The sequence below is a fragment of the Schistocerca serialis genome, chromosome 6, assembly GCF_023864345.2.
Source record: "Schistocerca serialis cubense isolate TAMUIC-IGC-003099 chromosome 6, iqSchSeri2.2, whole genome shotgun sequence".
In the NCBI taxonomy this organism is placed as follows: domain Eukaryota; kingdom Metazoa; phylum Arthropoda; class Insecta; order Orthoptera; family Acrididae; genus Schistocerca; species Schistocerca serialis.
The window spans coordinates 621,615,008-622,768,440 of NC_064643.1; the positions used below are offsets into that span (position 1 = coordinate 621,615,008).

Consider the following 1,153,433-nt stretch of genomic DNA (forward strand, 5'->3'; position numbering starts at 1 on the left):
TTAGTGATATTTGGATCTGTATTTACAATTGATGTAAATAGCGGAACAATTCAGAAGATTATTGTTGGAGACGTGTTTGTCACTCAGTAGTTGGAAGTAGTGAGACACTCTCTTACAGCATCATGCTGCCTTGATACAAAGACAAGAGGAATAATTTCTCACAGGACAGTGGTATTGAGTGGCCAGACTACAAGTACAGAACTAAAAGGCGGCCGTATTGGAAGAAGAACAATCAAAGATAGCTTAGACGACATCACACTGACAGATCTGCTACACAGTGTTCCCTATTCATGGTGTCGCTAAGTCGCCGCTCTCGCACACGACGAAATGCAGCACTGCCCCGTTCCTGTCGCTGGTTGTGCATTGTTAATAGTAAGTTCACTGAGGTTATGTTCGAGGAGATGACACAGAAACAGAAACTGGGATTTGTCGTGGCTGTTATGGTGGTAACACGGCCAAGAAAAGCCGAGAGAAAGCTGAGGCCAAAGAAGTGGCTAATGCAAAGAAATAAATTCACCCACACTCTGTTACCTAGGGCGCTGGGAGCCAACGATTTTTTTAATTGTGTAAGAATGGATGAAACATGCTTTTCGCTTTTCGGAGCTGCTGAACATCATGAGAGCATTCTTAATGGAAAAGAACACAGTTATGAGAGAGGCTAGGAGGAGAAGCTGTTAGCTACATTACGATTTCTTACCACTGGCAAAAGTGCAGCTGGAGTCCCACAGTTATTATCTAAAATGGTTCCTGAAACATTCAACGTGACTTATATTTACCAAAGGAAATACATCACAGTAGAGTGAAAGAAATAAAACAAATGATGTTCTTGTAAACTTTGTTAATTTATTTTGTGTGGATTATGACAGATGTCTCCTATAAGATTAAGAAACCCACTCCAAATTATAGGGAGAAAGGTTGCAAATGGAGGTAGCACATCATCAAATTAAACATTTAGCGATTGTTACAACTGTAGAAAAGTCCCACACTTCACTCTTTATAACAGATGGTGTGGCAATATGCTGGATTTTTTTTCGAACACTTCTAACAATGTAGCAAGTATATTTTATAAATAAAAGTACTTTGGCTGTCTGTATGTTTTTATTTCCGATGTACATCGTAACTGAAGTCTAGAATCTAATCTGTCCGTATTTCCGTTTTTAATTTCTGAGAAAATTTAAAATCTAATGCGGCTCTCTTTAGGCTTTTAGATATCATTTCCGAAAAGTATCGGAAATAAAACCTAAGAACTAAGATAAAGAAGGTCAACGAACTTTTATCCATAAAGAATGTGTGTATCTTTTACTCTATCTATGTGCCACATGCAACCATTACAGATTTGTTAAAAAATGGAACAAGTGCTTCATTTCTTGTAGCCATATATCATGTGCTCCACAAACATCTGAAATCTTTAAAGTTCTCCAGGAGCTCTATCATCAAAATTTCGTCCACCTGGCTCTGTGTCATGTTAGCGGTATTTGAACAGGATTTAATCACACATGCAGTGACAGAATATGAACTTTTGTCAGATAGTTGGCACCACAGCGCTACACTTGCCAGAATTTATTGTGTGAGGTAGTAGTTGGCATTGGATGAAGCGGCGAGGGGAAGGGGTCGTCTGCTAGGTGGTCATAACCAACTGACAGCCTGAAAAAAAAAAAAAAAAAACTTGTTTGGTCTCTTGGCCAAAGCGACTACACATGTCCAATTATCAGTCAGTCAGTCTGTCAGCCAGTGTGTGTGTGTCAGGCCTTTCACCTAAGTGAATGGACATCATCTTTTATTGTATAGGTACCTTGTCATCACTAGTTATTAATTTTATGTGGCAATTAATAACAGGCACGTCATTGGCTATGAGCACATGTTTTCATCCTTTGCTGTGCGTGATATGATTGAAAGCTGACAGTGAAAGACCCGATTGTCTTCAAATTAAATGGTCTGAAGTACTTAGAAAAAGGAAAGGGAGCTTGCAAACAACTTTCACCTGAAAAGTCTTTCCAAGGCGAGGGTCCAAACACACCCTTGCACTACATCTACGAGAAAATTGTTATTGGTATTAAGATTACATAAAAGGAGCTTATGAAGTTCGGGACTGGAATAGAAAAAAGAAAAACCATTTCATATATGTCCATACGGACTTTTGTATGGCATATGTATGATGGATCTTTTTCGTTAAATTCATAATATTTGTTCACAATAATTATTCACATATAGGAGACCATCTGCTCAGTAACTGAGTCACTCCTTAGTTTCTGCCTGTTGTACAGTGACCCGATCTTGAAAAAAGTGTTCGCAGCTTATGTGTTTTTAAAGCAGCTTTGCCTATGGGACGAAATACTTCTTCATTTCACATATTTTTGTTGTAACCAAATGTTGCTCAAGACCTCACCACTGTAATAAAAACTTTTCCGAAAGTATCACAATGAAGGAAAAATACTATTCATGCCATTGACTGCCTGGTGATGGATTCCACCTGCTCAGTTGATCGAGAGAGCAGAATGAGAGTATGGAACTCGTTCGAGTCTCGGTTCGGCACAGTTTTAATCCGGCAGTAAGTTCTATGTAAGCGCAGTTTTCAACACCTTTGAGTTCGCGGCGTGAGATATCTTTTAACGAAATACTTAGGAAATAGAGGACAGTTTGAACAGTGTTTTGGTTGAAAAGCGAATGGAATATAGAGTTGGGCTCAATGGACAGTGTAATTATTTTTAAGTTTTGTTACTTAAGTTCTGTTGTTTAAACTTTCAGTAATTCCACTACTTTCATGTTTTTTCTGTCACATGTGTTGTATAAAGTAAAGCTATATATATTGGTTGATGTTATTTGATACTTCTGATTTGTATTTACTCGTCGATATGTTATACCAGAATTTCACTGATTTGACAACGGTTTGTGACATAAATCCACCACGTAACTGTTTCTTTATTATTTAAAGTATGTGACACTCAAGTGATGTTAAAATATGTATTTTGCACTTCACAGAGAGATGATGTGTAGATTCGGCCCATTGTTATACAACAAGTTTTTTTCCCATTGTTATACAAAAGCAATTATGACTTGTCGTGATAGATGGTTAACAGTTTCTGTTTGAGAATGCTGCGATAGTGCGCCTACTGGCTTGGTGTAAATAATTAGTGTGTTATTTTGTAGGTACAAGCAAGCTTACGCAATAAAATGTTTTTCTTTTTTACTACATTATTCATAGTTTACATTTTGCATGGTACTGTCTTATCACAATTTTTTGTATGTTTTTGTATTGGACCATAACAAAGTTTACAAGATGTATCCCAAAAATACCAAGCAAATAAGAATTTTAATGATATGGGATTTTATTGCAGACTGTAAAAAGAAACAACTAAAAATCTTGAGGAACTCTGTTGAAATTAAACTTCAGTGTGTTTTCATAGAAAAATATGCCTGTGTCACAGCTGATCTATAATGTAAATGGATCCCTTGCAGATGTGGAAGGATATTATACTTAACATGTGATACAAGGCAACAGTGGACTGATCAAATATTTGAATGTTAATTTTAAAGATGGAAGGCAGATGGCCTCGCGATCCTCTAAATCTTTCAGTAATCTATACTTTCAAACCACTATGCAAGGAACATTTTGTGTTGTCCCGAGTTGAAATTATTAATGCCTGTCCTTACAGTGGAGACACTTGGATGACAAATATATGCATTTGCATATTTCTGTTGGTTTTATAGATCTTTCCCATTAAAAAATTGTTGTGAAGTATCAACAAGCAGCATTTCAATAATGCGCAGCATAAGGACATAATGGTCTAAAACCATATTTTATATGGAGAGAAATGCTGCTAATTTTTACATTGTGTTATAAAGGTGTTACTTTGTTAAAAATTCCTTATCAAGCTCCAAGACCATTCCACAAGGTGCTTTATGGATGATTGGTGGTGCGGAGTGTAGCTGTCTCTTTCTATGCTGGCATACGGTTTCCTTTTTACTGTAATAATTTTAACACCAAATTAGGTATCCATTTTTTCTGTTTTTACGAAAGTGATACATTACAGGTAGCAGCTAAAAATAATAACCACCGGTTTTTTAAAACTTTTTAAATGTGTGTTGCTACATTCCTCTTTGCCAGATCCAAGGTATGGATGGACTGATAACCTCAGAATTGTGTGACTTTAAATTGTCTTATCAATAGAGAGCAAACTGTATCAAGATTATTGATATAGCCGACAATGCAGAACTTTGGTGAGGAGTTTGTGTTCCTGGATGGGCTTGTCATATGCAGCTGCAATAAGTCAACCAAGAAGGATGTCAAATAGTTATTAAATTGCTGAGTTGTAAGAACTCAGATGGATATGATGTAGGCCTAGTATGAAGTTATGGCACAAATTCAGCAGAATATATACAGTAACCGTTATTTTTGTCCAAATTGCTGTGAACCAAGTGTAAGATTTGTCTCCAATTAGGCTACTACTAAAAAAAATGTTTTCAGGTGTTGCAGATGACAAGACATAAATTGAATGTCATCTCATTTTTCGGTGTACACCATATGACCATCAAAGAGTTCATTTCTGAGTACATTACAGTGGCTTCAACTCTAGATGTGTGTTCAAAAGAATTGTAAGGGCAATATATGTAGATCTGACACAAGCAGTGAGTGGAGAAGCAGATATTCCTTTGTAACTCGAGTGTAATGTAGTTTTTAATACAAAAGCAAATTTCTGTATATGCCTGATTTAGTGCCAAATGTGGGTTTCGATTTTCACAAATGAATTTGCAAATGAAACAAGTTATTAAAATAGCATTCTAGAAAGTGAGATGTATCAGTTCATGAGAATAATTCTCCAACAACTTCTTATGGTTTTGTGAATGCTGTGACCACTGTGTAACTGTTAAAAATCATGTAAAAGTGTCAAGAAATAAACGTGAAAAGTCCCATACATCCCAATTTGGTTTCAGAAGAGATGGTGTATTGCTTGCAGGGAGAAGCTTTGTTCTCTTTCTCTTATTTGGTAATGTTTTTTTTGTTATGTTATCCTCTTCAAGTACTTTATTTGTAGAATGAACAGAGTTGCTCTTAAAGTTCTTAAATGAGAATTCAGTAGTGAAGTAAAGGGGCAAAGTCCTTGTGTCTGTATTTAAGAGCTCATGTCTAAATCTCCATCCAACCAGTTGGAAGTAAGTTTTCTTTAGTTTTTGTAAGTTGTGATAATGTCACCCTTCATTCAGGAAGGCCTGGCCTTCAGAAACTGAATTCCATGTCGTACTAGGAAGACCCTAATGGTGAAGGCAAATTGAACACATTATTTCCTCGTGTACTGACTAAAGAATTCTATAGCTTTGTTATGTAACAGTACCTATCTTGTTTTGATTTTTCTGATCTCACGAGAACAGATTCTCCAAGCTTTTATGACATTGGTAAAGCTGCTCATATTCAATAAAAATTTTGTCATAATTTAGCAGTATGTGTGGTATTCTTCACAGCATTTAAAGTGAGACATTCATTGGGCAACTGAAGACAGGTACTCTTAAACTCTGATCCTGCAGGGTTTTTGCGTAGATAGTGCCAGGAAAAACACATTTGTCAAGGCTTTTGATACAACCCTTCAGCAGGTGTTAATATTGCCCACTAGCCATCAGAACCAATTCATTCAGTGTAAACACTGAGGCTCAGAGCAGCCACTTGCTATTTGGCAGCTCAACCCAATGGAAACTTGTACTGTTCTGCATCTATTTGGTAACTGTGTCTATATCGTAGCATTGCCCATCCACTCGCCCGACAACTCCTCACTAGTTATTAATGAGCAACAATAGATCTTAAAATTCAGGCAAAGTACATGCTTGTGATGATGGCCATACTACAAATTTCAAACTTCAGCTAGTATCGAAAGTGAGTCTACCACTATTGTTTCACAATAGACAGAGGTCAGAGTTAAGTTTAACATCTTTTATGTTACCTTACTCTGCTCCAATATTAGTCACAGAATGGGCAGAGTTACTTTTAAAGTAACTAAAGGAGAATCCGGAAGTGAAGTGACCAAGTCATAAATGAGACATTGGTAACAAGCCTGTGTAGTGTTGCAAACCTATTAAACAAGTACTTTGTTTCTGTTAGTAATGGCTTGGGGTTATCAGTTTTGGTAAACTTTGCAATGGAGCATCTGAGATCATGAGACCAGTCTTTATAAATAACTTCAGTAAAATGGAAATGACACTCACGTCTCCCAAATAAGTAGCATCCATCATAAAATCCTTAAAATCAAAATATTGTAGTGGTTATGATAACATATCAATGGAGTTAATCAAAGAGTGCTCATCAAGTTGAGTTCTATCTTAAGTTATTTGTGTAACCAATCTCTTGCCAGTGGAATATTTCCAGACTGGCGATAATATGCCGAAGTCAAGGCTCTTTACAAGAAGGGGGATGAAGAGAGACAATCAAACTATTGACCAATTTAACTTTGTTGGCTTTTTCAAAAATATTTGAAAAGGTTGTGTTCAAGTGTCTGACTGCAAATAATATATTGTCCAATTCAGTTTAGGTTTCTTAAGGGTTCTGATATAGAGAAAACTATTTACATGTACAGTGAGAATGTACTCAATTCATTAGATAACATATTAGAGGCTACTGGCATTTTTTGTGACCTGTCAAAAGCCTTTTTGTGAATCACAACATTCTCTCAAGTAAATTAGAATATTATACTTTCACCGGCAGTGCTGCGAAATGGCTTGAGTCTTAGCTAGGTAACAAAACAAAGTGTGTTGTTGTGAAATACCAGTGCAGTAAGCGGTCAGTCTTCATCTGATTGGGAATTAATTACATGTGGTGTTCCTCAGGGTTCCATATTGGGTCCTCTACGTTTTCATGTGTGCATTAATGATGTCTCGTCTGTTACATTGCCAGATGCTAAGTTTGTTTTGTTTGCAGATGATACAAACAGTACAATAAATAGTAAGTCAAGTACGGATTTAGAAATGGCCACTAATCAAATTTTCACTGACATTAATAAATGGTTTAAAGCTAATTCAATGTCATTAAACTTAGAAAAAACCTGCTGTATGCAGATCAGAAGCTGTAAGAAGTTTCCTTCCAGCATGCGTATAACATATGAAGACATGCAGGTCAAAGAGAAACTGTTGAAAGAGCTTGGTATTCTAACCACTGCTTCTCAGTATATTTATTCCTTAATGAAATTTGTTGCAAGTAGTATGTCTGAATTTCCAACCAATAGCTCAATACAAGGTATCAGTTCTAGGAATAAGAACATTCTACATAAAGCCCTAAAATCACTTACCTTTGTCCAAAAAGGGTCCAGTATTGAGGAGCACACATTTTCAACAAATCGTCAGCAACTATTAAATATTTGGTTTCAGGTAAAACACAGTTTGAAAGACTTTTTGATAGGCAACTCCTTCTACTCTATAGATGAATATCTTAACAGGGACTCTTAGACCAGCTTAAGTAAAAATGTCTGTTAGATTTCAATTTTGACAGCATTTGACCACAAGTGAAGATTAGGTATTTTGTGTATGATAAATTTATTGAAAGTGCATATTTATGTTTCATTCTGACAGTGTATTAATTCTGTAAATATTAGTGGTTCCAGTTTATTGTAATGTAATCACCTATTTTGACAATCTCCCGACAAATGATCAGGATAGTGAGTATTGTATTCAAATTTTATGTTATAATTTCTGACATGTTTGTTCTGCACCCAAGAGAATCATCTATTTATGGGCCTATGGAATGAAAACTGAATCTAATCTAATGTAATGTTTGAAAATCATTCTACTGACATATTTTTTTCAGCAGTTAACCCATTGGACTCGCATTTAAGAGCAGTCAGGTTCACATTCTTTTTTGGTCATCCTGATTTAGGTTTTTTGAGACTCCAAATTATGTACAGTAAACACTGTGATGCACATTTCCATCTGAAAGATTTCTGTCTGTCTAATGACCTCACCGTTGATAATACACAAAATCCTAAATAACTTCCTTAGAGACCAAGTGAGATAGTGCAGTGGCTAGCACAATGGGCTCGCATTCAGGAAGATGACGGTTCAATCCCACGTCCAGCCATCATTTAGGTTTTCCGTGATTTCCCTAAATCGCTCCAGGCAAATGCCGGGATGGTTCCTTTGGAAGGGCACTGCTGACTTCCTTCCCCGCCCTTCCCTAATCCGATGAGACCGATGGCCTTCGAGGATTTCACTTTGGTAGTGTTGAAGCAGATAGGAGATTGTCATTCTGTCAATGAAGTCCAACATTCTAGAGTGACAGTATCAACAGTACTGGTCTCTTGCTGCGAGAAATGTGTTGATCGCCAGGGTGACTATGTTGAGAAATAAATATGTAGACACGAAGGATACAGATGTAGAATGTTAATAACATTTGTTTTATTTAAAAAGCTTTAAGGGTTGTGTAAAAAATTAGGAGGCATTACTTTTCAGCACGCCTCCATAATATTCTGTGGCAACAGATTACATCCTAGTATAATACTAGTCTTCAAGCATAACTTGAGTTGGGATGGTGATTACCCCTGTTGAGCAGCTTGTGGTAGATAATGGGGAAATTCAGTTCCAGCAGTCTTCATTATGACTACCAGGTGGGCTTGTACATTCAGCATACCTGACTGGGTGTAAAAATATCTACATTGATACATTGCAAGCCACTATACAGTGTGTGGCGGAGGGTACCATGCACCACTACTAGTCATTTCCTTCCCTGTGCCACTCGCAAATGGAGTAAAGGGAAAACAACTGCCCTAATTTCTCATATCTTATCTTCGCGGTTCTTACACGCAAAATATGTTGACAACAATAGAATTGTTCGGCAGTCAGCTTCAAATGACAATTCTTCAAATTTTTTCAGTAGTGTTCCTCGAAAAGGATGTCACCTTCCCCCCAGGGATTCCTATTTGAGTTTCCAAAGCACCTCTGTAACACTTAACATTGTTTGAACCTGTTGGTAACAAATGTAGCAGCTCGCCTCTGAACTGCCTCGATGTCGTCCCTCAATCTGACCTACTACGGATCCCAAACACTTAAGCAGTATTCAAGAATAGGTTGCACCAATGTCCTATTTGCAGTTCCTTTACATGTGAACCACGCTTTCCTAAAATTCCTCCAATAAACTGTACTCGACTCTCTTCCTCCCCTACCACAGTTCTCACATGTTCATTCTATTTCATATTGCTTTGCAACATTATACCCAGATATTTGAACAACTTCACTATGTCAAGCAGGACACTACTATTACTATATCCAAATATTAGAAGTTTGTTCTACCGACCCATCCACATTTTTCCACACTTAGAGCTAGCTGCCACTCATTACACCAACTAGAAATTTTGTCTAGGTTGTCTTGTATCTTCCTATATTCACTCAATTTCGACACCTTCAGCAAACAACCGCAGATTGAAACCCACCCTGTCCACCAAATGATTTATGTATGTAGAGAACAACAGTTGTCCTATAACACTTCCCTGAGGCACTCATTATGATATCTTGTCTCTGATGAACACTCACCGTTGAGGACAACATACAGAGTTTGCAGTATATCATGTGAGAAAAGGGCAAGCTGAATTTCACACGAGTGATACTTTCTAAAAGCATGCTGATTTGTGAACATAAGCTTCTGTGTCTCAAGAAAGTTTATTACATACTAACTGAGAATATGTTCAAGGATTCTGCAGCAGACCAAAGGTAGGTATATTGGTCTGTAATTTTGTGGGGGAGACTTAAAGCTGAATGACAGTTATTGGCCATTATCAGATTTCTAAGATAATGTATCCAATAAGTGCGTGGAATATAATCTAGTATCCCAAATTTTGTCATTGTGAACTGTAAAAAGAAATTAAAAAAATGCTCCATTTTCATTCAGCGAACAGTTAACTGCTCGCAGCTATGTAGTACAAGCAGTAGCTTTTGTGGTGAGTTGTTACATCATCTCTCTTCTTCTTTTTCTTTTTTTGTGGTTGGCTCATGTACAAGACTTGGCCCATATGCCCCCCTCACCACCACCGTCTGACACAATCTAGTCCCCGGCTTTACCTGTTGTATAAGAGCAGAGGGTATAAATGTGAAAGTAGTCACACCATATACCATCTGTGCAGCAATTATTGTGAAGTGTTCTATTGCAAATGATATCTAGCTAGCTGTCAATGCACATACATGGCCAGTGTGAGACTGTGGCCCATTGCAAACTCAGCCATGTAGCTGCTGAAGATGATGCACAGCGCAACACCAGTGATTTCAGTAGCTAATCCAGTATGTGCGTCATGTGGGTACCCTCCAAAAGTAACAATTTCTCTGAAGTATGTTAGTGGGAACTGTCCCTCCAGCAAAATATGCAGGAACTGCTGAAGTATGCTCAAGATTATTTTGTGTTAGAGAAGATTATTGTGGGTTGTTAAGAAAATGGATTAAATGAAATAGTAAAGCGTGTTACTATCGCTACCTGGTTATGGCTAACCTCTTTCTATTGACAAGTGGTAAATACTAATACTTAAAATTGTTAAAGATATGTAGAATATATGCAGAACTGTGAAGGCTGCACTCAGTATGCAGAAGGCAGCACCTAATCAAGTTTTTGATTGGTCTGAGAGAACTAGCTCATCAAATTAGCTGAAGGTAGTAACCATGTTCATGGGTTTTCTGGTCCATACATTGCTTTCATTCTGGAACATTATTTGCAGTACAGTAGCAGGACTTTTCCACTGTTCAAGCCATTTGGCTACTTCTTTGCAGCTCTAGTTAGTTACTTACTTTCATGTTCCATGGATGATTTCACACGATAAATCGTCATGATGTGGAACAAGTCATTTAACATTCATGTTGCAAATTTATTTGTACTTCTATTTCTACTCTAAACATCACCATATAGTTTTTTTCCCCTGAAATTAAAATGAGATATGCAGATTGAGCTAGCAATTCCTACCCACCACCTTACAAACATAGAAAGGATTCTACGGAATAGAAGGAGTTGTCAAGGAGAAGCTTTTTCAATTTATTTTCAAATTTTTTCTTGCTGTCGGACATTTTACGTTGCTGGGTAAGTGGTCAAAATTTTTTGTTGCAGCATTGTGCACTCCTTTCTGTGCTAAAGACAACCTTAATGTTGAGTAATGAATGCCATTTTTTCTTCTAGTTTTGTAATTATGTACCTCATTGTTCCTTTTGAACTGTAGTGGATTATTTACATCGAACTTCATGAGGGTATAAATATACTGTGAAGCAGTAGTCAGAATGCCCAACTCCTTAAACAGATGTCTACAAGATGATCACAGGTGAGCACCACGTATTATTCTTATAGCAGGTTTTTGGGCAATGAAGACCTTCTTTCTTAAAGATGAGTTACCCCAGAACATTATTCCATCTCTGAATGAAATAAGCAAAATATGTCAACTTACTGATTTCTCTCTCCCCAAAACTTGCTATGATTCTATGTGCAAATATGGATCTTAATAGATGGGGCATACTTTCCGTCAAACACATTCCTGACCACATTTTTCGCATCCATTTGAAACTGCCACCTTACCTGGTACTAGGTTCTTTTCCATTGTCTCATCAGTTGTCATTTCCTTACCTTTCTGCGTTAGTTTGCATGTATCTCTTGCTGGGCTGGCAGCTTCAGCTTTTATAACTAATTCTGACAATTTGGTGTCATCGTTTTGTGATTTACCTATCTCGTCCCCCCTCCCCTCCCCTCTCCCCCCCCCCCCCCCCCTCTCTCTCTCTTTCTCTCTCAAACACACATACTTTAATAATTTAGAAAGTATATACATATCAGCTACAGGGGCTAGAGAAATTACTTACAGTGTTGTCATGATCTCACCACTTAATGCAAATCTTCAGTGTCTGTTTAATTGATGCAAGACTGATAGCAGTTACAAATATAGGGGTATCTACAGCTGCTACGTTACTGTCATGACAGTGTACAGAGTATGTGAGAATACTTCGTCTACTACACATAATAGTAGAAGTTAAAGTAAACTTACTGATGGAGACAAAAGGATATTAAAGTGGATAGTTACATCTAATAAGCAGACCACTTTCCTAGACATGAGCGATTAGATCAATGTGACAAGGGAGAAAGAGCTTCAGTGAAGAAAGTACAACAGGATCTGCATAAATGAAACTTCTATGGTAGAGCTCTTGTATACCAAGTGGATGGAAAGGCGAGGTTTTAGTGTTATACGCATCCCAAACCGGGTCTAAACACCAGTGCTAATGTGGTTACATCTGTGACATTAGCATCATTGCACTAGATTTTCCGAGAGTAGTTGAAATAAATAGCCAAATGTCTCAAACGTGGATATTGGGAAACGGAGTAGACCACTTAGCAATCAAATAGGTTATGTATTGCTTATGTTGTGTGAGAACTTTTATTTGCGTGGTATGAGAGACTTTCATAAATTTATGCACCCTCGCGGAGGAAACAAATGACAATGTAACTTCCTTAGAGTAAGCTACAGAAACACATGCATAATAAAACAGTAAACCCCATTCTGTGTAATTATGTCCAAATGAAAATAACTGCTCTGACTTGGAAATTAGAGGTCCTTGGATGATGATGAAAAGTGAAGATCTGCTTTTATGATAGTGCCTTGAATCCAGAACAGCTAATTCAGATCATGCATGTATAATCAATTTTTCTTCACACTCACCTGAAATATCCCCAGACAGTGCCCCAGTCCTCATCAGTAAGCAACAGTCGTGGTGATCTGTGGACAATATAATGACAGAATACACTGCTGGTGCTCGAACAGATGTTTCAGTCCACACATTGTAACAAACATTGTTGAACATGGGGCTTGACAGCAGATGACCCATGTGTGTTCCCATATTGACCCAATGACAACATCTATTATAATTGCAGTGGACAGTGTTGCCTGTTCAGAAGAATCACGTTTTTTGATACACAGACAATGTTTGTCATGTCTGGGTATGCCATCATCCATGCTTACAGTTTTGCGGGACATTAACGTGGACTTTCATGGCATCTTTGACAGTAATCAAAACCTGTGGACAATATGCAGACTGCCTACATTCCTGCAAACTCGATGTCTTCCCCAAGTAGGATAACTGTTAGTGCCACTAGGTCAGAATCATGCTGCAGTGTTTTGAGGTCCTGCTAGTGAACTCATTTGGATGTCTTGCTCACTAAATTTGCCTAATCTGAACGCAATGGAACTCATCTGAATGCTGTTTGCTGTCAGCTCCAAGTACACGAACCACTGGCCTGTAATTTACAGGAATTGCAGAACCTGTGCATAGACAATTGGTACCTCATGAGAAACCTACCATGGGTTTTTTGAATCCATGTTCCACAGAATTGCTGCTGTATTGGTTTCAAGTGTGGACCAATGCACCGTTAAGCAGATGATCATAATGTTCTCGCTCATTGTATTTAATAATGGAACCTGCTCAGGGACTGTACTTGTGAATGGATGATGGGAGAATTGGCCATGTTGTACTGACAGTGAGAAACTGCATTGACTGGCCAGTGCTGTGAAGTGTGATAGGATCTCTGAGACAGGAAATCTCATTTTATCGTCATTGTCCGGAAATAGTAACACCTTTGTGACTTTCACTGTACATGATTTGCTGATTTATTCTTGCTTGAGGAAGAGAGGCAAACAGCAGCTGGGACATGGATCATTAGATAGAGGACAGATGTGGATGTTGCCTTTATGGCTGTACCTTTGCACCCTAACAATGAATTGGCAGAAATACAACTAATCCAGTTAAGAACCACTTTCCTATTGGGTCTAGGGCTGAGCTTCCTGCAGTTTTGGACATGTGGAGAGGGACATCTTGTTTGTTATTAGGAGTTACAAAGTATGACGTGTAAGGGAGCCCCTCAGGGAAATGGCAGCTGGGTCAGGATGGACTCTGTGTGCACTGTTTGCAACTGGCTGGAATGGGAGCTGATTGAAGTGGTGAAAGATGGTAGGGCTGGTCTCGTGGGGAAAACACTGTGCTTTGCAGCATCATACCTAGGACTGACAGTGGTCCTATTGCTTGGAGCTAGGTGGAAGGTGTAAACCTGTGGCTCCATTGATTCGTCGATGATTTTTGGCATGGAGTTCTTGATCTGTACTGTGAGACAGAGAAATCTGGAGTTTCCGTTAATGAGTCAGGTGTGCACTACAGTGTAGAGGCTGAAGAGTGCATAGGGCATGTACATGAGGATTTTTTTGGTTAAAGAAACCTCTCTGAATACCAGGTGTGCAGTTAGATGTAATTCAGCAAGGAATATCTGCTCAAACCAGAAATAAATTCCACTGAAATTTTTAAACTCAGGATGAAATATATTCCAAAAGGCTCAGGCAGACCCTAGTAGTGATGGAGTACTTGTTGCCAGAAAGAAATCGATAATCTCAAATGTAATAAGTACTGAATTAGATTCAAAAATAATATGAGTGAAAATAAACAATAAAGGTGGCCTAAATTATGGTAATGGAAACGGAAAGTGTTACAGCATGAAGCATCAATCCAATATTTATCAAACTATGAGAAGATGTTCATCACATAACAGGTATTAAATGGTTAAACTGCCATTCCACTCTGAATGGATTTACATTGTAAATATCAATATGAGTTGTGATCCCTGTGGGCAAGGATACATTCTTGTATTCATTGTGGCAAGGAAGCAAAGAGACTCTGAATGTTATACTAGGGAATTTCTTGCCTTTCTTTAAACACAAGCTGTGTCAATTCAGGAAGATTAATGGCTTGAAGCTGTTATGAAGGTATCATGTCTTCCCATCACACTGCAGACATGTTCTGGAGTGGAGACTGAGCAGGTTAATTGAAGATCTGAACATTTCTCAAGTCATCTGTGGTGTAAATTACAGTGTGTGAACTTGCAGTATCCTGCTGGAATGTGCCATTTGATATTCAGGCCATGAGGGGTGTGGTAATGGGGTTTACCATTCTTGCCATGTGTTAGTGAGCATTCAGCCTCTATTTGACAACTACCAAATTAGTCCTGTTGCCACATATTATAGCTTCTTCCCATACCATGATTACAAGAGTTACAATTGTATGGATCTCAAGAATTGCTGCGTCCTGTGGCTTCTGTCCACACACTGTTGTTGGTCTGATAGCCACAGCCAGAAATGAGCTAATCACTGGCTTGACACCATGCACTTCCCTGTTTTTTGTAGTGTGGTGTCAGTGGTAAACAATGCATGGCAACTCGAGATCTCAACTCAGTTTCCAGTAATGTTCCTGATGGTTCCTGGGGACATCTTGCCTTCCTATGGTCCTCTCACCCATGTGGTCCTTCTGGAAAGACATATGCTTATCGTCATCTATTGTCCTGAGTCCAAATCATCATCACTCATTCTGCAGTCATTTTACTACAGCCAGTTGTCTGTGCAATCTATTGGTATTATGCTCTGATGTCAATGGTTCAACTTTTTGTAGGGTCCAAAAGACTGTGAAAAGCTGCATGTGCTTGTCCTCTGGGCATTCTGTGTCTCCACCTTAAGAGTTCCAGTAACATTAGATGCATTCAGTAGCCGTGATATACTCACACCAATCTTAATCTGTAGCAATTACTCTTCAGTGTAATGAAATTATGCTATTATAAGGATTAAATTTTGATCAGTATATCCCACAGGCATAGAAATACTGGAACATGTTTGGTAGCATTTGGTCAAGGTGTTCTTGACGAAACACCTTCCATTCCATCATAGTAGTAAGCAGATGTTGCTTCTGTCCATCCACACTAAGTTATGAGGAGATGGAGTATATCTCAGAGAATATTTGGAAAATATCACTTGTATATTCTCTGAGCATGCCATAGTAATAGGAGGATATTTAAACCTGCTATCTATAGACTGGGGAACATAAATTTTAATTGGGACTTGGCAACTGAGAATAAGGTGACACTGTGCCTGACATATTTTCCTAAAATTGTTTAGAGTACTGTAACTGCTTGATTGGTAAGAGGGAAACACATTGAATAAGGCGGGAATTCCTGAGTATTACTCATCAGTGTGGAACTCATACTGTGTTGGAGTAATGGAACAGATAGAAAAAATTAAAGAAAAAGTGCATGTTTCATTATAGTTAAGTTTAACAGCATGAGAGTGTTGCTGAAATTCCCAATAAACTATAGGGAGAGACATTACAAAAAAAGATATGTGCATTTCAATCAGCCTGACTCACTAAATTCCGAGAGCCTGCGTTCCAAAATGGGTGAAGGGATGTACAATATCCTGCAACAACTTGCATAATCACCATGACATTAAAATAAGAAAAATTCAAGCTCTTACTGAGTGGTGTTACAGTCTTTGTTGCCCTGTACTGTCTGTGAATGGAAAGAGAATGTGGTACATTAGACACCCATCACCACACTCCACATTGTGGTTTGAGGATTAGAGGTAGATTTAGATCTCCTTGGCAGTGCAAATAATTGAGAGGATTGCAGCCAAGTATAATAATTGAAAACATGTTATTTTGACAGGTAACCTCCCTATAATTCTCAAGTCAAGACTGCAACTTTGCTGTTCTTGCTTTGAGATTAATGCAGAGTTTGCTTGTCATCTGTTTTCGATGATATGACCCAGTTGTATTTCTATGAAAAATTAGCCCAATGTGCAGTACGTGAAAAATTTAGGGTTCCCATCTATATTACTAATTAATTTATAGGAAAGTATGTGAATGATGGGAGAAACAATTGCTTAGTCCTTTCCAGAAGAGAATGTGAAAGGAGTACTTAGCTGATCTTGTATCACTATGGATTATATAAAGATTGTTGAATGATATATTTTCCTGAGCAGTATCTCATAAAATTGATAAGATGAAATGAGTTCAGTATTATTATATAATTTGTGTGTCTTTTCCTTTATTCGAGTAGCTTGATGGTGATGTCTTATGTGTGTTCTACACTGAACCAATATGAAGACATCTGAGAATCATCTACTTGTCACTGTCAAATGTTTCTTAATAATATAAGTAAAATATGTTATCACAGTAGTGTTTTTAAATAACATTTTGTCATTTACAGCAAATACAAGCTCAGACCATAATCGTCATTCATCCTGGTTCCTTGTTTATACGTGTGGGGAGGGCTTCAGATTTAAACCCCCACACTGTTCTTCACGCTGTTGCAAGGAGGAGGTTACCTGGTGGAGCAGCATATCAAGACTACTTTCTACCAAAGCAAGTCTCACTGGTAAATTTCTACCTATAATATTGGAAAGAGTTCATTTTGTATAAAGTGAGGGACAGGTGAATATTAATATATTCATATGAGGATTATGGTGAAAGTTTTTAGCGCAACTTCAGAAAAAAAAAATTGTTTTAGATATAACTGTTACAACTTTTCAAAATTCTCTCCATGAACACACACATATTTTTCCATCCTATGAAATCACCGCAAAAATGTCTCAGTCCAAGCTTCTCTAGGGAAGTCATTAGAGCACTGGGAGTATGCTGTGATAGCCTCTTCATCGAATGAAAAACTCTGCCCATGAATTTTTTCCATTCTCTTAAGGAACAGTAAGGAGTCTCACAGGGCCAAGTTATGTGAATAGTGTGGGCGGGGTAACACTCACACTGTTTCCTTCTCCAAGAAATCGATTGTTCTGGCAGCTGTGTGTGCTGAGGCATTGTCATGATGCAGAACAAGGTGCCTACCCTGCAACATTGAGTGTTTGACCTCCATGTGGCGATGACTTTTGGCAGACATTCAGTCACGTACCACTCAGCATTGATTATGTGACATGAATCCAAGCTCACAGAGTTGAGACAACCAATCTTGATGAATAAAGTGGTCACTGTCTTCATTCCAGACATCCTACTTCTCCTAACTTCTGTGGGTTGTTCCTCACCTGATGACTGCCTCTTCATTTTGGAGTCTTAATGGTGACACTCATGTTTTGTCACATTTGACAATATTGTAAGAGTCTTTGGGCTGCCCTATGTCAAATTTTTCAAGCATAAATTGACACCGATCCATTCTTGTTTGTTTTTGGCTTTCTGTCAGGGAATGTGGCACACAGTGGACACATCTCTTGGTTAGGCCTAAATGATCAGGCACAATGGTTTGTGCTGCAGTCAGTCCAATGTTTAAGGTCTTTTCACTGTCACAAAATGTGAGATGAGGACCATATTTGATCATTTTCCTCACAGCATCAATGTTTTTTTTGGGTCACTGCCATTGTTGGGCAACTGAGACGAGGTTCATCTTCAAGAGTCTCCCAATCTCTTTAAAATTCTCAAAACCAATTTCCAATGATGGGCCTAGAAGCGGCAGACTCTACTAGAAAGAGTTTTTTCTTCTGCATTTAATTTTTTTTAAATATATCATTACATGAAAATGTACTGTGTCTGACACTGCAATGTCTGCTTCTTCACTCACCATTCTCAACATGGTTTGAAATTAAGTGATGGGGGAACTGCTGCGTGCATGCTTCAGGGTAAAAAAAAAACACACATTGAAATTGAAATACTTCCTTTGTCATCAGATTTACATTTTAAGAGCTACTAAGAACTTTCAGCACAGCCCTCATAGTTGTGATATTGAAAACTCTAATGAGGCTTACAGAAATTCATTTTAATTTTACTTGCTTAATATCGAATTATATAGAATAGTCATACTGTCAGATGCCTGTCAAAGTAAAGGAAACAGAGATATTCCAGAACACAACCTCTTTGTGAAATAGTAAAATTGCTCAATTTGGCACTGGAACTATTGTTTGGTATTGCAAAGAAGAAAACCAAACTTGTACCATTCTAAGAAATTTATCAAATATTTATCAGTGTAATAGATAAGAAGTAGGTGACATAAAATGAGAGATGTTTTTGGCTTTTAATGGATAATTGTTGTTAAAAGTTCAGTTATTGAACCAAGATCAAAGACTGCTAGATATGTTGTTGTTGTGGTCTTCAGTCCAGAGAGTGTTTTGATGCAGCTCTCCATGCTAGTCCATGCTGTGCAACCTACATCCGTATGGGCCCACTCACTGTATTTTATCCTTGGTCTCCCTTTAAAATTTTATCCCCACATTTCCCTCCATTACCAGAATGGTGGTACCTTGATGCCTTAGAATGTTTCCTATCAACTGATGCCTTATTGTAGTCAAACTGTGTTATAATTTTTTTCTCCATAATTTAATTCAGTAGCTCTTCAGCAGTTATCCAGTCTACCCATCTAATCTTCAGCTTTTTCTGTGGCACTACATTTAAAAAGCTTCATTTTCTTCTTGTTTGAACTGTTTATTGTGTATGTTTCTCTTCTATAAAAAGCTAAGCTCCAGGCAAATACCTCCGGAAAAGACTTCCTAAAACTAACATTTGTATTCAGCGTTAGCAGTTTCTCTTTTTCAAAAATACTTTGCCAACTCTAGTCTGCATTTTATATTGTGTCTACTTTGACTATTTTCAGTTGTTTTACTGAGCGGGTTAGTGCAGTGGTTAGCGCACTGGCCTCGTTTTCGGGAGGATGGCGACTCAAATCTGCATCCGGCCCTCCTTATTTAGGCCTTCCGTGATTTCCCTAAATTGCTTAAGGCTGACCACCTGCTTAACTGGGTGCTAGCATGCTCGCCTCCTATGCAAGCAGGTCTAGGTTCAATTCCCAGCCAGGTTGGACTGGGTGTTGTGTTGTCCTCATCATTTCATCCTCATCACCAGCAAGCAAGTCGCCCAATGTGATGTCGACTGACGGCGGCCGAATTTCCCTGGATGGGGCCTCCCGGCCAACAATGCCATATGCTGATTTCCATTTTCTGCTTAAGGCAAATGCCAAGATGGTTTCTTCGAAAGGGTACGGCTATTTTCCATCCCTAATCCGAGCATGTGCTCTGTCTCTAATGAACTAGTTGTCGATGGGACATTAAACAGTTATTTCCTGCTCCTCCTTCAGCTGTTTTTCTGCCCAAATAGCAAAGCTCATCTACTACTTTTAGTGTCATATTTCCTAATTTAGTCCCCTCAGCATTGCCTTCTTTAATTCAATTACATACCGTTACTGTTGTTTTGTTTATTGACATAGCCCTTTTTCAAGACATTATCCATTCCGTTCAACTGCCCGTCCAAGTCCTTGTTGTTACTGACAGAATTGCAGCGTCACCGTCAGACTTTAAAGTTTTTATTTCTTCTCTCTGAATTTTAATTCCTTTTCCAAGTTTCTCCTTTTTTTATTGTCTGTTTGATGTACAGATTGAATGATGTGGGGATAGGCTCCAACCCTGCCTCACTTCCTTCTCAAATACTGCCTCCATTTCATGTCCTTCTATTCTTAAAATAGCATATTGTTTCATGCAAGTTGTAGATAATATTTTGTTTCCTATATTTTATCCCTGCTATCTCCAGAACTTCAAAGAATGTATCCATCCAACATTGTCAAAAGCATTCTCTAAACCTACCATTGTTGTACGTGGAGGTTTGCCTTTCTTCAGTCTGTCTTCTAAGATAAATAATTCTGTCAGTATTGTCTTTTGTGTTGCTACATTTCCCCGTAATCTAAACTGATCTTTCCCGAGATTGGCTTCTGCCAGTCTTTTTACTTGGCAGTAAATGGTTTATATTAGTATTTTGCAGCCATGATTTACTAAACTGATCATTCTATAATATTCACATCTGTCAGCACCTGCCATCTTTGGAACTGAGAGTGTTACATTATTCCTGAAGTCTGATGGTATTTAAGACATCTATCACATTTTTGTGATTGTTTGCTGTCAGTTTTAGGACCACATAAATAACATCTTCGTCGTTTTCGTGGATTGCAAGGTGAATTTTCTAGTCGTAGGTCATTTTGTGGTTCATCAGCTGCCCCTAGAAAATTATCAATTCTACTCTTCAAATCTACTGAAAATGAAGACTACTCCATCTTCCTTTCTGTGATAAATGGCCTTATCAATTCCAATCCAATTTCTTTTATGTGATGATTACGTTTCATATGTTTTCCACTATTTGATGCCTTCCATAATACAAATCCATTTGCACTCAAAATATTCAATATTTGCTGAAAAAATGGCACATGGCCATCGTTGAGTTCTTCTAGAGACTGAATAATTGGCGCATTTTTGATCTAATGTATCAACATCACCTTTTGTTCTGTTGTAAAATTCAATTATCTCAGGTTTTCCACTGTTTTCATTGACTGAATTGTCATGGTTCATTGATGAGATTACCACTACACTTCGATTCTTTTTTGGGACATAAGATGCCAATGTTTTAGCCTTCACAAAACCAAGTAACGTAGATCCTACTACCCGTCATTTATTGGCTAATGTTCTGTTGTAAAATTCAATTATCTCAGGTTTTCCACTGTTTTCATTGACTGAATTGTCATGGTTCATTGATGAGATTACCACTACATTTCAATTCTTTTTTGGGACATAAGATGCCAATGTTTTATCATTCACAAAACCAAGTAACGTAGATCCTACTACCCGTCGTTTATTGGCTAAAAATTCTGGTGGTATTTCCCTTTTATTTTTGCGCATCGTTCCAACATAGGTCAGACCATTTTCAATCAGTTTGTCAACCAACTCCACAGAAGAGAACCAGTTGTCAGCAGTTATATTTCTGTTTGTTACAAATAAAGGTTCTGCAAGCTGCATTACATTCTGTGTTGGAACTGAGAGTTGGCTTGTTTTATTAGTGATAGCTTTGCCTGTATAGATAAAAGCATTGTATAAATAGTGTGTTTTAGTGTCGCAAATTCACATAATCTTGATGCCATATTTAGCAGGCTTCATATAAACCCTGAAAAAACATTTCCCTCTAAAAGGGCAAAGCATTTCATCAACTGTCAAATATTCTGAGCAGCTATAGTTTTTCTGACAGTTCTGAATGAAATTTCCAAATATTTCTGAGATGAGACCAGCACGATCAGTAGTTCTTCTTTCTTCCCTAGAATTCACATCATCAAATCTCAAAGCAGATAACAGAAACATAAATCGCTTTACCGACATCGTTATTCTGAATATATCTCAGCAATTTCCATCAGTTGCCCATAAACTTTCTATATGTTCATGGCCAGATTTGAATACACCTGATAATAGCAACAACCCAAAGAATGCTTTCATTTCCATAATACTCACATGGTAAGTGTAAGTAGCATTAGTTTTATACTTTTCTGAATATTCTGTTATTTTCTGATTAGTGTGAGTGCAAATAATTGCGATCATTTCATCTGATACTAGCAACTGCCATGATTCAATTGGTGACATGTTCCGTTTTTCACGAGCTGTACTGATGAGACCAGGCGGGTAAGTGATGATGTTGTGGCTTCTGACTCTGGGCCTAGCTGGTGGATGAGTAGACCACTTGAATTGATTTTTGCCACGAAAATATGCACTACTTGACAGCCAGATATCTCTTTCTACTGAATCATCAGGTGATGAATTACTTGAATCAGAAGAAATTTCTTGTTGTGTATTTTCATCGTCACTTATGTTCTCTTCAACACAAGGCTGAAAATCACTTAAAGATTCTGTGTCTGAATAATTTTCGTCTAATAATAGTTCACTGATTTCTTTTTCAGTGAGGCCCCACTGCATTGTGGCAATAAAGTGCCTGAAACACCACAAAATAAATCAGTATATACTAACTTCAAAAATCCCGTATCTGGAATCGCGGGTCATATTGGACCCAACGATGGCACGTACCTCCACTTCTAGTAAATTTCAAGTAGCGAGCTCCCGGCCCCTGGTGCACCTCACAATGTACTGAGATTACACTGGCGTGCGAAACAGAAACTCCGCGTGTTTCCATTGTTAGACAGTTTTATTGTTGTCGGTGGGTCCGAAATGACCCACGATGCTGGTTAAGGGTTAAGAGCAATAATTCACATGGTCCAGAATGAAATCTTTCAACCTGCAGCTGAGTGTTCACTGTTCCAAATCTTGCAGGCAAATTAAAACTGTGCATCAAACTGGTAATTGGAGCATTAGCCCAGCAAGGTATGCAGGAGAGCTTCTAAGAAGCATAGAAAGTAGCAGAAATGAAACTGGAGCAGGTAATGGGTCATATCTTGGTAGCTTATTTTATTAGAGCGTTGCACACAGATTGGAACTCGTTTCAAGTCGTGGAGCGTTGCACATAGATTGGAACTCATTTCAAGTTGTGGTGCTGTTAAGTGCTATAATCAGTCAAGAATATTCTGTAACCTAGATGATGGTAACAGACATGGGATCCATGAAGATGCAATCAGCAAAAGGACAGATCTGTAATGTATTAAGCAGCATTATCGACTAGTGATGTGGAAGTCCCTGGTTTGATTCCTGGTGATCATCCTGTATTTTTCCTGGTTGGGAAGGTTAGGGATGGAGTCAGTTCAACCTTGTGTGGCTAAATTAGAAACTACCTAACTACATAAACTGTGTTATTGACACACAAGCCACCAATGTGTTACACAGTCAAATGGCTTGAACCAGCAGTGAGCCATGTTAAATTTGTTTGTGTGAGTGAAAGGTAATCATTTATACAAATCAATCATCAGTGTTCATACGTGCAAAGTTGAAGAGGATTATCACAAACAATTGTAAAATCAGTGTGGTGCAAGTAACATCAGATCATTTGCTGTTATAGTTTTATGTAAGGTACACACTTTAAACATTTATAACAATTGATAACCCCCCCCCCATGAACCATGGACCTTGACGTTGGTGGGGAGGCTTGCGTGCCTCAACGATACAGATAGCCGTACTGTAGGTGCAACCACAATGGAGGGGTATCTGTTGAGAGGCCAGACAAACGTGTGGTTCCTGAAGAGGGGCAGCAGCCTTTTCTGTAGTTGCAGGGGCAACAGTCTGGATGATTGACTGATCTGGCCTTGTAACACTAACCAAAATAGCCTTGCTGTTCTGGTACTGCGAATGGCTGAAAGCAAGGGGAAACTACAGCCGCAATTTTTCCCGAGGGCATGCAGCTTTAGTGTATGATTAAACGATGATGGCGGGGACTACTCAAGAGGACTTTGTTATCAGGAGAAAGAAAACTGGCGTTCTACGGATCGGAGCATGGAATGTCAGATCCCTTAATCGGGCAGTTAGGTTAGAAAATTTAAAAAGGGAAATGGATAGGTTAAAGTTAGACATATAGATATAGTGGGAATTAGTGAAGTTCGGTGGCAGGAGGAACAAGACTTTTGGTCAGGTGAATACAGGGTTATAAATACAAAATCAAATAGGGGTAATGCAGGAGTAGGTTTAATAATGAATAAAAAAATAGGGGTACGGGTAAGCTACTACAAACGGCATAGTGAACGCATTATTGTGGCCAAGATAGACATGAAGCCCATGCCCACTACAGTAGTACAAGTTTATATGCCAACTAGCTCTGCAGATGACGAAGAAATTGATGAAATTTATGATGAGATAAAAGAAATTATTCAGGTGGTGAAGGGAGACGAAAATTTAAGTCATGGGTGACTGGAATTCAACAGTAGGAAAAGGGAGAAAAGGAAACTTAGTAGGTGAATATGGATTGGGGCTAAGAAATGAAAGAGGAAGCCGCCTGGTAGAATTTTGCGCAGAGCATAACTTAATCATAGCTAACACTTGGTTTAAGAATCATGAAAGAAGGTAGTATACATGGAAGAACCCTGGAGATACTAAAAGGTATCAGATAGATTATATAATGGTAAGACAGAGATTTAGGAACCAGGTTTTAAATTGTAAGACATTTCCAGGGGCAGATGTGGACTCTGACCACAATCTATTGGTTATGAACTGTAGATTAAAACTGAAGAAACTGCAAAAAAGTGGGAATTTAAGGAGATGGGACGTGGATAAACTGAAAGATCCAGAGGTTGTAGAGAGTTTCAGGGAGAGCATAAGGGAACAATTGACAGAAATGGGGGAAAGAAATACAGTAGAAGAAGAATGGCTAGCTTTGAGGGATGAAATAGTGAAGGCAGCAGAGGATCAAATAGGTAAAAAGACGAGGGCTGGTAGAAACCCTTGGGTAACAGAAGAAATATTGAATTTAATTGATGAAAGGAGAAAATATAAAAATGCAGTAAATGAAGCAGGCAAAAAGGAATACAAACGTCTCAAAAATGAGTTTGACAGAAACTGCAAAATGGCTAAGCAGGGATGGCTAGAGGACAAATGTAAGGATGTAGAGGCTTATCTCACTAGGGGTAAGATAGATACTGCCTACAGGAAAATTAAGAGACCTTTGGAGAAAGGAGAACCACTTGCATGAATATCAAGAACTTTGATGGAAACCCAGTTCTAAACAAAGAAGGGAAAGCAGAAAGGTGGGAGGAGTATATAGAGGGTCTATACAAGGGCGATGCACTTGAGGACAATATTATGGAAATGGAAGAGGATGTAGATGAAGATGAAATGGGGGATATGATATTGCGTGAAGAGTTTGACAGAGCACTGAAAGACCTGAGTCGAAACAAGGCCCCCGGAGTAGACAACATTCCATTAGAACTACTGACAGCCTTGGTATTGCCAGTCCTGACAAAACTCTACCATCTGGTGAGCAAGATGTATGAGACAGGTGAAATAGCCTCAGACTTCAAGAAGAATATAATGATCCCAATCCCAAAGAAAGCAGGTGTTGACAGATGTGAAAATTACCGAACTATCAGTTTAATAAGTCACAGCTGCAAAATACTAACGCAAATTCTCTACAGACGAGTGGAAAAACTGATAGAAGCCGACCTCGGGGAAGATCAGTTTGGATTCGGTAGAAATGTTGGAACACGTGACCCTATGTCTTATCTTAGAAGAAAGATTAAGGAAAGGCAAACCTACATTTCTAGCATTTGTAGACTTAGAGAAAGCTTTTGACAATGTTGATTGGAATACTCTCTTTCAAATTCTGAAGGTGGAAGGGGTAAAATACAGAGAGCGAAAGGCTATTTACAATTTGTTCAGAAAGCAGATGGCAGTCATAAGAGTCGAGTGGCATGAAAGGGAAGCAGTGGTTGGGAAGGGAGTGAGACAGGGTTGTAGCCTATCCCCGATGTTATTCAATCTGTATATTGAGTAAGCAATAAAGGAAACAAAAGAAAAGTTCGGAATAGGTATTAAAATCCATGGAGAAGAAATAAAAACTTTGAGGTTCGCTGATGACATTGTAATTCTGTCAGAGACAGCAAAGGACTTGGAAGAGCAGTTGAACGGAATGGACAGTATCTTGAAAGGAGGGTATGAGATGAACATCAACAAAAGCAAAACGAGGTTAATGGAATGTAGTCGAATTAAGTCAGGTGATGTTCGGGGGATTAGGTTAGGAAATGAGACACTTAAAGCAGTAAAGGAGTTTTGCTATTTGGGGAGCAAAATAACTGACGATGGTCGAAGTAGAGAAGATATAAAATGTAGACTGGCAATGGCAAGGAAAGCATTTCTGAAGAAGAAAAATTTGTTAACATCGAGTATAGATTTAAATGTCAGGAAGTCATTTCTGAAAGTATTTGTATGGAGTGTAGCCATGTATGGAAGTGAAACGTGGACGATAAATAGCTTGGACAAGCCGAGAATAGAAGCTTTCGAAATGTGGTGCTACAGAAGAATGCTGAAGATTAGATGGGTAGATCACATAACTAATGAGGAGGTATTGAATAGAATTGGGGAGAAGAGGAGCTTGTGGCACAACTTGACTAGAAGAAGGGATCGGTTGGTAGGACATGTTCTGAGACATTGAGGGATCACCAATTTAGTATTGGAGGACAGCGTGGAGGGTAAAAATCGTAGAGGGAAACCAAGAGATGAATACACTAAGCAGATTCAGAAGGATGTAGGCTGCAGTAGGTACTGGGAGATGAAGAAGCTTGCACAGGATAGAGTAGCATGGAGAGCTGCATCAAACCAGTCTCAGGACTGAAGACCACAACAACAACAACCTAGAACATGTCACAATATGAGTGCTGCTAAAACTGTGCAGTATACACCAAGAATTATTGTAAACTTGAAACATGATCAATTGTGTCATCTTTTCCCATTTACAGCGACTAGTCAGTTTTACATATGATGGAAATGCGATATTCTTATAGTGCCTACTTCATAGTGCAAATTGTGGAGGTGATTCTGTTGTTTCGTTGTATTTGTAAGTTGTGCTGGTGTTAATCTTGAAGGATTACTTTTGGCCAACGATTTTGTGGACATATTAGGTGAACAAATGCGTTTTAATGGCATAGATCCACTTGTCCCTCAGTGCTAGTGCCTTACAATGTGACAACATCCCAACACCCACACTATTCCATGGGGTTTTATGAGAAGCAACTGGATAAAATGCATCGTCCCCTCTATTCACCTAACATTATTGTCTGTGCTTGATGTAAGAAAGGAGACCATAGTGTGTACTTCTCTTCCCAACATCACTAACTGAAATATATGCTGCAACCCATGCGTAGTTGTAACACAGAACTCATGTGAAAACTATTCACAAGCTGTATGCATCCAATTCTTGCTTATTGGCAGCCCTACACAGAAGGTCCATAACACTGTTAATCATGCCGGTTTCAGGGTTTGCACTTTTTTATAAACACATGAAAATGTCATTTACAAATAAGAAATGAGCTACGTGAATTTTAATAAACAGCTCTAGTAAAATTAATTTCATACAGATGTAGATGAAAAATATTTTTTCATAATTTCAATGCTTGTAACAGTAATTTTGGAATTACAACTGGGACTGTGCGTAATGTGTGGATTAATGTAGTTGAGACATTCCTGAAGGAACCTTTTTTTTTTTTCTTTAAAAGTAAATATATCTTAAATTGCCTATTTGAAGTAATTATGACTGATAAAGATACATGGAGATCAGCACTGTTACGGAAAAATCTAAGATTTTAGCCTTGTAATACTCTCAAAGATAAAACTTGTGTTCTGTTATCTATAGGCAATATCTCTAGTGCATTTTCTTGACTCACAGCAACATCTTTGTTGCTGTTGATCTTCTAGTTCACTCATAGCTTGAAATATAGTTGCAGTGCAGCGGCTATTTGACCACTTGATACGGCTGGAATCTCAAGAAGATTTCATTAGTTTATATCACTGTGAGACCCTGCTTTCATACTGATACCACTTTTATCTAAACGCTTGTGTTATGTGAACCTTTTTTGGATAAATTATATAGATTAATTGTCAGATAAGCCTATTATGCTTGATATGTATGATGTGGACTTACGTCTTTTTTTTTATACGTAATTTCCTGTATTGTTCATTATCACAATGAGTGGATGATAGCAATTGAAGGCATTGGAGCAGTAATCAGATATCCCCATGTTTGGACGAAAAGGAGACTTTATAACCATTGCATAGTATTAAAATTGCTCTATTGTGTGGTACAAGAATGAGACCTGTCCAAGGAACCAACTTAGAGTAACATAGAGAACGGACTTGTCGATGTAGGGTGTTTTAGGCAAGAACCAGACATGTCTAGGGCTTGCTTTGTCATTGCACCAAACAGTAGTCAGAATCTGACATGTAAAATACATCCACAAATTTCACTGTGGTTGATGTTACAGAAGATCTATTTTTAGACTTCTTGCTTCATCCAAGAAAGCTGTTTTTGTCAAACTTTAACATTAATGATAATGAAAAGTTTACTGTTTCAAAATACAGATTCTTTGAGTACCCCACTGCAGACAAGCATATAGTTCACTGTAGTGCATCATTATCACAAGTTATCTATCATGATTTCATCATTCAGAAAGCCTCAACTAAACTTTTCCTGAGGAAAAACTTTATAAAGTGCATCCGCCTGTTAAAAGTTAGTAATGTAAAGGTGTTAGGAAGCTTGCCAAGAAGTTTGTGCCAACCTCAGGCATGGACTTTTATAAAAAGGTGGACTGTGACAGAAATGTTCTGGATGCTACACACAGTTCATCAGAAGACGAAGTACAATTAACTTCTTATTTACCATATATTATGGTATCCATTTCTTGTGTAATTTTCAGAGTCTTTATCATGTTCAGTAATTTTTAAAGTGTTGATAGTTGTTGTTTCATTATTTATTTGTTTGTTTTTTGACATCATCTCAGAAAGCAAAGTTGTTTGGTGCTAGTGCAATGCAAACCAGTTTTTTTTTTTAATTCAATAAATATCATAATAAATCTCTTGTTTGGTTACATAATAAAGTATTACAGTATGTTGGTGGCCTAAATATAGATTGGGAAAAGGCAAGACTGATTAATAAATTTTTCCAATTTCTGGACAGTTTTTTGTTTTTTACTCGAAAGTTTGTAACTTTGACTTATCTTGTTATTGCAGCAGTGCCTTCAGTTTTGCTACTTTATAAACTATTGTGAATATTACTTTCTGTCTCGCATAGAAGTTTATGAACAGTTTTCTGTCTAACTTAATTAATAGACAATTTACAGAAAATTATTTAATAATTTTATTGGACTTCACACTCTTTTTGATGCTGCCCAACCACTGTTTATATAATTATGATGCTCCCAGTGCTGACATATACGAATAATTTCCACTTTATTTCTCTATGATTGGATATTATTTCTATAGAAAAAAGATAGGAGTGAGCCAAACATTAAAACTTGTGGCATGCCATTAATGGGTTGTCCGTGATTTAGCCAAACTGAAGGAATGGTCTCACTTGATTTATAATTGTTCATGTTATTTTTGTTTACTAGTATAACATTTACTGTCATCTTATTTTTAATTTTTATAGTCAAAGGAAATTCTTCATGAAATGGAAGAATGCAGACTGCAGATATCACACACTCTCCAGTCATGCCTTCAGTCAGACGGCCGTAGGCGCTATGCTACACCGCCACAACAAATAGCTGCTTTTAACAGACAGTCCAGTGCAGAAGAATTACCTAACTCAGAGCCACCAGTATGGACAGTGCCTGATACAGATGTTGTTGTTGGTGATGAGGTAAGAATATTAAACTCAGAAATATTAATAATTAAACACATTAGTATAGTACTCTCATGAACAATTCACAATATTATGAAAGCGTAGAATGCTATTCACCATATGAACAACTGAATTAGATATAGTTGCTGTGTTCGAGAGAGAGAGTGAACTCTGGCACCGTGGTGAATGGGATATGTCTTATGACTGGAATGTCTTCAGATCTTGTGCTAACCATTGACATGCCAGTTTAGTGCAAGATAGCATATTTCATTGTGGCCTAATTATGGATGCTGAGCACATGGGAGACACTGCCTCCAAGTTTGTGCTGGCATTGGACTTTTTCTATGTCACTGTGTCAAGAGTTTACTGTCAGTACCTCTGTTCGGCAGGTGGCCACCATCTAAGTCAGAGGGGTCCAGAATTAATCCTGCGGGTTCTGCCTAGGAACGAGTGCGATAGAGCTCATTCATGCTGGCACATTTCCCCTACCGCCATACTGCACCGTCTGAGCTCGAGGAGGGGCAACTGTAGCTGCAACATATTTAAATGGCAGTGGAGTCAGATTGCTTAAGATTTGGTTTTATATTTCACATTTTTCAATAACATACATAAAAAACAAAACAAATTTTCAGTACTATTTAATTATTTTTGGCACACTGAAGACATAATTTTTATCTAGTACCAACTGTTGGTATACAGACAGACAGACAAAGACAGTTTCACAGATTTTTGCCCTCGGGTTGCCACAATATTGTGACTTACTTAGTTTCCTGATCTAAAAAACGTCTTCCACGCACATATATTGATCAATAGAACTTTCATTATGAAGATAAGGAAACTCTACCCAAGGAAAGCAATGTAGACACCCTGGATGGTGTTACCATTAGTGTGTCATGTCTTTAAAATGGGACTAACTTGCAGATCAGTCAGTTACATCTGCATGTGCATAGGGCCACTTTCAACTGAAATGCCAAATGGTCTCAAAACAGATGTGAGATTGGACTCAACTGAAATGCCAAATGGTCTCAAAACAGATGTGAGATTGGCAATGTCCTCAAGATGAGTAGGAAACTAAACTTGTAATTTTTTCACGGCCACAAAAATTTTTCAAACCTCGTGTTTTATTTAACACCTGTGGGATTAGGGAACTGGACTGTTTTTGTCAGAATGTGCCTCTTCTACAACGTGATTTTCTCTTTGAATGCATCCGAACAAATCAGAAACATGCTATTTCTCTTCTTGCAATGTCCTACTGTGGGAAATGTGTATTCAAGTCCACTTGAAATGTTAGGTCTGCAATCCTTTCAGGAGGTTCTTATTTTCATTACTAGACTCCTTCTGTCTTCATAAATTCAACAATGGTGAGTTTTAAATTGAAAAATCGTTGCAGGCAAGCCCCTTGACGTGACCAATGTATTTCACAGTACTCTTTGTTCAGTTCCATCAAAAACTGTAGCAGCCGTCAGTGGAATGATGTGTGTGACTTCAGAAATTTTCTGTTCATACCACCAATTTCTTCATGTGTTCCATGCCTGCAAATTTAGCACAGAGTGCCTCTCGATGTAGAGAACAATGAATCCTGTCTATCGATTGTTGTAAATTTTGGCTCTTTCATTGCCAACTAAATCTTTAAATTCCTTCTGTGTGGTGTTGTAATGTCATTTCATAGCAAATGTGCAGTACCTGTCACTTTTTCAACTGCATGATATATAATGAGAATTGTCATCCCTCCTATCATTCCCATTAATTTGTAAAGGCTTGTGACAATAGATTACTTGACTGCCTATTTTGTGCAAATAGCCACTGGACCTGTGAACATCCTTCATAGCACGAACAAATAGCGAAGGATAAACAGCACTGACATCACGATTCTGCCGAAGTAAAGAGTGTCATACCGACCAAAAAATGCCACACTGCAACATGAAACATTGTGATGTCCTGGGTACTTCTGAGAAAGACAGAGCAAAGCCCAGACGGGCTGTCCCGCAGCCCGCACACCCTGCCTTGGCCGGCCCTGGTGTAAGTCAACCACCTCGGACAACAACATGTTGTGAGGGTTTTCTGTCAACTATTATATATTGGAGCAATGGTGGAAAGGCCACAGTGCACCAAACCACTCTCCATGTCAGTGCTGCCCCACAACGTGGGTGGGCATCCATAACATCGAGAATTACCACTCCCTATGGGAGCCAGAAGCCATTGCTCCACATGTGTACCTCTCATCAGTGCATATAACAGATCATATTCATTGATTCATTCATTCGAAGAATTAGTTTGGGCATAGGCACAACACCATCGGACTCTCAAAATATGGAAAAGGTCACCTGGGGTGATGAGATGCTTTACGTTTGGTACGCACTGCCAGTGGCAAGATATGCACAGCAGAAAACCACATTAAGTAATGCATATTGCTTGCAATGAGACACCATCCAAGTAGGTGTAGAAGATATCTTCTGTGGGGTACGTTTTCTTTGAATAAAAAGAGGCCATTGTTATGTTTGCCATTGGCTTACACAGGCAAAATACACAGGAACCTACTGCCAGACCAAGTGCATCTGTTTGTTTGGCGGCTCAGTTTCTTGTAACATCCATGCCATTAGAATGGCTCTTATTCTTCAAGTTGGAATCTTTTCTTTCTGGTAACACCCCCTCCTGCCCTACAGATTGGTTCCATTGCACAAAAAGTTAACTGTTTGTAATTTTGGCTCTGTAGGAAAAGGTGTAGGGTTGCTCTTGACCCCTAGGTCTAGAAAAAATGTGAGCCCCTAAAAATCTCATTTTCTTTGTATCTATAATAAGTACTTATTATATTAATTATTGGAATCCTCCATGAGCTTGATGCCCCTCAGTCAGACTGTTCAAAACTTTTAGTTTGAAACTAGGTGTAGAGCACTGATAAATCCTTCATTTTTGTGCCACTACAGCACTGGTTGAAAGGAAAGTGTCGATCAGATATGATAAGCTATACTCTCAGTGTATTAGAAACAAGCTCCTCAACCCCGTTATTGATAATTTATGTAATGTGATCAAATCCTACTTGAGCCCTTATAATATTTTAGTCTGACTGTTCTGCTTCATAATTCAATGCACTGACCATTTTAACTTTTGATTGAGAAAACTAATCAGGATCAAAGACACCCAAAACGACAGAACAAGAAATGGGTACCATGAGTGATTTTTGTAAAGTTACAACAGGGATATCATGATCAACAACCTGTTATTTAACTTAGAAAGAATACTGAAATCCAAATATAGAGAGGGACAAAATACCACACTTTGTCATATGCAGTGATGAGGAACATACAGGTTCTGTTTTTGTGGTTGTTATTCAAATTACCATTAAATCATCACTTCCTTCACAGCTGGTGTGGCAGTTTGATGCACAATTAATTTACGCACCTGCAAATTGCAAAAGAAAACTATTAATGAGTGCATGACCGTTGGCAATTTACTTCATCATTTCATATAAGTAATACCTGAGCAAACATTTGCCATAAACAAATTGAAGATAGAGACATTGTACTTCCTACATGTGCTACTATCTCTCAAAAGCGAAGATTACCGGAAGTTGTCCAGATTGGGTCGTGAACAGAAAGGCTTGACTTGCTCTGCCCTCTTTCTACCTGCCTTGGGGCCACTGACCTGTCACACCACCTGATCAGTTTTATTCAAATGAGAACACTTTTGGTTAAGGAAACTGAAGTAAACAACCTGTAACTAGATGATAAATGGCTTCATGCAGGTCTCGTGAACTGACATACAGCCAGGACAGCGGTGCGCTGACCACAAGCCCCTCCATATCCTCATCTGGTGATGGTTGTGGGCTGAGGATGATGCGGAGGCTGGCCGGTACCGTTGGTCCTCCATGGCCTGTTCGCATGGAGTTTAGTTTTTTTAGGAGTAATATTTTGCAAAGTTGCTGACTTTTTTTCAAGATTTTTCTGATTATGAAGTCCAAGGAATCCCCTTCCATTTATGTGAATGGCAGTTAAATGAAAATGAGACAGATGGAAAAAGTTAATAAACCGTTTATTATTTCAGATGCTATCACCATAACTGTCAATACATTTATCCCACTATGCGACAAGATAGACAGTGCCTTCATGTGTGCAGTTGCCAGTGAAACCACAATTGTACCCAAACATGCACCTCCATCCGAAGCAAATCAACAACCACAGATGACCGTCTTGAGGGCTTCAAAAACATGGAAACCGTACAGGAAGAGATCGGGACTGTATGGAGGATGTGAAAGGGCTTCCCAGCAAAACTTCTGCAGTGTACATGGGCCTGCATGTTGCCAAGGTTGTTTCTAGTATCTTGCAGAAGTTTTGTTGGTAAGCACTTACACATCCTCCATACAGTCCCAATCTCTCTCCATGCAATTTCCTTATTTTTGGAGCCCTGAAGAAAGGAATTCATGGCTGTCGATTTGCTTTGGACGAGAAGGTGGTATGCCTGGGTACAGTCAAGGTTCCAAGGGCAGTTGAAAACATTTTTCTGTAAAGGAATTTTCTGTCTTGTCTCACAGTGGGATAACAGTTATGGAGTTTACTTTTGGAATAATAAACAGTCTGCTTACATTTTTCCATCTGTCTTATTTTCATTTGACTGCCCCTGGTACTATGAAGCTTAAATTTTATGCACATGGAATGAGACCTGACTGGATGCATTGAGGGAACCCTATCATGCCAACATTAGGGTGAAAACAGCTACTAACTAGGCACTCCTAATTCAGTGGAGTTCAGTTGCTCATGATTGTTGTGTAATTATAAGAGCTTCATTGTTGGTGTTGTCAAGAATGCCATATTATCAGTACTGTGCAACACTTTGTGGATATGGTTTTGTCCACTTTACAGTTAATTAAGCACTCCAGTTACAGAGAGTTTTTTGTGTTCTTAACACCATTTTCCCATCTCTGAAATACACCAAGTGAGCTGGGTTTGAAAGTCTGCTGTTGATGCCTGGAGTAGAAGAATATGTTCCAGTGGACATGATTTCATCGATTAAGTGTACGAAGTGATGCTGGACCCAAATTCCACATTATCTGGGTATATAATATTTTGTTACGCTGAAAATTGCTACTGATGAACATTCTGAATTCCTGGAGTTCTTTGTGGTTTGCTGTGCCGGTAAAGATAGATAGTTCTGTATCAGTAAATATTAATAAATAATAATCTGTACTGGCCTTAGCAGCCAGAGACGGTGGCTGTGTGTGTGTGTGTGTGTGTGTGTGTGTGTGTGTGTGTGAGAGAGAGAGAGAGAGAGAGAGAGAGAGAGAGAGTTGTGCTTGTGTGTGTGTGTGTGTGTTTTCTCTATTTTGGAAGAAGGCCTTTTGGTCAAAAGCTTCAGTGTGTAGCATTCTTTTCATTGTGCCTGTCTGCAACCCAATATCTCCTCTGTATGAGTGAGTAGCAATCTTACCCTTTTTGTATTATTGTTGTTATTTCATCCTGTTCTTTCCATTGATGTAGCCTTCACCAGACCTAGCAATGCTCATGCACTAAATGAAAGACAGTATAAAATTTCTTGTGGCTCTAGTTGAATAGCACACTAAAATGGAGTCAGTACATAGATAAATTTATCAAGAGACTCAGTTCAGCAGGTTTTTCTTTAGAAGCATCTCTCATTGTGTTGATCTAAAAACGGGGCTGTTTGATTGTTTTGCATATTTCCCTCTTATTGTCTTACAGAATTATCTTCTGGGGCAGTGCACGTAAATGTTTTTCGAGCGGACATGATCAACAGAAATACTGTATAAAGCAGATAACCATATAGGTAGCAGATGCCATTTTGGGGATCTTGGAATTATTACTCTCACTTCATAATACATTAATCATTAATGCCTTTTGTTGCTGACAATAAATATTAGTTTCTTCTGCATTGTGATGTTCACAGATGCAGTACAGTTCAAAAAATTATTCTCCTTTTAGATTTTGCCTCTTTGTGTAGTGTACAGACTGCAGTTCTGTACTCTGATGGGAAAATATTCACGTTCCCATCTAACATACAGTATGAAATTGTAAATCCCTACCTTTTCAGAAGAAAATTAAAAACATATTCATTAGCCACTTTTTGATTCAATTGTCTGAATATAAAGATGCAAGGATGAAAAATTATGTTTTCTGTGTGGCAACTCGCAGTGTTTGTTGTAAATCTACATGACAAATACTAACGTACTGCAAGTAGGACTGAGTATTTATGGATGTTGTCGAGTATTACTCAGGGAAGTTATGATTTCAATCAAGTAAATATTAAGCTAACAGCAGCAACATAGAGTAAATATTAAGTGTAACTGAATAGGCGGCAGCTCTTTCAAAAGTAGTATCTTCTTTTCTAATTTACTTGATTAAATTTAGCTGACATAAACATGAATAGTATTGGTGATAGTTTGTTGTTAATACAGTATACAATAACGTTTCTACCATTTCCTTGTATTTTGTTACTTACTTTGACTTGTTCAACACCCTAAAGGTTCTCCTTTTTAATGGTCTCTACGGAACACAATGAATGAATAAATGATGATAGCACAGTGCTCAAACAACAAAATAGACCACCATATCAGAGCATAAAACACTTCTTTGATGAACTAGATGACTGTCATTTAATTCAAGAACAATAATTGATAGTTAATGCAAATGCCCATTGTCTATGTAGGGGGAATCCTTTGTATTTCTAATATTTCATAGAGATTATTTAATTGTATTTTTACACTGCTGGCTTTTGTTAGGCATTTATTGTGGTCAGTAGAGGTGGAATTATGTGAATAAACTGCTGCCAGTTGCTAGTTAAAATATGTAAAACACTGTTTCAAGAATGTATTAAAGTTACTTCCCTGTTGCAGAGACCATGGAATTGAAGAAAGTTAAGTGCAGAACTATTGTGTATATTATTGAAAAGAACGTAGTTCAGCACTGTTGCTGATGACAGTTAATATTACAGACTTTCTATCTCTGTTATCAGTAGCTCATCAGTGTATGAGAAGTCCTCATTCCTCGTACTTGGTCTACCTGCTAATTTTTGTACAAGACACATTCCCACATAGCTGCGAACACTCCTGCTTCACAGATTAAGATGTGTTGGAACTTGTAATCTCCCCCTCCCTCCTTTGTTGTTGTCACTACTATTGTCGATGGTAAAGTCTTTTAAAAAAATGCGAGAGGAGTAAGATTTACATTAAAACTGTGAGCCAGACCGAGACTCGAACTCGGGACCTTTGCCTTTCGCGGGCAAGTGCTACCATCTTAGCTACCCAAGCATGATTCACGCCCCGTCCTCACAGCTTTATTTCTGCCAGTATCTCGTCTCCTACCTTCCAAACTTTACAGGAGCTCTCCTGCGAACCTTGCAGAACTAGCACTTCTGAAAGAAGGGATATTGTGGAGACATGGCTTAGCCACAGCCTGGGGGATGTTTCTGCAGAAAATTGTTCAATAGGTTTCTGATAATAGTCACTTTTTTAGCTCTGCAACAGTTTTATACTTTTGTTACAGATTAAAATTGTGGTGTCTAGGAAGCCTGCTTACTTGGTTTGCTAGACAAACATTCAAACAAATTGTAATAATGAGTTTTATTAGAAAAAGAAGAGATACATTACTTAATTTTGCAATTACACAGATGTGTCACAAGCAAAGGGTGACATATGAAATAATAAATCTTCTTCAGTATTAAAAATTTCATGTCTGTGGTACATAGAGGGTACAAACGAAGTGAATAGAGTTGACACTGCTATACAAGTGTCTAATCTTGAAGCTGCTCTTGAACTGGGGCCCTGCCAGTCGATTGCAGTGCTTATGTCCACTTCACAGGGGCTGCTGCTGTCGCATTGTTGTCCTCGAGGGAGGTCCAGTCAGCATGCGATTGGCTGACTTCTTCTCACAGCCATCTCCTCTCTTTCTTTCCTGACTGGTGTGCTGACGCTTGACTTTATGCCGTAACAAAAATGACCAATAAGCATGTTTATTTCCCATTTTTGAAACTGGTTGTTTGAAGCATCTATTGTATATATGGCACATTAGTTGGTTATATTCGTGTGATAGGTATATTTTGTGGATCCAGATACGTGTTTCTTGGTATGGTGCTCCTCATGAGTATCTGGATTAGTTTTCAGTGTGGCATTTAAAAAATGATAGATTTATAGTTGTCAGCTTTTCTTGGCTGTGTTAGTAAACATATATTTTAACCTGCCTGTAATGCATAATTTACATACCACAACATGAATAATAGGGCATTTAATATGTGACAGTTGTTTTTGTTATCTTTTGTAATTACTTTCTATTGGCAACAAGACAAGAAAGACAATAGAAGACGATGTTAACCCACAAAAAGGAAGATTGAGAAGAGAAGCTGATGAAAAGGGAGTACCAGTTGTAAAGAAAATATACTCCATTATCCACTTCCCTTCAAATTATCTGTTTGTTTAGATTCTGGTTCACTACATGAAAAGTGCAAAAAGTATAGAAACAAAAAAGTTTTGTGTAGAGAAACATATAGAAGCATGTGCCTGTGAGCTTAAATTAAATAAAGGCACATTTATAATTGTAACTGTATATAGGTCCCTATCAGGAAATTTTCATCTATTTCTGAAAAATTTGGGCTCCTTGTTGTGCTATCTGTCAGACAGGGGGAAGCAAATTATTATTTGTGGGGACTTCAATGTAGATTCTCTGAAAGAGGGTAATAGGAAAAATGACCTTGAAGTATTACTCGGTTCTTTCAATTTGACACCCGTTATTGATTTTCCTACTCGGGTGGTAAAGGATAGCAGCTCACTGATAGATAACTTCTTTATAGGCCAAGATAAGTTTAACCAGATAAATGCTCAGCCTGTTGAGAATGGTCTTTCTGATCATGGTGCACAGCTAGTTACAATATATGACATAGCTCCCTTCAGCAATACTAAACAGTCCTCCAAAGTAGTACGTTCAGTCAACGATTTAACAATTGCAAATTTCAGGGAAAGCCTACAGCAGTTAGACTGGGATGAGGTGTACTGTGAACCTGATGCCAATTTAAAACATAACTTATTTCATGACATTTTTGTAAATGCATTTGAAAACTGCTTCCCCAAGAAAATAGTTAAATATACTCGTAAGAAACCTTGTAACAAACCATGGCTTACTAAGGGTATAAAAATATCTTGTAACCGGAAAAGCGAAATGTATCTGACAGCAAGAAAGAGTAGTGACCCAGAAACTATCAAACATTATAAAAACTACTGTGTTATATTAAGAAAAGTTATTAAAAATCCAGAAGTATATGTATCATGTCTGAAATCAGCAACTCTGATAATAAAATTAAAACAATTTGGAATATTATTAAAAGAGAAACAGGTCAACCAAGAGCACAGGAAGACAGTATTACCATCAAATTGAATGAAAACTTTATGAACAAAAAGTCAGAAGTTGAAAATATTTTTAATAATCATTTTCTAAATGTTGTGGATATATTAGGATCCAGGTGTTCATTAGAAGATGCTAGGCTGTTAATGGAAGAGGCCATACCTATGCAATTTGATACAATTGAAATCTCACCCACTTCTCCCTCTGAAATTAGGAAAATAATAAACTTGCTTAAAAGCAAAAACTCACATGGAATTGATGGCATTTCCAGCAAAATACTAAAAGTTTGTTCTCAACAGATAAGTAAGATTCTCAGCCACCTGTGTAATAGCTCTCTGGAACAGGGCATTTTCCCTGATAGACTGAAATATGCTATTGTTATACCTTTGCATAAAAAGGGGGATGGATCTGATGTCAACAATTACTGTCCAATCTCCCTTCTAACAGCTTTATCCAAAATTTTTGAGAAAGTAATGTATTCAAGAGTAGCTTCACATATCTGTAAAAATGAAGTACTAACAAAATGTCAGTTTGGTTTCCAGAAAGGTTTTTCAACAGAAAATGCCATATATGCTTTCACCAATCAAATTTTGAATGATCTGAATAACCAAACACCACCCATTGGGATTTTTTGTGATCTCTAAAAGGCTTTTGATTGTGTAATCATGAAATTCTGTTAGACAAGCTCAAATATTGTGGCATGAGTGGGACAGTGCACAAATGGTTCAATTCGTACCTAACTGGACGAGTGCAGAAAGTTGAAATAAGCAGTTGTCATAATATGCAAAGATCAGCACATTCCTCAAACTGGGGAACTATCAAGAATGGGGTTCCACAAGGGTCGGTCTTGGGTCCTTTGTTGTTCTTAGTATATATTAATGACTTGCCATTGTATATTCATGAAGAGGCAAAGTTAGTTCTCTTTGCTGATGATACAAGTATAGTAATCACACCTTACGAACAAGAATTAACTGATGAAATTGTCAATACTGTCTTTCAGAAAATTACTAAGTGGTTCCTTGTAAACGGACTCTCACTGAATTTTGATAAGACACAGTACATACATTTCCGTACAGTGAATGGTATGACGCCATTAATAAATATAGACCTTAATCAGAAGCATATAGCTAAGGTAGAATATTCCAAATTTTTAGGTGTGTCCATTGATGAGAGATTAAATTGGAAGAAACACATTGATGATCTGCTGAAACGTTTGAGTTCAGCTACTTATGCAATAAGAGTCATTGCAAATTTTGGTGATAAACACCTTAGTAAATTAGCTTACTACGCCTATTTTCACTCATTGCTTTCATATGGCATCATATTTTGGGGTAATTCATCACTGAGGAATAAAGTATTTATTGCACAAAAGCGTGTAATCAGAATAATAGCTGGAGTCCACCCAGGATCATCCTGCAGACGTTTATTTAAGGATCTAGGGATATTCACAGTAGCTTCTCAGTATATATTCTCTCTTATGAAATTTGTTATTAACAACCAAACCCAATTCAAAAGTAATAGCAGTGTGCATAACTACAATACTAGGAGAAAGGATGATCTTCACTGTTCAAGATTAAATCTAACTTTGGCACAGAAAGGAGTGAATTATACTGCCACTAAAGTCTTTGGTCACTTACCAAATAGTATCAAAAGTCTGGCAGATAACCAACAAGTATTTAAGAAGAAATTAAAAGAATTTCTGAATGACAACTGCTTCCACTCCATAGAGGAATTTTTAGATATAAATTAAGAAAAAAAACACAAAAAAATAAAAGAAGTTGTTATATTAAATTAATATGTTGTTTAATTAACTTAATTATGTCATGTATTGGAAAATTTGACTCGTTCCACATCATTCCGAAGTATCGTAATCATGATCCATGGAACTAGTATTAATCTAATCTAATCTAAGCAGAAGTATTCATTGTACAGCTACATGACACGTAATAATGTTGTGTAAACAGGCTTCTGTTGTTACAAATCTAGATAATATTTCTTTGTAAAATACCAATGTTAATCAAGTGAATATTAAGTTACAACTTTAAGATAAAGAGCAGTTGCTTAATGCACCTGAGGAAGCAGCAACTTCTTTTAAAACAACGTATTTCTCTCTAATCTACTTACATTTAGCTGATACAACCATAAACTGCATTAAGTTGAATAGTGGTAGTTTATTGTTTATGTATTGTACAGTTTGAGATTGTATGATTTGATTGTCTTTTGTTAATGCATACTTTGATTTGTTCCACATCCATGAAGGTCATCCTTCTTGGTGGTATCTGTGAAACACAATGAATAAATGAGTGAATGAATGGAAAACAGAAGGCGTTAAAAAAACAAACAGTGTGAGGACAGTAGCACAATGCACTTCTGTAACCATGACAGGTACAAGTTTTCTTTGCACATAATGAATGTGTGTTTTGTTGTGTCTTCAGTAGTAGACAACCAGAATTATGTCCAAATCAGATTTTTAAAACATTTTTACATCTTCTACAAAAGTAAATGTACAGTACTTTTACATCTGTGTTGTTTGTGACCTCTGTTTATGGATAGTTTAATTTTGTTGCAGTTGTACTGGCTTGAAAATATTTGATAGAATAGACAAACTTTTAATGCCTGTTTCACTGTGTTTTATTGCTGCCTGTTTAATTGATAATAATTTTCGTTTCCATTAGTTAAGTTCTGACATTTTAAATATATTTGAATTTAATTTTGTAGAGATTTTTGCTTTATTAAACAAGCTTATGTGCTGTCAGCTTTTTTGATTCCTTTCCACGTATTTTTATAAGTAGATTTACATTGTTTTCAGGTAATGCACATAAATCCAAATTTGGATTACAATATTCACTTCCCCTACAGACGTGGGGATCTAAATATTCATGCTGGTCCTGGTGGTTCAATGAGTGGTGTCTTAGCTGACCTGGAGACAATTTGGAGTTGGATAATTAAAAACAGATTAGATATCCCACTTAAGGATTTACGAGTAAGTGAGATGATGATATTTTCCATTACATTGCAAACATATCTGTGTATTATTTACTGTAATTGATACTCCACACCCACCATCATGGGCCTTTAGTGGGGTGCCTTGTGTGCCTCAGTGATACAGATAGCTATACTGTAGATGCAACCACAACAGAGGGGTATCTATTGAGAGACCAGACAAACATGTGATTCGTGAAGAGGGACAGCAGCCTTTTCAATAGTTGCAAAGGCAGCACTCTTAATGATTGACTGAGCTGGCCTTGTAGCATTAACCAAAACAGCCTCGCTGTGTACTGGTACTGCAAATGGCTGAAAGTCTTAATGACTGACTGACATATCCTTGTATCACTAACAAAAACTGCCATGCTGTGTGCTGGTACTGCAAATGGGTGAAGGCAAGGGGAAACTACAGCTTTAATTTTTCCTGAGGGCAAGCAGCTCTGCTGTGTGGTTAAATGATGATGACATCTTCTTGGGTAAAAAATTGCAGAGGTGAAGTGTCCCCTATTTGGATATCTGCATGGGGACTGCTCAGCAGGATGATGTCACTGGGAGAAACAAAACTGCCGTTCTGTGGATCAGAGCATGGAGTGTTAGATCCCTTAATTGGGCAGATAGATCAGAAAATTTAAAAAGGGCAACAGTTAGCTTGAGGTTAGATGTAATCGAAATTAGTGAAATTTGGTGCCAGGAGGAACAGGATTTTTGATCAAACCATGGAAAATCCAGGATAGAAAGTAACAATATTATGAAAAGGAAAGTTGACACTCACCGTTTAGTGGAGATGCTGAGTCGCAGATAGGCACAACAAGGAGATTCTCACAAATAAATCTTTCGGCCAAAATCCCCTTGTCAAAAATAGACCACACACACACACACAAACAAACCCAAACATAACTCACATACATATGACTGCAGTCTCAGGCAACTGAAGCCACACTTCTAATCAAGTGAATACAAGGTTGTAGATACAAATTCACATAGGGGCAATGCTGGAGTAGGTTTAATAATGAATAAGGAAACAGGAATGCAGGTACGTTGCTATGAACAGCATAGTGGACGCATTATCGTAGCCAAGATAGACATGAAGCCTACACCTACCACAGTAGTACAAGTTTATATGCCAACAAGCTCCACAGGCAGTGAAGAGATTAAGGGAGACTGAAATTTAATTGCAATGTTGTTGTTGTTGTGGTCTTCAGTCCTGAGACTGGTTTGATGCAGCTCTCCATGCTACTCTATCCTGTGCAAGCTTTTTCATCTCCCAGTACCTACTGCAACCTACATCCTTCTGAATCTGCTTAGTGTATTCATCTCTTGGTCTCCCTCTACGATTTTTACCCTCCCCGCTGCCCTCCAATACTAAATTGGTGATCCCTTGATGCCTCAGAACGTGTCCTACCAACCGATCCCTTCTTCTGGTCAAGTTGTGCCACAAACTTCTCTTCTCCCCAATCCTATTCAATACTTCCTCATTAGTTATGTAATCTACCCATCTAATCTTCAGCATTCTTCTGTAGCACCACATTTTGAAAGCTTCTATTCTCTTCTTGTCCAAACTATTTATCGTCCATGTTTCACTTCCATACATGGCTACACTCCATACAAATACTTTCAGAAATGACTTCCTGACACTTAAATCGATACTGGATGTTAACAAATTTCTCTTCTTCAGAAACGCTTTCCTTGCCATTGCCAGCCTACATTTTATATCCTCTCTACTTCGACCATCATCAGTTATTTTGCTCCCCAAACAGCAAAACTCCTTTACTACTTTAAGTGCCTCATTTCCTAATCTAATTCCCTCAGCATCACCCGACTTAATTAGACTACATTCCATTATCCTTGTTTTGCTTTTGTTGATGTTCATCTTAAATCCTCCTTTCAAGACACTGTCCATTCCATTCAACTGTTCTTCCAAGTCCTTTGCTGTCTCTGACAGAATTACAATGTCATCGGCGAACCTCAAAGTTTTTATTTCTTCTCCATGAATTTTAATACCTGCTCCTAATTTTTCTTTTGTTTCCTTTACTGCTTGCTCAATATACAGATTGAACAACATCGGGGAGAGGCTACAACCCTGTCTTACTCCCTTCCCAACCACTGCTTCCCTTTCATGTCCCTCGACTCTTATAACTGCCATCTGGTTTCTGTACAAATTGTAAATAGCCTTTCGCTCCCTGTATTTTACCCCTGCCACCTTTAGAATTTGAAAGAGAGTATTCCAGTCAACATTGTCAAAAGCTTTCTCTAAGTCTACAAATGCTAGAAACGTAGGTTTGCCTTTCCTTAATCTTTCTTCTAAGATAAGTCGTAAGGTCAGTATTGCCTCACGTGTTCCAGTGTTTCTATGGAATCCAAACTGATCTTCCCCGAGGTTGGCTTCTACTAGTTTTTCCATTCGTCTGTAAAGAATTCGTGTTAGTATTTTGCAGCTGTGACTTATTAAGCTGATAGTTCGGTAATTTTCACATCTGTCAACACCTGCTTTCTTTGGGATTGGAATTATTATATTCTTCTTGAAGTCTGAGGGTATTTCACCTGTCTCATACATCTTGCTCACCAGATGGTAGAGTTTTGTCAGGACTGGCTCTCCCACGGCCGTCAGTAGTTCCAATGGAATATTGTCTACTCCGGGGGCCTTGTTTCGACTCAGGTCTTTCAGTACTTTGTCAAACTCTTCATGCAGTATCATATCTCCCATTTCATCTTCATCTACATCCTCTTCCATTTCCATAATATTGTCCTCAAGTACATCGCCCTTGTATAGACCCTCTATATACTCCTTCCACCTTTCTGCTTTCCCTTCTTTGCTTAGAACTGGGTTTCCATCTGAGCTCTTGATATTCCTACAAGTCGTTCTCTTATCTCCAAAGGTCTCTTTAATTTTCCTGTAGGTGGTATCTATCTTACCCCTAGTGAGATAGGCCTCTACATCCTTACATTTGTCCTCTAGCCATCCCTGCTTAGCCATTTTGCACTTCCTGTCGATCTCATTTTTGAGACGTTTGTATTCCTTTTTGCCTGCTTCATTTACTGCATTTTTATATTTTCTCCTTTCATCAATTAAATTCAGTATTTCTTCTGTTACCCAAGGATTTCTACTAGCCCTCGTCTTTTTACCTACTTGATCCTCTGCTGCCTTCACTACTTCATCCCTCAAAGCTACCCATTCTTCTTCTACTGTATTTCTTTCCCCCATTCCTGTCAATTGCTCCCTTATGCTCTCCCTGAATCTCTGTACAACCTCTGGTTCTTTTAGTTTATCCAGGTCCCATCTCCTTAAATTCCCAGTTTCTTCAGTTTTAATCTACAGGTCATAACCAATAGATTGTGGTCAGAGTCCACATCTGCCCCTGGAAATGTCTTACAATTTAAAACCCGGTTCCTAAATCTCTGTCTTACCATTATATAATCTATCTGATACCTTTTAGTATCTCCAGGGTTCTTCCATGTATACAACCTTCTTTCATGATTCTTAAACCAAGTGTTAGCTATGATTATGTTGTGCTCTGTGCAAAATTCTACCAGGCGGCTTCCTCTTTCATTTCTGTCCCCCAATCCATATTCACCTACTATGTTTCCTTCTCTCCCTTTTCCTACACTCGAATTCCAGTCACCCATGACTATTAAATTTTCGTCTCCCTTCACAATCTGAATAATTTCTTTTATTTCATCATACATTTCTTCAATTTCTTCGTCATCTGCAGAGCTAGTTGGCATATAAACTTGTACTACTGTAGTAAGTGTGGGCTTCGTGTCTATCTTGGCCACAATAATGCGTTCACTATGCTGTTTGTAGTAGCTTACCCGCATTCCTATTTTCCTATTCATTATTAAACCTACTCCTGCATTACCCCTATTTGATTTTGTGTTTATAACCCTGTAGTCACCTGACCAGAAGTCTTGTTCCTCCTGCCACCGAACTTCACTAATTCCCACTATATCTAACTTCAACCTATCCATTTCCCTTTTTAAATTTTCTAACCTACCTGCCCGATTAAGGGATCTGACATTCCACGCTCCGATCCGTAGAACGCCAGTTTTCTTTCTCCTGATAACGACATCCTCTTGAGTAGTCCCCGCCCGGAGATCCGAATGGGGGACTATTTTACCTCCGGAATATTTTACCCAAGAGGACGCCATCATCATGTAATCATACAGTAAAGCTGCATGCCCTCGGGAAAAATTACGGCTGTAGTTTCCCCTTGCTTTCAGCCGTTCGCAGTACCAGCACAGCAAGGCCGTTTTGGTTATTGTTACAAGGCCAGATCAGTCAATCATCCAGACTGTTGCCCTTGCAACTACTGAAAAGGCTGCTGCCCCTCTTCAGGAACCACAGGTTTGTCTGGCCTCTCAACAGATACCCCTCCGTTGTGGTTGCACCTACGGTACGGCTATCTGTATCGCTGAGGCACGCAAGCCTCCCCACCAACGGCAAGGTCCATGGTTCATGGGGGGGGAGACTAGAATTCAATAGTAGGAAAAGGAAGATAAGGAAAAATGGTAGATAGTTATGGACTGGGGGTAGGGAATGAAAGAGGAAGCCACTTGGTAGAATTTTGCATTGAGCATAATTTTCTCATTGTTAACACTTGGTTTAACTTTTAACGATGGGAGATGCGGCTGGCTGGCTAAGCACCCTGGATGGACGATTCTCGACTGCATACTGCTCAAGTGATTGTTGTGCCAAAGCACTTGCTTATGGTAATGAATCAGTCAGATTCATTTTCACTGCTGACCTCAAAATCACTGTCTAGTAGCAATTTCAAGGCTTTTTTGGCTGAGTGTAACTGTTTGCTCATTTTCAAAATAAAATCTTACATGAAAGTAGTATTTCAACAACAGAGAAAGGAGGCAATACAGATGTGCCTCCATGCACACTACACTACTAACTAAATGCCCAAAATCATTTGCATGTACCATAGTGCTAAGTGAATGCCCACAATACCTAGTAGCAATACATTGCTGTACAAAAAATGTTCATAAAGCCCATTAGATAACACTAAGGACATTGCTTGCACAACAATTTACACTACTGGCCATTAAAATTGCTTCACCATAAGAAATGCAGATGATAAACGGGTATTCATTGGCCAAATATACAGGGTGATTCAAAAAGAATACCACAACTTTAAAAATGTGTATTTAATGAAAGAAACATAATATAACCTTCTGTTATACATCATTACAAAGAGTATTTAAAAAGGTTTTTTTTCACTCAAAAACAAGTTCAGAGGTGTTCAATATGGCCCCCTCCAGACACTCGAGCAATATCAACCCGATACTCCAACTCGTTCCACACTCTCTGTAGCATATCAGGCGTAACAGTTTGGATAGCTGCTGTTATTTCTCGTTTCAAATCATCAATGGTGGCTGGGAAAGGTGGCCGAAACACCATATCCTTAACATACCCCCATAAGAAAAAATCGCAGGGGGTAAGATCAGGGCTTCTTGGAGGCCAGTGATGAAGTGCTCTGTCACGGGCTGCCTGGCGGCCGATCCATCGCCTCGGGTAGTTGACGTTCAGGTAGTTACGGACAGATAAGTGCCAATGTGGTGGCGCTCCATCCTGCTGAAATATGAATTGTTGTGCTTCTTGTTCGAGCTGAGGGAACAGCCAATTCTCTAACATCTCCAGATACTGTAGTCCAGTTACAGTAGCACCTTTGAAGAAAAAGGGACCAAAAACTTTATTGGCTGAAATGGCTCAGAAAACGTTCACCTTAGGCGAGTCACGTTCATACTGAGTTGTTTCCCGCGGATTCTCAGTGCCCCATATACAGACATTGTGACGGTTGACTTTCCCGTTAGTGTGGAAAGTTGCTTCATCACTAAACACAATCTTTGAAACGAAAGATTCATCTGTTTCCATTTGAGCAAGGATAAAATCACAGAAATCGATTCTTTTAATCTTATCAGCTGCAGACTGTGCTTGAACCAATTTCAGACGATAAGGTTTCATAACTAACCTTTTTCGTAGGACTCTCCATACAGTTGATTGTGGAATTTGCAGCTCTCTGCTAGCTCTGTGAGTCGATTTTCCTGGGCTGCGAACAAATGCTTGCTGGATGCGTGCTACATTTTCATCACTCGTTCTCGGCCGTCCAGAACTTTTCCCTTTGCACAAACACCCATTCTCTGTAAACTGTTTATACCAACATTTAATACACCACCTATCAGGAGGTTTAACACCATACTTAGTTCGAAATGCACGCCGAACAACTGTCGTCGATTCACTTCTGCCGTACTCAATAACACAAAAAGATTTCTGTTGAGTGGTCGCCATCTTAGCATCAACTGACGCTGACGCCTAGTCAACAGCGCCTCAAGCGAACAAATGTACAACTAAATGAAACTTTATAGCTCCCTTAATTCGCTGACAGATAGTGCTTAGCTCTGCCTTTTGTCGTTGCAGAGTTTTAAATTCCTAAAGTTGTGGTATTCTTTTTGAATCACCCTGTATTATACTAGAACTGACATGTGATTACATTTTCATGCAATTTGGGTGCATAGATCCTGAGAAATCAGTACCCAGAACCACCACCTCTGGCTGTAATAACAGCCTTGATATGCCTGGGCATTGAGTCAAACAGAGCTTGGATGGCGTATACAGGTAGAGCTGCCCGTGCAGCTTCAACACGACACCACAGTTCATCAAGAGTAGTGACTGGCGTATTGTGACGAGCCAATTGCTCGGCCACCATTGACCAGACGTTTTCAATTGGTGAAAGATCTGGAGAATGTGCTGGCCAGGGCAGCAGTCGAACATTTTCTGTATCCGAAAGGCCCATACAGTACCTGCAACATGTGGTCGTGCATTATCCTACTGAAATGTAGGGTTTCGCAGGGATCAAATGAAGGGCAGAGCCAAGGGTCGTAACACATCTGAAATGTAACATCCACTGTTCAAAGTGCTGTCAATGTGAACAAGAGGTGACTGAGACATGTAACCAATGGCACACCATACCATCACGCAGGGTGATATGCCAGTATGCCGGTGGCGAATACACGCTTCCAGTGTGCGTTAACCGCGATGTCGCCAAACATGGATGTGACCATCATGATGCTGTAAACAGAACCAGGATTCATCCGAAAAAATGACGTTTTGCCATTCGTGCACCCAGGTTCATCATTGAGTACACCATCGCAGGCACTCCTGTCTGTAATGCAGCGTCAAGGGTAACCGCAGCCGCAGTCTCCGAGCTGATAGTCCATGCTGCTGCAAACGTTGTCAAACTGTTTGTGCAGATGGTTGTTGTCTTGCAAACGTCCCCATATGTTGACTCAGGGATTGAGACGTGGATGCACGATCCTTTACAGCCATGCGGATAAGATGCCTGTCATCTCGACCACTAGTGATACAAGAGCACTGGGATCCGGCACGGCATTCCGTATTGCCCTCCTGAACCCACCGATTCCATATTCTGCTAACAGTCATTGGATCTCGACCAACGCGAGCAGCAATGTCGCGATACGATAAACTGCAATCGCTATAAGCTACAGTCCGACCTTTATCAAAGTCGGAAACATGATGGTACGCATTTCTCCTTCTTACACGAGCCATCACAACAACATTTCACCAGGCAACACCGGTCAACTGCTGTTTGTGTATGAGAAATCGGTTGGAAACTTTCCTCATGTTAGCACGTTGTATGTGTCGCCACCGGCGCCAAACTTGTGTGAATGCTCTGAAAAGCTAATCATTTGCATATCACAGCATCTTCTTCCTGTCTGTTAAATTTCGCGTCTGTAGCACATCATCTTCGTGGTGTAGCAATTTTAATGGCCAGTAGTGTAGTTTAGCAAAATGGTAAATACACAGAGCAGGCTTTACTGCGACAGCAGTCCGCCAGAAGGAACGTCTCTTTCCCAGGCAACCTACAGCAGTCCACTATCTGCAAGGTCCAATTACAGTGGACTTCTGCAGAAGTCAACTGCAATTAAAGGTTTACGAATCATGAAAGAAGACTCTGACCACAATTTATTGGTTATGGACTGTAGATTAAAACTGAAGAAATTTCATAAAGATAGGAAGTAAGGAGATAGGACCTGGATGAGTTGAAAATACCAGAGGTTGTTGAGAGTTTCAGAGGGAGCATTAGGCAATGGTTGTCTAGAAGAGGGGAAAGAAATACTGTAGAGGACAAATGGGTAGTTTAAGATATGAAATAGTGAAGACAACGGAGGATGAAATAGGTAAAAGGACAAGGCCTAGGAGAAATCCTTTGATAACACAGGATGTACTGAGTTTAATTGATGAAAGAAGAAAATATGAAAATGGAGCAAATAAAACCAGCAAAAGGGAAAATAAATGTCTAAAAAATGAGATTGACAGGAAGTCAAAATGGCTAAGCTGGAATGGCTAGAGGGCAAATGTAAGGATTTGGAAGCATATTTCACTGTGGGAAAGGTAGATGCCACCTACAGGAATATTAAAGAGACTTTTGGAGAAAGAAAAGAGAATCAGCTGTACCTGTGTGAATATCAAGAACTCAGATGGTAACCCAGTACTAAGCAAAGAAGGGAAAGCTGAAATGTGGAAGGAGTATGTAGAGGGTCTCTGCTAGGGAGATGAACTTGAAGGTAGTTTTATAAAAATGGAAGAGGACATAGATGAAGATGAAATGGGAGATATGGTACTGCGAGAAGAATGTGACAGAGCACTGAAAGCCTTAAGTTGAAAGTAGATTTACAAATTGCCTTGGGACGGCCAGTCATGACAAACCTCTTACATCTGGTGTGCAAGATGTATGAGACAGGCAAAATACCTTCAGACTCCAAGAAGAGTATAACAATTCCAATTTGAAAGAAAACAGTTGCTGACAGATGTGAAAATTACTGAACTATTAGTTCAATAAGTCATGGTTGGAAAACACTGACACAAGTTCTTTACAGAAGAATGGAAAACCTGGTAGAAGCTGATGTTGGGGAAGATCAACGTGGATTTCAGAGAAATGTAGGAGCATGCAAGGTAATACTAACCCTATGACTTATCTTAGAAGAAAGGTCAAGGGAAGGCAAACCTACTTTTATAGCAGTTTTAGACTCAGAGAAAGTTTTTGACAACATTGACTGTAATACTCTCTTTGAAATTCTGAAGATAGTAGGGCTAAAAAAAGGAGCAAAAGGCTATTACAACTTGTATAGAAACCAGATGGCAGTTATGGGAGTCGAGGGACATGGAAGGGAAGCAGTAGTTTAGAAGGCAGAGTCCCTAATGTTATTCAGTCTGTATATTGGGCAAGCAGTAAGGGAAACCAAAGAAAAATTTGGAGGAGGCATTGAAGTTCAGGGAGAAGAAATAAAAACCTTGAGGTCTGACAGTGACATTGTAATTCTGTCAGACAGCAAAAGACTTGGAAGAGCAGTTGAACAGAATGGACATTGTCTTGCAAGGGGAATGTAATGTGGACATCAGCAAAAGCAAGACAAGGATAATGGAATGAAGTCAAATTAAATCAGATGAGGCTGAGGGAATTAGATTAGCAACAAGGCACTTAAAGTAGTAGATAGGTTTTGCTATTTGTCAGCAAAATAATTGATGATGCTCAAATTAGGGAGGATATAAAATGTAGACTGGCAATGGAAAGATAAGCGTTTCTGAAGAAGAGAAATTTGTTAACATCAAATATAGACTTAAGTGTTAAGCAGGCTTTTCTGAAGGTATTTGTCTGGAGTGTAGTGATGTATGGAAGTGAAACGTGGATGATAAACAGTTTGGACAAGAAGAGAGTAGAAGCTTTTGAAATGTGGTGCTACAGAAGAATGCTGAAGATTAGATGGGTAGATCATGTAACTGATGAGGAGGTACTGAATAGAATTGAGGGGACGAGAAATTTATGCCCAACTTGACTAAAAGAAGAGATTGATTGATAGGACACTACATCAAGTGGTCATCAATTTAGCATTGTAGGAAAGTGTGTGTGTTTGGGGGGGGGGGGGGGGGAGGTAAAAATTGTAGAGGGAGACCAGGGTGTGAATACAGTAAGCAGATTGAGAAGGATGTAGATTGCAGTAGTTATTGAGAGATGAGGCTTGCATGGCATAGAGTAGCAGGGGGAGCAGCATCAAACCAGTCTTTGAACTGTAGACCATGACAACAACAGTTGATACTTTGTATCTTTCTAATACTGCCTGTGAATAGTATATTCCTTAATTATATCAGTGGTGATAATTTCACAGTTGCTGTTTGAATATACTTCTAAATAACACCTGCCATACAATAATAAAATTGGTGTTGATAAGTCGACTATGTTCTGGTAAGATAATAAATAATTTGAAACTGAAACATTTTAATGCCTGCTCTTGTTACAGTTCTCACAATTCCATTATGGCAACCCTTCAGTGAAATTAGATGTAGAATGAACAAGTGAAGGAGAAAGCATGATATAGCATTGGTCATAATAATATTCCATGTTTACATTGTACGACAGTTGTGTTGATTCCTGGCTGGGTCTGAGATTTTCTCTGTTCAGGGACTGGGTGTTGTGTTGTCCTAATCATCATCATTTCATCTTCATCGACGCGCAAGTTCCGAAGTGGCGTCAAATCGAAAGACTTGCACCCAGCGAACGGTCTACCCAACAGGAGGCCCTAGTCACACGACATTTACATGTTTTTATTTGTACATTTTCGCTTAGTGAGAAAAATATATACTTAATAAATTTACTTTTACGCTTTTGCTAAATGAACCTGTCAGATTACACTGAAGAAAGTGGAAAGGGTTACATTGTGAACACCTTGAATGAACACTATCAAACTAATTCTCCAGTATTTCCATGCCTATGGAACATGTTGAATGAAATTTTGTTCTTATGCGAGTATAGTACAGAAAAAAACCGTTCCTACAGATGAAGAATGGTGTGGGTAAATGATAGCTGTTGGGTGTGTTTAATATAACTGGAACTTTCCAAGTAGAGGGCACAACAGTGGGTTCCGATAGGATGTGCCGTACAGCTTAACACAATCTTTCGGGCTTTGAGAAAGGTCAGATCCATAGCCTGAGAGACACGGTAACATCATACTGATAGACCACACAGACAAGTGGCACTAGGGAAATGACTGCAGAATGAGTGAAGATGAGATGCATTCAGGACAACAGTGTGACATAAAGAGTAAGCATGGGTTCTTCCAGAAGGACCACATCATGAGAAAATTGTAGGACCATTCAACTGGGCCATGACAGTTAGATGGATGACAAGTGAGATCCAAGCAGAGGTTACACAGTGTCACAGTGAATCATCGGCAACAGATTACGGGAATATGGATTGAGATCTCGAATTGCTGTGTGTTGTTTTGCTGCTGACACAGTACCGCAGACATCAAAGGTAGAGTAGAGTACTGGAATATGGAGTGATATTCTATGATATTCAGCAGTGGGTTTTGATTGTGTTTGTTGCTGTCAAATTGGGCCAATTCATCAAAGATTTTCTGGTGAAAAGGGTCAAGAAGTGGCAGTTCCTGAGACTGTACACCTGCAACTCCTGGAATTTGGGGTGCGTGAGGACTGATACAGTAATTGGTGAAGGGAGGCTGAACACTTGACAATATGTGGCAAGAATGGTAAACCCAGTTGTAATTTTCTTCATGATTAGGGTACCAAATGGCATAATACAGTGTGAATGCCATGAGAAATGTGTGGGTCCTAGACTGGCTTGTCCGATCTCCTGATTTACCTCCTATAGGGCCTCTGTGGGATGCTGCGGGAAGACATATGCTTTAATACTTTCAGGCATCAGTCTTCAAGAACTGACACAGCATGTGTTTCAGGCATAGCTAAAAATTCTTTAAGATGACATTTGGAGACTATTTGCTTCCATACCACAACAAATATAAGCAAGTATTTGTACCTTTAGGAGGGGAAGTTCACGCCAAATACTGGTGTTGGTTGGTGATAGACATCAGTTCCAATGGAATGAAAGTTGAATAATTTAATACATGTTATGTGATGAATATTTCCACAAATTCTGATTAATATCTGATAGGTGCTTCATCTTGTAACACTTTACATTTTTTTTCATGTGTACTGTTTCTTTTGTAAAGTTTGTTGTCTTAATAGTCTCAATCATAGTGTCATAAAAATCACTAAATTTCTATTACCCTTGCAGTGCTATACCTCTACTAATTATTATACTTTTCCGTAGTAAATAGGCACACACCACCTCCCTCTGTGTGTTGAATTCATGCAAGGTAGTGTATATGAACTAATGAAGCTAATCAAATTTCACACAGACTTTGAAGGTCTGTGTTGTCCTCTTGTCCTTAAAGCTGATAGCTGGAGTGGGCAGCTTATATCAGACAATTACCCATGTGAAAATGTATACCCGTCATCAGCTGTACCTTTTCTAACTTCAGTTTACCATCTGTGACATGCTCCAGCTGTGATACTATTTCCAAACAAAACGCTTGGAGCCATAAAAAGAGATTACATTAATATCTTCATATTTAGTATTTATTTTTTCTTGTTGAGTTGTTCTACTTAAGGGATTTGGGGCCTTGTGAGTGAAGTTGACAGGAGACAACCCCTCCTCCCCTCCCTTTTAATTTTTCTTCGGCAGTCAAAAGATTGCAGTGTTCTACAGTGGCTGCCTTGGCTACCTGGGGTCTAAGTGATTCTCTTCAACTCTTGCAACATTATAAATACTTTTGAATTAGCACTAATTGTTATTAAACAAATTATTGCCTTGGCAGGCTTTTTTGTATCCTACCCATGTAGGCTCATTAGTGGAAGAACAAAATAACATGAAAAGGATTCCAAATAGATCTACCATATATTGTAAATTTAAAACTTCTAAAACTTTCCTTATTCAACATCACGTTCTACAAACTGTTGTGTCATAATTTTGTCATGTCAGTTAGCTATTCATTTAAGCTCTTAATAAGAATCACTTAACTCTCTTCTTTTAACTTACTATTTTTCCCAGTTTTAAAAAGCATTTCAAAAATAGCTGTATTGTTGATCAATTACTGAACTTGTGTAATTTGCCTCAGTGTGAAAGTCGTCAGTGACTAACTGGATGAAGACATATGTTAGTAATGTATCAGAAAGAATATCATGTTTCATTGGGGCAATGAAAAATGCATTGGCAGTAGGATCTGAGGGATCTGAAATATAGAGTTTTGGAACATCACAACTATTGTTTAGATTTGGCCCTTTCAGACTTTCCCTACCTCCACATCTAAAACAATGTGAGAGGAGAAAAATATAAGTGTAATGAAGTAGTTAACAGCAGCAGTAAATGAATATTTTGTAGATTTTCAGGAATCATACCTTGAGGATGGAATTTATTCACTGTAAAAAAGGTGCATTTTGACCTAAAAACACATATCTCTGCCACATCCAGAACTTCACATACAACTGTCATACTACTTTGACATAGGGGCAGAAGTTGTGAACCGAATCACAATCCTTAATTAGAATCGTTCCTTACCGTGATCGATAAGGAATCTTTTTTTTTAAGGTAGACGAAAAGCTGTTCACTGTTCCCCCCTCACCCTAACCATTTGCTATAAAGGAAAATACAAGGTGATAGAAAGTAATTATATGAAGGGAGCAGGAGAAGCCTGCTGGGGAGAACACTGTGAAAGCTCAGTGTGGGAATAGCAGTTGGAATGATATGGGAACAGAAGGTTAGGGGAGGGTGAGTAGGAGTCCAGAACCAGCAGAGATTGAGACCAGGTGGGTTATAGGAACAAAGAATGTCATGACTTACCATTTACACAACTCAGGAAAGCTGTTATTCAAGGGTAGAAACCAAGTGGTGCAGATTGTGAAGAAACTGTTAAAGTCAATCATGTTTTGTTGTGCAACATCCTCAACAACAGGATGGCCTAGTTGGTCTTTGACCACAATTTGGCAGTGCCATACATGAGAATTGATAGTTTGTGGTAATACTTATGTAGAATACTGTGCACTAGTTGCAATACGGTTGATATATAATGTAGCTGCTTTTACACATGGCTGTGCCTTTCATGGGGTAACAAATGCCAGTAGGTGGAAAACAGTTGTCACTCGGTGTTAATTAGAACTGGGACAACTAAATGTGTTAATTAGAACTGGGACAACTAAATTACATTTTATTTTTTATTTGTCTTTGAGCCATATTTACTATAGTATTGGCCTTACACAGCATATTTACATTTAAAATTAACAAAGCAAGCGTATGCTCTGACTAAAAATAGAGTGGGGTGGAAACATTGGAAAGTTGGCTGCCAGGACCCCAGTCACATTGTAAATGAAGAATATCCCCCCTACAATCCCCACAACCCTATGGAAGTATCATCAAAATACATGTAGAACTATTTTGTTTTCAAATGCAAGATTTTCATTGCTGTTTCCTCAAAGTCCTCCACTCTGAACCTAAAGGAGATCTCATAGCGACTCTGCCTGTTTGTATATAGAATATAATCTCCACATTGAAATTAAGTGATGGTATATGTGTGTGTTGACAGTTTGTTTGAATGTGTTGTTGAAGTGGGTGTCAAGCACTACAGTGGAGTTTTCTAGTGACGTCTGTGTTAAGAGAGACGTGACATTGAAACTGACTAGGAAATTGCTCTTATCTAGATACATCCCTTGGAACACTTTCATAAGCTCTGCTGAGTTCTTAACGTGCTGATGAAAATGGATCATTAGAAAGTTCAGCTGCATTGCTAGATATTTGGTTATACCATCTGTCAGTGAATTTATTGTTTTGCAAGCGGCTTTATGACTACATTATTATAGTATTAGAAACAATTTCACCAATAAAACTCATGTTTACTTTGAAGTTATCAATTTATCACTCATATTTTTTTATTTCTTCCCAGCACTATAGAGCTGTTCTTGTAATACCAGATATATACAACCGACAACACCTAAAGGAGCTAACAACATTACTGCTGTGCAAAATTGGTTTTGGAGGATGTTTTCTGTTGCAGGTTAGTGTTCCTAGGATAAGGTAGTTTTGTATTCAAATACTCTCAGTATTTAAATCGTGTTTGTATATAATTTTAAGAACTTAAAACACTACTTTTTGTATTATTTAAAAGGTGGTTAGAATAACAATCACAAATTAGAAAGCAAGTCATCCTGTATCCCACAGTCATTCAACTATTGATATCTTCCCATGTACATCAGCAAACAGTCACAGACTGCTGCTCACCCAATCTGTCAGATCATTTATGTACATTGAGAATAAGAGCAGCCCCACCACACTTGCCTGGGGCACTCCCGACAGTACTCTTGTCCAATGAACACTCGTCATCAAGGACAGTGTACTGGGTTCTATTACTTAAGAAGTCTTTGAGCCTCTCATGTTTCTGGGAACCTGTTCCATGTGCTCAGACCTTTGTTAACAGTCTGCATTGGGGCACCATGGCAAACACATTCTAGAAATCTGGGAGTATGGAATCTACCTGTTGCACTTCACACATGGTTCACAGGAGATCGTGCAATAAAAGGCCAAGCTGAGTTCCACACAAGTGATGCTTTCTATGTCTGTGTTAATACGTGGGTGGAAGCTTTTCTGTGTGAAGGAAAGTTATTATATCTGAAGTTAGAATAAGTTCAAGAACTCTGCAGCATACCAATGATGAGGATGTGGATCTGTAATTTTATGGATCTGTTCTTTTACTCTTCTTGTAGAAAGGAGTCACTGCTGCTTTGTTCTAGTCACTTGGGATTTTGCACTGAGTGAGAGATTCATGAGAAGTGCAAGCTAAATAAACGGCCAGTGCTGTAGAGTACTCTTCGTAAAACTGGACCTGGTCACTTATTTGTTTTCAACTCTTTGAGTTGTTTCTCAACACCAGGAATGCCAATTTCAGTGTCCGTATAGGAGTGCAGTGGTCAAACAATGTATGATCCTCCTGCATGAATGATTTCTTGAATGAGAGATTTAAGACCTCGGGCTTCACTCGTGTTCCCACCCAAGACTGGTCGATGATTGACAGGACAGAAGCCTTTGACCCCCTTGGTGATTTTATGTAAGACCAAAATTTTCTCTGGTTCTCAGCAAGATATGTGGCTAAGGAATGGCATTGAAAGTTCTCTTATGCTTTGTGCATCGATCTTTTTGTAGACCCACAAATTTTTCCACATTTTTTTGCCCTTTCTCTTGATGAAAATGGCAGTTTTTGCTGAGGTGTGTGTTAGAAACAGTACAAACTGAGTGCTACTGTGATTTACCATCATTTTATTTTCTGCAAGTAATGAATTTATGTCTTGAACTACACTATTTGGCACGTATCCTGTGTTTTGCTTAATGTCCTTCACTATCAAGGTAGTGTCAACAGCAAGCAGAAGTATTTTAGAATCTCTTGTTGTATTAGAAGGCAAATCTTTTATAGATACTACATCAGTCCAAAAAGTTTCAAGGCAGGATTAATAAAAAAAGGTGGTGGTTTTAATGCATCATGTATTCAACGTTGTCTCTCCATCAAATGAGTATGATGCACAGATGTTCAGACAACCTCGTCAAACTGTCAGAAAACTCCTTCTTTGGCATGTTGTTTAATCTGTGCGTCACATTGGCTTGAATCAAACAATGGAAAATCCAGGATGGAATGCAACAATATTATGAAAAAGATAGCTGCTACTCACCATGCAATGGAGGTGCTGAGTTACAGATAGGCACAACAGAAAGACTGTGAGGAAGTGAGCATTCAGCGAAAATAGATAACATACACACACACTCAAACAAATACAACTCGCACACATGACCACAGTCTCTGGCTGCTGAGGCCAGACTTCGAGCAGGAGCGCATGATGGGAGAGGCAACTGGGTGATGGTGGTAAGGAGTAGGCTGGTGCGGGAAGGGGAAGGGATAGCAGGGTAGGTTCCCCCCCCCCTCCTCCTCTGAAGGAGGAAGGCTGTTTGAGGGCATGCTGGCGTCCCTTTTCAGCCGTAGGGTTTTTACATATTTATTTTTATTCGATACAGTTTATTTTTCCTGCAAGTGCGTTGTTATATATGGGTGACAATTTCGTTACTGCAGGTTTTTAGCAAAAAAACAAAAACAGTTACAATAACATAATAAAATTTAAGTATGTAAAAGAAGAAAAAGTATAAAGTACACAATGTATGTAATGATGAAAGAGAAGACACATATAGAATACAAAAACAGGTTAACATTATAGGAATTAATTGGGTAATTAACTTAAATATATGCAATGTATATATGTTTATGTATGTGGTTGATAATATTGGTGTGAGAAAATTAATCTGTTGTGTATTTCGGATTCTGAGCGTAGCTGGCTTTACAATTTTTTTTATATTAATTTAAAATATATACAAATAAATATATATATATGTATTGCATATATCTAAAAACAAAGATTATGTAACTTACCAAACGAAAGTGTTGGCATGTTGATAGACACACAATCAAACACAAACACACACACAAAATTCAAGCTTTCACAACCAATGGTTGCTTCATCAGGAAAGAGGGAAGGAGAGGGAAAGACAAAAGGATGTGGGTTTTAAGGGAGAGGGTAAGGAGTCATTCCAATCCCGGGAGCGGAAAGACTTACCTTAGGGGGAAAAAAAGGACAGGTATACACTCACACACACACACATATCCATCTGCACATATACAGACACAAGCAGACATTTGTAAAGGCAAAGAGTTTGGGCAGAGATGTCAGTCGAGGCGGAAGTACAGAGGCAGAGATGTTGTTGAATGACAGGTGAGGTATGAGCGGCGGTAACTTGAAATTAGCGGAGGTTGAGGCCTGGTGGGTAACAGGAAGAGAGGATATACTGAAGGGCAAGTTCCCATCTCCAGAGTTCTGACAGGTTGGTGTTAGTAGGAAATATCCAGATAACCTGGATGGTGTAACACTGTGCCAAGATGTGCTGGCCGTGCACCAAGGCGTGTTTAGCCACAGGGTGATCCTCATTACCAACAAACACTGTCTACCTGTGTCCATTCATGTGAATGGACAGTTTGTTGCTGGTCATTCCCACATAGAAAGCTTCACAGTGTAGGCAGGTCAGTTGGTAAATCACGTGGGTGCTTTCACACGTGGCTCTGCCTTTGATCGTGTACACCTTCCGGGTTACACTACTGGAGTAGGTGGTGGTGGGAAGGTGCATGGGACAGGTTTTACATCGGGTGCGGTTACAAGGGTAGGAGCCAGAGGGTAGGGAAGGTGGTTTGGGGATTTCATAGGGATGAACCAAGAGGTTACGAAGGTTAGGTGGACGGCGGAAAGACACTCTTGGTGGAGTGGGGAGGATTTCATGAAAGATGGATCTCATTTCAGGGCAGGATTTGAGGAAGTCGTATCCCTGTTCAGAGATTCCGGACTGGAGCAGATTCGTTTGCCACGAAGACCTAGGCTGTAGGGAAGGACCGTTTGATGTGGAATGGGTGGCAGCTGTCATAATGGAGGTACTGTTGCTTGTTGGTGGGTTTGATGTGGATGGATGTGTGAAGCTGGCCATTGGACAGATGGGGGTCAACGTCAAGGAAAGTGGCGTGGGATTTGGAGTAGGACCAGGTGAATCTGATGGAACCAAAGGAGTTGAGGTTGGAGAGGAAATTCTGGAGTTGTTCTTCACTGTGAGTCCAGATCATGAAGATGTCATCAATAAATCTGTACCAAACTTTGGGTTGGCAGATCTGGGTAACCAAGAAGGCCTTCTCTAAGTGACCCATGAATAGGTTGGCGTATGACGGGGCCATCCTGGTACCCATGGCTGTTCCCTTTAATTGTTGGTATGTCTGGCCTTCGAAAGTGAAGAAGTTGTGAGTCAGGATGAAGCTGGCTAAGGTAATGAGGAAGAGGTTTTAGGTAGGGTGGCAGGTGATCGGCGTGAAAGGAAGTGCTCCATCGTAGCGAGGCCCTGGATGCGCAGAATATTTGTGTATAAGGAAGTGGCATCAATGGTTACAAGGATGGTTTCCAGGGGTAACAGATTGGGTAAGGATTCCAGGCGTTCGAGAAAGTGGTTGGTGTCTTTGATGAAGGATGGGAGACTGCATGTCATGGTTTGAAGGTGTTGACCTACGTAGGCAGAGATACGTTCTGTGGGGGCTTGGTAACCATCTACAATGGGGCGGCCGGGATGATTGGGTTTGTGAATTTTAGGAAGAAGGTAGGGGTGCGGGGTGTTGGTGGGGTTAGGAGGTTGATGGAGTCAGGTGAAAGGTTTTGTAGGGAGCCTAAGGTTCTGAGGATTCCTTGAAGCTCCGCCTGGACATCAGGAATGGGATTACCTTGGCAAACTTTGTATGTAGTGTTGTCTGAAAGCTGACGCAGTCCCTCAGCCACATACTCCCGACGATCAGGTACCACGGTTGTGGAATCCCTGTCCGCCAGAAGAATGACGATGGATCGGTCAGCCTTCAGATCACGGATAGCCTGGGCTTCAGCAGTGGTGATGTTGGGAGTAGGATTAAGGTTTTTTAAGAAGGACTGAGAGGCAAGGCTGGAAGTGAGAAATTCCTGGAAGGTTTGGAGATGGTGATTTTGAGGAAGAGGAGGTGGGTCCTGCTGTGATGGAGGACGGAAGTGTTCCAGGCAGGGTTCAATTTGGATAGTGTCTTGGGGAGTTGGATCATTAGGATTAGGATTATTTTTCTTCATGGCAAAGTGATATTTCCAGCAGAGAGTACGAGTGTAGGACAGTAAATCTTTGACGAGGGCTGTTTGGTTTAATCTGGGAGTAGGGCTGAAGGTGAGGCCTTTGGATACGACAGAGGTTTCAGATTGGGAGAGAGCTTTGGAGGAAAGGTTTTACCTTAGCCAGCTTCATCTTGATTCACAACTTCTTCACTTTCGAAGGCCAGACATACCAGCAATTAGAGGCAACAGCCATGGGTACCAGGATAGCACCCTCGTATGCCAAACTATTTATGGGTCGCTTAGAGGAAGCCTTCTTGGTTACCCAGATCTGCCAACCCAAACTTTGGTACAGATTTATTGATGAAATCTTCATGATCTGGACTCACAGTGAAGAAGAACTCCAGAATTTCCTCTCCAATCTCAACTCCTTTGGTTCCATCAGATTCACCTGTTCCTACTCCAAATCCCACGCCACTTTCCTTGACGTTGACCCCCATCTGTCCAATGGCCAGCTTCACACATCCGTCCACATCAAACCCACCAACAAGCAACAGTACCTCCATTATGACAGCTGCCACCCATTCCACATCAAACGGTCCCTTCCCTACAGCCTAGGTCTTCGTGGCAAACGAATCTGCTCCAGTCCGGAATCTCTGAACCATTACACCAACAACCTGAAAACAGCTTTCGCATCTCGCAACTACCCTCCCGACCAGGTACAGAAGCAAATTACCAAAGCCACTTCCTCATCCCCTCAAACCCAGAACCTCCCACAGAAGAACCCCAAAAGTGCCCCACTTTTGACAGGATACTTTCCGGGACTGGATCAGACTCTGAAGGTGGCTCTCCAGCAGGGATATGACTTCCTCAAATCCTGCCCTGAAATGAGATCCATCCTTCATGAAATCCTCCCTACTCCACCAAGAGTGTCTTTCCGCCGTCCACCTAACCTTCGTAACCTCTTGGTTCGTCCCTATGAAATCCCCAAACCACCTTCCCTACCCTCTGGCTCCTATGCTTGTAACCGCCCCCGGTGTAAAACCTGTCCCATGCACCCTCCCACCACCACCTACTCCAGTAGTGTAACTCGGAAGGTGTACACGATCAAAGGCAGAGCCACGTGTGAAAGCACCCACGTGATTTACCAACTGACCTGCCTACACTGTGAAGCGTTCTATGTGGAAATGACCATCAACAAACTGTCCACTCGCATGAATGGACACAGGTAGACAGTGTTTGTTGGTAATGAGGATCACCCTGTGGCTAAACATGCCTTGGTGCACGGCCAGCACATCTTGGCACAGTGTTACACCGTCCGGGTTATCTGGATACTTCCCACTAACACCAACCTGTCAGAACTTTGGAGATGGGAACTTGCCCTTCAGTATATCCTATCTTCTCGTTATCCACCAGGCCTGAACCTCTGCTAATTTCAAGTTACCGCCACTCATACCTCACCTGTCTTTCAACAACATCTTTGCCTCTTTACTTCCACCTCGACTGACATCTCTGCCCAAACTCTTTGCCTTTACAAATGTCTGCTTGTGTCTGTATATGTGCGGATGGATATGTTTGTGTGTGCGAGTGTATACCTGTCCTTTTTTCCCCCTAAGGTAAGTCTTTCCGCTCCCGGGATTGGTATGACTCCTTACCCTCTCCCTTAAAACCCACATCCTTTCGTCTTTCCCTCTCCTTCCCTCTTTCCTGATGAAGCAACCATTGGTTGTGAAAGCTTGAATTTTGTGTGTGTGTTTGTGTTTGTTTGTGTGTCTATCAACATGCCAACGCTTTCATTTGGTAAGTTGCATCATCTTTGTTTTTAGTTATATTTTTCCCATGTGGAATGTTTCCATCTATTATATTCATATCATCGATATATGTATTACAGTATTTATCCTGTTTTATCCTGAGAGGGGGTGAGCAGTGTTTGGTGTTGTTTAGATTCTTGTGGTGGTTTGTGTGTGTGTGTGTGTGTGTGTGTGTGTGTGTGTGTGTGTGTGTGTGTGTGTATGTGTGTGTGTGGTTAATCTGTTAGTCTTTCGTCAAGGTTTTTTGGTGTTGTTGGTTTGCAATTAGGGTTGCAGGATTGGGATGAGGTCAGGGAATGTTTTGGCTATGTTTGGGCTATTGTGCGTGATGGTGGAATGTGTTTGTACTTAGGTTTTCTGTATTCTCTTCCATTTATGGTGAGAATATCCTCCATGTCTGGTCTGGTGTGGAGTATGTGTTTTCCATATCTTGCCCTAAGTTTGACCATTCCAGTTTGTAGTGGTTCTGTGCCTGAGCTTGTGTATACTTCATTGCTGGGAGTTGTTGGGAAATGGTAAAGTTCTGTTACCCTGCTACCCCTCCCCCTCGCACCAGCCTCCTCCTTACCCCCAACACCTGGTTTCCTCTCCCATCACGTGCTGCTGCTTGCAGTCTGGCCTCAGTAGCCAGACACTGCGGTTGCGTGTGTGAGTTGCATTTGCGCTCGCGCGCGTCTGTGTGTGTGTGTGTTTTGTTTATTTTCGATGAAGCGTTGTTGACCGAAAGCTCACTTTCTGACTGTCGTTTTGTTGTGCCTGTCTGCAACCCAGCATCTCTGCTATAGGGTGAGTAGCAACAATCCTTTTCATAATATTCTTACACTGGCTTGAATTTCAGTTATGTTATCAAAGTGTTGACCCTTCTTGTGAATTTCTGTACTTCATCGTTTTGTGGTAGGTACACAAGTTTCATCACCTGTGATGATTTTTTACAGAAAAGGATCATCCATGTTTTGTATTTTAATCAAGTCCTGGTTTGCATCCATGTGTCTATGTTATTGTTCAGCAGTGAAAGTGTGTGGGACAAAGTTTGCACACACTTTTGTCTTCTTCAGAACATTCTGTAGAACTCTTTTTGGAGGTGTTCCATTCCGATTTATGACATAATAATGACAACACCTACGGCTGCACATCCACTACGTAACACTGCCTTCTCACAACAGGCTTGTCAAATGCACATCTGTCCTTTACAGTTGTTAGATCAAGCTGCTACTGTAGTTACTGTGCTGATGTAGCTTATATGCCAGAAATGAAATCAGTCTTGGATTATTTTAAACAGGGGGCTGTATAAAGAGACAGTAGTGGTCCCAGCACTGACCCCTGATGCATTTTCCACCTAACTGTGCTGTAATCAGACACCACATCACAGCTGTTCTCATAGCTGTGGAGAATGACCTTTTTCTGTCTGTTCTTAAAGTATGAAAGGACCCAATTGTGAGCTATTTCTCTTATTTCATAATTATCCAAAATCTGCAGTAAAGTTTTGTGATTGGCACACTCAAACATGGTGCCTAATGTTTGCAACTTTTTGTTTAATCAGCCCAATGCCTCACAGAGAAAAGAGAATATATCATTTTCAGTTGTTAAACCACTTTTACAACCAAACTCTACAGTTGGTAACAAATTATGTAAACTGAAACGATCATGTTCCCTTATATGTACAGTCTTTTCACTAGGTTTTGCTAACACTGATGGTTTAAAAATAGGCCTAAAATTGCCTACATAATCCCTTCCTCATTTTATATAAAGCAGCTACACTATTCAGTATTATGAAAAGGAAAGTTGCTACTCACCATATAGCAGAGATGCTGAGTCACAGAGAGGCACTACAGAAAGACTGTCACAAATAAGTTTCGGCCAGCAAGGTCTTTGTCAAAAATAGATGGCGCATGAGCTCGCCCACACACACACACACACACACACACACACACACGACTGCAGTCTCTAGCAGCTGAAGCCATGAGTGTGGCTTCAGCTGCCAGAGACTGCAGTCATATGTGTGTGAGATGCATTTGTGTGTGTGTGTGTGTGTGTGTGTGTGTGTGTGTGTGTGTGTGTGTGTGTGTGTGTGTGTGTCGTCTATTTTTGACAAAGGCCATGTTGGCCAAAAGGTTATTTGTGACTTGTCATGCCTATGCATCTCTGCTTTATGATCAGTAGCAACTTTACTTTTCATAATAGTGTTACATTCCGTCCTGGATTTTCCATTGTTTGAGCTACACTATTCAGTACTTTAATTGTTTAGAAAACTGACCATTCGTAAAGAAAAATTATAAATGTGGCTAAGTGCAGGGCTGACATATGCAATGCAGTGCTTTATTATTCTACTAAATACTCCACCATGTACATGAGAATCTATAGTCTTTAGTAATTTAACTAGGGACTCAATCTCTCCCTTGTCATATCACAGAGGTGTATTTCAGGTAGCAGTCATAGAAAGTCATTTTGTAAGAAATTTGTGCTATTTCTTGTAGAAACTTAAGTTTTTACTAAATTTGCAAGATAAATTCAGAAAGTAGTTATTAAATAATTACTCACATCTGACTTATTAGTAAGAAAAATTCTGACTTTATTTCCTCAACCTTACATTGATGGCCAGAAACTTCCTTCACAACTGACAATATTATTTTAATTTTACCGTGAGAATTCAGTATTCTGTTTGTGTTTCATATGCCTTTTGCCTTTGTAATGCCATTTTAAGCACCTTACAGTATTGTTTGTAATGGTCTATTTGAAACTCAGTTGTGACTATTTCTAGGTCTGTTCAAAAAATTCTGGAACTTGGTCCACAAAATTTTTCTATGCTTACCTTTTACCTAATTTGCATGGTATCCTTTAAAATACTCTCCTTCACAATTGATATACCGCACCCAACGCCATTTCCACTTCCGAAAGCAGTCTTGGTATGCCTCTTGCTGGATTGTGCGAAGCGTCACCTGTGAATTTTCTTTTATCTTGTCTATCATTGCAAATATTTGTCCTTTCAGTGGGATTTTCATCTTTAGAAATAATAATAATAATAATAATAATAATAAACCTGAATGGGACAGGACTGGTGAGTACGGAGGATGAGGCAGCGCGGTGATTTCATTTTTTGTACAGTACTCGTGCACCAACAAGGGTAAATATGCAGGTGCTTTATCATGATGCAAGAGCCATGAATTGTCTCAGCGCATTTCGGACCGTTTCCTCCTCACATTTTCTTGCAGGCATCACACCAAATAGTACCGTTGATTAACATTTTGTCCCTGTGGCATGAATTCATGACGAACTAAACCTTCAAACTTGAAGAAAACTAAAAGCATGGCATGACATTTGTCCTGACCTGATGAGCTTTTTTTGGTCTTGGAGAATCTTTTCCGACCCATTGTGAAGACTGAACCTTGGTCTCATCACCACTTATGAGTTTCTTAAGAAACATCTCGTTCTCACTTGTGCAATCCGGAAGCTCTTCACAGATTGAGAAGCAAAGGTCTTTCTGGTCTTGACTCATGAGCCGTGGGACGAACTTGGCAGCAACAGGATGCATTCCAAGATGCTGTGTCAGGATTTTATGACATGATCCAACTGAAATGTTTCATCCATCTGCAATGTCTCAGACAGTCAGTATTCAATTGGCATGCACAATTTTGTTGACGTTTATGACTTGAGCATTGTCGGTAGAGGTCGAAGGGGGTCCTGAACAAGGGTCATCTGTAACTTCTGTCCAGCCATTTTTAAACCATGTAAACCATTCATAACACTGAGTATGGCTTGAGCACTCATCACTGTAGGCTTCCTGCATCTTTTGGTGTATGTCTATAAAGGTTTCCTTGAGTTTCACATAAAATTTGATGCAGACACATTGGTCCTCCAACTCTGCCATCTCGAAATTCGCAAACTGCGTGACACAATGTTCTACTCAGTGTAGCACTGAACAGTAACTAATAGATATACAACAGGGAAACTTCCTGCGAAATTACGAATGTGTGCTTTAAATATACTGTCACTCTTGTTCTTTAGTGAGGTTCAAAAAAAGTCTCTCTTGCCACTGTGTGAACATTTCTAGATAGTTTCTAATTATGTTTCTTAGGCAGGGGATGAGTTGGTTGTTGTTTGTAAGTGACTAGAAATTGATTGTTGTCAAGCAAATAGAACCTGCTGCAAATGGGTGCATTGAAAGAGCTATTGAGAGTCATATACCAGAGATACCAGTAGGAACTTCATGTACTCTTGTGGATACTGTCTCTTCTGCAGCAAATACAGGTCCATCATTACTTGTCCACTTGACTGTGAGTGGCACATCAATGGTAGCTCTAGGCATGCTATATGGAGGAGATAGGGACCAGCGAGAACTCAGAATGACACACCCATCCACCTAACAAACAACTTCAAGATGCTGTCTTCCACTGAAACTGAAACTGAGCCTGTGAGACTCACTTCACCTGTTAGGATACCTGATGTGTTTTGTATCTGTGGGAGGCTAATGCAAGTGAGTAGGGATCAGGTAATCATCAGCAGTTCAATGGCCCCCCTTTGGAAAATGGCAAGAAGAAATGGGAAGCAGCACAGGGTGCACTGGCTGTGTATATCTGGGGACCTCATTCAGCATGTTGAAGAGGCTCTGAGTCATACTTGGATCATTCCAGCGACTAGCAGAGAAGGTTAAGAATACCAGACTTGCTCATGGAGTTTCAATGAAGTTTATGATATGCAGCATTGTCCTCACAACAGATCATGACCTCCTTATTCCGAGTCAAATGGAAGACTTGAACCAGAGTCTCTGCTGGTTTTGTGACAAGCTGGGCTGTGACTTACTAGACTTGCACCAAAGGGTACAGAACAGTAGGGTCCCCTTAAATAGGTCAGGTGTGTTCTACACATCAGAGGTAGCTACCCAGGTAGCTGATGGTGTGTAGGGTGCACACAAGGCTCTGTAGAGAAAAACAGCACAGGTGGTCACAGGTTTGTTTGATCCATGGTAGAGTGTCACAGAGATGTTAAAAGAACTGAACTGGCAGACACTGGAAAATAGAAGTAAACTTTGTTGAAAGAACTGAACTGGCAGACACTTGAAGACAGGTGTAAACTATTCAGAGAAAGCCCACTTACAAAGTTTCAAGAAATAGCTTTAAATGATGAGTCTAAGAATACAACACAACTCCATATATATTGCTCCCATAGAGATCTTGAAGACAGGATTAGATTAATTACAGCACATACACACATTTAAACAGTCATTCTTCTGAGGCTCTATACAAGTATGGAATGGGGAAAAAAGCCCTAATAACTGATACAATGAGATTACCCTCTTCCATGCACTTCACAGTGATTTGCAGAGTATAGATGTGAACATAGATGTAGATCAAGGTCTGAAAGGCCATTCACCCATTTACTAACGGAATGCCGCTCTAGTAATGAAGAAAGAACCAAAATGTTGTCTGTAGTATGCTGATACTCCCCTGCACTCTAGTTTGAATGAATGTAGTCTGCATCAGGTGATATGAATTTCAATCTTTCAACATTCTTTCCCTTGCACAATTACTTAGAAAATTAATATTAAAGTCACCATTTACAGCTAACTTTTGGTGTTTAAATTGAACTTCACTAAATTCAACTACTCCTGTGCAACATACAGTAACCTGTTCAGTGTAGTGCTTTGATACATCAGTAGATTCAAATGGATACCATTTTTCAGATAAATGGCTGCTCCCCCACTTTGCAATGATCTCCTTGAAACAAGCCAGCTGGTCGGTTTCCATAAAGATATTGGGTGACCCCACTACAATTCCAATGATATTTTTTCTGAATTGTATTTATTATTATTATTATTATTATTATTATTGTTATTATTGTTAAATATGCAGTCCTGTTAAAGTGCATTACTATTTGATAGTCAGCCGCTCATGGCCTCGCGGTAGCGTTCTCGCTTCCCCAAGCACAGGGTCCCGGGTTCGATTCCCGGCAGGTTCAGGGATTTTCACCTGACCCCCAAGATGATGGGGTGTTGTTGTGTCATCTTCACCATCATTCATTCCCATTACGGTCGGAGGAAGGCAGTGGCAAACTACCTCCATTAGGACCTTGCCTATCACGGTGGTGCGGGTCTCCTGCATTATTCCCCTATGCTCTGTCAAGAAGCATGGGACTTCATTTCCATTTCCACTATTTGATATACAGCTTTATGACAAACAATGCTATTTACCATGTAGTTTTCAGTCCCTGAATGTAGATTAATTTGTACAGAGAGTGGCTGATAAACCATGTTTTTTAATTTATTTTGAATTTGTGAGGATTTCCAATTTCTTACTTTATATTACATGGGAGCTTGTTGAATACCTTCTCACCAGAGTGAATAACTACTTTCTGTGCACTATACAAAATGCAAAGTATACGTTATTTTTGTCTTGTATTGTAACTGCTTAAATCACAATTCAGTTGAAACTGTATTACACAATATTCTCACTTCTGCTGAATAAACGCTTTATTTACATTAAGTGCACTGTCCCAGAAGGTAATTTGGGAAGACAAGAGGGAGTGAAAATATGCAAAATAAGCTAACACTCTTGTCATTAGGTCAACACAGTGGGAGACGTTTCTAGGGGCCTAATGACACTAAACTGAGTTAATTTATCTATGTGATGACCCCATTATTCAACTGGACCCCAATAAATTTCAGACAATATGTTTCATTTAGTTTATGACCATTAATGTCTACTTCTGGTGCTAACAGTGAGTTATTGCTGGTGTCAAACTTCATATTATGAGTCTTCATGAGATTAAACAGTTAGCTGTGAACAACTTGCAGGTGTCTTGAGGAGTCATTTGAGTTGTTTCTGCTAAGGTTGAATTTGAATCCTTAATTACTAAACTTGTGTTGCCAGCAAACATTATGGTTTTTGAACTGCCTTTAAAAGTAATTGAAAGATCATTTATGTAGGTTGTAAATGACATTGGGCCCAGTACTGATCCCCATGCCACTCTATATGATATGTTCCCCTATTCTGAGGTTATTATTGTGCCTGTGACATAGTTTGTTAATGAGGCCTACTGCTTTCTGTTATGAAAGTAAGACTCCTTCCATGGTTAGACACTGGACTCGCATTCGGGAGGACGACGGTTCAATCCCGCGTCCGGCCATCCTGATTTAGGTTTTCCGTGATTTCCCTAAATCGCTCCAGGCAAATGCCGGGATGGTTCCTCTGAAAGGGCACGGCCGACTTCCTTCCCCATCCTTCCCTAATCCGATGAGACCGATGACCACGCTGTCTGGTCTCCTTCCCCAAAAAACCAACCAACTCCTTCCATGCAATACAGATGCTATTAATGCAATAACACTTTACTTTGTCACATAAAATTTTGTGATGCATATGATCAAAGGCTTCTGCAAGGAAGTAGTAATTGAATTTGGTGAACAATGATGTTAAAGTGTCACCAGTTCTGCCAAAGGACTCAGGGGCTAAGTTTCTTTTGGGTCTCTGTTTTTGCTTGTTTCTTGTTCCTTGATTTTCCAAAATGTTTTTGCCTCAGTCTTGGTGTGTGATGTTTTTGAGCATAGTACATTAGTTTTGCTTTTTTTTTTAGTGACAGACTGGAGGATTTTTCAATACCGATGGTAATGGAGTTTCATATCTGGACTGCAGCTTGTACTCTGAATGGAGTAGAGCTCTTTCTTCCTAGAACAAGGTAGTTTAATCTCAGAAATTATTCACTACTTTTCTCACTATTCTTCAGTTTCATCGTATTTGATTTAGAGGAAAACAAGACTCAATGAGCTGTAAGGGTATTTTTAAGAATAAATTAAATTTTGTGTCATTATTGTCTGATATATAAATTTCTCCCCAGTGTCCTTCCTGTAATTTATCTCTAAATACTGTGATCAAGGCATTGTTTGTGATTCTGAAATCCAGTAGATTTCTTCCATTATCTGTACCTAACTTACAGTAATATTACCAGATGGTAGGTCTCCCCTGACCTGGTGTTTTGGGTGACTTTTCTGAATTGTACCTCTTTCCCTAAGTGTCTCCAGTTCTTTTCCTTCTCTCCTCTTCCTTCTCCTTCAGCTCTTCTGCCAGAAGAAGCAGCCACTGGCACTGAAAGCTTGTAAAAGTTAAACCTTTTTCTGTGTGTAATCTCCCGCCACCGCTTGGTGAGTAGAATTTTTATCTATCCACTTACATTACACTGTCAGTAATTGATAATTTTCATTAGTATATTTTTCTTGTAAACATTCGATCATTATGGTCTGATAAACTGTTGGTTATTAGTTTTGTAGCTAAATATTGCAAGTTATTGGCTCTAAACATGAGTTGTCAATAACAGTTGCATTATGTCCCTTCAGTCCTAGTAGGGAATCTCATTGTGGAAAATAATCCACAACTGGACATAAACAATCCTAAATCTTAAGTGTCATCAGTTACTATTATGTGACAGAAAATTAACATTAAAGTTTCCACAAACACTGGTTTTCCAGTTAATCATGCATAACTTAGTTAAAAGTGTTTCTAGTTGCTTTATGAAGTGTAATATAGTTCCTGCTGGTATTCTGTGCACAGTCAGTACTACAAGTTTGTATGCTGCCTGATCAACTATTGTGGCACAGCCACTCCACCTTTCTTCTTATTGGTTCTATCGTAATGTGATATTAACTCGTTTCCATCAAAATGAATCTATTCACTTTCAATAATTTCCATGTGAAAATGTATAACAAGTTTGCTGAAATTCTGTCTACCCTTTTGTTTTCCTGCATTATTATTAGAAGTTCATCTTTTCTATTTATGACTCTTCTGGTGTTTTCATGGAAGACACTAAATGGATTTTCTTAAATATTCTTGTCTTTGTCCAAGCTGCAGTATTTGGTTGTACTAATAGTGTTTCCTCTACAGCTCTGTCTTTTGGGTGAGTTTACCACAAAAAAAGCTTAGAGAACACATCGGAAATCGTTGGAAGGGGAAGGATAGTCATTTGGAAAGATAAGCAATATATTTAGCAGTTGAAACTATAACAACAAGCTTCACCTTTGTGTCAGCTACAAATTTCTGTACAGTATTTCCAATTAGCATCATCCGTCCTACAAATTTACTTCAAACTTTGTAATTTTATGGCTTCCTATACTGTATGATTTCTTGAATATACATCTCCATTAGTAACAGTATGTGTGTCTCATATGCAGCTCTAAATCTTTTGAGTAGTTTTTCTTTTATGTTTTTCCAAGTCTCATTTTGGTTTATGTTCCGTTTTCCACTTAATTATTTTTGCCATTGCACATTTCATTTTCACATTTTATAAAATTGCCTTTGCACACTGCCCTGCATCATTTAAAGCGATTCTCCCTCCTTTGTTTTTAGCCTCTTCAGTGTCTGTCAAATCTATTGCAGTACACAGTCTCTTTGGGCTAGGATGACAGTCTTCTTCCAGACTCTTACTTGTGCAACCCGTAATCGGTTGAACCACAAATCCATGAACTGTCAGAGTTATTTCCTATTTCTTCTAATATATCCACAGTTACTGTTGAAAGATCAACACAACTGGAATGATTTTCCAAGAAATTAACCACCAAATGACACTTAAGATATGCCTTCAGAAGAATTAGGTGATGCTGGTTGCATATCACATTCTTCATACTTCATACTTGCAAGATTGAGAAAGTTACTATGAAACTATGGAACCTGAGCAAAGACAGATTCTGTTAGCAGGCATATATGAAGGAAATACAATGTATATAAATTGCGTCTTATCTCAAAAATTAACACTTTCAGATGCTACAAAATGAACTTGTATCTATTGTTGTTTATATATACATCCACTTCCACTCTCTGTAAAACACTGTGAAACACACGGCAGAGGGTTGTTCCAGGTATTATGGTTTCTTTACATTCCATTTGCACATGGAGTGTGGGAAGAATGACTTCTTAAATGCCAAATGCCTCTGTGAGTATGGCAAATGGTCTAATCTGGGTTTATTGTCTCTACAGGATCACTTTTGAAAAATGTGTGCAGTGTGTCTTAGCAGCTAAAACTTTGATACTGCGTTCCTTCGATTATATTCCTCACATGGAAAAAAAAATGCAGGGCAGCTTTTGATGTGTCAGATTGGACTATCCCCTTGTTATTCTATGGTGTTTGTAACAGTTGTAGCAGAAACAACTGCCTCTTCAACACTTACCATATGCTGAGGTTATGCTGGTGTCAGAACAAGATTCGTGATACTGGGTAGTTTGAATAACGTAATTTTGAGACAAAGGCCTATTATTCCTTGCCTCTATGGCAGACATATTATTCTGCAATGCTGTTAAGTGACAGGCACATAATGTAAGCTAAATGATATATGCAATGCTACATGCCACTCAGAAAATGTTTGGATGGTTGTTCCATTGACTTTGAGACATGGGGTCATTTGAAATGAGATTTGAGTATCATGATACATTTCCCATGGTTTTCGTGTTGCATCTGATGGACTGAGTTTCATAATGAATAGATCACACTGGAAAAAAGTATCAAGAATTGCAACTACCATGGGCATCAACAATGTTGTTTTGTAGTTCTTTCTTTTTTTGACCCATATCAGGTACAACATATACTAGCTCTCAGGCCATAAGACAACATGCTACATTACAGTTTTATCATTGATTTCTAGAGATGCACAGTTTAAGCTTACTTGCATTTTATTTACTTGTGATGTGGGATTTTTACAGATTGGAATAATAAATTGCCACAATAACCAACTCTTGTCAGATGAAAATCCTCTAGTGATAATGGAAGCATGTCATTATTTTTTCCTTGGTGTCACTGTATATATTTGAAATGTAGTTGGCAGATTCATAATGCTGTAATCCACTGGACACATTATCAGATGCTGTTTTTCAGCAGTTTCTGTGAAACAGATTACCTATGCTATTAAAGAAGATTACTCTTACAGAAAGATAGTGTATGTAGATCACACACAATATGTGGCACAGTCTGAATTTGTATTATAGTATGTAATCCAAAAGGTCTAGTGAGTAATGGATCAGTTGGGGAAGCGTTGTGTCTCTGTTCACCTGGATTCTATGGATACCTGACTATCTGGCTATTTAAGGTATCGTTTTTGCCACACACATTGACTGTGTACAGACATTAGTGAAGTATGTATCACCTGAATTAATGTGACCAATTTTGAAGACAGTTCAGTGAGTTTGCATGTGTGCATTATTTTTTGAGAAGGTGCCATACCATACCATATAACCCTTAAAAAGGCTCAGTGCCACATGTCTTTAACAAGCTCAAATGTATCCCATCTCCACAGCTAGTTGAAATTAGAAAGAACCTCTGCAACATGGTAATCTTTTTGAATAGTCCTCTGATATTCAGTCGGATGGTGTCGTTCAAAGGTGCAATATTTTGGCAAGCCAACTTCTTGCCATCTTCATGATGACTGGGTGATGTATGCTAGGTGCCACTTTTATACCCTCTCTCATTCACCCACCCCTCCTGTCACCTCCAGCAGGCACGACCGGATGTGGACATGGTGTGATGAGGGGGAAGCATGGCGTCGACTCTTGATCCACAGCTGATCTGGCTGCAGCCGGCGGATCTCTGTTGGCGTGGCAACAGCTCTTCTCTGCACTGTTCAGTTGTTGTGATGGAAGCAGACCTCCTAGTAGACTACTGCTGTGCTTTTGTCGCGCTCAACGCTAGTTCCCAGGGCTTGCTTAATTGAAAACATCTGTCCTTATTTATTAATCCGTCATGCAGTCAGATCTCTACAGCCTGTTTGTGAATACAATCCTAGAAGTTGTTGGATTGTTGCAACAATTTGGGCTTGTCATTATTCATGGTATTTCTGTGGGAGATGCAGCGCTCTGCCACAGTGGATTTTGTCAGCTGAAAGTTTCCTACATGGTGTTTGTGCGCATTGCGTCTCTTTTGTACTGTCTGAATAGTCTGGCCTACGTACATTTTCTCACACTGACAAAGGATGTGATAGACTTCCAGTTTCTCAAGTCCTATATCATCCTTGACTGATCCCAATAAGGTTTTTGTCTTGGCTGGTGGGCAGAACACACACTTGACATTGTGTTTAAGGCATATTCTTCTGATTTTTGCTGAGGTTTTCCTGCCATGTGGAGTAATTGGTGTCAATTTTAGGGCACATTGTATCTGGTGATTACTGTAACCATTCATGCAAAACATGCCCTGTAAATGCTGCAATTCATCTGCTAGACTGTCACAGTCCAAGATTTTGAGGGCTCTTTGCACTAGTGTGCATAGGAAACTTTCTATTTGTGAAAGAGCATGGCAGTTGGATGCATACGAGTAAAAATCTCTGTGTGTAGATTTATGGTAGATGCTGTTTCCTACAAAGCTGACTGGTCTTCATTTCACGTCCAGAAATGGAAGTTGATGATAGGTTTCCTCTATCTCCATCGTGAAATTGATGTTTTGGTGCAGCGAATTACGGTGTTGCAGACAGTCTTGTTGGTGACATTGTCAGTGTGGCCAGATTATGAACATGTCTTCTACACATCAATAAAAGCACAAGAACTTGTTGACTGCTGACTCCAGAGCTTGTTCTTCAAATGCCTCCATAAACATATTGGCCACCACTGGTGATAGTGGTGGGCAGCCCATTGCTATTCTCTCTGTTTGTTCGTAGTAATTTACATTGAACAGCAAGTAGTTTGACACAACTATAAATTCGAACAGCTTTGTTAGCGCTGTCCCAAACGTTTCTCCTATGAGACTTAGGGAGTCTCTTAGAGCACCCATGTGAAGAGAGATATCACGTCGAAGCTCACCACGAGGTCTTCTCGGCCCAATTGGAAGTTTTGGAGCTTCTGAATGAAATGTGCTGAATTTCGTATGTGGTGCTGGCATTTGCTCACAGAGGGGCTGAGCATCACTGTCAGGTGTTTTGCTAATTCATATGTTGGTGTGCCAATGTTGCTAACGTTTGGATGAAGAGGCATTTCTTGTGTGTGTACTTTAGGTAGTCCATAAAGTCCAGGTGACACAGCTTCTGGACAAAATTTCTTCTTTATCTTCTTGTCTGGGAATGTGTGTTGGAGAAGCTCAATGGTCTTCCTCTTCACTGAGTTGGTAAGGTTATCTTCAGCTCTCCTGTATGTGTCATCCTCTATTAGGTCGTATGACTTTTGTTTGTAAATGTGACGTGGTACCAGAACCATACAATTCCCTCTGTCTTTTAAGAGGATGACACTCAGAATCTTCTCATAGATGCTTAAGTGCTTTTCTCTCTCCTGTGGAGATTTTTGGCCTTGGTGGAACTGCCCTGGTAAGTGTACAGCATGTTTCACATCATATTTCATCTGCAGCGTCCTGTGGGAGTGCAAGAGCAACCTGTTCCACAGAACTGATTAATTCTGCTGTTGGTATAGTTGTTATTGTTGGTGCAAAATTCAGCCCTTTCCTAGTACAGACAAAGTAACATCATCAGTTACTTTCTCTGTACAGTTAAAGACAATTCTCTGAGGTTCTTCTCCCAGTCCTATCTAAAATATTTTAAAAATTTGCTGTTCCACAAATCCAAAACTTCATTACAAAATATTCTATTATTCTAAACAATCAGTTTGGTTTTCAGCAGGGGAAAAACACCATAGATGTAGTAAACAGCTTCATTGAGAAAATAAGTACATCATTAGACAAGAGAAATAAGGTGTCAGGAATTTTCTGTGACCTCACAAAGATGTTTGATTCTGTAAACCATGCATTGCTTGTTTACAAACTTGAATAGTGTGGCATTAGCGACAGTACCCTACAATGGCTTAAATCCTTCTTATCCAAGAGAAAGCAAAGAGTTAGCATTTCTTCAAATGGCGCATATTATTTTTCTGACGAAAAAAAATATCTCAGGGTGTTCCACAAGGCCCCGTATTGGGACCAGTCCTATCTCTCTTCTATGTTAATGACTTACCATTAAATATCAGCTCCCCATCAGTTCTGTTCACAGGTGATACTCCTGTCTTATTTGAACATCAGGATTTGGAAAAAAATCCCAAATCTGTGATCAGTACCCGCAGTACCTTACAAACTTGGTTTCAGCTAAATGGATTGAATCTAAACATATCTAAGACTCACGTGATGCAGTTCAAAACCAAACAGTCGCAATGTGAGGAGATTAAAATTGTTCACAACAATCAAGATATAGAAGAAGTTGACTCAGTCAGATTCTTAGGTTTAAATGTAGATAAAAATTTGAGCTGGCCGGCACACATTGAATATCTGGAAAAGAAACTGAGCAGCTTTGCATTTGCAATGCAAATATTATCAACTGCAAGGTATTGTTTTTTGGAGTAACTCGACTAACATAGTGTGGGTACTAAAAATACAGAAAAAAATCATTCGAAATATGTGCACTGTAAATCAAAAAGATCCATGTTGACCATTATTTAGAAAACTTAAAATGATAACTCTGCTGTCCTTATACATGTATGAGATTATTATATTTTTGTACACCAGACATGAATTATTCGAGGGAAACCATTTTGTCCATTTACATGATATTAGAAACAAAGAAAATTTTATGCTCCTCACCCACCCAGAGACCTCAATACATGGGAATCAAAATTTGTAATAAATTAAAAGGGAAAAAGTTGATGCAAATGAATTTAGTTCACTTATAAGAAAGCAATATGAGGTACTGACACTGAAGTGTTACTACTCAGTGGATTAACTCATGCGGGACAAACTCGAATTTGAGCTGGTTACAATGTGTTACACCTTCCAAGAAATATCCTTATAGTGTTATTATTTATTATAGTGCTATTATTTACTTAATGAAAAAATCATTGTAACTGTTTTATAAATTTTTGACATGTCTCCTGTATGCAAACCAAATGGATTGCAAATGTATGTCATGAGATGAATAAAACACAATTCACAATTCTTGCAGTGATTTAGCCGCAAGGCATTCAGTTTGTCTGCAGGCGGCTGATTGTCATGCTTTTTTGACTTGAGACCAGCTAACTGCATCTATCCACTCCCACGAGTCAGATGTGTACATCAATGCCAACTGCAGGTGGAGTGGAAAGAGTTCTCTTGAGGTTTCATCGAGCCTGTATCAAGTGTTCCTGATCCTCTCTCTGACTAGGGCCAGGCTGAGTTCTGGTTGGTAGATGGAGTTCTGGGCGGATGAATGACCTTCTCAAAAGATGGTATTCTTGGGAGCTCAGTAGACACACAATTGCGGCGAAGAGGTGCTCCTCCCTGTTATGAAGCTTGTCGAGCTTCTTAATTTTGCTGGGCAACTCCTCCCCGTAGAGATACTTGATATGTGATTTTAGGTTTTCCTGGCATAGGAAAATCTTGAATAATTCTCTGGTACACCCGAGAACCAGTCAATATTTTCCAGTGCCAGGTAAACTTAAAATTGTTGTCATTGAACAGACGGAGGAACCAACAGAGTAGTACTCAAGAATTTCATAGTCCTTAACATCAAATCAAATTATATCTAGGCAATGTTCACATGATGGAAATCTGCTGTACATTTTTGAATCACGCATTCAGACATGTAATATTCAACCTGCAATCAATCACATGAACATGCGTTAACACAAAATGTTTCTAGATGCAGACAAACCTGTGTTGATGGGCAGCTAGAAAGGTAGGTGGTGCCCGTATGCTGTTCAGTTGACTGCATGTTCCGTTGTGAGTAGATGTATCTTCTGTTATTTTTGTTTGTTTGACATTGTGAAAAACGAATGAAACCAAAGGTGAGAATATTGGCATTGAGTTACTAACTGGCAAAACAGAGAAAAGGCCAGCAATTTGGAGTATAGGATTGGAATTTTGTAAAAATAAAATTTTGAGACAACAAGCTTGGAAAGAATTGGTTTTGATCTTCTGTGAGGGAAATGACTTACGGAAAAAAAGAAGAATATAGGTTGTAGAAACTTCTCATGAAATTTCAATCACCAACTTTCTCCTCTGAATGAAAAAATATTTTGTTGACACCGATCTACATAGGGAGAAATGATCACCATAATAAAATAATGGAAATTAAAGCTCACACTGAAAGATAGGTGTTCGTTTTTTCCATGTGCTGTACAAGATTAGAATAATAGAGAATTATTGTGAAGGTGGTTCATTGAATCCTCTGCCAGGCACTTAAATGTGATTTGAGGAGTATCCATGTAGACGTAGATGCAGATAGGTAAGAAAAACTTTGCTGTTGTCAAGTACACTTGTGTGCATGTCATACGATCTGCATGTTCAAGTTTACCTTCATTAACAAAGAAGTAGGTAAATTTAGCCTGGGCATTATCCCATGATTGAAGTGGGTCATCCATTGTGAGTAGCAGTTACATTTGTGAGATTTCCCTCTAAGATGTCTTTGTGTTTCACTCCAACTCTCATTGGAACATAGTTGTGAAGAATTGTAATTGCTTTTACAATGTGTTCTACACAATCCATACTGACATCTAACAGGCGATGTAGTATTCTTCACTTACTACACATTATACCAACGTACCTACGTGCTAAAGTTAGCCAATGGTTAACTATCTTTTTTTCATGAATCAGCAGCTTTCCATTGTTCAGTGTCATTAAATTTTCCATCAGTCCAAATGCTTCATCACCTATGATCATGTAAGAAAGCGTCATCTTGTTTTTCTGATAAAGGTCTTGGTTTTGGTATATCCAAAGATTTTTCTGTGTTGATAGAACATGGAATCCCTGAAAATTCCTGATTCACTCTCTTTCCCATAAGCACCTATGTTTACCCACATAGTCAGAATCACAAAGTACGTTCTACGCGTAGACATGTTTGAAGTACCAGGTAGATGGACTGGTGGCGTGCGTAAACACTTTCAGAGCACACAGGGACAGGTACAAAGGCATGCGTGGTAACACGTCCAGAGCAGTTAAAGGGTTAAAAGATTAGAAAGGAGTCTAGAACAGAGACATTTTGAATTCACCGAATTAATGAAGAACAAAGATGATGTGACAGATGAAGACAAATTATTTTCCTTGCCTCTGGTGAACAAAATAAAGAAAATAGCTGCCTCAGAGCTGAGATAGCACATACAATGTAACAGCTCAGCACCAAAGCACGTGCAATGACTACAGCTTTCCATCAACTTCAACATCACATTATTCACAAGAAAACAATTGGTCTACACAACAATATTCTTCTGGTTATGGTTACACAAGTGGACAGAATTTAGCACCAGGTACATTTTCTTCAGCTGCCTCTAGAAATGGATCACAACTTCAGTTGTTTCCCAAGTGCTAAATTGTTATGTTGTTAAATGTTAGCATGGATAAAATTAAATAAAAACTTACTTTAAAATAATTATTAGTTTTTGTTTTGGTGAAATGCAGTAACTGATGGCCTTCTGGTCTGCTTTATATCCTCTTGGAAGAGGCGGAGCAAGTCATCAAATGATTTTCTATACATTCTGAAGTAATTGAAAAATTTAGATTCATTGTCCCACAGTTGCAGATGCAATGTGGTAAATAAACTCATAGAGAGCATGTTCAAAACTGGATGAACTCAGTATCTTAATTTTTGCTTTTTCTTACGATACTCCCACAAAATTATAGCTTCCTCAACATCCATTTTCTGGGCTCCACTGAGACACACTGCAAGAGAGTGACTGGGAGAGAGTAATTACAGCAGCTAACATGCTTTAATGCTCATCATCAGAACGTTTCTGAAATTCAATTGTGTGTCAACATGCACTTACTTCTGAACTTAGCTACATGTGGGCTACATGCCAGTTTGGCAGTATGAACTCAGTCATCACTCAAACATGCACTTCATTCATCTGCATGCCATCATGAAGAGAGGTTTCGGGATGTGGAATGAGTAAAATTATTCATTAAGACTAGTATTCCTGGAAGAAAAATTTGCAGTGACATGACTTAGCCACAGCCTGGGAGATGTTACAGAATGAAATTTTCACTCTGTAGTGGAGTGTGTGCTGATATGAAACTTCCTGGCAGATTAAAACTGTATGCCAGACTCAGACTTGAACTCGGGCCCTTTGGCTATTGTGGTAAAGTCCTCTACCAACTGAGCTACTCAAGCATGACTCGCAACCCATCCTCACAGTTTTACCTCCACCAGTACGTCAGTTCCTACCTTTCAGACTTACCCCTGAAAGGCAAAGGTCCCAAGTTCGAGTCTCGGTCCTCCACACAGTCTTAATCTGCCAGGAAGTTTCACATCAGCCGAAACTGTGCTACAGAGTGAAAATTCCATTCTGGAAGCATCCTCCTGCTGTGGCTAAGCCATGACATCATAATCTCCTTTCTTCCAGGACTGCTAGTCTTGCAAGTTTCACAGCAGAGCTTCTGTACAGTTTGGAAGATGGAAATGAGGTACTGGTGGAAGTAAAGCTGTGATGATGGGCTGAGAGGTGTGCTTGGGTAGCTAAGTTGGTAGACCACAGCATAACGTGGGCAAATTTTTATGCCTGCATTCCAATGATAAATCTCTCTGAATTGGTAGACCGCTTGCCCATGAAAGGCAAAGGTCCCTAGTCTGAGGTGAAGATTACTCCAGTGGATGACTTTGAATAAAGATATGCAATGTTCCAGCAACCCCATTGCATTTCACTTCATGAGAGAGATTTATCATTGCAATGCAGGCAGAAAAATTTGTCCACTTTATGGTGCCACCTCAATTTATTATCTATTTGGCCGTACTGGAGTATCACACCTGAAGTTTCACAATGCAGATTTGTTCTTTAGTTTTGTCTTACTCCACAATAAAATCCTCCATTATCATGGAATAGGATTTGCATCATTTACGAGTTTCTGTAACTTTAGATGGATGTCTTCTATCTCATCAGAATGTGTGTATGGTGATGCATAAACTTGAATGAGAGCCATGAATTATTTTTGTTTAGTTTTAAAACAAGTTTTGCTTATTTTGAGGCTTCTCCACATTGGTTCTTGTAATGTCTGTAACATTGTTTTTAATTTCTTTGTTTACAGATAATTTTGCACCTGAATTCCCCATCTGCTCTTTTCTACTGTAGTAAAAAAAAGTGTTTTGGTTTCAATTTTTTATTTGATCTTTAGTTTGCAACCACACTTACGATAGCCCTACTGCATACCATTTGATATTATGGAACTCCTCTTCCAACTCCACCAAGCCATCTTCCGATCATAAAGTCCTTCAATTTATTGTCTTTAAATAAAAAAGTAGTAGAAACAATTGAGCTTCTGAGGTCTATATTATTGTTTCTTTAGCCAAGCTGTGGAAGCAGCTGGGTGTGCCCTGTAGTCTAAAGCCATTCATTGTCTGAATTCCATTTGCCCATTACCCCTATAACTTGTACATGGATGTGCAGCAATACTATATAGTTAACACTAGTCATGCCATTGCTGCTGCTAAGTGGTATTTCTTTGTGTTATCTGTAATATGTTTTATCCAGAACAGAAACAAGACTAACTCACCATGTGATCTGATGTGTGGGTATTTGAGCAGCCCATATATATTTTTTCTGTGTAAAACAATCTGTCAAATTTGTTACTTTATGGATTCTACCAGCTGCATGGCATGAACGCGTGGACTGGATGTTGGGATCAGTCCTCTGATGTAATTGAGGGCTCTTGTTCCAACTCTTAGTGAAGTCACATTTTGCAGCCTGGTGTCACATATAACTGTAAAGGTGTTGCAACAGCAAAGTATAATAATGTGAAATTAGACTCTTAATGAACAATAGGCCTAATCCAAATCCATGAATGTTCTCCTCCATGTACCTAAAAAAACAAAATATGTATATGTAGGTCAACATTTAATCCTCTTTGCAGTTTTACAGGTTTAATTTTTTAGATAGTTTCTATAGTTTATATTATAATATCATACTTTTTATTATTTATATATCTTAATAATTTAGGAGTATAGGAGACCACTCACTAAACAGTGTTGAGTCACTGGCAAGCACACAGAAAGATTGAAAACATACTAGATTTTGGACAAATTATGTAAAAGTCTAGAGAACATGCACAGGAATCTCTGTAGCTAAAATGTGGTGCCTGAACTCACAGTACTGGGATTGCAGTTCAGTGGTGGACTGGGGTGAGGGGTTGTGTCGAGTGGGATGGGTAAAGGGAGTAAGAAGCTGCGGGAAGGTTGGGGAGGGGCAGCTAGTGGCTTGGAGGGAGGCAGCTAGTGGGTGGGATAAGATGCGGGAGGGGTAGAGGCAGCAGGTGTATGATATAGGGATGCAACATGTGAATGCTGGAACTGGTGAGTTGTGTGGCATACAATGACTGTGACATGATGGTGTGGATTGTTAGGGAGTCGGTTAGTGGACTCCTTTACTCTTAAATTATTTACATTCTACCAGAACTTTCCTTACCATATTCATTCATATCTTATTATAGTGAAGTCTTTATATGTATCATGTACTTTTTTAAATATAGGATCATGTAGCAGCTACATTTGGTGCTGGCCTTGGTTATGCCTGTGTTGTGGATGTTGGCGACCAAAAGTCATCAGTATCCTGTGTTGAAGATGGAATTTCCCACAAAAATACGAGGGTGAGTTATAGGCGACACTCTACACAGTTGTTTCTGTGAGTGATGAACACTAAAAGGTTATCAGGGGAGCTATGAATAATATTGACACATCTGCTCAAGCAAGATTACTAAAATTTGGTTTTGAGTAGAAATTGAAATTAATCACTGGAAAGAAAAATGTTAAAATTGTTGGTGGTGGATGCATTTTTGTTAGTGACCGATCTGATTTCTAGAAAAATTCTGAAAATTTTGAGATTACCACCATCAATTTTGCAGGGTCTTTACCTGTTATTTAGGGGCAAAATGGAATGGTAGCTTGGAGACTGTGGCCAGACCATTTAAGGTTCCATGCTTGCATTCAAGTTTGCAAAACACTTTGTGATGATCAGCAGCCACAGGGATGCTGTAGCAAGTTGTAAATGAATAAATGGTGGAATACTAATTGTATTCAGCCTTTATGTTTCCATGCCATGATCCATTAAGCTCTTATTGGTCATTGGCTGTAACAATAAAGCATTTCATGTATCTTATATATCTATTAGGAGAACTGTTAAAATGAGAACTCATGAGACTTAACTAATTTACACTAATTTAATTTCAAATAGTTCTAAAGGCACACTTACATCAGATGTGTCTACAGAAAAGAAAGATTAGTTACTGATATCCAAGGAACACAGCTATAGTATGTCCTATCAGTACAAAGGCTAACAGACGAGAGAGAGAGATGAGCAGGAATGCTCTTCATTTACTTTCTAAAACAAAAAATATATTACAATCAATCACAACCAGCCACAGGCTGACTGCTGCTTTATCTCTGAAATATTATTTAGGAAATAATAATTACATTTCACAAAATTAATTTACATAAGTTTTTTGGATTTGAAGTTATTTAATAGAAAAGTGTACATTTTTATGCTGTTTGTCATTTTTGCGATGTTAAATTTATGTAAAATTACTTGGGTCTGTTATATACAGAAAAAAATCATATATAGGATAATGATGACAATGCAGATTCAATTTCTAAAGTGCTTAGTATAGTGCTGAGTGCTGATTTCTTTGAAAGGATGCATAGAATGGAATAGTATTTGTAAGTCAGAAATCAAACCTACATACACTTCAGGACGTATATTTAGCAGGCCTGCAGTTGGAAGTAACAGCTCTAAAGAAAAACGAAACTCAAAATCAGTTCTCTTCGAAGGAATAAACAATGCACTTCACTAGTTAGTCTCTTATTCCCACATAATATTTGAATTTTGAGCATACACAGTGTTCATTTTCTGGGTAATTTTGTGTTGTGTGCAAATCGATACTATCAGAAGTATTATATTCTGCATATTTGGCATCCTGCTGAATGACTCACGCTCACATTTGTATGAAGTCGTTCTTAACATCAAACTCAGTTCAAGTTCACACTACAGAAAAGTTGACATATTTTTTTGTGTTCCTGTAGTAAGTATAAGTGGTGACTCTGTCATACTCTGTTAAAAAGTGTCTACAATAATTGCATAAAACAGCTTTTTTTCTCATGAAGTTTATTTAAAAGCATTGTTATGCCATAGTCTGTTGTCTTCCTTCTAGAATGTCAACACAAACTCCCAGCTACATATCACTTTGGTCCTTCGTAACTCAGTAGTCCATGGACAGTGAGCTGTTCCTTTTTGACTCTACAAAAATCTGTGTATATCAAAGCCATGAATGTTATCATCATTTTGAGAGCTGCCACCCATTCCACATCATTAGTGTTCCCCCCTATAGCTTTAGCACTTGTGGGTACACCTGTTGTGGATGATAAGAATTATCCAAATAGGCTGATAACATTGCTAGGTTGTTTACAGACAATATCCTGTGCAGTTAACCCATAAACAGACTTGCACTATTTTTTCCAGTAAGCCTATTAAGAAAAACAACCAGTAAATCTTTTTCAGCCATCATAACCAGACCCTGATGAACTCAGTCATGTTGCTCACTAGAGCCATAATTACCAAAAATATTGCCTTTAATACTCCATCCATCTCTTCCAAAGTCACTTTGAGTTGCTGAACTTATATCTTAGTCTATCCATAGGCCTCTCTAACTCATAATGCCACAGCTTGTGAGTCACCTCCTCCTGTTGCATCAACTGTAATCCCACAGATCTGAAGTTATGCTAACCCTCATCTGAAGACACCAGATTACCACTACCTTACACCTTTTCACTCGATTCTCCCCGATACCAGCATCATAATCTACTTTCCCTGTCTTAATTTCTTCTACTTGCATTCCATTTGTTTTGTGATTGGGACTAACTTTAATCCTTATTGCATCACTGCTACTGAGTACTGTCTTGTATCTTTCTCTCTGACCTCCCGATACAAATACTTCCGTACCTCCTGTGTACCCCACATATCTTCTCCTTTCCTATTACCTCACACCTTTCCTCTGATTCCCAGCCCCTCCCTAGTCAGTCATGGAAGGAAACTCTATGAGAACGGTAGGTTACCATTGTTTCTTTTGTTGAGTGCTTAATACTTAGCATGAAACACGGATGTAGTGGCTGGTCTTTTGGGGAAGTTGCAGCTCACTTTCTTCCACTCAGTTTCGTTACATACTGAATTCTTTGTCATGGATGGAATTTGCTTCCTTCACTTCCCACACCCCCAAGAAACCTTTTATAGAGAGTATGCAACAAGTTCAGACTGAGACATAGACAAGATGATTATATACTCCTATGTAAAGTAAGTCTTTGTTTTTATGATTATGTAGTTGAATAGTGGAATCACTCTCCCATATCTATTGCACCAAGGAGAGATAATTACATTGACTTAATCACATCAGTAATTATCTGTTATTGTGAGTGTTAAAGGCCTAGTGATTGTAAGTAAATAAAAAGGATTAATTTTTCAGTTTTAGGATGTATTGAACATCATACAAAGGTAAACATTAATACGAAATAAAACACTAACTCATTATGGATTAAATTTTTTCTCAAATGAACGGAGGGGAATATATGTAGCATGAGGTAATGTGAATGTAGCCAGGAATTTTATCAAAAATGCAGTAATACTTAGGGCTTGCATAGAAAAATGTGAAGAGTAATGTTGCAGTAGTAAACTGAAAGTGAAGGAAGACATGCAATGAAGTAACTGCAAGACAGCTTTGAATGGTTTAAGTGTGGATTGAAGCAGAACAGCTGGAGAGAGTAAATTGTGAAATTGATGTGTAGGGTGACATAAGCATGCTGCCCTTCTGTATTTACATTCACTATCCCTTGTTAGTCCTATTTATGCCTTGCATGAGTTTTTTGTAGTCTCCTCTGTAGACCGATTGCATTTCACTAATAATCTACCAATGAACAAAAGTCTACCACTTGCTTTAGCAACAGCTGAGCCTGTGTGATCATTCCATTTCATATCCCTACAAATTGTTACCCATAATTATTTCAGTTGACTGATTCCAGTTGTGGCTCATTGATATTGTAGTTATAGACTATGTTTGTTTATTATATGAAGTGCACGATTTTACATTTCTGAACATTTAAAGCAAGTTGCCAGTCTTTGTGCTTCTTTGAAATCTTATCGAGTTCTGAATATTTGTGTATTTTCTTTCACCCTGTACATCAGTATAGATAACAACATCATCTGTGAAAAGTCTGTCGTCATTATTGATGATGTCTGCAAGATCATTAATGTACAGTTTGTACAACAAGACTCCAACACACTTTCCTGGGACACACCTAAAGTTACTTCTACATGTATTGATGACTTTCCATCCAAGGTAATATGCTGTGCCCTCCCTACAAAGAAATCCTCAATCCAGTTATAAATTTTGCTTGATAGTTCGCATGATTGTGCTTTTGATAATACATATAACTGTGGTACTGAGTCAGATGTTTTTTGGAAGTCAAGAAATACTGTATCTACCTGACTGCTTTGTTCCATGGTGTTCTTTATGTCATGTGAGAAAAGTGTGAGTTGGGTTTCACGTGATCGATATTTTCTAAATCCGGGCTGGTTGGCATTGAGGAGGTCATTTCGTTCATGACGCCTTATTTTGTTTGAGCTCAGAATATGTTCTAAGACTCTGTAAGAAATGGATATCAATGATAATGGGCAGTAGTTTTATGGGTCATTTCTTCTACCTTTCTTGTAAACAGGTGTGAGCCATGCTCTCTTCCAGCCTTTGGGCACAGTTTTTTGTACAAGATGTGTATGGTATATTATGCTTAAAAGAGGTACTAACTCAGCCTCAAATTTTACATAGGATCTGATAGGAATTCCATTAGGGCCTGGAGCTTTGTTCAGTTTTAATGACGTCAGCTGTGTCTTGACACCACTGATAATTATATTTACTTCACTCATCTGTGCAGTGGTACCAGAATTAAACTGTGACAGTAATCCTTGATTTTCATTTGTAAATGAGCATTTGAAAATGGAGTTCAGAATTTCTGCCTTTGCTTTCGCATACTCAATGTCAGTCCCTGTCTTGTCCTTGAGTGTCTGGACACTGACTCTAGTACCTCTATCAGCCTTTACATATGTTCAAAATTACTTTGGGATTTGTAGAGATCTTTTGGTAATATTCTGTTATAATAGTTAATGAAGGTTTTGTGCACTGCCCACCTGACAGCCATTCATATTTGAATCAGCAGCTCTCTATCAACAGCCCTAGGCTTCGTGTTACACCTATTATACAGAAGTCATTGTTTCCTTAGTCATTTCTTCACAATGAGTGTATACCTTGGAAGGTCTCTCCAGCCATAATCTGTTGTCCTAGGTACAATCCAGTGCATGATCAGCTATTCTTTTAAACATGAGCCTTAGTTCGCCTACGTGCTTCTGTCCACAGCTAAATTTTTGAAATTTCTCATTTTGATAGACATTAGTGTCTCTTTACCTAGTTTACCGAATGTACAAATCTTGCTACTTGTTTTAGTTGCCCTTTGTACTTTAATACCCATTGTTTCTACAACTGGCTCATCGTCACTGATACCAGTTTCTCTGTGGACATCTTCAAAGATATGAGATGTATTTGTTGCTATTATATCCAATACATTTCCATCATGAGTGTGATTTTAAACTATCTGTTCTAGGTAGTTTTTGGAGACGATGTGTAGTAATGTTCTGGAGAATGGCTTCTCATGCCCACTGCTAATTTGTTGCTATTAGATTCAATATATTTCTGTCTAGCTTATGATTCTAAATTATCTGTTCTAGGTAGTTTTTGGAGAAGACAAGTAGTAATGTTTCACAGGATGACCTGTCACACCCACCACCAACAACACTGTAATCATCCCACTCTATTAACATACAAACAAAATGAGGTTTTCTAAAGTTTTTGGTTACATCAGAGGGTGAGTCTGGTGGTTGATAGAAGGATCGATTTATGATTCTATGCACACCCTTGATAGTGAGTCTTGCCTGCACAATCTTGCATTTGGCTTTGATTTCTGTCTTGATTGATTTGAGTTTTCTGTCTACTGTGACAAATGCAACATCTTCATTTCCCATCAGCCTATCCTGTTGACATACACCTAAATTTTTCCTAAATCTGATTGCTTTCAGTTTTGGTTTATAATCAGATTTCTGTACCTTATACATTCCAAACATTGTCAGCCTGGGGGACGATCTGCAATCTATGATAACAGAAGAAAACTTTACAATCCAGGATCACGAAGAAAGCATTTTATTGGATGACCAGTTTTTACAGAGCTATGCTGTTATCATCAGAACTTATGCTCTAAAATTTTGACAACATATTGTCCGTTAGTGCAGCAAGTTGCCTCACACGGCACATACACTTCCCACTACCATGATGATCACTGCACATAGGCATGTCAAGTATTTGTATAAAAGTGTTGTGTACATATGTAAACATAACCGTATTGCACCGAGTACAAGTGTCATGTTCACCACGAGCTGGCAACTCAACTCAACTCAGCTGCCACCTGGTTGTGAACATGAACACTTTTAATTGATGAATACAGCTATGCTTGTGTTTTTACATAATGCTTTTATACTTGACATGCTGATGTGTAGTGATCTTCGTGGTAGTGGGAAATGCATATGCAGTGTGAAGCAACTTGCTACAGTAATAGACAGTGTGGTGTCAAAATTTTAATGCATAAGTTCTGATGATGACAGCAGAGTTCTGTCGAAACCAGTCATCCAATAAAATGCCTTTTTATTGATCTTGACTCATGAAGCTCTCTTCAGTTATCAATTTTGTACCTAGTGCTACATTAGCTCCACTGTTTTTTGGAGCACTTCAAACACTGGTGCTTGATTGTGAATGCTTTGATGGTTAACTGCTAACATTTCAATATTCTAACTTTAGGGAGGGAGGGAGGGCGGGCATTTCTTTGACCCTTCTTCTGATACATGTGGGTCTCATACAGCTATCATTATCTGGACTGGATTAAAAGCCATGTAATCTAAAAAAATCCTTTTGTGCATCCCGCCTGTATATAAGAAGGGTAGAAGGACGGATCCTCAAAATTATAGACCAATATCCTTAACATCGGCTTGTTGCAGGATTCTCGAATATATTCTCAGTTCTAATATAATGAATCTCCTTGAGACAGAGAAGTTGCTGTCCATGCATCAGCACGGCTTTAGAAATCATCACTCCTGTGAAACACAACTCGCCCTATTTTCACATGATATCTTGCGAACCACGGATGAAGGGTATCAGACGGATGCCATATTCCTTGAATTCCAGAAAGCATTTGACTCGGTGCCCCACTGCAGACTCCTAACTAAGGTACAAGCATATGGGATTGGTTCCCAAGTATGTGAGTGGCTCAAAGACTTCTTTGACATAAACTCATTATTCACAATATTTTGTCTGTCTCTCAGAGTTTAAATTGAATAATTTTTGTGTATTCTATGTTAATTGTTGAGTTGTCTATTTCAAAGTGATCATTTGCCTTTTCAGTAAAGTTCTGTACCACTTCTAAAAGGCTAGGCTGACTGACTGCACGACAGGTGGAAAGGTCAGTCAAACATGTTGTTTTTGAAGAAGGGTAGCAGTCTTTTCAGTAGTTACAGGGACAAAAGTCTGGGTCATTGACTGCTCTGGTCTTGTAACATTAACCACATGGCCTTGGTATTGGTACTGTGAGTGGCCTAAGGCAAGGAGAAGCTAAAGCCATTATATTTCCTGAGAACATGCATCGTTACTGTGTGGTTTAATGATGACAGCCTCACAGGTTAAATATTCCCCAGGTAAAATAGTCCCCATTCATTTCTTTAGGTGGGGACTACTGAGGAAGATGTTCCCATTAGCAAACAATACTGGCATTCTATGCATCAGGGCGAGGACCTTTAGATCCCTTCATCGGATAGACAGGTTAAAGAAAAGAAAAAGGCAAATGTATAGATTTAAGTTATATGTAGTGGGAATGGGTGAAGTGTGGTGGCAGTAAATGGTTATTAACACAAAATAAAGTAATGGCAATGCAGGAGTAGACCTAATAATGAATAAGAAAAGAAGAAGGCTGGTGAGCCACTACGAGTGCCATAATAGCCAAGATAGACATTAAGCCTACACCCACCGTCCTGATAGAAGTTTACATGCCTATTAGCACCACAGATGATGAAGAAATGCAAAGAATGTACGATGAGATAAAAGAAATTACTTGAATAATTAAGGGAGACAAAAATTTAACTGTCAGAGGAAACTGGAAGGTACATCTACATCTATGTGATTATTCTGCCATTCTGCCATTCACAATTAACTAATTGGCAGATGGTTCAATGAACTACCTTCAAGCTGTCTCTACCGTTCCACTCTAGAATGGCGTGCAGAAAAAACGAGCTCTTAAATTTTTCTATGCAAGCCCTGATTTCTCTTATTTTATCGTGATGATCATTTCTCCCTATGTAGGTAGGTGCCAACAGAATGTTTTTGCAATTGGAGGAGAAAACTAGTTAGTGAAATTTCATGAGAAGATCCCATCATAACGAAAAACGCCTTTGTTTTAATGATTGCCACTCCAATTCACGTATTATGTCTGTGGCACTATCTCCCCTATTTCGCAATAATACAAAACAAGCCACCCTTCTTTCAATGTTTTCGATGTCATCCATCAGTCCCACCTGTTGCGGATCCCACGCTGTACAGCAGTAATCCAGAATAGGGCAGACAAGTGTGGTGTAAGCAGTCTCTTTAGTAGATCTGTTGCACCTTCTAAGTGTTCTGCCAGTGAATCACATTCTTTGATTTGCAGTACCCACAACATTATCTATGTGATCGTTCCAATTTAGGTTATTTGTAATTCTAAACCCAAAGTGTTTAGTTGAATTTCCAGCCTTCAGATTTGAGTGACACACCACGTAATCAAAATTTAGCAGATTTCTTTTAGTACTTACGTGAATAACTTCACACTTTTCTTCATTCAGGGTCAATTGCTGCTTTAGCACCACACGGATATCTTATCTAAATCATTTTGCAGTTCGTTTTGATCATCTGATGACTTTACAAGACGGTAAATGACCGCATCATCTGCATATAATCTAAGAGGGCTACTCAGATTGTCTTCTATGCCATTAATATAGATCAGGAACAACAGAGGACCTATAACTCTTCCTTGGGGAATGCCGGATATTTCTTCTGTTTTGCTCGATGACTTTCTGTCTATTACTACGAACTGTGACCTTTCTGATAGGAAATCATGAATCCAGTTGCACAACTGAGGTGATATTCCATAGACACACATTTTGGTTAGAAGATGCTTGTGAGGAATGGTGTCGAAAGCCTTCTGGAAATCTAAAAATTTGGAGTCAGTTTGACATCCCCTGTCGATAGCACGCATTACTTCATGAGTGTAAAGAGCTAGATGTGTTTCACAAGAACAACGTTTCCTGAATCCGTGCTATGTGTCAATAAATTGTTTTCTTTGAGGTAATTCATAATGTTCGGATACAGTATATGTGCCAAAACCCTACTGCAAATTGACATTAGTGATATGGGCCTATAATTCATTGAATTACTCATATTTCCCTTTTTGGGTATTGGTATGACTTGAGCAATTTTCCAGTCTTTAGGTATGGAGCTTTCTGTGAGCAAGCGGTTGTACATAATTGCTAAATATGGAGCTATCGTCTCAGCATACTGTGAAAAGAACCTGACTGGTATACAGTCTGGTCCAGAGGCGTTGCCTTAATTAAGAGATTTAAACTGCATTGCTACACCGAGGATATCTACTTCTATATTTTTCATCTTCGCAGTTGTTCTTGATTGGAATTCAGAAATATTTACTTCGTCTTCTTTGGTGAAGGAGTTTTGGAAAACCATGTTTAATAACTCTGCTGTAGTGGCACTGTCATCAGTGACTTCACCATTGTTATCACGCAGTGAAGGTATTGATTGCGTCTTGCCACTGGTGTGCTTTATGTATGACCAGAATCTCTTTAGGTTTTCTGCCAGATTCTGAGACAGTTTTGTTGTGGAAATTATTAAAAGCATCTCACATTGAAGTGCATGCTATATTTCGAACTTCTGCAAAACTTCGTCAGTCTTGGGGATTTTGCATTCTTTTAAATTTGGCATGCTTTTTACGTTGCTTCTGCAACAGCGATCTGACCCGTTTTGTGTACCATGGGGGATCAGTACAATCACTTACTAGTTTATATGGTATATATCTCCTAACTGTCGTCAATACTATCTCTTTGAAATCATTCCACATCTTTTCTGCGCTTACATGATCAGATCGGAAGGCATTAAGAGCATTTTTATCAGCTTTTTTAAATAGATGTACTTTGCGTTTCTTTTTGATGGTATTGGGTGTTACGGTATTCAGCCTAGTAGCAACTGTCTTGTGGTCGCTAATCCCTGTATTTGTCATGGTACTCCCAATTTGTCCAGGATTATCTGTTGCTAAGTGTTCAAGTATGCTTTTGCAACCATTTATGCTTCGAGTGGGCTCATGAACTGATTGTTAAAAATAATTTTCTAAAAAAACATTCAGTACTATTTTAGATGATGTTTTATGCCTGCCGCCAGCTTTAAAAGTATAATTTTTCCAGCATATTGAGTGTAGATTGAAGTCACCACCGACTATAATTGTATGAGTGGAGTACCTATTTGAAATGAGACTCAAGTTTTCTTTGAACCGTTGAGCAACTGTATCTTCAGAGTCGAGGGGTCAGTAAAACGATCCAATTAATAGTATAGTCTGATTGTCAAGTATAACCTCTACCCATACTATTTCGCAGGAACTATCTAATTCAATTTCACTGCAAGGTAATCTACTTCTGACAGCAATAAATACTCTACCACCAACTGTTTTTAATCTGTCCTTTCTGAACACTGTTAGGTCATTTGAAAGAATTTCAGGTGAACTTATTTCTGGTTTTAGTCAGGTTTCCGTACCTATAACTATTTGAGCTTCAGTGCTTTCTATTAGGGCTTGAAGCTCTGGTTCTTTCACAACTCAGCTATGACAATTTACAACTACAATACTGATCGTTTCCACTACTACCTTACTGTATTTTACCTGCCCCCTTTTAGACGGAAACCCTTTCTGTGGTTTCCTGAGACCTTCTAACCTAAAAAACAGCCCAGTCCATTCCACTCAGCCCCCGCTACCTGTGTAGCCACTTCCTATGTGTAATGGACTCCTGACCTATTAAGCAGAACCCGGAAACCCACCACCCGATAGTGCAAGTAAAGGAATCTGCAGCCTCCATGGTCACAGAACTGCTGCCTGAGCCTCTGATTCAGACTCTCCACTTGGCTCTGCACCAAAGGACCACATTCGGTTCTGTTGACGATGCTGCACTGATGAGCTCCGCCTTAATCTCACAAGCAAGACTGGCAGTCTTTACCATTTCCGCTAGCCGCCTGAAACCAGAGAGAATCTCCTACAATCAAAAGTGACACGCGTCATTGATACCAACATGGACCACCATCTGCAGTTGGCTACACCCCATACTCTTCATGGCATCCTGAAGCCCCCTTTCCACATCCGGAATGACTTTCCTCGGTATGCCCACGGAGTGCACACTGGCTTCCTTCCCCTCCTTGGCAGCCATGTTCATAAGGGGCCTCATTATGCACCTAACATTAGAGCTCCCAACTACCAGCAAACCCACCCTCTGTGGATGCCCAGACCTTAAGCTTCCTCTGGAACAGGGTGGACAACTGCATCCAGCTCAGAGACTTCATCAGCTACAGATAATGCCCGAAACGTGTTCGTCAAACGAACCGGAGAGGCACTAAAATCAACCCCTTGGAAAGTCTTTCGCTGCCTGCCAGACTTTGAAATGATTTCCCACTTGACCGTGGGTGAGGGGTCAGCCTCAGTGCAGGTAGTATCCGGGGCGGTCACAGCAGTGGACCGAGCAGGGGACATGTGGGTCGTGCTTGGCATCCCTTGCATCCCCGCATTTGAACCCCCGTAGTGATGCCCCTTGGCAGCAGCCTCAAGCTGTGTGATGGAAGCCAACACTGCCTGGAGCTGTGAGCGAAGGGTCACCAACTCAGCTCACATCTGTACACAGCAATCACAGTGCCTATCCATTACTGAAGTCGCTCTTGTTTGAAACTCATAAAAATATGTAATAAACAGATGGTGTACTTGCCTTATTAGCAGCAGGAACTCGAGCGGCTCTGTCACTGACGGTCTAACCGACACTGAACTGTTCTAAGCAAAACTAACAAAGCCTGTACGATATGAAGGTCGATACAGGCATCGGTAGCAACGGTGGTACTGTACGCTACACTGGTTTTAAAATAAGAGGTTGTTCCTAGTAAGCACTAAAACACGCAAAAAATTACAAAAGTATACTAGTAACTACACAGGTAACTGAAAATAAGTCGCTCCTGTTTGAAGCTTTTAAAAATATGTAATAAAAAAATGGTGCATTCACCTTATTTGGCAGCAGGAGCTCGAGCGGCTCTGTCACTGACGGTCTAATCGTGGTAGAAGAAGGGAAGAGGAATGAAAGGGGTAGCCACCGAGTACAATTTTGCACAGAGCACAATTCAGTCATTGCTGATACTTGATTTAAAAATCATGAAACAAGGTTGTATACATGGAAAAGACCCAGATGCAACAGAAGTTTTCAAACAGATTAATGTAATGAATGTAATTTATTTTATTTATTTATCCATCTGTAGACAATAAATATTGTACGGATGTTGCCCAAAATAACATGTAAATTTATGGGAAACAGTCTGCGCAAAGGAACATACAAAATTTTGCATTAAATAGTACAAGGAATAATACATACAAAACTGTACAAAAGAATGTACAAAGGATAGGATACTTGGTCAATCAAGACACAGTAATACAACTTTTTATACATGTATATGAACAGTATTGTAACTGCATAGTCTGTTTGCCCTAAGGCTTTTCTTTTGCCTTCCCTAAACAGGAAGCCCTTATATTCAGTATAATAATTCAGTAAAGATTTTACCACACTCAACAACTGTCCATCAGATTTAAAAAATTAACAGAAACTTTAGGGGATGAAAGACAGTGTTTTCAGTTTTGCCTTAACATAAACAACATCAGAATTATTTATTGGCCTAAATAGTCATTTACCGAGTAGAAACATTGTTCAAGTTGAAATTCTTTAAATTCTATTTTAAATTTGTTTTCATCTTCTAACTTTCTGATGTTGGCTGGCAGTATGTTGTAGTTTTGTACCCTTTGCTCACATGCCTTTGTGTGTGTGTGTTCTTTTTGTTCATTGAGTATGGAGTGCTGTGCTATTTCGAGTATTGTAGTTATGCGAGTCGGCATTTGTCTGAAAATCTGCAAGGTGTGCCCTAACATGTAAACCCATTTGTATATATATAAGTAAGGTATTTTTAGAACTTTAAGCTTGTTGAATAAGGGTTTGCATTGTGTAGGTAGATGACTGTGTTATTATTCAGATAGCCCTCTTCTGTAACAGAAAGATTTGTTTTAGACAGTAGGTGGTGGAACCCCAAAATATTATTCCATATGTTGCAAGAGACTGAAAATAGCCAAAAAATGCCATCCTGGCACCCTCTGCTGTACAAACATTGCAATAATTCTAAGAGTAAAACAAGTTGAGTTAAGTTTCTGCACAAGTGTCATTACATAACCATTAAAATTAAGATTTTCATCTACATGAATCCCCAGCAATTTTATTGATGCCACTCTGTCTATGGCCTTGTCACCCAACAACAGATCAAGATTTACATTTTGACATATTTTCCCAAACTGCATATAATTTATTTTATTAGCATTTAATGTCAACCAGTTTGCATTGAATCAAGAGTGGACATTCTTTATTACTTAATCAGTAGTTGTTTGCAGCATTTGCTTTGGTGCACCTGTTATCACACTAGTGTCATCTGCGAATAGTATGGCCTTTGCTGCTCCATCTGAGGTGTGAAAGTCATTTATGTAGACAAGGAACAATGAGGGACCTAGAATACTGCCTTGTGGCACTCCTATGTCCACTTTTTTTGCATCTGATAATAAATTTATTTTGTGGTTGGAGTAATCTGACTTCAGTCCTACAATCTGTGTTCTGTTTTGTAGGTATGATTCAAACCACTTTTTCCACATCCCATGAATACCTAATGCTTCCTGTTTTTCTAAATGAATGCCATGATTGACAGTGTCAAATGCTTTGGAGAGATCTAAATGTATTCCTACTATGCTGTTGTCTTTTTCCAGATTTTTGATTATTTGTTCATTGTAGCACATTTTTTTCTGTATTTTTACCTGCCTGGAAGCAATGCTGATTTCTATTTAGTAAGTTCTGGTCATTTAGATATTTGTTGATTCTGTGCTTCATTAATTTTTCTACTATTTTGGAAAATGCTGGAAGGAGGGATATTGGCCAATAGTTTTCTACTTTATGCTTGTCACCATTTTTGATTAATGGCTTCACATTTGACATTTTCATCTTTTCTGGAAACACTCCTTCACTAAATTATAAGTTGGCAATGTATGCCAAGGGCCTTGTGATTTGTGCAGCTGTCATTGTTATGATATAAACAGGCACCTCATCTACTCCTGCTGAAATTTTAGGTTTCAAGCTTTTTATTACTTTGGACACTTTGTGTTCATCTGTTGGATCTAGCTTCATGCTACAAGCAGCTTTTGGAAAGTCAGGTTTTTATTTTTTTTTTTTTTTTTTTTTGTAAAATTCGAGCTTAATGAATTTGTTGCATTTATAAAATAAATGTTGATGTAATTTGGCAAATTTTGTTTTTTAATGTTGACATTTTCTGTGTGTTTGAGTATAGTAGGAATACATTTAGATCTCTCCAAAGCATTTGACACTGTCAATTGGCTTTTGACATGTTATCAGACTGTCTTATTAAGTAGTCATTACTCATAAATTTTGCCCTGGCAATTACTTTTTGATACATCCTCTTGTAATTCTTGACATATTCTATGAACTGTGGATCTGTAGATGGCTTCCATTTTGAATTTTGTCTCTTTAGAGTTCCACTAGAAGTTTTGATGCCATCTGTGATCCAAGAACTTGGCATTGTATTGTGATGCGATGTGATTGTTGACAGCTTCTTTGGAAAGCACATTTCAAAATATCCCATGATAATTGAAGAAGAAGTGTTATATGCATCATTTGTATTTGTTAGGGACTGCACTTCTGCCCAGGACACACTAATTAGGATATTTGTAAATTCTACACAGTTTTCAGTGGAAAATTTTCTTTTATATATGAAGTACACTTTTTTCTCTTGAAGGAATTTTGAGGACAAGAGCATTATGGTGTGATAATCCCAAATCAGTATTTGTTACGTCTATTTCTGTGGATTGTACATTTGAAAATATATTATCTATAAGACTGTTTGTATTATATGTTATTCTTGTGGGTTCATGTTTGTGCGGAAACAGATTGAAACTACGTAACACATTTAGGAATTGATTTTTTGGTCTACTTTCATTCATAAGATTTATGTTGAAATCCCTACAGACAACTACAGAGGCTTTTTAGTATAAAGAATGTTAAGCAGTCTTTCTAATTTATTAATGAATATGTCTGTGTCCCCAGTAGGTGGTCTGTATATTGCTATTACTATCACTTTTCCCTGTATTTCATACAACTGTATAACTGCTGCTTCAGAATGATTTTCCACGCTCAATAATTCAGCTTCACACCTTCTTTTGTACCTGATAATTGATTTAGTAAAGACACATACACTTTCATTTTTGGCATTTTTTTTACAATACTGACTTGCCAACTTATATGAATGAATATTAATGATACTTAGTTCAAAAGTCCTGCACCAATGCTCCATGATGCACATGCAGTCAATGTTTGCAATTGCACCATTCATCGCTATCTCGAGTTCTTGTGATTTATTTCTAACCCACTGAATATTTTTACTTAAAATCTGCAGGTGACTAGGGCGAGAACTGTTTACAGTTTTATTTACATTTTGTGCTGTCATATTCAGTCCCGTGTCCTGATGAGATACCAAAAAACCTTGAGAAGGCCAGGTTTCCTGAACCTCTCGCGACGTACCTGTACATTGGGCTGTGGTGAGTTGCTTGTTGCTGCAATTTGTGCTGCTGCTAATGTACTTAATACTGCCATTTCTGTTGTTGTTGATGATGGTGATGCTGTTTCTGACACTTCAAATGTTGATTCTGCCACTACTGCTGTGTTTTCTTGTGAATATGGAGTCTTCTCATTTTTCTTGTTTTCATCTAAAATAATATTTGGATAATGAGGAACTGTAGTTCTCATAATTGAAACTGCTGTCCACTATTCTTTCTGTTAACACTTCATCTTTTTTTACATGCTTTGCTGGTGCTGGTGATGATTCTAATGCTTTTAACCTTTTTTGAAGTGTTTACACTGTGGAGTCTGACGATGGCAATGCAATTATCATTTTGTTCTTGAATTTATTTTGGTGGTTTTTTATTTCCTTGTTTATCAGGTTTTGCCAGATTTTCTTTCCCCAAGTCATTCAGGTGAAGTCCGTTTTGTGTGTGGAATCTAGGTCCAGTATTGCTTATATCAACACATTTCACATTTTTAAAATGTCTGCAGAATTTTTCAAACTGATTGTTGGCACTTTTTATTTCTGTATTAACACATGACCATCTTACAAGATCATAGCAATGCGGAATATTGACCATTACTATGTTTGTGTGAGTGAGGTTTCTCAGACACTGTTGCAGTCACTGTTTCATTTTTGTAGACCCATTTGCGCCTCCCAGAAGTACAACAAAGTCTTTATCGTGCAGATTTTTATCTCTACGGATGCAGTCATTTTTTTAATTTCGCCAAGTGGGGCTATAGTGCACGAATATGTTTTAGTTGTTTCTTTTAGCTTACCCACAAGTCCATGACCATGGCTGTCTGAAAGCACAAACAGTTTGCTGTTATTGGAGTTCACAATATGGGAATCGTTTTGTATTGTTTTACTAAACACTTCAGCACAATTTTTGGTCAGCGCGTTTACTTTGACCTCATTCACGCTTGTTCGCATCAATAAATTTTTTTCATAGTGCCTTTTTGTGTTCCCCATCATTCATGCAAACTTGATGTTGCATTTTCACTATTGGCGGTTGAAAGTACTTGAAATGTGTTTTCGTGCACAAAGCTTGCGTAACTTTCACAGGTTTTCCGATTTTGCACTTTGCTCTTGCTGTTATTGGACTTCACATTTGACCACTTTTCCATAATGGACAAACGATGTTGCACAAGTTTTAGCATGTTCAGCTCACTATTTTCTTGTTGTATTTTCGAAATATCCATTTTCAAACTACCAATTATGAACTGTAAGCTCGTTATGCATTCATTCAGTTTCTTAATTTTGTCCTTACAATTTTCACATGATTAATGGTAAGACAGAGAGAATTATTTACAGAAAAATGGACAAAGTGGTAGAAGCCAGCCTCAGTAAGGATGAGTTTGGGTCCCAAGATCACAGAAGCCACACTGACCCTATGACTTACTTTTGAAGGGAGACTGAAGAAAAGCAAACATATATTAATGGTATTTGTGAATTTTAAAGAAAGCTTTTGACAGTGTTTATTGGAATACACTCTTTGAAATTCTGAAGGAAGCAGGGGTAAAATAAAAGGAGCAAAAAGTTATCTACAACTTACATCGATACCAGATTATAGTTATAAGAGTCAAAGGGCATGAAAGGGAAGCAGTGGTTGAGAAGGGAATTAAACAGCTGTGTGGCCTCTGGCCAATGTTATTCAATCTATATACTGAGCAAGCAGTAAAGGAAATCAAGAAGAAATTTGGGAAGTGAATTAAAGGTCAAGGAGAAGAAATCAAACCTTTTGAGGTTTGTTGATGACATTGTAATTCTATCAGAGACACCAAAGGATTTGGAGGAGCAGTTCAACAGAATGGGTTGTTTCTTGAAACGAGGTTGCAAGATGTATATCAACAAAAGTAAAATGGGTGTAATAAAATGCAGTTGAATTAAAACAGAAGATGTTGATAAAATTAGATTAGTTTTGCTATTTGAGCAGTAAAATAACAAAATGGTCAATGTAGAAAGGGTATAAAATGCAGACTGACAATAGCAAGAAATGTGTTTCTAAACAAGATAACTTTTTTAAAATCTAATGTAAAGTGCTAGGAAGTATTTTCTGAAGATTTTTTGTATGGATTGTAGTTTTATATGGAAGTAAAACCTAGACAATAATCAGTCCAGAGGAGAAGAGATTAGAAGCTCCTTAAATGTGATGCACAGAAGAATGTTGAAGATTAGGTGCTTAGGTAGAATAATAAATGAGGAGGGACTTGTGGCTTAGCTTGACTAAAAGTGGGATTGTTTGATAGGACAAATCCTAGGGTATCAGTGAACTGAGTATTTGGTAATGGAAGGAGAGAGAGAGAGAGAGAGAGAGAGAGAGAGAGAGAGAGAGAGAGTGAGAGTGATATGCGGGAGGTGTAAAATTGTTGAGGGAGATAACATTGCAAACCATGACATTCACGTATGACTCTTTTTGACTTGTCCATGTGACAAAATGGCATTTGTGACCAAGGCCGTGGAGATCACAGCCCAGGCATGATAAGGGTGATGGGGCTCCTTCTTGCATTGCTAAAATTCAACCCTAGTGGTCACAACGTGCATATGGCAGTGGTAATAGGAAGACAACAATGAACATAAAGTGTCAAACAACAACAAGGAAGGCTCCTGCAGTGGGGCCAACTGCTGCAACATATGATATAAAGTGGGGGAAATCCATGTCAAAAACAGTGCACGACCTATCTCCTTACCTGTAACATAGAAGGCATGAAAATGCCACCATAGGTGATGATCATATGTCTCCCAATCGTTCACCATCTTGTCAAATGGCAGGAATTGAGGAAATGGAGCCAGAGACAAGCCTGTTACGTGAGTGCACCGATGTTTGAGTCAGAGACTCCATGCCATGACAAAATGTGAAAAGTAACTGCACAACAAAAAACATGTGAAGAGACGACCCTACTCATCATTAATGAGCTCTAATCCCACAAGAGAACACCACACAATGACTGACACAATACACTTTATTAGTCTAGAAAATAACTTATTATAATGCATAAATGAGCCTTGACAATAACAGTGCAATAACGAATATGCAGAGGCAAACGTGTGAGTGAGTCAGAGCTCGCCGGGCCCATCTCTAAAAAACCTGTTGGCGAGCCAGTGGAGAGTGTTTACGAGAGGCTGCTTGCGCATTCACAAGTGGCAGCCTGCAACGGTTGTTGAACTTTAAGTTGCATCTGCTGACATGTGGAGCACCATACGAGTGCGCACCTGGATCCCGAGAGTGGATCTATATGGGTCACTACATTGGCCATCAAAGAACATGTTGAAAACTTTGGACATTGTGGCTGCAAGATCAGTTGTGTGTGCTGGTCTGGGAATTGTGTGTGCTGGTCTGGCAGACCCTTTGACAATGTTATATTGGGGACGACAAGTCACTGGGGCCACTGAACTTGTCCAATTTTTCCCTGATTTTGCAATGAACTCATCTCCTTCTTTGGAATCCCCATCAGAATCTTCACTGGCAATGTCACTTTTTTTCTGAATCCTGTACAAGGTTATCTTCTGAGTCTGATGCATGTTGTTCTGGAATAAAGTTCTCATCAGGTTTGCTCAATACATCTTCCAAGTCACTGAGCTCACATTCGCAGCATCTGAAGAATGTCGTCATCTGAGATTTGCTTGCAGGCCATTTTTTAAAACTTACAGTTTTCACATTATGAAAAATAACAAAAAAAAAAAAAAAAAAAAAAAAAAAAAAAAAAATACGTCCATCTAAAATGTAACATTGCATACCAAGTGGGGTCTTGCCAGGACCCCAAGTAACGTTTTATTTTTTATATTTTTTAACTAATGCATCATAGATATAATTATGTAATAAAACAGAAGCAAAGCACATAAAAATCAACAATAAATGTATTCTTACAGTTGCAGCAGTATTACACGCTCTGGGGTCCCTAGATGGCTAACAGTGGCGGTGATGCCATTATATTTGGGAGCATGAGAGAGACAGTAACAAACAGTGACCCTCATCTCTACCCCTTCCCCTACTCATAATCGAACCCTTTATCTGCCCCTGTTGTTAGCGGTCTCATATATATGCTGTGCATCCTTTTTTATGCAAATATCACTTTCAGCAGTTTCTATAATGTAATCATTAAAAATCAGGTAGAATAGTGAATGACTACACAGCAGAAGTTTTTAAGGGGACCTAACTCATGCTTTGTTATGTCAATTTTGTTGTTTAGTTCATATTTCAATTCACTGTTTGAAATATTGATATTGTTGTTTGTTTCCCTTTTTGATTCTGTAATCAACTTTTTTTTTTTTTTTAACCCCTCCACATTCGTTCAAATGTTAAATTTCTCCCTGTAGATGAGATGCTGAAGTTTTGTTCAAACCCTAAGTATCCTCATATTCCACTGTCAAAGAACAGTTGTTCTTTAATCATTCACCGCACAGTGCTAACTACATTTATATAATTTTTAACAATACTTACCTTTTTGCAGTATGTGCCATTGTTGTCCCAGGTTAATTTGCCAGTAATCACTTTGTCCACTTTCCTTTTCATTTGCTTCTATGCCCAAATTTTACCCTTGTTACTTTCTCATCAGTTCCACTCTTTAGATTAAAGCAAAGGTGGTGCAAAATGTCAGAATTCGGTTTTTAATGTCGTGATATTAATAGTTACATATATATTCCAGATCCATACACCATCTCTGACGTACTATTCAATCAAAAGTAGAAGTTTCAAATTTTGCAAGTAGCATAAAAATTGTTATATGCAGGTAATCTGATTGGAAGAAGCTGATATACACTGCTTGTGAGAGTTAATAGCACTGGGTGGTAACATAGCATTGAAATTGATTTTTTAGTGGAATTTACTTATATTTTTGTCATTTTTCACAAAACTAAGTAACACTAAACTTTCTATCAAAGTTAGTACCAAACTACTGCCTGGGTGGTCTCTGTCACACAGCCCCACACAATGTTTTAACTATCAAAATTTTACAAAGCATTTTTAGGTCAATTACATAAAAGAAGTTACAACTGGAAGTTAATGTCTCAGGAAATTTTGCTATAGCATACTATTTTACAAGACAAAGAAAACAAAGGTTGATTAGATTGCATATTTAGTGTGAAAATGAGTGAATTAACATTCTACAGTGTCCTTTAGAAATAAATTTGTGTCAGGATTAATGAATTCAACACTGAAATTGTGCCTGCTTGACTCTAAAGTAGATATAAAGTTTATATCCAGGTGGCAACAGGAGTGAACAAATCAGCAGTTACTTGCAGCATACTTCTACAACAAGGTTATGAAAAAAATAGATCACTACTCATCATATTGAGGAGACATTGAGTCACAGACAGGTGCAACAAAGAGTCTGCTATACATTTAAACTATCGACCAAAGACCTTCTTCGAAAGTAGAAAACACACACACACTCACACGCGGACACACACACACACACACACACACACACACACAAAAGTACAACTAACACGCACATGACCACTGTCTCCGGCTTGGCTGTTAAAACTGGACTGCACACAGCAACTGAACCTTGTGGGAGAACCAATCTGTGGGTGGTGGGGTAAGGAAGATGCTGGGGTGCGGAAAGGTGTAGACTGCACATAGCAGCTCCACCCTGTTCCCAACATGTTCCTGCATGCTCACACAATTAGCACTACACGTTACTCTCCAGCAGGGGTCCCACTCCCTGCCCCAGTCTCCTCATTACCCATGCGACCCCCCCAATTTGTTCTTCCATCAGGTGCAATTGCTGTTTACTGTCCCGCCTCAGTGGCAGAGACAGCGGTCGTGTGTGTGTGTGTGTGTGTGTGTGTGTGTGTGTGTGTGTGTGTGTGTGTGTGTGTGTGTGTGTGTGTGTGTGTGTGTGTGTGTGTCGGACTTGTGTGAATGTGTGTGCATTTTCTACATTAGAAGAATGTCTTTTGGCCAAAATTTTAAATGTATAGCTGTCTTCTTGCTGTGCATGCCAGTCTGCGGCTCAGTGTCTCCTCTGTATGGTGAGTAGTAATGTATCCTTTCATAATACTGCTGTTATTTCATCTTGGATTTCCAATTGTTTGATACTTCCACAGTATATTACTACTGGATAGTGTTGATCCTTAGTCCCAGTACCAGTAATTGCAAATGTTGTTTCCCAATCTGCCACTTTACGGTACATTGGTGCAGTGTCATCATGCTCACTGATTGCTGTCTCTATATTGACACTATTGATAAGATCAAGTCTGTATGTAGCTACAAGGTCTAAAATATTTCCTTGTGTTTGTTGTCGCACCAGCTGCTCGAGACAGTTTTCAGAATATGTGTCCAGAACTACATCGCAAAACTTCTGTCCATACCACTTTCAGTGAATGCATTGACATTCAGCCCATACTCTGTAGTTTAAAGTGTCCTCTAATTATTATTGGATAATCCCATACCTTAACTGAACAATTAAACACTGTGTATACTTCCCTACATTATATTTCCCACGCCTACCACAGTAGTATAAGTTTATATGGCAACTAGTTCCGTAGATGATGAAGAGATTGAAGAAATGTATGATGAGATAAAAGAAATTATTCAGACAGTGAAGGGAGACAAAAATTTGATGGTTGTGGGGGACTGGAAGTTGATAGAAGGAAAAGGAAGAGAAGGAAAAGTAGTAGGTGAATATGGAGGCGGGTAAGGAATGAAAGAGGAAACCGCCTGGTAGAATTTTGCACAGAGAAAAACTTAATCATAGCTAACACCTGGTTTACGAATCATGAAAGAAGGTTGTATATGGGGAAGAGGCCTGAAGACAATGGAAGGTTTTAGATAGATTGTGTGATGGTGAGACAGAGATTTAGGAACCAGGTTTTAAATTGTAAGACATTTCCAGGGGCAGATGTGGACTCTGACCACAATCTATGGGTTATGAACTGTAGGTTAAAACAGGAGAAACTGCATAAAGGTGGGAATTTAAAGAGGTGGGACCAGGATAAACTGAAAGAACCAGAGGTTGTAGAGAGTTTCAGAGAGCGCATTAGGGAATGATTGACAAGAACGGGGGAAAGAAATACAGTAGAAGAAGAATGGATAGCTTTGAGAGACGAAATAGTGAAGGCAGCGGAGGATCAAGTAGTAAAAAGACAGGGGGTAGTAGAAATCCTTGAGTAACAGAAGATATATTGAATTTAATTGATGAAAGGAGAAAATATAAAAATGCAGTAAATGAAGCAGGCAAAAAGGAATACAAACATCTCAAAAATGGGATCAACAGGAAGTGCAAAATGGCTAAGCAGGGATGGCTAGAGGACAAATGTAAGGATGTAGAAGCATATATCACTAGGGGTAAGATAGATACTACCCAAAGGAAAATTAAGAGACCTTTGCAGAAAAGAGGAACACTTGCATGAATATCAAGAGCTCAGACGGAAAACCTGTTCTAAGCAAAGAACGGAAACCAGAAAGGTGGAAGGTGTATATAGAGGGTCTATACAAGGACGATGTACCTGAGGGCAGTAATATAGAAATGGAAGAGGACGTAGATGAAGATGAAATGGGAGATATGATACTGCATGAAGAGTTTGACAGAACATTGAAATACCCAGAAGTAGACAACATTCCATTAGAACTACTGATAGTCTTGGGAGAGACAGCCCAGGCAAAACTTTACCATCTGGTGAGCAAGATGTATGAGACAGATGGAATACCCTCAGACTTCAAGGAGAATATAATAAATCCAATCCCAATGAAAGCAGGTGTTGACAGGTGTGAAAATCACCGTCCTGTCATGGCTGCAAAATACTAACATGAATTCTTTACAGATGAATGGAAAAACTGGTAGAAGCCAACCTTGGGGAAGATCAGTTTGGATTCCATAGAAGGAACACGTGAGGCAATACTGATGCTACGGATGTCTTAGATGATAGATTAGGGAAAGACACACTTATGTTTCTAACATTTGTATACTTAGAGAAAGCTTTCGATAATGTTGACTGGAATACTCTCTGTCAAATTCAAATGCAAGGGGTCAAAAACAGGGAGCGAAAGGCTATTTACAATTTGTACAGAAACCAGACGGCAGTTATAAGAGTCGAGGGATATGAAAGGGAAGCAGTGGTTGGGAAGTGAGTGAGACAGGGTTGTAGCCTATCCCTGATGTTATTAAAGTAGTAGATGAGTTTTACTGTCGGGAGCAAAATTACTGATGATGGTTGAAGTAGAGAGGACATAAAATGTAGACTAGCAATGGCAAGGAAAGCGTTTCTGAAGAAGAGAAATTTGTTAACATTGAGTATAGATTTAAGTGTCAGGAAGTCTTTTCAGAAAGTATTTGTATGGAGTGTAGCCATGTATGGAAGTGGAGCATGGATGATAAATAGTTTGGACAAGAAGAAAATAGATGCTTTTGAAATGTGATGCTACAGAAGAATGCTTAAGATTAGATGGGTAGATCACGTGACTAATGAGGAGGTACTGAATAGAATTGGGGAGAAGAGGAATTTGTGGCACAACTTGACGAGAAGAAAGGATCAGTTGGTAAGGCATGTTGTGAGGCACAAAGGGATCTCCAATTTAGTATTGAAGGGCAGCGTGGAGGGTAAAAATCATAGAGGAAGACCAAGAGATGACTACAATAAGCAGATTCAGAAGGATATAGATTGCAGTAATTACTTGGAGATGAAGAAGCTTGCGCAGAATAGAGTAGCATGGAGAGCTGCAGCAAACCAGTCTCTGGACTGAAGACCAGAACAACAACAATGGATGTTTGAGCAATATGGTTATATAGAAAGGACGAATCTCTATGCTTACCTTACAATGTGAAACACCATTAAATATTAACAGCTGCATTGTGTAGTACAAAATGTAAAATGAAGCATAATGTAAGCTTTATTCATTCATTTCAGAAAGCACTATAAAAATAAAAAGGAGAAAGAAAGCACTGAAATGTGATCTAAACCAGAACAAATAAAGTTTTGTAATTAGTGGGCTGCCAGGCTGGTGAACCTTAGTACTTATTTTATTTTGTAAGTACTCTTCTGTTGCCCGACTTGTTTTATGCAAATAAAACTAGTGAAGAAGAACTTAACATTGTCAATGTCATGTCATGTCCATTAAGGGCAAGCAATAAACACAGTGAGGTAACAAAGCTGTGGGGGAGAAGGATCACACATCTTCGTTTCATCAGCAGGTTACAATGTTAATTTACAATTAAATCCTTACTTTTGTACTAAATTTGATTTTTTTTTTTAAAAAAAGGTATATATCTATGAGCAGCATATTAACAGTCAGTATCATTTTTGATTTTTACATATACTGAATAATTTGTAATTGATTTTATCTTTTTCTCAGGTTCGTATGGACTATGGTGGAGGAGACATCACTCAGGCATTTTTATGGCTTCTACAGAAATGTGCTTTTCCATACAGAACATGCAACCCAGACAGTAAACTTGATGCTATGCTTCTTCGTCAACTGAAGGAAAATTTTTGTCATGTGAATTTGGTAGGTCTGTTTTTATTTTTTCTTGAATCATATCAGCTAAGACCTGGATGGAACTTTTTACTGTATGTTGGAAACACCGTCTGCTGATTCCACGCCACTGAACACATTATCTCTGATTCCACGACCACAGAACGCATTATCGTATTTGATGCTTGGAGGGTTACTGTATGTAACAAGAGGTACAAAGATGAGATACTACAACCTCAATGTCAGCTTTTTGGAGATGCAGTTTGTGCAGAATTCTTTTTCATGGACGATAATACTTGTTCACCCTGAGCCGCAAATTTCCCACTCGTGAAGATATCCACCTCATGGGTTAGTCGATGTGGACTTCATATCAGACTGCTAAAGCAACATCTGACATGAACTGGGGAGCCAAACTCCACCTCATGGGTTAGTGGTTGTGAACTTCATATCAGACTGCTAAAGCAACGTCTGACATGAACTGGGGAGACAAACTATAGCTCTTCAACAGCTGCCATAGTCTCATTAATTCTTTCATACAACTCTTTCTCAGAAATGAGGTTTATTGCAGATAGGATTCCAGAACTACATTGCAGAGAGCATATCAATGCCTAGCATATGTAGCCACTATTATCTGTTTGATTGTTGTGGAAGATTTATACTAGAACTGTTATTTTTCTCTTTGTAATATTTATCTTCAGCTAAAGAATTTTTCAAATTGCGTTTTTAGATGGTCATTTGTGCTGGATCTCTTGTGATTAACTTCTACTGATTCTCATACACCAGTTACATTATACAGGGTGGCTATCGATCCTTGAAAACTGGGAATTAGCCGTGAATGTTACATAACCTTGAAAAACTGGGAAATTCAAATGAAGTCCTTGAATTTAAAACATTCTACTCTATTGTTACTGTTATATAATAAATAATAATGTCAATATTTTCTTTTCCTGTTAACATTTAGCTTGCAGCTGACATACTGTTACAGCACTTGTGGGAGAAGGGAATGTGCAGGTGGACATTATATTATATCAAGCCAGCTACTGTAATAGCGAAAACAATCAGTTATTGACAAAATTATTTAATTGGATGTATAAAAAATCTACTCACTAAGCTGTGCAGAACACACACATAAAAGACTGTTGTAATTGGCAAGCTTTTGGAGCCAGTGGCTCCGTCTTCATCCTCTGTATTCTTTGTTTCATGCTGTCACCCAAATACAACTTTTTCATTATGGTCTAGACCTTGCACTTTTGTTTGTAGTACCATGTCATGTGATTCACCCTGTCAGAAGCTGGGGGGGGGGGGGGGGGGGGGGGGGGGGTCAGTGGCTACAAAATCAAACTATCCTCTCCTGTAATCACTTCTGAAAACCAGCTAGCTGTGTCTCTTTTCAAAACTCAGTTCTGAACCCAGGCTGCCTCCTACACTATGACCCACCTTCTTGCAAACATTCCTTTATATATTTATTAACAATCTCTTCAAATATTTTTACAATATAGTTAAGATTAATTGGTCCTTTTTTATATTGTCTCTTGCTCCTTTTCCTTTTATATAGATATAACTGCCACTTCTTTCCAACCATCTGGGAGCTCGAATAGGAATCTTAGATAAATGGCACAGTGCCTCTCCCCATGATATTTAGAATTTCTCCACTTAGTCTGTCCACCTGTGTGCATTCCTGTTATTTCTTACTTTGGTGGCAATACACATTATAATCACCTACCTAATAGCCAGTATATCAACATTTGGCACAGATGACAGCTGCGACACATCATGGCATGGAAGCAGTGAGGCCTTAGCAGGTTGCTGTAGGGTATTGGTACCACATCTACACACACAATTCACCAAATTCCCATAAATTTCAGAGGGGCAGGGAGGGTGGTGGTTGGAGGCGATGAGCTGTGACTCCTGTTCAATCACATCCCAGATGTGTTCGATCAAGTTCAGCACATCGATTGGAACTTGCCACAGTGTTCCTCGAACCACTCCATCATAGTTCTGGCCTTGTGACATTGCACATTATTGTGTTGAAAAATTCCACTACCGTCGGGAAAAATGATCATCATGAGGGGCTGTACATGGTCTGCAACCAGTGTACAAGACTCCTTGGCTGTCATGGTACCTTGCATGAGCTCCACGGAACCCAGAGCATAATATAGCCGCTGCCAGCTTGTCTCCATCCTGCAGTACAGGTGTCAAGAAGCTGTTACCCTGTAAGACAATGGATTCGCGTCCTCCCATCAGCATGATTAAAAAGGTATCGGGATTCATCAGAGCATGTGGTCTACCATTGTGCCAGTGTCCAGTTCCAATGATCACTTGTTCATTTCAGTCATAGTTGTTGATGTCGTCGTGTGAACACTGGCACATGCACGGATCGTTGGCTACGGAGGCCCATCGTTAGGGGTGTTCAGTGCACTGTCTTCAGGCACACTTGTACTCTGAATAGCATTAAAAGTTGATATTAGTTCCACCACAGTTTGCTGCCTGTCCTGTTTTACCAGTCTGCCCAACCTACAATGTCCGACACGTGTAATGAGGAATGGTTGCCCAACCCCATGATGTCTGAAAATGGTTTCACCTTGGTTTCATCACTTGTTGAAGACACTCACCACAGCACTCCTCGAACACCCAACAAGCTGTGCAGTTTTCAAAATGCTTGAGCCAAGCCTCTGTGCCATCATAATCTGCCCTTAGTTTAAACTCAGATAGATCATTCACCTTCTCCATTCTACACACGGACAGCACGCTGACTGATACTACATGCACCATGTGCGTGTCTGACTAGTGGGTAATGCTGCTATCATGTGTATGCGTTTACATTGATAGTAGGTCAGTAGTGATGATGTTCTGGTTGATAAATGTATGTTTCCCTGTTATTAAATGTGGACTCTTTGATGAATGGCTGCACCACGGTTGCATGTCAGATGTGCAAAGTGGTTGCATTGTTAATTTTTTTTATGTGGTCCTTTGTATTTTAATTAGAGAATCCTGAATGGGCATCCCAGGCTAGTGGAACTGGATTAAAAGTAAGTAAAACAATAATGAAAGGTAAGTGTAGAGAAGTTGAGGAAGCTTTATATCTGTGGCATAAACATTTAAGAGGAAAGGTTTACTGTTACTGGGCTGATACTGCAGGAAAAAGCATTGCAAACTTCAGTGCTAAAAAGGAGGAGAAGATTCAGAATTTACTGCTAGTGATGAATAATTGAATCGGTGAAAAAAATCGTTTGGTATTCACAAGATTACCATTCATGGAGAGGCTTTATCTTCTGACAAACAGGCTGTGCCATTATTTAAAGACTATGTTTTGAAGTTAATTGAATAACAAGGGAATTTCTGGTGAAGAGTTACACAATTGCAATGAGAATGGTATACATTACAAGATGCTCCCTTTGAAAAGGCTTGCTTCAAAAAAGAAAGCTGCAGTGCACGGGTAGAAGAAAAGTAAGGGACAATTTACCATTTTGGCTTGAAGAAATGGAACTGGTAATCACAAGCTTAGGCTTACATAAAGAGGGAAATCATGGAAACCTAGAGCTTTCAAAAATGTGCAGAATGAGGAATCTGCCCCTACCTTACAGTCCTCAAAAGAAAACATATGTGAATCCAGAAATCTTTAAAACCTGGCTCCAAAATTAATTGATACCAGCTGTAGAGAAATATTTGAAAGGCAATAATATACCAAGGAAAGCTTTACTGCTTCTTGATAATGCACCTTCACATCGTGCCAGTGATGAACTCTCAGATTGAGGTATCGAAGCATTATTTTTCCACCAAATGTGACTGCTCTTTGTCAGCCGAAGGATCAGAGCATCCTTGAAATGCTAAAGAAGTAGTATTTTCTCAATTTGTTAATATCAGCATTTGATAATAATGCAGACTGTGTAACCATTCTAAAAATATCTGACTTGCTAGATGTCATAAGGTGGTTGGCTGAAGCATGGGAAGAGATTCCAAACATATCACTTCTAAGGTTTTGGAAAATTATTTTAGATCATGGAGAACATTTTAACTTTTCTGGTACTGCGCACCGCGAATTTGAATCTGCGCCAGACGGCATGGAGGTCGAAGACCCCTAGAGGTCTGTGCACCATAGCGCTGTAAGCCGTGGCGGCGCGCGTCTCCTGGCCCACGTTTAGTGTGAGGGCGCCACAGTGGAATACGTGGTCCTAGCGGCCAATAGCAGCGTCCCTGATCATGTATTTAAGCGCCTGCCTCTCTCTCAGCCAGCCAGTCAAATCTTGTGTGTGTCTCTGGACTTATCGCCTTGCCTTAGACAGCATCTTTACTTTCTTGTTTTGTGTACGAGTGGACGTGGTTTTCTTGTGGTTCTGTTGTTTTGACCTTGTTGTTGTTTGTTTGGTCCTTCGTTGGTCGTGTCCACCCTCTCCTGTTTTTGTTGTCGTTCGTGGGCCGCTCTGTGAGTCCCGCCGCGCTTTCTGTCATGTCAACCTCTCGACCGTTCCGGTCGCAGTTACAACAACTTTGAATCCATGTGTGAAACCAAAGTCAAAGATGGAAATGACAATATTGTTTCATTGCCTAAAATTGTACCGGGCTGTAAAGATGTCAAATGTGGAGGACATTGCAGAATGGATGGCAAATGATGATGTTGATAAACTAACTGACAGTGATGTTATGGAAATGGTGATGCTTGGTGAAGTAACACAATAGGAGAAAGCAAACTAAAATGAGAGGATAAATATTAATCCACATTCGGAAGGGTTCAGAATGCTTGAGACAATGCTGCAGTAAGAGGAAGTAGTGCCAACTGATATCATTTGTCTGCGGGAGTGGAGGGATACTGCAGCAAGGAGGAGAGCTAAAGGATGGAAACAGTCGTCTATCAAAGACTTTTTTAACACCTCAGGCCTGTAGGTTTCATCCTTTTTATTATGCGTAGTTTTCACATGTGTGTAAATCATACATTTATACTTTACAATGCAGATTGTTTTATGTTTCCTGTTGTAATTTTTGAAGGGTGGAGTATGTACGTTTACATAACAAACACTTATAACTAGCTTGTTTCAGTAAGAAATCAGAAAATATTAGTGAAATTGAGTTTTGGTATAAAACAGAGGTGTTTTGAATGGTACTGTTGGGGTTGGAAGAGAGAATTAATAGAACTTCGATCTATCCAGCGTTTTGTTATCGGCTTGATGTTCCAACATGTTAGGCTAGACAGTTGAGAGTCTACTGCACTTGTGACTGAATAACTGCAAAAACATTTTTTGGGTACTCTTCAGCAGCAATTTAATCCTGCCCATCGCAGAGAAAAACCTGCTTGATCACTTCTGAGTTGATTACTATGTTAGTTGCCGCGTGGGATTAGCCAAGCGGCCTAAGGCGCTGCAGTCATGGACTGTGTGGCTGGTCCCGGCGGAGGTTCGAGTCCTCCTTCGGGCATGGGTGTGTGTTTGTCCTTAGGATAATTTAGGTAAAGTGGTGTGTAAGCTTAGGGACTGATGACCGTAGCAGTTAAGTCCCATAAGATTTCACACACTACTATGTTAGCTATCAGTAGCCACTGTTCAGTTTTGTATATCGGGATTACTAACTGGATTCTTCTTTTGCTACAGATGCTTCTGAAACTTTTCATGTTGGGAACTTTCTCTTACTGCTTAAATTTACAGTTATCTCTCCTATTGTTTCATACTGTTTTAAGTCATGTATATTGGTGTCCTCCAACCTATTGTGTTTCTTTTCCTTCACATTCACTTCTTTATTTTTGGTTTTCTTCTTTTTACCAGAGTTTGGGTTTACTTATGCTATCCCACATATATGTTACCTTACCTTTATGTTACCTTTTCTTTCTTTTGGTTGCTTCTCCAAAGTTTGTTGGTTCTTTCCTTTTATTTTGCATTATATTATTCTTTTCTCATTTGTGTTATCATTTCTGTCTGTTATTTACTCATCTCCAACTTGTAGAGTGATCTCTCTGCCACTTCATATGTCTCAGACTTGAAAATCTCATTTGTACTAGCATTATTCAGGTTCATCTTGTCCTGTTCTGTGTAGTCTCTTATTGAATAGTGCCTTGGATGACTTACATTTTACCCTGAACTGTCCAATTTCCTCTGGCTCTTGTATGTTTACATATGAACTTGCTTCAGTCTGGCATGCAGATTTTTTTCCATTTATTTATTTGATCACTTTCTCATTTTGGAGATACTTGAAGTGAATTAATAGTTCGTGAAGTATTCTTGCTGGTGAAAGGAGTTCTTAGTTACATATAAAATTCAGTGCAACAATAACACAACTGCTCCTTCTCACAGAATTTAATGAGAAAATAAATTCTATGTGACTCAGCAGTGATACGAAATAGAAACAGGTGAGCAAATAGAAGTATGTACTTCAAAGTTGCTTATTAGTCAGTTACTGGAAATTTATTTTTGTTAATTAATTACACTCATTTTTCTAAATATGAGAAGATACCAAGTGACTCGTAAAGAACTAATAGCTTTAGTGGAAAAGGGGGGGGGGGGGGGCGTGTGTTATGTCCATTTCTGCTTTTTGCACGTGGTCAGCTCTGGGTTGCCAGTTTCATGTATAAGCACATACACTGCTATTTAACTTCCAACAGTTCTTTATTGAAAGCTTTTTTTTTTGTCTTTTTTACATGCAGTTGGTTCAAATTTCTTATAAGACACTTTTGCAGGATATTTGTGGTTCACAAGAAAAGTCATTTGTTCTGAAGCAGCCAAACCGACCAACAAGAAAATACACATTGCAGGTAAGATGCCTATGACCAGAAATTAACTGTTTTGATTGATAAAGTCACAGACATATTTTATTTCATAAGTGTGTAAAATGTTGAGATCTTGCTTGTATGGCAGTGATAAAGTGACTCTCCATACTATTGAAAGCAGTTTTTAACTGTACATTCTTAAACAAAGACCAGTATTCAAGCTCTTTAGCTCAGCAGTTATTATTCCACTGAAAAAAAAAAGTTAGAGATAGGCAGAGAGTAGTAAATATTTTAATTGAGACATGATGCTGGAATGTAGCTATGAAGAATACATTATTGAAAGTGAGAAGAAAAGGGGGGGTGGGGGGAGTGGGGAGAGAGCGTGTATAATGGGAGGCTAACAGTTGGGGAGAAAGTACCCTACATTTCAAACAGAGCAATTGAAACACATTGCTGCATGTCATAGATATTTCAGGAATTATGTATTTAAATTGCAGAGCAAATCACTTCTCAATATTTTATGGTTACAGAAGCTCTGTTTCCAGCATTCAGTTGCCATAAAAAAAAGTCATTCTACTTTTTCTAATATTGATTCTATGGAATGATCTGTTTCAACTATTATTCTACAGCTGCTCTCTTCCATTTTGTACCACAGTATAAATTGAGCCTAATTGTTTGTAGGCATTGTACTTCATCAAAAAAAGCTAAGCTCAGACTGCTAGCTAAAAGCTATTGTTGTACATTTGTTTCCTATTTATATTCTTGTCTTGGATACACCTGAATGGAGTACTCTGAGATCCCCCTTGGCTCTCTGCACAGCATTGCTACCTCTGTTCAGCACTTGCTCTGATTTCTTTATTTCTGTTAATGAACTCTATCCACTGCATATCAGCTAAGGAGTAGCATAAACAAAATGATACTAAACACAAAACAAGTATATAAAACACATTCATTGCACATACAAGTGACTTTGATTCGCAGGTTACTTGCACATATTCATCCTCCTTTGCTATTTCTGACTCAGACAATACAATCACTTTAACACATGCTTACTCATTTTTAGATATCTAGGGTACAAAAATTTGTACACATTTAATGCATACAAGAAAAAAACTCCGAACTCAGTCCAAACAGGTCCCAGAAGGCTCAACAATACTGACTGACCAGAATGTAGTCTTAGATATTCTCTACATGTTTCTCCAGCTGTTGAACATCCTGAACTGATTACAAATGTTTGTGTGTAATTTCATGTTTAGGTTGGGGATGAATGCATAGTGGCACCTCTGAGTTTGTTCCAACCTGAATTGCTTGCAGTCACTGGGCCAAAACAAGTACACATTCAGAAACGATCTACTGGAGACCCCGAGGACCCTCATGATGATAATTATTTGCGGGAAACAAGTGTAAGTATCAAGATTTTGAAAATGGCATGGGTTTCCTAAATTTATCAGTGTACATTGTTTTGTACATGTTACATTTTTTGTGTTTTTTATGTTTATATGAAAAAATGCATGTTACATTTTTTGTGTTTTTTATGTTTATATGAAAAAATGCATGAGACTCATGCTATGAAGAAAGATTGAATCTGTTTCAGTTTGATTGTGATTCTTTAAAAAATATCATGTTTTTCATTTTTAGAATATTAGAAAAATATTTATGAGGGTTGAATGAAAAGTAATGCTTCCACCTGCATTAATTGGGTTTGGATGGGAATATTTTAATAAATCAAACGCAGAAATAATCCTTAGAATGATCTTTAATAATCAATATTCACTTTCCCACATAATCACCAGCCAATTGGACACATTTCTGCCAACAATGAACAAGTTTTCTGGAGCCATCAGGGAAGAAGTTGACACTCTGTTTCTGCAACTACAGTCTCACAGTTCTCTCAACATCTTCATCAGAAGCATAATGATGTCACCGCAGATCGTTTTTCACTATCAGGAACAGATGGAAGTCAGATGGTGCTAAATGTGGACTGTGTGGAGGATGCCGTATGGTGGTGAGAGTCAGTCTCTGAAGTTCTGCTATGGTGGCACGTGAAATGTGTGGTTTGGCATTGTCATGCTGCAGGAAAACATTTCCCTTTTTCTTTTGGACCCTTGTTAGCCTTAATTTCAGAGCTTGCAGCGTGTTGTTGTTCCACGATCAAGGAAATCAACCTGGACAACACCATCTGCATCCCAGAACACTGTGGCCATAATTTTTCCAGCTGAGGGCTGTGTCTTGAATTTCTTTTTCTGGGGCAATCCCTTGTGTCAATATTCCATAAACTGACGTTCCACTCCAGTTCGTAATGGTGTAACCATGTTTCGTCACCTGTCACAATTGAATGGGAAGGCCGTCACCTTCATTCTCGTAATGTGAGAGGAGTTCCTGGCAAATTTCAAGTCTGTACACTTTCATTTCAGGAATCAGCATCCAGGGTACCCATCGTGCACAGATCTTCTGATAGCCAAGCAAAGCAATAATGTGACCCACACATTCTTGTGAAATACCGATTGTACTTGCAGTTTCTCTCTGAGTGATACGACAATCGTCCTGAATCAATCTGTCAACATTTCACTTGTGAAACTCGGTGGTTGCTGTCACAGGACGTCTAACTCATTGTTTGTCACGCAGGTCAGATGTTCCTGCCTCAACATCTTTAAACTTACTCACCCAATGACAAACAGTACTCACATCAACATAACCACCATAAACTGTCTTCATTCTCTGGTGAATCTCTTTTGGGGTGTCACCTTCTGCTGTCAAAAATTCAAAGACTACAAGTTGCTTAAATCACATTGATAGACCATCTGCGCAGGGCATTGACCAACCGTCTGCGCGGGGTTCCACACTTTATGCTGCAACAAAACAACCGTTCAATGCTAAGGCTTCCCGTGAACTGGAGCTATAGAGAAGAGGCTACGGAACAAGCATACCCATGCTGCCAACTGTTTAAGAGTTATGAAGGTGGAGGCATTGCTTTTCAGTGAATCCTTGTATAAGCAATTTGCTTTCCAAAAGTCATTTATAGTTAATATTTTTATATCTTTGGTGAAAGCGAAAAAAGTGTAAATTTTTCACAGGCTGTATTGCAAAGACAACCACCTAACCTTTGTTTAAAAGTCAGTTGTAGTAGTAAAATTTTGCATGACTGAATCTGGATGTACCAGCAAAACAAATCAGCAGTCAAAAACTATTGGGCTTGCGAAGACAAACACAGTTGTAACTGGTTTATTCGACAAGCAATGCTTATTCTGATATAGAACCTTGGCTTTGGGCATGACTAAATACAAAATTATGAAAGCAGGAAATGTATTTGCCCCTGGGAAGATACAAAGTAATACATGGTCCAGTAATATCAGTATGACCACCACCTAAGTGAGACATCAATATGCAATAACCACTCACAGGCGGCAGGTGGCAGCACGAACAGTAAAGTGGAAAATGTGTGATTTATGTGACATCCAAAAGGGGATGATCATTTGTTTTCTAACTGAGCAAGGAAGCATTTTTGAAACAGCTAAGTTTGTAGACTGTATACCGTGCATGGCAAAATGTTGCCATCCAAAACCAGTGCCTAGGTAACTGTGGTGCACCATGGGCAATAGAAGACGGGGGTGGACTACGGCTGAGGAGATGTGTGGCATGGCTGTTGGCATGTGTGTTGTGGAACATCTGAAAGAAAACACCCTGCAACAATCATTGGAAGGATCCGAGCCAGAGGAGGGAGCATTATGGCAAGGAGAATGTTTTTGTGTCTTTCCTTAGGTAATCTCGTCATTCTGGAAAGCACAATGGATCAACACAAATGGATGCATCTTTCCTTGGAAACCATTTTTCCTTGGCATGATGGCATCTACCAGCAGGACAGTGCAATGTTTCTCACTGTTGTTAGTGTACATGCATGATTTGAGGAGTGCCAGGATGAGTTCGCCCCTATTTCCCTGGCCACCAAACTTCTTGGAGTTAAACCCAATTGAGAATCTATGGGACCACCTCGATCGGTCTGCTTGCAGCATGGTTCCTTAACTGAGAAACGTAGCACAATTGGCCATAGCGCTGGAGTCAACATGACTCCACATCCCTTTTGGAACTTCCGGAACCTTATAGACTTTCTTCCTGGACACTTCACAGTGGTTCACATTGCAAAATGTGGTTATTCAGGCTTCTGACAGATGGTCACATTATTGTGACTGGACAGTGTTTATCAAAACCTCATGTGGTTTCATAGGTTTTGTTTATGGCTGCTTTTGCAACCTGGCAGGCTTTTGTACTATATTTGTTGTGCCACATTTTACAGTATGTTACTGATACTTTTTAATGATCAGGAATGCTCATAAATTTAGATAGAGAATCTCAAGTGGCCACGAGCTGAAATTATTTGACACAAATGTGCCTTGTGTTTTTGTCACTATTTTGCTTTTAACACATAATCAGGAATGATAAAGGGTAGCCACCATTTACAGTAAATTGTTAGCAATTTCACTTTGATTCTGGCAGATAAATGAATGTTTAACAACTTTTTCAAGAACAGTGCTGGACCACACCCTTTCTTTCTTGCTAGCTGCTATAATAAGACTCATATAGCCAGTCATCACATTTCATGTAAACATTCACCAAAGTTATTTTGCACTTTATTAATGTATGTTCTTCAAAATACTAATAACAGTCTAATTCCCAAAGGTACACTCTTTGGCTAGGAGCGTCTAAACTTACCATCCCTCACTACAAAATACAAACACTCACTCTTACTCTTTGCCCTTCACTTGATCAATCTCTATATATCAATCCCTTTTTATATAAGGGGCATTCAAATAGAAACGAGCCGGAGGCATAATTACAGAAACCAACACCTGTATGTTAGAAGTATTGACCCTGGCTGTTGAGACACTTGACCCACTGTGACCCTAGGCGGTGAATGGCTGTCTCATAAAATTCCCGGGACTGCGATGTTAACCAGTTCTGCACGTACAGCTGGACGGCGTTGTCGGAGGTGAACCGTTTACCCCTCAGAGCCTTTTTAAGGCGACCAGAAATGGCGTAATCACAGGGAGAGAGGTCCGGACTGTATGGAGGGTGGCTGAGAACCTCCCATTTGAATTTCTGCAGGAGTGCTGCGACTGTGTTGGCCATATGAGACTTTGTATTGGCATGGAGCAGAATGACCCCATGGGTGGGATTGCCTGGTTGTTTTGATTTGATTGCTTGGCGATGGGTGGTCAAGGTTTGTGAGTAATGCTGGACATTCACTGTTGTCCCGTGCTGCAGGAAGTCATCAGAAGTGGGCCATCTTGGTCAAAGAAGAACGTCAGCATAGGGGCAAACGATTCACCTCGGATGACGATGTCCAGCTGTACGTGTAGAACCCAGGAATTTTATGAGACAGTCATTCACTGCCTTGTGTCACAGTGGGACAAGTGTCTCAACAGCCAGAGTCAGTACTTCTAACATACAGATATTGTTTTCTGTAATTATGCCTCTGACTCGTTTCTCTTTGAATATCAATTATCAACCCTTTGTCTCATCCAAGGCAGATCCACAGCACAGCATGCATCACTGCTAATGAAATCAGTCTTCTATCGAATACACTGTAAAGTGTCCTTGCATTACCGTGGTATGTTTACCTGCTTAACATTTGGGTAGCTAAGCTGAGTGATGGCCAGAGTGCCACAGAGGGTTCCATGCCTAGTAAAGTGTTACATGTATGTGAATGATGAAAAGTAGGCTGAGGGCCAAATTGGTTCAATTTCAAGCAGACTAACAGAAAGCAAGTGTGCACGCTGTGATACTATGATCAGAGTTAGTTGGCACGTGGCTTTCAGGACCAGTAGCCGTAGAATTTGCTGTTATTGTCTGATGTTTAACAAGAGAATAACTATGGCGCATGTATTAGGAAAGAATGCATACATGTTGACTTATATTGTGGAAAAGAGTCAGTTTCAGTACAATAAATAGTGTTTTGGTATAACTGTTGTGTGTGAAGAATTACGTATTTCTTTTTGAAGAGAGACATAGTGTATGATTTTATATTTGATTATTCGTCATTTACTACTCCCCCCATCCTGGTCCCTTCCGCAAATCAACCAACCAACTTTACATGTAACTACCATGACAGGACAATCCTAAGTGAAGGAGTACTTGGTAGAGGCTAAATTGAGGACAATATTAAAAGTAAAACAGTGATCACCAAAGAACCGGAGGCATGTGTCTACAGTAAGTGAACCACACAGCCAGAGTGGAATTTTTGAACAGTGAATCGAACAAATGAAATATACTTCGCAAAAGTGATATGCTAGAAGGAACTACAATAGCACAAGGGAACAGCCTCCAGAGTTGCAGGATATTCCACACCGCATGACAATAGCAGTGGAAGAGAATGAAATGTTAATTTGCAAGAAACAAAATTGTATTTTGGCCAAGAAGTGGCGCAGCAGAACCGTTGAGTGACAGAGTTGTACTTTTGGTGTATGGAATAGCATGTGATGATCTAGAGTGAGCTGTGTTAGAACCATAGACCTTGCCGTTAGTGGGGAGGCTTGCGTGCCTCAGTGATACAGATGGCCGTATCGTAGGTGCAACCACAATGGAGGGGTATCTGTTGAGAGGCCAGACAAACACGTGGTTCCTGAAGAGGGGTAGCAGCCTTTTCAGTAGTTGCAGGGGCAACAGTCTGGATGATTGACTGAGCTGGCCTTGTAACACTAACCAAAACGGCCTTGCTGTGCTGGTACTGCAAACAGCTGAAAGCAAGGGGAAACTACAGCCATAATTTTTCCTGAGGGCATGCAGCTTTACTGTATGGTTAAATGGTGATGGTGTCCTCTTGGGTAAAATACTCCGGAGGTAAAATAGTCCCCCATTCGGATTTCCGGGCAGGGAATACTCAAGAGGATGTCGTTATCAGGAGAAAGAAAACTGGCGTTCTATGGATTGGAGCGTGGAATGTCACATCCCTTAATCGGGCAGGTAGGTTAGAAAATTTAAAAAGGGTAATGGATAGGTTAAAGTTAGACATAGTGGGAATTAGTGAAGTTCGGTGGCAGGAGGAACAAGACTTTTGGTCAGGTGAATACAGGGTTATAAATACAAAATCATATAGGAGTAATGCAGGAGTAGGTTTAATAATGAATAAAAAAATAGGAGTGCGGGTAAGCTACTACAAACAGCGTAGTGAACGCATTATTGTGCCCAAGATAGACACGAAGCCCACACCTACTACAGTAGTACAAGTTTATATGCCAACTATCTCTGCAGATGATGAAGAAATTGATGAAATGTATGATGAGATAAAAGAAATTATCCAGGTAGTGAAGGGAGACAAAAATTTAATAGTCATGGATGACTGGAATTTGGTAGTAGGAAAAGGGAGAGAAGAAAACGTAGTAGGTGAATATGGATTGGGGGTAAGAAATGAAAGAGGAACCCGCCTGGTAGAATTTTGCACAGAGCACAACTTAATCATAGCTAACACTTGGTCCAAGAATCATAAAAGAAGGTTGTACTCATAGAAGAATCCTGGAGATACTAGAAGGTATCAGATAGATTATATATTGGTAAGACAGAGATTTAGGAACCAGGTATTAAATTGTAAGACATTTCCAGGGGCAGATGTGGACTCTGGCCACATTCTATTGGTTATGAACTGTAGATTAAAACTGAAGAAACTGCAAAAGGGTGAGAATTTAAGGAGATGGGACCTGGATAAACTGACTAAACCAGTGGTTGTACAGAGTTTTAGGGAGAGCATAAGGGAATAATTGTCACGAATGGGGGAAAGAGTTACAATAGAAGAAGAATGGGTAGCTCTGAGGGATGAAGTAATGAAGGCAACAGAGGATCAAGTAGGTAAAAAGATGAGGGCTAGGAAAAATCCTTGGGTAACAGAAGAAATATTGAATTTAATTGCAGTAAATGAAGCAGACAAAAAGGAATACAAACATCTCAAAAATGAGATCAACAGGAAGTGCAAAATGGCTGAGCACGGATGGCTAGAGGACAAATGTAAGGATGTAGAGGTTTGTCTCATTAGGGATAAGATAGATACTGCCTACAGGAAAATTAAAGAGACCTTTGAAGAAAAGAGAACCACTTGTATGAATATCAAGAGTTAAGATGGAAACCCAGTTCTAAGCAGAAAGGTGGAAAGAGTATATAGAGGGTCTATACAAGGGCGATGTACTTGAGGACAATATTATGGAAATGGAAGAGGATGTAGATGAAGATGAAATGGGAGATACAATACTGCGTGAAGAGTCTGACACAACACTGAAAGACCTGAGTGGAAACAAGGCCCCAGGAGTAGACAACATTCCTTTAGAACTACTGACCACCGTAGGAGAGCCACTCCTGACAAAACTCTACCATCTGGTGAGCAAGATGTATGAGACAGGCGAAATACCCTCAGACTTCAAGAAGAATATAATAATTCCAATCCCAAAGAAATCAGGTGTCGACAGATGTGAAAATTACCGAAGTATCAGTTTAATAAGTCACAGCTACAAAATACTAACGCGAATTCTTTACAGACGTATGGAAAAACTGATAGAACCCGACCTCGGAGTAGATCAGTTTGGATTCCGTAGAAATATTGGAACATGTGAGGCAATACTGACTCTAAGACTTATCTTAGAAGAATGATTAAGGAAAGGCAAACCTACATTTCTAGCATTTGTAGACTTAGAGAAAGCTTTTGACAATGTTGACTGGAATACTCTCTTTCAAATTCTAAAGGTGGCAAGGGTAAAATACAGGGAGTGAAAGGCTATTTACAATTTGTACAGAAATCAGATGGCAGTTATTAGAGTCGAGGGACATGAAAAGGAAGTAGTGGTTGGGAAGGGAGTGAGACAGGGCTGTAGCCTCTCCTCGATGTTATTCAATCTGTATATTGAGCAAGCAGTAAAGGAAACAAAAGAAAAATTCAGAGTAGGTATTAAAATCCATGGAGAAGAAATAAAAATTTTAAGGTTCGCTGATGACATTGTAATTCTGGAAGAGACAGCAAAGGACTTGGAAGAGCAGTTGAACGGAATGTACAGTGTCTTGAAAGGAGAATTTGAGATGAACATCAACAAAATCAAAACTAGGATAATGGAATGTAGTCGAATTAAGTCGGGTGATGCTGAGGGAATTAGATTTGGAAATGAGACATTTAAAACAGTAACGGAGTTTTGCTATTTGGGGAGCAAAATAACTGATGATGGTCGAAGTAGAGAGGATATAAAATGTATACTGGCAATGACAAGGAAAGCGTTTCTGAAGAAGAGAAATTTGTTAACATCAAGTATAGATTTAAGTGTCAGGAAGTCTTTTCTAAAAGTATTTGTATGGAGTGTAGCCATGTATGGAAGTGAAACATGGACGATAAATAGTTTGGACAAGAAGAGAATAGAAGCTTTCGAAATGTGGTGCTACAGAAGAATGCTGAAGATTAGATGGGTAGATCGCATAACTACTGAGGAGGTATTGAATAGAATTGGGGAGAAGAGGAGTTTGTGGCACAACTTGACAAGAAGAAGGGACCAGTTGGTAGGACATGTTCTGAGGCATCAAGGGATCACAAATTTAGCATTGGAGGGCAGCGTGGAGAGTAAAAATCGTAGAGGGAGACCAAGAGATGAATACACTAAGCAGATTCTGAAGGATGTAGACTGCAGTACGTACTGGGAGATGAAGAAGCTTGCACAGGACAGAGTAGCATGGAGAACTGCATCAAACCAGTCTCAGGACTGAAGACCACAACAACAACAACAACAACAACAACAACAACTGTGTTAGAACTGTACTCTAAATATGTATTCAAACTGTTGAGACTGAACTATTACAAATGTTCATATTATGACTGAAAGAAGTGAGAACTGCAATGAACTCAGTTTCAAAGAACAACTGCGGAAATTTTCGTGAGAAAGGGAGGCGCAGTGGTTATAGGAGAAGGAGGGGCAGTAGATAAGTCAAGAATTTATAAACTACAGAAAGCACCATGGTTAAGACAAAGGGAGAAAGAGAATGAAGAATGAATGAGAAAAATGTGGTAAAAACGGGAGAAAAGAAAGACACAATGGTGGGAAGAATTAAAAAATAATTTTAAGCAAATGTTGCACAAGCCAGAAGAAGATGTAGCAAAATCAGAAAATTTAGAAGCTGAACATTAAGTAGAAATGCCATAAGTGGACATGGGGGTATGGAAAACAGACAAACTGGAAACAGTTGACGATATGAATGAATAAGTCTGTGTGAATACAAATTTAGGTCAGATAGATTAAGCAAAAGAAAAAAAGCAATATGTAAGCAGTGGATCATAGTGTAATGAAATAGAGGAAGAATTGTGTAAATTGGAGACTTAAGTTGTGGCAAATTTGTGTGTTGATGGTGTATTGAAAGCAGACCAGATGAGTGGACATCAACTGGAGTTTAATTTTGATGACAATGGATGAAGATTCAGAAGGACAAAAGTGAGCAAATGGTATATCTAAAGAGAAGACGACTACAGAAGATACCAAGGCATTTACAATGATTTACTGTGCTACAATAGCAGAAGACTGTGAGAAGCGGGCACAAATGGATCAGGTAAAATACAGCAGTTTGAACAGCATCTAGAAGAGGAAGAAAGCACCATTGAAGAAGAAAAAATTACCCATAATATCATTGAGAACCATACTGTAGCACCACCACTATTTTTCAGCGCTACAAGGGTGCAGGCAAGTGTGGAATTTACCAGACGATTGTTCTGACAGATGCAGATGCATCGCTTCCCAGCCAGTGGGCCACCTTGGGGCTCGCTTCAGCTGCAGCTGACCTTCTGCCCTAGGCACACACCGAGGGGGACATTACCACAACAGAGTGTTGCTTTCCTCAATAAAATGTATGACTAATAATGAAGCTTCTCTGAGCCACTATAAATCATGTTCCTGACAACAACCGACTGTGTCAGTCCAACCCTGCCTCTGTAAAGGTTGTCCACGACAGGTCTCTTGATTTCGGTGTCGCGTATGGGATCAACATCTCAGGCTGTACCAGGAACCTCATCTGCAGCCACAACTTGCAGTGCCAACATGCAATGGGGTGAGTGCAGTTTATGTTTATTTTTGTTGTCATCCATCTCAGGCTTCTATAATACAAAAACTGAAGAGAGCAGACCAAATGCAATAAAAGGAAAGTGAGCAGAAGAAATGTGTGGCAAAGAAAGGAGAGGGAAGAGAGGGTGAAAGGGAAAATCAAATGAGATGGAGAACTGGAAACTATTTTGAAAACATCGACATCACACTTGTGCCCCGGGAAAAAACATAGAACTTGTTTTACAGCAGCAGACAGACTGAAGCCTTTTTACGCTATAATAACAAGTGGAATAGAATTCTGTTCATAAAAAAAACTTTATGAGTGTAAATGACTTCACAGTATTCAAAATATTATCTGCAAGTGGACACTTAGGTGGTATTTGTTAAGCATTGAGTTTACAACATGTCCTGAACTGACAGCAGTAGCCTATGTAACTATGAGTAATAGCTTATGAAGATTCAGGGGTGGGGGGTGGAATGCCTCATCCCACCAAGCAGCGAGCTGAGCCAAGTCCACATGTCAACACTGCAAAGGCACGGAACTTAACCAACACAGCTGCCGTCTTTGGGTTCACTGGGTATGAGTCTGTGCATGCACAGGACTTACCAATGGCTGCTGGTGCCAGAGTGGGAGCATTGACCTACAGCTGTGCATGCCAAGCCAACAGCTAAAGTTTACAAACAGGGCCATGTGTACTATAGCATGAGTGCATAAAGTACCCTTCCATGATGAACCACAAGTGGCCTATCATCATACCCGCTAATTAACTGTGCTTATGTGTATAGTGCAAGTGTGAGGAAAAGTGTATTTCATATTATGTTTGGTTTGCCAATTTACATACTGTTTTCTTTCAGCTGATGGATTCAAACTAAAGACATAAGGTGACTAATGACATGGATGTTGTTTAGCTGAATTGTTAAGTGATTGACATCTCATTTCTAATTGTGTGTTTTGATGGTTAATCTTATTTTGTGTTTTTCTATTCGTTACGTTTAAAAATCAGAGTATACTGAATCACTTGAGTAAAAGAAGTTTGGTCAGCACCGGTATGTGTATATCTGTTAGTAGTAAGCAATTAATGAATTATCTGTGACTATACTGATGTGAAACACTTACAAAGTAAGCTAGTTTGTGGTACTAGTTATGCAATTCTAATTTCATTAACTTCAAGTTTTGCCTATTCTTGTTTTTGTAATTTTTTAAATTTTTTGCCAAATTTTAAAGAGAAGTTGGTGGGAGAATTTAATGCATCTTTGCCTTACAGTGATACCTTTGCCTTAATCTAATCTTTGAGTGGCAGCCAGAGTGCGGAGCAGTTGTTAGGGTTGCATGTCCACTTTTATTAGAATGATACATGCAGGCTGAGTGCTGAGCAAATAAGAATATTGAGCAGAATAGCTGGAAGTATAAGAATGCATGAATAATTTTATATCAAAGTAGCAAATAGTTGGTGCATTGCTGTCAGAACTAGCAGTCATATAATTTGCTATTTTTGTCTTTTATTGAACAAGAAAATTGGCACTGTGCTTGTAATAGGAAAGAGTACATACGTGTGTACTTATCTTGTGAAAAAGAGCAAGTTCCAGTTTAACAAGTAGTGTTCTGACATAACTCCCTCACTCTATCTGCGAGAGTAACAGGAAAGGAAATGACTAGTAGCGGTACAGGGTAATCTCCACCACACACTCTACTGTGACTTGCGGAGTATTTATGGCGATGTACATGTAGCTGAACTGCTGTGTGTGTAGAATTATTTCTTTCTTTTTAATGTTCGACATATTGTGTGATTTAGTACTTGCACTTTCGATATTTACTTTTCCCCTACACTGATAGAGCCTTACAATATTTATACTACTACTAAAACACGTGGCAGTTTTCACTAAATTTTTCAGTTCTTTCTTAAAAATTCATGTTTCTTAGGGGAATATGTTGATTTTGTTGTTTTTATTACATTTTGACAGAGACGGGGAGCGAAAGAGGCCCTGGAACCTTTGTCAGGTGGTTTTGCTGGAAGTGAACTGGATGGCATGAATGCAGGTCTAGACTGCAGTGGTGTTGGGGGACAGACAGGTGAAGAAGATATAGTAGTGGATGCTATGGATGCAACAGTTCCAACTACTGTTCGAGATGCTGATACAAAAGAATTTGTTGTTGGGCCAGAACAGGTTCTTGGTCTTGATCAGGCTATTCTACAAAGTATTGATCGTTGCCGTAAGTCCAGATTGTTACTAATGAATCACACATTTGTTATAACTGTCTAGTTTTTTCCATGTCCTGATTTTCAGTATTTTTAATCAAGATGTTGCTGTTGCAATGCATATTTTATAGTATTTCGTGTGTTATTGTTACAGGGAACAGTTTCTTAAGGAAATTTTTGTAGCAGAAGTTGTGTAATAGTAATTTACAATCACTTGACTATTTATTCTGAAAGTATCTAAGATTTAAAAGAAATAAATTTCGAAATGGTTATTACAGTGTAACTGCAGACATAATTTGCCACTGACTCATTGACAGATAGAAACATAATTTACCAGATTATAACTGAAGTTGTTATGGTCCATTTACCTGTAGTTTGATGTTGCACTCAGTTTTGATGAAATTTGAAGTCTCGTATCTTGCTGTACTTAAAAAAAATCATGGAAACATATGCTGTTAAGGATAGTGCTAAATGGTGTAGACCACATAAGAAATGAATTTTAAAAGGGTTTCCTTTCACTTTATTTTCACTATAATGTAAGTCGATAGCCAGTTCCAAGTTTACAATTTATAGTTTATATAGGTAAAGGGATGCACGTCTCTTCCTTTGTAAACACATATGGAAGAAGAATTACCCAATCATTAAACACACTCACAAACTTTGTTAAGTACACAGTGGCATAAACTAGCTTGCCTAAGATTGTTAAGACTCCAAATATTACTCGTTTCATATTCCTTGCAGACATATGTATTGTGCGTATCACACTTTTCAAAAGAATTAAGGGAACATGATGTTGGGCATCTGCCATACTCCACTGAGCACTAATTGAGGACTGGGTATGTTACCAAATTGTAATGTTATCTTTCACAAATTAAATACACAACAGAACATCACTAGATCCTCAATAATTTACATAAAAAGAACTGATATGTCTGACAAGTGTCAAAAACAAAGTGGAAACAGTCATTGATCCCATCATCCTGGGTGCTTTTCATTGGATTTTCAGACAATACAGTAAAGTGTATGCTCTAGGTGAGCATTTATCACTGTCTGACACCTATGTACCATTCTCTGTATAAGTCTGTGGAGGTCACCTTGTGGCATCTATTCCCATTCTGCAATGAGAGTCCACGAGAGTTCCTGGAGAGTCTGGGGACAATGGTGAACACTTCTGTCAAGCGTGTCCCCACATATGCATGATGAGGTTTAGGTTGAGACTCACTGCCAGCCATTCCATTACTTCAGAACACATCCCTGCGAACACCTGCCACATAGGGCCTGGCATTAGAAAGAATTCAGGGTCACCACCATATGCAGCAGTCACCACATAATCCAACAGGATCTGTTTGATGTGCTGCCTGGCAGTAAGGCAACTGTGGACAGTGACAAGATCCAAATGGCTGTCAATACTGAAACCTCCCCACAACATCACAGAACCTTGGAAATCTGTCAATTTTCTGGACAGCATTTGGCAGGCACTACTCACCATTGGTCTCCACATATGAACAAGGCCATTGTCGTGTGTCAGAGGATATCTGGACTCATCTGTGAATAGCACGTTTGCCAGTGACGAAGTTGACTGTTGACATGAGAATGGCAGAATTGAGGGTGAGCTGCAAGATGTTTTCGTGTCAAGTGTGTGCTCAAACAGGACTTCTAGGACATAAGGTTCTTTTGCATAACTTGTTCATTATAGTCTGATCGGATACAGCGACTCCAGTGGCTCTTCTGAAATCCTCATGCTATTCTGTTGCGGTATCCGTATGTCACTGAAATGCTGAGATGGTCAGATATGGGTCTTCACATGGGGTTTTAATGCTTCGGCGACCTTGTCCAATCCCCTTGTGCACTGGCCAGTCTCTCTGTACTGTGTCCACAACATATGGATTACATGTGGAGAGGCATTGGCTTCTGCAGTAAAATGACTGAAAGTCCATTCTTTTTGGATCAAACAGAACTGCCCTTGCAGATTGTACTGCATTAAAATGTCACATTGCATGTGCTTGGTCGAATACCATGTCCACAACTGCCATTTGTGTACCTTACTAAAAAACACTGTGACATTGATACACACTTCCTTCTGAAGGGCCACTGGACACTGTAATGTGTAACACAACCATTAGATGATGAATTATTTTAATTGTTGCCTTCAGTGAAAGTGAAGATCCCAAGCCATGCAGTGAGACCACAGTTGCTGCCTGTATCAAAATAGATTTAACATGACGGATGCTGATACATGTGTTCCCCTAATTATTTTGAACAGTGTATACTGGAGTGCAGAAATTTCTCTTTAACTGAAAAAGAGGTGTTATCCAGCTGCTGGCGAGACACAGATTGTAACATGATCTGACTTATAGATGTTGTCGATGTACTGGTTGGTCACAGACTTTAAACTCCATATATGTTTAGCATTTCCTTACTAGCCACACACTTTCATAGGTATATGTACATGATGTGAATTCTGAAAAAAAACATTATACTTTGAAATTCAGTTAGGTTAGTTTTTATTACTTTGCATGGATTTGTTTGATTTATGAAAAATATTTCAGGTTATTAATTCACATAGCGTCATCTGGAGTACCCTTCTGATGAGTATAACATCTCTCTTGAAATAAATATTATATGATTGTAAATCAGTCAAAACCTTAATTACCAACTGAATTAATTAGTGAGAGGTATTGTCTGAGTCAGAAAAAAATGCAGCAGTAAAATTATATTGTTAAAATCCAGAATCTTGCAGTCCTAGTAAACAGGCGATTGGGATTTTGAGGGTTCATACTTTTTATGTCAGTTAGTTTGTAAGTACTTAATTTCAGGTAATTATAAATATGTTCTTGGAAAGTTGGAAATGTCTGCTTTTGAGTGACCGGTAACAATACTTCCTCTGCTGCTTCTTGGCTCACACTGTTCTGCAGTTGTATTACGATATTGTAACTTCAATTAGCTGTAATTTTTAATTACTCAGGCTTCCATTAAGATCACTTACATTATTGTGATCAGGAAGGTAAATATAAACAGTTGAAATATAAGTGTAACAGAGACTTTACATAAATAGTGATTTTATGTATTCCTGTACAGATTACTTATATGTGTGCAACTACTTAGATGTAGAATAAAAGAATGAAAAATGGTACCGTATTTACTCGAATTTAAGCCGCACTCGAATCTAAGCTGCACCTGAAAAATGAGACTCGAAATCGAGGGAAAAATTTTTTTCCAAATCTAAGCCGCACCTGAAATCTGAGACTTGAAATTCAAGGTGAGAGAAAAGTTTTAGGCCGCACCTCCAAATCAAAACAAAGTTGGTCCATTGTAATATGAGACACAATTTGGTCGAATGAATGACGATACAGCTACATTAGTTTGGTTCGAGTCGTAAGCTTAGCAGTTAAGCTTTACCAGGTAGCCGTTGCTATGCATCAGGCGCTCCGTCTGTATTTATACGGTTACCCTTCCTTTTTCACGTGCTTCGTCTGGCTTGAATTTATTGTTAATTTTTCTTTGATCTGATAAGTGCCGTTCTCTTTGTTATATGTGTTTACATCCCTCCTAGCTGAAAATGCATTACTGTACTGTGTCATGCATTGTTTGTCACATTCTGATAATGAGTGTTTATGACCTGTCGCCGCTCACAGCATGGCTTGCTTCTTTTGTGCGCGCTACCGCCGCTTACAATGTATATATATATAAAAAAAATAATAATAATAATAATAAACTGTGTATGATAGAAGATGTTCTGAACGAGAGTTTAGCGAAAATTTTTCTCCGTTTGACAATCTTTGCAGACCCCTCTTTAGTACATTACATTCTGCACAGAAATTAGAGTCATCTTAGATTTAAAAATCTAATCAATTGCCGTGCTTCATTTCTGACTGTATCATTATTCGGCATAAGAATAATACGAATATAAACATGACATGATATGTATATTCTTCCGCGTTTGTTGTTGTCTCACTCTAGTTTCATAGTTCATTAGGCAGACAGGATTTCAATGAGATAGCAGCAAACGCGAAAGAATACATGGCAAAATGTTTATATTATTATTATTATTATTATTATTATTATTATTATTATTATTATTATTATTATGGTGAAGAGAATACTGCATGTGATTCACAATTCATAAAAGTTCCTATTAGCAACCATCTCTTCTCACAGGTAGGAAAAAATTCAGAACGCAGAGTTGGCCATATGACAAACATCCCAAACAGTCTTGCCAGTCGGATTTTCGTAGTACATTGAAATGCTGTTACATTCGAAGATGAACAATACGGAATTTGTATTTACTTCGTTGGATAATGTGTGAAAATGCAGTGGTCCAAACTCAGGGCGGAGAAAAAAAAGCTCGTCTTCCACCCTTTTTTTTAAATTTTATATATCTTTGTGCCTGCGAAGCGCTACATATATTCGACGACAGAAGTTAGTTGTGGCGGCACCTACCAACATTTTTCAGAACTTCCGCTTTGCATTCGATTCTAAGTCGCAGGCGGTTTTTTGGATTACAAAAACCGGAAAAATAGTGCGGCTTGGATTCGAGTAAATACGGTAGTTATTCTTGGAAGCAGAAAATATAACAGATGAACTGGATTCCAACTTGCTACCTTTCAAAGTGTATGCTAGTTACATTTTATGAGAAAATGAAATTACACATTAACACAGGAATGCTGTTGTAGAAATATTGTTAAAAATAATATTGGAGGTGTTAAACTGATTATATTACACAGAGTGAACAATAAGAAGTAAATGTATGGCATGACTTTAATAAGAATGCTACGAGATATGCAGCTTTTTAGAGGCATATTAGCTACAGAACATCTCTTTGTATAAATCTGCGATATTGGTGACACTTCTATGAGAGCTTGGATGGTATTAGATTGCTTGAGAAATATGAAATGTTATATGAATCAAGCTTGTGGAGACTTTTTTGGTGCAAAAGACCCTTTTATTTTCATTTATGTTTTCTGTCCGTACCACAGAATCAGTACTAAATTACACTCTAGCACATCTAATGAATACAATGGTTTTTCTTAATACATATATAGCACATAGTAGATGATAATCTGATGTGTAAGCTACAGATTCGTAAAATGTCAGTGAATATTTTGTGTTTTGCATTTTATGATGCAAGGACAGCACATAAATTGCTGACCGCCATACCACTCATGTAAAAAGTAGATGTGATGTAAACTGTATTCTGATATTAAGCAACTCTAATAAGTTGATGAGTCACTCATGTGTAGCCTTTCTAAGTGACTGGGGTAGTTTCTATCATTGAAAGGCATTCTACATTCACATAGGTGTTAGTTGCTGCATGTCTAATCTGTGAATCACAATCTCCTAAGAGAACAGGTTGCATATTATAGTACTGGTGGCCTTCCTGACATGTTTCTTCCCACACTTCTTTCCCTGTGTTTCAGACATGTGGCCAGGTACACTGAAATCGATAGTACGTAAGTGCCTGTTATGTATAGCAACCATAGAGATGTGGTTCATATAATCATTCTATTGGCAGTCTTGATAATGAAACTGAAGTTCCCTACTGCTGCATCGCAATCACCTTCTGTATTATATTCAAAAGATGACTGATGTTGCTGGGTTGCTGACAAGGGAAACTCTCCATCACACCGCTCTCAGCTTTGGTGGTAAGATGCGCCAGTGGATAGCTCATCAAAACTGTACACAGATCAAGCATGAAAACAGGAAAAAGTTTTACTGAATTGTAAAAGTAGAAGTAAAGTAGAAACAGTGAACAGTCTGAGCTCAAGATGTGCAACAAAGAGCGAAATGCAAGAACCACGGTGTCATGGTTGTGTGGTCACAGTGTTGGACAACAAAGTGGGAGATCTGTGTTCAAACTCCCCCCCTCCCCCTTCTCCAACACCTCCCCCCCCCCCCTCCCCCACACACACACTAAATTATGAACTTCCCATCGGCTGTTGACATGTCTGTTCTCCTTGCGCACCGTTGGCAATTGTCACACAGTACATTGGTTATAGAACATGAGTTATGTAGTGAGAATATATTACCATCACAAGTAAATGTGATGACTAATGAGAGCAGGCTAGATGCTACATAGACCTCTCACAGAAATGAAAACAAGAAATAAACGGGTGTGAACTATGCTATAACAAATGAATTCAAGAGTCAGAACTTCAAAAACGGAATGCAAGAGTCATAACATCTGTTACTTGTGTAGAACAAATAGAATGTTTGTATGACTGGAGGTCCCTTCCTTACACTTTGCTGTTACAAACTGATGTTACACCACAACACTGACTCAAATTTGAATACAGCTAACAGACACATCAATGACTGGATGGACAGGCCATAATTTTGTGGTAAAAAAAGAAAAGGGGTGGGGGTGCAGGAAGGAGATTTGAACACAGATCTCCCCCTTCGCAGTCCAACAGTGTGACCACATAACCATGATGCTGTGGATATTCATATTTGCTTGATGTTGCACATCTTGAGCTTGGACCATTCACTGTTTGTATTTTACTTATTTTTTTACACTTCAGTACACCTTCTTCATATATTAATGTTCAATCAGTGTTCAGTTTTTGCTTGACTACCCACTGGGCCACCTCACCACTAAATCTGAGGGAGCTGTGATTGGGAGTTGTCCTTGTGAGAACTGACAATACATATATGGGCCAGATACGATAAAGATTTTGTTCATTCGACGTGAGTTGACAAGCTTTGTGCTTGTATGATGGCTACTACCTCTGAGGTAGACAATAATATGTACCTAGGTACTGATTGTGACCAATTTGGTTGGAAATCAGGGCAGAAGGTGCTTAACCTCATAAGGTTAATCAGTTGTTTTCAACACATTATTAAATATTTTGATTGCATCTTCATTAGTGGTCAACAAGCCATCTTAACAGAGGGTGTGTCTAATTTCGTTATGTCCCTTCCTGTCCCCCCTTTCCTATTACATTCATGAATGGTGTGTAGAAAGAAATACTATTGGTAAGCCTCAGTGTGAGCACCGCATTTCTCTGATTTTTGTGTCATCATCAGTACATGAGACAGATGTGGGAGGATCTGGCCACTGAATTTCTGTTAGTCTCTTGAATATATTGTTAATCAGAATGAGATTTTCACTCTGCAGTGGAGTGTGCACTGATATGAAACTTCCTGGCAGATAAAACTGTTTGCCCGACCGAGACTCGAACTCGGGACCTTTGCCTTTCGCGGGCAGGTGCTCTACCATCTGAGCTACCGAAGCATGACTCACGCCTGGTACTCACAGCTTTACTTCTGCCAGTACCTCGTCTCCTACCTTCTAAACTTTACAGAAGCTCTCCTGCGAACCTTGCAGAACTAGCACTCCTGAAAGAAAGGATATTGCGGAGACATGGCTTAGCCACAGCCTGGGGGATGTTTCCAGAATGAGATTTTCACTCTGCGGCGGAGTGTGCGCTGATATGAAACTTCCTGGCAGATTAAAACTGTGTGCTCGACCGAGACTCGAACTCGGGAACTTTGCCTTTCGCGGGCAAGTGCTCTACCATCTGAGCTACCGAAGCACGACTCACGCCCGGTACTCACAGCTTTACTTCTGCCAGTACCTCGTCTCCTACCTTCCAAACTTTACAGAAGCTCTCCTGCGAACCTTGCAGAACTAGCACTCCTGAAAGAAAGGATATTGCGTAGACATGGCTTAGCCACAGCCTGGGGAATGTTTCCAGAATGAGATTTTCACTCTGCAGCTTCTTTCAGGAGTGCTAGTTCTGCAAGTTTCGCAGGAGAGCTTCTGTAAAGTTTGGAAGGTAGGAGACGAGGTACTGGCAGAAGTAAAGCTGTGAGTACCGGGCGTGAGTCGTGCTTCGGTAGCTCAGATGGTAGAGCACTTGCCCGCGAAAGGCAAAGGTCCCGTGTTCGAGTCTCGGTCGGGCACACAGTTTTAATCTGCCAGGAAGTTTTATATTGTTAATGTTTGATGTTTTGGATTTGGGGAGCAGATAAATAGTACACAAACCAAGTAACTGAAGGTTGGGGGGGGGGGGGGGGGGAGGGGGGGATTTTGAAGTTCTTATTAATCTGATGAACTGTGTAGTAAGGAAGTGTTTGTGCTAAATAGCAATTACTTTTCTACAGCACATTTTCCTTTTCAAAACAAATTATATTTGATGCAGATAAGTCCTTGTGGCTCAGTGTAATTTATGTACAATGGAGGTGCCATAAATTGGATTATTGGATTCTCTACAACATAACATATACGAGGACAATTTTTTTGCCAATAAATTAAAACCACAGTGAAAACCCGAAGAAGTCTTGCACAAATGTGTTTTATAGTGTCTCTTGTATGCCCGTTGATTGTGTCACATCACATTCTTCAATTCTGAACACGCAGTGAGCATGTATATGTACCTAGAACAACAGTATCCCCCCCCCCTCCCCCCCTCCCCTCCACGTGTGAAGAGCATGCTATCATTTGATTTCTTCATGCTGAGGGGTTCTTCCTGATTTCATGCATCCCACATAATTAAATGTCATGTGTGACAGGAAATTGTAGCAGTGGTGCAGGAACTTTGAAATAGGACGTACAGACATTCATGATACAGGGAAGAAAGCAAGTGTCAACTGTTGATGATGTTCCGCGAGCAGGTTGGATGATTCAAGAAAGTCTATGAAGGCCAATTCAGGACAAGTGAAGAGGAATGTTGTCATCAGGCATCGTCCTTCTTTATGACAATGCTTGGGTGCACTCTGTAGCTGTGACAAAGACACTCTTGCCGCTGTATCAGTGAAAAGAGTTTGATTATCCCCCACACAGCCTGAACTTGGCTACCTCTAATTTTCTTTGTTCACATGAACTGCTGTATTTGGGGACAGCATTTTGGCACAGACAGTTAGCTGCAGACCAGCATAGAGAATTGGCAAAAAGCACAGGCAGACCTCCTCTGATGAGGGAATTAGATAGTTGTCAACATGCTATGACAAAAGTCTTAAGTTAGTAGTCAGAGTGTATAGAGAATTACTGGAAGGTGTAGCTAAATGTTGCAAATAAAATGTTTTTGTTTTTCCCTGTGGTTTCCTTTTCTTGGCCTGTTAGACAGTTATACAAAGAGGCATCTCTGCAGCTTCCTAGTTGTAATCCAGTGGGTTTATCTGATTTGTTGGGTGCTAACTTGATAAAACTTCGGTAGAAGATCACACTGTAACCTGGTTGATGATGCACCAGCAGTCGGTACAGGATGAACATTGCAGAGAGATGTGCATTTTCTTCAACTATTGGGCAATACACAGACAAAATTTATGGGTTGATCTAGTCTTTGAAGCAGCTTTCTGATGTGGGCGCACCATTCCAGTTGTGAGTCATTGATTAGCCCTACAAAGTGTGCTGTTGGAGTTATGTTAGTATATAGTCTCCATGAGAGCAAATGAAATTGCTCAAGGGCTAACAGATGGTGGAGTGATTATGTCCACAAAGTCTTCCATCCACACTGAGGCTGTATCTGCAATGTTTATAAAACTCTAGACTTTCTACAATAACATTATTTTCATCATGGCAGCGACAACAGCAATCAAAATTGTCTTGAATGAAAAACAGCCCACAGTTGCACTAAATTATGTTTATTTTAAACCTTGACCAGGGTTGTGCTATAATAATACAGCCTTCTTCAGAAGTCCTAAAAATGATCAAAATAACATCTAGACCAGTGATACAATCTACACATAAACTTCAAATTTACGTAAGTGATAACATATTACTTACATACACAATAATAAATGAAAAATGTCTTAGCCCAGTGGCCACGTCAAGACCAATAAAATAACTTCAACAGACATAAACCTGTTTCGAACATAAGTAAAGTTACATATGGCACCATATGTCCTCCGCCACTACCTCTGTTATACTGGGTGCACGGTCGTCGAGTGTGCCGCACCCCGCGCACCGTAGGTGGCACTCACCACGGTGAGCTACATCGCAGCGTTTATCTGGCAACTAGTCAATAAATACAATAATAAATTAATAACAAGCCTACATGTGCAAGTGAAGGACCATATACTTATTAATACAAATGTCCAACAGATGAAATATTGTTGCATACGATCATTAGAGTGGTAGAACATTAACAGTTATAACGAAGTTGGTCGTATCACAATTTGATGCATGATTCAGAAACGAGACTATCATAGGCAAATATAACTTCAGCTTACATTATATGCTGTAATAGTTTATAAGGCAAATTCTACCAGCCGACCGTAGTCGTTGTACATAGCCACACTACCAATGATTGACATTAGCTCTATGACTAGCAAGCACCCTAGTGCACGAGTGCGGTAACATGGTACAAGATAACAAAGGGCACATTAACATATCTGTCTGAAACACAAATGTCCAACAGATGAAATATTGTTGCATATGATCACTAGAGTGGTAGGACATTAACAGTTATAACAAAGTTGGTCGTATCATAATTTGAGGCATGATTCAGAAACAAGACTACCATAGGCAAATATAACTTCAGCTTACATTATATGCTGTAATAGTTTATAAGGCAAATTCTACCAGCTGACCGTAGTCGTTGTACATAGCCACACTACCAATGATTGACATCAGCTCTGTGACTAGCAAGCACCCTAGCGCATGAGTGCAGTAACATGGTACAAGATAACAAAGGGCACATTAACATATCTGTCTCAAACACAAATCACTGTTGACATAAAAGCAGCTCATGACACTTTATGACAAATTCCTACTGGAGCATTGTCCTAAAACATTAGTTTATCTCTAAAGATAATCATACCATCATATGGTGCAGTCGAGTAGCTACTAGTGCCTATCTGCTACACCCAATACAGGCTGAAAACCTTCAAGGAAGCTGGTACTTTTCAAATAACACTGATCATTCAGTAAATTCCTATTGTCAAACTTTTTGTGCTTGTATATCTGGAATATAGATGGAATATAGTCAAACGTGAGCTGGGGCAGCCTGACAGTGCACAGCATACCATAGCAATAAAGCTAAATGATGATGTTGTGAGTGATAATTCACAATTTGCAAGTATTTTTAACAATCACTTTCTGAATGCAACAGCAAAAATAGGGTTAAAGGGTTCAGTTGAAGAAGCAAAAAAATATGTTAAAAATGTCATTCCCGGGACTTTAGCCCTTTAGAAATAGCACCAACATCCCCCACTGAAATTAAGGGAATTATAAATACACTCCTGGAAATTGAAATAAGAACACCGTGAATTCATTGTCCCAGGAAGGGGAAACTTTATTGACACATTCCTGGGGTCAGATACATCACATGATCACACTGACAGAACCACAGGCACATAGACACATGCAACAGAGCATGCACAATGTCGACACTAGTACAGTGTATATCCACCTTTCGCAGCAATGCAGGCTGCTATTCTCCCATGGAGACGATCGTAGAGATGCTGGATGTAGTCCTGTGGAACGGCTTGCCATGCCATTTCCACCTGGCGCCTCAGTTGGACCAGCGTTCGTGCTGGACGTGCAGACCGCGTGAGACGACGCTTCATCCAGTCCCAAACATGCTCAATGGGGGACAGATCCGGAGATCTTGCTGGCCAGGGTAGTTGACTTACACCTTCTAGAGCACGTTGGGTGGCACGGGATACATGCGGACGTGCATTGTCCTGTTGGAACAGCAAGTTCCCTTGCCAGTCTAGGAATGGTAGAATGATGGGTTCGATGACGGTTTTGATGTACCGTGCACTATTCAGTGTCCCCTCGATGATCACCAGTGGTGTACGGCCAGTGTAGGAGATCGCTCCCCACACCATGATGTCGGGTGTTGGCCCTGTGTGCCTCGGTCGTATGCAGTCCGGATTGTGGCGCTCACCTGCACGGCGCCAAACACGCATACGACCATCATTGGCACCAAGGCAGAAGCGACTCTCATCGCTGAAGACGACACGTCTCCATTCGTCCCTCCATTCACGCCTGTCGCGACACCACTGGAGGCGGGCTGCACGATGTTGGGGCGTGAGCGGAAGACGGCCTAACGGTGTGCGGGACCGTAGCCCAGCTTCATGGAGACGGTTGCGAATGGTCCTCACCGATACCCCAGGAGCAACAGTGTCCCTAATTTGCTGGGAAGTGGCGGTGTGGTCCCCTACGGCACTGCGTAGGATCCTACGGTCTTGGCGTGCATCCGTGCGTCGCTGCGGTCCGGTCCCAGGTCGACGGGCACGTGCACCTTCCGCCGACCACTGGTGACAACATCGATGTACTGTGGAGACCTCACGCCCCACGTGTTGAGCAATTCGGCGGTATGTCCACCCAGCCTCCCGCATGCCCACTATACGCCCTCGCTCAAAGTCCGTCAACTGCACATATGGTTCACGTCCACGCTGTCGCGGCATGCTACCAGTGTTAAAGACTGCGATGGAGCTCCGTATGCCACGGCAAACTGGCTGACACTGACGGCGGCGGTGCACAAATGCTGCGCAGCTAGCGCCATTCGACGGCCAACACCGCGGTTCCTGGTGTGTCCGCTGTGCCGTGCGTGTGATCATTGCTTGTACAGCCCTCTCGCAGTGTCCGGAGCAAGTATGGTGGGTCTGACACACCGGTGTCAATGTGTTCTTTTTTCCATTTCCAGGAGTGTATACTGAAAAACAACAGCTCATGTCATGTTGATGGTGTCTCTAACAAAATTTTGAAGTGTTCTAATTTAATAAGTGGAGTGCTTAGCGATATATGTAATGCTTCGCTGGCACAGGGAATTTTTACAGACAGATTGAAATATGCGATTGTCAAACCTCTTCATGAGAAAGGGGACAAGAGTGACTTAAATAATTAGAGACCAATCTCATTGCTTACTTCATTTTCTAAAATATTCGAAACACTTATGTATTCAAGAGTAGTCTCACATTAAAGTGAAAATAAGTTACTCAGCATGTCGCAGTTCGGATTCTGGAAGGATTACTTGACTGAGAATGCTATTTACGCACTTACCCATCAAATAGTACAAGCCCTAAATAACAAATTATATCCAGTTGGTATTTTTTGTGATCTCTCAAAGGCATTTGACTGTGTGGATCATGTCACACTCTTAGAAAAACTGAGGTTTCATGGAATTGAAGGCTATACACACAGCTGGTTTGAATCATACTTAATGAACAGAAAGCAAAAAGTTGTGCTGAACAGCACAAATAATGTTGGGAGGGTGGTAAATTCTAGTGAATGGGGAGTTATCACAAAGGGAGTCCCACAGGGTTCAATTTCAGGTCCTCTCCTGTTCCTTATTCATGTGAATGACCTCCCACTTAACATTCAGCAAGCTGAACTAGTACTTTTTGCAGATGACATGAGTGTTATAATAAATCCCATTCCAGAAAAATCAGCTGAAGATATTGTTAAGGATGTCTTTCAAAGAATTATTAAGTGCTTCTCAGAAAATGGACTCTCCCTTGGTTTTGAAAAAACTCACTATATCCAGTTCGGTACACCGAATAGAGTCATACCGACAATTGATGTAGCATATGAACAGGGCTCAGTTAACAGGGTAGATTTCTCCAAATTTTTAGGTGGTCACGTTGATGACAACTTGAACTCAAAGAAGCATATTACTGAGCTTCTCAAATAACTAAGTTCAGCTTTTTTTGCTCTTCGTATAATAGCTAGTCTTGGTAATAAACAGATCAGCCTCCTAACATACTTTGAATGTTTCCACTCAATAATGTCTTATGGAATAGTTTTTTGGGGTACCTCACCACTTAGACATAAAGTATTGATTGCACAAAAGAGAGCAGTGAGAATAATTAGTGGTGTTCGCCCAGGGACGTCATGTAGGCACCTTTTCAAGGAGATAGGTATTTTAACTGCACCACCAGAGTACATATGTTCACCAATGAAATTCATTACAAATAATCCATCTCAATTCGCGAAGAACAGTGATGTTCATGCGTACAACACTAGAGGGAAAAATGACCTGTCCTATCTGTTATTGAGGCTGTCAGTTGCTCAAAAAGGAGTACATTATTCAGCAACAAAAATCTTTGATAATTTGCCCAACAACATAAAGTGTCTGGCAGGTAGCAGATCATGTTTTAAATCTAGCTTAAAATCATTTCTTTTGGACAACTCCTCCTACTCCATGGACAAGTTTCTGTTTCAGAAAAGAAGGTACCTCTAAATGTAGTTGCATGTGTAGAACTAAAAATTTCAGTAATATTAATATTAGCACTATTCATGTGTGTATATATATATCTTGTAATCTGACTTGTTCCACAACACATTGATAAAATAATTGGGAAATTGATCTATGGAACATGACATAACTAAAACAAAAAACTGTTATTAATTTATTGTCATATGTATTGACTAGTTGCCTGATAAACAGTGCAATGTAGCTCACTGTGGTGAGCGCCACCTATGTTGCACGGGGTGCGGCACACTTGACGACCCTGCACCCAGTATAACAGAGGTAGAGGTGGAGGACATATGGTGCCATATGTTATTTTACTTATGTTCGAAACAGGTTTATGTCTGTTGAAGTTATTTTATTGGTCTTGACGCGGCCACTGGGCTAAGACATTTTTCATTTATTAGTGTGTATGTAAGTAATATGTTATCACTTACGTAATTTTGAAGTTTATGTGTAGATTGTATCACTGGTTTAGAAAAATAAGACTTATGAAGAAGGCTATATTATTATATTAGAAACCATGGTCAAAGTTTAAAATAAACATAATTTAGTGCAACTGTGGGCTGTTTTTCAATCGAGACAATTTCTACAATAAGTGTGTCATGTTAGTATCACACTTATGTGAGGTACAGAATGATTTCAAAATGTCAGATTTGCATTGTTTCAAGAATTTTTCCTCTGATATTGACAGATTGCATTTTAGGTACACCATGTGCTGTTTAAATTTTCTTAAAGAAATAGCCTGAGAGCATTTCAGGTTCCAGTGTATTGTAGACTGTTTATTCGAGTAGTAGTGAATGGTTTCTGTGAAGTAGTTGCAGAAGCTGCTTTCTCGAGTTCTTCCATGGATCACTAATACCATGAATAGATAATCTTTCCTCTCAGCTTTGTTACAATGCAATTTAGCTCACCTAGGAATCTGAAGTGTAGGAGGCAAATTTGCTGTCAAAGTAAGGTGGAAGGTGGATGGGACAGTGATCTGCAGTCTTTCAAGAGTTCCCACTCCCAAGTCATTAAACTTCCTGGCAGATTAAAAGTATTTGCCAAACCGAGACTTAAACTTTGGACATTTGCCTTCTGTAGCCAAGTTCATGACTGACTGAGCTACCCAAGCATGACCTGTCCTCGTGGCTTTACCTCTGCCAGTACCTGATCTCCTACATTCCAGGCTTCACTGCAGTTTTCCTGTGAAACTTGCAGGGCTAGCACTCCCGGAAGGAAGACTATTGCAGAGATATGTTTTAGCCACAGCATGGGGGATGCTTCCAGAATGAATTTTCACTGTGCAATGGAGTGTGCACACACTTCACTGAAGACACCAAAAACACAACATGTTTCCATACCTAATACGGTGTAGAAAAATGCTAGCATTCAAAACAGTTTCCAATCATCTTGGAATGGATAAATACAGTTCCTGTATAGTTTTCAAGGGAATCTTCCTGAAAAATAGTGGCAAGTTCAGGTAACAATGATCTCTAAACTTGACCACAAAGGTTCAATAATATTGAGATCTCATGACTGGGGTGGCTAGGGAACATGTGACAATTCATCTTCGTGCCCATAGAACCAATCCTGGACGATGTGAGTTGTGTGAACAGTGGCCCTGTGATCCTGGAACACAGCTTCACTATTGGGGAATCAACATTTTACCATGGGATTGAACTGATCAGCCCAATTGGTCAGATAATCATTGGCTGTAATGTGACCCTGCATGGTAGCCATGGACCCATAGAATACCATGATATGGCTGCGAAATTCATTACTGAACACCTGCCACATTTTGCTCTTGGGACATAAACTTGGTCAGAAGCTGGAAACAGTGTGAAACCAGACTCATCTGAATAAACTACTTTCTCCTATTGCACCATAGTCCAGGTTTTATGGCTTCGGCCCTATGTTTTCCTGTTACAGGCATTAGCACCGGTGATGAGTGATTTTAGAATTCGAGCTCGCCCTGCAATTCCCTGCTTATAGGGACCCCTTCATGTTGGTTTGGTGCTGACAGGGCTCACATGTGTGATGTTCAATAGTGCAGTGGCTTTTGCAGCTGTCATCATCTTATTTTTCATCACAGTCCTATTCAGCGACCATCTGTCATGATCATGCAACACAAACTTTTGTAAGAATTGTGAGTTAGTGGATGATTTTGTTCTGTTTTCACTGTATGCAATGTAAATCTTCAGTACAGTGCCTCTTGAAATACCAAACAATTCAGTTCCCTTGGTACATCAGATGTTTTAATTTTATATGCAAAACAGGCCATTTTCCCATCTCGTGAAGAGAGGTAATTTTGATACCTCACCTCAAGGACCATCATCTTAACGAGCTGTGTAGAAAATATCCTGGAGCAAATGGTTAGCCATCATCTAGCCTGGATGTTAGAGACCAAGAAACTCCTTAGTCATTCTCAGTATGGATTCAGGAGATTTCGATCTACTGTTGACGACCTGACTGTGCTAGAGGCAGCTGTCCAGCAGGCTTTCCTGCATAAAGATCACTGTCTCAGTATATTGTTCAAAACCAGTATGGCATATGCCACTTCTTGGAGACACAGTATTCCATGGCAGCTCCATCAATGGGTCTTTCATGACCATATGCCTTTCTTCATATGGTCCTTCTGTCTAAGCATTTTTTTCAGTCCCGAGTTGGTGACGTGCTATCGGATCATTTTGAGCAAGAGAAATGTGAAATTTATTTTATTTATCTCACAACATACAGAATTTCAGAATGTAAGTCTGATGTACAGGAGACGTGTAAGGGCTACAATTTACTTATTTAAAAATTTTGTCAAACTTACAATATTAATTGTTGTAGAACTTACTTATTTAAAATTTGTCAAACTTACAATATTACTTACTGGAAAATTTACACAAGGTTCTTTCTAGTACTATTTTAGACTTTGCATCTGCTATAACTAGCATAAATTTTTATTTCATTTTAAGGATCCAGCTCAAAGTATCACTTTGAGCTTCATGAATTCTTCCACTGAGTAGTAGCACCTTCCAGTTAGAAATATTTAGCTTCGTATTCATTATGTCACACCCTTTTCTTTTCTTGTGAAGTTTCATGGCTATATATCCAGATTGGTCAGAGCATACAATTTTAAGTAATGTTTCTCAGGGCAGCATTTTAAGTGTTACTCTCTTTTCCATAACCATAAGCAGTATCATGTTTATGATAAAGACTCTTGTAACATGCCCCTTATTTGTGAATGATTTTGCAGTTTTCTATTCCTCCTCCAGTACTGCAACTGCGATTCGTCAGTTGCAACTTAAAGTGCAGAGGTTAGCGGATTGGGCTGCAAAGACAGGTTTTCAGTTTTGTGCTGATAAGTATGTGTGCATGTTCATTTTAATCATTTTTGTCTTTTTAATTTGCCTGACTTGCATCACCATTCTACATTTTAAAGACTGTGAAGTTTGTGGGCCTCATTTGGGACTCCAAATTGTCATGGTTACCACACCTTATTGACCCGAAAGACAGGATCCAAAAGGCATTGAATATCTTGAAGTACCTTAGCTGCAGGTCTTGGGGAGCAGCGGGACGCGTCTGCTCCCATTTTATATGGCTTTTTTTATCACAGCTAGATTGTGGGTGCACAGTGTATGGACCAGTGAGGTCTTCTTATGAGAAGATCATTGTCGTTGTCCATCATGAGGGGATTAGGCTGGCCATGTGTTCTTACAGGACCAGACCCGCACCCAGTCTCTGTGCTGAGGCTAGGGAACCACCACTCACCATCCAGCAGCAGCTCAGTATGGTGCATCAGGCACGTAAGTTCCTCACTGCTCTAAATGCACTTGCATAGTGTTGCTCGTACATCTCTGGATCAGCTTTTCTCCAGTCATCCACAAGTAATAAGACTGCTTGGGATCCACTTGCAGCATGTGCTGAAGTTTCTTGGTGAGGAGCAAGTACAACCCCAAGTCCAGCGTTTTAACCATTTGCCACACTGATTACTGCAGATGCCTAGAGTAATTGTAGATCAAGGGCAGTACAGCGAGATTGTGGTACTGCGTATCATTTTATACATTATTTTATGACATTTTAACCAATCACCATGACCCTATAGCTGTATTTATAGATTGGTGTAAACAGCAGGTCCTGTTGGATGCTCTGTTGGTTTCCCTGATCGTTTCCTCGAGATCCGACTGCCTCAAGGCTTTATGTTTCCTCAAGATCAAGATCTAACTGCCTCAAGACTTTGCTGTCTTCAGCTCAGAATTATTCGCAATTGTGTGGGTGCCGGAGCAGATAAGATGTGTTTCGAGTGCTAAGTCCTTGTCTGTTACCATTCCTCTTAGTGTTCTTCACTCACCACAACTTGAGGTTGGTGAGGCTGACAAGGAAAATACTGCATTTATAACTGCTGACACCCTCTTTGAGTTTAAAGTAATGCTGTTTGGGCTGCTTAATAGTCCAGCCACCTCCGAGCATATGATGGACAGTTTGCCTGAACACCTTGTTAATGATGTTTCTTTCTTATCTGGATGGCATTGTCATCTTTTCTGAGACATTTGAAGAACATCTAAGCAGTCTGACAACTGTGTTGAAGTGTGTTCAGACTGCAGACCTTGGCTGGAATCCAAAAAAATGCCTCTTTGCAGCCCAAGAAGTAAAGGTCTTGGGGCGTCTACTGAATGATGATGGAGACTGTCCTGATCCATAGAAAATAAGAACAGTCACAAATTTTCTGAGTCATTGGCATGTTAATGATGTGAAGTTTTTTCAGAATGTGCTCAAACTACCAGCAACTGATAAAGGACTTCTGCACCAAGGCATGTCCATTGCAAGAATTACCTGCAGGAAGACACCAAATTTTCATGAAACTATGTGCAAGAAAGGTCTTTTCCTGCCCTTCAGCAGGTGCTAATGTCTTCTCCAGTCCTAGCATTATATGGCTAAAATGTCAAGACAGAACTTCACACTGACACTGGCGATTATGGGATAGATGCAGTTCTTGTGCAAATTTGGAAAGATGCTGAGAAGGTGATAGCTTACTCTTCCAGAGTACTCTACAAGTCCGAGATGAACTACTCTACAACTAAGAAAGAGTACCTTGCAGTTGTTTGTGTCATGAACAACTTCTTGCTATACTTATTTGGCAAATGATGTGCCATTGTGATTCTGTATGCTAGCTGACAAGCCTGAAGGATCTGTCAGGTTAACTGGCAAGATGGCCATTTAGGCTTCAGGAGTATGATGTCACAGTGGTGTACAGAAGTGGAAACAAACACCATATCTGCCTTTCAGGGAATCATTTTCCAAAACACAGCAACAGAGATGAGATCTTAGCCATCGCTGCATTAAATGATATTGCTGCTGAACAGAGGAATATCCAGCAATGATGAAAATCATAGAAACGGCGAAGGAGGAGAAATCAACTGGAGGAGAATTCCAGTTAATAAACAGAGCACTGTGTAACAGGAACTATGATTCGTTGAGGCAGAGTGATTGCTCATGATCCCAGGTCATCTGCGACCAGCTATCCTGAAGTATTTCCATGCTGTTCCTGGTCACCTGGAATTAATAAGGATTTTAAACAGAATCAGGCACAAGTATCACAGGCCAGGTGTCTACCAGTTCCACACACACTTTGTGAGTCACTTTAAGGAATTCCAATTATGGAAATACATGCCACAATTACCTGCGGGGCATTTGGTATGAATGCTGCCTGCAGCAACGCCATTCCACTGGATTGGAATTGACTTCTTGAGGTGGTTCCCAAAATTTACAAATGGGAATTGATGGGTAATAGTCTGCACTGAGTACCTCACTGTCTATCCTGTCACCAATGCTGTGCCAACTACTGAAGGTCCAGCATTGCAAAGTTCCTTGTAGACAATGTCTTTTTTAAGCACAGAGCATCCTGCACAATGATATTTGATTATGGAAGAGTTTTGCAGTCGAGACTACTGTCAGAGGTAATTTCACATTGCAACATCACCACAGGATGCCAACTGCCTACCATCTGCAGATGAATCACCTCACTGAACATTTTAATAAGACACTGGTAATTATGCTCTTGATGTATGTTGATGTTGAACAGAGAGGTTCAGTTACAATATTGCCCTCAGTGATATTCACATGCAACTCATGAAGCAAGACGCTACAGGCTTCACACCATTCTTCCTGCTCCACAGCCATGAGGCTGAAATGGCAATGGATACAATGCTAATTTCAACCAGAAAACACCCTGAAGGACTATGTGAATGTCACAAAGGATCAAAGTAGCAAGAAAGCTGGGCTCACGTAGGAACTTTGGACACACAGAAGAAAGACCAAGAGTGCTATAACACCAGGCACTGCCCAGTATGATACAACCTGGGAGACTTGGTATGGATTTTTATTCCTGTGTGGAAAGTTAGACTATTGGAAAAGTTACTAGAGCACTATTTTAGGCCATATGGTGTATCCTTTACATATGTAGTCAAGGATTATGACCTTTCATCAAGAAGACAGCAGTCCAAAAAGTTGTCCACGATCACAAAGTTTTGGAGTGGGGGGGGGGGGGGGGGTCTACCTTTGATGTTCATCTTAGTGAAGACAATGTAACAAGACAATCAGAATTCAAGAACCCAGCATTGCTGCCATACAGAGGGCCAGTGACCAGATCAAGATGGTGAGGAAGTGTTATAGGCTCTCCACTGTTCCTAATCCGTACAAATGATTTGAGGAGTCAATTTGAGCAGTCCTCTTAGATTGTTTGCACATGAAGCTGTGATTTACCATCAAGTAAAGATCAAAACCAATTGCAAAATGATTTAGACAAGATGTCAGTATGATGTGAAAAGTAGCAATTGATCATAAATAATGAAAAGTGTGTGGTTGTCCACATGAGTACTAAAAGGAATCCATTAAATTTCGGTTACACAATGAATCACACAAATCTAAAGGCAGCCAATTCAACTAAGAAGCTAGAGATTACAATTAAGAATATAAATTGGAATTATCACATAGTTAATGTTGTGAGGAAGATGAACTGAAGCCTGTGCTTTATTGGCGGAACACACAGAAGATGCAGCAAATACACTAAAGAGACTGCCTACACTACACTTGTCCATCCTTTGCTAGAGTATTGCTGTGTGATACTGGCTTCTTATGTGATGGGATTGACAGAGGACATCATAAAAGTTCTAGAAAGAGCGGCTCATTTTGCATTGTCATGAAATAGGAGAGAAAGTGTCACAGATATGATAAGTGAGCTGGGGTGGGGATCATTAAAACATAGCTGTTCTTCATTGCAGTGAGATCTTTACACAAAATTTTAATCACCAGCTTTCTGCCCTCAATGTGAAAATATTTTATTGATGCCTACCTACATGGGAGATATGATTATAGTAATAAAATAAGAGAAATCACAGCCTGCATGGAAAGATTTAAGAGTTTGCCTTTCATGCAGTGTGCAGGAGTGGAACAGTAAAGAAACAGTGTGAAATGGTTCAAAGAACCTTCTGCCAAACATCAAAGTGTGAATTGCAGAATAATCTAGTAGAAGTAGGGTGCTGTAATCTGCTCCAGTGAGAATGTCTAAAATAGTTGGTCATCATGTCCCCAGGAGAGGGAAATGCCATGAGCTATGGTGCATGCAGTGAAGCATCGTGGGTGGCATCACTGGCTGGCATGTTGTGAGTTGCCAGTTCACACCAAACCACACGCAATTATTTGTTGTCTAGTATTTATTACTCCTGAAAGGCTCTGGAGATATTTTTGCAATGCTTGTATATTGTGGAATACTGTATGAATGTATAAATACCAGTATTCTGGAGTATTCAGTGCTTGTGTAAATAGCTGCAATCTCCGTCCAGGAGTTCAGTTCTGCTTTGGCTGCATGTTGGTGTTCTTAATGTATGTGCCAATCAGTATGGGCTTGAGTGTCATTGAGGTGACAGTATAAATATTAATTCAGTAGTAGATGGCTTCTCTGGCTATGCAACAGTTACAACAAGCTTCACTAAACAATTTATCTGATTACTGTTAAATAATATAATGGAAAACAGATTAATTAATAAACAGTAAACAGGAAGTTTTAAGGCAGCTTTACAGGGAGATGACTGGAGGATGTGTATAATGTGACAGATGTCAGTTCCAAATGTAATTTATTGACTTGTGAAAAATCAACTCATTTCAGGATGAAATCAATGACTGTGGTATTATTTTGATACAGAGGTAACAGCAGATGAATTCAATTCTGTAACTTGCTTCGTGTAGGAAACTGGCTATAAAACTGTGTAGATAGTATATATAAAAACAAAGATGATGTGACTTACCAAACAAAAGTGCTGGCAGGTCAATAGACACACAAACAAATACAAACATGCACACAAAATTCAAGCTTTCGTAACCAACGGTTGCTTCATCAGGAAAGAGGGAAGGAGAGGGAAAGATGAAAGGATGTGGGTTTTAAGGGAGAGGGTAAGGAGTCATTCCAATCCCGGGAGCGGAAAGACTTACCTTAGGGGGAAAAAAGGACAGGTATACGCTCGCACACACACACATATCCATCCACACATACACAGACACAAGCATGTGTAGATAGTATGTGTCATTGAAACAAAAAATCCTGTTTGAAAAGATATTATTGTAACTTGAGTGAAATTCCTGGTGTCCTAACATGCAACTTGAAGAAAAATGTAACAGTGCATTTTCAAGTGTACCACATTTTTTAATTTAGTGAATAATAACTTTTGATTCACGGTATACAACAGACAGGTTGGACAATTGTAACCAAGTCTGTCACTAAAAATTGCTCACATCAGATAGGAATGAAATGAAATTATGTCCTATGCAGTCACTAATTCATCTCAGTGTCAGAGCAGAAAATTTCAAAAGAATGTGTCTAATTACACAGCTGTTTTCAAATACCGCAGCTGAAGATGCAAAATACCTGAAGCCCTTGTAAAGGAAACTGCAGTTTTTCCTCAACTTGAAAATGAATCATTTGACACTGCCAAAACACATAACGGTAAGAACATCATAGTGTCTGATAATTTTTGGCAGCATGTCTGTTTTTTGCTGTCATCAGTTATACAGTGAAATCCTGCTTTTACAGTTTTCAAGGGACTTAAAAAATGGTGTAAGATGGGGGGAAATGTAAAATGTGGGAAATAACATTTTAAGCTGTAAAAATTACGTATGGGATAGCCCCCTTGCACTTAATGTATGATGTATGTACATAACAAGCATCAAAAGACTTGCCAGGGATTTTTATACAATCTAGTGAAGGTTTATTATCCAATAAAAACCACTGATGTAACTGGAACTGATAACTGTCTGGGAAGTCGGAACATTCGACTCTGTTTCATATGTCATAATCGATGTTTTGGAAAGCCTGCAGCTGTCATTCATTATTAAAATAATGAAATACTGTACTAGTTGCATGTTTTTTCATGCATAGCATGATACGTTTTGAGAATTTTTTCTCGTTGTCAAGTGCAAATACGTAAATAAGTATTTTGTGTGGTGTTTGAATATGTGTTATTCTGCGTCTCTTGCACTGTAGTCATCTTTTATATGTTATCAGGTACCTTGCTTCATCAGTTATGTAGAAAAACACACACACACACACACACACACACACACACACACACACACACACACACACATTGTTTGTTTGTGTAACATCACAAAAAATTCATACATAAGTACTGCACTTGACAATGAGAATAAATTCTGGAATCACGTTTTGCTCAGCATGAATACAATATGTAACTGGTGCCGTGTTTAAACTAAAAACATTGAGCAACGCAAAGTGAATGACGATATCAACTAGCACTCCAAATGCCCATACGCAGAAACAGACTACATATGGTTCGACAAAGTTGTCACAATGATCACAACACTCATGAAACTGCGTTTGCACACTAGAGACAGTTTGGAAATGATTGTGATTGGTCATGATATCTTCAGTCGAATGAACCTAGTTACTCACATCAGCCACTACGCCAAGTAGAGCTTGGCAGTGACGGGAAACACAGCACGAATTGTTCCAACTTTTAGACATTTACCAGTTCAAATTCGCTGAATAGAGTGTCCTGGTGTCACGAAACTTAACCACGTAACATTTGTAAAAGCTACTGGATGCCCAACATCATTTTTTTTCTTCACAAAGATTTTTTAGTGATGTGTTAATCGCAGGAAAATTACAAATATGTTGATGCAAAATCAGGTGCAAATTAACATTGTGGGCATAGGAAATTTAACAGGACTGATAAAAAAATGATGTTATAAACAACAAGAAAACGTTAATCCTGGAAATGTAAAAGTGGGGCTATACTGTATCTACAAATTGCAAACTGCACAAGACCCACTTTGCTACTGCTCCTACAGTGACATCATTTCAGCAGTCAAACACACATTTTTTTCTTTTTTGGTTCAATCTTTATTTTACAATAGCTTTAGTTATATATTATCAGACATAAAACCCCGGTTGGAGACAAGCATCCACTAAGTGCATCCTAATACTGTCCTGTTACAGGTGTATCCACCTATGAAAACAACCAACTCCAGTTGCAGTCTTTTATGTGAACATGAAATAGCTCTCTGCCTGGATAACTGGCCAGTGCCAAACTGTGACCAAGGGGAAGGTTGGCAACCCATGGTCACATTCAGTGACTAATTTACAACTTATGACAGTGTGATTTTCCCTTCAGTATTAGCTTTTCTGAATTCTTAAAGAGGAACTGGCCCATCAATATATCATAGATTCTGTAGTCCCTGATCTCAGTTTCTGTTCTTCACCCACTTCCACCTCTGTTTCCACCCCATTCTCTTACCTGCTGCCATGCTCCCAAATATCCAATCTCCATGTTACTCCTCATTGCAAAGCTTCGTTAGGCTCTTCACTTTAGCTTGATTCATAAGTCTGAGTCTATAACAGCTTCACATATACCAGTGTGCTAAGACAGTATAACTGTGTGTGTGTGTGTGTGTGTGTGTGTGTGTGTGTCTTTGCTTTGAAAAGGAATGAAAATTTGCTTTGAAAAGGAATGAAAATTTGTAAGCTACAGAACTATGCTACAGTGATTATTTGTGTGCCCATTTGTCATTCAACTATTCCACTATAAGATGAGCGGTTGTCTGTACTTGTTCTGTTACCAAATTAGAATTTGTGATTTCTATTTGTCTCATTGATGAAAACGTAGTATTCTTATTGTATTACATAACATTTTGAATGTTACTATTGCCCCATTGCTCATTTCTGTTTTGTATTTTGGCTGTGGAGTAATTTGTAAATGACTTAAACTTTCAACAACTCTTTTACTGTATAAGTTATGAAACTCTTTTATGCTGCATCCTATGTTAAATTTTTAGTGTTATTGCCAACAAGGAACATTTGATAAAGACATTATCATATAGTTTTGTAGCTTTATTAGCTGTGATCTAGTGCTGTGTCTCATAAAACACAATATACATTATTCAGAAAAACTGTTGTAAGTTGTAGGCTGTGAACAACACTTGTATAAACTTTTATCACATTGAATTAAAAAAGATGCTGAAAAATTATCTAATGGATTTATACTTATGGATTAAAGGAGACCACTGACCAAAAAGCAGAATCAGTATGTCATTGCAAGGCACACACAAACACAACAAAAGCTTGCTGGCTTACGGAGTGATCCTTTTTAAAGCCAAATACACACACAAATTTTGAGCTTTCGGAACCCAAGGTTGCTTCATCAGGAAAGAGGGAAGGAGAGGGAAAGACGAAAGGATGTGGGTTTTAAGGGAGAGGGTAAGGAGTCATTCCAATCCCGGGAGTGGAAAGACTTACCTTAGGGGGGAAAAAGGACAGGTATACACTCGCGCGCGCGCCCACACACACATATATATATATATATAGATGATGTGACTTACCAAATGAAAGTGCTGGCAGGTCGACAGACACACAAACAAACAAACGACCTGCCAGCACTTTCATTTGGTAAGTCACATCATCTTTGTTTTTAGATATATATTTCCTACGTGGAATGTTTCCCTCTATTATAACTATATATATATATATATATATATATATATATATATATATATATCCGCACATATACAGACACATCATAAGTCATTCCCACGTGGAATGTTTCCCTATATTTTTATATATGTCTGTGCCCCCTACATGCTGCTGCATTTCGGCAGGTGGACTTGATTGTGGGACAGATTATGTTGAGTGGGATGGAGAGGCTGAGAAGGGGGAGCGGTCAGGGACATGGGTTGGGGGTGTGAGTGGGTCGCAGGTGCACAAGCTAGACATTTGATGTATGATTGTTGGAGCCAGTGGGGAACAGAGCATGCTGAAAGTGAGATTAGGACGTGAATTTAGGAGGGGGTACAGGATGGAGGAAGGGAAACTGTTGGGTAGTGGGTGTGGGGACAGTGGGTTACGGACATTGAGGCCAGGATGATTATGGAAGCAAAGGATGTGTTGCAAGGATAACTACCATCTGTTTAATTCATAGAGGCTGGTGTTGGAGGGAAGGATCCAGATGACCTAAGTTGTGTGCATCCAACTGGTACCATGTAGGGGCATAGGGTGTGTGTGTGTGTGTGTGTGTGTGTGTGTGTGTGTGTGTGTGTACTCGAGCTCAAGGATCACTCTGAAAGTATCAATCTTTCTTTCCTTTAGTGTGCGCCTGTCAACAACTCAATGCTTCTGCTTTGTGGGTGAGTAATCCAAAAGTATTTAAATTGTACCAGAACTTTCCTACAAAGTTATCTAATGAGTCTGTAATTTAAATTTTTGCTTGTATTTTTGTTGTGCAGTTCAGGATTTATCAGAATCTTGAAATTGCTGTTTCTTTTTGTGTTGTACATTATTATTCACATAAGCATGCACGTTGCTGTAATATTTGTCTTATGTTTTTATAGCTACCGACGATCTCAAGAGAAAAATGTATGGTTGTATCTTGATAGTGGGAGGTGGCATGAAGTTCCCTGGAATAGGAACATGGCTGCAGAATCGAATCTGTCTTCAGATTCCGTACATGTATAGAGCCGGTAAGACAAATTTAAACAAAGTAGTCATGCTTGCAGCACTGTTCACAAGTTGTAAATAAGTAATGTTAAATTCGTGAAAACACTTCCAGTTCAAAAGCCAAACATTAATATGTAGTGCATAATACAGGATACACACATTCTTTACATTAGATTAAATTCGACTTCCTCAAAGATGTCATAAAAGCCAAACTAAATGATACATATTGATAGAAGAACTGATATCATAATGTTCCTTCTATAAATCCCAGGTGATACGGTCCTCAAGATTGTAGACAGGGTGAAAATTTATAACATTTTCATTTACATAATAATGCAGGAGAACATGAACTGGGGGAAAGGAAAGAAAGGGGGAGCCTGCTGGTACAATTTTGCACAGAGCATAATTTAATTATCACTAACACTTTGTTTGATAATCATGACAGAATGCTATATATGTGAAAGGTGCATGGGGACACTGAAAGGTCTCAGATTGATTATATAATTCTAAGACAGAGATTTAAAAAACCAGATTTTAAACTGTATGATGTTTCCAGGGGCAGATATGAACTCTGGTCTTAATTTATTGGTTATGAACTGCAGATTAAAACTGAAGAAATTGTGAAAAAAAATAAAGGAGTTGGGACCTTTATAAATTGAAGAAATCAGAGATTAATGAGAGTATCAAAAGGAACATTAGGCAGTAGGGTAATGGAATGCAATAGAAAATGAATTGGTAGCTTTCAGATATGAATAAAGGCAGCAGAGGATCACGTAGGTAAAATGACAAGGCCTACTAGAAATCGCTGAATAACTTAGGAGAGATTGAATGTTGTTGATGAAAAGAGAAATTTTAAACATGTAGCAAATGGAACCTGCAAAAGGGAATATAGGCATCAAACAATAACACTGCTGGAAAATGCAAAATGGCTAACCAGGAATGGCTAGAAGACAAGTGTAAGGTTGTAGAAGCATGTGTAACTAGGGAAAGATAGATTTCCTACACAGAAAAATTAGAGTGACCACTGGAGAAAAGAGCAGCAGTTGTGTGAATATCAAAAGCTGAGATGGTAAGCAAATACTAAGCAAAGAAGAGAAGCTAGAAGTTATAGATATGTATAGTGGGCTTAAATAAGAGGAACAAGCCTGAGGACATTATTATGGGAAGAGAAGAGGAAGTAGGTGAAGATTAGGTGGGAGATAAAATTCTGTGAGAAGAATCCGACACAGCCTCAAAAGACCTAAGTGCAGTAGATGACATTTGCTCAGAGTTGTTGATATCCTGGAGATTACTATTCCATCTGGTGTCTGATATATACTAGACTGGTGAAATTTGCTCAGGCTTCAGGAAGACTGTCATAATTCTAATTCCAAAGAAAGCAGTTGCTGACAGGTGTGAATATTACCCAACTATCAGTTTAGTAAGTCGTGGCTGCAAAATATTGACACAAATTATTTACAGAATGGAAAAACTGGTAGAAGTCAGTGTTGGAGAAGATCAGTTTGGGTTCCAGAGAAATGTAGAAATAATAACACAAGGCAATACTAGCCCTATGACTCGTCTTAGATGACATGTCAAAGAAAGTCAAATCTACATTTTGTAGCATTTGTAGATTTACAGAAAGCTTTTAACAATGTGGGCTGGACTACAGTCTTTGAAATTTTGAAGATAGCAGGGATAAATACTGGGAACAAAGGGCTACTTACAACTTGTACAGAAACCAGACTGCAGTTATGAAAATTAAAGGACATGAAAGGGAAGCAATGATTTATGAGTCAGTAGGACAGGATTGTAGCCTATCCCTGATGTTATTCAGTCTGTTCTTTCAGCAAGCTGTAAAGGAAACCAAGTAGAAATTTGAAAAGGGGATTAAAGTTCAGGTAGAAAAAATAAAAATTTTGCTCTTTGTTGATGACATAGTAATTCATCTACATCTACATGGATACTCTGCAATCACATTTAAGGGCCTGGCAGAGGGTTCATCGAACCACCTTCACAATTCTCTATTATTCCAATCTCATATAGCACACGGAAAGAATGGACACCTATATCTTTCTGTACAAGCTCTGATTTCCCATATTTTATCGTGGTGCTTGTTCCTCCCTATGTAGATCGGTGTCAACAAAATATTTTCGCATTTAGAGGAGAAAGTTGGTGATTTGTGAGAAGATTCCGTCACAATGATAAACGCCTTTCTTTTAATGATGTCCAGCCCAAATCCTGTATCATTTCTGTGACACTCTCTCCCATATTTCACGATAATACAAAACATGCTGCCTTTCTCTGAACTTTTTCGATGTACTCCCTCAGTCCTATCTGGTAAGGATCCCACACCGCGCAGTAGTATTCTAAGAGAGAACGGACAAGCGTAGTGTAGGCAGTCTCCTTAAAACGCAGTCTTTGGTTAGCCCTCCCCACAACATTTTCTATGTGTTCCTTCCAATTTATTTGTTGATAATTGTAAAACCTAGGTATTTAGTTGAATTTATGGGTTTTAGATTAGACTGATTTATTCTGTAACTGAAGTTTAACGAGTTCGTTTTAGCACTCATGTGGATGACCTCACACTTTTCGTTATTCAGGGTCAACTGCCACTTTTTGCACCATTCAGATATCTTTTCTAATTCATTTTGCAGTTTTGATCTGATATTCCATAAGCACGCAATTTCACTACAAGCCGCTTGTGTGGTACAGTGTCAAAAGCCTTCCGGAAATCCAGAAATACAGAATCGATCTGAAATCCCTTGTCAATAGCACTTCACGTGAATAAAGAGCTAGTTGTGTTTCACAGGAATGATATTTTCTAAACCTATGTTGACTGTGTGTCAATAGACCATTTTCTTCAAGGTATTTCATAATGTTTTAACACAATATCTGTTCCAAAATCATGCTGCGTATCAACATTAACAATACGGGCCTGTAATTTAGTGGATTACTCCTACTACCTTTCTTGAATATTGGTGTGACCTGTGCAACTTTCCAGTCTTTGGGTATGGATCTTTCGTTGAGCAATCAGTTGTATATGATTGTTAGATATGGAGCTAATGCATCAGCATACTCCGAAAGGAACCTAATTGGTATACAGTCTGGACCAGAAGATTTGCTTTTATTAAGTGATTTAAGTTGCTTTACTACTCCGAGGATATTTACTTCTACGTTACTCATGTTGGCAGCTGTTCTCGATTCAAATTCTGGAATATTTACTTCGTCTTCTTTTGTGAAGGCATTTCAGAAGGCTGTGTTTAGTAACTCTGCTTTGGCAGCACTGTCTTCAACAGTATCTCCATTGCTATCGCGCAGAGAAGGCATTGATTGTTTCTTGCCGCTAACGTACTTCACATACGACCAGAATCTCTTTGGATTTTCTGCCTGGTTTCAAGACAAAGTTTCATTGTGGAAACTGTTATAAGCATCTCCCATTGAAGTCCGCGCTAAATTTCGAGCTTCTGTAAAAGATCGCCAATCTTGGGGATTTTGCGTCTGTGTAAATTTGACTTGTTTGTTTCATTGTTTCTGCAACAGTGTTCTAACCCATTTTGTGTATCAAGGAGGATCAACTCTGTCACTTGTTAATTTATTTGGTATAAATCTCTCAATTGCTGCCAATACTATTTCTTTGAATTTAAGCCACATCTGGTCTAGACTTACATTATTAATTTGGAATGAGTGGTGTCTCTCAGGAAGGCGGCAAGTGAATTGGGGATTACAGTATTCAATCCCGCTACAACAACCCTGTGTTCACTAATCCCTGGATTGCTTTTGATGCTCATTATTAACTCAGGATTATTTGTTGCTAAGAGGTCAAGTGTGTTTTCACAACCATTTACTATTCGCTTGGGCGCATGAACTAACTGCTCGAAATAATTTACAGAGACTGCATTTAGCACAATATTGGATGATATTTTATGCATACCTCTGGAATTAAACATGTATTTTCACCAACATATTGAGGGTGAATTAAAGTCACCACCAACTATTATCATATGAGTCGCGTACCTATTTGAAATCAAACTCAAGTTTTCTTTGAACCTTTCAACAGCTGTATCATCTGAATTGGGAGGTCAGTAAAAGGATCCAATTATTATTTTATTCCGGTTGCGAACAATGACCTCTGCCCATACTAACTCACAGGAAATATCTGCTTCAATTTTGCGGCAAGTTAAACTGCTTCTGACAGCAACAAACACGCCACCGCGAACCATGTTTAGCCTACCCTTTTGGAACAACGTTAGGTTCTTTGCATAAATTTCGGCTGAGCTTATATCTGGCTTTAGCCAGCTTTCAGTGCCTATAACAATTTGAGCATCAGTGCTTTCTATTAGCGCTTGGAGCTCTGGTACTTTGCCAACACAGCTACGACAATTTACAACTGTTATACCAATGGTTCCTGTACCTATGTTCTTCCTGTGTTCAGCCTGCACCCTTTGTGCCTGAAGCCCTTCTTGTGTTTACCTGAGACCCTCTAACCTAAAAAACTGCCCAGTCCACACCACACAGTCCCTGCTACCCGTGTAGTGGCCTCCTGTGTATAGTGGACACCTGACCTATTCAGTGGAACCCAAAACCCAACCACCTTTTGGCGCAAGTCGAGGAATCTGCAGCCTATATGGTCACAGAACCATCTGAGCCTCTGATTCAGACCCTCCACTCGGCTCTGTACCAGAGGTCCGCAATCGGTCCTGTCGACTATGCTGCAAATGGTCAGCTCTGCTTTCATCTTGCAAGCAAGACTGGTAGCCTTTACCACTTCTGTTAGCCACTCGAAACCATAGAGAACCTCTTCTGATCCAAAGTGACACGCATCATTGATACCAACGTGAGCAACCACCTGCAGTTGGCTGCACCCTGTGCTCTTCATGGCATCCGGGAGAACCCTTTCCACGTCTGGAATGACTTCACCCGGTACACACATGGATTGCACATTGGTTTTCTTACCCTTCTTGTCAGCCAAGACCCTAAGAGGCCCCATAACTCGCCTAACGTTGGAGCTCCCAACTTCCAATAATCTCACCCTCTGTGATTGCCCAGATCTTGCAGGCTGAGTGGTTTCCTCTGAAAAAGGACAGGCGACAGCATCTGGCTCAGTGACAGTGTTGGCCACAGACAGCACCTGGAACTTGTTTGTCAGACAAACCGGGGAGACCTTATGTGCGGCCGCCTGGGAAGTCTTTCACCGCCTACTTCGCCCTGGGGCAACCTATCACTCGACTGCAGGTGAGGGGTCAGTCTCAGTGTGAGCAGTAACTGGGTTGGCCACCAGTGGGGACTGATCGGAGGACTCTGACGTGCTGGACGTCCATTGGATCCCCACGGCCTGCCCACAACAGTGGTGCCCATCCACTGCAGCCTCAAGCTGTGTAACCGACGCCATCACAGCCTGAAGCTGAGAGCGAAGTGTCGCCAACTCGGCTCACATCTACACACAACAATCGCAGTCCCTGTCCATACAAAAGACCGTGGAAAACAAAAGTATGCTGATAAACGGACTATCGGCACATGCTGCGCAACTCTACTGTAGACCCTGACGAAAACGAACGAACTGTGTCTAGTAATACACAGATATTCAAAAACCTAACTACTGAAGCACTGAGGTGAAACTAAGTAACTTGCTCCTGATTAGGAACTTGTAATATGTCACAAAATCGGTTTACTTTCTGACACAAATGAAAATGCGAGAACCATGGCTATTTGTTGTTAAATTTACACACAGAAACTCAAGAAACTAAACTAAACATAGATGATACAATAAAATTCGCTCCTGGTTAGGAACTCGTAAGTCTCACAAAAGCGGTTACTTCCCTGTTGCTGCATCTGTCTCGTTTGGCTGTTACTAATTCTGTTAGAGACAGCTAAAGACTCTGAAGAACAATTGAATGGCGTGGATAAGGTCTTGAAAAGAGATCATAAGATAAACATCAATAAAAGTACAGTGAGGGTAATGGAATCCAATTTAATTAAATCAGATGATGCTGAGGGAATTAGACTAGGGAATGGGTCACTAAATGTAGTAGAGGAGTTATACTATGTGAACAGCAAAATAACTAACTGATGATGGTGAAAGTAAGGAAGACATGAATTCAGAATGACAATAGCAAGAAAAACATTTGTGAAAAAGAGGAATTTGCTTTTGAAATATGGCACTATGGAAGAATGCTGATGATTAGATTGGTAGATCAAATAAGAAATGAGGCGATGCTGAATCAAATTGGAGAAAAAAGAAAATTATGGCACAACTTGACCAAGAGAAGTGATTGAGTGATGACACATTCTGGGCATCTGAGAAATTGTTTATTTGCTAATAGAGGGAAAAGGGGGGGGGGGGAGGGATGAAAATTGTACAAGTAGACCAAGGCCTCTATACAGTATACAGTAAGCAGGATGAAATAGATGGAGGTTGCAGTAGTTATTTGGAGATGAAGAGACTTGCTCAGAATAGACTAGCATGAAGAGCTGCATCACACCAATCTTCTGACTGAAGGCTATAACAAAAACTTTTATTGATCACATTATTGCATTAAAGCTATGTTGAAGTCAGTTATTGCATAGTATTCATATTAAATGACATAGCTAATAATATATACATTAATTGATTGTGGTGCGAAATTCATCAGTGGACTAGACAGGGCTTTCAACCGTTCGATCCTTTAGGCTCCTCTTAGCTATACTTTATTAATAGTTAAACTTATTATGGCTAAGGGCGCACTATTAAAATTATGTTTTCCTTAATAGTGGACACATTTATGGACCAAAATGAGTGACTCAGTCTTTGTGAAGATTGTTCTTATTCCTTGCGGTGATGACGTTAACTAAGTTGTTGGTTTGAAAGAAACCTATACAAGGTGGGGCAAATAAAAATGGATCAGAGAACAGAGTTCCAGGGTAAAAAGAAACACAGCAGAGGAAAGGAAAAACAGTGCTAACCCCACTATAGCATATGTTGAAAGTGATCACAGTCATCTTTTGACAGTTTTGGGCCTCAGTCAGCAAGTTGCTGGAGCTGGATCGAAGCTGGACTGCTGGAATTGCTGCAGTCTCATCCAAAATGTTCTGCTGCAATTCTTGAAGACTATTAGGGTTGTTGCGGTACACTTAGACTTGAGGGCTCCCCACACAAAGTAATCGCACACTGACAGATCAGGTGACCAGGGCAGCCAGCTAGGGCCGTAACCAGACTGCAGGTCCAGGTAGATTATTTGTCTACATGATCGAGGTTATATGCCAGTCTCTTGCAACAGGTGTTGGGTCAATTTGTTGGGACTTTGAAGCATTTTCTGGTTAACTGCAGGCACATTTTTCTGGTGTGTGGTCACGTTTGTTGACTTGTTCAAAACATCCTGTCCGATGCCTTTTTTGGACTAAGCGTTGCACGGCACTATTTGCTGGCGCTTTGACACCATTAAACTTTACAGCAAATGACTGATCACACTGTTTCCACAACTCTGTCATCACGTAACTTTCTACAATGAGCACGCTGCTCCACTGTGAGTACTGTTGCCCCCTCTGCACTGCTCCACTCACACTGACACAGTCTGCAGTACGCCCTGAACTGGCTTGGCTCATGTGGCTGGCATACAAGTGGTGTGTACATCAACCAAACGGTGTTTGGTTATATGCATAGTCATGTCCAATTGTATCAACTCATCCAGGCCACTTTTGCTTGCCTCACCCTGTACTGTGTTACTAATGACAAATTTCATCAAGTAATAAGTGTACTGAGATGCTGTAGTTCATATATCCAGCATTCTGCAAGTAGCTCTTGAATTTACACCATAAATTATTCGTATTACATGACTATGGACCAGGAAAACTTAAGCTTGATTTTACAAGTTAACCCAAAATTTGATACTGTATGGAATTACAGAATCAAAGTAAGAAAAGTACGCCCAATGTTCTTTATTTTCATATCATCTTTGTCTGACAATTTTTGCAGTGCAAATAATGATTTGATTAGGTGTTTCAGCAGTTCCTCCCAACTGAATTTGGTGTCAAGTTTTAATCCCAAGAATTTAACACTGTCAGACTTTTCTATCTTCAAGTCATCATACTTTATACAGGTCAGGTGGAAACCTCTTTCTGATTCTGAATTGCATACGGTAATTGGCTGGGAACTATTCATTAAATTTAATTAAAACTTTTTTCCAAAACAGCATTTCATTTGCTATGTTTTACAGTATTTGTATTATCTAGAAACAACACAATTTAGCTGCTGATAATGTTACTGTGTTATTAATCTGGTATCCTGGTCCGACAATTTTGACAGCCCGCCAGAAGGCATGGACGTAGACAACAGCCACTAGGTGACACTCCTATAATCTGCGAGTGCTGCTATTGCCACCACAGTGCTACGTGTGGGCCATGCCCACCGCGCCAACCTATCGACACTCACAGTGGTTCTGTAAAGCCAGCAGCACAGGGGCTCAGACCGCAGTCATGCTCCACCTGGGCTTGTGATCGTTTATGTATTCGTTATTGCTCTGGTCACTGATAGTTGCTGTGTCTTGGTATCCGACTTGGCTTTGCTCTCTGGTCGTGGTATTTAGCCATGTGGTTTATGTTGTCAGTCTTCCCTGCCTGTGATGTGTCTCTGCATTGTACTGGGAATTCCTTGTTGTGAAGCCGTTGGCAGGTGCACTCCAGTCTTACTCGATTCCGGATACTATAATCAATATACACAAAAAAGCAAAAGCCCTAAAATGAAATCTCACAGAACACAATGCATAGTTAATTTTAGTTCCTGTGTTATATGACTTGAACCATTTCAGAGAATTTCCTCTGATACCATAATATTTTAATTTGTGTAAAAAAGTTTTATGATTTTCACAGTTGAATGCCTTTGAAAAATCACAGAATATTTTGGAAGCCTATAATTTGTTGCCTAATGAATTAAGAACTTTCTTGCCTCTCATATAGAGTGTCAGAACCCTTTAAAAATCCTACCTGTGGCTTCAACAATATGTTGTTTGTTGTTGTAGCTTATATATTAACTTTTGTAAAATTGAGAAGGTTGACAAAAATGAAATTGGCCAGAAGTTTTGATGGTATTTTGTCATCTCCATTCTTACACAATGGCTTAACTTCAGGATGTTTCACTGAATCAGGAAGTTTTTCTGCTCATAGGTGACTGGTTACAAAAATTACTTGAGATTTTGCTAAACTCGAACAACACTCTTTAATTAATTTTCGTGATATTGTATCATAAACATTAAATTTTTCGTTTAGTGAAGAGATTGGATATGAAGGAATGTGTCAGGACCAAAATGTTTTAAGTTACTGTATTTTACATCCTGTTGGGCCCGCAGCATAGTATACTTCGAGATAAGATATTATGGAAATGATTTCTCCAAATCAGCTGCAATAAGGTAGTATGATTTTTAATATTTTACACGACAGGCCTGTTTCGGCTTATTGCCATTATCGAGTGACGACTAGATGGAAGAGACAACCATATTGCTTAGACAGTAAAGTCCTTCTGTCACGTCTTGGTAAGTATAGTGGTTCTTGTAGTTATCGAAATGTAAAAATATGTTATCTTTTTTTCTCCAGATATTTTGACAGTTCAGATTTGACATTTTGATAACTACAAGAGCGATTATACTTACCGAGACATGACAGATAGACTTTACTATAGATGCAATATGGTTGTCACTTCCAACTAGACACCACTTAATAGTGGCAATAAGCCAAAACAGGCCTGTTGAGAAAAATATTAAAAAACATTTTACCATATTGCAATTGGTTTGGAGCATTCATTTCCATAATACTGTATTTTAGTTGCCAGGGGATCCACAGCAGAAATAAACTTTTTGGAGTAACAGTAATACTCTTTTATTTTGTCTCTTTCATTATTGCACAAGGCACCCATCAAATGGACCTATTAGAGTAACAGTCAAAACATATTTTGGTTATACATTGTTAAAATGCAGTTCGATGACCACATTTTAAAATAAAACACCAGATGCCAAATGTTTTTTGCACAGCAGTGATGTAACATGATGTTATAGGCGAGAGAGAGAGAGAGAGAGAGACAGTGACACAGACAGTGGACAGATGAGTGATGCATGTGATGTTTGGTGAAAGAAGATTTGTGAGAGTTGCAGTGGACTTGGCGCAGATGCTTTGCATGTTTACCTTAGTCATTCACGTGTTGAAAGCTTGTATATGTCTCTATGACAACACTTTAGTGTTGTTGCAGCTCTGCAGACAACTAATGTTTTCACCTACAGCCATTTGTGCTTCACAGTTGAAAGCTGTCAACAGTGTTGTCAGCTATCTTCTTTTGCCAACTGTACATCAGTAGCAGGTACTGGATGTGCATTGTGACCACACCATGAGGTGACTGCCATTGTTGTTTCTTATTTATTGAGGCCATTTAAGGCAGGAATTGTTCTGGTATTATTTTTTAATCCCAAAGTACTGGTCCATTTTTTAGATATCTCCACTTCCTGTACTTCAGCAGGCAATAGTCAACAATATGTGCCCAAGAAAAACAAATGGATGCCATTACTTTTATGGTCTGCTTATTTACCTAAACAGTTACCCATCAGATAAGTCTCTGGAGCATAGCAGGGGCATCTCAGTTGACGTTTTGTGGACTTCTCACATACCTTGTGAATCGAGATTCTACAGAAAACATCGTCTTGGCAAAGTACATTGTTGTGGCACTGCAGCTTGACTGCTGCGAGTGGTTTTATCAGGTGGAGTAAGTGAGAGAAGAAAGCAAGTAAGGGATGGTTGGGAAGGTTTAAGGGTTGGGTGGCTGGTGCTGTACAGTGAGAGGGAGCAAGCATATGAGATATGAATATGCCATGGGTAGCTCACTCTGGCACAGACAGGAAAAATGTGGTGCCCAGTGATGTGGATGAACAGATTGGGAGGGCAAGATAGAGCAGGGGACGAGGGAGGGAACGAGTGTAGAATAAGATAAGTGGGGGACAGGGATGGAGGTTGGTGTGCGACAGGATACAGCAGGACCGCAACATTGAAGAGCCTGTTGTAAGGACAGTTACCCTCTACATAATTTGGAGAAGCTGGTGATGAGTGAGGGGGAAAGAGGGATCCAGGTGACAGGGTTCACAGGTTCTGAAACAGCCATTGAAGTCCAGCACACGCTTCTCAGCATTACATTCCACAACTGGGTGTTCAAGTCTCCACTTGGGCACAGTTTGACATTGGAGTTCGTTCAGGTGGTCATGTCTGCATAAAATGCTGTGCTGAAGTTACAGCACAATTGGTGTGTAATATGGCTGCTTTTATGGGTGGCTGTGATTCTGATAGGATAGAATAGGATGTACCATTGACAGAACCAAAATGTGATGCCTTATGTGAGTCCATTCGACTGGTGTTGCACAGGGGTCTTCCACAGATAGCTGGCCCATATGGCGAGAGAGTTGAAATGAAATGTGTTTAATCCAACATGCTGCAGGCACCACTTTTTCTTTTTATCACAAATATAGAATTGTGAATGCTCCACAAGTGTGCTTTATCAACTTTTGCAGTTGGCATTCTCCCACTCTTTTCACTTAAAGTTGATTAATTCAGGAATATGAGAATTTAAAAATATTGCATTTTCACTATGGTCTAATGTACAAATACATGTGTCAAAATTGAAACTTAATAACCAGTGATCTAGTTGCCTTTGGAGACCAGTTTTTTGCAATTCTGAGAAAGTGATTTGTTTAGACTAAATTTCTGTAATTCAGAAGTTATTAATTTACTAAGATGTGATTTCAACACACCATCCATTTTTATACCCCATAATATTTCAAAAAATTCTGTTCTGATAATATTGAAGCTCGGAATTTCCTGAACATGGTTGTTGAACATGAAATTATGGTACCATTATGATATGAGAATGTAGTGCCTTGTGTTTCTGTAAACTACAAGGACACAAAATATTTGGTTCATAAAGTAAATGGTCCTAGAAACTCAGGCCAGTTACCTTATTTTTCTTTCTCTTATATCATTAATTAATATAGCATTCTCCTGTAAATAACTAAAAATTATGAAGTGACACATAACTGCTAAAATGTGAGCCTATGAATAGCCAGACACGAGCCCGGAGTGGGGAGTCTGTTTGTGAATTCACGAGAGCACATACAATTTAGTAGTAATGTTGAAAGCATATAGGAATGCATTTCACAGGAATACTATCTCAGTTGTTGAGAACTGTGTTAATGTAATGACAGTAGTGGAAGAACAAAAATAAGTACTGTGTTCTTACATGTAAACAAACAGTAGACAATGTACTTCAGGAATAGAATCTGGCATCATCAATATTATGTGTTGTGAGAATGAACTGTCAATAAATATCAGTGCATGTGTTGGTGTTTTTTAATTAACATGCCTACAACCTCATACTCCAGTGCACTTCCACTATTGAGAATTTTATAAATTCACAGTTCACAGAGACAAATGGTTTAGCATAGTAAGGAACATACACCAGAAACATTTGAGGTTGGGAGTAGATATTGCATAAGGATGGACTAGATTAGGTGGGTGGGTGGAGGAATATTGCCCTGTAAGGGGTTGGCAGTGTTGTTGGTAAGATGTTCCTAATTTCAGAAAATAATGGTAAGTAGCCGAAGGCCCGGCAAAGGATGTTTTTCCAGTCAGGAGTGACGTTGATTGATTAGGGTGTGTTCCTTTGGCTCTGATTCATGGGGGTGGTTGGAGGATTAGGTGCATTGAGAATATGTTACAGGAAATATGTTGCAGGTTATGTTTTTGGTTTTGAGGGTAATACCTTATAATTTGTCATAATGCCTGCATTTATAGAGCAATTCCTTGCTCTATAATCAGTGCCTCATTAAGGCTGTTACAGACAGGCATTACCTTGCTTTACAACCTGTGCCATCTGAGTACTTCCTCCCCAGCCCCTCCTCTTCCATTATCAGCTTCTCAGTATGTAGTTGGGAATTATTCTTACAACAAGTACTGCAATCCTTTTTGTCCACAACCACCCCCACACTTTTTTTCCTGTGCCTTCAATTTGACTCATTCTACACTCACAGCCTCATCTCCACAGTTTTCCTCTTACTCTTCCTCTGTCCTTTCATCCCCTCCCAAACCAGTCTAACCCTCACTCACACTACCCACCTCATTTCTTCCCTTTGAGGTTCACCTTATGATGTTAATCTGTGATATAAACACCTTAAAGTTTCTATATGCACCACATTAATCAGCTACAGGTAAGTTGTTGCCTGTTCACATTTTTGTTTGTGGCATTTTAAGGGAGCTTATATGTTGTGTGTTAATTATTGTGTTTCATATCGACACAACTACTATGACAGTTTTTGGAAATTTTTATTGTACTTACCTGAAACACTGGAAGAATACTCATGCATAAAAATACCTGTCCTTTACCTGTAAATTAAGGTGTTTTTATTTCTCTTTCTCAGTATCCTGTTTTATGTCATTCCTTTTCAGCATTAAGAGTTAGCAGTGCCCTTCTGTAAATCTTTTTGTAACTGTGATAAAAAAAATTAAAAGTTCTGGCCCTTTTTTTAAGGAACTAGATTGTGGAAAATATTTTTAATAGCTTCTTTTATCAACTTGAGAGAGGAACAATATGTAAGAAAATTACATTTGATAGTGTTTGCTCAAACTTTCCAGGCCACTTCCAGCTTCTAATTTCACTTCTGTTTTGGCTGCTCAGTATTGTCTAATGTCTCTTTTTTCATCTGTCATTATTGTTACTTGCTAGGTAGGTTTTTTACAATCCCACCGTACTATGTGGAAAGAAAATTTGCAGTTTAGTCTAATCTTTGTTTTGTACTTTACCTTTGCAGAACAGTTGGACATCATCACAAATCCAAAAGAAATGGATCCCCAGATAACTACTTGGAAGGGTGCAGCCATAATGTCCTGTTTAGAATCAGCACAAGAGCTTTGGTTGTACCCAAATGAGTGGCAAAAAATTGGAGTAAAACTTTTGAGAGAGAGGGCACCATTTATGTGGTAAAAGATTTTATTCCAGTCCATCATCTCAGATACTGTTATAAAACAGTATGCAATTTTGTGTAAAAGAAGAAGACTGCTATCTTCGGTGGAGAGAGAGAGAGAGAGAGAGAGAGAGAGAGAGAGAGAGAGAATTTGTGTGTTGAGAAAACATATAATCTTTTATTTAAAAGTTTAAGAACACTACCAAAACAAATTATACACGACAGATTTTCAGGGTCAGTGTTAACATTCTAGGTGATAAAATTTTGGTCATATTACTTTCACAGATTTTTTTCTGTTCATGCGCGAATATCTGTTGCTGATGTAATAGAAGGTGGAATTTCAACTATAGTAACTATGAAATTCTCTAATACTAAAGAACTTTGTTACTGAAGCTATAATTTTATTCTAAAAATATAATTAATACCTGATAACTTAAGGGAAAAAATGATGCAGTGACCAATGGAAAAGTGTTGCGATTCAATTAAAATGTAATTCCATATAGATTTGACTGATTATGAAGATGTGTCACCACTATAAAGTAAATTGATGCGTAGTTAAGTATAGAAATGCAGCATTATCCATGTGCTCTCTCTCTCTCTCTCTCTCTCTCTCTCTCTCTCTCTCTCTCTCTCTCTCTCTCTCTCTCGCTCTCTGCCTCTCAAAAAAAACATAGCCTGTGCTGTCATCATAAGATAGTAGTAAGGCTTCTTTAATTGTGTGGATAGCAAGTTTCATCACATAATGATTCAATTATCATGCAGACTTTTGAAACTGACAGTGTAAAGTATTAGTTTTTATTACTGTGAGTGGTATCTGCTGTCACTGAAGTAAATAAAATAAAAAGAAATTAGGTATTTTCTGATCTTGATCACTTGTTATTGTGTTAGAAAGTGTAATATAGTCATCTACGACAATGTACTGAAACCTGTAATTGTGATAGTGTATATGAGTTCAAGACTGGAAAAATAAAAGAGTTGTTGAACATATTGATCATTGCTTATCCAACAAGTGATTGTATCATGTTTTATGAAGAAAGCTGCTTCTACAATAGCACTTATGTTATACCTGTAGGTAACCTGAAACAACCATTTCCTACTATTGAGTCTGTTAATGTTGTAGGATTCTTCTATGATACATGCAGTAGTAATTCACTAATATATTCCCATAACTAGGTAAACTGATTTTATTTTCAGGATTCAAAAATACCTTTGACAACAGTACATAAACATGAACATCATCAAAGTTAGTTCAGCAGACCAAGGAAACAAAATATAAACTTTTACTTGTTGTAAATCAATGCTTCCCACACACTCACTCCCTTCATGGTAGACAGGAACTCCCAGACTGTGCAGGTATTTGTTAATGCACCTGCCAGCTTGCTCTAGTACACTCCTGGAAATTGAAATAAGAACACTGTGAATTCATTGTCCCAGGAAGGGGAAACTTTATTGACACATTCCTGGGGTCAGATACATCACATGATCACACTGACAGAACCACAGGCACATAGACACAGGCAACAGAGCGTGCACAATGTCGGCACTAGTACAGTGTATATCCACCTTTCGCAGCAATGCAGGCTGCTATTCTCCCATGGAGACGATCGTAGAGATGCTGGATATAGTCCTGTGGAACGGCTTGCCATGCCATTTCCACCTGGCGCCTCAGTTGGACCAGCGTTCGTGCTGGACGTGCAGACTGCGTGAGACGACGCTTCATCCAGTCCCAAACATGCTCAATGGGGGACAGATCCGGAGATCTTGCTGGCCAGGGTAGTTGACTTACACCTTCTAGAGCACGTTGGGTGGCACGGGATACATGCGGACGTGCATTGTCCTGTTGGAACAGCAAGTTCCCTTGCCAGTCTAGGAATGGTAGAATGATGGGTTCGATGACAGTTTTGATGTACCGTGCACTATTCAGTGTCCCCTCGACGATCACCAGTGGTGTACGGCCAGTGTAGGAGATCGCTCCCCATGATGCCGGGTGTTGGCCCTGTGTGCCTCGGTCGTATGCAGTCCTGATTGTGGCGCTCACCTGCACGGCGCCAAACACGCATACGACCATCATTGGCACCAAGGCAGAAGCAACTCTCATCGCTGAAGACGACATGTCTCCATTCGTCCCTCCATTCACGCCTGTCGCGACACCACTGGAGGCGGGCTGCACGATGTTGGGGCGTGAGCGGAAGACGGCCTAACGGTGTGCGGGACCGTAGCCCAGCTTCATGGAGACGGTTGCGAATGGTCCTCGCCGATACCCCAGGAGCAACAGTGTCCCTAATTTGCTGGGAAGTGGCGGTGCGGTCCCCTACGGCACTGCGTAGGATCCCACGGTCTTGGCGTGCATCCGTGCGTCGCTGCGGTCCGGTCCCAGGTCGACGGGCACGTGCACCTTCCGCCGACCACTGGCGACAACATCGATGTACTGTGGAGACCTCACGCCCCACGTGTTGAGCAATTCGGCGGTATGTCCACCCGGCCTCCCGCATGCCCACTATACGCCCTCGCTCAAAGTCCGTCAACTGCACATACGGTTCACGTCCACGCTGTCGCGGCATGCTACCAGTGTTAAAGACTGCGATGGAGCTCCGTATGCCACGGCAAAGTGGCTGACACTGACGGCGGCGGTGCACAAATGCTGCGCAGCTAGCGCCATTCGACGGCCAACACCGCGGTTCCTGGTGTGTCCGCTGTGCCGTGCGTGTGATCATTGCTTGTACAGCCCTCTCACAGTGTCCGGAGCAAGTATGGTGGGTCTGACACACCGGTGTCAATGTGTTCTTTTTTCCATTTCCAGGAGTGTATAAACTACTGATGTGTCTGGTGATTCTTGTGGACTTGTTTGCTGAGGTGAGGGTTACTCAGGTGTGTGTGACTAGGTTAACTGATGGGATGCTTTGAAGTCATTGATATGGAGTCACAGGGATTCTGTCATTTTGTAGTGGCAGCTGGTGTCAGCAAATATGCTGGTTTGACTCCTTCCAGTGAACCCGTTAGTACTCTGCCATTTAAATTGTTTGCAACGTATGTTCATCACATTTGATTACTTGGAATGGTCCAGAGAATAGCATTTGTAATGGTGGGTGCACGTGCAAGCTTATTTTAAAATCTTCATGAACAATAACTTTCTAGTCTCCATAGTGGGATAGCGGTGAAGGGCATAGCTTTAGAGACTTGGATCTTGACTTGTTGCAGTAAAAATTTCAGCTCTGGTTCAACTGACAGCTGTTGTGCGAAAAAGAAAAAGAAAACCTCCAATGGCAGTCAAAATGTTTCCCCATAAACCATTTACACTATTGATGCTCCAGTGTGTCTGATTTGAAAGCTGTGCAGAGGCCCAATATGGCCAGTTTAGTGTGGGGGTCCAGTTGTTTTCTTGGCTTTTAAGTGTGACTTTTATCATCTTACTTGCACAATGATAGCTGTTTGTATGGCAGTGCTGGAACCCACACAAATCGAACAGTTTGAGGAACATGTCAATTCAAATTGAAGTCCTTAATCAGTAATGTCATGAACTGGACAGCTGAAATGGGAAATCCACATTGATAAAAGGTTCTTGCTGTTGTTTCTGCTGGGATATCAGTATCTGACATCACTTAAGCCCAACAAGGTTATCTGTTAAAAGCCATAAATAAATATTGATACCCCTGTGATGGTCGGACCATAAGATCTACACTGATCAGCCAGAAAATTATAACCACCTACCTAATTTTCAGTATGTCCACCTTCGGCGCTTCTAACAGTGGCAACACGTCATGGCGTGGAAGCAATGAGGCCTTAGTAAGTCAGTGGAGGGAGTTGGCACCACATCTTCACACATAAGCCACTTAAATTCCCATAAATTCCAGGAAATCGGGTGCCACTGCCAAGGGGTGCATGTGATCTGCAACCAACATCCTTGGCCGTCGTGGTGCCTTGCATGAGCTCCACTGGACCCATGGGTGCCCAAGTGAATGTTCTCCAGAGCATAATGGAGCTGCTGCCAGCTTGCCTCCATCCTGCAGTACAGGTGTCACAGAACTGTTCCCTTGGAAGACAACGGATTGGCACCCTCCCTTCAGCTTCATGAAAATGGTATTGAGATTCACCAGTTCATGCAATGCTGTGCCACTCACCAATGTCCAGTGCTGATGGTCATGTGCGCATTTCAGTCATAGTTGCTGATGTCCTGGTGTTAACATTACGTGCACAGGTTGTCAGCTGCAGAGACCCATCGTTAGGAGTGTTTGGTGCACTGTGTGTTCAGAAACACTTGTACTTTGCCTAGCATTAAAATCTGATGCTAGTTCTCTGTTTTACCATCTGTACGGTCTGCGATGTCCGATGTCTGTAATAAGGAGTGGCTGCCCAACCCCTGATGTCTGGACATTGTTTTACCTTAGTTTTGTCACTTGTTGAAGACACTCACCACAGCACTTCTTCAATACCCAACAAGTCTTGCACTTTTCGGAATGCTTGAGCTGAGTGTCCAGGCCATCGCAATCTCAGACAGATTCAGACAGATCGCACACTTTCACCATCCTGCACATGGACAGCACAATTACTGATACTAAATGCACCGTGCTTGTGTCCGATTTGCAGTCATTCCTCACCAGGTGATGATGCTATCATCTGAACATGTTTATATCGATACTAGGTCAGTGGTGATAAGGTTATTGCTGATAAATGTGTATGTGTGTGTGTGAGAGAGAAACAGCCTGTTGGTCCTGGAAATTATCTCACCAGGGGTAAGGTAGATACAGCCTACAGGAAAATTAAAGAGACCTTTGGAGAAAAGAGAATCACTTGTATGAATATCAAGAGCTCAGATGGAAACCCAGTTCTAAGCAAAGAAGGGAAAGCAGAAAGGTGGAAGGAGTATATAGAGGGTCTATACAAGGCGACGTACTTGAGGACAATATTCTGGAAATGGAAGAGAATGTAGATGAAGACAAAATGGGAGATACAATACTGCGTGAAGAGTTTGACAGAGCACTGAAAGACCTGAGTCGAAACAAGGCCCCGGGAGTAGACAACATTCAATTAGAACTACTGACGGCCTTAGGAGAGCCAGTCCTGACAAAACTCTACCATCTGGTGAGCAAGATGTATGAGACAGGTGAAATACCCTCAGACTTCAAGAAGAGTATAATAATTCCAATCCCAAAGAAAGCAGGTGTTGACAGATGTGAAAATCGCCGAACAATCAGTTTAATAAGTCACAGCTGCAAAATACTAACGTGAATTCTTTACAGACGAATGGAAAAACTAGTAGAAGCCGACCTAGGGGAACATCAGTTTGGGTTCCGTAGAAATATTGGAACACGTGAGGCAATACTGACCTTATGACTTATCTTAGAAGAAAGATTAAGGAAAGGCAAACCTACTTTTCTAGCATTTGTAGACTTAGAGAAATCTTTTGACAATGTTGACTGGAATACCCTCTTTCAAATTCTAAAGGTGGCAGAGGTAAAATACAGGGAGCGAAAGGCTATTTACAATTTGTACAGAAACCAGATGGCAGTTATAAGAGTCGAGGGACATGAAAGGGAAGCAGTGGTTGGGAAGGGAGTGAGACAGGGTTGTAGCCTCTCCCTGATGTTATTCAATCTGTATATTGACCAAGCAGTAAAGAAAACAAAAGAAAAATTCTGAGTAGGTATTAAAATCCATGGAGAAGAAATAAAAACTTTGAGGTTTGCCGATGACATTGTAATTCTGTCAGAGACAGCAAAAGACTTGGAAGAACAGTTGAATGGAATGGATAGTGTCTTGAAAGGAGGATATAAGATGAACATCAACTAAAGCAAAACGAGGATAATGGAATGTAGTCTAATTAAGTCGGGTGATGCTGAGGGAATTAGATTAGGAAATGAGACACTTAAAGTAGTAAAGGAGTTTTGCTATTTAGGGAGCAATATAACTGATGATGGTCGGAGTAGATAGGATATAAAATGTAGACTGGCAATGGCAAGGAAAGCATTTCTGAAGAATAGAAATTTGTTAACATCGAGTATAGATTTAACTGTCAGGAAGTCGTTTCTGAAAGTATTTGTATGGAGTGTAGCCATGTATGGAAGTGAAACATCGACGATAAATAGTTTGGACAAGAAGAGAATAGAAGCTTTCAAAATGTGGTGCTACAGAAGAAAGCTGAAGATTAGATGGGTAGATCACATAACTAAAGAGGAGGAATTGAATAGAATTGGGGAGAAAAGGAGTTTATGGCACAACTTAACAAGAAGAAGGGACCGGTTGGTAGGACATGTTCTGAGGCATCAAGGGATCACAAATTTAGCATTGGGAGGCAGCTTGGAGGGTAAAAATCTTAGAGAGAGACCAAGAGATGAATACACAAAGCAGATTCAGAAGGATGTAGGTTGCAGTAAGTACTGGGAGATGAAGAAGCTTGCACAGGATAGAGTACCATGGAGAGCTGCATCAAACCAGTCTCAGGATGTAGAATTTCAGGCACAAATGGTCTGGGTGAGGGTCGAGACACATCACAGTAAATAAGATGTTTAGCACTATTAACTGTATTTGTTTGAGATGGAGTGTTGAATTGCTTTTTAAATATTCCTGTAGCTGCTGCACTGCACTGAGATAATTATAATTTATTTTACACGAGATGGTACCGTGCATGAGGAAAAAATCAGCAATTTCGTAGCCCTCCTATGTGTCTTATCAGGGTGTCTATGTGGACAAGGAAAAAAAAATCCCGGTTAAAACCACACTTTCTCCCGGGTGACAGTATATTTTCCCCTATCACTCCTTTGAATGGTTATGGTTTTGTTCACGGGCGTACAATTTCCCGGCACTTTAGAAAACGAAACTCAGAGAAAAAGACACGTTTTGTAAATATCTTTGATGTGCAGCAACATGTATGTTGCTGCACATCAAAGATATTTACGCAGTATACATGCTGCGTATTTTCGTATTACGAAAACATACATTGGAATTCCACCAAACACCGCATGTTACTTTCCAAACCATTGAAATCGAGATTTCGATGCGCTTTTGTAAGCCGTTCGTAACTCATGTCACGTGATCTCGCCAGCCGATGATAGCGGATATTCAGAGCATAGGACACCTGATGTAGTCAGCCAATAGCAACATCAGTGTTAAGTACCGCGCCAAACAGGGAAAGTTAATAGTTTAAATTAATATACATAGTGTTGTTACAAGAAAAGAAAAGCTTTCACATAAAATATTGGTCTCAAGCTGCAAGAGAAGCTAAGCTTTCGCATATACTGTTTATTTTTTTGTGCGTGTTACACTTTAGGAGATATCATACAAATGTGCCTGTAAAATTTTTATTAATGACATAAATGTATGATCTTCAGGGTTCGAGGGTTCGAAATGCTTCTAAATGGCTCGTCATCAGACAGCTGATTTTTAAATGAGAGTCAAACGCTTTGTGATTTAATAAATTCACGGTCCATTCTTGTGCGTAGTTCAACTTCGTAAAAGGATATTTACTTTGAAAGTAACGCTTTTCAAACTACCAATCGTAAGATTTTCCCGCAACCTGTTACAAATAGGTTCGTTTCAGCAGTTGCCAGAGAGCTCAGGTAACAGGCGACACCGCACTTGGGTAGATATCATGACGTAGGAAGCCCGTATGTACGTACGTGTAAAAGATCATCAATGAAAGATGATACTGCAAGAGCATCGGAATTTCGTGAACCATATTAAAATGTGCACATTTAAAGTGCATACTTAAAGGCACACGCATATGTCCAGATTCCCAGTGAAGTACCGTAGACCCCGACCTGATATTAAGCTTTTAAGTGTGGTTTTCAGGATGTAAATTTTCTTGGAGCACCAGTACTGTATTATATCATGTTTGGTTCTTTATTATGGCATAATGCCATACGTGCTAGAAAATGAAAACGTGCACTTGAAATGCAGCGAACAGTTGAAACTACCCAGTACTGTGGAATTAAACATTTTGTTTCAAATACATTGACTGCCTCTGCGGAAAAGATTAGCAAAAGTCAAATTCCTTTAGCAAACAGACAAAAATAACTTCATTGTTCCGCAAGGCGATGAATGCTTGACTGTCAGAAAGGTGGAAATAAAATAAAACCAGAAACTAATGACATATTTCAGCCTTTAATAATTATGTGAATGTGTTTCAATTCACTTGATAGCTCCCGGCCACGGATATCCGTTTTGTTTTCATTTGACGTGAGAGTAAACGAAGGGGAAACAGCAAAATCACTGAACGTAAACAGGGGTCACGTGAAGACTACCCACTATAGCTCAGATTGCTCTGCGCATCAGCCCCGGATCTACGACATTTGCGAACCAGGTCAATACTCAAAAAAATCGAATTTTCAAAATATGTTCATCTTGTAGCGCACATCTTTCTGAAAAATCTGAAACATAAAACGTATGTATTCGAGGAAATGTAAGACATTATTTGGTCTTAAGTATGTCCAAGTGCAGTTCCATGCCTCTTCATAAAGCATTTTTCTACCGCACGTCCAAACTATATTCAGGAGAGTGGAAATCGAAATGTCCCGTGGTGCCTCTCCTGCTCCCGGTTTGACAGCCTGCCTCTCTTTAAAAAAATCTCGCAATTAATAGCGGATGGGATTATTTGTAATCGAGAGAACAAGAACACTTCGGAAAATCTGAACTCTTCATTGCCCATTAGTTAATAACTTGCTGTTTTGTGTGACATAAAATTAAATATAGGATATATAAAACCAGCACTGACAAGAGATAAGCAAGAAATTACACATTTCTTCAAACCTTAGCTCCTAGCATTTTTTCTCTCTAATCTTGCTACAGCTTTACATGGCGTGTTTTCTTTTCTGTGAAAGAATCTTTTACCTCATCAAAGTTTGTCAAACGTTTAGCTACATGGAAAATCGAAATGTAGTTATCTAATACTGAAAAATCTGTTAATACAAACAATACCCAAGACTGGTGTGGTTTCTCGATCTGATTACGTCTATTTTATCTCTGTCTGCTAGATAAAACAAAATAGGCCTTTCTAATACGGCAGCAATTTTATAACACACCAAATAAACGAGACTGTTTTGGCACAAATGGTCATTTTTATAACACGACAGAATATAATCCAATAAATATCAATATCAAATGCCTATTAGGCCTACTACAAGCAAAAAGCTTTATGTTAGGAAATAGTTTCACGTTTCATTCATATGCACCAGCTTCTCTAGCATGAGATCGAAAATTAGTATTACGAAATTTTTATATAAATTTGGAATCGTCTTATTCTTCCATAATTTGTGTGATGTCCTCGTTTCTTCTTCGTCCTCGTTCTAACAAACAATCCTGTCATCATCAATTCTGTAGCTATTGCTGCAACTGTCAAAATTTGTTCGCCGATTAACTTCACTAACCCTGCCAGAATCACAGGTTTACTTCTTCCGCAATTATTCTCCGGTTAGGCGTTGTTACGTGTTCGTACAACATGTTTTCCGCGTTACTTCCATAATAGAACTTAAGCAGCTGGTAGCCAAGGACTGTACTACTGGTCCTTACTAGTGCAGCGATCTAGCCAAACATTTTCTGTCAAAACTTCATTTTCTTGGACACACCGAGAAGATAATACATAATCTTTCTCACCTGTTATTCCTGTCAGTCGTTTATTTCTATTCTGATAGTATGAATCTACGGATTTCGCTAGTAATTATAACAACGCTGATCATTCGCACATCCAATCAGCCACATAATCAGACAGCGATTGCCATTCATCCATTCGGCTTTACTCCACTCAGCTCGTATAGCTCCGTCTCCTTTTGTCTGTAGAAAGTTTATTTCTAGATGCGACGAGGATTCTCCTGACAGAGACATCACGTACACTACGCATGCATTCAAAAGTCAGCTTATGATTCATTCAGAAATCAACTTAAAATGTGTGCAAAAATGTTCAAAAACCAACAGAGAAGCGTTTCAAAATCATATGACTAATTGATAGGCAAACGTGCGCTGGATGCTAGGTGCTTTGTGAAACAAGTTTTTTTTCCTCAAGAATATGAATTTGGCGTCCCCTTTTCCCGGTAGTATCTAGCTGCTTGCTGCGACTGCTTGCACAGCCAACAGCCACAATCCTGTTGACTGAAGCGGGAGAATCTACTACTCAAACGTGACTCTACTGCGTACGCGCATGAGCCCGCGCGTTAACTGCTAAAACAAATCGAATGTAAACAGTTGGGACTTCACGCTCATTGGAGGCAATTTGTTGTTATGAAGCACTGCATAGTCTTCCTAACGCCTTTGACACATTTTCAATTGGCACACGTTTGCATGAGCACTTGTGTCGTCGTTGTATATGGCGCATTTCCATTGCAATTTGTCCGCAGCTCGTGGTCGTGCGGTAGCGTTCTCGCTTCCGACGCCCGGGTTCGATTCCCGGCGGGGTCAGGGATTTTCTCTGCCTCGTGATGACTGGGTGTTGTGTGCTGTCCTTAGGTTAGTTAGGTTTAGGTAGTCCTAAGTTCTAGGGGACTGATGACCATAGCTGTTAAGTCCCATAGTGCTCAGAACCATTTGAACCATCTTTGCAATTTAAGTTATTTTCGTTTTTTTCTCTCGTTTATGTTTTATTGTTGAAGTATTAATCTGCAGTAGCGGGATACAGTAATATCCTTTGATAGTGTGTCGGTTCTTACTAGTCAAAATTACAAAAATTTAACTGAAAACTAAAACAATGAAAAATTCCCGGAATTCTAAAAATATCCCGGGTTTTTCCCGGTTTTCTCCCGGATGAAAAAAATCCCGGGTTTTTCCCGGATCTCCCGGTTGTCCCGGGTCGTAGACACCCTTCTTATATATGTCAGTTGTAAATTGTTCGACAAATTCTAGCTGGTGAAATTATCAGGGAGAATGACCCTCCTTAAGTTTCTTAGAAGTGAACATATGAGGGCCATTCAATAATTAGAGACAAATTGGACCCGGGGAAAAACTGTTAGTAGTGTCCGCCTGCTTAGCTGGGTGGTAACGTGCTTGCTTCCCACACACTGGGCCCGGGTTTGATTCCTGGCCGGGTTGGAGATTTTCTCCACTCGGGGACTGGGTGTTGTGTTGTCCTCATCATTATTTCATCCTCATCATCTGCCGCAAGTTGCCCAATGAGGTGCCGACTGAAATAAGACACGCACTTGGCGGCCGAACCTGACTGGGTCATCCCGGCTGACAATGCCATACAATCATTTCATTTTCACTGTTAGTAGGGCAAGTTTGGTACTTTTTTTTCAAGATGGCAAGTCCGTGTGTGATCACTAGTTACATTATTTACTTGAACGTCAACTCTAACATTGGAACCACCGTTCTGGTTTCTCAGGTAGGAATTTCAGAATTTGTACTTTTATTCATGGAGTGGACTTGTTTTGGCAGGTGTATTGTTTGTCATATTTACAATCAGTGTTGTCGTATACGGGAATAATTTAATGTCACTGTGTGTTGCAGTATGAGTTTGGAGATCACTAATGTACTTCTGGACATCATCTTCTTTTTGTAATAGTTGTATTTCTGTTTGAACCAGTTTGAAGTTATGATGCAGAGTCATTCTTGAGCTTCGTCATTTTACTGGGATTTCTATGTTCCTTTGTAATCCAGGTATCACCAATTTAAGAATTCTTCCTAATACTCCATAACCAAATAAACTGATTTTATTTTCAGAATTCAAAAATACCCTTCAGTATCAGTAAGTAACTGTCTGAAAACTAAGAGAAAACATAAACTCCATCAAAGTTAGGTCATAAGACCAAAGAACAACTTGTACACTTTTAATCATTGTCACAAGTTGTGCTTCCCACAACATGCATCACATTAGATTTTGAATATAATAGAGGGAAACATTCCACGTAGGAATAATATATCTAGCTGGTTACCAAGCCCCCACAGAACGTATCTCTGCCTACGTAGATCAACACCTTCAACCTATTACATGCAGTCTCCCATCCTTCATCAAAGACACCAAGCACTTTCTCGAATGACTGGAATCCTTACCCAGTCTCTTACCCCCGGAAACCATCCTTGTAACCATTGATGGCACTTCCTTATACACAAATATTCCGCATGTCCAGGGCCTCGCTGCGATGGAGCACTTCCTTTCACGGCGATCACCTGCCACCCTACCTAAAACCTCTTTCCTCATTACCTTAGCCAGCTTCATCCTGACCCACAACTTCTTCACTTTTGAAGGCCAGACATACCAACAATTAAAGGGAACAGCCATGGGCACCAGGATGGCCCCCCGTACGCCAACCTATTCATGGGTCGCTTAGAGGAAGCCTTCTTGGTTACCCAGGCCTGCAAACCCAAAGTTTGGTACAGATTTATTGATGACATCTTCATGATCTGGACTCACAGTGAAGAAGAACTCCAGAATTTCCTCTCCAACCTCAACTCCTTTGGTTCCATCAGATTCACCTGGTCCTACTCTAAATCCCATGCCCCTTTCCTTGACGTTGACCTCCATCTGTCCAATGGCCAGCTTCACACGTCCGTCCACATCAAACCCACCAACAAGCAACAGTACCTCCATTATGACAGCTGCCACCCATTCGACATCAAACGGTCCCTTCCCTACAGCCTAGGTCTTCGTGGCAAACGAATCTGCTCCAGTCCGGAATCCCTGAACCATTATACCAACAACCTGAAAACAGCTTTCGCATCCCGCAACTACACTCCCAACCTGGTACAGAAGCAAATAACCAGAGCCACTTCCTCATCGCTTCAAACCCAGAACCTCCCACAGAAGAACCCCAAAAGTGCCCCACTTGTGACAGGATACTTTCCGGGACTGGATCAGACTCTGAATGTGGCTCTCCAGCAGGGATACGACTTCCTCAAATCCTGCCCTGAAATGAGATCCATCCTTCATGAAATCCTCCCCACTCCACCAAGAGTGTCTTTCCGCTGTTCACCTAACCTTCGTAACCTCTTAGTTCATCCCTATGAAATCCCCAAACCACCTTCCCTACCCTCAGGCCCCTACCCTTGTAACCGCCCCCGGTGTAAAACCTGTCCCATGCACCCTCCCACCACCACCTACTCCAGTCCTGTAACCCGGAAGGTGTACACGATCAAAGGCAGAGTTACGTGTGAAAGCACCCACATGATTTACCAACTGACCTGCCTACACTGTGAAGCTTTCTATGTGGGAATGACCAGCAACAAACTGTCCATTCACATGAATGGACACAGGCAGACAGTGTTTGTTGGTAATGAGGATCACCCTGTGGCTAAACATGCCTTGGTGCACGGCCAGCACATCTTGGCACAGTGTTACACCGTCCGGATTATCTGGATACTTCCCACTAACACCAACCTGTCAGAACTCCGGAGATGGGAACTTGCCCTTCAGTATATCCTCTCTTCTCGTTATCCACCAGGCCTCAACCTCCGCTAATTTCAAGTTGCCGCCACTCATACCTCACCTGTCTTTCAACAACATCCTTGCCTCTTTACTTCCGCCTCGACTGACATCTCTGCCCAAACTCTTTGCCTTTACAAATGTCTGCTTGTGTCTGTGTATGTGCGGATGGATATATATGTGTGTGTGTGTGTGTGTGTGTGTGTGTGTGTGTGTGTGTGTGTGTGTGTGTGTGTGTGCGCGCGCGCGTGTGTGTGTGCGAGTGTATACCTGTCCTTTTTTCCCCCTAAGGCAAGTCTTTCCGCTCCCGGGATTGGAATGACTCCTTACCCTCTCCCTTAAAACCCACATCCTTTCGTCTTTCCCTCTCCTTCCCTCTTTCTTGATGACGCAACTGTTTATTGCGAAAGCTTGAATTTTGTGTGTATGTTTGTGTGTCTATCGACCTGCCAGCGCTTTTGTTTGGTAAGTCTCATCATCTTTGTTTTTAGATACATTAGATTTTGAGCATGAAATGATAGAGCACAGAATTTCTTACCCACAGAAAGAAAAGTATTGCAGAGGAGATCACTAAATATTAATTCATCCCATCTTATGTGGATCGTGCTGTCTGCGGTAGGCAGGCATTTATCGAACAGAGTTGTGAATAGAACTCTGAGGATGGTACAGCATGGTATGGACGTGGTCTGAAGTAACTTTGAACACAAAGCCAAAATCCAGCAAATGCATAATAAGAGTTCAAGTACAGCAAAAGTCATCTTGGAAGAATTCCATGTGAAATGTTTTATGGGTAATGTCAACATTGTAGTGGAATGGAAGTGTGTTGCCCCTTATGCCATTGCCATATGTAGAGGCACAAGCCATTTGATTTGCTGCAAGATTGGTGGTTGCAACAGGCATGTGGCAACACTGCCCTCTATCGTTGTACTGATGTCATCTTCCAATTCTGACATCATCTTCTTCATCTTTGTCTCCCCTTGTCCTCACAACAAGGGGCCTGAGTGACCTACCCTTCTTTATTAACTTTTCCCAACCCATCCCTCTCTCTTATGCGAGGAAGGAATTAATATTTAAAAAACCAGAATAGTGTCATGCATTTTTATATGTGTCTATTGGCAGTGCGAAATATTTGGTCCCTGAAGGCATAAGCACTGTTCTGCAGTTCTGTCTCGTAATTTTAAGATCCTCTCAACTAAATTTAGTTTCTTACAATTAACTGTCTTTTATCCTTTTTTTTTCCTTTCCTTGCTGAAGTTTCCCTGTATTTTGGTGTGGAAATATGGTAACTTAGCTAATACTTCAATCATTTTGGTGTTGTTTGTTGAAAACTTAAAAGTTTCTGTTACATTTAGTAAATGACTTTAGTGAACTGATATTCGAGTTCAGTATTACCTAGCTTTGGTGCAAAATGTTAAAATGTGCTCAGGGCTAGTAATCTATCACTCAGTGAGGATTATGGAAGGTGTAAATTGAAGAATGTCTTAAAAGTTTAGTATATTTATTTGAAGGAATAAACACAAAGTTAAAAGAAATCTCAACATAGCTTATTAATAATAAGAACATACCCAGGCAACTATTAATTCTACCCCCAAAGATAAGTAAGGTTAATTAAAAATTCTATATTGCCATTGAATGCTATTAACTCTCAGAGACATATATGGGCCTGTTCTCATAATATCACCTACAAATATCAAATTTTGCTGCTTGCAAAATTTGAATCTTTCACTAGACTCATCACTGTGTAAAGACATTAAAGAGAGATTGGGACCAAAGTGACACTTTTTAAAAGCCCCCTCAGAGATAGTGTGTGGGAGGGGATAATGCATTTTGATGAAGGTAGCAATACTGTTAGTTCTGTAATAGCAGAACACTCTAAAAAGAAAGTAGCGGAGGAGGAGGAGGAGATTAGTGTTTAACGTCCCGTCGACAACGAGGTCATTAGAGACGGAGCGCAAGCTCGGGTGAGGGAAGGATGGGGAAGGAAATCGTCCATGCCCTTTCAAAGGAACCATCCTGGCATTTGCCTGAAGCGATTTAGGGAAATCACGGAAAACCTAAATCAGGATGGCCGGAGACGGGATTGAACCGTCGTCCTCCCGAATGTGAGTCCAGTGTGCTAACCACTGCACCACCTCGCTCGGTAAAGAAAGTAGTATTTGCTGAGATACATGACATAATTTTTAGTAAAGGTAAGTGCCTTACTCCCTACTAATAAATCTACAAATCTGGCATTAGTTCTCATTAGAAGATATTTTTTAAGCTTTTAATAGCGTATTTACAAAGTTTGTTACTGTATTGTGGATTGGATTAGGAGATGTAAGCTGAAATAACACACACTCACGTGCACGGCAGCCATTACTTTCCATTAGAAGACTGAGTGATTAAAAGCATTGCTGTATACTGTAATTTTTATAATCTTATCTCCACAGCCCCTAAGGGAATGGTATATTCTAGGGATGGGCAAACTCGTTCATCCTTGGAAACTAGTTCACTGGTGATCGCTATTTTTTGGGAACCGTTCATTTTAACTTGTTCACCATTCATTTGTACTTGGTACCCGGTTCTTATGAAAAACTGAAAATTAGTAGCAAAGGTGACTGAAGTTGGAAGCATAGGTGTCTGAAGATGGAAGGCACCAAGAGGGGGTACTTACCTCTGCCCTGGAGTACAGAGTTTTTATTCATAACAGAATTCTCACACACTTGTAATTTTTGTGATTCTGCAAAACCTCTCATTTAGTCAACTGTAGCGTTATGTGGCTGATTGCAGTGATATAATATGAGGTGGTGCACGGAAAACCGGCCCCGAGTACAGACTGCTCACCAAATACACAGAATTTATTGACCGCTACGAGCAGAATACATAAACATGTAGTAATTAGGCAGTGAAGAAATAACAAATAAGTCAATGCAAGCAACAACTTCGAATCAATAGATGATGATTGATAGGTGACAATGAGCAGTCTAGTACTCGGGGCCAATGTTTCGTTTGCCAGCCTGTATCACTTAAATAATATTGTACATGTTATCATATTCTCTTTACAAAATGTGACACCAGACACTCAATTATAGAATGCGGACTTCATTCGGTTGTAAGTCTGTCTGCTTCCAATAATAATGAACATGCTCTTTTACCTTGGATCAAAACGACAGAAAATGGCCGTTCGTGTGTGCCATGCCGACTTCCTTTGCGTGTGTAATTTAAAAAAAAAAAAAAAAGAGTTGCTTTTTTACAAGTATTTCTTCTCCTGTTTATCGAAATAGTGAAGTAAGCTGATATGCCGTTTTGTTAACTGAAAAGATGTATGTATTACATACCACATAATTTTATGTAATTTACGTAATTATAAAATACATTTTAATTATCAGTCATGGACACCAAATAGAATACAAAAAGAGCCAAAAGTTCAGAGTTCAAAAAAGTCTGAAACAGATTTAGAATGGGCGTGCACAGTGAGCGAAACGAACAACTCTATACTGAACTATCTATGAGCAGACTGCAGTGGAACTGCGACGAGTGGCCACGCGAAGAAGGACGAGTCCAGCCAAGCGAGACCGAGACAGATGGGAATGGAACCGAGGCTGGAACAAGACCGGCCGACGTGGCATTGTGGGAATGAGACCGACTGTTTCCTGTTTCCGGGAACTATAAGTAGAAAGCTGCGACCGATACCAACGGGAACAGAACTGAGGCTGGAACGTGACTGGCCGATGTGCCGTTGTGGGAACGAGGCCAAACGTTTCCCGTTCCCAGGAACTATAAGTAGAAAGTCGCGACCAAAGTGAAATATGAAAGACTGTTCCTTAGAATCCGTTCATCGCTCGTTCCATTCATCTTGATGAACCGTTCCTTTGGACCCGTTAGTTCGCTAATGACCCATCTCTGGTATATTTCTAGATACCTCACATAATACTGGTTTTTGCAAGGCTGTAAGAGGTTCCTGTAGGATAGTCGGCATTTTTCTTCAGCTGTTTGCTGGTTCAGATTTAACAACATTTCCTTGATACTGTTCTGTAAGTCAAACCAACTTGTGATCATTCATGCTAACCTTCTATGTACATTTTCAGTATTCCCTGTGAGTCTGAGTTGGTATGGATACCACACTTTATTTGTGTTCTAGGATGGGCTGCACAAGTGTTTTGTAAACAGTCTCCTTTGTATTATTATTATTATTATTATTATTATTATTATTATTATGCCACTGAGCCAAGGGGTACGCCACCTGTTTTACCTATTATTGAACCTATGTGACCATTCCATTTGATATCCCCCAAAATTCTTACACCCATGCATTTGAATGAGTTCACTGGTTGCAGTTGTGATTCATTGTTATTGTAGTCGTAGGATACTATGTTTCTGCATTTTGTGAGATACACAATTTTGCATTTCTGAACATGCAAGTAAAATTGCCATTCCTTGTACCACTATGAAATTGTATCCAAGATCTCCTTGATATTTGTGCTTTTCCTTTCATATACTGAGGGGTGTTTAAAAAAAGATTTGTAGAAGTTCACTAGACTATGTCTTCCATACAAATGAGGACAGAAACTGTTGATAAATTTTAAGTTATGCTTGGGACTAATAGTTTTTATTTTATAAGGGTATATCTTTTACATGCATGTGTATATGGCCTTGGGGTACATTTTACAATTACACTTAGAGTGAAAGTTTTTGTTTATCTTTCAAAAATATTCAATATGCCCTCCACTGGCCACATAACAAACATCTAGACAATAGTCACACTCATCCCATAATTTTGTAAGAATGTATGGAGTTCTGCATTTGTTGCTGTTGCTATACAGCTTCACAGTTCATCTAAAGTTGTTAGAAGGGGAGGCACATGGACAGAGTCTTTCAGAAACTCTCACGGCCAACTGTACAATGTAGGATCTGTACAAACTGTTTATGGCCAATCCATCACTGAGGCATTGAGGAGATGCAGTATCATATCAGGTTTTTAACGTCATTATGTCCTGTACTTTGTTATACACAACTGCATCATATGTGACAAAGTGAGGTCACTGTTAATATTGTCTGCCAGGTCATAAATAAAGGACGTTAACAGCAAGGGTCCCAGAAGACTTCTCTGAGGCATACCAGAAGATACTTCTACTTCCATTGTGTCTCTCCATCTAAGATGACATTTTTTCCCCTCTGTAACAATACAGTCACAAGCTTTGATTGTATCCTCTGTGATCATATTTTAGTCGATAAGCATCAGTGTGGTACTGAGTGAAAAGCTTTTTGAAAATGTATATTCCATTTCATTTCTTTGTGGTTATAGGACAGATTTGATTTGTTGAAAGTATTTGCACCAGTCTCATATTTTATATAAATCACAGATCACTTAGCCAAGCATTCATTTTCCGATTATACAGTACCTGGAATGTAACATCAGTTACCTTAAAAACGTTATCTGTACAAAATATCTGAGTCATTTATTATTATGAAGGGGACCTTACGGATTGGTCCTCTTCAATTTCCTTTATAATTTATAGGATATCAGTTTCCCAAAGCAGTGCAATGCAATTCTCAAGTAAACATAACTTATTATTGAATATTTGGAAATTTTAAATCCATTAACTAAGGGCATAGCATAGGAGTCCTGCAACGGTGACTTGAATTTGGTGTTTATTTTTAAATATTAAATCATATTTTTTTAAAATAACATACTTTCATGCAATGAGTATTAAAAGTAAAAAATATGTTAAAATGTGATACAGAAGTGCAAAATACCTGACTGTTAAATGAAAAATTATTGTTCAATCATTATAAATAGAAATGTTTCACACTTTTTTATTAGCAAATTTGAATGTATTGTGAATACTCGTGTCTTCATGTGATTAGTAATTAAAACTGAAGAGAGAGTGATAATGAATATAGAAGTAAAATACAACTAAAAAACGGTTGCTCAAAACATGTGGACGGTTGTTCCCCCAACCTAATGACTAAGCTGTGTCGTATTTGTTAACAGTATGTTGCAGGAGTTACATCTGTGAGAGCCTTAATAGAATAAGTGCACAGTTGCCATACAAGTCATTTAAAATGGGTGGGAACATTCTAAATGGGACAGTGTTAGGAAAGGAGAGATAAAAACAAAAGTGAGTGAGAACATTCTGACTGGGACAGTATTAGGAAAGGAAAGATAAAAACCAATGTAGTTACCAGATGAAATTCAAATATATTTGTTAAATTAACACAAAATGCTTACAGTGAGTTAAAAAAAAGTTAGTCTTCAGATCTGATAGTCATACATGACAAATTAGAGTGATATTTTTTGTTTTGTTTTAATTTTGCTACTTACTCTTATAAAGAAAAATTTTATTATTAAGACACTATTAAGTGACAGAAGAACTTCTGTCTGAACTGTTTGCAGCAAAAGAACAATATAAATTACAGAATTCATTCACACAACTTTAGACATTGCAATAATAATCAACTCTAATGATTATTTTATCAATCATTCTGTAATTCTTAGTTTCTTGACTATGGAAAAGATCATTTCAAAGCTTGTGACATATCACTGCTAACTTAAGTGAAACAAGATTCAGCTGTCACAGAATTAAAATAAGTAATTTTACGGCTATAAACTTTTAAAGTGCCTGTTGGAGGTAGCAAATTTTTTTGCATTGCCTGAAATGCAAAAACATCTCTAACTGGAATAATACATTCCACAAAAAAATTGGATATTTTTTACAAAGTAATGGAATAATCACTTCAGTACAACAATGAGGTACGAGTTACCACCATGAAGTATTAACAGTTCTCATGAGGAACTAAGGATGAGTAGCTTTTGATTCCCAGACTGTAGCTATTTTGGTTGTGGTTGTGATATTATTCTTTCACTTAAGCCACATTATTGCAAAATTTTGTTGATAATCATATTTTGTTTGATTGAATTACACATCCTATTGTTGTTATTGCTATATTTATGCCCATGGTAAACCATAAATATCACTTAGCTGCAAGAATAATCATTTTAGTTTATCCTGAATAGACAGGACCTATAACTGGAAACAAATGTGAACAGTTATTTCTCTCTACTTACTGGAAACCGTTTCGACCTTTAAATGAAAAGTGAGTAATTAAGCTGGGTTTCTTGTAACAACAAACATCTTTTGAAAGACCTTAATTTAACTGGACACATAACAAATGTCACTGTTGAAGAAGAATACTGCCGGAAGGCCAGAAAATCCTTCATATTAATGGCATCATTTTACTAAAAGTCCAAGTGTTGGGACAAATTACATGCTTCATAATTAGATCATTTTGCATACTCAAATTGAAATCAATTATCACATCACACTTTTTAAATATTACGTAACAGGAGAGACAAGACACACTTATTACCTGTATGTATGTGAGCAAGCATTTAGCTCTATGCTATTTTGTCTAAAACTAACATGGTGAGGCTGTGGCTGTGTACAATTAATGTAGGTTGACTCTTTTTAAGAATCAACCTACATTAAGCATTTAGCCGTTATTGTCTGGGGACCCTTCAACAGATTCCCTTTTTTTTATCTTTTCTTTCCTTTTTTTTCCTAAGTTGAGACTCATATGTTGGTTGGAACATACACCACAAACATATCTTGCTGCATGCCGAGAAGTAAATAAATGCAAGGATCTACATACTATGCAAGTGATGGTCTTCTCTTTCCTGTTAGATGTAGTTTAATAACTAAATTACCATATACTGCAGTTACTGGCTTGAATTGTGATGTGATTTTCAATACAGAAGAATCCGTTTCTCAACCTGTTTACGGCAAATTGGACATTCTGACATGCGGTCACCACACATTTGACATGTACCATGACCACAGAGGAATATCATGTTTTTTAAACGATCCAAGCATACTGGACACATGGTCTGAAATTTGAAACAAAAGTTTATCCAGAATTAGTCATAAATATCCTTTGCAGGTACTTACGTCAGCTAACACAGTATCAGAAAGCATGGAGTACAAAACAGATCACAGTATATAAAATTACAGGACTAGCATGCAAATAGTGTATGTGAACTGTTAAGAAAGTCTGTTATTTGTTTCAAGACATTTCTGTATTAATTGATCCTTCTCCCCAGGGGAGGGGAGGGGGAGAGGGAGAGGGGCATATCAAAAAGTACTAAATTACAATGTGTTCTCATTTTTGCAGACTCTACATTTTACTGATGATATTAAAAAAACTGAAATTCTTCCACCTTCCCTACTCGCATCAAAATTTATTGGTGATTCAGAGGTGGAAAATGCAATACCTGCTTTGTTCTACGATTGGTTTCGTAGCATAAAACTTTGGTCAGTGTCATTGTTTTTATCAGGCCTAGATTATTTCTGGAGGTGTAAATCTCATTTGTAGTGTATAAGTGCAGATGTTTTCACTTTTTGGACAGTTACTGTGTAGCGGTCAGCAGCAGACAAGGCAGTCAAGTTCAGTTTCCACATTATTTGTAGAATGTAAATAAAGAAGAATGAAAGTTTCTGATGTGAAATGAAGGCAACGTTAATGTTTTATTACTTTACCAATAGTAAAATTTTAAAAATTATGAATGATGTTTAATAGGTGCCATATATGGAAGTTATACATTGATGTGACATTAACTTAAAGTTTACTGCCACGCAATATGCATCAAAACAAGGAATTTCACTAATAGCTCAATTATAGTATTTGTAACATCTCAACCCAAAAATATGAGAATAGCAATACTCATATTGCATAGTAAAACCTTACACTGCAATTTAATTTATTAAGTAAGTCATAAATAATTCTTGATCTTGTTAATAGCTATTCAATTACAAATAACCTACAACAAGATGTATGCCAATCAGGCTTTTGTAAACATTGTACCATAATACCTGCTCTAACAAAATTTTCATAGATGACAGTGTCATGGAAATGAAATCAGCTGTGTCCTTTTTTAAGAGATCATGGAAAACCTAAATTGAATGGCAGGATATGAATCCCCCCCCCCCAATGAACCATGGGCCTTGCAGCTAGTGGGGAGGCTTGCGTGCCTCAGCAATACAGATAGCCGTACCGTAGGTGCAACCACAACTGAGGGGTATCTGTTGAGAGGCCAGACAAACGTGTGGTTCCTGAAAAGGGGCAGCAACCTTTTCAGTAGTTGCAGGGGCAACAGTCTGGATGATTGACTGATCTGGCCTTGTAACACTAACCAAAACAGCCTTGGTGTGCTGGTACTGCGAACGGTTGAAAGCAAGGGGAAACTACAGCCGTAATTTTTCCCGAGGGCATGCAGCTTTACTGTATGGTTAATGATGATGGTGTACTCTTGGGTAAAATATTCCTGAGGTAAAATAGTCCCCCATTCGGATCTCCGGGTGGGGACTATTCAAGAGGACGTCGTTATCAGGAGAAAGAAAACTGGCATTCTACGCATCGGAGCGTGGAATGTCAGATCCCTTAATCGAGAAGGTAGGTTAGAAAATTTAAAAAGGGTAATGGATAGGTTAAAGTTAGATATAGTGGGAATTAGTGAAGTTCGGTGGCAGGAGGAACAAGACTTTCGGTCAGGCAAATACAGGGTTATAAATACAAAGTCAAATAGGGGTAATGCAGGAGTAGGTTTAATAATGAATAAAAAAAATAGCAATGCAGGTAAGCTACTACAAACAGCATAGTGAACGCATTATTGTGGCCAAGATAGACACGAAGCCCACGCCTACTACAGTAGTACAAGTTTATATGCCAACTAGCTCTGCAGATGACGAAGAAATTGAAGAAATGTATGGCGAAATAAAAGAAATTATTCAGATAGTGAAGGGAGACGAAAATTTAATAGTCATGGGTGACTGGAATTCGGTAGTAGGAAAAGGGAGAGAAGAAAACATAGTAGGTGAATATGGATTGGGGGTAAGAAATGAAAGAGGAACCCGCCTGGTAGAATTTTGCACAGAGCACAACTTAATCATAGCTAACACTTGGTTCAAGAATCATAAAAGAAGGTTGTATACATGGAAGAAGCCTGGAGCTACTGACAGATTTCAGATAGATTATATAATGGTAAGACAGAGATTTAGGAACCAGGTTTTAAATTGTAAGACATTTCCAGGGACAGATGTGGACTCTGACCACAATCTATTGGTTATGAACTGTAGATTAAAACTGAAGAAACTGCAAAAAGGTGGGAATTTAAGGAGGTGGGATCTGGATAAACTGACTAAACCAGAGGTTGTACAGAGTTTCAGGGAGAGCGTAAGGGAACAAATGGCAGGAATGGGGGAAAGAAATACAGTAGAAGAAGAATGGGTACCTTTGAGGGATGAAGTAGTGAAGGCAGCAGAGGATCAAGTAGGTAAAAAGACAAGGGCTACTACAAATCCTTGGGTAACAGAAGAAATATTGAATTTAATTGATGAAAGGAGAAAATATAAAAATGCAGTAAATGAAGCAGGCAAAAAGGAATACAAACGTCTCAAATATGAGATCGACAGGAAGTGCAAAATGGCTAAGCAGGGATGGCTAGAGGGCAAATGTAAGGAAGTAGAAGCTTATCTCACTAGAGGTAAGATAAGATACTGCCTACAGGAAAATTAAAGAGACCTTTGGAGAAAAGAGAACCAATTGCATGAATATCAAGAGCTCAGATGGAAACCCAGTTCTAAGCAAAGAAGGGAAAGCAGAAAGATGGAAGGAGTATATAGAGGGTCTATACAAGGGCGATGTACTTGAGGACAATATTCCGGAAATGGAAGAGGATGTAGATGAAGATGAAATGGGAGATATGCTACTGCATGAAGAGTTTGACAGAGCACTGGAAGACCGGAGTCGAAACAAGGCCCCGGGAGTAGACAACATTCCATTAGAACTACTGACGGCCTTGGGAGAGCCAGTCCTGACAAAACTCTACCATCTGGTGAGCAAGATGTATGAGACAGGCGAAACACCCTCAGACTTCAAGAAGAATATAATAATTACAATCCCAAAGAAAGCAGGTGTTGACAGATGTGAAAATTACCGAACTATCAGTTTAATAAGTCACGGCTGCAAAATACTGACGCGAATTCTTTACAGACGAATGGAAAAACTAGTAGAAGCCGACCTAGGGGAAGATCAGTTTGAATTCGGTAGAAATATTGGAACACGTGAGGCAATACTGACCCTACGACTTATCTTAGAAGCTAGAGTAAGGAAAGGCAAACCTACGTTTCTAGCATTTGTAGACTTAGAGAAAGCTTTTGACAATGTTGACTGGAATACTCTCTTTCAAATCCTGAAGGTGGCAGGGATAAAATATAGGGAGCAAAAGGCTATTTACAATTTGTATAGAAACCAAATAGCAGTTATAAGAGTTGAGGGGCATGAAATGGAAGCAGTGGTTGGGAAGGGAGTGAGACAGGATTGTAGCCTCTCCCCCATGTTATTCAATCTGTATATTGAGCAAGCAGTGAAGGAAACCAAAGAAAAATTCTGAGTAGGTATTAAAATCCATGGAGAAGAAATAAAAACTTTGAGGTTCGCTGATGACATTGTAATTCTGTCAGAGACAGCAAAGGACTTGGAAGAACAGTTGAATGGAATGGATAGTGTCTTGAAAGGACACCAACATCAATGAACATCAACAAAAGCAAAGCGAGGATAATAGAATGTAGTCGAATTAAGTCGGGTGATGCTGAGGGAATTAGATTAGGAAATGAGACACTTAAAGTAGTAAAGGAGTTTTGCTATTTAGGGAGCAAAATAACTGATGATGGTCGAAGTAGAGAGGATATAAAATGTAGACTGGCAATGGGAAGGAAAACGTTTCTGAAGAAGAGAAATTTGTTAACATCGAGTATAGATTTAAGTGTCAGGAAGTCATTTCTGAAAGTATTTGTATGGAGTGTAGCCATGTATGGAAGTGAAACATGGACGATAAATAGTTTGGACAAGAAGAGAATAGAAGCTTTCGAAATGTGGTGCTACAGAAGAATGCTAAAAATTATATCGGTAGGTCACATAACTAATGAGGAGGTATTGAATAGAACTGGGGAGAAGAGAAATTTGTGGCACAACTTGACTAGAAGAAGGGATCGGTTGGTAGGACATGATCTGAGGCATCAAGGGATCACAATTTAGTATTGGAGGGCAGTGTGGAGGGTAAAAATCATAGAGGGAGACCAAGAGATGAATACACCAAGCAGATTCAGAAGGATGTAGGTTGCAGTAGGTACTGGGAGATGAAGAAGCTGTCCTCAATAAAGCCATACTCATGCCTATTGCACAACAGTTAAATATGTCCTGGAAAAGAATGGTCTTTTAAAAGTCTCGTGTGCTTTTAACCAAGCTGTATATTTTGTCAATATAGGATATACTTACAATTTGACAAAATTTACAAAAGATTTTTCTGTACTTTACAATTCTCGACATCATGTAATTAAATGAATTCTAGGAGGTGACACGGGGGTGGGTGCAAAGAAATTTTTATTATTCACATAATTTTCACTTATATTACCTTTTTTCCTTCTTCCTTTCCTGTTTGCCTTACCTTCACTGCCTATATCCTGCCTTATCTTGAATTATCACTTTTAAGTTTTAGTTCATCTCTAGGGCATGATAAGAATTGACTTTTGCTGTATCTGTACATCTTTCCTTTATTATTATATTTTGTTTAGGACTATGGTGGGCCAGGTAGTTCTCAATTGTGGTGAGCTTTCCTCTTAGCCCATTACTCTCTGCTCCTTGAGCTGTGGGTGTTTTTCTGTTCTTGAGTAAATTTCACTTCAGATCCCAGACACACTATTATTGCTGTGAGTGAATGGAGAGACTCTGATGTTCTGATGAGCATCTGTACTTATCTCTGTTGTGAATGTCATTGTGGTCAATTTCTAGGTGCCCAAAGTATTTGCTTACTAACCTTGTCCACATGGCATTTGTCACTTTCTCTGTATACAAAGACACCTATGACATGATTCTCCATTTGTCCTGCAACACAGTATGTCTGTATTAACCTCTTTCTCATTGTTGTTTTAATGCACTCTAGATGTTGGTAGAATTCCTTAGTGTGCTTGATAAATGTAGCATCATCTTCATTGATGAGGGACTGATGACCCTGTAGTTCAGACCCTTTATTCTCCAAACCAACCAACTGCCCTTCATTGATGGGGGGGTCATTACTTTTGTCAGAATCTTTCTATCCTTTAGTTCTCATTTCCTGCATTATCTCTTTCTTACCATGTTCAGTCATTCTGAGGCATGCATGCTGAAGGACTCACTATGGTGTTATAGTGTTGGAGTTTTAGGTTGAGGAAAAGGGATTTAGATCTGTTAATCTCTCTAGTTTGGTGTGCCTACAGTCAATACGCAAATCCTCATTTATTTTCAGGATTATCCATTCTCTGGTGCATCTATGTGTTGGCCAATGGGATCACATTGGGTACATCTCTGATGTTGGTAAAGAACACTGTCTTGTTGATGGAAATCTTCAATTCTACTTAGCTGCTATGTGGTTGAGTGAAGAGAGTTGGTAAGCAGCTTGTTCTATGCTGGATGCTGAAAGTGAGGTCATCTGTCGAGGTTAGGCAGTGGGCTACCAATTGGCCCTATTTGCAATAGATTCTCAATACAGGGTGCTCTGTAGTGTTTCATCTATTTACGAATAAGTTTGTGCAGTAAACAGTTGAAGAGTAACAGGCCATCTCTTTGTCTAACACCAATTCTTCCCTTGTACACAGTTCCTCTCTAAACTTTATTTTATATCTTGTTGTCTAGGCTCAGTTCAGTTAGCATCTGGAAGAGGAACTTTTGTTTACTAAGTCAGAGCTTTTGGAGGTTGGCAAACATTGTTACTTAAGATGAGTCTTCCTAAGTTACTGTAAGTGAAAATGGTTTTGAAGTTCAGGACCTTTTCTGCACATCATCTTGACTTCCTGCATCCAGCTTACTGGCCTCCTACGCAGGAGTCTAGTTGACCCTCCATTCTAGTAAGTAATGCCTTGGAGAAGATTCTGTATGGCGATATAAAGAGGCACATCTCTTTATAAATGTTAAGGTCTGACAAGTGTCCCTGCTTGTGTAGTGGACAGTTGACAGCAGAGATCCAGTCCTATGGAAGTCTTCCTGTTGCACAGGTATTGGCTATGAAATGAATAATCAGGGCTCGATCCCCATCTGTGTATTTCCACAGTTCCTGATGGTACCATTATCCCTTGCTTCTCTGTTGGATTCAAGTTAAAAATTATCATCTATATCTTGTCTTTAATTGGTGTGAGACTATCTGCCTTAGTAACAGGCCTAGATTCAATGTGCAGTTTCTCTTCTGGTTCCTCCAAGTTGGCGAGTTCGTTGAAATATTCTGCTTATGTTGCCAAGCGATTTTGTCTTCATTTCTTGGAAGTGAAGTGTCTTGGCTAAATAGGAAGTTACCTGCAATCTGATAGCTTGGTACAGGTCTCTGGTATTGTTCCTCTGGAACTCCCTCTCACTCTCCCAAGAATGTGCTTCTGCACTTCCTCTCTTTGTTTCCAATGATCCTGTTGGATTTGTTATCTGCCCTCTTCTTCTCATGAAGGGATCACTTAAAAAGTTATCAACTACTGTCACAAAAAACATAAATCTTATGTGTAACTCTTTGCAGATGTGCCTTGCTTTGGGCTGGTACCCGCAGCTGAGTTACCCACCTGGCCTTTATCGCCATGTGCCGAATATTTTTTGGAGGGCACAATGGCGATTCTATTTGTCACTCTCGAATCTATGCAGTAGTGGTAAAATGTAAATACAATGAGCAAATAAGTTATTTGACACTTAAAGCTTCACAGCTTCTCTTCTGCTGAATTACTCAACATACTTTCAAGGTCATTAAGTGTTGTCTCAACTATTGTTCCAGTAGTTTTTGACACAATTTATTAGCCTATGAGAAACCATAAGGGGGGGGGGGGGGGGCACCAACAACACAATACCTGTAAAATAATGGGCATAAAACAGTGGGTAATAACCAACAATTACGAACGTAGTACAACCAACATTTTTGTGGCAGTGACCTATACTGTTGGCTTACACAACTCTTACCTTTCTTATACAATTCTTTCAAGAGACCTACTTTTTCTGAGGTTATTTCTGAAATAAGTGCAAAGGTATTTCAAATCTACCTTGTGACTCCAAGGAAATGCGTATTTTTGTCACAAGATGTGTTTCGTTTTATTGAAATAAAATATCAACGGTGGTCTTAATAAAACACATATACCATTTTGGCTTGCTTTCTCCATAAAAAAGAGAGAGATGTTGATGTTAGTACTTAAGATTTTTGCTCACACAGGGGACAAATATAGAAGTCCTTACATTTTTTTCTCAACTTATGTCTTTACTTTCTCTTGAGATCTCATTATTTGTCAGGGAAAAAATGCTAAAACTTGTCTGAAAATCAGGGAAATATCAGAGAATCTCACTTGGGGAAACTTGTGGAAACTCTGTAGAGAAAAACGAGTGCTCCATCGCAGACAGACAGATGGTCTACCTGTTATAAGTACACCGTATAAAGAGTGTTAGTAAGGCACAGACACTGTCTTGTCTAGTAGATAACCAAAAGGTTGCTTTAATTTTAGATCACTTTCTGCAACACTGAAATGGTTGGTTGTCTCCAGTTAAGCTTCCTTTGGTGTAAACTTTTTTTGACTGTAACTTCTGAAGTGTTTAACCATTCCTGTTCATCTGTACCACAAAAAAAACTCCACTACAAACAGCTGGGAAGGGATGACATCTGTATGCCACAAAACTCTTTGCAAGCTTACCATTATTTCTTGAGCACAAACCCAAAAAATGTCTCCAGGCAATCTTCAATACCAAATCATCAAGAGTTGTATTACTTTTTGTTGGTCTCCCAATAATATTTGTGGTTTGTAAATAGACATTTAAGTATATCCTTGTTTCACTGAAACATTGTAAGTTGTGTTTTTAATTTTTGTACTCCACACACAAAATAGATATTCCAGCACCTGAAATCTGTGAAGTTTTTGTGTATGTCAATGCAGTAATTCACCTGGAGAGAGTTTTAAAAGTTGGGAACTCTTTAAGTGAATACATTTTATACCTACTATTTATATTTTTCCATCCTTTTTTCCCCAGGCTTTGGATTGGCAAAGCTAAAACTATCTATATTTTTATTTGTATCATAAGCTTCGAAACATAGCACAATGTAGTGATACAGTGCACGTTCTGTAGTAATATGTGCGTGTTCTGTATTTGTAACTGGTTTCTCAGCCCACTTTGTTTTTAGTGGACTGTACATCTATCCCCTGGTGGCATACCTTTCTTTGAGTCTGGAAAATTTCTCCCAGTAAGTAGTAGAGGATCACTATCATCAGAGCGTCTTTCTTTGCCTTCACCATTGTGTGAAATAAGCTTCAACCAGTTCACTTACCAGAGACAGATGGAACTCAACATTTTTTGTGCTGTTACTACTATGTGGAGAGCAAGAGCATTTTAAATGTACAGGCCCAAGAAAAAAAATTGATGTTCTTGGAAAAATCCTAACATCAATGTAAATTTTATTTTTTGTATAAAAATAGTCATAATTTAAGGTTCATTAGAAACACATTTAGATCCACAGTGAGCTAATACATGTTTCTGGCTAAATTGGTACAGTTCACTTCAATGCCCTCATTCTCCCCCACAAGTATTTGCTTCCTCCCCCTCCCATGCTCAAAACACTTTCTGTTTAAAACAATTACTCATAACCAAAGTTCTAGTGTTCTAGAATGTTCCAGTCTTAACTTGTGACTATATCCACAATTCAGTCTCATAGTTCTCTAGCTCTGATTTTCAAAAATGCCCACTTCTATTAGAACACCTTGTAAGTTTGCTAAGTATTTGGTTTGGAAAATTTCATGGTTTAATAATTTATAGCAGGGCCTTGGAATAATCTACAGAAATATAAATTATTTATATGAAACAGTAAAAATTTGTCTTGTTTCTGGCAATAAAAGTTATGGTTCAAGTTGAACCAACATTCTCTTGCTTGTTATGATATTGTGTTATCTTTTGCTCTTTTTCATGTTCTTAATTAATAAGTAAAACCAAATTCTGATTTTGAGTTTTTTGCTCATCTATAAGTAACTGTGTAGCACAATGCTTCAGGAAGTTGGTAATAGTCATCTGCAATGTCTACATCTTTGTTTTACTATCAACGTCAGCCCTGGGTTAGTTATCCAAAAATTCATCTCATGTTACAATCCCTGTTTAACTATTAAAATGTTTACACCTCTGTCAGTCCATGGTTACCTCTCTTGTGAATCTGTTGCAAATTTACAACATGTACTTGGTCTGTGGGTATCAAACATTACATTAACATCATTTGGGATGTCAGTACTCTAATCTCCACCAGTGAAATGTGAGACTTTGTTAACAAGTGTAATTGGCCTACCTGGTTTAAGTATTAAGACCCTTGACTGTTAAAAAGCAGATCACCATAAAAATATAATTGTGTTCCAATAAATATGAGGGAATTGAAAAGTATGTGCTACAGTGTAGTGTATGTACTTTGTCAAATGTCAGTAAACCCATTAATTACATGAGAGTAATTTAAAACAACAGATTATGGGATCATTTAAGGTGAATTTACAGATCAGGTAAGTTACACACTTCACTGTATTCCACATTGATTTCACTAATCTCAATAGCACATCAGTATGGTTGAATGCACCTGTACTTAACTTGTAACCTGCAAGACATTGTGGTTTCATCAGTCTTTGTCAGTTTTTTTTCCCCCAAACATTTCTGTGGTGTCACAGGTTGTCGACACTTCTCTTTCATTGCACAATTTCATGACAAATGGTATACCAGTGTAAATAAATTTGATTTTGCATTGTTTTAGTTTGTCCTGTAGTTTTGGCATGTTGCCCCTTGCTCCTAGTTTTTCAGCACTGCAGGATTGTGAAAGTAGAGAAAAGGCCGGTCTCGAATACCAATTTGTATCATAAAGATGTTCAAATATGACTTTATGAGTTTTGCCCCTTTTCCCCAAATTCCCACAAGCAGACAACAAATGACTACAGTTCCACATATCCCAATTCTTTCCATCTTGACAATTGAAACTGCACTGATTCTGTCTTATGTCTATAAATAAAATCTATTGGTCTAATCTGCTATAGGTGACATCAGACCTTCGATTACAAATACCAGAAAAAATTACAAATACCAGGAAAAATGACAGAAGACTGGTATCTTGTCCTAATACACACTTCATAGCTGAATCATCAATTGATGCACTACAAGATGAAAATTACTTCCTTTCATCTAATGAGTTGCTGAAGTGTGTTATTCTCATTTTCTTACAATCTCCTGTAGAAACAGACATGGATCTGGACTGCTGTGCTGTGGTTCTGTTGAAGAGTCATCACTATCACACAATCAAAGAGTCCATTTCCACTGGCACTTCTAATGAGAATCTCCATTATACAAGGAGTAGGCAAAAATATAGAAACACTGGTAGACAAAAATATGGGAACACCAAAAACACAACACTTTATCCTGCCTAATACGATATAGGAAAAGTATTTGCATCCAAAACAGCTTCCAGTTGTTTCGAAGTTTCGAAATGGATAAATCCAGGTCCTGTTTGGTTTTCAAGGGAATCTTATATCATTCTTTCGGCAAAATAGTGGCAAGTTCAGGTAATGATGATGGAAGTGAATAGTGATCATGCATCCTTCTCTCCAAAGTAGACCGCAAATATTCAGATGTGGTGAATGTGGTGGTCAGGAAAGATGTGACAATTCACCTCTGCGCCCACGAAACCAGTCTTTCACTATGCAAGCTGTGTGAACAGGTGCACTGTCATCTTTGAACACAGCATAACTATTTGGAAACAAGCATTGCACCACGGAATTGACCTGATAGCCACAATGGTCACATAATCCTTGGAAGTATTGTGAGCTTACTGAGTAACCATGGGGCCTATAGGATACACTGATATGGCTGGCCAAATCATCATCAAACCCCCATCGTGTTTCACTTTTGGAAAATAAACTTGGCCAGAAGTTGGAAACACTGTGAAACGGGACTCATCCAACAAATGCTCCAGAGTCCAGGTTTTATGGCTTCAGCATCATGTTTTCCTGTTATGGGCATTTGCATCACTGATGAGTGGTTTTGGAATTCCAGCTCGCCGGCCGGTGTGGCTGAGTGGTTCTGGGCGCTACAGTCTGGAACCGCGCGACCACTACGGTCGCAGGTTCGAATCCTGCCTCGGGCATGGATGTGTGTGATGTCCTTAGGTTAGTTAGGTTTAAGTAGTTCTAAGTTCTAGGGGACTGACGACCTCAGATGTTAAGTCCCATAGTGCTCAGAGCCATTTTTGAATTCCAGCTCACCCTGCATTTCCCTGCTTATGGAGCTCCCTTTGTGTTGTTTTGGTTCTCACATGGTTTGCAAGTGTGACATTCAGTTTTACAGTGATTTTTGTAGCTGTTGTTCGCTTATTTTTCATCACAATCCTCTTCAATGATTGTCCATCACAGCCACTCAATACAGACTTTCATTCATGTCGTGACTTAATGGATGATGTTTTTCCCACTTTCTCTGAATGCGATATAAATCTTCGATATGATGCCTCTTGAAACACTGAACAGTTTCGCTACCTGGTTATGAAAGCATCCATAATGCAGTCACAATTACACAGAACACTGGCTTACCATGACTGACACTTGCAATGAATTGAGAACATTATAAAAGTGTCATGTGTGATCAGATACAATGGCACAACCTGCAGGCTTGACTACCATCTGCATTTATGTTCAAGTATGCATTTCTCACTGTGCTTCCATATTTTTGTCCACTCCCTGTATCTTCCTCTGTAAACCCACAGTGGAGTGGATCTTGGACTAACTGAGAAGGCCTAACAGAAAAGCTAGGAATCATTCAGGAAAATAATACAGCTTAGCATGTTAACACCTCCAGAGCACACCGCAGCCCTTGTCAACAAATTGGGAACATATAGGGGGACGGTCAAGGTGGTGTGCCTTAACATGTCTAGAGCAGTCAGAGGATTGAGAAGTGGTAGTTATCAGCAATGCAAAAACAAAGCATCAGTGCAGTATTTCTGACAACAGTACAAAGTTTGAAATGATACTGGATTAGATCAGATTTTCTTAGAAAGATGTGAATGACTATCGTGAATTCCTTTTGCAGGCAGTAGAATATGTAATGGGCAAAAAATTTTATGGTTAAAATATTGTCACATATCACCATATTCATCATTCTGATTGATGTAGGTGACTAGGTATAGCTGTCATTTTGTGATCTAATAAGAATTATGAATGTAATCCCCCTACACCGAGCGAGGTGGCGCAGTGATTAGCACACTGGACTTGCATTCGGGAGGACGACGGTTCAATCCCGCGTCCGGCCATCCTGATTTAGGTTTTCCGTGATTTCCCTAATTCGATCCAGGCAAATGCCGGGATGGTTCCTTTGAAAGGGCACGGCCGACTTCCTTCCCTGATCCGATGAGACCGATGACCTCGCTGTTTGGTCTCTTCCCCCAAACAACCCAACCCAACCCAACCCCCCTACACTTTCACCTCCAAACCCTTAGTGCATTCAAAGTAATGTTTAACATAACACGGTTGGAAGTACAATAGATGAACAGATGTCAGGTTACCTGTTCCTTGATATCCTGAAGCTGCTGTTGAAGTTTCTGTATGTCTGAGTTGGATGTATCACGGATACCATTGTTCATGAGTGCTCCTGTCAGCGAAACTGGCTCTATAACTGTAGCTGAAACATTACATATATAATTTTATGTATTTTTATAAACTGTAAAACTAGGATGTGTGTGAGATACATATTTACAAAGACAAAATATTTTAGATGATATGATACCTAAAGTGGCATTTTGAGTCTCCTCACATTCAGGTTGCACATCAGATATGGTTCCTGAAACATATGAAGAAAACAAGCACTCTTTTACTAAAATTTAAAGAAGATAGCTTCATTTCTGTTTTAAGCAGTTAGTTGTTAGTTAATGAATGAGAAACACTAAGTTTTAACAAGAGGAAAGATATTCAGTTGTATGTTGTCAGTTTTTGTTGTCTATATAAATACTCTACTGATGCTAGCTGATAGGTGAAGTACGCAAATTATAGTAACACCTTGCCATGAATGTCTAGACACTGAGATATACTTGCACATACAAACTGGACTGAAATTTTTTTTCTTTTTGCGGTAAGCTTCCTAAAGTTTTGTCCATGTTGACACCAGAGTTTCATCTAGATGTTTCTATTCCTAGGGCCTGCAAATTATTGTTTTTTGTAAGAAAATAAGTTCAGGAATTTGCTTTGAAACACTTATTAGGCTGTTAACGTATTATATTAGATGTGTGCTGTATGGTTTAAATGGTGTCCTTCATTAATATATTTGCCTCACCAGCAAAAACCGCAATATTAGAACATGTTTTTGAGGCTCATGTGAGTCATTTATCAAAATAAAAAATGGCAGCAGGCCATGTACACCTGAGGAATGTCACATTTTACTTTGCTTTTATGGTAGAGCTTGTAAATATAATATTCTGCTTTCCATTATGGGGGTAGAAAAACCAATCATGTAATGAGACACATTGAAACCATAAGATTTAAGTTTTCAAACTAAATATTATTATGTGGACAATCAAAGCCCTTATTAAACTTTGGGACAATTTTTGTATCTTAACTATGTCACACCTTCATTTCTGAGATCAAAAAAATAAATCTGTGTGAAGAAATCTTTAATGAAGACAAACTGAGAGGTCTTTAACAACTTATTGCAAGGTCAGTAAGCACTCTGTCATAACATACGTTTGAGAAAACAGGTAGGTGTGAGATTGATCTGCAGTTAGAAATTAATTGCTTGTCAAAATCAGTACTACTATTGCACTCTTCAGTCCCATTATAAACTATAGCTTGAGACACTGACTGGTTTCAGAAATAGCTTGAAGCAGGTGCTATGATGATGACGATGATGATGATATTTGGGTTGGGCACTAAACTGCGCAGTCATCAGTGCCTGTAGAAAGTCTCAATTTTGACACATTCCAATGTTCACACAATCGAATCTAGCCACCGTCACAAATGATGATGATGATGATGATGATGAAATGACGAGGACAACAAAAACACCCAGTCCCTGGGCAGAGAAAATCCACAACCGGGTTGGGAATCTAACCCAGGACCCCTTGATCCAGAGGCAACAATGCTAGCCACTAGACCATGAGCTGCGGACAAGAGACAGGTGCTATCAAATCAGCAAGGATTTATGTGTTTTATTACCCACACAAACAGGACTTTTTTAATGTATTGTTGAATTCTGGAATCCAGAAGTGGTGTCTGCAATGCTTACTTGATAAATCCAGTACATCTGTAACTGCTTGTTTAATTTATTTCTGATGGCTTCCCTGTTGCAGCCAGAAAAAAATTTCATATTTTCATTTCATATTTCATAATTATTGCAAAACGAGGATAATGGAATGTAGTTGAATTAAGTCGGGTGATGCTGAGGGAATTAGATTAGGAAATGAGACACTTAAAGTAGTAAAGGAGTTTTGCTCTTTGGGGAGCAAAATAACTGATGATGGTCGAAGTAGAAAGGATATAAAATGTAGACTGGCAACGGCAAGGAAAGCATTTCTTAAGAAGAGAAATTTGTTAACATTGAGTATTGATTTAAGTGTCAGGAAGTCGTTTCTCAAAGTATTTGTATGGAGTGTAGCCATGTACGGAAGTGAAACATGGACGATAAATAGCTTAGACAAGAAGAGAATAGAAGCTTTCGAAATGTGGTGCTACAGAAGAATGCTGAAGATTAGATGGGTTGATCACATAACTAATGAGGAGGTATTGAATAGAATTGGGGAGAGGAGGAGCTTGTGGCACAACTTGACTAGAAGAAGGGATCGGTTGGTAGGACATGTTCTGAGACATCGAGGGATCACCAATTTAGTATTGGAGGGCAGTGTGGAGGGTAAAAATCATAGAGGGAGACCAAGAGATGAATACACTAAGCAGATTCAGAAGGATGTAGGTTGCAGTAGGTACTGGGAGACGAAGAAGCTTGCACAGGATAGAGTAGCATGGAGAGCTGCATCAAACCAATCTCAGGACTGAAGACCACAACAACAACAATTATTGCATATTTTCTGTTAAATTATGTGATTAGATATACAGGTAGAATGTATATAGAAGGAAATTATGAAATATGATACCCTTTTTTGTTTTAAAAAATTTGCAAGTATAATACAAACTGTGTGATCTTTTGCAACACTGTGTAAAAAAAACAATGAATTACATTTAATTAAATTAGTATTTTGTTTATGCACTTACAGTGGGGAAATAAGAATGAAAGAAATAAGGGGGATAAATAATTAATTTGTCATGGTTTTTTTAATAGTGTTCTAGTTGAGTAACAGTACGGAGGAATTTTAAGGATACAGAAATCATATGTCGAGCATGTCAGCTCATGAACTGAAGCCGCAATCTTATGCTTCAATACTCTTTTCAAGAGTTATTTTTGCACATACATCATGAAACATGGATTTCAGCAGCTGCAACTACCTTTACCTACTCCTCCACACACTCCAAGAAAACATTTGACAAGGTAGCAGATAGTAGTTAAACTGACAGAATTCACACTAGTGGCCAAAACTGTGTGTAACATGCCAATAAATTAGACTAACATGCCAATAAATTAGATGATTAGAAACTCAGTTACACATGATATTTGCATAATTGTTAATTCAATGTATCACTTCTGTTTTCATGGATGTATATGCATTACACAAAGTATTATCTGTTAGCTGAAGTTGGCAGGGCTTTTGAGTCTGCGTATAATATTACACCCGTTGTTTCTCAAAAACCTTTTTTTTACTTTGAAAACTCATACCTGCAAGTAAACAATGCCTTGAAAATGAAAAGATGTCTTACTTATTACTGTTGTCATAAAATTAGGGCTTCCACATAAATAATCGTAGAAACAGAAGCTCATATAAAACTCCTCCAACTCATTGCACATAAGTGCAAAAAATGTGCAAACAAATCATAAGAGAAGAAAAGAATGCTATAGTGTATAGCTGAATTAATATCATTGCAATGCTTCTTACCAATACCTCCACAGCATATGACAAAAGGCACAATGTGATCTATCTGTGCTCGACATTGAACACATTTCTTCATAAGTGCTGCGCAACCTTCACAAGCACACATGTGGCAACAAGGCTTGAAGAGCACGGATGCCTTCTTGTCTGAACAAACTACACACTCTTCAATCTAGAACAAAACCAATAAGAAACCATACTCATATAATGAAAGAGTAGCAAGTAAGACACTTAATTCAATTATTTTTCAAATCTAATATTTATTTATTACATTATGTGTGTGTGTGCGTGTGTGTGTGTGTGTAGTGAATATTGTTCTTTACTGTACCTACTCCTACAGAGGAATGGGAAGTTTATTTTAAAAAATTACTGGAGGGCTAAAATAATAATACAGCGGGCTTGGATGGCATGTCAAAAACTGGTAAAACACTGTGCTAGATATCTTGCAAAGCCTCTCTTGGTAACTTTAGACGTGAAGAAAGGATTATTTCTAAAATGTTTAAAAAAGAGCAAGGTAGTGCCAATATTTAAAAGAGATTCAGGAAATTATAGACCCATAACTGTTCTGTCCAAAATAGTGATTAAAGATAGACTTGTAAACTTCGTAGAGAAACAAAAGATCTTAAATGAAACGCAACATTGGTTCAGAAATGAAAGATCCATAAAGACTGCAGTGTGAGGCCCAGGATGACCAAAGGAAAGTGTCTGCTATACAGTCAGACCTTTCTGAAGCTTCTGATTATGTCTGTCAAAGAATTCTTCTAGAGAAACTGCACTGCTATGGTGTAACAGGAATAGCTGCATATTTTACAAAAAACTTTATTGAAAACAGGCAACTGTGTCGAAATAAAACATACATACATACAGAGAAAAAGTCTACTACGAATTTCTGTATGGTATGGAGCACAGTAACTTGGAGTTCAGTATTAAGACCTCTGCTCTTTATCTTGCATATAATTGGCACGTGCACTGCAGTATATAAAAAAGTGATTAAGTATACTGATGATACAACTTAACTAGTATGTGGCGACTCAGTAAAGGTTATGGAAGGGAGAGCCAATGAGAACATGCAAATGGCAGAAAGATATTTTAAAGAAAATAATCAAACAGAACTGATGCCTCAGGGGATTTTATCGTGAGCATTGGGGATGCAGACATAGTAGAAGTGGACTATACTAGGTTTCTGGGAATAGAGCGACAAATTTATGACATGGGGAAACCTATATGATGGACACAGAAACCATGGGCTAATCTTCCCATGCATATTGTGTGCTGTATACCAGAAGAGTGAGGAGCAGCAGATTTACACATTCAGATAATTATAAAACATTAAGAGAAAGCCATCTGATGCATATGGAAAATAACACCACGGGAATCTGGCAAAAATAAATTTAAAATATTAACTGTACCAAGTTTGTACTTGTATCAGACAAGACTTCTTTTAATACTAAATTGTACAGCACTTTTAAACAGTTTTTCATGATCATAACATAAGAACTAGAGAAAATTACAATAATTAGTTTGTTACTTGTTCCTTAGATTAAATGATCAATTGTGGTGTCACAGTGGTTAGCACACTGAACTTGCAGTCTGGAGGATGATGGTTCAAATCCACATCTGGGCATCGAGATTTAGGTTTTCTGTGATTTCCCTAAAGTGCTCCACACAAAATACAGAATGTTTCCTCTGAAAGAGGAAGGCTGATTTCCTTGCACATCCTTGAACTATTATGATCTAGTGCTCCATCTCTAACACCTTGATATCAGTAAGACATTAATCCCTCATCTATCTATCTACCTATCTATCTTCCTTCCTTCCTGCAGTCATTCATTCATTCATTTGTAGATCAAATTCATGATAAATGTTATGATGTGGAACATGTCAATAATATATCAGCAGCAAAATGATGAAAATGACATATTGGCATCCTAGAAATGAAGCGACATTATTTCATCACTGTTACTTAGTGTAAAGGGCATAAAGGAACTTTCAAGAGAAAATTGAAGTAACACCTCATCTCAGGATGTTGGTATAAGATGAAGCAATACTTGCAGACAGCTTCATAGAACAAAAGGTAAATTTAAAATTCTCCATGTGTAAATCAACTTCCTGAGGAGGGAAAAAGATGAAGACTAAGTGAAATGCTGAAAGTAAAGAAGAAAAGAACAGATAGACTAAGTGGAAAATTGGTTCATGATTCTGTGTGTTAGTGCAAATATGATGTAAACAACAGTTTTTCAGTTTGTATAAATGTCTTAATATTTTCTGAATTATGGTATACACATATTATTTAAAAAATACTTTTTCAGTTTATATAAATATCTTAGTATTGTTTGGCAGCATGGCATACATATAGCGGGTTATTCAAAATTCGTATTACAAGCTTCTAAGGTTCGTAGAGGAGAATTAGTACATGTAGTTTTGATAGTACCATTTGGATGTAAAATCAGTTTGAGGATCAGATCACTTTCAAATCTCCCACTTCATGGTATGCAGACATCAAAGACAATGACCTGTGACCTGTGTGCTGTACAAGCACATGGTAGGGGTGACATTTCGAGTACTCATCCTTGGGTTCTCTTCTACATGACAAAGGATTCCTCCTCACAGTCAAGTGTGCCGCGTGACCGTAGACCACTACAGTGCCACTGTTGTAGTCGGATGAACGTGTTCCGTAATGTCATAATTACAACGAGAACTGAAGATGGCTTCCTCTTCTCAGCTTGCTTGCATACAGTGAAGTGGGAAATTTACACTCTAAAGGTATATTTCCAGACATGAGATCCTCATCAAAATGTCTACTAAGTGCCCTCTGCAGCCCCTAGAAGCCGGTAAGAGGAATTTTGAATCAGCCTGTACAACTTTGTCTGCTTTCCTTATATCTACAAAATTATTGTGTAAATTAATGGAGGCTACTAATATTACTACTAAAAAATTTTATTCTCTTAGTGTTTTTTGCTGAACCTACAGTATGTAGGTGATATTGATCATCTGTTACTTAATTTTTTTCTGTATCAATGATGAATTTGTGAGAAATTTTGTGTATTCTATATAAAACTTGCAAAATCACATGTCTGATATTATCGTGAAATATGATCCATGTATAAAAACTAAATTAAACACCAGAACATTAAAGATGGTGGAGCTAAAGAATTATGAACCAACTGTTCGATATCCATTCTAAATCTAAGGGACACATGTTAACTGATAACAACAATAACAACAACCAGATTAGTCTTTCTGTCAACAAATTGTCATATCATATATATACTTTTAGTCAGACAAATTAAACAGATGCGAGTTTGCTTCGCTATATCATTATTGCCAATGCACGATGCATTTCAAGCACTGTGGATCTTTCTTCAGGTGTCAGTTTCAATACAAAGATACTTCTTGATCATTTCGGTGCCTATTATAAAAGTTCGTTACATTAACACTGACAGCCTAAATTTACATTAGCTATCCAAAACCAAAGAACTGGATCTTTTATCACAATATGGCTCCAGTTCATAATTAAAAATCTGCAACAGGCCATAAAGTTTTTAAGAGTACCCTCCAACCCTAACACTACAGAATGACAAAAGTGCACAACTGTCAGTAGAAAGAGATGATTACGTTTGAAGAGTGAGAAATACCAGTTAGTTTGGACATGGGAAATGAATGGTGATGATTAGTACCCTCTCAACATCAAGTATTGTAGGGGATATTTGTACATTGTTTTGCTTGATACCATTAAGTGTGGCCTGAGAGCTCAACACGGTGGGTCAGTCATGCTGAAAGGTACTATATTATGGTTGGCATCCAAGAATGTGTTTCCTTGAATCATACAATCACACTCCTCATATGATATAATGCCAGGGTGATAATGTGTGAACGCAAAATAAGAACCAAAGAAATCCTAATAAGTAGTGAACTCAAGTCAGTGGGCCACCAAATTTGATATGACATACAGCCATTTGTCTGGTATCTCTGCTTGCATATCAGTCTGATAACTAAGTACAAATTAACAACAAATTACTATTCCTATGAGAATTGCCTGGGTATAAATAAAATAAAGAACAAGTGTTTGTCAGAAGCTACAGAGATGAATGCCACCTTCCACAGTACATGGAATTTCAGTGCAACTCATCCGAATTCATAAGACTATATCTTCCACATAAGTGAAGACGAACCCATATATTGAAATTAAAAGTTTACCTCAGCACCAGTTTTAACTTTCTGATTCACATGATTGTCGGTATGGGTACCCAGATGCAGATAGCTTGCTCAATTTCTCTGTGTCACTGATTTATGCTGAGAGTATGGAACTGCTCTTTTCTGCAGCTCAAAGCATTTGATGGACATGCCAAGATATTGGTTGTTTACATAATGGGAAATCCACAGGTCCTTCTCCATATGCTTGTTCAAGATGTAGAGTGCTTTCAATTGAGTTTTGCACAGGGTCCACAAAAATCTATTTATTGTGACAGCTGAGAGTTAGCCATTGTTCACATGTCTGTCTGGCGTGTTTTGCAGTGACTTTTGTGTTTCAAAACATATAGTATTTAATTACTAAAATGCCCTTCATGATGCTGATAAACAATAATTTGCAGAGTCATGTGAATTGCACCTTTCCTTTAAAAATGATTTAGGGTCAATTCTTTTTTGTGGAAAAGACAACAGCAGGTATTGTGAACCTGCATATGTTGGAAATCTTGCTTTTCCACAATTGTGAGAACAAACCAAAAATGTCATTTTTCAACAGAATGAAGTGCTACTGTACTTGCACCTGCATGTAAGAGCATTTTTGACAATGAATTACCTCTGCGATGGAGCACATATGGTGAACACACTAAATTCACTTCATCCAATTCCTTTGTAGATTTGGAGTTTTTATTGAGATAGGAAATTGATTGTCCTTTTTTATTTGACACCCATACCTGCAGATGTCATACACTCAGATTGGTGCCAAATGTTGCATGTTGATAGAGTATCAACCAAAACACCAATTTAGTTCATGCTGTGTGTTGTAATCCAGTGAAACATGTGTAAATACGAATTTTGCTTTGCACCACTTGCCTCCAAGGTTGCTTGATCTCACAGTTTGTGAGTTGTTTTTTGTGTATTTTTGTGAAAGCCTTCACTTCCCACAACTATGGGTGAAATGGGATGCCACATGGTGACAGCAGTGACTGCAGTATGTCCAGACATACTCACAAAAGTATGGGATGATTTTGACTATTGTCTGAACATGTTGTGACTTCGATTGAAGGCACACTGATTATTTGTGAAAGATAAATGAAAACTTTGATTCTAAATGTAATTGGACAAAGTAGCCCAAAGTCACATAAGCATGCTTGTAAAACACATGCCCTTGTAAAACGGTTCTTTTGAAAATTAAAACCTAATAGTTCTGTGTTTAAGTAAGATTTATCCTCTGTTTCTACCTTCATTCACACAGAAGATATCCCTTGTAATATCAAATGATTATTTTTGAAACACTATATATAATTTCCAGCAGTATACTGATCAAATGTCTTGGGTGATGTTGTTCACCATTGACATGGGTTATCACTGCAGCCCCAAATGCCAAATACATCCAACCGGAACCACTACATCAGAAAACATTCAGTGGCTCAGTCACATATAATATTGTTTTACTACTCTGTAGCTTTCCATGTTCTACAAAGCACATATGGTGAACACACTAAATTCATTTCCTCCAATTCCTTTGTAGACTTGGAGTTTTTATTGAGACAGGAAATTGATCATCCTTTTTTATTTAACACCCAAACCTCCAGATGTCATACACTCAGACTGGTGCCAAATGTTGTATGTTGATAGAGTATCAACCAAAACACCAATTTAGTTCATGCTGTGTGTTGTAATCCAGTGAAACATGTGTAAATGGTAATTAAAATTAACACTAGAACTACGGAGCACAGGAAAATCGTTTCTGTGAGCAGTTGCTCTAAAGATCGCACATAGGTGAGTTGGTAAAGTGTGAGGTTGGCGTACCATAGGTCCTGCATTCACATACCATTTATGACAATCTTTTTTAACTGTTTACATGTGAAACTGTTATACTCCTGTATAACTGTTATACGTATAACAGTTTCTGACACGTAAAAGGACTTTTTGGAGTTTTTAGCAATGTTTGGCTCTCACTTTGTTTGTTGAAAGTAGTACACCTATAGACTATTTGTATAGATAAGTGTGGTGTTCTGCTGGACATGTGCCACAGAACACCACACTTATCTATAAAAATGTACTCTATATGGATCCTTCCCACCAACACCAGCTTTTCTGAATTGCGCAGGTGGGAACTTTCCCTGCAATACATCCTATGTTCCCATAACTCTTCTGGCCTCAACCTTCGTTAGTCACTGTCATCACTCGTCACTACACCGCCACACCCAGTCTTTTAATTTCTTTTTATTTCTCTCTTTTCCGCAACTTACTCCCCTCCGCCCCCTTTCTCCACATTCTCTCTTGCCCTCCATCTAACTGCAGCACTTCACTGTTCAGCACCCCCACCATACTTTCCCTCCCCCTCTCGCCCCACCCTCCTCCTTACTCCCCACCCAGTCATCACTCCCATCATGCACTGGTGCTGCTGCTCACAGGGTGGTTTCAGTTGTCTGAGACTGCAGACGTGTGTGTGTGTGTGTGTGTGTGTGTGTGTGTGTGTGTGTGTGTGTGTGTGTGTGTGTGTGTGTTGTTGACAAAGGCCTTAATGGGCGAAAGCTATAATTGTATGAATCTTTTAGTTGTGCCTATCGCAAGTCAGCATCTCTACTATATGGTGAGTAGCAACTTTCCTTCTCTAATATTGTTACTCTATAGGTTTGCTACTTTCAACTAACAATGCGAAAGCAGACTGTCAAAAGAACATTGCTACAAACTCCAAAAAGTTCTTCTACGTGGCAGGAAAAATGTTCTCTCATATAACAGTTTCACGCGTAAACAGTTTTAAAAAATTGACTGCAGTGGGGTTTGAAAGTAGGACCTCTGATACAACAAACTCATGCTCAACTTACTCACATAGGCTGGATCTTCGAAACAATTGCTCACAGACATGCTTTTCCTGTGCTCTGTAGGTATGGTGTTATTTTTAAATACAGTTTATGCAAGTTTTACTGGACAATAGCACACAGCATGAACTAAATTGGTGTTTTGGTTGATACTCTATCAACATACAACATTTGGTATCAATTTGAGTGTCTGACATCTGGAGGTTTGGGTGTAAGATAAAACCATATGTTAATTATTAATATGGAATTACATAGTGGCCAGCATATATTCCTTTCTCATGGCCTGATGAGGCTGGATCTAAAATTTTATTGGTTATTTATTTGTTACTAAGCTACAAGGCACTACAGTGAGAAAATTTACAGTAGTAGTAGTATTAGTAGTAGTAGTAGTAGTATAATGAAAGCTCAAAGATCTTTTTATTCTGTATATGCTAACAGTACCTTAATGCGGGCAATGACAGGTTCCCGACACACGAGGCATTTTTTGACTCTTGGGGAGCAAACTGAGCAACATGCAACATGACCACATGGCTTAAAGAGTGTATCTCTCTTCAGATCAGAACAGACCAAGCATTCATCCAGTGTTACGCAGTCATCACCGTTGCTTCCATCAGAAGGGCGTGGTTCAATCTGGTCCCTAAAGGAAAAAAAATTAATTAATGCTATATGTGACAAACAGAATGAACTATGACAAAATTATTTATTGCTTTGTAAATGAAAAGTATTATTATCATTACTATGTATACGAACCTAGCAATCTGTTTTCTATATCCTATACATTGTTCTGGCAGGGAGTCATAAATATGTGTAAGATGAAAGGATGTTACAGTTTCCTAGACTGCTTCCACAGCATATAACTTGTTGATGATGGAAAAATTTGTGCTTCAAGTTAAGTTTAAGGCTAAAAAAATGACATACTTACTACAAGCTATAAGACAAATGTTGTAATGAAACACTATATTATTTTCAAAATATCTTCATTTTGTAACAGAACCAAGTGCACTATTTCTATCATATACCGCATGGCAGAGAGTACTTCTTACCTACATTCTTGATCTGGTGTAATACTCCATTCACTTAAGAACTGAAGGAAAAATTATTGTCTATATATCTCAATGTGTCCCCTAAACCCTTTTCTCTTTTTTTGTGATCCCTGTACTGGATTTATGATGGTGGCAGTAAAATTGCTGCAGTGTGTCCCCAAAAACAATTTCTCTAAATATGCAAAGTTTGTGTGAACATAATGTTTCTTTCCGAGATTCCTATGTAAAAGAAAGCTACCATTCAGCACACCAAGTAGAAATTCTCTCCATTTATTTACATTATTCCAGTGACTATGCTTCACTGTAGACAACATCATCACCATGGAACTATCTGAAAGTGCTGCTGACTTATCTGATTAACTGTTCGTGATACTGAGGACATTAATGGTTCTATTATACTTCCTACTGGCACACCTTGTGTTACTTTCATTTCTGTTAAACATTAATTATCCAGTATAATATACTGGACTAAGAGTTAAAAATTCTATGAAGCAATCACATATTTGAGGAGGCATTGGAATGATGGTGTCTTTATTATCAGCCAACAATGATGAATGGATTTCAGAAATCTAAGATGAAATAAGCTACATGTTCATTTGTATCAACCACTTACAAGACAACATGTACGTAGAAAATGAGGCATTGTTATAAACCCAGGCTGATTATTTGAGAAATGGTTCTTCTCTGCAAGTGAACAAATTGTTGTGTTGAAGATACTCATCATCTTGCAATTGACTGATGCTAGGATAATTGATGTGTAATTCTGTGCTTCTATTATTTTGACTTTCTTGTAGAGAAGCATGACCTACACCAGACATTTCCTGTAAAGTGTGAAAATTTAATGAATAATTTCAACAATCTCGTGCTTTGCCATTACCTCGGTTCCATTAAAATTGAACAGCTTCTAGAAATTATTCTGGGTACTATGAATTTAATGGGGCTGCATGTACCTCATGATAAGAGAAATCTGTTATGGGCAGGGGATTAAAGTAGCAAAAGGTCAGTGATCCATACAGGATTTTAACAGGCAAAAATCACTGGGCAAAATATCTTTCTTCGGAGTTAATGCTCTGTCAGATACACCTTGTCTCCTATAAAATTTATACTGTTTATGAGAAAGCTAGAACTAATAATACTATAAAGGAAAACCGAGCGAGGTGGCGCAATGGTTAGCACACTGGACTCGCATTCGGGAGGACGACGGTTCAATCCCGTCTCCGGCCATCCTGATTTAGGTTTTCTGTGATTTTCCTAAATCGTTTCAGGCAAATGCCGGGATGGTTCCTTTGAAAGGGCACGGCCGATTTCCTTCCCAATCCTTCCCTAACGCGAGCTTGCGCTCCGTCTCTAATGACCTTGTTGTCGACGGGAAGTTGAACACTAACCACCACCACCACTATAAAGGAAAGGTAATCTTCAAAAATGGTGATGGACATGACCATCAAATCCATGAAGTTGAAGTTGATAAAACTGCATAGAGTTGCTACATTTATCTTAAAACATAACATACATGCTTGCATATTACTTATACTTACGTATCCTTATCCTTATGACACTTGGCAAGAGCTTTACAAAGATTTGGGTCTGGACAGAGATCCAGTGGGGTCTGTCCTTTCTTATTCTTGATTGTCAAATCAGCTCCATTGCCAGCAAGGAAGCATGCTATTGACGCAGATGATTTTTTGTCAGCTCCTTGACTGCCAAGCCCCATCAACAACTGCAAATGTCAGAACTTAATAACTACATTTAAAATGTATATATATATATATATATATATATATATATATATATATATATATATATATATATATGAATATAATAGAGGGAAACATTCCATGTGGGAAAAATATATCTAAAAACACAGATGATGTGACTTACCGAACGAAAGTGCTGGCAGGTCGATAGACACACAAACATACACATGAAATTCAAGCTTTCGCAACAAACTGTTGCCTCATCAGGAAAGAAGGAAGGAGAGGGAAAGACGAAAGGATGTGGGTTTTAAGGGAGAGGGTAAGGAGTCATTCCAGTTCCGGGAGCGGAAAGATTTACCTTAGGGGGAAAAAAGGGGTATACACTCGCGCGCGCGCACACACACACACACGCACACACACACACACACACACACACACACACACACACACACAAAAAGACACAAGTGAATTAAGGGGGTTGTCCTCTTTGAAAATTTCAATCAATCAATTTATTTATTTAAGCAAAGGAAAATCAATGGAATGAAAACAATATTATGAAAAGGATAGATTGCTACTCACCATATAGTGGAGATGCTGAGTCGTAGACAGGCACAACAAAAGGACTACTAAACAAGTAAGCTCTTGATCAAAAGACCTCCTTCTGAATTATAAAATACACACACACATTCACTGAAATGCAATTCACATGCACAAGACCACTGCCTTTGGCTGTCGAGTCCATATTCTGGAATCCAGAGGCAGTGATCTTGTGTGTACGAGTTTAGTTTGCATGAATATGTGTGTGTATGTTGTCCAAGTCAGAAGAAGGCCTTTTCGCTGCTGAAACCTTACTTTTTTAGAAATCTTTTTGTTATGCCTGTCTATGATGCAATTTATTTATTTATTTTGGATAGACAAAAAAATCCACTCACCAAGGGGCAGCAGGGTGATACACACACAAAAGAATTTAACTTTTACAAGCTTTCAGAGCTAGTGGCTCCTTCTTCTGGATGAAGAGTTGAAGGGGAAGCAAGAGGGTTGAAGGAAAAGGATTGGAGAGGTTTAGGGAAAGGGGTACAGTTGTGATGGGATGAGAAGGAAAGACTGATTGTCAGGGACTGCACTGGATGAAATTTGAAAACCTGAGAGCTTAAAGGTGGAAGACAAGGATAATGCACAAGTTAATAAGAGTGAAAAACTAAGTGCATTGCATGTAACAGAGGTGGGAGGGGGGACGGTGAAAAATAGATAAGTTACGAAATGAAAGATGTAGAAAACTGAAACGTAGTGAAGAAAGAATATTTCCACCTCTGTTACAGGCAATGCACTCAGTTTTTCACTCTTATTAACTCGTGCACAATGTTTTAGTAGTAATCTCTGTCTAGCCTATTACCCTGCCTTCCACCTTTAAGCCCTTAGTTTTCAAATCTAGTCCAGTGCAGTCCTCAACAATCAGTCTTTCCTTCTCATCCCGTCCGGTAGATTCATCCGTGGTCTTGGGGTAGCGTCTTTGACTCATGTCTTTGGTCCCGGGTTCGAATCGCACCATCCAGTATTAGAATCAGAATTTAAAAGAGCTTTGGAGGACTTAAGATCAAATAAGGCAGAAGGCATACATAACACTCCATCAGAATTTCTAAAATCATTGGGGGAAATGGCAACAAGATGACTATTCATTTGGTGTGTAGAATGTATGAGTCTGGTGCCATACCATCCGACTTTTGGAAAAGCATCACCCACACAATTCCGAAGATGGCAAGAGCTGACAAGTGCAAGAATTATTGCACAATCAGCATAACAGCTCATGCATCCAAGTTGCTTGCAAGAATAATATACAGAAGAATGGAAAAGAAAATTGAGGACGTGCCAGATGATGATCAGTTTGGCTTTAGGAAAGGTAAAGGCACAAGAGAGGCAATGCTGACATTGTGGTTAATAATGGAAGCAAGACTAAAGAAAAATCAAGACATGTTAATAGGCTTTGTCGACCTCGAAACAGCGTTTGACAATGTAAAAAGATGCAAGATGTTCAAAATTCTGAAAACATAGGGATAAGTTGTAGGGAGAGACGGGTCATATACAATATGTACAACAGCCAATCAAGGTGAAAGGATGTCAATGATATGATTCGCTGATGACATTGCTACCTTGAGTGAAAGTGAAGAAGAATTACATGATCTTCAGAATGGAATGAACAGTCTAATGAGTACAGAGTATGGGTTGAGAGTAAATCGAAGAAAGACAAAGGTAATGAGAAGTAGTAGAAATGAGAACAGCAAGAAACTTAACATCAGGATTGATGGTCATGAAGTAGATGAAGTTAAGGAATTCTGCTACTTAGGCAGTAAAATAACCATTGACGTATGGAGCAAGGAGGACATCAAAAGCAGACCAGTGCTGGCAAAAAGAGCATTTCTGGCTACTAATATCAAATATTGGCCTTAATTTGAGGCTGAAATTTCTGAGAATGTACGTCTGGGGTACAGCATTGCATGGTAGTGAAACATGGATTGTGGGAAAACCAGAACAGAAGAGAATCAAAGCATTTTAGTCATGGTGCAACAGAAAAATGTTGAAAAATCGGAGGAACGATAAGGTAAGGAATGAGGAGGTTCTGAGCAGAATCGAAGTGGAGAGGAATACATGGAAATCACTGATAAGTAGAAGGGACAGGATGCTAGGACATCTGTTACGACATGAGGGAATGACTTCCATGGTATTTGAGGGAGCTGTAGATGGCAAAAATTGTAGAGGAAGACAGAGATTGGAATACATCCAGCAAATAATTGAGGACGTAGGTTGCAACTGCTACTCTGAGATGAAGAGATAAGCGCAGGAGAGGAATTCATGGCAGGCCACATGAAACCAGTCAGAAGACTGATGAAAAAAAAAGGAGTCTCCTCTGAGCTGGGGTTCTGGCTGACTTTTCTAAACTATACCCCTTTCACTAAACCTCTCCAGCCCCTTTCCTTGTCTTGCGGGATTAGCCAAGCGATCTAACGTGCTGCAGTCATGGACTCTGCAGCTGGTCCCGGCAGAGGTTCGAGTCCTCCCTCAGGCATGGGTGTGTGTGTTTGTCCTTAGGATAATTTAGGTTAAGTAGTGTGTAAGCTTAGGGACTGATGACCTTAGCAGTAAAGTCCCATAACATTTCACACACATTTGAACATCCTTTTCCTTCATCCCTCCTGCTCCCCCTTCAACTCTTCTGCCAGAAGGAGGAACCACTGGCTCCAGATTCCTGTAAAAGTTAAATCCTTTTGTGTGTGTGTCACCCTGCTGCCGCTTGGTGAGTAGATTTTTTTATCTATCCATTTACAGTATATTATCAATATTTGATTATTTTTGTTGTTATATTTATTTATTTTGATTAAAATGTTCTCTAGGATGTCTACTTTTTTGTGGTCTTCCTCTCAAGTTTGCCAGAAACCCCATTATAGAGTAACATGGTGAATTGTGAAAAAATGTCTCCGCAAGCTTTTCACAGCAGGAAGAAAATAGTTGACATTGCAGCCGATGTGGCAGCAAGTAATTTCAACAACAGCCTAACAGGCATTACAGTAATGGTGAACATGCTCAAACTTGAGATTGGACCAAGCTGTTACAGCTTCTGCCCAAAACCTGATGAAAAGCATATCAAATGAGCAGAGGAGCAGAGCAGAAGATAACAGAAAGCTGCCAGAGTGACAGAACCACCATGGCCATGAAGAAGATGGAGGAGGACCCCTTTTTGGATATGGAAGGATTGCTGTATGGCCCAAGGATTACTGATTGGAAGTATTTTTAACTTAACTACAAAAAATGTAACCCAAACCTTTAAATGCATTTTTCTGGCACTACCTGCTAAAACTGGAATATCAACGAACAGAAGATATGATGGGAGATGTACTGATGTTGGCTCTTCCTGCTCAAAAGTACAAGAAATGTTTTGAAGGACTTGAACTTCAATTCTAGAGTGACAAACTTAAGATTCAGTTCTTAATTTAGAACTGTCTGTGAAAATTGAGGTGGTGTGTTGAGATACAAATTTTACCTCCATTTACTATCTTGGTGTCAGCAGATAGCACTATGCATCGTACTGTTTTATGTCTTTCTTAGTTCTGTGCTATTCTCCGTACTGTTAGATACAAATACAGTTGTTCGTTAATTACGTGTCAAGCCTTCATTTTCAAATCACATCCCAACAAAACAAACTGATATTTTGCTTTGATGATTGCTTTAGAATCTGCATTTACCCATCCATGGTTGTGTGTTAATATCACACTCTTGCTGCATTTTTGCTTACGAAGTATTTATTCCTGGACATATGTTTACCAGGAGCTTTTTTCTTTCTAGTTTTGAGCAATACGGTCTCTTGTATGAGTAAGGGACACGCTTCTTTAAAACTCTGTGCACATTGCTGAAAATGCTACTTTACCCGCATACCATATATTTGAACAAATTTCCTTTGTTAAATGTATAAATTATGAGATCTTAAAGTTGAAATACATTTTATTGGCAGAACAAGACAGTTTATGTATGTCATGGTTCACACATCAGTATGGAACAATAGATACTTACCAAAGAGTAATCATTTATTTATTCTCTACTGATAGCTGACTTAGGAAATACATTTCTTACTTTTCCAACATCTTGAACATCCTGCAGCTGTCGCAGTTGTGACAGCGTGTGGTGTCGCAGAGCTTCATGTAAAGGTGTGTCCCCATCTTTATCTGGTATATTTAGGTTTGAACCTTCACGCACCAACAGCTAAAAAATAAAACATGTTATATGCAGTTTGAAATGTTTTTGTGTAAACTGCAACTCACTCTCTCTCTCTCTCTCTCTCTCTTTCTCTCTCTCTCTCTCTCTCTCTCTCTCTCCCTCTCCCTCTCAAAATTGCTGTCCCATTGTGAGTTGAATGCACTATGGAGGGCTCCTGCAGTCAATCTCAGCTTTCCCGACCTTGGAGCCACTGCTTGTCAATAAAGTGACTCCTCATGATGTTGTATGTGCCCTGTTCCAGTCCTCCCACCAAGAAAAAATCCTTGGCAATACTGGGAATCGGACTGAGATCCTTCATATGGCAGTCAGACATGCTGACCACTTCGCTACAGAGCAAATGCTTATTGGATATGTGCCTCAAGTTTTACAGCATGGGAGTAATTGTAAGGTTGTGATATTTAGCTGTGGCCACGTGGAAACATCATGCAAGCATACAATTATAAAAACAATTACTTGATATAACTGGGCAGGCAGCCCCGTTCTTCAAAGTACAACTTTTTTTTACTAACTATATTATGGTCATTATAGCCTTTTGAAGTACAAATAGGTCATAGTAAATTGTAACTATATTCCACATAAGTAGTTTCCAGCTACTAAACTCCATAAATTTATACACTGATTTGTTTCTTATCTCTGAAAACCCATTCCTGAATGCATTCATGGACCACAGAATATGAAGGAATGAATATAATCTACCATTTGATAATTTAACTCATGTGAAAACTAACATTAAGGAACCAGTTAAAAATACAATTGATAATCTATATTGTTTAAAAATATTTCATCAAAATACAAAAAGGCTTTTGAATAAAAAAGAAGAGCTGCTGGTTTCTCTGTAAGAAACAGCTGACACAGACGTAATTATTCCTGATGTGCTCTGCTTAAATGAACATCACTTGGAAGCTACAGAAATTAATCAGCTACATTTAAATAGTTATAAAATTGGTTCTTCCTACTGTTGGAGCAACTTAAGACAAGGCGGAGTGGCAATTTACCCACACAATACTATTAGGTCACAAGTTATAGACGTATCTAAATACTGTGTTGAACAGCAATTTGAATGTTGTGCAGTCAAATTTAGAGCTTGAAACACAGTTCCTGATGATAGTAACAGTTTACAGGACACCTATCGGAAACATTCAAAAATTTCTCTCTCAGCTAGAAACAGTTCTTACTAAACTTTATAGAAACAATAGTAATGTCATCATATGTGGTGACTTTAACATAAACTTACTCACAAAAAATAACAATCAGAAACTATTAGAATCACTACTGTTAACCTTCAATCTCATTCCCAACAAGAGTATATGGGCACAGCAAGACCCAGAGTGATAATCTGTTCCTATATCCCACAAATTACAATGAAGTGGTGACAAGGGCAGTAACAAATGGTCTGTCTGAGTCAAATGACAACCCTAAAACTTGCCAGCAGAAAAACAGCACATGGCCATTGTAGCCAAGTTAAACTAGTTAGAACAATAAATGCTGAATCTACTTGCTTATTCAGAAATAGTTTATGCCATAAACAATTTGAGGAAGTATACCAGGCTGCCACAGTGAATGAGAAGTTCAACTCTTTCCTGAACTTATTCCTTAAACATTTTGAAGCTTCTTTCCCCCAAAGACAGATTAAAATCAAACCAAGCCTGTAGTAAAAGGAAAGAGTGGCTAACTAGTGGCATAAAAATATCATGTAACAAAAAGAGAGATCTGTATGTACAACAGAGGACTAGTACAGACCCAGCAGTAAAGTTACATTACAAGAAATACTGTAAAATTCTAACAAATGTAATCAAGAAGGCCAAACAGTTGCACTGTGCACAAAAAATTAGCAACTCAAACAATAAAATAAAAACCATGTGACACATCATAAAAAGCGAGACTAACACGAACATAAAACCTGACAATAATAACCACAAAGTTGCAGCCTCAGATTTCAACAATTTTTTTTCTCACTATAGCTGAAAAAACAGTGCACCCTAATTAACAGTCTCACACAGAAGCTATTGAACTACTTAACCACATGCAAACAACATCTAAAGTAGCACTTCATTTCAGAAGTAAAACTCCTAAAGAAGTTGAAAAAACCATAAAATTACTCAAAAACTCAGATTTCTATGGATTCGATGGCATATCAAGTACGATTTTAAAATCATGTGCAGACTTAATCAGTTATATATTGTGCTATTTGTGCAACCAATCTATGGAAACTGGTGTGTTCCCAGATAGGTGAAAACATGCAGTAGTGATGGCAATCCACAAAACTGGAGCAAGGGATGAAATATCCAACTATCGGCTCATCTCTCTGCTGCCAGTGTTCTCAAAGGTATTTGAGAGAATAGCGTATGATAGGATTTATGGTCACGCTACACAAAATGGCTTACTGGCTCTTACACATTTCTGCTTTCACAAGGGTTCCTCCACAGACAGAGCTATATTTAACCTAACAGATGAAATTCATAACACACTCTTAAAAAAGCTTCCACATTATGGCATTAAAGACAAATCTTTGACTTGGATAGAATCATACTTACAGAACAGGAAGCAAAGGGTTGTCTTAAGGAGGACAGGTACAGCATTAAAATCAGACTGGGGAAATATAAAGTATGGAGTCCAACAGGGCTCAGTTCTTGGGCCACTAATTTTCCTGATCTACATTAATGATCTACCAATCACATTAATAACATAGCAAAAACAGTAATGTTTGCCGATGATACAAGTATCCTTGTAAAAGGACCTAACTCCACAATGTAGAATACAGCCATACTCAATTACACAAATGGTTCACTGCAAATAGCCTAACCTTAAATCTTTCAAAAACCAATATGGTACAGTTTCTGAAAAAAAAAGTCCCTGTTAACAATCACAAAATTATTGAAACCATACATACAAAATTCCTAGGTATCCAGACAGACAGTCACCTAAGATGCAAAGAACAAGTTGATCAGCTGGTCAAGAAACTTAGCTCATCGTGCTATACATTAAGAGCTCTCCATCAGTTAGTGGACAGAGAAATAATGTTGTTGTCATATTTTGCGTATTTACATTCTGTTCTCTCCTATGGCATTGTCTTCTGGGGAAATGCTGCAGGTGTTGGAAAAGTCTTCAGAATACAAAAACGAGCAGTGAGACTAATGTGTGGGGTCCCTAATGGGGCATCTTACAGAGGTCTCTTCAAATCTCTCAGGATACTATCCATCACAGGTCATTATATATACTCACTGATGTTATTTGCAGCCAACAACAGGGAATTGTTTTAGAAAAATTTTGACATCCAAAACCACAACACAAGACAGGTGAAAAATTTTCACCGAGGCTCTGCAACTCTCACTAAAGTACATAAGAGAATTACTGAGTCAGGTATAAAGGTCTTCAATAAGCTCCCTGTCAATATAAAAAAGGAAATAAATAAGGTACAGGTTTTCAAAAGGAAAATAAAATTATTCCTCATTGAACAAACTTTCTATAAAATGAATGAATACTTAGAGTTACAAGGTATAAGAGTGGGGGATACTACCTAAGAAAAGCACTCACTTAAAGATGAAGTGTGATGCTGTTACTTGTAGTTTAACTGAAACTGTGGTGATAAAATGTAAATTTATCTACGTCATTAAGAGAAAATGTGAACTCCCATGTATCCCATACTTCTCAAGGAATGCAGTTAAAATTTCTATTCAATCCAAACCATGACCATGAAGCAAATTTACCTGCTTATACATGTAGTAGCATAAAAATATGCACTATCACTTATTCTCCTATTGTAAACAGTTACTTAAACTGTTTTCGGCATAATGCAGGCTTTAATACTGCATACAAGTAATTGTTCTTGGTAAATAAACAAATGTCTGTGCAATGTGATGTATAAATATTTATGTACTACTGTATTGTATCAATTGACTTGTCCTACATTGCTTGTACGCTGGTTGTATAATATGTAATCAACAGGACGAAATAAATGAAATTGACGACATCCATACAATATATATTGTTCCATGGATGAATAAATAAATAAATAAATGTGTGCTTCTCAGGAAGATGAGAACCAAGTTGGTTATATCCATAATTCAGCATAAGATTTATGGCCACTAAGGTACAAGTCATAAAAGAAAACAGTAATAATAACAATAATAACAATAATAATAATAAATTCATAAAAACTATGTATGAAAGGAATTTAGAGTATTAGAGCATGATATCTAATTGATTAGTGCCATTATAAATACTGTATCACTTCTATTGGACATGAATGTGGCAGATGTGGCCTACTGAGGGAACTATTCGCTTATAGTGATTTAAAGAAAACCTAAATTAGGGTAGTTAAACAGAAACCCTACACTATTTTGGTTTATGTGTATGGTTACACGATCCAGAATGGAGAAATATCTTTAGACTCCATTCGTATTGTACATAACACAAACTAAACACAATACAGATCACAACACAAAAGTATTCTCCACCATAGTACCTGTTACATGGTCTCATAAACCAACTTGAATAATTTAACAGTGTCTTTTCAGAAGTGCCAAATATTTATTACTACATAAATATTAGAAATATATGAAGTGAGAGGGAATATCTCAGATTAAGAATCACTAACATACAACTTTCATTAAAAGATTTATGTTCGCTTTCTTAATAGCACTGAAAGGTAAGGCTCTGAAGTACTGTGGCATTACTTCGCTGTTGGTCAGAACGTATATTAATAAGGAACAACAGGCCAATTTTTAAACACATTCATTGCTTAAGTAATGATTACCGCATATATGAAAGAAATCATGTTTTGAACTACTCAACCGAATTCTATATGCCCACTAAATGTGATATACTTATGATAGCTATCAAACTGTTCAAAATATTCCTCATCCCTAAAACAGGGTAGAAGGAAATAAACAACTAAGTAAGAGGTCTAAAATAACTATCTTTAGTATGTACTGCCTGATGCAAGAATGAACATTCAATATCCGCGAATGAACAAAAGATTTGTAAAGTTTTGCTGTTTGACACTACGCATAAGGTTTGTTGGAAGTCACTAAGTGCTCTCAATCTCAAATATTGGATGACTGTAATCTAACTGACACATCACAAGTTATCCTGCCTAAAGATATACATACAGTTTCTAACTGTAATACTTGTCTTACTTTATTAAACTTTTAACACAAGGTTATGACAGCCTTTTAAATTTGGTCAGTAAATGTATGAAAGACTGAAAATCAAATTTTTTGATGCCCCTGGAAGCCGTTAGATAGGCTACCTGCAGCTGGAACCATGAACTGTCATAGTCACTTAGTAATATAGGTCCTGGGTGGACAGATGGTTGGTTGGTTTGGAGATCAAAGGGAAAACTGCAAGGTTCTCACTCTCTTTCTGGGTGGTCAGAGAGGATCCCCTAGACGACTCATAACGTTGTTGGTATAGTAAGACTGACTGACTAGCTCTATCATGCATTTTTTCTTCAGTTCTGTTTTTTGAATAAGAAGTAGTTATGAGTAAGTATATAGTCAGTTATCAATACAAGAAAGGCATTCACCTAGATGAAAATCTAAGATGGGTAAACCATATCAAATTTTTATGCAATAAAATCAGCAGTTCATTACATCTAATCAGCCAGTTATCAAAAGTAGTCCCACATCAGACATTAAAAACAATTTATTATGGAACCATTTTTGCACAGATTAATTACGGGATAGAGATATGGGTTGTGTAAAAGCTGAATATTTGTAGTAGGTACAATGTAACACCCAATATTGGGCCCTATTAGGTACAATGGTACATTTGTATCATGTATACATAATCACATATGTATATATGACTGTACTAAACTTGTAAAAAAATGCTATGACGTTTGCAAAAGACACCAGTTGGTGTCTCCATGCAAAAAAAAAAAAAAAAAAAAAAAAAATAATAATAATAATAATAATTTACAATAAATACAATAAAATAAATGCAGTGAATTTTGAGTAAGCCGGTTATTCAAAGAAATGTGTTCAGTGATGGCAATGTCACGGTCAGTGGGGTGTCGAGGCAGAGGAAGCTGTCATCGACAAAGACAAGCAGAGTGATTTGCCAAAGAGATGCAAACTGTTGAGTGTCAGTGGAGGAAGTGATTTATTACTTTGATTTAAGAAAGCTGACTAAAATCTCAAAGGTAAACTAATGCTCATGACCATTACAGCATGTGTTTAATGTAAACCTGATCTGCATCCTTATAATAATGCTACTAGCAACACTTTTATGCGATTGGCACAAAATCTGAACAGACATCATGTTTCAGATGTAGAAACATGCGTACTAATCAACAGTTGCTGAAAAACAATAGATATGAATAAGATAATTAAACATGGATGTTATTTAAACATCTATATTATTAAATGACTGAAATATTCACTCCATCCCAGTTTCAGGCTGCCTATCTGACGGCTTCCAGGGGCAACGGAAATTTTATTTTCGGTACTTCATGTAATTAATGACTGAATTTAAGAATTTAAAATGCTGTCAGAATCTACTTATTAAGAGGTACAATATTATGTTATACATAGGTCATATTTTAAAGTTAGAAACTGTATGTATGTCTTGAGGCAGCATAACTCACAGATGCAAATTACCCAGAATATGTTCATCCAGTATTTCAGTATGAGAGCTGATAATAATTTCCAATAAACTCTACACATCATTTCACACAATTTCAAAACTTTTTCTTGTTCACTCCCCACCGTGGGAGTTTGATTCTTTAAAAAATTGCGGTCTGTCATGTTACTAGTAGTACTGCAACACCTTAAATGAAATGTTCTTACCCGGACTATTTGGGTATGTTGACGTTCGACAGCAAGATGCAGTGCTGTCTGGAGATTTACATTTTGTAAGTCCATATTAGCACGTCCTTGGTGGACCAAGAGTTCTGCAACTTCCACATGGTTGTTGAGAGCTGCGAGATGTAGTGCTGTGTATCCATCATCTTTCTTTTCATCCACTATCCAAGGTCTCGGAAGTTTCATTAACAAGATGCGCATTGCACTGTTACAAAAGAAAGGAAATTGAGTAATGAAATGGTAAACACTGTTTTTAATAATAATTATTTATCTTAATAAAATGTATTAGAATGCCCTTGCCCTTTTTCTGTTAGAAAAAAGTTAGGTCAGCTTCTCTTTTATCATTAATTTACTTCAGTCATGATACATATTTATGGAGACAATAGCCTTTTTAGCAATTTTAATTAACATAATAGCTGTTATCCAGAATTTTATGACACCAGTTTTGACACGTCATACTGTAATCAAAATTATGCATCATAAATATATACATTATTCAAAATGTTAAACTGTGGTAGCAAAAATACTAAAATACACTAGTTTTAAAAAAGTTATTCGTTTTAATGTGAAAACAGGAATTGTTATAAGAGAAGGTAAATGAATAAATTCAAAGTTTGAATTTGAGAGAAGCTCCATACATCATTTTGAACCAAAATAAAGCAGTGGCCAAAGGAATAAGGATACATGTGAACTTTCGTTCAACATTGGATTGAGAGATGGTTGGTGATATCGAAAATGGATGAAGCCGATCTGGTAATTGGTTATAGCCAAATGGTCGGTGACAACAAACATAAGCCTCATTCCTAAACGCAGCAAAGGAACTTGGTACAGTCATCTCAAAATAAAAAGCCTTAACGTATACATGAGAATCAGAAGTGCAAGTATTCAATCATGTAATTTTATGTTAATCTTTTTTATGATTACCTTGAAAGAAGGAAAAGTATCTCCCTTAAAAGCAAAGTTTTTTTCGTGGGATTGATAACATTTCATTTATTTTAAAAAAAATTGTAGACAACGATGGTTCTGGTGGAATTATAACAACACATAAATAAAAATTCTACCGACGTAAAGAAAGAAGCTTTTAGTTTCGTAAGACTAGAGAGTTGTCATTTTCAATTAGGAGTGAATTGTCAAGTACCATACAGAATTATAGATCTCTAAATGTCCTACATTAAATCTTGGCTAAATTGTAATGCAAATTATTATAACTGTTACCTGTATGTCACTGATTCAAACAGCAGAGCTGGAAGTGTGTGTGTGTGTGTGTGTGTGTGTGTGTGTGTGTGTGTGCGTTTTCCGCTTTATGGGCGCTCAACGCTGTCGGCGCCCTCGATGGTTTGTCCTGCGACTGTTCGTCGCGTGTGGTACATCATACATGCTTCTGTAATGTTCTTCGTAATACATGTCAGCTCTGTCATGAATTTACAAGTAACGTAATGTTCGGCTTCTTGCGACTGTGATGTTTCTCTTTTTCGTGCGGGTAGGTCTTTGTCCAAATTTTTACTTTGACCGTAGCGGTTTAAGGGAAACTTCCATTTGTGTGAAATCAGAAAATACGCAGTACTTTTTTTTCCTTTTTTATTGAAAGACTTTGTAACTGCGGATATACAGTCTACAATGTGTAAGGGGAAACAGCTCAGTGCACCCCGGAAGCGGCGAAGAGCCGGCAGGAGCGCAGGGTAACGTGATGCTGCGCGCCCTAGTCAGCCGGCGGCAGGCGACGGGACTAAATTCGTCACACTTGGCTCGCAGCCATACTAGGCCCGGCCAGCGCCGCCTGTATTTTCTGAGGCGGTATTTCGGTGCCCGCCGCCTGTGCTAAATAAGGGGCGCGCCCAGCTGGGCCACCGGCCTTGACTCGCCACCGGCACAGTCCACTGTCACTGCTTGCCGTAAAGAGCAGTGTCTGCAGTTCATGCCATCCGTGTTACTCACATCGCTCATTATTATTATTCTTTAGCTTAACGCATTGGCACGATGAGAGTTGGTACAATAAGATAGTAGATGCACACGAGGAAAATAATCGGCAGTGAGTTTGTCAGATAACACGTCAAAATTTATAACGTGTGGCTGCGCCACTTCTCTCTGTGGAGTGCGTGCTTGCTTGTCAGCCTGTGGGACGCGCCTATTAGAATACCTCTAGACCAAGATACCTTGCTTCCCTGTGAGCTACGGCCGCACAGAAGACGTGCGCAATGAATCCAGCACTCTCCGTGTAGGCCTACTGTTGCTGTTTTTGTTGTGGTCATCAGTCCAAAGACTGGTCTGATGCAGCTGTCCATGCTACTCTATCTCGTACAAGCCTCCGAATAACTGCTGCAATCTACATCCTTCTGTACCTGTTTACTGTAGTCACCTCTTGGTCTCCCTCTACGATTTCTAGCCCTCCCTCCCCCCCTACTCCCAACCCCTACTTACCTCCAATACCAGATAGATGACCTTTGATGTCTCAGAATGTGCCCGGCTAACCAATCCCTTCTTTTAGTCATGCTGTGCCAAAAATTTCTTTTCTCCCCAGTTCTGTTCACTACATCCTCATTACTCATGGTTATGCGATCTACCTATCTAATCTTCAGCATTTTTCTGTTGGAATTATTACTTTCTTCTTGAACCGTAAGAGTATTTCGTCTGTCTCACACATATTACACGCCAGATCTACCAGTGGTTCGGCTGCATGTCGTCTACTCCAGCGGTCTTTTTTTCGACTTAGGTCTTTCAATGTTCTGTCGAATCGTTCTCTTTCAATGCTCTGTCGAATCGTTCTCGCAGTGTCATATTTCCCTCATCTCATCTCCATCTACGCCCTCTTCTCTTTCTATAATATTCCTCTCAAGTTATTTCCCTTGTATAAACTCTCTATATAGTCCTTCCACCTTTTAGCTTGGAAATTCTTTGCTTAAGGCTGGTTTTATATCTGAGCTCTTGGTATCCCATAACTGCTTCTCTTTCCCCCAAGGGCCTCTTTAATTTTCCTGCAGGCGACATCTATCTTTCCCCTATGAAATATGTTCCTATATTCTTATATTTGTCCTATATTCTGCCTGCTTAGCCGTCAATCTCATTTTTTAAACGTTTGCATTCCCTTTCGCCTACTTCATTCGCTGCATTTTTATATTTTCTTCTTTGATCAAATAAATTTAATATCTCATGTGGTATCCAAGGATTACTGCTAGGCCTTATTTTTAAAATTGAGGGTGAGACCACATGCAGAGAACCAGTCAATGATACTTTTAAGAACTCTGTTTACATTTCTTCTGTTTCTGTTTGTATACTTGAATTGATTAGAATACTAGTGTCATCTGCAAAAAGAACTAATTCTGCTAGTTGTATACTAGATGGAAGATCGTTTACATATGCGAGGAACAGTAGTGTACCTAAGATTGAACCTTGTGGTACCCCATATGTGATTTCTCCCCAGTCAGAATTATGTGCCTGGATTATATTGCTTGAATCACTAAGTACAACTTTCTGTGATCTTTTTGTCAAATATGACATTATCCATTGGTTGGCCATACCATCAGTGCCATAAAGTGAAATTTATCTGGGAGCATACTGTGATTCACACATTCAAATGCCTTAGAGAGGACGCAGAAAACACCAATCGGTGCTATTTTATTACTTAATGCTTTTAAAATCTGGTTAGTGAATACATAAATGGCATTCTCAGTCGAGCAACACTTCTGAAACCCTAACTGTGATTGCTAAGGATACTATTGTTAAGGTGAGATACTATTCAAGAACACATCACCTTCTCAAAAATTTTGGAGAGTGATGTCAGCTGTGAAAGAGGTCAGTAATTATTGACATCTCTCTTATCACCTTTCTTAAAGAGGGGCTTAACAACGGCATATTTCAGTCACTCTGGAAAAATGCCTTGAGCTAGTGATGCATTACATATTTCAGATAAGACTAGGCTTATTATATGGCACAAAATTTTTAGTACTCTCTTGAAAACACCCTCAAAGCCACATGAGATATTTTTGAGAGAATGCATAATTTCCTTAATCTCTGAAGCAGAACTTGGTAATACACTCATATGATTGAATTTCATGGCTGTTACATTTCAACGTAATGCCGTGATTTTGCTCTTGAGCTGATTGTCCCTATACTTTCTACTATATTTAAGAAATGATTGTTAAATGTACCTTCCATTCAGTTCAATAGTGCTGTTGTCTTGTTCTGTGGCTGGTTCTCCTGTCTCTCGCTTCACTACATTCCATATCGCCTTCAGTCTGTTGTCGGAAGTACTGGTTTCTGACATTAGGTGTAAGTTCTATGATTTTTTAATAACCTTTCTTAGTAATTTTAAGTATTTTTTGTAGTGTGCAAGTACTGCAGGATCCCTGCTTGTTCTTGCCAAAAGATAAATTTCCCTTTTCCTTTCACAAGATACTTTAAACCCTCCAGTGATCCATGGTTTTTTAAATGGTAGTTTAGTGTCCTTTCTGACTAGCTTATGCGGAAATCTTTTTTCAAATAATGAAATGAATTTATCATGGAGTAGATTAAATTTTTTGTTAGCATTTGGTTCATTGTAAACTACATCCCATGTCATCGCTTGTAAAGTATTCCTAAAAACATTTGTCCTGGAGTCATTAATTATTCTAACTGATTTCCACTAAGAAGTATCCATACTGTAGGGATGCTACGTTATTTATCTTAACTAACTGTGCCTGATTATCAGAGAGACCATTTGTTACTGGTTCAACAGTTATTTTCTTACTTTGAGCTTCATCAAAGAAAACATTATCAATTAGAGTCCAACTGTCTTTATCCACCCGTTTTGGAAAGTTATTTACTGAGACCAAATTGTAGGATCCAAATAAGGTTTCCATATCATTTTTGCTATCAGAATTCTTTAGAAAATCTACACTGTAGTCATCACAGACTATGAAATACTTGCTGCTGTCTGACAGATAGCACAGTAAGGAATCAAGATTACTCATAAACAGCTCAAAATTTCCCAGTGGGGTGTATATACAGTTACCGTTAAAAGTGAACTGTTTTTCAGCATGCACACACTTCTATGTGCTGATCACTTGTCCCATTGTTTTCGAACTTGTGTTCTGTCTTAATGTATGCAACAACTCCTCCTTTTCCTATGTTATTTCTGTGTAAGTAAGCTGCAACAGTGTAATGCAGTTTATCTAACCCTGTAGTTATGTGGTGCTCAGGCAGACACGATATGTCTATCTTTTCAGAGCTCTCTAAATTTCCCAAACAGACAAGAAGCACTTCTACCTTACAAGTCAATCCTCTAATACTTTGATGAAATGAGCTAACGATACTTTTCTGTGCATTATTAAGAATTTTGTCAGGCTCTTCTGTTATTTTCAGTTCTTTCGAAACAGGGTGCCTGAATCCTGATTCTAACCTAAAATAGATGCTCTCGTATATTACCTCCAAGGAGCTCAGCCAACATATCTTTCCCTCTCCTATTCAGGTGTAGGCCATGTCTAGTATATCCCCATGTCCTAATTGTAACAACAGGCGCTGCACTCATATGAGATTTTGTTTCAGTTAACAGCATCCTGCTCACTCTGTGTTCACACGGCTCAGAGCAGCATTTACCCAGGGCCGGTCATGGGGCTGCAGGACCTTCACATTTGTGTGTGCTGTTGCTGTTGCTATCGCTATTTCATCCGTGCCACCCCTAATGTAGTAATTACTAGTATTAGCCAGGCTGTTCCCTGCTTCACCAACTATAAGAACCTCATCCCCCTCGCCAAAACCTTTACACAAATTCCCACACCCTCTGTCACCTGGCTAAGGCTAGCACTGTGCTTCGCAATACTTGTGGCCTGGTGGCCTGTCCCTAATTTGTCCTGCACCAACTGGCCTACACCCTTCCCATGGCTGCTACCTAGCAGCAAGACCCTTTTCTTCCTACTCTTCTTCGATACCGACCTATATTGACTTTCTTTGCTAGAAGCCTGTTGCACGCTACTGTCACCTATAGCTGGAAGAGGCTATTTCCCTCTTACTTCAGGTAACAAGTCAAATTTATCGGATACTGTTAGCCCAAGTGCAGATGAAGTTGAAAAGCTGCTCCTCTTTTGCCCATTGCTTGTTACCTTTACCCACTTCCCGAGATCTTTTTCCTCCTTCAGTTCATCTATTTCAAATTTCGCGTGATCTAATTCTGCCTGAATGGCACAAATCTTTGCCTCCTGCTCAACGATTCTCTTGTCTTTTTACAAAGCCTACAGTCCCATGGGAGAGCCTTGTTGAGTTCCCCATTTAGTTCTCCACTACTACGTCCTACGGCAACATCCACACTTATCACGAACTGCAACACAGATTACACGCTTAAAAATAGAAATAAATCACTTAACACACCTTACATTACACGAATTGTCGTTACTTATGAGCAGCAAATATTAGGCCTACAGGTTAGCGCTTCGGATGTATGATAAAACGTAAAAAGTTATTTATTTCCGCTTACTATAAGAACCTAGCATTCACTCAACTGCAGTTCCCGGTGAATTATCTTAATCACAAAAGAATGTAACTTTATTGTACCAAAACAGTACGTAAAGAACCGACAGGTCCGAAAGAATCAAACAAATTAAGATTTATGCTACTTTCCGCAAATACGAACTTAACAGTGAATGGACACACTCAAATTAAAGTGTTTGAAAGGAAAACAGAACAATTAAACGGGATTCTCTAACTTAATTGTGCCACAACGTAAACAAATATGCTATTAAAGTCCGACCTCGCGCTCTTTTAGCGTTTTCTGGACTAATATGTACAGGACAGTGATATCTTTAATCGTAACCTTGAAAAAGCACTCATACTCGTATTCAATGAGTAATTTGTAATAAACTAATAGTCATTACAATCTAAACTTATCTTTACGAGAGCGCAAAAACTCTGAAGTCTCGCCTGGTGCATGGCTGCCAACCTGTTCCATCGTATTCAGATTAGGCGAACTTTGTTGTGGCAAAGACATCAACGTGAGCTCAGTCTCATGCTCCAGAAACCACAGCAGCCCGATTGTGGCCTTACGACTCACAAGACATTTATCCTACTGGAAGGTCCCAACGGCCTCGGAGAAGAAATGAAGGGATTCAGGTGATCAATAATGTTCTGTTGTTCACAGCCGTCATCGTCCCTTTGACTGCTACCACAGATCCCACGGAAGGCCAGGTGAATATCCCCCACAGCGTAATACTGCCTCCACCGACCTGCGTCTGTGCAGCAGTGTATTATTCCAGAGCCGTTCGCCAGTTGTCGACCTGGTGTAACAAGAAATGTGTTTTATCCGACCAACTGACACGTTTTTTCGAATGATTCACGATCCAATCTCAATGATCTGGGATCCACTGCAATCGTAACTGACGATGTTGTTGGACCAAATGGTAACACGCATGGGACGTCTGCTGCAGAAACCCATGTTTAACACCCATGTTTAATAATGTGCACTGGACGGTGTGCTCTGAAACACTTGTGTTGCACCAGAATCGTATTCCGTTGTCAGAGTTGCCATGTACCCTGGTTCACAGAGAGAGCAAGTGCTCCAGCCTTCATGTTCTGTGAGTCCAACACCTTGACGTCTACTCGTGGCTGCATCGCCCTCCTTCCATTGTCTTCCCTCCGCTTCCCATATATGCTCACGGCAGTAGGGCGCCGTTTCCGAGCTGCTCGTTCTCAGGCGTTGAGCTATAATAATCTGACATTCGCCAGAGTCGCTTATGTCAGCATATCGTCGCTTGAATAATTCTCCAAATGTTTCTGCCCGCTTCTATACTGACCGCATCATGTAGTCGCAACGCCACAAGGTAGCATTCAATCACGCGCTGGGCAGTGTGCACAATGTTTTGGTCCATCATTGTGTCATATGAAACAGGAACCCCTATTCGATATGGCAAGCTAAGCTGACTCAGTACATTGTACGGTGTCTGTTCCGTTAACTGAATCTGACGATAATGTTTTCGAAACGCGTCATTAAAAAGAGTAGTCACAAAAATACCGGTGGCTATTTTACTATTATCATAGCGTCCAGAACAGCTATTCCAATACTCCTATCTAGCCTCCAGCGACTTTCTGAAGCGCACTCTGCAACATGGATCCAGACAAAGATAAGTTTTTGCCCACGTACTTATAAATTATTCCCACACTATCTCGTTAGTTTCTTCATTTCGCGTCTTCTTCGACTTTCTTTTCATTTGACCACTCCCTTTCATCCACTCATCCCGTATCCTAGCCTTGTTTCTCAAAGTTTCATTTATTTGTGTTTTACCGCATTTCAGACGCAACATCATTTTGCACACAGAGTGTTTGTTAATCTTCTCGATTATATTAATCTTTTCGATAACTGTTAGCGACAAGTACTACAAGTCAACTGAAACATATATATATATATATATATATATATATATATATATATATATATGTATGTGTGTGTGTGTGTTTGTGTGTGTGTGTGTGTGTGTGCGTGCGTGTGTGTGTATGTGTGTGTGTGTGTGTGTGTGTGTGTGTGTGAATAAATAGTGTTTACTTTAATACAGTAGTACTGTATAAGCTTTTATTCCGCGTTATATAATGAATTATTAATTAATCTTAAAATCTGCATTCCGTTTGCACTTCAGGCACACTCCGCTTTACACAAAAATTAGCATACAGAAGTGTATTGACTGCGTCGGAACTGAAATATTTGTACAGTTTGGACAGATCTCCTAATTATACACGTTCAGCTTTGATCAAGCTTTACTATAATTTCATTCTTGCGTCTCCACCTGTATTTTAGAAGATTTTAACGAGTACAATTTCATTTCATGTGAAGATTTTTCAATCATATATGAAGATATTCACTCATATTACATTTTTGATAGCGTTAGTTACTGTGTAGTAGATTTTGACTTCGTTTCTCTTATACATGGATAGGACTAGTCGAGTGTGATCTAGAGACACAAGGATAATTTCTAGCCACGAGGAATCAATGGAATCGTATGAAGTCATTTGGAATTCTATGATGGGGAAGTCGCCGCAGCAATAGTGTTGCCCGAAACCCAGCCACACTGACAAACTGCACAGAGTGAAACCATCGCGACTTGTGAAATGAAGTCGACCTTGGCACGGATCGCCAAATTCCGGGTTATGGCGTGGACATTCCGATGTAGATAGGAACCAAGCAGAAACTGAGAGGAAAGAAATGCAGGAGAGAGACAGGAAAGCCGAGGCAGGTAGGAAAGAAGCACAGAAGAGAGCAAGAAAGGCCAAAGTAGATAGGAAACGAGCAGAGGAGAGAGATAGGAAGAGACGTCAGTGCCACACAAAAAATTCGTTTCCCGATTGAAATCAATGGATGAAAAGCTGGACGAGGTTTCAATAGAAGTACAAACCAACGTCTCCAGGTTGGCCGAGGCTGAGTCGAATTTATGAAGGGAGAGTAACATTAACACCTCAGTTTCTCAAAGAATGCAGATTATAGAAGAAACAAATACCTCAGTATCCCAGAGAATGAAGAGACTGGAGGAGCGAACGGAATCTGACGCTGTGGAGGACGTTCAATTCTTGGAAACTGAGTAATTTGCCTCGCTCAAACGAGATCTAGAGAAGAAAGAGAAAGACTAAGCGACCGTGAGTCGTAGAGCCAGTAATGCCCCTAGCAGAGAGTAGGCTAAGGGTCAATAATGAGTGGCATAACTGGCAGCGTCGGAGCCTAGTGGCTTGCCGTCAGTGATGCAAAATAGAGCTACTGCGAAGGAGTCGTGCGGCGTCTAGGTCTGCGTCTGCCAACGGACAGGACTTCGATGACAAGGACTACTCATCCCTAAGGAAATTTATCACTTATGCCGCAGGCGGAGACCTGCATGTTGAAACGTGGCTTGGTCTGTCTGCCAATCTGAAGAGAGTGTTCATGCGTAGCCACATAAGTGGAGATATAATAATGAAAATTCTATCAGCCACAGGAAACCGGACAACCTTCGTAAATTCTGTATCCGAAATTAAGAAGCTGTACTGGTCCACTGTGGAACGAAATAGGGTGCGACTAGGTATCATAAAAACTCTACCAGTGGCAGGTACGCGCTTTCAGTCACACTCAAAGTATTTCGACGAGATCCTAAAATGGAATCAGCATGTCGACGATCCACACAGTGGTGATGAGATGATTCAATTGTCCACCAAGCCTTTGACTGCTACAGACGCGCTCGCTGTGGTGAGCGCAGCTTTGTCGTCGCCCTAAACCGCTATTCTGTGCACTGGCTTTATTGTACGGTCCAGCTCGCCTGCGCTGAATATTTCTGGAGCGCTGGGCGTGACGATTTCATCTGCTGCTCTGGGTTTCGCCGCTCTCAGTACAAAATAAATACAGTTACTCTAACAACTTAAGCTTTTCACTTTGAAACTCCTCTAGGAATAAATGACTGCATAGACAGACACAAGAATTGCATCTTTCCTGTTGATTTTAATAGGATGTTAGAAGCCTATGACGAAAGAGACATGTCACTTTGGATCCATCTCAGTAAATTAGTATTCTTTAACAATTACTTTTTCATAAACCTGCTCTCTCATATATATTCAAAACTGTAAGAGACTCAAAAGAAAGAATGGATATATAAGTAATATCGCTCTAATACAGTGGAACCACAGTAATAACTTTTTTGGCAGAGGTTGAAAATACCGCTTCAGTTGTAAATCTTTTTATTTTCACACGACCGGTTTCGGACTGTTATAAGCCCATCTTCAGGTATCGTAGCTGTTCTGTGGTCCCCGAGCGCCGCATGTACCAGGCAGCACACCGCGCCTGGTATACGCGGCGCTCGGGGACCACAGCACAGCTACGATACCTGAAGATGGGCTTATAACAGTCCGAAACAGGTCGTGTGAAAATAAAGAGATTTACAACCGAAGCGGTATTTTCAACCTCTGCTATAATACTCAGTTACGGATATTCTCCCAACAGGACTGCTTGTAATAACTTTTTTGGTTCCACGTTTGTTGATTCCGTTCACGAACTGTCAGCGACTCAGTTGAGCGGACATGAGGGCTGCTAATGGAATACCTGTCACACGATTTTAAGAAAATTATTTAGTGAAAAAATTGGATTCTTTCACATCTTACAATATATCTTCTGTCGATAAAGGACCGAATTTCTTTTCGTTATTCATCTTAGTTACTGTGCTCGAGTTGCATACAACACTTCACGAAATTTTAAGATTTTTGCAACGCTAAAAGCACAGTGCTTACACTTTGTGTACGGTTCGTTTTAGGGCGTTGATTGCTGCGTATGAAATGTAGTCAACATTTCGAAATTGTATTTAAATATATAGCAGAACGATGTCTATCACCTTTTTTGAGATACTAGTTTTTTACAGCTACAGGGGGGCTACGTGAATTGGCGGCAATACCCTTGAGTGAACATGCCGGCCACTACAAAATACATATCATCCAATTCTAAGGAAACTATTTGGCAAGGAAATTTGATTCTTTCACATCTTACACTATGATACCTTCGCTCGATAAACGACACAATTTATTTTCGTTATTTGTCTTAATTACTGCACTGCATCCAGTTAAATAAACCTTTGCACGAAATTTTAAGATTTTTGAAGAGATAAAAACGCATTGTGTATGGTTCATTTTAGGCCACTGGTCGCTGAGAACAAAATGTAGGCAACCTATCGAAATTTTATTTAACGCTAAGAGGATAATGATATGTATCGCTATTCTCGCCATCAATATATTTCCTACGGGAGGGTTGCATTTATTACGCCCAGTGTTACGTCCATGCGCAACGTGAATCATATGGTTATAACACATACCGTATTTCATAAATGGTTCAAGATATAGAAAAGAGGTTTTTGTAATTGACAGCATGCAAAGAGATGTGTATACTGCCATATGATTAACATTTGAATCTTTTTTTTTGTCTATCAAGATACAGAAGTACCTATAATTTTTTTCGATGGAATGATGTACTTCTTTTAACAGCATTTAATATCTCATCAAAAAAGAATGCTGTGGCACTATACACATTATTATTTACGATATTCTATGTGGGATACTCAACTTTAATCGAAACCTGTTTGTTGTTACGCCACAAGAAGTAATCGCTAAGTAACTAAATGTTTAATTATCTCTGTTTCCATAGAGGCCTTTAGAATGCACTATAGCTTCATGTAATGAGATCAACTTGCCAACTATTTTTTTCCAGCAATACTACTGCAATGGCCTATAAATGGAGGCGTTTGATACTCTACTTCAGTTTCTTTTATCATATGATGCCAAGTACCAGGTGTAATTGCCTATCGCCATCTTCATGATTTCTTGATCTGTACAACCACAATAGCATGCCATTACAGTCCAAGATGAAGATGAAAACACAAATACTTTCACAGCAGCAAACACACAAAGGTCGCTGACCACTCTGGGCAGAACTGCAGCTGCTTGAGCGCTCTACCTGCCCGGTAAGTGGCTTGCGCGTTAAAACGTCCAGAGCAGTCCGGCCTTGTTAATACGTCGGGAGCACAATGGCGTCAGCAAGGGGGCGCATAGAGCAAAAAAAAAATGTTCAAATGTGTATTAAATCTTATGGGACTTAACTGCTAGTGTCATCAGTCCCTAAGCTTACACACTACTTAACCTAAATTACCCTAAGGACAAACACACACACCCATGCCCGAGGGAGGACTCGAACTTTTGCCGGGACCAGCCTCACAGTCCATGACTGCAGCGCCCATGACCGCTCGCCTAATCCCACGCGGCGCATAGAGCACCTGATGGAAGGATCAAAGGCACATGTAACGCGTACAGAGCAGTCAAATGGCTAATACTATGCCATCAAAATGCAAGACATCTCTCCCCTGTTTTTAAAAGAGTAATCTGAAGACATTTAGATTAATCTTAATAGACCTCGATGAGTACGACGGGAAGATAGGAAAGTGAGTTCTGTAACTGTATGAACCAGTTTGGAAATTCATAGCAGAATGAGTGTACAAGTGGCAACGCAAGTGAGAGCAGCAATGGCAGCCAGTCTCAAAATCAGGGGAATAATTGGAGACGTCAGAGATTCAGACATTATGAGGAGAGACCCTGTCCATGAAATGGCATGCAAGGACAGCCGAGGGAGCGGGTAAACGGAGCAGTGGGAATAGTTGAAATATGGAACCCAGCTCCGGACTGCAGTCAACAGCCTTCACATCCTGAAGTATGATTAGGTCGGAGACGACCTGTTGACCAAAATGGGTAACACCAAAGAAGCAGGGTGTTCCGCATAGCCCATGAAACTGGTTGTGATATTTTTTGGTATTTAGCAATAAGATTTCATATAATTTCTGTTTCGAGATTATTTTGATGTTCTTACAGTTTGCACATGTTTGCATCTTTTGAGCGTGAGTCTGGGGTAGAATGTTACGTAGAGCGCTGGAGCTAGATCCGCCTTGCAAATCATATTTTTGTTGTTGAAAATGAGTGTCTGCTATGAAACTTCTCTGCAGAGTGAAAATCTCATTCTGGAGTGTCTGCTAGTCCAAGTTTGCTGGTCTCTCGATCATATGGCGCGACAATCGCTTATTACATGAGCGTACTGCGTGTTTCGCAAATGTTTCAGATACTGAAGTGCAGCTATGATCAGCATGAAGCGCCAGTGGATCCTGACGATACGTATTATCTGTTCTCTTCAGAGCGTCAAGGACATGTAAGGTAGCAAAATGTGATGTGTCATTCATTTGAACGTGTATTATTTTCCAGTGCCTCACCTCAGTTTCTTTGAACATCCGGCCATGTGGTGTATGTTATGAGATCGTAAATGCTTCTTTGGGGAAACCATTAGTTTCTATCACTTAAATTAAGAGTTTGGAAGGGTGTAGCCAATCGTATTGTGATGTGAGAGGTGACTTTCCTGTATGGCAAGGGGAATATTTATCGTTTTTATCTTTCGTGAGGTCACAGAGCGCCCTGTTGAGGTTATTACGAGATTTTTTCCTACCGCCTACTGCGAATTATGCCCTGGGGTACTTTCCAGGATGTTTTGAAGATCTGTCTGACTCCAGCTTTTGTCAATAAAACGTAAAGTGACCCTAGCCATCTTTATGTTAGGATTTATGTCATTCTAATAAGTTCACCAGCCAGTGTTACTGGAGTGGTGTCTAATTTAGATTATGCCGCCCTCTCTGAATCTGCTACGTACAGAGCACACACCACACTTAAACCATCACACAAACAGACCTATGGTAGGGCACCAGTATCTTGTTAAGATTTCTGGGGTAATGAGATTTGTAAATGAAGCAGGCAAAGAGGAATACAAACGTCTCAAAAATGAGATCGACAGGAAGTGCAAAATGGCTAAGCAGAGATGGCTAGAGGACAAATGTAAGGAAGTAGAGGCATATCTCAATAGGGGTAAGATAGATACTGCCTACAGGGAAATTAAAGAGAACTTTGGAGAAAAGAGAACCACTTGTATGAATATTAAGAGCTCAGATGGAAACCCAGTTCTACGCAAAGAAGGGAAAGCAGAAAGGTGGAGTAGTATATAGAGGGTCTATACAAGGGCGATGTATTTGAGGACAATATTATGGAAATGGAAGAGCGTGTACATGAAGATGAAATGGGAGATACGATACTGTGTGAAGATTTTGACAGAGCACTGAAAGACCTGAGTCAAAACAAGGCCCCGGGAGTAGACAACATTCCATTAGAACTACTGATAGCCTTGGGAGAGACAGCCCTGACAAAACTCTACCATCTGGTGAGCAAGATGTATGAGACAGGCAAAATACCCTCAGACTTCAAGAAGAATATAGTAATTCCAATCCCTAAGAAAGCAGGTGTTGACAGATGTGACAATTACGAAACTATCAGCTTAATAAGTCACGGCTGCAAAATACTAACGCGAATTCTTTACAGACGAATGGAAAAACTGGTAGAAGCCGACCTCGCGGAAGATCAGTTTGGATTCCGTAGAAATATTGGAACACGGTGAGGCAATACTGACCATACGACTTATATTAGAAGATAGATTAAGGAATGGCAAACGTACTTTCTAGCATTTGTAGACTTAGAGAAAGTTTTTGACAATGTTGACTGGAATACTCTCTTTCAAATTCGGAAGGTGGCAGGTGTAACATACAGGGAGCCAAAGGCTATTTACAATTTGTACAGAAACCAGATGGCAGTTATAAGAGTCGAGGGGCATGAAAGGGAAGCAGTGGCTGAGAAGGGAGTGAGACAGGGTTGTAGCCTACCCCCGATATGTTATTCAATCTGTATATTGAGCAAGCAGTAAAGGAAACAAAAGAAAAAATCGTAGTAGGAATTAAAATCCATGTAGAAGAATTAAAACTTTGAGGTTCGCCGATGATATTGCTCTACCCGTCTCCATGCTGCCTCCACGGGTCGCAATAATACACTACTGGCCATTAAAATTGCTACACCACGAAGATGACGTGCTACAGACGCGAAATTTAACCGACAGGAAGAAGATACTGTGATATGCAAATGATTAGCTTTTCAGAGCATTCACACAAGGTTGGCGCCGATGGCGACACCTACAACTTGCTGACATGAGGAAAGTTTCCAACCGATTTCTCATACACAAACAGCAGTTGACCGGCGTTGCCTGGTGAAACGTTGTTGTGATGCCTCGCGTAAGGAGGAGAAGTGCGTACCATCACGTTTCCGACTTTGATAAAGGTCGGATTGTAGCCTATCGCGAATGCGGTTTCCAACCGATTTCTCATACACAAACAGCAGTTGACCGGCGTCGCCTGGTGAAACGTTGTTGTGAGGACTAGTGTAAGGAGGAGAAATGCGTACCATCATGTTTCCGACTTTGATAAAGGTCGGATTGTAGCCTATCGCGATTGCGGTTTATCGTATCGCGACATTGCTCCTCGCATTGGTCGAGATCCAATGACTGTTAGCAGAATATGGAATCGGTGGGTTCAGCCACGACTCGATCCCTGAGTCAGCAGATGGGGACGTTTGCAAGACAACAACCATCTGTACGGACAGTTCGACGACGTTTGCAGCAGCATGGACCATCAGCTCAGAGACCATGGCTGCCTTTACCCTTGACGCTGCATCACAGACAGGAGCGCCTGCGATGGTGTACTCAACGACGAACCTGGGTGCACGAATGGCAAAACGTCATTTTTTTCGGATGAATCCAGGTTCTGTTTACAGCATCATGATGGTCGCATCCGTGTTTGGCGACATCGCGGTGAACGCACATTGGAAGCGTGTATTCGTCATCGCCGTACTGGCGTATCACCCGGCGTGATGGTATGCGGTGCCATTGGTTACATGTCTCGGTCACCTCTTGTTCGCACCGACGACACTTTGAACAGTGGACGTTACATTTCAGATGTGTTACGACCCCTGGCTCTACCCTTCATTCGACCCCTGCGAAACCCTACATTTCAGCAGGATAATGAACGGCCGCATGTTGCAGGTCCTGTACGGGCCTTTCTGGATACAGAAAATGTTCGATTGCTGCCCTGGTCACCTCATTCTCCAGATCTTTCACCAACTGAAAACGTCTGGTCAATGGTGGTCGAGCAAGTGGTGCGTCACAATACGCCAGTCACTGCTCTTGATGAACTGTGGTATCGTGCTGAAGCTGCATGGGCAGCTGTACCTATACACGCCGTCCAAGCTCTGTTTGACTCTATGCCCAGGCGTATCAAGGCTGTTATTACGGCCAGAGGTGGTTGTTCTTGGTACTGATTTCTCAGGATCTATGCACCAAAATTGCGTGAAAATGTAATCACATGTCAGTTCTAGTATAATATATTTGTGCAATGAATACCCGTTTATCATCTGCATTTCTTCTTGGTATAGCAATTTTAATGGCCAGTAGTGTATTAAGCACTGTTTGTAATTCTATTACGAAACTATGCAGTGCGGTGTGGGGCATCAAGTGGGACTGACGGATGACATCGAAAAAGTACAAAGAAGGGTAGCTCGTTTTGTATTATCACAAAATAGGGGAGATAGTGTCATGGACATGATACGTGAATTGGAGTGGCAATCATTAAAACAAAGGTGTTTTTCGTTGCGACGGGATCTTCTTATGAAATTTCAATCGCCAGTTTTTTCCTCCGATTGCGAAAACATTCTGTTGGCACCCACCTACATAGGGAGAAATGATCATCACAATAAGATAAAATAAATCAGGGCTCGCACAGAAAAATTTAAGTGCTCGTTTTTCCTGCGTGCCGTTCGAGAGTGGAACAGTAGAGAGACAGCTTGAAGGTGGTTCACCCGCTGCCAGGCACTTTATTGTGAACAGCAGAATAATCACGTAGATGTAGCTGTAAAAACTGTTTTGAAATACCAGTGGCAGCTGGTGGGACTTGAAATTGGTGTTCCACCAAAGTTTTCAATATCCCATTTTTATTGAGTTGGCGCGTAAGTTCGTAGAATTTTTCCTTACGTTTAATAAACACAACAGCTGCACATAACAGAGACTTCAGTCATCAGTAACATATTCTACTTCACTACTTACAAGAGTCTGCCAACGCTGGGGGAACTTTTCCGTTCCGCGACTGTATAACGCAGATGGTTTTGAGGCGAAGAGCTGGTCGAGCCATGATCGGAGCATATGTTCATCCGGAAGTTTCAAACAACTTCGGCCGGAGTGAAAAATTCGGTCTCCTTCGCAGATAGGAAACAATGAAAAAAAATGTATAGCCTGATTATGAAGGTATTAACTGCAATGAGTTCAAATGGCTCTGAGCACTATGGGACTTAACATCTACGGTCATCAGTCCCCTAGAACTTAGAACTACTTAAACCTAACTAACCTAAGGACATCACACAACACCCAGTCATCACGAGGCAGAGAAAATCCCTGACCCCGCCGGGAATCGAACCCGGGATCCCGGGCGTGGGAAGCGAGAACGCTACCGCACGACCACGAGCTGCGGTCCTGCAATGAGTGGTAGGCTAAAATACCACAAAAGAAAGTGCATGGAAGTTAAAAAGGTTCTTCTGCTAGTCTTGAATTGTTCGTTTGGGTCTGTACGTACCAATCGCAACAGCCTTATTTCATTGCAGGCGAACCTCTAAGAACGAACTGAATGACATACAGTACCTCACATTGCCTGGAATGTGCTGTACAAGGAAGGAAGCGAAGTCAGCTTCAGTACATAACTAGTAAGTTGAACATAGTTCTTAGCCGAATCGATAACACTGTCAACGAAATAAATAATGTACATCAGAACGTCTGTAAAACAACAGATGTACTTAAAAAACTTTTTTAATGTTCTAGTGAGGAAAAACTGTTCCCTGAATTTCCTATTACTGCCATTTTAGCAATATATATAAGTAACATGTTTGTCCACTTTCATCATCTACGTCTACATTCATACTCCGTAAATCACTGTGAAATGCATGGCATAGAGTACGTATCTTTGCACTAGTTATCACGGTCTCCTCTATTCCATTTACGTACGGAGCACGGAAAGACTGATTGTTTAAATGTCTTTGTGCATGCTATAATCAGTCTCATCTTGTTTTCGCGATATCTCTGAAAACGATCCGGAGGAAGCTGTAATATATTCCCAGATTCACCAGTTAAATTTTCCAAGTAGGTTTTCACAGGATAGCCTGCGTCTGTCTTCAACCTTCCGCCAGTTCAGTAAGCAGCATCTCCGTGACGCCTTCCCATGGGCCGAACAAACCAGTGACCATTCGTGCTTGTCTTCTTTGTGTCCGTTCAACATCCAGTGTTAGTCGTATATGGTACGGATCCTACACACTTGAACAATATTCTAGGCTCGGTCGCACGAGTGTTTTGTATGCTGTCCCCTCAGTAGACGAGTTGCATTTCCCTAGAATTCCACTAATGAACCGCGGTCTCCCACCTACTTTACCTACATGTGAGACCGTGATCGTTCCATTTCACGTCCCTACATACTGTTACACCCAGGTATTTGCACGTGTTTACAGATTAAAACAGTGACTCATAGTTATTACAGATACAACACTACGTGGTTTCGTTTTGTGAGTCCATTATTTTATATTTGTGAACATTTAAAACAAGCTGTCAATCTTTGCACCGCGTAGAAATGTTATCAAGATCTTACTGAATATTTGTGCAGCAGCTTCTGTTAGACGGTCCTTCATTACAGATAACTGCATCATCTGCAAACAGTTTAAGATTACTATTAATGTTGTCCGCAAGGTCATTAATATATGTTCAGTATCAGCAAAGGTCCCACCACACTTCCTTGGAGCACACTGGAAGTTGCTTTGACATATTTCACATATTTCGATGACTCTTCATCCAAGATAACTTGCTGCCTCCTCAATCCCATCACAATTTTCGCTTGATATCCCATCTTGTGACCGTACTTTTGATAACAAGCGTAGACGTGATACTGAGTCAAATGCTTTTAGGAAATTGAGAAATACTGCATCTACCTCACTGCCTTCATCCACGATTTTTGTATGTCATGTCTTGAAAAATGCGAGTTGAATTTCATATGTTCTGTGTCTTCGGAATCCCCATTCTGTTCCAGGTACCTCATTACGTTTGAGATCAGAGTATCTACTGTCTACTATCTAACGGCTTCCATGGGCAACAAAAATTTGATTTTCAATATTTCTATATACATGGTGATCGAATTTAAAAACTTTAAAATACTGACGTAATACACTCATATACAGATAGTACCCAGTCAACGGAGAACAAAAAAGATCAACTAGGTGAAGAAATTCATGTAGTGGCAAATTTTTACACAGCGGTATGGGGGAATGCCATGGATAATACAGTATACTGAAATCCTGACAGGTGGGGTGTGGGTGCATCTGTAAGTCACCCTGCACGATAGTTGTAGCATTCTTCCTCGAAAGGTAACATCCTCCACCACGAGCGCTGCTGGTTTTTCAGTTTGCAGGCTATGTCTCCCCAGATTTCCTATCCAGTTCTCTACTTTTCTTACGTGGGTAGCCAAAACGACTTCACTGAACCCGTGTTTATATAGTGGAATTATTTTAAGATTATTAAGTGAGTACTTATTTGCAGTTGTTAAGTGAGTTACCTAACAAAGCTCAATTGCTGGACCCGTCAACTGTCTATCACACTGAAGAGGTTGCTGCCAATATGTATTATCAATAGCTGGAATACTTTTCACAGAATGAGGAATACAAAATACTTCACCCCACCCTCAGCTCTTCCAGCATCTGAAGAGTGTCAGAAACTTAAACTGAAGCCCTCTGCAACAGAACTTGAGATATTTCAACATAAGCAATACATTACAGCAGATTACTGTTCTTGACATGAGCATGATCAGTTATATTTCGTCCGGAATATTCACATCCACTTTCCACGATATACTACTTGCAGTAGTATTGTTAGTAACTTGTATCTGTATAAACACACCTCAGGGCATGTCTGTGCACTGCTTGTCCAGGTATTCAAGCAGAGGGTCGGTATATTATTGCGAAACAGCCTTTAGTTGCTTCTTGCCTGTAGTAGAGAATGTGGGGAATCGCCTGCTCGCTGTTCTGTTTGTGACATACGAATGAGGGAATCTAACTTCGAACTCCTCCTCCTCCCCCCCCCCCCCCTTCCCTCTCTCCACCATCACCTCCAGCCCATCACACCCACAGAACACAGTTTATCCCTGAATACGGGGTTTTACTGCACTTCGAAGTGGTACACATGTTTGTTATTAACCCATTTCATTCAACAGTAACTTTTCTTCGTTCATTGAACTACAAGATCCTAAATGCTGCCCGCATCTCGTGGTCGTGCGGTAGCGTTCTCGCTTCCCACGCCCGGGTTCCCGGGTTCGATTCCCGGCGGGGTCAGGGATTTTCTCTGCCTCGTGATGGCTGGGTGTTGTGTGATGTCCTTAGGTTAGTTAGGTTTAAGTAGTTCTAAGTTCTAGGGGACTGATGACCATAGATGTTAAGTCCCATAGTGCTCAGAGCCATTTGAACCATTTTTTTTCCTAAATGCTGTGACGGATTCAGTACAGTAAGGAAAGTGTTAACAGTTACTAGCTGACTGTAAGTCATGTGGTAGCGTAACTCCCCGCGTGCAAGTATCCAGACTATATTCACCCAGTATTTGAGAATGAGAAAGCACTTAGTGACTTGCAGCCAACTTTATACATAATTGCAAGCCTTGCTGAAACATTTTTGCTTTCAGAGGCTGCTATCCAGATGGCTGATTGTATGTGGGGTGCAGACAAAGGTTTTTTAGATTAGCGACGATCTATCCAATGCAGAAAATAGCTGCAGTAGACCCAAAGATCCAAAGAATTGCCCCCCACCCCACATACGAGAGTATTAAAATCCTAGCGGTTAACTGCTGAAGCATTCGCTACAAATTAGCAGAGTTTGAAGCACTCCTAAAAATCAGTGAAGCACTCATAATAGCAGTACGTAAAAAAAAAAAACAAAAAAAAACCATCTGATTGAATTCCGAAACCGACAGCAGTGAGATTTTGGGGCAAAACTGAAGACAGGTTAATGGGAAATGGAGGTGGTTTATGTGTCGCAGTAGATAAAAAACTGACATCTACCGAGATATAAATTGAAGCTTCACGTGAAATTGTCTGGGCAAGAAACAGTATTCCGGCATATGACTACAATTAGACCCTTTCTATCTGCTGCTGCCAGTCTTACATCTTGATGCAACCGAAAACGTGAGAGAAAAACTCATTTCGCTAGTATGTAAGTTTCCTATTCACAGTGTAATCATTGGAAGAAACTTAAATCGTCCAACAACTAATTAGGATAATTACATTTTTGTCAGTGGTGGGAGGGACAACACATCCTGTGAGACATTCCTCAATATCTTCTCTGAAAACTACCTAGAACACACAGTTCGGAACCCCACTCACGATGGAAATATATTGGGTCTAATCGAAACAAACAGACCTGGTCTCTTTGCGGATGTCCACATCGAAATTAATATCAGTGACTATTTGGCAGTTGTAGCAACAATGATTAACAAAGTAAAAAGGGCAACTAAAACAAATGGAAAGATTCATATACTCAATATAATAGATAGACAAGAAGTAGTGTCATATCTCAATGAGGAACTTTATAACTCCCAAACTTTTACACGAAATTTACCCAAAGTAATGTAACTATGTCAGGCACCTCTGAATAATATATCGATAAGCATACAAAGATCATGATGTGTAATTAGTATAAATACTTGTGAAACGAGGGCACCACCCTTTTTTCTTTTATGTTTTGCTCTTTTCTTTTTGCCATTGTGTTTCGGTTAGCGTGATTCATGTTACGCAATTAATTCTGCGATTCGATGAAATTGTCATAGGAGATCTTTCTTGGACTGTTACTTAACTATTTGCAACTGTAACTGTTATTATAAATCAGACTACCAAGTGCATGCATTTGAATATCGCGCGTTTAATGTAGAGGATCTTTTGTTTTGCATATTAAGCTGTGTGGAATAGTGTAAGTTGAATTTTATTTCTTTAAAATACACTTTTAAAGTTTAACTATATTTCATTTACAAACCTGTTCCTCCTTTACAGAGTCATCATTTTGTGTGCTTTCTTAAATACGGAAGCATTTCTTTTGATTATATAGTTTGTGTGCACCATTTCATGAGCCGTAGTATTTTATTTGTGAAATACGATAGAATCTGCAATTATTTTAATGTTACGAAATCCGATAATCAGTTTAATACTAACTTCCGCATGGAAACACTTAAATTCACAGTCAGTAACGAATTTTACCAAAAGATTTGCTCTCCAAGCCACAACTGTGGGCCGCTGCTACGTTCAGAAGAAATTGCATTAACTTTCGTAAAAGTTCTGAATTAATCAGTCATTTAAGTGAAAGAGGCTCCAATCTCTTTTAACGTAGCCGCCACTGCTTTTCATTTTAATATAAAAATAGTTCACAACCCGTTATTGCCTTTCACATTAATTACAAGTAAAATAGTTATATGCTAATTAAAGGGTGGTGACGTTAGAACTAGAAACTCTTAGCGCATGACAGGAGCGTTATAGGAACTTCCGGCCGCGCGGGATAGCCGCGCGGTCTTAGGCGCCTTGTCACGGCCCTCGCGGCTCCCCACATCGGAGGTTCGCGTCCTCCCTCGGGCATGGGAGTGTGTGTGTTGTCCTTAGCGTAAATTAGTTTAAGTTAGATTAAGTAGTGCGTAAGCTTTGGGACCGATGACCGCATCAGTTTAGTCCCATAAGACCTTACCACAAATCTGCAAAAAAAATAGGAACTTTGGCTCAAGTTTAAAAGAATAGTTGACCTTACACTGGATACATGTGTGCGCAATAGGTAGTTCGTGATGGGAGGAGCCTCCATGGTGTACAGTCAGGGTAAGGAAATTCCTAAAGAAACAGAGACTACTGCATAATAAGTGTGAAACAAATACAGTGTTGTAGACTGACAGATGTTGGATGAGACGTATCTGGTGGTCAAGAGAGCAATGCGCAAAGGCTTCAGCGACTGCCGTAGCGGAAGATCTTCTGCTAAAATTCTGGACGTATGTAAAGGCTGTTGCGGCACCGAAGCTGGTGTCCAGACACGCACGGAAGAGAAAGGCAACTGAAAGTGATGGTAGCAAAGCAAAAGCGGAAACGCTTAAATCCATTTTCAAATTTTCTTTCACAAAGGGCGAGCCAGGAGTATTGCGCCAGTTACCAATGAAAAGGTGTGTAAAGTTAAAGTCAGTGCCATTGAGAAATAGCTAAAATATTTAAAACTGAACAAAGTTCAAGGGCCCGACTGAATCATTATCAGATTGTTTACTGAATTTGCGGCTGAGTTAGCCCCTTTTAACAATAATCTAACGCCCCAGTAGTTGTAAGACAGTACAAATCACACCCGTGTACAAGAAGGGTAGCAGCAGTGGGCTACAACGCTACCTTCCAATATTCTTGACAACATCAGTAGACACCCGATTCTTTGATGACTAGAACTCCCATGTATGAATCAGCTTCAACCTTCTGATTACTTTACAAATGAGTTAATGCGTTAAATATTTGACGTTAAGCATGTAAGCGAGAAAAAAATTATAAAATATTCGAAATTACGTTTAAAGTTTGTTTTAAGTCGCTGAGTGCTCTCACTATCGAACACTGCCTGAGTATACTCTACGTAATTCGCGCACCGTTTTAAGCAATAGGTAGCTTTAACGCATCTCAATGTTTATAACGTCGTATCTCCTAAATATGTGCCGCAGAATGATAAATTTTGCAGGTACATTCATTGGTATACGTTGCGAATACAGTTAGTAGTGAAGAAGCAATACATTAAAACGCCATACCTGATGTGGCAGTTTTACTGCGAGAACAACGAAAATGTAGTAATCGATACACTTTTTTCCTGATGTGTAGTGAACACCTGACCCATTTAGGGGGACGCGACAGTTTTTGGCTTAAGCCCTAGAAGTCACGGCCGAGTTTTTCAGAGAACCTTCGCAGTCTCTGTACAAGCGTCCTACTCGACTAAGAACCAGGGGGGCACAATCTGTTCTGCTGCAGATGGTGCGTTTCGTCGAAACTCCGTGAACGAAGCTGGTGTTCTCAACCTTTCCTGCCAGTCTCTGGAATGATGTACCAGACCTGAGAGGCTAGATGACAAGCATAGTTTGTTCCAACGCGTCCCACAATCGGCAGGGGATTACACCAGTGCCGGCCGAAGTGGCCGAGCGGTTCTAGGCGCTACAGTCTGGAGCCGCGCGACCGCTACGGTCGCAGGTTCGAATCCTGCCTCGGGCATGGATGTGTGTGATGTTCTTAGGTTAGTTAGGTTTAAGTAGTTCTAAGTTCTGGGGGACTGATGACCCCAGATGTTAAGTTCCATAGTGCTCAGAGCCATTTGAACCATTTTTGATTACACCAGTTTCCTCAATAACTGCCGGAATCCACCTCATCTTATGATATCGGCAGGGATGTCATCACAATATCTGCTCGAGCAATTTTTTTAAGAGTACAATAAACTCCCGTTTATCCGAAATCCGCTTAATCCGAACAAATGTTTCCGATTTTCGCGGCTCACATTGGAGCTGTCTGACGTACCGCGCAGCTACGATTTTGGGTAGCTAGATACTTGACAACTTGAAACTTGTCTGCGCCTAGAGCCACGCATTCGCTGGTCTTTTTCGGCAGTCTACTGCTAATCAGTGCACTGGCGCGGTCAGAAGTCAGAGTGTCGTCAACTTGTGCGTGTGTTGGTTGAAGTTTTAGCATTTTTCTTGTTCGTATTGCGTGCTTTCATGCCACTGCTATCTATTGGAACTCCTCGAAAGAACAGAACGTTCAGTATTGCTCTATGCAGCGCGACTCAGCCCTGTCGAAACCGACAATGGGAGTGCGGCGCTACTTTCCGCCTGTTGTCGGTACATCAGACGAAGCAATTTAACAGTAAACGTACAACGTACTGTCGTGTTGCCGAGGGGGCTTGGGTAGGACAGGGGAGGCGGGATAGATGTGTCGAATGTTTTCATTCGATGGCTGTGACAGCCTGGTTTCAAAAGTCAAAACCTTTGTCTAGTGCGTCTATGTGTTTTCGATTAAACGCTTCGTTTTTGCGCTACCTGCTTTAAAATGTCCAGAGATAAAAGTGGCGAAAAGCCAAAAAAGAATCAGTTCAGTGTCGGTACAAAAAGCGCTGAACGTGACTACGGAGGCGAAACGAAAAAAAGAGTGTAATCTCGATGGAGCAAAAGCTTCGCGCTTTGCAGAGCCACCCGCGAAAGTTGTTGCGGATTTGAACGTCGGTAGGAGTACGATTAAATATTGGGAGACAAATAGATCAGAAATTGAAAAATGTCGTTCCATCCCCCCAAGCGTCAGGCAGCGCAGTGAAATCTCGAAAAACAATGAGAAAAGGTGCATATCCTCAGTTAGAAGAGGCTTTACTTTTGTGGCACGAACAAATAAGAGCCAAAGGTGTGCCAGTTTCAGATCCTCTACTTCGTCAAAAAGCGATGACTTTTTATGAGCTGATTGAAGGAAAGGAGCAAGAATTTCTCGGAAGTGATGGCGGGCAGGGTCGGTTCAATAAGCGGCACGGCATTCGTGAAATCGCCATCAGCGACGAATCATTATCCGGGGATGAAGCCGCTATCGCCGCTGATTTTAAGGAGAAACTGCACACAATCATCGACGCGTGCCCACTGCAATCGCAAATGGCGATATCGTTGGGTCACCACGGTAAATGTCGTCTGCTGCGGAACCCCTTGTTCTACAATGTGCGCCGAACGGCGAGCTGGTGCTTCACCAATACCTGCACTAGCTGTCACCATATCTGCCACGGATCGCCCCTCTGGCTAGCTGTTTAGAGTAGGCAACCCTCCGACTTGAGGCGCAGTCTTCCATCATCTCGTTGCCTCTTCGTGGGTTCACCGTCCCTCGACCACTTTCCACTGATGCTCACAACAGTAGCAAGCGAACACCAGATCAGCTTTGCCGTTTTCTAGATGCGCCGGACCGTGATAAATTACCCTTGGTCAGTAAATTTCTCCATTTGTGGCCCGTATCGTCGCTCGAATGATTCTCCATTCGCCTCTGCTCCGCTTTTACAGGGTGATTCACCTAAAACTTGCACCGCAAACATTGCGGTGCCACTGATGTAAGGTATTCACATAATTTTCATATATGAACATTTCATTATTAGAAAAAAAAAAAAATGTGATCCATAAGTTAGAAGTCAACAGTGGTAAAAATACATTTAACTGCATTTTATAACAGACAGCCGCGCGCGCGCGCGCGCGCGTGTGTGTGTGTGTGTGTGTGTGTGTGTGTGTGGTAATGAAAACTGTGTGAAAACCGCATATCAATAGCACTTTCGATTTCCGCAATGTTTGCGGTGCAAGTTTTAAGTGAATCACGCTGTATACTTTCTTTACCGCGTGACGTCGCCGCAACACCACCGAGCGGCATACATTCTGGCGGTAGGCAAAGGTCACGATGTTTTAGTGTATCAGTGTACGTATATGCTGGAGTATACAGTGCTACGCGGACTTCTCGGACCAACTGGATAATCCGTGCGGACCCCTAGTGAGGGCCAGAGCTGAATGTTGCGCCTACGGGCAGAACGTGTCAGCACGTACCGGCGCGGCGGCGTTGCCTGGGAGGCGAGCCAAGGCGGTGGCGTTGCCCGGAAGCGGCGGCGGCGGCTTTTTGTGCGGCACATGTGGGCCGGGCCGGCGCGGTGGTGGGGGGAGGCGGGGCCAGCGGCGCCACGCGGCCGCCGCCAGCGCCGCCATTCCCCGCGGGCGGCCGCCGGCGACGCAGCGGCAACCGCGACGCCGACGCCGACGCACGCGCGGTGAGTACCTGCAGCCACTTCCGGAAGCGGCGAGCGACAGTCGCCCTTCCCGACACTCACCGTCAACAACAGGTGTCGTGCGTGTTTTTAGAGGTGCATTCACGACCCACATTTCCGACTGCCAGCAGCAAAAGCGTCACCGTCCGTATGCTTCGTTTTAAATACGAATCACATTCACTTAATCAGTACATTGCGATGCAAACAGCCGAGAAGTTTGCTTTGTTCGAGATTCTTCCCGAGGGCAACCAAATTTTAGTCAGTAGCTCTTTTTACTAAAGGCTCAAACTACCCAGAATTTAAAAGAAATTCGACGTTTTGCGTACCGCGAAGGATCGATCACGCACGGTTGGTAGAAGCGAAACGTGTAGACAAATTTCCGTCCGTCGGTTGGAGACATAAACTACTCGGTCCATACTAGGATACCGTTCGAGCGCGGTGGAGCCTGTATCAGGCTATGTTTGTTTGCACGACCATTTCCCCGCAGCAGCTGTTAAAATCAGTCGTTATTGGTTTTTCCGTCTTACGCTTACAGCAATTCAACTGAAGAAAATTTTACACTATACGCGTTACGCTTTTATTTACAAAGCACCTTCCGTGGTTATACTACAAATTGGATACGTATGTTTCTCCTTTTGCAGAATAACCACGGAAGCCGCTTAATAAATAAAAGCGAAACGACGTCCGATGCAAAATTCTCTTCAATTAAATTGCAGTAAGCTTAGGACGGAAAAGCCAATAATAAATGACGGTACCAGGCTGGTTGAACAGCAGACACTACGCGTATGTGAATAAGTGTGGTGTGAAATGTCGCAAGTTTCTTTACTTGTGGGAGTAACAGAAATGCCGAAAGTATCAATCGACAGGCGCTTACTCTGCGAAATCGAATTGCTGGAATCAGTATCTAGCGAGGGCTCCGGAAACAATACATAATATTTTACATTTTAAAGACGGCATAAATAATATTAGGCGAATTACTTCTCGTACTTGTTACCAAGCGTCACCCGGGAAATGAGCGATAAAAACTTCGTAGTATACGGTATGGTGGAAAGAGGCTATTGCAACGCACATTACAGTAATCTGTAAAGTTTAAATGCAATATCGACGTGAGTAAACACAGAGCAAAAACTGATTTAGACAAGGAGGGGTCTTACTGTAACAACCATCTCGGCTTTCCCTAGACGACAATTGCGGAGTGATCAAAGAGGATATCTCCCGGATACGAATTGACAACGCTAAAGAAATTGGAAACACGCACTGGCGAAGGCAGCACGGCAGAGGAAGTTCGGCTTTAAGGCGTGAGCCGGCGGACGTCGGCAGGTAGCCGGTCAGTGTAAACATGGCGACACGCGCCTACGCTGACGTCAGCGCCCGCGCCCACGGCGTCACGTGGCCAGCGGGCTAAAAGCGTAGCCGACACACTGCGCCTTGGGTTACTTGGCACTCCGCGTTTGTAAACACGCCCTCCGCAATCGCGACTGCCATCCCACAGATCTCGAAGCGCATTCTGCTAAAACACTACCCGTCATTCCTAGTACCGATAATACTTCCCGTCCGATGTGGCACGAAAGAAAGCTCCGCCGACGGTAAGGCATGCAACCGTCGTGGGAGTCTGACAAGTGGAACCATTGTTCCGTAGGTAACGCTCAACGTCTGCAGTAACTTTTCATATAAAAAAACCATTGTACCATGTATTTAAATCTTCTCCACTTTATTCAACGATGGGCCGTGGGAAGAACTGCTCGTGCATATGGGCCGTGGGAAGAACTGCTCGTGTATCTTTCTGCAAGCTTCCATTAATCTCACTTTTCGTCGTGCTACAGTCCGCTCCAACTGTGAGAAGTTTACAAAACCTTTAAGATTTTATCCCCAAAACAATTCCTGGGTTTCTATACGCAGCTTTTCGCAAAATAGTAGCCGTCCCTCTTCATATTTTTGTCATTTCAGAATTTTCAGTACTTCTATTACACGCCGCTCTCAGTCAAACTTGGGACTTTCATGTTTTTCATCTCAATGTCCCTATTAGTCCAACCTGGCACACATTCAGGCAGTTTAGCTTTGTTCTGAGTAAATATTTGATATGCGATCTCTCTCGTAGACAACAGAGTTCCAAAATACTGTCAAAGTTGTAAGCCTAATGTTTTACAAATAGCTCGGCATTTATTATCGCTCACTGTCAGGGTATTTATATGAAATAACTGATTCCAGCTGCGATTTAACAGTTGGTTAGTTGAAGAAAACTATTTCAACGCTTCAGAATATACACTGTTTTACATTTCTTTATATTAATAGCTACTTTCCAGTCTTTACACTTGTTTAGCACTTTTTGTTGTCTTACTGGAGAGTACTACAATTTTCATTAGATAACACTTCCTCATGGATAACCGCATCATCTGTGAATCGTCTGTTAGTGCACTGTACCCATGGAAATTCTTGGACAAACTGAAAGTGGTCGTACTTCGCTATTTTTCCGTGTTATACACTGTCACAAATTAAGCCGCACGTACTTTTTCTCATGTAAACTCTCTCCTGATTTCTTCGACTCAGTAACCGTTTTGTTTTAGCTCTCTTGTGAATGATGACTAAGGCTGTAAATTCAAAATGGTTTAAATGGCTCTGAGCACTATGGGACTTAACTTCTGAGGTCATCAGTCCCCTAAAACTTAGAACTACTTAAACCTAACTAACCTAAGGACATCACACACATCCATGCCCGAGGCAGGATTCGAACCTGCCACCGTCGCGGTTGCGCGGTTCCAAACTGTAGGGCCTAGAACCGCTCGGCCACCCTGGCCGGCGGCTGTAAATTCCCAGTAGACGATGTACAATTATTCTGAAGTTACATATAACTAGGTATAGCTGTTCATGCTGTTACACTCAAACTAACGTTGATTTGACATCATTCTGCGAACAATTACGAGCAAGACAAGAGGGATCGCTGACTGTCTTGTGAAATGCAAAGACGCACAGTTCTCCCGACTGTTATAATTTGAGTTTATTTCTGATGACGGGGTAAACTCAAAACGCTACTCAGTCAAGGCGTCTGTTATCGCTGGAAAGATGTCTACCACTATTCTGAAAGTGTTCTGTTCATAATTGACGTTATTGCATGTTCCAATACAGGACTATATATGACTAAATGTGACACATTTTTCCTCATCAATATCCTACATAACATACTGATAAGCCTACACAATTTATGCTTTGCTAGATATTTGTTCCCTAATTAATCAAGTAGAGAAACTATTCCTCACACAGTTAGCAGACTACATATTTTTCAGTATCACGCAACACTATATTAGGTCTGTGCTTGTACAGCTGATGGCGTGAATAAACATGCAGAGCTGTCTGTGATTCGAATTGAGAATTAGAACATCAATCATGTGGTTGTCTCAACTGCTGTTTTAACAAGTCGTAACAAATGGCTCTGAGCACTATGGGACTTAACATATGTCATCAGTCCCCTAGAACTTAGAACTACTTAAACCTAACTAACCTAAGGACATAACACACATCCATGCCCGAGGCAGGAATCGAACCTGCGACCGTAGCAGTCGCGTGATTCCGGACTGAAGCGCCTAAGGCCGGCCGGAGCGGACGAGCGGTTCTAGGCGCTTCAGTCTGGAACCGCGCGACCGCTACGGTCGCAGGTTCGAATCCTACCTCGGGCATGGATGTGTGATGTCCTTAGGTTAGTTAGGTTTAAGTAGTTCTAAGTTCTAGGGGCCTTATGACCTCAGAAGTTAAGTCCCATAGTGCTCAGAGCCATTTGAACCATTTGAAGCGCCTAGAACCGCTCGGCCACCATGGTCGGCAAGTCGTCACTCTTAATACACACCGCAGTAGGTGTGGCAGGTTGTAACGCCACAAGAATAATTTTTTACATGCCTCCACATGGACGGTAATTCTACTCGCCACAATTCCTCGTTTGGTACGAAACTGGTATATATGAGGCGGTAAGGGACTTGAAAATAAATTTTATGCAACTAATAAGAAGGTTCCTTGCGTGTTACCCAGTTCAAATCATCCACATTTCTGTAACATTCCCACATGAAATGGAAAGACTAATATCCATTATATGACCTAACAAGTACACATGCCACACGACGCAGAAATACTTCAGTATAGGTGACAAGGAGCAGTTTGTAAGAAGTCTGCCAAAGCGCAGTGTGGAGCTTAATCTCCCGTCGACACGGAGTCGTTAGGCCCAGTACACACACAAATGGGGTGGCGTGACGCAGACGAGGCAGGGACGTGAACAACGCACGCGGGGGCGCAGCTGCAGTAGGGACACAGCAGCACCGTCGCGCTACCACTGTCCAACCACAAAATTCTTTGTTTTGAGTGGAAGGGCAATAAACGCAGACACCGAGGGACAGTGCATGTCTTTATATATCGAGGGGAAATAGTCCCGATGCTGCAAAATTGTCACTTGACGGTGTGAATGAAACAACTCTGTAACTGCAACTTGCAACGAAATAAACTTCTCTCATCATTCGCTTAGCCAAAAAGTTGTAGCTGTATATTAAATATCTGAGAGTTGTGATGCAGTAGTGTAACATCTAGTCGTAACTGACCAAAAATTCCTCGTTACAGGACACATTTTCCTACAACGTGTAACAGATTTTGCCGTTATAGTGAGGAACAAGAGATCCTTTCACGCACGACTACATTCCATTATTTACCTTGTCGCACAACAAATGAAATGTACTGTAGTTTCAAATTGCTATAAAATATGATTTCGTGTGTGTGTGTGTGTGTAATTTCTTAACGTTCTTACATGTTTTAACACGTTCGTCTCACTAAACTACAGTGTGAGTGCTGAAGTTCGATGTCGTGCGCCCAGAAGATTGTACAATGCATCTAAAAAGTCTGGCAAATTTCTGTTTATGGTAAGCAATACGGAGGCGTGCTGAAAAGTAGCGCCTCAGATTTTTTTATACTGTTCCCATTATCGGTTGGGGTATTATGTGTCATGTATATTATTCGGTAGACTTCCAACTTCGCTGATGCAAGTTGCAACCCTATACTGCTACAGGGCAACGAATTATAGACAGCAACATGGGTGTTATGTAAAATAATTATGTTGGTCCGTCACAGACAGCTTGCTCCAATCGAGCTAGCACAACGTGAATAGTGAATTTGGACGTCTGTCTGGCAAAACCAATTGACTGAGCACAGAAAATGGAATACTGACTGCCGGTCGATGTGGCCGAGCGTTCTAGGCGCTTCGTCCGGAACCGCGCTGCTGCTACGATCGCAGGTTCGAATCCTGCCTCGGGCATGGATGTGTGTGATGTCCTTAGGTTAGTTAGGTTTAAGTAGTTCTAAGTTTAGGGGCGTGGAATGTCAGATCCCTTAATCGCGCAGGTAGATTAGAAAATTTAAAAAGGGAAATGGATAGGTTAAAGTTAGATATAGTGGGATTAGCGAAGTTCGGTGGCAGGAGGAACAAGACTTTTGGTCAGGTGATTACAGGGTTATAAATACAAAATCAAATAGGGGTAATGCAGGAGTAGGTTTAATAATGAATAAAAAAATAGGAGTTCGGGTAAGCTACTACAAACAACATAGTGAACGCACTATTGTGGCCAAGATAGACAAGAAGCCCACGCCTACAACAGTAGTACAAGTTTATATGCCAGCTAGCTCTGCAAATGATGAAGAAATTGAAGAAATGTATGATGAGATAAAAGAAATTAGTCAGATAGTGAAGGGAGATGAAAATTTAATAGTCATGGGTGACTGGAATTCGATAGTAGGAAAAGGAAGAAAAGGAAACGTAGTAGGTGAACATGCATTGGGGGTAAAAAATGAAAGAGGAAGCCGCCTGGTAGAATTTTGCACAGAGCACAACTTAATCATAGTTAACACTTGGTTCAAGAATCACAAAAGGAAGTTGTATACATGGAAGAAGCCTGGAGATACTAGAAGGTTTCAGATAGGTTATATAATGGTAAAACAGAGATTTAGGTCCCAGGTTTTACATTGTAAGACATTTCCAGGGGCAGATGTGGACTATGACCACAATCTATTGGTTATGAACTGTAGATTAAAACTGAAGAAACTGCAAAAAGGTGGGAATTTGAGGAGATGGGACCTGGATAAACTGAAAGAACCAGAGGTGGTAGAGAGTTTCAGGAAGAGCATAAAGGAACAATTGGCAAGAATGGGGGGAAAGAAATACAGTAGAAGAAGAATGGATAGCTTTGAGGGATGAAGTGGTGAAGGCAGCAGAGGATCAAGTAGGTAAAAAGACGAGGGCTAGTAGAAATCCTTGGGTGACAGAAGAAATACTGAATTTAATTGATGAAAGGATAAAATATAAAAATGCAATAAATGAAGCAGGCGAAAAGGAATACAAACGTCTCAAAAATGAGATCGACAGGAAGTGCAAAATGGCTAAGCAGGGATGGCTAGAGGACAAATGTAAGGATGTAGAGGCTTTTTTCACTAGGGGTAAGATAGATACTGCCTACAGGAAATTTAAAGAGACCTTTGGAGGAAAGAGAACCACTTGTATGAATATCAAGGGCTCAGATGGAAACCCAGTTCTAAACAAAGAAGGGAAAGCAGGAAGGTGGAAGGAGTATATAGAGGGGGCGATGTTCTTGAGGACAATATTATGGAAATGGAAGAGGATTTAGACGAAGATGAAATGGGAGATATGATACTGCGTGAAGAATTTGATAGAGCACTGAAAGGCCTAAGTCGAAACAAGGCCCCAGGAGTAGACAACATTCCATTAGAACTACTGACAGCCTTGGGAGAGCCAGTCCTGACAAAACTCTAACATCTGGTGAGCAAGATGTATGAGACAGGCGAAATAAGAATATAATAATTCCAATCCCAAAGAAAGCAGGCATTAACAGATGTGAAAATTACCGAATTATCAGTTTAATAAGTCACGGCTGCAAAATACTAACGCGAATTCTGTACAGACGAATGGAAAAACTGGTAGAATCCGACCTCGGGGAAGATCAGTTTGGATTCCGTAGAAATATGGGAACACGTGAGGCATTACTGACCCTACGACTTATCTTAGAAGCTAGAATAAGAAAAGGCAAACCTACGTTTCTAGCATTTGTAGACTTGGAGAAAGCTTTTGACAATGTTGACTGGAATAATCTCTTTCAAATTCTTAAGGTGGCAGGGCTAAAATACAGGGAGCGAAAGGCTATTTACAATTTTTACAGAAACCAGATGGCAGTTATAAGAGTTGAGGGGCATGAAAGGGAAGCAGTGGTTGGTAAGGGAGTGAGACAGGGTTGTAGCCTCTCCCCGATGTTATTCAGTCTGTATATTGAGCAAGCAGTAAAGGAAACAAAACAAAAATTCTGAGTAGGTATTAAAATCCCTGGAGAAGAAATAAAAACTTTGAGGTTCGCCGATGACATCGTAATTCTGTCAGAGATAGCAGATGACTTGCAAGAGCAGTTGAACGGAATGCACAGTGTCTTGAAGGGAGGATATAAGATGAACATCAAGGAAAGCAAAACGAGGATAATGGAATTAAGTCGGATGCTGGGGGAATTAGATTAGGAAATGAGACACTTAAAGTAGTAAAGGAATTTTGCTATTTGGGGAGCAAAGTAACTGATGATGGTCGAAGTAGAGAGGATATAAAATGTAGACTGGCAATGGCAAGGAAAGCGTTTCTGAAGAAGAGAAATTTGTTAACATCGAGTATAGATTTAAATGTCAGGAAGTGGTTTCTGAACGTATTTGTATGGAGTGTAGCCATGTATGGGAGTGAGACTTGGACGATAAATAGTTTGGATAAGAAGAGAATAGACGCCTTTGAAATGTGGTGCTACAGAAGAATGCTGAAGATTAGATGGGTAGATCACGTAACTAATGAGGAAGTATTGAATAGGATTGGGGAGAAGAGGAGTTTGTGGCACAACTTGACAAGAAGAAGGGATCGGTTGGTAGGACATGTTCTGAGGAATCAATGGATCACCAATTTAGTATTAGAGGGCTGCGTGGAGGGTAAAAATCGTAGAGGGAGACCAAGAGCTGCAGTACGTATTGGAAGATGAAGAAGCTTGCACAGGATAGAGTAGCTTGGAGAGCTGCAGCAAACCAGTCTCAGGACTGAAGACCACAACAACAACAAGTTTAGGGGACTGATGACCTCCGATGTTAAGTCCCGTAGTGCTTAGAGCCATTTGAATTATTTTTTTGGAATTCTGACTGTACGTGTTTAGCCTAATTGCAAGAGGAATAGTGTTAAATTCGATCGTATCCTCTGCTGCTGCTGCTGCTGCCTGTGCACATTTGTATTGCAGTAAATGTTTTCACCTCCTTAAAATAATTTCTGCAAAAAATAACACAGGAAAACCAGAGCGTTCAACAGCATAACTTTGTCCGCCCTGGAAAGTGAAAAAGACAGTGCCATTTTTTGAAAGTAACATCCGTAATTGTGTAATAACCGTTGCAAAAATATGCAAAATGGTGTTTTACACCACATACAATGTCTACATCAAGGAAGCGCAAATGTATAAGCATTAATAAAATAGGTAAGCATAAAACATCCAGAACACAGAATGCTTCAGTTATACAGAGAGCAAGATCCCATTTCTCATTCATTACTCGCTGTTAACACACGCCATTTGTACGACAATACGTGAACGAAAACAGTTATTCAGTGTTTGCTGAACAAAACTTTTAGTGCAGACAAGATAAATTTGTGTATACAGTATATAGCTAACTCTGCCGTTAGATCTGCGGTTGTCTGCCTGTAGTTTTAAAATGAGAATAGATATTAACGCAATGTAAATTTAAAATGTCATTGTAACTGTCTTCATAAATCACAATCGAATAAACTCGGCCATAAAGTCGACCAAACATCAGAGTTTGTCACTTATTTACTCGGGACAGGGAAGGGGTATCGTTTTCCTTCCACCGTTAAAAATAATTTTAATATGTTAGCTATATTTCATATGTAGCAATCTATGTCCTCAAAGCCACCAAACGTAAACTGGCCAGCGACTACATTCTTCACAGCAAACTTTTTAAAATATGTCCGGAGTTTTACTTATTTGGGAAGTATCACAGTAAAGAAGACAAAAGTAGTTCATTATCAAGCTGTAATATCAGACTATAAGATGCGGAAAACAATTTTTTCAGCGAATTGTTTCCTAAAAACCGAATGACAAAAGACTGCATAGCTGAGCACATGCGTGGATCCGAAAAACAGTGGTTTGTAATTAATTACGCGAATTATAGTGTTAATGAGTAAATAAAACACTTTTTGAGGCACATCGGATGACTCCAAATCGATGATGGCAGCAGTCCCTTCGGTGCGCCACTCATGATGACAAACGGAATTGTCGCGGACCACGGAGCGACGCGTCCCAGCGACGCAGTCTCTGTGTGAATCGCTTCATTTGTTAACCCTTTCGGTCACGAATTATTTTTTTCTTTAAAAAATTCAAGCCTTTGCTATACAGTTATTCGAATTAAATTATGACTTTTCAGATGTATAAAATATTCCGAGGTGCCTCCAAGGGGAGATACAACGCATCCCCAAATGAGAACATTGTGTTCAAGTGGGTGCAGAATAAGTCTAAAAGCCAAAGTATTTTATTTGATTTTATTTCACCGAAATACTTAAATTACACAAATGAAGCATTTGCATATCGATTGGAATTCACGATATCCAGTGTTTTATGGCGCTATACGATGTTACTTTATTTGGATAAAAACGTATGGGGCCTGAAGATGGCAAAATGAATTGTCAAAACTGGTTGCTTTCAAAATAAAATAAAATAAAATATCTTAAAGTGTACGGCTGTTGGTGAAGTTTATTGACATAGAAAAATTCATTTTATGTCGATTTCGAGGTGGGCTCACGGCCGTATGGGTTTTTTCAGCGCTTACATGGTGGAATATGTTTCAGGTTGCAAAACCGGCTATAAACCGTCGAAAATGGTCGTCGTAAACCGTGTTTGGTTTCAAAAGGAGCTAACTGCATATTGTCTTCGGGTGCAAAGCCCGCTAAATGCCCAATAGACGTGGCTGTCGCCCTGCCACGTCCTGCCACGCACGTGAACAGACATCAGACTTACCAATCTGGACATTCAAAGCTATCTTTCAGTCTGTTACTATTAGAATAGATATTTTTCTTATTGAGCTTTAGGTTGGCTGCGCTGTAACAAATTCGTACGCAACACTAACATTCTCGCTGCCAGTGCATTGTCGTTTGAATGGGACGAGTGTTTCGTGATTATCTCACTGTCACTCATCATGTAACTGACGGTCTTGCGTGTCGGTTACTCACCTTACAATAAATCGTATGATATAAAACGTCTAATATTACCTCCATCATTATCCTCTTGTTCAAAATTGTCGCCAGGATCATCTGGTAGCTCGTGAATTTCTGATGAATTAAGGAGCTCTATAACTTCTTCTGTAGGTGGCCTTCGTCTATCTTGGACTGGGGCAATGTGAAATCACCGCAAGATGACTAAAAAGACAGCGAAATAATGTCCTAAATTTCTACGCTATTACAGCCTTTCAATCATTATGTTCTCATTTGGAGACATGTATAAAGTTATAAATATACCACTTGCGTTTCGTTCTGAAAGACACGTTTAGTTTTCACCTTCAAGAATGCATCTTTCTACGCACAAATAATTTTGTTTAACGTAAACTCAGAAGATATTAACAGGCTGATGGGAGGTACAAAGATTATTGGGAAGCATCCATGTGACTGTGCACATTCAGTTTTGTTTTGTGCTACCACAGATTGACTGGAGATGTCGACACAGTTATCAAATAAACTCTCTGCTTGTGACAATATAAGGACAAAAATCACAAATGGTAAAATTTAACGAATTTTAATATACTAAGCATTTCTTTAGTATGTCCTTATAATGAGGACACCATGACCGAAAGGGTTAGTAGCGCCAAGCACCGCCACGTGCCCGCATGACGTTCGCGCCACGTCATTGGTGTGTGAACTGGGCCTTTCCGCGTAAAAAATTAAAAACCACTGTTTTAGGGTTTTAGGAACCGCGCATGTTGCGCTCTACAGCCTTCCTCATTCGGTTTGGAGGAAACTATTCGGCAGAAAAAAATGAAAAAGGAAAAAGATCTTCCACATGTTATAGTTGACATGGCAGCTTGATAACATTACACAATTAATGAGAATGTTGAATCTGTGCAGTTACAACGTTGTGCTGCTGAAAATCTCTGGTTTTTATATGCTACTAACTGCAGAAAAAGAAACCTTATTTTGAAGAAGTACAATAAAAAAGGTCAAAATCTGTGCAAGCAACAGCAGAGGAAAGGGAAAAACGTAACACTGTTCCTGTTGCAGCTACACTAAACATGTATATTCTCCATCATCAATCAATGAGTTTTGTCAGACAAGACGTGCAAATCCTGTGTTCACTTGGTTCTTGTTCACAGAAATTCCGTTTTTCCGCTGGGAGCACTGCCACATATCAAGTAAGGGTTTCTTCTTAACACATATTCTGCAGAATATGAAAAACTGTAATGTTATCTGACTGCAGGTTTCTTTTCCCAGTACCTCTCGGCTTCGCTGCAATGTTTTGACAAATTCACAGTTGCTGGATGTTTTCCTTCCCCTTAGTGTAGTACGGTCGTCAGATGAAATCTGTAACCAGACATACTCAGTTATTATGAATGAGTCTCTGTGCAACCGTGGTCTAGTGCGCTAACATCCCTGAAATTCTCTGGTTCCATCTGCGCAAACGACATCCGTTGTTTTTGGCGTTGACAGTGACTGGAATCCTGGCGTGTGAATGAAAGAATATTTTGTTTCTCTCTATAAGGGCAAAATCTCTTTCATATGGTCGGAAACTATGCCCTGTAATGACGAACATCTGGTCTTCCGCAGTACATATTTACGGATTATGAAATTTTGGAATAGTATCCTATTTTGAACACATCTCACAAAATCAGCATTGTTTAGGCTTACGTTCAAATGGAAATCATATGAAAAATAAGGATTATGATCAAAACATTCCAGTTTCGTTGTTTTTTTCTCTAAATACTGTCCTTCACTTTGTGTCAGAAGTACTTCCATATTATGTTAGTCAATCTGGAAACGTTCAGAATATATGTTCAGTTCTTTTAATACACCTAAGATGCCATATCTTTCCTCTTTTTTCAATAATAACGGATGTGCACAATAGGCTTATGTTTTTCGCTGCTCAACATTTATGAGTTACAAAATCTCCAGCGCATCATTTTCTAATCCATTCGCAGCACGACCGGTCCGCGCCTCTGTGGCAGCGCCACTTCACTGTGAACTGCTCACGCCCCGCCCACACCACGTCCCTGACTCACCGCCGCCAGGCGTCCGCGCAACGACATTTCTGTGAAAATTAGAGCGAGCCTTAGAGCGAGCGAGTTGGCGCAGTATTTGCAGCTGCGATCAGTCAGAGCTTGTTACTTCGTTTATCTCTTTAGTTGTTTTATTATCTACCTTAAATTCAGCTACCGAGCGAGTTGGCGCAGCGGGTAGTCCACCAGACTCGCATTCGTGAGGAGGACGGTTGAAATCCCCGTCCGGCCTTGCTGATTTAGGTTTTCCGTGATTTCCCTAAATCGCTTCACGCAAATACCGGGATGCTTCCTTCAAAAAGGGTGCGGCTCGTTTCCTTCCCATTCCTTTCCTAATCCGAGCTTGTGCTCCGTCTCTAATGACCAATCCTGTCGACGGGACGTTAAACCCTAATCTTCCTTCTTTTCTTTTTTTTCTCAAGCACAGTCACTTTCAAGTATCTCGCTGGTAAGAGTCGTTCTCGTCTCCCTTGTCCCATTCAAGGCAGTCAGGCTCATCAGTCTAGCCATCCTCGAGCCCGGCTGCTAACAACTTTGCAATTACTGATATACAACAGCGAGTGAACGGTGATGTGTGAAGCGAAAATAACAACGTTCTTCAGAAAGCAATTAATAAAGATCAGGCTTGTGAATGTATTATTACAGTCATCAACAAGACGGCGAACACGGCGAGAAACTTTCTATAAAAAGTGCTGCAGTGAACTTGACAGTATCCTGCGTGGGATCGCACTGCGTCATGTATGAAATAGCTGGCATACCACAATAGGCGTGAATCACGGGCAATACGACCAGCGTCCGTGCATCACTGTAGGGAGTCTACTGTGTTCTTGGAACTCGTCTGCTTCTGACAGCCTTGCATCATGAATGCCCAAACCACTGCTTGTAACTAATTTCTTCGTTACTGTGACTTCGGTACTGCAAGGGGACTTCAGAATACAAAAGATTTAATATACCGGACGTGTTTAATCGTGGGCTGTTGCTAAGAATTGTGTTCAGCAGAAATAATCTAGGAGGAAATTTCAGACACGACAGAGGAGCACTTCATTATAGCCCCTTAATATGTACAAATGCAACTTTCTTTTCAATGGACCTTACAGGGAGTGACTTTGAACACAATTGCTACACACAGAGAGTGGTTGCCAACTGAGACTACATTTCTAGGTGGTAGCCAAATGAAAACGAGACAGAAGGGGAAAAGTAAGAAATAGGTTTATTATTCCAAAAGTAATTGCCATAACTGTTTATACGTTTATCCCTCTGTGAGATAAGACGGCCATAGCCTTCATGGAAAAATATTTACGGTTGTCTACGGAACAATGATTGTATCTTGGCGTGCACCTCTTCGTCCAAATCAATTCGAAGGCCACGAATGTCCTTCTCCAGGGCACCAAAAATATGGAAATCTCATGGGGAGGGATCGGAACTGTACGGAGAATGTGTTAAGGGCTTCTCATCGAAATTTCTACAGCTTAGTCGAAACTCTTAGCAACATTTGGGACCCCGTTGTGAAAACTATTCAAAGTACCTCGCGTTGAAGTCCGCACTAAATTTCGAACTTCAGTAAAAATATCGACATCTTGGAGTTTTGTCCTCTTTTACGTTTGGCATCCTTTTTTTCTTGCTTTTGCAACAGCGTTCTGTTTTGTGTACCATGGGGCATCAGTTCTGCCTCTTATTAATTTATTTGGTATAAATCTCCCAATTACCGTAAAAACTATTTCTTCGAATTCAAGCCACACCTGCTTTACGCTTACATAATTAGTTTGTAAGGACTGGAGACTGCCTCTTAAGAAGGCGTGAAGCGAATTTAACTCTGCTTTTCTAAATATATACATTTACTGCGTTCGGTTGATACGGTATTCAGTCTGCCTAAAACGACCATGCAGCCCTTATGTACATCCCAACTTGCTCATTAGTTTTTGCTAACAGGTCAAGTATGCTTTCGTTGTCATTTACACTTCGAGTGGGCTCTTAGGCTAACTGCTGAAAATAATTTTCAGAGAAAGCATTTCGTACGATTTCGAACGATATTTTATGCCTACCAATGACTTTAAACATGTATTTTCGCCAATATGTCGAGGAAAGACTGAAGTCGCCGCCAACTATAATTTTATGAGACACAAGTTTTCTTTGTACTGTTTAGCAACTGTATCACCTGAGTCGGGGATCGGAAAAAGGAACCAATTATTAATTTATTTCGGTTGTCCTGTCAGGAATCTGCAGCATACGCGGTCGCAGAACCGTCTGAGCTTCTGATTCAGTCCGTCCCCCAGCTCTCTACCAAAAGTCCGTAATCGGTCCTGTCCATGGTGAGCTCTGCCTTCATCCCGCAAGAAAATCGTCTTTACCAGTTCTCACAGTAGCCAGAAATCAGGGAGAATCTCTTCTGGTCCAGGGAGAAACACGCCATTAGTGCCGACATGATGCCTGTAGCTGGCTGCTGCCTGTGCTCTTCGTGGCTTCCGGAAGGACCCGTCCCTCATCCGGGATGACTCTCACCGGTACGCACACAGAGAACACACACCGAACTTCTTCTCCTCGTTGGCACCTGTATCCCTAAGGGGACTCATTATGCGCAGGATGTGCCATTTAGATCTGATACTCTGAAACGTAAGATCTACTAATACTCCTTGAATCAAGATAATGCGATGCACCCCCCCCCCCCCCCCCCCATCTATCCGGAATACGAAATGCGGGTGGCAGTTTCCGAACTACCACCTGTCCTCCTCATCTTAAAAAACAGCCTTGACAACGCACCCTGCAATTACTAACTCTCCCGTCATCAAATGAAATTGTTTATCTTTCTGCAGATGTTTTAAATAGTGAAATGTTGAAAAAACTTCGACTGCGTGTTATGCTAAGGCGAGTTTGGGCTGTCACTCGCTTTCAGTTAGCGTAATACATATGTAAATTCGTTAGTATGCATCAATGAACCTAGAAGTATTTGCGATCGCACACAGTGGAGGGAAAAGGAATTAAAAAGCAGCTGCAGTGTTCAAAATATGGTCGATAAAGACATTACACAGACGAACACATAAATGTGTTAGCCGGACAGAGTGGCCGAGCGGTTCTAGCGCTTCAGTCTGGAACCGAGCAACCGCTACGGTCGCAGGTTCGAATCCTGCATCGGGCATGGATGTGTGTGATGTCCTTAGGTTAGTTAGGTTTAAGTAGTTTTAAGATCTAGGGGACTGATGGCCTCAGATGTTAAGGCCCATAGTGCTACGAGCCATTTGAAGCATTTCAAATATGTTACGCCAACTGAAGAAGAGTGAAAGCCCGAAACGCGTCTTGGCATAACTAAAGCCATATAAAAAGTGTCTGGTTGCTGTATTTCTCCAAGTATTCTTATCAGTTAACAGACAGTTACTGTGCAAAAAACATCCTGAGGCGTTGTATTTTAAGGCAAGTAGTTGATGTACGTAGTTGCTTACTTACTGGCGACTTATTAACTTTTACGTTGGTTGCATGGCAGGAGAGATTTACGCCAGGGGGCAGCCTACCGCAATGAGTACAGCACACGCTGAGTCGCGTCGGTGCCGAACCACACGCCGAGATGCAGATGGGCACAGAGTCTGGCGGCATGCGTGGGCGGCAGCTGGGGAGGGGAGAGGAGGGGCGGCCCGCCTCGCTCGACTTTTTCTGGCCCGGCCTCCGCGTCGACTCAATTGCCAGACGGCACGGCCGCAGCCACCACCCTACCCTGCCGCCGTGCCGTGCATGCCGCGGCAGCCGAAAACGTGTCACGCCACACTGCGTCCTACCGGTCGTCTCAGTTCCGTATGCATGCGACAAGCTTTCGTCAATGATACTGACTTTCTCGAGCTCCACAGCTGATTCTTGTTAATATTAATAAGAAACCACTACAGCTGCATTCACACACATTTAAAGTGTCACGATCAGTTTCATTCAGAAGAACATCATCAGGTTAAGCTGCCAAGGGTCCTCATCGAGTTGTGCTAATATCCTGACTTAAGAAGTCTAGTGTAAGTTAAGTGAAAAATTACTAAGGGTCTTTATGTCATGATTTTTCAAAAGAGGTTCGTGCAGGGATAGTGGATGAAGCGGGAAACACTTTGGACAGGGATAGGGCATATAGGTGGTGACCTGGACAAAATAGCTTCCCTGAGTCGTGGCACTGATATACACTTTGTCGTGCTGTTCCGACGTCATAATTGGCCATGCTTTAATGACCCTGTGATGCGGGTTCGTCTGGGGATACAGATGGTGCTGATGGCAGCCGACTTTGCGCATGTCTCTCTGCCACCAGTCGAGTCTATTCATAGATGGTACCTCTATAGGTATGTCTTACACCTGATTAGTATTGGAAAGGGATGAGTAGTACAGCTAATTCGTGGAAGTACAGGGGATGGGTCTTTTCTAGAATAAATCCACACAATAGGTTCCCCTACCTAAACATTATCTCTAGAAGATTTAAAAATACGGCAATAATCACTCACAAGACAGATTCTAATACACCACGTGACACACGTATTACACGTTATAAAGTAAAAGAAACCACTGAACAATCCTTCACCAAAATATGTAGCCAATAAAAAATTAAATTCAGCAATCTGAAGCTGAGCTCCAATCTTTAAACTGCACAATAGTTCGTATCACAGAGCAATGGCACAGACACACAGATGGTGTATGAAACGACAGACTTTTACTGTAGGACTACCTCAAAGGGTGGAGGATCATGCATTTATATCATAAGAGGAGCACAATTCAGATCAAAACATGAACTTAGCACAGTAAGTGAGGACAAACACCCTGAAATATCAGCTACTGAATTAATATGGCTTGACATCATCAAGAAACTAGTCATTTTGTGTGCATCGATCACCTACTGGCAGTGTGGACACTTTTTTCATTAAATTAGCGGGAGTTCTATATAAAGCCTCGAGCACAAAAGGCAACATAATTGTGTATGGAGATATAAACACAAATATCACACATGAAAGTAGTAGCATCCTCATAAATATTCTTCAGAGTTTTGGCATGTCCCTGTCGTCAATAGTGCAACTAGGGTTACTACAATGACTCCATCAATAATCGACCAAGTGGCCACAAATATGAACAGGAAAGGTGTGATGTGACTGTTTAAAGATCTTGGACTCTCAGGCTATTTCTGATAAATAATAACAGTAAAACTGGGTAAGTAAAAAATGCCTAAACTGCAGTCCTACAAAGATTTATCAAAAATGAAAAATTAAAATATTTTTAAAGAAAACTAGCACAATATAGCTGGAATGAAATGTGAAGAGAAATCCTTGAATATGAGAAATTCTCTGAATTCATAACATTATATAAATTAAATTTTGAAAAGACATTTACAAAAGCAACCACATCAGTATCGATGTTTCACAAAAATAGGAATTAAGAAGTCCGCTAAAGCGTCTGACTTCCATGAAAAACAGTCATATTGAACCACAGTTCTCAAATTTCTATCATAGGTAGAAAAAGATTTATAGAAAGGTGCTCATTACCACAAAAAGTCATTTAATGACAAAATAAGGTACAAGGCAGAGAGTAAAAGTAAAGCAGACAGGGATGTCGTTAAAAAGGATACAGGGAGAGACAAACAAGAGCATAATTACATGATCATAAGGGGAAGGGATACAGTAATAAATGATCAACACCACCTAGCAAACTATGCAAATGAGGATTTTTTCAAGCACTGCAGAGAAATTACAAAAAAAAGAAATCCCAAAAACAAATATAAAAATATGCACTAATTACAATGATGTTGCTACCAACCGCAGAGCATGACGTCAGTAAAAAATAAAAAGGGAGTACGTCTAGATGAGGTACCAATGTGTGTGCTGAAACAATGCATAAAGAGTCAGTCACATCATGGAAAATTCGATAGAGTTGTACCTCTGCCAAAGAAAGGTAAGGCAGAAGACAGAGAAAAAGCTGGAGGCGTTGAGGCGTTTGCAATAAGAGGAACAACTAAATAACTGGTCCCTAGCGGACAGGGCACAAAGATTAGAGATGACACATACCTCAATAAATCTAAAATTTTAGTAAAAAACTTACCAGAACTAAAATACATTAAACAGGATTTTTTCAGGGTGGTATATTAGGACCAATACTGTTCTGATATACATCGGTGACTTTGCCAATAGTATTAGTCATGGGGAAAAAATCCTCTTTGCTAATGGCAGCAGTATTATAGTCACTGAGAAAACAAGAGAACTCCTCGAAGAGAAAGTAAATTAAGCCCTCAAGGAAGCACACAGCTGGTAAATATGCATTAAAACGACACTGAACAAAGAAATCAAATACTATGTATTTTAATTTGAAGAGGGACAGTGACAGTGTTAAATTAAATATAGATAGCATCTTTATAGACTGTGTACGAAATACAAATTTTGTAGGAATCAGTATTGATTCTCAGTTGAACATCATCAGCACGTCATGCTGTTAGTCCTGTTATCAGCGTGTAACAGCCAGTGTCACTTCATTACATACCATTCATTTGTACACTCAGTTCTTAGCTATGGAATTCTTTCCTAGGGAAGAAAAGCACAGTTTTCCAACTAAAGAAAAGGGCCATAAGAAAAATAACCAAAAACAGCAGTCGCTCCCATTACAAAGAGCTGTTCAAAACACTGACGATTTTAATTACACCATGTGAGTATATTTACCAGTTAGTTGTACACATAAAAAAATAACATTGATAATTATTCACAAACAGCTCTGTCCGTGGCCGTGGAACATGATCTAGGCTGAACTTACATTTAGCAAGAAAGAATAAACATGTAACACAAAACGGTATTTTCTACCAAGCAATAACATTGCACAATAAACTTCCCAAAGAGAGTAAAGAAACTGCTAGAACAAACTTATTTAAAAAGGCAGTTAGAAAATATATGTTAACTCAAACATTCTGTACATTGAATGATTATTTAGATACCACAGAGTTGGTGTTTGATAAAAATGTTAACTCAAATAAATAATAAAACACTTGTCCTTCCACATCACTCTTTCACGTCATATTTTTTTCCTCCATTTTCTTATTTTCTCTAAAAACTTACGGCCCAAGATACGTAATGTATAATACTAGCACCTTTTCGTCTTTCTGAACTCAACATCTCGCTCACTAAAGATGGATGGTGAGTCAGTTTCTCACGCTAGCAGATGGGAAGATGAGGCGCACAAAATGGAAACAAAACAAGGTCACTATCGTTCTGACGTCAGCTGACAGTGTGCGTAGGGTTACATTATCAAACAATGTGTGCAATGAGTGGAGTAGTGGGTGTGAGAAATGAATTAACAGACTAGCACTAGCCTTTCACATTATTAAATAATTTCTTTGCAAAGCGGTATAGTACACTACGGATAAGTCGAATGAGGTAACACTGTCTTAAAGACAGACCCCGGTCTTCAGCCATAGTTATTTAGGTTTCCTGTGGTTTCCCTAAATTACGTGAAGCAAATGCCGTGATGAATCCTACTGTATGGCCACGGTCGACTACCTGCCCCATCCTTGTCAAATTACACCTGGAAGTATGTACATGTCTGCACATATGAATTGCATTATTTTTGTTGTTCTCGAATTGTAAATCCCTGGCATGTCCAATATCCTTGTATAAGTGATCTACGGATAAATAAAACTATATACTACAACCACTACTACTGTTTTTACTACTAAGCAACAACAGACATTTGACATTGTCTAAATTGGCGTATTATATATTATATAATACGGAACCAGTGGTTCTCTTTTTTAAATTTTGCTAAGAATTATTTTCTGCACTGTTAATTAGATCTGAAGCCATTGCTGCCTCATCATCAGATGGAGATGTTACAGGAACATTATCTGGACCATGTGCACGGATACCACGAGGCAATGCAAAGTAGGTACCCTAAAATGCAACCATGTTTTCGTTTCAAAAAATTTTCTTTAATTAAGTATCCGCTATTTAAGACAGCACTCCGATCCTAGGGACCAGGTAATGTTCCTGTAACATCTTCATCTGATGGCCAGCCTGCAGTGACTTGAAAACTTAGTTAACACAACAATAAGAAACAACTGGTTGTACATTACAGCCACATAAACTGCCAATTTAAACGGCAGTTGCAATAGCCCATCCCTGTGGGTATAGTGAATGTCTACATTGCCTGCTGGCATGGAGAAGTTGCTTTTCCACTGAATCATGAAGGGATTGGTACTCCTTCAGAATATCTACACGGCTGCCGCAGGTATACATAACAATATAACTCGTCAGTATTAATAGAGTTCATCATCATTATCATCATCAACAACAACATTCTCCTGTTAAGGTTGAAACATTTCCCTTTCGTATATCTCAAAAGCTTGGTGGCTTTCATCACCAGAAGTTCCTATTCCCTCAATAACGAAGTACCCTTCAAACTTTTTAAACAGAAGTAACAGTTTTATCCGTCGACGTCACAATTCACCACATTTTAGGCAACAATTTTTACCAGTATCGACGTGTTTTTAAAGCGATGCATCACTTAAATAGCATACTTTTGTTTACGCAATTACAAATACGAAAACAACTCACCTCGGCACTTAAGCGTTATTAACACGTCTGTACGGTTTGCTTTTATCGGCCAGTCACAGGACAAGGCACCCGCCATCAGACAAATGAATTCCTGGTTGTCAAACAGAACACTGTGATTGAGTGATGGAAAGAAACTGAGAGACGCCATGTTGATTTAGGTGTTTCCAAAGCTAAGGTGCATTATTTGGTGGCTTTCACACTTATGAACTACAAAACATGGACTTGTGCAAAAGTGTAGGAAGAAGAACCGTCGGCGACTAAAATCGTTCCAAGGATAGACGTCGTTGAAAGTAAGGTATTTTCGTTCGACTTCACATCTAGAACCATAGCTTTTTAGGCGGAGAATGAACTAACATTTTTAGATTATTTAGGAAAAAGTCAAAATCCAGTTTCAACATTCAATAGCTATCAGTTAACAACACCAGAAAACTGCTATTCTCAGATTTAAGACACGGGCACAGCGGAAATACCAAAATTACGCCACATTTCGTAAAAACCGTCATTTTGCCTTATGTTGTCGAACTGCCGATTTTGCGATACGTCGACAAAACCGCCGCTTTTGCGCTGTCGTTGCTACCCTTTAGGAATCTCGCTTTTTGCGGTAATGAAAGTTGCTGACAATCGTTGGTGCTTGAGAGAACAAGACAACAATATAAATTAGTGGTACTCTGCAAAATATCATTTTGAAAATTATTATTTAAGTATTTTGTCAGTTGTGACCCGACGATGGCCTAATAACATGAAGGCATTCATGACCAAATAAATAATATTTCGGAGAACATTAGAACTATACGCCGGATAGGTAACTCTCCCTTCTCCGGGAATTAACGGTCTTACCAAAGTAAGAATCTGGGTTTCCCGACTTGAAGGTCACTTGTGAAACAACAGGCCATGTTATACGGTACTGGTAATCTGTGCTTGATACGCAGCAGCAAACACACCTTTACAGATGTTAAATAGAGGACCAGATGCCTCAAGACACCCATTATTTCAAGGGATACACCAGACGGAGCGATAATGTGGGTGAGATGATGCGCTCACATTCTACAGGAATGGGGTTCGAGCCCTGTCAGTAGTATTCCTATACAATTTGAGACAAACGCCAAGATGGTTCCTTAAATAATGCCACAGCCGGTAACTTTCCTAATTATTGTGTAATCCTTCTAGTCTCGACAGCAAGTGGTATTTCAGACCTTGTATTCCTTAGGAACACTAAGAATTAAAGTGAACACATTTATGGCTGGTTTAAACAACGATTTTTCTATTTTACTACAGACTCAAAACATAGGGTCGATGCTTCTTGCACAATTTAAAGCAAAGCTCCGCGTTCTGGCGTCATTCGAATGCGTTATGGAGGGGCGTAGGATCAGCAAACATTTCTTCCGGCCTTGTCGGCTTTGTATACATTGCAGCCGCTACTGGTCACTCAAGTAGTTCTTCTGCTGGCACCGTACCTGTCATGCCATCATTCAAAAAACCCTGGCAGTAAGTACTACGTCCTGTGCGTAGCAGCCACATCACAGACTGTGACCGTAACAGGTTTTCTTTAATTGTCAAGCTGACTATCAGAGTTGCCAAACCATTAGCAAAGTGTCCAAGCAAGTCACATTGGACTGTGAGGCGTATTAGGAAGGTTAATTGATAAGACTTTGTCTCCGAAAGGCAAGAATCCGGTTGAAGCCTGGCTAAGAAGTCTGTTGTCACGGAATTTCATTACGTTATACGCACTACAGTGAAGAGTGAAAGCTTCAATCAAAACATATCCTTTGTTTGATGAGAATCGTTTATTCTCCGTCTGATTTTGATAGATGATATTCTAGCCAGATGATAATTAGGTCCTCGCTAGTCCGTCACCTACGGGACCGGAAGCATGGTCGGTATGCAAAAAAGGTCGGACTATCAGAGGAGCTCTTTTATTGACCCATAACATGAGAACACTACTATGGCTACCATTAGCGTCACTACAGACAGCAACAGTTATTCTATCTTTGGCAGTGGGATGGTTGGACTAAGCGGGGAGTCGGACCATTCGAGATCGGGTTAGCGAGAACCAAATGGTAGGCTCATTACATATACCATACAATATCAAGTACCTATCTTTCGTTTCCCTAGCGTTTATCCCGCATCTAGAATGCTGATACCTGTCATCAGCCTTTTGCCATCCCTTCCCCTCCCCTCCCCTTGAGAAGGAATTTGTGTACCCCAACTGTCTGCGTCCATTGTTATCCCATCTAAAGAAGTGCGTTCATTTTCGAAATGTTTGCGAATCGTGTAACAGAGGCAGGAAGTGGGTACCAGCCCGGCTTTCACCTAGTCGGATGTGGGAAACCGCATGAAATCCTCATCCAGGCTGTCTGGCACACCGGCCCTCGTCGTTAATACGCTGGGCGGATTCCATCTGGGCCTGGCTCCCCACCCTCCATCTGGGCCTGGCTCCCCTCCCTATCTCGCAAGTTTAGGCCGCTGTGCAGCACCCTATACGAGAGGGTCTACAGATGAACTAATACACTCCTGGAAATTGAAATAAGAACACAGTGATTTCATTGTCCCAGGAAGGGGAAACTTTATTGACACATTCCTGGGGTCAGATACATCACATGATCACACTGACAGAACCACAGGCACATAGACACAGGCAACAGAGCATGCACAATGTCGGCACTAGTACAGTGTATATCCACCTTTCGCAGCAATGCAGGCTGCTATTCTCCCATGGAGACGATCGTAGAGATGCTGGATGTAGTCCTGTGGAACGGCTTGCCATGCCATTTCCACCTGGCGCCTCAGTTGGACCAGCGTTCGTGCTGGACGTGCAGACCGCGTGAGACGACGCTTCATCCAGTCCCAAACATGCTCAATGGGGGACAGATCCGGAGATCTCGCTGGCCAGCGTAGTTGACTTACACCTTCTAGAGCACGTTGGGTGGCACGGGATACATGCGGACGTGCATTGTCCTGTTGGAACAGCAAGTTCCCTTGCCGGTCTAGGAATGGTAGAACGATGGGTTCGATGACGGTTTGGATGTACCGTGCACTATTCAGTGTCCCCTCGACGAGCACCAGTGGTGTACGGCCAGTGTAGGAGATCGCTCCCCACACCATGATGCCGGGTGTTGGCCCTGTGTGCCTCGGTCGTATGCAGTCCTGATTGTGGCGCTCACCTGCACGGCGCCAAACACGCATACGACCATCATTGGCACCAAGGCAGAAGCGACTCTCATCGCTGAAGACGACACGTCTCCATTCGTCCCTCCATTCACGCCTGTCGCGACACCACTGGAGGCGGGCTGCACGATGTTGGGGCGTGAGCGGAAGACGGCCTAACGGTGTGCGGGACCGTAGCCCAGCTTCATGGAGACGGTTGCGAATGGTCCTCGCCGATACCCCAGGAGCAACAGTGTCCCTAATTTGCTGGGAAGTGGCGGTGCGGTCCCCTACGGCACTGCGTAGGATCCTACGGTCTTGGCGTGCATCCGTGCGTCGCTGCGGTCTGGTCCCAGGTCGACGGGCACGTGCACCTTCCGCCGACCACTGGCGACAACATCGATGTACTGTGGAGACCTCACGCCCCACGTGTTGAGCAATTCGGCGGTACGTCCACCCGGCCTCCCGCATGCCCACTATACGCCCTCGCTCAAAGTCCGTCAACTGCACATACGGTTCACGTCCACGCTGTCGCGGCATGCTACGAGTGTTAAAGACTGCGATGGAGCTCCGTATGCCACGGCAAACTGGCTGACACTGACGGCGGCGGTGCACAAATGCTGCGCAGCTAGCGCCATTCGACGGCCAACACCGCGGTTCCTGGTGTGTCCGCTGTGCCGTGCGTGTGATCATTGCTTGTACAGCCCTCTCGCAGTGTCCGGAGCAAGTATGGTGGGTCTGACACACCGGTGTCAATGTGTTCTTTTTTCCATTTCCAGGAGTGTACTTTCTTCTTCTTTGTCCTCTAATCCACACATCTATCGCATTTATTTTGAAGCCATCTTTTTATCTACAGCTAAATCTACGCAATTACTATGAAAGATATACTTACGTGCTTGGCAGAGGGTGCAAAATACCACTTTCAAACGGCGTGATCAGTCTTCTTATCTCATCTTCATAGCTTTCCGTGTTACAGACAGTTGATCTGAAATGGGTGAAAGACTGTACGATTTCCAGTTCCTTTAATCGAAATATGAGTTGAACTAGTACTCCTCCCTTAATTATCATGAATTTGGACTTACTGAGATTGAGGTCCAATCCATATGGTAGACTGATGTCTTTTACTTTTGTTTACAACTCATAAAGATCACCTCCGCTGCTGGCTAAAAGCACGGTGTCATCAGCAAATCGGAGGTTCTTAATAGTTCCATCACTAACTGAGACGCCTTTAGTCCAAACATCAAGAACGGTACTGTATGACATGTACTGTATAGATGGGAGGATAGAACACAACCCTGTCTGTCATCTTTTGATACATCAGAGGTGCCAGCACTTGTCGCCATAGCTGCGAGGTAATTACTGTATAGAAACTTCCTGGCAGATTAAAACTGTGTGCCCGACCGAGACTCGAACTCGGGACCTTTGCCTTTCGCGGGCAAGTGCTCTACCATCTGAGCTACCGAAGCACGACTCACATCCGGTACTCACAGCTTTACTTCTGCCAGTATCTCGTCTCCTACCTTCCAAACTTTACAGAAGCTCTCCTGCGAACCTTGCCCGCGAAAGGCAAAGGTCCCGAGTTCGAGTCTCGGTCGGGCACACAGTTTTAATCTGCCAGGAAGTTTCATATCAGCGCACACTCCGCTGCAGAGTGAAAATCTCATTCTGGAAACATCCCCCAGGCTGTGGCTAAGCCATGTCTCCGCTATATCCTTTCTTTCAGGAGTGCTAGTTCTGCAAGGTTCGCAGGAGAGCTTCTGTAAAGTTTGGAAGGTAGGAGACGAGATACTGGCAGAAGTAAAGCTGTGAGTACCGGGCGTGAGTCGTGCTTCGGTAACTCAGTTGGTAGAGCACTTGCCCGCGAAAGGCAAAGGTCCCGAGTTCGAGTCTCGGTCGGGCACACAGTTTTAATCTGCCAGGAAGTTTCATATCAGCGCACTCTCCGCTGCAGAGTGAAAATCTCATTCTGGAAACATCCCCCAGGCTGTGGCTAAGCCATGTCTCCGCTATATCCTTTCTTTCAGGAGTGCTAGTTCTGCAAGGTTCGCAGGAGAGCTTCTGTAAAGTTTGGAAGGTAGGAGACGAGATACTGGCAGAAGTAAAGCTGTGAGTACCGGGCGTGAGTCGTGCTTCGGTAGCTCAGTTGGTAGAGCACTTGCCCGCGAAAGGCAAAGGTCCCGAGTTCGAGTCTCGGTCGGGCACATAGTTTTAATCTGCCAGGAAGTTTCATATCAGCGCACACTCCGCTGCAGAGTGAAAATCTCATTCTGGAAATTACTGTATAGACTTCCGATCAGTGCTGTTAAGTTTGGTGGGACACCAAACTCTGGAAACAACTACCGCAACATTTTCCAGACAACACAGCCAAAGCCTTTTCTATAGTCAAGGAACACAGAACTCTCGCGATTTCTCGATTACTTGTCGTATGTTCAGTACCTTTTCCTGTGGATGTGTGAGACAGAGTATGGCTGCAGACGGTGGTTCAAGACGTACAACAAAATTTTGGTTGCTTGTGGTATGAGAGCAACACTCTCATACACGGCGGACAAGCATAGTGTAAGTAACTTGTTTATTGCTTTTGTTCCACATTCTAAGAGTTCTGCCAACGAAACACAGTCTTTGGCTCGCCTTTTCTACCACATCTTCTACGTAGTCTTTCCAATGTAGTTGTTCGTAACTGTAACGCATATACTCTATTTACTTCACTCGACAACCTCTAAATCTGTGTTATTTATCATGTAACTGATATTTAATGGAATTTTCTTAGTACTTGAGTGGAAGATCGCACGTTTTTTCGTTGTTCAAAATCTAGTGCCACTTCTTAAAACACTCACATATCTCGTCTGAATCATTCTCTAATTTTTTGTTTTTGTTTCCTGTTGGACACCGCTAGAAAGAAGGCAAACAACGGCATCATTTGCCAATAATCCACGAGAACTGCTCAGATTGTTTATTGCAGCAATTTACTCCACAGTGTGACCTTTTTGACAGCACATCACGAATCCATTCACATAACTGATACTTCATTTAACAGGCACACGATTTAGTTAGCATGCCTTGCTCCAATTAAAGAATGCTTTCTAAAATTTTGATTAGAAGCAGCTGGTGGGTAACAGTGTCAGAGGCCTCCTGAGAATCTAAGAATGCGCAGTCGACTCAGGATCCCCAGTCGACAAAACTCTGACCTCCACTCATATTTACACGTCGCACAGTAATTTTAAATGATATCAAAGCATTTTTCTTATTTATTTTCCATTCATCACTTATGTTCGCGTCCCTGCAGCTACAGATTACGCATAAAGTAACGGAGCATTTAAAACCCACACCTCTGCCGAGGCGAAATTCGAACCCGCGACCTCGCTTTACCAGCCAGCGGCACTATCCAGAGATCACGTGACCTTTAAAATAAACTTACGTAACGGAAACGAGCCGTACTACAGCTGATACTGTTGTTGTTGTTACTGTCTTCAGTCCGAAGACTGGCTTAATACAGCTCTTCATGCTACTCTATTATGTGCAAGCCTCTTCATCTCCGAAAAACTACTGCATCCGACATCCGTTGAAACATGCTTACTATATTCATCTCTTGGTCTCGATCTACAGTGTTTATCCCACACACTTCCCTCCAAAACTAAACTGATGGTTCCTTGACGTCTCAGGATGTCTCCTATCAACCGATCCCTTTCTTTCCTATTCTGTTCAGTACCACCTCATTACTTACGCGATCTACCCATCTAATCTTCAGTATCCTTCTGTAGCGCCACATTTCAAAACTTGCGTTCTCTTTTTGTTTGAACTTGCTTACCGTCCACATTTCACCACTCTACTTCTTTTCAGAAACGCTTTTCTAGCCAATGCTAGTGTGAATTTTATATCCTCTCTCTCTGCTTCGGCCATAATCAGTTATTTTTTGCTCAAATAGCAAAACTGATCTACTAGTTTTAATGTCACATTTTATAATATAATTCCCTCACTTTCGGCTGATTTAATTTGACTACATTTCCTTGTTTTGTTTTTGTTGGTGTTCATCTTATATCCTCCTTCCAAAACACAGTCCATTCTATTCAAATGCTTAACAAAGTCCTTTGCCGTTACTAAAAAGGCTGAAAACTAAAACGTTTCGTGTCGTCTCCGCACTGTGGAGATTGGTCGAGTGCTCTACAAGGCGTGTGGCTACATTACGGTTGCGACAAAAAGTACTTCGCCCACCGTGGCAGCGGAAACGAATGGGAAGGCCAATTACTTGGATCGTTGAGGCAGTGTGTGTCATCAGAGCGAGGACGGCCGTTTGGTAGCGTGCTTTTATCTGCTGAGCTAACGGGGGCTGTGTCCGTATCATCGCGTTTCCGGTCATTGAACTCGAGGCAGTCACGAAGCGCTATTATGCCACACCCATCGTCGTGAAGACGAGAGCAAAAGCTCTGCAACGGTTGAAGAGCAGCGCAGTAACGACCTCGTGTGGGGTCCAAACGAACGACGCAACCAAAACGTAGTACGATACCTGCGAGTGACAATGTACAGAAAATGTTTTCTTTGTGTTGTGGACTCGTACAACGAGTAACAAAAATGTCTTAAAATACATCAAAACACTCCACAGATGTATGTTAATGTCTTAAACTTTTCAGTTATGTTTGTAGTTGGGTCATCTGAGTTGAATTATAATGCTGGGGGTTCAAAACCGTGGCCACAGTCACTATCTACAACAGGACATACAACTAATTTGAAGTTCAGGTGCACTTACAGTTCAACCATACAACAGGAACTTCAAACGTTTGCCGGCCATACTGTTCTCCTCCATGTAAAAGGAATACAAAAGAAAAATAAACTCACACTCCCAGGATTTGCAATACCTCCAATATGCAGTCATACATACTTCTCTGGGTGTAAACGGACTGCAGCAGTTATCAAACACGATTCTCGTTCGGCACGGTGTGACATCGAGCTTCCTCCGATGTGTAGTTTTCATGGTACTTCGAGAGGCAAATTTTACAATTTTCTGTATGTTACATAACTGGAGAAATAAATATGTTGGTGTAAATACTATGACGCTGGGCAGCTCAGCGACGTAGAACTCATATTTGCCGAAATGTACACCACTTGTCAGGCACACACTTCTTTTCACTTTAGAATACTGGTACTGGTTTCAAGTCGCGTACCTAATGAAATTTGCTTGTTTTTCTCTTATTGGCGAACGTGGTTTCTCAACCAGCCCATACATCAGAATAGTGACTCTAACAGGGAACAGAACTGTTACTGACAAAATCTGACTTCAAGCAGCTGACTTAATTTTTCAGTTAATCTCAGGAATTACGTACTTGTGTCACTGAGTTACGGGTATCTTTCACGAAAATTAAAAAAAATAAACAAAGCGAAATGCACGAAAACGACAACTCATCGTTCACTCTGGAACGCCAGAGGAATCCAAACAATGTGACCAAAAGCTATTCGGATGTTTCAAAATAATGTCTGAGAGTCACTATTTTGTGGTTGACGAATGGATTAACTTACATTTAGACAAGACAAGGTATTTCCTTTTAGAGGTAAGTAAAAACACGAAAAACATACATTCCATCAACGATTTTTTTACTAATATTTAATAAGTACTCGGATAAAGACTAAAATACACTGAAGCGCCAAAGAAACTGGTATAGGTATGCGTATTTCAATACAGAAATATGTAAACAGGCAGAATACGGCGCTACGGTCGGCAACGCCTATAAAGACAACAAGTGTGTGGCGCAGTTGTTAGATCGGTTATTGCTGCTACAATGGCAGGTTATCACGATTTAAGTGAGTTTGAACATGGTGTTATAGTCGGCGCATGAGCGATGGGACACAGCATCTCCAAGGTAGCGATGAAGTGGGGCTTTTCCCGTGTAACCATTTCACAAATGCACCGTCAATATCAGGAATCCGGTAAAACATCAAATCTCCGACTTCGCTGCGACTGGAAAAAGATCCTGAAAGAACGGGACCAATGACGACTGAAGAGAATTGTCCAACGTGACAGAAGTGCAAATTGCTGCAGATTTCAATGCTGGGCCATCAACAAGTGTCAGCGTGCGATCCATTCCACGAAACATCATCGGTATGGGCTTTCGTAGCCGAAGGCCCACTCTACCCTTGATGATTGCACGACACAAAATTTTAGGCCTCGTCTGAGCTCGTCAACACCGGCAATGAACTGTTGATGAATGGAAACATATTGCCTGGTCGGAGGAGTCTCGTTTCAAATTGCATCGACCGGATGGACGTGTACGGTTATGAAGATAACCTCATGAATCCATGGACCCTGCATGTCAGCAGGGCATTTTCAAGCTGGTGGAGGCGGTTTAATGACGGGTGCCGTGTGCAGTTGGAGTGATATGGGATCCTTGATCCGTATAGATACGGCTCTGCCAGTTGACACGTAGGTAAGCATCCTATCTGATCACCTGCATCCATTCATTCCACTGTGCACTCCGATGGACTTCGGCAATTCCAGCACGACAATGCGACACCCCACACGTCCAGAATTGCAACAGAGCGGCTCCAGGAACACTCCTGAGTTAAACACTTCCGCTGGCCATCAAACTCCCCAGATGTGAACATTACTGAGAATATTTTTGATGCCTTGCAAAGTGTTCTTCAGAAGAGATCTCCACGCCCTCGTACTCTCACGGATTTATGGGCACCCCAGCAGGATTCATGGTATCAATTCCCTCCAACACTACGTTAGTCGAGTCCATGCCACGTCGTGTTGCGGCACTTCTGCGTGCTCGCGGGGGCCGTACACAATATTAGGCAGATGTACCAGTTTCTTTCGCTCTTCAATGTAAATACAGTATTATTGATTTGCTGAATTTCCTTTACTATAAGAAAATAAAATACAGGATTTCGGGAGAATAGAAGTGTATTGCAGTGATTTCACAAATTGTAGGCAGTCAACTACATAACGTATATCTCCTGCAAAAACAACTGTATAGAGCATTGTGGAGTACACTGCGTCCTTCGTTCCTATTCCATTTGTGTGTGATGCGAGGGAAAAACAACTACGTTCCTCAGGAGAAGTGCTAACCTTACTTATATCATTCTCATTATTTCTATCTCACGTGTCTCATAAAGATGGCAGAACTGTTGCACAGACGTATATCAAAAAGCGGCAGAACTGTTGTTCATGAAGAAGAAAAGAAGATTCTGTTTGAATGACGGAAGAAAATGTAAAATTTGGCTCTACAAACAGTCCGATAGAAAATGAATAGGTAGCAGGCCGTCACAGTTAACTCCGGGATGTAGGAGCAAAGTACCATTAATGGAACATAAAGATAATGACTGTGATGGCACTGCTATAGTTAAGTGGAGGAAATTCATGGTCGAACATAAATTTTAAAAGATTCGAAAACAATGACAAAAATGTATCATTGTATTGTACAGGCCTACTCGCTTATATTACTTTTTGGCTTCTTAACGCATCACGATTTAACTATTTTGACTACACCAATATAAATATTTTGTGTCAGAAATGGCTGCATATGTGTGATGAATACGACTGTATGTGCCTTTTAAATTATAACATATCATGTATTAGAGGGTGGCTGAGTGGATAATGTCCAAAGACCCCCATCCCCCTCACCCTTCCCACAAAAAAAGCTGAAGATTCAGTAAAGAAAGGTCTACTGCGTCTTTCTTCACAACTGCCCAAGACTTACGGAGATACGTTATTATCAACTGATTTAGGAGTAATCAGAATTTTCTGGATTATTTAAGAGCTCCAAAAGATCGATTCCAATTAACAAACGAACGAAAAGAGCCACTTTAAGATGAATGGGGAAACATATTTTCTACCATGATACCGATATGCGCAGAAAGCAGGAAGGTTAGAGTTTAACGTCTCGTCGATTTCAAGGCACTAATGACGGATCTGTGGCCCGGACGGAGAAGGGTGAGAGCAAGGAAGTAGCCGCTATCTGTTTAAGGAATAATCCCGGCATTCGTAGACTGTCGAATGAGGATTTCAATCTTGCTTGTCGCATATGCAATCCAGTGTTTTACTCGCTGTACAATTTCGGATGGATGAAACTCTTGTTAGAGTTAATGACTGAACGGTTACAACTCGGGTGTGACTAGCATGAAGAGTCGTGCAACTCTTTAAAAATATTGTGAATCTATATCTGCACCTAATTCATGTGTATCGTTAGTTACACTAAAAGTAGACGTTATTTGTAATTGAATTTTATTTGAGGAAACTGTTGTTTTGGATTCGTTTTACGAATAAATAATTGTACACTACAAATTCTTTTTTTCCCTTTTATTCATCTTTAGTAATAGATAATTAAAACACTACAAGAAATCTTCACTCCGCAGCTCCTAACAAATGTATGATTCGTCTTCCAAGAATTAATGAATCAAAATTATTTAACTAGCTAAATGCTTTCCACAATCAGTGTACAGTAAAAAAGATAACGTTTCTAGCTCTACAGCATTATCTTTGTTCAAAATTACTTGTCTTACTCAAAATTTGGTTTGTGAAATATCTCTCTACAGGTAGCACGTCACTAGCGTCTAATGTGAAGAATGGTTCAAATGGCTCTGAGCACTATGGGACTCAACTTCTGAGGTCATTAGTCCCCTAGAAATTAGAACTAGTTAAAGCTAACTAACCTAAGGACATCACAAACATCCATGCCCGAGGCAGGATTCGAACCTGCGACCGTAGCGATCTTGCGGTTCCAGACTGCAGCGCCTTTAACCGCACGGCCACTTCGGCCGGCTCTAATGTGAAGAAACGAAGCTGTCATCGACATTGCAGTAATGTAGCAGTATTGTCTTCTCCTTAATAATGTGATTCCGGCTTGGTTCATCGTGGAAATACTGTGGATAAAACGGTAACAACAACTCTTCGGAACACCCATAAGCACACTTTTAATCAACCGCGCCGCGAGAACCTCTTCTCCTCTTTGCTAGCAGCGCACAGTCCCAAAAATAAAAAAAAAGAGCACTCTCGCGCTTTCCAGCCCTTTACGACACGTAGAACTCTGCTATGTGACGAAATTGCACCACTGTTGCCCAAGGAACTTAAACCAGCGGACCCCAATCACTTCTCTACGCTGCTGAAGCAGCCATCATTTCCTTAACCAGCGAGACAAGCTTAAAATTGCACAACTTCTACAAAACGTATCACTGCCCTGTGGCAACGTGTCGGCCCTCAGATAAATTCCGATATCTGACCACTCGGAAAATAGCGCTAACAATCTCCATTCAATCTCCAACACTACCACCTCGCCAAATCCTCGACAATCTCAGAAAAGAGGAGTTTCGGAATATACTCCGAAGATGCCAAGATCACAAAGAGTCACACCAGAAAAAAGTTTACTTTTGTTTAATAAACCTAATCGAATTTGTTTGGTCGTCCAGTACATCTCCAGCTAACTGCAAACTCCCTGATCTACATACAGCTCTCAGCGAACAACAACAGATACATCACCGTAAACTCGACTTTGATAATCACAAGTGCCCATCCACTACTACCGACAGAAAAGTTGCTGCTCCTAAAACTAGTGCCTGTGCTAAAACGGTTTTAGACGGTCTGCGAAACTCAGGAGCGCCTTTCATACTTTTTGTTGAGGTCATGTTTGACCTGCTTTATTAGTCCACTAGGGACCGCGTCAGCCTCTTCTATTTCGCGAGGTCAGAGCAATTCCCGATATAAGATAAACATTTAGGCTTTTGAGTCAATCAGCACCATCCTTGCACAGTGCTCGGACTGTCTCGTTCAGGGGCTTTATCACTTGTTCAGCTCTCTCTAAGCTATTAACATTAAATTCGTAACCATATTTGGGAACTTATCGATCAGGAAAGTTCCCGCTACGTCAAGAGAACCACTCTGTGCAGTGAAAGCATTCCGAGGTGTCACATTATTCTCGGATTTGGTGAAAATCCCTCTGCCCTCCTCCCCTTGCCCGAAAGCCCTAAGGCTGCCTACACACGCAGAATTCCAGCTTCCATGCAGCTGGCAACGTCTTCCTAAAGCCCCGCCGAAGCTCTTCCGTCTCAAAGATCGCAGTAGTCTGAGGACTGCAATTATAGCACCTAAAATTACTCTCTGGGCTACAAGCCGGGTCGAATAATTATCCCTCAAGAGTCAGATAGTGATAAGTAGCACGTCATTTAGTGACGGCTTTGTCGTAATGCATACAGAGAAGACTTTTCAGCTTATTGAACCAGAGGTGAGAAGGGAGGGCAGGAATGGCACAGCGAGTGAATGGAGGCGCAGGCCGGCTAGGCGGACGCGGCTGCTGAGGCCGAGGCTGACGAATGTTAAACTCCGTCAATTACAGCGGCGGCGGCGGGCAGCGCTGCGCCGCGGGCGATCTGGCAAGCCAGCGGCCAGCGCCCCGCGCCCTGCGCCCGCCGTCGGTTCGCGTGTCCCGTGGCGCCCATTATTAGCGAAGCTCCGACTACTCCGCACTCCGCCGTGCTGCGCCACGCCACGGTCTTCCCGTGCCTTTCTCAAACGTAGTCTTCCCCCTACTTTTATCAATGGAATCGATCTTCTTTTGGGGAAAAATTAACCAGTACCGCAAATGTTTTTACGGACGATCTGCTTCTAAACGCCTTAAAACCAGCGCGATGTGCATGGCAGACGAAACTTCCCACCAGCCCACCCATTACAGCTGGGTTTGCAGAAACAACTAAAGCGACACCTCTCGACCGCCACTCGAGTGGCGCCACGGAAGTTGCATCTGGAAATACGCATATTCCTGTGGCGTTATCCATTAGCACTAAAGGTTAAAGTCGTTTTACTAACGTCACTTTCCTTCATCCGCCACCGATTAGTCTCATTCTATTCCTATCTCGTAGTCGAATTTCGAAGCAGCATAACTGTATTCTTGTTTCCGTGTCAGTTTAACACCCGTCAAGCCAATTTTAGAAAGGAAGTAGCATTGTTACTGGTGGCAGTATAATTTCAGCTAGACTGTACATTTTACAAAAAGCACATCAATATCCAATCACCGACTGCATTACAGTGCCTTTTACTGCACTTGCACAAAGCGTAGATCCAAAACTTAGTATACGGCATAATAATACAATACTGTGGTATCTTATTTAATTAACTGATGAAGGGTGCAAGAGTGAAAATACTAGTTTTCTAATGAGTCCTCAGGTCATCGTAACTAACATCCAGTACATCACACAAGAACTTTCAAACTTTACTTTTGGGGACGTGGTATATAAACTTGAAAGATGACGTGATCGCCAAATGTCAAATACCAAGGTGTCACTTAATGTTTCACTCAAGCCAGTACTGCATCTCTAATGCACAGAGCTAGATACGTAGCTCAATCTGTACTCAAAATTTGCTTTTGTTATCCGAAAGTGGTTCACGAATAGGTCTTCGTTTACCAGTACTACTTCAAGTGTGTTTGATGCCCCCGTGTTATTGTTGCGCAAAATCCACTTTTAAATCCAAGATTTAGGCTTTCTTCTTATTCGACTGCTGGATCAATTCTAACGCCATAACCTGAATGATAACACCAATAACTGAATAACCTCATTTGACGCTATACTGAGAACGGCGCCACTAGAAGTTCACAAAATGTGTGTGAAATCCTATGGGACTTTACTGCTAAGGTCATCAGTCCCTAAGCTTACACACTACTTAACCTAAATTATCCTAAGAACAAACACACACACCCATGCCCGAGGGATGACTCGAACCTCCGCCGGGACCAGCCGCACAGTCCATGACTGCAGCGCCCGAGACCGATCGGCTAATCCCGCGCGGCCCACTAGAAGTTTCACAGGAGTGCGTGGAGACACCAGCGCGCGATACCACTGCCGACAGCCGTTAGGCCACTTTAGATGCATGTCAAAATCCGGCTTTAACGTTTCTTCCCGTTCAATTCGCGTGGAAAGAATGACTGTTAAAAATGTAGTGGCGTAACTAAAGTACGGCAGCAGGGCGCATCCTCTGGGAACGGTTTCCCTGTGGGCGAAAAAAAGAAGAGGAAGGACAAACGGAGGGCGAAGCAAGAAGAAGAAGAAGAAGAAGAAGAAGAAGACGACGACGACGACGCGAAAGGACTCGAGGGGCAGTAAAATGAGGAAGGGTTGGAAAAGAACGAAAGGAAATCATTATGCGCTAAGACTATATTTTGCTTGCCTGTGTTTTTTTTGCAGCGCCTTTCCATTGATCGGCAATGAAACAACGAAGACGGAATCTTGCTGTTGTCGCAAGTACTGTGACGATGTATCGTGTTTTTTCCACGATTTGAATTTGAATCATACAAAAAAAGAATTACTTCACTGTAAAGTTCTGTTGATCTCAATAAACTAAGGAACACGCTAAGCAGCGACGAGGATGAAACAAAACGTGGGCAGCTGTCGGTAGGGAAGGGGTAGGGGAGAGACAAGAGGTGCAAATTCAACGTTTGCCCTGGGCTCTAGTTACCGTCGCACTGCTCAAATACCTCTGTGAGCGCTGTAACTGATCTGATCTGGTGTTCGCAGCGATACTAGGGGGGCTACAGTGTGTTGCTAGGTTTCTCACTTAATGCCTGGTAAGTAAGCATTAGCGGGATTTTCGGCGTCTCCTTTAAGCGCTTGCTACTTTAGGACTTTCCTCACTTGCGTGACGCCCTCCCGTCAGTCAAACAAATCTCTGACCATTTGTGCTGTCCTTCTCTTCAATATCCCCTGTCGGTTCTGTCTTGTACGGGTACCAGACAATTGATCAGTGTTGTAGAACGGATTGCACGAATGGTTTGTAAGCAATCCACTTTATAGACTGCGTGTTTTTTCCAAGTATATTACAGTGATATTGTAGTCCGAGGATTTTATGTTTTTGCATTTTGTGACGTGCACAATTTCACATTTTTTAATATTTGAAGCAAATTGCTAATCCTTGACCTACTTGAAAATGTTATCAAAATCTGAATGGACACTTAGCTAACTTTTTTCAGATAATTCTTCATTATAGATAACGGCGACACTTAAAAAAGTAAGTAGTGTTTTCTGGGTCACTAATGTGTAGTACCAACAATAAGGGTCTTAAACCACTTCCCTGTGGCACCCTTGATGATTCTCCAACCAAGATAATGTGCTGCGTCCTTCCAAGAAACCATAAATCTAGTCACAAATTTCGTATGATACCGCGTATTATCTTGCTATTGTTAGTAAGATTTGATGTGGCAATGAGTCAAGAGCTTTTCGAAAACCAAGAAATACTGCACCCACTTACTTGTCTCGATCCATAGCTTTCAAATTGTGATGTATGATCACCCTTGCGCAAAATGTCTGTCTTGGTATTCCTCCTGATTGAGGCCTTTTATTTGGCATGATTCGGCCAGAAATGTGCTCAATGGCCGGCCGCGGTGGCCGTGCGGTTCTAGGCGCTCCAGTCCGGAGCCGCGCTGCTGCTACGGTCGCAGGTTCGAATCCTGCCTCGGGCATGGGTGTGTGTGATGTCCTTAGGTTAGTTAGGTTTAAGTAGTTCTAAGTTCTAGGGGACTGATGACCACAGCAGTTGAGTCCCATAGTACTCAGAGCCATTTGAACCATTTTGTGCTCAATGGCGAAAAATTTTGTAGTGGTCGGGCACTTACAATGATTCATCATCCAGAAACAGTTGCCCGAATGAAACCAAACAGTAAGTTTGTGTAGAGCAGCATACAAACATTAAGTGGTTAAGACTGCAAACACATGACGTTAACGTTACTTGTAAGTTCTTTGAAGTCCATGCAATGACAAGGACATTCAATGAACAACCGTCGAGTGTGAAAGCAAATACCGGTAGGCTCGGTGTCAACACGTCAGTGAGTTCAAACGGAGGTGAAATGATCGGTCTCCAGGAAACGGTCTGTCATACAAAAATATTTCAGCTCGTGCTGCTACGGCAGTGATGAAGTGTGTGCAGTCAGTGAACACACGAGGGTGGTACAAAATTACTGGAGGGTACTGGCCAGTGTACTGTGGCCACACCATGGATCACATCCGCGTGGCCGCAACGGACTGCACAATTCGTCCACAGCCTGGGCTGGACGAAGCGACGCTCTGCAACAAATGTGAACGTGGCAGCGCGTCGACACTTCGGCGCCACCTTCCACGGACGGCACAAGTGACATGTATGCCACTGCCTCCGCTCTCCGTATCCTGAAACCCAAAACGCACGAGACTGCATTGACGCAAGAGACTGCATTGAACACTTAAAAGTCATCCGCGGCGTGCTGAGTAGATGAACCCCGGCTCAGCGCGTCCTACTCAGCTGCATGTGTGTCTGACCCTACTGTTGTCTGGCAGCCGGCATTCTGGAATGGTATCGTGGGCGAACATAAAGTGTGGTGTTTGGAAGTATCGCTGGATACAACAGACAATCTCGACTCATTCGTTAGAGGCCAAACTGTACAGCAGCCAAACAAGCATGCATAAAATGACCTCGGCAGTTTCCTAAGGCAAATGGCGGGCTGATTGCTTCGAAAAGGGCGCCGCTGCATGGGGAAGGCTTTCAGACAACTGCGCATACCATACTCCAGCAGCCAAATCGAGCCCCTTGTGACGTGAAACGTAAAAGATTTCTTGGAGGAAATATGTGTACTATTTGTTTCGCTCGCCTACACTTTCGTTAGCCATCCGTTGAACATGCCAGAAATGCAGTAACTCGATCGCTACGACCTTGCAACATACACAAATGCTGCTCTGTGGAGTCGTGTACAAACAGTATGGAGGGAGACTCCCTAGGAACATATTCAGGCCGGCTTTGATTGCACGTTACGCCGATTCGGCGCTTTATTGAGGCATGTGCGTATGACACCATTATAAATTTTTAAAGTCAGAGATCTATATAGTTCTTTATAGCAAACGTTTTGCGTATAGGTATGTACCTCACCTTGCATTTCCACAATAGGTGGACAATTTTTCACGATTCTTTACTTAACAAGGGAATGTGAGTCAACTGATGGCCAGCCTATGTATTTGGAATTTCTTGATAGCATTCCTACGAAATTAAAGTAGGAAGATTGAATGTTCTGCCTACGTCGACGTCATTAGAGATAGGGTGCCAGAACAGACTGGGCAGGATTGACTGGACCTTCACTCTCAGTATTATCGGTACAGCGCATCACTTGCTGCAGAGAGTGAGAGAGAGAGAGAGAGAGAGAGAGAGAGAGAGAGAGAGAGAGAGAGAGAAGAAATAATAAAGGACTATGCAGTCCTCAATTGTTCCGCAGAAAACTGATCGATGTATACGGTATTTTGCAGATACCAGAATCAAGTAGTTTCACTGAAGTGCTATTCACTACGTAGTCGTCGCTCAGGCTGTAGTATGCTTCTTTTCTTCCAGTTCGTACACGGGTAAAAATGTACTGTGCCCTCACAAAGCTAAAATTGACAGTTATGAGCGTATATCGGCAATGTGTAATGGAATTTGGTACAGCTGGAAAGTATATGACCCTTAAAGTGTTGGTGCAGTATTAGTTCTAATTTTGGTAAGAATCGTCTTCCCGGACTCCTCGTATCCACGAGCTTTGTTCGTGTGTAACAGTTACTAACAGCAGATATGATACAAACTAGGACGCTCAATATGCCCGTTACAGTGGAGCAACAACCAGGCAGTTTAACCTCCAGGTACGAATCCTTCTTGGTGGATCATTCAAAGAACTGTGCGAAATAATTGCTAGATGTGGAACATCTCTCGGTTGTCGTACGTATTTTGTCGTGCTATTCATATAAACCCAACAACACTACATCAGATACAAAATTTACTTGTTTATTTGTTTATTAAAGGCAGGAGTGAGCGTTATGTGGGCGGCGATTTCATTTCAAACGAAGCACTGGCAGTGCTTTGGTGGGGTCTTACTGAAGAAATCGTCTCCGCAACCGCTTTTAGTCATTTCTGGAGACCTCGACTATCCAATGTTTAAAATCTGTCCCCCGCAATATTTCTCTACTGCATCACCAGTCACTCATACAGCAGCATGAAATGCATCAGAGGCTAAGTCTCGATAGTATTTGTTTCAATAGCTGAGATAGAATGTAAAGTTAACAGTACGGTGAGCATGAAGAATCAAAACCACTGCGGCACCTCACTGTCAGTGATAATGTCCGGAAGTACTTTCAAAGTACGTCAGCAACAAGGAAAAAAATACAAGGCAAAAAGGAACAGTTTTGCTAGCAAAATAACCATGGAAGGATTCTGAAATACGTCACAAAGCACTAGCCAAGAGATCAAGACGATGTAGATCGAAAATAAAAGCCGCAAGAGGCAACTTCGCATACTGCACATCGACACGTTACACATCACTGAATGATGATATGCTCACATGAGAGTGTGTTTATGTCTAGCTCTGTTTAATGTAGTCTTTATACGGAAATATAATGATAACCTACTTTTCATACAATTACAGCATCTAGCAATAAAACAGTTCCACGGTGGTCTCTTGTCAAACATAATTTTGTGGTTCCAAGCAATTTTGAAATTACATTCCTATTAGTCTTTAACAGGCGCAGTCATTTAAGTTTACTTTCCAACGAGAAGACGGAGTTCGTAAATTTGTTAAGAGACCGCAGTTTCGTAATCGAGTGGGCATCGATGATGTCAGCAAACTGAGTTAGCTGTCTGTTCGTGGACGGTGGCCAACTCACGAATGGCGAAGTCTTCTGTTACCACGCTCTTGTCTCCCGTTTAGGAGTCAGTGACTTTGTAAGCAACGCGCATCTGCAACAGAACTTAGATCAGTTTACCGTAAATTTACGATGCATTACAATTGGATTTGACGAAATGTGGGCCCGAGGGCATAAAACAGAAGTTATGCTATATGTCATTTTCATGCAGAAAGTGAACTAGCTACGGTCTTTGGAATATACGCTATGTCAGTTACTAACATTTCGTGGTCTGAAATACAATTCAGCAGATATTTGATACCAATTAAAACGACGTAAGTTAGGGTTCGTAGGCAACCTTTCGCATTAAGCGCTTTGTTGTTGTTTATTTTTTCTGTGGGCACACAAAAATCCAACCTCATACGACAGTAATTTGCAACTGCCCCTTGGTCGACAAAATAATGAATTCTTCCAGACGTTCCCGGAATAAAAACCCTTAGCACCACCTTAGGCTTGCTACAACAGGTATCGTCTGTTAATCGCAAGTAGATTTTCAGACCTCTTGACAGAGAGGAAGGAGTCAAATTTCATCTCCACCAACACTTTCGCTCGTCTGGACGACACATAACACAGAGTTTCTGGTGCAATTTACCAACTGAGGAAACTGATTGCGAACGGGGTGTCACAGTTGTTAAGGCTCTAAACACGTCACCCCTAAGAGTGCCGTTCAAGTCACCCACCTCTTCAACATTTCCAATGTTTAATTACAGAACAGTTCTTTTAAAAATGAAATGGCCGATCGTTGGTTCATATTTCTTCGAACTTAATTACCTGTATTTCTGCGAAACGTTATACTATAATCTATAGCTCTTCCACAAGTTGGAAGGCCAACAGCACACGTGTTCTTTATTTAATCCGTACTTCATCAAACCTCGTGTTAACAGCCCTTGAGAGCAGATAAGAGTTATTGTTGGTTGGTTGTTCTCGCGAAAGTTATCGGTAGTCGGCCATGTATTTGTTGCCGTTTGCGGTAGAATGTTTAATTTCGGAGCTTCGTAATAACTATGGCCATAACGAAAGTATAGCCAGCGGTGATTTCATACGGTAATAAGTGAAATAATAGTTCCTTAAAATTAGGATACATGAAAAGCAAACAAAACACTCTAATCCAAAAACAGAGTACCTTTTAATCCTTATGCAAAAAGTAAAATTTCATCTGGCAAACTGACTTCAGAAACGTATGCAGCTTCGTTTGATTCAAGCAAAATTAATTTCTCAGATCCGCAAGACATGATTTTACATACTGATTTATGGACACAGGCACAGGAACTCTGCGGATACAGGAGGCTGTGTTAATGAAGGTTACGGTGCCCCAGGCAGCTAGGCCGTACCTCGTAAAAGTTACCGGTTGTAGGAGGTGCATTCGATTCCTCTGGGTGTCGTGAACAATGTTAGCGATTTCTTGTCCTCCATTCTGTCCATCACCAGTCCTCCGACCAACCCAAGACAAACTCAGCAATGTACAGTCCCAAAAAAAGGGTGGCCCGGTAAGATTAAGGAGGGAACCTAAAACAAAAATATGAACTCTCTGTCACGTTGTCTTCGCCGGGGAAAAGTGGAAAAAGTCCTGCCAAGAGGCGGACATCACACCATTGTAGCACCACGGCGCAAGTTGTCCATACGCGCCAGTCAAAGCATCGTTAACCGCCAGAACAGAAATGGTACGATCGTGCTTCGGATTTGACACGCAAGCCAGTGTGTCACCTCTCCGTAACATATAAGAGGTCTGACTTGTAGCTGCATTCCTGGCCTCCCCTGCGGCCAGCTGGAGAATATCCGATGTGAATTAGCTGCGGCGGTGTGCGGCGTGGGCGGAGGGCGGCAGCCGCGGGAGGTGGCGCTATTTACGCGCCTGCCATATGCGGCGCAGAAATAGACCGGCCAACGCCGCGGTGGGGAGGGGTGGGGGTTGGGGAGAGGGAGAGGAGGAGCGGAGGAGGAGGAGGAGGAAGAGAGGGCGTCGGGCAGGCAGCTGGCGAATCCACGGGCACCCCGCCGCGGATCGCGTTTCCTGCCCCCTCGCGCCTCCTATCTGGCACCTGTCTCCCACCAATCACCGCTCCAGCCCTCCTGCGTCGCAATGCTCTGCTCCAGCGTTCCTTATGAATTCCACAAAGAACGTCCGTCCGGAACCAGCCTATTCGCTCGACTATAACGTTACAATACTCGAGCTGAAGAACAGGGCCAAAAGTACTGTCCTGTTCAGTATCAGGGCACGGATACCCTGCAACTAGTCCAAAGTTTGCGGACAATGTCTTCCAGAGTGAAGAATGAAAATAGAACGACTGCTACCTTCTGTGGTCTGCTTCCCTTTCTTTCCAGTTCAGTTCAGACAGACAAAAAATACCTAGCGTTCCGAAATTCTCGTTATTGACTTCTAGGACTTTTGAAAAGGAACACATGTGCGGAAACGTCATCCAACGATGCGACAGAGCGTCGAAGTTACAGACACCGGCGTCTGTAAATGTGTGTATATACAAGATGATAAATGTATAAACTAGAAGTAAGGGTCCCTGGTTCAGTGGCCGGTCGGTGTAGCCAAGCGGTTCTAGGCGCTTCAGTCTGGTACCGCGCAACCGCTACGATCGCAGGTTCGAATCCTGCCTCGGGCATGGATGTGTGTGATGTCCTTAGGTTAGTTAGGTTTAAGTAGTTCTAAGTTCTAGGGGACTAATGACCACAGCAGTTAAGTCACATAGTGCTCAGAGCCATTTTTTAAAACAAGGGTTCCAAAATGCATACCTGAGGAGCTGTGAGCACTTCCTCATCTTCGCTAGTGTGAAACACACCTCCTCTATTGAACAAGGACTCATAGCTCCTCAGGTATGCATTTTAGAGCTCTTGTTTACTAGACATTTTTCTTGTTTTGGTCCATACTACCGTCTCTGAAAGTTGCATACCCTACATTCTTAGCAACAACAGTACCGGTACATGTATTCCACTGTCAGATGTTTCAGGATAATTATCGCTTGTAACTTTCGACTCGTTCGTTACCGAACCACGGATACTTACGTTTAATTGATACATCTATCCTTCTCCATCATTAGAGAAAATTTGTAACATCATCACGAAATCACCCTGTATATACATACATTTACAGGCGCCGGCGCCTGCAACTTAGGCACTCTTCAACATCGTTGGGTGACGTTTCAGGACATACGTTCATATTCAAAATATTATTCACTCACTCCCCTCTACAATCCTAGACGTTTCTAACGGTAATTTCCGAACACCCTGTATAGTAGACGCTACAACCGTAATCTGCGGCACACACTTCAGCCTCCTGTAGACAATAATTTACGCAAATACGCATATTAACAACAGGTTCACGACACAATTATTAATTTTCTATTCAGCAACCTCCAATATCTGAAAACAATTATGTTCTTACACTGACAAAACTTATGATCTCCGTTGTTTGCTATTTAACCTGAGCCCGGCAAAGAAAAAATGAATTTACGCAGCGATAAAAATACCTAACCATCTTTCATGTCTGACAGTGACAGTGATAGTAGTTTTCCGATCGGTCGTCCATGTCTACAAATTTTAGCTAGTCTTGTGGGGCCCATCCTTTCGACAGGATCCTTTCAGTTTCTTTTTCTTGTCTTCATCCTTTTATTTATATCTCGTATTCCACACTATTACCTTATCATACATTTTTTGTCCCACAGGGTTACAGATCTGTCTTGATACCTTCATTCCCATTGCCGTAACTTTCATTTTATCTTTACCGTTTGTGCTGCGTATGCCCTAATAGAACGCATCTACATCTACATGAATACTCTGCAATTCACACTTAAGCGCCTGGCAGAGGGTTCATCGAACCAATTTGACGCTATTTCTCTATCGCTCCACGCCCAAAAGGCACACAGGAAAAACGAACACTTACATTTTTCCATACGAGCTCCGATTTCTCTTATCACAACGATCATTTCTTCCTGTATAGGTTGCTGTTAACAAAATATCTTCATATTTGGAGGAAGAAGTTGGAGACTGAAATTTCACCGCAATAAAAAGCCCATTGCTTTAATGACTGCCACGCCAACTTGACATCGTTCTCTCCTGTGTGGCAATAACACAAATCGAGCTGCACTTCTCTGAACTTTATTTAAGTCCTCTGTCAATTTTATCTGGTAAGGATTCCATACCATGCAGCAATATTCCAGAAGAGGATGGCCAAGCACAGTTTCCGAATTCCCTCTAATAAGTCTGTTCTAAGTGCTCTCTTAATAAAACACAGTCTTTGGTTCGTCTTCCCCCACAACATTACCTATGTGATCGTCTCATAAGCTGTCATAAGATGTTCATAATGGCAATCCCTCGATATTTTGTTGTATTTAAAGCCTTTAAGTTTGTATGATTTATCATGCATCCAAAATTTAAAGCATTCCTTTTAGTACTCATGTGGATGACTTCCCACTTTTTAGTTTTTAGAGTCAATTGCCACTTCTTGTACCATACAGATATCGTGTCGAAATCATTTTGCAACTAGCTTTGATCTTCTGATAACTTTACAAGACAGCAGACGGCAGCATCATCTGCCATCTACGAGGGGTGCTCAGATTGTCTCCTAAACGGTTTAAGTAGACGCACCATCGTTTTATATATTTTCATTTTCCTCTCATCTGTTATAAACAGTTATTTTGCAGGCACGCGGCTACCTTTACTGCCTTGTCCCTTAATTTTTAACTTCCATAGTTAAATCTTTATAGCTACTGATAAAAGAGTCTCTAGATAATTAAAGCTCATTACTTGTTCAACTGATACACCATCTACTTCTCATTAACATCGTACAAGTGTTTTTGATGTTAGCATATTCTTAGTCTTTTTAGATGAGGTTCCCATGTTGTACTGCTTAGCTGTTTTATTAAATTGATGAAGTGATCTATGTAAATGATCCACATTATTTGATATCAATACAGCAACATCTTTCAACAGTTAATATTAATATTCGCGTACGCTACTGTCTGCCTCTCTCTCTCTCTCTCTCTCTCTCTCTCTCTCTCTCTGTGTGTGTGTGTGTGTGTGTGTGTGTGTGTGTGAGGATTTTTGAACTATAAACATGAAAGTAATTGCCCGGTTGCAAAAGATCTTCAATCTTCAAGAGCATAGCTCACGCATTTGTAACCGCTTTTGTCGTACAGTGTATGCTGCTGGATTTTGCTCATTCACCTAAAAGTAATCTGTTAACTTCAATTACCTCTCCCCAGCAACATTACATTATTTTATTTATCAGCTACTCATTTGGAGATATGAAAGGATGAAAGGAGTCATTAGAGGCGACAACAAGCTCGGGCTGGGGAATAACAGAGAAGGAAACCGTTCGTGTGCTTTTCAAAGGAACCATTCTTGCCCTAAACAATTTATCGTAAAATCTAAATGCCCAGACTGGGATTTTGTAGTGCAGTATTCCCGCGTGCGGGTCCATTGTGCTATAAGCACTGCGTCACTGTGGCGATGTCCATCGAGGGAGAGTTGACGAGGTGATTGAGGCAAGGGATCCATCGGGTGGAGCGGCGTTCCTATTCGCTTCAGACTATCCAAATTTCGAAATTTTGTACTTTTTCTAAGCCACTTAGTCGAATTCCTTAAAAAGGCTACGGTCAACACCTTCATTAATTCTGGTCTAATCCAGGTTCCCGGTCAGTCTCTAATGAAGCTATGAACGACAATACGGAAAACCCTAACCTCTCTTCCTATTTTTCTGACTGGCGTCTCGGTACGAAGCTATTCACTGATTTACATTTATCAACTTAAAAAAAGAGTAAAATAAGAGAACTCGTTTCTGCTTTTGGCGTTTATGTGAAGTTCTGCGCAAATCTTTTTTGCAGTTGTCTATGTCGCCTACCTAGAAAGGAACACGGGATCTGTTATCATGCCCACGTATGGCAGGAGGAACCTTTTATTAGTGCCCATTCCAAAGATTGCTCTAGTGATTCAATTTGTCTGGTGCTTTTTTTAGACACTGTCCTCTTCTTCAAGACCAAATCTGCCTCACTTTCTTTTCATCACATATCTGCACATTTGTCCTTTGAAATAAATTACACTCAACTACTAGTACGTGGCAGAAGTGACGATCTACACAGGAACGCTTCGAGCCGCACTGGCACAACAGCTTAGTTTTTCCTGTGGACCTACGCCTCTGAGCTGCACGACACCTCAAGCAAACCAGTTTCGTGTAAGAACTTACCAAACAAGTGGCATTAAAGCAAATAACACAGCAGTACAATCAGAAATGATCACAGCTCATTCGAATCAAAGGTAACCATTTTAAGTAGCACTCGGTTTCTCAAAACGCAAGAGAAACACGCAGAATGTCGTAACGGCAGCTCAACTTCTGCATCCTTGACAAGGAGACGCTCACAGATCTATTACAACTGTTCTAGTGTATATGCTTCGTGATTTTCCCTCTAGGCACTTTGATAAATGCTCAAAGGATTTCACACAAAGGTCAAGGCCGGTTCTATAACTCAGCCTTGTCAAGACTAGGTAGACGTCCCAATTTTGAAGACTTCACTGTTGGCAAAAAGTTGACTTTCCATTATTACTCGCTGGATGGTTTCGTCTCAGATGCTAACGAACACTGGGCAATAAATGTCCACCAGAGCACACTGATTAACCTCGAATTTCTGATTTTGCAATTGGTACGGGAATCGTCTACAATAATGAGCAACCCTAAATGTAAGCTTACCGAAGCACAACAATGTCTGAGTGACCATTAAATCTGTGGCCAAAGGGAGATGGATAGGTGGCGGGGGGGGGGGGGGGGGGGGCGCAGCTGGCCGATGGCCGCCATACTTGCCAACGCGTGATACATGCTGGGCCACTGTTACGACAAGGTAAAAATCGCAGCATCGAGATCTCGCGCAGTATCCGCAAGTAATTGTAGGCTCCAATAGTGAGAAGGCGCAGTTAGCTCGAATGTTGGAGGTGGGAGGATATTCTTGGAAGTATCTTGGGTGGTGGTATACTGTTCGAAACGACAACATGTTTGTCATTGTCACCCTGAGTTGCGATTTACCTATTACCACTACGGCCTAACGTCCTCACATAAACTATCAAGCACAGTTAAAATTTCAAAATACAGTTACAGGTCGTATGTCCTTTGTGACATAGAAGATACGAAGCGGACACTCGTGTTCCAACCTATACATTTCGCTTTTACTACTGTTGTGACTCCATACCGTCCGACGGGAGGTTGTATCCTGCAGAACTGTTAACATTCATTAGACTGTCAGGATTAACGCCACATAAACTTATACTAAACAAAAATACTATTGTCATGTTCATAAGAAACCTGAATTCTAAACAGTAATCAGTCAATGGAGCACGCATGGTTGTAACAAAACTCAATGAATTTACAATTAATCCTCAGCTCATCGTCACCAGTAACACTGTTGTAATATCACGGATAAACTTAACACCATCTGACCCAAGCAAGCCTTTTCAATTGACAAGAAGACAATTCCCTATTAAAATTGCATTACCGATCGCTGTAAACAACTCGCAAAGACCAACGCCTCAAAGAGCAGGACTGTGTTTACCAAATCCCGTTTTTACTCACGGACAATTGTATTAATCTACTGAAGGATAATTAACGCAACTGACATATTTGTATCCCTTAAAGAAAATGAAAAACAAAAAGTACACGAAAATTACATTTTTGTGTCAAATATCGGTTACACCGAGGTACTGTAATGCTCTTTAAAGAATTTGTTCAAAGTTATGTGCATGGAAATGTATATACAAGTACCATAAATTGATTTTTAAAGATGTTTTCTCGTCATTCCAGCAACTGCCTTTATGCCAACGACTACACCTATTCCAAATGCATGACATTTTTAAAACAATAGAACTGCGAAAGTTTCGCACGGTTCCCGTGATTGTAAGTAGTAAAGGATTACAAAAGGCACAATACACTAAGTGCAAAGATGCGTATGAAACAGTCATTCTTGTATCTATCCACCAACAGCATACGAAGTTTGCACATACGAACGAGGAAGGGTGGTGACAATAGTCAATAGCTTCAGATCTTAGTCACATGGAGGATCGACTTCAGTTTATTGGTATACTTCATAAAAGTGTTATGCTTTTAAAGAAGATATACCGACTTGTTTTTGTATAGTTTTGAGTTTTTGGAACCCCTATCAAATCAAACTGAAACACTGATAGGGAGGACGCTGCTAGCAAGTGACTGATTTGTGGATACTCAGGAATATCCACTGGACTTACGTAAGAATGCCCTGAACAAAAGAGGGCTTCCCTCTCGCTAACGACATTACGGTAAATTTCGAGAAAATGTGTTCTACACAGATTGCAAAACGATTAAATTGCCTCTTACAATATCGTTGCAAGGATGATACTCCTATTGCGTGCATATGAAATATGGACTATGATTTCTCCCTGCAGACTATACGCGGACGCATAATAAATCGAGCGACGCATTAAGCCTAAAATAACCGTCGAAGTATTAGAAAAGAAGCAAAGCTGTTCAGAAGAGTTAGACATACTGGCGGTGGACTAATGGATAGGTGCCATAGATACGGCCACTGCCTTCAGGTACAGGGTGGGAAGAATAAAGTTAGCCCGTAAAATACTAAAAGACTGACGCGGAACTGACCCCTGTTAATGAAGGGGAACACTGCTCATGACATATGTCATATACAATAGATACTATAAAGGCTAAAGTGAATTCAGCCTGTCAGGGCTCATGAACACTAAGAACACGCGCCATTATGCATCAGAAGATCCCCGTTAGTACTTCGAAGAGTCGTTGCGTAATCTCAAGACTGATTTTCTCGCCGTAACACTATCTTGTCGCCACATTGCTCACGCCAACCCGTTTGCTCAGAAACTGTTTAATCCATATGTGGATGGACGTCTGTACTGATATTTTTTAGCACTCACCACCTTGGCAGCCTTGTCACGAGTGCGTGAGTGTTCGGCGAGGAGAGAACCACCACCAGAGGCAGTGCCACTCCTTGGCCACCGCAACCGCCTGTGGGGAAGGGAACCAAAGCTTGCGTTTCGTTGGCAGGACACTTAGAAGATGCAACAAGTCCACTAAAGAGACAGCTTACACTACACTCGTTCGTCCTCTGTTAGAATATTGCTGCGCGGTGTGGGATCCTTACCAGGTGGGATTGACGGAGGACATCGAAAGGGTGCAAAAAAGGGCAGCTCGTTTTGTATTATCACGTAATAGGGGAGAGAATGTGGCAGATATGACACGCGAGTTGGGATGGAAGTCATTAAAGCAAAGACGTTTTTCGTCGCGGCTAGATCTATTTACGAAATTCCAGTCACCAACTTTCTCTTCCGAATGCGAAAATATTTTGTTGAGCCCAACCTACATAGGTAGGAATGATCATCAGAATAAAATAAGAGAAATCAGAGCTCGAACAGAAAGGTTTAGGTGTTCGTTTTTCCCGCGCGCTGTTCGGGAGTGGAATGGTAGAGAGATAGTATGATTGTGGTTCGATGAACCCTCTGCCAAGCACTTAAATGTGAATTGCAGAGTAATCATGTAAATTTAGATGTAAATCTCTCCCCCGAATTTTGCCTGCGGAGCAAACTGAAGAGTTGGTTGAACTCAAATCATCCTCACACACTGGATGAGCAGAGCGTTGTACACGCTATTGCGGTATGTTCGTCAACATTTAATTTCCGCCCGGTTTTATTTGGTTAATCCTTGTACACTACGTGATCAAAAGTACCCGGACACCTATTAGTGGAGATTAACATGGGGTGGGTCCACCCTTCGCCTCTATGACGGCTTCAGCTCTCCTCGGGACACATCCAGTGAGGTGTCTGAAAGTCTGTGCAAGAATGGCGGTCCGTTCTTCCTCAAGAGCATAAACGAGAAAAGGTCGTGGTGTTGAAAGCTGGGGTCGGGAGCGAAGCTGACGCTGTAACTCATTCCAAAGGTTTTCATTAAGGTTCAGGTCGGAACTATTGGCCGGCCAGTCCATTTGAGGAATGTTGTTGTCCGCAAACCACGGCCTCATAGATACTGCTGTATGACAGGTTGCATTACCAGACTGATACAACAATCATCATCTCCGAACTGCTCCTACAGCGTACCCAATACACAAAGCTGTGAAGCGCATTCATATCCTTTTGCATCTAGGGCTTCCTTAAGCGCAATGACTGGACCACGCCCTAACCACGGAAAACACTCCCACACCCCAACACCAGCTTCAATGCTGACACCACGCATGACCACACGTAACGTTCTCCACGCATTCACCAAATCCAAACTCTCCCATCGGATTGTCACAGGGTACAGCGGGACTCCTCACCCGTGGCGTCGTTCTTTACGGCTCCTCGAGCATCGCTCAGCACTGACGAAGGAAAAGTGTGCGTTGTGAGGAGCTGCTCGGTCGTTGTGCCCCATTCTTTTTTTACTCCCGAAGCACAGTCACTGCGCTAGCTGGACTACTAGTACACGAGACCCGCACGGTCTTAGATTAGCGGTGGTTGGTCCTTCGCGTTTCCATTTCACCATGTTGTTGTTGTTGTGGTCTTCAGTCCTGAGACTGGTTTGATGCAGCTCTCCATGCTACTCTATCCTGTGCAAGCTTTTTCATCTCCCAGTACCTACTGCAACCTACATCCTTCTGAATCTGCTTAGTGTATTCATCTCTTGGTCTCCCTCTACGATTTTTACCCTCCACGCTGCCCTCCAATACTAAATTGGTGATCCCTTGATGCCTCAGAACATGTCCTACCAACCGATCCCTTCTTCTGGTCAAGTTGTGCCACAAACTTCTCTTCTCCCCAATCCTATTCAAAACTTCCTCATTAGTTATGTGATCTACCCATCTAATCTTCTGTATTCTTCTGTAGCACCACATTTCGAAAGCTTCTATTCTCTTCTTGTCCAAACTATTTATCGTCCATGTTTCACTTCCATACATGGCTACACTCCATACGAATACTTTCAGAAATGACTTCCTGACACTTAAATCAATACAGGATGTTAACAAATTTCTCTTCTTCAGAAACGCTTTCCATGCCATTGCCAGCCTACATTTTATATCCTCTCTACTTCGACCATCATCAGTTATTTTGCTCCCCAAATAGCAAAACTCCTTTACTACTTTAAGTGCCTCATCTCCTAATCTAATTCCCTCAGCATCACCCGACTTAATTAGACTACATTCCATTATCCTTGTTTTGCTTTTGTTGATGTTCATCTTATATCCTCCTTTCAAGACACTGTCCATTCCATTCAACTGCTCTTCCAAGTCCTTTGCTGTCTCTGACAGAATTACAATGTCATCAGCGAACCTCAAAGTTTTTATTTCTTCTCCATGGATTTTAATATCTACTCCGAATTTTTCTTTTGTTTCCTTTACTGCTTGCTCAATATACAGATTGAACAACATCGGGGAGAGGCTACAACCCTGTCTTACTCCCTTCCCAACCACTGCTTCCCTTTCATGTCCCTCGACTCTTATAACTGCCATCTGGTTTCTGTACAAATTGTAAATAGCCTTTCGCTCCCTGTATTTTACCCCTGCCACCTTTAGAATTTGAAAGAGAGTATTCCAGTCAACATTGTCAAAAGCTTTCTCTAAGTCTACAAATGTAGAAACGTAGGTTTGCCTTTCCTTAATCTTTCTTCTCAGATAAGTCGTAAGGTCAGTATTGCCTCACGTGTTCCAGTGTTTCTCCTAGTTTTTCCATTCGTCTGTAAAGAATTCATGTTAGTATTTTGCAGCTGTGACTTATTAAACTGATAGTTCGGTAATTTTCACATCTGTCAACACCTGCTTTCTTTGGGATTGGAATTATTATATTCTTCTTGAAGTCTGAGGGTACAAAAGCTGACTCGGGCAGCTTTAGAAGGCTAGAAGTGTCCCTGATGGACTTGTTACTCAGATGACATCCAGTAACCAGTCAACGTTCGTAGTGACTGAGGTCTCCTGGCCGATCCATTCTGCTGTTGCAGCTTCTCTACTAACAACACAATACTCCCCGCCTCTTTTAATCAATTCCGCATAACGTAAGGGAATGCCGTATACTGCTGATCACACAGTGCACATCAGTCACTTAGAGGATAGAGACAACTGCACTCTCAACGCATTGCAGATCACGAAATTATCTCATGGAACTGTTATTCGAGGAAAAAGTGGTGGTACAGTATTGTCAGGGTTAGACAAAATATCAGTCTTGTACAAAAACTGGCGACTCTCTCTAGGTATGAAGATTTATAATACAGACTAATTGGTGAAACGTAAGAATTATAGACTAACTGGTGAAACGAAAGAATTATTGCGTCCAAAAGCAAAATTAATTAGTTCCTACACCAGAATCAATCATGCCAAATAACAACGTTGAAGAGCCAAAGTATGCTGATATGAAGCGGATGTTGCACAGTATCGGCTACATGTAAATCAAATGGTACGATTTAATTCGGCGCGAACAGTCAGAGGCTTGTTCAACAGGAGAGAGTATAACGGAAATGGCAGCAAATATTCGAAGTACCGATGCCTACATCCAGCGGAAACCTAACTCCCAAGAAAAGGTTTCCACGGCGGGATCTATAAGTGCCACATCATCCTAACAATACAAAATTATGATTTTTATTTGGCACAAAACTGTGCAAGAAATAAGTTAAGGACAGATCCAATCACTCGCTTTCAGGAGGTTCCCTTGGTTGTAAAGCATATGCCGGGAGTGATAACTCCCCCCTCTCCACCGCCCTTCTCTCCAATTACTCCCCAACGGGAACTCTCTGCTCCACTACCAGCGTGCAGTTCTACAACGGGCTGGATATTAGACAGCCTGCTCCACTCCTGGGAGTAGAACGAAAAGTGAAAATAAAGCAATTCGTCTGTCCATGTTTCTTCCGAAAATAGAACAGAAAGAGATATGAATATATATCATGCCTCAGCAGTGCACTTTACGATGACTTGCAGAGTACAATGAGTACTGAAAATTATTCGTTTCAGTTACTTAGAACGGTAGATAACACGAAGGTAAAAGCTTATGGAATACAAAGGATCGCTGTAGTTAATTACATAAGTCAACACCCTAGTTCATTCTACGGCACAGCTGGCAAAAATAGGTACTCTACTTATTCCTCGAAAGTGTCTTTTATTAGAATTTCCGGAAGATGTACTCGAGGGCATTAGACGAAAAATGTATTTACAATACAATGACAGCAGCCCACTTTTGCGCTTTTGTGGGCGATTATCGCGATGTTGGGGATCGCCACTGAGGTCATATGGCTTCACGTGTGCGGATTTCTTCTTCTACTGTAGCATCATCTCGTGTGTGGAACCATAATTCAATCAGAGAGACCCAGGTATCAAGAACTGCTGCCGCCGTTCGTATTATCATAAACATACAAAACGTCTTCGGACGAACAAGGCAATTTAGTGTTCCCATGTTGTGCTGCGTGCACAGAAGGTGGCAGGTGTGCATCCCAGCACCTGGCGTGAATTACACAACTGTCGAAACTTCCGAACATATTTGTAAATCTTCCAAAGGGCCACAAGCAGATGTCATCGACAATATGTTACTATTCCATATTCAAAGACTGTGAAAATATATGGAAATTTTAAGATGAGAATCTGCCTGGATTGTCAAGACATACTTCAGCTTTGGTGACGTATGCTGAGTGAAAGCTCACCAGAAATTTGCCAAAGAAATCAATGCGAGCAGTTTCTGCGTCAGTGTATACAGGAGTGACACTCTAGTCCGTCAAGTGTGGTAACACTGGGTTATACACTACACTATATTTTGCGGTGCTGCTTTTCTACAAGCAAATTCACGTAATTTCCAATAAAATTATGCGTATAGTTAATGTATGCTTCCAGTCAACTTCTATCCAACAAGAAGAGGGTGATTTCCGCAAAGGTACAACGGAAGTACCTAATCACAGATCCAGTGTCGCTTTCGTAGGGGAATCAACCACTGTCCTCAAGACTCCGTTCGCATCACAGCTTCTTTAGCAAAGACGCTTTTCGTTAAGTAGCTAAAATACTTTGAAAATAAAGAGCCGAGAGCCAGTGCCCCATCGTCCCACTAAAGGAAGAACTGTCGCCGAGTTACCACCAGACTTTTTATGTCTGAAACCTCTGAACCGACTTCGCACAAGATTCTCGAGGCGCAAGGTGAGTACTGAACGATGGCAAACGCCACGGAAAGAGAAAAAGCTGCGTCTTCACGTGAAGGAATACTTAACCTCGAACACCTGCCCATATTTAGGAAAATCGAACACCGAACAAATGTTTAGCTGCTAATAATAAACGAGGCGATTACTAATGCCGCCAAAAACTGGAAGGATACTGTGTCATACGACAACGGAAAATAAATAATGTTAAGCGGGGAAATTTCAGTATTAGTAACTATAACCTGTGGAGTTCAAGACAATCGAAAATACGGAAACAACTACAACTATTGTTTCAGAGTTGCTGCTGAACGTAACAGGCTGTATGTGAGATGAAGCGCGGGCTGTCAACCAAACGGCTTACGAACTGGTGAATGACTAATACAGTGTAACATTACTGGGAGCATTACACTGCCGTATCTTTCTACATCTACATATACATGGTGTAATGGGTATAAGTCGTCTTATTTTTATTGGTGACTGAGGTTAGTGTACTGAATAACATTACATCAGTATTTACTTCATTTGTAGACTAAGAATTGCAGCTAATATATTTTTATATTGGTTAGTACGTCCAAGTACACGCGGTAAGAGCAGCAGGAAAGGTGCTGAAGTGCGAATGCGTGGATGCAAAACTGTTAGCCTATACTGAGAAGTGTAGTGCACTTAGTGGTCAGTTGCATCCATGCAGAAATCGTCATGTCGTAAAGTTTGTGACGAGTTTGTGGGAAAACCATTCAACAGAGAGAAAAAACAATCAACAAACTGGTGTATGTACATATTAAGCTAACATATATAAAAATAAACCCGTTACATCCGGCATATCCCGCAAGTCACTGTAGAGCCAAGGGTACCTCGTATTATCGATCTTCTGCCCTCTTCGATGTGGATACTGAGGAAGGGAGAAATGACGGTCTATATGCCCCTGTACAGACTCTAATCTCACTTATCTTATTCTCACGATCCCTACACGAGGTACAGAATGGTGGAAAAATAATGGTCACATAGTCTGTCCCGAATACAGGTTCTCTAACTTTACGCACCTGGGTTTAGGGAAAACTATGTCGTCTTACTTCCCAAGGATTCGCATTTAAGTTTCCCGAATATTTCTGTTCCAGCTTTGTATGGGCTATACCGACCCATTATGATGCTAGCAGCGCTTCTCTGAATTCGTTCCATGGATACTGTGGTATTGTACAGAGATCGCGTGCCACATCAAAGTTGGCAACGTGAATCCATAGCACAGACATCAGTGAGTGCTTGCTCCAACCCGCAATAATGTATAGTAGGCGCTCCTGAAGACCACGCCTCCCTCCAAGCAACAGCAGCGTCCTCACGTTGAGGTCAATATAATGTTGAGTATGCAATAGGTCAAGATCTGAAGGAGTCAACATCATACTATAGTACCAACATGATAGTTAAAGTTTCTGATGGACTTGTTCATTTAAATCTGGAATACTGTACTGCATCAGAACAGTTTGTAAATCTGTGCATCAGGTGAGGCTTCAATAGCCAATAACAGTTGTAACTTATCAAGCAATCCTGTATCAAAAGCACTCCGTCATCAGGCCACATGTGTCCCACCGGAGCCATCCGACCGCCGTATCATCCTCAGCTGAGGATGCGGATAGGAGGAGCATGTGGTCAGCACACCGCTCTCCCGGTCGTTATGATGGTTTTCTTTGACCGGAGCCGCTACTATTCGGTCGAGTCGCTCCTCAATTGGCATCACGAGGCTGAGCGCACCCCGAAAAATGGCAACAGCGCATGGCGGCGCGCATGGTCACCCATCCAAGTGCTGGCCACGCCCGACAGCGCTTAACTTCGGTGATCTGACGGGAACCGGTGTATCCACCGCGGCAAGGCCTTGCCAAAGAACTGTATCAGAGTTAACTAAATCTTCTATTCGTTTATGTAATAAAGTGTGTTCTGGTATGGTGAGCCTTCTCCCAGGGCAATGAAAGGACCCACAGTTGTGATCGGACGAAAGTGGTTTCGTCTAGTGACAACAGATATTTGGTGCGTATCAGATGGGCTCTAACCACTTCGACAGCACTCTATAAATGGTCGCACTAGCATCTTATACGCAATTTCCTTTATAGATGCATTGCAGTTTCCGAGATCCCTAACGACAAATTTAAGTTAGCCACTCACCTTCCCTAATACCGATGTGCTTTAAGGCCACTTGGTCGTCCCATTTCGGATCGGTTTTTAGTATTACCCCTGTGAATACTTGTACGATGTGACATGCTCGAGACGTTCGCGACTACTCTTGTACTGCGATACTTCCGAGTTCTTTCTCTCTGTTGTAGGCTTCATCCATATTTAAGAAATTTTTAACAAGTCTTTCTGGAATTTCTTACGATCGTACAATGAAGATACTTTCTTTTGTACACAACAGCATTATCAGCGAACAAACAGTGCTGCTGGTCCTATTAGTCGGCCGTGGTAGCTGAGCGGTTCGAATCCTGTCTCGGGCACGGATGTGTGTGATGTCCTCAGGGTTAGGTTAGGTTTAAGTAGTTCTAAGTTCTAGGGGACTGATGACCTCAGAAGTTAAGTGCCATAGTGCTCAGAGCCGTTTGAACCGTTTTTTTATCCTATTATACGACTTAGCATTAGTAGGCAATTACCGTGGAGGTAAGACACCGCTTGCACTCCTGTTTGTGGTGATAGGAGTGGTGACATGTAAGCATATCGCTGGAACTGCGGGAGGAAAACCGTGCAAACGTGGTACGCATATGACGTGTCTAAATTTTTCCTTAGCTTCCTTCCAGACAGTCCATACGTTTTTCATACCGTTTTCTACCGCGCGTATCTGTGTCAGCAAACAGTTTTGCGACTACTGTGTAGATGTAGAAAGGAGCAGTGGCTGCGCCGTCGTCTGCACCCCCGCGGCGGGGAAAAGACGGCGTCGTCGCCCGTTCGACTAAATATAGGAGGGTGGCGGGGGCGGGGAGGGTACGGTTGCGACCATATGTGAGGCTCTGCTGTCTGGGAGGGGTCGCGGCGTGGGAGGGGGGGGGGGTGGAGGATGCAACGGGACGGGGAAAGCTGGCCCGCGGAGCGAGTTTTAAAAACAATTAAGAAGGAGAGCCCGAGCCGGCAGTGGCGGCAGCGCGGTCGCGCCGGCAACACGCGGGCCGCAGCGGCGCGGTCACAGCCACGGCCTCCGCCCCCGGAGGCGGCGGCGGCGGCGGCTGCTGGAGCGGCGCTACCTAGCATGCGGCCCCCACGCGTATTTTGGGAAATGACAAATTTGGAGGGGTAAGCTTACACCGGGCGGTGGCTTGCGGCCAACGGGCCGGCGCCGGGTCCATTTTTAGCGTCCCAGGGCCCGGCGGCGGCGGCCGCGCTCGCCAGTCTCAGAAGGCTGCGGGACGGCCCGGAGGGAGCACAGCGGCGGCGGCGGCGACGACGACAGCCTGGCGCCAGTTCCGTACTTCCTTACTTCTCATATTGATTTTTGAAATTTATGGAATGTAAAGAAGTATGGAGCGATCGCGGGCAGCAACATCGCGACTGCGCCGGGGAACCAGTGCGACGCTGCGGAGGGCACCCGCCGCCGTGGTAACAGTACAAATGTGCGCCTGCTTTGTGTGTTCCAGGACGAGCGGCAGTCTTCCCGCGGCAGACCGCGTCGCCTCCGGCCCTTCCCGCTCCTCCTCCTGCTCCCCCCGCGAGATTTCGGCGCGGACGGACGGCGCCGGCGTCCGGACGAAGTTCCGTGCCACAAAAGCGGAAAACCTTCGCGAGTGACATGTGGGATACCGTCGCTGGACTTCTGCGCTTGGAACATGTTGTGCCGCACATCAGTGAAACAGTCCACTACGAAGTGGAAAACAGTGCCGCGTGGAAATCGCCGAAAATGTATCTCGTCGAGTGCGCTAGACGACCTCCGGCTGTGAAAGCAACATTTATCTTCGTTTTCAAGTCGCATCAGTACAGTACGTAGTCATCACTTACAGCCAGCGAATCGTGTCATTAAACTTCACCGAAGCTTCAGGAGGGCTATCGCGGCGATCACTGGCGCACGTACACGAGTCCTCCAAAACAAAGTGACACTGGTGGGAAACTTAATTACAAAACTGGTCTACTATCTTTTCAATAGCGTTCTCACATATAGAGGCGCTTTCCTTGCGTCTTGACGTCACAGTGAAGGTGTTCGCGTAGGAACTGAAGCCCTGCTGGTTAAGCTGTGATTTCTAAATGTAAACGGCACAGTAAAAATGTTATTCAAGAGGGACTGGTTTTATAAGATTTCCGTTTGGTTGACAGTTTCCCTTTTTCGAAGAATAGACACTACGGCTATCACAAAACTGGTTAGGTTTTTACAAGAACAGTTCAATTGTAACTAGGTAGAAGTTAACTGAAGCCAGTTACTGTACCTGTATTTTGAATGACGAAACCCAATGATCGGTTACAGAATCGGTCTCCAGCGCATGCAACGGCGGCTACTTGAAAATTTTTCAGTTACCCACCACGTCGTAGTGAACTGGGTCTTTTCCCAGGCGATATAAAACAGTGGGTAAGTGCGTCAGATTAGACACACCAGAGCGTCGCAGCAGTGGCTGGAGTAATTTACTGTGAAGTGAATAGTTACCCGAGACAACTTCATGTCCACAGAGAAGCGACTTCCTGAAGTCAAAAGCTGCAAGGCTGCCTGTGCTATCTTAACTCGTGACACGGTCTAATGGCGTGCGTCTATCTCGGTACTTGCCAATGTCACAGTAGTTCCATTTGTCGATAGGACCTCTCTATTGGCTCAAAACTACATCAATTAACGAAAATGCCAAGCTGTACTTAACGGAAAACATACGTCTGCATCTGTGTCAATGAGGACAAACAAGCATTTTCTGGTGCTCCTAAACATTCGGCAGGAACGTTTCTATTACAGTACAGTACTAGGGTCACAAAACCGCCCGTCTCATTTCACAGTAGATGCGATGGACAGTGAAACAGTTAAGCGATAAGCGACGTGCGACGTGTAGTGATGCGCGGTGAGCTGCATTGAGTGCGTTGAGTTGTGCCGCAGTTTGTGCTCGCTCATACTAGACCATTATTAATTGTTTGTGTGCGTGCGCAGTCGAGTGCTGGCGTGCTGTGCGCTGCAAGCCGTAAATTTGCTACGCCGCAACCGCTGCCATTTAAAGAGCCGCTGTAACGTGAAGCAGCAAACGTCGCTGGCACATCCGTCACAAATCAGTAAACCACTGAAACAGCCCCGTGACAAAGATGTGAGGCTCACTTCCGTTCAGGAAAGCGGCCAGATGCGTTCTCTCTCTCTGTCTGTCGCTCTCTCTCTCTCTCTCTCTCTCTCTCTCTCTCGCTCTCTCGCTCTCTCTCTCTCACTCACTCACTCACTCACACACACACACACACACACACACACACACACACACACAGTGCCGAGTCAACATAGCTGCGACATCAGTACCGTCACTGCGCGCTATATCCAGAGATTAGTCGCCGTTCCACATTAGCTATTAATACTTCTACAAATGGGAAATTTCCAGCCGGAAGTCACATGCTTGGAATGCCGATAAAATCGGCGTTGCTGTCAGTCAATACTGTCAGAACAATCGTGCTGAGGGCCTAGTGTGAAATGTAGCTCTTTAAATGAAGCAAAAAAGGAAATCTTTGTGTCCTTTTCGCGTGTGACAGACTGTCGTCAATCGACAATCGCAGTGCTTTTTACGTCTGGCATTTTGCTTCCGCTTTAAATATCCTTGTTACGCAAATCGAACACAATGTTCCAACGAATTGTATTACTCGCATCTGCCGACGTTACGCGTCCGTGACGGTATGTCACGCCGCTGCGACCTGGGTCGCCGACCAGCAAAAACAAATCGACGAACAATAAAAGGACTTCCGTTCAGCATCCACTAACTTACACGGGTAAAATACCAGGGACCTGGTGTTAGCACAATACCCCAGTCAGCTGTCCGCTGTATGAGCGGAACAATGCCAAAGCTCCTGCATAAACCAAGACACTTTCTGTGTTAATTTCTCATCAAATGGCTAACTATTACTGGGAAGCGGTGGCTGCTGCCGAAGAATGGAGAACGATATGGCACTTCTTGTAACTTTATTGAAATAACTGTTATTAACAGCTCTTCGTATAAAGAATTAATTAGCGATAAGTGACGAATCACTTCCGGTGTATGACAGGTTTCGATATGGGGTTCGCTGGTCGTCTTGGTATATGTGAATAATCTATGTTATGTTGATAGAGCGGAAATGATCAAGTAGTTGTATACGTGTTACTGTAACACAATATGAGAGATATAAATAAAACTAATTATTTTTTTTGGAAATTTGTGGTAAGGTCTTATCGGACCAAACTGCTGAGGTCATCGGTCCCTAAGCTTACACACTACCTAATCTAACTTAAACTAACTTACCCATGTCCGGGGGAGGACTCGAACCTCCGACGGGGGGAGTCGCGCGGACAGTGACAAGGCGCCCAGACCGCGCGGCTAATTGGCTAATTACTTGTCTTATATGGTACCGCAGAGTGTAATTTGTTGCCCGATGAAAGTTGTGTTGTCATTTGTAAATAAGGTTCGTACGTGTCACGCGATGACTTTACTTAAAACTGAAACCTTTCCCGGAATAAGGTCAATTTATTGCCCTCATTTCATGATAAGCTTCAGTTGTAAGTTGGTAAAGTTATTCAAGCGGCACATAACAACAGCGTTGCATAATTTTCACTACAGTGAAGTTTGCTAACTAAAACTATTAATTTTTCTCAAGCGTGGTGGTAAATTTGGTGCTAAGTAACTGTTCCTGCTGACAATGTGATAAAAGTTACTGGAGAAGCGATAAGTAAAGATTCGCTTAGTCAAAATAATTTTCACAACACTCAAACTATAAGGGTGTTGAGAATTAAGTCTGCGCCAGTCCGCCGTTTTCGGTGTGTTATACCCAGTTTACCATCAACGAGCACTAATGTTTTAATTTTTTTCAGTACTATAGGAGCTGTTCCCTTCCCCGGTTATGACTTGGAGAGTAAATGCCTGAATGCAACTTCATTGCATTCAGGCATAGTGTACTACTGCTCAAGCATTAAAGATTATTAGAGACGTTCTTTCCGCGCCCTCTTCCTAGTCAGTCTGCGCGTCGCCGCGCTATAGTGGTGACGTGCGGTGCGCACGCCTGCCGGCAGCTCGCAGCATCAGCGGAAGACGGAAAGCTGAATGAATCGATGTGGCCAGCGGCCTCTTCAGGGCTCCGTGGCTCGGCGCTAGTGCGCGCGGCCGCCTACAGATGGCAGGGCGCGGCCCAGAGGTCGGTGTCGGGTTTCCCCGCGGGCTACGCTACGCTCAGCTCGGCTCCGCTCAGCTACGCTCGCTATTTCGGGCGGGCGCACGTGCTCCCTTTGCCTCCCACCACGACCTGCGGCCGCACGCGCCACCGCCTGCCTAGGACTCTCACCGAGATCGGAATTTATCGTCTGTTCCCACCACACGCGTCCCGTGAACTCTACCTTTTCCTTAGCCGCTGATCCCGTGGTAGGAACGTGTATACCCGGCGCAGAAGGTGTGGCGAGAGGGAGAATATACAGATATGTCAATGAAGTATTATACGAATTCCAATATACTGTGCGATATCCGAAGTACCATTTGTCACAGATTGATCGTGCAGTTTGCGCCCAAGGCCCACCTGGTAATATTTTTCATCGGCGGTTTTTTTGGTAGTTGAACGAGTCGGTGGCGGTATGCGAAATTATTGAGCTAAGGAAGCTTTTGTATACACTTGACGTATATATATGTACCAAAAATTAACGCGCGAACAAGTTAAGGTTGTAGGCGTGTCCATGTTCCCGTGTGTGTGTGTGTGTGTGTGTGTGTGTGTGTGTGTGTGTGAGGAGAAGAGCTTCTGGATCCATCTCTTCTCTTTTGTACAATATCATGGATAGAAGCGATTATCTCGGGTCTTGCTCTCGCGCTTATAAGTAATTAGTTTAAGCTGTGCTTAATTCGTGGAGATATATTAATGAACCTAAATTTCTTAGATACAGTCGTAACAAAACTCCTTACGGACTATGTATCAGTTCAGACGTTAATGGTCTAATTATCGCATCAGATGAGTTATATATATTGCTCTCCGGTATACAGCACATTAATTCTTAAGTAAGGCGACTAGGAATGGGGGAACGTTGCAGCAATACCGATCCTACTAGGACAAATAAATATAGCTGATTTAAAAGAAGAACGTACTGTACATTGAACAGAATACTTCACAATCACCTTCTACAACAAACTACAACTATTGCTATTTTATACATCAGGAAAAGCATCATAGGCAAAAGTATTCGTGTGAAAAGACCTTTGATCATGGAAGGCTAAAGTAGAGTGGAGGTGCTCACCAAGTTAAGTTACAAAGCATTCATTCACATATAATTTCCAAACGTAGCTTCTGAAACACCGACATCTAATTTTGTTAGACAAAGATCTAAAATCACTTACTTTGTTCCAAAAATGTGTGAAGTATTCTCATCTGAGAATGAAATATTTGAAATTGTTACTTCTGTTCACAAATATACATCTAACTGGAGATACATTCGCTGATGTCTCCATCTTTAGAACGAAATAAAGACCCGAACGAACGCTGTTAATAAAAAACTACTGTTTACATTAATCAGTGTTGAGACGACACAGCGTCTCGTACAAAAGCTTTTTCTCCCGGGGTTGCCAGATTGCGATTATCGAAATAATGTAAACTCTCGTTTTTATAGTACAAGTGAAGTCTAACTGCAGCCCTCTGAAAGCTTGCAGAGGTGTATAGAGGATGGAACGTACAGTTACGTATTCAGTGACAGCGGTGGGTTGCTGCTCAGTCGCCTGAGTCATAGCACATGCCGCATTCGTACACTAGTGCACAATTTGTACTTTTCACTTTGAAATACCTGTGTACTTAAATCTATATTTGTTGTTTACCTATTTGTCTGTTTCAAAACTGCTTTTCATTCTTCTGCCAGGCTACACTTTACAAAACCAAATACAATACACGTCATTTTTCTAGAATTTTGTCGAACGTATTTACTTACATATAAATCTACGTACCTACAAGGTTTCGTGATTTCGTGCACTGGATACTTCTTTTTCACAATGGATGCCAATATCGTTCGCTTAACTTACAGGTAGTGCTGCAAACTGAAACTACCGTGCTATGTCAGTACTTTCAAGTGACTATATTAATAAAATTAAAATACTTTTAATACTTACTCTGCCAGTAACTACTTTGGACTCGTGGTCGAGACGACGACGGTTCAAATCCCCGACCACCCATTCAGATTTAGGTTTACCGTGACTTACCTCAATCGCTTCAGGAAAATACCAGGATGGCTCCTCTGAAAACGACTCAGCCGATTTCATTCCCCATCGTTTCGTAATCCGAGCTTGCACTCCGGCGAATCACTGCGCTCTGGACGAGACGTTAGACTTTAATAATCATTCGTTCCCAGGAAGGTACGTCATACAGGACTTTTTCTTCAATAGTGTTGTGTAGCACAGACGTGTAATCTAAATAACAATGTGCTGCAACGGTTCTGAGACATGGGCTGAACAACAGTGAATCTGTAGGGCGACTGTTTCTAGGCTACCCAGAGGTATGTAAGGCAAACGACCTACATAGTCGTCCGTAGAACCGTACGCGGATCCTATAAAGGGTCAAGCTGTCGAAAATCAATCTATGACACCTGTAGCGAAGTCACGGTATATACCAGATTTCTGGCAATGAGCGGTGGGACATTTTGGCGGTCCCGGTTTATGATATTGGTCCAAGTCCTACTAGTTGAGATGCCTTGCTGTTGCCTTCTACCGGCATCTGTTAGGAAGCGTCAAGTGTGTATAACTGGATGACTATGGTAACAGCTTCCGCAAGTGTAGTCTGCATCTACGACTATATTCGCAGATCAGCTGACGATGTGTGGTGACAGAGGGCATTCGACGTAGCGTTATCATCCCCCTCTCTTTCTATTTTAAGAAGAGCATCAGTAAGCCTCCGTATGAGATTGCATTCCTGTGATTTTACCGCGGTGGTCTTTTCGTGAGGCACTGGTGACAGGAAGTGATATATTCCTTGAATTTTCTTGGAACGTATGTTCTGCGAATTTTAACAATGTCTTTGATAACAAGATTTAAAATCAGCTACTTTGTTCTAAAACGATTCCGTTACACAGGAACACGAACTGCCAATGACCAGCCTCGCATATTATTAATAATATCAAGTAACGTTAGTGTTACGTAAAACCTGACTTCTGCATATCTTCAGTGCAGTAAAGTGTTCGATGTAAATAATTGTTGTGAATGGATTTTCTGTTCTATTATCTTCTTCCTTTTGAGCCTTTTCCCGCTTCTTCTACTGGGTGGGTACCGTTATGTGTGTTTTGGCAGTGTTCGTGGGGCAGCTGGTGGCCGGATACCCTTCACCACTTCACCCCCTCCCCTCCCCCCCTCCGGGCGAAACATGTGAAGTGTACCCTATCTGTTTGCACCGAAAGTAGTTAACCTACGTTCAAGTGTGAGAACGTTTTCTGACTGTTTGCATACCGTGTATCTGAGGCGAGACGTGGGTAAAAGACGAATGGGGAACCGCCAGAGCCACATCCAGGCTGGCCAGCTCGCCAGCGGTCATCATTTATCTGCTGAGGTGATTCGATCCACGGCAGCCTCCCCTCCCGGAGGCGACGCTTTAACGTGCTCGGCTGTCCGGGTGGATTTTCTGTTTGATGATGCATGGCTATAACAGACTATGTATAATTAAATTTTGTGCCTAGTTTGTTGTTATCTCTCAAACGAAAATATGTTTCAGACTTTTTTATTTATTCCATATTCCGGAGGAGCATTTAACTTAGGAAGTAACACTGTGGAATAAACATTAATATACCTGGAAACGTGTATTACGTATTTCACTTTCACGACACGTTCTACATCATCGGCGATCACCTCGCTATGCGCCCAGGGAACAAAAGCAATATCTGATCTGATCTTTGAAGCCGTCTGACTGTTTCCTATGCACTCTCCTAGAAGAGACGCAATTAATTTTAATATGAACATTCTTGTAAGATGGTATATTTGATAACGACACTGAATGTCTCCACAACCACTCACATCCATAGATATTAGAGAAGGAGGAGATTGGTGTTTAACGTCCCGTCGACAACGAGGTCATTAGAGACGGAGCGCAAGCTCGGGTGAGGGAAGGATGGGGAAGGAAATCGGCCGTGCCCTTTCAAAGGAATCATCCCGGCATTTGCCTGAAGCGATTTAGGGAAATCACGGAAAACCTAAATCAGGATGGCCGGAGACGGGATTGAACCGTCGTCCTCCCGAATGCGAGTCCAGTGTGCTCACTGCGCCACCTCGCTCAGTCATAGATATTAGACAAGCGATATACATATATGTGTATGTTTCACATCATCTCCTAAACCACTGGATCGATTTCAATCACATTTTGTACACATATCTCTTACTGTCAGGCAACAATCCACGTGCGTGTAAGAACCACCCACCTATCACAGTTCAGGAGATCTGATGTCGTAAACAATGCGATGCGTGAAAAACTACCGCATCATGCATGACGTACAAATTTATTACTTGTTTGATACTAACTCTATTCGTAACACTTTTTGAAGACAGCATCCACATATGCCGCTGAATGTACCTACAAAATTATATTGTATGACGCACAGATAAGGAGATATGACATCATAAACAATCACATACGCGAAAAACTGCAGCATCATGAATGGCGTTTAAATTCATTAGTTCTTTGCTATTAACTGTAAAGCAACATATTTCGCAGACAATCCACATACACTATGTGATCAAAAGTATCAGGACACCTCGGAAAACATATGTTTTTCATATTAGGTGAATTGTGCTGCCACCTACTGCCAGGTACTCCATATCAGCGACCTCAGTAGCCAGTAGACATCGTGAGAGAGCAGAATGAGACGCTCCGCGGAACTCACGGACTTCAAACGTGGTCAGGTGATTAGGTGTCACTTGTGTCCTACGTCTGCACGCGAGATTTCCACACTCCTAAACATCCCTAGGTCCACTGTTTCCGATGTGACAGTGAAGTGGCAACGTGAAGGGACACGTACAGCACAAAAGTGTACAGGCCGACCTCGTCTGTTGACTGACAGAGACCGACGACAGTCGAAGAGTGTCGTAATGTGTAATAGGCAGACATCTATCCAGACCATCACACAGGAATTCCAAACTGCATCAGGATCCACTGCAAATACTATGAAAATTAGGCGGGAGGTGAAAAGACTTGGATTTCATGGTCGAGCGGCTGTTCGTAAGTCACACATCACACCGGTAAATGCCAAACGACGCCTCTTGGTGTAAGGAACGTAAAAACTGGACGATTGAACAGTGGAAAAACGTTGTGGGGTGACGAATCACGGTATACTATGTGGCGATTCGATGGCAGGGTGTGGGTATGGCAAATGCCCGGTGAACGTCATCTGCCAGCATGTGTAGTGTCAACAGTAAAATTCGGAGGCCGTGGTGTTATGGTGTCATCGTGCTTTTCACGGAGTAGGCTTTTACCCCTTGTTGTTTTGCGTGGCACTACACAGCACAGGCCTACATTGATTTTTTAAGCACCTTCTTGCTTCCCACTGTTGAAAAGCAATTCGGGGATGGCGATTGCACCTTTCAACACGATCGAGGCTCTGTTCATAATGCACGACCAGTGGCGGAGTGGTTACACGAGAATAAAATTCCTGTAATGGACTGGTCTGCACAGAGTCCCAACCTGAATCCTATAAAACACCTTTGGGATGTTTGGAACGCTGACTTCGTGCCAGGCCTCACCGACCGACATTGATACCTCTCCTCAGTGCAGCACTCTGTGAAGAATAGGCTGTCATTCCCCAAGAAATCATCCAGCAGCTGACTGAACGTATGCCTACGAGACTGGAAGCTATCATCAGGACTAATGGTGAGCCAACACCATATTGAATTCCAGCATTACCGATGGAGGGCGCCAGGAGTTTGTGAGTCATTTTCAGCCAGGTGTCCGGATATATCTGATCACATAGTGTATGTCACTAAATGTAGCTACTCAAACATATCACTGTACGACACATAGTTCAAGGGATATGACGTCACAAACATTGATATGTGTGAAAAAATGCGCATTATGTATGAAGTTCTGGTACATTTATTCTTTCCTGGTAAGACAGTACGACAGTCAAGTCAACTGAAGGAAATCCCTGACATGTGGCAGCGCTTTTTATACCTTTCAACTGCGAAACGCAAACGACTGTAGGCAACAACAGTAGCCGCCTATAAGAGCTATGAAGAGGCGCTGCCATAGAGACGTTTACAAAATTCCGTTGTAGACACGCGAGGCAGCTGCGTCCAGCGAACGGAAACTGTCGGATACTTTACTTACTGTTTCATAATTTCAAAGGTGTTTTCAAGAATATATGAAAATAATTTTTTTCTATGTTAAACTACAAACAGTCGTTACCGACGGAAAGTGGTCGAAATGAATACGCGGGCAATACCGGATTAGTCAGCTACTAAGTATATATAAACTAGAATGTCGTGGATAAATTTACTCAGAATACGCCAAATTTTAAAATATGATTTAATTACTCTACAGATCTCAGATCTGACTACTGAGGCAAGAAGCACTAGCGATTTGTCTACAGTTACTCCAAATGCAGAAATCTGTTTCCAGCATTGCGACGTCACTTGGACTACATGGGACCTGCGTTTCTCAGTCCCTGCTGCGAAATCGGAGACATCAAAACCGCAGCCGCGCCCGCCAGAAGTGGCACCTGACGAGCGGCCACGCCGCAGGAAAAAGCGCGCCCGCCAGCCTTCCGCGAACCGATCCATCACCGCCGCCCGTCAGCGCGCTCCATTCTCTGCGGGAGCGACAGCGGCGCGCGCTAAACAAAAGCTTGCAGACGAGGAAGGCGGTGGAGCGCAAATATCAAATCAGGTGCTTGTGCCTGACGGCTCGTCGTGCGCACTGGAAGCGACCTCCGCCCTCTGTCGATATTTATTACTGGAGTGATAGTTTCATTCAGACCGTGTTTGGTGACGGAAACGTATATCATACGTGAAGTGCCAACATACTAGTAAGATCTGAGCTACAGCACAGGTATTCAGTCACGCCTCTCCCCAGCATGCGACACATCTGCAGATATACCCCACAAGCCACTCTCCAGTGTGTGACACTGAATAGCTTTATGGGCGAACGGATGGATCTGCACCGCTTACAAAGCAGACCCGACGGTTCGCAACTATAAGGTGTTCTCAACACTCTTGGTGTCATCTGATCTGATGTTTCCATATCAGGGGTAGTTTTCCGTTCCGAAAGTGTCGTATTGGCACACTAGCGCGATACCAGTACCAGAAATCGATCCCGCACGAAGATTTGGGCCATAAGTCTGTCAGACCACAGCTATGACCTTAACACTCCGATGCTGGCGCACCGAAACTGACACGGATCCTGACGCCGGATCTGTGAGATCCACTCACTCAAATTAACAATACTTTAAAAATATCACGTATGGATGAGCTCCAGGTCGTCTAAGGTACTGTATTTATTTTTAATAATTATTTTATTAGAGAATTATTTCACGAACATACAACATAGAAATAAGGAACTACGCTTGGAAAAATATAATGTTCAGGAAATGTTTTACATAGTATGTATGGCATACGAAGTCCTGAAAAGCAACTTACAACTAAAAATATAACAAATAAGAGACGTTTTCGTGTTTCTTCTGGAGGAGCACCGATTTCACATCCTTCACGGCAAACAAAATTACAGCACTGAAGAGACAGATATTGTCCGCACGATTAAACACGAGTATTTCGTCAGTCGTCTTGTACTAGCTGTGAGGCAGGGTTCAAAATGGTTCAAATGGCTCTAAGCACTATGGGACTTAACAGCTGAGGTCATCAGTCCCCTAGAACTTAGAACTACTTAAAGCTAACTAACCTAAGGACATCACACATACACATGCCCGGGGCAGGATTCGAACCTGCGAGCGTAGGGGTCGCGCGGTTCCAGACTGAAGCGCCTAGAACCGCTCGGCCACTCTGCCCTGCTGTAGATATTTCATTTTTTGTCATATATTTAAACTAAACGACTCTACAAATATAGTAAACCAGCTACACAGATAAGAAAAAAGTTTTGCATCACCTCGGTTCCGAGAGTTCCGGAACCTGTACAGAAAATGGGAATAGAGATCAACATAAACATCATTTCCGACCTTTTTATTGCTAATGAAAATCACACATTGCATGTTGTACCACCATACAGCGAGACCTTCAGAGGTGGTGGTCCAGACCGCTCTAGACACCGGTACATCTAATACCCAGTAGCATGTCCTCTTGCATTGATGCATGCCTACATTTGTCGTGGCATACTATCCACATTTTTAAAACAGCGATTTTTTTACTTTTCCTAATGAGAAGTAACTGTAATCTTTCAGATACACATATATTGTATCCTGCGACCACCGAAAATCATTCCTTGGAGATTTTCCCCCTTAAACACGATTCTTTCTCAAACAATAAAGTCTGATTGGCAAAATAAGTTAATTTCGTCGGCATTAAGACATCTTTTCTTTCAAGTGGTCGTGTATTAGGGGCAACGTAGACTGCAACCAATCTGTGATCATAGTCGGTAAATGTAAATGTAAATGCCGTGTGGCTAGAGCCTCCCGTCGGGCAGACCGTTCGCCGGGTGCAAGTCTTTCGATTTGACGCCACTTCGGCGACTTGCGCGTCGATGAAGATGAAATGATGATGATTAGGACAACACAACACCCAGTCCCGGAGCGAAGAAAATCTCCGACCCAGCCAGGAATCGAACCCGGGCCCCTTCGAGTGACAACCCGCAGCGCTAACCACTCAACTATCGGGGCGGACCTATTTGGTAGGTGACCAAAGATTTTTGTGGCAGCATAATTCACTCCTTTCTCTGCCAAACTTGGCTTTAACCCCAAGTAGTGAAGGTCAGCCTTTCTCCTAGTGTTGAAGCTTTGCACATTGCTATTGCTCTTGAACTGGGATGGGTTATTAACAACAAATTTCGCAAGTGAATATTTATATATTGCGAAGCTACTCGGAATATCCCTAGTTCCTTAAATAAATGTCTGCAAGATGATCATCTTGGCTAGCCTCCAGCTATTATTCTGATTACACGCTTTTGTGCAATGAATACTTTTTTCCTTAATCATGAATTGCCCCAAAATATTATACCATACGAAAGCATTGAATGAAAATAGGCGTCGAAAGCTAATTTACTTAGATGTATGTTTATCGCCAAAATCTGCAATAACTCTAACAGCATAAGTAGCTGAACTCAAAACGTTTCTTCCAGTACAATCTCTCATTAATACACACACCAAAAATTTGGAATGTTCTGCCTCAGCTATAGACTTCTGCTCAAACTATAATTATTAACGATGTGCCATTTACACCCCCCCCCCCTCCCCGTGAACCATGGACCTTGACGTTGGTGGGGAGGCTTGCGTGCCTCAACGATACAGATAGCCGTAAGCCGTATCGTAGGTGCAACCACAACAGAGGGGTATCTGTTGACAGGCCAGACAAACGCGTGGTTCCTGAAGAGGGGCAGCAGCCTTTTCAGTAGTTGCAGGGGCAACAGTCTAGATGATTGACTGATCTGGCCTTGTAACACTAACCAAAACGGCCTTGCTGTGCTGGTACTGCGGACGGTTGAAAGCAAGAGGAAACTACAGCCGTAATTTTTCCCGACGGAATGCAGCTTTACTGTATGGTTAAATGATGATGGCATCCTCTTGGGTAAAATATTCCGGAGGTAAAATAGTCCCCCATTCGAATCTCCGGGCGGGGACTACTCAAGAGGACGTCGTTATGAGGAGAAAGAAAACTGGCGTTCTACGGATCGGAGTGTGGAATGTCAGATCCCTTAATCGGGCAGGTAGGTTAGAAAATTTAAAAAGGGAAATGGATAGGTTAAAGTTAGATATAGTGGGAATTAGTGAAGTTCGGTGGCAGGAGGAACAAGACTTTTGGTCAGGCGAATAGATGATTATAAATACAAAATCAAATAGGGGTAATGTAGGAGTAGGTTTAATAATGAATAAAGAAATAGGAGTGCGGGTAAGCTACTATAAACAGCATAGTGAACGCATTATTGTAGCCAAGATAGACACAAAGCCCACGCCTACTACAGTAGTACAAGTTTATATGCCAACTAGCTATGCAGATGACGAAGAAATTGAAGAAATGTATGATGAAATCAAAGAAATTATTCAGATGGTGAAGGGAGACGAAAATTTAATAGACATGGGTGACTGAAATTCGGTAGTAGGAAAGGGGAGTGAAGGAAACGTAGTAGGTGAATATGGATTGGGGCTAAGAAATGAAAGAGGAACCCGCCTGGTAGAATTTTGCACAGAGCACAACTTAATCATAGCTAACACTTGGTTCAAGAATCATGAAAGAAGGCTGTATACATGGAAGAAGCCTGGAGATACTGACAGGTTTCAGATGGATTATATAATGGTAAGACAGAGATTTAGGAATCAGGTTTTAAGTTGTAAGACATTTCCAGGGGCAGATGTGGACTCTGACCACAATCTATTGGTTATGAACTGTAGATTAAAACTGAAGAAACTGCAAAAAGGTGGGAATTTAAGGAGATGGGACCTGGATAAACTGAAAGAACCAGAGGTTGTACAAAGTTTCAGGGAGAGCATAAGGGAACGATTGACAGGAATGGAGGAAAGAAATACAGTAGAAGAAGAATGGGTAGCTTAGAGGAATGAAATAGTTAAGGCAGCAGAGGATCAAGAGGTAAAAAGACGAGGGCTAGTAGAAATCCTTGGGTAACAGAAGAGATACTGAATTTAATTGATGAAATGAGAAAATACAAAAATGCAATAAGTGAAGCAGGCAAAAAGGAATACAAACGTCTCAAAAATGAGATTGACAGGAAGTGCAAAATGGCTAAGCAGGGATGGCTAGAGGACAAATGTAAGGATGTAGAGGCTTATCTCACTAGGGGTAAGATAGATACTGCCTACAGAAAAATTAAAGAGACCTTTGGAGAAAAGAGAACCACTTGCATGAATATCAAGAGCTCAGATGGAAACCCAGTTCTAAGCAAAGAAGGGAAAGCAGAATGGTGGAAGGAGTATACAGAGGGTCTATACAAGGGCGATGTACTTGAGGACAATATTATGGAAATGGAAGAGGAGGTAGATGAAGATGAAATGGGAGATGTGATACTGTGTGAAGAGTTTGACAGAGCACTGAAAGACCTGAGACGAAACAAGGCGCCGGGAGTAGACAACATTCCATTAGAACTACTGAAGGCTTTGGGAGAGCCAGTCCTGACAAAACTCTACCATTTGGTGAGCAAGATGTATGAGACAGGCGAAATACCCTCAGACTTCAAGAAGAATATAATAATTCCAATCCCAAAGAAAGCAGGTGTTGACAGATGTGAAAATTACCGAACGATCAGTTTAATAAGCCACAGCTGCAAAATACTAACGCGAATCTTTACAGACGAATGGAAAAACTAGTAGAAGTCGACCTCGGGGAAGATCAGTTTGAATTCCGTAGAAATATTGGAACACGTGAGGCAATACTGACCCTACGACTTATCTTAGAAGCTAGATTAAGGAAAGGCAAACCTACGTTACTAGCATTTGTAGACTTAGAGAAAGCTTTTGACAATGTTGAGTGGAATAATAGTTCAAATGGCTCTGAGCACTATGGGACTTAACTTCTGAGGTCATCAGTCCCCTAGAACTTAGAACTACTCAAACCTAACTGACCTAAGGACATCACACACATCCACGCCCGAGGAAGGATTTGAACCCGCGACCGCAGCGGTCGCGCGTTTCCAGACTGTAGCGCCTAGAACCGCTCGGCCACTCCGGCCGGCTTGAGTGGAATACTCTCTTTCAAATTCTGAAGGTGGCAGGGGTAAAATACAGGGAGCGAAAGGCTATTTACAATTTGTACAGCAACCAGATCGCAGTTATAAGAGTCGAGGGACATAAAGGGAAGCAGTGTTTGGGAAGGGAGTGAGACAGGGTTGTAGCCTATCCCCGATGTTATTCAATATGTATATTGAGCAAGCAGTGAAGGAAACAAAAAGAGAAATTCAGTGTAGGTATTAAAATCCATGGAGAAGAAATAAAAACTTTGAGGTTTGCCGATGACATTGTAATTCTGTCAGAGACAGCAAAGGACTTGGAAGAGCAGTTGAACGGAATGGAGAGTGTCTTGAAAGGAGGGTATAAGATGAACATCAACAAAAGCAAAACGAGGATAATGGAATATAGTCGAATTAAGTCGGGTGATGCTGAGGGAATAGGATAGGAAATGAGATACTTAAAGTAGTAAAGAAGTTTTGCTTCTTGGGGAGCAAAATAACTGATGATGGTCGAAGTAGAGAGGATATAAAATGTAGACTGGCAATGGCAAGGAAAGCGTGTCTGAAGAAGAGAAATTTGTTAACATCGAGTATAGATTTAAGCGTCAGGAAGTCATTTCTGAAAGTATTTGTATGGAGTGTAGCCATGTATGGAAATGAAACATGGACGATAAATAGTTTGGATAAGAAGAGAATAGAAGCTTTCTAAATGTGGTGCTACAGAAGAATGCTGAAGATTACATGGGTAGATCACATAACTAATGAGGAGGTATTGAATAGGATTGGGGAGAAGAGAAGTTTGTGGCACAATTTGACTAGAAGAAAGGATCGGTTGGTAGGACATGTTCTAAGGCATCAAGGGATCACCAGTTTAGTATTGGAGGGCAGCGTGGAGGATAAAAATCGTAGAGGGAGATTCAAAAATGGCTCTGAGCACTATGGGACTTAACATCTGTGGTCATCAGTCCCCTAGAACTTAGAACTACTTAAACCTAACTAACCTAAGGACATCACACACATCCATGCCCGAGGCAGGATTCGAACCTGCGACCGTAGCAGTCGCGCGGTTCCGGACTGAGCGCCGAGAACCGCTAGACCACCGCGGCCGGCGTAGAGGGAGACCAAGAGATGAATACACCAAGCAGATTCAGAAGGATGTAGGCTGCAGTAGGTACTGGGAGATGAAGAAGCTTGCAAAGGATAGAGTAGCATGGAGAACTGCTTCAAACCAGTCTCGGGACTGAAGACCACAACAACAACAACAACAACGTGCCATTTACTGTACAGAACTGTATATATTGTGTTTTATCAAAATACAAAGAGAGTCCATTTGCAGAGAATCAGTCAATAATTTTCTGAAAGACGATATTTACAATTTCCTCAGCTAATTCTTATTTGTTGGGTGTAATTGCTATACTAGTATGATAAGCAAAAAGAACTAGTTTCGCATCTTCATGAATATAGAGTGGCATGTCATTTATACATACTAAGAACGAGATGATACCCAAGATAGAACCTTGTGGGACCCCATTCTTGACGCCTCCCCAGTTTGTGGAATATGCTGATTTCTGCGCATTTGGTGAACTTTTTATCTCAATCTTCTGTACTCTTCCAGTTAAATATGAATTACACCATCTGTGCACTGTCCCACTTATTTTTTTTAAATTTATTTATCGTATGATGATACAGAGCTTGGATCAAATACATAATTTTTAGAGTATACGGTGTAAGAAATGACAAGCAAAATACAGGTACAGAATCAAATGTCCAAAGTATTTTACTAAATTAAGTACACATTACACGAGTTCTTAGGTGTCTAAGTCCAATCTGTTGATCCAGCTGAGCCCTTCAGGTGATGCATGGTGGATGTCCTCCAAAGGCTCGATTCGGGCATTCACCAACAATGTGATTTATTGTTTGCAGGGCAGCTCCACAGGCACAATCTGGAGATATTGCCCAGCCCCATTTGTGCTTTAGATATCCGCAGTTCCCTTGTCCTGTTCGGATGCGGTTGATGGTCCTCCACTGGGGTCTGGGGAGTGTGAAAACTGGAACTCGCATGGAAGGCTTTTCAACCAGATGACCGTTGAACACTGACGATTCTTCCCATTGACTTCTCCATACATCGTTTGATAATATACCGCTGTGTACGGGTAGCTGGGGGCTCTTCTGACTGTTTCTCCAGATCTTCAGGAGAGCATCTGATCTTCGTAGAGCTGGAGGTTGGATGTTACTTAAAACTGGTAGCCATGCAGTTTGAGTGCTGCGTATGCAGCCTGTGATAAGTCGCATTGTCTGGTTGAGTTGCACATCTATCTTGCAACATTGAGCACTGTTCATCCAAGTTGGGCGACACTATTCAGCGACAGAGTATAATAGTGCCAAAGTAGTTGATCTTAGGGTTTGAGCACTGCAACCCCAGGAGGTACCAGCAAGCTTCTGAATGATATTATTACGGGTCTTCACTTTTGCGGCCACGTTGGAGAGATGTCGGAAAGTTAGGGACCAATCGAGTGTTATTCCGAGGTATTTCGGAGTGCTGCAGTACAGTAAGGTTTGTCCTCGGAGTTTAACTTCTGGTTTATAGTCAGTCTGTTCCGTAGGTGGAATGCTGAAGTAACAGTTTTCTGAGGGTTTAGGCGGAGGCACTGTTTCCTCAAGTATGTGTCCAGGATTTCCATGCTGGCAGTTAATGTGCTTTCAGCAATGGTGAAACTGGAGCTCTGGGTTACCAAACAGATGTCATCAGCATATATAAATTTCCTTGAGGTTGTGGCTGGCAGGTCATAAATGTATAAGTTGAATAGGAGAGGGGCCAATACAGAGCCTTGAGATAGTCCGTCACTGAATTTGAAGACTTTGCTTCTGTCGTTATCAGAGTAAATCTGGAAAAGCCTGTTGCCTAAAATGTTGCTAAGTAGGTTTGTGAGTTTCCGACACAAAATGATGGTCACAAATTTTAAGAGAAGGCCTTCTCGCCATACGGTGTCGTAGGCGGCGGATAGATCCAAGAAAGCAGCTATGCTCACGCATTTCTTCTCATATCCATTTTCAATATGGGTTGTTAATGCAAACACTTGGTCATTAAAGCTTCTACCAGGCCTGAATATAGCTTGTTCTATGGGTATTTGTATATTAATTGTTTCATAGATCCTGTTGTAGATGAGTCGTTCAAGTATTTTGTAAGTAACACTCAACAAGGTTATTAGGGGGTAACTTTCTACTTTTATTGGGTCTTTGTTCGGTTTAAGGATTGCTGTTAGCTTGGTTTTCTTGAATAATGGTGGGAGATTTCCAGTGGAGAGAATGTCTGAGAAGAAGTTAGAAAGCCATTTGATAGTTGCTGGTCCACAGTATGTGGGAAATTCAGGGTACATCCCATCGAATCCAGCTGCCTTCCCAACTTTCATGTTTCTGATGTCATCCCTTACTTCCTCTTCATTGAATGGATTGGAAAATTTAGAGGAATTTGGGGCTGCTCGTTTCTTGGCGTTGAGCTGGGTTTTGAGTTCCCTTCTTGTCTGCTTATCCTTTGGGCTCTTGGAATTTGAGGTTACCGTAGATGTTTGGCAAAATCATTCAGCTTGATGGCAGTTTTAGGTCTCACCGGCGCTGAGTTTATTGCATCCAGTTTTATGATAACAGACCAAGCTTTACGACTTGAATTTGTGTGGTTGAATGATTTACAGTTCCATGCCAGAACTTCTTCCTATCCTCATCAAGGGACTGGAGAAGATTCGTAGCTTTACTAACAGTTGGATTTTCTTGATATTCTTCAAGCAATTTTTCACTGTCCTCATTCCAGCCAAGTGTATATTCTTTACGATAGCCTCTACGGATAAATCGTCTGGCTGATCCTTTAATTATGCCTATAAACCGATTGTAGTTACTGTGTATTGGCTTGATCCATCTGATACTGTTATCTGTTTGTTTTCTGAATTCAGTCCAGTTAGCTTTTTTGTAATTCCACCTTGGTTTCGGATGCGACTGCACAAAGTATACACATATTCCAGTCTCTGTCCCACTCAAAACAAACAACGCAGTTTTTATGTATTCATTTTTAACCAGTCTCGTGCGTTTTTATTTTGTGGACCAAACAAAGTGTGCAGAAATGCGGTCGTAATTTGAACTCCACTTCTAATTACTACAGACAATGTGGAAATAACATTGGCAACGTCAAACTACTGACAGATTTTCATTTTCGACCTCTGAATGTCAATAATTTTGTTAGGATGTCGCTCTCTGCAGAGGTCCTCGCCTTAGTACCTTAATAAAAGCAAAGTACAGACGATGCGGTTTTCAATCAAGGACTCCCTTTACTGTACACATACGAGGTGTGGCTAGAAAAAAACCGGACTAGTACTGGTGAAACAATAAAACGAATGCAATAAGGCTGAAAGTCGCGTGGCCTGTCACGTGACTCTCGCTCCGCCTACTGCTCGAGTTTCATCTGCCTCCTGCACTCAGACTGCCCGTGGCGTCTGTTTTAAGTAGTTGACGTTTTGTCTGTGCGTCGGAAAATGTTGAGTGTACAGAAAGAACAGCGTGTTAACATCAAATTTTGTTTCAAACGAGGAAAATCTGCAAGTGAAACGTTTGTAATGTTACAACAAGTGTACGGCGATGATTGTTTATCGCGAACACAAGTGTTTGAGTGGTTTAAACGATTTAAAGATGGCCGCGAAGACACCAGTGATGACACTCGCACTGGCAGACCATTGTCAGCAAAAAATGATGCAAACATTGAAAAAATCGGCAAACTTGTTCGACAAGATCGCCGTTTAACAATCAGAGCAGTGTCTGAGTTAAGAGGAGTTGACAAGGAAAGTGTTAGGCAGATTCTTCATGAAAGTTTCAACATGAACAAAGTGTGTTCAAAAATGGTTCCAAAGTGTCTCACAATTGAACAGAAGGAACGCCGAAGAATGATTTGTTCTGACATCCTGGAAAACATTGAAAGTGATCCCACCTTCTTACAAAATGTTATTACTTGCGATGAATCGTGGTTTTTTACTTACGATCCCGAAACTAAACGCCAATCGATGCATTGGAAAACTCCTGGTTCTCCACGACAAAAAAAAAAAAACAAAAAAAAAACACGAATGTCAAAATCGAAATTCAAGGCAATGATGATTGTATTTTTTTGACATCAAAGGGATTGTGCACATTGATTGGGTACCAGAGGGACAAACAGTGAATCAGCATTACTACATTAGCGTCCTGGCTACCCTAGGTGAGCGAGTACGGAGAAAACGGAACGATTTGTGGAGAAAAAAGTCATGGATCCTTCACCAAGACAATGCCCCAGCTCACAGTGCGTTGTCAGTGAAGACGTTTTTGGCAAAACACAACATTCCCATCTCAGATCATCCACCCTACTCACCTGATTTGGCCCCCTGTGACTTTTTTCTTTTCCCTAAAGTCAAGTCAGCTTTGAAAGGAACTAGATTTGAGACTGTTGAAGCAGTAAAAGAAAAAGCGACGGAAGTAGTGTATGGACTTACCGAAAATGATCTGCAGCATTGCTATGAACAGTGGAAAATTCGTATGGAGCGGTGTAGAGACCGAGGAGGAGAGTACATTGAAGGAGATAACATGAAATTGTAAATAAATGTTTTTTCCAGCATCAGTCCGGTTTTTTTCTAGCCGCACCTCGTATATCGTTTGAAAGTACTTCTGTGCTGTACTACCTATTACTGTATTGTAACTAAGAGAACATTCTTTCAGTTACCCTTCTGGAAACTTATACTCTCCATAGATGAGTAGTATTTCTACCTTCCCTTAATTTTTGGTGAGAATTGTACTCACAAAAATCTTCAACTGAAGACGGCCGACTAAATGACCGGTGTCCATTTCCCTTGTTTCCATTCGTTCACCCGAAACTCCGCTATGTGGGCGACTACGTTACCCAAGGTCCCTGCTCTACCTGCTAGTACTAATACAGGAGAATCAAAGTCTCTTTTATTTTACGTTTTTAATACCGTCGTGTTTACGTAAATGTTTCACACTGATACGGTTTGAGCCAGCTATTGAGGAGAATGAGTGGATTACAGAAAGAAAAACACTGGGTTCCATTTCAAAAACAACTACTTCCGTTCATAGTTTCGTAACAAGAAAGACAATCACGCTGGTGAATGTCCTCTGGTACCTAAACAACATTTTCTTGATGCATTTTTTATTTAGTTTCTGAACAAAAAGGTATTTGGGATGATCAGGGTAACTTGGACACGCTATATACGTATACAATGGGGTGACAAACGCCATGGAATACCTCCTAATATCGTGTCAGACTTCGTTTTGCCCAGTGGAGTGCATACTAGACGTGGCATGGGTTCAACAAGTCGCTGGACGCCCCTTACGGCAAAACTGAGCCACGCTGCCTCCGTAGCCGTCCGTAATTGTGAAAGTGTTACCGGTGAAGTATTTTGTGCACGAACTGACCTTTCGATTACAACCCATAAATGTTCCGTGGGATTCATGTCGGGCGATCTGGGTGGCCAAATAATTTGCTCGGATTGTCCAGAATGTTCTTAGAAACGAATCGCCAACAATTGTGGCCCGATGACTTGACTTCGTTATTTGGGCACATGAAGTGTATAAAAGCTGTAAATGGTATCCAAGCAGCCGAACATAACCATTTCCAGTCAATGATGGGTTCAGATGGTCCAGAACACCAGTCGATTCCATGTACACACAGCAAACACCAATGAGGAAACACGAGCAGCTTGCAGTGCCTTGCACAGCTTGGGTCAATGGATCCGTGACGGCTGCGCCGCACTCGGACCCTACCGTCACCTCTTACCAACTGAAATCGGGACTCATCTGACCAGGTCAGAATACTCCAGTCGTCTAAGGTCCAACCAATACGTTCATGAAACCAGGAAAGGCCTGCGATGTCGTGCTCTTAGGAAAGTTACTCGCGTCGGTCGTATGCTGCAGTAGTTCATTAACGCCAAATTTCGCCGCACTCTCCTAACTGATATATTCGCCGCACGTTGATCTCTGCGGTTACTTCACGCATTGCTGCTTGTCTGTTAGCAGTGACAACTCTAAGCAAAGGCCGCTGCTCTCGGTCATCAAGTGAAGACTGTCGGCCACTGCGTTGTCCGTGGTAAAAGGCAATGGCTGACAGCTGGTATCCTCGGCACACTATTGGCATTGTGGATCTCGGAATGCTGAATTCCTTAACTTTTTCCGAAATGCCGGCCGGGGTGGCCGAGCGGTTCTAGGCGCTATAGTCTGGAACAGCGCGACCGCTACGGTCGCAGGTTCGAATCCCGCCTCGGGCGTGGTTGTGTGTGATGTCCTTAGGTTAGTTAGGTTTAAGCAGTTCTAAGTTCTAGGGGACTGATGACCTCAGAAGTTAAGTCCCATAGTGCTCAGAGCCATTTGAACCATTTTTCCGAAATGGAATGTCCTATCCGTCTGCCTCCACCTACTATTCCGCGTTCAGGTTCCGTTATTCCCGTCGTGCGACCATAGTACCGCCGGAAGTCTTTTCACATGAATCACCTGAGTACAAATGAAAGCTCTGCCTTTTATACCTTGGCGTATACGGTACTGCCGCCATCTGTATATTTGCTATCCCACACATGACCTTTTTTTTTTTGGTCAAGAGTCTTCTGACTGGTTAGATGCGGCCCGCCAAGAATTCCTCTCCTGTGCTAACCTCTTTATCTCAGAGTAGCACTTGCAAGCTACGTCCTCAATTATTTGTTGGATGTATTCCACTCTCTGTCTTCCTCTACAGCTTTTGCCCTCTACAGCTCCCTATAGTACCATGAAAGTAATTGGCTCATGTTTTAAAAGGTGTCCTATCATTGTGTCCCTTCTCCTTATTAGTGTTTTCCACATGTTCCTTTTCGCTCCGATTCTGCGCAGTACCTCCTCATTCCTTAAATGCTTCAATTCTCTTCTGTTCCTGTTTTCACACAGTCCATGTTTCACTACCATACAATGCTGTACTACAGACGCACATTCACAGAAATTTTTTCCTCAAATTAAGGCCGATATTTGATATTAGTAGACTTGTCTTGGCCAGGAAACCCTTTTTTCCCAGTGCTAGTCTCCTTTCGATGTCCTCCTTGCTCCGTCCGTCACTGGTTATTTTACTGCCTAGGTAGCAGAATTACTTAACTTCATCTACTTCGTGACCATCAATCCTCATGGTAAGTTTCTCGCTGTTCCCAATTTCTACTACTTCTCATTACCATCGTCTTTCTTCGATTTACTCTCAAACCATACTGTGTACTCATTAGACTGTTCATATCGTTCAGCAGATCATTTAATTCTTCTTCACTTTCACTCAGGATAGCAATGTCATCAGCGAATCGTATCATTGATATCCTTTCACCTTGAATTTTAATTCCACTCCTGAATCTTTCTTTTATTGACATTACTGCTTCCTCGATGTACAGATTTAACAGTATGGGCGAAAGGCTACATCCTTATCTTACACCCTTTTTAATATGAGCACTTCGTTCTTGGTCATCCACTCTTATTATTCCGTCTTGTCTGCTCTGCATATTGTATATGACTCGTCTCTCCCTATAGCTTACCCCTACTTTTTTCAGAATTTCGAACATCTCGCACCATTTTACATTATTGAACGCTTTATCCATGTCGACAAAGCCTATGAACATGTCTTGATTTTTCTTCAGTCTTGCTCCCATTATTAACCGCAATGTTAGAATTGCCTCTCTCGTGCTTTTACCTTTCCTACAGCCAAACTGATCGAGATCTAGCGCATCCTCAATTTTCTTTTCCATTCTTCTGTATATTATTCTTGTGAGCAACTTGGATGCCCGAGCTGTTAAGCTGATTGTGCGATAATTCTCGCACTTGTCAGCTCTTGCCGTCTTCGGAATTGTGTGGATGATGCTTCTCCGAAAGTAAGATGGTATGTCGCCAGACTCACACATTCTACACACCAACGCGAACAGTCGTTTTCTTGCCATTTCCCCTAATGATTTTAGAAATTCTGATGGAATGTTACCTATCCCTTCTGGCTTATTTGATCTTAAGTCCTCCAAAGCGCTTTTCAATTCTGATTCTAATACTTGATCCCCTATCTCTTCTAAATCGACTCCTGTTTCTTCTTCTATCACATCAGACAAATCTTCCCCCTCATGGAGGCTTTCAATGTATTCTTTCCACCTATCCACTCTCTCCTCTGCATTTAACAGTGGAATTCCCGTTGCTTTTAATGTCACCGAAGGTCTGTCCTTCCAATAATCATTTCTCTTTCGATGTGTATATGACGTGCACCACCATTTAAGGGCGTAGATGTCTTGGCTGGGAGATAATGACAATAATGTGACTCACCGGTGCAGTTCTACTAGGCGCCGGTTAAAATACTGGGAACAAGCGGTATTTGTAGCGACCGCGCGCGATGACGGTAGCAGCGGCGGCGAGATGGCGGTCTTGTAAGAACATTTCGTGCCGTTATTAGAGGCTGCGGCAGCGCCAGCGCCGGGCTTTTAACATGATTACAACGGCCGCGGAAGTCGCGCCAAATCAGATTTAGTACTGGCTGCGAAAGGGGCGTTGGCGCGCCGCACTCGTCCGGCCTCTGATTTACAGGGCGGCCACGCCGTAACGGACTAGCGAAGCTCAGCTGTCTGGAACCGGTTTCGCATTTGCCGTCCAGAGACGATGCACGTGCAAGGAAGACAAAAATTTTACTCGCAAAATTTCGAACCCTCAAACAGCCCGAAAGCAGAGATTCTTGCTATGTCACATTACGTCATCTCCGATATCGTTCCTATGATTTCACACGTAATTTATACGGGTTACGAGGCACGTTCAAAAAGCAAGTGTACTGTGATCACAACGGGCTGTGGTTTTGCTTCTTTTTTGAAGGTTGCCAACCAGAACGAGCATCAAGTATGTAAAGTCACCTTGCAGTGCCCATTTGCGTGAAAGATATCTGTAAGAAATCCCGCCGTATGCGAGCGACTTGCTGTTTTCCGCTTAGTACTCGCGGAAGGAATAACACCTATCGATTTTTTTTTTTCGTCAATCGGAACGGTTTTCGGCGAATGCGTTATGAACAGAACGATTGTGTTTAATAGATGTAGGGAGTTTAGTGGAGGCAAACAAATCTTCATGACGAACAAAAGTGTGAAAGATTTTCCATTTTCACTGATAAGTAGATGCAAAAAAATTGGAGAAACTGTTCATTAAGACCGCCGATTGACAATGGCTGATATTTCTGTGATGTTTCCACTACTCTCCAGAACTCTCTTACACGAGACACTCACAGAAACGCTGAACACCGGAAATGGTGCACAAGACGTGTCTCAGAAAAGCGGACAGAGCAGCAGAAGAAAAACCGGGTCAATAGCGCCCGCGAGTTTCTTGAGCGACTTTATTTGGAAGGTGACGCATTTTAGCTGTATTGTGCCTGGAGAAGAAACGCGGGTAGCTTATTACTAGCCTGAGACACAAAGCGTGACACCGATTGTCAATCTGCCAAAAATTCAAAACCACATCTTCGGGCAAATAAATCACGGCCTCAATGTTTTGCGACAAAAAAGGCTTCATGGTGGTCGGATTTCTGCCTCACTGAGAGACCATCAATATTGTGAGACCCTAAAAAAAATCAAAAGGAGCATTCAAAACAAAACGTGTTGCGGGGGGGGGGGGGGGGGGAGGGGGTGTTGACGAGAGGAGTGTGCCTGTTGCACGACGAGACCCGTCCTCACACACAGCCTTAGCCACAAACGCACTCTTGGGCTAATTTTGTTGGGATGTTTTGAAGCACCCACATCCCCCGTTCTCGCCTGACTTGGCGCCTTCAGATTAACATCTATCACCTCCCTGAAGGCACACGAGTGGAATTAAATCATCGGCCGGCGAGCAGGTGCAGAAAGAGGTTCTGAAGTAGGAGAAGGAGCTGGCGGTAGAGTTATTCGAGGAGGGCACAAGGAAGCTTGTGCGAAGGATCGGCACATATACTGAACGGGATGGCGATTATGTGGAAAAATAGGCAACAAGTCTGCCAACAACATCGTGTAATTTTTTCAAATACAGCTTTTCTCTAAAAAATGTATAAATCTACTATATTTATTTTCTGAAAATGCCTGTTCTTCAAGACCCCCGACTGAACTTAAGAACGAGGCAGATAAAGTAACATAACATAATAAAAACTCGGCGGAAATGAATGGAAGTCCCTTGTTTCCAGAGTTCACCCAGTCGAGCACAGAAAGGTGGACGCCACATGGCACGAGGTGCAGCGTGAAACGTACCACCGAATGGGGCTGCTTCCGCTACACAAGTCAACTGACGGAAAGGCTAAATGCAATGTGTGTCACTCAACAAGGAGTTACGGTGCACTGTACTCGTGCTCTTCATTACAACCTGGTCCGGAGACAACGTCTGGGTGCCTACACAAGGGGAACAATCGTTGGGAAACTAAAAGAAGGACGAAATGTGACTAGTGTAGATCAGTAATTTCGTATTGCTCACAGCATTTTTTTCACATGCATGGGGAGCATTCCGAACGACAGGCACTGCTGTCCATGGGAAAAGAGGTGGTCGATCACAGTCAGCTACACTAGCAGATGACCGCTAAATCGTGAAACAGGTAAGAAGCAACCCACGTAAACGTGCGAGTGCAACTGCAACGACATTTAACAGGACTGAGGACTACAAAGTTTGCAATCTTACGCTCCACTATGGCTCTGTGACTGCATAGGAAGGGGGGGGGGGGGGCGGCCTGTTTACCCCCCGACCAGTACGTTCTGTTCCGTTGACACCCGCACATTGGCGAGCACACGTGCGATGGTGCCAAGAGCATAGAGACTGGACCCTACAAGGAGGGGTGTCGCGTGCTCTGCTCGGATGAGAGCACATTCAGTCGAGGTAATGATTCTTGTGGTACCGTTATATGGTGATAGGTGGGAACACGTACTGCACCGAAGAATATTGTGGAACGTGATCCTTTGGTGGTTCAGGTGTTATTAGTGTCGGAATGCACAATGTTGCATGGGCGTAAAGACCTTCAAATCTTTGAACAGAGTACACTAACCGTTCAAAGTTATTGTGACACTGTACTGCCTCCTCGTGTGCGTTGTTTCCCTTTCAACAAACTGCCTTCATCTCCAAATTTTCTCGTTAATCGGGGAACTGTTCCTTGATGAAGCCCAACGTAGCGCTAACTGCGACACTAGGAACTGGCGATGTTGCTGCAACACGACCTCTATCGACATTTCCACGAAACGAAATACGTTGGAGCGAAGTTTGAATAAAATATAACTAGAGATCCAATTTTTATTCAATGTTAAAAAAAGTATCTACTATTCGTGTGCCATCCTGTATGTTACTTAGCAGTTGGAGGTTATGCGAAAATTAATTTTGTTCGTAAGTTTTGGACACCAGTGTATTTTTGTTCTGAAAGAAAGCAGTAAACAATTCCCACTATGTCCACGGAAATTGGAGGCGAGCGTGTAAGGGGACCGGGGTGTTGGGCGCTTCTGTATGATCATTATCGTAACTAGTAACATAGGTTTTTTTATTTTTTTTACATCGTATCGACAGGATCCACAAATCCGAGGACCGTCCTCCAAGCAGGAATCATCTCAATGACATAGACGGGCCCAGGGCTTGTTCCCTTCTCCAGATAAACCTCCTCTCTCTCATGGAGAACGCGATCGCTCAAGGGCTCTTCAAGTCAGAAAGGGAACCCGCAGGGGTTGGCAGCCACTCAAAGGCGATCGTCGGAAGCGAATCTGCAATGCACCCTTATGTGCCTCAGTACTGTTACGTGTAGAGTACGCAGACGTTAAACAGGAGGTGGTTCGATTTCTTGTACAACCAACGTAATTGCGTATAGTGTTAATATTTCCAACCACTGTTCCTCACCTGCTACTAGTGGGTTTTTAACGTAGATGAGAATAAACATTGTCCATCTTCCGCATATGAATTTTTATCATTCTTTTTACCAAAAATGCTTAGCTATACGTGTCAGGCATCCTCAGTGGTCATAAAAAAGTAAAAGAGATAACTATTAGACTATAAATCTTTTGTTGCGAGGTATATAGTGTTTCCTGACGGCACATGAAGGTTACGTTATAAGTTACAATTACAGGATTGCGACTTAGCACTTACTTTAGGGTGCCTCCCGGTTTTTCTGTACGACCATTGTCTCTTGTGTAAGGACTAGATAAAAAAAAATACATCATTGCTGTTGCAGTTGATACAAATGCTTGTGCAATCTTCGAACTTCACAGACTGTTATAATATTCTAGAGGATGCCCATTAAAAGTAGCTGTAACAGCAACTATTTACCAACTTTCCCTACCAGAGTTTAACTGAAAGAAAACGCCAACAAATTTAGTAATCAGGTTGTAGCTGCCACAACAGTAAAGTTTAAACAGTACTGCTGGAGCTTAACTAGAACCTTTGCCTTTGGAGGAGTATGTTCTATCAACGTATGTAACTGAACCCGCCTTATAGTTTGTATGAGATAAGTACAACTGTAAGTGCAGTTTAATAAATCTTCTCCGATGCACCTGTTGCAAGAGCTCCTACTAGAGCTCTTAGCAAGCTAATACTGAAAATTTCAATCAGTAGGGGACAATTCCCTGTTAACGATCTAGCCGACAGATTGAAAGTGACTGCTGGTCAGTAACTGGAACACAAATCTTTGTCTAGCTTCACTGCTCCAGCATTTGAGTGTCAAGCTTTTGCAAGACGAGTCCTGTTCCGGAAAACAGTTTAATCTGCAAGGTGTATCAGTAGCGACACTTTTCCCACGAGTTTATATATCGCAACATAGTCAATAATGGATGAAGCCCCACGAAGTTCGACGTAAAGCTACCTGCCTTTGTGCCGTGGAACATGTGATTGGTCTAAATTAAATCTTAACTGACAGCATCGTTAAAGAACCGTCACCGAGATGTTAGATGGTCAATTTGTAACACTAGGGAACAAGCTGTACTATGATTTCAGTTGAGTTCGAAATTTGAGCTGTTTCAGAGTTAAACAGGCATGTAGTTAGTTTTCTTCTACTACGTGAAGTTTTTTCTCTACGACTTACGCGACTGTGGCTACTCTCTAAGTGACTGAGCATGGACCATAGAAATCACTATTGCTCTATTACTGACATAAGCGTTCTCCAACCAGCGAGGGAAGGGGTGAATGACGCCGTAGCAGACCAGCAACGGGTTCATATTGTCTAGACAAGTCAATTTACGCTTGAGATACTGTAGTGAGACATTGTGTGTCGCTCTGATATTGTGAAGCGCGTTTCGACGTGAAGACCGAGTTCTTGTCTGTATACACGACTTGCAGCTTTTAGTTTTTATTTTTGTAAGGACTGAAACGTTTCCTTGTGTCTGCCTCTGATAGTTACCATCGTAAGCGCTTAAACAGACCCGGTTAATTTTGTTATACGAGTACATGTGGCTGTTTTACCATTTCCATTCACAGGACAAAGACAACTGCATATGTCATGAAAGCCTAACTTGCCTATTTCACACTGAAAATTGGTGATCAAAATAAATAATACAAAGTACGCAAGCAGTGTGTTGAAAGATGGCCGATGTGGACCAAAGGAACATGTGATAAACTTCCATTTGATGTAGCTATGATTTGGCGAGAACGCAGAAATCACTCAACTTATAGTCACTTTTATATAGTGAAAACGTAAAGGATAAAACAAGAAAAACAAATGTAAAATAGAACATCCTAGTTTAACGTCAAGCTATACGCCCAGTACCTCATTCAGCTGAGATCCGAGCGCTAATTTTCAAAGAATTACCCTCTTTGTATACAAATTACAGGAAAACGTGTCTGATGGAAGATCTAAGTGACCCCAACGATGAAAATTTTGGTGCTGAAGATGATTCCGTTCGTAAGGGAAGTGAGCAGCATGAGTTTAATGATTTGGCTTGAGATTTAGGACTATCCATCAAGCTTTAGAACAACATCACGACTGCATGAGAAAATCTCGCCTGCAAAAGAAGCTAAGGTATCCGACTTTAGATCAAGAGAAAGTGCGTTTCTGCAATCCATTCGAAGTGATACTGACTGAGCTTCTAGCGTGTCCCACTCCACAATGGATATTAATTTGGTCCAGTCACATAGGCCACTCAGCTTGTGAAGAACATGAAGAAATAGAGACACTGATTCGCTGCAATATCACATGCACCAGTGGATTATCTGTGTTGACCTTAAAATGGTTTGATTCCTCTTTGGCCAGAAACACGGATATACGCTGCTGTTAGTGTATGTGGGACAGCAGAGTCCGTGAGAAGCAACAGGTCTGTCGAATTGGCCGAGAATATCTGATCGGAAACCTGGTGATAAAAACACTCCACATCAGCCACTTGTCGACATAAGGACGTTACATTCCCACCTCTGCATATAAAACTGAGTCTCATAAAGCAATCTGCTAGAACTTTGTCAGCTGAAGGAGACTGTTTCAAGCATTTCACTTCAACATGTTCTAGCCTGTCATACGAACAGATAAAGGCCGGAACAATGACAGAACTTGAAATCAGCGCTTGGCTGACATTCAAATATATCGTCTAAGACTTTCCTGGAAATACACGAGCACAGAGTTACACCGAAATTGTCCAGCAATTCATTTTTTTACGCAGCCATTTTGCTGACTTCCCGGAAAATCTTGATGCAGGGAGTGATAAGCAAGGTGGGCGATTCCACCAAGATCTGAACGTCGTGGATATACGTCATCGACGCAGATGGCATGTACATATGACAGCTGACTGCTGTCGAAGCATCAAGCGAAAATGTCCACAGATTACACAAACCGGAAGAAGCTATAAGCGAAGGATTCTACCTCAGCATGTGCGTTTACCGTTTGATTAAGAGACTTTACCACTTCTATGAACACAAATGAACTTGCAGAAACTATATAGAGGGAGACTCATCTATAACTTGTACAGAAAATATTGCGGAAATGGAAAGTGCCATTGATGTGCGCTTTTCACAGAATGGATTGGTAGTCAGAGGCTCGTATTGTCAGCCGATGAACAGACTGTAATAATAATTAGAAAGCGTATTTTTTGTGCAAACATACACTTTTTTACATGGAACAGTGCATATAGACATTAACAGTGTAAAAGTAGGGTACATTAGAATGTCAGGGATGTTTGTTGTAGGATTAAGTGCGTGTCGTTTACGAGATGTTGTATTATTTGAAAGTTCCCACACCGACACGACATTGCGCCATTCACCCTGCGTGGCTGCTAGGTACGACGTCGTTATGTTTGCTTGCAATATGCTTACCTGTTCCTTCAGTGTATTGCGACTTGCTACACAGTTAGTGTATGACAGTCCAAGCAGCAGATCGAGAGTAAACGATGGTATTTACCAATGCAGAAAAAGTAGACATGCTCATGGGTTATGGAGCGAGGAAGAAGAAAGCAGTTCATTATTTTGCGGTGTATGCGGCAAGATATCCCAACAGACGTTAACCATATGGGCAACTATTCCTCACCCTCTTCAATTAATTGCGTGAAAGTAGTAGTGTAGCACTAGACAATGTAATAGAAGGAAACAAATGCCAACAGAAGAGGGGGAAAATAGTGTTCGTGCTGCTGCTGCAGTTGAGCCACTCATTCGCCCCCGCGCAACCGCACAAGGAAGTGGCGTGTGTCAGGCTCGTGTCCTACACACCCTCCATCGACATAAGTTCTGAGATCCAAGTTAACTTCTGTACATGGGTATAAGACAGAATACTTCAGATGTATCATTTATCTTGTTTGGTCATGAAATCACATTTACCGACCATAGCCAGATAACCCGCCGAAGCTTGCACTATTGGTCTGTCGACGATCCCCGTTGGCTCGGCAGCTGGAACTCGAACGTCCGTGGAGTGTACACGTGTGGTGTGGAATAGTCATAGGACAGTTTTTCATAGACGGAACGCTGAAAGCGCACAAGTATCGCAGTCTTCTAACAGACCACCTACCATGGATGGTAAAGACGTTCCTCTGCAGACTACGACAGACCTGCGGCACCAACATGATGGCCGTCCAGCCCACAGTGCACGAAGTACTACAGATGACTTCACGAACTGTTTCCAGATCTTTGGACTGGACGCAGAGGATCCTTACTTTGGCCAGCCCGACCCCCGATTTGACGCCTGTAGACATTTTCTGTCGCTGCATACCAGACTGGAAACGTGTATGGCTGCTGTCGTTGGTCAGTTTGAACCTGTGACGGTCAGTTGTCTCGTTACTGGTCGGAATTCATGTAACAAGTGTATGCGCTTGTGTTGTTCTTTAGTGTGTGCTGCCACAGGTATTGTACAAGTGTCGGTGTGGGAACTTTTAAAAAAATACGATGTCTCGTAAACGACTCGAACTAGAGTCCTGCAACAAACACCACTGACATTTTAATTTACTCTACTTTTTGTTCGTTAATGTCATAGGAAATTTAAAAAGTGTATGTCTGCACAAAAAGTACACTTTACAAGTGTTATTACAATCTACTGATTCGCTAACAATACGAACCTCTGACTGCTAATCCATTCTGTGAAAACCGCACATCAATAGCACTTTCCATTTCCGAAATATCTGCGGGGCATATTTTAGGTGATTCACATCGTATAGTTTGGTATGAATAAAATTATGCTTTGTGAACTGTGTATTCGGTAACGTTTACCTATTCCTTCTTTTATATGGCTATTTTGTATGACTTTTGAGACAAACACAAAGAGACGCTTTCCTGGAACTTAAAATGTTGACGTGACAGACAACAATAGTGGTAATTTTTGGATTCAGGGGGCGACATTTAGTCAAAAACGTCAGAGATCTAGGACAGCCAAAGTGTTGTTCTCCAGTATAATCGAGAGAAGTGTTTAAGTGTTTCTCGCTTCCTTTTCGGCCACCTCGCCGTTGGTGTTAACGTTTCGTCAGCACTTCAGTTCTGTGACGATTTCTTAATCAAACAATTTGCCAGCATCTTCCGCCATTCTTATTTCATCTCAAAAATATATGCCACAGACAGTCACCAGTCACAGAAAGAAAAATAATAAACAGACGCAAATACACTTTTCGGGTTTGTCGACGGATCATATTGTGCAAATTCCAGAATATGTCATCGATGCATCTTCAGGTGCTGGTAGATGTCGCAGTCATTGCTCCAAGACGCGACTGATGATAATCGCGCGGCTTTACCTGAAGATAACGAACAGTTGTACCGACGAAATACACTGAGGTGACAAAAGAAATCGATAGCGATGTGCAAATGTACAAATGGCGGTAGTACCGCGTGCACAAGGTGTAAAAGGCTGTTGCATTGGCGGAGCAGTCATTTGTATTCTGGTGATTTTCGACGTGATTAGCGCCGCACAACGGGACTTATCAGACTTTAAACGCGGAATGGTACTTGGGGCTAGATGCGTGGGGCAGTCCATTTCGGAAATCGTTAGGAATTCAATTTTCCCAGACCCACAGTGTCAATAGTGTGCCCAGAATACCAAATTTCAGGCATTATTTCTCACCAAGGACAACACAGACGCCGACGGCCTTTACTTAACAACGGAGAGCAGTGGCGTTTGCGTAGAGTTGTCAGTGTTAGCAGACAAGCAACACTGTTTGAAATAACCGCAGGAATCAATGTGGGACCTACGACGAACGTATCCGTTAGGACGGTGCGGCGAAATTTCGCGTTAACGGGCTATAACAGCAGACGATCGACGAGGGTGCCTTTGCTAACAGCTTTTCATCGCCTTCAGCGTCTCTCCTGGGCTCGTGACTATACAGGTTGGACCTCAGACTACTGGGAAACCGTGGCCTAGTCAGGCGAGTCCCGATTTCAGTTGGTAAGAGCTGATGGTACGGTTCGAGTGTGGCGCAGACCCAATGAAGCCTTGAACCAAAGTTGACAACAAGGCACTGTACGAACTAGTGATGGATCCATAATGGTGTGAACTGTGTTTACATGGAATGGAGTCGATCGTCTGGTCCAACTGAACCGATCATTGGAAATGGTTATGTCTTGCTGCCAAGCAACGATGGAATTTTGATTGATGACGCGCGCCATTTCATCGGGTCACGATTGATCATGATTGGTTTAAAGAACATTCTGGACAATTCCAGCGGCTGATCTGGTCACGCAGATTGCTCGACACGAATGTCATCGAACATTTATGGGACATAATGGAGAGATCAGTTCGTGCACGAAATTCTGCAACTATGGACGGCCACAGAGGCAGCACGGCTCAGTATTTTTGCAGGGGACCTGACAACGACTTTTTGAGTCCGTGCCACGTCGAGTTGCTGCACTATACCGGGCAAAAGGAGTCCGACACAATATTAGGAGGTACCCCACGACTTCTGTCGCGTCAGTGTATAGGTGGAGTTGAAACGAGGCATATGCTCGTGGAGCGCGTAACGGGCTGAGCTGCGAGTGTGTCTGGCTGGGGGGCTGCGGTCTCCCAGAGAGCGAGGGCGGCTACGCGCGTTTTTACTGCAGGCGCGCCGCGGTGGCGCCAAACCGCGCGCCACTCGGCGGCTGCCAGGTGGCGTCGTAAATACGGGCGCGCAACACGCGCGCCGCCGGCCACAGGCCTAGCTCCGTAACCGCGCGCTGCATCGCCCGGTTAACCCGCTCCCTCCAGCCGCTGAGCCGCACCTGCAGGTCAATCAGTCGCTTCTCACATACTCTCCTCTCTCCTGCTCCTCTTACCACTCTCTCTATTGTTCGTCCTCTTCACTTGATCCTGAACATTTAACATTCTTTTCACTACATGTCAGTTGGAAGAAAAGCCGTCAGTTTTATTAGCGTTCCGTACCTCCATCGGTGAAAACGGAACCGTAAAGCCCGTTCTACACGGGGCGTGCGAGATTACAAGATTACCCACGATGCACCATTTCCGCCGGCGCCTACGTGTAGATGGGGCTCGCATGCACGAGATGCACGCGTACGGTCGCTAGAAGGCGGAATAAGATGGATGCTATTCTCATGTGTATGCATGGTGGAAATGAATGTAAAAGAGTGATCCGGATCTATCTGGAACTGCTCTTAAGAAATATGTTCTTATCCCTCGCATATGCACTCGCACATGAGCTATAAAGTATCTTCTCACGAAAGGAAAAACGTGAGTTAATATAGTAAGGTAATATTGGCAACAGAAAAGCAACATTTCTATTAAAAAGATGGTAGACCACTTGCCCGCGAAAGGCAAAGGTCCCGAGTTCGAGTCACGGTACAGCACACAGTTTTAATCTCCCAGGAACTTTCATATCAGAGCATACACCGCTGCAGAGTGAAAAATCTCATTCTGGAAACATTTCTATTGGTTTGTCCATGTTTTCCAGCTTTTATAATGAGGTCATTTACACATGTAACTGACTTTTAGTTTCACATAAACTGCACGAAAACAACTAAATACAGCGTCAGTGTCCGTCTAAAACACTGTTAAATATAGAATCATTACAAAAGAACATAAAATACTTGATGGTTACGAAAAGTAAATTCGAACCGTCGATTCAGTTGCTGGAAGCTGACAAGAAAAACAGCAGATTTGTAGAGCAGACGACTAGAAAGGCACGTACCTTGTAAACGCTATTTTGTAGTTGAACCGTCTGTCGCGTCGAGCGCTGCAGTATATGGCGACTTTCTTGTTCGTGTCGTACGTCCCGTGTAAAATGGGCTTTACAGGATCACTTAGTACCGTCTGTTTGTCTCTCCGACTGTTAAAACTTGTTTTCGTCACGAACGGGGAGGAGTTCAAATGGTTCAAAATGGCTCCGAGTACTATGGGACTTAACATCTGAGGTCATTAGGCCACTAGACTTAGAACTACTTAAACCCAACTATCCTAAGGACATCCCACACATCCATGCCCGAGGCAGGATTCGAACCTGCGACCGTAGCAGCAGCGCAGTTCCGTACTGAAGCGACTAGAACCGCTCGCCCACAGCGGCCGGCCGGGGAGGCAAAGTTGAAATTTATGTCACATACTAAAGCCCACGGTCACTTGGCGGTGTAAAAAATTGAAGCTTCTAAGTCAATGTAGTTTTGATCTCGCAAACTCACTCGTAAAAACCCATAGGGTACTTACCGTTGAATACGGTCATGAAACTTAGCAAGAAGCGAGCTTTCACACGAAAAAATGTATCTTTTGCCATTGTTTTATACGACGTCAAACTTGAAATTAAAACAATCAGAATTCAGGCTCACTGGATCGTAATGGTAAAACTCACACATCAGGCAAGGAATGACTTTACTGCTCGTATGACGCGTTTCAGAATTTACCCATCAGATATCCAGGAGCGATTGCTCGTAGATGAGGTCAAACGTGCAGCAATGGTATCCGATGACGGAGAATTCCGAAACGTGTCATACGAGCAGTAAAGTCATTCCTTGCCTGGTGTTCGACTTTTGCCATTGCGATGCAGTCAGCCTGAACGCAAAACTATTATTTTTTATAATAATGGTCGCCTGCCTCCTGCATTACTTTGTCACATTCATATTACTGAAATCAAAACATTCTCGAAAATCCTGGAACCCCGGCGACCGAGATCTTGCCAGTACTAACGTCGATAACGGTCAAAAACGGTCGAGATCCTCGATTACCGGAGTGGAAGAACTGTCTGTACACGTAATCAGGTTCGTGTGGGGCCCTCAGTGCACGCGTCCCACTCGCACCTGCCATTTTTCTTTTTTAACTTGGCATCTGAGCACGAGTCAAAGAGCCACCATCGTACATGCGTATATAAGGCTACATATTCTCAAGTCTTTGAAGCGTAGCAGTACCGTTACACATGTCGGCAGACAGCAAACAAAAGACGTCGTAATATGTGACTTATAACGTGTCTGGAGGCGACCAAAAATACCTGTCATTGCCTTCGTATTCTTTACGGCAGTCGCACTATGCGGATGTGACCAGGCCAATACGATGTTGATCGTTGCTGTGAAAGCTACGGTTGAAGGCGTAGTGTTGTTATACCTTTTGAAGCATTGACATTTCTCGTGCCAGAAGGTAATAATCAGCACTCGGCTCACTTTGGCACAATCTTTGCCTTTGTATTTGAAGTTCTCTTGCAACACTGTATAACACTATATTAATCTGATAACGTTTAAAAGGTCTAAAGCTGGTAATTCCATGTGTCCGCTTTGCCCGTCATTGATGGCTGCTTGGGCTGGCTTGTCTGCTGTTTCATGGCTAGGAATGTCACAGCGAACTTTTATCCGGATTCCCAGTCATGATCGTAATATCAGAGTCACGACGACACACGCTACTTGAAGACTGGATCATTCAGTGTGTAGATGTCGTAGGCCTAGTTGTTCTTTAGCTGATCTCTCAACCTTCAGTTCATTTGTCCGACTGTGTAACAATACACTGTAATTTTCTGTTTGCCGTTAGCTAAAGCTGTAAAAATGACTTCATTCTGAACATATTCGGTATAGTCGAGCCAGAAATTTGCTTACGTTGTTATGTATCGTCCGCCGGCTCATCCTGTTCGCTACTGTGGGCACCGGAGTTGGTTTCCGGAACCCGGGGAAAGCTGCTTCACTCAGCCACAGATGATAGATACGTATTTCCGTACTCTTTGTTAACGGGTTGTGGTTGGAGCCTATTAGGCTGGTTTAGGGACTTGTTACTTTCCACGAGGGCCGGTGTTTCCACTTGAGTTTGGAAAGAAACTTCTGAAAAGCGCAGTTAAGGGCCTCGGTGTAAAACAGTTTCGTGGAGTGCTCTCGGACCTCTTGAAATCGGTGTCGGCCGGCAGTCCTCTAGAGGGTAAAGGGAAACATGTGGGGCGGTGTGCTTTAAAGGAAGATCGCGACTACGTGATCCTCCAGGATCAACCAAGTTGTTTTTCAAATACAGAAAGACTACCAGAGTCCAAAGTCCCTTGCCCGGACGTGGACTTAACGTTCGTCAATCTTCGGTTTCCTCGGCCTGTTGCGGTTTAATGAACGTGGAGCCATTAGCTACCTGCAGTGGTGCTCGATAGAAGTACGGACTTGAGAGGTTTAATTGTGGCCAATAATTTCTATTTGTTTTTTGGGAAATTTGAAGGCCGGCCGGTGTGGCCGAGTGGTGCTAGGCGCTTCAGTCTGGAACCGCGCGACCGCTACGGTCGCAGGTTCGAATCCTGCCTCGGGCATGGATGTGTGTGATGTCCTTAGGTTAGTTAGGTTTAAGTAGTTCTAAGTTCTAGGGGACTGATGACCTCAGATGTTAAGTCCCATAGTGCTCAGAGCCATTTGAAATTTGAAGTGTAGCGTATTTGTAACTTGTGGACTGCTGTACTCGTTATCACTGTATCGGAAAAGGCTTTCAAATGCAATAAATTGCTTGTGCTAAAACATTTGCTAATTCTGTTCACACGTACCTGTACTCATTCGGAAGTCTTCTACTCATCTGAGTCTTCAAACTATCGGAGTACAACAACATTCCACCAGTGATCACATCGCACTTTTTTCTTCCACAACGCGCATGATCTACGTGGGTATAATAAAACAGTTTCGTACTATTTTACTGTCGTGGATAAGAATTTTGAACATCTCTTCTCGAACATCTCCTGTTCCTGCTCCTCCTACGAGTTCACTGGCACCCATTAAGAAATCGCATTATCTGTTCCAGTAAAAAATGGCATGAACGAAAATCCGCCTTCGGAATTCGGCAACTTCAGTTTGTGGAGACGCACTGATTAAACACCGCAACCTTTAACGTAGGGAGTTTTTACGAATACACCGCATCACTGCGTTACTGACACTGCTTGAAATGTCGGCTTACCCGTCGTAGGCTTGCAAATAGCTACAGTCAATGTATTACTTATTGGCACTCGCTATGGCTGAACAGTGCACAAGGTAAGTAAACAGCTGAGCTACTCTTGTATTAAACTGTATGGTCCGGCCTGACGAGCCCGCTAGCGCTCTCGCTCCGGGCACATGGCTCCCGCTGCTAGCTGCTAGCTGCTACCGCTAAATATAACAGCCACACATTAACCCACATCACCTCCTCTGCGCTCGACGGCCTGGCGCGCGCACACTGTGAATAATTTCACGGGAATAGCGAAACTTTATAAAGGTACTGTAACTATTTACAGCCATAAGATATTCGACGTAAAGCATGTTCAGCCTTCAACTGTACATGTGCAACCTTATTTCTCAATCAGTTTCACTTATGACAAGCATCATCACTGGAGGGAAGGCCTGGAGGGAAGGCTGTACGGTGAACAACCATACAGGCAGTGTAATCATGTACATGTATGACTCTCACTGAAGCAAGTTTTACTGTTTGTATGCACTTCATCATGCCATTTATTTATATAGAACATGTGGTCATACCCTACTTTATCTTAAAGTCGTTTTGATTTTTCACCGTGCAGCTTTTCCTCCAGTGATGCTGATTGTACTAAGTGAATCCTCTTGAGAAATAAAGTTGTACATATACAGCTGAAGGCTCAACATGCTTTACTCCAAATAATTACAGGTATCCGATGGTAACGAGAACGAATTCGAGAACTATCGACTTGGTCCATTCGGGCAGCTTGCCAGTAACGAAACTTATTACGGGCATCTTATCGAAACTTCAAGTACCTTGCAGTACCCGCTGACCAACCAACACACACTACTTGCGACTGCTCTGCTGTCAGCTCTCACCTCCGTCCAGTCACGTTTCGTTGTCTCAAGAGAACAACACTTCGTCTCGTGGTTCAAATGGCTCTGAGCACTATGGGACTTAACATCTATGGTCATCAGTCCCCTAGAACTTAGAACTACTTAAACCTAACTAACCTAAGGACATCACACAACACTCAGTCATCACGAGGCAGAGAAAATCCTTGACCCCGCCGGGAATCGAACCCGGGATCCGTCTCGTGCGCGTCGCAAAGTGTGTGCAACGAAGGATAACTGTGAAACTGCTTATCGTGCATTGCACCTTGCGAATGTTTGTTCCTTATGCTTCTCATTTTACTTTCAGTGTGATTTGTCTTGTTGGAAACGCTCTCAGCGTCTCCCTACGAAGGCCAATATAAAATAATTGAACAGGTCTGCAGTTAGTGTAGTCCACGTCAAAGTATTTTTTCACTCGACGTTTATCAGAAAAAGTCTATTACGAAAACGGGAGAGCTCCTGTCTTTGCGTCCGCTCAGTACATCATCCACCACACGAAGACAAAATTATGTCTGTCTCTTTCTTCATACATTTTAAGGCAACTGAAAATGAGATGGCAGCAGAGGTAAAATTCGTCACGTGAGCTCCTAGTTTATAGTAAAAGATCTCTCTCTCTCTCTCTATTCGTTTAGTCGGTTCCGACTCTTCGTAAAAGATACTTAACCAGAAAAATAAAGATGAAAACGCCACACAAAACCACGACGTCATGTGACTAGAGCCTCCCGTCGGGGTGGCCGAGCGGTTCTAGGCGCTTCAGTCTGGAACCGCGCGACCGCTACGGTCGCAGGTTCGAATCCTGCCTCGGGCATGGATGTGTGTGATATCCTTAGGTTAGTTAGCTTTAAGTAGTTCTAAGTTCTAGCGGACTGATGACCTCAGATGTTAAGTCCCATAGTGCTCAGAGCCATTTGAGAGGCTCCCGTCGGGCAGACCGTTCGCCGGGTGCAAGTCTTTCGATTTAACGCCACTTCGGCGACTTGGGCGTCGATGGGGATGAAATGATGATGATTAGGACAACACAATACCCAGTCCCTGAGTGGAGAAAATCTCCGACCCAGCCGGGAATCGAACCCTCGCCCTTAGGATTAAAATTCTGTCGCGCTGACCACTTTTTTTTTCCTGTGCCTTTCGCGGGCAAGAGCTCTACCAACTTTTTTTTTACTTTTTTATTTTTTTGTATTTTTTTTTCTTTTAGAAAAATGTCAGGCTTACCACCTTTGCTGACATACTTTTGTTGTACTACCGCATAAATAGTGTATACAATGTCCATATGTTGACAAATAGTGGCTAATTAGAAAATTAATTAATTATGCAAATAAATAAAACTGAAAATGCCCAAATGAAAGTCATGAAGACATTGCGGATAGTACAAATACACTCCTGGAAATGGAAAAAAGAACACATTGACACTGGTGTGTCAGACCCACCATACTTGCTCCGGACACTGCGAGAGGGCTGTACAAGCAATGATCACACGCACGGCACAGCGGACACACCAGGAACCGCGGTGTTGGCCGTCGAATGGCGCTAGCTGCGCAGCATTTGTGCACCGCCGCCGTCAGTGTCAGCCAGTTTGCCGTGGCATACGGAGCTCCATCGCAGTCTTTAACACTGGTAGCATGCCGCGACAGCGTGGACGTGAACGGTATGTGCAGTTGACGGACTTTGAGCGAGGGCGTATAGTGGGCATGCGGGAGGCCGGGTGGACGTACCGCCGAATTGCTCAACGCGTGGGGCGTGAGGTCTCCACAGTACATCGATGTCGTCGCCAGTGGTCGGCGGAAGGTGCACGTGCCCGTCGACCTGGGACCAGACCGCAGCGACGCACGGATGCACGCCAAGACCGTAGGATCCTACGCAGTGCCGTAGGGGACCGCACCGCCACTTCCCAGCAAATTAGGGACACTGTTGCTCCTGGGGTATCGGCGAGGACCATTCGCAACCGTCTCCATGAAGCTGGGCTACGGTCCCGCACACCGTTAGGCCGTCTTCCGCTCACGCCCCAACATCGTGCAGCCCGCCTCCAGTGGTGTCGCGACAGGCGTGAATGGAGGGACGAATGGAGACGTGTCGTCTTCAGTGATGAGAGTCGGTTCTGCCTTGGTGCCAATGATGGTCGTATGCGTGTTTGGCGCCGTGCAGGTGAGCGCCACAATCAGGACTGCATACGACCGAGGCACACAGGGCCAACACCCGGCATCATGGTGTGGGGAGCGATCTCCTACACTGGCGGTACACCACTGGTGATCGTCGAGGGGACACTGAATAGTGCACGGTACATCCAAACCGTCATCAAACCCATCGTTCTACCATTCCTAGACCGGCAAGGGAACTTGCTGTTCCAACAGGACAATGCACGTCCGCATGTATCCCGTGCCACCCAACGTGCTCTAGAAGGTGTAAGTCAACTACCCTGTCCAGCAAGATATCCGGATCTGTCCCCCATTGAGCATGTTTGGGACTGGATGAAGCGTCGTCTCACGCGGTCTGCACGTCCAGCACGAACGCTGGTCCAACTGAGGCGCCAGGTGGAAATGGCATGGCAAGCCGTTCCACAGGACTACATCCAGCATCTCTACGATCGTCTCCATGGGAGAATAGCAGCCTGCATTGCTGCGAAAGGTGGATATACAGTGTACTAGTGCCGACATTGTGCATGCTCTGTTGCCTGTGTCTATGTGCCTGTGGTTCTGTCAGTGTGATCATGTGATGTATCTGACCCCAGGAATGTGTCAATAAAGTTTCCCCTTCCTGAGACAATGAATTCACGGTGTTCTTATTTCAATTTCCAGGAGTGTACAAAAGAAACATGCTCCTGTTGCAATGAAATGAAATTCGTGTCGGGGGCGACACCTGCTCACGACCCGACGTTCGATAGTGCAAGAGAGCCATCTATCGACTCGTTCTCCAGACGTTGGTGTAAGGCTGTGTCGTCTTCTCGAAATTAACTAAGGGTCCGTAAGTGTGATCGATGTCTATCTCGGCTTCTTCGTCTATCTCATCTCTCACCCGTCACACCCCATCTGGCCGGCGGGTCGGTAAATGTAAATCGCAAGTAATTAGCGAAGTCTTGCCCATATTTCTTATGCTGTTGCAGCTTCGTGTGTCCACCCAGGAGAAAATGCCGAAAATCAATTTTGCCCTTTTCCGATTCGTTATACACGTAGCCCACCACCATTCCCCGTACCCATGTCACTGCATTGGTTTTTTGGATCGGAAAATAATATTCTTGGGGGAAAAGAAGTGTGTCTGATGAAATTGTGTGAGGGGCGGAGCGTAACAGGAACGCCAATATCTGTTGTGCCAAGTGCCACACTGGAGCCGTCCCACTACATGCTAAACGATGTTCACCAGTGTCCACTGTCGCGCAGCCTAAACATAGTGGAGTGTCTGCCAAATGAATCGCGTGCCGGCGTTGATTCGTTGCGAACTTCCTATTTACCACCACATACCATGTAGAGCGTACCGACGTTGAGAGGTAAACGTTCCGTATAACGCGCCATATCTGTCGCCAGTTCTTGTCTGGGTACTTCTTTTCCAGGGTATTCCTGGGGCACCGGCGCAGTAAGTGTTGCTATACGAGGTGTGGCTAGAAAAAAACCGGACTAGTACTGGCGAAACAATAAAACGAATGCAATAAGGCTGAAAGTCGCGTGGCCTGTCACGTGACTCTCGCTCCGTCTACTGCTCGAGTTTCATCTGCCTCCTGCACTCAGTTTCCCCGTGGCGTCTGTTTTAATTAGTGGACGTTTTGTCTGTGCGTCGGAAAATGTTGAGTGTACAGAAAGAACAGCGTGTTAACATCAAATTTTGTTTCAAACTAGGAAAATCTGCAAGTGAAACGTTTGTAATGTTACAACAAGTGTACGGCGATGATTGTTTATCACGAACACAAGTGATTGAGTGGTTTAAACGATTTAAAGATGGCCGCGAAGACACCAGTGATGACACTCGCACTGGCAGACCATTGTCAGCAAAAAATGATGCAAACATTGAAAAAATCGGTAAACTTGTTCGACAAGATCGCCGTTTAACAATCAGAGCAGTGTCTGAGTTAACAGGAGTTGACAAGGAAAGTGTTAGGCAGATTCTTCATGAAAGTTTCAACATGAACAAAGTGTGTTCAAAAATGGTTCCAAAGTGTCTCACAATTGAACAGAAGGAACGCCGAAGAATAATTTGTTCTGACATCCTGGAAAACATTGAAAGTGATCCCACCTTCTTACAAAATGTTATTAATTGCGATGAATCGTGGTTTTTTACTTACGATCCCGAAACTAAACGCCAATCGATGCATTGGAAAACTTCTGGTTCTCCACGACAAAAAAAGCACGAATGTCAAAATCGAAATTCAAGGCAATGATGATTTTTTTTGACATCAAAGGGATTGTGCACATTGATTGGGTACCAGAAGGACAAACAGTGAATCAGCATTACTACATTAGCGTCCTGGCTACCCTACGTGAGCGAGTACGGAGAAAACGGAACGATTTGTGGAGAAAAAAGTCATGGATCCTTCAACAAGACAATGCCCCAGCTCACAGTGCGTTGTCAGTGAAGACGTTTTTGGCAAAACACAACATTCCCATCTTAGATCATCCACCCTACTCACCTGATTTGGCCCCCTGTGACTTTTTTCTTTTCCCTAAAGTCAAGTCAGCTTTGAAAGGAACTAGATTTGAGACTGTTGAAGCAGTAAAAGAAAAAGCGACGGAAGTAATGTATGGACTTACCGAAAATGATCTGCAGCATTGCTATGAACAGTGTAAAATTCGTATGGAGCGGTGTAGAGACCGAGGAGGAGAGTACATTGAAGGAGATAACATGAAATTGTAAATAAATGTTTTTTCCAGCATCAGTCCGGTTTTTTTCTAGCCGCACCTCGTACATCTCGCGTCGTCGGTAGTCGTGTTGTTGGGAAGGAATCTCTGACATAGCTAAAAAAGACTTTAAATGAACCACTCAGTTACCGGGGACGGACAAAACCACAACACTATACGGAAAGAGTTTATGTCGCAGTCAGGGGAGGTGTGATGTACTTTGTTACACATTTCCGTATTCATTCTCCAGAGAAGAAGGTAATACAGATTCTGAAGTTTCAGCTACTTAATCAGTTCTATATTAAGTACCAAGTTTTCTGTTTTCCGTCGAAGTGTGACACCATCTTTGTTTCAAGGTGCGCAGTTTTATCGATCGAGCGATAATGGAACAACAGGGAACGCCCCATTATAAATATTTAGAAGTAACATGAAAAACCGCACAACCGAAAATGATGGTGTGGGTACCTGAATCCAGCTTCAGGGACACAAGATTTCTTCGGAGAACAATTTACATTCAGAATGAGATTTTCACTCTGCAGCGGAGTGTGCGCTGATATGAAACTTCCTGGCAGATTAAAACTGATTGCCCGACCGAGGCTCGAACTCTGGACCTTTGCCTTTCGCGGGCTCTACCATCTGAGCTACCGAAGCACGACTCACGCCCGGTCCTCACAGCTTTACTTCTGCCAGTATCTCGTCTCCTACCTTCCAAACTTTACAGAAGCTCTCCTGCGAAACTTGCAGAACTAGCACTCCTGAAAGAAGCTGCAGAGTGAAAATCTCATTCTGGAAACATCCCCCAGGCTGTGGCTATGCCATGTCTCCGCAGTATCCTTTCTTTCAGGAGTGCTAGTTCTGCAGGTTTCGCAGGAGAGATTCTGTAAAGTTTGGAAGGTAGGAGACGAGATACTGGCAGAAGTAAAGCTGTGAGGACCGGGCGTGAGTCTGCTTCGGTAGCTCAGATGGTAGAGCACTTGCCCGCGAAAGGCAAAGGTCCCGAGTTCGAGTCTCGGTCGGGCACACAGTTTTAATCCGCCAGGAAGTTTCAACTTACATTCAGCTTATGCCTATCACATCCGTATCAGTCATGGAATGCAGATCTTATTTCCACCAAATTCTTCGATTGTTCCTGTTCGCTTTACCATAAATATTAGGAAAGTGACACGTAAGGCGTTAAATAGAAAGTTTACCCCTGGAATGTTGCAGCCTAATTTAAGTAAAACCGTTTGTTACATGCGGTGATCATCTGGAAGGCTAACATCGCATAGATTCAGTATGTAACGCGGTTGACATTCTTCAACAGTGGACTTCAATACATTGAGTTGTCAGCGAGCGAGTGGATTTGTTTCTAAATCTTACGGGGTATAACTACATATTAAGGGTAGAAATGCCAGACCTTGTAGGTGCCAATTTTATGTGCCAGGAGAATCAATAAACAATGTAGCTCTTTTTGTACGTGACTCATCTGTAAACAAAAACTGAGAAGGTATTCCGATATCGCAGAAACATGCTGCCCACAGCATCATGGCATAAAACAATGAGGCAAATTAGAAAATAAATAATTTATTTAAAACGTCGAAGGTGCCACGTCAGGGGAATGACTGGTTCTCAGCGCCAATGGGAAAGCTTTTGATACAAGAGCCATTAATGCAGAGGCACTACGTTTTATTTGTGATAATACAAGTACAGAAATAATGTTTTAACTCGCAGAAATGTAATCAACAGAAAGCATTTCCCAAATCTTCTAAATTTATTACAAGAGAGCAAAATTCAATGCAAGAAAAGAATCTCTTAGTACTGACTTCTACGTCTTACACAACTCCATTCTTCGGATCAGATGTTGCAAAGCTTATTGTAGAGCTCCCTGTGCTGTTGAAGAAGAAATGTCAACATCGTCCAAGGCATTTCTGTTCTGCAACTAACAGACATGGCTAGCCTATCAGATGAAATACGGCATGGTATGCATCAGTATTTCCTCATTTGAATACATTGACATTTTTCCATTAGTCTGTTTCAGGGATAGAATTTTTAATAGCTGTTTGAGATAGATGAGTATGACACAGTTTGATTATATTGCGTTTGGAGATCTTACACACGCCTGCATTGACAACAAAGTTTCTGCAGTGTTTTAAATCAAATAATTCACTTGTATGAACTGGAATCACATGGGATGCGTTCATAGCTTTGGTTTTTGTAACATTTTCCAGACACACGAAGTTCCAACTTTTCTTACAATTTTCGAAACCCAAATTACCTCCTTCTATTACAATGATGTTTCACTGACGTAAACGAAAGCTTACATGCACTCTGCTTACCACACAAACTGTGCATCAACTAAGTGAAGGTGACTTTGATGCATGGAACTTAGAACTCTTATGGAAAACGCTGCTTGTCAAAAAGACCATGCGCTACCTAGTGATCAGTGTTTGAAACATTTTCTCCATGAATTAGCACATGGAACATGTATAGGAACATGCAGCAGAGTACCGAGAACACAACAGCACTGAAGACACTTTTTGTAAAAAGAATAGAGCTTGGAACGTTTGACATTTTCCCTCTTCAAATGTCCATAACATCGTGGCTTATGAAAGTGTGAGAGTTTTGTCGCGTAGATTCAAGATTTGTATGAGGAAACTACTAGCTCTTAAAAAAAAAAAAATGGCTCTGAGCACTATGGGACTCAACATCTGAGGTCATCAGTCCCCTAGAACTTAGAACTACTTAAACCTAACTAACCTAAGGACATCACACACATCCATGCCCGAGGCAGGATTCGAACCTGCGACTGTAGTGGTCACGCGGTTCCAGACTGAAGCGCCTAGAACCGCACGGCCACACCGGCCGGCCTACTAGTTCTGCCGTAGGATATTGATGAGAGAGGTTGCGTGCTGTACCATAATCAGTTCGCCGTTTTATTATTTATTTGTATGACAGATCAAAAGCTGCATCCAAAATGCAAGCAAAAATTTAATACGGAAACTTCGATCACTGCTCCAGCAGTTCTACGTGTGGCACGTCTTATTCGCTACTTTAGATTTCACATTAAACTCCTCTACTTGAACTAATCTGTGATGTTATAGCTATTAATTTGGCTCACGTCTCTATTGGAACAATTCTTCCTTGGTATTTCAGTCGTCTCTGTTATCTTGATATGCTGGGTTTTAGGCCGCGAGCCTATGCAATTGGAAACCGTGTAGATGTGTAAGGTGATGGATGGTTTTCAGTAAATGCTGCATGATTTGCAGACCTAAGGTATTGCTGGTGGTATGCAGTCATGGGACCCTCTACCAGCTGGTATCTGCTAAATCCTTGTGGACGGAAAACACATCGCTCAATGCATGTCTCTAATCAACTGAAGTGAGAAGTTACATTTCATGTTATAGTAGCGAGAATGGGACTACAGTGCTTCAATGATACAGAGAATAAAAAACATTTTGAGTTGTACTTCATAAATGCTAACAGATAAGAAAAACTCATCATTACAATTATTCGGCCAGAACTCATACGAGAATAAAAAAACACTAATTTTAGGATCACAAAAAGAAAATGAAAAAAATAAGGAAAAAGGAAAGGACTATAGCGAAGAAGGTATTAGGAAACAGAACAACAGTAGAAACATTTAAATTAAGAAGTATTCAATCAAGTAGGCAAAAAAAATTAGGACGAAATTTGTTCTATGGGCACATCTAAAGAGCGAGTCGTAGCAGAAAAATTGTAGAGCTTTTTGAATAATTAAAACACAGGCCAAATGACTTAGGAACGTGTACGAAGACCAAGAACTTGCAATAAATAAGCAAGAATTTAGGACAGAACAAAATATAAAGGTTTCTACACTGAGGCGACAAAAATTACGGGATACCTCCTAATATCATGTCAGACCTACTTTTACCCGGCGTAGTGCAGTAACTAGACGTGGCATGGACTCAACAAGTCCTTGGAAGTCAAAATGGTTCAAATGGCTCTGAGCGCTATGGGACTTAACTGCTGAGGTCATCAGTCCCCTAGAACTTAGAACTACTTAAACCTAACTAACCTAAGGACATCACACACATCCATGCCCGAGGCAGGATTCGAACCTGCGACCGTAGCGGTCGTGCGGTTCCAGACAGTAGCGCCTAGAACCGCTCGGCCACTCCGGCCGGCCCTTGGAAGTCTTCTGTAAAAATACTGAGCCATGCTGCCTCTATAGCCGTCCGTAATTGCAAAAGTGTTGCCGACCTCTCGATTATGAGCTACAAATGTTCGATAGGATTCAAGTCGGGCGTTCTGAGTGGCCAAATCATTCACTCGAATTGCCCAAAATGTTCTGACACGGCTCACTGTCAGCCCACGAGAGGCGCCGCAGGCGATGTCGTGCTGTTAGCAAACGTACTCGCGTCGGCCCTTAACGTCAAATGTCGACGCACTGTCCTAGCGGATACATTAGTCGTACGTCCCAGTTTGATTTCTGAAGTTATTTCACGAAGTGTTGCCTGTCTACTAGCACTGACAACTCTACGCAAACGTCGCTGCTCTCGGTCGTTAAGTGACGGCCGTCGGCCACTGCGTTGTCTGTAGTGAGAGGTAATGCCTGAAATTTGGTATTCTCGGCACGTGCTTGACACTGTGGCTCTCGGAATAATGAATTCCCTAACGATTACCGAAATGGAATGTCCCATGCGTCTAGCTCCAATCACCATTCCGCGTTCAGAGTCTGTTAATTCTATTCGTGCGGCCATAATCATGTCGGAAACCTTTTCATGTGACCCACCTGAGAACAAATGACAGATCCGCCAATGCATTTCCCTTTTATATCTTGTGTACGCCGTACTACAGCCATCTGTATATGTGATTATCGCTATCTCATGACTTTTGTCACCTCAGTGTAAGACAAAACAGTCTGAAACAGACAGGGAAGAAAATGGTCAGCGCAGGAGACGAAAAAAAAAGAAGAAAAGGTCAACAGATGCAGGAATATTGGGGAAAGCTTGAGGCAAACTTAGGGGCTTAAGCGTGGTCCTTCTGACAAGAGAGGAAGAAATCCCCACAGCACGCTAGTTGTAGAAGTCTGGTCCATTTTTATCAATCCATTCCCGCACGCCCTGTGCATAAATACGCGAAAATGAATTCAGGGCACTTGTTCCTCGAATAACTTGGGTTATTTAGAGAAATGGGAGAAAGATGAACATGCAGGGTAGCAACTCGGTGAGCGCCCTTTATCAGTACCGACAGCTGGGCCTGAGGCGTTAGCGATTTGCCCGGTTGGGAAGGAGAGCGCAGAACTTCTGCTCCCAGGGCCGGGCTCGTATTTTCGGCCATCGGATGCGCATTAAGCAGGAAGGCACACGCGCGTGGCTGGCCACGCCCTCGTCCGGCTCGTATATCAACGGCTGGGAACCCAATCACACGGCAATTAGCAATTACAAAATAAATCGCCATAACGCGCTGCAGACAGCCCGTTGATTGCGCGGAGCATCCGCAAAAAAAAAAAAAAAAAAGGACTGTTGCGCACCGAGATTTCGGAACAGGAAAAAAGAGAACGAAGGACAGAAATTGTACAGATACAATTACGCAACCATCGATATAAAATTTATAGTCGGCTCCGTTTCCCACGAGTATTCTCGCAGCCAAATTAATTTCTGGGGCATCAATTGTGGTGGAAAGAGGACGGGTGTAATTGTGCAAGCAGCATCGCGGTCGGTTCGCGGCGGCGTTTGTTGTCAGAACACTGTCGCTGAGACCGCCTCTTAACGTTTTTTAACACTCCTTTTTGCGATGCGCCACATTACGCAGTGGGAGTCGAGGTCTCCGCGAAATTAAGTCGAGCGAGAAAGGAGAGAGGGAGGGAGGGAGGGAGGGAGGGAGAGAGAGAGACAGACAGAGAGAGAAAGAGGAGGGCGAGATGGGTGCGACTTGGAGAAATTTTAATTGGAAAGCGCGGGCGGCAGATGGGCGAACACGGCCGGCGGAGGAACTTGGCGTGCAGTCAAATTAGCGCGAGGCGTGCCGGCACTTCAGCGGCGCGTGCAGGCGTCGCCGCTGGCCGAGCCCCTCCCCACCCGGCACTAAACCCCTCCCGTCGTCGGTCGCTCACGTGACCTCTCCTCTCATTACTGGCCAAACGTTCGGAAAAAGTGGCGCTTGCCCATCGTACTACACCCGAAAAGTGCGGTGTCACTGGTATTCGTATAGCAGAAATTTGAACCTCGTACATCCCTATTTCACTGATTCCGAGATGCATTTCAAACCCGAAGGCAATTTTTGCCTGCCTCTCTCATTTAATATGAGACTGGTTGTGTAATGAAAACGGCGGAGACTGTATTGACAAAGGTTTTACTGAAGATCTTGGATCCCAGTGACTCGCAGTACGGTGGTCTACGTAGCTTCATTTCCGTTCTTTAAATGATGATGACTCACTGGTTTCTGAACGCTTTTTACACGCGTGAGAAGACGCAGTGCGTTGGAGTTGAGACGGAGCGAACAGAGAGTGCTACGGAGAACGGCATTTGGCCGGGAGCGGAGACCTAAGGCTTCGTCGAACTGGGGCTGCCGAAGCGTCCCAGGGGGTGGCAAACCACCGTCCAGCTTCACTGCCTTGGTGCGGAGACGCCCAACGAACAGTAGGCGGGAGCCGCTTCCTCATCTCACACACAGAGATATGCTATTCTGTGCTTATGTTTGTAAGTAGTCTGTTTAGGTTTTTATGTTGGTAACGCCACGAAGCGCTCTGTATGAAAATCACTGGCTGTGCTGTGTGCAGTCTGTGGCTGGTTTGCATTGTTGGAATATTTGTTATCGTAGTGTTGGGCAGTTGGATGTGAACAGCGCGTAGCGTTGCGCACTTGGAGGTGAGCCGCCAGCAGTGGTGGCTGTGGGGAGAGAGATGGCAGAATTTTGAGAGAAGACGATCTGGGGGGGGGGGGGGGGGTTGTTTGGGGGAGGAGACCAGACAACGAGGTCATCGGTCTCATCAGATTATGGAAGGATGGGGAAGGATGTCGGCCGTGCTCTTTCAAAGGAACCATCCCGGTATTTGCCTGGAGCGATTTAGGGAAATCACGGAAAACCTAAATCAGGATGGCCGGACGCGGGATTGAACCGTCGTCCTCCCGAATGCGAGTCCAGTGTGGGACGATCTGGACGATTGTCCATCAGAAAGAGTAAATTTGTAATACTGCATATCATGAATTGAGATTATATATAATGACTTTTGAACATTATTAAGGTAAATACATTGTTTGTTCTCTATCAAAATCTTTCATTTGCTAACTATGCCTATCAGTAGTTAGTGCCTTCAGTAGTTAGAATCTTTTATTTAGCTGGCAGTATTGGCGCTCGCTGTACTGCAGTAGTTCGACTAACGAAGATTTTTGTGAGGTAAATGATTCATGAAAGGTATAGGTTATTGTCAGTCAGGGCCCTTCTTTTGTAGGGATTATTGAAAGTCAGACTGCGTTGCGCTAAAAATATTGTGTGTCAGTTTAGTGTTGATCAGAATAAGTAAAGAGAGAAATGTCTGAGTACATTCAGTTCTGCTCAGCTGTTTGAAAATCAAATAACGCAAGAGGTTTATCAGCACAGTAATTCATTAATTTTTCTAACGGGATGTTTCATGTTTAGCGAACCGCCTTTGTAGGTAGCCACCGGCGCTTTAGTAAACAGAGGCTGCAGAAAAAAATCTGCTAGCCCCGTGAGCTGTCGTTATTAATTCTAGAAGCCCTCTCGTGCGAGGCTAGTGCCACAGGCGCGAAAACGTGCTGTTGGTATATCAGAGTCTGACGTCACGAGCACAGATCTGCAGCATATGCTTTTTAGTAGTAGGGGAGAGTTTTGCTATACGATTGGCGTCGATCGCGATGCACCGTTTTGGGGACATTCTCTATACTGGAGAGAAACCTCGCTAGTAGGTCGCAGCGTTTTGTATTTTCGCTTTTGGCGACTGACACTGTTTGGCGGGGAAAGAGAGTAGGGCTTGAGAGAGAGAGAGAGAGAGAGAGAGAGAGAGAGAGAGAGAGAGAGAGAGAGATAGAGAGCCAGAAGTATGCTAGTGAGGGTGAGACGCGGTGGAGGTGGCGTCGACTTCGATTGAGACGTGGTGCTGACCACAGATACTTCCGAGTTTGGAGATGTCCAGTGGGCGGTGTTGCAGCTGTAACAACACACCCTCGTCTTCTCGAGCGAGCCTGCACAACAGCGGCGTTCATCAGGGCTCAAGGCAATTAAATTATGGTGAGCATCCATAGTACAATCGGGAAACTAGGTCATTCCTATTCAGCAACTGCAGGATTCTACAGGTTCAACGTAGATGTGTTGAATGTATGAACCTTTCAGTCTGTCACTAAGCTTTCAGTCACTGTTTTCATCCAGGAAATAATGAGTTCTGTAACTGAGTTCCACACAGTCATTTTTGAGTAAACACTGCTATCCATGTAATCACTAATCAGAATTTTGATACAGATAAGTTTAGTCAACTGTTTTATTGTCTCTCTTTCATGAGTTGCGATAATCTACACTCCTGGAAATTGAAATAAGAACACCGTGAATTCATTGTCCCAGGAAGGGGAAACTTTATTGACACATTCCTGGGGTCAGATACATCACATGATCACACTGACAGAACCACAGGCACATAGACACAGGCAACAGAGCATGCACAATGTCGGCACTAGTACACTGTATATCCACCTTTCGCAGCAATGCAGGCTGCTATTCTCCCATGGAGACGATCGTAGAGATGCTGGATGTAGTCCTGTGGAACGGCTTGCCATGCCATTTCCACCTGGCACCTCAGTTGAACCAGCGTTCGTGCTGGACGTGCAGACCGCGTGAGACGACGCTTCATCCAGTCCCAAACATGCTCAATGGGGGACAGATCCGGAGATCTTGCTGACCAGGGTAGTTGACTTACACCTTCTAGAGCACGTTGGGTGGCACGGGATACATGCGGACGTGCATTGTCCTGTTGGAACAGCAAGTTCCCTTGCCGGTCTACGAATGGTAGAACGATGGGTTCGATGACGGTTTGGATGTACCGTGCACTATTCAGTGTCCCCTCGACGATCACCAGTGGTGTACGGCCAGTGTAGGAGATCGCTCCCCACACCATGAAGCCGGGTGTTGGCCCTGTGTGCCTCGGTCGTATGCAGTCCTGATTGTGGCGCTCACCTGCACGGCGCCAAACACGCATACGACCATCACTGGCACCAAGGCAGAAGCGACTCTCATCGCTGAAGACGACACGTCTCCATTCGTCCCTCCATTCACGCCTGTCGCGACACACTGGAGGCGGGCTGCACGATGTTGGGGCGTGAGCGGAAGACGGCCTAACGGTGTGCGGGACCGTAGCCCAGCTTCATGGAGACGGTTGCGAATGGTCCTCGCCGATACCCCAGGAGCAACAGTGTCCCTAATTTGCTGGGAAGTGGCGGTGTGGTCCCCTACGGCACTGCGTAGGATCCTACGGTCTTGGCGTGCATCCGTGCGTCGCTGCGGTCCGGTCCCAGGTCGACGGGCACGTGCACCTTCCGCCGACCACTGGCGACAACATCGATGTACTGTGGAGACCTCACGCCCCACGCGTTGAGCAATTCGGCGGTACGTCCACCCGGCCTCCCGCATGGCCACTATAAGCCCTCGCTCGAAGTCCGTCAACTGCACATACGGTTCACGTCCACGCTGTCGCGGCATGCTACCAGTGTTAAAGACTGCGATGGAGCTCCGTATGCCACGGCAAACTGGCTGACACTGACGGCGGCGGTGCACAAATGCTGCGCAGCTAGCGCCATTCGACGGCCAACACCGCGGTTCCTGGTGTGTCCGCTGAGCCGTGCGTGTGATCATTGCTTGTACAGCCCTCTCGCAGTGTCCGGAGCAAGTATGGTGGGCCTGACACACAGGTGTCAATGTGTTCTTTTTTCCATTTCCAGGAGTGTATGTTTTAATGAATAAATTAGAGTATTTAAATGAAAGATTGTTTTTGTGAGATACCTTCCTGTCACATTAAATTACTGTGTAAGTCCCCCACTTCATGATCTATGCCTAGAGCCAAAAAAATGCTTTCTGTATTAGAAGTGCACTTTAAATCGGTAGGAAGGATTTTAAAGGAGTGACCTACCCGTAATTAGTCTCCTGGGTTAGTGAAATTCTCAACAGTAGCAGGCGATCTCCGAAAAATACCCTACATTTCTGCTCAACGTGTAGAAAAAATTTGTGCGGCAAAAAGACTCGAGGAGGGGGAAATTACTTATTATTTTTATTTGTACAGTCGGTTCATATAATGTCCCATCCTCTAGAAGAACCACTCAAAAATGCCCTAGATGCTGATAATCGCCGGAAAGCGTACAGTTGAAGTCCCACAGTAGACTTCAATAAAGTTATCATCAAACTGGCACTTTGAGGATTTTCCTCTCAAATTGCTACAAACTTAAAAAAAAAGAAGAGTGTGCTACAGACCAATACATTATTCAATATTCCTTGCTGTCAATAGTCACAAGGGATAAAAAGAGAATAGATCACAAAGCGACAATAAAACAAATTTTAAAGAAAAAACACTCGCGAGTGGGCTCCCATTGACAATTTGTCAAAGAAAATATAACAGTCATAAAAATCAGTAAGTTCAATATCCGCAGAGTGTTATGACATATGCGATTTGTGATCAGATTGAATGGCGCAAGACCCCATACGTACAAAACGAAGAGGGCCCAAAGACTGGAGGTTGTGACAGAGCATTTCAAAAAGGACGAGGCAAACCAGAGCAAAATAATACAGTCCGACGAAACTACAACATTTTCGGGAATGATGGCAGTCATCGTGTGTGTTGAGAAGTCCACGAAGTGGCATGCACATTCTCGACAGTGAACCGTGGGAAGTGCGTCGATAGAGCAGATGCAGGGAAATAATATTGGGCTTTTGCCTACTTATGCGTTTCGCGCGTTGTATCTGCTATTCAGTTCTGATGTTCTTTTTCTATAAAAGTTAACTAACCAAAAGTCTTTCCTCAATTGCACAAATCAGTAACCGTTATTGTTAAAAGAAAGTAATCGATCGAGCTTTACGTCCGTGGAGGATATACAACAAAACATAAAATTCTGCAATTAACCTATAATAAATCTAAATCTGTGCTGTACAAGCCAGCTTACAATGTGCGGCGGAGGATGCAGAGTGCCGCTGTGAATCAACCGCCGCCGCCCCGTCCTCCGCCCCCCTCTGACTACCTGTTCCATTCGGGAATGGAGCGCGGGAGGAATGTCTGCTGGACCAACACATGGTTGCTAAGCTTCTGTATACGCATACTCGAATTTTTATGACATTACCCGTCTAGATCTTTCTGTCAGACATATGTTATACCTCGTCGGTTGGCTCTTCTAGAGGCGCACGTACGGTTCTGAGAATTCTAATAGCAAACCTGTCTGACGCACAACGCTTCTCTTGTAGCGCCTGCCGCTATACGAGCATCTGCGTAACGGTCTTGCCATAACCATCCCTGCCTGCGAGGAAACGCACAAGTCTTTGCACCTCTTTCCTCCCTCTTATATTAATCATATCTCGTAAGAATCTAAGGCTGACGATAAAGGTGTAAGATCGCAACAAACTGCGAAACAAACCTTATAAGGATGGTGTACGATGTCAACAAGAGTCTGTATTAATTTAGTTGGTAACTGGCAACTATTCTACATCTGTGAAGTCCAGCCAGGCTGAGATCGTATGTCCCACAGATAATGAGCGACTTTAAATTCTAGGTAATCAGATGCGGGCACGATGTTAATCTTGGAGACGCATTTATTTACTTGGTTATTGTGCACATTGTTTCAAATATCGTAGCGTAAAGGGAAACGATTACCGTTAAACTGCGAAACACCAGTCTGCTAGGAGGAAGACAAAGGCAGGAAGCTTGTACTTTAATTTCCTGCTAACGACGCGATCGCTGGAGACTCACAAGCACGGATTGGGCAAGGAAACTGGTTGAGTCCTTTCCAAGTGCATCACGCGTTAAGAGATTCAGGGACGACCCTCCGTTAAAGTTTCAATACAGAAAAATCGGCGAAAAGACTGGATGCATTTGATACGTGGCGCTACGGTGAATACTAGAAATCAGACGGACGTATGAAGTTTGAAAGAAGAGGAAAGGTAAGTAAAAGGGAGAGACGACTCACATGTGTAAAGAAAACAATTCGTCCTTCGTTGCTTTCTGCATATTGACGGAAAGGGGAAGCAATGATTCCGTCAACTTTGTACATCTTGTTTGACGGAATGGAGTGCACATATGTAGCGGGAAACATGAGAAGCCTAGATGTCATTCCTGTGTCTCACAGCAGTCTTGGTTTTACAGAGGGCTTACAGACCTCACAGCATCCTGTAACAGAGATGCATACCTAAATCGGAAGCGCTTGGTGGGAGCTGAGCCGGTGAGCGGACAGGCGACCGCTCTGTAAATGCCTTTTTCTGTGGTGCAGGTAAGGTGGGAAACATTCAATGGCCTAATCCACAGAACACAAGCCAATGATCCACAACACCTGCAAGTTGTTGACTTATTGTGATTTTTTTCCTTTACCTTCGACTTTTGTCTAATACTAGTGATTTAAGATCATGATTCTGCAGTCCTTCTTCGTAAACTTTTCCATTACAGAAAGATCAATTATCTTGTTGTCCCACAGTCCGCAGGGGTGGCAAACTACATATCAGAATTAGGATAGTTAGGACTTAATGAGCTTCCGAGGTTAGAAATTATACTAATTAATTTTTACTATTCTTTGATTATTGGTTTTAAGTGTGTTGCGAGGGCGAATTCTTTGATTATTGGTTTTAAGTGTGTTGCGAGGGCGAATGAGAGATGATAGGCAGTAATGGTGTCCCAGTGTAGAAGGACGGTCCATAACTTTTGCTGGTCTTATTTGCAATTATTTCGAAAGTTGGTAATTTTCGGCAAGATGGCGTATTCCGTTGTAAGGCAGCGCTCTGTGCAAAGTTTGTGAATGTGGGCGGCTAGGTAGGCTATGAAAAGTGATGCCCTCTCCGCTGTCAGCTTTTTTCTCCGAAACACGTGGTGTTAAATAATTCCAACAGACAAATCTCCCTGTGACGCCGAGACGTATACCTTCAATCTGTCGAGTTTCGTATACAAGTACCTTTTCTTTCTCACTTACAATATTTTTTTGTGTAGTTACCGTAATTATATATCGTGAACTGCATTGTTCCCATCTTAGAAAATTAGTGTCTTCATAAAAAGAATGCATGCAAGTTATAAGTTTGGAAGTAGAATCTTCATCTTACTGTAAATAACGTAAGTGTAAGGCGAAAAATAAAAACAAAGGTAACAATAAATCACCTTAATAACAGTTGTTGAACAAGAACGTTCTGTAATATGCACCTACTTTTTCTTCAAGTAACGCTAGACAGACAGAAGCATGTTTTCAAATTACACAAAAGATAATGATGGAATAGGATAATAGTCACCTACAGGAATTTCCGGCAAAATATGGAACCATATATGATGAACAACACAATGTTAGTAAACGCCCGTACGCCAGTCGCGGGAAGTTTATTAACTTGATCCATATTTGCATGGTTCTCATGCAGTGGCGACTCTATCTTCTAGCCTTACGAATGCAAGTGAAAATCTACTTTGAACGAGCATTAGTTGTTATGGATTCGAAATACGGCACTACAGCCGAAGGAACAGTTTTTGCTGGATACCTGACCCAGAAATATTACCAGCCATAGACCTCCTAGGCGGAGGAAGCAGCGGCACTCGGTCGTCTCAGATGGGCTAGAGAGTCTCGTATATAAGTTTTACGCAGAAATAGAATAGCTGAGGTGCAAACATAGGATTAGATGTTAACAAGGAAAGAAAAACGCGACAGGTGTAAATGAATGAGATTGAGAGAAAAAGCAATTGCAGACAGTGGCTGCATGTGGGCATTGATTGTAATCAACGGGGAAAGTTGAAAATTTGTGCCGGAGCGGGATTCGAACCCCGTCTCCTGCTTACTAGGCAGATGCTCTGACCACTACGCCATCTGACACAGTGGTTATTGAAACTGCACGGATTACTTTAGCACGTGTCTCGTCATATCCAAATTCTCAACTTCACACACTACTAATGTAGTGCACATTGCCCATTATCTTCATTACTCGCAGCATTTCGCCGATTCCTGTAAGAGTTCGAGCGTCGTGTGCGTCTGCACTGAAGTGATCATTGGCCGTATAGAGAGCCTGTTCTTTCAGACATGTCCGAAAGAACAGACGCCACTTATAATCGGAATAACTTCCCCGAATGGGGGACTCCCGGCCCACAATGCCGTACGCTCATTTCCATTTGCATAATCGGAATAAGAGATTATCATCTGCAACACGAACAGAGGGTGTGAATATCAGCTGGCCGTCGACTGCAGCAACCTCTGGGGCGCTGCAGGTGTCGGAGGTTGCGTTGTCTGGCAACAGCGGCAAGCGGACCGCGCGCCGACACGCAGGGTAAGTGCTCGCTGATCGAATAAGGGCGCGTCGCCGAGCGATGGGAAATGATTGCGTTACGAAACAATTTGGAAAAGAGGCTTAACCCGGTAAGGGGCGCCAGCCGGGGCCACGTCGCTCCCGACGATGCTAATAACATCGCGCGCCGGAGCCTCGCTCTCTGCCGGCGCGCGCGGGCAATGGCGTTACCTGCGTCAGTTAACTCCGCGATAATGAAGGAGAACGTATCCTCGCGCAAAGTTTGGCGATGTTTATCAGAAAGTGACTGAATGCGGGAAGTAAATGCAGCTCAGGGAGGTATCTGAAGAATTTCCAGCGGCCTAGATAGCACTGACACGAGGACTGTGCACACATTGGCACAGATGGTGATGACTATCAGGTTCGATCCACGGAAGAACCGGAAAATAAAAGGAGTTGTAGGAAAGTTTTCTTGGAAACTGCTCCGTATTTCAACGAGGAAGCTGCCTGACACCTTCAAGAGCTACTGCAGGAAGCTCCACCAGTGGGCAAATGGAGCAAATGTATATGACCTCTGGGGTTCAAGACGACTGCTCAAAACCTCAAGAAAAATTGCACATATCAGTGTCTACAGCATCTCTTCAAATACAATTCGAAACGGGCGCCGTGGCTTAGTTGCAGAGCGCAGTAATGTCAGAACATCCAAACAAAAACATCATGTGCACCACGCTATTTTGTCGAAAGTCGACATGTTGAGAAACGTGGCTGTTGTACTTAAGGTTTATAATTTATACGAGTATATAAAAAACAGCTACCAGCCACATGTATGGTTTAAAAAGGTTTATTCTCTTCAGACCATGACCGGTTTCGGATTTTTCTTTACAAATCCATCTTCAGATGGCAGATTACAAGCATTCTTGGTTGGACCTAGTTTTGTTTGTGTTATTCGTTTGCTGCAGAGCTGTGTAGTTCTGTCTGACGAAATATTCGTGCGTTTATGTTTTCGATCGCCAGCTTAATACACTTTTCAATATGCACTATGTAAGTGCTAATCCAGTCAATGGACGTCACTTTAAACCTCATCATCTTAATTACTGGAAAGCTGAACTACAATTTTTAAAGACAGTAGATAAACCCACACGAAAAGACTGAACTCCAATCAGAAGAACAGGGGACCTCTATATCCTGATAGGAAAGGTTATTGTGGAGGTGCGTAAAAACAGTTGAAATTCTATGGACTAATAACATTCTTAAAGTCGGTTTATTCAAAGAAGCTCAAGACTAATTGATTGGAAGGAAGTTGTTAAGATTTAAGAGAAAATGAAATAAAAGACACCCTAATAAGTCATACGCCTTTGCAACACTGGTAACGAAGCAACGCTCACGGAGAAGAATGGAACAAATACATGGTGATTTCGTGAAGAAAAAGTATGGGAAAAATATCAGGCCAGCCAGTTAATTACGCACGCTCTCTGAAAGAGCAAAATGAAGATAGAGTGCACCCATAATTCTTTTTACATTTGCACAAAATAACATCTAGTTTCTTACTCAAAAGAACTGCAACTTTCTATAACTTTGGTGGAGAATATTAATTAATGCCTTCCGTTAGCAGACAATTTTAACCAAGTTATTTTTTCCACAAATCCCAAAGAAAAAATATGAAACTGAGAACTCCGGTTGCGTTACACACAGGAAGCTATTTATATTCTAATCAACAGTTACTACAATACTTAATCCAGTGTGCACGTGTTACAAACGCAAGGTCGAAAATATCATAATGACGACATTGATACACAAAGTGAGGTCCACTCCATAGAGAACAACGTAATTCTGGCGTGTGCCACTTACAAAACTGCTGATTGCTGTTTGGTGTTGGTGGGTAAGAGTGTAGGTGGTTTCGTCAAAATTTAGTACACACCGAGTGTCTACAGGAGGTTTGCTCAGATCCGATTACAATTATCCAATTTCTATTCCCACAGTGGCACTAAAGTCCCAACACAGTGACATTATACACGAATTACCTGGATGCACAAGACATTTTCACCCCGTTGTGAATGAACCCATGATAATTCGGTGAATTCACTTTATTTCTACATATTAAAGAATTCGGCCTTCCTCTTAAATGTTACAAATCACTTACTTGAAATTCGTTATTGCTGCTACCGCAAATCGTTCGCATCGCCCACAAAAAAAAAAAAAAAAAAAAAAAAAAAAAAAAAAAAAAAAAAAAAAAAAAAAAAATATTTTGCTTTGTTCAAAGATTACCTATAAATACCGTATACTGTGGAGCAAACAGATTTTTGTTGCAGTGTCTTGTGTGCCACTCAGGAAACTTTTTTCAAATACAGCCCACACATTCAGTTGTGGATTTCAATATTCACTTTGTCAAGAGCCCTGGATTATTTTATATTACCGTGAATTTACTTTATGCAATTGTGGATCTCAATAAATTATGAGTCCCAACTAAATTAAAGGTTTACATACTTTCCCATTAGGTAAAAAAATTATTTTGTTCTCTTTTCTGTTTCAAAATATTGTTTTATTTACGTAAAGCAGGAAATAAGCGCTAATCCATTTGGGCAGTCATTTCCTCTGTAAATTGATTGGCCCTAGGAGAAATTCCAAAAACAAAATCCCTGCATAAAGGGCAGTATACTTTTCATGAGAAGCTTCCCATGATTAGCCTACAGTGCCGAACACGTCCCCTGTCGGTAACAGTGAAAATATCTTCACTTCAGTTAAATTTGCACTTTCGATAAATTCCATGTGATCATAGACGTACCTGTGGAGAGTAATGCCTCTGATATGAGTGGTACTGGAGAAAACAAGGAACTTCAAAATAACTTTTCACGACAATGAGCACAAGAGGATCTCGACATAACGATCAGAATGAGACGCTGAAGCTTTATTATTTTGGTTTTTCTAGAAAATTTATTTTGTTTTGTGTGAATTACTGTTATTCAGTTTTGCGTAATAGACATTTCTGTATGGGTTCGAAGTATATCATGGACAGCTACACAGCTCGTCGTAATCAGGCTTTGGAAAGACATCCAGCAATAACAAGTCTGTTCTACGCCATTCACCGTAATTTTCTTTTCATTTTGATCTTTTACGGCTTCATATTCAATTCCTGAGCTCTTATTAGACTTAAAGGACCTGCCGCTCTTACCGAGAGCGACAATTCTTGCCATGACAATTTGTAACTGCCACTGTAGGAACGTTAAAAATCAGTGCCCTACCTGAGTGGAGCATCTCCTGATGTACGTGCTTCTTGATACAGGGATGCCATTGCGGAAGTGACAGTTGCGCCGCACATCGCATGAAGGACAAGGTAAAGTTACTGACAGTGTAATTATTTTTGATTAAAACTGCAGAAAATAGTTACAATACTGCTGTTAAAAGTTAATGCTTCGTTAAAAATATTACAACCGGGACTAAATTAGCTCATCTTCTGCCTGTTCTATAAGGGACACAGGAGTTCTATAGACATTAGCCACACATTCGTCAGATCGCTGCTTTCTAAGTCTCTGTGAAGAGGCAGCAGCGAGCGTGGTAAATGATACGCAGAACATTCTACGTACAGCAAAAATGGCTCTGAGCACTATGGGACTTAACATCTGTGGCGATCAGTCCCCTAGAACTTAGAACTACTTAAACCTAACTAACCTAAGGACATCACACACATCCATGCCCGAGGCAGGATTCGAACCTGCGACCGCAGCAGTCGCGCGGTTCCGGACTGAGCGCCTAGAACCGCGAGACCACCGTGGCCGGCTGCGTACAGCAAGAACCACTGTAATGACAAGTTTGACGTTGAAGATACCACTGGATTACAGGTAAAACCAGTTGAGTGTGCGTCGGACAAACACAGCTCCAGGAAAAGAATGGTCAGTTTTCCGATGGCAGAAAGAACATCGAACCACGACCGAGATTAATTAAGTACTTAAAACGTATAATCTTCCTTGGTGTCCCACATGACAGCAAAATAGTCTTACGATAAATACTTACGACACAATGAAATGTTTTCCTGGAGGTAAGGATAGAAATTATCGTAAGCCAACAGCCTCGAAGAGCTTTCTGTGTTATTCACAAGATGATTTAAATGTGTCGTGAACAGTACCGATCTTTTTACAGAGGTAATGTTACTGTTTATTTCAAATCGCTTCCCTGGATCTAACCGTGGCTTTCACGTCGTTCGCCGGCCGAAGTGGCCGCGCTGTTCTAGGCGCTGCAGTCTGGAATCGCGAGACCGCTACGGTCGCAGGTTCGAATCCTGCCTTGGGCATGGATGTGTGTGATGTCCTTAGGTTCGTTAGGTTTAACTAGTTCTAAGTTCTAGGGGACTGATGACCTCAGAAGTTGAGTCCCATAGTGCTCAGAGCCATTTGAACCATTTTTCACGTCGTTCATCCACGTTGGCCAAAATAAAGTATCTTATTAACATCGACTCGAAGCAGAAACAAGAAGTGGCATTCGTCAGAATTTCCGAGATCTTATTGCTTACTGGCGTTTTATTGGACTTGCCTGAGCGGATAGCATCGATGAACAACTCACCTTTTACTGCACGGAAATCAGAAAATCATCCGAAGTGACTCACCTGAAACAAGTAAAACCGCTTTTGTCAGTAATTTATTTATTTATTGAACCTGGCAAGATTGGGGCCATCAGGCCCTCTCTTACATGTAACCAGGCGTTATACATGTTTTACACTGCATATATTACCGTAAGCTTGTTAATCCAAATTTAGAAAATTTAAATTTACAATAATAGAAATAAAAAACATACACACACTGTTTATATTCGTATATGGTAAGTACAACAATAATTAGTGATTACAATGCGGTAGGGTTTTAATTATGAGTGCTAGCGGCAATGGGCATGGAGAAAGGAATGGACAGGCAAGGGAAAGGTGAATGTCATAACACATATGGATGAGAAGGTGTGACTCATAGAGAAAGGAGAGGAGAACCGTAACTCGGAGAAGATAGGAGTACTGGATTTGCTTTTCAACAGAAGGGAATTTGGCCATATACGTTAATTTTGGGGAAAAGCTACGACGATGACAGGAGGCATTTCTTCAACTTTTTCTTAAAAGGTAAGACTTTGCATTTATGTAATGATTGCACGAAAGATGTTTAAGCTCTGAGGCTTGGGACACTGAGGAGCCGGTGAAGTAGACACGGGGTGTGTTAGTCCCGTAACTTGTCTGGCTGCAACAATCCTAACGGAGTGTGTGAAGCGCTGGCATTTCATATCGACTAACGTTGCAGATGTAGCGCACATGGTTAGTCCTAACAGTCTTGTTGTTACTACTTGTACTTTATTGAATTACTTCACAATAGTGGAGGTTCGGTAGAACGAGTGATTGCACGAGTTTGCGCTTCAAATCCTGTGGAAGTACGTTCCGAAACTTTTTGAGGACACAGAGGCAAGCGGAAGTCTTCCAGCTCATGGTGATAGTATTCTCTGCCCAATTCATACGCCCGTCCAAAATTACGCCCAAGTTCTTCACTGCATTCCGATATGGTACTGGGACGTCGTCAACTTGAAGGGATGGAAATGATCGCTGAATTCTGAACTTATTAATTTCTGATAGGATACTACGATTACTTGCGACTTTTTTGAATTGAGTTTAAGCTCCAAGTTTTTTCGCCCGTATTAGCACTGAAGACAAATCATCAATCATCTGGGCAATCGCAGTATTTATATCTTCAGGTCTGGCACTTAGGTAGAGTTGAGGGTCGTCGGCATAGAATTGATATTCACAGGAAGACATAACCGATGAAACGTCATTGACCTAACAAGGACAAATTTCCGGACGATTTTTCGTTCCCACAAACAACACTCTGCTGTTTGTTTTTCAAGCAGCTTTCAAACCACTTCATGGCACTATCAGAGAAATAATAACACTTCACACAAGCTACAGCTGACAATACATTTAAAATAGCAAAATCAGACGGCGTTCTTAAAAAAGAGAGACGGGTTATATATAGCACCAATGGAAGCTTGCTTGAAGGACGTAGCTGTGAATTAGAAATAACTGAGATTAGAAAAGGACAGAAAAATGTTACCACACATGCCTCTTTTCGAAAGCGTCTTCCAGTGGAGTTAGATGAGCATCTCCAACCGCTTTTGGTTTTCCTAAGAGAACCCCTGATGAAAGGCGCTGCTCTTCGGATATTTCCTATTTCCTACCTGGCGAGAGACCCAGACTGAACAACAACATTCCAGTATCGGCCGAACGGGTGTTTCGAATGATACCTCCTTCTAATGATTTTCAGTATAGCACCTGTCTTTCCTGTGATTAGTTTTATGTGGTACGCTCTGCACGTACATTCTCAAATAAGTAATGTGTGTGATTGTTTCCAATGATTGTTTGGCAACTGAGCAATCAACAATAAAGGGTCCTTGCAACGTATAAGGGCAATACGTCACATTTGTTTCTGTTAAGTGTCCACTGCAAATCCCTGCACCAAGCACCGTTCTTCTACAGGTTTCCCTGCATTTTGCTACAATCTTCTGCGTTGGGACTTCACTATATACGACAGGTGTCATCAGCGAACACTCCTACAGAGCTCCCAGAAAAATTTCCCTAGTATCCGCAAGTTGGAAATCCAATGTTGTGATGCTATGGCCGGATAACGACAGCCAATCAGCGGCAAGCGCGCTGAAGTTTTTCGGACTAAGCTGCTGCTGTGTTCGAGAGGATGAGATACTTGTTTCTTCGACGATGTCAACTTTTTAGCGATGTTACGAGGCACGGCTTTTTGAGCATTTGCTGTAAAAGATGTGGAATAAAAGTATGTAATTTAGCTTGTTTTCTTTTTCAGCACCGACTCAACGATCTGCTGTACCTCTTCCAATAAAAGTTCATTCATATTCTTTGTACATTAGCGAAAATTAAAATATGCGGCGTTTGTTGCACTACTCAATACCGCATGTTGACTGTCTTACTACTGTTCAGTTTCTGAAGCACAGCTTGCCGTCTGAAGAAACTAATGGCATTAGAGTACTTTCAGCTTAGTTGGTTCAATAATCAAGCTTCGCCCAGTAAACATCTCAGAAAATTTGAATCTAACGTTACCAGTCACGACAGGAATTCAAAGTTTTCCTAGCTTTGACTGTCCAGCTGAAAACATTAGCTGACTTTAAAAATGGATTAAAAACTGTCTTGACCTCAATGAAATATTTATTTGCAATGATTACCGGTTTCGGTTAGAATGTGGCCATCTTCAGACCGTTTACACCACGATGCTAGGCGGTGGTGGGAACGGAGTAGCTGCTGTAACCCCACGAACGTCGACTGCAGCTGGAGTCTCACCTGCTACGTTCACCGCCACCACCTACCATCATGGTGTAAATATGGTCACATTCTGAACGAAACCGGTAACCATTGCAAATAAATATTTTATTGAGGGCAATATTATTTTTAGTCCATTTTTAAAGTGTTTTAGCGAGACCGCGTTTTTCTCCACGAGAAATGTTCTCAAAAATTTCATTATCCTACGCTAGTAAAATTAGTAACTGAGCTTTTTAGGATAATAGGTAGTAGCTGGCACAAATTGGTTTAAATGCACACACTTACGCCCCCAAGTCGCTGATTGGTTGTCGTTGGCGTAGCTCCCGATACTATTCCGACCTGCGATTTACGGAAAATTTTGGTCTACGCGACGTCGGCTATCGTGCTTTTTTTTGTTTTCTTTTCTTTCTGGTCCTGTATATTGTGAACACTAATGGTCCTATAGCAGCCACTCGGGGGTACGCGAGAAGCAACTTCTACGTTTGAAGGTCTCTCTCCGTTAATTACGAATTTGCGAAATATTGTAAACTAAACAAATTACATCTCGTTCCTTTCGTAATCCGCTGTTTTGGCTACGCTAGTGGAACTGAGCAGCAGGACACGGGAAGATGAGCTGCACACGCGAAACGAGGAAAAAAAGAGAGATGGTAACGAAGCGGCGCGCTTCCGCCTTGGCCGGCTGCGTTATGCGCGTCACGCCCCGCTGTCTCAACAGGCCAATTCTCGCCCTGGGCGGGGCCGACGTGCGCCGACTCGCGAGGCCCAGGCCCAGGCCCGGCACCGCCGCCGCCGCCTCAGCACAGCGCGCTGCGGCCGCCGTGACCTCGAGGCGGCGCCGCGCGTAACGCGACTGCCGTCCGAAATCCATTACCGCCAGCTGTGTATCGCGCCGAACCGCTATCCTGCCAATTTCAGCTCTCCTACTGCGGTACGAGGCTCTCTAGCCTCGAGTGTTTCAGTCAGAACACGAAGAAAGATCGGACTGCCCTAGGGCGTGTCGACCCGCAAAGTTGTCCTGACCTCGTGACGACGGCTAAGAAACTCGTGGAATCGTTGTACCGAGGCTATCTGCTTTACCAGTGAAATGCAACATGGTAGTCTACATCGTCACGCACTTCACAATATGAAAACTGGACTGTTCACATTACTGTGAAACTACTTCTCATGGGACATCAGTAACTAGGAAGGAAGATCAGGGTTGAACGTCCCATTAGCTACTACGTTGTTACGGACGAGACTCAAACTCTAATGGGACGAGTTTGAGAATGGAAATTGGCCACGTTCTGCTCAACGAACCATACTGGGATCGCCTACATAAATTTAAGAAACCCTAAACATGGATTTTATTTCATTAATTTATTTACCACGTTCCACGGGACCAAGTGAACCAAAGTTATTTGGCCTTGGAGCGAGCGGCGGCATATTTGACCGGGCGCTGGTAAGAAAATTTATAAACAAAAGAATGTGACTTGGCGGCTCAAAGGGTTAGTGCCTGTGACGTTACGAGTATGTAGGCGAGTTCTTCAGCTGCCTAGGATTGGTTGGTACTGAGGAGAGACGAATTTCCTTGTTTGGCTGGGTGCGAATTGGTGGGATGTGGATGTCGCGTGGCCACTCCAGGGGAGCTCCGGTGTAGGGACGAGGAGTTTATGGCCAGAACTGGGTAAATTCCATGACGGGGAATTTGGTCGGCAGTTGCTCAGACGTTGGGTGCAGGGTATGTACCAGAAATGGCGGAGTGTAAGCCTGTCTGAAATATGGCTTCTTACAACTCTTAGAAATTCGATAATAAATCACAGTTAAATAATAAAGAAAATCTGAATACGTTGGCCATCTCAGAAACATGAGGCACATCAAATGAAACAATAATACGTTCAATATTTTATAATCTACGGAAGTCAATATTTTACAGTGACTAAACATTTTCACAATGAACCTTCGAACTAACAACAATTAAACACTTGATGTAATTTCATCTCAGATGATAGCTTGCTGCACAGCTATCATTCCTGAAAGAACTAATATGTATGTAATTTACTTATTGATTTATTACGTTTTATATCATTTCTTTATGCAGATGTCTGTCAGAAAATTATATTTTCCACAATAACAGAGCAACTGAATGCAGCATGAATACCTCATATCTTGTCAAGCTTGTCTATTTATTTACTGAATATGTTTCTATTGTTGCCAGATGTTTATTTGACTACTGATCATTTGATATAAAAAACATTGTAATTTAAAAGTGATCAGTTGCATGTATTATCTTTTAAGACCATTATAACGACGGTCAAGAGAGACTTCTACCAAGCAGAAATATACAGTTGTTTAAACAATATTTAACGGCATTTCGTTATCTTTTACTGCAAGTGCACTGGTGCAAGAATACTAGCTTATTTATTTATCTTTTTCGCCGACCGATGTGGCCGTGCCGTTCTAGGCGCTTCAGTCTGGAACCGCGCGCCCGCTACGGTCGCACGTTCGAATTCTGCCGCGGGCATGGATGTGCGTGATGTCCTTAGGTTAGTTCGGTTTAAGTGGTTCTAAGTTCTAGGGGACTGATGACCTCAGATGTTAAGACCCACAGTGCTCAGAGCCATTTGAACCATTTTATATTTATCGTTAACAGACTGTGTGTGACACAATGTGTATAACATTTTTTAAAATTAAATACTGTTATATTATGCCAGTTTAGCACATAAAGAGGTCAAATTGAGTCAAATCATGTCTGCAGAGCTTATGAACGATGTTTTTTCGGTGGAGACGGCCTTCAGCCAATGGAGAAGCAGACAGTGGTGGAATACTGCTGGAGTCATCAGGAGATGGACACTGTTTGAGTGGTGGGCTCAAGGGAGCGATTCTGGAAGATGGCAGACCTGTCTATGGTAATATGGGCTATTTGATCATGTGGGTCAGATTCTGGGTTTTGAACGACCACAAAAATACTCTTATTTCTGAAGGGACTCTGGCGAGATCTGAATGTCTTCCAATGCAGAACTTTAACTTTTTTTGATTGCATTATGCAACTGCGAATAGACACAGTATGAAATTCTACTGATTATCTTGCATGTGTTAATATGTAAATCGTCATGCTGAACTCAGAAGCCGGCCGCGGTGGTCGTGCGGTTCTGGCGCTGCAGTCCAGAACCGCGGGACTGCTACGGTCGCAGGTTCGAATCCTGCCTCGGGCATGGATGTGTGTGATGTCCTTAGGTTAGTTCGGTTTAAGTGGTTCTAAGTTCTAGGGGACTGATGACCTAAGATGTTAAGTCCCATAGTGCTCAGATCCATTTTTTTTTAACTCTGAACTATTTTGAATTGATGAATATTTCGTGTATTTTGGTCATGAAATGGTCTTTGTAACTCCTGGATAACTATTTAATTTGAGGATTCTGCTATCATTCTCATAACACACTCAACACAACTTTACTGCATTTAATAAGATTATTTCTCTATCTATTATACTTAGTTATCGCAGGACCACTTTCTGTTCATCTGAGCGTTACTTTCTGGAATAAATATTATACAAGATAATTTTCTGTCGTCTACATCAATTGCAAACGTCCGAATAGAACCTCTTTTTATTAATTATTTATTTCAAATGTTCAAATGTGTGTGAAATCTTATGGGACTTAACTGCTAAGGTCATCAGTCCCTAAGCTTACACACTACTTAACCTAAATTATTCTAATGACATACACACACACCCATCCCCGTGGGTGGACTCGAACCTCCGCCGGGACCAGCCGAGTTATTTATTTGATATGTCTGCTTATTTTATTAATTCGCAATTCTAGCCAATGCATAGACTATTAGGCTGCAAGATGACAGCTACAGGTTATTATTTGCAGCGAGTTAGGTGCTGAGCATGAAAGGAGGCGTACGCGGCTCCACCGTACGACATTAGTGAGATATTCTTTTTAAACAGAGCCATGCATAGCCCATTTGACTACTGTATGACAAAGTAAAGCAAAGCCCAAGATAGGAGGAAAGGCAGGTCGCAACTGATTTGCTCGTATGGAATGCTGGTTAGAGAGCAATTACTAATCAGAATAACCATCAGGTAACGTCGCGTGCCAGAGTACGGATCTGAAAGTATTTACTTCGATAGCCGACCAGTCTTTGGGTTTTTATCTGTCACTTACACTTCTTCCGCCTCTGTCAAATTTTGTTAATGCGTAAAGCGCAAAGTTACCCAGCAGTTCGGAGCCCATATTAAACTGAGGGTCCTCCTGCAACTGGCTGGGTGATTCGGTTCAAAGGTCGGGGGAAGGCAGCGGCATACCAACTCCAGTAAAAGCACTGTCTTAAAACCAACCTTCGGGGTTGGTGACCGATTTACCGTTATTGCTTTAAGCAAAGTAACTAAAAAAGGATTAAAATACGAAATAATTGCAACTGAGTTTACGTATAAATAACATTACAGAGAAAAGTTCCCAATTACTGCGCTAAAAAAAAAAATTGTAAAGAACGGAACCATTGTGCCACTACGAAGCCCTTCTTTCTCGGTTCTGCTGGAAGACTACTGAAAAAGAAACTTCCTGAATTGCATAGAGTTTTATGTACAATGTATAAGGAAGCGTTATCCACGTGCAACCAGTTTTTCCGTCTGGTGCTAACTCAATGAATGTTGTTTCCTCTCAATGAACACGGAATAAATTTTTGACTGTCAAGATCGCTGCAATATTTATTCATATAGTTACCGGTTTCGGCATTTCTCTGTTGTCATCTTCGGATCTGCAAAAGACGGAGCCAAAAATGCTAGGATACGGCAACTAACATAACAGCACACATTAATATCGCCAAGATATGCAATACATGGAAAAACAATATAACTATGTTTTTTTCTGATATTCATGAGAGAATTTAGCATATCCTTTACCAGCACTACCTTCCTTCAGTGACGTGTTTCGATGCATGGTTTTTGGAAAGAGCTCTTGGTATACCAAGGGCGCAATATTCGTATCAAAGGAAACGTAGTTTAACTGTATGGAGTCATAATATAAAAAATGAGTATATTTGTGATATGTATGGTGTGTGCTGCACGTTGTTGGTTTTTTTCTGTTACATGGGTTCGAGAACGATGGAGCAACGCCGGCGGACTTGCGGCAACAAGGTACGGCGGCCCTGAAAGTTGGTGACCATACGAGTGAGGCCGACGGCAGTGCCACGCCGGAAGTAGTCGTCGGTGGGACAGCGGCCTATAGATATTATATTGCAATGTATTGTAGAAAGAAAAAAAGAGAGGAAAGCCTTTGTACGATCTTAATTCGTGTATCAGTTATAGCCTGATTGTCTTCACAGCATCAAGTCGCACGCATACGTGTGAGCAACCAGAGTTTCCGTCACTACATTGACGAAACAAATGTGTTCTGAAGAACGAATAAAAACTGAACAGAAGAAGGTTATTAATGGAAATCGCAGCTATGAACACATATCTGTGAGCTAACGTTACGTCAGTGTCCAAAATTGTGGCGTCTTTTCACTTTTGAAAACTGTACATCACTTAAAGAGGATGTAATAGCCTTTCAAAATTGATCGTGGATGTTAATACTGCCTTCAACACCCAGAGTCACTTAATCGAAAATCATCAGTCTCGAAGATAGTCCACTTCCTTTTCTTCAGTCTCACTCAACTACTGATTCAGCTTCTGTTCAGTAACAGGGTCTGGATAAGATTTAACACGATGAGCATTTGGCACACATACTGTTGCGACAAATAACTTCTTAACACAGGTTTTTTAATTTCCATTAATAACCTTCTTCTGTTCAGTTTTTATTCGTTCTTCAGAACACATTTGTCAATGTAGTGACGGAAACTCTGGTTGCTCACACGTATGAGTGCGACTTGATGCTGTGAAGACAACCAGGCTATAACTGATACACGAATTAAGATCGTACAAAGGCTTTCCTAGCGTCGAGGTCCGGTGTGCCGGCCAGCCTGTGGATGGTTTTTAAGGCGGTTTTCAATCTGCCTCGGCGAATGCGGGCTGGTTCCCCTTATTCCGCCTCAGTTACACTATTTCGGCGATTGCTGCCCAAACACCATCTCCACGTACGCGTACCGCGTACACCATAATTACTCTACCACGCAAACATTAGGGCTTACACTCGTCTGGTATCAGTTGTACCCGGGGGGGGGGGAGTCATAATATAAAAAATGAGTATATTTGTGATATGTATGGTGTGTGCTGCACGTTGTTGGTTTTTTCTGTTACATGGGTTCGAGAACGGTAAATCGGTAGGGGTGGATGGCCAGCTGTGGCCTGTTGTGGGGTTGTAAACCACTGAGGGCTATGGCGAGACGAAGCCTCTCCGTCGTTTCTAGGTCCCCGGTTCCATACATACATACACACACACACACACACACACACACACACACACACACACACACACATACACACATTATTGAACAAATCATTATTGTCAATATCAGACCCTTTGATGGAGTAGACGAATGTGTACAGAGATATCAGTCAGAATTACGATACACGTGAACAACGGCCTGCGCGAAGTTCGCGAAATTACACAATAAAGCAGTGGTTCCGTACCTTTCTGACACTATCTGGCACCACTACCCCTGAGTGCAATAAGATACTAGCTACAACCTCCCCTTCCAAAAATATTAACATTAACGCCTAACTAAAACTTTATAGTGAAAAAAAATTATTTGAGCGCTTTTGTTCTTAAAACGATGTAAGATACATATTTCGTTTTTGTAGGTATTGTATTAAATCACGAACAAGTCAGTCAGAGAGACGACCAATATTGCTTATTAACACCAATTTTTTTTGAATAGACTGGTGAAGCAATTACAAGAACATTGCGAGTGCTACCTACAACTCCTCCTCAGAAAAGAAAGCCAAGTACCCAAATTTGGGGCAGTCACTTGTAACAAAATATGCTTCCTCTGCGTCACTCCTCTCCCTAGCGACACTTGCTACTGCCACTATTCAACCAAGGTAATATGTGTGCACGACATTTACTGTTCGTAAGTCACTTCGTTGCTGGAATCGATACTTCTGATTTAGACCACTTCAAGCTGCTTATGGATTGTGTTTGACCACTGCCACTAATAATAATAATAATAATAATAAAACTGTGTAGGCGCTACAGCAGTGTGCTAGCCATTACACAGTTACTGTTGTGATGTACTATCAGTGACTTTGCTTATTGTTGCGAATCGAGTTATGGCGCAATTTCTGGTCTAGTGCTGGAACTACAGTACCTACAACTCATTGACATGAGATATTTATGCATATGCGATATATGTATATTTTATTATCGTATTGTCAGTTTCACTGTCTTACTGAGAATGATGTTCATACTTTCGTTCCACAAGCTGTGGCTTTCACCACATCGTGTCCCGCATTAAAGCTAGTATTAGAAAAATGTAATTATTGGTAATTCATGTAATTACTTTTATAGTCTTACGAAATATTAGGTTGGTGCATAAGTTCGTAAAGTTTTTGCTTTGTTGGTATTCCGGTTTCTATGCATTTATAGATTTTCACTTCTTTCTGTAGTTCACTGTTGCTAGTTGAGTTTACATATTGTCATTTCGTCATTTAGAGAGTGTGTGTAGAGCTGTGGACGCTAGAAAACGGAGTGTCAACAGGAGAAATAGAAACATTTCCGACATATTCTTCTGTTTGCGTCCAGTAGAGGGGTGACAGCAGCGCAGGCAGCCAGAAACATCTGCGCCGTGTATGAGGATAATGCTATTGGACGGAGTACGGCAAGAAAATGGTTTCCTCCTTTTAAGGAGGATCGTTTTGACATTAGTGACTCTCAAATGGTTCAAATGGCTCTGAGCACTATGGGACTTAACATCTGTGGTCATCAGTCCCCTAGAACTTAGAACTACTTAAACCTAACTAACCTAAGGACATCACACAACACCCAGCCATCACGAGGCAGAGAAAATCCCTGACCCCGCCGGGAATCGAACCCGGGAACCATTTGTGACTCTCCACGTTCAGGGAGACCATCAGGGTTTGATGAAGATCGTTTACATGCATTAACCCATAATGATATATGTCATTGTACTCGGGAACTGGCAAATGTGATGAACTGTAATCATACACCATCATGCGACATTTGCATGCAGTGGGGAAAGTTCAAAGATCGGGTGTGTGAGTACAGCATTCTCTAAGCCAAAATCAAAATCAGCGGATGATCATGTGTCCATTTCTGCTCGCTCGTCATCAACTGGTTCGTGAACAACAGCAGCCATTCCTATCCTGTGTCGCTACTGGTGACGAGAAATGGAGTCTTTATCCTAACACAAGGAAAATAAGGGAATGGTTGAGCCCAAACAAAGCAGCAATTCCCCGTACAAAGACTTGCGCGCACTCACAAAGGATCATGTTTTGCCCCTGGTGGGAGAGCGATGTTGCGGTGTAGTATGGATTACTCCCCCGAGGTGTTATCATCACCGCTGGCATTTACTGTCAACAACTGAGACGTCTTGCAGACGGAATACAAGGACGACGGCCAGGAAGATGTCGTGGTGTGATTGTAACCCACGATAATGTCCGCCCGCATTCTGCCGGACTGAGAAAACGTACTATACAGGAGTTGGATTTGGAAGTCACGCTGCAGCCACCTTATTCACCTGATCTTGCGCCCTCAGATTTTCATCTTTTCCGGCCTCTGTCGAACAACCTTTAACGAACTTCCTTCACGGATTAAAATGCGCTCCGAAGGTGGTTGGACGAGTTCTTCCTCACAAAACCAAGTGATTTCTATACTAGCGAAGTCGAGAGGTTACCAGAGTGTTGGCAGACCGTTGTAAATATCGAAGGACAATATATTATTGATGACTAAAGTCTCTGTTATGTGTCTGATGTGTTTATTAAACTTATGGAAAAACGCTACCAACTTATGCACCAACCTAAGAATTATAACAGTAATGATATTTTAAAAATAATTTAGTTTCCTGACGGAAGCACAATTGAACTCTTCTGTTTTTACGCCTCAGAAAATTTCAGTTTACTCCTTAGGGGGTATTTACCCATGAGTTGAGAAGCGGTGCCTTACAGCATCGAATGCACAGAATTGCCGCAAAAATGTGACACTATGGGAGACTGCCGGTGCCTTGCGCACTGCATCATCTCGCCCATTGTGGCACATAAGTGTTGTGACTATCGCAAAAGAGTTTTGGAATGCAGTGAGCAGAGCACTAACAGTACGCTGAGCCTTTCGTCACTGTCTGAAGCAAAATACTCTGAGAACCCTGTGGTGAGTTGTGCGACAGATGAGATACCGTCAAAAGCCGGTTCTGGAGAACTATTTCCTCAATTTGCTGCACCATTTAGTTGCCGACTGCAGACGGGTGAGAACTTCAGCCATGATTACGAACATCCGCCTATCCACTCCTAAACAAACAACACCAATGACGCACGCTATCTTCACTCGTCACTTTCGATGTGTATACAGCGCAAGTTTCGCGATGTTAAGTCCACCGCTTGTCCAATATTATTTCCTGGACGCGCCTGTGTGGAAGCGAGAGTGATAGCTCCCTTTGCTAGCGGCCTGGAGATGATGGACCGGTGCGTCCGTAATCGTCCTAAATGGGCAGTGGGGTAGTGCTTAGGCCGACTAGGCTCGTTTCAAGGGCAAGTGTTTTCCAGCTCCTGGGGGAAACAGACTCCTCTCCTAGAGAAGTTCCAGTAACGGGACCAGGAAGTACCCAACGGAAATTTCCGAGGCTGACTGGCAAGAAAGCGAGGGTGTAAAATAACTTTGTGGAGGAGAGTTTTTGGAGTTCGCGACATAGGGAGTCGCGGGCTGGAGGTGAGACGTCGTGGGCCTCGCAGGACGGAGTCCGTGTGCTGAAGTGTGGGCAGCTGGTGGTCCTTCGTCATTAACAACGCTACATTTCAAATACAGAACGATTACAAGAATTTCAAGCGCATTCCAGTGCGCGTGCATGAAATTCTGTTTAGTCTCTTTCTTGTCTTGTAGGTGCGTTGACTTTCAGTGCAAGTGCTCGACGCGAAAAGACATCTTATGTCTGAAGCTAGCTGGGGGCAGTGTCCACTGAGTGAAGATGACTTGCGAAGCTTAACTGAAACAGATAAATCCCATTTGTTTCTACATAAAATTAACTGCGTGCCTTTGGATGTATTCTGACCTACTGACATGTAACAGAATTCCTGTTCTGGGTATGTTGACGATATTACCCCGGCGGAAGTTGGTAGAAGCCAGTCGGTGTACACATTCTAGCCCAGTGGTCGCATTTTGAAATCATCCCGCGGGTAGCTGCACAGCTTCTTTACTTTTAATAACTGCATTTCGTGTAGTAAGAAGTTTTAACCCTGTCTCGCGGGTCAAAACGTAGTTGGCGAAATTCAGGTGAACTGCTTTCACAGGTGATGTTAGTGCAGAGAATTAATCTGGATCCGACAACAAACATTTCCGATCAACCCTTTGAGCCCAATTGGTTTCTGCCTGAAACCACCAATTTATTAATTTTGTTTTGAAGTAACAGAGCCGTCAACATGAAACCACATAAGCTGTTGCACGAATGATGCATCTAATGGTACACTGAGGTACTTGCATTGTAGCACTCACTTATTAGCGGCCAAGGCAAAAGTCGACAAGGAGACTGTGCTAATGTTTGTAGGACACTGTGACTCCCAGTTTTGTTTTTTATGGCGACGTTGAGGAGATTACTGACAGTGAAAATAAGTATATCCAAAATTACCGTAACGCAAATCTGAGTTTACACTATTGCTTTCATGAGGTTTCGAAATGAAAGCACTGGGGCAGTTTGCAGTTTTGACGCAACATTCATTGCATTTTAGGTCAGTGCGTCGGGTGGTTATTTGCGACGCGGTGCGCAGTGCGAGAACTGCGACCGCGAGCGGCACTTGGCACGGCGTTTCCATATTTCTTAGCCAGAAACACCGAATTACAATAGGGTTTCACGTTTGGTAGAATTTTCAATTCTACACTGATTTCCAATGGTTAATGTAGATTAACAGAAGCAACGTACCATGCTGTATTAAACGGAGGTAACTATCCAGATAGCTCTGGTACCTTTTGTGACAAGAGCGTGGTTGACCATTTTAAGGCCGGTGGAAGCGGACCCGGGAAGTGTGCTGGCGGCACCTGGGGAGTGCAGGGCTGGTTTCTGCTTAACTGTCCAGGAGGAGGAAGCGTGGCGGACGCGCAGGTAACTCGCGGCAGCAATCTTTGGACGGGCGGCCCCCGCGGGGCGGCGCTCCTTCTGCTGAATTCCGGACGAGGGCCGCAGAGCTGCTCTAAAATATCACCTCCCGGCGCTGCCACAAATGCGAAACGAGTTACCTTCTTTCCATCGCCACGCGCCGTCTCCGGAGATGAAGAACGCCGCTGAAATACCGCAGCGAGCGAACGTTCGCCGAGTTCCTTCCCTTTTGCCGTCTGGTATCGCTTTACGGCTGGTGACAGCTGGGAGCTGGGGAGAGCGGCAAACGTTGCCCTGACATTCCACAGGCGCTTTCCAATTCCACCTGTCCCGGGAACCGGGAATAACTTCCATAGTCTGCGGCTCACAGCAGCAAAAGATACGATACGTTTGGGGCAAACACGAGCTAACACTTTACTATATGTAAGAGCAAAATAAGTCCACCAGAACGTAATGGAAATTCTCCACGGCTAACAAACCTGCTAAAGGTCTTCAACATCGCTGTTGCCCCACCATCAACAATTTTTTTGAGTACACACCAATCAGGTTATTAAAGACTGACAAGAACAGGTGTTCAGGAAAAGGATTGGCTGTAGTTAGGACTTTTTGTACAAGCCAAATTACCGATACTTCCTGACTAACGAGATACTGAGGAAATATTTGCGGGAGTTTGTAGCTAGTGCGTCCGCACCAGGTCTGTTGTTGGGCTGCCGGTTATTATATTGGGAGGGGGGGGGGGGGGAGAAAGGGGCGTTGCTATCGATGGACCACCTAAAGAATGTGTGTGATAAGATCTTCGGATATTATAATAAATATTTTATTTTCAGTGTAACTTCAACATTAGCTTTTGCGTTTCACCACAGTACGCACAGAAATCATAAACAACAAATTTAAAGAATATATCTGAAAAATAGACACGAGTGTCATCTGGCCAATCAAGGGGACTGGTTACCCTCATTCAGTCAGACAGTTTTCGTGTCTGGGCTACAGCTTAATAACTGATAAATATAACTGATAAATACCACACACATCTAAATACGTGTCAATACATTCCATTTTTTTTTAATTTTTGGGAGTTTTTTGCTTAGATATGAAACCGAACAGCATGTCTTCGGAATCATGGAGGCTAAAAGTAGAAATGTCACCTTAGAAGGTAAAAAAACACACATATGACTGATTACTAAAACACTTAAAAAGTATCAAAAAGTGTATAATGAAAACTATTACTTAAATTTTATTCATTGTGGCCTACTCATGCCTAAGATTACAAGAAAATCGAGGTGCGTCATTTGAAGCAGCTCGCACTGCATCGCTTAATACCTAGCCTCCGACCACTGCACATAACTTTACATTACGAATATGACAAAATCGTACGAATTGCTTGTTCTTTCCAGTAATTGCAAAAATTTAATCACTATTATCATATCACTACGACGTTACAGCGATTAATGCTAGCCAATTACAAGAATATAGTGCAAATCTTACATTTCTTCACTGTTTCTCTGTGACTTCGTTGAACAACTCACCATTAAGATGGCGAACCTTTGGCAGCAGGGGCCACACTTAATGACCGCTAGAAAGAGGCTATTGTCAATATCCACAGAGAATTCGAGCCGGCGCATCGATAGCAACTTCGCTGTACATAAACAGGGTATTTCATAATTCCTCTTACAGGCTTCTCGGTGTTTTAGAGTGAACTTACTAGATAAAATTTTATAAGGAACCCTTGTCCACAAATGTTACACGATTTCGTTACACAATAAATCACACAAATGTAAATACTGTCAATTCAACTACATGCAAAGGGATTAAAATTACCTACGAACAACTTATATTGGAACGATCACATAAAAATTATGTGGTTGGTTGTTGGTTGGTTTAAAAGAAGGGGGAAGGGACCAAACTGCGAGGTCATCGGTCCCTTGTTCCCGGTAAAATAAGTACACAAGGGAAAGAAGAAAAGAAAGGAGACGTACAGCACAATAACAGGAGAAAGGAACAACCAAAAGAAGACAGAAGGGCGATCAACACTACTATGGACAAAACAGTAAAAGAAAACCACAGAGAGAAGCAAGAAACAGGTAGGAGCGATAAAAACAAGCGAGCAGATGACCGTGGCTGGCCGAGCACGAGAATAAAAGGAAAAGCCAGCCACTCTGCGACATATTAAAACATCAAGCGTAAAAGCATTAGAGTGTAGAACAAAAAGGGACAAAGGACATGCGCTAAAACTTGCACAGAATGATAAAACCCGCCGTCACGTATAAAAGGCAAAACTAAATTAGCCGATGAGGTGTTGTCAGCTAAAATTAATGGCAGCGAGTCCGGTAAATGAAGAGTCGGCCGCAGGGCAGCCAAAGAAGGACAGCTCACCAAGATATGGGCCACTGTCAGCCAGGCGCCGCACCGACACTGAGGCGGATCATCACTGCGCAGGAAGTAGCCGTGTGTCACCCAAACGTGGCCAATGCGGAGCCGACAGAGAACCACAGAGTCCCTGCGAGAGGCCCGCGTGGAGGTCCCGCACACATTCGTAGTCTCCTTAATGGCACGCAGTTTGCTGTGTGTACCGAGGTTATGGCATTCCGTCACCCAAAGCCGCAAAACCTTACGGCGTAGTCAGTTACAGAGAAGCCTATCTCCATAAGCGGTTTTCGCGTAGCCTGTTTGGCCAGCCTGTCGGCAAATTCGTTGCCTGGGATGCCGACGTGACCTGGGGCCCAGACAAACACCACTGAACGACTGGACCGTTCCAGGACATAAATGGACCCCTGGATTGTCATACCAAGGGATGACAAGGCTAGCACAGGTCGATAGCTTGTAGGCTGCTCAGGGAGTCAGTACACGGAAGAAACGACTCCCCAGGGCATGAACGGATGTGCTCAAGAACACGGAATACAGCACCAGCTCGGCTGTGAAAACACTGCAGCCATCGGGCAAGGAATGCTGATCAATATGTCCTCCATGGACATACGCGAAGCCGACGAGTTCATCAGCTATCGAGCCGTCGGTGTGAACCACTTCGTGGCCTCGGTACATGTGAAGAATCGAGGAAGTGGCAGCGGAGAGCCGCGGGGCTAACTGAGTCCTTAGGACCACGTGAAAGATCCAGGCGAAGTCGTGGCCTAGGTGTATGTGAATGGACCTCAAGTACAGGTGGTGAAGGCAAGGACTCCAGTTTGAAAAGAAGGGATCGGACACGAACCGCAATTGGAAGCCCCGACCTGCGCCGCCGATGAGGGAGATGAACCGCCATGGGTGGGAAAAGGAGACGGTAATTCGGATGCGCAGGAGAACTACGAACGTGGGCAACGTAACTGGGCAGCAGCTGTGCATGTCTAACCTGCAATGGAGAGACTCCGGCCTCCACCAGAACGCTGGTCACCGGACTCGTCCTATAATAGCTCCTGTCGCTACGCGAACGCCACAGTGGTGCACTGGGTCGACTAGACGCAACGCTGAGGGCGCCGCCGAACCATAAAGCAGACTCACATAGTCGAGGCGGGATTGAACAATAGCTCTGTAGAGCTGCAGCAGCGTAGAGCGATCTGCACCCCAGTTGGTGTTGCTCAGGCAGCGAAGGGCATTGAAGTGCTGCCAGCACTTCCGCTTAAGCTGACGAAAGTGAGGAAGCCAAGTCAATCGGGCGTCGAAAACCAGTCCTAAGAATCGATATGTCTCCACTACAGTGAGTGAATCGTCATTAAGGTAAAGTTCTGCTTCCGGATGAACGGTACGACGCCGACAGAAGTGCATAACACATGATACTGCGGCCGAAAACTGGAAACCGTGGGCTAGAGACCATGGCTGCGCCTTGTGGATGGCTCTCTGTAGGCGCCGCTCAGCAGCACCCGTACTGGTGGAGCAGTACGAAATGCAGAAGTCGTCTGCATACAGAAAAGGTGAGACGGCCCTACAGCTGCTGCTGGACCATTAATGGCCACTAAAAATAGAGATACACTCAATACAGAGCCCTGTGAGACACCATTCTCCTGGATATGGGGTGAACTATGGGAGGCACCAGCTTGGACACGGAAAGTACGAAGCGACAGGAAATTTTGGATAAAAATAGGGAGCGAGCCTCGGAGACCCCACTCGTGTAATGTGGCAAGGATATGATGTCACCAGGTGGTGTCATACGCTTTTCGTAAATAAAAAAAGACGGCAACCAGGTATTGACGTCTGGAAAAGGCTGTTCGGATGGCAGACTCGAGGGACACAAGATTATCAGTGGTAGAGCGACCCTGGCGTAAGCTGCCCTGACATGGAGCCAGTAGGCCACGTGACTCCAGGACCCAACCCAACCGCCGACACACCATACGTTGCAGCAGCTTCCAAAGAACGTTGGTGAGGCTGATGGGACGATAGCTATCCACATCAAGCTGGTTTTTGCCGAGCTTGAACAATGGAAAGATGGTGCTCTCCCGCCATTACGATGGAAAGACGCCATCGCAACAGATCCGGTTGAAGATGACGAGGAGATGTCGCCTGTAGTCAGATGAGAGATGTTTAATCATCTGACTGTGGATCCGGTCTGGCCCAGGAGCTGCATCGGGGCAATGTGCAAGGGCACTGAGGAGCTCCCACTCCGTAAATGGGGCGTTATAGGATTCACTGCGGCGTGAAGTGAACGAGAGGACTTTCGCTTCCAGCCGCCGTTTGAGGGTGCGAAAGGCTGGGGGTTATTCTCTGACGCAGGGGCTCGAGCATAGTGTTCAGCAAAGTGCTCGGCAATCGCGTTTGCGTCGGTAGATAACACGCCATTTATGTTAACACCGGGAACACCTGTTGGGGTCTGGTACCCGAAAACACCTTTGGTCTTTGCCCAGACTTGGGAAAGTAATGTATGGCACCCACTGGTCGAGCGGTATCTCTTCCAACACTCCTGCTTCCGTCGTTTGATAATTTGGCGAACGCGGGCACGGAGCCGTTTAAAGGCTACATCTATATGTTTACTCTGCAATTCACACTTAAGTGCCTGGTAGAGGGTTCATCGAGCCATTTTCATACTACATCTCTACCATTACACTCGCGAATGGCGTATGGGGAAAAAGAACACCTAAATCTTTCCGTTCGAGTTCTGATTTCTCTTATTATATAATGATGATCATTTCTCCATACGTAGGTGGGTGTCAACAAAATATTTTTGCATTCGGAAGAGAAAGCTGGTGATTGAAATTTCGTAAATAGATCTCGCCGCAAAGAAATCAGCCCTTGTTTCAGTGAATGCCACCCCAACTCGCGTATCATATCAGTGACACTCTCACCCCTATTGTGCGATAACACGAAACGAGCTGCCCTTCTTTGCACGTTTTCGATGTCCTCCGTCAATCCTAACTGGTAAGGAGCCCATACCGCGCAGCAATAGTCCAGCAGAGGGCGGACAAGTGTAATGTAGGCTGTCTCTTTAGTGCGTTTGTCGCATATTCTGTGTGTTCTACCAACAAAGAGCAGTCTTTTTTCGCGTTCCCCACTATATTATCTATGTGGCCTTTCCAATTTAAGTTGCTCGTAATTTTAATCCCTAGGTATTTAGTCGAATTGACAGCCCTTAGATTTATCGGATTTCTTTTAGTACCCATTGGATGACCTCGCACTTTTCTTTGTTCAGTGCCAATTGCCACTTTTCGCACCATACAGAAATTCTCTCTAGATCATTTTGTAATTGGAATTGATCGTCTGGTGATTTTACTAGACGGTAAATTACAGCATCATCTGCAAATAATCTACGGGGGCTGCTCAGATTATCACCTAGATCATTTATGTAAATCAGGAATAGCAGAGAGCCTATGACACCACCTTGCGGAACGCCAGGTATCACTTCTATTCTACTCGATGATTTACCGTCTATCACTACGAACTGTGACCTCTCTGAGAGGAAATCACGAATCCCATCACACAACTGAGACGATACTCCATATGCACGCAATCTGATTAATAGTCGCTTGTGAGGAGCGGTATCAAAAGCCTTCTGGAAATCTAGGAATATGGAATCGATATGAGATTCCTTGTCGACAGCACTCATTACTTCATGGGAATAAAGAGCTAGCTGTGTTGCACAAGAACTATATTTTCTGAATCCATGTTGGTTATGTATCAGTAAATCTCCAGGAAAGGCTGCCGTTTATGCCACTGCAGAGCTTGCCGACGCTCCTAAATTACTTTAGCGACTTCCGGCGACCACCAAGGGATTGCCTTTCGCCGGGGGCATCCTAAAGAGCGACGGATCGCGTTTTCTGCCGCAGAAACGATTGTTGTAGCCACCTGCTCAACCATCACATCGATGGTACCGAGTGGGGGAGTTTCAACGGTGAGAGCAGAGGTGAAAGTGTCCCAGTCCGTCTTGTTTAAAGCCCATCTGGGCAGGTGTCTGTGGGCCTAACGCCGGGGCGATGACAGGAAGATGGGGAAGTGTTCACTACCACACAGGTCGTCATGTGCTCTCCAGTGGATAAATGCGAAAAGTCCTGGGCTGCAAATTTATAAATCAATGGCCGAGTAACTACCATGAGTCACACTGAAATGTGTGGCGGCCCCAGTATTTAAGAGGCAGAGGTCGAACTGAGACAGTAAAATTTCGACATCTTTGCCTCGACCAGTATGCACAGTGCCACCCCACAAGGGGTTATGGGCGTTAAAATCTCCCAGAAGTAGGAAAGGTTTAGAGAGTTGATCAATCAGTGCAGCTAATACATTCAGGGGTACTGCACCATCTGGAGGAAGATATACATTGCAGTAATTTCCTGCCTCGTCCTTATAGTCGCTACGGTTCCTGTAATATTCCTTATAACTGTGGAGGACTGGGGTCCGCATTGCCGGGAACCAGATTTCCTGGAGGGCAATGCAGAAAGCAAGTGTAAAGCTTAACAGTTGCCGTAGCTCAGCCAGGCGGTGGAAAAAAACCGCCGCAATTTCACTGGAGGATGACGTCTTCTTGAGACTGGGAAGGCATGGAACATCCAATGGGGCAGGTTACGCCTCAGGGTCACCTGCTGCCACCGAATTATTGCCTGTGCAGGCTATATCTATTGTGCCAGAAGGTCCGGCGAGATCTATGTCCTCAGCGGACGCTGGGATCTCCACCATATCCTCAGACGCAGAGCTTGTAGGTATCGGTGGTGTGGGTGCCACCGCAAATTGGTGAGGATCTTCTTTTTAGATTTTTTCTCGCTGTTGCTTGGATTTCCTTGGCTGGGAGGACATCACTGATTCAGGCTCCGGAACTGAGGATGAGCGCGAAGCCCTATGACCAGCTGCTTTTGGGCTCTTCAGCCACTGGCGGGTGTCATCTTTCCCACCAGCAGAAACCTGGGAAGGGAGTGACCCAAGGGACCCCTTCCTAGCGAGAGGAGCCCAAGGAGACTTACGCTTCTCTGGTCAGAAGTAGGGACTGATATCCCCGATAGTTGGGGGGGGGGGGGGGGGAAGTGTTGCTCCCGAAGTAGGTGGTACGGGAGCAAAAGAGAGGGAAGTGCCGCCCGCCGCCCCCCCCCCCCCCCCCCCCACTATCAAGGGGGCAGGTGTAGTCTTCTGGTTCTGAGAGGCGACAGGAATGTGAGGAACTGATGAGGCGACAACTGTTCTCGTAGCGGCGGCGCAAGAGGAGGTCATAGCCATATGATGTAGGCGTTCAAATTTCCTCTTACCCTCAGTGTAGGACAGTCGGTCCTGGGTCTTATATTCCACGATTTTCCTCTCTTTCTGTAAAATCCTGCAGTCTGGCGGGACAGGCGAATGATGCTCTCCGCTGTTGACACAGATGGGAGGAGGGGCACGTGGAGCATTGGGATGTGATGGACGTCAACAATCTCGACATGTGACGCTGGAAGTACAGCGGGAAGACATATGGCCGATCTTCCAGCACTTGAAGCAACGCATTGGGGAAGATATATATGGCTGGACGTCACAGCGGTAGACCATCGCCGCTCTAATTTGGCGCGCAGCTCGTCGTCAGACTGCAAAAGAAGGTCCCTGTGGAATGTAATACCCTGGATCATATTTAAGCTCTTATGGGGCCTGATGGTAACAGAAACATCCCCCAACTTGTCACAAGCGAGTAATGCCCGTGACGGGCACAGGATGTTGTTTTTATCAAGACTGACCCAGAGCGCCTTTTGGATAAGCCCTTCACCTCCCCAAACTTGTTTTCCAAATGCTCCACAAAAAACTGAGGCTTCATGGACATGAAATGTTCCCCATCACCTCTCGTACATACGGGGTACTGGAGGAATAGGCTTCACTGCCATTCTTAGCCTGGCGTTCCTCCCATGGTGTGGCCAGGGAGGGGAACGATTTGGGGTCGTATGACTTAGCATTAAAGTTAGACTTTGTCCGATTAGACCACCAGCAAGAGATGGCATACTACGCTTCATGGCGTGTCATCAGCCCTGATGCCACCCACTCCGAAGAGAGGCCCTTCCCACGGGTGCCACCCAGCCTCAGCAAGGGCCACCTGACAGGATGGCCATTGCCAGGAGTCCCGATGCTCCAGGGAGATGGGCATCTGCCCCATGGCATAAGTAGGGAGTTAACAGCGCAGGCATCAGCAGAGCGATCTCTGTGTGGTCAGGGGGCTATAACCAACAGGGTACATGGCGGCCCCACCACAATGGACTGACGACTGTGCTGGATATGAAGTGCTAAGAAATCCATGGTCATCGTCGGCGCAGAAAGCGACACTGCACAGTGGACGGTGGAAAACGCACTGAGGAAGGTGTCCTCGACCAAGAGATGGAGAATGCAATGCGACGACGAGAAAGTGGGCTGAAGATCTCAGAGCACGATGGACACGATGCACCATGTAAGGCGCCCTTCCCCAGTTGGCTCGCTCTTCGGGAAAATTTAGAAAGATGGAGGTAAAATCCGACAGGGGACTATCACATAAAGGCCCAAACGTGTGAGACTCCTTTTAGTCTCCTCTTACGACAGGCAGGAATACCTCGGGCCTATTCTAACCCCAGACTCGCAGGGGGGAATTATGTGGGTAAGGCGAACCCAAACCTACGTTTTAATGGCAGAACACTTGGTACAGGCAATCATTCTACTGAAGAGACTGCCTACACTACCCTTCTCCGTCCTCTGCTTTAAGCATTGCTATACTGTATGTGATCTTTACCGCTCAGTAATAGACGAGTTAGGGTGGCAATCATTAAAACAAAGGAGTTTTTCGTTGCGGCGATACCTTTTAACGAAATTTTAATCACCAACTTTTTCCTCCGAATTCGAAAATATTTGTTGACACAAATCTACACAGTGAGATATGATCAGCATAATAAAATAAATCAGAGATCGCACGGAAAGATTTAATTGTTCATTTTTCCTGCGCGCCGTTCAAGAGTGGAACGGTAGAGGTTAGTCTCAAGTTGGTTCGATGAACCCTCTAACTAGGAATTAAGTGTGAATCTCAGAGCAGTCATGTAGATGTAGATGCAGATATGGGATTGAACGGTTTAGATATAAAATATGTTTGATCACTGGATCATTTTCAAATATCCCGCTTCACTGTACGCACGCAGACTGAGAAGAGGGCGACATCGCAGACCTGTTTAGTCGACTACAACGACTGCGAGAAACTGGAAAGTTTGTAATTAGGAGGGCTGACTCTGGTGCTCCACGCTCGACTTAGAGGAGGACTTCCTTCGACACGTAGAAGAGCATCCAACGAGAAGTACGTTAACACTGCCCGTGTCATTGGCCCCTGTAGGGAACACAGGCCACAGCTCATTCCCTCGTGAAAGACACGTCTGTTGGTGAGTGGTGAATGTAAATACACGTAGACGAGCTGTGTTCGATCGTCTATGCTGGAAGGTAATATTCTTTCATAGATGATGAAATACGAGCACTCGCTATTTGTAAATTTCAGTAAACGAGGCCAACTGAGGTATACAGCAAATATGAGGGGCGTTAATAAGTAATTCTACACATTTTTTTCCTCGGCCAATAAGTTAAAAAAATGCGGAATTTTTTGTGGAACATCGCTCCAGCTCCTAGTTTCATGAAGCTCCGATAGGTGGCGACGCTATACGTAGTCTTCAAACTGGCGCCTGTAGCGGAGGTGAGCTCCAATCAGAGAGCTGTCATTGAGTATCTTTTTGTGGAAAACCAGAGCGTTTTAGATAATCATAGGCGCTTGCAGAATGTCGACGGAGACCTGGCAGTCATCAAAAGCACGGCGAGTCGCCGGGCGAGGCGGCCGTCATCATCGGGACATAAACCAGTCAATTAGAGATGGGCAAACTGAAACACGTAACTGTTTCGAAACAAGTGAAACAGTACAATGTAATGTTTCGATACGCTGTTTTGGTGTTCTGTAATCTAATAAACCTACACATTTTATCATCTTGAATGTCTACTGTATAAGTATGTCCATATAAACAAAAATGAGGTGCGAGAGCGATAATCATAGCGCAGAAAGTATGAAACTATCACTTAGGCGTCTTGGCAGTTTCGTATTTCCTGCAGCAAATGCGTTGCTTTCGTGTCGTGTGACTTTCATACTTTGGCTGAGGACAATCATAGCTGAAGACAGAAGAACCACCATGAACAGAACTGGAGGTGGGAGCAAACTTGCAGAAACAACGGATATGCTACTGGGATTCCCACATTCCGTTTGTATGGGTAATATACCCATCCTGATAATTTCCATGCACACAAATGGAATCATTGTGGATAATAGATACAGTGACTATAGACTCACAAATAACGCCAAATAATTCGAATAAATAACAAAATATAACAGAAAAAATTTTGTCTTTCAAGGTGTTTCGAACCGTTACTATAAATTCACCATGCTTCCCAGCCCTTTCCGTTCATCATTACACTATCAGTGATATGTCAAACAGATTGCTTGCAATTATACCTACATCAAATTTATGTATATGTCTAATAACTGTCACTCTACGCCTTTTTTTATTCAAAATGTTGTAGGCTTACTTGCGTTGCTTAATATGATTACTGTACATGAACAGAGAAGCGTGTGTTATAAAAAAAGGGTAATTTAACCGAATGATTTTCACATATTTATTATTTTGAATGTGAATAGTATGCGTTGTTTTATTGTTTGGTTAGTGTTTATAAAGCAGATGTTACGCCATTTCGAAATAGGACAGTCAGCTAGAGACGAAGCTTTATTTTCGAATATCTTAAGCTTCATGCTATTGCTTGTCAAAAAGATTTCGACGTTCTTGAAAGTGTTTCATGAAGTGGTATGTTGTGTTTCAGTACCTGTGCCGAGCCCGAATCTCGTCCGACACAGAGCAGAATGAAACATCATTGTTTCGATACAATTAGTCCGTTCCAAGCACAGGTGGACTGAAACAGCCTTATTTTGAAACAACGATACAGTTTCTGTGGCTGGCTCGAGATCGAATCCGGTCCGGTTATCTGAGACGGGGACGGAATGAAACGCCACAATTTCGAAACAGTGAACCACAGCCGTTCCGAAACACTGAAACAGTTCCACGTATCGATACACTGTATCGAAACGTAGAAACAGTGGCCAAGTCTACAGTCAATCTCCCGAGTGCCGGCAGGCCTCACACAGCTGTGGCGCCGGTTCTCATTTGAGCAAACGAAATTCTCCTTCTGCATGAGAACACAAGGCCTCACACAAGTCTGTGCACCCGAGAGGGGTTCACAAAACTCGAGTGGACTGTTCTTCAAATGGTTCAAATGGCTCTGAGCACTATGGGACTTAACAGCTGTGGTCATCAGTCCCCTAGAACTTACAAGGGAACATTCCCATCGCACCCCCCTCAGATTTAGTTATACGTTGGCACAGTGGATAGGCCTTGAAAAACTGAACACAGATCAATCGATAAAACAGGAAGAAGTTGTGTGGAACTATGAAAAAATAAGCAAAATATACAAACTGTGTAGTCCATGCGCAAGATAGGCAAAAATCAAGAATATTCTGAGTTCACGAGCGCCGTGGTCTCGTGGTTAGCGTGAGTAGCTGCGGAACGTGGGATCCTTGGTTCAAGTCTTCCCTTGAGTGAAAATTTTACTTTCTTTATTTTCGCAAAGTTATGATCTGTCCGTTCGTTCATTGACGTCTCTGTTCACTGTAATAAGTTTAGTGTCTATGGTTTGCGACCGCACCGCAAAACCGTGCGATTATTAGACGAAAGGACGTGCCTCTCCAATGGAAACCGGAAACATTTGATCGCAAGGTCATAAGTCAACCGATTCCTCCACAGGAAAACACGTCTGATATATTCTATACGACACTGGTGACGGCATGTGCGTCACATGACAGGAATATGTTGTCGACCCACTTAACTTGTACACTTGGCGAATGGGTAAAAAGATTCTTCTAGCTTGCCAGATTTAGTTTTTTTGTGGATGTGATACTCATTCCCAAGAAAGTGATGAAAACATAAGACTTTGTCACATAAACTGAAAATAAAAAATTAAACTTTTCACTCGAGGGAATACTTGAACCAAAGTCCTCGCGTTCGACAGATGCCCACGCTAACCTCGAGACCACTGCACTCCTTCGTTCTCACTTTCCTTGATGTTGCCTATGTTACGCATGGACTATTCAGTTTGAATATTTTGCTTATTTTTTTTTATAGTTCCACACAACTTCTTCCTGTTTTCTAGACTGGTCTGTGTTCAGTTTTTCAAGGCCTATCCATTGTGCCAACTTATAACTAAATCTGAGGAGGGTGCGATGGGGAGGTTCCCTTGTTAGAACTACTTAAACCTAACTAACCTAAGGACATCACACACATCCATGCCCGAGGCAGGATTCGAACCTGCGACCGCAGCAGTCGCACGGTTCCGGATTGCGCGCCTAGAACCGTGAGACCACCGCGGCCGGCGGACTGTTCTTCCTCATCCACATTACAGCTCGGATTTCGCATCTTCCGACTTCCAAATGTCTGGCTCAATGAAGTATACACTTCGTGGAAAGCACTACGTGGACGATGGTGAGGTTATTCATGCGCGAGACTGCGGTTCCGAAATGCACTAGTAGAGTGGTATCGCGCGGGCATTGAGGCGCTCGCAGTAAAGTGGCGTGGGGCCGTCGCACTGACCGGAGATTACGTTGAAAAATATGGTTTTGTAGCCAAAAGAGTGGGAAATAATACGGAGTATTGACACCCTGAATAAAATTGACCTCTTTTCAAACAAAAATGTGTTGGATTACTTACTGAACGCCGTTCGTTGTACTGTGTCACTGTTCCGGGATTGAAACTCAATGAATACAATTTCGATGAAGAATAGTATGCTGCAGTAAGGATAGCATCTGGTAAGTAAACAAGTGAAGTAAGATATATTGAGGGGGCACGTACATTTCCATTACAGTCAACGAGAGCCACGAGTACAGTGTCGCAGTGGAGTAAGAAATGGCCGTGTTTCGGCGGCAGGGCAGCAGGTGGCCGCCGGTAGTGCCCTGGCAGGGCCACGGCCCGCTGGAGGGCACTCGTCTCGCGCCGGCGCGCGCGCAAATGGCGCAGAAGAGAATGCCGCCGCCGCCGCCGCTGCTGCTGCACATCAGCATTCAGCCGTCCAAATCTGTTTTCCACCCCATTCGCTAGATGGCAGCGCACGCCGGCGGACATCCTTCTGCGTCAGCCGCCAGCTCCAGGGTAATTAACAAGGCAGCTGCCGCCGGGCCAGATCCCTCTGCACCAGTTTCCGGGAAATACAGACCACCTCCCCCTTCTCTTCCTCCCTCTCTCAATGGGCTGAACTTGTCCGGTACATTTTGTTCTTTAACAGTACGAAATACGCGATGTCGCAAGTACTTAGAAACTCACTGAAGATAGGGGCGTACTTGCTTACCCTTTACACTACCAATGGGACGTACAGAGAGAGACAGAAATAAAAGATTTCGATTGTTTATTATAAACTATAAAAAATATAAATATAATGCGCGAGTCACTGGATAGAGGAAGTTTCACAAGTTTTATGCTGGTACAGACACAACGCAATACATTCGCCATGAGCACCGCACGTTGCTCGAGAAACAACTAAACGGTGGTGCATTTCATTACATACACGAATCAATAAGTCCATTTTTGTTGAATCGACAACTTCAACAATTTGATTTGTCAGCTCTTGAAGACTGGCTGCCATAGGTGCGTCAAAGTCTCTGTCTTTTGTATACCAGCACAGAAAAAAATTGCAAGGTGTGAGGTGTGGTGGCCTGGGAGGCCAAAAGCAACAAACAACATCTTATTGTCCGCGTGTTGCAATCAAACGCTGTAGGATGGGATGGTGTTGTTAAGACAACGCCGCACCTCGAGGTGAAGGTGAGGCGGAGCGCCGTCACGCATAAAAATGAAAACACTGGTAACATCGTGAAGCTGAGGAAACAACCAATTTTGTAGCATGTCCGGGGATAACATTTCTGTCATAGTTTCCTGTGACAAGAAATGTCTATCGACTCTGTGAATAGAAACGGAAAAAAACACATTGAGTTTCGGTGAGTCTCTTTCATATAAGACGACGCCACGATTTTGTGATCCCCAATATCTTACATTATTCCGGCTTACTTTACTCTACAGATCTAACATCGATTCGTCTGAAAAGATGAGTTTTTCGAAAAATGTGTCCTCTGGCATATCCTGGAGAACTGAAATGCAAAATTCAAATCTTCTATTACGGTCGCAGGGGCACAATTGCTGCAGTAGCTCTGACTTCTAAGAGGCGTCGTTTCGTAACACGCCACGCAGATGTTTGACGGAGTTGAAGTTCTTGGCCCGCCCTTCTTGTGGACTTGTGAGGGCTCCGTGTGAACACATCTCGGATACGCTCGAGATTTTCAAACAGACGTACGTCGCCCTTTGCATATGCAGCCAACTTCCAAGAATCTGTTACGCCAGCCATAATGCTTCTTGATGAATCGACGGCGAAAAGCGAGTTGCATTCGCCAGTCCATTGATTTAGCGCATATTACAACACACAAAATGGTTTCTGTTGTGAAGAGAAATCAAGGATCCAGTTGCACAACTGAGACGATACTCCATGCAATACGATTAAAAGCCTTTTGTGACGAACGGTATCAAAAACCTACCGGAAATCAAGAAATGTGGAATCAATTTGAGATTTCTTGTCGATAGCACTCATTACTTCACGAGAATAATTGTGTTGCAGAAGAACGATATTTTCGGAATCCGTCCTGGCTGTGTGTCGCGTTTTCTTCGAGGTAATCCACAATGTTCGAAGACAGAATATGTTGCAAAACCCTGCAGCAAAGCGACGACAGCGATATGGGTCTGTAATTCATCAGATTTTTCCTATACCCTGTGGCCTGTGCAGCTTCGCAGTTTTTAAGTAGAGTAACATTGCTGCTGGGAATATGAGTAAATATAACTACTCAAAATTGCTAATTAACGCTGGTCTCCGTCGCCGAGCGGTTCTAGGCGCTTCATTCCGGGACCGCGCTGTTGCTATGGTCCCAGGTTCGAATCCTGCCTTGGTCATGGATGTGTGTGATGTCCTTAGTTTAGTTAGGTTTAAGTAGTTCTAAGTCTAGGGAACTGATGACGTCAGATGTTAAGTCCCATAGTGCTTAGAGCCATTTTTTTTCTAATTTAAAATTTTCACTTTGAAATCTCATTGAGTAGTCTCACCAAAAATGAATAATAAAAAAGGTTTCTCCAACAGATACAGAACACGATGTACTTGTACCAAAATTTTAGACTGAAACTAATAAGAATGAGAACATCAACAAAATTCTAGAGTGATGTAAACCCGACGGTAAAATTTAATCCTCAAGTTTTAGAGCTTCATTTCTACTTTGTTCCTAGTAGACTGTTGTCCGTAATATGTTGCTATAAGAAACTGTAGCAATCTTGCCACATCGTGGAAATCATCAATGAAAGTCCAGGAGTTGCAAATGAATTCTTTTATTATTGCGTAGGTCGTGTGCAGCAATGAACAATTGACGTTACAAACTGAGTACATCCAGACGCTCTGAAAACTGGCTACAATCTGCGTAATGAAAGTGCTGTTGCACGTCTATTTAAGCTTTTAGTAACAATCAACAGTACTGTTCAAAATGCAAAAAATTACAAAATCACAATAGAAAATTAACACACACTTACAAACAGCTGACAGTGCAATTTAGGTACATTGTTTCCTGATGAGTGAATACAGGTAGTTTGTGAAATAAACTATTTATAAGCAAAATATAAGTTGCGTTGTTTTCCTAACATAAACTGGAGCTGCAAATTGAATATGCTTTCATTTAATAGTAACCACATAGTTCAAAATTATCGCTACGGCTGAAAACTAGTATACATTTACATTTGTAATGAAGGACTGCATAATTTCTCTTTAATTACAAACGATGTTGCACATTGCTGACTTATCATACTACAAACTTTGATGAAATAATGTACACAAGGCGAACAGAATACGAGGCAAATATAAATTCTACAAAGCATTGGTAGTCAGTAAAGAATTTAGTTAATTATTCGCTTCAATGTTTACACAAAATATTCCTACCAATTACAGAGTCTTCATATTAAATATACTTGAATTTGATGTAGTCATGAGCTTTCTATTCGGCTTCTAACCACGTTTCTTATAAACTGCTGTGTAATTCACATGGTTATTAATATCAAATTGAAATATCAGAATGTTTGACACTATTTTATATTCGTATCTGAGGCTTCAATGGCCCTTCGGTGAGTATTCTGTAACAGTATGTATCTTTCGAAGAGACTGCTAAGCATGGAGCTATTGTATCATCATATCCTGAAAGGAACTTGTATACAATCTGGACCGGAAGCCTTGCCTTTAGTAAGTGATTTAAGCTTCGTTACACCGATAATATCCACTTCTAAGTTAATTATCTCGGCAGCTTTTCTTTCTTTTCTATTGTCTTTCGGGGCATGTCCATTCAGTAATCTCAATAGTAATGTCAGTTATGACAATACGAATGTAAGGACAACACAACACCGAGTCCGCGAGCGGAGAAAATTGCCGACCTGACTGGGAACCAAATCCGGACCCCTTCGCTTAGCAATCCGCCGCGCTAATTCAACAGCTACCGAGGAGGAAGACAGCTGTTCTTGATTCGAATTCTGGAATATTCTCTTCGCCTTTTTGGTGAAGGAATTCAGGAAATCCGTATTTATTAACTCGGCATTTGTGGCGCTGTCATCGGTAACTTTACTATCGCTATCGCGCAGTGAAGGTATTGATTGTTCCTTGCAGTTGGTACTTTACAGAATCCCTCCTCATTGGAAAATCGCCTCTTCTCACTGGTGAGGTGCATGAACATACGCCACTACGATGATGATGATGTTTGGTTTGTGGGGCGCTCAACTGAGCGGTTATCAGCGCCCGAACAAATTCCCAACCGTTGCTCAGCCCAATCTCGTCACTTTCTTGAATGATGATGAAATGATGAGGACAACACAAACAACCAGTCATCTAAAGGCAGGTGAAAATCCCTGACGCCACTACGATTAAGTAGGTATGTTTAACTACACACCACTCTATTCCTACACGTTTCTGAACAGTACTTGAATATTTAACGCTAAGTCGTCGGTCTACGGTGGGAAGGGGAGTACTGGCTACAGCACGTAAGAAAGGCTATTGTCGTGTAGCAATGGCTAATGAGTGACGGTAATATTAACCTTAGTAAGAAAACCAATGTGCGTAGCAGTGTTTGTCTATCAAAGTGAACTATCCGCAAAACAAGCCCGTATAACTACTAGCACCATTAAGCTGTTTTCGTACAAATGGCGTCTGAGTTATATCGCCCTCTAACTGACCTGTATACGTGTAACAGCTTCAGTGAAAACTAGAACCTACTAACAGTGACTAAATACTGAAGTTAATCACTCGAAGGAGATCCTTCAGGGCTCGACGTGAATCAAGCATCATAAATAAAATGACGATTTATGACCTAAGAGCCGTTATTTTTCCTTGCGTATTTTTCGGAAGCGATACAGCCACGGCGGCTAACATCAGTCGCGACGAATAAAAGTGGGTCAGATACAGCTGTTACTGGATCATTGTTTTGTGAAGCTCGACCTGTTGTCCCCGTGCCGCCTGCAGCTAGCCGTTGCGAGTGTCACACGGGAATACGGTAGGGACCCGTGAACAGGAATCGTCGACTGGTGCCACGGCAGTGAAGTGCAGGCGCAGCGGCCGGTTTTGGCCGGCGGGCGGCCACGTGCTGCGGCCGTGTGACTGGCGAGGAGCCGCCGCCAGCTGGCGCGCGCTGCCGCGGGGCCGAAATACCTGTCCGCCCGCAACCTCGACTTTCCCTTCGGTCGGCGCACGTGGATTCAGTTACGCCGTCCGCGGCACACCTGTGCGCCTAAGAATGTAACTTAAGTCGACAACACTTCGCAGTTACAATATATTATACGGGTGCACTGGCAGCGGCAGCGCTCCGGTGACATAATGGCACAGGTGCCCAGTATTTAGCGGCTGCTCACTGATGCCAACTGTCTGTTATTGTACAATGTCTCAAATTTAGTGTTTGAAATAACCTGCTTTAAAAATGTTGCAACAGATTTGTACAGTATTCACGCAGTAAACACGACGCAGTAAACAACTACGATTAAAGATAGTTCACCACTGATAAACCATTCCTGTATATGTGCAACAGGTTCAGTGAAAACTAGGCCCTACTAACGGTTTTTATTGCAACGAATGGTTGCTCTCATTCTCGGTGTTCGCTGTCAACTTACCAACGTGATGCGGCTCTGGACAAAATTTTTATCACTAGAACTTTATCAGCGAGGAGAGCAAGTGTGCTGATAAAGTGATTCACTATCTTCTGTTGGGGCTACTTCAGAAAACGCATTATGATCGTCGCTTTGAAGACAGTGAGACCCTGTAGATTTCAAAGGAATTCATATTTCTGTTTATTTCATATTTTACAAAATGCATCTTAACTTTGCTCTATTGAGTTTTACACATTTATTCCGACCAGTTTCGGTTGTTAACCATCATTCAGAGGCTGTACCATATAGACAGAAATGCACAATGCCTATTACTGACGAACAATAAACAATCCCTCGTAGTTAAATACTGAACGGTATACTTAAAAATAATCGAAAAGAAGTACTTACAAAGAAAAAATATTATGCAATGGACATGTTTATAATGACCGATTTAAATCATGTTTGTTTCTTGGCTTGTAATATCTTAGATTTTTACACTCTTTGGTGTTTCACCAGATGTTTCCTGTGGTTCTACAAGTATCCTTGATGCTCAGTTTCTGTATCTCAGTTGAATGCGGCACAATATTATACTGATAGCTGTTGTGTATCATAATATGGTCCCTACTATGGCATTCATACGTAGCAAGATATATGAAATGTGAAAGTCGTATTGTGTTTTGGTTTGTAAGTACCTCTCTTCGATTATTTTTATGTATGATGTTCAGTGCTTGACGACTAAGCATTGTGTATTTTTCGTCAGTAACACGTATTGTTCATTTCTATCTATTTGGCATAGTCCCACCGACACCGGTCGGAATAAATGTATAAAATGCAATACAGTAAACGTAACCTGCGTTTTCCAACATTTTATGTTTGTCTTTTGTTTTTATTTTGATTGTGGAGGGTGGAGGTGGAGTTGGGAGCGGCTGACGGATTGTCCGAGTCGGTTATTCCGTAAGGTGACGGCGTAAAATCCCAGCAAACATGTCTAGCGATACAGATACTTCGTGATGAGATCCCGATTTGTGGTCACCCGCGGTTTCCACAACCGAAAGCCAGTCCAATGCTGGTGGCTCCACATGTAAAACCCCAGGGCAAACAAATCTGCACTGTCCTTTTTCCGACACAGACCGCGTTTAATTAAAAAACAGGACAAAGCACAGAGGACGCTTCACAAGCGACCAATGTGTCATTTATACACCATATGTTTTGCAAATGCATATACGATGTTTCATCACCTTCGCGGAAACAAAAAGGTTTCCGGCATTGCTGTATTACAATGTGCGGAAGAGGCAACATATCTATCGCTTCACACGAATGCAGGTATTTATTCGCACGGAATAAAGCTGAAAAATCGCGTTCCAAGTGGTGGAAATCCGCAGCAGCGGAAAATTACCGATTCGGCTGGTCTGACGCCATGCCGAGCCGTAAAAACGAATGGGCGCTCAGCGATTCGTGGCTGCGAGCAACAGACGGAAGAGCCCGGCCGCGGACGATATCTCAATTAAAAAGCGAGGTGTTAATGCAGATTTAAAATAAGGCCCACCCGGTGAAATACGTCCCGTATCGACGTCAGGTTTATCCGGCTACCACGCTTTTATTTAAAATAACGGTTATGAGTGCTCTACGGATGGCCTGCGGTCATATTTTGGCACGAGTTTATAGCGCTAACAGCACACAAGAACGACAATATTGTGCTAACTAATGGAACGAGGAAAGGCTGGCAGGCCCATCTCGCCAGGAAATCTGAGGTTCGATACGCGTGGATCTGCACGGCTCATACGAATCTTCCATCAAGAGGCGAGACGCAGTTTTGCGGAATATTAACTTCACATTAATTTCCTCTTTCAGCTCGAATGCTAAATCAATGTACATCATTCCAAAGAAAAAATATTTCAGCCTGACTTAAGTGCTGACTGTCCGCTATTTTTTAAATATAAGGGAGACAACAAAAACCGGTCGATTTAGAAAAACCTTTGCTCTCCCGAAAATAAGATTATGTTTTGATTCGTTTTTCTAAAAACCCCATGTGGCAAAAAAATTAGTAACTTTTTATACACTGAGACACATTTTGATCCTAGTCAGCTATTTACACATCGAGACCCTATGCGTCCCCATTGTGTATTTCGGCGTAGCATTTGTTCTGTGCCCAGCTGTTGGCAGTAAAAGTGAGGAGAAAATCCAACTGTACTTTCCGTTTACGAAGTTTCGTAGGGTGACTCGTTTCTTGGCTGCTTCTTGTGTTAACAGAGTGAGGTGGCGTACAGATTGAAGAAACTGGACACGTACTAGGAAGAAGAGAAGTTCAAATACCATCCCGACCTAAGTTTTCCACGGCTGCACTGGATCACATCAGGCAACTTCGGGCTGGTCCCTTATCGAGGTCACGCAGACTTCCTGCGCCAGTTGACATGCTGGCCTCACTCGAATGGTCTCGACGAAGAGACGCTACACACTGCTAAATGAGGCTGCGCAGAGGTTGTGGATCGCGACTCGAATTCCGGGAAGAGGATGGGGGTTGAGGAGAGGAGATTAAATACCTCTTGTATCACCCTGCACTATGCCTCCCAAGATTCCACAAATCAAAGCTGCTTTCACGGCCACGAACTACTACTTCACACAACGTTTCTCTTCTGAGTTAATGATTCACCCCGAGCGTCCTTCCTCACTAGTATTGAGTAAAGACCGAATGTCCACCCTAGCAACCAAAAAAATAGTGGGATTAAAACTTTAAAAAGTTTACGGTATAACAACAATAGTAGAAACAGTGCAAAAAAGGTTTAACAATTCTGAAAAGCTTTCGTAATATTTGGTGCGGTGTGTTCTATGCTGCGTTGTAACACATTAACATAGATGACTGAGATTTCCAGAACACGAAAAATATTTGAAAATCATTTCATTTTTTTTCTCTCTCGCTATTTTATCAACGACAGGTTTCTTAAAGACTAACCGCGAAATTAGTATCGACAAGGCGGGAGATGCTATCACATATATGAAGATTATGATTTTGAAACGATGAGCGAAAAAAGATTTGCGATCTTTGAGCGCAAACAAGAAACTGTTGTGGCATTCTGTTGATGTGGTTACAGGGAGATCAAGTAAGCCATTAATTAAGATAGGCACACGTGAACATGAAACCGCTGTTTTCTACTAAGACTCCGATTTTTGACACTGCACCACGTCACTACCTAAAGAAAGCATTTTATCGAAAGAAGCCTCAGAATCCTCGTGTCTAACCAACTCTCATCCGTAAGGAAACAACGAAATTTAGGATAGAGAAAAACCAAGCGATACCGAGACATTACCGTTCTCGTACTGGAAGACGGAAAGAGCAATAATTGTGTACGAAAGACGTATATCTCTGCGTACACTGTACAAGACACTTAATGTTGTGTGTTGGGGAACTGTTTCTGATACCACTATCTGCTGTCCTCTTTCCTGTTCGAATCGCGAATGACGTGTGGGAACGACTAAGTTTTCATATAAAACGAATAACCGGTTTAATCATTTCACGAAGTTTATATGGGAGGAAGTAGTCTGTTGCTTGCCTCTTTCCGCAGTAAACTTTCCCGCAATTTTAATAGGAAACTTCTGCCTGGGCAACGCCTCTTTTTGTAGTCAGCCAATAGAGTTCAATGGGCATCCCCACACTCTGTCGCGTTAACAAGAAAAACTAGCGACGAAACGCGCCGTTCTTCTTTCGATCTTCTGTATCTCCTCCACTAATCCTGCGTGCTAAGGGTATCAGAACAGTCTACATACGGAATCGGTCGAATGAGAGTTTTGTACGCCATCTCCTTCACTGATTAATTAAAATCCCTTAGATTTCACAGGAATCTCAGACTGGCATTCACCCTTTAAGAAACTAGTTTTACCCGGTCGTTCCACTTCAAATCGATTAGCAGATGTACTCGTAGATATTTTACAGTGTTTACTGCTTCCATTAATTTATCAACAGTAGTGTACTATGCGCAGCGAGATTACACTGGCTTAGGTTAAGAGCCAATTGCCAGTTCCTGCACGAAGCGTCTATGCTCTAGAGGTCTTCCTGCAGTTCGCTGAGACGTTCTGGGTTAACAGTTTCCCTATACAGGACAGCACTATCCGCAAATAGTGTCGTGGCACATCCTACGTGAAAGAACATCAAGAAAATAGTTAACTGAAACGCTAGCTCGTTGCTTAACGGAGGCCCCATGTGGATGCGATCGGGTGTGTAGGCACCTCGGATGGGAGATACGAGTTTTCCATTATCCGGACAGAGCGATTACAAAGGGTGCGAGAGGAGTCGTGGGCAGTGGAAACGGAACTTGAGCCACAATGAGCAAGTCGTACCGTCTTTTCTCTCTTCTCCAATCAAGCATTTTACCACAAGACCCACAGCAAATGTGTCTGAGAAGAGCGGATGCGATCACAATAGTGGCAAAAACGAATCACACCTGTTCAGTGTCCAATATATTTTCTAAAAACACATTTTCTACAAGCTACTGATCCGCAAATGCAGTTATGAGTTCTCTGTTAGTTATCACCGTGTCACGGAATTACACAGTGTAACGTGAGTGAAATTCTGAAAAAATTAGAAGTGCAGGCCGATTTTCAACTGTCTCGGAGTGCTAACCCTGCCGTCCGAGTAAGTATTCTGCCTCACTGGAATTGTGATTAATACGACCACAAGGAACTGCAACATTCGCGCGATACACACTAAAAAGAATCGTTTTGGACTGGGATACCGTTTCTTCAAACACTGTATACAAAGGCGTGCACTATTTAGCAATTTCATTTTCAATAGCCCTGCAAAAGAAAAGAAAAATTTTGAGTGACAAAAATTAAATTTGCTGATCTCACTTAAACGGCATTCTTTTCGCCCACTTCTTTTATTTAGCACTAGAGTTAATCGCAGTAGCCTACAACTTTCGCTCTGTTACCTATTACTTAATTGTATACAATAAAGCAAACCTTTTGGACATCGTGTATCTTTATTTTCTTACGTTGCACTTTATTTTATTGTGTACAGACTCGCTATATGACCGAGCAGTTTTGTCTCACATATATGCGATTGCAGTCTCCTCGGCGCATTCCAATGATGAATTCTTCTTGGGTTGTCGGCCGGGTGGTGGCGTCGTCTTGTCGCAACGTTTAGATGAGTTTCGTACCCATCATCTTCGCCACCACCCGGAAGATAACCCGAGAAGAATTCATCATTATCTCACATAGTTCCACTGAACCTCAGCATAAACGAATAGTTAAGAAGTCATCGGAATCAAGTCATTTGAAAAGTAGGATGTCCACACAAATCAAACTGCGATTCAGTGCACTGACGCACATCATCAGAAACTCTTCTTTTGGATTCCGTCGTTGGGTGTTTCACGGTTCACTTAAGACAATGACGTAGTTGATGAAAGCAAATAGTAAAGAGAGCGAAGGGAAAGAACCAATCAATATGACCGACGGCTTTCATCAACACGATCGCTTAATGCCGGTGAATATAAAGTTGCAGCAACAATGAGACAGCAAATACGTGGTCACTGAGGGAAATGGTATTGCAGCAAAACAGTGTAAATGCAAGGATATAAGTAGAATTACTAGCGTAAGCAAAATTTTGAATTCACTCGGAAAGTCTGAAGATATAACAGCGAGAGCTCAGGCCCAAGAACTTATATCGTATACGTCAGTTCGATACTAATGAAGGGAGCAAAGGTGAGAGGACACAAACTAATCAACGGCCTTCAGTAGGGCTCGATTAGAAGCCCCCACTGTGCTGAGTCGAAAGTATCCCGTAGATACAGATGCTCGGCTTAACGAAACTCGGTATTAGCTACTCGCAAGCAATGGTGACGCCCACGAAGTACTTAGTATAGCAGAGCAATATACTGAAGTCGCAATAGTCATGAAATACCTCCTCATATCGTGTCGGACCTTGTTTTCACCGGCGTTGTGCATCAGCTCAACGTGGCATGAACATAGAAAGTCCCCTGCAGAAATATTGAGCCATGCTGCCTCTATATGCGTCCATAAGTGCGAAAGTGATGCCGGTTCTTTACCATAAATGGGATTCATGTCTGGGTAGCCAAATCATTTGCTCGAATCGTCCAGAACGTTCTCCAAACCAATCGCGTACAACTGTGGCATGGAATACAGTCATCCATAAACATTCTATCGTTGAATGGCTGTAAATGGTCTCCAAAAAGCAGAACATAACTATTCCCCGTCAATAGCCAAGACCGTGGGCCTCTGTGTTGTCCGTGGAGAAAGGTAATGCCTGAAATTTGGTACACTCAGCACACTCTTGACACTGTGAATGTCGGAATACTGAATTTCCAAACTATTTCCGAAATGGAATATCCCATGCGTCCCGCTCCAACCACCATTTCATGTTCAGTCTGTTAATTCCCGTCGAACGGCCATAATCACACGGGAAACCTTTTCATATGAATCACCTGAGTACAAATGACAGCTCCATCAGTGCACTTCCCTTTTATACTTTCCGTCCGCGATACTACGGCTATCTGTATACGTGGATATCGCTGCCCCAACGCTTTTGTCACCTCATAAGATTAGCTGCTTGCGTAGCTATCTAGGTAACGTTAAACCCCATCGGAAAACAAAGAAGACCCAGTGACGATCTGACAGCGAGTGAAATCGACCTGCCCGAGTCTCTAAGATGTCCTTTTTCGACACAGGTGCCAGCGAGCGCCTGGCGCAGACAGCTTCTGCGGCGTCGAACGTTAAGTTATAGGAGTTTGTTCAAGATACGTCTGCCAGCGAGCGGCGCCTTTATCTTGACGCCGGTGAATTCCTCGCTGGAAGTTGTGCATTCTTTGCGGCGACATTAATTAGCGGATTGCATGAGGCAAGACGGCACGCCAAGCGGCGATAGCGTCCCAGGGCGGGCTGGAGGGCGAGGGGAGAAACCGTCTATTTCTGGCTGCGCAGCGCAGCGCAGTCCCGTCTGCAAAGAGAGCGCCGTTGCCTTCGCGCTAGCAGGCGACCAACTCTCTGACGGTCAGTTACTTACATGTTCCATTCATCGTCTGAACGATTCTTTTATCGAAATTATGCGGAACGAGTCAGTTTACAGGATATGTAACATGATTAATGTTAACATTGACGAACACATTCTTTTTTAGTCCTGCACTACAGTACGCTTAAAATCACAAGGCCTTTTTTTTTACGAGCTACTAATTTGGACCCCCCCATGAACCATGGACCTTGCCTTTGGTGGGGAGGCTTGCGTGCCTCAGCGATACAGATAGCCGTACCGTAGGTGCAACCACAACGGAGGGGTATCTGTTGAGAGGCCAGACAAACGTGTGGTTCCTGAAGAGGGGCAGCAGCCTTTTCAGTAGTTGCAAGGGCAACAGTCTGGATGATTGACTGATCTGGCCTTGTAACAATAACCAAAACGGCATTGCCGTGCCGGTACTGCGAACGGCTGAAAGCAAGGGGAAACTACAGCCGTAATTTTTCCCGAGGGCATGCAGCTTTACTGTATGATTACATGATGATGGCGTCCTCTTGGGTAAAATATTCCGGAGGTAAAATAGTCCCCCATTCGGATCTCCGGGCGGGGACTACTCAAGAGGATGTCGTTATCAGGAGAAAGAAAACTGGCGTTCTACGGATCGGAGCGTGGAATGTCAGATCCCTTAATCGGGCAGGTAGGTTAGAAAATTTAAAAAGGGAAATGGATAGGTTGAAGTTAGATATAGTGGGAATTAGTGAAGTTCGGTGGCAGGAGGAACAAGACTTCTGGTCAGGTGACTACAGGGTTATAAACACAAAATCAAATAGGGGTAATGCAGGAGTAGGTTTAATAATGAATAGGAAAATAGGAATGCGGGTAAGCTACTACAAACAGCATAGTGAACGCATTATTGTGGCCAAGATAGATACGAAGCCCACACCTACTACAGTAGTACAAGTTTATATGCCAACTAGCTCTGCAGATGACGAAGAAATTGAAGAAATGTATGATGAAATAAAAGAAATTATTCAGATTGTGAAGGGAGACGAAAATTTAATAGTCATGGGTGACTGGAATTCGAGTGTAGGAAAAGGGAGAGAAGGAAACATAGTAGGTGAATATGGATTGGGGGACAGAAATGAAAGAGGAAGCCGCCTGGTAGAATTTTGCACAGAGCACAACATAATCATAACTAACACTTGGTTTAAGAATCATGAAAGAAGGTTGTATACATGGAAGAACCCTGGAGATACTAAAAGGTATCAGATAGATTATATAATGGTAAGACAGAGATTTAGGAACCAGGTTTTAAATTGTAAGACATTTCCAGGGGCAGATGTGGACTCTGACCACAATCTATTGGTTATGACCTGTAGATTGAAACTGAAGAAACTGCAAAAAGGTGGGAATTTAAGGAGATGGGACCTGGATAAACTAAAAGAACCAGAGGTTGTACAGAGATTCAGGGAGAGCATAAGGGAGCAATTCACAGGAATGGGGGAAATAAATACAGTAGAAGAAGAATGGGTAGCTTTGAGGGATGAAGTAGTGAAGGCAGCAGAGGATCAAGTAGGTAAAAAGACGAGGGCTAGTAGAAATTCTTGGGTAACAGAAGAAATATTGAATTTAATTGATGAAAGGAGAAAATATAAAAATGCAGTAAGTGAAACAGGCAAAAAGGAATACAAACGTCTCAAAAATGAGATCGACAGGAAGTGCAAAATGGCTAAGCAGGGATGGCTAGAGGACAAATGTAAGGATGTAGAGGCCTATCTCACTAGGGGTAAGATAGATACCGCCTACAGGAAAATTAAAGAGACCTTTGGAGATAAGAGAACGACTTGTATGAATATCAAGAGCTCAGATGGAAACCCAGTTCTAAGCAAAGAAGGGAAAGCAGAAAGGTGGAAGGAGTATATAGAGGGTCTATACAAAGGCGATGTACTTGAGGACAATATTATGGAAATGGAAGAGGATGTCGATGAAGATGAAATGGGAGATATGATACTGCGTGAAGAGTTTGACAGAGCACTGAAAGACCTGAGTCGAAACAAAGCCCCCGGAGTAGACAATATTCCATTGGAACTACTGACGGCCGTGGGAGAGCCAGTCCTGACAAAACTCTACCATCTGGTGAGGAAGATGTATGAGACAGGCGAAATACCCTCAGACTTCAAGAAGAATATAATAATTCCAATCCCAAAGAAAGCAGGTGCTGACAGATGTGAAAATTACCGAACTATCAGCTTAATAAGTCACAGCTGCAAAGTACTAACACGAATTCTTTACAGACGAATGGAAAAACTAGTAGAAGCCAACCTCGGGGAAGATCAGTTTGGATTCCGTAGAAACACTGGAACACGTGAGGCAATTCTGACCTTACGACTTATCTTAGAAGAAAGATTAAGGAAAGGCAAACCTACGTTTCTAGCATTTGTAGACTTAGAGAAAGCTTTTGACAATGTTGACTGGAATACTCTCTTTCAAATTCTAAAGGTGGCAGGGGTAAAATACAGAGAGCGAAAGGCTATTTACAATTTGTACAGAAACCAGATGGCAGTTATAAGAGTCGAGGGACATGAAAGGGAAGCAGTGGTTGGGAAGGGAGTAAGACAGGGTTGTAGCCTCTCCCCGATGTTGTTCAATCTGTATATTGAGCAAGCAGTAAAGGAAACAAAAGAAAAATTCGGAGTAGGTATTAAAATTCATGGAGAAGAAATAAAAACTTTGAGGTTCGCCGATGACATTGTAATTCTGTCAGAGACAGCAAAGTATTTGGAAGAGCAGTTGAATGGAATGGACAGTGTCTTGAAAGGAGGATATAAGATGAACATCAACAAAAGCAAAACAAGGATAATGGAAAGTAGTCTAATTAAGTCGGGTGATGCTGAGGGAATTAGATTAGGAAATGAGGCACTTAAAGTAGTAAAGGAGTTTTGCTATTTGGGGAGCAAAATAACTGATGATGGTCGAAGTAGAGAGGATATAAAATGTAGGCTGGCAATGGCAAGGAAAGCGTTTCTGAAGAAGAGAAATTTGTTAACATCCAGTATTGATTTAAGTGTCAGGAAGTCATTTCTGAAAGTATTCGTATGGAGTGTAGCCATGTATGGAAGTGAAACATGGACGATAAATAGTTTGGACAAGAAGAGAATAGAAGCTTTCGAAATGTGGTGCTACAGAAGAATGCTGAAGATTAGATGGGTAGATCACATAACTAATGAGGAAGTATTGAATAGGATTGGGGAGAAGAGAAGTTTGTGGCGCAACTTGACCAGAAGAAGGGATCGGTTGGTAGGACATGTTCTGAGGCATCAAGGGATCACCAATTTAGTATTGGAGGGCAGTGTGGAGGGTATAAATCGTAGAGGGAGACCAAGAGATGAATACACTAAGCAGATTCAGAAGGATGTAGGTTGCAGTAGGTACTGGGAGATGAAAAAGCTTGCACAGGATAGAGTAGCATGGAGAGCTGCATCAAACCAGTCTCAGGCCTGAAGACCACAACAACAACAAACTAATTTGGAAATAGAAATTCGTCCATCGAATAGAAGGAGTCGTCTAGGAGAAAACATTTTTGGGCAGATTTATAACTTATTTGCTACCTGTCAACACTTTATGTTATTGACAAAATGATAAAAATTATTGTTGCTGCATATTTAACTACTTTCTGAGCCACTGACATGGAGAATAATGGGGAATAAAGGTCTTCTTTTCCCTGTAGTATTGTAGATATGGATATCACTGTTCTTCTCAAATTGTCACTGATTATTTATGACGACTTTCATTACCGAATATATGTACTGTGACGGAGCAGTTAAAATGCCTAACTCTTTCAAGAAATACCCATGTGACGACCGCAAGTGAGCACCACATATTATCTTAGTCCTCGCTTTTATACAAGCAACACTTTCTTTCTAAGTGGTGACTTGTCCCGCTGTAGGGCTACATACCTCCAACCTCAGTCTCGGAAATTTTCTCCCTGCTGCAGTTGTTGTAATAGATTAAGCAGAACGATGACACAAACTTTCTGTGAACTCAGCCCCCTCGCTGTTCCACATCCCTGTTCTTCAAAGGTTGGCGCCGTTGCATTTTGTGAGGAAAACGGTTAAGTTTCCTTTGCATTGTCCTGTGGAGAGATCGTCGTGAGATACTGAGTTGCTGTGCTGCATGTGTTGTTGCTGCAGTGGACTCCTTCCTCAATAAGGCTCGTACTCGTTCCACATTCTTCAGGCTTACAAATGATCCCGGTTGTCCTCACAGGTCCTTTATGGAATCATGAACGGATATGGTCTTTTTAAAACAATTCATCAAGCCGTAAAAAACAAAACACGGAAATTTTGTTACCACAACTGGACTTCAATACTGTATTGTAACCTCACCGAGAAGTGGTCATTCCGGATGGTGCTGTTGTATCAGATGTGCTGTTGAATGTGCATCTCATCACAACGATACGTCCAGAATTTGCGTAAAATTTCTTTACGAACAACAAACGCTGTTACACTGTGAGTGTTTCCATTGTGAAATATGAACTGAGACAGCGGTGAGCGCGCAACAGAATTTTCAGAGCTATAATACGACAATATCACAAAGAGAATCATTTACGGTACACAATTAAAACATAGCAGACAAATACCCTCTAACACCTATTTAGTTCCACACTGTGTTATGTGCAACAAGCATCACTGTTTCACGGAGAGAGAGAGAGAGAGAGAGAGAGAGAGAGAGAGAGAGAGAGAGAGAGAGAGAGAGTTCTAACCAAAATGTAATTGCTAACATAGTTTTCAACGTAATATATTTATATCTTTCCTTCGTTACAAAACGTGGTCTTAAGGAGCACGAACAGCTTTAAAGGGTGAGTTTCAGCAGTATTAGTTATGGCGGGAACACTGCAATTCTCACACTAAATCTTGAATTTCGCCTTTCTTTGTGGAATACTCGATTTGCCTTGACTGTTTTTTTTTTTCCCTTCTCATCTGACTAATTTGATGGGGCCGAACAGATCTTCCTCTCCTGAACCAGCCTCTTCATCTCAGAGTAGCATTTACACATAACTTTCGTAATTATTAGCTACATATAGTCAAATCTCTATCTTCCCCTGCAGTTTTTGACCTTTAATACTTCGTCTAGTAGCATGGGAGCCGTTCTCTAAGTCTTAAGGCCGCATCCTATGTGATCAGCAAAAGCGACCGACAACGCGCGACGCCTTCAGGAGACAAAACACACCTGCAGATATACAGGGTGTTACAAAAAGGTATGGCCAAATTTTCAGGAAACATTCCTCACACACAAAGAAAGAAAATATGTTATGTGGACATGTATCCGGAAACGCTTACTTTCCATGTTACAGCTCATTTTATTACTTCTCTTCAAATCACATTAATCATGGAATGGAAACACACAGCAACAGAACGTACCAGCGTGACTTCAAACACTTTGTTACAGGAAATGTTCAAAATGTCCTCCGTCAGCGAGGACACATGCATCCATCCACCGTCACATGGAATCCCTGATGCGCTGATGCAGCCCTGGAGAATGGCGTATTGTATCACAGCCGTCCACAATACGAGCACGAAGAGTCTCTAAATTTGGTATCGGGGTTGCGTAGACAAGAGCTTTCAAATGCCCCCATAAATGAAAGTCAACAGGGTTGAGGTCAGGAGAGCTTGGAGGCCATGGAATTGGTCCGCCTCTACCAATCCATCGGTCACCGAATCTGTTGTTGAGAAGCGTACGAACACTTCGACTGAAATCTGCAGGAGCTCCATCGTGCATGAACCACATGTTGTGTCGTACTTGTAAAGGCACATGTTCTAGCAGCACAGGTCGAGTATCCCGTATTAAATCATGATAACGTGCTCCATTGAGCGTAGGTGGAAGAACATGGGGCCCAATCAATACATTACCGACAATGACTGCCCAAACGTTCACAGAAAATTTGTGTTGATGACGTGATTGCACAATTGCGTGCGGATTCTCGTCAGCCCACACATGTTGATTGTGAAAAGTTACAATTTGATCATCAGAATCGAGGAAGTACAGTACATGCTGACGAAACTAAAATGAGCTCTAACATGGAAATTAAGCGTTTCCGGACACATGTCCATATAATGTCTTTTCTTTATTTGCGTGTGAGGAATGTTTCCTGAAAGTTTGGCCGTAGCTTTTTGTAACACCCAGTAGATACGGGACTGTCCTAGGTTAGCGACGTCCGTGGCGCTGTCTGTCTTCCGCTAGAACTGGCGACGTTTAAATTCAGACACGTTTAAATCTTATCGCTGTAGCACAGTGTGTTGCTAGATAGTGAGCAGTATGGCGCCCGATCTCGACGAGACATTAACGTCGGAAGTATGCAAGTGGGTTCTTTGTGGGTCGCACGAGAAAAGAAGTACCGCAACAGATATCTGTCTGGCTAAGATTGGACGGTTGTGACCAAGGCAATGTGCTCTACAAGTGGGTACTGGTTTTATTTATTGCTTCGGAAGTACTAAAGTTGTAATTTATGTTATTATTACACGCGATGAAACTAGGTTTTACTGTTTACGCTCATCTGTCAATTCCGCGTCCAACTCATCTACATCTACATCTACATTGATACTCCGCAAGCCACCCAACGGTGTGTGGCGGAGGGCACTTTACGTGCCACTGTCATTACCTCCCTTTTCTGTTCCAGTCGCGTATGGTTCGCGGGAAGAACGACTGTCTGAAAGCCTCCGTGCGCGCTCTAATCTCTCTAATTTTACATTCGTGATCTCCTCGGGAGGTATAAGTAGGGGGAAGCAATATATTCGATACCTCATCCAGAAACGCACCCTCTCGAAACCTGGCGAGCAAGCTACACCGCGATGCAGAGCGCCTCTCTTGCAGAGTCTGCCACTTGAGTTTATTAAACATCTCCGTAACGCTATCACGGTTACCAAATAACCCGGTGACGAAACGCGCCGCTCTTCTTTGGATCTTTTCTATCTCCTCCGTCAACCCGACCTGGTACGGATCCCACACTGATGAGCAATACTCAAGTATAGGTCGAACGAGTGTTTTGTAAGCCACCTCCTTTGTTGATGGACTACATTTTCTAAGCACTCTCCCAATGAATCTCAACCTGGTACCCGCCTTACCAACAATTAATTTTATATGATCATTCCACTTCAAATCGATCCGTACGCATACTCCCAGATATTTTACAGAAGTAACTGCTACCAGTGTTTGTTCCGCTATCATATAATCATACAATAAAGGATCCTTCTTTCTATGTATTCGCAATACATTACATTTGTCTATGTTAAGGGTCAGTTGCCACTCCCTGCACCAAGTGCCTATCCGCTGCAGATCTTCCTGTATTTCGCTACAATTTTCTAATGCAGCAACTTCTCTGTATACTACAGCATCATCCGCGAAAAGCCGCATGGAACTTCCGACACTATCTACTAAGTCATTTATATATATTGTGAAAAGCAATGGTCCCATAACACTCCCCTGTGGCACGCCAGAGGTTACTTTAACGTCTGTAGACGTCTCTCCATTGATAACAACATGCTGTGTTCTGTTTGCTAAAAACTCTTCAATCCAGCCACACAGCTGGTCTGATATTCCGTAGGCTCTTACTTTGTTTATCAGGCGACAGTGCGGAACTGTATCGAACGCCTTCCGGAAGTCAAGAAAAATAGCATCTACCTGGGAGCCTGTATCTAATATTTTCTGGGTCTCATGAACAAATAAGGCGAGTTGGGTCTCACACGATCGCTGTTTCCGGAATCCATGTTGATTCCTACATAGTAGATTCTGGGTTTCCAGAAATGACATGATACGCGAGTAAAAAACATGTTCTAAAATTCTACAAGAGATCGACGTAAGAGATATAGGTCTATTGGAGACTATTTCTTTGATAATTGGATTTTACTGTTGACGAAAGGAACTGATTAAATAATGTTACCAGTTTTTTGGCGCTTATTCTAAGATTTCCTTTACTAAGCACAATAATGTAAAATATCTGTGGCTGTGTCGAAGGTAAAAATTCCGTTGATCTGCAGAGAGAGCACCAAGTAGTGGTGTGTTCAACAAAGTTGTAACACTGTACATGATCAGGGTGACAGAAAACTGATTGGGCTGAAAGACTATATGCGTTAACTGAAACAATTTATTAAATACTTACATTGATTGCTGATGAATTATGTTCACGACAACTGAATATCAACAAAATGTCTTATTATGAATGTAATGTGGTTGATACGCCGGCATATATACGGAGTGGCCAAATACATGGAAACATAAAAAAACACAACACATTGTAGTTCTTGCAGCGGGAGTTAGTCGCTCGCACGCAGGACACCCGAGCATGTCGGTTGATGCTGGTGCTTGCAGTTCGCAGATTCAAATGTTGGCACTGTTGGTTGCTTTTGTTGCTCACGTTGGCCGAGGCCTTACATTTCCTATCATTAACCCCTTTCTTGTTGTAGGCGTTTGAATTTTCACCAACTAAAATAAATAAATGAATAAAATTCCGTAATAATTTTTTGTTTGCGTGTAGGTACAAAAAAATGGTTCAAATAGCTCTGAGCACTATGGGACTTAACGTCTGAGGTCATCAGTTCCCTAGAACTTAGAACTACTTAAACCTAACTAACCTAAGGACATCACACACATCCATGCCCGAAGCAGGATTCGAACCGGCGACCGTAGCGGTATGCACTAATGCTGAGTTAATGTTCTGAATGTTTACAGCACAATATGTCCGTAACGTTGCTGTTTGCTTTCTGCTGCAAACGATGATGCTGTCTGTGTATTGTTTTTCAGCTCAAACAATGATACATACTATACCAGACTAATTCTGAATAGCAACAGTCAAATTTATGAGGCATTTATTTTCTTTACCATCCGCTGCCGTCTGTTGCTCCAAACGTTTCTTTTCTCCCCTTAATTTCTTTGTTTTACATTGACAGAATTGTTAGGGGCAAACAAGAACAGTTACTGTATGTGTGTATGTATGTGACTGTAGTGTGACAGTTCAGGGAAGCCGGAGACCAATAAGGAGTGGCTCAGTTTCTCCCAACCCTCGGCAGGTTCGGTGGCAGATGATCAGCTTATTGGCGTCGTTCTGTGCATAGCTGCAAGTTCTCGCTTCCAGGTGTCACGAACGCGCTGTCATGCACAGTGGAAAATAAAGAACTAAAGGTCAGGGTTTAACGACCAGTCGAAGCCGCAGACTCAAAAATGAAGCACAAACTTGCAAAAGGGCAATCACGTTGAAGGAAACAGGTTATGTAGGAAGTCCGTTGTGTATTTCACAAAGGAACCATATCGGCTTTCACTTTTATCGATTTAGGGACACCTAAATTAGGATAGGCCGAAAGGCGTTTGAACCCTGCTCTTCCCGAAAGCGATTACAGTAGTACAAGTACCGCGTTGCAACACTCGATCCCAAACGCGTTGTGACAGTGCCTAAGACAGTTGCCGTGTAATTCCGAACATGGTGGCGCACTTGTTATGTTAACGATCGCTTAAGAGGGGCCCACTACTGGAATATGCTACACATCCGTCACACCGTTGCATATCCTTACACCTCCACCCCTCAGAGCAAACTGGTCGAGGTGTGAGTGGGCTTGCATCGATTATCGGTATCTAATCCATCGAGTGGGAGTAGTAAATGCGATTTCTACGTTTTCCTCAATTTAAGAACAAGTTTCTGCACCGCCAAATGTGCTGCTGTCCACCAGCAAAATGCCATATGCCTCGTGGCTAGCCATTTCGTGTCCTGCAACCAATTCTGTGACCTGAAATTCACCCCTGCTCAGTGTCGCTTCGGTTTACAGAGATGTCGTGAGAAGGGCAGATTGCACGCCATTCTAATGGACACCGGCGCGCAGCTGACTTCCTCTGCGGAAAGTCAAGTAAACCTGTAACACCGGATGGTTCAAATGGTTCAAATGGCTTTGAGCACTATGGGACTTAACATCTGGGCTCATCAGTCCCCTAGAACTTAGAACTACTTAAACCTAAACCTAACATCACACACATCCAAGCCCGAGGCAGGATTCGAACCTGCGACCGTAGCAGTCGCTCGGTTCTGGACTGAAGCGCCAAGAACCGCTCGGTCACCGCGGCCAGCCAACACCGGAAGGCGCGACGAAAAGTTTTACTGCTACATCTACTGTTCGTAAGCGCCATACGGTCTGAGGCCCTTTCAAATGAATAACACCGACATTCGCGGTAAATAATTTAGGGAAAATTCGGATAACCTACGGTACCGTGGCGGGGTAATGATTTGTAGACTGTTGGTAACTTCTTAGCGTCCAGTGTCTCGACGGTTGTATCACCTCTGTTAGTGCTACATCAGAATATAGGAGGAAGATTTTGTTTGCGAGATGTATCTCTGCTCCGTCTACAGCTGAGAGCAGTGACGTGTAAACTGGTGGCTCGTATCGCTTCGCGCCGCCGTCAGACAGCCACTGAGGCGGAGGAGTGAGGCGGGCAGTAGGCAAACACTGGCCGCCTCGCCGCATTTTGTTTTCCCGGGGCGTCGCGGCGATATTGCGGCGCGCTGTCGCTGTCTGCCCCGCGACAAGCGGCAGCGGGCCACGGGCGGCCGGCCTCTCAGGCGTTATTGCCCGCCTGCTCTCCGCGGCCGCCGAGGGGACTGCTCTCGCCGGCAGCGGCGAACACGCTCGCTCCCCGTTGACGTACGGTCGCAATTCTGGGTGTTTCTCCAGAGTTCCAGCATCGACTGTACACTGTCAGAGCAGCAAGAAATTCAGAAAGTTGAGTGTTTACACAGTGGCGGAAGTGAAAAGTGTTACACCGCGAAGCTCCAATCGAGTAGTTTATCAAACTTTGTAGAGATGTTAATCGCGTAACGGTCCGCCTCCGCAGGTGAGTGGTCAGCGTAGACGGCTGCCATGCGGATGACCTAGTTTCGATTCCCAGTAATACCGTGTATTTTTCCTTGGTGGGAGGACTGCTAAAGGGTGCACTGAGCCTCGTGACAATTATTGAGGAGCTGCTTGATCGAATAGTAGCGGCTCCGTGGTCTTTCGTATGCAAACTGGCCGGGGCGGTGCCGACCACGCGCCCCTCCATGATGCCGTAAGGCTGAGGACGACACAGCGGCCGGTGGACATCCCTTGGGGCCTTCACGGCCTGGCGAAGAGCTCGTTTTTAATAACGTAATGGGTATTAAATGATTGAACTTTCGTTCCAGTCGGAAGTGGTGTACATCATTAACATCAGCAAGAGGTGCTGAACGTCCTGGCGGATTAAAACTGTGTGCCAGACAGCTATCATAGCACAGCTCACTACCCCCTGTCAGAAGGTTCACTTTCGCCAGCAACGCTCTCCCACTTTCCAAACTTCACAAAAGTTCTATTGTTTGCCTTGCGCGAACAGCACTCCTGGAAGAAAAGAATATAGCGTAGAAGATGGCTTAGCCATAGCGTAGAGGAACTTCTGTGAAGTTCGGAAGGCAGAAAAAGAGGTACGGGCGGAAATGAAACTCTGAGAGGGGGTCGTGTACTGTGCTTGGAGAGCAAGCCAGTGAGCCACACAGAGCCCAGGAAGGGACCAGCGAAGAGCAGGTCAATGGGGTCCAGGGGTGACGTGGGGTGGGCCAGAGGGTGATAGACTGGGAAGGAGCAGACGGGTTCCGGGCACAGGCAGATCAGCTGTGCACCATGATCTCCACATCTTTGTTCAGTCCTGGCCACTACGCATGCCACCATGTATTGTGTAAAAGTTTTGAAAGCTTCGTGAGGCGTAAGATATACAAAATAAAAACTTATTACATATCTTCATTTTCTGTTCTTGCTGTTGGCTCTTGTTCTTGCGTTTAGGGGTACATTCTTGCGGCTGAAATTTTGACTTACTGGGTTCCACATGACTAAATAACTGATAAAGTACTATATGTTGCTATGATTTTTCTTTCATTCTATCTCATTCTCCTATATCACACTGACTTCACAATCTCCATTTTCATAAAACCATCAACTACGTTGTTGTAGACAAAATTAAAAAACACGTGCGTTTCCGTCAAAGGCATGCCCACTACTCCGTACATTCTGCAGTGCTTACAATATTCCAAAGAGTTTACAAAACGAAAGAGTTTACAAACATTCGTGACAAAAGAAGAATCTTTGCTAAAATACATCATTATTTTATAAACGAATCAAGAAATAAATTTAATAATTAGCGTTAGATTGTGCAATTAATAATGACCTCTAAATATGCCAGATATTTAGTAATTCCAAATATTTCAAAAAACAAGAGTAATTTTAACCGTATAAACAAATTAGTACGTAATGACTGTAACAAATGAATTTCTTTTTATACAGTTTAGTCTGCAATATAATACATCGTACACAAAATCATATAAGTTTATTCAATTATAAAGCTAATGTTCACCTACACCTATAGTATACAATGTTAGAAAAGGGTGTCCCATTACAATTGGCTTTCATCCGAACATACCACAATGCCCACAATGGATGACCTGCAAAACTTGAGGGTGCAGGGTAGACAGGATGATGACTAGATATGTATCCGCTTCAGCGTCAAGCAGGAGGACACTAGAGACGATCGACAAACACTGGGAGAGGCAAGCCCAGGCTTGGAGTTCCTGATCGACAGACTTCGAAAAATAAGGGGGCGACCAATGGAGCACACAGCACATATTGCGCCATAAGCCAGGGTTGTGGTGAGTGTCTGCAGCGACGTGAGTAGCTGTAATGGGAAACCCGACCAAGGCATGCTGTTGTTCCATGTTAATGTGGAAACAGGAGATTTGCTGTTGGCCATATGCTGGGTCAAGTCCTGAGGGGAGACGACAGAAGGCATCTGATTTGTATGTTGTGCCGTGGGCTGCTATTTAATGGTATAATTACAGGAGCTGAGGAAGAGCGTCCAAAGCTGGAGTTGTTTGCCATTCGCTCCGGCGGAGAGTGGGTCCCAAAGAATACGATCTGTATTAGGGTGAATTTGGTGCCAAATAGCAAACATGGAACTTCTCAAAGGCAAATATAATGACCAAAGCTGCTTTTTCGATCCACCAACAGTTCTTTTGAGCAGCTTTCAAAGTCCTTGATGCACAGGCAATGGGTTGCTCAGTAACATCATTGTTCCCATGTGCTAGCACTGCACCAGTGCCATAGGGAGAAGCATCAGCGGCCAAAACGAGTGGACGCGTTGGAGAAAAGGGTGCTAAGCGTCGCAGATGCTTCAGCTGGGTGAAAGCATGTTCTTTGCCAGCCGTCCAACTCTATTGAACGCCCTTCTTTCGCGATTGACTAGAGCGGGTGCATAATGTGGGCCGCATACAGAAGGAAGTTAGAATAATAACTCACCTTTCCCAAAAAAGTTTGCAGCTCCTACAAGTTTCGCGGGTGAGGTAGATAGTCAATGGCAGAAATCGTGAGGACAGGATCCCTTATTTGTTGAGCAACTGTCCAAGGTCTTCCATTTGCTCACGAAAAACTGGCATTTGTGTAAGGGGCATCTGAGCCCTGCACCACACAATGTAGTAAAGAGGATGCGAAGGTTCCGCAGGTGCCAAGACGCATAGCGTCCGTGGCAGTAAAGTCGTTCAAATAGTTGGTACAAACAGTTCCAGGTATCTCTGGAAGATTCCCAGAGCGGAAGAGATCCCAAAGGGCAAGTGCAAGTATTTTTGTAGGCCAACGGGAGTGTTGATGAGCATAACGTGTTGTGATTCTTCGTCCAATGGGGTCTATAAACATGCGCTAGCAAGGTTATATATTCATCTCTGATAAGATTCGTGAGGAAGCCCTCTGCATATGGTAAAGGATAGGTTTCCAACTGTGCCTGGATATTGACAGTCGATTTAAAGTCTCCTCATATCCGAAGGGAGCCACTGGTTTCTACCAGAGGTGTGGCCCAAGCATCAGTTTTAAAAGGTTCAATGACCTCAGCTTCATGGAGGTAATGGAGTTCTTGTTTAACGGACACCCTTAAGGAGACAGGAATAGGCCGTTCTCGGTAGAAATGGGGCACTATGTCTAGACTTAAGGAGATATGAGCCTGGAAATCCGTGGCGCATCTCAGGCCAAGCTTGAATTCTCAGGCCAGACTCGAATAGAGGCGCGAAGGCGGTACACAGGTCGTCGATCTACTGGAAGCGAACCACGACTGAGACGGCCGGCAAATCACCAGTGATGGAGAATCCAAACAGCGAGAAAGCATCCACCAGGCCGAAAATGTTGCCAGCTGACACACTATCGACAACCAACATAGTTATCAACTGAACGACCTTTTTGAATGCAACGCATATGTGAAATGACATCACAGGAGAAATGAACCGACACCGCACGCGACCAGCGTATGGGAAGAAAGGGCAAAGAAAGGGGAAGCACCTGTGTCCACCGGGAAACGGACGTTCTGGTTTGCAATCGTGAGGTTGATAAACAACTTGGGGTGGAAGGATCGCCCTGAGAACCAACTGGTTGGAGTTAGTACACAATCCCTTGAAACATGTGAGGAGTAGCACCGGCTGTCCCTAAGAATGACGACAGACAGTGCGGAGAGGTCCATCCGTCCCACAATGTGTGTGCCCAGTGACACAGACAGCTGGCACGTGAGTGTGTCACGAAGCAGTCAGGATGTGACAGGAGACCCTACTGCTTATGACGACGGGGCATGACAGGCTGTTCAGAGGACATTGGCATGTTAGTAATCAACGAATCACGACACAGCCGTTGGGAAAAGTATTTACGAGAATTCCGCCCCTGAGGCCGTGACTGGACAGCCGTTACTTGTGGTCGAGCCACGAGGTCCTCATTTGCTGGCTGTGTGATTCGTGCAAGTGAAATCTTCGACTCGACCCTTGCAGATCCATCATCCACGAGCGGTAAGCCTGAACTGGTTACCTGTGGTATTGATAGACGACCACGTGGAATCGTTGCAAATAATAACTGGACAGCGAGGACCACGTCTCCTCGAACCTGAGCGCGACAGGATTCGAGAGTGGAGCCGACTGCCTCAGTAAGAGGAACGTCTCCGGGGAAGTCCAAGAAAGGAAGAGTGACCATTGGAGAGCATCATCCGAAACCTGGAAAGCAGCGAAGCGCTGTTTCAACCGCTGCAAATACGTGTTCCAGTCCTCTCTGGCGTCGTTAAACGGTGGGAAGCCAACTCCGCACTTGGCAAGCGGCCGGAGCCTGGATGGGGTGGGAACCATGAACCTGCAAGTAATCCAACAAAAGCTGAATTTCCTGACGGAGCAATTCAGTCTGTTGTCGAAACTGGTGTTACAACTGCTGCTGCAGGAGCCGCTGTTGCACGAGATGTACGAGGTTTGCGTCCATGGGACGCTGGTACCCTTTCGTCTCGTAGCCAGTTATAGTGACCGGAAATCGGACAAGACCGGGAAGATTCGAAAACCAAGACAACGATGTATAGCGAGACCAATGAAACAGCGCAGAGAAATCACGACTGACAGGGGAGCTGCTGCGCTGCTGGCTGTAGAGGACCGCCGCGGGCGCTGAAAGGCCGGCGAGGCCGGCGCGCCCTCGAGGTGGCGATCGCGGCGGCGACACTACCACCCGCAGTCGTAGCCGCGCCGTCTAGCCGCCGCCGCCGTCGAGCTCCATACCCTCCGGCAGGCCTTCAAAGTCGCCGCGCCGGGATACCAGGCAAAGAGCCTCTGAATGTCATCTTCAGAAATTTCTTAACATGTCTGAAAGACACATTGTGTGAAATCATAATGACAGATGGGTGGAATGTGATATGAGGGTACAAGTCTTCCCGTCGCACTCCCAATCTCTACGAGTGGCATGTTCCATGATGATAAATCAAGGGACTGGGCAGGCTGGTCAAGGATCTGTATACTTCTCAAGTCTTTTTCGGATCAACCCGAATGTGGCACCTTGTATCATTCTGCGGGAATATGCCATTTGGTACTTTGATTAAGTAGGGTGTGACAACAGGTCTTTCCACTCTTGCCACATCCTGGTAAGCGTTCACTCTACCTCCAACAATTACCAAATCAGTCTTTATGCCATTACCAATAGCGCCGAACACTGTCAGTCCTGGAATGAGAGACGTATCAGTCTCAAGAACTTATGCTTCCTTTCATTTCTGGTGAGGTCGTCTATGGACACTTCCACATCAATCTGACCACCAAAACTCGAGGTGAGACTCATCACTGAACACCACAGAGTACAACTCAACGTCGCAGTTGACTCTCGCTGTACACCAAGCAACTCTACTCTCAGTGGTTTGGCGTCAGTGGTAAACGATGCATGGCAAATCCAGATCTCAACACAGCTTGCAGTACTCTGCTTCCAACAGCTCGTGGTGACACTCTGCTTGTAGCTTCTGTCCGGATGTCACCTGGTGTCGGCAGTCTATTCGTCAGAGCCAGTACAACGATCCTTCTGTGTTCACGTGGTGTTTTCCTTCTGAAACGTCTCTCCTCTTCTCGACACGCAGTTGTCTTGAGTCCTTTCGTTATGCAGTCATTGCACTACGGCCACTTGTCTGTGTGGTCTGTCGTTATGATTTTGATATGTCTCTCACGCCAATGATGTGTCCTTTTTGAAAAATCCGAAAGATACGGGTAAGCACCTGCACGTGCATGTCCTCACGGCATTCTCATACAGACAATGGTAACCAGGGTCTGTGAAATTTTATAAATAATCGGATGTTTCTGCCCACCACCAAAGTCAGTCACATCGGTTGTAAACACATTCAAAGATCTCCCACAGTCGATAACAGACGATAGTAGCAGGCAGTGATTGTGATTTGTAAAATGTCGATGAGGAAATTTGTAACGTTCCATAGTCTCTTTTTATCAATATCTGTAGATGAAGAAGGAACGAAACAAAGACGATGTATGTAAACTGCATGACAAAAAAGCGAAGCAACCAGAAGGGTAGGAGAAAACGAAATGAAGCTTCACGGTTTCAGAGAGTATGTGATATTACTTCAGTGATTACAAAATCGAATCAAATTTACAAAGAATTTGGTATTGTGACCCCAATCGTCAGTATGTTGTTTTTGTGTTGATACATGCACTGATTTCGTTGAGAAGTGTGTCATAGTGCCGTTGTATTCTCTCCTGAGGGCAAGCCATCCCAAAACTGTTGTAACTGGTTTTTGAAATCGTGGATAGTGGCACTGGGATGGACTTTACATATGAGCTGGTCCCACATGTGTTCTATCGGGGACAGATAGTTCAAAAAAACTCATGCCTAGTGTGGACGATCATTATCCTGCTGACAATGGAACCACGATACTGTCTCATGACAGGTAAGATATGAGGAGCAGGATGTCCAGGACGTACCGTTGTGCCATCAGAATTCCCCCAATCGCTACCAGTTGTGACGTTAAGTCTCATCCGACGGCTATCCACACCATGATGAGAGAAGTAACACCAAGACATTGACTGGAAGAATGGAACATCTCCCCAGGAAGCCGCCATATTCGCCCATTGCACCAGTTATTAGGATCTTTTCCCGTTCCATTAGCTTGTGGAGCGCGGGAACAATGATTGTTTACATTCCTCCACGAGCGCTGTAGTTAATTTTGTCCTCACGATTTGGAGATGGTCATGTGGAGTTGAGCAGAACCGAGATTCATTGTTAAACGCAACGCGACGCCACTGATCAGCAGCCCATGCTTTCCAGTCACGGCACCACTCCGCTGTGGTTGTGGTGTCAGCGGCAGCCTAAACAGAGGCTGGTAGTTTCACAGTGCGGCTGCTGCCTGCCTCCGACCAATGGTGTAGATGACAAAGAATATTTCAGGGGTCCATTACTTCTTGTCAGATGGCACGCACAGATGTGAAGGTGTTATGATTTGCGTGTGACAGAATGTGGCGATCCTTCCGTGTCGTAGTCGGACCTGGTTGAGCGGAGCTTGGCAATGAGTAGCCTATGCGTGTCCTCATCTTCCCAATGTAATGCAGCTGATCTGTGATCCTATTTTCATTGCGTTTTGTAATTGCCGATATATATTGAGGATCAGACCACCCAATATATAAGGATTTTCTGAAACTGATTCAGTTTGAGTTTCAGAAACCTCAATCAGTAAATTATTTCTTTTATATCAAAACATAAATATTTATGTACAAACAATGGATCAAAGGTAAGTACTACGAATGTAATTATTTTTTAAGTTAGGCAGTTCTTTTTATAGCCCCAATTTAACAGCCTTAGCGCAGTGGTAACACCGGTTCCCGTCAGATTACCGAAGTTAAGCGCTGTCGGGCTTCGCTAGCATTTGGATGGCTGACCGTCCGGTCTGCCGAGCGCTGTTGGCAAGCATGGTGCAAACAGCCCTTGTGGGGCCAATTCAGGAGCTACTTGATGGGGATGTAGCGGCTCCGGTCTCGTAAACCGACATACGGCCGCGAGAGCAGTGTGCTGAGCACATGCACCTCCATGTCCGCATCCAGTGACGCCGTTGTCTGAGGATTTTTTGTCAGGTGTATTTAAGAAAAAAAAAACGGGTATGGGGCCGCGCCCAGTGTGTAAGTTTATGCTCAAATTTAAGTTCTTCCTGCACAAAAATCCCCGCTCACTGACTGTGTGTGATTTTAGGCGCCTTCGGCTGTCACGTCAGCGCGACGGCGGGGGGTCCGGCAGAGTGTCGACAGTCGACTGCCGCGGCACACAATGGCAATGCTGCTGCGCGCACTCAGAAAGCTCCCCTGGCGTGGCGACGGTTCCGCAACATATCGCAGGCAGATGCAGTTTGCCTCCCACTAAACCCTGAAAAGAACGCGCCTGTCAACAGCTTTGTTTTTATGACGTATAATCGCTCCGATAAGCGGCTTAGTTTCTAATCTGCTCTACCAGTCGAGCGGTATTTCAGCATAAATCTCGTAACAAATGTCAGTTTTTTCTGCGGGTATCGAGTTGCCAGTTTCAGGCACTTAAATCTGTTTTCGTGTCACTTCTGCGATATACTGCAACAGCAACTGAAGTTTTACTCAGGATATACTCTACTGAAAAATAAGACGCGCAACGAAGGAATTATTCGGATGGGACGGAAATCGGTAGATGTGATGTGCATGTACAGGCGAACGACTGCTAAAGATTTCAGTGAACTGGATGATTTATTCAAGGGAAAGAGCTTCACAAATTGAACAAGTTAATAACGACTTGGTGACCTCCGGCCCTTATGCAAGAAGTTATTCGGTTTGGCATTGATTGATAGTGTTGTTGGATGTCCTGAGATGCGTCGTGGCTCAGTTCGAAACGAGTCATCATTGAAGACAATTCTAGTCCAATCAACGGGATTCGAAGGCGAAGACGTGTCTGGAGATGACTCGGACAGTGGTGCGATACCAGCTCCACTGTCGCCCACCACGTGGCCCAACAACCGGAGTGATTGTCTGGGGTGCCGTATCATTCACAGCAGGCCCCGTCATCCTTACAGCACAGCGGAACGTCGATGATATCCTATGCCCTGTTTCGTTGTCCTTCATGGCTAGCCATCCTGGGATTACATTTCAGCAAGTTAATGCTCGTCCGCATACGTCGACAGTGTCTACCGCTTGTCTTCGTTCTTGCAAAATCCAACCTTGGCCTGCAAGATCGCCAGATCTGTCCCCTGGTGAGAACCTTTGGAGCAATATGGGCAGGGACCTCCAGTCATCTCATGATTTCGACGATTTAACGCGCCAATTGGACAGAATTTGGTATGATCTCCCTCAGGAGGACATCCAACAATTCTATCGATCAATGCCAAGCCGAATAACTCCGTGCATAATGGCCGGAGGTGACCAAGTCGTTATTAACTTGCTCAATTTGTGGAGCTCTTCCGCTCGAACAATTTTTCTGTACTCGTAATTATTTGTTTGTCTGTGAATGTACCTTGTATCTACTGATTTCCGACCCATTCGGATAATTCTTTCGTGGTGCGTCGTTTTCTTCGGATTATTCTGTGTGTTTCTTTGCAACCGAAAATAAATACTCTCGAACTAAATGCCACACCGGACTAATTCCGCGGTTACTTTATAGATAGAGTTCCGCGCGTTGATCGTAGACGGCCACTCGACACAATCTGTAATTTGAATGCTGTACAGGGGGGGATCAGTACCTTGCTGTCCCGGTCGTTGTTAGGTTACTTGACCCTGAAGCCGCTCCTTTGTTGGGCTCACAAGTCTGAGCGTACCCCGTACCAGTCTTCACACCCGCATGGCAGGGGATCCGGGATTTCTAAATGCTCGATCCAACCTCTCTTCTACCAATGACTATTCGTTTCACTTCCGTGTAATTGTCACATCCTACCCTCTTCTGGATATCTTCCCAATACTTCATCCTAGGCAGTCCTCTTCATTTCTCTCCCAGCATTTTCCCTTCACAAATATTACTAGAAAAGGTGAGGTATCCGATGACATGTTCAAGAAATGTTATTTTTCTCTTTACGATTTCCTTTAATAATCTTCTCTCTTCGTCTCCTTCCCTTAGGACCTGCAGGTTGGCTTTCTTTGCGTACAGCTGTTTCTTGTCATTTTCCACCATATCCACATTTCAGCAGTTTTAAGTCAGATTCCTTTCCAGTTTAGGTAATAATAAAAATCCACAGTCAAACAGCGGTAGTGTTATCATTTGAAATGTTTTAAACAAAGCAAGCTGTTGTCTCTCAGCTCCTCTGTTTTTTTTCTTTACTTACTTTTCAATTTACATACATTTTCTAAGTAATATGCATGTGGTAAGTGTTCTTATTTCTAAACGTTAACTACGCTTTTCCCCCTCTGGAACCATTACTCAAGGTGGTATTATCAGTGTCATAATTGCTATAATGTATCTAGTTTTACTGGAACCCTAGTTAATTAAAAGATATGAACCATCGAATAATTTAGTACAGTACGACTTTGCAATTCTCGTGTGAAATAATATGTATTTATGGATATAGTGACACCACTCATGACTAAGACAGGCATTCCGACTTTTCAGTAACGTACTTCCATTATTGTGGAACGAATTAACTTACGAGACAATTAATATTAAAATTTGTAACCAATTACGTTTTCCTTTGCAGATTTTGCCTCTGTGCTTGTTAGATTCCGCCATTTGCTGTTATACCTTTATACCTTTGTTGGTCTGGATTTTGTACGTCAGCTGACACACTTTATTAATTGAGTAAGCTATCAATTAAGATTTTTGCATAATATACGGCAACTCTGAATATGGAGCTGGGCCCCATAAATGGGGTATTCCCAATGCGGATGCAAAACCTTGTTTCATAAAGTGTTCTAATTTCCTAAACGACCACATTTATTATAAACCGACTTACTGTTAATATTTACAGTCCACATCAACCAGAAAAATCTAACCTAGCAAACTAACCTAGCCAGTTTTCAAATGATTATATACACTCCTGGAAATGGAAAAAAGAACACATTGACACCGGTGTGTCAGACCCACCATACTTGCTCCGGACACTGCGAGAGGGCTGTACAAGCAATGATCACACGCACGGCACAGCGGACACACCAGGAACCGCGGTGTTGGCCGTCGAATGGCGCTAGCTGCGCAGCATTTGTGCACCGCCGCCGTCAGTGTCAGCCAGTTTGCCGTGGCATACGGAGCTCCATCGCAGTCTTTAACACTGGTAGCATGCCGCGACAGCGTGGACGTGAACCGTATGTGCAGTTGACGGACTTTGAGCGAGGGCGTATAGTGGGCATGCGGGAGGCCGGGTGGACGTACCGCCGAATTGCTCAACACGTGGGGCGTGAGGTCTCCACAGTACATCGATGTTGTCGCCAGTGGTCGGCGGAAGCTGCACGTGCCCGTCGACCTGGGACCGGACCGCAGCGACGCACGGATGCACGCCAAGACCGTAGGATCCTACGCAGTGCCGTAGGGGACCGCACCGCCACTTCCCAGCAAATTAGGGACACTGTTGCTCCTGGGGTATCGGCGAGGACCATTCGCAACCGTCTCCATGAAGCTGGGCTACGGTCCCGCACACCGTTAGGCCGTCTTCCGCTCACGCCCCAACATCGTGCAGCCCGCCTCCAGTGGTGTCGCGACAGGCGTGAATGGAGGGACGAATGGAGACGTGTCGTCTTCAGCGATGAGAGTCGCTTCTGCCTTGGTGCCAATGATGGTCGTATGCGTGTTTGGCGCCGTGCAGGTGAGCGCCACAATCAGGACTGCATACGACCGAGGCACACAGGGCCAACACCCGGCATCATGGTGTGGGGAGCGATCTCCTACACTGGCCGTACACCACTGGTGATCGTCGAGGGGACACTGAATAGTGCACGGTGCATCCAAACCGTCATCGAACCCATCGTTCTACCATTCCTAGACCGGCAAGGGAACTTGCTGTTCCAACAGGACAATGCACGTCCGCATGTATCCCGTGCCACCCAACGTGCTCTAGAAGGTGTAAGTCAACTACCCTGTCCAGCAAGATCTCCGGATCTGTCCCCCATTGAGCATGTTTGGGACTGGATGAAGCGTCGTCTCACGCGGTCTGCACGTCCAGCACGAACGCTGGTCCAACTGAGGCGCCAGGTGGAAATGGCATGGCAAGCCGTTCCACAGGACTACATCCAGCATCTCTACGATCGTCTCCATGGAAGAATAGCAGCCTGCATTGCTGCGAAAGGTGGATATACACTGTACTAGTGCCGACATTGTGCATGCTCTGTTGCCTGTGTCTATGTGCCTGTGGTTCTGTCAGTGTGATCATGTGATGTATCTGACCCCAGGAATGTGTCAAAAAAGTTTCCCCTTCCTGGGACAATGAATTCACGGTGTTCTTATTTCAATTTCCAGGAGTGTAGTTTCTGAGACGGCAGTATGTTCAATTGCCACTCTTTACGTAGTCAGACGCCAACGAAAATTTTCAGTCTTGCACCAGCTAGCACTAACACAACACCTAAGCGGTGTATCTTGAGAAAACGCGAATAGTTGTGCATTTCTGTGGAAATATTTTGACTGTAGGACGTTCTTTTCTCAAGTAGCGACTGTATCAATTCTTTTAAACTGATGGATGGTGTTAACTTCGAACTAGTGATGCGTTATGCAACTGGTGTTTAATCAACCGCCGGCCGGAGTGGCCGAGCGGTTCTAGGCGCTACAGTCTGGAACCGCGAGACCGCTACGGTCGCAGGTTCGAATCCTGCCTCGGGCATGGATGTGTATGATGCCCTTAGGTTAGTTAGGTTTAAGCAGTTCTAAGTTCTAGGGGACTGATGAGCCATTTGAACCATTTTTTAATCAACCCGGTGACTGTGTGGAAAACTCGAATGCGGTTACTGTTTACATAATATACAGCAAGTGTGTTCTGCAAACATTGTGTTTAAAAAGGATCGCATCTTCAAACAGTGATTATGATGTTAATGCCACGCCTCTGTATAGTGAAGTGCAGAGGCGGAGGTATCCACTTGAATAAAAACATTCGGTGTGAGACAGAATCTGGTCAACACAGTGTTTGTGGTGCTAATAGTTGTGGAAAAAAAGCCACGTCACTTGGAAATCTGTGTAGTGTACATGATTTGCGTTGTTCTATAAATCAATTTATAGCTGTTCTACAAGAATTTTATCTTCGAGACTCCGAGGGCTTGATGAGCAATGCAGGAAAGCGCCATTGCGTGTTGTAGCTTTCACTGTGCTGGAGAACGAGGAGACGTCGACTACTAAAACTGTCACATCGGAAAATAAATACTGTTTATTCCCTTCTTATTTCTACACTCCTGGAAATGGAAAAAAGAACACATTGACACCGGTGTGTTAGACCCACCATACTTGCTCCGGACACTGCGAGAGGGCTGTACAAGCAATGATCACACGCACGGCACAGCGGACACACCAGGAACCGCGGTGTTGGCCGTCGAATGGCGCTAGCTGCGCAGCATTTGTGCACCGCCGCCGTCAGTGTCAGCCAGTTTGCCGTGGCATACGGAGCTCCATCGCAGTCTTTAACACTGGTAGCATGCCGCGACAGCGTGGACGTGAACCGTATGTGCAGTTGACGGACTTTGAGCGAGGGCGTATAGTGGGCATGCGGGAGGCCGGGTGGACGTACCGCCGAATTGCTCAACACGTGGGGCGTGAGGTCTCCACAGTACATCGATGTTGTCGCCAGTGGTCGGCGGAAGGTGCACGTGCCCGTCGACCTGGGACCGGACCGCAGCGACGCACGGATGCACGCCAAGACCGTAGGATCCTACGCAGTGCCGTAGGGGACCGCACCGCCACTTCCCAGCAAATTAGGGACACTGTTGCTCCTGGGGTATCGGCGAGGACCATTCGCAACCGTCTCCATGAAGCTGGGCTACGGTCCTGCACACCGTTAGGCCGTCTTCCGCTCACGCCCCAACATCGTGCAGCCCGCCTCCAGTGGTGTCGCGACAGGCGTGAATGGAGGGACGAATGGAGACGTGTCGTCTTCAGCGATGAGAGTCGCTTCTGCCTTGGTGCCAATGATGGTCGTATGCGTGTTTGGCGCCGTGCAGGTGAGCGCCACAATCAGGACTGCATACGACCGAGGCACACAGGGCCAACACCCGGCATCATGGTGTGGGGAGCGATCTCCTACACTGGCCGTACACCACTGGTGATCGTCGAGGGGACACTGAATAGTGCACGGTACATCCAAACCGTCATCGAACCCATCGTTCTACCATTCCTAGACCGGCAAGGGAACTTGCTGTTCCAACAGGACAATGCACGTCCGCATGTATCCCGTGCCACCCAACGTGCTCTAGAAGGTGTAAGTCAACTACCCTGGCCAGCAAGATCTCCGGATCTGTCCCCCATTGAGCATGTTTGGGACTGGATGAAGCGTCGTCTCACGCGGTCTGCACGTCCAGCACGAACGCTGGTCCAACTGAGGCGCCAGGTGGAAATGGCATGGCAAGCCGTTACACAGGACTACATCCAGCATCTCTACGATCGTCTCCATGGGAGAATAGCAGCCTGCATTGCTGCGAAAGGTGGATATACACTGTACTAGTGCCGACATTGTGCATGCTCTGTTGCCTGTGTCTATGTGCCTGTGGTTCTGTCAGTGTGATCATGTGATGTATCTGACCCCAGGACTGTGTCAATAAAGTTTCCCCTTCCTGGGACAATGAATTCACGGTGTTCTTATTTCAATTTCCAGGAGTGTATATAAAACGACTGTACTTTTTCCTACCGATTTCAAGGCTAGAGGCTCTACCCCCATGCTCAAAATGGGGGAATCAACGTACATCCTCAACATATCAGCTCATCCATCCATCGATCCATCCATCAAGATGTGTCAAAACATCTCGAGTTCCTCTAAACTCGGTAGCGCGCTAATGATAATGAAGGCAGTGGCTCATTCCGTGACAGAACTTAAATATTCTATCGACGTCCCAGCGAGAAGCTACAGGACGGAAAACCATCTGTGTAGGGAGAAGAGCGCGCGCAGATTGGCCTCCGCACAACAGTGTAATCGAACAGTCAGGTTTTATCGGCGGGCGACAGAAATCGCTGCCACTTCCCCCGATATGACGACTTGCGGCTTAATGGCGCCGTAACACGGAGATGTTACGGCTGCTGACGCGGCGAACACGTTTCCACGGTCCCGCTCCTCCGTAATGTGTCCAGGTTGCAGTCACATTACAGTTATTCAAAAAATAAAAAATGGGGGGGGGGGGGGTGTAAAATTAAAGTTCACCGTTTCGTGGAAGACTCGGAGCACATGCCACGGAAAACGAAATCGGCCGTGTCTTCTGTAAAGGATTCATTCCAGCAATCAATTTTTAAGACAATAAAACAGTGGAAAACTTAGATCTGTATAGCCAGTCGAGGAATCAGCCCACGAATTCTCTCGAAAGCGAGTCCAGTGTCTTAACCAAAGCAGTTCTTCACTCGGTTTCAGGAAAATAGAAAACAATCATTCCCGCAATGAACAATACGTGAAAACTGCAGGCCTTTTACACAATGAACTTGGGTATCGCACATGAGGAATCATAGTTAAGAGATAAGATAGTAAAAATTTCTCCAAGTTTGGCGCTTTTGCCACTTTCGCCTCCGGCTGTTCGGACCAAGTAGCCGAGACGTATTTGAATTTCGACTCGGCGCTTTGGTGTGTACTCGTGCCTCGTGTCTCCACTACATTTTCCCCCCTATTTCTCCGTCACTGTCTCAGTTACAAAGTGCTGGAAGTGCACGCCTCGTCACAGAACTTGGAGGTGCGAGGCTTGACCCCTCTATAAGGTGGGGATAGGAGGCGATCTGCGGCAGATGTGGCAAGAGATTACAACACTGGTGCGTACACACGTGTTTCGTAGCTGTTCAGCTCACTCAGTTGCTCGGCGGCAGACGACCCCTGTGTTTTTTCATGTTGACACAACGACGTTGTCATTTACTGTTACAGCGGGCACGCCATCATCGAGACTGGACCGTGCTTCAATGGAATCATGTCGTCTGGTCGGATGAATCACGTTCCTCTTCAGACCAGATCGACGGCGGTTTGCGGACACGACGCCATGAAGGTGAACGGCTGTTCGGAACACGCACCGCGCCACTAACGACAGACGGTGGGAGCACTATAGAGCTATGGGGTACACTCACCTGTTCTTCCTTGGAACCTATGGTAGTAACCGAAGGTACCATAACAGCTGTGAACTATGTGAACATTGTTGCGTACCACCTGCATCCCCTCACGCTTGATTACTTCTCGGACGGCGGCGGCATCTTTCAGCAGGATAACAGTCCGTGTTACAGGGCCATAATTTTTGCGCCAGAGTGGTTTGCGGAACACGATAGTTAACTCATCTCGATCTCTTGACCACAAAATTCACCTGTCTTGAGCCCGGTGGAACACATCTCGCAGGCTATAGAGCGACACCTCCGCGTCCACAAACAATCGGTCAGTAATTTACGGGAATTGAGCGGTCTGCGCGTAGGCGTCTGGTGCCACATACCTCTGGAAATCTGGCAACAGCTTGTCCAATCCATACTGCTATATTGGTTCCAAATGTTGGACGCTATTAAGCAGGGTCATATGGTTTTTGCCCATCAGCGTGTAATCTTTTACGTTTCACGCCAGGTTCAGCAGTTGGGGTTGAAGATCTGTTGCATACGTTTACTGAAACGTATAAATCAAGAAGAGAATATCTCGTCATGTTAACTGATATACTAGCAGAATTTTCTCTCTTAATAGTTTTAAATAAAAGATACAACAGTTTGAAAAAGCGGCTCTACGCAGCGTTAGTAAAGCAGCTTATAGTACAAGCGACTACAGTAGTGTGGGAGCCACACATCCAGAAACTTGTTACACTTTTCGAGAAAGTGCAGGGCTTTCTTTGGCAGTATTACAGGCTGGAGATATACGAAAGTATTAAACAGTGTGGGCATGTCAATACCACGTCGCTACAACAATCGCATTTATCGTAAAGGTACACAGGAATAGAATGTATGTGGAATACCTAGAAACGTGGGATCAGTGAACAGTTTCAAGAGCGACATCCTCAGTCGTACACACTTTGCCACCCTGGTGCGATCTGAATATTATTAGATTCTGTAGAGACAGAAGCTACTCGTCATGTCACACAAACAAGAAGAATTTTCATACTTAAGTGGTCTGAAAAGGAGTAACCGTATAAAAAGCCTTATTCTAGCCTTAAATTGTACGGAAATACGCCAAAACCAGTTTAGGGAAAACGTATAACATTTCTCTCCATTTTCAGTTTCCAAACGGCGTGTTCCTCAATGAGAATAGTGATTTATCACCGTTGTTCTGTTATCTCATCGATAGCATCTTTAACTGTGAAAGTTTTCATCAGCTGGCTGAGACATACGAGAACATGTTTTCTACAACCTGCAACACTAAATAAATATGGTCCGGATAAAACGCATCGAAGTTCTGGAACTTTAAAGCACTTAGCTACTTCTTTTTAGTAAAGAAAGGGAACTTGCGTGATGTGAATAAATAGTCATTTCTGAATGACTACATACTTGTACAACGGGTAACTTCCCAAAACTTGTTAACTACTGTCTTGCACTATTATGGAAGCTCTCAGTTAAATCTTGAAGGAAATACGATTATTGTGATTCAATATTTTCCCAACGTGACTGTTTTCGTATGTCCAGCTAGGTTTATAATTCACTTTTTTATTAAAATTATTATTAGAATTTGGAGAAAGAATGGCTAATGATTCCAGAATGAGATTTTCACTCTGCAGCGGAGTGTACGCTGATATGAAACTCCCTGGCAGATTAAAACTGTGTGCCGGACCGAGACTCGAACTCGGGACCTTTGCCTTTCGCGGGCAAGTGCTCTACCAACTGAACTACCCAAGCACGACTCACGCCCCGTCCTCGCAGCTTTAATTCTGTCAGTACCTCGTCTCCTACCTTCCAAACTTTACAGAAGCTCTCCTGCGAACCTTCCAGAACTAGCACTCCTGAAAGAAAGGATATTGCGGAGACATGGCTTAGCCACAGCCTGAGGGATGTTTACAGAATGAGATTTTCACTCTGCAGCGGAGTGTGCGCTGATATGAAACGGGGCGTGGGTCGTGCTCGGGTAGCTCAGTTGGTAGAGCACTTGCCCGAGAAAGGCAAAGGTCCCGAGTTCGAGTCTCGGTCCGGCACACAGTTTCAATCTGCCAGGAAGTTTCAATGGCTAATGATGTTGGCTACCAAGGAACAATTTGTAAAATGTACGGTTGCTGCGGATACTAAACACTTTGCTGGAAACTTCTGGCGTGGGATGCATGTCATTACATTGTTGAGTGCTTTGGACAAAGCTGGAAGTGCTTGGGCAATTCTTTGTACAGGGAGTCTCGTGTGGTCGGCTTTCTGGAAAGCTCACGCGTCAAGTGCGTTGCCTCGAGGAGACGTTTAAAACCATCGGGTTTGTGAATACCGAATTAAATGACTTTTTGAAAATGAAATTTAATGCCTCCGAGGCCAGAGATGTAAGTTACAGACGCCGTGGGTGTGGAATTTGTTCGTTTCATTACAACACTCAAGTTCAGAGAGTAAATGGTTAAACGTAGTCAGTATCTTGATAGCGCGAATAGAAATTGAAGTATTATTTTGTAAATTACGATCTGTCATCGTGGCTTATACCACGATTAAAGGGAAACTGGGATAAAGATTAAGCAGGGTGAGTGCATATCAAATATATTATGACTGAATTGAGTTGTGAATTAATGCAGTACGGCAGTATGGCAGAAACTGCTTCCATTTGAGAGAACCCATCACCGTCGAACAGGTTCATACCGTGTTCTTTCACTTTTGGAAGGTGTTCGACAGAGTTACGCACTGCCGCCTAATGAACAAAATACGAGCTTACGGAATATCAGACCAACTGTGTCACTCGACTGAAGAGTTTCTAGCAAATAGAATACAGCACTCCATACCTCAACGGAGATAAATCTTCAGGCGAAAAGGACCTTCGGGTGTACCCCAAGGGAGTCTTATAGCACCAATTGCTTTTCAAAATACAATACATAAAATGACCTTGTGGATATCGTCTGAAGTTCCATGAGGCATTTCGCAGATGCTGCTGCTATATACAGACGAGTGGCATCGCTAGAAAATTGTAGCGAAATGCAGGAAGACCTGCAAAGGATCGACGTTTGGTGCAGGTATTGGCTGTTGACCCTCAACATAAACACACGTAGCGTACTTCGCATAAATAGGGAGAAAGACCCATTATTGTGTTATTACACGATTGCAGAACAATCACTGGAAGCACTCACACCCGTAAAATCTCTAGAACTATGCGTACGAGGCAGTTTAAAGTGGAACGAACCACATAAAACTACTCTCTGATAAGGCAGGTTCATTGGAAGAATGCTCAAGAAGTAGCTTATAAAACACTTGTTCGACCAATACTTAAACACTGCTCGCCAGTTTGGAATCCGTACCAGATAGGATTGATAGAGGAAACAGAGAAGATCCAAAGAAGAGCAGCTCGTTTCGTTGTAGGTTCATTCAGAAAGCGCAAAAGCGTCAGAGAGATGTTCAGCCAGTTCCAGTTGCAGACGCTGCGAGAGAGGCGTTCTGCACCATGGTGATACTTACCGTCAAACTTCTGAGAGCGCACGTTCCCGGAAGATTCAACCAATATATTGCTTCCTCCTATATGTATCTCTCGAAGAGACCCTGGATGTAAAATTCGAGATGACACGGAGGTTTACCAAGAACGTTCTCCTCGCGAACCTTTCGCGACTGGAACACGAAAGGGAAAGGGCGGGAGGGGAGGGGGTGGAGGGGTGAAAGTGACACTGGTACATCTCCGTCACACACTGCAAGATGGCTTGCAGAGTATAGATGTAGAGGTTAAATAATAATAGGAAGCGTTAAAAACAGCAGGCATGTCGTGGTGAACGACAACATGTCACTCGAGATCCTCCATCTAGTCAGTATTAATCCCATTTTGCGATCGTATAAACAATTAATCCGATGGTAGATATACAAGCTCAGTTGTAAATCGATTTTCATTGAGATATCATGCCCACCAGTTGGTATTCTTTGTTGTCGGTAATTCCCGAAATATATTTAGGCGGTGTGTCGGCTAGATTCTTAAACTGATTTCTTGAAACGATCTGCAGCGAAGTTTTTAGCACTGAGAAAGTTACTAGTTTATGTTGACCTCGCTGCAAGCAGGATATTAACGTAGTCATTAGTTGTTACCCGAGTGCTGTGATCCATTCCCATCTGCACTCAAACGACATACTGATATACTCAGTTAACAACCCTGTTGTTCGAGGAGCGTAGTGAGGCAGTGTGCATCAATTTCGTATGCGTGAGTATCAAGGGCGTCTCTATCGAAGGGCAGGGGACGACAGATGACCCTGCGCGTCCTCTTCCTCCCCCCTCTATCACATCGTGAAGAGAAAATCTTTGCACACTTAATTTACATCCTGCATCACCAGACACAAGTATTCTGTAATAATTACAAGGAAGTGAGAACAAGTCATGGAAATTGAATAGTAGCAGCTGTCATGAAATCTCAAAATTATACTGTAAGTAATCGCGAAAACTAGCAGAGCAGATCAGAGGTACGCTCTTGATGACTATGATGACAGCTTACAACATGTAGTGTCTGTGTAGTTACAGATGTGTACAAAACCAAAGGAACAGAAACTATAAAAAGCTACTCGGGTGCACAGCCAACTACTTCACAATCAAGATCGGTGTTAAACGTCCCGTCCACGACGAGGTAATTAGAGTTGCATCACAAGCTTTTAATACTGAATGACGCAGAAGGAAATTCGCTGTGTTCTAAGTACCAAACAATTTAGGGAAATCGAAAATAAATCTAAATGTTTACGGAAAGAACGACATTTCTGTGAAGTTATAGACCACGTGATGGAATGTTTTGAAAATAACTTATTTTCTAGCGCAATGACATTTGTTTCTGAGAAAATGGCCGGTTTCGGGAGGCACCGGCGATCATCAGATCACAAATACATGCTGTGATTCAATCCCACCACTGCGGAAACCACGCTACCGTTTCTGCAGTGTCGGTGTTAAGCCACAGGCTGTATTTTATGATGCGGGGGTCATACTTGTAGAGGAGAGTGAGTGAATAATATTTTGAGCAGCAATCGATGTCCTGAAACGTCATCGAACGACGCTACAGAGGGCGAAAGTTATAGGGGCCACCGCCCGTAAATGTATGCATATACAGGATGATTCCGTGTTGACGTTGCAAACTTTCTAACATGATGAAGAAGGGTAAATGTGTCAGTTGGAGGTAAGGGGCTCTGTAGCGGAAACGACAGAGTCGAAAGTTATAAACGAAAACCTTTCTGATACCTCGGCCTGTGGAACGCATGTACTGGTACTGTTGTTGCTAAGAGTGGAGCATAGGAAACTATAAGAGGTGGGAACATGCACCACAACAAGGAAAAAAAGTTTACTGAACACGGGCTCTGAAATACCTACCTGAAGAGCTATGAGCACTTGTTCATCTTCGCTAGAGTGAAACACATCTCCTCTACTGAACAAGTGCTCATACCTCTAATGATATGCATTTTACAACCCACGTTTATTACACCTTTTTCTTTTTTGGTGCATCGGGTGATGCTGAGGGAATTAGATTACGAAATGAGACACTTAAAGTAGTAAAGGAGCAAAATAACTGATGATGGTCGAAGTAGAGAGGATATCAAATGTAGACTGGCAATGGCAAGGAAAGCGTTTCTGAAGAAGAGAAATTTGTTAACATCGAGTATAGATTTAAGTGTCATGAAGTCGTTTCTGAAAGTATTTGTATGGAGTGTGGCCATGTATGGAAGTGAAACATGGACGATAAATAGTTTAGACAAGAAGAGAATAGAAGCTTTCCAAATGTGGTGCTGCAGAAGAATGCTGAAGATTAGATGGGTAGATCACATAACTAATGAGGAGGTATTGAATAGAATTGGGGAGGAGTTTGTGGCACAACTTGACAAGAAGAAGGGACCGGTTAGTAGGACATTTTCTGAGGCATCAAGGGATCAATTTAGTATTGGAGGGCAGCGTGGAGGGTAAAAGTCGTAGAGGGAGACCAAGAGATGAATACACTAAGCAGATTCAGAAGGATGTAGGCTGCAGCAGGTACTGGGAGATGAAGAAGCTTGCACAGGATAGAGTAGCATGGAGAGCTGCATCAAACCAGTCTCAGGACTGAAGACCACAACAACAACAACAACAACAACAACAACGACCATCTTTGAAAGTTGCCTACCTTACAATCTTAGGAACAACGGTACCAGTATATGTATTTAAATCAGAGGTCTCAAATCGGTTTCCGTTTATAACTTTCGACTCGCTCGTTTCCGGTGCAGGGAGCCTTACCTTCAATTGATACATTTATGCTTCTCTATCATGCTAAAAGGTTTGTAACAACATCTCGGAATTAACCTGTCTATACATACATTTACAGGTGCCGGTGCCTCTAAATTTAACGCTCTGTAGCGTAGTTGGATGAAATTTCCGGACAAGGGTTCCTTTTCAAAATATTATGTACTCACTCGCCTCTACAAGTCTAGACGTTTATAACGGGAATTTCCGGACAATTTGTATTTGTGGGTGGATTCCGGTTCAAGCCGCGCTCCTGCCGATTGAAAATCCAGCGCTTTAACTGCAGCAGCGCCTCCCTTCGAGAAATTCTCAGATGCCCTCCTTCCCCATCCAATGGACGACACACGCAAAGGCCTCGCTCCTCGAAACATGACGAACAGGTTTACACGTCTGAGCCAAGTCATTCAGGAATACTGATGAGTTTTCCCACCGTGTCGATTCGAATTTGGCAACTCTGGTTCTTGTGCAACCACACTAAAGTGTGTTACGTCTTTTTTTTATTTGACTTAACATCTACGGTCATCAGTCCCCGTTACGTCTTCAACTACGAAATATGATGTGAAACGAGGTGAAAAACGTTAGATTTCGGGACGCGTCGCTGCTGCCTGCACTTGCGGCCAGCTAGGAGGCGAGGTGTCGGGCCGGGCCGGGCGCCGAGGCGCCACCTGCCATGGTGGGGCCCCCCCTCCTCCCGCCGGCCGCGCTTTTAATTAGCGGCCCAGGGCCACGCTGGACTGCGGTCCGCAGCCCGCGGCTCGCAGCCTGCAGCCTCCGGCCCATGAATAATAGATGCGCGCTCGCCGCAGATTGCTGGCCACAGCTGTGCAGCCCCGGCCCTGCCCGGGTGGCCCCGCTGTCCGCGCTCTTTGACCGCCACTCGCACCCTTAAGTGTTCCGCAAACACGTCACGGCTGTACTGCTTACGCAACGGCTGATGCCACGGAAGGGAGTGTACGTCTCCCTGATAATGAATGTACCGTACAATGTCCTATCTATTTTTCTAGTAAGTCTTCCGCGTGGTTCGAAGCTGATTTCACGATTTCGTCTCCTGTGCCAATCTCTTACCATAAGACGCACTTACACTGACTTTAGAAACTAGGAAACACACATTTCTGCGTGTGTATTCGCATCGTCTGCTACGCTGAACGGGTAGCAAACATTTCATATCATGTATTCGCATCAAGAGCTACGTTATGACAAGTGAAGAGGAAAAATTAATGATATGTCGTGCTGCGTTAATAATATTCGACGAAATAAGCAGACGTAGAAAACGACGCAGTCGTTGTTGCTGCACAAAAACATGCTATAGAAGAAATGTCAAGAATGACATGCTGTGCGAGTTGGTTTTCCTGACTTCAGAATGTCGCCCTCTGATCTTGTTTTTTTCCTTTTTTTTTGGCAACATTGGATTCCTATCAGAGCCTCGGATATTTATCCCACATTTCAAAGCCTGTCATCTGTCAAGCACTTCCTGCAGTTTGTGAGGCTTTGATTGAAGGACTGAAGGGTTATTTAAACGCAATTCAGTTACGTTAATAGCACTCGAGCATATATTTAACTGAACATAAATTTATTTTTATTTTCATATTAAAATTAATCGAAATTGTCATTTTCAATAATAAAAATTTCTTCAGCCCCAATGTCACTCATACTCTGAATGTGACAGAGGAACCTGCAGTTGATGAACCCCCTGCGACATCCCACATACCTTCATTCCTGCGTCATAGAAACCGTCGTAAACTTTTGTCACTGTCGTTTCGCTGGGCGGCAGCTCACGTATCTTGCTGATGATACGTTATTCCAAAGTCAGATAACGAATCCTCCTGTTATTCCTCTTAGTATTGTTGCGGTACTGAGAAATGACAGACTTAATTGTTTATGTACGTTACTACTGCTGATCTCAAGTAACGCAGCAGTTATATGCAGGGAGTCACTTTTCTGTTTAAGATTTTTATAACTACAACTTCCAACATACCAGAGGTACTTCTCTGCCTCATAGAATGAGATACGATAGTAAAATTTGCTTTTTGTCCACCACTGCATATCGTAATAAACACACGGCAAGAAAACAAGCAACAGTATCCCTGCGTAGCTGCTTTTAGTGGTAGCAGGCCACAAGAGTGTTCCTTTGAACTGTACCGACAAGGCCGTGGAACACTGCTTTTGTGTTGGCAACATGTTGCGAATATCGATAGTCCAGTACTAGCCCCGAACAGTGTCGCAGAACATGTTTCGAACTCAGTATAAACGCGCCTTTAGAGTATAACCTCCACCAAACATCTACAACTATTTCTTGTATGTATTCCAATTTCTGTTTCATCCTATAATTTTTACCTTCTACGACAACTCCTCTTCTCTCTTAACCAATCAATACACATTATAAATAAAAGCCCCTTCCACGTTTTTCTGTCTGTATGTGAAAGTAAATCTCTGGAACTACTATAAGAATTTTCACACAATTTTCACTAACTGATCGACTGATTCCCTAGGAAGGACTGTGTACAGGGACTGTACAAAAATGTGGAAACATCAAAAACACAACAGGTTACCATGGCTAATACGGAGTAGGGAAGCTGATGACATTCAAAACAACTTATAGCCGTCTCACAATGGATAATACAGACACTGTATGTTTTCCAAAGGAACCTTATACCATTCTTCCTGCAAAATAGTGGTAGTCTCAGGTAACGATGATGGAAGTGGATAGCGATCACGCACCATTTTCTCCCAACTAGACCACAAAGACTCAATAATATTGACATCTGGTGATTGTGGTGGGCCGGGGAGACGCGACAATTCATCCTCATCCTCACAAAAGCAGTACTGAACAATGCGAGCTGTGTGAACATGGGCCCTGTCGTACTGGAACACAGCATCACCGTTTGGGATGTACACGATCAGCCAAACTCGTCACATAATTCTTGGCAGTAATGCGACCTTGCAGAGTAACCACAGGGCCCATGGAATGTCACGATATGGCTGTCCAAATCGTCACCGAACTTCTTCAATTTTTCACTTTAGGACGTAAACTAGGCGAGAAGCCGGATGCAGTATGAAACAAAAAGCTCATCCGACCAAGTTACTTTCATACGTAGCTCCGTAGACCACGTCCTATGACTTGGGCACCACTATTCCCTGTTAAAGACATTTGCGTCACTGACCAGTGGTTTTTTAATACTAGCTCGTCCTGCAGTTCCCAGCTTATGGAGCCCCCTTCATGTTGTTTTGATGCTGGCAGGGTTCGCGAGTGCGACATTCAGTTTTGCAGTAACTTTTGCAGCTATTGTTCTCTTACCTTCCGTCGCAATCATCTTCAATGAGCGTCTACCACGATCACACAACACACAGCTGCTGCTAAACCTTTCGGGATGTGAATCGTGGACAAAGAAACTTTTCTGTTCCTGACATTTCGTCCAGGACAGCGCTGTACATTCTCAGAGGTGCTCCTCCACTAAACCTTGTCGACTGACCGGTTGGACGTTTGAGAGCCACATATATACCGTAGGAAAGGGGGCGTCGTCGAAGTAACACGTGATGAGCCGTGTATTTACGGTCCTCTTCGTAGTTCCAATATAAACTTCACTACACGTACACGGAATTTTGTATGCGCCACATGTCGACAGAGGAGGGCGTTTATCCTTCACAGGTAGGAGTCGAGATGTGGCATATACAAAATTCGGTGTACGTGTAGTGATGTTTATATTGTAACTAAGAAGAGGACCTAAACGGCTAAAAGGGCACAAAAGTCTTTGCCGACTAGGAAAAATAGAGAAATCAGATGTAGCAGAGCATCCTCTTCAATCAGGAAACAATGAAGTGAAGTTAATTTTAATGGGAAAGAGGAGGCAATGAAACTTCGCGACATATGAACAGAGCTCTGCAGAATCGCTAGACGATTTTATCTTAGACAAGGATTATCTTTGCTCATCACGCGTTACTTCGACCACGCCACCTTTCCTATAGTATACATGTCGCTCTCGGACGTCCGACCGGTCAGTCGGCAAGACTCGGCGGAGGAGCGCCTCTGAGGATGTCCAGCGCAGTCCTGGTCGAAACCTCAGGAACAGAAGAGTTTCTTGGACCACGACCTCAGACTCCGAAAGGTTTACCAGCAGCTATATCAGCCGGTCGTGGAAGCCTTCATTCTATGAACACAACACGTAGTGGGTGGTGTTTTCCCGCCGGCCGCAGTGGCCGTGCGGTTAAAGGCGCTGCAGTCTGGAACCGCAAGACCGCTACGGTCGCAGGTTCGAATCCTGCCTCGGGCATGGATGTTTGTGATGTCCTTAGGTTAGTTAGGTTTAACTAGTTCTAAGTTCTAGGGGGCTAATGACCTCAGCAGTTGAGTCCCATAGTGCTCACAGCCATTTGAACCATTTTTTTGATGTTTTCCCGATGCCTCTTTGAAACACAAAACACTTCGGCTTCCATTGTTACAGAAGCATCCTCCGTATGAGCGCAAACAATTTTCCGCTTAGCTCCTACATAATCCACTCGCAGCTTAGCAGCACTCTGTTCTGATCACGGCTGGCACTGCACAGCTGCTGTTCGTGGTATAATACAACAGCGCAACCTGGAGGCTTAGCTAGCATCTGGGCTTACTCGTATGTTCAATCATGCATTTGTCGCGGTGTTTCATTTATCACTGCTTCACAAGACAAGTCGTCCGGCCGTACGTACTTAACTGCCACCCTTGCGAAGCCGCGGCAGGTCGCTAGTACTGCCCACTGTTTTGCTCTAAAATGACCACAAGAGCGTCTCAGAATCACATATTGTCACTTAACTATTTCTTTTTAACAATTTTAAATTCAAATTTATTCGTCTTTTAACTATCACATTTTATCACTGTAATAACGTGTACGTCTGGCAAGCCCGCTACAGACTTGATCTATTGTACACTTTTTTTATTGCATTCAGTACAATTTTATAATAGGCTATTTTCCCACGTTAAAATGGTTCGAATTGTTGTTATGCTGATTGATTACAACATTTAAATAGCATTAACGGTCAATATTCTCACGAAACGTCTGTTACCTAATCAAAGCTTGAAAATAATTAAATATCAAGCTCCGGTCACGTGATCGAAAACGCTCTGTTACTGGCTGATGCTCCGGTGACGTCAGAGGCTAGGAGCAAGACGAAGCTGTACTTGTGTTATAGTAGCGTTAGCCGAAGTTACGAAGTTCTTGTGTACTTTTACTGCAAACAGTTTAGTTGTTTAGCGAACAAGAACTGATTGTAGCAGTTGTTTCGATCCTGGGCTGTCTTATACATAGCTTCACATTAGTCTTAGTAGCGGACAACAGAGGGTCAAATGCATTTACTTTGCAAACAAACAATTCACTTTTTTGGAAAGCATTGCTAGTAGCGAAAATATAACCATACGTCCACATTACAACTAGATGTACGACGATGAGGTTATACGGAGAGATATAAAGCATGTACAACATTGACGTGACACAAAGGTAAGGGCTGCGATGTTTGTGAGTGCAAACTAACGTCAGCATCTGAAACAGACTTGCTTCATCTTTATGTAAGATGATGTAACTGCAAAAATTAAAACATTAAGGATCCTAGCTAGACAGTACGAAAATTAAAAAAAATAGTTTCTACAGTAGTAAAAAGTGTGTGGTTACATTAACTAGAAAATATCTTTCTGAACGTGAGAGTGTGAACAACGATTGCAAACGTAAGCGCATGTAAACGGCAAGGAAAACACAATAATATTCTGTTTCTGATCGGTGTGGTGAAGTTTTTTTAAATGTGATTTGATTTTCACATGAGGTGAGTCTTGAGTCGTTTTACACTTAAGTTAAAATGTTCTTTCGGGTTAGATTCGAAACAGCGATATATGGACATCGTCTTACGAAATTCGACGGTCTACCGCTCCAGCATCTGAGCTCCCGAATAACTGAGATGCAGTTAGGTACAACGATAGTTTTCACTAGGTGCTTAACTTTGTTGAATGACGCTATCCTTCGTTATAATAGTGGGAGAGCATATCTCGGAGATAAGTTAATATTAACTTCACAGTATAGCACGTTCTTAATTAAGTTAGTGAACTTGTCCGACGTGCCGGCAATTTGCTGGTACAGTGCAACCACATTTTACGCATCTTATCATTCTCTGGAACACTCAAAAACTACTTTTTAGGAGTTTTTGTAGATGTATTTGTACAATATGGTACTACACACCATTTGTAACTCATTTTCCTAAACGTTAATTCCAAAACAAGACATCACTGTGAATTAGCATTATGACAGCAGGAGTAGCGAGCTAGCCAGTGACGTCACAGGCATCACATGACTCGAATGGAGCGTTTTAGCGAGCGTTCAAATTATTTGAACTTAATTTTCGAATTATAAAATGAAATTAAAGACGAAAAAAAGCATGTTAGGAGCATAAAGTGACATAATCAATCATTTAAGACTATTTCCAGAAAACAATCAAATATCCTATTGACGAATAAGTCTATAATTACACCAGTGACATATAAGAACTTACGACACAAACATATGGAGTGGCTACTGTATCGCAGTTTGTTAGGAACAGTAGCGATATTGACGGCAGACCTACTTCGGCACTGTCGCCTCGTTTACACCATATATAAATATGTGCCACGATGCTAAGCTAATTTTGTGTATATTTTGTGACGATGCCATATTGGCTTTATTATATTAGGACATGTTATGAAACGGGTGTGTCACGTCATATTTTAAGCGCAAGTTTCCACATACGCGAGAGTAATAATTTTTCAGAAATAATTCAAAAGCCAAGATCGCTTAAATACTGTTTACTCGTTATATCCAAATGGTTTATAAATTTTAAGCTATATTCAGATCCGATGATGGCACCTTTAGTCTGTTGAAACCGGTCATCCAGTAAACAGTATTTAAGCGATCTTGGCTCTTGAATTATTTCTACAACAGAGTGATCGCCCCACAACACACTATGTGTTCACTGCATAATAATTTTTCATTATGGGATATTTTATTGTTTTAATTTGCAGTCTGTCACCTAATTGTATTTCATGTCCCACGCTTCACTGAAAACCTGAAAATGGCCACTGCTGACCGAAACCTATAGTCTACAGACCAAACGTTTTCTGACCACTGACAAAAACAAAAGATACTTGTTCTGGTTATTGTTTTCCACATACACGTCAGTTACGAGCCCACCTCATTTTGAGCCTCCTTTTGTGACAGCACATCTCAGACGCTTAGATCTATTCTTTTCTTTTCCGACATTACACGATTCACTTCCATATGTAACGATACGAACTGCGATAGCAGGCCGGTGCTGCATTCAGGGCGCTGGTTGCAGCCTGCCGACGCAGTATTTTGCCATTACGGCAGCTTCCTCAATGACCGGTGCTATAGAATCAATGAATCAATGAGCTGTTTCGTCAATCACTGCCTGCCTACATCCTCTCCACCTCCTCCAGGGAATCACTCGCCACTCCCATCCACCCCTTTTACACATTCAATGCTGTGCTCCACATGTACATGGTGAGGCACCAATTTTTCAAATGCAGATCTATATCTTATACTATACTAAGTACGGCGAGAGGAGACCCCCTGACGTGAGCTGTTCGCCTCTTTCAGCCACCAACTGCAAACGGCTTCCGCATCGCTAAGACGTTACCACAGAGGCGTGAACAAAATCGCCTTGAGTGATTGGTTGTGGCAGGCGCCCGAAGCTACCGCGCAGAGGTAACTCTGCGATCTCGCCGTGCGAACTGTACTAGACTTATTCTGGCCAGCGATGCACTCTTTACTCATACATAAGCTGGTCTACTACTTAGATTATCCGTGCTTCGTATGTCATGCATGTTGCATCCAAGGTAGGAGAAAACCACTACTTAAAATCAGAATTGGAGACCATGCACTACACTACGTGGTGCTAATTTCATTTCTGTTGCTCCTTAATGCTATCGTCTTTCTTTGAATTTCATATTCTGAGCTATGAAGACTGGGCATTACATTCAATATTGTCTGTAATTCTTTCTCACGGCAAGTAAGAACAGCAACGTCATCAGCAAATCGTATCATCGATCTCTTTTCACCCTGAATTGTAATCCCTCTCTCGAACATTTCTTTTATTTCCTCTATTACTTCTTCGTTGAACAACAGATGATAAAGCTTGCATCCATGTCTTACGCCCTTTCCAATCCGTGAACTTTGTTCTTGGTCTTTTTGTTGCTCCCTCTTGGCCCTTCGATATATTGTACAAAGGGCGTTCAATAACTAATACAACACATTTTTTCCTCGATCAGTTTCCGTAGGAAAAAAAATAATTTTTTGTGGGACATCGTGGAATATTCCTGCTTCAGTCCCTGTAGTTTCATGAAGTTCCGATGGATGGCAACTTCAGTTAACTTTCTTTTGGCGGAAAACGAGAGCATCGCCGATATTCATGGCCGCTTGCAGCATGTCTACAGTGACCTGGCAGTGAACAAAAGCACGGTGACTCGTTGGGCGAGGCGTCTGTTTTTAGCGCAACAAAGTCACCCTAACTTGTTCGATCTCCCGTGTGCCGGCCGACCGCACACAGCAGTCCTGGAACGTGCGGATACGCTCATCTGACTCACTCGTTCACCAGCTGGGTTAGTCAAAGGTGTGTGCCGGCTGGTTTCTTCGCCACCTAACAGAATAACATACAGAGCGACGAAGAACCATCTGTGCAAAATTGCTTGTGCGTTATGAAGCTGATCGTGACAATTTTTTTAACCATCGTCAGGGGCGTTCATCAGTTAGAATTAGAAATAAAACAACAATGCGTGGAGTGGCGTCACATCAGCTCTCCTCTGAAGAATAAGTTCAAAGCAGCATTCTCAGCCGGCAAAGTCATGGCGACAGTCTTCTGGGACTCTGAAGCGCTTATTCTGTTTGAGGTCCTCCCTCATGGTGCAACCATCAACTCTGTAGTGTATCGTGTTAACCTCAAGGAATTGAAGAAACGACTTTAGCGTGTTCGTCGCTACCAACACCTTCTCCATGACAACACAAGGACTCTCACAAGGGTGCGCCCCGAGAGGGGCTCACAAAACTTCATTGGACTGTTCCTCCTCAACCACCCTACAGCCCAGATCACGCACTTTCCGACTTCCATCTGTTTGGCCCAATGGGGATGCAATCGGCGGGAAGCAGTGCGTGGATGACTGGGAGGTTATTGACGCAGCAAGGCTCTGGCTCCGACGTCGACCACTATAGTGGTAGCACATGGGCACACGGGCCTCCCCAGTAAGGTGGCGTAAGGCCGTGGCATTTAACGGAGATTATTTTGAAAAGCAGGGTTTTGTAGCCAAAGGAATAGGGAGTAATGTGGTGTATTGGAACCCTGAAAAACACCAACTTGCTTTCCTAAAAAAAAAATGTGTTGCATTACTTATTGAACGCCTATCGTATATTACCCGTCTTTCTGTACAGTTCACACGTATGGGTTGGGTTGTTTTGGGGAAGGAGGCCAGACAGCGTGGTCGTCGGTCTCATCGGATTAGGGAAGGATGGGGAAGGAAGTCGGCCGTGCCCTTTCAGAGGAACCATCCCGGCATTTGCCTGGAGTGATTTAGGGAAATCACGGAAAACCTAAATCAGGATGGCCGGACGCGGGATTGAACCGTCGTCCTCCCGAATGCGGTTCACACGTATGTTTGACTATTGTAATGTCTTGCAACATTTAATAGTGTGGAACACTTTCTGTAGCTTGACTAACATTATGTCTTCTTTTTTCTTAACTCTAGCACGCGTTATCAAGTTTAATGTCGGACCCGGCACTCTGGTTCCTTAATCTTTCCTACAGCCAAACTAATAGTCATCTAACAGTCCTTCCGTTTTCTTACCCATTCTTCTGTATATTATTCTCGTCAGCAATTTTAATCAGATGGCAAGAGGGTTGTGCGGTGGTTCTCGCCTTTGCCTACGTTCTTTCACTAAAAAAGATGAACTGCGGGTACAGAACAATAAGACGAGTACCGAGACTTCAAGCAAATTATTTCTATCTTATGTTGTGCGCGATTACTATTGAAGGAGGAAGGTAAGCAAATTATTTCAATCTTGGGTTGTGTGCGATTGCTACTAAAGGAGGAAGGGGCTACTATCCGCGCGATTTCTCTTTGCCACCTCCAGAGAAACGAGCGAGTAAGAAATGGAGCAATACTATTTCGACGAGGAGGCGTGCAAAGCACACGTGGCAAGCCCCTCCTCACATTTATGGCGCTCCCCAAAACAAGGCGCCATGTACATCGTACGTAGACTAGTAGTGGTTCAGTAGTGGCTCTTTATCATACTTAATTCGAACCTGACAGTTATGAGTTGTTTCCTTCATTATTTGAAGGACACATTTCGTTTTGTCTCCGTAGTATATCTGTGTGTTACTCGGTTACATGAATCACTGTCATAAGAGGATGTACAACGAAGAGTTCCAAGTTCAAGAAACCCGACAACGACTGAGAGAGTGATGTGCTGACCACATACCGTTACATGCCGCATCCGATGACGCCATTGGCAGAGGATGACACGGCGGTCGGTCGGACCCAACTGGCTAGTGTAGGGCCTTTACTTTTCAAACGAACCATCCCGGCGTTTGCCGGAAGCGTTTCAGGGAAACCACGGAAAACTTAAATCTGGATGGTCAGACGCGGATTTCAACCGTCGTACGTACATTATAAGCCAAAAAATGGACAACACTCGCAGAAATGGAAATAATATTAAGGGTCAGTTGCGTATTCTCGGAACACCTCTGTTGTGACTGGATAGAATAATAGTGGAGATGTTACGGTGAAACATATTTTATGTACTTCTTCTTCTTCCGTGTCCGGATGCACCAATTATATCTTCCCTTCCCAGAAATTAGCAACGTAGATTGCTTTGTCATTGACTTTCAAAATATCATCTTTAGTGCATGTCATAGACATATCTGGGCAGATCAGTAGGTGGTCCAAGTCCTGCATTGCTCCGCATTCACACCTGTCGCCATCACTGTAACCCCATTTAAATAGGTTTGATTTGCACCCAGTTACTCCAGTGCGCAGCCGATTTAATGACCTCCAAGTTGTAAAAGGTAGTTGAAATCCTGCAGATCCCTCCTCAAGTAGATCCATTGTGGAGTGTGGCACCATTTCTTCCCAAAGAGATAGCCGCCTTGCGGTGGGTTTGGTGACGAGCTCTTCAGTAGTTTCAATGAAACTCCTGCGGGATTTCAGCCGGACACGTTGTTTTCGGGGCATATGCATCGGGTGTCAAGGATCATTCTTTTGTTTTGATCTTTCGATCTCGGCGGCTACTTGTCTGCGGATAGTGGGTGGTGCTATGCCTGTACTGTAAGACCCGAAAAGTTTCAATTTATTATGAGGTATTCTCTGTTACGCAGTTCTGTATTCCACTGGAATTGAGATGAATATTTCATCTAGTACTAATTATCATAAGAATTTACGAAATGAAACTGCGTCTCTGATGTAGGATACTACCTTTACTGGTGCATGTTCCATACATTCATTATTGGAGGGGGGGAGAGATTTTCTTCGTATCTTACTGCTTGTTAACAGAATAAAGAGGCGCCGAAGACGCGAAAGTCAGCGAATCATGCTACACATATCCTGCTGTCCTGCGGCACGACAGAATAACATTTCAGAGAAGCTTAAACGGCGCTGTATTCTCATTACCGGGGTTCCCCATGCGTGCAACACGGTTATAATTACGCTGTGTAGCAACGCACACGGCTGTCGTTGGCAAACTACCATCACAGCCAGGAGATGTTTACTCGCACGCAGTAAACTATTCATTCTCGTATAATTTTTCTTCGCTGCTGTTCCTTGTCTTGAGGCAGTGTTTGGTCATTAGCTTTCAAGTTAAAATAATAAGCTGCATGAAATGAGAAAAACTTAAAAACATTGTATGAATGTAAGGATTGAGAAATATATATGAGTTAATTACATCACTCACGGAATCCTCGAACTTCCACACCAGTAATAGACGTGCAAATTCACAGTCAGTGTGTATTACTTTTTCGCTTCATAGATGCTTTGGACACAACAGAGCCTTTTGTAACTTCAGCTGGAAATAAACCACGCGCTACTGAGACTCCTGGAAAAGAACCGCGTGTGGTGTGGGTTTCAGTCGACCGCAGCAGTCGGCTGAGTGCCTTATGGATGCTCGCAACACAGGTTACCAGTGCGCTCCGTTAGATCTAGCAGTCACTGACCGCCCGTCTACGCGTCTCTCGTTGCCGCAAGGGGTGTGGCCGGTGCCTGGACACTCCCAGCCACAATCGATAATCGAGCAAGGCACCGCCAGCACCAAGGTCGCCGCCATAATCGATTGCATTACTTGGATTCGAGCTCGAGATGTTTAATTCTGCACTATTATTCACTTACGGTCCGTACAAAATGGAGCAAAGACAAAGACGTCTTATATCAGAGCATCCCTATAGGTAATGAATCCAATAGGTATGGAGACGTCTCGACTGAAAAGTCAAACAATCGAGAACTTATGTATTCATCAGCTTCGCAGACAGCAGGTTTAAAAGAAAATGATTGCCTGTCGGTAATGGTCCCTACTTGCAGAAATATCCTACAAATATTAAATTATCATTTATTAAATCGAAGACTCGGAGCGTGCAGCAGAACTATGGTTTCAACGTAAACCTCTGGATTACATGGAAAACAACAGCGTCCAATTAGAATTTATGAACGGAAGAGTCCACAGGATAAAAAATAGTAGTTCTGAAATTGGGGTGAATTAAGAAGTCCGAAGAAGTTGTTTTTTTGAGCATTTATTTATTGTTACCGCCAGGATCAACGTAATAGTAGGAAGAAACTTTAGGTTCGTCAATCGATAGTGTATTTCGCTGTCTACATAATCGCTTAAGCAGAAGTAGTTGTAAATACTTTAGCGCAGCCTTTGCTTCAGCGTAGACAGACGTAACTGACGCACGCGCACACACACACACACACACACACACACACACACACACACACACACACACAGAGAGAGAGAGAGAGAGAGAGAGAGAGAGACAGACAGAGAGAGAGAAAAGAACGAAAGGATAGGTTTAAAGGTCTCAACGACGATGAGCTCAAAAGACACACAGAAAAAGCTCAGACTGCGTAAGTATGGGGCATAAAATCTGACATTTCTTTCTCCAAGTAAAAATCGCGACATTTGTCTTAAGGGATTTGGGAAAACTACGGGGATTCATGACGCTCCTCCAGAATATCAATCCAACGTGATGCAAATGGTGAGGAACGAAAAGCTACAATCTCATAAAACGGTTTAGCATCAACTTGTAAAGACGCTACAGTCTGGAACCGCACGACCGCTACGGTCGCAGGTTCGAATCCTGTCTCGGGCATGGATGTGTGTGATGTCCTTAGGTTAGTTAGGTTTAAGTAATTCTAAATTCTAGGGGACTTATGACCACAGCAGTTGAGTCCCATAGTGCTCAGAGCCATTTGAACCATCAACTTGTAAATACTATAACAATAATGTCGTTTGTACGTAACAAATACTTGCACTTAAAATTGGAAGGATCGTAGACAATACGCAAATCACTGTAGTTTGATTAACAAGGCACGAAACTTGCCACGAGCTGAGTCACTTGCACAAGTCATCAGTTCTCGCCCAGTACCCGCGACCTACGCGTTGTACCGTTCTGCGACGCGATCGCGGTGAATATGTCGTATGCCGGATTGAGCGGTGTGCGTTCTCTGGCAATCCAGAGTGATGGACCAGACGTGTGTGGTGCGTCCGCCAGCCGTTACCTAGCAATTTTTAATGCGAGTTAGTGCTGGCTGGGTAATGGTCGACCTCAGGATTAGACCTATCTTCACATCAAGGGCGGCGCCCAAAACGAGGGGTACAAAGGGCCCAAGGGCAGTTCGTCTCCAGAGGTCACACTCGCGAGGCCACTTTGTGGAGTATCTGCGTTCAGCGCTTGAAGACTATTCGCAGGAGGAGCTACTCACACACAGTTGTGACCTGACACATTGTTAGTTGATATGGATTTAAATATTTTCCGAGAGAAGGTGGTGGTGCACACTGTAGAACCACCACTGCCCAGGTTTCTTGTGAGCATCTTCAGCGGAGCAGCTTACATTTTGAGAGATCACAGGAGATTTTCAGATTAATTGTTTCGCTCTTCATCAGGCGCTGGATTATAGGTGCCACATTCCAGAGATTCTTATTCATTTGACACAACATTGGAGATTGAAATATATATCGTTTACGACTACCAGCGCTGTGAGGTCGCTGAAAATGTACTCAGACAACTATCGCAAGCAGTTTTCGTGACAGGACCTTTCTCCAAAAGAAGCTACCCGCTATACATGCTCAAGGATTCAAGATTACAAAACTTTTAGAAAATGGCGGTTGTGATGGATTCCACTCGTGAACTTAAGTAGTACAAATAACACAAATTGTTTTATCAGCTTTTTTTGCGGCTGTGTCTTTGCGTTAATTGCTACGAAGAATGAATGAAAGTAGCAGTAGAAAGTTGAAGAGTTTCGTTGTCTCGCGAAAATGTCTAGGTTTTGCTAATTTTGTAACGCTTCATTGAACAGCGCTTGATGCTGCTTCTGTTTTACACTTCCATCTACAACGACATCAGTGTAATTAGTTAAACAATGGTGGGTAGCAGCATACCGGCCTTTGGTACCTCCAAGAAGTCGGCACAGTACAAGCGATGAAACACGGTTGACTTACAATATAAGTGTGAGAGAGAGTGAGGAAGGGAGGGGGGGGGGGGGGAGTGAGAAATGGTTGTATTGTTTCTGGAGTGAGCATTCCCGGTTGAGGTTCAGGATTTGTCCGCTGGAGAGTAAGATCTCTTATTTTTTTTATAATTACACAGACCTGTTTATTTCTACAATGGTTTATATCAGTTTACAGGTTCAACATTTAGCTATTTTGCAAAATAATCACCATTTCTGTCGATGCATTTTTGTAGACGCTGTGGCAGTTTTTGTATGCCCATGTCATACCAGTTCGCCGCCATGCTGTTCAGAAAGTTATGAACCTGTTCTTTCGCCTCGTCGTCGGAGTTGAATCGCTGGGACCAGAATTAACGCTGACAGGTACTGTGAGACTATGAAAAAACTCAAACGGGCAATTCGGAACCGGAGAAGAGGAATGTTGAGCAAGGGCGTACACATTCTCCATGACAACGCTCGCCCACACATCGCTCGGCAAACCGTTGCTCTCCTCCAACAGTTTAAGGGAACATAATCACCCACGCTCAGTGACTATCACCTGTTCCCTAGGTTAAAAGAACATTTGGCCAGAAAGCGATTCAGCTGTGACGATGAGGTGAACGAAGAGGTTCATAACTTTCTGAACAGCATGTCGGCGAGCTGGTATGACATGGGCATACAAAAAGTACCACAGCGTCTACAAAAATGCATCGACAGAAATGATGATTTTGTCGAAAAATAGCTACATGTTCAAGCTGTAAACGATGTAAACCATTGTAGAAATAAACAGGTCTATGTACTTATAAAAAAATAGGAGACCTAACTTTTGGGATTACCCTCGTATGAAAACAGTGACAAACTGTAACATGCCTAAAAGTCAGGAAAAACTCTAACAGAAAATGTAGTGGGCTCGTGTTGCAGGACGGAGTTGTTCGTTAACAGGATCATGACGCATATCAGTGTAGGTGGATTAGTTTTTTCGGAGAACGAGTGTATTCGTTAATGGACTCCTTCCCGTGGGTCACCTTAAGAGAATTCAATTTCGTATGACAGCGCCCAGCTGCCCCGTCGCTGCCAGGGACGAAATTAAATGCCTCTACAAAGCCCCGAGGTCCCAAATGCTATTATCCTCCACACAGCGTCGGCTCTCTTTCGCGCCGATGCGATAACGTGCATGTTGAAAAAATGAGTACGAAAGCTCATAAAGATAAACGCAAGTAAAATTGCAAAAACAGCAAATCCCTGAGACATGCAGTCAGTCGCGCATCGTTACATATTCTATAAATACAGTCATGTCACAAACATGCAAAAGGGTTGAAACGTGTTTCAGACCCCTACAAATATAAATAAACTGATTATGTTAAAAATAATTAGCCAAATCTTTACCATACATTTAATAAATTTGATCTCTCTCTCTCTCTCTCTCTCTCTCTCTCTCTCTCTCTCTCTCTCTCTCTCTTAATATCTTTGAAGCAATCAGTGTACCTACTTGTAGAGAATTATCTCATGCTAAGGCGATGACCGAACACCTGTCCTTGCCTCGCTAAAAACTTCTGTATATGTTTCTATCCCTGTATATATGTCTTACTTGGTTTTCTTGTACTAAACTGACAATTCCAATATCATTGCAAAAGCCATTCCTGAGAGAATAAAGTTCTATACTACACTATCTTTCAGTGAAGCGCGAACAAATGGAGCTGCATTAACGGCAACTTAATCCTGAAAGGCGTTTGTCTTGCTAACATACAAGTGTACGACACGTAATGACGGAATGACAAGGTGCCCAATGTACGTATTACGGAAACTATTCAAGATACTGATGCAACACTTTCGGCGACTAGTTTATATGTGGCAAAAACGCGTATCTTTTTTTATATAACGTGCCATTTAAGCAAATATGGTTTTTTAACTCCAATAGTTTGTTGTGACAACATTCAACAAGTCTCAAAAGATACGTTCCTCATTCTTCAGAGTGGGTAACACACAGTTTTCTGGAACTAATGAACGCTTGTCAGCATCCTCGGATGGAAGCAAAAACTGAATACACCTTGATATTTCTGGAAATACACTTACAGCTGTAGCAGGTGGTGTTTAAAACACGAGAAAATAAATAACAGCAAAAAATTATTTTTTAGTTAATAGTGGCTTAAACATGCTTACGCATTCAAGGACGGGGCAGGTCAAATGAAAGCAGCAAATGACAGCGAAAATAGTGCGACTTTACGACATAACACTCGCTACTCATCTCCAGCTAGTCACTACCGTCTTTTCAGGTGCCTACTTGTCAGACAATAGTTACTAGTGTCAGGCGACTACCTTTGTTCCCAAGAGCTGTCTCCCAGACGCGTTGTCATTAGCTGCTGGCATTCTGAATGGAAACTGGACACTTAAGTACACGAGAACGCCGGAAACAACGAGTGAGCAACGTTTCTCTCCCTACGCAGCGGCCAGCACGGACAGAGGTTCTCCCGCCAGCTGTCACAGAGAAGTGAGGCCTTCCGCGAACCCAGACACCGGTGGGGCAAGGGAGGGCCGACCGAGTGTGTGACCAGCGGATGCGGAAAACTGTTTGCGTTCGCCTTATCGTCTCGGTCCAGCCGCCGCCCCACGTTTGAGTTCTTCTTATATATACCCTTGCTGCCATTCGTCTTCGTTTCCGCACAAATCCAAGTTTGTTTTGCCGAGTTCCTATCTGCAACGAGTATCTTATTTACTGGGCCATTCACCAGTCTCAGTTCTCTGGACAGCACAAACCCATCTCTTCTGTGTGTTAACCCCGGTACTCGATTCTAAGATTCCGGTATAGGTGTTGTAATCTAACTGTGCAATACACAAACGTTTCGCATGACGTGAACTAACGACCAGAACCAATGAGACCAGACAGAATTCAAAGTGATATACACTGATCAGCCAGAACATTACGACTGCCTACCTAATAGCCGGAATGTCCACCTTTGGCACGGAAAACAGCGGCGGCGCAATGAGGGCTCGGGAGTTCAAAATGGTTCAAATGGCTCTGAGCACTATGGGACTTAACTACTGTGGTCATCAGTCCCCTAGAAGTTAGAACTACTTAAACCTAACTAACCTAAGGACATCACACACATCCATTCCCGAGGCAGGATTCGAACCTGCGACCGTAGCGGTCGCGCGGTTCCAGACTGTAGCGCCTAGAACCGCTCGGCCACTCCGGCCGGCTGGCTCGGGCGTTCGCTGGAGGGAGTTGGGATCACATCTGCACACACAAATTGATGTGTTGGCAAATGTGCCAACACCTTGTAGATAGAGGAGGCCGAAATGCACGCTATCTAACGCAGACGGGCGTGAATTCTGGAACAGGATAAGTATTGAATGCTATTAAGAAAAGTATGCAGCTCCTCGAATACTTAACTTTTATTCATCCTTGTTGTGAATACAGCATTCTGGATGAGACATTTCATACGATAACTATCAAACTACGTAAGGCTAATGGCGCCATGCTAGGTCGTAGCCATGGACTTAGCTGAAGGCTATTCTAACTGTCTCTCGGCAAATGAGAGAAAGGCTTCGTCAGTGTAGTCGCTAGCAAAGTCGTCATACAACTGGGGCGAGTGCTATTCCGTATCTCGAGACCTGCCTTGTGGTGGCGCTCGGTCTGCGATCACACAGTGGCGACACGCGGGTCCGACATGTACTAAATGGACCGCGGCCGATTTAAGCTACCACCTAGCAAGTGTGGTGTCTGGCGGTGACACCACACAAATCACCTGATTCCCGCAAATTCTGGGGAAGGGGGCGATGAGCTCGGACGCTACGTTCAGTCACATCCCAGATGATTTCGATCTAATTCAGATCTGGCGAGACGAGGGGCCAATACGTCAATTGGAACTCGCCAATGAGTTTATTGAAACAGTTCGTCACACTACTGGCCTTGTCACATGGCACATTATCTTGATGAAAAATGCTACTGCAGACGGGAAACATGATCGCCATGAAAGTGTGTACGTAATCTGCAACCAGTGTACGATACTTCTTGGTCGTTATGGGTGCCTAGCACGAGCTCCACTGGGCCTATGGATGCCCACGTGAATGTTCCCCAGAGCATAATGGAACCGCCGACAGCTTATCTCCGTCCCGCAGTACAGGTGTCAAGGAGCTGTTATCCTAGAAGGCGACGAATTCGTGCCCTCCCATCGGGATGATGAAGAAGGTACCGGGATTCGTAAGACCACGCAACTCTCTGCTACTGCGCCATCGTCCAGTCCCGACGATCACGTGCCGACTTGAGTCGTAGTAGCAGATGACCTGGTGTTAACATTGGTACATATATGCGTCGTCGGCTGCGAAGGCCCGTCGTTAGAGTGTTCGGTGCACTGTGTGCGCGGACACACTTGTACTCTGCCCAGCATTTATGTCTGACGTTAGTTCTGCCACAGTTCGCCGCCTGTCCTGCTTTACCGATCTGCCCAGCCTACGACGTCCGACATCTGTAACGAGGAGCGGCCGCCCAAACCCACGACGCCTGGACGTGGCTTTACCTTGGTTTCGCCACGTGTTGGAGACACTGACCACAGCATTTCTCGAACACCCGACAAGTCGTGCAGTTTCCGAAATGCTCATGCCAAGCCTCCGGGCCATCACAATCTGTCCTCGGTCAAACTCAGATAGATCGTGCGCCTTCCCCATTCTACACACCGACAGCACTCCCCGCCAGGTAAAGCTGCTATCACATGGACGCTTTTATATCGATAGCAGGTCAGTGACCATAATGTTCTGGCTAATCAGTATATGTGGGCCTCTGTTTAAAGCCATACGCAGTCTTCACTTGGCGTCATAGTGCTTCTTTAGTTCTACTGTTGCAGCGCTCCAGAGAAAGTAGTTCAGTATACAATAGTTATATACTTGACGGCGACAAGGGTTCTTATTCGGGCAAATATCTGAAGGCAGATAGAAAGATCGCTGATCAGCAAAACAAAACCATCGTTAAAAAGCACTACGGTACTGTATTACTTGGAAAGCAACACGTATTGTAAATAAGAAAACATTGCTGCAGTTACCGTTCTGATAACTTACATTCTCCATAGATGAGTAGGATTTCTACTTTCTCTTCGTTAGCCGCTGTACTCACACTAACCTTCATCTGAACAGTTGACTGAATGGTCTCTGCGCATTTATTTTGTGTTTTCATTTGTTTACTGCTAATTCCCGCAGGTTGACGAATAAAGTTATCCAGGGGACCTACACTGTGTGCCAGGACGGGAGAGTCAAAGTCAAATTTGCGTTTTACTTTTTATGGATTTTCAGCAACTTGTGATACTGTTTTGGTATGACAAACAGCCAAAGTTGCAAAATAGTTCTTTTCACTACTCGATGATGACTAGCTGCGGGTTTCTGTCCATAACCCATTCTCAAATCATCTACATTTACATCTGCATAAACACTCCGCAATCCACAGTACGGTGCGTGGCGGAGGGTACCCCATTCCACTACTAGCCATTTCCTTTCTTGTTCCACTCGCAAACAGGGCGAGGAAAAACGACTGTCTATATACTTCCGTGTGGGCCCTAATTTCACATATCTTATCTTTGTGGTCGTTACGCGCATTGTATGTTATAGGCAGCAGAATCGTTCTGCAGTCACCTTCAAATGGCGGTTCTCTAAATATTCTGAATAGGGTAGTGTTACTCGAAAAGATTGTCGCCTTAACTCCAGGAATTTCCATTTGAGTTCCTAAAGCATGTCCTTAACACTTGCGTGTTGTTAGAACCTACCAGTAACAAGTCTGGCAGACCGCTTTTTAATTGTTGCGATGTCTTCCTTTAATCCGACCTGATAACAAACATTCGAGCAGGACTCAAGAATATGTCGCACTAGCGTCCCATATGCGGTCTCCTTTACAGATTCTGCCAGTAAAACGAAGTCGTCCATTCGCCTTCCCTACCACAATCCTCACAAGCTCGTTCCATTTCACATCATTTTGCAACGTGTCGCCCAGATATTTAAAAGACCTAACTGTGTCAAACAGGACACTACTAATGCTGTATCCGAATATTACGGGTTTGTTTTTCCTACTCATCCGCATTAACTTACATTTTGCTACATTTAGAGCTAGCTGCAATTCATCACACCAACTGGAAATTTTGTTTAATTCATCTTGTATCTTCCTACAGTCACTCAACTTTGACACCGTACTGTGCACCACAGCACCATCAGCAAACAACCGCACACTGCTGTCCACCCTGTCCGCCAAATCATTTATATACACAGAGAATTATACCGGTCCTATCACTGGGGTATTCCTGACGATACACTTGTTTCTGGTGAACCTTCTTCAACAGCCTGGAAAGTGTCACCGTATCAAACGCTTTCCAGAAATCTAGAAATAAGGAATCTGCCTGTTGCCCTTTGCAATATACCATGTGAGAAATGGGCAAGCTGAGTTGCGCTCGAGCGATGCTTTCTAAAACAGTGCTGGCTCGTGGCCATAAGATTCTCAATCTGAAGAAAATTTATTACATTCTAACTGAGAAAGTGTTCAAGGACTCTGCAGCAAACCGATGTTACGGAAATTGCCCTGTAGCTTTGCGGGTCCGTTCTTTTGACCTTCTTATATGCAGGAAACACCTGAGCATATTTCCAGTCGCTTGGGACTTTCCGCTGGGCGAGAGATTCGCGATAAATGTAAGCTAGGAACTGGGCTAATGCTGTAGAGTACTCTTTGAAAAACCGATCTGGAATTCTATCCGGACCTGGTGACTTATTTGTTTTTAACTCTTTCAGTTGCTTCTCTACGCCAGGGATACTTATTACTATGTCGTCCATACAGGATTCTGCGCCATGGTCAAACGACGGCATGATTGTACAACTCTCCTGCGTGCCATATTTCTTAAATGTCTAAATTAAAACTTCGGCTTTCCTTCTGCTGTCTTCAACTGCCAACCAGACTGAACAACAAGTGTCTGGATGGAAACCTTAGACCCACTTAGCGATTTTATATAGGACAAGAATTTTCTCGGGTTCTGCGGGGTTCTGCGCCAGATCTTTTGCTAAGGTATGACGGTGGTAATTCTTGTATGCTTCGTGCATAGATCTTTTCACGGACGCACAAATTCTACTAACCACTGCTTGTCATTTGCATGTTCTCTTTTGAACCAGGAGTGCAATCGCCTCTGCTTTCTCAGCAATTTACGAATTTCGTTGTTACACCATTATGGGTCTTTTCCGTCCGTAATACACTTACTAGGCAGATCATTTTTCAGACCACGAGTTACAATAAACTTAAACTTTGCCCATAATTACTCTACGTCCACTTTACTGAAACTAAGTGATGTCGGTTCACTGTCTAAGTGAGATGCTAACAACAGGTTACCTGCTCTTTCTAATAGGAACATTGTTCTAGCCTTCTTCACTGATTTATTAACATTCGTAACGATAGTTGCTATAATGATATCATGACTCACATTGTCGATAAGGTCCGGTCTACTTGTAGCTACAAAGTCTAACGTATTTCCATTGCCTATGGGTTGCCGAACTAAATGCTCAAGACAGTTTATCGTGCTCAAAAGTACTTCCCAAGTGACAATGAAACCGGATATGTAGAGAAACTGTTCGTATCCGGTTTCACGATCACTTGCATTGGGGGTAGAATACTCGCTGCTCGCAGGCGTGCGTTCAAAGACTGCTCGACGAGCATGTTCCCTGTGAAACAATGGTCTAGGTTGTAGAGGTCCTGTAATTCTATATGCCTTGTTGGTTTTTGCATTCAGAATCTTTGATTGATGGATTCAAAGAGCTATAAAACATAACTTGCAGCGTTAGATGGAGAAAGTCTCATGAGAATGGATTCAGCTACTTTACCAAAAGCTTGTGGTAACGAAAATCCAATCTGGTGTTAAGAACTACAATCCCTCTACTATTTCAAGGTCGATTTGTGTTGGACGAACCACGTGAACTTGAGATTTCAATGTTTTGGCTAATGTGGACTTCTCTATTTTTAACATTTCACCAGCACGCCAAAAATGAGCTGGTGGTATTCGTGCTAGCGTAAATGTCAAACAGTGTTTACTTTTCTTCCATGGCTGATTGCGAGTAGCCGACTAGTCTCGTTCCATTTTCAGTGCTGCATATTTATCTTTATTCACCTGAACTTTAGATGGGCACTGTAAAGCGAAATTAAGGATTTTGTTTCATGATATCTATTTATCACATCTTCCTGTAACAGATTTGCATTCTGAAATAAAAGTTAACTCTTGTTGCTGTCCCACGTACTCACCAGTAAGCAGGAAATAAATAACATCTGATGATGCTGTTTTACCTATTGAAATGTTAAATAATACATTTTTATCAATACTATCATTAAATAGATTGGCGGTGTTTTTAACCTTGTTAATAATACTGTGAGGAAACTGCAATTTCAGAACCGGACGGCTATACGGCTCCGCCGTCGTCGGAGCACAAACAAATTCGTCGCAATCGTTAAAGATATGTGTACTTTTCCTACATACATCATCGTGTACACAATAAAATTACCTACGTTTTATACATACTTATGTACTTGACGACGGTAATTTACTCATCACGGTTTCCTTTTCCCGCTAAAAAACATTCATTATTGCTTGGAAAAGAATAAGCAACCATACTTAATCGTTTTATTTACATCTTTTACCCTTGATTGGTGATAATTCTTTTTAAGAAACTGCGTAGCAGAAACTATCGAAAAATATTTATTAAATAATTTTTATTTAAAAATACCTGTTCAAGTATGTGGGATGGCAACCCCGACACGCTTTGTTCATACAGGGTGTTACAAAAAGGTACGGCCAAACTTTCAGGAAACATTCCTCACACACAAATAAAGAAAAGATGTTATGTGGACGTGTGTCCAGAAACGCTTAATTTCCATGTTAGAGCTAATTTTAGTTTCGTCAGTATGTACCGTACTTCCTCGATTCACCGCCATGATTTCATACGGGATACTCTACCTGTGCTGCTAGAACATGTGCCTTTACAAGTACGACACAACATGTGGTTCATGCACGATGGAGCTCCTGCACATTTCAGTCGAAGTGTTCGTACGCTTCTCAACAACAGATTCGGTGACCGATGGATTGGTAGAGGCGGACCAATTCCATGGCCTCCACGCTCTCCTGACCTCAACCCTTTTGACTTTCATTTATGAGGGCATTTGAAAGCTCTTGTCTACGCAACCCCGGTACCAAATGTAGAGACTCTTCGTGCTCGTATTGTGGACGGCTGTGATACAATACGCCATTCTCCAGGGCTGCATCAGCGCATCAGGGATTCCATGCGACGGAGGGTGGATGCATGTATCCTCGCTAACGGAGGACATTTTGAACATTTCATGTAACAAAGTGTTTGAAGTCACGCTGGTACGTTCTGTTGCTGTGTGTTTCCATTCCATGATTAATGTGATTTGAAGAGAAGTAATAAAATGAGCTCTAACATGGAAAGTAAGCGTTTCCGGACACATGTCCACATAACATATTTTCTTTCTGTGTGTGTGAGGAATGTTTCCTGAAAGTTTGGCCGTACCTTTTTGTAACACCCTGTATATACGTTGCATTGTACAACACACACATTTCAGTCAGAAACTCGATGAGGGAAAGTAGATTTAAGCCGGGATCTTAGACAGTTACGAACACCTGATGTCAAACTTTAAAATTGCGGTCATACAGAGGTGTCATTTTTGTGCTCCGTAGAATTCTACAAACATTTCTGTTTCTCTACATTCACAAACATACTGGACGTTAGCCACAGCATGATCTCAAAAATACTTAGATCCCGTTGCACACAAAAGCTCTATTGCAATAAAACGTCACTTGCTGAAGAGAGGACGGAGAGGCACGCTTACTCCTGTCTTTATTACTACAAGAATAGCAAATGAAAGTGACACCCAACATGCGAATTAACGATAAAGACACGGAGGAGAAGAGATCCTCCATTCTCTTCAGTCACTGGTCCACCAGTTCGCATCTCATGTACGAGGGTAATCCCAAAAGTTAGGTCTCCTATTTTTTTATAAGTACATAGACCTGTTTATTTCTACAATGGTTTACATCGTTTACAGCTTGAACATGTAGCTATTTTTCGACATAATCACCATTTCTGTCGATGCATTTTTGTAGACGCTGTGGTACTTTTTGTATGCCCATGTCATACCAGCTCGCCGACATGCTGTTCAGAAAGTTATGAACCTCTTCGTTCACCTCGTCGTCACAGCTGAATCGCTTTCTGGCCAAATGTTCTTTTAACCTAGGGAACAGGTGATAGTCACTGAGCGTGGGTGATTATGTTCCCTTAAACTGTTGGAGGAGAGCAACGGTTTGCCGAGCGATGTGTGGGCGAGCGTTGTCATGGAGAATATGTACGCCCTTGCTCAACATTCCTCTTCTCCGGTTCCGAATTGCCCGTTTGAGTTTTTTCAGAGTCTCACAGTACCTGTCAGCGTTAATTCTGGTCCCAGCGATTCAACTCCGACGACGAGGCGAAAGAACAGGTTCATAACTTTCTGAACAGCATGGCGGCGAACTGGTATGACATGGGCATACAAAAACTGCCACAGCGTCTACAAAAATGCATCGACAGAAATGGTGATTATTTTGCAAAATAGCTAAATGTTGAACCTGTAAACTGATATAAACCATTGTAGAAATAAACAGGTCTGTGTAATTATAAAAAAAATAAGAGATCTTACTCTCCAGCGGACAAATCCTGAACCTCAACCGGGAATGCTCACTCCAGAAACAATACAACCATTTCTCACTCCCCCCCCCCCCCTTCCTCACTCTCTCTCACACTTATATTGTAAGTCAACCGTGTTTCATCGCTTGTACTGTGCCGACTTCTTGGAGGTACCAAAGGCCGGTATGCTGCTACCCACCATTGTTTAACTAATTACACTGATGTCGTTGTAGATGGAAGTGTAAAACAGAAGCAGCATCAAGCGCTGTTCAATGAAGCGTTACAAAATTAGCAAAACCTAGACATTTTCGCGAGACAACGAAACTCTTCAACTTTCTACTGCTACTTTCATTCATTCTTCGTAGCAATTAACGCAAAGACACAGCCGCAAAAAAAGCTGATAAAACAATTTGTGTTATTTGTACTACTTAAGTTCACGAGTGGAATCCATCACAACCGCCATTTTCTAAAAGTTTTGTAATCTTGAATCCTTGAGCATGTATAGCGGGTAGCTTCTTTTGGAGAAAGGTCCTGTCACGAAAACTGCTTGCGATAGTTGTCTGAGTACATTTTCAGCGACCTCACAGCGCTGGTAGTCGTAAACGATATATATTTCAATCTCCAATGTTGTGTCAAATGAATAAGAATCTCTGGAATGTGGCACCTATAATCCAGCGCCTGATGAAGAGCGAAACAATTAATCTGAAAATCTCCTGTGATCTCTCAAAATGTAAGCTGCTCCGCTGAAGATGCCCACAAGAAACCTGGGCAGTGGTGGTTCTACAGTGTGCACCACCACCTTCTCTCGGAAAATATTTAAATCCATATCAACTAACAATGTGTCAGGTCACAACTGTGTGTGAGTAGCTCCTCCTGCGAATAGTCTTCAAGCGCTGAACGCAGATACTCCACAAAGTGGCCTCGCGAGTGTGACCTCTGGAGACGAACTGCCCTTGGGCCCTTTGTACCCCTCGTTTTGGGCGCCGCCCTTAATGTGAAGATAGGTCTAATCCTGAGGTCGACCACTACCCAGCCAGCACTAACTCGCATTAAAAATTGCTAGGTAACGGCTGGCGGACGCACCACACACGTCTGGTCCATCACACTGGATTGCCAGAGAACGCACACCGCTCAATCCGGCATACGACATATTCACCGCGATCGCGTCGCAGAACGGTACAACGCGTAGGTCGCGGGTACTGGGCGAGAACTGATGACTTGTGCAAGCGACTCAGCTCGTGGCAAGTTTCGTGCCTTGTTAATCAAACTACAGTGATTTGCGTATTGTCTACGATCCTTCCAATTTTAAGTGCAAGTATTTGTTACGTACAAACGACATTATTGTTATAGTATTTACAAGTTGATGGTTCAAATGGCTCTGAGCACTATGGGACTCAACTGCTGTGGTCATAAGTCCCCTAGAACTTAGAACTACTTAAACCTAACTAATCTAAGGACATCACACACATGCATGCCCGAGGCAGGATTCGAACCTGCGACCTTAACGGTCGCGCGGTTCCAGGCTGTTGCGCCTAGAACCGCTCGGCCACTCCGGCCGGCCCAATGCAGTCTCCTTGTAGATTAATGCACTTGGTCCAACGATGTTCCAGTGCCTTGATCCCATCTCGAAAATGAGTTTCCTCCAGGCCTTACAATTGTTGTCAACTCCAGCTATCAATTTTTCGTTTGAAGTGAATCTTCGTTCATCAAGAAAAATTTTCAGTTTTGGGAAGATGTGGAAGTCTGACGGAGTCAAATCAGGTGAATGAGTGGGATGTGGCAACAATTCATGCCTTAGTTCGTGTAATTTTGCCATGGCGACGGCACATGTAAGCGGGCGCGCATTGTCTCGTTGGAAGATGACTTTCTCCCTTGCTAAACCTGGCCTTTTTTCGCTTATCTTTTGTTGCAAATTGCCCAGGAGGTTAGCGTAGTATTCTCCAGTAACTGTTTGCCTAGTGGGGATATAATCTACAAACAGAATACCCTTCGCACCCCAGAACACTGATGCCATGACATTTCCCGCCGGAGGAATTGTGTTTGCTTTCTTTGGTGGCCGAGAATCAACATGTTTCCACTGCTTTGACTGTTGTTTTGTGTCTCAGGTATAGTAGTGCATCCAAGTTACATCTGTGGTCACAAACCGGCGCAAAATATCTTGTTCGTTTCTCCTAAAAAGGGCCAAACATTGTTCCGATATGTCCATTCTCACGCGTTTTCGACCCAGCGTCAAGAGTCGTGGCACCCATCTTGCAATTAATTTGATATACCCTTTCAGATGACATGGCAAGCGTGAGCAATTTCACGCATTTTTAATCGGTGATCCTCCATGGCAATTTTGTACACTTTTGCAATGCTTGATTGATTAGCGACCCATCTTGGCCGACCACTGCATGGATCATCATCTAAGCTCTTCCGACCAAATTTAAATTCATTTGTTCAGTTGGAAACAGCTGAATATGAAGGAGCAAAGACCCCCAGTGTATTCTGGGAATCGGCATGAATGTCCTTTGTTTTCATACCTTTCTTTACGAAGTATTTAATCACAGTTCGAATCTCGATTTTTTTCCATCTTCGCACAGCACTACGCGGGAACAACAGAGTCACGTTATCCCCACAACTCTCTTCCAAGAGCACTGACGTCGCACGTGTTTACAGGCAACAGTCCAATGAATATCACGTGAACAACTCGCTGCGCTAGTGATGACCTCTCGAGGTGATTCCGAGCAAGTGATGACCTCTCGAGGTGATTCCGAGAACTTTTCAAACCCCCCTCGTACTATCTATCTCTTGAGTAAATAGGGATATTTATACTAAGGGAGCTGGGAGGGGAGTACAGTTGTGCATGACGTCCTGGGACGCCAGAGAAAGTTACTGACATATATACTGACCCAATAACCAACACGAAATCTGGAATAGTCCTATCTAACAGCACCATCAGGAACATTTCAGTAATCGGAGAATCTGCGCAGCGCAGACGTGTATCATTCAGACTAAACAAATAAATTTCTTTTCAGAAATGCATGAAAAATATTTTTAATACTCACAGACATATCTCCAAACCTGACATAATAATTCTTAATATACTATTGCTGTTTTAGAGTTCTGTCGAAAAAGTAATCAAAAAAGAATTTCAAAACCATACGGTAACAATGAACCAATAATGTGTAAGGCGATACCACGTACCGAACTACTCACTTAATACGCAACTGGGCAACAAACAAATGTAGGTCAAGTGTTAAACTTGGTTAATAGGGTAGCCCATCGCTTGAATCTTTTTCATATTCCCTGAATCTGCGCAGTGGTTGATTACTACTAACAGCTGGCGCAAGTATGGCCCACAAAGAAACTAAGAAAGATGACGAAAGTGTCTCACAGTGTGTTTTATCAGGTAACAAACACTACGTACTTTAGTTTCGGCTGGAAAAACTCACAACGTAAGCATTATGCTCGTAGTAATTTATACGCCAGACCAGTTTCAGTTGACGGTGTGCGCTTAATTGTTCCAGAGAACAAATAAAGTGCTCCCGAGCAAATTTCCACAGACGTAATTAAGACAGAGATTAAACCAACGTGCTGTTTGTAATTCATTACTGAGGTCGTGGACGGATACCTACAAAAATATTAAGAGGACCGCGTTAAGAATTGATGAGAATTTACGCAGGTACTCATTTTGATGAAACACTCCAATGACAGATCAGGGTTGTGTAGCATGTCTTGTCGACGGACTAACTACTTAAAAGCAAAGGACGGGCTCGTAACCTGCTTCAGAGTCGCTCTCCGACACTAAAGGGGGGCTGAATCAGGACGACGACACAAAGCTGGAGCCGTTACACGAAGTGCTTAAAGACTGCGCTGTCTCGGTCACTGAGTCTCACCTCTGACATAAATAAGATACTGACACAGTGGCTGACTGCGGAAGAATTCAAATACAGGGTGGTCAAAAAGTTTGCATCAATTTCTACGAAATACGAGTAACTGATGCATTTATATAACACACGTGTATGTATATTTTCAGTCAATGCATACATTTTCATCGCACTTCAGCATGGCATCTGTCCACTTCGAAGCATTCCTCCCGTCGTTGAGTAGCAGGCCTAAATACACTGGTGATCAAAATTATTAGCAACAAACGGAAATTTTGCAATGTTGCGTTTATTTTGCCACAAAACAATATAAACACGTGATGGTGAAGTAGAAACAATACAAAGAATACAGAACGTAATCAACTGCAACGTGCATAACAGTAGACAAAAATGTTTATCGTTTTATCCAACTTAACGGATTTGCACAAAGCTGGTTAATGTGCTCAGTGTAGGGTGTTACCAATACAGAGCTAACAACGACGGGGGCATACTGTGAGTGCGTCATCAATCTCATATTGATACAATAACGTCCATTCTTCCTGTAGAGCTGCTCACATGTCTTGGAGAGTACTTGGTGGATGCTGACGTGATGCCACCCGTCTCTACCTAGTGCATCGCAGACATGCTCTAGTCTACGGGACTCAAACCGGGAGAGCGAGCAGGCTACGCCGTGCGTGCAATATCTTCCATTTCCAAATAAAAAAATAAAACTAAAAAAACAGGCCGGCCGCTGTGGCTGAGCGGTTCTAGGCGCTTCAATCCGGAACCACGCTGCCGCTACGGTCGCAGGTTCGAATCCTGTCTCGGGCATGGATGTGTGTGATGTCCTTAGGTTAGTTAGGTTTAAGTAATTCTAAGTTCTAGGGGACTGATGACCTCAGATGTTAAGTCCCATAGTGCTCGGAGCCATTTTAAACCAAAAAAACATCAACTATCCGTGCTCTATGAGGTCGAGCATTATCGTCCATCAACACGAATTCTGGCCGCACAGCACCTCGCAACAAACGCACACGAGATTCCAAGATCTCCTCACGATACCTGACAGCAATTAAATCTTGCTGATTTACCCGTACAATTTCATGAAGAAGTGTTCGAGTGGTCAACATAATCCCTGCCAACACCATTAGTGATCCTCCTCGATACCGGTCTCTTTCCACAATGTTTGGGTCCCCAAATCGTGTTCTACGTGCACTACAGATGCGAATCCGCCCAGAATCACTCTCCAGACTAAATCGGGATTGATCTGTGAAAAGGACATTGGCCCACCGTTCGACCATAAAGGTGGCATGTTGACGGCTCCCCTCTAGACTTTCCCTTCTGTGAACACTCGCCAGAGACAAATACACAGCAGGTCTGCAACGATAAAGGCCATTCTGCTGAAGCCTTCTCTACACCGTTTGCCTCGATACAACACGTCCAGGGTATGCTGCGAGGTCAGATGCCAGTTGCAGTGCAGTACTAAGGCGCTACCGTCGGCCCCTTACAGCCAAGTAACGGTATACTATTTCCGATGTCACACGAAGTCGGCCATGCCCTGGTCTTCGGGAAACAGTTTCGGTCTCTATAAACTGATACCACATCCGAGAAACAACAGAACGACTCACATTTAGCCATCGGGCCATATCAGTTTGCGACTGTCCTGCTTCCATTCTTCCATGGCCCTCCACAGCAGAGTGTTTGTACGCGTCTTCTCTGTGGCATGCAGTACCACCTGTGACTGTGTACACAGCGATTTTGGATGTGGGACTACCCTGTGAACACTACCACGCTTGATAGGTGCCCTGATGTCATTGCTGGCGTGGCTGTCCGTTGATCGGAATACCATCTTCCGTGCAGAACACGATCGTAACGACATCTATTGACAGTTTGTGTGATTATATCGTGAATTATACTCAGGACGGGGAAATAGCAGACTGTTGCTTTAATTTTAGACACCAGTGTATATTCTGAATCATATCTTGTGAAGCAGCCGATGTCGTATCCCGGATTTGATCTCTTACATCCCGGATGTGCCTTACATTTGTTTTGTCCACCACTGACTTTACGCACCCCCTGTCTATCCGCCTGCTGGCAGGTCTTCGACTTGGGTACTCCCTTCCTACGAGAGCAAAAGAAGTGGGCGTTCCATCATGTTAGAACACAATAGTGACAGAAATGCCATCTTGTGACAGAAATGTCCTTTTTGCAGAAGGTGTGCTTCTAGGAATTGCTCCTCTATATCAAGGTAAATGGTTCCTGTAGACATTTCTTCTACAAAGATAAACAGTGTATAAACTGCGGCACTTGCAGAGTCCAGCCAGGCATGCACGTTTGATGCGTCTGTCTGCCATTCAATGGCAATGTGAGGTGGCGCGTTACACCGTATGCGGCAGTTACGTTTGTTAACTTTTCCGCAGATGTGGTCTCATTATTTACAAAATGTGATCTGTAAGGTGTTCGTTGCGTTCTATTAAATCGATCTCCATTATATTTCTGGTGTAAGTTGTGAAGTACCTGAATGACGTACTTTTTTATTTGACGTGAAGTGTAAAACTTTTTCATAGTCGTTGATTTTTCACGAGTAACTCGTTGCTTGGAAGTCTAGCTGATGCTTTGGGACTTCTCTGAAACGCTGAAGAGTCTCTTGTGGCACAGGATGTCTCCCGGAGCGTCATTCATCGACAGCGTTTCCAGTTCTTTGGAACTTATTCACAAGTACCCGTACGTTTGCTCTTGCTGATGCTGGATTGTGAAATTTCCGAGTGAATTAATGCAGCACCGCCAGATAAGACAAATCGCGGGCTAACACGAGCCACACGTTCTCCTATCGTAAGCATCCTTCTTGATTGCACTGAAAGAAAAATATCACCAGGTTCCCGTTATCGCAGATGGGTTATAATTATGCATTATGAAAATGCATCCATTAAATCTTAGAAATGGACTGAGACTTCATGGCCACCCGGCATATCTGCTGAGCATTCACGTAATAGCGGCACGTGGCTCCGGTTGACTTCGGCTTACTTCTTGGTAACGGTATGTCATCTTCGTTTCATCACACGCTTCATCTGTTGCATAATACACATGCAGTAGGGCACCCGCTTAAGTGCTTCAGCCTGTGTAAGGAGCAACTGAAAAGGTACCGTGCATTGATAATGAAGTACTTAAGATGCGCTTCAACGTCCCTAAATTGTAAGAAACCGTCTGGTCGGCTAGCCACCGCGAGCTGCCAACGCAGACGCTCACGGCAGTGGCACGCCAACAACCGACCAGCTTCGCTGTTTCCGTATCTCCTTCCCAGGCGCCTGATCGTAAGAGCATTCATTACTTTAGTTACCGCATTACGTGACAACCGACGTATTCAATCTGCTGGCAAGTAGCGGTCCTAACGTTTTTGCTCATCACTGCGCGTAGGGTGAAGCGCTTTTCTGCTATTATTCGGACATCCGTTGTACTGCAGAATGGCACCAACCCCAGTCAGGAAATACTTTTACAAAGTGACGTAGCGATAGAGCACAATACTTCATTTGCTTTAAAACATTGGAAGATTTGTCTGCCATTTCTTTGAAATAATAAAAGAGAAAGGAAATTATGATAACAGGTAATAAATTAAAAGCTTAACAACAGTTCATTCATAGCACAATAGAAACAGAAAGTAACTGATCTGCTGACAGTGTCCACATAATTAGGCTTTATCTGCATGTAATCCTTGAAAAAGGACAAATTAACACGAAAAACAGAGTTCTTCAACCTCAGTTCAGCCTTTAGAACTGACTACTCGTAATGCCCAAATAATGGTATGAGCCCCGATTGCAACATGATTTTTGAGCAGAGTTTCAAAAAACAGGAGCATACACGTAATTTTTGTAGTAGTCAACCACTTATCGTTCTTCGAGAACAGCAACGAACGGTAGACGGACTAAGTTTTTTTTGGTTTACTTAATCAATTTAATATTTTGAGTCCGTGTGTCTTGGAACTGAGAAACTCAAAATTTTTCAATCTTTGTTCGATTTCTACGTTTATTACAGAAAATAATAGGAATAAAAAACCGAAAATCGGTTATTTTGAGCGATTTTAACATTCAGATCAAATTGGCGTGAAAAACAATCGATGTCCCGAAAACCGATTGTTTAGCGATAACCGCCATCCCAAATTCAATAGCGATATGAGAATAAACGACTTATCTACTTTGTACGGGACTCACGTCTGATGAGGTTAGAAGGAGAAAGAAGCCATTTTAACAAAGGACTGTAAGAGATTTCGACTTGATAGATGCCATCAACGGAAAATGTGAATAACTTCAGTGAGAATGGAAATCATAACACTGGAAAGTAGTCGCATCCCAGGATGGACACTGGAAGAACTGTGTAATATGTACACCGTCACAAGACCAAAACCGCAGGCGTGGACCGTGTGAACCACGCAGGCTGGATCCCACATAGCCACGACTCGCACGTCACACACACAGTGCTCATCTCCCTTCAAACGACCAGGCCAAAACCCGTTAGCCGTTAGGCCAACAGATGTTTTACAGTCGTTAGTCGTCAATCTCATCAATTAGATCACACACGCCTAAGTTCATAGAAGGTTCGGCCATCGTGTGAGAGGCTCCGCGGCTCCATAATTCTGCAAGTAACATTTTCTCTTCTACAGTTGCGCTGAAACTTCTTCACTGACAACGGCTGCCAGGCATCATCTCAGAGATGAACCTCTTGACGAAATGAACGTAAAAATCTCACATACACGTGCTATTCGTTTCCCCTTCACGCGAATTCTGTTTGAGTATTTAATATAATTACATCTACAGAATAATTTTGTTCCAGCTAGATGAGAATTACTTATCAAAGTTGTTCAGAAGGAGATTTTGATTTTGATTTTATTTGCTGCCATTGAAAAATTACCTGCTACATTGTTACTACGACAGGTCGTATTTACACAATATGGAATTGTACGTATACAGAGTGTGAAATTTAGTTGATTTATTCTTCTTCTCAATAAGGCTTAAAATGTTGCAGCTTTAAATACTTATACATTTAAAAGTTATCGAGAAACGGCAATAATTAAAATTAACAGTGTCTATACAGCAGACAGGAATGTAGGAAGACAGGAAAGAGGTTATAATGCATTAACTTTATGACATATTATAATTCGAAAAATTTTCTAAAATAACAAGATTCAGAAGACTAGAAATTGGAAGAAATTCGAGATGACCATCTTAACTAGTGCTGAATGATCGCATAAATAAAACAAAGATGGGGAGAACCTATTACGAGTTAGCTGAAGACCTTATGGCGCTGTTTGTAGTGCTGCAGCAATTCTGACACGTCTTTCACAATTCACTGGCTTAACTTGATACATTGCTATAAAATGACAACGGAGACGTAATCGACAGGAACAAGTTTGAGCCCACATCAAGTGCAGCAAAGGAGACGTAACAATCACCGACAAGTTTCGCAAAAACACATTTACTTTTGCGGCTTGGAAAGATACGATCTATCGTTTCCGTTGTGTGTTATGCGAGGGAAGAAAATACATCTTTCTCCTCACGGCAAATGTTTCGTGAACGTTGGATACACGAAACGGTATGTTGCAGGAACTGTTGGCAAAATCTATACAAAAGAAAAATAGCTGTATGGGGGTACACAGTGCAGAATTCGCAATACAGAAATGCTAACAGAGAAAACACGAAGTGGAACTTCCAAAGGTCACAAACAAATCTATACGTTTTCTTATGCGCAGGCGTCACGCGGTTCTGAAAAATGTTGCCCAGAAGAGGCCGTCTCACTGCTCACATTAACTCAGGTAATACATTCAACAGCGGCAAGAGAGAAAACCTAAAGTATTAGGCCGGCGGCAGTTCGCGGAATTGCTTTCTGCAGGCTGCGGACACAATTTATACAACACCGATTGTGTTGAATTACGTAACTGCCAAATATTTCAAAAGGATTCACGGTGCTGGCGCGGACGCCCACACATACCGGATTGCTGCGCCCTTAGGGAGAACGACCCTGGGGGTGCTACAATAAAAAAAGGGCTGAGCCGGCGATAAAAAGGGAAGGCCCCGTGCCCGGGGAACAAATCATAGGGGCCGCATTCCACGCATAGCGGCCGCGCGGAACTCTGTGACGCAGAGGGCGCTAGGAAGGCTTGGGGTGTGGTTAGGGAGGAGGGGGAGGGTGGCGCTTTCCGTTCGCGAGGTGTAGGGGGGTTGCCGGGAGGGGAGGGGGGAGAATGCTGCTCGTGGAGGCTTAAACACTAAGCGGCGCGGGCGACTGGCGTCACAGAAATTGGCCCAGTGATACTGCACGGTACACGAGAAAGAGTAGGAAGAAAATTAGGCAATGGAGCGGGAGGGGTGGGAACACGACAAACCGATGCTCAAGGGGACGTCCAGAAACTTCATGACTGGGTTAAAACTCGGCCGCTTGGGCCTTGCGATTGTGGTGTTTCTGACCCTTTTGCAGATGCCGCTGCTACGTGGGCCTTCGGAACAAGCGCTTCTGCACCGTGGATTCCCCGACGAGGGTCTCCCCCGCTGTTGATTTACGGCAGTCGTTCACCAGCAGCGGGTGTGTTGTCACCGTCAGTCAGTCAGACAGTGGCCTAGCCGAACGCCTTCGTTTCCATGTAGTCTCGTAATAAAGTCAGAAGAAAAACATCAAAAAGTCAAGATCGCTAGTAAAGCACGTATTTCGATAACTGGTGTCGATAAGACTACGTTACCACCTTAGGATATTATGCTCTACAAATGGAGGACATCTTGTGAATTTTCAGAGCTTAAGAAGCGAAGATGGTAACGTTTTCTTATGGAAACCGATTATCGAAATATATGCTTCCGTAGCGATCTTTGCTGTTTGAAGTCTTACTTCTCAGTTTATTACGCTGCAGATCACCCCCATTGTGGCATAATGTCAAGAATATATAATAGTTTTGTAGCCTTTTGTGACTTGAGTCTTCGGTTTGTGACTGTGGGGCAGACAATCAAGCACATTAGAGATGAATACCCACTTGCGCTCCTACCAGGGGAGTTGGAGCGACCTAACGAAAGCTCATGATACGGCTCTTATATGGTTTAGAAAACTAGATACTGACATTCAGTTAATTTTGTATTGTATTTTCATACTCCTGTATTACTAATGTTATATGCCTGTAATTTTAAACTGCATGTGAGCCATACGAATAAATAAATAAATAAATAAACAAACTTGACTTTTATACACTGTGATGAAAGGGAAGCCATGTACTCTCAAGGATGGTCATCGTTACCGGCTGTACAGAATATATGGTGAGTATACGAACTGATTGTGCACGAATTCCGATTGCTGTAAGCGCCGAAGCCGTTTAAAAATTGCAAATGGCGCAATCAACGCTGAACAGCAACATTCTTGCCTACCTGGCAAAGCAGATGTGCAGATTAGGAAACGGATGTATAACTGCAGAAAAGAATCCATAAAATAAAATACAGTATCTGTTCTACAAGCTTTTACTGAGAAATTTCAACACTTGAAGGATAAAGGTTTGGATTTCGTCGGAAATATGCCGAATTACGAGAACTGCAAGACTACCCTGTCTAAAGCAAGATGTGTAGTTACTGGGACGATCCAATATCTGGCAGAGTTCGGCTACTCAACTGAGAGAAGACATTTTGAAATTAACTGAAGGTAATAGTTGTTTGAAAATGAACGATGGGTCCTTCCTGACAAAAGAATTCTGGTGTGTGGTTGTGAATAAGAAAAAGATACACAGACCCTGACAAAAGATTAAAAGTCATATATAAATATACAATGATCCGCGGGATTTACGCAGATATTTATACTTTCTTCCGTACCAAAAATTGAGAGAGAAATTACAATTAATGAAATAAGACAATACGTTTAATCATTTGCTGCAGTTATGCTAAGGACGAAAAAGTGTAAAAGTAAAAATGCAAAAATAAGAAAAAAACATTTAAACGTGCCTATGTACTATGTGCATAGCCAGAGCTAGGACGTTCGGCGGAGCGGTCCTGCTGTTGCGGCTTCTCTGAGTCGCAAAATCCACGTCCAAAATGTGTGTGGTCGGGAACACCACGTTGACGTCACGGTCGCAAAGCTCTCGGTCTGAAACCACAAGACACCAAAACGGAGTTCCGCGTCACAACCTAACCCGGCCAAGAATTATTCATGCTGCGAGACCACTGAAGTGTGGAGGAGAACCTCTGTGGAGTTTGGAAAGTACGAGAGGTTATCACCTCTAAAAAATAACGCTATGTAATTAATTTTTCGTTCTTCTGCAGGTGCATGGGGCTTGGCAACACATTTTACCATAGTACGTCACGCCGGTAGAGGAACCAAAACCAAAGTGCGCAGCCCACTGATGAAGTTGCAGCACGGTGCGACATTTCGTTTTCAGTAGCAGAAAGATGTCGCAGCTGTGTCGGGCCAACACTGACGGCTAAAGAAGTCAGCGGGATAGGTCTGGTGCAGCTGAAACATTTCCGCTGCGGCTGAAAACGAATTCCGCACGGTACTCCAACGTTATCAGTGGGCTGCGCACTTTGGTTTTGGTTTCTCTAGCAGCATGATACTTTACTGCAGCGCAGGGATTTCAATGTGTTCCCCGCCAGCAGTCATGCATCTGCAAAAAGTAAAGATTACTCAGGTAAACGTCGTAGGAAATAGCTACTGGCATACTGAAGCTTTGAGTTGGTCTGTCAGGCGCGGCTGGTTTGTTCAGTAGCTAAGAGAATTAGACACTCAAAGAAAACGTCCAGGCTGAAGTTCCACCTTTATGGATGTTTCACTCCATTCCTGAGAGATGTCGCTGTTATGCTTTTGTTTCTCTGTGTTTTTTGCTTCTTAAATTCTGCTGTTTAACCACACATTACTTAAATTATAACTTGAATCATTAAACAACAATCACCAACTGCAAAACCCATAACAGAGTAATTTTTGACAACTGGCAATTGCACTGACATGGATTAGTATAAATGTTGATTTCGAAGTAAAAACGAGACTTCCCAAATACCAGGATGATGATGATGTTTCGTTTGTGCAGCGCTCAACTACATGGTCATTAGCGGCCATACAAAGATTCAGTTTTTTACACAGTCCAATTTTTTACACGGTGCAATCTAGCCACTGTCGCGAATGATTATGATGATGAAATGATGAGCAAAACACAAACACCCAGTCCCCGGGCAGAGAAAATCTCCAACCAGGCCGGGAATCGCACCCGGGACCCCATGATCCAGTGGCAGCAACGCTAGCCACTAGACCACGAGCTGCGGACAAAATATCAGGGAGTGAGTGGCCCACGAAGTACGGCTATTCTCTCTTCGTGTTTCTGCACGTGCATAAGCTGACTTTTCCTTGGAGTTAAGATGAGTGGATATGCAGCTTCCCAACCCCTACTGTTAACAGACTGCGTTCTAAATTCTGCAACCACTTACGCACGATGCGTTGTTACGTTATGCAGAAGAAAAATAGCTGTTTTGGGACAAGCAATCGTCCCTACATGATGTGGTTTTGACACTAAATGTCCTGCATCCCTTAACTCTCAATATTTTGCACCGTGCGAGTCATATAGACGAAAAGTCTACAGACTGACATTTTTTGAAACCCAAAATATTTTTGTGTTGGAATAACTGACTTGGCTTCGTATTTTCGCGACCGCGAAAGTTTGAAACGTTTCCAGTACGCTAATTATATTCGAATTGGGCTACTGGACTTTTTAATTAAATGATATGCAGGTTATACGCAATTACTACAATTCTTAGTTATGTCGGTGAGACGGCCGCAATGGGGGCTAAACAGATGTAGCACAATCCGGTCTTTTCCGTTCATACAACAAGACTCACACACATTTCCACTTTGGAACCTGTCAATAACGTGTTAAAGTGATTAGTGGTAGTAAATAATAAGACATGAGCCAATGCCTGAACGAAAATAAGTAATTACTCTCAATTGTAGGAACTGACAATGGTGCATACATCTTAACGGACTAAGGTGAGGAGGGAGAAAGTTAACGAAGGAAGTAACAAAAGAAGAATGTCCGACTTCTTTACAAAGCTATCGTAATTGCGACTTATTCTTCCAAATTTTGAAACACTATAGATTCATGTTTTACATATAAGACACTCTCCTTTATCACCATTGGCAAAGTGCACAATTAGTTCACTATAATTTTCCTTAGAAAAAAAAGTAGTTTTGCTAAAATAGGAAAAACAAGAAAAGTCGTTAAAACGCGAACGAACTGGCCGTGCAGATATACACCTCTGAAATTTAGAAGCTGGCAGAGATGGATTATGGGATGTATTTTAGCCTGGAATACTGGTCAGGTCTGATGGAGCAGTAGTAAGACGTCTGGTACGGCACTGCCATGACTGCCTGCAAAAAATGCAACTATCTGCGTTCAGGCAGTTTAAAAACTATTTACCGCTATGTGGGAACTGAGACTTGTTCGCATCACGTGCGGCACACATCGTCGTACAAGTGGCCCGCTGCTGAGAAACTTGCGCGACAGTGGTCTCCGTAGACTCCGGCGCCGCTTCTCGGGGTGACTACATGTGGCGCTGGCTGCCTACCCACTGGGAGCGCCGATTTAACGAACGGTGTTCCCACGGACGAGCGTGCATGACGGTATAGTGTACACCGCGGCAACATCATTGCTGAAAAGATGTTACGAGCACTGTCCCAGTGTCTCTTTCCTCTCACATCAACTGGGAAATATAAAATTCAATACGAAACAAAAACTTTGTCGCGGATGTGTTACTTAAACAGACGCCTCTTAAGCTAAATTAATGTTTTTCACTAAATCTTCATTACAACTGTTTTTCTTGTCATTTCCATTTTATGCGAATACCCTATCATATAATACAAAGTGATTCAAGTATTATTTACTTGCATCTTGTAACAATCAACAAAAAACAAAACATTAAAAATTTTGTACCTTTGCGTCACCAGTGTTTAGCGTTTTAAGAGTAATACTGAAGCAAACACGAGACCCGCCAGGTTAGCCGAGAGCGCTAATGCGCCGGCCCCGGATCGAATCCGCCCGGCGGATTAACGATGAGGGCTGGTGTACTGGCCAGCCTGCATGTGGTTTTTAGGCGGTTTTCCACATCCCACTAGGTGAATACTGGAACACGTGAGGCAATACTGACCTTACGACTTATCTTAGAAGAAAGATTAAGGAAAGGCAAACCTACGTTTCTAGCATTTGTAGACTTAGAGAAAGCTTTTGACAATGTTGACTGGAATACTCTCTTTCAAATTCTAAAGGTGGCAGGGGTAAAATACAGGGAGCGAAAGGCTATTTACAATTTGTACAGAAACCAGATGGCAGTTATAAGAGTCGAGGGACATGAAAGGGAAGCAGTGGTTGGGAAGGGAGTAAGACAGGGTTGTAGCCTGTCCCCGATGTTGTTCAATCTGTATATTGAGCAAGCAGTAAAGGAAACAAAAGAAAAATTCGGAGTAGGTATTAAAATTCATGGAGAAGAAATAAAAACTTTGAGGTTCGCCGATGACATTGTAATTCTGTCAGAGACAGCAAAGGACTTGGAAGAGCAGTTGAATGGAATGGACAGTGTCTTGAAAGGAGGATATAAGATGAACATCAACAAAAGCAAAACAAGGATAATGGAATGTAGTCTAATTAAGTCGGGTGATGCTGAGGGAATTAGATTAGGAAATGAGGCACTTAAAGTAGTAAAGGAGTTTTGCTATTTGGGGAGCAAAATAACTGATGATGGTCGAAGTAGAGAGGATATAAAATGTAGGCTGGCAATGGCAAGGAAAGCGTTTCTGAAGAAGAGAAATTTGTTAACATCCAGTATTGATTTAAGTGTCAGGAAGTCATTTCTGAAAGTATTCGTATGGAGTGTAGCCATGTATGGAAGTGAAACATGGACGATAAATAGTTTGGACAAGAAGAGAATAGAAGCTTTCGAAATGTGGTGCTACAGAAGAATGCTGAAGATTAGATGGGTAGATCACATAACTAATGAGGAAGTATTGAATAGGATTGGGGAGAAGAGAAGTTTGTGGCACAACTTGACCAGAAGAAGGGATCGGTTGGTAGGACATGTTCTGAGGCATCAAGGGATCACCAATTTAGTATTGGAGGGCAGCGTGGAGGGTAAAAATCGTAGGGGGAGACCAAGAGATGAACACACTAAGCAGATTCAGAAGGATGTAGGTTGCAGTAGGTACTGGGAGATGAAAAAGCTTGCACAGGATAGAGTAGCATGGAGAGCTGCATCAAACCAGTCTCAGGACTGAAGACCACAACAACAACAACAACATAGGTGAATACTGGGCTGGTCCCCACGTCCCGCCTCAGTTACACGACTCACAGACATCCGAACACGTTCACACTATTCCATGATTTACACTAGATGCACACAGCTGTGGTACACTAATTCCGTCCTGGGGGTACAGGGTGGCAGGAAGGGCATCCGGCCACTCCTTAACATTAAACTCGACAAATCCGTTCCTAACCATGCCGACCCTGCCACTGCGGGATAAAGGTATCAGAAGAAGAAGAAGAAGAAGACTTTTTGTTCATATTACATACAAGTGCAGTAAAGTTTAGCCATCTTATACTTAAGGCGAAACACAATGCATTCTTTGGAGGGATATCTTTCGTAACGGCATCCAACAAGCAACACCTTCGTCCTGAGCCCTTAAACAGAGCAGACCGCGTGAAGCGACTCTCTGTCCAAGCCTCGGAGCTTCCGTGGCGTCTCCGAAGTCATACACGCAGCCGGGCCGCAATCCTTGCACTCTTGGCTACCTGCAGAGAGTGGACAAAAACATGAAAATCAAAAAACACATCACAATATCATGCCTAATACGGAGTAGGAAAATCGTTGGCATTCAAAACAACTTCCAGTCGTCTCGGAATGGATACATACAGGTTCTGCATCGTTTTCAAAGGAATCTTATACCATTCTTCCTCAAAAATATTGGCTAGTTCATGTAACGAAGGAGGATAGCGATCACACACTGTTCTCTCCAAAGTAGACCGCAATAGCTGAATAACATGAAGGACTGGCGACTGTACGACCAGGGAAAATGCGACAGTTCATCCTCGTGCTCTCAAAACAAGTCCTACACTATGTCAGTCATGTGAACAGATGCCTTGTCGTTGGGGAACTCACCGTGGCCAGCGGCGAACAAACATAGTACCGTGCGGTCAACCTGATCAGCCAGAATGGTCACATAATCTTTGGCAGTAATGCGACCTTGCAGAGTAACCTACGGCCTCAAATCATCACCGAACACCTGCCTTCTATCACTCTTGGGATGTTAACTCGGCCAGAGGTTGGGAACAGTGTGAAACAAGACTCATCCGACCAAATGGCTTTCTTGCATTGCTCCATAGTTAAGGTTTTACGACTTCGGCACTACGTTCTTCTTTTACGATCATTTGTACCACTGACGAGTTGTTTTGGAATTCCATCTCACTCTGCAATTCCTTGCGTCTGGAGTTCCTTTCGTGTTGTCTTGTGTTCACAGGGTTCGCGAGGGCGAAATTTTTGCATCTGTAGTCACAACTCTCTTCAATGACCTCTGTCACGACCACTCAACACACACTTTTCCGCTTTCCCTGAAGGTGATGATGATGAGCGTTTGGCGTCATTGGCCGGGAGGCCCCTCGCGGGGCAGGTCCGGCCGCCATATCGCAGGTCTTATTACATTCGGCGCCACATTGGGCGACCTGCACGCCGGATGGGGATGAAATGATGATGAACACAACACAACACCCAGTCCCTGAGCGGAGAAAATCTCCGACCCAGCCGGGAATCGAACCCGGGCCCATAGGACGGCAATCCGTCACGCTGACCACTCAGCTACTGGGGCGGACTTCCCTGAAGGTATAAATCTTCGATACGATGCCTCTTGAAACACCAAACACTTCGGCAGCATTGGTTACGGAAGCACCCACTGTACGGACACCAATATTTTGCCCATGTTCGAATTCTCTTACCTCCGACATAATGCAGTCAAAACTACACAGAGCACCATTGTGACCACGACTCACACATGCAACGTACTGAGGACGTTGCACGGGCGCAGTTCGTGGTCAAATACAGTAGGCTACATTCATGCTTGGCATGTTAACGCTGCATCTCTCGCGGTGTTGCCATATTTTTGTCCAATCCTGTACGGCGCGCAAGACCAAGGACTGCTACATGGATTCAAACGGAAACGTTTTTGGCGGACCCGGATTAACAATCTATTGAGCCACACAGTACAGTCAGATCGAATAATGGTCGCCAGCCTCGCTTTAATCTGCGACACAGGGTTAAACTTCACAACTCAAAAGTCAGTTACGAAAAGCCCTGTTGCTACTAAACAGCTTTCAGGTAGGATTTCTAAATCGACTATTGGGCTGGAAAGATTAATCGCCAAAAGTTCAATAAATCACCTTCAATTGTCTGTTAACAAGTCTCCATGATAATCAGCACAACAAAATAGGAATACAGTTACGTCAATAAGAAAGAAGAACATAAAAATCATCACTCTCAATTTTTCGTGGAAAACAGTGGAATTTACTGACGTAAATTAACCCCAGCCAAATCCCCCTCGTTCACTAGAGCCTATCGCCTACGTAGCTACCGGCTCCATGCTATGCTCCGAGGTCTGTCTTTAGCAAACAAGTCCATACTCGCTAATAAGAAACACTCGCCTTGAAGGTGGCTAAGCAGAATAGCACGCCCGCGCCCAGGACCTTACACTGGATTCTCGCAGTCTTCTGTACTGCACTCACTAACTTGATTGATCACGAACTTCAGAAGCGCATAACTTCCGCCTCAGAAGGCACAAGACTTCCACATACCACGAGTTCTGTCGTCCGGCTCCTCCACTTCGCTAGCTCCTCACAGCCCCACGAAACTGTTTAAAAATAATCCTTTCAGACAGTCAGGTATCAGGAGCAAAACGTAGGCATGGTCATTGAACATTCCCTCATTCCTGCTCACAGTGCTCTTCTCAGGTGCTGCTTCCAAACAGGACGGACCCATCCTGCGGCGGCTTTAATGGGAAAATACTCTTCCGGTTGGTCCGCCAAGTAGGCTCAGGCCTACCAATTTAGTAGCATTAGGAGAAAAAAAAAAATAGCCCCTCCCTCTGCAGCAGGAAGCTGGCTGGGGCGACTACAGGGGCGAACACGTCAGCATATACTGGCGGCCAAAAAACCATATGTTACAAATGTAACGTTGGTTTTGTAGATAAGTAAAGCGCTTGTGCTGCCTTGAAAGTGGAAATGCACAATTACTAATTGTTGACTCAAAGGACATGTCCTCGGTGCAGCCAAGTCAGGAACACTGCACATTGCGAATAAGTAGTGGCTCTGAGCACTATGGGACTTAACCTCTGAGGTCATCAGTCCCCTAGAACTTGGAACTACCTAAACCTAACTAACCTAAGGACATCACACACATCCATGCCCGAGGCAGGATTCGAACCTGCGACCGTAGCGGTCGCGCGGTTCCAGACTGTAGCGCCTAGAACCGGTCGGCCACCCCGGTCAGCTGAATAGGTAGTCTACTGGTAAACGAAATCAGACGTAACATGCGGATACAAATGGCAACGTTTCACATACCACAAGTTTGTATGGCGAAATTCTCGAGCAATTTTGTTAGTGTGAAACATGCTGGAACTACATGCCGAAGAACTGTCCCATATTGACGCTGCGAATGATCGCAGTACGAAACGCTGATCTTTACACTACTAAAAATGTATCACTAGCAGCTGTTACACTTCGCACACCTCCCCCGTCTTGCGCTTCTCTCTTTAGTTCCGTGCAGTTATCGCTTCCTCCATGACTCTGTCCGTCAGTTCTTCCTCTCCTTCTCTTTACCTTTACCAGCCGTTCAATTCCTTAATTGAATCATTACTATCCTCTCTCTCAAGATACGGACTAGACAATTTTTCTTCCTTTTTTATAATCGTGTGTAAGAGGTACCTGTTCTATCCAATTGCTCTCAACAGCTCCATATTCCTCACCCTGCTTTCCAACTCACACTCTCTATTTTCCTCCACATCAACATCCGCTGTGCCTCTAGCTTTCTTTCTCTTTTCGTAATGTCCAGGTTTCTTGCCCGTACAAGGCTGTGGCTCATACATACCACTTGGTCAATATTTTCCTCAGGATACCGCACAGTACTTTTCTCTTGCAGCCATACAACTTCTTGGCTATCGCAGTTTCGATTTTGTGTCGTATTTCAGACCATTCGTGGTAATTAGTCAAGTAGTTGCACTTTGCCAACTGCTCTAGTTGTTATCCGCCACTGCCGGCTTTAGCCTTCTCTGCTTTACCTCCAAGCATCTTGCTGTTGATATTTTTGTAATTCATTGTCAATCTGAATTCTTTGTCACCGCTATTTAGGTCTTCCACCATTTTATTAAGCACTTTCTTGGAATCTGCCAACATCACCATGTCGTCAGCAAACCTCATTAGCTCCACTCTTTTGTCTCCTACACACACTCGTCTCGTTATATCCATGCCGCCTCCTGTGACTTCCTTCAGGTAGATGTTAAGCAATTAGGTGAAAGCCAAAATCTCTGCCTGACTGTCTTCCTATTCCTACTCCCTTTGTTAGATCTCCACAACTCTGTAGCTCCTCAACTCGCTACTCAGTGTTCTTTCCCTCCCGTCGCTGGCATATATATATATATATATATATATATATATATATATATATATATATATATATATATATAATTAGGATCTACACGCCTATACACCGCCTCACTGTTAAAATGTAATGAATCACAATTAGCTCCCTTTGAGCGACTCTCGAGGTACCTCTGTTGTCTAATGTAGTAGGTCACTAACTGATCTAGTAACGGTGATCTATCGTCTGATATTTCTGGTGCGGGAACGCCCGGAACTGCGCGCTCTCAGCTTCACAGGGCCACTTCAAATACTATTTGGGTAACTACTGACACACAGGCCTTGAATGTAGGCCAGACTGAAAGGCTTGCGCCTCAATGGCAACGACACAAAGTTAATTTATGCCTTGCAGTTTGTAAGCGAACGCTGTGTGACTTACAGGTTTATGCTGTGTGAATAGCAAGCACAGAGGTAAATTTGTTCACCGTCACACTGTGCTATGTTCCAACTGCAGGTAAAGCTCCAAACTCATCCTTAACTGTAGAAATGGCCCCCCAAATGCGCTTAGCTGCAGGCTCTGCAGCACGTCGCCCGCAAAGAAGCTAGCGAAGTAAAGCGTGCTATCGACAAATGATATGAAATATGAGTCCATATTTTTAGCTTTCCCGAAGGCTTTTGCTACCGTTCCTCACAAGTGGCTTCTAATCAGATTGCGTGCCTACGGAGTATCGTGTCAGTTGTGTGACTGGATTCGTGATCTCCTGTTAGAAAAGTCACTGTTCCTAGTAACTGACGGAAAGTCATCGAGTGCTACAGAAGTTATATCTGGCGTTTCTCAAGGAAGTGTTATGGACCCTCTGCTGTTCCTGATCTACATAACGATGAACCATTCGCCAGACACTTCTACATAAGACCAGAATTTTCACGGGTTCTCTGGCAGATCTTTTTGGAAGGTGTGACGTTTGTAGTTGTATGCTTCGCGCATAGATCTTTTCACAGACGCGCGAATCTCTAATAACCTTTACTTGTCGTCGATTGTGCGTCACCTTTTGAACCTAGAATGCAACGGCCTCTGTTTCGTTAGCATTGTAGAGTAGTAAAGTATATATGGATCTAGTGGAGTTCGCGGTCTCTCATCTCGGCGCTCAGCCTCGTCAGTAAGACACACCTAGTTTGTAGAGCTTACACGGTTGGCACTTTATATAGTTTTCACAGAATAATTCACTCGTCTCGAGTGGTAAGGGACGATGTGTAATAATTACTTGAGACAGCGTGAACTTCTTAGCCAAGAGTGGTTGTAAACAACCTTTCCTGTGCATTACTGATTTCGATAAGCAAGGTTACCATCTTCAGATTTCGATCAAAGCTTATTACATATCTCATATACAAGCTGTACAATTACTCCTTCTAAAAACATTGCTACGCATGTGAAGGACGAAATGAATGATGCATCAGCAAATCAGGGTTGAAACAAGAATATACAGAGTAATTCACCAAATGCTCGTGTCCAGTAACATACGTTAATGTGTACTTCATTGCAGCCAGGGCACCGCTAGACACTGGCTGCAATGAAGTACACAGTATTTACGGAATACGAGCGAATTACTCTGTATATTGTGGTTTCAACCCTGATAGTAGCACATGTCGGAACGAATGACGCCTGCCGCTTGGGTTCTGAGGCCATCCTTGGTTCCTTCCGGCGGCTGGCTGATTTGGTGAAGACAACCAGCATCGCGCGCGGAGTGCAAGCTGAGCTTAATATCTGCAGCATAGTGCCCAGAGTCGATCGCGGTCCTCTGGTTTGGAGCCGTGTGGAGGGTCTAAACCAGAGGCTCAGACGACTCTGCGACTATAATGGTTGCAAATTCATCGACCTCCGTTATTGGGTGGAGAACTGTAGGGCCCCCCTAGACAGGTCAGGCGTGCACTACACACCGGAAGCAGCTACTAGGGTAGCAGAGTACGTGTGGCGTGCACACGGGGGTTTTTTAGGTTAGAGGGACCCCCCCTTGGGCGAAACGATAAAATACCTGACGGCTTACCAGAGAGGACATTATCATCGTTGATAAAGAACGTCCGTCTCAGAGACCAAAAACAGGAAAAGTTAACGTAATATTGGGTAAACTGCAGGAGTATCCAGGGCAAGGTTCCTGAATTAGTATCTCTTATTGAAGGAAATAGTGCGCATATAGTATTAGGAACGGAAAGTTGGTTAAAACCGGAAGTGAACAGTAACGAAATCCTAGACACAGAATGGAATACATAGCGCAAGGATAGGATAAACGCCAATGGTGGAGGAGTATTTATAGCAGTAAAGAATTCAATAATATCCAGTGAAGTTATTAGCGAATGCGAATGTGAAATAATCTGGGTTAAGTTAAGTATCAAAGGTGGGTCAGATATGATAGTCGGATGCTTCTATAGACCACCTGCATCAGCAACCGTAGTAGTTGAGCGCCTCAGAGAGAACCTGCAGAACGTCGTGAAGAAGTTTCGTGATCATACTATTGTAATAGGGGGAGACTTCAATCTACCAGGTATAGAATGGGATAGTCACACACAATCAGAACTGGAGCCAGGGACAGAGACTCTTGTGACATTATCCTGACTGCCTTGTCCGAGAATTACTTCGAGCAGATAGTTAGAGAACCAACTCGTGAAGCTAACGTTTTAGACCTCATAGCAACAATAGACCGGAAATTTCGACTCCGTGAATGTAGAAGAGGGTATCAGTGATCATAAGTCAGTGGTTGCATCAATGACTACAAGTGTAATAAGAAATGCCAAGAAAGGAAGGAAAATATATTTGCTTAACAAGAGTGATAGGGCACAAATCGCAGAATATCTGAGTGACCACCATCAAACGTTCATTTCTGAGGAAGAGGATGTGGAACAAAAATGTGAAAAAATTCAGAAACATCGTCCAGTACGCCTTAGATAAGTTCGTACCGACTAAGGTCCAAAGCGATGGGAAAGATCCACCGTGGTATAACAATCATGTACGAAAGGTACTACGGAAACAAAGAAAGCTTCATCATAGGTTTAAGAGTAGTCGAATCATAGCTGATAAGGAAAAGCCTGAACGAAGCGAAAAAGAGCGTAAAGAGAGCAATGAGAGAAGCATTCAACGAATTCGACATAAAACATTGGCAAACAATCTAAACAAGAACCCTAAAAAGTTTTGGTCATATGTAAAATCGGTAAGCGGATCTAAATTCCCTATTCAGTCACTCGTTGACACGATGGCACCGAAACAGAGGACGACCGAAGAAAGGCAGAAATACTGAATTCAGTGTTCCGAAACTGTTTCACTGCGGAAAATCGTAACACGGTCCCTGACTTCAGCCGTCGCACGGACGCCAAAATGGAAAATATTGAAATAAACGATATCGGAATTGAAAAACAACTGCTATCACTTAGTAGCGGAAAAGCATCCGGACCAGACGAGATACCTTAAGATCTACAGTGATTATGCTAAAGAACTTGCCCCCTTTCTATCAGCAATTTATCGTAGATCGCTGGAAGAACGTAAAGTACCTAGCGACTGGAAGAAAGCGCAGGTCGTTCCCATTTTCAAGAAGGGTCATAAATCAGATGCGAATAATTATAGGCCTATTTTCGCTTACGTCAATCTGTTGTAGAATAATGGAACATGTTTTGTGTTCTCGTATTATGATGTTCTTAGATAATACAAATCTCCTTCATCATAACCAACATGGATTCCGCAAACAGAGATCATGTGAAACTCAGCTCGCCCTATTTGCCCAAGAAATTCACAGTGCCGTAGACACTGGCGAGCAGATTGATGCCGTATTCCTGGACTTCAGGAAGGCATTTGATACGGTTCCGCACTTCCGTTTAGTGAAAAAAATACGAGCTTACGGAATATCGGACCAGGTTTGTGATTGGATTCAGGATTTCCTAGAAGAAAGAACACAACATGTCATTCTTAACGGTTCAAAATCTGCAGATGTAGAGGTAATTTCGAGAGTACCGCAGGGAAGCGTGATAGGACCTTTATTGTTTACAATATACATAAATGACTTAGTTGACAACATCGGTAGCTCCGTGAGGCTATTTGCAGATGACACGGTTGTCTACAAGAAAGTAGCAACATCAGAAGACTCGTACGTACTCCAGGAGGACCTGCAGAGGATTAATGCATGGTGCGACAGCTGGCAGCTTTCCCTAAACGTAGATAAATGTTATATAATGCGCATACATAGGGGCAGAAATCCATTCCAGTACGATTATGCCATAGGTGGTAAATCATTGGAAGCGGTAACGACCGTAAAATACTTAGGAGTTACTATCCGGAGCGATCTGAAGTGGAATGATCACATAAAACAAATAGTGGGAAAAGCAGGCGCCAGGTTGAGATTCATAGGAAGAATTCTAAGAAAATGTGACTCATCGACGAAAGAAGTAGCTTACAAAACGCTTGTTCGTCCGATTCTTGAGTATTGCTCATCAGTATGGGACCCTTACCAGGTTGGATTAATAGAAGAGATAGACATGATCCAGCGAAAAGCAGCGCGATTCGTCATGGGGACATTTAGTCAGCGCGAGAGCGTTACGGAGATGCTGAACAAGCTCCAGTGGCGGACACTTCAAGAAAGGCGTTACGCAATACGGAGAGGTTTATTATCGAAATTACGAGAGAGCACATTCCGGGAAGAGATGGGCAACATATTACTACCGCCCACATATATCTCGCGTAATGATCACAACGAAAAGATCCGAGAAATTAGAGCAAATACGGAGACTTACAAGCAGTCGTTCTTCCCATGCACAATTCGTGAAGGGAACAGGGAAGGGGGGATCAGATAGTGGTACAATAAGTACCCTCCGCCACACACCGTAAGGTGGCTCGCGGAGTATAGATGTAGATGTAGATGTAGATGTAGATTTGCCGATGCATCATTCGTCTCGTCGCTCACATTCCTGGAAATGTTTTAGAAAGAGTACTTGTGCAGCTGGTGTGTGAGATATGTAATAAGACTTCAGCGAGATCTGAAGATGGTAAGCGTGTTTACCGTAACCGGTACAAGCGATCTTGGCTAAGATGGCCATCCTCTCTCAAATAAGTTTTAATAGGGTTTCACTGTTTTTTTTTTTTTTTATTTAGACTGCACGACTTCCTCCCTGACTTAAGGGAACGGTTAAGAATGAAACATATCGATCCGAGCCGCGGTATGGTACATTTCTTAACCTGACGCGGACCTTATCCCAGGCACTGAAACCGCGTGAGTCAGAGGCAGACACCTACATGCACATGCGGGGAAGAAGGTTCCCCAGAACACACTGTCTTTTTCTGCGGGTAATACGCGAACAATAGACATACACTACACTTAGATTACACAGGTACAGCCGTAGATATATCCACAGCAGTAAGAGACGAAGAACAATGGGCACAAATAAACGTATTTCGAAAACAACACATGAAGAGTACATGAGGACACGACATAATAGATATGGCTATGTGCAACGTAACAACGATCTCCAGAGGGTGGACAGCGATACACACAGTGACAGCAAAAACAATGACAATGAGGAGGAGGAAGCCGAGATGTGACAGTAAATAAGCATAAGGTGCTGGCGATCTAAACAAGAAATCACCAAATGCTGTACACGGATGGGCACCTAAAGTTAGTACATAGGATTAGTAATAAATAGGATAAGCAATACTAATTTTCTACTAATAAGCATTTGTGTGGTGTGGTGTGTGTGTGTGTGTGTGTGTGTGTGTGTGTGTGTGTGTGTGTCTGTGTGAGAGAGAGAGAGAGAGAGAGAGAGAGAGAGAGAATTCACCGCTTGTCACATTCGGTGATGGTACTAACAAATCTCTCGTCTGTCCTATCATGTTTTTAATTATTCTTAAAAACAACAAAATTTTATTTATATTTCAACCTTAAATTATTGTTATTTTGAAAAGTATTATTCCTTGTAGATAAAACAAAAGAAACGAAAACTGCAAAAAGATGAAAAACGAAAATTGTAGGATGTACGACCTGTTTTAAAAACATCACGTAACAGGTCTATAATTTGGCAATAAATAAATAAAGTTTCACTGTTACTGAACTCGTCTGGCTGCAATGTTCACGTACAGAAAATAAAAATGGAAGACAACATAAACAAGTTCCTTTACTGTCCCAAGCGGCCACACGCTATTTCAGCTCCTGTTCTCTTGTCAACCCAAGCAGTGCTTTCCCGTCCACACTGACACTCCCAGAGGTTTTGTTCTCTCGAAACCTCGATTCGCTGGGTGCGGAAAGTATCGATTAAGGATGCTTAAAAGTTGGTTGAAGTAGGCAGTGGAAAAGTGGGGAGATTGCAAAAGACACGAGCTGTCGGTAAGCGATTTTCGTAATGGTGGTGGTTGGGTGGGTGGGTGACAGCGCGTGCAGGGTACCGCCGGCTGGCCGGCGGGCGGAAGCACTTGTGCGGGCGGCGCTGCTGCTGCTGCTGCCGCACTGCGGCACCGTCCCGCGCATCCCTGGGGATCCCGGCGCGGCCCGGCGCGGCCTGCCCTGCCCCCGGCCTGCCCGCCTGCCGGCGCCGCCCGCGCCCCGCTATTTGGGAGCCTGTGCCTACTGTTTACGGCCCCTCACCTCGGCGCGCCTCCACACTGCCCAATGTACGGCGACGACAATCAGCCGCGCGGCACCAAATTGGATGGCACTCGCGAGGAGGCGCAGGCCTCTCCTCTGTGAAGGCGGGACGTGAGCAGAAAGAAGCGGAGGCGCTCGCCACTACCTGCCGGCTGATCGCCGGCCGCCGCTGACGGCGCCGCTCCCCGAGTGGAGTGGAGTGGAGTGCTCTGACCGGCGCGGTGCACTGTGCAGAACACCGCGCACGGGACGCGCGCCGGCCTCTCCGCTCACCGCGTTCTCGCAGAATACCACCCGACGCGAACACGAAAGAAACAGCACTGTTTTCATCCCGTTGTCAGGTCCTCTACGACTGCTATAATCTGCTTCGACTCTTTTTCCTCTGCTGTGCTGCTTGCTGCTGCTACTACTACGCGTTAACAGGTATTAAATTTGTAAATGGTCTCAAAATAACTTAGTCAGCGAAAATAAGGTAACAAATTAGATTTACTCGGTACGAATTAGTTACAAAAACGAGCGCTCTCCTCAATTTGTGTCTGCTCTAGCAGACTGACACATAACAACAGAGAAACTCGTATTTATTGCATATCGTGGGAGACTAATGAAAATGACTCTGCAGCGGAGAAATATTTTGCTCCAGTGGCGCTTAATCGATTAAAAAAAATACGAAACGAAAAAATTAAAAGTACAGCAATACTTTAAGCAATGGAACCAAAAGGAACTCCGTTATGTCGCAGCCGGATAGGTGCGTGATATGACAACAAGCGAACGTAAATGGCATAGTCAAAAAAAGAGGCAATATTAAACCAGAGGTTAATTAAAATAGCAAGGCAGAAAATAAGTATGCGCTAAGAAGGGGACCATACGAACTTCCCTTCACCGATTTTATTCATGCTGACAGAATTTGGAGGGCACGACCACGACTTCATCATATATACGGGAAGATGCAACTCTTAACCGTTTTCGAGAAAATCGAGTTCGAAAATTTTACGCTCGTATTTTATATGGTCGCTAGCAGCCGAGCGTGTTAAGTGGTTAGTTTCAGGAGCGCGAGGCCTATAGACCGCATATCCCTGCCTGCCTTTCTTTTTTTTCTTCTCACGTAATCATTATGACTGAGTAAACTGTCATTATTGAATGATTCATTTATTTTCATAATTTTTATCCTGAAAATGAGGAAAACATTTCTCGTAATGAGACTGAAAAAATGGGTATACAAGAACTTTCAATCAAATCAGTATACTTATGTTCTTTATATTATTTTATCTACGTGTCTGGCAAATATAATGTGGAAACTATGGAGCACTGCACGATTCGGGATAATACTGATCCTGGAAACATGGGAAACAATAAACGCGGAATTTTAGCATGTTGTTCTTGTGGTCTTCAGTCCAGAGACTGGTTTGATGCAGCTCTCCATGCTACTCTAGCCAGTACAAGCTTCTTCATCTCCCGGTACCTACGGCAACCTACATCCTTCTGAATCTGTTTAGTGTATTTATCTCTTGGTCTCCCTCTACGATTTTTACCCTCCACGCTGCCCTCCAATACTAAATTGGTGATCCCTTGATGGCTCAGAATATGCCCTACCAACCGATCTCTTCTCCTAGTCACGTTTGCCACAAATTTCTTACAATTCTATTCAATACCTCCTCATTAGTTATGTGATCTACCCATCTAATCTCCAGCATTCTTCTGTAGCACCACATTTCGAAAGCTTCTATTGTCTTCTTGTCCAAACTATTTATCGTCCACGTTTCACTTCCATACATGGCTACACTCCATACAAATACTTTCAGAAACGACTTCCTGACACTTAAATCTAAACTCGATGTTAACAAATTTCTCCTCTTCAGAATCGCTTTCGTTGCCATTGCCAGTCCCCGTTTTATATCTTCTCTACTTCGACCATCATCAGTTATTTTGCTCCCCAAATAGCAAAATTCCTTTACTACTTTAAGTGTCTCATTTCTTAACCTAATTCCCTCAGCATACCCGACTTAGACTACATTCCATTATCCTCGTTTTGCTTTTGTTGATGTTCATCTTATATCCTCCATTCAAGACACTGTCCATTCCGTTCAACTGCTCTTCCAGGGCTTTTGCTGTCTCTGGCAGAATTACAGTGTCATCGGCTAACCTCAAAGTTTTTATTTCTTCTCCATGGATTTTAATTCCTACTCCGAATTTTTCTTTTGTTTCCGTTACTGCTTGCTCAATATACAGATTGAATAACATCGGGGATAGGCTACAACCCTATCTCACTCCCTTCCCAACCACTGCTTCCCTTTCATGCCCCTCGGCTCTTATAACTGCCATCTGGTTTCTGTACAAATTGTAAATAGCCTCTCGCTCCCTGTATTTTACCCCTGCCACCTTCAGAATTCGAAAGAGAGTATTCCAGTCAACATTGTCAAAAGCTTTCTCCAAGTCTACAAATGCTAGAAACGTAGGTTTACCTTTCCTTAATCTATTTTCTAAGATAAGTCGTAGGGTCAGTGTTGCCTCAGGCGTTCAAACATTTCTACGGAATTCAAACTGATCTTCCCCGGAGGTCGGCTTCTACTAGTTTTTCCATTCGTCTGTAAAGAATTCGTGTTAGTATTTTGCTGCCGTGGCTTATTAAATTGAAAGTTCGGTAATTTTCACATCTGTCAGCACCTGCTTTCTTTGGCAATGGAATTATTATATCCTTCTTAAAGTCTGAGGGTATTTCGCCTGTCTCATACATCTTGCTCACTAGATGGTAGAGTTTTGTCATGACTGGCTCTCCCAAGGCCGTCAGTAGTTCTAATGGAATTTTGTCTACTACCGGGGCCTTGTTTCGACTTAGGTCTTTCAGTGCTCTGTCAAACTCTTCACGCAGTATCATATCTCCCATTTCATCTTCATCTACCCCCTCTTCTATTTCCATAATATTCTCCTCAAGAACATCACCATTGTATAGACCCTCTATATACTCCTTCCACCTTTCTGCTTTCCCTTCTTTGCTTAGAACTGGGTTTCCATCTGAGCTCTTGATATTCATACAAGTGGATCTTTTTCCTCCAAAGGTCTCTTTAATTTTCCTGTAGTCTATATCTATCTTACCCCTAGTGATATATGCCTCTACATCCTTGCATTTGTCCTCTAGCCACCCCTGCTTAGCCATTTTGCACTTCCTATCGATCTCAATTTTTGAGGCGTTTGTATTCCTTTTTGCCTGCTTCATTTCCTGCAAGCGCATACATGTGACTGGTTCAAAAATGGTTAAAATGGCTCTGAGCACTTTGGGACTTAACATCTGAGGTCATCAGTCCCCTAGAACGTAGAACTACTTAAATCTAACCTAACCTAAGGACATCACACACATCCATGCCCGAGGCAGGATTCGAACCTGCGACCGTAGCGGTCGCGCGGTTCCAGACTGAAGCATCTAGAACTGCTCGGCCACACCGGCCGGTCATGTGATTGGTGCATTGAAAGCGCGGTTTCCACCATTTTCTGTGACAGGCAGTCCTCCTGTTCATTAAAAAGGGTCAGTTCGGCGCCAGTCTTATTATATTTTCTGGGCCAGTTTTATTTTGACCACCCTGAGGTCTTAACGATTTCCGAGATGCAACTGTTTGAATCTACCAACAACTGCGAATGACCATAAATTAAAAGCCTTATTTGTTGCAGGCCTATTTTAACATGGTCGTTGTTGAATGGCCGCTAAGGAAACTGGAATTTTGTCCTGGTCATCTCCAGGACACACATTCTGTACATGGCGTTAAAAGAAGAACCTAGGCATAAAAGATCACTAACAAAAAAATTGTACATGAGTTGCAAAAGACACTGCCACTGCCGATATGAGTACCTACGTACCTTCACTTACTGCCAAATAATTCTTCCCACTGATATTTTTAAAAATAGTTGTGTTATGTGAGTTTCACCCGTATTAGACCCAAAATCATTTGATGGAACAACATTCATCTTCATCTCAGTTTTTATTATAATACATTTAATAATTTTATACGATTATTGCCATACATCTGAACCAGAAGTAGAAATTTAGCATTAACAGGCGCAATCGCCTTACAGAGAGATCATAATCTGGAATACCGTGCCTTTGTTAATTTCTTCGTTTTGGCTGGTTTATTGAGATCAGAAATTCATTCAAAACTGGATATGTCGGCATGGAATCGCCCTCTTTCTCTTCACTTGTTAAAAATGAGAGATCGAGCGAAATTGGAGCTTGAGAATGATCCACATGAAGTAGATTCCAAAACGACGAACACAGATGGAATCGACGAGAAAGTACGCAACGTGGTCTCGAACGGTCGACAATTAATGGTTAGTGAAACAGTTGCACCGCAAGTGTACCAGAAAACCAGTGCGGTACATTTTACACGATAAATTACAGATAATTATGATGGAGCTCTACCAAGAAATGATGCTACATTTGTTGAACTGTGACCACCAGCACATAGGAAAACTAATTTCTCTGCAGTGTTAGCACCATTTTAAAAAGGATACAACAGATTGTCCGTGTAAATTGGTAACTGTGAATGAATCGTTTTCTGAGACGCAAAGGGAATTATTCTTACTGATTAACTAGTAAAACATTAACTCGCGAAAACTGGACGCAGGGTTCTTGACTAAGTGGATGAAAAAATAATTGAGATCTTTGCGTTTCAAAAGAAATTCTACTTTCGTCAAAACTATGAACCTGCCCAGAAGAGATTGTAGCTACGGGAAAATTAACCAATGGGAAGTACACTATAGGTTCTGATGAGTTTGCGAGTATAAAAACATGTGACATAAATGGCCGCCGTATCTTTTGACTGCATTGACATACGCTTACATTTGTTACACCGCCAATGAACCGTAGATCTTAATATGTGACATTAACTTGAACTTGATATGTCTACCCCTTCCTGAGGAAATGGGTTTTTAACAGTTGGACAGACAGATAGACAGTCACTGGAATCGCAGTGACCCGTGTGTCGCCACACAGCGAACTCATTCAGAACATCAAGGATACGTAAGCCTAGCGACCGCAACTGACATACGTACCACAATCAACAACATCACATGCCCTCACGACACGAGGCGCTCCTGAGAGAGCAAGTATCGGGGCAGTAAAAACGGCTTACAGTTTCGAGACAACAAGGTTGACTGCCTTCGCCTACTCTTGCCTTGCTGACGTAACTGGCACTGAATTTCACTTCCGGTGCCATAATTCGAAACTACCACCAACAAGTCAAGTGTCGCCGATCGAGAGACAAAGGATGCAGGTTAAAAGACGGGAGACTGATCACGGTTTAACGTTCCGCCGACGGCAACGTTCATCACTTACAGAGTGTAAGCGATACATGTGGAGTCTGTAATGAAACTATATACTGACAAATGCTTCAAATCTACACAAAAAACTCATCTTCGCCTGAACAGTTTCATGAAGGCCAAACGGTACCGACCGGCCGCCATGTTATCCTCAACCACAGGCGTCACTGAATGCGGATATGGAGGAGCATGTGGTCAGCACACCGCTCTCCCGGCCGTATGCCAGTTTACGAGACCGGAGCTACTACTTCTCAATCAAGCAGCTCCTCAGTTTGCCTCACAAGGGCTGAGTGTAGCTCGCTTGCCAACCACGGGAACCGGTGTTACCACTGCGGCAAGGCCGTTGGCTCGGAACTAATTTTAAAATTGTGTAGAAGAAATAATTCCATACAATTCAATCTCTTGGAACAAGCACGCAGTAAAGCAGGTTTAAGACTCCTTGCATGGAAAACAAATTTTCCTTTTATTATATACAAAACAACAGCAACATTACATTCGCAAAATTGAAAAGGTTAAATAGTTGAAGGAACCAGAAGAGATAGTTGAAGAAAATATATTAAAAATATACCATACATGAAAAGATACACAAAATCGAAATAGTACAGGTAATAACGAAGAATAAAGGGTGCACATCCAGAACTGAGAAAATAAAATTACAACACAATTATGAAACCAGAATGCCTCTACACAAACTAATACACAGCACTGAATTATAAATTAGACAATGCTAGACAATGCAGAACTGTTACAGAGGAGAACATGAGAAAAATTTTAGGTCCACTAAGAGGCAATAAAGTCTAGAAATTAAGAAACAAAGGTGAAATATATCGAAACATAAACAATACCAGAACGAATAAGTAAAATGAGGGTAACATTTCAGGGCATTTAGACAGAATAACCAATAACAGGCTAACGAAAGACAGTTCCATGAATTTCTGGGTCCAAGCTAAAAAAGGTGTTGTACAAAACATGATGACGAAGAAGCAGAAGTAAGTATTTGTAGGTGGCATTTGTTAAAATTACAAGGATTCAAGGTAAAAGCAAATAGAAAGAGAAGTGAACTTAAAGAAAGGAAAACGACACAGGAAGAAGGTGAACAAATACCGGAGAAGAAGCAAACAGCAAATGAGAAGGAAATGAAGTTGCTGCTTGGTCCTTAGACGTCCACAACGAAAGAAAAAGAACGCGAAACTATGTCACGCCTGCCCAGCTCTTTTTCTGACATTATACTCGCTCAATGCGTAAAGTAGGCACGGACTAAATGGTTCAAATGGCTCTGAGCACTATGGGACTTAACATCTGTGTCATCAGTCCCCCAGAACGTAGAACTACTTAAACCTAACTAACCTAAGGACATCACACACATCCATGCCTGAGGCAGGATTCGAACCTGCGACCGTAGCAGTCGCGCGGTTCCGGACTGAGCGCCTAGAACCGCTAGACCACCGCGGACGGCAGGCACCGACTGAAACAGAACTAAAAAAATTTCCAGTTTCCTCAACAGGAACTAAAATGTATGAGCACCAATCAAATGGAGGAAGTGATTAACGCAGTGGCAGTGGACTAGCATTCCGGACTAGCAGATGTTATATATATGACCGTCCAACCAAATTTAGATTTTCGGTGGTTATCTTAAGTCGTTCACGACAGATGCCCTTATAGTTTCCTCAACAAAGTCGCAAAAGATTTCTTTAAGCACTCCGACCTGCGAGTGCTACGTATTTAGTGATCTTGCTCAACGAAATTTTAATTTTTGTCTGAGACAATTGACGACAGTGTCCCACAAATTATTCTCCATAGCCTGGTTCCGACCGAGGTTGCCGGGAAGTTTATCTCGGTTATCAGGCGAATGCCAGAACTAGAAGTCACCTGCCAAACATTCCAATTGAGAGCCCCTTTGACGAACACTATACGTTACCGTTTCCACTAAGAGATAGAAGGAGCCACGAAGAAAGTTTGTTTATACAAATGATTACCGCTACAGCGGACGAGACGTCCAGCTGTAGGACGCAGGCTCCAAATTAAATTAAAAAAGGTCTCTTATTGTTTTCCCCATTACAAAAAATGGTTTAAAAATGGTTCAAATGGCTCTGAGCACTATGGGACTTAACATCTGTGGTCATCAGTCCCCTAGAACTTAGAACTACTTAAACCTAACTAACCTAAGGACATCACACACATCCATGCCCGAGGCAGGATTCGAACCTGCGACCGTAGCAGCCTCGCGGTTCCGGACTGAGCGCCTAGAACCGCTAGACCACCGCGGCCGGCCTCCCCTTTACACTTCTGGCAACAACGAAATCCTTACCTGGCGTATTATCATCTCAGGGAAGTTTCTAGACATATTACGCTACTGCTGAAACACAAGTCTCAGGCGAATGAAGAAGGATCAGGAGGTGCGTTCCATCCAATACCGTCTCTCAGTAAAATTGTGAGATAAGGTCACCTAAAATGATTAGCAGATTGCACTGAAATGCAGCCTGCACCACGCAAGTAACGAGCAGCCCTTAGTAGCTCGCCACCACAGTTTTCTTTATCTTTAATATCTTTGTAACTAATGCCCTGTTGGCATATTTAATATTTTATAAATGACATATAAGTACTGTCAGTCTTTCACGATGATTCCGTACTTATACCCTATCAACGTTTTTAGTCATAATTCTGTGACCATGTTATAGAATAAAGACCATTCTTTGATCTAAATTCTGAGGAAGACACTCTTAGCACTGTTGAAACCAGGTTAATTTGTTAAAAATAGTGACCGAGGGCTGTTTTTCTTTCAATTGTAACTATTCACGGTCTCTGAACGTGCAGCCATGTACAAAATTTTGGTAATCTTGAGCATTCTTCTGTAGCACATTTCAAAAGTTTGCATTCTCTAATTTAAATATCTTCCACTCCATCAGGGCGGCTGTTACAGCAACGTGTGTAGAATATTTGAATTGAAAACAGCGTTGGTTGGAACTTATTCTTTTATTAACAATGCGTTTCACCTTCGTGGGGCATATTGAGATTATCTCAAAATTTTCCTTCGACAAGATATCAAAAAGCGTAAAATGGCTCTATGATAGATTGAAGCACGCCTCGTATCAGATGAATCGCAGAGACCTTAATAAAATGGTACCAACAGGCCAGAACGGTATAGTTGTAGGAACGCACTCACAGAGAAGTGTAACATTGAAACATGATACACAGATGTGCCGCCGTAACCTTACGGTAAGAGCGTAAAGTCTGTATTTTATCTCTTCTTTACTTCGGCAATCGTCCGTTATTTTGCTGCTCAAATGATGAAACTCATCTTATACTTTTACTGTCTCACTGACTTATAAACCCTCAGCATCGCCCGACGTCATTCGGCTACATTTCATTACCCTCGTTTTACTTTTGTCGATATTCATCTTATACCCTGTTTTGAAGACGCTTTCCGTCCCGCTGGACTGCGGTTTCAGGTTGTTTGCCGTTTCTGACGAACTACACCACCGTCGGCAAACCTGAAAGTTTTAATTACTGCGTTTTCCAGATTTCTGCTAAGTTGCCTGCACAGTTTGCACAGTGGGTGAGATGCACGGTTTGAGGCAGCGGGGCGGCGCCAGTGACGGCAGGTGGGGCCAGGCCGGACCGTGGCGTCTTCATAGCGCCGTTGGCCGCCCGGTGATAAATCTGCGCCGCTAAGCGCCCGCCGGCCATTCTTCTCGCGCGAGCACGCACGGCCAGCCCCGATAAGCACGGCCGGTCCGAGCCGCGCCGCCCACATCCCAGCGTCGCCCAAGTACGTGGCACGTGCGGCACTGCGCTGGCGCCTCCGCTTTAAACCAAGTACGGCGGTGACGCCGATGGGATGACCTAATCGGTGGTTGTGTAAGAATGCAGAGTCTCACGGCGGTAAAGTTGAATAAAATGTTCTCAGCTTCCAGTAACGTCAAATGACTAAAATTACACGAGCTTTCGGCCAAGCACTCCTTGGCCATTGTCAAGGGGTATGAGAGAGTTCAAGCGAGAATTACAGTAAGACCACCGACGAGGAGCAGGACAAGAAACTTGGTATCTTGCCCTTCTGTGGCTCCGTGTCGGGCGAGATAAGTCGCCCGCTGAAAAGACACAAGATCACATCGATCTTCAGGGCTCCAACAAAAATCAGTCAATTACTGGGACCAGTTAAAGATGCAGCAGGTCTCTGAAAATTGTGGAACGACGCAAGGAGGAGCATGGGAGGTTTTATCGCCTACGCAACCCGGAGAAATAAGCCTTGGATGAGCATGCTGTAGACTACGGTTACCGGATAAAATTTGGCGAAACCTCTGTCGTGCCTTGCACTAACGCCTTCTGAGTAATTACAAAGCCATTGACATAAAATCACCAACAACACCCTTAACAGGGACGGCAGCCTGCAGCTCATCGCGGCGTGGGATACAGCGATGGTGAAGTTAAAGCGGGCACACCGAACACCGAGTCAAGGTGTGCCTACATACGGCGATGGCGCGAGCGCTAGGCCCACGAGAAAGTCAGGCCGCGGCGCGTACGTCACAAAGGTATGCCTGACTCTCTCTCTCTCTCTCTCTCTCTCTCTCTCTCTCTCTCTCTCTCTCTCTCGCTCACCTCAGCTCAGCAGACCAACTACCCTTCTGCATCTGTTTACTTGTAATTGCGTGTTTACGTACAAATGACAACTACATCTTGTACAGTGAATCCGCTATTAAAGAGTCTTATTGTTTATTAGTCCTACAACGATCGAAAGTCCATATGCGTACTAATAATTTGTTTCGACTGTACTGGATGCAATAAAATCTTATCGGTAGGATGAAACATTCCATCTTATATGAAATGAGGATTGATATAAACGAGCCGTTATACCATTTATGCAGAGCACAGCTCTTTAAATCACAGCTACTGCAATGTTGTGTATCTTGTTGTAGTACTAGTAATCGGTAAGACTCTATAAAAGCAGATTTCAGTAGAATATGCAATTCTCGTTAATACGTAAACACCCACTTACGAGTTAACACCATCAGAAATGCTTTTCGTCTGCTGAGCTGAGCGAACGAGCGAGCTAGTTAAGGCCTATCCTCGCCACGTACGCGCCGCGGCCTGTCTTTCTGGTCACAGCCGACAGCTGTTGCATATAATGGCGTACCAGAAGCGCACTGGCAATCGTATCATTTGACTATAGTCGGTAAGTTCTTGATCGAAAGCTTGTGTAATTTTAATCACTTGGCGCGGATCGAAACCCGAGAACTTTTTTATATAATCGGTAGTTGTTTAGCGCCGCTGCTATTCACGATGTACACGAATAACTTGTCAACAATACACCAAGATATTTGTCGATGAATGTACTGCTAATGACATTAGCATTATCATCCATCCAAAAGTACATACAACAATAGAAGAAATGGTAAATAATGCTTTTAAAAGTATTATTGAGTGATTTTCTTAAAATGTTTCATTGGCAGGACACTTAGAAAATGTAACAGACCTACTAAGGAGACTGCCTACACTATGCTTGTCTGTCCTCTTTTAGAATACTGTTGCGCGGTGTGGGATCCTTACCAGATATAACTGACTGAGTACATCGAAAAAGTTCAAAGAAAGGCAGCACGTTTTGTATTATCGCGAAATATGGGAGACAGTGTCACGGAAATGATACAGGATTTGGGATGGACATAATTAAAAGAAATGCATTTTTCGTTGCGACGGAATCTTCTCACGAAATTTCGATCACCAACTTTCTCCTCCGAATGTGAAATTTATTTGTTGACACCGACTTACATTGGGAGGAACGATCACAAAGATAAAATAAGGGAAATCAGAGCTCGTACGAAAAGATATAGGTGTTCATTCTTCCCGCACGCTATACGAAATTGGAAAAATAGAGAATTGTGAAGGTGGTTCGATGAACCCTCTGTCAGGCACTTAAATGTCATTTGCAGAGTATCCATGTAGATGTAGATGTAAAACGGCTTCAATCTCAATTTTCAAAAGACACACCATATTCAGTTCTGCGCATCTTGAGGTTTAACACCAATGATAAATGCAACACATTTCAAAGAAATAAAAATTGGTGTTGAAAATTAAAAAAAGAAATTGTGGGTCTATATCGATAAGAATTTAAACTGGAAAAAACACATTTTTGAACTTCTAAACCAACTGAATTCAGCTACATTTCCACTTCGAATCATTGGAAATCTCCGGCAGAGACAAATCAATACGTTAAAATATTTTGCATACAGGCGGTTGCCTGTTCTAAGACAGTTTTTCTATTTTTTTTTTTCAGATACTCCGGTAATCATGGCCGGTAATTTAAGCAACGACCAACGATAGTGGATAACTAAACAACACTGGAAGACGGAGAATGGTGAACACGTTAGACAGAAATGGACAGAAGAATTCACTACGTCTCCGCCAAGTAGGCTACCACCTTACGCGTTGAGTGACAAATTTGACTGAGCTGAGTCTACTGCGGCTATCTGAAATGCGCGAAAGAGTGGTAGACCACTGAGTGTTAACTAACCACGGTAGTTGTGCAGGCATTTGTCCAAAGTCCAAAGAAATCCAAAAGGAGAGCCTGTGTTGAGTTGGACATTTCCCACAGATCCTTAGGTTGTGTAAGGCAACGTTTAGCTCAGCAAGTGTACAATCACTTCTTGGATTACTTCAGGATGATTCAGATCGCCGTATATAATTCTGGAAGATTCTTTCGAATGCAGAAATGCAAGTTGATGGAGCAATGCGACAACGTCGTTGGTCTCACGAGGCGAATTTTAGGCCGTCAGGAGCTGCTAACAAGCAAAACTGAGTGTACTACGCCACATGAAAAACACCATGCTGTAACTGATTAACAACTGAATCAACCTGGGGATCGTCTGATCTGTTTTTTCCATACAACTGTTACTCACAACGCATATCTTAACATGCTGCGGGATATGGTATTCCACAATTACGTCTACAGCACGGTAATGAAGAGTTTTACACTCAGTAAGGTGGAGATTCTTCCCACTATGCTTTAACAGTGCGTTGGTTTCTTGACAACGAATTGTCCAATAGATGGATAGTGCGACCATATGGGTTGCATGGGAATGTGCAGGTGGTGTGGGTGACGAAATAAAATACAATCTCTCTCATCACCTCGCCGAAAATCAGAGTTCTAAATTGTTCACAAGTTATATATCAGCTCGGAGCCCCCACGTGCTACTGCATGAAAAGATTTACCTACACATTACACAGCAAAAACACTTCAGTGGGCCCACATAGATGTGGTTGGACGTATAAGTCTGGCTACGTTTCGTCTATGGGGCGCCAACGCACATTCCTCGCAATATGCCCAATGTTACGCAAATGTATTTAATATAAATGCAGGCAGGATTTTCTATGCAAAAATCGCATACACGCTGACGTATTTTTTAAAGTTTCACAAATTCGAGTTTATTTCCAATAAGAACATAGAAAAATTGAAAGTCACAGTTCATAATAAATTAATTTCAGAGACTGGTCGAGTTTCTTAAAATCTTGGAGGTGGTTGAATAAACCACGATTAATTGCGTGACTTACCTTTAGAAAACCGTTAAAGTTCCACAGTATATTAAATTATAAATTCCACAATGGGTATACACTGAAACCTTTAAGTGTGGCTCTTATCGTTCGCAACGGAGAAAGTAACAAGCTCATCAAATGCCGAAAAATATCTACGTCCGAAAGTAGGAACTTCGAATAATTCACACGCGAACTAGCAGCTATTTCACAGCTCATTAGATAAAACTTTCTTCTAACGCCGACTAACACAGCCTGAACGGCGTCTAAACATAGAGTACCCACCAAAATGCCGTCGTTCTCCCAGGAAACCTCAGCCAAGCACCACAGAAGTCAGCTAAACTACCGAACATGAAAACTGCTGAAAGTTTTAATTTTAACTTTTTATACACGTATGATACATCAAATCACACAGAAATTTTTTACCGAGAAATATTATGGTGCTATCAGTTTTCTTTTTCTGTCGTAATTTATTTTTAAACAATAATTTCTATGGTTTTCCTCCGTTTTCGGATTTACTGGAGCAAATGTTAACAAACAATTTAAATTATACATTAAATTATTTGCTGTATATATATCTAAAGTTTACAGTACTGCCACCACTTTTAATGTTTCTCTATTTATTTATTACGAAAAGCTGTTTTTAATTGTGCGAAATTCACTTTTCGGCCTCTCATTTAAATATGTAAAAAATTTCGGTAAATCTACTATCACAGTGCGACACCAGTTCGACGAGATGTCTCCGTTGCCCCCCCCCCCCTCCCCCCCCCCCCGTCTGTTGCAATCGCATAATGCGCTGCCGAGATATTCACTTTTATAGTGCAGGAATTATTTATTTTTAACATTTAACTTACAATAACTTACAAACTAATGAGTATATCGAAAGCTCGTCTTCATATGCGTAATCTTTCTCACACTGAAACACACGGTTTTTTATATTTATTAATTTTGGGGTAAGCTTTAATTTTGGACGCGAAATGCGGTCACGAGGAACGAGCAGCCATTGTGCTGCCCAACGGTAGGGCTTTCCCGGTCACCTGGACATTTTAGTTGCCTGTGTGTAACTGGCCCTCCATGTGCTCCTGTCAAGCTGGTTTCAGCTGCCAACGCAAATATGACCCGATCTTAGCCGCTGCCTGTGCGTCCGTCGCGTAAATAGACAGCACGTAGCCATATTTACATTAGAATGTGTGATGTGCATGTAAAATGACTCACTTCACGCCATTACGATTAATCGTACGAATGATGCATGGAACATGAAATTAACTAACTACTAACTACGGTCAGGTAATATGTCGAAAACACTACTGATGAAATTAATGCCAGCCAACTCCAATTATATGATAACACAACGTTCACGAAGAACCCTGCACTTATTAAACACGAGATCCCTTAGAGAAGGCCTCTTCCTCGATTCTACCTCATTACCTTCTGAATTATCTTCTTCCTCTCATGTGTTCCGCCAACGGTCTTGCCGCACTGGTAACATCGGATCCCGTCAAATCACCAATGTTAAGCGCTGTCGGGCTTGGCTAGCACTTGGATGGGTGACCACCCAGGTCTGCTGACCGCTGTTGGCAAGCGGGGTCCCATCAGCCCTTGTGAGGCCAGCTGAGGAGCTATTTGTTTGACAAGTAGAGGCTGTGGTCACGAAAACTGACAATGGTCGGGAGAGCGGTGTGCTGACCGCGTGCCTCCCCATATCCGAATCCAGTGACGTTTATCGGCCGATGATGACACGGCCGTCGGTCGGTAGCGCTGGGCCTTCAGAGCCCCCACGGTGTATCCGCGTGCGTGGGCTCGAGAAGGCCAACTTTGCCTTGGGGCCGCCGCTCGGCCAGACGAGACGAGACGAGACGAGACGAGACCAGGCCACTTCCCGCTGGGGTGGAGGAGCCGGGGCGCGGCCCGCGAGCCGCCCGCCCCCAGTAATGAAGTTTGCCGGCCTCTGGCCCGCCGCCGCCTGATTGCGTTTTGTGCGCCGCTCTCGGGCCTCCGAAATCGAGTTGTCCGCGCGTCACGCGATCCGCCGCCGCCGCCGCCAAAGAGCCCACCCGTCACGCAGTCGCACCGTCGGCGCTGGGCACTGCGACACAGTTTTGAGCATCTCTGTGCAGGTAAGCTGCAGCATTCCCGAAACTGTTATTCCCACCAGGTGCAAATGTTGTCGGCACACTTACCATATCTGATCTTTGCTTCCCTTGTGAGACCAACAAAATTCGAGGAACAAGACGCCGACAGGATAATTAGTTCACAGGGTTCAAATGGCTTTGAGCACTATGGGACTTAACTTCTAAGATCATCAGTCCCCTAGAACTTAGAACTACTTAAACATAACTAACCTAAGGACATCACACACATCCATGTCCGAGGCAGGATTCGAACCTGCGACCGTAGCGGTCACGAGATTCCAGACTGTAGCGCCTAGAACCGTTCGGCCACACCGGCCGGCAAAGTATTAGTCATCTTCTTAACAGAATCCACTGGTCGCTTTGGAGCTGTGTTTGTAGCGGCGTTGGCCGGCGCGAGCCATCGCTGCCGTAACCGTGCTGATTCCATTGAGCAGCCGCCGCAGCACTCCGCGACCACGGCCGGCATCAGTACGTCGGTACCACCACGCGGTCGGCAATCGGCAGTGTTACCGAAATCCAGGCCGCTCCTGCAGCATAGCGACACGGGAACTCGGTGACGCCTGTGCCATGTGCACCTCGACACACCTGACCCTGGCGGCGTGTAAGTATTGGTTCGCCGAGAGGCAACGCCACCAAGGACCACGGTTTCGACGGCCAATCCCCGCCTGATGGATACGGGCAATGAGTATCTGATATACGATGTACAAGCGAAATAAATCAAATAATTCTAACCTGAGCGTGGCTCGATTGATTCCCACTTCTCACTAGAGAACAAGTACGTCTGGGGTGACGGTGTCGAACCGACCACCCTGACTGGTCTACTCCTGATCTCCCGCCTTCGAAATGGGTCGCGCTACCCAGTACTGTCGAAGGCGTCACTTTGTATATGCCAGTCGGTTTTAGAGAATCAGTGTAGTTACATACGTCACAGAGTGGCAACATGGTTTAAGTGGCTCTCAGCACTATGGGACTCAACATCTGAGGTCATCAGTCCCCTAGAACTTAGAACTACTTAAACCTAACTAACCTAAGGACATCACACACACCCATGCCCGAGGCAGGATTCGAACCTGCGACCGTAGCAGTCGCGCGGTTCCGGACTGAAGCGCCCAGAACCGCTCAGCCACCGCGGCCGGCAGAGTGGCAAAAAACAGATATCAAATTGTGTTTTGCCCACTACCGCAGCTAGAAACAGGTTGTCCCGTATGATCGTTTATCAACACGAACTGTTCAACATGTCAACAAGAAACGGAGTACCACCTGCAACATGTAACACATCGTAAGAAGTATAGGAGCCAGCACGCCCGGCTGGTGCCCCTCTGTTCTCAGGATCGTCGCGGTAGGTTTCTGGACGCATCGGCAGATGCAGTAATAGAAGAGTCAATTACGGCAGGCAGAGCGCAATAATATCATGGTCGGATAGTAAGTTCGCCAGACAAGATCTTATTCACCGCCTCGAAAGAGCACACTGGTCGCCTTGGAGCGCTGGAACCAGGTGGTAATTTCAGGTGACCGCTGACGCAAGTGAGTCGTCGATGTGGTGTGTATGTGGCAGTCGTTTTATGGAATCAGCGCAGTAAGATGTGTCGATGTGGGGACGAGACAGAATGAAGCTATCAATCATGTTGGGAAGTGCCCAGGAACACGCCGTGAACGAAGTTGCCCAATCTGTTGGTGTATCAACACGGATCTTCTAATATGTCTACAACGAATTCTACGCCACAGGCAGTCATTTTTCAAGGCGTAAAATCAGTGGTCGTAGAAAGATCCTAACTGACAGGGGCTAGAGTCAAGTGTCACGCCTTGTCAATGACATTCGGCTTCAAACCCGACAGGAAATAGTTAATGCAGGTTCATCTCAATCAGTATTGGAGCAAAACTTGCCAAGGGATGCAAGGGATGCTTTGTCGAAATCGGACACGGTGAGACGGTAGCTGTGTGAAAATGCAGGTTAATTCTTACAAAGAAGTAAAAACAATAACCAGTCACTGTTAGCAATGCTACTTATTAGGAATATATAACACCGTTATGGGTTTCGAACCGGCAGGTTCATCCTCAGATAACTATTCACATTTAAAATTGGATTATGCTCTACACGCGAGGTTATCAAGTTTAAACTCTACTGCGTATGGAATTGCACTAAATGAACATCTGGAGCTATGTACCTCGCAAAAGACCATTGCTGACAGCGACACATAGGTGCATGTCTTCAATGGACCACACAAGGTGGACAATAGCTGACTGGAGCATATATTGTGGTCCGAGAGGCGTGACTTTGCCTCTTTTCACACGATGCGAGGCATAGAGGGAACCGACAGCCCAGAAGTAGTTCTGTAAGCTCGATTAACCCCCTGAATCAACTCACTGGCGAACGCGTAGAAAAAGTATGGTACAATGGAACAGCGCCGGAAACGTAGAAATCAAAATCCCACAATTTGATAGCTCTACAGGAGGTAATCTTCAGTGAGTGGCTTCAGCTAGATATGGTGTAGCGGAACAAACTTGCCGACTCTCTTCGCTCGCAGAATTGCGGACATTTTCAAGTATAGAGGCCAAGGCAACTAGAAACAATCGGTTAGAGGCGGCGTTGCACCTACTAGCGTGATATTTACTAGGTGTCAAGATGTTTGTCCGGCTCGCTTATTATTTTGACGGATACACACTCTCTTAATTGGATAATACGTCTCCATTTTTTAATTATTTTTTCACCTTTTACATACCTGATTACTCAACTATTTTACACGTCGGTACCCTTAACAGACAACCAGTTCAAGCCTTAAGGTCTTTTTTTCTGTACATTTGTAAGAATGTCGCACAGTTAGCATGTGTGTGCAAAGAACACAACCAGTGATAAAATGGCCAATCAGTAGGTGCTACTGAGACGCTTTTGCAGGTGGGGGGCGGCAGTCAGGAGAGCCGGTGGTGTGGGGCCTGTGTGTGCAGAGTGTGGGCTGGGGGCTGGGGGCAGGCGCGCCCTGGGGTTTCGTTATCTGCGCCGGACGATAAGGGCGCGCGGCCAGCGGGCCAGCTCGCGTAATTGCCCGGAGCCGCGCGCCGCCGTTCGTTCACATAAAATGTAACAACCCTGCAGCGGCGCTGGCCACATCCCTCCGCCCCATCGCCCCATTACTGTCGCTTCCTGGGTGTGCGCCGCCGGACACCGGCCCCGAATCCGACTACAACGAGTCTTCTCGCCAGTGACACACACACACACCACTCGGCCTACGACGCCCCACAACAATCGAGTGGCGCTTTCTGAGGTGTCTCTGGACCTCCGAGCTGTCGAGTGACGGCAGTGCTCGCTAACGTTTGTTTTCCGTTGCATTTGCGGGGAAGCCAACTCGCGTGACACTCTTCCTTTATTCTTGCACGACATCTCGGAAAATGTAGATGCGGGTGAACGGATAGATTCCGTCTTCTTAGATTTTCGGAAAGTGGTCGACACTATACCAAACGGTCCACAACAAACAGAGACACGATTACGCGGTGTACCTGCCCCTGATATGTGAATTACTCGAACAACGTCTGATTGACAGAACCCACAACGGCATCTGGACGACAAATGTTCAACACAAACGAAAGTCACTTCGCGGGCGTGCCAAGGAAACGTAACTGGAACTCTAGTGTTCTCTATGTGCGCGAATGATTTTTTTTCCTGATAGCATCAGCAACAACACCGTATTGTTCGCTGACGATTCTGTTGCCGACAGCTAAGTATCCTCGCAGGACGAGCGTAGGGAAATGCAGAGAAACTAGTTAAAAATTTATATTTCCTACAGTGAATCTCAGTTCTCATTAAATGTGAATAAATGCGCCCATAACAAAGAGGAAAGAAACCGATAGTTACCGATTACAAAGTTAGTGGTGAGTATATTCTGTAACGTCCCGCCGTACAAGCACTTCGCGATTAACGCTATGAAGCGATACGAAATGAGACGTACGCGAAAAAATAGTGTTAGGCAATGCACAAGGAAACTTTAGTTCGTTGGAAAACGCCTGGGGAAGTACAGCGCACCTGTAAAGGAAATCGCACACACAAGACGCTAGTGTGATCAACTGTAGAATATTGCCCCAAACTTTGGAGTCCTTATCAAACAGCCTAGGGATGGCAATACAAGTCTGACAAATTAAGAGACGCGCAAGTTGGCAAAGTCCGCACGAAAGCGTAACAGCCATGCTTAGTTAGCTTAAAACGCAATCTCTGAAAGAAACACGACATGTTTCCGGCGAAACTTTGTTAGGTAACTTTAGAGACCCTGTAGTCACGGACGACCGTGTGACCACACTCCTGCTGCGGTCCAGCATCTCACCTAGGAATGATGGAAAAAAGATGCAATATGCGAATCGAGAATGACAGAAAATCAGTCCAACAAGTTTCGAGACAGAATTAATAAAAAGCAGAGAAAGTTTAGACGGTGGTTTTAACGCTTCAGGTGTTCTACATTATCTCCTCCCATTTGATTAATACGCATCTCAAACTGTCGGAAATGCCCTTCTTTGGGATTTCCTTGAACTCGTGAGTCACATTCACATCTTCTTCGGTCTTGGCGAACCGTAAGAGACCCCTTTTGCATTTCTTGTTTTGCGGTAAGTTCGTACTGACAACATGAAATCTAGTTATCCGTTATAATTTTTCACCATTTTGCATTTCAATCAAGTTGCTACACACGTCAATGCATTGTTATTTTCGTTCCGGAGTCAAGATGTGCGGCACAAACTTCGCACACTTTTTCCTCCTCTTCAAAACATTCTGGAGAATGTCTTGGACACTTGATTTAGACGTGTTGGCTCTGAGCACAATGGGACTTAACATCTATGGTCATCAGTCCCCTAGAACTTAGAACTACTTAAACCTAGCTAACCTAAGGACATCACACAACACCCAGTCATCACGAGGCAGAGAAAATCCCTGACCCCGCCGGGAATCGAACCCGGGAACCCGGGCGTGGGAAGCGAGAACGCTATTTAGACTTGTTGCTCCATTGAGATTCGTCACCCACCAACGTCGACACTCTAACCGCACAGGCACTACTTAACACTGTCTGTTCACAACTGGCTGGTCTAATGCTAATTTGCAGTTTACAGTTGTTACTTCAAGCTGCCACTGTTCTTACGGCACTGACGTCGCTTATGTGCCACTTATGTAGGTGTAATTCAACGTTTCCTAACGCGCAAACTGAAATGTGAAATGCAAGAACTGTCTAGCGTGTGAAGTGTCTATTTTGTAAAATGGTACCGAGCGAGGTGACTTACTCATTAACACACTTGACTCACATTACAGAACTCTACGGTTTAAACCCGTATCGGAACATGTATATGTCGATATCTGTGATTTCCCTAAATTACTAAGTACCGGGTTGGTTAAGCAAGCATCCGACATCCTTCTCCAAACCAAAATTGTTCTCCCTCTCATAATGACCACGTCGTCGACTCGACTTCAAAACCAAGCGAGATTCCGCAATGCAAGACACTAGAATCGCATTCAGGAAGACGACGTTTCGAATTCCACTCCGGCTATCCTGATTCAGGTTCACCACTGTTTCCTTAAATCACTTAAGGCAAGTTCCGACATGATTCCTCTGAAAAGGACGTTGGCTTTCCCCAGTACGAGCATTTTACTCGTCGTTTCCGAGGTCCTAGTATCCGATCGAACGTTAAACTCTAATCTCCTTTTGTTGCTTTAAACACCCACCCTCCTTTCTATAGAGGTGAGCCGCAGCTCTTCCTTTTTGTATACTTTCTATAAACGCCCGGCGGAATTCTACATAGCCCAGGTGACTACATTCTAAGGTTTTCCGTCCCAATCAAGTGAATGTTGAGTGCTTAAATATGCGGTTGAAACCCGCGTCCTGCCATCCAGATTTACGTTTTCCTTTATTTCCCTAAAACTCTATGGGCGAATGCCGGGATGGCTTCTTTGAATGGGCACGGCCGATTTCCTTCCCCATCCCTGACACAATGCGACTTGCGCTCGTCTCTAATGACCGCTATGTCGACGGGACTTTAAACTCAATCTTCTTTCCTTATACGTTTGAAAGACACATGTAGCATGGACCTTACTTGGATACCAAATGTCTCATCCGATTTAATTATTCTGTGTATTTATGAGATCTTCTAAATCTACATACATAGGCCTTACTCCGCACGCACCGTATGGTTGGCGTGGCCGAGGGTACCCTGCACCGCTACTAGTCATTTCCTTTCCTCTTCCACTGTCAAATAGAGCGATGGAAGAACGTCTCTCTACATGCCTCCGTACGAGTCCTAACGCTCCTGGCGATACCCCTATCTCTGATGAACACTCGCCGCCGAGGAAAACATACTAGGTTCTGTTTTCTAAGAAGTCTTGGAGCCACTCACTTATCTGGGAACCTATTCCGTATGCTTCTACCTTCGTTAACAGTCGCAATGTGGCACCGTGTCAAGTGCTTTATGGAATTCTAGGAGTATGGAATCCGCCTGCTGTTCTTCATCCGTGGTTCCACACGTTACATCTGGTCCTTGTTTTCTAATTGTGCCGCATAACTACTTGTTTGGACTTCCCGACTAGTATGAGGACACTTTAACCTGGAAGTTTTAGGTACTGTGTATTTTGAACTATGGTTGCGAAAGACTCGGAAAGAGGTCGGGCTTAAGAACACCGCCAACGTAAGAAAGGAACTGCTCGGTAACCGTTGTGCAATGTTTTTTCACTCCACTTTCCTTGTTGTTCATTGCTCGTAGTTTTCTGTTCTTGTTCTGAAATGAGTGAAGAGAGAAATCCTGGTGCATCTTGGGATTCGAGAACGACTGCCACGACACCGGAAAATATCGGCGATCTCTTGGCCATGTGTTACTTGTGCTTTCGCAGAAGCACAGAGAGCCGTGCGGTTAAAGGCGCTGCAGTCTGGAACCGCAAGACCGCTACGGTCGCAGGTTCGAATCCTGCCTTGGGCATGGATGTTTGTGATGTCCTTAGGTTAGTTATGTTTAACTAGTTCTAAGTTCTAGGGGACTGACGACCTCAGCAGTTGAGTCCCATAGTGCTCAGAGCCATTAAGCACAGAGAACCAGAGTAGAGTGAGAGGGAGGCGGGGCTTGTTACCCCGCACCTCACCCCTGGCCAAGGCCAGTCCCAAGTTCTAGCTCGGTTGTAGTTGCGGCCACTGCCACGTTACATGGTCAGCCTTGTATCGGAAATCCGCATGTTTCGAGATAAAGCAGGGTTACGAATTCTACTGGCGCAGTATGCATCGTGAGTGCTGTTGTAACACGCCGAACGACTATTTTGTTGGTTTGTTATATGCATTTGTGCAATGCTAACTACCACTGATCACTCTACATTAAAGAACGCGAAAGTGTCATATGCGCCATGACACCCTGTTGGACGATTATGACAAATGATGTTTCAGTTTCTCTTTACGTTATTTTCTACGTAGTTTATGGGGAAAGATAGTACATTAGATGATATGAGAATTGCACAAATGAACAGATTTATATTTTCACCCGTTATCACAACCCAGTTCCCAAGTCTATTAGGACGCTCCTGAAACATGTAAGAAGGAAAATGGGTACGGAACAATTACGTTACGAACTATGAACTGCATTGAGCTTCGTAATAAACAGTAGAATCATTACGATGTATTAACAGCTGCTATCAGAACAGACTATGTATATCAGGGTGGCAGTCCTTTATTAACTACAAGTATCATCCGCTATCTGGATGTTTGTCATTTCAGTTTTAACCATCACAAATGATGTTTATGCTTTCGAAGATAAGAGGAAAATTATTTCGTGGGGAATATGAAGAGAGAAAGTTTATGCACAATGAGCTATTGTAAAATCCTACCTTTCTCTCTCTTGCGCCAGAGACGTTTGTTTGCGCCAATAATACAGCAATAGTTCTGTTACTATTGAAGCAAGATATAAAATTTGCAAATACGGCTAATTCATACCCATAACTAACCCTTATTCCACCTGGGGAACTCGTTTTTAAAATAGTATTTCCTGCTTCACAAATTTGTAAATATGTCTGTTCTAGATATCAGACTTAGATAACATGTAACTAAAAATATTTGTGAGAATAGTCCAAATTTGCAAAACACAACTGTGTTTAATACGATATTCACAAAACGACAGACAACCGTTAATCTGAAAAAAAAATTAGGGGCTAGACGTAAGTCACTCCAGATGTTACTCTCGTTAAGTTTAAGCAATGGTGCTCAAGCTGAGGAAAGCACGAATATAAAAGCATTCGTTTGTGTTAATGAAACAGACGGCATCCTTTCAGGACCATATTCTGTTAGCATTTAGAATACTGGTCAGCATGTTATTAATGGGAGACATCAGTGCGTTGTTGGATCGGCACCATCTAATAAATATGCTGTAAAAATAAAATCTTAATTTTATTATGGATACCGTTGTTGTGCTGTTTCGGGTGTCTGCACAACTTAAGCTTTAGGTGATAAAGCCGTATATTAATCTTTTCCGCAAGACAACAATCGATTACATGGAAACACACTGCTCTCCCTATTAAAGAAGCGTAAGTTATACGGCATTAATTAGGAATGCCTTAGTCTCCTTTGTTTTCTGCTCATCCCACTGAAAGAAGCAAAGTGCAGGTATAAGTTTTCCTTTTATAGAAAACCGTTAAAAATTATCGACACTTCTCTTTTATATTAAGAAAAGATGCCTTAACGTAACAACACTGTGACCATTTGTGAAAGTGAAGGATTTTCTTACAGAGGTAAGAGGTTTTTGTTGCGGTGCGATCACAAAATACAAAAAAGGAAGGTAACGGTGCACGTCTTCTTACCTCTGTAAAGCCAGAGCACTCAAACAGATTTTAAATGGGATCAAAAAGCCATATTTAAAAGCCTTAATCTGCCGCAGATGACAGCGACTACACATTATAGAAGTATACGGCCATAAAAATTCGCGTTAATGTTTCGAGAAGGGGCAAAACAGTTTCGAGGAGGCCACGGCTGAGGATTCTCATGAATGTAAAGGAAAATGTACAGCCCGTCCTTTTAAAACTATTTATGAGCCCATAAAGATATTTCAGAGCGGCGAGCGCCGTTAGAAGCCTGGCTATCGGGACCTGAACATAATGCCTCCCACATAGATCAGGGCCGCCCTAATGGAGTAAGAATGGCACAGTTTCTCCTTCCGCAACTTCCTTCCGCTCATCGAGCGACAAAAAATACGAGAAAATCCAAGCAATGATCGAAATGGAAAATACTAAAATTCATCACTTAAGCTAGCGGTCGCTCAGGGCTCCCACCGCACGTAACAACTGTTAGTTACGTAAATACAAACAGCTATTTCCAAATTATTACAACAAATAAGAAAATAACTTACGCATAATATTTTAAAAATAAGATGCATGAAGTCAAAATGGAAATCCGTCAACATATTTACTTAAAAAGAAAGACTGCCGGCAAATGACAAACTTGATAGTGCTCTCTGATTGTAATTACGTTGTCTTCGTATCACACATGTGATTCCGTGGTAAATATACACACTTTTGCTCCAAAGGTCGCGGGATGGATCCTCAGTCTGTCCTCGGGTTTTTATCTGTGACCTATCACTTCTGCCGAGTTGCAATGTAGTTTGTGGCCGAGCGGTTCTAGGCGCTACAGTCTGGAACCGCGCGACCGCTACGGCCGCAGGTTCGCATCCTGCCTCGGGCATGGATGTGTGTGATGTCCTTAGGTTAGTTAGGTTTAAGTAGTTCTAAGTTCTAGGGGACTGATGACCTCAGCAGTTAAGTCCCATAGTGCTCAGAGCCATTTTTTTGCAATGTAGTTTGGACTCCGCATTAAAGTGTGGGTCCCCCAATAACTGGATAGCTGCGTCAGTTCAAAGGTCGGGGAGAGGCAACGGCGTACCAGCTTCACCAGGACCATCCAAAATAAAGCAGTGTCGTGTTCAAACCATACTTCGGATCAATGAGAGCTTCATTTCACTATTTCAGAACACTTAATTTGTACACTGGAGTCCAAAATTAAAGCAACAAACGGAAAAACTGAGGTTGCGTTTATTTTGCCACAAAACAGCATCAAGAGGTGACAATAAAGTATAAACAATGTAAAGAATACAGAACGTAATCAACTGCAACACGCATGTTGTTGTTGTGTTGTTGTGGTCTTCAGTCCTGAGACTGATTTGATGCAGCTCTCCATGCTACTCTATCCTGCGCAAGCTTCTTCATCTCCCAGTACCTACCGCAACCTACATCCTTCTGAATCTGCTTAGCGTATTGATCTCTTGGTCTCCCTCTACAATTTTTACCCTCCACGCTGCCCTCCAATGCTAAATTTGTGATCCCTTGATGCCTCAAAACATGTCCTATCAACCGATCCCTTCTTCTAGTCAAGTTGTGCCACAAACTTCTCTTCTCCCCAATCCTATTCAATACCTCCTCATTAGTTACGTGATCTACCCACCTTATCTTCAGCATTCTTCTGTAGCACCACATTTCGAAAGCTTCTATTCTCTTCTTGTCCAAACTGGTTATCGTCCATGTTCCACTTCCATACATGGATACACTCCATACAAATACTTTCAGAAACGACTTCCTGACACTTAAATCTATACTCGATGTTAACAAATTTCTCTTCTTCAGAAACGATTTCCTTGCCATTGCCAGTCTACATTTTATATCCTCTCTACTTCGACCATCATCAGTTATTTTACTCCCTAAATAGCAAAACTGCTTTACTACTTTAAGTGTCTCATTTCCTAATCTAATCCCCTCAGCATCACCCGATTTAATTTGACTACATTCCATTATCCAACACGCATAACAGTAGACAAAAATGTTCTTCGTTTTTCTCCAACCTAACGGGTTTGCACACACATTCTGAAAACTTGTTAATGTCCTCAGCATGGGGTGTGACCACCTCTGGCACCAATGCAGGCCTCACAACGACGGGGCATGCTGTGAATGATGCCATCAATCTCATGTTGAGGCAATAACGTCCACTCTTCCTGCAGAGCTCTTCACAAGTTTTGGAGAGTGGTTGGTGGATGCTGCCGTGATGCAACCCGTCTGCCTTGTGATTCCAGGATATGCTCTATGAGATTCAAATGAGGATTTTTTTTGTTATGGTTTTAGGGCGCAAAACTGTTTCGGTCATTAGCGCCCGGTCTGTGACTTAGGAAAAGCTAAAAAAAAAAAAACTGGAAACCAGCAGCAATGGGAGCAAAACTCAAAAAAGTGGGGAAACCAAAAACAGAAGGAAAGCTTAAAAAACCGCTATAGAAGGGGGGGGGGGGGGGGGAAGGTTGTCCCCGAAAAGAGCTTCAAATGACTGACGTCATCTCACTGGCACTAATGAACTCGAGAACACGATCGGCTGATCGCGTGTCATCTGCTAAAATGGAGGATATATCAGGCGACAGCTGTAGACGGGCGCGTAATGGAGTAAAATAGGGGCACTCAAGTAAAAGGTGTCTCACCGTCCACAGTTGAGAGTAGTGCAGACAGAGTGGGGGGGATCGCCGCTTAAAAGATGTCGATGGCTAAAGGGAAGCACAGGGAAGAGCTTTCACGTCCCGCAATTTATTATTGGGAAGCGTCGACCAATGTGCGTGCCATAAAAGAGCAACACGACAACATAAAACATTCCGTAGATCGGCGAAGGGAATCATGCGAATAGCTGGCCGAAGAAGAGAGACTGCAGCCTTGGCCGCCTCATTTCCACAGATACCAACATGTCCTGGGATCCAGAGGAACGCCACAGAGACGCCCCCCAAGTGGAGCAAGTGGAGGCAGCCCTGAATCCGGTGGACCAGAGGGTGGACAGGGTAGAGAGCTTGGAGACTGAGGAGAGAGCTGAGAGAGTCTGAACAGATAACATACTGTATCCGCTGATGGCGACGGATGTATTGGACAGCCTGGAGAACAGCGTAAAGCTCCGCAGTATAAACTGAACACTGGTCGGGAAGCCGAAATCGATTTGGGGTTCGCCAACAATACAGGCATTCCCAACACCAAACGATGTTTTTGAGCCATCAGTGTAAATAAATGTGGCATCCTTCATTTGTGCGCAGAGAGCAGCAAATGCCCGACGATAAACAAGAGAAGGGGTACCATCCTTGGGAAACTGACAAAGGTCCGGAGCCAAGGCGGTGCTGTACCCCAAGTTGTCAAGAAAGTTTCTGAAAGTGGAAGGAAAGAGAATGTAGCAGTTGACGGAAGCGGACTCCCGGTGGTAGTAGGGAGGAAGGGCGGCCAGCATACCCTAAATCCAAGGAGGCGTCGAAGAAAATGTCATGGGCCGGATTTGCAGGCATGGAAGACAGATGGCTAGCATAACGACTCAGAAGGACAGCTCGCCGATTGGACAGCGGAGGCTCAGCAGTCTCAGCGTAAAGGCTTTCCACGGGGCTGGTGTAAAAAGCTCCAGACACTAAACGTAATCCACGGTGGTGGATAGAGTCGAGACGCCGAAGAATAGACGGTCGAGCAGAGGAGTAAACTATGCTGCCATAGTCCAATTTCGAGCGCACTAAGGCGCGATAGAGGCGGAGAAGGACCACTCTGTCCGCTCCCCAGGAGGTGCCATTCAGGACACGGAGGGTGTTGAGGGATCGCAGACAGCGAGCCGAAAGATAGGAAACGTGGGAGGACCAGCACAGTTTTCTGTCAAAAGACCCAAGAATTTAGCGACGTCCGCGAACGGAAGGTTGACAGGGCCTACATGTAAGGAAGGCGGAAGAAACTCTGTACGACGCCAAAAATTAACACAAACGGTCTTACCGGGAGAAAAGCGGAAGCCGCTTTCGATGCTCCAAGAGTGGAGGCGATCGAGACATCCTTGAAGACGTCGTTCAAGAAGGCTGGTCCGTTGAGAGCTGTAGTAGATCGCAAAATCGTCCACAAAGAGGGAGCCCGAGACATCAGGAAGGAGACAATCCATTCTTCAAATGAGGAGAGCGAGCAGGCCACGCCATGCGTGCAACATCTTCCGTTTCGCAAAAAAAAAAAAAAAAAAAAAAAAAAAAGAAAGCTCAACTACCCGTATTCTATGAGCCAAGCATTATCGTCCATAAATATGGAGTCTTTGGCCTCTCAGCATCTCGCAACAAACGCACACGAGATTCCAAGATCTCCTCATGATACCTGACAGCAATTAAATGGAAATCCGTCAACATATTTACTTAAAAAGAAAGACTGCCGGCAAATGACAAACTTGATAGTGCTCTCTGATTGTAATTACGTTGTCTTCGTATCACACATGTGATTCCGTGGTAAATACACACACTTTTGCTCCAAAGGTCGCGGGATGGATCCTCAGTCTGTCCTCGGGTTTTTATCTGTCACCTATCGCTTCTCACACCTATGGCTGTGTTTGCTGATGTGAAAGATGCCGAGTTGCAATGTAGTTTGTGGCCGAGCGGTTCTAGGCGCTACAGTCTGGAACCGCGCGACCGCTACGGCCGCAGGTTCGAATCCTGTCTCGGGCATGGATGTGTGTGATGTCCTTAGGTTAGTTAGGTTTAAGTAGTTCTAAGTTCTAGGGGACTGATGACCTCAGATGTTCAGTCCCATAGTGCGCAGAGCCATTTTACACCATTCAGTTTTTAAAATGGACTGCATGTTACTTTTAGCCTTCTTTTTATTTCTTTAAATCCCTCCACTTGTTTTCAGTTGTCCTATGTAAACAAAGTAGTTTCTTCTCAAAAAATTTCAAAAGCATGTGTCTTCTGCTCCTGTTATTTTATCCGAAGTTCGCCACTGAAGACCACTTTTCCAACTTTGCGCCACTGTAGTGCAGAAGCCGCGCATTCCTAACCTACAGTGCGAATTTCTTTTGTTGAACAGGTTTTGTTACTTCTCTAAAGACCTGCAGTTTCGTCATATGGTTGCGACGGTGTTGAGACGTAAACTCCTACTATCTCCAATGAGTACCTTTCATTTATTTGTAAAAAGGAATACATAAAGTGCAACTTTTTCTTTTCGACCTGGGAAGAACCTCGTTTGCCACGTCTGCAGATTAGTAGGAACTAGTGAAGTTACAGTCCAACTCTTTAGCGATTTAATCCCGTGAGTCGAACAGATGCAAAAAGGAGCTGTCGATATTTCAGTGAATCAAGTGTACCTGGTGCCGATTCTTTTAATCAACGCAAAGAACTGCAGGGCAGTTAATGACTCTTCACGTGAAGCCTCTCAAGAAAGAAAGCGGACCATACAGTTCGCAGCGTAGAAACCAGCGAAAATATAGAGATGAGGGAAAGAGCCACAAAAACCTATGTATTCCAGTCCAAGCCTCATCTACATTCGAGCAAATTAATGTCAAAAATGTTAACTTAAAGGCTCATTTCCTTCGCTGGAATAACAAATTGCAGAAACTTATACAAAATACTATGTATATTCTTAGAAATTGTAATTCTGAACGAATGAACTTGGAAAGAAAATAATGAAGACAAGGTCAAAGTGAAAAAAATGGCTCTTAGCACTATGGGACTTAACATCTAAGGTCATCAGTCTAACTACTTAAACCTAACTAACCTCAGGACAGCACACACATCCATGGCCGAGGCAGGATTCTAACCTGCGACCGTAGCAGTCGCGCGGTTCCGGACTGAAGCGCCTAGAACCGCTTGGTCACAACAACCGGCCAAAGTAAAAATGTTATGAAATGAAGAAGTGCCTGCTTTGATCCAGCAATGATTGTTTCTTCAGCATACTCTGTACGGTACAATATTGTTGGAAAAGTTTCCCGCAAATATGTTACGGCTTCCTTTCGCGAACATTAAGAATTTGTGTTTCATCTTGAATGAACTATGCGTTAGTTACTCATAAAAACAATAGCCATAAAAACGAAGCCACAACGACAACACTTCAGAAGATGACTGTACCGTTAAATAATTAATAACGTGGGGGAAATTTTTATGCGCAACGAATTTGAGTATCATTAGACACAGGATAGTAAAATTGTCGCGAAACGCGTGTGTCTCTGTATTTATTGTCTCTCTGTAATATTCGAATGCATTTTTGTATGACTTAAATACTAAGATCCGTATCTGGACTCCAACTGTGTAAAGCACATATTTATCACAACTGTTCAGTAGCTGCATTTAAAACGCAGCTGTATACCGAAATGTGGCGAGAAAGTAGTGACTTCAGTCACGGTAACAACTGAATTACGTTCTACACAATTGTTATTTCTGAAAGAGGCAAAACAATGAACACAAAGAGTAACCACAAACAATCGAGACGAGAAAGTGAGACGAGGAATCTCTTAAGCATCCCGTTGAATGTACAAAATCCGGGTTCCGCTCTTACAGGCAAGATGAACTGACGAAACGCTGGACAGAAGTGTGCCTCCTCTCGGCACAAAGTCTGTGCAGAAGAATTACATACTTAATGGTATAACTTTGTTGTTCCAATAATTCAAAGAGGAGGAAGAGGAAAAGCGAAGAACACAACTCTTTGTTCCCAAAGGTTGTGAATACTTCGCCGAACAATTAGCGAGAACTTTCAACATACCAGTGTTTTTGCTGGGAACTTTCCTTTGAATAAATTGTTTGTTGATCTCGAGGTCTGAAGAAGGGGCGGCTCCCTCTGTTATTCCAGCGAACTTGTTACTCGGCACTTGCGCGAATAACGGCGAGCACTCCTATCTCGCCGAGGGTTACCGCGACGTTCCAGTAAAAAGCAACGGCTTACTACTCCCCTTCTCTTCCAGCCCTTTTCCCGATCCTTCACTGCTTCTGGGGGGGCGTGCTTGCATTAACAATCTCTCCCGGAATGCTGAGCTCAACGACTTTAAGTAAATAAGCTGTGGTTCCGAGCGAAAATATGAGTAGTTCATTACACGACGCAAACGAAACGAAAAATGGAGTAGCGGCGTATCTCTCTCTCTCTCTCTCTGGATGAAAAAACACTGGAATCGATGCCTTAGTTTACGGATAAACAAGAAATTTTGTTGTAAAAACAGCTGCGTGTCGCTGCAACCGTGAACTGCGTAATACAGAAAAGATATTAAAAACAAATCCCATATTTTGTACTTTCGTTCCCGTCGTCCTATCTAAACACACGACGTGCAAAATGTGAAAAAATCAAGTAGCACTGTTTTTACGACGAAAATTAATGTTACTGCCGGCTGCTGTGGCCGAGCGGTTCTAGGCGGTTCGTCCGGAACCGCGCTGCTGCTATGGTCGCGGGTTCGAATCCTGCCTCGGGCATATATGTGTGTGATGTCCTCAGGTTAGTTAGGTTTAAGTAATTTTAAGTCTAGGGGACTGATGACCTTAGACGTTGAGTCTCATAGTGCTTAGAGCCATTTTTTAATGTTATTCCTGTTCCAAATTCTGCAGGAGAGATTACTTACATGTCTCGCGATAACTTTCGTCAAAACAGTGCGAAATTAGCCAGACTGTTCTCTTGGATTATTTCCGACAACACAGTGGATTTACATGTGGAAGGGTATCTCATAAAACTTGTGGAGCGGACTTCGTAATTTTTCGGTAAGTATATGGTTTTTTTTGTTCAGTAGTCTGGTGATACACATTTAGTCCTACGATTGCACATAAATCAAGACTCACAACAAATGGATACTTATACCCGTCAGATGGCATATGTGTCCTACGTTCAGACGTTGTCCGCAAAGGAATGTTTAAAATGACTGGACGCTACCGAACACAGACAAAATTATTCACTGAAAATCACAATGAAGGATGTTACAATATATTTCACGTATTACCTGCACTAAACCGCTAGAATATTAGCTCCTGCATCAGTTCAATAACTAAAGGATTTTTGTACGCTTCACGAAGAATCGTAATATCAACAAGAAAACGACTATATAATATTCAAAGTTTATACAAATCTTGGAGACGAAAGTAAGCTGTGTCAAGTACAAGGTATATCTCCAAACACTTGTTAAGAATAAAACGTGTACTATACATATAGATACGCCAGTCACCAGTCTCCTTAATTTGATGTCAATAGGTTAATGAAATCACACCTGCTATCATTTTATAACAAAGAAACAAACACATAACTCCGAAATTAAATATTTCTGGCACTGACAACATGTTCTAAAACTGTGCCTTGAGCAGTCGTTTAACATGCGACTCAACGAATTCATGTGTCTATATAACATTGTCCAACAATAGTGAGTGCAAGATGTGTCAAGTCACCTAAAAAATTTTGCGTAATGCATCGCGCCATTTTACATGTAATTATTCTGGTTACTTATGGCCGCGTGTTGAGGCGAACATGTTCTCAGATTCCTCCTGCGTCAGCTTCGTTTCAGCACTTTTTCTTTTTTGTCTTCGCCTTGTTAATCTTGTCAGTACCAGCCAAAATTCCATCCTGTTCCCCTTCATGACACTGTTTTCCTTTTCTTTTTTTCGAAACTGTTCTTGGTATCATGGACACAACAACGAAAGAGCTCCATCGAATGAATAGCGGCACTGCATTTACATGATCAGAAGGCAATTTATGTTCCACGTGCTATCGCAGGCACAGCTGGCATCATTTATTTTGTCTGGAGCCCCATGCAATCTAACTACGGCACTAAGTCTCCTCCCAAGAACAATGCAATAAAACGATCTTTTTCCCTCTCTCTCGACTCTGCGTGTCACTGTCGAAAAACCTTTTTATCCTGCAGTTTCTCTTTCGACGTTTCTTTGTTTTGTCACATATTAAGGCCCATAATGCTCCTTAAAAATGATTTTGTTGTTGTCTGTATCTATGTTGCTAATATTAATAAAAAACTTATAAAAAAGACAAAACTGAAAACGCGTTTGGAAGGAGAAAACATATTAAGGTTTAACATCCTACCTACGACAAGATCATTATAATCGGAGCACAAGCTCGTATTGGGGAAGGAAGGGACAGGAAATAGACCACGTCCTTCTTAAAACGTTGGAGACCAATAACGAGCATAGCTAGGGCCACATCGCTGTGTTCAAAAAGCCGCGCCCGCGTATACCTCAGGCAATGGTTTTCTCAATACACGAGCGACCTATCGCTCGAAAACTGGACTCATTTTGTATGAAAACAATATACGGACGTGCCGGTACCTGTCCCTTGAGAGCTGGTGCCTTCTGTTAACAATTTCTAAAATTATTTCGAAATAAGCATCAGCGAAAGTAACATCTGCTGTAGCGAATGGATGATGCAATCTGCGATAGCCCTGACGTAATTTCGCGCATGTAATCGTTAGATTTCGCAGTGTGCTGTAATTCTGCTAGAAATACGTCACGTCTGTTGAGTGAGTAATAAATTTTGGAAGTTTAAGGACAATTACAATTTCTGTAATCATTGTTTCAAAGTAAATATGGAAAAGAAATTTTGAAGCTTGGTCCTTTTTTAGTATGTGTGATTCTTGAAGATATGTCAATTACACAGGTGTCAGTAGCGCTTTAAATGACTGCATAAATGGCCGGTCTTCTAGTCTCGAGTCAGCCTACTTATCTGAGTAGTCAGTGCATCTGAGAGCCATGGAGCGGGCGTGGGTTCGATTCCCAGCCAAGTCGGAGATTTTCTCCACTCGGGGAGCGGGTATTGTGCTGTCCTCATCACCATTTCATCATCATAGACGCCTAAGTCGTCCAGTGTGGCGTCACCTGCAAAGACTTACAACTCGGCGGTCGAACTACCCCAGGTGGGGTCTCCCGGCCATCAATGCCATACAATCATTTCATTTTCATTTTCATTTTGGCCCGACATTCCTCTAAGTGGCTGGTCTTCCATACCGGAATTTGCGCTCTGATTTACGGAAACCACCGAAAACATAAATCTAGATGGCTGGACGGTTATGTGAACGGTGTACTCCCGAATGCGAGTCAGGAGTCTCAATCAGTTCACCACCTCGTTTCGTTGCCTAAGGACGCTGTGTCATGGAGCGACAAGCTTCCTCAACGTGCTGTTTGAGATCACCTGTTGTTGTGGGTTCAGTGGCGTGAACACAACTTTTTTTTCATACCCCCACAAAATCGGGCGACCGTGTGTCCTAACCATCCTCAGCAACGTTTCCACGTACTTTTAGGATGTTTATCCCATTTTTATTTCACTTCAGAATACCTGAAAGTCAGAACCTCATTTCTTTGCACATTCCGACCTGCCTTCTTTATAGCAGTGTAAGGATAGATGCTACAATCTAAACGAGAATGAAATGCAGACAGTGCATGGTAGCAGTTTGTTGCTCCAATGACACCATCAACTGTACATTTCGTCAGCAGGTCACTAAGATGGCGTACTGAGTTGTACACTCAGGAAAACAGGCATTCGTTTGAACGCTTCAGCACCAGAACATCCTTCCAGCATTAGAACATCGTTCAGAACACAGCCAATTATGTAGAGCATGTTGCATCGACCCATAAAACTTTGAATAGATAACTAGAATAGATAGAAATTTGAACAAATTGATTTGCACACAGCTTACTTAAGTACATTAGGTACACGACAGAAAATATAATGCTCTATTACAGGGGAGCCGAGTGGTGACACCTGTGCGTGAAGTCAGAATAACTGTTGGGAACCTGTCAAGCATCTACGACGCTAACAAAACACAACGTTTACAAGTCGTCGTCTTCTCACCAGACTCGGCTGTTGCTCGTTCAGCTGCGTGTTGCATTCTAGCTGTCGTCTTTACAGTCACCTCAGCGGTTGCACGCGCAGGAGAGATGTCAGCGACCGGCGGGTTGCCGGCGAGCAGGGGCGGCCGTTGTCTAGCATCGCGTGATCTCGCGCTGGTTACTGGTGTCCTCGGTTCCACTCCGAATTCTACGATGACCCTTGATGACGCGTCGACAACGTACTTGGAGTCGGCAGTCGTGTGGTAGGTTGATCTCCCAACCAGCCTGGTAGGTTTCAGCAACCGGGAAGTGTCTGGATGTCGAACAGGAACGTGACCCCAGCAGGTTGCGTTGCTGGTTTCCACGTTGAAGTTTAGGCTGGCAGCACTCTGCAGCACTGTTGTGTTGTCGGAAGACACCCTGTTTCCCCATCAGTAGACGGTAGGTAGTGAGCAGTGTGAAGCTCATCAAGTGAGGACCATCATCCCGAGTACAGTTTCAGCTAGTTCACAGTCTGTGCTGGAACACCTTGGACACAGGTTCGTTACTGTAATCATGGAATCGGGTGCTATTACTGTAGTGCCATCAGTCCCACTGACCAACTCATGACGAGATCTGGAAGGCTGGAATATTTCAAGGGAGCTAGCGTGAGGTTACGACAGCATGTGTCCTCCTCATTCTGCTTTATTTACTTATCAGGCTGTTAACTGCTGTGTAGGTTCGTCATTATGTGCTCTTGTGTAAGAGATAAAGTTTCTTGCACTAAGTCTTACAGGCTGACGAATATGCTTGTCTCGCTTCCTTTAGTTTTCTGTCACAGACTCCTTTCCGTTGAATGCATATCTTTAGTCAGGTCCCAATGTGTCGGCGACCTGACCCACTTGCAAGATACTACTTTCACCTCTGATTTTGCCTGTACCAATGTTAACGAGTTTTAATAAAAATTTCTAATTTGCTACCCCATGTATTGTATGTTAACCGGGGGCCTGGAAACGACGGAGAGGCTCCGTCCCCGCTTGCTACCATTTACTTTTCTAACACTATTAAGAAAATTTTAATTCGTTGCTGTAACTCTCTGGTAAATAAAATATGTTACTAAATCCGCAGGAAGAGTACAGTGTTAGAGAGAAGAAGCACCTGATCTGAAACTGAAAGTGCGCATGCATTTTAGTCGTGCCAACGGCAAATTAACAGTTAATTGTTTAAATGCGTGTTACCTGAAGTAACAGGGGTGCGAAAATATTTATAAACCTTACTTCCAGCGTTGAAACAGCAAACAGCAAGTCAAATAAGCGCGTGCAAGATTAGAAACTAGACTGGCAAGTATAGCGAACGGCGAGGGAGCGGAGGAAGGTAGCTGTTGTTTGCGACCTCGCCCGCGCCGCTGCCTGGCCTGGCGAGATATTGGCCTGCGGCACGGCAGGGCACGGCGGGTCGAAGCAGATTAGAATACCAAATTAAAACTGGTAAATAACCCAGATACCTGTGGAGCATGTATTACCATTAGGATCGCACTGAGGCTGCTATCAGCAACACCGCCGCTGAATGCAGATAGGCCGCAATTATTTGTCGCCTACTCTCTCTCTCTCGTGCACACACACATACAGGAGCTTGAGGAGGTAAATGCCGGGCTATACGGCCATCTACGGCGGGGAAACAGTAATCAGGCGCTATTCCGTTTCAACAGACTTCGCGCGTTCGAAACAGCATTCGCCTATGGAGGTTATTACCGCTTCTGCGCTAAAGATTACTTCAAAGGAAACAGAGCTGCAGAATGCAACGCATTTTATGCTCGTTATACCATCAATAGGTGCGAAGCAGTGTGTGTGTGTGTGTGTGTGTGTGTGTGTGTGTGTGTGTGTGAGAGAGAGAGAGAGAGAGAGAGAGAGAGAGAGAGAGAGAGAGAGAGAGAGAGAGAGAGAAGAGATTCACTGTAGATTCACCAAGTTTAACTAACTCCACGATTGTAATGAGCGCACGCGAAATGTGGAATTGCGTTTATGTTGATCAGCAAGCGAGGGGAACAAATGCGCAGTTGGTTGCATGCCCATAGCCTACTCCTCTCACCGAGATCATTGTCCCATCCCGTCAACAGTTGACCCACGAAACACGGAATCGGAGATCCACGTGACGACCTTTACTTATCGCATCAACCGCGTTAACACGCATCCGAAGCTTCAACTCACCACGCATGGCCCAGGTTCCGTAATCAGCTAAGGATTACCGCATCCGTCTCTCTGCAGAGATGCTATTTATGCAAGTATCCTGCATATACAACGCGTCGACAAAAATATGGAAACATCAAAAACACAACTCATTACCATGCCTCATATGGTTAACTACAGGTGCTGTACGGTTTTCAAGGTGATCTTCTACCATTTTTCCTGGAAAATAGCGACAAGATCCAGTTACGATGATAGAGGTGAATAGCGATCATGCACCTTTCTCTCCACAGCAGATCACAAAAGCTCAATCATACTAAGATCTGATGACTGTGCTGACCATGGGAGATGCGACAATTCGTCCGGTGTGCTGACAAAACCAACCCTGGACGGTGCGAGCTGTGTGGAGAGGGGTCCTGTCGTCTTGGAACTCAGCCCCACCACTGGAGATTAAGCACTATAACATTGGAAGGACCTGAGAAGCCAAAATCGTCACATAATCCTTTGCAGTAATGCGACCTTGCAAAGTAAGCACGGAGCCCATGGAATACCATGATATGGCTGCCCAAATACTTACCGCATCAAGGCCGTTTGCAACACTGATGAGAGGTTTTGGAATTCCAGCTCGCCCTGGAGCTCCCTTCTTGTTGTTTTGGTGCGGAAACGGATCGTGATTGGGGCACTCAGATCTACAGTGACTTTTGCACCCGTCATCCTCTTAAATTTCGTCACAGTCCTCTTCAGTGATTTTTGCACTCGTCATCCTCTTACATTTCGTCACAAATATCTTCAATGGCCGTCTGTCGCGATCACACAACACACATTTTCGTCCACGCTGTGACTTGGTGAATGATGTTTTGCCGCTTTCCCTGTATGCGGTGTAAATCTTCGATACGATGCCTCTTGAAACACCAAACACAATGGCTACCTCTGCACCCAGGATACGAGCACAAACAATGGAATTCACTTAACTCCGCCACAACACACTACACAGAACAATGTTCTGACCACGACTGACAACTGCAATGTGATGTAAACAATGCACTGGTGCCGTTCGTGGTCAAGTACAACAGAGCAACCTGCAGGCATGACTAGCATCTGCAATTATGGTCAAATATGCGTTTCTCGCGGTGTTTCCATGTTGTTATTTAATCCCTAAACGAAATAAACTTGAGTGACAGAGAATTTGTGTCGGACCAGGAGTCGTGTTTGGAAAGCCTAAAGAAGCTCGTGAGAAGCAGGAAATCCAGGTTCGCGCCCTCATCCTGGCACGGTCTGTTATTACTCGCTTAAGAAGACAGTCAGCTGTCTCTTTTGCCTTCAGTGCTTAGGGTCCTGTCCAGAGGCCTGCAATTTAGTCTACGACACTTGCGTAGTACAGGAACTCCCATTGTGCCGCCTAAACACTATGCTGACAACACCGCTTCGTCCAACAGGATTCGATAAGCCGCACATCGCATTAGCGAATTCTGCTTAGTAAGGCGGGTGGGGAGCGACAAACGTCGACACAGAACCTACAATTAAACTTTGTCATCTGCTGATGTGTCGCTTATAATTCTAAAACTGTCTTCGGTTATTCACGTTGCTCATTAATGTACTGTTAACAATTACACAATGTAATTACTAGGTATCTTCGACTAATTTGTACAGACCAGCTTCATTGATCGCCAACGGTCTTGCTGCGGCGCAACAATGGTTTCCGTCAGATTACCGAAGTTACGCGCTGCTGGGTTTGGAAAGTACTTGGACAAGTCACCGCCCGGGTACGCCGAGCGCTGTTGGCAAGCAGGCTGCACTCTGCCCTTTTGAGGCCAACTGAGGAGCTACTCGACTGAAAAATAGCGGCTCTGGTCACGAAAGCTCACAACGGCCGGGAGGGCGGTGAGCTGACGACATGCTCCTCCATATCCACAATCAATTACGCTACACGCCGATGATGACGTACCTTCGGACCTTTCGACACTTGTTCGAACGGGGGTTAGTTTTAGTTTTTGCTTCATTGATCGCACTTGAGACTAGACGAGATTTAGAAACATGACTGCATTTATGAATGGGGGATTCATCAGCAAACGTTATTTAACGATTAGAAAGATCATTAATTCGGCGGCTACACTGTAATCTTGAACAGGTAGGATATACTATTCTCATGATACAAGAATGTAAAACATAGTTACACTATTTCTATGTCCCATTTTCACTGCTCGATGTCGATGAGCAAATGACGTAGTTAAAGCACGTCGATTCCTCATCTCAGTTAGGTGCAAACTAATGAACGCGGCAGAGAGACTGATTGTGTTTGAGATTTAATGCGAACCACCGCACTATTCGGAAAAAAGCGGACGTTTTTCCTGTAAAGGTTAATCTTATCACACCAGTGAGGTCACTGATAAAGGAGAACGGACTCACAGTTGTGCGAGAGAAATTCCGTACGTGTTCGATCAAAGTCTCAGAATTCACCGGCGCGTAATTAGAGCAAATTAATTCCGTATCCGTCTGCAGGCTGTCCCCCAGGTTGTGCACTATATCAGAGGCAATACCAGCAACACAACTTTCGCCTTCCCATTCACTTCGTGTATAAACTGGTGCAACCCTGCGTCCCATTTCTTGAAACTTTCTTGTAAATGAGCAAGAAAACACGCCAGAATCATGTAATAATTACAGAGGAAAGACATCATCAAATGTGCACATAGTTCAAATGTTTGCCTGTACATAGAACTGAAAGTAATTAATGTCATTTGTGCTGAACGAAGATCACTAGGCTGTTTGGAATAACGTCTCTGTGAACTGAGGAAGATTGTCCGGAGCGTCACTGTTGGATCAAAGATATATGGGACATATCTTTTCCGAAGTTATGCAGACGTTTTCACAGTACTACAGACGCGCTGTCACGTGCATACTACGAATAACGTACTGAATCTGTTCTCCCTGCCTTAGTGAACCACATATTATCGAGATCAAAGACGTTTTGCAACAATTTTCTGAGGCACTGGACGAGTCACGTTGGCTAACGTGACATTAGAAAGTAATACAGCCGTTAGCAGACACGTGTCCGCAAGTGTCTGCCACGCACTTATATTTACGTCCGACAGTAAATAGACGGAGCAAAAACAGAAAATACTCCACGCTATATCGTGTGTTTATATAGTCGATAGAGATCTTCAAACAAAATGGTTCAAATGGCTCTAAGCACTATGGGATTTAACATCTGAGGTCATCAGTCCCATAGACTTACAACTACTTAAACCTAACTAATCTAAGGACATCACACACATCCATACCGAGGCAGGATTCGAACCTGCGACCGCAGCAGCAACGCGATTCCGGGCTGAAGCTCTTAGAACCGCTCGGCCACAGCGGACGGCAGAGATCTTCAAACCTCCTCAATTTTACCACTACAGAATAAACTGCAATTCGATCCATGAGTTAGAAACGTGCGAAGCAAGTGCTTACAGGTTATTTGGAAAATGTATTGGTGGTGTTGAGCATCGACAACTTCCATCTTCCACAAAGTCGCTGAACGAATTTTCACATAAATCTGTATAGCACATAAGTCACTCGTATTGCGATGCGAAATAATTGTAAGACTCACAATTTCATTCCTCACTATTTCAGAAACTGAAAGATGTTTTGCCATAAGAATGCAGTGATAAACAGCCAACAATCAGGGAAACATCTTTAGGATTCTCCGAGTATTCCCTGTCATAAAGTTTCAAGGAGTGAGATAGGAAATTCTCTAAATTCTAAATTCCCCGCGTGATAATTAAAAGGACACATCATTTATGGAAGAAAAGTGTTTTGAGTAGAATGCTCATGTGACATGTAAATGGTTTTGTCTTCCTCGTCAAAACTATAGCAACAGTTACATAGGAGGAAATCTTCGAACCCTCAAATTGAACTGGATTATGTGGATCGCTCCATTCGGTATTTCCGACAGGAGATGTGATTACGCATTTCACACTGCTCTGAGTGTAACTCCCACCCTTCTGGGTGACTGTTGTACTGGCCACAGAACTTAAGCTGTGCGACAAAATCAGGTTATTTGTATCGAAAGTGCCAGAGAGGGAGAGCTTACGCAAGGAAATCGCGAAGCATGTACGGTGCCATATCCAACGCTCTCAGTGACAATGACGAAGGCAGGACACTTCTGAAAATTTTGGATAAATGTTCTATCGAAAAATAGGCCACGGCCGCTCCATTCAATAGCGGAAGCATACTGAACTTTTGGCACAAAGGAATACTCGATGTTGGGAATTTAGGCATTTTTACGTGGAAAAGTGCTGTGTATCAAGAGTGGTCTTCATTTTAAAATTACAGGTAAGACCCACGTAATTAATCCAATGAAGGCAGAGATGCGACTGCAGTACTGGGGACGTCGTGCGGCGACAGTGACTATGCCAGCGACTGCTCTCGTACCCGGACCGACGAAGCCCGGGTAACTCTCAGTCGCCTTTCGTTTTCATTCCTCTGAGCTCTCCAACTGTCCTTATGATTTTGACTGGAGTTCTTCTCAAGACTTCGTTCCTACGACGTCCACAACTTCAGTCAAAGAGCCGAGCGTTTTTGAAACCTGTGTTTCTAGGGAGACTAATAATCGTCCTCTCTTTAGAGGTACAATAAAGATACTGGCGAGAAAGTTAGCCTTGACAGATACAGTACTGTTATTTGTCTCCCTCTGTCTGATTTACCACTGTTTAACGACGAAGTTAACATGAGGAAGCAGTTGGAATACTGGGACAGCAGAGACAATTACTGACTATAATAAAAAGATGGAAAAGAAAATGGGTTGGACACATATTAAGGAACTAGGACGGGCTTATAAAACCATCTTAGAGGGATATGTAGAAGGACAGAAGAGGTGAGGGAAGAAGAGATTTCAGATCCTGTGACATTTGCTGAACAGTAGCGCTGAGACAGAATTGATGGACCGCAAACTGGAAACGCAAAGGACCTGCTAAAATTGCAGAAAACTGATGGTGAATGACGACATCTGTATGAATGAGACCTCCTTCGGTCAGCGTAGAATTACGTTTCAGTGCCGTACCGTATTTCTGCATCGCGAATCGAAGTAAATCTCGGTCACCAATACTTATTTCCGTTACCTGTCGGCTGCAAATCAGATTTCAGTGATAAACTTTGTGAAGTGGTGGTAAACCTACTGGGATGGGCATTCCAGAACAAGGCACGATGTATTTAATCCTGTATGCATGCAAATGGTGGCTTTTTGTCACACACAGCGTGCACCAAATTTAGATGAACAAGCGGTTCGAATTGACACTGGTGCACTTTCGACACAGTAATTGTCACTGTAGCGTCCTCCTGACATAAAAGCACTTCTTTAAGCACCAATTTTTGTCGTTTTTCAGCCAAATCGTGTTTGAGATTATCGTATAAGAGAACATAATAGGCTTCATTTTGGGAATCCTTTTGCGACGCCGTCACAACTGCATCATTTCTAATAGCCCTGTCGAAAAACGTCGTGTACTCGTTAATTTTTGTACAGTGTCATGAGGGACTGTCATGAACAGCATACTAAAAATCCTGACAGTTGGGGAGCGAGCGTTGGGGTGAGATGGTGTGGGCATTTAAAGGTCACTTTTTGTGTTTTTCTTGAATAATTCGAAAACCTCTTCTCCTGCCGAAAACGTTTTCCAATACAATATTAAACTACATTAAAGTTCCTACAAAAAATGACCTATTCATATTTTCTCTAGGACTAATAGTTTCGGCGTTGCAGCGAATGGAAAAGTAGTAGATAGTTAAAAAGTGTTTTAACGATACAAAATTAATGTTTACTTTTAAATATCGTCGGTTAAGAGCAAATATTAAACGTGTGTGCCGCGCGTAAGTGCGATAGAACCGTATTACGGGATAAATTATGTTCTGGGGTGTAACAGGGTGGAGGGTGGCGGAAGTGTGGGTAGATGCGCGAGGGAAGCTAGGTCGCGAGATTGTGTCGATGGAGTTCTCTCTTTCACAGGTCTGCAAACTGAAGAGCGAAAAGGTGATTTCGTACACTATCTACCCCACTGCTACACAAGAAGCGACTACATGGTATATCACAAAGTGTACTGACCTTTCCGAACCTCACCTTACGAATCACTGTCGACACAGTGCATAGGCACGCCCAGGGGATGCTTATTTTCCACAAAGTGCGTTAACACTACAAGATATACAGAAGGAGTTACTAATAATACTTTCGAGAGAAAGGCATATATTCAGATCCTGCGTAAATCTCTGCACACAGTTCTACACTGCTACAGGAAAAATCACTTCTTAGCCATCCTGTACGGCAGCTGTACTGTTCTTCTGGGAAAGGGAACAGGGAACTCCCTCCTCCACAACGAGCGCTGCTCGATTTTCAGTGTACGGGCTCACTAATAGCTCCGCAGCATTTGCCGTCAAGTTTTCTTACTTAAAAAGACAATATAACTTCACTGACGTCGTGTTTATACAGTGGAATTACTTTCAGTTTATTAAATTGGTACTTTTTGCAGGTGTTAAGTGAGCTTTTTTTGTAAGATACTTTCCTATGGACGATGACAGAGAAGTTTTTAATTTGTAAGTGTGGTGTTGTCAGTGACTTACGCAGTGTTGATGGGAAGGCAATTGGCCTGGTAAATATGACAGCTTGCTGCTTTCCATAGTTGACAGCGTATTGTAAACCCGTGTAATTGTGTTGCAGTCACTACGTGGTGAATTGATGAATGACCAGAAAGTTACTGCATTTCCCTCGCCATTAATTGTGTTTTGGTAGACTGCATAAATCGTTTCCATGCAGAAATAGCTGTGACTTGTAGAGTGGAGTGACTGACAAGACACCCACAGTATATCTTCCGAGATGGGTGTGAATATGGCTGATGGAATAGGAGTGATCGTTCTCAAGTCTAGAACAGTGACCTACTGTAATGCACTGCTTGACGTAAAATATCTGGAGGTCTGTTAACACCCAGACGACCTAATCTACTTCTGCTGTGGGGCGATGCAATTTAAGTCCCTGGTTCTTTCCAAATGTTGGGAGACCTGCGGCTGGTTTGATGCACTTGACACCCCTCTTGCTGTGAAAAGCATTCCATCGACACTGTCGAATACGTGTTGACAGCGAGTTACATTTAGGACAGACTCTTCAGTGTGGCAGAGACTTGAGAGCGCCAGCAGTTGAGCATTTGTACATAATAGCTCACTTCACAACTGTAAATTATTACTCGCTCAATAAACTGAAAATAACTCCACTAAACAAACGCAAGTCAGTGAAGCTATTTTGTCTTCTTCCATACGAGAACTGGACGGAATATGCTGGGGAGGTATAGTTGCGTCCGTGGATTGAAAACCGAGCAGCACTCGTAATGAAGGATGTTGGCCTTCCCGGAAGAACTAACAATAGATTTTTTTCTCTAGCAGTGCAAAACAGTGTGCAAAGATTTACGTAAGTCCTGTACATGTGCATTTCTCGCGTTAGTTTTATTAGAAACTCGTTGTGTGTTCCTTGCCGTGTTATCGCATTTTGTGGAAAACAAACATCCCACGGGCGTGTCTGCACACTGTGTCGGCAGTGAGTCGTAAGGCGAACTGCGGAAAAGTGAGTACAGCTTCGTGACGTACCGTGTAGTTGCTTCTTGTGATGCAGTGAGGAAGAGAGAGTGCAGAATCACCTTCTCGTTCTTCACCTGCAGACCTGTGAAGGAGGGAAGTCCATCGACTCAATCCGGCGACCTACCTTCGCTCGCGCTTCTACTCCACACGTCCGCCACCCTCCACTCTGATACACCCCCGCCCTCCCCGGAACACAATTTATCCCTTCATACGGCTCTGTCGCACTTAGACGTGGTACACACATTTAATATTTGTTGCTAATCCACGACATTTATAAGCAAACATTAATTTTATAGCGTTATAACATTTTTTAAACAATCGCAGAGAGTATTACTCCTGGAGGAAAATTTCAATAGGTTTTTTGTAGGAAATTTAATGTGGTTTAATTTTGTACTGGAACATGTTTTCACCAGGAGCAGCGGTTTTTGAGTTATTCAGGAGCAGCGGTTTTTGAGTTATTCAAGAAAAACGCAAAAAATTTACCTTTAAACGCAGCACCCCTCCATCCAACGGTCAGGATGGTTAGTATGTTGTCCAGGACACTTCCTCCTAGCACTGAGGAAAAATATACGACTACACGATTTTACTCCTGATCGACCTCGACCTTGTTTAGTCTTCGCTGAGTGGGTTGTAATGTGAATATGCTTCTACGCTTATCCCTGGCAACTACTCCATGCAAGAATTTCAACAGACTCAGTTTAAATATTAGCACGTTCTCTGTAGACGTGTTTCTTAAGTCTAATTTATAGTGTTTGATGTAGGAGCAATGTTCTCGTACGGAGGGGACATTTACAGTATCAACTATCTCGTGTAGCTACGTTCTTTCGTTGCCATTACCTTAACTTTTTCAGTGAGTTCTTGTGTTGTGACCCAAATTTGCTGACAGGAGCACGCTTCATTTTGAGTATTTTTGCGATCACGTTTCAGATCGTGGCCCCATAAACAGTCTTCGAAGGTGGTGAACAACCCGCTCGCAATTCATCAGTTCTCATCTAAGAAACTGTCCATTCCTTCAAACCAAAATGTTTAACAGGAGCATTAAATGGAAACTGGTTCCATCTTTTCTGTCAGGTACATTAATGACATTAGTTTGTTGTCAGTAATTAAGTGCGTGTAGCTGCCTCTGAAAATTATGACAGAAGTGTTATAAACAATGACACGATTTAAATTAATTTTCCAACTTCTTATAGGAATTTAACTGAATCGTCACACAGCTCTTTTATAATAAAGATGTAATATCGTTGGGGTGGGTCTTAGTGTCAAATTTATTAAAGAAACATTGGAGACGGAAGAGGATAGAACAGAACTAGCGTTTTTCAGAGACTGGGAATGCGCCGCGGAGACGCCCATGAACGTCGCGGATGTGTGTTCACAGCGCACTGCGGTGTCCTCCGCGGCGAAACCAAGCGAGTCAATTGACCGGAGCCAATCAAAGGGGGCAGTAGCGTTGCATTATGGAGGCAGTGCACCTGGTGGCTGCCGATCAGAGGCAGGCGGCCCGCGCGCCCGGGTAACACAATTACTGCGGAGGTGGGAGCGGCAGGGGGTGGGGGAGGAGGGGGCGGGGTCGGGTGCGCGGCCTCGTTAGCGGCGCAGTCTGCCCATTACAACTCGCCGCCTCAGTTATTTTCGCAGTGTACGGCTGCTCGTTACGATGCACAGGCGAGAATAGCCGCAAAGCTGCTCGCTGTCACGCGGGAGCAGAGTTCGTCTCCTCAAATACTTCTGATGACAGATCTCAAGTATCTCGACCGAATCTTCCACTCGGCGTTAGAATAAAATAAGTGGCAGACAGCGAGTCTGCGTGGAGGAACAGGACTCGAAGTCGGACGGGTGCCTTTCGCAGGCACCGCTCGCGCCGCCTGAGCTATCCGAGCACTCTTCAGACGAGACTTCCTTCTGGCAGCAGCTCAATCTTATCGTCCTACTTTTGCACGCCCTGCTGGACAAGCACGCCAAAGAGGCAGCCGCTCCGCACTGTGCTATAGAGTGGAGTAGTCTGGTCTCACTTCGTCACAACGGTGCCCAGAGAAGGTTGCTGCATCGTGGTTCAAAAATAAAAACGATTAGGGCTCAATATCCGGTCGACGACGAGGGAAGCGATTTACGAAAACCTTGGAACTCCTAACTCCGTCCTGTGTCTTAATCACTGCCGCATTTTGCTCGTCATCAATCTCTACTGACTTCCACTATATGTACACAAATTTGCTACCGTTATCAGTGAAACAGCGGGTCCTCTTTTCACTTGTAAAACGTGATGGTGAACAGAAGCAATTACCATGGACAAAATATAAGATCACAACATTCGTATCATGTCATCAGACAACGACAATAATTGGTGATATTTCTCGAAGTGGATTAAGTTTCCAGTATCACTGGGGATATACGAGTACAGAGGCTATGTACCGGGAAACGGACGTCTAGAGTTGTATTAAAATATGTTACCGGGAATCGAACCCGGGACCCCGTGATCCAGAGGCAGCAACGCTAGCCACTAGACCACGAGCTGCGGACGAGTACATGGGTCCCCAAGTATAGCAGAGGACTCGTGGCATTGTCGATACCTACACAATCGCTGGATATGAAGATTATTGCCGGCCGCGGTGGTCTCGCGGTTCTAGGCGCGCAGTCCGGAACCGTGCGACTGCTACGGTCGCAGGTTCGAATCCTGCCTCGGGCATGGATGTGTGTGATGTCCTTAGGTTAGTTAGGTTTAAGTAGTTCTAAGTTCTAGGGGACTGATGGCCACAGCAGTTGAGTCCCATAGTGCTCAGAGCCATTTATGAAGATTATTATGTACCAAAACAGTACAAAGAGGGATCGGTTAGCAGTGAATATTCTTCAAACTCGGCGGCAAAATTTCAGGAATGGATTCCTCATATAACGAGACGAGGAAAAGGCTATGTCAACACGGTTCCGGAAATGCATAGTTACCGAGTAATTTCAGCACGTTGCTGTTACGCAGTGGACGCTGACACCGCTGCTTGTCGGAGGAAAACCTGTGACGCCAGTTACAAGTGTTACACAAGTAAGTAAATTGTGAATCAGTGTAATATTAACCTGAATATCCTTCAGCACGCGTGGACGAATTACAGTGATGGCCATTTAAGTGCGTAGCTCTCGGCGCACGCTCTTGGCTGCTGTTCCAGGTGAGAACTTTCAGTTCAGACAATTAACTGCTAACTTCATTAACAGTGTATACTCTGTTGCAAGATGCCACAGTAGAAGATGACCACGAAAAGGCACGTATTAGCAGAGACAGCAAGCTTGATAGTTGCTTCTGAGAACTGCAACGCCAGTGGGTTCACACAGGTTAGAGAGCTGCTACAGCAGTCCCCACTCACAAAAGGACTGAGGGCGGGACCAAGCGACGTAAAACACTGTTGTTCCTGGCCGTAATCGGAGTGGCAGCTGAAACTGTTGATAACAAGTTTCGAGTTTGTTCATGTGAAGTCCAGAAGCATTCCCATCTACGGAGTAGGAGAAGGGGAGGAATCTAAATGTGGTTGGCCAATGCGTCCTGGAGGTGCAGAGCGATTGGCCGAAGCCTGTTAAGTGCTGGTGGATTGGTGGGTATAGGGAGGGACAAATAGTGTGCCACCACTATTCTTTAAAAACTCGTGTTTTTACATTCAGAGAGAGTTCTCAGTCAGGTCGTTAGGGCGCAGACTCCGTGTCGCTGGTGGCCAGCCTCGGTAAGTTCCGACATGCCTGTTTTTCTCACTTACGGTGCTGCTTTCAAGTTTGAACTTAACATGCTGCCAGTGTTCGCTACTTCTGCTAGCTATCACCCCTGTAGATTCAGACACTGACTTCTGTTTCGCAACCGACTGCCTCCTTTTTCCAATGTTCAGAATTAGCCTTCAGTGAAGTAGTTAGTCTGACCGCTAGTAAATAATGTTAATCAGACCCCTGAATTCCACGAGTCTCCTGCTGCAAGCATCCTGTCGATTCCCAAAATCCGCGACTCTCGTAGGTGTCTTGTGGCAGTGCTTGGCGCTGATCCAAGTCATCGACCTGCATTCACTGCGAATTTGTCTTTCTACATTTGCTCCTCACCGCTTGGAAATTGCAGACTGATCTCAAACCTCTCCCCTCTATCCTGTGTAAAGACACAGATCACCGCTCCATGTAACGCTTTCCTCTACTTGAGAGCGCAACGACGGTCAGTTAAGTACTTCTTTAATAGGCAATAAGCGTTCGCTTTCATCAGTACACTGTCCATTTTGCTTATGAAGTCAAAACATGGATAGTACGACTACAGGCATCACTTCCAGATGTAAATCTAAATACTACTGCCGTGGTTTGTGACAGCTAACATCTCCGCTTTGCGAGGCACTGACTGACTATACCTGTCAACAGTGTTGGCATCTTTGGTTTAGACTAGCGTTTCTAGTCTTCATTATTTCTTTCACTGGAGATGACATTCGCTTAGACACATTATCCAAAATCTCAAAGACGAGTGACCAGATGCTTGAGTGGCGACAACAACGGCGGCTCCACTACCTGTACTGAGCTCTCATTGTCAGTTAATTGAAACGACCACAGCTAGCAGACTTTTCCGACGAGCGGATACAGCTGATGGGGACAGCATTATTTCGTTTGAGTTGCGGCTCGGTTCTGATTGCGAAGCTGACGTCACAGCACAGACACTAAGTCTTCCTTTATTGTGTGAAACGCTCATAGGCTGGAAACTGCAACTTGGATGCATTTATTATGAACAAAAGCTTTTCTGATTAGCCTGCCTTCTGTTGAGCTCATGAATTCCACTTGCCATTAATGAAGCTCTTCGGTTAAAAAACGTTACCATTTCCGTAGTGTCGAAAGTCTCACTCGAGACAATTAATCAATATTACCAAATATTTCGATTCGATAATATCATCTGTGACAACGTGCTGTGGGTGGTTGCTATCGCTGCAGTTCCGCAATCTGATGGTCTATTATTATTTTCTTCGAATAGTAGGTTCCACTCAATAACAAAACGACAGTTTAAGAATAGACGAATCTTATTAATTTCTTAAAAATAATCTTGGTCTCAAAGATAGATAAAATTTTCTCTGACAAATATTTTCAATCAAGTGTACAATGTCAAATTCCTCACTTTCGGCAAATTATTAGTATAAAAAACAAACAGAAAATGTTTCACCTCGACAAGTCGCCAGATTCGATACGCGAATTTTTCTTTAGCAACTTGTACCATACATTTTACTGTTACTGAGGTTATTGGTACATATTTATCCACCTTGCTAGTATTCATCTTTGACAGGAGAGGCGGTACCGTGGAACAACCATTCCTTTTTTTAACTGCTTGTAAACTGTACTGTTCCACTACGATATCCGAATGCTGTGCAAACGATGTAAGTAACACATCATGAATGACGAACCACAGCGGGAAATTGCGCTAAGCTTACACTACAAGTGCTTATCGTGCTGGCCAACCGCATGCGTTTTGTCGGAGCCTAGAGGCTTTCAACGCGGTGAGTGAAGACAGCGTTTCGTTCAGACGGATACTACTGGAAGTGTCGACTGTCGTCTCTGCCGAAAGTAGCTGACAGAACATGACGGGGTTATTGCTGCTGTACAAGTGATCAGCGACTAGTCGGGAAACGGTGCTTTCAGAGGGCAATCTAATCAAGTACATGAAGCACATTGCAGGGGCACAACATTTATCAATTGGTGTCATCACTCGTTAAAGGGAGCGCTTTGTCGGTGCTGCCATCTCTCTCCGTCTCCCGCCATCTGTACAGTTTGTTTGCAACTGAATCAGTTCATTTCACTAATTGCTCTTCGCGATATAAATATTATGGGTCTATCACAATTTACCCCATCTTCAAAATGAAGCTCAGTTAACTTAGTTTCTTTTCATTTTGTACAGTTACCATCGCTATAAGTTGTTTCCTATCGGTAATAGCTCATTCCATTTGGTTTCAGCCAGGATAGTTCTTCATATTTTATAGATCTTCACATCTCCACTGAAACTAAATGTTTTTTCTTTCTTCCTTTTCGTTTTTTCCCGAAGTCCATTCTTCACAATCACGGCTAAAATGGTTAAGAATACATATGTTGATAGTGTCTTTCTTATTATTACACTGAGAGGTAAGTATGTTAATAATTTGCGTTTGTTCCTCAAGGTTTTGTGTGCCAATTGCGGTTAGCCTTAAGGCACGTCCACTGTAAATGACGATAAATAGAGCCTCTAGCAGAGGACGCTGAATATGAAAAGTGTTCATAACTAAGCCTAAGAAAAGTGTGACTGGAATTACTTCAGTACAGACGATACAAATACTTAAAAGACAGTTAGTCAAGAAAATCTTTATAAGAAAATTTCGAATCTTTACACACGGCAGAATATGAAGAGTGGAGGAAACTCGAACATGAAACAGGTGAGTATAATGGTAAATGGTATTCATGCAATTATTTTGTATACTATCATTCCACTGAATTTTTCAGTAGAGCAGATACGAATTAAATCAGCATTCACCTATCATACCACGTGCTCACTCGAGTCAAATGCTGATTGGTCCCTAGTCAATCCCTTGTTGTTTCACTTGGCAAAATAGCCAAAAATTTTAAAAGACTCTTTAACGTGAGTCCGGCAGTTTGAAACTGTATTACAAGTAGCTTTGTTAGTATGGAGTGTAGGCGCAAACCAGTGGCATTTCAAACGTCATTTTAGATTATTCAGGAAACATTCTATGCTCAGATTAAATATAAGTAAATTTCTTTTGATATCTTGCATTTTCCTAACAAAGTTTTTTGCTTCTTCATTAAATTTCCGATTATAAAGGTTAATGTGGACCCTAGACTGCACGGACAACCGAATACAGGGCTAACTGAAAATAAGCAAGTTTTCACCAGAAACGTCTATTTACTATATCCATAAAACATGCGACATGTCACATTCGAAAGCCCACCGCATTGGTTACGTGTTACTCGCCAGAGACAATAGTGGTGGTAAGTTCCTATGGGACCAAACTGCTGAGGTCATCGGTCACATTACTTAATCGAACTTAAAGTAACTTACGCTAAGGACAACACATACACCCATGCCCAAGGGAGGACTCGAACATCAGACGTGGAGAGCCGCGCGAACAGTGCAAGGCGTCCAGACCGCGCGACTACATCGGGTGGTCAGAAACAATAGGATGGAAATAATCGACCTAGAGCTCCTATGGAAAAAAGTTAGGGAATTTGCGGCGAGGTTAGAAACCCCGTATACAGCTGAAGACAAAGTCAGACACGACGAAAAAATATTTCAGTGATAACCAATGCTGGGACTGGGACTCGTACCATTTTGCGGCGGCAAAACATGAGTCAGTTAACAGTGTGTTCTAAACAGAAATATTCGTTCTCACTGTTAATATAATATTGCAGGCAGCGTTTTTTATTGTTCCTAAGATTGTCGAACTATGCACGGTTAATCCACAAACTGGATAATCGAGAGTTTGCTATAGTTACAATACTTTATTTTTAAAGCTGAAAAACTCATTTTTTCGTGGAAATGAATCTCAAATTGTTGAACAGCTTAATTATTTCAATTCTTTTCATTTTTAAACCCCATCTATTTCATTAAATTACAAACCATATGGCAAAATTGGGTATAAGTAAGTAATTCATCTTAAATTACTGCGGCAGAAGTGGTTTTATCGGAACCCGAGTCAAAGTAGGAGGCTGCATAAGAGTTTTGTTGGAGTCGAAGTCGGAGACGGAGGTGGTATTTATTCAACTAACATTCCTGAACAACAACAGCATACTGCAACAACGGACTTCATTTATTTATATTAAAAATTTGCCTTAAGAAAACTACCTAAATAATTAACGATTGCGAAATATAATGGAAATAAGTATCTGTTATGAAAATAAAAATACGGTCGCTTAACTGGTAGTTTGGCTTAGCGAATCACATTAAACAGTGAAACCCGTACAGTATTAAAATAAAGACTGTGCTTTAATTTTGAATATTTGTGGTGCTGGCCTCTAGAGTGCAATCTAAATATGCTGCGCGTTATTGTAGCCCTTTCTGTTCCTATTGTTTATATTTTTTGTGACTTCAACAAGTCAGCAGCTCGGTCCATCGTACAGTGTTTTTCGTAAGTACCTCCGGTATTTCAGAAAACGACTATGCGAAAACTGCACGTCATACGGGAAATTGACGCATATCAGTGAATACAGCATCTCTTCAAGTTTCAATACGTAATACGCATCACTGAGTAACTGCAGAGTGCCCCCACTAGAGAGCAGATGCGTCAGAATATACAGACAAATTACCAGCTCCGCAGTGTCGCATCGAATTAGTCGACGCCTGGAGACGGCAACCAAACGAACACAGCTCCAAGCGGGCAGCCGTCGCTCCTTACCAGATAATCAGTATGAGCGACTTTAATGAATAGTACACTCGCATCGACGTTTGCCGCGTAGCAAATAGTTCCCATACTGATCACCTTAATTGAGTTAAAAGCTTGAAGAGATTCTGCATCCACTGTGCTGCAGTCTCCACGCAGTCGCCTTCTGGAGGAGATGCAGGTGAGCACCTGGCTGGGGCACGGCCGGCCACTCGCGCTCGATATGAGCGGCGCGCCGCGCCGGCCCGCCAGCGCCACACCACGGCGCGTTATTAGGCGGCCAGGCGGGCTTAGCGCGCCCTGCGCCGTCTTCCCCGCGATATTACGCGCCTCTGCCCGACGGCCAACTAGCAGCAGCGACACGAGGGTTCTCTGTGCTTCCTCAACACGCTAAATCGCGAACGGACAAATAAAACGAAGCTGGTTTTCAGCCTTAACTTGGATCGCTTACGTCAATGCTATTCAAGGTAGCCCCCACCCCCCCTCACTCGTGATATCCGCACGCCTTCCTTTTGCCTGTACAGTGACTCACTCAGCCAGTCAAGTGTTTTTCACATAAACTGCTTTGTTGTTGTTTCCACCGCTCTAGAAATTCCACGCTAGTTTATCCTGTGCGAGTCTCTTCATCTCGGAATGACTGCTGCAGTGTACATCCATTTGAACCTGCTTCCTGCATCCATCCCTTGGTCTCCCTCTACAGTCCCCCTACTCATAGCTGCTACCATTACTAAACCGACGCGTCTTTCATGCCTCGGTCCGTCCTTTTAGTCACGTTGTGCCATACATTTTTTTTCTTCCCAATTCCGTTCAGTACCTCCTCATTAGTTAAGTGACCTACCCATCTACTTTTCAGCATTCTTCTGTAGCGCCACATTTCAAAAGCTTGCGTTCTTTTCTCGTTTTAACTTCCTTATAGTCAACCTATTGCTTCCATTCATGGCTACACTCCAGACAAATACCTTTGAAAAGACTTTCTAACGCTTACTTTTATATTCAATGTTAACAAATATCTCTTCTTCGGAAACGCTTTTCTTGTCATTGCCTACATTTTACATCCTCTTCATTTCCGCCACCATCTGATGTTTTACTACCTAAATAGCAAAACGCATCTACTATTTTAGTGTCTCATTTCCTAATCTAATTCCCTCAGTATCGCCTGATCTAATTCGTCTATATTCCGTTATCCTTGTCTTCCTCCTGTTGATGTCCGCCTTATATCCTTCTTTCAACACACTGCCCATTCCATTAAACTGTTCTTGCAAGTCCTTTAGTGTCTGTGGCAGAATTACAATCTCATCAGCCAACGTCACAGTTTTTCTTTCTTGTCTCATTACTTTCATTCCTTCTCCAGATCTCTTCTTTGGATTTCTGTGCTGCTTGCTCAAAGTACTCACAGAATAACATCGGCTATAGACTACAACACTGCCTTACTCCCTTCTCAACCACTACTTCTCTTCCGTGCTCCGCGACTCGCATAACTGCCGTCTGGTTTCTGTATAAGTTGTAAATAGTCTTTTGCTCCCTGTATTTTACCCTTGCTATCTTCAGAATGTCAGGAAGAGTATTCCAACATCATCAAAAACTTTCTCTAAATCTACAAATGCTATAAACGTAGATTTATCTACCTTTAACCAATATTCCAAGATAAGTCACAAGGTCAGTATTGTCTAGCGTGTTTCGACATTTCACCGGAATCGAAACTGATCTTACCTGAAGTCAGATTCTTCCAGTTTTTCCATTCTTCTGCAAATAATTTGTGTATTTTTCAAAAAAGATTTATTAAATTGATAGTTCGGTAATATTCACACTTGTTAACACCCGCCTTCTTTGGAACTGGCATAATCAAGTATAACCAAAATAAATGCAGACTGTTCGAAAGTGCACATCTTTAGAATCAAAGCCAGTTGCCGGATGACTTTCAATACCGCAGTGCTCCGCCCCATCCATTGTAACACTTCTGGATCCTCCTTCGCGAGCTGTCCACACTTCAACGCTGGCCACTTTCAGGCCACCCTGGGTGTAAGGAGGGTTCATACGATGACGCAAAGTGATTGTTATCAGGTCCTAAAATTGCTTCATCGATGCTCCCGAGGGGAAGTGTTGACGAAGTAGTGCGGCGTGCCGTCGCATCATCGTCCTGAAAGACGATCCCACCGTCATAACACTGACTGTACAGCTCAACAATAAGATGAATAATCATGTCGCGATATTGTGCACCGCTCAAATGACCACACAAAGTGATGAAAGATGTCCGACATGAGTACATGCTACTGTTCCAATACAGAACTGACCACCCTTCCTGCAGAACCAGTGGGACTTTATGGCTGAGACGTATATTGGTACCTGCCAGTTCCACACTGTTCTGAGGAGGTCAGCCTGCATTCAGCAGTGAAGAGGTTCCGAAACCACTGCTACATAACAGGTATTCCCTTGCTTACCTTCTTCGCGCACTATGATCCTGGGAGGTTCGTACTACTGTTCGTAAAGAGCGCCTAGGGGCCGAGTGATAACGCCGAGACGGTGCCGCTGTCTGTGACGAAACGGCCGTCCCAGTTACCTTCGAAAAGACAGCGAGCAGTTCTGCTACACTCTCCCCGAATAATCTACGATCACTAATTCGTACATGGCGGTGGCGCTGAACGCGAGCGATTACTACGTGGCAGACCTTGAACATAATGTGCCTCACGATAGCGGCTGAACGAATGGATCAAGTCGCTGTGGCGGACGTCAGTTCGGCAGGCAACATCCGCGCTCACAGCCCCGTATGGCGTTAGCTGACAATACACGTACGAGCAATGTTTGAAATGACCCTTCTGCATCTATATGGTTTTCTGCAAATCACACTTACACGCCTGGCAAAGGGCTCTGCGAATCACATTCGACCTAGTTCTCTACCGTTCCTCTATCTAACAGCGCGGGAAAAAACGAAAGCTTCACTCTTTCCGAACAAGCTCTGATTTCTCTAGGTTGGCGAACAATAAAGTATTTTCACATTTAAAGGCTAAAGATGGTGATTTGAACTTTATGAAAAGATCTCGCCGCAACGAAAAACGCCTTTTTTAAAATGATCACCACCCCATCTCTTATTATGTCCGTGACATGCTCTCCCCAGTTTCGCGATAATACACAACGATCTGCCCGTCTTTGGCCTTTTTCGATGTCTTTCAATCTCATCTGGTAAGAACCACACAGCAATACTGCAGCAGGGGACGGACAAGCATATTGTAGGCGGTCTCCTTAGTAGATCTGCTGCATGTTCTGAGTATTCTGCCAATAACATTCTTTGGTTTGTCTTCCCCACAACACTATCTATATCATCGTTCCTATTTAAGCTGATCATAATTATAATTCCTACGTATTCAGTTAAATTGACAGTCTTTAAATTTGTGTTTTATCGTGTTAGCGAAATTTAACGCATTTTTTTCGTACTCAACGTGGATGACCTCACACATAACCAGAGACAATTGCCAATTTTCGCACTATACAGACATCTTGTCTAAATCATTTTGCAATTGGTTTTGATCTTCTGACGACTTAACTATACAACAAATGACAGCATCATCGGCAAACAATCTAAGAGGGCTGCTCAGATTGTCTTCTAAATCGTGTATAGAGATTAGGAACACCGTAGGGCCTCTAACGCTTCCTTGGGGAACGCTGGATATAAGTTATGGTTTACGCGATGATTTTCCGTCGATTACCACGTACTACGTATGATCTTTCTAACAGTAAATCACGAATTCCACCGGATAATTGAAGCGATACTCCATAAGCACGCAATTTGATCAGCAGTCATCTGTGCGGAACGGTATCAATAGCCTTCTGTAGGCCTACAAATATGGAATCAATTGAGATCCCTTGTCGACATCACTCTTATTTCCTGTGAATAAAGAGCTAGTTGTGTTTCACAAAAACGGTAGTTCCTGAAACTGTGCTGAATGTGTAAAAAGGCCGTTTCCTTCAAGGTAATTCAAAATGTTCTAACATAGTATATTTTCCAAAACCTTATTGTAAATCGACGTCAATTATATGGATCAGTAATACATCGGATTATTCCTCCCTCCTTACCTGAGCACTGGTGTGACCTGTGCAACTTCGTCTTATTTTATGAGGGAGTTTAGCAACTCTGTTTTAGTGGCACTGTCATCAGTAACATTACCACTGCTGTCGCGCAGTGAAGGTACTGATTGCGTCTTGCCGCTGGTGTACTTTGCATACGACGAGAACATCTTTGGATTTTCTACCAGATTTCGCGAGACAGAGTTTCGTTTTGGAAATTATTGTCGAAGTTATTCAAAAGATCTCGCACTGAAGGTCGCCCATAGTTTTGAACTCAGTAAAACATTGCCAATCCTGAAGATTTTCTGTTCTTCCACATTTGGCATGGTTTTTTCATTGCTTGTGCAACAGTGTTCTGGCCTGTTTTGTTTACCATGGGGGATCAGTGACACTTCTCTCTAATATTTATTCGGCATAAATCCATTCGAGGCATGATGACACATTGGCTCTGAGCACTATGGGACTTAACATCTATGGTCATCAGTCCCCTAGAACTTAGAACTACTTAAACCTAACTAACCTAAGGACATCACACAACACCCAGTCATCACGAGGCAGAGAAAATCCCTGACCCCGCCGGGAATCGAACCCGGGAACCCGGGCGCGGGAAGCGAGAACGCTACCGCACGACCACGAGCCCATGATGACACATTAAACAGTGTTCCATTCACCATTGGAGAGCGAGTGGATTTACTTTTACCTCCGTCGCTCAAGTGGCTATTCTTAGTGATATTCTGTGGTCACAAAAGTATTGATATTGAGGTTTCTGAAAAAAAAAAACGCCCTGTGCAAGTCGTAGTAGTGGCGAAAACGTTTTCTGAGCAGTTTATTTATTTTACCTTTGTCAAAACCGTTGCTAACGAATCACATCCACCAGAAACAAAATAACATGAAAGGAAGAAACAAAAAGTCTATTTGCTCGTTCACTGAGCGAGACGAGAATGCGATAAGATTACACTATACGTAGAGCAACCATCTACCTGCGGTGGTTTGCTGTTGACCTTCTCTGAGGTAGCACACTATATCACATGAATCTTCTATGGATTACCGTACTGAGCGGGGGGTCGGGAAACGTAAAGAGTGGAGTTTTATATCGTTGAAAGGGCTATCAATCTTGTATCTGATTGCGATCAAGGAAGTCCGAAGCTGCCATTTTATGAGACAAAATATTGATTTTTTCACTCCACGGCAGTACTACATTATGTAGAATTTTTCTCCTCTTTCCAATGTCAGTTTAGTGACGAAATTTCTCCTTCGTGATTTGAGCCACCTATGTATCTGTAAACGTTTACTAAGTTTCCAATCTGAAAATGATCCCGTGATTAGTTAGCAATACGGAAGAAATATGTCTTCTGCAGTTCCAATGAATGACCTAACGAAGCAACAGATGAAAAATTTATTAACTACTCAGTCCAATACTGAACTAATTCTCGCTGTTACTGTTGCAGTTATACGTATATGAATTCATCGTTGTCAAAAATATGTACAAGTACATGACAAGTGCGACGCTGAAAATGAAGCTCTAGAGGATGGTGGAATCTGGTATTCTGATTTTCAGCAAGCCGGATTTGTGTAGATTGTTTTCAATTGCAGCACTTTGCTGTAAATCTGAATCATGGCCGTTTCTGTATTGCACCAAATATCGCTAAGGTAAACAGGTGGAGTAATTGTGATAAAAGTTATAAATAACAGTTCGCGTGATTCTTTTTCAAATGATTGGAGCTGTTAAGCCACTAACACGGGTTCGATGCCCAGCGACCTTCTCAAACTCCTCCAGGATGGGAAGGTCTGGTGCAGGACCCACTCAGTGTCATGAGGGCAGTGACAGCGATAGTGTGAGCGCCCTACTGGTGTCAAATCGAAAGGTTTTTACCACGCCCGGGTACATGACGTTAATTTGTTTTTACTGATAGGTGGCGACCTCGACCACTGAAGTAAGCAAACAAATATTTTTTTTCTTAAAACTCACAGTAGAAAATACAGCGTGGCCAGTCGTCAACACAACAGCCTGGCGAGCATTTTTTGCCCCGCCTGCTGGCTGGTGGGAAGTATATTTCCCTGCGCTGCGAGGCCTTTGTTTCTGTAGAACTGTTTCGCGGGTAGCACGTGTTTGTTAGACGACGTAATACACTTAATTGAGTGAAAGTATTTCAGGTGAAATGGCGAAATACAATTATTCCATTTACGAATGATTCATAGCACAAGCAGTAAGGAGATTATTTCCAGAGGAATTCCCCAACGTTCAAGTTCGTAATCAGAGCACGATTCATCGCTTGAGAAATAAATTTCGAAAATCGGTGAGTGCTCTTGGCATGAAACATAGACAACGGCGTACGGTACTCACAGAAGAAACTCATGAAAACGTTGGGCATGCTCTGGAAAATCCCAGAAAATCAGTCCTAAATCTTTCTAACCAAATGGGAATTTCCTATGGGTCTGTTCAAACGGCTAAAAATTTACTGGATTTACAGCGCTATAAAATAAATGCAGTGCAAGAACTTAAACCGTGTTTTGTGAATGGTTTTTGAATAAAGTGCATGGCGGGGAAAGTGACCCTCAACCTACTTTCTTTCCGAATACCTAAGTGGATACATTAATTCACAAAAAACAGATACTTGAGTTCTGAAAAGCCTGACATAATACACCAGGCACTCTTGCGTGATAAAAAAATTGGAGTGTGGTGAACTATTAGCGGTGAAAGAATAATAGGCCTTACTTTTTTCGAAAAATAATTAACAGTGAGAAATACGTGGGAAACATTTTGCAGCCTTTTCTTGCCAGTTTACTGAGAGAGAACGTGCCATCGCGACCTTTCAGCTCCACTCCGCGACTGCACATACAGTCAACTTCTCATTACAGGAAATTTGTAACGTGTTTCAAGACAGAGTTATCACTAACAACATATGGCCTCCGTTAACGACTGATCGCTCTGTACTTAGGAAGAAAAGGTATAGTGTGATTTCTATTAAATTAACTTGTATGTTAGTGACCCGATTAACATCATCAGTTGCTGCGCACAATCGTAGGGGGACTATAAAGGGAACTGTTAGCCGTTAAAGGGGATGGTAAGTAGTCTGCAACACACCTCATTTGCGCATTTTTTTTTTTTTTACAGTGTTTCTCCTCTCATCCCTGAGGAATCTAGTTCATTTCCATCTCTGACATTGAAGACTTCCTTTCGGAACACGAATATCTATGAAACAAAGTAAAGAAATAAAAAGTAAATAAAATGACAAGAAGATGGTTTGTGTGTGTGTGTGTGTGTGTGTGTGAGAGAGAGAGAGAGAGAGAGAGAGAGAGAGAGAGAGAGAGAGAGAGAGAGAGAGAGAGAGAGGGGATGGAGGGAGAGAGGGAGGGAGGGAGGGAGAGAGAGAGAGAGAGAGAACGTTGGTAATAAGCAGCGCTAAAGAAATATTATCACTGGGAAAACAGGGGCCCAGTTGCTTTTAATGCGCACTTCTTTCCACTGCAGCATTCGCATTAATGAAAGAGAAACTTCAACAGCGGGGAAAAGCCTGGATGGCGCGAACACGCCTCGGTTATTGTCGTTAACTCTGACCTTTTTTAACTGTAGAAACGCGATTCCGTATCCATACCAGAATACAATGCGACGAACACGTGCCCGCAGAACAATCGCCAATTACAGAGCGTGTGGCCAAGCGCTCCAGTTAGCGCCTGTCTTGTACCAGTAACACATAAAGCAGATTTATTACGGAGACCCAAAGCGTTGCTCTCGGCACAAAAATGCGTAGAACAATGGGCAAAATAACGGAGGCGAGATACGTGGCCCCAGGGGGCGGTGCATGCGGCTCCTGAAAACGAGGCAGCGCCGCAAAGTAGTTCGTCTGGCTAATCTGCATATTAAAACTAACGCCACTGCGGAGGCACGTAGCTTAATTAGGTGAGATAATGAAGAGCGCAGGGCGCGCCGCGGCTGCGTTCCCAAGCTATCTGCTCTCACCGAGAACACCGTTCAACCGAGCCAGCAATAACAGCGGACCAAGGGTACAAGCTGATTTTCTAAACGCACAAGGGTGACGCTACTGCAGAGGACGCTACATCTCGGCCGAGCGCATTTGTTTGTTTAAAAGCGAGTGTAGTATCGAGAGAGGCTGTGAAACAGGTAACTCAGAACCAGATTTGTCTGGTACGCGTGGCACCTTAGATTTGATTTCGGAGCTGTGTCTCATACCTCTTCGCTCATCTTCGACTAAGAAATGCTGCATGCAAAGAACGAAAATATGCTGAACAAAATGTCCGTCGGTCACAGGCAGAGATGAAGACGAGTCGATGGAAAGAGGATTCAGAAAAGGTACACTATATGATGAAAAGTACACGGACACCCCAGTGTAATGCGTTATTGATCACTAGATGTCACGAGAAGCGTGTAAAAGTAGCCGGGGTGTGATGAGTTGCCAGTAGGGCAGCAGTAGCAGCAGAATGGGTCAGCCAAAAGAGCTCATTGACTTCTAACACGGACTAGTTACTAAGTACCACCGGAGTGATAGACCCGCCAGGGACACTTCCGCCCTTCTTAAGTTGCCAAAGTCGACTGCTGATGATGTGTTTGTGAAGTGGAAACTCGAAGGAAGATCCACAGATAAATCAGACCAGGCATACGTGATGTACTGATGGACACGAACCGTCAAGCATCACGAAGGGTAATTCAGGCACACTTCCCTAGTATCATGAACACGGAAGAGCAGTTCGTTAAGCCTTGTAACACTGAGAACACGAGGGTGTGATTCATTCATCAGCGACGGTGAAGGAAGACTCTTAATCACTTTAACGTAAAAATACTTCAGAAGCAGTAAGTAGTGTTACGTCCACTGAGGTAACTACAAATTATTTAAGTTACTTAAATTATATATATTCGTTGTTCTCAAAGTTACAGGTGCGTGCATGGATATCAATTGCGATTTTCAGTACGCAAGGTCCATCCGAAAGGGAAGAGTTCGGCGTTTCTAAGAATTTAAGCACTGTACTGCAGATGAGCATTATATGCATATAAAAGATAATGCAGATAGTTTTGCCTTATTGTAAACTATCTCATGCACATACAGAAATCTCATGCACGGGCAGATGGTGTTATTCATTTCCTTCTTTAATAGAGCGATGATGTCGCAGAGTGTAGCTGCAGCGAAGCAATCGTCTTCGGGTATTCCTTAAGGGAGTTAACGATAGAGACGACTTAGAAGCGAATGGCGTAACACGAACTCAAATGGCTCAAATGGCTCTGAGCACTATGGGACTTAACATCTATGGTCATCACTCCCCTAGAACGTAGAACTACTTAAACCTAACTAACCTAAGGACATCACACAACACCCAGTCATCACGAGGCAGAGAAAATCCCTGACCCCGCCGGGAATCGAACCCGGGAACCCGGGCGTGGGAAGCGAGAACGATACCGCACGACCACGAGCTGCGGGCAACACGAACTCAAGAGTAAAAAGATGACAGTTGTGCGCTTCATAGCGCGATAACTGTATGGGTATTCTCCAATGCGTAGAGCGAACTACTGAAGACTACAAAATAACTCACTCACAAACAACAGGTGCTCCTTTTTTTGTGTCTATATGCGTAAGATATCCCTCCACTATTTTCCTGAATGCAATAACATTCTCTTCTGTGGCCGATAAAAAACTTAAACTTGAGCTGGAAGCTTCCTCGAAGCTGAAGCTGTCCCTTCGGAACTATATAAAACGAATGGACAGTTTCTTCCATGCAGTGAATACACGCGCCGGAAGAACCGTTCTAAAGTCAGCCCTGTCAGGAATACTGAATCACTGTGGTTCACGGCTTGCCCAAACTGTGTTACGCGGAAAACTGGTGTTCCGCGGGAAGCAAGTCCTCCGCGAAAAACTCAATAACGTGCCGGTTTTTTCCCCGACGTTTTGACTATACTAATTCTCTTAAAATTCTAATATGGTTTACGTATTATTAGTTATGATCTAAAATTGAAGTATTCACTGAACAAAACAAGTTTATTTTAATTCTTGAAAATTTTGTTAACCTTCAAAATAAGCAAGGAGTTCCATCAAAGTACCAGGATTCTAAAAGTCTACCGCCAGAGGAAAAGTTTGGGAACCCCCACTGCAGATTATAGTAGAAACAGAGTAACAAGCGCTGCAGTAAAACAAATAGTACGATTTCGAACGTTTAGGTACACATAACAAGCAGAGATCTGCAGGTAATAGCTTCTTCTCATGAAACTTGGTGTTTCATAACGTGCCAAGAGCTAAAAGTAAGACGCAGGAAGAATATTTTGTATCGTGGTGTTGGGTCTGTTTCTAAAAAGTAGGTGGCATATATGGGTACGAAATATGTCATTACTCACCGAAGTGGAGACAGTGTTCATAATCATACGTTTCACGGAATTCACAAGCAATTCAATAATAAGTTAACCTAATCAGGAGGAGGTCATATTACACAGATCTTACATACCATGCAAATTTGTTAACTTTACACGCTACGTTAACCGTAAATACAGAAAAACCATCTGCTATCTCCGTTTGAGTACTTACGTTCTTTCCATTCTTCGAGCAGTTGCCACTTGTGCATATTCAGAAACATTTTAAACGTTAACATAGATATATATAAAGTAATTATTTTGGATTTTGTTGTTTGGTATTGTTTAAAATATCTGTCCAATTAGTTAAGATGGCAAAGCCGAAAAGACGACATTACATCTCCCTTATATTCATTCTGTGATAGATACAAGGACTATCCTGAACATAACACAATAAATTTTAAATTCAATTTATCTCTTGTTTAATTTATACTCGCTATTAGCATCTTATAATATTTTCACGGTCTTCCGTAAATATTTCAAACATTCTTCATTTAAGTATTTAACGATACTATTCTTATGTGCGATGCAGCCAATAAAACACATAACGGCAAGAAAGCTTTGTGGAAACATTCTGTGTCACTTGGCAGACATGATCATCGCGAATGTTTTCTCAGAAAACTTTTTTTGTTTTCGGCAAAGATATCGTTTTTTGTAATGTACTGAAAAACTACAAACAATAGTTTGTCATGATTTTTTGTGTGTTTTCTTGCAGTAGACAATCATTAATGCCCTAAAACAGAGGATATTGTTCAATTTCTATGTATTCATGTAACGAGCAGTATTTTGACAATATTCCGAAATTATTAGAATTCTGGTACTTTACATAGGCATCATGACTCAGGGAGCAAGTTACCTCACGAAAAATATGTTTTGTAAGTTGCTTTTTCTCAGCACTCAGCAATCGGCAGGAGCGAACGTAAATAATGTGTGGCGGGTCCATGATATAAGCAGCGTGCTCTCCGCATTGTAGGAGATCCCAGAGTTACCCCTAAGTTGAGTCTCAAAACAACATGCCGGCCAGCAAATTACACGGCTAGAAAATAAAACGTGCTCTGCAGTGTTCTAACATGAAATTCTATTCATTAGACATTAAACAGAAACCAGGGGACCCCATGCGGAACTTTCGCACTTTTATAGTTTTAAATAACGACAATATTTGGAATAAGTGTAGTTGTTGCGATAAGAGCAGATGTAGGACGGAAGACAAAACATCTTTAAAAATGAAGCGAACGACGTGAAATAATAGTCATGAGTTTATGATACATCCTTGTATATACATTTCCATGTATTATTACTTGTAATTTCTAACTTTCCACAGTAATATTTACATTTGTCTGTTTTTGAAGAGAAATTTAGTCAAAAGAACGAATATGACATACAAAGAAGTGAGTAAATGCGATCTGTATAAGCTACAACGTAGTGTTCGCTTCTTGCTTGGCATGTCACTAAGGTCACAATAACCTCTAAATGTATTTTGAGATTTTAATTGCACTTCGTACTTCGTGTAAGCGCGTTTGGCCGTAGCAGCAACAGGTAAATCACAATTCAAGGCGACAATGATAAATACGTTGTCGTTTCGGAAAGTATATTCGTTCAGAAAAGTCAGCTTGTGCGACGGGCAGGGATAATGGACTACCGCAGTGGTCACGGTTATTACCTATGACAATGCCGTATACAAATTGTCCAGTTAATAAGTGCTCTAAAACAAATAAAACGTTATTTTTGTAATAAGATAATATCAAAATAGAGTATCTTATTTGCGATTAATAAGCTAGCTTTGTAAAAAATAGATATGAAGCTGTTCATCCAGGACACCCTTTCGCCTATGGTAGCTGAAAGTCTCTTTTGTTAAAATCTTCCACAAGTAATAAGTTCTGGCGCCAAATGTCAGAAGCCGGCAGGAAAATACCTCATTCATCCCTGTACGGTTAGCAAGTGTTGAGAAAAAGGGATGTTGACTTGAGAAGTAATACACATGATCCCCGAAGGCGTTTCATGTTACTTTCACACGTTGTCGGTAGTGCACATTGTACCGGGCGTATACGTTCAATGAGGGATGGATCTACTGATAGTACAACCGTGTTTAACATTGTGGAGAGCGACACGGGTAGGACCAAAGAGCGTATATACCGACATTTGCCTGCTAGGATAGCACAATCCGTGAGGTTGTAGCGACCGGGACAATAACGAGCTAGACGGTGTTTTGGGCGTATCCTGCACAGTTCATTTTCCCTTGAAGCAACAGCAGACGCACACGTTAATTAGACAGCCTGAGCTGAGCAGCACCAGTGGAGATACGCCCTCGGTGGCGGCGGCGGCGCGCGCTGTCTGGCGGCGACAGGTAGGACGCGTCGTCTGCAACGTCTGGGCGTCAGCAAGCAGCCACGGCTCAATTAGCGGCGTCGGTAATGGAGGCTGGGCGGCTTTTGTGAGCGGCGCCTGGGACAATGGTCCGGCGGCTGCCGCGCTCGCAGATAACGCCTGTGGGAAATTACAGGGGCAGCCGCCTGGCCCCGGGCCCGCGCCCCCACACCTGCCGAAGCGGCGTCTCCGCGGCACCGCACAAACCACACTGCGGATACCCCGCGTTGCGCAGAGCTAATTAGGTTCCGAATGAATCTACCTGTATCCGCAACTCGCCAGCTTTGCCCACTGTGCGTCGCATTCGAGAACTTAACTGCAAGACACTTCGTTTTTATCTCCGAAATAACATACAGGGTGTTCAAAAATGTCTACCATGATTTCAAGATTAAACATTAATTATATTTATGATGGCAACGTCTGTTTTTTGTTACAGGCCTACTAGGAAACCCGTGAACTTTCTGTACAGTTGTGTCTCATTCAACACTTTCGCCACAAGGAGAAAGCTCTATGTGCTGTGTGGCCAGCAGAAACCAAATCGCCCATTACTCTGCAGCCTAAGTTTATGTCTCATTATGGAGAGAAAGTAACTGACGTCAAGTTAATCAAAACATGGATGGGAACTTTTTTAGGAACAGGATCGACTCAGAAACGGGCAAGCAGTGGTAGGCTACTCTGAGATGAAGAAGACGGTACAGTAAAGGAATTCGTGGGGGACTGTATCAAACCAGTCCTATCAGATAAGGATCCTATACTGCGCCGAAGTGGACGGACAAGTATAGTGCAGGCAGTCTCTTTAATAGATTTGCTGCCTCTTCTAAGTGTTCTGCGAATAAAACTCATTCTGTAGTTGGCCTTCCCCACAACATTTTCTATGTGATAGTTCCAGTTAAAGTTGTTTGTGATTGGAATCCCTAGGTATTTAGCTGACTCAACAATAACACTGTAATTTTAATTATCCGAGCATCTTTTAATGTTGGTTTGCTAGGAGATGATGTAGATTCCATGTAAATTACAATTTCATGCACTGACAACGACTGACACTCAAAATAAAAGTTTTGGCTGAATGAAGGGACTAGTTGACTCAACACATCCTAAGGTATCAAGGTAGCGTCTACCTGGTAATGGAGGGAAGTGTGCAAATGAAAATTGTGTAGTGGGCCAAGATTAGAACACAGTAGTCAGGTTCATATGGATGTAGGCTTCAGCAGTTATGCAGACATGAAGAGGCTCGCACATAGTAGACCCACGCGGAGAGCTGTATCAAGGCAGTCTACTGACTGAAGATCACAACAAAATACAACAATATTTGTTCTTTCTACTTTTTACAGCTTCCTATTACACTGAGAGAATACTCACATTCACATACTTGAAATACAAATAAGGATCACTAGAATGTTGCAATTAACCTACAATGGGTGCTAGGAAAGGCCGCTGAGTCAGGAAACTGACTACTCAAGAAAGGTATGGTAGCCCCTAGTATAATACACAACTAGTTTAAAAACTACTACCGCGTGTGATGCCCAGAACGTTCCAATGTTCTTCACAGCAATTCCGTCTCCTATGCAGTTAGCTGACACGTCATCGACTGTACACGTACGTCATGCTGACACCAGACACCTGTTGCATCATCGAGCATTACGAAGCTACGAACATGTGAGACACAGCTCGCTCCGTCTGCCCACGAGACCAAAAAGGCAGTACTTACTGGCGCCCAGACTGTTGCGTTACTTGTGTTCCGGAAGACGGCGTGTGGAATATTAGACCATGTTTGTGATTGGATTGAAGAGTTATTTCCAAATAGAACCCAGTAAACCATTCTTAACGGAGAGAAATATTCATGTTTAAAAATAGCTTCGGGAGTACACCAAGAAAGTGTTCTAGGACCTTTACTGTTCACAGCGTATATAAATCAGCTAGTAGATAACCTCGAAAGCTTCATGCGGGTGTTTGAGGATGATGCTGTTGTATGCGGAGAAATCGGAACGTTAAAAAACTGTAGCGAAAGGCAGGAAAGCCTGCAGAGGATTGAAGCTAGGTGCCGGGATTGGCAGTTGACGGTCAACATGAACAAATGTAACGGATAACGCATAAATGTGAGGAAAGACCCACTACTGAATGGTTACACGATTGGCGACCGATCACTGGAAGCTCTCGAGTCCCACAAATACGTGACAGTATGCGATTTAGAGCAAAACACCCACATAAAAAGAATCGCAGGAAACGTAGATGCCAGACAAAGATTCATTGGAAGGGTCCGCACGCAGTGTGCTCCACTCGCGAATGCGGTAGTTTACAAAACCCTTGTTCGATCGATACTTCGCTTTTAGTGTGGGACCTATTTCAGAAAGGATTGACCGAGCGAGATGGCACAGTGGTTAGCACACTGGACTCACACTCGAGAGGACGACGGTTCAATCCCGCGTACGGCCATCCTGATTTAGGTTTTCCTTGATTTCCCTAAATCGCTTCAGACAAATGCCGGGATGGTTCCTTTCAAAGGACACCGCTGACTTCCTTCCCTAATCCCATGAGACCCAACCCACAAAGGATTGATAACGGAAATGGAGAAGATCCAAACAGAAACAGGTTCGTTTACCAAGTACTCACCTATCTCCAGTGGCGAAACAAACAAGAGAAGCATTGTTTATCATGGTGAGGTTAACAATGAAAATTCCAAGATCTACCTTCCCAGAAGAGTCAACTAATTTATTGCTTCCTCCAACGTATATTTCGTGCGAAGGCCATGCAAGTAGGATTGAAGGTATTTAATCTCGTACCGTGGGCTCGCAACAATCGTTATTGCTGCATATCATTTGTGACTGGAACAGGAGAAGGGGACGCGGAGCAAGGGGGGGGGGGGGGGGGGGAGGGGAGGGATTGTGGTACACAAACTACCATCCGCCGCACACCAACAAGTAAGTGGCTCGTGGAGTGTAAATGTAAATATAGGTCTAGCTTGCCTCAGAAAAATTGGTAGCCTTTCTCCACAGATTAGATTAGAAGAAACCAGTCAGCAAGAAACAGCCCAGAAAAACAACAAACGTAACTCTTTATTTCTTGAAGTGCATGTCTTGTTACGGCTCTCGATAGCTCCACAAACAGGTATTTTGCTAATGTTTTTGTCTGATTGGCTGTTTACATAAATCCTGAGAATCTTAGGCCCAGTAATTCACCTGTCTAGGAACTCCTTGAGGAAGAAAAATATATGAAGACTTGCAACTACGTGACATGGACGGATGTCAACAATAAACTCAAAATTTCTTAGAAACGGTGGTGTTGCTTCGACTAATAAATTTACACCTACTGCTCAGCAACGTCTCTAATAAAAAGCTATTCCAAATCAATCGTATTTTAAGCCATTGCTTATTGTATACACCAACACTGGGTACAAAATAGTGCCCACAGTTTGTATCTACCTTCTAGGAAAAAAAAAAAAAAAGTGCAACATGCAGATCGATTTGATTAAAAATAAACAGTGGCTGTCTTTACGGTACGAAAAACGCAAGAAGGATGTAGACAGTGGCGGTGATGGATCGCTCTTTGCAGAAATTCGAGTTGTCTGAGATATCCAGAGCGAAGACATTAACTTGGCGGCAGAAGGGAGCTTAGGCCTCCGTGGGACGCCACAGGATGGCTCCACAAAAACTGAATTAGGGGCGCAAAACCAACAGTCGGCTTTTAGAGTTCGATTATCTCATCCAAACGCCTAACCACCACTTCTCCCTTCTCAAGACAGACAGCATATTGATTGCAGGAGCAGACTTGTCGTTTATCTGAGGCAGCAGAAAGACGGTTAGGCGGTCACTCGAGCAATCTTGAACCAGAGACGGAATTCTGTGGGAAATGACTTTATGAAAGAGGATAAATATAAAAGACGCCAGTAAGAGACACATAATTTGAATGGAGCTAGAAGAAAGTCAATGACTTGTATGAAGTCTTCAGCATCTTTGTCTGTACTGGCGATAGGACAATGGAATGCATATACACCCAGAAAAAAAAAACTACGTCCCAAAATGGGACGGAAGTCGGTAGATGTGATGTCCGTGCACAGACCAACAAATGATTACAGTTACAGAAAAATAGGATTATTTATTCAAGAGAAAGAGCTCCACAAATTGAGCAAGTCAATAACGCGTTGGTCCACCTCTGGCCCTTATGCGAGCAGCTGCTTGGTTTGGCACCGACTGACAGAGTTGCTTGTTGTCTTCTTGACAGATATCGTGCCAAATTCTGTCCAAACAGCGAATTAGACTGTCAAAATACAAAGCTGGTTAGCGGGCCCTGCCCATAATCTCCAAACGTTCTCAATTACAGCGAGATCCGGCGACCCTGCCAGGCGACATTGTGCTTGGCAAGGACGGCACGAGCAGCAGAAACTCTGTCGTGTGCGGGCGAGCATTATCTTGCTGATATGTAAGCCCAGGAAGGCCTAGAATGTCGACGTACCGCTGTGCTAGTAGGGTGACGCGGACGAGAACCAGAGAGTCCCGCCATGAAATGGACGGCACCGCAGACCACCACTCCCGGCTGTCGGGCCGTATGGTGAGCGCCAGTCAGGTTGGTTATCTCGCCCCTCTCCTCTGACACGTCTTCGCTGGTCATCGGGGCTCAGTTCGAAGCGAGACACATGACTGAAGACAACTCTGTACCTGTCAATGAGATTACAGGCCGAGGGGACACGGAAAGAGTATCCACACTCATTAGTATCAAGTAATTTCACCTCGACAGGGATACTATTTTTACTCGATACTTTCCAATTGACATTTGCACTCATACTTTGCTTTATAGCAAGTATCATATCGAGTAATCCTCGTAATGATTTATTACACTTTTATCATTTACCGAAAATTTTGGTCGCATGACTAACTGCTTAATATTTTGAAGTCACAAGAACATATCAACAACGAGCTATCATATTGTGCAGTATGTGAATATAACCAAATTATACCAACGGTCAAGTGCTCAAAACCGCAGATAAATGGTTAAAGTAAACCTAATGACAGTAAGCACAGCAGTAATTGAGGCAGTAAAACATGAGCTAAACAAGCAAAAAGAACGCAGATTTGGGCAAACTGAAGGTAATGCATGACCCAAGATTCATAAAAATACTTCCTCAGGATCTCAGGGGTGGTGCTAGCGTTTAAATTTTTGCATAAAAATCATCATCTTTGGCTGCCGGAGACTTTCGGCATAAGAAGTTACCATCAATCTTCCAACGCCCTTGTCAAATAGGGCGGATGAACGGACAGAGGTTCAGGACACTCTCTCGCCCTTGTGGTGGGAAACTGCCCCTAAAAGGCGGAAGAATCAGCAATGATAAGCGGCGTGAGGATGCAGAAGGAAGGAAACGAATGCATTAAAGGCACACAATGTGTATCTACAGGACATGTGTGCTGTAATTGAAAAAGCATCATGGTGATCTCACTGCTGGCAAAAGATTCCGGAATAGCCCCCATTCGGATCTCCGGGAAGGGACTGCTAAGGGGGAAGTGACCATAAGAAAAAGAGTGAATAAACAATGAAAGGATCACGTTCTACGTGTCGGCGTGTGTTATATCAGAAGTTTGAACGCGGTTGGAAGGCTAGAAAATCTGAAAAGGGAAATGCAAAGGCTCAGAAATGGAAAGAAGACAAGGATTTCTGCTCAGGTGAGTATAGAGTAACATCAACAGCAGCAGAAAACGGTATAATGGAAGTAGCATTCGTTATGAATAGGAAGGTAGGGCAGAGAGCGTGTTGCGGTGAAAAGTTCAGTAATAGGGTTGTTCTCATCAGAATCGACAGCAAACGACAACGATAGTTCAAGTACACATGCCGACGTCGCAACCTGAAGAGGAAGAAATAGAAAAAGTGTATGAGGATACTGAATGGGTAATTCACCAAGTAAAGGGAGATGAAAATCCGATAGTCATGGGAAAGACTAATTGAGTTCTGCAATAAATTTCAGCTAGTAATACTGAATATTCTGTTCAAGAATCAAAAGAGGAGGAGGTATACTTGGATAAGGCCGCGAGGCACAGGAAGATTTCGGCTAGATTACATCACGGTCAGACAGAAATTCCAAAATCAGATACTGGATTTCCAGTATCAAATATAGATTCTCACCACAATTTAGTAGTGATGAAGAGCAGGCTGAAGTTTAAGAGACTAATCAGGACGACGGTTCAATCCCGTCTCCAGCCACCCTGATTTAGGTTTTCCGTGATTTCCCTAAATCGTTTCAGCCAAATGCCAGGATGGTTCCTTTGAAAGGGCACGGCCGATTTCCTTCCCAATCCTTTCCTAAACGAAGCTTGCGCTCCGTCTCTAATGACCTCGTTGTCGACGGGACGTTAAACACTAACCCACCACCACCACCACTAATCAGGAAGAACCAATCCGCAAAGAAACTGGTTATGGAAATACTAAGGAATGAAGAGATACACTAGAAGCTCTCTAATGCTATACATACAGCGATAAGACATAGCTCAGTATCGAGTTCAGCTGAAGTGGAAAGGACATCCCTAAAAATGTCAGTCACAGAAGTTGGAAAGAAGAACATAGGCCCAAAAAAGGTAACCGCGACGAAACCGTGGCTGGCAGAAGAACTACTTCGGTTGATCGATGAAGTAGGAAGTACAAGAATGTTCAAGGATATTCAGGAGCCGGCCAAAGTGGCCGAGCGGTTCTAGGCGCTACAGTCTGGAACCGCGCGACCGCTACGGTCGCAGGTTCGAATCCTTCCTCGGGCATGGATGTGTGTGATGTCCTTAGGTTAGTTAGGTTTAAGTAGTTCTAAGTTCTAGGAGACTGATGACCTCAGAAGCTAAGTACCGTAGTGCTCAGAGCCATTTGATATTCAGGAGTACAGACATATACGCCGCTTAGGAATGCAATAAAAAGGAAGTGCAGAGAAGCCAAGACGAAATGGTTGCATGAAAAATATGATGATATCGAAAAGGAAATGGTTGTCGTAAGGACTTACTCAGCATATAGAAAAATCAAAACAATCTTTGGTGAAATTAAAAGCAAGGGTGGCAACATTAAGAGTGGAATGGGAACCCCACAGTTAAATGCAGAGGAGAGAGCGGATAGGCGGGAAGAGTACATCGAAGGCCTCTGTGAGGAGGAAGACTTGTCTGATGTGAAGGAAGAAGAAACAGGAGTCGATAGGGAGACATAGGAGACCCAGTATTAGAATCAGAATTTAAAAGAGCTTTGGAAGACTTAAAATCAATTAACGCAGAACGGATAAATAATATTCCATCAGAATTTATAAAATCTTTGAGGGAAATGGCAACAAAACGACTATTCACGTTGGTGTGTGGGAAGTATGAGTCTGGCCTTATACCATCTGAATTTCGGAAAAATGTCATCCACACAATTCCAAAGACAGCAAGAGATGACAAGGCGATAATTACCGCACAGTCAGCTTAACAGCTTATTCTTCGAAGTTGCTGACAGGAGTAATGACAGAAAAATGGAAAAGAAAATTGAGGATGTGTTAGATGACGAACACTTTGGCTTTGGGAAAGGTAAAGGTATGAGAGAGGCAGTCCTGACGTTGCGGTTGATAATGGAAGCAACACTAAAGAAAAATCAAGACACGTCCATAGGATTTGTCGACGTGTAAAACGCGTTCGACAATGTAAAATGGTGCAAGATGTTCGAAATGCTAAAGAAAATAGGAGTTAGCTACAGGGAGAGACGGATAATGTACAAATACAAGAGCCAAGAGGGGTTAATGAGAGTGGACGATAATAAACAAAGTGCTAGGACTAAAAAAAGTGTAAGACAGGGATGTAGTCTTTCGCTCCTACTGTCGAATCTATACACTTAAGAAGCAACGATGGAAATAAACGAAAGATTCAAGAATGGGAATAAAATTCAAGGTACATGGATATCAATGTTAATATTCACTGATGACATTGCTATCCTGAGTGAAAGTGAAGAAGAATTACAGGATTTGCTGAACAGAATGACCAGTCTACTGAGTAGAGAACATGGTCTGAGAGTAAATCGAAGAAAGACACAAGCAGGGATGTAGCACAAATGAGAATAACGAGGAACTTAACATCAGGTTTGATGGTCATGAAGCAGATGAACTTAAGGAATTCTGCTACTCAGACAGCAAAATAACGCATGACGGACAAGCAAGGAGGACATCAAAAGCAGACTAGCACTGTCAAAAAGGCGCTCCCCGCCATGACGAGTCTGCTAGTACCAACCACAGGCCTTAATTTGAGGATGAAATTTCTGAGAATGTACATTTGGGGCACGCACTGTGTGGTAGTGAAACATGGACTGTGGGAAAACAGGAATAGAAGAGAATCGACGCATTGAGGTATGGTGTTGCAGACGAATGTTAAAAATTGAGTGGACAGGTAAGGTAAGGAATGAGGAGGTTCTGCGCAGAATCGGAGAGGAAAGGAATATACGGAAAACACTGTTAATAAGCTGGAACAGGATGGTAGGACATCTGTTAAGACACCAGGAAATGGCTTCAATGTTACCTGAGGGAGCTGTAGAGTTTAAGAACTGTAGAGGAAGAGAGAGAATGTAATTCATCCAGCAAATAATTTAGGACGTAGGTTGCAAGTGCCACTCCGAGATGCAAGGATTGCCACAGAATAGAAATTTGTAGTGGGTCGCATCAAACCAGTCACAGAGATGACGCTAGTTATCTCGAGACCACTGCACGTCGAAAATCACTGTCTGTAACCATTCACAAGATTGATGACTTAAAAAAAAGTGTAAGCTACTCAACGAGTGCCTGATGGCTCCAGTGACATCACTGTTCTCCGAAGACTTCATTTTGAAAGATAGGCAGACGTTGCCAACGTAGCCACATAACAGAGTATCAGCGAAACGACTATATCGAGGATTATTTGCCGGCCGCGGTGGCCGAGCGGTTCTAGGCGCTCAGTCCGGAACCGCGCGACTGCTACGGTCGCAGGTTCGAATCCTGCCTCGGGCATGGATGTGTGTGTTGTCCTTAGGTTAGTTAGGTTTAAGTAGTTCTAAGTTCTAGGGGACTGATGACCACAGCTGTTAAGTCCCATAGTGCTCAGAGCCATTTTTGAGGATTATTTAGCCGTTTTTCTAATAATATCTTCTGTAATTTCGTATTTAAAGTTCCAAATTTTTTTAAAATTACAGTCGGTAATTAAAATAAAACATTGCTAGCGCATGTATTATGGTTTGAAAAGTATGAAAATGAACTCCCTCTGTTATAGATAGTTGTTCAAAACACAGATGGAGAAGTTGGCGCCAATAAAGAGTAATTTCTCTAATCGTTTTATGAAAGATAAGTAACGACACCTTAAGATGCTATATTTTTTTGCAGCATTACTCAAGAGTAAAGTATGGATACTTTTTATTCTATATCGTGTCTCTAGTTGTTGCACAGAACTTAAATCTTTCGTTAAAGATTTTAAAACGAAATAACGACTCAATAGTGTGTTTACATTTTGCGGCGTGCACTGCAGCTGTAGCGGTTATAAAGCTAAGTACTGACAAATTTATTTGTGCACTGTTATACAGTTGTTAAATTCAATAGTTTTCAGCGGTGTTTCGTGCCTTCTGTGGCGAAATAACGATTTAATAAATTTTTGGAAACGTTGGCTCGCTGTGTTTTTTAGAGCTTTCTGTACATTGATGTCGTTTAGTAAATTTCGTGCTTTAGTTTTCAGCTGACGTTTCTTATTGTTTCTAGTGAAATATTTCAGTAAAATTTTTCATTCAGTGTTTTAACTTCGTTGAGTGTTCCAGTGGCCGTTTTTGTGACGTTTTGTTGCTATTGGTATTAGCTGTGGTGTAGTAGTATTAATACAAGTAGTTGCTTTCTTAGTAGGCAGAGAATTTCGAGACCATTATTGTTAGTTCTATAAATAGTTCTACTGGTGTAACTTTACTTAGGTAACGTAGACGTATAGTTTTTCTCAGTAACTGTAAAATTTTACTATGAGTGAGAAGTGTGGGCTCGGTCGTAGGTTTATGAGTAGTGAGTTACGGTGTAGGATTTGTTCAAAGTATTTTCATTGGGGAGAATGCACTGAGGAAGCCAGTGGTCATTTTAGTGAGATCCTCACCTGGGAACGCAGAATTTGTACTATAAATAAGTTGATAGAGGAGCAGGAGCGTAAGATCTGTGCCCTTCAGGTGCTGTTACAACACGCCAAGGAGGAACTAGATAGGTTGAGGGTGGTGAAGGGCGGTGGGGAATGGGAACTGGCAGTTGGCAAGAAGGCAGCTTGGAAGACGAGGTATTCAGACAGTTTTACTTTGTGTATATGCAATGGATTTGACCAACTGTATGAGTTGAGTGGAGAGGAGCCTCGTGTAGATGTAGGGAACATGCAGCAGTCCTCAGCAATTACGAGGCCTATGTTAGTTGCAAAGTCTAGCAGAAAGAAGAATGTCCTGCTTCTAGGTAGTTCTCACGGTAGAGGTGTGGGCCAGCAGTTGCAGAAAGTGTTGGGGAGTAAGTACAGGGTCACCAGCATTGTGAAGCCTAGTGCAGGGCTGGCTCAAGTGACTAACAGCATAGGGGAGTTATGTAAGAAGTTTACGAAGGAGGATCAGATAGTGATATTGGGTGGCGCACGGAATAGTATTGATAGAGACGGGGAATATGACGTAGGTGGGAACCTGGCAAAGATAGCTACTCAAAATGGTGGCACTAACGTGCATTTCGTGCAACTGTTTCAGCGTCAAGATCGGCGTCACCTTAATGCGGCTGTTAGTTACGTTAACATGGGGCTGGGGAGGGCGCTGATGGCAGAGGACATGACTCACATCTCAGTGGTGCCAGTTGGGTCTGTCAGTGGATCGGGTTTCCCTAGGCATGGCCTGCACCTCAGTAGGTATGGGAAGGGGAGGCTGGCTAAGCTTATAGGTGACAGTGTAGTGGGTGGTGGTGGTGGTGGTGGTGGTGGTGGTGGTGGTGTTGGGGTCACTCATGGAGAAATTCCTGTAGTAGTTGGTGTTAGAGCTGCACCTTTTTTAGACTGAAGTCAGCTGATAGGTACACCTGCTTAAACGAAGTCCCTCTAACTAAGGGCTCGCCTACTGAGGATGTAATATTTCCAAGTAGAAAAGGAATTAGCATATTTCATCAAAATATAAGAGGTATTAGAGGTAAAGTTAGTGAACTGCTTGTAGATGTTGACTCTGAAAATAGTGGTATATCAGAGCACCATTTAAATAATTTGACAATTGAGAGGCTTCCTATACCAGGTTACAGATTAGATGGCTGTTTCTCAAGGAGTTCCTTGCGGGGTGGGGGAGTGGCTATGTACATAAAAAACAGTATTCCATTTGAGTCTATAGATGTATCACGACACTGCACTGAACAGATATTTGAATGTTGTGCAGGGGCAGTTGAATTTAGCGAAACTAAACTTCTAACTGTTCTTGTTTATAGGTCCCCTAACTCCGACTTCAGAGCATTTCTGCTCAAGCTAGAGAGGGTTCTTGACTCACTTTGTAGGAAGTACACGAAATTAGTTATATGTGGTGACTTCAATATTAATTTTGTATATGATGGTGCAAGAAAAAAGATGTTGGTAGATCTCCTAAATTCATATGATCTGACGCAGATGGTGTTTTTTCCAACTAGGGTACAGTAGCACAGCCATAGAATATTTTTATTCATTCTTCATTTCTAGTTGGGTATTCTGTAAGTAAAAGGGTGAATGGCCTTTCAGACCATGATGCACGAATTTTAACACTAAAAGGCTTTTGTACTCAAACCAACGTCATATTTAATTACAAACTATGTAGGAAAGTTAATCCAAGACCAACAGAGAGTTTTTTAAACCTTGTCAAGGAACAAGACTGGCACGATGTTTATAGTGCCGATAACACAGATGATAAATACAATGCTTTCCTTAACACATTTCTCATGCTGTTTGAGAGTTGCGTTCCATTTGAACGTTCTAAACAGGGTACTAGCAGTAATAGACAGCCCGGGTGGCTGACTAGTGGGATAAGAATATCTTCCAGAATAAAGCGGGAATATATCAAAATGTTAGAAGTAGTCACAATCAAGATACAGTAGCCCATTACGAACAGTATTGTAAGGTGCTTAAAAATGTTATTAGGAAAGCAAAGAGTATGTGGTATGCAAGTATAATAGCTAATTCACAGGATAAAATTAAAACCATATGGTCAGTTGTGAAGGAAGTGTCTCGTCAGCAGCACAACGTCGACGATATAAAGTCAGTTCGTAGTAAAAATATTTCTGTTACTGATAAATCTGATATATGTACAGTATTTAACAATCATTTTCTGAGGATTGCTGGTGAATTACATAAAAATTTAGTTTCTACAGGAAATGATATAACTTCATTGGCAAATGCCTTTCCGATATTGATGTCTGAAATTCTCCTCCGTGATACAGACAAGAGCGAGATTGAGCCGGTAATTAAATCACTGAAGGCTAAGGACTCTCCTGGTTATGATGGAGTGTCTAGCAGAATATTGCAATACTGTGCTCTACATGTTAGCCGAGTATTGAGACATATTTGTAATTTTTCCTTCAGGAATGGTCACTTTCCTGAGCGATTAAAGCCGCTTTATGAAAAGGGGGCGAACCACTTGTCGACCGCTGTTCACGAGTCTGGGTATTTTGAGATTGGCCTCTCAATATATATCTATATATGCCTTACTGTCATTTCTTGTTAACAATATTAGCTTATTCTCAAGAATAAGCAGCTTTCATTCGGTTAATACTAGGCAGAAATCAAACCTGCATTTGGATCGGACTTCCTCAACCCTTGTGCAAAAAGGTGTGCAGTATAATGCTGCATCCATTTTCAAGCTACCACTCGAATTCAAAAATTTCAGCAGTAATCCACGCGCTTTCAAATGGAAACTGAAGAGTTTCCTCATGGGTCACTCCTTCTATTCTGTCGAGGAGTTTCTTGAAAAATTAAGCTGATTCTTATTGTATTGTTGACTGCGTTTACTTGAACTTATGGAGTGAATTTTTTCGGGTTCACAAACATTTATTTTTGTCTGTTATTACTTTTATGTTGTAATTTCATGTACTGACACGTTTCATGACCTCGGAGATTTGCTCCTCAATTTGGTCCTACAGATCCTGACGTGTAAATAAATAACAGATTTACAGTAAACAAAAGACGGATTAGGACACGTACACAAAGAGAATGAGCATTTTTAAATATTTATTTAACGGCAGACGGTATTGAACTATTTCAGAATATTATACGATACTGTGTGTTAAATTTTTTCTGTAATAAGATAGTGAGAATGCCCGCCCGCATAGCCGCGAGCGCTGGTACTTCACTTCCGGAATAACGGTGAGGCGCGCCGGCACCGGATGGAATTCGGCAAACGGATTAACAACGAGGGCTGGTGTGCCGGCCTGCCTGGGTGTGGTTTCTAGGCGGTTTTCCACATCAGACTAGGCGAATACTGGGCTAGTTCCTTTGTCCCACCTCAGGGAAAAGATTCGCAAACATTTCGGAAACTTTCTCACATCTACACACAGAATAACACTAGATACAAAGAGATGCGGCGCACAAATTGTGTCCCGGGAAGAAACGATGGCGATAAGGACTTCCGATCAGTCTCTACCACTAAAACTGCCAAATCCGAAATAACGTGACGAGCCCGTGAACACACGGAGTAAGACTAAGGAAAAAGGTATAGCATAGCGAGGATAAAGTATAGCTAAAGCATGGTGAGATTTTTTAACAAATGGACTGAAACAGACCTCACCTTTATGTCTCCATTAAAATCATTAAGAATGTGTGGTACTGCGAATAACGATGCGTTTATGAGAAGATAGTTACAGTCCATATATTGAAGGATAGAAGGAATTGTTAGCAGCTGTATTCTTTAATGCTCTCTGTCACTACAAGTAATCTTAGTTCCTTTCCAATATTGTACTTAGCGGATGAATGGAAGGAAAAGAAATTAGTGTTTAACATAGTTTCGCCAATGAGGCCATTAGAGAGAGAGAGAGAGAGAGAGAGAGAGAGAGAGAGAGAGAGAGAAAGAAGAAAGTCGGATTGAGGGATGATGGGGATGAACTCGGTCGCCTTACACAAAGGTGACAAAAGTCAAGCGATACTTCCTACCCGGCCGTTGTGGCCGAGCGGTTCTAGGCGCTTCAGTCTGGAACCGCGTGACCGCTACGGTCGTAGGTTCGAATCCTGCTTCGGGCATGGATGTGGGTGATGTCCTTAGGTTAATTAGGTTTAACTAGTTCTAAGTTCTAGGGGACTGATGACCTCAGACGTTAAGTCCCATAGTCCTAAGAGCCATTTGAACCATTTTTGATACTTCCTAACATCATGTCGAACTTCCTTTTGCCTGGCGTTATGCAACAGTTCGATGTGAAATGAACACAACAAGTCGTTGGAAGCCACCTCCAGAAATATTGAGCCATGTTGCCACTAGAGGTGTCCATAATTGCAAAAGTGTTGCCGGTGCAGGATTTTGTGCACGAACTGACCTTTTGATTATATCCCATACATGTTGCACGGGATTCATGTTGAGCCATCTGGGCGGTCAAAACATTCGCTCGAATTGTCCAGAATGTTCTTCAAACCAATCGCGAAAACTGTGGTCCGGTGATATGTTGCATTGTCATCCACAAAAATTCCATAATTTTTTGGGAACATGAAGTTCATGAATGACTGCACATGGTCTCCAAGTAGCCGAACATAACCATTTCCAGTGAATGATCGATTTAGTTGGACCAGAGGATGTAAACACGGCCCACACCATTATGGGGTCACCACCAGCTTGCACAGTGCCTCGTTGACAACTTGGGTCTGTGGTTTCGTCGGGTCTGCGCCACACTCGAACTCTACCATCAGCTTTTATCAACTGAAATCAGGACTCATCTGACCAGGCCACGGTTTTTCAGTCGCCTAGAGTCGAACCTATATGGTCACGAGCTCAGGGTAGGCGCTGCAGGCGCTGTCAGCAAGGGCACTTGCGTTGGTCGTCTGATGCCATAGCCCGTTAACGCCGGATTTCGCCGCACTGTCCCAACGGATACGTTCGTTGCACGTCCCACATTGATTTCTGCGGTTATTTCATGCACTGTTGCTTGTCTGTTAACAGTGAAAACTCTACGGAAACGCTAATGCTCTCGATCGTTAAGTGGAGGTCGTCGGTCACTGCTTTGTCTGTGGTGAGAGATAATGCCTGAAGTTTATTGTTCTCGGCACACTCTCGACACTGTGGATCTCGGAATATTGAATTCCCTATCGATTTACGAAATGAAATTTTCCGTGCGTCTAGCTCCAACTACCATTCCGCATTCAAAGTCTGTTAATTCCCGTCAAGCGGCCACCACACGTCGGAAAACTTTTCACACGAATCACCTGAGAACAAATGACAGCTCCGTCAATGCGTTGCCCTCTTATACCTTGTGTACGTAGCACTACCGCCATCTGTATATGTGAATATCGCTGTCCCATGACTTTCGTCAATTCAGTGTGAGTGATTTAGGAAAATACGAAAAAATTAAATATGAGTACGTGTCGGGGTTTTCAACAGCCATATCGTTGAATTCGAGTCCAGTTTCTTACCACTGCGCCAACTCGCTAGAACTTCAGTAGATCAATTTTTCCCATGAATATTATACGATGTCAGAACATCTCCACCACGACACAACTACCACAGAAAGCAAAAATGAGTTTCTGTTCGTTACGAGTAAGAAAGGAAACAAGGATTAACAGTACAATGTTGAGATTATGTCGTCCAGCTCTTGTATCAACAAAGAGCAAAGACATCAGAGGCGGCGAATGTGCTACAAAATAAGTTGGGTGGGAACACTTTGATAGGAGGCAGTCTGCGACAGCGGAATTAGTGTGGGGCTGCCCGCGGCGAGCAGCGCGCCGGGTAGCGGCGGCGCCAGGGGCAGGGCAGGGCCGGCACAAAGGCCCCCTGATCGGAATGCGGCCCCCGGCGCTGTTTACACACGTGGAATGTCAAGCGGACCACAACAAAGTGCGAGGCGCAACTTCTTGCTCGCGGCTCGAGCTCATTTGCTCCGGCAAGTTTCTGCGGCACGGCGCGAGCCTTTCCGGCGCGCTCGCATCGCCTCCGCCCCCTCCCTTCTCCACAGTGCCACCAACTTCCCAACTCGCCGAATTCTTCCCGCAATCTCTCCGGCCTGCCACCTTCTCCATTTCCCACCCAGTCCGCCAAAGATCGGCTTACTGTTGCGTTAGCTCTCTCCCTCCCTCCCTCTCTCTCTCTCTCTTTGGACGCTGGTGAAAAGGAAATCTCCAGTGGCAGTTTCTGGTTAACTCAGAGGAATATCAATACTAGCTCGTGCAGCAACATTGTGGGGTTACCGGAAAAGGTGACACTGAATGATCTGTTGGCACTGAAAGTAGTACATTGTAACACAATTCAACAAATGGAAAATGCTTCACATACCCAGAGTGCGAAAGGCGATACGAATTTTATCTTAATGGATTATCTGACGAAAAGGTGTCTCCTTTTAACTGGTGGACAGACGAAAGGAAGTAACATAGGAAAAGCAGAACAATTAGAAAGTCCTTTTTTGCCATAGATCTCTTTAGATTCGTATTTCCGCTTTCTGGAGTTAAAAACTGTTTCAGTCTATACAATACTACCTCTATAGATTTCTTGTCTTGCGAAGAAAATAATTCGCTTTTCGGTCGCAATGTCGCGTGTAGCTCAGCAAGTAGCATTCAAAGATTATAAATCGTGCTATCGGCAGTTCGATTCTCACTGTCACCAATATTTTTAGTTTTACTTGAATTGCAATTACCGAACTGATATGTCGATTAACAAATTCTGGATCATAATCTTTTTATGTTTAATTAATAATCGAATGAAAATGCGAGAAGTCGTAACGACAGAAGTTTCGTTCTCGAAAAATCATCTACTGTGAACTGTTTTGCCATGCTTTCATTCTTTAGCGTTTTATAACATCGTTGCAGAAGTATGTCTTATGGATTTTTTCGGTACAAGACAGTTTCTCGATCCACAATTATCACGTCTCAAATATATTAACATGGAAAGCAAAAAGCTATATAGAGACCACTATCTTCAAAAATGAATGTCCAAGCAAGAAACTCTGGAATCGCTCCAGAGCTTCTTCTAAAATAAAGTAAATAATTTTTTTCCTGGTCGTTTCCCATTTTTTCCCGAAAGTTGTAATAAATGGCTAATAACCGAATCACACAGCACTTTTACTCCATATTAAATAGATAATAGCCATTTTATTTATTTTTTGCTAAATTATAGACATGTTACCTGATGTTTTAAAACAGGTCGTACACATTACAGTTTTCGTTTTTCATCTTTTTACAGTTTTCTTTTCTTTTGTTTTATCTAAAACATTTACAAATAATAATAATTTTCAAAATAACAATAATTTAAGGTTGAAATATAAATAAAATTTTGCAGTCATATACTAAATAACATGCTAGAACTTCTGCTATGAAATGAGTGTCAATTCCATGTCTTGTGGTAGTCAACAAGCGACAGTATTTCCCTCGCGAATGCCGGTAAAATGACGACCCCCTGCGAATATTACCCATCGTGAAAAGAGGACTGGCCTCTCCCTCCCTCCCCGCCCCCCCCCCCTCTCTCTCTCTCTCTCTCTCTCTCTCTCTCTCTCTCTCTTTCTCTCTAAACGTACAGAGTCTCTAGAAAAAGTTGTTGCTGCAGTCGCGTACGAATAGGGCCGGAACGGGAAAGAAATTCGGGTTGGGCGTTTTTGGATGCATTTCAGAGTACTCATATGAAGCTCCGATGAAGTAAGTGGAAACAACACGACATATTGACTGTGGACTAGGCACAGCAGCCCTTCGCACGAACTAATGAAGGAAGATCATCGATTACCGTCCCGCCGACGAGGAGTCCTTGCAGACAGGGCATAAACCCCAACTGGACAAGGAAATCGGCCGCGCCTTTTCAAAGCAATTAACCGGTGTTCATCTTCAGCGTTTGGGGGAAATCACGGACAACCTAAATGTGGACGGCAGGACACGGGTCTGAACCGAAGTCCCCCCGAGTGATCCCAGTGAGGCGACCGCGGCGCCTTATCGCCGGGCACGGGCTAAGAAAGATGTACGACACGTCAGCGAAACTAACGTCACGTTGAATACTCAGAAGCCAGCCACATTACAACTACTGGTCCTGTGGGCTCGACGAGCTCATTTACACAGTGACGATGAAATAAAGGAGGCTGATAAAGCTAAAGCATGCGGACAAAGATATCTGGTAGCAAGAACGTGGTAATAACCTCAGATAAGTACTTTATGTTCCTCACTGGTGTTAATTTCATATTTTCTAACTAAAAAAAAAAAAAAACACAGTTTTGCACTGCTGAGACAGTCTTCATCCTCAGACTACATACAGCAAAATAAAAGCCGCGGTAGAGTAAGATTTAAATTTACACTATAATGTTCGCGCTCAACTTTCTGTGATTTCTCTTATTCTCTGGAGGTTACTGACGCAATGGTTTTGCTCGTGGCCAATTTCCTCATTCATCTTGCAGCGCACTCACTAACAGAGTTGCTGTGATAGACATTGAGTACCATTTTGTAATGAGTGAATTAATTAGAACATCAGTACACAATATTATGACTACATAATATTTAAGAACGCCCAAAGAATTGAAATTAACTAGAATGAACTAACATGTGAATAAATTGTCCATTCGCTTCAACGTTCTAGGATTAGTTTTCCTATCTACGTTTATTCTCTGTAGATTTGAGATATAATTTTGGAACATGGACAGCTGATTTCGTCGTGTCAGATGGAGTGAGTTTTCCGTGTGTCGAGCTGTGGTGGTGGTGGTGGCGGCGGCGGCGGCGGCGGCGGCGGCGGTGGCTGGCTTCAGCAGAACACGACCTAGAATGTCTATCAAAAGTCTTCAAAATGTATCAAGCAAGTGATGCACCATTTTGGGCATTAGATCCTTCTAGTTTGCACTAGTAAGCACCCGACTTCTCTGCTTGACTCTGTCTCGAACTGGCTGTGTAGCTTACGTCTACAGTCCTGACTGGGTAGCTTGTGTCTATAGTCCCACTAATGCAAACTTTTCGTACATAAAACATCGTCGCATCAGAATTTTACTACTGTCATCTGTAAAAAAATCAGCACATTTGGCTAAATGTTTCTTTCGGCTCCATTCCATTAAAGTTTAGCACTTGAGCGGTCACAGGTGTCTCGTATCTCCCTCAGCTTATCAACGTCACTCTTCTCTGTGTCGTTTGCCCAGCTAATGCTTGGTCGCACAAGTGAATTAGCACTAAGTCGTGTCGAGAGGACCAGTAAACGAACTCTGAACCTCTCCTTATCGAAATGCAAAATTCTGTACTAGTGAAAAATTTAGGACTAGTTCTTAATAATGTTTCGTACTTTTATTGTTCATGGTAGTAAAGCCTAGTGTGAATATTAAGGAAATTTCACTGCAAATGTCCCCTTTTATTTGTGTCAAAAGCTTCAAAACAAATAAAGAAATACAGAATACATAAAACAAATCATATGAAGTAAAACGTCCCCATATAGGTTAATGGTGTCATAATGGACGACAACGATTGCAGTTTGAATTCCGGCATACTTTTTACGGAGTCATGATGACAACAAGAAAATATTTGTTCAAATATCTTTGAAAGGCAAAATTATTTGTAGCTCTTTATTCATCGGAGAAGGAGAGGGATACGGAAATAAAGCAAGACATGTGTTCGTTGCTAATGAGAAGTGTATATGCGTATGGAAAAGATGACCAAAGACAATGACAATTAGAAAGCTGAAATTTTGGGAGAGTGGTCATCGCGTTACGCAGTTTGCTGAAATCACAATCAAACATCTTCGACGAAAATAGCAGTGGCAGTGGCAGTAAATACCAATGTTTATCTTTTAGAGAGACAGCGGAGAAACGAGGTTGGGCAGAGTGGAGCCGGCAGCTTCCCTGTGGAAGGCCAGCTAATGACTGGCGCGCAGGTACTGTAGGTCGGCCGTGGCCTCCGCGCGTGCCTCCCGCTTCCCGGGCCCCACGCCCTCAGGGACCGCGCCTGTCACGACACCAATTCCGCGAGTCGGGGTGCTTAGCCAGCTCTCGCGCTGGACACCATTATCTGGGGGCGGCGCAGAATCTCGTTCCCAAGTCGCGTCTGCGCCGATTGCTGGCCGGATAACAGCTTTCGCCTCGGACTGAGCACCGGGGAGAGTATTTTCTTCGAACCGCCAATAAACGTCGCCGGACTGGTATCAGATAGCGAGCGCGGCGTTCGCAGTTCCCCGTGAAATAGGGTTAGCCAAGTTCCAGCAGCTGGCTTCTATCGAGATCTTCCTTCCTTTCCGTTATTTCGAGAGGAAAACGCCCAAGTTACGTTCCACGACACGGCAGTATTTCCAGCCAAAACCAGCAGTAACACCACCAAATTATCGATGCACATCGCTCGAGTATGCTATAAAGTAATAACGTACATATGATCCGCAAATACATGCGCTTTTGCCACCTAACTGTTGGTGACACCGCGCGACTGCTACGGACGCAGGTTCGAATCCTGCCTCGGGCATGGATGTGTGTGATGTCCTTAGGTTAGTTAGGTTTAAGTAGTTCTAAGTTCTAGGGGACTGATGACCTCAGATGTTAAATCCCATAGTGCTCAGAGCCATTTGAACCATTTTGTTGGTGACACCGTAGTACGAAATGCTGTGACTCTGCGGGGCAAAAATGGGGGTGATATCAACAGCAAAGAACAGTTGGTAAAATCAAATGTGATAATGAAAGTATCACAAAGAAATTTCCAAAACAATCAAACTGTTTCAAAATAATACTGATTTAGAGTTAAGAAAATACAACCAAACCTGAAACTTATTTTCTTCAAATATGATTCTCTCTTCTGTCCAGCTGTGAATTCAGCAAGTATTTCTTTGAGGGATGCTAAGTAAGTCCCATACTAGTTGCTCAAACGATACCTTGATCTGGTACATGTCGCATCATGAGATTGCGCTGATGAGGATATATTATAGTGCCTTTCCTTGCTTTTACTACATCTACATCTACATGGATACTCTGCAAATCACATTTAAGGGCCTGGCACAGGGTTCATCGAACCACCTTCACAATTCTATCGAACCACCTTCATAATTCTCTATTATTACAATCTCGTATAGCGCGCGGAAAGAATGAACACCTATATCTTTCCGTGCGAGCTCTGATTTCCCTTATTTTATCGTGGTGATCGTTCCTCCCTATGTAGGTTGGTGTCAACAAAATATTTTTCGCATTCGGAGGAGATAGTTGGTGATTGGAATTTCGTGAGAAGATTCCGTCAGAACGAAAAACGCCATTCTTTTAATGATGTCCAGCCAAAATCCTGTATCATTTCACTGACACTCTCTCCCATATTTCACGATAATACAAAACATGCTGCCTTCCTTTGAACTTTTTCGATGTACTCCGTCAGTCCTATCTGGTAAGGATCCCACACCGCACAACAGTATTCTAAAAGAGGACGGACAAGCGTAGTGTAGGCAGTCTCCTTAGTAGGTGTGTTACATTTTCTAAGTGTCCTGCCAATAAAACGCAGTCTTTGATTAGCCTTCCCCACAACATTTTCTATTTGTTCCTTCCAATTTAAGTTGTTCGTAATTGTAATACCTAGGTTTTTAGTTGAATTTACGGCTTTTAGATTAGACTGATTTACCGTGCAACAGAAGTTTAATGAGTTCCTATTAGCACTCATGTGGGTGACCTCACACTTCTCGTTACATAGGGTCAACTGCTACTTTTCGCACCAATCAGATCTCTTTTCTAAATCGTTTTGCAGTTTCCTTTGATCTGCTGATGACTTTATTAGTCAATAAACGACAGCGTCATCTGGAAACAACCGAAGACGGCTGCTCAGATTGTCTCCCAAATCGTTTATATATACTGGGCGAAACTGTTAAACCATTGAAAATTCAAATTAACATTTAACGTTTAGCAGACATAAAACTATATGAAAGAATAACCGTAATTTAGTATAGTACTTCATATATGTGATTGTAATTTATTTACGTTGTTGGTAGTACCTAACAACGAAATTCTTCAGTATGGAAGGCAAGAAATAAAGCAGTTACTTTCATTCTAGCGTTTTCTTTATATAATGCCCGATAAAATACGAGTTTTTAAAACTGGACATCACGTTTCACCGAAATACTCTCACGGAGATAACTAACAAGCGCACATTTGAGCGCCTCTTGCTTAAAATGTTATACTTTGTCTGTAACAAATACCCTCTAATTAATTTATTCTCCTGATCCACCAAAAGCACTTAGCACAACTCCACTCTTTGGACACTGTCATCCTGTTTTAGATCAGATAACACAGAACTGATGCAATCCGATGTGAACTCCTACAAAATGGGCACGAAAATCTCTCTTTGTAAAACAAAGTCGGTTATAGTAGTAAATAGTCGAATTTTGTGAACTCAATAACAAAATAGGCAACATAAAACAATGTGATTCTTCAGTTTCTCCCGGCGTATTTGTTGCTCGAACAGTCCACGGGTATACTGCCGGTTCACAGTGTCCAACGGGCACAATATTTCGGCGATCAGACACGTCGCCATCGTCAGGTGCGCTGACGAACTGATCGTCATGCACCTGACGATGGCGACATGTCTGATCTGCCCGTTGGACACTATGAACCGGCAGTATACCCGTGGACTGTTCGAGCAACATAAAACAAGTTCGCAACAGCAAACACGATGAGGGAGGGAGGGAGGGAGGGGAGGAGAGGGGAGGGGAGGGGAGGGGAGGGGAGGGAGAGAGAGAGAGAGAGAGAGAGAGAGAGAGAGAGAGAGAGAGACTGATACACTATGTGATCAAAAGTATCTGGACACCCCCAAAATCATATGTTTTTCATATTAAGTGCATTGTGCTGCCACCTACTGCCAGGTACTCCATATCAACGACCTCAGTAGTCATTAGACATCGTGAGAGAGCAGAATGGGGCGCTCCGCGGAACTCACGGACTTCGAACATGGTCAGGTGATTGGGTGCCACTTGTGTCATACGTCCGTATACGACATTTCCACACTCGTAAACATCCCTAGGTCCACTGTTTCCGATGTGATAGTGAAGTGGAAACGTGAAGGGACATGTACAGACAAAAGCGTACACGCAGACCTCGTCTGTTTACTGACAGAGACCGCCGACAGTTGAAGAGGGTCGTAATGTGTAATAGTCAGACATATATCCAGACCATGACACAAGAATTCCAAACTGCATTAGGATCCAGTTGTGTGGAGTGACGAATCACGGTACACAATGTGGCGATAAGATGGGTGGGTGTGTGTAAGGCGAATGCCCGGTGAACGTCATCTGCCAGCGTGTGTAGTGCCAACAGTAAAATTTTGAGGAAGTGGTGTTATGGCGTGGTCGTGTTTTTCATGGAGGGGGCTTGCACGCCTTGTTGTTTTGCATGGTACTATCACAGCACAGGCCAACATTGATGTTTTAAGCACCTTCTTGTTTCCCACTGTTGAAGAGCAATTCGGGGATGGCGACTGTATCTATCAACACGATCGAGCACCTGTTCGTAATGTACGGCCTGTGGCGGAATGGTTACACGACAATAACATCGCTGTAATGGACTGGCCTGCACAAAGTCCTGACCTGAATCCTACAGAACACCTTTGGGATGTTTTGGAACGCCGACTTAGTGCCAGGCCTCACCGACCGAGATCGATACCTCTCCTCAGTGCAGCACTCCATGAAGAGTGAGCTGCCATTCCCCAAGAAACCTTCCAGCACCTAATTGAACGTATTATGCCTGCGAGAGTGGAAGTTATCATCAAGGCTAAGGGTGGACCAACGCCATATTGAATTCCAGTATTACCGATGGAGGGCGCCACGAACTTATAAGTCATTTTCAGCCAGGTGTCTGGATACTTTCGATCACACAGTGTACGTCTAGCTTCCTGATCTCTCGGGACTCAACTCAGTGAGCGCCATATGTGACATTGATTCGCACATGTGGAGAATTTTCATCTACGAACACAACAGACTGAGAATACTTCGTTATAAAAGTAACCTCCCTACTGAGGAACAAACTTACTAAGGCATTTAAAATAATGCGGTTAAGTTTAGGATGCTAGAGAATGTGAGACTTGTGAATTTACTGTATTTTGCACAATAAGTACTTTCCGTGGTGAAATGGTTACAGTGAGGCAAGCAGTACCGGTTTATAAGGGGTCTTTCTGTTGGGAGCGGTCTTGGAGATCAGTCCTTGTGTTCGAGGGAAACACTGTGTAGCCGGCCGCGGTGGCCGTGCGGTTCTGGCGCTGCAGTCCGGAACCGCGAGGCTGCTACGGTCGCAGGTTCGAATCCTGCCCCGGGCATGGGTGTGTGTGATGTCATTAGGTTAGTTAGGTTAAAGTAGTTCTAAGTTCTAGAGGACTGATAACCTCAGATGTTAAGTCCCATAGTGCTCAGAGCCATTTGAACAATTTTTTGCCTTCACGGAATGAAGCACATCGCACTGACCGTACACAGCACCGCATCTTCGCCAACGCGCGAAATTCGGCTTTGCGTCATTGGTTAGGTCGCAGAAGAAGTGGGTTAACGTTACCTTCCTCCGACCCACTATGTGCGTGAAACGCGCAAGTGCACATCGTGTGGCATTCTGTATTGTTGCTGTGTTTAGTATGGAATGAGGAGGTGGGAGAGGGTGAAATTACCCGCTGGTATATGCCTAACTACCACAAAACTACAATGAGGGAGCCGAAATTAACGTTCCACTCTTTATAACATCCGACTGTAACATCATTTGTCTCAAATGTTATTTACGCAACAGAGCCAATTTAAGCAACTTATATTTATTTTAGGACGCGAGAAGGTGTTCAGGAATCGAACTGTAGATTGCTACGTCTTTCTCGTCGACAGTTTTAAATTTTGGTAACGAAAATGAGGACCGGACTCTCTGATTTGCGTGACCACCGTGTTAACGCGTGTAGTGTTTTCGGCTATGAGACTGGTATATGCTGTACTATACTAGAGGACCAGGTATTGCTTCGCAGTTGCTAAGTATAGGAATTGCATATACATCCTAATCTCCTCCCACTTTTCGCTGCCCATCTCCTCTTACTTTCTCTCTTCTTCTATATCCGCTACCTCTCCGCCTCTCTGCCTATCTCGTCCTGGCTCCAAACACTGTCCATTTCCTCTTTCCCCTATCTCTGCCCACCTCTTCCTTCCGCCCCTCTCTGTCCATCTCCTCTTAACCTCCCCCCCCCCTCTATGTCCATTTCCTTCCCCATTTCTGTTCATCTCCTCTCCCCCCCCCCCCCCCCCCCGCGTCTCTCTGATCTTGAGTCTTCTTTATTGCTGTTGCCAACGAATCCTTCACTGGGAACTGAAATCGCTTGAAATGAATGGGTAAATCGTTGAGGTTACGTGTATAACGGGGTATTAGAGACTTATCCTGCTGCTGGATCTGTGAGAACAGTAGCTTCAATGACAGACATTACTATAGCTTTAGACTGCAAATTACGAAGTTTCGGACCAGTCATATAACGTAGTAGTATTCTAATCATATGTCGATAAGCCATAAATACAGCTTTCCTGTTTTCTGCTAAAAACGCCTGCAAGGAACAAAACAAAACAGCACATAGCTGCGTTGAAAGAATATACTGAGACTGCCAGAAAAATGTATACACTCTTTGTCAGGCTCTATCGAGATATCGATACAGTCGTTCGATTTGATTTACGAGTGTGTTGTAGTATGGTCTTTGGCTCAACAGATGTTAGTAATTTCATCTCGGTATTGAGAAAACTAGATGGCTGGAGCACGCTTGACATTCGAGCAACCAAAACGTATTGTGAAGTGGTTTTTAAAGTTTGATAATGCCGTTGAAGTGCAACGTCAGTGAAGGCGGGAGTCAAACAGAACCGCTAACCCGCCTAACAATTAAACGCATCATTGACAAGTTTGAATTGCATGGAACGATTTGTGATATTCGCAAAGGAAGATCAGGAAGACAGCGTACAGCTATAAGTCCTGCTTTGTCGGCTCTCGTGTTGGAAACGTTTGTCAATTCTCCACTGAAGCCTGCTACGCAAAGTGCACGTGGGGGGTTAGCAGTATAAGTGTACGAAGAATTCTGAAAGCTGCAAAGTGGAAAGTTTACATTCCACTATTACTGCACGCGATTAATGATGACGATCCCGATCGCCGAATGCAATTTTGCAAATGGTATCAGCAAGTGGTAGGTGATGACGAACAATTTGTGACGAAGGTAGTGTGGAGTGACGAGGCGCAAATTAAACTTAATGGAACCGTGAATCGGCATAACAGTGTGTACTGGGCACCGGAAAATCCGCATTTTTATGTGGATAAAGCGGTCAATCTACCAGGGGTTCATGTGTGGCGTGGACTATCACCTAGCGGTCCTTTATCTATGATGCTACTGTCACTGGAGAAGCGAACCCGCAAATGTTACGCACATGAATTTTGCCACGTATACGTGCGCCTTATGGAGATGACGAAGAGGTCTTATACCAACAGAACGGGGCGCCACCACACTACCACCTGGCCGTACGAGCTTTCCTGGATGACAATTTTCCGGGGCTTTGGATTGGACGAAGAGGGCCCATTGAGTTCCCTCCACAGTCGCCAAATATAACACTATGGACTTAGTGATCACACAAGCTGGAGGAACTTCGCGAGGAGATAACAGCGACACGTGCAGCCATCTCCACTGTAACACTGACGTAGTTGCGGCGACCGCTCGTCGTTCTGCTATGTGTAAAGCCGCCAACTGTATTCTCCCCACGGAAAATTACCCTCTACCACGCAATAATTAATAATGGTCAACCAAATCATCCACATGTATTTACGTTTGAAAAGTATCTGATCAGATTTTCTAGTAATATATGCGCCAACAGCTCGTCGACGCCAAGGTATTTTTCTAGTACGTTTATTCTTTGGATCAACAGAGGTACAGAAATGTATGCTCCATGGTTATTATAGAGAGAGAGAGGAACAGCTTCGGAAGTATCGGTTGGAAGATTGTCGGATTGCTAAAGGAGATTTATTGACTCTTCTTCGCGCTAAAGCGAGCTAGGAAAGTTTGTGCCGCTAGCGTGATAGATAAAGAGAAAGAAAAACCTGTAAAAGAAAATTACATGAGACTTGGAACCAACAGAAAACGGAACATGTACGGAAATGGATTCAATATACAATTTTCCTCAGAAATAAGGTTTGTGACCATTTTATTCTAGAGTGAATGACGAATGAGTTCTCTGTCTGAACCATTGATGATTGTCTGGGCCCTGTAATTAATTGGGAAGTTTCAGCTGTGACGAAGAGAGCCTGCAATCTCTGAGTTTTTTGAAATCGTCCAAAAAGGCTTCGTCCACATCTGAAATTTTAGATCTGTCGTAAACTGAACGAATTGTTCAAACGATCGATTTTCCCAACTGAATGCAGCGCTTAATAATAATAACAAATGTAAAGATCTTTTCTAGCAAGCCAGCCGCTGAATATTAAGACGAAGGGCTCCACCAGAGATTCTACTAGGCTGATTTCACGTAAATAATATATTTAAACTGTACACAGATAAAGGACAGAGAGAGAGAGAGAGTGAGAGAATCCTCCATTAGCATAATTGTTTCTCTGTCTTTTCACGGATCAGCCTAACTAGAAAACACGAAGCCCTGACTTTATTGTACCGATTTATGTGTGAGAGGGAAAGAGCGATAAAGGCGACAGATACACTTCTGTACAGACAAAACATTACACCAAGTTAGCGGCAAGCTGCATTCACATATACTTTCATCATTTACAGTATAATCCATTATACAACGATGAACATTTTAAACATTTAAAGTAACCATGTGGTAAACCGAAGGTTGTACAACATTTGTCATAAATTATTAAATGTAAAATAAACACAAAAGTAATACTTTTCGTTCCTTACAGTGTGTATACATTTTTCTGGCGGACTCTGTATATGGGAGAAACAGCGTGTCTAATGGTTTACATTCCTGGCTATCGTAGCTATAACTGACTGCGAGAAAGAAAACGAAACTGCACATTTTCACAGCGCAGCATTTTCTTTTTCGCAGTCGGTTTTAACAAAAAACGTGTACAATGCTGTTAAAAAATTACTTAGGTTACGTTCGAAGGCCTTGTAAATATTTCCAGTAAATCGGTCAACAATGTTTGAATGTTTCTAATGTGTGTGTGTATGTGGGTATGACTGTGGTGTTCTCTTGATGCCCCAGAATATGTCCTACCAACCGATCCCTTTTTCTAGTCAAGTTGTGCCACAAATTTCTCTTCTCTCCAATTCTATTCAAGACCTCCTCATTAGTTATGTGATCTACCAATCTAATCTTCAGCATTCTTCTGTAGCACCACATTTCGAAAGCTTCTATTCTCTTCTTGTCTAAACTACACTCCTGGAAATTGAAATAAGAACACCGTGAATTCATTGTCCCAGGAAGGGGAAACTTTATTGACACATTCCTGGGTTCAGATACATCACATGATCACACTGACAGAACCACAGGCACATAGACACAGACAACAGAGCATGCACAATGTCGGCACTAGTACAGTGTATATCCACCTTTCGCAGCAATGCAGGCTGCTATTCTCCCATGGAGACGATCGTAGAGATGCTGGATGTAGTCCTGTGGAACGTCTTGCCATGCCATTTCCACCTAGCGCCTCAGTTGGACCAGCGTTCGTGCTGGACGCGCAGACCGCGTGAGACGACGCTTCATCCAGTCCCAAACATGCTCAATGGGGGACAGATCCGGAGATCTTGCTGGCCAGGGTAGTTGACTTACACCTTCTAGAGCACGTTGGGTGGCACGGGATACATGCGGACGTGCATTGTCCTGTTGGAACAGCAAGTTCCCTTGCCGGTCTAGGAATGGTAGAACGATGGGTTCGATGACGGTTTGGATGTACCGTGCACTATTCAGTGTCCCCTCGACGATCACCAGTGGTGTACGGCCAGTGTAGGAGATCGCTCCCCACACCATGATGCCGGGTGTTGGCCCTGTGTGCCTCGGTCGTATGCAGTCCTGATTGTGGCGCTCACCTGCACGGCGCCAAACACGCATACGACCATCACTGGCTCCAAGGCAGAAGCGACTCTCATCGCTGAAGACGACACGTCTCCATTCGTCCCTCCATTCACGCCTGTCGCGACACCACTGGAGGCGGGCTGCACGATGTTGGGGCGTGAGCGAAAGACGGCCTAACGGTGTGCGGGACCGTAGCCCAGCTTCATGGAGACGGTTGCGAATGGTCCTCGCCGATACCCCAGGAGCAACAGTGTCCCTAATTTGCTGGGAATTGGCGGTGCAGTCCCCTACGGCACTGCGTAGGATCCTACGGTCTTGGCGTGCATCCGTGCGTCGCTGCGGTCCGGCCCCAGGTCGACGGGCACGTGCACCTTCCGCCGACCACTGGCGACAACATCGATGTACTGTGGAGACCTCACGCCCCACGTGTTGAGCAATTCGGCGGTACGTCCACCCGGCCTCCCGCATGCCCACTATACGCCCTCGCTCAAAGTCCGTCAACTGCACATACGATTCACGTCCACGCTGTCGCGGCATGCTACCAGTGTTAAAGACTGCGATGGAGCTCCGTATGCCACGGCAAACTGGCTGACACTGACGGCGGCGGTGCACAAATGCTGCGCAGCTAGCGCCATTCGACGGCCAACACCGCGGTTCCTGGTGTGTCCGCTGTGCCGTGCGTGTGATCATTGCTTGTACAGCCCTCTCGCAGTGTCCGGAGCAAGTATGGTGGGTCTGACACACCGGTGTCAATGTGTTCTTTTTTCCATTTCCAGGAGTGTATTTATCGTCCACGTTTCACTTCCATACATGGCTACACTCCATACAAATACTTTCAGAAACGACCTCCTGACACTTAATTCTATACTCGATGTTAACAAATTTTTCTTCTTCAGAAACGCTTTCCTTTCCATTGCTAGTCTATATTTTATATCCTTTCTACTTCGTCCATCATCAGTTATTTTGCTCCCCAAATAGCAAAACTCATTTACTACTTTAAGCGCCTCATTTCCTAATCTAATTCCCGCAGCATCACCCGAAAAAGACTTATCTTCACATGGTAATAAAATTACGTAAAAGATTTTATATTTTAAGGAATGACCCACAAAAGAAAATCATTAGATCCAGTTGAGAATCGTACAGAAATATGAAATAATTTGGAAAGATATGACAGTGAAATACCGAAATGCTACATTCGGTCTTCTGAAAATGTTTTACCTATCGATCATCTCACAAACGTCGAAATGGCGTAAATGAAATAAGTGAACGCGGAATAGGACGTCAATTATATTCGTTCAATAATGGCATGGCGTCTGGGTCTAATGTGATACTTACAGGATTCCATACAGATTCTGTGAAAACAGATTGCTCCCAGTGGAAAGGGGGAGGGAGAGAGATGGGGGGTGGGGCAGGGCCATTCGCCATCTACTTCAGTCTGGGAGTGGTGGGGGGGGGGGGGAGGAGGGAAGGCGACGAAATACTGTTTCGGCGACCCCCCTCCCCAAATTCACTTAGAACTGTACATAATCTACATGAAGAGCCAGTGATAAAACAAGTAAGTCGCAAATATGCGATTAGTGGAACTATAACATGGCAGTGGCAAGAGGACCAGCAACGGTGTTTAGTCTCATTTTTCTTTAGTTTTCTGTCTCATTTGCACTGATAATTTGTTTTAATGGTGACTAGTTTCTTTCTTTCCCGTTCAGTTACCTGAGGGGTTCTGAAATGATTAATGAAATAACATTTGTACATTTCTAGCTATTCAAAAGTATTCAGCTTCGAACATTCTGTTCATTCTGTTTTCTTAATATAAGTGCACTTGCATTATGGACAGGTGTTGGCTGACATAAAGGCTACTTGGCACACAGCTTTTATTTGCTGCCACCGTGCAGCTAGAATGGTGTCATCGTGCTAGTAGGGTGTGTATCTAAAGGTGCAACATCCACCGTAAAGTCAGCCTGCTTGGAAGCGTCATGAAGGACCCCTGCTCTCCTGAAAAGTGAGTAAATTTTTTCATTGAAAAGTTTTTGTCCTGGTGAACCTGTAGATCGAACTGAGACGCCACTGATAGCGATATTCGAAAGGGAGGTTAACTGTGGTTGCATGCATGTATCAAAATTTTGTGTGTGTGATGTATGGGGCTGTGTGGTATTCATTTTGTTTTTGATATTCCTGCGGAGCTAACTGGCATAGTTAAGTTCAAATGGCTCTGAGCACTATGGGACTTAACATCTGTGGTCATCAGTCCCCTAGAACTTAGAACTACTTAAACCTAACTAACCTAAGGATATCACACACATCCATGCCCGAGGCAGGATTCGACCCTGCGACCGTAGCAGTCCCGCGGTTCCGGACTGAGCGCCTAGAACGGCTAGACCACCGCGGCCGGCCATAGTTAAGTATGGAGTCAGTTGGCGTAACTACGACTCGCCTTACACCAATACTAAGTAACATCTTCATTAATGTTCATTAAAAAAGAAACAGATTCTATAAAAAATGAATAAATACAGACATCCCAATATAAATACGGCCTTTCCCCAAAGCCAAGGCATGGCACTAACCCACCGTGATCAAAAAAGAAAGTTTACTGCTATTTTCACACGCTCGTGGAAGATAGAATCGTGGCTGAAAGGGGCAATAAAATAAAATAAAATAAAAACCATGTACAGCGAAGAAGGGCGGCGTGGATTTGGTTGACCAGTAGAAGGAAAAAATAACTTCCCAGAAAACGTCGATCTGAATTTTCTTCTGCGGATTCTGATGACGGCTTGTCAGACACTACCTATGCCGAAAGTGACGACAGTTTGGCCTTACTTAATGATAGTTCTGAGGCTCAAGAACCTTTCCATGGTGAAGAGCTTTCACCCTCAGCTTACTGTCAAGAAGATGGTGAGAGTTCTCATTCGACGGTTCCCACGAACTCCGGAGAACTTCAAAAGGAAACCAACAGGTAACATAGAAGAAGAGCAACAATGAATCCCACACAGTCTCAGGAGTTTCCCGATCACCCTAAATATCACGTAAATGCTTCTGTGGACGAATGGCGAGCGTCGCTGCAGTCGGTGCGGAAGCGCCTGGGTTCGATACCCGGTACCATCTCCGATTTTTTCCTAAGGTAATGAGGTCTGTTAACGGGCCCACTCAGCCCATGTGAGGCCAAATGTTCGAATAAAGGAGCAGCGGCATCATCAGGATTCTTCCACAGGCAATAACGGCGGGAGGGACTGGCGACTTTATAACCTCATGTCACACGATCACAGATCGTTCCTCGTACCGCCCTGTAAGCAGCTGTTCGTAGGCGGTCTCAGGGCAAAGTGGAATTAAAGGAACAAAATTGTTTCGAGGAAATTAGTCATATCAAATTGAGCCCATATTTAATGCCGAAATATTAATGAATCGTTTCTGTTTATAGAACAACACAGTACTGGCCGCACAACACACCTTCCCACACTAACGGTGTACATGTACACTTAACAGTTTTGCTGAAAGATGTATATCTAATTCACACTCAACGAAATCAGTGTAGTGGACTGCTTGTCGCCACTCCTCTCTCCCCCAGCCCCCTCTTTCCTCCAACAGTCACTGAATAGGTTTGTTTGCGCCACTCTAAAAACTGACTGCTTGCTCCTCTTCTCGCGGCAGGGTCGGCGGAGCAACAGACGGTACCAAGCGATTGCAATAAAGAACAGCTCATTACCGTTTTCAACAAGGCTCGTCGGACAGGTGTTCACAGTTATAATCCGATATCCATGGAGTCTATGTGTTGTGGAACTGTGAAATATGTTCTACGCCTATATATTATGACTAGTCCTGTAAACGTAACGATTTAAGTTTAAATCCTATGTTTTTGGTAGTGTACAGCAAACTATGCTTACAAAGTATTCGTTAATTGTTATTTTCGTTACTAATCAAGTCGACTCACAGACATGTCATTTTTGCTGTGCTGAGCCTGGTGATGAATAAACCGAATCAAGGTAGATGTGATTTCATAGTTCTTAAGCTAAAGCGTTGTACCTGGTGGTTTTTATATTAAAGCGTGAAGCGAAACGATGTGTTACTGACGCATTACAAATTCATGGATAACGCGTCATTTTTTATATCATTCGTCAAAATAAAATGACAGTATATAAAATGTTCTACTGTGGTATCTTAAGGACTGTAAAGATAGTATAGTTGAGCTGCACAACGTAGATGAGGTGTTGCTGTTACGTAGCGGCTCAGTGGGTAAATGCTAAATTCGTTCTCCAGTCGATTCTAACTTTTTTCTGTGCACTTATCGATTCTGTCGTCTCTCCCAATGTTTAGACGACAGCTTTACACTTTTCATGTAATAACAAACAGAATGTAATATATCAGTACAATTACTACGGGAGGTATTAATAAGTGGCAGGAATATAAGCTGAACTATACCACGAGCTCAGCTGATTAACTATCCAGTGCCGGCCGGGGTGGCCGAGCGGTTCTAGGCACTACAGTCCGGAGCAGCGCGACCGCTACGGTCGCAGGTTCGAATCCTGCCTCGGGCATATATGTGCGTGATGTCCTTAGGTTAGTTAGGTTTAAGTAGTTCTAAGTTCTAGGGGACTGATGACCTCCGATGTTAAGTCCCATAGTGCTCAGAGCCATTTGAATTTGAACTATCCAGTATCTTCCAATTAACGGTGCTTCAAAGGTTATTGGTCTTCACCTAGGGCGTAAACTTCAATAATTCGAAACGTGTAACAACACGCAGCCGAAATTGGCATTGCTTGCACAATATCGAAATCTGTTTTTCACTTTTTCTTTACCGTTCAATGTAAAGCCGTGGCGAACAAAAAAACAAACGTAAAACGTACTGCTCGCACTTGGTTCACCAGACATAATGAATGTTGCTCCAACTAGTAGCCGCTAACAAGATACAAGCAGCTCCATGTAAGTGAAAGGCAGGTCTGATAAAACTGCTGCCCAATACTGTACAGTCTGAATCTCCTCGTGATAACCATCCATACAAAGCCACCCCCTTCCCATTTTATAGCATTCGTCTTATCCCTTCTTTTTCTTCCACTACTAGTATTGTTGTTACTGCTTCTTGTTACTCTGTATCTCACTTAAATGTTACGAACTATTTCTGAAGGTATTTCTCTGAAGTGCCGCCTTGGAAACATGGAGAATAAGCATATTAAACACGAAAAGAATAGAAGCTTTTGGAATGTGGTGCTATAGGAGAAAATGGAAGATCAGTTGAGTATATGGGATAACTAATGAACAAGTGCTGAATCTAACGGGTGAAAAAAGAAATTAATGGCAAAATTTGACTAGAAGATGGGATCAGCTGGGAGGACACAGCTTGAGGCATCAATCAATCGTCAATTTGGTGAAGTAAAAATTGTAGAGGAAGAAAGCTTGTCTACAGAAGCAGACTGAAATGGCTGCATGATGCAGTATTTACGGACAGATGAAGAGGCTTGCAAAGTACAGAGTAGCGTGGTGAGTTGCATCAAACCACTCTTCGGACGGAAGATCACGGCACAATAACAACATAAAGGGAACAGCGTAATCTTCTTCTCAAAACTGCGACAGCAAGTTAATTAAAAAAAAACACAAGAAAAACTGTCAAACGCTATGAAAATGAAATTTTAAGGAAATGCTTTTGCAGGTACAAACTAATACCCAGTGTAGTTACTGCTCTGAAGTTACTTTCTGCGGCATTTAAGTTGCTGCAAGTGGTGGAGTCCAGTGCAACACTGATTTACTGTGATACGTGATTCGTATACGCCTGTACAAGACTTCACTGCGATACCTTTTGAGAATGACAATACACTTTTAGATAACATTTTAACAAGAGTTAAATATTGGAAATATTTCTTTGCCTGGAGACTGAGGGTTAAATTTTATAATGTAAGAATATCTATTTCTGTATGTATTACGTTCGTTTTTCTTGATGCCTTCCAATTGTTGCATCCGATTATTTATTTGAATGTTAACGCTTAGTACAGTCACGAATCCGGTGGGTAAATGGGTAATTCATTGGCTTCATGCCGCTGGTTCCACCTGCGTACTTTTTTTTTTCTTCAGAAGCAATTATACGCCTGGAAATTGCTGTTGAGGAAAGGCATAATCGACACCACAAAATGTAATACCCATTTCAATTGTTTATGTATATTTATATATTGCAAATATTATTTGTTGAATGAAACAGATGCATAACACTTCTAATATAATTAAACAAAGTTACGATTAGTGAATCTACACTGTAGCTATTTATAGAGTGCAGAATAGAAATAAGATTCTATTATTCTTTGCCATATTTAATTCACGCATTAACCTATAGCACGCCATCTGATGTCCAGGAGGGCACTTCGCGAGACATAATGCGTAGGATTAAAGACGTGGGGTACAACAGGATAACTAAAGACATGAGACACAATAGGACACCTACCGAAATTGGCTCTTCCGTTATCAGCCTGAGTCGGGCGCAATGGCGCGCGCCGTGTCGTCAGGTTGCGGTCACAGTAGCAACTACAGCGGGTGACATTCAAATCAATTTGCTTTCTTCGCACGAAGCGGCCGACGTTCTTACACACCAAATATAGACTGCGAGAAACTGCTAGGTTTAGTTCAAGAAAGAAGCAGTTTGTAACATCTTGAAGATAAAAAAATATCAGAATCGGGATATAGCTCTGAATTTGCAGCTCTACTTGGAACCACAACTAGGCAGAATGTTTATTGGAAATTATAGGCGTAAATTACAAACTCCGAAAATAATACGTTCATGTCAGAATGATGGAGTATGGTATGTTTAGAGTTACTGTTGGGATCTTTTTAGGGTTGTGATAGGTGGCCAGATTAGCAGTCTACGAACTGTTACTGCCGCTTTCTGGTGTTTCTATCCAAGGTGGGGTGGTTATTCTGTTTTATGAAGTGGTTTGCGAATCTGGAGACTGTACTTCTACTTGTCTCTGCTTTAGATGTTTAGAGAATCTTACTGTAGAAGTTACGAACGTCTGTCACACATATGCAGAATGACGATCACTGCAAGATAATTGACATTTGTCTGTTTTGCTGAATTTATTTGAAGTTGTGCAGCGTGTATGTAATCACGCTTTTCAGTGTCACCCCTAACCGTCTCCAATACGAAATACAACTTTTCTCTCTTAATCACAAAAATTCATTAAACTTACCTGGTTACCCCATTGGGTGAGGGAACAAGGCACAGAACTTGCAACGTTCTTTTCGAGACACATGCATTCAGTGTTTTTTTAATAGCAAAATCTGCAATGCTACATTCTCCTTCAGGCGTGGTGACAAGGAAATTAAAATACACTGATGCGCCAAAGGAACTGGTATAGCCATGCGTATTCAAACACAGAGATAGGTAAACAAGCAGAGTACAGCGCTGCGGTCGGCAACGCCTACATAATACAAGAAGTGTATGGCGCAGTCGTTAGATCGGTTACTGCTGCTACAATGGGAGGTCATCAAGATTTAAATGAGTTTGAACGTGGTGTTATAGTCGGCGCACGAGCGATGAGCCACAGCATCTCCGATGAAGCAGGGATTTTTCCGTAAGGTCATTTCACGAGTGTACCGTGAATATCAGGAAACCGGTAAAACATCAAATCTCCTACATCGCTGCGGCCGAAAAAAGATCCTGCAAGAGCGGGACCAATGACGACCGAAGAGAATCGTTCAACGTGACACAGGTGCAACCTTTCCTCAAATTGGTGCACATTTCAATGTTGGGCCATCAACAAGTGTCAGCCTGCGAACCATTCAACGAAAAATCATCGATATGGGCTTTAGGAGACGGGACGTGTACCGGTATGGAGACAATCTCATGAATCCATGGACCCTGCATGTCAGCATGGGACTGTTCAAACTGATGGAGCGTGTGCAGTTGGAGTGATATGGGACCCCTGATACGTCTGGATACGATTCTGACAGGTGACACGTACGTAAACATCCTGTCTGATCACCTGCATCTATTTATGTCCATTGTGCATTCCGACGGACTTGGGCAATTCCAACACGAGAAGGCGACGCCCCACACGTCCTGAAACGCTACAGGGTTCCTCCAGGAACACACTTCTGGGTTTAAGCACTTCCGCTGGCCACCAAACTCCCCAGACATGAACATTATTGAGCACATCTGGGATGCCTTGCAACTTGCTGTTCAGAAGAGATCTCTACCCCCTCGTAGTCTTACGGATTTATGGACAGCCCTGCTGGATTCATGTTGTCAGTTCCCTCCAGCACTACTTCAGACATTAGTCCAGTCCATGCCACATCGCGTTGCAGCACACCTGCGTGCTTGCTGGGGCCATTCACGATATTAGGCAGGAGTACCAGTTTCTTTGGCTCTTCAATGTAGATTCTAGTTTCCTAACCACTTTGACCTTGTCAAAAACTGACGAAGGATATTGGATGCACTGTGACCAATCTGTCGACCGTGACCTCTGTCGGCGGCGTCTGGCAACCGTTCCCAGTGCCATTGTGAACTCCACGTTTATCGTTACCAGTGATCCGGCTGAGACAGCAGTTGGAATCCGGACTAGTCGGGAACGAATCTGCGTGGGGGAAGACGACATGCGAGTAACGAAACGTCTTAGCTGATACAGATTCGGTACTTGGGAGTCTCGTGAAATATTTATTACAGAGTAACAAATGAATTCTATTTCCAACGCGCATAATTATGATTTTTTTGGACAGCAAAAATCTTGTCTAGGAATCGACACGGATACTGAAAACGCAGGTGTTGTGTTGCTCGGGTCGCTCTGTTCGTCAGAGCGACTCAGAACGCTGTAGCAACGGCACACAGGTCGACCTCGTGTTTCTTACCTTCCAGAAGGATACAGTATAATTTTCGAGTATTGCTCGACAGTCTAGCAACCATATGACGTAGGTTTAATAGAAGGCGTGATACAGTATAGGGGAACATATTCATTTGTATCAGCGATGTGGAAAGTTCCTGTGTCAGCAATGTAAGAGTAGAAGGAAGTCACGGCGCTTTGTGCCAGCGTAGCTTCTATTCAAGCTCTACCGTATGAACTTTCGCCAGCTATTGTCTTGTCTTGGCATGCCCTTGATTTTAATGTTGGAATCACCGTCTTTGGCGTGCTCCCAGTGATCATTAGTAGACAAGTTATGTTGCTCTTAAGCAGCTGTTTGGTGGCAGATGATACAGAAATGTGTGAGAAACATGTACTAATAAAAACGCCAAGTTGTATCGCTCAGTGTTCGTTGTTAATTACCAATGAGTCCTCAGAATTCAATTTATAGGTGTTACAAATTATCTTTTTGTGGCATTCTGAACGTGGTCTAAGTATTTTTGAGGTTAAAGGTGCGCTACAACACACAAGATCTAATGAACAGTGGTGCGCTTCGTCACGGGTTCGTTTAGCAAGCTCGAGAGCATTATGCTGATCCTCATTAAAGTCCAGTTGCACACGCTACAACAGAGGCGTCATGCGCCACGAAGGATTTTGCTGTTGAAATAGCGAGAACTCCGAGAAGAGCAGTATGTGGGAGAAACTAATACGTTGCCCGACTTTTTCCATGAAGTACTCTAAATTTCAGTAGTAAATCTCTCCGTCATGCACAATGCCTGTCTTGTAGCTCCTGCCACTGGAGTTTGTTGAGTACCTCCGTAACGCTCTCCTGCCGACTAAACTACCCCGTGACGAAATGTGCCGCTCTTTGTTGAATCTTCACTATCTCAGAATCGGTCGAGCAAGCGACTTATAAGCCACTTCTTTAGTGTCAGTGTAAAAGAAGGCAGGGAGTATTGTGTTTACAATAGAGAAGCACAGTGGGTACATCAGGAGAGCTCAAAGACTTCGACCGTGGAGTTGCTATTGGATGCCACCTGAGCAACAAATCCATCAGACATTCCAACACTTCTAGATGTACTCGAGTCGACCGTTGGTGAAGTGACTGAGAAATGTAATCGCGAAAGAACAACAACAGTTGGCGCATCTCATGTAGGATGAGGAAACCCTATTTGGTGATACACCTATACAGGGTGTTACAAAAAGGTACGGCCAAACTTTGAGGAAACATTCCTCACACACAAAGAAAGAAAATATGTTATGTGGACATTTGTCTGGAGACGCTTACTTTCCATGTTAGAGCTCCTTTTATTACTTCTCTTCAAATCACATTAATCATGGAATGGAAACACACAGCAACAGAACGCACCAGCGTGACTTCAAACACTTTGTTACATGAAATGTTCAAAATGTCCTCCGTTAGCGAGGATACATACATCGACCCCCGTCGCATGGAATCCCTGATGCGCTGATGCAGCCCTGGAGAATGTTGTATTGTATCACAGCCGTCCACAATACGAGCACGAAGAGTCTCTACATTTGGTACCGGGGTTGCGTAGACAAGAGCTTTCAAATGCCCCCATAAATGAAAGTCAAGAGGGTTGAGGTCAGGAGAGCGTGGAGGCCATGGAATTGGTCCGCCTCTACCAATCCATCGGTCACCGAATCTGTTGTTGAGAAGCGTAGGAACACTTCGACTGAAATGTGCAGGAGCTCCATCGTGCATGAACCACATGTTGTGTCGTACTTGCAAAGGCACATGTCCTAGCAGCACAGGTAGAGTATCCCGTATGAAATCATGATAACGTGCTCCATTGAGCGTAGGTGGAAGAACATGGGGCCCAATCAAGACATCACCAACAATGCCTGCCCAAACGTTCACAGAAAATCTGTGTTGATGACGCGATTGCACAATTGCGTGCGGATTCTCGTCAGACCACACATGTTGATTGTGAAAATTTACAATTTGATCACGTTGGAATGAAGCCTCATCCATAAAGAGAACATTTGCACTGAAGTGAGGATTGACACATAGTTGGATGAACCATTCGCAGAAGTGTACCCGTGGAGGCCAATCAGCTGCTGATAGTGCCTGCACACGCTGTACATGGTACGGAAACAACTGGTTCTCCCGTAGCACTCTCCATACAGTGACGTGGTCAACATTATCTTGTACAGCAGCAACTTCTCTGACGCTGACATTAGGGTTATCGTCAACTGCACGAAGAATTGCCTCGTCCATTGCAGGTGTCCTCGTCGTTCTAGGTCTTCCCCAGCCGCGAGTCATAGGCTGGAATGTTCCGTGCTCCCTGAGACGCCGATCAATTGCTTCGAACGTTTTCCTGTCGGGACACCTTCGTTCTGGAAATCTGTCTCGATACAAACGTACCGCGCCACGGCTATTGCCCCTTGCTAATCCATACATCAAATGGGCATCTGCCAACTCCGCATTTGTAAACACTGCACTGACTGCAAAACCACGTTCGTGATGAACACTAACCTGTTGATGCTACGTACTGATGCGCTTGATGCTAGTACTGTAGAGCAATGAGTCGCATGTCAACACAAGCACCGAAGCCAACATTACCTTCCTTCAATTGGGCCAATTGGCGGTGAATCGAGGAAGTACAGTACATACTGACGAAACTAAAATGAGCTCTAACATGGAAATTAAGCGTTTCCGGACACATGTCCACATAAAATCTTTTCTTTATTTGTGTGTGAGGAATGTTTCCTGAAAGTTTGGCCGTACCTTTTTGTAACACCCTGTATAAGTTGGTGATATATTTTATTTCATCTCTCGTCAAATCAGGAGTGAGCCAAGTAATTCGAGATACCGATCACAGATGGCGTAGAATGTCTTCTTTGCGCTGCTTACGCAGAACCACCGTTTTATTACTGATAGTGTATTGTACCAGATGCGAAAGGACAGCGCGTGGTTCTAGAGCTATAACTTTACTTTGTAAGTAAATTTATACTTTATTTTATTTCTTAAGTATACATTGGGGGACAGAAATGAAAGAGGAAGCCGCCTGGTCGAATTTTGCACAGAGCACAACATAATCATAACTAACACTTGGTTTAAGAATCATGAAAGAAGGTTGTATACATGGAAGAACCCTGGAGATACTAAAAGGTATCAGATAGATTATATAATGGTAAGACAGAGATTTAGGAACCAGGTTTTAAATTGTAAGACATTTCCAGGGGCAGATGTGGACTCTGACCACAATCTATTGGTTATGACCTGTAGATTAAAACTGAAGAAACTGCAAAAAGGTGGGAATTTAAGGAGATGGGACCTGGATAAACTAAAAGAACCAGAGGTTGTACAGAGATTCAGGGAGAGCATAAGAGAGCAATTGACAGGAATGGGGGAAATAAATACAGTAGAAGAAGAATGGGTAGCTTTGAGGGATGAAGTAGTGAAGGCAGCAGAGGATCAAGTAGGTAAAAAGACGACGGCTAGTAGAAATCCTTGGGTAACAGAAGAAATATTGAATTTAATTGATGAAAGGAGAAAATATAAAAATGCAGTAAATGAAACAGGCAAAAAGGAATACAAACGTCTCAAAAATGAGATCGACAGGAAGTGCAAAATGGCTAAGCAGGGATGGCTAGAGGACAAATGTAAGGATGTAGAGGCCTATCTCACTAGGGGTAAGATAGATACCGCCTACAGGAAAATTAAAGAGACCTTTGGAGATAAGAGAACGACTTGTATGAATATCAAGAGCTCAGATGGAAACCCAGTTCTAAGCAAAGAAGGGAAAGCAGAAAGGTGGAAGGAGTATATAGAGCGTCTATACAAGGGCGATGTACTTGAGGACAATATTATGGAAATGGAAGAGGATGTAGATGAAGATGAAATGGGAGATATGATACTGCGTGAAGAGTTTGACAGAGCACTGAAAGACCTGAGTCGAAACAAGGCCCCCGGAGTAGACAATATTCCATTGGAACTACTGACGGCCGTGGGAGAGCCAGTCCTGACAAAACTCTACCATCTGGTGAGCAAGATGTATGAAACAGGCGAAATACCCTCAGACTTCAAGAAGAATATAATAATTCCAATCCCAAAGAAAGCAGGTGTTGACAGATGTGAAAATTACCGAACTATCAGCTTAATAAGTCACAGCTGCAAAATACTAACACGAATTCTTTACAGACGAATGGAAAAACTAGTAGAAGCCAACCTCGGGGAAGATCAGTTTGGATTCCGTAGAAACACTGGAACACGTGAGGCAATACTGACCTTACGACTTATCTTAGAAGAAAGATTAAGGAAAGGCAAACCTACGTTTCTAGCATTTGTAGACTTAGAGAAAGCTTTTGACAATGTTGACTGGAATACTCTCTTTCAAATTCTAAAGGTGGCAGGGGTAAAATACAGGGAGCGAAAGGCTATTTACAATTTGTACAGAAACCAGATGGCAGTTATAAGAGTCGAGGGACATGAAAGGGAAGCAGTGGTTGGGAAGGGAGTAAGACAGGGTTGTAGCCTCTCCCCGATGTTGTTCAATCTGTATATTGAGCAAGCAGTAAAGGAAACAAAAGAAAAATTCGGAGTAGGTATTAAAATTCATGGAGAAGAAATAAAAACTTTGAGGTTCGCCGATGACATTGTAATTCTGTCAGAGACAGCAAAGGACTTGGAAGAGCAGTTGAATGGAATGGACAGTGTCTTCAAAGGAGGATATAAGATGAACATCAACAAAAGCAAAACAAGGATAATGGAATGTAGTCTAATCAAGTCGGGTGATGCTGAGGGAATTAGATTAGGAAATGAGGCACTTAAAGTAGTAAAGGAGTTTTGCTATTTGGGGAGCAAAATAACTGATGATGGTCGAAGTAGAGAGGATATAAAATGTAGGCTGGCAATGGCAAGGAAAGCGTTTCTGAAGAAGAGAAATTTGTTAACATCGAGTATAGATTTAAGTGTCAGGAAGTCATTTCTGAAAGTATTCGTATGGAGTGTAGCCATGTATGGAAGTGAAACATGGACGATAAATAGTTTGGACAAGAAGAGAATAGAAGCTTTCGAAATGTGGTGCTACAGAAGAATGCTGAAGATTAGATGGGTAGATCACATAACTAATGAGGAAGTATTGAATAGGATTGGGGAGAAGAGAAGTTTGTGGCACAACTTGACCAGAAGAAGGGATCGGTTGGTAGGACATGTTCTGAGGCATCAAGGGATCACCAATTTAGTATTGGAGGGCAGTGTGGAGGGTAAAAATCGTAGAGGGAGACCAAGAGATGAATACACTAAGCAGATTCAGAAGGATGTAGGTTGCAGTAGGTACTGGGAGATGAAAAAGCTTGCACAGGATAGAGTAGCATGGAGAGCTGCATCAAACCAGTCTCAGGACTGAAGACCACAACAACAACAAGTATACATTGATGTTAAGAGGATGGGTCCACACTCAAAATCTTACAGAAATGAAACTTAACGTGATGTTCATTTTTTGTTTACTGCATATCTACTCTTTGTATCGGCTTAGCATCATCGTGAAAAAATAAGGTTCTCAAGCACGTCTATGAAGTGATCGCACAAGCATAAATTTAAAAAAAAATCATAATTCATGATTAAATTGTTGCCTTTATTTTTCAATGATTTTATACGTTAGTACATGCACAGAATAAGCTTTTCTAGCAAAAATTTTTCCGTAAAGCCTATCACCAAATTAGGTGTATTATCATCGGCATGACTACTTATTTTTGCTTTAAGATGGAAACGATGGACCGTAAAAGTAAAAATGCGGTATCACCGGAAGGAAAAAGAATCTATCGTATCTACAGCTCTAGTGCAATGCTACTGAATGCAAAAAATGATTCAGAAAAAATCATAATAGCGTTTATAAGACTGAAAAAGAGAATAGGGTGGCTTGGAGCTCTTTAAAAAGGCTCCTGACAGATAATCAAGATGCTGGTGTGGCAATGGGTTTGAAGAAATTAGGTCGCCCGTTCGCCCTATAGTCAGAATTAGAACAGAAATTATTGAAGTACATAATTACAGTGGAAGAGAACGAATATGGACTCATTGACAAACAAGTTGAGGTGGTTACACATGAACTACCTAGTGCAACTCATCGTGTGAATTTACCAGTGAAAAGAAAACTGCAAGCAAGAAATGGCGGTTTATTTACAAACGTCGAAACAAGCTGACTTTGAGAATTCTGGAAAATGTATCTGCATACCGGGCTTCCATGGCCATTCCTATTATGATAAATTTTCAGTTGTATAAGAAAATTAGGCTGGTCTCCTCTACACAACTTGGATCATTTGTAGAATATCGACGAAACCGGCTGGATGTTTGTCGTCAAGGTTGTAATTGAGACTGGAAAGAAGTTTATATATATATGTACCTATGCAGAACCGGGAGAGACTGTGACTTTAATAGGCTGTGTTTGTGCTAATGGCAACTGGATATCCCCATTTAATAATTTGCAGAAATTCTCAGTGCAATTAAGATTACAAGAGGGACTGCCTACCGAACACCCAGGTTTGTCTGCCTGCAAAGGGTGGATTACTGAAGCACTATTTTTAAGAATGGATTATATTTTTACTTGAATCAAACACAACAAAATCCGTGCTGTTGCTGATGGATTCGCATGAAGCACATATTTCTGCACAAGTACTTAAGCTTGCTAGTCAAAATGATATCTACGTACTTAAATTCGCTTCTCACATCACACACATGCTTCAACCTCTGGCATTTAGAAAGCACTGATAATAAGAGTGCTTGGAGAGATGAACTGCTCGGTTATACGGCAAAAAAAGTAGAGAAACCAAGTAAAAGGGACTTCCGCACCATCTTCAAGACGCCTCTCGTAAATGCTTTGTATAAGAAAAACATAAAAAATGCCTTAAAGTCTTGTGGAATAATATCCTTGGATCGAAATGTCGTTCCTCGACAAAATCTGGCCCAATCCTAGCTCAGTGAGTGTTCTGATCCGCAGGTAGGCAAGCAGATAACCAAATGGGAGTTCGAAGGCAGATGCTGTTGAGATGCCACCAAATCCGGAAACCTCATTATCTCTAATTAGTAGTATCCTAAGAACACTAGTAGGAAATGTACGAAGGAAGGTCACAAGAGCAAGGATTGTTGACCCAAAGTGGATATGAACGAAGAACTCTGGCATTGAGTAGTCCACGGTCTAGCAAAGGTAAAGGAAGCACTGTTCCGAATTCAGCTAGACCTTCGGGAATGAGGAAAACAATAGGTAGAAATGTTAAGAAAAATAACATTTCCAACGATGATGACTGGGCCTGTGACACATGTGGAGGCCAATATTCAACGGACTAAAGAGAAAAAAAACGGAAAGAAATGGACGCAATGCTCATTCTGCCACACTCCGTACCATGAACTCTGGCAAAGCGAATCTGCAGTGGGGCACATTTACATGTGTGATCTCTGCAGTTTCAACAATGAGTGGGGCGATATTGTTTTAACAGGAATAATTAGTATTTTAAAATGTGCTGTTAAATTAATGTTATTCAGTTCTTTTTCTTTAATTAATGTCAACTTTGGACCTGAACAATTTACTTGGTGTCTGAACTGCAGTTATTTTTATAAAGGTTATTTCTATTATAATTATGTAATTTTTGCCAACTTTCTTGGCTCAACATGTTCCTTTTTATAATTAAAAATAAGTCCAAGGATGTATAAATAATTTACCGCATTTAAAACTTGTGTTACTGAACCGCCATGTTAAGAATCCGTATCACAAAATTAGCTACCCTTACACGAAGTAAGGTATCATTGTTGTGTTTTAATTTTAATATCCTCAAATCCACCAAAAGAATTCTAATGTAATGAAAATGCTGTTATTATATCGTACATATATAAACATAAGCATTTTCCGCAGGAATGTACGGCTAATCAGCCAATTATTTATAGAATTACTGACTTGATGACCAAATCAAGTACCTTCACCCTACTCAGCTACTGCGTGACAGCGAATGCTGAGCAATGCGGCGGATGGTCCTAAAACATTGCATAAAATCAGAGGAAAGAATCACTTGTGGGTTCCAAAGTGCTACCAGCAACCCAGGTAAAACAATCACTGGGACGCAGGGAGTTAAAAAGAATGGGGTGCAACGGTGGAGCAGCCCTTCATGAGCCACACATTTCTACGGCCAGTGGCAAATGACGGTTGAGATGGTCTGATGGCAGACAGTGGCTGACTACAAACGAGAGATAAGGAGTTATGAATCACGCTGTATCAGCTAGACGGGCTTGTATTTGGCGAATGCCTGGGAGACGTTACTTGCTATCGGGTATAGTGTAAAAAAGGATGTATGGAGGTGGAGGTGTTAAAGTACGAGGGTATTTGCCGTGGTCAAGGAAACGCTAAATGTGGAAGGATATAAATACGTTTTACTGCATTGTGTACTACGTGTAGTACAGCAGCAGTTCGGAGACGATGTTCGTATCGGCGTGAAAATGCATCGTGTCGTAAAACAGCATCTGCGAAGCAAATGTCTGTGGAACGGTTGTGGACAATAACATTCCTGAAATGGACTGGTCTACCCACAGTCGCGACCTAACCCCGACTGAACACCTTTGAGATGAGTTAGAGCGTCAACTTCGCTCCAGACCTCATCGTACAACATAACTACGTTTTCTGGCTTCGGCTCTTCAAGCCGTCATAAAGGCGTAGGGTGGGAACGCACCACATTAATGTCCATTGAGAGCTGAAATTTTGCTCATATGGTGTACACGTATGAATGCTGTGTATTTAGATGAATTCTAAACGTGTGTTGTGAATTCAGTTTTACGCGGCCGCGCGGGGTAGCCGTCCGGTCTGAGGCGCCTTTCCTGGGTACGCGCGGCTCCTCCCGTCGGAGGTTCAGACCCAAGCAGTTTGGTTCAAATGGCTCTGAGCACTATGGGACTCAACTTCTGAGGTCATTAGTCCCCTAGAACTTAGAACTAGTTAAATCTAACTAACCTAAGGGCATCACACACATCCATGCCCGAGGCAGGATTCGAACCTGCGACCGTAGCGGTCTCGCGGTTCCAGACTGCAGCGCCGAGAACCGCACGGCCACTTCGGTCGGCTAAGCAATTTGGTCTCACAGGAACTTACCACAAATTTCCTAAATTCAGTTTAACGCCGAAGCAAGGATTAGCAGCAGGAGAACAACTTTATCAACAATAAGGAAGAAGAGTACAGGTACAGTTGCAGAAGTACAGGGGAAAGGCAAAATAATGTGAACACCTGAACTTACTTGGGAATGGCTTCTTAATAACGGGTTGAACCCCCACTTGTCCTTAATACAGCTGCAATTTTTCTTGGAATGCTGGCATATAATGATTCTATAGTCTCCAGCGGAATGTTATGCCACTATTCGATCAGAACCTCTTATAACTCTTGTAGTGACGAGGGAGGCGGAAATCTGCTCCTGAGTCTGCGCTCGAATACCGCCCGCAAGGGTTCGATAATGTTCAAGTCGGGGACTGTGCTTGCCAGGGAAGGCGCTGCAGTTCAGTTGCATGCTCCTCATACCACTATTATACAGTTCTGGTTGTGTGAATATGTGAATTATCGTTCTGAAATATGGCATCATCGTTGGGGAACAACATTTGAATCAAGGTGTGCACCTGACGACCTAAACTGATCACATAATTGTTGGCTGTAACACGGCCTTTGAGAGTAATGATGGGACGAGCACAATACCATGATACGGCTGCCCCATCACCACATTTCCAGCTCCATGCTTAACCACTGGAATCAAGCAATGAGGATTGTAGGCTTCTTTTGGTGTTCTCCAGATGTAAACCCGAACCGACGTTGGAAATAACCAAAACAATACATATTTCCACTCGTCGGTTGTTCAATATTTGCGCCCTTACACCATGTTTTACGCTTCTTTGCGTTATTTATGGTCACTGATGGTTTCGGTATGGTAGCTCATCTATGAACAATCGATTTACGGCGATCTCGGCGGACATTCTCGATAGATACGGAGTCTCGAAGATGGCTGTTGAGCTCTGCAGTCACTTTACTCGCCGTAGTTTTGTGTTCTTTTGACACAATTCGTGTTCGTGAACGACGATCTCTGTCATTTAGTTTTGATTTGCGCCCACTATTACGTTTACATGATGCGGTTGGGTTGTTTGGGGGAAGAGACCAAACAGCGAGGTCATCGGTCTCATCGGATTAGGGAAGGATGGGGAAGGAACTCGGCCGTGCCCTTTCAAAGGAACCATCCCGGCATTTGCCTGGAGCGATTTAGGGAAATCACGGAAAACCTAGATCAGGATGGCCGGGCGCGGGATTGAACCGTCGTCCTTCCGAATGCGAGTCCAGTTACACGATGATGTGTTTCCATGTTTTGTGTAGGCTGTCATGACTGTTGAAACAGTTGCTCCTGAAACTTTCAATAAGTTGACTGTCTCGGTTACTGATGATCCAGCTAATCGGGCCACCACAACCTACCGTCTTTGGAACTCTGTTAGGTCTTTCATTGCTCGTCGACCTCGACCTCTGAACTGAAATACGAAGTGTGCGTTACACGTAAACAACCTGCACTGATGCCTAGTCCGTACTGAACACACACAGCCCAGCGCGACACGTGCCATACCTGCGTAGTTGGGCGTCAAACACAACCATCCCATTACTACCACTATTCACATTATTTTGCCTATCCCGTGTACATTCCACCATAAGCCATAACGTGGCGTACGGAGCACACATCTGGCTGTAGACGAAACGCAGGAACGTTGACGCTGCTTACAACTGCGTCCTAGAACAATGGGTAACTGCGAGAGCGCAAGGAAACCGGGCTCAGAAGTTCGCAGGTCCTGCGCTGCCGGCTGGCATCCGCCTGCAGCGCCGGGGGAACGCAGCCCGGCGCGGCGGCCCGCGGCGCACAGCACGCACCACACGCCTCGCAGGCGCGTGCGCCTCCTGTATTCTATTTCAGCGCGGAGCCCGCGCGCCTACTCAATATGCTCTCTTGTGGCTACGGGTAATATACATACCGTATTCCATTCTGCACGCTCAGACAGCGCATGACAAGCAGCTCCGCATACGGCAGCACGCGCCACCTCTGCCACCGCGGGCGGGAACGAGGATTAACCGTCTAAAGAACGGGCCGACAGTACTCATCACACTCGCTGGCTACTCGGAATAAACAAGTACTACAATGGGCAATCTAAATAAAATAAGCCTTTTTCCTCAATCAGTAAATGTATATACATGATTTAGCAAAAAGCATCGGAAGCTCCTTAAGGCTATTTTCAAATGATGCGGTGACCTATAACAAAGTAGCAACGTCAGAAGACAGTACAGATCTGCAAAAGATTGAAGATTGAAGAATGATGCAGTACTGGGAGTTGACCCTGAAGGCAAATAAATGTAACAATTGCGCATACACAGGAAAAGAAATCCACTACTATACAACTATACTACTGACGAAAAATTGCTGGAAACAGTATGTAACGTAAAATATCTGGCAGTAATGATTCAGAGCGACCTTAAGTGGAATGAACACTTAAAACTAGTAGGAAAATCAGGCGCCAGACTGAGATTCGTATGAACGACCGATTCTTGAGTACTGTTCATCAGTCGGTTACACTTACCGGATAGATAGAGATGGACAAAATCCAACGAAGAGCGGTGCGTTGTGTCGCTGGATCGTTCAGTCGGCGCGAGAGCGTTATGTTCAACAGGGTGGCACACGCTACAAGAGAGGCGTTGTGCACCACGGACCGGTATGCTATTCAAATTACGAGAGAATACTTTCTGAAAAGAGTCGGACAACATATTACATCCTCCCACACACACGTTCCCCACGTGACCAAGACGAAAAAGTTCTAGAAATTGGAGCTAACACAGACGCTTACCGACTATCATTCTTCCCACGCGCCGTTCGCAATTGGAGGGAATGGGGGATCAATTAGTGGTGTCGAAAGTAACCTCCGCCACACTGTCACGTGGCTTTCAGAGAATTCATGTAGATGTAGAAACAGCATTTATTCTTTGAAAAAAAAAACAGGAAAACCTGTGTTGTTGTCATAGGAAAGACCAAAGTATGACCGCAACTTCCTTCTTACAACAATATAAATAATTCGTGTTACTTTACTCAACACTAATTTCACAAAGCGTACTTCATAATTCACAAAAATATTGTTTCATTATTTACACTATTAACATAACAGAATTTTGGAAGAATTCGCCGCAGAAAGTGAAACATTCAAATTATACATAGCGTTTTAAGTTACATCGTTTAAGGCTAAAACAACCGTATGTAGAATTATAAGTGGTAACACTTTCTGAAGAACGTCGCCATCCGCGATGTGTAACAAATTACCGTTAAACTGTCAATATTTACGAATTCTCACGAATATTTTTATCTTTAAATAATGGAGATTTCATCGTCACAGATCGAAAATAACGCACTGTTACACAACAAGGGCTGTATGATCCCAGAGTCTTGAAATTTAATAATTTAGACGGATTCAAAGTAACCTGTGTTTAGCTGTAAGATCAGTCTTCACTAGCAAGAGAAAAATGAAAAGGAAAATAATAAAGAACAAACAACTCGCACCGCCGTATTGATTACAAACTGTATACGTCACGCGCAGTACAGTGTCAAAAAAATCAGCCTCTTGTAAGATGTGTTGATTCACATTACATGGCGTAGTAAAGTCAAAGTTCAAAATTATGATGTGAGAAAGTTATCATTTTGTAGTTATATTTATACCTTGAACGCTAATTATATCTTTGATATCACATACAATTAACAGTATTTGCTGTTTTACAATGTTTTACACCTAAATTTCTTTTGCCGGTATATGGGTTCGTATAGTCAGTTTTTCTGTGAAATATGCTGGCTTGCAGAGAGAAAGGCCATTTCGTTCAAGTCACAAGCTGTTGTAGTTTTTTGTAACAATAGCTGTGAACGAAAGAGGACTTTAGGCCTGTGCATCATTTTTTGTGGCCTTGCAGGTGTGCGTGAGTTGTGTTATCGTCTGATCGACACATACCGTGACAGCTGTTCAAGACCATTGCGGCAGACTATTCTGAAGCAATTTTTCTCGAAAATTCATGGGATCTCTTTAATTTTTTTAGCTATTTTTGGATCTGTTTAATTTGTAGCTATTTTTGGTAATATTCCAACACCTGAAGTAGAGTTAAACCTCGTTCATCCGGGCTAGCTGGGACCGCAGATCATCCGGATTATTCATTTCACATAAACTTAAGCCAAAGTGAATTTATACAATGAAATAATTAAATATTGCACATGCGCGGTACGATCACGGCACTAGCTGCGCCGAAGTTGTTTCCAAAGCAAGCACTATTTTGTTCAGCCGCGTTGTTGATTTTTTTTATTTTAATGTGATAACGGCCTCAGATTAGACGCCAACGCAGTTTGAAGTCGGTATCCACATAAACCACACAACGTACCTGCAAAATTGTATCACTGTACGACACATAATTCAGGAGATACGACGCCAGAAACATTGAGATGTGTGAAAACTGCCTTTTGCTTCAAACGTAGAGCACCTAACCCTAGCTATACTCATCCAGTGTTTGGTAATGAGAGCACCTAGCGACTTCCCACAAACTTCTAACACGATTACGAACTTTTTCCAAACTTTCTGTCGCTTACATGCTTAATGTCAAATATTTAACACATTAACTCACTTCTAAAGTAGTGAGACGTCTGAAGCCGGTTTACAGATGGGAGTTGGGGAGTCTACCGGTACGTCTCCAGCCAGCATCTGTCGGCTGGTGACGGTATGCAGGTGCCGCTCGTAATATAGGAAACCGAGCCGAAGAGTCGCCGACGTACAGGAGACCGGAGTGTTCTGGGCTGCTGACTTGCCTGCACAAGTCCCCGGGCTCTGGACAGACAGCAGGCAGCGGCTAGCAGGCAGCGGCGGCGGCAGCGGCACAGCGCGCTCGCCCCCTACTCACCTGCAACACGAGAGCAAACAGCCTCAATGTTTGATCCTCGCAGCCTAAAGCAGACCCGTCCCAGCACCGCGCCCGCTGTGCGGACCTGTCTGACTGAAAAGCTCTGTGCAACCTGGCATCAAAGACTCAACAAAGAATCTCTTTTGGAAGACAGTCAAATGAAAGGGTTAGGACACGCAAGTGAATCATTTCGTTATCTCCGTGTCCAGTGTCAAAAAACTGAAATAACAAGTTGGGCTGTGCAATGCGAATACAATCGACTCATAAATCACAAAACATGCAAGAGCCACAACACAGCACGTCTATACGAAAATGTACACTTGACCCATAAAACACACACAGACAGCTTATTGTTCTGACAATAGATACTTTACTGGACAAAGTGGGTATGGAGCACAGACGAAGCCTTTGTTTGGATTAGCTGATTTCAGCATGGGAGTGATATTTAACTACAAATGAAATCAAAACTTAGATGCGTTGGTGCATGTTGTCGAAGGAGGCGAGGAGTGTAGGATGGGCAGGTCAAACTGGTTATTTTATGGTTTAGAGGTCAATGCTTTAAACAGAAACTGCTTCTTATTCAGAATCTGTTACAATAGTCAAAACAATGTGTAATAGAAAATACATAAAACACAGTACTGCACTAATGATTGCTTGCTCACCGACCTTCGTTAACCAAAGAACCTTCGTTTGCAAGTGATACGTAAGAGAAACTAAGTTAAATGTAGCAAATATTAAAAGATGTAGGCTTGAAAATTCAATTCGGTTCAATTTATTGCTATGAATTTTAGACCTCTTATATGGGAGCACTAATGATATACATATTCAATACTCATGCTGGTATACAAAGTTTTATTTTATTATAGATACGGTTATAAATTGTGTTAATAGTAGCCATTGGTAATATTAATGCAGAAATAAAACAGAACATTGAAAACACAACCAAGTACAAACAACGTAACATAACAGGAATTTAATTCAGCATCCAGCTTATATTACTAGATCTGTTACTGACATATTGGGAAGAACTCTGTCTGCCGAATAACTATAACCGTACCTACTCTTAGACCTTTTGTTCCTACTACTCATATATTCTTCATTTCCTACACTGCCATGGCACATACCTCGGCAATCCTCGAGTCTGCGAATACCCGTGTTTGTAGACAATGCTTTTTCTTTTTTTCGTATGTATCAATCATACTCTGCACAGGAGGAAACACTTCTCGTGATCTTTTCACGTTATTTTGTTATTTGCAGCGTCCACTTACTTTTTCAGACAAATTTGAGCAGTTGTCTTTTAGACATTCGATGTGCAACCATGTTAACTGCAGTCCGTACTTTCTGATCACTCACTGTTGTTTGCAGATCGCAGTCTAATTGTCTGCAATCCCTTTCTATCTGGAAACGGAGACAATTCAAAACACATTCATAGACTCGTGTGTAACTACATTCCACTCGATGCACATGTTTGGGATATGGGCAGTGACTTGTTAATAGGTGCACCACACCTAGCGTAGGAGCAACGTCGCACAGTCCTAGCCTATTCCTAATGCTTCAGAATATGATGTATTCCCACCTTACAGTGCTTTTTAGCGTCCCAGTCAAACTGCCATCTACCTAACTTCCAGGATCGTAAGTGTCTTTTATCAGATCCTGTGGTCCCGTACACATCAGCTTGTTTCTCACTCCCCAACCAATAGTGTTGGCCGGTAATGTACCAGGATATACGTCCGGCAAATCTCGAGATTTACCAGTAAACCCCCGACAGGTGTAGCGTGAAAGGTACTGGTGAGCCTGAGAAGTATGCCCTGCTGAATATGTCGCAATATTGTTCTGTAACTCTTCAGTCGAAAGCGCTGCGCCCAGACATTGGCAGCGAAGTCCACAACAGCATTGAAGGTAGCCTCATATGACCGCATCACATATAGCGGTAATTTATAACCGATAGTGCCAAGCACGGGGACTCTGATGCATAATGGAGTCGCTTTTATGAGTAACGGATTTTACACTGAAGCGTCAAAGAAACTGGTATAGACATCGTATTCAAATACAGAGATATGTAAACAGGTAGAGTGCGCCGCTGCGGTCAGCAACGCCTATATAAGAAAACAAGTGTCTGGCGCAGTTGTTAGATCTGTTACTACGGCTACAATGGCGAGTCATCAAGATTTAAGTGAGTTTCAACGTGGTGTTATAGTCGGCGCACGGACGATGGAACACAGCATGTCTGAGGTTCACGAGTATACCGTGAATTTCAGGAATCCGGTAAAACATCAAAACTCCGACATCGCTGCCGCCGGAGAAAGATCCTGCAAAGACGTGACCAACGATGACTGAGAGAATAGTTCAACGTGACACAAGTGCAACCCTTCAGTAAATTGCTGTAGATTTTGATGCTGGGCCATCAACAAGTGTCACCGGGCGAACCGTTCAACGAAACATCATCGATATGGGCTTTCAGAACCGAAGGCCCAATCGACCCTTGATGGCTGCACTGCACAAAGCTTCACGCCTCACCTGGGCCCGTCAACAACGACAGTGGACTGTTGATGACGGAAACTTAGGTGATTTAACTGAACTCAGTGCTTCGAAATTCGGCTAAGTTAGAGTTTACTGTCTTGCATGGACTCTAAGACTTTACTTTCGTCTGGTTTATGAAAAATGATTCAGGCTAGTGATTCACAAACGTTCACCAAGCGAGGTGGCGCAGTGGTTAGCACACTGGACTCGCATTCGTGAGGACGACGGTTGAAACCCGTCTCCGGCCATCCTGATTTAGGTTTTCCGTGATTTCCCTAAATCGTTTCAGGCCAATGGCAGGATTATTCCTTTCAAAGGGGACGGCTGATTTACTTCCCAATCCTTCCCTAATCCGAGCTTGTGCCCCGTCTCTAATGAACTCGTTGTCGACGGGACGTTAAACACTAATCTCCTCCTCCTCCACGAAAGCACAAAGAACATTATTATTACTACGTGTCGTCCGCCCCGGTAGCTGAGTGGTCAGCGTGACAGACTGTCAATCCTAAGGGCCCGGGTTCGATTCCCGGCTGGGTCGGAAATTTTCTCCGCTCAGGGACTGGGTGTTCTGTTGTCCTAATCATCATCATTTCATCCCCATCGACACGCAGGTCGCCGAAGTGGCGTCAAATCGAAAGACCTGCACCAGGCGAACGGTCTACCCGACGGGAGGCCCTAGCCACACGACATTTCCATTTTTATACTACGTGTCATACGTAATCCCCTAATTGCGAGTATGGTATCCATCTTGAAATAAATATTTAATGATTCTAAATTATTCGTAATCTTAATTACTGATTGAATTAGTTAGTGAGAGGTGTTATCTCATTCAGAAACAAATACAGCGGTAATGTTATATTGCCAAACTTCAGCACAACAGGCGGTTGAACTTTTGACATTTCGAACTTTCAGTCTCAATTATTTCGTAAGTTAATTAATTTTAGATAAATCCAAATATATTCTCGGAAAGTCGGGAGTGTCTGCTTTGGAATTATTGGTAACAAAACCTCTTCTGTTGCTTATTAGCTAAAAATGGTTTGTCATTATATGACGTTGTCGTAACTTTAAGTAGCCGCCATTTATAATTGTTCAGGCTTCCAGTAAAACCAATTTCATCTTCGGAATCAGGAAGGTAAATATAAATAATTGAAATGTTAAGTGCAATTGAGATTTTACATAAATGACAATTTTACATGCTCCTGTAGAGATTACCTATTGCGCGCGCAACTGCAGTTGATATACACTGAGGAGCCAAAGAAACCGGTACACCTACCTAATATCGTGTATGGCCACGGCATGCACGCAGGTGTGCCGCAACGCGATGTGGCATGGACTGGACTAATGTCTGAAGTAGTGCTGGAGGGAACTGACAACATGAATCCAGCAGGGCTGTCCATAAATCCGTAAGACTACGAGGGGGTGGAGATCTCTTCTGAACAGCAAGTTGCAAGGCATCCCAGATGTGCTCAATAATGTTCATGTCTGGGGAATTTGGTGGCCAGCGGAAGTGCTTAAACCCAGAAGTGTGTTCCTGGAGGAACCCTGTAGCGTTTTAGGACGTGTGGGGCGTCGCCTTCTCGTGTTGGAATTGCCCAAGTCCGTCGGAATGCACAATGAACATGAATGGAGGCAGGCGATCAGACAGGATGTTTATGTACGTGTCACCTGTCAGAGTCGTACCTAGACGTATCAGGAGTACCGTATCACTCCAACTGCACATGCACCGCACCATTAAAAAGCCTCCATCAGTTTGAACAGTCCCATGCTGACATGCAGGGTCCATGGATTCATGATAATGTCTCCACAACGGTACATGTCCCGGATCCTAAAGCCCATATCGATAATCTTTCGTTGAATGGTTCGCAGGCTGACACTTGTTGATGGCCCAACATTGAAATGTGCAGCAATTTGCGGAAAGGTTGCACTTGTGTCACGTTGAACGATTCTCTTCGGTCGTCATTGGTCCCGTACTTGCAGGATCTTTTTCCAGCCGCAGAGATGTCGGAGATTTGATGTTTTACCGTATTCCTGATATTCACGGTATCTACATCTACATTTATACTCCGCAAGCCACCCAACGGTGTGTGGCGGAGGGCACTTTACGTGCCACTGTCATTACCTCCCTTTCCTGTTCCAGTCGCGTGTGGTTCGCGGGAAGAACGACTGTCTGAAAGCCTCCGTGCGCGCTCTAATCTCTCTAATTTTACATTCGTGATCTCCTCGGGAGGTATAAGTAGGGGGAAGCAATATATTCGATACCTCATCCAGAAACGCACCCTCTCGAAACCTGGCGAGCAAGCTACACCGCGATGCAGAGCGTCTCTCTTGCAGAGTCTGCCACTTGAGTTTATTAAACATCTCCGTAACGCTATCACGGTTACCAAATAACCCTGTGACGAAACGCGCCGCTCTTCTTTGGATCTTCTCTATCTCCTCCGTCAGACCGATCTGGTACGGATCCCACACTGATGAGCAATACTCAAGTATAGGTCGAACGAGTGTTTTGTAAGCCACCTCCTTTGTTGATGGACTACATTTTCTTAGCACTCTCCCAATGAATCCCAACCTGGTGCCCGCCTTACCAACAATTAATTTTATATGATTATTCCACTTCAAATCGGTCCGCACGCATACTCCCAGATATTTTACAGAAGTAACTGCTACCAGTGTTTGTTCCGCTATCATATAATCATACAATAAAGGATCCTTCAGTCTATGTATTCGCAATACGTTACATTTGTCTATGTTACGGGTCAGTTGCCACTCCCTGCACCAAGTGCCTATCCGCTGCAGATCTTCCTGCATTTCGCTACAATTTTCTAATGCTGCAACTTCTCTGTATACTACAGCATCATCCGCGAAAAGCCGCATGGAACTTCCGACACTATCTACTAGGTCATTTATATATATTGTGAAAAGCAATGGTCCCATAACACTCCCCTGTGGCACGCCAGAGGTTACTTTAACGTCTGTAGACGTCTCTCCATTGATAACAACATGCTGTGTTCTGTTTGCTAAAAACTCTTCAATCTAGCCACACAGCTGGTCTGATATTCCGTAGGTTCTTACTTTGTTTATCAGGCGACAGTGCGGAACTGTATCGAACGCCTTCCGGAAGTCAAGAAAAATAGCATCTACCTGGGAGCCTGTATCTAATATTTTCTGGGTCTCATGAACAAATAAAGCGAGTTGGGTCTCACACGATCGCTGTTTCCGGAATCCATGTTGATTCCTACATAGTAGATTCTGGGTTTCCAAAAACGACATGATACTCGAGCAAAAAACATGTTCTAAAATTCTACAACAGATCGACGTCAGAGATATAGGTCTATAGTTTTGCGCATCTGCTCGACGACCCTTCTTGAAGAGTGGGACTACCTGTGCTCTTTTCCAATCATTTGGAACCTTCCGTTCCTCTAGAGACTTGCGGTACACGGCTGTTAGAAGGGGGGCAAGTTCTTTCGCGTACTCTGTGTAGAATCGAATTGGTATCCCGTCAGGTCCAGTGGACTTTCCTCTGTTGAGTGATTCCAGTTGCTTTTCTATTCCTTGGACACTTATTTCGATGTCAGCCATTTTTTCGTTTGTGCGAGGATTTAGAGAAGGAACTGCAGTGCGGTCTTCCTCTGTGAAACAGCTTTGGAAAAAGGTGTTTAGTATTTCAGCTTTACGCGTGTCATCCTCTGTTTCAATGCCTTCATAATCCCGGAGTGTCTGCATATGCTGTTTCGAGCCACTTACTGATTTAACGTAAGACCAGAACTTCCTAGGATTTTCTGTCGAGTCGGTACATAGAATTTTACTTTCGAATTCACTGAACGCTTCACGCATAGCGATCCTTACACTAACTTTGACATCGTTTAGCTTCTGTTTGTCTGAGAGGTTTTGGCTGCGTTTAAACTTGGAGTGGAGCTCTCTTTGCTTTCGCAGTAGTTTCCTAACTTTGTTGTTGTACCACGGTGGGTTTTTCCCGTCCCTCACAGTTTTACTCGGCACGTACCTGTCTAAAACGCATTTTACGATTGCCTTGAACTTTTTCCATAAACGCTCAACATTGTCAGTGTCGGAACAGAAATTTTCGTTTTGATCTGTTAGGTAGTCTGAAATCTGCCTTCTATTACTCTTGCTAAAGAGATAAACCTTCCTCCCTTTTTTTTATATTCCTATTAACTTCCATATTCAGGGATGCTGCAACGGCCTTATGATCACTGATTCCCTGTTCTGTACATACACTCGTGAAATGGTCGTACGGGAAAACTGCACTTCATCGCAACCTCGGAGATGCTGTGTCCCTCCGCTCGTGCGCCGACTATAACACCGCGTTCAGTCTCACTTAAATCTTGATGATCTCCCATTGTAGCTGCAGTGACAGAGCTAACAACTGCGTCAGACACTTGTCTTATATAGGCGTTGCTGACCGCAACGCCGTATTCTGCCTGTTTACCTATCTCAGTATTTGAATACGCATGGCTATACCAGTTTCGTTGGCGCTTCAGTGTAGAATGAGAGTGCGAAAAAACTTAGTTATTCATGGGAGCAGAAAACATAACAGATGGATTACATTCCAACTTGCCACGTTTCACTGACATCCGGTCCTTTAGCCTTTCCAGTTTCGATCTTGGAAACTGCGATAGGAGCTTCTTCTTGAACAAAAGGAAACACCAGCATCTGACCGTCGTATTCGTTATCTAGTTCACTTTTTAGTTGAGCGTCTATTTCTGTATCAACCTTAGTGTTGTCGACAGGATATGGGGCGGTTGGCAGATATTCTGCTGACTCCCTCCATCCAGCCGACATTGAACCATCTTCTCTACGAAGTGTGGACATGACAGCAGACCTCTTAATTTTTTCGATCAATAACCTATGCAGTCTTCCCTATATATCAAAATTGCAGTTGCCCCATGTATCAAAATTGAAGTTGCCTCCGTAAAAATTTCTCCTAGTGCATTCTTTTAGTTTCCTGAAGCAATGATTTGCACTGTATCTTAATTGCACTGTACTCATGGTGCCCATAGTGTGGTACGATTGCCCTAAACCGCGTTGATAAGCTCTTCATCTTGACCATACCCTTCGTCTCAGCATTCAGAACTCCACGGAACTGCAGCCTGACTATTTCTCTTTGTCTTACTATATAAATCTCCTGGGCTCTTTTAAAACAGTAAGAACTCGCTTGCGCCTGCAGTTAACGGCAACGAGGACGTGAGTGTCACCGCGGGAGTTGGTGTGCAGCGCCAGTGTCCACGTGACAAGCAGCTAACAGAACATAGCCAGAGATCGAGCCGCTATTCACACGTACTGGTATTTGAAAAACACACCTTAGAGGTTGGAGCAAGAGTTTTTAATCGCCAGTTTATAATGCAAATAGAGTTAAGTCTGAGTTTACAACTGAAAATGCACAAGGGGCACGTAAGATGTGCTGTAAGAGATCGCCGATGATGGATTATGTATGAAACGGAATACTTGAGGTCTAATCAGTTGGAATATCTCGGGAGGAATTTCGAAGAACAATTTCCAGGTTAAAAACTGAAACCAAAGTCATTTATGGTTTCACATTCCCTGTGTGGCATGAAAATGTAATGGTGCGGCAATAAAATTCGAAATTCAGTGCGACCACTTTGGCTCATCTGTGTCTTAGGCTTTGAGCCCGCACTGGTCGCTTTCATAATAAAAATAAACTATCATTCATGCACATAATTAGGTTAAAATGTCCGTTAGGTTGGATAACAGGTGCTGCATGTAAATGATGTTTCCCAACAACGAGTTTAAACTTCAAAACATTTACGGTTTATTCAACATTTTCATATATTAAATAGTGGACTGATTAAAAATTAATTCCTGTCACTAATTAGAATAGTGATTTGAAAATCACTATGAATCTTAAATAAACCTGAAAAAACCACAAAATTATTCCAAGTGCAAGCGTACACAGTCGCTATTCTAAGTCCACAGCGGCTCTACTCGCGAGAACCCAAGTCCAACTGACTGGTAGCAAAATTATTCCAAGTGTGGAAAGACTCAAAATGTTCTAAGTCCACACTTGCTCCGAAATTGCAGACTGTCTGTTCTCGCAAAACAGACAAGTCGAACCGACGCACACCGAAATTAGTCTACGTTGAGGTGCCTACTGACTCGGGAATACTGACGTCCGACAAAATCGAGGGGCTAATTACCACTCAGGGAGGCATAGATCCTGTCTATTCTAGCACATCGATTAAAAGAGAAGATGGCGGTCTCCTTTTATAACCTCGTTCAACAGTGGCCCCGAATTTCTGCGAATTATGTCATATAGCTAGTAGCAAATTTCACCACTCCGAAGTACTGCTTTTATTTCACGCAAGCTATCGTAAAACTAAATGCACTACAAGGTATATCCCAAGATGCTGATCAAAATGACATATTACAGTAAATTTATGAACAGATAGTTCGGTCGCAAACTTAAATAATATGATGGCAAGTTTTAGACAGTGAGAATGATATTCAATTTTTGTTAACTGTAGCTCGAACACTTACAATAAACATACAAGTAGCACATCAGACCTGCTCTTTCCACTAGCGCTATCCAAATTTATATACCTCTAATATAATTTGATTGATGGACGAACTATGAAAAATTTTAATTAGTTAATCAGAATAAGACTTTCACTCTGCAGCGGAGTGTGCGCTGATACGAAACTTCCTGGCAGGTTAAAATTGTGTGCCGTTGTCGTTGGCGGGCAAGTGCTCCACTGACTGAGCTGCCCAAGCACGACCCACGACCCGTCCTCACAGCATCAGTTCTGCCAGTACCTCATCTCCTACCGTCCAAACTCCACAGAAGCTCTTCTGCGAACCCTGCATAACTAGCACTCGTGGAAGAAAGGATATTGTGGACACATGGCTTAGCCACATCCTGAGGGATGTTTCCAGTATGAGTTAATAAGAAATTAAACTTGCTGTCTTACGATGTGTGTTTACGTTTACCCACACTGGTTCCATCTTTTCTGCGCTTCATTAGTACAAATGTTATTAAAGATAGTGTAAAAAGTTGTTATAAATTTCTCCTCCATTCAATAACTAATCAAATACAATTCCTATAGTTAGCCTACATATCAAAAGAATCGTCTCTCTGAGCTCTCAGAGGTGGTGTATCGTAATCCGGTGTGCGTTTTACGGCTTATGCTCCACACGTGTAAATGTGTACAATGGTGGCTGGCCTTTATGCGACCTGCAACAGCCGCCGTGACGTCGCGGCCGGCCTGCAGCCGCCCCGCCCCGCACGGGCTTCGCGCCTCCCTCGGCTTTCTGTCGAAGGTCAGGGCGGTGTGACGGCCAGCGGTAGCGCTCTAACCAAACTAATCACCTTGGACGTCTTTTGAAGACTGCTGTGTTACAAAACATTGTACAGAAGCGTAACAAGAGAGTGCAGCTAGTATGTACACTTCTTTGCATGTTATAGTCTTGACTCATTTAATCTTACTTCGAGTAATACGAACTCTGGAAGGAAGGAAAAGCTGTTTTTTCTCTTGGAATCGCGGGAAGTGAAGCCGGTGATACGACTGTTAGCAGCAGTCTGGAATGCTGCACCTCGTTGGAGATGTGTTCAGGTTTGCTCAAAGGGCAAGGGTATAATGGATCGTCACAGACAAGTCGTGAGACGAAGACCTCGGATGGCGGAAGAGGGATCACCGCAAGTTTCGTTGTGTATGGCAACACTCGGGAATTTGCCTACAGCTTTGTATAGAAACCACAGAAGACCTAAATCGGCTCAGTAGGAAGCAGATCTGATCCTGGCCCTTTGTGACTGCTTATCAGAATTTTACTGCAGTGGCCCTTGATTCTCCGGGTGATGTTCGTTCTTGCACAAACGCATAAATCTTCCGATGTTTGTGCAGTTTCTCCTTCATATTGTAAGAGATAAATCTTTCTCCCCTAGAATTCAACTTTTAGTTCGAAGGAGCAGCTATGGAAATAAAAGAAACGCTAAAGAGTGGGATTAAAACTCAAGGTGAAAGGATTTCGCCGATGACGTTGCTCCTGTCTGTTGAAGAGTGGACGATTACAGGACCTGCTGGATGGAATCAACTGCCTAATCAAAGCAGAATTTCAACTGAGAGTAATCCAAAGATGGACGAAAGTAATTAGAAGTATCAGAGATAAAATCAGCAATAAGCTTAAAATCGAGGATCACGAAATAGTTGAAAAGAAAAATTGTTTACCTCGGAAGCAACATAACACATGCTGAAAAACATTAAGTGGACTGATACGATAAGAAATAAGGAAGTTCTCCTCTTAATCGACGACGAAATGAATATGTGTAAAAGTCTAAGAAGAAGAAGGGATAAAATGATGGGACACATGTTAAGATACCATGACATAACTTCTAAGGCATTATATGGAGCTGTAAAGTGTAAAAACCACAGAGGAAGACTGAGACTGGAATATGTGAAACAAGAAGTAGTTGGGACCATAGGGTACATGTGTCACTCTGAGGAGAAGAGGCTGGCACTGGAGAGCAATTCTTGGCGTGCCGCATTGCAACACTAACAAGACTGATCATCCATAAAACAAAAAGTTACGTAGATAATAACAAGTTTTCTCATTTCCGGAAAAATTCGACATGAAGCAAAATTATAATGGTAGTGTGCGTCACCAAGGCCTCATGCCACTCGTCAGTTAGCCAACACTAACAAATGTTTTAATGCAATTTCGATAAGTTTTGGTTTGTTTGTCACATCTTTCAAGAGTACAGGAACAGTACCGAAGTTTTCATAGCGAAGTTGAGAACTTAAAGGTGAAACCGATGTCGGCACGGAGAGCCTTGCGTGGCGTGACGCGACGAAATTTATGGAAATGACCACATCGGAATTCGTGGAGCGGCCTGGACGGACACACCTCAGCACGCGAACCGCGTTCTGCCGCCGCCGCCAGTTTGATCGATGATCCCGACGTGCTGCCCGGTCTGCTACAAGCGCACAAACACTTCAGTCTCCTGCCAACCTTCTTCAGTGCACACTTGTACCAAAATCTGGCGGACACTATCATACAAAAAGCGACAAATGCGTCTTTCGTCAGTGGTTCACAAATGAAAGTAGTGACGAATGTTCGCACGAACTATTTTAACAGTACCGCCTTTTCGAAAGTAGAATCTATGGGGCTTGTTCTTTACTCACAGTACGTTCATCGAAGACGTGCCTGTACAGCTTAACGCGCGGCACAGTGGCTTGTGAGGTACGGCTGTGAACGTTACACGGTCAACTAGGCGCAGGGTTACGCCCGAAGCCAATGTGATGTAGGTGTTCCATGTAGCGGCGGTGGATGAAGCGGTGAAGCCTGTTAAAGTTCACTTGAATCTTCTGGACCACAGATGTTTCTCGTACCAGAACTTAGTATCCAACAGCAGCTTAATTTTGGCGTTATCTTTGGCTTCGTACTTCAACTACTCTTGCCATTCTGTATTCCATGTCTTTCTATTTGCTAGTCTGAGGATGACTAAAAGATCTGCAGCTACAGCTCCTCCATGTTCCTCCTCTCTGTCGCAACTTGCTGCTTTGGCTAACTTGTCTGCTGTCCCATTTCCAAGAGTGCCGCAATGAGCTTTTACTCAGCATGGAAAACTTTCCGTTCTCTAGTTCACAGGTTTAATATTAGGTTCACGCTGTCGTCTGTAACTGGATGACTGTTTCGTTCACTGTACAGATACCTCAGAAATTCAAGAGCTGACTTTTTGCCAAGAGGGTATGGATCTGATCGTACAAATGGTACCCACCAACTGAGAAGTTGTGAACAAGCCATAAAGCTAAATTATACTTGAAAGTCCACTTTCCTACAAGTATTTCGTTAATTAATTAATGTGATGACGAATAATTACGTAATAGTTCATACGAGAATCAGTGCCATTACATTCTGAAGTCGCCACTGATTCACAGATGAATTAACTTCATGAGCTTTTAGTAAGGGACTTTCGAGAAATTTGTTAAGTTTTATTCGATATCACCCGACAGACTGCTGTAAACTTCCTCATTCAAATTGACCATCACTAAGCTATTTATGCCACTGAAGCTCATTACTAACTACGGGAAGCTACAGTGGCCATCCTGTGCTTGTTTCTCTCATCTTGTGGCTGCTGGCTGTCTAGCGCCTTGTTCACAATTTTATTGCTTTTAAGTAGTGTTGCCTCGCCGCGTCGACAAGAGTTATGCACGTCCGGCAGTGGTAAAAGCGGTAGAGGCGGTGGGCTGCGGGGAGCGTGTGTTTTCAGGCAGCATCCCAAAATCTATCCTTAGTGATGTATGTATAATTGTTACGCAATGGGTTTCAAATGGCTGCTGCCGATGATGAGCTAAATGTTATAACAAACTGTTTCTACGTTGGAATAGCGGCAAGACACATGTCACCGCCATCTTTAATTTGAACTGCACTTGAAGAAGAACATGCCATCAAATATCAACAAAACGCATAGTTTCATGAACGTACTGCTTATCACCAAAGGCCGCGCGGAGTAGCTGCTTTATAGTGGCCGCGTGGTTCTAGGCGCCATGCACGGATTGCGCGACCCCTCCCGCCGGAGGTTCGAGTCCTCCCTCGGTCGTGCGTGTGTGTGTGTGTGTGTGTGTGTGTGTGTGTGTGTGTGTGTGTTGTTCTTAGCATAAGTTATTTAAGTAGTTTGTAGGTCTAGGGACCGATGACGTCTACAATTTGGTCCCTTAGGAATTCACATACATTCAAACATTTGAACACCAAATATCGTGGGATAAACAATAAACAAGGAAAGGAAGAAAGGAAGAAAGTAAGAGAGAGAGAGAGGGGGGGGGGGAGGGGGCGGGCGGGGAGAGGGGGAGGGGGGGAAGGGGGGAGGGGGGGCGAGAGGGAGGGAGGGAGGGAGAGGGCTGTTTCCCCACGCAGTAAATCAAGAGAGAGACAGTTATTTCACATCTCTCAGAGAAAGCATTTTTTGCCTGGCAGTTTCTTTCACGATGTAGTACAGTACACCGTTAAGATTCACAAACTACAAACGCTACTGTTGCTCCGGTAGCGTGCCTAGCGAAACGAAGAATTTCTCCGGTAAGAAGTGTGTCAGTGGCGCCCGCGTTTTCAGAGGGCATTCCTCGAAGACTTTTTAAGAAGTAATGCCTGCAGGAATTTCCTTTCCACACAGAAGTTATTCTTTTGGAAGCAAAAGACGCGGTGTTTCCGAGTTCTTGCGGTAGTTCAGATATTTTACTCGAAGTGCAACATCGGAGCTGTTACACGTGGAATTCAAGTAGCAGCTCGAACGTAAACGCAAAAAGCTACTTTCATTTTAAATAAGATGCCCAAATGACTTCGTGTTCTACCCAGATTTGAGTACACGGAAGACATCAAAGTGATCTCATCAACTAAGGAGGAATGGATCTCTCATTATTCCAAAAGTGGTAGGTACCCACATAGGGGACATATGCGAGTGGTAGGTACAATTAGAAATGGCACGTAAATCTAGATCCATTTACGCGGAAGCCACTAACAGTTTCGGCGTAGTCTCCAGAGCGGGGAAGAGGGCGAGGGAGCGCTGGATCCGCTGTGCGGCGCTCGTATCGGTTTCACGTTTGCGCCGCCGCCGCCGCCGCCGCCGCCGCCGCCACTTTATTTGCAATTCAAAACAAAGACTGAGCGAACGGCGCGCGCTCCCTGCAGGGAGGCTGCTCCACCCCCGGCGCCAGCAGACCGCTAATGATACCTATGTTAATTAACGCGGCCCTCCTTTTATATTCAGATGTGCGCTCCCGACTATTTATTACACTAGCCTTGTTCCGGGAAGTTTCGATCTCGCAGACTGTACCCAATCCTACGAGCAGGCTCTCCGAGGAAGCAATCAGACGACAATCTGTTACAGTTACAATTATTGCTTCCGTGAGTTGTATGACGGTTACATTTCTGCGAGAGAGGTGTCTCAACTGCTAAAGTACTGCAATTCTATTCACAACTTGGAGATTTCAAATTACAGTGATCTGGCAATCTCAACGGTACTCTGGACCTTCCTGCAGGTGATGCAGTGATCTATGATGGATTTTGCTATCTGAAAAAAAAAAACTAGCACAAACACCCAGTCAGATCTTGATAAGATTTCAGAACACTCCAAAGATTAACATCTTATTTACGTAAAATTTTGCAATTCACAAAACACAGTAAGGCAATATCCTATAACAACAATATGAGGTGTGGCAATAAATGATGGCACTATTGCTGTAAAGCATTTAATAAGAAAAAAGCCCTGTGGAGATACGCAATTCCATTAATATCGAAAAAAAACCAATCATCATAGGTTTGAATTTTGATTTGTTCATTCGAGCTTTCTTCACGATAGGTGAAACTGGTCCTTTCCAATATGAGGATTGGCGCTTATTTCCTGAATCATGAATGTAAAATCAAGATTTGTCACATGTCAGAACTCTTTCCACGGAATCAGGACCATTGTTGATGGTATTAAATGTGTTAGTACGTTTTCACGAGCATCTTTTTGTGCGATCATCAGATCTCTCAGCACCAGTTCCGCGCACACTTTTCTCGCGGTAAATCAGTTGCGTAAATTTTGCCTTGCGCAAATTCCTATAATTCCTACAATTTCAGTAATCGAGCAGATCGAGTACTCAACTGACGACCAGAATGAATAACATTACCCATTTCTTCGATATTTTCATCGGTTTTTGACGTTGAAGGCCGTCCCAGGCGTGAGTTATCTTCAACGTCTTCTCGGCAACCAATGGAACGCTTGAAACACCAAGAAACTCTCGCACGTGGTAGAGAGTCTCCGACGTACACAGCTTTTACTAAAAGATAGGTTCCAAGTTTCATGTGAAACTTCTTGACAATCCGTTGTTCTATTATTAATCTTACCATTTTTCCGGCAAACGAAAAAACAACTCTGAAGGCCACGGCAACCTGATTTGTCTACAGACACCAGAGATGCCGCATTCGACTGACAAGGCTTCTCGCTTCACTGCTATTGGTCGTTCATCTCTGGCGCATGCGTACTTACTCTGTGAAACCATCAGTCCCGTTATTTTATAACCACACCGCGTGTCAATGATTCACAACTGGAATCGGCCAAGTAAAAAAAATAGCCGAGTCTAACAACGGAACTGAATGATCACATATGCTGAGTCATAAGTACGGTAGGTGGCAGACTTTGGTTCATTTGCAGGACACTCGGAAAATGCAGTCAATCTACAAATGAGACTGCTTAAAAACGCTTGTGCATCCTATCTTAGAATATTGCTTAAATGTGTGGGACCTGTACCAGATTGGACTAACAGGGGATATTCAATGTATACAAATAAGGGCGCCACGAATGGTCACAAGTGTGTTTGTGTCACGGTAGGGTGTCACGGAAATGTTGAAAGATCTGAATTGGCGGACTACTGAAAATACACACCAATTATCACGCGAAAAGTATGTTTGCAAATTTTCAAGATCCAGTCTTAAGTGAAGAATACGAAGATATTCTTCAGTCTCCTACGAACCGCTGACGTAAGAATTGTGAAGGCAATACCAGATCAGACCAATTATAGAAAGCAGACAGTCATTCTTGTCGTGCCCCGTTCGCGATTTGGACGGAAACAAACGTTGGTACATAGTGCCGAGCCTCTGGCATCTTCTTCATAGTGGCGTGCACAGAACATGCAGATGTAGGTCTAGATTTATGTTTTCCGCTCTCATGCTGCAAGTTAGATTACAGGAGAAATTTTAGAGAGTATTGACAATATAGTGATATTCGGGACAACAAAAATAAAGTATAACCTCGCAAGGGCAGAAATTGTCACATGTAGGGTGACTTTGGGGGACACTGCTAACCACCTGATAAATAAAAAATACGACGTGGACGCCTACTGGCTATAAAGAGATGACTTATATAGGGCCTAAAGAATAGTCTGAGCAGAAATGGCTAACGATCCCATATCTACTCCGACCAGTGCTGTCTAAATGGAGGCAAATGATTCACCTCTACATCTATCTACGTGAGACAATTTTACTACTACGGTCGCGCTTCGTATTAGCTGAAATACTGCAAGACGTTTATACTTTAAGGGGCTTGTGATCCGGGTCCAGTCACTAGCTCAACGAAAACATTCCTCCTCTTGCTGTGGTAATAGACTGTTATCTAGACGATGACAACGGTATATTAAAAACGACAAGTCGTATTACAACTATTGCTATAGATACTTTTTGAATATCTCCCCGACCATACCTACATCGACGCTTAGAAGAGCGAAGATAAATGTGGTTGCGCTAGCGCTAACTGCGATAATACCTGTCACAAGAACAACAAATTAATGCTGCCTAAAGAAGTAATAATTACGACAGCTGAGTTTTTCGCTATACAAGTGCTTCTGTATGGCTAGAAACATCTGCAAGAAGCAAGGAAGGACGGAAGATTGGAGTTTAACGTTCCGTGGACAGCGCAGTAGTTAGTGACGGAGCATCGGCAGCGTCTGGACGAAGACATCGCTATCCTACCGGGTTACAGATTCGCGCCTGAGTTACTGATATCTCTCTACAGTCTACGAAATAACCGTGCAATAGCATACGACATTATGCCCCTGATATTAAAACACTATTATTAATCAGGAATTTATCCATTGTTGAGTAAAAGCTCACTGTGGCGTTCCTGAAAATAAAACAAATGACAAGTTTTGTAACCCAGCCATTATAGCTAAATAGCATTATTACAACCTGCGTAAATTAGGGGTTGCAGCTTCGCCTTGATCCGCGAGCAAGGGTTTAATTTATCATTGTTATCTTAATGTCTTCAGTAAATTTAGCAGTTCCGTCCCGTGGACTGGAAAACACACACTGCAAACTATCAACACACTGCTCCCACCCGATTTCTATCAACTTCCACCTGTAATCTCCAGACGGATACAACAGCAGAACGGTCCAAACTCAAGATGTCACAAGACTCAGAAAAACTTCACATGTCGAGTTTCCACAGAAACAAACGTCACTTTTGCCAAACACCGTCTCCAGCTGGTTGAAGGCTCCCCGCTCCTCTGAGAGGCCTCTTCCTCATGAACGGGCTTACGTCCACTAAGCTGCCACACCCACCGAGAAAACCGGCAGATTAAGCACAACGTCACGCCCGCCCACGGCAACGCACTTGCGGATTCTTTGAAAGCTTTATATGGTAGCACAACTATACCGATAATTATCATTCACTTTCGACTTTAATTCTTAATATTACTATAATTTTGCGTTCTCAGTTTTCTGACTGGTTCGATAAGGCGAATCTCTTCATCTCAGAATACCAATTGTACACTACGTCCTCAATGACTTGATGGATGTACTCCAATTTCTGTCATCCCACGTATTTTTTACTCTATAAGCTTCCTCTAGTGTCATAAAAGTCACTCCCTTAAGTTTCAATAGATATTCTATCATCCGATCACTTCTTCTTGTCAAAGTTTTCCGTATATTCCTTTCCCCGCCGAAAATGCGGAGAACATCCTCATTTCCTATCATTTCACTTAATTTTGCATAATACCACATCTCAAATTCTTCGATTCTCTTTTCGGTGTTCGCACAGTCCACTATTCGCTGCAATACAATGCTGTGCTCCACACGTACATTCTCAGAAATTACTTCCTCAATTTTTGGTGATAGTAGAATTCTCTTCGCCAGGACGGTCCTCTCTGCCTTGCTAGTCTGCTTTTTACGTCCTCCTTGCTTCGTCCGTCATGCGTTATTTTGCTTCCAGAATGGAAGAGTTCTTTAACACATCTACTCCATGGTCCCGAAATTTGATGTTAAGTTTATCGCCAATCTAATTGGTACTATTCCTCATTGGTTTCGTCTTTCTTCGGTTTAGTCTCAATCCATATTGTTTACTCATTAGACTTCATTCCGTTAAGCATGTCCTGTAGTTCTTCTCTTCCACGAAGCACTGTCATGTCATCAGCGAATCTTATCACTGATATCCTTCCATCCTCAACTTTAATCACACTCTTGAATCTTTCTTTTATTTCCGTCACTGCTTGTTCGATGTATAGACTGAAAAGTAGGAGCGAAAGACTACATTCCTGTCTTTTAGTCCAAATACTTCGTTCTTGGTTTTCCATTCATATTGCTCCCTCCTGTTTCTTGTACAAACTGTATACGAGTGTAATCGTCTTTTCCTGCAGCTTACTCCTATTTCTCTCAGTATTTCGAACATCTTGCACCAATTTACATTGTGGAAAGCTGTTTCCAGGTGAGAAAATCTTATGTGCGTGACTTGATTTTTCTTAATTCCTGCGTTATCAATTGCAACGTCAGAACTGCCTCTCTGGTGTCCTCACCATTCCGAGAGACAAACTGACCGTCATCCAACAAAATTTCAGTTTTCTTTTCCATTCTTCTGTGTGTCATTTTTCTCAGCAACTTGGAAGCATGAGCCGTCAAGCTGAGTGTGCGACAGTTCTCGCACATACCTGCCCTCGTTATCTTCGGGATTTCTTGGAGGATTTTTCTGTAAATTCTCAATTTCCTTTTCTCGTCGATCAAATGAACTATTTTTTCAGTTAGCCGAGGTTTCCTCGCAGTTACCTGCCTTGTACCTATGTTTCTCTGTCCAAATTCTGTCACTTTTCAAGAGATGCCCATTCCTCTTCCTTTAAGCTGCTGACTGCCGTATTCACTATCGCAGTTTCGATAGCCTCAGACAGCTTCAAACGCATCTCATCACTCCTCACTACTTCAGTATCCCACTTCTTTCCACGTTTGTTCTTCCGTACGACGCATTAAAACTTCACTCCACTCGTCATCACTATTAAACTGTGATATGAAGTCCGTATATTCACCTGTCAATGCCTTCCAATCCGATTTCGGAATCTTTGTTTGACAATGATGTAATCCAACTGAAATCTTTCCGTGTCCCCGGGTTTTCAAAGTGTATCTACTCCTCTCGTGAACTTGTACAGGGTATTCGCTATTAGTAATTGATATTTAATGTAGAACTCAATTAGTATTTCACCTCTCTCATTCCTACTGACAAGCCCATATTCTCCGGTAATCATTTCTTCCAATCCCCCATGATTATTAGATTTTCATCTCCTTTTACTCACTGAATTACCCATGCAGTATCCTCATATACTTTTTATATCACTTCACCTTTTTCTTACGACGTTGGCATGCATACATAAACTATCACTATCGGCTTGATTTGCTTTCATATCTGATGAGAACCGATGCTATTTCACTGTCATCAGACTGTTAAGGGAATATTAGCCCCTTGTCGCAGTAAGACAGCACTTTCCAACATTTCACGTGTGTGTAGTATATGACACAGTGGATTTGTGTCCCGTAAAAACTTTTGTTTGTAAATATTCAGCAGTAATTTGCTATCACTTTCGGCAGATTCTGAGTGAAAATAACTGAACTAGCAGTAGTAATAACAACAGATGATAATTATAATAATAATAATAATAAACCCCGTGGAGGCCCGGGAAAAGAATAGGCCTCCGGTATGTTCTGCCAGTCGTAAAAGGCGACGAAAAGAACAAACCACTAATAGGGCTAACCCCACTTTTAGTGTGATTACTTGGTTCAGGACAGAACTAAAGAAGCCTCAGACAAGCGCCGTCATGGTCGGGGACGACGCTTGAACCCTATGCCCGCCCACAATGGTAACGACACTGCTAGCCAACTGGAAAATGATTTAAATCCAAATAGAGGTGTTTTGCAGGATATGCTTCCTGCAACCACCCTAGAAGGAAAACAAAGACAGAGGATGAGATGGTCAGATGAAGTTAATCGACACCTCATGTTCTGTTATTACCAAGCAACAAACCTAGGAACCAACACAACTGGATACAGATCACAAGTATACACAACATTTATTACCAGATACCCGGAATTAAAATTTTTAACAGAACAACGACTAGCTGATCAGATCCGTGTAATAATAAAAAATAACAGGATACCCCAGTCAGAATTAGAAAACATCAAACAACAAGTACAAGAAATACTGGAACAAAATAATGTGCAATCAGAAGAAGAAGAAAATACAGTAATGGACTCAAACATCCCAGAGCAAACAAACAAAGACCAACACGCATCAATTAAACAATCAGAGGAAAACGAAATCTTAAGACAGCCACCAGAACAAGCACAAATAGAACACGAAGAGACACACGTGTTAGATATAGAAGAGAAATTTCAGCTGACATATATAGAATACAAAGACACAAATACAGACATCAGACCATTCTTGCATAGACCGCCAAATAACCCACAAGTCGAAACAACAATAAAAACTATCAACACAATCATACACAACAAAATAAATGAAAATACAACTATGGAAGAGTTACAACTACTGGTTTATATAGGAGCACTCACTACACTAAATATACACACTAGGCAGAGATCAGAACAAACCAATACACAGAAGAAACCCACAAAACCAGCATGGCAACACAGGCTACAGATCAGAATAGAAAAACTGAGAAAAGACATCGGACAGCTAACACAATTTATAAGAAATGAAATATCAGACAAAAAACGAAAAAGGTTAGGTAAAATCTCACAACAAGAAGCAATAGAGCAATTAGATGAAAAGAAGCAGAAATTACAAGCATTGGCCAAACGACTTAGAAGATACAAAAAAAAGTGAAAATAGAAGGAAACAAAACCAAACATTCAACACAAACCAAAAGAGATTTTACCAAACAATAGATAACACACACATTAAAATAGACAATCCACCAAACATAACAGACATGGAACACTTCTGGAGCAACATATGGTCAAACCCGGTACAACGTAACAGGCATGCACAGTGGATACAAGCAGAAACAGACACATACAAGATGATACCACAAATGCCTGAAGTGATAATTTTGCAACATGAAGTCACCCGAGCAATTAATTCTACACACAATTGGAAAGCCCCTGGAAATGATAAAATAGCAAATTACTGGCTAAAGAAGTTCACCTCAACACATTCACATCTAACTAAATTATTTAACAGTTACATTGCAGACCCATACACATTCCCTGATACACTTGCACATGGAATAACCTATCTGAAACCTAAAGATCAAGCAGACACAGCAAACCCAGCTAAATATCGCCCCATAACATGCCTACCAACAATCTACAAAATATTAACTTCAGTCATTACACAGAAATTAATGACACATACAACACAGAACAAAATTATAAATGAAGAACAAAAAGGCTGCTGCAAAGGAGCACGAGGATGTAAAGAGCAACTGATAATAGATACAGAGGTGACATATCAAGCTAAAACTAAACAAAGGTCGCTACACTACGCATACATTGATTACCAAAAAGCCTTTGATAGTGTACCCCACTCATGGTTACTACAGATATTGGAAATATACAAAGTAGATCCTAAATTGATACAGTTTCTAAACATAGTAATGAAAAACTGGAAAACCACACTTAATATTCAAACAAATTCAGATAACATCACATCACAGCCAATACAGATTAAGCGTGGAATATACCAAGGAGACTCATTAAGTCCTTTCTGGTTCTGTCTTGCTCTGAACCCACTATCCAACATGCTAAATAATACAAATTATGGATATAATATTACTGGAACATACCCACACAAAATCACACATTTGCTATACATGGATGATCTAAAACTACTGGCAGCAACCAATCAACAACTCAACCAATTACTAAAGATAACAGAAGTATTCAGCAATGATATAAATATGGCTTTTGGAACAGACAAATGTAAGAAAAATAGCATAGTCAAGGGAAAACACACTAAACAAGAAGATTACATATTGAATAACCACAGTAACTCCATAGAAGCGATGGAAAAAACAGATGCCTATAAATATCTAGGATACAGACAAAAAATAGGAATAGATAATACAAATATTAAAGAAGAACTAAAAGAAAAATATAGACAAAGGCTAACAAAAATACTGAAAACAGAATTGACAGCAAGAAACAAGACAAAAGCTATAAATACTTACGCTATACCAATATTGACCTACTCATTTGGAGTAGTGAAATGGAGTAACACAGACCTAGAAGCACTCAATACACTTACACGTTCACAATGCCACAAATATAGAATACATCACATACATTCAGCAACAGAAAGATTCACATTAAGCAGAAAGGAAGGAGGAAGGGGATTCATCGACATAAAAAACCTACATTATGGACAGGTAGACAATTTAAGAAAATTCTTTCTAGAACGAGCAGAAACTAGCAAAATACACAAAGCAATCACTCATATAAATACATCGGCTACACCACTGCAATTTCATAACCACCTTTACAACCCTTTAGATCATGTAACATCAGCAGATACGAAGAAAGTAAATTGGAAAAAGAAAACACTGCATGGCAAGCACCCGTATCATCTAACACAGCCACACATCGATCAAGATGCATCCAACACATGGCTAAGAAAAGGCAATATATACAGTGAGACGGAAGGATTCATGATTGCAATACAGGATCAAACAATAAACACCAGATATTACAGCAAGCATATTATTAAAGATCCCAATACCACAACAGATAAATGCATACTTTGCAAAAAACAAATAGAAACAGTAGATCACATCACAAGTGGATGTACAATACTAGCAAATACAGAATACCCCAGAAGACATGAGAATGTAGCAAAAATAATACATCAACAGCTTGCCTTACAACATAAACTTATAAAACAACACGTTCCCACATACAAGTATGCACCACAAAATGTACTGGAGAATGATGAATACAAATTATACTGGAACAGAACCATTACAACAGATAAAACAACACCACATAACAAACCTGACATCATACTCACCAATAAAAAGAAGAAATTAACACAACTAATCGAAATATCCATACCCAATACAACAAATATACAAAAGAAAACAGGAGAAAAAATTGAAAAATACATCCAACTGGCTGAGGAAGTCAAGGACATGTGGCATCAGAATAAAGTTGACATCATACCAATCATACTATCAACTACAGGAGTCATACCACACAATATCCACCATTACATCAATACAATACAGCTACATCCAAACTTATATATACAATTACAGAAATCCGTAATTATTGATACATGTTCAATTACCCGAAAGTTCCTAAATGCAATATAACATATACCGTACAGTTAAAAGGAAGTGACGCTTGATCAAGGTCCGCGTCACGTCCCATTTTTAACCAGACTTAACGTCTGAGAAAATAAAGAAATAATAATAATAATTTGATTGAAGGTAAAATAAGTAAAAATGTTTCCTTATAGTCCGCAGCTCGTGGTCGTGCGGTAGCGTTCTCGCTTCCCACGCCCGGGTTCCTGGGTTCGATTCCCGGCGGGGTCAGGGATTTTCTCTGCCTCGTGATGACTGGGTGTTGTGTGATGTCCTTAGGTTAGTTAGGTTTAAGTAGTTCTAAGTTCTAGGGGACTGATGACCTCAGAAGTTAAGTCCCATAGTGCTCAGAGCCATTTTTGAACTAAACATAACTATTGAAAAAAATAAATATTTTTCGGATATCTATTAAGATGTCATATCATGGATATCCTACAGTGCACACAGCATCCTCTGTTTGAAAGTATAACCATTTTTCCACGTACCAAAATATAATTAAATAATTTCTATTTTCTGGTTCCGTTTTCATTACAAGCTTAAAAAATAAAAAATCACCACATTACGCCAACTCCGTTTTCATAATTTGCTTGCTTTGAATGGGAGTTTGTCGTAAGGGACACATTGTTTCCTCGAAAACCTAGCCAATAATTTTTGAAAGCAATTACATTTTATTAAACTTGTTGGTGAAGTGATTAAATGGAATACAAATATTAGATGGATGTAGATGTTTTTCTGCTAGTGGATCTAAAGAGGATATAAATCACCTCTGCCCTGACTGACCTCGTACGGTGTCGATGTAGTTTTAGAGAGAATTCTGAGACGTTCTACCTTAATAAGTGATGTCCTTAGCTCGTGCGTGATACACCAGTGGCACTGGGAACTCTTCCAGACACAATGAAGTATGCAACTGTTAAACCTTTTTATAAGGAAAACTTACATAATTATCATCCAATTTTCTTGCTGATATCTTTTTTCAAAGTATTTGAAAAAGTAATGTCCTCAAGGATGGGTAATACATTTAAGTAGAAACAATTTACTTAACGAGTCACAGTTTGGATTCCAGAAGGGTTTGTCGACTGCGAATACTATTTTTACATACTCCCACCAAATACAATTACAAGCCTTAAACAATAAAACATCGCCAGTTAGTATGTGTCGATCATGTTACTGTCTTAGAGAAACTTTTAAGATTTATGGAACTGCCGGCTTTACACACAACTAATTTTAATCTTATTTAACGAACAGAATCCAAAAGTTGTGCCGAATAAGTCATACAGTGTTGACAGGAGCGAACATTTTAGTGACTGGTGGGAAACCACGAGGTTCTAGTTTGGGTCCACTCCTGTTCCCTATATATATCAAAGACTTTCCACTAACTACATCAAATAGAATCAGTCATTTTTGCAGTCGAATCTAATGTTATAATAAACCCCATTAGAGAGAATGCTACAGAAGAGATCGTTAATGCAGTATTTTAAAGAATTATTGACTGATTGTCTGGAACTGGTCTCTCCTTTTATTTTGAGGAAACACAATATTCTGCTCTGTTCAACAAATTAGAGTCTTAGCAACAACTGATGAAGCACATGAACAGCAGTCAGTAAGTAGAGTAGAATGCTCTAAATGTTTGGATGTACTATGTTTGGATGTACTCATCGAAGAAAACCTGAACTGGAAGAAGCAAGTTACAGAGCTTCTCAAAAAATTAAGTTCATCTGCTTTTGCTCTTCGTGTAATTGCTGGTCTTGTGAACAAACAAATCAACCCTCCTCACATATTTTGCGTATTTCCACTCAATAATGTTTTATAGAATACTTTTCTGGTGTAACTGACCACTTAGAAAGAAAGTAGTGATTGCAGTAAGACTAGGACGTGGCGTTCGTCCGCGGTTGGCACGTGGTGTCTCTTCACGGAGTTCGACATTCTAACTGCATCATTACACTAATGCAATTCGTCAGAAATAATAGATCACAATTTGAGAAGAACAATGATGTCCATACATACAGTACTAGAGGAATAGATCATCTTTATTATGCATTATTTAAGCTGTCAGTGGCTCACAGACGAGTTCAATGTATAATAATAAATTTTTTTGATTATTTGCCCTATAACATAAAACGCTTGATAGGAACCAAGTAAGTTTTAAATCCAACCCAAACTGGACAGCTCCTTCATGAACGAATTTTTATTTAAATACTCATAGTATGTGAAGAAAGTGTAATTTCATGAACAGGATTTTTAAGAAATGTTAATTAATGTTAACACCAATCACAAACACATTTCCTGTACGGTGGGTCGTTGTTCATCACTTTGATGAAAAACGTCACTGAAGTGATCCATGGAACATCGACATCCGTGATGGCAGCCCCCCCCCCCCCCCCCCACTTCTGATTTCGTCACCTCCAGCCCATTCCATGACATTTGTTTTACGATTTTGAGTTTCAGGGAATCATCCTCTGGACGGAATGCAGTTACTTTCACTGGATATTTCCTGTTGTTGCTAACAACTATTCTCTGCAAAATGAGACTTCTGAGCAGGACTTATCAATAGTTAATTTCCACAGGCTACTGCAAAAACACTTATCCTAATGAGGAAGCCACCAGAGTAGGCCCCCAACCATAAGCCACGTGGGAGGATTACAGAATGACACATATGTCATCTCCAAGCTGAACAAAACATCCTTTCCCTAGATACCGGAAACCATCTATAGTGTCTACAATAGCCAATCGGCGCTTCCAAGAATGGTACAGTACAATGACTGCTCACGTACGGCTGACAAAGAGAGTTTCCAGACAGTTTTCAGCGTTGATTGGGAGCAGATGAACATCAAACCCAGTACTGAAAAGGCACAAAACAAACACTCAACAAAATATTGAGATGTAGTCCCGAGATAAATTAGGGAGTTTGAAATGTGCCAGTGACGTGGTACCTCCCTAAATACACTCATTTTCGAACGTAATATTACGCAGTGTCTAAGTCAAGGAAAAGCGTAACTTGTCATAAAGTAGATGGTAAAATATGGGGCTGGAATTTTGCAATTTATTGATGCAACCCGCAACGAAGTACGACGTCTGGGTCGAGTGTAACGTGCTTTCTAATCGTAAAGCGGATCAGAATAATTCTGGGAGACGAGGGGCTGCCGTGTCTGACCTTCGTCACGCAAGCTGACAACGCATGGCTGCGGAGGCTCCAGGCAACTCAAGAGTGCGGGTGATGTAAAGAGATGTGTCTCGAATGTCCAAGGAGTTCGGCGTAGGAATACTTCCTTCGAAACTCTCTTTGACGGGTAAGACTCCCTTTGGCCAAAGCAGGATGAAATCGTTCTTCGCCCTGCAGGGTGGGAGAGAAGAAAAACTTGTCTACAAATACGTTTTGTATCATACTGATAAACACTAAAAATTATAGTAGCAAGAGGGGCAAGAGTGAGTATAAGGGTGGGGTACTTTCGTGAGTGATAAAAATAGCTTAATTATGAAAACTGATGTTCGGCGTCACAGACTGAGTAAAACGTAGAAAAAGGGGTAGTGTCCCATTGTTCTGGGAATATTGTGATGGGTATTGGCTGTGAGTCCATGTAGTTGGTTGCAACTCAGCGTCAACAGAGCAATAAGCTTTGTGGTTAGTTCTTATGATGTTTGCGAAGAATGACCATGTACGACTGCATAGTTATATTTTAAACGGTGACTGTAACTACAGTCATATGAACACAACGTATGTGGTGCTGTTGTTTCATGGCTCACACTGTTTCTGGTAAAAACGGCTACGCTTCGTGACTTCTTTTGTATATGGTCAGCGTTTTGGTAGATAATTGCAGATGGCCTTCCGGTCGCGACTGAGTGTGGAAATGTAGCAGTCGTGGAGAATCTCGTGGAATGGGGTGCTAAACAGTATCAAAACTATTCTGGAGCTTCACGTATTAAATACAGCAGCTTGGCAGGTTATTTTCGTTGATATCACACTGGGATCGCTAGTTCATAAAAGTTTCGTTGAGGAGAGGATTATTCTGAATTAGTGACTTCCGTGAAGGTTCCTTGAATTCTGATGTGATGCATATTTATCCGCGAAACTGACGTGCACCAAACTATTTGGAGGGCACCCGGCCTCAACAGTGGTCTGTTTTCACTAGACGCGACGGGTACTTATTTTCTGACCAGCCAATCTCTTCCAGGTCCAGAACTTCAGTAAAAGTTTGTGCCTTTACCACCAGCTAGGGCGCAAAGTCAGAACTGTTTCACGTCAGGTGAGTTTTGACCCCGGCAGCACCGCTGTTGTGGCCGAGTGGCAGCAGTCCACACAGGTGGGTCCGCACTGGCGATGTTTGATGTAACTCAGTCAGCTACGGCTGTACACAGTTGTTTTTCAGACAGACGTTGCATGTTCTGTGCTTTTCACCGAATTAGTAGAAAACGGCGCATAACATTAATTGACAGGTGAAATAAGTTTCAAGTTTTGCAACCACATTAGCCTTTCCTTCTAGTAAATTTATGACAATCGTTGTTTTTTTGACTGGATTCAATGTAACAACATACCGCTTTTGCCTTCGAGATTTCTTTATTGGCAGCATCACGAATGCATTACAGTGGCGGTGTGGAATAACTCCGGTCCCGATTAAATACGATTCCGCATGAGGTTTTTCAACGAGCAAGTTTGTACATTTCATTTTCTTGCAATAAATGTTTCGTTAAACGTGTTGTTGCAGTAAGAATATACACAGCACGCGATTTCTTTAAAAATATATTTATTTTACGTGCAACTGTGCTGGTTTAAAATTTACATGCTTTGTAGAGACAATAAATACAATGACTTTGTCCAACACGTCATCTGGTCTGGTGAGTGAACAGTAACAAGATTTCTATTATGCAATTGACAGTTACAACATTTGCAACATCTCAAAATGACGGTTTCTGTTATTTCAATAGAAATACTCTGCTGTCACAGATGACTGACGTTTGCACTGCTAAATATCAATTTCATCATATCTTGGTCATTTTGATGAATGCAATTAACACTCTCATTCTTCACAATGTAGTACTTTCTTTTGTTGTGTTTGAGGTGTGTAGGATTCCCACACAAATTTCGACTGTAACAGTGACCCTGTATTGTTTATACGTATTTTACAGAGATATTACTGTGTTCTAAATTAATTTCACACAGTTACGGCATAAGTGCTTTTGATACGGTTTAAATAATTTTTTCACTTTCTCGCTGGAACACACAACAGAAAGTAGTCAACTGTTGAAATATGTTCCTTTATTTTGAAATAGTTTTCATAATAACTACACTGATCGTCATGGACCGTCATCATGTATAGATATTCTTGAAACACTTCTTACGGGTATTTTGATTTAAATGTTATATAGTGGCAAGAATTTCCAAAGTATGGTACCCTCTTTGTAACGGTTCTGCTATTATTTGGACATAACTAATAGATGAGCTATGTTTTGCCTTCCGTTCTGGCGCAATTCGGTACTCGTTCCATTTCATATCGCTTTGAATCGTTATGCCTAGATATTTAATGGACGTGATTGTGTCACGCAGCCCACTACTAACGTTGAATTCGAACATCACAGGGCTGTTCTTCCTATTCACCTCCATCGCCCGTTCCATCTTCCGTAGGCTTCATGACACGGATGTACTTTTCTGGCAGTTTTAAATCTTTTGTTGCTTATAAATAAACTTGAATTTACGTATGTTAAATCTAGTAAGTTCGACATGTGCGTACAGCAATTACATGTTCCATTACAAAGCTATGTGTAATCCTTTGTCCTGCGAATCCAGACCCCAACTGATCCTCTCTTCCCTGCTCAGTGACCTAAGTGTTCTGAAACACGGAGCCACAGAAACAAGCGGTCACTTAGGATATGAAGGACACAAAAGTTATAACGAAAATATGGACGACATAATTTTGACACATCTCTGTAGAGGTTCCACGACACACCTCAGAGGGCTGACAGTAGGACTAGCATACATACTGACCCAAAGGGAGATGGCCAGACGTAAAAACAGTGACAGTAGACGACGTCGTTAGCGGGAGCAGAGCTGTACCACGGCAAACGCTGCCAGGGAGGGCGTGGGCGCCCCCTCCTGTGCCCTTTGCCACGTGCGCTCCAGCCGGCAGCGATCGAAGCGGCCGTGAGTAGCGCGTTCGCCGGTGAATGGAGGCGCGGCGACGCCGCCGGTTGCCATGGCGACGACTCTCTCATTGAGGGCGGCCGGCGCGCAGGCGCCCTCGCGGATTAACGCGCAAGGTACACGCCCTACCGGCCGGGCGCTTTAGCGTAACGTGGAGTGGCGTGGCGGGCCGCAGACTACGCGTACGTCAGTTCGGAAGCTGATGCAAACACTTTTGACTTGTACTCCTACAATGCTTTCAAATCACGGCTTTTCTTTCCTGTTCAAACGTGATATGCGTATCGGTCGTTCCAGATTTAGTGAAAACAATTTCATAATTTATCTGTCTTAAGAATGCAAGTTTTGCTGCACAACTTTTCTGTACTTTGCAAGCACGGAAGTTACCACGTCGATAAGCCTGCAGTTGAATGGCAAAGCACCATTAAAGGACACGATGCTATAAAGACACAACCAGTTAGACGTGTACCAGTAAATCTCCCACCACCGATGCTTTAGAGAACTGAACTCGCATGCAAAAACAGCTTCAAACACCTGACCACGGATGAATAAGTCCTTAAATATTGTGTGAATAATTGTTTATGTCTGCTTGAAGGAAGCATCTTCTGGCACATTTTTCAGTGGTGGTGTCAGCTAACAGACGTGACTGACCACATTTAAATTACACCGATTTTTTATATCGATTGTAAGCATACTCAAACAATGCTATCGGCAAAACAGTAACGTGTTTCTTAAATAACTACAAAAGTATGACAAGATACGAGGTATTCAAGTTGCGTTCAGTTGCAATGTTATTATGAAGGATACAATGTTCTGACGAACATCCCCAAAATTAAAAATACATAAATATGTAATAAATCAGTAAATTAGATAGAGATGAGTGGCTTTCAGGAATGACAACTATGGTGCAATGCTATATATGAGATATATGTCGAAATCGTATCAAGCATTTAAGAGTTGTTAATTCAAAGATTCATCGTGAGAATATTTAGTCACCGTAAAAGATTGTCTTTTGTAGTTTATAAGTTACTGAAAATATCGTTGTATCATTGGATGCATCTCATTTTCCGAGATCACAAATATTTCAGATTTGTTTCGTTATTTAAGTGTGATTTATTATAGAATTTCTAAGAGTTGTAAGAAGCCATATTTCTGACACTCTTACATTCCGCCATTTATAGTGCATTGCCTGTCCTCCAGCTAAGCGAGCAAGCGCTGTCCAAATTCCCTGCACTAGGTTTTAGCTGTTTCCGGCCTAGCGCTGGTCACTTTTTCTGGAGTGGCCGCGGCGCGTTCTCGGTCTGCCCGTTAGCGTTCAGCCGTAAAAACAAATTGCCCTTTCCTTTTATCAATTCTAGGTGGCCGAATAATTCACCTACGTACTCGTATCGTGACATGATCTGAAGATAACCACAACTCTCTAATGGACTGAATCAGAAATTACCGCTGCGTCGTATCTGCAAACGGGCGCCATTTATCCCTCGTCGCAGCAACGTTATTTTTACATGTTAGTGGGTGTACTGCTGACTCAGTATTCCGGCGATCAGACATGTCGTTATCGTTAGCAGTGGTGACGCCTGACTTGTATCCCCCCACCGCGGACCGCGGGGATTCGATCAATTAATAGGCCGGGAGAGACTGAATTATTTTCACATATTTGAAACGAGGCATTAGCAAATATTTCTGTGAGTACAGCAGAAAGCTCTCCAACTTAAAGGCACATGTGGAAATGCTGTTCGAAGCTGTCGATTATTGACTATGCACCACACGAGTCAAGAAAAGAGCGAGTTGGGAGACGCAAAAAACGGCAAATTACAGAGTTCTGTATCTTGCAGACGATGGTTCGAACATCCTGATTTGCTTTCCTATATTCTTTTCCATCACTCCAGAGGTGACATGTTCCTTGTAACAGAGCAGTATTTTCTTTGTCCGTCACTCTTACTGCCTCTTTAACAACATCAGTGACAGAGAGAAGTGCAACTCCACTAAAAACATCCTGGCAGTGCGATGACGAATCTCCGACCACTTTCATATCAATTTGCCATCCACGGAGAACGGACTGTTTACTTGTCCCTAGCGTAACTCAACAATGACAAAAAAAGATCTCTATGACACATATAATCCCACTGAAACCTCGTGTAAAAGCACAACAGACTTACACGGCAATTACGCCACACTGATTGACAAAAAACGTAATGCATCTAGAAGAGGAGGAGAAAACGAAATGAAACTTCACAATTTGAGAGGGTTTGTGATATAACCCTCAGCGATCGCAAAATTTAGTGAAATTTGCAAACGACTAGCTGTATGAGCTCATTTGCTTGGATGCATGCAGTGATCCGGTTGGGAAGGGTTCACATAGTCGCTGTACCCTCCTGTGAGGGACGTTAGTTCACAACTGTTGGAACACGTCTTTAGTATCCTGGATACTAGCAGTGGTAAGGAGTAGACGTGCGAGCTAGTTCCACACAGGTCCTATCGGAGACGGATCTGGGGACGTCGCTGGCCAGGGGTTACCTCAACGTCACGAAGACAATTCATAGCAACAAGTGCCATTGTCCTATTGAGAACTGGCACCACGATACCGTTATATGAGAGGTAACACACAGCGACGCAAGATGTCCGGACGTATGTACTGTTGTGCTGCCAATCACTACCAGCCACGCACCACGACACCATTAGCAGCACCGCTGTGCCTCTCCGAAGCACTGGGAGAACAGGTCACCGCCATACTCGCCGTCGACGGTCATCTGAGGCAGTGCAGAACCGCGATTCATCGCTGACTACAATGTGACGTCTTTCATCAGCAGTCTGTGCTTCTCGGTCGCGCCACCGACACAAACGCAGCCGTTTGAGTTGTGCTGTTACGGCAGCCGTAGCCGGCTGGTGCTAGTCTCCGACTAATGGTATAGGATGGCGCAGAATGTTGCAAGGTGTCCATTACTGGTTGCCGAACTGCAGGCGCACATATGAAAGAGTTACGATGTGCTTGGTGCACATCTACATAAATGATCTTTTGGATAGGGTGGATAGCAATGTGCGGCTGTTTGCTGATGGCGCTGTGGTGTACGGGAAGGTATCGTCGTTGAGTGACTGTAGGAGGATACAAGATGACTTGGACACGATTTGTGGTTGGTGTAACGAATGGCAGCTAACTCCAAATATAGATAAATGTAAATTAATGCAGATGAATAGGAAAAAGAATCCCGTAATGTTTGAATACTCCATTAGTAGTGTAGCGCTTGACACAGTCACGTCGATTAAATATTTGGGCATAACATTGCAGAGCGATATGAAGTGGGGTAAGCATGTAATGGCAGTTGTGGGGAAGGCGGATAGACGTCTTCGGTTCATTGGTAGAATTTTGGGAAGATGTGGTTCATCTGTAAAGGAGACCGCTTATAAAACACTAATACGACCTATTCTTGAGTACTGCTCGAGCGTTTGGGATCCCTATCAGGTCGGATTGAGGGAGGACATAGAAGCAATTCAGAGGCGGGCTGCTAGATTTGTTACTGGTAGGTTTGATCATATCACGCGAGTGTTACGGAAATGCTTCAGGAACTCGGGTGGGAGTCTCTAGAGGAAAGGAGCCGTTCTTTTCGTGAATCGCTAGAGAAAAATTTAGAGAACCAGCATTTGAGGCTGACTGCAGTACAATTTTACTGCCGCCAACTTACATTTCGCGGAAAGACCACAAAGATAAGAGAGATTAAGGCTCGTACAGAGGCATATAGGCAGTCATTTTTCCCTCGTTATGTTTGGGAGTGGAACAGGGAGAGAAGATGCTAGTTGTGGTACGAGGTACCCTCCGCCACGCACCGTATAGTGGATTGCGGAGTATGTCTGTAGATGTAGATCCTCTCTTGTAGTGGTGAGAATATGAGTCTGCCTGCCCTCACGTTCCCATGCAGTCAAATATTGGGCCACTGTCACATCCGAAAGCCCCACGAATCTGGAAATTGCACGATTCAAACAGTCGGCCGCATGGAGGCGCACAATGATTCTCCTTTCGAACTCTGTCAGGTGCTGATAACGCTGTCTCACGTGAGTACCTGGCATCTACGTGTCCTTCACAGTGATCACTCAACAGTTGATGCTGTTCAAGTCCGACATACATCCTATCGGACCTGGTATTAACACTAAACACGAGCAACACTATTGCACTCTGGTAACCGTTGAACATACCACAGAGAACTGCAAGTCTAATAATTGGTGTATCAATCGATTCTGTGTACAAAGTTATATTGACAGCCGACTCTGTCGTCTGGGTGCTTCATTTCCTTCTCAGGAGGCGTATATAAAAAAAGCTTCGCACACATTTCTAGTTTTGTTCAGAAGGATCACGTTCCTGGATTTCACTGGCGAATGCTAACATCGTTTTTTTTTTTTGTTTTTTCATTTTTTTCTTTTTTTTCTGTACAGACACAGTGGACTGCTTTTTTCAAACCAGCCTATCCTAAGTAGTACTCTAACCCAGATCTCCTGCCGACGAGCCGGCCGGAGTGGCCGAGCGGTTCTAAGCGCTACAGTCTGGAACCGCGCGACCACTAAGATCGCAGGTTCCAATCCTGCCTCGGGCATGGATGTGTGTGATGTCCTTAGGTTAGTAGGGTTTAAGTAGTTCTAAGTTCTAAGGGACTGATGACCTCAGCAGTTAAGTTCCATAGTGCTCAGAGCCATTTGAACCATTTTGAATCCTGCCGATGAAAAGTTTAACTTACCTTCCTCCTTCGGCCTTCGTACAATGTACTTCAACAAAATACGACAATGGGAAATATGAAAACACACAGAAGAACAACGCAAGCCATAAAAAAACTCTGCAGCAAGGGCTGAAGTCGTTTATTACCACTGACAAAACGGCTAAATGGTGTCGCATCACGACTCGGTAAACCGCCAATTAAAATTTCACAAAAATGTTTCTTTTTGAACTTCCAGTTTGTAAATGAAAAGCGTGAATTCATTTACGTTAATCTGCAATACAACAGCAGAAAATGTTAACTGTTTGAAGAATGAAGTATTTCCATTGGTGTAACAGTGGAAGACACACGCTCTTGGAGAAAACACAACGCAGCACAGAACCCTTACAGTGACTCCGCTTGGTATAGGAAGTAGTACAGGCACACCCAAAAATACAGCAGCAGCGAAAATTAATGGTGAGACAGCGTTTCTATGTCGTTTTGGTGCTTTGTTTTAGCCACGTATCAAATCAGTCCTAAAGGGGACGGCACCCGAGACTTCGACGCACGAGATTCCCCACTCTCAATGCGCTGTGAAGCACTGATCTGTTTATGACCGACAGCAAAAATTTTAATACACCAGCTACAGAAGGAGTAGATGCAACGGAACTTAAAGAAATTAATATTGCAACACTAGCACCATGAACTACAGATGAGAATTGTTAATTAAAAAGGATGACATATACAAGAATGCATGGTGAATATTAATTAGAATGTCAGTGTTTGGAGTTGAGGTCAGTTTCAAAAGCTTTAGCTCAGCATCTCACTAAGTTCTTAGCCCGTATAACATCAGTTTGAGAAATGGTATTACCACTAATAACAGAAGCACAGCAAGTAATAACGGAGATAATGCGAAAATAGCCGCATGTTTTAAAATACGTCAACAAGATTACAGCCAACTTATTAAATTCTTTCGCGTTACGCGGAGTAAATTGTTACGGTTGTCATACCGAGATTGCCATTTCACACTTTGTAGCGCAATAATTTGTGGTATACTTAGAAATATCTAAAGAAATCCGAAAGAATTACCTGTCAGAAACACCGAAAAGTAGGGCAGTTGATAAGCTAAGAAGTGCTCTTAGGCGTTAAGTGCTTCACACAATCAATGTGGAGTTAATTAGATTCTTGCCTTGCGCTGCGATAGTTGGATAACATGTTGTTGATGAGATCTGCCTTTGCAACACACAACCGAAGGGGTCGTCAGAAGAAAATGTGGTGCCTCTTTTTAGTGAGGTTTAGACATATCACGTTATTACTTCTGTTTTCAAATGCACCGCCGATGGTAACAAGTGGTTCCATGTATACCGTTGAAAAGTGCTGTGTACAATATTAATTGTTTCGTATTATTGTATTTATGTTCTTGTCTATAGATTTAATAAAACATATAACATACAGTACAACAAAATACTCTCTTGTGGGTTAGGACTTTCTTCGGCCGACCCCTTCAGTCATGTTTATTATTTTCTTCGACATACTATTTTCAATGATTGACTATACGAATTTTCCTTCCGGACACGGTTACCATGAGAGAAATACAGACACAGGCTCACAGTAGGCGAAAATTATCACTTTGCATGAAATTTAAACTTGAACAAAAAGCGAAACTTACAAAGTATGTAAAAGTGTTTAACAACCTTTAACAATATAGGGCGATTCTATAAAAGAGTTTACAAGATTATTTACATACAAAATTTTACTAAGGTAGTAGAGGTATCACCTAGTAGCAAATTACTGCATATTTCATTCCATACATTCATTTTCACTCCAACCGAAAGGAACCGTTGATCATTTGCTAACAACCACGTGAGTAAATATTGTCTCATTTTCCTCAATTCGACGTAACATGTCTGCGAGAAATCCGTTACGTGCCTCCTTATCTGCGTCTGAAGGCGTAAAACAACGTCAGTCTGTATGGCTTCAGGCGCAATCCTTTTTCGTCACACTCTCCAGACAGGTGACCGAGCAACTCCAAGCTCTCGCGACGCACAATGCGTTGATTTCCTGGGACTGCCATCAGAATTCTCACTTTCACTCTCACTTGCTAGAAGACAGCCTCAGGAACTCGTGAGCGACCTGCAGATTTGTTACGACGAATGCCACAACCAGTCTGAACGAAATTCCGATCCCACTTTTGCTATAAGATTGCACCTTAACCATACGATTTTCCATTTTCTGTCGTTCGGCGGAATTCGGTACTAAAACAATAAGTGAATGAAAGTTGAAGTATTTTGATACGAGATGGCACCTTAACCACATGTGTGACTTGTCTCAAAAAAATTGTCTATGTAAGGGACGATGTGAAGTACTTTTAGATTCATTCCGTAAGTATTGCTGTAATAAAAATCGCACGTGAAAACTAGTGCAAATAACGGTAATAGTTTCAGAAATGTTGATGAAACCAACACATCCTAATGTAAACGAGGGATTGGCGTGAGACAAGGAACCAGAACAGCGCGTATGGTAACGAAGAAACAAGTGTTTGTAGCTTCATGACCACTGTCAGAATTAATAACTTATTTAATCAAGACACGTAGAATTTTCAAAATATTCCGCTGAGATTTTTACAGTCTTCCCCTAACTACAATAATTTACTGACAACTGTGCTTAGTGCACCAGTAAAATCTGATGGTTGAGATCATGTCACCAGGTAGTCTACTTACTTTTCTGATTCCATTACTTTTATGTCTTCAGCATCAATTGGGACGTTTGACGTATATGTCATCAGGTACACAGAGAACTCAGGCGACTACTGAGTAAGACGGTAGACGTTGGATGCGCGTTAAGCGAGTAGGCGAACATTGCACGAACCGTGATCCGAGCTCCTCTCCTGGACTCGCAAGGGAAGACTACATCCAAAGGCTCACCCTTTTTGTTTGCTCATTTTTCACGCAGTTGATGTTAAATATAAGAAATACTCCAGTACGATGCCCTTCGCAAGCGTTTCGAAGAAGTCGAGAGTCAAAGAGATTGTTGAATACTACATGAGGGGGCCAACCGTCGAGCAGACTAAGTAGTCTGCCCCCTGCCGCGTTCGAGTCACACGAATTCTTTTTATTATTATTATTATTGTTGCTCATCTGCCAGCAAATTCGTTTTATTGCTAATATTCGCGTGCATTCTGAAAGGAATAATAATAATAATCACTGCAGCATATTCGTGGCGCGGTATAATTAAGATATAATAAGGAATCGTCTCGAAATGATCGTTTACTGAAAGCTGCATTCATGCCTGTACCGTACCAGATCTAATCAGAACCCACTTCACCTCGCCCAGTCAGGGCTCCCTTCATATCCACTCGTCTCCACCCACATCCTACGGATTCGTCCGGAATGGATCCCTCGTCACTTTCTCGCATGCCTCCTCCAAACATCCGAGGCCGCACAAACACCCTCTTATGCGCTATCGCAACTGCTTTGTTCCCATAACATCCTTCTTCCTGGCTGTCAAGGACCACCCTTCATTTCACTCAAGTTTGTCTCAATGTCAATCAGTCAGCACACCGGCTACTTACTTTTTAAATTATGCAAATGACTCTCCGTCTTTTATTTTTTGTGAAACATTCATTTGCCATTTCAGAATAAAAACAGTCTTCGTTGCGAAATTATTTAATGTCAATGACGCGTTTCACCCTTTTGGGGCATCATCAGATTGTTTAAAAGTAGCTAGATAAAAAAAGCATCCGTCATAAAGCTATATAAAATGGAAAATCGACGCAAAAGTAACTGGATATGTAATTGCCATTTCATCTATGTCAATCTTTTATTTAATGAACAAATCCGCCTTTTACGTATTTTAAATTATGCAACTGAATGAATGTCCTTTTACTATATCGAACATTCATTTTATAATACATTTAAACTTTTATTCTCATGTGGCTGAAGAGTGGCGGCTTGTATCTGCTGACAGCCCACATTCCGCCCATAACGTGAGAGGTGAATGAAACGACATCAAATTGAAAAAAATCACACCTGTATCGCAGAGAAGTCAGAATGGGCATAACTGCTTTAAATAATGTACACGATACGTTTGTCAGTGTAACGATGATTGTAAGATTCAGTAAATGTTCATTTCATCGCGATTTCTTATTATAGCTCTATTACACATCAGCAGAAATATGACACAGTACTATTATTATTGTTATTATTATTATTCTCTAAATCCACATGATGTGTCGTAGCAATACAAGTGTTATTCTCAAGAATGTAAAAGTTTCCCTTGTCCCACTACTGCATCTTTCGTCGACGGTGAAATTTTACAAGTAATACTTGCTATACAGGGTGTCTGACTTACCTTCACCACGTCAACTAACATTTTGTTTGAATGCTTGTGTGAATGCATTGTTCAAGTGGACGAGTTACGTTATCACACTGTGTACGGCAGTACAGGAAAGTCGAAGACAATTCGTCACGTTTATGTGAATGGCATCTTTTTGACTAAGTCTGGAGAAGAGGATATGAATTATCAATTACACTATACAGGGTGCTATTTAAAAAAGGCGTAGTGCTATTCGTATCGTAATAACGAACCAACTTAAAAGTGAGGTCGCCATGCTGGTTGATGTGCCCCCGGCATCTTAACGACATTTGCTCGACACTTTTTTTTTCTATTACGCTTCTGGACAAATTTTATTTCGGGACACATTACACAGGAAGGTCTATAGAGCATCCGACACAGTCAATACTTGCGCAGCCACTAGAATCGCGTGCCTGCGGTGACGTCAGTCCAGCTGCCAGAGGTTGCCTGCCGCGCGGTGCGGCAGTCGTAGGTTCGAGACCCGGCGAGAGGGCGGCGGTGGCGGCGGCGGCGCGGCCGGCGGATGCGTGCGCCGCGGGCGGGGGCGGCGGCGTCGGCTGCGGAGCGCGCGGCAGAGGGCGCGCGGGTCGGCGGCGCGCGCGGCGGCCGTCAGTCAGGGCCCAACCTTGACACTGAGCGGAGCCGCGCTCGCCGCCCGCCATATTTAGCAGCCGGCTAAAGTTAGCCCGCGCGCCGCGCCGCTCCGGCCGGCGCGGAAGGGGATACAGGCCGCGGACGCCGCCGGCGCGCCGCCTACCTGCTGAGGCGGCCGCGGGAAGGCGCCTGCTTCCAGTCCCGATTCGCGCTTTCGCACAGGAACTCGGCTCGGTGCCGAATAGCACCCCGCGACGCTTCCGGTCGACGTCGACGTTACCGCCGGGTCGTCGTCGTCGTCGCTGCCGCCACTGTGAGTACCGACCGACGGAGTTCGCACTGCGATTCGTCGACTCCGCATGTAAACACACTCGCGAGCCTGACAACTTGAAATACGGACGCGGTGATCTGTAGTTAGTACCGCTGCTACCAGCATTGCTTCCCACTGAATGTCATTCTGCCTCCGATGCTAACAGCTGTTTCTCTTCTCTCCAACATTACCTTAAAACTTGTGGATAGTTCGTAGTAATTAAAATGTTAGAAATTACACCGCACGAAGACATATGTAGCTAGTCTGTTTTACGTCCCCAGCGGTGAGAAACTCGGGCGATGGTCATCTAATTTTCTCACAAGGCCTAAACCTGACTGAAAACACTGTACGTAAGTACTTTTGAATATCAGTTTTTGTTTGTTTTTGGGGCCTATTTATCACAAAAATGTGTATGTGTGTGTGTGTGTGTGTGTGTGTGTGTGTGTGTGTGTGTGAGAGAGAGAGAGAGAGAGAGAGAGAGAGAGAGAGAGAGAGAGAGAGAGAGAGAGAGAAAGGGGAGGGAGGGGGGGAGGGAGGGAGAGAAAGAGAGAGATGGGGGGAGGAGATCATGCGCGCGCCCGCGGCGCTGTGATGACAAAGGGAGGGCAGGGAGGTTTGAAAAAGGGTGGGGAAGGGGAGGAAGGTGTAGGGAGGGGAAAGGAGAAAATAGGGGAGAGAGGGAGAGAGACGGAGAGAGACAGAGAGAGAGAGAGAGACAGAGAGAGAGAGAGACAGAGAGAGAGAGAGAGAGAGAGAGAGGGGGGGGAGGGAGAGGGGGGGAGGAGGGAGAGAGGGGGAGGGAGGGGAGAGGAGTACATGAGAAAAGGGACTTTGAGCTTCTCTGGTGAAGAATTCTTTGGTAAATACTGGAATACAGGTTCCAGTGTTTAGATCTACGATGATAAGACGTCCACTGTCACCTCACGAAACGACTTCAAATCATATCCTCTATCCTGCAATATTCATCTGTAATATTCCAGTTAGAAAGAGGCTCCGAGTTCTTAAATAATATCAACGTCACGCAACAGCTACAATAAGTGTGTCTTTGCACACATCTACTCCAAAAATAAACTGAGTTTGGGAATGTTTTACATTTTTTAGTTCTTTCATAAAGTTCATCATTTACAATAACACAAATAAATAAAATATCACATAACCTGTAGCGATGGAGTTTCCCGACAAGTAATGAAGGCTCTGCTTAAAAAACTACAAAAGTATGTATCTTTTGGATAGGTGCTTCATGTTACATCGTAAACTTACGGCGTACATCTTCTCCACATACAATTTCCACCTTGCAGCAACATACAGTTGAAACTTGAAACGCGATATTCTACGAATTATTTATAATACAAGTTTTGCAGTCCTATGAAAGCATAAATACGTAACATCCCTACGAGGTCTGTTTCAGCTGAGATGTAACACTTGTCCTTAGCACATGCACAACGTAATCATTATTCTAACATGTATATTTGAGACAAAACGGTCATTTGGCATAGATAAATAAGATTTTTGAGGAAAACGGCCTCCTCTGTCAGTGTGCTAAACAAGAAAAGATTACTAAGTGGCATTTTGATGAACTGTAAACGTGGAGCGGACTTAAATTAACGTTATACAGCTTGTGTAAATATATGTTGTTCACTCGTCTGAAGAATTCGAATCAAGGGCCTGTTCGGTCACCACCCGACAACCACATGTTACCAGTTTCAACAGTGTTCACTTCGTGTATTTCCCGGCAGCACTAAAACATGTTTCTGGAAGACTCACATCGGAAGCGTCCTGAGTTGAAAGATTGTATGAGAGCTGGGTACCGTTACATTTTCTGCAGTTACGTTACACCGCTGCTCACGTAAGTGTCGCTGACCATACGGAGGAACACAAAGATAGCTGAGACGGCGCGCTATGTCGGCATAACAGCCCGAGAACAAAAAAAGTGGGTGCAAACGTTGCGGGGCAGCCTTGTGAGGCTGCGCTATATCTGTAGGGGTATTTTTACGCGGCCGCCGGCATCCCTGCAGCCGACCACGCCTCTGGTATAAATGGAAGGGAATCAGATAGCGCGGACCTGTCGCGCTGCCGCGGCCCTCTGCAGCCGGATACAGTGGAGCGGAATGCGAGAGGCGGCTCGGATCAGCACACACGTCGGGGATGCCGGCCGTCGCCGGTCGCCCACTGCCTCCTCTGCGTTCGCTTCTGACTAAGCCGTAGCACTAGCGCCCGCACACAGCCCGTCAGCACCATTAGACTGTCATTTTCCGCTTAGGACCGTATAAATACACACAGCTGAACTTCAACCTGCGTGTGAACAGCTCCAGTTTAGGCCTTACGTAGATTGAGTCGGTGACCACGGCTGGTGCCTCCATCACCATACGGTGGGAAACAACCGTTACTTGTATCTGTGCTATGACATGGCATCGAATATCTATGTCTGACGATGGCGTAACGCCGAGATTGCAACTGTAGAAGAAATACTCGTATAACTACATACGGAAAATTACTTCATTGAAACAGTTCATTCACACTCCGGACGCACATTGCAAGACATTAATCAGTTTGACGTTATTACGCGTCATTTTTATAACTGTACAAGACTACTTAAAACTGGCGCACGAATATTGATCAACTTAATCGTCGTGAGTAATCATCTGCTATCACGGTAAACGTGCAGCACGAGGTTGTTAAACACACTACTATGTTTACGATGCAGAAAATAAGCGATACGACGTACTTTACTAAAATCTAAATATTCTCTAATGTAATAGGCGTGTGAGTGCGCGTCACTGACGTAATATTTAATAATATTTATTTCACACAATGAAGTAAACGCAGCAAGTAACCGCCGTTAACAATGCTATTTATTAGGAACAAATACCACTGTTGCCAGTTTCGAATCGACAGGTTCATCATCAAACGGCTATCCACATTTAAAATTAAATACAGCTTATGTTGCAGATGTGCGGTTCACTGATTTCAGTTTTCCCTGGAATTCCATGGGGCACTACTGCCACACACAAAAAAAAAAGTGACGAAAACGACCATCTTATTGTAACTTGGCCTAAAACTGAATTGCAACAAATTCCTTAATTTAATTATTTGTTAGGTCCAATTTCAAAAAAATAGTCTTTTTTTGTTACATCTTTTTTCGCTGTGTGGTACTACTATCACTAGGAAGTTCAGGCACATATCAAATCGGCATACAGCATAAGCATTTTAAATGTGAACTTGTCGCTTCGAGACCGGTAACGTCATATTTTTTTCCTAAATAAATACTGTTTTTACTTTATTGTAAGAGCTAACCTGTATTTTCACACGCCATTGTCTAACTACTCGTATGTCAATTTTCGCGGAAACTGCATAATATGTAATATTTCTACATAAAGCTGGAACACTACACAACTACGTAAAATGTTTATTACTGACAGATAATTCGTTGTTCAATTGCACAACGATGTTGGTAACATTTTTTAGTGGGCTGTACGTCTGCAACTTTTAAGGCCGCGTACCGTCTGATTTGTTCCTCCGCTACTCTACCGCTGACAAGGAACTATTTCGTGCGCCGTTATTATTTGCACCCGTTTCACACAAACTTGCCACTGTTTTACGAGTTTTCCCTAGACTTCAGTTCTTGTTCATTCTTTATAGCTCGTACTTTGTGCTATCATCCTTGATTTCAGATTCTTCTTGTTTCTTCTTTTCCACTACGGAATATCACCAGAGGAGCGAAGTAATTACTTTTGCAGCTACTACTACAGCTACTAGCTACAGCTAGATGTCTAATCAGACTTACAGGTAAAAATAATTGACTACGCTTATATAAGAATTTCAGTTTTTTCAAATGTTCAAATGTGTATGAATTGCTAAGGGAGCAAACTGCTGAGGTCATCAGTCTCTAGACTTACACACTACTAGCTTATGCTAAGAGCAACACACACACACGCATGCCCGAGGGAGGACTCGAACCTCCAGCAGGAGAGTCCGTGCAATCCGTGACATGGCGCCTCTAACCGCTCAGCCACTCCGCGCCAACTTCAGTTTTTTGAGGACTGGGTTACACCAACATGTCTCATAAGTTATCTGCCAAAGAAGAAGAGACGAGATAACTATTCGGAGAGGAGAGTACTCAAAAGAACGGCAGCTGTCAAAGATATTTTACATTAATCAGTTAACTTTTGCTTGTGACAGTTCTCCCGAGAATTTGATAATTCATGTTAATTGCCATACATGCATTAAAAATATTTGTCTTATCGTAAATAAGTTGCAAGCGCGAAACTGACAACATGGTAATATCTAGCAAACACAATTTTGAAAGATAAAGTGGGCGATCACACACACACACACACACACACACACACACACACAGTCTGCAGATGTGAACAACCTGCTTACGTTTCTCGTTACACGTTGCACAGATTGCTGTTTAATCCTTTGTTAAAAAAATTACCAACACGGAATAAATTAAAGGCTTCAGAGACAGACGATCTACAATAGGTGTGACCAGATACGTTTTTCAACTGGAGCTCCTGTTGTATCACAAGTTTCAACACAAAACGTAAGTTTTCGATATGGAATGTAAAGGATTTAACGCTGACATTACAGGTAACTAGAGCGCGTCACATCCTAGAGCGCCCGATTTTCCGGCATAGTTCCCGCTGACACTGACTGTCGAACAGAGACAGCGCCGGCCTCATAAAGGTTCTCTAGTTGCCGGTCACTGAGCTGTCACTAAGTTGGCCCCATTATCGGCGTATGTGTTTTCCAGAGCGGTGATCCAGGCATTCCTTCTCGAAATACCGTCGTCTCTGTCGGCTGTTACGCTACATTGTAATTACAAAAGCTTTTTTCGTGATAGTACCCTAGCAAGTTCTCAATCGATTTAAAGCAGATGCTGCTTCAGACAAAATTACGCGCTGAATTTACAAACCGTTTACTGCCAATACCGCTATTTTTTTTTGTTAATTTTTGTAGCGGAGACGGTGAAAATTTTGTCTCACTGCACTATTGTTCTGTATCGTGTAGTTTTCATCATACGTAGCTTGTTTTTCGTCACGCGGGCGCCATATTTCTTTAGATGTTGTATGTGACTTTGGTCTGGAAATAAATATGCATCTAAAAGAGGAGTTTGGTGTGGTGCGTTGTGAAATCTTGCGGCGTATATGCTAACATGCTGCGAACCCCCGCTTGCGTGTCACAGGGTGCAGTTGATGGTCGGCTGCTGAATAAAGATGCAGTTTGAAAGAGGAGAAGATGCTGGCCAGCCCCAAAGGGTCTTCACGTGGCAGGGAGCCAGCGGCGCTTCAAAACTACCCTCCTGTCTACTGACCTGGGTGAACTGATCCGATTGGTAAGGAAGCAGAAAAAAACGTTTTCTTGGCAAGAGTAAAAATATCTCGGAATATAATCTCTTTTAGTTTCAACGTATCCGGGACAGCGACATGCTATCTTTTCTGTCTTTAATTTTCTCAGAAAAGAAATGTGTTTCTATTTTTGCGTAATACTGGATTATAGCAGAAATAATTTTTACTTTCAAGAGGAGAGTATCTGCACTCGGAGCCACAGGATGAGCTGATGAACTACCTGGCACATGGGCTCAGATCTGAGGAATAAGGTCAAACTAGCAATAACGGCTTGTACAGATTCTAACAGTTCCCACGAACATCCGTTTACTCAGTTCCTACAGGTTCTGCAGTTCACTTTTGTAAACAACAACGTTTTTTCACGATTCGGTACTCTCGATACCACGCATTTCTACGAAACTTGCGGCGCCTAATCACAAGAGAGAGCTACCGAAGACCAAGTGCGTGTTGCGGTGACTACCGACTATAATGCTTTAAAAATGTTACTCTCTTTTCGTAGAAAGCTATCAGACCTACTACAGCCCTCCTAGTCGGAATGGAGACGGTGTTATGACAGTGTTCTTAGAAATTGATACCCAACGATTCACGTACAGGCTTCTCTTACGATCACTTCAGCACAGCAGACGTCAAGCCGAGAAGGTGAGACTATTCGACAATAAGTGGATTTCCGTTTCCGGCGCGCCCGGCGCTCACCACTTGCCGCCGGCAGCTGGGCCGCTGGCCGCGTCCCGGCAAGGCCAGTGAAACTGAAGCCGGCCGCCGGCCCGCTATAAATATGCGCGCCTCACAACAATATGAAGGGCCGGCGCGCTATTCTCGGCGCTGCCCGCAGCCCGCAGCCGCCCCACTCGCCGGCCGCCACGGCGGGGAAAATGGGCCGGCCCAGCCGGAACATTGCTTTCACCACTACGCTTCACCTCACCTCACACCTTGAATCTGCGCGTCAGTATCACCCAAAATCTTAAGCCTCCTGCTTACAAACCCTTCACCGATTTCCTCCTTTAAATACGCACTTATGTATGTATGTATTTATGTACGAGGCAATCCTAATGTTTAAAAAATGAATCATTTATAGCAAAAACCGCTACTGCTGCAAGTATGCGATAGCAACCCAAATAATGTTCCAGAGTACATGGGTCCGCAAACGACCCGTTTGCGAGCAGCAGCTGCTCACTACCGTATCTCGTGTTGTCTCACAAGGGGATGTGGAAATGATGTGTAATAACTTAAGTTCGTGTTTTCATTTGCTGAAACTCGTGTTTGTGTCAAGTTGGTCCCCGATAAATGTATAAAACTTATTCTGATATCATGGTACGAAAATATCAGTGCAGAACAACAAAACTGTATTAGAATTAAATTTTGAACGGAAGTATGTGTGAGCACACGCTACACGATGCGAAATTCACGTTAGCTGGTACATGAAAGAATTAACCCCAAGGAAACAATCCGTTTCCAATTAATTTTACAAGCCGGCCGTCGTGGCCGAGCGGTTCTAGGCGCTTCATTCCGGAACCGCGGTGCCGCTACGCTCGCAGGTTCGAATCCTGTCTCGGTCATGGATGTGTGTGATGTCCTTAGGTTAGTTAGGTTTAAGTAGTTCTAAGTCTAGGGGACTGATGGCGTCGATGTTAAGTCGCATAGTGTTTAGAGACATTTGAACCATTTTTTGAAATTTACATATGCTATTTGAGTGCAAAACAAAATTTTCGCGCTGAATACTGTTAATCTTTATTTTAGTCTTGCAAACAATCACTGTACCAGAACAGTTACTGTAATTACAGAGCAAATGAACATAAGCATTAATGTACCTGACTTTGAGATAAAACTGCTTGAAAACTTACAAGACAGCACTTTACTGAGCTCTTCTACTGGTATTAAGCCGCTGAACTGATATGATATTATTGTCACAAGTTACTTTCTGACAACCACCGTACCTTACAGTGGACACGGATTTTGATATTAAAGTTGGTGCCCTGCCTGTGCGCACAGAACACTCGTCTGTTGTGCAACCTGTTACTATTAGGAATACTGATCTGACTGTCCAAAACGAAATTTGATTTGCCGTACTTGCGATGTGCAAAGCCAGACGGTATCTTACCAATTTTCACAAAATGCTTCGGCAGCACACAATTCGCGATGTGCAATGCGAGAACACATGCACCCACATAAAGATGAAGCATGAAAAATGCGGAAATAAACTTAAACGACTGATAAATGAGAAAAACGACTCGGAGCTAAACTATGCTTCATTAAACCATTACAACTATACATATTTTCATGAAGTCCACATATCTAAACAAGTCAGCAAAATATTTCCTACTAACTCTCTTGTGTACAATTACCTTCCATAACTCTTATTCCAACTGTAAGACAAAACAATAAGTTGCATTATAAAATTTCTCCTACAAACTTCAGCCATACGCAGTGTTATAACAATAAGGAACTACACAGTCACAAATACGAAAAAAACTGGAAAACCTTAACACTTGCGTTTGCAATTCTTCCATTAATATTTGCTCAACATCTTCAATATTCTTCCAGCTTCCATCCTTTTCAAACCGAGTACATAGCCACAATGTCTAATACACACTAACTGCTATTCTCTTCAAAAGAAGTAACGTCTCTGATCAAGATCTGTGGTCTCAAGAACAGACTCAAACAAAGAACATGTTTACATCGATGCTACAGAGGTTGAGTATATCTACCGAATTCACAACTTTCTTTACATTTATGGTCCAAACTTCTCGAAAATCGTAATGGCAAATAGGATACTCTCCTTTCAAATCGTACAATCCGACATGCCGAAGCCTGCCCTGAAATTTTTCGCGCATGGAGAACACACCGAAAGAAATTCACTATTAAAATTTTAGCTGCTAGGGCGCACTAAAAGTATTTTTTTAAACGTTGATATTATTTTCGCCGCACGAAGAACCACTTTTAGCAGCAATTTGTACAACTCTTACTGCCTAGCGTGAGAGTCGGCGAATAAGCGGACGCAGCCGTGACAGGAGAACGTAGCGTCGCGTAGTGAAAGTCCAAAAAGTCCCCACACGCTCGCTTTAAGCACTTAAACCATCCCAAAATATCCCAAATCATAATTTTTTTGATTTTGAATAATCTGCAGTTCATATCGGCGCTAAATTGCTGCAGAGATGTAATTTTTTCACAAGTGACTAGCAGAGGAAAGAAAATCAAGGCAGTGTATGAAGTTACGTTGCAGAAAACTTCACTTTGTTAACTTTACAACAACTCCTGTAGCTCATTTCTTCTGATAATTTTTGAATAATGTGTATTCTGCTAACAATCAAACAGTTCCTTTTTTTATTGCTGTACTTGTCACAAAAAAGAGAAGTGTCTATTGGACGACGAAAACAAAAATTTTCCTTACTCCAGGCACATCTGATAAAAATTAATGTATTCAGGCACTTCACAGTAATTACTGGTTTTATTTAAACAGCAGTGGATTGGAGTAAGAAATGGTCGTGGCAGTTGTTCAGCATTTTGTGCTGTGTAACACGCGTACTTGATCAACTTTGGAGAATGTGCTGACGCAAACTGAAAATGCAGAAATGACTGAAATTAAAGAGTACTGTTCCGTTGATAAACCTGAAATGACATAGAGCTGTCGAAAATTACATTGTCCGACCATTTCTGAAAAAATGCTTTACACTGTCGACTTTTTTTCGAATTATATTAACTGTCTTTTCGCCGTCCTGCTAATGACAGAGGCGTTGTTATAGTCAGGCCAAATGTCCAAAAAAAGCAATGAATTATTATCTACAAATCATAAGACGACGTTTCGGATGTAACACTGAAAATTATTCTCTCCCATTTTTCCAAATTTTGCTACGTCGATTACAAGACTTCTCCAAGTAAATAGTCCTTTTTTTTAAATAGTTAGTCCTAATTTCCCTTCAGGTTCCCGCAGACAGGTATAAAGCTGCAGAAACGGTAATCCGCTAATACTTGACATTGGTAATTTTTTATACTAATGTTTCATAGCATTTATCGACTGCACAAGCGACTCTATCAGTTTTTCACTCGGAATGATACAGGGCGTTTTGCACGAAACCTGACGGACTTGCTTTATACGCAGCTTTTATGGGATACCAAGAAGCTTCGTCTTCACGTCAGCTAGGAATTCATCTATAGTGTCACCTATTACTGGCATCTCCTCTTCACGTTTACTTGAGGCAAACTTCGTAATTTTGTGATTTCCTTTTCCGTGGGACTAATTAGAAAATTTGAAATTTCTGTTACTGAGACAATACTTCACGCTGAAGCCAATGGCGACCAATAGCCACACTATCGCAATTATCTCACAAACGAATCGACTGCCAACCGATCTTTGTTTGAACGTTTTTGCGTCTATTAACGCACACTTTCCAAGTGTAAATATTCACAGTTAATTATGATAGACTTTTGGCACGTTAAATAGAGTACAAGTAGCCCACAGTGGTTACGTTCCTCGACCAGCTCAAGAGAACAAGCAGTAGAGTACACCAATGACAAATTTGAAAAAGAATCATGCTCCACGAGAAAGAACAAAAACTTTCTAAGTGTTGTCAATCAACTGTAATTCTGACAGAGGCAGCAAAGGGCTTGGGCGGTAGCTGAACGGAACGGAAATGCCTTAAGAATAAGCTTCAAGATGGAACATCAATATAGCTAACACACGGGTAATGGAATTAAGTCAGGTAATACTGTGGGGATAAGATTACAAAATGAGACACTAAAGGTGCTATACAAGTTTTGATATTTGGTCAGCAAAGTAACTATAAAAAATAATGGAGACCTACTGACGACATAACATATACACTGACGACAATACGTAAATCTCTTGTGAACAATAAAAATGTGTTAATAATAATATATAATATAAAATAATTAATAACATAATATAACAAATAATATAATAGAATAGTATATTATATATGATGATAAAAATATGTTAAGTGTTAGGAAGTCTCTTCTCGAAGTATTTGTCTAGGCTGCAGCCTTGTATGAGGGTGAAACGGGGACGTTAAACAGAAAGGACATGAAGGGAACAGAAACTTCGAAATGTGGTGCTACAGAAAAATGTTGAAAATCGGCCAGGTTGATAGGGTAACTACTGAGGAAGTAATGCATAGGATCGGGGAGAAAAGAGCGCCGTGGTACACCTCCACCAAGAGAAGGGATAGATTGACAGGACGCATTCATGCGCGTCAACGACTAGTTAACTTGAGATAGAATTGTGGTGGTAGAAATTACACCGGGAGACGAAGGCTCAGGCGGACAGACTCAGGACACTACCGTGCAGAACTGCACCAAACCAGTCTCTAGACTGGAGGCTACGACGCCAACAACAACAACGAACACAAGGAAAATCTCCCCACGTACATCATACACGTATTATAAAGCGGCTACCTTACTCCATTTCTCAGCGTTGTCTCCTGCGCTTTTAAGGCACTCGTCTCAGCGGGGGACAAGTACCCGTTCACTGTAATCCTAGGAGTCTGACATTAGCGACATTCGCCGTGATTCGGCGACGTACTGGACCTCCACGTCATTCGCAAAGCGCTGAGGCGAAAATTATGTTATGATGTAGCGGAGTGAGAGGTAATCGCTGGAAGCCTCATCCAGGCTGAACAGAGGACGTTCTAACAACTCCCGTTCGAAAACTTAACAGGCGTTCTCAAGTTTTTGTGAAAGTGTGTGAACAACAATTGCTATACAGCAAACCTACGGTAAATACTATCGTGCTAAGTCATTGTTGTTTAAATTAGTGACTGTGCATCGTCGAACTGATCGTTCTGGTTCGTTCTATAAAATGACCTAACAGTACATCTTTCTTGTCTCGAAGTGCAACGGTCATAATGTCTTTGAAGGATATGTCTAGTGGTATTTCATGGTTTCCGTGATGGAGTGGTGTGACGATACTCTCGATTGCTCTTTAGTCTTCACATTTTTACACAGAACCCATATCTCGTCGTATAAAACTGTTCACGAAACAGGAGGAAAACTGTACGACGATTCAGTAATATTTTATCTTCATTACTTTTTACTAATCTGACCTTTCTCGCAAGAAATGTATCACTGTGCAACACTCACCAGTATTTAGCTGACATCAGTTGTGGTGCGCAGTTCTTATTCATCAGACTACGTTTCTGTCCCTCCTTTTTTCGACAACCTAAGGAGTGCCGATATGGTAATCCTTCCACTGAATGGAGACGTTAAGCTAGGCGGTCTTGTTACAGGCATACAAGCTGGGATTAGACAGGTTGGTGGTTAACACTTCTAAGGAGTCATTTGTCATTCAGATGACAGGATGCACTCTTGACACACTTTGTTGAGAAATCTTCACATTTTGCCTTCAAAAGAAAAACGATGATTTGGACCCATGCAGTACCTTTCGATTTCCCATCATGTATCTCCTAAATATCTCTTTTCTTTATTCTATCATCAAAATGAAAGAATGAATCGCAGCGAAACAGATTACTTCATTATTCAGAGAGTCTAACGGTAGCCTATTTTCTTAAGGAAACAAATATTATAATCTCAAGCAGTGTTATATATTCTAGTTCTGGACGTACCGTGTTTGTTGACATTCGAAAAGCTTTAGACTCCACCACGTCATCGATTATTGATTGACGAAAGTAAAATTGCATCGGATCAAATAAAAATTTACGACTGGATTTCTTGGTAGGGACGATGTACCATGTTATCTTTGCTGGAGAGTTAGCGACAGATGTTGAAGTAACTTCACGTGTGTCTCAGGGGAGTGTGTTGGGGCCCTTGTTATTTACGTTGCATATTATTGACTTGGCAGACAATATCAATAGCAAAATCAAACTTTTCACTGATGATGTAAATATTTGCAACGGAGACAGGCTGAAAAAAAAAACTGCAGTCATATTCAGCGAGATCTGGATAAGATTTCGAATTGGTGCAAAGATTGGTAAGGTGCTTTGATTGTATAGAAATGCAAAATTCCGCACTTCACAAAACGAAAAAAACGTCGCTTCCTCCAATACCAACGATTCACAATTAGAATCTGTCAACTCATACAAATACTTGGGTGGAACAATTTGTAGGGATCTGATAAAGAATAATCTTATAGCTAAGTCGTTGGTAAGACAGGTGCTAAACTTCGGTTCATCGGAAAATGCAGCCACTCTACAAAGGACACTGCTTACGAATCAATTGTGCGTCTCCTCTTAGAATATTGCCCAAGTATGTGAGATCCATACCAATTATGACTAACAGGGTATATTGAATGTATGCAAAGAAAGACGGCACGAATGGTCACGGATTTGTTTTACTCATGGGGCAGCATTACAGTAATGTTAAAAAGACCTAATTTGGCAGACTCTTCAAGATAGAAGTCATGAATAATCCCGCAGAAGCCTACTTACAAAATTTCAAGTACCGGTTGCAAGTGAAGAATTTAAAGATATTTTTCAGGCCCCAACTAATCGCTCCCGGAGGGTCTATGAAGACAATATTACACTAATTACAGCATGCATGGATATCTAAGATGTGGTGTCGTCCGAAAAACGAGGTCCATTTCAAAGTCGGTAGTTCAAAACAGAAAGAGAAGTAAGGGCAGTCGCAGCAACGAATGAGAGACGTGGCCGTAGACACGCCCTCAACACGTTCCATACGTCGCCGCTGCTGGAAGATTACTTACGTCAGAGCGCAGCGCAGCTCAGCTCAGCCCATCCTGCAGTCATCGCTTTCGACGACAGCATCATTTCACTTCAGATCCAGAAGCACGAGTAATATTACAAGTCAGAAATGTGTCGAAGTTTATAGGCAACTGTATGCTGAGATGAGACTTACCATAAGTTAGTGCAAAGCGACAGTAACAAAAACACAGAGGTTCCGCTGGACATGGATTGTTTCCAAGTTAAGTATTCTGTCCTGTTCAAGTTTGAACAAAGTGAACTAATATTCTCTGTGTGTCATACTATTGCTCGACCTCCTCCAGAAGTAGATCTACGCTTGCTACGACCCACTACAGTGCCGACGCGAATGTCTCCACTGTTTTTTTTCCTCCGTGGGGTACCACATTAAGCAGTCATTCCTCTCGCGCAAAATGCGCGATTGGAACGCGAAGAAACCCTAAAATGTGGTACCAAGTTAAGTACGCGCAAAATGCGCGATTGGAACGCGAAGAAACCCTAAAATGTGGTACCAAGTTAAGTACCCTCTGCGAGGTACTTCACGTTGGTTTGCAAATTATTTCATCACCTCGCTCGTTTTCTTGCATCTTCTACATAAACTTCCTCTTAAGGGCACGCCCATTCTTCAGGATAACTGCGAGGACTTCTTCAATTAAGGACAAAACGCATATCGGATGTCTTGTATGTCAGACCAGTGTTAGGAGTTCTACAGATATTGCCACATCTCACAGTTCATCCGGCACTATGTTCCACATACTCAAGTACAAAGTACACCGTGTACAGGCTGCCAACTGAGGTCCTACGCATCAGCTGTTACATCACCGACGAAACAAACTCGTCTCCAATAATTGCGGAACTAAATAACGACAATTTAAGCTGTATTTCCGATTTGGATGAAGCTTTATAGGTTTTTCAGTTAATGCAGTCCAACAGTCTTATCTTGCAATCGTAGTCGACCGCCACTGCAAGTCGGTATCGCCTGTCACGGGAGACGACCATGGTTTTATTCACTATACAGCAATAGAAAGGTGCCCTAGATAATCGCAGGTAGTCGCATTTGCACATCGGAATATTAGAGTGAAGCACACGTTCTAAAACCCCAACATACTCTCTAGAAAGTGTTAAAGATTATAATCGGTATTGGCTGAGAATGTGAGGTAAACCAAATACAGAAAGAAAATGTATATTCATAAATCGCAACATCAGAACAGCTTGTCCGTTTTGACCATCACTGATAGCGTAAGAACCAGAACCACAAAACCAAGGAGAAATCTGCATTCCTTATATTTACGTCATTTTTAAATAATTAGTACGCTGATACGTTAATAAAACACATAATGCCGGGGAAAGTACAAAGAATATCGCAGTGGAGAGATGAAAATTATAAATTACGATCGCCCTCTGCAAGGTCCTTAATAGAATCGAAAGCCAACCTCATGCGTTAAAATGTATCAACCATTGAACAGACGTATATTTGCAACTGTAGATTCCATGCCATAAATTTTAGACTTCGAGGTCGTTAGGGTTGCCGATTCCCTTCAAATATTTATGGGTCTGCAGTACCAGCACATAAACCGTAATAGGCGATGATCAAAACGTATGTTGGGTTTAATTGCGACGCGAAGTTATCGTCCCTCCGCTACGTGGCCTAAATTAGCGCTGAAATCGGAAGAGATATTAGCAGAGGTACTCGGCATTTATGAGAGGGCGTCACAAAAAGAACGTCGCAGTCGCTGGCCAAACCACAAACGGACGAAATACTTCTGACTAATTGCCAAAGCTATAAGGAAAACTGTATTTGCAGCTGCGACATTTATAGTCAACTTTTATTTTTAAAAATTATTTATAGCTTTTGGTCGTGTGTCACGACATGTGTGATGCCGTCTCCCTCACAGCAAAATCTGAAGAAAAGCGTTGGTGTTAACTGCGTTTTTAAGAGACAGATAAATAGTTACCTAAATCAGAATATAGCTGCTAATGAAAATGCTCACACTTCACCGTTCTGTTCATACCCTGTAACTGCAAGACGTAATCATCAAAAAATTTTCCGAATCTTATTATTATACGCACATCAATCACTGTTTATGCACATCCTCAACTTTTATCAACCATTACGGCAAAACAGCGCGGTATGGGGGACGCTAATCTGAAAAATACTGGGTGGTTATACTAACTGAACTTTCGCTAGCAGAGCCAATGTAAATGGAAAACTATTTACTGGATGCGTGCCCAACTATACAGGAATGATGTACAGACTGCGTGCTGCAGGACTTGCGTTGTTAGTAGTGCCAGTGCCATGAACTGCCGTCAGGCGCCCGTATTGGTAGGGTTGAAACGCAAGCACCAGTGTTCATTACAGTTGCAGACAGTCATTATGGGTCTGGACAAGATGAGGAGGGCTTTACTCCTAAAGCTTTATTATAAGCACAACAACTATAGCGCTGCTGCTAGTCGCGAATATCGAAGCATTAAAGGAATACAGGGGATTCTGTTTCCGCAACGCGGTTGGAGAACATGGTTCGGATCATCGAATTAACTGGCGATTTGCGAATTACTCCTGGGACAGGCCGAAGGCCAATTGCACCACAAATTGTTAGGAAGTTACTGGTGCCTTGGCAGCGAATGCTCGACGCAATGTGCTTAAAGCACTGCACGAGCTGTGTCACAACAGCTAAATATTCCGTGGTCGACACTTTGAAAAATGCTGCGAACAACCGGCAAATGGTATCTCTAGTGCGGTTTCAAGCCGTCATGGATCCAAATGGTTATCACAATGAGCAGCTTTGCAACATGGAACGTAAACATGGTAGGCAATTAACAAATGTTACCCTCTCATGCAAAAATTAAAATGTGTTTCTTTCAATGGTTTATTCGTTATTTTTCTTCCGCATTTCCTTACAAATGTTTCCACAAAGTTTCATTGTCCTACGACCGTTCGTTTGTCATGGGGGCCCCCTCAAGTAGCGAAAGTTTAATAAATATCCACCTTGTACTGCGATGGTGCTATTATCGAAGGTACAGCGCGCGGCTTTGCTTTTTATTTTAATTAGGTTACCGATTTGTCTGAAGCAGTTAAAGCGAATGCCGGCATGTTTCCTTTGAAAAGGATACGGCTGACTGCCTTTCACATTTCTATCCTATCTCAGTTTGTGGTCTGTCTCTAATGTTTTCATCATCTACAGGACATGAAGCGCTTATCTTTCTTCCTTCTCGAAAGCAGGTATTGATACATCTGCTAAAAACGTGCTGACGTACGAACAGTGACGAAAACGGCATATCAAGAACGCGCCTCTTTACTTTATATTTAAATTCTGTGTGCTCATTCGTACTAACAGGTAAATTCTGTTTCAAAGAGTAGAAAATCAGTTACCAAGCTGTTTAATATTTCAATACAGGAAGCTCTCTAAATCTTGGTACTGTCAGGGTTAGCGCAAAAGGTCATTGCAGAAAGACGCAATTCCACGGGGTACCTCGACAAGAGAGAACTCTATGAATGCACTGTGATCGACACAGTAGAATAGCTGTGAAATTTACACAGTTTCCATTTATCTGCACCCTGAAAAATCTCTTCTGCTCTAATAATAATGCGAATAGGCTTAACCCAGACGCAAACTACTTACCTGACATATCGTATTGTCTCTAAATGATCTGTTTAATGCTATATATCCCCATGAGTTGAAATTAAAAACGTCGACGCCAATAAGTATAAAATCACATGACAAGCATATCGATGATGATGATAATAATAATAATAATGATGATGAGAGGATCGGAAGAAGACCGGATCATTGTAATCTGGATCCAGAACGTGATGGACGACGATGAACAATGGCAGAGGTTACACTGACAGTGCAACTGCTGGACACTGGACACTACTGTTCTTATCGTTATCGATTATGAAACGCAGACTGCTGAAGATATACTGAGATACTCTTTTTAGCTCTCAGGAAAGCCAGCAGTGCGAATACTTCTCAAAGATGCAGCAAGTTGTGCACTGTAGTAAATGGTGCCAATAAATTTAGTTGTCTGCCTTGCTGGTCGTATTCCAGTTTTCTTGTCGTCTGAGCTGGCACAGAGGTTAAAATACTGAACTCGCATTTGGAAAAGCTGAGGTTTATAGTCCCTTTCAGCATTCACCGTTTTGACTTGTCCAGTTTTTTTTTTTTTTTCAAAATTCGTTTGTGATTTTTCTGTAATAGCTGTATGTTACATGATTTTATTAAATTGAACCGAAGTTGGACGAAGCACTGCAGCAGCGCTGTGGCGGGTCCCAAAGTCCCAGAGTCGAAGACGGCCTAAATGTGACGTTACTGCTTCCAGCGAGCTGGGGCAGTTTGCGTGCGCGGCAACATCCATCCAATTCTGTTAGGCATTAGGCGCAAAGAAACCTTTTCTTTAGACAACAGATTTGTTGTAAATCGTAGACGGTCACTTACAGCAGTTTCAAAGAAAAGGCTCTAAAGCTCCTGATCATAATTTGATACCCTTTATTTCATTTGAGTAGTTCAGTTAAAATTGTGAAAGAAATTAATTAATCGAAAACAGTGTGTGTCACGCGTGGGTTAGTGACTTCAAGTACGGAATTTTGTACTGCGGTACGCATTGCGATGAAACGTAATTTGTTTTCTGAAACGTTCAATATATGAACAAGCACTGAAAATTAAATTCGTCGCGATTACAAACGTATTTATAGCATGCTGGCTTTCAATGAAGAATTACATCAGTTACTATTCACGTCCTACGAGAACAACATTTATTGTATTACCATAAAACTTTACCCACAACGTGGACACACAGAGGGATTATTAGCTAGGGATGCGACGGATGTGAACTAGCAACTAACGCATGGGATTTGTGCAGAATGTGCGTTTAACCCGGGAAGATTGCAGTAATGGCTTTCGCTCGGGTTAACCCAACGCCGTATTAGTGAAGTCAGCGGATAAGTAACGGCAGGTTATCGAGAAATTTCGCACGAGGTTTCTATAAGTCGGCTTGATTAGGGTTCCTGGGCATAGTTTCTCCTCCATCCTTTTCCGACACACCACTTGTTCCGTCTCCGATGAAGGCTCGTCATATACGACTGTTCTTGCTACACGTCCCGACGAGTGCCCTGCACGCCGTAACACTAATTCTCCGGCCAGACAGCGACGGTGCGGCAGGTAACTACGTGCACCCGTTTCAGCGGAGGGCCCGGGCCAGTCAGTAATTCTGAAATACGCGAGCGCGGGGACAGGGACGGCGGCGTCCGCGGCGCTCCTTTTAATTAAAGCGCCCCCTGACAGCCCGGCGAGCATAACTCACCGCCGCCGGCCGCATTAAGACGTGCCGCAGAAATTTCATTCGCCGCGGCCGCCCTGTTGCAGAAAAATGTACGCCCCTACTAACAGCTACACCGTCGCACTACAGCGTCTCCTGCAGGGGGGGCGGCTCTGGAGACGTCCGAGGCACTGGTAGGACGGGCACTGGACTCGTGGCCGGGGACACGGTGGTTCAGATCCTGGCCAGCCACACGCATTTCTATGAACCGCTTAAGGTAGATGACAGGAAGGTGCCTTTGAAGCTTACTTCGCCATGCTGTCCTATTCCGAGCTTTTGTTCGGTCACCCATGACCTATTCGCCGACCAGGCGTTAAACCTCAAGCCGACAAAATGTTAAACCCTAATCCTGCATGATCGAAGGAAGAACAGCATAACCCACTTTTCTAAAAAATGCAGAGAGAGCCTTCCGGGATACAGGGTGTACAAAAAGGTACGGCCAAACTTTAAGGAAACATTCCTCACACACAAATAAAGAAAAGATGTTATGTGGACATGTGTCCGGAAACGCTTAAATTCCATGTTAGAGCTCATTTTAGTTTCGTCCACCTACGCTCAATGGAGCACGTTATCGTGATTTCATACGGGATACTCTACCTGTGCTGCTAGAACATGTACCTTTACAAGTACAACACAACATGTGCTTCATGCACGATGGAGCTCCTGCACATTTCAGTCGAAGTGTTCCTACGCTTCTCAACAACAGATTCGGTGACCGATGGATTGGTAGAGGCGGACCAATTCTATGGCCGCCACGCTCTCCTGACCTTAACCCCCTTGACTTTCATTTATGGGGGCATTTGAAAGCTCTTGTCTACGCAACCCCGGTACCAAATGTAGAGACTCTTCGTGCTCGTATTGTGGACGGCTGTGATACGCCATTCTCCAGGGCTGCCTCAGCGCATCAGGGATTCCATGCGACGGAGGGTGGATGCATGTATCCTCGCTAACGGAGGACATTTTGAGCATTTCCTGTAACAAAGTGTTTGAAGTCACGCCGGTACGTTCTGTTGCTGTGTGTTTCCATTCCATGATCAATTTGATTTGAAGAGAAGTAATAAAATGAGCTCTAACATGGAAAGTAAGTGTTTCCGGACACGTGCCCACATAACATATTTTCTTTCTTTCTTTGTGAGTGAGGAACGTTTCCTGAAAGTTTGGCCGTACCTTTTTTAACACCCTGTATACTGGGTGTCCCGAGCAGAATGGTCAGTATTCAGGGATATCACAGGAACGATCATTCGAAGCAAACAAGGCTAGTAAATGTGGGCTCTAAAACGCGTCCCTTAAGAGCTACGATTTCTTCATCTTCGATACCGTGACTGCTACTGCAAGCTTTTTGCTTTCCATATTTTGGTTGGAGACAGTATGGATCAAAACAAGAAAAAATTGTTTGGTAAAAGCGGATTCTAAAATGCGTACCTTAAGAGCAGAGAGCATTTGTTCAGTAGAAGAGATGTGTTTCACAGTACCGAAGGTGAACAAGTGCTCATAGGTCTTAATCTACATACATACAGGGTCATTCTGCTGCCCATACCGATGGGTTTTATGCAAGCTTCAACGCCTTCAAAAACCACGCGCGATACTTTCATATTCTCTCGTTCGCTACATGCAAGCTATTAGAACGAACAGGACCTTTTTGTATGAAATGTCATGTAGTTAAATTTCGTACTGGGTTACGTTTCCGCTGGAGGCCACGATTTTCGAGTTATTCAAGAAAAACGCGTTTGAAGGTCACTTTTATACGTTTTTCTTGAATAATTTGAAAACTTCAGCGAAAACATGTCTCAGTACAGAATTTAGCTACATTAAATTTCCTATAAAATGGTCCTGTTCATTTACATTTTTCCCGTAGGTCTAACAATTTGCGCATGGCAAGCGAATACGAAAATCTTGCACGCGGTTCTGAAGGCATTGCAGGTTGCATAAATCCCACAGGTAGTGGCAGCTGTATCACACAGCATATATAACGAAATCACTAAACATTTTAATACTTACGCTCGACGTTTACGAAAAAATCTAGTGCCATTCTATATTTCGTAAAATCTTAGCTAATATTGCACGTAATCCATTACCTGATTCATAACATACAATTTCAGTATCAAGATAATGTCCGAATAAGCGACTGACTCGATTCCTAAATTTGCAATGAGGGCAAGTCTTGCCGAATATTACGTAAACGCTTATTTAGCTGATAACTTCAAGAGAACTTTCTTTCGATAATTTACTCTAGATATAAAAAATGGGAACAATGCTACTTTCACTATAAAGTGTACAAAATACAATGCATAAATCACATTTACATGCGAAGTAAGATCTACGGTGTCTATCTTTGGTACTTTGTCGCAGGAATCTGGTAAGGACTGCTGCAGATGTGCTTCTACATAACATTTTACTAAGTCTCTGTACCGAAAACGTCAAATTTTTCCCACGGCTCCGTGCTGTGGAAGGTATGCATTTTACGTAAAAATTCTCACACATAAAATATATCCGCTATTTTTGCCATTAATGATCAAACACCTCAAGCTGAAAGACAACATGAGAAATTCAGGAAAAGTTTTAAAAGACCTTGCTATGAACATAACGACGAGCCAACAGTCAGTAAAATTAGTCTTAAACAATCGAGCGTTTACCTGCAACATGCCCAACATGTAAACCTGATGCTTGTTCTCTTAGACACAAAGTCTCGAAATCAGTCAACGATCGTCTTTAAGTACCATGGAAAAGTGGAGTCAAGTTGCAGCACACACCATTATCTGTGTCTTAAGAGGAATGAAACATGCCTAAAACTATTTTACACACTATATTACTTGGCTCTGTCCTACTTCCATACATCTGCATCATGTGCATAACACACAAACAATTTCTATACGGAAGGAAAAGTTGGGGTTTTTGTGTATGCCACGTCAGCGTTACGGTATCGGCGACGACAAACCAGAACACATAAAATAGCTAGCCTACACGAAACGACAACTATATCGTCGGGGTGCTTATACAAACTGGGATAAATGATCTAGAAAAATTAATTAATGAAGTAGTAAAAAGTCTTCATCCACCTATATTAATGTTCCACTATTTATGGATGTTTACCTGGCCCGCAGCTCGTGGAAATATCACAATAAAAACAACGATCAAAACAATATCAATAAAAATACTGTATGTCATACATATTAATATTGGTGAAGGAGAGAGAAAGGTACTGGGCACGGATTACCAGGAGGTGCCAGTCTGAGATTCATCTGGAACGAGGCCAGTCTGAGATTCATCTGATCTAACCAAGAAAAACCATATCAAGACGGTTGCAGTCCGCAGCTCGTGGTCTAGTGGCTAACGTTGCTGCCTGTGGATCACGGGGTCTCGGGTTCGATTCCCGGCCGGGTTGGGGATCTTCTCTACCCGGGGACTAGGTGTTTGTATTGTCCTCATCATTTCATCATCATCATCATTTGTGGCAGTGGCTAGAGTGGACTGTGAAAAAATTGGACTATGTAACAACTGGGACTTTGTACGTGCGCTGATGACAACGCAGTTTAGCGCCCCACAAACCAATCATCATCACATCAAGATGGTTGCATAAGGTAAGTAGCATGACTCTTCTTTACACGGACAGCTTTCACATTTCTAAATACCTTGTAATGCCATAAAATTAACAACATAATCAAGTAGATGAATATTATTGTTTACTGTTCCAACCACGGCAGTGAATTTTACTACGTTCCCGTTAGACGATTAAGCGGACCTAATCTATTCCTAAAAGAAAAGCCTTCAATTCGGATTTGAAAGCTCGCAGTTAGTCACTTTTCGACTCGTGTAAAAGTTTATTGGAAAGTCAAGATACACAGTTTTTTTGTACGGCTGTTAATGATAAGCTTACAAGATTGACACCAGTGTCAGAGAAGTCAGCTCGTTAAGCAGATGCTTACAGGAGCTTCCAGAATTAACAGAAGGTGTACAAGGTATGGCCTAATGGCTCGACGTTGGGCATATGATCTACCTAGTGGACAACTTACGATACTCCATGAGCCTGACCGCAGATGTTGCTTTGGTATATAGCAAGAAATGCAAGAAAAATGCCGCGAAATACAGGGAAGTGTTGCTGGGAATTCAACTTGGTGAAGAGACTGTCCATTTGTAATGAATAACAAATGTAACTCATTGTTTATAGGAAGGTAGAATAACTCGTCATTATTTGATTACACTATTGGAGTTCAGTCACCAGATATACTCGAATTAAAAAAACATATCCAGTAATAGGTATACGTGACCGAAGTGATTTAAAGTGGAATGCCCACATAGAAACGCGGATGTCACTGGAAGATGTCGCTATTCCCCAATGAAAGCCTCTGAAGTACCGCTCATCAGTCTGGGCTCCTTTACAGGTACACGTGGAGAAGAAGCAGTAAAGACGCGCTCCATCTTTTGCGGGTTCGTTTTGTAAGCGCGAAGGCTTCACGGAAATGCTAATCCAACTTCAGTGCCACGTGCTACAAGCGAGGCGTTCCTCACGAAGAGATCTGCATCCGAAACACCCAGAATGCACGTTCCGAGAGAGTCAAACAACGAGTTACTTACTCCCTTAGACAGCTCGCAGAATGACCGTGACGGTAATATCAGACTTACAAGGTGTCTTGCTGACAGTCGTTGCTCCCGCGCGCCTTTCGCGAACAGAACAGGAAAGGCGGAAATGCTTCTAACCGTACGTATTGTTGCTTGCAGAGAATACACGTAAAGTGAAAATAGCTTTAAAAACACTTGCGTACACTTTTTTGAGATGTTTACTAACAATTTCAAAACACTATAAGCTTCGTTTGAAATTATGTTTAAAATACGCCCATAAGCAATTGAAAATAAGTGCCAAAGCAGCATTTAGGTACATAATCGGCCAAGTCCAAGAGTTACTTAAAAGACAATCATGGCCACGCCCATTTTAATGTAGATTATCTAATACAGTGTTCTATTTAATTTCCAGACGTGTTGCAACAAGTGACAAGCGTAAAAATATAATTATTGTTAACAATACAGCTTGAGTCAAGAGGAACGGTACATGCTTTGAGGCGTGATAGTATTAGTCATTGTGAGCAAAAAATACTTCCTATGGACATATGCACTGCTCCGAATGGTTTCCCAGGTAGAAGACATGTAATGCACATTGTTTTTTGTTCAGAATCAGTGATACTATCACAGCTCAAAGCATGTAACTTTCCTCCTGACTCGCCCTGCATGCTCTTACGTTCGATTCTAAAGCAAGCATATCAGTTTTATGCCTCTTCTGTAATAAGAACAAAATAAAACGAAATATTTAAAATAATCGAAGAGGCTTCTGCATCTTTAAAACTAGACTCGAACACTCTTTCAGCATAAAATTAGTACCTCAAATCATATGCAGTCTGACAACAGACTATAACCAAGGTTGCAGTATAATTGCATAGGCTTCCGCGCCCAGAATCAGTTGGCATAAAAATTTTCTGGATATGGTACCGCGTGTACTGTAGAAATGTTATAGCTGGTAAAACCAGACGCAGAAGGCCATTGTAACCGTGGCCGTAACGTTGGTTTCATTAATAATTTTTTAACAGTATGACGCGGTACCACGGTAACAATGTTCAATGCATCATGATGAAGTACTGATGTGCATAATATTCTAACCAGCTTCTGCAGGTCTTCGCTATGTGCGTTTGAGGAGAGCTTATTACGTACCCGAAGAACTAGAACTCTGTCTACTGAAGCCCGAAACGCACACGGCTTCTCGGAACTCTTTCGGTGCCAGCAGTTACTCAGATTCGAAGACATTACAAAGTAATCTGAGCGCAGATAATCGTTCGGTCACAGCATAATTATTTAAGGATAGACGATGTCGCTGATCAGATCTAAGCACGGTCAGCGCGGTTTTACGAGAGGCGGCCTCCAGTCACATACAGACTCGCCGCCGTACGCGCAGTGTCGGTGACTGCTGACGCGGCTCGCCACTTGGCGCGCGGCGAGCGCAGACAGCACGCGCCTCGCTGCCCTGGCACCTGATTGGAAGCGACGCACTGCGCGCGACTGGCAAATGCGAGAGAGGTGTGCCAGGCGCCGCGTCAAACTTCGCTCATATCCCCCGAGAAAAGGAGGCACCCTCGCCGCTTCGAGAATTGCCGAAGTTATCGGAAAGCGTCGCAGCTGCGGGGGTCTGGTGAGGGGCTTCTTAATTAAAATAGTGCCGCGCGGAACTGTTAGATTACTATGGTTTTAGCGACCGGGCGCTCCCCAGCGACGCACACTTAGTGGTCCGCATTCTCTTACACATTCAGCCGTCGCTCCCTTAGTATGCATCCCTTCCCCGGAAGGAAAACAGCAAACCCTGAATAGAATTCGTAAGTGCTAAGCGTGAGACACAAGCGGAAGGAACAGCGACAACACGTTGCGCACGGAATGTGGATCATCAGTACGGTGTAAAGCTAGGTGTATACGATTATGACGACAAGAAAATTCTGCACGTAAATAGTAGTATATGAATTGGGAACCAATGTCTTGGCTACGATAAGAGCAGGTGCGTTGGTGGTACAGGCCTGATACTATGAAGATCCACCGGTGGACGCGTCTGGTGGATTTTGAAGTATAGCTTACAGAGAAAGAAAGAAAGAGAGAGAGAGAGAGAGAGAGAGAGAGAGAGAAGGGCGTCGTTAGAGCCGGAACTAAATCACTGGGTAACAGTGGCGGGGCAGTAGCGAGGAAGAAGCTACTGTGACCGTTTTATTTCATGTGACCATGTAGCCACAACTGATCAAGAAACGACTTACTATGCAACTGGCAAATACCGATAAAAGTGGTCTATTACAGTGGGATGTGCAGAATAGCGCACGCCTTTCCATACCGAGATTAATGACCTATTTTCCAAGTGCAAAACGTTTTTATATCTCTTGCTGACTGAGTATATGGCCAGTTCCTTTTGAATTCGTCGATGTTATTAACCATAAATCCCATGAAGCGTCACACGTATTTGGATGGCACAGTTATAATTCAAAGACGCTTGAACAATGAATAGCCTGCATGGTGTTCGCAAACTGACACAGCAAATCGCTCTCACAGTACCTTATTGGGCAAAGAATATTATTTATGAATCCGGAGGGATGACCCAACAACGTAACAGAGTGAAAATTAACAAACTAAAAAGAAAAACAGTTTTTATCCACATAGTGAAGATAGCAACACTCCACTTCTAAACAAGGTCTTGAACGTGACACTTTGAATAAAGTCTTGATGTTTTTTAGGCTTATCAATTAAAAATATTCCGCTTCACTCACTTCTTAACGTTCGGTGACAATAATATAGTAGTATTTCGCTTTTGCAACAGTTCTGCATCGAAAACATTTTACACTGAGAGATAGTAGCTGATGCTATTCGTTACCGTGTTTGCTAACTCATTTACACTAAATTGCACGTCTGTCAAACGAACTTTTGTAATGTTTACTGGGAAATATGAGATGCTTTCAAAAAGCAATGAGCCGGAGGCTGTAAAACGAAAATCGCCGAAGGCGTCGTAATGCCATTGCCGACGGAAGGTGGTTTGGTCCCTATAAGAACGCTGAGACCCAGAGTCGCCACTAGAGGGGCATGGTGAACATATACGTGACCAAAGAGCAAGGATAAATATCGTTGGCCGATGACACACCTTCAGGAACAACACAGGGCATTACCGTTACCAATGTCCAGCAGGTGGACGCCCTCATTACTGAAGACCGGCGAGTTACGGTCGGTAGCAGCCATTGCCCCAGAGGTCGGATTGAGGGTCGGAATTGCAGCGGATGTGCAATGCTCTCTGTACACTTGTGCCATTCTTCGTTGAATTTCCATTCCCTGCACTCCTTCCGTTGTCAGGAAACGGACTACACTCCTTTCCCCTTCTTTTGAAGCTTCCATTTCTCTGTTTTCAGCACGACGATCGACGCGTGCACGTAACCGCTCTGTCTTCACGTCGCCGTGCGGCGAGTCTGGGGCCTTACCGCCCTACCAAACCACGTTAACGGCATTAACTTCGTTAAGGTTGGCAGAAAATTTCCGCAAAAATAACGTTTAAATAAAGCACTTTGCAGTATCGCCTGTAGTGAAATTCAATAAATGGGTTGCGACTGCCCTTCTTAATCTGACAAGGATGCGGTTTCCTCCAATACGACGTCCTAAAGCCATTAGTCATCGAAACTGGTTGCTTATAAGCATAACATTTCTGCTTGAAATTATGTAATGTCAAAAAAGTAAAATTAAAGTTAAATATGTTTGTGTAAATGTATTTTCCTGGACTTGATTATCTTGTCTGCATTGTAAGTAGTTGTTTTTCTCTAAATTATCTCTTTATCACGTTGGATTACGACTTTGCCATGTTTCCTCTCAGTGTTAATACTTGTGCATCATGATCGGACCGAACAACTAATTTTTCTCAAGTGTCACTTTCATGTAAAGAATAATCTGTATAGATATTATTTATAACTGAACTACTGTTTACCGGACCTACAGCTGAAAAGTACACTTAGATTCAGTACCCTTCTTTAACCTTTAGAGCCAATTAGAAAGGCAGTACTGAAATCACTTGTTAAGCAACGAGCTTAGCGCAGTCAGCAGTTTGAAGAGCAAAATCCTTTAGTACGAACTGAGCTGAAGAAAATCAGAATTAAAAGTTTTCTTCGAAACTCAAAATACCTCTAGACAGCCTTCGAATATTCATTATGTACTGTGCTTCGATTTGTCAATGCTTTTGAATGAGACATTACGTTTGACATAAATGGTCACTTCTACCATCTGTAAAGAGCTGTTAGTATACAAAAGCACGTAAGCACATAAGATAAGGGTCCTTCTATAAGGATCGTTAGTATCTTTGCTCTACCTGAACTATGCTCTCAGATGGAAGAACGTCGAAGTCAGGGTCTTTCGGCATATCGTCTACTTCACCTTCTCGCTTCATGCTGTGGAAAAGTGCAACTAGTAAGCAAGATAATGTTCTGCCCTCTATTATGTCAAAACAATGACCGAATAAGGAAAAGTTTAATGTCTGATCTCCCCAAACTACTAACCGCGAAAAACAAACCTTAATATCCCTTGGCTAATCCTTCCTTGTTAGTGACCGGCCAGCCTTTTTTATCATAATTACTGATCTACATTGTTCGTCTATTTTCTTCTTATGTTACTTTTAAACGAGTCTCTCTTATAGTTTTTACGTCATTAGGCAGAGCTGTATTTGTAATGTCATTTTATATTAGTTAACCACATACTTCTCATAGCAAGAACACAGTTGTCCTGTTCGCTAAATACAAAATCATTATCTTCTTCAAACCATTACCTCCAGATTTGGTTAAAATCTGTCTTCCAATTGGATGAGAAACTCAAAGTATGTGAGAAGAACCGTATTCGAAAAACCTCAATGTCTTGAAGAAATTTGTCCATCAACTTCATGACCGAGGTGGTACAGGAGAGAGACACTGGCCTGGCACATAGGAGGACAGCGGTTGAATGTCCCGTCAGGCCTCCCAGATTTTTTGGGTTTTCTGAGGTTTACCTCAGTCGCTTAAGGCAAATGGCGAAGAGGACAAGGCCGATTTCCTTTTGTAACATGCTCTGTCCTTTATTATCTTACTGTCGACTGGATACTAAACACTAATGTTTCCTCGTCCATGAATATCGATTCTTATCGAATCGCGAGATAGTTTCCAGTTAACACACACACACACACACACACACACACACACACACACACACACACACACACGAGCGCGCTCCCAGGTACTCCCAAGGAAACGAAGCAATGTGTGAAGGCATCTGTTAAGAAAGTAATCTAATCTGGAAAGTAAGTCGAATGGGTTGGCTGTTGGAGCAGGCAACGTTGCCAGCAGTCCGATTATGACGTATCAGCTCTATGTTAAATGCTCACGGACAGTGAGTGAATTCTATGAGCTTCCTGAATTAGATATTTACAGAAACCACTCTCACGCAAATGCGGGAGTGAACGCGGTTTTTGGGGCGTTGCTAACAGCAAATGGAACGTATTTTTACACCAAATGTATTTTACGCCAGAATGATATGTACAGTGCACACAAATAGGGCAGTTACGACGAATTACGTCACAAAAAACATCGACACATTGCGTATCTTTACTTGTGTCCCTCAACTTGTAAAAATCAGAGGTAACGTGCAGCTCGTGTATGTTACGGCACACGTGCGGCAGAGGAAGAGATCGCGTTAAAACAGCGGCGAGGGGAGGGCGAAGTCGCCTCTCGTTGCAAGCGGCCATCTCTCAACGTCCGGCGCGGAAATTTCATTCGCTTGTTTGTGGCCACGGTCGCTCAAGTGCCAATGCAAACGGCGAGCAAAACAAAAACTAATTACACCACCGGTATTGGAATTTGTCCCTCTTTTGCGCGCCACAACGTGACAAATACAATTCATTTACCGCGGTGAACGAGCGCCAGCAGCTTAAATGACAGCGGCGACCATAAAATTGCTGACACGGTAGCTTCTTCCCCCAACGACAACGTCGCACTTTTATATACGTTTCCCAAATGGACAATGACCTATTTTTCCCACTATACTACGAAATATTACACATTAAATAGATATTTACGTTTCAGTTATGAACAACACATCCCTACAGCGTTTACAACAACGCACGAGCATATTATACAATATGAATAACAGGTCACGTTTAAATACCGCCCAAATACAAGTCAATAGCATACAACATAAACCACAACTACACGAAAATGAGTGCTTCTGTAAGCTTTTTCCATTTCATACTGCAAAAGGTGACTTGCATCACAGTCGTCTACTGTACCGCGCAGCGCCATACTAAATGGGAGTAAAGTTGGAACCCAGCGGCTGGTCAGAAGGCCACAGTGTCTCATCAGGCACGGCTGTGCATAACTGCTAAGAAGCCCTCACGTTACAGACGTATCAACCAACAGTTTTGGTGAGACCAACGCTTGTGCGGGGGATATCATCCACGGCACTGCTTCACTTTCTCCCATAAACAAAAATATCGTTACACAAAAACTACTAGGGCTGATTGGGGATCGATACTAAATCGTTTCTAAGACAAAAAACCACAAACTGTGATTTACCACCACTGTTTCAAAATACGAAAAGGTGTTTCTGAGACCTCCAGCAGTCACAATACAGTTTGAAATATTTAATGAAGCAATATGTTTCGAGGTATAAACTTTATCTTTAGCCTAGCAACTAAAGCTTTCTTATGCAGGACACACAAATTTCCACTAAGTGCAGTCGAATATGAGACAAAAAATAAAACAATCAGATACAGAGAGAGAGAGAAACGAACAGACATGGTCACCAACCACGAAAACGTACAAAAACCTAAGTACATAACTACACCACATTTATGACCGATTTCAGACAAAATAATCAAGGTGTTTAAAAACACAGATATCAGGTTCAATTTTGCTACTACCAACGACTTAAGGAAAAAACTGGCGCAAGACATCTCACCACCGCCTGAGAATTCCGAAAACAGAAATTTATAAAGTAACATGCAGTCACAACAACAAATACTACATAGGCCAAACGGGCACAAATTTTAAATCTGGTCCAAAAACACACATTCACTGTCTCGGATTTGATAAAAGTAACAAGTCACATACAATGAAAGATATAGGCGAAACTGGACTCAGTGTTGCAACAGACAACCATCTTGCATTTTTTACAGAAGAGCTGGAAACTGGACATCACGGAGTAATTGGAAATATTCATCCATGGCCCATGTGGAAAAACACGATTCTAAACGAAATAACAGAGTTCAAGAAATCGCTTTTCCTCACCAATTAAGAGTCAATATTGTTACAACAGGAAACAATTAAAAATTAAGAACACACACTGAAACGCCAAAAGAAACTGGTACAGGCATGCGTATTCAAATACAGAAATGTGTATACAGGCAGAGTACGGCGCTGTGGTCGGCAACGCCTATACAAGACAACAAGTGTCTGGCGCACTTGTTTGATCGGTTACTGCTGCTACACTGACAAGTTATCAAGATTTAAGTGAATCTGAACGTGGTGTTATAATCGGCGCACGAGCGATGGGACACAGCATCTCCGAGGTAGCGATGAAGCGGGGATTTTCCCATACGTCCATTTCACGAGTGTACCGTGAATATCACGAATCCGGTAAAATGTTACATCACCGACATCCTTGCGGCTAGAAAAAGATCCTGCAAGAACGAGCCAAACGACAACTGGAGAGAATCGTTCAACATGGCAGAAGTGCAACCCTTCCGAAAATTGCTGCAGATTTCAGTGCTGGGCCATCAACAAGTGTCAGGGTACGAACCATTCAACGACACATCATCGATAAGGGCTTTCAGAGCCGAAGGCCCACTCATGTTCCATTGACGACTGCATGACATAAAGCATTACGCTTCGCCTGGGCCAGTCAACACCGACATTGGTCTCTTGATGATCTGAAACATGTTGCCTGGTCGGACGAGTTTGGTTTCAAATTGTATCGAGCGAATGGACGTGTACGGGTATGGAGACAACCTCATGAATCCATGGACCCTGCATGTCAGCATGGTGACATGGGACTGTTCAAGCTGGTGGAGGTTTTGTAATGGTGTGGGGCGTGCGCCATTGGCGTGATATGGGGCCCCTGATACGTTTAGATACGACTCTGACAGGTGACACGTACGTAAGCATCCTGTCTGATTACCTGGATCCATTCATGTACACTGTGGATTCCGACGGACTTGGCCAACCAGCAGGACAATGCGACGCCCCATACGTCTAGAATTGCTACAGAGTGGCTTCAAGAACACTCTTCTGAGTTTAAACACTTCCGCTGGCCACCATACTCCCCAGACATGAACTTTGCTGAGCTCTTCTGGGATACCTTGCAACCTGCTGTTCAGAAGACATCACGAGCCCCTCGAACTCTTACAGATGTATGGACAGCCTTGCAGGATTCATGGTGTCAATTTCCTCCAGCACTACTTTGGACATTAGTCGGGTCCATGACATGTCGTGGCTCTACACGATATTAGGGAGGTGTACCAGTTTCTTTGGCTCTTCAGTCTATAAGACTGCGTTTCAATAATTCTCTAAAATAATTTTTAGGCTGTCATTTTTAAACACCAAATTGTCACAATCTGTCTTCTTATAATATATTTGTCGAACAATATCAGAGATACAACAGCAAACTGTGCATGAAACATTGCAAGTGCCAGAAACGACATATTGATGGTTAAATCGAGAAAGACTTTGTTTTGACCAGCATCTTGTTTCTAGTGCTCCACCGTTTGTGATGTGTTGACTATTAAGTGTCCTTTGCAAGTTTATGAACAGTAGTTAGACGTGATCCAAGGAGCCTTAGCAATGGAGATAACTGAATATACCACAAGAAGACAGCCATTCCATATACACAATGTGAGCGATTATTAAAAAAAAAAAAAGTCATGCGAACAGCAGACCAGCATACAACATGAATGTTACTTCATATGTGGGGTACCCTTCTCTTTCTCCACAGGAAGAACCATGTTTCCTATTTTACATTTTACGGCAGCTCATCATTTTTGCATAAATTAACTAGGTTCTTAAACGCGGATGAAGGTTGCAGAGGAAATACAGAGAGTGTCAATGGCAAGTCATATCAAAGTCTTCTTATTAATTTGGTAGCTGTGGTCAGCTATGACATGCCTCGTTAAATCACAGTCTTGTGGTGAACAATGTTCAGTTACGCAGCAGCATTTTGAAATTGACAGATGACGATGATACACAGAGGTCACAGGAATTGTTGAAGTCGGCCAAACACAGAGCTCCCTCAGGTATTCGTTCTGGATAAAAATATAGTAAAGTAAATATTACTAACAATTTGTTCGCGTTCATTACTTAAAAATATCGTACAACGACGAAGAAGAAGAAAAATGAATGTCAGAAAAGTGCGACGAGGAGATAGAAACGGTGAAATAAGAGTAAGAAAGAGTAGGTAGTAACTGTGGGAGGTATTCCTACTATTCTCGTATCCTTAACGTTGCAGAGTCTACAAATATAATCGTATTCCATGCCAAATGGTTCAAATGGCTCTGAGCACTATGGGACTTAACTTCAGAGGTCATCAGTCCCCTAGAACTTAGAACTACTTAAACCTAACTAACCTTAGGACTTCACACACATCCATGCCCGAGGTAGGATTCGAACCTGCGACCGTAGCGGCCGCGCGGTTCCAAACTGTAGCGCCTAGAACCGCTCGGCCACCCCGGCCGGCTATTACATGCCACTGAACACAGAAAGATGTGGGCAGTAAAATGTCCGTCAATTCACTATTCCACTATTTTCAGGAGCTTATTACTAGTGAGTTTTAGGCTATACATGTTTCGAGACAGAAAACCTCCTCCCTACGAATCAATATGGGTTCCGAAAACAACGGTCGTTTGAAATCCAGCTCGCTCCGTTCGTCCACGAGACCTAGAAAATATTAGGCACAGGCGCCCGGGTAGATGCCACATTCCTTAATTCCGTATGGCGTTGTATACAATTCCGCACTGTTCACTAATGAACCAAATACGAGCGTACGGAATATCAGAACATTTGTCTGACTGACTGAAGACTTTTTGGCAAACAGAACACGGCATGTTATTCTCAGTGGAGAGAAGTCTCCAGACGTAGAAACATTTTCGGGCGTGCTCCAAGGAAGTGTCAGAGAACCATTACTTTTCACACTACATATAAATGACCAAGTAGATAAAGACGGAACTTACATGAGGCTTTTAGCAGATGCTGCTGTTGTCTACAGAGAAGTCGCGATGCTAGAAAATTGTAGCGGAATCCGAGAAGATCTGCGGAGGATCGGCGCCTGGTGCAAGGAGTGACAACTACCCCTCACCATAAACAAATGTAACGTATTGAGAATACGTAGACAGAAACACTCTTTATTGTATCATTACAAGATTACAGAACAATCACTGGAGGTAGTTACTCCTTCCATAAAATATTTAGGAGTATGCGTACAGAGTGATGAAGTGGAAAGACCACATAAAATTAATTGCAGGTAAGGTAACGCCAGACTGAGATTCACTGGAAGAAGGTTCAGGAAATGTAGCCCATCAAAAAGGTACGAAGCTCACAAAGTACTCGTTCGACGGATCATTGAATACTGCTCGTCAATCTGAGACCCGAACCACATAGGATTGGTGGCGGAAATAGAGAAGATACAAAGAAGAGCAACACTTTGCTTTACAGACCCATTTAGTAAGAGCGAAAGCGTCACGGAGATGCTCAGCCAACTCCAGAGGCAGACGCTGCAAGAGAGGCGTTCGGCATCACGGTGTGGTTTACTGTCAAAGTCCCTGGACCGTACGTTTTTAGAAGAGTGAGTCAGTCAATACATTGCTTCCTCCTATGTATATGACGCGAAAAGACCATGAAGATAAAATTAGAGAAATTCGAGCCTCGACAGAGGTTATACTAGCTGCAGTTCGTCCCGCAAACCATTCGCGACTGCAAGTACACACGAAGTACGCTTCGCTACACACTGTAAGGTAGCTTTCGGAGTATAGGTGTATACGTGTATGCATATGCAGAAACAACTCAGCAACATATAACACGCAATATTACATTTTGTACTTACATTAGTAAACTAATGCGTATAATTTTTACTTCAAAAACACAATATTAAAAACGTTAATGTTCGAGACAGGGTCGTTGCAGATTGGAATCCTATTACAAGTCGTACAAGTTTTTTGTACATTTCTGGCTTAAAACCTACATTTTGAAACGTTCACTACCTAAGTTCGTGAATAATATGGACTTACGGACCTTTTTTCCAGATGAAGTAATGACAATAAACAGTCACTAATGACTGTTGGTCGTATTTAGTCGAACTGATTTCCAGTGAGGCACAATTTCTTTTGGAGTTAAAGATGGGTTTACGAAATTGCCTTCCTTCAGAAATAGTCGCAAATTAAATTTTTGCTGTTCTGTAAACCTCTTTGTTCCCCGGGACATACATGTGTTTAATAACATTTTTGTGATGACTTCAATGGATGTGTGATATTAGATGCGCATTGAATGGAACTCGGCTTCAAACGTGGTCCTCAACTAAGTACACATATTAGTATTATACAGCATCACACTTCTTTACTTGGTAATATCAATTACTGTCTTGATTTAATAGTATCGACACTCAAATGTGGTAGTTCAAATAAGTTTCTACACGTTTCCAAATACCAAAAACCGAAACGAGCCATTCAAGATAGTCGTTGCACCAAAAACCGTTTTGGCGAAAATATCATCCGATTACTGATATTATCTATCCCATAGTCAGTTGCGAAATTCTACGCATCTGCTACGAATAAAATTTTTATTCTATGGTTGCTTAGTTTAATGTCACGCTAATGATTGACAGGCCTTACATTCGATCCCCAGTTCAGTCCAAGGACTTCTCAACGAATGTAATGTGAAACTATATCTCTGGTAAAACGCGTGTACGGAAACTGTACGGTGGTTTCGATAATCTCCACACCTGTCGAACTTAATTCGTTTAGACGTCATGCATAGACATCAGCAGGGCATATCTCTTTCATCACGTCTGGTAAATCACGACCCTGGTTGACGATTGATTTGCTTTACTCGAGCGATAAAGAGAATGTCTACCTGCTTCAGCACTGCACAGTGTAGCGCGCTTGGCCTGATTTTCAACATCTGAACGTAACGACAGAGCTTCACGATCCGAAACACACACGATGCGGCCGGTGCCCTTTTAGGAATGCAAGCAGCGTGCCCGTGGAGGGAACGGGCTTCCATTCGGCGGCGGAGAATGGCCGGCTGTGGGGAGGCGCGGCCAGCTGCTACAATTAGAAGCCGGCAGGCGGCGAGCGCTGTGCGCCTCGTCAAGAATCAATGATTTGAATCCAATCCTGCGACCATTGTGCCGCTGCCTGAATGGCTGCAGAGCAAACGGCAATTTGCGACGGAGCAGGTGGAGGCGGTGCGGGACAATGCGGCTTTTCCGGGTGCGCAATTTACGGCGTCGGAGGCGTCCGCCGACCGACGCTTGTCCCTCCGCCTCCACTGTTCACCAGCCGCGCTGTCCCGCGGAAAACACAGAATGGCGCTGTTTTCAGTTTGCACAAACTAGTGTCACAACTCTCTCGTACTGAAATATTACTGAGGCAAGGACAACACGAGGTACCCGGTTTTCAATTTACAGATGTACAGTGAGGCGACAAGAGTCACGGGACAGCGATAGGCACATATACAGATGGCGGTAGTACAGTGTACACAAAGTAAAAATTGGCAGTGCATTGGCAGAGCCGTCATTTGTACTCAGGGGATTCATGTGTAATGATTTCCGATGTGATTACGGACGTGCGACGGGAATTAACAGACTCTGAACGCGGAATGGTAGATGGAGCTAGACGCATGGGGCATTCCATTTTGGAAATCGTTAGGGAATTCAATATTCCGAGATCCAGAGTCCATGAGCGTGCCGATAATACCAAATTTCAGGCATTATCTATCACCACGGACAACGCAGTAGCCGACGGCCTTCACTTAACGGCCGAGAGCAGCGCCGTTAGCGTAGAGTTGTGAGTGCTAACAGACAAGCAACACTGCGAGAAATAATCGAAGAAATCAATGTGGGACGTACGACGGATGTATCCGTTTTTGGCATTAATTGACTATGGCAGCAGATGACCGACGCGACTGCCTTTCCTAACAGCACGACACTGCCTGCAGCGCCTCTCCTGGGCGCGTGACCATAGTGGTTGGACCCTGTACGACTAGAAAATCGCGGCCGGACCAGATGACTCCCGGTTTCGGTTCGTAAGAGATGACGGTAGGGTTCGAGTGTGGCACAGATCCCACGAAGCCATGGACCGAGTTGTCAACAAGCCACCCTGCACGCTGGCGGTGACTCCATCTACATCTACATCTACATCTACATCTACATTTATACTCCGCAAGCCACCCAACGGTGTGTGGCGGAGGGCACTTTACGTGCCACTGTCATTGCCTCCCTTTCCTGTTCCAGTCGCGTATGGTTCGCGGGAAGAACGACTGTCCGAAAGCCTCCGTGCGCGCTATAATCTCTCTAATTTTACATTCGTGATCTCCTCGGGAGGTATAAGTAGGGGGAAGCAATGTGTTCGATACCTCATCCAGAAACGCACCCTCTCGAAACCTGGCGAGCAAGCTACACCGCGATGCACAGCGCCTCTCTTGCAGAGTCTGCCACTTGAGTTTGTTAAACATCTCCGTAACGCTATCACGGTTACCAAATAACCCTGTGACGAAACGCGCCGCTCTTCTTTGGATCTTCTCTATCTCCTCCGTCAGACCGATCTGGTACGGATCCCACACTGATGAGCAATACTCAAGTATAGGTCGAACGAGTGTTTTGTAAGCCACCTCCTTTGTTGATGGACTACATTTTCTAAGCACTCTCCCAATGAATCTCAACCTGGTACCCGCCTTACCAACAATTAATTTTATATGATCATTCCACTTCAAATCGTTCCGCACGCATACTCCCAGATATTTTACAGAAGTAACTGCTACCAGTGTTTGTTCCGCTATCATATAATCATACAATAAAGGATCCTTCTTTCTATGTATTCGCAGTACATTACATTTATCTATGTTAAGGGTCAGTTGCCACTCCCTGCACCAAGTGCCTATCCGCTGCAGATCTTCCTGCATTTCGCTACAATTTTCTAATGCTGCAACTTCTCTGTATACTACAGCATCATCCGCGAAAAGCCGCATGGAACTTCCGACACTATCTACTAGGTCATTTATATATATATTGTGAAAAGCAATGGTCCCATAACACTCCCTTTGGCACGCCAGATGTTACTTTAACGTCTGTAGACGTCCCTCCATTGATAACAACATGCTGTGTTCTGTTTGCTAAAAACTCTTCAATCCAGCCACACAGCTGGTCTGATATTCCGTAGGCTCTTACTTTGTTTATCAGGCGTCAGTGCGGAACTGTATCGAAAGCCTTCCGGAAGTCAAGAAAAATAGCATCTACCTGGGAGCCTGTATCTAATATTTTCTGGGTCTCATGAACAAATAAAGCGAGTTTGGTCTCACACGATCGCTGTTTCCGGAATCCATGTTGATTCCTGCAGAGTAGATTCTGGGTTTCCAAAAACGACATGATACTCGAGCAAAAAACATGTTCTGAAATTCTACAACAGATCGACGTCAGAGATATAGGTCTATAGTTTTGCGCATCTGCTCGACGACCCTTCTTGAAGAGTGGGACTACCTGTGCTCTTTTCCAATCATTTGGAACCTTCCGTTCCTCTAGAGACTTGCGGTACACGGCTGTTAGAAGGGGGGCAAGTTCTTTCGCGTACTCTGTGTAGAATCGAATTGGTATCCCGTCAGGTCCAGTGGACTTTCCTCTATTGAGTGATTCCAGTTGCTTTTCTATTCCTTGGACACTTATTTCGATGTCAGCCATTTTTTCGTTTGTGCGAGGATTTAGAGAAGGAACTGCTGTGCGGTCTTCCTCTGTGAAACAGCTTTGGAAAAAGGTGTTTAGTATTTCAGCTTTACGCGTGTCATCCTCTGTTTCAATGCCTTCATCATCCCGGAGTGTCTGGATATGCTGTTTCGAGCCACTTACTGATTTAACGTAAGACCAGAACTTCCAAGGATTTTCTGTCGAGTCGGTACATAGAATTTTACTTTCGAATTCACTGAACGCTTCACGCATAGCGCTCCTTACGCTAACTTTGACATCGTTTAGCTTCTGTTTGTCTGAGAGGTTTTGGCTGCGTTTTTGAACTTGGAGTGAAACACTCTTTGCTTTCGCAGTAGTTTCCTAACTTTGTTGTTGTACCACGGTGGGTTTTTCCCGTCCCTCACAGTTTTATTCGGCACGTTCCTGTCTAAAACACATTTTACGATTGCCTTGAACTTTTTCCATAAACGCTCAACATTGTCAGTGTCGGAACAGAAATTTTCGTTTTGATCTGTTAGGTAGTCTGAAATCTGCCTTCTATTACTCTTGCTAAACGGATAAACCTTCCTCCCTTTTTTTATATTCCTAGTAACTTCCATATTCAGGGATGCTGCAACGGCCTTATGATCACTGATTCCCTGTTCTGTACATACAGAGTCGAAAAGTTCGGGTCTGTTTGTTATCAGTAGGTCCAAGATGTTATCTCCACGAGTCGGTTCTCTGCTTAATTGCTCGAGGTAATTTTCGGATAGTGCACTCAGTATAATGTCACTCGATGCTCTGTCCCTACCACCCGTCCTAAACATCTGAGTGTCCCAGTCTATATCCGGTAAATTGAAATCTCGACCTAAGACTATAACATGATGAGAAAATTTATGTGAAATGTATTCCAAATTTTCTCTCAGTTGTTCTGCCACTAATGCTGCTGAGTCGGGAGGTCGGTAAAAGGAGCCAATTCTTAACGTAGCTCGGTTGTTGAGTGTAACCTCCACCCATAATAATTCACAGGAACTATCCACTTCTACTTCACTACAGGATAAACTACTACTGACAGCGACGAACACTCCACCACCGGTTGCATGCAATTTATCCTTTCTAACACCGTCTGTACCTTTGTAAAAATTTCGGCAGAATTTATCTCTGGCTCCATAATGCTGTGCTCTGTGTTTACATGGAATGGACCGGGTCCTCTGGTCCAACGGACTGAAAATGTCGAAGTTCGGCTACTTCGAGACCATTTGCAGCCATTCATGGACTTCATGTTCCCAAACAACGATCAGATTTTTGTAGTTGACAATGCGTCATGTCACTGGGCCCCGTTTGTTCGCGACTGGTTTGAAGAACATTCTGGACAGTTGGAAGGAATTATTTTGCAACCCAGATCACAAATGGACCCATCGAACATTAATGGGACGTAATCGAGAAGTTAACACTGTCGTAATTATGGACGGCTATAGAAGCTGCATGGGTCAGTATTTCCTTTCAGTGACTTACTGAGTCCACGCTGCGACGGCGTGCTACACTACACCGTGCAAAAAGAGGTCCGACACGATATTAGGAGCCTTCCTATGACTTTTGTCACCAGAGTGTAGCGTCTGAACTTATCTATGACTACACCGTGAATGAAGTTGCCTGATTTGATGGTGTGTCGACTCGGACCGTAGAACGTGTCTACACGGAATGGTGTACCTCTCGCAAGCCTGTAACAAGGTGTCAGAAAAGAGGCCGTGAAAAGATACTAAACGACGTGGACCGGATACGAATATCACGCCTTGTCAGTGACAATCGGTTTCAAACCTGACACGAATTCCTACTGTCAGTGAATGCAGACTCGTATCAACCACTTTCTGACAAACACTGCTACGGGAATTGCATGCAACTGACAAACTGAGACCGATACGATGTAAAGGGCCGATGCACGCAGCAGCACATAAAGCCGCTCGTCCTTAGTGCGCTAAAACATTAGAGAAAACAGTAACTGATTGGAAGCGTGTACTGCAACCGAAGAGTCGCCATTTTGCATATTTTCAAGCGGTATAAGGTGGCGAGTACGTCGGGTGTATAAATCTGCAATGGTGCCAGCACTCAATATTTTACAATAATTTTTATTTCCTACTATCTCAAACTACAGTTATCTTGAACGAGGAGAACTAAGTGTCCAATCTGCGAATCGTGTAAATTTTGTTCTGTGCATTCGTGTTTCTGGAGCGAAGATAAAGCTGCGTCAGGCATTTGCGCAGGCTCAAAGTTGGCCCTTGCGCCGTATAGGCATTCATTACAGACGCACGCATCCGACCCTTGTCTAGTTCTCCTCCCAGTCTCGCAAGCTTGTGTTGCACATCAAGTTAGCCTACACGAACAGTCCTGAATCACTTGTGCATTGATACCCAGTACTTCGTTTATGTGCAGCACACCAAATCCAAAAGATTAAGCCCGATTCGGGATACCATTTTTTCTTGTTGGAGCTCTGTTTAGTACAAGAATGGCAGCGAAGCAGTTACATATCAGACTGGATACTACAGCTGCCGCCATACGTCAGCAACATCTACACTGGCGTTCAAAATTAAAGCAACGAACTGATGTTTCCCCGTCTTCTGCCTAATTCACCGTATGATCATCCAAACTGTCAACAGATGTATATACAATCGTGTTCTGCACGGAAAGTGGTATTCCGGTCAACGGACAACCACATGAACGATGACGTCATGGCACCTATCAAACGGGCTAGTGTTTGCCGCGTAGTCCTACATCCAGAATCGCTGTGCATCAGTCACCGACCGTGCAGTATGGTTCAAATGGCTCTGAGCACTATGGGACTTAACATCTGTGGTCATCAGTCCCCTAGGACTTAGAACTACTTAAACCGAACTAACCTAAGGACATCACACACATCCATGCCCGAGGCAGGATTCGAACCTGCGACCGTAGCGGTCACGCGGTTCCAGACTGAAGCGCCTAGAACCGCACGGCCACACCGGCCGGCGGCACGTGCAGTATGGCATAAAGAAGATGGTTACCAGACTCACTGCGGTGGAGGGCCACAAGAAGAATGCAATCAGGACAGTCGCAAACTGATGAGGCCTGATGGCTTAGTGTGAATCATTCTGTTGCTTCTCGGATGTGGCAACAATTTATAGACACTGAAATAGTACCCTAAAGACCAGGGCAGGACTGACCGTGTGTGATATTAGAAAGAGAGGACCGTTATTTGGATGCAAGGGCACGACAGTACCGCCTTAGTACTGCACCGCACCTGGGACCTGAGCTCGCAGCAGCCACTGGACGTGCTGTATCGAGGCAGACGGTGTACAGAAGGCTGCGGCAGAGTGGACTTTATTGCTGCAGACCTTCTGTATGAGTACCTCTGATGGGTCTTCACAGAAAGGAACGTCTAGATTGGAGTCGTCAACATGTGACCTGGGCGGTCGAACAGTGGGCCAATGCTCTTTTCACAGATCAGTACCGATTTGGTCTGGAATGTGGTTCTAGACGGATTCGCATCTGGTAAGAACGTGGAAGATGATTTCGGAACCCAAACATTACGGAAAGAGGCCGATATTGAGGAGATCCCTAATGCTGTGGGCAAGAATTATGTTGAACACATGAACACCTCCTCATGAAATTGTACGGGTGAATCGGCAAGATTTAACTGCTGTTATGTATCATGACGAGATCTCGGGACCTCATGTGCGGTTGTTGCGAGTTGGTGCGGGCTCAGACTTCGTACTGATGGACGATAATGATCGACCCCATAGAGCAAGAGCGGCTGATGTTTTCTTGGAAACGGAAGATATTGCACGCATGGCGTGACATGCTCACTCTCCCGATTTTAATCCCACAAAGCATGTCTCGGGTGCACTAGGGAGACAGTTTGCTTCATGTCAGCATTCATCGACCACTCTCCAAGACTTGCGGGCAGCTCTCCAGGAAAAATGGGCGTTATTGCCTCACCACGAGATCGACGATTGACTCACAGCATGCTCCGTCGTTGTAAGGCCTATATTGCTGCCAGGGGTGGTCGCACCCCAGCCGTAGCACATTAACTAGCTGGAGGTATGTGTGTGAAAAAAAAAAACGAAAATCATTTTTGTCTATCGTTATGCATATTGCTGTTATTTACGTTCTGTATTCTTTACATTGTTTCTACTTTACTATTACCGGTTTATACTGTTTTGTGGAAAAATAAACACAAATTTGCAAAATTTCCGTTTGTTGCTTCAATTTTGGGCACCAGTGTATGATTTTAAAGGAATGATAATTGTAGTTATCAGTCAGCGTTAGAGATGATATATGATTTGAACATTTCTACGCGACAACCTGTCTCTACGGTTTAAAGTGCAGAGCGGGCGAACTGATCTTTTTTCCTCTGTGACTACACTAATTAGGCATTTGTGGTAATAATTGTTCATATAAGCAACAGATATGCCGCCGAGGGGCAATTGCCTGAATGGATACGTAAAATTAGGGCAGATCTCACGCGCGATTAACAGGATGGCACAACGAATTGGGCAATGAGGTCTGCGAGTCGTCGCGGCACGCGAGCCACGTTGCGTTATGACACGGCAGCTGTCGCCGGTACACACGATCCCAGAGAGCCTCGGGAGAGGCACTGGAGCACGTCATGAGAGGCGCCGCGCATTTGGCGGGATGTTAACGAGCGAGGGGGGAGCGCCCCGGCGCGCCGCGCCGCTATCGATTTGGGACGCGAGTCGAGCCGCCACGCTGCGCACGCACACACACACAAACACACACACACACACACACACAGCAGCTTGATGGCTAATTTCTCATGGATACAAGTAATAGTTACCATTTGGCATCATAAATTGAACATTCATTCTCGAAAAGCACCTAAAAGTGACTTTTTAGGGTTCAGTATCTCAGTTCGTAAAAATGGAACCGTTACAGGATAGCTTTGTTGCCTATCCGACAGTTAAGACCCCTTTTTCTCAGTAATGAGGCTCAATTTTTGTCACATACTATGGTCTACGGTCCATTTGCGGAGTAAAACATTTCAGCTTCTAAGGCAATGCAATTAAATACACGGCCATTTATGTCACATATTTCGATACTCGCAAACTCACTTCTCAAAACTTATAGGGTACTTCCCGTTGATGTAGAACTATGAAGTTTAGCAAACAAGCAACAGTGCAAGTACAGGAAAAAAATCCGAAATTATTAATTTGTAATTACATCAAACGAAAAAAAAATTTTGTCGTTTTTTATCGGTCTGTCTCTCCGTTCGTCTCTTAATACCCCTTCTTCTCATGAACGGTACACCAATGAAACGGACATTTATGTCGCACACTAAAGTATACGGCCCCTTGCCGGTGTAAAAAATATAAGCTCCTAAGTGAATGAAATCAAAAGATACGGAATTTATCACACGTATACTGATTCTCGCAGACTCACTCATCAAAATCTGTAGCGTACTTCCCATTGACTAGAACCATGCAATTCGGCAAGAAGCAACGTTTCACTGTACAAGCACAGGTAAAATTTGAAAATTGTTAATTTGTAATTATATCACACGAAAACAAATATTTTGTGTGTTTCTCCAAAGTGTTAGAATTCTCAGATCCGATATTTGGCGGGTATCGATATCGATAACAGGCAAAAATCGTCGAGATCCTAGATTCCCAGGATGACCTATCCATGTGCATAACTAAATTCGTACAGAAGCTTCGGTGCACGAGTCCTATTCCCACTACAACGAAGTCGTTGTATTTCGAAGACCAGATTATCAATATGACAGACCAAAAGGCTCTCAAACCATTCATCGCAGTGAAGTTCGAGATCAACTTTATCGGGTAATTGAAAGGCATAGTCACACAATATGCATCGCAGTGGAGATCGTACAGGACAGACCAAAATTCCAACTTTTGACTGCCAATCATAGATTCATGGAAATACCGAGTCTTAGCCCTAATAAAACCTGATAAAGATAACGTACGAAAAACTCTGACGAGAAACTGATGAAACTTCGGCGGAAAGGAAAAGGAAATACGTAGCCGATCAAGCTCACACGCTCACCTCAGTTGTCCGTAACGACACGAAAAGGTTGGTTAGTTCCTTCCGTAGATCAAATTCACATAAAAGCTATGATGAGAACGAGTCAAGGGAACAAAAATGGAACTCATACTTTTTTAAAAACGCTGTATGGCTACGTGCCGGCCCAGCCATTTACTGATTTTTTTGTATAAATGAGTAATTAATTCTATTCAAGAGTTCCTCTATGGTATATGAGGGGTTGGTACGGAGAAATATCTTTAATCTATATTTGAAAACACTTCCGTTGATTGACATTTTATTTACATTGGAAGGTTATGAAGAAGTCTGCATATTTCGCCCCCTTACAGTGACGAAGCTAGATTCATTAAAGAGCAGTGCAGGTAATTTTTCTACCAGTGCCGCACTTGTGACTATCTCTGTTACTAACAATCTCAGATGCACTGATAACACGAAATTTCATAAGTCAATAAATGTACTGTGAGGCTGCAGTTAAACTTTGCGACTGCATAAAAAGATGCCTGCAAAGATGTACCTGTGCGAGCTCACACATAGTTCTAACTACGGTACTTTCTTCTGCACATTGAATACTTTTTGCTTTTTTGCTAAGTGAAGAGTTACCAAATGGAGCCAGGTAGATTTGGGTGTGCGTGATTGACTGCGAAGAAGCGGAATGATGTGTCATGATGCTACTGAATGAAAATATGCAATATACTGTACCTTAAGTTACTGACTTCTATATCCCCAAAATTAGCAATTACTCTTATGACAAAAGTAGCCGAACTTAATCATTTAAACAGGGTACTACGTGGCTTTCTTTTAAGTTATTTCTTGTCGGTGTACCAAGTTAACAGAAAGTAAGACATTTTTATAGTACAACACTGGATGAGCTGGTTTCCTTTTTTTTAGAAAAAAGGTGGCCCAGTTGTGCAAAACCGGTCACTAACTTTCCCAAAAATATTATTTACTATTTTTCTCTGTTGATATTCCTTGCCTCGCCGTCAAAACAACGATTGTGTCACCTGCAAATAGGTATAATTCTCCCTCCTGATCAAAATGAAATTGTACAGGATGGTTGTAATTAAATTTTCACTACTTGAGAGGGCCCCCATTAAAAACGAGTGATCGTATGACAACGAAGCAGTGTGGAAACATTGGTAAGGACAAGCGGAAGAGAAATAACGAATAAACCACTGAGAGAAACACATTTTAATTTCCACATGAGAGGATAACATTTATTAACTGTGTACCGCCGGCCGCTGTGGCCGTGCGGTTCTAGGCGCTTCAGTCCGGAACCGCGCTGCTACTACGGTCGCAGGTTCGAATCCTGCCTCTGGCATGGATGTGTGTGATGTCCTTAGGTTAGTTAGGTTTAAGTAGTTCTAAGTTTAGGGGATTGATGACCTCAGATGTTAAGTCCCACAGTGCTTAGAGCCATTTGAACTATTTGAACTGTGTACCATGTTTACGTTCTAGGTTACAAACGTTACTCAGTGTGACGACCATTTGCATCCTCGACGGCCTACAGCCTCACTAGAGATACCATTTCACAACTGTTCGCAGCATTTTATGAACGGTGGGCCAGGTAATGTTCAGCTGCACAACTGGTGCACTGCTTGAAGATCGCAGATTACGTTCAGCATTCTCAGCCATGCCACCAGTAACTTTTTCAACAATTTGCAGCGCAATCGGCCGTCGGCCTCTCCCAGGATCAAGTCCCAATCGTCAGTTAATGCAAACTTCCGAATCATGTTCTTCAACCCCGGTGCGGAAAGAGGACCTCTTCGTCTTTCATTGCGTCGAACTTTGCAGCACTGTTGATGTTGGTTTGATAAAACAGCTTTACGATTAAAGTGCTGCTCACATTTTCCAGCCCATGTTGCCTGTCTGCAACTGTAATGCGCAATGATGCTCCTGTTTCAACCACACGCGCAGTACCAGTACCGGGGTCCAATGGCAAGTCATGATATAAACGCTACTAACAACACAAGTCCTGCAGCGCGCAGTTTGAACATCATTCCTACGAAGTTTGGTACCCATACAGTAAAAAGTCTTCCGTTTACGCTGGCTGAAGTAGCGGAAGTTTCGTTATAACCATCATGCAGATCATTTACATATAGCAAGAACAGTAGTGGACCAATGATCGAACCCAGTGGGACTTCATTGTATTTCTTCGAATGCAGATGGTGTGGCGTCCATAAGTCACTGAAAATACCAACTTGTGCTATCTTATCATTTAAATATTTTATCACGTGGTCACAAAATATATAAAAAGCTGTAGCTGTAGATTGGTCATTCTGAAATCCAATCTGCGATCGGCTAAATATCCTATTACCTCAAATGTGCGTAACAGCCCTCGAGAACAACAACTTAATCATATTGCCTACTGACATTTTTACGTCACTTTAAAGTGATAACGGGTTACGAATATATCTGCATCGATAAACTAATACATTGTTTACAAAGAAACGACAGAGGAAAAGTCATATAGAACGTGATGTAACAGTGATATCTGTACTGTAAGAAGTAAAAACCAAAATCCGAAAATAAAGCATATTGAGTACTAAAGGACAGTAAAAAGTAGAAGTTATGAAGCTAGGGGGGCAGAGAAGTATCGCCTGACTGATGAAGCAATTGAATGCCGTAAGGGGTGTAAAACTATGAGAATTAACTCCCAAAAAGAGAGACGTACATCCAAAGACATCGTACCATGGAAAGGACGAGCGGAGACAGATACGACATTAAAAATCCTGTAGTCGACGAGGTCATTAGAGGCTGAACACAAGCTCGATTTGAACGTAAATCGGCCGTCCCCTTTTCAAAGGAACCAGACACACCGTCGCTCTAAGTGATGAAGAGGAACCGCAGAAATTCTAAATCTGCACGACCGGACGGGGATTTGAACCCCGCGTCTCCCGAATGCGAGTCCAGTGCTTTGAAGCAGAGCAGGGCCACGCTCTGTCGCACTCAAGAGTGCTTTCACAGCGCCGCGGCGCCAGCTGACACCGTGACGGGCGTCGCGTGAGCAGGAGATATAAATACGGCGGGCAGGCGCGGGCTGCCGCCAACAGCCGCCGTAATACGCCACTCCTGTACTGCGCGTGTGATTTCGAAACAGGAAGACGACTGGACATTTTACGACTCGTTCACCGCGAGGCCATTGTAAACAGAGCACAAGCCAGGACCGAACAGGGATGAGGAAGGAAATCGATCGTTTCCTTTTCACAGGTACAGTCCAGGCGTTTGCATGAAATGATCGAAATCTCGATGGCCGGACGGAGCAATGAACCCAAGTGCTCCTGAATGGGTGCCATTGTGCCATCTCATACGCCGTGTATAATTCTGATAAAAATGCTTCAAGAAAATATAAACTCTGTACGGATAAACGTAACTGAATGGCTAAACAGCATGTGTTTGGCCTTTCAACCGTCGGTTCTCTATATACAAAGTACTATTCACCCATCTTGATCAGTACTGGAACTCCTAATTCCGGCTTTCGCTAGGAGCACTCTGCCTGATGTGCTGTCCTCACCTGCTGTGCTGTCCTCACCTTGACTAACAACTTCCATATGGAAACTTTATGATCAAAAGCTCTGTTCAAACGAAGCTGTGAGACGGCGCAGGCCTGCTGAGTTCGTTCAGTTGCAAGATTTTTGCCCATGAAAGCACTAAGGAAGTTATATGGTTTCAAGTCGCAGTCCAACATCCAGTTTTGATCTGTTATGTGGATCAAATTAGGGTAGGAGAAATAGGGCTTCACCTATCGTCGAAGACGATGTCACTCGAGTCAGTCAGATTAGTCGGATCATTCTAACGTTCATTTGAAGTGATATAGGCAAATCACGGAAAACTACTTATTATTTATTTATTCAGCCTATGGCGAAACTACATAAAAATGTGAGAGATGTAAAACAAGAAAATAATGTATGAAGGTAACATAGGGAAATACAAACAAACAAATATAAAACTATAGAAGGTGGACATTTAAAGATGTTATTAATCCAGAATATCCAGCATAGCTCTACATCCAGGGAGCCTCGGGAGAGCCCTTCAAGAAGTCGTTCCAATCTCCTTTAAATCTTGTTATTGTACGTTCTCGAACAACCTAGTCCTCTGCTCCATTGCACGACACTCATACTAAGGGCAGTGTGCGATAATCTATTTGCAGACGGATGCTTTGCATTTGCATGCGTGGTTGTGATGTGGCTGAGGCGGCTTTAGGCTTTTCGTGTCAACAGCATGCCTATGATCAGTAAAGTTAGTCGATCTGACGCGGCTTTGTTCTGTAAACAGTTGTGTCCAATTAGACCTTTAAAAGCCAAGCAGCATGCTGGGACTGCTGCTGACCCACGCTGCAGCGCAGGTTTTGACAACAGAATACACAGTAGGTTGTGTTGCTGTACATAGAATGTCTTTAAATACCACACTATCTCACTCGAGAACAGAGGTCAACATTTAGCAACATACTGCTTGCGACACAAAATTTGAATGAACGAAGCACTTTCTTCCCTTTTACAGATCGAACTGTAACTTTTCTTCATGCGGTTAAACAGTTCCCCGTTTTAGTCGCGATAAACATAACAAACAGTGTTCTGTTCCGGGCTTCTCAGTAAGTACACCTCGAGTGTTCCGGCACACAGGGAGGTGAACGCCCTACATGCGGTGCCCCCCCCCCCCCCAAACGGCGGTGTGTTAACACGGGACAACGCCAAGGCATACACTCAGCGACACACCTGCTCGCCAGCCAGTTTCTACCTACCACCGTGACAGCGTGGCTGTCCCCGTTATCGAGTAAAGTGTAAACAATCGGTGGGTGGGTCGGCGGAAACAAGCAGCAACTGAAAAAAAGCTGTCCCCGCTATCGTCCCTCTATTCCGAATTACACGAGTCGGTCTGTTAACTTCCTGAACCTGTCTGGACTGCTCCCTTGCACTGATGGGGCTCTACTTTACGACGACCACGTCCTGAGTATCTCGACTAGAATGTGGGCACACTTTTGGGCTTTACTACTCTCTGTTGACGATGACACATTTACCTGAAGGTGCCAGGTCATTTCATACTTGCCTCTCTCGCATGCGCGTATGAATTGTGGTGTAGTTAATTCATTTTTGAAAGACAACGTACAAACACCCTACAGACATAATGTCGTGAAATTAAACGGTAATGATATAGTTAGCCTCTATTCTGAAGCTATCCACGCGCTTTCAGTAAAAGTTGTGCGCTGTAGGTTCAAATGTTCAAATGTGTGTGAATTCCTAAGGGACAAAATTGCTAAGGTCATCGGTCCCTAGACTTACACACTACTTAACCTAACGTATGCCCGAGGGAGAACTCGAACCTCCGGCGGAAGGGAGCGCGAAAGCCGTGACATGGCGCCTGAAACTGCGACCACTCCGCCCGGCTGAGCTGAAGGAATTTACCCAAGACCTTTCGGGGATGTTCAAACCTTGAAACGTAGTTTCATCCATATCAGTCTAATGTGACAAATCCTGTACTACCTTGATTAGTTTTTATGTTTGGATGCAAGTAAAATTAAGTAACATCAAAGAGATCGTTTAAAAGCTAAGTTAGCTTGAGAGACAATAAGAGAAACAAAAAAAATGGCAGTGTTACATGTACGAACAGAAATAGCCGCGAAGTGAAGGAAAACTTTGAATACGAAAAGTACGTTTCCGGGTACCAACGACAATGAAAAAATAAATCTGCAACAACGTAAATATGTAGTATCTTCTGGACGACGGAAAAAAATCACGAAAAATATGGAAGTATCCGTATCAAAACAAAAGATCACTGCGACGTGACGCATTTACAGTACATTCAGTTAACGAGAGTCTTTGTGTTTTATAGCTCTTGCTTTCACTACTTAAAAATCTCGTCTCTCTTCATGAATTATTTCGTGAAATATTACATTTAATGTATAGTTTATGAGAAAAATGTTGAAATACTATCAACACAAACATAATTACAGCATTTTTTAAAGAGAAAGCGATGTGTATTATTTAGAAAGAATTATTTTCAATAAATACTGATGAGTTCAGGCAGACTGTTTATACATACGCCAAAGTATACAATTTGTACATATTCAAGAAACTTAATCGCAATGTATCTATATACATCCGTGGAAATATTACCCCCGGGTTTCTCGATAAGACGGTTTTTTTCTCTTTCTTTTCGACGGTAATTGCCAAGGCACAAAATATGAATATTGTTCGAGAACATGAACTAAGGACAGCCAGGCGTAAATTTTCTCGCACATTTTACGAGGTATCTTTCAGTTAGGTCTGCTGCAGACACTGTGCCACTGACGTTACACATTCTCTGTCATCTGCTAGAGCAACGAACACACCTACGAATTTCGCCAATTAATGCGGTAAGTACTGGTAAGTCTCCACTGGCAGCGTTAAAACCTATTTGGACATTTTACACAAATCACTATGGGCATTCCTCTTTTTCGTACAACATGATATTATACAAGTTTTAAAAGTGCAAATACTGCCAAACGTCCTAGGCATGGAGTTTCTGCTTTTTGCTTACCAAGTAGAGATAACAGCACATTTTCAGTATAGTGACAAGGAATCCCAAGAGAAATTATATTTACTCGATGGTAATAATGGTATCCCAAGAACGTGATGCTGGGTCACACGACAGGCGGAGTTAGTAAGTTAATACCACGCACTCGGGCTTGGTATACGTCAGATTATTTACTTCTTGTTAGCCCCAGACATTGTTATGAGACTATTGCCGTCCATTATTTGCTGTATGTGATAGTTGCCGCCTCTGAGACGAATATGATTTTTAAATGATACGCTAAGTAACAGAATAAACTGAACGATTATTTCCTAATGTGTGAACTGCGCAACACAAACACGGCCACGTAATACTAGACCGTAGCTACAATATTCAAGAAAAAATGAGAACAGGGACCGTGAACAGATACACAAGTTGTGCGTTTCATATTAAATATGTGTAACTGATACTTCATGTAAATAACTTAAAGTTGCGCCATTGAAATCAAAATCGAAAGCTGCCTGATGGATACAACTTATTTGAGCATCTTGTAACTTGAGCATAAAGATGAGATGGAATAAAATATGTAAGTGCCTTTCTGACAAATTAAAACTATACATAGACTTCTGCATCAAACCATGATCTGTTTCCCCATGCAACAAAGTATGCAGGAGAGCCTCTGTGAACGTAAAGTAGTGGGAAAGTTATACTGGAAGTTCGATGCATTGAGTAGGTAAGTAAACCGTAATCGGGTGTCGCAAATCGTACGACACTGCTCGCGAAGATCTGAGTGATGGTTTGGCATTTTAGTGCACTTCGTCGATTCGCATGGGGAGGGAAAAGCAGTGGAGACTACTCGACTTACTATCGTTAATGACTGATACTACTAGAAATAAATTACACGCACTGAAAAGACCTGGTAGGAAAAACTCCTTGTCCCTAGCACCTGGACATGGGGTCAGAGTGCATGTGGCCCCAAAGAACTACAGGACGTTATTGTAGAACCGGAAAAAGCAGAAAGTTTTCAACACCCTATCGGCAACGAAGCCACTGCACACGAAGCACAAGCTTGAAGTGCATAGGGTTGGGGAAGGACATCAAAAATGGTTCAAATGGCTCTGAGCACTATGGGACTCAACTTCTGAGGTCATTAGTCCCCTAGAACTTAGAACTAGTTAAACCTAACTAACCTAAGGACATCACGCACATCCATGCCCGAGGCAGGATTCGAACCTGCGACCGTAGCGGTCTCGCGGCTCCAGACTGCAGCGCCTAGAACCGCTTGGCCACTTCGGCCGGCGGGAAGGACATCGCCTGTGGCATTTTCGAAGGAACCACAGAAGAATTGGTGTAAGGCGATTGAAGGAAACCAAGGAAGATGAAATTCTATTGACGTGGAAGGAATTTGAATTCCCCCCAGAAATGCGACTCCTGGGTTTTAAGCACTGCCTCATTTCTTTCGTTTCGTCAACAAGATTAACACTCGGCCACTTGTTTCCCAGTGAGCTGCATAAAACAAGCACCATGGAAGTTATTCCCACATGTCGTACCATCCATCCTGTCCCTTCTTCTTGTCATTGTTTTCCACAGGTTCCTTTCTTCTTCCTCGTTCCTTATCATACCAGTGCATCCAACTTCCAGCATACATCTACTGCACCACGTCACAAACGCTTCGATTCTCTTCTTTTCTGGTTCTCCTACAGTGCATGATTGATTTCTCGTACTACACGTACATTCTGAAAAATTTCTTAATCAAATTAATCCCTAAGTTTGATACTAGTACATTTTACTTTTCACCAGAAATGTTCTCTTTGCCTGTACTAGGCTGCTTTTTATATCCTCCTTTTTTCGTCCATCGTGTATTATTTTTCGTCGAGTGTTATTTTGCTTCCAAGGTAGCAGAATTCCTTAACATCGCCTACTTGGTGGTCATCAAGTTCCATGTTAACTTTATCACTAATCTCATTTCTGCTACCCCTTATTATCTTCGTCTTTCTTCGGTTTACCCTCGATGCATATTTCGTACCAACTGGACTGTTCATTCCACTCAACAGACCCTGTGATTTTTGTTAATTTTCACTGAAGGTAGCAATGTCATGAGAGAATATTACAACTGATATCGTTTCACCTTGAATTTAAATCCCAGACCTGAACCTTTATTTTATTTCTGTTATTGTTTATTCGACGTACAAACTGAACAGAAGGGGCGAAAGACTCCATTCATGTCTCAAACCATTACGGCGTCTAGTAACAGTCACACAAATCGTGGCAGGTGCGATTCAGGAAAAATAAGGACGTAATCATTTGAATGAGAGATTTGAACTTTTCCCCCTTGTTTAAACTATTCATACCATCTAAATATATAAAAAAGAGACGTTTATTAAAGACACGCAGCGGAAGATATTCACAGATGAAACTACAGTAGAACAGCGGGTCATGCAGAACTTCGCTATTCGTCTGCGTCACATCATCGCCAATGATGGCAGGCACATAGAACTTGTCAAAACCTAAATCCGAATATCTGTAGTGACGTTTACATGTCGAATGAATGTGTGGACGCCGTAGTTTGTAACTAATTTACGTTTTTCTTTAGATGGTTCAATAAGTGTCACCCTCTAAGTGACAGCAGAGAGGAATTTGGAACTCATGACAACTTCTTGCTGAAATATTGCACGGAAAGCAGCTCTACAAATTGACGAGGAAAATACTGAGTACTTGTTCGTGTCAAGGAACACACCCACAGTTCATGAAGTAACTTTTAAAAGAACAGACACATTTAAATATTTGGGAATTATTTTTAGCGAGCAGAATAGAATGGAAACTGACATTAAGTCAAGAATCACAGCGGCAAATACAGCATATTCTGGCTGACGGGACGAGCTGTGGAGTAGAATGGCTTCGGTATCAGTTCACTAGAGCGTAATTCTCCCTGTAGTTCTACGTTTCTCTGAAACATTTACAAAGGATAACAGATGACAAGCAACTACTAGACTTGTAGAGAAAGATATTAAGGAAAATATTTGGCCCCAAAAGGGACACCCAGTCACAGGAATAAACGAAATTAAAAAACCAGGAACTGGTAGACCTATACTCAATAGCTGATGTTGTGCGAAGGGCGAAGAAAGGTTGATGTGGACAGGAGACCTAATTAGCAAGGGAGAGGAATGACTACCGCGAGTAGCATTCTCAGGATCCGCGGAAGGCAGAGGGGGCCGAGGAAGGCCATGGAAAAGATGGAAGGATGATGCCAATAGGGACACGGAGGCGAGGGTTCTCAGAAAAGGAGACTGGACTATGAAGGCTAAGAACAGAAATGACTGGTGTAGGAATGAAGAGAACGAATATGGTCTCCCAAACCAAAGCGACAATTAAGAAGAGGAAGAGACGAACAATTTAAAATACTTGGTATTGACACCAATAATCTTATATTAGATCTGCTGTAACTGAAAAAACTACTGCGAATGGGATTTTAAAATGCGTCAAATATGTGAGAACTGGGGATACGTGTCGACTGTCCTACGTGCGAGTACGATATCATCCTATGAGCACAGTACGAGATTTGTGCGCTGACAGATCGTGGTGTAAACGAGAACAGGGGCGGTCTAGAACGCAGTGAATACCAGCACGCGTCCGGAATGCGAGGAAGCCGTGAGAGCTGTGTAAAGGGAGGGGGAGGAGGGAACGGAACGCCGGGAAGGCAAACACAGTGGCGGCAAATGAAGAGGCCGGGAGGGGCACGCCGGGCCGGCTGCTGCAGCCGTATTGACCCCCACGCAAACAGTGGCCAGCTGCCGACGCCTCTGCGGCTGCAGCCACGGGGCCACCACACATTCGCTGTTTTTGGGCGCACATTAATGAGTCACCGACTATTTCACTGTAACTGCCGATACTATGCCACAATTCTATTCGATGATGTCATCGAGTCAGACTGGGAATACGTAGGGGTCAGCTGATGCTAAGCCTCCGAAACACTCGTGCCTGCACCCTGCTGTACCCTGCCGTCAGGTGTGCCACAGATCGCCACCGCTAGTGCTCTGCACAGCGAGCTAGCCTCTGGCGCCCACGTTCTGTGGTGAGGCTCGGAAGTCCAAAATCTCGTCGCCTACTCGTGGCTTCCTCGTCCTTTAACCACTTTCCATAGATCCTCACTCCAGCGTCGCCATTTCCGATGCGCTCGTTTCTAGGCACCAGGCCGTACACGTCAGCGGATATCGCCATGCTCCCTGCATCGTTGCTACAATGCTCTCCATACGTGTGTGCTTCGCTGAATTAATTTCCTTGCCGCGTCACGTGCCCACACCACCACAAATTCGCATTCAGTCTCCTCGTGGACAACGGTCGTAACGTTTTGGCTCCTCGGTGTATAGGTCGAGCCGAACCGCCAGCGCAGTTCATAGATGTCAGGAAGTAGTGAGCCATGCCTTGTCAAAGAAATCACGTCGTTATTCATTTGGGGTGATTTGATGAAAACATGGAATGTCTAAAACGAAGCAGTCAAAATACACTACTGGCCATTAAAACTGCTACACCACGAAGAAATGCAGATGATAAACGGGTATTCATTGGACAAATATATTATACTAGGACTGACATGTGATTACATTTTCACGCTATTTGGGTGCATAGATCCTGAGAAATCACTACCCAGAACAACCACCTCTAGCCGTAATAACGGCCTTGATACGACTGGGCATTGAGTCAAACAGACCTTGGATGGCGTGTACCGGTACAGCTGCCCATGCAGCTTCAACACGATACCACAGTTCATCAAGAGTAGTGACTGGCGTATTGTGACGAGCCAGTTGCTCGGCCACCATTGACCAGACATTTTCAGTTGGTGAGAGATCTGGAGAATGTGCTGACCAGGGCATCAGTCGAACATTTTCTGTATCCAGAAAGGCCCGTACAGGACCTGCAACATGCGGTCGTGCATTATCCTGCTGAAATGTAGGGTTTCGCAGAGATCGAATGAAGGATACAGCCACGGGTCGTAACACATCTGAAATGTAACGTCCACTGTTCAAAGTGCCATCAGTGCGCACAAGAGGTGACCGAGATGTGTAACCAATGGCACTCCATACCATCATGCCGGGTGATGCCAGTATGGCGATGACGAATACACGCTTCCAATGTGCGTTCACCGCGATGTCGCCAAACACGGATGCGACCATCATGATGCTGTAAACAGAACCTGGATTCATCCGAAAAAAATGACGTTTTGCCATTCGTCCACCCAGGTTCGTCGTTGAGTACACCATCGCAGGCGCTCCTGTCTGTGATGCAGCGTCAAGGGTAACCGCAGCCACGGTCTCCGAGCTGATAGTCCATGCTGCTGCAAACGTCGGCGAACTGTTCGTGCAGATGGTTTTCGTCTTGCAAACGCCCTCATCTGTTGACTCAGGGATCGAGACGAGGTTGCACGATCCGTTACAGCCATGCGGGTAAGATGCCTGTCATCTTGACTGCTAGTGATACGAGGCCGTTGGGATCCAGCACGGCGTTCCGTATTACCCTCCTGAACCCACCGATTCCTTATTCTGCTAGCAGTCATTGGATCTCGACCAACGCGAGCAGCAAGGTCGCGATACGATAAACCGCAATCGCGATAGGGTACAATCCGACCTTTATCAAAGTCGGAAACGTGATGGTACGCATTTCTCCTCCTTACACGAGGCATCACAACAACGTTTCACCAGGCAACGCCGGTCAACTGCTGTTTGTGTGTGAGAAATCTGTTGGAAATTTTCCTCATGTCAGCACGCTGTAGGTGTCGCCACCGGCGCCAACCTTGTGTGAATGCTCTGAAAAGCTAATCATTTGCATATCACAGCATCTTCATCCTGTCGGCTAAAATTCGCGTCTGTAGCACGTCATCTTCGTGGTGTATCAATTTTAATGGCCAGTAGTGTAGGTCACGAACTCAAAATACGTCGTTCGGTCAAATATTTTCCAACTCATACAACGTCTTAACTAAATAAAGTTTAGAATGAAAGAAAGGGTACCAAATGAATATCTCAGAGAGGGTTACTCCATATTCTCCTAAATTACTGCCAATGTTTTAGTGGTTTTAGCAAAAATGTCTTAGTATGTCTTTATGTAACCAATAGCGCCTGAAGTCCTGTAGCGTTGGAGAACTTCTGTTATTTCAACATAACTGGTGTACCAGTTGTCCTTGGTAGCGACCATAGACTGCGCAGAAGTCCATATGCTCGCATTTCGTTGGTCACAAGGATTTCAGCAGTACTGCGATTACTTCTTTGTAAAGTAAGAGTCAGACAGTAGATACATTACATTTTCGCGACATTTCGATCGGTTACGTTTTTTTTTTTAAAAAAAAAAAAGAAAGAATCCACGCCCAAGAGCATCGAAAAAAGTTAACACTACCAATTCCTCATTTGCGTCTAAAATCAGCTTATTCGCTACCTGCAGTGTTAAGAGACCACGATAGAAGGGATGCATTCGGAAAGGTTTCCTTCTCTAGTATAGTGATCCCAAACATACTTTGCAAGATTGTTTCTTTTTATTTTGTGTGTTTACTAGTCATGCTTAAAATTGTAGAGCAATTCCAAAACGAGTAATTTCGTACATTTCTTATGTTTAATGAACTGTTACTGGCTAGTCGCAATGATATCCCTCTAATCACATTAGTAAAAAGTAACTGTCATATGACATTGTTGGTTGGTATATGTCACGGGGTGGGTTCAAGACGCTTGTCGGAAAGGGTTTTCTTCCTCCGCGCGCACTGGGCCCTTTCCTTGACGATCTGTCGTATGTGTAGTTGTAGAGTGTAGGTGAATGTAAGGAATGCTTGTACAGTGTACTGTTATGTCTGCGTTGTCTGACAATAATGAGACACAGAAGAGGGTGAAATCCTGTGCCGGCACTTTGCCTAGTAATGTAATCGCTAATAGTATCGAGGGGCCTGCCGAGCTTGACGTCCCCACCCGACGGACGGATCAACATCAACATCAACATCAACAGTGTCACACGCCCCCCCCCTCCCCCCCCCCCCCCCCACTTAATGAGTCACTGCAGAGAGGTTTCGAATTTAATCCAGGACACTGGCCCAAAGTGTGGTGATCAGGGAAGTCACTCCAATACCTCTCCTTCCCTTGCTGACCAAATACTGGCAGTGAAAATTTTGTCTATCACCAGGATTCGAACCGGCTTACCTCCGAATCGAACATAACTGCACACACCCCGACAACGGGATCGCGCATCCCCTTGGTTATTATGCGACTCGATGCCACATCTTGGTTTCAGACAGTCATGGAGTTACTAGCACGAGCAAGAATGTCCTCTGCCAAAAAAAAACTCATCGAACTTGCATCCTTGAGATTATTTAAAGTCTAGCATTGGAGAGCAGTGTTACCAAGTATGCTTGTGCTTAATGTCTGAGTGTCTGAGGAACAGACACTACAAAACTTTCAAATGTTGGACACTATTCGTCACGTATTAACATTTACATTTAAATACATATACATTACCTCTCTTTTCCCATCATAGTAGAGGAAACTGTACATATAGCAGCACGAAGGAGTTCGCAGTACTACGAAATTGGTTACACTATTGTTATCATCCGATTTTCACCGTCACTGTGAACGTTTTCTCAACTATCCATAATGTACTATTAATAAATATCTGTGTTACAATATCCACAAAATAAAAATAATTATTGACGTAGATAAAGTTAATCAATATTTATTAATATGCTAAGCAAAGTATTGCTTCCGATCCGATTTCCAGGTAAACGACGGGGATTGTGTGCAGTTTAGAACAGGGACGTAGGCGAGAAAAAATATTCCGATATGAAGTAAAATTGTTAGGGTTGTGCTCTTATTTAGGTTGTAACTATAAGACTCTGAGGTAGCATGTCTGCTACCAACTTTTGTATGAGAAAGCGGGGGGCCCGGACCTGGGCACAAATATCAGTAAGTGGATAGTACTACAGTACTGAAAACTCTGCAAGTCGATATCAGAAGCAAGAGACCAAATATCCGTGGAACAGATTGGATGGTGCACCAGAATGATAGACGCCCGCATATTCCAAATGTTGTTGCTGAATATCTCGCAAAAATCAATGTGAAATGCATGCCTTCCCCTCCCTATGGTCCAGATTTACCCCCGTGTGACTTTTTCTACTCCGTAAACGGAAGAAACACCTTTTTGGGAGGCAATCTTCTTCCAAGAAGTAGTAGTGAAGGCTGCGGAGGCAATTCTGAAGGACCTTTCAAATCAATAAATAAATAAATAAAGAAAAAAAGAAAATATGGTTTGCAGCATGTCTCGCATTCTGGCAGAAACGCTGGGACAAGTGCATCGCATCCAAAGCAAAGGAGACTATTTAATGAAGGATCATCAACATTATGAGGACATATATCAGACACTACAACGAAGTAATCAAGCCTGAAATATTGTATGCAAGTGAGATAATAACACTCGATACGAAAAGCGACATGGAAAGCATACTGAAAGAAGAACGCAAAATCGTGAGAAAAATTATTTGTTCAAAGCTGACAAAGAGGTATACAGATCACAATTTAGGAAAACCATAGAGAAGATGTTAAATCTAGCATCAGATGTCGGAAACGGAAGGTTAAAGTTGTGCGGTCACATCAGCACTACCAAGACTTATCAGCACAACTCTGACTTACAGGAAAGGACCACACAACTCGCACTTGACCTAGAAAAAGCATAAATCGATTCAACAGAAACTGAAGACAGAAACATATACAGAGAAAGATACATAAGTGGAATGCTAGGTCAGAAAATGAAGGCCCAAAGGAACCAAAGTGATCTCAAGATAGAAAGAGACTCCATGAGAGAATGGTGGAAGATCAGAAAAGAATGCTCAAATGAGGAAAAATGCTTTGCATGATCCTGAAGGGTCACGACGCAAATAATAATTATTTACTCGTACAGGGTGTTTCAGAAGTAATGGTCATTATTCAAGGATACGACAGAAATAATCATTCGAAACAAAAAAGGCAAGTAAACATAGACTCTAAATCGCAAACGTTAAGAGCTAAGAGCAGCAGTTCATCTCAGATACAGTGAAACAAATCTCATCTACTAAAAGCTATTTGCTTTCCATATTTTGGGTACTGGTAGTATAGATCAAAACAAGGAGAAATGTCCAATGAACAAGTCTTCTAAAATGCTTACTTTAAAGAGCTATGAGCACTTGTTTATCTTCGTTACTTTGGAACACAACTTCCAATGAAGTCTTTTATGTGGGGAAACACCCCAAACGTGCCACGTCACCAGCTGACGTACCTCGCAATACGAGCAGAGATTGAACCTGTCGGTCTATCGCACCCGATCATCCCAACCCAAGTCAAGTTTCCCCGGCGGTATGGCTCTGGGCCCAACTTTGGCACGTGAGCGCCTGATTTGAGTCTTGCATCTGGCAGGCAGTATTTTTATCTCTGTGTTAGGCAATTATGTATTTACATTGCTGCAAGATTTATTGTTTTATTTAGCGATCTAGCGGTCTCCGCTGGTTTTCTGCAAAGTACAGTACGACAAAAGTCTGCCGTATTGCATTACAAGTAAATAAGTATAAGCTTCCGAATTGCGTCGTTATCATTAAATAACCTACGTTTCGTTTACAGAATAATGACTGTAAACAAAAAAGAAAAGAAAGAAAGGAAGGAAACTAAGAACAGTTTTCACTTGGTTACAGCGAGGACAACAATTTTGTAACTTCTACGTTGACAACAGATCACATTTACAAAATGCGTTTGAAATTTGTACCGTTTGCTCGAATGCAAGTATTGCATCGCTCAATCATCCTTTCACGCCATACCCCAACCGCTGCACGTGCATCGAGATACGTCATGTGGTGACGTCACATGTTCAACATTTCTCTTCCATTTTTGGTGTATTTGCGACCCCACGTGTCTTACATTACATTACTTATCTCAGCGTCAGCTACTTTGCTTCTGTGTTTTTAAACGTTAATAAGAATTACTATTATACGATGGCAAATTCGCAGAATTTCTGGCTTGCACGAAGGCGAATCGACCGTCTTTCTTGTGGCGCATCACTTGGAACTGAGCGGTAAGTGGTGCAGGTACACAGTGTATAGCACAGTGGTGTGTGGGGTAACGAGCGGCTCGTCTCCCCCGGAGTGAGCTACGCTACGCTACGCTACGGTATGGCGCGCGAGTTACGGCCGGGGTCAACAGCGTGCATCACGCACAAACACACGCCGCAATATAGCGGCGGCGACGGCGCTGCACCTGCCGCCTGCCCCTGCGTGCACGCAGCACGGCGCGCGTCAGCCCGCGACTGGCGTCAACAGCGCCGGCTGCACCCCTCTGCTGGGACAGGACGTCAGCAGCTGCGCTCACCGTCCTCCACCGGTCACTGAGCTCACCCAAAACTAACGTCTGCTTTTTTCAGCATACTGGCGGAAACGACGGGATCTTGTGATTAAACCAAAGACGGAGTGTTCACACACTAATCACCAGCAAACTAAAATGACGAAAAGAAATTTAGACCTCAACGTCGTGTCAGGTTCAGCAGATAAGAGACGGAACACAAATTTGAAATACGAAAGAAGGGGAATGATATCGCGTGCGGCCTTATATATTTAACCGGTCCACCATTGCTGCAAAGGATGTAGGATAACTACGGCAAGCCTCTGTCAAGATGGGTGGACAGGAACTTGAACCTGGCACTTTTCAAATACGTACTTAATATTTAAACATTTTAGAAAGGCATGTAGTCCACTTTTGGAAATTTGTAAGCGATGATTCACAAAATACTTTTGACGCGACACCTGGACACTATCGGACTTAATAGTACACGCCACCAAAAAGCCCTGAGATACAGGATGCCTTTTGGCTAACGGTGTTCTCTCTGAGAGTGATCGAGTGGAAATCTTATGGACAAGCCTCGTTCTCCCCCTTGGTCTCATTCATTGATGTGTCGCCATAACAAGCCCTTATTTCATTTCTTGTCTTCGGTAAATGTGCAAAAAAAAAAAAAAACTTGTCTAAATGCGTATCGATTTATTTATTTATTTAGTGGGAGCACACAAAAACTAGTCTACCAACCGTTCCGTAGTATCCAATTCCAACTGCAGTCTCAACCGCATATGCATCACCCTCTTTTGATCACCACGCCCTACGACTGTCTACAATTATTATTACACATAACTCCATAATTTCTAGTAACTGAGTTAAATAATTTTGAATGGTAAACAAGGGAAACAGTTGTCAACGCCAAGATTGGTTCGAAAATCAGAGAGATTTACTAGGTTTGGCTCCTACTGGAGGCACCATGCCCTTCTACGCCGTTCAGCCAACCAGGCAGCTAGTGATCTCAGACGATTACAAAAGAGATTATTACGTAGCTACAGAATGCAATTATTCAGTGCCGCAAGTGTCTAACACATGTTACTCTAAAACGACCGGAGCATTAAAATTCGCGACGCCGGGTTCCCTCTTAGCGTTTCCGTTCTGAATAGTTATTGTGTACCGACTCGCCACACATCGTAGTCTGTAACACATTCCATTCGTAACAATACCTATTTGGATTATCTCTGTCTGCTCTGGGACCGAAATTCTAAGATAATGGGCATCCGACATCAATATTATAGATGCACCTGTCGCACGGCGCGACCAGAGGATCAGAGTAAAAAAAATCTAAATATCGATGGAGATATCGTCATTAGCCGTAATCGGGCACTGAAATAATTCAATGGTAAAAGTTGAAAATTTGTTTCAGGCCGGGACTCGAACCCCGATTTCACACTTTAATCGAGCAGTGGTCTTACCCACTTCGTCTATCCGAGCATGCTATTTGTCCGACCCAAATTCCCAACTTATCGCACATTGCTAAGTGCGTCCGAGTCGATTTACCTCATTTGCACACAACGCCGCACCTGGTAGCCACGCGGTCAGAGGCGCCTTGCCATGGTTCGCGCGGCTCCCCTCGTCGGAGGCTCGAGTCCTCCCTGGGGCATGGGTGTGTGTTTTATCCTTACCGGAAGTTAGATTAAGTAGTGTGTAAACCTAGGGACCGATGACCTCAGCAGTTTAGTCCTACAGAAGATTACCACAAATTTCCAAAAATTTGCTCGCAACGTTTCCCGTACTTCCGCAAGAGGTTCTGACGCTATTGTGCATCCGCACTGAGGATATGACAGCAGTCAAGCTTACAGATATACACTGAAGCGCCAAAGAAACTGACATAGGCAAGCGTATTCAAATACAGAGGTATGTAAACAGGCGGAATACGGCGTAGCCGTCGGCAACGCCTATATAAGACAACAAGTGTGTGTCGCAGTTGTTAGATCGGTTACTGCTGCTACAATGGCAGATAATCAAGATTCAAGTGAGACTGAACGAGGTGTTACAGTCGGCGCACGAGCGATGGGGCACAGCATCTCCGAGGCAGCGATGAAGTGGGGATTTTCTCGTACGACCATTTCACGAGTGTACAGTGAATCTCAGGAATGGGGTAAAACATATAATCTCCGACATCGCTGCGGCCGGAAAAAGATCCTGCAAGAACGGGACAAACGACGACTGAAGAGGATCGTTCAACGTGACAGAAGTGCGACTCTTCCGTAAATTGCTGCATATTTCGATGCTGGGCCATCAACAAGTGTCAGCGTGCGAACCATTCAACGAAAAATCATCGATATGGGCTTTCGGAGCCGAAGGCCTACTCGTGTACCCATGTTGACTGCACTACACAAAGCTTCACGCCTCGCCTGGGCCCGTCAACACCGACATTGGACTGTTGATGACTGGAAACATGTTGCCTGGTCGGACGGGTCTCGTTTCAAATTCTATAGAGCGGATAGACGCATACGGGTATGGAGACAACCTCATGAATCCATGGAGCCTGACTGTCAGCAGGGGACTGTTCGAGCTGGTGGAGGCTCTGTAATGGTGTGGAGCGTGTGCGGTTGGAGTGATATGGGACCCCTGATACGTCTAGAGACGACTGTGACAGGTAATACGTACGTAAACACCCTGTCTGATCACCAGCATCCATTCATGTCCATTGTGCATTCCGACGGACTTTGGCAATCCCAGCAGGACAATGCGACACCCCATACGTCCATTATTGCTACAGAGTGGCTTCAGGAACACTCTTCTGAGTTTGAACACTTCCGCTGACCACCAAATTCCCCAGACATGAAAGTTATTGAGCATATCTGGGATGCCTTGCAACTTGCTGTTCAGAAGAGATCTCCACCCCCACGTACTCTTACGGATTTACGGACAGCCTTGCAGGATTCATGGTGTCAATTCCCTCCAGCACTACTTCAGACATTAGTCGAGTCCATGCCACGTCGTGTTGCGGCACTCCTGCGTACTCGCGGGGACCTCGATATTAGGCAGGTGCATCAGTTCTTTGGGTCTTCAGTGTTATATATATCTATGGCATCTGTTCTGTGTGACATGTCCGACAGAACAGAAATCATCCATGTAAATGAAATCTATTCAAACGGATCTCAAGGATCTACCACTCCTCTGGACACTGAACGGTCGTCTGCTAATGACATACTGATAATATATAACCTTTGTTCTGGGTACTAATCTCGCTAACGCTTCCATCTCCTGAAGACAGCCGCAGGAGTGATATCGCAACACATCACCATAATACACCCTATCAAGTCCAGACAGACGGACACTGAAGTAGCGACCATGCGCTCCAAGTAGCGACCATGCGCTCCTGTCTCTCTTCCAGTGCTGCTGGCAGTAATGAATTCCATCACAGTAATTTTTAAAGCACCATTCTGCACCTACATGTAAACGTAAATAAAACCCATGCTGTCTCCTGAAGTATAGAGTGGAGATCGCGACAGCTAGTATTAAGAAATGTGTTGCCCTGTTCCTTACCATTCGCGCGACCTAAGTTTTAAAATTTGGTACTTTATACTAATCATGTACTCTAGAGTCAAGTTTGACGAGAATGACGACTGAGTTACGCTTGTAACTAAACCGAGTCTGAAAATACTGTACGGGAAGCTGCTTTGGCAGGGATTAGGATTCACCCATTAGTTGCCGAGGTATCCATTAGGGAACCACATACTTTAACCTCTTAGCAACGCCATCTGTGTGTCTCAGAGAAAACTAGGATGTTTACGTCTTTCACAGGACGGAGAGTGTAGAAGCTAACATAACGTGAGTGATTTCTGTTGACCACACTTGCTTATTTTCCTGCTCCACTCACCACTTCTTATCACAATTGCGAAACGCGAGTTTTGAAGGCAGATCAGAAGTTGCTGATCGAGGCTTAATATGGTCGTACTGCATTTGTAGGTCACTGTTGATTACGATAACAGCATTTTTTTCGTATCAGCGTAATTTGTGTGGGTACAGTGGAAACAAGCACATAAAGCCCCATTTGGGGGCTCACAGCTGATATTGACAGGAAATTCAGCTCATATTTTGTAAATACCATAGTAAATACCATTTTACAAGAAATAGTTCGATAAATGCTTCTTTCTTTGAAGGAACTTGAAGACTCGTGAATTCCCAGAACTTCTGAGATTCTGAGAGTGAAGATGACGGCAACAATGGTTCTATAGACATCGTGGAACTTCCTCCAGGATGGTGTGACACCATAATGCAGATATGCTAACTGAAGATTTTGTCAATTTTGTAGATTGTAAATATGAAGTGACGATTCTTTCGGTAAACGTCAAGATGTTGTTTAGGTTAATGTTGGAGGGGAAAGTTAGGGATACGCAATATCGTTTGAAGAGAGTAAGCTTGTGAATGTTTAAAAGAAAGATATTATCGTCCCTCAACCTAAACTGATCACAGAGTATTACAAGCATAAGGGAAGAGTGGGACAGGATGGAACGGAAACGTCCAAAAATACAGAATCAAAATAAGATGTAAAGGTGGTACTTCCCTTTGCTCACCAACGCCACAGACCTAGTGTTGGTGAGCTCCTAGGTACTGTTTAATCTCACCAACGATAACATTTCCTTGCTGTATAACACATGGATGGTTCCCAGGACACATCTGGTCCAAAAATGACTGGTCAGAAATCCTTCGCTAAATCCTCAAAGAATCGTGTTCCTGTTGGCATTATAACATCCGAAAAACACACTCGAACGCACAGAAATGGTCAGAAAAGAGACATGTGAAGTATGTGCGAAAAAAGCAAAAAAATAATGCTGTAAATGCGATGTGGGACTACACAGGGAATGCTGTGAACAGCGGCATTACAAATAGATGGTGTGTGTCATGATTCTCATTTGAGGATCGGACTAAAAGTTTAAATTCCTCAAAGAATGCTGCTGCCGTACTTGAAATGTGTGTTTTTCTTCCTATCTGGATGTAAGTGAATAGTAATAAAAATTTAGTGGTTAACACGTTAAGAAAACCTAACAGATGGATTAGTAGATTTTTGAAATATCATAGCGGTGACAGCACTTACACCGAAAAACATCATCTTCATCCGATCGTTGATGAAGACAGTTTTCCGACGTTACACACGCCACGGTAGGATCTTGCAGTAATAACCCTAACGTGTTTACACAGTATCTCCCCTGACTCTCTAATGTCCTTCCATTCGATTACGTAGAAAACAGGACTCACAGCATAAGAGAAAACTTCTCCATTCAGAAGAGGTCTAACTTGTGCAGGTGACATGGTCATCCGTTTACTCCCGAACACCATGAGCCATAAGCTGTATTGGCTTGGCATCTGAGTTTCCCCTCTAGTAGGCGCCCCTGTTGTGCTTTGACGTAGTGTCGACTAATCCCGAGGCATATTCTATGGGGTGTTCTCACACTACTTCAATAGCCTTTCGCTATTCGCAAAAAGAGTCAGAGAAGCACGTGAAGAAAATTTAAAAAATACAATAATAATAGCTCAAAAAACCTACAATAATCAATCATTTTTAGCAGCTATAACTAGTTTTCATATTCTTTTTCTGCTTTCCCCGCGCTATATACAGAGAGTTCAAAAAGAAGTTACGAATACTTTGAAAGGTGGTAGTACTCTTCGTTACAGGAAAAATAAGTCCAATAAACATGGATCCGGAAACGCATACTTTTCGAGATACACACGTGTTTACCGGAGCGGCTGCGCGACGCTTGGTTGAGGATATCAGCACAGTCGTTGCATTGGCGCTTCGTCAAATGTGTCGGCAGGGTATCATGATGTCTTACTCACAGTACTCTACCTACCATTAGGTGGTATGCAGTCAGTTGTGAGGTTCGAGTCGTGTTGTATGGCTCTGAGCACTATGGGACTTAACATCAGAGGTCATCAGTCCCCTAGAACTTAGAACTACTTAAACCTAACTAACCTAAGGACATCACACACATCCATGCCAGAGGCAGGATTCGAACCTGCGACCGGAGCAGTCGCCCGGTTCCAGACTGAAGCGCCTAGAACCGCTCGGCCACACCGGCCGGCAGTCGTGTTGTAGGCTATGTTGGTTTTCGTTGTGTTTGTTTGCCTCACTGTACAGCACTGTCAACCTTGGGTGCGTATCATGGTGATTTACCTTTTCTAAATGCGGATTCATTTACGTGTTTGCTCTTATTGTGCTGTTTCTACGTACAAATGGTGTAGTACATTTACAGTTTCTCTCTTCCGCCACTTGTTAGCAGTGGACGCCTACTACTCGACAAGTGAAACGGCGGATACGATGTTCTGATATGATTTAGCAAACCGACGTAGCCTGGGAGCTCGTGCCCCTCTACGCTGAAAAATATCTAGAGCACAGAGTGCCCTCTGATAAGCTGTTCGACAGATTTTTCCTAAGTCTGAGGGACACAGGTGCCTTTGCACCACGGAAGACTGACAGTGGAAGGCTCCGCAGAGTTTGCACGTCTGACGTGGAGGTGCGTCTGCCACGTTCGATGAAAGAAACCTCTGCGATCAGTGTCCGATAATTATCAGCAGTAGAAGACCTGTCGCACTCTCTTATATGGGCGGTACTTCATGAACAATTGCTGTACCCATCTCATCTACAGCGCGTTCAAGCCCTAAGGCCACAGGATCATCATGGCAGAAGACGATTCTGTCAATGGCTGTTGCAGAAGTGTGCCGCAGATCCATTGTTCACATCCAGAATTTTATTTACCGATGAGGTAAAAAAAAAGAATTATCAACTGTATACCATTAAGAGTGTAACAATGACAAGTCTTTGCTGTTAGATTCAGAAGCATCCGACCCACTATACATTTCAAGGCGGTGGGTTACTCTGTACTGTTAATGAAATAAATAAATAATACATGGTTCACAAGAGATGGTGTTGTGAATTTCCACAACCAGCACGTATGGGCAGACGTAAATCCGCAAGCAATTCAGGAAAGAGGGCATCAACACCGATTCTCAGTCAACGTATGAGCAGGTGTATTTGGCGATAGATTAATAGGCCCATACGTACTATCACAAAAGTTAACCGGGGCGCATTATTTAGACTTTCTCATTAATGTATTGCCTACCTTGCAGGAGGCTGCGCAATTGCAGCAATGAATACAAACGTGATTCATGGATGATGGCGCACCAGCACGCTTTCGTCACAATTTTCACGAACATCTGACGCAAACATTTCTGGACCGCTGGATCGGTCGAGGGAGGCGGGGAGGGCACACCTTGACCTGCTCGTTTCCCAGACCTCAATCCCCTAGCCTTTTGATTATAGGGACACTTGAAGGAATTTGTCTACGCCACGCCAATCAACGATGTGTGGACAGTACGGGTCACGTCTTCAATGGGTGCCAGCATGCACAACGCCCGGGTATACTTAAAAGGGTGCGTCGTTCCTTACGCCGGAGGGCAGAGGAGTGCATTGTCATGGATGCACACCACGTTGAACACCTCATGTAAACACGAGTTTATTGCAGGAAGTACGTATTTCCAAACCCATGTTTATTGGACGTATCTCAGAAAGTGTGCATTTCCGGAACCATGTTTATTAGACTTATTTTTCTCGTTTCGATGAGTACTACCACCTCTCAAAGTATTCGACAGTATTTTTTGAACACCCTGTATAAAGCACATGCTCACCAGGCCGTGTCGCGTCGAATATCGTACGCCACTGGCGGTAAATTATGCTAATCGAGGTTTAGTTGAATCGAGTTTAAGAACTTTTCTAGTATCCCTCATTATAATAATTGTTTATGTCAGCTTCTACTAATTTTTTTCTCGAGAACAACTGTACTCGCATTCCGTAAAAGCTATTTCAAATGCCGACCATCATTCCTGATTGAAAATGAGTATTTCGGCCGCCCACAAAAACAGCCAGTATCTCACTCTCCTACTTTCCAAGCTTTACCGAAGCTCTCCTGCGGAACATTAATTCTCCAAGGGTGTGGTTCAGCCATTTCTCAGGGATATCGTTTCTTCCGTGAGTGTTAGTATCTCATTTCTTGGCCGTGCCTGTGGGCTTTCCTTTGGCCACTGTCTCCAACAAGGTACTGTTTCTGGAGGAAGGAGGCTTCCTTCATCCTGGAGCAGAAGGGCCAGGTCTCCCACAAATCCTCCTGAATGGCTTGTGACCAGAGCCTACAAAGCCGGGCGATTACTTCCTCAGTGACGGTCGGTGTTTCCAACATCTTTGCACAAAAAGTTATTAACGCTCCTCCACGAAGCAGCAGCTTACAGGAGCGCTGCAAGCAGGAGCAGGGAATGGACAATGAGAATGCCTCCTGTGGTGTACGGGAAGTTGTATAAGTTGAGTGACTACAGGAGGAAACAAGATAACTTACACAACATTTCTAGTTCTTGTGATACATGGCAGCTAGCTCTAAATGTAGAAAAATGTAAATTAATGCCGATAAGTTGGAAAAACATACCCATAATGTTCAAATACGATATCAATAGTCTCCTGCTTGACAGTCGCGTCTTTTAAATATCTGGGCGTAACTTTGTAAAGCGATATGAAATGAACCGAGGATGTGAGAACTGTGGTAGGGAAGGCGAATGATTAACTTTGGTTTATCGGGAGAATTTTGGGAAGGTCTTGTTGATCTGTGCCACCTAGAATCGACAGTAGTGGGCGTCAGACGGTGACGTAAACGGCATCAATCAAACCCTTCCTTTCCCTGGGGCGTTGATTCCCATACATTCGCGGTCGAAAACGACGGTTGGCAGTGCTACGAGAAACAGAAAGATGTTCTTGACAACATCTGACATTGCTGGCATCCCTGGACGTTTCAGCCGTTCTCTAAGGACACTGTGGGGATGATTTCGCATCGAACGTGGTCGCTCCCCTTTGAAGCGCAGCAATTTTTGCTCCTGTGTACAGGCTGGAACCACTAGAGACCGTTCAAAACCACTCAACGAAATACGAACTTCCTCCGAAGCAGCGACGGTACTTACGCTTTTTCAGTCCTCTTATTGAGTGATAACTCGGGAGCGCAGCATTAATATGTGCGTAAATAAAACGGTAAAGGGCCCTCTAAAACATCCCCCCACCCTCCCAGTTCGGCAAGACTCTCGGTGGTATCCATCCACAATTTTTGAGTACGTAACTTCAGGAATTTTAGACACCAAATCAGCCTGGCACTGCTCTGGCTCCTGAAAGTTAGGCAACCCTTTCGGCACTCGTTGGGTGCACTTTGCCTAACTTCAGGCGGGAGGTGCCTTTATAGACGTTTAAATTTCCATGATGACATTTCAAGATACCTGGCACCTCGTTGCAGATGTTTGCATTTATTTGTGTGTCGTGAAGGTCGTTACTACACCAATAGTAACAGAAGTTTTAAGACGGTTATTGTAAAACGTCATCAGCAAAGGAAAAATGTTTCGACGGGTAAATAACATGTAAATGTCTAAAGATGATGTCCACATAATACGAATGTTGTCTCAAAAACGCATGTTCTCAAGCAGAGTCTGTGGGCACGGCGTGTTGAAAAAGGGGTGCTAATCATATCGGTGCGTTACCCCATAAAGCACGAACATTAACGTCACGCACGCTACAGTTTTGACTTTATGCGCCAGGAGCACTGCTATCGCATCACGTGACGAGGCAGCCCGCGAGCTTAAGTATGTGAATCAAACTCGCAGGTCATCAAAGGTTACCCACGCCTGTCGTAATGCATGGTGATCACCACAGTCTTGACAGCAGTGACTCGAAGAGCAGAGTAATAGCGACCAGAGGGTTCGTTTCATTCTGTCAGCGGCGCGGAGGGACGGCGAAAGTGGCACAGAAAGGAGGCTGGGTGCGCGCGAGTCAGCTGCAGTCCGCGGCGCCCTGGTGCGGTCCGAGGGCCTCCATTCAGCCGCTGCAGCAGGGGGAGCCGAAACACGAGCATACAAATTAAAGGAGACGTGACGGCCCGTCGGCAGCGGCGCCGAGCCACTGCGCGCCGCGCCGCTTTCATCTCTTTCCGGAAGACGGCATCGATTCCGCTAAAAGCCACGTCGAATCGTAGTGTGGGAGGCGCCGCCGGCCAAAATAAACTGCGACCGTTCCAACGGAGTGTCACACGCACAGCTTCCTAAGAGCTACTAGCATCTGGAAATCGAGACTCGCTACACCGGTGGCGGAAACTGTTTCCTTTTCTCGACAAGGAAGGTGCGCCGAGGCGAATGTGACGCTTAAATCTCTCGCAGAATGAAACTTGTTTTGGCGTGAGAGCGGGCGGGCAGGCTTTAAGGAGAGCAGAGGAGCGGCTAGGAGAGGAGAGAGGAGTGTGTCGGGGCTGCCCTACACGCTGGATCAATAGGGCGGCGGTGACTGTCACCGTCGCCGGCGCACACCTGGCCGGGAGCCGCACACATTTGCGCCGCTCGTAACTCGCGACTCACGGCCGAGACGAGCCACACACCGCAAGGAGGCTGCAGCCGGCGGAACGAGTGCCGAGGGGAGAAGAAGTCGGCACCGGTACCCGTCTCGGTCACATCAGCGTGAAGGCTAGCGGCACTGCCGCTTACAGAAATTAGGAGGTTCACCACGGAAGTGTTTCCGGACCCTTTATGTTGTGTTGTATATTTACTGCCTTGCAGTCGATATTAATATTAGCCTCAGACTTTTCGCAAACGATTCGGTTTTTTTATAATGAAGAACTGTCTGAACCGATCTGCACGAACATTGGGACCTCGATAAGAATTCAAAATGGTGCAAAGTTTGGCAATTTACTTTAAATGTTCACAAATGTAAAACCGCGCACTTTAAAAAACGAAAAAATATAATATCCTACGCCTAAACTATAAATGAATCACAAGTGACATCGCTCCACTCACACAAATATCTGCGTGTAACAGCTTGTACGGATACGAAATGAAACAATCACATACGTTCAGTCGATGAAAAAGACTTTGCTTCATTGCAAGGATACTGGGAATTTGACATTAGTGTACAAAGGAGACAAAACTCATGTGAGCGGTCCTGGAATACTGCTCAAGTGTGTGACACCCGTATCAAACAGGGCTAACAGGGAATAGCGAAAGGATACAAAGAAAAGCAACACGACTGGTCATCGGTTTTGTTAACCCATGTGAGGTACTGAAAAAACTTAACTGGTTAACATTAGGAGATAGACGTAAACTGTCTCCACAAAACCTACTCAAAGTTTCGAGAGCCAGCTTTAAATCGATAATCTAGGACTGCAAAACTCAAGGATGACACAGATCAAGTAACATAACGTATTACCAACTCAGTGGAACTTAATGAAGTTTGGGAGCATGTTGCCAGTCGTGCATAGGAAGTTCGACGTCACACAGTGTGAGATCAACGTGACTACAGCGCCAAACAGGACTGACCCGGATACACGAGGTAGTTGGAGGGTCGGAAAAATACAGCGTGTGTCAATCAGCTAGCAGTTACGGCGCACTGTGATTGTGTTCATTACAACACGGCCTGGAGACAACATTTGGATGAGTTCACACGGGAAAGAATCATCAGGAAACAGGAAAAAGGCCGAAATGCGACGAGTGTAGCCGAAAAATTTGGTACTGCTCACAAGACTGTTTCACGCGCATGGGCAGAGTTCCGAACCACGGGTACTGCTGCCCGAAGGAGAGGAAGTGGTCGATCACTGTCAACTACAGCAACGGATGACAGCTACGTAGTGCAACAGGCAAGAAAGGATCCACGCCAAATACCGGGTGCAATTGCAACCACATTTAAAACGACTGCAACGCACGCATTTAGCGCGCCACCGTGGCACGGCGACTGCATGGGGGAGGTCTCTTTGCCCGAAGACCAAAGTGTTGCGTTCCCTTGTCAGCCGCAAATCGGCGGCACCGTTTGCGAAGTTGCCAAGAGCGTAGAGACTCGACCAACGACGAGTAGTGTCGCGAGCTCTTTTAGGATGAGAATACATTACGTCTAAGTAGTGATTCTGGACGCACCATCATGCGGTAAAGAGGTGGGAACACATAGTGCACCCACAAGCATTATCGAACATGATAGTTTTGGTGGTCCAGGTGATATGGAGTGGGGAAACATAATGTTGCATGGGCTTAATGATGTCCAAATTTCTGAATACAGTGCATTCACCGATCAAAGTTATTGGGACACTGTATTTCTTCCTCACGTGGGTCTTTTCAGGGGTGAATTCAGCCCTGACTTTGTTTTTATACATGAGAATGCGCGACGACGAACTGCGCAGAGCCGTCCGTTGTGGCCGAGCGGTTCTAGTCGCTTCGGTCCAGAACCACGCGACGGCTACGGTCGCAGGTTCGAATCCTGCCTCGGGCATGGATGTGTGTGATGTCCTTAGGTTAGTTAGGTTTAAATAGTTCTAAGTCTAGGGGACTGATGACCTGAGATGTTAAGTTCCATAGTGCTCAGAGAAATTTCAAAAGCGCAGGTGGATCTACTCTTGAGAGGATATATGGCGAATGGACTAAGCTGCCCGTCCCCTCGACTTGAATCCGATTGAGCACGAGGGAGATGCGTTGGGGAGACGTACTGCAGCATGACCATCCACATACACCAACGACCATCCAACAACTGTCAACCGCTCTGCTAGAGGAATGTAATACCATACCAAAATTATAAGCACAGGAGCACGTTGCAGAGCGTACAATGCCGTCGTGGTAATCACAGGCCCTATCAATAACCACGTCCCTCTTTTTGTAACGTCCAGGGGACCACCATGAATCCCAGTGGCTTTAGTGTAGTTACTGCCTCTGAATGCAAGTGTCACTTCTGTTCGTCTCATTACGTATTTCTTTCAGTTTCCTTCCGCGATACACGGTAGCAATTCTTTGTTACGTGTGGTCCAAGTTTCATCGAGCTATTTTAGTTGACAGCGATATCATGCAAATGTTACTTCAGTCCTGAAGTTTTACTACAAACCCCCCCCCCCCCCAATTGCATCGCAAGGACAATACTAATTACAGCTCGCACAAAGGAGCTGAAGCAATCATTCTTCCCGTCCTCCATACGTGAATGGAACTGGAATGACTTTCCGCTATGCACCTCACAGTGGTTTGCAGAGTATGGATGTATAACCAGATAAACGAGAAAGGGGTGGTAACAGACTAATTATTAAAAACCAGTGAACTGCTGCAGCGGCAAGACAATGGAGTTCGTATTCGGAAGGACAGTGGTTCTAATGCCTGTCAACCATCCACGTTCAGGTTTCCTGTGTTTGTCTTAGACTGGCTAAGGAGAATGTCTGGATAGTTTCTCTGGAAGGACACGGTCGGTTTTCCTCCCCAACTTTTCCGATTCCCAATTTGTGATCCGTCCCTAATGACCTCGTTAACGACGGGAGGTTAAACATTAATCTTACAACGGTTTTTACTCATTAAACCATTAAGAAGTTAGGTATATTTTCATTCTCTAAGATCACATGAAAAAAATACTGATGTAACACTTCATTCAGGAAGATAAAGAAACGAAGATTGGTATTTAATGTCACATCTACTTCAAGGCCACTAGATACTGGACATTAACTCGCGTTGACGAAGACGACAGCGAAATCGACGGTTGTTCACTTAAAGGAGCCGTTACGGCGTTCACATGAAGTGATGCTGAAACAGAACTAGGAAACTAATCTGGTCAGCTGCCCCTCACGAATCAAGTCCCGGGTGCTAACAATTGCGCAGCCTTACTAGCTTTCTAGACAGCAGCATTAGTCTGAAGAAAGAGTATTATTTACTCTCGTTTATTTGTCCTGTCTATAAACTCCAAACATGAGCTGCGACTGAAGTCCTCTACCGTAGCGGACAAGGATGTCCGACGACTGGTTTGTACTACGCTCTTTAGGATCTGGCGCGTGTATCAGTTAATTTAGAAGGCTCACCAGAGCCACCACTACTTTCAGTGCTCCCTTGGCATTTCCACTTCACAATAACATCGTCACTAGCGGTCTACAAATGACATGAAATCCTTTTCACCGAAATCTACAACCTGTAAGACTCCACGATTATACGCTCTTTCTTAACTCGACCTGAAAGAAGTGTAACGAGATAAACGCGTTCTGCATGGACACACATGGTATATGCTGAATACAATAGCCTGACGCCAACTGTTCAATGGTGAGACTTACAGTCACACAATGTAGCAAAGTTACGTTTAAAAGTAAAATCATTTACAATAACAGCTTAACTTTCAGTGCGTACCAGACTGAAAATGTGTAAAAATTATACTTGTTGCGGAGAAAGAGTGAAAAGCACTGGCTATTGTATGTCTATGAATCGTGGAAAGGAACAGAGCAATCACCACCGTTGCCTGATTGTCAGCAATAATGACAACCGCTGGCGTGTCAATTCCCGGGCACCATATCGGATTTACCTAGAAGGGGCCCACTTGTTTCCAAGGGTCCAAACGCGAAAATTCTTGAATAAATAGGCAGCAAAACTTACACGTGATATATACGAAATAATAATAATAATAATAATAATATCTAGACACAAGAACAGATCATATGCTGCACATGAGTTGGGGGGGGGGGGGGGGTTGTTTGGGGCAGGAGACCAGACAGCGAGGTCATCGGTCTAGGGAAGAATGGGGAAGGATGTCGGCCGTACCCTTTCAAAGGAACCATCCCGGCATTTCCTGCAGTGATTTAGGGAAATCACGGAAAACCTAAATCAGGATGGCCGGACGCGGGATTGAACCGTCGTCCTCCCGGCATGAGTTGGGATGTAGGAATATGATACATAATATTTTAACATAATTTCAAATAAATAATATATATCAAAGTGTAATGGTGTTTAACGAAAAAGCATAAAATATCTACTTAAATAATGTAAATAATTTTAAAAGTCTAAACTCTACATTTTGGCCGTTTGGCGCACAGATATATATTCATCCGGAATCCAGGAGGCAGATGATACTCGTCTACTGTACTACGCTCGAATGCTATACCACAACTTTGTAATTTATAATTCTAAAGTACTCTGTACTGTATAACAATGGACTAACCTCACTACACTACACTGTCCTACACTATTGTACTTGGTGTCAGAAGGAAACTGGATTCCCTCATTTATCTGGATAGATAGCCCCCGGCGCGCTAACGCCGAGCTCAGAATTCACAGGGCCTTTACTGCCGCGCTACCCAACGTTGAGGAGCTTAGGAGCGGACTGCCAGGATCTCAGCAAATCCTTCCTGGTCGTTCTTGAGAGTCACCTTCTGGCTGGTAGGTGAACGCTCTGCCGTGGTGCGCCTCGTTGTGACGATATAGGCCTATGCCTTTCGTGAGGACAGCAAGCTTACAGTGGGTCAAAGTAATTATCTTACGACGATTGCGAAATGTATTCTAGCAGAATTAAGGAAAACAATCGAGCATAAGAGATACCGATTGGATGGGATTATGATTGGAATGAAGAATTCCATCAAACAGACGACAGCACATTCTTAAGGGAGAAAAAAATACTGATATGTAGAAGTAACTTCCGTGGTACCCCAATGAAGTATTATAAGACCGTTACTATTCACTGTATTTATAAATGTCCTAGGGGGTATTGCCAGAAGCACCACGGGTCTGTTCGCGGGTGATGCTGTTGCATACAGAAAAGTAGGGACGGTAGAAAATCGTAGCGAAAAGCCGGAAGACCTGCAGTGAAATGGGCGAGAAGACCCGTAATTGTACGGTCAGTGCAAGCAGTCATATCCACTACTACATAATCGTACGCAGCGGTTTAAAGTGGAGCGACTACATGAAACTAACCGTACGAGTCGTACATGTCAGATTGACATTCGCTGAAAGAACCCACGAAATGTGTCATACCGACCAAGAAAGTAGCTTACAAAACCTCCGTCTGACAGATACTTGAATACCGCTCGTCAGCCCTGAGACCAGTCCGGAGGAGGACTTAGGGAAAAATAAAGATGATAAGAAGAAGAGCAGCGGGAAGTGAACAGGAATCAGGGTATGTGACAGTGGTGTACAGGGTAACCTCCAGCACTCAGGGTCTTGGGGACGGCCAAACGGTGCCAGGTGGGAGGCGGCCGACACTTTGCCGCAGCCGGCGTGCAGGCTGCACACGCGAGGCGCCCCCCCCCCCCCCCCCCCCCTCCCCCACGCGATGTGCCCGCCGGCCGTTATCGCGCTCCTTCTGCAGCACGCGACGGCCGCGTTAGCCGGCCAGGGCTTTTAAAAGGCGCAGTCACGCGGCCACAGCTCCTCTGCAACGAGCTAGCCTTCTTTGGCCGCAAAACATACATTCGTATATTCGGGATTCACATCTCTTCCCTGTGCCAGTCGAGTGCACAGATTCACATTCTAGCATAGACATATTATCCAATACAGGGGAGAAACCGTCTTAGCAACAGGGAGAAGATGTTACCAAAGTATGAACCAATAGTTTTGTCATATAAACCGGCAATAGGCCCTATGTCACGAGGACAAGACATTTAGTTTCGATATCTTATAAACTCTTCACACTGACAATACTCTTTTCGAAACCAACAGACATACACAAAACTCCTAATTTCTGCACATCTGCGTATTAGCGGGGGCGCGGGGGGGGGGGGGGGGGGGGAGTGTTTACCACAAGGATTCCTGACACAGTATTAATGTCGATTTTCAGGCTCGTGAGATGAATTACCTAGGGCCAAGAGATTTGGAATATGCCGAAACAAATGCTTCTTATTACAGGAACCTATTATTAAATATCCGTTATCTCGAAAATCTATGATGCGATAACTAAGATTGGGATGCAATACAGCGTAGCACTGACTTTTTTATCTTCATTTTCAATTCTTTAGTCATCCTACCGGTATGATTACATTCTGAATCCTTATCGTCTCAAGCGAATCTTTTCATCCATACGCACCTTCTACACGTAACAACCTTGATGACCTGTAATACACAATCTAATCTTTCTCGGTCCAATAATTCTCCCGCTATCCCTAAGGTCATCTAAATGCTGTAACTCATTATGAGAGGTCCTAGTAATCTATCTGTTTACCTAATATTGTTTTTCCATAGACTCCTTTCCTCATCTGTTCTTACTAGAGTCTATTCATTTCTGGCACAAACAATTATTACTGTCGATGCATATCGGTAAAGAGCGCCAAAGCACAGTATGGAAATGACTGCCGTGGTTAAGGAGTGTCAGAAATTGTAATACACGCACAAAATAGGAACACGTCTGATCCTAACACCACAACATAATTGCCGCAGTGGAGGAACACTAGTTTCTGTCGAGATCAAGGCCTGCACAGACGGAGGAGACAGATTCCTACAAAGAAAATTATGCTGAGGCGTCCAATAAAGGTTTTTTGGTCTCGACAGCGATCTAGCCACTTTAGTACAGAAGTTCGAAAAATGCAGCAATTCTGCGTGGTAGTTTCCTCGGTTTGACGCCGAGAAAGAACAAATGGAAGCAGCCCATACCGTAGCTACCTCAAGCGGAAAGACTCTTGAAAATAAATGCGACAGACGAATGTGTCCTCCCAAAGACACCACGCTCGATTTCTCATCCCTTGCAGTACGGTGTCAGCTTTTTCAGGATTTGCCAAACATTACTGAATCTTCAACTTTATGGCAGGATACGCTTCCTGACGACACAGTCGTCAAGGTAACGTCAGGGAGGGAAGTCCTGTGCGCCATTTGCCTGTGAATCGTGCAAAATGTATAACGTGTGCTATCGTATTTTAACTGTACGTGTATCGCATTGCCTGAGGCGGCATGCGTGGATTTTTTTAAACGAGGGTGGAAAATCGCATAAAACTCAGACTTAGGCTCGCCGGTGTACCAGTTCAGGGTCGTTAATCCGCCGCGCAGTTTGGATCCTCGTCTAGCTCACACTCGTGTACGAAGAGCTTGCGCTTTAGAGTTACTTTAAACGAGCAGATCAAAGACAGTAGTAACAGCAATGGCTATTAACAGCGGGGTGCGGATCTAGGGAGCGCACTGGGAATATCTGTGGAATGCTGTGGGTCGTGGCAATTGGCCTCCGGCGAGGGGAAATGGGACGAGGCCAGCGCTAAGGCAGCCCTGCAGCAGGACGGCCCGGGTGGCAGGGCCAGGGGATGCTCACAGCCGGCGATTTTCGCAGCAGCAGCAGCAGCGGCGGCGGCGGAGGCGGAGGCGGCGGCGGCGGCGGCACGCGACGCCGGCCCTGCCGTCCGGGGGCCCGCTAGTAGCGAGCACGGCCTGCAGAGGCGCGCGCGGCGCTCGCTATCGAGCTACGGCGGCGCGGGCGGGCGGGGGCGGGGGACGGGCGGCGGCGGCGGCGGCGGCGGTCCAGTAGCGGCGCGGCGGCGGCGCCGGCACGCGCCCGGCCCGCTGCCGCTCCCGACTCACACACGCGCCGACCGCCGAGTACGAGCCGCCACGCGCGCGCACACACGGGGAAGGACCAGCGCCGAGGAGGCGGCGGTGGCGGCGGCGGCGCGGCAGACGCCGGCGGGCCGGTGGGCCCGCGAGGAGCCGGGGGCTGCAGCGCTGCGCGCCCGCCGCGTGATCAATACGGCGCCCGAGGCCAGCCGCCGCCGCCACGCCCCCGCCCACCACCCTGCCCGCCTGTCGGCCGGCCGCCGGTGCCGGCTGCGGCCGCGCCGCGGCGCCAGCGTCGCCGGCACCGCAGTCGCCGGCACCCGGCTTCTCCGAGCACAACACCACTGCGCGGCGTGGCGCCTCCACGAGCACAATGCTACGCTTTAGCTGGTTGAATCCGGGCCAAATTGTACCACAGTTGAAGACATTTGGTCCCCTTCAACCAGCTGTAGTTGGCATTATGAGCGACGCGGTTCGCAAGCCCCCGACGGAACTCGACGCCGCACACGCACGTCTCGGAAAAGATGAGAAGAGAGAGAGGAAACTGCGAGTCGTCGTCGGTGGAGATCGATAGGCGCGCGGAGGCCGCGTGCGGCGACTGCGGCGGCCACGGACCCGCCGCCGGCCACCGGCCGAGGGACGCCGGGACGCCGGCGCCGCCTCCGCTGGCGCGCCGCTGACGCCCGCTGCGCCGCTGCCCGGCCGACGGCCTCCGCTCTGCAGCAATTAGTTGCGCCGCCCGCCGGCAGAGCGCGTCGTCAGTAGGCGTGGCCGCCGCTAAACGCAAAGCATGTGCTCTACCCGCGCTGCCTGGCCGTGAGTAAGCTTCGCTTTGCCGCTAATAACGCATCTGCGCCGAGCTGCACATTATCAGTATCAGTAGTAGTAGCACGTAGATACTGGTGTTTCGCTCTTGTCGATAAAAATTTCTCTACGCTTGTACTGTAGATGTAGCAGTCACTAGTGATCCGAGCACGTCGTTTCGGGTCCGCAGAGCCAGCAGTTACATAATGCTCTCAGTATGTCGCGGGACCCTAGCTCGAAAAGTTCCACCTCGCATCATTTCCCATATTAGGTCACTGGATGCTTCAGTTTACGTGCAAGGTTCCCTTACGACTGTAAACGGAAGGTCTGTAAGTGGAGGGGCCGGTATCCGTGATCGTGAGCTCAAGGCGAAGTGCACGTCCCGGCGAGACACGCCTCCCTCGGGCCGCGTGCTCCGCGCGCCCAGCGGACGGGGTCGCGAGCTGACATGACTGCAATGCGGTCCCATTTGTCTCGCATTTAATAGGTCCGACCCTGCCGCCGCTACTACTGACAACGCTGTAATCTGCCAAGAGCCTGGTAACGCTGGCGACACCAAACTGTTTACAAGCATTCTGCGATTTCTACAGAAATAGACGACCGAAAACAACAGCAATAAATGAATAATCTACTTCCCCAAAAACCTCACATCTCAGGCTGTCGAACGCTGCAGACTAAATAAATCGAGAACGAAATGAGTTTCGTAACAGAGGTGTCAAGTCGTAAGCATCACACCAGCGCATTTTATTCGAATGCGAGTAATTTACTGAAAACTACATAATTTTATATATAGTAATAAAATTTCCTGGTGCTATTCTGCCTGTTTTCTGCAATGTTTATTTTATACTTGGTGCTTCTCAAAGAGTGAATACAGAACTCTCTAAACCCATTTACAAATGCAAAATAGGCAAACTGTTCGGTATTTTAATGCCGTAACGTCAGTTTCGTTTTGTTTTCAGGCGTTTCATTTATTTCTTACACAACGACAAACCAAGAGAGTAGTTAATTGTTCTTCCGTGTCAGTACACAACACGTGTCTCTCGATTCTGCTTCCCAGGTAGCAATACCACATGCACCGAGCGAGGTGGCGCAGTGTTTAGCACACTGGACTCGCATTCGGAGGACGACAGTTCAATCCCGCGTCCGGCCATCCTGATTTAGGTTTTCCGTGATTTCCCTAAATCGCTCCAGGCAAATGCCGGGATGGTTCCTTCGAAAGGGCACGGCCGACTTCCTTCCCCATCCTTCCCGAATCCGATGAGACCGATGACCTCGCTGTTTAGTCTCTTCCCCCAAACAACCCAACCCAATACCACATGCCATTCAAGATATTTCTCATTCCAGTGCAAGTAGCTTCTATATCTGACGTTACACGATATATACTGTTACAAGAGATGAACGAGCTATCTGATATAACGAGAACACAATAAAATGATTCGCTCGTTCCTACACATCTACTTGACACTGTTCTCTACACTACAGACAACACGTAATTAAATCAACATACTCATCACATGAATACTTGTCATGCCAAAGTCACGAATTTAACTATGCAAAATAATAATTAGCGACTGATGACATATTTATGCGACACCTCATACAAATCCTGCAGTTTTTGTTTAGAGATATTTCAAACCGCAATACGTGCTCAACTGAATGATGAAGGGACAGTAATCGGTTGTGGTATCGTTACAGGTATAATACCGGTATTCTGTTACGTGATGATTTTAGCAGACCACATCTGTACGGTTTCATTTAAAATTCTTACATCCGATGGCACGATTAGTATCAATTTAAAATATTCTTCTGATAACCTGATTTACTTTTCAATCACCCAAAAAATTTGGCGACTTAAACAAACGTAGGTACTTCTATCAAAAATTATAATCGTTGTCCACAGAATCTTAAAAAAATGAAACGAGTAAGCAGCTAGGTAAATGCAGATGGAAAAATTGCGCTTCCCTGGCAAGGTCACAAGTCCGTGACAGACGCGTCGTGTCGTCTTTGTAAGAGGCTACGTAGGAGGTCAGTCAGAGGGAATCTGTCACGCAACTGCGTGCACCTGTGGTGAGGGCAAACCACGCCTCCTGGTCCCCCAGCCACATATACAGGTACACAAGTTGTCTGTTTTACACAACTTAAACACAATTCTATCCATGCAAAGAGAGGTTACATGAAAGTACCTCATTTAATACATCTAGTTTACCAGGAATTGCCTCCAGAACTGCCGTGACGATCTTTTACTGTTTCGCTGTCGTTTATTAACGAAAATACTCCCTAGAAATTCCAGCGAACGTAGAAGAATGATTTGCCTGGGAACACACAGCTTCATCAGCGTTGTGTGTTCGTTAGCCACGAAGTACCAGTCGAACAGGAGATGCGGCGCTAAGCAACGTGCAGACCTTGTTGGCCCTCGGTGACAGATAAATTACCTTGCACAATGGCAAATAAGCCTCTGGGTAACCCTATCCTACCAATTCCCATTTATCCACAGAAACTCAATCTCTCTCCGAGTAAATTATCTCAAATGCTCTGCAGCTCTAAAATGATTGTTGCGTAGAATTCAATGGTATCAATACAGTTTTACAAAGAGGACAGTGAAATGTTCTTAAAGTACAGCAATGACTCATTGCGTATTCCATGTTGCCTCTGAAGCGTCTGATTACTCTGGTTAGCACACAGCACGCTACACGAAGGCGACGTACGCGAATAACCTTTGCTGATAGAAATTAACGACCCTTTTTGTCTCGAATATTATAAACGCCACGATGGAAGGGCCACGATTGGAACATATTTGAAATATCAAAAAAGCAGTACAGAAATGTCACAAGGCATATATCAATCAGTGTCTTGGACGAACCAAAGTTAAACTGAATACACTATCCTGATGCGAACGATACAGTGAAATGTCTTTTAGGTAACGCTACCCCCCCTGGATCCAACCAATTTTAGTTGATGGCCGTACGTTGCCGTAAGTCCTCCTTTACACATACCTGTCTACAAATAGCACAGTTTTACTCAGATACCTGAAACATGAAAACGAGACATAGCTTTTGCCGCTATGACTTAAAATTGTGCTAATGTATGCAAACATCTTGGACCAACAGAAATAACTGCAAAGAGCGGATGGAATCATACCATATACATATAAACAAATTTGAAAGATAAGACGGGACGAAAAAAAATGTTGTTAGAACACAACGGCCTGCCTCCCAAATTTTTCATTACAACGATCGTAAAGTTCACATGAATAATGACAGGCCGTAAGTCGATTACGGTGGATGCGAAATCGACGATGATGTTAAAGGAATCACCATGGTATAAACTTACCGTGATGTAAAAAAAAAAGAAAAAACAAAAAAAAAACAAGGAAATCTTTTGAAAAAGAAAAAGCACCAGACGGAGGTCCCAGTTTGCTTGGCCACAGACTTAATAATGACTCCACCGATATTGCGCGGGGTATGGGAGTGTGCAGTTGTTTGAAGACATAATAATTTTTCTTTCTATACATTCTGAGGATACAGCAGCACCGTTTAAATGAAATATGTTATATACTGACTTCCAGATAAGTCTTAGACACGTGGTGGAACGGCAAGCGCTGTCCACGGCCATGTTCCACATTCATGCAAGGCCTATGGAAGCAAGGATATCGTTTTACGAGAGTAAAGTTTTGACACATGAAGTACGTAGGAACGTACTATTTGACAACACAAAAAGGAAATCTCAAACAAACGGAACCCTCCATAATAATCTCACCTAAGTAAACGACTATAATCATTCCTCACATACGCCTGTCGTATCCCGCATAAAATGAGTAACCGACTTTACAAAATTGAAGATAAAAACCATATTTTGTCTACGATTGATGTCTACCACTGTTTTATGTTCCAAAGAGTCAAGCTACATATTATTTTCAAGCACGTATATCTCGCGAAATAACGATGACGGCAAAAACATAGAAATTCGAGCTCATATGGAGGTTTAGGTGTGCTCCTTTCGTGAATGGAGTAGGAAGGAAGGGAAATGACAGAAGTAACGTCCGCTACTAATCGTAAGGTGGTTTCTGCAGTTCTAAGTGTAGAAGGAAAGAGGGCAGATTCGGATTCAACGACAATCGAAAAAACGGTTATTACAGATAGAGGAAAAGTTCGGGCAGGTAAGAATGGAGAAGAATACAGATCTTTTCAAAGAAACCAACCCAGCAGTTATCTTAAACGAATGAGGGAAACCAGGTAAAACCTAAACCCGGCTGGTCCATTAGGGTTTGAACCTCGCTCCTCTACAATGCCTTAATCACTGTGCCACTTCACTACATGTGTAGATGCCAAAGTACAATACCAAATCCCAAATTACAGTAAGATATAGCTCTGGAAAGCAGCAAGAGCTTGTAATCCTAAACCAATGTTATTGGAACGAAACGATATGTGAAGAACTGAATTTCCGCAACGCGGCCTTCATCGCATCTGTTAATTTAAAACGGAGGGAATAACTAGGAATAAGATAATGAGATTTTAAAACCTTGACTGCAGCCTACAGCGTACTTCAGGAAAAAACTGCAGTATTAAACATCAAATATTTAGTGCTGAGAAGAAAGATATGGGGCATAAATGGAAAAAATATCCAAATGCATTGCTCATACACATTAGACAAATATGTCCTGAAAAGGTCTCAAGGGATGGGAAAGACACACCGCGATTTAATAGCCTTGTTAGAAAACTGTTACGTAAACAGAGAGCTTCCGCGCATCCTCAAGCGAAGTCAAAACGTAGCTAAGAAAAGCTGAACGAGGCGAAAAAGAGCATACGGAGAGGAACGAGATATGCGTTCAATGTTCTTGAAACTCAAATTTTGCCATCCGATCTGACTAAAAACACAAAGATGTTTTGGTCTTAAGTAAAATAAGTATGCGATTAGAATCATCTATTCAGTGACCATACTGCCGCCGAAAGGGAAGATAAAGAGAAGGCCAAAATACTGAATTCGGTCTTCCGAGATTGCTTCACAGCGGAAGAATGCAACACGGTTCCTCTTTTCATCATCGCACGAACATCGAAATGGCATATATTGAGATAAGCGACAGCGGAATAGGAAATCAACTGCAATTGATTCGTAGTGAAAAGGCATCTGGATAGGATGAGCTACCCGTGAAGTTCTACAGGGATTATGCAAAAGAACTTGCTCCCCTTCTAGAAGCAGTTTATTGTAAGTCGCTGGAGCAACGAAGGCTACCTGTCGACTGGAGAAAAGAGCAGGTCATTCCACTTTTCAGGAAGGGTGTAGGACAGATGCACATAATTGTAGATCTATATCGCTGACGTCAATAAGTTGTAGAATTACGGAACATGTTTCATGCTCATGCATTGTTAAGTTTTTGGAGAATGCAAATTTTCTCTATAAAAATCAGCACAGATTCCGGATACAGAGATCTTGCGAAACTAACACAGCTCGCTCTGGCCGCTCCCATGAGAACTATAGCGCTGTAGACATCAGCGCTCTAGTTGATGCAGCGTTCCTCGACTATGGGCAACCATTTGGACACTGTCCCACGCTACCGTTTATTGAAAAGAATACGAGCTTACCGAGTATCGGACCAGATTTGCGACTGGATTCAAGACTTCTTTGCAGACAGAACTCATCGCGCCGCTTCGCCCTTAACGGAACAAAACAGATGTAAAGGCAATTTCAAGAGTACCCCAAGAAGTGTGATAGGACCGTTACTGTTTACGATATTTATATATATATATTATCTAGAAGAAAATGTAGCGAACCGCGTAAGGTTGTTTGCGGACGATGCGGTTGTCTCTAAAAAGGTAAAAAAGATGGAAGAGCGTAACGATTTGCAAAACAGAAGAGATAGAGAAGATCCAACGAAGAGCGGCGCCTTTCGTCACAGAGTCGTTTAGCAGGCGTGAGAAAATTACGGAGATGCTCAACAAGCTCCAGTGGTAGACACTACAAGAAAGGCGTTGTGCAAAGGAAAGGTTTACTATCGAAATTCGGAGAGAGTACGTTCCAGGAAGAGTCGGACAACTTATTACTTCCTCCCACACAGTTCTCGTGAAAACACCCCAACGAGAAAATTCGAGATATCAGAGTCAATACAGAGGTTTATCGACAATCATTCCTCCCACTCGCCATTCTCGAATGTACGAGGAAGCCGGTATGAGAGACTTGTACCAGAGGTAGCATCCCCCACACATCGTCAAGTTATGTTTCGGAGCACAGACGCAGGTGTAAATGTACTTCTATTTGTGTAGACGACGACTGCGGAAAAACCTGGTGCCTCATACACAACTAGTAGTACCAATATTGCTAAATAACTGTGGTGTGCATACATTTCAATATACAAGACGCACAAAACGATACGAGTCGACAGAAAAACAGCAACTGTGTGCCATGAAATTGTCATTTGGCCTTAACTGGCACTTCGGTACTACAAAAGAAAATGAAGAAGTAAAAAGAAAAAAAAATGCTGAATCGTGTGCACAGCAGCCATTTAACCCAAACGTATATTATTTCTGTGAAACACAGAAATAAGACATCTGGATACTACCTGTATCACTAGCAATAGTAGAATGCCCTATATCGTTAATGATGATATTAATGACCTTTTTGACTCTTGTTATCAAATCGGTTTCCGATTTCAATGGTGAAACACAATCGACTGGACTGACAGCTTACGAAGACCGTAAAAACTTTTCCAAAGCACGTTGCAGGGTAAGTTTATTATGATGTCGTGAGCACAGAGATGGGAAGTTTTGTGGAAACTGGTGAGAAGCCTCTCAGCCTGGAGTAACGAATCACTGCACAGGAATGAGGACACAGTAATCCCCGCAGACGGTGCGTTGTCTAGGTGAGGGGACGCAAGGCTGTCGGGACGCCACAGGGGCAGCGAGTAGACCGCCCGCCGCTCACGAGCCCACCCTACCACCGCAGTGCAATCAGGCCCAGTCCAAATGAACTGCGCCAGTCCCGTGTCGACGGCCAAAATTCCCGCGAACCGAACACGCATCTTGGAAGACGTCAGGAAATGCCATTTAACAGCCTTAAAATTCTCATCTGGAATCATACTCGAAAGGCAACCACGCAATCATAATCTTGCAGTCGCATATTAGAGAAAGCAAAGAAATTCAACTGAAGATGAATGGGTAACTTTGAGAGACGACATAGTGAAGGCAGCAAAGAGACAACTAGGCAAATCAAAAGGCCTAGTAGATACTATTGGACAACACATGTAGTGTGAAACTTAATCAAAGGAAGGATATAACACAATAAATGCAGAAAATGAAGCAGGCAAACGGAAATACAGATGTCTAAAAATGTGAGCGCCGTGAGCTGCAAAGTGCTAAGTAGAACTCGTCAGAGTAGAATCGGAGCCAGGCTTGCAGGAGAAAGATAGGAGCAACGTATAGGAAAATTAAAAACACATTTGAAGAAAAGAGAAGCAGTTGTGCGAACATTTAGAGCTTAGAACTAAGAAAAGAAGAGAACGTTGAAACACCGAAAGAATAAGTACAGAGGAGGACGAGGAGGAGATTAGTATTCAACGTCCAGTCGACAACGAGGTCACCAGGGACCGAAGACAAACTCGGATTAGGGAACGATCGAGAAGGAAATCGGCCGCGCCCTTTTGCAGAAAATATCACGGCATTTGCCTTAAGCGATTTAGGAAATCACGGAAAACTAAATCAGGATCGCCGGACGCGGGTTTGAACCGTCGTCCTCCGGAACGCGAGTCCAGTAGAGTAACCTCTGCGCTACCCCACTCGTTCGAATACGTAGAAGGAGTATAGAAAATAAAGAAACCTGAAGACAATGTCATGGAAAGGGAAGAAAAAGAAAATGAAGATGAGATGGATGATGCAATACTAAAATATGAATTTAAGGACTATACAAAATAAAGGAACTTGAAGACAATATTATGGAAAGAGAAGAAAAAAATGAAAATGAGATGGATGATGTAGTACTGCACAACGAATTTGATACAGCAGTGTAAGACTAAGTCAAAACAAGACACATGGAGTAAACAACATTATTAAGATTGCTGGGGAACCAATGATGACACAACTTTTCCATATGTATGCAGGATATATGACATATGCAGAATATTAACAGATTTCAAGAAAATTCTACTAATCACAATACCAAATAAAGCAGGTGCTGACATGTGAGATTAACATCGAATCATCAGTTTAAAAAGTCAACGTTACAAAACACTAACACACTTTATGTGCAGAGACTAGACCACTGGTAGAAGCCGGCGTGAGAGGAGATTAGTTTGAGTTCCGGAGAAAAATGGGAATACGCACGACGATATGGGCACCTGGACTTATATTAGAAGACTAGTTGAGGACAGCTACACCGACAATTATAGCATCTGTAGGTTCAGAAAATGCTTTTAACAATGTTGGCTGGAATATTCCCTTTGGAACTATGAAGGCAGCTACAGTGAGTGAAGAAACAAGATTGCAGTTCTAAGAGTGCAGACATGAAACACACTCAGTAGCAGGAAAGGGAATAAGATGCGGTTGTAGAGTATGCTCAGTGTTTTCAATCGGTCAGAGACGGAAAAGGGTTGTAAAATTCCGTTGAACGAAATGGATAAAGTCTTGAAATGAGGTTTTAAAATAACATAAATAAAAGTGAAAGAAGGGTAATTCAGCGTATTCCGGGAAGTCACGTACTACATGGAAAATTAGATGAGGAAATGAAACACTTACAGCAGAACGCGAGTAGGGCAGTAAAATAATGACAATGACAAAAATGAAAACTTCATATAACTTAAACTGGAAATGGCAAGGCAATCTTTTTTCTAAATACGAGAAATATTTTCATTTTTAATATCAATGTTAGTAAAGGATTTTTTTTCTGAAAATATTTGTCTCTAATCAGCTTTATCCCGACTGTGAAGAGCTGCACTAAACAATTCTTCGGGCTGAAGAGGACAACAAGAGTAACAACAACGACAAATGCTGCACTTACGACGTTACTGATTCCCGACGATGTTCAGTGACGTGGTTGGTGGCTGATGCGCAAACTTCCAGGCTTCAGTTTCTGATGCTAGTACCAGTGCCAACAACGGCGGGCAGCCAACAGTATAAAAAGACAGTCAAGATATCGGAAAGACGGGATTGCGGAACTTCTTTGAAAGAGGTTCTTTAAATGGACCAAACATTAGCACGGATCTCAACAGAAGATTAACTATGGCGTTAATTTATAAGTCGAACGTCCCGGTTCCTATATGGAGTATCAGTTTCATTTAATTAGTAGCTTATTTAAAGTCAAGAAAATAATCGTCCTGTGTCTTAGGTACTCATAGGCTATATTTAATATTTCACGATAGAATGCCGAAAGCAGTGAAGATAAATATTTTAACTAAAGTTTAGTCTTCATCACAACACTTACGTCTCAATTATCAGTTGACTTCGTAGCAGCTGAGGAGAGCTCCGCCTAGCATCCTCCAAGGAAGCCATGGGTCTGAAGACGGTTATATAAATATAACCGAAACCGGTCACCTATGATATTGAGACATAAGTGTTGTGATCAAGACTGAACTTTAGTTAAAATGTAATAATCTATTGATCACTGTATTCCAAAAATGTTTACCAAAATTGTAGCGAAGATAAATGTTTGTTAGAGGATAATGCAAACATAATTATGTGAGGATATGAACCAATCTCTGACAAAGATAGTAAATAAAATTTCCTCTTCAAATTCAGAGCAGGAATAGTGTCAGAAAGAAGTAAAGACTTTGCAAGAGAACAATTAGCAACTCCAAGAATATCCGCATAAAACCAGTGTACGTGACTTCATCAGTAAATACAACAAGATTGAGTCGCTTGTTAATCTCCATAACAATACAGCAATTTTTGAAATTTTAAAAATGTTCAGAATATAACGCAACGTCCTCTCGAAGTGATTATTTCGATATAAAAAACACAGATTGTCAAAGAAATCAGCGAAATTCACGAGATACCTACATGCAAGAAATGGCTAGGAATCACTACAGTGTACACGAAGCAGACCACAGGCTCCTGCTGTCACTGAAATATGACGAGGAACGGCTGAAGAACATTTCTTGCCAATGAACGAAAGACACGCAGGCGGAATGGAAGGGTCCACGTCCGTAGTGAAGCGACACAAGCCAAGGCGAGATGGTAACATATATTCAGAGTTTAGTTTCGGCTCGGTAGCGGTGGTGAAAAAACAATGTGGCAATGTGTGACTGTATAAATAGAGTTACAAAACCATCACGGACAGTGGAGACTTTTCGTTTATAGAACTAAGAGTTCGCAACTGAACTGGTCCTCACATATTAAAAAATATATCTATCAGTAACAATGCACGATGGCATGAAATGACTACATGTTCCAATCCGATTCCTTAGCCTGTTCCAATCTTCACGTTATATAAAATTCTCTGTACCCGTGCACGGCTGGTAAGATCAGAGAAAAGAGGGGAGTGGGGCGCGGGAGCGCTTTGGTCGATAGTTTCAAAACGCCAGACAACGCGCAATTGATCAGAGTTAATTCCGAAACTTCTCCGCAGTGCATCACGGAATGAGACCATGTGCCACTGTAGTTGGTAAAGAGTCCATCGGATACGGATGTCATGCTCGGTGGCTCCCTTGGCGCTCTTCGAGACGAGTAGGGGTATGTGTCGGAGTCGGACTTCAAATCACCCCCATTGTATCATCATCAACAACGATCACAACTCAAACATGACATTACACTACACGCAGTCACCTAACGAACCAAATACACATAAGACACAGCACTTATACTTTCTTGAGAAAATTATATGCGCAACAAGGACTTTCCGATCTGGTGGCAGAACCTATCCCTCAGTCTCTTTCAGCCAATCATGATAGAGTCCTTAGTTATTATTCGTTCAGTTCATATCAGCGAGTTACACAAATACTGGAAAGTCATGCTGATACCTTAAAAAAGCTCTCGATTTCATGACAAAAATCGCCGAGACTTGATATCCTACTGACGCTTCTAACACGTAGGATAAGTGATAGTAACAGGAAATTTACTAATGACGTGGAATGCATGGAATTAGTCATCTTTTCCATTCGTCAAAAGACTGTATAATGCAGACAGTAGATGCACTCGTTCAGGAGCAATTCAGTGATTCATACGTATTACATACCAGCACTTTGTAGAGAAAGAACAGTGCTAAGACTAACTAGGAGGTTGCCTAAGAACTTCTAGAATATCTACTCAAAGTGTTGCCATTTGTGAGAATTGCCGAGGGAAATGGTAACGCTCTAGGAAGAGCAGAGTCCAAAATTCGGTCTGGTCATCCTACAGCACGTTTCCTGAGGTATCACGAACCATTTAAATGGTGGGACGGTTTCTTCAGGTAAATTATTTGAGAATAACAATAAGAATATCCGTGGTACCCTCCGACGTGAGTAATCAAGAGAACACTTTGCAAGCAGAAAGCGGTGCCACTTGAGCTGTTTGCCTGCGGTGCGATGTGACGGAATCGCGCGATGCGGGCGGCCACCACCTCGCCTCGCCAGGGGAATCGCTGCCGCCCGCATCCGGCGTGGCGCCACCGTCTGTCAGCACTCGGCGAGTGTTTGCCCCGTAATCACTATTCAACACGTCTGCACTTTCCTCTGCAATATCGTCGACAGCTGAAATGAATTCCCCGGAGACGTGGAAACTGCGCTGAAATCTCAACAGGAGAGAAGGGTGTGAAGGGAGTGGGACAGAGGGGGCCGGCGGGAGCGAGGGGGGAAAAAAAGGTAGAGGAGGCACAAACGTGTCGGTTAAAAGCAATCGATCCCGCTAACAGCCTCTGCGGGCGAGAACACATTAATGTGAAATGTTCTTTTCGCCCGTGTCAAGGTAGCGGCACGCCGAGTGTAACGACCGATAGAAAGAGGACACAAGAAACCCACCATCTTTACCGTTAGTGTGGAGTGCTAGTCGCAGCACTGACGGAAGGAGTAATGTGTACTGATTACTGACCTGGTGGTGTGTAGAATGGAGACCTCAAGCACAAAATACGTCTGTGTATAAATACACAAACGTATAAATGTGCGCCCTCGGTGCAACCTTTCACGACTCACAAGGCCGAGACAGACGGCTAAGGAAATGTTTAACAGGGCTACGAACGCCACGCTGTTTCATTTTTGAAAAATACAGCTCTCAAAAAAGTACAAAATAGGATCACACAAGATAATCTTGGTTACATATGCAGTAACACATAGATCAACCGCTGGATACTATTACAAGAAGAAAAAAAAGCAATTCCATTAATTTAAATCCTTCAGTGAGAAATGTAGTTGTGAAGAAAGTATAACTGATTAAGTATTGGAGATCCAGAAGCCGCTGACGTTCGGTATTATTGTTCACTCTGAAAAAAGTAAAGCTAGTGTATTGTCAGGATCTGTAAGTACACTATATGTTAAATACCTTACGGCATCGTATTTGTGTGACATCTATGCATCCAAGAACATAAATCTGCAGATACGAAGGACTGTTCAAAAGCGAGAAATCAGTACCCCGACGCCTGTCGTATCGTCAATAAACTGTTTTGAAGCATCTAATCCTGAATTACGGGGATCTGGTTCACGTCTAAAGGGTGCAAGATTTTTTGTCAGCAGACTCCAGTAGCAATGGAAGGACATGAAGTGATCAATATGAACTGCAATTCCCAACGTCGAATGAAGGGGACGTCGACGATATTGTAACTCTGATGGTGTCATTATGGCCAAGGATACCTTTAAATATCTTCCAGATAACTGTACACAAATAGTCTTCTCTTTTATCTTTCTTTTACATTATTGTTCGTGATAGCAGTGCAGTGCATTTCATTTAGCTTTACTAGCACTTATTAGAGTCATTAGTACTACACCATTAGACCTTACACACAAAAACGTGGACAGGAACGAAATATGGTAATTGCTCAATTACGAATAAAACGAAATTACATGGACAAAACTGGTGTTGTCGTTTACGTTGGAGAACGTAGAATAAGAGAGAAAATTGCGGCCTATCTTCCCAACGACACCCACGAGTATATTGTTAGGGACTGAGAATACTCTCAGATAGGACAAAAATGATGAATTAAATAGGTTGTATCATTTCAAAAGGAATTATCACGACATTCACCTTAATCGATTTAGAGAAACCGCAAAATCCTAAGCCTTGTTGGACAACCGGGAGTTTGAACTGTGTTTCTGCTCCTTCTGAATGTACACACAAGAGAGAGGCAAAAAACATGCCGGTAAGACAGAGTTCAGAAAGAATGATTGCTTTCTGTGGTGGGAAGTATTCTAAAGACATACCGTATGCGACAAACTCCGGATGACTTATTAGTGAAATTTTAATTCAAGGTATTGGCAAGTTACCCCTGGAGAGTCTAATACGTTGGAATATCAAAGCTAAAATTGTAGCTCTTAAGCTTTTTAAGAGTAAATCCAATGATTCGGTGAGAAACCACGGTACTCGTACGATTTGCCTTTGGTACCTCCTCAAGATCAGTACTTACCACCGGTGGTGTCTTTGGGAAGCTTCAAGGAAATCTGCCATGGAAATGGTGCACCTTCCTGGCTCGTGGCCGATTCTCGAGACTTGCAAGCTCCTGCTCCGGTCATCGCTGCGTTCTGGTGGTGCTACTCTGGAGCTACCCAAATCACTCCATCACAGAGTTTCAGTAGGCAACGAAAAGCTTTTGAAAACTCGGCAAAAGCTGTACGCCCCTTGGTTTTTTGATAACTGCTACACGCAATTACTACAAGAAAACGGCCGATTTCGGTGGTTTATCATTTCTACATCTACATCTACATCTATACTCCGCGAGCCACCTTACGGTGTGTGGCGGAGGGTACTTATTGTACCACTATCTGATCCCCCCTTCCCTGTTCCATTCACGAATTGTGCGTGGGAAGAACGACTGCTTGTAAGTCTCCGTATTTGCTCTAATTTCTCGGATCTTTTCGTTGTGATCATTACGCGAGATATATGTGGGCGGTAGTAATATGTTGCCCATCTCTTCCCGGAATGTGCTCTCTCGTAATTTCGATAATAAACCTCTCCGTATTGCGTAACGCCTTTCTTGAAGTGTCCGCCACTGGAGCTTGTTCAGCATCTCCGTAACGCTCTCGCGCTGACTAAATGTCCCCATGACGAATCGCGCTGCTTTTCGCTGGATCATGTCTATCTCTTCTATTAATCCAACCTGGTAAGGGTCCCATACTGATGAGCAATACTCAAGAATCGGACGAACAAGCGTTTTGTAAGCTACTTCTTTCGTCGATGAGTCACATTTTCTTAGAATTCTTCCTATGAATCTCAACCTGGCGCCTGCTTTTCCCACTATTTGTTTTATGTGATCATTCCACTTCAGATCGCTCCGGATAGTAACTCCTAAGTATTTTACGGTCGTTACCGCTTCCAATGATTTACCACCTATGGCATAATCGTACTGGAATGGATTTCTGCCCCTATGTATGCGCATTATATTACATTTATCTACGTTTAGGGAAAGCTGCCAGCTGTCGCACCATGCATTAATCCTCTGCAGGTCCTCCTGGAGTACGTACGAGTCTTCTGATGTTGCTACTTTCTTGTAGACAACCGTGTCATCTGCAAATAGCTCACGGAGCTACCGATGTTGTCAACTAAGTCATTTATGTATATTGTAAACAATAAAGGTCCTATCACGCTTCCCTGCGGTACTCCCGAAATTACCTCCACATCTGCAGATTTTGAACCGTTAAGAATGACATGTTGTGTTCTTTCTTCTAGGAAATCCTGAATCCAGTCACAAACCTGGTCCGATATTCCGTAAGCTCGTATTTTTTTCACTAAACGTAAGTGCGGAACCGTATCAAATGCCTTCCTGAAGTCCAGGAATACGGCATCAATCTGCTCGCCAATGTCTACGGCACTGTGAATTTCTTGGGCAAATAGGGCGAGCTGAGTTTCACATGATCTCTGTTTGCGGAATCCATGTTGGTTATGATGAAGGAGATTTGTATTATCTAAGAACGTCATAATACGAGAACACAAAACATGTTCCATTATTCTACAACAGATTGACGTAAGCGAAATAGGCCTATAATTATTCGCATCTGATTTATGACCCTTCTTGAAAATGGGAACGACCTGCGCTTTCTTCCAGTCGCTAGGTACTTTACGTTCTTCCAGCGATCTACGATAAATTGCTGATAGAAAGGGGGCAAGTTCTTTAGCATAATCACTGTAGAATCTTAGGGGTATCTCGTCTGGTCCGGATGCTTTTCCGCTACTAAGTGATAGCAGTTGTTTTTTAATTCCGATGTCGTTTATTTCAATATTTTCCATTTTGGCGTCCGTGCGACGGCTGAAGTCAGGGACCGTGTTACGATTTTCCGCAGTGAAACAGTTTCGGAACACTGAATTCAGTATTTCGGCCTTTCTTCGGTCGTCCTCTGTTTCGGTGCCATCGTGGTCAACGAGTGACTGAATAGGGGATTTAGATCCGCTTACCGATTTTACATATGACCAAAACTTTTTAGGGTTCTTGTTTAGATTGTTTGCCAATGTTTTATGTTCGAATTCGTTGAATGCTTCTCTCATTGCTCTCTTTACGCTCTTTTTCGCTTCGTTCAGCTTTTCCTTATCAGCTATGATTCGACTACTCTTAAACCTGAGGTCTTGACGAAAGCTGCACATTATGTCGCTGCATTTTCTCAAACTGCAGACCCTACACTACCGGCCGGAGTGGCCGAGCGGTTCTAGGCGCTACAGTCTGGAACCGCGCGACCGCTACGGTCGCAGTTTCGAATCCTGCCTCGGGCATGGATGTGTGTGATGTCCTTAGGTTAGTTAGGTTTAAGTAGTTCTAAGTTCTAGGGGACTGATGACCTCAGCAGTTAAGTCCCACAGTGCTCAGAGCCATTTGAACCGTTTTTTTGCAGACCCTGCAACATCAGCACCCAGTAATGCTGGTGTCTTAGCAATCAGATTTGGATGCGTAAGAAAAGATTTCGAGTTCAAAACTTCACCCAACTGATTATTAGACTAAACTGACAAGCGAGACGCTGGCCAACTAAGTTTCATACTTCATCAATGCGTGGCATGGCATGCGAATAGGATGACAAAAACCCGGATAAGTGTGAGTAGGATTCACACACCGAAGGTTCCGCACAAACTTGTTGACATGTTGACAGTTCATCCATTCCGGGAATCGACAATTTCGATAGTTTTGCGTCCTGTTCATATCAATACTGGCAAGATATCAAAAAGTGTGACATAAATTGCCGTATCTTTTGCTTCCACTGACGTAGGAGCTCAAATTTCTTACACCGCCTAGGGGCAGCGGACGTTAGTATGTGGCATACATTTCAAATCGATACGTCCAACCGTTTCTGAGAAAAGGGGTCTCAAGAGATGGACAGACAGTCGGATAACATGAAAAACAACATATTTGTTGATTGATATAATTACAAATTAACAATTTTCGAATTTTTCCTTTACTTGCTTCTTGCTAAATTTCATGATTTTAGGTCAACTAGAAGTTCAAAATGGCTCTGAGCACTATGGGACTTAACTGCTGAGGTCATCAGTCCCCTAGAACTTAGAACTACTTAAACCTAACTAACCTAAGGACATCACACACATCCATGCCCGAGGCAGGATTCGAAACTGCGACCGTAGCGGTCGCGCGGTTCCAGACTGTAGCGCCTAGAACCACTCGGCCTTTCCGGCCGGCCAACTGGAAGTATCCTATAGGTTTTGATGAGTGACTTTGCCAGTATCACAATATCTACATCTATATCCTCATCTACAACACGTGACCTAAATGGACGTATCTTTTCACTGCATGGACTTAGAAGCTTAAATTTTTTAGCCCGCCAAGGACTTAAGACCGTAGTATGTAAGATAAATTTCAACTTGATACGTCGACCCCTTCCTGAGAAAATGGGGTCTTAGCAGACGCATGGACGTACAGACAGACAGACAGACAGACAGACAGACGGAGGAGACGGACGGACAACAAAGAGATCCTACAAGAGTACCATTTTCACCGACTGAAGTACGAAAATCTAAAAAAGAGGTATTTATTTTGCACACAGATATATCCAACGTCGCTTGCGTTATGTGGACGCAATTCACTCTAGAGCAACACAGCACTCCAGAATACGACTGCATTAAAGTAAAGGAACTAGTTATAGGTTGGACGGGTCCTGAAGTGGCTGTTAAAAAAAAAAAAAAAAAAAAAAAATGGTTCAAATGGCTCTGAGCACTATGCGACTTAACTGCTGAGGTCATCAGTCGCCTAGAACTTAGAACTACTTAAACCTAACTAACCTAAGGACATCACACACATCCATGCCCGAGGCAGGATTCGAACCTGCGACCGTAGCGGTCGCTCGGCTCCAGACTGTAGCGCCTAGAACCACAAGACCACTCCGGCCGGCAAGTGGATGTTAATTTATATGTCCTGTGACCCGAGTTCGATATCAGCCAATGTTTAAATTCTGAATAAAATTCATCAGTTACGGTCGTCGATGAGTTTCGGTATGTGGCGTAATACTCATTCTGCCAACGGTCTTTCGAGAGCACGGGGGAGCAGATAGCGTTTTAAGGCACTCCCTTGCCTTCCAGGTATGGCATTACTCCTAAAGGTGGTATAATCGGTAATGATCAATGACATGAGAATGCAGAAAGTAACGAAAAGTACTGCATTAAAGCCACATAATATGTATGTACGAAAAAAGTCATGCACTAGGGGTTAGTGAAGTGAAATGCAGTTAAGATAAGTATTCCTGGTGAGAAGAATATAGGGTATTATCAACAGCATCACAAAACGGCAAGGGAAAGAACGGGTCACTTTTAACAATTCACTGATGGTATTATTAACAAAATCGAAACGACACTAAGACGAAAAACAATAGTTCAGATATATATGCTGACGTCACAAGCAGAACGGGGAAAGACCACTGAATACAACGTTGAAGTTGAGCAGGTTACAAGGAACATAAGACAGGGATGCAGGCTTTTTCCTCAGCAGTTCAAGCTTCTCATCGAGGAAGCAATGACCCTAATAAATGAAAGGTTAAGAAGTGTGACTAAAATTCAGAATGTAAGTGATAAGATACGGTGATACCACTGCTATCCTCTGTGATAGTACGGAAGAATTACAAGAAGTATTGAATAAAATGAACCGTCTGCTGAGCACGGTATAGAGACTGAGAGTAAATCAAAGGAACACGAAAGAGTCGACTAACAGCACAACTGAAATAAAGACGGGGACCACGAAGTAGGAGAACTGCAGGAATTTTGTTACCCCGAAAATAAAATAACCCATGACGGACGAAGCAGTGACACATGCAGGAGACTGGCACAGAGCATTCCTCGTCCGAAGTCTACAAGTATAAAGAAAAGGTTTCAACTGAAAAAAAAATTGACAATGTCTGTTGCACAGCACTGTATGGAAGAGAATCATGGCCGATGGCATACTGTAAAAGAAGAGGATCGAATCGTTTGAAAGGAGATGCTACAGATGGATGTGAAAAGCAAGTGAACTAATTAGAGAGGAAAGGAATATGTGGTAAACAGTACCTACAAGGAACGAGGTGACAGGACTTGTAACGAGACGTAAGGAATTAACTTCTACGGTAATAGGAGGCCCCGTAGAAATAAAAAATTATAGACTGACTGAAACATACAGAATAAATAATTGAGGAAGATGGGGTAAGTGTTACTCAGAGAAGATATTGGCAGACACAGAGACACAGGAGATGAAATCGTGACAAGCTGTATCAACCAATCCAAAGTTTATAAACAAAAAAGACTTACAGGCAGGTTACATTTCGAGAAAATTATAGGCAACACATACGAATTTATGGAAATTCTATATTTAAGATGAAACGTCAGATCTCATTTGACTGCAGTTAATCACTTGACATCCATAGTTTATATATCTTGGGCAACAGACTTCTTAGGGTGATTTATTTGGCACCACTATTAAAGACTACGTAAATGGACCTACCACATCCCTACTATTCGCAGAGATTAACTCAGCTGACTTCGGACTACGCTTCATGTTGAATCAATGGGTGCTGCAACCCTATACGGCCAGTCTTCACCGTCCTGCATGTGTTTTCTCGGATGAAGACTAATTACCAAAGATGGAATGCTCAATAATCGCGATAACCATGTACGGGCTGCTGACAGCCTCCACGCAGCGCTGTTAAGAGCCACCTACCCATATTTATAGACGCTTCTAGGGAGACAAAGTCAATGATTCGTTAAATGTCTCGGATTTGCTTCCTCCCCTATTAACTACACCAGTGTATGCTGTGTTTTTAAGAGACATACTCCAACGATACAGGACTTGATCTTCGTTAACATACGTGGGTCCAATACGAAGAAGCCACAGCTCTGCACATTTTTGTAGTGACAACTTGCGTCTGATGTTCTCTGGGACGTGGATAGGAAGAGAAAATACTGTTTTGTGCCGAGTTTGTCTCTTGGCCTGAACCATACCTGATTCAATCTTCTGAGTGATGCAAACGCTGCTGTTTATGAGACCCATGTCATGACGGAGGAGGCTCGACTGTTTAGTAGTCTTGTTTCCTGCGACATATTTCGAAGAACATAATGTTTGTAGTAATCGAAACGATAGCAGGCTGTGCAGCAATGTAATACCTCCGTAGATACTGGAGTGGGGAGGGGGAAGAGGCAAGTTACCAGAATTTCTCATTTTCTTCTATAAGGAATTTAACAGTTAACGCAGTTTCCTTCACATAATTTGCCATTATCATCACCAGGAAAACATCTTCTAGATAAACCAGTAGATTGTGCGAAAGGAATCAGTGAGACTTGCTTACTATACAGTGAGATTTTTTTATTCTTGGACGCGGTCGTTTATTTTCTGATCACCTACTTGGTTACTAGAAGGGACTTGCAGAAAACAGCAGATCCACTAAAAAGTGAACTGCTGAATATACAAAGAGTAGTGCAGTTTATGTTCATAACTACGAGAAATTAAGCAAAACGATGATCCCGTTCCTAAACAGACTCATTTTGCTAGGTAATTTTGCGTTGCGCTTGTTCTTGGCATCTACGAATATTTGCAAAAATAAAAGGATACCGTAAAAATTTCTCTACTTGAGGCCTGTCATTACAAAATGCTAAATTTTCGATTGTTAGGGCGGTTATCTGTTTTCCAAGGCCGAATTGTAATCCACGACAGAGGTACGGGAATGCTTAACAACGAAGCCGCTTCTGATAAGATGACCTCAGTAATCAAAGAGTATAAAACCACCAGCATTCGCCACCATTTTTGTTGTGTCTAGACAAGACAGCCTAGACACAATGAGAGGAAGCCGAAAGGCAGGCGCTAAGCTAAAGCAGGATGGCGCGAGGTCTGAAACAGGATACGTAATGAATGCTATAAAGAAAGCTTCTGGAATACTTAACTTTAATCCATCCTTTTGGTACATCTGGAGATTGTGGCGATACAAGTGAGACTCTTTAGATACATGCAATGTTACTAATGACGCCTTGCTAGGTCGTAGCCATTGACTTAGCTGAAGGCTATTCTAACTATCTGCTCTGCAAATGAGCGAGGCTTCGTCAGTGTGCATCGCTAGCTACGTCGTCCGTACAACTGGGGCGAGTGCTAGTCCGTATCTCGAGACCTGCCTTGTGGTGGCGCTCGGTCTGCGATCACACAGTGGCGACACGCGGGTCCGACATGTACTAATGGACCGCGGCCGATTTAAAGCTACCACCTAGCAAGTGTGGTGTCTGGCGGTGACACCACAATTTTAATCTTCCTACAAGTAAATTTGACTCAATATTGTGGTATTTACTTTACTGTGAGGCTGTGACACATGGCATAAGCGCCTTCATTTCTATCGGATGACTGCTGAGATTGTTAAAGTACGTAATAATTAGATAAATTTCTAGAATAAAAGTCTTAGAAATGACTAAAAATTTGTTCCGATATGCATTTATGCTTGAAAACGCAATCCGTATGTACATCCTCACACTTGGTACTATGAACAAGTATTTAGTCAAGACAAGAACAGAATTTTTATTGAAACGGTCCGTTCACAGAGAACAAGAGCGGAAAAAGCGTCACTCCTTACGCCGAAAGCGCTTGCTGTTGGACGGCTGCTTTGCCATGGAAGTGTCATGACGGATTCGGCTACTTACTGCAGACAGCAAGCGGCCGCGAGGAAAAAAAAAAAACCGCAAGTGGATCGTTGCGAGTAGGGGAGTAGTACATTTCCCGCGGGACGCTTTTATGGCCGACTTGGCTGATTGGACCGGACGGGTTAAGCCTATCGAGTACCTCACTGGCGCACACGCCCCTGCCGAGAGGCGCCCTCAAAACAACGCCACCGGGCGTCACTGCGACCGGTCAAACGCTCATAACGGAGGATTACCAGTCGTAAACCGGGCGGGGGCACAGCCAGAGGGGGCGCCGCGTGCACCGAGTGGATACGCGAGCTCCGACACGCTCGGAGTTGCCTGCTACGCGTCCACCAGTCCTGCTGGACGATTCTCTACCGGCACGTACACTTTAAATGTGGCGGCTGCAGTCGTACGCTAGAGGGACGTCAAACTAAACCTCCATTATCGATCTCTTTTCACAACTCCAATGTTTAAAAAATAACGTCTGTTTCACTAAGCAGACACGACGGAACGAATGTACACTACTGGCCATTAAAGCTGCAACACCCTGAAGGCGGCGCGCTTAAGACGTCAGATTGGCTTGGAGTAAACTGTATGCTTGGATGTGCAAATCATCAGCATTTTAGCACAATCACACAAAGTACATCGGAGCAACGCCATCTACGTGGGGCGTTCACTAAGTAAAGCAATACAGTTTTTTTTCTGAAAGCAGGGTGGTTTTATTCAGGGTTCCAATACACCAAATTATTTCGCACTCTTTAGGCTACAAAACCGTGTCTTTCAATATAGCCTCCGTTCAATATGACGGCCTTACGCCACCTTACTGGCACGGCCTGAATGCCCACACGGTACCACTCACCTGGTCGACGTCGGAGCCAGAGCCTTGCTGCGTCAATATTCTCCCCGTCATCCACGCACTGCTTCCCGTGGAGCGCATCCTCAATGGGGCCGAACAGATGGAAGTCGGAACGTGCGAGTTCTGGGGTGGAAGGGCGGATGAGAAAGAACAGTCCGATGAAGTTTTATGAGCTCCTCTCGGGTACGTAGACTTATGTGAGGCCTTGTGTTGTCATGGAGAAGGAGAAGTTCGTTTGCATTTTTGTGGTGACAAACACGCTGAAGTCGTTTCTGCAATTTCCTGACGGCAGCGCAATACACTTCAGAGTTGACCGTTGCACCATGAGAGAGGGTATTAAACAGAATAACCCTTTCAGAGTTGCAGAAGACGGTCGCCGTGACTTTAGCTGCTTTAAACTTCGTCTTCGGAGGAGAGGTGGTGTGCCGCCACTCCATAGTTTGCCGTTTTGTTTCCGGTTGGATGTGATGAAATGATGTTGGATGTTCGACAAGAAAATGTGACGATGAGCCTCGTAACGCGCAAGAAATTCCGCACAGATAGTGCTTCGTTGGTCTTTGTGGTCTTCCGTTAGCGGCGAGGAACACAGCGGGCAGACACCTTTCATTACCTGAACTGGAGGATTTGAGAGTCAGCACCTCTAACAGGGACGCCCAGTTGTACAGCGAGGTGTTTGACTGTGATCGGTCGATCACCTTGAACGGGAGTGTCCGCACATTCGAACGTTGCAGGAGTCACAGCTGTGTGCAGCAGGCCGGTACACGGAAGATAGGGCAGGTTTGCCTCACCTCGTTGCGATGATGACAGACGCCTCGCCCTATGACTCACCGTACTTTTGTTCACTACCAGGTCTCCGTAGAGATTCTGCAAACGCCTAAGAATATCTGCGAAGTTCTGGTTTCCTGACAAAAGAAACCCAATGACAACACTCTGCTTGGAACGAACCACCATTACAGACGCCATTTAGAAGGCTACATATAGCGCCGACACCTATCGGAATTTCAAGAAACTACAGAGGCTGAAGCGAGGGAATTCCAAAATGTCCCACAACAAATTCCGCATTTTTTCAACAGAGATCGGCCGAAAAAAAAGATCTTGCGTCACTTATGAAACGCCTCTCACACATTATGTAAATAATTATGTAGCATTTCGCATTTCAATGCCATGTGGTTTGTAAGATTAAGTTATACATCGTGTAAGAAGAAGAAACGTCTACCGGCACCTGTCGGAATCCGTCAGCGAAAGGATCGCGGTCTATCGAGACAGTGGTTTGTCGTTCAGCGACATTGCTGCTCATACTGGACGGGAACCTACGAATTCGAGGTGAACATGGAGTCGACGGGTTCAGAAGGGCCACACTCGATGTCAAGCACGATCTCAAATGCCTCATGCACCTGGCTCCCGAGAGGACAGACGTAATGTTCACTCGACCGTGTAGGATCGTACAATAACGCCATACACCTTGAGTCAGGAAGTGAACTCCTTTGTACAATTATTACCCACGCAGACTTTGCGATGACCCCTGGAGCACCACGGACTGCTGTCAAGGCAGCCAGTTTCGAAGCTTCCCCTGAAACGGCACCACAAAGGTGCGCCCACAGTCCTGTCCCCGAACAAGACGTCGTCTTCTCAGACAAATCCCGCTTCCGCCGACAGCAAGCAAACTTTTCCAGGATGTCTTCGTCGTTGCCACAAGGGCTCAACACCCGCTGTGATGGCACGGGCTGCCATTTGGGATACAGCACGTTCGCCCCTGCTCCAAAAATCCGCTAATCAGGTGGGCAGTCGTTGCTTTTCTGACGTGTTCAGGCTGGTGGCCATTATCGGGTAAGGATGCGCCTTATTCACATGAAAGATCGGTTTCTAATTTACATTCTCCAATATGTGTTGTGATGCCAGTAAAAATGGTTCTGTCGAAACGGAAATATGTACTTCGTCCATTAGCACTGTTTACGGTCAGATACTGCAGATGGACAGAAGAGACGAAATTGTCTGCCACAAATATATGTAGTGTCTCAATAATTTACTAATAAAAAAAAAATAACACACACACACACAGACACTCACACACACACACACACACACACACACACACACACACACACACGCCCCTCCGCTACCAAACATAATTAAATGATTTACGGAATGTCCTCTAAACTGATTTCCTTTTTTAGTCAATTAGGGCCATAAATTTCTTTTTTCCTCATTTCGATTCAATAACTTCTCACTAGCACCACACTTCAAAAATATTATTGTGCTCTTGTCGGAACTATTTATGTTCATGTTTCACTTCAGTACCAGGCTAGATTCTAGACAGTTTTCTTCAAAAAAAGATAACCTAACTGTAGAGATGAGCTTGATATCACGAGCTCAGGTAGGCACCCAGTGAGTTTCTCTTGCACGTTTAATGAGAAATGCTAGGATTCAGAGAACCTTGGATTTTATTCCCAATGATTACCACAAGGGATACAATATTCATGAAAACTGGCTACCGCCGCGGAGTGAACCTCAACAGGAAGGACTGGTGGACAGGTCCAGAGAGTACGGAAGCTGGCAGGCAAGAGAACGACCCACTGTTGCGGCCGCTACGTCGCCCACACTCTTGCGTACCTCACGTGACGGCATCCGGTCCTCCCACTGGCGGGTTGGTGGCAGAAAGTCGGCGTCTCCCACTAAGCAATACTGTGGTGGCGTCCTTAGCTCAGGGTAAAGGAGCGTAGGAGACGGTCACAAGTACTGCTGACTAGTTTACGTAACTACACACGCCACGCCAAGGCTAAGTTAAAATGATGGAAGTGGAATACAACAAATTTTATTACCGTTATTACCCGTTACCAGGTACATAAACACTTAAAATTACATTCCGCCGGCCGGGGTGGCCAAGCGGTTAAAGGCGCTACAGTCTGGAACCGCAGGTTCGAATCCTGCCTCGGGCATGGATGTGTGTGATGTCCTTAGGTTAGTTAGGTTTAAGTAGTTCTAAGTTCTAGGGGACTGATGACCTTAGAAGTTAAGTCCCATAGTGCTCAGAGCCATTTGAACCATTTTGAATTATATTCCATGTTTATTTATTTCTCATCATGACATCATCATACTGAGTGGCTCTCGTGCGCAGATCCGAATGGGGGATTATTTAATCCCCGGAACATTTCACCCAAGAGGATGTCGTCACCCTTCAGTCTTCGAGTACAAATGCATGTCTTTGAGAGATATAACGACTGTCATTCCCCCCCCCCCCCCCCCCTTTCAGCTGCTCGTAGCACTAACATCGGAAGGCCATGTTGGCTTCTGTCACAAGGCCTAATCAGTCCGTCATTCAAACGGTTGTCCCGGGAGCTAATGAAAAGGCCAAGGTCCCTCTTCTGGAACCATACTAGTTAGGCCTCTCGACAGGCATGTTTTTGAAGTGGCTGCATATACAGTACGACTATCTGTACAGCAGATGTACGCAAGCCATCCTACAGCGGCGTGGTCCACGGTTCAGGGAAAGCGGGAGAGGGGAGAATACTTGTAAACGACAATATATATAGGAATAAGAATAGATGCAAGTCGGATGATTTATTAACACTCCGTATTCGAAAAAAAAAGAGCCAGTGATTAGAGTGGAATGGCACTATTCCTCCTTAACAGAATTGCATCACTGTTTACCTAAAACATATAATAAAGAGTTGTGTGGTGCACCTTTTGCATTTCTTGCTTTTATGTTTTCGTTTTATTTAAAGGCAAAGAGAAAAGGTGAAGCGGCAGCCCAGAGTACAGCCTGCACCTACCGTTGTGTATTTCTGATTTTCAAATGTTAAAAAACGTAAGATGTTTTTCTTATTTCTCGGTAAGAGGGAGGCCTCGCTCTCTGCTAATGAACGAAGGTAGACGCACGTTATTTTAGAGCGTAATCAGATGTAGCCATTTTAGTTATGTGCACCGAAGAAAAGAATATAGCATTACTTTACTAACCGAAAGATTGTATGAGTCGTTATTCCAAGTAGTACTGTAATAAGAATAACTGAAGCCCACTTGTGCACTTCGGAGTATTCACAAAGATCCGATTAACGCAACATGGACATGGTCAAGATTTTGTAGGTGGATACGGCGATCAGACGTAGTATTATTAATTGGTAAGCACAAATCTACAGCACGAAAAAGAATATTTCCTCCATGCAGAATTAATATGAATCCATTTACAGGCATAGCCCAGCTTATTGTGCTCGTCCGAATGCCGAAAAAATAACCGCGTTAAATTCTATATTCTTAACATTCTTTTTTATTATATTATAAAGTGGCGACCGTGACAGGAGTAAAGGTTTGGTTGTTAGGGAAGTGTGTGAACGGCAGTCAACATGGGTGAATGAACCAGGCGCCTTCCGCAGAGGCCCATACGCAGCAACGTTCGCTGAACGGTCGTTGAACAGACACTGTTGGTAGCCTCTTGGTTCATCTGGGCCGTCAGTTGTTCAACAGTTGCCCATCCACTCGCCCGTACACAGCCCCGCAGCCGTCGTTCACCCATGTCGTCTATGGCCCGCAGTGAAGCACCGCTGACTCGGCGCCAGTTTTGGATAGCGCCATTTTGCCATGCATGGTATACCTTAACCAAGGCGGCACGCTAACAGTTTAAAAACTTAACGGGTTCGGAAATGCTTCCATCTTTCGTCCGAAAGCCAGTGATCATGCCCTTTTGGACGTCAGATAAATCGCCCCATTTCCACATTATGGTGACGACTGCACTGTTTTCTGGGGCATGCCTGGAACGATTTTTCGATTTAAAACTTGCTGCTGTTGAATTTATGAAGGAAAAAGAAAAGTACGAAAAAAAGTAGAACATCCAGAGTGAATTGTAGATCACCTATTTAAGTAGACTTGATCCACAGGAGGACACTGCTACGTGAGAAACAACTTATTTCTGACTTGATTGGGATGTGTTTAAAAAAGGAAATCGCGCTGTAGAAGGAACCAAAAAAAAGAGAAAAACCACAGAGTTCAGTTCCCTGAGCTCTCTGGCGTTAAAGAAAAAGAGAGGTATCAAGAATTCATTGTGACCTCGAAAGAAAAAAATGGCTCTGAGCACTATAGGACTTAACATCTATGGTTATCAGTCCCCTAGAACTTAGAACTACTTAAACCTAACTAACCTAAGGACATCACACAACACCCAGTCATCACGAGGCAGGGAAAATCCCTGACCCCGCCGGGAATCGAACCCGGGAACCCGGGTGCGGGAAGCGAGCACGCTACCGCACGACCACGAGCTGCGGACAACCTCGAAAGAATTACAAGGATAGTTTCCTAAACGTTTTGAAGACACTGCGAACCTTACATCTGTTTTCGAGACCACTTGCTGTTTCAAAAGAAAGCGCCCCTATGCATGTGCAATGTTAACTGACTAATATGCAGTGTAACTCTCGTTCTATAGACAAATCCTTTTACGTTGAAACTGTCCGGGACGTCTGCACTGATTGCCTCAGGTAGGTTTTTCAAGTCTCTGTTATGAGGTAGCTAAACTGCTGCAATATTTCGATTATTTATCTAAATAAGTCATATAAGTCATGATTATGTGGCAACCTGAGTGAGCAAACTGATTGCGTCTGGAAGTGTGCCGGATAAAAATTATGTCTTCATTGAGCCAAAAACAAATAAATAATCGTGAAAATTTGTTTCGTTTGCGTCCTTTGTTGTTGAGACACATGAAATACGACATCATGTTGTGCGCAGTGTGACTGCTTTGCCATCTAAACACGGCATGTTCATCGTTTCTCCCTATTCCCCGCCCCGGAGCCCACACAAAGTGTGCAGTTAGGTTGAACACCCCAGCATGTGAGCCAGGACATGACTCGCAAGCCGAATTCTCGGTCACCCGTTTTAATCCATTTGGTAAACTTATGAAAAGACCCTCATAAAGTATATCCTATTTGTTCAACAAAAACACGTAGTTAACTATTGGTCAAACTGAAATTCGAGACTGTTAAGCTATGTTTGCACGTATGGGGCAGTGAGTCATCGGTTCGTATTTTCTGCCGAAGGCAGAGGCGTTGGGAACGCAAGAAATGGCCATTCACTCGTTTGCTACTGACAGGTACGCATCATATAGCTTTATCTCGCGGCAGCTATCTGCTGCGGATAAAGGCAGCAGGCCAGTGTGGAGGAAACAGTCGGGCAGCCACGGATCAGAGAGAGTCGCACTATTGGAGTCAACACGGCATAACCGCACGCGGCAAGCAACAAGAGGAGGTGAGGAGCTTACCAACAGATCCTCTCAGAGGAAGAAACTTTTGTGGGACGCCAAGTCTTTGCCTTAAGATTATTGGCTTGTAGACGTTTCGATCCCCTGTTTGTCTCAGGACTTTTTCTGACACTAGTTATTTATTTCACATTCAGTAATGATCTGTTGCTGTGAAAAATGCCAAATTGCACTGTCATTCGGAATCCACACGACGCTCTAGGTCCCCCAACAAACTGACGGGTAAGGCAGAGAAAAGGTTAGACGAAGACATCTATGTGTTCCTAGTGCTATTAAATCAGTGCCTTATTTTGTAATTGCCACGATTCGATCCTGGAGGACGAGGCGGTGGGAAGGGAAGCGGGAGGCAACGATTCTGCAGTCTCTTCTAGCACAAAATATACCCATACGACATGCTCTTGGAATAAGACTGGGATTCTCTTTGACTATTATGTTCGGAACCATCCCATGTCGGACGATTTACCAGTCCATGTAGATTTTCCATTCGTTTATTACTTCTTAGAAACATAATAGAGAAGCTGGGACAGCCAGCCGTCGCGTTGATGTGGCATCGGACGACTCCAAAAAAGCTCCTGTAATAGGAAGCCAAGATGGAATGTTTTCTAGTTTTCGACGTCTGGAACCACCATCCGCAACGTACTGTAAGAACAAATTATGTTTGGATAAAGTGACGTGAAAGTGTTACTTAACATCAAGCAATCTGTGAGATATGTTACGTACAAGATGAGTGAGTTCCATATACTCATTAGTTTTTTTAAGGACTGAAAATCAAACCGAGTTTGGATTCTGCATCGGCAATGAAGATTGCTTCTTTGTTAGAGACTTTTAATACTGTTTCAGTGGCACTGAAAATAAAATAAATTTGGACAAATCACTTAAAAAGATACTGATATTGCGTTAGATGAGCTCCATAGTGTGTGGTGGTTTCAGTGCGAATTGTTGTATTTCATTGAAGACCTTGCTTTCGGATTTGGGCTTCACTACGATTACAACGTGACACTGTTTGGAGAAATGCTCGGTACTTCTAAATCATGAACATAATTATGGTTTCAGACTGACAGAAACTTCAATACAAACAGTACATCGTTATCAGCTGCACGTCACGAATCTGTAAGTGTTCTCTGGAGATGCTGGCCAGGACCTGACTAAATGACTGTAAGGATTAGAGCGAGTCGCCAAGTACAACATCATTGTCCTCCAGATATGTCAGGAACATAACAGAGAATGATGAGAAAAGGTTTATAGATGTTCATCACCAGACCCCACGACCAGCTGAACGCGCCAGGACGAATGGACTTGGCCAGCCGCAGCCATCAAATGGTAACTCAGACCCGACCAAAGCAGGTACAGCCAACTCCAAAAGCAAGCACAACGCCCTGTAGAAGAGCAGACATTTTGATGAAAGTGGACCACCCGCCACTGTGTTTTCACTGCGGACGCCCTGGACACGTTTTACATAACTGCACAGAAAGAAGACGATTTTTCGACGACGCCTACGCCACCAGGCCTCAACTATCACAACAGACCTATACACGCCAGTCAGCTGCAGACCTGTGGGACGAAGCTCATCGCCAGTCCCTGGACGAGGCTGCTCCCCAACAAGCCGTAAGCCGTTCCCTGTCGCCATGGAAAGACACCAACCGGTCGCCTAACAGCTGACTTCAGAAAAACTAAATGAGGCCATCATTTAAGGAGGTCAGGCCGCCACAGATGTAAATTCTTCATGGACGATGGCCACTAAAACGACTGGAAATCCCAATGGCTAATCTGTCCAAGAGTTATTCGATTCGGCGGCATTCTTTTCTGTAATGTCACAAGCTTAGCATTGTCAGCTAAAGAAGGCTATGTCCTGTTATCCGAAAGTGATTGTACCGAATGCCACAATTGGCAGTTTATGTCCATCTTTCAGTAATAAGTCTTCCAAGAATAACTATCAATGACAGAACAAAGTCCTTCGTATCTGTTGTGTTAACATAATGTAGTCATAAAGTTATTTTCAGGTGGGACTTCTTGCAGGTACCACAAGGAGTCTTGGACTCTGGAAGACTGGAGATTCAAATTGACGCATCTATTCCAACAATCACACATAACAAAAATTCCTCAGGGTGGTTATTTGCCACAGAAGACATTGTTATACCCCACCAACGATAAGACGAGTCCCAGTCGTCAATTAAGATTCTCAGTTAAAATGTGAACCTTTTGTTGACTGCAAAAAGCTACTTAGGCTCACAAAAAGAATCTACATGCCACCAATGATCATAAGTATTGTAAGTGGTCAAGGAACACTTTGGATCACTAACTGTAAAAAGCAGCCACAGCTCCCACCTGAAGGTATACACGTCATGTGCGTAGAGACACGCAAACCAGTCCAGAAAGGACAAATTAGTGTCATCAATGAAGAATCATGCTCCTCTACCACCACAAATAATGCAGGGGTAGAGGCTATTACCAAACTGCCAATAGGATTTGGCCTGACAGAGAAGAAATGACGGTGAGTGAGAGCCATACTACGTCAGTTTTGGTATGCATTCAGATCCAGAGGAGAGAAAAGCAGACCAAGCGGCCAACACTGGGAAACAGCCACCAACTAGCCAATGCTCATATAGAGTATTTCCAGCAGAACGACTGATAGTCCACGAGGAAGTGGAGAAGACGTTTCAAGATGACATCATTGAACTCTCATTCCTTGGTCTTCTCCTGTGATCCTTGTGAAAAGGGCAGGATGTGACGTTCCCGCGTCGACTACCACTGACTGAACAAAATCACGAACAAATGCACCGACAACACCTTGAAAGGGGCAAAGTGTTTCTCACCTATGGGCATGCAAACAGGTTACTTGCAAATCAAGGCTGACGAGACTGACCTAGAAAAGTCTGTCTTCACAACTCCTGACAGCCTCTATGAGTTTAAAGTTATGCTGTTTGGCCTGTATAACGCAACACTTACCTTCGAATAGACTTGGATAACCTTCAGCAGAGAATCAAGCAGGTAAAAAGACGAGGGCTAGTAGAAATCCTTGGGTAACAGAAGAAATATTGAATTTAATGGATGAAAGGAGAAAATATAAAAATGCAGTAAATGAAGCAGGCAGGAAGTGCAAAATGGCTAAGCAGGGGTGGCTAGAGGACAAATGTAAGGATGTAGAGGCTTATCTCACTAGGGGCAAGATAGATACTGCTTACAGGAAAATTAAAGAGGCCTTTGGAGAAAAGAGAAACACCTGTATGAATATCAAGAGCGCAGATGAAAACCCAGTTCTAAGCAAAGAATGGAAAGCAGAAGGGTGGAAGGAGTATATAGAGGGTCTATACAAGGGCGATGTTCTTGAGGACAGAGGGAGGTGTTTGTGGGCGCACGACAGCAAGGTCTTCAGCGCTTCTTGAGGACAATATTATGGAAATGGAAGAGGATGTAGATGAAGATGAAATGGGAGATACGATACTGTGTGTAGAGTTTGGCAGAGCACTGAAAGACCTGAGTCGAAAAAAGGCCTCGGGAGTAGACAACATTCCATTAGAACTACTGACGGCCTTGGGAGAGCCAGTCCTGACAAAACTCTACCATCTGGTGAGCAAGATGTATGAGACAGGCGAAATACCCTCAGACCTCAAGAAGGATATAATAATTCCAATCCCAAAGTAAACAGGTGTTGACAGATGTGAAAATTACCGAACTATCAGTTTAATAAGTCACAGCTGCAAAATACTAACGCGAATTCTTTACAGACGAATGGAAAAACTGGTAGAAGCCGACCTCGGGGAAGATCAGTTTGGATTCCGTAGAAATACTGGAACACGTGAGGTAATACTAACCCTACGACTTATCTTAGAAGATAGATTAAGGAAAGGCAAACCTACGTTTCTAGCATTTGTAGACTTATAGAAAGCGTTTGACAATGTTGACTGGAATACTCTCTTTCAAATTCTGAAGGTGGCAGGGGTAAAATACAGGGAGCGAAAGGCTATTTACAATTTGTACAGAAAACAGATAGCAGTTATAAGAGTCGAGGGGCATGAAAGGGAAGCAGTGGTTGGGAAGGGAGTGAGACAGGGTTGTAATCTATCCCCGATGTTATTCAATCTGTATATGGAGCAAGCAGTAAAGGAAACAAAAGAAAAATTCGGAGTAGGAATTAAAATCCATGGAGAAGAAATAAAAACTGTGAGGTTCGCCGATGACATTGTAATTCTGTCAGAGACAGCAAAGGACTTGGAAGAGCAGCTGAACGGAATGGACAGTGTCTTGAAAGGAGGATTTAAGATGAACATCAACAAAAACAAAACGAGGATGATGGAATGTAGTCGAATTAAGTCGGGTGATGCTGAGGGAATTAGATTAGGAAATGAGACACTTAAAGTTGTAAAGGAGTTTTGCTATTTGGGGAGAAAAATAACTGATGATGGTCGAAGTAGAGAGGATATAAAATGTAGACTGACAATGGCAAGGAAAGCATTTCTGAAGAAGAGAAATTTGTTAACATCGAGTATAGATTTAAGCATCAGGAAGTCGTTTCTGAAAGTATTTGTATGCAGTGTAGCCATGTATGCAAGTGAAACGTGGACGATAAATACACTCCTGGAAATGGAAAAAAGAACACATTGACACCGGTGTGTCAGACCCACCATACTTGCTCCGGACACTGCGAGAGGGCTGTACAAGCAACGATCACACGCACGGCACAGCGGACACACCAGGAACCGCGGTGTTGGCCGTCGAATGGCGCTAGCTGCGCAGCATTTGTGCACCGCCGCCGTCAGTGTCAGCCAGTTTGCCGTGGCATACGGAGCTCCATCGCAGTCTTTAACACTGGTAGCATGCCGCGACAGCGTGGACGTGAACCGTATGTGCAGTTGACGGACTTTGAGCGAGGGCGTATAGTGGGCATGCGGGAGGCCGGGTGGACGTACCGCCGAATTGCTCAACACGTGGGGCGTGAGGTCTCCACAGTACATCGATGTTGTCGCCAGTGGTCGGCGGAAGGTGCACGTGCCCGTCGACCTGGGACCGGACCGCAGCGACGCACGGATGCACGCCAAGACCGTAGGATCCTACGTAGTGCCGTAGGGGACCGCACCGCCACTTCCCAGCAAATTAGGGACACTGTTGCTCCTGGGGTATCGGCGGGGACCATTCGCAACCGTCTCCATGAAGCTGGGCTACGGTCCCGCACACCGTTAGGCCGTCTTCCGCTCACGCCCCAACATCGTGCAGCCCGCCTCCAGTGGTGTCGCGACAGGCGTGAATGGAGGGACGAATGGAGACGTGTCGTCTTCAGCGATGAGAGTCGCTTCTGCCTTGGTGCCAATGATGGTCGTATGCGTGTTTGGCGCCGTGCAGGTGAGCGCCACAATCAGGACTGCATACGACCGAGGCACACAGGACCAACACCCGGCATCATGGTGTGGGGAGCGATCTCCTACACTGGCCGTACACCACTGGTGATCGTCGAGGGGACACTGAATAGTGCACGGTACATCCAAACCGTCATCGAACCCATCGTTCCACCATTCCTAGACCGGCAAGGGAACTTGCTGTTCCAACAGGACAATGCACGTCCGCATGTATCCCGTGCCACCCAACGTGCTCTAGAAGGTGTAAGTCAACTACCCTGGCCAGCAAGATCTCCGGATCTGTCCCCCATTGAGCATGTTTGGGACTGGATGAAGCGTCGTCTCACGCGGTCTGCACGTCCAGCACGAATGCTGGTCCAACTGAGGCGCCAGGTGGAAATGGCATGGCAAGCCGTTCCACAGGACTACATCCAGCATCTCTACGATCGTCTCCATGGGAGAATAGCAGCCTGCATTGCTGCGAAAGGTGGATATACACTGTACTAGTGCCGACATTGTGCATGCTCTGTTGCCTGTGTCTATGTGCCTGTGGTTCTGTCAGTGTGATCATGTGATGTATCTGACCCCAGGAATGTGTCAATAAAGTTTCCCCTTCCTGGGACAATGAATTCACGGTGTTCTTATTTCAATTTCCAGGAGTGTAGTTTGGACAGGAAGAGAATAGAAGCTTTCGAATTGTGGTGCTACAGAAAAATGTTGAAAATTAGATGGGTAGATCACATAACTAATGAGGAGGTATTGAATAGAATTGGGGAGAAGAGTAGTTTATGGCACAACTTGACTAGAGGAAAGAATCGGTTGGTAGGACATATTCTGAGGCATCAAGGGATGACCAATTTAGTATCGGAGGGCAGCGTGGAGGGTAAAAATCGCAGAGGGAGACCAAGAGATGAATACACTAAGCAGATTCAGAAGGGTGTAGGTTGCAGTAGGTACCGGGAGATGAAGAAGCTTGCACAAGATAGAGTAGCATGGAGAGCTGCACCAAATCAGTCTCAGGACTGAAGACCACCAAAACAACAACAACAACCTACTTCGACACTTTAAGCTTAAAAGGATAGTGCGTCATTGCTATCTTTATCACGCTGTCATTTTTTTGGAAGACGCCTGAAGAACCTGACAATTGTGTTAAAGTGTGTTCAGACTGCATACCTAGAGCTCAACGTGAAAAGTGCCTCTTTGCCACACAATAAATAAAAAATTTGGGCCTCCTAGTGAATAGTGGATGGACTCTGTCCTGATCTACAGAAAATATGAGCAGTCATAGATCTTCCAACTTCTCGGCACTTTTGTGATATGAAAAGTTTTCTTGGAATGAGTTCATACTACTGGTGATTAATAATGGACTTCTGTATCAACGCACATTCCTTGCAAAAATTACTGTGGGGAGACGCCAAATTTTACTGGGACGAGGTGCAAGAATAATCTTCCCTTGTCCTTAAGGAGGTGCTCAGATCCCTGGCTGTAGCGCTGTATTATCATACATACTGAGACTGAACTTCACACTGACGCTAGTGATTATGGGATAGAAGCAGTTGTAGTTCAAACTGAGGAAGGTGCTGAAAATGTGATGGCTTATGCTTCCAAGCTACTCTAAGAGTCCAAGGGGACCTACCACACAATCGAGAAAATAATTGGACATTGACAAGTTCTGCCCTTATCTGTTTGGCAAACCACTTACCATTATGACCAACCAATATCCTCTATGCTGGCTGACTAGTGTGGAGAGTCCGTTAGGTCGACTGGCGATATGGGTACCGAGACTTCAGAGTACAATGTCAAAGCGGTATGCAAAAGTGGACGCAGGCACAAGGAGGCCAACTGCCTTTAAAGAAATCCTTTGGCGGGACGCAGAAGCACGGATGAAGTCTCAATCGTCGCCGCATTAAATGACAATTGCTGCTGAAGAGAGAGGAGATCCAGCACTGTAGAAAACCATGGAAGCCTTGGAGGAGGAGGAACCAACCAAAGGAGTATCCCATTTAATAAACAGAGATTGTATAAGAACAACTATGATCCAATGGGATGGATATGGTTGTTGCTCATCCCTGATTACCTACAGCCAGCTACATGCTGTTTTTCCATGACGCTGTAACATCTGGTCATCTGGGATTTGTGAAGACTCTAGACAGAATCAAATGCAGGTGTCATTGGCCAGGGCTCTACTAATCTGTTTGACTTTGGGAGCCACTGTAAGGAATCTGACATCAGTGACATGTGGTGTAGTTACCTCTGAGGCCTCCGATACCAATCCCACCCTCAGCAGCACCTTACCACCAAAATAGAATCGACCTCTTGAGGAAGTTCCCAAAGTTGACAAATAGGACTTGATGGATAATAGTCTCCACTGACTACCTCGTCCACTATGGTATCAAGAGAGGTTTTCCAAATGCCAAACCTACAGGCATTGCAAATTTCCTCGTAGAAGACTTCATTCTGACGTGTGACGATCTCTGACAATGGAAAAGTTTTCCAGTCAAGACTAGTATTAGACGCAATTTCACACTGCATTATCACCCACAGGATGACAACTGTTCACCATCCACAGACAACTGGACTCACAGAACGCTTTAATAAGACACTGGCAAACATGCTCTTGATGTACAGTGATGTCAAGCAGAGAGAGTGGGACACAATCCTGACTGTCGTGACATTCGCATATAACAGAGAGAAGCAAGACACTGCCACCTTGACATCATTATTTCTGATCCATTATCATGAGGCCGAGAGACAATGGATACACTGTTCCTGTTTCAGCTGGACGATACTCAAGGTAACTATGTGAAACAACTTATCACCTGAACGCAAGAAGCAAGACAGTTGGCTTGCATATAATCCCTGAACGCCCAGGAGAAGGACCAGAAGCGCTATAGCGCCAAGCACTGGCCAGTGGGATACAGCTCAGGAGACAATGGTATGGAGTTTTACGCCTACATAAAAAGGGGAACTATCAGAGAAGTTACTAAAGAACTACTTTGGACTGTGTCGTATACTTCATAGCGTTTTGGACGTCACATAAAAGTCGAGGATTATGACCCTCCATCATGAAGACAAAAGCCCAGAGACGTCGTCCATGTACTCCATACGAAGCTCTACTACAGTCCAGAGGCGCAGATCGACGATGGAAGGTTCAAGGAAACTGAAGAAACACTCGACGATCACGAAGCTTCGATAAGAAGGTCTACCTTCTATGCTCATCTCAGCGACGAGGATGTAACAATACGATCAGAACGCACAGATCTGCCTGAGCCACCATACACTGGTCCACTGACAGGGTCTAGACCCAGAGCGACGTAATCGGCTCCAATGAGGACTTCTGAAATAAAGGGTCACAATTTCTCCAGGAGAGGGAGCAATGCGCAAGCTCTGGCCCCATCAGTGTTGTGCAGTGATTAGTGTCGCTGGATGTCGTGCTACAGATCGCTACTTCAGACCTGACCACCAGCTATTATCTTTTATTCAGCATTTTGAATTTCTGGAGGGTTCTTGAAATATCTTACACTAGTATATCTGGAATATCGTACAGCTATATAAATACTAGCTTTCTGGAATATTCGGTGTTTATATAAGTAACTGCATGCTCTGTCCAGGTTATCTGTTCTGTTCTCACTTTATGTTGATGTTTGCAATAAACGTGCTTTCAGTGTTAAATGTTGTATTTGATTGATGACCTTGCTTCTGGATTTGGACTCGAGTGTGGTTACGACGTGGCAATATGATAACTGAAGATAACAAAGTATGCAAAGTAGCAAATACTGCAAGTATCTCAACTGAACGTTCTTAGTGTATCATTCATGGTGAAAATGAATGAATACTTACGTATGCTACCTGGCTATGTTTAGGTTATGTCTGTAGGACATTTGGCCACGGTTCATGCCCACAGTTGAACCTAGGACGAGAGGCATATACAAAAACCCAAGCCGCACTGGAAACAATGAGTACATTTCTGTGAGAGTACACTGAAGAAGCCAAAAACATTTTTAGCAATTGGGAACGTGGTGGTAGGAATGGTTTTCGGTATTTCCTTGGTGGAATATACACAGATTACGTGGATAAATGACAACCGTAACTGGGTGGTATAATTTTTCATTGTGTAATAGTCTGCAACAGTAGCTGGTTGACGAAATTACAAGAATGGTGTTGTCGTAACATGACAAGTGTCGTATATACTTATTTTGAATCTTAGAATCAGGTTGGAGATGACATGGGATTTTGGGTTATCCGTCTCTGGAACGCGGGCAGTCACATGCAAAACTGAGACAGCGACAGAGGTCAACCAGAGGTTTTTTAGGTTTTTGTGCTTGGAGTCAGTACCAAATGAATCGGATGTCAGGCTAAGGAAGTGGATATGGTGTTTTAACATGCCGAAGAGCAAAAAAATCTGGTTTATAACATGAGTCCCGAGACCCACGTAACATAAGTGTAAAACATTGGTGACGCTTGTAACCTCAAGCTATTACTTGGTGCACCAACCAGTTACCAGATCAAATGGCTACAGCGACCCAAAACGTTGTTCTGATTAGGATATACACTGTAACTTCTAAAGATTTTATTCAGACAACGAATCATGAAGGTAGCCAATTACTACTGCTCTAATTGAACCCTTAGCTTCACTTACACGTCAGAGTGGAAGTGACAACCAGGTATATGTGCACAAAGGTAAATGTACAAAAGAAACGACTAACCACATTCTAGACGTACATTCGGGCAAATTTTACAAGTCCATTTAAGTGTACTAGATTCATTGAGTATAATTCTTCTCACACACATAGCTTCTGCTATCGGTTGGTAATCATCCCAGGCGCTGGTTTCGATGGACGTTGGGGTCGAACTTTACTGCTGGCTGGAACTCTGCTCCGCTCTATCAAAACATGCGGTGTGTGGTTGAAATGATCTCAGCGACAAATCTAAAGTGTACAGTGAGAACTATTTACGTGTGCAACAACGAGGATGCAGTGGGAAGCATTTACATCTGTTGGACGAATGTTATGAAAACAAACACTCCAAACAGACGTTTCGCGACAATTAATATGTAAAAACACACCAAATGTCATAAAGAAAGCGTGTAAACCGTCTGAGGATGAATCACAACGATTCGAAACCGGTAACGGTTTCCTTCGAATAAAGGCACTGAAAGTAAATTTGTGGCTGGTTGCTGTCCTAACACCATCAACATTTGTCTGCTGCCGGCCGCTGTGGCCAAGCGGTTCTAGGCGCTTCAGTTCGGAACCGCACTGCTGCTACGGTCGCAGGTTCGAATCCTGCCTCGGGCATGGATGTGATGATGTCCTTAGGTTAGATAGGTTTAAGTAGTTCTGAGTCTAGGGGACTGATGACCTCAGATGTTAAGTCCCATAGTGCTGAGAGCCATTTGAACCATTTGTCTGCTCCGCTTGCCGATTGACGGCCTCTGTACACTGCGCTTGGACCTGTTTGCTTACAGACGGTACGTGAATGTGTCAGCTTTTGCATCCAGTTCGCAAAAAGCAAGCGTGACATCAGCGAATTTTTAATGCGAATGGCCAGATACCGAAATGGCAAAAGCGAGTGGTGTCGTCTGTTGGCGCTGTCTGTCTGAATCTAAGTTCCATGGGTTCCTCCTAATATTCGTACTTAGACGACTTTTTTTTTAATATTCTGGCAAACCTTCACGATTTGGTCATTACAGTGTAAAGGAAGTGCATTTCACCCGATCATCTGGAGTTGGTCTTCACAGATTTTTTTGTAGCGCCACAAGCATTTAGCGTCTGAGCTATAAACATGGTCTGACCCTAAACTCAGTTGTCTGAGGTAAGGTGAAATTATTTAAATAATAAAGCGCTGTACGAGTTACGTTTTTTTCATGTATAGCTTGACGTTGAAACGACTAAGACAGTGTGTAGTTTTGTACAAAATTTATTAAATTTTAGGTCCATTTTTGCTTGATACTTAGGACCACAATTTGTTTTAGGCACTATGAGTTCCCAGAAATTGCAAGATGTGGGACAGTGTGTAGGAAAAATATATCTCATGATGAGAGATACAGATTAAAAGTGTATGTCCCAGTGGTTCGAAAGTGAAACCACAATTTCAAATCTGTTGTTTACTTTCTGGCAATTTATTCTCATATTCGTTATTTATTATGATGGCAAGGGTCAATTTTGTAAAAGTATTAAAATTATTTTTTTTATATTGTTGGAAGCGAAGAGTTAACAGCATAAAAAGGCAAATGCAGGGTAGCAGGAGCAGTCATCATATACAGTACTCATGTAACCTACCGCAACCGAATGGAAATGTGAATAAATTTCCGAAACGTGTAATTCTAAGCATTAAAAAGCTTAATTCAATATTTAAATCATTACTGGCCGAAGAAATCGTTTATGTGTTTCAATTACGTGGTCAACTTTCTCCTTATAGCAACGATTCTGTTCACAGTAACTGTTCAAAGAAACGACCGGTACGCTCACTGCATGCAGAACAAGAAAATCCGTGCACAGACTCGAACTATGACTCCCAAATTACGTTCCGACAATGTCTGTTCAGGTTGTTTATTATAGGTGTAACTGCTACTAGACCAGAATTCTGCACGCTGCATTTTGATACGTGCACTTCGCGGGCAAAATAACGAGTGGTAACTGAGGAACGTCCTTCCAAACTATCCAACACAATGGTACCCTTAAATTCAAAAATGCGAAATACTTTGTCGCGCCTTGTGAAAATGAATATGTCTGTGGCTAGAACGACCCTGCGTCTCTTTAAGTTTCTTTCCACGGGAACTAATTTCTTCTCGGTTTAGGAAAACTCCTAACGTAACGTTTTCTCTGTAAATTCTCTCGGTTTTCGGTTGTCAAATCCTTCTCTCCAATCATTAAATGTGCGCCTGCTAAGTCCTGTAACGAGTAATGTTCCGTCAGAAGTCACGAAATGTCAGCAGCGGTCCGCTCCATTTGTCCAGCAGAGTTTCCACCGTCACTGCGGAAAGCAGTTCTTTGTCTGCATTCTAACAATTTCACCGTCGATAGCACACGCGACACACAGAAAATCAAAATCAGCGACGCCCGGAGAAGACGCAGCCAGTGAGCGCAGTGCCGCGGAAGAGGTACGTTTGTATGCGAGATGTGTTTACACAGCCCTCAGGTGGCGGGTAATTTCCATTGCGGCAGCGCCGGACACGGTCCGGCCGTCCACAGCGCCGCGGGCGAAAGAGCGGTCCAGGTGGCGGCGGCGGCAGTGGCTGCCGCCGAACACGGCAAGTCCATTAGGGACTAGGAGCAGCAGGCGGCGGCCGGCCGGCCAATAAAACGACGGGCTCACCTGGCTTCTGGCCGCGCCCCGCAAGGCGCCCGAATTTGCACCGCGAGCGCTCCCTCGCCCCCGCCGGCTAAGAGCGACGTTCGCCGCCGGCGCTCCGACCCCTCCTGCAACGCTGCTCTCGTGATACCTCATTCCAGTCAGGCGACGAGAGGCGTTGTGATCGGCCAACTCGAGGTGAGGAAACACAGCGGCAAAACGTGTTACCTATCTGATCACTTCTACAGAATGCATGTTTCTCGTGCATATTATTCAACTGTAATTTCTATAAAATGTTTATTTCCTGCGTTACTGTTTACATAATCCATAAAAAGTTTCTTCCAGAAAGATCAAGCAGAATAGTTCTCAAAAATGACTGCAGCCAGTGGCCTTTTGTGAACGTACTTATCTATATTTTAAAATCACCAGTTTCAAATTGCCTAGCGACTCACAATCAGGCGGACAGTTACTGTTTATACCTTTGTGAGTATCCTTCTGTAGCTCTGCAAAGACAGAAAAAATCGACAAAGTATCACAAATAATGAATGTAATTCAATTCCATATAAATAGCCTAGCATTCGAGATCAATACCCAACTTTCGAAAACGAGAGTTTTGAGCAAACAAAATCCCTCTACCAAAGCAAAATCTTTTAACACTAGCTTTAGTCACAGTTACTGGTTTATTTACATCCTTTGAAGAACGTTGCAGCAAAGTTTTTGTCGCGCCGTGTAATCATTTTAAGTGCGAAACATAAACTACACACATCAAAAAAAGTTTTCCCTCGCTTCGGTTTCGAGAGTTCCGGAACCTGTCCAGAAAATTGGAGTAGAGATCAACGTAAATATCATATCCGTCCTTTTTATTGCTCATCAAAACCACATATTGCGTGTTGTACCACCGTACAGCGAGGCCTTCAGAGGTGGTGGTCCAGACTGCTGTACACACCGGTACCTCCGATATCCAGTAGCACGTCCTTTTGCATTTATGCATGCCTGTGTTCGTCGTGGCGTACTATCCACAAGTTCATCAAGGCACTGTTGGTCCAGACTGTCCCACTGCTCAAGTGCTATTCGGCGTAGATCCCTCAGAGTGATTGGTAGGTCACGTCGTGCGAAAAAAATGGCTCTGAGCACTATGGGACTTAACTTCTGAGGTCATCAGTTCCCTAGAACTTAGAACTACTGAAACCTAACTAACCTAAGGACATAACACACATCCATGCCCGTGGCAGGATTCGAACCTGCGACCGTAGCGGACGCGCAGCTCCAGACTGTAGCGCCTAGAATCGCTCTGCCACCCCGGCAGGCTCACGTCGTCCCTTTTCAATCTACCCCAGGCATATTCGATAGGGTTCATACCTGGAGAACACGCTGGCCAATCTAGTCGAGCGATGTCGTTAGCCTGAAGGAAGTCATTCACAAGATGTGCACGATGGGGGCGCGAATTGTCGTCCATGAAGACGAATGCCTCGGCAATATGCTGCCGATATTGTTTAGACTCTGCTACTCACTCCAACTGCCATCTAGTAGCAGCTTCAAACTGGGAAGGTCAAACTGTCCAGTATAGTCTGCTCCCTGTCGGAAGAATTTGCAACCTACGTGCAGAAGTGGATCTCCCAGGTCCTTTGTGCACACAGGTAGGATTAGCCGTTGTAACGGCCGAGCAGGTAGCTGCGAGACCCCGTAGCGGACGGGCGTGTGTCTTCCAGCTAACCCAGAAGCCGCAGTTGGCGCGCTGCCTGTGCAGGTTGTAAAGCTTAATGTAATAAACACTTATACCAGACAACTTGTTCTGTCCAGTTATTGTGAGTGGAAACAAGGGGAGGACAGTGAGTCCTCTCGCACTATACGCTCACACTCCAATGTGCCAACACGGGAGGAAAAGCCTGCGCGCACAGATATGATTGCACTATCGGGTCGGAGGATGTCATTCGCGTATCGTACAGCCGTCACGGCGCTTTCCATGACAACCAGCGGCTTATGTGAACCCCACGTAATGCCACCTCAACTCCACAAGGAACTTCCACCTTGCTGCACTCGCTGGACAGTGTGTCTAAGGTGTTCAGCCTGACTGGGTTGCCTCCAAACACGGCTCCGACGATTGTCTGCTTGAAGGCATATGCGACACTCCTCGGTGAAGAGAACGTCATGCCAATCGTGAGGGGTCCTTTCGGCATGTTGTTCGGCTCATCTGTACCGCGCTGCATGGTGTCATGGTTGCAAAGATGGACCTCGTCATGGACATCGAGAGTGGAGTTGCGCATCATGCAGCCTATTGCGCACAGTTTGAGTCGTAACACGACGTCCTGTGGCTGCACGAAAAGCATTATTCAACACGATGACATTGCTGTCACGGTTCCTCCAAGCTATAATCCGTAGGCAGCGGTCATCCACTGCAGTGGTAGCTCTTGGGCGGCCTGAGCGAGGCATATCATCGAGAGTTCCTGTCTCTCTGTAACTCCTCTATGTCCGAAAAACATCGCTTTGGTTCACTCTGAGACGCCTGGACACTTCACTTGTTGAGAGCCCTTCTGGAACGAAGTAACAATGCGGATGCGATCGAACCGCGGTACTGACCTCCTAGGCATGGTTGAACTACAGACGTCTTATCTACGTATACACTATAGTTATAAATATTCGTACTTCGTATAACAGAAAGCTCACCTTCTGAGCTTGAACTTACCATTAAGCTGTCTCCACAACTGGCGATCTTCTTCTTAATAGTAACGGCAATTACACTTACCTGAAAAAGATAAAAAAACGGAAAATCTTACCAAAGAGAACAGATACAGCGTTTTATATTTTTTCATGGACTATTTTAGACCGTTATCAATCAATAAAAGCAGGTAACATACACAATTTACAAAAACAAAGTTAATCTGCAGCGGCACGACTATGTGGATTTGTATTGACGTAAAAGACAAAAGTGTATAACGTCCACGTCAAGGGCACAGAAATATATCTCAACGGCAAAGTCCGATCCGAGTAAGAATTACATTATAGATTAGTCTAACTCACATAGTTATACAAGAAGGAACACACGAATATAACCGATGGTGAGAATTTTTAAGTAGTTTGCAGTAAAGTGCCCAATAGAGGAAGATCTTTAGGGAGAAAAATGAACAATTTACGAAAAATTTTGGGTCGTGACCCTAACTTTCCATTTTCTATTCATTTCAGAAGTTCCATATGAACGTCAAAACTTATCTCTGTACGCAAATGCATTCCTGTAAAGCCAGAAAATGGGCGTACGCTTAATAGACGATACCTCGGAAAGAATATCGTAGGTGTTGCTAAAAATATGCATGTAGTCGAACCATTCTTGCCCAATACGATGTGTAGTGGTCACAGGACGTCCAAAGATACATCGGACGGAACAGCAAAATGATCATTTCGTTAGACGCTCCTGACATGTCCGGCGGTACGGATCGTGCTCAATCTGCAAGCAGTGACCTCTGAGACGTGCGGTGGTGCTGGTGTGATATTGATTTCCGCTGCTGCTGCTGTGAATGTGTGAATGTGTGTGTGTGTGTGTGTGTGTGTGTGTGTGTGTGTGTGTGTGTGTGTGTGTGTGTGTGTGTATGTGTATGTGGGGGGGGGGGGGTGTTTGTTCAGCATTTTACTGTTGAGCACACGAGGAAGAAAATGTATCTGCTCATCCTTCCAAATGTAGCAAAACCTTCATTTAATACCCTCAACTGAGTTTCTCTCCTTTACCTGCCACAGAAGAACGTTGGTTCAGTGTCCATATTCACCTATACATTCGGAAGGATTGATTTCCAAATTCCTGTAAGGCCGCATTTGAGTTCTCTGTCGTCGTCCACAACGGCTTAAGCCAAATGCTGTGACAATTTCATGGAAAAGGAAATGGCCACTTTCTTCACCCATGACTGCTTGGTCCGAACTTGTTCTCCTATAACGACCTTGTCGTCGGCGCAGGGTTAACCGAGTCTTCATTTCTCCATCCGTAAGGAACTACAGCATGCCCCTTTTCCTCCATCCCTTTCCGAATGAGTCACATCGTATCGTTGTCACGTACTGTCATAACACAGCAAACCTCCAACCCTGACCAACTGCCGACTGCTGCTGTACACTTTACTTTCCATATCACGTCCCCCTTCACCCAGTTTTCTCCCTAAATTTCTATCTCCAGGTGCAGTTCTTTCACAACAATCAGCAAGATCATTAACCACCACCTAATATATATACAGGGTGGTCCATTGATGGCGACCGGGCCAAATATGTCACGAAATACGCATCAAACGAAAAAACTACAAAGAACGAAACTCGTCTAGCTTGAAGGGGGGGGGGGGGGGACCAGACGGCGCTGCCATAGGTCAAACGGATATCATCTGCGTTTTTTTAAATAGGAACCCCCATTTTTTATTACATATTCGTGTAGTACGTAAGAAATATGAATGTTTTAGTACGACCACTTTTTTCGCTTTGTGATAGATGGCGCTGTAATAGTCACAAACGTATAAGTACGTGGTATCACGTAACATTCCTCCAGTGCGGACGGTATTTGCTTCGTGATACATTACCCGTGTTAAAATGGACCGTTCACCAATTGCGGAAAAGGTCGATATCGTGTTGATGTATGGCTATTGTGATAAAAATGCCCAACGGGCGTGTGCTATGTTTGCTGCTCGGTATCCTGGACGACATCATCCAAGAGTCCGGACCGTTCGCCGGATAGTTACGTTATTTAAGGAAACAGGAAATGTTCAGTCACATGTGAAACGTCAACCACGACCTGCAAAAAATGATGATGCCCAAGTAGGTGTTTTAGCTGCTGTCGCGGCTAATCCGCACATCAGTAACAGACAAATTGAGCGAGAATCGGGAATCTCAAATATGTCGGTGTTGAGAATGCTACATCAACATCGATTGCACCTGTACCATATCTGTATGTACCAGAAATTGCATGGCGACGACTTTGAAAGTCGTGTACAGTTCTGCCACTGGGCACAAGAGAAATTACGGGACGAGGACAGATTTTCTGCACGCGTTCTATTTAGCGACGAAGCGTCATTCACCAACAGCGGTAATGTAAACTGACACAATATGCACTATTGGGCAACGGAAAATCCACGATGGCTGCGACAAGTAGAACATCAGCGAACTCGGCGGGTTAATTTATGGTGTGACATTAAGGGAGGAAGGATAATTGGCCCCATGTTATCGATGGCAATCTAAATGGTGAAATGTATGCTGATTTCCTACGTAATGTTCTACCGATTTTACTACAAGATATTTCACTGCATGACAGAATGGCGATGTACTTGCAGCATGATGGATGTCTGGCACATAGCTCGCGTGCGGTTTAAGCGGTAATAAATAGCATATTTCAGGACAGGTGGATTGGTCGTCGAAGCACCATACCATGGCCCGCACGTTCACCGGATCTGACGTCCCCGGATTTCTTTCTGTGGGGAAAGTTGAAGGATATTTGCTATCGTGATCCACCGACAACGCCTGACAACATGCGTCAGCGTATTGTCAATGCATGTGCGAACATTACGGAAGGCAAACTACTCGCTGTTGAGAAGAATTTCGTTACACATATTTCCAAATGCCTTGAGGTTGACGGACATCATTTTGAGCATTTATTGCATTAATGTGGTATTTACAGGTAAACACGCTGTAACAGCATGCATTCTCAGAAATGATAAGTTCACAAAGGTACATGTATCCACACTGGAACAACCGAAATAAAATGTTCAAACGTACCTACGTTCTGTATTTTAATTTAAAAAACCTACCAGTTACCAACTGTTCGCCTAAAATTGTGAGCCATATGTTTGTGACTATTACAGCGCCATCTATCACAAAGCGAAAAAAGTGGTCCAACTAAAACATTCATATTTCTTTACGTACTACACGTATATGTAATAAAAAACGGGGGTTCCTATTTAACAAAGCGCAGTTGATATCCGTTTGACCTATGGCAGCGCCATCTAGCGGGCCAACCATAGCGCCATCTGGTTTCCCCCTTCAAGCTAGACAAGTTTCATTCTTTGTAGTTTTTTCGTTTGACGCTTATTTCGTGAGATATTTGACCCGGTCACGATCAATGGACCATCCTATATTCACCATCCGCTTCAATGTAATCCATCAAAATTATGGCATCAATAAGAACGAGAGACTTTTCATTATCTTTAACAGTTTTAAACGACGTATTCGTTTCACTTTATTTTCAGTGGTAATTTTTTTTTTTTTCAAAAAGTCACTTAAATCCCAGATTCGAAGAGGGGCCCAAATCCCATTATTTGTGATTTTGGGATTTCAGTGCAAACCATTTATTTTCTAATCAAGTTTCTATGGAATGCTGACAGAGGTTCAGCTTCACATTTTAAAGCTTCAAATGATGGACTGAACATTCTACGGATTCGAAGACGAGTCCAAGTGACTGGAGTTAGGCCAATCTTTGAATTCGACAATCTGTTTTGTAGAACTCTCGCTACGTGGCACACTAATAGCTGAGCAACAGATTCACAAACATGGCTGACTCGTCGTCTGCTAGCAGTGCATCAGAGAATGATTTTAATGATATAAAAGTGAAAAGAAAGCGAAATGAACAGGACTGGACTGAGAATAAAAGAAAAAATATGTACAGCTGCTGGAGGACTATACGCATATTGACACTACTGGAAAACGTGTACCAGCTCGTAAAAAGGGTGTATAATGCAAGTTAGTTTTGTGTTTACTTGTTTGGATCTGCGTGATGTTTATTTATAAATTGTTTCAATTTTTACTGCTTATACATGTTACCCCATGAAAAACTTGTATTTTAGATATCAACGTTCATGTTTTAACTACTTTTCAGAAGAGTGCAAAAAGACTACACAGCTTGATTTTAATAAATTTGGAGATCAAAATAGACAAGATGCATTTTTATCAGGCATGATTACACCTGTGGCAATACACCGCAGATGTCGGCATTCGGAAGAAAGTAACCGTCAAAGATCACATCACCTTATTTACAAGGTATGTTAAGGAAAATTTAGCAAAAATTAATTTTATTTTGTTTTGATATTCATAAGAGGCCTGTCAGATGTATCGTACACTGGTGTCAATAACAAAATATATTGCTTGAAACACAAAATAACAAGCAATGAAATTGCAAAGAGAGTTATTATTTGTAACTTTACCAGTTTCCTTTTACCTGAGGGCATATTTCTAATTTTACTTTAATATGGGTGCAATATACGAAACTGTGTGTCGTGAAGGTCTTGTCAGTTTACACGGTGAATCTGTGAAACGACTAAGAAGATTAACTACGTTGAAATCTCAAGGAGAGACTTCCGTTGATCAACGGGGAAAACATAACAATAGGCCTCAACACAAAAATCAGGTCGTTTCCTTACAGAGTGGTCCATTATGGGAAATTAAAAGGCAATGTACAAAGAAGATATTTATTTTCTGACTTATTTCTTACAAAATGTATTCTGAATTGTTGAGTATAAATGATCCAGATACTTATGCTGAAGTTTTTGCTAGAAATCTTGATGTATAAGAAGTGAAATCTGAAGTAACATACAGGAGTTACGTTAGCTATTTTCAGAGATCATTTTAATTACGCTTTTGGGAAGCCAAAAACATACATTTGTAGCTTTTGTAAGCAAAAAAGATCCAAATTCATGCTGAGAAGAATAAAGTGTTATGCACAGGCTTCAGAAAGATCCTGCAGTCCATAAAACGGAACCTGAGGTGTTTTATTCCAATTTAAAAAAGAACGGAGAAGAGGGCCAGAATAATGATAGGGTAGAAATGTTAAGATTTTCTGCAGTGTATACCATTTCCTCATTTACCAATAGATGATATGTTCTAGACAACTATGGTTGTATGTTTACGATGCATTCAGTTGTACAACCGCAAAAATCTTTGTTTTTGTGGCCTGAAACAGAAACGAAACAGGGAGTAAATGAGATAATCAGTTCCTTAAACAAATATTTTAATGAAAAGTTAGATAAAAATATCAAAATGTGGTATCTTTGTGATGGTACTGCTGGGCAAAACAAAAACTATGCTATGGTTGAATTTCTTTCATTTTAATAAAAATTGGGGGATTCAAGAAGACAGTCCCTATATTTCCTGTAAGGGGCCACAGTTTTCAGCACTGTGATATACATTTTGGGGTAATAAAGAGAATGAAAAGAGGGAAGAAAGACGTGCAATATTACATGGAATGGGAAACTCTGATGGGGGTAAGTCTGCTGTTATTTTAATGAAAGGGCTTGACATGAGAGATTTTAAAATCCATCTGCCTTTGTTCTTTAAAAACCCGTTATTAAAAAGGAAGATAAATTTAAAATTTCTCAGTGTTATCTTTGACATACAGTTCTGACAAGGAAAATTAAGTACATGTTTCAAGAACAATGTGAAGCACACATTTTAGACTCATAAACCCAAATGCTGTACCAGATTTTGACAAATTTTTGTACACGTCTATAGTTCCCGTAAACCCAGAAAAACTGTAAGATATAAAGAAAATGCGAATGCATTTAAGACTAGAAGTGCTTGAATATAGAGAGACTTCAATCCCTATAAAATGTAGAAATCTGAGAGTAGTGTGGAGTAATATATAATACGACCTAATGAGAATGAATTTACAGAATCGTTTACGATTTGTTTGACATTTTTACTTACTGTCACAATTTATTTTAATATCCCAGAAATACTGTTATTTCAAGCCAATTTTGTTTCGTATGGAATCGGATTCCAAGAAGGGACCGAAATATTCATTTTTAATAATTTATTTAAAGCATTAAAATGCGTTTCAAACTTGTTTAAGTTTATATATGAATCAGAAGTACTAAAATGTTTGTTTAGAATACTATTTCAATGTTGTAATATTCAATGCTGAAATTTTCGATAGTCTGATTTTCCACAAAAATGGTCTAATGGACTTGGTCCCCTCTTTGAGTCCGGGACTCACTTGACCACGTTAGCATACTGCACTGCTGTCATTCCAGTTTCAGTTTGGGGCAAAGGAAATTAAGTAAAGCAGTAGAGAAGTCACTATGCTGACTGTGTGGCGAAGACAGAGAACGATGCTTACATGGGTACCTCGAGGAGGGACGGATTATGGTGGTCCGGCACCTAGGAACGATGGCAGTCAAAACTGCACTGCAGCTGTACAATCCGTAATGTAGTCATTGCGTCCAATCACTAGTGCCCAACATTCATTGGTAAACGAAAAAGTAACAAATGAAATTACTTATTCCTTGCAGACACAAACAAGTAAAAGGAAGTAACATCGCCTGGCCAGCAATAGCGCGTAGATCAGCAATCAAATGGCTAGCAGACGTCTGCAGTGACGAGGGAGAACTAGATTCTTACTTTCAACTGTACGCTATTCATCAGTACGGTGTAACGTGAGGAAAAAACTTGGCAATCTGCCATAATGGATGTTTGTTTCGCTTACAGCCTTGTTTTGTGATAAAGCAGCGTCAGCGCCGTACATTCGCTGTCACTTGGACAGATTTCAGCTTGTTTCCTGGGGTCGGAAGCTCAACTTCTCGTTCTGCAGACAAATGCGAATTCTCCTGGTCTTTGTCTCCACTATTCATACCCTTTCCGAATTATCGTCAGTAGTGGAACTATACGAATGCGAAAAACTAATGCAAGGATGCAAAGCTCAATTGTGCACGAACTCGAAATACAGTAAGTGCTGCTCGTTTTCGTGACATAAAGAGCGAAAACAAACAGAAAATATAATGGTGAAAGCATTTATGTATTATTAAATGAGCCGGTGGACGTAAGCCGAACCGCCGGAAAAAAGATTGAAATCTGAACCAGTTGGAGGCAGTTGGTGAGTCTTTATCATTCAGTTCAATGGACTACAACTGAGCACACACACAAAATAAAATTTAAGAAAAACTAGCAAAAGCATTGCAATCTCAGAGTCATGATAGTGAAAAGTTCCACCTTTACAAAATGTTCCAAATCAACCATGTGGAGTGATCACGGTCAAGTGGTGGGTTTCGTATGCAGTGCTAACAGGTAGCGGAGGCATTTGTGCTCTGGAATAAATATGTTAGTGGTATAACAGTAATAAATCAAAAATGTCCACGTGTTTAGTATGAGACAGTATACCGTGTGTCAAGCTTGATCGTTGTCTGGATGCGCGTCACGGTTGTCTTTTAGAACTATCATTCACAAACAAACTGCGTCTGTTCCGGCTTTATTTTGCTTCCCTTTAAAACCATTTCAGTTTCCCTGTATTCCTTAAAAAGGTTCAAGTTAATTAACTAAAAAACAAACAGTGAAAAAAATCCCTCCGACGCAACTCTTACTGATCACAATTTTATCTCGTACGAGTGTGATTATCAGTATGTACAGCTTTTTGACACCAAAATGTTCATACAAACTAATGTTTAAGAACTTCCTGGAACCACAGAATAAAACCACTTTCCGAAACAGTATATATCATTCAGGACGAAAAATAATTTTTAACAATGGAGAGAGACAATAAATCATCTTTACAGTATTCATCTTTTGTGCAACAAATAAACTAATTATTGGGAAAAGAAAAATTCGCCTTTGATGTGAAGGTATCATACACGACCTGAAGTGCTTATGTTTTCAACTAGGAAACTGTATGTTAAAAGGGCAGTTATATCTACAGTCACTCGGAAAAAAATTATTTATAATTACTTCTACATCATGTAGATGATAACTCTGCAGCTTACAGTATGTGTGTGAGAAGGTTTCACAGAACCACTTTTCAGATTGTTTCTCTATACTATGCTTTCAATCTGAACCATTACAGCAGTATGGAGGCTTCTCTTTCAAATTCACTTACTTGAAGACGAAGAGTAGAAAACGTCTTGAAGCATTGTTGAAGTTGATGATGTAAAATGAAAGCAAAGTTTCGCGTTCTGACCCTCGATGGGCCAGTCGGGACCGACCACCGTATCAGCCTCTACCAATACGGTATGGAGGATCGTGGAATCAGCACACCTTCTGCCGGCCGATGTCACGGCGACGTTGTGGCTCGGCTGATAATCTGAGATTTATCACTAAAAAAACTACCTTTTCGCGTCTATTTCCACAGCGCAATACGTATGGTCGAAAAAGCGGTAATTTCCAAGAATGATTGCCTATAGAAGTCGCGGGGTCCAAACGATACATATCGAACGTTCGATCGAATTCGATCATGCGACCCCGGTGGAGGGCGTTGTGATCGTCATTTTTATCTGTTTTCCGTCGTTCCCTTACTTGCTCTAAATTACATACCTCCGCGAATTATTTATGAGTTGCTAGGGAAACCCAGACGATTTATGTCGTTAGTGAGTGGGATGTCTGGTGTTACTGCCGTTTTTTCGGCGGATTCTCTCACATGGAAGAATCTAATTCCATGTTTATGCAGCGTAGAAAATGGTTCGGCTATTTGTAGCAAATATGGAGTACTACCGGACGAGGAAAGAAGGGACTGTGTAGACTTTGGTGGTGCGAAATACGAAAAACTTCGTAAGAATAGTTTCGACGCTGAATTACCGTTACAATTTCATTTCGGACAGTGGGAAAAACGAACGAGTATCAGGAAGAATACACGGTTCGTCTCTTCAAAATTATCCATCCACACCACCGTAATGGACTTTCACATGACGACAACACCGACGACGAGTAAGGTAAGTCGTCTCCTTTGCAATTACAAGTATTTTTTTGACGCTCTTCTTTTGTCGTTGCTGTAGTGACCAACGTAAACATACTCATAACGCCCGCCACAGTCGCATAATCGAATTCGATCGAACGTTCGATATGTATCGTTTGGCCCCACGATTTGGATAGGCAATCATTCTTGGAAACTACCGAAAAAGCTGCCAAGTTCTGCACATTTCCTGCTGGGTGACATAAAAAAAACTCGAACCTAAAAACATGTAACTCCTCGCTTTTCACAATAAGTAGCATACAGTGCTTACATCGACTGTTCGGGCATACAAGGGTTGGACGAAAGTACGGGAATAGCAAACACACAAGATATTATCATGCTTCATACAGTGTAGGAAAACCACTGAGATTCAAAACCGCTTCCAGTTGTCTCGGAATTGATAAATAAACCTCCTGTATGGCTTTCAAGGGAATTTTAAACCATTTTTCCTGTAAAATAGTGGCAAGTTCAGGAAATGATGATGGAGGTTGGTAGCGACCACGCATCCTTCTCTCCAAAGCAGACCACAAAGGCTCAATAATATTCAGATCTGGTAAATGTGGCGGTCAGCGGAGATACGATCGTTCATCCTCGTGCCCACAAAACCAATCTGCGGACTGCGTGAACAGGGTCATTGTCGTCTGTGAACACTGCATTACCATTGGGGAACAAGCACTGTACCACATAATCGACCTGATCAGCCCAAATGGTCAACTAATCCTTGACAGTAATGTAACCTTGCTGAGTAACTAAGGGGACCATGTCTCGTACTCTTAGCCAATAAACAGATTGTAATGGTACCTATAAAGTTTATTTTTTGTGCAAACATACACTTTTTTAAATGGAACTATGCCTGTTGACAATAACAAATTAAAAATAGAGTAAATGGCTGTCCGAGTCGTCATCGAACCCCCGCCATGTTTCACTCTAGATGTAAACCCGGCCAGAAGTTGGGAACAGTGTATATCAAAAGTCATGCGAACAAATGACAGTCTTCCATTGATCCATAGTATGGGTTTCATGGTTACAGCACCACGTTTTCCTGTTACGGGCAATTGCATCACTCACAGTGATATTGGAGTTCCAGCTCACCCTGCAATTCCCTGCTTCTGGAGCTCCCTCGTGTCGCTTTGCTGCTGGCACGGTTCGCTAGTGCGAAATTCAGTTTTGCAGTGACTTTTGCAGCTGTCGTCCTCTTGCCTTTCGTCATAATCATCTTCAACGACCGTCCGTCGCGATCACTCAACACACTTTCGTCCGCGTTGTGACTTTAGCGGTTGACGTTTTCCGCTTTCCCTGTACGTGGTATAGATCTTCGTTACGGTGCCTCTCGAAACACCAAACACTTCGGCTACCTCGGTTATGGAAGCACCCAACATACTGAGGCGTAGCGCCGTATAACGATCCTGCCTTGGAGGCGGTAAGTGGAAGATGTGTCTCAGAGCTGGATAGTGGCATATGGTGACGCGAGACTGGACGCGCACGTAGTTTATGTATCAGCTGATAGAGGACAGTATTGAATAGGGGACTGATTTAGTTTTGATTGTGCCCACTAGAGTGCACTAAAGTAATAGAATGTTTTTCATAAACTGTTCTAATATTTTATAAAGTGTTATTATGTCTTTTTGTGTGTGTAAAATGTTATAAATGTGTTTTAGCAGTATGAATGATGCGTGAGTGAGGTTTAAGGTTAATATGACGATAATTATTTAACGAGTTATGTAGTAGGATCTAGTGTGGGAACATTTCGAAGAAGTATGGATATGGACAAAGAAAATTTTTGTAGAATAGATTTGTAAAGTAAGTTTATGGTAAAGGGAAAGTTAATTCAGGTATAAATAACAATAGTAAATAACTTTATGCATAAGCAAAACTTCAGCATATTAGATAATTACGTCGGTAAAAATTGCAGTCGTTAGGTTTACTATTTTATGGTTATTGATGAAAAGCGCGGATTGACGCGGGAGAATGTTGTGTTGTTATTGGCTGCTGAGTAAACTGATCAATAGTAAAGTAATATTCTTCGCGCGCCTTTCTCTGCTGGTAGGGAAGACTTAGAGTACTCTAGAGAAGAGTGGGAGCCTAGCCATGAAACAGTTCGGACGTGTGTAGTAGCAGTTCCGATAGAAACGATAAGTTGCCGGATCTAGCAGTGTTTCATACATCAAAAGTGTGGTAAAGTGACGGCATAATTATTCCGATGGGCGTGTAGAAATTTCGGAATTTTTAAGTGAATTTTGTGACGAGAAAGGACATATATTCGTGGCGTATTGAGCAGGTCGGTGGCTACAAACTGTGACTGCATTTGGTACCGACAGACTTAATATTTGGCGAGCATTCTCAATCAAAAACAATCCGTATTTTTGTAGCTAACACGTTTTCGGGAAATGCAACACCATAAACTTGCTAACGTGAGTGAAAGGGATTGTGAGTGACTGTGTTAAGACTAGGACGGGCTTGGCAGTGACACTTGTTCACCTAAGTTTCAGAATATATTAATTAAGCACAGAATTTCCAACCTTTCATTTCGTGTGAAAACTTTCTCCCGAAACGTAGATTACTGACTTTCACTGCAGCCTGGTTCACGTCGAAGTACAGTAGGTTTCACTCGGCTTCCCTACTGATGACCTGCTGAGACAATGTTCACAGGTAGGTGCAGGTACGTCGTAAAGAAATGAAAGGAATGAACCGCGCCGCCGCAATACGAGCACTAACAATTTGCCCATATCCGAATACACCCGATAAAATACACTCAGAACTACACAGGACACTCTTCAGACGACGACTGACATATTAAACATATAGAGGTACCGTTGGAGGTCAAGGACAGTAGCGCCACATGCAGGCTTGCCTAGCATCTGCATTTATGTTCAAACACGCATTTCTGGCGGTGTACGCACATTTTTCGTCCAATCTCAAAGTTCAATGCAGTCACATTGTTCCAGTGAATAGTAATGGTCACGGTACTAGATTTGCAAAGTCGTTCTGCTGAATGGTACCGCAATTCAAATTGGTACTACTGAGAGCGACAACGCGCGAGAGATCTGCGCAAAATGCCGAGGTGGCACGCGTGAACATGGGCCGGAGGAAGGGCGAGCGAATAGCTGATTCTGCCGCGGCCGGCTCCGTGCGTAACGAGGTTGGGAAACGGAGCGCTGGCAGCCCGAGGACTCATTACCGGGGCTCTGCGGGTTCTGCTGACGGGGCTGCGCGCGAGGAATTGGCCGAGGGTCGTGCGGAGAGGAGCAGAGGAGGGATCGGACCAGACCAGAGCTCAGGGCAGAGACCAGACGAGGCCGCCGCGGGGACGGGCTGGCCAAGTGGCCGCCACAAATTATTCACGGCCGCTGCACGTGCGTGGCGGCGGCAACGCCTCCTCACACCGAGCAGAGTCTGCTACTGCCAGCCGCTCTCCCTCTCCCACTCCAGCCAGAAACAACTACGGAATGAGCACAGTATCGCCAACATAAAATAGTCACGTGACGTCAGTATGACCCTACTGTTTACATTTTGCGATACGATAGAATTTCAATACCACGTGTCTTTATATTCGTCATCGAGTATACTATTTATTCAGTATCAGAAAACTTGACTTTTGGACACGTTCAAGTGGTTACAGTTCTAACCTGTATACAGAGTGAATCACCCACAGCTTGTACAACAGAAAATATTGCGAAAATGGAATGTGCTAGTGATGTGCGGTTTTCACAGCACGGATTGGTAATCCGAGTCCGTATTATTAGCCAATAAACAGTGTTTAATAATACTTAGAAAATGTAATTTTTGTTCACATTCTTGAAATTGAACTGTGCCTATTGACATTAAAAGTAGGGTAAATTAAAATGTCAGTGGCGTTTGTTGCAGGTTTCTAGTGCGAGTCTTTTACGAGATACCATATTTTGAATAGTTTCCACACCGATACTTGTACTATAGTACCAAAGACCAGCCGGCCGCTGTGGCTGAGCGGTTCTAGGCTCTTCAGTCCGGAACCACGCTGCTGCTATAGTCGCAGATTCGAATCATGCCTAGGGCATGGATGTGTGTGATGTCCTTATGTTAGTCAGTTTTAAGTAGTTCTAAGTCTAGGGGACTGATGATCTCAGATGTTAAGTCCCATAAGTGCTTAGAGCCATTTGAGCCACCAAAGAACAACACCAGTGCAAACAATAGTTACGAGGATTCTGACCAATAACGAGACGACTAACCACCGAAGGTTGTGTTCAAAACAACCACCGCCAGCGGCAACACACGCTTGCGTTCTGGTATGGAACGACTGGTGCACACGTGCTAGCATTTCAGCGGAGATGTCTGAGCGGGCTGCAGTGATACGTCATTGCATATCATCGGGTGTAGTTGGTATGTCCTTGTAGACAGCGTCTTTCGGCTTTCCCCACAGAAAAAAGTCTACAGGCGTCAAATCCGGGGAACAGGCCAGTCGCGGTACAAATCCTCTGTGTAGAATCGAACGATTTGGAAGCAGTTCGTGACAAGAAGCTGTAATACTTCGTGCGCTATGGCTTGGACAGCCATCATCTTGGTACCACAGGTTCCTCCTAGTCTGTAGAGGAACATCTTCTAGCGTCCGTGGAAGAAGGTCTGTTAGGAGGCTGCGGACACTTGTCCGCGTTCAGTGTTCTGTCTATGAAAAACGGGCCTATGAGGTTCACTATTCACATCACATGCTTACACTCCATGGATGCTGACATTTCATCTGGCGGAGCTGGCGTTTCACCTGGCGTAGCAAACGGAGTTTGTCAACAGACCAACAGAGCATGTTTCGGCGATTAATCTGGCCATGATCGGTGATGTGCCTTCATCACTGAACAAGATAAACGATACATATGGAGTACCCTTTTGTAATGCCGATGTGCCGAAGTTAACATGATTCTCATAATCGTTTCCACGCTGCTCTTGATAGAGGGAGATGTGATAGGGATGGAACCTATGTCGATGGAGAACGCCCACGACGCTTGCCTGACTCATGTCACTTCTTCGTGCGATTGCGCGGATCAACTGCAATAGCAGCAAGAATATTAATTTCCCCCTCTTCTGTCGTCATTTGTTTCATCCTGTAATCCTGTCTAGGGGTTGCATTATCCTTTCACGTAACTGGCTGAAGAGGTTGATAATTAATTGCCGAGATGGTTGACGTCTATTGGGATATCTTGCCACATAACACGGTACACTGTCGAACGGCGTTTTAACTGCACTTTCCATATACTATTAGCATGTCGTCTTTTTCTGCATTGGTAAATCCCATCGTCCACTCACGATCTACTTTTTGGACTGTCATACACTATCTGACAAGCATTCGCAATGCACTCAAGGAACACACAAGCACACTGCAAGTAGACGTAAAATCGTACATAGTAACGGCGCTGTTGAATGGCATAAACAAGTGTCAATGGGGAAACTTTTCAAAATGCGTTATCTCTTAAACGACTCGCACTAGAATCCTGCAACATCACTGCCATTCTAATTTACTCTGCTTTTAGTCTCTTCCTGTCAATAGGCATTTTTCGGTTTAAAAAAGTGTACGTTTGCGCGTAAAATACACGTTATAGGTCTGTTTATTGGCTAAGAGTACGAGCTCCTGACAACCAATCCATTCTGTGAAAAATTACACATCTACAGCAGTTTCGATTCCCGCAATATTTGCCGTGCAAGTTTTAGGTAATTCACCCCATATATCAGGATTTGACATACTACAAACTATCATACATGTTTCGTAGTACAGCCAGGAAAAACCTGGTTTAAGAATAAACTCGAAATAACTCACGTGCTGAAAACACAGCCGTAGTCAGCCTTAACAAAAAGGATTAAGAACAACGTGAGCTTCTACGGCACGTATCAGACTTTGTCATATATACCATCTGTATAAGGTACAAAATAAACCATCATGTTACGATGAGACAGCATAAAGCAGGTAAATGCAGTAATCTTTACTAACTTTTCCGTTGCGTGAGAGATGCGATAAAATTCATGAAACTAAATTGGTACTTACGGCATTTGCTAGTAACGAATTCCGTTCTGGTCAAAAGAAGCGGGAATCAACTTCAATGTATTTACGTCATTTTTGAGGACTACATTTAAGACCTCGGTAAAAGTGGTTTCATCACTGAACAAGATACACGGTACACCTGGAGTCTACTACCTTTGACAGCACAGAGTAATTCTCCTAGATGCTAAGCTTAAGGTAATGGGAAAAGGGCAATCACACTATACTAACAACAAGCTTAAAAGAGGCCGCTGCCTCCCTCGCGCAGACTTCATGGTCTACACAATTTTTTTTTATGTTTCTATCCTTGTGCACATTGTTCATGTGTAAATCAGCGATGTACAATGTACCTGGTCATCACAAACAGATATTTCTGTACATGGAATCGCATTTAAACGTGGTGTCTGTTTTGTCATCAGTAATGATTAGTTTATGTGGTAGTTACAACAAAAATAATTTTATAAACATATATTAGGTCTAATGAAAAACTAATGTATAAAACATCCGTTTCTTTTTCTATGCAGTTCTGACAGAGCCGATTTGTCGTGGTGACTGTTACACAGCTTTCTTTGAGTCAGTTCACAAATTGCACCACTTTCTATACTTTTCACGCTAATTAAGGCCATTAGAAGCATGATTGTTTCCGAATGTACTTCTCGCCATGCAGAGATTCTGATAGCTGGAATTGGAGGTTTTTGTCAATCCTGCCTTTTGAGTTCTTGTGGTGGTACTTCCACAGAAACTTCCATTACCTAACACATAAGTCATTATTTCGAAACGAGAAGTCAAATATCAAAGATTACGCTTTAAAAATATTTTAATGTAATGAAATACTTTCATAAAAATTTTCATCCTCTATTTCACCCACACGGGTTAGAAATTCGAAAACCCTTTCTTAAACGATGCCTGCAGTATAAGATCAACACCCTCTTCGAATTCCAAATTTCTATCCCTGGCGGTTTGGGTCGGGCGACGATGACTCAGTCAGTCAGGACATTTCATTTTATATTATAGGGATGGTAGAAAACAAACACACACACACACACACACACACACACACACACACACACACATATATATATATATATATATATATATATATACACATACATACATATACACACACACACACACACACACACACATATATATATATATATATATATATATATATATATATATACACACCAGAAAACACACTAAAAACTACATGGTTATGAAGATACACTCAGTAACACAGCATAGTCACAAAAGTTCTCATATCACATTGTTTAATGGGCTGCACATAATACGTCATGTGTTGAATTACTTAAAAGATGAATGTAAAATGCGGAGCTCAGAAGTCACACCAGAAAGAAACCAAACAATGCAAATACATGCCTCAGTGTCCTTTTCAGAAGTACAGCCGCTATCTTAATTATGGTAAAAACATCATCCTTTGATTAAATATTCCTAAAACATTGCCGGCCGGGGTGACCGAGCGGTTATAGGCGCTACAGTCTGGAACCGCGCGACCGCTACGGTCGCAGGTTCGAATCCTGCCTCGGGCATGGAGGTGTGTGATGTCCTTAGGTTAGTTAGGTTTAAGTGGTTCTACGTTCTAGGGGACTGATGATCTCAGAAGTTAAGTCCCATAGTGCTCAGAGCCATTTGAACCTAAAACATTTCATGATCGTCCAATGTACATGTCACATGTAACTGTAGGGCGAGATGTGCAACGTGAGGTTCATACAGCCGTAAAGGCATTTCTGCACTGCAAAACACACGATTTTTTGTCATTGGTATGCCTTACCTTGATTTACATACTGACTGCACTTCTAACCAGTTCAAAATGACCTAAAGTCAAAACTGGAATAGCAGATATTGTAATAAATAGTACATTCGATGGAAACATGAAATCATTTCAAATTCTCCGAGACTGTTATCCTGCAAAAATACATTTCTCTAATATTACAATTATTTGTGCTGTTTTTACACATTCATTTTTTATTGACAGCAGTGGTGTTGCTACGGATAATAATCGAAATTCATCAGACGGGAAAACGTCGTTTTTCGAAGGTAAGTATCACAAACGCCTGATTATATTTAACAGACTATTAAGAGTTCAAGGAGTGCTGAGAAATATCGAGACACAGTATGATTAAGAGTTCACGTCGTGCGTGCCTTTCACATATACGAGTATTTACGTGACAAGTGTGGGAGTAATTCGCTTCTGTAGGAGTGTGCTGTCCGTCAATCCGCAGCTTGTATATTCAGTTCGGGCAATTTTGACCTACAGACGATATTTATGTTTGCTAACTCTGAATAATTACACCAAGATTACACAGGTCTCAAAACCATTTTGCTCATTTTATTGCAGTCACAATAGGAAACTAGTAATGGTACTTCACACTTGCAGAATGACTATGTATCATTAATATTTTAGTTCCCCCACGGACGAACGAACGTTAAAGATGTGGTACTAGAAAGCAAAAACGCAAGAAGTTCATTCCTAAAAATACTTCATTGTGATAGTTTCAAAATTTCACTTGAGCGCACTAGGAAGCCATTTCGCTTTGTCTCCGCAGTATAACTTATTGAAATGGGAATTCTGCAGTATGATCAACTACAGTGCAAAACCTTAGACAAACTGGGGGGAAGGGGGGGGGGGCAGCTATCACTTCTTTTCTGTAACAAAAAAAATAGTGACATGTAAGCTGCCACACTTTGTCGTGAGTAACCGACATTTCCTATTCAGAGCTTCAACCCAAGAACATTCCAAGCGTCAAATGCAAATTATTAAGACGGTTTTATACGTCTGTACAAAACCCACGGCACTTTTGAACAAGATCAGTCTATACTAAATACCGACGTAATGTGTTCAAAACCTTCCGAGCGCTTGAAAGACGTCCGCTTGTATCGCATTCCTCCAGAATTTATTCGGTTTTAATCCTGCGATGGCATGATTTTATGGCTCCTCATTCACAACAGCAAAATCACATTGATTCCGAAAAGGACGATAGGAGCAAGGTATTTTGTATTATTTTTTATTAAATAAAGCAGTCTTTCTTACGTAGCCATAATGGCTACGTACCTTGTATAAGACATGCCAAATTATAATAAAATGAGGCTTCAAGTGCATTCTTCAGGATAATTGCGAGACTGATGTGGTTAACTGATCTCTACGACCGCAGAGGCAGGAAACATTCTCGTGTTAGAAGTAAAATGAGTTTCCCAGCTACTGACCAAACCCCTGCGTGCCCCAAATCTGGAACAATATGAGATAGGAGCTGTAATCTCGGCGAGTGCTAGCGTTGCGTTCGGACCTTCAGAGAAGATAGTCTTTCTGCAGATGGCTTAGCCGCTTTCGTATCGTCTCCACCCAACAGCACCCCACGTCAGTGGGTTTTTCGTTAAACACCCAAAGCAATTTCATCACGCGTCTCTGCTGTCCAGGCGACACGCTGCAGCCACACTACAGCTCTACGCATATAGGCGCTAACGGTGAGACGTATGATTATCAAGAGAGAGGCGCTGGTGCCAATATTCTCACGTGTTAACGGGATACAGTTTTCTTCAAGTGTATTGATACGCAAAATCTACGATTCTCAAGTTTAATTCAAAAATCATTATTAAGACTACCACCTCAAAAATCATAATTAAGACTACCACCATCTAAAACGCAAGAAAAAACAAGCATTATGAAGTTAAGTCCATTTGCGTACAGATCACAATCATACCAATAAACTCAATAAGTTGAGTTCTAAGTTTTAAGTACATGACCCGTTAATCTGCTCTGGAACACATCGGACTGGAGTACAATCACGTTTATGGTCGAGTTTCTAATTTCGTTACATAAGTTACATATACACTCAGAAAATCACTACAGTGTGCTGACAGAGCATTATAGAATTCGATTTGCTTCATTACTGAAGTACGGCAACAGATCTTTTTTTCTGTTCCTGTAAAAACACTGTAGCATATCAGCTGCAAGTAAGTTGTTTTGCAGTAATCTGAAAGCTAACAGCTGAGCTGCATACTTGGGAAGGTTTAATGCTCTACTATAGTATTAAGCCTAGCTTCTGAAAATAGCAGTGACATATTTGATGTTTCAGGAATGAGATTCTTGGACATAAGCGGTGGTGGTGATGAATAACTGTTAGTGACTGTATCTGAAATAAGTTCACTACTGGCCGTAGGTGGATACCCCGGCCACGTGCCACTGGTCTCCTAGCAGTTCGTAGGTTCAGGCGTATAGCACGTTTTTGTTCTTCGCATTAAATCCCTTCACACTGCATCTTCAACGTATGAGGAACACAAGTCCTCGATTGATCTCTTACTTCGCTTACGAAGTACGCCATGTAAGCTTTCGTTACAAACCAGGTTGTGTTTTTTCTCTGTATCTTCACAGTAAAATTACAACAAATATAGTAAAATGAATTTGGATTATTTACATACCACTTCCTCTCCATTGTCCTGTACTGAATTAGATGTGATGGTAGTATTTATATGTTTATTTCTGGCTTTATAGAACAACTATTATAACCTGTATAGATGAAAACACAACACAAAATGGTGTAAGCAGCTTTGAATGTGCTACCATCTGCATTAAAACAGACAACCTGTTACTTTATTTTTCTGCTACCAGTTACATTTGGCATTTGAAATATAAATAGTTATTCCACACAAGAACGTTTCCCAAACTTAGCCTGGTGTAATGGTTCATACTCACACAAAAGAAGTTAAATAAATAAAAATTGAAGATATTAATTTCGAAAGAAATGGAATGTGGTATGACTATACCGGACCTTGTTTTTATAAACACGAGAAGTAAATTAGTATAAAAAGTCCTCGGAATCTAAAACAGCAAAATCACTGTTGACCTATGTTGTCGGAACAGACAGAAAACGTACAAAGAATAATTTCACGATTTTGCATACAATTGTTTATTCAGTATGAATACGTGGTAAGTGTCGTACATGCTACGAGAGAATGAGCATGAAAACCTTTACTCACAAACGTCCGAGTATCACGTTCCAATTCAAATCGAGAATCGTGTTAGTACCTCCATCTTAGTTTCACGGTTTCCGGATGGACCGAAATTCAGAAACAAAGACGTAGACAGGCAAGGAGAGTCCATATCAGCAAAAGTGTACAGGACAGCCACAGAAGTAATTTTCAAATTTATGAACTGGGAAAAAGAAGAGGAAAATAGGAGAAAGAAGTGGGAAACTTTAGAATCTAATGTGGAAACAGTCAAACAAAGAAATATGTATACGTACAGTATCCTCGACAGTTTCTGTACGCTGAACGAAGCTGCCTCACGCGTCGACAACGCTACTTTCTAAACGTCTCTATGGCAACGCTTCTTCATGGCTATACGTCTCTATGGCAACGCCTCTTCATAGCTACACAGTATAGATGGCTGTTGTTTTTGCCTATAGCCAAGTGCGTATCGAAGCTGAAAGCTGCCAAAAGCCCTACCAAGTGTCAGGAATTTCTTTACTTTGATTCGACTGCAGGAGTGACTTAGTAGTGAAGAATAAATGTACTATACACACGTCAAAAAAGTTTTGCATCACCTCGGTTCCGAGAGTTCCGGAACCTGTCCAAAAAATTGGAGTAGAGAGAACAACATAAACATCACTTCCACCCTTTTTATTGCTTATGGAAACCACACATTGCATGTTGTACCACCATACAGCGAGACCTTCAGAGGTGGTGATCCAGATTGTTGTACACATCGGCACCTCTAATACCCAGTAGCACGTCCCCTTGCACTGATGCATGTCTGTCCTCGTCGTGGCATACTATCAACAAGTTCATTAAGGCTCTGTTGATCCAGATCGTCCCACTCCTCAACGGCGATTCGGCGTAGATCCCTTAGAGTGATTGGTTGGTCACATCCCTTTTCAATCTATCCCAGGCATGTTCCATAGGGTTCATGTACGGAGAACATGCTGGCCATTATCCTGAAGGAAGTAATTCACAAAATGTGCACGATGGGGGCGCGAATTGTCATCCATGAAGATGAATGCCTCGCCAATAGGCTGCCGATATGGTTGCACTATCGGTCGGAGGATGGATTCACGTATCGTACAGCCGTTACGGCGCCTTCCATTACCACCAGCGGCGTACGTCGGCCCCACATAATGCCACCCCAAAACAGCAAAGAATCCCCACCTTGCTGCAATCGCTGGACAGTGTGTCTAAGACGTTCGGCATCACCGGGTTGCCTCCAAACACGTCTCCGACGATTTTCTGGTTGAAGGCATATGCGACACTCATCGGTGAAGAGAACTTGATGCCAATTCTGAGCGGTCCATTCGGCATGTTGTTGGACCCATGTGTACCGCGCTGGATGGTGGTGCCGTGGTCGCAGAGATGGACCTCGCCATGGACGTCGGGAGTGAAGTTGTGCATCATGCAGCCTATTGCGCATAGTTTGAGTCGTAACACGACGTCCTGTGGCTGCACAAAAAGCATTATTCAATATGGTGTCAGGGTTCCTCCGACCCATAATCCGTAGGTAGCAGTCATCCAATGCAGTAGCAGCCCTTGGGCGGCCTAAGCGAGGCAAGTCATCGACAGTTCTTGTGTCTCTGTATCTCCTCCATGTCCGAGCAACATCGCTTTGGTTCACTCCGAGACGCCTGACACTTCCCTTGTTGAGAATCCTTCTGGCACTAAGTAACAATGCGGTTGCGATCGAACGCATGGTTGAACTAGAGACTACACGAGCCGTGTACCTCCTTCCTGGTTGAATGCATGGTTGTTTACATTTTTGGGCGGATTTACTGACATCTATGAACAGTCAAAGGGACTGTGTCTGTGATACAAGATCCACAGTCAACTTCATCTTCAAGAGTTCTGGGAACTAGGGTGATGTAAAACTTTTTTTCATGTGTGTACTATCGTGAATGGTAAGACTTGCTTCTAGAGCTTATGACGTATCTCTTGCGTGCCGTACAATTGTACATTTGTGTACGTACATTAAACAGCATATGTGGATACTGTCTGTGAAATATGTTCCGAATGGAGTATGTAGCAAAAAAGTACCAAATTCAAATGTCGTTTGCCATGCGGCAATTTTTCATGTACCTACATCTACAGGTACATGGTTACTCTGCAATTCACACTTAAGTGCCTGGCAGAGGGTTCATCGAACCATTTTCATACTACTTCTCTACCATTCCACTCTCGAATGGCGCGTGGGTAAAAGGAACACCTAAATCTTTCCGTTCGAGCTCTGATTTCTCTTGTTTTATTATGATGATCATTTCTCCCTACGTAGGTGGGTGTCAATAAAATATTTTTGCATTGGGAAGAGCCGCAAAGAAAACCACATTTGTTTCAGTGACTGCCACCCCAACTCGCGTATCATATAGTGACACTCTCACCCCTATTGCACGATAACACTTAACGAGCTGCCCTTCTTTGCAATTTTTCGATGTCCTCCGTCAATCCTACCTGGTAAGGAACCCACACCGCGCAGCAATATTCCAGCAGAGGACGGACAAGTGTACTGTAGGCTGTCTCTTTAGTGGGTTTGTAGCATCTTCTAAGAGTTCTGCAAACAAATCGTAGTCTTTGTTTTGCCTTCCCCACAATATTTTCTATGTGGTCTTTCCAATTTAAGTTGCTCGTAATTGTAATTCCTAAGTATTTAGTCGAATTGACAGCCCTTAGATTTGCGCGATTTTGTCTATACCCAAAATTTATCGGATTTCTTTTAGTACCCATGAGGATGATCTCGCACTTTTCTTTGTTTAGTGCCAATTGCCACTTTTCGCACCATACAGAAATTCTCTCTACATCATTTTGTAAGTGGAATTGATCATCTGATGATTTTACTAGACGGTAAATTACAGCGTCATCTGCGAACAATCTAAGGGGGCTGCTCAGATTATCACCTAGATCATTTATGTAATGTTGGATATGTATCAATAAGTCATTTTCTTCAAGGTGATTCATAATGTTCGACTACAGTATATGGTCCACAATCCTACTGAAAATTGAGGTCATGATATGGGTCTGTAATTCAGTGGGTTATTGCTATTTCCTTTCTTGAATATTGGTGAGACCTGTGCTACTTTCCTGTCTTTAGGAACAGACATTTCGTCAAGTGAGCTGTTGTATATGATAGCTAAGAAAGGCGCTACGATGTCTGCAAACTCAGAAAGGAACCTGATTGGTATACCATCTGGACCGGAAGACTTGCCTTTCTTAAGTGATTTGAGTTGTTTCGCAACACCTAAGATATCTACTTTGATGTCACTCATGCTAACAGCTGTTCTGGTTTGGAATTCTAGAATATTTACTTCGTCTTCTTTCGTGAAGGAATTACGGAAAATTGTATTTAGTAACTCCGCTTTAGTGGCATTTCCATCGCTATCGCGCAGTGACGGTATTGACTTTTAAAAGCATCTCGCATTGACGTCCGCACTAAATTTCAAGCTTCCGTGAAAATTAGCCAGTCTTGGGGATTTTGCGTTCTTCTGAATTTGGCATGCTTTTCTCGTTGCTTCTGCAACAGTGTTCTTACATGTTTTGTGTACCATGGTGGATGAGTCCCGTCTCTTATTAACTTGTGCGGTATGAATCTATCAATTGCTGTCAATACTGTATCTTTGAATTTGAGCCACATCTGGTCTAGAATTTGAGCCACATCTGGTCTACTCTTACATAATTAGCTTGAAAGTAATGGAGACTCTCTTAGGAAAGCATCAAGCGAATTTTTTTCTGCTGTTTTAAATAGATATATTTTGCATTTATTTTTAGTGATTTTGGTTGATATGGTTTTGAGCCTCGCTACAATGACCTTGTGTTCACTAATCCCTGTACCTGTCATGATGCTCTCTTTTAAATCACGATTATTTGTGGCTAAGAGGTCAAGTATGTTTTCGCAACCATTTACAATTCGTGTGGGCTCATAAACTAATTGTTCACAGTAATTTTCAGAGAAAGCATTTAGTATGCTTTCGGAAGATGTTTTATGTCTACCACCGGCTTTGAACATGTATTTTCTCCAACAAATCGAGAGTAGATTGAAGTCTCCACCAATTATAACTGTATGAGTGGGGTACTTATTTGTAATGAGATTAAAGTTTTCTTTGAGCCATTCAACTATTATATCATATGAGTCAGGGAGTCGTTAGAAGGAGCCAATTATTATTTTGGTATGGCTGTTGAGTATAGACTCTACCGATAGTAATTCGCAGGAACTATCTATTTCAACTTCACTACAAGATAAACTACTACCAACATATACAAACACATCACCACCTACTTTATTTAATCTGTCCTTTCTGAACACGGTTTGTGCCTCCGTAAAAATTCTGGCAGAATTTATTTCCAGCTTTAGCCAGCTGTTCCTATAAAGATTTCAGCTTCAGTACTTTCTATCAGCGCTTGAAGCTCTGGTACTCTTCCAACACAGCTACGACAATTTACAACTACAATACCGACTGTACTCTTTGTGACTGGAACCCTTTTTGATCTTTCCAGAGACTGTCTAAGCTAAAAAACCGCACAGTCCACGCCACACAGCCCCTGCTACCCGTGTAGCCGCTCCCTGTGTGTAGTGGGCACCTGACCTATTTAGCGGAACCCGAAACCCCACTACCCTATGGTGCAAGTCCAGGAATCTGCAGCCTACACGGTCACAGAACCGTCTGAGCCTCTGATTCAGACCCTCCACACGGCTCTGTACCAAAGGTCCGCAATCGGTCCTCTCGACGATGCTGCAGGTGGTGAGCTCTGCCTTCATCTCGCTAACAAGACTGGCACTCAGATAGCCGCCGGAAACCAGAGAGAATCTCTTCCGATCCATAGCGACAACCGTCATTAGTGCCAACATGAGCCACCACCTACAGTTGGCTGCACCCTGTACCCTTCATGGCATCCGGAAGGACCCTTTCCACATCTTGGATGACTCCCACCGGTATTCACACGGAGTGCACATTGCCTTTCTTCCCGTCCTTAGCTGCCATATCCCAAAGGGGCTCCATCACCCGCCTAACATTGGAGCTCCCAATGACAAGCAATCCCACCCTCTGCGCTTGTTCGGACCTCTCAGGAAGATCGGCCACTGCCGCAACAGGCGAGGCCGCCCTTGCTGGCTCAGAAGTACTTTCAGCAGTGAGCAGTACCTCAAACCTGTTACGGAGGCGTAAGAGTACAGCCTTGCGGCCAGCATCAACTTTCACCTTCCGCCCAGGGATTCGCGAACCCGCCGTGGTTCTTCAATCACCGTCAGGCAAGTGTCGACCGTCAGGGACGTCCGAATCCGAGGGCGCAATGGCATTAGAGATCCCAGGCGATGCTACAGGTTCCAGAGGCGCCAAAGCGTTTGCCTCGGGTGTCCCAATGTCACCGGGGCCCAGGGCAACAGCCTGGTGCCTGCCGACCACGGCCAACACAGCTTCCAACTGTTTACGGACGGTGGCCAATTCCCCTTGAATCCGTATACAAAAGGCGCAGTCCCTATCCATCCCTAACAATTTTTTTCCTCTCTTTTATCTCACAAGTCGTTCAAACAGACAGACGATTGACGACTACGCGAATTTACACTATACGGGTACTAAAAAGCGCTGCTACAACTGTCAAATACTATAATACGCCGGAAATTTGTGAATTAAACTATGCAAGTACCCAAAAACACGCAAAGAAATTAGGAATTGAATTATGAAAGAAATAAGTGAGCCAAGAGTACGACTTGCTGCTGGCTGCTGCTTATCCAACGGCGGCAGGGAGCTCAGTGTTATCACGTCATATCTCCTGATCGATGTGTCACACAATGAAAGAAGTTTGTGGGTTCATTCAACGGCACAAGTGAATACGGTCTCAAAAATATGCTGCGAATAGAGTTAGTAGCAAAGAAGCAATAAATTTAAACGTCAAGCGCAATGCGGCCGTTATTCGCGGCATCTCGGTGTTTATGACGTCATATCTCCTCAATTATAATAGGTAGGTGGTTCTTACCCCCACAACGATTGATGTCTGACAGTATGGGATATGTGCACCAAGTTTGGTTCAGGATGATATGTGAAAAACAAACAAACACCCACTTTTACACTCCTGGAAATGGAAAAAAGAACACATTGACACCGGTGTGTCAGACCCACCATACTTGCTCCGGACACTGCGAGAGGGCTGTACAAGCAATGATCACACGCACGGCACAGCGGACACACCAGGAACCGCGGTGTTGGCCGTCGAATGGCGCTAGCTGCGCAGCATTTGTGCACCGCCGCCGTCAGTGTCAGCCAGTTTGCCGTGGCATACGGAGCTCCATCGCAGTCTTTAACACTGGTAGCATGCCGCGACAGTGTGGACGTGAACCGTATGTGCAGTTGACGGACTTTGAGCGAGGGCGTACAGTGGGCATGCGGGAGGCCGGGTGGACGTACCGCCGAATTGCTCAACACGTGGGGCGTGAGGTCTCCAGAGTACATCGATGTTGTCGCCAGTGGTCGGCGGAAGGTGCACGTGCCCGTTGACCTGGGACCGGACCGCAGCGACGCACGGATGCACGCCAAGACCGTAGGATCCTACGCAGTGCCGTAGGGGACCGCACCGCCATTTCCCAGCAAATTAGGGACACTGTTGCTCCTGGGGTATCGGCGAGGACCATTCGCAACCGTCTCCATGAAGCTGGGCTACGGTCCCGCACACCGTTAGGCCGTCTTCCGCTCACGCCCCAACACCGTGCAGCCCGCCTCCAGTGGTGTCGCGACAGGCGTGAATGGAGGGACGAATGGAGACGTGTCGTCTTCAGCGATGAGAGTCGCTTCTGCCTTGGTGCCTATGATGGTCGTATGCGTGTTTGGCGCCGTGCAGGTGAGCGCCACAATCAGGACTGCATACGACCGAGGCACACAGGGCCAACACCCGGCATCATGGTGTGGGGAGCGATCTCCTACACTGGCCGTACACCACTGGTGATCGTCAAGGGGACACTGAATAGTGCACGGTACATCCAAACCGTCATCGAACCCATCGTTCTACCATTCCTAGACCGGCAAGGGAACTTGCTGTTCCAACAGGACAATGCACGTCCGCATGTATCCCGTGCCACCCAACGTGCTCTAGAAGGTGTAAGTCAACTACCCTGGCCAGCAAGATCTCCAGATCTGTCCCCCATTGAGCATGTTTGAGACTGGATGAAGCGTCGTCTCACGCGGTCTGCACGTCCAGCACGAACGCTGGTCCAACTGAGGCGCCAGGTGGAAATGGCATGGCAAGCCGTTCCACAGGACTACATCCAGCATCTCTACGATCGTCTCCATGGGAGAATAGCAGCCTGCATTGCTGCGAAAGGTGGATATACACTGTACTAGTGCCGACATTGTGCATGCTCTGCTGCCTGTGTCTATGTGCCTGTGGTTCTGTCAGTGTGATCATGTGATGTATCTGACCCCAGGAATGTGTCAATAAAGTTTCCCCTTCCTGGGACAATGAATTCACGGTGTTCTTATTTCAATTTCCAGGAGTGTATAATATGTATGGACGCACTGGTGACTAGGTTATTTTTCTCATTTTTAAGAATGGTTCTCATTCTCACGAATGGAACGAATGATGAATTTTCGAGGAGGTTGAAAGGGACTAAACAAATGAGGAAATCAGACTCAAGGATGAAGTATGTGAAGAATAATTACTTTGTTAGCTCTACACGAGCCTGAACGATATGCCGCGATTAGATCACATAAGTTTTATGTACTAGGCCTTTCTCAATGTCTTGCATTCAAGTCGACCAATAAACTTGTACTCAATGTAATGAACACACATCATATGGTGCCTTAGTAAAGATGCTCTTTGACATTCATGCGGAACACATACAATAACTCAAATCACGATAAAAATGGTACAGCTAGCCCAGTCGAAAACGATCATAACGACATTCGGAAGTCCTCTTGGGCTAATATCGAATAAATAACAAAGAACAATTTCCAGGTTAAATGAACAATTTAATTATTATACTAGGAATGTGATACTGCAGAATCAGCGCGTCTTCAACGATTTGCCCAATAAAAAACCGACAGAGGCCTTTTTGTAACTGTAAAATTTCAGGCATGGACGTACTGCAAAGGTTAAACAGAACTGTAACAATGAGAATACACAGGGTGCTTCACACTTCTACAGGTTGCAGGCGGTACTTAATAGATCAAGTTTTACATAGGAAACCATGTCCGGAGACGTCATCAATGACGCCAAAGAGCTTCAAAATTATTGGAGCCGGCGCTTGTAAGTGTGTGTATATACAGGGTGATTATGTGATGATGTTACAAACTTTCTTGGATGATGAAGAAGGACAAATACATCAATTTGACGTAAGGGTCCCTATATCGGAAACGAACGAGTCGAAAGTTCCACGCGAAAATCATTCTGGTAGCTCTGACAGTGGAATACATGTACCGCTGTTGTTGCTTAGATTACAGGGTGGGCAACTTTCAGAGGTAGTAGTATGGATCAAAACACGAAAATAGGATGCAGTAAACATGCTCTGAAATGCGTATCTTAATAAAAATGGTTCAAGTGGCTCTAAGCACTATTGGACTTAACATTTGAGGTCATCAGTCCCCTAGACTTAGAACTAATTAAACCTAACTAATTAAAGAACATCACCCACATCCATGCCTCAGGCAGGATTCGAACCTGCGACCGTAGCAGCAGCGCGGCTCCAGACTGAAGCGCCTAGAACCGCTCGGTCACAGCGGCCGGCGTATCTTAACAGCTATGAGCACTTGTCCAGTAGAAGAGACTTGTTTCACACTAGCGAAGATGAACAAGTGCTCGTAGCTCCTCAGGTGTGCATTTTAGAGCCCATGTTTACCTGACTTTTTTTCTTGTTTTCATCCATACTACCACGTCTGAAGTTACATTCCCAACATTTTTAGCACCAACAGTAGCGATACATGTATTCCACTGTCAGAGGTATCACAATGGTTTTCGCTTGCACTTTCGACTCGTTCGTTTCCAGTACAGGGACTCTTACCTCCAATTGATACATTTATCCTTCTCCATCATCCCAGAAAGTTTGTGGCAACATCACCCTGTATATACATACATTTACAGGCACCCGTGCCTGTTACTTCCAAGCTCTGTAGCGCCATTCGATGACGTGCCCGGACAAGGGTTCCTACTTAAAACTTGATCTAAGTCCCGTCTGCAACCTCTAGAAGTGTGTAAGATGAATTGTGGAACACCCTGTACATGTAGTCAACACTGAATTACTGATAGTGACATCGTTGCATCCCTCAGATCTGGAATGAAAGAGATTAAAATGTTCAAACAAGAATGACTCCTTAATAACGCAGCGAAAACACGAAGTGCCCATGGGCTCGGTACAACCCCACAATGATGACTGTAACTACACGAGATAAAGCAAAATTTGTGTTTGTTGTGGGCTCACTGTGTCGTAAAGTTTTTTAAATGATTTCACATGCACCACTGGCTGTACTATGTATTACAATATCTACCATTGGTATTTCAACCATAGATCTTTTTCAGGTGGTTACAAGTACTGAAAACACTGCAGTAGGCAACATTAATAAGAGAAATAAAAATGATGTGAGCCTCTATGGCCCGTGTCAACCTTTGTCATATACATCGTAGTTAAGGGATGAACTGGATAAAAAAACATATCTAACTAAATTCGTACTTATTGCACATGTACTACTTTAGAATACAGGGTTTGTTACTGATACGCGGAGTATGCACGAATTTACTGTTAAGTGTTTTCATAACGAAGATGCATGTATCAATGGCGGACACGAGCCATAGAGGCCGAAGTCATTTTTATTGTATTAACGTTGAAAACTGCTGTGTTTTTCAGCACCTCTAACGAGTAGAAAATGACTTGCGGCCGAAGTTTCAGTACAGTCAAGCCGGCCGCGGTGGCCGTGCGGTTCTAGGCGCTCCAGTCCGGAACCGCGCTGCTGCTACGGTCGTAGGTTCGAATCCTGCCTCGGGCATGGGTGTGTGTGATGTCCTTAGGTTAGTTAGGTTTAAGTAGTTCTAAGTTCTAGGGGACTGATGACCACAGCAGTTGAGTCCCATAGTGCTCAGAGCCATTTGAACCAACCAGTACAGTCAATGGCGAATATGAAGTCATTTGTAAAATACTTGAAAAACGCCGTGAATTATTTCGAAACATAGTTCATTTCGTTCATATTTTTTCCGTCGATGGGACGGTAACAGGAGGCTTTTTGTGACTAGGAGATACTTTGTCGCCGGCCGGTGTGGCCGTGCGGTTATAGGCGCTTCAGTCTGGAACCGCGTGACCGCTACGGTCGCAGGTTCGAATCCTGCCTCGGGCATGGATGTGTGTGATGTCCTTAGGTTAGTTAGGTTTAAGTAGCTCTAAGTTCTAGGGGACTGATGACCACAGATGTTAAGTCCCATAGTGCTCAGAGCCATTTGAACCATTTGATACTTTGTCAGACGAAACCAATATAGGCTTCAATTACTCGCATTGTCTTCAACATTTGTAATATCAATTAGAAAAAATTGCAAGTTCGCATCTGCTACGACATCGTCAACTTCCCAACTCTACTATACTTTATGGCACGGTATTGAACCTGTGCGTCGCGGCGACCTGGTGTGCCATGAATGACTACCTGGGACGTCATGCATCTGTTTCGTAGTTGGTGGCAAAGAACACAGCAGTAGGAAATTTCATTTCTGGTATCAGCCCGTGCGACCTCGGAGGAACGCCAACATAGATTCGGCCAGCCTGCACAAGCAGTCATAATCTCAAAAAAATGGTTCAAATGGCTCTGAGCACTATCGGACTTAACTTTTGAGGTCATCAGTCCCCTAGAACTTAGAACTATTTAAACCTAACTAACCTAAGGACATCACACACATCCATGGCCGAGGAAGGATTCGAACCTGCGACCGTAGCGTTCGCGCGGTTCCAGACTGTAGCGCCTAGAACCGCTCGGCCACATTGGCCGGCTGGAAGTACAGAAAATACGACAACAACTAATAAGATTCTGGTTTCACTTGCACTGTTGCGAAAAACAACGACCGTCCACGGTGTGTTTTGTGTTTGAAAGTACTTTCTGTTGAATGTACGCTACCTAGAAAATTAAAGCGTCATTAAGAAAGTGTTCGTAAGAATGACGTGATCAAACCAAGAAAATAGTTTTCCGAAAAATTGATTGAAATGAAAATCATCCTTTTCTAAGCAGGTATAAATCTTCAGTAAGGCACTCCTAGCGTCCTACAATGTAGCTTACCGGGTAGCAAAATATAAGAAAGGCCATACGAATGTAGAACAACTAATTCTATCGTGTGCTATTCACATGGTGTCCATTATGCTTGGCGAATCCATGGCAAAACAGCTTTTGCCCATTTCTTAATCTGATACTGAAATTAGTTGTTGAATTCAAGATTTAGGAAATAATCTTCGTGAACAATTCGTGGAAGTAGTTGGAGGAAGCGATTATGGTTTGCAACGTGATGAGACCATTGATAGCAATAGAGATCCTCAATTAATTTGCTGTGAGCGATTTGTTGACGAAGAAAGTAACGAAATGGTGGAAGATCTTTTTTGTAAGGAAATAAATGCAGGTACCATAGGCAAAGATCTGTTAGAAACTGGACAATTTCATGACAGAAAATCAAATTAACTTGGCTCTATGTGTTGATATGTATACTAATAGTGCGCGATCCATGTCGGGGTGTTAGAGTGGTCTGCAAGCGCTTATCCGCGGCAAAGCTCCTGACACTACGTGAACCCACTGCATTATTCATAGAAAAGCACTTGCTTCGCAACATTTGAGTGTTGATCTGCTTAAGTACTGCAAATTGTTATAAGTGTGGTGAACTTTATTAAAACTCTTCCCCAGAAAACTAGATTTTTTAGTGAAATTTGTCACGGTACTGCTTGTTGAACAAACATTTCTGTTATTCTATAGCAGCATTCGTTGGCTTTGCAGGGGAAATTTATTGCGGCCCATTTTTCAGCTTAGGCGAGAAGTCTGTTCTTACCTAGAACAAGAAATCGTATTAGTGCTGAAGGCTTTCTACACACTGACTTTCTGTTAAAGGTCGCGTATTTATGGGATGCATGTGAGAAGTTAAACTCACCGAATAAGTCTCTCCAAAGAAGCGAAACTCATTTGAATCAGCTACTTCATGAAGTTTCGGCCTTCACATAGGAACTGCTTCTTTAGAATAGAAAATATGTAAGTTAAGTACAGTTTGTATCAAAAAGGATCATCATATTTTTAAAAATCGTAACTGTTGTATTATTTAAGATTTGTGCGTGAACAACGTACTGCTGGAAAGAGCAAATTCTCCGGCTGTACTTGGTTCCTCCTAGGCAGCATCAGTGTGCGCCCACTTTAGTTCTCGTAAAAATGGTGTCCGGGACAACAGAAAGCGTTTTGAGTTCTACGTTTTGCACACTGCGGGTCAGTAATGACTGTTCAGCCTGACTTTCGTACTAGCTTTGGTGTGGATCCTCTTACAGCACAGAGCATTAGACGATGGCGTGAACAATTCCGAGAAACAGGTTGTTTGTGTAAAGGCAAATCGCCGGGCCGTCCCCGAGTGTCTGACACAGACGTCGAAAGCATCCGCCTTCGTTTCGTAAGGAGTCCGCAGAAATCCGTTCGCCGTGCAGCTCGACAGCTCAACATGTCCCCGATGTCCGTCTGGCGTGTGTCGAGTTGACGTTTACACAAGAAACAATAGAAAATTCAGCTACTGCAAGCTCTTCGTGAAGGCGACAAACAACAAGGTGTGGAGTTCTGTTCAAATGGCTCTGAGCACTATGGGACTTAACTTCTAAGGTCATCAGTCTCCTAAAACGTAGAACTACTTAAACCTAAATAACCTAAGGACATCTCACACATCCATGCCCGAGGCAGGATTCGAACCTGCGACCGTAGCGGTCGCGCTGTTCCAGACTGTAGCGCCTAGAACCGCTCGGCCATCCCGGCCGGCTGTGGAGTTCTGTAATTTCGTTCTTGGCAAGATGGAGGATGTCAATTTTCTTCCAGATTTAGTATTTACTGACGAGCAACATTCCATTTAAATGGAAAGGTGAATCGTTGTAATGTGAGAAAGAAATTATACAACTTGAGAGGGTCTCTCCAAAATTTAATGTGTTTTTGTGCAGTTTCAGTGGAAATGGTCTGTGGTGCATTTTCCTTGTTGAGAACACTGTTACAGAAAGCACATATCTCGATATGGTTTAGAACTTCCTTTTCCCGCAGTTGACATTCGAATGACATGATTTACCAACAGGATGGGGCACCGCCATACTGGTATCTGGAAATGCGGGAATTTTTAAATCAAAGGGTTACTGAACGATGGACCGGTTGCACTGGACGAAATGATTCAGCCTTACATTACTGGCCTCCATGTCACCGAACCTGACTGTATGTGATTATTTCATGTGGGGCTTTAGCTTTATAGCAGACTTTGTTTATGTGCCTCCTTTACCAAGAGCTATGAACGGACTGAGACATCGCATAACAGCAGCTGCGGAAGCTGTAACTGAAGACAATACTCGCTGCAATGTGGGGTGGGAACAATCCGAATACTGCTTTGACGTATGCCGTGAATCTCCAGGAGGCTTTTTGAACATATAAGAAATGGTATGAAAAAAGATTTTTTGAGTTTCCCCTTCATCAAAAAACAAAATTCATTGTATATGTTCATTAATTTCAGAAATATAGACGTGCCAAATCGGATGATTCTTTTTGATACGCCCTGTATATCGGACATACCCCTTTGCTCGGCACGAAAAGTCCAGCATAAAACAATATGACGTACCTGGTTAAGTAATAGAATATACAGAGTGGTCAGAAACAGTCTCAAAAGATTATAAGAGTGTTTCAGCGTACGTTAAGCTGAGAAATAACTGTCAAGAAAAGAATTCTACACTTTGCGCCGTTACCAAGATAATCAGCATTAAAGTTAGCCAATTAAGTCATTGCGCGCACCAATTCAAGAGTCTGCCACATACAATTAATGTCAGATTTAATCATAGAGTAGATGATGGCGCAGGAGTCTTACTCAGCCTCTGGATCGGGTTCAATCCTCTCCAATTTCTGCATCGCTGTCTTGTTCAGTTTTAGGAAACCAAACTAGGAATACATTTGGCGACAACGTCTCTGGCGGGCCTCTTGAATTTACGCACGCAACGGCCTTATTGGCTAATTTCAATGCTAATTAACTCGGCAATGGCGCAACGTAGCGAATTTTTTCTCTCAGTACTTATTTCTCGCCACAAAATTTCCGGCAACACCCTTTTCAAACTGTTTCTGACCACCCTGTACAAACTGCTGTAAATTTTTTGGTCTCAGACTTCAGGCATTTGTTGAAATATTGCAGCCACATTCGGATGTACTTATGCGCAAGAGCGAAGGAATGTTCGAAAGTGTGAACAGCGCGCGCATACACGACACACACACACACACACACACACACACACACACACACACACACACAATGGTTAAAACAAATGAAATCAAATGACCATTCACAAATTAAGCAGAGATTCCGAATTTTAGCACGCTGCTGAGATACACATGAGAATATACCGTGACGTACAATAAAATATACTGATGAACCAAAATGTCAGGACCATTTGCTTAATAAGGTGTTGGTCCACCTTTGGAACGCAATACAGCAGCGATTCTGCATGGCATGATTTCGACATGTCATTGGTAAGTTTCCGGAGGTATGTGCGATCAGATAAATATGCAAAAGCTCACGTAATTCCCTGGTTTGTGAGCTTGGAGCAGGAGGGCAACAGATTACCACATGTGTTCCATCATGTACAGACCAGGAGCATATATGGTGGTTAGGACAGCAACGTAGTTCACTATCAAGCTCCTGAAACCACTGTAATGCCGGCCGGAGTGGCCGAGAGGTTCTAGGCGCTACAGTCTGGAACCGCGCGACGGCTACGATCGCAGGTTCGAATCCTGCCTCGGCCATGGATGTGTGTGATGTCCTTAGGTTAGTTAGGTTTAAGTAGTTCTAAGTTCTAGGGGCCTGATGACCTCAGAAGTTAAGTCCCATAGTGCTCGGAGCCATTTTTTTGAACCACTTTAATAAGATTCTGGCCTTTTGGCACTGACAGTTATCCTGGTGAAAGATGCTATCGCCATCGTGAAAACATGAAGCGTGAGGGGATGGATGTAGTCTGCAATAACGTTCACGTAGTCCACAGCTGTCATACTGGACTCGATTAGAACCACAAGTCCCATGGAGGCCCAGGTGAACCCAATCTATAGCATAATACTGCCGCATCGCCCTGCGTCCTGGGAGGGATGCATGTTAGGAGCAGCAGTTCGCCTGGATGACGGCGTATTAATACACGACCATCGACCTGGTGTAGCGAGACACGTGATTCATCCGACCAGGCGACTTATTTCCATTGTTCCACGGCCTAGTCTCGATTATCCCGTGCCCACTGCAATCTGAATTGACGATGTCGCCAGGTCAACAAGGATATTCGTATGGTTCGTTTTCTATGGAGCCCCAAGTTCAATAACGTGCGATGAATTTCCCAAGATTTGTGCCTACACCAGCCTTTTACTCTGTCGTCAGATCTTTCACAGATCGCCGCCCATCCTACTTTGCAGTACGGGCAAGCCTCTGGGTTCCCCGTCCTGTGGTGAGGCGTAGATGTCCAGTACACCGTCCCCCAATCCACGGTTTCAGCGTCCGTCATCCAATTTCCACAGATGCTCGCGGCAGTAGCTCACGGTTTGCCGACGACTTTCGCCGTTTCCGAGATGTTCGTTCCCAGTCGCCGGGCCACGCAATCTGCCCTTTATCAAAGGCGCTTACGTCAGTGGATTTGCCTCATCAGCAGTTCCAGCACACTCGACGAGCGGTCGTAACTGCCATACTTTCAGCGTGAATTCCACATATACTGAGTACTGTTTAGTTCTAGAATCATGCTAACATCAAGGCGCAAATGATACTCTCACTTTGTACCAAGCAGCCAACAAAAAAAAGCAATGTCTTAGATAAAAAGAGAGGTACTCTAATGTGAATAAATATAGAGCTGTACCTAGTTTGGAACGCACTACGTAAATACCCGCAATAGTTACGTGTTCAAATCTGAGTACTGCTAACGATTTTTACTTGGTGGGAGTACTGGAACTGGATACATTCTGAAGCCAGGTCAAGAGCTTCCTGAAGGTCTGGAGAGTGATGTGCTGACCTCATGCGCCACCATACCACAGTGGAACACTGCCATACGGCAGAGAATGACGCAACGGCTGCTAGACACTGTGATATTCTCTGGGCCTCATCGCGAATTTTAGTTCCTTTTTGTTTTAGGCTGTCACACCTGGCACTGTATCGTGCCTCGTCAGACGAGACAACAGCGCTCACGGACCAGTGCTTCCATTTATGATGCTGTTCTGCCTATGGCCTTACGGTCCCTTGTTGTTAACAATGGGTACGTCATACTCCTATTTGTACGAATAAGACTTATTACAGCATTACAGGCGTCAAAATATTCTGTCCTGATATCAATGGGGCAACTGTATCGACATCATAGCAAAGGCTGTGGGCTCTGTTTCGGTGCTGCGTTCGCTCCGCAGTAGGGCAGCCGCAAAAGCAGTCCCATCACGTCGACTAAGTTGCTCCCGATCGCCGCACGTTGTCCAATGAAAACAGTTTTATAACCCAAGTCAGTCGTAAATTTGACACAGATGCAATTCAAAGCAAATATTGGATAAGAGAATGAATGGGATTCCGATAGCGTGTGCCGGCGGCAGGCGTTGCCACAGCCCGTGCCGTCTGTTACTAGACGTCCGTATCGACCCTAGTTCACCTACGTAGTATCACGCAAGTTTCCTCGCTCCGATGTTATCACGGAAAACAAAAACCTTATATATGTAGTGAAGTTCTCTGTGATGATGTAGCGAGTCACGAAGCACACGGCAGTCCGTAGTCAGGCCCTTTCTATGTTGTCACGCTCCATTCGTGAAGTCTTGAAGTGAAATATGTGAATTCCCGATTCTGCGTACTCATGACTAAAATTTAAGAAGTACGAAGTTCGCAGTCGTCAGTAAGACAATTATAAATGCATATGCTGTATGAGGCCTGTTTATTATCTGAAACATGTCACTAGTTGTGATGCCGTGACTAATAGCGAGATATAATTTTATAACTTTCTTGTACTACCTTGTACTTCATAGATGTATTTTTGATGACGTAGAATATTTTTCATTTGGTTATAAAGTGTAGAACATGAAGTGTGTGTGACTATGTTTATTGTACTATTTTCTATACGAGTTCCTTATGCAAAGACATGGATTTTTTTCTGGTCATCTTTCGAATACTCGTAGTTTTATTAAATGTATTGTGTGAAACAGAATGAAATAGCCAGAAGTGTTGTAAGAACTATGGAGCGGAGGTATCGATAGAAGGTAGTGTGTGTAGTAATGGTGTGCGTTTGACGCGATATTAATAACGGACTTTCGTGTGTTTGACACGGTTTGAAATGTGACTTTATGATGGACATTCTAAACGGACGTTGTATTACGCGAACGTCGTTCGTTTTTGCAGAATGATGATTGTGGCAGTGACTATGCACCTGTGAACAGACAGTATTGTCGTCGGTTTAAAATTGAGCTGCATTACATGCACTGTGAATTTAACGTTTCTCATTTCCTTGACTACGATATATGACGTATGCTACAACACTAACAGCCAATGTAGAAACTGTGAACTGTGTTGCTACGTAACTGTTTTCGCGGGAACAGAGTTATTGTGAACTATGAATATTAACAGCAGATGGACTGTCTAACTTCGCAATTGGCAAATTATAGCAAATGGAATGTAAATTTAAACACGACGTGTGGACTGTGCCAAACTATCGTGTGTGAAGGTTGCAGTTAAACTAATACGACCTTCAAGTGCTGCATAAACACTTACTTTGTTTTGGCGTACGACAGATGGATGCTATTCAACCAATTACCACCGCCATCCGAAACAGGATGTAAGGAAAGAAGATATTTTAATGCCAAGGACACACTGGTCGAACTTAGGATTCATATCAGCAACTTCAAACTGCTTCACCGCTGTCGCCACATCACGCCGACCCAGAACAGATAAGGTTCAAAACAATTCGTCTCTTTGAGGAACTCACAATTGTAAACAATTTAATTTTTTTTTGCTTTGTAATAGACCATCTCTTAATGTTTCTCTCCGTAAATAAAAGTAGTGTATTGTAAAGACTGTTCACCTTCCGTGACTGTTGACCCCACCACTAACAGTAGTTATTGCCATCATTAATTTGTTTTTGCTTTTCAGTGCATTTTTACTAATCGTTGCATACGTTGTAATGTGTCTTTGGTGGGTCTGCTTCGATGTGTATATAGAGTAATTTAGACAGCAGAATTTGTGTTTTGTACTGCAAAATGAGGCCAGACGTGTTAAGTTGAGGCATCCGCCATTGAAGTTATTTACACCGACCAATTACAAAGAAGTAACTTATTCGCCTTTGGTTCAAGTTAGCGCACTAGAGGGAACTTTGAAATTGACAGTTGTCAAAGTACGCTATCTTTGTTTACATGCCACTTATTTCCATTCATTCATATTTAGATGCAAATTTTATGGGTTTAACTGTTACTGATAAGCGAAATTACAGTATACTATGTCATTATTAACCAAATTAGCTTCAGAATGTTTTACTGTTTTCCACTATCAAAGGATGTTATTATCAGAATTTTAACAGGATTGGTAAACTTCTCATATAGAGGTTTGCTTTTGAAGTTTCCGGAAGTAAAACGGGATCTTGGGTTTATACAATATTAATTTACTTCATCCAGTTTTTCTTTAAACATTTTCTGCTTACAAATTCACGGTCTTAGTAAATCTCCAGGAACCGGATTCTACACACAGTCTATAAGCCAGTAGACGTAATAACACAAGTGGTTCGTACAATACACATTTCAGTGTCTGGATCACCAAAGTTTTTTTTATTTATTACGACCGGCTTCGTTCTCTTCGATAACCATAATCAGATCTGCAGTAGATAAGTGCATCACGATAATTTTGCTGAATTCAAATGTGTCATAAGGCGGAATATAAATTAAAATATATCCGCTGCATTCTTTGCGTTATTCACTGCATCTCGTGGATATCGTTGACAGATATCCGTCTACAGCAGGACACGCCCGTATTTTTATGGTCGTGTCCGGTCAAATACATACAAATCCGTTCAGTCCGGCTTTTGTCAGGCTTATTTTCCGATGAAGTAGAGGACTTACAGCAGATGCCCGTTCCAAGCTAATGACGCAAGCGCGGGGAATAAGTAGATATAACGTATGGATATATAAATACAATAACCAATGTTTTTCTTACGTTTGTGTTGAGTGTTTTTCTTCGTAGGCCGAGCGAGCGTTAACACACAGTATCACAACCACACTATGCACAGAGCGAGCGAGGCAAAGTAGAATATGCCGATAAGCTGTTACCAAACACCGATATCCACACGAGAAAAGAATAACTTATTTGGAATGCCAAGATAAAGAATTTTACACGGAATTACTGAAATTGTCGGAACAGTAGTTTCCAATTCCAGGCCATAATGTCAACGTTGAAAGGGCGTACATAAACACCAATGGACAAGGGGACGCAATAAATTGCAAAACAGTTCCACTAAATAATTGCCAAGAAAAGTAATGTACTTCATTAAGTGGTTTCTAATGAGAAGTATTAATACTTAACTACAAGTTATTGTTATTTCGTTGTACGTCTGACTGAAATGACCAAACTTGTTTAATATGTCTTCGTTTTCCGTGCAGGAAGAATACATAATTGTTTACTTTTCTAATGAAGAATTTTGAGTTGTTTGACATTAGGATTATCTTAGGAAGAAGACAGTAATTAAGAAGAACGAGCATTCTTCCTACCGTAATTGCCAAATTATAACGCTTTTTACTGATTGTTTTTAGGGTTCCGTAAACCAGTCCGCAAAAATGAAACCTACTGTGTTGTCCGTCTGTTAAGAACCCTTTTCCTCTGGATCGGGTAGAGGTAACAAATTGAAATTTGCCTCAAATACTGAGACCTACGGTTCCTTGGCAGTATAAAAAAATTAAGCTTCTAAGTCAATGTAATCGAAATATATGGCCATTTACGTCACATATTTTGTTACTTGCACACTCACTCGTCAAAACCTGTGTATGGACTGTCTACATACATAATTACGTATGTACGGAATCCTCAGAGCGCGAGTCCTGCTCCCATGTGTCCTAGTTTAAGGTAAAGCACATTTATGCTTGATCTCGCATCGCAATGTTAACTGTGACTGTTTGTACCCAACAGACTATTTCTAGTTAAAACAGGCAGCCAAGCTTTTGGGGCAAAATATCCGGCTAAATATAATGCCGAGTCCGGCTTTTCTATTTTTGGATCTGCGAAGCCTTCTCGTGGTTCGTGTATCATGTGCAATTAAACTACAGCACTAAGATTTGTGGTCAACAGAGAATGGCAAAATTACATTAGTTCGACAGTACTATGAAGCTGTATTATACTCATTACATGAAATACGGCTACAAAAGCAGAAAGGAACATTACATCACTCCGTTCTTTTTGTACGCACCATAGAGGTATGTTACATTAATTTTTGTGACCTAATCCAAGGTTTTTTTAGAATGCATTCACAGTAAGTGACAATGCCCAAAAATATATAACATATACAGCATAACATTTACACACGCAGAGAGTTACTTGAAAATAATAGAATATTCATAAACTTCGAAAACTGTCATTCAAAGAATTGTGTGATCACAAAGCAAAAAGATATGCCAGGAAAACGTAGTTTACCTCACAAATGGAAAGAAAGTAGGAAATTTCTACGATAGGGGTCGTCTACTGTAGATCTACTGATCGTTTTCGAATAGAACAGCAACAAGTCATAATAAATAAGAGGGGTTTTTATAATACAAAAAATGGTTCAAATGGCTCTGAGCACTATGCGACTTAACTTCTGAGGTCATCAGTCGCCTAGAACTTAGAACTAATTAAACCTAACTAACCTAAGGACATCACACACATCCATGCCCGAGGCAGGATACGAACCTGCGACCGTATCGGTCGCACGGTTCCAGATTGTAGCGCCTAGAACCGCACGGCCTCACCGGCCGGCTTTTATAATACAGACATTGAAGAAAAAAATATATAAATGATACCGACTGTCCCAAGACATTACATCATATCTTAAATAATATGCATTAGTAATGAAACTGAATCCGTCGCTGATGTTTACAAATGAATTTAGCCAGGAGCAACGTAATACCCACATCACTTCAAGATACAACACACTGCGAAACTGAAAGTAAGATATTCAGTCTGGACGTTAACTGCATATACATCGCCTCAAGCACTTAACCACTTCAGCACGTGTCCCTGTCTCGATGACGCAAAAATTACGGATTCTATGTTACGTTCAATACACTAGGTGTAGAAAAAATGTAAAGTGCTTTGCTAAACAACTACTATGTGTATTCTCAGCCTGATTTACACAGATTCAGGTTGCTTCGCAATTCATTTTACACAATTCTAGAGGTTGGTGACGGTGTCTCATAGATCAAGTTTTACGTAGGAATCCATGTCCGGAAACGTCACCAAATGACGCTAAAGAGCGTCAAAATTATGGGAGCCGCCGCTTGTAAGCATGTGTATATACAGGGTGATTACGTGGTCATGTTACAAACTTCCAAGGATGATGGAGAAAAATAAAGTATCAATTTGACGTAAGGGTCCCTCTACCAGAAACGAACGGGTCGAAAGCTACAAGCGAAAGTCGTTCTGGTAGCTCCGACAATCGCGTACATGTACCGCTATTGTTGTTGCTACGATTACAGGGTAGGCAACTTTTAGAGGTGGTAATACGGACCACGACAATAAAAAATATCTAGTAAACATGGGTTCCAAAACGCACACCTTAAGAGCTATGAGCATTTGTTCAATACAGGGGGCGTGTTTCATACTAGCAAAGATGAACAAGTGCACATAACCCCTCCGGCATGCATGTTAGAACTGATGTTTACCAGACATTTTTTCTTGTTTTCGTCCATACTACCACCTCTGAATGTTGCATACTCTACAATCTTACCAACAATACTACCAGTACAAGTATTCCAATGTCAGAGGTATCAGAACGGTATTCATTCATAACTTTCGAACAGTTCATTTTCCGTACCGGACCTTGGCTCAAATCGATACATTTATCTTCTCAATCATCCTAGAAAGTATGTAACAACATCACGGAATCTCCTTGTACATAAATACATTTACAGACGCCAGCGCGTATAATTTTGACGCTGTGTAGCGTCGTTGGATGACGTTTCCGAACATGAGTTCCTACGTAAAACTTGATTTACTAAGTTCCCTGTACAACCTCTAGAAGTGTATAACATGAATTGTAAAAAATCCTGTACAACTATCTTATAATAGAAGTCATGTCTCAACTTCTATGAAGATGTTGGGAAAGTGTAGAGCTACCGGACTATATTTGTTTTTGTACCTGATAAGCTTTGTTGATTTTTATTAAATGCGTAAAGCTTTACTTAATTAAAAAAAGAAAGTGACTGAATGATACGTAAAATCGGTACTAGTGGTTGACGGGACAGTGAGTCAGCCACCGGGTCCAGGAATGTAAAGAAAGAAACGGGACGAACAACAGACCACGTACAGGCAACATGTATTGCGTGTGGGCAGGGAGAAATACAGCCATGTCTATGAAATACGCCACATTTGAGGTCCATGAAACACATATGCCCATGGAAAATGTGAGTGGAGTAAACTTTGGCAGGGCAAGATGCAATCACATACGTAAATTGGAGCGGCTGGAGTGCCTGCAGCAGACATCTTGGTGTTTGTGGCTCTGACTGCGTGCAGCATGCGTTCTGCACACATCGTTCGTGTCGTAGGAAGCAGGATGGATCTCTGGCAGATTCTACGCGCATTTCTGACCGGGATTCGACTGCTGCATGGAGCATAATTTGACTGTGGTGGAGATCCCAGAACGGACGAAATGTCCACAGGTAGTACGCTCAAAGAAGATCACGTGCTACAGCGCAGCACCAGTATAGTTTCCTTGCGTCAAGTGCACGAAGATGTACAGCGTCGAGTACACGACTCGTTACTGTCACCGCTTGCACTTGACAGAACATCTGCCGGTACAGGTTGAGCAATGTCGTCGGCGAGCGGCCCCTTAGACGCTCGCACCTCTTGCTTCGGTTAATGTGGCCTCATTGCCCACCGCGAAGAGCAGAAACAGCTGTTCACGCACGAATCGCAGTTTAGCCTGTTCATCTGCTTCACTCTTGCTATACAGACTGATTGAGCTGCCCCTACCTATGGTTTTTAAGGAACCTGCAACGCCTTCAAATACCACATGCGAAGTTTTCGTATTCTCTCGCCCGGTATGTGTAAACCACTAGTCCTACAGAAAAAATGAAGAGGACGTTTTGTAGGAAATTTAATGTGGATTGGTTTGGTACTGGGTTATGTTTTCGCTAGAGGTCGTAGTATTCGTAGGGAAAAAAAGAAGGTGCAAAAGTGACATCCAAATGCATCTTTCTTGAATAAGTTAACGCGAAAATCATGGCTTCCAGCGAAAACGTATCCCAATATAAAATGGCTCTGAGCACTATGGAACTTAACTTCTGAGGTCATCAGTCCCCTAGAACTTAGAACTACTTAAACCTAACTAACCTAAGGACATCACACACATCCATGCCCGAGGCAGGATGCGAACCTGCGACCGTAGCGGTCGCGCGGTTCGACTGTAGCGCCTAGGACCGCTCGGCCACCCAATATAAAATTACATTAAATTTCCTATAAATATGTCCTGTTCATTTTTTTCTGTAGGACAAATAGTTTGTACTTTCCGGGCAAGAGAATATGAAAATGTTGTGCGTGGTTTGTCACGGCGTTGCGGTTTGCAGAAAACCCATAGGCAGGGGCATCTGAATCATACAGTATTTTAAAAGCCCCTCAGTTCTGTGAAACGGATACGACATGGTGGCGTTATTGTCTTATCTTATGCAGCATGTTTTGGGGGAAGTAGAGCACGACATTTGCTTCTTAGGGCTGCCGGCGATAAGGAGAGTATCCAGCAACAGTACCTCTGAATTTCCCGTCGTTTAAACTGGTGTGTTTTCCATCGGATGACGATGCACTACCCACTATTCCATCGGGTGATAATGCCCAACCCATAAAAGTGTGGCTAGTACATAAAACGTTAAGAATAACAGCTCACTTCGTGGACTCAAATGCGACTGATCATGCACGGGATGCTCTGCACTGAAGTGGAGCCCTACCACACACTACTGTTAACCTCCAGAAGGCGTTTGTCTAGCGATAGAAGGCGTTGCTGCAAGCCTTGCCCGGCGGGAGGGGGCAGTTGCGCATCCCGTGCTGCTATACAAGGATATCACACCACATATAGACGTTCTACAGGCTGAACCAGAACTCCACCGACAAACTTCCAGATGTTGCTCAGGGATGCCTTCTGAGCATTTTGGTACAAGGGACCCGCGGTCTATGGCGTTACAGAGTTACTGCATTTCTTTTCGTTTCTTGTGTCTATTAGCTTTGTACCTGTATAGCACTGAAAATAGTGCACAACAGGGCAAATGTCGATGGTGTGCGCTGTGGTTCTTGATTCCGTTCACTTACGATGCCTTCTGTTGACAACAGCAATTCCCTCTTTAACTCGTTACTCCCAAGTCTGCATCCGACAGTGCTCGGTTCTGTCTAGGGCTTTGTTTTCCGGCAGAGTTAGTTGTGCGTTAAAAGCGATACACAACAGTGCTACGAATAGAGGATTTGACCGTTATGCATCTCCTCGTGTGTAGGTTCACCGATTGCAATGGAAGAGCGGCATAACGAGGCCAAGTTGGGATGTCCGTGCAGGGACGCCAACTACGTCAGCCAATGAGACACGACATCCTGTGTTTTGTGCTGTACGTTTTGGTGATTTACATATTTCAGGCATTTTCACTTCTGTGAAAGTATTTTCTCAGAAACAGTTGTAATTAAGGTAACAAACTGAATAAATCGTTATTACATTATTACTATGTAACGAGCCGCCGAGCCGGCCGCTGTGGCCGAGCGGTTCTAGGCGCTTCAGTCCGGAACCGCGCGACTGCTACGGTCGCAGGTTCGAATCCTGCCTCGGGCATGGATGTGTGTGATGTCCTTAGGTTGGTTAGGTTTAAGTAGTTCTAAGTTCTAGGGGACTGATGACCTCAGATGTTAAGTCCCATAGTGCTCAGAGCCATTCGAGCCGCCGAAGACCGTGGATACCAAAACAGGCACAAGGTGTTCCCGAGCAATCTCTGAAAGTTTGACGGCGTGTTCTGCTCCACGCTTTATATATCAGCAGTGCAGAGACCTCACACATGATAATTGTACCTCATGACCGGTTTTTCGGTATACTTTACATCAAATTCCTGTGTCACGTGTCACAATTTAGCTGGGCGCTTGCTATCACACATATTGCCGCTATGCTTAAATTTAATACGTGATTCTCGCCCCGAGCGACTCCGTACACAGAATATAACGGAGCAGTGTTTGGAGCTCTGGTGAGTGGATGACTTGAACAGACTGCTAATGGAGGCTTGGCCACGTGCTTGACACGAAGAGTTCAAAGAACCGTTCGGACATCATTTAAAAGAGGCTCTGATGAGCTAAGTATTGTCAGTCGGCCGCTCTCTCAGAAAACTGCGAATTGTGTATAAGTTTGAGATTAAAGTGAATAATAACTACTGGATGACGTTACTTGAAAGGATATATTTCCTTGTGCGTCTGGCGACGATAAAAAGAATGAAGAGAGATTAGATTATAACGTCCCGTCGACAAAGAGCTCAAGAAGTAGGGTATTTCCTTTCGGAATAATAATCAATGCATTTACCTTAAGTGGTGTCGGGAAACTGTGAAAATCTATATCTGAACTCTGTTTCTCACGAATCCGCCACCTCGATCAGTAAAAGCAAAATATCACCACTGTCTCGGATCCGTTGCTCACTTGGATGGGAAACATACATCGATAAAAAAATATTTTACTCATGTCCAGAAGCCAACAAAACACGTTTGCGAAAGAAATTCGGTTACCAACAAAACACTGCTGAAAGAACGGTGTCTAAAATCGAACCAACAACACACGAAGATAATTGAATCTGTTAACTATCCAATCAACAACAACCAAGATGCATATTTAGCGAGCGAGGTGGCGCAGTGGTTAGCACACTGGACTCGCATTCGGGAGGACGACGGTTCAATCCCGTCTCCAGCCATCCTGATTTAGGTTTTCCATGATTTCCCTAATCGTTTCAGGCAAATGCCGGGATGGTTCCTTTGAAAGGGCACGGCCGATTTCCTTCCCAATCCTTCCCTAACCCGAGCTTGCGCTCCGTCTCTAATGACCTCGTTGTCGACGGGACGTTAAACACTAACCACCACCACCACCACCACCACCACCACCACCACCACCACCACCATACTAACCTTCCAGAAGAAAAACTCTCACTATGGAAGATTTCTACAGATAGTGGGACACCGTTTGCAAGAAATGCCTTGTGTCCTCTACTTAGAAGTCAGTCAAGTCAGAGTAGTCCAATACGAAGGGAATGAGCGTAGGGCAGCAGATGCAGGAATCCTGCGTCGTCCTTCTAGTCAAGGTCCTGGTGGAGGTAGTTTGCCGCTGTTTTCCTCTGACCTTTTATGAAGTGTCAGGTGTGTATTTGTGTCGTGTCGATGACTATCACGAGTTTTTGCACTGTGGAGTATCGGGTTTGTGTTGTTATGGATGATGGGAAGGGAGAGAGTAAAAGGTGGTGCTGGCACGCAGCCGACTCCTTCCGAATACCGCCCAGGGAGCTACCGAATTTAAAGTCCTCATACGACGGACGGATCACCATAACGTTTCACATGCCCTCACTTGATGGTGCACTGCACAGGGGTTTGGAATTTAACCTAGGAAACTGGCGTAAAGACTGGCGATCACGAACTTTACGCCACCAACCACCTCCCCTCCCCTTACCGGCCACACAATGGCAGCGAAAGTTTTCCAACACCAGGATTCGAATCGGTTTACCGCCGAGTCAAGCGCCAGCGCACACTAGAGCGTTAGCGAACTCTGCAACGGTGATGGATTAGGAGTGAGTATTCGTTACTTTTTACTGGCGAACGTTCAAAGAAAGAAAGCCGCGAGCAATGCAGCGCCCACTCTGCCGGCACGCTTTCAGTGGCCGTGTGGGGGTGAGGACGAGATGGGGCGAGACGAGACTGGATCAGCGCAGACTGGCTGAAGTGGCGCAGTGCGGGCGGCAGCCGACGTACCGTGCCGCCCCAGGGCGCGCCGCTCGTGTCCCCAGGGCCGGAGTGACCCCTGCCGCCGCATTTGGCATTCCGTCTTCCCTCCTCTGAAAGCCAGACGTGACGTCACAGCCACTGTGCAGAAGGTGATCCGCGGCCGGACACGTCCCACTGCGCCATACACCGCGTAAATTCTCGGAAATCAAGTTACTGCTTCATTTGCCTAGACAGATAGTAAGTTTCACTGATGACCACTGGCAAAGGGCGAAATTAAACAATGCCTCGTAGCACTGTGGGCACATGAAAAGGTCAGAAAAGTACATAAACAGAGCACAGAGACGAATCATCCTGACGACGATAGAGAAGAAATGGGGAAATCCCTTGATATAAGTGACTCTGACAAGGGGCTATTGTTATGGCCTGGCATCTGGGAACAAGCGTTTCGAAAACGGCAAAACTAGATGCGAACCGCGTGCTATTGTCGCGAGCGTCTACAGTACGTGATTAAAGGCAACAAGGTGCAGTCGGAGGCTTGGCCCCTAAATAGCATGATAGGTGGTAATGAGTGGCTGGTCTGACAACAGAATACAATGCTGCTGCAGGGACAGCTGTTTCGGAGCACACAACTCAGAGCGCATTGTCCAACATGGAGCTCCACACAAGACGACCCTTACATGTTCGCCTGTAGAGCCAATGACATCGTCAATTACGAATGCCGTGGGCACGAGATCACCGACAATAGGTCGTGGACCAATGGAACTGTGTCGAATGGTAGGATGAATCACATTTCTTGCTACACCAAAATTTTTGGACATGTCCGAATATGCCGTCACCCAGACGAAAGACTGCTCGAAAACTGCGCCGCGCACGGACAAGGCCTGTGGAGGCATTATTATTACACAACTAGCAAGTACGGGAATGCTTCGCAACTGTTAAATGTATATGGGAAATGCATATACATCCCATATTCCGGCCCCCCGCCCCCTCTCGCTGCCCGTGTTCTCACCCCCCTCTCTCTCCGTACACCTCCTCCTCCCCACGCCTCTCTGTGCATAGTCTCCTCCCCTTCACTCTATCCGTCTCCTCTTCCATCTCCCTGTCCATTCCCGTTCGCATGTTCATTAGAGTGTCGTGTAACAGTTTGTAATAAATCGATCAAGTACCTTTCGAGATTTTCGATAGCAAAGTTTCCCCTTTATTTATTACACACGTATTTATATATAACTGTCGAACTGATTTTTTTTGTTATGAATTACGTGGCAGAACATCTGTGAACCTGAACGCAATTTTTTTATTTCCTTTTTCAACCCAGAAATACCATAGCCCCCAATAGAAAAAAATAAATAAAAATAAAAAGATAAAAATAAATATAGAAAACAACGAAGTCGGTCGAACCGATCTCAAATGATGATCTTTCAGAATCGATTCTAATTTCTGACTTTTCCGTTGGATTTTCCAAAAAAATTCTTTCATAAAAACCTTGTCTTGACAATAAATAACACAACAAAGGAATTATCTAAACCGATGAAGCAGTTCTCAGGTGGTGATCTTTCATACACACTGCAATTGATTTTAATTTATATAGATAAAGGACATTAATCTGATCTGGCACGGGTTCTGTGGTAGAAATCGAACGCACCATAACAGCTGTGGAGCACGTGAACAAGATTGCGGATCACCTGCATCCCTTCATTCTTGATGTCTTCACCGACGGCGCCGGCATCTTCATCACGCTAAACTGTCCGTCTCACAAGATGGGGCATAAAAGCCCAAGGCCCGACAATTTATACTGCGAGTGTCACAGCGAATATAAGGTGTTCAACCAAAGGATCGTCGTCGCCTGCTAAATACCGTGTTGGCCAACCTTTGGAACGAAATACTTGAGCAATGCTGCGTGACAAGGGTCCGATAGGTCCTTTGTTAGATTTCCGGAAGTATGTGGCACGAGACGTCTACACACAGGTCACGCAATTCCCCAAAATTACGCGTCGGTCGTCTTGTGGCCGCGGAGCTGGCGCTCAGTAGCGTCACATACGCGTTCCGTCAGTTTCAGATCAAGCAAAATTTGTGACCTGGTACCCTGTACTTAATTTCTCCTGAAGCTGCTGGCCTACACCCCTTCCATAACTGTTAACTAGAAGCAGAATTGTTTTTTTTTTTCCTAATTTGATCCCGCCCCCTCTTTTTTCTTTAAGCTGATATTTTTCTTCGACCTACATTCAACTATATTTGAATGAGGTCCTTCCCCTACCACCTTAGATAGCAAGCTAAACTGATTTACGCAAAATTGTTGAGGCTTTCGTGGCCACTTGTTGACAAACTGCCTACTGGCTTCTGTCTCGGGTTCTTCGGCCGATGTTCAGCTAATGATTTTTCTGACGTTTCGCCAGCACGAGTGGCTGGCATTGTCAAAGCTTCACCCTCCATTGCCGGTGGTGAACTGGAGCCGTCACTCTGGGAATGTAGGGCAGAAAGGCCGTACTTTCTTTTTCTGGTTCCTTACTTCGCCGAGTGTTTGGCTCTGTTACACTTCTAATATGATTTGTGGAGTACCCATTGCTCCTCAGGACAGTTTCCAGGTGTTGCATTTCTCGTTTGAGGTGTTGCGGCTCACATATTCGTCCTGCTCTCGTTACGAGCGTCCTGATCATGCCTCTTTTCTGGCTCGGGTGGTGGTTTGACAGATTGTGCAGGTATACCATGCACATGCGGAAAAGTTTATGTCGGAATGACTGGACGATCCATTAACACCAGGATCAAAGAGCATAAGCGACATTGCAGGTTGGGGCAGGTGGAGAAATCGGCCGTGGCAGAGCACGCACTGAATGAGACCGACCACGTAATAAAATTCGCCGACACGGAAGTTCTGGCTGTAGAGAAGCACTATCACACGCGCTTGTTCAGAGAAGCTGTGGAAATACAAAAACACGCGAACAGTTCGAACAAGAAAGAGGAAAGCCTTAAGGTAAACGGATCCTGGTTTCCCGTACTGCAGCGAACGACCGTCGCAGGTAGCAAGAGGAGAACCGCACCGGAAATGACCACGGAGAAGCCCTCGGACGTTGACGCGCCAGGTACATATAGTCTGCGCCCGCGAGCTCGGCTCCAGTTCACCACCGGCAATGGAGGGTGAAGCTTTGACAATGCCAGCCACTCGTGCTGGCGAAACGTCAGAAAAATCATTAGATGAACGTCGGCCGAAGAACCCGAGACAGAAGCCACTACGCAGTTTGTTCTTTCAACAGTTCTCCTTTCCCACCCTTTGCTTGCTACCTTTTCCCAGTACCCCGTCTGTTTTTCCGCCCTCGGGCTGCGTAATTCCAAATTCGCGTTTTCTAATTCAGCTTTTAGAGCACAAATTTTTGCCTCCTGTTCAGCGATTTTTCTGCCCTTTCTACATAACCTACGAGTACTTTGCCATGGATGCTCTTTGTTATCTACCCCCGTTTCCTCGCTGCTACACGCCCCAATGAAACCATAACCTAAAGTCTTCATAGAACATCCCCCCTTCAGATTTCTGCGGTAACCACCACATTTGTCACACAAGTTTTGATAGAAAAATTTACATAAAAGCAGAGGATATGGTTCAAATGGCTCTAAGCACTATGGGACTTAACATCTGAGGTCATCAGTCCCCTAGACTTAGAACTACTTAAACCTAACTAACCTAAGGACATCACACACATCCATGACCGAGGTAGGATTCGAACCTGCGACCGTAGCAGCAGCGCGGTTCCGGACTGAAGCACCTACAACCGCTCGGCCAAGCAGAGGATAACTTGGCACAGGAGCACTGAAGTTTCGTAATCTGTACTAATGCGTAACTAAGCGCTAATGTAAACTAATTTTTAAACTTACTTTTGAATGTTTTAATGAACTACCTAAACTCTTTACGACAGACACGAATTAATTTAACTTTGAACCGTGTATGTGTATGTAACAATGAATGCCTAAGATGGAAAAACAACTGCAATTAACTGCATCTCCCTCCGCACAACCTCTTGCATCCACTACTTGTAGTTGGATTCACATGCAAACAACGGTAATCAGATAATATTCAAGTAGAATGATTTGCTATCCGGCACTGCAAAGGCGTGAGTGAACACTTCCTGCGTGGTAGACTCGCAGCGGCAATCTGCAGAGAAACTCTGATAATGGCTTACGAATAGTAAAGCCCTTGTTGTACCCAGAAGCAAACCATGCAGTGGAGAATGGGTTCAATACAAATACAACACTGGAAAGGCACAGACTCGATTATTCCTGTTTCTATTGGAAACGAGGGACAGCTAACTATGGCAACAGCAGCGCAATATCATGCCAGGCACGTTACATTAATGCACTTGCGACTGCGTTCCTATTTGTTGGCTCTGTATCATACTGTATTGTCATGGCCTTTGTCAGACACCGAGAGTCGCATCAATGGAATTAATTGCTCCCCGTGCCATACTTGTCCGCATTTCTGTGGTTTCTCATCTGCGGTCGTGGCGGTTGATAAACTTCGGCCCGCAAAAAGGCTCTGTGAGCGAATATTAAATTCTAAAATGAGCCTCTGGACTTAGGACAGTAATCCACAGAGATTGCGAGGCAAGTCTGCAGTGAATAGTGACCCTCAATGCACGTCGTCCGCTAGTAGCCACAATTGATGCTGCATGTATCTGCAATAACACGAAGGAGCAGTGTATGTTTCGAAATTAGGAAAATACCACTGGATTTTAAACTGCTGCATGGCACTAGCCATTATTCAACGGTACTCAGAAAATCAAATTTCATTACACTAATGGTTTTGAGGTTATGTCTGTCTTCATTTAAGTAAATGCAGTTCAAATTTCGCCATATGCGTTTCGCCTCAGTACAATGAAGCATCATCAATGGCTTGAAATATATAACCTACACATTTTGACTTATTTGCAGCAATTTTAACTTACAAGTTCTGAATCTGTACCTATACATCATAAACAGTTCCAGTTCTAGGACTTCCTTCTGCAACATAAACCACACACACACACACACACACACACACACACACACACACACACACACACACACACGTTCCACCGTGTGTTCTGTGCCAGTAAATGCTTATGGTACTGAGCGCAGAAGAACAGCTTCATAAGAAAAACTAGTGCACACGTAATACAACATTAACGCCATTATTAGGAATATGATGCATATTGAGCAAAACACAGCCACAACCGTCACCTGATAACATATATGCAGAATGCCAGAGTATGTACGTCAATATGTGTATGTATTCTTGACCACTGAATATGGTTCAATATCTTCAAGAAGAACGCGTACGACAAAACAGAAGTTGCATTTATTCAGCTGTACATACACTTAATTCCAAAATCACCAGCATAATATTACGGCCAACAAACGGTTGATATATGACCTTTAAAGTCTTATTCAGCTTTGGCTTTACGGGACTCACGACGAGTTGTTCGATTTTATTTATGCAAAACATCAATGTAAGAAATTTACGATATTTCTAAAATAATCGATATAGTCATACATTTCCACAGACAGAATAAAGGCAAAATTAGCACTCTTTACTTTGAAGGATTGTAACTATTCGAAGTTATTCTATATGAAAACTAACTATTCACTTTTATTTATGTACAGTTTTCACAATCAAGAATGGGATATTTATCCATGCACCTAACTGTTAAGTCTGCGTTAAGTCTCTATCCACAGATATTATTAGTCACACAGCTGACAGATTGAAACTTATAGTAATAATAAAAGTAAAGCTATCGTAATCCCACTGGCATTAACGCTGAAGTCCCTTAAATGCAATGTGCTGTAAGAAGTGATCTGCAGCTGCCTTCTTCGACTTGTGAACCAAGGCTCCAAAACAATTACAGCAGGACCTACATGTAAATATGGAATAGGCACCGCCATGGCATTGAGCACTGTTAAGAAGTGAAAACATCATTACAGGTTGAAGTACGTTAAACAGCAAAAAACATATAAGATCAGCACAAATTGGTATGTAGCCAGAGACTCACTGAATCACCAGGTTACGCAGCTTTACCATCTTCTGGAGGTTTGGACATCCGTTTCTCGAACAATTAACATCACACAACCGAAATATAAAATGTCGTGTGACTAGGGCCTCCCGTTGGGTAGACCGTTCGCCGCGTGCAAGTCTATCGATTTGACGCCACTTTGGCGACTTGCGCATCCATGGGGATGAAATGATGATGATTATTAGGACAACACAACACCCAGTCCCTGATCGGAGAAAATCTCCGACCCAACCGGGAATCGAACCCGGGCCCTTAGGATTGACGTTCTGTCGCGCTGACTACTTTTTAATTTCATTTTGTTCGTTTTCGTTCATTGTATGTGATCGGGGCGGACGTCGTAAGACACCCTTTTAAGTTCGTTGTTGATCTATTAACTCAGTTTTTTTTATTACAGAGAGCGGCTAACCCTCTGACCAAGCACGCTGAGCTACCGTGACGGTGGCTACTCAGCTACCGGGGGCGGACACACAGCCGAAAGGCTTCCACGATGGAACTGGCGAGGAAGGGATACCAGGGCCGAATGTTCCGTCGATAGTGGCGTAATCAAATGTTCAAATGTGTGTGAACTGCTAAGGTCATCAGTCCCTAAGCTTACACACTACTTAACCTGAATTATCCTAAGGACAAACACACACACACCCATGCCCAAGGGGGACTCGAACCTCCGCCGGGACCAGCCGCACAGTACAGTGGCGTAATCAGAGACGGAGCTTATGCTCAGGTTGGCGCTCGATGTGCAAGGAAATCAGCTCGGTTCTTTTCAAAAGAACCGTTCCAGTGTTTGCCTTAAGCGTTTTAGGGACATGACGGAACTTCAAAATCTGGATGGACGGACGGCGATTCAATCCGTCGCCCTCCAGAATATGAGTGCAGTGCCTTGCTGTCTGTAAAATGAAGGGCGTGAGGCACATCTGGTGTGCGTTATTAGATTGCAAATCATTACTAAAGTCCCATAATGCTCTATAAACAGAACAAGAAATCAAACAATGCAATGGCTTCCTGGGGTGAGATAAGAGTAATGCACAACAGACTTTTTTATAATTGCTAGATGATCAAGAAATCTATATTTTATGACATATCATCTCCATCATCAGAGGGCCCTTTGTGCGTCATTGCCTTCTGTAGAAGACTATTCCCTTATTTCCTGTTTAGTGGCGTACTACTCAGATTTTAAAATCTGATTTTCCTTATTTCCTCTCTGACACTTTCCTCCCAGCTTAGCTTTTGTCTTCCAACCCTCCCGCTTCCACCAGGCTCTGCGTTCAGTATCTTCTTAAATATTTTGTCATTCAATGTATGTTCTGCCTATTCCAGTTTGTTAACCTTAAAGCAACTGACAATGTCTGCTTCATTGGAAAGATAATGTAATTCACAGATGAATCTCCCCATTTTTATCCACTGACCCAAGAGTTTCTTTTAGGAACTTACTTTTAATATGCCAAGTTGCTTTACATCGAATTTCTTCACTGTCCTGTTTTCAGCGACATAAGTTAGTGCAGGCGTCATTAATACTTTCACATCAATAGCTTTAGTTTACCTGAACTTTACTTTAGATTTCAGATGTTTTATGATACTGTTGTGAAACCTGTTTGCGCACAATATTCGTTTCTGAATTGCAGATCTAACATAGTTATTACACTATACTTCTTATCCAAGGTAAGTGAAACTACGCTCAATACAAACTTATATTAACCAATCTGAAAGAATTTGGCGTAATCTTTCCTAGTTGCAAGCATACATACCCTTAAATGTCTTTTCATTTATCTCTAGTTTCATCTTTCTAGTAGCTCTTTTAAGACTTTTAATGGTTTGTTTCACGATTGTTTTGTTCCTGCAATTATATCATATTATCTGCATATGGTAGCAGCTGAACTGAATTGTACAGAATTATCCCGTTTGTATTGATGCTTAGATCTCTCATAACCTTTTCCAAAGCTAATATGAACAAAAGATAGGATAATAGTTCTCCCTGCCATACTCCAGTCTTGGTGGACACGGCACTTGACAACGTATTTCGTATCTTAACCACAATGTGGATGTTTTCCAGAGTAACTTTCACCACGTCGTCAGTTTATTAGGAATCTCATATTTTTACATTACTGTGTAGTCTCAAGTGTATAAATCCCAAATTATTCATGTTTTGTAGTATTTGCTATATGATCACTATCTGATCAACAGTGGATCTTCCCTGATGAAATCCACACTGATAGTCACCAACATTATTTTCAACGTTAACGTGTAAGTCTTTTAAAAATAATGTTGGAAAATATTTTATATGCAGTATGTGATAGGCAAAATGCCCTGTACTTAGAGCACATCAAGACACCGCCTCTATTGTGTATTGGGCATATGAAGCCTACAGTGCATTCACTAGGGGCCCTTTGATCTAGGCAAATCTTAATTACAAGTTTATGGAAATATTTGGCAAATCCCTATCCTGCATTTTTTTTTACCAGTTCTGCTCGTATTTGACCCAGTCCTAGGATCTTCTTATTGTACTGCTTCTCGCTGGCTGCCACTGCTTCCTCAATAGCTGATGTTCGTTCCCCTGTTTCTGGATGACTTGTGTTTCGGTAAAATTCGGATGTTCTCAGATAAACATTCATTCAGCAGTTGGTCAAAGTATTGAGCCCTTCTTTTACGTATTTCTTCATCACTACTACAAACTGAGCCACTTGTATTTCCACATAGGCTGGAAATTATTTCGGCTCTTGCTCAACTTTTGATAAAAAGCTATCACCTCATTCATCTTTTTCAGCTGTTCCATTTCTTCTTGTTGTTTCTTCTTCAATGGCCGTCACCGGGAAAGACTGCAACCCAGCATGTTTGGCGAGCTGTTACCTATCTGAAAGAGAGAATGGAGGTCAGAGTTCGCTGTCGCGTAACGTATTTTGGGCAGTCGTGCGATGTACGTGATAGATAAACGGAACGACAAAGAAACTGTCACGAGATGGCAAGAGAACAAGAACCGTTTCGCAGATGAATAGAAAAGTAGGGTACAGGATTAGACAGAAGTAGTGCTACGCGGCAGGGAGGAGGGACAATGGGCGACGCAGGCAGTGCGTAGTTCATTAGGGCGGGACACGCGCGCCATTAGAGGGTGCCCGGCGCCAAGTTCCCGGCGTTATCTGCGCGCCCGAAAACTTTGCGAGCACAGGTGCGGCGCCGGCCGGCGCGGCGTCGTATTCTGCGCACGCCGCTAAGCCACTACCTGATTAAAATACAAACACCGCGGCCGCAGCTGCAGCCAACGCCCCAACAATTCAGGAGCGAGGAGCGTGCTGCCGCGACCTCACTCCCGCACACGGTCACTTCCTCACGACCAAACATAATGGCTTAACTAGTCTCCACACCGGGCTAAAACATGCGCGCTATTACTAGCTTACATATTCTAAACAACTTGTTCGTCCTTGTAGGATACACTCCTTGCTGTGGATAAAATTAATACGCAATACGTATTCTCATCCGTGAATAACTGATCGTATGCTGCCAGAAATCTTTCCAGTGCGAAACAATGCAGGAAGGAGCGGAGAAGTATACAGGTACATATTCTGATCATAGTAATTATCTGTTATCATCCTGTACAGCAGGAAGGAGCAGGGAAGTATTCTCGTACATACTCCGATAAAAGTAATTATCTGATACCGTCTTAAATTAAATCGCAACCGAACAAGAGAACTGAATGGACTAAGGCCACAGGAACACGACGGAAGATTAAGAGTTTAACGTCACGTTGACAAAGCGGTTACTAAAGACGACACCTCATGAGAATAGGTACGTATCACGCGGTCCTAGAATGGGGAGACAAGATGGAAACACGGAACTTACCCCTAAAAAAGAGAACTGTCTACAATCCGGAAGGAGGCTCTAACTTACAGAGATTTACTAGGCAAGCTCCTATGGGAGGTTCTATGCCCTTGCGTTCCTCCGACCTTTCAACTAACAAGTTTCAGGCGGACCTACAGTTTAATGTGGCGCCATCCATTCTCCCTCAAAAGGCACCCATAACACACCGCCAATTCTTCTAAGTTTCCTATCCTTTACAACTCCTCCATAGAATAGCCAAACGTGATAACTTGACGTACTCATCTTGGTCACAAAGCACAGTATTATCTGTTGTTGCGATTACTTGCCATTAGCCTATTCGTGCTCAGATAACGATATTAATCACATTCGGTGTGAAAAGATCTGGTGACAAGTTGGGCTCCTCGGTGCCCCCACTCCCTCTCTCCCGTGGAACCACAGGTAACGACCAAGGTTAGCCAGGGGAACGCCCTCTCCACTCCCCAAGGCAATTGTGCTACTTATAATCAAGGTCAAGACGTAATGCAATAGTGGTCACGAGGTCCTAGCCACACCCCTTATGCAACTGGCCTCAGTACTTATCACGTGATATAAAAATGATGGGAAATCACTCTCAGCCAATGAAAGCACAATAAAACGGCGCGAAAGCACTCCCCTCTGCCTGGACCAATGAGAATCAAGCACTCCTCCAGCCCTCCCCATCACCATCTTCCATAACTTAGATTCTTGGGCCAGTGCAGTTCATTCACGAGTTCGGACGCGTAGCGAGGGGATCGGGCTGTGTCTATTTGTTAACAACAAATTACGTTAAGTCACGTCAATTGATTTCTAGGCTATGACTATTTGCTAATAATAAATATCACATCATTCGAGGCACCAGCAGAAACGACACCCTAATAGTTACGTAAGTACTCTTATTCTTCCATAATTGTACTTATTTATCCATATTTTCCAGATTTTTCGTATTTTCCCCAATTTTACATATTTTTCACACACTCGTATTTACTGGGTTATACACAGTTATAATCATTTTCCACAGTATTCGTATTTTACCCAATTGCGAAAGATCCACCCCACCGTTCACAACATCGTGTCGGCGTCACGATGCTCTCAGTCAATCACAATGCGGCACTGGTCCGATTTATTTGCCATTGCAAAGCCACTACTCCATTACCAATGCGTGTGGTATCACATCGTATACACGGATCAGCCTGAACATTATGACCACCGACCTGCTATCGATATAAACCCGTCCAGGCGATAGCAGCGTCACCTCGCGAGGACTGACTACTAGTCAGACATATGCACGGTGCATGTAATATCGGTGAGCGTGCTGTTCGTGTCCGAGCATTTCGGAAACTGCACGACTTGTCGGGTGTTCGAGGAGTGCTGTGGTGAGTGTCTTCAACATGTGGCGAAACTAAGCCGAAACCACGTCAAGACGTCGTGGGGTTGGGCGGCCACCCCTTATTACACATGTCCGATGTCGTAGGCTGGGCAGACTGGTAAAAGAGGACAGGCGGCGACCTGTAGCGGAACTGGTATCAGACTTTAATGATGGGTAGATACAAGAGTGTGTGAACACACAATGCACCGAACACGCCTACCGATAGGCCTCCGCAACTGACGATCCATGCCTTTGCCGATGTTAATACCACTACTGAAAAGGGCATCGGACCATCGACACTGGACGTTGGCGCAGTTGCAGAACGTTGCATGGTCTGATGAATCTCGATACCTTCTTCAACATGCCGATCGGAGGGCGCGAATCCATATTCTCCCAGGGTAACAGCTCCTTGACAGCCGTACTGTCGGACGGAGACAAGACGGCGGCGGATCTATTACTATCTGAGGAACATTTACGTGAGCTTCCATGGGTTCAGCGGAGCTCGTGCAAGGCACCATGGCGGCCAGGGAGTATCGTATACTGGTTGCAAAACACGTACACCCCTTCATAACGATCATATTTCCCGACGGCAGTGGCATTTTTCAACAAGATAATGTGCCGTGTCACAAGGCCATGAGTAAGATGGACTCGTGGTTCGAGTTACAACTGATGTGCTGGCTCCCCCAGCTCGCCAGATCTGAACCGTATCGAACATATCTGGGATATGATTGAACGTGGCGTCAAAACTCATCGTCATTCTCCCCGGAATTTATGGGAACTAGGTGACTTGTGTGTGCAGATGTGGTGCCAAATCCCTTCCAGCGACCTACCAAGGTCTCATTGCTTCCATTCTGCGACGCACCGTCGCTGTTACCCGCGCCAGAGGTGGACACACCGGTTATTAGGTAGGTGTTCACAATGTTCTGACTGGTCAGTGTATGTTACAAGCGAAAAATTTGGTAAAAATAATAACGCCACGTCGTCACGTCATATACAGTGTGGTCCATTGATCGTGACCGGGCCAAATATCTCACGAAATAAAAGTCAAACGAAAAAACTACAAAGAACGAAACTTGTCTAGCTTGAAGGGGGAAACCAGATCGCGCTTTGGTTGGCCCGCTAGATGGCGCTGCTGTAGTTCAAACGGACAAACGGATATCAACTGCGTTTTTTTTTAAATAGGAACCCCATTTTTTATTACATATTCGTGTAGTGCGTAAACAAATATGAATGTTTTAGTTGGACCACTTTTTTCGCTTTGTGATAAATGGCGCTGTATTAGTCACAAACACATGGCTCCCAATTTTAGACGAACACTGGGTAACAGGTAGGTTTTTTAAATTAAAATACAGAAGGTAGGTACGTTTGAACATTTTATATCGTTTGTTCCGATGTGATACATGTACCTTTGTGAACTTATCATTTCTGAGAACGCATGCTGTTATCGCCTGATTACCTGTAAATACCACATTAATGCAATAAATGCTCAAAATGATGTCCGTCAACCTCAACGCATTTGGCAATACGTGTAACGACATTCCTCTCAACAGCGAGTAGTTCGCCTTCCGTAATGTTCGCACATGCATTGACAATGCGCTGATGCATGTTGTCAGACGTTGTCGGTGGATCACGATAGCAAATATCCTTCAACTTTCCCCACAGAAAGAAATCCGGGAACGTCAGATCCGGTGACCGTGCGGGCCATGGTATGGTGCTTCGACGACCAATCCACCTGTCGTGAAATATGCTATCCAATACTGCTTCAACCGAACGCGAGCTATGTGCCGGACATCCATCATGTTAGAGGTACATTGCCATTCTGTCATGCATTGAAACGTAGTAACATCGGTAGAATATTACGTAGGAAATCAACATACATTGTACCATTTAGATTGCCATCGATAAAATGGGGTCCAATTATCCTTCCTCCCATAATGCCGCACCATACATTAACCCGCCAAGGCCAAGGCCGCTGATGTTCCACTTCTCGCACCAATCGTGGATGTTCCGTTGCCCAATAGTGCATATTATGCCGGTTTATGTTACTGCTGTTGGTGAATGACGCTTCGTCGCTAAACAGAACGCGTGCAAAAAATCTGTCATCGTCCCGTAATTTCTATTTTGCACACAAATATGGTACGGGTGCAATCGATGCTGATGTAGCATTCTCAACGCCGACGTTTATCAGATTCCCGATTCTCGCGAAATTTGTCTGCTACTGATGTGCGGAATAGTCGCAACAGCAGCTAAAACACCTACTTGGGCATCATCATTTGTTGCAGGTCGTGGTTGACGTTTCTCATGTGGGTGAACACTTCCTGTTTCCTTAAATAACGTAACTATCCGGCGAACGGTCCGGACACTTGGATGATGTCGTCCAGGATACCGAGCAGCATATATAGCACACGCCCGTTGGGCATTTTGATCACAATAGCCATACATCAACACGATATCAACCTTTTCCGCAATTGGTGAACGGTCCATTTTAACACGGGTAATGTATCACGAAGCAAATGCCGTCCGCACTGGCGGAATGTTACGTGATACCACGTACTTATACGTTTGTGACTAATACAGCGCCATCTATCACAAATCGAAAAAACTGGTCCATCTAAAACATTCATATTTCTTTACGTACTACACGAATATGTAGAAAGAAATGGGGGCTCCTATTTTTAAAAAACGCAGATGATATCCGTTTGACCTATGGCAGCGCCATCTAGCGGGCCAACCATAGCGCAATCTGGTTTCCCCCTTCAAGATAGACGAGTTTCGTTCTTTGTAGTTTTTTCGTTTGATGCTTATTTCGTGAGATATTAGGCCCGGTCACTATCAATGGACCACCCTGTATATGACTTCATTGCAAATTCTACAAGCACTACCGATTTACAACTAACGATACTGTAAGAATAAGAAACACCACACTGCGATAGATAAACGCCTGTCAAACCAACACTACATCACTAGATTGTATGACGTCACCATAAAGTTCTGATGCTCCTAGCACAAGATACTGTATGTGTACCACAGCACAACAACATACGCTGCTAGAGAGGCGACCAGCGAGTGCAACCACCCACTGCGAAAAACGTTTCGCCTCCAGAATAGCCCACCCCTCGAACTCCGACGTGTGGGATACAGCCGCAAACACCGCGCTAGCAATGACCGAGAGAAGACGCATAATCGTAGGCGTAATCGTCTCGGGCGTGGTGGCTGACGCAAAAGGCACAGAAAAAAAAAATTGTTCAAATGTGTGTGAAATCTTATGGGACTTAACTGCTAAGGTCATTAGTCCCTAAGGTTACACACTACTTAACCTAAATTATCCTAAGGACGAACACACACACCCATGCCCGAGGGAGGACTCGAACCTCCGCCGGGACCAGCCGCACAGTCCGTGACTGCAGCGCCTTAGACCGCTCGGCTAATCCCGCGCAAAAGGCACAGCTGCTGTTTCACTTCTGGCCGAGAGATCTGCCGCAGTGGTAATAATGGCATATCGATCCCAACTCGCCGGTGGAAATATCAAAGACTGCTACAGATACACATCTAGACTAAGAGGAGTCCCCCCCCCCCCCCAAGTGAGAAGCTGGTTAAGGTATGGAAATCCTCGATGGCCGCGACCGAAGCTCTTGTTGCGAACCAAAGAGCTCCACATGGCTGTCCAACACTAAGCCTCCTCCACCGTCAGTCATTTCATGGGCATTGAAAGCCGTTTAGTCATATTAAACTGTCGATCTCCAAGTATTAAAGAATATCTCCTGTGAAGAAGACGAAGAGAACGTATTCACTAGGTTCTGATGTATTTAAAACGTACATACAAAAGCTCCACGTGGTCAAATACTGATCATGAAGAGCACTAATTTTTCCGAGCTTGAACACAGCGATTATTTTTATCTTTCAAGGTTGTAAATTACGCAGAAATATATCATATGTTCAGTGTGCTTATTTCTTAATTAACGACCTCTATAAAGATCTGGAACTCTTTGACTGATAATCTCTCTTGTGAAGCGAAGCAGATTCGTTCTGAGTATCAGATAACTGAACAATACTACAGCACTGAAATGAAAATTTGACAAAATGCCAAGAAAAATAAAGCCTTGCGTAATGGAACTGGGAGGCATCATGGCAAAGGAAGGGAAGACGCACGTACGTCTGAAGACAGCAAGCCCAAGCCACGGACTCATTTCGCGTTGTTGAGTAAGACTGATGGTCGCCATATTTTCTTATTGCTGCCAACTGCCTGTTACCCCGCCATCGCTAAAGGCGACACCACCCCTAGAAGCTGCAGTGTTCCGTGTGGCCCACAGCCCACTGCCTACAGCGGAAGAATCTAGCCTGTGCCAAACAAGAACCATGTCACGCTGTTCAGTCGGCATTACAATTGCTAGAAGTCAGTAATCTCACCGGCAACTTCTTATTAATGTATAATCACCAGCGCTGGGCGAAAACGAGACGAACAATAGAGGAAACTTTGAGGACAACTATTACTAATGACATTCAGTGCCGCAATTATTGACATAAACAAAAGTAATAACTGAAAACTACATGGTACTGATTGAAAATGCACTCGAGAAATTCAGTAATTATTTTCAGCGTATGTACTGCGCAGATGTACAAAATAGACACAGGGTAAATGAAGTTTCTTATGGACTACATTTTTGCTCCAAAGTCGCGTTCTGGGGATTGTCTGTTACCCAGCTTCCAAACAATTGCGAGCACCGAATGTGTTCGGGGCGAGTTTTGTTAAACTTAACTCTGTTCGATAATTAGAGAGAGCTTAATGTTTCAACCAATACGACAGCTAAATTCTTATGAAGTTTTCTGTGGACGAGAATACGATCGAGAATGATGCCCTAATATTCAAGTTAGTTTGTTGTTGCGTTGAACACTTTCGTCATTATACCGTATTTGACAATGCGATTAGCTTGCATACTGTTTAAGTGATGTACACACACTTCAGTTTTAGTGGCGCTAGAATTTGATATCAATCTTGCGCAACAGGTTTTTAGATCGGCCACACCTTGTGTAAGGATAATCTGTGCGATAGCTCCACTCTCCGTAAGCAAGAGCACAATCATCTTCGCAGGAAACTTCCCTTCGTTTAGAATTCTGTTAATGTGAGATTTTAAGACTCTGTAAGAGAGGCAGGTAGGACTGCTAACTGTGGGGAAACTAATACTCTAGCTCTATTATTTCCTCATTCTTTTTCTACGTTGACTTAAAGATATTGGTCTGATTTATCGTTGAGAAGGAAGAAAGGAGAAATTAAGCAAGTTGAATGTCTCATTAGCGGTGACGTCATCAGACATGCTCCACTAACTCATTTCGTGGAGTGTGGAGCACGGATTTGACAGTAACCTACTCGAAGAAACAACCCATTCGTTAGCCTCAGAGATTTGGGACCGCTGGACAGGATTTCGTAACCACTTATTGTCAAAACGCGTCCTGCGTTGCTGGCCAGCGTGACTTAAAAACGGAGCACCTGGCTTCTGCAGATCGCTGTCCTCATCACAACGTCAAACTCTTCTCCGACAACAGTCTTACTTCGCCTTAACGATAGGTTTGACCACAGTGATGGTGGCCAAGCGTGATTACCACTAATCTCCTTAAATATGAGTGGATTACAACCTCAATTAAAAACATGTATTATTCATACAGACCCATGGATACATTTCCAGGACGGCTAATAGCTTTAATTAATTAGAATTGCTGTTGATGTAGACAATCAACGGTTAAGGAACCAGCGACAACGCTCAGTCAATAAGAGAAAGATCATTCAGAAGCTATGATGGAACTATGCGAATACGGGAACTGCGTATCAAATATTGAGAGCGAGCAGGAGAGGTTCTGTCTAGTGACGGTACACGGCAGTAGAATGTCGGCACAGAGGCATCGTCGGTCCGGAAACGGTCGTCACTGCGAGTTGCCATCGTAATTACGATGAATGTCACGACTTGCAAGCAATGATAAGGTAAACTGTAGTACTCGACAAACCTGCCCAGAACTTTTGAGGCCTTCGGCAGTCGAGTGAGCTACCGCAACAAGACGCCTGAGCTGTACGTCCAGTCCACCTAGAGTCTCACTCAACCGACAGCAGAAGACGCATGTTGCCTACAGCAGTCATCCACCAAACTAAGAGCAAGTGCTTGCTTTGGTCACTATGCAAAATCACGGCAGTAAAATAAAATAGTTTTTAAAGCCTCCCAGAGATAATTTTCACAGGTTATCGTGAGGCCACTCAGACCCGTTTAATTGCTGAAGCCGCCTCTCTGATGTATGCGTACGCAAACACTCTTAAGGTTCCCTCATACGCCTTACTTTTGATGAGAAAATACTAATTTCTTGATGAAATACAATAACGATCCGTAAAAGTGATGGAAAGCTCCTATACATCAACGTTTTATCCGTAGCTATTTAGGATCTGTCACTTCCTTCACAACACACCCAAAGTTAATAGTATAAATTAAACATTCATCAATAAATTCAATTTTCTAAATTATTTTTAGCCTCAAAGACTAATTATGTTTTCATTTCTTAAATTATTCATTTGTTGATTAACAAATTCCACCAACCCTAAAGGATGTGGCATTACATCCATTCCGATAGGAGTCCAAAATCTTACTAATCGCTCCGACTGTTGCAAGACAGCGTAAAATTTTCACGAATGTCAATAATATCTTTTCATTCCAACTATTTCGCATACTGTGTTGAAATTCAGGAAACAATAAAAGGTTTTGAGTGTCCCTATAAAGACAATTTGGAAGAAACTTGTTGCTGGTCGAAAGAGTTCGTATCGTAATTTCTTCCAGAACAGACCATCAAAATTTTGATGTACAGAAATCTTTCTTGAAGCTTACAAGTGCAGGTAAAAAGTGAAACTAGATGTTAATTTTGAGACGGATCAGGAATTAACCTGATACGAAGATTGTGAGAACAAAAACGGGACCACGGAGGTGACTGAGCTCTTTGACAGGTATCCAGGGCCGACGTGTCAAGCAGACTGAACTCCAGTGCGCAGGAGAGAAGTCCCGTGGGCGAAAGCGCTGCAGGCGTCTGAGTGTGATGCCCCGTTCTGGACGGTGATCCTTCGTTGCGGATTGCAGTCACGACCCGTTCCCCCGTTCCCGTAAGGACGTGCCGCTGCCGCCTTAATATGCGGCCGTCGTCGGCACAAAGTGCCGACATAGGCGAATGTTTCAGAGCGCGGACCTTACCAGCCGGCCGCATGTGCCAGACAGCAAAATCCTGGCGAAGGTGAACTAAATGTGCACGATTCTCGGCCTTTCAGTCACGCAGCGCACCTTGTAATCTTCCAGTCGTGCGCAGGATATTCAGCGACTCGTAAAGGGAACAGAAATGAAGAAATGGGGCAAAGTCTAAAGAATGGTGGTATACGACTTCCTTACAGACACGAGCACAGTACATCGGGAATCAACAAATTAAAAGTGTTATAACAATGCTAAAATCTGACAAGAAGTTAGTCAGTCTCATGTTCCGCGGATCATTTCAACGATAAATCGTACTGATGTGGAGCGAGTAATTTTCAAATCACATCGCAAATTAATTTGTAACATGGCTACATGTTGAACATTCATGAAGTATTTTGTTTCTTTTGTTTTATTGATATTATAAACAAATGCGAGTTAGTAATTCCTACCCATCACTACAATAATAGAAATTCTTTTACAGAATAGAAGCAGTTGTCAGCGAGAATCTTTTACAGTTCGTATTCAAATTTTACTTTGCTGTCTTTCAAACAGTTTATGTTACTCGGTAAGTGATAAACGATTTTAGATACAGCATTGTGCACCCCTTTCTGTGCTAAAGACAATCTTAATGTGAAGCAATGAATGTAATTTTCTCTTCTGGTGTTGTAATTACGTACACAATTGTTGCCTTCGAACTGCAATAAATTAATTACAACAAACTTCACGAGGGAATAAATATACTGTGAAGCAGTAGTCACAGGGCCCAACTCCTTACACACGTGTCTACAAGATGAACGTGGTTGAGCACTACTCATTTCTTACAGCTCGTTTTTGAGCAATGAAGTCTTTCTTTCTTAAAGATGAGTTAACCCAGAACATTATTCCATACGACATTACAGAATGAATTTACTCAAAATACGTCAGCATACCATTTTGTCTCTTCCCAAGTTTTGCATTAGGGCTGAACTAAGTTGTTTTAAAAGTTCTAAAAGGTAACTTTCTGACACCTGTAACCATAAGTTCTACAATAAGCTCAGCCGAGCTATCTTTCCCTCTCTCATTCAGTTGCAGGCCGTGCCTCGTATATCTCCTCCTGCCAACTGCAGCAAGAGGTATTGCGCTCACGTGTGATTTCATTTCAGTCATTGGCAGCAGCTTGGCACGTAATGATGGACTGTAACGATTACAGGAATATTTTTTTCTGCCATCTGAACGAGGTGCTCATATGAAATACCACTGAAGAGGTCACGCCACCAATCGAAATGATGAAGATTACGAAGCAGGGAGATGGCCACGCAGAACTGACAGTTAGTGGTAAGATCTACATTGAGTTCAACATTCCGGACAATACTTCAGATCGACGTATGATATTCCGAATATTATGGGCCCCCTAACGATCAGAAACACATTCGAGGTTCTAACTCCTCCAGCAGATTAGCACGAAGTATTTTTCTTTTCGAGTTGCTAGAGAAACAAGAGGAGTGGTCTGGCGTAAAGACAATTTCTAGCCTCGACTTTTTCAATATTTTCACGAATTACTTAACATTCTTAACAGTGTCAGGTGTTTTACTTATACAGACGATGTTGTTGTGGCTGCGTGAAGGGTGGGGAAGGAAGGATTTTAAAAAATAAAAAATAAATCATGCTTGTACAATTGTCCCTTAAATCATCAAAGTCACAGAATGAATACAACGAAGTGATCTGCAGCCATCAGCATCTTGTGCAAGGTATACTTGTGAAGAATAACTTTGCATCAGAAGACCAAAGACTAAAAAATTCGTTAACTGAACGGCATTTCACGAATAACTAATGTGCTTATAGCACCAGATAATATTTCGCAGCTCAGTTCAATGTGAAGTAATAACACCCGTAACTCCAGGTCGTGATTTCGTCTCGAATAACCATATAAGATAACAAGCATAGTCTTTTGCAGATGAAATCTTATACTAGAACTAGAATCCTGTGACCAGGCCTTTTTGCCTGGGTTGTTATCTCGCAACCTTGAGAAAATGTGAAAGTGAAATATATTAAAGTATTCGTAGCGGCCGCATAGCTCGTGGAATGTGAGAGAAAGTTTAGTGTCCTAACCGGCGGCTCGTCTCAAAGATGAGCTGAAAGAAAATTACTAATTATTTTCTATTATGGCGCCTAACAATGGTCAATGTTCCGTTAAGACGGCGCCTACTGAGGATGAGCAAGGTTTAGGTTTACAAATAATTATGTACTGTACACAATTTTGATGTCATGAAGAACTATATTTTAGTTTCGTTTCAACTTGCATGGACTGTTACAGCAAGATGAAACTCAGACAATTGTTCTTTCCTCCTCGAGTCCAAGAACAGAAGAAGACAAGAGAACAGAAAGTTCAGACACCGAATCTCGAATGTCCACGGAATATATTGCAACACAATGAATTTGTTTATTCTTTGGCATACATCGCCAGCTATTCATACAATAATTATCACTACATGGCATTTACAAACTTCAAATTCATGACCACCCGAGGAAATATAATACATTACACAAGAGTTGAAGCCTGCAGATCATGGAAGGAGACACCGATTTTCTCAGTGGGTCTTGGTTCGACAAGCCGAGAACGAGAACAACATCAAAAGAATAATTTTTTCGGAAGAGGCGCACTTCCACCTCAGTGGGTGCGTCAATAAGCAGAACTGCAGAATTTGGGATAACGAAAGAGACTGTGGGAGATGACGCACGACTGTGTGGTGTGTGTTCTGGGCAGGAGGTGTGATCGGCCCGTACTTTTTTGAAAATGATGAGGGAGCTGCAGTCACTGTGAATGGCGACCGTTACCGAAACATGCTTTCTGATTGGTTTTTCCCTCTTATTGATGAAAATGGCGATTTTTGGTTTCAACAAGATGTTGCAACAGGTCACACATCCCGTGAAGCGATTGCTCTGCTGAATGAAAAGTTTCCTGAAAAATTACTTCTTTGCAGGGCAAACAGGAATAGCCCGCCAGATCATGCGACCTTCCGCCTTGTGACCTTTTTTTGTGGGGACTTGTGTAATCAAAAGTGTACGTGAACAAACCACAAACAATACACCAATAGAAGGATAAAATTGAAAGGGTTATTAACGGTATCCCACCATATGCTTGTGAACGCATCATCGAGAACTTCAATGAAAATATTGCTCGTTGCCGCGCGGCCTTCTCTGGTCATATGGAAGATACAATTTTTCATATATAAATGGGAGAAGTGTTTGTAAATGCGTTAACGTGTATGTAAAAAAAAATTACATTTTCAATAAATCTTTGTATGTTCTATAGCACTTAAATGTTCGTCCCTGCTTCCCGGTCACCCTATATTTGGGACGGTTAATGGGCCGAGTGCTTATCCAGGGAAAGCAATACTTGAACTTAAAACATACGCCATGGGTAATATTACGCCACTCACAAAATTAAACGATGTATAAAAAAACCTTTAGCGATCACAGACTAGAGTTGCGCAATAGTCAACACACACGACTCTTGTCATCGGGATGAGCATGACTCTAACGAGCTGTCCGGCTATTCGCATTTACGTTTCAGGTGGTTTCTACAAACCTATTAAGGCGAATAACATTGTTCGTTTGAAAGCAACATGGTCGTCTCCATGCCCACCCCTCAGCTACCGCGACTTTTCCTTTGTCGTGTACATTATACAGCAACCTCCCTTCTTCTAGATAAGTCACAGTTCAATGGCGAGTGTTGAACTAAACGATGCATACTGAATTTTCTCTTTACTAGAGGTACGCCTGTTGATAACTGTAATGTTTACTGTGAAATGGGCAACGGACAGCACAAAAACTGACTGCCCCTCAGAATTCTAAACTCGGTTATTTGCACGACCTGGGAACTCTGTAGGACGCAGAAGTGTCTGGAGGAAGACAGAAATTAATCATCAACAATATATTACCTAACAAAGTCTAAAACAGTCTCACACTGCTCAGGTAGGTTACCGATTCCGCGCCTATAGAAAGCTACTCGTTCGGAGTTAGATGCCATCAAGCCAAATTTGAAGTGCATTTTCGTCCGGAAAAGGACTTTCTTGAAAGTTTTTCGCTTTTCTTGAAAGTTTTTCGCTAAGGAGCGAGAAAGGATTAATATCTCAGGGCACTAGATTAAAAGAATAAGTTTTTAAAGAATGGGTTACCTGGATAATTTTGTTTGTGAAATCAATAGAGTGCACTGCCATTTATTAGCAACACTTGACGCAGTTTCGTTGGCTGATTCTGTTATACTGAGACCGAAAGGTGTCTCAGTTTTAGGTTACAAATGCCAGCTGCATTTTCGTGGCAGACGTTACAGGTTGGGCATAGTGCGTCACGGTAAGGTTTACTGTCGAAATTCCGGGATAGTACGTCCAGGGAAGAGTCGAATAACATATTACTTCCTCCCACATATGTCTCGTGAAATGACGACAGCGAGAAAACCTGAGAAACTAGAGATCATAAGGAGGTTTAGCAACAAGGATTCTTCCCACGCACCAATTTCGAATGAAACAGAGAAGTAGGGAATGGACAGAGAAGTAGGGAATGGACAGAGGTACTAGAAGTACCCACCTCACACACCACACAGTAGAGTACCTTGCTATGTCTAGTCGTAGATACAGACCTACACTGCCTGACAAAGTAAGTGATGCTCCCAGAAGACAAGTTCGCAAGACTACGTAACTTCGTACACTTGCGCACCCTGATTAGAGATGCAGTTCTCTATGACAGGTGGACTGGTCTCCAGAGCGTTGATCGTGTTTAGGGTTGTTACCAGGCATGGTAGAGTATATAAGGGGCGTGAACGGTATCAGGTATTACCATCACGGAGGTGCCGCGTGCTTGCATGAGACAGCGCTATCAGCACCTGGCACAGTCTGATAGGTGCCTCCGTGTGGGTCACCATCGTGCAATATCCCGATTTGTGTCCGGCATATTCGTCATCAAGGATCTGGTCGACCACCACAGCGAGGATCGCTATACTGTGTACGAAGCCCCTTCCCATCTGTGCCTACTATCCGAGAACAGGGAATGGATTCCCAGCAACATTCTGTGTCATCCCCCGCCGTCGGTCAGAGACTAGCAATAGCCCGACTAGGGAATTACCCTCCCATGCGTGGGCTGCTGTTAACACCACGACACAACAGTGCATCACCGACATCCTGTCCTCTCGTGTGTTACCTCTCATGCGACAGTGATGCGGTACCATTTTTCAGTTGGACGAGCCCTTGACTGAGACACTCCCGTGGCCAGCAAGATCCCCCAGACCTGTCCCTGATACAATATGTCTGAGGCTAGCTCGTGTGTCAACTCCGTCCCAGTGCCAGTATACCGGATATCAGTGACTATACACAACAGCTCTGGAGCAGCTTCCCACATAACGGCTTTATGACACTCGTACGAATCGAACCAGTGCATGCATTCAGGCCAGGGGGGAGCAGCGTTACATTGATAAGTAGGTCATACAATTTTGTAACATCACATATCCTCTCAGTCCCTGAAATTTCATTTGGTTTCCTCCCCCCCCCCCCCCCCCCGTCCTCAACCCATTCTGAGTGCTTCACTTTTTTGTTACGCAGTATATACGTGAAACCGTTGCTAGTGCATGCGGAACAGGAAATTATTTGTATTTTGACATCCCCAAGTTACGTGCCGTGGGGAACATATCGAAAGCGGCTAAATATGAAATGCCGTCAGCACTATTCCAACAAGCACTAAAGTGTACCACTTGACGAGGGTAGTGTACCAAATCACAGTACCAACCAGATGTGTGTCCATACGCAGTGCGGAATGGATTATCTTTGAGTTAATTGCTCTCTGCTTGCCTCTACACACTATCCTGTCATTTTGGGAGTCCATGTGAGTTTGTGTAATGGTTAATACACTGAAATCATATTGAAGATGTAGAGGATCCGACCATCCGGATTTACCTTTTCAGTTTTACTTAAATCCTTGAACATGATCATTGTCGATTCTTTGCCCTGTTCTTTCACAACTGAGCTAGTGTTCTCTCTAACGATCTCAAAGACTATTAGAAGGAAGTTCTTTTCTCTCTGAATATATTCAGACTGCGAAACCAAGAAATAAGTAAAACTGTCAAAATCAGCATGATGTTCGAACCCCGTAGGACGAGAAACATCTCTTTTATCAACCATTTCGCCTCGTGCACCTTAAATTAGAATCTCTTGTTCCATTTCTGCATCAGGAAGAACGCGTAAGAGTGTCAGAATAGAAACGAGAAATAAAAATATACTATTTTTTTATTGCAACTAAATTACTTGCCTGTGATGAATACATTAGGGCACCTTTGAGATCATCTTACATATGTAACAAACAATGTCATAATCTAAAACATAATATGAATCACCACAACAAGATAACGTAAAGAGTTCACGACAAAAGTATGAGAAGGGCACTGAAGCCTATTTTGGCTTGCTCCGCTCTAAGTCGACACATTACAACCTGCTTTTAAACGAGTCCGTATCAGTTCATTTAATGGAATATAGCCAAGATTCCAGAGATCCCCTTGCCTGTTTGTTTAGTAGACGTGTCGGAGCCTGCGCAAACAGGTACCACGGAAACGGCAGGGCTCCTCGGATGTCAACGTTCTGCCGGCAGTAGCATTAGTCAGGAAGGGAGGCCACAGGCCACCTGGCATTCGTCTATCACTGAAGGACGGGACGTCGGGTGTGTCTCGTTCAGAAACGCAGAAAAGACTGCACGCTGTAGTTTAAACAGACTGAGTATTACAATGCTGGGCACTGAGTTTCCAAACTCGCAACTGCTAATTTCGATTGTTAGTATAAGATCCGGACATATGCCTTCGTCGATCAGCTTCTACACAAAAACCCTCGGGACAAGGGAACCGAATTGCCTGAAAGCTCAGTTCATCCCCAAACCTGGCATCAAGACATGGTATTTACACGTGGGCCGCGCGAAGGTGACCTTGCTGTATTTCGGAAGACACTGCAGAACATGAGGTCGACCAATCGCTTAGATGTTGTCGAGAGAATGCCGAAGCTCCCCGCCTCTTACGCAAATGGACTATTCCATGCATGGGCATCTGACATCATCCAACTTCGGCAATGTACCAAGAATGCTTCGATAAACTAAATTGTTTCGTGTGTCAGTGATCGATCGACACACTATTAGACTTATAGCGATAAATGTTCCAGCAGGTCATCATATACAGATCGTTCATGCCATGTATTTCGACAAAAGTACGTGGAATGCAGAAAAAAACACTGGACAACAGCTGGAAACACCAAATTAACAAAGGGAGGAAATTTACTTTTCGCTCGGAGAAATCTAATTCATAATGGAGAAATATAAATGCTATACTACCCCAAAAAGAAAAATTTCAGAATCATAATGATTATCTACATATGTATAACATCCAACAACGAAGTAAACTACAGTAAGAACGCCTGATTTGCTTTGTATAAGAGCAGATTGTCCTCCAACTGTATTTTCGGGAATGGCCACTCAGTTCTGCTTCATGAGACTGAGGTAAATGGCCTTTGTAATTACGACAGCTGATGTCCACAGAGGGGCGAACGTTCTACGACACGACTATTATTATGGAAATAAAAATATGCGTACGAACGGTAGCAATAAATAACGTTCACATCAAAAAATTGCTATCATCTGGCAGTGACGCCCTTTCATGAAGTGACTTTATGGGGCTAATTAACATGCACGAGCGTGTTCCGAAGTTCGCCAGTCCAGAAACGCAGCCAGGGCGGACCGCACATTAGTAGAAGCCAAATATATGTCGCAATAAATTTCGGACTTGATTGAATTCCGCTGGCTGCAGTGAACCAGCGACGCGCGTCGATAGATTTCCGATCGACTGCGTAACGAATGCCTGTTTACTATACCTCATTCGGCAAATTAATCTGTTCCCCTATAAAACGGCCGTAAAAGCTAGGGAGAGCGACCACAGCGGTTCAGCGGGGAACATCGATTAGGCTACTCTGGTCGAGCGGACACAATAGCCTGCAGCCGGGGTGCGGCACGGCTCCAGAGTACGCCGTCGAAAGGGAAATTATTCCTCTTAGTGACGTCCGTCCTTCCACAAGCGTGCTATCTTCCGCTATCGTGAAATGCTCACAGTTGATGCGATAAGGTTTCCGAGCACTATGCCCCTGTGCGATCTTTATAAATTCCTTTAGCTCTCTGCATATCGTCCACTACGTGCCGCTACCTCAGCGACCATCGACACTGTCTTGTCTAAGCACGTATTTTTCAAACAGTTTCGTTCGGAATTTACTACCTTTACGAAACGGAGTTGCAACTTTCCGGGAAGTTGGTAGTGGGGAAACAACCGGGACCTTCAGTTTCCATTCAACGGCCGCGCGGGGTCTTGTCACGGTTCGCGCTGCTCCTCCCGTCGGAGGTTTTGAGTCCTCCCTCGGGCATGGGTGTGTGTGTTGTCCTTAGCGTAAGTTAGATTAAGTAGTGTGTAGGCTTAGGGACCTATGACCTCAGCAGTTTGGTCCCATAAGACCTTACCACAAATTTCTAATTTCCATTCAACATTGACAGTGCCGACATTTTATGGAGGCAACAGTGAGGAAACATTAAGCGTACGATCCTGCGGCCGTTGTTACTGCCAATAAAATTCTTCAGGGCTTGTGACGGCATTGTCAATATGAAAAATTCTCCAACGTTTCGGTCACTGTTGCAAATGAACTTGCTCAGGGTGTCGTGTGACTGCTGAATGAGTGGTACTTAAGTTCTTACATACTGGAGGAAGAAACCATTTTCGTAGTCTGATAGGTTGTTGAGGATGGAAAGGAGGGATGTTAGAAGTCATTTATCGAGTTTGCTTTATTTCCCGTTATTGGTGGAGATAGGCGGCCTAATATGGTGTAATCGCAAGAAATAAAGTAAACACCAATAAAGGTCGTCCAACATCCCTCCTCCTCATCCTCAACATCCTATCAGATTAAGGAAACAGCTTATTTCGACAGTATATAAGAACATAACCCTCTGTTCTATGGTGTTGCCGATTCGCAACAAACCGTAAATTTACGTACAATGTTGAGGAAATCTCTCGTATATGCATGATGTTGCCGTCTGGCAACACACACAGTGTGCGTGCATCGAGCTAGACTGTCTTCAGCGTCATTACGTTGACAGAAACAATTCAAAATCGATCATCTTTGCTGAATGTCGGCAGTATGCAAACACGCGCGAAAGCAGCTGAAGGAGTGTATTATTTCTGCCACGCTTAGTTTACATCTACTTAGATTTTTAAGGTGCGTAAAATGATGCATAACGATAGCACAGATTATGGTTCCATGTCTCTGAATCTCAACGATTAATTATTAATCCACATTTTCGGTTTGTTGTCGTATGGCTGCGTTGTCGCATGGCAACAAACCTAAAATAAATCAAAATATCTATGTTCGACCTGTTACCTAGTAATTTGTGTGTCAGATCCTAAACTTATATATATTTTCCACTGAAACTGGTTAAAAAAACTAAAAAAGAAGTCACACATTAGAGGGATACGTTTCGTTCATTCAGCAGCCAACAAACACCCTCAGGAAGGCCTTTTGCAACAGTGTCGGAAACGTTACAGTATTTTACGTACTGACAATGGTGTCACATACACCGAAGAATTTTTTTTTGATAATGACATCTGTTGGTAAGATTATCAACGAAACACAGTCCAGTCCAGACTAAACGGCGGTTGTAGATTTATCTCAAATTTCTTCTACAAGTTTTCTTCTGCAAATACTGTAATTACAAGTTTTGTTCCGCAGAGGGAATTGTTGTAGGGCAAAATCCACAAATGGGGAAAAAGAATCACGTAGACAAATATCATCTCCGTGATCAATGAGCAGTGACAGTTGTTTGTTTCTAAGACAGAGAAATAATTTAATGCGTCTTGTGTAACAGTCAGGTAGTTTTCTGAAAGTCGATCTATGGCTTATACTTAGCACAGACAGACGATTACAGACCAGTATCCTTAACATCCGTCTGCTGCAGAATTCTTGAACATATCCTAAATTCGAATACAACAAAATTCCTGCGACAGAAAAACTCCTATTCAAAAATTATTGAGAGTTTAGAAAGCATTGTTTTGCGAAACTCAGCTTGCCCCCATCCCTGACGATATTCTGCTACCTACGGATCAAAGGCAACATGCAGAATGGGTATCTCTAGATTTTCTGAAAGTGTCACGCCTCACAGCAGGTTGTTAATGAAGATCCGACCGTATCTTCCCAGATACGTGAGTGGCTCAAAGGCTTTTTAGATAAAGAGTATCAACTACGTTTTCCTCGACGGCGAGCGATCATCAGAGACAATGATATTGCCAGGAGTGACCACGGAAATATGACTGGGCTTTTTCTCCATATATAAAACGATATGACGGAAACGGCGAATAGCAATCTGCGACTGTTTGCTGATAGCGTTGTAATACACGGGCAAGTATAGTCATTGAGCGATTGCAGAAGGGTACAGCAGAATTTGTATTTGGTGTGATGAATGCCAGCTTGCCCTACGTGTAGGAAAATGTAAGTTAATGCAGATGAATACGCAAAACAATCCCGTAATGTTCGAATACAATATTAGTGGCGTGCTGCTTTACACAGTCACATGGACTAAATATCTACGTGTAACGGTGCAAAGCGAGTTGAAGTAGAATGAGCACGTAAGGTCGGTAGCAGGGAAGGCGAATGCTCGATTTTGGTTTATTGTGAGAATTTTGGGAAGTGTGATCTATTTCCAACGGAGAACGCGTACACCAGATCGGAAGACCGCGAAGCAATTCAGAAGTGGCCTGCTACATTTGTTAACAGTAGGTTCGAGCAACATGTACGGCGGTGCTTCGGAAACTTAAATTGATAATCCCAGGAATGAATGCGGCGTTCTTTTCGAAAAACGCTTTGAGTAAATTTAGAGAACCTGCATTTGAAGCTGACTGCAGAACGATTCAACTACCACTAACATACATTTCGCGTGTGGAGCTCGAAGGCAAAAGAAATTAGGGCCCGAACGGAGACATATAGAGAGCCATTTTTTGTCCAGCTCCATTTGCGAGTGGAACAGCAAAAAGAAATGACTAACAAAGTAACCTCCGCCATGCGGCGCACGGTTGCTTGCGGAGTACGTATGAAGATGTAGAACATCTTCCATTAAGTGTGTTACGTGCACTGAGCTCCGTTAGTTCTCTCGATCTTTCCAGTCTGTAAAATAATAGAAGCAAACACGCTTTTCGCTCTTGAGAGTTCCCGTTTAGATTAAGAATCCAGTTCGTCTGCGGGCGATGCTGCATCGATATGCAACCCAGCGCCACTCCGAAAAAAGGGACGAGGATTAGGGTTCAACGTCCGGTCGAAATCGAGGTCATTAGACACAGGACACACGCTCGAAACGTTACGAGGATGGTGAAGGAAATAGGCCGTGTTCTTTCAAAGGGACCATCCACATGTCCGGCTGCTGCGATTTAGGGAAACGAAGGAGAACCTAAATCAGGATGGCCGGACGCGAATTTGAACCGTTGTCCTCCCGAATGTGAGTCCAGTGTTCTAACCATTGCGCCACATCGCTCGGTCGCGACTCCGATGCGGTTATTTAACTACCGACATTTAAGTGACTGGTTAGTGTGGCCTTCGAACGCAACTTTCTGATCGGCCCTTAGAAAAGGAATATGTAAAGCGTGTATCACATAATTCTGCGTTCCTCAGACAATCATGATTAGGATAGTTGCTCAGTAGCTCTAATCCGTAAATTACGGGAAAATTCTAAATCTTGCATTTAACTAACATATGCAAATATGCAAGGCAACTGTGCGGTCATTTGCAAAGTAGTAGAATACAGATTTTTGAAAATTCGATATAGTAAATATTTACTTTCAATCACTCTATTCAAAGGGTTTCTCAAAATGTGTTACAAGGTGGCGTTTAATTGTGTGATTTATAGTGGAGCGTACATCTACAATGACCACTGTGGTTGTGCGTCCAATGAACATAACAGAAAATTAGTTGAAATTTGCTTTACTTTACGCCTATGGTCACAAACTTTTTGTCAACAGATTACCGGTTTCGGTCTATAATGACCATCTTCAGACCTGTTTTATAAAAACACTGTCTTCATGTACTGCAGCCATAATGGCTTCGTCAAATGTTATTCGCGACAATGTCGCAGCTTGTCAGAAAATTAGTTCTCAACTGAGTCTTTAAAATAAGGACGTATAATCACGGTTCAAATATAAAGGAAATGTTAACTGCATAAATATAATAACAAAATGAGCAACGAGTACATACTCACAGAAAGAGATATCTAAATTTCATATTTAAAATTTTCAAACAAGTGATTTATAAACATTCTGACGGAATACTTAAAATTATTGGTCCACAATGAAAATAAAATCGGAGCTGCTTTTTTAACCGATATTAAATATAATTGGTGAATGACGCAAGCACCCACAAATACATTTTAAATGTTTTATTTTAGTAACACAACCGGTTTCAGGCTACCACGGCTAATATTTTTAGTTACACAGATGTTTTGACCATCGGCACGTCATCTACTCCCGCACTGTACAAGAATATTTGAGTATTTATTGCAATTTTTAATAAGTTTTTCCATTAATAATATACGCTACAGTGCTTGCATTTGTTTATTATAAATGATGCAGAATAGTTCTTTTCACTTACGGAAGTTCCAGCAGATGGCGATTTATTTTGTTGTGGTCCATGTTGTTTTCCAGGTCGATGTAATTATTGCTGAATTCCACACAGCACACATATTGTACATAAATTACTGCGCCAAACTTCATAATATTCTTTATGTCAGTGTTGAGCATCATGCACGCGCTGTACATTTGATATTTTTGTTTACAATGCAAAGATCATTATTAAGCAACGATACAAAGATATCATTCATCAAATACTGACCAAAGATGTAAACAGAGCAAACGTGATGGATGTGTGGGATGTAATACGTTAATAACAGAAAAATGTTTGCATTCGAAGAGTAAACTTATTATAAAAGGACAGTAAGGAAAATTGTGTTTAGTAATTTATTTTTAATTTTTTTACTGTCAGTGGAAATTATTTACGAAATACTATACAGTCAACGATTGTATATTGTAAAGCAGATAGATATGTACTTACATTAATATATACAGATATTTGATGATCATAACAAAAAAATGGTTCAAATGGCTCTGAGCACTATGGGACTTAACATCTACGGTCATCAGTCCCCTAGAACTTAGAACTACTTAAACCTAACTAACCTAAGGACATCACACAACACCCAGCCATCACGAGGCAGAGAAAATCCCTGACCCCGCCGGGAATCGAACCCGGGAACCTGGATTATCATAACAGTTAACAAGTAAGTTGCAGGAAATACAAAATTAAAAAGTTGGATGCTGGGATGAAGAAATACATTTTTTCATAATGATAGTTTATATAATTATATACTGATTTCTTAAGTGCACTGGTGTGACTATTAGGGGTGCAATTTGTGTCTAATTTCTGTGAACAACCCACGGAAATCATTTAGAAAATATTTATTGGCAAGCTCCAAATGTTAGTTTAGAACATATTGGAGTCAACTGAAGCTGTGAATACAGTATATATTTCTAGTTCCTCTACGAAGTCCACTTCAGTGGTTTTTAATAGCTATAAGTTGTCATTAATGTTAGAAACAGAATGTCCATGCTGATTCATGTGGGTGGTTATTGCAGATTTATTTAAATTTTTTAGTCTAAAGGCATCCATGTGTTTCGATATCTTATACACAAACTTCTACCGGTCTGGCCTTTGGCAAAGCTTGGCAGTTTGATGTGAGATTGTGTTTAGGAAGGGAATGCATGCATACGGGTCCTTTTCTGTTGCTGGTTGTGAATTTACTGCAGGTGATTGTATACGAGGGTTGGAAATTTAATAGTGGCAACTATTTATTTACAGCTCGTACAAAATAGATACGTCTTTCAAAGTTTTGCTGACCTTCAAAGTAGTCACCAGCATTATGTAAGAACCGTTGCCAGCGATGTGAAAGTCGTAGGCTACTCTTAACAGTGCCTGTTGTGTTGACAGTTCGAGCAGCGTGGTCTGTTGTCCGACGAATTTGTAGCAGTTCTGAAGCGAATGCTGAGAAGTGTTTCCTTCAGTTTAGAAATCGAGTTGAACTTACGAGGGCTTAAGTCGGGGGAGTGCATTACGTGGTATAGCACTTAGCAGCCCCATCAGTCAAACATATCAGTAACAGCTTGCACTGTACGTGCTTGAGTATTGTCCTGCAAAATGATGGTCAGGTCCTCCAGAAAATGTCATCATTTCTACCTCTATGCTGTTCATTTTTGGAACAAAACCTACGACCAGCTTAGAGACAGAAGTGATGACAATTTCTGCAGGACATGACCATCATTTTGCAGGACAATTATCAAGCACGTACAGTGCAAGCTGTTACTGATTTGTTTGACTGATGGGGCTGCTAAGTGCTACACCACCTACTGCACACTCCTGACTTAAGCTCTCAGTTTTTAAATTGAAGGGAACATTTCACGGCATTCGCTTCAGTACTGCTACAAATTCGTCGGGCCGCTCGAACTTTCAACACAACTGGCACTGCTAAGAGTATCCTAAGACTTCCACATCGCTGGCAACAGGTTTTACACAATGCTGGTGACTACTTTGAAGATCAGTAAAACTTTGAAACACTTATAGATTTTCTACGAGCTGTAAATACATAGTTGCTACTATTAAAGTTCCAATCCTCGTATTTTTAGTTTTATTGTACAGGCGGTCAATTGTTTGTGGCTTATAACCATTATTTTAGCTACAGTTTTGATAATATTGATGTCCTTCTCCTTGGAGGACGAAGTGAGGGAAATTTTATTTATACAGTTTAACATGGATCTGAAATAAGGCATTGTGTGCCTTGTAGGGCGGTAAGAAGAATTATTTTCAATTACATCTGTGGTGGTTGGCTTTCTATGAATTTCAGAGGTATTCTTTTGATTCAACTTTTCTATTCCAATATCTAGAAAACTGATCCTCTTCTGTCTGATGCTTGACAGTGGATATATTAAATATGTTCTTCATAAATTTTACTTTGCCATATTTACATCCCTGTGGTAAACGAAAGACTAAATAAAATTCCCTGATAAGTGTAGCAACTCATTGGAAAAATACTAATAATTGCATAAGATTAACGTTAGCATGTATCCTGCTCTGTACTGCTTCAAATAATTATGGAAAGAATGGGTTTATTTATGATATATGCAAACATTTATTACGCCATTGCGGTCTACTATACTTTCCGTCGAGTCATACATAGTCGTGACAGAATATTTTCTAATGATTTTCCTGTAGCGCTGAACAGGTTACACTTTAAAGTAAACCAATTGCCGTTCTGTAACTGAGGATTAATTGGAGCGAAACTGACGATGCAATGGGCACTAGTCTCCTCTAGTACGGATACTTCTTATAAAGAAAACATGGCGACTGTCTATTTTGCGAGCTACAGGGAATGGTATTAGAAGAAATACTTTCGGTGGATTTTGTGGGTGGGGAACCTACCAGAAACTACAGTAAGAACACAAGCAATATAAAAACGTAAAAAAAGGCTCATATACGCGGTAAAACATCAAAATTACTGTTAACGCCCCATCCAATATTGTGAGAAAGCCATCAGTGAGATTACAGATCACGTACTTCGACTGTTATTCTACAATGTTGACCAGAATGATATAGTTCGAAAGATACAATATGGTTCTAAATTTACTTGCTAGATTCATCAGAGTCTTTCAAGTGCATAATTTGTGGAACTGCTGATCTTGAAGATTGCGCCGACGATGGAAACTTCGAGAGTGTATTGTGCGACTTTGTATTTCGAAGCAATTTGGCGTCGTTCTTGAAGATATGTATGAGGATCACTATTTAGTGATGTACAAAGACGTGTTAGTCTTAATTTTTTTCTGCCAAAAATTACATCGATTCCCCCGCTGGTGCTCTAACTATCTGGAGCCTGTAATAATCCGACCCTCTATTGCATGTTGCTAGTGTTTTATGCCCCTTTGAGGTAACAACAGTATAGATTCACAATGCAAATTAATGCATCAGGTATGGGGAGCATACAAAGTTAATAACACTGCATACATTTCAACCCTTTTTTCCCGAGGGGGTGGCGATTACAAAGAAAAAACAGGAAGTACACGATTGAAATGCATTTGGTATTAATATTTTCATTTTCCCGCAATACGTAATGCACTAATGCGCACTACAAGGTAATTACAGTTCCACAGTTATTTCCACGAAGTACAAAGTTTGAGGCTGGAGCACAGAGTTCCTGATTTACGCATGCAGTCGCGTGTCTGCATTTCAGCAGTACCAGTCGTCTAGTGACTACAATTTATGCTGACGTTATATCGGAGGAGGTACAGAAATGAACAGAAAACCAGCTGACAAGAACTTACGACTGTGATAAGTTCATCTGGTTTACCACTTCGTATAGTTCCAGCTGGTTGTGTACCATACGGTGTTACTTAATTTGATCGACTGCTATCTGTCGAAACTTTGGACTGCCTTACTTACAATAGGTTATGATCCGCTGGACTCCACACAACCTTCTATCCATCAGTCTTCGTTTTCCACAGTTAACCTTACATGCTCTTCTTAGGCATTCGAAATATATGTCGCGTCTTCCTGGCCCGATTTTTCAACAGTTCTGTCTCAATACTTAATCTTTAGGACACGGGAATTACTACCATGACCACTGTACTTTATGTGAAGGACAGACACGAAACATTTCAGTGGAAGTACGGACGTTTCTTGACAATCTCGTTATTGACACCAAGTTCATGAGGTGCACATAGGATTGGGGAGGGCGACGTGCTTCTTCTCTGACTGTAGTCCCAGGGAGAGCAAGAATCGTCGACTAAGCTTACCAAGCGCGGCGGCTGGTGATCCGAAGCGGCTATCGACTTTAAAATGATTCTGGTTTCTCGATGTAACAGTGTTTCCCAAGTAATCAGATTTATCGACTGATTTAAGTTTATTATTTAATTTATTTACTGTGGACGAGTTCACAAATCATTACTTCAATTTCTGTCACAGTGATTTTGCATGATTACCATTACTTGCGTAGAATAATTCTTTTAGCGGGTGCGCAGCTAACGAAGAATTGGTTTTGGAAATGAAAATGCCATAGCTGCATGTAGTTTTTATGTTGTTGATTTATATTTCATTATTTTGCGACTAGTTTTGAGGTCGCAGCCCATTCCCAAGCTACATACCTAAGCTATCGAATTGGAATTTGACATTATCCAATACCATGTTCCAGGTCGACAGCACTACTATAATTATACAAGAGTGAGGAGAGTCTGGGAATGTGCTCAAGCCCCGAAACTAGACGCAAAAAATAAAAAAGGAATAAAATGAAATATTAACTTCGTATAGCTACGGCACTGCCATTTCCGAAAACATCTTTACTGAGTCTGTGTCCACAACGACTGTTTGGAACCAGTTTACGCGCTCCTGGAGTCCATATAGTACTGTCGCATCATTGTCAAATATTTGATTTGGGCGGTTTTTTTATTATATAGCTGCGTTTACCCGCAGCTTCCGAGTCTATGCAAACTGGAGGGATTGTCAGCTCTGTGTCTAAGGTGAATTCTATTATAATGCACCAGAGAACCGACGAAAATACGCAAGAGCAACACGATTCTCAGCTACACAGTGGACAGCACGTTGCAAGGCAAGGGTGGAAAATGTGATGTTGAATGTTACCCAGCAACTGAGTTTGATTTAACAACTGTGGAATAGACTGTCTTTATTTAGGGTATTGTTTTTGTTACCAGTAAAATTAGTTGTTTAGTTTCGTAAGGCTTACTCTTTCATTCCAATGTTCCCTTTGTATCAAAGCCCATGTTTGTTCGCTGATATGCAGGTGGTACAAAGCTACTTTTGGGCAGTTTATATCAACAACCCTAGCGAAAACATCCGTAGCTGTCTCAAACTGTTGCCTGAAATCCATCGCAATCGTTAGGTGTTGTTTCTCTCCAGAGTGGTTTTAGGCGCAACAATCACATACGTATACGTAGTATGGGGACATGCTCGAAAGATTTGTCGTAAAAATCCTTAGTAAGTATCATTCGTCCACGGAGGAGGCCACGTACTCTGTCCCGCTCCTTTGTTTGTCATCAATTTGGCTTAACAGATGAAATAGATATGATTTTAAAAAAGAACTACTCGATTCGTCACGACCTGTCCAGTCAGTGAGAGCGTCAAAGAAATTCTCAGGCCGTAGTGCCCCCACCCAGTCCACTTATCCGGTACCCAAGGCCTCCAGCGCTCAACGGAATTTGACTACGCAGCTGCATACACGAGCACCGTTGCCCAAACAGCACCACGTGGAGGTGGGGACGCATGGAGGTCCTTTGGCCTACTTTATTTAAGAAATAGCTCTGATTACTTATTGAAATTATAATACCTGAAATTAGAAACTGGAGTATTACAAAATATTAATTTTTAAAAAGAGATAGAAAGAAGATAGGAAAGATCAGTGCTGGAGATCGTCTCCCTTCAGCGGCGCTGCTGAGGGGGGTGGCCTCGGGAAGTGTCCTTGAGTCCGACTTCCCTAGGCAGCGCGTCCCACCGTTAGTGTATTACGCGAAGTAGTTCACGTCTCGAATTTCACAAGTCGATTCATTTCTCAAGTAATTGTTCTATTATTTACGTTCGGTTAGAGTTTTTATACTGTGTGTTGAATTAGCTAGATTACTTGTGTTACAGTTTTTCTGTGTTAATGTAGTCAATTACGTGTTTTACGTGGCGCATGGTCAATCTACAATGTGAGACGCCATACGAAAGGGTACAGTATCCCCATACCGTCCGCGAATGGAGGACACACGATGTAAATGATTGCAGTAATGTACGGTCGAACATATATTTTACAGTAACTTACAGAGTACATATTTACCAAGCCAAGGAAACAGTTGTCCGATTGCAGAAACTAATAAGCTTCATCTAAAAGCTAAGTAAGATTTTGACAGAGCAATTTTTAATAACGGGAGGGTGACGGTATCATCGACAGTTTCTATGCGCCCTCCTGATGGTGGATTCCTGTATAACACCAAAATCAGATGGCGGCAGCTTTCTGAAGAAATTTAGGTGCGTCGCAGTAGTAAAAGCATTCTTAGTATGCATCAATCGCTTTCAGGCCCGAAGCCGGGGAAGGAGAGCAGGAGATTCTCGAAAGAGAGAAAAGAGTGGAACGAGCTCGTTAGAGGGCGGGGCACGCTAATTTTTGCCGCAGTGGATGAAAAGGAGTTCCGACGGGACAGCGAAAAAATTGAAGCGGCGCGGCCGGGACGGGGGGGCGACGGATGCGGCGTGGCGTGGCGTGGCGTGGAGCGGGGTGGGCGTGGCGCAACCGCTTCGCTCAATTTGCGGACCGCCTCAAAGGGAGCGGCCGGCCTGCCCAGCGGATTAGAGGCCGTAAAAGGGCTCGGGAAGCCGTAGCCTGGGCTGCGCTGGGCAGGGCAGGGCAGCGTCGTCCGGGAATACGGAGCCACGCGTCGTCGCACCAGGCTCGCATTTAAAAGTCGCAAAGGAGCAGCTCTGAACCGATTACGCGAACTTTTTGTCACATACAGCCAATCGCTCACCAGATGAGGTTTCAGAAACGTTGCGAGACTATGCTGAATGGAGGCAGTGAGCACGCTAAGGCGCTACTGCCAAGAAACCAACGGAGTCCTTAACTTTTTATTTTCTCTAATAGCTACAGATTGATTCACTATATATTTCGTAGCCTCATACACATTTTGGTCACATTGTGGAGCACGTTGACACTGGCGTTGGGAATCTCTCTTGTTACGTTAATCTTTAGTTTCGGCAGTGTGTACGATCTGTTTTTATAGTCCGTTCCTCCTGGATACGTTCAAACGTGAGAACTTGCGAGCCACAATCCTTTACAGCAGGCCTGGCCAAGATTTGCGCTCCCGGGGCGCAGGCGGGTTTATTTGGTGCTCTGGCTACCCCCACCACTGTGCCGTTCCAGCAGGCGTGTGAGTTGGACAGCTATATGCTGAAGACTGCACACGGGGGAAACTTAGGAAGACGTGCTTGCAACACAGTGCAATTACTTCCAAGAGGCAAAATTGCAGCATACGTTTATAAGCAGAAGTTTACCACGCGTTTTTTTTTTTTCCTTTCTTTCGAAATTTGTGTAATGTCTTATAGGACCAAACTGCTGAAGTCATCAATCCCTAAGCTTACGCACTACTTCATCTAACTTAAACTAACTTACGCTAAGGACAACACACACACCACTGGCCGAGGGATGATTCGAACCTCTGACGGGGGTAGCCACCCGGACCGTGACAAGACGCCTCAGACCCGGCGGCTACGCGTTTATTATCAACTGTTTATCCTTCTATCAAAGCAATAACTTTTATTACTGGATTAAATACGTTCAATAGATAATTCTAACATGGTCTTCTTAGTATCTCGTGAACGGAACGGATACTGGACGCTTCGCGCCTGGGCGCGGACCGCATTCGGAACACCTGGAGGAGGTGGGGGAGGGGGGTGGAGGAGGAGATGAAATCCCGGCGCCAGCGCGTCGGCGGTCAGTTCCTCAGCGCGCCTCATGATGGCAACGTGGTCACTTGCAGAAATCTTGTGCCCGTTGGACACCCGGCTGTTCACCCTTGAACTCTTTCGTCATGAAATGCGCCGGGAGAAACTGAAGAATCACAATTAACATTAAGTTACGATGTTTATAAACTATACACTTTTCGAAAGAATATGTGTTACATCTGAAGCTATGGTCTTTGATACAAACACATGGAGTTACGCAGATTAAAATTTGTTATACCTGAACGCTACTGGGACTTTCTCAACTTAATAACAGCAAAAGTATGCTGGCACATATATGTTGAACCAAACATTAAAATAACTTTGGCAGCTTGTCTGTGCAGGCGAGGGAGTTGCTCTCAGGGTAACATTTTATAAAATGTCTTTTAACTTCCTGTATTGGATAGTCACGTAGTTGAGCTCGGAGCTTCACAGTATGTCTATCAGCTCAAGTTGTAAGTAATGAGGTCCATCAGCAGCCAAAAGCGGGAACAGTCTGACAAATAAATCGAAATCTATCTTCAGTCGTGCAATATCTTCGAATCTCTTTGAGAACTTGTGGCCTTTATGTCATACTGCTTCCCGCTTTTATTTCTACATTACATTGTGGGCTGCAGTGTATAGAGCGAAGCTGCATCAGTAGCCGGTAGTCGGCAGCTGACCTCTCACCACGTGGTCACGTAGTGTAGGAACACGGAACGTTCGAGAGGCCTTCTATGCTCGAGCAGTGGGGGTAACAGTTCGGACGGGGCGCCAAGCTTCATATCGCTATCGCTCACAATTTTCTTTTGTAGACTACTGGTAAATTTTAACTTCCAACCATACCGGAGGTCTTGCTTAACTTGGAATAACCATTTAATAATTTCAACAACTTTAATAATTTTTATGAGGTAAGTTAGATGTTAAGGTGAACTTTTATTAGATGTTGAGATGGGCCAATCAGAAGCGAGCGGAGGAGGCAGATACAAAACGGTGGTTAAGCGTCTGTAGGAGTCTCTACTAGGACTGAAAAGGTGTAAAAAAATGTATTGTAAGTGGTAGGACGCTGAACGACACTGGAATGTTTCGTGCGATATTACCAGAAGATATTTAAACTAAATCTTAAAGCATACTGCGTGCATTGAGTGTGTGACTCATGGTGTTCAGGAATTATTTCAAGTTTCAGAACTTACTTTTACTGTCGCTGTGCGTCTGCATGGTATTCACAGAAAACTTTGAATAAATTAGGAGAGGCATGCAAGACACTGTCGGTCCGGATCAGTCATAATTTGGAATTTTATTTTGCACCACTGTTCTTCCTTGCACCATCCAATATAGAAGCAATGAACTCGCGACCTGCTGAGAAGAAAAATCCAATGGGGACATCATTACCTATAAACGGCATCCACGAAACATCTATAGAAGACGACAAGTGAGCTAAAAAAAATACCTCTAGATAATCAGTGAAGATGCAGGGCGCATATTCAGAACAATGTTAGAGACTTAAATTTGATAGCGTCCGTTTTATTTCCGTGTAAACAAAACGGTGAAATTCCGAGCCGGCTGATGTAATGTGTGAAAGCGGAAGACTGCTTACCGATTTTCGGCAGTATCTAATAGACACTGAGCATAAGCTTTGAAGACCACCGTTTAGGTGATAAAAAGGCTTAATAATATACCGTGCACATCACTTTCCATTGCTTATTTTCGATTCGCTATTCTTTCACCATATTACAAACTCATGATGAAATGTTTCAATTACTGGTCCACAAATGACTACCTTGAGTTGGAGGAAATGTTTCACGTCGTGAACTTGAAGCAATACTGATCCTCCCCCTTCCCCAATAAACTAAACTAAACCAAACTCCGCCCGAACAGGTCATTAAGGCCCAACGGTACCGACCGGCCACCGTGTCATCCTCAGCCAATAGCCGTCACTGGATGCGAATATGGAGGGACACGTGGTCAGCACACGGCTCTCCCGGCCGTATGTCATCTTAAGCGACCGGAACTATCTACTTCAGTTTAGCTACAAGATAAACTGCTTCTAACTGCAACACGCCACCGCCAAATATGTTTAGCCTATCCTTTCTGAACACTATTAGGTCCTTCGCAAAAACGTCGGCTCAACGTATCTTCGGTTCAGCCTACTTTCAGTGCCTATAACGTTTGGAGCTGTGCAACTTTCCCAACACAGCTACAATTTACAACTGTTATGCGGATGGTTCCTATATGTATGTTCTTCCTGTGTTCGACCTCTATCCTTTGAGACAGAAGCCGTTTTTGTGTTTCTTCGAGATACTCTAACCTAGAAAAACCGCCTAGTTCACGCCACACAGCCCCTGCTGCCCGTGTAGCCGCCTTCTGCGTGTAACGGACTCCTGACTAATGAGCGGAGATACGAGAAAAATTAGTTTTACAACCGCTGACGTAGGCTGTCCTGCACGACAAGTACGTTGTATGAGGCATGGCCTGCACCTCAATAGGTTTGGGAGGCTGGCAAAGCTTATAGGTGACGGTGTAGCGGGTGGTGGTCGGATCACTCATGGAAAAATTCCTGTAGTAGTTGGTGATAGAGCTGCACCTTTTTTAGATTGAAGTCAGGTGATAGGTATATCTGCTTAAAGGAAGTCCCTCTAACCAAGGGCTCTCCTTCAGAGGACGTAATGTTTCCAAGTAGAGAACGAATTAGCATATTTCATCAAAATATAAGAGGTATTAGCAATAAAGTTAGTGAACTACATATAGATGTTGACTCTGAAATTATTGGTATATCGGAGCACCACTAAAATTATTTGACACTTCAGTGGCTTCCTTTACCAGGATACAGATTAGCTGGCTGTTTTTCAAGGAGTTCCTTCCGTGGTGGGGGGAGTGGCTATGTACGCAAAAAACAGTATTCCATTTGAGTCCATAGACTTATCACGGCACTACACTGAACAGATATTTGCATGTTGTGCAGGGGCAGTCTGAATTTAGTGAAACTACACTACTAATTGTTGTTGTTTATAGGTCCCCTAACTCTCACTTCAGAGCATTTCTGCTCAAGCTAGGGAGGGTTCTTGATTCACTTTGTAGGAACTACCAGATATTAGTTACATGTAGTGACTTCAATATAAATTTTGTATCTGATGGTGCAATAAAAGGATGTTGGTAGGTCTCCTAAACTCAGATGATCTGATGTAGACGGTGTTTTTTCCAACTACGGTGCAGTAGCACAGCCATAAACTATTTTTATTCATTCTTCATTACTAGTTGGGTATCTGTTAGTAAAAGGGTGAATGGCCTTTCAGACCATGATACACGAATTTTACACTAAAAGGCTTTTGTACTCAAACCAAGGTCATATTTAATTACAAACTATGTAGGAAAGTTAATCCAACAGCAACAGAGAGTTTTTTAAACCTTGTCAAGGAACAAGAGTGGCACGATGATTATAGTGCCGATAACATAGATGTTAAATACAATGCTTTCCTTAACACATTTCTCATGCTCTTTGAGAGTTGTTCTCCATTAGAAAGTTCTAAACTGTGTGCTAGCAGTAACAGGTGCCCCAGGTGGCTGACTAGTGGGATAAGGATATAATGTAGAACAAAGCTAGAATTATATCAAAATGTTAGAAGTAGTCACAATCACGCTGCAGTAGCCTATTGCAAACAGTATTGTAAGGTGCTTAAAAATGTTATTAGAAAAGCAAAGATTATGCGGTATGCAAATAGAATAGCTAATTCATAGGATAAAATTAAAACCATATGGTCAGTTGTGAAGGAAGTGTCTGGTCAGCAGCACAAGGTCGACGATATAGAGTCAGTTCGTTATAAAAATATTCCCGTTACTGATAAATCAGATATATGTACAGTATTTAACAATCATTTTCTGAGGTTTGCTGGTGAATTAAATAAAAATTTAGTTTCTACAGGAAATCATGGCAAATACCTTTCCGAGATTGATGTCTGAAACACTCTTCTGTGATACAGACAAGAGGGAGATTGAGTCAATAATTACATCACTGAAGACTAAGGACTCTCATGGTTATGATGGAATGTCTAGCAGAATATTGAAGTACTGTGCTGTGCATGTTAGTCCAGTATTTAGCCATAATTGTAATTTTTTCCTTTAGGAATGGTCAGTTTCCTGAGGGATTAAAGTACTCAGTAGTAAAGCCGCTTTATAAAAAGGGGGAAAGGGATAATGTAGATAACTTTAGACCTATTTCTATGCTATCAGTGTTTGCAAAAGTTATTGAAAAGGCTGTGTATGTAAGGATAATTGATCACTTCATATCACACGATTTGCTATCAGATGTACAGTTCGGCTTTAGAAGTCGTTTAACAACTGAAAATGCTATATTCCCTTTTCTCTGTGAGGTACTGGATGGGCTACACAAAAGGTTTCGAACGCTTGGCATATATTTAACTAAGGCATTTGATTGTGTTGATCACAACATATTGCTCCAGAAGTTGGACCATTACGGAATACGGGGAGTAGTTCACGATTGGTTCACCTCTTCCTTTAGCAACAGGCAGCAAAAGGTCATTATTCACAATGTTCAGAATGGTTGTGATGTGGGGTCTGAGTGGGATAGCGTCAAGTTGGGGGTGCCCCAGGGATCAGTGTTGGGGCCACTCCTGTTCCTTATTTATATAAATGATATGCCTTGTAGTATTATGGGTAACTCTAAAATATTTCTGTTTGCTGATGACACTAGCTTGGTAACAAAGCATGTTGTGTGCAACATTGGCTCGGTTTCAAATAGTGCAATTCATGACCTAAGTTCATCGCTTGTAGAAAATAAACTAACACTAAATCACAATAAAACTCAGTTTTTACAGTTTATAACACACAGTTCAACAAAACCTGATGTTTTAATTTCACAGAATGGGCATATGATTAGTGGAACTGAACAGTTCAAATTTCTAGGTGTTCAGATAGATAATAAACTGCCTTGGAAAACCCACGTTCAGGATCTTGTCCAAAGTCTTAATGCTGCCATTTTTACTAGTCGAAAGGTATGTGAAGTGAGTGGTTGTTCGACATGAAAATTAGTCTACTTTGCTTATTTTCATTCGCTTATGTCGTATGATACTACATTTTGGGGTAACTCTTCCCATCCTAAAAGAATATTTTTGGCTCAGAAACGGGCGGTTCGGGCAATAAGTGGTGTAAGTTCGCGAACCTCTTGTCGATCCCTGTTCACATGTCTGGGTATTTTGACATTGACCTCCCAAAAATTGCTCTGAGCACTATGGGACTTAACTTCTGAGGTCATCAGTCCCCTAGAACTTAGAACTACTTAAACCTAACTAATCTAAGGACATCACACACATCCATGCCCGAGGCAGGATTCGAACCTGCGACCTGCAGCGCCTAGAGCCGCTCGGCCACTCCGGCCGGCACATTGACCACTCAATATATATATATTTTCTCTGTTGTAATTTCTTATTAACAATATTATCTTATTCCCAAGAATAAGCAGCTTTCACTCAGTTAATAGTCGGCAGAAATCAACCTGCATTTGGATCGTAGTTCCTTAACTCTTGTGTAGAAAGGTGTGCAGTATACTGCTGCATCCATTTGAGCAGTAAGCTACCACTCGGATTCAAAAATCTTAGCAGTGACCCAGGCGCTTTCAAATCGAAAATGAAGACTTTCCTCATGGGTCAAAAATGGTTCAAATGGCTCTGAGCACTATGGGACTCAACTGCTGAGGTCATTAGTCCCCTAGAACTTAGAACTAGTTAAACCTAACTAACCTAAGGACATCACAAACATCCATGCCTGAGGCAGGATTCGAACCTGCGACCGTAGCGGTCTTGCGGTTCCAGACTGCAGCGCCTTTAACCGCACGGCCACTTCGGCCGGCCTCATGGGTCACTCCTCCTATTGTGTCGAGGAGTTCCTCGAAAAATTAAGCTGCTTCTTGTTGTATTGTTCACTGCGTTTATTTAAACTTATAGCCTGACTTTTTTCGGGTTGATAAACATTTTGTTTTTATCTGTTATTACTTTTATGTGGTAATTTCATGTACTGACACGTTCCACGAGCTTGGATATTTGCGTCCTACGGAAGTTGTCGTGTAAATAAATAAATGAGAGTAGTATCGGCCTGCTTTGCGGCCTGTTTTATCGACATAATTTTCAAGGGAACCTCGGTGCCAGGAAAAAAAAGAAAAAAAATCGTTTTGAAGCCCCTGAAATAGGCTACTGTGGATGACATGCGTGTTATGGGGATATTACTGGCCTAGATTATCGACCTGTTTTGTACGAGATATACATGCGGATGGGCATGGCTTGGGGAGATGGATAGAGGAGGGGATCGATAGGGAGAAGGGTGGCAGAAGGGGATGGCTAGGGAGACGGGGAGGATGATACGGACAGAGGGAAGTGGGTGGACGAGGATAAAGAGGGGCGAGGAGGAGACGAAGAGACTGGCTAGGAAGAGCTGGACAAAGAGACGTGGGGAAGCAAACTTGGACATATTTGGAGTGCATGCGTCGAATGCATACGCGGACAAAATTGTGGGGAAAAGGCTAGTGTGGTTAAAAAAAATGGCTCTGAGCACTATGCGACTTAACGTCTTAGGTCATCAGTCGCCTAGAACTTAGAACCAATTAAACCTAAGTAACCTAAGGACATCACACACATCCATGCCCGAGACAGGATTCGAACCTGCGACCGTAGCGGCCGCTCGGTTCCAGACTGCAGCGCCTAGAACTGCAGGGCCACAACGGTCGGCGGCTAGTGTGGACATATGTTTGCACATTGTACTCATACAAAACTTTTCCGAAGACAGCCGTAAAATTATTTTATCTATATACAGAGAATGATAACAGTTTCATTTGACAAACACGAGTGCGCGCAGACACACACACACACACACACACACACACACACACACACACACACACACACACTTTCGATATATTACTGAGTCTGTGACGTCGCGAGGACGAAATTTATTCGTTAAACTGTGATTAATTATCACGATAAATTTACAGCAGTCTTCGGAAAAGTTACAGAAACGGATGATAAGCTACACAGCTCGCGACTTGCCTCTGTGCGCAGTTTACGTTTAACGGAGCTCATATGTTTCCTCACGATGGAGGTGGAATAAACAAGATCACACCCATTTTGTTTGCACTGGACGATTCAAATGTTTCAAATGGCTCTGAGCACTATGGGACTTAACTACTGTGGTCATCAGTCCCCTAGAACTTAGAACTACTTAAACCTAACTAACCTAAGGACATCACACACATCCATGCCCGAGGCAGGATTCGAACCTGCGACCGTAGCAGTCGCGCGGTTCCGGACTGCGCGCCTAGAACCGCTAGACCACCGCGGCCGGCTTGCACTGGACGAACTTTGCGTTTTACATCTGAAGTGTGGGCTATAGCAATGAACTTTTTACAGGCATAAGATTTACTCTAATGAAGAACATTAGCAATTGTGTGCACAGCATCACTTAATTTTCGTTTTACACGCTTCATAGTCTCAGAAAATTCAACTTCGTTAGAGGTCATCTGACCCTGCCAAGTCATTTTATCTTGTCAGTGCTACTTCCCAGCAGCATGATGGTGCACTCAATTACCGCACTAAGTCACGAGTAGCTCACTCAAGCACGCTACAGTGCGGGAGAACCAGTCGAAGAGTAGGAAACGACCGCAGGTCCACGGTTGTCAGATTCGTCAAACTCGCTGACCTGCAGCTGAAAGGAAGGAAGGTGCGGCAAGGCTCTAACAGTGGCGCCTCCATTTCCAATGCATGCAACCCTCAATACGAGACCTGCACTCGTTCCGCTTCCGATCTCTAATCGAACCTCTACAGAGGTGCGGGTACGCGCCAACTTTTGTGCCGGTGGCGTCTCGCTTAACAGCGGACGACCGCGGTGAGTAACGCTGATGCTGGGAAAGAGCGCAGGGGACAACACACAGGAGCTGAGAGCAGGTGGCGCTAATGTCCCGCGCGCTGCCGCACCTGCCGCCGGCCGGCGAGGCGCGTCATACATAAATCACGGCACACTTACCTCTCCCGGCTCGGCGCTGCGTCAAAGCAGCCGCCGTCATCGCCGGTTAACACGCACTCGCAAGATGAAACACACTTGCAGCCCTGCATCAAGTATCTTCAGCAGTCCTTTCTGTATTTTCTCTCTCGGAGGTTTGTCGACGACGAATACTACAACGATCATTAGGTAATTAACTGACTCTACATGAGGATAACTACCTTCAGGAAAGTCAAAACAAAACAGTCACATTTTGATCAAACTACAAGAATTGTTGGATAGTTTACTGTTCAGGAGAGTAGACAGAAAATCCGAAAATTAATCAAAAAACTTTCGCAAACAAATTAATCTTAGGATAAGATTGATTTACAGACTTTTGAATTGCCAATATATATCCTACAGTTTACAAAAAATAACGCACCAATTTTTCCCTTTCGACAAAATCGCATTACCATGTCAAGGAAAAAATTTCTTGACCTGGCAGTGAATACTTTCGCCCAACTCCAGTTATTTTTCGTCGTTATCCTGCTCGAGCTCAATGCACGTCCGTTGTGTAAAACGTCTGGAGGTTCCATCTCGAGGTGCTATTCTGAAACGTCTTCACGCTACACATGTGTTTAAACAGTTTCCCCGTCTCAAATTCCTTTAGACGTGGAAACAGGAAAACACCAGAGGGTGCCAAATCTGGCGAATAGAGAGAATTCTTAAAAATTCGTACATCAGATCGTTCAATGTTCCAAGTGCCAAAACAACTATATGGGAGGCATTTTGTGCTAATGAAAGATTATTTCTCTCCCTTGCAATACAGACGTCTTCTCAGGCATTTTACCACTCATTATGTACACAAGAAGTCTTAGGTAGTTACTACTTTTCACTCTGAAAAACAATCAGTGACAAGAAATTCTTTGTCACGCTAGCAATCACACACAGGAAATCGACGACTATTTTCCTGCAGCACCATGAACGTTCTTACAGTACTGTGATCGCTCTTTCATTCATGGCGAAAGATGGTGCACCCGGAGCCAGATTTCGCTCACATTAACTAATCAGTTAAATTTCTTTAAAAACGGTCCAAAATTGGCCACAAATAGCTTTTCATGACTAAGTTTTCACGCAAACTGCACCGTGCTGTCCTCTCAAATGGCTTTGGTATCAACTGTTTATGTAATAATCCAGAAAACTATAGCCTCGATTAAAGTACAATGAAATTACTGCAGATTATACCGGGAGATCGAAACCGGGATATGGGACTGGTAACGGGCACTTGGTCACAGCTCGTGATGTTCTCTTGTTCACCTGTATGTAGCTTCTTCATCCCAACCCCAACTATAACAATTTCCGATGACCTTCACTGAATTTGCAACAGCTGCAACAAACATTCTAGATAGAGGGACAAAGTGAGATGTAATTTAAATACCGACTATCAACTACTGAAGCATAGTAGAATGACCTTAAACTAATTTCATATCACGCAAATTTAGTTTTTTAAAGAGAGAAGACATATTTATAACATAACATTTCTGACAGTTTGCTGATTCCATAACATAAAATTCTACCGGAACTGTATTTTAGAATACCTGTAAGGAATTCATATTTCTAATGTTGAAACCAGTTAAAATGATGACACCACATTTTCCTACAAAGAATTATGGACCTATAACAACGAAAGCCCATTCTAAGATAATACGTTTCATGAGGTTCCAACTCATTTGGCTAATTCCAAAACTGTGTCACTTATTAAGGAAAGAAGTTAGGATGCAATATTGAAATTCAGCCAAGGGAATATTTTCGAAAGTAACGTTTCTCAACTGATAGTAGACAACAAAGGATCGCGTTTTACACGTACGACTGTAACCCGAACGGATCAAGTGGATTAATATCAATAAAATATTAATCGTAATATTGAATTGTCCATAACTTCTAAAATATTACAGACCCGTAAAACTTAAAGTCAGTTTTGGAATCAGCACAGAGTTTCCTATGCGATATTTTACACATCAATTCGCAGTTGCTTTAAACTATGTAAAAATTGTACATATTTTATTTTGCTACGATGGTAGAACGAGTTGTGGAAAGAATAGTGGGATCAAGCACGGTGGCTACAGCGTTACTGTACCTTATGAGCTACGGTCGCAGGTTTGAATCCTGCCTCGGGCATGGATGTGTGCGATGTCCTTAGGTTAGTTACGTTTAAGTAGTTCTAAGTTCTAGGGGACTGATGACCAGAGCAGTTAAGTCCCATAGTGCTCAGAGCCATTTGAACCATTTGTACCTTATGACTAATTTAATATACAAAGAAAAAAATATGCGTTAAAATTAATGTAAATTAAAATAGCGGCACCTATGAGGCTGTTTTATTTTACTATGAAGTATACATTCATGTTTCGTTTTTGTGACATCACATCCCTTAAATTGCTGCAGGGAGACAAGTGTATGAATAGTTTTTATGAGCGACGCCAAAAGGTAATTCGGACTTATTTGAAATTTGTGGTAAGGTCTTATGGGACCAAACTGCTGAGGTCATTGGTCCCTAAGCTTACGCACTACTTAATCTAACTTAAACTAACTTACGCCACGGACAACACACACCCATGCCCGTGGGAGGACTCGAACCTTCGACGGGAGGAAGCCGCGCGGACCGTGACAAGGCGCCTAAGACCTCGCGGCTACAACGCGCAGCGACTGATTTGATACTGGGGTAGGTCGTGTATAATGCTTTTACATCTGTGAGAGCTTTGCAAAAGTTGGCTGGCACCAGTGAGAAAGCATGTCCGATGCCTCCTGTTACTGTGAAAGTTCTGTTTACTGTGTTTACGAAATAAATATTGCTGTATAAAACCGTGTTTCTGACTTATTAACATTTACATGGTACACAGCAAGAATGGGCTGCTGCCATTTTAATTCACAGTCAGATTTGTGGTACCATGGAACGGAGGCTTAGAATTTAATTTTTTTATCGAGTCCGAGCACAGAAAACGCTATAAGGGGGAGAAGTGTTACAAACCGTTGGACAAAAATACGAAAACGCGCTAAAATCACGGGCCTTGTCCGAGAGGAGGATATTTTCAGGTTCTTTCTAAGGCTGGAATTATGGAATAAGAGCTTTATGCTTCCTGCTAGAATGAGGAAGAGGTACGAGGATGCCGTTGCGACTCACCAATCACGGGAAGCAGACACTAACCAAGTGACACGACGACTTTTTTTTACTCCCCGATTGCTCCGTGCCGTTATTCAGGGAAAGCATAACTCGCCCTTGAAAAATTAAAGTGTTCGGGGAGGGCCATTCACGGAGGGCCCATTATAGAGCGGGAAGGGCTTAGCAAAAACAGCCGAGTCCGGCAGAGCCGTAATCTGCGCCCCCGGGCCGCCGCGCCGCGCCGCGCCGGCCGCTTCTTGCCCGGCCGCCGGGCCGCGCAGGGAGCCGCCATATATCTGCTGCAGCCACGTACTCCGGCCGCATTAACGTGTCCCGCAGACTGTGGTCTGGGCAGCCAGCGACGTGCCAACCAGGCGCGTTTTTACGCCCACGGCGGGGACTGTGTTCGCCACCGAAGCCAGCGGCCGCGCTGCCAAATGTCATCAGGTGACACAACTTTCTGCACAGTGGTGTACAGTGCTGCGGAATAGCAACAAAGGTACTAGTTGTCAGTCATTCTTTCGTGTTTTGTACTCAGTGCTGTTAGTAGCTCAATGCAAATAATTTTTCGTGCAAAGTGCAACGAGAGCAGTTTGAGAAATTTTAATACTAGTCCACTAACCATTGTTACGGCAACGCAGATCGAAACATCCACCGTCCAGTCGCTTTGCCACACTAGCTGCGGCTAAGTAATCCATCATCATCACAAGTCGTTGTGCTCACTGCTGAGCGTCGTGACCCAAGGAACGAAGCGTCTCCATCCTGGACGCTTACCAGCTTGCCTTAGAGCCTGCTGAAGAGGTAGACCAGAGATCAGCTTGATTTGATCAATCTACCTGTTCGCTATTCTTCCCCTCGATCTTTCCTTCCATGATTATAGGTTTTCGCCATCTCTTCTCACAATATGGCCAAAAAAACTGGAGAATTTTTTGGATGACACGAGAAGAAACGACACACTGAGTTGCTCACCAATGGACACATTTGTTCTTCTTTCATTCCATTTTATGCGTACCATACTGCACCAGCACCAAAGCTCAAATGCATCGACGCACTGTTTCTCTCTGGCTTTAAGGGACCGTGTATCGCAACCACAACAGAATACGAAAAACACGAGTGTTTCAACAAGTAGGACCTTCACAGTGTTCGTTATTGCTCTTGTGCGCCAAATCTGGTTGAGCTCCTTCATAGACATTCGCCCTAGCGTGATCCGTGTTCTTGTCTCATCTACTGCTGGAGACCATTAAAAGCTAATTATTCAGTCTACGCAACAGCTGCAGTCTATCTTATGATCACATTTCTGAATTTAGTTCTGACTGCTCGCGACTGGATTAAAAAAGACGGAAAAACGGACAAAGTATAACAGTCATTCAGTGAATACCGAACTGACGTATTGTGCAACTTTGGCAAAACGTGTCACGAGTCGAGCCACTGAGCCATCGAGACACTGGAGCCTGGAGAAATCTCCCATTGTTATAATGGCAGCCAAGGTATACCGTTCGCAACATTGAAGTTAAGCACATTTGTAACTTACGAGAAATTCCTCGAGACAAATCACCAAATTTATTACCTGGTTACTGCACCTTAAGTGAGAATTATTCATCACGATTCCTCGTTGTCATTGGGGACTATGAAGTGAATTTAGCAATTTCGTACAATGTTGCCAACTTGGAGCTATGCTAGCAGCTGGTAAGAACATGTTTCCACACACGTAGCAATAGTCTTAGCAGTCTTCGGCGGGTCTCTCTTCAGCTAGACAGCTCGCGCCGCGCTGGCGGGCAGTCACTCTCTTCATCACTTGACAGTTTAGAAACGAAATTATACACAACTTTAAAATAACAGTTTTTCCAACGCTCTTGTTGCAGTAGCTAAAATTAAGAGCGCCGCGCTCTTATAATTCTTTAAAATGTGTTGTACACAGAGCACAAATAGCGGGCATTACTAAGAGATAGGGTCCTTGGTTTGAGATGATAATAACACCATGTGCTAATGCCATATTGTAAGTCTAGTACCTGACGAGTGTTCTCTGACTTAACTGCTCCGATAATAAAATATAGATTGCCGTTAAAAACTAGGCACATGGTTCCATTTTAAAAATCTGTCATTGCTATAATACCAGAATAGACAAAAATGTTATGGTTGTCCACTACACGGGAAATACGCGCTTATAGCCTGTTGAAAATCACGTTTCGATGTGATCAACCGTTTGTAAAATATCAGCGGCATCCTTGTCACGGGGTACAGCCTGGAACAACAGACTGTACGGGAGAGCCGGCGCGTGTAACGTAACATGCGAGATCAGTATGCCTCGCTGACACCAAACGAAGCGATGCGATCAGGTTGCGGAGTCTGAATAATGGTTCTACGTAAATGTGGTCTGTTGAGCAGTAAAACTGCGTCATCTCGTACGAGGAATAAATGCTAGTGTAGTCATGCGTGTGTGTAGCCGACGAGAACCGGACGAGTCGTAAACCCTGCCGTGGAATGCGAAATGTAGCGCAACTACGGGATATAACACACACACACACACACACACACACACAATTGTGTTGTCAGAAATTGACTCTGTGGCTTTAATCAGCGTACGGGTACCATGACAGAGCAATGCAGAAGATCATTGTCCATGATTGCAAACCGCGAGCATCAGATGTCGAGTGGCTGCGTGAATTTTCTATTTTGCGCCGAATTTTCGAAATAAAATCGAACACAATCGGCGCCGAAGACTTCATCAATGTCGACAGTGTTCCGACTGTTAGAATTAGACATTTTTCTGTGACTATCGCTTCAGTTTGGGTAATTACGATGCTACTGTTCGTGGACACCATCTTCCACAATTATTCTGAACGAACACCTAACGTAATCATACATGAAATGTATTCGCAACTGTGAATATGTACTACCATCAGCTGTATAATGGAATGACGACAATGAACATTTCTGTCGGACCGGGATCCGGACCCGGATTTCCCGCTTCTCGCGTGCTGTCGTCTTACCACTTGGATACCCGAGCACGACTCACCGCGAGACCCAAACTTCCATAAGCCTACCACCATGTGTCTACAACCTGTATTGGTACATCCGTTATGTATTTTCCCGTGTAGGCGAGGCATTTTACTTTAAAATCGCTTACCGAAGTCGGCGGATAAATACGGTATGCCAGTGCCTGTGTTATTCCGAATTACGACGCAATGTTCCTTTGGACATGCATGCGGCTGTAGTGGCCGCAGTACCTGTTCTTTGGCCGTGCATGCATGTCCAAAGGAATACTGCATTGTAATTCGTACTAAATCAGGGAATGAAGTATCGTATTACATAATGACAGTTTGAAATAACTTCGAGCATCTCGTGTGATCCTGGTAGATCTGAATTTCGGATACTCTTAGCTGTGACCGCTGCCATTAGGGGAGTTGTAGAGCCAGACGTGGTATCCCCCACAGGTGTACTTTTAGGAATTTATTCAAACAGGACAACACTAGTCGAAACGTTGCAATGCTCGTCCACGGCATCTTTCCTGTGTAACAAATAATGACCCGCCGAACATTCTCCGCATTCGAGTCGCTGGTCGCTGATTCGCTCGAGACACTCGGCGCAGTCAGTGAAACAGCATTTTTGTGGTGGCGTAAAATTGCGGGTTTTGACTGTTCTGCAATGCGGTTAACTGGCAGCCTTGTCAATACATTCTGATACTAATGTGGTTAAAATATCTCAAATGTAGTCATCGACAGCACACACGTTTTGTTAAAACTCCTCCAGAAATAGGAAACAGATTAATAACTGGTTCATAACGCGCACCTTCTTAGCGATCTTTATTTTTTTGAGTCGCAAGTCATTTTATCTTTAGTTGCGACATTTAGTCATCATACGAAGATGGTCTAAGAAGCTGAAAGTCGGTTCGTTATCGAACAGAAACTTTTTGAGGAATATCGAGCAACAGATTCCTAGTTAACATTATTTTTCACTAATTTACGATGTTTCTTCCACGATAACTCGAGAATACCTTGTGAACGATATGCGAAAGCTTACACAGAGATGACAGTAATACGATTTCCCTATAAGCAGCTTTGTGTTATGTTAAGGTTTCATAACGCATATTATTAAATCTGAAAATAAAAAGGCACCATTAGCACTGAACGATCACTTCGCCGTTCACTTATGTAATAACAAACAAAAATATGTAATCTGTTACTGTGTAAAGCATGCTAATTGTGCAGGGAAGCAAAAGGAACAGTAGGAGACGACTTAATTAGACACGGAGAACAAGTTCAGATCACATAAGGATGGAACGGAAAGCCAGCTGTAATGTTTTACAAGAAACTACCCCTACATTCTCCTAAAGTGCAACAGAAAGACCACAGAAAACGATGACTGGCTATCCTGTGGGAAAATTCGTGTCCCACTCCTTCTGAATGCATGTTTAGTGCTTCTAAATAGATGATGTGCATAAATTATACTGTTGTCTCATTTTCTTCGGCCGTCTCTTTGTAGAGTGCTTACGTGCGAGTTAGAATGTAAACAAAACACCCGAAAAACCTTTTCAAAGCAATGTCATGGCAATAAAATTTTCGAGCAGGTGGAAGGCAGCAGTGGTTGATGGCGATGCCAGTTGCAACGAATGAACATCACGAAACACCATCTACACTCAGTGTCATTCTTGTAATGAAATAACTGTTGTGAAATTCATACTGGCTCTAATAAAATCAGCCGGCCGTTGTGACCGAGCGGTTCTATGCGCTTCAGTCTGGAACCGCGCTGCTGCTACGGCCGCAGGTTCGAATCCTGTCTCGGGCATGGATGTGTGTGCTGTCCTTAGGTTAGTTAGGTTTAAGTACATTACTGGCCATTAAAATTGCTACACCACTAAGATGACGTGCTACAGACGCGAAATTTAACCGACAGGAAGAAGATGCTGTGATATGTAAATGATCAGCTTTTCAGACCATTCACACAAGGTTGGCGCCGGTGGCGACACCTACAACGTGCTGACAAGAGGAAAGTTTCCAACCGATTTCTCATACACAAACAGTAGTTGACCGGCGTTGTCTGGTGAAACGTTGTGATGCCTCGTGTAAGGAGAAGCAATGCGTACCAACACGTTTCCGACTTTGATAAAGGTCGGATTGTAGCCTATCGCGATTGCGGTTTATCGTTCAAATGGTTCAAATGGCTCTGAGCACTATGGGACTTAACATCTGTGGTCATCAGTCCCCTAGAACTTAGAACTACTTAAACCTAACTAACCTAAGGACGTCACACACATCCATGCCCGAGGCAGGATTCGAACCTGTGACCGTAGCACTCGCACGGTTCCGGACTGCGCGCCTAGAACCGCTAGAGCACAGCGGCCGGCCGGTTTATCGTATCGCGACATTGCTGCTTGCGTTGGTCGACATCCAATGACTCTTAGCAGAATATGGAATCGGTGGGTTCAGGATGGTAATACGGATCGCCGTGCTGGATCCCAACGGCCTCGTATCACTAGCAGTCGAGATCACAGGCATCTTATCCGCATGGCTGTAACGGATCGTGCAGCCACGTCTCGATCCCTGAGTCAACAGATGGGGACGTTGGCAACACTACCACCATCTGCACGAACAGTTCGCCGACGTTTGCAGCAGCATGGACTATCAGCCCGGAGACCATGGCTGCGGTTACCCTTGACGCTGCATCACAGGCAGGAGCGCCTGCGATGGTGTACTCAACGACGAACCTGGGTGCACGAATGGCAAAACGTAATTTTTTCGGATGAATCCAGGTTCTGTTTACAGCATCATGATGGTCGCATCCGTGTTGGCGACATCGCGGTGAACGCACATTGGAAGCGTGTATTCGTCATCGCCATACTGGCACATCACCAGGCGTGATGGTATGGTGTGCAATTGGTTACAAGTTTCGGTCACCTCTTGTTCACATTGACGGCACTTTGAAGTGGACGTTACATTTCCGATGTGTTACGACCCGTGGCTCTACCCTCCATTAGATCCCTGCGAAACGCTACATTTCAGCAAGGTAATGCACGACCGCATATTGCAGGTCCTGTACGGGCCTTTCTGGACACAGAAAATGTTCGACTGCTGCCCTGGCCAGCACATTCTCCAGATCTATCACCAACTGGAAACGTCTAGTCAATGGTGGCCGAGCAACTGGCTCGTCACAATACGCCAGTCACTACTACTGATGAACTGTGGTATCGTGTTGAAGCTGCATGGGCAGCTGTACCTGTACACGCCATCCAAGCTCTGCTTGACTCAATGCCCAGGCGTATCAAGGCCAGAGGTGGTTGTACTGATGTCTCAGGATCTATGCACCCAGATTGCGTGGAAATGTAATCACATGTCAGTTCTAGTATAATATATTTGTCCATGAATACCCGTTTATCATATGCATTTCTTATTGGTGTAGCAATTTTAATGGCCAGTAGTGTAGGTCTAGGGGACTGATGACATCAGATGTTAAGTCCCATAGTGCTTAGAGCCATTTGAACCATTTCTGATAAAATCTAAGTCATGTACGGTATATGGATCATGTCATATTATTTCATGCTTTTACTTTAGTATTTATTTACATTAATCTTTATCTGAATTATGTCCTAAGCAAACTGTCAGTTCCATCTCACAGTTCTTCTGAGTCTTTCTAACTCAAACAAAAGCGCCGCAGCGCTGATACCGGTTCACCTTTGCCCGTTTCGACGTCTATTTTCGCTTCCACCACTGCACCTTCTCCCATGCAATTTTTTGTAACAGTAATGCGCCTTTCTTCACTTGCCAATTTCATTTTCCTCAACTGCTGTTAGACCGTCATGAGTTTTTCTTTTTTTTTTTTGACATAAAGTCGGCAGAATTCTTGTACGAACAGGATGGAGACACAGACATGTGAAATTAAGTGCATGTTTGTCACCTATTATTCCAAGCCGACGTAATCTTATGAAGCGCACACAATAGGAGTTACGTACTAACTTGTTTTAGAAGAGTTTAACAACGAAATTATATGTGCCGTTAGAATTTTGCAAAGATATTTAGCATGAGATTGACACAATGGGGCCGCAAGTGAAATAAGTCAAATTAGTTGTAAGAGACAAACACAACACAACATTTAACATGATAAAGGAATGAAATGAAACGTGCGATTCCTAAGGAACGACTTCAGCTTAATTAAGCAGGCCAGTTGCCAAACAGTGACGAATGGCATTAGAAGTTTCGATAATGACGGAAAAAGCGATAATTCGTGAGGACGTATGGCAGTTCGTGCAGGAATTGTGCATGCTGTTATTACGTCGTAGTGGTGCACAGACGTTCGGCACGGAAACGAGCGCCGCGGCAGTCTGCCTGCGTCATTATGTACACTGCAGCGGACACCTTTTTTGGCAGTAGTGTAGTAAGAACAATCCTTGGGACAGCCAGCTTTGTCGAACAGTGTCGAAGCATCGTATACTCGTCACTTTTCGATGGAGGTCTATTGGCTGGTTGGAGGCAGGTTAAACGCAGGCAATGGTGGCGAGGTGGTCCTTATGTTGCCGAGCGATTACAGCGATCTTTATAAACTTCAGTGTCGACGACTCTCAGCCAGTAAACAGAGAAGGCCCAACGTTCGCCACGGGAAGAAAGAGCTACCGGTGCGTCTCCGCTTCGTACAGCGGACTGAAGATGAATGGAGGTAGGTTCTCTTCACGATAGAGTCTTCGTGTGAGGATTTTATATCTTTAAATGTCCAAGTTAATCTCTACAGTTCTGTTATATTAAAAAGTCATATCTACTGTATGCATCTCTAGTCCGTTCAAAATTTGAAGATTAATTCACTGTTTGAAATTATGTCACCATGTTCTCTTTATGCTACGTTATTTCTTCTAATCTTTGGCTAAGTTTCCTTATAGCCTATATATAATTATTCGATATATCAGTATTTCCATAGTTACTACATGATTGACGATACAAAGTGGAGGTGTTGGTTTCTGTGCTTTACGGTAGCGTTGTCCTATACCGGCATTTAGATGTACATATCTGTACTATTATTATTATTATTATTATTATTATTATTATTTGTTATTACTAGCGCTGATTCGTCTTCAAAACCAGTATTTTCAAATGGTGGGTAGTATTAGTTCACTGTTCGAACCTCTTTTGTATCACAAGTGATATCACTCGAAACAATTTTGGTTGATTTCTCTTTGGTTAACAGTGTGCTCTTTGTCTTGTCGCGGTCTGGGCCGCAAGTTTCCATGTTTATAGTATTTCTGGTCGTCAACGAGTCGTTACCGTGGGTACAGAGAATGCGAACGGAATACCTTCGGCATACTAATAGTCACTCAGTTTTAAGTCTGCGTCACTGGCGGCCGACTATCAGTGATAAATCCGCACACCAAAGTAGCCGCCGTAAAGCTGTAAGCAGTACAACCCCCAGGCTATAGACAGCACCGCACGAAAGACACTGCGCATAATGCTCGTTACGCAGCAAATAACATTCCGCAAAAACTTCATTCGGAGGTTGGCGCGGCTCTGTAAGCAGCCCGCGCCCGGCGCTGGACGCCTCCCCTCGCCGGCGCGTCCTGGGTGCACGGGGCAGACGCGCCCTCAGATTGCGCCGAGATTCCATCTCGAGCCCGCTTGCAAATAGCATCTCGCTCTGCTTTACTGGGCTGGAAATTGCATGCAAAATGTGGCGGCAGCGTTCGGCGACGCAGCCGCATTGCTGCTACACCGCGATCAATTTTCTCTGCGGACGGATGAAATGTAATCTCCACAAATGTCCGCTCTGACAAGAGTGTGCGTCGCAATTTGAAAGAACAAAAGTTGTGGCATTTGAAGCTAGGAGTAATCTGCCAGTTCTCTGCCCCAATTTAATCCATTCTGAAAGAGTCAATTACAAGAGCCAGGGTGGGAGTGCATGCTCAACGGACACTGCACGTACCTGAATTGTTGTGTAACTGAGCAATATTGACCTCCCTACCACAAGGTGGAATATTAGGACACACGTCACAAGGCCATGTCGTGTACGAAACTTAGCTAAAAAGCTGTTTCTCCCCTTATAAATCACGTTCATTTCGTTTGCATACATAGCGCATGGCAGCGCTGTTCCCCGTGCAAACGAAACCAAACAAGACGTGTCGGAACCGACACTGCCTTGCTCTACGAAGGTTAAGAAGTATAACGGCTAATAAAGTAATGGGCTAAGAGAGACACTTGGAAAAATAGGAGAGGAAATAACTGTAGGTATAACGCAAGAGCGAAAGAAGCGCGTACTGGTGTGACTTGGGCTGAAGGCATCTAGAAGTAGTTAACATGGGCCTGGCTATAGCAAAGCAATAAGAGGAACAATACTGGCGCATAAAGATTTAAATATATAATTACAGAGTACTGTTGACGCTAAAGGTTGCAGCATTATAGAAAGTAAACGTAAGTTATGGTATCAAACTGGCCACATCTTTGAGGTACCGGTGCATCGATCCTCGACGCGGATTTAGCTGTCTCAGAATCTGCTGGTGAAAGATGTTTTCATTACTTAGATTTGGCCGGCAAGAAAACGAGAAGTGGTGGCCCAACGTTTATGATCACCGCGATGTGTATCAATGTCTGCTGTTAAAGCGAAAAATCTCTACGTATTGTATTAATAAAAGAAATAAATTTCTTGTACGAGCCTGTGGTCAGTGTGGATTATGAAAACGGCCGTTTTGATCGCTTAATATATTTGTTTATTTGTAACCACGTTCGTCTACTGCCATCATTAGATACTTGTGAAACAATTTCAGTGTAAGTCTTATATCTCGCCCGGCGATCTATGTCGATTCCACCACGGAAGATGCCGACGCTGTGGAGTCAAAGCTGTTGGTTGGACCCGGCGACTCAGGATAGGCGGTGCTCTCAGCGACTCACCTAGGAGTCACAGAATGCATTTACAAACAGCGGCCGGGAGCTCCACAGCCGTCCTCTGTGAGTGAAGAGTGGACACACTGTTAGAACCCGGCCGGCTGCTACTGGATTGGACTATGGACTGCTTTACGGACTACTTACTGCTGTGCTGATACCGACTTAGCGAAGAGTTGTGTGCTCTCTGGTGCCACCCTTCCACCATCAAGTTTGCTTCTTCACGTCGACCCGTTTTGTTCAAATTTTTCGTGAACCTTTACTTGTTTTGTAGTTGTTTAATCGATGTTAATAAACGCTCTCCACGCCGGTACACAAGAGCAAGACAAGAGTCGGTGTCCGCTATAGATTTTACAGAAACTGGCGCAGCGTCTCATATAGTGACCGCATGTTGAGTCTGTTGATGGCGATACATCCGTCAATGGAGACATAATAATAATAATGGCGTGTGACGAGGGCCTCCCGTCGGGTAGACCGCTCCCCTGGTGCAAGACTTTCGATTTGACGCCACTTCGGCGACTTGCGCGTCGATGGGGATGAAATGATGATGATTAGGATAACACAACACCCAGTCCCTGAGCGGAGAAAATCTCCAACCCAGCCGGGTATTGAACCCGGGCCCTTAGGATTGACAGTCCGTCGCGCTGACCACTCAGCTACCGGGGGCGGACAATGGAGACATTAACATCAGTAGCTCCCTGAGTGCTATTTGAAAAGAGTATGCGCCGGTTTCGGGTTTCAATTTCGCTCACCTTTCTTATCGTCGCCAACAATACGAACCAGTAACTGCGCTCCACTAGCACTTATCACCGTCGCCTGAACTTGAACCGTTTCACCCAAGTCACCGTAGTGGAGTGAAGTCTAATAGCTTCCGGCAGACCACGAACCAACGACTGAACAGAAAAAGCGAGCAGTAACGACCGCCAAAAGTTAAGAAACAGCTCAAACGCATATCGTATTAGACACGGACATAATGTCAAATGATTTTTGAGAAGCAACAGAAAGCTTATGGCCTGGGATTTGTGTGTTTTTTGCTCTCAGACTGTTTCGTACTCTAAGAAGTACTCGCAGCGTTGTTTATATTAGGAGCGAATTTTCCCGATAGCTGCTGTGTGATAGTTACTTTCTGTAACTGTCTGTAAGTCAAGCAAGAGTAGATGGTTCAAATGGCTCTGAGCACTATGGGACTTAACTTCTGAGGTCATCAGTCCCCTAGAACTTAGAACTACTTAAACCTAACTAACCTAAGGACATCACACACATCCATGCCCGAAGCAGGATTCGAACCTGCGACCGTAGCGAAGAGTAGATGTTTTAAGCACTTACAAACAGCAGGGTGAGAGTGTATGTGAGAGCTGAGAGATCACTCTCCGCGAGATTTTTCTGTCGTAGTTCTGTGCGTGGAGGAAGAGGGTGCGATGTAAGAGCATCGGGCTGCAGCTACGCTTTTAATACTTTTAGTGGCAAAGGAAGAACATAAACGGCCGTGTTCGTGTTGACGTGATTTTGGAGAATGCAAGAATCTCATTGTACAGTTCGTGATGAAAAATGCACAAAAATACTGAAATTTTAAGAGAATGACAGTGAAGGAGATGGAAAAAATACTCTAAAATTGGACCCAAAAGTGCCAATCTAGATACTATTGTGTGTATATCGATTAGTGCATAAGACAGACTGCTTGCGACACTAATATTTCCAGCATCAGCTACATTTGTTCTTTTTAATATTTGGTAAAGTAACAATTACGATGAAATAAATTTCAACTTACGACATCTCGAGACCTACAGAAGCTCAAAAGCCAAACTGTCGGATGTATAATAGATGACGCATTTCCGTATACACATTTATTTGAACTTTTATAGTTGTACTGACTAAAGAAACCACACGTAAATTCCTGAAGATCTGTTCTTCAGCACCCCATATAATAGTGAAATAAATAAATATCACGTCATATAAAACTATAACTACAGCTATATTAGTTGAAGTTAAATGGAAATTTTCTGATTTACAAAAGGCTTACTTTCAAGCATAACTTCATTTGCTTCTTCAAGTTAATTAATCTTTGTTAAAAAACTACTCCTTGAATAGTGGCATTTCTTCTGTGAAGGTGTTAAAAACTGTAAGCTATTTCAGCCAACGAACTTTGTGTCTTACCTCAGTTCCTGTAGTAGTCCAGTAGCTGTACACTCCATAACGCCGGCCTTTCCTCGCACAAAATAATTAAATGCACAACTTTGTCCCGAGCACAGTTCCTAGCAGCTTTCTTCATTACTTTATTTGCCGACACGTCGCTGACATTCTGTCAAAGTGTGTATCTATCGCGACTATAGTCTCAACTGTACCGACACTGGCAGTACATATTTATAGAGCGCCTCGTGGCAGTGTTGGCGTGGCGCAGTGGTCAGCGCGCTAGTCTTCCACTCATATTCTCATACTAACGTGGGAGCGAATCTCTTCTGTGGCATTTTTTTTTTATTTCTGTTAGTTAATTCTATATAATAGGTCTGCGATGTTTCTTAAGTTTCATTTGCTGCGTAGCACTGTTTACGTCTAGGGATTTCGAAACAGGCTCGTGCTATTCGTTCAGGAGGCCACATATTATGGATCAAAACACGCTGTTTCGTGGCTATTTTTATTTGACGTTTACGTAAGGACAGTAAAATATATTACCGAGATGTGGTAGGGTACAAACAGTGAAATACGGCACAAATCTGGGCCGCAATACGGCCGCTCAGCTCTCCCGAGTATGCCGGTATAGTTCTTCTTGTCTGGTATCTACAGCGAGCAGCACCCGAGAGACGGAGGCTGCCTGCCGTCCACACGAGACGTCTAAACTGGCAGAGCGCGACATCTCATACCTCGCACCCAGTCTCTTACGCCGCCGGCGAGGTGACTCTCGGCGCTGTTTACACGGCGCGTATTACTGGCAAAAGCTCTCTGAGAGTGAAAACGTCTCATGTGCGTATCTAGCTTAACTCGTTGCGGCGAGAACAAGATGAAAATGATCAAAAGCTTTATCCAGTCGATGAGAGAGAGAGAGCTACTCTCGTGCGATCTGGCTACTTGCTAGTTAGCGGTGACGCCGCGCGCCAGCTGTCGGCGGTCAATTTCCATAGGGCCGCCTGCGGACAGCGCGGCTCTCCTTTGTACAATCACGCAGCCCGAGGCCCGCGGCCCCTTCGTTAGCGCCGAGCCGCTGGTGCCCATCCCGCCGGAGTTTGCACATTTGACGCGCACACTGCGGCTGCGTCTGCGACCCCTGAAATACTATCGCGCTGCTTCTGCCATCCCTAAATGGTTCAAATGGCTCTGAGCACTATGGGACTCAACTGCTGTGGTCATAAGTCCCCTAGAACTTAGAACTACTTAAACCTAACTAACCTAAGGACATCACACACATCCATGCCCGAGGCAGGACTCGAACCTGCGACCGTAGCGGTCCTGCGGTGCCAGACTGTAGCGCCTTTAACCGCTCGGCCACTCCAGCCGGCTTCTGCCATCCCTACTGACACACTCTGCAATTATTAACAACACACACGATGGAGTTGTTACATCCACAATCTACACCTGCAATACGGTTACTTCGAAAGTAAGACCGGCGAGAGACTTCTCCACCCGACGACGATCACAGAGCAGGTGAGCCATGCCGACCGGAGTGGCCGAGCGGTTCTAGGCGCTATAGTCTGGAACCGCGCGACCACTACGGTCGCAGGTTCGAATCCTGCCTCGGGCATGGATATGTGTGATGTCCTTAGGTTAGGTAGTTCTAAGTAGTTCTAAGTTCTAGGGGACTGATGACCTCAGAAATTAAGTACCATAGTGCTCAGAGCCATTTGAACCATTTTTTAAGTGAGCCATATTTACTGACGTGCATCCGCGACGTCGTCTTCCTTGTTCAGTTGAACCCACTAAGACATAGTGGAGCCACAGTGTCAGATTTTCACTCACCACTAAATAAAACATCCTCGTTCTATATTCACTGTGGAAGACAGAGCAGAGAGAACAGATTATACTCGTACAGGGTGATTTAATGTATCTTTAGACGTTTAGTGGGTGTAATGTACGCATCATAATATGGGAAAACGTTAAATAAATTTTGTCTGACACTGCTTTACTTCAAAGTTATGCAGCAGAGTAGGAATCACAAGTCAAACAAAAGCGACACCATATTAATTCTTCTCAGAATGTAACGACAGGAAGAGACCGGAATTCAACTCTACTACGTACTGTGTGTGTACCCCAGGACACGTTCAAAATATTGTTCATGTAGACGAAGAAAGTGATGTACTCGACTCCAACCGCTCTCGGATGTTGCAGACTCCGTTCGTCTCATTCAGTAAAGTATTTTCAATTCGCTACTGTAGTTGTGCTACATTCTCAATTGAAACACCACACACAGGCTTCCTAAGACGGCCCCAAACGTAGAAGGCCTGGGATTAAGATTCGGAATCTGGCGGTCAAAGCAATTGGTCCTGCACGATCTGCTCACTTATCGGGATAAGCAACTATGAAATATTCTTTTGCTGCCTGACTGAAATGTGTGTAGGACCACCGTCGACAAAGCAGTACCAGTCGATAGGCAGGCGAACGCGACAGGCCAAGAGCCTGTACTGATCTATGGTGCGTGAAGCAGTTTCATACAAAACTTTATTTAGTATTTTACTCTTATTTTGATTCATACATAACCGCCACGAAGTGTGTACAGGTAGTTATGAATTACCCTGTATAGTCGTTTATCACGATTTTCAGTTCACCACAGGGGAAGAATGTAAGTTCTGAATTATAACAATTCTTCTTGGCGACCTTGTACAGTTGTCGCCGAAAAGCAGAGGGATTTACGAAAGTCACTTATGTACTACAAAAACGGTGACTCTACTTTCGGCTGATGTCACCATATAAACATCGTTGCATTATGATTTGTTCTATCACAAATAAAATTGTCTGAGACGTGCAGTAAAACAACAAAACGTCGCGTCGACGGCGAGGTCATTACAGACGAAATACAAGCCCGGAGCGGATGTGAATGGGAAGAGTTATCGGCCGTCTTCTGGTGAAACGACCCGTCGCAACAAGTGTCGCACGAAGGCACGGATGCCCGGCGGGGATTTTAACCACGGCGCCCTCGCTTCCTTCTCCAGAACCAAGTATAAAAATTCCAAAATGAACGCACACGGGAATTTCTAAGTTTCTTGTAGTTAACTGTATCAATTTTGAACAGATCTTGAAAGCGCCAATAGGTCACTAAAACTAGCAAAAAACCGCAATCGACTGTGAGTGAAGTTTCAGCAAGAGCGAACGAGCACACCAGTCTTCAGTTTATGCCTGCTGGACATTAACGGCCTCGCTTACAGTGCACGCACCGCAGAAGGAGAGCTCACTCAGCTTAGGTAAAACTCGGCTATGAATCGGTGGTTGCTGTGTGTAAGTAGTAGGTGCAAGGGCTTACCTCGTGAAACCGCGGAAAACTTCAGCACGACGGCCAAAGTACGTTCTGTAATGACGTCTCCCCGTTGTTTTAATCACATCATATACAATACGGCTTTAAAACTTCAAAAGAGATATTCGAATAATGCATGTTCGTTAAGAATTGTGAAATAATAAGGAAACTATTCGCCGAATTCACTGACAGTCCCTGAGATGCAACAGGATTTAATGTGTTTCGCTCGGTAACACCATACACACCCTTGCAAATTGCAGGGACTAAATATAACAACTTTTATCGTTTTTCGCTAAATTACGTTTCACGTTTAGCATAGCTCTTACTGAAAATTTGGGCAACAAATGTTATTAGTGTCATTTCACTGCAACAGCAACAACACAAAAAATTATAATTTTTCATAGACTCATTTCCTTTGTACTCTGGCCTCTTTTAAAATTTATTTTATGGAGTTAGTGTTTGTTTGTGTGTATGTGTGTGTGTGTGTGTGTGTGTGTGTGTGTGTGTCGAAATAACGCTGTATGGGCAGAAACATACAACCTGAGGATTAAAAAGTTTGTCCTGATACTTGAACACGCATGGGGACTGACGATGGGACAGTCACAAAAGAACCCACTTTCGATGTTCTGTTCGTTGTCTGTTTCTCAGACTGCTTACAATATGCGTTGAAGTTAGTTTCTACTGCAAATGGCTTCAGGTCGAGCCAGATAATGTTTGCAGAATGCACGTCATATAAAGAACGATTTCTTTGAACTTGATCTCACTTCAATTACTCTGTAGAGACTTGCTATCGAGTATCTAAGGAAGAGGCTCCATTACTTGTCCTATAACGAAACCGAAACTCATCTTCAAACAAGCTCCGCCTTGTATCGCAAGGCTAAGCGCGTGCTAAGACGCAACGCTAACTCGCACACTGCGTAAAAATAGACCCGAAAAACATATGCTATATAGCGTCAATATTCGTCTGCCCCTGTGTTAGACACATCAGACACTACAGCGATCTCCTAGATTAACTGTTTTCAGTTTATAAAGATATTTGAGTCAATTTAATAAGGCTAAACTTTACGTTTGACAACGCGCTGTATGCAGCCATTCTCCCTATCCAGAGGACACGTAGTCTTATAGCCGCTGGCCATTGGCGCTCTTCTCGGGGTAGCCGATTCGAAGCCTGGTGGTCGAAGCAACTGTTCCCAGATGTAAAAAAATATAATTAATCCACCGAGAAATACATCGAATGTTTCACACTACTTATTTTTATCCTTCAGCATTGATGCACTTACTAACGCATCCAGGTACAAATTCCAACTAAAAAGAGAGAGAATCGTAGAGGCAAGTCCCTCAGATAAACTTACTCCCGACAACCTGCCAGTGGAAAATCTCCAATGTAAACTTGCCAAGAGATCTTGCCACGAGATTCTTGACGTATATTCTCCATCGAAGGCCTACGAATACATTTTATCGCCAGAACTAACAACCAATAGAAGTTGTGGTGTTGTCGCCTATTATCCAAATCAGTATACTAGTTTGTCAACCACAAAGCAAATTAAAAGAAAAATTAGTGTATAACGTTGTAATGTCCCTCCCCCCCCCCCCCCCCCTCCTTCCTAATTCCAGTAACTGTCCACAATAAGCAGTCTTCTGTGAAAAAGTTGAGGAGAGCGAAGATTACAATATACTTTCTAATTTACTTAGCTTTTCGTGTAGAGTTGGCTCCAGTTCTTCTTGTCTAGGAGTCTGATTCGTTAAGCTGAAATTCTCACATTTTAGGTCCTCAGGATTCAACTGATCTAAATAAATTTGAAGATCGTTGTTGCAGAACTTTTATTGCTGCGTTTATATATTTTGTCGCATTGTAGTATATCATATAGTCTCTTGAATTTTCACATTAACAAAGGCGAAATTACATTGTTCGCAGGTTCGAATCCTGCCTCGGGCATGCATGTGTGTGATGTCCTTAGGTTAGTTAGGTTTAACTATTTCTACGTTCTAGGGGACTGATGACCTCAGATGTTAAGTCCCATAGTGCTCAGAGCCATTTGAACCATTTTGAACACTGTTCGCCCAAAATACAAAAATACGTCCGATCACATGAGAGGCATGCTTACTACCACTTCAGTCTTCGGTAATAACCATACTCCAAAGAGTGTACAATTTTCCCTGACAAATGAATTTCTATTAGTTTCGATTGTTGTTTCATAAATGAATCCAGGCATACACACAGAAAACAGTACTAGATTGTGTAGTTAATAATAGAAATTTTAAGTTTGTAAATAATTCGTAATTTCAAATGTTTCCAAAAAAATTATTTTAACTGTAATTTCAGAGCTAGTACTTATCGACTGTAACATCTAAAATAAAGTAATTCCATTTTACAAATTGTCGCTTGAAATATAACATACTGTGTGTAAAATTATATGAAAGTTTTTAGAAAAGCAGCTGAGATAATGCTGACTTGTCTAAAATACGAGAAATATTACTGGTATCGACAACTATTGTTGAAGAAAAGTAATGCTAGAGGAGGATGTCCCGTTAAAACGGCCGCTGAATAACGAGGTCATTAGAGTTTACATTATGAAACATTACTTTCAAAGGAATCATCTATAAATTCGCTTTAAATGAAACGGGGAAACTATGAAAACCATAAAGCAACATAGATGTACACCGATTATATCCACAATGTTCGCGAATTTGTGTCCAGTACCATAAACACATCGTTACATTGCTCAGTACTTCATTGGCATTGACACAGATCACCGTCCTTTGTCGTAGTAAATACAGTATACATCTGTAATCTTTAAGCGCTGTAGAAATGTGAAACACATCACGCCTTCCAACAGGGTGAGATGGGCTCCACGCGCATTGGGATCCAGAGTAGCAACGGCAGCTGTGCCTGCAACGGCCAGCTTCAAACGCAACCCGCAGTTAGGGACCGGAGGCGGCCACTGGATAGGGGAGCACATGCAGGCGCAGGCGCCGATCCGGCCGCGTGTAGCGGGCAGAGCCTCACCGGTCAAGTAAGGACGCGGCGCGCAACACTGCGGCCGCCGCCCGAGTGCTCCGGTCTCCAATTACTTTGCGCCAGAGACGCCTATTAGTCGCACAACTAGCTGTAATTAGCGAGCCCTCATCTCGGCGATGGTTGCCAGCGGTTTAATCAGGCCGCCTGCTCGCGCTACAGAGAGTCTGTGGTTTTACACGTGGCTTCGCTCTTGCTGGCTAGTCCACTGGTTCAGCAGCTAATTCACTTAAGTGGCCTCTTGCTTCCGTCCGAGTTGTATACCTAACAGCTTGAGAAAAATACCGCAAACAAGCTCTAAAGAATCGAAGCGCTTAACTGTATAATCCAATGTGCACACTTCCACAGTTATCGATAGTGATTCGGGCTTGCAGAAAACAACATAAAGTTAGAGAGGTAGCTGTGAAGTGAGTCATTTGATTTGCCATGAAGAGTTCGGCAAAGTTTCACCAATAGAATTTATTTCATTTCTTATTTTCACATATCATATTTTCTATTTATTTAGCAGCTGGGTTCAAAAGGGTGTGAAATCTTATGGGACTTAACTGCTAAGGTCATCAGTCCCTAAGCTTACACACTACTTAACCCAAATTATCCTAAGGACAAACACACACGCCCGTGCCCGAGGGAGGACTCGAACCTCCACCGGGACCAGCTGCACAGTCCATGACTGTAGCGCCTGAGACCGCTCGGCTAATCCCGCGCGGCTATTTAGCAGCTGATAAAGATTGTTTTTGACAGAAACTTTCCTACTCTTCTTTGCGCCAGGATATTGTAACTGTCACAGAGTTAGGTTCTTTAGTCTCTTTTGTCAAGCTGTAGTGTAGAGAGAGCAGTTGAACGTCATTTTATGTTCCTCTGAATATAACTTACACACCGTACCTTTTCTGCGGTCGAAAAATTTACACATTAACTTTTATGTTCGATGTTCAGCGTTTAGGCCAACCTGTTTAATTTTCTTGTTTAGTAACTGTAAGAAAATAGAAGGACAATAAAACAGTTTCTAGTGACAAAATTGTAACACTTTCTCCGTTTAGGGAACGACATGTCTGGTTAAATGATGATAAATGTAAAACAATACACCACAGAATATGCTTATAATCAATAACAAAATTAGTAGTAGAGAGATCCGTGGAACTTTCAAGGGACTTGAAATGGAAAGGAAACTCACATTTCTCAGAGAGGATAAAAAATTCGTACAAGACGTTCTTATGAGATCATATCAGCTCATAGTCATATGCACACACTATTTTAACTGTAAGTGTTGTCTTTATTTCATTAAGGTTTCACTTGGAACAGCACAGTTCCGTTGCAGAGAGAGGTAAGTGAGATGGCCATCAGCCGATGACACTTAACGTGAAGCAGCAAGGCGTCACACTACAACCTGGGCACCAGGACGCGGCCGGCAGCGCCACGGCACCAGGGGTCCCAGTTGTGATTCCACAGCACGGTACTATTTTGTTCTTTTTCTCTGCAGATCGACACCAGAGAAGACCATCAGGAGAAACGTCCTTGAAAGCGTTCTAAGGAGCAATGGGTACTACACGAGTTGCATAAGAAGTGTCGCGGAAAATAACAGTCAGCGAAGCGAGACGTCGGAAGATGAAATGTCGAGTATGGCTTTTCTATCAAACACCCTCGTGATGACGGAAAGAACTGGCCGCATATTGTGCAAGCACGGCGTGTAGACTACTTGTAAGCCGACAAAGAAGGTCAAAGAGTGTCTCAGATCGGCAAAGGACAAAAACGACCTAACTCTAACGTAGGGAATATACCGCATACCCTGTACATGTGTCAAAATCTATGAGGGAATGACTGAACGATCCATCAACACCAGTTCACCGAACATAAAAGATACTGCAGATTGGGACAGGTGGAGAAATCGTCTGCGGCGGAGCACACGCTGTGGGAGACAGACCACATAATAAAATTTGGCGACATGTAAATTCTCACTGTAGAGAAGCGCTTCTTCAGGAAAGCCCCAGAAATCAGCAAACATGGCCAGGGAAAAGCCCCCAGGCGTTGGTGCGACAAGTACATATAATCTCCTGGCGCGGGCTGGACTCTCCTGTCCGCCACCAGCAATGGTGTGTGAAACTTTGACAATGCCAGCCACTGGTGCTGCCGAAACGTCACAAAACTCGCCAGAGGAACGTCGGCCGAACAACCAGGGACAGAAGCCGACAGGGAATATAACAAGTGGCCGCTAAAGCGACAGTAATTTCCTAACAAAGAATTAGTCAGATTTGAAGACGGAACATTAATGCTTACCACTTACAAAAATACTCTATTTTGGAAACCTTCGGGAACTTCATTACGGACAGCAAGTCTTGTCTTCGAATCCTACTCCTGCCGACAGTCATTCAGTTCCCGGACTAGAGTGTCTAAGAGTGACCCTTGGCAGTATCTGACAAAAGCTGTCGGAATAGAGAGCACACGAGCGAGAGCGGAACGCTTGACACGGTTGAAACCGCAGAAACGAATTGTTTAATTAGTAGTATCAATTTAAAATTTTCGTTATCTTTTCTGTAAACTTTCTGAAGAAAAATATTAATTAAAACAGAGATACTGAGCGTAGAATATGGGTTAGTGGTCAGGAAGAACAGGATCTGTGGTTTTTTGCTATATGGTATTACTACCTACATTAATGAACGTTTTTTGATGAAGAATAGAAAACGTACGAATAAAAATTTTTTTTTGAGGTTCTTGCTTACTTTCACTAACGTTCTGAAGCCGCTGTACTTATGTATAGTAACTACTATCATTTGGTTACTACAAACAAGTCGCACTTGTTTTACTGAGTTGTGAAGCACTGATAAAATATTAGCTAATGACTGTAGCAGGCGGAGCGGATTAAATGCATAGTGTTTCTGCTATGTCTTGAGCTGTTACTGATGCAGTGAAACAGCTCTGAAAAGCCGATGCGTGGATGAGACGTCTCGTATTTGCGTTAAATGCCGAGTTAATTAAATCCTTATTAGTGAATAATCTGTGTATTTTCTCTAATACCTCAGAGAAAATATTTGCTATTTATAGTCCCATTTTGTTCGCTAGTGGCATGCTCCCACCAATAGTACACGACAGAGAACATATTGTAGAGCGTAAAACTGGAATCACAATTATTATTCATTTCAATACCAATAGCTTGAACAAGACTAAAAAGTCCTTTCGGAAATGTTTTATTACGTATACAATACACAAAAACTTTTCATGAATTGTGAGAAGTAACTCTTTCGAACTGGAATATCCTTTGAACATAAAACATACAAAACTACAGGCTTTGCAGAAGCCGACAAGTGAATATGACTCAACAGTCAGTGGTGGTGTCTTGTGAACAATGCAGCTGGCTCGTTCCAATTTAGGTCTGAATACAGCGCGGCGTGCGGCTGAGTGGCGGCAGCGGCGGCGGCGGAAGCCTCCAGACAATGGCAGCAGTCCCCGCTCGCCAAATGCGTCAGCTGGAGCGGTTCATCCAATTATAAACGGCCGCCCGGCGACGAAAGTAAACATCCACCTCCGGGCCGGGCGCGCGTGTCAACACGTTCACCGCCCGAGCCGATGGCGGCCGAATCCTGAGGACGCGGTGTGGCGGCATCCCTCACAGGCGCGACGTGTCCCTCCCTATCAGGATGCGGTCTCGGCAGATGGCGTCGCCAGAAGCGGCCGCTTCCTCACGACGTCCCGAAGACAACCTCTACAAGCAACGCCAGTTCATTCCGTTTGAGGACGTTGTTTCACTCCAGCGCGGACTGCTTTTTTCCCCACACTTTTCTGTGTCTCTACTAGATAATCGAATTACTTAATAAAAGGAATGCTAATGACATAGTCTCACCTCTCAGTTCTGGCAAACGCCATATATTTATAAAAGTCAAAATCTCTTTGTGAACCAAGAAAGGTATGACTTTACTAATGTCATTTTTTAAAAATTTATTGGCCTTTGGCATTAACCATTTAGCCACAGAAATGAGTAACGACAGGTTTGGTATACAATATCATATTACATTAATTTCAGATAAACTTCATGGTACACAACAATACAGTCCATACATCACAACTTCTTACGCTGGAATCCTTGTAGCTGAATTATAACTGGGTATCCGCTTCTTGAAGGAAACGGGTACTACTGACATAGCAGGTTGTGGTCAGCTGTCGATACAGCTCCGTCAAAGATGCAGGTTGCGAAATTCCTGCTCTGATCAAAGCCTCAATAAACTTGTGGCTTTGGCTGTCATAGCGTGAACACCCTAATATCACACGGTCACAGTTGGGTGGACTTCGCAGTATGGAGATCCTACAAAGATGTGAAGGATAACAGTCGTGATCCAGTCGGATGTGCGTTATAGTAGTGGTATGACGTCTGGTTAGCTTGATCTGGGAGAACCAGGTTTCTTACGGAAGACTCGGCTCTATTGTGGCGTAATGTTTCCCTTTGGACTGCTGTGAGATCTTCCACGTCCGTGACCATTACTGATGGACCTTTTCTCTACGGCAGCAACAAAATCTGTCTGGGGAAGGCAAGTGTAGCATGATTGGCCATCAATCATACTTTGCTTCGACAAGTGGTCCGCCATCTCGTGACCTGAGGTACTAAAGTGTCCCTTGGTCCATAATAACTGGACACGTTTACGTTGACTTTCACACTGCTACATTAACCTAATTACGTCGAGCACACTGGTGGTTAGTGATGGAGTTAAGCTCAGTTACTGCCGGCGCTTTTATAGAAGGTGAATCAGAAAACGTCAGTTTACCGCGAATGTTCCATATCTACATCTACATTTATACTCCGCAAACCACCCAACGGTGTGTGGCGGAGGGCACTTTACGTGCCACTGTCATTACCTCCCTTTCCTGTTCCAGTCGCGTATGGTTCGAGGGAAAAACGACTGTCTGAAAGCCTCTGTGCGCGCTCTAATCTCTCTAATTTTACATTCGTGATCTCCTCGGGAGGTATAAGTAGGGGGAAGCAATATATTCGATACCTCATCCAGAAAAGCACCCTCTTGAAACCCGGCGAGCAAGCTACACCGCGATGCAGAGCGCCTCTCTTGCAGAGTCTGCCACTTGAGTTTGTTAAACATCTCCGTAACGCTATCACGGTTACCAAATAACCCTGTGACGAAACGCGCCGCTCTTCTTTGGATCTTCTCTATCTCCACCGTCAACCCGATCTGGTACGGATCCCACACTGATGAGCAATACTCAAGTATAGGTCGAACGAGTGTTTTGTAAGCCACCTCCTTTGTTGATGGACTACATTTTCTAAGGACTCTCCCAATGAATCTCAACCTGGTACCCGCCTTACCAACAATTAATTTTATATGATCATTCCACTTCAAATCGTTCCGCACGCATACTCCCAGATATTTTACAGAAGTAACTGCTACCAGTGTTTGTTCCACTATCATATAATCATACAATAAAGGATCCTTCTTTCTATGTATTCTATAGTTTTGCGCATCTGCTCGACGACGACCCTTCTTGAAGACTGGGACTACCTGTGCTCTTTTCCAATCATTCTAATTCTAGAGACTTGCGGTACACGGCTGTTAGAAGGGGGGCAAGTTCTTTCGCGTACTCTGTATAGAATCGAATTGGTATCCCGTCAGGTCCAGTGGACTTTCCTCTGTTGAGTGATTCCAGTTGCTTTTCTATTCCTTGGAGGATATAAGGTTCAAATGGCTCTGAGCACTATGGGACTTAACATCTGAGGTCATCAGTCCCCTAGAACTTAGAACTACTTAAACCTAACGAACCTAAAGACATCACACACATCCATGCCCAAGGCAGGATTCGAACCTGCGACCGTAGCAGTTGCGCGGCTCCGGACTGAGCGTCTAGAACCGCGAGACCACCGCGGCCGGCGAGGATATAAGGTTCTACATATCGACATAAGGTTTTCGACAGGCTTTTACTATGCAAAGAGGGATGTAATCTTCTAGTTAATATACCAGCTCTTTTTATCTACCAAAATAGCTAACAATTACTTTTTAATAATACGATACAGTGAAGAGCGTTTAACAATAAAAAAACCTGCAGTGATATAATGCTTGTTAGTGTCAGAACAGACGCACACTGCAGACATAGCTGGGAAACGTGCTGAGTGTGAAGGAACAAGACTGAGAGCACATCGTTCTTGCATGCCTGTTGTTATCTAAACTTGACACAAAGCTGCTCGATCCGATGCCTGAAGTGTTGCACTTACATATGATTGTTTATGCGAAAAGTCTCATAGTCAACATGCTCTTATCACGATACAACTTTTCATGAGCTCTGGAATGATATTATAATGGTCATCACACTACAATTAAAAAAAGAAAAAAACAGTATTTGCTTCGGGATTCGGTAGCTACACGAGTTTTGTGCTTTAATGATAAAGTAACACATTCTTTATTTTGTGTATTGCACATGCCGTGACACTTGTTTCGATATACTGAACAGTTTACAAAAAGCATTTGGAGTTTCTTCGTAAAATCGGCTATCCTGCGTATTTATTACTTTCCGTACTGGGGTTCTGCGCCCTGTTGGTAATGGTGTGTGAATTGTGCTTGCTCTTAGAGATGAATAAGCAGTGCACGAGAAAACCTGTGTAGCTGATTTGCGTTGAGCACAATTTGTTATTTTACCAGTCATGACTGTAAGTGAGAGAACTGAAGTAGTTCGGCAACGAGCTCATTTTTTTCTTTTCTTTTTCTTTCATCGCCTTCATTTTGAATGCTGCAGCAGTCCCTTGTATAACAACTTCGAGTCGTAGAGCAGTGCATCAAAATAATAATGCATTTACATTAGCGTAGCATCGAATCGTTTCCCCTTCCATTTTTAAACACACAGTGCCATTACCCAAAATATTAACGACTATAGAGTCTCAGAGCAAATACGTCGTTGAGAAACATATTTTTAACTATCGAAACCACAATTACATACGCGCTTATACATGGACTGCTGCGTTTTTAATGCCAGATATGAACAAAGTTGAAGTTTAATTCATTTGTGGGACTGAGACAGTCATTATCAACTTGAAACCCATTGCGTCTTGGAATCACACATCGCAGTGATTGTGTCTCAGAACACCACAGGAAAACAAGTTCATCATCGGGTACATCGATACGAGCGTCGTTTACTAGTTTCGTCGGGTCTACTGCATTCGTATCTACCCTACGGCGAATCCAGAAGTCAGTCACTGGATCCTGTCCACACTCAATTCCTCTCCTTCACCGACCAGTTTCTCTTTTTATGCCAGACACAAGTCACGAGTGAGGAGCAAATCAGTAACCACTGTCACTTTTTTGTGCCACTTTACTTATTTAGTCAAATCTCTGGACATACGACGTAGTGTCTGAACAGTTAGTTCTGTTGCTACTGCAGTTCATATCCGCCATTTCTTCTGTTTCCTAAATATTACCTTTTAAATTCTTTTGTTTCTTTCCATTTTCAGTGTTTCGAGTACTGAAAGTCCTCTCATCTGATCCTGTCGTTATTCGTTTACTGAATGCGTAGGACATAATACCCGACCCATCTCCATCTGCCCAGCTACCAAACCTCAGGATGAGACGCTCATTTATGTATGTCCAGTGCATTGTATTAAATAATCCTTCCGATGCTTTGTATTAACACCGATATCGATATCATTTGAACACTCCGCCAAAGCGCTTTATTCTTGTGAAGTTGATTTACCTGAAGAACTGTTACAGTCTACAACGTAGAAAACTTGGCATCTACATGATTGAAAACTATAAATGAACAAAAACATCACGAACAGCACCGACTTATTAGAGGCGCAAAAAACACTCAGGTCGCTGCATTCATGAAGATTCACTGTTTGATCCGGTTATATGGTTGATCGAGTTACTAGAGTGTTTTCTTTGAATATGAAGTTGGAAGCTATTTAGCATGAAAGGAGAACGGTATGTAGAATAGAATATCTTTGGTTTCGACTTGATATACAGCGAAGACAACAGCAATTTCCTTACAAGAGACATTTCAGTAACGGATAATTTCTCATGAAGGTGCGTGCACAGGTCACAAAGATTGTATGATGTGACGCAGTATGATTTGTTTTTTTGTAGTTTTCCTAAATCGAATGTTTATCATAACAAAGCACAACCAATCTCTGAAGTAAAGATCGAAATTTGAAATTTTATTTCTTAAAGAAAATCATTCACGCAAAAAAGTCTTGGAATATTTCGTCGACAGAGAGAGTATCCAAAAACAAGTTGTGGACGATATCTTACTGACATCACATTTCGTATTTAATCATAGAGAATATCCTTTACAGTAAGATACAAACATAGTTTTAGGTGGCTCTTTACCTTACAGTGGCACTCCAAAACTGCACTCTGTTTGAGTTGCACTTTGGCTCTGAGCACTATGGGACTTAACATCTGAGGTCATCAGTTCCCTAGAACTTAGAACTACTTAAACCTAACTAACTTAAGGACATCACACACATCCATGCCCGAGGCAGGATTCGAACCTGCGACCGTAGCAGCAGCGCGGTTCCAGACTGTAGCGCCTAGAACCGCTCCGCCACTCAGGCCGGCAGTTGCACTTTATTAGACACTAAATGTGAGTGACAGGAATGATCAGGCACATTGAGCGATGCAGCAATGAACTGCCTGTAATGTATAAAATCTTAAGTTGAGATACGATAAACTCATATGATAAACTCCAGATGTTGATATATCGTCAAGTACATATACTCCTATTTTCTTAAACGTCTCAAGACTGACACCCAAAAGCAGTCGTACGTTGATGTGCTGAAATACTTTTAAATATCAGGTTCGTTCATACTTACAAAGCCGGCCGGAGTGACCGAGCGGTTCTAGGCGCTTCAGTCTGGAACTGCGCGACCGCTACGGTCGCAGGTTCGAATCCTGCTTCCGGCATGGATGTGTGTGATGTGCTTAGGTTACTTAGGTTTAAGTAGTTCTAAGTTCTAGGGGACTGATGACCTCAGATGTTAAGTCCCATAGTGCTCAGAGCCATTTGCACCAAGCCATACTTACAAATCTGACACTTTCCTTAGAAAATAAATAATCCTATCATTTTTAACACTGTTCTAAATATTATGGTAGTTTACACTAACAGTATTTTTCCGTTAAATTTGCATTTATATTACATTATGCTCCTTTTGTTATTATTAACCATTATAAATCCAGAATGAGATTTTCACTCTGCAGCGGAGTGTGCGCTGATATGAAACTTCCTGGCAGATTAAAACTGTGTGCCCGACCGAGACTCGAACTCGAGACCTTTGCCTTTCGCGGGCAAGTGCCCTACCAACTGAGCTACTGAAGCACGACTCACGCCCGGTACTCACAGCTTTACTTCTGCCAGTACCTCGTCTCCTACCTTCCAAACTTTACAGAAGCTCTCCTGCGAACCATGCAGAACTAGCACTCCTGAAAGAAAGGATATTGCGGAGACATGGCTTAGCCACAGACTGGGGGATGTTTCCAGAATGAGATTTTCACTCTGCAGCGGAGTGTGCGCTGTTATGAAACTTCCTGGCAGATTAAAACTGTGTGCCCGACCGAGACTCGAACTCGGGACCTTTGCCTTTCGCGGGCAAGTGCTCTACCAACTGAGCTACCGAAGCACGACTCACGCCCCGTCGTCACAGCTTTACTTCTGCCAGTACCTCGTCTCCTACCTTCCAAACTTTACAGAAGCTCTCCTGCGAACCTGGTTCGCAGGAGAGCTTATGTAAAGTCTGGTTCGCAGGAGAGCTTATGTAAAGTTTGGAAGGTAGGAGACGAGGTACTGGCAGAAGTAAAGCTGTGACGACGGGGCGTGAGTCGTGCTTCGGTAGCTCAGTTGGTAGAGCACTTGCCCGCGAAAGGCAAAGGTCCCGAGTTCGAGTCTCGGTCGGGCACACAGTTTTAATCTGCCAGGAAGTTCCATTATAAATCCCTTCTACACTAAAATTATAGCATCCCGGTAACATGATTACAATCAGCCTGAGTATCTCATCGTTGTCGATGCAAAGTTAATTAATGTTCGAAAGAAAGTGGTGCCGACACATTCTTCAAATACGGATACTTCACCTCCGAACAGTAACACGTTTTCTGTAATACTTTTTCACATTCAGAATTCTGCAACAACATCGAATTAGATCACATCCAAAAGGGTACTAAGTCAGTACAGCTGTAACTGAACATCATCAACAACAGTCATTTGCTAATTACACATTTAACAATGCTCTATTCTTGCTACACACTAGCGGTGGTGTTCGGCTTGTAGGTAGCTAGCTCTAATCCTGCCGGTGGGTGAAATTTTCCTCACCAGCTTCCAGTCGACAAGGGAAGCGACTCTGGTAGGTGATTAGCACACTCTATACAAATATTTCGTCTTAAATCCCAGTCTCTCGACAGTATCTCACGGAGTGAGGGCACGCGACACTACCAACGATGATTCGTCTGCAGAATAGACACGCTGAGTTCAGAAGCTCACCCGATGGTATTTCAGGGATGTAGTCTCTGTCCTGTTTCCAGGTTTCATCATTCCCCTCCCTTGCTTTTCCAGATCAGCCATAGCAACATAAGCACAACGCTACGCTACACAGCCACCCTCATACTCATCCAGACGATACGATTCCCGTTTGCGACTGTATTCTGAGGAAAGAGGACGGTCTATCTCAGTGTCTTTGTACGTCCCACGGACACTAGTAGCCCAGTCACAACTCATGAGAACTACAAACACGCACTATTATGTTGTTAATCATTACATTTACATCAGTTCCGTGACTTATGTGTTCATTTCAGTCGTACTGAGAAACTATTTCACAGAAACTATTTTCGCTAAGTGTGAGTATTGTTTTAAGTTACAAATGAATCATCTAGAATCAACCTCCCCAAAAAGACATTTTTTCTTAAAAGAAAATATTGTTAAAATCTCGTCTGATACATAACGTTAATATTCACTGATGTATTAACATGTGGATATCAAAATTTCCTAAAATGCAACAACAAAACGTCTTGAAGAATATTTGTCTGCTGTTGCTTTCAAAATCTTCTAAAAGCACTAGCTAATGAGATTTACAGACTTGTTAAAATGGCGTCTTCTCCTATCAGTAATACTTACTTCTTACGTTTGTAGTGTCACACCCAAATGTTTTCAGATGGTGGAAAATTATTAATTAGTCATAAAAGACTTTTGTAATTTCTGTTGCCTTATAAGCCTTAAATAATTTTGATTTCAATAACGAAAATACCAACCCCGGAGAATGTTTACTGACATCGATAAGTTGGCAACAGTTCCATAACGTCACTGCAGCTGTAGTGTAGTGTGAACAACAGCACGTTTTCAGAGTGATATTTTGAAAGAATAATTAAGTTACACGTGTAATCAGTGGTGCATAGGGTAAACGAAACTGACAAGAAATGCCTACGGGTGAGCATTGTTCAACAGAAATTTCGCTTTGACCGTTCTGGACGTGAATTGTATAGGTGAAAAAACAAAGTTCCAGAGCAGCGTACGAATCGATCGGATATAATCGCGACGTTGAACTCGTGTCGTATTGAACTTCTTCTAAAGCCGAACAAACGCTGTTTACTTCCAAGAATATAATCTTGTGCGAATAGGTTTTACATATTGCTAGCGATAATCACGAATAAGATCTTACAGCTTTTAGGAAGGAATGTAGCAATATTATGAAAAGGAAAGTTGCTTCTCACCATATAGCGGAGGTGCTGAGCCGCAGTTGGCGCAACTGAAAGACTGTCACAATATGAGCTTTCGGCCAACAAGGCCTTTGTCGAAAATAGATCACACACACACACACACACACACACACACAAGCAGACGCAACACTGAGTGTGGCTCCAGCTGCCAGAGACTGCAGTCATGTATGTGTGTGTGTGTGTGTGTGTGTGTGTGTGGCCGGGGGGGGGGCTATTTTCGACAGAGGTGTTTCTATGGTGAATAGCAACTTTCCTTTTCATAATACTGCTAAATTTACACGTTCTCATAGTGGGATTAATCGTAAAAAAAAAAAAAAAAAAAAAAAAAAAAAAAAAAAAAAAAAAAAAACGCTTGCGTCAAGTAGAGTAGCCGACGATCTGGTCGAAAAATGAAATGATTCAAATTGAAGTAATCGATGATTTTATAATACAAGAAAAGCATAAGATCGCTAGATTTGCTATATCTTGCGTTTGCAATACAGATCAATCCAACAAAGAAAAAGAAATGCCAGCAAAATGACGCTTCCACTCAAAGGGGAAAATATACAAAGAAGAGAGCGTAGTCCTACAACGGCACTCACACATTCATATGCAATCAGTCTAGATGGTCCATTGTTATCTGTACAACATATTTCTCTTCAAAAAGCGACCGAAAATTTTGGGCCACGTGTGAAAAGACCATTACATAAAGTTTTTCAGAGACCGTTACCAGTCACAAAGTTTGATGACTTACTTCAATTATTTAATGAAGCAACACGTTTCGAGATACAAACCTCATCTTCAGGCTACATAATTTTGAAACAGTCATGGTCGATTAAAAGTCAATACGGCTTTAAACTCAAATGATCAATGTTGTACACACCCAGTCTTGTGGTAGTCTCATCCAAGTACGGAAAAACCGGAAAAGAAAAGGTTATACATTTCTTGCGTCCGACATCTCTTCAGTTTCATAGGAGCAAATCCCTTCTCTTCCAGATTGTTGGCCACGTCACAAAAAATATCAGTCATAAACTGCAGCATTTCAAGCTCACCCCGATAAAGAGGTAGAGATACTTCACATCCACCGCCAAGACGAAAATCTGGCCGTTAGAGAATTTTTCAGTCGGAAGAAGGAATTTAATGGGCATTAACAGGCAAAATTATTATCGACAGATCACATCAGTTTCCAGTCTACTGTCGTGACAATATTCTCAAGTTGCAATACGTAGTAAATTACGTTTTCCTTTCGTCAGTTTAAAAAACCTGATTAAATACGCAGGTGGCACTCCTCGAACTTTACCGACACTAGGCCGCAATCTTTCTTAAGTGTAGTTTAAAACAGACTATGTCACTATGTCTGTCTACGATTCGCAGCTCTATCAAATTTCATCCTCAAGTGTACGTTCATCGTGCATAAAAAAATAAAAATTTGGAACATTGCATCAATATTTCATATTTTTGCACTACTTACAAGGAATAACATTAAGGATGACTTGCTGGAGAACTTCTGCTTATTTCTCCTACTCCTTACCAGTTTGGAGTCCTACGAATGGAAATAGCGCAGGTGATTCGTGTTTATAAGAAGGGTAAAAGAACGGACACGCAAAATTACAGACTAATATCCCTAACTTCTGTTTGCTGCAGAATTCTTGAACATATTCTGAGTTCGAGTATAATAAACCTTCTTGAGACTAAGAATAAGTGTGTTTTTAGGAAGTATCGCTCGTGCGAAAACTCAGCTTGCCCTTTTCTCGCATGATATCCTCAGAACCATGAATGAAGGCCTACAGGAAAGTTCCACATTCCTAGATTTTCGGGAAACATTTGACACAATATCCCACTGCAGGACGATAACGGAGGACCAAGCATACAGAATATGTTCCCAGAATGTGTGTGTTTCGATGATTTCTTCAGTAACAGAAACCACTACGTTGTCCTGGACGGCGAGTGTTCATCGGAGACAAAGACTATCGTCAAGAGTGCTCTAGGGAAGTGTGATAGGACTGCTGCTGTTGTTCTCAATATACATAAATTATCTGAGGGACAGAGTCAGCACCGAACTGCGACTGTTCGCTGATGAAGGAGTAGAGTACCGGAACGTGTCGTCTTTGACAGACTGTAGGAGGATACAAGATCACCTGCACAGAATTTCTGTTTTATTTGATTGCTCTAAATGTATAAATATATTCAGTTGAATAGTAAAAATTATCCTCTAACCTTGGGAACATAGTACTATGGTGTGCAGTTTGACACAATTACGTTGATCTACGCGTAATGTTGGACAGCAACGTGAAATGAAACAAGCACATAGATCAGGTTTACTGTGGGGATTCTAGGAAAGTGAAGCTCACCCTTGTAGAAGACAACTTTCTATGACCTTTTCTAGAGTACTGCTAAAATGTTTGGATCCCCATCAAGTAGGATTTAAGGAAGACATGGAAGTAGTTTAGAGGCGGGCTGCGAGATTTGCTACCGACGGTTTCGATCAACACGCGAGTGTTACGGGAAGGGCTCAGGAACTCGAAAGGGAATCCCTGGAAGGAAAATGACATTCTTTTCGCGAAACACTATTAAGAAAGTTTAGGGAACCGGAATTTGCGGCTGAATAAAAGACAATTCTACTATCGCCGACGTACAGAGTTGTTATAATTAAACTTTCCTACTTGAACCAGTGTAGGCGGAAGACTAGTTACCGAACAGGTACCGCACTTTATAGAAATGATGTTCAGGCTGTGCGCTGCAGGATTTGCGTTTTTAGTAGTGATAGTGTCATGACTTGGCGTTAGGTGCCTGTACTGGTAGGGCCACGTACAGTTGAAACTCAAGCATCAGTGTGCATCACAGATGCAATCAACAAGGGTCTGTTTTACCAAAACAACAGCAACAATCTGCTTTTCGCGTCTACCGGCGCATTGAAGGAATATTGAGAGGTCCTCTCTCCGCACCGGATTGGAAGAACATGATTCGGAAGTTCGAGTTTGCTGGCCTTTTGCGCCACGAATCATTGAGGAAGTTATTGTTGTCATGGGTAAGAAAGCTGGTCGCAATGTGCGATTTTCAAGCAGATCACGAACTGTGCCACGACAGTTGAACACTGCATCGTCCACCGTTGCTTCGGGCAGCAGTACAGCAATCTCGAGTGCGATTCCAGGCTGTCGTGGATGCAGATGGTCGTCATAATGAGCAACGTTTGTAACCCGGGACGTAAATAAGGCACGCAATTAAAAAGTTAGCCTCTCATGTGGAAATTAAAATGGGTTTCTTTCAATGGTTTATTCGTTATTTCTCTTGCGCATGTACTCACAAATGTTTCCCTAAAGTTTCACTGTGCTACGATCACTCGTTTGTCATGGGAGCCCTCTCAAGTAGCGAAGGTTTAATTACATTTTGCGTAAGGACAGCGAGGAGAAGATAATACAAAATAGGGCTCGTACAAGAGCAGCTGTTTCTTCCTCACTGCATTTGCGAGTGGAGAAGGAAAGAAAATGACTAGTGGTGGTACAAGGTGCTCTGCACAAGGCACCGTGCGTAGGCCTACGGAGTACGTATGTTGATGGAGATTTAGGTGGAAGGAACTTCATAGGTAAAAATGTGTGTTGTATCTCTCTACGGACATTTAATTATATTACGTTCGCTTACAACTGTCGATTCAGCGCTGGCCTCGCAAGTCAGGAGAAGAGGCGACAAGAGAAAACCGCGTCGCGCAGAGTGAGATTTCAGGACTGTGCATCGGACAGTTTACTCACGGAAAGCACGCGAAAAACCTCACATTTCGTTATTACTTTCCACCAACTTACAGCCTACTTCAGCAGCTGAAAACTTGTATTTGCATTTTAATTGAGGTTAACTACGAGCGGCAATAAAATCAGGGCAGCTTTCGACATAAACGCGACCATTCCCCTGTAACAAGAAATGTATTTGCAGTTGCGAATAAGGACAACTATCAGCTGTATAATCGAATGGCGACAATGAAAAGTTTGGCGCCGGACCGGGACTCGAACCCAGATTTCCCGCTCATCCTGAGCGCTCGCCTTACCATAAGGGTATCCGAGCACATCTGGCGGCCGGACGCGCACTTCCATATGTCGTCAACCGTGTGTCTAGAGCCTGCACATTGCCACGGGGAGGAGCCGGCTTTCATTCCCTGTTCCGTCGAGGACGATTCCTTGGTGGAGGAGGACTGGAAGTGGATGTACTCAGCCTCGTGGGGCGGGCTGAGGAGGTCTGTACTGCCGACAACGGCAGGGAGGGCGATGTACTGACGCTAGGCCTCCTCCATACGAAAATCAAATGACGTCAGTTATCGCGGAGGTGGATAGGGTGAAAGATATCGGAACTGCGTGATCCTCTAGAGCCGATTGCGGAGGTACTTCTTGCATCTGCAGTGACCACAAATTGTGCGGGACGACGTGCCAAGCACAGTTCTTACATGGGCTAGAATTCTAAATTCCTTAATCAAAAATACTTATCGCACAGTCACAAATGAGAACTAAGAAAATTTTACTCTGATTGGTGGTTTGTTTATATGGAAACCAAGTCAACAGCCACCCCTACAAATAAAATGAATGTTTTGGCTGTGCACAACAATTATTCTTTTCGAAAAACGCAACGTAAACACCGTAATGGACAATACATCAAAGAACGTCTCAACATTAACGAGGCGGTGAATTGGTATACAATTACCCAGTACTTCGGAAGACAGGATAAGTTACAACAATAATGTGAAATGTATGTTTGCTGACGAACGAGGCGAGAGTGTGAGAGGAACGTCGATGCGACAAAATTAATGCCATTAAAGAGAACACGACCGCGCGCGGCTCTGCAGTACATACTGAAAATTGGATGTCATGAAGCAGCTAATGAACTACTGTGCGGCTTGCACTAAATGTAATTGTGCTGCAGCCGTGTCACGTGTTCTGCTACTGTGCGCCATTCATCTCATTTCAGAGGCTGCGCGCCCGTCCGTGCCGTTCTGCCCTGTTGTTCGCAGCCGCTGAACTCAGCGCTTCGTGTCCGCATGAACGATGGAGTCAAATTCTCCCACGTTCACCTGCCCCCCTGTGCGGACGCATAGTATTTATACCTGTGGGTTGGTTACAAAAACACAGCTGAAGATACTCTGCAAAAGTGACTTCTGACGTTTTCTGGATGCGACAGACTGATGATATGTTTTAGAATTTCACAATAGTTTTACAACTGAGAGGCTCAGCGTACAAACAGTACAACTGCTTGCTGAAGCAAACTGAGTTAATGACTGCCATAGTCAAATGGCCATTTATGAATTATGTGAGTACTATCGAAATAAGCCGGCCGGGGTGACCGAGCGGTTCTAGACGCTAGTCTGGAACAGCGCGACCGCTACGGTCGCAGGTTCGAGTCCTGCCTCGGGCATGGATGTGTGTGATGTCCTTAGGTTAGTTAGGTTTAAGTAGTTATAAGTTCTAGGGGACTGATGACCTCAGAAGTTAAGTCCCATAGTGCTCAGAGCCATCTGAACCATTTGAACTATCGAAATATCAGATATTTTTTCCTAATGGTCAGTTAGTCTCTGATTAGTTGTAGGTATGGTTAGAGATTGTAATGCCCGTGCATAATTTTTTATAATATTTTTAAAAATACTTATACCTCTTGCGACTTAAAACTCTTTAGATAAAACAGGTGCAAGTAAAAAAACATTTTCTTTACTGTGCTATATTTTGAATATTTTTTGGTACGACACACACATATACATAGTACAATCCATTTTCAGTATAAAACAAGATGATGTGAGTAATTAAAGCGAAATTAATTTTAAAAAGCTGAAAAGCAAGAGTTAAACAGGAAATTAAATTAAAATACCAAAAGTAAAATATATTGGTGTGGTACCAACAAATACGAGAGATTATTCATAGTCACTTTTTATGATCAACTGACAGTCAGTGTCTACAGAACCTAAATAATTTCCTTCTGTGGTATTTTTTGAAGAATGTCCTTCCTAGAGCAATACTCGTGATGCTGCATCACTGCAATGCGCATTTTTCCTTCCTCCTCGTCTCCTTCTTTGACCACATTCTCTTCTTTCTCGACTCCTTCTACTTATACTCATGGTAATTGCTATCTGGGAATGGGATACATTGACACAGAACTCATGATAAAGGTGAGGGATGTAGTTCTTCAGCTCCGGAAGATTTTTCCATTGCTCAAATTTTATTTCAAACTCATTTTGATGCAAAGGCTGCAGAAGACGTATTGATAGGGCACCAGTATTGGTCCTCCTAGAACCGTTTCTATTAACTTACGATCACAGTTTAGTGAATACTTGAACTGCATTGTTGGAGGATTTGCTTTGCTGATTCTGATCCGCCTCATCCTACGTTGTATTTTGTTTCCTACTGTCTTCACAATTTTGTCTTTTGCTATGTTATCCAAGGCTTTAACTGAAAGAAAGTTTTCGTTTTCATTTCAACTATAGAAAAATTTCTGCTGATCCGTTTTACTGCTAGCTGGGGAAGAAATACATGTTTTAAGTGTTTATTTTCCTTTTGAGAGACACCAAAAACTTTTATCACATTTTATACATGTGTGGCCAGGATCAGGGCCTTTATGATCTATTGTGTCAATATGCAGATTTTGCTCGAAGATGTAAAAGCGGTATTTCAAAATATAACCTATTAAAACATCCATTAAATATTACTATAAGTACTATTAAACGCATACTCATTAGGCTGTTTCTGTACTTTCAGAAAATACATACCTGAACCTTCATTATAGATAGCACCGATTCTCCTTCCATCCACTATTTCACTTATACCAGTTGTACTCTACATGCAGGAAAGGCATTGACTTAGAGCTTAAACTTTATCTCCACAGAGTTTGACACTATGCAGGAAAATGCTCGAAAATCTTTTATTCAGAAGAGATTCGAACTTTAGCTTTCCAAATGTGCATTTTGATCATTTTCTTGTGGAATGTCACTTGTATCACTTGTTCTCTCAGCCCCTCAGTTAATCTCGCTGTCTTCGTAAGGTGTTCACTGCCTGGCCTTCAACCACTCTAGTTTGACTGTTCTTGAAAGTTACTGATGAACAAAGCTGGAAGATTTGGTTTAGGTCCTTATGCTGTCAGCGCCGAACGATCAGGGGAAGATATAAAAGCTGCAGTGAAACTGGCACTTCGTAGAAGACTATGTCAACCTATTAATTTTCGCTTTCGCAACGTATGATCCTACCTCTTTTCCTTCCTGTATAAGTCACACTGTCTTCTTCTCTATGATGTTCATTATTTGTTTGTTATCACGTCTCTCTTTCCCTCCTTCCACCACCCGTTTCTCCCATGCCCAACGCTGCTCGCACGCATAAAGAAAAACTTACGTTATCGTAACTTCTGATTACTGCTGTACTTACCCTGCACCAATATAAACTCTGTGTGTGTGGTTTTCTTTATCTGTTCTACTTTTAATTTCTAAATGTAGTATACGATACTTACCGCAATAGACGTAATGTTGGTTGGAGGGCCTGAAGCCCTATATTACCAGATTAAAAAAACAGTCAATAAAATCATAGAAGTTAAGAAAGCAATGGAAGGCGTGTGCTGCAATGATGTCCACTTGATATGTCTCTTAAAGTGCTCGGTCCACTAAACTACATTACGACACTACATGTGCTCAATTCCAGCATTCTCATCGGTCATCTACTCAGAAGGTAACCGCACGTGAAGCGATAAGAACAACCGACTTCTTTACTTTGGGTTCCATGTCGGTACGAAATTTTTATTCGGTCCCGCAGGGTCTTTGAGCTTTCGTCAACAATTGAAGATTATCTGCAAATCATAGCTGACCATTTTCAGCCACCATCAAGTGACGCCAACAACCAACCAAATGCGTTACCAGTTGCGGCCACTCTTAGGAACTTAGGCACCTGCTGCGTCATGTCTCCTGGGGTGGATGGTTCCTAGCAGTACTTGACGATGCTCTATAAACCTTTAACTTGTCTGCCGCGACGAACAAATACATTTTAACTTCTGACAAAAGCTTCCTTCTCCGGCGGAACCACAATTACAATGGCAATCACGCCGAGAAAAGTCTACTGTAATAAAAAGTAAAAGAGAACACAGCGGTGTCTTGGTCTTGTAGCATAATATATAACGTCTCCGTACGTTATCATGCACAGTGCACACACAATGACAACGTGTTCCTTCATAATGTATTAACCTACATACTATGAAGCGATTTATGTGGCAACCAGGTAATAGCGGTCATAACAACTGCAGTTCCCAGTTACGCCAGTCTTTCGGAAACTGTATACGGAGTAAATATTTATCTGTTTTTAGCGTAGTAAAGCACCTTACTGTAGATATTTTTTAAATTCTTCTTTTATCTATGATTATGCTTTGCATATATTCGTTCATTGTTCTTGCTCTCAGATATATTTTTCTTCCACGTATGTCTCGAATAGAGATTTTCTCGAATGTACACCTACAGAATAGGGCTCGACTAAATTCTGTGCGGATAATATAAAAGCAGAACACTGAAAGTAATAAATTCATAAAGTATCACAAGACTTGTTTCTGGTTCGCAGACAGTCGATGTAATACTACTTCCATCCGTTAAATTAAACATATTTCAGAAAATAAATCTATTAAAGGACTTTGTGATGTGCTTTGTTCAAGACAGCTCAGATGCATCGACAAGTGACGTACGGCCTCATTTCCAATAGGTGTTAATGTTTAAGCATTAACAATAATAATCCACTATGTTTAGCGACTTCAAGAAAATTAATGTACCCCAATTTATGAACAACACAAAGCTTAGCTTCTATGAGCGAACTTCATACTTACTTGATCGCGAAATAGTGTAAAAGTTATGGAGAAACAGGTCTACCCCAGTTATCTAAGATGACTTGAATAGCGGTTATCTTCGTGAAACAAGTGTTATTCACATATAAATAGGTGCCACAGCCACTTTCCCAAAGCTCAATGAAACGGGAAGAGGTCTTTGGTTTTTCAGTCCTTAACACGTAAGTAAAATTTTTAAAAAAAGGAGAGATTCACCTATCTTAACAACGAGAGTGATAGCGGAAAGTGGAGTCTAATACGTGGGAAAAAAAGAGGGCACGCTGGCTGCGACTAACTGAAACCGACGTTGTTTAAACGGTATTCGGGTAATACGGCAGAACGTAGCTCGTTTAATTAGAATTCCACGTAATACCGGCCAACAAAGCAGTTTGGCGCACCTGCGCAGAGTTCATTACATTCAGCGAGGTAACGATAGCGTGCAATTCTAGCGACACTGCGTACTCAAGAACAACGGTTGAACGCCGCGAAATTCCCTCATCTGGAGCCCTAACGGCAAACACCTATACGGCGAATAAGCGCCCGTTACAGACTCCGAAATGCGTCTGAGTGCGGCACACAGCTCATTTAGTACCACGCAGTCTTTTCGAGTACGAGTACATGCGTTGCCGAAAGAATGAACGGTGCCTGCGGTATTCCTAGACTCAGTTACCGACCTAGTGTCTGGGGAAAGAGGTTCCGTCTCAGTGACAGAAATAACATCGAGTTCAGAGTGCGTAAGTACTGGCTTTTTTTCTCATTATGTTAAATAAAATTGTATAACCAGGAGTTCGCTCGACGCAAATCAGTATGACGCACCTATAATTTAATCTTACGGGCTAAATGTCATTCCGACCTGATCCGTTAGTTTACAACTATATTCAGTTTCGAAAAGGATAAATGGGGAAGTAAACAAATATTGAAATAGCTTGCTAGATGACAGGCGAAAAATACAGTTAGTATCACCAACCATCAGCACGCTCGTATCTAATACGCTCGAATCGAACTCAAGTGTTGTTCCGAGACTCAGGATGCAGGGAAATAGTGGTCGCAACCAAACTACCTGATGTATTTAGTTTAGAGTGCGCCATAGCGACAAAAATGCACGTTTGGAGTGATATTAAACGCAATAAATAAGTGAAACGTGGACGATAGGCAGAGACAAGCAGAAGATAGAAGCTTTCTAAAAGTGTTGCTATTGAAGAACGCTGAACATAAATGGGGAGGTCGACCAACAAAAGACGAGATACTCAATTGAATAGCATTCGGGAGGACGATGGTTTAATCCCGAGTCCGGCCAGCCTGAATTAGGTTTCCGTGATTTCCGTAAATCGCTCCAGGCAAATGTCGGGAAGGTTCCTTTGAAAGGGCACGGCCGACTTCCTTCCCTAATCCGATGAGACCGATGACCTCGCTGTCTGGTCTCCTCCCCCAAACACCCCAACTCACTGAATAGAGGAAAAAAGAAATTTATGGTACAACTCGATTAAAAGAAAGGATAGGGTGATAGGACACGTTCTGAGGCATCAAGGAATTGTCAGTTTTGTAATGGAGGGAAATGTGGGCGTAAAAATCGTAGAGGGAGACCAAGGCTTGAATACAGTAAGCAGATTCAGGAGGATGAAGGTAGGGGCAGTTAAACAGAGATGTAGAGGCTTGCACGGGATAAAGTAGCATGGAGAGCTGCATCGAACCAGCCTCAGAATGAAGGCAACAAGAACAACATCGTTGTTGTTGTTGTGGTCTTCAGTCCTGAGACTGGTTCGATGCAGCTCTCCATGCTACTCTATCCTGTGCAAGCTTCTTCATCTCCCAGTACCTACTGCAGCCTACATCCTTCTGAATCTGCTTAGTGTATTGATCTCTTGGTCTCCCTCTACGATTTTTACCCTCCACGCTGCCCTCCAATGCTAAATTTGTGATCTCTTGATGCCTCAAAACATGTCCTATCAACCGATCCCTTCTTCTAGTCAAGTTGTGCCACAAACTTCTCTTCTCCCCAATCCTATTCAATACCTCCTCATTAGTTACGTGATCTACCCACCTTATCTTCAGCATTCTTCTGTAGCACCACATTTCGAAAGCTTCTATTCTCTTCTTGTCCAAACTGGTTGTCGTCCATGTTTCACTTCCATACATGGCTACACTCCATACAAATACTTTCAGAAACGACTTCCTGACACTTAAATCTATACTCGATGTTAACAAATTTCTCTTCTTCAGAAACGATTTCCTTGCCATTGCCAGTCTACATTTTATATCCTCTCTACTTCGACCATCATCAGTTATTTTACTCCCTAAATAGCAAAACTCCTTTACTACTTTAAGTGTCTCATTTCCTAATCGAATCCCCTCAGCATCACCCGATTTAATTTGACTACATTCCATTATCCTCGTTTTGCTTTTGTTGATGTTCATCTTATATCCTGCTTTCAAGACACTGTCCATTCCGTTCAACTGCTCTTCCAAGTCATTTGCTGTCTCTGACAGAATTACAATGTCATCGGCGAACCTCAAAGTTTTTACTTCTTCTCCATGAATTTTAATATCTACTCCGAATTTTTCTTTTGTTTCCTTTACTGCTTGCTCCATATACAGATTGAATAACATCGGGGAGATTCCCAACCACTGCTTCCCTTTCATGCCCCTCGACTCTTATAACTGCCATCTGGTTTCTGTACAAATTGTAAATAGCCTTTCTCTCCTTGTATTTTACCCCTGCCACCTTCAGAATTTGAAAGAGAGTATTCCAGTTAACGTTGTCAAAAGCTTTCTCTAAGTCTACAAATGCTAGAAACGTAGGTTTGCCTTTTCTTAATCTTTCTTCTAAGATAAGTCGTAAGGTTAGTATTGCCTCACGTGTTCCAACATTTCTACGGAATCCAAACTGATCTTCCCCGAGGTCCGCTTCTACCAGTTTTTCCATTCGCCTGTAAAGAATTCGCGTTAGTATTTTGCAGCTGTGACTTATTAAACTGATAATTCGGTAATTTTCACATCTGTCAACACCTGCTTTCTTTGGGATTGGAATTATTATATTCTTATTTCGCCTGTCTCATACATCTTGCTCACCAGATGGTAGAGTTTTGTCAGGACTGGCTCTCCCAAGGCCATCAGTAGTTCTAATGGAATGTTGTCTACTCCCGGGGCCTTGTTTCGACTCAGGTCTTTCAGTGCTTTGTCAAACTCTTCACGCAGTATCGTATCTCCCATTTCATCTTCATCTTCATCTACATCCTCTTCCATTTCCATAATATTGTCCTCGAGTACATCGCCCTTGTATAAACCCTCTATATACTCCTTCCATCAACGTCAACAAATAAAGAGTATTAACAAAATGTATATAATGACATGGACATGAAGAAATGAGTAAGAACAATTGGAAAATGAGTATCGTGGTTTCAGTTACAATAATGATAATTTTTTCATTTGGAGATCATTTACATGACTAGTACTATGATAGTGACATCATCTGCCGAAATATTCAGCTATTATTCAAAAATAAATTAATAAATGGAATGAGCAAGAGAAACACAGAACCATACTCAGTATATCTCGTAACATGTTAAAAAGAATTTATTCATTGTCCTATTTGTCCAATGACGAGTAAAATAGCGTTTGGTTTTTTGCCGCTACTGAGACAACCTATACATTCTTATACGCTGTAGTAATATGTCAATCTGGGTGCGCGCTCGCCGGTGGTGCATCTCTATTCAGATTTATATAGTAAATAACAATCTTCATGACGAAGGCAACAATCTTCAAACCTTTAAGTAAGTCGGAATAGCCTGGTGTAATTACGGACATTTGTGCTCTCACTGCACATTTCACCCACGTTTAATCGTTACTTCTAGAATAGTACATCGTAAAAGCCACCAGACCGCGACTGCTGCGTGGTTTGAGCCTGTCACTTCCGAGGAAATACACGAGAGGTAAAGCTAATGGTTCGAATGCGCAGATCATTACCATCTGAAGCCAAACGGGATGTTTCTTTCCGCAAAAAAGCATCTAATAATGCATGAAGGTCTGCGACACTTTTCTGTTTTCCATGCCAACTACTAAGAAAATATTACAGCCACCTCGTAATAAAGTGTCACAAGAGATTTGTGATCTTCCATAGCAAGTTCCCGGCCAAGATGTGGAAACGAGAGCTGAAGCAGACAGACCGCGAAATGAGACATCTCTCACTTCTTCCTCACACTTTTTGAACGAGTCATTCCCTCCTGCCTTCATTTATTGCTGCTTGATTTTGAGCAACGGTTGCTTCATGAAATACAAACAGCTGTTGCGAATACAGCTTTTCACATTAAGGGTATTGTGACTTTCTCTTCATCAATCTATTTCTCTCATGCCACCTACAGCAGTAAAAAAGTAATACAACATGTTAATGTTTATGTACACGTCAAGAACTGCTCAATGGAAGGGTTATAGGAGCACGCCTGGACTCGGTTCCTTGGGAAGAGAGTTGTGTTTGGAAGCACAGTAAGTTTACTTACAGTTTAGCGTTGTATATGCCTATAACGTGAACTTATCCTACATGCGTTCAATTAATTTACGTTTCAGTTTCCAGATGGTAGCACCAAATGCCGCTGCGTTTATTATTATTATTATCATCTCCGTAACAGACATCGCTAACGAATCTTAGTGGGAAACTTCATTCGTCCATAGTCAGCAGCTACAGGAAGGATACACGATGGAGACGAATTAACTGACCATCAGACATTGCTTCAATGTCTTGAGGAAAACCCTGAACTTTTCCGCAGTTTCTCGTGGAATGAGAGTTTTGACAGCGGCACTGTTCACATTAATCCCTCTGCAGAAGCAGATTTCAAGCTCTTGGCCCACCACCACCACCACCACCACCACCACCACCAACAACAACAACAACAACAAATGGTGAAATACATAACGAACGCTCTTCACAGTCCTCGACATAATGTAGTGGTCAGTAGCACTTTTATTCGTCTGTATATCACTTTTGCAATGATATTAGACAAGACATGGTATTATGAATTAAGAATAAAACCGAAATTCATGTTGTACATGATGGGTACAAATAAAGTTTCGCTGCTTGAGGGGATCCCCATGAAAAACGAGTGATCGTAGGACAATGAAACTTGATGTAAACATTTGTAAGGACATGCTCAAGAGAAATAACGAATAAACCATTGAAAGCAACTCATTTTAATTTCCAGATGGGATTGATGACCATCAGCATCCACGACAGCTTGAAGCCACGCTAGACATTTCTCTACTGATGTCCGAAACAACCGTGGACCGTGGAACGTTCAGCTTTTGTCATACAGCTCGTGCACTACTTGAAGACGACACAATATGTCCAGCGTGCTCAGCCATGGCACCAGGAAGTTCAAGAATTTGTGGCGCAACTGGCCGCCGGCCTCTCCCAGAAGAAATTCCCATATCGCCGGTTTATTCGAATTTCCGAACCATGTTCTTCTGCCTCTGTGCTGAAAGAGGACCTCTCCGTATCACTTTAATCATGGGTACTTGTGAAGAGCAGCAGCTCTGTTGCTTTCGTTTCAAATGGTTCAAATGGCTCTAAGCACTATGGGACTTAACATGCTGTTGTTTTGATAAAAAAGATGTGAGAGTAAAGCCCTGTACACCTTGGCCATACCCATGTTGATTGGAACGGTAATGCAATCTGATGCTTGTGTTTCAACTCTATTTCGCCATACCAGTGGCGTTACCTAAGCGGCAAGTCATGACACTAACGCCACTAACAACGCAAATCCTGCAACGCGCCGTCTGAACATCATTCCTACGAAGTCGGGTGACCATACGATATATAGCTTTACTTCTACACCGATTCAAGTAGCGTAAGTTTAATTACAACCATCCGGGGCATACAGCTCTAGTTTGACAAGAATGGTAGAGGCAATTCGCCGAGGCTTTATAATAGGAACCATCCAGCTATTTGCCTGTGCGAATTTGGGAAAACTACGGAAAACTTAAATAGGGCTGGTCGGATGAAGAAGAGTGTCTCTGTCCTCCCGTATACAAGACCAGTCTGTTACAAACAACGCGACTACTCACTAATGTAAACCACAAGTGCTACACTGTTCATTCATTTCTCAACATCAGTCACTCCAAACATTTCACACAAGCTATCACACGACTTCAAGAACGCGACGAGCTTGTTCAGTTTCCATTTTCTGTACCACAGCTTTCCATTTGCCTTTCTGAAACATGAGTGAACATCCCTACATAGTGAGAAAGATGTAGAGCTCAGAAAAAGAATACGATGTTAGTATAATCCATTGCAGAGTTCTGATGTAAAGTTTTCTAGGAAAGAAGCCTAGTGTAAAACTGTGTCTGGAAATAACTGCGTTACATTTTTTACAAAACTTCGACTCTCTTTAATCGAAGTTATTCTTCACTATATACATTGACTAAGCAAATGTCATGGGACAGGCATCTAATATGGCGCGGTGCCTCCTCTGGGCCTGCGGGATGCAGTGCCGTGGAAGTGAGTCTACAAGTCCCTGGTACTCCTCTGGAAGCAGACAACACCAAATCGTTTGCAGAGCAGCAGCCAATTCAGGTCTGTAGGTGGGCGCCGGATCCAAGGCAACGATCCTGCGTTCCGTGACATCCCAGATATGCTCGATGGGGTTGAAATCTGGGCTCCGGCATGGACCTCCCCTTCATTCCCACGCGACGTGGGAGCAACATGGCAGCGCGTTATCATCTTGAAACACCGCAGAACGGTGAATGTGTTGTAAGGTCAAAAATGGGTGGAGATGGCCCATGGGCAGCTCAACATGCCGCGGACGATTCAAAGTCCCTTCCAGAACAACTATGGTCCCCATTCCACATTTTTTCTTGCCTTTGTCCAGACTTACTTCCATTCAAAAAATGGAAAGCAAAGAGCTTGCAGTAGAAGAGATGTGTTTCGCAGTATCGAAGGTGGACAAGAGTTCATAGCTCTTAAACCATTAACTACAAACTTTTTTTAAAATTTTCTTTATTACTATTAACTTACATACAAACAGCAGTAAAACTTTTATTTTCAAGTACTACAGCAGCATCTTTTGAGAAATTTCATATTTTAATCCGATCCCCATATGCGGATTTGTGTCTACTGTACCGATGCAATTTACACTGACATAAAAGACGTGCTATTATCGTAATAAACTCTCACCATCAATCAAGGAAAAATCACGAAGACCAAAACAAGCCTCGATCTGCAACGTCTGAGCTGGCTTTAAACGTTACGCCTTTCTGATAGGAAGAGGTGGGTGGAGCAGGAAAATGAGCAAGTGTGCTTAAAACAAAGCAAGGACGTGATCACTTTATGTTCGCTCCTACACACGACGTCCCTTGAAAGCAGAGAACGTCATATTTTTTTCCTAGATACACAGATGGCATTACTAGGCGGGTTATATATGTTTCTGTCAATAGTACCACCTCTGAAACTTTGTCGGTGGATGGTTCACCCTGTGTATGTTTAGTCTGGAACTTGTTCCATGGTCATCGATACAGCTGTCCGTGCAGTATTTATCAAAACTATTTTATGTGCATAAATAAAGGATGAATATACCCATACAATGTAGTTAAAACCCCAATGTTCCTAACAGATCTTAATAATGAACCCCATTACTATTTTTGTTTTATTATTATTACGGACCTCTCTGTAGTTGATAACACTGTTCACATTTTATGATTATTATTATTTATTTTATGGCCTTCATTGGACCACTCTAGTCAAAAATGCAAAGTTGTAAACAAGTTGTTACACAGGGATACAATTTGGTTCAACAATAACTTAATATGATATTTAGGTAATATAATTATTAGAGTCTATTCTTATATGAAAGGTGTTTTGCTCTTCTGTCTGCCCAATATTTCTTCATTCTTTCAGATATTTTCTTTCTTTCTTCATCTGAGACCACTCTTCCTGTACGCCTTTTATTGATTTTCATTTGTAGTCTGGTTTGCGGGTCTTGCAGTATTCTGGTTTTCTCTGTCTTGTTTTTTAGGTCATCTACTGTAATTTGAAGTTCTTTTATATCTTCCTTAATTTCTGTGATCCATTTAATGTCGCTCTTGCTATTCCACAATTTTTGTATTATTTTTTTACTAATTCTGTTTTCTGGAGTTCTCATCAGATGTCCAAAGAATGAGATGCGTTTCTTCCTGATTGTGCTCATGACTGGTTCTATTTTCTTATATACTGTTTCATTTGATGCTATTCTCCAATGTCCCTTTATTTTATACTGTTTATTTATACATGTCCTAATTTTCTTCTTTCTATTTTTAGTATTCTGTCAATTTCTGCTGTATTAGTTGTTTTGAAGATAGTTTCAGCTGCATACGTTATTTCTGGTTGTGTAACTGTTTTATAGTGTTTTAATTTTGCATCTATATATAGGCTTTCTTTGTTGTATGTAGTTTTGGTAACGTAATTTGCGTAGTTCAGTCTTTTATTCTATTCCGCCATGATGGCTTCTCATTTAAATTGTATGTTATTATTTCGCCTAAATATTTAAATTTATCAACAATTTTGATTTCCTGTTCTCCTATTGTAATTCTGTTTGCAAGTGGTGGATCAGTTAGCATAATCTCCGTTTTTTCAAATGATATTCTAAGGCCTACTTTCTCTGCTATTTCTTGTAGTGATTTCACTTGTTGCCTGGCTTCTTGAACGGTGTTGGCTAGGAGAGCAAGATCATCAGCGAATCCCAAGCAGTTTAAACTAATATCATCTTTTGCACTTCCAATTCTTATCATCTTTGGACTGCCCTTGTACTATTCTCTCATTATGTATTCCAGTGCACAGTTGAACAGTAATGGTGATAGGCAGTCACCTTGTCTTAAGCCTGGTTTTATGAGGAATGGTTCCGAAATTTCTCCTCTAAACTCCACTTTTGATTTGGTGTTGGTTAGACTGAGTTGTATTATTTTAATTAGTTTTGGATGGAGTCCTAGATTTCTTAAAATTTTTAATACTGAAGGTCTGTGGAGACAGTCATATGCCTTCTGAAAATCTACAAATGTTATTGCCAGAGCTTTGTTCCGTTTCTTGTAGTATGCCATAATCAATTTTAAACTGATTATCTGCTCTGCACAGCTTCTCCATTGTCTGAAACCTCCCTGATATTCCCCTAACTCCTAATTGCTCCCTGATTCTTTCATATAGGATCTTGGATAGAATTTTGCATGTGCAATCTAGGAGAGAGATTCCTCCGTAGTTGTCTGGGTTGCTCTTATCTCCCGTTTTGTGTAGTGGGTGGATGATAGCTGTGGTCCAATGTTCGGGAAATCGTTCTGTTACCCAAATTTTTGTTAGAGCCACGTGTAAGGAGGTCTTGACTGTGTCACTTGCATATTTCCACATTTCAACAAAAACCTGATCTTCTCCACATGCCTTATAATTTTTTTTGTTCTTTAAGAATTTTTTCTACTTCTTGGAAAGTTGGGGGGTCTAGTCCGTTAGGTTTGGTTTTTACTGGGGTACTTATGTTGATTTGTAAGGGTTCTTTGGGTTCCTCGCAATTCAGAAGTTTGTTAAATGCTTTTGCCTTGATTTCTGCATTTTCCTTGTTACTGTGTGTCACTCTTGCATCTTCATCTTTCAGTATTAGTGTAGGGGCCTCATACTGTCGTAGTTGTTTCCCAAAGATTTTATAGTAGTTCCTGGAGTTGGTTTTATGATAATTACCTTCTATAGAGTTTATAATATCTTTATGAAATCCTCTCTTGATTCTTCTAATATTTTGTGTGAATTTTTTTCTTTCATTTTTTAGGTTGATGGCATTTTCTTCAGTTTTATGTGTTTGAAACTTTAACCATGCTTGGTGTCTATCTTCATGGAATTTGTCACATTCTGATGTCCACGATGCATGTTTCCTTCGTGGGTTCAAGGGAGCTAGATTCTCTGCTTCTTTTTTAAGATTAGGCACTAGTCGTTCTAGATCATCTGTTAATTTGATGGTTTGTGTTATTTGTTGGTACTTATTATTTTTAATTAGCTGATGTGGGTCAAACCTCCTTTTTATTTTATTAGTTTTTCCGGTCCTCTTCTTTAACGGAGTGAATTTGATTTTAATTTTAACCATATAATGGTCTGAGCATGTGTCTACTCCTCTCAGTACTTTAACATTGTGGATCTCCTTATGAAAATTTTTGTCCATACAGACATGGTCTAGCTGCCACTTGCCATTCCTCCAGTCTGGATGTTTCTATGTTTTAAGTTTACTTAGCTTCCTCTTAAAGTATGTTGATTTAGATATAAGGTTGTGTTCTCTGCAGAGTTCTACAAGTCTTTGACCGTTTTTGTTCATAAATTTATGTGGACTCCATTTTCCAATTATATCTTTATATTTCCTTTCTTTTCCCAACTGAGCATTGAAATCTCCCAATAAGATTTTTACATTCTTTTTATTTACTCTGTTCACAGTTTGTTCTAGAAGGTCCCAAAATTTATCTACCTCTTCCTTTGTTTTTGTTAGACAATTTTTTTCATTTGTTGGGGCATGAGCATTTATTATTATATAGGTTTTATTCATTTTTTTAAAGCTTAGAGTCGCAATTATCGGTGATACTGCTTGGAAACCCGTTACTGAATCTATTATTTTTAGGTTTACTAAAAACCCTGTTCCAAACTGGGGACATTGTTTCATTGCCTTCGGTCCTGGTTTCCCATTATAAACTCTGTATCCTTGTGATTCGAATGGGTCCTCTGTGGTGTTTCTCATTTCTTGGATCCCTGTTATTAAAATGTTTTGTTTATTTAGTTCATCTGTGAGCTCCTTGAGTTTTCTGGTCTGAACTAGTGAGTTTATATTGTGTGTTGCTATATAATTTATTTGCTCATGTTTAATCTTCTTTTTGTGTTTTAGTGTGCATTTGGATGGTTGCAAAAGCTCCGATTCGTTGCTGTCTTCTAGTTGACTATCCACCGAATCCGATGTAGCCTTTTCCTGCCCTTTTGAGCAGGGCGGTGGAATTTTTTTCCTAGAAGACCTTTCCATTTTTGACTTTCGAAGGTTGTCAACCTTAGTTGGAGCAAGCTCCGATTTACAACTACGGTTGTTAACCGCAGAGGGTGTGTTTGGTCCGCGAGAGCTATTTTCTTTCACTTAAGTCCGCCAGTAAACCGGCGAGGACTTCCCTATCCGCCACCTGGGACGCGCCACATAGGAGAATCACCTCTCCTCCTACTATGACAGCATAGTAGGTTCACATTTTATATATTTTTCTCCAAATATAACCAAGAATTAAGTGTATGCAGGAATACCGAGTGTTTCAGAATGAATATCAAGGTTTTATTGCATTCAACTTACAACTATAAATAATACATCAAATGAAGGAACAACTCTGTTTTGTTTGTATACCTGTCTCATGCCCATGCACTGTTTTCCGTGTCTTCCGCTAGAAAGCCCTAGTAGCAAAGATGACTACTACCGAACAGAAAGTTTTCTGTATTTAACAGTTTGCAAGGACAGACTCTGTTGTTACAGTGCAACGTGCATGGCGTATTATGTTCCACTGTAATCCTCCCAGTGATGATTACATCCGTAGATGGTGTCATCTGTTTGAAGACACAAAGATGAGTACGGGATGACCAAGTGTGAATGAAGAACGTGTTGAGCCACTGAGAGAGACTTTTACGTGTAGCCCCAAGAAGTCAGTTCGGAAGGCTAGCCGTGAATTAGCAGTTCCAGTGACATCTATGTCGAGACATCTAAGGAGACGCTTACAGCTACGTCCTTATCTTCAGCAGTTGTTACAAGCTCTAACGCCTATATACTACGGTTTAACTGCCAACTCTGCGAACGAAATGTTTCTGCATGATGATGAAGATTTTATCGATCGTGTCTTATTCAGTGGTGAATCGATATTTCATATATGTGTAAATGTGAACACATTTAATGTGTCCATACAGGTGTCAGCAAATCACCACGAGATGGTGCAGACTCCCTACCTTTTTGTGCCCTATCCCGGAAGAAAGTTTGCGGGGTTTTCTTCTTCCAGGGAAGTAACTGTAGCTTTGTTTCTTATGTTGATGCGCTAGCTCTATGGCTCTTTTCCTGAATTGGAAAAAACCGAATCACAGAACTTCATTTGGCAGCAAGACGGAGCGCCGCCTCACTGGCTTAAATCAGTATGCGATTGGTTAAACTACGTTGTAGCCGACCACTTGATTAGCTGCCCGGAGCCTCATGACAGCGCTTGTTTCGCATGGGATCCACGTTCCGGAGCTGGCGCAGTGAGACCACCACGGGCGGCACTTTGAAGCTCGCTGCCAACCACAAGCGCAGTCCAATCAGGAACCTCTGCGTCGCCGCCGACGAGACGGACTTCCGCGTTGTGATAAGCGGCAGGCACAGGTAGCAACGGACGGTTCATGTTCGGCGTTGATCTACGACAGTTCTAGTACGGAGTTCCAGGGTCGCATGTAATTGCAGTTTGTAGTGCAGATCAGCCTGCGAGACTAAGCCTCCAAGTGGAGGCACCTATAGCCTTCGCTTAGAGACAGGTTTTTACTACAGCGATTGACAGTGTGGCGCCCCTGACGGACGTAGTCTTGTTGACGTTGTATTCAGCAGCGCACGCCTTGACAGACCACTTCTTAGTTGTATCTATCTGTCCGCAAGTACATCCAACGAGTTGCTGTACAATTTTAGTTAAGTATAGCAGAGCAATAAAGTGTATATTTGTGCGTCATTCATTTGTTTGCACCTCTCTATACACCTCGGAGCACCCAAACCTAATACGACGCACGCGGGCCGTTCTACCCAGACGACCCGTACACGTAACCCGATCTGTCGCCATGCGATTTTTACCTTTGTTTTCACAAAAGATGATTCGTATGCTTCGTATTTGAGCCCGCTACCAACTGATCTGTCCGACTTAAAAAAACAGGATTGAAGCAGGTATTGCAAAAATTACTCCAGATACACAGATGAATGTTTGCAAGGAATTCGCCTATCGACTCGATGTGCGCCATGTGATCAATGGTGCTCACAGTGAACACTTGTAAACAAAACTGTTTGAGTCGCTCTTTCATTTGATTTATTATTTATAACTGTAACTTCAATACAATAAATGACGCAAAGCCTTAAAACCCCGACTGAAACACCCGGTAGATCTCAACGACAAGGCAGTAGCCTCAAATGGCATAAAATGCCGATGACATTCTGTTTGCTAGTACCTTTGTGTGATTACACCATTTCAACAGACAATAATTATTCACTCCTAGAAGTTGTGTATCTGTTGCGAGGTACCATCTATAGAGAGTGGACAAAAACTTGATTGCCATGGCTAATACCGTTGATATTCATGGAGACACTAGTAACAAATTACCGGTCCTAATACCGTTAGTATTCAAAGTAGTGGATAAACACGCGTCATGTATCATTTTCAAGGGCATCTTCCAGCATTCGTCCAACAAAATAGGGAATCAGGTGACGATGATGGAGGTGGACAGCGACTATGCACACTACTCTCCAAACTAGACCACAAAGGCTCAATAATACTGAGATCCGGCGGCTGTGATGACCCTGGGAGGCGACAATTCATCCTCGTTCCCACAAAACCATCCCAGACGATGCGAGCCATGTGAACAGGGGCCCTGTCGTCAGGGAACACACCACCACCACTAGGGCACAAACAGTGTACCCTGGGACGGACCTGATCAGCCGAAATGGTCATAAAATCCTGGGCAGTAATGGGACCGTACACAGAAACATTCGCGCCCATGGAACACATCGATATGGCTGGCCAAATCATCACTGAACCCCCGCCATGTCTCATCTTGAGACGTCAATTCGCCTGTGGTTGGAAACACTGGGAAACAAGACACATCCGACCGAATGACTTTTTTGCCTTGCTGCGTAGTCCAGGTTTCATGTCTTCGGCACCACATATTCCTGTTACACGCATCTGCACCACTGATAAGTGGTTTTGGAATTCCAGTTGCGTGGTTACGGAGATCCCTTCGTGTTGTTTTGGTGCTGATCACGATTGTGAAGTTCAGTTTTGCAGTGACTTTGCAGCATACGATCTCTTATGTTTCGACACAATCCTTTTCAATGACCATCTGTCACGATCACTCGACACAGACTTCCGTCTGCGTTGTGACTTAGTGGATGACGTTTTTCCGCTTTCCATGTATGCGGTACAAATCTCTTGAAACAACAAACACTTCGGCTACATTGATTATGGAATATTTTTGGAACACAACCCACGACCAGCTTTGAGACAGATCTGATGACACTTTCTGCAGGACCTGACCTTCATTTTGCACGACAATGCTCAAGCACGTACAGTGCAAGCTGTTACTGATTTGTTTGACTGATGGAGCTGCTAAATACTATACCACCTACTACACTCCCCTGCCTTAAGCCCTCATAAGTTCAACTAGATTTCTAAACTGAAGGAAACACTTCACAGCATTCGCTTCAGAACTGCTACCATTTCGTCGGGCAACAGACCGTGCCGCTCGAACTGTCAACACAACTGGCACTGCTAAGAGTATCCTGCGACTTCCACATCGCTGGCAACGGGTTATACACAATGCTGGTGACTACTATGAAGGTCAGTAAAACTTTGAAACACGTATCTATTTTGTACGTTAAAGTTCCGACCCTCGTAAGTCGGTGCTTTGAGTGCCTGAGGTTGATAGTGAACAGAACTTCTCAGCTTTCGTTTGCACTGATTTTTCACCTTCGGGAGACAGTGCGCCACTTGGTCATTTTTCCAGATAAGTCTGAAGCACTCTTATAACATACGTTACTTCGTGGCAACGAGAGATCGCTGCACATGGGCATTAAAGCCTCGGTGCGTGGCGGATGCTCCGACGCGGAAAACGAAAGACGGCGTAAGTAGAAACACAAAACACATCGTAAACAGCTACCGCCAACAGATAACAACCAAAAATGACAGCGTCAGACGGTATCGATAATGAAATATTAACCAACAACAGGTGAGCAAGTAGCGCAGTTGTTTAACCAAGGAGAGAGCAGGGCCTACGCAGAATTTATGCATACACCTTCTTTAAACTAGCAAGTGATATTTGTAAATAGACAAGCTTTTTCCTCAACTCTGTTCGGGATGCTGCTCCCTTCTTGGTTAAAAAACAGGGGGAATAGAGTTACCGCTACTGGCTCAAAGGTTGCTTGTTAATGTTTACTGGCAGTGATATCTAAAATCTACAACTACAGGGTGTTTCACAACACTGGAGACTTTGTGGATAATGCTATGATAGGGAACCTATGCCCAGAAATGTACCCTTTGAATGTAGAAAAAGTTTGAAGACCGAATCGCCTCGAAATCTCTTGTTTCACGGTACTCACAGATTTGAGACAGCAAGGACCGACCTGTGTCCTCTACAGGAGCCCACGGCATGGACAGTGTGTCGAGTTCTCGTACGAGGTTTCTCTTCCAAATGTCTAAGGACGTTGTCTTCAAAGTCGAGACATGACAGCCAACTCTCCTAATTGTGAGCGTACCAATCGATATTGTAGTTCCAATTATCTAACATCGTAATGGAACAGTAACGGATCTCTTCGCCTATTTACGCGCATTATGTTACATTTATTTACGTCCGTGGTCAACTGCCAGTCGTAGCACCAGCCATCAATGCTTCGCAGGTCTTCCTGCATTTCGCTTTAGTCTTCTGGCGTTGCAGCCTTCCTATAGACAACAGCATCGTTTGTAAAAGCCTCACACAGCTTCCGGTCATTTGTGATTGTGTGGTGGCGATAGTGGTTTACGAGTACTTTCTGTGTTTTCTTTTTACATAGGACGTGTTATGGTCTCGTCGTCGGCGCTGAGACTTCAATTGCCGAACAATTTAAATTGCCGTGCAGAGTGACGCGTTGTTGCCTCCGGTATTTGAATAAAATGGTAGACTTCGTAAAAATTAAATTAGCAAATGAGCATTGTTTCCTTCTCACTGAGCCATGCAAGAACGGGCATTATTGATGGTGGTGCGCTTTCTTCCTATTGCATGTGATACGCATTCTAAAAAGAATGCATTTATACTAAAATAAAACTGGATTCTGACGTTTTTACTCCCGAGCCGCCGTAAAGTGACACCACCACGTGTTCTGTGAGCCCTGTATCTGACAGACGCGAGAGCGGCAGATTCACTGTTCGGAGACAATGGCCAGATCATGCGTAACATGTGCTTGCTCAGAATGATCGCACGTCACTCTTAAATGATCCGCAAATAATCTCAGGGACGCATTTTGCTTATAGCAAAATGAAATCAATGGCTAAACGCGAGCTGCATTTGTCACATTGCCTCTCTCTACCGTGATTTGCTAAGCTCGCTGTTCCAGCTACCTGTTCTGAAACAAATATTGCCGGACGGAGTGGTCGTGCGGTTCTAGGCGTTAAAGTCTGGAGCCGAGCGACCGCTACGGTCGCAGGTTCGAATCCTGCCTCGGGCATGGATGTGTGTGATGTCCCTAGGTTAGTTAGGTTTAATTAGTTCTAAGCTCTAGGCGACTGATGACCTCAGAAGTTAAGTCGCATAGTGCTCAGAGCCATTTGAACCATTTGCGTGAGCTCGGTTCGATGGAGACGAGAGAAAAGAGTATTTTCCTTGGAGGAGCTTCGGTCCTAGCTTTCATTTTTTATGAACATTTGGAATTACAGTTGCTCCGACTCGTTTCAGTCACAGGTTGAATTCTCTGGTATCGTTGATCTGAATTCACAGTCCATGCACGTTTTATTAAATTTTTCATAGACAGCATGAAACATTCCCTTAGGAAAACAGCGCAAATTCAAGTACGAAAATAGCTATGAAATATTTTGTTTATAGTTAAAAGAGACGACTTTCTTCAAGTAACGCTTCAAGAGTGATATTTAGTCGTATTTACGTCTTGAAAACGTTGGTGTGTACATCTGTCGAAACATCAGCGGGTATATAGGAGGATATCCAGTTGTATCCCCGAAAGTTATATTAACATACCACACACCGAGAGAACCTCAAATCTGACATAGCAAGGAAAATGTTATTACCATTACTCGTATTATTATTATTATTTTCATTGAGTGTCCACAGAAAGAGCAGCAGTAAACACTAAAAGTGTGACGCATACGTTATAAAAGTGCCTGCAACGAACTAGCGGTGATAAATAGCGCGCGGCCCGGTTCGCAAGAAATCTGCAGCAGTGGCGCTAGCTGGGCCGACTCGGGGCGGCCGCAATTTCCCGGAGAAGTACAAGCACACTTTTCGCCGGCGTCGCCTCCGCGCTAGAGGCCGGGCCGGGCCGGGCTGGGCGCGAAGGCAATATGCCCTCACCGCGCCAGCACAATATCGAGTCGGCCATTTATTATTTACGTCGCAGGTGCGAGAGAGGAGGCGGTGAGTGAGTGCGCAAAAGAAGCAGAGGGAGGGCAAGGCGGCGCCGGCCCGGAGAGGAAAGGAGGCACCGAGCCGGGATCGGAAAGTTAAAAAGGGTGTATAAATTTCAGTTCTGAAAATTGCACGTCGCAGCGGGCGGACTGCAGCGCCGCGGCGCGGCGCTGGGGTAAGCTGTAACTAGGTAGCGGGCTGGCGGGCGGCCTCGTGTAATGCTTGATGGATGGCTGCAGCAGGCGAGCGGCGAGCGCGCGCCGAGCGGAGGTGCGAGCGCTGTCCGCGCTCCGGCCGCCGCCACTGTGCGCGCGATGCCCGCCGGCTCCTGATTTATCCGATTCACAAATCAAAGCTCGCAAACAAAAAGCGCTTTGTATCGCGGTGCAAAATGCACAACCGACAGTGCGGGGGAAGAACAGAAACGCTGGTGGAAAACAGCACGGAGGGACTGGTGGAGCTGCGAGCTACACTCCGCGCTAAGCACGAATTGTGGTTACGTGCGATTTTTAGTTTGTTTTTCCACCCCTTCTTACGCTGAGCGCGTGGGAATTAAAACTCGACGACAGAACCTGCAACTGTATTTATGTTACCGCACACTCGATACGCTACAAGTAAATGCGTGGGATTTGTCACCGTCGCGGACAAATTCGATCGCATGTGTGAAAATGTCGGCAGCTGACTGAGGCAGTTCGCAGACGACACAGTACTGTCCAGTGTGAACAACACTCAGGTCAAGGGCTGGCTTTTGTCCTTGTGCTTAAATAACTTAACGTTATCAGCAAACGGAGAATTCCAGATGTATGATTACAGCTCTGACGAGCCATCAGTTGAATCAAATATCTAGAGTAACCTATAGGCAGCGAACTAAGATGGAAAGATTGTATAAAATGTACCAGAGACATTTCATAAATAATACACATTCAATGTCTTTACTTACACATTTATTTTTCCAACACCTCTTTACAGTCCTTTAGTATAATCTCCCTGCTTCTCTATGATTGAATCCCAACGGTTCGGAAGCTCTATTAGTCCGTCGAGGACACCAGTTCTGCTCACCTCTGGAATGGCTCGGGCAGCGGTGATAGAAAGCTCTTCCACAGAAAGATAACGACGGCCACGCACAGGTTTTTTCAACTTCGGGAACAAGTCCAGGTCTGGTGGGGCGTAGGGAGGATGCGGCAACACCTCCCATCCGCTTTTTCGGAGTTTTTCGGCTACAACATTGCCGACATGCGAGCGAGCATTGTCGTGGAGAAAGAGTGGCCGAGCCTCGAGCAACTGAGGTTGGGTTTTCTGGATTTTTCTGTGCAAGTCTTGGATGAAGTCACGATAATACACTGCTGTGACACTTATTCCACATGGGACTCTATTTGTCATGGTGATTCCTTGGTGATCATAAGTAAAAATGATCATCAGCTTGAGCTTTGAATGTGCTGAGATTTCTTTGGATTTGGAGACTCTGATACTCTCCGTTCGCTGGATTGTGATTTCAACTCCGGATTGAAGTCTCTAATCCACGTTCTATCAACAGCGACAATCCGAAGCAAGAATCCTTGACCTTCACGGTCAAATCGTTGTTCGTGCAAGGTTGCAATGTCCAGACATGTCTGCTTCTCTCTAGCAGTAAAACAGTGTGGGATCCATTTCGCAGAATTTCTTCTCTTCTGCAAATCATTTGTCAGAATACAGAATGCTGATGTTGAGGGAATTCCCTTGGTTTCAGATAGTTCCTCACAAGTCGCACTCCGATCTTCTTCAACAACGTCTGCCACAAATTTCACACATCGCTCATATGCTGACGTTTTTTGCCTTCCGGGTCCTGGATTATTATCTATGCTCATACGACTAACATGAAAACGATTAACCAAACATGAAACTATACCAGTGTTCACTGTAAACTCAACACAAACTTTACTTAACGCACGAAAGGATGATCTTCACTACTCAAGGTTAAATCTAACTTTGGCTCAGAAGGGGGTACATTATGATGCCACAAAAGTCTTTGGTCACTTACCTAATAGCATCAAAAGTCTGACAGATAGCCATATAGCATTTAAAAGGAAATTAAAAGAATTTCTTAATGGTAACTCCTTCTACTCATTAGATGAATTTTTGGATATAGTACGTGGGTAATTTCCCAACTTCCAAGGAAAAAAAAAAAATATTGAGTGTCATGTAATATTTTGTCTAATGTAATATCTTGTATAGACACCTTTTTATAACCTGACACGTTCCACATCACTACGAAGTGTCGTATTCATGATCTATGGAACAAGTACTAATCTAATCTAAAAACCGTGGATTTCCGTCGGGTTTTTGGCGCGTAACATTGCAATCATGATGTACCACCTCCTGAGACGCGGCAAGGTAGGAATAGGCAAAATGCAACAGGGAATAACAATAGTAATGTGCTAATAGTAAACTGCAGGAGCGTCTATAGAAAGGTCCCAGAACAGCTCTCGTTAATAAACGGTCACAACGCCCATATAGTACTAGGGACAGAAAGTTGGCTGAAACCAGACGTAAACAGTAATGAAATCCTAAACTCAAATTGGAATGTATACCGCAGAGACAGGTTGGACAGTGTAGGGGGAGGCGTGTTTATAGCGATAAGAAGTGCAATAGTATCGAAGGAAATTGACGGAGATCCGAAATGTGAAATGATTTGGGTGAAGGTCACGGTTAAAACAGGCTCAGACGTGGTAATTGGATGTCTCTAAAGGCCCCCTGGCTCAGCAGCTGTTGTGGCTGAGCACCTGAAGGATAATTTGGAAAATATTTAGAGTAGATTTCCCCACCATGTTATAGTTCTAGGTGGAGATTTTAATTTGCCAGACATAGACTGGGAGACTCAAACATTCATAACGGGTGGCAGGGACAAAGAATCCAGTGAAATTTTTTTAAGTGCTTTATCTGAAAACTACCTTGAGCAGTTACACAGAGAAACGACTCGTGGTGATAATATATTAGACCTTCTGGTGACAAACAGACCCGAACTATTTGAAACAGTTAACGCAGAACAGGGAATCAGCGATCATAAAGCGGTTACAGCATCGATGATTTCAGCTGTAAATAGAAATATTAAAAAAGGTAGGAAGATTTTTCTGTTTAGCAAAAGTGACAAATAGCAGATTACAGAGTACCTGACGGCTCAACACAAAAGTTTTGTCTCAAGTACAGATAGTGCTGAGGATCAGTGGACAAAGTTCAAAACCATCGTACAATATGCGTTAGATGAGAATATGCCAAGCAAGATCGTAAGAGATGAAAAAGAGCCACCGTGGTACAACAACCGAGTTAGAAAAATGCTGCGGAAGCAAAGGGAACTTCACAGCAAACATAAACATAGCCAAAGCCTTGCAGACAAACAAAAATTACGCGAAGCGAAATGTAGTGTGAGAAGGGCTATGCGAGAGGCGTTCATTGAATTCGAAAGTAAAGTTCTATGTACTGACTTGGCAGAAAATCCTAAGAAATTTTGGTCTTATGTCAAAGCGGTAGGTGGATCAAAACAAAATGTCCGGACACTCTGTGACCAAAATGGTACTGAAACAGAAGATGACAGACTAAAGGCCGAAATACTAAATGTCTTTTTCAAAAGCTGTTTCACAGAGGAAGACTGCACTGTAGTTCCTTCTCTAGATAGTCGTACAGATGACAAAATGGTAGATATCGAAATAGACGACAGAGGGATAGAGAAACAATTAAAATCGCTCAAAAGAGGAAAGGCCGCTGGACCTGATGGGATACCAGTTCGATTTTACACAGAGTACGCGAAGGAACTTGCCCCCCCCCCCCCTTCTTGCAGCGGTGTACCGTAGGTCTCTAGAAGAGCGTAGCGTTCCAAAGGATTGGAAAATGGCACAGGTCATCCCTGTTTTCAAGAAGGGACGTCGAACAGATGTGCAGAACTATAGACCTATATCTCTAACGTCGATCAGTTGTAGAATTTTGGACCACGTATTATGTTCGAGTATAATGACTTTTCTGGAGACTAGAAATCTACTTTGTAGGAATCAGCATGGGTTTCGAAAAAGACGGTCGTGTGAAACCCAGCTCGCGCTATTCGTCCACGAGACTCAGAGGGCCATAGACACGGGTTCACAGGTAGATGCCGTGTTTCTTGACTTCCGCAAGGCGTTCGATACAGTTCCCCACAGTCGTTTAATGGACAAAGTAAGGGCATATGGACTATCAGACCAATTGTGTGATTGGATTGAGGAGTTCCTAGATAACAGAACGCAGCATGTCATTCTCAATGGAGAGAAGTCTTCCGAAGTAAGAGTTATTTCAGGTGTGCCGCAGGGGAGTGTCATAGGACCGTTGCTATTCACAATATACATAAATGACCTTGTGGATGACATCGGAAGTTCACTGAGACTTTTTGCGGATGATGCTGTGGTGTATCGAGAGGTTGTAACAATGGAAAATTGTACTGAAATGCAGGAGGATCTGCAGCGAATTGACGCATGGTGCAGGGAATGGCAATTGAATCTCAATGTGCTGCGAATACATAGAAAGATAGATCCCTTATCATTTAGCTACAAAATAGCAGGTCAGCAACTGGAAGCAGTTAATTCCATAAATTATCTGGGAGTACGCATTAGGAGTGATTTAAAATGGAATGATCATATAAAGTTGATCGTCGGTAAAGCAGATGCCAGACTGAGATTCAAAGGAAGAATCCCAAGGAAATGCAGTCCGAAAACAAAGGAAGTAGGTTACAGTACGCTTGTTCGCCCACTGCTTGAATACTGCTCAAAAGTGTGGGATCCGTACCAGATAGGGTAGATAGAAGAGATAGAGAAGATCCAACGGAGAGCAGCGCGCTTCGTAACAGGATCATTTAGTAATCCCGAAAGCGTTACGGAGATGATAGATAAACTCCAGTGGAAGACTCTGCAGGAGAGACGCTCAGTAGCTCGGTAGGGCTTTTGTTAAAGTTTCCAGAACATACCTTCACCGAAGAGTCAAGCAGTATATTGCTCCCTCCTACGTATATCTCGCGAAGAGACCATGAGGATAAAATCAGAGAAATTAGAGCCCACACAGAAGCATACCGACAATCCTTCTTTCCACGAACAATACGAGACTGGAATAGAAAGGAGAACCGATAGAGGTACTCAGGGTACCCTCCGCCACACACCGTCAGGTGGCTTGCGGAGTATGGATGTAGATGTAGATATCACTATACCCGAGACCCCTGCATGGTCCATTTCAACATTTCGCCAATCTTGTTACAGTACTGATTAAAAAAACAAAAACATGTGCTGCTTCTTCAATCTCCCGACTACATCTGGCGTAATTTTCGTTGTTGTTGCATCAGACAATTCACAATAATACTAAAATTTGCATTTATGAAATGCCCCTCATAGTTGCGGCGAGTACACAAAGAGAGAGATTCACTGGAAGATTCCTACATTCACTAAAAAGTCTGTAACCAAACTCTCATCGCCGCGCGGGGTTGCCGCGCGGTCTAAAGTATCTTGTCACGGTCCGAGCGACTCCTCCCGTCGGAGGTTCGAGTCTTCCCTCAGGCATGGGTGTGTGTCGTCCTTAGCGTAAGTTGGTACAAGTTAGATTAAGTAGTGTGTAAGCTTAGGAACCGAGGACCTAAGCAGTTTCGTACCGTAAGACCTCACCACAAATTTCCAACTTTTCCATAACTCTCATCCGAGCAAATTTTGACTTATTCCTCAAGGAAATGGAATCAAGGGATTTGAACCATTTGAATGCTCAACAAACACCAATGGCGGACATACAAAAGACGCAGAAGAAGTATAATTGTAAGAAACTTCTTTCTAATATACATTTGGCTTCCTGCGACATAATCTTAACTCACAACACGAAGCCAAAGTTACAGAAATTCATGGTACACTAATGCATAGCGAAAATCGTCTTTCCGTGTAGTACGGGGAAAATGATGTTAATACTATGTGTAGCAACTGTCAGAACGTGCACGGGATACTGTGAAGTACAATGGATATGAAAAGTCACTATGGTTCAAATGGCTCTGAGCACTTAACTTCTGAGGTCATCAGTCCCGTAGAAATTAGAACTACTAAAACCTAACTAACCTAAGGACACCACACATATCCATGCCCGAGGCAGGATTCGAACCTGCGACCGTAGCGGTGGCGCCGTTCCAGACTATAGCGCCTAGAACCGCTCGGCCACCTCGGCCGGCGATACACTATGTCTCAGCACTAATTCCAAATGCAGCTATCAGTATAGTTCAAGAGATGATGTCGAACCTCAGAGAACTCTTTCAGATGTCTTGATATGTGAAATACGTATATACTTTACATTACAAAGTTTCCGCATAGCGAAAAGGAAATAGATAGTTCAAATTTCATGTCAGTTCAAATGGTTCAAATGGCTCTGAGCACTATGGGACTCAACTGCTGAGGTCATTAGTCCCCTAGAACTTAGAACTAGTTAAACCTAACTAACTTAAGGACATCACAAACATCCATGCCCGAGGCAGGATTCGAACCTGTGACCGTAGCGGTCTTGCGGTTCCAGACTGCAGCGCCTTTAACCGCACGGCCACTTCGGCCGGCTTCATGTCAGTCATCATTATTTTCTTTTGCTTTGTTTTAACACCAGATGTATTAAATGTCGCGACAGTGTTAACTTAAGGATTCGATTGGTTAAGCAAATATCCCACAAACCCTTTGACTGACTTAGACTAAAAGGACGTTGGGAACATTATGGTTAGCGTCATTAGAGATGGAACACAATCTGAGATTGTGAAAGAATCTTGAAGGAAATCGCCTGTACTCCTTCCGAAGGAACCGTTCCAGGATTTATTCTGACAACAACGCGACGGTGACGGAATACGCAGTGCAGTGTCCACCAACCAACGAAGCTGGAATCGGTGCGCCTTATGTGGTTTGCAGCGTAGTCAGTTTGTTGGCAACCGAGTTACACTGTTCGTTATAATCGCTCGACGAAGGAGAGATTTAGTTCGGAATTTTTGTCACGCGCTCGGCCAAACGCTCGACACCGAGATTACGTAATCTGGCGACAGAAGTGAAGTACTTCAAGCGCGGCGTTAATTTATGAGACATTCACGAAACACGAGAGGGGGAACTCCTAATGCGAGCACGGCTGGCGGAGAAATAATGGCAGCGACCCAGTTTTCCCCCACCTATTTCTTCCCTACTGGCGGAATTACGGTCTCGCAAACCTGAACGTAGAGAATTTATTAGCACATTTCGAATGGCTTACGGTCCTGCTAGAGAGGAGCTTCTTTAGAACAGGATAGCGGAGGAATTCATTAACATAAAGAAAAACCGTTTGTAACCTCTCAGTCTTCGGGTAGGAGCGAGCCGACGGAGAGAGGCGAAAAATCCTAATTTGTACTTAAGCTGCCGGTCGGCGGTCTTCTCCTCTTTTAGTCCCCATTCTTTTTAATGTTATGCCCGGCTACGCAGAATGGAATTGATAACGTGTGGAATTACGGAGTCGCGGCGCGGAAAGAGGAGGAAGGCTAGATTAGTTTTTGGAAGTATTCCAACGAGAATCCTGAGAATTATCTGCGCTGTGGCGGGGTGGGGAGAAGGGAGATAAATCACGTTTATGCGAGGGAGCGCGCGTGGCGTGGCGTGACGCGCAGAGCGCCGTGGCCGGCCGCCAGCCACGAGCGCCCGGGCCGCACGAGACAAGAGGCCAGGGCGGCGGCTGGGCACAAGCGGGAGGCAGCAAGGGGAGAAACACACGGCGGACGCGTCCCAAGCAGGTGGAGGTGAGACGGGAGCTATGACACCGCCAGAAGAACCTCACAAGAGCACTGAAAGGCCTAAGTCGGAAGAAGGCCCATGGAGTAGATGACAGTTACTCAGCATTACTGACAGTCTTGGGAGAGTCAGCGATCACAAGTCATTCCATCTGGTATGGAAGATGTATCAGACAGGATACATACCTTCAGATTTCAAGAAGAAATCAATATTTCTAATTCCAAAGAACGCAGTTGCTGACAATTGTATCGAATTTTCAGTTTAATACGGAATTGCAGTGCCTGTGTTTTTCAAAAGTGCGATACACTGTTCCTTCAGACATATATGCATGCAATATCGTATATATCCGCCGGGACTGGGGAAGCGACATTCAAGTAAAATGTCTCACCTGTACGGGAACATAAATCATGGATGAACGAGTGCAGGCTGAAGCCACTTGGTTGACGACATGTGGAAGTTTGGGTCTGGCCGTTAGTCGCGCTTGGATAGCCTAACGATGAGGCACCCGCTCACGATAAGCGGAAATCCGAGTTCGAGTGCCGGTTCAAATGGCTCTAAGCAGTATGGGACTTAACATCTGAGGTCATAAGTCCCCTATACTAACCTAAGGACATCACACACATCCACGCCCGAGGCAGGATTCGAACCTGCGACCGTAGCTGCAGCGCGGTTCCGGACTGAATCGCCTAGAACCGCTCGGCCGCAACGGCCGGCAATCCCGGTCCGGCACAGATTTTCACTGTCGTCATTCCGTTACACAGCTGATGGTTGTCCACATTCGCAACTGCGAACAGATATCATGTATCAGTTTAATAATTCACGGTTGCAAAATACTAACGCGAAATATTTACAGAAGAAACTGATAGTAGCAGATTTTGCAGAAGACTAGTTTCGGTTCTCGAGAAGTATAGGAACAAGCGAGGAACTTATCTCAGAAGATACGCTGAAGAAAGGCAAATCTACGTTCACATAATTTGTAGATTTAGAAAAATAAATTTAATTGTGTGAGAGAATTTTTTTAAGGTATTTGCGTGGAGGGTATGCGTATACGACAGTGAAACGTGGACAATAAACAGTTCACAAAATAAAAGCAATGTGGTGCTGCAGGAGAATGCTGAAGATTATGAAGGTAGCTCGGATAACGAATGAGGAGGTACTGAATCGAATCGGAGAAAAAAGAAATTTGTGGCGTAACATCATTGGAAGGAATCGGATGACTGGATACATACTGAGGCATCAAGGAATCTTCAGTCTGGTAACAGAGGGAACTGTAAAAATTGTAGAGGGAGACGAATGGTCGACGACGGAACAGGTTCAAATGAATGTAGATTGCAGAGATGAAGAAACTTCTACATGACGGACGTCTTCAGAATCAAGGCCATAATAACGAAGACGATCTGAAACATGCACCCACGTAAGACCGATAGCAGACAACCTGCACACTTACACCCTGAAAGTTCACACTAATGACAGTTCTTCAGTGTTCATCAATCATAGCTGTACATCACAGCAGCAAATCATGTTGACCTACGTTGGAATTACACATGCTATCACATCTCAAAGGATCGTTTAACTCTCTCTGCAGCTCGTGCCCTGGTATGAGCTCTGTGCGGTTCTTGTAATCAATCAATTGAAAGAATGAGCTGATGCGCCTACCAGCATAGAAAAATAGTGCGGACTTCAGCTTAAGGACGGAAACATCTTTCTCTCTTAAAACGCGAATGATGAATCTATAGACTGTGCAGCGAATAGTAACATTTTAAAAATTAATACTGATTTTCAGTTGATATGGAATGGACAAATGAAGATACCGACATCGAGAATGCCATCAGCACGTTATGCCCTTCGGGTCCTATCATCAATGTCTAAAACCCAGTGCCTAGTTGTGACATGCTGTTCCATTGTACACTCAGTTGTCAGTTGTAAAACTGTTTTCTGGGAATCTAATGCACAGAACATGTACACAGTTTTTGTACTGCAGAAAAGTGATATACGGATGATAACTAAATGTAACAGTCGAGCTCACTGCGACAATATATTTTTTTAAAAAGTCGATATCCTTAATATGCCAATCTGTTGTGAATATCAGGAAAACAATTGGTTACATACAAGATTATAAAATACGAGCCAGTTCGCACTTTCATTTATCAAGGAAAAACAAACATGCTCTGAACAGTATTTTCTGTCACAGATTAAAATTTTATATTGGCTTGCCCATGGACATGAAGGATAGAACTAATTTAAAAATGCAGTAACAGCAAAGCTATTAAATTTTCCATACTACACATTTAAAAATTACTTAGAGAACCAAAGAATAACGGCTAATAACAACAAATGTGACCGCTAGTGCATAATACTAGTGTCTTACCAATTTTGAGAGTTCAGCATCTCATTATGTGTGGGTGCTGACTTAGGTCTTAATACAACCAGAAGGAAGAGATGGTGATGCCACGGAGGCGTGACATCATGGTTGTAGTCCTAAAGTCATCCCTAAATGTGTGTCGTCCTGTGCAGTGAAAACCGTGAACAGACTAAATGACCAGAGTATAATTGTTTTTGTACCATTATGCTAATTTATTCCCAGTATGCACATACGCCATACATAGCATATAACTGCATGACGTTGTACATTTGTTAAGACACGGGCCTTAGGTTCGCGAGGGTGGAGGCTCATATACCGTACGGCCACATTGATTTAGGTTCTCCACCTCATGGGAATGCAGGGATGGTCCCTTCAACAAGGCCACGGCCGTAGTGTTCTCTCCTCATTAAAACGCGTGTATATTCATACGTCTTTACACACGACCTATGCGTTCCTTGTGTTAATCTGACAGATCTGATACCACTGTAAATGATCCTTGTAAAAATTAATTACTAAATAATAAATTCAGTCAGCTAGCTTTTGGAGCCTGCCGGCACGACACACACCTACATAATTTCTTCATGTGTCGGTCCGATGCCTCGACATACCTACGGAACTATGAAACCATTTTAAAGAAGACCGGATAAGCGCTCGAATGGCTCATGCTCTGAGGGTTTCGTACAAAATTAACTATGTATATACACAGTTCATGGTCAGATTTTGATGAGTGAGTCTGCAAGTTTAAAAATAGACAACGTAAATGGCCGTATCTTTTGATTGCATTGACTTAGAATCTTACAGGGACGTTTGACCTTAATATATGACATAAATATCAGCTCGATATCTCTACCCGTTCCTGAGAATAAAGGGTCTTAAGAGACGGACAACAAAGCGATCCTATGAGGGTTCCGTTTTTACCATTTGAGGTACGAGGCCCTAAAAGCCACTGTAGGCTGTCAATTCTATTATGCAAGATTCCTTTATTTCATCATGTATACTGAACGTCTCTCCTAAGAGTCATCAGGTGCATTTTCTATGGTGTTTCGGCACATATTTGCAATTTAGTTCTTGCAATGTGTAGCTGGAGTCATCCCAAACAAATGCTGTTCATCACTTCTTCCCCGCGACGTCTATTGTCAACAGAAAACGTCGGTTTGTTTCGCTATACAAACAAAATGATTTTTAAAGTGGAATTTAAGGAGCTCATTCGATAGAGCGGTGCAAAATTTGTCTAGTGTGATAGTCGGTTTATCGATATGTTTTAACAGTGACAGTAAAACCCAGTACTCCGGCAGCGGCAGAGTAGCTGACAGCGCGCGACATGGTGATACACGAGGCGGGGCAAGTCGGTCGCTGAAGATGTGGCGAACAAATCCTTACCGGTATGACAAGTCCATGAGACACTGCAACTGGCAGTGGACGCATCTCGGTTTTCTTTCCGCCACGCCCCACAGAGGAATAAACACGTACACGCCTTCAGAAGTAACAGACATGATTTTGATAATGCGTAAGTGATGCTAAGGTTTTCTTAAACAAGGATACTGTTTAGTTGTTGTTAGTGTGGTCGATTTCTCTGACAAAATCCCGTGCTACGAATTTCATTTGTTCAAGTATGTGTAATGAGGTTGCCAGGGATGCAGCTCGCGTGTGCGCTGGAAGTTATCTGGAAAGAGAAGGGAGGCAACCTGCAGACACGTTTCGGGGTGTAGTACAATGAGCTCGAGATACAAGGGATTTGCGCCAGGGGAAACGCCAGCGAAGAAGGCCTCTGCGAAACTAAAACAATGTCAGTGCGGTGGGTATGGTACACTTAAACCGACACAAAAGTACAAGGACGCTCGCTAGGGAGTAACAAATCTCACGCCGCACGGTGTTTCGCGTTTTGAAAGACTCAAACATGCATCCATCCATACCGCTGGCACACGCACCAAAAGCTTTCAGTGGCTGACAAGGTCAATCGGCTAATGTTTTGTGAGAGAGCATTACGACAGCCTACTGGTTTTTTAACAGCTGTCACACGAGTTGTCGTTTTGCAGCACAGGTGTGCCAAACAGTACTGCTGACAAACACTATTGGGCCTTTGTGTATCCCCATTGGTTGTGTGAGGCCAACAACACCTAGGTCCCCCCCCCCCCTCTCACCATTTTTTAAGCAAGTTGAACAGCAGAACTTACACCAGTTTACTCCAGAACGAGCTGCCTGCTCTACTCGACGATATTAACTGAAGAACGAGGTAAGTGGTGGGGATGCAGCAGGATGGTACGCCCAGTCACTGCAGCGCTACTGTACACCAAGAGGCGCAGCATCTGTTTCCCAATAAAATAACAGGCAGCCCCGTGGATGTTGAGCGGCCAGCTAGGTCGCCCGATTTGTCTGTCCTCGACCTCTATTTCCGGGTTCCAATAAAGGGTATGATGTACGCAGAACACTGTGAAGACAGTGACGCTTCGAACAATCGGAACAGGCAGGCTTTCTCTTGACTCGAACGGTATCGAGAACAGGCCGGCGGATTGCTTAAAAAAATGGTTCAAATGGCTCTGAGCACTATGGGACTTAACTTCTAAGGTCAGCAGTCCCCTAGAACTTAGAACTACTTAAACCTAACTAACCTAAGGACATCACACACATCCATGCCCGAGGCACGATTCGAACCTGCGACCGTAGCAGTCGCGCGGTTCCAGACTGTAGCGCCTTTAACCGCATGGCCACCCCGGCCGGCTGATTGCTTAAACACGTGTAGTACGGTAATGACCCAATGAAACGGTGGTTAATTTTGGTTTCCTCTTTTTCTGTTTCCAGTTTTTGTACTTTGTTTTGCTCGAAGCATTTATTGGCTACTTTAATTTGAAAAGACTGTAGTATTTTTTGACGTTATGTGGACTGTTAATGGCTCACGTGTCCACAGCGAAGAATTAATAAAGAATCATAAAAACAAGCTCATAAAACAAGCTCATTTTCGATTATGGAATGCACATCATTTACACAAAATTGCTTTGCTAGCAACTTGATTGTTTAGTTGGTCAGGAATTACTTTGTAAATGTACACTCTTGTCATTTATTAAGCGTAGTAACTAGCAATGGGCTAAATGAAATACACTCCTGGAAATGGAAAAAAGAACACATTGACACCGGTGTGTCAGACCCACCATACTTGCTCCGGACACTGCGAGAGGGCTGTACAAGCAATGATCACACGCACGGCACAGCGGACACACCAGGAACCGCGGTGTTGGCCGTCGAATGGCGCTAGCTGCGCAGCATTTGTGCACCGCCGCCGTCAGTGTCAGCCAGTTTGCCGTGGCATACGGAGCTCCATCGCAGTCTTTAACACTGGTAGCATGCCGTGACAGCGTGGACGTGAACCGTATGTGCAGTTGACAGACTTTGAGCGAGGGCGTATAGTGGGCATGCGGGAGGCCGGGTGGACGTACCGCCGAATTGCTCAACACGTGGGGCGTGAGGTCTCCACAGAACATCGATGTTGTCGCCAGTGGTCGGCGGAAGGTGCACGTGCCCGTCGACCTGGGACGGACCGCAGCGACGCACGGATGCACGCCAAGACCATAGGATCCTACGCAGTGCCGTAGGGGACCGCACCGCCACTTCCCAGCAAATTAGGGACACTGTTGCTCCTGGGGTATCGGCGAGGACCATTCACAACCGTCTCCATGAAGCTGGGCTACGGTCCCGCACATCGTTAGGCCGTCTTCCGCTCACGCCCCAACATCGTGCAGCCCGCCTCCAGTGGTGTCGCGACAGGCGTGAATGGAGGGACGAATGGAGACGTGTCATCTTCAGCGATGAGAGTCGCTTCTGCCTTGGTGCCAATGATGGTCGTATGCGTGTTTGGCGCCGTGCAGGTGAGCGCCACAATCAGGACTGCATACGACCGAGGCACACAGGGCCAACACCGGCATCATGGTGTGGGGAGCGATCTCCTACACTGGCCGTACACCACTGGTGATCGTCGAGGGGACACTGGATAGTGCACGGTACATCCAAACCGTCATCGAACCCATCGTTCTACCATTCCTAGACCGGCAAGGGAACTTGCTGTTCCAACAGGACAATGCACGTCCGCATGTATCCCGTGCCACCCAACGTGCTCTAGAAGGTGTAAGTCAACTACCCTGGCCAGCAAGATCTCCGGATCTGTCCCCCATTGAGCATGTTTGGGACTGTATGAAGCGTCGTCTCACGCGGTCTGCACGTCCAGCACGAACGCTGGTCCAACTGAGGCGCCAGGTGGAAATGGCATGGCAAGCCGTTCCACAGGACTACATCCAGCATCTCTACGATCGTCTCCATGGGAGAATAGCAGCCTGCATTGCTGCGAAAGGTGGATATACACTGTACTAGTGCTGACATTGTGCATGCTCTGTTGCCTGTGTCTATGTGCCTGTGGTTCTGTCAGTGTGATCATGTGATGTATCTGACCCCAGGAATGTGTCAATAAAGTTTCCCCTTCCTGGGACAATGAATTCACGGTGTTCTTATTTCAATTTCCAGGAGTGTATGTTTTGTATACTTTGTGCTGTTTTCTATTACTCTAAAATCTTCATAAAATTCAGTAGACATTACCGTGTTAGAGATATGGAAACTGAAACACCTTGCCGTTCCGTGAAATCGTCCTGAAAGTGATACTGTAATGCGCTGTATTACTACTAAAGCTACGTGCATTGTCTCAATCTGTCTATAAATGATGTCGATATCCACGAAAGACACTGAAGGATTGGTAAATATCTGTTCTCCACGTCTTTCTTGCCTGAATTGCCGCGTCTAATGTGCCGTCATGACGTGCGCTCGCTAACCGAACGCGCCCGGGTTTGAGTCCCAGCCGGTTCGGAGATTTTTCTCCGATCTGGGACTGGGTGTTCCATTACACTTCCGTTCGTATCGTCATAATTGACATTCTACTGTTGCGGTAGCTGTATGGACACGTCCCGAAAGCTAATAAATATAAAAAAAGAAAGACGCGCTCTGCCTCGCACCACCGTGCAACGGCGTTACTCAACCACTGCTGGAGTTCTGGGTATTATTCGTGTTATACTGTCCCTGCTAAGTTAATACATATCGCTAAACCAAATCACTACACTGATCTGTGGCCTCCCTATCGAATGGGCTCGTTAAATCCCACTTAAAAAGTTGTTCGTAACAGTAAATAACCCCACATTTTCCGTTGAAACTAGACATCGTTGGATACTGATGATGGGCAGCATTTGTTTGGGCTTACTCCAGCTACACGCAGCACTACATCGGAAGTATGTGCTGGAACACCATGAGGGAAAATACTGGGTATTATTCGTGTTATACTGTCCGTGCTAAGTTAATACATATCGCTAAACCAAATCACTACACTGATCTGTGGCCTCCCTATCAAATGGGCTCGTTAAATCCCACTTAAAAAGTTGTTCGTAACAGTAAATAACCCCACATTTTCCCTTGAAACTAGACATCGTTGGATACTGATGATGGGCAGCATTTGTTTGGGCTTACTCCAGCTACACGCAGCACTACATCGGAAGTATGTGCTGAAACACCATGAGGGGAAAATACGCCTGACGACCGGTAGCAGAGTCTTCCCGTATTTATAATACTTGCGACAGTACTAGCTGTCACCACGCGCGCAACGATTTGAAAATCCCGCTGAGTCGGAAGACCGCGGCAGCTGGACTGAACCACCGCAACGACTGGGGGCGCTGGGGCGCTGCGGCGCCCAAAGGGCGGCATCGGCACGACAGTGCAGTGTTGGTGTGCAGCAGCGAACGAATGAATACCGCCGTCCAAAACGGAGCTCGAAAGTGGCAGCTCGGCGGCCAGCGAGGAGGTGTTGGCGTCATCAGCTGTGCTACCGGCCGCCGAGAATTTTCTCTTCGAACTGGTGCCGATATGAGTTAAAAAGCATTACAGACAGGTGGATTTGTCTATCTTGTGGTCCAAAACAATTCTGAACGTTGGTTGTGTGGTGTGTGGCCATCGACATCTCGTGTTCTTCGTCCGGTGGTTAATCGAAGACGTCTCCACCTGTTGTGCAGTTTGTGTGTGCTACTAGCCTGTGGGCGCTGCTTGGGGCAGACACCTTTGCAGCTAATGACAGGTGGGTAGAATGTGTTGTGGTCGTGGTTGGTTAGTCACGTAACTTATCGCTTGTGTGCGGGAAAGCAGCCACTGACATGTTGACGTCTACGTCTGGGGCTGCTGCTGTTTCGAAATCGAGGGGCAATGAATGCTGAGCATATCTTGTTCACGTACGGCACGCCTTGCGCCCCCGCCCCTCGAGCCTAGATAGCGGTTGTATTTGTATTGTGTGCCTTGTCCCTGCGACCCCCCCCCCCTCCCAGGCGCGCTTAACCATGTGCCGTTTATGATCGTTCCACAGGAGTAAGTGACAGCAGGGTTTACTGCCGATTGGTAGTGATGAAAGACCCGGTCTTGTTCAAAAAATAACTGAACCTGGAGCTTGACAGCGTTTGTACCTTAGAATTAAACCTTGTATTGACTCTAGTTAACTGAACTTTTAGTTGACAATTGTAGTATGCACCTTAAGTACCATTCGAATAATGACTGAAGCTGCAGCTTGACCAGCATTTGAACCAGTGGGCTAAACCTTGTATTGATTTATAGTGTTGCAAACATTAAAACTGCGCTTGGATAATCTTATAAGCGACCGATGGTTCTGAAATTTCTTATGAATAGTGTTACTACCACATTCTAGATTAAGAGGAGGAGCAATTTTGCGTATAATTGGAACTGGGTTTACACCTCCTTGGAGTAATGACTTACATGTCTGTTTGTGAAATAAAGACAATCTCAAAATGCGTTCTTGTCTCTCAACCCAGCACCGTCGCTCCCAAACGACCAGTTCCGCTACAACATTACCGGCCAGTTTCGGTCGGTGGACATTTTCAACGGCATCGCGTCGGTGATGCGTGTGTAATATTTAAAACAAGTTTCGTGCTTAACAGACACTCGTTTCTACAGATACTTGTCGAAAGTCTACATGTATCGTCTTGCACATCCCAAACTGCTTCCCAAGACACATTTTGTAATAAGTTAACTAAGTAAAATACTTTTACCAACTGGTTGCGTGGTTCTTGTCAAATGCATTTAAAGCCAGAACGTGTCCTTGGGCTTTGTCATACATACGTACGTACCACTCATTCAGAAGCGTTACTGGATTACTAGCGTAACACAATCGAAAACTTTCTTTGCCACTGTGAGTTGCGATGCAGCAAGAGTTCCATACTATTCGTTCGCCTATTACTTATGTTTTCTCTTGACATTTCAGTTCTGTTGCTGCAAAATAGTCACATTTTCAAGAAAACCCCGGGTTTCAAATGGCTCTGAGCACTGTGGGACTTAACATCTGTGGTCATCAGTCCCGGGTTTTACTCCAGTAAAAGGAGATTCATTTTGACAGAGCACAGAAGTGCATCCGAACCACGATCCGGTAAAGAGACTTCGGCAGAAGAACGGGAATGCCGGGGGGTGATAACAGGAGAAATGACGCGATGCAGATATCGAGAAAATTATCAGGATAGCGTAAAACAAGTTTTAAGATAATTTTTCTGTAACAGACTCCATGTAGACGAACTGCGCTATGTCTGCTTATACTTCATTCGCATCTTCCCAGGATACTCCTCACAGTATTTATTGCACTACTGTGCTCTGTTCTAGAATAATAACAAACTGTTGAAGAAGGGCTGTACTGCCACTCGCACTAAATCTGTGACCGGGCAACACATCGACAACGTTATCGAACCAGGAGCTTTATAATAAACAGATACGCTTGGAAACAAGTGTTATTATCAATGACCACTTCGTAGAAAGACGTGTGCCACAGTAACATGTTCGCGCACTTGATACGTAGCAGCACGTCACTACAAACCGCTGTGTGTCTGATGAACAACCACAGCCCAGCAAATCAGGCAGAGGTTTCCTGCATTGCTGGAACCAGTCCAGCGTCCTGTTATCGTTTGTTAGCATTGATTCTGACAAGTGAAGCGCGACAGCGACACCGTGCGTCCTATGTGTAACTCGCGGACCATGGCACTAAATCTGCATAAAATATATACAGAAAAGTCTGTTCGGCGGCCATATTTCTCCTGTGATTAGCCTAAAGCGAACCGTGAATTCGTTGTGCATTTGTGTGCAGTGGTGATCTATATTCTAGTACACCAGTCGCAGAGCTTGTTGCTGACGTGTATACCACGCAGTGAACAAAACAATGAACACAAAAAATATATGGATAGTTAGACAGAAAAGTAAGCTATTAATCGCAGCTTCACTGTCGCAGCGCAGCTATTCGCTGCAGGATGTATAAAGATCTTTCGTCCAGATGAATTTAAAACAACATGGTATTTCATAAAGATTAATTGGGGAAGCTCACAACACTAAACAGAAAAACGAACTGTTCTCGATGAGAATTAAGAGAAGTAGAGGTCACCTCAAATCAAATCCAGGCGCACACACAGTGCTCAAGAGAGGCAGCGATAATACGCCGAACAAATGCAAAAAAAGTACGAAATGAAGAGTAAACCAATTACGTATTCTAATCTGCTTTTGTTCACATAAACAAATGGTACCACCAGTTGCGTGGTAGTTGTCAAATATTTTAATTGCGGTTTTTTCTGAACGGGGACGACCTACTCCACTTAAAGACTTTAGCATCCAATCAAAGCGAAAAACATCTGTGCCTCAATAAACCATGGTAAGAATTACTGAACATCGCTTCACGTTACCTGCATGACCCCAATTACTAAAATGTACCTATACGCTATAAAATTACCTGTTGCTCTGATACGCCTTAAAAAAAAGAATAAATAAATAATTCTTAAATTATGCAGAGAATATCGTGTTATTCAGTTCACTATAAATTCGACACTTCATACTGACTAACGAGGTTCTCAAATTAGAACTTACAGCACATTGTTGTAGTTGACAATATTTGCAGTCGTAGTATCGAGCTAATGTGAAATTCACAATTCGCAACTTCAGTCGAACTAATATGTTAACGACCTGTGAATGAACATCTGTTTGCATTCATCCGATACTTTCGTCCCGTGGTTGGCTCTTTTAAGAGCCCAACACTTGCTTTTACTTACACCAGCGTGCTCTATCGTGTACTTGAGCATGATATATTCAGTTCGCAAGCTTACCAATTATAAAAAGCAAAATTCCCTTGTTTGCCTTGAGAAATCGACTCCAAACCCACCAACTTCTAAACCATCAATTTCACCGAGAAAGCCGAAACGAAGAAACTTTATTGAGGTTATCATCTTTTTTTTAAAAAAAAGAAAAAAGAAAACGTAAATTTTGATCAACAGTAGCGCTGCATCTGTGAGCAAAACTGAGTAATATTAGTGCACTCTCAGAGTAATATTAGTGCACTCTCAGGAGACACCGCCTTAGAGTATCACTGTCGGTGCGGGCGAGAGGGTCTGCATGCTCCAGGGAAGGAAAAGGGCATGCCGGGGGTAGCGTAGCTACCGGCAGGGCCTCCGAAGCCGGACAGGGCCCTGCAGAGGAGCCAGACAAAGTGTGTTTCACAACGCCCTTTCTTTCCTCTTATCCTATCCCGTTTCCCACCTCTTGTCTTCGGAGATACTGACTTCGTTAGCACTGGCATGCTATCTCGATAGGAGAGGGACAACTCCAAATTGAAACTCGCAATCGGCACTTCCGTTAGGCGCAAGTACAGTCCAACCGGAAACGAGCGGCAATTGGTTGCAGCCAACCTGACGCCGCACGTCGCATATTTTCGCTCCTGTAGATCCAGTCAGCTAGGCCGAGAGGGTGGCACAAGTAATGGGCAAGCTCGCCGTTACCTAAAATCTGCGTCCCGGGCGCAGTAGCATCCACGGAGAGGACTTCCATCCATGGGAAAACAACACGGATAGCGACAGTTACCATCATAAGCTCGCTCAAACAGTCGTAGGAGCTAGCGCCAGGGGCCGCTATTGACAGTGGGAGGGCCCATCGTAGCTCCACTGGCCAGTCAGCGCTCGCTTCAAGCTGGGCAGCTCCCAGTCAGTTAGGCACTGGCCCGTCCTGGTGCCGAGTGTTCCATTGGGTGTATGGAACAATAGCACTGCTAGAAGTTGTCACCATAATAACGACATCCGCTGCTACAAAAATAAAGATAAAGTGGCTCTGAGCACTATGGGACTTGACTTCTGAGGTCATCAGTCCCCTAGAACTTAGAACTACTTAAACCTAACTAACCTAAGAACATCACACACATCCATGCCCGAGGCAGGATTCTAGCCTGCGATCGTAGCGGTCGCGCGGTTCCAGACTGTAGCGCCTAGAACCGCTCGGCCACTTCGGCCGGCAAAACCCCTCTGTTTATTGCGCTTATCGACCTAAACAAGCTTTCGACACAGTTAGCAGAGAAGGACGGTATGCAGTACTTTCGACGATAGGGTGTCCTCCAAAGCTCTCAAGGCTTTTCACGAAGATATGGAAGGTGCTGTGGTCTTCGACGGAATCACATCTGATCCGTTTGCTGTGAAAAGAGGGGTTCGTCAAAGCTGCGTATGGGCTCCCACTCTGTTCAATTAATTTTTCCTCGGCTCTCCTCAAAGTCGCTTTTTGTGAAACTAACCTGGGCATTCATCTGTATACCACAGCTGATGGGAAGCTCTACAACATTTCTCTACTCAGATCCAAGCGCTTCCGGGAAGACTTGCTTGTAAATAGCCTTTTATTTGCTGACGATGTTGCATTTGTAGCGCATACTCAAGATGATGTGCAAGAGCTTTTAGATAAATTCTCTATTGCTTGCAAGTTCTTCTCCATGTCTATAAACGTAAAGAAGACGGTTGTCATGGCACAAGGATACACAGATCCGCCTGTCATCAAACTGGACGGCTTCTGCTATCTTGGTCCAGTATCTCCCCCTGGATGACGAGAAAAATGCAAGAATAGGAAAGGCTGCCAGCATTTTCGAAAAGTTCCGCACACGAGCATGGGACAACAAACATCTTACATTGTCGACAAAAATACTTGTGTATCAATCATGTGTGCTGAGTACTCTCCTGTATGGAGCTGAGACTTGGACGTCGTACGCCAAACAGGAATGAAAGCTCAACGCCTTTCACCTGTGATGCTTACGGAGCACCTTCGGAATATCATGGAAGGATCATGTGAGAAATGATATGGTTCTGAAAACTACAAAACAACAGAGTATCACTGCCACGCTCAAGCAGTGTCGCCTGCGGTGGTTAGGACGTCTGCATCGTATGGACCACTCCCGTCTGCCCCGGCGCACATTACTCAGTGAAATAGCAGGAGCACAGAGACCTCGTGGAAGACCTTCACTACGCTTTATGGATTGCGTCAAGCGTGATACGCATGTGCGCATTTAATACTGACAGTGATAAGTGGGAGCAAATCGCTGACGATCGCAGCAAATGGAGGAAACTGACTGCAGATGGAAGCAAGATGCATGACCAAGTATGGCTAAACAACTTAGCTGCTACACGATCGCGTAGACACGAGCTTAGGACTAACCCTCCTTCTGAAGCGACTCATATTTGCCTCGCTTGTGGGCGCCAAGTCGGCTCTCGCATCGGACTTCAGAGCCACCAGCGAAAATGTCTCCAGGCTGCCACTTGACTCTTTCGACAGGAAGCATCAGGCCATTATATAATGCAAGAGAAGCCTTCGCTTTTACGTCTTGCAGGGTAAGCAAGTTGTTCACTGCAGCTGACTTCACAGGTGTCACTTCAGGTATATTTTACATGTCGAGCGAGTCATCGTGTACTCAGTAAGCACACGAATAACAACACACTCCCATGCGCTGCGACATATCGTCCTAGAACTGAATTAAAAACAGTCACCATACCTCAGTTCTGACCAAGATTTTTGGGAAGTTTCCCTCGGCTGCAAGGCAGCTGCCTGAACTGGAAACTCCCTCCCAAATTTTCCCAACTGAGATTTCCTGTGCCCCACAACCGGGTCGTCTCGTATTTGACTGAAAAGTCCCTGACTGTAGAATGCGTCATAACTCCAACAGCCAGCTCTACTTTTACTGGTATGGAATGAAAATCAAGAAAAAAGTTAACGATGTATCTCTAATTAATAGTACATAACGCTTTCATTAAATGCGGCCAAATGTCAGCTTTTCACACCATTACCTATCTAGACCATCTTCAGGCATTTTTAAAAATATATTTAACATGTTTCTTTTGGTGCCAGCTGTACGACGTATGGGTAATTCCGTAACGATAACAGTACAAAAACGGTGACTGAGCAAATATTGACACAACTGGATAATAATTTATAATTACAAGGAATAGACTGTGTTAATCGACTTTCAGTTATTAGAACCTCGGTCAGTGACTTTCGGGCGAACATGGTTGGCCGGCTAATAGAAGGCGCAACGCCCGCTACACCAGTGCAATCAATGATTCTCCCCCCCCCCCCCCCCGCGAAATATTTAACCACCGGAAACATCGCCATAACGATCGCAGATTATCAGCTGATGAAGAATATCATAAGCTTTGGTGATGTTGCTTCCCAATGCTTCTAGAACTGAAGAGTAAGATCTGAAGTGCCTTAGACGGCAAGGTCATTAGGAACGGAGCATATGCTTGGACTAACAGAAGGGTTGAGAAAGAACTCGAGCGTAACCGACGCAAAGAAAGCCATCCTGGCATTTGCGTAGAGTAATTCAGGGAAGCCACGGAAAACCCAAATCAGGATGGCCGTACGGGTGTTTGAACCACGTTTCTGCTGTTTGGGAGTCCAGTATGCTAACCACTGGCCACCTAGCTCGCTACACTATTTGTCCGGAAAGTCCTACTTCATGGAAGTCTATATCATGTGTGCAGGTCACCGATGGAACATGTCACGGTCGACGGTCTCAAGGTGAGAGACTGCAAAATTCCGTGCATAACTGGCTCTGGAACATAGACGGTGGTTAAGAGCACACGAGAATACACATTCTCAATCAAATATACACATTAAGTCTCGAATAAAACGTATACAAAACTGAAAAACGAACAACTATTCAGGAAGATTTTGAATGCATTTTTGTAAACTTCGTGTCTTTTTCTTGTCAATTAAAAGGGAACTTAGTAAGCACTGCTTTTCTGACTGATGCCTTTGTCGAAGCACATAGTATTAACAGACCATTTTTATTTGTGCGGTTTGTCATTTCTCGTCCTCCAGCTGGCTTCTGAAGCACATGTAAGCATTCATCGGCGGTATCTCACAAACCGCATACAGCAAATACGTGCGGAAGGCCCGGGCCTCGCTCGCTGCAGACGGTCAACAAATTATCGGAGTGGAACTGACTGCGACGGCAAATATTTCGACGTAAACGGCAGGCAAAATGGAATGCAAACGACTTGGCACGTCGCCTCGGAGGCGCATTCAGTTTCCTTACAGCCGACGGCTAATGTGTCGCTGCGGTGCTTTATGGAACACTTGTCCTCCGTAATGACGGCTGCGCCGCAATAACCCGCGACGCCGCTGGACCGCTGCCAGTGAACCAATTAAAGCGGTTCGGATTAAGGCAGCCGCGACTCCGGGGGAAAAATAGTGCGTTATTAAAGTTGTATCGCGGAATCGGCTGGCGGCCGTTATCTGTTTCCAGGCGGGCGGCCCGGGAGGCAGGCAGAGGCGGGCTCCCAGCCCTGGCCGCCGCCGCCGCCTCCGCCGTAACGGCCGCTCCGCGAGACAATGCGCGCCGCCGCTATCGGCCCATCTGAGTGTGCCACGCAAACAGCTCCATTATACAAACAAAGCGAGCGTCGCGCACTTCCGAACCTGTAACGAGAAGTGTGAGTGCCTCAGGTCCCATCATCTGCTCGTGCCGAGCGTTCGCGATAACCCCGGCTTGCAAACACACATTACGGCTTCATTATCCGCCCTGTCATCCAGATGGCACCTAATGCTCCACAAATGAATGAAAGAGTATGTCTTCAAAGCCGACAAAATAAAAAGAAAAATTCTATCGTACTGCTACTCTAACACTTCTATCCTTCTGCAAAATATGGACTCAGGAGGAGGAGGAGGAGGAGGAGATTAGTGTTTAACGTCCCGTCGACAACGAGGTCATTAGAGACGGAGCGCAAGCTCGGGTGAGGGAAGGATGGGGAAGGAAATCGGCCGTGCCCTTTCAAAGGAACCATCCTGGCATTTGCCTGAAGCGATTTAGGGAAATCACGGAAAACCTAAATCAGGATGGCCGGAGACGGGATTGAACCGTCGTCCTCCCGAATGCGAGTCCAGTGTGCTAACCACTGCGCCACCTCGTTCGGTAAAATATGGACTCAGTGAATCAATATACAATACCAACTATTGTTCTCAAATGTCAAAAAGTTCTGTCCTCCTCTTTTGACGCTCAGTGACAGGATAATATCCTTCTGCTGACTGGCAAAATACAGACTCAAAATTTAAATAAAAATGGTTGTTTATTGTGTGATCTACAGAGGTTTGCGCGGATAATCGAAATGCTATCCGCATCCACAAATGCTTGTTCGTCTCCGCAGATGTACGTCTTTGACACGCAGCCATCTTCATCATCGGTGGCACGACGGTCCTTTGTGAGCCTTGCCCTTCTGCAGATGATTGTTCAGTGATTAATTCCGAATTCCAAGTTTCCTAATGCCCTTTCTGACACCTTCCTCCCATTTTAGCTTTAGTATTCCAACCTTCAGGTTCCTTCAGGCACTGCGTTGAACATCCTTTTAATCATTCTGTCATTAGCTCACACTACATGTGTTGCCCATTTCGTCAATAACTTTAGTTAAATTTCAGATGCGTTCTGAGTACATGGTAACGAGTTTTTTGTCGGAAATATTCGTTTTCTAATTTAAGTTCTTACATTGTTCTTGTGGTGTCACCGCCAGACACCACACTTGCTAGGTGGTAGCCTTTAAATCGGCCGCGGTCCATTAGTATACGTCGGACCCGCGTGTCGCCACTGTCAGTGATTGCAGACCGAGCGCCGCCACACGGCAGGTCTAGAGAGACTTCCTAGCACTCTCCCCAGTTGTACAGCCGACGTTAATAGCAATGGTTCACTGACAAATACGCTCTAATTTGCCGAGACGATAGTTAGCATAGCCTTCAGCTACGTCATTTGCTACGACCTAGCAAGGCGCCATTACCAGTTTATATTCAGTGTAATAATGTCTAACAAGAGCGATGTTATCCAATTGTGGATTAAAGTTACGTATTCCAAGAACTACGTTCTTTTCTTTATAGGATAATTACTTTACCTTGTTCCAGACCTCACGCCAATCTGCGTGAGCTTAACGCGTGCCTTTCGGCTACCTCCGAGTGGCTTGGCTGTCTTGCCACGCCACTACAGTTCTTACAATACACTTCTGATCCAAGGTAAGTGAAACATCAAACTTCTATGAACCAATATCTGTGAATTGGGATTCATTAGCTTGATCTTTTTTTTTTTACAGACATACACGTATGTTTCTCTTCACTCACCTGTACGTTCAGCCTTGTACCAGGTGTTTCAACCATTGTAAGGTGTCGCAAACTTCGATCTCGATGGAGGTACAAAAGTAGCAAATCAGAAATTATTCCGAAGCCACACTGAGAGGCTGTCGGTTGGACGCAGCCAGAACGTCGTGACATCGTTTGAACAAGCAAGAACAAACATCCGAACTTCCGGTACCGAATGACAAACGGGGCTTGTACACAAATGGAAAACTACTTATGTTGCGCACGCGACCCCAGTCACGCCGAAAACAAATATGGAAATGTTCGAGAATACTTCCCAATACGGTATGGTCCAAGAAAGCGACCTTTGTGAGCAATATAAATACGGCTCCGTCCGCGGCACAGTGAGAACAGGTCTGCAGTAGTAAGGACACACTATCCCTGTGTCGCTCGTCGCCCAGTCTCGGACTTGGAACAGTTATTGTCCTCGGCATGCCGCCCTATACTCGGAGGAACAGTTAGCCGACTTACATCGGCACGCTGTAGAACGAGGACTTCGACTTATCGTAGTGCCTGGAGTAGGGTTCCCTTTATCATGACTTCATTCTGACTTCAGTTTCTTTCCTGCTTCCTTGAGAAGTCCACCGAGTTCCGTCCTCTGAAATACTTTCCGCTTGCATTCAAGTCGCTGTCGGAGTTCTACAAGCAGCCCACGCCTACTACACTCATCGATTGTGTCGACTGGTGTAAAACCAATAAGGTGTCCTTCCATCTCCCTCTCGCGACACGACAAGGGGCTCCTTTCATTGCCATTGGAGTTATTATTATTATTATTATTATTATTACTGTATCATTATCACCTGTTATAATCTGTTCCAAGGCTGTTTTAACCAGACGGTAGGATAATGAATCTCCCAGTCTTACTTCACTTTTTGTGCTCCCAATAGTCGCAAACATATTCTGTATCTTAATCTGACTTTCCACAGTAGCTTCCACTAACAAGACCAGTTTATTAGGAATTTCTAACTCGTCCATTGCTATATACGCCTCCTTTCTGTCAATACTGCTACAGATCCATCTTACGTGTGTCAGTTCCAAATTCTTTACATTTTCCCAGCATACACTTATGCCAAAGTTCAGTATACAACTGCGGACCTTTCGGCTTTGCTGTTGTTCTGACGGTACGCTGACGTCTGATCTGAATTATTTTCGTCAGATGAAGACCGTACACGTGGCTCTGAAACTTCGCCGTGAACTAATACACCAAATTTAAACAAATTTATTTCTGCGGCTAACAGTGGCATGCAACGTTTTTGTTTTTCACTTACGTTTCAAGCGTTTTGACGAGAAGCAATTTCGTGCCCGAATCAACACGTTCTCCGGACGCTCCTCATAATACACATTTCATTAAATATTAACGTAGAGGTCGATCATTTTAATACACTGCAGTCTGTTGACTTCAAGTGCAGATATTTTGCAATCGACCGCACATAGTGTAAGTAGACGAAAAACGTATTGTAAAATTTGCAGTGTTCCTAAGCTTTTAACGATACTGGTTACTTGCATTCCTGTTAAAGAGTTGAGTGTAATACTTCAGAGTAGTTCTAAAATCTGCATCTGTCGATGTTTACAGCTGTCCATAAATGCAAACTACTCTCACAGTTTTTTCACTGGTTGTCTATCATTTAGTATCACGAAGTGGTACTGAGAACAAGAGAACAATATCGGTAGTAGTACTGCGAAAAGGTGTATAGGTGTCTATGTCAATTTGTTAATGACTCAAAAAATGTCTATTGTTTATGGAGGCAACTGAAGTGAATTTAAACAGAACGAGGAGACGTAATGGTGAAAGTGCATGAATCGCATTTACGAGGGGTTTCAAAACTCCACACGGTCTGCTAGATGTTGGTTTGGCGTGGATTGCGTGAATCTGTTACTGTGAATACAGTGATGATTCCTTGAGAAGAACACTGTCGATTTCCTTATCCGTCCTTGTCCAATCTGCGCTCGTACAGAATATCTAACGGCCCACTCGTCGACGAGAAGTTAAATCCTGAAGATTGCTTTCTTTTCTTTCTTCGAGAAGGTCTGAAGGGGCACCTTTAGTTATGAAGAAGTGTACACTCAAGCCTGTCTGCTTCAGTATACAGTGAATATGACAATCAATGAACAAAGGAAGATAGGTGTGGAAAAAACAGTTCGGTCTGCCTGCAACAGCAATTCGCAGCATTTTTCAGGATGACATCACAGTCATTACGGCATCCTATAGCTAGAAACTGATCAGATATTTGAAATTGGTATATACAGATATGTAAATAAAATTCTTACAGGCGATAAAATTTGGTTTTATTACTGCGCTTTTCCAAGCAGGCTCGATAGCTGTGAATTGTGTGACACTCGGGGCAAAGGTTCTCCCTAGTCATGGAGATGCTTAAAATCCTTTCATCACAACAACACTCTAGGCATGTAGAGGCAGTAGGTCTCAAATGCCTCTACAATTTTAAGATCAGCCGGCCGTAGTGACCGAGCGGTTCTAGGCGCTTCAGTCTGGAACCGCGCGACCGCAACGGTCCCGATTCGAATCCTGCCTCTGGCATGGATGTGTGTGATGTCCTTAGGTTAGTTAGGTTTAAGTAGTTCTAAGTTCTAGGGGGCTGATGACTTCAGACGTTAAGTCCCATAGTGCTCAGAGCCATTTAATTTTAAGACCCTCCATCTCACACGCGCCTGAGCGTTGTGTTCTAAAATTTACAAACGTTCAGAATGATGGCAAGAATAGGGGTGATACAATGTTCATGCTCAAATGCCACAAGGCATGTGGAAAAACAATTCGATAAATGATTTGAAAGAGACGCATCAAGTATTCTGAGGAAATATTTTTCGAGACTGTATTACAAAATTTTTGTGGTTCTCTGCTTTAAAACTTTCTCGCTTGAGAAATCACTCGCTGGTAAGCTGTTCCGAAGTAAAAGCTCAGCCTCACTAGCATTGGACTCTACAGTGGATTTGATATATCAATGAGGGGATTATATATGTGGTACAGAGCCGCTTGTAACTATTTGCAGACGGAATAGCTGACTTTCGCAGCCCTTAACCTTAATTAGCCACGACGGGCCAGAAGCGCCGTTGCCTCCAACCAGCACAGGCAGCGTAGCCGCCGCTCCGCAGAAGAAGCTGCAGACCGGGCAGGTGGACCGCCGTCGCACTAACTTTAAGCCGATTAGCCGTATCGCGTCGCTGCGCCGACCGCACGCGGCTCCGTATAAACAAATCTGTCGTAATGGCCACGCGCGATTAATTATTTGCGGCACCGTGGCCAGCCAGCGCGTCACAACGCGGTTAAGCCGGCGGTGGGCCGCGGATTAGCAAGTCTTGCTGCGCTCCGCCCCGTACCTCCGTCCCGCCCGCCACCTACTGCAATGCCACAGGCTCTTCCGTTATCTGTCACACGCCCAACACGAGCTTCCATTCGCGAAGTACTGTGAAGTCACGAGACACGCAAAAAACATTAGGCATCAAGGTCCCGTCAACGTCGACGTCTTTAGAGGCGTAGCATACGCTTACCTTATTACGTAGTGCCTCCTTCTTCAAAAAAGTTCCAGAACAGGATTTTTTTTAGAAAAAAAATTGCTCTTGCCAAGTAATGATCCTAGCTCCTATCGAACTAGTCCGCTCGGCTACCTGTACACAGTTGCTAACGTTTCTGGAGGTCTTGGAAGCAAGCACGGAAATTTTCAACTGCGATGCTTTAAGCTCATTTGTCACAGCCCTTTGTATGTCTGCGATATACTGATGAATCTTTCCTGTCGGTTGCAGGGCGAAAGGATGTGGAATGGCAATAACAGAATATCTGGCCACATACTCGGTTACAGATAAGGTAGTACGGGGTCTTGCATTGTCATACAGCAAGTAGCAGTTCTGAGAGTGCCCCAAGTCAGGGCGGCGACGTCAACTGTCTGTCGCAAACGTTTCAAGACTTCAACGTGAAGAGTTGCGCTGACTGTTTGACCTTAAGGAATATACTCATTGTGAAATAATCCTTTACTATCAAAGGATGCGACCACATTATCTTTGTTCTCGAGGGTTGTCGTTGGACTTTCTTTTGAGGCTGGTGATCCAGCACGCCGCCATTCAGCACTTTGACGCTTCATGTGAGGGTATACTGGTAGCATCAACTTTCCTCCCCAGCAATTAAGTCTGACAGACATTTAGGATCATGCCTGGCTCTATCCAACAGTAGAGCAGAAATTCTTCGTCTTTCCTCTTTCTTTCCATCTGTTAGAGTGTGAAGGACGAGCTTTGCATTACGTTTTCTTTTCCCTTAGACTTTGCATAAGATCTTATGACACATATGACGATTCAAATTAAGTTCTGACAACGCACGCACAGTTACCTGACGGTCTCCTAGCAATAACTGCATTACACACTTCACGTTTGCATCGGCATGTACTACAGGCGGGCGACCAGCTCTGGGATCGTCTTGCACTAAATCTCTGCCTTCACGAAATTTTTTGAGCCACTCGGAAAGACTTCTTGAATGTGCCTAGACTGCAAATGAATGCTTAACCCTTCCAGACCGTCTGGCGACAATTGTGGACATTAACTTTTACTGTGTCTTAGCTGCAATAGAAGTATTTTTTTGGAATAGAAACCTGAGGTACACTTTTGTGAATGTTCAACCTTTCCACAATGCACAAGTCCTGCCAACTGCGCGCAGCACCTCGAGACCACCACAATACACGGATGTGGCTGGTTCGCTGTATTCCACTGTGTAATTCGATACTGTTATTGTTATTTTGCATGGTAATTATTGAATGACCATTTTACTATTTATTACAATAGAGAATATTTCGTAATTAGTTGTTTTAGTCCATAAAATGAAGCCAAGTGTACGAAATATGTTTTGAAGACGGGTAATTGCATTTAAAATCATTAAAAAAATCATATAAGAGCATTACAGCATAAAGAAAAATTTTCCTTCCTCCATGAAAAATTGAGGTCTAAAAGGGTTAACTATTGTCAACGTTTCAAAAAAATGGTTCAAATGGCTCTGAGCACTATGGGACTCAACTGCTGAGGTCATTAGTCCCCTAGAACTTAGAAGTAGTTAAACCTAACTAACCTAAGGACATCACAAACATCCATGCCCGAGGCAGGATTCGAACCTGCGACCGTAGCGGTCTTGCGGTTCCAGACTGCAGCGCCTTTAACCGCACGGCCACTTCGGCCGGCGTCAACGTTTCACTACGCGTTTTCCCGAGCTTAATGTTAACCCTTTGCTCACATTCAGCATCCTGTGTGTCACCGTAACTAATGCGCCAACAAGGCAAACAGTGTTGCTAGCTGCCACAGCCCTTCTGTGCTGACACACGGCCAAGGCCATTTCAAGGACGCACACATACCAAGTACCAGGTAACATAAAAACAACACCTGTCCCTTTTCGGTATTGCAAACTGAGAAACAAAAACGTGTCATGGAACTTTTCTGACAAAGGTAGTATTAAGAGTAATACAGAAGCTGACTGCTAAATCCTAATACTGACGCAAGGTCCGAACCGGCACCTCATCAGCGCGCGAACTGGTCGTGAAAAGCTTGTCGTGATAAGGTCGTCGGAGGCCACACTAACGCATGCCGATGATGCCTGGAGCGTCGGTATTATGGCCAGAGTAAAAGAATATTGGGAGCAGTAGACTCAGAGCACTCGGGCAACGGCACCCCGCTACAAGACGTTTGACCCAACGAAGTTGTAAAACGGCCGAAGGCTACCGTAGACTATCACAAGTAAAGGTAGAATGTGTTAGTTTTCATCGTAGCTTTGGTCACTTAAGGCCGTACCCACGTTACCTGCACGTTAGGTTTGTTGCATAACAGTCGGGCGTTACCTCATTTCTATTGCTTTGTTTTTGTATGACATCAATGTCTTACCAGATTCCCCTAGCAAGCGAAGGCGGTGAACCATCTGGAAACTGAGTGAGGATACATAAAAAGCTGCTAAACGTACGGGCCATTTTTGTTCTACATATTTATCTTCCTGTCTGTTACTTCAAAACATATAGTATTTATATCAAAATTGAAATCGTCAATACTTAATTCAATTTTTACTCTAAAACTGTTGATTTGTAATGTGAAACACAGGTATGTTGCAGCAAAAAAATTAAAAACAAAATACAATTACCATACAGCACTACAAAACTCAATTTCCTCAGATTAAGGCGAAATTAAATTTAAAAAAAAACACAAAACAAAAACATACCTAAGATTGCTTCAATACTTCGTCGAGCTTATATAAATAATTCTTCTGTTATTTACAAGCAACTTGCGCCCTTGTCAATAATAACCAGAAACTCTTGCCTGTAACCATGATGAAGAACATTGCATTGAGTGCAATAATAATAGTAATAATAATAATAACAGATTATTTTCAGTTTCTACATGGAAGCTGTCTATGTATCAAAAGTAATTGCTGTGGTTGCAAAATGTGAAGAAGTTACATGATAGTTAATGTTTATTACTTATAAAATGTAACTTATATTTTGTAAGGATATAAAATACACAACGGACGAACACTGAACGATGTGCGGTTCTGATTACGTCGCAAAGCAAACAAAAGCAAAGCGAAGTCGTTGGCTCCCAGTTTCTCTGTAAGACATTCATTTGTGTTTCTTTCCCTGCCAGTGCTGTCAATACTACCGGTAATCCGACCTTTACTTACGTCTTTATTTATTGTACCAAACGGACCGAAACGTAGTTTTGGTAGACTGTAACTCTACCCAAACAGAAAATAATATGGATCTCAGAATGACCCCTGGATCTAGAACTCTTCATTTAGGGATAATAAATTGCAGAGCTCTAGGACCCGAAAATAAGTGGTTGGAAAATCAGGTAAACACGATCAAATAGGATATAGCAGGGCTATCAGAAGAATAGCGAAAAAATGAAGGCCGAATAGAACTAAAATCAGGACATAGAGCAAGAAATCAAGGATGAAATTCTGGTGTAGGCTTCTTGGAAATTAAAAACAAAATTACCGATACTGAAGGAACTTTGGGTGGCAATATGATACTTTAAAACCAAATTTTAAAAAAATCCCAAGAGAATAATTTTAAACTGTGCACACAAGGAGAGAGAATATTTGTACCAAGACCGACAGAAACTGATACATAACAAAGAATCCCAGGAGAAAATGATAGTGGGCAAAGAGGGGGGAGGGGGAATCGGCTTTTAATGCAAAAGTGGAACAAAATCTAAACACGTTCAGTGGGAACCTTCAGATAGGATATCAAAATTGTCAGAGATCGTAAGTTAGTACTGTATCAGATAATAACGTCCTGTTCGCATTTGGTACATTATTTCTGAAGACAACAAATAGAAAATTAACTCGCCAGGAACTAAATGGAGCTAAAAGTAAGAAGTGACGACATTTCACCGAAAAATTAAGGAACTAGAGGCGAAGCTGCATTGCTAAATAGCTTTCCTATTGCACGTGATCGTTGATTCTGGGATTCAAAGTAAAAATAAATACAAAGCTAGAGAGGAAAACATAAATCAAAATTACGATACATCATTTACGGACACAAGTGTACCGGATTATTTTAAGGAACAAGCGGCAATACAATGGAAATCTCATCAGGTACAAGACATTAGTAAAGAGAAGGCGAGAGTTCAAAGAAATGGCAACGTGACAAAATATGCTGAGTTAAGCAGAATTGTTTGGAAATTCCTTCGAGAGGATGTGAGGAAATTTGGTAATAATTTGGTAAGAGAAACAGCTGACAATAATGAGCGAATGAAGAAGACGAAGAATAAACTTAGGCTGGATAGTCACCATATTTCATCAGTAAACATGGCGAGTGTCACTGTAACTAACAACTGAAGGAAAATTATACAAGCATACCAAGATTTCTTTAACGTTTTTATTCTTCAGTACACCTATAAGAAATGTGTAGAGCATTAATAACGGAAATAATGACATACCAAATGAGACTAATGGTTCAAATGGCTCTGAGCACTATGGGACACAACTGCTGAAGTCATTAGTCCCCTAATACTTAGAACTAGTTAAACCTAACCTAAGGACATCACAAATACCCATGCCCGAGGCAGGATTCGAACCTGCGACCGTAGCCCAAATGAGACGATAAAGCATTTGAAGTATGAGGAAACGAAATGTGTCTGTAAATAATGGTGTTTCAAGATAAATGGTTAAAGTAAACAAATGGATAACCATATAGAAAGCTATTTACCGGAAGGAAGACAATTCTCCAAAACTGTTATAATGCTATAACTGTTTCACCTTCAAAAGAAATGAGATAAAAAAAGACATAATAAACAATAGACTGATGATTTTCCTCTTTTTTACATACGAGACATCCACTAGGATAAATTTGCGCGCGTGTGTGTGTGTGTGTGTGTGTGTGTGTGTGTGTGTGTGCGGGCGCGCGCGCCCGTGCGCTGTTTATGGTCGTTCCACAGGGAGGTTATCAGCGCCCTTGCTAATATTCATAGGAACGAATGTGATTAAAACGTCGTAAAACAAGGAAGGGTAAGTCGTACACAAACACCACTAGGATAATCGCTCAGCGAATAGAATGCTGAAAGCGTTCAGGAGATGGTAAGATACAATATTTCCTGCATGTTTTTTTAATGGTTGACAACCAGAACAAGAGAGAGAATGTAGGTTATTTGAGGGAGAGTGTGTGTGTAGTGTCTGTGACTGTAGTCGGTCACTGTACGAAGACAGCAATACGATAGCTTATATAGTTTAATCTGTGTGCAACTTATAATATTTGAAATATAGTGAACACAAAAAGTACAAAGGCAACAGTTTATGGCCCAGATATCTAAAAATAAAACAGGTAAAACAGTAGATGTGAACGACCTAAAGAAATCGTGAAATTTTAAAAAAGGAAAAAAAACGCGCAACATCAAGAATCCCTGAAAAATATGAAAAACATTTAAAACTGTCTCAAGAAAATGAAGAATTCAGTTATATACACGTGCTCAAGCACAGCAGTACGTTCGTCATGTGGGTCGTGAAACCAGAATACTGTTTAAATGGTATTGCGGATGGAACTGAATCACTTGAAAAAATGTGACACAGAAGGAAAAAAAGAAGAAATGACAGCAACGGGATACCACGGCGAATCGTTATACAGGTCCACTACATATGATTAATTCGTTTTCAAAGCCGTATATTTTCCAAAGTTCTACAAGAACAAATATTTCTGATGCGTGAATAGAACCGTAAACCCACCCAGTTTTGCATTTCGCACTCTACAAATGTTCTATAGTGTCCTTCTGGTCACATGACACACATCCAAGCGGCAGTCAAATTCGTTCCGTACCTTACGTAGCAACATCCTGTTCCAGTGTTCTTGGCAGTGGGGTACGTACACACGGTCCTTAATGTATCCCACGGAAAAAGTCAAAAGGCGTTAGGTCAAGCGACCTGGGGGACCAAGAGAACACAGACACATCACCTTCACCACTAGGCCTGATGCAGCGATGTGGAAGTTCTTCGTTCAGGTAGCGACGCAAATGAAATTATCGAAATTATAAGTCAGTTTTGGAAACAATCAAAACTGCTACAGATCAAGGTAAGAGGTGCCCGTCACAGTATTCTCAGAGAATAAGAATGACCCTTACAGCTTCGTCTGTGTCATTCTACATAAAACATCTACCTTCGGCAAATGTCGTTCTTGCGCCTCAGTTTAACGAACATCTTCAGTGCCCTACGCTCTGACACCATGGCGATTAATCCTACCAGATAAATAGAAGGATCCTTCGTCGCGGAATATCAGCTTGGAGGCGAACTGTTCATTCTTAGTGCTCCCTGAATTGCGATGCAAAACTGAAAGCGCCGGCCGTTTTTACTTGTGACACGAGCTGCAGACTGTACGGTTTGAAATGTGTCTCCGCAAAATCTACTACACAGTACCCTGCGGTATTCCAAGCTCGTGGCTCGAGTGGACCGTTAATTTTTTTTATTATTGCGTACGAAACTTGATCCATGACAGTATCAGACGATTTCACTATAAGTCAGAGGGTGTAAGATTCATAACAAAATATATCTTAAAAGTGAATACAGGTCGGTCTGAAAGTGTCAAAAATAAGATGTGATGAAGCTGGTGAGTACACCAGTCATGACTTTAAGAATTGATGTGAGAGACCAGAAACTGTGCTAGCCTACAGTATTCCTTATAGTCCTCAACTTAAAGGGAAAAGTAGAGAGGCTAAATCTGACACGAATGAGCAAAGCAAGATTTGTGGTATTAGTAAACTGACGCAAGAGTTATGGGGAGAAGCAGCGTTCATGGGTACACTTTGATAAATGGAATCCCAACTGTCAATCAAGAGTTTCACATGGAGAAAAGTGTTTTTGTTAAGACTACAAGATTTGGACCTATAATTTTTGCAAATGACTATAGGAAACTTTAAGGCAAGAGACCAAGAAGTACTCCATACCATTTTTGTTGATTATCCTCCAAATAGCTAGAGACTGTTTTACGTAGAAATAAGAAATATTGTTGTGTCAAGAGAGGTCGAATTTGACCAATGCGGGACAAAAGCAATATACGGAAAAGTCTTGTTATTGGCGAAATATCGAATGACACTAACAATCAATTAAATGAAATTCAAGATCGAGAAGACGAAGGAGAAGAAAATCAAGAAGGACGAGGAAACAGTACTACCTACGTATGAAGAATTTATTAGTGGACCACATGAAGAAAATTGAATAAAAGCTACGGAACAAGAAAAGAAATCACGCGAACAGAGTGAAACATGGCGAACCCAAAGGAAGCAACAGAGAAAGAGATATTGACAAGCAAATGTATCTTTAGAGTCAAAGAAGTTCATGTTGCTTGTCAAAGTTTCTCAACAAGAAAATGATATACACTTCAAGTTCAAATAAGACTGTTGTTTCCTCTAGTAGCAGAAAAAAATTTCCGTATGAGAGTGTTTGATGTAGAAACCTTTTCTCCGTGGAAAATTGGATCAAGAGATTTTCATGAAGATACCTGAAGAATACAAAGAGCCTAGAGAACTTGTGTTTTTAAGGAAGTTCTTTATGCACAGAGCTCCATCCGAAGAGTATGAAACTCTGACAGATTTCCTACACACAGAATGACTAATTCAGTTGACGTCACATCAGTGCATATTTGAAGATGTAACTGAAGAAATGTACAGGGCTATATATGTTGACAGTGGAATAATTATAGGAAAAAACTTGGAGAAAATTGAAAACATGCTGAGGAACTTAAGAATTTGGAAAAGTCTCTGGTAGAAAATCCAGATATGTACCTAGGAGTATAAATAGTGAAGGCAAAGGATGGAATATTTCTACATCAAGAACAGTATGTGAAGGATGTACTGGAAAAATTCAATGTGACTGACTGCACTATCTTGAAAACGCCATTAGTTCCATTAGTACAGAAAATCAAGAAGATGAACACATTAAATTTCCTCATCGTGAAGCCACAAGAAGTCTTCTCTGTTTGTTATGTAAGGCCGTACAAGATCTTGGATTCATAATCGTTTATGAAGATCTTCGCAGAAGATCCAAAGGAAAGGGACTACCAAAAGGTCGAAAGTACTTTGTGATAGCTACATAATTACAATTCTTATGACCTTTTTATGAGAAGAAAGAAGAAGACACTATTCATCTAATTGTCTATTGTGATAGTGATTATGCACAAGGAAGAGTACAAGTGGATACATTATTCTTTTTAACGGTGCTCCCAAGCAACAAAGCGTAAGAGCTACTTCATCAAATGATGTACAATACATTACGGCATGTGATAAACCTTTTGCATTTCCTTTATGTTTTCGTCTTCCTTAAAGGCAAAGAGACAAGATGAAGCGGTAGCCCATCATAGAGCCTATGCCTACCGTCATGTATTTTTTGACTTTCAGTTGTTAATAAACAGAGGATTTTTTTCTGGTACCGGTAGGAGGAAGGAGGGATTCGCGCTCAGCTAGTGAAAGAGTGAGAAGCACGTCAATTTTTTAGCGAGTAATTGTAGACCGCCATTTTGTGGTCGCTATGAATAAGTGAGGAGTGTGGATTTCATATGTGCACCGTTTAGAAAAATACAGTATTGTTTTATTAACAGAAAGGTCGTGTGAGTTGCTATTTCAAATAGTACAATAATTACAATAACTGAAGCCCACCTGTGTACTTTGGAAAATTACGAAGATCCGATAAGCTTAATAGGAACACGGTCAAGACTTCAAAGGTGAACGCGGCGACCAAACGTAGTATTATAAAGAATGGTAAGCACAAATCTACAGCGGAGAAAGAAACTACTCCGCCCTGCAAAATAATATGAACTAATACGGACTTATTTCCAGGCATAGCTCAGCTTATTGTGCTTGTCATTCACGCCGAAAAATTAATCTCATTAATTCAATACATTTTAAAAAGCCACGCATTTTATTATCATCTATTCCATTATTTTATTATACTATAGGCAGCAATAAATAAAACACATCAAGACCTCCATACAAGAGCTAACCACTTGATGATGATGAAGTTTAGTTCAACATACAGATGTGAAATTCTACCATTTAAGTGAACAATACGGAGAAGCCGAATTTGTGATAAACAATTGTAGGTCAGAAGAACAATTGCCACACACTTATCAAAGCTCTGCTAAAGCCAAAGTTTGAGGAACTTAGAACTGCTAATATAAAACAATTACGATAGCTTATTTTTTTGAAAAATATAAAGTGATAATTGTTTACTGTTTGAATAAATAAAAAACGTAAAACTTGCGATTTAGATTTATGGAAAACAAATATCGTATATATATTACACAGCGGAGCAATGAGTACAAAGTGTGAGTTTGGTAGGGACTAATAGATTTTGATGCAGTACCAAATGAAGCTGTACTCACAACTGTTAATAAACAAGGCATAGATCCAACATTTCAGTATACTGAAGAATGCGAGAGCTTCTATTAGACTTCATAACTATAATGAGAAGTTCAGAATAGAAAAAAAAGTTCGGCAAGGGAGGTTATATATCACCAGATCTTTTGGAGATCATCGGTCCCATCGGATTAGGGAAGGCTGGGGAAGAAGTCGGCCTTGCTCTTTCAAAGGAACCATACCGGCATTTGCCTGAAGCGATGTAAGGAGATTACGAAAAAACTAAATCAGGACGGAGGACGGCCGGATGTGGGTTTGAACCGTCGTCCTCTCGAATGCGAGTCCAGCGTGCTAACCACGGCGCCACCTCGCTTGGTCCGAATCTGTTCTCAGCGGCCTTAGAGGAAGTCGTCAGGTCACTGAAGCGGGAAAACGGAAAAGGAGTACGTATTAAAGGAAAATGTCTCAGTTACCTTCGTTTTGCTGATGGGAATGTACGTCTAGCGTACAGGACAGAGAAACTCCTACTACTAATGGAAAATGAAGTCACAATGCAGTGACAAAACCAGAATGTTTATAGGTAGTCAAATGCCTGGAATGAAAATCATTAAAAAAATACTGTAATCACCAAAAGTGAAAGGTGAAGTCAGGGTGAGAAGTAATGAAAACTTGTATAAGAAAGCTGAGTAAATTAATGAAGCCGTGGGAAAACGCAGAATGATATGTTACGGAAATCTGATTGAAAGCAAGAACATGATCGAAAATGAGAAACAGATAAAATCTCCCTCGTGCGAAATAAATAAGAAACGAGCCGAAAGAGATGAAGATGTAGGACCATGAAATCCGTAAGAGAGATAAAGTGTAAAAGTTTTTAGAACCCCCTACTTCAGAAGAAACAAATGGAAAACAATTAAAATCTTGCGTAACGTGACAGAAGACCGGAACCGACAACGCCCACTAAATGAAAACTGGAAAAACTGTAGTTTACATCATAAGTAGTTATTTACTTGCTCCATATGAGGCACAAATCGGAAAAAATTAACAATCAAAAAGAAAGTTTTTCAAATTGACAGTGAAGACACAGAACCGGTTGAAGTGTTTTTGAATTTACAGCCTTTGAAAATTACAGAACGATAGCAAAGCATGACTAACGTATGTCGAATCCGGAAATGATTGTTAAATATTGCAATGTTATCGAGCTTAAAATAAGACGTATTTATTAAGCAATTCCTTTTATCTATGAATTTACTTCTGGCTGAAGCAGTGTAAAATTATAGGCTCCGTATTACCAAAAATAACGACCAAAATTTGTAACATAAACTGTGAATGTACGAGTACTCATTACATGTAGTAGAAGAGACGAAAAAATTACATTACTTACAGTTTGGCCTCAGCATCCAGAGACTGTGGGCATGTGTGTGTGTGTGTGTGTGTGTGTGTGTGTGTGTGTGTGTGTTTATTTCCGACGAAGGCCCTGTTGGCCGAAAGCTCACTTTCTGACAGTTTTTTTGTTGTGTCTATCTGCGACTCAGCATGTCCGCTATCCTTTTCATAATATTATTATTTATAGTGAAGTACTCGTTAAGTTTCTGCTAGCTCTGCACGAATGATTGTCACATATTTTTTACAGTTGTTAATCGATTGTAACAGTGCGATGCAGCAGACAGATGTCAAATGTCAAAACTGGATGGCACACAGCGGAAATAAACGTGTGCATGTGTTTTATGTAAATGAGGAAGAATCCTGTTTTATTAAAAGCATGAGGTACGTGGATATGGCTGGCACACAGACAGGGTCCCCGTAAAAGGAACGATATGCACCGTCGCACTTAACAGTGAGCTGTAACTTGGGAGTTGCGTAACAGGCCAAAATCATGCTCATGTTGAATAGATGCATTTAATAATAGTCCCGGCGTAAAATGTTGTCTTTCTATATTTTCGACAGCAGAATCATGCGAGCTTTTCGCAAGGCCGTAACCCGTTTCGAGTAGTCAGTGGTCCTTTCCAGAGTAAAGGCGCTTGCTGCAAGAGGTTTGTGTTGCGTTATGAACGTTATTGAGCACTGTTCACGGCGCAGCGGAAACCGCTTCAGCACGCGCCTTTATTCTGGACATGACCACTGACTACTCAAAACGGGTTACGGCCTTGCGAAATGCTCGGGTGATTGTATCGTGGAAAGTATAAAAAATAAAGATTTGGTTATGAGATGTGAACCCAACGAATGTCATGTCAGGAGAACATAATTTTCATTACGCGACTATTTTACGCATATTGTATTTCGACTGATTATATCGGCTATTTTGATGACGTGACGGGTCGAAGAAGACGGGTGGCGTAGTTGAGTATTTCTACGGAATCATTACTCTCTCTGGCTATTCGAACATTTCTGAGTGTCCTTTTACAGTTCAAATTCGTAAATCGTATTGCGCCTCCACGAAAAACAGCCGTGTGCATTGGTCCGGTCATTGACACAAATGGAGACTGAGGAATTTACGAAGGCAACATTAAGGAATGAGACGTGCCGCCGTGTAGGACGGATTTGGCGTACACGGGAAACGATCGGTGCGCCTACTGAGACGACGTCGTACGGGGCGCGCAGCACGAGGAGCCAGCAGGCGCGCCTTTGTCGTCCCGCTGAAAGCCCGCACACAACTTGGATTTGGGTAAAGTTTTAGCGGGGGAGGCGCTTTAAGTTGGGCCCGCGTTCCATTTCCGCGGGGCGCGCCGCACAGCGTGTGCCGAAATTTATGCCGACGCTGCTGGCGGCGTGATTTACAGCGCGCCAGAGTGCGCCCTGCCCTCCGGACTAGTAACGACGCGACGCCTCTATCCAGCCGCCAGCCGGGCTCGAGCGCTGCACTTGAAAGGCAAACGACGCGTGTTGTCAGGCGTCGCCGCTCGCCTCCTTCCGCAAGCTTCACAGCAACAGCAAATCGACACCGCTTCTCTAAGTGGATGCTACGTAATTCCTACCCGTCACCCGTTTCGCTTTATATTACTGGCATACATCTTCCACTGTCGCAAATAACGCCACCAAAGTAACGATTAATGGTGTCTGCTCATCCTTATAAATATACGCGGTGTTTATAAATTAGTTATACAAAAGTAACATTTAATTATGAAATGGGTAAATAATTTACATAAATGTCTAATGCAGCACTGGATGCAGTACATCTTCAACTCTTATTCCCGCCTATCACTGTTAGTTCCTCAGGTTTCCAACACGTGGCGTGCGCGAATGAGTTATTCCATCAGTCGTCATGTAGCCGTACAACGATGCAGAGCGTGCGCAGTGTTGTTTATGGTTTCAGAATCGAAATCCACTGCTACACTTGAGAGACAGTTTAGGGCTAAGTATCGTAACCTACCATCTCACACACAAACTGTTATTAATTGGAGAAATCGTTTCACCGAAACTGGCTTTGTATCAGATAGGACGCAGGGTCAGGGTCGGCCAGTAGCCTCTGTCGCACCAATCGAACAAATTCAGCATTTTTACATTCGTAGTCCGCCTAAATCAACACTTGCCAGCTTAGAATATAATATGCCTATAGAGTTACAGAGCAGTGCGCAGACTGAATATGATTTTCTCAATAAAACTGTCTTCAGTGACTAAGCCACATTTTATATCTGCAGTAGAGTGAATCATTGTGTGAGGTAAGGAGAGACCACCCCACATAATCGAACGTGTGCGGGATTCTCCTAATGTAAATGTATTTTGCGGTGTAAGCTGTAACACGATTTAAGGTCCTTTCCTTTTTGTCGAGTCACCTTCAACTGGCCTATCGTACCTGGACATGCTTGAACATTATTTAATGCCTCACTTGCCGCGGGATAGCCGCGCGGTCTGCCTTTCGTACCTGGACGTGATTGAACATTATTTAATGCCTCACTTGCCACGGGGGTAGCTGCGCGGTCTTGGGCGTCTTGCCACGGTTTCCGCGGCTCCTCCCGTAGGAGGTTGGAGTCCTCCCTCGGGCAGGTTTGTGTGTGTTTGTCCTTAGTGTGAGTTAGTTTAGCTTAGATTAAGCACTACGTAAACCTAGGGACCGACGATCTCAGCAGTTTGGTCCCAGAGGAACTTACCAAAAATTTCCAATTTCCAATGCCTCACTTACAGAGGACACGGGCACAGAAATATTCCAGCAAGATGGTGCGTCACTGCACTATCATCGTGAAGTTCTCCGTATCCCGTAGGAATGCGGCGACTTACACTCCTGGAAATTGAAATAAGAACACCGTGAATTCATTGTCCCAGGAAGGGGAAACTTTATTGACACATTCCTGGGGTCAGATACATCACATGATCACACTGACAGAACCACAGGCACATAGACACAGGCAACAGAGCATGCACAATGTCGGCACTAGTACAGTGTATATCCACCTTTCGCAGCAATGCAGGCTGCTATTCTCCCATGGAGACGATCGTAGAGATGCTGGATGTAGTCCTGTGGAACGGCTTGCCATGCCATTTCCACCTGGCGCCTCAGTTGGACCAGCGTTCGTGCTGGACGTGCAGACCGCGTGAGACGACGCTTCATCCAGTCCCAAACCTCAATGGGGGACAGATCCGAAGATCTTGCTGGCCAGGGTAGTTGACTTACACCTTCTAGAGCACGTTGGGTGGCACGGGATACATGCGGACGTGCATTGTCCTGTTGGAACAGCAAGTTCCCTTGCCGGTATAGGAATGGTAGAACGATGGGTTCGATGACGGTTTGGATGTACCGTGCACTATTCAGTGTCCCCTCGACGATAACCAGTGGTGTACGGCCAGTGTAGGAGATCGCTCCCCACACCATGATGCCGGGTGTTGGCCCTGTGTGCCTCGGTCGTATGCAGTCCTGATTGTGGCGCTCACCTGCACGGCGCCAAACACGCATACGACCATCATTGGCACCAAGGCAGAAGCGACTCTCATCGCTGAAGACGACACGTCTCCATTCGTCCCTCCATTCACGCCTGTCGCGACACCACTGGAGGCGGGCTGCACGATGTTGGGGCGTGAGCGGAAGACGGCCTAACGGTGTGCGGGACCGTAGCCCAGCTTCATGGAGACGGTTGCGAATGGTCCTCGCCGATACCCCAGGAGCAACAGTGTCCCTAATTTGCTGGGAAGTGGCGGTGCGGTCCCCTACGGCACTGCGTGGGATCCTACGGTCTTGGCGTGCATCCGTGCGTCGCTGCGGTCCGGTCCCAGGTCGACGGGCACGTGCACCTTCCGCCGACCACTGGCGACAACATCGATGTACTGTGGAGACCTCACGCCCCACGTGTTGAGCAATTCGGCGGTACGTCCACCCGGCCTCCCGTATGCCCACTATACGCCCTCGCTCAAAGTCCGTCAACTGCACATACGGTTCACGTCCACGCTGTCGCGGCATGCTACCAGTGTTAAAGACTGCGATGGAGCTCCGTATGCCACGGCAAACTGGCTGACACTGACGGCGGCGGTGCACAAATGCTGCGACGGCCAACACCGCGGTTCCTGGTGTGTCCGCTGTGCCGTGCGTGTGATCATTGCTTGTACAGCCCTCTCGCAGTGTCCGGAGCAAGTATGGTGGGTCTGACACACCGGTGTCAATGTGTTCTTTTTTCCATTTCCAGGAGTGTAGTTTGGACGCGCTGGAACAATATCCCGGTCGCCACGATTACCTGATTTAACCCCAACGGACATCTGCGTATGAGATTACATTACAGACAGAGTGCTTCGGGGAAATGTCGGCGAGCTGCGGCAACGGATAGGAAGAGCAGCTGCCTGCACACATCAAGACTTACTTCATATCATCTGGCAGGAAACTGATTACAGATGGGGCATTCGTCGTGTTACAAACGGTAGCGGCACTGAACGTCTGCAAATGAAACTTGAAGATATACTCCATTCAGTGCCGTATCAAACATTTCTGTAAGTTATTTACCTTTTTCACAATTAAACGTTACTTTTTATAACTAATTTATAAATATCCTGTACTGCAGCCACCCGAAGATTCATTTAACCTGACAAGATTAGGCCATGAGGCTCAGGCTCTCTCTCTCTCTCTCTCTCTCTCTCTCTCTCTCTCTCTCTCGCCAACTCTTTCCCCAAAATTCTTTCTAGCCATCTGAAGATAGAAAATGCCATTAATTTGGCAAGTTAAATAAATAAACAAAAGAATTCGTCAGGCTGGTGCAATACACTTATTCTCATAACATGGCCTAATAATATTTCACATTATATTCTTTGCGACAAGTATGCTACAAGTTACATATAATGTACAATCAAAATTACTACAACATAAATAGTGCAAAACAACAAAAAAGCATAGTTTATATTCGTTCTTTACAAGTACAACAACAGGAGGATTTAAACTGCCTCTAATAGCAATGGACACAGGAGAATAGGCGGAAGAGGCAGGCAAACAATAATGTGATAAAATACAACCAATGAAAACAGAAAAAAAGAAACGGCGTGACTGATTGACAAATGAAAAGAGAAAGAAGTGTAACTGGGAGAAGATAGGAACATTCGCTTTACTGTTTCACAGAAGGACAACCTGGCCATATACGTTAATTTTTGGAAACTAATTATAAGGTTGACATAATGCAACTGGACATAATAAAACGTGCGGAGAGTACGCAGGACAACTAGTCCCAGATGGTGAAGGATCAGCGACAGAGAAGCAGTCTGCGAATGATTTTGTTTTAAGGATGGCCACGGCCAGGATACTAGATAATTGAAAGCCCGTGAGATGACAGCTGCTTAACCTCTTCTGTGAGCTACTGCGATGTGTATACACTGAGGGGCCGGTGGAGCAGACATACAGTAACCTACTGTAGTTGAATAACTTGTCTGACCGTCAAAAGCACTGACATGATCAAATAAACGGATGTTGCAGCCGTAACGCAGACAACCAATCGTCGTTAGTTTTAAGCGTCTAGATGTTTCACTGCTCGTGCTCGTGCGGTGTTGGATCACATCGCAATAGTGGAGGCTGGGTACGACGGCTGAATGCACAAGTTTACGCTTCACGTTTTGAGGAAGATGGACTGCGTCAGTTAGAAACCGACAAGGTGGTGGACAACGTATTTAAATATTATCATCAGAGGTCCATCAGCTCACTTGTCTTCCCAAAAATCTGTTGCCTATCGTTCGGTATTCAGTTTACTGCCCATTCGAACGACATGGTTTAAGCAATTTCCGCCTCCATTCTTCAGTTTTTCTAATATCGAGAAATCACCAATTCAGTCACAACATTTCCATTGCGGATATGATCCAATCTGCTACAACCTTTGCTTCCTCTCAGAAACTTCCTTTTTCTGGCTTGGATCCCGTTTCAGTTGTCGGCCTTTGGGCTCCGTCTTCGCTGTCAGACGGAAGACCTGGAACTGACATAGTCTAGTAGAAATTCATTTTAACTCTATGCGACAGGTTTACAACAGAGTTCTCCTAAATGTGCACCGGAATTCTCGCAAAGTCTCGATCATATTCATAACTGACATTATATCCTTATGTAATTTAAGTTTGAAGTTTGTTCCAAGTAGAAGCTAATTATGCACATTCTTTTACCTAGTAATTTATTTTCTGTTCATGGCCATAACTTTAGTTTTAGCAATTTATAGCAGTATGTTTTGATTCTGTTGAGCAACAGACAGGCTGCTTCCTCTAAGTTATTTTCAGGGGGGCACACAGATGTGCTGTTCGGTTGTATTATATCTACCGAGCAAGTCGGTTTACCCTCTTCAGCTAGAAACATGCTATATACATAACGGTGTTAGTTTTTCAACCCCATGAATCAAACATCAGACGAGACGTGTTATCTGCAACGTTTTGTTTTAAAATATTCTTCTGATACATATTGTAAATCAAATTCTTCTACTTCCTCCATTTGGAGCAAGTAAAATACAAATTTTTCAACGAGCTTGTTTGTCTGCAAAGAGAATATTATCAGTGAGTATTAACGTTGCATATGGATACCTGGTGGACATACTGTTATCCAATCCTTCAGCACGTAAACTAAGTACAGAGGGAACAAAACTGGGCACAGGCAGCGACTTTGTCAAGAAATTACAACCACAAGGCCTGCAATAACTAATCAAGGTATTCGACAACTGTTTCACATTTTTTCGTGCAGATATCTTCCGTCCATGCAACTAATTGAAGGCAGTTTGTTTATTGCCATACGTGTTTCGCTTTTTTTATTTCTGAAGCATTTTCAGCGTTGTTAGCCCATACGTGTGGTCCTGGAGATGTTTTCATTAGTCTCCATGTTCCAATTGGCCCATTTCTGACGTTCCTTCAACCACATTTGATTCAACACATTGCATACATCACTTGCTCTTTACAAGTTGTTTTACAAAAAGCTTATCTTACCACTGAACCACGGTCGTCCCTCAAAATGTCATGTAGACACGAAAAACCTATATTTTAATTGCTTAATGAATCCTTTAAAATACTTTAGAGTTTCGTGCATTCTTATATTTTATTCAATCACAAAAAACACAGGAGTTCTTCAGTCGTTACCTTTTAATAAGACTTTACGTTGCGGCCCAGCGCCATGTTCACTTTTGAAACTTTGTACTTGTCTGTCGATACTGGCTGTGTTTGTTTCAGTAACACCCATCCATAAGTTCTTGTGGCGGACGAAGCGCGTACGTAGATACCTGTACGCGTCTTTTAAACACTAAGTTTATTTTTTCTGTTTTTCATGTATTCTCCTGCTTCATCATGATGGCTCTGAGCACTATGGGACTTAACATCTGAGGTCATCAGTCCCCTAGAACTTAGAACTACTTAAACCTAACTAACCTAAGGACATCACACACATCCATGCCCGAGGCAGGATTCGAACCTGCGACCGTAGCAGTCCCGCGGTTCCGAACTGAGCGCCTAGAACCGCTAGACCACCGCGGCCGGCCTTCATCATGAAACTGATCGACGACAGAGGGGATGGACAATTTCGACTCGTTCAAGGACGTTACGTAGGAAATGAACTTCCAACTATTTTCTGCAACACCCTTCACGAACGTCCAATTGAAAAAAGACACACACGTACAATTTCTTAAGACTCTTTACTATTTTTTCTATCGATTTCCGTACGTTGTTTTGCAGTAGAACGCAACAAACTCTGTTTTCTGTAACAGAAGAGATTTCTTTCTTTACAAGTTACATGTTAGTCTAGAGGGGAAGTTATGTATATCAGTATTAGCCAAAACTATTCTGCTGTAGTCACGTTAGAATTAAGTTTAGAAAGTTAATGACAGCCTACCCGTTGGAACACAATTCTTCGACTATCACTTTGGCAACAATTTCGCCTTCTGTCTAGCGTCGCAATGATGTATCGTTTCTCTTTGACGACAAGGCCGATAAGGTCGGATCTGTTCGTAGCCGGGAAGTCTCTAGTGTTTCTCCAGCCGGTTGGTTGCAACAAATGGCTCAAATGGCTCTGAGCACTATGGGACTTAACTGCTGTGGTCATCAGTCCCCTAGAACTTAGAACCACTTAAACGTAACTAACCTAAGGACATAACACACTTCCATGCCCGAGGCAGGATTAGAACCTGCGACCGTAACGGTCGCGCGGTTCCAGACTGTAGCGCCTAGAACCGCTCGGCCACTCCGGCCGGCTGGCTGCAACATCATGTGTCTGTTCTGTATTGCTTGGCGAGTGTTGGTCTTTACCTCCGATAAGGTACAAGTAGTTTTACCGGATAAAGCTAGCCAAATTAAAGTGACTCTACTACTATTGTGTTCTGTCCATTTTTGACTGCATCTGACAGATTCTGTGACAAATTCTGTATCTAGCGGACGCCAGAAATAGATGGTTAATCTAGCAAAGCCTACGTCAATTGCCTCTTTTCCAAGTAGGTTGTATTTTGATTTACCTTACCATAGCCAATATTTTTACTTGATGCCACATCATGGAAGTCTATCTCCCATAATAACATCTGAAGCATTGTTGACAACTTCTCTACTTCCGAACTCAAGTTTCGACCCACTCTTGGTTCAAAGTATTGGGTTAAATTGCCTGCTTCTCTGGAAAAAAAGTGAATTCTGGGACTTTGCTGTGGCCTCTTCATCACAACAGAGACACGGCACTAAAATCGTGGGAGACTGGCATAACTTAAATGCCGTAAGAGGCCGGCAGCCGTTTCGTTATCAAATAAATAATAATTTGCAGTGCACCTCGAAAGTATTTCCTACTTAATATTATTTTTGCGTTCTGTCGAGCACCGAAGGAAAATTCCGTGCTGCGCGGGATTAGCCGAGCGGTCTCAGGCGCTGCAGTCATAGACTGTGCAGCTGGTCCTGGCGGAGGTTAGAGTCCTTCCTCGGGCATGGGTGTGCGTGTTTGTCCTTAGGATAATTTATGTTAAGTAGTGTGTAAGCTTAGGGTCTGTTGACCTTAGCAGTTAAGTCCCATAAGATTTCACACACATTTGAACATTTTTGAAAATTCAGTTAATGTCAAATGGGAACTGCTGCGTCCACGGCGACGCAAGGCACACAAGGCGCAACACAGTTCCGGTAGGTAAGTCGCCACACACACGGCGTACACAACATTAACCTATTGCTGCTTCCGCCGCAGGACACTAAAACGGTCCATTCCATCCGCCGATGGCTATGTCAGCCGCCAGAGAAAGTGCTGATTAAGCGCTGAGTGTCAAAGTCTTTATCGTCATTATTATTACACTGTCTGATAGCTCTTCAGTACGAACAACAGTTAGATCAGTTACTCAACTTGCATTGAGTTACGTTAGAACGGAGCCCGTAGCTAGGCAGTGCCACGCCTTGTCGTCAGACTAAACCCGAGTATTTCTGTGTATTATTTTTGTAACTGATTGTTGTTTTGTTCCTTATTAGTGCATTTCCACCCTTTTTTGTGTTTTAGTTTACAACAGCCCAGTGACGAGTTTAGCTGCAAGCGCGCAAGCACGCGACCAAAATACAGCAACTACTTTACTGTGGGAGGGGCTTGGAGTTCCGCTACCTTTCATATTGGGCGCCAAACTTACTTGGTGAGGACAACAGGAATCGTCTGAAGTAGGACGATAATATTCTCGGGATTCCTATTAAGTTCTGTAAAGTAATTTGTTCCTCGCTTCGTACACGAGAGGAAACAGCATAAGGAGGTGGTTAATCCTGGTACGCAATGCATCTGCTGTGTACTGCACAGTGGCATTATACCGTAGACGGACCTGCGAAGTAGCTTCACTGCAAATAAATACATTCTAAGACAAAGAGAACGACGCACCACGATGGAATCATCCGAATGGGCCGGAGATCGGTAGAAATAACGTACATACGCGGACAAACAAATTATTAGAGTTTCAAAAAAATTGGATGATTTATTCAAGAGAAAGATTCACAAACTGAGCAAACCAGTAACACGTTAGTCCACCTCTGGCCGTTATGCAAGCAGTTATTCAGCTTGGCAATGATTGATAGAGTTGCTGGATGTCCTCCTGAGCGATGTCGTGCGAAATCCAACCGGCGCATTAGATCGTCAAAATCCCGAACTGGTTGCGAGGCGTTGCCCGTGATACTCCAGACGTTCTCAATTGGGGAGACATCATCTTATCTTTCTGGCCGAGGCACGATTTGGCAAGCTTGAAGACTAGCTGTAGAAACCCAAGCAATTTGCGGAAGGCCGTAACCTTGCTGAAATGTAAGCCCAAGATGGTTTGCCATGCAAGGCAATAAACCAGATCGTAGAATATTTGCTGACGTACCGACGTGCTCTAAGGGTGCTGCGGATGGCAGCGGAAAGAGCCCCACTATGAAATGAAATGGAATGGCATCCCAGACCATCACTCCTGTTTGTCCGGCCTTACGGCGGGTGACAGGCATTTTGGTATCCCGCCACTGTGCGGGGCGTCTGCAGACACGTCTTCGTTCGTCATCAGGGTCTAGAATCTCATGGAACGGAATTGTCTTCAGTGATGAGTCCCGCTTCGAACTGAGCCCCCATGACCAGTGAAGACGTGTCTCGAGACGCACCGGACAGTGGTGGGATACCAACCTGACGGTTACACGCCCTGCGGCCCCACGACCAGGAATGATGGCCTGGAATGCCAAGCACACCTTTGGCTGTCATCCACTGCGCGGTTGTAGTACAGCGGTACGTTGACGATACTGTACGCCTCGTTTTGTTGCGCTTCATGGACAGCCACCTGGGCTTGTATTTCAGCAAGATTATGCCCTTCCGCACACGGCGATAATTTCTACTGCTTGTCCTCGTGCTTGCTAAGCCCAATCTTTGCCAGCAAGGTTGCCAGATCCCTCCCCAATTGAGAACGCTTGGAGCATTATGGGCAGAACCCTCCAACCAACTTGGGATTTTGACGATCTAACGAGCCACATGGGCAGAATTTGGCACGGTGTCCCTCAAAAGGATATACAACAATTCTGTCAGTTAATGCCACGCCAAATGATTGCTCGAAAAGGGACAGACGTGGACCAAAGCGTGAAACTCTTTCCCTCGAATGAATCATACAATTTTTCTGAAACTGTAATCATTTATTTGTCTGCGCATATATATCACATCTACCAGTTTTCATCCGGTTCGGATAATTTCTTTGCGACATTACTCTTAAACATTTGGCTTTATACAGTGAAGACTCCCCTGAGAATTTTGAAATTATCTCTTTTCGTATGGTATGCGCTTCAAAAGCCGTCCGCCATCATGATAGCTTTATTGTTGTCCTTTACGACATTAGTTACAGGTATGTCTGTGAGTCACATTAGTTGCACTTACAAGTGCACCAAGCAACTGCCACTGAAAGCTCTTCACCTCTTACGAACTGTGCAACTGAATGATAGTAAACAGCTACGATTACCGAAGTAATATATAACCAGTGACAACCACGTATCTTACGACACCGAGTGTCTTTGGCTTTGTGGAGTTCACTAACACCCTGTAGAGAAAAATCTGGGCATCTGATCGCATACGTAGCCCTTCCTCATAGGCCTACCCCCAGTAAATATTTCATTGATGAGCAAGCATGCAACGCGACTGTAAAGTTGCGTGGCACCGCTCTGTTGAAAGAGCGATTTCTACCTGACAAGGGAGAAGCCTCAGACAGGACCAACCGATTCGGCTTATATTTGGCAGGTAGCTTGTGTACAGCCTAAAATGAAAGACTATAATGTATTTTGGCTCACCAACACCCTTTTTTAAGGAAATTACCAATGAAGTTCACGACGCGCAATCGACTCAGAACTGACGGGACCGAGAGATAATTGAAAACTGAACATTTTTCATCAACCTGTGTCGGATCTGCAAACGCATATTTTTCTAGATATGAAAGAAAGAAACTTTTTCGACCGCCGCTTATGTATCTGTGAGGTAACAGTTGTGCAATGAAACCGCTGCTGTTGTATAGACCAACACGTGTGGCTGCGTAGCGGAGAAACTGTGTTCGATTCCCAGCTCCATTCTTGCAAGCTGTTTTTGTATTTTTTTCCTTTCTAAACTGGTAGGCTTAGGAGGGTTAATAAGGTAAGTAAATAGGGAATAATAACAAGAAAGGCACATTCATTTCTCACATGGCTTGGATCAACAAAGAATTAGAAAGTTAATCCTGGTTGACTTACAATCTCTCTTTCAATCACTCTGTTACATGTCCTCAAGTTTCTTCGAACAACTAGATGGTATCTGTCATATAAAGATTCGAAGCAAATATACTCACGTCACCAAGAAGATATAACGAATGCGATCTTCGCGCAAATACATCGTTCAAAAAATGGTTCAAATGGCTCTAAGCACTATGGGACATAACATCTGAGGTCATCAGTCCCCTAGAACTTAGAACTACTTAAACCTAACTAAGCTAAGTGTGGTGTCACCGCCAGACACCACACTTGCTAGGTGGTAGCCTTTAAATCGGCCGCGGTCCGTTAGTATACGTCGGACCCGCGTGTCACCACTATCAGTGATTGCAGACCGAGCGCCGCCATAAGGCAGGTCTAGAGAGACTTCCTAGCACTCGCCCAGCTGGACAGCCGACTTTGCTAGCGATGGTTCACTGACAAATTACGCTCTCATTTGCCGAGACGATAGTTAGCATAGCCTTCAGCTACGTCATTTGCTACGACCTAGCAAAGCGCCATTACCAGTTACTATTGGTGCTGTAAAACATGTACCGTCAAGAGCGATGTTCACCATTTACGGATTAAAGTTAAGTATTCCAGCAGCTACGTACTTTTTTTGTTAGTCTCATTTCCTTGACCTGTTCCAGACCTTACGCCAGCCTGCGTGAGCTAAAACGCGTGCCTTTCGGCTTCCTCTCATAGTGGGTTGGCTGTCTTGCCAAGCCCCAACACTAAGGACATCACACACATCCATGCCCGAGGCAGGATTCGAACCTGCGATCGTAGCAGTCGCGCGATTCCGGACTGAAGCGCCTAGAACCGAACTACATCGTTCCTTCCGAAAATTAGGAGGGAAAAAAAACTCGGCTTACATTTTAAAATATTTGCTTTTAGGGGATTAATTTTGATGAATACCGCGCATATGGAGACAATGCCTGAAAAATCGGCGCTGAAAGTTAATCACGAATATGTTGTGAATCATTACTGCATCTGCTAGGTTATAAAATTCCCGCTGAATTTCGAGCAACAGACTGTAATTTTGGAGCCTTGAAATGAAGTTTATAATTTAGCGATAAAAATAAGAATCACATGGCTGGCACAGAGATGTGCTGTTCGGTGGTATTATTTCTACCAAGCAAGTCGCTTTACCCTCGTCAGCTATAAACATGCTATATATATGACGGTGTTAGTTTTTCAACCCCAGGAATCAAACGATAAGAGGTGTTATCAGCAACGTATTTTTTTAAAATATTCTCTTGATATATATTGTAAATCAAATTCTTATACTTCCTCGATTTGGAGCAAGTAAAGTAAACATTTTTCAACGAGTCGGTTAAACGTTTGACCTCTTCTGTATTCGAATAACTAAATTAATCATTATTTTCTTTACAGAGCGGAAAAACTTTAGGCAAAAATTTTCCTGACGCTGTGATGGGACACTGCCTCGTATACGAACGCATTATTTTATGTAACTACCAACTGCGACAAGTGTTAGTTTTACTCCCTTATGCGGTAACGTCCGCCGAATGCTTGTCTTCGCAGCAGCAATCTCGGAATTGTTTTAGGACAATGAGGCTTACATTTTAATTCTTTACTATTCCATGTCGTTTCAGAAATTTATTTGCCTACTCTGTTATTATTCCTTATTGATTTACTTATCTTAATAACTCTCCCATTCATATTAGTTTTGATGTGGAAAAAAATCCACATGAAAAAAGATTGCAGAATGCAACTGGCAATCGAATACAGGTTCTCTCCTTTCGAGCCAGATGATCGTTAAGCCAGCGTCGTTTTCGGTTAACAGTGCCTACCTTACATGAACCTAAGTAGAATCAGAAAAAGTTTTTCCTCGATTTCTAAGAAAATATACGTTTTCTGGCCGCACATGTTGATGAAGAACGCTCAGTTTTCAATTATCTATTGATCCCGTCAATTGTGAGTCGATTCAGGGTCATAAACTTTAGAGACAGTATTCTCAAATACCAGCGGGGAAGGCTGTATGCAAGTGACTTGCCAAATATGAGCCGAATCGGTTGATCGTTTCTGAGGCTTTCCACTGTAATGTTCCTAAAAATCGGGAAAGAAATGAATCGAGGCGTTTGGATGTGGTTTTACAGAAGGATGCTAAATATTAAATGGACTCATAAGATATGAGGAGGTTCTCTGCAGAATCGGCACGAAATGAATATGTAGGAAAGCCCTGAGCACTATGGGACTCCGCATCTGAGGTCATCAGTCCCCTAGAACTTAGAACTACTTAAACCTAACTAACCAAAGGACATCACACACATCCATGCCCGAGGCAGGATTCGAACCTGCGACCGTAGCAGTCGCGCGGTTCCGGGCTGGAGCGCCTAGAACCGCACGGCCAGGAAACACCAATAAGAATAAGAAACAGACTGACACGACATGTGCTAAGTTACAAGGGGATAATGTCCGTAGTACTAGTGGGAGTAAAATTGAAGGGAAAAGTCAGATCTCTGAATTTATGCATCACATAACTGACGTCGTTGCGTAGAGCCAGTATGAGAGGAAGATGTACGGCTTGCAGGTCCTATTTTCTTCGGGGAACAATGGCTCCCAATTCTTCGGGTAGATGTATCACACTTTCAACTGCCTACATGCTGTCGCAGAATGTGAGTAGTTTTATTGGCCCAATAAAATCATCGGAGGAAACTGACAGTGCCACTTGGTATAAAAGTTGTCTGATCCGATGAAACAATCCAACGAGAAACGTGTTTCGTTGTCATTGCTTCATAACCAATTCAAAAAATTAGAACACCAGTTGTTCTACAATGCGCTGGTCAATGCGCTTGCTACATCGACCGTAACTTCTCGGGGGAAATACGTGAAAAGCTACAAGCTACCTTTAATTCCCTTAGGCCTCTTTCACATGATCCGCTGCTAGCCGTAATGCTGTAACTATTAAACACGGTAGTAGTACAGCACTGTGTTCTACCACAATCATCTCTGTATCTCAATTATTTTCGCACTATCCAATAACAAAACAAAATACATCTGCGTCAACCGAATGAAAAGTTATTTACTTTATCAATCATGTGGTTCCTACCGTTATTTTTTATAACTAGTTATTTGTGCTCTCCGGTACTAACTTGTTTCCATAAATCGAGTCCATACGTTACCGGACTCGTTAACAGAGACCCAACGTGGCATTTTGTTCCAGTTAAGTTCAATACATTCGCTCACTGTAAGTGATAGCGGTTGTCGTAACATACACTCTGGTGAATTTATCATTCGGCTTTCAGTTCAGCTAACAAATATCAAGATAATATAACATGTAATTTGTATGTAATGGGATTCATTAACGTTTATTCCGTCAAGTGCCCACTTTTTTTCTGAGCATAAACAATAAATGACCGCGTGCACGCAATATTGCGTTACTAATGAAGATATTACTGACAAAGGATGACGTAAAGGGTTTCGTAGTGTTTCAGTTTTCATTCAGCCAAAATCGTATGGATTTCAGCATATCTACCAAATCATTACATATAATCATTACATATCATAAAGTGACTGTTAATGATTATTTCCAGGTAACCAGTAAAGTTCTAAACCCGAAGGCAATAACGGATGTTTAATAAGAGGCGATTCAATTTCGCTGCATAGAGATTAATTTTCAGAAGTGAATGTTTGCGGTTTCCCTGTTATCATCATCTCGGTGTACAAACGAACTGATAGTTGGTCTTGGAATATTTAAAACGAATCTTCGTAAGTTGTATGTAACTAAGCAGAAAGATGTCTAATGGTGCGTATTGTTTGACCACTCATCTTTTATTGTACTCCTTTGTTTTAAAGCTGTCACAACAGAGGTCGCAATATTATCGCCGCCATCCTTATTCGATGAGTTTCATCGCACGATAGAACACTGTTCCCGTAAAGATCACTTGTGACTTAATTTTATGTTTCGTGTGGTATTTAGCTATTAATTCCTAGAAAGAGGGAATGAAATAACATCAAAAGTCATTTTTATTTCTGCACCTTTACAATTTTCATATGATTTCAAATATAATGTTGCTTTTTAGGAATATGAAAGAAGGCAATTTAAGTTACAAGTCTTCACGAATGAGTCGTAACAACAATTAATTGTAACTAAATGGTGAAACATGGCCAAACCAGGACCTAAGAAGTTGCTGTTTCCGTGCAGGGCTTATGCAAATTGCACAAATAATGCGATTATTAACCGTTACATAGACAAAATGGTGGAAAAACTTTTGAAGCAAGAGAACACAATGATTTTGTGGTCCAGAGACGCCACGTTAGCCAATGCAAGACTGATAATTTTTAAATGCAGTCTATGTCCTCTAACAATATTTGATGTAAAATAACTTCCTAAGAAAGTGTTTTGTCTAAAGTGCCTACTAACTCTTCTTTCATTTAACACTATTGGTGGAGATGGCGCCAGCATGTAATGGACTCTGTCATCGTAGGTTTCCCATTATTTTATTTTTGTGACCTTTCTATCACTGACTGTCAACTAAGCTCAAGACAAAAGAGGTACGTCTAATACACTATCTGTATCCGACTCGTCACATTTTTGTCTGTGTGTTTTCGTATTTTAGGTCCTCGTCCGTTGTATTTGTGTGGTAGATGGGATCACAAATGTTTTTAATGCTCTCCCTTTGACGAAAAAAGCTTACTCTAGCCTTTTTTAAATGCAACATCTGAGTGCCGCACTTGATGAGAAACACGTCGTACACCGTTTTTCCCCGGCGAGTTGAACGAATGTAGAATTCTCAGGATCCCTGCCGGGTGAATTCATGGAAAGGACGCGCCAAATCTACGAATGTTACACTTGCGGCGACATGTATTCAACAATCTTTAAAAATATTTTAAAGTACGTTCTGAGAGACCGGATTCAGGCTCCCTTATATACAAGGACCGTCCGGTGGTTATCAGCTTACGCAGTCACCAGGCTATATAGATATTAGATATCGGTTCACACGAACACCGCACTTTGCACAAAACTGGCCTAACCGTGAGTACCCCAACACCAGAACTAGCAGCAAACCTTTGATCTTGTCTTGGCTGCCTCCTGCAGCATGGCAGTAATGTATGCTGTAGGAGTGTAGCGATTAAGCTAAAGGTAACTAACAGATTTTTTACACAACTTTTTGAAAAAGTAAATTACTATCTTAAATAACATAATCGACATAAGGGTATCGAACAAGTCTTTAATGAAAAGAGAGTATGTAATAACAAGATGCAATTACAAGTACTTTCATTCAGAAATCTTTTCTAAGCCGAAGATAACATTTAAACCTTGCAGGAAACGCACTTCACTTTCACAATCTGGTTCTGGATGAATACTTCCCTTTCTTTGTTCTATTGTCAGTTTTTGATGAGGAATCAGAGGCGACACTCGACACTATTCATCCGAATGTAACAGTCTGTTTCTATTTTTACCAAATTACTTACAAAAATTTACAAGTAAATGTTAGGGCGAGTTGATTCAAATCATAAGTTAACGAGGATGAAAACTCTGGTACGAATTTGTCGTTCTCCAGAACACAGGGGGCTCGTTTGGCCAAATGTGATGTACATTCTCCGAAGGGCCAAATACCGATTTCAGGTCCGGGGGTTAATGGACCTTTCCTAGGTCTTTTTTGTACTACTGCCTTCGTGTCTGCAGTCATACCTGTCGTGATTGGTCAGGGTTCTCGAACGTGAGTTTCCAGAATCCAGTTCCTGAGCGATATAAAATTTTCCTCAAATTACTGCTTTATCTACCTACCTTAACTGCGAACACTGCAGACGCTATGCTGCTGTTGTTATTGTTGTTTGTGTTGTGCTCTTCAGCAGAAAGACTGGTTTGATGCCGCTCTTCATGCCATTCTCTTTCACGTGCAAGCCTCTTCATTTCCGAATAACCGCTGCAACCTATATCAGGGTGTATACTTTGACAAAGAAAAAAAAAATCCCGGATTTCCCGGTTAAAAATACACGTTCTCCCAGGTGAAAATACACTTTTTCCGTGTCAAGTGACAGTATACTCTTTCTCAGCTCTGCAAAACTCGTCAATCCTTTGAATGTTTATGGTTTTATACACCGTAGTAGAATTTCCCGGCACTTTAGGAAACGAAACTCCCGGGAGGGGGTGGGGAGGCATGTATGCTGCATATTTTCGTACTACGAAAGTATAAATTTGAATTCCACCAAACACCGCATGTCACTTTCCAAAGCATTGAAATCGAGATTGCGATGCGCTTTTGTAAACCATTGATAATTCATGTCACTTGATCTCGCCAGATGATGATAGCATAGGACACGTGATGTAGTCAGCCAATAGCAAGATCACTCTTAAGTTGCGCGAACACACAAATAAGAAAAGTTCATGGTTTAAATTAAGATACATCACACAAATGTGCCAATAAAAATTTTAATAACGACGTAAATGTCTGATCTGGGCTCGAAATTCTTCTAAATGGTCGTCCTCAAAGAGTTAATTTGTAAATGGAGTCAAGCGCTTTGTGATTTAAGAAATTCATCGTACATTCTCGCACATAGTTCATCTTGCACAAAAGGAAATTTGCTTTGAATGTAATGCTTTTCAAACCACCATTCGCAATATTTTCCCGCGACCTATTAGAATGGAGTACCAGTGCTGTATTATCTCATGTTTGGTTCTTTATTATGGTACAATGCCATACATGCACTTGAAATACAGCCAACAGTTGAAACCAGCCAAGAGTGTGAAACTAAACAATTAAACACTTCGTTTCAAATAAATTGACTGCCTCAGCAGAAAAGATTAATAAAAGTTAAATCTCATTAGCAAACCGTCAAAAATAACTTCATTGTTCTGCAAGGCGATTAATGCTTGACTGTCAGAAAAGTGGAAATAAAATCTGAAACTAATAACATATTATAACAGTTGTCACGTCACGGTCATCGGAGGCAATTTGTTGTTACAAAGCATTGCATAGTCTTCATAAGCCTTCGACACACTGTGCTGTTGGCAGACGCTTGTATGAGCACTGTGTTTGTTGTATACGGCGCATTTCCTTTGCAACTTTAGTTTCATTTTCGGGTTTTCTTTCTCTCGTTCATGTTTTGTTGCTGCAGTATTATTCTGCAGTAGCGCGATACAGTAAGATCCCTTGTTAGAGTATTGGTTCTTACCAGTCAAAATCACAAAAATTTAACTGAAATCCAAAACAATGAATAATTCCCAGAATTCTAAACAATTCCCGGGTTTTTCCCGGATGAAAAAATTCCCGGGTTTTTCCCGGATATCCCGGTTGTCCCGGGTCGTATACACCGTGTATATGCTTCTGAATCAGCTTACTGTATGCATCTCTTGGTCTCCCTCTACAACTTTTACCCTCACAATTACCTCCAGTACCAAAATTGGTGATCCCTTTATGTTTCAGAATGTATTCCTATGAGCTGATTCCTTCCTTTAATCAAGCTGTGCCACAAATTTATTTTCTCTTGAGTTGTATTCAGTACCATCTCACTAGTTACGCGATGTACCGCTCTAATATTTAACATTCTTGTGTAGCACCACATTTAAAAAGCTTCTATTCTCTTCTGTTTGAAGTCCATGTTTCACTTCCATACATACTTACACTCCACACAAATAACTTCAGAAAGGATGTACTAACACTTAAATCTATATTCCGTGTCAGCAAATTTCTCTTATTCAGAAATGTTCTTCCTGCAATCGCCAGTATACGTTTTCTATCCTCTCTATTTCGACCATCAGCCGTTATTTTGCTGCCAAACAGCAAAACTTATCTACCGCTTTTAACTGTCCGCCCCCGGTAGCTGTGAGTGGTCAGCGCGACAGACTGTCAAGCCTACGGGCCCGGTTTCGATTCCCGGCTGGGTCGGAGATTTTCTCCGCTCAGGGAGTGGGTGTTGCGTTGTGCTAATCATCATCATTTCATCCCCATCGACGCGCAAGTCGCCGAAGTGGCGTCAAATCGGAAGACTTGCACCCGGCGAACGGTCTACCCGACGGGAGGCCCTAGTCACACGACATTTATTTACCACTTTTAACTATCTCATTTCGGAATCTAATTACCTCAATATCACCTGAGTTAAATCTACCAAATTCCATTATCTTTGTTTTGCTTTTATTTATGTTCCTCTTATATCCTCCTTTCAAGGCACAGTCCGTTCCGTTCGGCTTCCAAGTCCTCTGGTGTCTATGAACAGTTTTTATTTCTTCTCCCTGGACTTTAATTCAAAGTCCAAATTTTTCTTTTGTTTCCTTTACTGGCTGTTCAACGTACAGCCTGAGTAACATCGGGGATAGGCTAAAACCCTCACTCCGTCCCCTCTCAATCACTGCTTCCCTTTCACGCCCCTCGATACTTACAACTGCGGTCTGAGTTGTGTACAAGTTGTAAATGACCTTTCGCCTCTGCTACCTTCAGAATTCCAAAGAGAGTATTCCAGTCAATATGGTCAAAAGATTTCTCTAAGTCTGCAAATGCTAGAAACGTAGGTTGCCTTTCCTTAACCTATATTCTAAAAAAAGTCGTAGAATCAGTATTGCCTCGCGTGTTCCTAAATTTCTCCTAAATCCAAAATGATCTCCCCAGAGGTAGGCTTCTACAAATTTTTCCATTCGTGTATTATGTTACAAATGTGAAAGAAACGTGGTGCCGTATGTGGCACGTCAGTTCCAGCAGTAGTGTCCTAGTGGCGCCGGTCCGCCTCAGCCGCCTTTTCTCGGGTTTCCTGAGACTGGTTTATCTGAAGGAGGCAGCCGTAGCGCAGCGCAGCGCAGCGCAGAGCGCAGCAGGGGGCGCCGCGGCCGCCTCAGAGGCGGTGTCCGGCCGCCCTGTAGCTGCCTGGCCTGCGGCCGCTCTCGTTCCGTATTCAGGGGGCGGCGGCGCGCGCGCCGCGGAATTCCAATCGCGGATTATCGGCGGCGGACGAAAATGTAAAACAAGTAATGCTCCGAGGACAAATACGTCTGGCCGCAGCTATTCAGCGCGCCACTCACTTTTTGCCCTATTGAACTTAAAGGCCACAGCGCAGCAATCGAGCCGTGTGGGTGACGTGCTCTGTATAAATAAGCAGGCGCGGACGACCGCGATACACAGTAGCAGGCGTCGGTTGGAGCGCACTCTGCGTGTGTGTAACGACACACAATTTCCGGGTGCTAAGACGGAGACGTTTGGAATTTGTGTCGCAAAAGTTGGTCAGATCCTTCAATTACTGCGTGCAAACATCTGCAGAGTAATTTATAACAATAGGAGGTCCTACGGCAGAGAGCCAAGTACACACAAGTAGCGAAAAATAAAAAAGATCTAACTAACAAACAGTAAAATATGGCATTAGAAATACTTGAATGCAATAATAAAACCTTGTAAACAGCGCAATTATTTGGTCGTTGCTGTATCTAAAAAATGTAGGAATCTTCACATTCAATATTTGCCAAACCAATCACTATACTTTCGTAACGAAAACACACCATTGCTCTTTCTATTGTTTACGTAGCACATAGTTATACAGGAAACACGCAAAAACTGGAATATGCAAATTCTGTTGAAACGTCATATGGAATAATACAGTGGAACCATTTGTCGCTTTACATGGTCATCACTTTTAACCATGTGCAATACCTTAATGCGTTGTAGTCAAGAGGACGGAGAAAATCAGTTTCGATGAGGAAAGAAAGGTAAGGCTTTGACTGCTATGGAGTAGACGTCACTAGGGACAGAAAAAGAGCTAGGTTGAGGAAAGATGGAAAAAGAAATAGACCGTCTCCTTTCTAAAGGAACCATCCCGAAATTTTCTTTTAGGCTTCCGAGGATACCACGGAAAAGACACATTTGGGTGGCGTAGGGCGGGTATCTGAACTGCACCTCCCCACTGATCGAATCCAGATGTCCAAAAGCAGTCACATCAGTACCCCTGTCGAAAGCAACCCCTATTCCGACAAAACAAAAAAGGCAAAGTGAGGCCTCTCAATATTTCTGTTCAATCATCACTATACAGCGTTTGTGAAAGGTACATTTTACTTGAAGTCAATCAAGTCGTAGTACGTAAGTACAATTTACGAAATTGTGCTTGATAAGCTTCAAGCCATTCCCAGCCTGACACTTTTCATTTTTTTTTTACACGAAAATCACATCTGGCATCTATTAAAGTGATGTGTAGGCCGAAAAACTCATTTTTTTTATTCAAATGACGAGGATTACAGTAATGCTCGTGTGGATAGAGCCACCCTCATCAATATCCTTTCCATCTGGTAACTGGGAATAGATGCACGTACGCAGAATATTCGCTCGCAGATCGAAGCCTTGAACAGCTAGCGCTAACAGAGCGAGAGGAAGCGAGCCACACCCAGCCGTGCCGCTCCCACGGGAGTCTGCAAGAAACTTAAAGGCGGGACGCTGACTGAAGGCGGAGGCGATCCTGGTCGCTCACAGGGCAGGTGCTCCGGCAATGTACTGTTCTGCTGGAGTCGCGTTGATCGGCACAGCAGTCGACTACCGAGGGATTTGGAAGGTGAAGAACTGCTCGTGGTCCCGGCGAACAAGCCCGCAGCGACTCGCGTCCCGCATGGTGGACGTTTTGCAATAGGTCCCTCCGTGCAGCATGCTTTCTACAGGGACTGGCCGCCGAGTTCCTTGAGGGCAAGTGGAGTGAGAGAAAGCTTTTCCATACCAGTCGTGAAAGGTATGACATGGTTGTTCTGAAAATGACAGTTAAGAAACGGAGGTCACTGACCGCTTTCCAAATTTTTTTGAGAGGAGGTCCGGAATGGTGTTCCGTGATTCTCGGAAGGGTACGGGCGGGAGAGTGGGCGATTGGAGGACGATTTTTAGGCAGTCCATGGTCGAAGAATTTAACAACACAAAAAATTACACGACTGGCTAGTGCCAAGAGCACATCCGCTCATTGGTGGACAATGTGGTTTCGAGAGAGACTCTGAAGAAAGCAAGCAAGGAGAGGTACGTTCTCATTTATTCGAGTAGCAATCTGGCCTTCACCCTAGTAGCATTCTGGCATTCATTCTTGTAGCATTCACTTTCGGAGCAGTCTCGTGGAAATTGTCATGTGAGCAGCAGTTTTTTCTCTCCGGCGGCGGACTTCAACTCTGGCAGCAGACAGCTCTTGGATGGTAGACTTAGAAATAGAGAGACGAAGTCTATTTACAGAGCAGAATGAGGCAAGAAATCTATCTGCAACATTCAGTATACACGTCCACATGCACATGATGGTGAGGATATGTAGCTGCAAAGGCTGGTTACCTTGAAACGTAGTTAAATATTTGTTAATATTTCAGTAAATTCAAGCCGGTTTTCAATGAACAGGCGGATAAGTAATTTGCACGTAATGTCATGTTCTCTTTCCGGCATGACTACACAAACACTGGTTTCATTTGGTAGTTGTGTTTTACGGTATTAAGAAGTGAGCAGTTTGACTTGCACGAACTCCTTTTCCCTGTCAAATTGTCTTTGCCAACCGCACCACTGCTTATTGTAACATTCTTTCCTGTCTCATTTTTGATGTTTTTCCTGTCTGCTCCGTTAGAAACCTTGTAATGTCAATTGTAAATTGGTGCACGAAAAGAATTGTAATAAATGCTGGGATTTACCCGGAACAAACTTTTGCTTTGTAATCAGTAAATCCTTTTGATGAAGTTAGTGAACAGCAAATTACGGGACTACAGTACCAGGAAGGGCTACCCTTTCCCCGTTGACTGCGTCAGTCAGATCCGCTGCGTAGCTTTTATCAGGCGCTGAGTTTCGGGGCCGACCTACAGCTCTGTAGGCCCACACTGATTCAGCTAAACTGAAAACTTACACCAGTGTATCGCGTGCTTTGATTATTTAAAAAAAAACATTATAAAGCTTTACACTTTTGCGTCCAACTATTTAACAGAGGCCTATAACATTGAATAGAAAAGTAATCATATTTTGCGGATTTTCAGGAGCACTGGGATGGAGGCTGCTCGTAAGACCCCTGTTTGCGTCCTGCAACGAATATAGCTCAAGAAATTCTCACAGTTACCAAATATTTCCAAGGCAGAACAACGAGGAAACAGAGACAATGGCTGTAGCTATAGCTATGCCAAACCACTATTAAGAATTTCGTTACGTGGACCGGCACTGTATGAAACCACAGCCATGCTTCACAGAAAAGTGCAGCACAATCACGTTCACTGTTGGAGTTTTTCAACCAAGTACGATATCATTACAGTAAAACGTAAAACCGTATTTAAGAAATTAGTACGTACATTCTTTACCGATCAATCAATATCTACTCCGATAAGCCAAAACATTATGACCACAGCCGACCGCGACTTTGAAGTCTCCTGGTGGCGTTTAGGGCACGAGATGTGTTAACAAAAGTATGTAAGCGGAGGAGACACGGACGGTGGATCAACCTAGCGAAGATATGCGCTGCAAATGGGGAAATCCACCGAGATAAGCGACTCTGACAAAGGGCAGATTATTATGACGCAGAACCTGTGAACGAGTATTCGAAAACGGCGAAGCTGGTCGAATGTTCACGTGCTACTGTCTTGAGTACGTACAGAAAGAGGTAGGACAGTGGAACTACCACCAGGCGCCAAATGGCTGGACGTCTACGACCCCTCACAGAACGTGGGGTTCGGAGGCTTGTCTGCGCTGCAAAGTAGGATAGATGGTGATGTGTGACTTCTTTCCCGAAAGAGCACAGTACTTGTGCACGCACGAGTGTTTCGGAGCACACCGTTCATCGTACATTATTGAACATGGAGCTCCGCAGCAGACCGCCCATACGTGTTCACATGTTGACCCAACGACATCGTCATTTACGATAGCAGTGGTGGACACTGGACCATCATGATTCGACCGTAGACCAATGGAGCCAGAACCGTGCTACAATGGTTTCAGGAGCATATAGCGAACTCACATTGTTGTCTCGGCGACTAAATTCCCCTGATATATATCCTTCGAAAACCATATGGGTTGCTATCGGGCGCCATCACCGCGTACGTAAATCAGCGGCCCGTTATTTACGCGAATTACATGGCAGTAGACATCTAATGCCACATACCTCCAAAAAACTAGCGACAAACTGTCGGATCTCTGATACAATCATTGATGTACGTCGTTCCAAAGACGGACAAACAAGCAATTAAGCAGTTGCTAACAACGTTTTGGCTCATCAGTGTATATTAACGACGTACAGACCAGGAGGAGTTAGAAAGTAAATTTAATCTACTTGAATAGTGATAACAAAGGACATAGAACTTTCCACAAAACTCTATATAGTCGCTGATTTTTAACTTTGGAGATACTGCCACTCCATAAAACTGAATACAGCTGCTTAGATATGACGTTTCCATTCCTTCTTTAATTATTTACGTCTTGGTTATCCCTTCTATCTTACCGGCCGCGCGGTATTAGCCGAGCGGTCTTGGACGCTGCAGTCACGGACTGTGCGGATGGTTCCGGCGGAGGTTCGAGTCCTCCCTCGGGCATGGGTGTGTGTGTTTGTCCTTAGGATAATTTAGGTTAAGTAGTGTGAGCTTCGGAACTGATGCCCTTCGCAGTTAAGTCCCATAAGATTTCACACACATTTGAACATCTTTCTATCCTACCGAGCCAACTGGCGGCAGTGGTTAGCAACTGGCCTCACATTCGGGACGACGACAGTTCAAACCCGCTTCCGGCCATCCCGATTTACGTTTCCCGTGATTTCCCTAAATCGCTTCAGGCAGATGCTGTGATGGTTCCTTTGAAAGGGCAAGGCCGACTTCCTTCCCCATCCCTCCCCTATCCGATGCGATCGATAACCTCGCTGTTTGGTCCCCTCCCCCAAATTAAGCAACCAACCTTCTATCTGCTGTCTCTGTGCCAGCGATATACTTACATAAAGATGTATTGATAGTAATGCCTTTCTCGGTTTTACGTTACGCCCTTCCTCTTGTATAAGCGTACATTGAGTTATTCCAACATTTATCTCCATACACCACTTATCGCATTCCTCCACTAATTTTCTAAATTAGTCATCTTCGGCTGCAGTAACTCAGTCATCCAAAACAGTAGACCGTATACTTTCATTTACTACTCGTAGACCCGTATTTCAACATTTTCTTCTTCACTTTCTATATTTTTAGCAACGTGAGAGAGATAAACAGTGCCTCAATCACGTGTTAACCCTGAATTTTACAGGTAGACTTTTATCTGTACCATTAACTGAATTTTCCGTCGGCGAATGGCGGAACATAATAATATTAAATAGGCAACACTTCCTCGTGTTCTGAATTTGCAGAACAATAGGAAGTGTTTCCTATTTAATGTAATTTTGTTTTTACGACGAACTGCTCCATTCTACCGTAAGCCTTAATTTATTGTATTCCAGCGCAATTTTGTAAGGAAGATAAACATGTTTTATATGCTGTCATGAACTTTGCATGACAGCATAGAAAAGATGTAATACAAATAAAATGACTATATATGGAAATTTCGTGACAGAAGACCTCCTACTTATATTACTGAAGTGCGTATTCAGGCTGAATGAACATCAAACTGATGACCGATAATTCATTTCATGTAATGTATCTGGAGGTAATGACTCACTGCGCACTTCCGTCGACAATAATCCAAGCCAGGGATTCAGACAAACGGACCAATAATATTCGTTAATGTTGGTATGGCAATTCATCCCTAGCCAGAGAATTGCTGGCTAACACACCACTTCACAAGATGGTGGCCGCCTTTATTCTGAACCTTATTGAGTGGGTAGCAGACATATCCACAAATCATAGACGGAAGCCTGCATCCGTGACCATAAACGTCGAACCTGACTTCAAAGCACTTACGCCCATTGACATCGGTGACAAGTTAATGCTGTGTGCCGTAGCGAAATATTAACTCTGATGGCTTTCACCGACAGTACGCTACCAATTACGCAATCCGGAGGCGTCTCAAGGACGAACTTGAAGCTTCCTCTCCAAATGTTCCAACTTCAGTTTTAATTTTTCTCGTGTCTCTGTCGTACTATATACTCGATTGAAGAGTAAAAATACAAGGTGTATCAAAAAGAATCATCTGATTTTGCACCTCCATATTTCTGAAACTAATAAACATATACAATGAAACTACCCTTTCATAGCTGTCCAATACGCCCCTCTTGAGATGGATGACGTATGTCAATGTAGTGAGCATGTGTTGAATTACAGCTTTCACAGCTGCAGTTATGTGATATCTCAGTTCATTCATTGTTGTGGTAACGGAGGCACATAAACAGAGTCTTTTATAAGCCCCACAAGAAATAATCAAAAAATGTTCAAATGTGTGTGAAATCTTATGGGACTTAACTGCTAAGGTCATCAGTCCCTAAGCTTACACACTACTTAACCTAAATTATCCTAAGGACAAACACACACACCCATGCCCGAGGGAGGACTCGAACCTCCACCGGGACCAGCTGCACAGTCCAGAACTGCAGCGCCTTAGACCGCTCAGGTAATCCCGCGCGGCCAAGAAATAATCACATACGGTAGGTACGGTGACCTGGGAGGCCATTTGGTCCAGTGCGACCGATCCATCGTTTATCGTTCCGTAATACCTTGATTTAAAAATTCCCGCACTTCCAGATGCCGGTGTGGCGGTGCTCCATCCTGTTCGTAAATGAAGTCGTTCGAATTAGTCTCCAACTGTGGGAAGACAAAGTTCTGAAGCATATCGAGGTATGTGCTTCCTGTAACAATGACGGATGTGTTCGACGGTTTGCCTTTACACAAATAACCTACGATTGGAGATCTAATAATAGTTATCAGCTAAAGCATAACCTATATATTATGTCTTCCTCTGAATAAAATGTGAAGTAGTAATACGATGGTTTAGTAGCAATGTAACGCCCCCTCCCCCCCCCCCCCCCCCCGCCCACCTTTAGTGTTCTAGGATAATTAAACTGTGTCCACTCATCGAAAAAATTTCCATCGGAAAAGGTTAGATACAAATGAAATACAGAAAGTGCGGAAAAATGACGACTGAGAGCGGGTGTTAATTGTGGAAACAGTAACACAACCGCCTGAGAAATTGCGAACAACTACGGAGAGCGCAGTTAAGTATGTGACAGTGTCTTCCGTTAAAGAAACATTTAGCTTTCATTCTGCCCAAATTCGCGGCTAACGCGGTAAACCAGCATGACGAGAAGTAAATCATTTTGACACCGCAAAGTGAACTGGTGTCGGTGCGGAACTCCGCGTACTAACGTTAACGTAGCCCTGCTCGCTGGTTAACGATGTTAGGACGGCGTAAATGCAACGTGTTGTCGCGGAGCGGCGCCTTTTGTACGGGTTGTTCACAGCTGGTGGCTGACATGTTTACGTCGCTTGTCGCGACGGGCACGGCCAGCACCCGTGTGAATTATTTCAGCTTATCCACTAACTTACAACTCTCAGCGGTACGATCAAATTTTCGGTGTCTTTCGTTCTTTTGAAGCTGCTCCATGCCATGGGCAAAACTGATGATCCAGTTTGCAAGTACATCATTAATATTATATGTATTAATAACAAAACATGTGTCTGTCAATCTGTCTGAACATGCTAATCTCCAAAAGAACTGGGTGAATTTTCGTGAGATTTTCACAGGTAACTTCGGCGTTGCGACGCAAAATATAGGTTTTACTTTATCAAAATCGGAACACGTCGAGAAAAGTTTGGTAACTTAAAACTTTATCTAAAATCGTCAGCTCAGCTTAATAGTTCAGATGTTTAATCATCACGGCGTAGTACATTAAAGATACAACAGATCGTGCTGTTAGTTTCATAATACACCAAAGAATCCATAGATGGCGGTGTTAGTACCTTTATTTTTTTTTAACTCAGTGACAGATGTACACTCCTGGAAATGGAAAAAAGAACACATTGACACCGGTGTGTCAGAACCACCATACTTGCTCCGGACACTGCGAGAGGGCTGTACAAGCAATGATCACACGCACGGCACAGCGGACACACCAGGAACCGCGGTGTTGGCCGTCGAATGGCGCTAGCTGCGCAGCATTTGTGCACCGCCGCCGTCAGTGTCAGCCAGTTTGCCGTGGCATACGGAGCTCCATCGCAGTCTTTAACACTGGTAGCATGCCGCGACAGCGTGGACGTGAACCGTATGTGCAGTTGACGGACTTTGAGCGAGGGCGTATAGTGGGCATGCGGGAGGCCGGGTGGACGTACCGCCGAATTGCTCAACACGTGGGGCGTGAGGTCTCCACAGTACATCGATGTTGTCGCCAGTGGTCGGCGGAAGGTGCACGTGCCCGTCGACCTGGGACCAGACCGCAGCGACGCACGGATGCACGCCAAGAACGTAGGATCCTACGCAGTGCCGTAGGGGACCGCACCGCCATTTCCCAGCAAATTAGGGACACTGTTGCTCCTGGGGTATCGGCGAGGACCATTCGCAACCGTCTCCATGAAGCTGGGCTACGGTCCCGCACACCGTTAGGCCGTCTTCCGCTCACGCCCCAACATCGTGCAGCCCGCCTCCAGTGGTGTCGCGACAGGCGTGAATGGAGGGACGAATGGAGACGCGTCGTCTTCAGCGATGAGAGTCGCTTCTGCCTTGGTGCCAATGATGGTCGTATGCGTGTTTGGCGCCTTGCAGGTGAGCGCCACAATCAGGACTGCATACGACCGAGGCACACAGGGCCAACACCCGGCATCATGGTGTGGGGAGCGATCTCCTACACTGGCCGTACACCACTGGTGATCGTCGAGGGGACACTGAATAGTGCACGGTACATCCAAACCGTCATCGAACCCATCGTTCTACCATTCCTAGACCGGCAAGGGAACTTGCTGTTCCAACAGGACAATGCACGTCCGCATGTATCCCGTGCCACCCAACGTGCTCTAGAAGGTGTAAGTCAACTACCCTGGTCAGCAAGATCTCCGGATCTGTCCCCCATTGAGCATGTTTGGGACTGGATGAAGCGTCGTCTCACGCGGTCTGCACGTCCAGCACGAACGCTGGTCCAACTGAGGCGCCAGGTGGAAATGGCATGGCAAGCCGTTCCACAGGACTACATCCAGCATCTCTACGATCGTCTCCATGGGAGAATAGCAGCCTGCATTGCTGCGAAAGGTGGATATACACTGTACTAGTGCCGACATTGTGCATGCTCTGTTGCCTGTGTCTATGTGCCTGTGGGTCTGTCAGTGTGATCATGTGATGTATCTGACCCCAGGAATGTGTCAATAAAGTTTCCCCTTCCTGGGACAATGAATTCACGGTGTTCTTATTTCTATTTCCAGGAGTGTATTTGCGAAAGTTCCAGTCAGTGATAAAATTAAACGCTGCAGTTTTACCTTTACGAATACAAATTAACACCGAATTTAACTTAGATTGCTTTGCTTCTTTCGAGAGGTTTTATTTATATTCTTTGCTAGGAAAACGGATTTCTAAAGTTTGCTTTGTGATTTGGGTGTCCCCTCGTTCCATTTTTACTTCTTTTTGTTTTCGAATAAGAATGCCTAGAAAACGGTGGAGTCTTTCTGCATACACCAGAACGGCTGAAAGGCTGTGTGAGGACTGCGCAGTCTCGAGAATCCAATGAAGATCGTGAGGCGAGGCTTGCTGCAGCTCGAGAACATCAGACTTTAACTCGCTCTTTGGAAACTCCTTCCGAAAGTGAGGTGCGATGTAACTCTGATCGAGAATGTCATGCATTATCTTACTCCTTGGAGCCCTTCACTCATAGAGGCTTAACGTTACACTGCACCACATCATCATAGGAGTGGGAATCTTTACGGGAAGTGGCGCACGCGAGCAAGTTTTTATACCGCGAATCCCATTTATTCCTAACAATTCACCATTTCGCTTTATACGTGTCCAATTCCCGGTTCTTTTATGTTATGCCATGAGCGTAAACAAGGCCCTACGCCAGATGCTGTGTTTTGCGGGCGTGGACGATAGTGCAAGTGGTTTTTCGCACGGCCAACACTACGGGGCTCTCCCCCATCTCACTGAAGCAAACAAGCTCTTCGCTCATGTCTTCAATCACACTACTTCAAACATTGTATACGATGCTTAAGTATGCAATAATGAGTGCTACTTATTGGGCGACATACACTGACACAATAGAGGCACTCAGTAATACAATAAACTGTAAGTTTGGTGTTACACAAATAGAAGATAGCCGGGCAATATCGAAATGCACGCATCGTCCGGAAACAAAGCAAATGTCGTCAACGGGCAGCGGCCCGTGGAGTGAAAGTCCCATCAAGAGACCACGCAAGAGGCGCAGGCGCGCGGTTGTCGCCGGTGGGCGGTCACGGGGTCCCACCCTGGGGAAGCGGCCGCTTCCCAGAGCACCGCTTGAAGAGACAGCTCGTAGATCGCGGCGCCACCGGTGGAGAAGGCTGCCGCTATGGATCGATCTCCGACAGCTGGGTCCGCCTGCTTAGCTGAGAGGTAACGTGCTTGCATACCATACATACAACATATCACTTCCCTCTATATTTTACAAATTATTCTTAACCACGCTCATTGTGTTACAGTTTCTTTTTATTATTTTTCTTTGGCATTTGCATTGTATAAATTATATTTTCAGCAACTATGTAGTAACAAATTGTATGGAACCATTTAAACAACTGTTAAGCATTCAATTCGCTGTAACCTCAGAGAAATCTTTATATATTATGTTCTTTGTTGTTGTTGTTGTGGTCTTCAGTCCTGCGACTGGTTTGATGCAGCTCTCCATGCTACCCTATCCTGTGCAAGCTTCTCCATCTCCCAGTACTTACTGCAACCTACATCCTTCTGAATCTGCTTAGTGTATTCATCTCTTGGTCTCCCTCTATGATTTTTACCCTTCACGCTGCCCTCCAATGCTAAATTTGTGATACCTTGATGCCTCAGAACATGCCCTACTAACCGGTCCCTCCTTTTTGTCAAGTTGTCCACATACTCCTCTTCTCCCCAATTCTATTCAATACTTCATCATTAGTTATGTGATCTACCCATCTAATCTTCAGCATTCTTCTGTAGCACCACATTTCGAAAGCTTCTATTCTCTTCTTGTCCAAGCTATTTATCGTCCATGTTTCACTTCCATACATGGCTACACTCCATACAAATACTTTCAGAAATGGCCGGCCGCGGTGGTCTCGCGGTTCTAGGCGCGCAGTCCGGAACCGTGCGACTATTACGGTCGCAGGTTCGAATCCTGCCTCGGGCATGGATGTGTGTGATGTCCTTAGGTTAGTTAGGTTTAAGTAGTTCTAAGTTCTAGGGGACTGATGACCACAGCAGTTGAGTCCCATAGTGCTCAGAGCCATTTTTGAACTTTCAGAAATGACTTCCTGACACTTAAATCTATACTCGATGTTAACAAATTTCTCTTCTTCAGAAACGCTTTCCTTGCCATTGCCAGTCTACATTTTATATCTTCTCTACTTCGACCATCATCAGTTATTTTGCTCCACAAATAGCAAAACTCCTTTACTACTTTAAGTGTCTCATTTCCTAATCTAATTCCCTCAGCATCACCCGAATTAATTCGACCACATTCCATTATCCTCGTTTTGCTTTTCTTGATGTTCATCTTATATCCTCCTTTCAAGACACTGTACATTCCGTTCAACTGCTCTTCCAAGTCCTTTGCTGTCTCTGATAGAATTACAATGTCATCGGCGAACCTCAAAGTTTTTATTTCTTCTCCATGGATTTTAATACCTACTCCGAATTTTTCTTTTGTTTCCTTTACTGCTTGCTCAATATCCAGATTGAATAACATCGGGGAGAGGCTACAACCCTGTCTCACTCCCTTCCCAACCACTGCTTCCCTTTCATGCCCCTCGACTCTTTATATTATTTAAAAAAAACATTAACAACTGTTCACCAATAAGACTGTAACAATGAGAAGTCTTTGATATTAGATTCAGATGCATACGACCCACCTTACATTTCAAGCCAGTGGGTTACTCAATTTAAAAAAACACCATGCAGCGGGCCCGGGTTCGATTCCCGGCCGGGTTGGCGATTTCTCTGCGCTCGTTGACCGTGTGTTGTGTTGTCATCATCATCCATTGTGTTGTCATTATCATCCACGATCACCGACACGCAAGTCGCCCAATATGGGGTCACCCGAAATCAGACTTGCCACTCGGCGGCCGAACTTCCCCGGATGGGGCCTACCGGCCATCAATGCCACACCATCATTTCATCTCTGACAGCTCCACGTCGCTGTCGCAGTTTGTTACTGCATACACAGCTTTATAAGTCAAAAATAAAATCCAAGCGTACGACGTCTCGGACACGGCTATAAACACCGGGCAACGCTAAGTTTCTCAGTTACTTATTATGACGGGAATAGTAATGCCTCCGAATATTTTAAGTGAAAACTCTTAAAGCTTTTTAAATAAAACAAACGTTATTAACATTCACGTCTTTATTCTTCATGTCTAGATATTTGCAGCCCTCTGCCGCCAGAGGGCTCCGAATTGTAGCGGGTAACGTTCACTATGTTGGTGTGCGAGAGACCCTCAGAAAACTGGGAGTACAAACTGGAAAAGTTCCTCCACACATGGAGAAGCCTCTCCTGCAGCAAGACAACGCCAGACCACACGTACGAGCGCTGCGACATATGCAGCAATCCGACGCCTTGGGTCCACTCTCATCGACCATCCTTCGTACAGCCCCATCCGTTTCCAAAACTTAAAGAACGCCTTCACTTTAATATTGATGAAGCGGCGCAAGCAAAGCTGAGGTCGTAGCTCACGTTCTACTGTGACACTATCAACTTGCTGTTCATTGCCAGGGTGACTATATTAAGAAATATTCGTAAATACGTAGATATCAAGCATAAAGATGTAAAACGTTGATAATATTTGTTTTATTTGAGAAGCTTTATGAGTTTTCACATAAAATATTAGGATGCATTACTTTTCAACACGCCCTCCTAATATACCAGAATGAGATTTTCACTCTGCAGCGGAGTGTGTGCTGATATGAAACTTCCTGGCAGATTAAAACTGTGTGCCGGACCAAGACTCGAACTCGGGACCTTTGCTTTTCTTGGTCCGGCACACAGTTTTAATCTGCCAGGAAGTTTCCTCCTAATATTAACTAAAAATTATTACACTCATGACACATACAAGTTGCAATACTAGTAAATAGATATTGAAACTATGTCTCAATATGGCCAGCTTCTTTCCATGCTCCATATAACAATGATGCCTAAATTATGTAATCAACTAATTGCTAGAATTAAGTTAATTTCCTGTCATTTCACCGAGAATTTCTTAAAATGGCTCATGGCATAAAGTGGTGGCTCAGTAGCTGGGAAGAATTGAATTTAGAATCACGAAACACGAAATAAGTTAGAAAACTGCACTAGGAACAAATAAACAAAAAAACACGTATGTTGATACAATACATTTATCATTTCAGCACGACCTGATTTTGAATGAATGCCTTGTACTGGATAGTGTAGATACATCCGAAGAAACAAGATACTACCCGCGTATCTCATAAATACTCTTATCCTGTAAGAGGGAATATAATTTACATGAAATTTATTTTCAACTGCGAATATGGACAACCATCAACCGTATAATGGAATGACGACAATGAAAATTTGTGCCGGACCGGGACCCGAACCCGAATTTCCCGCTTATTGCGATCGGTCGCCTTACCATTACACTATCCGAGCACGACTCACGGTCAGACCCAAACTTCCATATGTCGTCAATCATGTGTCTACGCCCTGGACTCGGACATCCATTATGCATATTCCCGTACAGGTGAGATATTTAACTTGCGAGTCGCTTGCCCGGTGTCGGCGGATAAATATGATATTGCAGTGCCTGTGTTAGTCCGAATTACGATGCAATGTTGCTTTGGACATAAATGCGTGTCCACAGGGACATTACACAGTAATTCGGAATAACACAGGCACTGCAATTTCGAAAACATGATTTGTTGTTTGCGAAAATTTCGTCGACATTTTATTAGACAAATAACCTTACAGCAAACTAAATTACTTTACGATCTATCACAGCTGTCGCACATGACATCGAATTTGGATGGTGTTCTACTATATTTAAACATGGAAACTATAGACAGCCTGACATTTACTACAGGAATATAGCTCGTACAATTAAATTTTACTACTACAACCAAAGGAACTATGACCATAAACTTTAGAGCTGTCAGTCTGACAAGGGCTTTCTCTTCTGATTTATTCCTATGTTAGTACAACTAGAGAGTAAAACTGTTACTTACTGTTGAGCAGCATTTTCGCTGAGGTTTTTGATTTCAGTACCGGAAAACTAAAACTCTGAATCGATTCAATGATTATATTCATGTTATTTTCTCTTCTCCTCCTCAACAAATTTTCGAGTATAATATGAAGAATATAACGTGTTCCGATAGAGGTATTTACTAAAGCGTCCAGGCCACAAGACAGCGAAAATTTGTATGCCATAACAGCCCAATGGAAGTAAAAGTCGTCAGTACAAGTCTTCAGAATCTAGCTACTGAAATGGATCGTGTAACAAACTAATCGTAACCCGTGACTGAAGTACACAGGCACTACATGAAATTACGTCATCAAATGGCAAACGGAATATGACATATATCCTTACCAATGTTACAGACTGACGTAGAAGCGCAGTCTGAGGCGCCTTGTCACGGTCCGTGCGGCTCCCCCCGTTCGAGGATCGAGTTCTCCCACGGGCATGTGCGTGTGTGCTGTCCATAGCGTAAGTTAGTTCAAGTAGTGTGTAGGCTTAGGGACCGATGAACTAAGTACTTTGGGCCCATAAGACCTTACCATAAACAAACAAACTGACTGACGTAATAATGCAGTAAGGTAACAAGCACCCGGACACAACAGTAAATTTCTAACAAAGTTTGCTCGCAAATATAAACCTTTTACAAGGCTATAGTACGTGTCTTGATCACTATTTACATTTATAACAACCCCCCCCCCCCCCCTCTCTCTCTCTCTCTCTCTCTCTCTCTCTCTCTCTCTCTCTCTCTCTCTCTCTCTCTCTCTCTTGGGCCAACTTCTGCTGGTAAATTAGAAGATTATACGGATACTGAGCATTTTAGGCAGCACAGGATATTTGAGATTCGGTTGGGAGACGATATTCGATGACTTGCAGTAAATATTCTTTTCGATTCCAGTCAGCTCTCTGGATCAGCCAGAGCTGCGGTCCCCAGAGACGGCACATTGTGGTGGTGTTGGTGGATGCACTCACATATCAAACCCTCATTCCCGGACTGTGTAAGCATCTCAGTAATTTTGTGGCCCTTTGTGGTCCCAGCACACAGACAAGAACAAGAGACACATGCCTTCCCCGCTAGAATCAAGCGATACCCAACTTTAAATTTCGTCAATTACGTACGCACAGAGACGACGTGCAGTGGCTTTTTTCCATGCCTTCCGACGCCACTTTATCGTTTAACAGTGCTTCGTCTGATAACAAACAAGTTCATTCTGGAACAAAGCATCTTTGAGAGATGTGAATTGTTATTTACGCGACACTTACAGTTTTAGAAATGAGTGTCCGGTGCAGCTTCGATCTCAGTCACTGTTGGTGAAAGTAAGTTATACTCTGCATGACCGACAACATAATATTCCTCCTGAAACTATTCAAGACTAGCGTGATACCCACAACTACGAAACAGGCGAATTGTGCCAGCTCTCCAATAGCGTTTGATGCAGGGAGTCGTTGAAAATTATATTGCAGTGGACAATTAATTCCCGCCTATGTATTTTGTAAACTGCGAGAAAAGTACACAATTTTCGTGAAGAGGGGTGAAATAAACTTGCTTCACAGCAACGCAAATAAAGTAATCAGATGGCAAGCTAGCGGTCCAAGTCTTGACACAATTGCGAGGGCCAGGTCCGAATGACACAGCTCTGCGGCGAAATCTCTGGACACGACGCAACTGGTGTTTACCAAACGACTGCCTACGCCACTGAGATCGCACGCATTTGTTTGCTTCCACTTGACGCCTCGGTTTACTTGAGACGTACATGAAACATTTAAATCTTATGGTTACCAGAAATTATGAGGAAAGGATTCAGTATAAGTTTTACTAAAATTTGGGCACCAGTAACAAGCATGAGACTGTTGCACCAAATGAATTTCTTTATAATCGTTAAACCGCATGACTATTAATTGTATCAGGACGGCTGGTGGTCCACAATGCAACTTCTTCTGGAAAAGCCAACGCCTCGTTCCAACTGTCAACCTTCCACTATCCTCCACGTTCGTCACTCAGCTGCATCGCCACAAATTAAGGTTCTTCTCAAACAGAAACAAATGCAGACGGTTGCAACAATTGTGCATCAGTCACCTAGATCCCATGGTCCGTCTATCAAGGAGCACTTACAAAATTTTTTGGTACCCAGAGCAACTGATACCAATCTGGGTAGTCACTTGCATCGAAACGTAAACAAGAATGCACAACAATGTTGCAAAAATCACTTGACTACGTGACCGAGTTTTTCAGCTTGACGAGGAGAAGTAAATCATTACTCATCGTGCCTACTGTCTTTCAGCAATGTGCTCGATTATAATAAGCGCTCTCTTTATATACCTTGATGAATGTAGGTACAGGTTCTACGTTCAGTCGCCTCAGATTATGAAGATTTCGGAACTACGCATGTAGAACTGCAAGTCAAATGCCTTATCACTGTCGTAATAAAAACAGTTTGGTGGTAATGTAAAGGCTCGATTCTGCCAAACTGTATCAAAACACCCCACGACTGTACTTTTGTCTGACGGACGCATCCAGATGTGGTCTCGAAGACACCTCCGCTTCGGCACTGCAGATAATGACGACCTCACATGCATAGCAGAAAACGTGCTGGTGGCTGACCATTTCTCGATCAAAAACAAATTAATTAGGTAAATACAACTCGTAATGATTATTTAAAAACTTTAGTGACTTATACATCTTTATTGCCCACAGCACAAGTAGGCTGCTTGGTACTCAGCAGTTGATTAGTGCTTTAACCGACACATACGAGCTTACATGAAAATCGTATTATCCGTCACGAAAGAGAAGGCTGTCGTAAATAGTTCAGTAGCTTTGCAGATGGTGTTGATCTGACATAATTAATGATGATTTTTTTAAACTTTATCTGCAACGCCAAATACCCAACCTTCCTCATCGGCCGACTTCAATGGACCGATTTAGAAAATTTGTGTGTGCACGGGAGGATACTTTGTAAATAAAAATGTTAGTACCGAGAAGTAACTAGGCTACACCATTTAATACAATGTCACGCGATAGCAATAAGTACACATAAAGATGGCGGAAGTAACGCGCTCATAAGGTAAAAAGGGGCAATGCGTTGGCGTAGCTGTCATCTGTACTCAGGTGATTCATTTGAATAGGTATCCGACGTGATTATGGCTGCTCGACGGGAATTTAACAGACGTTTTTCGCGGAATAGTAATTGTCTAGAAGCTTGGGACATTCCATTTCGGAATTCGTTAGGAAGTTCCGGGGTGCCGCGAGTATGCGGAGAACAGCACAGTTAGGGCATTACCTCTCAGAGCGGACAATGCCGTGGCCGACGGCCTTCACTTAACGACCGAGAGTAGCGGGGTTTGGTGTAGAGTTGTCAGTGCTACCAGACAGACAACACTGCGTGAAATAACCGCAGAAATCAATGTGGCGCGTACGACGGACGTATCCGGTAGGACAGTGCGGCGAAATCAGACGCTAACGGTGTGTGACAGCAGACGACCGACGCCGCCTGCAGCGCCTCTCCTGGGCTCGTGACCGTATAGGTCGAACCCTAGACGACTGTGAAACCGTGGCCAGGTCATATGAGTCCCCATTTCAATTGGTAAGAGGTAATGGCAGAGTTAGAGTGTGGTGCAGACCCCACGAAACCATAGACCTCAGCTGTCGACAAGGCATTGTGCAAGGTGGTGATGGCTCCATAATAGTGTGGGCTGTGTTTAGATGGAGGCGTCCGCTAGTCCAACTAAACCGATCACTGACTGAAAATGGTTATGTTCGGCTACTTGGAGGCTTATTTACTGTTCATGTTACCAAAAACGAATGGAATTTTTATGGATGACAATGTGCCATGCGATTGGTGTGAAGAACATTCTGAATAATTCTAGCGAAAGATTTGGCCACCCAGATCCACCGACACGAATCCCATTTATGGGAGATAATCAAGAGGTCAGTTTGTGCACAAAATCCTGCACCGGCAACACTTTCGCAGTTATGTACCGCTACAGAGGCAGCATGGCTCAATATTTTTGCAGGGGACTTCCAACGACTTGTTGAGTCCATGCGACATCGACTTGCTGCACTACGCCGGCCAACAGGAGGTCCGACAGAATATTAGGTGGTACCGCATGACTTTTGTCACCTCAGTGTATGTTTCGTAGCTTCCAGTTTTTGAGAAACAGCAACGATATCTCTGGTAACTTTGCACGAGTTGGGAATCCATGAAAGCTAACATAAGGGATTTGTGTACGACTCTATTACCTTATGGAATCTTTGTCTCTAAAAGGAAACGTCGACGCGGTCGATACAGTCTTTTGGGGCGTACCAGGTTCCGTTCCGTACCAGGTTCCGTTGGAACACCTTACCCTGCCCTGCAAGCCGGACTAGTATTGTTCCAGAGGGAGAGAGAGAGAGAGAGAGAGAGAGAGAGAGAGAGAGGGCGGGGGTGGGAGAGAGCGAGGGAAGGGGCGAGGGAGGTGATGGGGAGGAAGGAAGGGTGGGAGCGATGTGTGTGTGGAGGGATGATAGCTAGGTGTGCAGGTAGAACAAGCACTGAGGAGGCAAATAGAGCACGCGAAGCAGTGAGACAGACGGACAGGCAGACCGACGGGGGCAGGAGCGGCCTGGAGGCGCGTGCCCGGGATGGCGGAGCGGCCGCAGCTCGGCGGCGATTCCGAGCATGTCGCGGTGGCGGCGCGGCGCGGTCGCGGGTCGGCTTATCGACTGCGGCCCGATGTGCAAGGTGGCTGCGCCCGCGGCGGCGGCGGCGGAGGTGGAGGCGGCAGGCATTGTTCTCGGGCTGCAGCGCCGGCGCCGGCCCCTGGCTGCTCATTTATTCCGGGCCACATCCGCCGCCTGCGCCCGCTAACAGCCGGCGGGAAGGCCTACATACTGACGAGACCGACCGCGCCGGAGACGCGGCCGTCTGCCACGCGATGACTGCGCAGCCCGATTGACATTTGCTTCCAAACTGTTGGCAAGCGAACGCATTACACTTTCACACCCGTAGCTACGTACCGCCGTTTATGGTACCATATCGACCGGGGTGGCAAGTTCTTTGGGGAGTCGGACTTTTTGTTGTAAACTGTCGTCTCGACAGCGCGAAATTTTCGAACTGAGCGCGCGTGCGTTTCTAAGTAGCCAGTATGAGTAGGTCGGTAGGAACCGAGGGTCGAGTAATGAACCGTGGCGCGATGGCACGCAGAAAGAATATTGAGTGAAACCAGATGGATTAAAGCAGTCATTATCAAAATTTAGGTAAATGTCGACGGAAGGTGCAAGACGCCTTTTCCCGGCCAAGCAGACGTCTGTTGACTGAGCTGATTTCGATGGAAAGAGGGTTTATCCAGCCCGGAGATAAGGACTAGTTTTTCCTTTGTCTCATGACTAGTACAGATCGCTTCTCGATCTTTTACCGGTTCAGTTACAGTTTATTACATATACAAAGCGGGCATTGCCGACTGATGGGTGGTGGCTGAAAGATTCTCAAGCGAAGTTGCGGATTCCGGAATTTCCCGTGAATACTGTGGAGTTTGCTCAAGTCACATGACAGTTCCGCGGTGGTTCCCAAGGCCTCCTACGCATATTTTGGAGTTGCAATTAATACCTGACAGCAGTGCCTCCGACACCAAGTGCCCACTAGAGATGTAGCAAGTATATATTCATCAGCATGGATGTAATAAGAATCCTGGCTTCAAGTTAATGTGATTGCTGTTCCGTCAGTCCTGTGTATGGTCTCCCTTCTAGACACTGCGTACGCTTCGTCAACCACTAGTAAAACACTGGTATAGTTCGAACTTGGTAGCAACTCAGAAATTGTCTATGCATATTTGTATGTTATACCAGGGAAAATTTTGCAACTTTCCCCTCTATTTTCAGACTTCGAGGCAGATTTACATTCGTCACAATGGCTGCACAGTTGCTGCCAAACCCTCCAAAGAGAGTTTAGGCTGAATACAGAGGACACGGCATTTTTGTCATTCGTTTCTGGGAAGTTGTCTCGTGATGACTACCATTCGCTACCTGGCACTCGGATGATTAGCGTTCTCGCATTTGTCCCTTGCTGACGCTGCAGTCTGAACATGTAAGCGTCGTGTTTCGTTATAGCATGAGGTGCTGCATTCTTCACAGTCCGCACTCTGAGCAGGTAGCAATTTAACTGATTCTGTGTGCATCGAGGATGGGAAGTTCACTTTTTTTTTTCTTCTCTTGTTTATTCGAAAATGCGAGTTCTGCAGATGAGGAACTATGACTTTGACCTTCTTTCAGTCTTCTTTACAATATAAATCTAAGTCCCACGTAATTAAGTTCAGTATTTTACGTTAGTTTTCTGGTTCTTTCTTTTCTTTCCTTTTAGGGGTCACAGAGCAATACGTTTCCATGTTGGTTTTGAATTTGAGGAAATTTTTGGTGTTATCCCACCGATTTCATTTACGAACCCTACTTCCTACAGCTTCTTCCATGGTTAAGCGACCCTCATTTAACAAATACAGTATAATAACGAGTACATTTTTAAGTGGTGTTTCGTTGTGATGGTGTTTCCGTTTCATGTAGTGGCCAAATTATAAATGGAATGTTCTATAACCTTCGAAATTGTTTATTTGCGCCGACGAGTAAGGGTTCGCAGTCTTTTATTTCCTAGCTCTATCAGTTACCAATATACATTAGTTTCACTTACCTTTAACCCTCCTAAATATGTTGCGTTGGAGGCTTAAGGGGCCGGCTCAAGAGCGACTGATTCTCCCTGGACGGCGCATGTTTCCAGCCGCCTGTTCGCACTAGACTTTTGGAAAGTTGTAGTAGAGAGCAATATTTTACAGCGGATTCGCGCGAGCCGAAAGTGGCCAATATAAATCTAAGTCCCACGTAATTAAGTTCAGTATTCTACGTTAGTTTTCGTTCCTGTATTCGGAGATAATGCTCCACGAAGTATTTCTTCCAGTACGAAAAGGAGAGAGAAAAGGCCAGAGCGTTTTGCGTGCGTGGATGTGGTGTATCCAAAGGTTTTGGTAGGAGCGTGTTGCCGTTTAGCGAGTAAGCATACGCTGAGTTGGGAGTCCTCAAACTAACTTTCGGAGGCAAGTAGCTAGTTGGCCAATCGATGTTTCACCGAAGTTTGAAAAAAGGCACTAATTTATATTTCTTTCCGTTTTAGTGTGGTGTTTATGTGTGACTTCTTCCTTTTGATTTTAAACTGCATTCCTGTTTTGCTGTAGCGGAAATTATCGGCAGATGTTGCTGGCGTACAGATACAGGCGGTTTATTGAACTGTTGGGGATGAACGTATTCCAGTCCAGTGGTGTGGTATCGGAATATTTTTGAAAGTGATTGGATCATTTTAGGGTTATTAATTACTCACTTTGGACTAGTGAGAAGTTTAAACTTGTCTTGCGGGTCAAAGCGAGGCTGGTGACACATTCAGAAACTGTTTGGATACTACAGGAGTACAGAGGGTTATCCGCATCCGCCAGTAAAATCTTCTGATTAAATCTACCGAGCAGTCCGTCGCAAAATCAGTATTGGACGCGTGACTCATGACCGCTACGCCACGGAAATTCCGAAGCACGAAAGAAAATCTTCTAAAACTGCCCAGGTCGACTGCTGGTCATATGGCTGACGTGCACACGCGGAGGAACAACCACGAAGATCAGTCAGACGTCATGCAGGGCCTCCTAATGAACAGAGAACGCTGATCATTGAGGACGGACGCTCTACGTCGACATCTACATGACTGGAAGCGTGAGTTCAGAAGTGCTACCAGCAGTCCATCTAAAACAATGAGCGTGCACAGTAAGTGGCACAATGGTGGAGCAGCTCCTCACGAGCCACACATTTCTGCAGTCAGTGCTAAGCGGCGCTTGAGGTGGTGTAAAGAGGGACGCCACTGGATGGCGGGTGACTGGAAACGTGGGAATTGGGTTGATAAATCACGCTATACCGTGTGGCAGTGCGATGGAAGAGTTTGGGTTCTGGCGAATGCCTGGGAAACGTTACCTGCCATTGTGTGTAGTGCTGACAGTGAAGTACAGAGGAGGTGCTGCTTCGGTACGGGCGTGTTTTTGTAGTTGGGGTGTGGTCTCCTTACTGTGCTTAGGAAAATGCTACATGCGGAACGATATGAACATATTTTATACCACTGTGTAATGTAGAGGAACTATTAGGAGACGATGACTGCATCAACACGGCAATGCACACTGACATAAAACAGCATACTTAATGCAATGGTTTGTGGTAAACAACCTACCTGAAATGGATTAGCCTGACCAGAGGCCCGACCTGAAGCCCAGGGAACAGCTCTGTGATGATTCAGAATGTCGACTTCGCTCCACACCCCAGCGTTTTACATCAATACCTTCTCTAACTAAGCTGCCATTCCTCCGCAGACATTCAGACACCGCACTGAATGTGTTCCGAGTAGGCTTCAGTCACTCATTAAGGCGAAGTGTAGACACCAGCTATATTATTAGCGTCCTACAAAAAGAAACGATCCGAGGCCGTAAAATGAAAACGGCTGAAGGGAATCTTGATAACACTCCCTACGGAAGAGGGTGTGGCCCCAGAAAGAGTGCTGAGGTCCCGAACTCTCTGCTGGCGGGACACGGGCGCACAGCCGCGTGATGACAGAGCGAGCACGTACACGCGTCGATCGTTCATTGCACTCAGTCGTGCTAAAAATGGAGGAATAGAGATTCAAAAGATGACCGAAGCGGTGTAGTGCCTTTCCTTACAGCGGAAGGATTGCAGGGAACAAAAATTCATCGACGAATGGCACAACTGCGCAGAGAGCGCTGAATTTAAGTTGCGATTCCGATACTCAATTAGACCTCTGGGGCAATGGCTGTCACTGAAACTCGCCAGTCGTCAATAGTGAGAGCATCCACCTGCTACACAAACGGTAATGCGGTGTGACGTTCCAAATCGTGTGTCATCGGCCAATGACTGTTTCTCCTCGAACTGCTTGTGCCACGTTTTGACCCTTGCAACGGACTTGCAGTGCTCATCCTGCACTTGTGCCGTTCTTTTCTTGTACAGTAACCCTGATGCCACGTGAACTAATATATTCTCGAGGTTACTGCTCGGCACAGACGGTAAAAGAAACAAGTCTGACGCAGACTGTGTCACAATCATGATCTAGAGCAAGTAACGAGTGCCAATATTGCAAGAACAGGGCAACGCTCGTAACTCACTGCCACACCGTGAACAGAGTCACAGAAAGAAGCGCAAACGGTTCAGTACAACAACTTCCAGAACGTCGTTCTGCAAACTCTACAATGTAATAACATGCAACATTCCACCTCCGCCACTCCGTGGCGTTCTAGTGCTGAACAGAAATCCAAAGGCAGAGAAACCGTTCGTAATTGAGACACCACGGTGCGGACAGATCGACTGACACCTCTGGTTAAACGAGGGCAAACGGCCACCTAATCTGCTACAACGACGCGGTGTCTGGTTTTAAATAGCAGTTTGGCACATCTCGTCCTCAGTGTCTAGTCATTCCACCTGCATCACCAATCTCTACGGAATGACAGTCTCGCTAGTTACCGGTTAATTCTGGTGGCGAACCGTTATGTGCTGCCTGCTGCCGGTTTGAAGAATTCTTCAATGAGACTGCAGCCTTCTGGCTGTGGATGGACTTCCATCGGTCCACGCTGCCGCTACCGATAGGTCACGGACGTGACATAGAAGAAGACGCGGACCTACTGAGCCTTCATTTTTCTGGTGAAGAGCCAAACCGATTGGCTGCAAGCTGCCATCTTCTGCTTGCTGGGTGGCCACCTGAGCGCTGCGTCCTAGGCTGCACGTGCACCGGCTACCTGGCTGTACGCTGCGTATACCTTCACGACGTCCGCCATTCAGAAGATGTTGTGCATACAGACGTAAGCACGAGTCCATCCGTGAGTGCGCTGAGGCCCATCGTATCCACAGAAGTGCGTCCGCGGTCCGCCTCGGCGGCTGCCACTTCTGCACACGGCGGCGCCCCGTCGTCAAGCAGTGCGCCTGAACTGCCGCGAGCTACGTGCCGGAGTGCCGTCTCTAGGCTGCATTTCTCGCCGTCGCTTGAGAAAGCAACCCCGCCCGTTCCCAGAGCTCCAAAGAAGACAAAGTTAATTGTAACAGCTACTTTAATAAAATGTTATAACAGGTACGTTGTTTCATTGGCGCCTTCAGTCATAAGACTGAGACTCTCGCCGGCCCTATAGCTCGAGCTCCGACACTTGGAACGTCACCGCCTCATCTGTCCAACCTCGACTCCCACCGACCTCCTCAACTGAGGGTGACAGTTACACTCTGATGAATTTCTCTTCCCTGTATTGTTTCCGCTGCCAGGAAAAGCACTGCAACTATTTGCTCTTGTTTTGAAGCCTCAATTCCCCTGTTTTAAGCGAGTGCATTGGATGGACGATGCGTGCATACGCTCGCTCTGTCATCAGCCGGGCGTGCGCGCATGCCTCTCTGGTGGCGAGATTGGGGTCTCGCAGCTCTTACAGGAATCACAACTTCTTCCGTGGGCAATGACATTACGATTCTATACGCAATTAACCCCACAGGCCTCTGGTACTGCATTGGTACATTTACGTAGTGAGGCTATGGAACGGGAGAACTCATTAGCCTCCCCTTATTTCCACATCAATGATAAGATGTAATACAACTTATTATATAAAAATACGTTTATTCCGTAATACTTTACGAAGTGCTCGCGAGTTGCGGGCCCTGGCTTACCGAGGCAAACTTCTACGAGCTGCAGAGTGTCCGCGCTACGTCTTATTCTAAAACGTAACAAGATAAAATGCCTTGCGCTCAGTGTGGTACATGCCTCGCTTAGACATCTTTCCGTTCACATTGGAGGCTCCGAGGTAACTCTTATTCTAACACATGACGAAATACAAAGTATTCTGGTGACCGTGGTGCATGCCTGGCAGAGAAGCATCTGCTCGCTGCAGATTTTGCCCGGTAACTAACTTGTCCGCTCACTGCAGCCCCTCAGCAATATCTGCCTACCCTTAAGCAAGTTCACAAGTGTAGTTGCAGGGTTCTCGACCGAGAGCAGCTTATACTGGGCAAGCTGGCCTGTCGAACTTGCAAGACGCCACTAAATGTCATTAAAAGTGGCAGAAGTCAGTGAAAGAACTCAGCACCATCCCTTCGGCGGTTTTCGTTTTACAGTCTTCAGCTCGTTTCTTTCTGAACGGAATATGTGTTGGAATACTTTTGATTCGAGAATGGAGGTCCCACCTCAAATACTATTGGCCTCCGAATAATGACAGAAAATTATATGTGTCATTAATTCACTGCGATAACTTTTTAACATGCTCAAAAATGCAGCAATATATACCGCAGCACGAACGTAGCGCTACGATTATCATTGTTATCTTTTGGAAGAAACATGGTTCAGTATAGCGATGTAACACTCTGGTGGAACAGAGGACATGAAACGCGGCAAGAGCGAAATTTTCTCTGCCGCCTTATGCGGTTGCATTAACACCGCTGCTCGACGACTGACGCTCTCTCATGGGATTCAGCTTGCTGGTAAAGCTTTGAAACTGTATTTGTAGAAAAGTAGACCATCGTTTGTTACATTTAAGTATGGAGTACAATAGCACGAAAGACGAGCGAAATCGAGGAGCTGCTTGGTTACACCGACCCTGTCGGCGGATCCTGATTAACTGAGTTGCTGAATGAACTGGTGGGGTGGGGGCTGTCTTCCACCAAACTATAAATCAGTTCTGCGATCAACGTCTGCCACAGATAAAGAGAACGTAGGCAAGTGATTCTTAAGTTTTTAGCAGATATGGTCGCTGTAACTATCGAAGTGATGTGAATACAACGACAGGTACACAGTGCAGAGTAATAAGTTGCGGGGCTTGAAGTGATGTCGTTCTGACTGTTGTTAAACACTGCATCCGTGGCTATCATTCGCCATGTACGGGTTAACTGGGGAGTATATTTACAGAAGTAAACCATCTCTGGCTTAGAAACCGAGTATTAACCGGAAGGGGGTCAGTCAGCTGAGCAAGTACCTTGAATACTACTCTTCACTGACGGTGGAGGTGGTAGTAGTAGTCTCGTCAGGTAAGAACCTACAAAAGATATATACAGCTGAGTTGTTGATTACAAAAGAAGAAACGGGTAGTATGGTACTCTCATTGAATGAAGTACTGTAATCCGGAGTCTTACGAAGTAATCATGATTGGCCTCAGTAAGCTAGAAAATTTCCGCTGCCGTCGATAAAGGACTACTTCAAGTATTTAATTTATCAATGGACTGCGCCACTGTATTTTCGTTCCTCTACCACCATGGTACTACGGCACGAGTATTCCGAAGAGGCCAGGAGCGCAGACAGACACACAGTTTATTACGTAGCGTTATTTGATCGAGGTAACAATTAAAACTACTACTCGTAAAACAGAAAAAGAACTGAAGAGCCTATTACCTGTTGGAAGAACATTGTCTAGTACAGTAATATTGGAAACAGCTTCCGGAAAAAAGGAAGCGTGCAACTATTCTACTCACTTTCCTGTGAATTAATCACAGTCGCAGTTCTACCGACACATAGTGCCCATTTCAGTTTCCATTTCATATTGTCGCAGTCGGCTCATTTCTAGCGCGAAGACTGAAAGTAATATGGTGCGTGAGTTACATTTTTTGAGGAATGGCCGTCCTCTTATGAGCGGAGTCTGTCAGCGTCCAGTTGGCACCGGAGTGCAGCAACGGTGATGACACGGCAGTCGACGGGCGGCGAAGTGCCACGGGGGCGGGGCAGGGCGGCGCACGTGTGGCGCGGGATTCATAATTCAAGAGCGGCGCTGCGATGTCGGCGGCCAGGAAGGAAGCAGGCAGCAGCTCTGCATTGCAGTAAATCGTGACGCGGCGCGGCTGCCTGGCTGGCTGGCGGCGCAGCGGCACGTACAGACAGCGCAGCAGCCCAGCCCAGCCTAGCCCAGCGTCTTACACACCACGCCGCTGCCGACCCAAGGGACGGCGCCTCGTACAGCCACGCCTGCCTGCCTCTCTTTCCTGAACGCCACTACGTCCGTGTGTCCGTCTCACAACGGACCTTGCGGACTAGTTCTCTTCGATTATCTTCATCCTTATGAAAATTTACGGTCAAATTCGGGACATCAAATAGTACAGGAGTAAAACGCACACCTCAAAAACACTGGGAAACAAAAGACATCGAGGATTTTAAGATCCGAGCGCTGTTATGTTCAAAATATTTGGAGCTTCTTTATTTAGCACGGACGCTTGTGTACCTAGTACTCTAGTCTTGCATTCGTGACGTCACTTCTTTGATTCTCGCTAGATACATTCTTTTTACTCTTCTTTGAATTTTATATTCATGATCATACTGAAATGTTAAATAACAAAAACTGAAACACTATTTACCAAACACAATAACGTACTTTAATTTTTAACAATTACAGCGTGAGATTACTAATATTTAAATTAAACTGTTATTCGCTAAAAACATGCGAAATGTCTCATTGTCAAATTACCTCAATAACACTGCTTTTAATACTACGTTTGTACTTATTCGCACTCTCTAGAAACAAAAAGGGTATTGTATTTTCTATTTGATGTTTCGAATTTTCATTTGATTAGTAATAAAAAATAAAAATTGTTGTTTTATCAAATGGTTCAAATGGCTCTAAGCACTATGGGACTTAACATCTGAGGTCATCAGTCCCATAGACTTAGAACTACTTGAACCTAACTAACCTAAGGACATCACACACATCCATGCCCGAGGCAGGATTCGAACCTGCGACCGTAGCAGCCCCGCGGTTCCGGACTGAAGCGCCTCGAACCGCTCGGTCACAGCGGCCGGCGTCGTTTTATCAAAAATTGTGATCCAATATCGGATAATTAAAATCAGCTAACACACAGACAATTCAAGTAAAAGTTAAAAAAAAGTGTCCATCGAGAATTGAGCTGGTAACCTCGTGATTACAAGATTAAATCGATACGTACACAGCCATATTTTTTTCAGGAAGGTTTTATTGTTCTAAATTCCATGTGCTACAACGCAGTATTAATGTTGATACTAAGCTTTACCATTACCAACATATCCTTCAAATTATTTACACTAAGCAAAGAATTTTTATGACGGCGACAACAGTGACACTCAAGATGATGAGGAGGAAGATGAGGAATAAGAAGATGACACTGGGCGGTAAATAAGGTGCCTAGAGTTATGAATCAGATATAACATGCCAAAAAGCAATGGCAAACGGCTCGAAGAAACCATTCACAGGTATTCACAGCCAGTCACATCCGGTGATGGGACAAATCTCTCCTCTATGGTGTCATATCTTTACATTCTTCTGAAAACAACCAAATTTTATTTATATTTGAATTATTTGTTATTTTAAACTAGAATTTATTGTGTGTCCAATGATGCAGATTAAAAACAAACAAAAAAGATGAAGAACGAAAACTGTAATATGTACGATCTGATTTCCTATATCAAGTAACAGATCTTTAAATTTGCAATAAATGAATCACAAATAAATAAAACTGACCATCTTGTCTCACAGTGGAATAAATGTATTAACAGTTGTGGCGACTGCTTTTGAAACAATAAAGCTTTTACTTATTTTTTCCCATCTGTCCCGTGGAGGTGGATGGAACAACTGCTATACTGTCTGATGCTGTAGTACTAAGAGGTGCGATAGCGAAAAAGCCACGCAGTTTCTCGTTCGCTTACAGTATCAAACTGAGTGAGTCTAATCAGTAGGAAATGCTGCCAAATTTAAATTTGTTCTTTAATACGGATTTTAGTGTAACAAATTGTCAAAGTTATTGAAAATTCATCACGAAATTTGTGAGGACTAGCAAAAGGGAATATAGGCGTCTGAGAAATAAGACTGATAGAAAGTGAAAAATGGCATAGGACTGGCTAGAGGATAAATGGAAAGCTGCAGAATTACGCGTGACTATGGAATGGAGACATGCCGCCTACAGGAAAACTGAAGAGATCAAAAAAATGGTTCAAATGGATCTGAGCACTATGGGACTTAACTTCTGAGCTCATCAGTCACCTAGAACTTAGAACTACTTAAACCTAACTAACCTAAGGACATCACACACATCCATGCCCGGGGCAGGATTCGAACCTGTGACCGTAGCGGTCGCGCAGTTTCAGACTTTAGCGCCTAGAACCGCTCGGCCACCCCAGCCGGCCTGAAGAGACCTTTTGCAAAATGAGACTGGCGAAATAACCTCGCACTTGAAGGAGAATGCAACTGTTTTACTTTCACAGAAGGCAGCATCTCACATGTAGGAATGTTACAAAATCAGCAGCTCAATAAGTGTCGTTTACAAAATACCACCATTAATTAATACGCGGTTTACAAAATACCACCATTAATTAATACGCGGGGCAATACTGACCCTACGACTTACCTTGGAGCCGGCCCCTGTGACCCAGCGGTTCTAGGCGCTTCAGTTTGGAACAGCGCGACCGCTACGGTCGGAGGTCCGAATCCTGCCTCGGGCATGGATGTGTGTGATGTCCTTAGGTTAGTAAGGTTTAAGTAGTTCTACGTTCTAGATGACTGATGACGTCAGATGTTAAGTCCCATAGTGCTCAGAGCCATTTGACCCATTTGAACTTAGCTTAGAAAGTACTCTGAACAAAGAAAACTCTACATTTATAGAACTCATAGATTGGAGAAAGATTTTGACAGTGTTGACTGAACACATTCTTCGAAGTTATGAAGGTAGTGGGGTTAAAATACAAGGCAACGAAAGTTTATCTACAACTTGTACAAAAACTGACGATGACCGAGGTAGGATCTGGCTAAAAGACGGGATCGGTATGAACGTGCTTACTGTACTCACGCCGTGGTCTCCCTCTACAATCAGGGCACCACAAGGTTGGTGTTCTTCTTCTTCTTCAGACCCTTTTTGGTTACGATGCGGAAGAAGACTGTGTACTGAACAAAAGCGCGACTGTTGACGAGACATGAGTTCCCTATGCCACCGCGAGAACGAAACAGAATTCACTGGCGTGTGGTCATCACGCCTCGCCCGCAGTACCAACACAAGCTCCGCTCTCATCCACAGATAATAGTTACAGCGTTGTTTTCGGGGGAATGTGAGGGGGGGGGGGGTTAGACATTATTTTATGTAACCTGGAAGGATAATCAGTTCTCAAACCAACTGTGAGAAATTAAACAAACTGAAAAGACTCAGTTAAAACAAGTAACGCACTCTTTTTGACTACCGTTGCCTTGTTTGTGCTACAATGCTAGGACACACTCTGTCTGACAAATATACACATCAAAAAAAGTACTGCATCACCCCGGTTCCTAGAGTCCCGGTACCTGTTCAGAAAATTGTAATAGAGATCAACACAAACATCATTTCCGCCCTTTTTATTGCTCAAGAAAATCACACATTGCATGTTGTACCACCATGCAGCGAGACCTTCAGTGGTGGTGGTCGAGACTGCTGTACACACCGGTACCTCTAATACCCAATAGCACGTCCTTTGCAATGATGTATGCCTGTATTCGTCGTGGCATACTATCTATAAGTACATCAAGGCACTGTTGGTCCAGATTGCCCCACTCCTCAACGGCGATTCGGTGTAGATCCCTCAGAATGGTTGGTGGGTTACGTCATCCATTAACAGCCCTTTTGAATCTATCCCATGCATGTTCGTTAGGGTTCATGCCTGAAGAACATGCTGGCCACTCTAGTCGAGCGATGTCGTTATCCTGAAGGAAGTCATTCACAAAATGTGCATGATGGGGGCGCGAATTGTCGTGCAGGAAGACGAATGCCTCGTCAATATGCTGCCGATATGGTTCCAATATCGGTCGGAGGATGACGTTCACGAATACGTAGCTACAAGGCGAAGTTTAAATATTTTTCTAATAAAGATGTAAAGCCCGCCTACAGCTTAAACCACTACGCACACACTGCTTCGTCCGAAGAAATCACTTTCGCTAATACTTGATGCTTGGTGCTAATAATTGCTTCTGGCCACATCATAACAAGTAGCAAAGACCTCTCACTCAGTACGTACAGTCCTCCAATGATCGGTAGTAAGGCTGTTGTAAGTTTATTTACTCGTTATTTAGTAACTGCTATTTCACAGGAACCCAAGTACTAATTCGGTCATCTCCAATACGTTTCGTTACTATCAAGTTTTTCGATACGAGTCCGATTTGGGCCGTGTCGTCATGCCGAAACCGTTACTCCGATTTGCCTACTTGCTTCTACAAACGTTTAGCCAGCTCAGCCGGCCGGAGTGGCCGTGCGGTTCTAGGCGCTACAGTCTAGAGCCGAGCGACGCTCCGGTCGCAGGTTCGAATCCTGCCTCGGGCATAGATGTGTGTGATGTCCTTAGGTTAGTTAGGTTTAATTAGTTCTAAGTTCTAGGCGACTGTTGACCTCAGAAGTTAAGTCGCATAGTGCTCAGAGCCATTTGAACCATTTTTGTTTAGCCAGCTCATAAAATGTAATTATGATCGTTATCTGGCGTGTGCAGAGAGAAATCTTACTTCGCAGCGTACCAGTTGTTATATGTCGATATGGAGTCATATTATCATGAAGCAAATGAAGAAAAGTAACGTCTGGAATGTTTTCAGTGAAGCGTCAGAGTGACAGCTTTTCGTGCTATTGGCAGTCAGAACTTTATATCCTCTTTATTCTGCCATAGCCAGTTAACCTGTTGGCAAATACCAAGACTCATCCACTAAATTTACTGTCTCATTTCATAACCTAATTCGCAAGCATCGTCTGATTTATTCGATTACATTCGATTATTTTTGTTTTGCTTTTGTACATGTTCACCTTATACCCTGTTTTCAAAATACTATCCGATACATTCAAATGCTCTTCCAAGTCATTTCCTATCTGACAAAACTACACTTTCATCTGCAAACCTCAAGACTTTTATTTCCACTCTCAGAACTCAGATCCCCTTTCCAATTTTCTCCTTGGTTTCCTTCACAGTTTGCTCACTGTAGTGACTGAATAACATTGGGGACACGCTACAAACCCATCTCACTCCCTTCGCAACCACTGTTTTGTCCTAATGTCCTACGACTCTTATAAAAGCACTCTGATTTCTGTACAAGTTGTCAATAACCTTCCGGTGCCTGTATGCTACCGTGTTCCAGTGACCACTGTCAAAAGCTTTCTCTAAACCTACAAATGCCTAAACATAGCTTTGCGTTTCTTCAACCTATCTTCTGAGACGTTTAATGATCACGATTGCCTCGCATGTTCCTAAATTCCTCCGGAACACAAAAAGATATTCTCTGAGGTCGATTGGTACCAGCTTTACCATAATTCGTGACAATGTATCACAAATATGGCTTATTGAACTGGTAGCTCGGCAATATTCACTCACGTCAGCACGTGCCATTTTTGGAACTGGAATATATAACATGTGTGCCACGTTTTACTTCTCCAAACCAGATACACACTACGACGTCAATCCTAACGCTCAAAAGGCCTACAATTGCCAATAATAGGCAATCGGACTGATGGTGGGTAGAATTAAATTAAGAAGCTGCAGGTAGTATGGCGTAACGAAATCAATATTTATGTAAATTTACACCCAACAAAATAATGACAAACTACCTGCGATAGCGTGATTAAAACTTTCATTGGCAACAATGCACAACACAATTTCAATGTCACTGCTGGTGGGAACACCACATGTCCGAGTGACGCTGTGAAATCACTTCTAGTTTAGTACCATTTTCACGAAATAGAACTGACACGGTAACGAAACAGGACTCATGCAGTAACGCTTTTGTAACACCACAGTTACACCTCATTGTTAATTATAAACATACAGAAATTAGAAACATCAACGTAATATCAAGAACTTCAGCAATCAGCAATAACAGTGCAATGTTGAAGTTAGAGTCTCTCCCTTAATATTTTCTCAGTGCAATGCAGCGCAAAGTATCTTCAGCAAGCTTTTACTAGTGTATCCGGTATGCCCTTTCTAGCAGTTTTTAATGGGTGAATCTCTCTACTCGGACACAAATTTTTCTTTCGTAAACTGAGTTCATGTAGGCCTACTTTTTTTCTGATTCGGAAGCCACAGTTACAGAAAAAGTAAATTAACTGCAGACATACGCTGACTTTATTGTGATAATCACATCAACACTCGAAATATTACAGGCACGAGAAGGGGAAATCAAACGGACGGAGACGTTCAGATATCTAGGTGAGTGGACAGAACGAAAAACGTCTTAGAAAGAAGACTCTGCAATACGCATCAGAAAAATGAAAACAGAGTATCAACTACCCAAAAGGTCAATAAAAAGAAATCATTGGCAATTAATGCGAAGTTATGATATACGATTCGACGTTCTATAAGGCAAACAATGCCTTGTTAGAAATCGAAAATGTCTGATCGAGAAATTAGAAATAAGAGAAACGCAGAATCCTAGGCGCAGTCAAAGAAAGTGATGAATTCAGCAGACGATATAACCATGAACTCTTTACACACGTAGCTAAGACGACAGGCCCCGTTCAAAGGCGGAAGATTGTTTCTCTATGGGCACACTGTCCGTATTAGTCCTACAAGGTTGGCAATCGGTTTTGCAAGAAGTGAGGGTAACACTGGAGGTCATCCGTAAACGCATTCCGCTCAAGAACAAACTCCAAGAACAACTCGGTTTCAAGAAAATCAGTAAGTAAAAACTGGCGAAACATGGACTGAAGCGGGGAAGGAGCTGCACAGGAAACGAATGTAGGACCACTGGGCAAAAGTTAACTCCCTGGTCCCAGGAAATGCGAAAGTGCAGCTGAAATACGTGTGGTGCGGAGATAGCGAATACGAAAGGAAGACCTCGTATATTACTTTTACTCTTTATAAACGAATGTGCGGCCAAGTTTATAATCAAAAAATCTAATCAGGGTCCCGAAAACTGTACCGAGGCAATGCATTGCCACAAACACTGCAATGATGAAGTACGTCCGCTTATCTGCATCTCCCGCCTCAATTTGGTGGAGCCACTCGTCGGACAGGTGAGCATGTGATGTGCCCATCGCAGCTTCGCTCGCGCCGTGTTCCAGGACGGCCACGGGCGACAGCGACCACGCCGCCTCTTCACCATAGGGGCACGGCACAGCTCAGCGTGTCACCAGTGGACACTCTCTCTTGCGCATTAAGAGTGAATGACGGTCTAAAGCGACAATTTTGACCCCTACTACCCGTACTATAGATTCATGGAGAGTTTCCTCTGTCTTATTACACTTCAAAATATCAAAATTTCTAAAAATTTTATTGACAGTACCTCCTCCGCAAATAACAATTTATTTACAAACTGAAATATTATTTATTAAATAATAAAAGGTATGAGAAACACTATACGAAGGTAAAGTATGATACATTTAGATAACCAAAGCAAATACTCGTATAATATTGAGAGAAAAAAAAACTAATTGAAGTCTGAAGGTTTTGTTTTACAGGCTGTTTACATATTTATTCGATTTTGACTATGAATTCGGATTATAAGTGATTGTTATCTGTTTGCGCTTAGCAAGTATTTCAATGTCGACAACTACTGCTTCGTACTTTACCAGTCAAACATTCTGCAGATTCTGCAATTCCGAAATCTTCGGCAAATTACGACTGTGTTTCGTATGATTGTCGGTTAGTGTCAAACGTGCGAAGTCTGGCGCACAAAAATATTTTTACTTTGCATTTAAGCTGCAGAGCGTTGTACACAGAGGAGCCAAAACATTGTGACCACGGCCCACCGCGGGAGTGAATGCTGCTGAACGTTGCGGGCGCGTGACGCTCTAAGTGAGGAATACAAGAGGAGCAGAGGTGAATGGCCGGTCATTCTACCGACGATACTGGCCGAAAATTGGGAAATCCACTGACGGCAAACGGCGACTGCTCGCAGCCCCTGCGACTGGAGAAGCTGGTAGGCTGTCCGCGCACTGTTGCCTTGAGCATCTGTGTGGAAAGTGGTTAAAAGGACGATGGAACCCCTAGTAGGCGGTGGTCAGCCGCGCCACATCACAGAACGAGGAATTGGGAGGCTTGCCTGCTCTGTACAGCAGGACACGCGGCACATCTGACGACGGATGGCGCATGCGCAAGTGTTTTAAGGCACACATTCTTCACCGCAGATTTCTGAGGACCCCCTACATGTTCAGATGTTGATCCAACGACATCGCCAATTAGGATTGCAGTGGGCGCGAGGCCATGTGAATCAGTGGGAATATGGTCGCCTGGCCGGATGGATCGCATCTCTTCCTACAATAGATCGGCATCTTGTACGGATAAGCAGTCATCCTGGCGAACGTCACCGCGCTACGGACGCAGGCCTGTGGGGGCACTATTACGCTACAGGGGACGTACACCCGGGCCATGGGACCTATGGTAGTAATCGACGGCACCACGACAGCTGTGGAGTATATGAACGTTATTGGTATCACGTTCTACGTCCCCCCCTCCTCCCCTCCCCTCCCCGATGGCACTTCCCAACAGAATAACCGTCTATGTCAAAAATCTAGATTCGTGGTATAGTGATTTGAAAAGGATGGTGGTGAACTCACTTCTCGTACTGGCGACCAAAGTCAACTGATCTGAGCCGGCCGAAGTGGCCGTGCGGTTAAAGGCGCTGCAGTCTGGAACCGCAAGACCGCTACGGTCGCAGGTTCGAATCCTGCCTCGGGCATGTATGTTTCGTGATGTCCTTAGGTTAGTTAGGTTTAACTAGTTCTAAGTTCTAGGGGACTAATGACCTCAGCAGTTGAGTCCCATAGTGCTCAGAGCCATTTGAACCATTTTTTCAACTGATCTGAACCTGATGGAACACATCTGGGACGTTATCGGACGCCAGCTTCCCGCCCACGAACCAAAATGCGTGAACTGTGAGTAGATACCTAGTGCCACTGAGGTGCGGAAAGCTACCGAGGAGTTGTAAAATCCATGCTTCCCAGAAACGCTGCTATACTGCGTTGCAAATGTGGAGCAACACGCTATTAAGCAGGTGACTCATCACTGCAGATTTTTATCGTTCTTTACTTGCCACCCGCCAACCCTATTTTTCGATACCGTAGATTAATGAATATTTTCCTACGTAATGTCTCATATTTTTCACTCTATTCAAATTTGGTTTCATTTTTGTATGTATGTAAGTCGATATTTTGAGATGTTGAAATCAATATAATATCTAGTGTGAATATCTTTGTACTTACTGAAACTTCCTGACAGATTAAAACTGTATGCCAGACCGAGACTCGAACTGGGGAGCTTTGCCTTTCGCGGGCAAGTCCTCTACCAACTGAACTACCCAATCACGACTCACGCCCCGACCTCACAGGTACTACTTTGTACTTATTGTTATCTTTGAGGCGGGCTTGTTTCTTTTGGCACGGAAGCGTACAGAGAAGCAAGTTTTTGTGTTGAATTTGAACAGTCTTGACTTTGTGTTGGAAATGAAAAGATGAGTCTGAGTTGTGGAGAATGAAAAATGTTGTGAGTTTTATTACGAGCAGTAACGGCTAAGAAATTGTATGATGAAGTAATGTTTTGAACATGCGAAAGTATAAAAAGTTTAATAAATGTGAATTTTTGTGAAAAGTGAGTGTCAAGAATTATTTCCAAGTAACCAATTTTTAAAAAAGTATGAAGCACATTGCAATGAAAAACATAAATCATCAAATTAATCCTGAAAGATTGTCTTCGTAAGTTCTTCAGGTCGGCGGCATTAACATACGAGTGCCTTTCGCACCAACAGCGATAGTCATGCTACCTAGACAACATTTTTAATTACGAGCCAAAGCCAGAGCGAGACCGTCGTTCGATTGCAAATACAAGATAGGTGATATTATTGTTAATTTTCTTCAGCGACTGTAATCAATTGATGTAGCAATACCTGCCACGTTAAAGACCTTTTAGTTGCGCAATAAAAAGATCATACTTTGAGTGCGCGACGTGATAATTTTTGAACTAATTAACTGTTAGTTGACGTATTGTTATAAGATGCATATTGTTTTTCTAAGCCGTACCTATAAACTTTGATCGCTTATTTGATTGCTGATTTGTACGTTCTAGTGGTGCCGAGAGAATGTAGACCGCGCAAAAAATAGCAAAAAAAGCGGAGCACTGGGAGGGAACGTTTGCACAACGAATGTCGGGTTTCGAGTAACCCAGCGGCTGTAGGTACACTCGCAGGAGCTGCACTAGTCGTCTGATATCGTGTAGCCAGGCGTCCCGCGTGGGCTGCGCTCTTTCGACTTTAAAACACGAGATCACAGTTTCGGATTAAAACAGGGAACGGCAACGTACATCAAATTTACGAAAGACCAGAGCTCTTACCACCTTTGGAGGGGTGAAAAAAAAGGGGGGAAAAATAGAGTTGGGTGTTTTGGGCCCTAGACCGTCGAAAACGCGAGGCGCGTGTTCGCCGGCGCAGAAATTTGCCAAGTTGCCGGCCTGCCTGCTGATTGTAAATGAGATTAGCGGCTCGGGCGCGGGTCGGCGGTCTTAACGAAGAAGAGCCGGGGACGAGGCTAGCGCGCCGCTACGTGACGGCGGAGGCCGCGCCGCGAGCGAGCCGAGCCGAGCCGAGCCGCCGGGCACAGACAGCCTCGCGCCTCCGCACCTGCTGCAGCCGCACCAGAAAAGTCTCTCTCTGTGGTCTTATATCCAAATGTACAAGTAGCTCTGTTTCAGTCGCTGCAATACTGATCCCAGTTCACGCGACTTCAAATATTCTGGCTACTGACGTACTTACGAATGAAAGCAGAAATAATGTTAAATCTGCATCATCTTTCCGGAACGTAAGGGTGCTTTTATAAAGGAATATTCTTGGCGTTTCAGCATGCCCATGGCAAACTTAACAGATCTCCAACGGAGAGCTGGGACGGCACGATGAAAGTAAAGAATGAAAAAATGTTCTCTTACGAAAACCAGCAATACTTTGCAATCTTCGTTCACTGACGTCAGAGAGCAAATGTGTAACACCATTCTCTACTTTAATTTTATACATAGGTATTATCGCCGGATGGTGTGGCCGTGAGCGGTTCTAGGCGCTACAGTCTGGAACCACGCAACCGCTACCGTCGCATGTTCGAATCCTGCCTCGGGCATGGGTGTGCGATGTCCTTAGGTTAGTTAGGTTTAAGTAGTTCCAAGTTCTAGGGGACTGATGATCTCAGATGTTACGTCACATAATGCTCAGAGCCATTTGAACCATAGGTATTATCTGTAAGTGTGACTACACTGCACACAAAAGTAAACGTGAACAAAATTATTTTTACGAATCACTGGCTCCTCACACACAGTAACTGTCAAGTTTTTCATACAAACTCAGCAAATTAATAAAATAAAATATCACATCTATTACAGAAAACACAAAGAAAATCTTATTTTAGCATTACAGATACAAAGCCGATACACAAAATCGGTATCTGGTGAAGAACAACAAAAAAAAAGCAATGTACGTACACAATTTTCCTCCAGTAACATATTGCTCTATTTACTTTCCCAGTGTATAAAAACACACAGAAAAAAAGCTGGTAAAAGTGGAGTATATCTCGTAAAACATCTCTACCTAGTTATCCTGCCTGCTGTACTGGAAACAGAGACCCAATTTCCCATAGGCGTTTTCAATAACATACGAATATTTACAGTTTAAATGATTACGGAAAATGAGAAACTGCGAAACAAATGTACTACACGAAATACGTTATTCATTATACATAATGCAATCTGAAAATATTAAATACTTAACAAATATTGTAGACCTGCCGCTACATAAAATCAAATTACGTTGATGATGCTATTTTAAGGGTCTGTTGCAATGTCGTAAAACTTTAATACAAGACACGAGAAATAACATCGACCACAACAAATCTTATCTTTGCCTAATCCTTAATGTACCAAACTGTAAGTAGGCTGTTTAGGTTTTCTTATTGGTAAGGCCACGTAGCGCTCTGTATGAAAATCACTGGCTGTGCTGTGTGCAGTCTGTGGCCAGTGTTGCCAACTCTAAAAAACCCGAGTCGCTAGATTCAATATCAAAAGTCGCTAGAAAGTCACTAAAACTGATTTTACTAGGTGTGTACTGATAATTTCGTGCTGTGAATGGTGCAGCAAGCCAGTGGAGGGGGGGGGGGGGAATAAAATATTAATAAAAATTGGCTCATACGTAATTGATATATTGTCTCAATTAAATGACACACTGCTTGCAACAACATACATATAAAATACGCTAACGTTTAATTAAACATGTTATCATAATTGACGCAACACATAAATTGTTGTTTCAATCACAGTAGTAAAATATAATAGAAATATACAACTATATTTGTAACAAAAGAAAGCAAGAACTCAAATTAGGTTACAAAATATATACATACGGGTATGTGAGCTATTCATCGTCGTCACTCAGAAGATCGAATAACTCTTCTGTTTCATGTTCTGACAGAACTGTAGTTGATGTAGAGGGTTGAACGTCGCTCAAAAGATGATGTTGCAGTTCGACTTGTTTTATCACAGAAGAGTAACTTTTGTTCGTTCCAATAACCTTCAATACGTCTGACGGTATGTCAAAAGATGCAAAATCTTTATTTTGTTTCTTCAGCTGGTCTCTCAATATGATCAAAGCATTAATTGTCTTTAACGATAATCTGTTATGTTGTTTAGTTTTTATAATGTTCATAGAACTTAATATTCTTTCCACTTCTGCATTTGAATGCGGTAGGCATAGAACAGTCATTGCTAGCCGTGAAATCAAAGAAAAAGGATTCTCTCCTGCTGCATTTTTATACTGCAAAACCTCACTCCAAAATCGAACAGTATTAGTAGTGTTATTCCTCCTAATGAAGATGATATTATGCCATTCTTGCAGCCACTAAAATCAATTCTTTGGCTACATCCGCTACAGCATTATTTTTATTCATTTTAATTGTTTCTTCAACATTCAGCATTGACATTTTTTTCAGGATCGTAAAGTTACTTGGCAGTCTTTGTTGAATTTCTTTTATGAGTTTCAGACTAAACTGAATGCATCTCTTCTTCAAATAAACTTTATTTTCATCAAACAAACTTGACTCAGACAATTTCTGTTCAAACATAAAGCCAAGGTTCGGATTTGCATACATACATTCGCTTGGAACTGGTGTTGTCAACAAATCAACAGTTGGAAAAACTATGTTTTATCCGAGTGACTGCATGAGAAATACAAGTGTATCTTGTAATTTAGTGGGGTAATTGTCTTCTCCTTCAAAAGCTTTTATTGCTATTTGTACGTCTTTTAAAGCATGTTTAAGGTAAAACATGTAAAGATGATTTGAGTCGTCACAATACATCTTATACACAAGATCGGCAGTGTAAATAAATAAATAAAAGTAACAATTGTCTTGAACCATGGCAAGTGAAAAATGTAGCTCTAGTTCCTCCCACTGCTCCAGAATTCTTCGTATTGCTGGTTCAATTGAAAGCCAACGTGTTGCACAGACCTTCAAAATTTTTAGTGGCTGCTTTCCACAATTTATTGTCTCATAAACCTTTCTACATTCCTCTTGTCTTTTGGCTGAAATGGAGAACCAATTGTAGGTTTCTCGTACAAGAAATTCTATGTTTCTAGGTATGGTATTCACTGAGGCGTGCGAAACTGCAAGCTGAAGAGAGTGACAAATGCAACGGATCAATGCCAAATGCTTCAAGCCATAGTCTCTCTTGAGTTGTTCGAAAAGCCCATTGTTTATTCCAACAACTGCAGAAGCATTATCTGTGCCAATACCTGCCATATTAGCGACTGGAAGTTTGAGATCTTTCAAAGAATTCACAAGAACAGCAGCCAGATTTCTTGCATCTGCAGTTTCTACTACAGCGAGTTTGAGAAATGCTGATCTAATGGTTTGGTTGTTTACACTATAGTATCGTATAACGATACCTAGCATTTTAGATATTGATACATCTGTGGATTCATTTATTAGTGCACTGTATTTTTGGTTACCTATATCTTCAACCAATGATTGTGTAAAATATGGAGCCAAAACTTCAGTTATAATGTTAGTGCACTTCGTACGATGTAATTGCATGTTTTTAGCGCCCTCATCACCGGAAAACACCTTCTTGCGCAGAATTCTTAAATGATCTACAGCTAAAATAGAACGATGTTCAGCAATAAATAAAGAAAGGGCGCCTTCCGCTATGCTTGCTATTCTAACTGTAGTTTTCGCAACAATTTTCACAGGTAAGGTGGTTTGTGTTTTTTTAAATCAATTTTTTGTTTATGCTTAATAGTTTTTGAATGCTTTCTAATATCACACAGTTTAGCATAAAACTCTGTTGCACATACTTTACATCTTGCCTTGGATAAGTCTCCAACGACTGGTTTCAGCCACCCATTGAATTCAGGTTCTGCTTCCCACGCATCCCGATATTTTTGAGCGTACTGCTTCTTCTTCTGCGGTAAATCCATTATGTAAGCCACCACAACAATTTCACCAATTTATAATCACTGAAAATACATTAAAACTCAGGCAAACTAGAGGTCATGAAACGATCTATTCACTCGGTAACTCGATATCAGTCCTATTGTTCATTGTTTAAAACGTAATAATGTCTGAGATGCCCCCACCGAATTGTTCTTGCGTTACCACTGTGCATGTGGTAATAATTTGACTGCGAGATAACATTGCGAAAAATTAGAGGTTGCTGGACAGAAATGTATTTTATTATACGTAATATTAAGTATGTTTTTTGTCAATTCGAAAAATAAAGGAAGTTCATAAATTGAAGAATTATAGATCGATACGCTATGGACGATAACAGGCTAGTGGGTAATGAATAATGAATTGTTCTATAGTCAAGGTTTTCTTACTCTGTAGGCAATTCCCATATTCAGGTTTGCTAAATGCTGAACAATGCTACATGATTTGCTAAGAACTTAATTTAACTTAGCAAATCTAGAACAAAGTCAGTATAGTATCCATTCTATAGTTAAAATCTTAGTTTTGTTAATGAAAATACTGGCCCAAAGTAGTCTTGATTTGTACTTCAAAAGTCGTCAGTACTCCAAAAGTCGCCAGATAAGTCGCTAAATAATTTTTGTCGCTAAAAAGTTTTTTTTGTCACTAAGACGAAGGCAAAAGTCGCCATTTCTAGCGACAAAGTCGCTAAATTGGCAACACTGTCTGTGGCTGGTTAGCATTGTTGTAATATTCGCCATTGTAGTGTTGGGCAGTTGGCTGCCAACAGCGCGTAGCGTTGTGCAGTTGGAGGTGAGCCGCCAGCAGTGGTGGATGTGGGGAAGTGAGATGGCGGATTTTTGAGAATGGATAATTTGGAGGTGTGTCCATCAGAAACAGTACATTTGTAAGAATGGATGTCATGAACTGCTGTATATATTATGACTATTAAGGTAAATACATTGTTTGTTCTCTATTAAAATCTTTCATTTGCTAACTATGCCTATCAGTAGTTAGTGCCTTCCGTAGTTTGAACCTTTTATTTAGCTGGCAGTAGTGGTGCTCGCTGTATTGTAGTAGTTCGAGTAACGAAGATCTTTGTGAGGTAAGTGATTTGTGAAAGGTATAGGTTAATGTTAGTCAGGGCCATTCTTTTGTAGGGACTATTGTAAGTCAGATAGCGTTGCGCTAAAAAAAATATTGTGTGTCAGTTTAAGAACAGTCATGTATAATTTTTCTAAGGGGACGTTTCAAAACCAATCAACTATTTTAGCTCTGCTTATAAACATGTGCACCCTGAGTGAAATGTAATACTGTGGTGACTGCTCGATACTATCCGATATTAAAGCTGAAAAACGCATTTCCTATCTTTTTCCCTCGCGTTATTCTCGGAGTTATCCCATTTTCCTTCTGTGATCTATGATTTGCATTTTTCAGAAAGGTAACATATAAACTCTTTGTAACAGGAAGATATCACTGCAGGAGTTCAGCTCGCTTGACAGAAAAATGAGCAATAAAATATACAAATTACACTTGAAAATGTTTCCCGTTTGTTTGACTATAAAAAAATCTTGCAATCGAGCTAGAAGACCATAGTCAGAAAATTCCATTGTCTGTGAGATAAAGCAAACTAATTTTTGTTATCTTTTCAGGTTAGTGTTATGTTTTATATGACGGCAAGAACGAGTCAGAACTTACTCCCAGCAACTGTAAATTTTCGTGAAGTTCAGTAATAAGACCCACTTTCCAACAGAAAAAAATAAAAAATAAAATACGAATAGCAGCAATATTAGCTGGAAAAGTACTTGCAGCTGAGGCACCGACATCGCCTTGCCGTGACGGCCAGATATACCTGTGCGCTTTGCATTATCGAATAAAGAGGGAATGGGAACATAATAAGGAGGCGACGTAGTCGTAATGGAACTAAACCACGCGAGAAACGGCCATCAACCAAAATTATCATCTACGGAAAAGTTTTGTTATTCACTAAGGGCTCGTGATTGTCCAAAATTTATTTGTGTGTTAGAAAAAGCGCAACATGTTTTTCACTAACGTTCATAGCTGAACAATTGCTTATCGTTTGAAGTTTAGATGGCTATAAATCATAAAACAGAAGAGTACGAGTTTGATTCGACTAGAGATGTCCATTCATTTATGGTTTTGTGTGCGTGTGCGTGTGTGCGTGTGTGTGTTGTGTGTGTGTGTGTGTTAGAGAGAGAGAGAGAGAGAGAGGGGGGGGGCGGGGGGGGGGGATGACTCACTTCTTCAAACATCTTTCACTGTATTACTAGTCATGAATCTGTGCATCCGTTTCAGAAAGCGAGATCTTGCTGAGATTTATGATGGCCTTTTTGTAAGCTGCGCTATTAGCTGCTCGTGAATTTCGACCTACAAGTTCATCATCAGGTTACAAAGTATCACCTTAGCATATCTTTATTACTAAGCAACTATCCCGGAAACCGGATCCGCATACAAGCTGGGTGTAGCATGTCTAACGGCTTGGAGGGGCATCGAAGATTTGATTTTCAGTATTTCGCGCAATTATTGACCGAATATAAAAATTAAAAATGCTGTCATAATCTAAGCATTAAGAGGTATAATCTTACGTTAAAAGTTTATCACAATAAGATAAGATAAGACAGAATTCGTGTTTGTCTTCAGTCTACCTAACTGGCGGCGCAATAAACCTCTGATATTCATTCACGACACGCTTCGCAATTTCCAAACAACTTTCAACATGATTTTAAATCTTTTCTAAGCTTTTTCTCGCTTGCATGCTTAATGTCAAATATTGTACACACTAATTCATTTGTAAGTAATCAGAGGATTGAAACTGTTTTATATATGGGTGTTCGAGTCTTTAAAGAATCGGAGGTTTACTAGTGGTTGTAGAATCGATTAGGATTTTGTTCATGACAATTCTGTTTAAAATGTAGAAAGTCAATTCTACTTCTGAATTTCTATCATTAAAATGTGAGGAATGAACAGAAGTTGAGCGTATGTGTTGTATGTCGGCTTAATTAGAAAAGCCATTACCCACTCTAACACTTCCATATTCTAACCACATGCTAGAAACACTTTTGTCAACGAAATCATGACTGATTAGACACAAATTTCCTAACGCGATTTTTGATGGCCTTATAACGATTTCGTACATCGAAACTAGAACACAATAGAGGGTTCACTTACCGGCTGTTGGTGTGCTTTACAGCATGACTTTCAAAAAATATCTTACAGCTGTGGCGCACTAGCTATAGATATATCATTCTTAGTCTTGCATTCGGGCCGCGAAAGCATAAAACAACCTGTGGTCTGTGACCTGCTGAGAATACTTCGGAAACAACACTTACTTAACGTACGTTCAACCGTGAGGGTTAGTACAACGGCTTCTTAAGGCACAAAACACATCAAGACGAAGTGTGATAGGGACACCAACAACCCAACGGAGGTAACACGAAACAACCTAATGGTTGACATTAAATGTCTTTATTGTTAGTATCTATAGGAGACAGCACTGAAAAACTGCTGACGCAGCAGTGTGATAAAGTGTAGACGACATAACTAAACATTCCAATACCTGTCTCTCATCCTTTCGTCTCTAAGTAGTAAAACAAACTGGCAAAAGTTAGGGCGAACTTACGCGGAAGTGCACGTTAGGCGCGGATACGGCGCCAAGTTTCATCTCTCGTCGCGTCCCGGTGTTCGCAATTTTAATTAACCCAATAAGAAACGAGGTGCTTACAAAGGCGAATCTACGTCGCGAAGCGGTTAACTAAATAGTAACGATAAGTAATCAAGCTCTGTTTGCACTTCACGCAAATTCAAGCGCAAACAGAAGAGTTGCTTCAACTGTCAGAGGACGCAGCCAATTAGTAAGAAAGCCCGCGTAGTGGAGAGTAGTTTCAATATTGAAGCACCATCAGCTGCAAGCAGATGTAAATAGCGCATGCCCGCCTGCAGCTAACGGCCATATAATCCAGTTTGCGAGCTTCTCAGACTGCTTAATTCCGCACATATTCTCCATAAATCAAGTTGATGCACAGCATTCTCCAGGGATTTACATATCTATGGTGTGTCCAGCAAATGTGGCGTCCGGACGGAAACTGGGACGTTCCCTTTCGTCGACCGTAATTCACTTAGTATGGAGTTTGCGGCGACACATTCATACCAAACACACACACACACACACACACACACACACACACACACACACACACACACACAAAATCACTACTACTACTACTACTGTGCGAACAGGAACTGGAATTCTGCACCTAGTTGTATATTAATAAAAGAAAACAAGCGATAATTGCCTGTCCAGCTATGAAGAAGAAAATGTATTCAATGCTGCAAAACGGATTTTTGTTGCAGCCCTTTTTATGCTCAGATACAAACGTTTTATATGTACCACCAGATTGGTAAACATCGATTTACGTATTAGTATTCGAGCAAAGGAACCACATATATATAATGATTTATTTTTTTCTAATTCGCTTCCTGTCTACTCGACCTTACTGCTAACAACATATTTATTTGATATCCAGCTCTTATTACGCACATTATGTTTACTTATCGTTACTGTTAATTCTCACTTTTCATTTTCATTCTACGGTACGTTTCACCGAAGCTATAATCCAATATTATAATTTATATTCTTAGAGAACCAAGGTATGAACTGCGCTTTCAAAAGTCTGTTAGTTAGTTAGTTAGTTACATGTTCCATAGATTATTTGACCGATTCGTTTATTGAAATGATGTGGCAATTAATAAACTTCAAACTAACTACTTAAGGATAGTACTTAGAGGCTACATGAAATCGAACGAATGCGTGAATTCACTAGTTGTGAAACTGAATGGAAGGCGGATCTACTAAGGAATCAATATATAAGAGATAACAGTGACTAATCCTATGACAGTTTTCTAATGTTCGGATGTCTTATCAAGTAGATATGGCAGTAGACTTCGACAAATCCAGAGGCAGATCGGAACAGCCCATACAAAAATGTAACAAAGATGCTCTGGGATCTTATCTAGGAACATTTGGAAGAAACAACATTGGGAAATTTAGAAAACGAGTATTTGAGTAACACTGTAAGAGATATATTGCTTTCTCCTTATATCCCGCGCACGGATCTTGAAAATAAGGCGAGTTAATTATGGCGTTCACAGGGGAGTGCAGACAGCCAAGTTCGCCTCGCTCCACACGCGAACAACACAGGAAACTACGGACGAAGAACCTCCCGGTATGGTCATGCCGTAGCTTTTAAGAGTGTGTACAAGATGCAGATATAAACTCAGAATGACTAAAACTTACAAAGAAGTCGTATACTGTAAATGGTGCTCGCTGCAATTACGTGTAAATAAATTCGAGGTGTCAATAATTACAGTCAAGTACAGCCCAGTAGCGCAGAGGAACACTGAGACACAAAAATGAAAATGACCGAATGGGCCCTACGTTAGAATCTTACGAGATCAGTTCTTGTCAGTCGAAGAAGACTAAATGCATTGTCAAAATGACGACTCAAAGTTACGGCAAAATGTAATGTACCTGTAAACGAAATCGCACACAAGAAGCTAGTGCGACCAGTTGTTGAGTACTAATCCAGTGTTTGGAATCCTTATAAAGTAGGCACGGCAGTGTGCCGACATCGAACGAATTCATAGACGTAACAGATCGATATAGCCCACACGAAAAAAATGCCCTGGTCAGTTAAATGGGCAGCCTTCGCAGAAAGATTACTTAGTTGTCGCAAATTCTACTGGATAAATTTCGACCACCTGCATTGGAAAAACACTGAGCGGCCAGTATCGATTATTTCGCGTAATAATCGTGAGAATAGGAGAGATTACGGTGAGTACAGAGGCTTTCGCTAAAACAGCGAATGGGATAGGAAGAATGCACTGAAGAGTGACTTGCGGAGTATACTGGGTGTCCCACGAGGAATGGCCACTATTCAGGGATATGACAACAACGATCATTCAAAGCAAGAAACTCTAGTACACAAGAGTTCTAAAATACATACTTTCAGATCTACGAGCACTTGTTCGTTTTCGCTGCTGTGCACACATCAAATGCTCATAGCTGTTAAGGTATGTATTTCAGAGCCCATGTTTACTTGACTTTTTTTCTTCGAATGATCGTTCCTGTCTTATTTCTGAATACTGACCACTATACCAGGGACACACTATACGTGTAGATGTAAATGAAGACCATCTTATTCACATAAAAAGTGGTTTGAATCCCTGTTACCAAATTTACAGCCACGCTTGGCAGCGGAACGTAATAATCGCATATTTGCTGGAACATTGCGTGGAAGCTAATAGAGAAGCCCGCTGAACGAACGCTCGTAATCGGGCCAGACAAAAAGAAGTCAACTGCTCAGGTAGCGTGGCGAGATGAATTGCAGCTCTTATCAGAGGCGATAGCGGAGTCGGAATCGGAAGAAAGCGGAACAATCAAACGCGCAGCAGCCGTGAATCATGGACGGCGCCGACAGCGCTCGCCAAGCCATACATCGCAATCAGCGCGCCGACTACAATGGCGGCCGTGATGGATCCCGCCATCGGCTGTCGCTGCCCGCCCGTAAATTACGTCAGTCACCGCGGCGCCGCCCGCGCCTCCACGACCTAATGACGCAACGCAGCGGTCCGCTCCAAGTCACCTGGCACGCGCACTGCAACACTCCACCAGTCTACGAATTAGCAGGGAACGTTTCGTGATTAGAGACCAGCGCAGCGGGTATTTAATAGCACCAAATTCGTCACAATTGTGCGGAAACTACAGTTGTTTCCTCTACGTCCAAATACACAGCATTTATCACAATTAATAGCGAAAACTGACAGGGGTGAGAGTATACGATGGTGGATGCGGAAACGTTGCAGTCAAAGTGGCGCCGTAGAACGAGGCGGTTTCGAGGTAATTGGGAACGTGTCCCTGCGAGCCGCAAATAACTTCAGTACGAAATATTGTCCTAATTAGAACAAATGAACTTGAAATGTAAACTCTCCAATTAAATAATGTGAAAAAGGAAAACTCTTCCTCATGTTCTGCAAAATTATATTTACTTGGTCACGAACCAGCTTTCGGCTTCTCAGGCGACAACTGAATGTCGCAAACAGAGATAAACATGATGTGAAACTTACACAGATGGCTCTGAGCACTATGCGACTTAACTTCTGAGGTCAAAACTTACATAGATAATAATATTTGTACAGAAGATACAAAAATGACGAAGTGTTTACACAGAAAAATATTACAATAATTTCATTAACTAAAAGAGAGTAAACAAAACTTTTATGTGGAGATACATATGACAAATGATGAGAAATAAAATGAATTTACAGTTTGAATCCAGTGTTTGTAACGGAAACTTAAATTAACAGGGAGGAAAATGGAAACCGAGTCTGATCATTTAATACTAGGCTGGCATTCTGCATCATGTGTTCGTTGATTTTCATTATTTCCAGTACGGTCATCTTTCTGCTTTTTTTGACGGAGCGTAAAACTTCACATTCTGCATCATATCGATGCTAAAAGATGATCTAAAGGTCGAATCTCCCTTCCTTAATCGCCAGTTTCTCTCATGTTCACGTAGCCTAATTGCCACAGCTGTGCCTCACTGACCAATATGCACTTTTCCACATTGCTTGCAAGTGATTTTATACACACCACTCTGTGCCGAGGGTTGTATTATGTCTTTACTATAGAGTAAAAGTGTTGAAATGTTAATGGTATTATAAAATGCAAGTCTGTAGTTGCGATACTTAAACTTTCTTGCAAAACTGCCTGAAACGTTGGAGTATATGGAATTTTGCACCAGGCTTTGAAACTGACGAGTGATGGCCGTTGGCCAGAACACATATTTTTCGCAGAATATAATCAACCAGGGCAGATCTATGGCCATTGCTGGATGTGATTTGCTTCATGGTTTGTAATTCTGTTTGAAAGGCTGATTCGATAATGGAAAAGATATGAGACGATGCACCATGACTGTGTAACTGTCTGGATGCTGGGAGCTTGCAGGGATTACTGTATCAGCAGCTACGTTTTTTCTGTAAATACTAAATACTTGTTTTCTTGTACTAATATCTATACTAAGTCCAAGAAATCTACAGAAGAGCCTCCCGGCTCCGTTGTAAACTGAATGTTCTTATGTTGCGAGTTTAACTGCTGTAGTAATGTACGTAACTGTCTTGTGGTACCGGTTCACAAACATAGCACATCATTGACATATCTGAACCAGTACTTCATTTTACAATTCAGTGACTCTTCCTGTGCAAAATTTTGATCGAAATTGAATCCAAAGACTGACTATAACACTTGTTCTGAAACTGGAAGTAATTCCGTTTTATACGCATTTTTGAGTAGCATCAGTTATCTCACCCTAATTCAACTGCATTAAATAATCAGTTAAACACTCACCCAACCGGACTCAAATTTTCCCGTGGTCCACGGTTGGCGAATGTGGTACATGCATGATGCGGCCACCGGCCCATTCTGGTGCTGGTGTGCGACGACTGTTAACGCGCCAGTATGGTCCAAATAGAAAGGTCGGTCAGGGTGTGTAGCTTGGCGGCCATAATCACCTGATCCCTGCCCTGCGGACCTTTTCTGTCTGGGGTCACTTCCAAAAGAGAAGTGTACGACACTCTCTCTGATACGGTTGAGGAACTGGAATACTGAACTGTACAATCTCGCCAAGATTTCCTAAATGATCAGAAGGTGTTTGAAAGATTTCGTAACTCACTGCACAGATGAGTGAAGCATATTGTGCAGAGGTATTTTTGTATCTTCTGTACAAATATTATTATCTATGTAAGTTTTGACCTCAGAGGATAAGAGGTCGACTCGTGGAACACGTCTTTCAGCATGTGCGAGAGTGCTGAAGTAGAATTTCTTGCAATAGGTCACGAGGGAAATCTGATCCTAACCTCAAATTCAAATGCATCTGAGCTAACTAGGGAAATACTTGAGACTCAAATCTGTGGTGCCTCGTAACCAAACAACACATTCAGTATTATCTCGAAAACAGCTCCTTTTGAGACCCACGTTTACTACAACGTTCTTGCTTCTACTGTACTTTCACCCATGTCTGTTTTCACAACATTAATTATGATATTCTGTATAAAATATAGAAATATAAGCATATTTTCAATATTTTTCATTCCCTAGAAATTATTCCTTCACATCGATCTCACTGACTAGATGGTACTTAACATTTATAATACCGATTAAACTAGCATCGCATCGAGCCTCCCCCTCGCCAAAAAAGTTACTAGTAACATTTTTTCAGTATCGTATAGTTCCTGAAAGGAAGGTACAGCTAGCTCGAAAAATCTCTTTAAGACAAAAGAAGTTCAGACTCTGTTAGAAGTACTTTATACTGATATAAAAAATTATACCATAAGTATACTATCCTATCCGAAAATTAGGGAATGAACGCACGAACGAACACACACACACACACACACACACACACACACACACACACACACACACACACACGAAAATATTACTCATTGATAGTGTCTTGAAAAGAGGTTGTACAACGAATATGAAAATAAGTAAAACAAAAGTAATGGAAGTTAGTTAAGTTAAATCATGCGGTGCTCACTGAGATTAGATTATGAAATCAGACACTAGAATCAGTAACCGCGTATTGTTATTCTGACAGGTAAATAACTATCGATAGCCGAAAGAGAGAGAATACAAAACGCAGACTTGCAACAACACGGAAATCATTCCTGAATAAGAGAAATTTGTTAACATCAAAAATAAATTTAAGTGTTAGGGAGTATTCTATGAAGAAGGCATTAAACTGGTACGTCGTCTTGTATGGAAGTGAAACGTGAGCAGTAACATTCTTTGGGAACGATAAGTAAACAATTAGAATCTGACAAAATTATTCACGTGTGAACGGTCGGACGTCAGTGTCCAACGGGCACAACATTTCGACAGGAGACGACGTTGCCATCATCAGGTGCAACCGATGAACTGACTGATTTACGGCTGTCACAGACGGCGGACAGAGCAGTAGGTGGAAGGAAGTGGAGGGGGGATAAGAGATGAAAGTGCTGCGCCGTACCCTAATCAGTATGTTCATGAGCGCACCTGAAGACGGCAAGGCGGTTGCTTGCCGGGATACTGGTGCCGCTTGGACACTGACATCCGGCTGTCATTCAGTGAACTGTGCCGTCATGAATTACGATGGGAGAAGCCGAAGAAGCACAAGCAGAATCCGTACTGGGCAGTATGTAATGCTATAGATATATATTTTTAATAAATGTGAAAAGCTTGTGCTCTACTGACATGGTGCACACTACGAAGTTTACGACGGATGTTATCGATCAAACGCATAACTAGGCAGGACACAAAAAATGAGCATAAGGTGAAAGACAATGAAAATAACTTTGAGTAATTGATTAAACTTCTTCACACGCCAGTTCCTCTTAAATAGAAACAATGATCTTTGACTTCTGAGAAACATTGTGTAATGAAAAAAATAAATGCTCAGTGAAAAATAAGTAAGAAACAAAAAGGTAAAATTTACAAACATCTATCGACTAGTGGCATCGGAGGGAAGTTCTCATGGACCGCTCTTTTTCAAATAAAAGACGGAATGCAGTGTACTGAGAGGCGCCTCGTTCTAGCAAAGACGCCCTCGGCGCTGGTATTAACTGCAGTCCGGAGGCGCCACTGGACGGGGAACATCGTCGTCCCCGAGGCTGGCCGTCGCTTCTGACGCCTCAATTCCCTCCTAACGCAATTCAATTAAATTTCGCTAAATGCTCGGGCGTCAGCGACACTGGCAAAAAAAAGGCGGAAAATGGGGGTCTGACGTATCTGGTAAAATGTCAACGCCAAAGTGTAAAAATTACGCCGTCCTGCTTTCGCATTCCGCAAAAAGTTCCGACTGCCAGCTGCGCGCCGCGCACAACCGAATTAGAAAGACGCCGCTTTTCCCGCTTTTAAAGCGTGTCTCTCGTGTACCCGTTTAGGGCGACAACGCAACCCACCATCAAGAGTCTGATGACATGAAACGACTCTCACTGTAGCTGGAGGTTGTGCAGCAGTTTTCTTATGGGAGTATGAGTTAGCACTATGAGAAACAACATCTGAACATGTTTCGAAGCAGGCCGATTACTCTATCGTAGACACTGCATCAAAAAAAACTTAATGTCGTAGTTTCTGTTATGATAAAAAAAGTTTTAGGTAGATAGTCGTCAGCAATTTGTGTCCTGAGTCCCTTAAAGCGGTCTGACTACTACTTGTGGCTCTGAAAAAAACACAATGCGAGGAGAACACAGGCTTTACGTTGGTCTTCCAGATTTTATGGTGCGAGAACCTCTGAGAAGATATTGTGCGGTTAAACATCACACATTTAGCACCGCTGGTGAGGAGCATTTATCATACTCGCAAAGGTAAGAGAACTTATACCAAAAGTTAGTTGATTTTTGGACTCAGATTGAGAGAGACGAGTACCTATTTTTACATCCACATAACATCTACATGATTACTTTGCAATTCACACTGAAGTGATACGCCCTTGAGTAGCACGTGGAAAAATGAACTTTTAAATCTCTCCGTGAGAACTTTAATTTCTCTTACTTTATGAAACGTAAGCACCACTCACGAATTAGACCTCAGGCCCATTCCGAATGGCTGATTGCTGCCTGCAAGGCAGTGCGACGTTCTACGATCGTGGGACATCTGATCACTGTGTCGCCAATCCCTCCAGCCTTTATTGCTAGTAGATGAATTCTCGTGATGTTGTTGCGTCTTTATTCATGGAGCTCCTCATTGCGCTTTATGAGGCTAAGTAAACTCCATTCCATCCCCCCTAACTTACAAGAATCTGAGGAGGTACAGGGAATAGAGCCCGGGTCCTTCCCCATGTATCCATCCTGGGATCTCCTTGACTAGAGTCGAATTGTCTTCAGTGATGAGTCCTACTTCAGATTCTGCCCAGACAATCAGCAAAGACGGGTCTGGAAATGCCCAGAACAGTAGTGAGATACCAACTTGTTGCCGCCCGCCATACGGCCAGACAGCCAGCAGTGATGGTCTGGAGTGCCCCTTCATTTCATAGCAGGATCCTTTCGTTGTCATCTAATGGCTCTGAGCACTATGGGACTTAACTTCTTTGGTCATCAGTCCCCTAGAACTTAGAACTACTTAAACCTAACTAACCTAAGGACATCACACACATCCATGCCCGAGGCAGGATTGGAACCTGCGACCGTAGCGGGTCGCGCGGTTCCAGACTGAAGCGCTTAGAACCGCTCGGCCACTCTGGCCGGCCCGTTGTCATCTGCAGCACCCTTACAGCACAGCGGTGCGTCGAGATACTCTACGGTCAATTTTGTTGCCCTTCATGACAAGCCATCCTGGGCTTACATGTCAGCACCATAATACCCGCCCGTACGCGGCTAGGGTTTCTACTGCTTGTCTTCGTACTTGCCAAATTCTACCTTAGCCATCAAGGTCGCCGGATCACTCTTCAATTGGCAATGTTTGGAGCTTTATTGTCAGGAACCTCCAACCAGCTCGGGTTTTTGATGATCTAACACGCCAGCTGGACAGAATCTGGTAAGATTTCCCTACCGAGGACATCTACATCTACGTGATTACTCTGCAGTTCACATTTAAGTGCTTGGCAGAGGGTTCATCGAACCACAATCATACTATCTCTCTACCATTCCACTCCCGAACATCCAACAACTCAATCAATGCCGAGTGAGATAACTGCTTGGATCAAGTGCCAGAGGAGGACCAATGTGTTATTGGCTTACTCAGTTTGTGAAGCTCTTTCTCTTGGATAAATTGTCCAATTTTTCTGAAACTGTAATCATTTGTTTATCTGTACATGTACGTTACATCTACCTTCCCATCCCGATAATTCTTTCGTGGTGCGTCTTTTTGACTTAGAGTGTACCTCCATGAACTGTTGACTGAATAGAGAGCTGACTTATTGAGAGAAACCATGTCAAAAGTAAAAGCAGAAGAGAGAATAAAAGATATATGACGCATATCGAAGGAAGGAATATTTGAAATTTTTGGATCTACCACTAAATAGTGAGACATACCACGAATCGTGGTAAAATGTGGATTATGGTAACATGTAAGGAGGTAAGGTAAAGAATCGCCGTAGTTTAAAGACGTAGAAAATAAAAGGAACTGGTGTGGAGTGAATTTCACATATGTCGAGAGTCAAAATACGCTTGAGCTTTTTGATATAGTTTTGCGGTCTATAATTTTAAGAGAACCCGCAATATGAGTAGCTGATGAGTTGACATGATGCGTGAACAGATGATTCAAACTAAGAGACGTAATAATGAATTGAAATATCAAGAAATAGCAAGAAATTTGGTAACTGAATTGTGGCCGCAGAGATAACTGCGTGAATAAGAAATAACTAACGTAACCTCACCTGAGCTCCCAACCAAAACAATTTTGTGCAGTGTTTTAAAAACTTTCTATGAGCCAATGAATTGTTGATACGTGCAAATGCTAAACGTCAGGATTCAGTAAGAAGGCAATTTAATCTTGTAAAAGTAAAGTAGTAAAAAGACATGAGTTAATACATATTTAGTTTTACAAATGGACTTTAAATTAGTGTTTGAGTAAACTCACTCAAAGTCACAGTGACATAACTTTATGTAAAATTAAATTAATATTTGAAAAAATCTATGTAACGTATTAGTTATATATTGATGTAAAGTCATCCTAAAAATTATTGGAAAATGCACGTACAAACAGATTGTATTCGTATTTACGTGAATTGTATTGTTAATGAATATCTTAAAAAATTGTTTGAAGTCACGACATTCACACGAGTGATGGAGGTACGAGACAAATGCAGACGGGAGATGGAACGAGAGATGGATGGATGCTGAACCGCAGCCAAACAGCCTACACCGCCCGCTCTCTCTCTCTCTCTCTCTCACACACACACACACACACACACACACACACACACACACACACACACCATATAACACTGGGTTAGCAAGCTGGATAGCTGAGGCGCGTGGCTTACTTCAATGCCCGCCTGCTTCCTGCAGCGTCCATGCGTCAAGGACTTACCTGTCGACAAGTGAAGGGGAGGCTCATGATGCAAGCTGCCACGCCAAGGTGCTGCCAGAACCCCACCGCTTTGGCGCCTACACTGCAGTGTGTTCCGCAGCCTCACTACTACAAAATCGGGCAAGCGTCAGCAGCGCTATTTGGATACGCACTGTTTATGACGCTAAGGGAAACTTCACTTAGCCTGTCAACAAACTGCTGCGTATTACGCAGACAATCCAAGACTGTGTTCCCGTGCTTAAGGATCAACGAGACTGTGATTTCATGCCAAATGAACATATAAACTGTGTTGTGCAACAGCAGATGTCCGACCACTTCCTTACACTAACAAGCTTCAGTCGGGAACCGCGCGACTGCAACGGTCGCAGGTTCGAATCCAGCTTCGGGCATGGATGTGTGTGATGTCCTTAGGTTAGTTAGGTTTAAGTAGTTCTAAGTTCTAGGGGACTGTTGACCTCGGATGTTAAGCCCCATAGTGCTCAGAGCCATTTTTTAACATTCCGTTTGTGTGTGTGTGTGTGTGTGTGTGTGTGTGTGCGCTCGCAACAAAGATAGTAAGAAAAAACACTACAATGTGGACGAAGTTGCATCGTAGTCAGTGTGCCTTTTGTCAAACTATGGCCACTCTGCGACAACGAAATAAGTGTACTTCCAAGGAAGGTGATCACAGACATTAGGTATGTACCGCTCATACTAAGTATGTGACACTGCAGTTCACGTGTGAGAAACTTGTTGCGCCTCGATTCGACATTAGCATTTGTGTGATTCTTTTTCAGGTACTATACTTCTGTATTTTATATATATATATTTTTTGTAGAACAAAAACTGACTTGTAGGTCTTACGAACGAACATTATGAATTCTTAACTTTTGTTCTGTTTGTCTTATGTAATCATGATTTTATATAGAGAACCAACTCGTGGCAATACTCAACTAAACTAGACTATACATTAACACTGAACGTTCCAGTTGAAATCTTGTTTATAGACTTGTATTTCATTTCACACACAGTGACACATGTGTAGTTTGTATACTTCCACAGAGATACGAATTTCATAGCTCAGTTTGAACTGATAATATTTACTGTGAGCTTGTTATTCTATGTTTCTGCTTTATTTCAATCCTGTATCATGTACTTGTTTGAATTTTAAATTATTTTATGTTTTGACTTGAGTGTATTTTATTCTCCATCTTATTATGTGCTGATATAAAATTTTAGAGTTCTGTCGTGCTTCTATATCTTACATGTTTTACGAGAGTTTGGCTGAGGTCAATACCAAAAACTGGTTAGAGTAAAATGAGAATCAATCACGGTTTAAAACATGGAACGGATGACTGTGTTCAAGCCACCAATATGTGATTCAGCAATCAACCTAATTTCAAACTGTTTATAAAGTCTTTAAGTATGAACATGCGTTAACAAGATATAATTTGTAATGCCAATTTTACAGAAGAGTGGATGAGTGTAAACTGACACAGTAATGTCCTTCAATGTCTAATAAAAAACAAGTTAAACTTACCTCAGCACAGTAGAAAAATAACGGTCTGATGGCTTGGTAGATTAATTAGGAACCTAATAAAAATGTAATAAGTGTAGCCTTGCCAATATCCAAATATGAAACAGTATTTCAACTGAGCACGTAATCTCAATGCCACGTAGGCCCTAAATTTCTTTCATGCATTTGTGCCTTAACAAATTTTGAGCACTACTGCATCAGCACAAATTTGAAAAAATTGCACGAAAAGGTAACGTTATGTAACCTTTTTTTGAAAACTGCCTCATAAGTGATATAAAATCAGATTATAAAGACTCACTTGACTGGAATAATTAATCCACACCAAGAAACGAAATGCGTATTAGTAATTGTTGGTAGTTAATTATTTTAATTTAGATTTTAATTCACATTTATTTGCAGGGGCACCACCACATGGGGCATTCTCAGAAGGATGTGCGGAATGGATCGCACTGCCACTTGCTTCACCAGACTTTCCTTTAAATATATTTTGACTAAAATTCAGTCTTGATCACATCATGTATGTTTTAATGATATAGATAACCGGTTTCGGTTCTTTCTACAAAACCATCATCAGACCTGTGGATAAATTTTAAGAAATACTAGACACCAATTATTAAATAAAATGAAAGTGTCTAATGATGTCAAAATTTAACAAGATAAAATAAAATTAATTATACCCATGGCTCCCATAGGATGGTAGGCGGAGCTCTCCTCGCTGCTACCCAGTCAACTGATGGTTATGAGTGCTGAGCACGAGCTTAAATATGCAGAGGCTCCGCCTACTTCCTGTCACACTACTTCACAACTGCCAATCAGCGTTCATAATATGACGCCATCGTCAAAGTATGAAAGTAGGAAATACACTAATAACGTAAAATTGATTCATTTAAATGTCTGATTAACAGATAGTTAGTATGTCTACAACTTATTTATATTTTCCTTTAAATTGCTGCAACTAAACGCCGGGCACCCCACAGGCAACATAGATACTATCTCCACTGGCATAAGGCCTCCAGGAGCAACTGTTTTTACAAATCGAAGTTCGAAAGATGAGATATCCTATTTTTAGCAACGTCCAAGACACGCTGTTTTGAACAATATGTAGACAGCTGTGATTCTTTGCCACACGCTGGACGCACAAATAAATAAAATCTAGAAAAATAAATGACAGCCCATAGTTTGGGACCTCTTTTTAAGTGTGGGACACTGACAAATGTTGGATCCACAAAAACTAAATTTTTACGCAATATAAGGACTCCCATGATCGACTGATGTAAATAAACTGAAACTGTGCTGCCGAGGTCCCACTTCATTCACCATAGAAAGAGACAAAGAGAGTGAGAAGCCTTTTTTTTCGGCACTAAATGGTAGAACGCGTGTCACTGGTCAACCACCTGAAGGATCAAGGATGTACACCATTTCTCTTTCAAGGAATCTTTTTACTGACTGGCACTTGAGATACCTGTAGCCCAGCCAATCCGTGCAACGTAAAGGACGCGAAACACAGAAATACGTGTTTTCCTTTTTAACAATCAGCGCGCACAGTTTCATTCGAGACTTCGACTACTTCTTTGCTTGACCACCAGGAGCCATGTCCCTCGCCAACCATATTCACCACTAGGGTCCATCTCTGAGCAAATGAACTGTGGGATTCACAGGGGAAACTCCGCATCGCAGCCCCTTCAGGTTTAGTGGTAAGAGGGCCCAGTGGACAGCCAGCCAAAAACCGAACACAGATCAAGCATGAAAATAACAAGAAGGTGTACTGAACTGGAAAAAAGGCAAATCCAAGCTTAATACGTGCAACATTGAGCGAATAAAAGAAGCGGTGGCGTCGTGGTTAAATGATCACTGTGTTCGACTACAAAACGGGCGAACCGTGTTCAAAGCTCTATCGTGGCCTTTTTTTAAAATTTTTTTTTCGATGTTCGTTGTATTAAAATTTGTATCTGTGTCATCGTGTAATGTCCGTCTGCAACAGCGAGGTGTAAGGAAGAGACGTATAAGTTGATTCCGCACAACTACTCTACTGGCAGCAGGAAGGAAGTGACTTTCGAATGGAAACCACAAAACTTTGATGACAAGTCACCCTAACCCTCCAACGGAAAACATGTCTGGCGTGTCACACATGGCATCAGTGACAGTACGTTTGTCAATTAACAGAAACTTATTTGTACGCGTGGTATATGAGTGAGACATGTTTCCTTGCCCGATTTAAATGTTTGTATGAATGTGAATGTGATCATTCAAGAAAATCATGAAAACATAATAGTTTGTCATATAAGCTGCAACAAAAGAACGCAACAGTTTCATAAGCACAAAGTTCCTCTGTGTTCTGTCAAAACAAAAGTTTTTAACGTTTTTGAAGTTGTGTTCCGTTTTGAAAGTTTTTACTCTTGAATTCTTCTGTTGTAAAATAGTCCACATCCCTTTATTTGTTGTTTTCATTTCTGTGAGACGTCTATGTGGTATCTCGCCTGCTCTCACTTTTCATCACATTTACTTGCGACGGTAATATATTTTTACCGTATGACTCGTATTCTGTAACCACTGTATAATAAAACTGCCAAGACTACAAAAAGATAACAAACATTTCAATGACCGGATGGACAGTTCATAAACTAGTGAAAAAAAAATAATAACAAAATAAAATGGGACGAACGGGTTTCAAACCCGGCTCGTTTGCTTCCCAGTTCAACACTGTGACTACTAAACCTCAACACCATGACTTTTACACTTGTTAACATAGGAGTACTTGTTAAGATTGGGCAGTTCACTGTTCCTCTTTTTTTCACAGTTCATTACACCTTCTTCATGTTTTCATGCTTCATCTGAGTTCAGTTTCCGACGGACTGACCACTGGGCCACCTTACCGCTAAATCTGACGGGGTGCGATGGGGAGGTTCCCTTGTTAGAAGGATATCGAGGTGACTCGAACTTAGCCGCAGGTACGGATTGTTGGAATGACAGCAATGACTGAATCTGCAGCCCCTTCCACCTCCGCCTACAGATAAACATGGTAAGATCGAGCCGCGACAGTGAGACGATTCGTAGGGACATTGAGAAGACATGGTTTCCGATTCCAATGAGCGATTTGCATCCAACTCCAGCCACAGGTACAATGTATTCCCTTCTCTAGTACTATTCTGCCTTTCACACTAACATCCGGCAGTAACGGAACAAATTTGCAACTGCAACTGTTTCACTTTTACACGCGATTATTAGAATCTTACTTTGGAGCCTTTAGCCAAACGTGGCAAGGTTTTACTTTAGAATTATCGATGCTTGTCAGATGTTTAGTGAGTTACTTTAACGTAAAAAACTGAATTCATTGTGTCTCTTGCTTCATTTAGAAGACATTGAATTCCGATTTCACTATTCTGGAGGGTTTGTAACTAATTCAAGTTATATAACAGGACTAATTAGAATACATTCAGACTAAACAACGCGACTGTTCCCCTACACCTTCCCAACAACATTTTCTATGGGATGATTCCAATTTAAGTTGTTTGTAATCGTAATAGTAAGGTGTTTAGCTGAATTTATGAGGTTTAAATTTGTGTGATATACCATGTAACTGAAAATTAAGGGATTTCTTTAGCACTCATGTGGAAGAATTCACATTTTTTATTGTTTAGGGCCAGTTGCCACTTTCAGCATCATGCAGATATTTAATGTAATTCTGATTTTTATGAATTTGACGAAGTTAGTAACAGTGTAGTCTTGTCCCGTAGTGGATGAAGACTACTAATAAAATAAAATGTAGTGTGTAATCAACAGTAATGGGATTATTAGTTGGTTATTTGTAAATGGTGTTAAAGCGAAAAAACCCGAATATTTTATAGGAAACAATCATGTCTTATTAACAGCAGCAGAAGACAGCACTAAGAAGACAATGACAAGATTGTTTTTATTTTATTTCTAGCGAATCCAGAAATGCTTCGCAATCGCTTAACATTTATATGAGAATTGGATATACGTCCTAAACTCGCAGCCCCCTTCTCTCTGCCCCCCCCCCTCCTCTAAGTCCATTTCATCCTTTCTCCTTCTGTCCTCTATCCTCTAACTCGTCTCTCTGATATTGAGCCTGTTTGTTGTTATTGCAGACGAGATGTTGACTGGGAATTGAAGTCGATTAAAACGAATGGGTAAATCGATTGGGATAATCAGTAACGGGCTATGCAACACACCTCTCCTGTCGCTGCATGTGTGAGGATTATATCCTCAATAATAGAATTTCGGATAGTTTTAATCGGTGAAAAAGTTTCGGAAAATTCAGATTTGCTAACAGTATTCTAATCATAAGCGGATAAGCCATAAATACAAATTTGTGTAAAACTGCCCGGAAGGAAGAAAACTAAACAGCACTTTGTTGTGCATATATTTTTGTTCGACAATATGTATAAGGAGAAATAATATAAATGGAAGAGACAATGTATCTTATTGTTTATTTGTCCTCCTATCTGACTGCGAGGTAGGGAAGGAACCCGCTTATTTTCAGATCAAAGCAGAGCGAAGCATTTTCTTTATGGCAGTCGGTTTTAAAAGAAAATCTGAAATTGTTGTTACAAAAAATATACGCCCACATCCGTTGGAATGTTCAGTCAAGTACTTGAAATGTTTAGCAACAAAGTTAAACAACGACTTGTCTTTATACAGGTTGAATCATCTACAACTTGCACCGCGAATATTGCGAAATGGGAACTGCTACTGATGTGCAGTTTTTACAGAGTGGGTTGGTAGTCAGGGACTCTTACTGTTAGTCAATAAACAGACTATAATAATAGTTGGAAAGTGTATTTTTTATGCAAACATGTACTTTTTGAATGGAACGATTCCTACTGACATTTGCAAACTAAAAATAGAGTAAATTACAATGCCAGTGGTGTTTGTTCCAGGATCCTACTGCGAGTCGTTTACGACTTACTGTATTTTGAAAAGTTTCCACAGACACTTGTTTGTACCATTCGACTTGCATAGTTGCTAGGTACGATTTCGTTTTGTTTGCTTACAGTGTGCATTGCGACTTACCAGTCGCTTAGTGTGTGACAGTTCAAGCAGTAGGTCGACAATGGACGAAGGGATTTACCCATGAAGAAAGAGTCGATACACTGTGTATGGAAAATGTAGGAAGAGCACAGTTCGCAAGTCGCACTGCACTCAAGGAACACACAAGCACACTGTAACGAAACATGAGAACATCGTACCTAGCAACTGCGTAGGCTGAATGGCACAAACACGTGTCGGTGTGGAAACTTTTCAAAATGTGATATCTCATAAACACTCGCACTATAATCCTGCAACAAATGCCATTGACATTCTGATTTATTATACTTTTAGTCTCTAAATGCCAATCGGTATTGTTCGATTTACAAAAGTGTATGTTTGCACAAAAAACGTACTTTCTAAGTATTATTATAATCTATTGACTGGCTAACAATACGAGCCCCTGACTACCAATCCATTCTGTGAAAACCGCGCATTAATAGCACTTCCCATTTCCGCAATATCTACTGTGCAAGTTTCAAGTTCAAATGGTTCAAATGGCTCTGAGCACTATGGGATTCAACTGCTGAGGTTATTAGTCCCCTAGAACTTAGAACTAGTTAAACCTAACTAACCTAAGGACAGCACAAATATCCATGCCCGAGGCAGGATTCGAACCTGCGACCGTAGCGGTCTTGCGGTTCCAGACTGCAGCGCCTTTAACCGCACGGCCACTTCGGCCGGCCAAGTTTCAAGTGTTTCACACGGTATAGTAGTACAGATTCGGACTCATTAGTTTCATTGTGTAAGGTACTTGCAGTGGATTGCGGGGAAATGCTAGTGCCACAGTTACGTTACGTGAGAGTTCATTTAAAAGCTCAGATTTGAACTGAATACAGAGTTTACCCAGCGGCTGGGAGAGCAAGGCGACGGGTGGCGTGGCCAGGCAGGGCAGGTGAGCCGGCAGTGTGCGGCGGCTCCCGCCCACCGTGACCCGGCTAATGGGATTCAGCTCCACTCCAGGTCTGCGGCCCTTTAACCGATATCGGCAAGTCCTGCCGTGTCCGTAATTGGTTTAATTTTACGACGGTGTCCTCGTTGCTGAAGACCATACACGTTCAGCGGGTTACGCCCGGACTGCACTGATCCTGACAACTTAATTAAACGCGTACTTTAGCCGGCTGCGTGCTAAACTATACATTTTACTACAACAGCACTTCAGGATGCAGCGTCAAATAACACCACCAAGTTCCGATCAGCGACTGTTTACTACAGCAAAAAACATATACTCTTCTCCCAGCACAGAAACAACACAGAATTTTGTGCAACACCGCTACTGATGTTATAATACAATGTCAATTAACATGTGCACATTCCGAAAGCAAAAAAACTATGTAATACACACTTCTAGAGGAGAAAAAGGATGACAGGTATTCAAGGGTCGACAAAAAAAAAAAAAAGGTTGAAATGGCTCTGAGCACTATGGGACTTAACGTCTGAGGTCATCAGTCACCTAGAACTTAGAACTACTTAAACCTAACTAACCTAAGGACATCACACACATCCATGCCCGAGGCAGGATTCGAACCTGCGACTGTAGCGGTCTCGCGGTTCCAGACTGAAGCGCCTAGAACCGCTCGGCCAAACCGGCCGGCAAACAAAACAAAATACGCAAACTGTCTGTCTCTCACTCTCACACACATAACACACACACACAAAGGTAGGCACAACCACGGAAGTGAATACCAGCGACGAACAGCTTTACCCTGTCTGCATCACGTACTCTAGAAACTGCGGATCGCAATCAGATGTATACAGGGGGTGGACAAAAATATGGAGACACCAATAACATAACACATTAACATGCGTAATACGGCGTAGGAGCCGGCCGGTGTGGCCGAGCGGTTCTAGGCGCTACAGTCTGGAACCGCGCGACCACTACGGTCGCAGGTTCGAATCCTGCCTCGGGCATGGATGTGTGTGATGTCCTAAGGTTGGTAAGGTTTAAGTAGTTCTAAGTTCTAGGGGTCTCATGACCTCAGATGTTAAGTCCCATAGTGCTCAGAGCCACGGCGTAGGAAAACGGCTAGCATTCAGAACAACTAGGAGTGGATAAATACGCATATGTTTTGCACAGTTTGAACGGAATCTCATACCATCCTTCCTGCACGATTGTGGCAAGTTCACGTATCGATGTTCGAGATGGACAGAGATCACGCAGACTTCTCTCCAAGGCCGGCCGCGGTGGTCTAGCGGTTCTAGGCGCTCAGTCCGGAACCGCGCCACTGCTACGGTCGCAGGTTCGAATCCTGCCTCGGGCATGGATGTGTGTGATGTCCTTAGGTTAGTTAGGTTTAAGTAGGTCTAAGTTCTAGGGGACTGATGACTACAGACGTTAAGTCCCATAGTGCTCAGAACCATTTTTGAACTTCTCTCCAAAGCAGGCCACAAAACCTCAATAATATTGAGATCTGGTGATTGTGGTGGCCAGGGAAGGTGCGACAATTCATCTTCGTGCTCAAACAACCAGTCCTGGAGGATACGAGTTGTGTGCACAGGGGTCCCGTCGCCTTGGATTACAGCATCGGTCCCGTCGCCTTGGATCACAGCATCGCCAATAGGGAGCAAACACTGTACCGCGGGACGCACCTGAGCAGCCAAATGGTCACATAATCTTTGGCAGTAATGCGACCTTGCAGAGTAACCACGGGGGCTGTGGAAAATCACGACATTGTTGCCCAAATTATCACCGAGCACCCGCCATCTTTCACTCTTTGGACGTAAACACATCCCACCGAATGACTTTCTTCCACTATTCTGTAGCCCAGGTTTTATTGCTTCGGCACAACGTTCTCCTCTCACAGGCATTTGTATCTCGTTATCTCGGTTTGGAATTCCAGCTCACTCTGCAGTTCCCAACTTATCTAGCTCTTTAAGTGTTGTTTTCGTGCTGACCCAGACTGACACTTGCAACGAACTGAGGGCGTTGCACAAACGTTGTACATGTAAAATACAACAGCGCAACCTGCAGACTTAGCTATCATCTGTATTTATTTTCCTTCGTGCATTTCCAGCGGTGTTTCAGTATTTTTGTCCAACTGCTGTTAAGTTTCTGCCAGGAAACGTTAATATAGATATCCGAGGCGTAGGGGTACTAACAACGTTTTAATTATCAGCTCGAAAAAAAATAAAGTTACGTAATTAACGTTTTGTTTGTTTGCAAGTACATGTCTGGATTCTCGGTAACACAGAAGCTCCGCCACACAGTATCGCACCACGCTGCTAGAGCGGCTAAGCCAAAATGGAAAATTCCATTGATACAGTGGCGTCTTGTGTGGGAATTCCTTTTATAAATTTGACGGGAAACAACACTGCTACAATCCATGCTGTTACTGTAGTCAACATAAGCGTCTTGTGAGTTCAGCAGCTGTCTAGGCATTTAAGATATTCTGATTTATCGTTCCGTCTCAGTTGCAGATTGTTAATTGGATTACACGTTTCGATCACTCTGGATCATCTTCAGATATAGGCTGATACTTACATAAATTGTTCATTAATAGTTCGTTCCTGATAGGCAGACGATCAATAGAGAGAACTGCGATTTTCTAAGACGTTCGAGGGAGGACATGAGGAGAAAAGTCCACCAAAATGGTGTACAAACGATTAGATATTTCATGCACGACTGCACAGGGCTCATATTACTCAGAAATAGTCTCCCTGAAGAAAAAAGAAAGTTTGTCCCATCCACCGTACTCGCCAAACGTAGCTCAGTGCGACTTCTTCATCAAAAAATGTTCAAATGCGTGTGAAATCTTATGGGACTTCACTGCTAAGGTCATCAGTCCTTAAGCGTACACACGACTTAACCTAAATTATCCTAAGGACAAACATACACACCCATGCCCGAGGGAGGACTTGAACGTCCGCCGGGACCAGCCGCACAGTCCATGACTGCAGCGCCTGAGACCGCTCGGCTAATCCCGCGCGGCCTTCCTCATCCCCAAATCGAAATTCTAGTTGGAGGGGCGACAAATGGAAACACTCGAGGGGATTCAAGCGGAATTCAAAAGTTTACTTAACATGCTAACAATGTAATTCCCAGGATGCATTTTATAAGTGGCAGAATTTTTGGATCGATGTATTCGCTCTCAGAGGGACTAACTCGCATGTTGTGGTGCAGAATAACATCTCTTCAAGACGTAATAATTCTAATTAATACACTCTGGGAACTTTTGGATACCACGTCAAAATTTCAGCCATTATACTATAATTTCATCGTTACCAAATATCGACAAATAATTTGCCAAGTACGTGAGAGGATTTCTTGTAGCACGAATAAGATATTTGCGAAGTCTGGAAACTTGGAAAAATTTGAGCGACCTGCTGGTAAGAACAGCAGACAAATTTACTGGCAGCATTGTCGCGCCTGCACCTGCTGCAGACAGCTGCTCCGGGAAGGGCCGGCCGCTCGCCGCCGCCCCCGCCGCCGGATGAGCTGAACTCACAAATTGCGGGAGCTAAAAGGCGCTTGTTAGTCGGCCGAGGGCGCGTCATCGCCGGCGCCTAACTTTAAAATTGGTATGCTAATTGCTTGCTCGCCGTCACGTTAACTTCGGGTGCGGCGCTAGAATTTAATAATCAACGCTTGAAGGCCAGAAGATATGACAACACGTGAAAAGTTCCGACCAACAATATACAAAACCGCTCTTCATTCTGTTAAGTTCTCTAGCAGCAGATCGCAACGTAACATCTCAAAAAGACGTCATTTCGGAGTCAAACCCATCTGAGAATGGATTACAATGAAACAGAAAAAAAAACACGGAAAGGAAAAATTAAAAACAGAGGCATAACATGTGATCTGAAAGTTATCTCTGATCTGCGTCAACGGAAAAATGCAGAGCAAGGAGTGTGAAGAGAATATATCGTACAAAATTCCGTGATAGGTGCGCAGTGTGCAATTTATTTTGGAAATGGAAGTGGGCCTGGAAAAGCTGGACATGGTAACTGTTATTTGGCCTTTGATTTTCTGTGTCCGTTAAGGAGTATCCTGAATCATCCGGTGAATAAGTGACAAAGTAAATAGAACTCATTCAATTCGAATACACTACGTCCTTTCGCGAGAGGAGGCACGCGTACGGCGGCTGGTCCCGGCAGAGGTTCGAGTCCTCCCTCGGGCATGGGTGTGTGTGTTCGTCCTTAGGATAATTTAAGTTAAGTAGTGTACAAGCTTAGGGACTGATGACCTTGGCAGTTAAGTCCCAAACGTTTTCACACACATTTCATTTGCACGCGTACGTGTCACTATGGCCACTTTAAATAGCGATCCCTAAGGCCACGTTAAATAATGATGATACGTTGCATATTGTCACGCTCGGTAACAAAAGCTATAGGGACTACTATGAAACCTTTTGGGTACGCAAATTTATTATGTTTCCTGAACAGCGTCTTCGACACACCCGTTATATATGACATTTAATACGATGCAACAATCGAAAAGCTTTTATGATAAACCAACACAACGACCACAATGGTGCTGGGATCCAGGTGGCTGCTTGGGGTGGAGGTGCTTTAGCAAGCGTGTGTGCACTTCTGGAAGATCGGTAAATTTGGAATAAAACCGAATGTTACTACGATTCTGGCAAGGAATCTTAAATTTCGAACGGAAACTATACTGTAAAAATAGAAAGGTGGCGACATATTTATTTCCGATAAAAAAATCAATAACGTGCAATGGCTTAATGAATTAAATATGGGATCACAATGAGAGAGAATCTAGACTAACATAAAAATTCGAATGTTGTATCTATATCCAACATTCCGATGTATCTAAACCAAGTTTCGGTGTGGTGGAATGCTTCGTGTAATAGTTTTATCCACCCGTTATGCCGTGATAACACAGGAGATTTCGATATGACAGCTGCAGACGGAGAAATGCAAGGGTGTACAACCGGAGCAGTAACATATGCTCATGTCAATGAACTATATGTGTTATCGATTAAATTACCTTGAAATGTGAGGGCGTACAAGATATTCGCATGGGAAACGTGTCGAATGCGCCATGCCAGAAAGAAACGTAGCCGATGGTTTCGATTCAGACGAAATAAACATAACCGAAGATTTCGATTCGGTAAACGTAGAAACAGAAACCAGCGGCCTGACGGCACTTCGAAGAACGAGAAGTTCAGTCAAGCGAAGCCAAATCTGTATGGAGAAACGAAATGTAAATCAAAGCAAGCGGAAGGGTAGTTATGAGAGACACGTTCAGTGAATTGTAAATCATGATTTGACATGCTGCTTTGCCAAAGCACACTAAAAATTTCTGATCCTACGTAAAATAATTCAAGGCGAGATGTCTACGGACCTTTGTTGGTTAAGACCGCACTGAAATGAAAGCTAAAATGTGTCTTCCGAAATCGCTTTACCAAAGAAGATCAATACGCGCCTCTTACTGAACAACGAGGGTCGCACGTGAATGGAAAAAAAGGGAAGATTGTTGTAGCTTGTAATACGGAGCACAGTACGAAAGAACAATCTCACTGACGTCAGTCTGTTTTAGAAATACGGAATACATTTTATGCTCGCGTACGACGGCTGATTCCGCATGCAACGCCAGTCTGGAAGCTGGCTCTACTCGACGATCCAGTTAGCTGCGGTGTTCCCCGAGTTCTGGAAACTGTTGGATACAGCCTACACCTTTAACTAGTGTACAAAATGCGTTCTTACAGAATGTAAGGAGATTGCAACGAATACCTGCTAGAAAACAGAAACCAGTGCGTCGTTCTTACTGGACAGATGCGAAAACAGCGATTTGTGCGAGTTAAGGAAGTGTGGTAAAATCACCCGCGTTTAGACTATAAACCTGATCGATACGTCAAACAATGGTGTTCGCACTCTGTTCACAGAAGGAGAAGTGGTAAATAGAAAATACGCGACGATACAAAATTGTTATAAAATGCCTTAAATCTGAAGACGACCGCTATTTGATGCGAAGTCTAGCTGCTGAACATACTCGTACATAAACAGGTGCCCAATCAATCATACTCGCCAATATATATGAGTTCCTTTACGGGGCGAGGAGGAAGGATCTCACAACTCTCGGTATGGCGAAGGCAGAGTTGTGACTGAAATTTTCAGAAAAATGACAAGGGACTGCAATCGTCCCATCACAGCAACAATCCGAACTCTACAGAGAGGTACCGAAAATTTTTCTTTCTTCGTGTCATCCATGAATGGAACAAAAAAAATGGAATGAGTGTTGAGTAGACCATGAGCCCTGTGACGATATAGATTCATACGTAGATAAATGTTTGTCCAACATATCGTGATAGTCACATAGTATGCGTGTGTGCTAAGCGCATAAGCCACTGTATCAAGAGTAGCTGCAATAAGGATTTTTTTTTCTTTTTGGAGGAGCCAAAGGCTATATCGAATTGGGGCTGTAAGTGTGAAAGCACAGGCGAAACGAAAACAGCGAAATGAGACTGGAACTGAGCCGCCAGTACGTCGAATAATTACCTGTATCCGAAAAAAATTTAAAGCCGACGGCACTGCTCATGATGTCCATGAGCAAAGAGTTGGCGACCACGAATAACATGCAGTGCAATGTTACAACACCACCGCAAATCTCTGTGGATCAGCGCTCAAGCGAAAAGTAGGGTAAGCCGATTAGGTACATGGCGAATTCCGACGGCAGCTAAATGTGAAACGTTCATTCCAAAACGCTAAAAAAGACGACGACGCTGATTGTATTGAGTACGCATAGTGCTTTGGAGGCAGGATTAACGAGTGTGACGAATACGCAAAAAACGAAGTCTCGTCTGAAAACCGCAAATCAAACTGATGAAAACTATAAACTACCACAATAATGTTCAATGACGGCCTTTTCAGTCATCACTTTTACGTAAACAAAGAAATTACTCTTATCTGGTTGAGGTGTGATGGACTTTTCCTATCTTTCGAGAGCTATTTGGAGATAAAAGATTTTACCAGTAACACGGCGGTGCTCTATCTAAATAACACTGAGACGTCGGTTTGTACCATGATGACACGCTTACCTGGTCAGTGGACAAAAAAAAAAAAAAAAAAAAAAAAAAAAAAAAAATGGCTTTTAGCACTATGGGACTTAACATCTGAGGTTATCATTCCCCTAGAACTTAGAACTACTTAAAGTCAATGGACAGATCGAAGAACTTCCACTGATTACCTACCACAGTTCCTAAGCCTCTCTCGATTTTCGCTTGTGGAGGGAAGTTTATCGGTACAGACCAATGAAAGTAAAGGCGCTACAGTTTGCTCAGCAATTCGGCAGCCGTTAGCTGTTGATGCAGGCCACTTCGATTACATACAATGAACCCACAATAAAGAAAGATTGGTAACTACATTTATTTTGTACTAACCACATCTTAATTTCCAAAGAGTGAGTAGATATATTCAACTCCCTTCTTTGTATACGGCATTTTGATGTGACATTCCCATTCTCCCCCCCCATGAACCATGGACCTTGCCGATGGTGGGGAGGCTTGCGTGCCTCAGCGATACAGATAGCCGTACCGTAGGTGCAACCACAACGGAGGGGTATCTGTTGAGAGGCCAGACAAACGTGTGGTTCCTGAAGAGGGGCAGCAGCCTTTTCAGTAGTTGCAAGGGCAACAGTCTGGATGATTGACTGATCTGGCCTTGTAACAATAACCAAAACGGCCTTGCTGTGCTGGTACTGCGAACGGCTGAAAGCAAGGGGAAACTACAGCCGTAATTTTTCCCGAGGGCATGCAGCTTTACTGTATGATTACATGATAATGGCGTCCTCTTGGGTAAAATATTCCGGAGGTAAAATAGTCCCCCATTCGGATCTCCGGGCGGGGACTACTCAAGAGGATGTCGTTATCAGGAGAAAGAAAACTGGCGTTCTACGGATCGGAGCGTGGAATGTCAGATCCCTTAATCGGGCAGGTAGGTTAGAAAATTTAAAAAGGGAAATGGATAGGTTGAAGTTAGATATAGTGGGAATTAGTGAAGTTCGGTGGCAGGAGGAACAAGACTTCTGGTCAGGTGACTACAGGGTTATAAACACAAAATCAAATAGGGGTAATGCAGGAGTAGGTTTAATAATGAATAGGAAAATAGGAATGCGGGTAAGCTACTACAAACAGCATAGTGAACGCATTATTGTGGCCAAGATAGATACGAAGCCCACACCTACTACAGTAGTACAAGTTTATATGCCAACTAGCTCTGCAGATGACGTAGAAATTGAAGAAATGTATGATGAAATAAAAGAAATTATTCAGATTGTGAAGGGAGACGAAAATTTAATAGTCATGGGTGACTGGAATTCGAGTGTAGGAAAAGGGAGAGAAGGAAACATAGTAGGTGAATATGGATTGGGGGACAGAAATGAAAGAGGAAGCCGCCTGGTAGAATTTTGCACAGAGCACAACATAATCATAACTAACACTTGGTTTAAGAATCATGAAAGAAGGTTGTATACATGGAAGAACCCTGGAGATACTAAAAGGTATCAGATAGATTATATAATGGTAAGACAGAGATTTAGGAACCAGGTTTTAAATTGTAAGACATTTCCAGGGGCAGATGTGGACTCTGACCACAATCTATTGGTTATGACCTGTAGATTAAAACTGAAGAAACTGCAAAAAGGTGGGAATTTAAGGAGATGGGACCTGGATAAACTGAAAGAACCAGAGGTTGTACAGAGATTCAGGGAGAGCATAAGGGAGCAATTGACAGGAATAGGGGAAATAAATACAGTAGAAGAAGAATGGGTAGCTTTGAGGGATGAAGTAGTGAAGGCAGCAGAGGATCAAGTAGGTAAAAAGACGAGGGCTAGTAGAAATCCTTGGGTAACAGAAGAAATATTGAATTTAATTGATGACAGGAGAAAATATAAAAATGCAGTAAGTGAAACAGGCAAAAAGGAATACAAACGTCTCAAAAATGAGATCGACAGGAAGTGCAAAATGGCTAAGCAGACATGGCTAGAGGACAAATGTAAGGATGTAGAGGCCTATCTCACTAGGGGTAAGATAGATACCGCCTACAGGAAAATTAAAGAGACCTTTGGAGTTAAGAGAACGACTTGTATGAATATCAAGAGCTCAGATGGAAACCCAGTTCTAAGCAAAGAAGGGAAAGCAGAAAGGTGGAAGGAGTATATAGAGGGTCTATACAAGGGCGATGTACTTGAGGACAATATTATGGAAATGGAAGAGGATGTAGATGAAGATGAAATGGGAGATACGATACTGCGTGAAGAGTTTGACAGAGCACTGAAAGACCTGAGTCGAAACAAGGCCCCCGGAGTAGACAATATTCCATTGGAACTACTGACGGCCGTGGGAGAGCCAGTCCTGACAAAACTCTACCATCTGGTGAGCAAGATGTATGAAACAGGCGAAATACCCTCAGACTTCAAGAAGAATATAATAATTCCAATCCCAAAGAAAGCAGGTGTTGACAGATGTGAAAATTACCGAACAATCAGTTTAATAAGCCACAGCTGCAAAATACTAACACGAATTCTTTACAGACGAATGGAAAAACTAGTAGAAGCCAACATCGGGGAAGATCAGTTTGGATTCCGTAGAAACACTGGAACACGTGAGGCAATACTGACCTTACGACTTATCTTAGAAGAAAGATTAAGGAAAGGCAAACCTACGTTTCTAGCATTTGTAGACTTAGAGAAAGCTTTTGACAATGTTGACTGGAATACTCTCTTTCAAATTCTGAAGGTGGCAGGGGTAAAATACAGGGAGCGAAAGGCTATTTACAATTTGTACAGAAACCAGATGGCAGTTATAAGAGTCGAGGGACATGAAAGGGAAGCAGTGGTTGGGAAGGGAGTAAGACAGGGTTGTAGCCTCTCCCCGATGTTGTTCAATCTGTATATTGAGCAAGCAGTAAAGGAAACAAAAGAAAAATTCGGGGTAGGTATTAAAATTCATGGAGAAGAAATAAAAACTTTGAGGTTCGCCGATGACATTGTAATTCTGTCAGAGACAGCAAAGGACTTGGAAGAGCAGTTGAATGGAATGGACAGTGTCTTGAAAGGAGGATATAAGATGAACATCAACAAAAGCAAAACAAGGATAATGGAATGTAGTCTAATTAAGTCGGGTGATGCTGAGGGAATTAGATTAGGAAATGAGGCACTTACAGTAGTAAAGGAGTTTTGCTATTTGGGGAGCAAAATAACTGATGATGGTCGAAGTAGAGAGGATATAAAATGTAGGCTGGCAATGGCAAGGAAAGCGTTTCTGAAGAAGAGAAATTTGTTAACATCCAGTATTGATTTAAGTGTCAGGAAGTCATTTCTGAAAGTATTTGTATGGAGTGTAGCCATTTATGGAAGTGAAACATGGACGATAAATAGTTTGGACAAGAAGAGAATAGAAGCTTTCGAAATGTGGTGCTACAGAAGAATGCTGAAGATTAGATGGGTAGATCACATAACTAATGAGGAAGTATTGAATAGGATTGGGGAGAAGAGAAGTTTGTGGCACAACTTGACCAGAAGAAGGGATCGGTTGGTAGGACATGTTCTGAGGCATCAAGGGATCACCAATTTAGTGTTGGAGGGCAGCGTGGAGGGTACAAATCGTAGAGGGAGACCAAGAGATGAATACACTAAGCAGATTCAGAAGGATGTAGGTTGCAATAGGTACTGGGAGATGAAAAAGCTTGCACAGGATAGAGTAACATGGAGAGCTGCATCAAACCAGTCTCAGGACTGAAGACCACAACAACAACAACAACAACAACATTCCCATTCTAAAACAATGGTTGTGGATTTATAAAAAAAATAATTTAAAAAGGTAGACGATAATTTTACGTGGTGGAAACCCGGTTGCAGGCCGCCACATCGCACCGTACGTCAAACTCTTCAAAGTGAGCACACATGGTGTCGTGAAAAGAATCAAACATCTGTGCCCCAGGAAAAAAAAAAAAAAAAAATGTTGTGTGAAATTCTTCTAAACGTTTGTAAAACATTCGTTGTGCGATATGGAGTTTGACAGTGGCAGCTTGGAGTGGATGCTTGAGGAGCGCTGAGACAGCTTGCTCAGTAGCTCTGTACCAGCGGAAGGTAGGCTTCCGGGTGCGAGGCCCATACGGCCACAAACATTCACCACTCATGCGCCTGAGGCAGTCACGTCATGTTGCAATTACGGAAGTTAGCGGTAAGTATTATTAGGTCACCTGAAATGTATTCGCCAGTTCAAATGACCAAATAAAGCGAGGCGAAATGGGGCTGCCTTGCAACAAAAGCAACGTCTGAAACAACGTTCAGCGGGAACCGCTCTATCCAACGTTGCCAGTGTGTCACATGTGTCGAGAGCAACAATGTCAGATTCGATGGCGGCACAGACATCACCACTCAAGTGGAACAACGGACGGAAACCAGTCGTCAGTGTTCGTGCTCAAAAATGGTTCAAATGGCTCTGAGCACTATGGGACTTAACTTCTGAGGTCATCAGTCACCTAGAACTTAGAACTAATTAAACCTAACTAACCTAAGGACATCACACACATCCATGCCCGAGGCAGGATTCGAACCTGCGACCGTAGCGGTCGCTCGGCTTCAGATTGTAGCGCCTAGAACCGCACGGCCACTCCGGCCGGCTGTTCGGGCTCGCCGAACGAGATTTGTTGTAAGAAACTGTACAGCAGAGGCCACTGGAGCGACTTCACAGCTCCACCACCGTTTCCAATTTATTGTTTCCACAGTCGCACTTCGACACCAGAAGGAGAACACAATTTCGCAACTGCGTCAAAAAATTCCTCGCCAGACAGAGGAATGCATTCACGTAGCGTAAGATGTATAAAAACGATGCAACATTAGCTTATCATGAAGAAAGTAAAACAGTTCAGAGTCTTCACTTATTTACAGTACATTGGGTTTCGATGGACCGGACGAGAAAATGTATGCCTTGGACTATGTATTTCCCGCTTTGAAATCTGGCTGTTGTTATTATTAGGGACAAGGTTTCGTGACATTTCACGCACCTTGTCGTTGTTTATCAATAAAGGATTATAGCCTCTTATTTTACAGTCGTCTTTATGGGTAAGGTGCTCACGGTGGTAGAGATGTCGTGCTGCAATAAAGGCCGCGTTCCCTGTCATGACAAGAGTGTCCCATTGCACTACTAACTCTGTTCGGTCGCGGTTTGATTTCTCTCCTACTCCACCCGAAACTCCGTTTTGACAGCACTGGAAATCTATGCTCTGTTTTAGAGCAACAAGCAACTGCATCACAGACATTCTCCGCCAACAATGCAGGTATTATATAAGCACCGAAATGTAGAAAAGACTAGTGAGGCATTCGGCTTCACCAACGTGCGTGCTGTAAATGCGGAAACGTGAATTATGACAACATTGTTGTCATACGCGCCCAAATAGGACCAACATGCTGTTTCCTTTTCTTGGCTGCCGAAGGCCAAACACCGGGTAGACATCCGCCGGACAGTGAACAATGCGTATGGGGCAGCATGTCTGTCGAAAACCACCGTTGTGGAATGGTGCGCCAGGTTCCGTGCTGGCCGCAATTCGACACAAGACGCCGGTCGATCTGGTAGGCCACCTCACGCAGGAAGTACACCAACTCAAGTGGTAGACACCCGAGCACCCACCCCAGACTTCTGATTTCACACCTTCGGTCACTTATAACGGGCCTTGTAGGGTCGAAAATTGCTGTTGGACGAGACTGTGCAGCAGCCAGTGAAGAACTTCTTCACGCAGCAGCACATGATAATTTACCAAATGGGTATCTTCAACCTGGTGCCTCTCTACGACGATTGCCTCAATGCTCAAGGCGATTTTGCCTTGTTGGACTACCTATTGTGGTCTGCACGGACTTCGAACGGAACCTTTTCGATCGCCCCTTATAAAATGAAAACAATACATGCTCATCAAACGATGCCTAAATGTAAACACCAGTAGACTCAGATATTTACTTACATTTCTAGACAATAATATAGCTTTAAGTGTTCCCACAGCAGAGATTTATGCTATCATTATGTCAAATATTCTAAAACTTATGTCAAATTATCAGTATCTCCCAGAAATACATATGATAACTTGATAGGCTGTGCATCTTCCTTTTTCCTTGGGGAAACCAGTTGTCAAAGAGACTTTTCCTGTACGATTGCGGGTCGGGGGTTTGCATGTTACAGTGAAATCGTCGGCTATCCCAACAGTAACAGAACTACCAGTAAGGTAGCACAAGCACAACAGGCCTCGATGGCAGAGCTAGACGAAGTGTGGCCCACATCTTGGGGCATGGAGGGTTCTAGAATGATGGTGACGCCAACTTATTTAGGTCAGAAAACCCAACAACAAACCCTGCTGGCCCTGAGACCCCACTACTGGGTCTACCCTGTACACCATCCATGACAGGGCATACGTCAATCACCAACAGTTTGCCACCAAGCCATGGAATGAAATGATCAACTACAGGACGAAAAATGCAACTAACTGATCTATGGTTTCAGAGCTACAGAGATATGGAGTTGATGTCACTGCTATTCATGGCTGGAATGGCTAGGAACTAGTTATAGACACTCGATCTCTAATATTGCGTGGAAGATATATGGAGAATGACAAACACGAATGTGGAAAGGTCATTGTACCCAGAGACCGAATTCTGACAAGTGAAGCAATTGTGTGTAATCAACAAATAGATCTCGTGTCTTACCAAAGTGCAAAAATATTGAGATATTCACACTTGTGAATGTATAGTCTTAGACATAAAATCTGACCGCCGGCCGGCCGCCACACAGACTAAGTCCGAGTCGTTCAGTTAAGGTGGCCAATAAAACCGACCGCTCCTGACAACGCTAAGTCCAGCCATCTGCACAATCTGGCAACACTGTACGATGCGGAAGTGTCAAGAGGAAGTGTTGTCTACTTCCGAGATGTTGTGTGGTGTGAGCCCGTGGTCTATTGGTAATCGTCGTGCCTTCTTAACTTACAGTTACGTGTTCGCGTCCAACCGTATTTATTTATTTGCCATATCTCGGCCCTCGTCTAAAGTTACGACTCTGCTAGATCATCGAAGATAATTCATTTCACATTCTACCCACCAGTAATAACAAATACTTCCAGAAAAAATACCACAGGACAGCTCGAGCCTGCATCGCGATCAGAACAGCTTACGCTGGAGCGTTTCCTCGCACTGCAGCGGCTACCGGCCACCGGCTAGACGCCACCCACCGCCTAAAGTCGGACACCGCACAGGTGAACGAGGCTTCACGCTGTCAGTGTATGTATCAACTGTCGTTTTCGAATTTGAAGTTCTAGTTATCACCTTGCAGTTAAGCACTGGATTTGGCGTACTTGGAAATCATTAACTAAGGTCAAGCGCTGCAAAATTGGGTTGCAAGTGGAAAAAGGTGTAGCATCGGCAACACAATATTTACTTTTCATATAATAGAGGGATGAATGCAGAGGAGGCAGCTCGAAAGATTTGAACTGCGTGTAGAGCGAGTGCTTTTGGGAAAAAATACGCTAGAAAAGATATTCTTGTTCCAACAAAGAACGTTCAGGCAGGAACGATTTTCCGCATTAAGAAAGTCTCGACTACTGATACATGTGAAGGATTACCATTTAAGCATCATGCGACATTTGCAGTCAACAGGCAAGGCTCAGAACTCTGCTGTAGGAGTACTGCATGCTCTAATTCGAAACAACAAAAATCAATGGAGTGACTGTTATTGAAGTATTGCTTGAACATCATCAGGTGGCTCGTTGAGCATTCCTATGCAATACTGTTACTGGTGACGAGTTATAGTCTGTGTGGCGGGCGGTCTGCCGAAGTCAGTGACGAGTATGAGACGAAAGATTTTTAATGAAGAGCTAGAGAAGTCTATGGAATACAGCAGCAGCATGGTATGACACTTTATTTCGACGAGTTAAAACGGAACGCTGGGATGGAGATTGAATGTTTACATTTGAGAAATATTTGCAGTTAATCAATTTTGCAGCAAGCCAGAATAATATTTTAGCTAACTCAGCGATGTTCCTGTACAAATGTATCTACATCTAAATGACTACTCTGCAATTCACATTTAAGTGCTTGGCAGAGGGTTCGTCGAACCACAATCATACTATCTCTCTACCATTCCACTCCCGAACAGCGCGCGGGAAAAACGAACATCTAAACCTTTCTGTTCGAGCTCTGATTTCTCTTATTTTATTTTGATGATCATTCCTACCTATGTAGGTTGGACTCAACAAAATATTTTCGCATTCGCAAGTGAAAGTTGGTGACTGAAATTTCGTAAATAGATCTCGCCGCGTCTTTGCTTTAATGACTTCCATCCCAAATCGCGTATCATATCTGCCACACTCTCTCCCCTATTACGTGATAATACAAAAGGAGCTGCCCTTTTTTGCACCCTTTCGATGTCCTCCGTCAATCACACCTGGTAAGGATCCCACACCGCGCAGCAATATTCTAACAGAGGACGAACGATTGTAGTGTAAGCTGTCTCTTTAGTGGACTTGTTGCATCTTCTAAGTGTCCTGCCAATGAAACGCAACCTTTGGCTCGCCTTCCCCACAATGTTATCTATGTGGTCTATCCAACTGAAGTTGTTCTTGATTTTAACATCCAGGTACTTAGTTGAATTGACGGCCTTGAGAATTGCACTATTTATCGAGTAATCCAATTCCAACGGATTTCTTTTGGAACTCATGTGGATCACCTCACACTTTTCGTTATTTAGCGTTAACTGCCACCTGCCACACCATATAGCAATCTTTTATAAATCGCTTTGCAACTGATACTGGTCTTCGTATGACCTTACTAGACGGTAAATTACAGCATCATCTGCGAACAACCTAAGAGAACTGCTCAGATTGTCACCCAGGTCATTTATATAGATCAGGAACAGCAGAGGTCGCAGGACGCTTCCCTGGGGAACACCTGATATCACTTCAGCTTTACTCGATGATTTGCCGTCTATTACTACGAACTGCGACAGGAAATCACGAATCCAGTCGCACAACTGAGACGATACTCCATAGGCCCGCAGCTTAATTAGAAGTCACTTGTGAGGAACGGTGTCAAAAGCTTTCCGGAAATCCAGAAATACGGAATCAACCTGAGATCCCCTGTCGATAGCGGCCATTACTTCGTGCGAATAAAGAGCTAGCTGCGTTGCACAAGAACGATGTTTTCTGAAACCATGCTGATTACGTATCAATAGATAGTTCCCTTCGAGGTGATTCATAATGTTTGAATACAGTATATGCTCCAAAACCCTACTGCAAACCGACGTCAATGATATAGGTCTGTAGTTCGATGGATTACTCCTACTACCCTGCTTAAATACTGGTGCTACCTGCGCAATTTCCCAATCTGTAGGTACAGATCTATCGGTGAGCGAGCGGTTGTATATGACTGCTGAGTAGGGAGCTATTGTATCAGCGTAATCTGAAAGGAACCTAATCGGTATACAATCTGGACCTGAAGACTTGCCCGTATCAAGCTATTTGAGTTGCTTCGCAACCCCTAAGGTATCTACTTCTAAGAAACTCATGCTAGCAGCTGTTCGTGTTTCAAATTCTGGAATATTCCATTCGTCTTCCCTGGTGAAGGAATTTCGGAAAACTGCGTTCAATAACTCCGCTTTAGCGGCACAATCGTCGGTTACAGTACCATCGGCACTGCGCAGCGAAGATGTTGACTGCGTCTTGTCGCTTGTGTACTTTACATACGACCAGAATTTCTTCGGATTTTCTACCAAATTTCGAGACAATGTTTCGTTGTGGAACCTATTAAAGGCATCTCGCATTGAAGTCCGTGCCAAATTTCGCGCGTCTGTAAATTTTAGCCAATCTTCGCGATTTCGCGTTCTTCTGAACTTCGCATGCTTTTTCCGTTGCCTCTGCAACAGCGGTCGGATCTGTTTTGTGCACCACGGGGGATCAGTTCCATCTCTTACCAATTTATGAGGTATGAATCTCTCAATTGCTGTTGCTACTATATCTTTGAATTTGAGCCACATCTCGTCTAAATTTGCATAGTCAGTTCGGAAGGAATGGAGATTGTCTCTTAGGAAGGCTTCTAGTGACACTTTATCCGCTTTTTTAAATAAAATTATTTTGCGTTTGTTTCTGGTGGATTTGGAAGAAACGGTCTTGAGCCTAGCTACAACGACCTTGTGATCACTAATCCCTGTATCAGTCATGATGCTGTCTATTAGCTCTGGATTGTTTGTGGCTAAGAGGTCAAGTGTGTTTTCGCAACCATTTACAATTCGCTTGGGTTCGTGGGCTAACTGCTCGAAATAATTTTCGGAGAAAGCATTTAGGACAATCTCGGAAGATATTTCCTGCCTACCACCGGTTTTGAACAAGTATTTTTGCCAACATATCGAGGGAAGGTTGAAGTCCCCACCAACTATAACCGTATGAGTGAGGTATTTATTTGTTACGAGACTCAAATTTTCTCTGAACTGTACAGCAACTATATCACCGGAGTCTGGGGGTCGGTAGAAGGAGCCCATTATTAACTTAGTTCGGCTGTTAAGTATAACCTCCACCCATACCAATTTGCACTGAGTATCTACTTCGACTTCACTACAAGATAAACCACGACTGACAGACAAAAACACTCCACCACCAATTCTGCCTAATCTACCTTTCCTGAACATCGTCTGAGACTTCGTAAAAATTTCTGCAGAACTTATTTCAGGCTTTAGCCAGCTTTCTGTACCTATAACGACTTCAGCTTCTGTGCTTTCTATTAGCGCTTGTAGCTTAGGGACTTTCCCAGCACAACTACAACAATTTACAACTACAATTCCGACTGTTCCTTGATCCAAGCACGTCCTGTATTTGCCATGCACCCTTTGAGATTGCAGCCCACCCCGTTATTTCCTGAGGCCTTCTAACCTAAAAAACCGCCCAGTGCACGCCACACAGCCTCCGCTACCCGTGTAGCCGCCAGTTGAGTGTAGTGAACTCCTGACCTATTCAGCGGAACCCGAAACCCCACCACCCTATGGCGCAAGTCAAGGAATCTGCAGCCAACACGGTCGCAAAACCGTCTGAGCCTCTGATTCAGACCCTCCACCCAGCTCTGCACCAAAGGTCCGCAGTCGGTTCTGTCAACGATGTTGCAGATGGTGAGCTCTGCCTTCATCTCTACACTGACGGAAAAAATATCGCACTACCAAAAAGTAATTAATGTATAATTTTGGAAACACATTTGTCTAGGTAACATTTTAACTGATTAACATTGCAAGATCACAGGTTAATCTAAGTGCGAGATAAGCCATTGCATTATGCAAAATTCTGGTACATTAATAACCAGTTTAACCGCCAGAATGTTGAAAGCAAGATGCACTGTGTTATACAGGTGCCGAATGCCAGTTAGTGGGATGGAGTTCCTTGCCTTTTGCACTTGGTCGGTCAATACAAGAACAGTTACTGCTGTCTGTGGATGATGCTGGAGTTTTCGTCCGATGATGGTCTATATGTACCCGATTGGAGACAGATTTGGTGATGGAGCAGGCCAAGGCAACATGTCGACACCCCACAGAACATGTTGGGTTACAGCAGCGGTATGAAGCGGGCGTTATACTGCCGGAAAACATCCCCTGTAACGCTGTTAATGAATGGCAACACAACAGGTCGATTCACCAGACTGACGTACAGTTTTGGAGTCAGGGTGCGTGGAATAACCAGGAGAGTGCTCCTGCCGTCAAACTAAATCGCAACCCAGACCATAACTCCAGGAGTAGGTCCAGTGTATCTAGCATGCGGACTGGTTGGTTGCATGCCCTCACCTGGCCTCCTCCTAAAACAATAAACGGCCATCACTGGCACCGAAGTAGAACAAGTTTTCATCAGAAAACATAACAGACCTCCACCCTGACCGCCAATGAGCTTTTGCTTGACAGCACGGATATCGCATATTGCGGTTGTTTGAGGTCGGTGGAATGCTCGCTAAAGAGGCTCTAGGTGGAGCTGTCGTTGAAGTAACCGATTTGTAACAGTTCGTTTTGTTACTGTGGTTCCAACTACTGCTCGAATTGCTGCTGCACCAGAGCCATACGCCGAACACGATGGTCTTCCTTCTCAGTAGTGCAACGTGACCATCCGGAGGTCGGTCTCCTTGCGACCGTACATTCTCGTGACCACTGCTGGCAGCAATCACGGTCAGTGACTACATTGCTGCCAAGTCTTTCTCCAATATCGCAGAAGGAACATCCAGGTTCTCGTAGCCCTATTACACGTTCTCGCTTAAACTCAGTGAGGTGCTGATAATGGTGTCTTTGTCACGTTAAAGTCATTCTTGACTAACATTAACTCAATACGTCCAATCTCAAACGTAACTAACGCTCACGACCGTCACAGTGTGTATGTAAAACAAATCTGATTTACATCCTCATAGAGACGATACTAGCGCCACTATTATGGGACGGGCGCAAAATTTTAATAGGCGTCATCTCTCAGATGTAGAAAAACGCCTACCAACTTTCGTTTATGCCGCACAGCTCCTACTTGGCGTTGCGCTTTTTTCCCGCCAGTGTACAAACGAAATCATCTAACGGCTTCACGACCAGCCAAACAGCTGATATATTGACAGATGAGAGGCACAAAGAAGACATTACAGATGTAATTCCATTCAGAGGATTGATGCTGACAAAGACATCTCCTGGTTAATAGCATGATGTAGCTGAAAATGAGCTACAGAAGACTGAAAAATCAAAGACGTAAAGGCAATTCATACTCGAAGGCTACAAATGCAGAAATGAACCAACAACCCAGTGGCAGTAGTACGAAAAGTTTTGAAGATCTTACACAAGATTTAAAGGAAAGGAAGAAGAACGTTAACGACAAATTGTCAGATAGAGTAGCAGCTCTGGTCGGGGCAGCACAAGAAATAAAACAAGACCACAGAAGAAATAGTTCACAGAGATAAGAAGGCTGTGATATCCAAAAGAAAAGAAAGACATAATACGCAAACCAATCACAGTAATAGCAAAAAAGGATGATTTCAAAAATTAAAAGTAAGCAGCTTGGGTTGTACACACTGAAAGAAGGAACTTCATTTTGGGTATAGTACAGAAAATGAGAGGACGACCATGGAGAATAACAGCACACATGGAACGTATCCGTCCGGTTTGAGGCGTCTTGTCAGGGTTCAGGCGGCTCCCCCCGTCGGAGGTTCGAGTTCTCCCTCGGGCATGGGTGTGTGTGTGTGTGTGTGTGTGTGTGTGTGTGTGTGTGTGTGTGTGTGTGTGTGTGTGTGTGTGTGTGTGTGTTGTCCCTAGCATAAGTTAGTTTAAGTTAGATTAAGTACTGCGTAAGCCTAGGGACCGATGACCTCAGCAGTTTGGTCCCATAGTCCTTACCACAAGTTTCCAATTTTTACATTGAACAAAAAACTCATAATTACTAACAATGAGACGAACAGATGCTCACAAGCCAGGAGATAATATTCGACAGGTGGAATAAATATTTGCAGCAGTTCGTGAGGTCAGAGGGCCCACATAAAAGTTTCCCAGATATGTAGCACGGAAGCGCACAATAATGTAAGGGCAGAGATTGGGTTCAAATGGCTCTGAGCACTATGGAACTTAACGTCTGAGGTCATCAATCCCCTAGAACTTAAAACTACTTAAACCTAACTAACCTAAGGACATCACACACATCCTTGCCCGAGGCAGGATTGGAACCTGCGACCGTTGCGGTCTCGAGGTTCCACACTGAAGCGCCTAGAACCGCTCGGCCAACGTGGCCGGCCAGAGATTGGGAAACTCAAAATCAGAAAGGTCACCACTGCAGAGATGTTGAAGACAAGAGCAAAACGCTGCAGAGAAAACTGTATATGGTGGGAAACCATCTGTACTTACTGCTACTCATAGTATTAACAAAATGACAGTAATAATGAAATTTCACAACAATTTCTTTCGGAAACGCAGTTGGATAATTTGATGTTGTTGATTGAGAATGTGGTTATCAGACACAGTTTTGTACGGGAATATCAACAACAGATCAAACATTTACCGCGAGGAAAATCTGGGAAAAGTACTGCGAGTTCAACAGGCGCATTCTGGCATCAGATACAGATTACTTCAAGGCATATATGGCGTCCAAGTGCTGAACATGTGCGACATCCTGAGGGAATGTGGTGTGCCGAAGAATTTCGTGTACATAACCAGCGCATGCACAGAAGAATAGAAACAAGTGTAAGGGCGAAATACCAGGGAGAAACGTCCCGGTTTGCGACAATACGATCCTCTCTCGCGCATAATGTTTAATATTAGACTCTAGAAAATCATTTGAGGAACACACACCGACCACAAAGGCGCCAACCTGAATGGAGGAACATATTTGTTATAACATGCTGACGACATTACAGACCTGGCACAGTGGGAAGGCGGTAGGGTGGAGACAGTGAGAAACATATCATAAAATGCAACAAAAAAAAGTCAGTTTGAAAATCAACGCTGAGAAGCGGCAGTTACGGTACTATTCAAAGCAACAATGTAGAAAATCTCATTGCAAGCTAGTGATATAACAGCTAACTATTAATGCAGCCAGAAGATGCCTATGCGTAAACACATCTGAAGTCACACGTGCTCTCTAGTAAACTGACATTAAAGGATTACAATGCAAAAATAGTGCCAGTGGCGTTATATAGAACAGAGACTTCGAATGATGAGAAACTGCTAGTGGTTTAAGGGAAAATGTTGACGCAGGTCTTTGGCCCAATGCGAGATGCGGATGACTTAAACAGATGGAAGGGCCAGTAATTATAGTAATCGACACAGCAGCCAAACATCGTCTATGAAATAAAGGTGGGAGGACTTATACAGGCCCGCATGCCTCAGTACAGCCAAAGACTTCAAGAAACATGTCCGGTAGGCTGACCCACGCAGCGATGGGTGGACAAAATCGTGGTAAGACCTATGACAGCTGGAAGTTTAATCGAACCTGATGCAAACAGTCCAAGAGCGCAGTCACCAGATTAAGAATGTGTGGTCGAGCACGGTCTTCGAGATCGGTAAACGCCTGAGAAGTAAGGAAAAGCATGTGCTTTCACAGAAAGCGCATCTACATTAGACCTGAGAGACAATATTTGCTGAGGCGCAGTCCGCGGTCTCTGCAGTGAGACTGGCGCCGCGGTGTTGTGCCCGTAATGCGAGATTCTCAGCATCTCTCTTTTAAGAACTAGTACACATCAGCAGCCGGGTATATGTACTTTGCTTATCTCAAAGTGATCAGAATCACATGACAATGACTGGAGAAACGGCTGCCCATAAGTTTGGAAATTGAATATTTTCACAAGCAGTCTTTTAGTAGTAATTAGGAGAACATGAACTAAATTTATAACCAAAGAATCCTACCATCTGAAGATACAGTTATATACTTTTGCTCCTAACGGCGTGTACAAACGAAATTCTGTCCTAATCTGTCCACAAGAAATCAGAGTGACAAGCCCTCATGTCGAATTGAACTTATGTTTTTGTAACCATCAAAACGTGTCATTAAAATCACCAGATTAGTGGTGGCAAACTCGGACTCTTTCAAGGTGATAAAATAATGGAATAACGACTCTTCTTCGTCAGTTATTGAACATGAAGTTCTTTAACTCCCAGAACAGACATACTTCTTCAAAAAAGCACAAATGGTATCAGAGAATCAATACATGCAATAAGGCTATCGGAAAAAATATCCTTTAAAAACGTCACTGCAAGTTACACAGGAAATTACAAAATAAAGGAACTGCCAAGTAAACAAATGTATCTTATATACTTACCTCACTGGAGAGTAATTCAGAACATGAGTAAAATGCAGACGCAAGCGTACTGCCGTTAACCGCACAGCAGAGACCTCCAAATTATTTACTTACCTGCAACAAAAGAAAGAAACAAACACATGATTCTCCAGCAAACAAGTAAAGTCAGTGTTCTACGATGTAATTTCTTAATTTTACCAGACAAAAATTACGAACCTGTACAACACATGAAAGATCTAATACAACGTGCACAGAACTCGTAAAATGTGGCTCGTATGTAGTGATATGCATATAAGAAGGACTATCCACTTACGTTAAGTAGCTACCATACGCTTTTGGGTACATACGTGACAGTTCACACGTTGTTTGTGGTGCTCTCAGAATGGAATAATTGCTTTTCCTCCTGTTAAGCTAACTGTTACTTTCATAGCAGTCAGTTAACTTCAATTCGATTCTTTGCCTTACAGAGATGACTTCCACCTGACTACACAACAAAACGAGAACAAAAATGGCTGAAGTCTGTCAACAGCGAACAACTTAAACATACGACATGTGCCATGAGCAGAAGGAAGAGGGATAAACGCAGTTATTTAGTACACGCACCTGAGAAATGCCTTACATGAGTTTTTGTTCAAATTTTTGAGGGGAGAAAAAATAAAAGACACACTATAAATTTCGCAACGGTTTATTGTCCAGTTCTTCATTGCAAAACTAAGAGTGAGAAATGGACAAATCGGGTATGAAATTGATCAACGTATGGTCTTGTTTTGCAAAAAGATATTTAATTGTTTGAAATTAATCACGCTAATTAAGTAAAATTTAACTAGTGATTTGAGTAAAAACTGAAATATTTCACGGAAAGATGCAGCTAGCTACTTAAATGAGGTGTCAAAAAGTTCAGCTCTTCAAGACCTGCCTATTTTGCACACCAAAAGTTACAGTGGTGTGATATTTAACTGTCGTGATGGATTCGTTCAAATCTAGTACTGAATTCAGGACTTTGAACAGAAAACTCTAGGAAAGCAAATTTGGTGACAATAAGATGGCGCTTTCTGAACAAAATTTGAAAATAAAAAAATATTGAATAATTAGCCAGATGTTTTGTGAAATGATTCGTCTAAAAGTAACAAATAAAAGAGACTAGCAAAATACTTGACCTGACCTCGAATGACGGTCGAAATCATATACAGCAAATGAAGTATATGAAATGTTTGTGGACTTTATTTTATTTATTCCATTTAGACAAATCGTTTCACAAAACATTTGGCCAATTTTTCCTTTTTCCATCTTTTTCGTTGAAACTATCCTTCTTGCAACTAAATATTTTGGTCTCTCTTTGTTTCACAGTGCGCAAGTGCACCCATATAAAAGTGTGCTGAAAAGAAATAACAGTTCTAGTTCATTTTACGAAAGGGAAGCACCTATTGAGGAATCTCTTAATGAAACGAAATTTTTCATCAAATATTATTATCCGAGAGATAAGAAAGAGGAAGTAATAGGCCTCCACTGCTTGACTCTGGTTGGAACGCTGATATTCTGAACACTGAGAACAGAGCCTTCCTTGTATAGTATCCCACTGGAGTTTGTCGAGGATTTCTGAGACGTTCTCGCGAGGTCACTAAATGCTTGACGAAGTGAGTAGCTCTTTTTTATATCTCCTCTATATGTTACGATAATCTAACTTTGTTCGAAGCAAGCATTCAAGAAATGGTCGTGAGGAGAACGCCAATGGACTCTTTCGTCGAAGGATCACACTTTCTCAGGAGTCCTCGGACAAATCTGAATCCATCAACTGTCTTCCCCATCTCTAGATTTAAATGTTCCATCAATTTCAAATTGCTGGCGACACGCAATTCGTGACAGTTATAGTGACTGATCTCCGATGTTACGGTAATACGGCGTCATATATATTTACGCACAATTCATTATATTTATTTACGTCTTAACCACGAAGCGATGAAATCCTAACTCTTTTCTAACGACATGACGTTGTTTACAACTGTGTCGTCTCGAAAAACCTCAGGCTCTGAGAAATATAAAATTTATCTGTCAGATAGTTTGTATGTATCGTAAACAATGAAGGTTCTGCCATCCTTTCTTGAGGTACGCTGAATGCTGTTTTCGCTTCTAACGGATCACCTCATTACACAGTTCATTTTATAACACTACAACACAGTACTTCACATTTTTTGTCATATTTCGCAATTTTCATAGTAATTTCAAATTTTAATTGTATATATTGCGTCATTTCACTGTCAATATTAATCATTTGGAATACAGCAACGCGAATTTACTGTAAAGTGTTTAAAAACAATATGGCAAAGAAATGCAGTAGACACGTTGACGAAGTCAGGGTTTTTGCTATGTATTGCAAGAATCTGTACCGAAAGATAATTTCGGCACGGCAGTAACATCGTTGGTATGCGGAAACGCAAACGGCGTAGCTGCACGTTGACAGTGAGCGGGGCCGGCCATGAGTAACTGCGAGAGCGCGCGTAAAACTTAACGTGTGTGTACTTGCTGGTGATAAAATGTTGGGCGAGGCAATGTGAAGATAATGAGCAATAGTATGGGTCACAGTACAACAATCATGTGATAAGAGTTAGAGAGTATTAATGAAAGAAACGCGGCTACAGAAAATCAACTCCAAAGTAGGACTGTGCCATTACGGATACTTAGAAATGTAAAAGATTTGCCAGCGAATTAGGATGAGAAATCTAAATTTTGCCACTGTTAATAACTTTCTCAGGTCATCACTACCGACTGTAGGATCCTGTTCTTATCACTGTAATAACCGACTGCCGCATAACTGCAAAGACTTGCATCTGAAATTCATGTAAGAGACAGAGAGTAAATCTTAAATTTTATTAGTTCACAAAATGGTAAACTTAACAATTTAAGCGATAATGTTGATTTATTTCGCAAATTCTGCTAGGAAAAGACTTTTGTGAGGCTTTTGGTAACTACGTTAAACAACTTGTCTTGATATCTATCTAGTAATATGCGTTAAAAATAGAATCTACTGTGCGTTATATCAGTTTATTTGTAATGTAACTATCGCAAAAATTGAAAATAAAAAATAAAACATATTTCTGCACAGAGACTCGAGCCTACGACGCTCGGTGTGCCGTTCTGCACCCTTTCCGCTACGCCAGCCGCTGCCTGGAAAGTATGGTAACATAAATGGCTCATCATTCGCCCCACCCGCGCGAATTATCATATTTTTTCTGTACGTTTGGCCGTATGGATTACTTGTTTCACTTTCGTTTCTGGCCAGCCCTTCATATACCACAAATTTGAACAAAATCGGTGATGACGAAGAGACGCGGCCCCTGGTGAGTAAAACACGAAATGACATCAGTAATGTTTCAGTGAGAAGGAAAACGCATCATCATAATGTGAAACACACTGACCGAAGTAGTGCGTAGTCTAGAGAAAAAGAAGGAAGCGCTGTTAAGTCCAAGCTCGGATTGGGGAATGATAGGGAAGGTGTTTCGGCGTGTCCTTTTCGAGCAAAATATTCCGGTATATTTGCCATCAGGTATTAGCAAAACCACAAAATACATAAATCTCGATATCCAGACGAGTAACTGACCCTGGTCCTTGCGATTGCAAGACCAATATCTCAACCACTGCCCTACCTCGCAGGTTAGAGTTGACTCGTAATCGATGAAAGATCGTCAGTCTCTGGCGTATAACACAATCTAAGACGAACCTTGGTCTACGTAGAAAATACATCTATATGCCGAGAGACATCTTGCAGTGCACGGCGGAGTGTCCTTCACGCTGCACCGTAATGCAGCCTTTCCCTGCTCCATCCGCAAATGGTACGCAGGAAGAACCATTGTTGTAGGCCTCCGTATGAGCCTGAGTTTCTCCTGTTTATTATTATCCTTATTTCGCAAGGTAGTTCAAAAATGTTCAAATGTATGTGAATTTCTAAGAGACCAAACTGCTGAGGTCATTGGTCCCTAGACTTGCACACTACTTAAACTAACTTATGCTAACGAGGGAGGACTGGAACCTCCGGCAGGAGGGGCCGCACTGTCCGTGACATGGCGCCTCTAACCACGCGGCCACTCCGCGCGGTGATAGTAGCACATTGTTTGACGTTTCTTGGAATATAGGCTTTCTGAAAAATAACCATAAAATCCTCCGTGATGTCTAAAGCCTATGCTGCAGCGTCTGACACTGGAGTTTCATGAACGTCTCCCTGAGCTCTCGCACTTCACCGACACAGGGCTCTTACTGGGGACGACTGTGGTACGAATCCCTACCCGGCCATCGAGTTTTAGGTTTCCCAATACCTCCTTAAATGGATTAAGTTGAATGCCGAGATGGTTCCTTCGAAATAGCGCGGTCGATTTCCTCCATCATCCTTCCCCTATTCGTTCTTGTCTGTCTCTAAATGTTCTCGTTGTCGAAGGGACGCTAAATGCTAATACCCCTTTGTTCCTTTCCAATAAATTTGTCCAGCATTTGCTTCATCTGCAACTCGGTTTATGTAATCTTTAGGTCGCTTCGGGTGCACACTGTTAGACATTTTTCTATTGCTGCTGTTTCAAGTGATTTACGTGCAGTACTTTAGACGTCCGTGTTTTTAGGGTCAACAGCCAGTTCTTGCAGGAAGCGTTGAGCGTCACCAAGTCTTCGAGTATTTCGTACTATTCCTGTGTATTTCAAAAAATGTTCAAATGTGTGTGAAATCTTATGGGACTTAACTGCTAAGGTCCTCAGTCCCTAAGCTTACCTCCCCTGGGACCAACCGCACAGTCAATGACTGCAGCGCCCTAGACCGCTCGGCTAATTCCGCACGGCCTGTGTATTTCGAAACAGCCCTAAGTACTCTGTGGTACGGGCGATAGTCATCTTCGAATTTACGATAGACGTCATCTGATCTCGGTAGTAAAAAAACAGCAATAGCATAGCACTGCTAATTACGGTGTCACAGTTGCTGTGTTCAAAAATCCACTTCTACTGTACATTATTCGATGGGGATTATGTGTATGTACGGCAACCAGTCATAATATTTAAAGATTATTGATTTTATAATAAAAATTAACTGGCTATGCGTCTAAAGTCCCTGTTGTCGCAAATGGTTGACTGCATGCACGTTCATTGTTTTCAGTCTCGTTTCACTTTGCACTGTCTTTTTAATGTACAAATATCACAATATAGAGAGAAGATGGTCATCATATAAAATCTAATTGTTCGGAAAATGTTTTACTTAATTAGCACTGAGGAGCGATATTTTAACGAAATAATTTGTAGCATATTATTACTTATTTCTGAGCAGGAACGTACAAATTTATCTGCTTTTGATACTTTCAACAAAATTCAATGAAAAGTTCGAATGTAAATGTGTCGAGTACGTGGCGTAAAACTTGTTCGACGTCAGAGGTGAAATAAAACTCGAGCTTCGAGGGCGATGTGTGAAACTACATAATACACGTTTTACTTCAAGTACCATACATTATCTTTTTAGTCTCTAGAATTTAGTAACTTGTTCCCGGTTGTCAGCGATCAGAATGATGTCGAAATAACAGAAGTGTTGTCTATTTTATAGCAAGTGTACAAATGCAATGCTGTGTAGATCTCGTCAAGATTACATTTGTTGTTCACAGGAGAAATTTCCACCTTAATACTGTTCCACCTCAATACTCTTCGGTAACTGTTTCGTGTTCTGTAAGGGATTTTTAGCACTTAATCTCTAATGCTGAGCGCCTGCGTGCAGGAGAAGGCCTTGCCTCTGTTGGCACCGTTGTTGAAACATTTATTTATCTTTAAACCTGTCCTATGATCTTGATTGCCATAATACACGGTGTTTCAAAATGAAGTATTCTATTTAGCAAGACTATACTTTCTATATGAATAGGTATACAAATTTGGGGTAAGTTTTAATTTATGCTTACGAGTATGAAGCTTTATTTTCAGAAAAACCGTCCGATTTTAAGAGGATATGTGTTTTACAGGCACTGACATATGTTTTCCACAATTACATTTGGGATCAAAGTTCTAAAAAAAATGGTTCAAATGGCTCTGAGCACTATGGGGCCTAACTTCTGAGGTCATCAGTCCCCTAGAACTACTTAAACCTAACTAACCTAAGGACATCACACACATCCATGCCCGAGGAAGGATTCGAAACTGCGACCGTAGCGGTCGCGCGGTTCCAGACTGTAGCGCCTAGAACCGCTCGGCCACATCGGCCGGCCCAAAGTTCTCATTTACCTTTCACAAATGTCCAGTGTGCCCTCCACCGAGCTCACGACAAACATCCAGAAAGTAGTAACACTTGTGCCATACTTCTGCGAACATGTCTGAGTTGCTGCATTCACTGGCGATAGCATGCAGCATCGTACTTCACCCAAGCTTGTTGGAAGGGAAGGCACACAGGCCGAGTCTCTCACAAACGTCGACAGAAAAAGGAAAAAAATTCCACGCCGTGAGATGACGCGACTTGAAGGCCACTGGCGCAACGCCAGATCGGCACGAACAATGCCGACCCACCATTGCAGTGCCATAACACGTGCTACCGATGAAAATCACGCCGCACAGCAGTAATGAAATTAGAGCTATTTGTTGTGGTGTTATTACCTCGACTTGGCGCACACTGGGGTATGGACGGGCGAGCGAACGCGCTAGCTGCACCAGGAAGGTCGCTACCATCAACCACACGCGGCGGAGCTTACAACTGGCGCTACATCTACATCTACATCTATACTCCGCGAGCCACCTTACGGTGTGTGGCGGAGGGTACTTATTGTACCACTATCTGATCCCCCCTTCCCTGTTCCATTCACGAATTGTGCGTGGGAAGAACGACTGCTTGTAAGTCTCCGTATTTGCTCTAATTTCTCGGATCTTTTCGTTGTGATCATTACGCGAGATATATGTGGGCGGTAGTAATATGTTGCCCATCTCTTCCCGGAATGTGCTCTCTCGTAATTTCGATAATAAACCTCTCCGTATTGCGTAACGCCTTTCTTGAAGTGTCCGCCACTGGAGCTTGTTCAGCATCTCCGTAACGCTCTCGCGCTGACTAAATGTCCCCATGACGAATCGCGCTGCTTTTCGCTGGATCATGTCTATCTCTTCTATTAATCCAACCTGGTAAGGGTCCCATACTGATGAGCAATACTCAAGAATCGGACGAACAAGCGTTTTGTAAGCTACTTCTTTCGTCGATGAGTCACATTTTCTTAGAATTCTTCCTATGAATCTCAACCTGGCGCCTGCTTTTCCCACTATTTGTTTTATGTGATCATTCTACTTCAGATCGCTCCGGATAGTAACTCCTAAGTATTTTACGGTCGTTACCGCTTCCAATGATTTACCACCTATGGCATAATCGTACTGGAATGGATTTCTGCCCCTATGTATGCGCATTATATTACATTTATCTACGTTTAGGGAAAGCTGCCAGCTGTCGCACCATGCATTTATCCTCTGCAGGTCCTCCTGGAGTACGTACGAGTCTTCTGATGTTGCTACTTTCTTGTAGACAACCGTGTCATCTGCAAATAGCCTCACGGAGCTACCGATGTTGTCAACTAAGTCATTTATGTATATTGTAAACAATAAAGGTCCTATCACGCTTCCCTGCGGTACTCCCGAAATTACCTCTACATCTGCAGATTTTGAACCGTTACGAATGACATGTTGTGTTCTTTCTTCTAGGAAATCCTGAATCCAATCACAAACCTGGTCCGATATTCCGTAAGCTCGTATTTTTTTCACTAAACGTAAGTGCGGAACCGTATCAAATGCCTTCCTGAAGTCCAGGAATACGGCATCAATCTGCTCGCCAGTGTCTACGGCACTGTGAATTTCTTGGGCAAATAGGGCGAGCTGAGTTTCACATGATCTCTGTTTGCGGAATCCATGTTGGTTATGATGAAGGAGATTTGTATTATCTAAGAACGTCATAATACGAGAACACAAAACATGTTCCATTATTCTACAACAGATTGACGTAAGCGAAATAGGCCTATAATTATTCGCATCTGATTTATGACCCTTCTTGAAAATGGGAACGACCTGCGCTTTCTTCCAGTCGCTAGGTACTTTACATTCTTCCAGCGATCTACGATAAATTGCTGATAGAAAGGGGGCAAGTTCTTTAGCATAATCACTGTAGAATCTTAAGGGTATCTCGTCTGGTCCGGATGCTTTTCCGCAACTAAGTGATAGCAGTTGTTTTTCAATTCCGATATCGTTTATTTCAATATTTTCCATTTTGGCGTCCGTGCGACGGCTGAAGTCAGGGACCGTGTTACGATTTTCCGCAGTGAAACAGTTTCGGAACACTGAATTCAGTATTTCTGCCTTTCTTCGGTCGTCCTCTGTTTCGGTGCCATCGTGGTCAACGAGTGAATGAATAGGGGATTTAGATCCGCTTACCGATTTTACATATGACCAAAACTTTTTAGGGTTCTTGTTTAGATTGTTTGCCAATGTTTTATGTTCGAATTCGTTGAATGCTTCTCTCATTGCTCTCTTTACGCTCTTTTTCGCTTCGTTCAGCTTTTCCTTATCAGCTATGATTCGACTACTCTTAAACCTATGATGAAGCTTTCTTTGTTTCCGTAGTACCTTTCGTACATGATTGTTATACCACGGTGGATCTTTCCCCTCGCTTTGGACCTTAGTCGGTACGAACTTATCTAAGGCGTACTGGACGATGTTTCTGAATTTTTCCCATTTTTGTTCCACATCCTCTTCCTCAGAAATGAACGTTTGATGGTGGTCACTCAGGTATTCTGCGATTTGTGCCCTATCACTCTTGTTAAGCAAATATATTTTCCTTCCTTTCTTGGCATTTCTTATTACACTTGTAGTCATTGATGCAACCACTGACTTATGATCACTGATACCCTCTTCTACATTCACGGAGTCGAAAAGTTCCGGTCTATTTGTTGCTATGAGGTCTAAAACGTTAGCTTCACGAGTTGGTTCTCTAACTATCTGCTCGAAGTAATTCTCGGACAAGGCAGTCAGGATAATGTCACAAGAGTCTCTGTCCCTGGCTCCAGTTCTGATTGTGTGACTATCCCATTCTATACCTGGTAGATTGAAGTCTCCCCCTATTACAATAGTATGATCACGAAACTTCTTCACGACGTTCTGCAGGTTCTCTCTGAGGCGCTCAACTACTACGGTTGCTGATGCAGGTGGTCTATAGAAGCATCCGACTATCATATCTGACCCACCTTTGATACTTAACTTAACCCAGATTATTTCACATTCGCATTCGCTAATAACTTCACTGGATATTATTGAATTCTTTACTGCTATAAATACTCCTCCACCATTGGCGTTTATCCTATCCTTGCGGTATATATTCCATTCTGTGTCTAGGATTTCGTTACTGTTCACTTCCGGTTTTAACCAACTTTCCGTTCCTAATACTATATGCGCACTATTTCCTTCAATAAGAGATACTAATTCAGGAACCTTGCCCTGGATACTCCTGCAGTTTACCAATATTACGTTAACTTTTCCTGTTTTTGGTCTCTGAGGACGGACGTTCTTTATCAACGATGATAATGTCCTCTCTGGTAAGCCGTCAGGTATTTTATCGTTTCGCCCAAGGGGGGGTCCCTCTAACCTAAAAAACCCCCGTGTGCACGCCACACGTACTCTGCTACCCTAGTAGCTGCTTCCGGTGTGTAGTGCACGCCTGACCTGTCTAGGGGGGCCCTACAGTTCTCCACCCAATAACGGAGGTCGATGAATTTGCAACCATTATAGTCGCAGAGTCGCCTGAGCCTCTGGTTTAGACCCTCCACACGGCTCCAAACCAGAGGACCGCGATCGACTCTGGGCACTATGCTGCAGATATTAAGCTCAGCTTGCACTCCGCGTGCGATGCTGGTTGTCTTCACCAAATCAGCCAGCCGCCGGAAGGAACCAAGGATGGCCTCAGAACCCAAGCGGCAGGCGTCATTCGTTCCGACATGTGCTACTATCTGCAGCCGGTCACACCCAGTGCGTTCAATAGCTGCCGGAAGGGCCTCCTCCACATTACGGACGAGACCCCCCGGCAAGCACACCGAGTGCACACTGGCATTCTTCCCCGACCTACCCGCTATTTTCCTGAGGGGCTCCATAACCCGCCTAACGTTGGAGCTCCCTATAACTAATAGGCCCGCCCTCTGTGACTGTCGGGACCTTGCCGGAGAATCGGCCACTGGCCCAACAGGCGAGGCATCCTGTGGTGGCTCGGAAACGATGTCATCACCACTAGGAAGCACCCCGTACCTGTTGGAAAGGGGTAAGGCAGCTGCCACGCGGCCAGATCCCACCTTCGCCTTTCGGCCAGGCACGCGCGAGCCCACCACTGTCCGCCATTCACCCTGGAGTGATGGCTGACCGGTAAGATGCTCACTGCCGGAAGACGCAGCGACATCAGGGGTTCCATGTGATTCCAAGGCCACCGAAGTAGGCATAGGTCTCACCACAGTTGCCCCAACGCCACTACGAGCCGACGCCTGCGCCTCGAGCTCGATGAGCCTAACAGACAAAGCCTCCACCTGCCCCCGAAGAGTGGCCAATTCTCCTTGCGTCCGCTCACAACAACCACAGTCCCTACACACGACTATGTTTACCCTACTCTATACGGTGACAAATTCCCAAGATAATCTTCTGATGAGCTACTCTGATAATCAAGAAACACTCACTGAACCTTCAGTTTCGATGTGAAAGTGACTCATTTCCTGAGTGAGGTGCTACATTTCCCTGAAGGGGGAAAAAAAACCAGTAGCGTTAAAGTCACTTAACACCCAGCTTCTCCTCGTACGGCTGACGCAGTGGTGAGGGATAGCTCATTCTGAGCGGGCCACTGTACTGTACACTAAGCCGCGAATCCACAGCGCGGGGGAAGGCTGGCGATCGAGAACGATCGAGCCAGCGCGCCAGCCAGCATAGCGCAGCATAGCACAGCACAGCTCGGTGCGGCCTGTAACTGCGGCGCGGTCGTGTATCCGTCAGCGCGGCCGTAATTAATTGCATTAGCAGAATGTGACCGGGCCGCGCGGCCCACGCCACTATTCCGTTTAATGCATTCTACGCCATGAATGCGCCCTGCTTAAAAGAGAGCCTGGAATTCTGGCGGGCTGTGTGCCGGCCGGTCCCATTGTGCCATCGCTGGGCCAGCGGCCGCGGTTATTCCGCGGCTGCGCGCCGGCAGATCTAATATTTAAATGAAGCGCCGGGCGCGCCAGCGGCAGCGATGCACAGTCGCAGGTGGCGCGACACGGATAACCGCTCCCCTCCCCTCCCCTTGCTCTCCTCTTCCCCTTCTCGTTCCCCCTACCTCCCCCGCCCCTCCCCTCTCCTCTCCACTCCTCCTCTGGCCACCTTGTTTGTCTGTTTGTGTACTCGGCCAGAAACAGCGCTCGAGCCGACAGATTGGATAAAAATCCAATGAAAAATTGATAACCCCGGTATGTAAATTTGCTGCGTGATTAATGGCAGCCTGTTAGGGAGAGAGACAGAGACGGGGAGGTCCCGCCCGGATACTGCGGCAGGGTCGCGACGCCTGTTTCCGGCGCCTCATTAGCGCAGGACGCTGAGGTGGGCCGTTATCGGCTCTGCTAGTCGCTTATCTGCTGACAGCGTCCACCTCGTTTCTGGCGCCTCTGCCGGCGGTGACGTCAGCCGTGCCGCCCTCCCGCCCGCAGCGACTGTGGCGGCGGACTGCAGCTGCCATCTGCTGTGCTACTCTGCGCAATGAGTTTGTCGGAGCAGACGGAATCGATGGCGGAAGTTGAGAGCTAAATGTGCCAGTGCCTCCAAAATAAAAGCTCTAGAGTAGCTGCGCTTCAAATATGACGTTTTTGTCTTTAAAAATAATGTTCTAACAAGGAACCCTCGAGGGCGAGGTCGCAAAAGGCCAATGATGCTTACGGCATTTGACGCCCCACATACTGTACACCACGCAACCGCAATATTGGCTGCTAATGACAACAGGAGGCGGGACTGGAGGTATCCAATGGTGAGTGAGCACAGCGTGAACTGTTTAGTCGACGAGTAATTTACAACAGTGCTGCAGAGCTAGTGGTGTTGATACAAAACGGAGCAGTGGCAACGTTAAACAAAGGAAACGCTGCGTTTTATCTACAACAGTTCCTGAAGTTGAAGCTTCATCAGAAAGGAACCCAAGGAATTTAAAAAGGTGAGACGACAGATAATATTAGCGTCCCTGCAAGATAACTGTGGTGTGCGTACTGTAAGACCTTCGGTACACACACCATCAGATTATTTGACTTGTCGCTCTAACGAAGTAGGCGAGTGTCAGCAATATGTCTCGTGGTCTTATCGTAGCGTGTTTATATCGTGGCGTGTTTATCTTCTGCCGTTAGGCCAGACGATAGAAATGCCACCTGAACGCTTAGGGTATCAGATTGACGGTGACCAACTTTAAACAGAACTTGATTAATTTTCACACACATTTATTAAAATAATAAAAAGCATTGACATTGCGTAACTTGATTCTGGATGCTGTTTACAATTGACAATCTGAAGCTCCTTTGGTCTTGGTACGTTAATCTTATTCTCACATATCTCTGATACTTGACAAAGTGTCTATACATTTCTCTTCATGGCTGTGTACAGGAATATGATAATCTTATTAGGCGCAGACTGAAACTTGACTACAGACAAAAGCAGACTAATGCAGACTGGCTAATCGGAGGTCTGTACTCTCGTTGTAATACCTCGAGCGTTCAGGTATCACTGCGCGAGTGTGATCCGCGAGGAGAAAAGGTTCTACGTTAGCAGCAATCTCATTGGCTGCGAGACATATTAATACGCGGATCGGCGGAAGCAGAATTTGGTCCGTCTCTTAAGACAGCGCCATCTCGTAGTGCGGAGACGGACGAGCGCTGCGCCTGCGCTGTTGTGCTTAGCGGGGCGCGCTCTAGTGGGAAAGTTGTGTACGCGCTGACTACGCGGAACTATGTACACAACAATAACTCAGTGGAATGTGTGGTGTCACGTGCGCTCGACTATGCGGCCAAAATACATGAGCAGTAAAATGATAACAATTCGCGGTTAATAAGTGAAAGTGATACTAAAACAGGTGTCGAGCCATGTAGTTCATCATCCTTGTCGGACAGAGAGCCACAAATCCCGTCTCTAGTGAAACGTAGTAAAGGACAACCGTTGTCCAAGGAAGGGGTACTAAACATAATTACGTACATGGAAGATCATCCACCGCATAGTAAAAAGATAGCAATGAACAGATTCTTTTAAGTCCGCAGCAATATAACCGTGTAGATCATAAGAAAAACTACGTATATTCACGGGAGAACAAGGCGCACTTGTTACAAAAACTTGCGTCTGCGCGTTTCAAGGGCGTCTATACAATTTATAAGATGTGCATGACAGTGAACTAGAACGTCATGTACGTTAGACTGGGTGTGACACAGCGATTTCGAGGGAAGTTGTGGTTGGCTGCATAACCTCAGACAGCGCTACAAAATTGGAAGACGTAAAATAACGAAATTTCAAGCAAAGCGTCAACTTGACGATGCACAGCAAACTGAGGAATCGGCCAGAAAATCTTCAGATGAGAAACAAATTTATCCCGCCGTTCAGTACGGAATTTGTCTGCAACTCATGCATATGAGAGGAACCCTGGAAATCAGAGATAGCAAGAGAGTTTTATCAAGACCAACTAACATCAATACCTTAATGCATTAGTATACAATTATTCTGGCCGTTAATCTGGATGGTAACCTGGCAGGAAAGTTATTTAGTGTGCTGCGAAAAGTCTGTATTGCTCGGCCTCCTACGATTCTTTCTCGTGTGTGTGATTTTGCAAGGGCAGTAGGGAATATTTATGTCACAGCAAGCAACAGTCGTAAAATGGGCGTACGAGAACTACAACTATGGTATGAGCACTGCTTTTGGCCAATAGCTGGTCAAAATAACTTGCTTATGCTTGATGTCTGGTGTGCGAATAAAAATCATATTCCTTTAGAGTAAACTATCCCTCTTGAAAAGCGTTTGACTTTGCGAGTTATACAACCTGGAACGACTGGACAAACTCAGCCTCCGGATGTTTGTTTTGTCAGTGCCTAAAAACATATTACCGCATTACCTGTAGCTACGCCTTAAAGCATAACAAGTTTCACGATAAGCTCCACAACAGACTGTTTCGCATTCGATTGCACGCCATCACGTTCCATCAGTTCGCATCTCCCCGTTACACCATTATGATTTCACAAGCTTTCTTTAAGAGTGGATACCTAGGTGAACGTCTCGTACGGTTTGCAACTCCCAAGGAGTTCACCTTCAATCTTGACGGTGCGAACCTTTGTGATCATTGTGCAGCGCCATTTTCATTCTGTGTTCGTGGTGCAATTTAATGGTTTGTTTTGAACATTTCTTGAATGTCGACGACGTCCATTTTGTGAAGTGTAATACATACATCCCAGAGAAGTTTGGTTTCTGCACCCTGCACCCATTTTGTTGCCCTCCATGGCGAGCCACCATGGGCTTACGTTTCACCAAGGTAATGCACGCCCGCACACGGCGTTCCTCCTACTTGTCTTCATACTTGCCAAACCATATGATGGCCAGCAAGTTCGCTGGATCTCTCCACAGCTGTCCAAGTTCGCTGCATTATGGGAAGGGCCCTCCAACCATCTCGGGTTTTTCACGATGTAACGAGCCAGTTGGACAGAATTTGGCACTATATCTCTCAGGACGGCATTCAATAAATCCATCTATAAATTCTAAGCCGAATAACTGCTTGCATAAGGGCTAGGCGTGGACCAACGCATCACTGTCTTGCTAAAATTGTAAAGTTCTTTCTCTTGAATAACTCATCAATTCTTTCTGGAACTGTAATTATTTGTTAGTCTGTACATATACATGACATCTTCTGATTTCCGCCCTTTTCGTGGTGGGTCCCTTCTTTTGAGTGTACAAAGGGAAAATGTTGTTACAAAAAAATCTCGAAAAGTTTTTGACGGATTTACTTCCAATTTTTTGCACCATACTTTACCGAACATTGGGATGGACGTAGACTGAACATTTCTTTTAATATTTTCTATACTAATAATAAATCTGTAAGACCGTCGTGTCTGTCTGTCTGTCTTTGAACACGCTAATCTTCAAAACTACTAGACGGATTTTTATGGGGCTTTCACTGCTAGCTTCAGCGTAGCCAGGGGCACCGTTTGGGCTATATTCCATCAAAATCGAACCACGTAAAAATATATATTCATACATATTATTAAAATGTGCATATGTATGTTCAACATCTCCTCCGAAACGTCTGGACAGATTTCAACCAAACTTGGTGCACATATCACCACCGCCTGGAAGGAATCGCTGTTGGGGTAAGAACTACCTACCTATCGAAGAGATAAGGATGGCGATGAAAAACAAGTGCAGGCAACGACTCGCGAATATCTTAATTTTTTCCTTCAGTATTGAGATAAGAGCACTGACTGACTTGCAAAAAGTTTTACACATAATTTCAAACATCTACAAAATTTTTTTCGCTGACACGCCCCACATAATGATGAAAGCAAAAAAGTTCCTCAACTACTACATTTTCGGTGTCCATGCAGTAAACCTGCCGCTGAAACATGACGTTTTAATTTATTACTTCTTTATTACTAACTGGATTCACGGCATATTTTGTAAACAATGTTCATATAAACGGTGATTTTTTCCACCGTGTGCAAACACAAGGGATTGATCGATGAAAAGATACGGAACAAAAAAGGTCTCATGAAAATGTCCGTAAATACATGGTTTTTCATGCTAGAGACAATTTATTCAATTACACTTTGTTACACAGACTGCGGTCTAATACGCGCTGTACCGCAGCCACAGTTACAGTATGCATGGTTTCCTCCTAGAGGGTGGTACTGTTCCTTATATGTCATGTCCTAGCGCCCTCTCCTGCCATAGTAATGCGTATTTTTGTGTACGAATCACTTCTCTCGCTGACTCACCTTGTAGTGGATGTGATACAGAGTTGTACACAACGGTTCCGTGACCGAATCGAGAGCTTGCCGAAGTGGTTTTTACTTACGTAAAGGTAAATGGCAACGGCCGGCGGGTAGCAGTGTTGAAACAGGAGACCTACTCCCGCCGACAACCACAGCATTCAGTGTTTGCAGTAGTGTTTCGCCGTTTGTCTGAGACAGGGTCGCTACAGGAAGCAGGAAATCGACGTACCCGAAATGTTCGGACGCCAGACTTGGAGGAAAGTGTGATTAGCACTGTGGAAGGCGACCGCCGTGTCAATATCAGTTAGTTGGCCCGCTTTACAGGGTAAGCCAGACGTGTGTGTGAAGCATTCTCCATGACAATTGTTACTACTCTTATCACTTACAGCATGTGCAGGGCATACTAGCGAGACTTTCCATTTCGGGAGCCGTGTCTGGTGTCTTCATCAGGCAACCACGATTCAGGCACCTGTGTCATTCATCCTGTTCACAGATGAGGCCACCTTTACGCGGAGAGGTATCTTCAACTTTCATACCAGTCATATGTGGGATAGTATACAGAATCCCCGTGGTATGGTGACAGCAAATCATCAGCATTGGTGCAGCCAGAATATTTGGGCCGGCTTAATTGGCGTCTGTATCTTGGGACCAGTCTTCCTTCCACGTTGCCTAACAGGACGGAACTATCGGAGTTTCTTGCGGGTGACGTTGCCTCCCCCGCTGGAAGAAGTGCTGCTGATGGTGCTCCAGCCCACTTCGCTGTTAACGTCCGGACGCATTTCAGTCGTGTCTGCATATCAGTCGTGTCTTCCCTGGTCGATTTATCGGACGAGGGGGTCCAGTTTCATGGTCTGTTCATTCGCCGGATCTCAACCCATGCGATTTCTGGTTATGAGGCCATCTCAAAAGTATCGTGTATTCAGAGCCCATTCCAGATGTGCAGACACAGGAGCAGCTTATTTATGCTGTCTTTACACTGTTCAGATGCAGCCCGGCCGATGTGAACGTGTGAGACAGAATACGCTACGGCGCTTATGTACATGTGTTGAGGCACATGGATACCATAACTGTGGCTGCAACGTACAGTGCAGTCTCTGTAACAATATATGATTGAATAAATGGTCTCCGTGGTTAGACACTGGACTCGCATTCGGGAGGACGACGGTTCAATCCCGCGTCCGGCCATCCTGATTTAGGTTTTCCGTGATTTTCCTGGATCGCTTCAGGCAAATGCCGGGATGGTTCCTTTGAAAGGGCACGGCCGATTTCCTTCCCCATCCTTCCCTAATCCGATGCGACCGATGACCTCGCTGTCTGGTCTCCTTCCCCAAACAACCCAACCCAACCCAATAAATGGTCTCTAGCATTGTAACCATGCCTTTCCGGACATACGTTCATTAGGCCCTTTTTGTTCCGTATCCTCTCGTGGATCAGTCCCTAGAGTTTGTACACGGTGGAAAAAAATCACCTTGTATAGCACTCCTGGTATAGCACTGAATATACGTGCAATATTGTATCATTTTGCGGCACATAGTTCAGAAGATATGACGTCATAAACACTGGGATGAGTGAAAATCTGCCGCTTCGTGTATAGCGTTCGAATTTATTACTTCTGTGATACTAACTCTATTCGCAACACATTTAACACACAATATCTAGTATATGCCGCTGAATGTACCTACAAAATTACGTCACTGCACGGCACAGAAAGAGGGGGAGGAGGAGATAGATGGGAGAGAGGGAAGAATAGAAGATGGACACGGACAGTGGGGAAGAGGAAATGGACATAGGAAGGTAAGAGCAGGAGATGGAGAGGGAGGGAGGGTGTGGGGCGGGGGGGGGGGCGGCAGCAGGAGGAGGAGGAGGAGGAGGAGGAGGAGATGGACAGGGAGAGGGCTAAGGTGAAAACTGACCAACAGAATTGAAATAACTATATACGGGGGGAACGCCGGGTACTCAGCTAGTATTTTCATAAAACCACGAAAAGGAAAAATAAATGATAGTGTGAGATTGCAAATAAACTCCCAGGAAGGGAATGTACGGCGTTTATGAGAACTACTTACATAAAATTAGACACTTTTATTGTTTTGCAGTTGACGGTACACAAGTGCTGGACTACAGCCACCGCGAAAGCAGGGGAGCAGAAATTTTCTCGGCCACTCACACACGATACAAACTCCGCATTTTTACAATCACAAAGCCGCTTTAATGTTTCTACAGATAAACAAACTAGGTTTACATTCGTAAAAAGCTGCCTGTCATCGCACAGTTTGGCAGCAAAGCACACGTAAAGCATTATTTTGCCAGATATTGGCGAGGGTAGCTACTCTTCTCTAGATGTGTTTTTTTTCGATGACGTAAAAGCTGTTTTGAAACTTTTTTCTCAAATTCTTTACCTAACTACAGACATCGCAGGATTGCAATAGCGGAGTGCACTTGTGGGAGGAATCGCTTTAATACTGCACAATTACAATCCTCCTCCATCTTGAAAAATCTCTTCGTATTATTGTGGATTTAAAAATTTTTAACATTGTGCAGCCCTGTCAGCAACTGTGATAATTGAACATGTAACACGCCAGCCTCAGTTGCAAATAGAAACCAATCTTTACCCAGGTTTCAGCCAAAATAATTTGGCCTTCTTCAGAAGCGAGTAACACTGAACTATAGCATGCCAAAGTTTGGCCATGTCAAGTATAAAATTGTAGCACCGTAGTAACCTGTCATAAATCTACATTACTTGGCCTGAAGAGAAACAGCAGGCCCCACTGCGCGGACGAGGTCGGTAGGCCGCGAGAGCTGCCTAGTAGTTCCTGGGTAAAGATTGGTTTCCATTTGCAACTGAGGCTGGCGTGTTACATGTATTATAGATTTGTTTGTCTTCCCCACGAGTCACGTAAAAGGAAAAATTGGTTCTCCTGCGCCTAGGGCTTCATCACATCAGTCAAAACGTTTTTGTATCAGGCTGTTGTAAGTTTCCCAGATTCCGGAGAGGTAATGACCACATTCCTATACTTTGACGCCTTCTCATCCACCGTTTTCTGAATACTCCATCAAATTAAACCAGCACTCTCTACTAGGAACACTTAGACAGTTGGCAATAATTTTCCAGAAGTATTGTAGCGTACTGCGCTGTATACGAGTGAATTACTTCGTTCATATCTAGTCGATTCATGAGAAATACTATTGCTCATCGACGGTCCATGGTTCGGTTATAACTCGACTGATATTCGCACCTGGAAATCCAAAAGATGTATGTAAATATTTTATTGTATGTGAAGTGATTGTATTTACAATTATGTCGACGAATGAGTTTGTCAACCTACTTAATTTGATCGGACACTTTAATGCAAGTCCCGTCTTGGAATGTTATTTGCAGAGTCCTCGTGGACGCTGTAAGTACAATCCTAAGTAAAGTAAAAATGAAAAATGTTTCCGAATAAGAACTCGACCCCACGACCCGACAGCCATTCTATATTCTTTCAGCTGAGCCAACCGCTGCCTACAAAACTTCGCTAACATAAATGGCTCCTGTCTCGCTCGAATCGCACTTATTTTCTCTAAACGACTGGCCAATCAGTAGCTCCCACTTACGTCAGTTTCATTTCTGGTCAGGTCCAGCATGTACCATGTTATACGATATCGGTGATGACGAATAGGCGCGGTCTCCTTGTCAGTTATAGACTCAAAATAATACCGGGCTACTGGGCAGGTGACGCGATGGTTTCTAAGAAGTACGGGGCTCATATTGAAAGTCATAGGTAAACCACTGTAAAGAACATTACGTTTTATTTGTTAGACGAAACACCTAGTTCACCTTTGTCTAAAAACTTTTCTGTCAGTTTTCAATATCTTCTCCACTCCTGCATACGTTTTCCCATCGTTGCGATGAAAGTGTGTCTGTTTCAGTTACCAGAACAGAGTGAGACATCGCTTTACGGGTTGTCCTCCAGCGCCTCGCTCTTGTTCTGTTACACAACTGATGAATCGGTATTCGGAGGGTGCCAAGCCTCCACTGAAAGGAGGGTACGGAAAACTTTCCCACCCAAATGTCTCAATTTTCTCCAAACTGACACAAGAAGTGTAAGGCCGCGTGTATTGTCATAGCAGGATTATCTTATTTTCAGAGCTTTTAGCGTACGACGAAAGATGGAGCTTAAGAAGTGTATACAGGTAGAGGACAGCGTTTGCGGTCTGTACTGATTGGAAAAATCGACAAGAATTTATCCCTCTGGATCCCAGACGACTCTGTCGGACAAACGTTCACACAACATAGCGATGTCCTTGCTCTCTCTTTGATGGTGTATCCAAACGGTGTCTTGCATTACTCTGGCGTTTGCTTCAGACACACAATGACGGAACCAGCGATTATCACCTGCCACAGTATACATTAAAAAAATCGTCTTCTTCATTTCGGAATATCTGCAAAAGGCTACGAAAGGAGATTACTTTCTGAGTAGCGTCGTCTGCGGTCAGCGAACGTGGAACGGGCACAAATTTTCTGATAACCCAAGCTATAAATCACTTGGAAAAAATGGAAATGAAGTCCCATGCTTCTTTACAGAGCGTAGGGGAACGATGCGGGAGACCCGCACCGCCTTACTAGGCAAGGTCCTAATGGAGGTGGTTTGCCGTTGCCTTCCTCCGACCGTAATGGGGATGAATGATGATGATGAAGACGACACAACAACACCCAGTCATCTCGAGGCTGGAAAAATCCCTGACCCCGCCGGGAATCGAACCCGGGACCCCGTGCTCGGGAAGCTGTCGCAGACCTTTGCAGGTACTACGTCAACAGCTTAGTCACCCTACCGCAACGGAGCGCACTGGCAGCCCATTTTCTTCCGACTTGATTTAGAATTATCGCCACCGCTACTGCTTTGATTACCTAAATTAGCTAAATGTATACTGAAACATAGACAATGAATATATGTGTGAATCGCAAAAAGGAACTTGTAAATCGCATAAGAGAACAGAATATCAAAGAAAAGAAAAAAAGTCAGAACAATAATTTCAGGCTGAAACTCAAAACCACAAGAGTGACATTGCATTGCCAAAATCTTGCAAACGTAATAATACCCATGAAAATACATCTGTTGTCAGAATATGCAGATTTTGGCGAGACAATTTCGTATTGCGTCCCGGAAAGCACTTGTGTGAATGTGAGGATAGAGTGGCGATCGTACCGTGTCTATTAGTAATATATAACGTCTAAAATGCATGAAATAAAACTTAAAAATTTAAAAAACCTGACACAAATCTCTACAAAGGTCCCTTGACATTTAATAAAATTAGTATTATTTTGATACATCGAAATGACATGAAGAAAGTTAGTAACCATTAAATGTATCAAGAAACACATTTTATGATAATGCGTACGTTTTTATCACACTGTTGGGATTAGTTGTAAGAAATGGCAGCTAAAGAATTTCAGTACAACGCGCGGACATGAACTGCGACGTATCATCCGAAACAGAGTAGCAAGCTCATTGTGGCTTACACCTAAAGATAGGGGCGGTAGCACTGACAATGAAGATCAGACAATACAGAGTAGCAAACTGAATAGCTTATTAACAAACTTCAAAATATACCGCATTTCGTGCCAAAGTCCTCTTCCGCACATTCTGTAAGTGCCTAACGCCTCATTGTCCTTACTATCGTGATTTCAACTATAAGGAAAGCTCAGTTACTTTACGAAATATTACCGGTCTATAGCCTTAAAAGGGTGACAAAATTTTGTGATTTTGTGTACTGCTACTTACGGCTGTCTGCAAGGGGTGATACATAAAATTCACTCTAAGAGAAAGCCAAGCAAATCCTTACAATAAATTTAAAGTTTCCGGAAACGTTTTAGCTTTTGCAGTTCCACTCTATGAGCCTCAGCAGGGGTCCCAATGAAAGTCCATAAAATTTGAATAGTGATTAGTGCGCATAATAAAACAGCCCAGGGGCATTCATTGGCCTTTAAGGGGGACACGCGGAAGTGTAGCGGCGAGAGAACAAAGAAAGCTGAGGAAGCGGAGCGCTGAATGATTAAAGTCCGCGCCCTGGGGCAGGCCGGCGACCGCTCAGTCTCAAGTCAAACGCCGCGCCTGCGCTCTGCTTTCTTGCCGACTCTTCTTTTCTGGGGACGTGGTTTTTCTCTACGTTCCTTACATGCGGTGCTTAAAATGCTACGGAACTACTACTGCTTCCTAATATATTATTCAATGAAATTCATCACAAACAACATACCTCATCGTCAAGCCAACGCAAGGAATCGACACTTGAAATAAGAATAATCTACATACAAGCTTAAAATCACTTAACTTGGCTCAGAACGGTGTCTGTTATTCAGGAAGACACATTTTCGGTATCTTACTAGCAGCCATAAAACGTTTAACTGACAGGAAAATTCAGTTTAAGAGGAGCCTAAGCGATTTTTTGTTGGTCAGTTTCTTCTATTTCATTGGCGCATTTGTTAGTAGAACCGACTGATGTGAGTATATTTTTAATACCAACGTGTTTCATAAAATTTGACTTCTGCGTTTCTTCGGTGCAAATGCTTCAAATGACTCTAACCACTATGGCACTTAACATCTGAGGTGATCAGTCCCCTAGACTTAGAACTACTTAAAACCTAACTAACCTAAGGATATCACACACATTCATGCCCGAGGCAGGATTTGAACCTGCGAGCGTAACAGCAGCTCGGTCACAGCGGCCGGCTCTTCGGTGCATTTCAATGTAAATAAGTGTTGTAAACTGCTTTCTGTTTGATGCTTGCCTACAATAGCATGAGTATTATCATATACTGTATATTCAGTACATTTACATATTCAGAGAGAAATCTGTTATTACCTCTTAAAAGCAAAAATACATACAGGATGACCATTTAACTTACGATCTGTGGGGCAGGTATTAAAATGTCTCTTTTCTTTGTAAATATGAATTACGTGTTCTTTCTTACGGTATGTTTTACTCCCTTGAGGATCTCCTCACAGCTGATCAATGTATAAAAAAGTATATCTAATCTAATATAGAGAGGGAAGATTAAATAATGCAGCAACCACACACTTAAACTTTCCAAAGTAGACATTAAAAATAATGATGACAGTTCACAATTATTTGAAAATTAGTCTAGTCGTTATGTCTTGTCCTCTTCAAACAAACAACCTGCTCATTCTTCTTCTACGTGTACGTCATCTCTGAAAAGTGTCTGCCAGACAGGGTGTGGTCCATAGAATAAACAACATAAGGAGGAAACCCGATACAATCTCAAACGCAGAAAAGCAACAACATTTTCAGGTACATAATGGAAGTTAAAAACTCTTCATGTCACATTTGCTAAAATATTACGAACTATTGCGTCGTGTCAAATGTGTATCTACAGAATATCAACGTTTCACTCCAGTCTGTGGCGGAGATCTTCAACAGGGCGTTGTTCGATTCCACGCACTGACTCGCTAATAACCGTAGAAAAATTAAATTTCTGTGTGTTCCCCCACAAAGACATGACATCTCAAGTTTTCAAAACTCCAGCGCAAACGGCGGGTGTTGCCGCTTGCTCTCGTCCGCTGCTGCTACCGCATCGAAGTGGAAGACTGGCGTGGGAATTTGGTTAGCATTCACTTCGCACAGCCGGCCGGTGTGACCGAGCGGTTGTAGGCGCTTCAGTCTGGAACCGCGCGACCGCTACGGTCGCAGGTCTCAATCCTGTCTTGGGCGTGGATGTGTGTGATGTCCTTAGGTTAGTTAGGTTTAAGTAGTTCTAAGTTCTAGGGGACTGATGACCTCAGCTGCTAAGTCCCATAATGCTCAGAGCCATTTGAACTATTTTTTTCACTTTCGCACCCTCTCCCTTCCGATTGAAATAACTGGCCTGTTTAATCCAATTGCCCGGTGTTTCGAAATGAGAACAATATCTTTTAAGTTCGTGTTCATTTCAAGTCATATAATGGTAAATACCAATGCTGGTGAAATTTTAGCCATTTTGGAGGAAAATAAAAACTTTTCAGAGACAAATATATACACTGATCCTCTGGACGATGGGTGGGGGCTAATAATGGCTCTGAGCACTATGGGACTTAACAGCTATGGTCATCAGTCCCCTAGAACTTAGAACTACTTAAACCTAACTAACCTAAGGACAACACACAACACCCAGTCATCACGAGGCAGAGAAAATCCCTGACCCCGCCGGGAATCGAACCCGGGAACCCGGGCGTGGGAAGCGAGAACGCTACCGCACGACCACGAGCTGCCATGGGTGGGGGAGAGAATAAGACAGCAGAGATGAAGAAACATGCCGTACTGCTGACAATTTGTCTAGTCGACAGCTTTCAGCAGTTGCTGAAGCAAAAGTCATCAGACGGTGCTGAACAGAGTATATGGGCAGAACTGCTTCATCTGAACCATAATCTCAGCATAACAAATATGAAAGTTGTCCTAAACGAAGCTCACGACATAGCTCATCTTATTATGACAGGGAGAAGTCTGAAATTACCTCCGAGTGCTTTGAACTATTTTTTGACGATGGCGCATTGCATCATCTTCGAGACATTTTTACCCTATATGCTTACCAGAAAGGTGAACGCCGTTTTGTAGTTTCATGTGACGAACTGAGATATTTCTTGACAGTCTCGATTCTATCAGGACACCTAACCGTTCCTAGATGGATAATGCTGTGGAAAGTCGACACAAAGACATGCAATACATTTGTCACTTTAGCAATACGACGCAACAGATTTGAAACCATAAGACAATTTGTGCACTGTGCTGGTAACTCCAAAATACCATCAGGTGACAGATTTGGAAAATTCTAACCCCTAATAAAGCTTCTTCATGATCGCTTTTTGTCTCATGTTCAATTAGGTGAATAACTATGAATTGCCCAGAATATGGTACCACATTACAGGGGGCATGGAGCAAAGCAGTTCCTGACGGGTAAGCCCGTCAAATTTCGTTTCAAGATGTAGCGCCTCTGCGAGCCACTTGGATACTACGTACAATTTTTTTCTCTGCAGCGGAAAACATATTGATCTGATGAAAAACCATAGCTTAGGTGAACATGTGGTTCTGAAAATAGTCAAAGACTTGCTACCAGCTCCATATAAAATTTACGCAGATCGCTTTATTTCCTCAATTTATTTGGCCAAACTAAGAGAAAATGGAATGGTATTCGCATGTACAATAATGAGGAATAGAACACAGAAGGGTCCTATAAATGATCCAAACAAAATAGCGAAATCCCCTCGCGGTAGCTTCGACTACAGAAGAAAAAAACATTCTGGATCAAATGGTTTAAATGGCTCTAAGCACTATCGGATTTAACATCTGAGGACATCAATCCCCTAGACTTAGAACTACTTAAACCTAACTGACCTAAGGACATCACATACATCCATGCCCGAGGCAGGATTCGAACCTGCGACTGTAGCAGCAGCGCGGTTCCGGAATGAAGCGCCTAGAACCACTCGTCCACAGTGGCCGGCCCATTCTGGATCAGCTATTTGAAATGACAACCGACCAGTTCACGTTACATCAACGTGTGACCCTGTTCATCCCATCAGAGAAGCCTGTAGATTGTTCTAGGCTGAAAAGGAAAACATAGCAGTTCAGGAGACGAACATAGTCCAAGCACATAATCGTTTATGGGCGGCGTAGATCGGAAGGACGAAGATACTTCATATTATCGGACATCTGTATGATAAAAGAAAATGGTGGTGGCCAATATTTATTTTCTGTATTGATGTGTCAATTCAAAGCGCCTGGAAACTTTACCAGGAAAATATAAATGATCAGAATCTTGACAGCCTCTCATTTAGAAGGAACATAGTACAAACATATTTCCAAAAACACGGTAGACCACCAACTTGATACCGAAGACATCAAAAGAATTACTAAAGAGGACTATAGAGACAATACGCTTTGAAAATATTGGCCACTGTATTTCAAATGCACCCAAGCCGAGAAGATGTGCTGTTTGAAGGAAAACAAAAAAGCCGGAAAGGCATGCGAAACATGTAAAATAATTGTTCATGAGCATTGTTTCAAGGATTATCATTAACATTCTAAGAATTAACTATTGGGACGATACATGTCATAAATATTTGTACTAAAGCTTTTGTTTTACTAAATAAATCAATGTTACTCAAAAAATTATGTTTTTTTTTCTTTTTTACTTCTGCGACCCCTCCTGGTGTTACCACTTAGGAAAAATGTATTTTGCCGAAAGCAATGGAGCAAAATCAAAAATTATAATAAGGATAGTTCAAACAAATTATTTTAGTTACATTTTAAATGGTTGCACAAACTAAAGCAAAAAAAAATTACTCGGGCAAAAGTGGGTTAATAATTTCGATCACCTCTCCAATATAGCCTAACGTAATACACGCCAGTGATGTGAAGATATTACTAGGGCAATTTTTTTCTTCTTCTTCTTTTGCTTCTTTTTACGGCTTACAATATTTTTTCTTTTGTTTTATATTAGTAAATGTATATATTAGTAAATGTAGCTATGTTTTGCTTTATTAATACCGCTACATGATTTTCCCATTAACTGAGTATGCAAATCTTCAATGTATCGGGGATCAATAAAGAATGATCATAATTTTGTTTTGACAACATACCTTTACTCATCCTCATAACTTTGACGGTCCTTCTGAAAGTAGTCTCCCATGAATGCGATGGACTTGTACCAGCGTTTCTGCCAGTCTTCAAATACATGCTGAAAACTATTTTCTGAGAGGTCCTTCAAAATCGCCTCTGCAGCCTTCACCACTGCTTCTGAATATTGATAATGCCTCCCACGAAGGCGTTTCTTCATGTTAGGGAATAGAAAAAAGTCATATGGGGCCAAATCCGGACTTTAGGGAGGGTGAGTGATGCACTTCACGTTAATTTTTGCAAAATGGTTCAAATGGCTCTGAGCACTATGCGACTTAACTTCTGAGGTCATCAGTCGCCTAGAACTTAGAACTAATTAAACCTAACTAACCAAAGGACATCACACACATCCATGCACGAGGCAGGATTCGAACCTGCGACCGTAGCGGTCACGTTGTTCCAGACTGAAGCGCCTAGAACCGCACGGCCACACCGGCCGGCCTTAATTTTTGCAAGATATTCAGCAACAACATTGGCAATTGCGGCCGCCCATTGTCGTGGTGCAGCATCCAGCCTGTTTTACGGAAATGTGGTCTTTTGCGCCTGATACGGACTTGCAATGTTTTCAGCACATCCCTGTAGTATTTTCCAGTTTCTGACGTGTGTACAGGTACAACATGCTGATAAACCATTCCATGATTATCAAAGAATGAGATGACCATAACTTTCCCAGTAGAAGCAACCCCTTTTGCATTTTTGAGGGTTGGTGATGAAGGCGATTTCCACACTGAGCTTTGCTGTTTGCTCTCAGGATCAAAATGATGTCGCGAAATTTCATCGGCAGTGGTTATATTCCTCTAACATCAACTTTAACTGCATGCTGCACGGCAATGTCCGTTTGTTCGAGAATCAACAGTCTTGGAACCCATCGCGCACAAACACGTGTCATGTGTAAATGTTCTGTCACCACCGTGTGGGTGGCACCCAATGAAATGTTCAGTGTTTCAGAAAGTGATCTTACGGTAATTCGTCGATCCTCTCTCAGAATGACAGCAGCAGTGTTGGTGTTTCCTTCCGTAAGAGCAGTAACTGGAGTACCGGGTCCACTTCCTTTGAAATTGATTGTCTCCCCTCTTTAAACATTTTAAACCACCTTCGAGCTGTGCTGTAGGGAAGAACTGACTCTCCATAGGCCTCCTGTAACATTGTATAGGCATCAGCTAAAGATTTGTTGAGACGAAATCAGAATTTCAAATCCGCATATTGTTCCTCGCGTGTTACCTCCAATGCAGCGGTAGGCGATACTCAACATGTCTGACCGTGTCTGCCTCTCACAGGCGGGAAACAGGAGTCCAAACAAAGAAACTACTACGGTGTGTTCGTTGCACATTAAGCTAACAGAATATCATAAGATTAAATTTTAGCGCGAGAAACTATGACCATAAAAATTATGATAAGTTTTTATTGAACAGCCCTCGTATGTTTGATCTTCTTTGTAATGCTTTTGCGAAATGCACCATGTGAAACTAAATTTAATATGCAGCACTGTTGTATAAACTGTGACGCGCGAGAGATAACGATCATGGAAGTCGAACAGCGTCAGTCAGTTGTGTTCATGTGTGTACAGTGGCGGGGTGTACGTGTGCGTGCGTCGTGTAAACGTGCTAGACAGGAATGCACGTACATTTATGGCCGCCTCCTTATATTTAGCTCACGGTTTAAACTAAATTTCGACGTGGATGTTATGAAACAAAAGGTTAGAGCCTGTGAATACCATGAGTTCCATTGAGTACTGTTAAACAGCAGTGACAATGCTTAAGCAAATGGACTGTGACTATAGTGATTAGAGCCGAACTGTTTTATTCGTAACAGAATTGCACGAACTAATGTATATTGACCTTATTATCTTGTGTGTAACTTAATCAGCTGTCGCTCGCGTTAAAACATTAACTGTAGCTGTGGAGAGTTTAAGTGCGTTTCTGTTTTCTGCCTGAACTGTGAATTCGAGATGGTGATCGCTTAAAGCGGATGGGCTGTAGTTTAGCGATAGGCAAGTCAAAGTGAGTTTTACACTACTTTAAAAACTGCGTACGGGATGTTGATAACAGAATCGTGTGTGCAAGACACGTTCTTGCGTGCACATATGGAACAACGATTACGTGCGAATGGCTTGTGACACAAGGAATATCACGGAGGATAATACTACTGTATCGTCTAGAAAATCATATTCCAAACAAGAGAACAAATTCGTTGTAATTTCAAAAACGATGAAGTTACAAGCCGCCGTCGACGTAACAACGTGCCGCCTACAAAGAGATCAGTCCTCCTCCTGTAAAGCTTTGAAGCATTTCGTCTAGTTTTAAACGTAACGTTTTTTTCTATTGTGACAAACTTTTCTCAATATTTGCTTTCCTTAGAAATAAATGTAATTTCTGTGAAGTGTGCTTGATATCTATGTCGACACTGTTCACCTACTATTAACAGTTGCCATTTACTGCCGGCCGTTGTGACCGAGCGGTTCTAGGCACTTCAGGCCGGAACCGCGCGATTGCAACGGTCGCAGGTTCGAATCCTGTCTCGGGTATGGATGTGTGTGAAGTCCTTAGGTTAGTTAGGTTTAAGTAGTTCTAAGGTCTAGGGGACTGATAACCTCAGATGTTAAGTCCCACCCATAGTGCTCAGAGCCATTTGAACCATATTGCTATTTACCACCGCTATGTTATTCATTTACTTTATTGTAGTTGTTATTGCATGTGTTTACTTATTATTTTGGAGGAATATATAAATGTGCAAGTTTTATCAGACGCAATTACGTGTTTCGTTTTCGTACGTGGTATTCCGCGTTAGCTGTGGTGTCTGCCACTAAATTCCAAACGCCGACCAATCACATCTAGGTGGCTCGTCCATCATTGATCCAAGGCACGCTATACGTGGGAATTTTGAATCTGACAGCTGTCAGCCATGTAAACTGTGTCTGTATTCAATACGACCACATATTATGGCAGACTCATGACCAAATACGTATTCATTTGGCTTTACAGTTAGGCAATAACAGCAAAAAAGTTTGATGTTTTATGTTGTTTTGGAGGCAAGGTAGACTTGGTTTAACGTCCCATCGACATCGAGATCATTAGAGACGAAGCACAAGTTGGGATTGTGTCCAGGATAGGGCAGGAAATCGGCCGTGCCCTTTCACTGGAACCATTCCGACATTTGCCCGGAGCGATTTAGGGAAATAACGAAAAAACTAAATCTGGATGGCCGGACGCGTCCTCCGGAATGCGGGTCCAGTGTGCTAACCAATGCGCCACCCCGCTCGATGTTGTTGCTTTAGAGTTAGTTATCGAAGCATGACTTTTAACAATTAACTTTGAAAGCAAAGCGGGTTCTTTCGACTTTAAATAATGAAAATTCAGGATCAAAATTACGCAAAGTAGATCTCTGAGAAACGTTTCCTTGAAAGTGACATCCAGTACCCGAATGTTATCACATTCGATCTGATTTGGTTTCTGACCATGAAAGTAAGAATTCAAGTGTTGTGCTGTAGTTAACATGCATTTTTTTTGCATGAAACTACACTACAACCACCCACAAGTTTCTGTCGTACTGACATGAAAGTGACAGTCTTACAATATTCACAAAGCCCTGAAAATGGCGCTTGCTCCTAAATGTACATCCTGTCAAAATAAAATTAGCGTTTCTAAGGATTTTAGAAAGATTTTGTCAGTAATTTACAAAATATTCTAGTACGGATAACAGTCTTATACCACTTTTGAGATCGGGTGCATATTGCGTTAAATCACTAATCACAATTCCTATGACATTAACTGTACGAGATCAATAATTCATAGTTGGTTTCCAAAATAATGCCTCTCACATTATTTGCAAAAACAATGAGAGAATTTCAGAAAATATCTTCCCTTAGTTCAATTACATAACATCGAAATCACGCACTATCAATGTACAAAACTCTTATAGGTTGGGCAAATACTTGTCATTCAAATCTCGCCAGCCTCTCGTGATATTTATGTCCATGCAGCGCGCGCGTGCTCGTGTGTGTGTGTGTGTGTGTGTGTGTGTGTGTGTGTGTGAGAGAGAGAGAGAGAGAGAGAGAGAGAGAGAGAGAGAGAGAGAGGGGGGAGGGGAATGGAGAAAGAGAGGAAGGGGGGGAGGGGAGATCCTAAAAGTGAGTATTCTGCTTTATTTTTCCTAGCTGCCGGCCAGAGTGGCCGTGCGGTTCTAGGCGCTACAGTCTGGAACCGCGAGACCGCTACGGTCGCAGGTTCGAATCCTGACTCGGGCATGGATGTGTGTGATGTCTTAGGTTAGTTAGGTTTAAGTAGTTCTAAGTTTTAGGGGACTGATGACCTCAGCAGTTGAGTCCCATAGTGCTCAGAGCCATTTGAACCATTTTTTTTTTCCTAGCAATATGAAGCCTTCCACATGAAAATCAACCACAAAAAACAGAGACATGATTTTCAACGTACTCGCTGTTTGCCCTGAGACACTTCACAGTACTATGTCAGTACCACAAAATATATGGGAACATTGGAACACGTCTGTTTGAAACTATAAATGGCACTTTTTTTACAATAAATATGATAATTAATAATGGCAGCTGCTTCTTTCTACTTTCTATAAGAAGCCGAGCTTAATACTGAGAATGATCCTATGTCGACAAAAAAAAATATGGAATCGGAGAGACTCACGAAGTGTGCCATAAGCCGGGTGTGCTGTGATGCGACATCTTGCTCATCAGGTGCTCCGTTGGATTGCACGCACATTAGACTAATGCTATCACCCCAGATCGTATAAAATGATTGATTACCCCCATGAAGCTAAGAGGCTGCTTGAAAAATTAACTGCTGTGCACATGGAAAACGTTTTTTGTTAAGTTCTTGAAATCGTCAGGCCTCGCCCATTGCTTATGGTTGGAGGAGTTGGGCGTTTCTATTTAATTTACTTTAATGGCTGCTGAATGATAGAGTTTGATCTGATGAAATAATATTTATTCAAACACTGTGTAAAAAATTACTCAGGACACACAAACGTCGAGGTCATAAAACAATTTGAGAAAGAATTTACACAATTAAAATAGAACTATGATAAGAAAGGAATGATTATTAGGCTCGCCTCCGGCACGATGTTGCACAATTACGGTTGAGATAGTGCAACAAGTCTAAGAACTTCTCTTCCGCCACTGCATGGCGGTTTTCGAAGTCTAGACTGCGCACTGCAGATGCGGTCTTAACATGGCTGCCGTCGAGGACTCTGCGGACAAGTCGTGCTGCGCCGAAATGCCGGCCTCTGCTTATAACTATTGCTGGCTGAGCCATTGTGATCGCGGATCTTGTGATCCTTCTGATTACTCGTCGCGAATGAACGTAATTTTAAAGTGAAACTTCAAAGAGTTGAGAGACGTCCGAATCAAGAAAAACACATACGAGCTAGAAAAGTAGAGTCACCAAGTAGGGGTTCGAATCAGAACACGAATATGAATCGAATACGAATGCTTCCTGAATTTTGAAAGCCTTCCTTGAGACCTCGGAAATGCACCCCGCACAATCTTTTCTAGCCAATTCCAGAAAGGACCCAAGAGCTCCTCCAATCAGGAATCTGGGAACCCGTTCACTAGTTCCCACCATTACGTTAAAATGCATCCGCCAATGAGACACGTGTCTATGGAAACTGGAAATCAGTGTCACCTCATTGCCACACGTCCAAACGTGTGTGTGAAAAATTCTGGTAATTTTGTTGAGCCTTGCACATCGTTCCCATGGGAATGGCAAAGTTTGGAAATTTTGCAGACACACGAGTGGCTACACATTTTGCTCGAGGAAACGTATCTGGGAACCATACACAGCAGCACAGCGGAAAGTGGAGAGCTGAGAACATCATGCGATCTTTACCAGCGAAACATGTAACACTATTATGGATTATGAGTGGTTAGTACAGTGCAATTAAGTGTATATAACGGTGATGTGTTTATTCTTTACGCCTATGTTCTTTGCACTGTTGGAGGGATATGGAAAATTGTGATGCATAATTTGTTTTAACTTAACAATGTGCTAAAATAATGAAAATTTATTAAATAGGTCTGTTTTTGAGAACAAAATTGTATGTAGAAAACTGGTTCATACTTACTTGTGAAATAGAAAAGACGAAGGGAACCCCCTCCACTACGGAAGGGACTTGGCGCGCGAGAAAAGGTGGAAGTGGCGGTCAATTTTGGCGGCAACAGAGAGAGCATGTTAGGCAGTCAGTGGCCAACAGTCACGTAGTGAACACCGCAGGTGCCAAGTGAGGCGTTCTGAAACCAAATCTATGATGGAATGGCCTCAAATGTGGTTCCGGTTGTAAAATGGTGCTCTCACATTTGGAAAGACTCTAAAAATGATGCATAAGTCACCAGGAAGAATTAAATGGAGCTTAAAACCGCCAGGAGGAGACCTGATAGCCACCACGTGCTTGCCACCTCTATAGCCCCACTGCTTCACCTACTTTGGAAAACAGATATGTATACCAGTATGAACCAGTGTGCTTGTGTGTGCTTTTGCAACAATAATTCAAGTGTTGCAAAATTTGTGTTTGAACTCTGAAACTGTCCTCTTCATGATACCAAGCAGGGTCCTATCCTAAAAGTGCTAAAGACCGAGTATCCTATTTATGATGAAATGCAAAGTTGTTTCTATTTAAATGTGCCTAAGTGTCACTTTTAAAGTATATAAAAGATGCTAGTTCAATCATTTGTTTCATAGATAAAGAGAGAGGCAAATTATTTTAAACTTGTTAAAAAGCTTTATTTTGCTTTGAATTGCTACTACTTTGATTGTGCCAAAGTTTAGTGCTAAAGGGTATAAATTTTAATAGTTAAAACTACTTGCTTCATAAGTAGTAAAAGAAGCACATAATCTTGAACCTACTGAAAACTTAATTTGAACTTGAATTTATTTCCGAATCTAAATAAGAATATTGCTAGCATAAATTGTCATAAAGCATTGTGGGCTAAATAATCTTACGTGGGGTTGTAGTTCAGCTTTTATGTGATGGAAACTGTTTCTGAAATGCGTGCATAGTTGCATATAAATGAAGGGATAGTTTAAGGGCCCCCACTTTAATCTTTGCTAGCAGGAGAAAGTTAATTTGAATATGGTTCTTGCTACTGAACTCTGGAACATTTCAGCAGTAGAGTGAACATGAAATATCTTAGTACAGTGTTCAATTATTGCATTTGTGATGTTTGTGTGTTAGTCAAACTTCAACTCTTGTCCGGTGCCACTTAATCTCGTGAGGTTTTTGAGAATATTTTATGCTAAAATAATTACTGGTTGAGGTAGTAATTACAGTTAACAGGAGTAAAGTCTCTTTTACATTTCTGTGATTGTTAACCTATGATATTAATAGCTACTGCTATCCACTGTGCATTTCGCCTGGTAGTCGTGTGTGTTCATTGCACTTTACTAAGACAGAATTTATGAAAGTCCCTTTTGCAAGAGTATATTTAAATCCATTGAAAATAATGTTTTCACATTATTATGCCTAATTAGGCTGGCGACCGTTGATTGTTTCATTTAAGGGAACTTTATTGCTTACATTTCTTACAAAATTAAAGTATTTCTGCTTTCTTCTAATTGCCACAGTAACGAAATTTATGTCCGACACCCTCTGTCAATTAGGTTAACACACGGTCAAACAATTCAGAATTCCTCACAGACGGTAACACTTAATGTATGTTAAGGTCATATTTGGCACAACGTACGTATAGGCGTTATAAGTAGAGTTCTGACCCTTCCAACAGTGGTTTCCGGTTCTGCTATAGAGGCCACCAGTATACTGTTCCCATGCTCACAGTCCGCGGAAGCTGAGCCAGGAGGAAAATCCCTGCAAAGGCTCGTCCGACAGTCCTTGCGGCCCATTAGCCTGTAACCCTGGACCCTAAGTCATCGACAGCTCTTCCAGAACGTGCGAAAGTTGTCCCCGTTTCCTCCTCAGCGAAAAGGAGTTCTCCTGTGCAAGACGAGATGCATTTCATAGAAAAAATTACTACAAGAATGAAATGTTGGATTAGGTGCAGAGGGATGGGTTACCTATATTGGTACACTCTACCCGTACCCACTCCGTTATCAGCACGTAGTATAGGTGAAAAGTCAACAAATTAAACTGGACTGGAAAATAAATGAAGAAAGGGTGCCTCATAAGCAAATTCAGTACGCAAATAGGATAAACTGTGAGCTGAAAGGCCTGAAACAGGCCGCTGCCTCACAAGTGACATCTTCAAAATCAGAATAAATGGGCGATAAAATAAGAATATTATATAAACGAAATTAACGTGGTTTCTGTGCGGCACTTTTCCATTACACTCTGTGCTTCTAGAACAGGATATTACTGGAAATAAGCGAATGTAACAACTTCTGATACGTATCTTTCAGTCAGATTATGTTACTCATAACTATAGGCCTATGCTACTGAAGTCAGTTTGCACAAATATTATGGAATGTCATTCACATATATGATATACGAAGTTTTTGGAGAAGGAAAATCTGCTCATACGAATTACAGTAACAGAGATTTTGAAACATAGCTGTCTCTTTGTCCATGAAATACAAAGCGCCATGGATAAAGAAGCCCAGGTTAATGCCATGTTACTCGACTTCCAGAAGGCATTCGATACAGTTCTGTATTTTGGTTCAGTGAACAATATACGACCTTCGCCAGTATTGGACCACACATGTGAATGGGTTCAGGACTTACTAGCAGATAGAACTCAACACATTGTTCTGAACACGAGGAAATCGACAGATGTAAAGATAATAATGGAAGTACCCCAAGGTAGTGTGACGTGGCCCATTACTGTCCAGCATCTTCTCCTAAACCACTGGATCGGTTTCAACCAAATTTGATGTACATATTGCTTACCATATGAGAATCAGCATTGCAGGGGTTACAACCTCCTAACTCCAACAGGAGCGAAGATACATGCAAGAAAGTGTGTACAACCCATGACGTGGCTGGCCTGCACAACATGCTTGTTGCGGGAGAGAGGGCGGAAGACGAGATATACAGAAAGAGCAGGTAGAAAGAGATGGACAGAGAAAGGGGGGAGGAGGAATGTTGTATGTGTAGTATTGGCATGCCTTGCAGGGGCAACACATGTGGGTGGGCATGGTTAAGCAGTGGATTTGGGAGAGGAGATGGACAGTAAGAGAAGAGGGAGAATGAGATGGATAGAGAACGAGGGGAGCAGGAGATTGACAGACAGGGATGTGATTGAAAAGGAGAGGGAGAATGAGATGGAATGGGAGTGGGAGATGGACAGAGAGAGAAATGACCACGTTGAGAAAACCAAAGAGGCAGCTTACTGTCTGCCGTTCTTCCCAAGAACCATCTGCAAACGGAACTGGCAATATGGAAATCCCAAAAGTGCCCTCCGTCGCACACAGTAAGGTGGCTACTAGAGTGGATTTGGATGTATATGGACAACTGCGGCCAAACCGAATTCCCTGTCCTGCTGACAGTGTCATGTTGAAATTTTTCGGTCCTGACAGTGAAATTGCTTCCACGTACAACACACATGGAAACATACATCACTCTGTTGACCTATTCCAGAGAAAATTACTACAGTTACGCCTCCTGTTGGACCAACCCACGCCGATACGACTCTGCTGCTGTATTTCATGCTTCCTTTATCGATCTAAAACTTGTGCAGCTTCCTGCTATGGGATGAACTACGTTTAAAACGAATAACACCACTCGAGCCGAATATGGAAGAGAGAGCGAGAAAATGTTTTTAGTCTTTCGTGGAGTGCGCGGTGTGTTGCGTTTAATGTTTGTTCAACGCAGAGAGAGAGGAAAGAAGTGAGAAAACGAGCCTGCCAGCTAGCTCGCAGGGAAGACATACGCGGACCTTGCCCCACAAGTCACGGGCAGCGCCTAATCCCTTTCCCGGGCCTGGAACTCGACTCGTGGATTACACATTCTCGCGCTGGTGTAACTCGGCTCGGCATTTCCCAGGGCGGCGCAGCGCGCCGAGTCGCCGCCGCAATGGAACAATAACTCGGGGCGGCATTCTGCGCGCAGCGTTTACAACAGAGTTAGCAGACCTGCGTTTTATTACGCAGGCACAGCGGCGGGCGGGCTGGCCTGCGGATACGCAGCCCCGAAGTGGGGCCGCAGCTCCGCAGAAGCCACCCTCACGGTGCCGTCGGCGCGAGTTAACACTGTCCTGTGCTCGCCCCGCCAAGGGATTGCGATTGCTACACTCGGGCACTGGTGTATGCAGCAGCTACACTAAATCTACACCATCAGTCAGTATTTCATTAAATCGATAATATTTGCAGCCACGTTTTTAACCAAACATGTCTCACCAATTCTAAGTGTCCTTCATCAGTAATCCATAATATAATGAACATTACTGAATTTACATATTTTATGAGATCTGTAGTATTTCCTGCCAGCACATTTAAATTACCAAACTATTTACAATTATAGCGTAGTGATTTATCAGCGTGCATGCGACAGCATGCTTTCCGGTAGATTCCAAAACACCGTGCATAAAACCGGGACTTTTCGGTACTCATACCTCGGGTTCTATTGATAAGAATGAGGTCGAGTCAAGTGTTTTGCACAGCTAGGGGCAATTTGTATACCCAATAGAAGGATCGCCTTAGGACCACTATCCTACAGTACAGGGTCAAAGTATGAATATTAGAGACTTCCTCCTGCTTACGCAAATGGAGCAAATCGGCTGGTTCTTTTTGCATTCGATGTGGTCGACGGTGAGCTTGATGGAAATTATAGAGGCACCATTAATTCATCGATGGTTCCAAGGAACCCCTCACCCGCCAAAAAAGGTTTTCTACTGTACTTTCATAATCACCAGCGGACCAAAACACAGACGAGGATTCCAAAAAGACCACGCACAGCAAATGTCTGAGACTTTTACGATATATTCGTAAGATACCGATCTCGAATAATTTTGACAGTTTTATTGATCTCTTTATTCCTATACAGAGGTTCAACGTGATCCTACTCGTGCCAGTAAAATATGCACGTAATAATTAAATAGATTGACTAATCACGGGCATACCCGTGATAAACTCGTAATTTAATTCAACTGGCGCGTATGCCCGCGAATGAATGAATGAATGAATGATGCATTTGCTTAAATCTATGTGCGGTTCCTAAGAAAAAATACAAAAAAATTTTCACCACTTTTTTTTCGCCGTCAGCAGGGGCCAAACCTCAGTAGGGGATTCCAAGATAGCTATGCACAGCAAATGGCTGAAATGTTTATAATTTACATCTAAGATCCTAAACACAGAGTTTCAAGGTTACCGTACATATGCAGGTAAAATGCGGTGCGAGTCGAAAACGTAGTTTATAAAGTGACGTCGTTGTTGTTGTTGTTGTTGTGGTCTTCAGTCCTGAGACTGGTTTGATGCAGCTCTCCATGCTATTCTATCCTGTGCAAGCTTTTTCATCTCCCAGTACCTACTGCAACCTACATCCTTCTGAATCTGCTTAGTGTATTCATCTCTTGGTCTCCCTCTACGATTTTTACCCTCCACGCTGCCCTCCAATACTAAATTGGTGATCCCTTGATGCCTCAGAACATGTCCTACCAACCGATCCCGTGACGTAGCACGGAGAAATATGATGTGAAGTGCCTTCGTTACCATCAGAAGGGTTTTGGGAACTCCACGTTATAGTACTGAAGCACATGCAAAATTTTTGTGCACGTAAAATACGGTCAGATGCGGAAAATTAGCTTTGCGTTCTTTCACATAAGTAAATTATCAAACTTTTATTGAATCATCATGTTCTTTTCATACGAGTGACATGCCCTGTTGTGGTACGGAAAAGAAGGGAACCAACAGAAAAATGCTCCTACAGCAGCACGGAAAAGGCCAATATGTTCCTCTTTATTAAAAGACTCTTACTGAAAAGACTGAAAAGTGGGGTACCAGTTCCTCATTCTACCTTTCTTACCACCACTTAAAATTTTTCAGAGAAATGTTGGCATGCGAACCTATTCGCGTGTTTTTACGCTGAGGGAGAAGGAGACAGAGGTAAAGACATGGAGAAATAATAAATACTGGAAGATAGTAGACAGTGGCTGTGGTATAGAAGGAGCGAAGGAGAAAATTGCAGTATGAGAAAAGAGAGGGACACAGTGGCAGCGGAACATAGTAGACAGTGAGAGAACAATGCTAAGAAAAGAGAAGACAGTGCCAGTGAAAGAGAAAAAAACAGATGGAGAAAGTGGAAGTGAGTGAGTGACAGTGCTAATGAGAGACAAAGTCTATGACAATGACGAGGGAGAGAGAGAGAGATAGTGACAGTGAGACGAGAGAGAAGCAGCAGTAGGGCATAACGAAGGAGTCTGTGGCTTTGAGACGGGAGACAGTGACAGTTCGAGACTTACAAAGAGATAATGACAATGAGCTGGGCCGAATGTGTGGGTAAGAGTAGGTAACTGGGGGTGGATGGGCATGAGAGACTCACAGCGCTGGGCTGCAGGGTGCGAGCGGGTTATAGTTAGTGCAGCTTGTGGGAGTGAGGGGTGAACTGCATGTTAAAAAAGCGCGAATATTTTAGCAACAATTTTTAAAGAAGCTGAGGAAGGTGGAACGAGGCAGTTGGTACCCCCCTTTCTGTTAGAGTTCTTTAATAGAGAGGAGCATTTTCGCCTTTTTGTGCTCCGATAGAAGCATTTTTCCACTGGTCATTTGCTCTCATTTTTCTATTCTTTTGATACGTCCATTCATTCTTCTGCAGCCACTAAGATGCATACAGTACAAATTTTCAATTGATATATGTCGCACTATCGCATTTTGCTTCACAAAATCATTGCACACTGCACATGGTCTTGCTCAGTTACTGTAGAGTATACTGAGAGGGTCGGAGTGGACTAGGATGCTGGGATGTGGAAGGACGAAGGGTAGGTCGTGGGAGGACTCTGTGTGTATGTGTGTGTGTGTGTGTGTGTGTGTGTGTGTGTGTGTGTGTGTGTAGTTTCATTATGTTGACTATTTTTTAAAATTTTTTGTACGTTTTATTTGTATTAATTTCTCTTCTGTATAGTAATAAAAACGCAAAATAATTTAAAAAATAAATTATCATTAGATTCATATGTCTCATTAAACTAAAAACGAAAACTAATAAAAAAACTTGTAGCCAAATCTGTCACCGTCAGAATTTATAAAAACACGATAATACTGTCATCAACGCACATGAGCCGTAGTGTAGTGCCACTGTCAGTACTGTACGGAAAGTACATAAGACTTTGGATTAAATACGGAATATCACATGTCACTTCAAAGTAACAATGGTATAATGGGCTCAGGTTTCACCGAAATGAATTGCTTTCTCCGTTAATTTTCAGAATGGTCTCGCTGAAATACCGCACTCCTTTCATTTAAGTTGCACTACTTTCCTCTCGTAGCAAATTACAAATTGTCTAATCCAATCTGCAAGAAAAGCTACGAATTCCGTTATTTCCCCTCATAATATCTTTGAAACAGAGACTTCCAATGTATCCTCGACGCTTAACAGTCAAAACCTATCAATGGATTTGATACAAACATTCGAGAAGTAATTGTTGCTAGCATTATTGAAGTTTATGTGCCCAATTTTATACAGCAGCTAATAACGCTCTGTAATGATTAATTTAGGTCTGGACGGTCCATAATGCTTTCCGTGGGTAGGTGCATACGACGGAAGCCAAATTTCTGCCTTTCGCCTCACTGACTAGACCAGAAATTTCCTGGTGGAACAACGGTTATTTCTCGTACGGAGAGAACTGTAAATACACCTTTAATTGTCTAATCAGATAAATTTTATTTTGACACTGTTGCCATAGTTGACAGGGTTAAATAATTTTCGTTCGGTGTCAAGCTCCGTAGTGGTTTACGTCCAAGTTAACATAGCGACTTACACAGTAATTACCTTTTGTTGTTTCTGACAATGTAACGATGAACAAATTTTATCCTGAAGTGATGTCTTCGTTGGGAAACTCTTCTCCCGTCTCTTTTAGAATCAGAGAGTAAGTGTGACACGGACACGCCATGCCGCCCGCCTCGGGGGAAATTAAGACACTTGGACACATTTCTCTCCAGGAGTAACGTAACTGTCGGCGCCATGTTTCATCCCCTCTAAAATGTCAAGTTCTGCAGCCGTCCACAGTAATGAGAACACAGGACTCCGGTTTAACAGAACTATCGTGGTCACCAGCAGTTTTCGAAACAGTTTAGCACAACTTCCTAAGCTGAAGGAGTCGCACTGAGTGTACAGTATAGCAGATCGGATGGAACTGAGTCTGAGGAATCCTTTGCTCTACGGACATTTCTGAAGAGTACGTCTTTTTTGATTTTCACGTTATAATTGCAACTCAGTTACTTATTGTAAGCTTTGCCACGAATGTTCAGCGATAGAGGTGACCTGTTATTCAATGACATCTGCAGCTTTAACACTGTACTGTGTTGGACATACAATCTAAATCTGCATCTACAGCTACATAATTACTCTGCGATTCACAATTAAGTACCTCGCAAGTGGCTCATCGAAATACTTTCAATCCATTTCTCTACCGCTCCACTCTCGAAAAGCTCGCGGGAAAAACGAACCCTTAAATCTTTCTGTGTGAGCTTTGATTTCGCTTACCTTATCATGATGATCCTTTCTCCCTATGTAGGTGGGCGCCAACAGCATATTTTCGTTATCGGAGGAGAAAGTTGGTGATTGAAAGTTCACGAGAAGATCCTGTCTCAACGGAAAACACGCCTTTGTTTTAACAACTGGCACCCCAATTCAAGTATCATCTGCGTGGTACTCTCTTCCCTATTTCGCAATCAAATACAAAACGACCTCCCCTTCTTTGAAGATCTTCGTTGTCCTCCGTCATTCCCGTCTGATGCGGGACCCCACACCGCACAGCAATATTCCGGAAGAGAGCGGAAAGGAGTGGCTTAAGCAGTCTCTCTAGCAGACCTGTTGTCTTCTGCTAAGAAATCGCAGTCTTTGGTTTGCTTTCCCCATCACATTAAGTGATTCATAATTGTAATCCCTAAGTATTTAGCTGAATCTATAGCCTTTTAATTTGTGTTATTTAGCGTGTAGCCGAAATAAAGCGGATTCCTTTTAGTACTCATGTGGATGACTTCACACTTTTTATTGTTAAGAGTCAATTGCCACTTTTTGCACCATACAGATATCTCGTCTAAACCATTTTGCAATTGGTTTTGATCATCTGATGACTTTACAAGATGGTAACCGACAGAATCATCTGCAAACAATCTAAGAGGGCTGCACAGATTGCGTCAGAGGAATGATGATACCTGTTTCATATTAAAAATAACGACTATCTTTATATCTCGTGTCTTTAATATGTGTACAGTAACAGATAAATATATTTAATCAAATTACACGGTTTTTGTCACATCAGGTAAACGTCAGCCTAGCGATAAGAGCAGCACTGTGACGTGTCGCTATTCGGAGGAAAAGAGATGAAGCTATTGGGTACTTCTGATCAATAATTATGGCCTTTGGCTATTCGTTTTTGGTCGACTCTTCGGGTAACGAACACAGTAGAAAACGAATACAAATGCCCTTCAGAATTTTTGTCTCAGTTCCAAAATACACCTGCGTATCATGAACAGACGCGAAAAGTAGAACTGCTGGCCTTGCGCTGTTATGAATTAATAACGATTAGGGGACTGCGTCGGATATGCATTAGACTATTTTAATTAAAGTTTCAACTGATGACAAATCTAAACGTAGGGCTCTAAGGAAGGGGCAATCTAAGTTCAGTTTTACATTTTAATTATTTATTTATTTTTTGTTTGGTTATTTCTCTTACATCAGACCAGTGTTTAACACACAGAAAAAAACTTTTGGATTAAATTTTGGATCAGTAATAATAATTGTCACAATGCAAATACAAATAATAATAATAGTACTCATAATTATAATAATTATAATTGTAATAAATAGTAACTATAATATAAAAATATGACTTGATTCAGCTTGAAGTACACCTAAGACAGACACTCTTTCTGTTATAACAGAAACATTCGTGACTGTGAAGTAGTACTATTAACAAAAACTGGTCGGCGTTCCAGCAGATGGAGTGTGCGATGTTTCAGACATGTAACAGTAGTAAAGGCTAAAAGTAGTGCTCATAGAGAGTAATTTTGTTGTTGTTGTTAATGATGGCAGAGAAGAGACAGCGTGGAACCCGATCCGCTATACATTTTGTTCGCCTAGAATAGCACGAACAAGTCGTGCTGTTCAGCTTTTCCACCTAGGGAGTAATCAATCATCGGAGTCTTTAGCTCATTTCAGTTTTCCGTTCAATATTACTCCTACACTCCTAGACTAAAAATGGAACAGATTGCACAAATTTATGCCCACTGACCATAAAATGACCAAGAAGTATCAGTCAGCATCAAATGCCGGTTCTCTAAATTTTCTTAATAGCGTTCCTCGAAAATGACGTCCCCTTCCCTCCAGGGGCACCCATTTACCAAAGCCTTTCCGTACTACTTGCGTGTTGCTCGAACCTGTCGGTAACAAATCTAGCGGCCAGCCTCTGAATTTCTTCGATGTCTTACTTTAATCCGACCTGGTACGGAACCCGGAAACTCGAACACTACTCAAGAATAGGTCCCACTACTGTCCAATACGCAGTCTTCTTTACAGATGAACCAAACTTTCCCAAAATTCTCCCAATAAACCCAAGTCGACCATTTACCTTCCCTACACAATCCTCACACGCTCCTTCCATCTCACACTGCTTTGCAACGTTACACGCAGATACTGACACGACGTGACTGTGCCAAGCAGGACACCACCGCAGCATCAGCACAAACAATCGCAGATTCCTGCCCACATTGTCCGCCAAACCATTTATGTACATAGAGAACAACAGCAGTCCTATCACATTTTCTTGGGACAATCCTGACGATATCCTTGTCTCTGATGAATACTCGTCATGAGGGATAACGTACTGGGCTCTACTGCTTAAGAAGTCTCTGAGACACTCGCATATCTGGGAACTTCTTCCAAATGCTTGTAACTTCATTAACAGTCTGCATTGGAGCACCGTACAAGCGATTTTCGGAAATCTAGGAATATGATATGTGCTTGTCGCCCTTCATCGTTAGGCCGGAGTGTATCATGTGAGAAAAGGACAAACTGTATTTCGCACAAGCGATGCTTCCTCAAACTGATACTTTAAGCATATTAGTCTATAATTTTGAGGGTCCCTTCATTTACCTTTCTCATACACAGGAGTCGCCTGCGCTTTTTTCCAGTCGCTTGGGACTCTGCGCTGAGCAAGAGATTTGCGATAAATACAAGCTAAGTAAGGGATCGACGCTTCTTGTGAAACTGAAGTGGGATCCATCCGGACCTGGCTAGTTATTTTTTTCCAACTCTTTTAGTGTTTCTCTACGCCAAGGATACCTATTATTATGTCGTCCATACGGGAATATCTGTGGAACGGTCAAACGACAGAGTGTTTGTACGATTCTCCTGCGTAAACGATTTCTTAAAGGTAAAATTTAAAACTTCAGCTTTCCTTTTTGCTATCTTCTACTTCCAAACCAGACTGGTCAACGAGTGTCTGGATAGAAGTTTCAGAGCCAATTAGTGATTTAACTTAGGAGCAGCATTCTCTCGGGGTCTCAGCCAGATCTTCTGCTAAGAGACGACGGTGGTAGTTGTTTGCTTCGCGCATAGATCTTTTTACAGTCGCAAGAATTCTACTAACATTTGCGTTCGTCATTTGCTTGTTCTCTTTTGAACCAAGAGTGCAACAGCTCCTCCTTCCTTAACATTTTCCGAATCTCGTTGTTGAAACACGGTGGGTCTTTTCTGTCCATAACCCACCTACTAGACACATACTCGTACTTCTCCAGGACACGATTCATAATCTGTATAAATCTTGCCCGTAATTCCTCTAAGTGCATCATACACTATGTGATCAAAAGAATCCGGACACTGTGCTGAAAATAACTTACAAGTTCGTGACGCCCTCCATCGGTAACGCTGAAATTCAGTATGGTGTTGGCCCACACTTAGCCTCGATGACAGCTTCCATTCTCGCAGGCATAAGTTCAATCAGGTGCTGGAATGTTTCTTGGGGAATGACAGCCCATTCTTCAAGCAATGCTGCACTGAGGAGAGCTATCGACGTCGGTCGATGAGGCCTGGCACGAAGTCGGCGGTCCAAAACATCCCAAAGGTGTTCTGTAGGATTCAGGTCAGAACTCTGTGCAGGCCAGTCCATTACAGGGATGTTATTGTCGTGTAACCACTCCGCCACAGATCGTGCGTTATGAACGAGAGCTCGATCGTATTGAAAGATGACTCGCCATCCCCGAATTGCTCTTCAACAGTGGGAAGCACGAAGGTGCTTAAAACATCTCAATGTAGTCCTGTGCTCTGATAGTGCCACGCAAAACAACAACGGGTGCAAGCTCCCTCCATGAAAAACACGACCACACCATAACACCACCGCCTCCGAATTTTACTGTTGGCACTACACACTTTGGCAGATGATGTTCACCAGGAATTCACCAAACCCACACAACGCCATATGATCGCCACATTGTGTACCGTGATTCGTCACTCCACACAACGTTTTTCCACTGTTCAGTCGTCCAGTGTTTATGCTCCTTACACCAAGCGAGGAGTCGCTTGGCATATACCGGCGTGATGTTTGGCTTATGAGCAGCCGCTCGACCATGAAATCCAAGTTTTCTCACCTCCCGCCTTATTGCCATAGTACTTTCAGTGGATCCTGTGTGATGGTCTGGATAGATGCCTGCTGATTAACATTACGACCTTCAATTGTCGGCGGTTTCTATCAGTTAACAGACTAGGTCGATCTGTACGCTTTTGTGCTATACGTGTCCCTTCACGTTTTCACTTCACTATCACATCGGAAACAGTGAACCTAGGGGTGTTTAGGAGTGTGGAAATTTCGAGTACAAACGTTTGACACAAGTGACACCCAATCGCCTGACCACGTTTGAAGTCCGTGAGCTCCGCGGACCGCCCCATTCTGTTCTCTCACGATGTGTACTGACTAGTGAGGTCGCTGATATGGAGTACCTGGCAGCAGGTGGCAGCACAATGCACCTAATAGGAAAAACGTATGTTTTTAGGGGTGTCCGGATACTTTTGATCACATAGTGTACTAGATCTAAATGATAGCAACTCAATGTCCGCCGAAGATACAATATCTGAAATATTTCTATTGCGTGTGGGCTGCTGAACTAACTGCTCAAGATAGTTTTTGGAAAATGCGTTCAAAAGTACTTCGCAAGACTGTCTGTCTGTATCCTATCCAATGAATCCATAGACATCCCAGTCTGTAGTCGGTACGTTAAAGCTTAGGAACTAAGGCAAAATGCATGCTATCAAATATATAGCTATTTTTATATTCACTTGTGTGTACAGAATACTGATTTCAACAGTTCAAAAATTAATTGATATTAATTTATTTGCCTTGTTATATTGTTTCCCCTAAGCTCTGTTGATAAATCAACGATAACTGATCTTTTTGACGTCCTTAATAAATACAAATTTGAAGACATAATAAATGAGGCTACCACTGAAAATGAAAGGACACGATGGAAAGCACCAAATATTAAACAATGAGTTCGCTTCAAAATCAGTCCAAATTCAAAGCATTTACAATGTATGAATAAAACAAACCCAGTGTCGCTTTACAAGTACGTACTAGAATTTATTTTGCTTACGTTTTTACCAATCTGTTTTAGAATAGAAATGCTATACTACAAGCGACTGCTCGAAGGAGACCCAACATAGACGAGTAGGTATTTCGAACACTACGTAATTTTCATAAACTTTAATTTTCCCCTTATAGAATCATCATCAGTAAGTCTTGCTGTTAACCAGAACTGTAAGCAGACTATTGTTTGTACTTTTGCTGCAGTTTTGAAACATACATATTCACCTGGATTCCTTGCACTCATGGCAGCTCGTGGTCGAACGGTAGCGTTCTCACTTCCCGCGCCCGGGATCCCGAGTTCGATTCCCGGCGGGGTCAGGGATTTTCCCTGCCTCGTGATGACTGGGTGTTGTGTGATGTCCTTAGGTTTAAGTAGTTCTAAGTTCTAGGGGACTGATGACCATAGATGTTAAGTCCCACAGCGCTCAGAGCCATTTGAACCATTTTGAACCTTGCACTCATTACATTTGTGACAAAGGTGCTGAAAAATGAACTTTGACCGAACTTATAGAAATATTTTAACGGCAGCTTACGATGTTACATGAAGTAATTCCTAAACTCAAAGATGTAGATCGCAACCAACAGAAAATATTTCGGACACTTAATTCGTTTCTTACTGACGTTAAAAAATCAGTTTTTAAGTACGTGGGTTTGTCGTTCGCTTTCAGCGGCTTATGATTTACCAAATATATCGTAAGATGCAACAGGGAGTTCAGCACTAATTTGCATTTACGTACATTTTAGCTTGTTTCCTTGACTGGCGTTGCATGTTCTTTCACATCAGCGTACGCAATATCTAACCTAGTCTACTGGAAAACAACGTGTGAATTCTTTATACAAATAGTTACTAACACAATTAAACTTTACGGAAATAATCTTAACCTATGTCGAAAAATTATTGCTCAATTACCGACAACTGACAAAATCATGTTTTGCTATAACTGTCAACTTTTGATGCTGATAGTGGTCATGCAGCCAAAGTGCTGTGATCAGCCGGCCGGAGTGGCCGTGCGGTTCTAGGCGCTACAGTCTAGAACCGAGCAACCGCTACGGTCGCAGGTTCGAATCCTGCCTCGGGCATGGATGTGTGTGATGTCCTTAGGTTAGTTAGGTTTAATTAGTTCTTGTCCTTAGGTTAGTTAGGTTTAATTAGTTCTAAATTCTAGGCGACTGATGACCTCAGAAGTTAAGTCGCATAGTGCTCAGAGCCATTTGAACCATTTCTTTTTTTTTCTTTTTTTTTTTTTTTTTTTTGCTGTGATCATCTTTATCCGATTATAGGTCTTCATAGCTTTCAGCGCTGAAAAACTATCGACGCAACAGAGACGCTAATTAAAACCTCTTCGAATTTCCTGCCGGGTCTAGTTTGTATGGTAATTCAAGCTTTCAACGATGTCCTACACTAATTGATGCTTTGTAGGTATCATGCAATACCTTTCCACGGCAGCTTCATTTACGACCGTCAGCTTCTGAGATGAAGTCAGGGAAGAAGTCGGGAGCTGGAGTCATCACTCAATTCTGACGGTCCAAAAAATCTAGGAAGCGTCTCTCCAACCGAACAGCTAAGTCTAGAAAGTCGGCATTGCAGGGAAATGAGACATTTGAGGCACAAAGAAGCGCGATTCGCAACTTTAAAAACTTTCAGATTTTTGGCAACGCTCTCCAATTTATTGCGTTCTTTCTGCGAACGAATTACGATTCTGGGCACGGAACGCGGCAGAGTGTGATTTCGCAACTGCTCGCGGTTCATAATCCATTTATCGGGTCGCAGCCGCCACTGGAGGAGTGGCCCCGGCTGGCTGAATACGGAGTTGCATCGATTGTAGCGGCGCTGCCGACAGCCCGGCCACGCTAATGAATGCAAATTAACGACCAGCCGAAAAAAAGCGGCACGCGAACGAATAAAAATAAGGAAGAAAATAGGCTTGCTCTTGACGACTTCTTACTCAGGAGAAAATCGAGACCATTCACACTGGTGACAGGAAGTGGCGACAGGTCGTACGGAAGGACAAAACGGCCTGGTTGCAAGTAAGAACAACATTCACACTATGGTATCCAAACTCTCGAGGCACTGAAAAAATATACGGCCACGACAGTTCAAAAATAGTTCAAATGGCTCTGAGCACTATGGGACTCTTTTCGTCATAAGTCCCCTAGAACTTAGAACTACTGAAACCTAACTAACCTAAGGACATCACACACACTCATGCCCGAGGCAGGATTCGAACCTGCGACCGTAGCAGTCCCGCTGTTCCGGACTACAGCGCCAGAACCGCACGGCCACCGCGGCCGGCGCCACGACAGTCACCGCACGCGATTTCGGCTGGTGGCTATCCAAACTGCAGTCGCGAAAATGATGGTAGTGGTCCCTTCAGTTACGGAGAGGGACGTACACAGTACAACGGTATACTCTGTGGCATAACGTTCAATGTTCACCGAGTTCATGTAATCTCCTGATGTCAGCGTAACTGAACGAAAATCTGTTGATCTCCAGACAACAGTGAGATAAACAAGGTGTTTCAAGGTCTTTGCGACACACGTCCATGGGTGACTGATCACGCAATGGGAAACAAATCTTGTTAAAGATAAAAATGACAAAATGTTGCGCTTACACTTCTCAGCGACGTCAGGCGTTCTTTTTTTTTTTTAGTTTTCAGGCCCTGGGACAAGATTTTACCGCACTAGCAGTGTCTACTAACCAGGAGCGCTGCATCTGCATACTATCCACCCCAAAAGTTTACAGTGCGATTTTCAACAAGAAAACCTTGAGAACGTGTGTCTCTAGGTGGAGAAAGATATTTTAGAAGCGCGGCCTATCACCATGCACGCGGACCACGTGACTGGCCTACAGTCAACACAAATTACATACTAACGCCGCAGAGTGACTACGCTACGACGTCTCTCAGGGGCATAACCAGTTATTAAAGACGCCTAACGTCGCCGGGATACGCCGGCGAACGTTTTGTCTCTAAAAAAAAAGTTGTTCCTCATGACGTTTTCTGTTACCCCTATACGTTTGTCGCTAAGACTTTGAAACACCATGTCTATTCTTAACTTCATTTGTCCAGTAACCTCAAGATATTCTCTGTAACGATTCGCGCAAGGCTCTATTAGATATCACCTATAATTTTGTACTTCACTGACTCCATGACTGGAATCGCTAAATGCTGGAACCCTAGTTGACCTTATTCAGTCAGTGAATTTTTGGAGGTCTGGTTGTGCTCCAGGGCCCTGTGTTGACTGCTAAATCTCTACATGATTTTTTCAGCTAAGTCATGAAACATTATTGACAGAGGTTCGTTCAATCATCGGATGAGCGACGTGAAGCCCTGGGTGCTTTTTTTAGGAGGCAGACTATTTCCCAGCAACGAGTTTTCCCTCCTTTCTTAATTACTCAATAAAAGTTGTAAAAACGACTAGCAACTCAATGAGGGTCATTATTAACAATTTTAACAGAATATGTATCAGTTCATCTTGCTTAACCTTAGGAGCTTTCTTCTGTAAAATTCCTGGAAATACGCAATGGTCAGTGTGTTATTTCGACATACCATCAACATTACAGGAATATCACATGCTACAGAGACATAAATGGTACTGAATAAATTATTGATGGTGTATAGAAACTGGACAGAAATTTGTTTTATGTTACTTTATTCAAATACTACTGCTACAGGTTTCAGATTTATACAATCCATCATCAGTCAGGTTTGATGCTTTCGTAAAACGTATGATGCGTTGTTTTACTGGTGAACTGCTCCAGGATAATCAACAATTAACAGTCATAAACGTGTAATAAAGATCGTTGCTCAACAGAATTACGTCAGAATGCAACTTGCGTGAAATTTCCGTCTGGAGCATTTGTTTTCACATTTTTCTTTGCACGAATCATATTCCTAATGATATTTGTATTTTCACACTCACATACATCGGTTTGACTATTCAGACACTTTCGTTTGGTCACAAAGCATATTTCCAATGCGTACTACGAGTTTTGACTCACCCACAACGCGTCGAAACAAGTAAGGAGTATTTACAAATTGCATGACTGTCCAAGATGCTGCGATACAATGATATATTACAAAGATATGGCATTTAGGAAAAGGAAGAGTATATTACAGTTACGTTAAACGGATAAAGTATTTTACATTTAATTTAGGACATTAAATACAGAAAGAATAATGGCGTTTTGTGAATTATAGAGTTACAAACTTATTTTACAAAATGGTATACAAATAAATGTGGAGAAGAAAGTTGGTGAACTCCTTCTGTGCTATATGAACAGTGATGATAACAGTACATCAAAATTTGTTCATATTTAGTGCCTTGAAAATTATTGACCATGACAGATATATACAGTGCTACATAAGATTTGTTACTTGATCTTCAGATAGGTGTACAAATATTATTTATATTGGAATGTGGGAAGTACTACTTGAAAGGTATTCAGGAAAGGAGTGTTAACCAAATGAGTCTGCTTATTAAGAACACAGTCTGGCGAGGTGTGTGTAATAGATTCACAGTCGCTTGTTTTCCTGCTAAACGTAATATTTTCATATTTTTCTCAATGTTCGCCACTGAATGATTTTCTTCGGCAATATGGGTTGAAAATGTAGATTTGTTCAAGTCGGTAAGTCTTATTTTTAAAGCATCAAGGTCTTCTTTGTATCTGGTCTCGTCTCAAAACTTCTGCCTGTCTAACTAATGTAGAATTTTGCGCGTGACCATATGCTGATTTAGTGCAGAGGGCCTTGGAAGGATTTACATAATGGATTACGTTTAGTCGTAATTTACTATTTGCAGAGAAGCTGATTTTAATATTCTATTTAGCATGGTAGCATTCTATTTAGCATGGTAGTAAACCTATGTATAGGATAACGGTACGAGTATATTTGGGTTCGGCTTCTGTGGAAGAGTGATTTGTTTTGGGGCAGCCTAAATGTCGGGACACTGAACAAGCTCAGTATGAATCACTTCGATCCTTTGCTCTGCTAGATGGTAATGTTCAAGTGCCATAGACAATATATGTTGTGGGAGAAAGTATATATCATATCTCTCATATGAATCTATATTCTTATTTCGGCTACAAAACAGGGAAATTCATATACGTAAACAAGACTTCCAGGGTCAGGGCACTATTTAACACTTGCGTCAGTCTCAGAGCTGTTACAGTGGTTCCTCACAGCACGAGTGCTAAACAGACTCTCTGAGCTAAAAGAAGAAACAGAATCCCAAGACGTAATAGAAACGATTATTTCACCAACTACTTCACTTACATCAAGTCGAGTTGTTTCTTGTCCACTAACCGCCGGTATCATTACAGTCTGAACGTCCCAACCACGAAGCCCAGAATTATTTAATGCAGACGTTAATCAAGGGTTCCAGTTCCATTTAGGAAGCAATCGGTACAGTTTACTTTTGATTTCATAACACATATTTTTGACGTAAGATTCCACATACAATGTACACGTTGGTCGAGTCAAATTGATTTCTCAACAGTACAATATTGTTCATAACGACAAAAAATAATCTTGCATTCAACTTCCACCATTTGCTGGAGTTCTTCGAGTCTGCAGAGCAAAACGACCTACCTGATGCGGTAAAGTCAAAGAATGTCACATAAAAGATAACATCTGCAAAAGTTAGCAGTTGTATAAGGTTTACTATAGCGAGAATGAAGTCCGACAAAGCAGCGAGGCCATTAAACGAAACCACAGAGAGAAAAATATGTAAAAAAAACACCTTAGCCGCCGTTATATATAGCCTCATTAGACATATGTTTCCCCTCGCCTGTAACTTTCTTTGCATCCTACCAAGTGACTTTTTCCGTGTGGATAAAAGACAGACAATGGAACGAAACGAGAAAATTGTCCATGATTTTATTCCAAGCGTTACTCCAAACGCACGGTAGTGGCTCTCCCACAAAACGTTAAAGAGTCCAGGGACATTCAGATAAAATTCATCACCTTCTTGCGGATCTGTTTCTGCCCTGACATAGGCAACAAATAAATATCACTGTCGAACGGATGACATCACCAAGAAAGTTTATTTTCTCTCATGTTTATGACATGTGTTAGAAACCTGGAGGTAAGTACCATCGTCGCGTGCACTACAGTACAAGCAGACAAGGAGAACGATTATACCAATTGCATTGCTCTTACTAGAAACAGTACATCACTGGCGAGAGTGTATGCACATAACCGCCCCTTGCATAATACATAAATTAGTATCTAATTGTGTGGCTAACATTGTGTTCCCATGAATATCTACATTCTATTGTCTGACCTTGAAAACTTACACTGCGACACTATTACTTAAGTGAAAGAAAACGACAATATTACGAAAAGGACAGATTGCTACCCACCATATAGCGAAGATGCTGAGTCACAGATACGCACAACACAAAGACGGACAAACAAGTAAACTTTCAGCCGGAAAGCCTACATCCGAATTACACACACGCGCGCGCGCGCGCGCGCGCGCGCGCGCGCGCACACACACACACACACACACACACACACACACACACACACACACCAAGGCCATGTTTGTGTGAATTGTGTTTGTATGTGCGCGCGTGTGGGTGTGTTTTGTCTAATTCGGGTGTAGGCTTTCCGGCCGAAAGCTTGCTTGTTTGTCCGTCTTTTTGTTGTGCGACTCAGCATCTCCACAAAATGGCGAATAGAAATCTATCCTTTTGATAATATTGTCATTATTCCATCATGTGTTTTCCAAAGCGAAAGATAAGTTAGTATTTAGGTAATCTGAATCTCTGTGTAAGAAACGTAGAATTCAATAGTACCAACAGAAAATAAAAGCAAAAACGATACAAATATATGGGACGTCAGAATTCAGTGGTTGCCTCCCGAAACAGTATTCTGGCACCTGTGACTGGCCAAACAAGGGAAGCCAAAAGCAAACAAAAGGTGAGTGGCTCAACGCTTCCGCCGCAGCTGCGCGTGGGGGTGGGGGTAGTGCGTCTCCTCCGCCTGGAGAAATGCGGTAGCGACCAATAGTAAGGTGAGCAGGTGCGGAAACCGGTCGCGGACACTTGTGTATTGGACAGTGGCGTCATGGAGGGAGGCGGGGGCGTGCCCTGAAGAGCTACCTTGGCGGCTCAAAGGCTTCCAGAGGACTACCACCTGCTGTCACCGCCCACGGGGCGTGTAGCGGACATCTCCTATCACGTGCACGGGGACAACGGCAGCCTCAGCCGTCGTGTACTGGAGATAAAACAAACTGAAAGTTGGAGATTACGAAATATTATGCAAACTCTAATGGTTTTCTCGAAGGCACATGAAACTTCTTATGCCATTTGCGTAAATAATTTTTCTTTGTAGTTTCTTTTCCATGGAACAAGTCTCTGAACATACCACAGAATTGAAATAACAAAGAATTACGATGTTTAAGTATACAAAACATTTTAATATTAAAGGAACTACAGGAAAGAAACAGAAATTGGTGGCTCATCATCAGATGAAAGTAATACAGTCATGTTTTATCTACGACTAAGCGCAGCTAGACACTAGGTGCAAATAACGCAAAATTTGTGACATTCACTGCATTGTATCTTGGCATCCAGCGCAGATTCATTCGGATAATGTGCATTTTGCCAGCTTACACACACATACACACACGCAGTGTTTACGTGCACTTAACGTTCACAAGAAACAATAAAAATGGTTCAAATGGCTCTGAGCACTATGGGACTTAACTACTGAGGTCATCAGTCCCCTAGAACTTAGAACTACTTAAACCTAACTCACCTAAGGACATCACACACATCCATGCCCGAGGCAGGATTCGAACCTGCGACCGCAGCGGTCGCGCGTTTCCAGACTGTAGCGCCTAGAACCGCTCGGCCACTCCGGCCGGCTAAGAAACAATAACTTACCATTTGTACGAAGAGTATATGATGCTAGTTATCACACTACGTTTTGCACATACTTTAGTGTTCGTTTACTGTGAAACCACGTTCACCTAAATGCTGTGTGTGTGTGTGTGTGTGTGTGTGTGTGTGTGTGTGTGTGTGTGTGTGAGAGAGAGAGAGAGAGAGAGAGAGAGAGAGAGAGAGAGAGAAAGAGAGGGAGAGAGAGACCGGACAAAATGTACATTATCGGAATGAATTCGTCATGGAGAATACCGCGAGGCAGTAAACAGTACACGTTTATGTGTCGTATAGGTCATTGCGCACTGTTTCTCGTTCTTCTTGTACTTGTGTATTACTAAGGGTGTTACAGTCGCTACGACATAGCCTTCACTTTTGGAAACTGTTGCCGGCGTCACTACAATGTGCGATCTATTTCAGCTCGGGTACGCTCTCAGTTACTACGGCTCGCTATGTATTTCTTGTCGGTATCTCTTTACACAAAAGCTTTAAAGTAACTGCATACTTTAAAAACCATTCAGTGCTCATACAGGGTGTTTCAAAAGTGACCGGTATATTTGAAACGGCAATAAAAACTAAACGAGCAGCGATAGAAATACACCGTTTGTTGCAATATGCTTGGGACAACAGTACATTTTCAGGCGGACAAACTTTCGAAATTACAGTAGTTACAATTTTCAACAACAGATGGCGCTGCGGTCTGGGAAACTCTATAGTACGATATTTTCCACATATCCACCATGCGTAGCAATAATATGGCGTAGTCTCTGAATGAAATTACCCGAAACCTTTGACAACGTGTCTGGCGGAATGGCTTCACATGCAGATGAGATGTACTGCTTCAGCTGTTCAATTGTTTCTGGATTCTGGCGGTAGACCTGGTCTTTCAAGTGTCCCCACAGAAAGAAGTCACAGGGGTTCATGTCTGGCGAATAGGGAGGCCAATCCACGCCGCCTCCTGTATGTTTCGGATAGCCCAAAGCAATCACACGATCATCGAAATATTCATTCAGGAAATTAAAGACGTCGGCCGTGCGATGTGGCCGGGCACCATCTTGCATAAACCACGAGGTGTTCGCAGTGTCGTCTAAGGCAGTTTGTACCGCCACAAATTCACGAAGAATGTCCAGATAGCGTGATGCAGTAATCGTTTCGGATCTGAAAAATGGGCCAATGATTCCTTTGGAAGAAATGGCGGCCCAGACCAGTACTTTTTGAGGATGCAGGGACGATGGGACTGCAACATGGGGCTTTTCGGTTCCCCATATGCGCCAGTTCTGTTTATTGACGAAGCCGTCCAGGTACAAATAAGCTTCGTCAGTAAACCAAATGCTGCCCACATGCATATCGCCGTCATCAATCCTGTGCACTATATCGTTAGCGAATGTCTCTCGTGCAGCAATGGTAGCGGCGCTGAGGGGTTGCCGCGTTTGAATTTTGTATGGATAGAGGTGTAAACTCTGGCGCATGAGACGATACGTGGACGTTGGCGTCATTTGGACCGCAGCTGCAACACGGCGAACGGAAACCCGAGGCCGCTGTTGGATCACCTGCTGCACTAGCTGCGCGTTGCCCTCTGTGGTTGCCGTATGCGGTCGCCCTACCTTTCCAGCACGTTCATCCGTCACGTTCCCAGTCCGTTGAAATTTTTCAAACAGATCCTTTATTGTATCGCTTTTCGGTCCTTTGGTTACATTAAACCTCCGTTGAAAACTTCGTCTTGTTGCAACAACACTGTGTTCTAGGCGGTGGAATTCCAACACCAGAAAAATCCTCTGTTCTAAGGAATAAACCATGTTGTCTACAGCACACTTGCACGTTGTGAACAGCACACGCTTACAGCAAAAAGACGACGTACAGAATGGCGCACCCACAGACTGCGTTGTCTTCTATATCTTTCACATCACATGCAGCGCCATCTGTTGTTGAAAATTGTAACTACTGTAATTTCTAAAGTTTGTCCGCCTGAAAATGTACTGTTGTCCCAAGCATATTGCAACAAACGGTGTATTTCTATCGCTGCTCGTTTAGTTTTTATTGCCGTTTCAAATATACCGGTCATTTTTGAAACACCCTGTAGCATTCAATCTCTATCTCGTTGATCATTGTCAAAATTGATGGCATAGAAAGCAGAGCATTATTTTCTTTTCCTCTCCATTCTCCTCTCTCTTTTCTGTATGTATTCTAATACTGACTGCTTGCACAAAGATATTGTGCCCAGTATACAAATTTGTTCAACTTAATTGATAATAAAAAACTATTCATGCTCACAAGAATAGATAATAACGTTTCGCAGTAATGTTATTACGTCGTCGCACTGCTTTTCTTAGAACCATTTTATCCGTTCTTAATTTAGTTAGTGAATGCATGAGAGTAGCCTGACCACTAAAAATTTGTTATATTTACGAGCCAAAAATTTGAAATGTCATGCTCGGCTACACTGTACTGTGGCGTGCGATTCCTGATGCGGTACATATGTTGCCGTATCTTTTAGGCTATATAATTTTATCACACCTATTTTAACATATGGATATTTTGTAATAATAGTTTTACATGGGTGACGTGTAGCAGTGATGCTGTGGCGTCCAATGACATTTTTATTCCCTTTTTCTGTTGTGCCTGTAAATTACTGCGGGCTCCCGTATTACGAGTGGGTTGCGTGAGCGCGCTGTCCACATTTGATAATGTTTCCACTAGTGAGATATAATTCTTTCTGTAATTACATTAGTTCAGTTTCGGAAGAGACTGTGTAATTTTCTAACACAGGTGTTTGATTTAATAAAGCCTCCTTTCCTATTAAATTTATTATACGACGTATAAACACAATCATTTCCGTTCTCTCTTTTATATTTTCTTTTATAAAACGTGAACTAAGTCTTTATATACTTGAGTACAAGGAATGCATTTTTCTGAAATCATGTAAGCCGACGAGGCAGCGGCGGCGTCTATAGTCTGTCTGTAAACTGAAGAGCGAGCAGCGCCTTTGGTGGGGGAAGTGGCCTTTCCCGGAAGAACGCTGCCACTGGCCTACAGGGCCACCCAAAATCAGTTGCCCTGTTACCCGTCTAGCGGTGTAGTTCAGCGTGCAGTGATATACTGATATACGTCGTTTCTGTTTGTGGAATCTTTGTTGCCAGCGTCAGTCAGTTGACTTTGTGTACTCACTGATATACTTCAGTATCCCGAAGTGATGGATAATCGCCCTGCATTGCAAGAAAATGTGCGGAATACGAAGAAGAGGAGGTATTTGCGGAGTAACGAGCGTTCGATCGTCTCTAACGTTATTACAGCGTGTGTTAAGGAGGCAACACAAAAAGAACTGTTGGTTAACATTAACAGCCCCAATCAAAGGGCTGCAGTTTATGCAAACGTCAGCCTCGCCACTATAGGACGCATAAGGAAGGAACGTGAAAACAAGCCGCATGGTTTACTGGAATCGCCGCGAAGGAAAACTGATAATTTAGGGAGGAAACCCATCGTCATAGACAGTTTCACAAAATCAGTCATTCGACAAACGATGGAGGACTTTTACATAAACCAAAAAATAGTGCCGACATTACGGAAATTGCTTAATGCCGTGAAACAAAAAATACATTTTCCTTGGCAGAAAGATGTTTTACACAAGACATTGCGTGAAATGGGATTTACCTGGAAAAGATCTGTAAGTAAACGAAAGATTCTCGTAGAAAGAACGGATATAATTGACTGGCGATGTAAGTATCTGATCCAAGTGAGGAAATTAAGGGAGCTAGGCAGAAAATTCTTTTATGTTGATGAAACTTGGGTGGACAATAACATTACTTACAGAAAATGTTGGCAGGGCCCTGGCGTTGAGGGCATTATGGACAATGTTAGCGGAAGCAATAGGATTATAGTGGTGAATATTGGATCAAAAGATGGGTTCTTACCCAACGCACAGTTGGTTTATAAAGCGGGTTGTGCAACAGGAGACTACCATGGGCAAATGAACTACGAAAATTTTTCTAATTGGATATCGAATAAAGTGATTCCGAATCTGCCACCGAACTGTGTTATTGTTATGGACAACGCTTCATATCACAACAAGGAACACAACAAAGCTCCAACTAGGTCCTCGAATAAAAGCGAAATGATTGAATGGTTATTAAAAAATAAGGTGGAAGCTGAGTTGACAATGAGAAAAACAAAATTATTTGATTTAATTAAGCAACATAAGCCGGAAGACAAAGTATTTGAAATTAATAAAATACTTGAAGCCCATGGACACACTGTGCTGCGACTTCCACCATACAACTGTGACTTAAATCCAATTGAAATGGCGTGGGCAAAGCTCAAGAATTTCGTCAGAGGAAGAAATATTCTTGGAGATATTTGCATGACGAAGTTGCTGCAGTTGGTGAAAGAAGGTATGTAGACATTTTCTGAGCTTCCATGTTTTATTCCGAACTAAATTTTGCCGTAACCGAAAGAGAGCGTATACAAAAACTTGTCCCAATTGTTACAGGTTTTGAAACGATAAGTCAAGATGACTGGAGTGCATACTGCCTCCATGTGGAGAAACTTGAAAGAGAATATTGGGTTAAGGATGGGGTTATGGAAGACATAATAGACGCTATAGTTATTAATTTAGAAAGTGATGACGACGAGGACGACGACGACGACGACAGTAATGATAGTGACAATGTTGATGATGACCTCTAAAATACGATGTATGTAAACAGGCAATGAATATTTTTTTGAAAAATATGTTGTGTGTTCTTTCAAGCCTGACTCTGCTCATACACTATGAAATTTCTTTTGGTAGAAATGTAGTACATGGTAGTAAAAGATTTTCCAAGATAAATACAGTCAAATGTTGTCCAAAGCAATAAATACCATTATCACTTGTTGTACAAAACCAGGAATAACTTGAGAGCTTCATGGTAAAATCAATTAACGTTTCGCTAGCAGAACGTGATTCAATCACGTAATACATTTAATGCCTAGAGAACAGCAGCATTTGAATATACTCTGTCACTAAAACTCTATCTCGGTTACTATTCACATGATTCTAAGGAATATTGCTTAAAACATGTGTGCAATAGCTAATCTAAACACTACTGAAATTTCTTTCGAGACACGTATACCGATTCTGGACTTCTATGTAAAAAGCTTGACATACAAGGTGCGTTCACATATTAATTTTTATTTTTTGGTAAGAACTTTACTTGTTAATCTACAACAATGTTATCCTATTCAAAATATTCCCCAGTACATGCTATACACTTATGCCAGTGCTTTTTCCAATTCCCAAAACACTTTAGGAATTATTTCCTCGGGATAGTTCATAGGCCTTTTGACTGCATTTTTAATCTCACCCATTCTTGTAAAACTGCTGTCCTTTAAGGCCTGCTTTGAAATGTTTATACCACTTGTGTGTTCTGGGTTTACTCATAAGAGACTCACCAAAAGCAATATTTAACATTCCTAAAAATTTGATACACTTTATTCCATTCTTATAACAAAATTTAGTACAGATTCTCTAATCTATTTTTATACAAAACAAATAATAGTTGATGCTACCAAAACACATATAACTTTTTTGACAACTGAGAGCCGGCCGCGGTGGTCTAGCGGTTCTGGCGCTGCAGTTCGGAACCGCGGGACTGCTACGGTCGCAGGTTCGAATCCTGCCTCGGGCATGGGTGTGTGTGATGTCCTTAGGTTAGTTAGGTTTAAGTGGTTCTAAGTTCTAGGGGACTTATGACCTAAGATGTTGAGTCCCATAGTGCTCAGAGCCATTTGAACCATTTGACAACTGAGAACTGAGTAAATACCCAATATGCAAAACATTGCACAGATACTTTTCAGACATGTTTACGAAGAGAGTGGCAAAAAAAGCAGTGCAAACCGAACTAATACAAAACACGGAATTATAAATTTCTGCTTACTTTTTAAACACTCTTCGTGTTGCAAGAATTGTTAAGTTCCAATGCAGACCCTTTAAAGAAAACTTCTACATTTTAGTAAGAACAAGCCTTAAATTCTACAGGTTGATTGCACTATATCTGGTTCGTCTTACGAATAGAGGAACATACATTCACATGAAGAGGCATTCGGTTCTATGTTTGTAGTAGAATACTGACTTCCGTTCTTATGTTAATATTATTTACTCTATAATGTTTTGTTTCGAAGAAGCTATCGTCTTTTGTTTTCCTTATACTCTTAATGCATTTGTCTAAAAATAAACACAGCCGGGACGTATCTGTACGCGGCGTCGCCACAGATATGAAGCGCGCACCGCCGCAGGGCCGGTACTACGTTGTGAAACAGCCTGTAGAAGCGCCCTGTGACGTAGCAGGGTAGGCAGAGTGGGGACTCGCTCGCTCGCTCTTCAGTTTACAGACAGACTATAGCGGACTTGGGGTGGAGGCACGTTTCTGGCTGCTGCACGGAACTATAACTGAGTTTTGCACCCTTCAGTGGTACTTTTTAATACCATAGTATTATTTGTTTGACGAAGCTCAAATGGCTAATGATTTTGACTGCATTACAACATGCAGTGGCTTGATAATGTGTAATGCAACACGTTTTTACTCACTTAGGAACGTTTTAAAAATTAAGCTACCTCTATGCGCTTATATTTTCTGGGCCAGAAGATGGTCATTATCGACCGAAATTAATAACATGATTACAACTAAACATTGTGAACATTGTGATCCAAGACTAATTATTCTGTTGGTACACAAGTTCGTAGCTTATTTGTTCTACATGTTGCTATTCCGGTTGCTACAGCTTTATTTATCGACTGTACTTTTTATTTGTAGTTCAATGTTACTATTTGAGTTTACTTATTATCTTATTATCATTTGGAGATAGTGAGTGGACCTGTGGACGCTAGAAAATGGGGTGCCCAGAGGAGCAATCAGAATATTTCCGACATATTCTTCTGTCTGAGCTCAATAAAGGAGTGACAGCAACGGAGGAAGCCAGGAACATCTGCGAGAAGAAAATGGTTTTCTCGTATGAGGGAGGATCGTTTTGACATTATTAATTCTCCACGGTCAGGAGGATCTTCGGTATTTGATGAAGATCGTTTTAACGCATTAATCCACAATGATCAACGTCAGTGTACTCGAGAACTGGCAAATGAGATTAATTGCGATCATTCGACCACTGGGTGACACTGGTAAGTAATTAGCAAGGTTCAAAAATAGGGTGTATGGGTACCACATGCTATAAGCCAAAAATTACAAAAATCAGTGGGTCGCCATATGTGTATCTCTGGTTGCTCGTCATCTACTGGTTCGTCAACAACAACAACCGTCATTCATCTTATATCGTTACTGGTGATGAGAAATGGTGTGACTATGGCAACATAAGGGAAAGAAAGGATAGTTTAAGCTCAAACAAAGCAGCAATTCCTCGTACAAAGACCCCACGCGTTCACAAAAGATAACGTTATCTGGTGGAACAGCGTTGGTGTGGTTTGCTTCCCCAAGGAAGGTGTGACCATCACTGCTGACATTTATTGTCACCAACTGCAGGCGCAATCCAAGAACAAGACCAGGAAGAATGCAAGAAGTGACGCCACTGCACGGTAACCATAGTCCCGACGTAAGTATTCCACACTTCACCGGATCATTCAGCACCGATCTTATTCACCTTGTCTTGTGCCATCAGATTTTCACATTTTCCGCTCACTATCGCACAGCCCTCAAGGAACTTTCTTCTCGCATAAATATGCGCTCCGAACATGGCTCTATCAGTTCTGCGCTTAAAAACCACGTGATTTCTATAGTCGCAGAATCGAACATTTACCTCAGCGTTGGCAGACTTGCGAATAGTGAAGGAGAATATACACTACTGGCCATTAAAATTGCCACACCACGCAGATGACGTACTACAGACGCGAAATTTAACCGACAGGAAGAAAATGCTGTGATATGCAAATGATGGGCTTTTCAGAGCATTCACACAAGGTTTGCGCCAGTGGCGACACCTACAACGTGCTGACATGAGGAAAGTTTCCAACCGATTTCTCATACACAAACAGCAGTTGACCGGCGTTGCCTGGTGAAACGTTGTAGCGATGCCTCGTGTAAGGGGGAGTAATGCGTACCATCACGTTTCCGTTGATAAAGGTCGGCTTGTAGCCTATCGCGATTGCGGTTTATCGTATCGCGACATTGCTGCTCGCGTTGGTTGACATCCAATGTCTATTAGCAGAATATGGAATCGGTGGGTTCAGGAGGGTAATACGAAACGCCGTGCTGGATCCCAACGATCTCGTATCACTAGCAGTCGAGATCACAGGCATCTTATCCGCATGGCTGTAACGGATCGTGCAGCCACGTCTCGATCCCTGAGTCAACAGATGGGGACGCTTGGAAGACAACAACCATCTGCACGAACAATTCGACGACGTTTGCAGCAGCATGGACTATCAACTCGGAGACCATGACTGCGGTTATCCTTGACGCTGCATCACAGACAGGAGCGCCTGCGATGGTGTACTCAACGACGAACCTGGGTGAACCAATGGCAAAACGTCATTTTTCGGATGAATCCAGGTTCTGTTTATAGCATCATGATGGTCGCATCCGTGTTTGGCGACATCGCAGTGAACGCACATTGAAAGCATGTATTCGTCATCGCCATACTGGCGCATCACCCGGCGTGATGGTATGGGGTGTCATTGGTTACGCGTCTCGGTCACCTCTTGTTCACATTCACGGCACTTTGAACAGTGGACGTTACATTTCAGATGTGTTACGACCCGTGGCTCTACCCTTCATTCCATTCCTACGAAACCCTACATTTCAGCAGGATAATGCACGTTGCATGTTGCAGGTCCTGTACGGGCCTTTGTGGATACAGAAAATGTTCGACTGCTGCCCTGGCCAGCACATTCTCCAAATCTCTCACCAATTGAAAACGTCTGGTCAATGGAGACTGAGCAACTGGCTCGTCACAATACGCCAGTCACTACTCTTGATGAATTGTGGTATCGTGTTGAAGCTGCATGGGCAGCTGTACCTGTACACGCCATCCAAGCTCTATTTGACTCAATGCCCAGACGTATCAAGGCCGTTATTACGGCCAGAGGTGGTTGTTCTGGGTACTGATTTCTCAGGACCTATGGATCCAAATTGCGTGAAAATGTAATCACATGTCAGTTCTAGTATAACATATTTGTCCAATGAATACCCGTTTATCACCTGCATTTCTTTTGGGTATAGCAATTTTAATGGCCAGTAGTCTACAATCAACGACTAAAGTCTCTGTGTATCAATTGTGTTTGTTAAACATATGGAAAAATGCAACAAATTCATGCATCGAACTAATAAACAGAAGGGAAAAAGTCGCAACGCCAAAAGATAATTAATGTAGAGTAATAAAATTTCGGGAATACATTTATCTAGGTTACATATTTAAGTAATTAACATTGCAAGATCACGGATTAATGCAAGTGCGAGATAAAGCATTACAAATGTGAAATGTCAGTACTTTAATAACCGCTGTAACCGCCAGAATGTTGAATGCGAGCTTGCAAACGTACATGCATTGTGTTATTCAGGCGCCGGATGCCAGTTTGTGGGATGGAGTTCCATGCCTGTTGCACTTGGTTGGTCAATACAATGCGGTTAATGCTGTTTGTGGATGACGTTGGAGTTGTAATTCTGTGACGTCCCATATGTGCACGACTGCAGACAGATCTTGTGATCGAGCAGGCCACGGCAACATGTCTACAGTCTGTAGGGAGCGTCGGGTTACAACAGCGGTATGTGGGCAATTGTTATGATGCTGAATAACGCCACAATGAACGCGGTTGATAAATGGCAGCAAAACAGGTGGAATAACCAGACTGGCGTAGAACTCGGCAGTCAGGGTGCGTGAGACAACCACAATAGTGCTCCTGCTGCGATACAAAGTCGTATCCCATCCCACAATTTAAGGTGTAGGTCCAGTGCGTCTAGCAAGCAAATAAATCGCTTGCTGGCCCTCAACTGGCCTCCTCCTTATCAACACACGGCCAGCACTGGCACCGGGGCAGAACCAGCTTTCATCAGAACACGCAACAGGCCTCCATCCGACCTCCTGCCAGTGGAACGCACACTACGGGTTGTCTGGCTCGGAGTTGTCCTTGTAGTAACCGATTTCTAACAGTTCGTTGTGTCAACGTGCTGCTCACATTGCTGACGCAGATGCAGTAAGATGCGTCAGAGCCACACGCCGGACACAATGGTCTTCCCTCTCGGTAGTACCACGGGGCCCTCGCAGCCCTGTCCTCTTGCTGCTGTACATTCTCGTGACCACCGCTGCCATCAATCATGTATTGTGGCTACGTTTCTGCCAACTTCTCGTAGCCCTATTACACAACCTCCTCCAAACTCAGTGAGGTGCTGATATGGCATCTTTGTCGCGTAAAGTAAGAGCATATGGACTATCAGAGCAATTGTGTGATTGGATTGAAGAGTTCCTAGATAACAGAACGCAGCATGTCATTCTCAATGGAGAGAAGTCTTCCGAAGTAAGAGTGATTTCAGGTGTGCCGCAAGGGAGTGTCGTAGGACCGTTGCTATTCACAATATACATAAATGACCTTGTGGATGACATCGGAAGTTCACTGAGGCTTTTTGCGGATGATGCTGTGGTATATCGAGAGGTTGTAACAATGGAAAATTGTACTGAAATGCAGGAGGATCTGCAGCGAATTGACGCATGGTGCAGGGAATGGTAACTGAATCTCAATGTAGACAAGTGTAATGTGCTGCGAATACACAGAAAGAAAGATCCCTTATCATTTAGCTACAATACAGCAGGTCAGCAACTGGAAGCAGTTAATTCCATAAATTATCTGGGAGTAGGCATTAGGAGCGATTTAAAATGAAATGATCATACAAAGTTGATCGTCGGTAAAGCAGATGCCAGACTGAGATTCATCGGAAGAATCCTAAGGAAATGTAGTCCGAAAACAACAGTACACTTGTTCGCCCACTGCTTGAATACTGCTCACCGGTGTGGGATCCGTACCAGATAGGGTTGATAGAGAAGATCCAACGGAGAGAAGCGCGCTTCGTTACAGGATCATTTAGTAATCGCGAAAGCGTTGCGGAGATGATAGATAAACTCCAGTGGAAGACGCTGCAAGAGAGACGATCAGTAGCTCGGTACGGGCTTTTGTTAAAGTTTCGAGAACATACCTTCACCGAGGAGTCAAGCAGTATACTGTTCCCTCCTACGTATATCTCGCGAAGAGACCATGAGGATAAAATCAGAGAGATTAGAGCCCAACACGGAGGCATACCGACAATCCTTCTTTCCACGAACAATACGAGACTGGAATAGAAGGGAGAACCGATAGAGGTACTCAAGGTACCCTCCGCCACACACCGTCAGCTGGCTTGCGGAGTATGGATGTAGATGTACATGTAGATGTAAAAGCATTCATGACTAACATCAACTCATCACGTCCAGTCTCAAAAGTAACTAACGTCCACGACAGTTACAGCGTGCACTTAAAGCTAATCTAATAGTGGAGATATTAGTGCCACTCTTATGCTCCTGGTACTAAATTTGAATAGACATCGTTTTTCAGCTGTGCAAACATGCCTACCAACTTTCGTTTGTGTCGGACAACTCCTCCTTGGTGTTGCGATTCTTTTCCGTCAGTGCATAATAAAGCTAACATTGTTGTTGTTGTGGTCTTCAGTCCTGAGACTGGTTTGATGCAGCTCTCCATGCTACTCTATCCTGTGCAAGCTTTTTCATCTCCCAGTACCTACTGCAACCTACATCCTTCTGAATCTGCTTAGTGTATTCATCTCTTGGTCTCCCTCTACGATTTTTACCCTCCACGCTGCCCTCCAATACTAAATTGGTGATCCCTTGATGCCTCAGAACATGTCCTACCAACCGATCCCTTCTTCTGGTCAAGTTGTGCCACAAACTTCTCTTCTCCCCAATCCTATTCAATACTTCCTCATTAGTTATGTGATCTACCCATCTAATCTTCAGCATTCTTCTGTAGCACCACATTTCGAAAGCTTCTATTCTCTTCTTGTCCAAACTATTTATCGTCCATGTTTCACTTCCATACATGGCTACACTCCATACGAATACTTTCAGAAATGACTTCCTGACACTTAAATCAATACTGGATGTTAACAAATTTCTCTTCTTCAGAAATGCTTTCCTTGCCATTGCCAGCCTACATTTTATATCCTCTCTACTTCGACCATCATCAGTTATTTTGCTCCCCAAATAGCAAAACTCCTTTACTACTTTAAGTGCCTCATTTCCTAATCTAATTCCCTCAGCATCACCCGACTTAATTAGACTACATTCCATGATCCTTGTTTTGCTTTTGTTGATGTTCATCTTATATCCTCCTTTCAAGACACTGTCCATTCCATTCAACTGCTCTTCCAAGTCCTTTGCTGTCTCTGACAGAATTACAATGTCATCGGCGAACCTCAAAGTTTTTATTTCTTCTCCATGAATTTTAATACCTACCCCGAATATTTCTTTTGTTTCCTTTACTGCTTGCTCAATATACAGATTGAACAACATCGGGGAGAGGCTACAACCCTGTCTTACTCCCTTCCCAACCACTGCTTCCCTTTCATGTCCCTCGACTCTTATAACTGCCATCTGGTTTCTGTACAAATTGTAAATAGCCTTTCGCTCCCTGTATTTTACCCCTGCCACCTTCAGAATTTGAAAGAGAGTATTCCAGTCAACATTGTCAAAAGCTTTCTCTAAGTCTACAAATGCTAGAAACGTAGGTTTGCCTTCCCTTAATCTTTCTTCTAAGATAAGTCGTAAGGTCAGTATTGCCTCACGTGTTCCAACATTTCTACGGAATCTAAACTGATCTTCCCCGAGGTTGGCTTCTACTAGTTTTTCCATTCGTCTGTAAAGAATTCGTGTTAGTATTTTGCAGCTGTGACTTATTAAGCTGATAGTTCGGTAATTTTCACATCTGTCAACACCTGCTTTCTTTGGGATTGGAATTATTATATTCTTCTTGAAGTCTGAGGGTATTTCGCCTGTCTCATACATCTTGCTCACCAGATGGTAGAGTTTTGTCAGGACTGGCTCTCCCACGGCCGTCAGTAGTTCCAATGGAATATTGTCTACTCCGGGGGCCTTGTTTCGACTCAGGTCTTTCAGTGCTCTGTCAAACTCTTCACGCAGTATCGTATCTCCCATTTCATCTTCATCTACATCCTCTTCCATTTCCATAACATTGTCCTCAAGTACATCGCCTTGTATAGACCCTCTATATACTCCTTCCACCTTTCTGCTTTCCCTTCTTTGCTTAGAACTGGGTTTCCATCTGAGCTCTTGATGTTCATACATGTGGTTCTCTTATCTCCAAAGGTCTCTTTAATTTTCCTGTAGGCGGTATCTATCTTACCCCTAGTGAGATAGGCCTTTACATCCTTACATTTTCCTCTAGCCATGCCTGCTTAGCCATTTTGCACTTCCTGTCGATCTCATTTTTGAGACGTTTGTATTCCTTTTTGCCTGTTTCACTTACTGCATTTTTATATTTTCTCCTTTCATCAATTAAATTCAATATTTCTTCTGTTACCCAAGGATTTCTACTAGCCCTCGTCTTTTTACCTACTTGATCCTCTGCTGCCTTCACTACTTCATCCCTCAAAGCTACCCATTCTTCTTCTACTGTATTTATTTCCCCCATTCCTGTCAATTGCTCCCTTATGCTCTCCCTGAATCTCTGTACAACCTCTGGTTCTTTTAGTTTATCCAGGTCCCATCTCCTTAAATTCCCACCTTTTTGCAGTTTCTTCAGTTTTAATCTACAGTTCATAACCAATAGATTGTGGTCAGAGTCCACATCTGCCCCTGGAAATGTCTTACAATTTAAAACCTGGTTCCTAAATCTCTGTCTTACCATTATATAATCTATCTGATACCTTTTAGTATCTCCAGGGTTCTTCCATGTATACAACCTTCTTACATGATTCTTAAACCAAGTGTTAGTTATGATTATGTTGTGCTCTGTGCAAAATTCGACCAGGCGGCTTCCTCTTTCATTTCTGTCTCCCAATCCATATTCACCTACTATGTTTCCTTCTCTCCCTTTTCCTACACTCGAATTCCAGTCACCCATGACTATTAAATTTTCGTCTCCCTTCACAATCTGAATAATTTCTTTTATTTCATCATACATTTCTTCAATTTCTTCGTCATCTGCAGAGCTAGTTGGCATATAAACTTGTACTACTGTAGTAGGCGTGGGCTTCGTATCTATCTTGGCCACAATAATGCGTTCACTATGCTGTTTGTAGTAGCTTACCCGCATTCCTATTTTCCTATTCATTATTAAACCTACTCCTGCATTACCCCTATTTGATTTTGTGTTTATAACCCTGTAGTCGCCTGACCAGAAGTCTTGTTCCTCCTGCCACCGAACTTCACTAATTCCCACTATATCTAACTTCAACCTATACATTTCCCTTTTTAAATTTTCTAACCTAACCTGCTTACCCGCATTCCTATTTTCCTATTCATTATTAAACCTACTCCTGCATTACCCCTATTTGATTTTGTGTTTATAACCCTGTAGTCACCTGACCAGAAGTCTTGTTCCTCCTGCCACCGAACTTCACTAATTCCCACTATATCTAACTTCAACCTATCCATTTCCCTTTTTAAATTTTCTAACCTACCTGCCCGATTAAGGGATCTGACATTCCACGCTCCGATCCGTAGAACGCCAGTTTTCTTTCTCCTGATAACGACATCCTCTTGAGTAGTCCCCGCCCGGAGATCCGAATGGGGGACTATTTTACCTCCGGAATATTTTACCCAAGAGGACGCCATCATCATGTAATCATACAGTAAAGCTGCATGCCCTCGGGAAAAATTACGGCTGTAGTTTCCCCTTGCTTTCAGCCGTTCGCAGTACCAGCACAGCAAGGCCGTTTTGGTTATTGTCACAAGCCCAGATCAGTCAATCATCCAGACTGTTGCCCTTGCAACTACTGAAAAGGCTGCTGCCCCTCTTCAGGAACCACACGTTTGTCTGGCCTCTCAACAGATACCCCTCCGTTGTGGTTGCACCTACGGTACGGCTATCTGTATCGCTGAGGCACGCAAGCCTCCCCACCAACGCTAACATTATTCTGGTTAAAACAGACACAAGAAAGAATTAAGATTATTTCATTTATGTCTATACAAGTTTTAAAAAACAACCAGTAGTGGATTCTTCGGCGTCAAGCAACTAAAGACATAAAGGCGATGCCACCACGCCGGAAAGAGGAACGATTAACATCCCACCACCGACGAGATCAATAACGAGAGAGCTAAAGCAGGGACTGAACAAAGTGACCCAGGAAAACGTCTGAGGCTTTGAGTGGAACTGTCTCAGTAGTTAAAAATAAAAATGGGAAAAATACGATGGCTAAATTTGTTGCTTGTGGATCCTCAGCCATCGTGAAATTTTTTTAATGAAAACATGTTGTCATAAAAGGCTCAATTTGTGACCTTTATTTCCGTTCCTGCAATTCCGGCTGGCAGGCTACTTTGAAAGGCTTGGTATTACATACCAGAATAACGGCAGCTTAAATACTATGAATACATATGGGTACTTACTTGATCTGTAACAAGTTTCTTCAAGATACAGGTCTGTGCAAATTACACAACATAAAAAAAATCAAAAACCTTCAATATTCAAACGTTAAATGATGCTTCTCATAGAATAACAGTACTTGAGAGCATGATCGAGCGGGTACTTATATACGCTGGATGTCATTCCTGTATAATGCTTAATGCCAGGCATGCATCATGCAACTGAATAAGAGATAATTTACGTATTAGAAAGCTCTTGGCAGTAGATTTAGTACAGACCTAACATCACGGAGTCAGCCGATTCAGTGTCCGTGACACCAGGTTAGCAGTCGGAAGGAACGGGGTTCAAATCACTGTGCGACAATTCACATTTCGGTTGTCCATGGTATCAACAAATCGATTACGGCGAATGTGCAAATATGGGATGGATCCAAGTCCTTGTGAATACCATAAACCTGACAAACGGTAATCGTCCTCCGTTCGCTTTCAGCGATGTTGTTTCGACATGGGTGACGAGTGGAAACCACTAAAAATGTGCTACACATATTTTTAACAGGTTTGGTGCTTAGTATAACTTCTTTTCGGCATCCTTTGCAG

The 1,153,433-nt window shown here is 42.7% G+C and overlaps 3 protein-coding genes, 2 long non-coding RNA genes and 2 other non-coding genes across 11 annotated transcripts; 4 read left to right on the forward strand and 3 right to left on the reverse strand.

Annotated features, from left to right (window-relative positions):
- Positions 1–2,592: 2,592 nt before the first annotated feature.
- Positions 2,593–170,812, forward strand: LOC126484353 (actin-related protein 8). Of its 2 annotated transcripts, none has more exons than XM_050107818.1 (12): positions 2,593–2,695; positions 16,997–17,151; positions 29,599–29,808; positions 41,938–42,111; positions 56,925–57,035; positions 83,835–83,951; positions 108,724–108,876; positions 115,505–115,579; positions 116,791–116,937; positions 128,542–128,791; positions 155,780–155,908; positions 169,673–170,812. In XM_050107818.1, exons 1-12 carry the CDS (start codon positions 2,665–2,667, stop codon positions 169,843–169,845), a joined length of 1,725 nt encoding a protein of 574 aa, XP_049963775.1. In that variant the 5' UTR covers positions 2,593–2,664; the 3' UTR covers positions 169,846–170,812. The 2 variants fall into 2 exon arrangements, with proteins under 2 accessions (XP_049963775.1, XP_049963776.1); XM_050107819.1 differs by having other exon boundaries at positions 2,612–2,695; positions 16,997–17,164.
- Positions 37,474–65,336, reverse strand: LOC126484354 (uncharacterized). Its single transcript, XR_007587842.1, has 3 exons — positions 65,273–65,336; positions 41,253–41,407; positions 37,474–37,711 (listed from the first exon to the last, which is right to left on the reverse strand). It is a non-coding gene; the product is annotated as an uncharacterized LOC126484354 (long non-coding RNA).
- A 14,417-nt stretch (positions 170,813–185,229) lies between the features above and the next one.
- Trnav-cac (transfer RNA valine (anticodon CAC)) lies at positions 185,230–185,302 on the reverse strand. The gene has a single exon. It is a non-coding gene; the product is annotated as a tRNA-Val (tRNA).
- Positions 185,303–189,815: 4,513 nt separating this feature from the next.
- Positions 189,816–659,596, reverse strand: LOC126483710 (E3 ubiquitin-protein ligase MIB1-like). Of its 4 annotated transcripts, none has more exons than XM_050106803.1 (9): positions 659,520–659,596; positions 228,519–228,738; positions 221,584–221,712; positions 216,805–216,986; positions 214,668–214,863; positions 207,220–207,385; positions 203,973–204,026; positions 203,752–203,867; positions 189,816–191,031 (listed from the first exon to the last, which is right to left on the reverse strand). In XM_050106803.1, exons 1-9 carry the CDS (start codon positions 659,579–659,581, stop codon positions 190,891–190,893), a joined length of 1,266 nt encoding a protein of 421 aa, XP_049962760.1. In that variant the 5' UTR covers positions 659,582–659,596; the 3' UTR covers positions 189,816–190,890. The 4 variants fall into 4 exon arrangements, with proteins under 4 accessions (XP_049962760.1, XP_049962761.1, XP_049962763.1 ...); XM_050106804.1 differs by lacking the exon at positions 659,520–659,596 and adding an exon at positions 658,838–658,958; XM_050106806.1 differs by lacking the exon at positions 659,520–659,596 and adding an exon at positions 271,524–271,544.
- Positions 445,829–445,903, forward strand: Trnas-aga (transfer RNA serine (anticodon AGA)). Its single transcript has one exon. It is a non-coding gene; the product is annotated as a tRNA-Ser (tRNA).
- LOC126483711 (uncharacterized) lies at positions 659,173–685,856 on the forward strand. Its single transcript, XR_007587766.1, has 3 exons — positions 659,173–659,331; positions 664,517–664,666; positions 685,576–685,856. It is a non-coding gene; the product is annotated as an uncharacterized LOC126483711 (long non-coding RNA).
- A 33,930-nt stretch (positions 685,857–719,786) lies between these two features.
- Positions 719,787–738,935, forward strand: LOC126485006 (uncharacterized). The gene is made up of 3 exons (XM_050108611.1): positions 719,787–719,964; positions 737,882–738,188; positions 738,737–738,935. Exons 1-3 carry the CDS (start codon positions 719,787–719,789, stop codon positions 738,933–738,935), a joined length of 684 nt encoding a protein of 227 aa, XP_049964568.1.
- The last annotated feature ends 414,498 nt before the right edge of the window (positions 738,936–1,153,433 follow it).

Coding starts and splice junctions, on each gene's coding strand:
- LOC126484353 (XM_050107818.1), top strand. CDS start 2,665: ATGGAATATAGAGTTGGGCTCAATGGACAGT. Junction 2,696..16,996: donor AGTTGGGCTCAATGGACAGT/GTAATTATTTTT, acceptor TGTCATTTACAG/CAAATACAAGCTCAGACCAT. Junction 42,112..56,924: donor TCCCACTTAAGGATTTACGA/GTAAGTGAGATG, acceptor ATTTCTTCCCAG/CACTATAGAGCTGTTCTTGT.
- LOC126483710 (XM_050106803.1), bottom strand. CDS start 659,581: ATGTCTTCGTGCGGTGTAATTTCTAACATTTTAATTACTACGAACTAT. Junction 228,739..659,519: donor AACTATCCACAAGTTTTAAG/GTAATGTTGGAG, acceptor CTTTTGTAACAG/TGCAATGCGCATCTTGTTAA. Junction 191,032..203,751: donor TTCAGGATATCAAGGAACAG/GTAACCTGACAT, acceptor TTCAAATTTCAG/ACCATGTGTCCAGTATGCTT.
- LOC126485006 (XM_050108611.1), top strand. CDS start 719,787: ATGGCGCGCGAGTTACGGCCGGGGTCAACAGCGTGCATCACGCACAAA. Junction 719,965..737,881: donor CCCCTCTGCTGGGACAGGAC/GTCAGCAGCTGC, acceptor GTGCGGATCTAG/GGAGCGCACTGGGAATATCT. Junction 738,189..738,736: donor GGCGGCGCGGGCGGGCGGGG/GCGGGGGACGGG, acceptor GCGGTTCGCAAG/CCCCCGACGGAACTCGACGC.